Source organism: Pseudophryne corroboree, chromosome 4, assembly GCF_028390025.1.
Source record: "Pseudophryne corroboree isolate aPseCor3 chromosome 4, aPseCor3.hap2, whole genome shotgun sequence".
Lineage (NCBI taxonomy): Eukaryota > Metazoa > Chordata > Amphibia > Anura > Myobatrachidae > Pseudophryne > Pseudophryne corroboree.
In genome coordinates, this window is record NC_086447.1 from 264,743,902 (window position 1) to 265,897,334 (window position 1,153,433).

Genomic DNA, 1,153,433 nt, shown 5'->3' on the forward strand with positions numbered 1-1,153,433 from the left:
CAAAACCCACCAACAAAGAGTGGCGGACAGTGCTGGGGGCATGTTTGCCCTCCAGTGTTGACCCTGCGAAATTTATTGCTGATTGTAAATTAGACACGGAGGTACCTTGTACGGAGGAACACAATCAGGAATGTATTAAGCAGATCAACCGACAGTTAGAAATATATTTCCCAGCCATTGTCGAGTGGAACAAAATCTTCTCCATAAGACAAAACGAAGGGGAAAGTACTTCTAATTATTTCCACCGGGCATTGCAGGACATGACTAGGTATACGGGTATAGAAAACATCGAAACAAGTGCACCGCACAGAGAAGTAGCAGTATCTGTGCTAATGGATGGTTTAAAGGAAGTGTTGAGAGCAAGGATACAAATCACAAATCCATACTGGAGAGATAAATCAATAACTGCATTAAGGGACTCTGCTGTTGGGCATGAGCAAAACAGCATCAAGCACGGGGAAACAAAGAAGCCTCAGATCCCTGTGGGTAAGTTAAAGGTGAAAAGCTGTTACAACTGCTTAAGGGAAGGTCATGTTGCACGAGATTGTAGGTCTAAAAACACACACAAGGTATATACACCCCCTAGACAACAACATGACCATAATAGTCAAAGAACCAGAGAAACACAGAAAGAGCGGTTGATGGCGATGGGCATCCAAGCATTAGAGGAGACATCAAATCAACCAAAACCCCAGGCCATTGGCACATAGAGGAACTCAAGGATTTGTTATCGTTGTAAAAGAGAAGGGCATTATGCCAGCAACTGCAACAGCCCACATAAAGTCAGACCCCCTAGACATGAAAATGAGCAAAAGTTAGGACACACCAAATTGTAACCAGGGATCAGATAGGAAGAATTTTGGCCCACACTCATGATATGTAGTCAGGAAAGGTGATCATTAGGACTGATGGTAAGCCTGAGGTAACGGTTAATAAATTGGGAGGTCATTCCCTGAAGACACAGGAATGACCGGGTGAAACGTTGTAAATGTATCTGTGAAATGTTTCTTTTTCTCTCCCCATCTCTGACGATTATTGGTAGGACTCAAACATTGCATATCTGCTTGGTCTTTGCAGAAGTCTACCAAACCCCAGCATGACCTATCCGCATCAATGTATCCTGCCCAGATACAGAGGGTGGAGTATGGAGGTGCTGGTGGGAGGGACTGCGCAAGGAAACCATGGGACATGTAGATATGACAGCCTGATGATCTGACAATATTTTAAAAATGTTTGAAAAATGTTTTTTTTCCTGTTGTTTATTGTTGATTTATGTGATATATACATATATGAACGGTTCTCTTTCTCTCTTGTTGTTTTTTTCTCCTCTCCCTCTTCTTTCTCATGTTTTCATATTTTAAAGATGGTATGTCACACATCAGTTAGACAAATGGTAATGCAAGATTTTTGCTCCTTACAGAAAGATCGCTGGTTCGGAAGAAATATTGTATCACCGGAGTGTTCGGTTGGAAGACTGAGAGACAGCACCTTTGAGATGACAGCAGAACAAGAAGAACAACAAGACTAGAGAACTAATTATCGTAACAAGTTTCTCTCCCCCTCAAACTGTTTTTCTGTACCCCCATTACAAATTTCTCCTTTTCTCCTCCTGTAAGATGGACTTGCCCCAAGAGACTGTGATACGGATTTTCCTGTTGACCATGATGTTGACCAGAGCAGTCTGTTCCGGCGAGAGTACCAGTGAGGTCGAGAAAGGATCCAGAAAGGTTCTGATGACTGAGACGGAGGTGTAAATTTCCAATAGCAACACAACCACCAAGCAAAGGCGAGTACCGGAAACGATCTAGCAGCCATGTTATTTGTAAACATTGTGAAGGATTGTTAGCTGAAAAGAGAACTGTATCTGTAGACTCGGTGACAATGTAGTTGAGGATGGGTGCATCAAGAAATGTCAGTCCAGTTTTAATAATTGTGAAGGATTGTTTGCTGAAAAGAGAACTGTATCTGTAGACTCGGTGACAATGTAGTTGAGGATGGGTGCATCAAGAAATGTCAGTCCAGTTTTAATATCCACATGGACCGGCATCCATTGAGTGACTATCACTCCTTAGTGGGTAATGTGTTAAATCAGACAGATTGTTGGGTATGCTCTCAAGTACCTCAAGGCCATAGCAAATCAGGATTAGTACCATTCCCTTTAACGGTAGGGGAGGTACTTGAGCTAAAGGGTGGGAGACCGGTGGACAGGAGGTTTAATATCTCCAGTCCTCCTAGTTTGAAGCTCCACCAATATCATGTGGATAGGTCCCTAATATGTTTTAACATTTCCAATCCCCGAAAGCCGGGAAATTGGGAAGTGTCATGGAGTAACCTAACCATGACCTTTTCATATAGAGCAGATAGAATGCCTACAGATACAGAACTTATACGCCACATAGCTGGTAGTGGAAAATATTTCCGATATAGGTATACCCTAGGAAGTAGGACCATGAGAGTTGGAGAGGTATCACCAGGATACTGTGCACATATCATACAAACAGATACGTGTACTAGACAGATGGGAGAATTAGGGTTAGGAAATTTCATATGGAAAATGTGTAATATGGTTATGTCCTACTCCGTCCCATATGTTCTCCCCGATGATGCATATTTCATATGCGGGAGGAAGGCGTATAAGTGGCTTGCCCCAAACTCAGAAGGGTTGTGTTATATTGGAAAAGTACTGCCTGAGGTAATGACTGTATCACATACTAAAATGAAAGATATTCACCGCAGGGCCCAAGCTCCTTATACTCACACTCATTACGAGCACATCGTTAAACGGCACCTGATAGAGAGAACAGAGCATCCGGCCTCTGACCTGATCAGTGAATCCACCGGGATTCAATTCCTAATCGCGTTAGATATCACTCGCACCGCCAGAGGAGTGATAAATTATAAATATATATCAGCGCTTGCAAATCTATTAGACAAATATCACAGAAATGTATGATGACACTTTTAGATATACCGGAAGAGAGCTCCAAGCTTATAAAACTGAACTGGTTCAGCATAGGATGGTTCTTAATTATCTCACGGCAGTGACAGGTGGATATTGTGTCACACTGGCAACGCAGTACGGCGTGAAATGCTGCACTTATATTACGAATAGCACCGAGGACCCGGTCGAGGTCATAGACCAAAAGATGGACGACATTCTCCAATTAAAGTGGGAATTCCGCAGGAGACACAATCTCACCCTTGCTGCTGTGGGTAATGAGCTGACCAGTTGGGTGTCATGGTTGAACCCGCGAAATTGGTTCTCTGGTTTAGGAGAATGGGCTCAAGGAGTCATAATGGATGTAGGGAAGTTTCTTCTATGTATCTTGGGTGTTGTCATATCGATTGGCTTGATATTTAGATGCGGTCAGGCTTTAACGAAGTGCAAACGGAGTACCAGGGTAATGAGTCTAAGGAGTGAGGAAATTGTAATTCCAATGGATTTGATTTATGACCCAACGATAGAGACAATGATGTGATGAAAATGTGATTCTACGGTCCGTTTCTTTCACCTGTTTCTCATTTTTCTCCAAGGTAAAAAGACTCGCATGGAAGAGGAATTTGATGACCCGGTATACAGACAACAGATGGACTAAAGAAGAAGTTTGACGACCTTGTACCCAAACAACAGATGGACTATGCCATAGACCCCCAGTTTCCCTAGAAATTTTAAATTTACGCTAGCCCAACTTTTTTTGTAAGTCTATGGACATTGACAAGGCTTTTTGCATACCGTTAATAGCAAAAGCCCAAAGGAGACTTCAAACAAGACTTCAGACAAGACTTCAGACAAGACTTAAACCAACAAATGCATATTAACCTCACATAGAATATCAATGCATTTACCATAAGTGTTCTTTATCTTCATCTCTACAACCTTCAGGTAATGACACACATAGTCGATAGGGAATACAGACACAGATATCAGCACTCACATATTCCCCTATTCATGTATCATCAACTAAAATGTGCTCCCCCATTTTGTTGCAACCAAAAGCCGAAAAGAGCTCGGTAAAGTTTGACAGCCCATCCACAGACCCTTAATAAGGGATAAGAAGGAATTCAAATGTATACTTCGCAATACCTCGAAGCTTGATTTAAGACACGTACGGCACGATGATACATGACCCCCCAAACATGGATTCATACACACATGCTTCTGCTATCTCACTAGGTCATACCCTTTTCTCACCTTCTCCTCTCCTCCCCTACCCAACCATAGAAATATTTACACATGACATATATTTTTCTCTTTTTGAAATGTTTTAGGAAGTGGCAGTTATTGGTGACTGCCAAAGGGTGGACTGTCAAAGTCAGAAAAATATCATGATGCACACTACCATATTTGCACCTCATGCGTGTCCCCGCTGCGCGTGCCCACGCTCTCCCGTGCGTACGCATACCCGCTGGTGCGTGCACCCGCAGGCGCACGGTATGCGCATTTACGGTAGATTTTGTGTGCGTCTAGCGGGCGACTCGATCGTTACATATTTTAACCATATAATGTATTTTGTAGATTATGGTCCCTTTGATAGAATCTGAAAGTTTAGTTAATGTAGCATGTTCATGAACAAAGAGATCCCTCTTTGTTTGATACGAAGGGTCAGACAAGGGTTATACAGTGGTGTTTAGTATCCATCGGAAGAGTATTTAATTAGCAATATTCCGGTGTTGGTTTGAAGCGGATTAATCGCTCGTGCGAATAGTTATGGACATAAGAAGTTTATGGACTTTTACTATTATTTGCACTTTATTATCCATGCGGCGGGAAACCTAGTTTCCCACCCACCTGAGCAGTTGGAAATAGTCACAGCCCACCTGTATGAATCGACCTATGACCTTTTGTTATAATGCGGAGACGAATTCCTGTGTCCAATGAACAATGAGATTGTAGGGACCATTGAATTGTATTGTGTGTGGTGCATAAATAGACAAGCCGATCTGATCCAGCTCCCATTCTACTCTACTCTCTTCAACGGTTCTCACCACTGATAATCTGGATATCCAGAGGCGCATGCGATTGTTTCCTTTGAGTAGATAAAGACAACCTTTCTGTCAAACTTGACAGGTACCACACCCCCTTGCTCCTAGGCTCCACCCCCTTTTAATATTAAATGATAGTGTTTTATATCGCTTAATATTAAATTTTATATAAATTGATAGTGTTCGATATTAAACCGTATTAAAAATTATCGCGTAACACCAGTCGCAGAGTGTCACGTAACACCAGTCGCAGAATGTCACGCAACGCAGCGCGTCAAATCAGGCGGATGAAAGATGCATATTACACAGTGTTAAAACCAGGTAGTTACAGGCAGTCTTATTTCACTATTTTGATTAGCTGTACACATTCAAACATCACACATTCCAGCAGTTGAAACATCAAGCTTGGTACACGTGGTACAGATTTAAAAAGCATGATGACAGGTCATTTTAAATGTCACAGAAACCCTCAGAAGTACGATGTACAATTTGACCATGTCCATTTCTTAGACGCACGGGATCATCACACATGGCACTAATTTAAAAGGTCATTTTAAAATGTCACAGAAACCCTCAGAAGTACGATATACAATTTGACCATGTCCATTTCTTAGACGCACGGGGTCATCACACATGGCACTAATTTAAAAGGTCATTTTAAAATGTCACAGAAGCTTTCAGAAGTACGATGTGCAATTTGACCATGTCCATTTCTTAGACGCTCGGGTTCATCACAGGTCATTTTAAAATGTCACAGAATCTCTCAGAAGTACGATGTACAATTTGACCATGACCATTTTCGATTGTTATCTCTGTAGAGGAACATTAGCACCACCTACAGGGTTATGTGTTGACTCAAATCGGATTTTTCCATCTTTTGGATTAATTACATACCATAATGAGATATCATGGTGATGGGTCCTAAATCTATGCACAGAATGCATTTATATTGCATGTGCGCCTTATACACACAACCTGAAAGTAATTTTAGACAATATTTTTTATAACTTTGTGCATTAAACAAATTGTGTCTACATTCACACAATTCATTTATGTTACATGTACACACAGCCTGAAAGTAATTTTAGCTACAAATCAGTAAGCCGGTGTATATTTATGGAATCATAAAATAATTTTGTATTCATGTACATTAGTTCATAAGAACTTCTGTATAATGCTTTTTATGAATTAATTTTATTATTAAATAATTTTATGAGCTTTTTATGAACCTCATATTCTACAGTATAAGATATACCCATTTGGAAGGACTTCCGTTCAATCTATACAAGTAGTTTAGACCACTCAGGATTTTTTTTTTTTTTTTTTTCTGTATATATAATATAAATGTATTTGGTATGCGTTTGATGCGCGGTGTATGACATTTAAGAACCAGCTAAAAGATTATATCTTTATTGTAACTGAAAAGTATTATCACAGTTACTAAATTATAGACTAGAATTTATATGTTTAAAAGTCCCGCCCCAGCAGATTGGAAATGTGGGACGGCATAGCACAGAGTGGTGGGGGCCATTTGGCTCACAGCCATGACTATAAGAACAGGACACATCACTGAAGTGCACTGAGAAGAAATTTCAACTGAAGCTGCACCGCTATACACACTTGAAGTCATAATGGTAAATATGATATTCTTTTTTATTATTATTATTATTATCATTATTATTATTATTATTATTATTATTATATTTATACATATTGCATTTTTTTATTTTTTTATTTTTTTATTATTATTTTTTATTTTTTATTTTACAAATATGGCTCTGAAGGCTGTTTAAATATGTGGTCTCTATGCCGCGATATACACACTGTTACACGATTCTGCCCTGCCATTGCATCCTTTGTTTTTAGGCATACATGCATAATATGTTAATATTTCAAACCTATTGGACAGTTGCAAAGCGCAGTATGAACTCATATGTGAAATGCTACGTTTTTACTCCTTCTTTTTGTGGGGGTATACCCACATTGATGTTGCTGTTTAGCGATGCATTGTAACACATAGAACATATAGCTATGAATTAATGTGATTAAAGTGCAAACAAGTTGTATAAAATGTTAGGAAGCACCATTGGGATCCGCTTAGTATTGATTAAATTAATTAATTAAAAGCCAAAAGAAAACCCTGTTGATCATACGAGCACCAGGGTTTTCTTTTGGCTTTTAATTAATGTGACTGTCTGAAGGTTATTTAAATATGTGGTAATAGCGACATCTAGTGGTTCATTTTGGGAATGCGCCGCTGGCTTTTAATTAATGTGACTGTCTGAAGGTTATTTAAATATGTGGTAATAGCGACATCTAGTGGTTCATTTTGGGAATGCGCCGACACATTATTTCATCTAATTCGTTTGATAGATATTTATCGTCTCTCATTTTCATTATTGGTTCAGAGACAGACAATGCAGAACATCAACAGCAAAGACGCTTTCATGGTTAGAACCAGATCTTCTTCTGATGATGATGATGATGATGCTTTGCCAAGTTATCAAACGTCTCATGGTAAGCTATGTCTATAAATGACATTGACACGTTTTTATTTATATTTCAAGTTTAAATAGTATGAAATTATAGTCAAGGTCTACAATTTGTTCATTTTTAAAAGTTTAAATAGTATGAACGTACAACAGTCTGGATACATTGATAAGTAATTATTAAATAGTAATTATTAAATAATTATTATTTTCTCATTTTTATTTCCCCCGATTTGACAGTAATCACAAATACAGAGAATTTCGATTCGGTTGAAGATAGCCCATTTGGTTTAGATTTCAGCATTATACCCGATTTTACTAATATTTTGGAATTGGCGCCAGACTGTGAGTAACATGAAATCTTTATTTATTTTTTATTTATTTATTTTTTATTTATTTATTTATTTTTCCACGGCTAAAGAATTAAAAATAAACCTTGTACAGTTGTGCTGATTTGTTGTCAACTGTACACACTTTATATTCTCAGTAATGAATCGCTTTTTCATGTTATTCTAATTTTATACCGTATGTAATATTTATTTTTTCATTTTTTCACCGGCTAAAGATGCCACAAAAATGGATGATGCGACGGCTGACGGTATTCTACGGGATATATTGAACAAACCTGATTATTGTCACAACGCCTCTATACAGAACAGCAATGTTGTTGATGAGCAACCGTTTTTCCCACAAGCGACAGGGGGTCGGGCTAAAACATTCGAATATAAAGCAGGTGTGTAATCAAGCACTGTTATATGGTATATTGTTATGCGGTGATTTAAATGCTGATTTACAGGCAGCGTCGTTTATATTTATTTTATAATATATGTATTACAGATGACGCTGTAGCAATGCGATATGCTCCTACGATACCAACACCCCGTGATACAGTCGCGCAAATACACAGGCTTAGTACAAGCGGGAAAATATCAAAACGCACAACCGCAGCTGAAACGGAGATCCATCAATTCGCAGCAGCAGGTGTGTAATCAAACACTGTTATAGGGCATATTGTTATGCGGTGTTTTAAATGCTGATTTATAGGGAGCGGCGTTTATATTTATTTTATAATATATGTATTACAGATGACGCTGTAGCAAGGCGATATGATCCTACGATACCAACAGGCAGTGATACAGTCGCGCAAATACACAGGCTTAGTACAAGCGGGAAAATATCAAAACGCACAACAGCCGCTGAAACGGAAAGCCATCAATTCGCAGCAGCAGGTGTGTAATCAAACACTGTTATATGGTATATTGTTATGCGGTGATTTAAATGCTGATTTACAGGCAGAGGCGTTTATATTTATTTTATAATATATGTATTACAGATGGCGCTGTAGCAAGACGATATGCTCCTTTGATACCAACAGGCCGTGATACAGTCGCGCAAATACACAGGCCTAGTACAAGCGGGAAAATATCAAAACGCACAACCGCCGCTGAAGCGGAGAACCATCAATTCGTAACGCCGGCAATTGTACATAAGGACGTTGCTAGGTCATCAGTTATGGTGGTGCATAACGGTTGTATCAACCCGAACAAACGAAAGCCGGCTCGACCAAGAACGAATGAGAGAAGTCATAATTCAGCATTTACAGATCTGAAAAGAAAATTGTCATATTCCGAAAATGATAAGCCGCAACGGAGAAGGATCGCGTTACAAACTGTATCATGCGTAAGTAATGATGTTGCTGTAACATCAAAACACACAGCGTTTAACACTGCAGACCGGGATTTCGCTGGTAATACAAAGACTGTAAAGGTTAAGAGGGCATCGCGTCTCTCAAGAAGTAATGTTAAGCAAATGTCGCAATCCGCTGTAATCACAATTCCAGATACACAGGTTTGTTCTGAAACAGAAACAAGGCACATAGCAGGCATTGGTTTGTTATCAAATATTCACTCAAGAAGTAATGTTAAGCAATTGTCGCAATCCGATGTCATTACTATTACCGATACACAGGATTGCTCTGAAACAGAAACAAGACACATAGCTGGTAATCCTGTGATATCAGATATTGATGACATAAATGGGCAAGAGCTTATTACAAACTGTGTAGAGTCAACGACACAAGATCCGCAGAATAGTTCTGATGAAGTATTATCAGCCGTTGCAGGAATACCTGGTAATACTACAACGGTTGATTGTGTAACATCAATGCCCAATATTTTTACAACGACAGCCCTGGTACACGCATCGGCTGATGCCTGTGTACCGGCGCGAGGGCTAGCGACCGACATAGTTGATGAATGTCAAAATTCAGAACAATTAGGCCAAGACGCTGAAATACAATTTTACGCGTTGTTGGGTAAGATACGGGAAGATGTTGAGAACATGGGCGTAAAAGCCGGATATTTGTTAAAACACATTAAAGGTGTGTGCCACGGTAGTAAATGTAAACAAGACATTGTTAAAGAAGTTGTTGAGACGTATATGAATGTCATGTCAAAATACATAGATCGGTCGGTTAAGACAACTGAATTTATTAAAGCCAACATACATCATTTTGCAGAAATAAATGAAACTGAGCCGTGACTAGGCATGCTAGGCAATGGTTTGAAACGTGTTTTAAATTTAAATGCCTGTAAAAAAAAACCACGAATTAAACCTTGTTTAACATACAAGATCTCACAGTTATTCCGACACGCAAAGGTGAAACAGGCTGTAACAACATTAACCAGATCGAGAAAGCGCAAGCGGCACAGGGAACATGCGGTAGGTGGTCAATTGAGAAAGCGCAAGCGGCACAGGGAACATGTGGTAGGCGGTCAGCACAGTGCGAGGCATGTAGATTTAGATCAGTCCCCACCCCATGCATTACCGAATGACGAATCACAGGCTGACAATATTGAGCGCAATGCAAGCCCCATATATGATGATGCAGGCAGTGTTGAGTCACCCGGTAATGACGAAGGTCGGCAACATGTATACTTAGAAGCAATTAACAGCTATGAACGACAACGACCGAATTTCAGAGCCGTTGAGTACCACAATCACTATCGGTTTGTTAATTTGGACAGGGTTACATCATTTGTAGAGGGGGTGCGAGCCATTCATACTGCGATACAGTCCATGCTCGATGGCGTCCTCGCAGGTGCGGATCCTGCCGACCGTGTTCAGCTTAGATTGGAGGGTGGTGGGTTACACAATGCCATATATTCGCATCGTAAGCCGCAAGAAACATTAGACGCTGCCAGTTTTTTTAATCAGATTACAAACACGCTTCAAAGTAACGCTGAATTCTTATTATCCACTGGCTTAAGATTTGTGATCAGTATTTTTAGGAACAGGCAGGGTCTGGCTTGACTGGGAGGAGTTTACAATGCCTGCCCCAAAGTTTAATAATAAATAAGAGAAAGAGATACCTCTATGACTACAGAAGCATAGGTAATAACCTGTGTTTGGCCGCTAGCGTCTGTAAACTTCTGGATAAAGGTAACAATGCCGATGACCATGTAATACAGGATAGAGCGATCCAACTACATAAAGCTTTGAATCTTCCGCTTGATAAAGCGGTCAGCTTTAGCGCTTTTGCAATTTTTGAAAATTATTTAAAAGCTTCTATCAATATCCTCTATTATAATCAAGGGGCTTGGAAATATTACTGTACGGACAAACGTTACAAAGACACACTGTTTGTGTTATATCACGATTGTCACTTTTATGGGATACTCGATATCAAAGCGTTTCTTGGAGCCCGATATTATTGCGTCCGTTGTCATAGCGCTTACCATCATAGAAATAATCACGATTGTCTTTCTTTTGTAAGGCTTGTCACAGGCCGGCTTGTATTGACGACGGTGTGACGGCATTAAGGTGTTCGGTGTGTAGGGTATTTTGTCGATCAAACGAGTGTTTAGAGCAACACAAAGCTTTAGCTCTTGATCACAAAATATCCTGTCTTGAACATGTATATTGTGACAAGTGTTGTCTCTACAGGCGAACAGATCATAACTGCCGAGGCCTAAAGTGTCCCATTTGTAAGGTATTCGTTGATGGGTTTTCGAACCATTTGTGCTATATACAAACCATCAAGTCGGAAGAGCCCACAAAGAAATACATCTTTTATGATTTTGAGTGTATGCAGGAGACGGGGGTGCACATACCAAACTACTGTTACGCTTTAACATTAACGGGGGAGAAAGACTGGGAGTTTAAGGGTGTTGCGTGTATCGAAGACTTTGTAAAGACGTTCATGAAACCAAAATTTGCGCATTACACATTCATAGCCCATAATGCGGGTCGCTATGATGCGTATTTTGTGCTGCGCCAGCTGATTAAGGAGAAATTAAAGATTGAATTATTATCTAGAGGCGGCAACATAATGTGCATCACGGTAAAAGATTTGAAGATAAGATTTATCGAATCTTTAAATTTTTTACCCATGCGGCTTAGCAAGTTACCAAAGGCGATGGGATTTGACGGTACCAAAGGTTATTTCCCACATTTTTTTAACACAGCTGATAACCAAAATTACATAGGAGCTATGCCGTCAATAGAGTATTTTGGTCCACAATACATGATGCCTGATGAATTATCTGAGTTTACAGCTTGGTATAAACATTGTGTACACAAACCGTTTAACTTTCAAAAAGAGCTCGTACGATATTGTAAAGACGATGTGAAAATATTACAAAAAGCTTGTGATGCTTTCAGATCTGCTGTTATAGCCATGACAGAACAGGAGTTTCTAATAACAAAGAAGAAAAAAAAGGTTGTGGTTAAACGTCACATCGAGGCTTTTCAATTAGTTACGTTGGCGAGCGTATGCATGGCCATGTACCGGTGTAAATTTTTACAGGAAAAGACACTGGCGCTTGTACCGGGTGATAACTATCACAAGACGCAGAAGCGTTACTCAACGCCCGCCATACAGTGGTTAATGTACATAGAACACAAAGAAGGGGTGAGTATAAGACACGCTTTACAAGGGGGTGAGAAGAAAGTTGGTAAATACAGCCTGGATGGTTATGCCGTGATTAACGGAACACCCACTGCATTTGAATTCCAAGGTTGTTTTTATCACGGCTGTGGTGCTTGTTACAACGCCGATGATAAAAACAAACTGACTAAAACGACCTACGGTCAATTACACCACAAGACGCAGGTAAAGTTGCACTACCTTAAACGTTGTGGATTTCAGATACGTGAAATCTGGGGTTGTGAATGGAGGTCTATGCTAGATTCTGATGCGGATCTACAGGCTTTTCTGAAGGGTAAAGAATTACCCGAACCCTTGGAGCCACGTGATGCTCTTTATGGCGGGCGCACAAACGCCATAAAGCTGTATCACAAAACAGGCTGTGATGAAAAAATACACTATTTTGATTTCACCAGCCTCTATCCGTATGTTAATAAAACCAAAACGTATCCTATACAGCACCCACGCATTATTTATAAGGACTTTGGTGATGTCACAAAGTATTTCGGTTTTGCCAGGGTTAAAGTTTACCCACCTCGTGGCCTACGCTTTCCGGTTCTGCCGGTTAAAATGGGCGGCAAGTTAATGTTTCCATTATGTCGCACATGCGCTGAGTCTGGACAGGCTGAGCCGTGCGTTCATGATTCAGAAAAACGTGCGCTCGTCGGTACATGGTGTACCGTGGAACTAAACTTGGCTGTAGAAATGGGGTACAAGGTATGTAAAATCTATGAGGTGTGGCATTTTGATGAGAGATCTGACAAATTGTTTTCAGGCTACATTAAAACGCACCTCAGGGATAAACAAGAGGCCTCTGGTTATCCCGAATGGTGTACAGACGCCGAGAAACGCCAAGAGTATATAGGCGCCTATCAAAAAAATGAAGGCGTGTCTTTACGACCCGAACACATAGAAATCAACCCCGCTAAAAGACAAATTTCAAAATTGTTTTTAAATTCCTTATGGGGTAAATTTGGTCAACGTAGCAACATGCTCAATACGTGTCTAGTGACCGACCCCGACAAACTTTTTGAATACGCGTTCTTACCGTACTATGACGTGTCCGCTTTGGATTTTATTGACGATGATACAGTTATGGTAAATTGGAAGTATGCCAAAGATCATTACACCAGGGGTGCAATTTCAAATGTAACTATAGCCATCTTTACAACGGCTTATGCACGTGTTGAACTGTACAAACTACTGTATAGATTACAAGATAGATGTCTTTATCACGACACCGATTCTGTAATTTTTGTCAGTAGACCCGGTGACTGGAGCCCGCCATTGGGTGATTATTTAGGTGAGTTGACCAGCGAACTGCCCACAGGCACACATATAACAGAATTTGTCTCAGCCGGTCCCAAGTCATACGGCTATCGACTAAACAACGGAAAGACCTGTTTAAAAGTTAAAGGTATAACGCTCAATGTTGATAATGCGCAACACGTTAACTTTGACAGCCTGAAAGAACTGGTCTTAGATTATCCTTTAAACCCCGAAGGCGATGACCAGAAAAAGGTTGTGATCCGTCAACCCGGTATAGTACGTGTGAAAAAGTGCTGGCAGATAGAGACGCGTACTTTGCAGAAGACGCAAAGGTGTGTTTATACTAAACGGTCTCTTACGGACAACTTCACAACACTGCCGTTCGGCTATTAAGATGGACACCAGATTTCAACACCCTTTCTCATGTATTTTAGCGGGGCCGTCCAATTCGGGTAAAAGTTATTTTGTCAAAACGCTGTTGCAACACGCTGCAACACATATGACTCATGTACCTGATAATGTTGTTTGGTTTTACACCTGTTGGCAACCTATATACGACCAACTTCTGCGTGATTACCCCGGTACGCGCTTTATAGAGGGGTTACCAGAGTCTTTTAGCGATGATCAACTTTTTCCCCCTGATAAGGTTAATTTAACAGTGATTGATGATTTGATGGACGCGGCAAGTAATAATTCGGAGGTTGAGAAGGCTTTCACAAAGTATGTACATCATCGTAATCTCAGTATCCTGTACCTTGTCCAAAACATATTTTGTCAAGGTAAAAAGAGCAGAACTATACATTTAAACACAAAATATATGGTCCTGTTCAAAAACCCCAGGGATAAAATGCAGGTGGGCATTCTGGCTAGGCAAATGTACCCATCGAAACATCGTTTTTTTCTCGAATCCTATGAATCCGCGACGGCGGCCCCTTATGGGTATTTGCTGGTTGATTTAAGAAACAACGCTCTTGACGATTATCGTTTACGAAGCGGCTTATTCCCACCAGACACGCCTGTCGCTTTTGTCATTAAGAAGCGCGGTTCTATAAAGCTATAACAGTACAACCTTTAGTCATTTGTTGTCATTCTAACAACTGTGAACATGTCGGGGCGGATAAGACGTAATTGGGTGCTTTTAAAAACGTTAATTAAAGCAACACCAATCCAAAGAAATGCTATTTTATCCAACGCTTCAAACGATTTAGTCACGGCTATTTGTGAGATAGCGCTCAACACGCTTAAAGGCAAAATACCGCTGTCTCAACGGCAGCTGAACTATCTTAAAAAGAAGCGTGCGCTTATAAAATCACTTTGTAATAAGAAATGTGCCATTGGAAAAAAGAAGAGGTTGGTTAAACAGTCGGGTGGTTTTATCGGTTCGCTGCTTGGTTTTGCTATACCGCTAATTACAGGACTATTGTCTAATCGCTGATGGAGTACGCTGAGAAAATGTATCTGGTGCCTCAGAATCAGATAGAACGTTTACATAATAAACCGAACAGCGACGACATACGTAAAACAGCAACGCACGGTCTAGAAGTAGAGATCGTGAAAATACTACAGAATAATGATTTATCAGAATATGAAAAAGCAAAGCGATATACAATGTTGTTGCAGAGATACCTGGTGTTGAGTAAGCAGGCTGATAGTGAAATGTCAACTTTAGCTCTTTTATCACCCGTTGCAAAATCTGTTGATGAATCAAATAATACGACACAGCCTATTGCCCCCGATGCTGTTTATCATGAGCTTTTGAGCGGTGTTAATGACCGGTATAAGAAAAACTGTGAAATACTATTGAGTAAAATGACACGCTCTAAACACATCACAGACTGGAACAGTAAAGGGGAGTTTCTGTACAAAGGCGTCACTGTGCCTGGTTCCAACATGTTAGATTTAATAAGAAGCATCACGCAAAGTAACGGTGTGTCGATCCGTAATATACCGAATGGTTGGCCTGAATTTATGCGGGCAATGTCTGAATTGAATATTCCCTCAACCGTCATAGCCAATGCGGGGAATAGAATGTGTTTAGAACGATTAAAAGCTGAGATGCAGGATGACTCTGATGGCGCTGTGACATCGCCCATGTCGTTACAAACCCTTAACAAAGGTCGAATAAATGTTTTAAGTCCCCCAGGTTTAACAACACCGCACGGTTACTTACTGCCTAGGAAAAGATCCGTAAATCTATTTCAGGATTCACAGTGGTTGAAACTATAACATATAACTAATTTATATTATTTTTATACACTGTATTTTGTGTTGGTATTTTGCGCCACAATGTTTAACTTATGTCAATAATATTTTATGTAATGTTTTAAATGCTTCTTTACCGTGTTATATATATATATATATATATATATATATATACATATATCAATAAAATATGCTTATGCTTTATAAAACAACGTTTTGTTCTTTGTTTCTATTGCTGTAAACGGAAGAAATTTCAAGCACACGATATAAAGTTTAATAAACAACGTTGTTTATTAGAAAAACATCATAGATATGATGCGTTGTACATAAAACGTATCAAACAGAATGTTGATTACAAGTTACACAAACAATACAACGTTGTGCGTAACACGCTTCACACACATCGTTGTGCGTGAAACGTTTTATGTACAACGTGTCATAGTTATGACACGTTGTACATAAAACGCTTCACGCACAGCGTTGGTTACAAGTTACACAATTCTGTATATATCTATATGCATAATGACTCAGACAATGGCTTCTTGGGAGTCGTCTTACAAAATTTAAAACAAAACAATCATTACGTTTTGTGTCATCACTAAAACGGGCCAGTACATCCACATATTTGTATTTTTTACACATGTAAAATATAAAGTATATGCAATATTGACCGCAAACGGTACTGTTAAAATTTTGCAACTGCATATTTTGGTGATAAACACTTTTTGAATTCAAGTTTAAAAAATGTATTATTGCCTTTGGGAATAGGGGGCTGTCAGGGGCTAACCCGTAAGAATCAAAAAAGTAACATTCACGTTGTTCGTTAAAATAAGCGGCCAACCAGTGCTCACCCGGCTGCCCGCTGCTATGCGTATTGATTACAAACGCGCAGGGATATTGCAACAGTTTACTGACTGGTAACATATCGCACGGATACGTTCCTTTAAAAACATGCCTTGTGCTTTGCACGGCGTACAGAATACAGTTTATTTGTAATGTGTTCATTTTTTCAGCAGCGTAGTGTTAGTTTATTTCATTTATAGATAATCGTACAGCACATCGCGCCTTTGATTAATCTCGATGATGTTATCAAATAGAGCGTATATTATCACATTGACTGTCCGGTCCAACGCTTCTGCAAAGCGGAATTCGGCACGTAGATTGCCTGTTCTTATCAGGGAAAGGTGTTCTCCACACTCCTGTTCTGGTGAAAGGTCAAAAGCAAATAGCGTGTAGCCCCTGAGGTACTCTTCGCGGTCAATCAGTATACCATTGTCAGATTTCTGCTTATTTGTGATCTGTATGAGTGACATATACTCTCTTACAGCATTACCGCTTTCAAAGTCGGGTTGAAATGGCTTGGCGGGGTGCGGCGTTCCATCCAGATAAAGGGACGCAAAACTTACATTTTTATGTTCAAAGCACAGGGGGTTCCGGTTATGGATTCCTGAAAATGATTCGTTATCCACGAAACCGGCTATAACTGTTTTCGGCACTTGTCCTAAAAATAAATTTTCTAGATTAAATACTCTACTGCCTGTTGGTACGCTGCAGATTTTCATCCCAACGCGGTCAATCGCGTATTTCGCGTTACCGTTTAACAGAGCCTGCGCGTGCCCAATCCGCACGGCCGGTGAGACCTGAACTCTTTTCACGAACAGGGATGCAGCTGTGATCTGTATTTTAAAGGCATCCGCCTCAGACGACATTAAGCAGAATGCGTCTTTGTTTCTGGTTAGTTTAATCTTCAGATCAACGGCGTTTAAAATTAGTTTATGTTGATGGAAAAGGTCGCAGTGAAGCGGGCCTAGCAGTTCAACAGTGCGACTCTGCGCTGTTGCGCCTGCTCGTTTTTTGAATCCCGTATTCGGGCCGTCCAGCGCCGTTTTGTTAAATTCACCATCCACATCTTTGTAAAATAGTCCTGTTGTGTGTTTTGTTGACAATGCGTCCGAGCTGTAATTTAATATAGTCTCAATGTACGCGCGGTATGCGTAAAGATTGTTGGATTGTGATATGAGCCTGTCGCCCAAAGTTACATCCACTTGGTTGAATAAAGTCGCTATTGGGTAATTAATAAGCGCGACCCGCGCACCTTGCGGTATCGGCGTGTTATCGGTTCGTACGATCTTACATGTCACGTACAACAGCGTATTGTTCAGATCGTAGTAGTGTTCACCGCTGGCTGCTATATAAAATTCAAGCGGAGCTGTGTCGGATAACGCCGCTAAAGGTTGAACTTCGACGTATAGACTTTTCTCTATGCTAGTTTGTGTCGGGGGCACGTCAAAAAGATCCAGCTCTGTTTTTGCACATTCAACGGATTCGTGGTGTATGAAAGACATGTTTAAAAAATATCACCAACGGCACTCTTCGGCTTTCTCTTCTTCTTTGAGTTGCGTCGTCTCTGTTTTTTATTTAAAAAGGGTATGTCCCAAGGCGGAAGCGTTATCATACGCTTCCGTTTTCTTTTAGACACGCCTTTTCTTGTATATATTAGTCCTGAACCGTCTTGCTTTGCTTGGTTCGCCTCGTGTATCTTATTCACAACGGCCGTTGTGGCTTGCCCGATAACATCTTTCGCTATATTACGAACCGCTGTCTTCATATGCGGTTTAGCCAACTCTAAACCTCTCCGGAAAAGAGGAACAGCTTTTCTGAAAAGACTTCGAAAAATACCGCCTAAACCGCAGCCGTACATGTATGCGCTGCCGTGAAAACCTGGTAATCCATTACCGGCTTGAGATTTATAATATTGCGCATAGAGCCCCGGATCGCCATAATTTTTAACAGCGACCATTCTGCTTAGTTAATAAAATTCAGTTTTGCGACGTCTGAAGTGTAGCTTCACGATCGCTTTCCCAAACTTAAATGCCATGTTCTCGTTTTGGTCGTTCTTTATCTCTATGGCTATCGTGTCAAAATGTGTTTTGCACAATGGTACGTAATCGGGTTTCTCGTATCGTATTGTGACAACCTCATTGTTATAACCCTTCATTTCAACAGTGCGAAGTAGCGGTACATAACTATCCCCGACCCGTTGGTGTTCGATAATGTCTGTGTACACGTACATCGTATATTGGCCGCCTTTGATGTCGGCGCATGGTTTAGAAATATTAGTTTTAGGTTGTAAACCCAGTATCCATGTCAGCTTAGAACCGGCGTGGATTTGATACAACAGTTTACTGTCACATGTTACAACGCGTGCAAATGGATCATACGTTAGTCTTAATCCAACGTCCAGTTTCAGTTGTACAATTTCAGCGTTGATTACGTTTAGTAACGCTTCGATTGTTTCATAAAAACCGGGTTTAATGCACAAACTCGCGACTCTCGCCACCGGCTGTTCCGCCGTTCCATCCCATGATAATTGCAGTCTACAATCTTGTAAATCCAATGTATTCCACGTATGCGGGTATTGTATCTCAGTAAGTGCCACTTCCCATTCGCCATTTAAGTCTATCGGTTTAGCCAACTTTGTCGTATAGTTAGAAATCTTATTTTGCGGGAAGGTAACAGCCGATGCGTTGCTGGGTAAGGTTATGTAGAACGACTTGTCATCCATCGCACGTCTTGTTAGATACTGATGATCTTTATATGTCTTTTATCACCGATGCTGCGACCCAACTGTTAAATTTTGCGGGGTACCCGCGCCACTTGACTAACGCGTATTTACGGCCTCTGACCGTCTTATTTTTTAAAATCTTTTCCACTTTGTAAACTCTGCTATAGTTTTTTGGTATGCTTTGAAGCTCTTCGGGGTAAAAACTACCTGTTATAACTTCACCATACAGATCTGCCAACTTATAAAGCGGTTTAATCCCTTTAGTGTTCACACTATGTACAACAAAAATCTCCTCAGAAAAGCTCTGTTCGTAACCTTTCTGAAATATGTCCTTATATTTAGAAATACGGACGTGGTCACCGATTCCTAAACAAACTGGGGCTTTCTTACTTCTAAAGTAATCACCGTAGGTCGTTTTGAAGACACTCAATGCGTTAGAGTCATTCACATCGTTTGGAGCACACTTAATCGTTCTATGGTATGTGTTATTATAGCTGCGTATGAAGTCTTGTAAAACGTCTATATATCTGTAGGTATTCTTTGCCGTGAAATAGCGCCACATGCGTGTTTTTAAAGTCCTATTGAAGCGCTCTATAACAGCCGCTTTCACATCGTTATTGGTCGTGAAATGATTTATACCGTATTTTTCTAACACCTTTTTTAGGTTTCTGTTTAGAAACTCTTTACCATTATCGGTTTGTAGCTTCAACGGCACATCGCCGCGCTGGAATATTTTTTCAAAAGCATTAGCGACCGTTGCTGCATTCTTAGCGGTCAGACTTTCACCCCACACCCTCTTACTGAATATATCGATGATTGTTAATATGTATTTAACGCCATCGTTGTATTTTGACAAATCTATCAGCGAGACCAAATCGCATTGCCACTGTTGGTTTATACCCGATACACAAATCATGTTCCTTTTATAGTTTTTTCTTGCTGGCTTGTGCAGCGTGTATGCGTCTTGTTCTTGTAACCACTTTCTTACGTCGGATCTTTTAAATTTATTTTTAACCGACCCATAATATTTATCAATGCCGCTAAAACTACCTGGTTTTAACACTGTGTAATATGCATCTTTCATCCGCCTGATTTGACGCGCTGCGTTGCGTGACATTCTGCGACTGGTGTTACGTGACACTCTGCGACTGGTGTTACGCGATAATTTTTAATACGGTTTAATATCGAACACTATCAATTTATATAAAATTTAATATTAAGCGATATAAAACACTATCATTTAATATTAAAAGGGGGTGGAGCCTAGGAGCAAGGGGGTGTGGTACCTGTCAAGTTTGACAGAAAGGTTGTCTTTATCTACTCCTTTGTGCGTAAGTTTTCTCCGCAATCATATTGCCTTTATTGTTATTGTGAGCCATATCCCTCTCTCTCTCTCCTCTCCTCTTTCTCTCTCGTTTCTCTTAAGTGTTATTGTACTGTTATTGTATTTTAAGTGTAGTTATCTGGTTAGGTAGTCTATGTTATATTGGTAGTGTATGACTTGTATTGTATTATTCTTTTGCAAATAGAACGTTCACATAAGGTGTTAGAACCTCAGCAGGGTGTCTGTGTCTCTCTAGCTGGTACAAAGGGTTTCTGAATTCTAAATCGCTCTAACAGCATTTACATTAACAAGGTTAAGCAGCGTTATATCGCTGCAGTATTTCAGTAGCAAAGTTTTACAATACAAACTCAATCATAGTGTGTTGCATACAAGGGTTACAGTGTAAGCATAATCTGTGTTTAAAGTTTATAAAGGTTACTGTCTGTGTGTATGCTCACTGTGGGTATTCCGTACACCCAGCACAGCGTGTGTACTTTATTTGCGTACCACGTGCGAGGTCTTCATACGCAAATAGCGTACGGAGTGCGTAGCATGTGCACATGGTTTAGCAGCCATTACGGCTACACGGTATTAATATATAGCTAATGTTAAAAGGTAGATATTTGACTCTATCAGTATACTAACTAACTCAGCAATTTTAACATTCTATGGCAAAAAAAAATAAAAGACAATGGGGCAGATGTATTAAGCCTGGAGAAGTGATAAAGCAGTGATAAGTGCAAGGTGATAACACACCAGCCAGTAGGCTCCTAACTGTCAATTTACATATTGGATCTGATTGGCTGGTGCATTATCACCTTGCATTTATCACTGCTTTATCACTTCTCCAGGGTTAATACATCTGCCCCAATGTGCCTGGTTCTGATTTGGAAGTAAAGCAAAAAAAAGCAAGTAATTTTAGATCTGGAACAAACCATGTTGCAATACAACGGGGAACAAATACAGTACATTTATATTATTTCTGTGCAGGGTAAATGCTATATAGGGTTTGTTGGTGCTGTGCAGGCGGGTATATATAAATATATGTGTAAAAACCCATATATCAGCTGCCACCAGGTGAGGAGGTAGGCAGCCTCCTCTAAATAGCAAAAAACTATAAATTGTAGAATATATACCTGGTAGGCGGTTGACAACAGTAACAATCAATTAAAAAATAAAACATTTTATTCCACATTTACAAAACATTTAAACAACACACAGTTAAAAAGGTGATAATAATGATCAAATTATACTATTGATATATATGATACAATATATCACATCCTTACATAGTATTGAGAGTCCCTGAGGTTGAAAATTTCTATTCAAAGCGTATAAAATAGATACATAGTTACCACCAGTTCTTGTAGCAGGCGGAGACTCTCAGTATTGTTTCAGTCAGTCTCAATGCCAAAAAGATGTATATATAGGTGGTAGGTAGTAGTCCTTCATAGCGGCAGCATCCCCCTCCCAGCTACCCATACCAATACATGGCACGCTGCAACAACACCAGCCCCACAGTCATGGATGGGGGTCGTGCTGGCTCCCTGCGCTGCTGGGGCCGCCAGAGGTGGGGGCTGCTGCCAGGTAATGGTGTGTGGATGCACTGACATCCTTCCCCATCCTCCATGTCCCCGGGGCCCCTTGCCCCATCTGCCATCATCACATGCCATCACCCCCACCTTGGGCAGTGTGTGCCGCCCATCGGGGTGTTAGTAGTTACATGTGCCCGATTTGTGTGTGTGCTACATAAGAAGTACATGTGCAGCCTGGCAATGCTTTATATGACAGTTGGGATGGGAAGTGGGAGGAGTAATGAGTGTAGGGGAGGAGTCAGGAATAACCCCTCCCCCCCCCCTCCCGATTGATACACATATCATGCAGACAGAACAACTCAACTGATAAAATCACACAAAAAATGCACAAAAAAGTGTTACTTCCATCATAATGGTTAATTAAAGGGACAGAATCTTTAATACACAGATAAATGTCATGTTCAATCAGGGAACAAACTCCAAATGGTATGTTTAAATATTTATAGCGATATAGCTCTCAATTTAAGAAATAGAAGAATCACTAAAACTATGACTCCATGATAAATATATTTTTTCATGTTCTTATGTTCTAATAGTATGTATATATTTTTTTATTCTTGTTTATTATTTTTGTTTTTATTTTTATGAAAAAATATATCATCATCGGTCGACATGGTAAGCTGAACAAATGCATCAGATAACTGTATGCTGAGTACTAACATTCACAGATACAATGTTTCATCGCGTGTGATACTGTTTATTTTCCATATCTACACGGTCTCAATCCAACTATACAGTTAATACAACTATAACAAGGCAGGAATAAAGAACGCGGAGTAAGCGTCATATATATCTTCGTCCATACCTCGTAGGGTTTCTACTAGATAAATAGACCAGAGTGTCTAAGGCTCAGGGAGTAATCGGGCATTTAGATGGGCACACCCCTAGCATTATAGGAGCCGTGCCCTGTCCGAATACAACCAGAGCCAAAACACTAGCCCGTTGCAACAACACATAAAGAGCTCTTATACAGCGCAACATGCACATTTTACCTAGCTCATTATGCAAGTCCATACGTTGTATTGACCTCAAGGGCACACATCTCCAGTTTTCAAGAAAGGAAACAGGGGACTTTGGGGGAAAAAAGGAAGGGAATATAGAAAGAAGAGACGGATACTCTAAAAGTACACACGAGTCCATAGCAGCATGGTCCATATACAAGAACACATATTCATATGAATTCTAAATAAATCGTCTCATTGAGGCCTTGTGGTTTCAGAGACTGTAATTTAAGGATCCAAGCCGCTTCTTACCGGTTTAGAACACTGTGCCGGCATGTAGCGCTGTATAAGAGCTCTTTATGTGTTGTTGCAACGGGCTAGTGTTTTGGCTCTGGTTGTATTCGGACAGGGCACGGCTCTTATATTGCTAGGGGTGTGCCCATCTAAATGCCCGATTACTCCCTGAGCCTTAGACACTCTGGTCTATTTATCTAGCAGAAACCCTACGAGGTATGGACAAAGAGATATATGACACTTACTCCTTGTTCTTTATTCCTGCCTTGTTATAGTTGTATTAACTGTATAGTTGGATTGAGACCGTGTAGATACTGTCAAAGTCGAAAAATATTGCAGTACACACATCACGTACAAACTACACACAGATGGCGTCCGCGCGTGTACTGGTTCTGCCGTGTGTGCACATATCCGCAATTTGCGTATGGTCGCTCCCGCGGTCCTGCGCATTAGCGCGTGGTATGGGTATTTACGGTAGAGTTTGTGAATGCATGGAAAGCTATCAAAACACATTACATATTTAATCCAAATAGTGCACAATGTACACATAGTCTCCCTGCACCACATCAGAAAGTAACAGCAGTTTAAATGGTAACAGAACAAAGGGATTCACCTTTACAGGATAGGAGGGGACAGAACAAGGTTATAAGGTGGTGTTTGGTATCCAGCTGTAGGGTATTTTAAGGGTAACATTACGGTGTTGGTTTGAGGAAGATCGCATGTTCCTGCGGATAGTTATGTGCAGGAGCAGAATATAGATATAAACTGTATTTACTGTACATTATGTATGCGGCGGGAATCCAGAGGAGACCACCCACAAGAGCAGTTTGAACAGACATCGCCCACCTATTCAAACCGACCTATGACCTCTCCTGTACTGTAAATGACCATCCCTGTGTCCAATGGACAAAGAGATTACAGTATCCATTGTGTTAAGTTTTGGATGAATTGTATAAAGAGAGCCTGCTGCAGGCCTGGTCAGACACAAGACTCACAACGTTATCTATCAGATGACGGAGGACCAGACTGGGTAGCGCGGCGAATCCACTCACGTATGTACCATTGATTGTAGCCATTATTCTGTTGTATTGTATTGTTTATATTGTAACCCCATTTCAGCAATAATACGCTGTGGTGTCGGAACCCAGTGGTTTAACTACAAACTGGTGTCGTGTCTTCCTTTCCCTGCTAAGGTTTAAAGTGTATTACTATCGCATTGCATTGCTGTAAAAGGTTTAAAATGTATCTCTGGGTGTGTACGCGCTGCGTGTACTTTGTACCGTCAGCGCGGTGTGTGTACGCAAAGTCCGTACACTATACGGGACTCTGTACGCAAACAGTGTACAATGTACGTAGTAGGGTGTGTATTAAGTTTAGCGGCCGCAGCGGCTTCATGGTAAAGTGTATTTGAAGTGTGTATAAGGTATAGCTTTTCATTCCTGCATATAAAACGGCATTATCAATACGGAAAATAAACAGTATCACATGCGATGAAACATTGTATCTGTGAATGTTAGTACTAAGCATATAGTTATCTGATGCATTTGTTCAGCTTACCATGTTGACCGATGATTATATATTTTTTCATAAAAATAAAAACAAAAATAATAAACAAGAATAAAAATAAAAATTATAAATACTATTAGAACATAAGAACATGAAAAAAAATAAGAATTTACTCACCGGTAATTCTATTTCTCGTAGTCCGTAGTGGATGCTGGGTACTCCGTAAGGACCATGGGGAATAGACGGGCTCCGCAGGAGACTGGGCACTCTAAAAGAAAGATTAGGTCCTATCTGGTGTGCACTGGCTCCTCCCTCTATGCCCCTCCTCCAGACCTCAGTTAGGGAAACTGTGCCCGGAAGAGCTGACACTACAAGAAAAGGATTTGGAATCCAGGGTAAGACTCATACCAGCCACACCAATCACACCGTACAACTCGTGATATCTATACCCAGTTAACTGTATGAATAACAACTGAGCCTCACTGAACAGATGGCTCATAACAATAACCCTTTAGTTAAGCAATAACTATATACAAGTATTGCAGACAATCCGCACTTGGGACGGGCTCCCAGCATCCACTACGGACTACGAGAAATAGAATTACCGGTGAGTAAATTCTTATTTTCTCTGACGTCCTAGTGGATGCTGGGTACTTCGTAAGGACCATGGGGATTATACCAAAGCTCCTAAACGGGCGGGAGAGTGCGGATGACTCTGCAGCACCGAATGAGCAAACTCAAGGTCCTCCTCAGCCAGGGTATCAAACTTGTAGAATTTTGCAAACGTGTTTGATCCCGACCAGGTAGCAGCTCGGCAAAGTTGTAAAGCCGAGACCCCTCGGGCAGCCGCCCAAGATGAGCCCACCTTCCTCGTGGAATGGGCTTTGACTGATTTAGGATGCGGCAGTCCAGCCGCAGAATGTGCAAGTTGAATCGTGCAACAGATCCAGCGAGCAATAGTCTGCTTTGAAGCAAGAGCACCCACCTTGTTGGGTGCATGCAGGATAAACAGCGAGTCAGTTTTTCTGACTCTAGCCGTCCTGGAAACATAGATTTTCAGGGCCCGTACTACGTCCAGCAACTTGGAAGCCTCCAAGTCCCGAGTAGCCGCAGGCACCACAATAGGTTGGTTCAAATGAAACGCTGATACCACATTAGGGAGAAATTGGGGACGAGTCCTCAATTCTGCCCTGTCCATATGGAAGATCAGATAGGGGCTTTTACATGACAAAGCCGCCAATTCTGACACACGCCTAGCCGAAGCCAAGGCCAAAAGCATGACCACTTTCCACATGAGATATTTCAACTCCATGGTCTGAAGTGGCTCAAACCAATGTGATTTTAGGAAATCCAACACTACGTTGAGATCCCAAGGTGCCACTGGAGGCACAAAAGGGGGCTGAATATGCAGCACTCCCTTAACAAACGTCTGAACTTCAGGCAGTGAAGCCAGTTCTTTTTGAAAGAAAATAGACAGGGACGAAATCTGGACTTTTATGGATCCCAATTTTAGGCCCATAGTCACTCCTGACTGTAGGAAGTGCAGAAATCGACCCAGCTGAAATTCCTCTGTTGGGGCCTTCATAGCCTCACACCAAGCAACATATTTTCGCCATATGCGGTGATAATGTTTTGCTGTCACATCCTTCCTAGCTTTTATCAGCGTAGGAATGACTTCAACCAGAATGCCCTTTTCCATCAGGATCCGGCGTTCAACCGCCATGCCGTCAAACGCAGCCGCGGTAAGTCTTGGAACAGACAGGGCCCCTGCTGTAGCAGGTCCTGTCTGAGAGGCAGAGGCCAAGGGTCCTCTGATATCATTTCTTGTAGTTCCGGGTACCAAGTCCTTCTTGGCCAATCGAAGGAGTATCATCATTTCGGCCATTACTTTGGTAAATACCCTCGGTGCCGTGGACAGACCAAACGGCAACGTCTGGAATTGGTAATGGCAGTCCTGTACCACAAAACGGAGGTACACCTGGTGAGGTGGGTAAATGGGGACATGTAGGTAAGCATCCTTGATGTCCAGTGACACCATGTAATCCCCCTCTTCCAGGCTTGCAATAACTGCCCTGAGCGATTCCATTTTGAACTTGAACTTCCTTATATAAGTGTTCAAGGATTTCAAATTTAGAATGGGTCTCACCGAACCGTCTGGTTTCGGTACCACAAACATTGTGGAATAGTAACCCAGTCCCTGTTGAAGGAGGGGAACTTTTATTATCACCTGCTGGAGGTACAGCTTGTGAATTCCCGCCAGTACTACCTCCCTGTCCTGGGGAGTAGCTGGCAAGGCTGATTTGAGGTAACGGCGAGGGGGAGACGTCTCGAATTCCAGCTTGTATCCCTGAGATACCACTTGTAGAACCCAGAGATCCACCCGTGAGCGAACCCACTGGTCGCTGAAATTCCGGAGACGGGCCTCCACCGCACCAGCGTCATGCGGTGGACTTAGTGGAAGCAGGGGAGGATATTTGTTCTTGGGAACTGGCTGTATGGTGCAGCTTTTTCCCTCTACCCCTGCCTCTGGGCAGAAAGGACGCGCCTTTAACCCGCTTGCCTTTCTGGGGCCGAAAGGACTGTACCTGATAATACGGTGCTTTCTTAGGTTGTGAGGGAACCTGAGGTAAAAATGTCGACTTCCCAGCTGTTGCTGTGAAAACGAGGTCCGAGAGACCATCCCCAAACAATTCCTCACCCTTGTAAGGCAAAACCTCCATGTGCCTTTTAGAATCCGCATCACCTGTCCACTGCCGAGTCCATAATACTCTCCTGGCAGAAATGGACATTGTATTAATTCTAGATGCCAGCCGGCAAATATCCCTCTGTGCATCTCTCATATCTAAGACGACGTCTTTAATATGCTCTATGGTTAGCAAAATCGTATCCCTGTCGAGGGTATCAATATTTTCCGACAGGGTATCGGACCAAGCTGCTGCAGCACTACACATCCAAGCTGAAGCAATTGCAGGTCTCAGTATAGTACCTTAGTGTGTATATACAGACTTCAGGATAGCCTCCTGCTTTCTATCCGCAGGCTCCTTTAAGGCGGCCGTATCCTGAGACGGCAGTGCCACCTTTTTTGACAAGCGTGTGAGCGCCTTATCCACCCTTGGGGATGTCTCCCAACGTAACCTGTCCTCTGGCGGGAAAGGGTACGCCATCAGTAACTTTTTAGAAATCACTAGTTTCTTATCGGGGGAAGCCCACGCTTCTTCACACACTTCATTCAACTCATCTGATGGGGGAAAAACCACTGGTTGCTTTTTCTCCCCAAACATAATACCCTTTTTAGTGGTACCTGGGTTAATGTCAGAAATGTGCAACACATTTTTCATTGCTGTAATCATGCAACGGATGGCCCTAGTGGAATGTACATTAGTCTCGTCCTCGTCGACACTGGAGTCAGACTCTGTGTCGACATCTGTGTCTGCCATCTGAGGTAGCGGGCGTTTTTGAGCCCCTGATGGCCTTTGAGACGCCTGGGCGGGCACTGGCTGAGAAGCCGGCTGTCCCACAGCTGTTATGTCATCGAACCTTTTATGCAAGGAGTTCACACTGTCGTGTAAAACCTTCCACATATCCATCCACTCTGGTGTCAACCCCGCAGGGGGTGACATCACACTTATCGGCACCTGCTCCGCCTCCACATAAGCCTCCTCATCAAACATGTCGACAAGCCATACCGACACACCGCACACACACAGGGAATGCTCTGACTGAGGACAGGACCCCACAAAGTCCTTTGGGGAGACAGAGAGAGAGTATGCCAGCACACACCACAGCGCTATATAATCAGGGATTTACACTAACACAAAGTGATTTTTCCCTATAGCTGCTTTACATATACAGTTTGCGCCTAAATTTAGTGCCCCCCCTCTCTTTTTTACCCTTTGAGCCTGGAAACTGCAGGGGAGAGCCTGGGGAGCTGTCTTCCAGCGGAGCTGTGAAGAGGAAATGGCGCCAGTGTGCTGAGGGAGATAGCCCCGCCCCCTTCACGGCGGACTTCTCCCGCTCTTATATTAATATTATGGCAGGGGATTTTTGCACATATATAGTTTTTTAGACTATATTATGTGCTGTTCGCCAATGTAAGGTACTCTAATTGCAGCCCAGGGCGCCCCCCCCCCCAGCGCCCTGCACCCATCAGTGACCGGAGTATGTGGTGTGCATAGGGAGCAATGGCGCACAGCTGCAGTGCTGTGCGCTACCTTAATGAAGACCGGAGTCTTCAGCCGCCGATTTCCAGGATGTTCTTCTTGCTTCTGGCTCTGCAAGGGGGACGGCGGTGCGGCTCCGGGACCGGACGACCGAGGCTGGGCCTGTGTTCGATCCCTCTGGAGCTAATGGTGTCCAATAGCCTAGAAGCCCAAGCTAGCTGCAAGCAGGTAGGTTCGCTTCTCTCCCCTAAGTCCCTCGTAGCAGTGAGTCTGTTGCCAGCAGATCTCACTGAAAATAAAAAACCTAACAAATACTTTCTTTACTAGAAGCTCAGGAGAGCCCCTAGTGTGCAACCAGCTCGAGCCGGGCACAGATTCTAACTGAGGTCTGGAGGAGGGGCATAGAGGGAGGAGCCAGTGCACACCAGATAGGACCTAATCTTTCTTTTAGAGTGCCCAGTCTCCTGCGGAGCCCGTCTATTCCCCATGGTCCTTACGGAGTACCCAGCATCCACTAGGACGTCAGAGAAATATATTTATCATGAAGTCATAGTTTTAGCGATTCTTCCATTTCTTAAATTGAGAGCTATATCGCTCTAAATATTTAAACATACCATTTGGAGTTTGTTCCCTGATTGAACATGACATTTACCTGTGTATTAAAGATTCTGTCCCTTTAATTAACAAATAGGATGGTAATAACACTTTGTTGTGCATTTTTGTGTGTGATTGTATCAGTTGAGTTGTTCTGTCCGCATGATATGTGTATCTACATCTATTTATCATTTTATTTATGTTTACTTTTTTATTTTTGCTATATGAATAAGCAATTGCATTTGGATATATGTGAGTAACTGTGAGAGTTACTTTTACACACAGCTGAGCCTTGTCCACATAAAGAACACCTGTTATTAATGCCAATTATGGGAGGATATAAGGACACACTGTGGAAGGCTCATGAATTGAATTCTGCCTCCTGACGAAGCCGCCCCAAGTGCAGAGAAAACACGTTGAGGAAACAGAGGGGAGATCCCATGAGTGACACGGCACAGCCTGTACAACAGCGGCTGTATGTGGCGACTATTTATACCAGCAAGCCTTTTGCTTTATTTATAGCGGCTTTGGAGATCACTGGACCTGTTACACATGTCCATACAGCTGCGTTCAGTGGCTTACTGCATTACAACAGCTGCCTCTTTAACGTTATGAGAGCTTGGAAATACCGTTGGACTTTTCATCAGTTACCAGTTTATGCTTTCAGCGGCTTCCTGCAAAACTGTACCCGCAGTTCCTATACTAACGGATACTCACAGCCAGAGCCGGTGCTAGCCGCTCAGCAAAGGGATGCAGTGCAGGGAGGCGCCAAACTGAAGAGGCGCTCAGCCTCTCCCTGCTCTGCATCCCTTGCTGCTGCCAGCTGCCGCTGCACCTGTCACCCTGGATGACAGGAAGCGGAGCTGGCAGCTTGCAGCGCGGCTCCCCCTCCTCCTCCCCAGAAAGTGTGTACGCAGTGTGTGGCCACCCACAGCCTACACACAGCGCCGCTGCCATCCCGGCCCCAGCTGCCTAGAGGGTTGGGGCGTGGCCTAATCGTGGGAGCCGTGGCCACGCCCCTTTATGAAAACAAAATCGTTTTTTTTAAAAAGTGTTTGCTGTTCAGAGCAGGGTAGGTGTAGTCTCTGCTCCCTGAGACCCCAGCACTCAGCCCCTGAGCCCTTCAGCCAGGGTCAATTCAAGGGGGGACTGTGATCACTGTGATCACAATACACCCATACAGGAACAATAACATTAGCAGCAGCCTCTCAGCCCCACTGCAGCACAGCACACTGCAGCATGTGCTGTGCTGCCAAGATGAGAGCTGCTGCTGCCCAGTAAGGTGGGAGGGGTTGGGAGTGCAGGGGACCAGGGCCCCCCCGGGCCCCTTCATCAGTCCTAGGCCCAGGTACTTAGCACCCGCTCCCGCCCCCTCTCGGGGTCACTGACAACATCCTACAGAGCAAGTGCAGTAACAGAGCCTGCGAGAAACCAGAGAAGAAGGGAGAGGAGGAGCAGCACCCGAGCCGGGACCTCCTGCAGGTACCGGGGCCGCACTGTGGAGGGAATGAAGGCTGTACCTGACATAGGGGGTCATTCAGAGATGAACGCAGATCGCTGCATACGCAGCCGGATCTGCGTTCACCTCAGCACATGCTCAAGACCGCCCAGCCGGACAGTACTGTGCGGTGTAATGTGACTAACGGACACTACTGTGCGGTGTAATGTGACTAACGGACACTACTGTGCGGTGTAATGTGACTAACGGACACTACTGTGCGGTGTAATGTGACTAACGGACACTACTGTGCGGTGTAATGTGACTAACGGACACTACTGTGCAGTGTAATGTGACTAACGGACACTACTGTGCGGTGTAATGTGACTAGCGGATAGTACTGTGCGGTGTAATGTGACTAGCGGACACTACTGTGCGGTGTAGTGTGACTAACGGACACTACTGTGCGGTGTAGTGTGACTAACGGACACTACTGTGCGGTGTAGTGTGACTAACGGACACTACTGTGCGGTGTAGTGTGACTAACGGACACTACTGTGCGGTGTAGTGTGACTAACGGACACTACTGTGCGGTGTAGTGTGACTAACGGACACTACTGTGCGGTGTAGTGTGACTAACGGACACTACTGTGCGGTGTAATGTGACTAACGGACACTACTGTGCGGTGTAATGTGACTAACGGACACTACTGTGCGGTGTAATGTGACTAGCGGACACTACTGTGCGGTGTAATGTGACTAGCGGACACTACTGTGCGGTGTAATGTGACTAGCGGACACTACTGTGCGGTGTAATGTGACTAGCGGACACTACTGTGCGGTGTAATGTGACTAGCGGACACTACTGTGCGGTGTAATGTGACTAGCGGACACTACTGTGCGGTGTAATGTGACTAGCGGACACTACTGTGCGGTGTAATGTGACTAGCGGACACTACTGTGCGGTGTAATGTGACTAGCGGACACTACTGTGCGGTGTAATGTGACTAGCGGACACTACTGTGCGGTGTAATGTGACTAGCGGACACTACTGTGCGGTGTAATGTGACTAGCGGACACTACTGTGCAGTGTAATGTGACTAACGGACACTACTGTGCGGTGTAATGTGACTAACGGACACTACTGTGCGGTGTAATGTGACTAACGGACACTACTGTGCGGTGTAATGTGACTAACGGACACTACTGTGCGGTGTAATGTGACTAACGGACACTACTGTGCGGTGTAATGTGACTAACGGACACTACTGTGCGGTGTAATGTGACTAACGGACACTACTGTGCGGTGTAATGTGACTAGCGGACACTACTGTGCGGTGTAATGTGACTAGCGGACACTACTGTGCGGTGTAATGTGACTAGGGAACTCTACCTGGCTCAGTGTAAAAGGGAACTCTACCTGGAATAATGTGTGACTGGCTCTACCTGGTGCAATATGTACAGTAAAAGGGGGCTGTATCTGGTGTAATGAATATAAAGGGCACTACCTGGTGTAATGTATATAAGTGGTACTATTGTGTGGTGTAATTTTGAATAATGTAGACTACTGTGCATCATAATTATTTTACGCCCTTATGCTTTAGGTAATTTTTTTATGAACGTATATTGATGGATCTTGAGGGGGGGGGGGGGGGGGCACCTAAATGTCTAGTTACAGCTCTGAGGATGAGATCGGTCACATTTGTATTTGTAGAAAGGCGCAAAATTGATAGGTTGCAGGAGGGTGCCGAACACCCTAGCACCGGCCCTGCTCACAGCGGCTGGATCCGCTGCCTGATACCAGCGACTGCCTGTGGCGGCTCTCCACACAAACGTGTCCACTATATGCTCACCAAGCGGCTGGTTCCAGCGGTCGCCTTGCCGCATCAGGACTACTACCTACCACCTATATATACATCTTTTTGGCGTTGAGACTGACTGAAACAATACTGAGAGTCTCTGCCTGCTACAGGAACTGGTGGTAACTATGTATCTATTTTATACGCTTTGAATACAAATTTTTAACTCCAGGGACTCTCAATACTACGTATGGATGTGATATATTGTATCATTATATATATCAAGAGTATCATTTGATCATTATCACCTTTTTAACTGTGTGTTGTTTAAATGTTTTGTAAATGTGGAATAAAATGTTTTATTTTTAATTGATTGTTCCTGTTGTCGAGTGCCTACCAGGTATATATTCTACAGGGTAAATGCTGCTTTTGCATGTCTCTACCCAACCTACAGTGTAACATCTTTTTGCCCAGGTGCACAGTTACTTGCTTTTTTTGCCTTACTCAAATATTGGGCCAGATTGTGTTTTGGAAGTGACTTTATCATGCAAAAGATGAAGCACAGTAATCTGAGATAGTAAACACCTGGCACACTTCTAATAACAAATACTGATATGGTTAGTGTTCGAATGGCACATAGTCCAGCTCTAGAGTAAATACTATCAGGAGAACTGATAAAATGTGATTTGTGAGCTCATTCTTTCAGAACAATTGTGCTTGGTTTTTTTCTAATAAGTGATGGAGATAATCAGCAGAATCTGCACTGCCTCAATTGTAAAGGGGGGTACACACGGAGAGATCCGTGCTTAAAATCTAAGCAATCTTGCTAGATTGCTTAGATTTTAAGCACGGATCTGCCGTGTGTATGCCCTCCAGCGATAGCGATGCGCGGCCCCGCGCATCGCTATCGCCGATGCTAGATTGAGCCTGCATGCAGGCTCAATCTAGCGAGTCGCTCACTTCACCGTTGTGTGAAGTGAGCGGCCCCCCGTCGGCTTTCCCCCTCGCTCAGCACATCGCGCTGTGCTGAGCGGGGTGAGAGATGTGTGCTGAGCGGTCTGTGTTAAGATCGCTCAGCACACATCTCTCCCGTGAGTACCCCCCTTAAGAAGAAAGTATTACAATAACAAGAACTGGTGTTTGTCTTACATCGGGGTGAGACCCAGCACAGTGCCATTTGGGAGGCATTATCATGATCAAAGAGTTATATCATGTTAACAACTGGGTCATGAGTTTGCTTCCCTACCAGGGCCCTATTTGTGTTGGAGTATGTTCTCCTTGTTTGCAGGGTGGTAATTATGATTTGGAATTTAGGGGTCTAATTACTAAGCCTTGGATGGAGATAAAGTCAACGGAGATAAAGTACCAGCCAATCAGCTCCTAACATTTCACAGGCTGGGTTTAAAACATGGCAGATAGGAGCTGGTTAGCTGGTGTAGGGATGTTTTACAGTGTGTATACCGTTAGTTATAAAATATGTGTATATATATATATATAAATATATTTATGCGTATTGGTGTCTATTAATTGATTACTATTCATTGTTAGTTAAATGTATATGCGTTGGAGATTAAATGTGATTTATTTAATTGTACCCAAAATACACTTAATTCCTTGTACACTAATCATAAGCATGTGGTAACTCTGCATTAGTACCAGTAACAGAATGATATTATTCGACTTATGAGGGGCTAAAATGGTGATTGCATTGTTCTGTCAGCAATCAGTGAGGCACGAGGACAAGAGCACTATAGCTCGAGCTAGAGGCGGGAAATTTCTACCCCCTGAGGACTGAGCCTGCTCTCGTGGCCCCTGGGGCTCTAGTATATAAGGGGGAGCTGAAGCGCTGTTGGGGACTCGTGTGTGCACCTCTAAGGGAGATACTCCTATCTCTCCCTGACCGCCACCAAGAGCTGTGCTGTAAGCATTGGCGGCTCAGTGGAGAGGAGGGTGCCCCCTAACGAGCGATAGCCCACTGAAGAGAAGGAAGATACCTGCTGTTACCTTCCAACGCCGGGAAGAGGAGACCGGCTCAAGCTGCTGTTCCTGTCAGGTGTTGTGCGGAATAAAGAGCCGGGTGGACAAACAGAGACCGGTGTGAGCCGCGATCCTCTTACAGAACTCATCCAGAGATCCGGGGGAGCGGTGACCGGCTGGATGCAACGGCGGCCGGCGGGGCCGTGAAGAGGACCAGAGCATCAGCTGAGCGGTAACCAGCCATAACAGCGGCGGCCGGCGGGGCCATGAAGAGAAGCGACAGGCAAGTTTAGCGGCAGAGACCTGCAGGGTCGTGAAGCCCAGAAAGCCGGGGGAGCGGTTACCGGCCAGAGCAGAAGCGGCCGGCGTGGCCACGAAGAGGACCAGAGCATCAGCTGAGAGGTAACCAGCCAGAGCAGCGGCGGCCGGCGGGGCCGTGAAGAGAAACGACCGGCAAGATTAGCGGCAGTGACCTGCAGGGTGGTGGAGCCCAGAGAGCCGGGGGAGCGGTTACCGGCAAGAGCAAAGGCAGACGGAGGGGCCGTGAAGAGAAGTGACAGGACAAGAGTACCAGCGTAACTATGACCAGCCAGAGCAGCGGCGGCATGCCGTTACAGTATTAAGCATCAGAGCTGATCTCCGTCTCATCACTATTCCCTCCTGTATCCAAGGTATGCTTCACTGTCCACCAATGACAGGCAAGGGAGGCGTGGCTACCTTTCCGGAATATAGTAAGTGTCAGGAGGCCCTTACTGAAGACATCTAAGGTCTGTAATGCTATCTCTAAAGCGCACCTATTCACCATAGACACTACTAAAGGAACACATTAAGTGGTGTCAGTTATAGTTAATATTTATTATTATTTATCACTTTCTCACAGACTTGTGAACATTAATTTGAGTTAGTGACTATCACCTGCTGACAGTGTTAACGGATTTCCCTTTGTTAAATAGGGAATTAATCCTATTCAGCTACAATATATAACTGGCTATGTATCATTACATCGGTGGACATAGATTATAGACTAAATTCAATGCTTTTGGAAGTTTGAATTACCAATGCTCATAGGAGTAATAACCCATACAATTAAATCCAGCCAGTCTAGTCATAATGGATACAATTTACTACAATAGAAACACAGTATTCATTCAAGGAATATTTCTTCAGCTCAGAGTTAAATGTATTTAAGACAGATTGATTCTCCACACAGCAGATGAGATACAGTTACACTATTTGTATTACTCTAACTTCAGTACAGCATCGAATGGATACAATTTACTACAATAGAAACACAGTATTCATTCAAGGAATATTTCTTCAGCTCAGAGTTAAATGTATTTAAGACAGATTGATTCTCCACACAGCAGATGAGATACAGTTACACTATTTGTATTACTCTAACTTCAGTACAGCATCGAATGGATACAATTTACTACAATAGAAACACAGTATTCATTCAAGGAATATTTCTTCAGCTCAGAGTTAACTGTAGTTAATACAGATTGATCCTCCACACCGTGGATAGCATTCTTTATTGTCCAGGAGCTTCAGCAGCGGTTATTAAGGATTACAGGAGGATTATTTGTTACAGATGTTCTGCGTAGTTAATTTGGAAGAAATATAGCGCCTGGTATTATCCTCAAATAGATTATATATGCATATATAATTAATCAACTATTTACACAAGAGAGGATCCTAGTCTACTAAACAAACTTATTTGAGAAGAGGAGTCCAGTAACTATTCGGACTATATCTTATTGTGGACATTAAGGGTAGACGTATAGAGAAATATTACTATAAATAATTATATATGTATTGTATATGCTATAATTTATTGGTGTGAATATAAATATATTGATAGAGATAAAAGTTATAGTTATGAAATGTTTTATCTCATTATTATAATACAAAATTTATGAGTGCACCATTGTGGTGCTATGATGCAATGTAGTACAATAAATTTATGTATGACCTCAACCTAACTTACCTGATTCCTTGAAGTGGAGACGAATTGTCTACCAGTCATCAATAGGTAGTAACCTGTTAATAAAGAAAGATTAGGATATGAGTAGGGGATAGTTAAATTAATTTAGGTATTTACATTGAACGGTATTACAGGGTGTTCCCAAATATACCCTTAGCCTTTTTCATGCTTAATGAAGAAGAGAAATATTTGGGTGGAGGCACTACATTAAGGTGTGAAACAACGGATAATTTAATCCAGGAAAGGGGGGTTACATTTGGAGGCACTAAGGCTGAGATCTGAACAAACAGATAGAAATGGAGTTCATAAAGGGAGAAGATATATATAGCTGGTGTAAAAGCAAAGGTGTAGATGCACAGAAAAGTTTAAGCATTTTGGGAAATTTTATGGAAATAATAGATGAAGATATTGTAAGTGAAGTAAAGAAAATGTATGGAATAAAACAACCATATATTGTAGATAAATGGAAAGGTATTAATGATGAAATATGTGCCATTTTAATTAGTAATGACAATCAATTAGATGCATCTGTAATACCAGCTAATATTTTAATTGAAAAGACCCCTGGAAAAAAATGGAAAGTAATGTGGCCAGTGGATAAGTATGTAGATGGGGGACAGAAGACTATACAAGAAGATAGTAAAATTGAGAGTACAAGTGCAGGATATTATCAAAATAAAAGTAATACATCCGAAGAAGAATTATTAGATAAGGATAAAATAGATCCCCAAGTTGAAAATGTAATGGATAAAGTGGTTAGTCATTTTGAACGATGGCATTATGAAGGGGGATATCGGAGACTGAGAATTTTTTCGGGAGTAACGCCAGTTCCTACAGGAGAAGAGAGCTATGATGTATGGCGGGAAGCGGCAGTACAACATTCGGAGGAGTGGAGATGCCCAGAACATATAAAAAAACAGAGGATTGTGGAAAGTTTGAGGGGACCCGCTATGGGGATAATTCATGCTACAAGGAGAAGTAATTCACGAGCTACTTTGAAAAATTATTTTGAGGCATTAGACTACTCTTTTGGAACAATAGAAGATGTCGGGGACATTCTATCTAGGCTAAACCACACTTATCAAGAGCCTAATGAAACTCTCACCACTTATATTTATCGGTTGGACAAAATTCTATACAAGCTGTTAGATAAAGGGGGGATTGATCCACAAGAAATTGATGAAAGACGATTAAAACATATATTAAGGGGGGCATTGACTACTAACCCAGTGGCTCAACGTTTAAGGTGTATATTGCCCAGGGATCCTGCTCCTACTTTAGGTGAATTGATAAAAGAAGTAAAACTAGAAGAGGTGCAGATTGAAAATAGAGAGAAGACTCTAAAGCGAGTTAAAGTAATTGTTCCAACTCCCGAAGTTTCGTCAGTAAATGAGCAGTTACTAAAGTTAATAGAGGACCAAAATAAGAAATTAGATCAGTTGATTTCTTTACAGAATACATCATCTGGTATGCCGAGACTGTCATCATCTGGACGAGGTAGAGGGTTCAGTAGAAGAATTGCAGATAACTCCAACATCACTTGTTACAAATGTGGACAATTGGGACATAGATCGTTTGAATGTAGTCAAGGAAGAAGTTTTCCTTCATTAGTAACTACATTTGATAGACATCAGGGTGAACCGCAGGGAAACGTAGAGGGGATGTCGATGAACCCCGCACCGACTCCCAACCAATAATTGTCTGTAAAATGGGGAATACCCAGTGGCCCTCTGTTATTCCTGAAGGAATGATGGGGCATGCCCCTCTGTTGCCTGTGTTATTAAATGGATGCCTTTGTACCGCCTTACTGGATAGTGGATCTCAGGTATCTATAATTTTTGAAAGTTGGTACCATCAACATCTGTCTGATGTCCCATTAATGCCTTTTGATGGATTAACTATTTGGGGTTTAAGTGAACAGAAGTATCCATACCTGGGATATGTCGTCACTCAGATAGCATTTCCTCAACAATCAGCTGGATATCAAGACCCATTACCATTTCTAGCCTTAGTTTGCCCTGACTCTCCTGGAGATAAGGGGGTAGTGTCTGTAATTGTAGGCACTAATTCAAATTTATTTAAGATGTTATCTGATTGGTGTTTGGAACAACAAAAGATCTCTAACCCTGCCTCTATAGGAATTTCTGAATTAGATCCAGTTAAGGTAACTAGAGTGGGTGTAACTTCCCCAACTACCTCAGTTTCTGTTATTCATAGTGACCCTGAGACTGAATTTATTAACAAAATTTCCGAGTGCTTTCAACATAGTGATATCACTGGGGCTGAGAAGGAACAGCTAATTTCCCAATTAATAAAAAAAAAGCCAGTTTTCTCCTTAAGGGAATGGGATTTGGGAACAGCCCTTGGAATAGAACATCGTATTCATCTGAATAATGAAACTCCTTTTAGAGAAAGATCTAGGCGTTTAGCACCGGCAGATTTTGACGACGTCAGACAGCATTTAAAGGGTTTATTGGAGAATCAAGTTATTGCTGACTCAGATAGTCCTTATGCATCTCCCATTGTAGTAGCCAGAAAAAAGAATGGGGATATCAGATTATGTGTGGATTATCGTACCTTAAACAATAGGACAATTCCTGACCAGTACACTGTCCCCAAAGTGGAGGAAGCATTGGATTGTTTACAGGGCAGCCAGTGGTTCTCTGTACTTGACATGAGGAGTGGCTACTATCAAATACCCATGCATCCTGATGACCGCCCTAAAACGGCTTTTATTTGTCCCATTGGTTTTTTTGAGTTTTTAAAGATGCCCCAAGGGATTAAAGGAGCCCCAGCAACTTTTCAACGAACAATGGAACAAACGGTAGGGGATATGTGCTACCGAGAAGTTTTAGTCTATCTAGATGATCTAATTGTGTTTGGAAGAACCCTGGACGAACATAACCACCGATTGTTAAAAGTGTTAGACCGGCTTCAGAAAAGAGGGTTAAAGTTGTCAATTGACAAGTGTAAGTTTTGTCAAACATCTGTAAAATATCTGGGTCACGTGGTCAGCCGGGAGGGGGTCTCTACCGACCCAGATAAGGTAGCTGCTGTACAAAATTGGCCACGTCCAAATATTTTAAAGGATCTTAGATCGTTCCTGGGATTCTGTGGGTACTATCGGAGGTTTGTTCCTCAGTACTCCAGAATTGCCCGTCCTTTAAATGATTTAACGAAAGGATATCCTTCCTACAAACATGATCGAACAAAGATTAGGGATCAAAATCTGAAAGGATTTCACAAGCCCAATGAAGCATTTGGTGATCGTTGGACTACATCCTGTGAAGAAGCTTTTGAAAAACTAAAATTCCATCTAACTCATTCTCCTGTTCTGTCATATGCGAATCCGGAGCTTCCTTACGAACTGCATATTGATGCTTCATTTGAAGGATTGGGAGGAGTGCTATACCAACTACATAAAACTGATTTAAAGCCCATTGCTTATGTCAGCCGAGGTCTATCGGCCAGTGAAAAGAACTATGCTGTCCATAAATTAGAATTTTTATCTTTAAAATGGGCTGTAGTGGATAAGTTTCACGATTATCTGTATGGAGTTCATTTCATGGTGATCACGGATAATAATCCTTTGACCTATATTAATACCACCGCCAAATTAGACTCCACGGGACATAGGTGGTTAGCAGCCTTGTCAAATTACCACTTTACTTTAAAATATAAGCCAGGAGTGCTGAATGTGGATGCTGATGCTCTATCCCGACTACCCCATCCCCTGGTTGTCAGTTCTAATGATGATTGGGTGGAGATACCTGCTCCTGCGCTCCAAGGATTATGTCATCAAATACGTCTGTTACCTAGTAATTCAGTAGGAGCTGTACACTCGTTGGGAGCTACTGAAGACTCTCTTCCTACTATGTACTGTTGGATTAATCCCGCTACTCTAGGAGAATTACCCATCATTTCCAAAGATCAACTACGAAAGGATCAAGACCAAGATCCAGATATTGCCATTGTCATCAAACATTTGAGAAATTCCAGAAGAGTATTGGAGTGTAATCTCTCTCTCAAAAGCAAAGCTTTGCTACGACAGAGGAAGAGATTAGTGTTCCGACAAGGCCTCCTCTTTAGGAAAACCACTACCAGTGAGGGGCAAGCTAAGCATCAATTAGTTCTTCCTTCAATCCATATTCCTATGGTTCTCAAGTCACTGCATAATAACCATGGACATTTGGGGGTGGATAAAACTCTACATCTAATACAAGAGAGAGTGTACTGGCCTTACATGAGTAAAGAGATTGAATATTATTGTAAAAATTGTAAAAACTGTGTTCTTAGAAAGAAGTTGCCTACTTCTTCCGCAAAGATGGTCAATTTGAGTAGCTCCGGGCCCATGGAACTAGTTTGTATGGATTTTCTGTCTTTAGAAGGGCCCAATGGTAGGGAAAGTAATATTCTTGTCATCACTGATCATTTTACCCGATACGCGCAGGCCTATGTTACCCGGGACCAAAAAGCCTTAACCGTAGCTAAGACCCTCTGGGATCACTTCTTTGTGCATTATGGGCTACCAGCTCGCATCCATACGGATCAGGGAAGAGACTTCGAAAGCAAGTTAATTAAAGAACTGTGTATTTGTTGTGGGATAAGAAAATCTAGAACCTCGCCATATCATCCTCAAGGGGATCCTCAGCCGGAGCGATTCAACAGAACTCTGCTTGATATGTTAGGAACTCTGGATCCCAAACATAAGCTACAATGGAAACGTTTTATTAATAAACTGGTTCATGCTTACAACTGCACCAGAAATGAATCCACCGGGTACAGTCCCTATTCACTTATGTTTGGAAGAAAAGCTCGACTACCTATTGATGTTTCTTTGGGTTTATCTGTTTCCTCTAATCATCCATCCACCTATAATACCTATGTAAATAACCTGAGGAAAGAGCTGAAGATCGCTCATGACATTGCTAAGAGAGTATCTGAACGACAAGGTGAAAAGAATAAGCAGATATATGATGCTAAGGTAAAAGAGCAAGTGTTACTCCCTGGTGATAGAGTTCTTTTAAGACGATTGGGAAATCCAAGAAGACAAAAACTATCAAATCGGTGGAGAGAAATTCCATATCGAATACTTAAACAATTGCCTGACATTCCTGTTTATCAACTAGTGCCTGAAGATAAAGAGGGTCCCATTTTAACATACCATCGTCAACATTTGATGCCAATTAGTCAAGATATTTTATTTGAGAAAGAGAATGCTAATATGGATGATAAAGTGTTAGGACAGGTAAGCCCGTCAGCATCCCTGTCTTCATCTTATTCCCCAACTGAATGTTCAGAGGCTGAAAGAATCAATCAGGGATTCTTTTATAAAGAAATTCCATATGTTCCAGATGAGGAATCAGGGGAACACTTATCCACCTCTTTTCAGACGTATGATTCTTTAATTGACTCTAGGGATAACTACCGACCTCCTTCCATTGAAACCCGGAATATAAATGAACCTAATGATACTCCCTGGGACGAAACCGACCCATACCTCAGTACTGAATATGACTTTATGAATAATCAAAGTGCTATGGAAACCGGATACCACTCAAGACCCCATAGGGAACGTAATCCACCTATGATTCTCACTTATGATCATTTGGGACATTCATGCTATGAGCCCAGAGTGGTGAATCCTAGCCTTACATATACTTGGCCATACTTTGGGTATAAGGAGAGTCAATTACTAACTGAGTAGTAACCCCGTATAGATAACAGGTCTCTTAAATGGTGCCCCGAATAAGAATTTGTTTATTGATTCGGATCACCAGGGGGAGATATGTAGGGATGTTTTACAGTGTGTATACCGTTAGTTATAAAATATGTGTATATATATATATATAAATATATTTATGCGTATTGGTGTCTATTAATTGATTACTATTCATTGTTAGTTAAATGTATATGCGTTGGAGATTAAATGTGATTTATTTAATTGTACCCAAAATACACTTAATTCCTTGTACACTAATCATAAGCATGTGGTAACTCTGCATTAGTACCAGTAACAGAATGATATTATTCGACTTATGAGGGGCTAAAATGGTGATTGCATTGTTCTGTCAGCAATCAGTGAGGCACGAGGACAAGAGCACTATAGCTCGAGCTAGAGGCGGGAAATTTCTACCCCCTGAGGACTGAGCCTGCTCTCGTGGCCCCTGGGGCTCTAGTATATAAGGGGGAGCTGAAGCGCTGTTGGGGACTCGTGTGTGCACCTCTAAGGGAGATACTCCTATCTCTCCCTGACCGCCACCAAGAGCTGTGCTGTAAGCATTGGCGGCTCAGTGGAGAGGAGGGTGCCCCCTAACGAGCGATAGCCCACTGAAGAGAAGGAAGATACCTGCTGTTACCTTCCAACGCCGGGAAGAGGAGACCGGCTCAAGCTGCTGTTCCTGTCAGGTGTTGTGCGGAATAAAGAGCCGGGTGGACAAACAGAGACCGGTGTGAGCCGCGATCCTCTTACAGAACTCATCCAGAGATCCGGGGGAGCGGTGACCGGCTGGATGCAACGGCGGCCGGCGGGGCCGTGAAGAGGACCAGAGCATCAGCTGAGCGGTAACCAGCCATAACAGCGGCGGCCGGCGGGGCCATGAAGAGAAGCGACAGGCAAGTTTAGCGGCAGAGACCTGCAGGGTCGTGAAGCCCAGAAAGCCGGGGGAGCGGTTACCGGCCAGAGCAGAAGCGGCCGGCGTGGCCGCGAAGAGGACCAGAGCATCAGCTGAGAGGTAACCAGCCAGAGCAGCGGCGGCCGGCGGGGCCGTGAAGAGAAACGACCGGCAAGATTAGCTGCAGTGACCTGCAGGGTGGTGGAGCCCAGAGAGCCGGGGGAGCGGTTACCGGCAAGAGCAAAGGCAGACGGAGGGGCCGTGAAGAGAAGTGACAGGACAAGAGTACCAGCGTAACTATGACCAGCCAGAGCAGCGGCGGCATGCCGTTACAGTATTAAGCATCAGAGCTGATCTCCGTCTCATCACTATTCCCTCCTGTATCCAAGGTATGCTTCACTGTCCACCAATGACAGGCAAGGGAGGCGTGGCTACCTTTCCGGAATATAGTAAGTGTCAGGAGGCCCTTACTGAAGACATCTAAGGTCTGTAATGCTATCTCTAAAGCGCACCTATTCACCATAGACACTACTAAAGGAACACATTAAGTGGTGTCAGTTATAGTTAATATTTATTATTATTTATCACTTTCTCACAGACTTGTGAACATTAATTTGAGTTAGTGACTATCACCTGCTGACAGTGTTAACGGATTTCCCTTTGTTAAATAGGGAATTAATCCTATTCAGCTACAATATATAACTGGCTATGTATCATTATGATTCATTACATCGGTGGACATAGACTATAGACTAAATTCAATGCTTTTGGAAGTTTGAATTACCAATGCTCATAGGAGTAATAACCCATACAATTAAATCCAGCCAGTCTAGTCATAATGGATACAATTTACTACAATAGAAACACAGTATTCATTCAAGGAATATTTCTTCAGCTCAGAGTTAAATGTATTTAAGACAGATTGATTCTCCACACAGCAGATGAGATACAGTTACACTATTTGTATTACTCTAACTTCAGTACAGCATCGAATGGATACAATTTACTACAATAGAAACACAGTATTCATTCAAGGAATATTTCTTCAGCTCAGAGTTAACTGTAGTTAATACAGATTGATCCTCCACACCGTGGATAGCATTCTTTATTGTCCAGGAGCTTCAGCAGCGGTTATTAAGGATTACAGGAGGATTATTTGTTACAGATGTTCTGCGTAGTTAATTTGGAAGAAATATAGCGCCTGGTATTATCCTCAAATAGATTATATATGCATATATAATTAATCAACTATTTACACAAGAGAGGATCCTAGTCTACTAAACAAACTTATTTGAGAAGAGGAGTCCAGTAACTATTCGGACTATATCTTATTGTGGACATTAAGGGTAGACGTATAGAGAAATATTACTATAAATAATTATATATGTATTGTATATGCTATAATTTATTGGTGTGAATATAAATATATTGATAGAGATAAAAGTTATAGTTATGAAATGTTTTATCTCATTATTATAATACAAAATTTATGAGTGCACCATTGTGGTGCTATGATGCAATGTAGTACAATAAATTTATGTATGACCTCAACCTAACTTACCTGATTCCTTGAAGTGGAGACGAATTGTCTACCAGTCATCAATAGGTAGTAACCTGTTAATAAAGAAAGATTAGGATATGAGTAGGGGATAGTTAAATTAATTTAGGTATTTACATTGAACGGTATTACAGGGTGTTCCCAAATATACCCTTAGCCTTTTTCATGCTTAATGAAGAAGAGAAATATTTGGGTGGAGGCACTACATTAAGGTGTGAAACAACGGATAATTTAATCCAGGAAAGGGGGGTTACACTGGTACTTTGGGTCTAATTCAGACTGTCTGAATCCCTTTGTGGAGTGTGTTCGCGCCCCTCGGGAGCCCAGTGAGATGCTGAAAGCATCTCTGGGCTGCGATTGCTGTTGGCGGGGCGTGGTCCGGACCGGAGCATGCCGAGGCAACTGCGTGACTTCATATGTGGCAGCTGCGACCCGGGACACAGCGGGTAGCCGCCTGCCAGCGCAGGCAGGGAGCTACTCACATAGCTGCCACTATGCAATGCTTTTGCACACTTGTGGGGGGATGGGGGGGTAGGGCCTGACATGCGGGGTGGACTAGCCCTGTGCTGGGCGTCCCACCACATGTCCGAGAAACTGATCATAGATACGATCAGATCTGAATTACCCCCTTTATCGCCATCAACTTTATCTCCATCCAAGGCTTAGTAAATAGACCTCTATGATTGTAAGCTCCAAACTAGCAGAACAGACATGAATATTCTCTGTATAGTGCTGTGTAGTTGCTGACAGTATACACAGTAAATGAATAATAATAATAATAATTAATAAAAGTACTGCGGGGGTAGTGGTTAGCATTGCTGTCTCGCAGCTGTGAGGTCTTGGGTTTGATTCTCACCAAGGAGTTTGTATGTTTTCTCTGTGTTGTGTGAGTTTTCTTTGGGTACTACAGTTTCCTCCCACAAGGCACAGACATGTTGGTAGATTAATTGGATTCTGACTAAAAAAAAACCTAGTCTGTCTGTCTGTCTGTCTGTTCGTCTGTCTTCAGTGGTGTAACTGCAACCCCCGCAGCTACTGCAGGGACTTGGAGGTGCCAGGCTTGGGAAGGGGGGAGGGGGGCACAGCAGATTCCCGCCGCCTTGGAGGAGACAGATGCTACAGGTCATACTTGACCTCTAGCGTCTGACTCCCCTGTCCCTGCACAGCGCTGCAGAGTTACCCAGAAGTGCCAGGAGTGCTCAGCGCCAGCCACTGCACGGTGCCAACGTGTTACAACCCTGGCAACGGGCATGACACCTAGAGCATATGAAACCCCTTGCAACGAGCATAGAACCCCTGGCAATGAGCATTCACCCATGACAACGAGCATGACACCCAGAGCATATGAAACTCATGGCAACAAGCATTCACCCCTGGCAATGAGCATGACAGCCAGAGCATGAAACCCCTGGCAACGAGAATGGAACCCAGAGCATGAAACCCCTGGAAATGAGCAGGTAATTTAAAAGTAATTAGAAGCCTTACTGTGAAGCATAATGTGTCAGAGGCATTGTGGTGTGTGGCATAATGTGTCAGGGGCATTGTGGTGTGTTGCATAATGTATCACAGGCATTACGGTGTGTGGCATAATGTATCACAGGCATTGCGGTGTGTGGCCAAATGTGTCAGAGGCATTGCAGTGTGTGGCATAATGTGTTTGGACATTGTGGTGTGTGGCATAATGTGTTACAGGCATTGTGGTGTGTGGCATAATGTGTTACAGGCATTGTGGTGTGTGGCATAATGTGTCAAAGGCATTATGGTGTGTGGCATATTATGTAATGCATTATGGTGTGTGGCATAATGTGTACGGGGCATTACGGTCAGTAGTGGCTCTTGCCACGGGCAAGCAGGCTTTTTGCCTGGGGTACCGCTACTAGTGCCGTGTGGTGCACCTGACATCATTGCGTACTGCACGGCATTGTGGGAGCTGTCGTAGACACTAGAGTTCTCTCCCATAGATCCGAGGAGCAGCGCCGGCGGCCGGAGACGGAGGACAGCAGCGTCTGGAAGCAGGAGCAGGGCTGGTGAGTAGTTTTGTTTTGTGTAAGCAGTGCTACTGGGGGCATTAATACTGGGGGCAATAATACTGGGGACACAGTACTGGGGGCACAGTACTGGGGGCAAAACTACAGGGGGCACAGTACTGGGGGGCACAGCTACAGGGTGCATTAATACTGGGTGCAAAGCTACAGGGGGCATTAATACTGGGGGCACAGATACAGGGGCCATTAATACTGGGGGCAAAACTACAGGGGGCACAGCTACAGGGTGCATTAATACTGGGTGCAAAGCTACAGGGGGCACAGCTACAGGGGGCATTAATACTGGGGACACAGTACTGGGGGCAAAACTACAGGGGCACACTACTGGGGGCACAGCTACAGGGGACACAATACTGGGGCAAAACTACTGGGGGCACAGCTACTGGGGCCAAAACTACAGGGGGCACAGCTACAGGGGGCATAACTGTGACCATGCCCCTTCCCTATGAAGCCATGCCCCTATTTTTTACCTACGGCGCGCACTAACCCTGTTTTAGCTGTTGGGGGGATGGGGGTGCCAAAGGAAACTTTTGCCCTGGGCAGCACAAGGTATAGAACCGGCCCTGATTACCGTGTGTGGTATAATATGTAATTGTGGTGTATGACATAATGTATAAGGGACATTATTAAAAGATCAGGATTTTTTATTTTCCTGTGGTGGACAATGTCTGAGTGTGCAGGTTGCAAAACTGGGTTATAAGGTAGTCCTTTCCTGCAATGCCACGTCCTTTCAAATGGTAATTTATTTATTTTTTATGTTTTGGGGGGAGATTGCCAGAAACTAATTTGGCTTGGGGAAGAAAAATCTCTAGTTATGCCTCTGTCTGTCTGTGTGTGCGCGCATGTGGTAGGTAATCTAGATTATAAATTGTGAATGATTGAAATGTTCTCTGTGCAGCGCTGTGGAATTTGTGTGTTCTATTTAAATACCTAGTATTCTCCCAGAGAAGAGGCAATGTTGGCACGTATGAACTAAGGGCCTAAAGGCCTTATTCAGGTTTGTTATCAAACCTAAAAAGTTAGCAATTGCGTAAAACCATGCTGCACTGCAGGTGGGGCAGATGTTACACATGCAGAGAGAGTTAGATTTGGGTGGGGTGTGTTCAAACTGAAATCTAAATTGCAGTGTAGAAATTAAGTAGCCAATATTTACCCTGCACAGAAACAATATAACCTACACAAATCTAACGCTCTCTGCACATGTTACATCTGCCCCACCTGCAGTGCAGCATGGTTTTGCCCAATTGCTAACTTTTTAGGTTTGCTAATAAATCTGAATAACCCCCTAATTCAGTAAGGATTGCAAAGCGGTTGCCAGCAGCTTTACAATGCACTCCTTTGCAATGCAAATGCAGGAAGAGGGGCATACCACCTCCTTCCTGCATTCGCATCTGTGATCAGGGCCGGCGCTACCATTAGGCAGCTTTAGGCAGCTGCCTATGGGCGCTGGCCACTGGAGGGCGGCAGGCTCCAATGAAATATATTTTACCAAAAAAAAAATATATTTTGATAAGTAAGCCCAGACCAGGGGCGGCCGCGGCGAGGGTCTAGCCTGCCACAGCCGTCAGTCACCTCACCAGCCCAGTGTATTGCTTTCCCTGCGGGCCTGCGGCTGCTCCATATCTAAACAGAAATAGACGGAGCCGCGCGTATGAGAGAGCAGGTCAGGAGACGGGCGCCGCCCACACTGACAGCCTAACACGCATCCTGCTAGGCGCCGTCAGCACGAACGTCAGCGCTTGTGTGGCGCCCGTCTCCTGACCTGCTCTCTCATACGCGCGGCTCCGTCTATTTCTGTTAGAGACATGGAGCAGCCGCAGGGAAATCACACTGGCGTAGGTGAGGTGACTGACGGCTGTGGCAGGCTAGACCCTCGCCGCGGCCGCCCCTTGTCTGGGCTTACTTATCAAAATATATTTTTTTTTGTGTAAAATATATTTAATTGGAACATCTGAAAGACAAGAGAAGTCTCTCTATCCCCTCCCTCCCCGCCGCCCCGCGCCTCCCTATCCCCTCCCTGCCGCCCCGCGTCTCCCTATCCTCTCTCTCCCACCCAGCGTCTCACTATCCCCTAACTGCCGCCCCGCGTCTCGCTATCCCCTCCCTCCCTGCCGCCCCGCGCCTCCCTATCTCCTCCCTCCCACCCCGCATCTCCCTATCCCCTCCCTTCCACCCCGCGTCTCCCTATCCCCTCCCTCCCACCCCACGTCTCCCTATCCCCTCCCTCCCTGCCACCCCGCGTCTCCCTATCCTCTCCCTCCCACCCGCGTCTCACTATCCCCTCACTGCCGCCCCGCGTCTCGCTATCCCCTCACTGCCGCCCCGCGTCTCGCTATCCCCTCCCTCCCTGCCGCCCCGCGCCTCCCTATCTCCTCCCTCCCACCCCGCATCTCCCTATCCCCTCCCTTCCACCCCGCGTCTCCCTATCCCCTCCCTCCCTGCCGCCCCGCGTCTCCCTATCCTCTCCCTCCCACCTGCGTCTCACTATCCCCTCACTGCCGCCCCGCGTCTCGCTATCCCCTCCCTCCCACCCCACGTCTCCCTATCCCCTCCCTCCCACCCCACGTCTCCCTATCCCCTCCCTCCCCGCGTCTCACTATCCCCTCACTGCCGCCCCGCGTCTCGCTATCCCCTCCCTCCCTGCCGCCCCGCGCCTCCCTATCTCCTCCCTCCCACCCCGCATCTCCCTATCCCCTCCCTTCCACCCCGCGTCTCCCTATCCCCTCCCTCCCTGCCGCCCCGCGTCTCCCTATCCTCTCCCTCCCACCTGCGTCTCACTATCCCCTCACTGCCGCCCCGCGTCTCGCTATCCCCTCCCTCCCACCCCACGTCTCCCTATCCCCTCCCTCCCACCCCACGTCTCCCTATCCCCTCCCTCCCTGCCGCCCCGCGTCTCCCTATCCTCTCCCTCCCACCCGCGTCTCACTGTCCCCTCACTGCCGCCCCGCGTCTCGCTATCCCCTCCCTCCCCGCGCCTCCCTCCCTGCTGCCCCGCGCCTCCCTTTCCCCTCACTCCCTGCCGCCCCGCGTCTCCCTATCCCCTCCCTCGCACCCCGCGTCTCACTATCCCCTCCCTGCCGCCCCACGTCTCGCTATCCCCTCCCTCCCTGCCGCCCTGCGTCTCCCTATCTCCTCCCTCCCACCCCGCATCTCCCTATCCCCTCCCTTCCACCCCGCGTCTCCCTATCCCCTCCCTCCCACCCCACGTCTCCCTATCCCCTCCCTCCCTGCCGCCCTGCGTCTCCCTATCCCCTCCCTCCCACTCCACGTCTCCCTATCCCCTCCCTCCCTGCCGCCCCGCACCTCCCGATGTTGGAGTTGCCTACAGCAGCGGCAGCTCCGGAGACAACAGGCAGCGCTGTTACCTCTATTTCCGTGCCCTCAGCATCTCCGGCAGCATCTGCTTCCTCCGGGACTGAGGAACCAGGACCACTAAGGCGAGGGGTGGGGGAGTTGTGCTTGGTGGCAAGTGTCTGGGCAGCTCACCCCCAGATCACTTGGACTGCAGCTCCCCGCCTTGTGATCTGGGGGTGAGCTGCAGTCCAAGTGATCTGGGGGTGAGCTGCAGGCCAAGTAATCTGGGCAAGATCACTTGGACTGCAGCACACCCCCAGATCACTTGGACGCAGGGACAGGGAAAAATAAATAAAATAAATGTAAAAAAATTATATATTTATATCACAGCTGCCCGCCTTCCACCGCTGACCAGCGCTCACTTCTGCACGCTGCACCGCCATTGAAAGCTGACCACCGCAGACCACAACTGGCGGTGGTCAGAGGGACATCAACGCCGCAGCGAAGAAGGACAGCTTAGTACCGCCGCATCCCCCGCAGACCATGGGCTCATACGCCACCAGCAACCACAGTCCCTTCCGCACCTCCGCTGCACATATCAGGTAATGTTACCTAATGTCCCTGCTGTCACGCTCTCAGTCCCTGCTGTCACTCTCTCAGTCCTTGCTGTCACTCTCTCTCCCTGTCCCTGAATTGTGGGTCATACCGTTTGCTATAATGTGAATTTCGTCTCATACCATATGGTAAAATCAGAATTTTGGCTCATACAGTATGCTGTAATGTGAATTTCGGGTCATACCGTGTGCTATAATGTGAATTTCGGCTCATACAGTGTGGTAAAATCTGAAATTTTGGGTCATAGCGTGTTCTGTAACGTGAATTTCGGCTCATACCGTGTGCTGTAATGTGAATTTCGGCTCATACTGTGTAGTAAAATATGAATTTTGGCTCATACTGTGTGCTGTAATGTGAATTTCGGCTCATACCGTGTGCTGTAATGTGAATTTCGGCTCATACCGTGTGCTATAATGTGAATTTCTGCTCATACCGTGTGCTGTAATGTGAATTTCGGCTCATACCGTGTGCTGTAATGTGAATTTCGGCTCATACTGTGTGGTAAAATATGAATTTCGGATCATACGGTGTGCTGTAATGTGAATTTCGGCTCATACGGTGTGCTGTAATATGAATTTCGGCTCATACGGTGTGCTGTAATGTGAATTTCGGCTCATACTGTGTGGTAAAATATGAATTTTGGCTCATACCATGTGCTGTAGTGTGAATTTTGGCTCATTCCATGTGCTGTAGTGTGAATTTCGGCTCATTCCGTGTGCTGTAATGTGAATTTCTAGATAGTATAAGAATTTCTAGATAGTATAAGGGGTCCTAATACACTGAAGGACACGCCCCCATTTGAGTGGCCACACCCCCTCTCCCGGAGGCGCGCGCATAATTGCAACCTTCACTTTTCCATACCCCCACTTCAAAATGTCTACTTCGACCACTGTATATGTATGTGTGTGTGTGTATATATATATATATATATATATATATATATATATATATATTATTCATTCTAGCACCCTGCACCTTTCAAAATCCATGCAGTTCCCCTTTCCTGCCTGGGGTGTCACTCTCTGCTCTGGTGTTTCTCAGCACACACAGGTCTGTATCACAGCACTGAGTAACAGATCAGAGTGTGCGGAGTAGCACCACAGCAGAGAGCGACACCCCGGGCAGGAAAGAGGAACTGCACAGTATTTGAAAGGTGCAGGGTGCTAGAATGAACACTATATATATATATATATATATATATATATATATATAGCCAATGACCTCACCGCACGTCACTGCCACAAAGTTCTAGTTACAACCCTAATGCCTATCTATAATACTGTATAAAACTACAGACTGTGGTGTTATACTATATATGGATGTGGGGCTGGATGCTTTTTAACTTGTGTGCATTTAATATAATATTTGTCAGGTTTTCTTTTGCTGTTATTTGGCTGCTTCAGGAGGATCAACATACCGTTAACACAGCCTCTAGATAACGTGATCACTCCACTGTCCAAGCAACAGGGGAAGGGGAGGGTCGGGAGGACGGGGGGCGGGGGGGGGGGGGTGTAGGCAGAAATTTTGCCTAGGGTGCCGAGAAACCTTGCACCGGCCCTGTCTGTGATGAACATCGGGACCAACCATCGCAATGCTAATCTGTGACGGCAAGCTGAATAAGGTTGAGCTTACTTGGCTTTACCACTGAAGGGCGGCTGCAAGGCCAAGGAAACTGCGTACGTGACACAGTCCTTGGCTTTGTCACTCCTCGGAAACTGGGGCGACGTCGACTGCCCCCGCACCTCCCCCTGAACGCCTCTGTCTGTCAATCAGGCAGAGGCGTTCACATCCCTGTGATGCAATCGCAGGACCCATTCTGCACATTCGCAGAACGGGTCCTGCATGTGCGCAGTTCCCAACCATCAGGAAACTGCAGTAAGTATCACATAAGTAATCCTTACTGAATTAGACCCTAAGTTAGAAGGAAAAAGTAAACTTCAGGTCATATCCTTTGTTGCCCAACCAATAGATTTAAACTGCATACTTTTTATCTTTTATAAAATAAGCCCTGTGTGCAGTTTCCAAGCCTACAGTATTAAAAAGTAGTGTTACCACAAGGTGGCAGGAAAGAAACAAGGAAGAATCTGACAAAAAGAAAGAAAAAAAAAAAAACAGATCAGGGCTGTAACATACAGTAGGAAAGGACAAAACAGCAAATTAGGGTTCTCATTTACCAATATATATAGGGCAACCGGAACCTGTGATATAAAGCACAAACAATTAGCAAACAACGTACTTATAATAATTAGATAATTTAATTGTATAATTACCACATATTATACATGAAACAATTAATATATTTGTTTATAAAACTCAATTTGGACATAGGGGGTGATTCACTAAGGATCGCAATTGCAAATCTGTTTGTATTAGCTTTGATTGCATTCCTTAGCAATGCAAATCCAGGAGGGGGAGCAAATTCATCATGGTAGATGCCAAATGCTGAATTCATAGCACTGATCTAAGTCAGTCAATCAGTCTAATAAAAGTAAAGTACGAGACCCGTAACATAGATCTTAGAAGCTAATTCAGATCTGATCGCTGCTGTGCGTTTTCGCAAAGCAGGCCATCAGGTAGTAACTGCGCATGAGTATGCACCGCAATGCGCACGCACGTCGGACAAAAACAACGGGCATCGCCAGTCAGCGATGTGTTGGTGCAAAAAATCTGATCACACGGGTGTTCGCAAGGTGATTGACAGGAAGAGGCCATTTGCGGGTGGCAACTGAGCATTTACAGGGAGTGTGTGGAAAAACGCAGGCGTAAAGAGCGAATGTAGTTCCACTGCACAGAAGTTGAAGCAAGGAAGAAGCAAGTAACTACAGACCAGTAAACCTTACATCAGTAGTAGGGAAAGTAATGGAAAAACTATTAAAAGAAAGAGTTGTGGAATATCTTAAATCAAACAACTGACAGGATCCAAAACAGCATGGATTTACTGGTGGGAGATCATGCCAAACAAATCTTATTGACTTTTTTGACTCTGTGATGAAAATAATTAATCAAGGGGGAGCTGTAGATGTAACATATCTGGACTGTAGTAAGGCATTTGACACTGTCCCACATCACAGACTGCTAAATAAACTTGAAAGCGTGGGGGTGGATTATAAAACAGTTAAATGGATACGAACCTGGTTGTAGGATAGGAAACAGACAGTTGTAGTAAATGGAGTGCAATCTATGGAAGGAAATGTTACCAGTGGAGTACCCCAGGGATCTGTACTTGGACCAGTTCTCTTTAATATCTTTGTTGGTGACATTGCAAATGGTATTAAAGGGAAAGTATGCCTTTTTACAGATGATATAAAGATTTGCAACAGGGTAGACACATCGGAAGGGGTAAAACAAATGATTGATGACCTAGCTAGGCTTGAGAAATGGTCAAGAATGTGGCAACTACAGTTTAATTCTAAAAAATGCAAAATCATGCACTTGGGTCTCAAAACCCCAAAGGCTAAATATAGTATCAAGGGTACTATAATGGAAACTACCGAGGGGGAAAGGAATTTGAGAGTCACTATTTCAAGTGACTTAAAGGCAGGACAGCAATGCAACAAACCAATGAGAAAGGCTAGTACAGCCTCATCTTGAATACTGTGTCCAGTTCTGGAGACCATGGGGTATATGCAATTGCCGGCGAATTGCGGCAATTTTTCACCCGTTTTTTAATTCAACACAATTCGACCGTCGAATTCCGGCTGGTGGGTGCCGGAATTCTACATATTCAATAAAAAACAGATTTGACAGTCCCGCTGTCGAAAAACTGCCGATTTGACGGATTTTGATTAGATTTTTAAAAATGTTAAAAAAACGGGGGGAAACGGTAAAAAACCCGAAAAAAAATTTGTGTGGAGTCCCCCATCCTAAGCATAACCAGCCTTGGGCTCTTTGAGCCGGTCCTGGTTGCCAAAATACAGGCGGGGAAATGACAGGAGATCCCCCGTATTTTAACAATCAGCACCGGGCTCTGCACCTGGTCCTGGTGCCAAAAATACAGGGGACAAAAAGAGTAGGGGTCCCCCATATTTTTTGTACCAGCACCGGGCTCCACTAGCTGGACAGATAATGCCACAGCCGGGGGTCACTTTTATACAGCGCCCTGTGGCCGTGGCATTAAATATCCAACTAGTCGCCCATGGCCGGGGTACCCTGGAGGAGTGGGGACCCCTTCAATCAAGGGGCCCCCCCAGCCACCCAAGGGCCAGGGGTGAAGCCTGAGGCTGTCCCCCCCCCCCATCCAAGGGCTGCGGATGGGGGGCTGATAGCCTTGAGTAAAATGCACAAATATTGTTTTTCCAGAAGAACTACAAGTCCCAGCAAGCCTCCCCCGCAAGCTGGTACTTGGAGAACCACAAGTACCAGCATGCGGGTGGAAAAACGGGCCCGCTGGTACCTGTAGTTCTACTGGGGGAAAAAATACCCAAATAAAAACAGGAGACACACACCGTAAAAGTTTATTTCATACATGCCGACACATACATACTTACCTATGTTGACCCGCCGACTGCCACGTCTCCAATGTCGCAGACGATCTGGGGTACCTGTGAATAAAATTATACTCGCCTGATCCAGTGTCCTGGTCTTTTATTATAATCCACGTACTTGGCAAAAAAACAAACCGCATTAACCCGAACCAGACGGACTGAAAGGGGTCCCATGTTTACACATGGGACCCCTTTCCCCGAATGCAGAGACCCCCCGTGATTCCTGTCACAGAAAGGTCCCTTCAGCCAATCAGGAAGCGCCACTTCGTGGCACTCTCCTGATTGGCTGTATGCGCATCTGAGCTGGTAGACAGCGCATCGCACAGCTCCCTCCATTAGTTTCAATGGTGGGAACTTTGCGGTCAGCGGTGGGGTTACCCGCGGTCAGCCGCTGACCGCGGGTGACCTCACCGCTGACCGCAAAGTTCCCACCATTGAAAGTAATGGAGGGGGCTGTGCAATGCGCGTCTGAGCTCAGATGCGCAGAGCCAATCAGGTGAGTGCCACGAAGTGGCGCTTCCTGATTGGCTGAAGGGACCTTTCTGTGACAGGAGTCACGGGGGGTCTCTGCATTCGGGGAAAGGGGTCCCATGTGTATACTGTTAGGCTTCTTAAAATGTCTGCTGTATCTTTGACAAAAGATCTAGTCGTCATCACCAGTGGCTGCAGATAATAGTCAACCATTGCTGAAAGATTACTAGTTAGACTATTGCAGCCTGATATTATCGGTCTGCCCGGAGGGTGGAGGGGGTCCTTATGGACTTTTGGGAGAACATACATGGTGGGGGTAGATGGATTTTTTATATTTAAAAACTCAAATTCACCTTTTGAGATGATATTATTATCCAATGCTTTAGTGCTTAGATCCAACAGTGCTTTGGCAATCCGCACTGTAGGACTTGGTGATTAAACCAGCCGATAAGGGTGGAGGTGTGGTCCTTATGAGGAGGGAGACATACATGGAGGAAGTATATAAGCAACTAAACGATGGTGTAACCTATCAGAAACTCAGGACGGATCCTACAGTGCGGATTGCCAAAGCACTGTTGGATCTAAGCACTAAAGCATTGGATAATAATATCATCTCAAAAGGTGAATTTGAGTTTTTGAATATAAAAAATCCATCTACCCCACCATGTATGTTCTCCCAAAAGTCCATAAGGACCCCCTCCACCCTCCGGGCAGACCGATAATATCGGGCTGCAATAGTCTAACTAGTAATCTGTCAGCAATGGTTGACTATTATCTGCAGCCACTGGTGATGACGACTAGATCTTTTGTCAAAGATACAGCAGACATTTTAAGAAGCCTAACAGTATACAAATGGGAGGCGGGGGATTTTCTCTGTACCGCTGACGTGTGTACATTATATACAATTATAGATATTGAGAAAGGACTGACAGCAGTCTCTTATTTTTTAAACCTTAGTGGTTACAGTGACCTTACCAAAACCTTTATACTGGACAGTATTAGGTTTATTTTGCTTAATAATTATTTTTTCTTTGACGGTACATTTTATCTACAGCGGGTTTGCACCGCCATGGGCACCAGGTTCGCCCCCAGTTACGCTAATCTGTTTATGGCGTACTGGGAGGACATCCAGATTTGTCCTGGTGGCACTCTGGCGGCGGGCCTGGTGTCCTGGCGGCGCTATATAGATGATGTACTCTTTTTTTGGCGGGGTGACGAGGAGTCATTGTTACTCTTCTGCAACACATTAAATTCCAATAATATGGATATTAAATTTACTTTCACCAAAAGTAACAAGGAAGTATCTTTTCTCGATCTAAGTATTTATATCTCGGATGGTCAGGTCCATTCCAAAACCTACAGGAAAGAAACTGATTCAAACAGCTTCATTGACAGAACCAGCCAACATCATTCAAACTGGCTGGATGGGATACCATTCAGCCAGTTTATAAGAGTCAAAAGAAACTGTTCGGATGTAGATACATGTAACCAACAATTAGATGACCTTTCAGGCAGGCTATTGCAAAAGGGGTATACATCAGGAACTGTAGATATAGCGAGAAAAAAAGTTGATGATGTAGAAAGGATTAAGTTGTTGGAAATTAAAGAAAAATCGAATACTAATGAGGATCGGTTTAAATGGGCTTTTATAAGTCAATTTAGTAAGTCCTTTAAAGGAATAGAAAAAATATTTATCAATAACTGGAATATCCTGAAGCAGGACTCAGTAATAGGTGATGTGCTACCTAATAGACCCACCTTTATCTATAGAAAGGCACCATCTTTAAAAAACCAACTTGTAAAAAGTAGTCTAGATACAGAAATAAGGCAGAGTGTAAGAACGAAGGGTTTTCATCGATGCGGCGAATGCCTAATGTGTAAGACAGTGAAGATCCCAGTGAGGAAATTTACAGAATATACTGTGAATGGTCATACTTATCCCATTCGGAATTTTATCACATGCCACACTAAGAATATTGTATATGTGCTTGAATGCACCTGCGGCCTCTCCTACGTTGGTAGGACAGGAAGGAGTGCAAAGGTGAGGTGGGCCGAGCACATATACAATATTCGTAAGGGCTTAGACACCCATAACGTATCCTCACATTTTAAGAAAGTACATGGGTCTGATACTTGTTTTTTAAAAAAACTTTTGGGGTATACAAGTGGTACAACAAAGGTGGAGAACTAGGGGTTTAGAAAAAAAGATTGGCCCAAGCAGAGATTAAAAGTATACATTGTTTGGGCACACTTATCCCAAAGGGTCTCAATGGAGACTTTGAGCTTAAATGTTTTCTTATTTAATGTAGCTCTCAGTCCCAATACTGCTCTATACTACTTTTTATACATTCTACAATTACTATTGATACATGCTGTTTTTTTTTCTTTTATTCTTATGAAACATGGAATTTATATTGCTTGGGATTTTATAAATTCATGGACATTATGAAGACCCCATTGGTATATGGATACCATACAGATCTCCCTAGAAAGTGACATATTCCGTGCGACTGCAGAGAACAGTTTACAATACTTCCTGATGATGGAACGCAGGAGCAGCTGACCATCGCGGCTATGGAGAGCAGCCGCTATGACTTCCGGACCCGTGGAACGCGGATGAACCGCAAGCGTCACTTCCGGTTCCGGTCGTCGATGATGACGGCGCAGGCGCTTGTCTAACAGCGCGAGATTCAATGGAGATTGGTGACAGCTGGTAATCCTAATGAATGGGGTTTATAAACGGACTATCAGTGCTTGTGAACCACGCTTCTGATGAAGGACTTTGCGTCCGATACGCGTTAAGCGTGGTTCCCGTTTTTATTCTGCATTTGACTCTGATCCACACGGGTTTTGACCATCTGCCTGGGGTTTGATCCTGTATACTGGCTGAGTATCCGGAAAGCTTGCCAGTATTCCACACTATCGATCTATGTGGCTTTGAGGATCCCTTTGGTGATATATCCGTTATGTGATTGGATGACATGCTATGTTTTTATATGTATTCTGTAAGTTTAATCTGTGGCATTAAACTGGTGCGTGTTTTTTAAATACTACTACACTATGGTCTGCAATTTTTAGTACCTCTCATTATTCCCATTCTCATTGGGAAAAGAGGTACTTATTTTCCAGGTGCCTTCAAGGAACAATCAGGCCTGCTGGGTCCTATATGTGAAGGAAAAGATTCCTCAGATAACCAACCCTTCTAACCTGCTCTCTCAAAAACTGAGGACTATCATCCATATTAGGGTGAATGTATTTATTCTTTACCAGTATGTTTTTTGGTCTGCACATGTGGTGTCATGGTGCTTGGTGAGCGCTGCAGTTGTGTGTACATTATCTCTTTTTTCTCCTATTGTCTTTGAGGTGTGGGATACACTTCTATTTGTACACATTGTAGCTGAACATCAAGTTTTGTTGCGCATATTTACCAGGGACTTTTGTTGTTGTATTATGTTTCTATGTTACCAAGCATTTTCAGGGAGGGTGTCTGACATCAGCTCTGGCCCCGATCAGCCTGTTCACATCGCACTGGAGGAGTAAGTCCTGGGTTGCACAGAGACTGCACAAAGTGGATTTTCGCAGCTCGGCATACACACGCGATTGGACACTTGCACAGCGAATTTACACTCCCCCTGGAAGCGGCGACTATCTGATCGCAGGACAGCAAAATTAACAGCCCAGCGATCAGATCTGAGTTACCCCCTGAGTTGATTCCCGGGGCAGAGTGGTACTCCTCCATCCAGGTATTTGCTGACGCTCAGTGCAATGGGAGCTGTTGGAGACCTGCGCCCCGGATCCCACTGTGCATACACGTTGGAGATGGGACAGACATTAAAAATTATTATATAGATAATAAAAATATTTTTTTATAATATTAAATCAAATTATTATTTATCACATGAGACAATTACTTTTTATATACCTTTCACAGCAGGGCATATAGAGTTGAACGTAAGAATATTTTAAATTTAGGTGACTTGTACTGTGTATGTGCAAAAAACTTCTTACACATCCATCCATACGCAGAATTAGATGCATTTTGTGCAGGGGCGTAGACAGAATTTTGTGGGCCCCATAGCAACATTTTGAAGGGGCACTCATCCCAATGCTTCTAGAGAGACACTTCTCTGCAGCAGTTGTTAAGTTTATGCCCTATAATAGTGCCCTAGTTCATTTTCTGAACCATAGTAGAGCCTTATTTAATGTTATGCCCCATAGTAGTACCCTAGTTTCTCTTATAATTCGTAGTAGTGCATAAGTTCACCCTATGTCACATTTCAGAGCTGCCAGTACACATTATGCTGCACAGTACCCCCAATTCACATTATGATATATAGTGCTCTCCGTTCATATTGTGCCTCATTACAGTGCCCCGGTTCATATTATATAACATCATAATGCCCTCCAGTTCATTTTATACCACACTGCAATGAGCAGGTCCAGGGGCATATCTAGATATATTGCAGGCCCCAAGGAAAAAGTTTGAAAGGACCCCTACGTACCACCCAATGGCGAAATTTTTTGTTAACACATGTAACTTTGACAGGGAAGGTGGGCCCCTCTCTGCTCTGGGCCCTATAGCAGCTGCACTGCCTAGACCTATGATATCTACACCCTTGATTTTGCACTTATGCCCCCATATGCACAGATGCGGTACGGAGGATGGATGGCTGGGTAACAGTTGTCTGAGTACATTAAGATCATGTTCATGAAAATTCATATGCGCTATCAGGAAGTGTATAACCTGCAGCTGCTTGACCCCTGGTGCAAAATAAGCACAGATAACGGCTGATAGGATCTAGGACATCTCTATGTATAGGCACACTGGGCAGCTGCCCAGGGCCCCACAATTCTAGAGGCCCTTGGGCAGGTGCGGGTGGTGGTTACACAATCAGAACAGCGCGGTAGCATTCTCTACCTGCCTCCCAGCATGCAGCCAGACCGTGATTGGCAGGCAGCCAGCCTGTCAGACCTATTCACTAATCAAAGTGCTGACAACCATTCATTGTATGGAAGCATGTAGAGAGAAGGTATGGAATCGCAGGAGAGGCAAGTTATCATTTTTTCATTGGTTCCCGTGAATGGGTATGTAGGAGCCCCAGGGCACTGCTTTGCCCGGGGCCTATTATGCTGTTAAAATGGTCATTGGATGGAATCTATTGACATATTTTATTTGATTTTGAACAAAAGCAAAAATACATAACATTTGAACTTGAAGACAACAGATATTTTTATTGAATTTATCTTAATATGTACTTTATTTTGTACTTGTTTCTGTGTTCTATTTAAACATGGTAAATGCAACTTTATTATTTATTAATAATACTGTCCAAAGACAGATTGTCTTATGTAGATGATACTTCACTAACATGCTATAGTATGTATGAACTGGGTACAGCAACCTTAACATGTCGTAAACCTGGCAAATACATACACTGTTTTCTCACTGTATTTAACATCTTGAGATACTAAGAGCTCTGAAATGAACACAAAAGGGAAAACCGCTCAGGAGTAGTATACAGTACAGGGAATGAAGCCACACTGTTCCTGATATTATTTTAATATTATCTGAACAGTTCTAAGAGGCTGATTCAGAGGTGGGCACTGTTCCTGATTGACCGGCGGCAGGTGTTTTCGGACGGGGAGCATAGAATAATAATAATAATAATAATAATTGTATTTATATAGCGCTCTTTCTCCAACAGGACTCAAGGCGCTTAAAAGAAAACAGGGAGTGCGTCTGCCCCGTTTCTGTGCATGCTGAAACCAGTGTCGTCTTCTCCTGACAGCTCAGATACATTGTACATTCTGAGTAACCTTAGGGGGTTACTCAGATGTCTGATACTGTGACCGATGGTCACTGCAGCATGTTGATCCGATGCTGTATCTCTGGACAGTGGGCGTCTTGGTACACAAGATACCTCCTGTGGCATTTGCATAGTTTTGCACATCTGCTGTGTGCAAAGACAAAGCGGTGGTGCCATTTGTGTCCAGGGTCGGACTGTCCCACAGAGGTACAGGGGAAACCCTCGGTGGACCCTACTGCCTGTGGCCCCACCTCCTCCTCTAGGGTAGAGGTTCCAGACTGTGCACTTGAATTATACATTATGCATATGTTCCATTATAATTCACAGGACTATGGTGTATTTTCTATCATGCATTGCTGTTATTAATCTGCTACATTATCATGCATTCACTAGCAATATTGACTGTACAGTATATATATCAAGGGCCCCAGCCCATGCAGTCTCTAATGGTTATGTAAACCAATGTGGTGGCTGGCCACACCCCTATGCATGGGCCCCTATAACTGCATTCCCTCGGTAGGCCCTTCATGCCCCAGTCCGACACTATTTGTGTCCACCTCTAAATCAGGCCCTGTATTTGAATTAATTAGGGAAGTGCTCCAAAGAAAAAGATAGAACTTCAATCTGAAAAGGAAGAGAAGAAAGTAGCCCCATAGCGGGGTACACACGTGTAATAACAGTGGGACATATAGAACATAACTTTTATTGTTAAGGTTAAAGCTACAAATATAAAACCAACGTGACATGGAAAGTGAAAGTTAAAAAAAAAAAAATTTATGGACAAAATGACATAGGGCCTTATCCAGAGATGGACGCAGATTGCTGCACACACAGCAAGATCTGCGTCCATCTCCTCACATGCTGGGGGCCGCCCAGCACAGGACAAAGCCACCCAGCATGTGTGGGCCATCTCATTATGCATCCGTAATTACATTGCGGGCGTATCAAACTAAGGTTGACCCCCGCAAACGCCCGCCGCTGTCAATCACATTGCAGCCGCATCCTTCTGGGGCTGCACAGGTGCAATGCAGCTGATGTGCATGCATAGTTTGCCGATACAGGGAAATTGCGCTGCGGAACACAGAAGTGTTCATCTATGAATAAGGCCCATAGTATTTCTCATCTGTGATTTATCCAATACATTATACCGCCAAGCAGGAGTTCATCCTTACTGGTAAAATACAAAATGATGATGTTTTTATTATGGCCAATGGAACTTACGCAACAAATGTCTGGTATCATATTAGATGGTATTTATTATATTCCCTGTGATAATAACCGGCTAATATCAGTAAAAATAAATTGGCCTAATAATTTGAAATGTCATGTGTAACAAAAGAGAATGGTGATGCTTAGCAGTCTAAATACACCTGCATCTTTGTATTTGTCACACTATATAGTTTAATAGCATAAACTGTAATGAGATTAGCAATATAATTAAACTTACAGAATACATTACAAAAATAGTCAAATTTAATGATAATAGACATTTACTGTGTTAGTAATACACCAGGGTCAACCTGTATGTATTTAGTAGCAAGTAATAACATTTAAGATTTAGGAGGTAATTCAATTAGCCACAGTAATTTACTGTGGTCTAATTGAAGAAGCAGGGCTATTCAATAAGCCCCAAAGGCAGAACGCAGGCTGCAGTTAACAGGAATTTCTTTTTAGAAAAGAAATCCCTGATATACAGACTGTTGATAAACTTCCGCAACTTGTTATTTGGCAGCTTTTGCAGCGGCATTCGCTGGTGCATGCGATAAGGGTTGATAAGCTCCTGCCACCCATTATTTGCTAGCGTACACACCCACAAATATTAGCAGACAAAGGGTGTGTGGTGCGCATTCCCGCGATGTGTAGAAACGCTACGCTGCTCATTTGAGAAAAGATGTGTGAGGAAACATCTGTACCTTACAGATTGCAAATGGGTTTATATGAGTTTTATATTCACAGTTTTAATCTTATTAATAAAAGTTATGTATTATATGTCCTAGTGCAGTGAGTGCCCTGCTGTAAGAATATTTTCTTCCTTTTACATAGAAACATAGAAACATAGAATTTGTCGGCGGATAAGAACCACTTGGCCCATCTAGTCTGCCCCTTTTTTTTTTTTTTTTTATATTATTTTTTATCTCTAACCTTATTTGATCCTTATTTCTTTGTAAGGATATCCTTATGTCTATCCCATGCATGTTTAAATTGCTCTACTGTCTTAGTCTCTACCACCTCTGATGGGAGGCTATTCCACTTGTCCACTACCCTTTCTGTGAAATAATTTTTCCGAAAATTTCCCCTGAACCTCCCCCCCTCCAGTCTCAGTGCATGTCCTCGTGTCCTTTTGCTTCTCTTCATTTGGAGAATGTTTCCCTCCTGGACTTTGTTAAAACCCTTGATATATTTGAAAGTTTCTATCATGTCCCCCCTTTCCCTTCTCTGCTCCAAACTATACATATTGAGATTTCTTAGTCTTTCTGGGTATGTTTTGTGATGTAGGCCATGCACCATTTTAGTTGCCCTCCTTTGTACAGTTTCTAATGTATTAATATCCTTTTGAAGATATGGCCTCCAGAACTGAATACAGTATTCTAGATGAGGCCGTACCAATGACCTATACAGTGGCATTATTACTTCTTTCTTTCTGCTGCTGATTCCTCTCCCAATGCAGCCAAGCATCTGACTAGCCTTCCTCATTGCCTTGTTACATTGCTTACCTGCCTTTAAGTCATCTGAAATAGTAACTCCTAGATCCCTTTCCTCCTCAGTAGTTTCCAGTATAGTGCCATTAATACTGTATTTAATATAACAGTTCATATTACGTACTCTGTAGCTGCGCAAACTACGTCTTCTTTTGGGCGCATTTAACACCTCGGTTTTTTACCCCAAAATGCTTCCATCTCTACATCAGCCACCTTGTGTTTTCCACTAATAAAGCAGGACCTGCAACAGTACCAAAGTTCCCGGAAAACACAAAATAAATCGTTGGCACAGATGCATTGTCCTCCTAACCGGGTGGTCTTCAGTATGCCGAATGTTGGGATCCCACCCTCCTAACTCTGTCATTCAGTGCATGACCTTCCCTAAATCCAATTATGGGCTCATACTGTAATTAAACTTTGTAGCAATAGTAAAAAAAAAAAACTTTGAAAGTGCCAAATGACGATGGTGTCTTGTGAATGCAAAACCAATACATCACACAAATCATATGTATTAATTGCAAACTGTAGCAAATGTGTTTACATCCTGGTTAACTAGTATTAACATGAACTGCTTACACACCAAGTAAACAACCAACACCATATGTGAACATCAAAAAGGGATTCAAAGCTCCACCAATAAAAGGAGGTGTTATTCCTTTTGTCCTTGAATGGAAAAGAAACCAGCTGGTCACCTCTGACAGGGAACCTGGGGTGATGATCAGTGGCTGGTTTGGTTACAGAAGTAAAATGACACCTACCGTACAGTGACATACTTACCACCCGCCTCCGACTTATTTCAATGTGAAACTATTCACACTAAAGAATAAAACCACTTCTGAACTTTAGTGTCATTATAATGGAACACATAGCAATAAAACGATGTTTACTTTGTCTTAATTATCTGTTTCCTTTCATTTACCTGGTGACAGAGTAGCTGTAATGATTCTGTGTGTGCCAGGGCATTTAGTGGCACTGGCAAAGCTGCACAACAAATCGTCATAAAACCTTCAGCGTGCAGTGTCACACATCATTCCAGTTTGTCATCACCCTCCTGCACCAACAGAGTGCAACACTCCAGATACATTCTAATCAGCAATGATCAGTGCAATCCTGAAATTTACAATGATCCCCTGTCTGCCAGCAGCAGCTGGTAGCACTCTTCTAGACATACTATTAGGGATAGGGCATTTTAATAGTATCCTCATTCTTTTGCACTTGATAAATGTGCAAGAAAGAGAGTGCTCATCAGGATTCCTAGTAACTCAGACAATTACTGATTGCCATAGTGCATAACAAAAACATGATGATTATGTTGCAATGTATTTTGCAATAATCTGAGATCATGTCGTAAACAATTGCCAATAAGATGTTTGTTTCCAGAAAAATATTCCATGCATCGTGACCTTATAATAATAAGTCCCAAAGTGGATTGACTACAATTGTGTTTCTCAAACTCTGTCTTCAACGAAGTCACTGCATGCTTTCAAGGCATCCTCAGGAATATTCATTATCACCGGTAGATCTGTTGTGGGAATACATATCTGGCTAGTTGGGAAGAAAATCTGGTAATGTCTGGGAGAAAACATACCTCCCAACATGACCCTCTCCAGGAGGGACAAAATGTTCTTTTCCTGGACTTTTCCGTTTCATTTATGATTGCTCTCACCTGAGCTGAAACACCTTTCTTATCCAGTTACCTGTTCCACACAGGTGATTGCAATCAGACATTAATAGGAAAGTCCAAAAGTAGAGCATTTTGTCCCTCCCTGAGAGGGTCATGTTGGGAGATATGGAGAAAATGATAATCGACCATTTGCTCCCAAAATCCAGAAAATGGACACAAACATCATTCAGGTGAACTGGTAAAAAACAAAGCAACAGTGGATTTAACCAATTTATCTGAACCACCGTTTTTGTCTGTTTTCCAGTGTTTGGGAGCAAATGGTTGATTGTCATTTGCTCTCATACATTACCGGATTTTCGTTCCAACCGGCGAATTGGTTGTTTGGGCAGAAAATCTTAAAGTGTATGGCCAGCTTAAGGGTTCCAAGAGGACTGAAGGGTCTATTTACTAAGCCTTGCATGGAGAAATAGTGGATGGAGATAAAGTACCAACCAATCACCTCCTAACTGTCATTTTTCAAACACAGCCTGTAACATGGCAGTTAGGAGCTGATTGGCTGGTACTTAATCTCCATCCACTTTATCTACATCTAAGGCTTAGTAAATAGACCCCCAAGTTTGGGAAACACTGGACTAGATGATTGGCTATTCCGGATAGCTGTGTTTTGTTTTGTTTTACATTTTGGGAGATCTTGATCATTTTCATTTCAAACCTGATCCTTGGCTCCAGTTTGTAAGGAATATGTCATCAGCTCACAAATTGGCAGTCACCATTGTTTTTCTTTGAAAACAAAATACATCTGTTAACTGTGCTGTGACTTCTACTAAATATTTTAAAGTTAAGCAAACTACTCTATATTTCAGTGTCACACCTCATACAAACCGAATACAAATTTCAGGAGATAGAAATGTTATAGTTAAGATTACAGTGATGGCCGCTGCTCCTTTCATATGTACAACAACATTGACTTTAAGTTTGCAGTATAGAGCTCAGAATCATGATGATAATTGTTTGGGTTATAACAATGACTTTGCGTGCAATCATATTGTCCACCAAGAACCTCTGCAGTGTGACTGGACCAATAGGCAATATGTAGCACTAGCCTTGTGTATCAATGCCTATTTCCCTATAGCAGATATTCTCAACCTCGGTTTTCAAGGCACACTAACGGTGCATACACATGGTCAGATTTTTACAATCTTCGTTTTGATTTTGTCATTTCCCCTGAAGTGCCAGGAGCCCTGAACCACTGATGTTGCCTATCTTTACTTGAGATTTTGACTATGTGAGATTTTGAGTAAGTGCCAATTTTGACTATACTATGTACTAGATTGTACACAATATAGTCAAGATTGACTTGCCTGCACAGTCTATTTTTTTCCTGCGATGCCGACCTCACGGGCACGGGAGCGTGCACCGGTATCGCTAGCTGTATACACACAGTGCGATTTGCACTAACTGTCCTTACGATTTTGACTATATAGTCAAAATCATAAGGTTACATCGCACCGTGTGTATGCGCCTTAACAGTCCAGGTTGTAGTGATATCCATGTTTAAACACAAGTGACTTAATTAGTACCTTAGTTAATTTGTTTTAATCATATGTGCTCAAATCTGGATATCACTAAATCCTGGACTGTCAGTGCGCCTTGAGGACCGAGTTCGGGAATGCCTGCCCTATGGGTTGTAAGCTTGCGAACAGTGCCCACTTCCCTCTATCTATCAGTTAATACCCAGCCTTATAGTATTATTGTTTTGGTCCCACTTATTTTATTATCATTTATTTATTTATTTATTATTATCCTTTATTTATATGGTGCCACAAGGGATCCACAGCGTACATAAACAAATAATACAAACAGGAAAATAGTGACTAAAGGTGTGTACACATGGTGCAATATGCGCTTAATTTTCCTTACGATTTTGACTATACAGCTGCACGGTCCCGCTGGATCGGCATCGCAAGCAAAAATAGACTGTGCAGGCACCCCAACATTGACTATATCAGCGGGGCCGGGCTCCTGCCCCATTGAATAGTCAATGTCGGGCTAAAGCCGCATCGCGCCGTCTGTACACGGCTTTACAGTTGAAGACAATATAGGACACCCACAGGGTAAATAAACTTAGCTACATCAGCAGACGAAACTTATAAGGTGCAACTAAATATTCTGGTACTATATAAGTGACTGATGACGATAATAATAATGATAATAATATGGGACACATTATAAAGTTATCCATCTGTAAGCCGATCTAGTTTATATGCCTTAGTATGGACATACACTGCATTATAATTGTGCAAACCAGTCAATCAAACAACTAATTTGAACAACAACAGTATCTTCAATGTATGGCCTAGATTTTTGCTTTGGTTATAAAGCCTGTCCATGGAGATTATGGGTGTAATTCAGAGTTGATCGCAGCAGCAAATTTGTTAGCAGTTGGGCATAACCATCTGCACTGCAGGGGAGGCAGATGTAACATGTGCAGAGAGAGTTAGATTTGGGTGGGGTGTGTTCAAACTGAAATCTAAATTGCAGTGTAAAAATAAAGCAGCCAGTATTTACCCTGCACAGAAACAATATAACCCACCCAAATCTAACTCTCTCTGCAAATGTTATATCTGCCACACCTGCAGCGCACATGGGGGGTCATTCCGAGTTGTTCGCTCGGTAAATTTCTTCGCATCGCAGCGTTTTTCCGCTTAGTGCGCATGCGCAATGTTCGCACTGCGACTGCGCCAAGTAAATTTGCTATGCAGTTAGGAATTTTACTCACGGCTTTTTCATCGTTCTGGTGATCGTAATGTGATTGACAGGAAGTGGGTGTTTCTGGGCGGAAACTGACCGTTTTATGGGAGTGTGTGAAAAAACGCTACCGTTTCTGGGAAAAACGCGGGAGTGGCCGGAGAAACGGAGGAGTGTCTGGGCGAACGCTGGGTGTGTTTGTGACGTCAAACCAGGAACGACAAGCACTGAACTGATAGCAGATGCCGAGTAAGTCTCGAGTTACTCAGAAACTGCACAGAGATGTCTTATCGCAATATTGCGAATCTTTCGTTCGCAATTTTAAGATGCTAAGATTCACTCCCAGTAGGCGGCGGCTTAGCGTGTGCAAAGCTGCTAAAAGCAGCTTGCGAGCGAACAACTCGGAATGAGGGCCTTGGTTTTGCCCAACTGCTAACAAAAATCCTGCTGCGATCAACTTGGAATTACCCCCATGGTTATGCCAAACTGATAACAAATTTGCTGCTGCGATCAACTCTGAATTACACCCATAATCTCCATTCACAGCATAAATTTGCCTCAACAACAGTTAGGTGAATTGGACAGGCTTTATAACCAAAGCAAAAATCTAGGCCATACATTGAAGATACTGTAGTTGTTCAAATTAGTTGTTTGACTGGTTTGCACAATTATAATGCAGTGTATGTCCATACTAAGGCATATAAACTAGATCGGCTTACACATGGATAACTTTATAATGTGTCCCATATTATTATCATTATTATTATCGTCATCAGTCACTTATATAGTACCAGAATATTTAGTTGCACCTTATAAGTTTTGTCTGCTGATGTAGCTAAGTTTATTTACCATGTGGGTGTCCTATATTGTCTTCAACTGTAAAGCCGTGTACAGACGGCGCGATGCGGCTTTAGCCCGACATTGACCATTCAATGGGGCAGGAGCCCGGCCCCGCCGATATAGTCAATGTTGGGGTGCCTGCACAGTCTATTTTTGCTTGCGATGCCGATCCTGCGGGACCGTGCAGCTGTATAGTCAAAATTGTAAGGAAAGTTAAGTGCATATTGCACCATGTGTACACACCTTTAGTCACTATTTTCCTGTTTGTATTATTTGTTTATGTACGCTGTGGATCCCTTGTGGCACCATATAAATAAAGGATAATAATAAATAAATAATAATAAAATAAGTGGGAACAAAACAGTAATACTATAAGGCTGGGTATCTGCCCCCCTGCAGTGCACATGGTTTTGCCCAACTGCTAACAAATTTGTTGCTGCCATCAACTCTGAATCAGGCCCATTGTGCAGTGTCGCCTTCCCCTTGTCTATCTGATGGGTAGTCTGACCTGATCATGTGGCCAGCTTTAGAAAACCAAGTGACTGGATTTACATATAGTTTTTCCATAAAAATGCATTACGTACAGTACAGTTAGGGCTACTGTTAATGACATGACACTGTCAGAGCATAGTAATGGAAGGTTTACAATACTATCCCTTTAAAACCAGGATACTCATGAATTACGCAGGTTCTGTGGCTGGCTGACTTCAAGGCTGCATTTCACCTAGTTTTTCACAACTAGAGAACCTGTATAATTCAATAGTGTCCCATTTAAAAGGATAGTATGGTAAACCTAAATAATGGACCATTCTGATTTTCAGACACTGTTGATCTGGAATTCACCATTTAAATTACTACATATGTGAGCAGGTTAACTCATGTCAAAGTCGAAAAATATTGCAATGCATATGCCTTGTACTAACCCCATGCACATGCCGCTGCGCGTGCACTCAGTCCGCCGTGCGTGCACATATCCGCAATTTGCGTAGGATCGCTCCGGCGATCATGCGCGTGATATGGGTATTTACGGCGGAGTTTGTGAGCGCGTAGAGGGTTATTAGAACATTACATATTTAACCCAAATAGTGCATTTTGTACCCATAGTTCCCTTGCACCACATCAGCGAGTATTAATAGTTTAAACAGTTCCTGGACTAAGAGATTCGCCTTTGCATGATAGATAAAGGTTGGAAGGTGATGTCTAGTATCCAGCTGTATGGTATTTTGAGGGTAACATTCCGTTGTTGGTTAGAGAAAGATCTGCGAATAGTTATGTGCAAAAGTAGAATATAGATATTCACTGTATTTACTGTATATTATGTATGCGGCGGGAATCCAGAGGATACCACCCACAAGAGCAGTTGGGGAAAGACATCGCCCATCTATTCAAATCAACCTATGACCTCTTCTGTAATGAAAAGACACATCTCTGTGTCCAATGGACAATGAGATTACAGTGACCATTGTATTGTGTATGTATGTTGTGTATAAAAAGCCCATTGTTGCCTGGCCGGTCAGAAGACTCTGAACGCTTTCTATCTGACTAGCGGAGGACCGGCCGGGTTGCGCTTGCGAACATTCTCACTATGTACATTCTCTGTAGCCATTATTCTGTTTAGATTTATCTTGTTAGCCTGTAGTGTATGATTTGTACTGTTTTACCTTTTGGAATAATCCACGGTGGCCTTAGAACCCTGTGGTTTCAACTACAAATCGGTGTTGTGTCTTCACTTTCCTGCAAGGGCTTTAAAGTGTACTTATCTGTATAAGGTGTATAAGTATTGATAAGGTGTATGCACTGCGGGTACTTTGTACCGTCAGCGCTACTTAAGGTTTAGGGTATAACATTGTTGCAGAACTTTGCTGCTAAGGGTTTAAAGTGTAATCATATCATTGCATTGTATCATTAACAAGGTTTAAAGGTTATCAATTGTGTGTGCGCACGCTGTGTGTACTCTGTACACTCAGCGCGGAGTGTGTACGCCAAGTACGTACCACGTGCGGGACTCTGTATGCAAATAGCGTACAAAGTGCGTAGCACGTGTATTCAGTCTAGTGGCCATAGCGGCTCCACGGTAATAGTGTATCTAGAGGTACAGGTTGAGTATCCCTTATCCAAAATGCTTGGGACCAGAGGTATTTTGGATATCGGATTTTTCCGTATTTTGGAATAATTGCATCCCATAATGATATATCATGGCGATGGGACCTAAATCTAAGCACAGAATGCATTTATGTTTTATATACACCTTATACACACAGCCTGAAGGTAATTTTAGCCAGTATTTTTTATAACTTTGTGTATTAAACAAAGTGTGTGTACATTCACACAATTCATTTATGTTTCATATACACCTTATACACACAGCCTGAAGGTCATTTAATACAATATTTTTAATAACTGTGTGTATTAAACAAAGTTTGTGTACATTGGGCCATCAAAAAACAACAGTTTCACTATCTCACTCTCACTCAATAAGTCCGTATTTCGGAATATTCCGTATTTCGGATATTTGGATATGGGATACTCAACCTGTATAGCTTTTCAGTCTAAGGTAATATCGACATTATCAATTGGGCGCTCGTCCGGTTCTTCCTCATACCCGCAGCCTAGCAGGTTTTCGCAGACTTTATCTATCAGCAAAGGGCGGAAAGGTATCCCCCGTAAGCCTTCTCTTGGTCGGTGGATACACTAGTGCTGATTAGATAAGCGTCTGCCCTGCATGGTTTGAAGGGATCCGTAAGGTAAGAACGCAAAAGCTATTTTTTTTAAATCTGTGAAATTTCTGTTTTGGCGCCAAATGCGCACGCAACACACGCATACACCTGTATTTTGTACTTTGCATATCTGCTCGCATTATTGCCGTAAGCATTGATTACTAGATTCATTTTGACCTGTACTGAGAAAATTTGTTGCTATTTAGTTAAAATAGAGTTAATAGTTAAGGAAGTAAGTGTAAGACGCACACGCAGCCTGGCCTAGTTGTAAAGGTTTATACAGTAGTGTGTGTTGTGTTAAGTGAGCGATTATAGTTAAATATCGCTTACATTTATAGAAGTGTGGGATTTGTAGTACTGCGGACGTACGGCCTTTGTACACGTGTCTCAGACAGCATACGGGACTGCGTACGCAATGTAAAGACGCACGCACGTGGCGTGTTCACGCAACGTGCATAAAAGTACGCCCGCTAAATACAAATCACACAATAGCATTGTTTTCGTTTAGGCGTGAGACGGTAGCCACGCGATAATAGCACAAATTGATCAGTTTTCCAATATTTAGTTTAAAAACCTTTTTTACTGTATTACCTCTGGAACTAAGGCTGTTTTATCTGAATGAAAGTTAATTTTCTGTACAGAAAAACCAAAGTGTATATGAGTGAACGAGCGTGAGTGTGCAAACAATAAAGGTTTTGTGGACCCAGGGAATTCGGGATCCCGTAGGAGACCACACCAGGTGAGTGGACACTTGGTGGCGTGAGAGTGGCTTGCTCACGTTAACATTGATTAAGGTACAAAGGAGCAAGTAGTAGATAACAGCAGACCAAGAGGTCAGCGAAGTCAGAAAACCGCTGACAAAGTCAAGCAAAGCTCTGAATACTGCGGCCTAAAAGGTCAGCGAGGTTTTGTGTAGAGAGCGCAGCCCAGGTGGTTGGCGTAGAACCCATATAGGCCCGTTCAGATACGCTCCGCAGCCTGAAAAACGATTCCATTGGTCGCACGGCGGATAAGTAACAGTTACCTATACGCTGTGCGATTGGACCGCGCGTTCGTGGGTGCAATACTTAGCACACCGCGATACCCCTTTATGAGTTTTGCGTAAAATCGCGGGATCATAAGCGCTAGGTGTAGCACACGCAACGTGATTTGTGTAACAATTTTTTTGTTTTAAGAGAGTTTCACTGGTCACTCAGGAAATCTCCAACGACCAATATTTACTGGGAAGGGTAAGTCACTCCCACACATTTCCAGTAAATAGAGGTTACACAGGGGCCCTAGGTTGGGTACGTACCGGTGCTGACGACAGTGTTTAGGTGTATTGGCCAACGTGAGCGTGAGTGGGTGAGAGCACTCGTTGAACTTTCACCGTTGCCTTATAATTGAGTATTTTGGTTTTTTGTAGGAATTAGCTGAGAAGGCAATACCTGCAAAAGATGGGGGCCAGTTGCTCAAGTAAGGGACGATCAACCAGGGTTCAGGTTGATATTCCGCGGCCCAAGGGGTCGGCGAGGTACATAATGTGTGAGAAATATGGATCACACGCAGAGGTTTTATGCAATGAATGGGAACGTATGACTGCAGAAGATAGGGAACCATTCCTAAGGTAGGCAGTTTTAATCCAGAGGTGTTGCAGAATTTAAGGATTAGGATATGTCTGTTAAAATCCCGAAAAGAAGGGATCAGACACTCAAACTGTTTACATTTATGGCAACGAGAGAGTGATATGCAAAGGGGACTAGCTCACGCAGCCGGTTCCAACCCTAGCAGGATACTGATTGCAACTGCACCACCACCACCGTATATTACAGGGGAGAAAGTGGCTACAGAAAATGGCATACTAATATATGATAAGAGTGAACTTGATAAATGTATTAATGCTAACCCGTGCAAGTTGTATCCCATCTTAAACTTCCCTCAGGACTGCGATCAAGAAGATGAGCCCAGCACGATATCGGCACTCTCTCTAGCAGCCACCATACAAGACACACAAGTGGGCACGGCCCAACCAGTAAGAATAGTAGCAAAGGCCCCTAGCGGAGGGACAGGTGAGGTCGTGTCCACAGGTAAGTACGGTACAGTACATTATGCAGAGACAATTGCACCTCACATTGTAGAAGCAACCCAGAATGATGTAATTGAACTAAATCCTGTCAGGGTGATAGCAGTCCCCAATGGGAAGACTGACGCTCAGGGAATCACTCCCGTCAGGAACATTGCTATGCATTGTCCTTGGTCCCGGACAGAATTGAGAACCATTATGTCTGAATTTCCCGATCCCAGAAAGGATCTAGCCGCATGTCAGAGGTTTATTAGAGAACTAGGTAACGCCACCAAACCCACAAACAAAGATTGGCGGACAGTGCTACGGGAATGTTTGCCCTCCAATATTGACCCTGTGAAATTCATTGCTGATTGTAAATTAGACGCAGAAGTACCTCTCACTGATGAATACACTCAGGAGAATGTATGACAGATCAATCTGTAGTTAGGAGTATATTTCCCTACTGTTGTCAAGTGGAATAAAATCTTTTCCATAAGGCAAAAAGAAGGTGAAGCTGCTTCTGAATATTTCCATCGAGCACTGCAGGAAATGGCTAGATACACTGGGGTCGAGGACATTAAGGAAAATGTACATCATAGAGAGGTAGCTGTGTCCGTATTAATGGACGGCTTGAAAGAAACGTTGAGAACAAGGGTACAAACCACTCAACCTAACTGGAGAGGTATTTCGGTGGCTGCATTAAGAGAGTCCGCTATCGAGCATGATCGGAACATCATTAAGCACAGGGAGTCACAGGGGGATAAGCTGATGAACGTAATTATCAAAGCCCTGACAACGAAGCCACATCAGCCTAACCCCAGACCCCTGATGGTAAGTTGTATGTAGTAAAATGTTATAATTGTCAGAGGGAAGGACATTACGCACGGAACTGTAATTATAAAAGCACACATAACGTATATCGACCCCCTAGACCAGAACATGACTCACACCATAACACACATAATTGGGATCAGGGACCGCATAGGAGAAATTATGAGCCGCATGCAGGGGAAATAAGGAGGTACCCACCTAGGAGGGACTGGCAGACCTCTGAAAATTCTCAGCTACCCCCCTCATATTGTAGCTGCCAGCGCGCTGCGGGAGGGTCACAACATACAATAGGGGTTAGGCCACACCTGTTGTTTGCAGCCAGTAAAGTTGATTGCTAGCCTTGGAAATGAACCCGAGGTTACAGTTGATGTAGCTGGTAGATCACTACCTTTCCTTGTAGATACAGGGGCGGCCAGGTCAGTGTTAAATTCAACGGTAGGTATGAAAACCACGGGTAAAACAATTTCAGCAATGGGGTAACAGGAGTAGTGCAACACTACCCTTTAAGTAGACCAGCAGAGATTACGATAGGGCCTTTGCAGACCAAGCACTCCTTTTTGCTAGCTGCATCGGCTCCGACTAATCTACTTGGGAGAGATTTATTGTGTAAGATGAGGTGTGTCATATATTGTACTCCTGAGGGTGTCTTCTTAGATATACCCGAGAATCACGTTCAGGAAGTGCAGGATATGTTAGATACCCCACAAAGGTTAATGTCACACTCTGCTGTTATAGACAGGTGTCCATCCAAGGTAGAGAAAATTATCTCCCAGATACCGGAATCCCTCTGGACCAAAGATGGACAAGACACTGGATTGATGGCAAATGTAGCTCCTGTAGTAGTGCAAGTAAAAGATGGTAGGATAGCTCCAAAAATCCCACAGTATCCTCTGAAGCCAGAGGTGGAATTAGGAGTGTACCCAGTCATAGAGCGCTTGCTACAACAGGGCATCCTAGTTAGGGCGTCCAGCACTGCCAATAGTCCCATCTTCCCTGTGAAAAAGAGTGGGGGGGATGGGTTACAGGCTAGTGCAGGATCTAACGGTGATAAACAAGATAGTTGAGAGCCAATTCCCCGTAGTGCCAAATCCAGCTGTCATCCTCATGCAAATTCCCCCTCCTGCGAAATTTTTCACTGTCATCGACCTCTGTTCTGCTTTCTTTTCGGTCCCTCTGCGCCCTGACAGCCAATATTTGTTTGCATTTACATATAGGGGAGTACAGTACACCTGGACTCGCCTACCCCAAGGTTTCATTGACAGCCCAAGTATTTTCTCCCAGGCTTTGCATGACTGTTTACAATCCTTTCAACCTGAGAGCGGATCAGTATTAATACAGTATGTAGATGACTTACTGCTGTGTTCAGATTCACTCGATTCGTCCTTGAAAGACACAAAACAACTTCTGTTTCACCTTTCTAATACGGGACACAAGGTTTCAAAGGATAAGTTACAGTTGTTCCAGACCAAGGTGAAATATTTGGGACATTGCTTGACACAAGGACTGAGACACCTCACCGCTGATAGAATACAGGCGATTCGCGACATGACTCTGCCACAAACCCAGCAGCAGATCCGTACTATCCTTGGAATGTGTGGGTACTGCCAAAACTGGATCCCAGGGTTCTCCATACTGGCTTTACCTTTGCAGGAAATGGTCTCCTCGAACAAACCAGATCGGATCTCTCACACAGATGAGTCCGAACTGGCATTTGAGAGACTTAAACAATGCCTATCACAGGCACCTGCATTAGGCATGCCAGATTATGGGAAACCTTTTGAGTTGTACGGTACGGAAAGTGCTGGGTGTGCGGCAAGTGTCCTAACCCAGAGACATGGTGATGCCAGCAGGCCAGTAGCTTACTACAGTGCACAGTTGGACACCGAAGCACGGTCTCTCCCCACATGCTTGCGAAGTGTTGCAGCGATAGCCTTGCTAGTGAGTAAAAGTGAAGATGTAGTGTTGGGACACAACCTGACCATCCATACACCTCATGCAGTATCAGCCTTACTGAACTCTGCCCAAACCAGACATGTCTCATCAGCACGGTTTACAAGGTGGGAATTAGCACTAATGGCCCCTGTAAACATCACCATAAAGAGATGCAGCGCACTAAATCCTGCAACTTATCTCCCAGGTGTGCCTGGACAGGCACAAAGGGTGGAGGATGAGAGTGATGGTGAAGGAGGATTTAGTACAGACACTGACACACATGATTGTATGGAATATCTGAACCAAACTTTCACTGCAAGACCCGACATTAGTGACAACCCACTGGAAGGCGTAGATTTTACTTTTTACACTGACGGTAGTTGCCACAGACAGACGGACTCGGGAGACTTGTGTACTGGATACGCAGTCGTAGATGACAAAGGTATCATAGAAGCTGAACCCCTGGGCCCACCGCACAAGTTGCTGAGCTGGTCGCCCTAACCAGAGCGTGTGAATTGGCTAAGGGTAAGTCAGCCAATATATATACAGATTCTAGGTATGCCTTTGGAGTAGTGCATGATTTCGGGGCCCTATGGCGCCTCAGAAATTTCATGACAGCAGCTGGCACACCTGTAGCGCATGCATCCCATATAAAAAGGCTTCTAACAGCGATACAGGAACCTGACTGAGTGGCTGTTATTAAGTGCAAAGCCCACACTTACAGTCAAGACCCAGTGTCACTTGGTAACAGCCGGGCAGACGAAGCTGCTAAATCAGCAGCCAGCACCCCCATACAGACAGATATCACACAACTGATGGTATTCAATACCGTCAACACACAAAAATGAACTGAAATGCAAAATGTGTGTTCTCCACAGGAAAAGGCAGTCTGGAGGTCAAAAGGATATGGCCAGAAGTCCTCTGGACAGATGGAAGGACTCTGGACAGATGGACAAGGTAAGCCAGTAGCCCCCAGAGCATATCTTCCAAGCTAAGCTGAGGCGGCACACGGTCTGACTCATCTAGGCAAAGAGGGTATGTGTAAGCTGGTGAGAGCCTACTGGTGTGCGCCAGGATTCTTTTCTCATGCGGGTAAGAGAGCAATGACATGTCTTATCTGCTTGAGGAAGAATATTGGAAAGTCAATACCAACAGAACCATCCCATATCCCGCCAACAGACTGCCCTTTTCAGGTAATACAAATTGATTTCATACAGTTACCACCCTGCAGAAATTTAAAATATGTGTTAGTTTGTATTGACGTGTTTTCAAATTGGGTAGAAGCGTTCCCCGCTGCCACAAATACTGCTACGTTCACTGCAAAGAAAATTATGCAGGAATTTGTGTGCAGATATGGTATCCCTAGGATAATTGAAAGAGATAGGGGTACCCATTTTACAGGTGAAGTCTTTCAGGTTATGTGCAAACTGATGGGAATTAATAGTAAGCTGCATACTCTGTACCGCCCACAGGCGAGTGCGAAAGTGGAAAGAGTAAACAGCACTATTAAGAACAAGTTGAGCAAAGTGATGGCTGAAACTGGATTGTTATGGCCAGAAGCTGTGCCACTTGTATTGTACAGCATCAGAACCACTCCCAGGTCCCCCCTTAACCTATCACCCTTTGAGATTCTTTTTGGTCGACAACCCCATGTAATGATTGACCCCCAGGATGATTTGAAATGCAATAATGAGGTGACTGTAAAATATTTGGTTAAGATGAGCAAGCAGTTGAGGAATCAAAACAGAAATCTAAAGCTGGTGATTCCTGACCTACCAAACAGTAATTGTCATGACATTGAACCTGGGGATTATGTAATGATTTCGAAATTTTCTACGCTCAGGTTGCCTTATTGACCGGTGGGAAGGTCCGTACCAAGTCTTACTAACCAGCACGACAGCATTAAAGGTTGCTGAGAGAGAGACTTGGGTCCACTCGTCCCACTGTAAGAAGGTCGCTGACCCAGAGAGAGCCCGTGACAAAGAGCAGAGTGTAGAGGAAATCGTATCACTGGAGTGCCTGTTCCGGGAAGGCTGAGAGGCAGGACTGTTGTCACGGCACCTGAGCACAGAGAACCACAAGACCAGAGGCGGTTGTCGCACCAAATTTCTTTTTCCTTTTTATTATTTTCTCCATCTCCCATTACCCTCCTTTCCCCCTTCCTTGCTCCTTTTTCTCTCCCCTTAGCAAGATGGACTTACCCCAAGAGACTGCATTCCGGGTTTTCCTGTTGACCCTGTTGTTGATCAGAGCAGTCTGTTTCGGTGAGAGTACCAGAGAGGTCGAGAAAGGATCTGGAATGGATTCTGATGACAAGAATGGATTTGTAGAATTCTAAGAGCAACACATCCACCGAGCAAAGGCGAGTATCAGAAAACGATCTGGTAGTCAAGAAACTAGGAGGCACTGTGAAGGGTTATTGGCTGAGGAAAATTGTATTTGTAGAAACTGTGAAAACATAGTTGAGGACGGGTGCATCCAGAGATGTCAGTCCAGCCTTAATATCAACATGGACCGTCATCCATTGAGTGATTATCACTCATTAGTGGGTAAGGTTTTAAACCAAACAGAATGCTGGGTGTGCTCACAAGTACCTCAAGGTCAGAGCAAGTCAGGACTAGTACCGTATCCTTTAACAATAGATGAGGTACTTGAATTAAGGAGTGGGAGACCGGTGGACAAGAAATGTAATATTTCTAGGCCCCCTAGTTTGAAGCTCCACCAATATCACGTGGATAGATCCTTAGTATGTTTCAACATTTCCAATTCCCGAAAGCCGGGAAATTGGGAAGTGACATGGAATAACCAAACCATGGCATTTTCACACAGAGCCGACAGAATGCCCGTAGACACTGAACTTATACGCCAAATAGCCGACGGTGGAAGGTATTTTCGGTACAGGTATACTCTAGGAAGTAGGACCATGCGGGTTGGAGAAGTATCACCAGGGAACTGTGCGCATATCATACAGCCTGATACGTGTACTTAACAGATGAGAGAGTTAGGGATAGGATTTTTCACTTGGAAGGTTTGCAATATGGTAATGTCATATTCTGTCCCATATGTTCTCCCCGATGCTGCATATTTCATATGCGGGAGGAAGGCGTATAAGTGGCTTGCCCCAAACTCAGAGGGATTGTGTTACATTGGAAGAGTGTTGCCAGAAGGTATGACCATAACCCATAATAAGATGAAAGATGTTCACCGCAATGCTCAAGCTCCTTACACTCACACTCACTATGAACACATCGTTAAGAGACACCTTATAGATAGGACAGAGCACGCAGCCTCCGATTTAATTCAGGAATCCACCGGGATTCAATTCCTACTCGCGTTAGATATCACCCGTACCGCCAGAGGAATTATAAATTATAGGTATATCCACGCGCTAGCGAACCTGATAGATAATATCACCGAGATGTATGATGACACCTTCAGGTATACAGGGAGGGAGTTGCAAGCTTACAAAACGGAACTGATCCAGCACAGGATGGTTCTAAATTATATCACAGCGGTGACAGGCGGGTACTGTGTCACCTTGGAAACTCAGTATGGTGTGAAGTGTTGCACGTACATTACAAACAGCACTGATGACCCAACCGAGGTCATAGATCAAAAGATGGACGATATCTTGCAGTTGAAGTGGGAGTTCCGGAGGAGACACAACCTTACCCTTACTGCTGTGAGTAATGAACTCACCGGCTGGGTCTCACGGTTGAACCCACGCAATTGGTTCTCAGGTTTAGGAGAGTGGGCTCAAAATGTTATCGTGAATGTAGGAAAGTTTCTCCTTTGTATCCTGGGAGTTGTCATAATGATTGGTTTGATATTTAGATGTGTTCAAATTTTAACGCGGCGCAATCGCGGTACCAAAGTGATGAGTTTAAGAAGCGGGGGTATTGGTACAGCAACTGATTTAATTTATGACCCATCAATAGAGACAATATTGTGATAAGACGTGATTCCACGGTCCGTTTCTTTCACCCGTTTCTCCTTTGTTTTCCCTCAGCAAAAATACACCCATCCGGAGAAGACTTCAATCAACACCCAAGAATGATTACGAAAATGTTATGTGAATGTATTGTACATATGTGTCTTATCCTCATCTCTACAACCTTTAGGTAGTGACACACATAGTCGACAGGTGATATCCACATATTAGCATTCACATGTGTTCCCCCTCCATGTATCATCAACTAAATGTGCACCCCATTTGTTGGAACAAGAAGCTAAAAAGAGCTCGGTAGTGTTTGTTGGCCCACTTACAGACCCTTAATACGGGATGAGAAGGATTTAATGTATACTTCGCAATACCTCGAAGCTTATCTAGAACATATACGGCACGATGATACATGCCCCTCAGACATGGATTTCATACATACATGCTTTTACTATCCCACTAGGTCATACATTTCCCGCCTACACCTCTCCTCCTACCATCCAATCATCTATGGATAATGTATTGTATATTTTTATCCAACCATCTGTAGATATTGTATTGTATATTTTTATGTTTAATGTTTAGATAATGGCAGTTATTGTTGACTGTCAAAGTCAAAAAATATTGCAATGCATATGCCTTGTACTAACCCCATGCACATGCCCGCTGCGCGTGCACTCAGTCCACCGTGCGTGCACATATCCGCAGTTTGCGTAGGATCGCTCTGGCGATCATGCGCGTGATATGGGTATTTACGGCAGAGTTTGTGAGCGCGTAGAGGGTTATTAGAACATTACATATTTAACCCAAATAGTGCATTTTGTACCCATAGTTCCCTTGCACCACATCAGCGAGTATTAATAGTTTAAACAGTTCCTGGACTAAGAGATTCGCCTTTGCATGATAGGAAGGGTCAGATAAAGGTTGGAAGGTGATGTCTAGTATCCAGCTGTAGGGTATTTTGAGGGTAACATTCCGGTGTTGGTTAGAGAAAGATCGCATGTCCCTGCGTATAGTTATGTGTAAAAGTAGAATATAGATATTCACTGTATTTACTGTATATTATGTATGCGGCGGGAATCCAGAGGATACCACCCACAAGAGCAGTTGGGGAAAGACATCGCCCATCTATTCAAATCAACCTATGACCTCTTCTGTAATGAAAAGACACATCTCTGTGTCCAATGAACAATGAGATTACAGTGACCATTGTATTGTGTATGTATGTTGTGTATAAAAAGCCCATTGTTGCCTGGCCGGTCAGAAGACTCTGAACGCTTTCTATCTGACTAGCGGAGGACCGGCCGGGTTGCGCTTGCGAACATTCTCACGTATGTACATTCTCTGTAGCCATTATTCTGTTTAGATTTATCTTGTTAGCCTGTAGTGTATGATTTGTACTGTTTTACCTTTTGGAATAATCCACGGTGGCCTTAGAACCCTGTGGTTTCAACTACAAATCGGTGTTGTGTCTTCACTTTCCTGCAAGGGCTTTAAAGTGTACTTATCTGTATGAGGTGTATAAGTATTGATAAGGTGTACGCACTGCGGGTACTTTGTACCGTCAGCGCTACTTAAGGTTTAAGGTATAACATCGTTGCAGTACTTTGCTGCTAAGGGTTTAAAGTGTAATCATATCATTGCATTGTATCATTAACAAGGTTTAAAGGTTATCAATTGTGTGTGCGCACGCTGTGTGTACTCTGTACACTCAGCGCGGCATGTGTATGCCAAGTACGTACCACGTGCGGGACTCTGTACGCAAATAGCGTACAAAGTGCGTAGCACGTGTATTCAGTCTAGTGGCCATAGCGGCTCCACGGTAATAGTGTATCTAGAGGTATAGCTTTTCGGTCTAAGGTAATATCGACATTATCACTCAAAATACTCTTAAAGTGATCATCCAAATTTGGTAATTTAATCCCTGTCACATGGTAATCAGCTGCCAGGTATGGGGAGTTGTTTCATCTTTTGTAAGACACTCGCACTACCAAACTAGGGATGACAATCGGTGGGATAATCATTGTCGGTCACCATCGATGGTACAATCAAATGTTACCTTTGATGGTATAGAAACATTCACAGGGAAAGCACCGATGGTTTCACCCACCGGTGGTCATCCCTGCTCTATGACTTACTGAACTGCATGCCAATCAGAAACTGGGGGCTGGGCTTGGGGTTTAGCTGTGCTCTGTGTCCTTACACAGACTAGAAGGGAAGTTAGGGGGGGGGGGGACACTGGAAGGGGGTGTCATCATCTCTCTGCACCATCAAGGGTGTAGAACCATTTGTGTCTCTGGCGAATCCATCTAACATCGGCTGCTGTCCATCAATGGCTTGCAACCAATGATGATCGATGGCTATTCCTATACGAAACTGACAGATATAGGTGGGGTGTACAATAAGTTTCCAGATGTGCAGTGTAGGTAGAGTAGACACAATATGACTGTCTGATTGTTGTGAACTGTAATCTCTGACTAAATCTCTTGTGAAATGCCAAGGCATAGAACCGTATATAAGCAGCACGGCACACTGAAAAAGTCAGCATGCTCACTTCCTTCACAAACTTGTTATGTAACTCAGCAGAGGCCACTGGAGAGCCATGATCTTCTACAACCACAATAGTGGCCTGCGACAGCTGAAGAGTTTTGACAGACTGCTAGCTGCTTTTGGGGAGGAAGCACCATTCCGAACCACTGAGTTTGAGTGGTTTGCACAATTTCAGCGAGGGAGATGGTCCCTGGAAAATGAGGAGCACTACGGCCGATCTATTCCATCACCGAGGACAACCGTGCTACCATGCGAGCCATAGCTGAAGTGGACGTCACGGTTACTATTGCCCAGTTAGAGAAAGAGATAGGCATCTCACTGGGATCCATCCGCTTTATACTCCATGAAAAGCTTGGTCTGAGCAAGGTTTCTGCATGCTGGGTGCGCCATCAACTGACTCGAGTGCAGAAGGAGGCTCGGGTGACTTGGTGCCCACAATATACTGGCCAGGTTTGATGGCGGTTGCTCAAACTCTGTCTGGGAGATCATTAGTGGCGAATCCTGGATCTACAGTTTTAACGCTGAGACCAAACAACAGTCAGCCCAGTAGACCCCAGTTGGAGGTGCGCCACCACAGAAGTTCTGATGTGAGCACAGTGTGATCAAATAGATGGAGGCTGTTTTTGTGACCACTGGTGACTTGTTTGCCAACCAATGCCTGCTGGAAGCCATTTCCAGATGCCATCCAAGAACTCGTGCTTCGTATTTTACATTATCTAACAGCAGGGCTGGCCTGTGCTTATTTTTTTAAGTAAGCAGAAATCAGTGGGTGGCTGAGGCAGGGGTGACAGGGAGATAGTGACAAGAGACATTGTACACGGAGCAGGGGCACACTGACACACACACACATTGTACAGGAGCACACTGACACACACACACACACACACACACACACACACATACACATTGTACAGGGAGCAGGGTCACACTAACACACACATTGTGAACTGTTCCCTCTCGATGTTTCTGGGCATCTGGGAGGGCTGGGAGCAGAGAGGTCGCACAGCTGTGTGCTGCTCAGAGAGAACTGTGTCCATAGCCAGCGGCCGCGATGCTGTAGACAGTGAGTTATGGTGACTCACTGTCTGCAGCAGCGCCCTCTACAGTCTGGCTCTCTGCACGGCTGCGTAGCCCTCGTATGCGTTGGGCCGGCCCTGTCTACCAGGCAATAAGCTCCATTACAACAATCACTAAACACTATGGAAAAAGTCTACTTTGCAAACATGGTGCCAGATGAAGTATAAGTAGCCACCATAAAAAAGCATGTATTGTACATTGGTCTCTATTGGTTAAAGTGCTGGTAGTGTATATATTGTGGGCTGGGCACTTTGCTAGTATATTTATGTATGGGTCCATTGTTCTGGTATGGTGTGTGTGGGTCACAGCTTGTTCATGTGCAGGATTTCTGCTGGGGTTACTGTGGGGGGGAATTGTGGGTATAACATGTAACTAGGAACCAATCAGATTCTGGGCAAGACGCATCATCGCTTGGAAAGTGATAAAATGGAGAGTGAAAAAGCACCAGCCAATCACTCCTAACTGCCATTTTTCAAACACAGCCTGTGACATGGCAGTTAGAACCTGATTGGCTGGCACTTTTATTTATCTATTTTATCACTCTCCAAGCGATGATGCATCTAGCCCAAAATTACATACTGTAATAATTAAGCAGAATAAGATGTTTTGATGTAAACTATAAAGCAATTAATGAGCAAAATCTTATAATCCTATTTATCAGACAGGAGTAGAACTACAGCTGCTGATGGATAATCGGTCACTTCTGTAATATCACAGATACCCAGCCTGGCTTATGCCATGATTAGTACACATGCAGTATTCTGTAATAAAGCTGTCCATACACAGTAAGCACAACACTCATCCATATGGAGTTGTGAAAAGGTTTGTTTTGTTTTTCATTAGAGTTCCATGAAAATGTGTAAGTCAGAGTAGTAGCATTATCCTATATACTAATGCAAATGGTATTTACAGGAATCCATGATTTGCCGGGTTCATTTGTTAGAAGGAAGTACAAGTTTGACTATGACAGCTGGTTGTTTTAAAACTGACTGATAAAATATATGTGACGCATGATGTTTATAAAACACTTAGCTAGCTATGGTATGCCTAAAGCAACTGTATATTTAATTATGTTAAAAGGTTATAACTAACTATAAACATTTATTTTTTAAAAGGATGGTTTCCACAGTACACAGGGAGTGTAGTTATACTTATAATACAAACTTTTGATAAGTAACGGTTTGTTTCATTGCCACCTTCCGCTGTGTGCACAGCCATATGTGGTGCCACGTTTAATATGCGGAACATATTTGGTGTAAACAGAGGCGCATTGGCCATAGGGTTCACGGGGAAGATTCCCGGTGGGCCGACGCACCCGTGGGGCCTGTTTTGTTTGAGGACATGTGGTCCCATTTATAGACATAATTAATAAGATGCCAAACAATTTGCATATATGAAAATGACTTTGCCACTTAGCCTGTGATTGCAGATGATCTAGTGTATGCTCTGTCTGCCTGCTTGGCTGACATATAAGATTGAGTGAATAGTGATTGGGATACGCTGTTGGTGTAATAAGCAAGAAAATATATCTTTCTAAAGAATGATATAGTTTCCTAAATTCTAAAGGTGTATCATATAATGTGCTCATAATATTTAATGTTATTTCTTTTTAACTTCCCCCTTGATGCTGGACATGCCCACTATCTGGAAAGTCTTGGGGGGAGGGTGCTGCTGCCATGGCCCATGGCTAGACCTTACACCTCTGGTGCTGCCCAAGTGGGGCCACTAGTACAAATTTTTTTCCAGGGCCGCTTTTTGTTCCCAATCCGCCCCTGGGTGTAAACACTCCCACTGGCATGTATGTACATTTTCTTGCCATGACAGCTCAGTGTTAGAAATGGGCATTTATGGCCAGCGGCCTTAGCATAAGCAAGGGGTCACTACTGGCGATCCCTGTCTGGTGCATTTTGTGAAAAGAAGCCTGTATATTTCAATAGCCAATGCCTTCTATTGATGGCGTTTGCTAATGGGATCAAGCTCCGGAAAGTTACACTTTCCAGAGCTTGAGGCATGCGGCCACATCGCAGTCCCATAGAAACCTGTGGGGCTTGCTGCGCCATTGCACCACACCAGATATCTCTGATATTTGCTGCTCACCTTTTTTGATAAATATGGGGATCACCATACATTGCAGTAAAACCTCAGAAAACGGCAGTTTTTGAAGGATAATATTTTCCTCTTTGATAAATCCTGTCATATATCAAAGGTATTTGTGAGATAATATAAGTGTTTTCCAGGAGTACCCTGCAAATATTAAGCATCCCAGGATGTCCAGTATCTAGGGTGGACCACAGTAGACATCTGCTATGGATCTTCCATTTGACATTGCAAAAGCAGCCCCCATAGCTAATTGATGGCTGCTAAAATTTAAAATGTACAGTTTGCTAATGGCATTTTAGATTGCATTAGCCATTGCAGCTTATGGGGGTCATGCCGAGTTGATCGCACGTAGCAACTTTTTGCTGCTCGTACGATCAACTAGACGCCACCTATGGGGGAGTGTATTTTAGCATAGCAGGGCTGCAATTGCTTGTGCAGCCCTGCTATGCTAAAAAAAAGTTTCAAGCAAAACAAGACAAGCCCTGCAGCTACTTACCCTGTGCGATGGATCCAGCGATGAAGGTCCCGGCTCTGACGTCAGACATCCGCCCTCCAAACGCCTGGACACGCCTGCGTTCGCCTTACCATGCCCGGGAAACGGTGAGTAGACGCCTCGATCCTCCTTCCTGCTGTCAATCTTTCATCGGTCCTGGCGTCGTTGCCCGGCGACGCAGTTCTGACCCATTCGCACTGCATCGAAGAACCGCTGCGTGCAAACGGGTCGGAATGACCCCCTATGTCCTACATTCTGTATAATTTACCAGAAGTGGGATCTCATAGATCCCGCACCAGCAGTGACCGCTAGCACATGTGCAGTTTGATGACTGTGCATGTGCAGTATTGCAACTGGGTTCAGAACTTGAAAATAACGTGTTTCAAGGGCGTAGCTACCAAAGGTGCAGGGAGTGCAGCTGTTATGGGGCCCAGAGCTGAGAGGGGCCCACCTTCCCTGTCAAAGTTACATACTGTATGTATACATTTTCACCATAGAGTGATACATAAAGGCATTTTTCAAACTTTGGCCTTGTAGTCTATGAAATATCTAGTTATGATCCCGGACCTGCTCATTGTTATGCGGTATAACATTAACTGGAGGGTATTTTAAATTAATGTTACATAATATGAACTGGGGTACTGTAATGTGGCATAATATGAACTGGGACACTGTGGGGGGGATTTACAGATGTGGAAGCAAACCACAAAAGCAAACAAATGGGCAAAACCCATGTTGCACTGCAGGTGGGGCAGATGTAACATGTGCAGAAAGATTTAGATTTGCGTGGAGTGTGTCCAAAATTAAATCTAAATTTCTGTGTAAAAATAAAGCTGGCATCTAACATTTGTGGGCAAACAGTAATTACCCAGCACAGAAAAAAAATAAGAATTTACTCACCGGTAATTCTATTTCTCGTAGTCCGTAGTGGATGCTGGGGACTCCGTAAGGACCATGAGGAATAGCGGGCTCCGCAGGAGACTGGGCACTCTAAAGAAAGATTTAGTACTATCTGGTGTGCACTGGCTCCTCCCTCTATGCCCCTCCTCCAGACCTCAGTTAAGGAAACTGTGCCCGGAAGAGCTGACATTACAAGGAAAGTATTTTGGAATCCCGGGTAAGACTCATACCAGCCACACCAATCACACCGTATAACTTCTGATAAACTTACCCAGTTAACAGTATGAATAAGCAACAGAGCATCAACCAATGGATGCCAACATAACATAACCCTTTATTAAGCAATAACTATACACACGTATTGCAGAAACTCCGCACTTGGGACGGGCGCCCAGCATTCACTACGGACTACGAGAAATAGAATTACAGGTAAGTAAATTCTTATTTTCTCTAACGTCCTAGTGGATGCTGGGGACTCCGTAAGGACCATGGGGATTATACCAAAGCTCCCAAACGGGCGGGAGAGTGCGGATGACTCTGCAGCACCGAATGGGCAAACACCAGGTCCTCCTCAGCCAGGGTATCAAACTTGTAGAACTTTGCAAATGTGTTTGAACCCGACCAAGTAGCAGCTCTGCAAAGCTGTAATGCCGAGACCCCTCGGGCAGCCGCCCAAGAAGAGCCCACCTTCCCTGTGGAATGGGCTTTTACTGATTTTGGATGCGGCAATCCAGCCGCAGAATGAGCCTGCTGAATCGTGTTACAGATCCAGCGAGCATTGGTTTGCTTTGAAGCAGGAGCACCCAGCTTGTTGGATGCTTACAGGATAAACAGCGGGTCAGTCTTCCTGACTCCCGCCGTCCTGGCAACATAGATCTTCAAAGCCCTGACTACATCAAGCAACTTGGAATCCTCCAAGTCACGAGTAGCCGCAGGCACCACAATGGGTTGGTTCAGATGAAAAGATGACACCACCTTTGGCAGAAACTGCGGACGAGTTCGCAATTCTGCCCTGTCCATATGGAAAACCAGATAGGGGCTTTTACATGACAAAGCCGCCAATTCTGACACGCCTAGCTGAGGCTAGGGCCAACAGCATGACCACTTTCCACGTGAGATACTTTAGCTCCACCGTCTTAAGTGGCTCAAACCAGTGGGATTTCAGGAAAGCCAAGATCACGTTAAGATCCCAAGGTGCCACTGGTGGCACAAAAGGAGGCTGAATATGCAGCACTCCCTTAACAAACGTCTGAACCTCAGGCAGTGAAGTCAGTTCTTTTTGAAAGAAAATGGATAGGGCCGAAATCTGGACCTTTATGGACCCTAATTTTAGGCCTATAGTCACACCTGACTGTAGGAAGTGCAGGAATCGACCCAGCTGGAATTCCTCTGTAGGGGCCTTCCTGGCCTCACACCAAGCAACATATTTTCGCCATATACGGTGATAATGTTTTGCTGTCACGTCCTTCCTAGCCTTTATCAGCGTAGGAATAACTGCTTCCGGAATGCCCTTTTCTGCTAGGATCCGGCGTTCAACCGCCATCCCGTCAAACGCAGCCGCGGTAAGTCTTGGAACAGACAGGGCCCTTGTTGTAACAGTTCCTGTCTGAGAGGCAGAGGCCATGGGTCCTCTGTGAGCATTTCTTGCAATTCCGGGTACCAAGTCCTTCTTGGCCAATCCGGAACAATGAGGATTGTTCTCACTCCTCTTTTTCTTACAATTCTCAGTACCTTTGGTATGAGAGGAAGAGGAGGAAACACGTAGACCGACTGGAACACCCACGGTGTTACTAGTGCGTCCACAGCTATCGCCTGAGGGTCCCTTGACCTGGAGCAATATCTTTTTAGCTTTTTGTTGAGACGGGACGCCATCATGTCCACCTGTGGCAGTTCCCATCGATTTGCAATCTGCGTGAAGACTTCTTGAAGTCCCCACTCTCCCGGGTGGAGGTCGTGTCTGCTGAGGAAGTCTGCTTCCCAGTTGTCCACTCCCGGAATGAACACTGCTGACAGTGCTAGTACGTGATTCTCCGCCCACCGAAGAATCCTGGTGGCTTCTGCCATTGCCACCCTGCTTCTTGTGCCGCCCTGGCGGTTTACATGGGCCACTGCCGTGATGTTGTCTGACTGAATCAGCACTGGTAGGTTTCGAAGCAGAGGCTCTGCTTGACTCAGGGCGTTGTATATGGCCCTTAGTTCCAGGATATTGATGTGTAGACAAGTCTCCTGACTTGACCACAACCCTTGGAAGTTTCTTCCTTGAGTGACTGCCCCCCACCCTCGGAGGCTTGCATCCGTGGTCACCAGGACCCAGTCCTGTATGCCGAATCTGCGGCCCTCAAGGAGGTGAGCACCTTGTAGCCACCACAGAAGAGACACCCTGGCCCTGGGGGACAGGGTGATCATCCGATGCATCTGAAGATGCGATCCGGACCACTTGTCCAGCAGATCCCACTGAAAGATCCTCGCATGGAACCTGCCGAAGGGAATGGCTTCGTATGACGCCACCATCTTTCCCAGGACTCGCGTACAGCGATGCACCGACACCTGTTTTGGCTTTAGGAGGTCTCTGACCAGAGCCACGAGCTCCTGAGCCTTCTCCTCCGGGAGAAACACCTTCTTCTGGTCTGTGTCCAGAATCATGCCCAGGAAGGGCAGACGCGTCGCAGGAATCAGCTGCGACTTTGGAATGTTCAGAATCCAGCCGTGCTGACGCAACACTTCCTGAGAGTGTGCTACGCTGATCAGCAACTGCTCCCTGAACCTCGCCTTTATGAGGAGATCGTCCAAGTATGGGATAATTGTAACCCCTTGCTTCCGAAGGAGCACCATCATTTCCGCCATCACTTTGGTAAAAACTCTCGGTGCCGTGGACAGGCCAAACGGCAACGTCTGGAATTGGTAATGACAGTCCCGTACCACAAACCTGAGGTACTCCTGATGAGGCGGATAAATGGGGACGTGCAAGTAAGCATCCTTGATGTCCAGAGACACCATAAAATCCCCTTCCTCCAGGCTTGCAATGCCCGCTCTGAGCGATTCCATTTTGAACTTGAATTTCTTCAGATAAATGTTCAGGGATTTTAAATTTAAAATGGGTCTGAACGAACCGTCCGGTTTCGGTACCACAAACATAGTGGAATAGTAGCCCCTTCCCCTTTGAAGGGGGGGGACCTCTACCACCACCTGCTGGAGAAAAAGTTTGTGAATTGCCTCCAACACTATCTCCCTTTCCATGGGGGAAGTTGGTAAGGCTGATTTTAGGTAACGGTGAGGGGGCATCACCTCGAATTCCAGCCTGTATCCCTGAGACACAATTTGTATAGCCCAAGGATCCACCTGTGAGCGAACCCACTGGTGGCTGAAAAGTCGGAGACGCGCCCCCACGGCTCCTGGCTCCGCCTGTGGAGCCCCAGCGTCATGCGGTGGATTTAGTGGAAACCGGGGAAGACTTTTGTTCCTGGGAACTAACTGCATGGTGCAGCTTTTTTCCTCTACCCCTGCCTCTGGCAAGAAAGGACGCACCTCTGACCTTCTTGCTCCTCTGAGAACGAAAGGACTGCATTTGGTAATACGGTGCTTTCTTAGGTTGTGGAGGGACATAAGGCAAGAAATTTGACTTCCCAGCCGTAGCTGTGGAAACTAGGTCCGAGAGACCGTCCCCAAACAATTCCTCACCCTTATAAGGTAAAACCTCCATGTGTTTTTTAGAGTCGGTATCTAACTCTAGAGCCCAGCAGGCAAATGTCCCTCTAGGCATCCCGCATATATAGGACCGCGTCCTTGATATGTGCCAGGGTCAGTAGAACAGTGTCCCTGTCCAGGGTATCTAACTCCTCAGACAGAGAATCCGTCCATGCAGCTACCGCACTACACATCCAGGCCGAAGCAATTGCTGGCCTCAGCAGTGTGCCAGAATGTGTATAAACCGACTTCAGGATAGCTTCATGCTTTCTATCCGCAGGATCCTTTAGGGCGGCCATATCCGGAGACGGCAGGGCCACCTTCTTGGACAAGCGTGTCAACGCCTTGTCTACCCTAGTGGAGGATTCCCAGCGTAACCTGTCCGTTGGCGGGAAAGGATACGCCATAAGTAATCTCTTGGAAACCATCACCTTCCTGTCAGGGGAATCCCACTCTTTTTCACATAATTCATTTAATTCATGTGAAGGGGGAAAGGTCACTTCATGCTTTTTTTTCCCCATACATGTAAATCCTCTTGTCAGGGACAGGATTTTCCTCAGAAATGTGTAATACATCCTGCATTGCTACAATCATGTAGCGGATGGCTTTAGTCATTTTAGGCTGCAACTTTGCCTCATCGTCATCGACACTGGAGTCAGATTCCCCTGACGGCCTCTGCGCTGTAGGATCAGGCATGGGTTGAGACCCTGACTGTCCCCCGGTTACAGTTTTATCCAATCTGTTATGCAAGGAGTTTACATTATCATTTAACACCTTCCACATATCCATCCAATCAGGTGTCGGCACCGTCGGCGGCGACACCTCACTCAGCTGCACTTGTTCTGCCTCCACGTATCCTTCCTCATCAAACATGTCGACACAGGTTTCGTACCGACACACCGCACACACACAGGGAATGCTCTGACTGAGGACAGGACCCCACAAAGGCTTTTGGGGAGACAGAGAGAGAGAGAGAGTATGCCAGCACACACCCCAGCGCTATATAACCCAGGGATTACACTGTACCTTAGTGTTTACCCTGTAGCTGCTGTTAATAATAAGATTTTACTTACCGATAAATCTATTTCTCGTAGTCCGTAGTGGATGCTGGGACTCCGTCAGGACCATGGGGATTAGCGGCTCCGCAGGAGACAGGGCACAAAAATAAAAGCTTTAGGACTAGGTGGTGTGCACTGGCTCCTCCCCCTATGACCCTCCTCCAAGCCTCAGTTAGGATACTGTGCCCGGACGAGCGTACACAATAAGGAAGGATTTTGAATCCCGGGTAAGACTCATACCAGCCACACCAATCACACCGTACAACCTGTGATCTGAACCCAGTTAACAGTATGACAAACGTAGGAGCCTCTGAACAGACGGCTCACAACAATAACAACCCGATTTTTTTGTAACAATAACTATGTACAAGTATTGCAGACAATCCGCACTTGGGATGGGCGCCCAGCATCCACTACGGACTACGAGAAATAGATTTATCGGTAAGTAAAATCTTATTTTCTCTGACTTCCTAGTGGATGCTGGGACTCCGTCAGGACCATGGGGATTATACCAAAGCTCCCAAACGGGCGGGAGAGTGCGGATGACTCTGCAGCACCGAATGAGAGAACTCCAGGTCCTCTTTAGCCAGGGTATCAAATTTGTAGAATTTTACAAACGTATTCTCCCCCGACCACGTAGCTGCTCGGCAGAGTTGTAATGCCGAGACCCCTCGGGCAGCCGCCCAAGATGAGCCCACCTTCCTTGTGGAATGGGCCTTGATAGATTTAGGCTGTGGCAGGCCTGCCACAGAATGTGCAAGTTGAATTGTGCTACAAATCCAACGAGCAATCGTCTGCTTAGAAGCAGGAGCACCCAGCTTGTTGGGTGCATACAGTATAAACAGCGAGTCAGATTTTCTGACTCCAGCCGTCCTTGAAATATATATTTTCAATGCCCTGACAACGTCCAGCAACTTGGAATCCTCCAAATCGCTAGTAGCCGCAGGCACCACAATAGGCTGATTCAGGTGAAACGCTGAAACCACCTTAGGCAGAAACTGAGGACGCGTCCGCAGTTCTGCCCTGTCCGAATGGAAAATCAGATATGGGCTTTTATACGATAAAGCCGCCAATTCTGACACTCTCCTGGCTGAAGCCAGGGCCAGTAGCATGGTTACTTTCCATGTAAGATATTTCAAATCCACCGATTTGAGTGGCTCAAACCAATGGGATTTGAGAAAATCCAAAACTACATTAAGATCCAACGGAGCCACTGGGGGCACAACCGGGGGCTGTATATGTAGTACTCCTTTTACAAAAGTCTGGACTTCAGGAACTGAAGCCAATTCTTTCTGGAAGAAAATCGACAGGGCCGAAATTTGAACCTTAATGGACCCTAATTTGAGGCCCATAGACAATCTTGTTTGCAGGAAATGTAGGAATCGACCCAGTTGAAATTCCTCCGTCGGGGCCTTCCTGGCCTCACACCACGCAACATATTTTCTCCAAATGCGGTGATAATGTTGTGCAGTCACCTCCTTCCTGGCTTTTACCAGGGTAGGGATGACCTCTTCCGGAATGCCTTTTTCCCATAGAATTCGGCGTTCAACCGCCATGCCATCAAACGCAGCCGCGGTAAGTCTTGAAATAGACACGGTCCCTGCTGAAGCAGGTCCCGTCTTAGAGGTAGAGGCCACGGATCTTCCGTGAGCATCTCCTGAAGTTCCGGGTACCAAGTTCTTCTTGGCCAATCCGGAGCCACGAGTATCGTTCTTACTCCCCTTTGCCGTATAATTCTCAGTACTTTTGGTATGAGAGGCAGAGGAGGAAACACATACACTGACTGGAACACCCACGGTGTTACCAGAGCGTCCACAGCTATTGCCTGAGGGTCTCTTGACCTGGCGCAATACCTGTCCAGTTTTTTGTTGAGGCGGGACGCCATCATATCCACCTTTGGTTTTTCCCAACGGTTCACAATCATGTGGAAGACTTCTGGATGAAGTCCCCACTCTCCCGGGTGTAGATCGTGTCTGCTGAGGAAGTCCGCTTCCCAGTTGTCCACTCCCGGAATGAACACTGCTGACAGTGCTATCACATGATCTTCCGCCCAGCGAAGAATCCTTGCAGCTTCTGCCATTGCCCTCCTGCTTCTTGTGCCGCCCTGTCTGTTTACGTGGGCGACTGCCGTGATGTTGTCCGACTGGATCAACACCGGCTGACCCTGAAGCAGGGGTTTTGCCAGGCTTAGAGCATTGTAAATCGCTCTTAGCTCCAGTATATTTATGTGAAGAGACATCTCCAGGCTTGACCACACTCCCTGGAAGTTTCTTCCCTGTGTGACCGCTCCCCAGCCTCTCAGACTGGCATCCGTGGTCACCAGGACCCAGTCCTGTATGCCGAATCTGCGGCCCTCTAACAGATGAGCACTCTGCAACCACCACAGAAGAGACACCCTTGTCCGTGGAGACAAAGTTATCCGCTGATGCATCTGCAGATGCGATCCGGACCATTTGTCCAGCAGATCCCACTGAAAAGTTCGTGCGTGGAATCTGCCGAATGGAATCGCTTCGTAAGAAGCCACCATTTTTCCCAGGACTCTTGTGCATTGATGCACAGACACTTTTCCTGGTTTTAGGAGGTTCCTGACAAGTTCGGATAACTCCCTGGCTTTCTCCTCCGGAAGAAACACCTTTTTCTGAACCGTGTCCAGAATCATTCCCAGGAACAGCAGACGTGTCGTCGGGGTCAATTGAGATTTTGGAAAATTCAGAATCCACCCGTGCTGTTGCAGCACTACTTGGGTTAGTGCTACTACGTCCTCCAGCTGTTCTCTGGACCTTGCCCTTATCAGGAGATCGTCCAAGTAAGGGATAATTAATACGCCTTTTTTTCGCAGAAGAAACATCATTTCGGCCATTACCTTGGTAAAGACCCGAGGTGCCGTGGACAATCCAAACGGCAGCGTCTGAAACTGATAATGACAGTTTTGCACCACGAACCTGAGGTACCCTTGATGTGAAGGGCAAATTGGGACATGCAGGTAAGCATCCTTGATGTCCAGGGACACCATAAAGTCCCCTTCTTCCAGATTCGCTATCACTGCTCTGAGTGACTCCATCTTGAACTTGAATTTTTGTATGTACAGGTTCAAAGATTTCAGATTTAGAATAGGTCTTACCGAGCCGTCCGGCTTCGGTACCACAAATAGTGTGGAATAATACCCCTTTCCCTGTTGTAGGAGGGGTACCTTGACTATCACCTGCTGAGAATACAGCTTGTGAATGGCTTCCAATACCGTCGCCCTGTCTGAGGGAGACGTTGGCAGAGCAGACTTTAGGAACCGGCGAGGGGGAGACTTCTCGAATTCCAACCTGTAACCCTGAGATACTACCTGCAGGATCCAGGGGTCCACCTGTGAGTGAGCCCACTGTGCGCTGAAATTCTTGAGTCGACCCCCCACCGCCCCTGAGTCCGCTTGTAAAGCCCCAACGTCATGCTGAGGGCTTTGCAGAAGCCGGGGAGGGCTTCCGCTCCTGGGAGGGAGCTGCTTGGTGCACTCTCTTACCCTTTCCTTTGCCTCGGGGCAGATATGACTGTCCTTTTGCCCGCTTGTTCTTATAGGAACGAAAGGACTGCGGCTGAAAAGATGGTGTCTTTTTCTGTTGGGAGGGGACCTGAGGTAAAAAGGTGGATTTCCCGGCTGTTGCCGTGGCCACCAAATCCGATAGACCGACCCCAAATAATTCCTCCCCTTTATACGGCAATACTTCCATATGCCGTTTGGAATCCGCATCACCTGACCACTGTCGCGTCCATAAACTTCTTCTGGCAGATATGGACATCGCACTTACTCTCGATGCCAGAGTGCAAATATCCCTCTGAGCATCTCGCATATAAAGAAAAGCATCCTTTAATTGCTCTATAGTCAATAAAATACTGTCCCTATCCAGGGTATCAATATTTTCAGTCAGGGAATCCGACCAAACCACCCCAGCACTGCACATCCATGCTGAGGCGATGGCTGGTCGCAGTATAACACCAGTATGAGTGTATATACTTTTCAGGGTAGTTTCCAGCCTCCTATCAGCTGGATCCTTGAGGGCGGCCGTTTCAGGAGACGGTAACGCCACTTGTTTTGATAAGCGTGTGAGTGCCTTATCCACCCTAGGGGGTGTTTCCCAGCGCGCCCTAACCTCTGGCGGGAAAGGATATAATGCCAATAACTTCTTTGAAATTAGCAGTTTTCTATCGGGGTTAACCCACGCTTCATCACACACTTCATTCAATTCCTCTGATTCAGGAAAAACTACAGGTAGTTTTTTCAGACCCCACATAATACCCCTTTTTGTGGTACTTGCAGTATCAGAGATATGCAAAGCCTCCTTCATTACCGTGATCATATAACGTGTGGCCCTACTGGAAAATACGTTTGTTTCTTCACCGTCGACACTAGATTCGGTGTCCGTGTCTGGGTCTGTGTCGACCGACTGAGGTAAAGGGCGTTTTACAGCCCCTGATGGTGTCTGAGACGCCTGGACAGGTACTAACTGGTTTGCCGGCCGTCTCATGTCGTCAACTGATTTTTGTAACGTGCTGACATTATCACGTAATTCCATAAACAAAGCCATCCATTCCGGTGTCGACTCCCTAGGGGGTGACATCACCATTACCGGCAATTGCTCCGCCTCCACACCAACATCGTCCTCATACATGTCGACACACACGTACCGACACACAGCAGACACACAGGGAATGCTCTTATCGAAGACAGGACCCCACTAGCCCTTTGGGGAGACAGAGGGAGAGTTTGCCAGCACACACCCAAGCGCTATAAATATATAGGAACAACCCTACAGAAGTGTTGTTTCCTTTATAGCAGCTTAATATATCAATATCGCCAAAAAAGTGCCCCCCCTCTCTGTTTTTTTACCCTGTTTCTGTAGTGCAGTGCAGGGGAGAGTCCTGGGAGCCTTCCTCGCAGCGGAGCTGTGCAGGAAAATGGCGCTGTGTGCTGAGGAGATAGGCCCCGCCCCCTATTTCGGCGGGCTCTTCTCCCGGTGTTTGTGAGACCTGGCAGGGGTTAAATACATCCATATAGCCCCAGGGGCTATATGTGATGTATTTTTAGCCAGAACAAGGTATTATCATTGCTGCCCAGGGCGCCCCCCCCCAGCGCCCTGCACCCTCAGTGACCGCTGGTGTGAAGTGTGCTGACAACAATGGCGCACAGCTGCAGTGCTGTGCGCTACCTCATGAAGACTGAAAAGTCTTCTGCCGCCGGTTTCTGGACCTCTTCACTTTTCGGCATCTGCAAGGGGGTCGGCGGCGCGGCTCCGGGACCGGACTCCATGGCTGGGCCTGTGTTCGATCCCTCTGGAGCTAATGGTGTCCAGTAGCCTAAGAAGCCAATCCATCCTGCACGCAGGTGAGTTCACTTCTTTTCCCCTAAGTCCCTCGTTGCAGTGAGCCTGTTGCCAGCAGGACTCACTGAAAATAAAAAACCTAATAACTTTTTCTAAGCAGCTCTTTAGGAGAGCCACCTAGATTGCACCCTGCTCGGACGGGCACAAAAACCTAACTGAGGCTTGGAGGAGGGTCATAGGGGGAGGAGCCAGTGCACACCACCTAGTCCTAAAGCTTTTATTTTTGTGCCCTGTCTCCTGCGGAGCCGCTAATCCCCATGGTCCTGACGGAGTCCAGCATCCACTAGGACGTCAGAGAAATATATATATATATATATATATACTGTGCCTAAATTTATGTGCCCCCCCTCTCTTTTTTACCCTTTAATGCACCTGTATACTGCAGGGGAGAGCCTGGGGAGCGTCCTTCCAGCGGAGCTGTGAAGAGAAAATGGCGCTGGTGTGCTGAGAAGAAGGCCCCGCCCCCTCAGCGGCGGGCTTCTGTCCCGCTTTAATGTGTAAAAAATGGCGGGGGCTCGGGCATATATACAGTCACAGACTGTATATATGCCTCTTTTTGCCAAAAAGGTACTTAATTGCTGCCCAGGGCGCCCCCCCCTGCGCCCTGCACCCTACAGTGACCGGAGTGTGCGGTGTGCTGTGGGAGCAATGGCACACAGCTGCAGTGCTGTGCGCTACCTTAAGTGAAGACAGGAGTCTTCAGCGGCCGATTTCGATGTCTTCTTGCTTCTGCTGCTTCTGTTCTTCTGGCTCTGCGAGGGGGACGGCGGCGCGGCTGCGGGAACGGACGATCAAGGTTAGGTACCTGTGTTCGATCCCTCTGGAGCTAATGGTGTCCAGTAGCCTAAGAAGCGCTACCTAGCTGCCGTGAGTAGGTTTGCTTCTCTCCCCTCAGTCCCTCGTAGCAGAGAGTCTGTTGCCAGCAGAAGCTCTCTGAAAATAAAAAACCTAACAAAATACTTTCTTTTCTAGCAAGCTCAGGAGAGCCCACTAGGAGCACCCAGCTCGGCCGGGCACAGATTCTAACTGAGGTCTGGAGGAAGGGCATAGAGGGAGGAGCCAGTGCACACCAGATAGTACTAAATCTTTCTTTAGAGTGCCCAGTCTCCTGCGGAGCCCGCTATTCCCCATGGTCCTTACGGAGTCCCCAGCATCCACTAGGACGTTAGAGAAATATATATTTCCTCCCCTTGCATTGCAAAATGGTTTGTTCCAGATACAAACTTACATGCTTTTTTTTTGCCTTGCTTCCACTGGCGTATTTATAATGGGTGCAGTATGTGCAGTTCAGGGGGGCCCACAACGCACCCATATTTTTCAATACTTACCCTCTGTAGTCCTTCGTCGCAGCAGCGCTGCAGAAATCAATGGCTTGGCTGTCATTTTCCCAGTGTTTTGTGTATGCGCAGTAGGAAAATCACTGGGAAAATGGTCGCTGTGCCATATTTCCGGAGACCTGCGCATGCGCTCTAGACTATGGGACAGCGCTAGGGTCCCCTAGTGTCAAGTGCGCTAGAGAGGAGGGAGCCCAGAAGGAGACTGCACACGGGCCTCCTTCTCTCTGAAGACAACCCTGCTTGCTTTCAAATCTGAATCAGGCCAAATATGCCATAATATGATTTGGGAGCACTGTGTTGCATAATATGTACTGGCAGCTTTACAATGTGACATAATGTGAACTAGGGCCTTACTATGGGGCCATAGGCAAACACATGTGGGGTTTTCTGGTTACCCGAAAACCCCCCTCCTCTTGGCAAGTGGCTCAAATGATGACAATAGCAATAGTATGTAATATGATTACTAGAGCTGCCGCCACAGCATGCAGTTTCAGGGACAAAGCTGAGCTGCTGCAAATGCCCAGTGGTAGCAACTTCTTCTACCAGGTTTGCTCTGTGTGTGGATCCGAGTCCTCAGTTAGTGCGCTGGACTAGAGAGTAGCAGCCAGGAAGAAGAGACGGGTGCCTTACCATGAGGTGGGAGAATGTGTGCTTAGAAAGTGCACTACTGATTCTATTATGTTTGTGTATTTATTTATTATGGTATGATTAACCTGACCACTTTTTAAAAATGTTAAATATGTTTGATCCAGCCTATACTATAGACCATCTATGGTTCCAGAGTTCAGATAACGTTCGGATGACGTGCGTGATATTGGCCGAACTCTGACTTTTTATAAGGGGCAATCATTTACAAGACATGATTATGCCTTGTAAATGATTGCCCTTTTAAAAAAAACGCCTGAGTTCGGTCAGCATCCCACACGTCGGCCAAACTTGGACTCCATTACATCCAGCCCATAGTGTTAATATTAAAACTACATTCATACAGTATCCAGTGTATAAAAAGACCAGTGTTTGTTTATATTAATCTCCAGGGTTGTTACTAGGTTATGCTACCACTCCCCCACAGGGCCGGTGCAAGGTCTCTCTGCACCCTAGGCAAAGCTTCAGTCTAGCGCCCCCTAGTCTGCAAAGCCACCACCACCTCCTGTGAACTGCATCATTATACATATACAGAGAAAAGGGACAACACTCGGACTTTTAAAGTGATAAAATATAATGTAAACAAGTCACTAAATTTTGTGACTTTATTCACAATATACTTTCACTTTAAAAGTCCTTGAGTGCTGTCAATTCTTTGTATACTGTAAAATACTGTATATGGGGTCTGGTGGGGATATTTAATTGGGGTTGGGTATATACAGAATACTGACAGCGGCATCCTGACCACCATAATACTGATAAAGCTAAATATTTATCGTGTATATAACCCTTTATGAGGTCTAAGAACACTGTACGCTATCTACGTAAGAAGTACCGTAAGGGTACGCAAGTTGCGTATCGATCGCTTAGCCGTGATCGAGACGCTCAGGCGTCACGTTCACTCACGGCCAAGTGATCGCAGGCAGGCAGACTATTGGCTGTTGACTTATCGTAATGATTCGCTATAGCGTAGCAGCGCTCGGGACCACGAGGAGATCACCAGCGATGCTGACGCTCACAACGTTAAACCTTTATATCTATACCTTTAGCAATGAAATACACAGCAAACCTCAATGTAGAGACAAAGTGTAAGTGCAACCTTGTGTAACCTGATTAACTACAAAGCTGCTTGAGTGTCACCGATGCTCAGGGAGTACTTAACACTATAAAGAATACACAGATACCTGGGCTTAGGGTCCGAAACCTATTATGTGTATTATGACTATTATACTTGCAAAAGGAATCACAGTACAAAGCATACACTACAATATAACATAAACCAACTAACCAGATAACTACACAGGAAATACAATACAATACAATTCAAGTCTAAGCAAGGAAAAATACGAGAGAAAGAGAAGAGAGGGAGAGAGAGAAATGGCTCACAGTAAGACAATATGATTACGGAGAGAACTTACGCACAAGGGGAACGATCGCATGCGCCTCGATATCCAGCTCCCGATTATCAGCAATGAGAACCGTTGAAGAGAGAGTGAAGTTGGATATGGTCGGCCCGCTATTTATGCCCCACACACAATACAATTCAATGGTCCCTACAATCTCATTGTTCATTGGACACAGGAATTCGGCTTCGCATTATAACAAAAGGTCATAGGTTGATTCATACAGGTGGGCTGTGACTATTTCCAACTGCTCAGGTGGGAGGGAAACTGGGTTTCCCGCCGCATGGGTAATAAAGTGCAAATAAAGTAAATGTTCATAAACTTCTTATGTCCATAACTATTCGCACGAGCGATTGATCTGCTTCAAACCAACACCGGAATATTTCTAATTAAATATTCTTCCGATGGATACTAAACACCACTGTATTACTCCTATCTGACCCTTCGTATCAAACAAAGAGGGATTCCTCTGTTCATAAACATTCTATATTAACCAAACTTTCAGAATCTATCAAAGGGACCATGATCTATAAAATACATTATTTGTGAAAAATATGTAACGATTGAGTCGCACGCTACGACTACACAAACTTTACCGTAAATACGCATACCGTGCACCAGCGGGTGCACGCAACAGCGGGTATGCGCCTTCACGGGAGAGCGCACGCATGCGCAGCGCGGACCAGTGTGAGGTGCAAATATGGCAGTGTGTATAGAGATATTTTTCTGACTTTGACAGTCCACCCTTTGGCAGTCAATAATAACTGCCACCTTCTAAAACATTTCAAAAAGGAGAAAAATATATGTCAGGGGTTAATTCATTTCCATGGTTGGGTGAGGGAGGAGAGAGGAGTAGGTGTGAAGAAGGTATGACCTAGTGTGATAGCAGAAGCATGTGTGTATGAGTCCATGTTTGGGGGGTCATGTATCATCGTGCCGTACGTGTTGTAAATCAAGCTTCGAGGTATTGCGAAGTATACATTTGAATTCCTTCTTATCCCGTGGTACAGGTCTGTGGATGGGCTGTCAAACTTTACCGAGCTCTTTTCGGATTTTGAACAAAATGGGGAGCACATTTTAGTTGATGATACATGAATGGGGGAATATGTGATTGCTGATATCTGTGCCTGTATTCCCTATACTATGTGTGTCATTACCTGAGGGTTGTAGAAATGAAGAAAAGACATAATTACGGTAAATGCGGTGGTATTCTATGTCAGGTTAATGTACATCTGTCGGTTGAAGTTTTGTTCGGTATCAGTTGAAAGTCGTCTTCTTTGCGCTGTTTTGCTCATTAAGCGTGAGCAATAAGCTTTGTCAATGCCATTAGATTTACAAAAAATGTTGGGCTAGCGTAATTTTAAGAATTCTAGGGAAACTGGGGATCCATGGCAAAGTTCATCAAGTGTCTATATCTCAAGTGGTCAAAACTTCTTCTTTGGTCTATCCGTTGTCTGTATAGCGTCTCATCAACTTCCTCGTCCAAGGGGGTCTTGTTATCTTGGAGAAAAACCAGAAAAACAGGTGAAAGAAACGGACCGTAGCAATCGCATTTTCATCACATCATTGTTTCTATCGTTGGGTCGTAAATCAAATCCAGGTTAATTACAGTTTCCTCACTCCTCAAACTCATCACTCTGGTACTTTGTTTGCACTTCATTAAAGCCTGCCCGCATCTAAATATCAATCCAATCGATATAACGACACCTAAGATACATAGTAGAAACTTCCCAACATCCATTATGACTCCTTGAGCCCAGTCTCCTAAACCAGAGAACCAATTTCGCGGGTTCAACCATGACACCCAACCAGTCAGCTCATTACCTACAGCAGCAAGAGTGAGATTGTGTTTTTGGCGAAATTCCCACTTTAATTGGAGAATATCGTCCATCTTTTGGTCTATGACCTCTACCGGATCCTCGGTGCTATTCGTGATATACGTGCAACACTTCACGCCGTACTGTGTTGCCAATGTAACACAATATCCGCCTGTCACTGCTGTGAGGTAATTAAGAACCATTCTATGCTGTACCAGTTCTGTTTTATAAGCCTGAAGTTCTCTTCCAGTATATCTAAACGTGTCATCATACATTTCAGTGATATTATCTAACAAATTGGCGAGTGCGGAAATGTATCTATAATTCATCACTCCTCGAGCGGTGCGAGTGAAATCTAACGCCACCAGAACCTGAATCCCGGTGGATTCATGGATCAGATCAGAGGCCGGATGCTCTAACCTTTCTGACAGTTGTCTTTTAACGAGGTGCTCGTAATGAGTGTGAGTATAAGGAGCTTGGGCACCACGGTGTATGTCTTTCATTTTATCATGAGTTACAGTCATTACTTCAGGCAATACTCTTCCAATATAACACAATCCTTCAGAGTTTGGGGCAAGCCACTTGTACGCCTTTCTCCCGCATATGAAATATGCATCATCGGGGAGAACATATGGGACGGAGAAAGACATTACCATATTACACACCTTCCAGGTGAAATCTCCTAGCCCTAATTCTTCCATCTGCTTAATGCACGTATCAGGTTGTACGATATGTGCACAGTATCCTGGTGATACTTCTCCAACTCTAGTAATCCTATTTCCTAAGGTGTATCTATACCGGAAAGATTTTCCTCTACTGGCTATGTGGCGTACAAGCTCTGTATCTGTAGGCATTCTATCTGCTCTATGTGAAAAGGTCATGGTGTGGTTACTCCATGATACTTCCCAATTTCCCGGCTTTCTGGGATTGGAGATGTTAAAACATAATAGGGACCTATCCACGTGGTATTGGTGGAGCTTCAAACTAGGAGGGCTGGAGATATTAAACCTCCCGTCCACCGGTCTCCCACCATTTAACTCAAGTACCTCCCCTATCGTTAAAGGAAATGGTACTAGCCCTGATTTGCTATGACCCTGAGGTACTTGAGAGCATACCCAACAATCTGTTTTGTTTAATACATTACCCACTAAGGAGTGATAATCACTCAATGGATGCCGGTCCATATGGATATTAAAACTGGATTGGCATTTCTTAATGCACCCATCCTCAATGACATTGTTACAGAGCCTACAGATACAGTTTTCTTCAGCTAACAATCCGTCACAATTTCTTCTATGATCAATGCTATCGGATCGTTTTCTGATACTCGCCTTTGCTTGTTGGTTAGGTTGATCTTGGAAAACTACGCCTCCATCTTTATCATCAGAACTCATTCCAGAACCTCTATCGACCTCCATGGTACTCTCGCCGGAACAGACTGCTCTGGTCAACATCATGGTCAACACGAAAATCCGGATCACAGTCTCTTGGGGCAAGTCCATCTTTGAGGAGGAGACGAAGAAGAATGAGAAGGAGGAAAAATACATTTGAGGGAGGGGGGATGGGAAGTGGAAAAAAAAACAATAAAAGGGAGTGGGGAGTCGACAACAGCTCTCGGTCTTCAAGGCTCAGGTGCCGCCTCAGTCCTCCTGGAACAGACACTCCAGTGATACAACCTCTACCGTCTGTTCCTTATCACGGGACTTCTCTGGATCAGCAACCTTCTTGCAGTGGGATGAATGGACCCAAGTCTCTCTCTCAGCAACCTTCAATGCTGTAGTGCTAGTCAATAAGACCTGGTATGGTCCTTCCCATCTGTCAATAAGGCAACCTGAGCGTAGAAAATTTCGTATCATTACATAATCCCCAGGTTCAATGTCATGACAATTACTATTAGGTAGATCAGGAATCACCAACTTTAGATTATCATTTTGATTCCTTAACTGTTTACTCATGTTAATCAAGTACTTTACAGTTACTTCATTGTTACATTTCAAATCATCCTGAGGGTTAATCATGACATGCGGTTGTCGACCAAATAAGATTTCAAAGGGGGACAGATTAAGAGGGGACCTGGGAGTGGTTCTGATACTGTACAATACAATGGGTAAAGCTTCTGGCCATGTCAATCCTGTCTCTGCCATCACTTTACTCAATTTATTTTTAATAGTGCTGTTCACTCTTTCGACCTTCGCACTCGCCTGTGGACGGTACGGAGTGTGCAGCTTGCTATCAATTCCCATCAACTTACACATTCCTTGAAAGACATCACCTGTAAAATGGGTACCCCTATCACTTTCGATTATTCTAGGAATACCATATCTACATACAAATTCCTGCACAATTTTCTTAGCTGTAAACATAGCGGTATTTGTAGCTGCAGGAAATGCTTCGACCCAATTCGAGAAAACATCTATACAAACAAGTACATATTTCAAATTCCGACAAGGGGGTAATTGAATGAAGTCAATTTGTATTACCTGGAAAGGGCCGCCGGCAGGTGGGATATGGGATGGTTCTGTAGGTATTGCCTTTCCAATATTCTTTCTCAGACAGGTAAGGCATGACATTGCTCTTTTACTCGCATGAGAGGAGAATCCTGGGGCGCACCAATAGGCTCTTACCAATTTGCACATTCCCTCCTTGCCTAGATGAGTCAGCCCGTGAGCTGCTTCAGCCAGACATGGAAGATATGCTCTGGGGGCCACTGGTTTACCATGTCCATCCGTCCAGAGTCCTGAGGACTCTTGGCCACATCCCTTTGCCTTCCAGACTGCCTTTTCCTGTGTGGAACACAAATTTTGCATTTTACACAACTTCTGTGTGTTGATGGTATTGAATACCATCAGTTGTGTGGTGTCTGTCTGTATGGGGGTAGCAGCTGCTAACTTAGCAGCTTCGTCTGCTCGGCTGTTACCAAGTGATACCGGGTCTTGGCTATATGTGTGTGCTTTACATTTGATAACAGCCACTCTGTCGGGTTCCTGTATCGCTGTTAGAAGCCTTTTTATGTGAGCTGCATGCGCTACCGGTGTACCAGCTGCCGTCATGAAATTTCTGAGGCGCCATAGGGCTCCGAAATCATGGACTACCCCGAATGCGTATCTAGAATCGGTGTAGATATTGGCTGACTTACCCTTAGCCAATTCACATGCTCTGGTTAGGGCGACCAGTTCAGCAACCTGGGCTGAGTGAGGTGGGCCTAGCGGTTCCGCTTCTATGGTGTCTTGGTCATCTACGACTGCGTATCCAGTACACAAGTCTCCCGAGTCTGACTGTCTGTGACAACTACCGTCCGTGTAGAACGTGAGTTCTGCATCTTCCAGTGGGTTGTCACTGATGTCAGGCCTTGCGGTAAAATTTTGGGTCAAATATTCCATACAATCATGTGTATCTTCCTTTGTATTAAATCCTCCTTCCCCAGCACTCTCACCTTCCACCCTTTGTGCCTGACCAGGCACACCTGGGAGATATGTTGCAGGATTTAATGCACTGCATCTCCTTATGGTGATGTTTACGGGGGCCATTAGTGCTAATTCCCATCTTGTAAACCTCGCTGATGAGACGTGTCTGGTTTGGGCAGAATTCAATAAGGCTGATACCGCATGTGGCGTATGGATTGTGAGGTTGTGGCCTAGCACGACATCTTCGCTTTTTGTCACTAGCAATGCTATCGCAGCAACGCTTCGCAAGCATGTGGGGAGGGATCGCGCTACCGTATCTAGCTGAGCGCTGTAGTATGCAACTGGCCTGCTGGCATCACCGTGTTTTTGGGTTAGTACGCCTGCCGCGCAACCAGCACTTTCTGTTCCGTATAGTTCAAAGGGTTTCCCATAGTCTGGCATACCTAGTGCTGGTGCCTGCGTTAGGCACTGTTTGAGTCTCTCAAATGCTGTTTCGGACTCGTCTGTATGCGAAATCCTATCAGGTTTGTTCGAGGAGACCATTTCCTGCAAAGGTAACGCTAAAATGGAAAACCCTGGGATCCAATTACGGCAATACCCACACATTCCTAAAAACGTTCTGATCTGTTGCTGGGTTTGTGGCAGGGTCATGTCTCTAATTGCTTGGATTCTATCAGCGGTCAGGTGTCTCAGTCCTTGTGTTAGACAGTGTCCCAAATATTTTACCTTAGTTTGGCATAATTGCAACTTGTCTTTGGACACCTTGTGTCCGGTGTCTGAAAGATGAAACAGGAGCTGTTTCGTATCCTTCAGAGATGCTTCCAGTGAATCTGAACACAGTAATAAATCGTCCACATACTGTATCAATACTGATCCACTGTCTGGTTGGAAAGACTGTAAACAATCATGCAAAGCCTGAGAAAATATACTTGGACTATCTATGAAACCTTGGGGCAATCGAGTCCACGTGTATTGGACTCCTCTGTATGTGAATGCAAACAAATATTGGCTGTCAAGGTGCAGAGGTACCGAAAAGAAAGCGGAGCAGAGGTCAATAACAGTGAAAAATTTGGCAGTGGGAGGGATTTGCATTAGGATGACAGCTGGATTTGGCACTACGGGGAACTGACTCTCAACTATTTTGTTAATCCCCCTTAGATCCTGCACTAGCCTGTAACCCCTCCCCCCACTCTTCTTAACAGGGAAGATGGGACTATTGGCAGTGCTGGACGTTCTTAGCAGAATGCCCTGTTGTAGCAAGCGCTCTATTACTGGGTAAACTCCTAACTCCACCTCTGGCTTCAGAGGATACTGTGGGATTTTTGGAGCTATCCTACCATCTTTTACTTGTACAACTACTGGAGCTACGTTTGCCATTAATCCAGTGTCCTGTCCGTCTTTTGTCCAAAGTGACTCTGGTATCTGAGATGTCATCTCTTCTACTTGGGATGGATTCCTATTTGTCATAATGGTATGTGACATTAATTTTGATGGGGAGTCTAACGTGTCTCGCACTTCCTGAGCGTGATTCTCAGGTATGTCCAAGAATACACCTTCAGGAGTACAATAAATGACGCACCCCATTTTACACAGTAAGTCTCTTCCCAGGAGATTGGTTGGTGCCGATGCAGCCAGCAAAAAGGAATGCTTGGTATGCAAAGGCCCTATTGTAATCTCGGCTGGTTTGCTAACAGGGTAGTGCTGGACTACTCCTGTTACTCCCATGGCTGGAATTGTCCTACCAGTGGTTCTCATGCCCACTGTCGAATTTATCACTGACTTGGCCGCCCCTGTGTCTACAAGAAAGTTTAAAGTTTTACCAGCTACATTAATTGCGACCTCGGGTTCACTTTCAAGGTTGGCAATCAATTTCACTGGCTGCAGATTACAGGTATGGCCACACCCCTATTGGGTATGGTGACCTCCCTGAATCCCGCTGGCAGCAACTATTTGTGAGGGAGATAGTTGGGAACTACCAGAGGCATGCCAGTCTCTGTTTGGGGGATATCTTTTTGTTTCCCCTGTATGTGGCTCATAACTCCGTTTCTGCGGACCTTGCTCCCAATGTCGTGTGTCGTGTCGTTGTCTAGGGGGTTGGTATGATCTTTGCGAATTTTTCGCTCTACAGTCTCGTGCATAGTGTCCCTGTCTTTGACAAGAATAACATGTTATCATAGTTGACTTACCCACAGGGTTGGATGGTACATACGCAGGCTGCTTTGTGGTCAGAGCCTGTATACTTACTGACATTAGCTTATCACTCTGCGACTCCCTGTGTCTGGTGATGTTTCGGTCGTGATCAATAGCAGCCTCTCTCAAAGTGGACACTGACAGACCTCGCCAACATGGTTGCGTGGTCTGTACCCTTGCCTTTAATGTTTCCTTCAAACCATCCATTAGTACAGATACTGCTACTTCTCGATGGTTTGGATTTGTCCTAATGTCCTCTATACCAGTGTACTTTGCCATTTCTAATAGTGCCCGGTGAAAATATTCTGCAGCTGTTTCTGACTCTTTTTGTTTAATGGAAAATATTTTGTTCCATTTAACAACTGCTGGGAAATGCTCCTTTAACTGTAAGTTTATCCTTCTTACGTTATCTTTGTTGTACACATCTGTAAGAGGTACATCCAGATCTAGTCCACAATCAGCTAAAAATTGAGCTGAGTCGACATTGGAGGGTAAACAAGCTTTTAGCAATATCTGCCAATCTTTATTATTGGGCTCTAAAGTGTTTCCTAAGTCTGTGATGTATTTTTGGCTGGCAACTAAATCTTTTCTAGGGTCAGGGAATTCAGACACTATGGTCCTTAATTCCATTCGGGAAAATGGGCTGTACATGGCAATGTTCCTTATGGGAGTGGCTCCTGATACATCTGTTTTCCCATTGGGAACTGCTATTACCCTAACAGGAGTAATTCTAACAACCTCATTCTGTGTAGATTCTACAGCTTGTGGTGAAATAGTCTCAGCATAATGCATGGTGCCGTACTTACCAGTTGATACGACCTCACCTATCCCTCCGCTAGGGGCCTTTACTAATCTCGTGGGTGTTGCTGTGCCTACTGTGGTCTCTGCTATGGTGGCTGCTAGAGAGAGCGCTGAAATCGTTGTCGCTTCGTCCTCTTGATCACACTCCTGAGGAAAGTTCAAAACAGGGTACAACTTGCACGGGTTAATACTTGCATGGGTTAATGGGTTAACATTATCATTAACATTTACACAGTTACTAAGTGATTTTGTGTTACACGTTAGTGCGTCTTTCTCCGTAATCAACTTCTCTCCTGATATATATGGTGGCGGCGGGGCCGTGGCAATCAGTTTTCTGTTAGAGCCTGAGCCAAACCTCTCTGTATCTCACCTTCCTGTTGCCACAACTGTAAATAATCATAATGCTGAACTCGTCTCTTTGTTGATTTTATGAGACATATCCTCCTCCTTAAATTTTGTAACACCTCTGGGCTGAAGCTACCTATTCTTGGGAATTTCTCCCGGTCTTGTACCGTCATTCTCTCCCATTCATCACATAAAACCTCTGTGTGACTTCCATATTTCTCACACATGATATACCTGGCCGACCCAATTGGTCGGACCACTGAATCAACCCGAACCGAGGTTGATCGCCCCCTACCTGAACAACTGGCCCCCATAACTCTGCAGGCGTTGCTTGCTCTACCTCTGATCTCTATATCAAGGTCTTCAGCGAACCCTTACAGAAAACCAGATTGTTCACAATAGGCTGACGGTGGCGGTTTACCGAGTACCCCACTCACTCGCCCACGCCGACCAATGCGACCTGATCACACCGATATGGTGCTGGCGCACTCGACCCAGGGCACCTATAAAAACCGTTGTTTACTGGAACATGCGAGGGTTATCCGCAGAACACTTACTCTTTCCAGTAAAGGTGAGGTTTGTCAGATAGTTCCTGAGTGACCAGCGAACTTCCCTTCTTGAAAAATAAAAAATTACACAAATCACGTCAGAATGTACAAATAGCGTTTGTGACCCCTTTACTCTAATGGTACTAGGTCAGATTACTAACTACTGTACACAATTACGTGCGGTCCAGTCGTTCAGTACACAAACAACTAAGCTTGTGTACGGAAAGACCAATGGAATCGAAACTTACGACTGCGAATTCCTTCAGCCAGAGCTTGTACGGCCTATATGGGTCTTGCACCAACCCTTCTCTTGGTGTTGTGCCTCTGAACTGTATAGCGGACTTCCCTGTTTACTGTACCTGGACCTGCTGATCTACTATGACCTCCTGGTCTTGTTCTGTACGACCTCCTGGTCTGACCTCCTGGTCTTGTTCTATACTGGTCCGCTATACTCTAATGCTCAAATATTATGTTTAACCAAGGATGCCTCCCTAGCCACCGTGCACGTCACTTACACGCGTGTACCTCACGAGTACTCGACTTTTCTTGTGGTTCAACCTTTAAGTTATATAAACTTATGTAATACAAAAACACTCACTCATCACATGTACACTTTTGCTTCTATTTCTATTTCTGCGCAGAAATTTTTCTTTAGCCCAGCTGTGTTACCAATTAGGAGCAGGATCTGTTAATTTAAATTTTGGATTTCCAAAAATAGACTTGCGTTATTTATCGCCTGTGGCGCTATTTACCGCTTTGCGTTACTTACCGCGTTGCATTAAAAATCAACTTATCGTGACTTGAGCTACGTGGGCGTAACCGGACGCTCCGTTGCGTAATGTACGCTGCGTGCGTCCGCCTTTGGATTGCGTACACAAGTCTTTTGTTAGGGACACGTGTACGCAAAGCAAAGATCCACCGTAACACAATTTATATTTTTATCAATGTAGATGATCCCTGGTCATCTACCACACAACACACTGACTTCGCCTTATCTCCCAGGCAAAACTGTGTGTTTGTCTATCTTTTAACTATATTACCTTTACTCTTAAACTATGAAATAACAGCAAATCTCTTTTGGCACTTTTTTTATCAACTATAAAACTGGCAGACAGGAGAATGATATACGAAAATGAAACGGAAATGCAGATATATATGTGTGCGTGCATGTGTACGCAAGACAGGAAAATAAACAGTTTTAAAAGACACTAGCGTTTTGTTCTTACCTCCGGTTCCCGGATTCCTTCAGCACTCTTTTATCTAAGCGAAGCAGACGCTTATCCCGTCAGCACTACGAGACAACCTCCCGCCCTTTGCTGAGGGATAATGTCTGCTGATCTACCTAGTGCAGATATGTGAAGGACAGGACGAGCCGCCAATTGATAAAGCTAAATATTTATCGTGTATATAACCCTTTATGAGGTCTAAGAACACTGTACGCTATCTACGTAAGAAGTACCGTAAGGGTACGCAAGTTGCGTATCGATCGCTTAGCCGTGATCGAGACGCTCAGGCGTCACGTTCACTCACGGCCAAGTGATCGCAGGCAGGCAGACTATTGGCTGTTGACTTATCGTAATGATTCGCTATAGCGTAGCAGCGCTCGGGACCACGAGGAGATCACCAGCGATGCTGACGCTCACAACGTTAAACCTTTATATCTATACCTTTAGCAATGAAATACACAGCAAACCTCAATGTAGAGACAAAGTGTAAGTGCAACCTTGTGTAACCTGATTAACTACAAAGCTGCTTGAGTGTCACCGATGCTCAGGGAGTACTTAACACTATAAAGAATACACAGATACCTGGGCTTAGGGTCCGAAACCTATTATGTGTATTATGACTATTATACTTGCAAAAGGAATCACAGTACAAAGCATACACTACAATATAACATAAACCAACTAACCAGATAACTACACAGGAAATACAATACAATACAATTCAAGTCTAATCAAGGAAAAATACGAGAGAAAGAGAAGAGAGGGAGAGAGAGAAATGGCTCACAGTAAGACAATATGATTACGGAGAGAACTTACGCACAAGGGGAACGATCGCATGCGCCTCGATATCCAGCTCCCGATTATCAGCAATGAGAACCGTTGAAGAGAGAGTGAAGTTGGATATGGTCGGCCCGCTATTTATGCCCCACACACAATACAATTCAATGGTCCCTACAATCTCATTGTTCATTGGACACAGGAATTCGGCTTCGCATTATAACAAAAGGTCATAGGTTGATTCATACAGGTGGGCTGTGACTATTTCCAACTGCTCAGGTGGGAGGGAAACTGGGTTTCCCGCCGCATGGGTAATAAAGTGCAAATAAAGTAAATGTTCATAAACTTCTTATGTCCATAACTATTCGCACGAGCGATTGATCTGCTTCAAACCAACACCGGAATATTTCTAATTAAATATTCTTCCGATGGATACTAAACACCACTGTATTACTCCTATCTGACCCTTCGTATCAAACAAAGAGGGATTCCTCTGTTCATAAACATTCTATATTAACCAAACTTTCAGAATCTATCAAAGGGACCATGATCTATAAAATACATTATTTGTGAAAAATATGTAACGATTGAGTCGCACGCTACGACTACACAAACTTTACTGTAAATACGCATACCGTGCACCAGCGGGTGCACGCAACAGCGGGTATGCGCCTTCACGGGAGAGCGCACGCATGCGCAGCGCGGACCAGTGTGAGGTGCAAATATGGCAGTGTGTATAGAGATATTTTTCTGACTTTGACAATACCGACATTTTGAATAAAATTCATGACCCTTACCCCTTTCCCTAACCCTCCCTCACCACAGCCCTAACTCTCACCAGCATACTAACATTAAGGATGCCGTCTGTCGAGATTCCAGCGTCGGTATTCTGATAGGTGTCGGAATTTTGGCGTCTGTAAATACGTACACAGACATAGATATATTTGTATGCTCCTTATTTTGTTCCAACCCCTTTTCTGTAAGTTCATTACTAAACTGCATAAAGAGGCATCCTTCAGTTTTTTGCTAGATGAATTCAGTGGTGCCCTCCAGTGGCCGGCGCCCCTAGGCAGCTGCCTAAGGGCTGTAACACACACTCCGGTTTTTCCCGGATGGCAAAAAGCCGGACATACTTTGTCCGGCTTTTTGCCATCCGGGAGAAACCGGCAGTGTCTGTCACACAGGACGGCTTTGAGCCGTGTGTGATGCTGTGCGCATGCGCAGCATCAGACACGGCTTCAGAAAAAACCGTTGTGTGTGAAAGCTCCCCTTCACACACACGGTTCACTGGCTGCAAAGACGGCCCGGCGGCCGCCCGGCAGCCGGACCTTCCAGTGGTGAGACCCGGCTGCAACCCGGCAGCCGGTGCGGGGCCGTGCAGTGTGAAGGGACCCTAACCCTCACACTGTTAACTACAATGCCGGCAAATGCCGGGTAGTGTGTTTTAGCCCTTAAGCTGCCTAATGGTAGAGCCGGCCCTGCTCCCCCATACTTGCTGCGAGAGATGTCTGTGTACAAGCATTGGGACAGGGGGTCCTTCAAAATGTTCAAAATGTGATCCCATTACAATCACGTTACTTCTCACACATTGCTGCGACATGCTCTTATCGGAGCTTTGCCCCTGCATGTATTTGTAATAAATACCGGTGATCCGTGGCCCATTCACTAACAGTAATGGCCTGATACACATGCGGAAACACTAGCTGCTATTTCTAGTTACAGGGCCCGTTAGTTATTACTGGTGGCCCTAGGGGGCCGGGCTGCCTAATATTCAGCAAGCTCTGAAAACTGGATAGCCGCCCCCCGCCCCCCTCCGATAATAATTAAGCTTATTAATATCTTTTATTGCTGTGATAAGTTGCTAAATAAATGATCTAAAACCCCATAATGAATAAATATGCCATTATGTATTTGAATATTTTATTTTTACTTTGTACATTTTTTTTTTTATTTACTTACATATTTGCTGATATTTTTAGTGATCGCTTTCAGTTTAGTACTTTATCTGCGGCTGTGTGTGAGCAGCCAGTGACTGGGACACGGCACCGCTGGCCGGGATCCTGCTGCCGCTTCACCGGCCCATGTCACACGTCGGCCCGTACCGAGTGCAGCCGCTGGGAGGCGCTCACGCCGTGCTAGGGCCGGGGCCGGCAGCGGGTCTCCCTGTATAGTGTGAGGGAGCGGAGAGCTGTTTGGGATGTGACACCTAGGAGGAGAGACTCCGTTCCCTAGTCCCGGTCACCTGCGGCGTCATGTGCGCTGTTCACACAACTTTCTCCCTGTCGTTATCACACAGCAGAGCGGCGGGCGGACTCTGAACCCGGGTGTCCCTCCCAGAGCACACAGGAGCAGACGCAGGTAGGGCTGAGCCTGGCACCGGTGTGAGGGAGCCTTTCCTCTGGGCGGAAGGCGGCAGGGAGCCTGTGCTGACACTGTGCCGGTGCTGGTCACTGCTCTGACCCCTGCAGGACGGGAGACCCCAGGTAAGAGATCGGCAGCCTGTGGCTTCCAGCATTGCAGCCAGGATCCTCTCCGCTGCCGCAGCCTGTCCTGTCACACGGGGTACAGAAGCCGCTGTCATTCCTGTATAGGGTTGTTAGAAGGAAAGTCACTTGCATTTACTGACAGATGAGGTCTTACTGTACTTACGCACATTATGTACATATTACAGAGTTGGGGGGACACAGGTGCAGTGTGTTCAGTATGTTCCATTTAGAAAAAGATCTAATCACAGGTAAGGTACACATCACCAGCAGTGCTACCTCAGTCACTTTAGCTATGCCACCCCCTGGTCACATTAACTGTGCCATCCTCCAGTCACCTTTACTGGGGCCACCCTGGTCACCTTAGCTGTGCCACCCTCCAGTCACCTTAGCTGTGCCACCCCTGGTCACCTTAGCTGTGCCACCCTCCAGTCACCTTAGCTGTGCCACCCCTGGTCACCTTAGCTGGGCCACCCCCCAGTCACCTTAGCTGTGCCAGTCCAGTCACCTTAGCTGTGCCACCCCCTGGATACCTTAGCTGTGCCACCCCACAGTCACTTTAGCTGTGCCACCCCCCAATCACCTTAGCTGTGCCAGGCCACTTTTCTTTTCCTTCGTCTGTCACCTAATATGGTTTACATTTTCTTTCTTTTTGTTATGTTTGGTTCAAACCTAAGAACAATCTTTCCTTTAAAGACAGATCAGTTTTCTCTGCTTCCAGAGTCAGGGGAGGGAATGCATTGTAAAACCTACTGGACTAGAATAATTGTGTTAGGAAATGGGTAAACCTCTGTTTTTAATGAAAAGCATTTCAGCAGGGAACTTCCATTACTGTATATTTATTATCTTGGAGCTCTTAATACTAGTAAAACAGAGGATTTAACTCTTTTATGGAATTACATTGTAGTGTACATCCCTCTGACTGATGAAAGTAGTTTAAAGTTTCACCCCTTTTGTGTATTCTGCGCTAACATAAAAAGTACCTCACACATTTCCTAACCTAAATGATATGGGATTTATTCGTACTTTTCCAAATGTTGAAAAGTGGGCTATAGCGTGGAAAGGATCTCCGTAAAAATAATGTTGCCTCTAGAAACGGTACGTGAAAAGGAATATAGAAAAGTACGGAGTTTGCAAAAACAAGCTCATGTTAGTATACATTAAATAGTAATTGTCATAGTTGTTGCAATAGTCTATTCCCTCTAGTCTTTTGTATGAAGCAAAAAAATTGGGCTAATAGTTAGCAATTTTACCTTTTGAAGAACCGCTTTGAATGTTTGCTACACAAATCTTGGTCATTTATATCTGATCACTGATATGTAACATCATCTCTTTTATAGGAATGCCAGAAAGCTAGTGGAGATTTACTGACCTTCATTCAGATTTTGGTGGCTTTTTGAGAATGAACAGACGTTGCCATGGAGGCAGAAAGTGAGGTGGAGTTCTCCAGTGATGTTAAATTTGTTCCATTGTGGAGGAGAGCGAATCCTCATGCTGCACAGGGAGAGGGATTGTACTGCAGTCGCAACCCCAGACCAAGACCGCAGTCTTATCAGAACCCAAATGGATTGCTGGTCACAGATTTCCCAGTGGAGGACAAGCAGTGCTTTACAGTGACCCAACCTGCTGAAAGGATTAAAACTTCTCCAGAGTGCAAGGTGCTTCACCAAGGAGGAACGTACTTGGATAGTCCTAATGGCAAACTACAGCTATCATCACTGCTATCATCTCTGGAATACAATACGTTGCCCCCGAGCCACAGGCGTTCATCTCAGCCCCTAAAAGTTGCTTCCAATAATTCTATTACTTTTGCTACTAGTGAAACTATTTCTTCCTCAAGCCCAAAATCCATGCTTCCAAGGCGGACACGTAGCAGTGTTACATTATCGCCTGACAGAGAGCAGATTATATTTGGATCTAATGTTTGTTTTCCATCTAATGGGATGGTTACCACTAGTAACTTCAGTCCATTTCACCCCACACAGACCACAGAGCTCTTAGTTTCAGACTCTATGCCAAGTTCTCCAAACTCTCCTTTGGAAGAGAAACGGCCTCTCCAAAGAACCCCATCTAATCCAGAAAAACAGTCCATCGTTCTGAGTACAAATAGCCCAGTGTCTCTCAAAGTAGGAGCACAGCAAATCATTCCCAAGGGCTTAGCCTCAGAAATAAAGGTGACCAATAAAACTAGTGGGCAAAACAATCAACATATGGAGGTTAACAGAAGGCTGTTCAAGTCTCGTAGCATGGTAGAGACAAGTACAGCTCATCTGGTGGCATCTCCAGTTGATGGAGAAGCTGAGACGGACAGCCCCGGAACACTACGCAGGGGGCTTAGGTCCACCTCGTATCGTAGGGCAGTAGTGAGTGGCGTGGAGTTCAACAATCCAGCTGATAGAAAAAAGAATCATAGGATGTCTCAACCAATCCTCAAGGCAGTTGTAGAAGATAAAGAGAGATTTTCCAGTTTGGGGAGGATAAAGGTAAGCGGTTCTGTTGCTGTAGAATTATGTCCTTGAGAATGCTGGGAATAGGAATTGGAGGAAATATATGAAACACTGTATAATGAGTTCTGTTTGACTTCTGTTAATCTATAACTAATAATCTAAGGAGCATGTTACCCAATGTTCTTTCATCCGTATAGTAGTTCCATTACAAACGCTGTTGTTGCTACTATGGTTTTTATAATCCTTATGCAGCAAAGATTCTCTGGTCCAGGTATCAGCAGTGGTCGTGTGTAATGCACAGTATGTGGTACTCAATTTATTTTGTTTTAAACTTTGTTCCCTGTGGCAACCTGAAAATTCATGAGAGCTGTCCAAGGTTTTTATGGCAAGAGTGGATCATGTGGCAAGAGAATGGGTACATTTATTTTTGTAAATGACCAGTCTGAGTGCCAGTTTTATGCCATTCACCACTACTTCAATATGTTTTTCATAAAGTGGGCGTACCCTGGAATCTTTTTCTCCTTATCTCAACCCCGTTTATTATTTATTTATTTATTTATTAACAGTTTCTTATATAGTGCAGCAAATTCCGTTGCTTTTTACAATTGAAAACAACAGCGATAAAACAAAACTGGGTAATAACAAACAGAGGTAGGAAGGCCCTGCTCACAAGCTTACAATCTATAGGGAAATATGCATTAATACACAAGGATAGGTGCTACCTATTGCATAATGGTCCACCAGATTGCAGAGGTTCTTAGTGGGCTGCATGCTAAGGTCACACAGCAATGTTGGCCTGGGGTCAGGAGGATGGGAAAGTGAAGAAAGAGAAAATATGTGAGGCTATGTGTAGATTAGAGAATATCTTGTTTAAATATTGTCACCAGCAATACTTACAGTGCCTTGTAATAACAGTCCACGCAGGACCATCGTAACAGCAGTGTAGGCCCCTGGCAAAGCAATGTACTGGGGCCCCTACCCATCCTCAAGCGGTAGGGGGGTGTAGCTTTGATGTCCCACGGGTGTTAGGGGGTGTTCTATCATCCTTTCAGCATGTAGGACCTGGAGCAGTAATTTCTGCTAATTACTCCTTTACAGCACAGATGGGGCGGGAGGGAGAACACTAAACTGTAAAATGGGGCATTGGGCTGAATGAAGGGGCCCCTGCACATGACTTCCAGGGTGGTAGAGGGTGTTTAATATGCAGGGGAGGGGTGGATAGTGGAGTTGGCTTAATAGTCAGCATTTACCGGTGGGATGGCAGCTTGCTTGACTGCAGATATCTCCGGTACCTGGAAATAGATTTCTTAGTTTTAAATTGGATAAAAAAACTAGATAGTCGTACCTTTCAGGAGGTGCTGGGGACTTTAGGATCAGAGTTCAGGAGCCAGAGCAATCTACTGACAAAAATATAAAACTGCATACCAGGCGTGTGCAGCTGGAACAGAGATCAGCTGCTAGAAGGCTGATATCTCTGGTTCTGGCCATAGCAGGGACAAGCTGGCAGTGTCGACTGAAAGGGGAGAGTCCCTGCTTTTGGAGTGTACCCTCAGAAAAACTATGGGGGATATTCAATTTGGTCCGAAGAGACATCGGGAGTAAAAACCCCCGATGTTTCTTCGGGTGCTGCGGTCGGGCTATTTAATTTGCTCGGCCGGTAACAAGTCCTCATACACCCGAAAACACACAGGTTCAGTGAAACCTGTGTGTTTTCGGGTGAAACAGCCCCGTTTTCGATTGAAAACGGGGCTGTTATCGGGCATTTTGCTTCGCCTGCCGGAGGCAGGCGAAGCAAAACCCCCGATAAGCCGCGGCACGCGCCGGCTTATCGGGGCCAATTAAATAGCCCCCACCGGCCGATACTTATCACCCGGCATCCCGGGCCAAATTGAATATCCCCATATGTCAGACAGAACCCGAGATATCTGGCTGGGAAAAGCAATTTTCTCTAACGTCCTAGTGGATGCTGGGGACTCCGTAAGGACAATGGGGAATAGACGGGCTCCGCAGGAGACAGGGCACTTTAAGAAAGAATTTGGATTCTGGTGTGTTCTGGCTCCTCCCTCTATGTCCCTCCTCCAGACCTCAGTTTGAATCTGTGCCCGGACGAGCTGGGTGCTACTTAGTGAGCTCTCCTGAGCTTGCTATAAGAAAGTATTTTGTTAGTTTTTTTATTTTCAGAGAGATCTGCTGGCAACAGACTCTCTGCTACGTGGGACTGAGGGGAGAGAAGCAGCCCTACTCACTGAAGATAGGTCCTGCTTCTTAGGCTACTGGACACCATTAGCTCCAGAGGGATCGTACACAGGATCGCACCCTTGGTCGTCCGATCCCGGAGCCGCGCCGCCGTCCCCCTCGCAGAGCCGGAAGACAGAAGCCGGTGACAGAAGCAAGAAGACTTTGAAATCGGCGGCAGAAGACTCCAGTCTTCATATGAGGTAGCGCACAGCACTGCAGCTGTGCGCCATTGCTCCCACACTAAACCCACTTACTCCGGTCACTGTAGGGTGCAGGGCGCAGGGGGGGGGGGGGGGGGGGCGCCCTGGGCAGCAATTAGAGACCTCTTTGGCAAAAGTTTGCATAATATACAGTTGGGCACTGTATATATGTATGAGCCCCCGCCAAAATTGTACATGAAAGCGGGACAGAAGCCCGCCGTCGAGGGGGCGGGGCTTCTTCCTCAGCACTCACCAGCGCCATGTTTTTTCTCCACAGCACCGCTGAGAGGAAGCTCCCCAGTCTCTCCCCTGCAGTTACACGGTAGAAGAGGGTAAAAAGAGAGGGGGGGCACATAATTAGGCGCAAAAATCAATATAAACAGCAGCTACTGGGTTAACATTAAGTTACTGTGTTATTCCTGGGTTAATAGCGCTGGGGTGTGTGCTGGCATACTCTCTCTCTCTCTCTCTCCAAAGGGCCTTATGGAGGAATTGTCTTCAGGTGAGCATTCCCTGAGTGTGTGGTGTGTCGGTACGTCTGTGTCGACATGTCTGAGGTAAAAGGCTCCCCTAAGGAGGAGATGGAGCAAATATGTGTGAGAGGGTGTCTCCGTCGACAACGCCGACACCTGTTTGGATATGTGTAATTAAGTGCTAAGGTGAATTTATTGCACAAAAGATTAGAGAACAGACAGGAAATCTACCCATGTCTGTCCCTATGTCGCAGAGACCTTTAGAGTCTCTCAATGCTCACTATCCAAAATAATAGACACTGATATCGGCACGGAGTTGACTCCAGTGTCGACTACGATAATGCAAAGTTACAGCCAAAATGGCAGAAAAGTATTCAATATATGATTATTGTAATAAAAGATGATTTGCATATCACTGACTCATCTGTCCCTGACACAAGGGTACACATGTTTAAGGGGAAGAAAGCTGAGGTAAATTTCCCTCCTCTCATGATGAAAAAGAGCTGGAATCTCCAGACAAGAGACTGCAGTTTCCCACAAAGAATTCTCAGGCAGTATCCTTTCCCCACTAGGGCCAGGATATGATGGGAATCTTCCCCTAGGGTGTCACGTTTGCCCAAAAGGTAGCCCTGACGTAACAGCTATTTTCAGGGATCCTGCAGATAGCATGCACATTTTGGTACACTACTCAGACCGGCGATTGTGTCGGCATGGGTTTATAGCGCTGTAGCAGCGTGGACAGGTACCTTATCAGCAGACCCTAGTATGCATATAGATATATATATGTATATATAGAGATATATATATATATTAAAGATGCTGTCTTAAGAGATATGTATATATAAAACATGCCCAAAGAGACATGAGTATACTGGGTCCTAGAGTCAAAGCTATGTCGATTTCTGCTTGACGTGTCCTGTAGAATATGCAATGGACAGATGATGCCGACTTAAGAGGCATATGGAAGGCTGAGGATTGTGTGGAGAAGGGTTCTCGGACCTGGTCTCCACAGCTATAGCTGGTAATTCTGATATTTTGCCTTATATTCCTGCACAGCCTAGGAAAGCACGACATTATTAAATGCAGCCTTTCGAATAAAGAGACAAGAAAGTCTGAGGTGCGTCCTTTCTTGCCAGAAGCGGGGGTAGAGGAAAGAAGCTGCACAACACAGCTAGTTCCCAGGAACAGAAGTCCTCCCCGACCTCTACAAAAATCCACCGCAGGTCGCTGGGGCTCCACAGGCGGAGCTAGGCCCGGTGGGGGCACGCCTTCGTAAGTTCAGCCACAAGTGGGTTCACTCCCTGTTAGATCCCTGGGCAATAGATATGGTGTCTCAGGGATACAAGCTGGACTTTGAGAAGATACCCCCTCACCGACGGCCCTGCCGGCTTCCCCCCACGAGAGGGAAACAGTGTTAACTGCAATTCACAAATTATATCTTCAACAGGTGGTGGTCAAGGTTCCCCTCCTTCAACAAGGAGGGGGGTTTTATTCGACCATGTTGTAGTCCCGAAACCAGACGGTTCGGTCAGACCCTTATTGAATTTAAAATCCCTGAACATATACCGGAAAAGGTTCAAGTTCAAGATGGAATCGCTAAGAGCGGTCATTGCAAGCCTGAAAGGGGGAGATTTTATGGTGACTCGGGACATAAAGGATGCATACCTTCATGTCCCCATTTATCCACCTCATCAGGCGTACCTCAGAATTGCGGTACGGGATTGTCATTACCAATTTCAGACGTTGCCGTTTGGCCTCTCCACGGCCTTGAGAATATTCACCAAGGTAATGGCGGAAATGATGGTGCTCCTGCGGAAGCAAGGTGTCACTATTATCACGTACTTGGACGATCTCCTCATAAAAGCGAGATCAAGAGAGCAGTTGCTGAACAGCGTATCACTTTCTCTGGAAGTGTAACGGCAACACGGCTGGATTCTATATATTCCAAAGTCGCAGTTGGTTCTTACAGCTCATCTGCCTCTCCTAGGCATGATCCTAGACACAGACCAGAAAAGGGTTTATCTCCTGATAGAGAGAGCTCAGGAGCTCGTGACACTGGTCAGGAATCTATTAAAACCAAAACAGGTGTCAGTGCATCACTGCACTCGAGTCCTGGGAAGGAGGGTGGCATCATACGAGGCCATTCCCTTCTGCAGGTTCCATGCGAGGACCTTCCAATGGGACTTACTGGACAAGTGGTCCGGATCACATCTTCAGATGCATCGGTTAATCACCCTATCCCCTAGGGCCAGGGTGTCTCTCCTGTGGTGGCTGCAGAGTGCTCACCTTCTCGAAGGTCGCAGATTCGGCATTCAGGACTGGGTCCTGGTGACCACGGATGCAAGCCTCCGAGGGTGGGGGGCAGTCACACAGGGAAGAAATTTCCAAGGGCTGTGGTCAAGGCAGGAGACTTGCCTTCACATCAATATCCTGGAACTAAGGGCCATATACAACGCCCTAAGTCAAGCGGAGACCCTGCTTCGCGACCAACCGGTTCTGATTCAGTCAGACAATATCACTGCAGTGGCTCATGTAACCGCCAAGGCGGCACAAGGAGCAGGGTGGCGATGGTAGAAGCCACCAGAATTCTTAGCTGGGCGGAGAATCACGTAAGCGCACTGTCAGCAGTCTTCATTCCGGGAGTGGACAACTGGGAAGCAGACTTCCTCAGCAGGCACGACCTCCACCCGGGAGAGTGGGGACTTCATCAAGAAGTCTTCATGCAGATTGCAAGTCGGTGGGAACTGCCACAGGTGGACATGATGGCATCTCGCCTCAACAAAAAGCTGCAGAGATATTGCGCCAGGTCAAGAGACCCTCAGGCGATAGCTGTGGACGCACTGGTGACACCGTGGGTGTTCCCGTCGGTTTATGTATTTCCTCCTCTTCCTCTCATACCCAAGGTGCTGAGAATCATAAGAAAAGAGGAGTGAGAACAATACTCTTTGTTCCGGATTGGCCAAGAAGGACTTGGTTTCCAGATCTGCAAGAAATGCTCACAGAGGACCCGTGGCCTCTGCCTCTAAGACAGGACTTGTGCAACAGGGGCCCTGTCTGTTCCAAGACTTACCGCGGCTGCGTTTGACGGCATGGCGGTTGAACGCCGGATCCTAGCAGAAAAAGGCATTCCGGATGAGGTCATTCCTACGCTGATAGAGGCTAGGAAGGATGTGACGGATCAACATTATCACCGTATATGGCGAAAATATGTTGCTTGGTGTGAGGCCAGGAATGCCCCTACGGAGGAATTCCAGCTGGGCCGTTTCATTCACTTCCTACAGTCGGGAGTGACTTTGGGCCTGAAATTGGGTTCCATTAAGGTCCAGATTTCGGCTCTATCCATTTTCTTTCAAAAAGAACTGGCTTCTCTTCCTGAAGTCCAGACGTTTGTAAAGGGAGTGCGGCATATTCAGCCCCCTTTTGTGCCTCCAGTGGCACCTTGGGATCTTAACGTGGTGTTGAGTTTCCTGAAGTCACACTGGTTTGAGCCACTCAAAACCGTGGAGTTAAAATTTCTCACGTGGAAGGTGGTCATGCTATTAGCCTTGGCGTCAGCTAGGCGTGTGTCAGAATTAGCGGCTTTGTCACATAAAAGCCCTATCTGGTTTTCCATATGGACAGGGCAGAATTGCGGACTCGTCCACAATTTCTGCCAAAGGTGGTGTCATCCTTTCATATGAACCAACCTATTGTGGTGCCTGTGGCTACTCGTGATTTGGAGGATTCCAAGTTACTAGATGTGGTCAGGGCTTTGAAGGTTTATGTAGCCAGAACGACTAGAGTCAGGAAAACTGAGTCGCTGTTTATCCTGTATGCATCCAACAAGCTGGGTGCTCCTGCTTCAAAGCAAACTATTGCTCGCTGGATCTGTAACACGATTCAGCAGGCTCATTCTGCGGCTGGATTGCCGCTTCCAAAATCAGTAAAAGCCCAGTCCACAAGGAAGGTGGGCTCTTCTTGGGCGGCTGCCCGAGGGGTCTCGGCATTACAGCTTTGCCGAGCAGCTACTTGGTCAGGTTCGAACACTTTTGCAAAGTTTTACAAGTTTGATACCCTGGCTGAGGAGGACCTTGTGTTTGCTCATTCGGTGCTGCAGAGTCATTCGCACTCTCCCGCCCGTTTGGGAGCTTTGGTATAATCCCCATGGTCCTTACGGAGTCCCCAGCATCCACTAGGACGTTAGAGAAAATAAGATTTTACTTACCGGTAAATCTATTTCTCGTAGTCCGTAGTGGATGCTGGGCGCCCGTCCCAAGTGCGGACTTCTTCTGCAATACTTGTATATAGTTATTGCTTAAATAAGGGTTATGTTATGGTTGCATCAGGGTTGATCTGATGCTTCGTTGTTGTTCATACTGTTAACTGGGTATGTTTATCACAAGTTATACGGTGTGACTGGTATGAGTCTTGCCCTGGATTCCAAAATCCTTTCCTTGGACTGTCAGCTCTTCCGGGCACAGTTTCTCTAACTGAGGTCTAGAGGAGGGACATAGAGGGAGGAGCCAGAACACACCAGAATCCAAATTCTTTCTTAAAGTGCCCTGTCTCCTGCGGAGCCCGTCTATTCCCCATGGTCCTTACGGAGTCCCCATCATCCACTACGGACTACGAGAAATAGATTTACCGGTAAGTAAAATCTTATTATTAGGCTCAGATGGGTGCCGCTGCTTTGAAGTCGGAAATCTCCGGTTCCTCAGCGCCGATTTTCTAAATTCTGGTACCCCTGGAAAAAGGGGACTCTCAGCTATCAATCTAGGGCCCTTAGACTCCTGAGGCCCTTAATAAAGTGCCCATTGAGCCCATACAAAAAGACCATGCTGAATCTAGCTTATTATGTAGATTCACAGTATCTGGTGACAACTTTTGGAATGGGAAGCACTGTTTTAATCTGGAGAAATGTTTCCAATATTTATGTAGGAATTCATTTACGTGAACTTACCTGCAATATTCATATTATGTTCCTCAGTGATCCATTTTTGTTCTTGTTTTTTATTTTTTTATTTTTTACTGAATTCTGTAACAAGACAATACTGAAAAAAATATGTGTGCAGCTCCTATTATTCCCAAGAATATACAAAATAAAGAGATCCTTTGCTAATCATCTTTGTACAAGTAGTGGGCAAGCAGTGACTATGCATAGGGATCTACACACTCAGCATTGAAAATATGTATGTTAAGTGTCACTACTCTCAGCACTGATATTTGGCAATGCCCACTTACCTTACAGTTCCTTCTTCACGACGCAAGGTATGTCAGTGTTGTCTGAGAACATGCGCTAATTCAGTTTTCCTTCTCGGGATAGTGTTAACAGGGAAGCTAAAAAATAAAAGTTACAGTAGTGCAAGTTTTTAAAATGAACAGGGCTAGTGCCCAGCCTCTAGAAAATAAAGGTTTCTGTACCTACTACTTACCTGAAATGCCCACAGATATCACAGATGATTTTACTAAAGCCGACCCACCTTCTGTTTAAGAATAATAATCGTATCTGCCATTGGAGGGTATACATGGCAGCCGTCTGCACATGCTCATAGCTCCTCAGTACGGTGGGGATTAAGCAAAGCGTGAAAGGCTTCGCTGGGACCCGATTGCCAGTGATGTGAGCTTTACCAGTAATGCCATATGTAGACGATGTTACTCAGAGGTGAAAAGCTAGGTGTGATAAATACAGTTAAGCCGCTGTTTCCATATGTTCTATTAGGATGGTGAATTAAGTCTTTGCTATATGGCCTAAAGCAGTGACAAGCTATTTGCTGATGGTTTCGACAGAGAATGTAACCCTTAGCCACTCCCTCCACCTCACCACCTTGGCGTATATTCACTAAACAGCAGATTTACAAAGCCGGTGATCATCAGGAGTTTTGCTGGATTTATAATGGCTATAGAGAGAAATGCTGAATCAGGCTTGTTTTGCAGTTAGTGCTGTTCTAAATTCAGTGGAGTTGGTGGCTTTGTTTATTAAGTATACCCCAAGGTTGAGGGGATATGGTTGGCATCCTGACGTACAGGATGCCGGCAGCCTGGAGAGCAGCGCCGGAATTCCGACACCTGTCAGAATACAGACGAAGGGGGGAGGAGTAGGGTTATGGTTAGGTTAGTTTGTAACCCCTGTTTATATTTGGGCAGTCGGGATGCCGGTGTCTGTCGTCGGCATCCTGACTGCTTGTCTTCCATACCTAACCCTGGTAGAGAGGTGGAAGAAGGGACTCATTTGTCTGTGTAGTGAAATTATTGTTTTGCTTCATTTTAAAGGTAGCATTTTATCCCTCATTTAAAGTTAACTTTAAATAGGCAAATATGTGTTTTAAATATTTCTAATTTCTTGCTATGTATACTTGTTATGTAAATGTAGATGTCTCCAGTAACATTTATCAATTCTTTGTCATTTTACAAAGCGGAAAATCCTACGAGGACAAGGGACTTTCGATGGGGAAGGTATGTTGGAGATTTAATTTTAAAGTAACTTTGAATAATGTTGGTCCTCGTTTGGAAGTTGGTAATTAAAAGTCAGACACCCGTGTTATGTTGGATACAATATTATATTTGTTACATATATATAAGTATGTATTACTTAAATTAATGAAAGTGTAGTCTTTGTTGTATGTAAAAGCTACAGGAACTCATTCCCTAACACAGTGGTTCCCATCACGGCACCCTAGAGTATCAGATTTCTTTTCATGGCACCCTTAGGCCAAAAGTTTCTTATACCCCTTTCACACCGCACAAATAACCCGGTATCGTCCCGACACGGGTCGGCGTGCGGTGTGAAAGGGGCATAGCCGAAATCCCAGGTCGCCTGACCCGGCAATTCAACCCGGGAATAAAGCAGTGTTATACCCGAGTTGAATACTCGGGCTTTCCCCCCGCTGCTATGGCAACCCGCCCAGCATATTGCCGGGTCGGGGAAGCCTGCAGCAACTGCCAATGCGGATCCCACCCGGGAAGGACCCGTTTCCAATTCCAGGGTGGAATCCGGCATTGGCAGTGTGAAAGGGGTATAATTGAGATATTTAGAAAGAGATATTAAATTGTGTTCATGTGTCATCCTTAGGGTCAGTTATGTGATGAGGGACAGAATTCACTTCTGTTTGGCCACATATTTTATGATTGTCAGCTACCAGCACTGATTTTGCCTATTACATTGATTACAAATAATTTGAATTGGTCCTGGACCACCAACCCAGGGCACCCCTGCAAGGGTGCCAAGGCACCCCAGGGTGCCACAGCACAAAATTTGAGAACCACTGCCTTAACATTCCTGTAAATATCTGTTATATTTAGGTTCCATAGATTTTATCATGAGTTGGGTGTGTACATTGGGGTATTTTTTTTTTTTTATTATTAGTCATAATTTAGAACCCTTTCATAACACTGCAAGTGAATTAATCTGAAAGATGCTTAAATAACATATATTAACCATGGCCAGCGTTACCATTAGAAGAACCTAGGATAAGCCATGGTTGAGATCAGCACTGCTCCTGGGGCATAATTCAAGGTTGAGTGCAAAACAACATTTTCCTCTAATGGACAAAACCATGTGCACTGCAGGTGTGACAGATATAACATTTGCAGAGAGAGTTAGATTTGGGTGGGTTATTTTGTTTCTGTGCAGGGTAAATACTGTCTGCTTTATTTTTACACTGCAATTTAGATTTCAGTTTGAACACACCACACCCAAATCTATCTCTCTCTGCACGTTACATCTGCCCAACATGGTTTTGCCCATTAGAGGAAAATGTTGTTTTGCAATCAACCTTGAATTAGGCCCCTGGTTCGCTAATTACAGGACCTTTTTGCTGCCGTACATGTATATTTATTTCCTGTGGCCACAATACTGGTATGGCAATGCTGTTACCTTTCTTTCATCAGGAGTCTGACTTATTTGAGATGACAAGCTCAGTCTTAGATTGCCATTGAGAAAAGGCAGCACTCTCCTGGTAAACAGAGATATGTGAACATTACTCAGGACACACATGTGCAGATTTTAGCTGCCAAATTCTTTGGTGAAATTGGCCAGATATTTCAATTTGTGGTTTTCTTATTTACGTTTGCAGATTTGGGATTCAATTCCACTATTGAGAAAACATTTCTAAAAAGTAGATTTCACTTATTTTAAAAATGAAAAAAAAAAAAAGGTTTGCATTTATGAAAATGCCTTATGTTTTAGGAGAAAATAATTTTTTAATTTTGGTCTGTCATTTCCATGTTGAGATGGCTAACAGAACAGGTATTCCCACAATACTTGTTACAAAGTTTTCAAGAGTAAGGGGAAATTTTACAGCTGGCAGGGATAACCTGTAGATGTGCTGGTCACAAACCAAACAAAAAGCCATATCCCTGGTAAAGATTCCCATTTTTGCCAGCAGTCAGCCCCTTTAATCTGCCCCTTAATCTGTCCCCAATGGGCAGAATCTGATCATACGTGAATGTACTGAAGATCAGCATGTGACCTCGGTGTGCATGCGTATTAGTTTGCAGTCTGGTTGTTCTCCCTGATGCCTCAATAACCTAGACCCATGTGGTTTGGCCCACCATGTGTGTGGCCAGGATGTCCATAGATCTCAATGCCCAGATTGCAGTGCATGTGACCACCAGCCGTGCCTAGCAGATGTTTCCCTGTGTATGTGCTGTAAAATGATGAAAGACAATGTACATACTTTCTGTATTGCACTGCCAGAGTAGCAGGGTTCCGTAATAGGAATTGCAGCTACTTCATTTAGATCTAAGTAACTCTAGAATTTGACATTGACGTAACAGAATATAGAGGCATGGTACTGTTCCTGTAGATGCCCAATCAATACAGGTGTATATTATAATCACTTGTACCCTTGGTACATTTTATTTAATGCAGGGTAGAAATGATAGGGGTTTCCAAAGCATTATTTAAATTCTATTGTTAAGATGACCGGCTTAAACCTTTATATAGTGTGTGGTATTTAGATGTAAGTTAGGAGTTCAACATCCACTGGCAGTTGTACATAAAAGCAGCACATGGAAGACATTCCTTCCCTTCTTTAGTTGTGCCTCAGCTCCTGACCACATTCTGCGAGTGCATAGTTTACTATCAGACTGCTAAGCGTCATGCTTAATGTCATAACTGGTACATTCTGAGTCTGTGTGGTTTGCTGTCACCTGGCAGACACGGAGCAGTCTGTTGTAGTCGCAACAACTTTCTCTGATTTGCCTCCATCTACATTTCAGATTTGTCAAGTGACTACATTATTGCACTTTAATATTATTATTATTATTATTATTATTATTTTCAGCATTGAAGTAAACCTGAAACAAATCTTACTGATATGTTGTAAAAGAAAGTAAAATATATTGTTGGGTAGAGAGTCATTGAATGCTGATTTACTTCTTATGCCGTCTATACATTTAAGCTGTGATTTCTTTCTGCCGATGTTGATCCAATTGGCAGACTCCGATGATCGACGATTTGTCGGCTGATAGACAAAATGCTACATGTCAAAAACCTCTGAATCACCAAATTCAGATAATTTTTGAGTTGGATTTGGCGAATCGAGGATTTAAACCATGTTGGATTTTGCAGATCCCCCAAGCCTGTCCTTCGGGAGAATGTTTTGTTAATCCCTGTATGGTGCTGCAAACACTTTGAGGAGCCATTTAACTAAAATACAATAATAATTTTCTTTTCTATCTTGGAATCTCCATACACCTCTAGAAATTATTGGGCATTTGGTCAACAGCTTGTTTCCATATTTCTGTGAGAAAGCAAACCTAATATCCTGGACACAGAAATAGTAAATAGGGGTCTATTTAAAAAACAAAGCGAAAGCTGTCACAAAAACATTGCCACTTTTTACTTTGTCATTTTAGCTTTATTTATAGCCTCTGAAGTACTCTTGCCGTAGTGGCCTGTCCCGGCAAGAATACAAACATTCGCACTTGCAAAAGATGTTTGAATGCTCTTCACATGTGACAGCGCTGATTGCAGAAGCTGGCTGAGGGAAGCGGAGAAGAGGGAGCCAGTGAATGAGTACTAGCCTATTGAGAAAACGGAGCTGGCTGGGGCAAGGGGCACTCACTTACAAGGCAAAACCATGCCATGTAAAAGATTGCCCCTTTAAAAAAAATGTATGAGTTCGGCCGGCATCCCACATGGCCGCCGAACTCGGGAGCCATGGCATCTGGCCCCTGGTGTTTTGCACAGCTCCCATTGAATGTGTAATGAGAAAGGAAAATGCAACTACAGGAAATAGAAGGAAACAAAAGAATGGTTTCTCCAGCTAGAGAAAAATACAACTTATCTTGTTTATTAAATACAGTAGATCCCTATGGATCTGATAAAATTGGGTTACATATGTATCAGGTGGAGATAAAACATTTCCCCCCCAGCATTTTTGCTATAAAAAGTGAATTATAATGTTTCCCAAAATGTAATCAGACATTGGGCCAGATGTAATGGCTAGCGAGACGGCTTGAGCTACGAGACTCCGGCTGAACTTGTACATTTTTTTAAAGCAACAAACGTTTACAAGGAAAAACCAACCAGGTAAATGTTTGCTGCTTTAAAAAAACGTATGAGTTCGTCCAGAATCTCGGAGCTCCAGCCGTCTTGCAAGCCATTAGATTCTGTGGAGAAATAAGAGATTTATTCAACGGTGCCACCCAGGGTGTAATACTTAGCCTTCTATGGCAGCGATCATATTGTGCAACTTACAGAACAAGCAGGGACAGATCTAGACTTTTCTTTTAGGGGGAGCGGTTTATTTATTCCTGACTCCTCCTCTACACTCATTACTCCTCCCACTTCCCATCCCAACTGTCCATTAATGCTCTAAAGAGCATATAAAGCATTGCCAGGCTGCACATGTACTTCTTATGTAGTACACACAAACCGGGCACATGTAACTACTAACACACTGATGGGCGGCACACACTGCCCATGGTGGGGGTGATGGCATGTGATGATGGCAGATAAGGCTAGGGGCCCCCGGGGACATGGAGGATGTGGAGGGATGTCAGTGCAGCCACACACCATCACCTGGCAGCAGCCCCCACCTCTGGCAGCCCCAGCAGCGCAGAGAGCCAGCACGACCCCCGTCCATGCCTGTGGGGCTGGCATTGCTGCAGTGTGCCATGTATCGGTACGGGTAGCCGGATGCTGGGGAGGGGGATGCTGCCGCTATGAAGGATCCAGATGAGAGATGCTGGGCTGTGCTGGTTGCTGCAGGCGCTGACTGCGGTGGAGTCAGGGGAGGAAGATGAGCAATGCTGCACTGGATCGCTGCCACCCAGTGTGGCTTACCCCCATCTCCCGCGGTGACCGGACCCATAATGGAGGAGCCGCCAGCGCACAGCCCCTGTCTGAACAGCACCAGCAGAGGCGGTTACTGCTCATCCACCTTGTTCTCCCCACTGTGCGCCAAAGACAGCTTGCCCCGCTACCTTGGGATCTTCCTCATGCCACTGCAGGACCTGGTGGCTGTGGCTGGCAATGTGGTCAACGTCACCATCATGTAAGTGGGCGTGGCTATGACTGTTAGGGGGGGGGGCGTTCTCCCCCCCCCCTTCCCCTGGATCCGGCCCTGAGAACAAGGAAAACCTTTTCATTGCAGATATGAGGCTAAATGTAATAGCCTGTGAGCTGCTGGAGGTGCAGGTCTTTATTTTAAAGCAGCAATCATTTACAAGGCAAAACCAGGTTGGTTTTGCCTTGTAAATGATTGCCGCTTTATAAATATGTACATTCTCGCACAAAGTCCCGCACCTCCGGCAGTTCGCAGGCTATAACATTTGGCCCCTTTTATCCATGTTGCCATGGGTAGTCGACAGGGAGCCGCAGATCAGCGACAGTGTCAACATTTTTGAGGTCAAATATATACATATATATACACTGCTCAAAAAAATAAAGGGAACACTTAAACAACACAATGTAACTCCAAGTCAATCACACTTCTGTGAAATCAAACTGTCCACTTAGGAAGCAACACTGATTGACAATCAATTTCACATGCTGTTGTGCAAATGGAATAGACAACAGGTAGGAATTATAGGCAATTAGCAAGACACCCCCAATAAAGGAGTTGTTCTGCAGGTGGTGACCACAGACCACTTCTCAGCTCCTATGCTTTCTGGCTGATGTTTTGGTCACTTTTGAAAGCTGGCGGTGCTTTCACTCTAGTGGTAGCATGACACTGAGTCTACAACCCTCACAAGTGGCTCAGGTAGTGCAGCTCATCCAGGATGGCACATCAATGCGAGCTGTGGCAAGAAGGTTTGCTGTGTCTGTCAGCGTAGTGTCCAGAGCATGGAGGCGCTACCAGGAGACAGGCCAGTACATCAGGAGACGTGGAGGAGGCCGTAGGAGGGCAACAACCCAGCAGCAGGACCGCTACCTCCGCTTTGTGCAAGGAGGAACAGGAGGAGCACTGCCAGAGCCCTGCAAAATGACCTCCAGCAAGCCACAAATGTACATTTGTCTACTCAAACAATCAGAAACAGACTCCATGGGGGTGGTATGAGGGCCCAACACCCACAGGTGGGGGTTGTGCTTACAGCCCAACACCGTGCAGGACGTTTGGCATTTACCAGAGAACACCAAGATTGGCAAATTCGCCACTGGTGCCCTGTGCTCTTCACAGATGAAAGCAGGTTCTCACTGAGCACATGTGACAGACGTGACAGAGTCTGGAGACGCCAAGGAGAACGTTCTGCTGCCTTCAATATCCTCCAGCATGACCGGTTTGGCAGTGGGTCAGTAATGGTGTGGGGTGGCATTTCTTTGGGGGGCCGCACAGCCCTCCATGTGCTCGCCAGAGGTAGCCTGACTGCCATTAGGTACCGAGATGAGATCCTCAGACCCCTTGTGAGACCATATGCTGGTGCGGTTGCCCTGGGTTCCTCCTAATGCAAGACAATGCTAGACCTCATGTGGCTGGAGTGTGTCAGCAGTTCCTGCAAGACGAAGGCATTGATGCTATGGACTGGCCTGCCCGTTCCCCAGACCTGAATCCAATTGAGCACATCTGGGACATCATGTCTCGCTCCATCCACCAATGCCACGTTGCACCACAGACTGTCCAGGAGTTGGCGGATGCTTTAGTCCAGGTCTGGGAGGAGATCCCTCAGAAGACCATCCGCCACCTCATCAGGAGCATGCCCAGGCATTGTAGAGAGGTTATACAGGCACGAGGAGGCCACAGACACTACTGAGCCTCATTTTGACTTGGTTTAAGGACATTACATCAAAGTTGGATCAGCCTGTAGTGTGTTTTTCCACTTTAATTTTGAGTGTGACTCCAAATCCAGACCTCCATGGGTTAATAAATTTGATTTCCATTGATAATTTTTGTGTGATTTTGTTGTCAGCACATTCAACTATGTAAAGAACAAAGTATTTAATAAGAATATTTCATTCATTCAGATCTAGGATGTGTTATTTTAGTGTTCCCTTTATTTTTTTGAGCAGTGTATATTGCTGGCTATAGCCCCTACATAGGTGTCTAGTTTTAAACAAAGCCCATGGTTGTCTTATTAAAGAAAAGTTATTAAAAACTGAACCTGTATCACAATGATGGCTTGCACTGTTTCATAAGAGTCCATATAGGTCTCAGGTTACATCTGGATGAAGGCAGCAAGTCTCAGTCGGAAAAATAGGATGTCATCTTTCTTGGTCTTCCCACATTGGTATCCACTAAGCTTTGCCCTCTTGATCTTGTGAGGGAGTGCTTTGTGAAGTGGTTGTGGAATGCACATGTGGGTGACCCAGATAGTCAGGAGATATGGAGCAGAGGCAGAAGCACCCTAGCAGACAGGTACCTGGAGCAGGGCTGGCGAGGCACCCTCAATGGTGGAATCGGGGGGCACAGAGGAACACAGATGGCAAAAGGCTGTTTGTAACTGAAAGGCAGGAGATGGAAACTGTTGGTCTGAGGCAGCAGAAATAGCTCAGGAGTGCAGGAAGAAGGATGGAAGCCTGCAGCAAGATTCACTCTGTTGAATGCCTGGAGCTGGAGCCCATCGGGAGATAATGATCTAATATTATCTAAACACTGAACAAAAAATTAAATAAAAGTTTAAAAATGAGAACATCTTCTACTCCCCAGGATTCCACACCATTCCATTCTGTTTATTGTTCTTCTGCCACCTTTGTCAAGTAATCGACTTTCATCTGGAGCAGCTCAATCTCTCTCTCCATGGCGCACCTCTCCTCTCTCATCCTCAGCATTTCTTTCTGTAGTAGTACCGCCATCCGTCCTTCTGCCCAGACATTATACAGTGCCAAAATGCATACCAGTAGCACACAGAAAATTGCCAAAATAAACAGACGCTGCCTGTTCCTCTTCATATATCCAGTTAATGTAGCCCACCTGGAAGCAGGTCTTTCAGGTATTCCTGGGATCCTGGGATTGCGCCTCAGGTAGAAATGGGAATCTCCAGCTCCAATATTTCGCCCAGTTGTTATTCTTATCATGTTTGATCAGAAATCAAATTCACAACCAACTCGCTCTCTACTCGCAGCAACAATGGTTACTGACCAGAGGCAGGAGCAAATTTGTTGTGTCAGTGATGATGTTACAATGTCAGATGTGACCACTAACCTTAGCTGTGTCAGTGACAGTATGTAAAGTGAATAATGAGCCATTTAACTGGCTAATATTTTTTCCAAAATTGTCCCCAAAATAATTGTTGTTTTTTTAATATTAAATTAATTAAATAAAAGCTATGTAAACCCAATTCAGTATAATATACTGTATATGTAATATGAATATTTGTTAATAGAATCATACATAACACGCTGCACTAATTGGGGTTCCCCGTCACTTTTTTGCTTCACTCGCCATGCTTTGGGCAAGGTGCCTCGCTCTGCTACCGCTGCGCTCGTCACAGGTTACCATTCCCATCTGTAGTCCACGTGGATCGTTAAGTATGAAAAAGGTCAAAAAATGGAGAAAAAAAATAAAATGGTGAAAGTCATGTCGACCTTTTTCCATGTCGACCTAATGACCATGTCGACATAGTGATCAAGTCGACCAAACGTGGTTGACCCAATGTATGTTGACCTAACTCATGTCGACCTAATGACCACCATCCGTTAGTTTGTACTGATAACAGCTTTGTTGGCACTATAAAAAAAAAAAAACACACAAAAAAACGGGCTGATTGCAGCAGTTAGAAGACGAACCAGCAGGAATATTCGCCCGACACAACAAATGTTATAAGAGCACTGTAGAGTTTGGCCATTCAGAAGACTGGTGTCATACCTGCATTTTAGAATACCGCACTTATATATACAGAGAGCATGAAATCTCTCATAGTGACATGCAGCAGGGAAGAGAACATTTCTCGTTTTCCTGTAACAAGAGAAATGCTCCAGGGTGCATGCAGTAATATAACAATACTTTGTGTGTGACAGGGAAGCCATCTTTCCAATTCAAAAGAATGACAATGCTACACTTTTCTTGCTGGAGGAACAGGCATACAATAGTAAACTGCTATCTGCCACCCCTCTATCTCCTCCAAAGGCTGTACTTGGCCTGGTTCTACTCTGGCATACTCCATGTAACAATGTCTGGTACCTGAAGACGTGCACATACTGGGGGTCATTCCGAGTTGTTCGCTCGTTGCCGATTTTCGCAACGGAGTGATTAAGGCAAAAATGCGCATGGTTCGCAGTGCGCATGCGGTTAGTATTTTAACACAAAACTTAGATTTACTCACGCCCGAACGAAGATTTTTCATCGTTGAAGTGATCGTAGTGTGATTGACAGGAAGTGGGTGTTTCTGGGCGGAAGCTGGCCGTTTTCTGGGAGTGTGCGGAAAAACGCAGGCGTGCCAGGGAAAAACGCGGGAGTGTCTGGAGAAACGGGGGAGTGGCTGGCCGAACGCTTGGCGTGTGTGTGACGTCAAACCAGGAACGAAACTGACTGAACTGATCGCTATTTCTATTTCTATTCGCAATTCTGCTAATCTTTCGTTCGCAATTCTGCTAAGTTTTAATACACTCCCAGAGGGCGGCGGCTTAGCGTGTGCAATGCTGCTAAAAGCAGCTAGCGAGCGAACAACTCGGAATCACCCCCACTGTGTGAACAACGCAGGTGCTCCACAGAAGTTGCCTAGATGGTTCAGCAGAATACAAACACTAACTACAGTAGCTATTATATGAAGCAATACAAATGTAAGAAACTAGATAAAGCAGCAAGAAAAAAAGTTAAACAATCAACAGATTTATAGTAATTATGTAGCATGAGAAAGAGAAACTGCAATAAAAGTACAGCGTGTGTTTGTGGCATGGGGCTAAAGCAGGGGTGGGGAACCTTTTTTCTACCGAGGGCCATTTGGATATTTATAAAATCCTTCGGGGGCCCGCGGGCCGGAGGTTCCCCACCGCTGGGCTAAAGTAACAAAGATGTCTCTGTTGAGCCTAATGCATTTAAGTATGCCTCTAAGCATGGCATACCCCCCAACTTCTTGTAGTGCTAAGGAGGGATATCTGTGCGTGCCAGATATTAGGGGGGGTCATCTTGCAGGTAGGGAGTGTGGCCTCACTGGAAGCTTATCACGCCCACGTTTTCGTCCCTATCGGGCATGAACAGCGCATAGTGAGAGTCTCCCAAATGCTCCCCTACTGTGGGACACTGCGAATGGGACAGTCCATGAAAATCAGGACAGTTGGGAGGTGTGCACATGGTACTCTATCTGTTGTATTGCACACTATTGCTAAAGGGCCCACCGGATAGCATATCGGACATCTATCTGAAAATGGAAGGATTACAAGCAGCCTATAAAATAAAATAGTTACCACCCTGAATCTCAGGCGCTTTTGAGAGAACCAAACGACATTTAGTCTCTTGCAATTTAAAGAGCATATAACCTTTTAAAATACAGGATAAAACACAGGCATAGTGTGATACTGTTATAACATTGGATGAACGTGTATTAGGGGGTTTAGACTCGTACCCGAAATGGTGGTCTACTGTGGTAGACAAGTGCTCCTTTTAGGGAGTGGATCACCGACTCGGGATGGTCTCAGGCCTTCTATAGTTCTTAGAGGTACCCTCCTAAAATATTTATATCACTGTCATCATATTGCATCTCACATTACATCACTAGAGAGATACTGAAGCATAGGCCCTCATTCCGAGTTGTTCGCTCGCAAGCTGCTTTTAGCAGCTTTGCACACGCTAAGCTGCCGCCTACTGGGAGTGAATCTTAGCATAGTAAAATTGCGAACGAAAGATTAGCAGATTTGCGAATAGACACTTCTTAGCAGTTTCTGAGTAGCTCCACACTTACTCGGCAACTGCGATCAGTTCAGTCAGTTTCGTTCTTGGTTTGACGTCACAAACACACCCAGCGTTTGCCCAGACACTCCCCCGTTTCTTCAGACACTCCCGCGTTTTTCCCAGAAACGCCAGCGTTTTTTCACACACTCCCATAAAACGGCCAGTTTCCGCCCAGAAACACCCACTTCCTGTCAATCACATTACGATCACCAGAACGAAGAAAAAACCTCGTAATGGCGTGAGTAAAATTCCTAACTGCATAGCAAATTTACTTGGCGCAGTCGCAGTGCGAACAATGCGCATGCGCAATTAGCGGAAAATCGCAACGATGCGAAGAAAATTACCGAGCGAACAACTCGGAATGACCACCAAAGTTCCTAATTAATACGGTATATTTTGCGCCAAGGTTTTAAGTATGTAGCATTTATAGATCATAGGTTTTATGAAAAATGTGCGTTATGCTATGGTGAAGCTGCGTCATGCAACACGAGATTGTTTTTTACATGGTGGGCAAGTTTCCAATATAGAGACATCACAAGCAATAGCAATGTTTATGTGTGAGCCAGTACTGTCCTAGCAACCATTTACAGTAAGTGCACTCTGACATGTAACAGAACAGGTTCTGCATTCTATTATATATTGGTGACTTTTCTCCAAATAGAAAGCACACTTTCTCATGAGGACAAGCTCAAGCAGTAGTAGCTGTAATATATTTATATGGCAGTGTGCAATACCAACAATAGGATACATGATTAGGGGGTACAGAGTGTCATAGACACAGTGGTAGGCGGTTACAGAGTATAATATACGGGGGTAGGGGGTCAAACACCCGGGGGGTACAAGGTGTCACACACACACAGGGCCGGCAACAGAAATCTTGGAGCCCGGGTACAGCAGAATCTTTTGGAGCCCCCGCACCCGCGTTGGCCCACCCTCTTTTAAAGCAGATGGGTTGGGGCTGGGTGACCAGCAGCGGAATCCCGCTGGGGGAGGGGTAGGGGGGTTAAGCGCAACCAAGCCCCTTGCGTTCTCAGTTGCTCGCTGCGCTCACCACAGGTTCTATTCCCACTATATGGGTTTTGTGGACACCCACGAGTGGGAATAGTCCCTGTTAGTTGGCATTTGATAAGGCTTTTGATCGCTTGGAACCCCGGCGTCGGCATGGTGACCGCCGGGATCCTGAACGCCAGTCACATGACCGGAACCCAAGCAGAGGGTGGCTTTTAACAGAAAACTAAAATAGAATTTTAATACCTTCTGTAAATCCTTTTCTCCTAGTCCGTAGAGGATGCTGGGGACTCCAAAAGGACCAAGGGGTATCGACGGGATCCGCAGGAGCTTGGGCACACTACAAAGACTTTGACTGGGTGTGAACTGGCTCCTCCCTCTATGCCCCTCTTCCAGACCTCAGTTATAGGAACTGTGCCCAGGAGAGACGGACATTTTGAGGAAAGGATTTTTGTTTAAACTAAGGGCGAGAAACATACCAGCCCACACCACAAACATACCGTACAACCGGAGTAGCAGCAAACCAGATAACAGTATGACTTAACAACAGCAACAAGCTGAATATAACTAATACACAACCCACGTGTAAACAAATACAACCAGTAATACTACAACTGCAAGTAACAGTCCGCACTGGGATGGGCGCCCAGCATCCTCTACGGACTAGGAGAAAAGGATTTACCGGTAGGTATTAAAATCCTATTTTCTCTTACGTCCTAGAGGATGCTGGGGACTCCAAAAGGACCAAGGGGTCTATACCAAAGCTCCAGAACGGGCGGGAGAGTGCGGACGACTCTGCAGCACCGATTGAGCAAACATGAGGTCCTCCTCAGCCAGGGTATCAAACGTGTAAAACTTAGCAAAGGTGTTTGAACCCGACCACGTAGCTGCTCAGCAAAGCTGAAGTGCCGAGACTCCTCGGGCAGCCGCCCAAGATGACCCCACTTTTCTGGTAGAATGGGCTTTTACAGACTTCGGCAACGGTAGCCCAGCCGAAGAATGAGCTTGCTGAATCGTATTACAAATCCAGCGAGCAATAGTCTGCTTAGAAGCAGGATTTCCAATCTTGTTGGAAGCATACAGGACAAACAAAGCCTCTGTTTTCCTGGTAAGAGCCGTTCTGGCGACATAAATTTTCAAAGCTCTTACAACATCAAGAGACTTTGGAACCGCCACAGCATCCGTAGCCACAGGCACCACAATAGGTTGGTTAATGTGAAATGAAGAAACCACCTTTCGGCAGAAATTGTTGACGAGTCCTCAATTCCGCTCTATCCGAATGGAAGATCAAATAAGGGCTCTTGTGAGACAAAGCCGCCAACTCTGACACTCGCCTGGCAGACGCCAGAGCCAAAAGCATGACCACTTTCCAAGTGAGAAACTTTAACTCAACCTTACGCAAAGGTTCAAACCAGTGAGACATAAGGAACTGCAAGACCACTTCAAGATCCCACGGCGCCACCGGCGGCACAAACGGAGGATGGATATGCAGTACTCCCTTCACAAAAGTCTGAACCTCTGGAAGGACGGACAATTCTTTCTGAAAGAAAATAGATAAAGCCGAAATCTGCACTTTGATGGAACCCAATTTCAGGCCTGCATCGACGCCTGCCTGCAAAAAATGGAGAAACCGACCCAAGTGAAACTCCTCCGCAGGCGCTGCTTTAGTTTCACACCACGAAACATACTTTCTCCAAATACAGTGATAATGTTTCGCCGTAACCTCCTAGCTTTAAGGAGAGTGGGGATGACCTCCCCGGGAATACCTTTCCGAGCTAAGATTTGGCTCTCAACTTCCACGCCGTCAAACGCAGCCGCGGTAAGTCCGGAAACATGCAGGGCCCCTGCAGTAACAGGATCTCTCTTAGAGGAAGCGGCCAGGGATCTTCCACTAGTAATTCTTTAAGATCCGGATACCAGGCCCTCCGTGGCCAATCTGGAACGACGAGTATCGCCTGAACCCTTGTTCGTCGAACGATCCTCAGCACCTTTGGAATGAGAGGAAGCGGAGGGAACACATACACCGACTGAAACACCCACGGAGTCACCAGGGCGTCCACTGCACTGGCTTGGGGGTCCCTTGACCTGGAACAATACCTCGGAAGCTACTTGTTGAAGCGAGACGCCATCATGTCTTCCACTAGTAATTCTTGAAGATCTGGATACCAGGCTCTCCGTGGCCAATCTGGAACGACGAGTATCGCCTGAACCCTTGTTCGTCGAACGATCCTCAGCACCTTTGGAATGAGAGGAAGCGGAGGGAACACATACACCGACTGAAACACCCACGGAGTCACCAGGGCGTCCACTGCACTGGCTTGGGGGTCCCTTGACCTGGAACAATACCTCAGAAGCTTCTTGTTGAGGCGAGACGCCATCATGTCTATCAGAGGAATTCCCCAACGCCTTGTCACTTCTGCAAATACCTCTTGATGAAGAGCCCACTCCCCCGGATGGAGATCGTGTCTGCTGAGGAAGTCTGATTCCCAGTTGTCCACGCCCGGGAGGAAGACTGCCGGCAGAGCGCTCACGTGCTGTTCCGCCCAGCGAAGGATTCTTGTGGCCTCCGCCATTGCCGCCCTGCTTCTTGTTCCGCCTTGGCGGTTTACGTACGCCACCGCTGTTATGTTGTCCGACTGGATCAGGACAGGGAGACCCTGAAGAAGGTTCTTTGCTTGCAGCAGGCCGTTGTAAATGGCTCTCAACTCGAGAACATTTATGTGGAGACAAGATTCCTGGCTTGACCATTTTCCTTGGAAATTTCTTCCTTGCGTGACTGCTCCCCAGCCTCGGAGACTTGCATCTGTTGTCAGCAGGACCCAGTCCTGGATTCCGAATCGGCATCCCTCTAGAAGGTGAGAGCCTTGCAGCCACCACAGGAGAGAAATCCTGGCCCTGGAAGATAAACTTATTTTCCAGTGCATGTGCAGGTGAGACCCGGACCATTTTTTCAGCAGATCCCACTGAAACACCCGGGCATGAAACCTGACAAACGGAATGGCTTTGTAAGCCGCAACCATCTTCCATAGTACCCGAGTGCATTGATGAATCGACACACTTGTCCGTCTCAGAAGCTCCCTGACCATGGTCTGGATTTCCAGAGCTTTGACCTCCGGAAGAAACACTCTCTGCATCTCCGTGTCGAGGACCATGCCCAGGAAGGGCAGCCGAATGGCCGGGATCAACTGAGACTTTGGCAAATTTAGAATCCAACCGTGATGTCGCAGAACCGACATGGAGAGATACACATTTCTTAACAACTGTTCCTTGGACCTCGCCTTTATCAGGAGATCGTCCAAGTACGGGATAATTGTGACCCCCTGCTTGCGAAGGAGGACCATCATCTCCGCCATTACCTTGGTGAAAACCCTCGGGCCGTGGAAAGCCCAAACGGCAACGCCTGAAATTGGTAATGACAATCCTACACCGCGAACCTCAGGAATGCCTGATGAGGAGGGAATATCGGGATGTGTTCGTAAGCATCCTTTATGTCGACTGACGCCAAAAAATCTCCCCCTTCAAGGCTGGAGATCACCGCTCGAAGAGACTCCATCTTGAACTTGAAAGTTTTTAAGTATGGATTGAGGGATTTTAGGTTCAGAATCGGTCTGACCGATCCGTCCGGCTTCGGCACGACAAAGAGGCTCGAATAGAACCCTTACACCCCGTTCTGACAGGGGAACCGGGACCACGACCCTCTGTTGACACAACTTTTGTATCGCATCCCTTACCACCTCTCTTTCGGGAAGAGAAGCTGGCAAGGCCGACACGAAAAACCGGTTGGGGGGCATCTCCTGAAACTCCAGTCTGTACCCTTGGGACACTATGCCTAAGACCCAAGGATCCAAAGCCGAACGAACCCAGACCTGACTGAAGAATTGGAGACGGCCCCTCACCGGTAGGGACTCCCCCAGGGGAGCCCCAGCGTCATGCGGTGGAGTTGGTAGAGGCGGGGGAAGACTTTTGGTCCTGGGTGCCTGACACTGCAGGCGACTTCCTTCCCCTTCCTCTACCCTTTGAAGCGAGGAAGGACGAGCCCTTACCTCTTTTGTATTTATTAGACCGAAAGGACTGCATCTGCTGATGGGGTGCCTTTTTCTGTTGTGTGGGAACATAGGGAAGAAAAGATGACTTACCCGCCGTAGCGGTCGACACCAGGTCAGCCAGGCCGTCACCGAACAAGACACTACCTTTAAAACGGAGAGCTTACATATTCTTCTTGGAGTCAGCATCAGCATTCCATTGATGAACCCACAGCGCCCTCCTGGCCGAGATCGCCATGGCATTGGCTCTTGAGCCCAAGAGGCCAACATCCCTCGCCGCATCCTTTAGGTAATCTGCAGCGTCCTTGATATAACCAAGAGTCAAAAGAATATTATCTTTATCAAGAGCATCCATATCAGAAGCCAAATTTTCAGCCCACTTAGCAATAGCACTACTCACCCATACCGATGCCACAGCAGGTCTGAGCAATGCACCAGTTCTGACGAAAATGGACTTCAATGTCGTCTCCAGCTTGCGATCCGCCGGATCCTTGAGAGCAGCCGTGTCAGGAGACGGAAGCGCCACCTTCTTGGACAATCGCGAGAGAGCCTTGTCCACATTTGGAGACGACTCCCATTTTTCCCTATCGTCAGAGGGGAAAGGATATGCCATCAAAATTCTCTTTGGAATCTGCCACCGTTTTTCAAGCGACTCCCAAGCCTTTTCACACAGAGCATTCATTCCATGAGAGGGGGGAAATTTTACCTCAGGTCTTTTCCCTTTAAATAAACAAACTCTTGTGTCAGGAACGGCAGGTTCCTCAGATATACGTAAAACATCTTTAATGGCTATAATCATGTACTGAATACTCTTGACAACCCGTGGATGCAAAGAAGCCTCATTCAAATCGACATCGGAGTCAGAGTCCGTGTCGGTACCTGTATCTGCCATCTGGTTAAAAGCACGCTTTTGTGACCCTGAGACTGTCTGTACCTGAGACAAAGCGTCCTCCACAGACTGTCGCCATGTTTGTGTCTGAGAATCAGATTTATCCAGTCTCTTAGATAATAAAGCCACATTCGCATTCAGTGTACTCAGCATAGTCATCCAATCAGCAGTCGGCTGTGCCGACAGAGACATACCTAAATCCTTTTCTGCACCCCCATAACTTCCTCCGGGGAGGAACACCCAGGCTCAGACATGTCAACACCTAGTGTCGACACACCCACACTCACACAGGCCACAAGCACAGGGACAGACCCACAGAGAAGCCTGCAGGGAGAACACAGAGGGAGTTGGCCAGCTCACACCCCAGCGCCCATACACTAAAAGAATAGTATATATGATCAGCGCTGTCTAAACTAAATGAAAGCACCAAATTTTATGTGCCCCCCCCCCCGTTTTTCCTCCCTGTTACTTGCGGGAGCTTGGAGGTCCGGGCCAGCGTCTCTGCAGCACTGTAGAGATAGGAGAAAATGGCGCTGGTGAGCAATGTGCGGCTAAGCCCCGCCCCTTCCCGGCGCGCTGTAGCCCGCTAAAATTCAAAATCTGTTCACTGGCGGGGGTAATCTATACGGTGTCCGGACACCGTATACAGGGCCGGTTCCGGGGCTTCTTGCGCCCCGGGCGGCATTAGGGGGCATGGCTTCATACAGGGGGCGTGGTCAGTTACACCCCTGTACTGTAGTAGGATGTGCGGTGCGCGATGACGTCATCGCGCACCGCACAGCAAAGGTCCTCTCCACGAAGGAAAACTAGACGCTAATCGTCTAGTTCCCTTCGTGGAGAGGACCTTTGCTGTGCGGTGCGCGATGACGTCAACGCACACCGGACATCATTACAGTAAAGGTCCTCTCCACGAAAGGGAAACTAGACGCGTGGCAAGATCCGCTACTGACCGTATAATGTGTGTTTTGCCAGCCACCGACCCAAGTAACTGCTGCCCAGGGCACTCCCCCCTAGCGCCCTGCACCCTGAAAATGCCGTGGTGATATGTGTGGGAGCATGGAGCGCAGTGCTACCGCTGCGCTGTACCTCGTTACTGAAGTCTTCTGCCGTCACTGAAGCCTTTGATTCTTCTAATACTCACCCGGCTTCTTTCTTCTGGCTTCTGTGAGGGGGGTGACGGCGCGGCTCCGGGAACAAGCAGCTGGGCGAACCAAGTGATCGAACCCTCTGGAGCTAATGGTGTCCAGTAGCCTAAGAAGCAGAGCCCTTAACTAAGAAGAAGTAGGTCTCCCCTCAGTCCCACGCTGCAGGGAGCCTGTAGCCAGCAGGTCTCCCTGAATATAAAAAACCTAACAAAAGTCTTTCTAGAGAAACTCTGTAGAGCTCTCCTAGTGTGTGTCCAGTCACTCCTGGGCACAAAGTCTAACTGAGGTCTGGAGGAGGGGCATAGAGGGAGGAGCCAGTTCACACCCAGTCAAAGTCTTTTTAGTGTGCCCAAGCTCCTGCGGATCCCGTCTATACCCCTTGGTCCTTTTGGAGTCCCCAGCATCCTCTAGGACGTAAGAGAAATATATATATATATATATATATATATATATATATATATATATACAGGTTGAGTATCCCATATCCAAATATTCCGAAATACGGAATATTCCAAAATACGGACTTTTTTGAGTGAGATAGTGAAATCTTTGTTTTCTGATGGCACAATATAAACAAACTTTGTTTAATACACAAAGTTATTAAAAATATTGTATTAAATGACCTTCAGGCTGTGTGTATAAGGTGTATATGAAACATATATGAATTGTGTGAATGTCCACACACTTTGTTTAATGCACAAAGTTATTAAAAATAATGGCTAAAATTACCTTCAGGCTGTGTGTATAAGGTGTATATGTAACATAAATGCATTCTGTGTTTAAACTTAGGTCCCATCACCATGATATCTCATTATGGTATGCAATTATTCCAAAATACGGAAAAATCCCATATCCAAAATACTTCTGGTCCCAAGCATTTTGGATAAGGGATACTCAACCTGTATACACACACACACACACACACACACACACACACACACACACACACACACACACACACACACAGCTCTTGGGGTGTCGTGTTTTTTCTTGTACCTGCCGTGGCCATGCCTGTCCCCACCCGTACTTTCTCGTATACACATAGAGGGACTCACAGCTAGGTTGTCTCATCTGTAGAGAGCTGTGAGGCTGCGGGCTGCTCCTGTGGTAAGCCTTTGACTAGTAGTGAGCCTGACAAGTGGATTTCCTGCTGGGCTGCCTGACTCTTTGGTGGCAACAGCAGGGACAGGTAGCATCATGTGTAATGACTGCATTTCAGCAGGGACTAGGCACCGCGCTTGAATCTGCATACCAAATGCAGTGTTACTAGAAAAACACTGTAGCATGGCATTTCGTATACAGATACAGCCGTGGTCGCACACAGAATATAGACATGCCATATATTAATTTTAATTAGCAGAATCTGCTTGTGCGTCTTATTCACATAGCAATACGGATAAGACACATTTTATGCTACCAAAAAAAAAAGATGCCAGACAGTAACAGAGTTGCACGGGACCTGTCAGCTCACTCATACCAGGCATCTCCCGCTGCGTGGCGTATTGATGCAAGATGTATGAGGACACATCTGTACCTAAATAGAAAACTTACTGTGGCAATGTTAAATACTTCAGGGACCAGCTCATTTGTAGTACTTGGCATATATGTCTCTAGGAAAGTTTTGTCAAAAGTGGTAATCAGATACATTGTGGAGTAGTGGGAGATAAGGAAAGATACTGTGGGGTATTTATTTGTTTATTAACAGTTTTGTTATATATCACCCAGTGGCAGATCTACCACTAGGCAGGTGAGACATGTGCGCCACTTCTGAGGGTGGCACAGCAGGCATGTGTATGTATGCAGTGTTTGTGTGTGAGCAGTAGGGGGAAGGTGTGCGGGGTGTGTGTGTGTGCGTGTGGGGGGGGGGGGGGTGATGGGGCAGTGAGCGCTGATGGAGCAATGTGAGCAGCAGGGGGCAGTGAGTGGTGTGGGTGCAGTTATGTGGGCACAGGTGATTTTTTTCTTTTTTTGGGGGGGGGGGGGGGGGGGCAATAATGGTGTGTCTAGGGGCGGCCTGATCCCTGAATCTGATTCTGACTTCTATCAATGAAAAAGTATTTCTGTTTATTAAAGCAATTTCTGACCCATTCTGAGAAAATCTGGTGTTACCCTGCACGGCGGAGACCCGGCGGACAGAGGTAAGTACATACGAAAATGTGGTAAAAACCCAGAAAACAGAGTTTTTACCGCATTTTCACTTTAATACAGTCTGCCCTTAAAGAGTGATAAAGTGGAGAGAGATAAATGACCAAACAACCAGCTCCTGTCATTTTCAAACGCAGCCTGTAACATGGCAGTTAGGTGCTGATTGGCTGGTACTTTATCTCTCTCCACTTTATCACTCTCGAAGGCTTAGTACATCTCCACCTTATATTATTGTTCTACAGAAGCATTTCTAAAAACACAGAAATTGCAATTGTTTTTCCTAACTTTCCTTATTGCATTATGAGATTTGAGAATGCCATACATATACTAAATGCATTCCCCTTTGCTTTCAGAAAATGCTGTTCTGTACCAAAATTACAAGGAGAAAGCTCTGGATATTGATTCAGATGAGGATAATGATTCCAAAGAGCCAAAAGAAGAAAGGATCATTATTGAATATAAACCTCTAAGGTCGACGTGGAGTCAACTGTCAGTGGTAAGTAACTTTCAGATATTCCCCTTCAGTGTACTGTACTTGTTCACTTTCTGAATGAGATTTTCTTTGCTGACATAGAAGTGTGTGGTGTGTAGTTGAAACATTATACAAATATGGGCTAAATAATAAGCATTAAGGGGTCGATTCAATGTAATGAGATGCTGTGTGCACATCAGCTGTACACACGGTAGACCCCATGGCACACATTTTAATACGCACCCCTAAGTGGCTACAAACTAAAATACACAATTCAGGGTCGAAGTGAGGAAGATTTAGGGGTGATGAAGGGTGCCTTTGCCATTATTCCCTTACATGAGCACGTAGTAGGCATTACCCCTAATCAAATCGACTACTATGAATCCCACTAATATGCAAGCGTTTAATACTGTAATCACTTCTAATGTTCTATTCTATATACAGGAATTCATCTTCAAGAAGTGCACAAAAAAATATTCCCATTTTGTTGATTTATACCCCTTTCACACAGAAATGAAGAAGTTCTACCCAGTAATTTATCGATAAACGTGGATCCTTTTTCTGTGTGAAAAGGGCAACACGGGTTGAGATTCCCGGGACTTTGATCCTGGAATTTACCAGGGTCAGAGACTTGGGTATTTCGTCCCCGGTTGACCCATTCACACAGATGAAATATCCATGTTGAACCACAAATTACCGGGTAGAAATTCTTGACCCGGAATTTGCTTGTCTGTGTGAAAGGGGGGTAAGGCAAGGACCGGTAAAACGACCCGGCAGTGAAATGCCGGGTAAAAGCCGGGATTTTCAGTCATTTCTGTCTGAAAAGGGTATTAGAGTATTCTATTGAAGATACATCTATGACCACTTCTTGCTATTGTCTGACACTACCCTGACCCCAGCAATATAACTTTTACAGTGTTCCTATTTTGTATTTCTTTTTCTTTGATCTGAGTAGATGGCAGAGTTGGATTAACAGTAAGGCAGTGGGGGAGGTAACCCATGGGCCCCCACACAAAGCAACATCACCATCTTGGGGGCACTGTGGCATATGTGAACTGGGCTTTCTGTAAGGCATAATAGGAACTGGAGTGTGTCCAGTGTGTTTAACACATTTGTGATGTTGGGAGTAATTCCACATTATACATTTTAAAAACCAATGCCAGCATATCTTTTTGTCAATTTTATGGTAGGGCCCCCACTGTTTTTTACATATTTTTAACTGCCTTAATAGCTTGTGTTATGTGCTGTTCTCAGTCATTGTACTACCTATCCCATTATGGCTTGTCCAGTGCCTGGAGTCCTCAGCGAAAGTTCTCATGCAGGCATCTGCTCCTGCTAGTATGAAGCCAGCACAAAATTGCAAATTGTAGGGGTTGAAATATTGGCACCTGTTAGATGTCACATATAGGGCTGTTTCTAGACAATTTGGCTTCCAGTGCGAGCAATAAAAAACTGCACCTCCCCCCATAGACATTCAAAAATGCCCCCTTCCCATAGTCATAAAAAAGTGCACAAGGGGCGTGGCCTTGATAAGATGGGCATTGCGTCACAGAAAAAGGCTACCGTACACCCCAGTTTTTGACCGTGCAACAACAGACCTCTGACACTACAGGGGGGAAAAAAACACTTCACCATATTAAGCCCCACACAGTAATGCCCATTGCAACATATTATGCCCCCTGCACCATATTGTGCCACACACCGCAATGCCCGTGATTCATTATGCCCTGCAGTAAAGCTTCAAATTATTTTTCAATTATCTGCTCGCTGCAAAGGGTTTCATGTGCTGGGTGTCATGCTCGTTGCCAGGGGTTTCATGCACTGGGTGTCATGCTCGTTGCCAGGTGTTTCATGCGCTGGGTGTCATGCTCGTTGCCAGGGGTTTCATGTGCTGGGTGTCATGCTCGTTTCCAGTGGTTTCATGCGCTGGGTGTCATGCTCGTTGCCAGGGGTTTCATGCGCTGGGTGTCATGCTCGTTGCCAGGGGTTTCATGCGCTGGGTGTCAAGCTCGTTGCCAGGTGTTTCATGCGCTGGGTGTCATGCTCGTTGCCAGGGGTTTCATGCGCTGGGTGTCATGATCGTTGCCAGGGGTTTCATGCGCTGGGTGTCATGCTCATTGCCAGGTGTTTCATGCGCTTGGTGTCATGCTCGTTGCGAGGTGTTTCATTCGCTGAGTATAATGCTCATTTCTAGGGGTTTCATGCGCTGGGTTTCATGCGCTTGGTGTCATGCTCTTTGCCAGGGGTATGTAATGCTCATTGCCAGAGGTTCCATGCTATGAGTGCCATGCTTGTTGCCAGGGGTTTCATGCGCTTGGTGTCATGCTCTTTGCCAGGGGTGTGTAATGCTCATTGCCAGAAGTTCCATGCTATGAGTGCCATGCTTGTTGCCAGGGGTTTCATGCACTGGGGGTCATGCTCTTTGCCAGTTGTTTCATGCTATGGGTGTCCTGCTTGGTGAAATGCTCGTTCCCTGGGGTGTGTAATGCTTGTTGCCAGGGGTAATGCTCGTTGGCAGGGGTGTGTATTCGCTGGCGCCAGCACTGCTATCGGGCTCCCCCTCCTCCCGCCCATAATACTCTGCTCAGGGGTGAAATGACGCAGTTGCGTGAAATGACACCCCCAAGCGGAGTGCTATGGGAGGGAGCAGGATAGGAGCCGGCAAGTGCCCGCGGCTAGAAACGGCACTGGTGACATACCTGTAAATATTTGTGTGTGTCTGCAAGATCCGGCACTCAATTAGCAAAATTCCAACTATCCTGATTCCTTCCAAAACAATGTAGTACAAATCCAGGGGATTGTTCATCTAGGTAAATAATCACACAGTAGCCAATGTGTGCAAACTGACATTTCGGTACAGAGTACCTTTATCAAAGATCAACAGAACATCAAAAACATCTGACCTTATAAAAGAGATGATCACCCCAGGTTGTGCGCTGCAGACAAGAATACCTCCGGGTTCAACATGGCGAATAACGTCATCCGGTCGTGGCCGCATCCAGCCACTGCCGTCCCTGTATGAGTCACCATAGAAACGGATGTACACAGATTCAACAATGTAAAAATAATACTTGTTTGATTGTTTTGTTCTCTTCCTAAGTCTGACCCCTAAAAGCATAGTTACTCACTGGAGATATTATATTGCTATATTGCTTATTTCATACTAATTAAATCAAAATCATTGTAAACAGTTGATTGCCATACACTAATGAGCCAGTTTGTTGAGGGTGAGTTTTTCACACTGGGATTTATTTACTAAACATTTGTTTTCAAATAGTAATACACGCAAAATCAGGCTTGTTTTGCATGTACAGTATTACAAATGCCCTTTTAATTGAGCGCTCAGACTGCAGATGTTTAGTAAATACTGTATACCCTTCCTCTAGGTTACCCATTTCTAGTGTTTTGGGCTTCTGGGCTTTCACAGTCAGGTAAAAAATAAAATCTAGAACCCATATTTTGCTTTCCAGCACCATAAAATAAGTGTATCAATAATTTTTGTTTCATTTAAAATATTGATAGAATGACATTTTATACTGTTCTCTTAACAGTTGTTCAGAAATATATGGGGATATTCAGGTTTGTTAGCAAAAAAAGCAGCACACTAATGGGCAAAACCATGTGCATTGCAGGTGGGGCAGATGTAACATGTGCAGAGAGAGTTAGATTTGGGTGGGTTATATTGTGTCTGTACAGGGTAGATACTGGCTGATTTATTTTTACACTGCAATTTATATTTCATTTTGAACACAACCCACCCAAATGTAAATCTTTCTGCACATGTTACATCTGCCCCACCTGCAGTGCACATGGTTTTGCCCATTAGTGTGCTTTTTTTGGTTTGCTAACAAACCTGAATAAGGCCCATAGTTCAAAGGTGCAACTGTACATTTAAACTACATCAGCCATTCTAGTGCAGGTTATATAATACCAATTGTCTGATTACACCTATGAGCAATACTAGTGAATAACCTTCTATCAATAAATACACGGCATATCTGCATGCTCACTGGTCCTGTTTGCTGTGATGCTCTCTGGGAATAATGCAGATGATTAGACATGTCTCTATAACTTTTCTCTTTCATGTGATAATAAATGTACCTAGAGAATAAACCTGTATTATCATTATCATTGGGGGTCATTCTGACCCGTTCGCTTGCTGCGTTTTAACGCAGCAGAGCGAACGGGTCCCTACTGCGCATGCGCTGGTGCCGTAGTGCGCCGGCACATTCCAGACGCCCGAAGGCCATAGCAGGGATGCGATCGCCTCTGCCTGATTGACAGGCAGAGGCGATCGCTGGGCGGGAGGGGGCGGAACCGTGGGTTGGCCGGACCTAACGGGGGCGGGCCACAGCGTCTGCTTAACGTCACACGCAACCGTAGCGGGCCGGGGAGCGATGAGTAGCTCTCGGCCAGCATGCTAAAGCTGCGCTGGCCGAGAGCTACTCTTGAAGTGCAAAGGCATTGCCGCTGTGCGGTGCCTTTGCACTTCTGCAAGGGGGGGCCGGACTGATATGCGGGGCGGGCTGGCCCAGTGCTGGGCGTCCCCCCGCATGTCAGGGAAGAAGATCGTAGCTGTGCTAAATTTAGCACAGCTATGATCAACTCGTAATGACCCCCATTGTCTCTTATCTCTGGTCCCAGTATAGTGCAGCATTACGGCACACTTTCAGATGGAGAGTGACAGTTGACACAAGTCAATACAAGTAATGCTTACAATAAAGATTGCAAGACTGCAGCAAAGCAGTATTTTGCTTTTTACTTTGTGTGTTTATGTTGTTTATAATACCGAGGGGGAGATGTATTAAGCCTTCCTAAGAGTGGAGGAAGTTGTGCAGAGGAAACATGATAATCACAGGCTCTTATGTATTGTGCAGTTATTTTATGTAATGGGTTATTTTTATGTGTTGCGTAAACAGTAGCTGAGCAATTAGTATTTATGGGATGACAGTAAATTTGTCAGAATGGATTCTTTGTGTACAGAACCTTTCACAAGTTACCACAGCTATGTTATGTAGGCATATTGCCTGCACCTTTTTCTGCTGCTTCTTTTCAGTATGTTTCTAATAGTACATTTCAGAATTGTTCAAATAATATTAATGAGCAGCACCATTATAGGTAATAACGTTTGTATTTTATCACTGGTGGGGCAGCAGTTTGGCATGGACCCTGTTTCCCATACTGCAGAAGTGGGGCTAGTTAGTAAGGCATCCATCCTTTGCCCCTTGGTACACTACAAAGCGAGTCTTTGTGGCGTGAGAGGGGAGGGTCCAGCCTCATGCTGGGGAGAGCAATCAGAAACCTTGGGAAGTACCGTAGTAAGAGAGAAGTTTTAGTGGACAATGTTTAATGTGTATAATGGTTTTTGTTAACCTGCAATTGAAATGCTGATAGCATTGGAAGATGTTTGTGTTATAGTTGAGTGGGAGCCAGTTTTCTTTGTACGCTGTGCTTGACACTGCAGGCTGCAGTACAGCAGCTCTTAGCTGAACTCCCTAGCACAGATGTGCTCTGTATATCCACTATGGTTTATCTGCCACTGTCCTCACTGTGAACCTCTCTTATATCACCATACTGCATAGCAATGAATTGGTGATGTTTACATAATGGAAACTTTATTGTTGTTTTATATACATTTATAAGATAAGGCAGACTTTTCCTGAAGAGTGGATATGTGATATGGCACAAACTTTTGCTGTAAATAATGAAGACTTTTAATATGTGCTCACATTTCCCATAAATTGCTGCGCTGCTACAACCAGTTCTGGTTCATTCAAACACCAGTTACAGCAGCTACACTCGCACTTAGGGGGGATTTCAGTTAGTCTCGAAAGAACATTTTTGGGAGAGAAAAATGGGGGTTTACGGCAGTTTTTTCCTGGACAATTCAGTTTTTGTGCAAAAACACACATGATGCAGGATAAGTTCCCAGACCTATGTGTTTTTGCGGCCACAAGTGCGAAAAACGAGGTACAAATGATTAAAGATTGGAGAAACTTTTATCCTATGATTGCCCTTACTAGCAGCAGGGGTGGTCTTCAGTATGCCGGCGGTTGGCCTCCCGGCGACCAGCATACCGGCGCCGGGAGCCCGACCCCCGGCATACCAACACTTATTCTCCCTCGTGGGGGTCCACGACCCCCCTGGAGAGAGAATAAAATAGTGTGGCGCGCGTAGCGCGCCACCGTGCCCGTAGCGTGGCGAGCGCAGCGAGCCCGCAAGGGGGTCATTTGCGCTCACCACACTGTCGGTAAGCCGGCGGACGGCCTCCCGGCGCCGGTATGCTGGTCGACGGGAGGCCGGCCGCCGGCAGATCGTAGTGAACCCAGCAGCAGACAACATCATTGTTCCTAATGAAAATTTGAATAAAAGCAATTAGATTAGATGGATGAACAATTTAAGAAACTAAAAAAAGCAGACATTTACAAATGAAATATAAATATATGATTGGGCATTAAACCCTGTCAATAGCCGAATGTCAGAGGAGGAGGTGCTTTATGGTGTGTTAGCCAGGAAGTCCAGGACTCAGTGAAGGAAGACGCATTGTCATCTACTGTACTAGGCATGAATTCCATATGATAAGTGTCCCAGATAGCCGCTAAGATAGCTGCCATAGATGGGACTGTGTGGGATTTCCAATGGTAAACAGTTTTACATTTCAACGCATTAGTGATATGCCAGATAAGTTTCTGAGAAGGCTTCAGTATGTCAGGGATATTCCGAGGAAGTGGAAAGAAAGATGGACAAAGCGGTATGTCTATCTCAGTGATTCGTGAGTTTAGCCTACGTATAGCCTTCCATAGTGGGGCTATTTGGGGACATTCCCAAAAGATATGGAGCAGGGTGCCTCTCAACCCACAACCCCTCCAGCATAGATCTGATGTATCAGGGAAGGCGCGATTCAGACGTGTTGGAACCAGATACCAGCGAACGTAAATTTTGAACGAGTTTTCTCTATACCTAATTGCGGTAGATGAGGATGCCAAGTTTTGTCGTATCTGTTCCCAGATGTCAGGTCCTAATTGTTCTTGCAAGTCAGTTTCCCAACGCGGCTAAGGAGGGCAAATGATGCTTAAGTAAAAGGCGATAAATCAATGAAATAAGGCCTTTTGACAAAGGGTGAAGGAAACATAACGATTCTAGGGTGGTTCTTACCAGGAACTTTGTGAATAAAGTAGCGCTGAATGGAGACTACAAAGCTGCAGGTATTGGTAAAAACATTGAGGAGGGAGATTATAGCTGTCTTGTAACACAGAGAAGGACGGAAAAGAGTGCAAAGGAGCAATATCAGTAATGAAAATTAAACCTTCACCTCTCCAGTGTTTAAAAGCACGTCTGTCTTTACCATCAGGGAAAGCTGGATTGTCCCAGAGAGGGAAGAGTGCGGGGGGTATGGGGACGAGAGCAGCACGTAAGACTTAGATAATCTGTCCCACCTCCACCTTTTTCACTGCTTGGTACAAGTGGAGAGGTTTCCCACAGCAACCAGTTGCTATGCCATCAGCAATTGGCTTTGAGGTAGCATTTGTTAAGTACATTCTATAAAATTATAGGTACAAGCTGATTGGTTGCAATGGGCAACGTTTCTACTTGTCCATGCTTTTCTCTGCTTGATACATTTGCCCCTTAGCTTCATAAACATGCAGACTATAGGTGCGTACACACTGGGCGTTTTTGCCCAGCGTGTATGTACAGCGATGAGCGCTGACATCACTGGGCTGAAAAGCGCTCAGTGCATACACACTGAGCGCTTTTCCCCGCTGCCCAGCGATGTCAGCGGGGGTGAGCGGCTTTCCATAGCAGGACGCTATGGAAAGTCGCTCACCCCGCCGTTCATCTACTGGTAATATCAGTAGATTAACTGCGGCCGCCAGCGATGAAGCAGGAGCGCGCATCAGAGCTCACCGCTCATCGCTTGTCCATACACACTGGGCGGCTTCGAGGTGAAAACAGCTCAACACACCAAAAGTGATCTGCTTTCAGCTCAAAATCGCCCAGTGTGTATGGGCCTTATGAAATAGCTACTTCCCCCATGTTATATTGACAGATGCGGGTAAAAAAAATGCTCTGGTGTGTACTTGTACACGTAGGAACACAATAAACAAATGTTCATACTGTATGTTTAACTTTTCAGTTAAGGGAAAATAAACTAGATACAATTTTAGAAACTAAATGATATAAAAAACTTGCATCAGTGTATTTAAGATGTGATGTTTTTAACCATCGGTCTCTTATTTGCATGCTTACTGTGGACATTCAAATTTTTCTTATTTTATAGTCATTCACAAAACTTGCTTTGAAATCATAATAATTGTAGAACACACTGAATGAATAGTGATTGTCTGCCCAGCTCTGTGGGGGGCAGTATGGCTGTGAGCCAGAACCTGAATTTCAGTATTCCGTTCACAAATCCAAGTTCTTTTGGCTTACATTGCTATCCCTGGCTGAGGAAGACCCAGGCCTGCACAGAAGAATAGGAAAGCATGGAAAATGATTTATGTGGTTATGGATTATTAGTGCCCATAAACCTTGCGGTTTTAAATAAAGTTAAATGCATAGTGGTCAGTGTGTGAACTCCAGTGCTTTCCACGTTACCTTGTATGGCATCCACTGGGTTAATTGCTAATGGCTTATAGCTTATAGAAGAAATGTGGGTAGTTGACTATTTGTAGTCAGTGCTCTGCTACAGCCAAAATGTAATTTATATGTCTTGTATTTTAATATTGGTACTTAATGTATACTCTAATACGTAACTAACAATACAGAAAGTAGCATATTGCATTGATCAGTTGTCCATTCTTTTCAGCCTTACATGAACATGTAGGGGTTATTTAATCATCTGTGAGGCTCCTTTCAGGCTCTGTTTACGCATTGACGACCCGAGTCAGATCCTGATGCAGCTCCTGTTCATTTTCGCAAAGGACCGATGTTCGTTACTTTGCACATGTGCTGAACAGGTCCTGTGGCGTTGGAAGCAGAATGGCTGCAGACGTCAAGTGATTAACAGTTTCCAGACGTTTTGGGTGGCGAGGGCTTCCGATTTTGGAAACGGAAGTGTATTGCCTCCATTTTGGGGGGATTGCAGATGCCAGGATCTCTGTCTTCCAACTGGCCTCATGGTAGTAGCTGCAGTGGCCTGGCTTGCGTGATCCCATGGGTCACTCATACCCCTTTCAGACTGCCAGCTTTTAACCCAGGTTATTGCACATGAGCGCGCATAACCCGGGTTGCTGTGTGGTCTGAAAGGGCCAAGGGGAAATATCCCAGGTCGAGCGACCCTGTATTTCAACCCTGGTAGCGGCTGGGGTTGAACACGGTTTCAGCCCCGGTCGCTGTGCGGTGTGAACAGGTTGCCGGGTCGATGTGACCCATTTCCCGTTCACACATTATGGATGGGTGGCGCTTGGAGATCACGTCACTGTTGACGTCACCAACCCGGCAATATGCCTTACTGGGGTTGCCGCTGTGAAAGGGGCTGAGGTGGGTCGCACCCAGCAAACACCCATGTACGGTTCCCGGGTGCGACTCGCCAAATGCGGTGTTAAAGGGGTATCAGCCGACCAGTGGTGTTGCAGGTGATCCGATACTGCATCCTCGGAAGCAGCACTAGCTCACACATGCATGCAGGAAGTGTCTACTTATACCTGACATTTCCTGCTGCGTTACCATATCTGTGCATCACTGCTACTTCTAAATAAGCAGCAGCGACGCCCAATCCATCTGAATCAGGCACAATGTTTTGTTCAATGAGGTGAGAACAAATATGAGCCCATTTTTTAATTACTTTAAGTACCATTTTAAGTGCATAAACGTAATATGCCCCCCATATGGTTTACTATTAGGTTGTGGAACAAGGGATGTTGTTGTTATTGGTACTATTAGCAGAGCACACAGAGAACACCCAAAAGTTCTATTGTTTTATTTTTTTTGTATTACTGTGCTGAAACAGTTGGACATTACTTTGATAGTCCAAGATCAAATATGCTAGCAGCTGCAGCTTTCAATACCCGGGACAAGTTGCAAGTCTAAAATTACTATTATTATTATTAGTAGTAGTAGTATTATTATTATTATTATTATTAACCACTTGGATGATAAGAGTCTGGACTTCCAGTGTTGATATTACTGGAGTAAAATATTGCAGTTGTGTACAAGCCCTATGAACACCGATCAGGATTATCTAACAGGCACACACAAGTATTTGCTTCCTTTTATGGATTAGCATACATATTTGACTGTTATTCTTAATAAGTCCATATTTGAGATTTTGTATATCTACTTTACTTTACTGCACGTTAAACAGCCCTTCTAGTCACGAAAACCATGGCATGACTCGGTAGCACCAAGCGTATTTACGTTCGACTTTTTTCATTAAAATGCATTTTATTTGAAAAATGATGCAAATGGGACGCACAAGCAGACTCTGCTGATTAAAATGATACGCAGCATGGCTATATCCCGTGTGCAACTGAGCCTGTATCGCCATATTTTCCTAGAAAACACTGTAACATACCATTTTAGTACACAGATGCAGCTGCAGACGCAAAGAGAATATAGGCACGTAACATATCATTTTAATCAGCAGAGTCTGCTTGTGCGTCCTATTCGCATAGTGATGCAAATAAGATGCATTGTGGGCAAAAAGACGCCCAACGCTAACGGAGTTGCACGGAAACTGTCAGCTTACGCACGCCAGGCATCTCGCGCTATATAGTGTATTGAGGCAAGATGTATGAGGACACATCTGTACTTTAAAACAGGATGGTAGTGAATTAGGTGAGATGCACTCTAATCAACAGGTGTCCAAAATGATGGAGAATGCTTTTACATCTAAGATTATCAACAAATCCCAGGCCATTCTGTTTGTTGCTACTGTAACCTGGAAGTAGAGATGACAGCAAATATAACCATAGCATAACAATCCCTAAGTACCATTGGTTGGGCCTGTTGCTTAGATCTTTCTCCCCAACTAGAAACAAAGTAAAATTCAGAAGCCAATCTGTAAAATCCAGGAATCTGAAAATGTGCATCCACTGATGTCCAGAGAACTACTCCTGACATTTGTCGTCCTCTGTTCTGCCCTAAATAAAAGAGGGTGATATGTCCACGTTTCTGCAATGCAGCCAGTGGCGCACCCAGGGGGGGTTTCCGAGTACCCAGAAACCCCCTCCACTAAAAAAAAAAAAAAAAAATTTTTTTTTTTTTTTAGCTGCATGAGTATTATTAATGACTGTCTAGCGTCCTCTGCAGCCTGCTGTCTTCCTGGTGGCACTTGCAAGTGCAATAAAAGTTTACTTTATTTTAATTATAGTACATATATATCCATGTGCCTACATATATACACATGTATATACATACATACATACATACATATAAACACACACACACACATATGATATATATATATATACAAGTGTATATATATATGTGTACTGTATGTGTGTGTGTGTATATATATATATATATATGCATGTTTAATATGCTATGTATATGTGTATATGGGTTCACTACGATCTCCCGGCGGCCGGCCTCCCGGCGACCAGCATACCAGCGCCGGGAGGCTGGCCGCCGGCTTACCAACAGTGTGGCGAGCGCAAATGAGCCCCTTGCGGGCTCGCTGCGCTCGCCACGCTACGCGCGCCACACTATTCTATTCTCCCTCCAGGGGGGTCGTGGACCCCCACGAGGGAGAATAAGTGTCGGTATGCCGGCGGTCAGGCTCCCGGCGCCGGTATGCTGGTCGCCGGGAGCCCGACCGCCGGCATACTGAAGACCACCCGTGTATATGTATGTGTGTGTGTATGTATATATATATATATATATATATATGTGTGTAGATATATGTATATATATATATATATATGTGTAGATATATATATATATATATATATATATACACACAGACACTAGTTTTACGGACCCAGCATATACTGGGTCACCTCAGTCCCCACCCCCGTGATTGGCTCCGCCCAGTTCTGGAAACCCCCCCATGCAAATCCTGCGTTTGCCACTGGCAGCCAATGCACAGAACCCAAATACTGTACCGTGTTTGGAACTCCAGAGTTTGTGTCCTGTACGTCATCTGAGCAGTGAGCAACATCATCTAGGTCACAGTCAAACCATTACATTTCTCCAAATTCTTTGGACATGTGAAATCTGGTTTGTCAAGAAAATTCTCTGTTTGCAGCCTCTTATTGCTCTGTGAGAAGATAGATTTCCTGTACCACATTACAGACAGTGAGTGCTATAACCAAGATATACAGTATAGAAGGCGGACTGAAACTGAGATTGATAGGTGTATTCACTCAAATTTCTTGTATGAGGATATGTAATGGCTATTAGTTCATAAATCACTTAACGTCTGGTGACTAGTAAGTGACGGTAATGCTATCAAGGAAGACCAAAATATAAGTTCACAAAAGAATGTATTTATAAGTTAATTTTGATACAAAGTCTATGTGGTCACTTTTTGATTACATTATATGTGACTAGTTACTAGCCCTTCAAATTGCAGAACAACATAACAGTAATGTCAGTGCCAGCGGCTGTGCATGCCCGAATGGAGCAACACTTAAATTGCTCCATCGACTGCCATCTAGTGGCTGCCGAAGCAGTAACACTTGAATTCCTGCCATAGAGGTGAGGAGCAGCGATAGCCTTTTATTATATAGGATATTTACGATTCACCAGTCTTTTAATCTGCATAAATTTAATCACTTCCCCTGCAGTGCAGACAGGTTAACTTGAAGACTTAATGCCATTCCATTGTGAGTAGTGGTGTGTATATGAATGGACTTCATAAATTACACATTTTTTTATTCGTTTTGAAAGTAGTGATTTTTTGTATTGCATAGCATGTTACTATCTTCCTTTGGTTTGGCAAAGTATGAACATTTAAACTTATAGGATATTATTGTGTGTACCTGTTTCTATATTGATTCATTTTTCATTAATTCTTTAAAACTACTAGCAACTGAGGAAGTAGCTGATAACCTCAATAAGAATGAAGGATTCTGGGATAGCACATATACGACAGCTGTTTCATTGTAAATTCTCATTCCAAGTGTCTGTCTTTTGTGTGTTGTGAATTTCTCACAGACATTTTGGTCCCTGGTAACTGCTGAAACAGATAAGAGCATGTTGGACTATTTCCAGCAGAACCATAGAGCAATTAAGAGAGTATAAATATGTGTTGTGTTGGACACAGTAGGAGACTGTCACTTACGTTGAAATGAATTGTTATCTTATTTGCACTTCAATTTTGTATGTCATGATGATTAAAGGCACTATTTTTGTATGTCAGTAAGTGTGACATTTTGTTCTTTTTTTTTGTAATTAAAACAAGGAAACCTATTGCAAAATTTTTTAATAGGTGCCAAAAAGAACTTTTTGTTATTCTCATATAATTTTATTCCCTTCTTAAACTACTGTCTGCCGCATATACAGTATCTATCTGTTCTTTGTGTCAGTAATAGGCCCTTCACACTGGCCGACATCACTCAAAGATATGAACGATCTCGTTCATTAATGAACGAGATACCGTTCATATCTTTGAGTGTGGAGGCACCAGCGATGAACGATGCGCAGCCCCGTGCTCGTTCATCGCTGGTCCCCCGTCGGCTGTGCATGCAGGCCAATATGGACGATCTCGTCCATATTTGCCTGCACTGCTACGGAGCCGGGTGACGGGGGGAGTGAAGAAACTTCACTCCCCCCGACACTGCCCCTCTGTCGCTGGGTTGCCCGTCGGCCGTATCCGCCGTCAGGCAGCTCGGCGGCGGATCAGCCAATGTGTAGGGCCCTTAAGACTGTACACAAAGATAAGGTATACTGTACATCCAGAATGGAACATTCACCATGCACATTGCCGACAATGACAGAATGTCGAAATGGCATAATATTGTTTTTGTGAATGTCAACAGCTGATTTTTACTGATTGTAGTTTAGGCTGTGGTTAGGGTTAAGCATGGTTGGTATTGCCAAGGTTTACATTATGTCAATGTCGGCATTTGACATGTCAACCTACTGTCCATGTTGACATTCTGAATGTTGACATTTTGTGGCATACAGTGTCGGACTGGGGCATGAAGGGCCCACCAGGGGAATGCTGTTGTAGGGGCCCATACTTAAGAGTGTGGCCAGGCTCCAGTGGAGCGTGGCCAGCCACCACAGAGGTTTGGCTAACCATTACAGAGTATATGTTCTGTGCCCCTTGGTAAATGTATAATAAACCATATTCTTGTGAAGTATAATGTAACATATGTATAATGCATAATTCAAGTGCACTAGGATAGAGTCTGGAACCTGATCCTTAGAGGAGGAGTAGGACCAGGACCCACAGGCAGTGGGCCCACCGGTAGTTTCCCCTGTTTCCTGTGGGCCAGTCCGACCCTACATACCCCAAAGAAAAAGTTGTTTGGTTTGTTTGCTTTTTTAAGTCATGCCAAGCTTAGAGTTGTTTGTGAAGTGAGATTATTTACCAGTAGGGTTTCTGACAATGGCGCAAAATCCCAGAAAGTGATCCGTGCAAATCAGACGCCAAACTCAGTGTATGTAGCGGTTGTTAAGCTAACATTTTAGTGAAAAGAATTTAGTTAAACAAGCTGAACAGGTATAATGTAATGTACCTTCCTTTCATTTGCAAAATATACCGCAGTGAACTTTGTGACCCATATTATTCAGTATAGTGATACAGTGCTTATGCTTAGTTGAACATGCACCTGTTTGCTGAGCGTATCACGAGTGTTATCATACTCTGCATGCTACGGTATTGTGTGCAGGCAATTATGGGAAATGCAGAGTCACATTTCAACTGCATCTACACTTAGGACTGAAGAGGTGTAACAGGGCATTGTCATGTAGTTAAAGTAGTTTAGTTGGGACGTGGTAAAATACTGCACGTAAGCTCAGGGCCGGTTTTTGGGCGCTGTGCGCCCCGGGCGACAATAGGGGGCGTTGCTTCGTACAGGGGGCGTGGTCATTTACACCCCCTGTACAGACTGAAATGATGTGCGGTGCGCGATGACGTCATCGCGCACCGCACAGCAAAGGTCCTCTCCACGAAGGGAAACTAGACGCGTAGCGTCTAGTTCCCTTCGTGGAGAGGACCTTTGCTGTGCGGTGCGCGATGACGTCATCGCGCACCGCACAGTAAAGGACCTCTCCACGAAGGGAAACTAGACGCGTACGCGTCTAGTTTCCCTTCACAGCGGCAGCGGGAGCACAGCAGCAGTGGATCTTGCCCTGGTGCGGCGCCCTCCGGATGGCGCCCTGCGCCCTCCGGATGGCGCCCTGCGCCCTCCGGATGGCGCCCTGCACCCTCCGGAAGGCGCCGCCCCGGGCAAAAGTCCTGGGTAAGCTATACATAGGTGGATGTAATAGTGTAGGGATATGGCTAGTGCATACTCATGATGTCTGGTAGAAGCCCAAGTGCACAGAAAAGGGCAGGGCACACCAAGATGCGTTCATCTCTGCATATAGGAGAATGGGGCAGATGTATTAAGCCTGGAGAAGGGATAAAGAAGTGATAAAGCAGTGATAAGTGTAAGGTGATAACGCACCAGCCAGTCAGCTCCTAACTGTCATTTTTCAAATCCATAATGATTGTCTGGTGCATTATCACCTTGTACTTATCACTGGTTTTTCACTTCTTTATCCCTTCTCCAGATTAATACATCTGCCCCATTAAATGGTTTTATTCCTGTAAACATACTGTAATGTAGAAGCATTTACAGACAATTTTCATTCAACACAGCATCAGCCTCTTACAGTCCCAGAATAAATGGTTAAAGAATCATTGTCTGTTAAAAAGAGAAGCGTTTCTCTAGTCTGGAATTAGACCTAAATCTAAATGACAAGACACGTTTGTGTTGTGCAGTGGGATAGGAAAATCATGCTATTTAAGCTTTGTTACATGCTCCTGTTCTTGGGGGCAGACAGTCTGAAACTGAAAGAAGGTATAGAGTTTCTATTAGATTGAACGAATGCCATGGCTGCTAATACTCAATGTGATGCTGTGTCCTGTTAAACAATGAGCAGTTTGTAGACTGTTATTCTGATGCTACTGGTGAAATATGCTTTTGATTTATATTTTGTGAAATAAATCATGCTTGGAGGTCCTGGAAACCGAAATCTCCATCCAACTGATAGATCAAACTCTGGAAAGTCAAATGACTTATGTTGCCTCCATTGTATCTGCCTGTGAGAAAGTTGTGAGCTGGCCCAGGAAGACCTTAAGTAAACAGAGCTTTTGGTGTCTTTATACAGGAACTTATTTGCAAACATCATAATGCGGCTGCATCCACTATCCTTATTGTTTCATGTTTATGCGCCATATTTTCTGCAGGCACCGCAGCTAGTTTCTTTGATACAGTTGTGGGGTAGAGCTCTTAATCCCAGCTCCATAATGCAGCAGTCCAGTGAGATTGTTATTTGGGGTTACTGTTGGCCACACGAGTTATTTTTTATTTTTTTTCAAACCACTTGACCTGACCATCAAGTAACCGTATTGTTTCCAGATTTGGTTACTGACAAAGGGGGTCATTCCGAGTTGATCACACGTAGCAACTCTTTGCTGATCGTGCGATCAACCTGACGCCGCCTATGGGGGAGTGTACTTTAGCATAGCAGGGCTGCAAACGTTTGTGCAGCCCTGCTATGCTAAAAAAGTTTCAGGTAAAACAAGACCAGGGCTGCAGTTACTCATCCAGTGCGACGGATCCACCAGCGATGAAGGTCCCGGTCCTGATGTCAGACATCCGCCCTGCAAATGCCTCGACACGCCTGTGTTGGACTCACCACGCCCGGAAAACGGTGAGTATCCACCCTGGAACGCCTCCCGCCTGTCCGTCTTTTTGGGATCGCCGCTACGATCACATTTCTCGCTGGCGGCGTCGTTGCCCGGCAACGACCGTCGCCAGGCAACGACGCATGTGCGCAATGCATGCGCATTTCCGACCTGTTCGCACTGCAGCGAAGAACCGCTGCGTGCGAAGGGACGGAATGACCCCCATAGTTGGCCCAATTAGACAAGCCGCAGACACTCAGCACTTTGGGGAAACCTGTTGTTATTATTATTTATATCTTTTATCATCTTTTATTTGCATGGCGCCACAAGGGATGGCTTCAGAAATATACAAATTGCCCCCCCCCCCCCCCCCACCACAGAAAAAATAAATAAATATACAGGTATCCCTTATCCAAATTTCAAAATCCCACATTTTTGGGTCCCCTACTGAGATAATGACACTTATATATGTATATTATATATCTATATAATATATCTATATATACACATAATATATAATATATATGTCATTATCTCAGTAGGGGACCCAAAAATGTGGGATTTTGGATAAGGGATACTCAACCTGTGTGTGTGTGTGTGTGTGTATGTATGTATGTATGTATGTATGTGTGTATATTAGTGATGTGCACCGGACATTTTTCGGGTTTTGTGTTTTGGTTTTGGATTCGGTTCCGCGGCCGTGTTTTGGATTCAGACGCGTTTTGGCAAAACCTCACCGAAATTTTTTTGTCGGATTCGGGTGTGTTTTGGATTCGGGTGTTTTTTTCATAAAAACCCTAAAAAACAGCTTAAATCATAGAATTTGGGGGTCATTTTGATCCCATAGTATTATTAACCTCAATTACCATAATTTCCACTCATTTCCAGTCTATTCTGAACACCTCACACCTCACAATATTATTTTTAGTCCTACAATTTGCACCGAGGTCGCTGGATGGCTAAGCTAAGCGACACAAGTGGCCGACACAAACACCTGGCCCATCTAGGAGTGGCACTGCAGTGTCAGGCAGGATGGCACTTCAAAAAAATTGTCCCCAAACAGCACATGATGCAAAGAAAAAAAGAGGCGCACCAAGGTCGCTGTGTGACTAAGCTAAGCGACACAAGTGGCCGACACAAACACCTGGCCCATCTAGGAGTGGCACTGCAGTGTCAAGACAGGATGGCACTTCAAAAAAATTGTCCCCAAACAGCACATGATGCAAAGAAAAAAAGAGGCGCACCAAGGTCGCTGTGTGACTAAGCTAAGCAACACAAGTGGCCGACACAAACACCTGGCCCATCTAGGAGTGGCACTGCAGTGTCAAGACAGGATGGCACTTCAAAAAAATTGTCCCCAAACAGCACATGATGCAAAGAAAAAAAGAGGCGCACCAAGGTCGCTGTGTGACTAAGCTAAGCAACACAAGTGGCCGACACAAACACCTGGCCCATCTAGGAGTGGCACTGCAGTGTCAAGACAGGATGGCACTTCAAAAAAATTGTCCCCAAACAGCACATGATGCAAAGTAAAAAAGAGGCGCACCAAGGTCGCTGTGTGACTAAGCTAAGCGACACAAGTGGCCGACACAAACACCTGGCCCATCTAGGAGTGGCACTGCAGTGTCAAGACAGGATGGCACTTCAAAAAAATTGTCCCCAAACAGCACATGATGCAAAGTAAAAAAGAGGCGCACCAAGGTCGCTGTGTGACTAAGCTAAGCGACACAAGTGGCCGACACAAACACCTGGCCCATCTAGGAGTGGCACTGCAGTGTCAAGACAGGATGGCACTTCAAAAAAATTGTCCCCAAACAGCACATGATGCAAAGAAAAAAAGAGGCGCACCACAGGTATAGAATGTAGATGGATAGTATACTTAATGACGACACAGAGGTAGGCACAGCAGTGGCCTTCCGTATCGTACTGCTATATATAGTATACTGGTGGTCACTGTGTCAGCAAACTGCAAAACTAAAATGCACCACAGGTATAGAATGTAGATGGATAGTATACTTAATGACGACACAGAGGTAGGCACAGCAGTGGCCTTCCGTATCGTACTGCTATATATATTATACTGGTGGTCACTGAAAGGAAAATCAGCCTCTTCTTGTACCCCTCGATTTGATGGCCACTGACGTCAGTGAGAGCAATCCTTAAAATTACAGATTATACACGACACCATGTAATTAAGAATCACTCTCCGTTTATTGTTCATAACAATGGTATATAAGGCATCATTGTCTAGGGAGGGATTGGAATGTCCAGGGAGGGGTAGGCAAAAGTAAATACTTTATTGGTTTAACTTTACTGCATAGGAGGGATAAAACAGGCTACATGGGGGGATGTAGGATACAGCCTAGTACTTCATCTAGGGGTGGTGATTTCACACAGTTCCCAACAAACTATGGGTGGAGCTATATTCATTTTATGCAATGCAAGCTAAATCCAAGGCAAAAGAAAAAGAAACAATATTTACACAATGCACAATGACAGAGGAGATTTAACCCTTCAATCCCCTCTTAGAATCATGATTGTTATACGACATGATTCTTCTGTAGAGCCCCCTTTTTGTTTCTCCAATTTTTTAGATATTGAACATAATCATCGGGGCCTTTGCTATCAGAGGAGGTGATGGGGCTAGTGGTAACATCATAATACATCAAGACTGTGTCAATACCTTTAGATGTGAGTTTCTTTCCACAGGGAATCACACAATAAACTATGAGACCTATAAAGATTAAAGTTATTATTATGAATATACTTATTTGCACAAGAGCCTGTTTCCAATTTTCAATCCACCCAAAATATTGGCTCCATGGGTTATCAACACCTGAATTTTTCTTAAGTTCTATGGATAAGGTTTCTAATTTGTTTATGGCTAAAGTAACCTTACCATTGGGACCAGTGTTGTCAGGAATATATGTACAACAGCCTTCCACCTTACTAATGTAAACACATGTACCGCCTTTTTCTGCTAGAATCATGTCAAGGGCCATTCTATTTTGGAAGGTCATTTGGGAAGTGGCTTCTAGCTGTTCAGCTATACCTTTAAGAGCATCTTTGGTATCATTAACAAATCTTTGTTGGTTATAATATATATAATTAATCCAGGCTACGTTTTTATTTACAGTTACTATAGGGAACAATGATTCAAAACCCGCAGCCACCTCATCTCTAGCTTTGAACTCATTTGGAACACCTCTTGGGACCCCTATAGCATCAATGTATACGTGGGGGTCAAAGCTACCTCCTGGGAGTGCTCTTTTCTTTCGATTAGCAGGAGTATTAGAGGGAGGAGTGGGGTCATCGGTGATCATTAGGAGTGGCATTATGACTTTGGCCAGGGCACACTCACCATACCATGGTGTGTCTAATTTAGTTCTAAGCTTCATATCCCCACATATATAATAAATGTCACCTAATGATCTAGTTTGGTTGACTAAAACAGTTGTTCTTTTATTTGCACAATACCCTGGTGGGAAGGTTTTTAAATTTCTACCTGTGGTAGTGTTAGATGTATAACAGGTATAGTTTCCAGGATATATGGTTATGGTGCTTCCTGGGTTGGGATTTTTTGACAATATGGGATATTCCCTTTTCCACATTTCGCACTGACTGTCATTTGTTTTGGTGTCATTAAAAAGGCTGAAAAAACAATTTTCCTGTTCTAGGGGTATATTAAGGGGCACTGTACCTAGGTGGGGCCTAGATTTGCCACAGACATAACAGTTACTTTTATTATGTTTGCTAGCACTATACTTCATCCATTCTAACCAGAAATTGATGTCAGAGAAACCAGTTTCAATAGCTAGGGTGTCTTTAAAGGTGGGATTGTTAACGGCCATCATATCCTTGAAGGTGGTTATATGAGGTTTCAAGAGGTTGGGGCGTGGTTTAGGGGGCTTGAGCTGGGCATACTTTTCATTGTTAAACATATCCTGTAACAAGAATGGTGTAAGGGATGGGTTTAAAAAAAAGGATTCACCTAGGACATAGGTGCCTGCATCAGTAGACTGGGGATGTTTTATGCTTAATATGAATTTACTATCACATCTGTTTTGTCTATGAAGGGTAAGACGGGTAAGCAGGGACTCACCATATTTGTCTTTTCTTGAGAGAGCCTCTTTGGGCTGGTATCCATAACTATGGCCAGAATTCCATCCCACTGATCCCCAATACGCACATTTATTTCCCCAATATTTACTAGTAACACAAATATAGGCTTCAGTGGGGGTATTACGTGTACCATACTGATCACACTGCCAGGCATAATGTTTGTTAAGACAGGGAGCAATGGTACAGAAATCTATTTTATAGGCGGCAACCTCAGTATTGGAGGAGTTATACCAAAATGTGTAGGTGCCGGATTTTTGTGTAATGTCTACTTCAGCTGTAGCTTGGCAAGTGAGGACCATTAGGATTATCAACATAGTCCCCAGGATAGAGGTAGGGGACAGGTTCCTCATCCTCCTCTGTTCTTCTGTCTTCGCTAGGTGGGAGGTCAGGGCTGTCTGCCCCCGTTTGTACCTCGCTGGAATCACTTGCTTCCCTCTCTAGGTCTGGTCTAGGAACCTTTTTCACTCGGGATGCATGGATCCAGGTGGGGCTTTCCTCTGTCAGGACTGCTGTTCTGGTTACTGCTACGACCTCTGTCTCTGGACCGTAGGTAAAGTCTCCTGGGCTCTTGTTCCTGGGGAGCACCTTCACCACGACTCTGTCTCCGACTTTAAAGGGGTGTGTAGGTTCCTGTGGATTCAAAGGGTTTTTACAAACAACCTCATGTTCAATTTCATTCAGTTTTATTATCAGGGACCTGACATACTCTTCTCTGATAAGTTCTAGATCTCCCTCCTGTATTACTAATGGTTTCTTAGCCCAAGGTGTAGGGAAGGGCCTACCCATTAATATTTCAAAGGGGGAGTAACCCAAAGTCTTTTGTGGTGTCATTCTAATTTCTGCCAAGATAATGGGAAGGACTTGCTTCCATTTGTGGAAGGTGCCTCCTGTGGCCTTCCTAAGCTTGTCTTTGAGGGTCCTATTCATGCGTTCTACGACCCCTGAACTCTGCGGGTGATACGGGATGTGGAACTTCCATTCCACCTGCAGGGCCTTTACCAAGGCCTGTGTAATTTTTGCTGTAAAGGCGGAGCCTTTATCACTATTGATTTGCAATGGGCACCCCCATCTGGGGATGATTTCCTGAGTTAGGATCCTAGCAACTGTCTTTGCATCCTCAGATTTAGTGGGGAATACCTCTGGCCATCGAGAGAACATGTCTACAATGACCAGGGCATACTCCTGTTTACCAGTACCTGGGATATGGGTGAAGTCAATTTGCAGGTGTGTAAAGGGTGTGGTGGGATATTCAAGATGCTGATGTTTTGCCTTGTCAGGGTTGTTGGGGTTGTTTCGCAGGCAAGTGATGCATCTACTGACATACTGATCTACTAATGACTTGGCATCCGTGACATAGAAATCATTACGTAAAAGTAAGGTAGTTGTTGCCTTACTGTGGTGTCCTATGCCATGGTAGTGAGCAATAAACAAGGGTGCACTGGACTGGGGTATACAGGGTTTCCCCTCTTTGCAGATTAATCCTGTTTTAGGATTCTTCTGCAAAACTGGGTAAGTCCAGTCAGCTAGGTCGGCATTGGAGGCTGAGGCCTGTAACTGGGTGATCAGGTAATGGTTGTCGAGAGCTGGGGGGGTCATGATGGTCATGTGGGCCTGAGTGATGGGCTGTGAGGCTGCATGTTTGGCAGCAGAGTCAGCAAGGGCATTTCCAAGGGAGACTGCATCCTTCCCCCCGGTGTGTGCCCTGCAATGGAGGATTGCAATGTCAGAGGGTAAGGTTATGGCATGCAGAAGGTCAGAGATGAGTTGGGCATGTGATATGCCTTTTCCATCAGCTCCAAGGAAACCACGGCGTTGCCAAATGACCCCATGGTCATGCACGACGCCGTACCCGTATTTGGAGTCAGTGTAGATGGTGACTGGTTTATTCCGGTAAAGGTGACAAGCCCTTGTGAGAGCAATGAGCTCTGCAGCCTGTGCTGACTGGTAAGGAATGGGCTGTGCTTCCAGAATAATGTCAGGGAGAGTGACAATAGCATAACCCGCTTGGTACGTGGTGTCATTGGGTCTGCTACAGGAACCATCTACAAAAATGACATCCGCGTCGGGGACAGGGACAGGGGACATGTCCAGTCTGGGGGATGTTTCTGACTCAATGGAAGCTGAGCAGTCATGGGGTTCAGGAGGGTGGTCTTCAGGACCTTTGAGCCCCAGGAGAGCGTTGAGAATGGGTGCAGGACCTGAAGAGTTGGTGGCATACTTAATGGTGAGTGAGGGGTTGTTCAAAAGGAGAACCTCATATCCACTGAGGCGCTGAGCTGACATGTGTTGTGTGTGTAACCCTTTTAAAATGGTTAGAACATCATGAGTGGTGTGAAGTATTGTTGTGTGGCCTAGGGTGAGTGTGGTGGCCATTTCAGTTACCATTGCACAGGCTGCAAGTGCCCTGAGGCAAGCAGGCATACCTTGCACAGTGACAGGCATTACTTTGGAAAAAAATGCCACTGGGCGCAACTTTCCTCCATGAAACTGTGTGAGCACCCCCGCCATGGTTTTACAATTGTCCCTTGCAAACAAATGAAAAGGTAGTACATAGTTGGGGAGGCCAAGTGCCGGACTTTTCATTAACATACACTTTAAGCTTTCATATGCAGTTAACATTTCTTGTGACCATTGTACAATATTAGGTTTGTCTTTCAGTGTGGCTTGTCTCAAAATGTTATCATAATAGGAACAATCAGATATCCACTGTCTGCAGTAATTTACCATACCCAGAAAAGACAGTAGTTCCCTCTGGGTAGTTGGGGTGACCAGGCCCAATACAGACTGAATGCGCTGTGGACTGACTTTCCTTTCCCCCTGAGTGAGCACAAAACCTAAGTAATCCACATGCTTCTTACACCATTGCATTTTTGTTTTGGACACCTTGTGTCCACATTCACAGAGCCAGTTTAACAGTGATATACCATCCTCCCGGCAGGCCTCCTCAGTTTGACTACAGAGCAGCAGATCATCTGCATACTGTAGCAGGACTGAACCATGGTGAGGTTGCCAGGGCCCCAATGTGGCCTGGAGTACAATGCTATAGACAACGGGTGCGTCAATATAGCCCTGGGGTAAACGACACCAGGTGAGTTGCTTGCCCTCAAAAGAAAATGCAAAAAGTAACTGTGTCTGTGCATCCACTGGAATGCTAAAAAATGCATTTTTTAAATCAATCACAGAAAAAATTGCAGCATCTGCAGGGATAGCTGAAATGAGTGAGTTAATGTCAGGTACAATGGGTGCTATGGGCACAATGAGTTGGTTAATTGCCCTGAGGTCTTGTACAAACCTTACACTACCATCTGACTTAGCAACAGGGTTGACTGGTGTGCAGTAAGGTGAGATTATGTGTCTGAGAATGCCTTGTTGGAGAAACTGTTGTATCATTGGTCTAAGACCTTCAACCTTCTCTTGTGACAAGGGGTATTGCTTTTGATAGACAGGTTGTGTGTCAGGTTTCAGGGTTGCTCTATATGGTGTGCAAGGAATGAGGCCAGTGTCATAGGGACCCTCCGACCATAGAGCAGGGTTCACTTTGTCAAAATCAGGTGTAATGTCTGTTGCCTCCCACACCGGTAGGTGTGGGGACTCGACCTCCAGGCCACTGCTAGTGGGTGAAGGGAGAATGGAGATTTCGAGTTTGCTAAGAAGATCCCTTCCCAGAAGATTAATTGGACATTCAGGTATTACAGTGAAATTGTGTTTACCCATATACGTGCCTCCCGTGGTTCTGACACTAAGGGCATCTGTCAGGTAAGCATCTGTGGGTATCCCATTGATTCCCATTGAAGGAGCAGTCTTTTCCAAATGACCATCGTACAGGTCGACACACAAAACACTAGTAGTTGCCCCGCTATCTACCAGGAAAGGGATTGCTCTCTTTCCTATAATCAAGGTTAGTAGCGGTGGGTCCTTCCAGTGTCTGGTGAGTTGGGCAAAGGCTGGGATACCCTCCTCCGGGCCCCGTCAGTGGGAGGGATCCTGCCAGTCAACCCGGAATCGGACATGATCCTGAAAGGGGTTGTTGTGTGACTGTCGGGGATGATCCCGGGAGGGAGCCGGAGCTTGGGGCTGTCGGTGGTTTTGTGGGGGACAAGGGCAATCCCTTGCCCAGTGATCGTCCCTTCCACAGTTGAAGCAGGAGGTTTGTTTCCTGCTGGCAGAGTCAGGGGGGTGGGGTGGCCTGGCTTGTGGGTTTTGATATCGGGCTGGATTGCGGGGTGGGCCAGTAAAGTGCTGCTGGCGTCTATCTCCCCGGTTTCTGTGATTTTGGTAATTATGAGTTGGGGCATTCTGCAAGGGTTTTTTAACATCAAAGCATCCTGCAGCTTCCTTTTCATATAAGTGCTTTTCAAATTCCTTAATATTATCAGAGGTCCAGGAAGAAACACCTTGCTTAACAGGGACCATAACAGATGGCAACAAGTTATTTACAAAGGTAGAAATTAGTAAATGGTCTGTATCTACAAGAGTAAGACCTGCATCTTCAGACCAACACTTTTTAAACCTCTTCCAAAACTCAGTGACAGTTTCAGTGGGCTTTTGTTTACATGCTACGGCAATAGGAAGAGAAGCTCGGGTTTTAAAAATCTCTTTCATATGGGTCTCAATTTCCTTCCACATCTCCGTTACACCGTCCCCAGTATTGAGAGGGTAGCGAACGGCATCGTTAAGGGTGGTAGGAGTGTTTATGGTGGGAATCTTTTTCCAATCCCACCCGTTGTAATGGTCTATAACCCCATCTATGATCAGCTTCATATCTTCTTGATTATAGCTGCGTCCTGTGCAAGCCTTTTTCAAGTAAGCTATGCAGCCGTCAGGTGCAACAGTGGGTTTGGGACAGTTCTTAACAATTCTGTCTAAATCCTCTATTTCAATGGGTTTCTTTAACAACTGATCCCCTACTGTCATAAAGGGCAGGTGCTGGGTGGCGACACTGCTGGCATCAGCACTGTTTTCAAGGAAACCAGTGCCGGATCGCGTTATGGAGGGGGTAAGAGGGTGGTGAATGATAACAGTTGAGTCAGCGTTACGGCGGGAGGTGATTTGTTTGTTAGGAGTAGGGGCACTAGGGGCGGGGGTGGTTACGTCTATGTGGAGGGTACTGTCAGGGGGGGCTATTCCTCCTGAGCCTCCTTCTCCTTCCCCTTCCCCTCCTCCCCCTCCCCTTTGCATCGGAATTCGTGACAAAGCAACTGCAGCTAACAGATCTGTGTCTTTTAAGGAGGGGTATAGGGGACTGTAGGGCGGAGGAGAAGAGTTTTTCAGAAACTTGTTGCTTCTAAATTCCTCAGCTTTGTGTAGTCGGGAAGTTACAGATTTTATTCTACGCTGTTTCTGCTTGATATTTTTGTCATACCAATGAGGTGCTATCGTGAGCCATTGCTCTCCTCCAGCGCGCATATATGTCATGTCCCATTGTGGGTCATGATCATACCACGGCCAGGCTTCCTTGTCTCCCAGACAAAGCCCTTTGATCATGTCCATATAAAATGGATAATTAATACCATCACGGGGGAATGGGCTGGGGCTGCCAACTTTCTCTGTCCACCCCGCTAAGTTATCTACCCAAGGGTTAACTAAATAATAATCTGTGGTGGAGTTACGGGCAACATATTCCTTACATGTTTCTCCTGGTAAAGGTGGAGGATAAATGACTGTCTTACTCTGACCCCCTCCCATAGTAAAGAATACAATCTACACCAGCTTTCTACGCAATTTCCACAACAACTCACAACAACTGTCTATGCAATATCACAACAAAAAATGCAGTTTAAAAAAAAAACCTTCTATACAATTTCACAACAAAAAGACTTTCTATACAATGTCACAACAAAAAATGCAATTTACAAAAACTTTCTATGCATGCATTAGCTAACACCAGTTAATTAGTCATTGACAATATCACAATATTATCTGTATAATGAGAACATGAAATCTTTTGACGGGTACGCTTACCTTCGTACAAGATGTCAGAAAAAATACAGCGTTTTAAACAGGAAGCAAGAAAAGTGTTTTGAGTAAAGATATCTGGCAGACGAAAACTTACCAGCCGTCTGAACCAAATATAAGAACTTATCACACTACAAACATACAAGAATATATAGGCGATCAAATCGGGGTATTTTCTACGTTACGTATAGACCCCAGGTCTATTTTTTAAGTATCCCAGATACTAACGTCTTTGGAGAATTGCGCTTTTCTCAGACGTATCTTTAAGTCCCAGACATTAAAGATTATATGGTATCCCTGATACCTGTTTTATGGCTTTACATAAAACTACGTAATATTAAGTCCCGGACTTAAATATTACCTTGTCACGTGTTCCCGGAACACGGAGCGAGTTCAAATTCAGTGTTTGAACGCAATCCCTTACGGAAAAGACAGACAATGAATTCTCTATCTTACCGATTCGGGGGCGATCAACTGAATCCAGGACTGAGCCCCCACTTGAAAGGAAAATCAGCCTCTTCTTGTACCCCTCGATTTGATGGCCACTGACGTCAGTGAGAGCAATCCTTAAAATTACAGATTATACACGACACCATGTAATTAAGAATCACTCTCCGTTTATTGTTCATAACAATGGTATATAAGGCATCATTGTCTAGGGAGGGATTGGAATGTCCAGGGAGGGGTAGGCAAAAGTAAATACTTTATTGGTTTAACTTTACTGCATAGGAGGGATAAAACAGGCTACATGGGGGGATGTAGGATACAGCCTAGTACTTCATCTAGGGGTGGTGATTTCACACAGTTCCCAACAAACTATGGGTGGAGCTATATTCATTTTATGCAATGCAAGCTAAATCCAAGGCAAAAGAAAAAGAAACAATATTTACACAATGCACAATGACAGAGGAGATTTAACCCTTCAGTCACTGTGTCAGCAAAATGCAAAACTAAAATGCACCACAGGTATAGAATGTAGATGGATAGTATACTTAATGACGACACAGAGGTAGGCACAGCAGTGGCCTTCCGTATCGTACTGCTATATATAGTATACTGGTGGTCACTGTGTCATCAAACTGCAAAACTAAAATGCACCACAGGTATAGAATGTAGATGGATAGTATACTTAATGACGACACAGAGGTAGGCACAGCAGTGGCCTTCCGTATCGTACTGCTATATATAGTATACTGGTGGTCACTGTCAGCAAACTGCAAAACTAAAATGCACCACAGGTATAGAATGTAGATGGATAGTATACTTAATGACGACACAGAGATAGGCACAGCAGTGGCCTTCCGTATCGTACTGCTATATATAGTATACTGGTGGTCACTGTGTCAGCAAACTGCAAAACGAAAATGCATCACAGGTATAGAATGTAGATGGATAGTATACTTAATGACGACACAGAGGTAGGCACTGCAGTGGCCTTCCGTATCGTACTGCTATATATAGTATACTGGTGGTCACTGTGTCATCAAACTGCAAAACTAAAATGCACCACAGGTATAGAATGTAGATGGATAGTATACTTAATGACGACACAGAGGTAGGCACAGCAGTGGCCTTCCGTATCGTACTGCTATATATAGTATACTGGTGGTCACTGTGTCAGCAAACTGCAAAACTAAAATGCACCACAGGTATAGAATGTAGATGGATAGTATACTTAATGACGACACAGAGGTAGGCACAGCAGTGGCCTTCCGTATCGTACTGCTATATATAGTATACTGGTGGTCACTGTGTCAGCAAACTGCAAAACTAAAATGCACCACAGGTATAGAATGTAGATGGATAGTATACTTAATGACGACACAGAGGTAGGCACAGCAGTGGACTTCCGTATCGTACTGCTATATATAGTATACTGGTGGTCACTGTGTCAGCAAACTGCAAAACTAAAATGCACCACAGGTATAGAATGTAGATGGATAGTATACTTAATGACGACACAGAGGTAGGCACAGCAGTGGCCTTCCGTATCGTACTGCTATATATAGTATACTGGTTGTCACTGCGTCAGCAAACTGCAAAACTAAAATGCACCACAGGTATAGAATGTAGATGGATAGTATACTTAATGACGACACAGAGGTAGGCACAGCAGTGGCCTTCCGTTTCGTACTGCTATATATAGTATACTGGTGGTCACTGTGTCAGCAAACTGCAAAACTAAAATGCACCACAGGTATAAAATGTAGATGGATAGTATACTTAATGACGACACAGAGGTAGGCACAGCAGTGGCCTTCCGTATCGTACTGCTATATATAGTATACTGGTGGTCACTGTGTCAGCAAACTGCAAAACTAAAATGCACCACAGGTATAGAATGTAGATGGATAGTCTACTTAATGACGACACAGAGGTAGGCACAGCAGTGGCCTTCCGTATCGTACTGCTATATATAGTATACTGGTGGTCACTGTGTCAGCAAACTGCAAAACTAAAATGCACCACAGGTATAGAATGTAGATGGATAGTATACTTAATGACGACACAGAGGTAGGTACAGCAGTGGCCTTCCGTATCGTACTGCTATATATAGTATACTGGTGGTCACTGGTCAGCAAAACTCTGCACTGTACTCCTCCTATATAATATTAATTATACTGGTGGTCCCCAGTCCCCACAATAAAGCAGCACACTGAGCACAGATATGGAGTGTTTTTCAGGCAGACAACGTATACTGGTGGTCACTGTCAGCAAAACTCTGCACTGTACTCCTGCTATATAATACAGCTGCTCCCCAGTCCCCACAATTAAGCAGTGTGAGCACAGATATATTATGCAGCACACTGAGCACAGATATGGAGCGTTTTTTTCAGGCAGAGAACGGATAAAACTGGTGGTCACTTATCAGCAAAACTCTGCACTGTACTCCTCCTAACAGCTGCTCCCCAGTCCTCCCCACAATTAAGCAATAAAGCAATCAAGTTCAACAATAAACGGAGAGGACGCCAGCCACGTCCTCTCCCTATCATCTCCAATGCACGAGTGAAAATGGCGGCGACGCGCGGCTGCTTATATAGAATCCGAATCTCGCGAGAATCCGACAGCGGGATGATGACGTTCGGGCGCGCTCGGGTTAGCCGAGCAAGGCGGGAAGGTTTGAACCTGCCTCGGACCCGTGTAAAATGGGTGAAGTTCGGGGGGGTTCGGTTTCCGAGAAACCGAACCCGCTCATCACTAGTATATATATATATATATATATAGTGTGTGTGTGTGTGTGTATTTTATGTAATATTCCACTTGGAAGATGTAAAGTCATAATGTACAGTAGGTTATTTACTAAAAAGAGAACAAAAACTCTCATTGACATAATGTTCCACACTTATGAAATGAATCTGTAAACAACTAATGTTTGTTTATCTTGTATTTCCTAACTTGATATACCAGCTGGGCCAAAGGGCTTCTCTGTTCAGCAGTAATTAGCATTTGCTGGCTTCCCAGCCGGGCTTAGTTGTGAAACTTGGCATATTGTATTTTTAAAGGTTTCTCTTCATTACATAAGCTGTTGGATTTTTTTTATACTAAAAGTTATAAGTATTTATTCTTCCCACACCCTTGTAGTTTACTATTATGAGCTTTCTACTGATTTTCTACCAAGCTATCCCAACATGGTCATCTCTTACTTTCTTTCAGGTTTTTGGGGCCTCCATCCTGCACTGTGCCCCTAATTCACATTATATGCTATATTTTGCCCTCAAATTCACAGTATATACAGCACTGTGCCCCAAATCACAGTATATACAGTACTGTGCCCCAAATCACAGTATATACAGCACTGTGCCCCAAATCACAGTGTATACAGCACTGTGTCTCTAAATCACAGTTTATGCCACATGGCGTCCCCAAATCTCATTATATGCTGCACTGTGCTCCCAAATCACAATATATGCTACATTGTGGCCCCAAATCACAGTATATGCAGCACTGTTCCCCCAAATCACAGTATATGTAGCACTGTGCCCCCAAATCACATTATATGTAACACTGTGCCCCCAAATCACAGAATATGCAGCACTGTGCCCCCAAATCACAGTATATGTCACATGGCGTCCCCAAATCTCATTATATGCTGCACTGTGCCCCCAAATCTCATTATATGCTGCACTGTGCTCCCAAATCACAATATATGCAGCACTGTGCCCCCAAATCACAGTATATGTAGCACTGTGCCCCCAAATCACAGTATATGTAGCACTGTGCCCCCAAATCACAGAATATGCAGCACTGTGCCCCCAAATCACAGTATATGTCACATGGCGTCCCCAAATCTCATTATATGCTGCACTATGCCCCCAAATCTCATTATATGCTGCACTGTGCTCCCAAATCACAATATATGCTACACTGTGGCCCCAAATCACAGTATATGCAGCACTGTGCCCCCAAATCACAGTATATGTAGCACTGTGCCCCCAAATCACATTATATGTAACACTGTGCTCCCAAATCACAGAATATGCAGCACTGTGCCCCCAAATCACAGTATATGTCACATGGCGTCCCCAAATCTCATTATATGCTGCACTGTGCCCCCAAATCTCATTATATGCTGCACTGTGCTCCCAAATCACAATATATGCTACACTGTGGCCCCAAATCACAGTATATGCAGCACTGTGCCCCCAAATCACAGTATATGTAGCACTGTGCCCCCAAATCACAGTATATGTAGCACTGTGCCCCCAAATCACAGAATATGCAGCACTGTGCCCCCAAATCACAGTATATGTCACATGGCATCCCCAAATCTCATTATATGCTGCACTGTGCCCCCAAATCTCATTATATGCTGCACTGTGCTCCCAAATCACAATATATGCTACACTGTGGCCCCAAATCACAGTATATGCAGCACTGTGCCCCCAAATCACAGTATATGTAGCACTGTGCCCCCAAATCACAGTATATGTAGCACTGTGCCCCCAAATCACATTATATGTAACACTGTGCCCCCAAATCACAGAATATGCAGCACTGTGCCCACAAATCACAGTATATGTCACATGGCGTCCCCAAATCTCATTATATGCTGCACTGTGCTCCCAAATCACAACATATGCTACACTGTGGCCCCAAATCACAGTATATGCAGCACTGTGCCCCAAATCACAGTATATGCAGCACTGTGCCCCCAAATCACAGTATTTCTCTTACGTCCTAGAGGATGCTGGGGTCCACATTAGTACCATGGGGTGTAGATGGGTCCACCAGAAGCCATTGGCACTTTAAGAGTTTGAGAGTGTGGGCTGGCTCCTCCCTCTATGCCCCTCCTACCAGACCCAGTTTAGAAAATGTGCCCGGAGGAGCCGGTCACAGCTAGGGGAGCTCTCCTGAGTTTTCCTGGCAAAAATTTTTTTTTTAGAGTTTATTATTTTACAGTGAGGCTGCTGGCAACAGCCTCCCTGCAGCAAGGGACTGAGGGGGGGAGCAGTGTCCACCCTGCGGGGTCTGACCCACTGTCTCCGCTAACTGGACACTGAGATCCAGAGGGGTATGATCGTTCTCCGCCACAGGGGATTGCTCGCCCCAGCAGCATGCCGCCACCCCCTTGCAGAGCTGAAGAATCGGTTGCGACTGAGTCACTGACCCCCCTAGCAAGCGGGAGGTCGGTGTGAAGATGGCGGCATCAGGGTAAGAGCGCAGTTTTAACTGCGCCCCGGAGATGGTTCAGCGGTACATGGTGCGGCGCTATGAGGGGCATCCTGAGCCAGCCCGACACTCTGCACTGGTCCAGAAGCCTGTCGGGGTCCCCGGATCTTAGCCAGCACTAAATCCTCAGGCCAGTATAATCTGATGAAGAGCAGGAAGACAGCGCCATTTTGGGGCGGAGCTTCTCAGAGCGGACCCAGCAGCGTTCAGCACCATTTTCTTGCCTGCACAGTGCTGACAAGGAGAATCAGGTCCCTCCACAGCAACTCCAGCTATCTGTAAACGGTACAAGGGGGTTGTAGAAGGGGGGATGGGGCTGCAATACGACTGTGTATCCTATTAAGGTACACAGTCAGCGCTGAAAAGGGGTCTTCCTTTGGTTAAAAAGCACTGTGTGTGGGTTGGCTCCAATCTCTGTGTCTCTCTTGCCATTCTAGGGGGGAAACTCTGTTTGCCCTCCCGTGTGTGTGTGTGTGTGTGTGTGTGTGTGTGTGTGTGTGTGTGTGTGTGTGTGTGTGTGTGTGTGTGTGTGGAGTTTCTGGTGGTCTCCTTTAGCTATGTCCAGGGACACTGTGTCATATGCTGCAGAGAATTTGTCCTCACAGGATGATCCCATTCCATGTAATCAGGATAGCACTGGTATAGCACAGATACCAGCAAGGGAGCCTGAGTGGTTTTCCTCTATCAAATCTTGGATTTCTCAGATTTCTGACAGGGTTGCAAGTAATGAATCTGCAACCCAGGTATTACAGAACTCTATGGCAGTATGGCCTGTTTCTGGTACCCCGGGACGCACCGCTATACACCCCCACAAACGTGCGCTTGTGCATGTCACGCAGGATGACACGGATACCGATTCTGACACCACAGACGGTGATGGGGATGTGTTGCGGGGATCTGCATCTCTTGCAAAGGGGGTGCAATTGATAGTAGAGGCTATCAGGGATGTGTTGAACATTAATGATACCACACCTGAACAGGTTGAGGGGGCTTTTTTTCACTGAAAATAAAAAAGCCTCGCTAACCTTCAGTGCGTCAAAGGAATTGAATGCTATATTTGAGAAAGCATTGGAAAACCCTGAGAAAAAATTCCAGATCCCTAAAAGAGTCCAGGTGGCGTTTCCTTTCCCTGAGGAGGATAGGAAAAAATGGGAAAACCCGCCGATTGTTGACGCATCTGTGTCCAGACTGTCAAAGTCAGAAAAATGTCTCAATGCACGTTGCCATATTTGCACCGCACACTGGTCCGCGCTGCGCGTGCGTGCGCTCTCCCGTGGATGCGCATACCCGCAATAACGTGCACTCGCAGGCGCGGTATGCGTATTTACGGTAGAGTTTATGTAGTCGTAGCGTGCGACTCATTCGTTACAAATGTTCACAATTAATGTAGTTTATAGATCATGGTCCCTTTGATAGATTCTGAAAGTTTGGTTAAAATACAATGTCCCAGAGCTGAGGAATCCCTCTTTATATCGTACGAAGGGTCTAACAGGAATCATACAGCAGTGTTTGGTACCCATCGGAAGAGTATTTAATTAGCAATATTCCGGTGTTGGTTTGGAGCGTATTAATCGCTCGTGCGAATAGTTATGGACATAAGAAGTTTATGTCCATTTCTATTATTTACACATACTCAGGTATGCGGCGGGAAACCCAGTTTCCCACCCACCTGAGCTGTTGGAAATCGTCACAGCCCACCTGTATGAATCACCCTATGACCTTTTGTTATGATACAGGGCCGAATTCCTTCGGCCAATGGACAATGGGATTGTAGGACCAGGAGATTGCATTGTGTGTGGAGCATAAATAGGCAGGCCGACCACATCCAGCTCTCACTCTCTCATCAACGGTTATCTGCTGATAGCCGGGAGCTGGATATCGAGGCGCAGGCGATCATACCCTTTGTGCGTAAGTTTCTCTCCGTTATCATTGTCTTTCTGTGAGCCAATTTCTCTCATCTCATCTCTCTCTCTCTCTCTCTCTCTCTCTCTCTCTCTCTCTCTGTTCTGTTCTCTCATATCTCCCCTAGACTAGGCTAGTATTGTATTGTATTAGATAGTATTGTATTGTATTGCATTTAGGTCAGAGTAGTATTGTCTTTTTGTATTTATTGTTTAGTTCTGTGGTTAGGAAGTTTCTGTTATATTGTAGTGTATCATTTGTACTGTTTTCCCCTTTTACAAGTATATTAGATATAATACAGTTAATAGGCCTTGGAACCTAAACCAGTATCTGTGTATTTTCTATAGTGTTAAGTGTTCACTTGAGCGTCGGTGACGCTCAAGCAGCTTTGTAGTTAGTCAGGTTACACAAGGTTGCACTTACACCCTGTACTCACATTAAGGTATTCAGTGTATTTCATTGGTATAAGGTTTTATCATAAAGGTATAGTGTTGTGAGCGTCTGCATCGCTGGTGACCTCCTCGTGGTCTCAAGCGTAAGCTACGCCATAGCGAATCATTACCCTAGACATAACCAATAACGTGTCCTGTGATCACTGGGCCGTGAGCGAACGTGACGCTTGAGCGTCTCGCCTACGGCTGAGCGATCGCTACGCAGATAGCGTACCATTACGGTACTTCTTAAGTAAACAGCGTACAGTGTTCTTAGCTTCATAAAGGGTTGTTTATACGACAAAGGAATTTAGCATTGTCAATTGCGGGCTCGTCCTATACTTCTCACATCTGCACTAGGTAGATCAGCAGACATTATCCCCCAGCAAAGGGTGGGAGATTGTCTCATAGTGCTGGCGGGATAAGCGTCTGCTTCGCTTAGATAAAGAGTGCTGAAGGAACCTGGTAACCGGAAGTAAGAACAAAACGCTTGTGTCCTTTTAAAAACTGTTTATTTTTTTTTCTTTTGTCTTGCGTACGCACGCATATATCTGCATTTCTGTTTCATTTTCGTATATCACTATTCCTGTTTGCCAATTTTATAGTTGATAGAAAGTGCTAAAAGGAGATTTGCTGTTATTTAATAGTAGAGGTAATAGTTAAAGTATAGAACAACACACGGTTTGTCTGAAGATACAAGGCAGTCAGTGTGGATTGCGGTAGATGATCAGGGATCATTTACATTGATAAAAATATATTGTGTTACGGTGGATCCTTTGCATTGCGTACACGTGTCGCTAACAAAGACTAGCGTACGCAATCCAAAAGGCAGACGCACGCAGCGTTCATTACGCAACGTAGCGTCCGGTTACGCCCACGTAGCTCAAGTTGTGATAAAGTGAAGTAACGCAAAGGCGATAAATAACGCACAGCGGTAGATAACGCGACGCGGTAAATAACGCAAATCTATTTTTGGAAAATCTGAAATTTAGTTTAACAGATCCTGCTCCTAATTGGTAACACTTTTGGCCTAAAGACAATTTCTGCGCAGAAATAGATATAGAAACAAAAGTGTACATGTGTTGAGTGAGTGTGTTTTGTATACAAAAGTTTATATAACTTTAAGGTGGAACCAAAAGGAAAGCCGGGTACTCGTCAAGGGACATACGTGTAAGTGACATATACGGTGGCTAGGGAGGCATCCCTGGTTAAATAATATTTGAGCATTAGAGTATAGCGGACCATAAGGTAACAAGACCAGGAGGTCATAAGGTAACAAGACCAGGAGGTCGTAAGGTAAAAGGTCCGCTATAAAAGTCCAGTGGCACAACGCCTGGGGTGTTGGTGCAGAACCCATATAGGCCATACAAGCTCTGGCTGAAGGAATCGCAGCCGGAAACATAGATTCCATTGATCTTTCAGTACATGACAAATAGTGCTCGTATACTGAACGATTGGACCGCACGTTATTGTGTGCAGTAGTTAGTAATCTGACCTAATACCATTAGAGTAAAGTGGTCACAAACGCTATCTGTACATTCTGACGTGATTTGTGTAATTTTTTATTTTTGGAAGGGAAGTTCGCTGGTCACTCAGGAACTATCTAACAACCCCAACTTTACTGGAAAGAGTAAGTGTCCTGCGGGTAACCCTCATATGTTCCAGTAAATAAAGGTTCACAGGGGCCCTAGGTTGGGTACAGCAGCTCTGGCTACAGTGATTGCAGCACAGGCCAACGTGGGCGAGAAGTAAGTGGGGTACTTGATAAACCACCACCGCCGGCCTGCCCAAGGACATCTTGGTTTGTTTGTAAGGGTTCGCTGAAAGCCTTGATATTCAAGGAGGAATAAGCAACGCCTGCAGATTATGGGGGCCATTTGTTCAGGTAGGGGGCGATCAACCCTGGTTCAGGTTGATTCTGCGAACCGACCAGTTGGGTCGGCACGATATGTAATGTGTGAAAAATATGGAATTCACACCGAATCTTTATGTGATGAATGGGAGAGAATGACTGTACAAGACAGGGACAAATTCCCAAGAATAGGTAGCTTTAGTCCAGAAGTGTTACAAAATTTAAGGAGGAGGATATGTCTCGTAAAATCAACAAAGAGACGAATTCAACATCATGATTGTTTACAGTTATGGCACCAGGAAGGTGAGATACAGAGAGGTTTGGCTCTGGCGGCAGGATCTGGGGCAGTCAGGAAGTTGATTGCCACAGCTCCTCCTCCACCATACATTGCAGGAGAGAAGTTGATTGCGGAGAGAAACGCACTGGGTTGTAAAACACAAACTCTTAGTAACACTGTAAATGTTAATGATGTTAACCAAATAACTCATGCAAGTATTAACCCGTGCAAGATGTACCCTGTTTTGAACCTTCCTCAGGAGTGTGATCAAGAAGACGATTCAGCAACAATTTCAGCTCTCTCTCTTGCAGCCACCATAGCAGAGACCACAGTAGGCACAGCGACACCCACGAGATTAGTGAAAGCCCCTAGCGGAGGGATAGGTGAGGTCGTGTCAACGGGTAAGTACGGCACCATGCACTACACTGAAACAATTGTACCACAACAAGCTGTAGAATCTACACAGGAAGAGGCTGTTAGAATTGCTCCTGTAAGGGTAATAGCAGTTCCCAATGGAAAAACAGATGTGTCTGGAGCCACTCCCATAAGGAACATTGCCATGTACACTCCATTTTCCAGAATGGAATTAAGAACAATAGTGTCCGAATTTCCTGACCCCAGGAAGGATTTAGTTGCTAGCCAAAAATACATCAGGGATCTAGGTAACACTGTAGAACCCAACAACAAGGATTGGCAGATACTGCTAAGAGCTTGTTTACCTTCCAATGTTGATGCAACTCAGTTTTTAGCTGATTGTGCATTGGATAAAGATGTACCGCTTACAGACGTGTACAACAAGGATAATGTAAAAAGGATAAATTTACAGCTAAAAGAGTATTTCCCAGCCGTTGTTAAATGGAATAAAATATTTTCCATTAAGCAAAAGGAGTCCGAAACGGCAACAGAATATTTTCACCGGGCACTATTAGAAATGGCAAAGTACACTGGTATAGAAGACATTAAGACCAACCCAAACCATCGGGAAGTAGCAGTATCCGTACTGATGGATGGTTTAAAGGAAACATTAAAGACTAGGGTTCAGACCACGCAACCATGCTGGCGAGGTCTGTCAGTGTCCGGCTTGAGAGAGGCTGCTATTGATCACGACAGAAACATCACTAGGCACAGAGAGTCGCAAAGTGATAAGTTGATGTCCGTAAGTATACAGGCGCTGACCACAAGGCAGCCTGCGTATGTACCACCGAATCCTGTGGGTAAGGCAAGTGTAATAACATGTTTTTCTTGTAACAGACCGGGACACTTTGCACGAGAATGTAGAACAAAGAATGTACAAAGGTCTTTTCAACCCCCTAGACAACAACACAACACACGACATTGGGAGCAGGGTCCACAGAGGCGGAGTTTTGAGCCACATACAGGGGAAACAAAAAGATATCCCCAGAACAGAGATTGGCATGCCTCTGGTAGTTCCCAGCTAACTCCCTCACAAGTAGTTGCTGCCAGCGGGATTCAGGGAGGTCAGCATACCCAATAGGGGTGTGGCCATACCTGTAATCTGCAGCCAGTTAAGTTGATTGCCAGTCTTGGAAGCGAACCAGAGATTGCAATCAATGTGGCTGGTAAAACTTTAAACTTTCTTGTAGACACAGGGGCGGCCAAGTCAGTGATAAATTCGACAGTGGGCATGAGAACCACTGGTAGGACAATTCCAGCCATGGGAGTAACAGGAGTAGTCCAGCACTACCCTGTTAGCAAACCAGCCGAGATTACAATAGGGCCTTTGCATACCAAGCATTCCTTTTTGCTGGCTGCATCGGCACCAACTAATCTCCTGGGGAGAGACTTACTATGTAAAATGGGTTGCGTCATTTATTGTACCCCTGAAGGTGTATTCTTGGACATTCCTGAGAATCACGCTCAGGAAGTACGAGACATGTTAGACTCCCCATCAAAATTAATGTCACATTCCATTATGACAAATAGGAATCCATCCCAAGTAGAAGAGATGATATCTCAGATACCAGAGTCACTTTGGACAAAAGATGGACAGGACACTGGATTAATGGCAAACGTAGCTCCAGTAGTTGTACAAGTAAAAGATGGTAGGATAGCTCCAAAAATCCCACAGTATCCTCTGAAGCCAGAGGTGGAGTTAGGAGTTTTTCCCGTAATAGAGCGCTTGCTACAACAGGGCATTCTAGTAAGAACGTCCAGCACCGCAAATAGTCCCATCTTCCCTGTTAAAAAGAGTGGGGGGAGGGGTTACAGGCTAGTGCAGGATCTAAGGGGGATTAACAAAATAGTTGAGAGTCAGTTCCCCGTAGTGCCTAATCCAGCTGTCATCCTAATGCAAATTCCTCCCACTGCCAAATTTTTCACTGTTATTGACCTCTGCTCCGCTTTCTTTTCGGTACCTCTGCACCCTGACAGCCAATATTTGTTTGCATTTACATACAGAGGAGTCCAATACACGTGGACTCGGTTACCCCAAGGTTTCATAGATAGTCCAAGTATATTTTCTCAGGCTTTGCATGATTGTTTACAGTCTTTCCAACCAGACAGTGGATCAGTATTGATACAGTATGTGGACGATTTATTACTGTGTTCAGATTCACTGGAAGCATCTCTGAAGGATACGAAACAGCTCCTGTTTCATCTTTCAGACACAGGTCACAAGGTTTCCAAAGACAAGTTGCAATTATGCCAAGCTAAGGTAAAATATTTGGGACACTGTCTAACACAAGGACTGAGACACCTGACCGCTGATAGAATCCAAGCCATTAGAGACATGACACTGCCACAAACCCAGCAACAGATCAGGACGTTTTTAGGAATGTGTGGGTATTGCCGTAATTGGATCCCAGGGTTTTCCATATTGGCGCTACCTTTGCAGGAAATGGTCTCTTCAAACAAACCTGATCGGATTTCGCATACAGACGAATCTGAAACAGCATTTGAGAGACTCAAACAGTGCCTAACGCAGGCACCAGCACTAGGTATGCCAGACTATGGGAAACCCTTTGAACTATACGGAACAGAAAGTGCTGGGTGCGCAGCAGGTGTACTAACACAAAAACACGGTGACGCCAGCAGGCCAGTCGCATACTACAGCGCCCAGCTAGACACGGTAGCGCGATCCCTCCCCACATGCTTGCGTAGCGTTGCGGCGATAGCATTGCTAGTGACGAAAAGCGAAGATGTTGTGCTAGGCCACAACCTCACAATCCATACACCGCATGCGGTATCTGCCTTATTGAATTCTGCCCAAACCAGACACGTCTCATCAGCAAGGTTTACAAGATGGGAATTGGCATTAATGGCCCCAGTAAACATCACCATAAGGAGATGCAGCGCATTAAATCCTGCAACATTTCTCCCAGGTGTGCCTGGTCAGACACAAAGGGTGGAAGGTGAGAGTGATGGGGAAGGAGGATCTAATGCAAAGGGAGATACACATGATTGTATGGAATATTTGACCCAAAATTTTACCGCAAGGCCTGACATCAGTGACAATCCACTGGAAGATGCAGAACTCACGTTCTACACGGACGGTAGTTGTCACAGACAGTCAGACTCGGGAGACTTGTGTACTGGATACGCAGTCGTAGATGACCAAGACACCATAGAAGCGGAACCGCTAGGCCCACCTCACTCAGCCCAGGTTGCTGAACTGGTCGCCCTAACCAGAGCATGTGAATTGGCTAAGGGTAAGTCAGCCAATATCTACACCGATTCCAGATACGCGTTCGGGGTAGTCCATGATTTCGGAGCGCTATGGCGGCTCAGAAATTTCATGACGGCGGCTGGTACACCGATAGCGCATGCAGCTCATATAAAAAGGCTTCTAACAGCGATACAGGAACCCGACAGAGTGGCTGTTATCAAATGTAAAGCACATACATATAGCCAAGACCCAGTATCCCTTGGTAACAGCCGAGCAGACGAAGCCGCAAAGCTTGCAGCTGCTACCCCCACACGGACAGACACCACACAGTTGATGGTATTTAATACCATCAACACACAGAAGTTGTGTGAGATGCAGAATCTGTGTTCCACACAGGAAAGAGCAGTCTGGAAGGCAAAGGGATATGGCCAGGAGTCCTCAGGGCTCTGGACGGATGGACATGGTAAACCAGTGGCCCCCAGGGCATACCTTCCATGTCTGGCTGAAGCAGCTCACGGGCTGACTCATCTAGGCAAGGAGGGGATGTGCAAATTGGTAAGAGCATACTGGTGCGCCCCAGGATTCTCCTCTCATGCGAGTAAAAGAGCAATGTCATGCCTTACCTGTCTGAGAAAGAATATTGGAAAAGCAATACCTACAGAACCATCCCATATCCCACCTGCCGGCGGCCCTTTCCAGGTAATACAAATTGACTTCATTCAATTACCCCCATGTCGAAATTTGAAATATGTACTTGTCTGTATAGATGTTTTCTCGAATTGGGTCGAGGCTTTTCCAGCAGCTACAAATACCGCTATGTTTACAGCTAAGAAAATTGTGCAGGAATTTGTATGTAGATATGGTATCCCTAGAATCATTGAAAGTGATAGGGGTACCCATTTTACAGGTGATGTCTTTCAAGGAATGTGTAAATTGATGGGAATTGATAGCAAGCTGCACACTCCGTACCGTCCACAGGCGAGTGCGAAGGTCGAAAGAGTGAACAGCACTATTAAAAATAAATTGAGTAAAGTAATGGCAGAGACAGGATTGACGTGGCCAGAAGCTTTACCCATTGTTTTGTATAGCATCAGAACCACTCCCAGGTCCCCTCTTAATCTGTGTCCTTTTGAAATCTTGTTTGGTCGACAACCGCATGTCATGATTAACCCTCAGGATGATTTGAAATGTAACAATGAAGTAACTGTAAAATACTTAATTAACATGAGTAAACAGTTGAGGAATCAAAATGATAATCTGAAGTTGATGATCCCTGATTTACCAGATAGTAATTGTCATGACATTGAACCTGGGGATTATGTAATGATACGAAATTTTCTACGCTCAGGTTGTCTTATTGATAGATGGGAAGGACCATACCAGGTCTTATTGACTAGCACCACAGCATTGAAGGTTGCTGAGAGAGAGATTTGGGTCCATTCATCCCACTGCAAAAAGGTTGCTGATCCAGAGAAGTCCCGTGATAAGGAACAGACGGTAGAGGTTGTATCACTGGAGTGTCTGTTCCAGGAGGACTGAGGCGGCACCTGAGCCTTGAAGACCGAAAGCAGTTGTCGACTCCCTTCTCCCTTTTATTGTTTTTCTCCACTTCCCAGCCCCTCTCCCTTAAAATTTCTTTTTCCCCCTCCTCATTCTTCCCTATTTCCTCCTCAAAGATGGACTTGCCCCAAGAGACTGTGATCCGGATTTTGATGTTAACCATGATGTTGACCAGAGCAGTCTGTTCCGGCGAGAGTACCATAGAGGTCGAAAGAGGTTCTGGAATGGGTTCCGATTATGATGATGGAGGCGTAGTTTTCCAAGATCAACCAAACCAACAAGCAAAGGCGAGTATCAGAAAACGATCCGATAGAAGAAATTGTGATGGATTGTTAGCTGAAGAAAATTGTATCTGTAGGCTCTGTGATAATCTGGTTGAAGATGGATGCATAAAGAAATGCCAATCTAGTTTTAATATCCATATAGACCGGCATCCATTGAGTGACTATCACTCCTTAGTGGGTAACGTGTTAAACCAAACAGATTGTTGGGTATGCTCTCAAGTACCTCAGGGACACAGCAAATCAGGGCTAGTACCATTTCCTTTAACGTTAGGGGAGGTACTTGAGCTAAGTGGTGGGAGACCGGTGGACCGGAGGTTTAACATCTCCAGCCCTCCTAGTTTGAAGCTCCACCAATACCATGTGGATAGGTCCCTCTTATGTTTTAACATCTCCAATCCCAGAAAACCGGGAAATTGGGAAGTGTCATGGAGCAACCTTACCATGACCTTTTCACACAGAGCAGATAGAATGCCTACAGATACAGAGCTCGTACGCCATATAGCCAGTAGAGGAAAATCTTTCCGGTATCGATATACCTTAGGAAATAGGATTACTAGAGTTGGAGAGGTATCACCAGGATACTGTGCACATATCGTACAAACCGATACGTGCATTAAGCAGTTGGAAGAATTAGGGTCAGGAGATTTCACCTGGAAGGTTTGTAACATGGTCATGTCCTTCTCCGTCCCTTATGTTCTCCCCGATGATGCATATTTCATATGCGGGAGAAAGGCGTACAAGTGGCTTGCCCCAAACTCTGAAGGATTGTGTTATATTGGAAAAGTATTGCCTGAAGTGATGACTGTTACACATGACAAAATGAAGGACATACACCGTGGTGCCCAAGCTCCTTATACTCACACTCATTACGAGCACCGAGTTAAAAGACAACTGTCAGAAAGGTTAGAGCATCCGGCCTCTGATCTTATCCATGAATCCACCGGGATTCAGGTTCTGGTAGCGTTAGATTTCACTCGTACCGCTCGGGGAGTGATGAATTATAAATACATTTCCGCACTCGCCAATTTGTTAGATAATATCACTGAAATGTATGATGACACGTTTAGATACACTGGAAGAGAACTTCAAGCTTACAAAACAGAACTAGTTCAGCATAGGATGGTTCTTAATTACCTTACAGCAGTAACAGGCGGATATTGTGTTACATTGGCAACACAGTACGGCATAAAGTGTTGCACGTATATCACAAATAGCACCGAGGATCCGGTAGAGGTCATAGACCAAAAGATGGACGATATTCTGCAATTAAAGTGGGAATTTCGTCGAAAACACAATCTCACCCTTGCTGCTGTAGGTAATGAGCTGACTAGTTGGGTGTCATGGTTGAACCCGCGAAATTGGTTCTCCGGTTTGGGAGACTGGGCTCAAGGAGTCATAATGGATGTTGGAAAGTTTCTACTATGTATCTTGGGTGTCGTTATATCGATTGGATTGATATTTAGATGCGGGCAGGCTTTAATGAGGTGCAAACAAAGTACAAAAGTGATGAGCTTGAGGAGTGAGGAAACTGTAATTAACCTGGATTTGATTTATGACCCAATGATAGAAACCAGAATGTGATGAAAATGCGATTATACGGTCCGTTTCTTTCACCTGTTTTTCTGCTTTTCTCCCAGATACAAAGACCCCCTTGGACGAGGAAGCTGACGAGACGAGATGTATACAGACAACGGATTGACCAAAGAAGAAGATTTGACAACTTTAAATATGGACACTTGATGAACTTTGCCATGGATCCCCAGTTTCCCTAGTATTTTTAAACTCACGCTAGCCCAACATTTTTTGTAAATCTGATGGCTCAGACAAAGCTATTTGCTCATGCCCAAGGAGCAATACAGCGCAAAGAAGACGACTCTCAACAGATACCGAACACAACTTCAACGACAGATGTACATTTCCCTGACATAGAATATCATTGCATTTTTCGTAAGTGTTCTTTATCTTCATCTCTACAACCCTCAGGTAACGACACACATAGACGATAGGGAATACAGGCACAGATATCAGCAACCACATACCTCCCCCATTCATGTATCATCAACTAAAATGTGCATCCCCATTTTGTTACAACCACAGCCGAAATGAGCTCGGTAAAGTTTGACAGCCCATCCACAGACCTGTACCACAGGATAAGAAGGAATTCAAATGTATACTTCGCAATACCTCGAAGCTTGATTTACAACACGTACGGCACGATGATACATGACCCCCCAAACATGGATTCATACACACATGCTTCTGCTATCTCACTAGGTCATACCCTCTTCACACCTTCTCCTCTCTCCTCCCCTACCCAACCATGGAAATCAATTAACCCCTGACTTACATTTTTCTCCTTAAATGTTTTGTGGCAGTTATTATTGACTGCCAAAGGGTGGACTGTCAAAGTCAGAAAAATGTCTCAATGCACGTTGCCATATTTGCACCGCACACTGGTCCGCGCTGCGCGTGCGTGCGCTCTCCCGTGGATGCGCATACCCGCAATAACGTGCACTCGCAGGCGCGGTATGCGTATTTACGGTAGAGTTTATGTAGTCGTAGCGTGCGACTCATTCGTTACAAATGTTCACAATTAATGTAGTTTATAGATCATGGTCCCTTTGATAGATTCTGAAAGTTTGGTTAAAATACAATGTCCCAGAGCTGAGGAATCCCTCTTTATATCGTACGAAGGGTCTAACAGGAATCATACAGCAGTGTTTGGTACCCATCGGAAGAGTATTTAATTAGCAATATTCCGGTGTTGGTTTGGAGCGTATTAATCGCTCGTGCGAATAGTTATGGACATAAGAAGTTTATGTCCATTTCTCTCATCTCATCTCTCTCTCTCTCTCTCTCTCTCTCTCTCTCTGTTCTGTTCTCTCATATCTCCCCTAGACTAGGCTAGTATTGTATTGTATTAGATAGTATTGTATTGTATTGCATTTAGGTCAGAGTAGTATTGTCTTTTTGTATTTATTGTTTAGTTCTGTGGTTAGGAAGTTTCTGTTATATTGTAGTGTATCATTTGTACTGTTTTCCCCTTTTACAAGTATATTAGATATAATACAGTTAATAGGCCTTGGAACCTAAACCAGTATCTGTGTATTTTCTATAGTGTTAAGTGTTCACTTGAGCGTCGGTGACGCTCAAGCAGCTTTGTAGTTAGTCAGGTTACACAAGGTTGCACTTACACCCTGTACTCACATTAAGGTATTCAGTGTATTTCATTGGTATAAGGTTTTATCATAAAGGTATAGTGTTGTGAGCGTCTGCATCGCTGGTGACCTCCTCGTGGTCTCAAGCGTAAGCTACGCCATAGCGAATCATTACCCTAGACATAACCAATAACGTGTCCTGTGATCACTGGGCCGTGAGCGAACGTGACGCTTGAGCGTCTCGCCTACGGCTGAGCGATCGCTACGCAGATAGCGTACCATTACGGTACTTCTTAAGTAAACAGCGTACAGTGTTCTTAGCTTCATAAAGGGTTGTTTATACGACAAAGGAATTTAGCATTGTCAAGACTCTCAAAGAAGGTGGTTTTACCTGTTCTAGGATCTACCGCCTTAAAGGAGCTGGCTGATCGAAAAATTGATAACACACTTAAATCAATGTACACTGCTTCAGGGGCCATAGTACGTCCCACTATTGCTAGTGCATGGATTGCAAAGGCTATAGTAAAGTGGTCGGCTACCTTGCTAGAGGATTTGGATACGATGAATAAGGGTGATGTTGAATTATTTTTATGCAACATTCAAGATTCAGCTGGTTTTATGGTAGAATCCATGAAAGACCTGGGTTTCATGGCTGCGGGAATCTCTTCCATGTCTGTTTCAGCTCGTCGGGTACTGTGGCTGCGCCAGTGGTCGGCCGACGCGGAATCCAGAAAAAGTGTGAAGTCCCTACCCTACACAGGTCAGGCTCTCTTTGGGGAAGCTTTAGACGCGTGGATATCCACGGCTACAGCGGGTAAGTCTCCGTTTCTTCCCTCAGCTGCACCTGCTCCGGGAGTGGACAACTGGGAAGCAGAATTCCTCAGCAGACACAATCTCCATCCAGGGCAGTGGGGTCTCCATCCGGAGGTGTTCAAGGAAATAACAGACCTTTGGGGGTTACTCCAAATAGACATGATGGCCTTTCGTCTCAACAAGAAGCTCCAACGCTATTGATCGAGGGACCCACAAGCAGTGGCAGTGGACGCCCTGGTGTCTCCGTGGGTGTTCCAGTCAGTGTACGTGTTTCCACCACTCCCACTCATCCCAAGAATCCTAAAGCTCATAAGAAGAACAAGGGTTCAAGCGATCCGTATTGCCCCAGACTGGCCAAGAAGGGCTTGGTACGCGGACCTTCTGAATCTACTACAAGAAGAGTCGGGGCCTCTTCCTCTTCGGGAGGACTTGCGGCAGCAGGGGCCGTTCGCCTATCAAGACTTACCGTGGCTATGTTTGACGGCATGGAAGTTGAGCGCCTGATACTTGCTCGGAAGGGCATTCTGAAGAACTCCATTCCTACCCTCATACAGGCTAAGAAAGGAGTAACGTCTAAACATTACCATCATATTTGGAAGAACTATGGGGGTCATTCCGAGTTGATCACAGCCAGCAACTTTTTGCTGCTGCTGCAATCAACGAATCCTCGCCTATGGGGGAGTGTATTTTAGCATAGCAGTGCTGCGATCGCTTGTGCAGCCCAGCTATGCTTAAAATTTTTCCTGCAAACAAGACAAGCCTTGCAGCTACTTACCCAGTGTGACGGATCCAGCGATGAAGGTCCCGGTCCTGACGTCAGACATCCACCCTCCGTTCGCCTGGACACGCCTGCGTTCTTCTTACCACTCCCCGAAAACGGCCTCCAACGGTGAGTAGCCGCCCCGTACCGCCTCTCTGCTGTCAATCTTCTTTCCGTCCAGTGCTGTGTCTTTTCTTCACGCTAGGCGCTCCGTTGCCTGGCGACATCTGTCGCCGGGCAACGGTGCGCATGCGCAATGCGCAGTTCTGACCAATTCGCACCGCAGCGAACAACCGCTGCGTGCGAACGGGTCAGAATGACCCCCTATGTCTCTTGGTGTGAATCCAAGAAGTTTCCTACGGTGGATTTTCAACTAGGATGTTTTCTCCTCTTCCTGCAAGCAGGTGTGGATATGGGCCTGAGGTTGGGATCTGTGAAAGTCCAGATTTCGGACCTATCCATTTTCTTTCAGAAACAATTGGCTGCCCTCCCTGAGGTTCAGACCTTTTTGAAGGGAGTTCTGCACATCCAACCTCCCTTTGTACAGCCTACAGCACCTTGGGACCTTAACGTGGTGTTGCAGTTCCTCCAGTCGGATTGGTTTGAGCCACTACAGGAGGTTGAGGTCAAATTTCTTACATGGAAGGCGGTTACATTGTTGGCCTTAGCTTCTGCTAGATGGGTGTCCGAGTTGGCGGCTTTATCCTGTAATGCCCTTACTTGATCTTCCACGATGACAGAGCTGAGCTTCCGGACACGTCAGCAGTTTCTTCCGAAGGTTGTGTCAGCATTTCATATCAACCAACCTATTGTGGTGCCAATGGCTACTGACTCCTCAATTACATCAAAGTCCTTGAATGTTGTAAGGGCTCTGAAGATCCATGTGAAGAGGTGTCTCTGCATTGCAACTTTGCCGAGCTGCAACTTGGTCTGGGTCGAACACGTTTGCAAAGTTTTACAAGTTCGATACTTTGACTGAACTTCAGATCATCAGCGGCCAATCAGTTCTGCAGGAAGCCTCCGCGCTCTCCCTCCCATTCTGGGAGCTTTGGTACATCCCCATGGTACTAATGTGGACCCCAGCATCCTCTGGGACGTAAGAGAAAATCGGATTTTGGTTACCTACCGGTAAATCCTTTTCTCGTAGTTCGTAGAGGATGCTGGGCCCCCACCCAGCGCTTCGTTTTCTTGCAAATGTTATTTGGTTCAGTACAATTTCGTTTTAGTTGAGTACTGCATTGTTACTTGGTAAGTAATGTTTCAGCTGATGCTGAGTAGTTCAAGCTAGTTCGCTTGATGTGCCTTGTATGTGTGAGCTGGTATGAATCTCACCACTATTTGTGTATAATCCTTTCGAAGTATGTCGTCTCCTCGCGCACAGTTTCTAAACTGAGTCTGGTAGGAGGGGCATAGAGGGAGGAGCCAGCCCACACTCTCAAACTCTTAAAGTGCCAATGGCTCCTGGTGGACCCGTCTATTCCCCATGGTACTAATGTGGACCCCAGCATCCTCTGCGGACTACGAGAAAATGATTTACCGGTAGGTAACCAAAATCCTATTTTCCTTGTTACTGTAGCAGTTTTTGCTAAATCATCATCTTTATGTCAAAATGGTTTACATTTGGATGTCTAGTGAAAGATATTTTACCTACTGTATGTTCCTGGAGATATTATTACATTAGTACATAAACACTATTAAAAAGTGTTATGCTTTATGGGAAAAGTAATGTTATATACAAATGCAACGTATTGATACATAAATTGATTTATGTTAATGTTTTAAAAATCTACATTCTTGGTTGTTTTTATAGATATGTACTGTACATCAGATCAGCTCTTCTTGTCACTTGCATAAGCATACTAATACACCTGTTCCACTGCCGCTGAAAACCCAGGTTATTGCCGTGATAACTCGGGAGCGGCTCAGTGGAAATGGGTTAACCCAGGTCCAGAGACCCAGGAATCCAAACCGGCTAGCTTACAGGGTTGGTCCCAGGAAGGACCTGGGTCACGGTGCAGTGTAAACGGGTCAGCTGGATCAATGCGACCTGGGACCCGTTTACTGCATAGCGAGAGCCGGTGCTAGGAGATGATCTCATCTCCTTGCGCCGCCTCTGCACACGTGATTGCTGATGTCAGCGACCCGGCAATAAATAAGATTTTACTCACCGGTAAATCTATTTCTCGTAGTCCGTAGTGGATGCTGGGAACTCCGTAAGGACCATGGGGAATAGCGGCTCCGCAGGAGACTGGGCACAACTAAAGAAAGCTTTAGGACTACCTGGTGTGCACTGGCACCTCCCTCTATGACCCTCCTCCAGACCTCAGTTAGGATACTGTGCCCGGAAGAGCTGACACAATAAGGAAGGATTTTGAATCCCGGGTAAGACTCATACCAGCCACACCAATCACACCGTATAACTCGTGATACTATACCCAGTTAACAGTATGAAATATAACTGAGCCTCTCAACGGATGGCTCAACAATAACCCTTTAGTTAACAATAACTATATACAAGTATTGCAGACAATCCGCACTTGGGATGGGCGCCCAGCATCCACTACGGACTACGAGAAATAGATTTACCGGTGAGTAAAATCTTATTTTCTCTGACGTCCTAGTGGATGCTGGGAACTCCGTAAGGACTATGGGGATTATACCAAAGCTCCCAAACGGGCGGGAGAGTGCGGATGACTCTGCAGCACCGAATGAGCAAACTCAAGGTCCTCCTCAGCCAGGGTATCAAACGTGTAGACTTTTGCAAAAATGTTTGAACCCGACCAAGTAACAGCTCGGCAAAGTTGTAAAGCCGAGACCCCTCGGGCAGCCGCCCAAGAAGAGCCCCTTTCCTTGTGGAATGGGCTTTTACAGATTTAGGGTGCGGCAGTCCAGCCGCAGAATGTGCAAGTTGAATCGTGCTACAGATCCAGCGAGCAATAGTCTGCTTAGAAGCAGGAGCACCCAACTTGTTGGGTGCCTACAGGATAAATAGCGAGTCAGTTTTCCTGACTCCAGCCGTCCTGGAAACATATATTTTCAGGGCCCTGACTACGTCCAGTAACTTGGAGTCCTCCAAGTCCCACGTAGCCGCAGGCACCACAATAGGTTGGTTCACATGAAAAACTGATACCACCTTAGGAAGGAATTGGGAACGAGTCCTCAATTCCGCCCTATCCATATGAAAATCAGATAAGGGCATTTGCATGACAAAAACGCCAATTCTGATACACGCCTGGCCGACGCCAAGGCCAACCGCATGACCACTTTCCAAGTGAGGTATTTTAGCTCTACGGATTTAAGTGGCTCAACCCAATGCGACTTCAGGAAATCCAACACCACGTTGAGATCCCACGGTGCCCCTAGAGGCACACACGGGGGCTGAATATGCAGCACTCCCTTAACAAAAGTCTGAACTTCAGGCAGTGAAGCCAGTTCTTTTTGGAAGAAAATGTACAGAGCCGAAATCTGGACCTTAATGTAACCCAATTTTAGGCCCGTAGTCACTCCTGACTGTAGGAAGTGCAGAAATCGACCCAGTTGAAATTCCTCCGTTGGAGCCTTCCTGGCCTCACACCAAGCAACATATTTTTGCCATATGCGGTGATAATATTTGCGATCACATCTTTCCTAGCCTTAATCAGCGTAGGAATGACTTCCTCCGGAATGCCTTTTTCCTTTAGGATCCGGTGTTCAACCGCCATGCCGTCAAACACAGTCATGGTAAGTCTTGGAACAGGCAGGGCCCCTGCTGCCGCAGGTCCTGTCTGAGCGACAGAGGCCATGGGTCCTCTGAGATAATTTCTTGAAGTTCTGGGTACCAAGCTCTTCTTGGCCAATCCGGAACCACGAGTATAGTTCTTACTCCTCTCCTTCTTAGTATTCTCAATACCTTGGGTATAAGAGGCAAAGGAAGGAACCCATACACCGACTGGTACACCCACGGTGTTACCAGAGCGTCCACAGCTATCGCCTGAGGGTCCCTTGACCTGGCGCAATATCTTTTTAGCTTTTTGTTGAGGCGGGACGCCATCATGTCCACCTGTGGCCTTTCCCAATGGTGTACAATCATTTTGAAGACTTCTGGATGAAGTCCCCACTCTCCCGGGTGGAGGTCGTGCCTGCTGAGAAAGTCTGCTTCCCAGTTGTCCACTCCGGGAATGAACACTGCTGACAGTGCTAACACATGATTTTCCGCCCATCGGAAAATCCTTGTGGCTTCTGCCATCACCATCCTGCTTCTTGTGCCGCCCTGCTGGTTTACATGGGCGACCGCCGTGATGTTGTCTGACTGGATCAGCACCGGCTGGTGTTGAAGCAGGGTCTAGCCTGACTTAGGGCATTGTGAATGGCCCTTAGTCCCAGAATATTTATGTGTAGGGAAGTTTCCTGACTTGACCATAATCCTTGGAAGTTTCTTCCCTGTGTGACTGCCCCCCAGCCTCGAAGGCTGGCATCTGTGGTCACCAGGACCCAGTCCTGTATACCGAATCTGCGGCCCTCTAGAAGATGAGCACTCTGCAGCCACCACAACAGCGACATCCTGGCCCTTGGAGACAGGGTTATCAGCCGATGCATCTGAAGATGCGACCCGGACCACTTGTCCAACAGATCCCACTGGAAGATCCTTGCATGGAACCTACCGAATGGAATTTCTTCGTAAGAAGCTACCATAATTCCCAGGACTCGCGTGCATTGATGCACCGACACCTGTATTTGTATTAGGAGGTCTCTGACTAGAGATGACAACTCCTTGACCTTCTCCTCCGGGAGAAACCCTTTTTCCTGTTCTGTGTCCAGAACCATACTTAGGAACAGTAGACGCGTCGTAGGAACCAGCTGCGACTTTGGACTATTCAGAATCCAGCCGTGCTGTTGTAGCACTTCCCGAGATAGGGTTACTCCGACGAACAACTGTTCCCTGGACCTCGCCTTTATAAGGAGATCGTCCAAGTACGGGATAATTATAACTCCCTTTTTTTTTTTTAAGGAGTATCATCATTTCGGCCATTACCTTGGTAAATACCCTCGGTGCCGGGGACAGACCAACGGCAACGTCTGGAATTGGTAATGACAGTCCTGTACCACAATTTTGAGGTACTCCTGGTGAGGAAGGTAAATGGGGACATGCAGGTAAGCATCCTTGATGTCCAGTGATACCATGTAATCCCCTTCATCCAGGCTTGCAATAACCGCCCTGAGAGATTCCATTTTGAACTTGAACCTTCGTCTATAAGTGTTCAAGGATTTCAATTTTAGAATGGGTCTCACCGAACCGTCTGGTTTCGGTACCACAAACATTGTGGAATAGTAACCCCGTCCTTGATGAAGGAGGGGTACCTTGATTATCACCTGCTGGAAGTACAGCTTGTGAATTGCCGCCAGTACTACTTCTCCTCGAGGGCAGCAGGCAAGGCTGATTTGAGGTAACGGCGAGGGGGAGTCGCCTCGAACTCCAGCTTGTATCCCTGTGATACTATTTGCAGAACCCAGGGATCCACCTGTGAGCCAGCCCACTGGTCGCTGAAGTTCCCGAGACGCGCCCCCACCGCACCTGGCTCCACTTGTGGAGCCCCAGCGTCATGCAGCGGACTCAGAGAAAGCGGGGGAAGATTTCTGATCCTGGGAACTGGCTGTCTGGTGCAGCTTTTTCCCTCTTCCCTTGTCTCTGTGCAGAAAGGAAGCGCCTTTGACCCGCTTGCTTTTCTGAAGCCGAAAGGACTGTACCTTATAATACGGTGCTTTCTTAGGCTGTGAGAAAACTTGGGGTAAATATTTTCCTTACCAGCTGTTGCTGTGGATACGAGGTCCCAGAGACCATTCCCAAACAATTCCTCACCCTTATAAGGCAGAATCTTCATGTGCCTTCTAAAGTCAGCATCGCCTGTCCACTGCCGGGTCCCTAATACCCTCCTGGCATAATGGACATTGCATTAATTCTGGATGCCAGCCGGCAAATATCCCTCTGTGCATTACTCATATATAAGACGACGTCTTTAATATGCTCTATGGTTAGCAAATAGTATCCCTGTCCTGACAGGGTAATAGACCACGCTGCAGCAGCACTATCCATGCTGAAGACCATTGCAGGTCTCAGTATAGTACCTGAGTGTGTATATACAGACTTCAGGATAGCCTCCTGCTTTTTATCAGCAGGCTCCTTCAAAGTGGCCGTATCCTAAGACAGCAGTGCCACCTTTTTGACAAACGTGTGAGCGCCTTATCCACCCTAGGGGATATCTCCCAACATGACCTATCCTCTGGCGGGAAAGGGTACGCCATCAGTAACTTTTTAGAAATTACCAGTTTCTTATCGGGGGAACCCACGCTTCTTCACACACTTCATTCACTCATCTGATGGGGGAACAAAACACTGTCTGCTTTTTCTCCCCAAACATAAAACCCCTTTTTTGTGGTACCTGGGTTAATGTCAGAAATGTATAACACATTTTTCATTGCCGAGATCATGTAACGGATGTTCCTAGTGGATTGTGTATATGTCTCAACCTTGTCGACACTGGAGTCAGACTCCGTGTCGACATCTGTGTCTGCCATCTGAGGTAGCGGGCGTTTTTGAGCCCCTGATGGCCTTTGAGACGCCTGGGCAGGCGCGGGCTGAGAAGCCGGCTGTCCCACAGCTGTTACGTCATTCAGCCTTTTATGTAAGGAGTTGACACTGTCGGTTAATACCTTCCACCTATCCATCCACTCTGGTGTCGGCCCCACAGGGGGCGACATCACATTTATCGGCATCTGCTCCGCCTCCACATAAGCCTCCTCATCAACCATGTCGACACAGCCGTACCGACACACCGCACACACACAAGGAATGCTCTGACTGAGGACAGGACCCCACAAAGTCCTTTGGGGAGACAGAGAGAGAGTATGCCAGCACACACCAGAGCGCTATATAATGCAGGGATTCACACTACCCACAGTGATTTTTCCCTTATAGCTGCTATAATACACATATTTGCGCCTAAATTTAGTGCCCCCCCTCTCTTTTTAACCCTTTGAGCCTGAAAACTACAGGGGAGAGCCTGGGGAGCTGTCTTCCAGCTGCACTGTGAAGAGAAAATGGCGCCAGTGTGCTGAGGGAGATGGCCTCGCCCCTTTTTCGGCGGACTTTTCTCCCGCTTTTTTTATGGATTCTGGCAGGGGTATTTATCACATATATAGCCTCTGGGACTATATATTGTGATTTTTTTTGCCAGACAAGGTATTCATATTGCTGCTCAGGGCGCCCCCCCCCTAGCGCCCTGCATCCATCAGTGACCGGAGTGTGAGGTGTGCATGAGGAGCAATGGTGCACAGCTGCAGTGCTGTGCGCTACCTTGTTGAAGACCGAAGTCTTCTGCCGCCGATTTCCAGGACCATCTTCATGCTTCTGGCTCTGTAAGGGGTACGGCGGCGCGGCTCCGGGACCGAACGATCGAGGTCGGGTCCTGTGTTCGATCCCTCTGGAGCTAATGGTGTCCAGTAGCCTAAGAAGCCCAAACTATCTCCAGTCAGGTAGGTTCGCTTCTTCTCCCCTTAGTCCCTCGTAGCAGTGAGTCTGTTGCCAGCAGATCTCACTGAAAATAAAAAACCTAAAATATACTTTCTTTTTCTAGGAGCTCAGGAGAGCCCCTAGTGTGCATCCAGCTCAGCTGGGCACAAGATTCTAACTGAGGTCTGGAGGAGGGTCATAGAGGGAGGAGCCAGTGCACACCAGGTAGTCCTAAAGCTTTCTTTAGTTGTGCCCAGTCTCCTGCGGAGCCGCTATTCCCCATGGTCCTTACGGAGTTCCCAGCATCCACTAGGACGTCAGAGAAAGGTGGGTTCTGACGCCAGTCTGATCAGGGTCTCAGCCAGGTCGCATCCAGGTTGCAGCCGGCTATCAAATCCAGGGTGCGACCCAGCATTTAGATGGAAAAGCGGTATCAGATCGCCTGTTTGTGCTGTCAAATAATGCAACCTGCCATCATCTTCACACAACATTTGCAACATGCATTTATAATAATAATAATAATAATAATAATAAAGGTTTTGAATCAGTTATTATTGGACATACTGTAGTTGTCATCTCTGGGTCACAAACACGTGTGCAGTTTATTTATGTACAAGTAGGACAAATCCGCCTTAATAATAATTTGTCAGTTTTATTACAGATTAGCAACAGAGACATTTTTTATGTATACGGTGTTAATGACTGCAAGCTACTTTAAATGGCAATGAAATTTAATACTGATTTGTTTAATATACAGTGTCACAAACCGGTGTCAAGTTTAAGTACTCTTTAGCTGTTTGTTTGTTCTGTCTTTACAACAGGCAGGTGCTGAACATTTGCTCATTTCGTTGCTCATAATTGGTGACATTACTCAATGCTTAGACAATGGAATGTCACCAGCTGACTGTATATAACTTGTACATCATTATTCTTTTGTTTAATGTGTTATGTACAGTATTTACTAGTTAAAAGCACGACAAAATGACGGACACCAGGGCCGGATTATAGGGGGGGAGGTCGCTACTCACACAGGAGCTGCCGGGTTTCTGAAAGTCCTGCTGCTGGGAGCCGGGGCTCTGTCATGCTGAGGGTGTAGCATTAGCCTTATATATATATATATATATATATATATATACCTGTAATGGGCAGACTATAATGATGTTGCACTATATACACTAGTACTGCCACATGTAAGCTCGTCAGTCCCTGCACAACTCTTGCCCAGTCTGGGGGTAGAGAACACAAGTACCGGCAGCTGACAGGAGGGGTCTGGGCATGGCCTGTGCAGGGTGTGGAAGGGGCAAGCACACGACCTCGCCCCTCCACCAACGCGCACTATATATAAGGCAGTTTAGACGATTATCTGCCTCCTCACCCGCATCATCTGCAGCCCCAGTGCCCTCACCGCACTGTTCACCACACACAAAGTCTCACCCCTTTTTGCCAGACTGATTCACCTTCTTCCCCTGCCGGTGAGTGGCCAAACTTTTCCCCGGTGCCTCCACCCTGAGTGCTGTGGGACTGTGTGGTGGTTCCTGCATCCGTTTTCTGGTTACTGCTGCTACTTGTTGCCGAGTCCTGGGATGGCAAGTAACCTGGGGTTGCAGCATAGTGTATGGAGGAGGGGGTGCAGAGTATGCGGTATATGGAGGAAGCATTATATGGAGGAGGGGTACCCTGTTTATAGGGAGAACTATATGGAGGGGTATGGGGTTGCAGTGTATATATAGGGGCAGTATACGGTGGGGGTGCAGTGTACATAGGGTGTGTGTGTGTCCTTGTCCCTCCATTGGCTGCCGGCGGCACCACAGAGGTGAGGAGCAGCGTTACATTAATGTAACCGTAAGTGGAAATCAAACAAAAGGATAGAAAATCCAATCACTTTTGAATATGAGAGGTTGTTCTAAATGGCAACTGCCACTCCAAAAACCTACCACAACACCCACTCTCTCTCTCTCTCTCTCTCTCTCTCTCCATATTCAGCAAGTGGGAAACAGATCAGTGTTTTTACGTAATTAGCAGTAGGCTGTAACATCTCCCTGCATGATCACTTTCATTTCATTGGGTCTGTGTGGTGGCCTCCAGCGGTCACGATGCACATAACAGAGGTGAGGAGCAGTTAGCCATTTATTTTATAGGATGTTGTATTTAAGACATTTCAATTACCGTTTTATAAAAAGAACTGGAGAAGTCAAAATCTCAAATCTGCTTTACAAGAAAATATAATTTAGTTAAAAAAAATAAAATTTATGTGACAATCAACATTTATGAAACGTAAGAATGCTATTTACAGCATTTCAGGAACATTGAAAATAAAGTATTGCCTTTTATTCTTTTGTGTGTGTGTATGTATGTATATGTGTGTAGATATATATATATATATATATATATATATATATTTTTTATTTTATTTATTTATTTATTTATTTGTTTATGAACAGTTATTTATATAGCACACACACATATTCCGCAGCACTTTACAGAGAATATTTAGCCATTCACATCAGTCCCTGCTCCAGTGGAGCTTACAATCTTTATTTCCTACCACATGCACTCACTTACACACTTGTTGGGACCAAAATAAGCTACTCGTATATTTTTGAAATGTGGGAGGAAACCGGAGTACCCGGAGGAAACCCACGCAAGTACAGGGAGAATATACAAACTGAATCAAACCAATGACTTCAATGCTGTGAGGCAGTAATACTAACCACTACACCATCCGTATTGAGATATATATATACTGTATATAGTGTGTAGAACTTTTCTCATTGTATAAAAGAAAACTGACAAGTCACCAAGTTGATTTTAAATATTGTTTCTCTAACGTCCTAGTGGATGCTGGGGACTCCGTCAGGACCATGGGGAATAGCGGCTCCGCAGGAGACAGGGCACATCTAAAGAAAGCTTTTAGGATCACATGGTGTGTACTGGCTCCTCCCCCCATGACCCTCCTCCAAGCCTCAGTTAGGTTTTTGTGCCCGTCCGAGCAGGGTGCAATCTAGGTGGCTCTCTTAAAGAGCTGCTTAGAAAAAGTTTTTTTAGGTTTTAAATCTCAGTGAGTCCTGCTGGCAACAGGCTCACTGCATCGAGGGACTTAGGGGAGAGATTTTCAACTCACCTGCGTGCAGGATGGATTGGAGTCTTAGGCTACTGGACATAGCTTCAGAGGGAGTCGGAACACAGGTCATCCTGGGGTTCGTCCCGGAGCCGCGCCGCCGACCCCCCTTACAGATGCTGAAGATCGGAGGTCCGGAAACAGGCGGCAGAAGACTCTTCAGTCTTCATGAAGGTAGCGCACAGCACGGCAGCTGTGCGCCATTGTTGCTACACACTTCTCACTGACCAGTCACGGAGGGTGCAGGGCGCTGCTGGGGGCGCCCTGGGCAGCAATATTAAATACCTTTAGTGGCAAAGAATACATCACATATAGCCATTAAGGCTATATGTATGTATTTAACCCAGGCCAGATTTCTCAAAACCCGGGAGAAAAGCCCGCCGAAAAGGGGGCGGAGCTTATTCTCCTCAGCACTCAGCGCCATTTTCCTGCTCAGCTCCGCTGTGAGGAAGGCTCCCAGGACTCTCCCCTGCACTGCACTACAGAAACAGGGTAACAAAGAGAAGGGGGGCATAAATTGGCGATATTTATATATTAAAAGCGCTTATAACAAAAACAACACCTTTTAGGGTTGTTTATATACATTTATAGCGCTTTTGGTGTGTGCTGGCAAACTCTCCCTCTGTCTCCCCAAAGGGCTAAGGGGGTCCTGTCTTCGATTAGAGCATTCCCTGTGTGGCTGCTGTGTGTCGGTACGTGTGTGTCGACATGTATGAGGACGATGTTGGTGTGGAGGCAGAGCAATTGCCGGTAATGGTGATGTCACCCCCTAGGGAGTCGACACCGGAATGGATGGCTTTAGTTATGGAATTACGTGATAATGTTAGTACATTACAAAAGTCAGTAGACGAAATGAGACGGCCGGAAAACCAGTCAGTACCGGCTCAGGCGTCTCAGACACCGTCAGGGGCTGTAAAACGTCCCTTACCTCAGTCAGTCGACACGGGTACCGACACAGATGAATCTAGTGTCGACGGTGAAGAAACAAACGTATTTTCCAACAGGGCCACACGTTATATGATCACGGCAATGAAGGAGGCTTTGCAGATCTCTGATACTGCTGGTACCTCAAAAAGGGGTATTATGTGGGGGGTGAAAAAACTACCTGTAGCTTTTCCAGAATCAGAGGAATTGAATGACGTGTGTGATGAAGCGTGGGTTAACCCAGATAGAAAACTGCTAATTTCTAAGAAGTTATTGGCATTATACCTTTTCCCACCAGAGGTTAGGACGCGCTGGGAAACACCCCCTAGGGTGGATAAGGCGCTCACACGTTTATCAAAGCAAGTGGCGTTGCCGTCTCCTGATACGGCCGCCCTCAAGGATCCAGCGGATAGGAGGCTGGAAACTACCCTGAAAAGTATATACACTCATACTGGTGTTATACTGCGACCGGCAATAGCCTCAGCCTGGATGTGCAGTGCTGGGGTAGTGTGGTTGGATTCCCTGACTGAAAATATTGATACCCTGGATAGGGACAGTATTTTATTGACTCTAGAGCAATTAAAGGATGCGTTTCTTTATATGCGAGATGCTCAGAGGGATATTTGTACTCTAGCATCAAGAGTAAGTGCGATGTCCATATCTGCCAGAAGAAGTTTATGGACGCGACAGTGGTCAGGTGATGCGGATTCCAAAAGGCATATGGAAGTATTGCCATATAAAGGAGAGGAATTATTTGGGGTCGGTCTATCGGATCTGGTGGCCACGGCAACTGCCGGCAAATCCACTTTTTTACCTCAGACCCCCTCCCAACAGAAAAAGACACCGTCTTTTCAGCCGCAGTCCTTTCGCTCCTATAAAAACAAGCGAGCAAAAGGACAGTCTTATCTGCCGCGAGGCAGAGGAAAGGGTAAGAGAGGGCAGCAAGCAGCCCCTGCCCAGGACCAGAAGCCCGCCCCGGGTTCTACAAAGCCATCAGCATGACGCTGGGGCTTTACAAGCGGACTCAGGAGCGGTGGGGGGTCGACTAAAGATTTTCAGCAATCAGTGGGCTCGCTCACAGGTGGACCCGTGGATCCTGCAGATAGTATCTCAGGGTTACATGTTGGAGTTCGAAAGGTCTCCCCCTCGCCGGTTCCTAAAGTCTGCTTTACCAACGTCTCCCTCAGAAAGGACGACGGTATTGGAAGCCATTCACAAGCTGTATTCTCAGCAGGTGATAGTCAAGGTACCCCTCCTACAACAGGGAAAGGGGTATTATTCCACACTATTTGTGGTACCGAAGCCGGACGGTTCGGTAAGACCTATTCTAAATCTGAAATCCTTGAACCTGTACATACAGAAATTCAAGTTCAAGATGGAGTCACTCAGAGCAGTGATAGCGAATCTGGAAGAAGGGGACTTCATGGTGTCCCTGGACATAAAAGATGCTTATCTGCATGTCCCAATTTACCCCTCACACCAAGGGTATCTCAGGTTCGTGATACAAGAATGTCATTATCAGTTTCAAACGCTGCCGTTTGGTTTGTCCACGGCCCCTCGGGTCTTTACCAAGGTAATGACCGAAATGATGGTTCTTCTACGAAGAAAAGGCGTATTAATTATCCCTTACTTGGACGATCTCCTGATAAGGGCAAAGTCCAGAGAACAGCTGGAAGTCGGTGTAGCACTAACCCAAGTAGTGCTTCAGCAACACGGGTGGATTCTGAATCTTCCAAAATCTCAATTGACCCCGACAACACGTCTGCTGTTCCTGGGAATGATTCTGGACACGGTTCAGAGAAAGGTGTTTCTCCCGGAGGAGAAAGCAAGGGAGTTATCCGAACTGGTCAGGAACCTCCTAAAACCAGGAACTGTGTCAGTACATCAATGCACAAGAGTCCTGGGAAAGATGGTGGCTTCTTACGAAGCAATTCCATTCGGCAGATTCCATGCACGAACATTTCAGTGGGATCTGCTGGACAAATGGTCCGGATCGCATCTGCACATGCATCAGCGGATAACACTGTCACCAAGAACAAGGTTGTCTCTCCTGTGGTGGTTGCAGAGTGCCCATCTGTTAGAGGGCCGCAGGTTCGGCATACAGGACTGGGTCCTGGTGACTACGGATGCCAGCCTACGGGGCTGGGGAGCAGTCACACAGGGAAGAAACTTCCAGGGTGTATGGTCAGACCTGGAGACGTCTCTTCACATAAATATACTGGAGCTAAGAGCGATATACAATGCTCTAAGCTTGGCAAAACCGCTGCTTCAGGGTCAGCCGGTGTTGATCCAGTCGGACAACATCACGGCAGTCGCCCACGTAAACAGACAAGGCGGCACGAGAAGCAGAAGAGCAATGACAGAAGCTGCAAGGATTCTTCGCTGGGCGGAAAATCATGTCATAGCACTGTCAGCAGTGTTCATCCCGGGAGTGGACAACTGGGAAGCAGACTTCCTCAGCAGACACGACCTTCACCCGGGAGAGTGGGGACTTCATCCGGAAGTTTTCCACATGATTGTGAACCGTTGGGAAAAACCAAAGGTGGATATGATGGCGTCTCGCCTCAACAAAAAACTGGACAGATATTGCGCCAGGTCAAGAGACCCTCAGGCAATAGCTGTGGACGCTCTGGTAACACCATGGGTGTACCAGTCAGTGTATGTGTTTCCTCCTCTGCCTCTCATACCAAAGGTACTGAGAATTATTCGGAAAAGGGGAGTAAGAACAATACTAGTGGCTCCGGATTGGCCAAGAAGAACTTGGTATCCGGAACTTCAAGAGATGCTCACGGAGGATCCGTGGCCTCTACCTCTAAGAAGGGATCTGCTTCAGCAGGGACCTTGTATGTTCCAAGACTTACCGCGACTGCGTTTGACGGCATGGCGGTTGAACGCCGGATTCTAAAAGAAAAGGGCATTCCAGAGGAAGTTATTCCTACCTTGATTAAGGCTAGGAAGGAAGTGACCGCACAACATTATCACCGCATTTGGAGAAAATATGTTGCGTGGTGTGAAGCCAAGAAGGCCCCAACGGAAGAATTTCAATTGGGTCGATTCTTACATTTCCTGCAGGCAGGATTGTCTATGGGCCTCAAATTGGGGTCTATTAAAGTTCAAATTTCGGCCTTATCAATCTTCTTCCAGAAGGAATTGGCTTCAGTGCCTGAAGTACAAACTTTTGTCAAGGGTGTACTACATATACAGCCCCCGATTGTGCCCCCAGTGGCACCGTGGGATCTAAACGTAGTTTTGGATTTTCTCAAATCTCATTTGTTTGAGCCTCTCAAATCCGTAGATTTGAAGTATCTTACATGGAAAGTAACCATGCTACTGGCCCTGGCTTCAGCCAGGAGAGTTTCAGAGTTGGCGGCTTTATCGTACAAAAGCCCATATCTGATTTTCCATTCGGACAGGGCAGAACTGCGGACACGTCCTCATTTTCTCCCTAAGGTGGTTTCGGCTTTTCACTTGAACCAGCCTATTGTGGTGCCTGCGGCTACTAGCGACTTGGAGGACTCCAAGTTACTGGACGTTGTAAGAGCATTAAAAATATATATTTCAAGGACAGCTGGAGTCAGAAAATCTGACTCGTTGTTTATATTGTATGCACCCAACAAGATGGGTGCTCCTGCGTCTAAGCAGACGATTGCGCGTTGGATCTGTAGCACAATCCAACTTGCACATTCTGTGGCAGGCCTGCCACAGCCTAAATCTGTAAAGGCCCACTCCACAAGGAAGGTGGGCTCATCTTGGGCGGCTGCCCGAGGGGTCTCGGCATTACAACTTTGCCGAGCAGCTACGTGGTCAGGGGAGAACACGTTTGTAAAATTTTACAAATTTGATACTCTGGCTAAGGAGGACCTGGAGTTCTCTCATTCGGTGCTGCAGAGTCATCCGCACTCTCCCGCCCGTTTGGGAGCTTTGGTATAATCCCCATGGTCCTGACGGAGTCCCCAGCATCCACTAGGACGTTAGAGAAAATAAGAATTTACTTACCGATAATTCTATTTCTCATAGTCCGTAGTGGATGCTGGGCGCCCATCCCAAGTGCGGATTGTCTGCAATACTTGTACATAGTTATTGTTACAAAAATCGGGTTATTATTATTGTTGTGAGCCATCTTTTCAGAGGCTACTTCGTTTGTTATCATACTGTTAACTGGGTTCAGATCACAAGTTGTACAGTGTGATTGGTGTGGCTGGTATGAGTCTTACCCGGGATTCAAGATCCTTCCTTATTGTGTACGCTCGTCCGGGCACAGTACCTAACTGAGGCTTGGAGGAGGGTCATGGGGGGAGGAGCCAGTACACACCATGTGATCCTAAAAGCTTTCTTTAGATGTGCCCTGTCTCCTGCGGAGCCGCTATTCCCCATGGTCCTGACGGAGTCCCCAGCATCCACTACGGACTATGAGAAATAGAATTATCGGTAAGTAAATTCTTATTTTTAATTATTTAACTAATGTAGTTTGTTTTTGGTAGAGAACGACCAGAAGGTGTGGCAGGGAGTGGGGGCAAGTTCTATGTATACACACCGTTATGTACATTGTTTATTTACCGTATGTAGGGATATTTTTCTGGTGAAATTCTGAGTAAAAAAAGCAATATAGCTACTGTACAAACGCCAGAATTAAAGTTAAATATTTAATTATATAATATTGATTCAAATCTAATATACAGTACAAATTTTGATAATATTTAGAAATGTCATGTATACACAGTGAATTCTGATGCCCACAGGAAAATTTGTATATCTCTTATACAGTGACATACAAATGTGTCCTGTTACATCCTTGCTGCAGTCACGCTGAACAGTCCTTCAAGTCGCGCCACGACGGGCGGGACTTGGTAGCACCAAGCGTCTTTTTTGCAATTTTTTTCCCCCTGAAAATGCGCATTAGCTCTAATGGGATGCAATAGGACACACAAGCAGCTTCTGCTGATTATAATGATATGCAGCTTTCCTATATTCTGTGTGTGACTGCGGCAGTACAGTATCTGCATCCGAAATGCCACGCTCAGGAAAACACTGAAGCATAGCATTTTGTATGCATATAGAGTCGCAGTCACTCACACAATATAGGCATGCTGCATATCATTTTAATGAGCAGAAGCTGATCATGCGTCCTATTGCATTACATTGCGTCTAAAATGCATTGTCGCTGAAAAAAATGTCAAAAAAGACGCTACCAAGTCACACAGCACTTATGCGTTATGTGTGATGTGACTTATAGCGCACAAAGCAAAGATGTAAGAGGACACATCTGTAGTGCACACATATTACATAGCGCTTACATTAGTCCCTGTCCTAGTGGAACTTAGTCAGTACACCCTATGATCACATAAACATACATACACAGTAGAATGGCAGTTAATTAAGCCAATTAAAATTATATTTACCAGTATGATTTTGGAGTGTCGGAGTGAACCGGAGGAGCCGGAGGTGATCTCCGGCCAGTGAGGGAGTAATGCTAACCATTACAGATTATAAGGAATAATGTACACCACTGTAAAGTCACGTTTGATTTCTCTGACTTGCATAAAAAAAAAAATAACTAAATATATATATATATATATATATATATATATAAATATACATTGTATCTGGTCACAGAGCTCCATGATGCCTTCTGCTATTCATATAAAATGCATGCTGTATATATTTTCACAACAAAGGAGGCAGCAGAAGAGATTGATATGACATGGGTTTAAGTCTAAAAGTATTTCTGTTTACCCTTCAGCTCCGAATGATATGATATTAAGGTTTTGCTTCTATCACTAAGGGGCCTGTTTATCAGTATTGCCATCCGCATCTAAGTATGTGGATGTGAGGTGATAAAATCGCCCATAATCGCACTGCGATAATGTATTACATCACAGGGATGTATCAATTATCGTTTGCAGACCCTGCGATGACACTCCGCAGCATCATCGGGGTATTTTTCGGGAAAAATACCCGATGTCCTGCTGCACATGCGCCACCACTGCCGATATCGCCGCTGCCGGGTCGACCCCACCCCATCGCGTGTACCCCCCTGCTCACCACTGACCCCCCCCCCACTACCCCGCAAGTATACTCAACAGTCCAGGGAGCCGGTCCACGCTGTCCAAGAGCAGGGGCTGCCGGGCGCTGGGTCATGTGCGCTGCTGTGACCCCCGTTGCTGTAAAGTGTACTGCCGCTTTGCAGTGTCACTTTAAAGCATCGGGGTCACAGCGCAGCACATGGGGGACCCGGTGCCCGCACAGGAGCGCCGATCACCGGCTCCTAGACAGGTAGGTATGTTTTTGTTGTTGTTTTAAGCAGTGATCAGCTTAAACAACAAAGCTGATCACTTTGTGACATTTGAATATCGCCCCTTCCCCCCGATCTCCTGTCACTTGATCAGCTAAATAACAAAGCTGATCACCAGAGGCCGGTCCCTGCACAGCTTTCTCTGCCAGGGGGCAGAGAAAGCTGGGCACAGGCTGCAGATCGCAGTGCTGCCGTGATTTCGCCAGCCTGAGCTGGCATTATTATCACGGAAACACTGCAGTGTTTTTTTGCATTATTTATTTTTTAAATCTGGCCACATTGCATTTTCCATTATAAGTATGGGGAAAGCGATGTGGGTTGCTAAAAAAAAATTACAATTAAAGGGTTTGGAGCAGATTTTTATGAAAACTGCTCCAAATGCCCTTTAGTACATTGGAGTGATACGAAAAAAAAATGTGAAAAGGGTGTGAAAACTAGTGATGAGCGGGTTCGGTTCCTCGGAATCCGAACCCGCCCGAACTTCAGCTTTTTTTACACGGATCCGAGCGACTCGGATCTTCCCGCCTTGCTCGGTTAACCCGAGCGCGCCCGAACGTCATCATGACGCTGTCGGATTCTCGCGAGGCTCGGATTCTATCGCGAGACTCGGATTCTATATAAGGAGCCGCGCGTCGCCGCCATTTTACACGTGCATTGAGATTGATAGTGAGAGGACGTGGCTGGCGTCCTCTCCGTTTAGAGAAGAAATAGATAGGAGAGTGAGAGTGAGACAGTGACACTTCATTTACTGGAGCTTAGGAGGAGTACTCAGACAGAGAGTGCAGAATTTTGCTGATAGTATTAGTTAGTTATACTAGTGACAGAGTGAGACAGTGACACTTCATTTACTGGAGCTTAGGAGGAGTACTCAGACAGAGAGTGCAGAATTTTGCTGATAGTATTAGTTAGTTATACTAGTGACTGACCAGTGACCACCAGTGCAGTTTTATATTATTTAATATAATCCGTTCTCTGCCTGAAAAAACGATACACAGTGACTCAGTCACATACCATATCTGTGCTCAGCCCAGTGTGCTGCTGCATCATCTATGTATAATATCTGACTGTGCTCACACAGCTTAATTGTGGGGGAGACTGGGGAGCAGTTAGGTTATAGCAGGAGCCAGGAGTACATATTAAAATTAAACAGTGCACACTTTTTTTCTGCAGGAGTGCCACTGCCAGTGTGACTGACCAGTGAACTGACCACCAGTAAATAGTATACTATATTGTATTGTGAATGTCTGCCTGTAAAAGTTAAACACACGTCGTGTGACTTGTGTGGTGTTTTTTTATTCTATAAAATAAAAAACTCATTCTGCTGACAGACAGTGTCCAGCAGGTCCGTCATTATATAATATATACCTGTCCGGCTGCAGTAGTGATATATATATTTCTCTAACGTCCTAGTGGATGCTGGGGACTCCGTCAGGACCATGGGGAATAGCGGCTCCGCAGGAGACAGGGCACAAAAAGTAAGCTTTTAGGATCACATGGTGTGTACTGGCTCCTCCCCCCATGACCCTCCTCCAAGCCTCAGTTAGGTTTTTGTGCCCGTCCGAGCAGGGTGCAATCTAGGTGGCTCTCTTAAAGAGTTGCTTAGAAAAAGTTTTTAGGTTCTTTATTTTCAGTGAGTCCTGCTGGCAACAGGCTCACTGCATCGAGGGACTTAGGGGAGAGAAGTGAACTCACCTGCGTGCAGGATGGATTGGCTTCTTAGGCTACTGGACACCATTAGCTCCAGAGGGAGTCGGAACACAGGTCTCGCCCTGGGGTTCGTCCCGGAGCCGCGCCGCCGACCCCCCTTGCAGATGCTGAAGATTGAAGAGGTCCGGAACCAGGCGGCAGAAGACTTTCAGTCTTCATCAGGTAGCGCACAGCACTGCAGCTGTGCGCCATTGTTGTCAGCACACTTCACACAGCGGTCACGGAGGGTGCAGGGCGCGGGGGGGGGCGCCCTGGGCAGCAATGTATAATACCTGTATGGCGAAAAATACATCACATATAGCCCTTGAGGCTATATGGATGTATTTAACCCCTGCCAGATATCACAGACTCCGGAGAAGAAGCCCGCCGAAAAGGGGGCGGGGCCTATTCTCCTCAGCACACAGCGCCATTTTCCCTCACAGAAATGCTGGTGGGAAGGCTCCCATGCTCTCCCCTGCACTGCACTACAGAAACAGGGTTAAAACAGAGAGGGGGGGCACTGATTTGGCGATATGAATATATATTAAAATGCTATAAGGGAGGAACACTTATATAAAGGTTGTCCCTGTATAATTATAGCGTTTTGGTGTGTGCTGGCAAACTCTCCCTCTGTCTCCCCAAAGGGCTAGTGGGTCCTGTCCTCTATCAGAGCATTCCCTATGTGTGTGCTGTATGTCGGTACGTGTGTGTCGACATGTATGAGGAAAATGTTGGTGAGGAGGCGGAGCAAATTGCCTGTAATGGTGATGTCACTCTCTAGGGAGTCGACACCGGAATGGATGGCTTATTTATGGAATTACGTGATAATGTCAACACGCTGCAAGCCGGTTGACGACATGAGACGGCCGGCGAACAAATTAGTACCTGTCCAGGCGTCTCAAACACCGTCAGGGGCGTTAAAACGTCCTTTTACCTCAGTCGGTCGACACAGACCCAGACACGGACACTGATTTCAGTGTCGACGGTGAAGAAACAAACGTATTTTCCTTTAGGGCCACACGTTAAGGGCAATGAAGGAGGTGTTACATATTTCTGATACTACAAGTACCACAAAAAAGGGTATTATGTGGGATGTGAAAAAACTACCTGTAGTTTTTCCTGAATCAGATAAATTAAATGAAGTGTGTGATGATGCGTGGGTTTCCCCCGATAGAAAATTATTGGCGGTATACCCTTTCCCGCCAGAAGTTAGGGCGCGTTGGAAAACACCCCTTAAGGTGGATAAGGCGCTCACATGCTTATCAGAACAAGTGGCGGTACCATCTACAGATAGGGCCGTACTTAAGGAGCCAGCTGATAGGAGGCTGGAAAATATCCTAAAAAGTATACACACACATGCTGGTGTTATACTGCGACCAGCGATCGCCTCAGCCTGGATGTGCAGAGCTGAGGTGGCTTGGTCGGATTCCCTGACTAAAAATATTGATACCCTTGACAGGGACAGTATTTTATTGACTATAGAGCATTTAAAGGATGCATTTCTATATATGCGAGATGCGCAGAGGGATATTTGCACTCTGGCATCAAGAGTAAATGCGATGTCCATATCTGCAAGAAGATGTTTATGGACACGACAGTGGTCAGGTGATGCAGATTCCAAACGGCACAAAGATGTATTGCCGTATAAAGGGGAGGAATTATTTGGGGTCGGTCCATGGGACCTGGTGGCCACGGCAACTGCTGGAAAATCCACTGTTTTTTACCCTAAGTCACATCTCTGCAGAAAAAGACACCGTCTTTTCACCCTCAGTCCTTTCGTCCCTATAAGAGTCATATCTGCCCAGGGATAGAGGAAAGGGAAGAAGACTGCAGCAGGCAGCCCATTCCCAGGAACAGAAGCTCTCCACTGCTTCTACCAAGTTCTCAGCATGACGCTGGGACCGTACAGGACCCCTGGATCCTACAAGTAGTATCCAAGGGGTACAGATTGGAATGTCGAGACGTTTCCCCCTCGCAGGTTCCTGTAGTCTGCTGTACCAATGTCTCCCTCCGACAGGGAGGCAGTATTGAAAACAATTCACAAGCTGTATTCCCAGCAGGTGATAATAAAATTACCCCTCCTACAACAAGGAAAGGGGTATTATTCCACACTATATGGTGGTACTGAAGCCAGAAGGCTAGGTGAGACCTATTCTAAATCTGAAATATTTGAACACTTACAAAGGTTCAAATCCAGATGCAGTCACTCAGAGCAGTGATAGCGAACCGGGAAGAAGGGGACTATATGGTGTCCCGGGACATCAGGGATGCTTACCTCCATGTCCCAAAATTTGCCTTTCTCACCAAGGGTACCTCAGGTTCGTGGTACAGAACTGTCACTATCAGTTTCAGACGATGCCGTTGGATTGTCCAAGGCACCCCGGGTCCTTACCAAGGTAATGACCGAAATGAGGATTCGTCTTCAAAGAAAATGGACGACCTCCTGATAAGAACAAGGTCCAGAGAACAGTTGGAGGTCGGAGAAGCACTATCTCAAGTAGTTCTACGACAGCACTGGTGGATTCTAAATATTCCAAAACCGCAGTTGTTCCGACGACACGTCTGCTGGTCCTAGGGATGATTCTGGACACAGTCCAGAAAAAGGTGTTTCTCCCAGAGGAGAAAGCCAGGGAGTTATCCGAGCTAATCGGGATCCTCCTAAAACCAGGAAAAGTGTCAGTGCATCATTGCACAAGAGTCCTGGTAAAAATGGTGGCTTATTACGAAGCGATTCCATTCGGCAGATTTCACGCAAGAACTCTTCAGTGGGATCTGCTGGACAAATGGTCCGGATCGCATCTTCAGATGCATCAGCGGATAACCCTATATCCAAGGACAAGGGTGTCTCTCCTGTGGTGAATACAGAGTGCTCATCTTCTAGAGGGCCGCAGATTCGGCATTCAGGATTGGATGCTGGTGACCACGGAGGCCAGCCTGAGAGGCTGGGGAGCAGTCACACAGGGAAAAAATTTCCAGGGAGTGTGATCAAGTCTGGAGAATTCTCTCCACATAAAAATACTGGAGCTAAGAGCAAATTTATAATGCTCTAAGCTTAGCAAGACCTCTGCTTCAAGGTCAGCCGGTATTGATCCAGTGGGATAACATCACGGCAGTCGCCCACGTAAACAGAAAGGGCGGCACAAGAAGCAGGAGGGCAGTGGCAAAACTGCAAGGATTTTTCGCTAGGCGGAAAATCATGTGATAGCACTGTCAGCAGTGTTCATTCCGGGAGTGGACGACTGGGAAGCAGACTTCCTCAGCAGGCACGACCTCCACCCGGGAGAGTGGGAACTTCATCGGGAAGTTTTCCGCATGATTGTGAACCGTTGGGAAAGACCAAAGGTGGACATGATGGCGTCCCGCCCGAACAAAAAACGGGACAGGTATTGCGCCAGGTCACGAGACCTTCAGGCGATAGCTGTGGACGTCCTGGTAACACCGTGGGTGTAACAGTCGGTGTATGTGTTCCCCCCTCTGCTTCTCATAACCAAGGTATTGAGAATTATAAGACGTAGAGGAGTAAGAACTATACTCGTGGCTCCGGATTGGCCAAGAGGGACTTGGTACCCGGAACTTCAAGAGATGCTCACAGAGGACTAATGGCCTCGGGAGCTAAGAAGGGACTTGCTTCAGCAAGTACCATGTCTGTTCCAAGACTTACCGCGGCTGCGTTTGACGGCATGGCGGTTGAACGCCGGATCCTAAGGGAAAAGGCATTTCGGAAGAGGTCATACCTACCCTGGTCAAAGCCAGGAAGGAGGTGACCGCACAACGTTATCACCACATGTGGTGAAAATATGTTGCGTGGGTGAGGCCAGGAAGGCCCCACGAAGAAATTTCAACTAGGTCGATTTCTGCACTTCCTGCAAACAGGAGTGTCTATGAGCCTCAAATTGGGGTCCATTAAGGTTCAAGTTTCGGCCCTGTAGATTTTCTTCCAGAAAGAATTGGCTTCGGTTCCTGAAGTCCAGACGTTTGTCAAGGGAGTATTGCATATACAGCCCCTTTTGTGCCTCCAGTGGCACCGTGGGATCTCAACGTAGTGTTGGGATTCCTCAAATCATATTGGTTTGAACCGCTCAAATCTGTGGATTTGAAATATCTCACATGGAAAGTGACCATGCTGTTGGCCCTGGCCTCGGCCAGGCGATTGTCAGAATTGGCGGCTTTGTCTTACAAAAGCCCATATTTGATTTTCCATTCGGACAGGGCAGAACTGCGGACTTGTCCCCAGTTTCTTCCTAAGGTGGTGTCAGCGTTTTCACCTGAAACAACCTATTGTGGTGCCTGCGGCTACTAGGGACTTGGAGGACTCCAAGTTGCTAGACGTTGTCAGGGCCCTAAAAAAAAAAATATATATATATATATATATATATATAATTCCAGGACGGCTGGAGTCAGAAAGTCTGACTTGCTGTTTATATTGTATGCACCCAAAAAGCTGGGTGCTCCTGCTTCTAAGCAGACTATTGCTCGTTGGATTTGTAGTACAATTCCGCTTGCACATTCTGTGGCAGGCCTGCCACAGCCAAAATCTGTAAATGCCCATTCCACAAGGAAGGTGGGCTCATCTTGGGCGGCTGCCCGAGGGGTCTCGGCTTTACAACTTTGCCGAGCAGCTAAGTGGTCAGGGGGGAACACGTTTGTAAAATTCTACAAATTTGATATCCTGGCTGAGGAGGACCTGGAGTTTCTCTCATTCGGTGCTGCAGAGTCATCCGCACTCTCCCGCCCGTTTGGGAGCTTTGGTATAATCCCCATGGTCCTGACGGAGTCCCCAGCATCCACTAGGACGTTAGAGAAAATAAGATTTTACTTACCGATAAATCTATTTCTCGTAGTCCGTAGTGGATGCTGGGCGCCCATCCCAAGTGCGGATTGTCTGCATTACTTGTACATAATTATTGTTACAAAAATCGGGTTGTTATTGTTGTGGGCCATCTTTTCAGAGGCTCCTTCGTTGTTATCATACTGTTAACTGGGTTCAAATCACAGGTTGTACGGTGTGATTGGTGTGGCTGGTATGAGTCTTACCCGGGATTCAAGATCCTTCCTTATTGTGTACGCTCGTCCGGGCACAGTACCTAACTGAGGCTTGGAGGAGGGTCATGGGGGGAGGAGCCAGTACACACCATGTGATCCTAAAAGCTTACTTTTTGTGCCCTGTCTCCTGCGGAGCCGCTATTCCCCATGGTCCTGACGGAGTCCCCAGCATCCACTACGGACTACGAGAAATAGATTTATCGGTAAGTAAAATCTTATTATTTTTTATATCATTATTTATCATCCAGTCGCAGCAGACACAGTACGGTAGTTCACGGCTGTAGCTACCTCTGTGTCGGCACTCGGCAGTCCATCCATAATTGTATACCACCTACCCGTGGTTTTTTTTTTCTTTCTTCTTTATACATACTACATCTCATTATCATCCAGTCTATATTAGCAGCAGACACAGTACAGTACGGTAGTCCACGGCTGTAGCTACCTCTGTGTCGGCACTCGGCAGTCCATCCATAATTGTATACCACCTACCCGTGGTTTTTTTTTCTTTCTTCTTTATACATACTACATCTCATTATCATCCAGTCTATATTAGCAGCAGACACAGTACAGTACGGTAGTCCACGGCTGTAGCTACCTCTGTGTCGGCACTCGGCAGTCCATCCATAATTGTATACCACCTACCCGTGTTTTTTTTTTCTTTCTTCTTTATACATACATACTACATCTCTTTATCAACCAGTCTATATTAGCAGCAGACACAGTACGGTAGTCCACGGCTGTAGCTACCTCTGTGTCGGCACTCGGCAGTCCATCCATAATTGTATACCACCTACCCGTGGTTTTTTTTTCTTTCTTCTTTATACATACATACTACATCTCTTTATCAACCAGTCTATATTAGCAGCAGACACAGTACGGTAGTCCACGGCTGTAGCTACCTCTGTGTCGGCACTCGGCAGTCCGTCCATAATTGTATACCACCTACCCGTGGTTTTTTTTTCTTTCTTCTTTATACATACATACTACATCTCTTTATCAACCAGTCTATATTAGCAGCAGACACAGTACGGTAGTCCACGGCTGTAGCTACCTCTGTGTCGGCACTCGGCAGTCCATCCATAATTGTATACCACCTACCCGTGGTTTTTTTTTTCTTTCTTCTTTATACATACTACATCTCATTATCATCCAGTCTATATTAGCAGCAGACACAGTACAGTACGGTAGTCCACGGCTGTAGCTACCTCTGTGTCGGCACTCGGCAGTCCATCCATAATTGTATACTAGTATCCATCCATCTCCATTGTTTACCTGAGGTGCCTTTTAGTTGTGCCTATTAAAATATGGAGAACAAAAATGTTGAGGTTCCAAAATTAGGGAAAGATCAAGATCCACTTCCACCTCGTGCTGAAGCTGCTGCCACTAGTCATGGCCGAGACGATGAAATGCCAGCAACGTCGTCTGCCAAGGCCGATGCCCAATGGCATAGTACAGAGCATGTCAAATCCAAAACACCAAATATCAGTAAAAAAAGGACTCCAAAACCTAAAATAAAATTGTCGGAGGAGAAGCGTAAACTTGCCAATATGCCATTTACCACACGGAGTGGCAAGGAACGGCTGAGGCCCTGGCCTATGTTCATGGCTAGTGGTTCAGCTTCACATGAGGATGGAGGCACTCAGCCTCTCGCTAGAAAAATGAAAAGACTCAAGCTGGCAAAAGCAGTAGCACCGCAAAGAACTGTGCGTTCTTCGAAATCCCAAATCCACAAGGAGAGTCCAATTGTGTCGGTTGCGATGCCTGACCTTCCCAACACTGGACGTGAAGAGCATGCGCCTTCCACCATTTGCACGCCCCCTGCAAGTGCTGGAAGGAGCACCCGCAGTCCAGTTCCTGATAGTCAGATTGAAGATGTCAGTGTTGAAGTACACCAGGATGAGGAGGATATGGGTGTTGCTGGCGCTGGGGAGGAAATTGACCAGGAGGATTCTGATGGTGAGGTGGTTTGTTTAAGTCAGGCACCCGGGGAGACACCTGTTGTCCGTGGGAGGAATATGGCCGTTGACATGCCTGGTGAAAATACCCAAAAAATCAGCTCTTCGGTGTGGAAGTATTTCACCAGAAATGCGGACAACATTTGTCAAGCCGTGTGTTCCCTTTGTCAAGCTGTAATAAGTAGGGGTAAGGACGTTAACCACCTCGGAACATCCTCCCTTATACGTCACCTGCAGCGCATTCATAATAAGTCAGTGACAAGTTCAAAAACTTTGGCCGACAGCGGAAGCAGTCCACTGACCAGTAAATCCCTTCCTCTTGTAACCAAGCTCATGCAAACCACCCCACCAACTCCCTCAGTGTCAATTTCCTCCTTCCCCAGGAATGCCAATAGTCCTGCAGGCCATGTCACTGGCAATTCTGACGAGTCCTCTCCTGCCTGGGATTCCTCCGATGCATCCTTGCGTGTAACGCCTACTGCTGCTGGCGCTGCTGTTGTTGCTGCTGGGAGTCGATGGTCATCCCAGAGGGGAAGTCGTAAGCCCACTTGTACTACTTCCAGTAAGCAATTGACTGTCCAACAGTCCTTTGCGAGGAAGATGAAATATCACAGCAGTCATCCTGCTGCAAAGCGGATAACTGAGGCCTTGACAACTATGTTGGTGTTAGACGTGCGTCCGGTATCCGCCGTTAGGTCACAGGGAACTAGACAATTTATTGAGGCAGTGTGCCCCCGTTACCAAATACCATCTAGGTTCCACTTCTCTAGGCAGGCGATACCGAGAATGTACACGGACGTCAGAAAAAGACTCACCAGTGTCCTAAAAAATGCAGTTGTACCCAATGTCCACTTAACCACGGACATGTGGACAAGTGGAGCAGGGCAGGGTCAGGACTATATGACTGTGACAGCCCACTGGGTAGATGTATGGACTCCCGCCGCAAGAACAGCAGTGGCGGCACCAGTAGCAGCATCTCGCAAACGCCAACTCTTTCCTAGGCAGGCTACGCTTTGTATCACCGCTTTCCAGAATACGCACACAGCTGAAAACCTCTTACGGCAACTGAGGAAGATCATCGCTCTCCTGTGGATTTGTGGCATCGGACAACGCCAGCAATATTGTGTGTGCATTAAATATGGGCAAATTCCAGCACGTCCCATGTTTTGCACATACCTTGAATTTGGTGGTGCAGAATTTTTAAAAAAATGACAGGGGCGTGCAAGAGATGCTGTCGGTGGCCAGAAGAATTGCGGGACACTTTCGGCGTACAGGCACCACGTACAGAAGACTGGAGCACCACCAAAAACTACTGAACCTGCCCTGCCATCATCTGAAGCAAGAAGTGGTAACGAGGTGGAATTCAACCCTCTATATGCTTCAGAGGTTGGAGGAGCAGCAAAAGGCCATTCAAGCCTATACAATTGAGCACGATATAGGAGGTGGAATGCACCTGTCTCAAGTGCAGTGGAGAATGATTTCAACGTTGTGCAAGGTTCTGATGCCCTTTGAACTTGCCACACGTGAAGTCAGTTCAGACACTGCCAGCCTGAGTCAGGTCATTCCCCTCATCAGGCTTTTGCAGAAGAAGCTGGAGACATTGAAGGAGGAGCTAACACGGAGCGATTCCGCTAGGCATGTGGGACTTGTGGATGGAGCCCTTAATTCGCTTAACAAGGATTCACGGGTGGTCAATCTGTTGAAATCAGAGCACTACATTTTGGCCACCGTGCTCGATCCTAGATTTAAAACCTACCTTGGATCTCTCTTTCCGGCAGACACAAGTCTGCTGGGGTTGAAAGACCTGCTGGTGAGAAAATTGTCAAGTCAAGCGGAACGCGACCTGTCAACATCTCCTCCTTCACATTCTCCCGCAACTGGGGGTGCGAGGAAAAGGCTCAGAATTCCGAGCCCACCCGCTGGCGGTGATGCAGGGCAGTCTGGAGCGACTGCTGATGCTGACATCTGGTCCGGACTGAAGGACCTGACAACGATTACGGACATGTCGTCTACTGTCACTGCATATGATTCTCTCAACATTGAAAGAATGGTGGAGGATTATATGAGTGACCGCATCCAAGTAGGCACGTCACACAGTCCGTACTTATACTGGCAGGAAAAAGAGGCAATTTGGAGGCCCTTGCACAAACTGGCTTTATTCTACCTAAGTTGCCCTCCCACAAGTGTGTACTCCGAAAGAGTGTTTAGTGCCGCCGCTCACCTTGTCAGCAATCGGCGTACGAGGTTACATCCAGAAAATGTGGAGAAGATGATGTTCATTAAAATGAATTATAATCAATTCCTCCGCGGAGACATTGACCAGCAGCAATTGCCTCCACAAAGTACACAGGGAGCTGAGATGGTGGATTCCAGTGGGGACGAATTGATAATCTGTGAGGAGGGGGATGTACACGGTGATATATCGGAGGATGATGATGAGGTGGACATCTTGCCTCTGTAGAGCCAGTTTGTGCAAGGAGAGATTAATTGCTTCTTTTTTTGGGGGGGTCCAAACCAACCCGTCATATCAGTCACAGTCGTGTGGCAGACCCTGTCACTGAAATGATGGGTTGGTTAAAGTGTGCATGTCCTGTTTATACAACATAAGGGTGGGTGGGAGGGCCCAAGGACAATTCCATCTTGCACCTCTTTTTTCTTTTATTTTTCTTTGCGTCATGTGCTGTTTGGGGAGGGTTTTTTGGAAGGGCCATCCTGCGTGACACTGCAGTGCCACTCCTAGATGGGCCCGGTGTTTGTGTCGGCCACTAGGGTCGCTTATCTTACTCACACAGTCAGCTACCTCATTGCGCCTCTTTTTTTCTTTGCGTCATGTGCTGTTTGGGGAGGGTTTTTTGGAAGGGACATCCTGCGTGACACTGCAGTGCCACTCCTAGATGGGCCCGGTGTTTGTGTCGGCCACTAGGGTCGCTTATCTTACTCACACAGTCAGCTACCTCATTGCGCCTCTTTTTTTCTTTGCGTCATGTGCTGTTTGGGGAGGGTTTTTTGGAAGGGACATCCTGCGTGACACTGCAGTGCCACTCCTAGATGGGCCCGGTGTTTGTGTCGGCCACTAGGGTCGCTTATCTTACTCACACAGTCAGCTACCTCATTGCGCCTCTTTTTTTCTTTGCGTCATGTGCTGTTTGGGGAGAGTTTTTTGGAAGGGCCATCCTGCGTGACACTGCAGTGCCACTCCTAGATGGGCCCGGTGTTTGTGTCGGCCACTAGGGTCGCTTATCTTACTCACACAGTCAGCTACCTCATTGCGCCTCTTTTTTTCTTTGCTTCATGTGCTGTTTGGGGAGGGTTTTTTGGAAGGGACATCCTGCGTGACACTGCAGTGCCACTCCTAGATGGGCCCGGTGTTTGTGTCGGCCACTAGGGTCGCTTATCTTACTCACACAGCGACCTCGGTGCAAATTTTAGGACTAAAAATAATATTGTGAGGTGTGAGGTATTCAGAATAGACTGAAAATGAGTGTAAATTATGGTTTTTGAGGTTAATAATACTTTGGGATCAAAATGACCCCCAAATTCTATGATTTAAGCTGTTTTTTAGGGTTTTTTGAAAAAAACACCCGAATCCAAAACACACCCGAATCCGACAAAAAAAATTCGGTGAGGTTTTGCCAAAACGCGGTCGAACCCAAAACACGGCCGCGGAACCGAACCCAAAACCAAAACACAAAACCCGAAAAATTTCCGGCGCTCATCTCTAGTGAAAACACCCTTTTTCACATTTTTTTAGTACAAATAATGATAATAAATGTGCCTCTAATTCTGCTAATAAACTTCCACTAGACTTTAATTAAAAATTGCCTTTTACAGTGGACTTTTTCAGATACATGATGCATAAATATAAACATAACTGTTTAGCGCACCCGGTGTCACTAATCCCAGTGACAGCCCTGGCAGTTTCATATGTCCATTTTTGACAATTATGATATTGGGTTGGGGCCGGGTTATAACTACATCCCATGATATTAGCTCTTTTATTGCAGGATTACTGATAAATATAATTTACCTATGTGTTATAAGGTTTGTAGACTCTTGATTTGCTAGTTTAAATTTTGTTTTGATTATGTGGGTTTCCACTTTGGCTATTTAAATTAAAACCATTGTTTTTACACAATTCTGAATTTATGTCTCTGCTCTTTTTAACTCTTGTTCCATCAAAAGGTCTAATTGAATATTCACACCTAGAACTTGGCAAAGTTGGTTTTACACATGGAATATTCAGAGTTGCAGGTTTCAGATAACTAGATTACATTGCTGTCATATTGACTGTGGACACACAGCAACTAAATCAACATACACAAGGGCCTTGCTGTAAATCCTGGTTACACTTTTCATTGCTAGCGATACTGCATTGATGTTTGATCTCTGTCACTATAGTACATATACACAAAATCATACATTTTTGCAACTCTGTGATATATAGCTACCTACCTTTATTCAAGCCTTATGCTGGGTACACACCTATACAATAACCAGGCTGATCGTCCCATAGCGGTTGATCAGACTGATGATTGTATAGGTTTGTGTGCAGGAGCGTTAGCCGATAAACAGCTTAAAACGTTCTGCAAATGTCAGATCGGGAGGTTGGATCTTAATGTGTAGCACAGCCAACCTCCCGATCCCATAAAGTATACACTGAGCTATTTCTTGCGTGTGTACAGGGTTAGAGGCAATCAAGATGAGTACACACTACTTGGCTGATAGGGAGCATTTTACCCGATCAGCCGAGTGATTGCAAAGGTACCCAGTGCCCAGCTTTAATCAATAAATTGGAACAATAAGTAAGGTAATGTCTAACGTGAAAGTGTCTGTAGATGGAACTTAAACATATAAAATCTACTGTCTTTTCCTAGGTGAGGAAAAATGGTCTGTCACTGAATGTTAGCCAAGAAGAAAGGAAAAGGCAAGAGGTATATTTTGTATTTGCTGTATCCTATGAAATTTGTGTCATTTAGAATGTTAATATTTGTGTCATTTAGAATGTTAGAATGTTAGCATTTCTTTACTCCTCCCCCACAGGCGATGTTTGAAGTGATTTCTTCGGAACATTCCTATCTACTCAGTTTAGAAATTTTAATTCGGATGTTCAAAAACTCTAAGCAGCTCTGTTCCACCATGACCAAGACAGAAAACCACCATCTCTTCTCCAATATTACAGATGTGTGCGAGGCCAGCAAAAAGTAAGGCTGCTGCAATTACAGACAATTGTTATATTTTGCTTGTAACTGATTACTATGTCTATTAGCTTTCTGGTCCACCCTAAGGCAGTTTAGGCCCTGGTGTGTATTTGCATCAAAAGCCACAATGCAAACCACATGGAAATGTGCCCAATAAGTGTTTCATATGCGGTTAATACAGTATGCGTTTAACTCCTTCATATGTGTTTGCTACAAGAGCACAATCAGTTCAGAGCTTTTTCCTTTCATTCCAATGGTGTTTCTGATGTGTATTACATGTCGGAATCCTGTGGTATTGAATATGAAATTTAAATTAATTGATTTGCTTCACACTCCTCCCACCTGCACCCCATTCTTCAAACAGTCATAGCTATCGTACTAGTAATAGAAATCATAAGTGTGGGGTCCACCTGCTGCAGTGAAAACTAGTCATACTGTAGGTTTGAGGCAGTGGCAGATTTTACCTATGGGCTGCAGCACTGCAGCTACCCCTGTAAAATCTGCCACTTCAGTGATCACAGCTGAGCCAGTTGCAGTCTGTGACTGCACTGGCTTCACTGTGACCGGCAGTGACTTCCTACTGGAAGTGCTACCTGCCGATCACACGCAGGACAGGCAGTCCCATTGGGAGGTGTTTCCTCCCTCTGGGACTGCCAGTCCAGGCTGCGATTAGCAGAGATCGTGCTTCCAGTAGGAAGCCACTCCCTGCCTGATCATCAGCTCTAGCCGGCTTCTTTGGGCTGCAGCCAATGCAGTCCAAAGAAGCTGGGGCTTTGCGCATGCAACGGCCTGCCAAATCCATCTCCTCGCCTCCTCTCCCAGCATGTGTAGTGGCAGCCCCCCCTACCCAAAACAGGTAGGAGTCGCCACTGGTTAGAAGTCTTAGGTTTTTTCTCAGTAAGAGGAGAAAACGCTCCTGCAAATGTCAGATCGGGAGGTTGCATCTTAATGTGTAGCAGAGCCAACCTCCCGATTCCACAGGAGAAACTACACACTGAGCTATTTCTTGCTCAGTGTGTACAGGGTTAGAGGCAATCAAGCTGAGTACACACTACTTGGCTGATGAGGAGCATTTAATCCGATCAGTAGACTGGATGGGCCAAATGGTTCTTATACGCCAAATTCTATGTTTTTATGTAGTGTGTGTGACTTTGCACATTTTTCTCATTGGGGGTCATTCCGAGTTGATTGCTCGCTAGCTAGTTTTAGCAACCGTGCAAACGCTATGCCGCCGCCCACTGGGAGTGTATTTTAGCTTAGCAGAAGTGCGAACAGTTGTATCGCAGAGCTCCTACAAAAATTTTTTGTGTAGTTTCAGAGTAGCTCAAAACCTACTCGGTGCTTGCGATCACTTCAGACTGTTCAGTTCCGGATTTGACGCCACTAACCCGCCCAGCCACGCCTGCCTTTTTTCCTGGCACGCCTGCGCTTTTCCGCACACTCCCTGAAAACGGTCAGTTGCCTCCCAGAAATGCCCACTTTATGTCAATCACTCTGCGGCAAGCAGTGCTACTGATATGCATCGCTAGACCCTGTGCAAAATGACATCGTTCGTTGTACCCGTACGTCGCGCGTGTGCATTGCGCCGCACTGCCGATTTTTTTAGCATGATCGCTGCGCTGTGAACAAATTTAACTAGCGATCAACTCTGGCTGACCCCCATTGTCCCTAAAGATTATATTAGATCTGTGTTGCTTGTTCCAAGGACCATATTAGAAGAATCGACAACACACAAGCTGTGCGTATATTAATTCCATATATTGTAAGAGTGTTGAGTTTGAGTGAGTATAATTTGAACAATCTTCTGCAAGTTAGGACACAGCCTAATTGCTTTGTGACTGGTATTCTGGAACGGTGCGATCTGCCTGCAGTTTTTCTGTCCTCTCCTACCAGATATCCATTTTCAGAATCTCATAGAACCTTGACCCCTTTAGAATGAGAATTATTTTTCAAGGTTAGGACTGAATACTAGCTAATGCAGGAGGGGATGTTTTGCCTGTAAGGTGACTTGTTAATGATGATTGATATATTAAAAATACTTTGTACTATTAACAAATAGCGTTCTCCTTTCAATTCGTTTCCTTTGAAATGTAATGTTTTCCTACTCGTTAAAGAATTTTATGACTTTTTTGACACATTTTTCTTTACACTTTTTAAACCGCATAAAAACAAGCGGTGTTCGTCGGAGAAGAAAGACCAGTCCAAAGTTATATTCTTCTGATTCGCCCCATTTTTATAAACTTTTTAAATGCTTTCTTTTTGTTTTCAAGAACTCTGGTTTGTGATTGTGTAACACTGTGTGGTGAAAATAGATTTATATTAAGGGATTTTAGTGCCTTGTAAATTTGCAGTGACATTTACTGATTTCTCTTGATTTGTTTGAAATGCTGTCTCTGTTTCCTTTTTCAAGCAGTGGAGCCCTGTGTGAAAATGGTTTCCATTATATGAGTTTACCATTACTATAGTTTCACTGCTGTTCATTCTTTTCCTTTTTCCATTCATATTACCTGCTACGGTAATAAACTGGAATTTGGGAAGATAAAGTATGTTTTCTAATGGCATGAAACAAGCAGAGAAAAACTACTTTTATAAACTCCATTTAAAATGTGTTTATCATTTTCATGCCTTAATGATCACCTACACATAGTAATAGAATGGAGCTGAACTGCTTTCCAATTTTCAGAATTAATTGAACCCATCAAATGTAATGGTATAGCAGTCCTAAAAATATGTGACATTTGCATATGTCCTTGATAGAGGGGCGTAGCCAGAACGTTTTGAAGGTGCTCCGTCCCAATGCTTCCAGAGAGAAACCTCTCCACAGCAATGGTTAATTTTATGCGCTGTAATGGTGCCCTTGTGCATTTTCTGAACCATAGTAGTGCCTAAGTTAATGTTATAAACAATAGTAGTGCCCTAGTTCATATTATGTCTCATTATAGGGCTGCCAGTACACATTATGCAACACAGTACCCCCAATTCACACATACAGTGCCCCAGTTCATTTTCTGTAACCTAATACCTTCCAGTTCATTTTATACCACATTATGTTTAGCAGGTGACATAACTAGATATTTGTTATATCATTTAGTTGCCCTGGAGCCCTAACAAACCTCAATCTAGCCCTCTGAGGGCGGGTTGGTTATTGCTAAAATTGTACTCCTAAGCAGCACAAATATCAGTTTCTCTGTGGAAATCACCTATTAGATAAGGTGGCAATGTTTTTTTCTTCTAAATGGTTAAAGCAGGGATAGATCTTATCCCTATCTACCTGCTGGAATTTAATGAATTGGACCTGCAGTATAAAGTGAAATTAGGTATTTGAATATGAAAAACAGCTGTGCAAGAATCTAAATATTATATCTAATGAAAATATACTCTGATGTACCACACAAGATTGATTGAATCAATGTAATCAATATTTAAGGAAAATACAAAAAATATATGAAATAAGTCATTTTCCATTATGTTAGCTGCTATCCCTTTTTTAGACAATAAAACATCGAAGTCCACCACCATGCACCAAGACCTAGCAGATGAACTGAACCACTTTTATTGCAGGTTCGCAAAAGAAGTCCCCTGCAACCCAAACAATCACCTCTACGATGCCCCGAACACCGATGTCCAACTCCAGGCACTGCAAGTCGGAGGTGGAGGCATTGTTCAAAAGGGCCAAACGTAGGAAAGCTCCGGGTCTTGACGGGTTGTCACCAGCTGCCCTAAGAGCATGTGCGGGTCAGCTCGCCCCCATATTCGCCAAGATCTTCAACAAATCGCTGGAGCTACAGAAAGTCCCTTCCTTCCTCAAAAGGTCTACTATCGTCCCGGTCCCCAAGAAACCCTGTATCACGAACCTGAACAACTACAGGCTGATAGCACTGACGTTGTGGTCATGAAAACGTTCGAGCGTCTGGTTTTGAATCGCCTGAAAACTGTGACTGGCCCCCAACTGGACCCCCTACAGTTCGCCTATCGATCGAATCGGTGTGTCGAGGATACAGTGAACCTGGGCCTGCTCTATATTCTACAGCACCTAGACATTCCCGGTACCTACGCGAAGGTCCTGTTTGTCGATTTCAGCTCGACCTTCAATACAATCGTCCCCAGCATCCTCCACCCCAAATTGCTTTGCCTAGGGGTCCCAGAAGCTACCTGTTCCTGGATATTAGACTTCCTGACTGATAGAACACAGGTGGAGAAAGCGGGGGAATTCACCTCTCAAGCGCGGTCCATTAGTACAGGGGCCCCTCAGGGCTGTGTCCTCTCACCCCTGCTCTTCTCCCTGTACACAAGTGACTGCACCTCAGAGGCGCAATCAGTAAAGATCATCAAATTCACCGATGACACCACCGTCATCGGCTTCATCAAGGACGGGGACGAATCGGCCTATAGACAGGAAGTAGACCGGTTGGCCCAGTGGTGCACCCACAACAACCTTGCGCTCAACCCCCTCAAAACTGTCGAGATGATAGTGGACTTCAGGAAGAAGTCAGCTAGTGCACCTCCGCTAACGATTGCTGACAGTGTGGTATCGCTAGTGGACTCCTTCAAGTTTCTAGGGACCACAATCTCCTGGGACCTTAAATGGGGGTCCAACACTGACGCCACTGTCGGAAAAGCGCAGCAGAGGTTGTTCTTCCTCAGGCAACTAAGGAAGTTCAACATCCCACAGAAGCTACCGCTTCTCTTCTACTCCGCGATTGTGGAGTCAGTACTGTGCTCCTCGATACTGGTATGGTACAGCTCCGCCAGCGCAAGGGACAGATCCAGGCTCCAAAAGGTGGTCAGAACCGCAGAGAAGATCATCGGGGCCGACCTTCCCTCAGTCCAGGACCTGTACCTGTCCAGAGCTAAAAAGCGAGCAATGAAGATACTAAAAGACCAGCTACACCCCGGCCATAGCATGTTTAACTTGCTTCCTTCAGGCAGGCGTTACAGGGCCGTCCCCGCCAGGTCCACCAGAAGCCTCAAAAGTTTCTTTCCCCAAGCGGTCTGCCTGCTGAACTCCTGAACATTGACTTATTAGACGTACATGTAACTAACTTGTGTCCCTACGGTATACCTATCTGTGTGACTTTACTTGCCTCCCACCTGCTTATCTGTTACCTACTTGGCTGTTGTATAGCAAACCGAAGACATTCCTAGTATACGCAAGTATACCTGGCCAATAAAGCTGATTCTAATTCTTATTTCCACACACGGTATTATACCAGACTTACTGTAGGTCTTTTTTTAGATCATTTATATTTTCTGATTATTAGGTGCCTCAATGTTATTGTATGGGGAAGCGGTTAAAATACTGCTAGGCGGGATCCCGGTGGTTACAGTGCTGGGATCTCGCAAGGAGCTTTCTAGCGCTCGGCCCGTTGCCAGCATTATGGCGGACGGGATCCCGCTGTCTGTGCAGAGTTTGTATATTCTCCCCGTACTTGAGTGGGTTTCCTCCGGGTACTCCGGTTTCCTCCCACAATCCCAAAAATATACTGGTAGGTTAATTGGCTTCCAACTAAATTAACCCTGGTAGAAATGTGTCTATGTACATGTGATAGGGAATATAGATTGTAAGCTCCACTGGGGCAGGGATTGACGCGAATGGGCAAAATATTCTCTGTAAAGCGCTACGGAATATGTGTGTGCTATATAAATAACGTGGTAATAATAATAATACTAATAATAATAATAATAATCATGACATATTTTACAAATCTGCAAATTGTGTTAATGAATTGAAAATAAAGAAAAGCAACTACAGATGTGTCCTCATACACTTAGACTCCTTACTCCATGCAGTGCGAGATGCCTGGTGCGAGTGAGCCGCGGTGTAGCATAGCGACTTTTTGCATCTTATTTGCAGATGCAGCAAAAAACCACTTAATCTATACCAGAGACACCGGGCTGTGGCTTTAACTGCACATAACTTAGATTTAAATATGTACAGAGTCGCCTATGAAGCACAACGGAACTTGGCGTGACAAAAGCTGCAGAAGTTACTTGGTAGCATTTTGTATACAAATTCAGGTTCATTCTCACACAGATGTACAAGTGTCGATTATCAGTTTAATCAGTGCAGCATCGTGAAGCGATTTGTTGCATCGTTTTGTGACTAAGATGCATACTCAAGTTAAAATGACACAAAAAAGTTGCTCAGCGCAAACTGTGGCCCCCAGCATGCGATAGAAAGGATTGCAGAGTCTGCTAAAAAGCAGAATCTGCAATCCTTACTAAATAACCCCCCAGTTCACAAATGATTTGGGGTTTAAGCATAACACCACAAATATTTGAAATACTGATCCACTATGGTCTGTGAGAGTGGGAAGGACTTTAAATAGTATGTGACATTATTGGGAGGACAAATAAAACTCTGCAAATTGAATTCTCAGAGGACCAAAATTAAGATTTGGGTTATAGTATTAAGTTAAGACTTACTGTAGACACAGTGCCTTGCTAAAGTATTCACCCCCTATTGCATTTTTCATGTTTTGTTACCTCACAACCTGGAATTAAAATGGATTGTTTGAAGGTTTGCATCATTTCATTCACAGAACATGCCTACAACTTTGAAGATTTTTTTTTTACTGTGAAGCCAAAAACAAATAGGACAAAATAACAGAAAACTTCAGCGTGTATAACTATTCACCCCCCTAAAGTCAGTATTTTGTAGAGCCACCTTTTACGGCAATTACAGCTGCAAGTCGCTTTGGATAAGTCACTATGAGCTTGCCACATCTTGCCACTGGGATTTTGCCCATTCCTCAAGACAAAACTGTTCCAGCTTCTTCATGTTGGATGGTTTCCGCATGTTCAAGTCTGACCACAGATTCTCAATTGGATTGAGATCTGGGCTTTGACTAGGCCATTCCAACACATTTAAATGTTTCCCCTTAAACCACTCGAGTGTTGCTTTAGCTGTATGCTTCGGGTCATTGTCCTGAAGGTGAACCTCCTTCCCAGTCTCAAAGCATAGGCACACTGAAACAGGTTTTGCTCAAGAATATCCCTGTATATATGCTCACAAGCTCAACGCGTTTCACTTGTCCAGTAACTGCCAGCTTCCTCAGGAGCTCCTGAGGAAGCTTGCAGTTACCGGACCAGCGAAACGCGTTGAGCTTTATTCTGCAGGACCACAAGCGTTGAACCCTCCTGTCCACACCACTGGCAATAGTTATGGACTTTTTTGCATCCACTGAATCAATTCCAACACAAGTACATGTGGATCCGGGTCTACCCCCGATTGCAACTTGGATCTCCGCTTCAATTGAGATACCTAGAGGACTATTCCTGAAGGATCTGGTAACACTTACCTTCAGATGAACTTGTGAGCATATGTGGAACTGAGTCCTAGCCAGAGTTTGTAGCATATAATAATCACGGAGGGGAAAACTAGTGGTATATTTATTTATGATACTAAATGTTTTATAGTATTTTCTTATCAATTGAGGAGCAGAAACCCTCATTTTATGAATGCGTAATAAATTGTATTGTGATAATTGTGAAATTGTCCCTTTATTATTTGAATTAACAGCCGCCGCCAGTACCCTATTTCTCTTAGTTTCCCAGTCCCTGCTGCTGAAAAACATCCCCACAGCATGATGCTGCCACCACCATGTTTCACTTGGGGATGGTGTTCTTGAGGTGATGGGATGTGTTGGGTTTGCGCCAGACTTATGCGTTTTCCTTGGTGGCCAAAAAGTACAATTTTAGTCTCATCTGACCAGAGCACCTTCCTCCATATATTTGGAGTGTCATCCACATGCCTTTTGACAAACTCAAAACGTGCCTTCTTATTTTTTAAACTAAGTAATGGCTTTTTTTTGGCCACTCTTCTATAAAGCCCAACTCTATGGAGGTACGGCTTATTGTGGTCACATGCGCAGATACACCAATCTCTGGTGTGGAACTTTGCAGCTCCTTCAGCGTTACCTTTGGTCTCTGTGCTGCCTCTCTGATTAATGCCCTCCTTGCTCGGTCTGTGAGTTTTGGTGGCCGGACCCCTTTTGGCAGGTTTGTTGTGGAAATGTACTTTCCAGTTGAAGATGATGGATTTGCTGGTGCTCCGGGGGATCATCAAAGATTTGGATGTTTTTTTGTAACCCATCCCTGACTTGTACTTCTCAACAACTTTGTCCCTGAGGATGCTGGGGACTCCAAAAAGACCATGGGGTATAGATGGGATCCACAGGAGACATGGGCACTTTAACACTTTAAATGGGTGTGAACTGGCTCCTCCCTCTATGCCCCTCCTCCAGACCTCAGTTAGATTCTGTGCCCAGAGAGACTGGACACACACCATGGGAGCTCTCCTGAGTTTCTCTGAAAAAATACTTTTTTAGGTTTATTGTTTTCAGGGAGCACTGCTGGCAACAGGCTCCCTGCTTCGTGGGACTGAGGGGAGAGAAGCAGACCTACTTCTGTGAGTTAAAGGCTCTGCTTCTTAGGCTACTGGACACCATTAGCGCCAAAGGGTCTGATCACTTGGTATAGCCTTGCTGCTCGTTCCCGGAGCCGCGCTGTCGTCCCCCTCACAGAGCCAGAAGAAAGAAGCCGGGTGAGTAACCGAAGCAAAGAAGACTTCATTACAGACGGCAGAAGACTTCAGTCTCGGAGGTACCGCGCAGCGGTCGCACTGCGCGCCATTGCTCCCACACACTAGTGGCACTACATGGGTGCAGGGTGCAGGGGGGCGCCCTGGGCAGCAATAATACCTCACATTCAGCCTGGCAAAAGTAGTAGACAGTGCTTAGGCACTGTATACAGACCCCAGCCAGTATTTTAAAAAAAGTAGCGGGACATAAGCGCTATGAAGGGGGCGGGGCTTGGTCCTTCCAGCTCTACTCAGCACCATTTTCTCTCCACTGTGAGCTGCAGAGACACTGGTCCTGGCCTCCTACACTTCTGTCACAAGTAACAGGGTGTTAAACGGGGGGGGGGTACTGCAAAATTTGGTGTTGATTATTATTATTTTAAACAGCGCTGACAGGTCTGGGGCATTATTATATACTTTCAGCCCGGGTTGGGCGCTGGGTGTGAGCTGGTAAACTCCCTCTGTGTTTTCTCTGATAGGCCTTATTGTGGGTCTGTCCCCTGTAGCCGGTATGGAAGTGGTGTCGGTACGAGTGTCGAAATGTCTGAGGCGGAAGGCTCTTCCCAGGAGGAGGCTGGTGTGGGGACAGCACAGTGTGGGGGAGTGAATCTGTCTGCACCGCCGACTGCTGATTGGGTAAATATGTTGAGTGCCTTGAATACAAATGTGGCTTTATTAAATAAGAGATTGGATAAATCTGAGGCTCAGAACCAAACATGGAGACAATCCATGGAAGATGCTTTATCCGAAACGCAGTCTTCCTCAGGGTCACAGAAACGGACGTTTACCCAGATAGCAGACACAGATACCGACACGGATTCGGATTCCAGTGTCGACTATGGTGATGCCAGGTTGAATCCTAAACTGGCTAAGAGCATTCAGTACATGATTGTGGCAATAAAAGAAGTGTTACATATCACGGAAGACCCTGCTGTTCCTGAGACAAGGGTCTATGTTTAAAGGAAAGAAACCTCCGGTAACGTTTCCTCCCTCTCATGAACTGAGCACTCTTTTTGAAAGGGCTTGGGAAAATCCTGACAAAAAGTTGCTGATTCCCAAGAGAATTATTATGGCATACCCGTTCCCCTCTGAGGATAGGAATAAGTGGGAATCCACACCCAATGTGGACAAGGCTCTAGCACGGCTGTCTAAGAAGGTGACGCTTCCGTCCCCTCACACAGCGGCCCTAAAGGATCCTGCGGATCGTAAGCAGGAAACTACTTTGAAATCTATTTACGCCACTATGGGTACGCTGCTCAGACCTGCCGTAGCATCGGCATGGGTGAGTAGTGCAATTAATAAGTGGGCAGATAACTTGTCATCTGACTTGGACACCCTGGATAGGGATAGCATTCTTTTGACACTGGGTCATATCAGGGACGCTGCAGTCTATCTAAGGGAGGCTGCGAGAGATATTGGTCTCTTGGGATCAAGGGCCAATGCCATGGCAATCTCGGCTAGGAGAGCGTTATGGACTGATCAATGGAATGGTGATGCAGACTCTAAGAGGGCTATGGAGGCTCTGCTATATAAAGGTGGGGTTTTGTTTGGTGAGAACCTCGTGGACTTGGTATCTACAGCTACCGCGGGTAAGTCATCTTTTCTACCGTATGTCCCTGCGCAACAAAATAAAGCGCCTCTTTATCAGATGCAGTCCTTTCGGTCTCATAAATTCAAAAAAGGACGAGGGTCCTCCTTCCTTGCTGCTAGGGGTAGGGGAAGAGAAAAAAAAAAGTTGCCGGCTGTGGCAAGCTCCCAAGAGCAGAAGTCCTCCTCGGCCGCTGCCAAATCCACCGCATGACGCTGGGGCTCCACTGCTGGAGTCCGCACCGGTGGGGGCACGTCTTCAACACTTCAGTCAGGTTTGGGCTCATTCGGCCCTGGATCCTTGGGTGCTAGAAATAGTGGTCCAGGGATACAAACTGGAGTTTCAAGACGTGCCCCCTTACCGATTTTTCAAATCGGACTTACCAGCTTATCTTCCGGAAAGGGAGGTAGTATGCGCTACGATACAAAAGCTGTGTCTACAGCAAGTTATTGTCACGGTTTCCCCGTCACAACGGGGAGAAGGTTTTCATTCAAGCCTGTTCGTGGTCCCGAAGCCGGATGGCTCGGTCAGACCGATTCTGAACCTAAAATCCCTCAATTTCTTTCTAAAGAAATTCAAATTCAAGATGGAATCTCTCCGTGCAGTAATCTCCAGTCTGGAAGGGGGGGATTTTATGGCGTCAGTCGACATAAAAGATGCCTACTTGCATGTCTCAATATATCCTCCACATCAAGCTTTCCTGAGGTTTGCTGTTCAGGATTGTCATTACCAGTTTCAGACGTTGCCGTTTGGTCTTTCCACGGCTCCGAGGGTTTTCACCAAAGTACTGGCGGAAATGATGGTGATCCTGCGCAAGCAGGGTGTCACAATTATCCCGTACTTGGACGATCTCCTGATAAAGGCGAGATCAAAGGAGCGGTTACTAAGAAACGTTGCGCTCTCCCTGACAGTCCTGCAACAACATGGTTGGCTCCTAAATTTGCCAAAGTCACAGTTGGCTCCGACAACACGGCTGTCATTCTTGGGCATGATCCTAGACACGGAACGGCAGAGAGTGTTTCTCCCAGTAGAAAAAGCTCTGGAAATCCAGAACATGATCAAGGAGATTCTGAAACCAGCAAAAGTGTCGATTCATCAATGCACGCGGGTGCTGGGAAAGATGGTGGCAGCATACGAAGCCATTCCGTTTGGCAGATTCCATGCCAGGGTGTTTCAGTGGGACCTGTTGGGCAAGTGGTCCGGGTCTCACCTGCACATGCACCGGAAAATAAGCCTATCCCCCAGGACCAGAGTATCTCTCCTGTGGTGGCTCCAAAGTTCTCACCTCCTGGAGGGGCGCAGGTTTGGGATCCAGTACTGGGCCCTGGTGACTACGGATGCAAGTCTCCGAGGCTGGGGAGCAGTCACACAGGGGGAAAATTTCCAGGGAAGATGGTCAAGCCAGGAAGCTTGTCTGCACATAAATGTTCTAGAATTAAGAGCCATCTACAACGGCCTTCTACAAGCGGAACATCTTCTTCGCGGTCTGCCTGTCCTGGTTCAGTCGGACAACATTACAGCAGTGGCGTACATAAACCACCAGGGTGGAACAAAGAGCAGAGCAGCAATGGCGGATGCCACAAAAGTTCTCAGCTGGGCGGAAAAACATGCAAGCGCTCTGGCAGCAGTCTTCATTCCGGGCGTGGACAACTGGGAAGCAGACTTCCTCAGCAGACACGATCTTCATCCAGGAGAGTGGGGTCTGCATCAAGAGGTCTTTGCAGAAGTGACAAGTCGTTGGGGAATTCCTCAAATAGACATAATGGCGTCTTGGCTCAACAGGAATCTTCAGAGGTATTCAGAGGTATTGTTCCAGGTCGAGGGACCCTCAAGCCAGTGCAGTGGACGCCCTGGTGTCACCGTGGGTTTTTCAGTCGGTATATGTGTTCCCTCCGCTTCCACTCATTCCAAAGGTGATAAGGATCATAAGAAGAACAAGGGTTCAGGCGACACTCATTGTTCCAGATTGGCCACGGAGGGCCTGGTATCCGGATCTTCAGGAATTACTCATAGGAGATCCCTGGCCTCTTCCTCTGAGAGAGGACCTATTACAGCAAGGGCCGTGCATGTTCCAAGACTTACTGCGGTTGCGTTTGACGGCGTGGCGGTGGAACGCCAAATCCTAGCTCGGAAGGGTATTCCCGGTGAAGTCATCCCCACTCTACTTAAAGCTTGAAAGGAAGTAACGGCGAAGCATTATTACCGTATTTGGAGAAAATATGTGTCTTGGTGTGAATCCAAGAAGGCTCCTACGGAAGAATTTCAGCTGGGTCGTTTCCTCCATTTTTTGCAAGCAGGTGTGGATGCGGGCCTAAAGTTGGGTTCCATTAAAGTGCAGATTTCGGCCTTATCAATTTTCTTTCAAAAAGAGGTTCAGACTTTCGTGAAGGGAGTGCTGCACATCCAACCTCCTTTTGTGCCCCCGGTGGCACCATGGGATCTTAACGTGGTGTTGCAGTTTCTTATGTCACACTGGTTTGAACCTTTACGAAAGGTTGAGTTAAAATTTCTCACTTGGAAAGTCGTCATGCTTTTAGCCTTGGCGTCCGCAAGGCGGGTGTCGGAATTAGCGGCTTTGTCTCACAAGAGCCCCTATTTGATCTTCCATGAGGATAGAGCGGAATTGAGAACTCGTCAACAATTTCTGCCAAAGGTGGTTTCTTCGTTTCACATGAACCAACCTATTGTGGTGCCTGTGACTACTGAAGCCTTGGCTGATTCAAAGTCTCTCGATGTAGTAAGGGCTTTGAAAATGTATGTAGCCAGAACGGCTCGTATTAGGAAAACAGAGGCTCTGTTCATCCTGTATGCTCCCAACAAAATTGGGGCTCCTGCTTCTAAACAGACTATTGCACGCTGGATCTGTGATACGATTCGGCATGCTCATTCTATGGCTGGATTGCCGTTACCACATTCGGTAAAGGCTCATTCTACTAGGAAGGTGGGCTCATCTTGGGCGGCTGCCCGAGGAGTCTCGGCAGTTCAACTTTGCCGAGCAGCTACTTGGTCGGGTTCAAACACTTTTGCTAAGTTCTACAAGTTTGATACCCTGGCTGATGAGGACCTCATGTTTGCTCAATCGGTGCTGCAGAGGCGTCCGCACTCTCCCGCCCGGTCTGGAGCTTTGGTATAAACCCCATGGTCCTTTTGGAGTCCCCAGCATCCTCTAGGACGTTTGAGAAAATAGGATTTTAATACCTACTGGTAAATCCTTTTCTCTTAGTCCGTAGAGGATGCTGGGCGCCCGTCCCAGTGTGGACTCTGGCTGCAGTACTTGTTTGAAGTTGTTGCTTAGGTTACACGACGGTTGTGTTTCGGTTAAGATGAGCCTGTTGCTGATTTTGGTTCATGCCGTTAACTGCTGTTAGTTAATAGCCATGTTGTACGGTGTGTTGTGGTGTGAGCTGATGTGTATCTCACCCTTGGTTTAACAAAAAAATCCTTTTCCTCGAAATGTCCGTCTCCCTGGGCACAGTTCCTATAACTGAGGTCTGGAGGAGGGGCATAGAGGGAGGAGCCAGTTCACACCCATTTAAAGTCTTAAACTGCCCATGTCTCCTGCGGATCCCGTCTATACCTCATGGCCCTTTTGGAGTCCCCAGCATCCTCTACGGACTAGGAGAAAAGGATTTACCGGTAGGTATTAAAATCCTATTTTTTATATAACTTTTTCTCATTTCACTTCACCAATTTAAACTGTTTTGTACAGATCCATCATATAAAATTCAGATAAAAAAGAAATAAAAATTACAGGTTGTAATGTAACAAAATAGGTAAAAAGCCAAAGGGGGTGAATACTTTAGCAAGACACTGTATTAGCTTAATTCTGGACAGTTAGAAGTAACCATGGGTATTAAAGAGCGTGTTAGCATCCCAAATACTGGCAGTGTCAAACAAGTACAACTATAGATGCAAAGACACCCTACAAACAAAGAACATGGGAGGTAATTCCAAGTTGATCGCAGCAGGAAAGTTTTTAGCAGTTGGGCAAAACCATGGCCCTCATTCCGAGTTGTTCGCTCGTTATTTTTCATCGCATCGCAGCGATTTTCCGCAAACTGCGCATGCGCAATGTTCGCACTGCGGCTGCGCCAAGTAAATTTGCTAAGAAGTTTGGTATTTTACTCACGGCATTACGAGGTTTTTTTCTTCGTTCTGGTGATCGTTGTGTGATTGACAGGAAGTGGGTGTTTCTGGGCGGAAACTGGGCATTTTATGGGAGTGTGTGAAAAAACGCTGCCGTTTCTGGGAAAAACGCGGGAGTGGCTGAAGAAATGGGGGAGTGTCTGGGCGAACCAGGAACGAAACTGACTAAACTGATCGCAGTTGCAGAGTACCGTATATACTCGAGTATAAGCCGAGTTTTTCAGCACATTTTTTGTGCTGAAAAAGCTCCCCCTCGGCTTATACTCGAGTGATGCTCCCGGGAGTCATGTGCAGGAGCAGAGCGCAGGGAGAAGCCATTTGAGGAGGAGGAGGAGGAGGGAGGGAGGGGGACTCGGGAGCCGCAGCAGCGCACTGTAATTGGTGCATCCACCAGTGACGCTGCTGCAGCCATCCTTCTCCCTCTCCATGCTCGCTAAAGCACCGCCGCGCTGACCGCCTCCTCAGCCGCCCGCCTCAGCCGCTGCGTTCCGTCCCAAGGCGGGCCACCGCTGCCCGCACCGCCTGCCGCTGCCTGTACTCCCGTGCCCCGTCATCATTGATGGTGAGTAGAGACGGGCTACGGGCTGGAGCGCGGGTGTGTCAGTGGGGGGGGGGGGTTGTCGTGGGGTAGTTGGGGGCTGGGCATATCTGGCACTATGAGGGCATACGGTATCTGGCACTGTGGGGGCATATGTAGCACTGTGGGGGCATATCTGGCAGTATGAGGGCATATGTGGCACTGTGGGGGATTATCTGGCAGTATGAGGGCATATGTGGCACTGTGGGGGATTATCTGGCAGTATGAGGGCATATGTGGCACTGTGGGGGATTATCTGACAGTATGAGGGCATATGCGGCACTGTGGGGGCATATCTGGCACTATGAAGGCATATCTGGCACTGTGGGGGATTATCTGGCAGTATGAGGGCATATCTGGCACTGTGGGGGCATATCTGACACTGTGGGGGATTATCTGGCAGTATGAGGGCATATGTGGCACTGTGGGGGAATATGTGTATCTGGCAATGTGGGGGCATATCTGGCACTATGAGGGCAAATATCTAGCACCATGGGGGCATATTTAGCACTGTGGGGGTATATCTGGCACTGGGGGGCATATCTGGCCGTATGAGGGCTGTGTACGGCTAGAGCTGCATTTCCCACCCTAGGCTTATACTCGAGTCAATAAGTTTTCCCAGTTTTTTTGGGGAAAAGTAGGTGCCTCGGCTTATATTCGGGTCGACTTATACTCGAGTATATACGGTAAGTGTCGAGCTACTCAGAAACTGCTTAGAAATTTCTATTCGCAATTTTGAGAATCTTTCGTTCGCAATTCTGCTAAGCTAAGATCCACTCCCAGTAGGCGGCGGCTTAGTGTGTGCAATGCTGCTAAAAGCAGCTTGCGAGCGAACAACTCGGAATGAGGGCCCATGTGCACTGCGGGGGGGGGGGGGGGGGCAGATATAACATGTGCAGAGAGAGTTAGATTTGGGTGTGGTGAGTTCAATCTGCAATCTAAATTGCAGTGTAAAAATAAAGCAGCCAGTATTTACCCTGCACAGAAACAAAATAACCCACCCACATCTAATTCTCTCTGCACATGTTATATCTGCCTCCCCTGCAGTGCACATGGTTTTGCCCAACTGCTAACAAAGTTCCTGCTGCGATCAACTTGGAATTACCCCCCATGATGTTTTATTAAACTACATTCACTTCTCCGTGAGATTGTGTATTGCCTTTTATAAACCAGAATATTCCAAGAGGCTGCCTGTTATTATTCTCTCCTGTTTGTTGTGACTCGTGCTTGGAATACAGGCAATCTCTTGGAGCCTTTTCGCATAATTTCAGATACAGACGGACGAATAACAAAATTATATCTGGAAATTCGTAATTTCTTGGTTAAAATTAGTAGTTTTTTTTTAAATATATTACTGTGTACCAGAGGAATGCAGATATGTTAGGAAATATGTACTGCACTATAAAAGGGTTTGGTAAAACTTGTCCCTCTTGCATTTGTCGGGGTCTTGAATGGAGTAGTCATCAATATATTTTGGAACAAAGACATCTTTGTATATGTTTAAATGCAGTCAGAATTCCTCATCTCTTCCAGGCTGCTCCTTGGAATCTGTCCCCTCTTTTAAAACAGGGAAAGTGTTTTAAACAGTTGGCGATTCCCAGCCATGTGTGTTTGTAGTGGCCTTCTTGTACAATGTGCCGCTGTCATTATGCATTCTTTAAAGTCCATGAAATTCCCTTGGCTGCTGCTTTTCAGGACTGTTGTGTTTGGTATATTGAGAACAAGTTGCCATCAACTGCTTGTAATTGGGAAAGTTGTACACAGTTTCTTTCTGTAGCTGCTTCCCAAAACCCCTGTGTTTGTTTTCAGATGATGTTCTAGAACATTTTGAACTTCTACATTTTGTAAACTGATCTGTGTATTTCAGATTTTTATTATTATTTTTTTTCCCCCATAAATTATGTAGTACTATTAAAGGTAGAACTTTGATGGATATAAAAATAAGAAAATAAATGAATTATAGACATTTTTCATAAACTCTATGCTGGACAGCATGGTGGCACAGTGTATAGCATTACTGCCTTACCGTGCAGAGTTATAGGTTAATTTCCAACCATGGCACTATCACTGTGGAGTTTGTATGTTCTCCATTTTTCTGCAGATTTCCTCCAGTGTCATCCCACACTTCAAAGACATAATGTCAGGATGATTAGTCTCTGACAAAACTTACCTCTTTGTGTGTATCGATAGGTTAAGACATATAGATTGTAAGCTACAGAGGCAGGAAATGATGGAGATGATAAGGTATTCTCTGTAAACCACTATAGAATATGTCAATGATTTTTTAACAGTTTTCATCCTAAAAAAATGGAAGAAAAGGACAAGAACAGAACAGAATTTATTCAGTTTGTATTGAGATTATCGGCTAGGATAGAGGTTGTTCTCAGGATATATTTTATTGTGTTTTTTTGTCTTTCATTTTTCTTCAGACATTATAGATCATACAGTGGTTCCTTTCCGGGAGGCTCAGGTGGTCAGTAAGGGGGAGGGGCTCGTGGTGCCATGACTCATATCATGCTTCTCATGGTAATTGTAGGATGAAGCATATGCTCATCATGTTTGTGCAATGTACATACTGTATGACAGGATCTATTGCGACTAGAAAGTTAATACAGGCACCTAATTCTGGAAGTGATTTCTAATGCAGTCAGTGGATAAACATCTTCCATGGCTTCTAGATGTGATTACCTGGCTCCTGAATTCTCGGTTATTTTGCCCACTGCTGAAAGGTGCCTCCTTAGCTGTGTTCATTATTGGGCACAGTGGAAATACTCCATTGCTTAGTTTTAAGTTTGACAAGATACTTATTCAGTTCTGTAATGTTTTCTTAGCAGGATATTTTGTAAAGTGCTTGAGGAAAGGGGGCCTCCTCCGAGGTCAGCATTTCTGTGCTATTCTTTGGATGCTGTAGAACAGACTTGTTGCATCGGACTGAAATGCATGTTCCTCTTTCACAGTGTTATAGACAGAGCTTACATGCCAAATTACAAGCTAATGGACCAAATTCCCACCAGTTGTCTTTATAACGCTGACCTTATCCTACAGTTCAGTTGTACTATTAAGTTAGGCATTTGGCATCGGTCCTGACTCGAGGATGAGGCTATAGTGTGTGAACATTAAAGAGATAAAAGCTGGAGCTGGAATTCTGTAAAGAATGACACACAATCCAGTGTTCATAGGGGGTAATTCTGAGGTGATCATAGCAGGAACTTTGTTAGCAGTTGGGCAAAACCATGTGCACTGCAGGGGGGGTGGGGGGGGAGATATAACATGTGCAGAGAGAGTTAGATTCGGGTGGAATGTGTTCAAACTGAAATCTAAATTGCAGTGTAAAATAAAGCAGCCAGTATGTACCCTGCACAGAAACAAAATAACCCACCCAAATCTGACTCTCTTAGCACATGTTATATCTGCCTCCCCTGCAGTGCACATGGGGGGTAATTCTGAGGGTAAATACTGGCTGCTTTATTTTTACACTGCAATTTATATTTCAGTTTAAATACACCCCACCCAAATCTAACTCTCACTGCACATGTTATATCTGCCCCCCCCCCCCCCCCTGCAGTGCACATGGTTTTGCCCAACTGCTAACAAAGTTCCTGCTGCGATCAACTCGGAATTACCCCCATAGAAGGGTGACTGAGACTGGTGGCTGAAATCCTCAGCAATCCTGGTGCTCTCTGTGTGCTCCGTGTGCTTACTTTCTCCCCTAATGTAACTACTGATTTATTATAGTCCCTACATACTAGAACTTTAATATCACAATGAGACAATTTCACAAATAAAGCAGTGAGATCCTCCTGTACAGTACATACTACCAGCTGTGTCTTCAGTTACAAAGGATGGAAGGATCCTGTAAACATGTAAGGAGTGTACCACTATTGAATTTATTCTTAGCCGCTCAGAAAACATTCCAGTCAGTGAACCAGACTTTAGTTTATATCTTGTCTTGTTCACTTCGGGATTATCACCCAACTATTACTTGAGCAAATCTGCTGTGTTGAGCTTTTGTAGAGCAGGAGGAGCACATATATTTCAGTGCTGAGCTCCAGAAATCTACCCTTGACATTCAGTCTACTGCTACTGGGAGGATCTACACTGAGTGTTTGTAGCTATGGATCCTGTCTAATAAGCTGATGCATCTCAACTCCCATCCCAATGGATGTCGATGAGCTGGAAAGTCTAGTCTCTGCTTTCAACTCTATCTCCTACCCACCATGCAAATTTGTATTCTCCCGGAACCAGTCCTTCTATTCAGCAGGTGCCGTCCAATACACATTGCTATCTGGCTTACAGTAACAGGTAATGAGTGCTTGAATTTCAGGGATGGAAACACCCCAGGTTCTTGTTTCATTAAAATGGCACCTGCCATTCTGGTAAATGTACTCCCTATCCAGAGTAAACTCACCCCATCTCTACCTTACAAACTTACCTGGTACTATAATTTACACTCATGTTGACATAGATGACTCCTCTAGTGGGGCTATGGGAACCGAAAAACATATTTGCGACTCTTAGAATATCAACCTCTGATTTGTTTGTGCTAAAATATGCAATCAATTAAAGAGTTAATGTGCAACCCTATAAATTGGTTACATCAGTATATATATATATATATATATATATATACACTGCTCAAAAAATAAAGGGAACACTAAAATAACACATCCTAGATCTGAATGAATGAAATATTCTTATTAAATACTTTGTTCTTTACATAGTTGAATGTGCTGACAACAAAATCACACAAAAATTATCAATGGAAATCAAATTTATTAACCCATGGAGGTCTGGATTTGGAGTCACCCTCAATATTAAAGTGGAAAAACACACTACAGGCTGATCCAATTTTGATGTAATGTCCTTAAAACAAGTCAAAATGAGGCTCAGTAGTGTGTGTGGCTTCCACGTGCCTGTATGACCTCCCTACAACCCACATAAGTGCTCAGGTAGTGCAGCTCATCCAGGATGGCACATCAATGCGAGCTGTGGCTCATTCATTCAGATCTAGGATGTGTTATTTTAGTGTTCCCTTTACTTTTTTGAACAGTGTGTGTATATATATATATATATATATATATATATATATATGTATATATATATAAAATAGCTCCATTCGGTGGCAGTGGCACTCAAGAACAAACAACCAGTTTTATGCCATGTCAGCGTTTCAATGCTTACTGCATTTTCAGCAGGACAAACTGTACATGAAATCAACTCAGCTTAATGTACTCCGATCACCACTGATTCCCGCCACTGCTTCCCGTGGGTCACACTGGTCGGCGCTGGCCGACGACGTCATACCCAGTGCCTGTCACCATAAAAACATAGGCTATCAACAGAGGATCAGGGAACAACTAGTACTTGTTTCCCAAAACAGTAAATAACAGCTTAACTTGATACTTTACATAAAACATCCACATAACTGATTGCAAATATGCCATAATTATCTTTAAATCTTTTTAAGATAATTATGGCATATTTGCAGTCAGTTATGTGGAGAGCAACATACATTCTACCATACCGTACCATCTTAGTGACTGCTATACTGTATACAAAGGAGCCTCATTCAGAAAGTCGTATAATACAGAGTAGTAGTAGAGGAGGTGTGCATGCATGCCTATGGGGTCACTGATCTACTTGAGTTATCCAATTGGCACTTCTGCAGCCATTCTGAATTGGCCACTGTCACACTGAAGGTTTTTTATTTCCTCAAAAGGGATTTACCTATTTTATAGAACCAGTATCTAAGGCCTCTAGTGCAAATTTACCATAATTAGACAACCTGTTGCTCTCTAGCAAAGAGACCCTTACTGGCAGGGCATGTTGGGACTTGTAGTTCTACAACTCTAGTAAAATCACTTCTTAACTGATATAAACACAGCTTGTTTAAAAGGCATCCTAAGAGCAGATGTTTTCAGTACTTATTGCTGACATACTGTACTCCTACTGTATTTTGGCAGAGAACCAGAGCTGCAGATAAATATAACTGAATATATAAGCTGACAGTCTTACTAATGTCAAGTTTGTACCTGTAGCTTAAAACATTTTTATCTTAATTTTGCTTGCCAATATTTCCATGGGGTGTGGTTCGTTTTATCGACAGTATCTAGGTCGACAATGTTTAGGTCGACCACTATAGGTCGACAGTCACTAGGCCGACATGGATGGAAGGTCGACATGGTTTCTAGGTCGACATGTGCTAGGTCGACAGGTCTAAAGGTCGACATGAGGGGGGGGGGGAAATTTTGGTGTCGTTTTCTTCGTAGAGTGACCGGGATCCCAAATTAGTGCACCGTGTCCCCTCGCATGGCTCGCTTCGCTCGCCATGCTTCGGGCATGGTGCCTTCGCTCCGCTACCGCTTCGCTCGGCACACTTTACCGTTCCAATCGTACTCCACGTGGATCGTTAAGTATGAAAAAAAAAAAAAAAAAAAATGTAAAAAACTCATGTCGACCTTTAGACCTGTCGACCTAGCACATGTCGACCTAGAAACCCTGTCGACCTTCCATCCATGTCGACCTAGTGACTGTCGACCTATAGTGGTCGACCTAAACATTGTCGACCTAGACACTGTCGATCTTCAGACCGGATCCCATTTCCATGTTAGTCACACAGATATAATGGGTTCGACTTATAGCCAGTATCTTGACTTTTCTGTAGCTGAAACTTGGTGCTATAAATATATCTTCATTGATTATTGACTTTACTGTACACAGTAAACACTTAAAGATCAAGGTCCTATTTTATGGGCTAGGCTTGTAGGTGTAAGCCAGCATAGGCGTTTCTTGTGTGATAATGCTGTCAAACACCATGTGATTGCTGTGTGTTTTAGTTTACATTTACGTCAGATATCACCGAAATGTTAAAGGGGAAATGTGGGCCAAGAAAATATGTTTGCACCAGTCACAGTTAAAGTTGTTAAGTACTGTAGCTGACTCTTGGCCTGATTCACAGATGGAGGAAAATGCAGTGCTGCTTGCAAGTAGCTTTGCTTTTACGTCCGATCTCCAGGAGGGGGATGCAGGAGACGACGTAGCAGAAGAGACACCTCCGGCATGTAACTGCGATCAACGACACAAACTGGGAACCAACATCACCCAGCAGCCCTTTCTCTGCCTCCTCCCTACCCCCTCAATGCCGCTGCCTATCAATAGGGCAGCGGCAGAGGGGAACTACAGGCAACAAAGCAGTGCCCATTCTGCATGCGGCGCAGGACATGTGCCAACCTCTGAATCAGGCCCTCTATACCTTAATTCTGTTTACAGAAGTAGTAAGCTGTTTCAGGATACCATACTAACCTTTTTTCTGTCCCCTGTTGAAGATTTCCTGAAGAAGGAGTAGCAGGTAACAACCTGGGGGAATTGCATCATCATGGCGCTGCCCTGTGTGATGCCTCTATTTGCGCAAACACGCTGACAGATGGGGCCATGATGACGTGATTGGTTATGAACTGTTTTGTCACATTAATCCTATTGTGTCTAATTCATTAGGAAGTGGATGGGATGCGGGCTGCTCTCCTGGTAGAAGGAGGAACTTTTCTGCAGAGTAGGAGTGGATGGATTACACTTGACACATTCATATATTGTTTGTAAAATAGAAATTTATGGTTTATTACAGCACCATTTTTAGCATACTACCAACTTTTTTGATGTGAAAAGGAACATGGCACCATGGGAAGGGGTGTGGTCTCTTTTCCCCCCCCCCCTTCCCCCCTCCCCCGTTTTTATAACTCTGGTGTTGTGCCCAGCACTTTTGGAGATGCTGTGTGCCCCCATGCTTCCCCTTTTGCTGTGAACAGATGCTGTGTGCATACGTACAGCATCTATTCACCAGCTGCTGCTAAATACAGCACGTAACCACTCCCCCAACATTACTCCACACTGCGATCCACGGATGGGGTGGCAGGACAGGCCACGAAACAAAATGGGACTGTCCCGCCATAAGCAGGACAGTTGGGAAGTACATGTTAGCAAGGTGTAAACGCTTGTTTTCATGTATACATTTACTCTTACGTGGTGATAATAATCACATGGTGTTAACCAGAACCAGTATAGACAGATCTGCACTGACCAATAGATCGGTCTTTCTGCTCTACATTATTACATGGCTGCTTAGCTTCTGTAAATGTTATGCTCCAAAAGTGAAATTCCTCCTGCGCCAGTCTTATTGTGTGGCTAAAATTCTTGCAGTCATGCAAATATATGTATTTGAAATATTTTCGTCTCATTTGTTATAACGCTTGAAACCTTGTATTGCTGGAACCTAAAAACAGGAAGGGAGTTGGAAAGAACAAAAAGAGCATCTAATGTAGGACATGCTTTGCCCTAGTTTCTCATAACTTTTGCCGTCAAGGTTTTGATAAGTGTTTAGAATTGTGTCCATATTGCTGGCATTAGTGACTTGGCTGTAGCGTATGCACAAAGACACCGTCCTCCTGCAACACATTATAGTGTAGTATAGCTTAATAAAAACTGTTATTTGGAACCAGCAGACACTTTGAAACCTTCTACACATTTATTTCTTTCATATGCTGTTCTGTATTGTATAAGGTTAAAAAGTAGTGCTGTCCTGTACACATTTCAGTTTCTGGGTGGCTTGTGCTGAGTATGGAACTGGAGCATGTGTTCCCATCTGGAATGATTTAACAGCAGTTAAGCTGCCTTGTGCTATTTTCCTCCTGTTTTACAGTGGTTCCTTCTTTTCAACTTATGACTTAAACACCTCAGCAATTCTTTCAGCAACTAAAATATGAGTTGGTGTCAAACGTTCATTCCATGCCAACCAGAATTTCTCCTTTATAAAGTCCCACTGCTGAATAAAAAACTATTTTATGTATAACATTTTCTCATCCAAATCTGTAATGAAGATACTGTATGTGCCTAATGAATTGGAGATATTAGAGCATTGGCGGGCTGTTTTCACCTGCGGCCCCTAGCTATGTGTTTCTACCCTGAATTATTCTCTGCTTTATGGCCAATGTCAAGAATAAGACTTTCGCAGTGCATTGAGGTCTGCAGTGTATCAGAGGATGAGGGAGTGGCATGTGTTTCACATCCTTGGCTGCAGATTAGCAAGTGAGTGGGGGCTTGTGGGGAGATCCAAGTGTCATGTGAGGAGCTCCATGGGGTAGATTTTCGAAATCAATCAGATTCTAGCTACCAGTTTGTCACAGCATCCTGCCCCAGCCTGCACTCAGATACACCAACTTGACCTTGATAAAGCTTTCAGATTTGAGAAAGATCTCCAGAGTTGAAGCATACAGATAAATAGGTGTAAATATGCGAAACACAAAATTATGGTATGCACAGTCAACTTCGAGTAAACAAAAAGATGACGTAAAAAAATAAATCTTATGCTGAGGTCAGGTTTGAGTGGAGGGAGACCACGAAAAGCATAAAGATGGAGCACTCCTTGCCTGAGAGCTCTCCCTTAAAGAGACAGCTCTAATGTAGTGAATGATTTGGTCACTGCTAAATCTAAAGCCCATTACTCACTTCTCCTTGATCTATCTGCTGCTTTTGACTGTTGACAACTCTATTATCATACAAACACTACAATCCCCAGGTCTCCAGGGCACGGCCCTTTCTTGGTACTCAACCTACCTATCTAACTGCTCTTTCAGTGTATATTTTCTCTGAATCCACCTCCTCATCGCTACCTCTATCAGTTGGAGTACCACAAGGCTTAGGTCCTCTGCTTTTCTCAATCTATACCACATCTCTTAGCAAACTAATCAGCTCTATTGGCTTTCAGTATCATCTGTATGCGGATGATACTCAATTCTACCTATCCTTCCCAGATTTTTCACTATCTGTATTGGCCCTATCTTCCATTTCATCTTGGATGTCATCTCACCACCTCAAACTTAATATTTCCAAAACGGAATTAATTATATTTCCACTGGACAATAATAGTTACCAACCTGATATCTCCATAACTGTTGATAACTCAACAATCAACCCTACCCCACAAGCTCTCTGCCTTGGTTCACTATGGACTCTGAACTGTCCTTTGTTCCCCACATTCAATCTGTCTCAAAATAATGTTACATACATCTAAGAAACATATCCAAAATACAACCATATCTTACACAAGACACTGCAAAAACTTTAAGCCATACATTCATTAGTTCCCGCATTGATTATTGCAATGGTCTTCACAAAAATAGGCTCTCACCACTACAGTCTATTTTGAATGCAGATGCAAGGCTGATTTTCCGCACTAGATGTTAATCGTCTGTGGATCCACTTTGTCAGTCCCTCTATTGGTTACCAGTATTCCACTGTATTCAATCTAAAATACTTTTACATACATACATACATACATACATACATACAAGGCTAGTCAACTGCACCAACATACATCTATTCACTCATCTCAAAATATCTCCCTAACCAATCTCTCTGCTCTGCCCAAGGGGGCCTATTTATCAAGCCTGGGAGAGTGATAAATAACACTGTGATAAAGTACCAGCCATTCAGCTCCTAACTGCCATATTACAGACTGTTTGAAAAGTTACAGTTAGGAGCTAATTGGTTGGTAGTTTATCACTGTGCTATATTTTACTCTCCAAGGCTTGATAAATCTGGGCAAAGATCTGCTTCTCTCATCCACACGCATTACTTGCCTTCACTCAAAATTAGAGGACTTTCTTCTGGGCTGCACCCACTGTATGGAATTCCCTCCCATGCACAATAAGACTCACCTCTAGTCTCCAAACCTTCAAGCATCCCTGAAAACTCACATCTTCAGACAAACTTATCAAATGCTGGACCCACCCACATAACCTTTAATGCCTCCCTAATTACATCCCCTGTGTACAATCCACACATAACCTCACATATTTTTTCTGTCTTCACTTTCAAACCTTCCTGACTCTTGACCATTATGCAATAGGTAACAGCTATCCTTGTGTATCAATACCCATTTCTCTATAGATTGTAAGCTTGTGAGCAGGGCCTTCCTACTTCTATGACTGTCTGTTATTACCCAGTTTTGTTCTATTACTGTTCCAGTTGTAAAGTGCAACCTGAATATGCTGTGCTATATAAAAACCTGTAAATAAATATAATTTCCCTATAGCATTCTAGGAAATGACAGACAGAATCTGATTGCTTGTTACAGGGAGCACCTCTGCTTGTCTGTTTTAGACACTTTAGTAAATCTAGCGCCTAGTGTTATGTGCGGGGGATGTGATGTACATATGATGTATGTTTAGAGTACATGCATGATTTTGGGTGGAATGTTTTATGCAATCAAGAGGGATGGGGAGTAGGTTTCAAGCACTAGTAGTAAAGAATTGATAAATGGTTAGTCTACCTATTTGAGTATGGGTCTGGTTTGAATGTTAGGCTATTTAGAATTGGTGATGTATATAACCACTTGCAATGGAGATGATCCCGGGTAGACTAAGGGGGATATCCTGCGGCTAATTGTCTCACCGGGGCTATATAATAAGCCATAAACCGTCGCAAGGTGCAGCTTATCTGGGATTTTGTTTCACCTGCCTCAGGTAGACGAAACCAAATCACTTGAAACAGCCCTGTTTTCATGTGAAAACGGGGCTGTTTCTACCGAAAATCCACAGGTTTCACTGAACCTGTGTATTTTCGGGAGATAATGTATTTTTTACAGGCAACCAAATTGGATAACTAAAAGAATCCAGGTAGCGCTTAATATTACAAATAGAATATTCTTTACTAAAAAGATGCAATATTAATAAACATCTCGTGGTATAGCAACAATGTATCACATCAACATAATACACATAAAAAGCACATGTTAGCATGTAAATGCACAGTAAAAACGGGTGATCCAAGACACCTATCAAAATAATTTAAATATTATAATTGCTGCACACTTAATTTGAAACGTCTATAGATTAATTATATTTAGATCTGGCAGGCAGGATTGCATTTAACCAAGTGTGTCATAAGTTAAGATTCTTTGTAAATATCAGAAACAGAGAATTCTGCGGCTTTATAGAATGTCACTCACTTAAAGCGGAGAGCTGATGAGCCCCCAAATACAGTTCTTTGTGTAGCGAGTTCAGCTTTAAGGTGAAGGCAGACCCCGGTGTGGCTACCAACAATTGACCCCGAGTTGGATGGCTCGAGGTCCGTACTGTGAATTTTCATATTTTTAAATAACCATTTAAATACCAGCATTAATATATACTGCAGACGCAAGGCACATCTTATTACCATATGCGTTAATAGTGCGCTGAACGTCGCAGCACTATGTCCCTTAAGAGAAAGCAAGTAGTCGCACACATTGTATTACTGAGGTCCAACGCTCAGAGATATATATATGTATTTGATATTAAAAGTTATGCATACAAAATAACATATACAGTATATCATTCAGTATAACATGTATAAATATAAGATAGGGTTACAGAGTTACAGTTACATAAGAAATAGTTGCAGCCAGTATACATCACCCTATTCCATAGAACCGTCTTCCATTTCTTCCTCTCAGCTACTACCTAACTATGCCTTAGAAAACTGCATATATCAAACAGTGGGAGTTAACAGGTTGTTGGTTTCAGTCTCCTTCCATTGGCCCAGGATAGTGAGGTTTCTCATTTATGGTGTGTTATTGGTCAGTTCATATGTAAGCATTGTCCAGTTTGAAGATGTAGATACAAGGACTAACCACTGGGATTCTGCACACGTTTTCTCAGGAAGTCCTTTGTTCTCATAGAATGTGACTTTATATTTATACATTTGGTCATTACTAATCGTCGCAATGTGCTACAATTTACCCATAGCTATCGAATTAATCCACACATTCTCCTGACCATTTTGACACTAAGCCTGATATAATTAACTTGTTCCGTCCCAATAATACATATATATCTTGTTTTACACTCTATTATATGAATACATTATAATACAAGTCTGGTGCTGGACATTATTTTGTTTGTGTAATTTATGTGTTGTATTTAATGTGTGTCTGTGTGCATCTTTATGGAGTTTCTTAGTGATTGCGCCTTTTACCGTATATACACCCACCACATTGGAACATGCACGCGTGCGACTCTATGCATGATGTACGGTAAAGAAGCATGGTGCATACACATGCCATTTGCGTCCTTACACCACCACCGAGAAGCGCCAATCTGTGTGTAGTTTGTATTGCCTTCTTTTTCCGACTTCAACAGTATGCTCCAAGGCCGGTGGGGAGCCATGACTGACAGCCGCGCTGTTGATGTAGAATACAACGGCAGCCTGCAGGAGTTTCTCTGAACGCTGATCAGATGGATGCAGCCCACAATGATTATTACAAGCGCCGGTCAGAAATATACTGTCACTCCGGCGGGAGACAGGCACTGGTGACCACAACGGTGACTGGGCAGCAGGTGGTAGACGCTCCATGCGGTAAATTTCTCCTCGTTCTCCGTGCCACATAAGCTGTCGGTCCGCCGGGTACTTCTCCCAGTTTTAGAGCCAAACAGGTAGCCAGGCAGCCACACTGTTGTTGTGTGATGGATGGAATCAATCCACCGGGAGTTGGTTCAAACAAGGCCTGTTTCCTTAACGCGTTTCAATGCACAGCAGGGGGTCTTTAGCCAAAGGCAGGTGTATTCTGTGGTTTAGAATTAGCAGTTCTTATACCTGGTGCACAGGTGTATCTCGTTTGCAGTAGTCCAATTATTTCATTACATTGCTCATACTCAGTAGAATTATATTATGCAGTGCATCAGTCTCTTTCATTGATAAATGGTAAATACATCACAGCATATATAACAGATCATATTAACAATACTGGAAGTATGAGACTGGAAATGGTTCATACAATAAAGACCAGTGCTGTAACTAGACAAGTGCTGTAACTAGACATTTTAGCGCTGTGTGCAGAAAACTGCATCGCCCCCCCCCCCCCCCCCCCCCCTATATTTAAAACAGGGTATACAGGGTAACACATCGAAAATATAGGGGCATGGTTTCTTGGTGAAGGGGCTTGGCCACAAAATAATACTAATTCATATTACGCTGCACAGTAGTCTCCATTATTCAAATTACGCTGCACAGTATCGCCACTTACACACATTACACCAGGTAGGGCCCCTTTTACACATTACGCCAGGTAGAGCTCCATTTTACACGTTACTCCAGGTAGAGCCACTATCACACATTATGCCAATTAGAGCCCCCTTTTACAAATTACAGCAGGCAAAGTCCCCTTTTACACATTACGCCAGGTAGAGTTACGAGAGAGGAATGGAGAGAGAGAGAGATAGGGTTGAAAGGGAGAAAGAAAGAAAGGTGGCAGGTTGGGTGGCTCCCTGGGACATCACCAGCTGCCTGGGCTTTATGTGCCATTTACAAATGATCAGCAACCGCAGCACGTCACCAGCCAACAGTGGCGAGTGCTGACGCCCAGAGTTTTCTGTGTGTTGCAGCGCGACATGCAGACACAGCTAGCTGTGTTTGATAAAGGGATTCCCGGGATCTCATATAAGTAATCTCCCAGTCCCCCACAATGCAGGCTGCGTCCTCCAAGCTCCGGCCCACTCTCCAGAGTCTGGGGATGGAGTCTCCACGCTGGCCCTGGTTGCAGTCTTTACAGCGCTTGGAGGAATGCCACGGGCTGCCTGATCACTGTGGCCAGCAGTGATCAGGACATGCTGGGGGAGGAGCTGCAGATGCGGAGAGACCTGGAGGTCTCTCTGACATACTGTACACAGCAAGTGCCGCAGACAAATGATTACATTAAAAAAACTGGCAAGGGGGGCACACATCCTGCAGCGCTACCTGGTTATTCTTCTATGTAGCGCTTTACAAGTAGCAAGGTGCCGGAGCTATGTGGACACACAGGGCACCGTGTTGCCGGCAGTCCTGCACCAACAGTCGACATGTGTTATGTGCGAGGCTGGCACACACCTAGTTACAGCCCTGAATGATAATATAAACACACTGCATTTTTTGGTACTGTGAATGTGTGAATTCTACAAATGCCTAATTGCTTCCTGGACTGGGCTACTGTGGGGTTGGATGCCTGCAGTTTATCTGCAGACCAGTGAAGAATGAGAATACAGGATATGAAGAAAATCTGGGTAAAGCACTTACAACTCAGCTCAGAGCTCCTCTTATCATCTCCAGGCTCCATATGGTGTGTGTGTGTGTGTGTGTGTGGGGGTGGGGGACGGGATGCTGCTTCCTTTCGATCATCAGCGCACATTACTTCCCTCTTCTCCTCTCCACAGCAGTGGCGCGGCTCCAATACTCCCTTCTACACACCACACGGGGGGAGCTGCGCGCACGTGGGATGCCCAGCGCTGCATACTGTAAGATCCGCAGCACAGCGCACTACAAAATGGGTGGACGGAGCGGCTCATGTCATGTCTGCAGCGCTGGTACAACAAGAAGCACTGTAATCACAAATGGAAGACTCACTCACTCTGCCTCCCCAGCGCTGCAGCTCTCCTCACTTGCACCACTTTCAGAGAGAAAAGTCTGAAAGTCCCTGCAATTACCCAGCATTTCAGTGCCAGGTCGTTTTGCCGGGACCTGCCTGACCCCCCCTTTCACACAGACATGCAAATTACCGGGTCGAGAATTTCGACCCAGTGATTTGCAGATCAACACGGGTATTTTGTCTGCGTGAAAGGGTCAACCCATGTCGAAATTCCCGTGTCTCCGACCCTGGTAAATTCCAGAGTCGAAGTCCCGGGAATTACAACACGGGTCAACCCTTTCACACAGAAAAAGGACCCGTGTGTTTCATGAAATTACAGAGTGGAACTGATTCACCCGGTAATTTCATTTTCTGTCTGAAAGGGGTAATAGAGAGCTGGTCAACAGAGGTGGATGCAGATGGTGCGTCCACAGGATAAATGTGCTGTGTGCAAAGCACCGTCTGCCCACACCTAGTTATGGCCCTGATAAAGACATTATTCAAGAAACAGAAGGAGAAAGTATTTATATTGCAGGCTAGTTTAATAACTATAGCCATGTACAGTCAGGCAGAACATGTTTATCAATACGTGTATCTCCTGTCATCATTACTCATGTAAAAAAATCTTGTGAAACATTGGAAAAAGTGTGAAAAATGTTGTTTAACCTCTGATTGGATAGCCTCCTAAGTAGTAATTCAGGTAATGGAAATCCCTTTCTTTATTGGGCATACTATCTCACACATCACAAATGTTATATCCTGCGACTTGTATGCATTGGTGAGTTCCTGGCAAGTCTGCCCGTTGTTTTAAAGGAGAAGTCATATAAAAGGCAAAACCCTGCTATTGGCTTTTAAATGATTGCCCCTTTAAAACATCAAGCAGATCGCCAGTACATGCAAGTTGCAGAATAATACATTTACCACATATATGTTTATTAACTTATTTATATTTTCATCCCACCCTATAGGGTCAGTAACTGAACCAGTTGGGAAGTGGTATAACAATGCCTACACACAGAATTATGTGTATATGTTGTTTTATTACTTTATTTTTACTGTTTTATATCTAGCTGTGTGTGTCACTGAGTACATTTCTGGTGCCTTATAAATAAATGTTAATATTATCAAATGGGTTGTTAATATGCAAGCTATTTAGTTGGCTATTTATGTTTAATTAATTAATATTTAGAAACGGCAATTGCAGGATATGCAGAGAACTACCAGTTAACAATTTATATTTCTTGGCAACTACCACAATCAGTTGCCAGTCTTTAAATTAGTTCTGTCCAAGTTTTGGGGCCAAACTGAGAGCTGTTACAATAGACCTTTGTTACACTGATTCAAAGCAATCCTTATCTGGCAGCAGGGGGCAATGCCAACTGCATACTTCACTTCCAACCATGAGATGGCATTTGTCATTTTTGGTACACAATAATAAAAAAATGCTTCAAGCAAACTGAGGATAAATGTGACTGGGAGCAGTATGCATTGTAAATTGTTTCATACATTGTGCTCCGAAATGAATAAATCAAGTACTTTATAGGAGTCTATGTAGGTATAATTTGCAGTATGTTTTGACAATATATAGCTTTATCCACTACTGATGTTACAATAGAAGTGTATTTAATGTGCATAATGGATAACAAGTACATTAAAGGTTTCACTTCGTTTTAGGTTATAAAATTCAAAACCCACAATTCTATAATGCATGTTTTTCAGCTTTCTATAGTTTTTATACTCTTTAGGAGATATTGGGAGTCATTCCGAGTTGATTGCTCGCTATCAGTTTTTAGCAGCCGTGCAAACGCGTTGTCGTCGCCCACTGGGGAGTGTATTGTCGCTTTGCAGAAGCGCGAACGCTTGTGCAGCAGAGCGCCTGCAAAATCTTTTTGTGCAAAACAAGACCAGCCCTGTAGTTACTCTTCGTGTGCGTTGATTCTAACGACGGAGGGACGGCTTTTGACGTCACACTCCCGCCCAGCGAACGCCCAGCCACGCCTGCGTTTTTTCTGCCACGCCTGCGTTTTTCTAAGCACTCCCTGAAAACTGTCAGTTCACACCCATAAACGCCCACTTCATGTCAATCTTCCTGCGTTCGGCCGTGCGACAGAAATGTTCGCCAGACTCTGTGCAAACCCACGATGCTCATTGTACCTGTACGACGCACCTGCGCATTGCGGTGCATACACATGCGCAGAAATGCTGATTTTTAGCCTGATCGCTGTGCTGCGAACAGCGCCAGCTAGCGATCAACCTCCATTGTCTTATACATACATTCTAAAATCATTTTACTAGTCCTATTATGTGGAAATATTGATGCTAGTCTATCCTCAGAATAAATTAAGTTTAAGAATCTATGCATTGTACATGGGGCTGCGCAGTGTGACCTCTGTGACGTCACGCACAGCTGCACAGCCGCACAACCAATGCCATAGGAGGCCTGGATTGGGACAGGGTCTGAGCGAAAGTGCTAATGCTCAAACAAATTTACACATGCACACCATAATCCTAGATTCAAATCGCAACTATTCTTTGCCAAAAATCCGGTATTCCGCCGATCCCAGGATTGGCCTCCCTAATTAGTATTATATTTCTGCATTTATTTGGTCATTATTGTGCACTATAGTGTTCTCCTGTTTTTTTATGCTTAACTGAAAAATAATTAATACCTGGCACAAAATTCATGATTTCTTTTTTACTTGTCTGCTATTTAAACTATGTAAGGCCGGTCTAGTGTGTAATGTGAAAAGTCAGAGCGTTGTTATGGTTGGGTTGTAATTGAATATTTGTGTGTGTATTAGCAGCTTCCAAGTCATAGAGTTTTATGTAATAAGCAGCCTGCAGCCCGTCACAGTGCTGTACTCATTATTCAGTTGGGGCTTGGATTAGCATGAGTAAATCTTTTGTTTGGCAAACAATGATCTTCTTGCAACATAATTTCTCTTACTTCCTGTTTAATATTCACTTTGGTAACTGTATTATGTTTAAAGTCAACATGCTACCTAAACAATGGTGCTGCATTATGTAAAGCAAGTGAAACCACAATGAAGTTTACCTTTTTTTCAATATCGCATTATAAAGATGTGTCCTCATACACCTCCCATTTTGCGCCTTATGGCATGAGATACTTGTACCAAGACTTAGCTGCTCCTCCACTGACACTGATTCCCACGCTTGTTTTTTTTCTGAATGTTGTGTCTTAGTTGCATAGGAATCTCACTAGATATTTAAGATTCTTATTTTTGTTGCAAAGGAATTGGTATAAAGTCAGCGCACAGCGTGGTGCGAATCACTCATATTGAACATCCTTCTTATGTCTTTTTACAACATCTTGGATACAGATGTGTCCTCATACAACTAGCCTCAATACACCATGAATCGCAAGAGATGCCTGGTGTGATTCAGCTGCCAGGTTCCATGCAACTCTGGTAGCGCCAGGTGTCTTCTTTTTTTTATTTTTTTTTATACCAGAAATGCATCTTAATCGCAACATGACTAGGACACACCAGGAGATTTTGCTGATTAATTTGATATGCGGCACTTAACTGAGTCTGTATAACGGAACTTGGCAAAAGAAAAAGCTGCAGACACTGCATCATAATACTTCATATACAGATTCAGAAACTCGGTCACACACAGATATACAAGTGTTGCATATAAATTATTTAGCATAGTGTCACATCGCAACTAAGACACAATTTTGCCAAAATAGATGCTCAACACTTTCAGAGTCTCACAGGTCCTGGAGGACATATCTGTAATTTTCCCTCAGTTTTGTGTTGTAACTCACTTAAGGGGTGGGATGTAATGAATTCCGAGTTCCACAGCAGTGCGGAATGCTGACCGAACTCAGAAGAGGCAATCATGTACAATGTATAGCTTAGCCTTGTACATGATTGTCCCTTTAAAAAAAAATGTCTGAGTTCGACCTGCAGTATACTAAGTAAATAGAACAAGTCAGTAGCACTCCAAGCAGGGCTATTTGGCACGATTTGAAGATAGGTGTTCAGTATGTGGACATACAGTATCTGGTTTTTCCATTAGAGTCTGGTGCAAAAACGCCAATGATGATGACTACTAGTAAAGATGCATATGCTACAGCTCTGCATATGTGAAAATGTGCTATTTTTATGCACACTTTACTTTTGATTAATGTATGCTCACTTTCCTCCCAAGAGTCCCAAAGAGCTTTAAGCAGATAAGTATTTCCCACGTATCATAAAGTGGCACAGAAACGGCCTAGGTGACCAAAACTTACAAAGTATAGTCTTAGACTATAGCAGAAATGTAATATTGTGAACCAGTAATGTTGCAGCATTTAGATAGTACTTTACGCATTACAGTGCTGAGTGTACAGTCTTTGGTGTGATTTTCTGACAACTATGTTACTATGTAGGTTATATTATAGGTAATACATTCTGTTCATGCTTTCTGCTCTATGAATGATGGGCACAAACATGGATTATTGTTTATTTCTTGTAGATTTTTTAAGGAACTAGAAGGAAGACATCAGAAAAACATTCTCATTGATGACATCAGTGATATTGTCGAGAAACATGCAAAGTCTACATTTGATCCCTATGTGAAATATTGCACTAATGAAGTCTATCAGCAAAGGACACTCCAGAAACTATTGTATGTTTTACTCCTCTACATTATTAATACAGTCTTTTATGTGCCATAAACATTGATGGAACCATTTGTATTGTATATGCGCTGTTACCAGTTGCATCTTGCTGCCCCTGTTACATTTTGTAATTATATATATATATATATATATATATATACACTGTATATGTATATATATATAACTGGATTGCAATCAGGATCACAATAGTCAGAATGCCGCCAGTGGCACCCCCATAGTCAGAATCCCGATGGTAAGTACTGCGGTTAGGTTTAGGGTTAGGGTAAGCACTAGGGGAAGTTTAAGGTTAGAGTACAGGGGGACGCTGACACTTAGGCTGTGAGAGGGTTAGTGATAGTGTAGAAATACTTACCGGGATCCATTGGGATACCGATTGCTGGGATTCTAATACCATCCCTATATAACGATATACAGTAGTAATGTAAGTGGCAGCATCAACAAAATGAAGAGAAAGAACTAAGTTTAAAAATCAGTCTATTATGGGAAACTCCTATTCTGTTTATCTGTTATATGTATAAATGGAATACATATGTAATCCCGGCGGATAGGATGCTGGCTGTCAGTATCCCGACAACGGCATCCCACCAGAATGCTGGAATGCCGGCAGTGGGGCGAGCGCTAAGATCCCCCCTGCGTGCTCGCCACACTGCAGGCTCGCTGCGCTCATCACAGGATCTATTACCACTGTATGGGTGTCGTGGACACCCACGAATGGTAATAGCCCTGGTGCACCCGGATTCTGTCTGGCAGCATTGTTGGATGTCGGGATTTCGGCGTCGGTATCCTGAACACCGGGATCCTCACAGCCGGCATTGTAAGTGCATTCTGTATAAATGTGTGCTCTGTATGTACAGTATATGAGGATGTATGATAAATAGCGTTAAGAGCCTTTCCTGCTTCTCAGTGTAAATAGTTGGAATATTGTTTATTAACTTATGGTAAGTCAGTCTGTGTTTTGTTAAAATTTAGGATGTACCGTAAGAAACAATTACTGTTGGTAACCTACTACAAACTTCATTTTAACATGACTTCATTTTCATATCAAATTCTGATCACTAATGCTTATATTTTCAAATGTGTCTTCCTAGATCTACAAATGCACCATTCAAAGATGCCCTGGCCAAAATTGAGTGTCATGAAGAATGCAGGAACCTCCCCATGATCTCCTTCCTTATACTTCCCATGCAGAGAGTCACTCGGCTCCCGCTTCTTATGGATGTAAGCACTGCCTGTGTATCACTCTGCATGTGGTTTTAGTTTGCAGTTTCATTTGTAGTCTTAGGTTATTTTTGAGATCATGATTAATATATAAAGCTGCGGTTTTGCTGTACTTTTAGAGGTTGCAGATTGCATTATATATATATATATATATATATATATATAGTCCTTTTGTAGACACCCGGCACTCACATGATACAGATAGTACTTGCTCCGGTGCCCTCCTGGGGTGTGTTTGCCCAAAAATAGAAGTACAGATAGGCGGCACTCAGGAGACTTCATTCAGTTTTTTTTATTGGATGATTTACCTTCGATAAAAGAAACTGGATGAAGTCTCCTGAGTGCAGTGCTGCCTATATGTACTTCTATATATATAGTTGAAAAGATATAAGACCTTTATCGCGCTAAAGATGTGAAAGCTTCAACTTAGGGAAGATACCCCCTGTTAGATGGGGTATGAACAACAGATAGTGAAAGAAGAGATTTCCCCAGGGAGCTGATGTCGTACTTTGGTATGTACAAGTTTTGTATAATAAAATAATCTTAAAAAAGAGAGATTGTTTATTTTTTTAAAAAGCAATACATAAAAAAACTGTTTACAATTTGCCCAGAATAACAATAAACAATGTTTGTACAGACGATAGTTGTGTTGGTAATTCAAACAACATCAAAATGATCTTCTTTGTAGAGATGTCAGAGAACAATGTGCTAACCCAACGCGTAGGACGAAACGCGTTGGGTTAGCACATTGTTCTCTGACATCTCTACAAAGAAGATCATTTTGATGTTGTTTGAATTACCAACACAACTATCGTCTGTACAAACATTGTTTATTGTTATTCTGGGCAAATTGTAAACAGTTTTTTATGTATTGCTTTTTAAAAAAATAAACAATCTCTCTTTTTTAAGATTATTTTATTATACAAAACTTTTACATACCAAAGTACGACATCAGCTCCCTGGGGAAATCTCCCCGGGGGAAATCTCTTCTTTCAATATATATATATATATATACATACACATACACACACACATACACACACACACACACACACACACACACACACACACACACACACACACACACATTATAAAGCTGATGCTTTGGTAAACTTGCATGAACTAAGAAATACAGAAGCAGCATTATGTACATCTCCCCCATTGACTATTAGAGTGCCTTCCTCCATTCTGATCCTTAAGATATGTACAGGGGTATTCAATTGTTTGAAAAGTAATTCGGGTGTCTGTTTATTCCTATCTAATAGACAGAAAAAAACAGACACCCAACCGACTATTTAAACAATTGAATATGCCCGTATAATGTTATAGACTTGTATACACTTTCATATATATGCCTTATTTTCTTTATGACCGGTATAGCTGGCATTATATGTTTATTATCATGTTTTTCATAAGATTCCGAATTGAAAATTCATCTGCATATCCATATGCATACAGGATATTGGGGGTCATTCCGAGTTGTTCGCTCGCAAGCTGCTTTTAGCAGCTTTGCACACGCTAAGCCGCCGCCTACTGGGAGTGAATCTTAGCTTATCAAAATTGCGAACGAAAGATTAGCAATATTGCGAAAAGACTTCTCTGTGCAGTTTCTGAGTAGCTCGAGACTTACTCTTCCAGTGCGATCAGCGATCAGTTCAGTGCTTGTCGTTCCTGGTTTGACGTCACAAACACACCCAGCGTTCGCCCAGACACTCCTCCGTTTCTCCAGCCACTCCCGCGTTTTTCCCAGAAACGGTAGCGTTTTTTCACACACTCCCATAAAACGGCCAGTTTCCGCCCAGAAACACCCACTTCCTGTCAATCACATTACGATCACCAGAACGAAGAAAAAACCTCGTAATGCCGTGAGTAAAATACCTAACTGCATAGCAAATTTACTTGGCGCAGTCGCACTGCGGACATTGCGCATGCGCATTAGCGACTAATCGCTCCGTTGCGAGAAAAAAATAACGAGCGAACAACTCGGAATGACCCCCATAGTTGCAGAGGTGAATGTGTGTGTATTGTGTGCATAAACAGATTGAATTGGCTAGTGCTCTGTCTAGTCATCCACTGTATGCAGTACATACCCACAGTGCCAGGAGATTCACACTATAGGTTATATTTACAAAGCGCTTCTCCAGGGGCGCCGAGGTGGAGAGGGGGGAGGGGTGTCACTGATTACCTGGGCCTGGGCTTGTTGTCGGGGCCTGGCAGGCTCCCAGGTCAGCTGCTGAGGAGGCTGCACATATGTTTTTTCTGTTTTTATCTGAGGGTGCGTGGCCACACCTCCCCAGTACCCATGCTCCATACAGCTCTCAGTGGCCCTACACTTTTCTATGGGTGTGACCACAAATTTTAAAGTGACACTAATATTAAGTGCAAAGCCTGGCATGTTTTGTGCAGTACTTATTATTAGTGTCTCTTTTACATTTTTAGGTCACACTTGCCAAGAAGCAGTGGCTTACAAGAATCACTGCTTCCTAAATATATCCCCTTATCTTCTGTTCTGCAAGCTGTTAGAATAACTTGGTTGGGTCACTGCAGCTGTATAAGGTAGGTAACCCACATCAAAAGAGTACTTACTGTTGTAATTTCAATTGGAAATGATCAAAGTGTTTACCAATTTAGAAGATTTATACTTAGAGAAGCCTTCACATTATAACATGGATGATACTACAGCCAGAATAGAGGTTTAAAAAAACAAATGGATTCTATTAAACCTGTTATCATTATTACTTTTAATAGGATTTTTTTTTTTTTTACAAATATAGACTATTTGTCAAAAAACACCAAAAGATTGTGCAAAATATGAGGCATGCAAACGAGCTTTGAAAGAAGTTAGCAAGGTAAGTCTACAATCTCATACCTACCTGGCTGTCTCATACAGTGTGGAATTGTGTGAGCTTCAACTATAATTTAGTTTCCTTCTGTGGAGAATTTACATGTCCAGAATGGGATCGACTGCACTTAGGTCAACATTCATTAGGTCGACCACTATTGATTGACATGCATTAGGTTGACATGATCACTACGTTGACATGGAAAAAGTTTGGCCTTAATTTTTTTAAATTTTTTTAAATTATTTTACTTTTTCATACTTTACGATCCACGTGGACTACGATTGGGAATAGTAACCTGTGCCGAGCGCAGCAGTAGCCGAGTGAGGCACCTTGCCCGAAGCTCGCGAGCCATGCAAGGGGATACGGTGCACTAATTGGGGTTCCCAGTCACTTTACAAAGAAAACGACACAAATTTTTCACCAAAAACTCATGTCGACTTTTTCCACGTCGACCTTGTTCATGTCGACCTAATGACCATGTCGACCTATATGAGGTGTCGACCTAGTTACTGTTGACCAATAGTGGTCGACCTAATGACTGTCGACCTAGTTATCCACACCCGTCCGCAATTATGCTGTCAAGTCAAATCTGGATAAAGGTTACAGTAGTTAATATAAATGGAGCTTATACTGAGTTGGGTGTAATTTGCATCTAAACCATAAAAGCTAAATGCTTCAATTAAAGAAGGTGCCTTTTGCTTAGCATGCACTGTAGTACATGAGTAGCCAGTGTAATAACAGTCACATTGTTTTGTAAAAGGAAAACAAAGAGCAACCATAAAATGAGTGTTCAAATGAATACACACATCTGTTGCCTAACTCTTTGAAACATAAATTGGAAATATCTTTAATTGGTAATAATGGAACAGATTGCAGCATCAACATTACTATCATAATAGAATTAGTGGGAGGGATTCATACACATTCAGCCAATCAAAAGTGGCTGCTGATAATCATCATCATCATTCGTTTGCATTTTGCACTAGAGGTTTGGCTCCCAAAAGTGATCCTCCTCCAAACAGGCACATCTGTGTCTTTGTTGTGTTAGCTAGGGACATGCATTTTGCGTGAACATGCCTGCATCCTTATGCTCCATGGGAGGTTTCTGTTTTCCCTGAGCTTACATTAGTACACCTGCATTATGGTTTGACAGGTGTATCACCCCAGTCAAACTACCCACCTGCCACTATCTCCTACCACCTCCATTCAGTCCACTAAATTCAAGGCGTCATAGGCGAAATATGCATCTCCATCTGCATGAGTAAGGATGTGTAGGTGAAAGAGACTCTGCTAGAGCCTCAGCGTGAGAATACTGAGCACATTTAAGGATTACAGATGTGGTAGAGATTCCTCCAAATTAAGGAAAACAAAGTCACTTTTACCTTGAAATGGAGGTACAGCCTAAATATAGTGGGTCATTTATTTTTTTCAAATCCTGACACTAAATTAGATAACTTATTTTAAAATAGATTGTTTTTAGGAAAGGGGTGGTGACTTGATTCAAAGCTGCTTTGAAGGAAAATTATTATACATCTGGACCTAAGTGAGCCGCAGGAGAGGCGCCGGCAACATTGACCTCTGGCATGCTTCATTTTAGTCCTATGAGACTCTGCACAATTGGTTAGAGGAGCATGAGATGAACTCTGATTGGAGGAGCTCTGCACATGCTCCTCTGATACCTCTGATTAGTCTCTTATAGTGAATAGATAATAAGTCAGGGACATGCGGTGGGGTAAGGCAGGTGCGGCAGAGCCTTCCTTTCTTACTAACGTTGTGCCAGATTTTTGACTGTATAAAGTATATGAAAAATAAAAAGAATATATTAGAAATATCTTCTTTGTATTATTGTAATCATTTTTATAGTCAAAACTCTGAAGTAAAAAGTCTATGGCAGGTGAGGCAGTGCATCTTTTCTGCACATCTCTGATTACAGTCTTGAAAAAGTCCCAGTGTATTGTGGGACAAAACTCGTTGACCAGAGCAGCAATTGCTATCCTCCAGACTTCCTCCTACCACATATTGAGCCCACCACAGCTCTTACACAGATCTTGCTGCTGGACTAAGTTTGTACAGCCGAACCAGTTCTCGCAGCAGCTATCATCACCGGGAAAGCCATAGCAAGCAGGCGCTTGTGAGCGGACAGCAGCATCCGTGGTCAAATCACCTGGCGCTATTGGGTAGCACCATACGGAGGCACCCGTGACCAGACAGAAGTCCCGCCAGCGGTGAGTGCATCACCATCGGGAGAAAGGGCCGTGCAGTGCAGATACATGTGGCTGATTGATTAGAGGCACCAGGAAGGGTAATTATACCAGTGTATAGTGCTTGGATAAACAAACTTTCTCTAACGTCCTAAGTGGATGCTGGGGACTCCGTCAGGACCATGGGGTTTAGCGGCTCCGCAGGAGACAGGGCACAATAATAAAAGCTTTAGGATCAGGTGGTGTGCACTGGCTCCTCCCCCTATGACCCTCCTCCAAGCCTCAGTTAGATTCTTGTGCCCGGCCGAGAAGGGTGCAATCTAGGTGGCTCTCCTGAGCTGCTTAGAATAAAAGTTTAAGTTAGGTTTTTTATTTTCAGTGAGTCCTGCTGGCAACAGGCTCACTGCTACGAGGGACTTAGGGGAGAGAAGTAAACTCACCTGCGTGCAGGATGGATTTGCTTCTTAGGCTACTGGACACCATTAGCTCCAGAGGGAGTCGGAACACAGGTCTCACCCTGGGGTTTGTCCCGGAGCCGTGCCGCCGACCCCCCTTGCAGATGCCGAAGTTGAAGAGGTCCAGAGGTCCAGAAACAGGCGGCAGAAGACTTTCAGTCTTCATAAGGTAGCGCACAGCACTGCAGCTGTGCGCCATTGTTGTCAGCACACTTCATACCAGCGGTCACTGAGGGTGCAGGGCGCTGGGGGGGGCGCCCTGGGCAGCAATGTATTATACCTTTTTTTATGGCTAAAATACATCACATATAGCCCTTGAGGCTATATGGATGTATTTAACCCCTGCCAGATCTCACAAACTCCGGGAGAAGAGCCCGCCGTTTTAGGGGGCGGGGCCTATTCTCCTCAGCACACGGCGCCATTTTCCTGCTCAGCTCTGCTGTGAGGAAGGCTCCCAGGCTCTCCCCTGCACTGCACTACAGAAACAGGGTTAAAACAGAGAGGGGGGCACTTATTTGGCGATATGATTACATATGTGAAAATGCTATAAGGGAAAACACTTGTATAAGGGGTTGTCCCTGTATAATTATAGCGTTTTTGGTGTGTGCTGGCAAACTCTCCCTCTGTCTCCCCAAAGGGCTAGTGGGGTCCTGTCCTCTATCAGAGCATTCCCTGTGTGTGTGCTGTGTGTCGGTACGTGTGTGTCGACATGTAGGAGGACGATGTTGGTGAGGAGGCGGAGCAAATTGCCTGTATTGGTGATGTCACTCTCTAGGGAGTCGACACCGGAATGGATGGCTTATTTAGGAATTACGTGATAATGTCAACACGATGCAAGGTCGGTTGACGACATGAGACGGCCGGCAAACAAATTAGTACCTGTCCAGGCGTCTCAGACACCGTCAGGGGCTTGTAAAAACGCCCATTTACCTCAGTTGGTCGACACAGACACAGACACGGACACTGACTTCAGTGTCGACGGTGAAGAAACAAACGTATTTTCCTTTAGGGCCACACGTTACATGTTAAGGGCAATGAAGGAGGTGTTACATATTTCTGATACTACAAGTACCACAAATAAGGGTATTATGTAGGGTGGGAATAATCTACTTGTAGTTTTTCCTGAATCAGATAAATTAAAGTGTGTGATGTTACGTGGGTTTCCTCCGATAGAAAATTATTGGAGGTATACCCTTTCCCGCCAGAAGTGAGGGCGAGTTGGGAAACACACCTTAGGGTGGATAAGGCGCTCACACGCTTATAAAAACAAGTGGCGTTACCGTCTCCAGATACGGCCGCCCTCAAGGAGCCAGCTGATAGGAAGCTGAAAAATATCCTAAAAAGTATATACACACATACTGGTGTTATACTACGACCAGCAATCGCCTCAGCCTGGATGTGCAGCGCTGGGGGGGCTTGGTCGGATTTCCTGACTGAAAATATTGATACCCTTGACAGGAACAATATTTTATTGACTATAGAGCATTTTAAGGATGCATTTCTATATATGCGAGATGCGCAGAGGGATATTTGCATTCTGGCTTCAAGAGTAGATGTGATGTCCATATCTGCCAGACGATGTTTATAGACACGACAGTGGTCAGGTGATGCAGATTCCAGACGGCACATGGAAGTATTGCCGTATAAAGGGGCGGTCCATCGGACCTGGTGGCCATGGCAACAGCTGGAAAATCCACTTTTGTTACCCCAAGTCACATCTCAGCAGAAAAGGACACAGTCTTTTCAGTCTCAGTCCTTTCGTACCCATAAAGGCAGGCGGGCAAAAGGCCAGTCATATCTGCCCAGGGTTAGAGGAAAGGGAAGAAGACTGCAGCAGGCAGCCCATTCCCAGGAACAGAAGTCCTCCACAGCTTCTGCCAAGTCCGCAGCATGACGCTGGGGCCATACAAGCGGACTCAGGTGCGGTGGGGGGTCATCTCAAGAGTTTCAGCATGCAGTGGGCTCACTCGCAAGTGGACTCCTGGATCCTACACGTAGTATCCCAGGTGTACATTGGAAATTCGAGATGTCTTCCCCTCACAAGTTCCTGAAGTCTGCTTTACCAACGTCTCCCTCCGACAGGGAGGCAGTATTGGGAAAAAATTCACAGGCTGTATTCCCAGCAGGTGATAATCAAAGTACCCCTCCTACAACAAGGGAAGGGGTATTATTCCACACTATATTGTGGTACTGAAGCCAAACGGCTCGGTGAGATCTAAAAGATTTGAACAAGGGTTCAAATCAAGATGGAGTCACTCAGAGCAGTGATAGCGAACCAGGACGATATGGTGTCACTGGATATCAGGGACGCTTACCTACATGTCCAAAATTTGCCCTTCTCACCAAGGGTATCTCAGGTTCGTGGTACAGAACTGTCACTATCAGTTCAGACGCTGCCGTTTGGATTGTCCACGGCACCCCGGGTCTTTACCATGGTAATGGCCGAAATGATGATTCTTCCTAAAAGAAATATGGACGCTTTCCTGATAAGGGCAAGGTCCAGAGAACAGTTGGCGGTCGGAGTAGCACTATCTCAAGTAGTTCTACGACAGCACGAGTGGATTCTAAATATTCCAAAATCGCAGCTTTTTCCGACGACACGTCTAATGTTCCTAGGAATGATTCTGGACACAGTCCAGAAAAGGATGTTTTCTCCCGGAGAAGAAGGCCAGGGAGTTATCCGAGCTAGTCAGGAACCTCCTAAAACCGGGAAAAGTATCAGTGCATCATTGCACAAGGGTCCTGTGAAAAATGGTGGTTTCTTACAAAGCGATCCCATTCGGTAGATTTCACTCAAGAACCTTTCAGTGGAATCTGCTGGGAAAATGGTCCGGATCGCATCTTCAGATGCATCAGCGGATAACCCTGTCTCCAAGGACAAGGGTGTTTTCTTCTGCGGTGGCTGCAGAGTGCTCATCTATGAAAGGGCCGCAGATTCGACATTCAGGACTGGGTCCTGGTGACCACGGATGCCAGCCTGAGTGGCTGGGGAGCAGTCACACAAGGAAAAAATTTCCAGGGAGTGTGATCAAGTCTGGAGACTTCTCTCCACATAAATATACTGGAGCTAAGGGCAATTTACAAGGCTCTAAGCTTAGCAAGACATCTGCTTCAAGGTCAGCCGGTATTGATCCAGTGGGACAACATCACGGCAGTCGCCCACGTAAACAGACAGGGCGGCACATGAAGCAGGAGGGAAATGGCAGAAACTGCAAGGATTCTTCGCTGGGCGAAAAATCATGTGATAACACTCTCAGCAGTGTTAATTCCGGGAGTGGAAAACTGGGAAGCAGACTTCCTCAGCAGGCATAACCTCCACCCGGGAGAGTGGGGACTTCAGCGGGAAGTCTTCCACATGATTGTAAACCGTTGGGAAAAACCAAAGGTGGACATGATGGCGTCCCGCCTGAACAAAAAACTAGACAGATATTGCGCCAGGTCAAGGGACCCTCAGGCAATAGCGGTGGACGCTCTGGTAACACTGTGGGTGTACCAGTCAGGGTATGTGTTCCCTCCTATGCATCTCATACCAAAAGTACTGAGAATCATAAGAAGGAGATGAGCAAGAACGATACTCGTGGTTCCGGATGGGTCAAGAAGGACTTGGTACCCGGAACTTCAAGAGATGCTCACGGAAGAACCGTGGCCTCTACCTTTAAGAGAGGACCTGCTCCAGCAGGGGCCTTGTCTGTTCCAAGACTTACCCCGGCTGCGTTTGACGGCATGGGAATTGAACGCCGGATCCTGATATGGCATTCCAGATGAAGTCATCCCTACCCTGGTCGAAGCCAGGAAGGATGTAACCGCAAAACATTTTCACCGCATTTGGCGAAAATATGTTGCGTGGTGTGAGGCCAAGAAGGTCCCTACAGAGGAATTCCAACTGGGTCGTTTCCTACATTTCCTGAAAACAGGACTGTCTATGGGCCTAAAATTAGGGTCCATTAAGGTTCAAATTTCGACCCGGTCGAATTTCTTCCAGAAAGAACTGGCTTCAGTGCCTGAAGTTCAGACGTTTGTAAAAGGGGTACTGCATATACAGCCTCCTTTTGGGCCCCCAGTGGCACCTTGGGATCTCAATGTTGTTTTGAGTTTCCTAAAGTCACATTGATTTGATCCACTCACCACTGTGGAATTAAAATATTTCACATGGAAGGTGAAGATTCTATTAGCCCTGGCTTCAGCCAGGCGTGTGTCAGAATGGGCGGCTTTATCATATAAAAGCCCTTACTTAATTTTTCATTCTGACAGGGCAGAATTGAGGACTCGTCCTCAATTTCTCCTTAAGGTGTTTTCTGTTTTTCACATGAACCAACCTATTGTGGTACCTGCGGCTACTAGGGACTTGGAGGACTCCAAGTTACTTGACGTTGTCAGGGCCCTGAAAATATATGTTTCCAGGACGACTGGAGTCAGAAAATCTGACTCGCTGTTTAGCCTGTATGCACCCAACAAGATGGGTGTTCCTGCTTCTAAGCAGACGATTGCTCGCTGGATTTATAGTACAGTTCAGCTTGCACATTCTGTGGCAGGCTTGCCACAGCCAAAATCAGTAAAAGCCCATTCCACAAGGAAGTGGGCTCATCTTGGGCGGCTGCCCGAGGGGTCTCGGCTTTACAACTTTGCCGAGCTGCTACTTGGTCAGGGGCACACCCTGACTGAGGAGGACCTGGAGTTCTCTCATTCGGTGCTGCAGAGTCATCCGCACTCTCCCGCCCGTTTGGGAGCTTTGGTATAATCCCCATGGTCCTGACGGAGTCCCCAGCATCCACTTAGGACGTTAGAGAAAATAAGAATTTACTTACCGATAATTCTATTTCTCGTAGTCCGTAGTGGATGCTGGGCGCCCATCCCAAGTGCGGATTGTCTGCAATACTTGTACATAGTTATTGTTACAAAAATCGGGTTATTCTTGTTGTGAGCCATCTTTTCAGAGGCTCCTTCGTTGTTATCATACTGTTAACTGGGTTCAGATCACAGGTTGTACGGTGTGATTGGTGTGGCTGGTATGAGTCTTACCCGGGATTCAATATCCTTCCTTATTATGCACGCTCGTCCGGGCACAGTATCCTAACTGAGGCTTGGAGGAGGGTCATAGGGGGAGGAGCCAGTGCACACCACCTGATCCTAAAGCTTTTATTATTGTGCCCTGTCTCCTGCGGAGCCGCTAAACCCCATGGTCCTGACGGAGTCCCCAGCATCCACTACGGACTACGAGAAATAGAATTATCGGTAAGTAAATTCTTATTTATTAGCCGGGACGCTGGCAATTGCAGTACTACTAATTAAGTCCAGCTCCGAGGTGCGTATCAGCTATTAATGATACTATTTGGACACAAACAGCCGCTGTGAACATCATTGTTACAAATACATTATTTTCATTCTTTGGAGGAGGATAAAGTCTGGGAGTTTGCCAATAGTTACTATTTCCAAAGTATTTTATACTATTCTAGGAATCAAATTACTTGTTTTAATGTATGCATATGAAGGAGAGAACAGATAATTGATCTTATCACTCTCTCCTTGGAATTTTACCATTTTATTGTTGCTTATTGATGTATATTTTTTATGCATATTTCTGATTGTGATTGCACAATAAATGTGATATTATATAAATACAGGCCTTCCTAATATTAATTCTTAATACTTATTCATTTCTGAGGACCAATGGTTATACAAAAAAATCTTATATATATAAGATTTTTGATATTTGATGTGATATAAGTAACAAGCATCCACAAGCGCAGAAATTATCTATTAAACATCTCTGATCAAAACTAACCAAATTTCCAGCATTATATACTGCTGCACCTTTACATAATGCCCACGTGAACCCTTAGGCTCACATATTGTATGTAAATGTGGCTTTGGTACTAGCCAGTGCCTCCTGAGCCAGTTACCTCACTGCACGTCCCTGTAATAAATGTGATACAGCGCTGAGTCACATGGTAATATGGAGATATATCTAAAGAAATCTATAAAAGGAGAGAAGAATTGTTGTTTGTCAGTGGGCCACATGAGGATATTACATGGGGTGGTATTTAGTTTGCCGGCTGTTGGGATCCCGGCGCACAGTATACCGGCGCCGGAATCCCGGCACCCAGCATACCGACACCTTTTCTCCCTCTTGGGGGTCCACGACCCCCCTGGAGGGAGAATAGATAGCGTGGCGAACGCAGCGAGCCCGCAAGGGGCTCATGTGCACTCGCCCAGCTGTCGGTATGCCGGCAGTCGGGATTCCGGCGCCAGGTATGCTGGCCGCCGGGAGCCCAGCCGCCGGCATATCATACTACGCCCATTACAATTGCGAGTCTCCTCAAGTTTTTTAGTGCTTAAACTCGCACATTGCAATGCAATTTTCATTACAAGGTGTGAGCTGTACAGAAGCTTGCACATATCAGTTAGGTCTGTGCAGGTTTCTCTGTGTGAAAGTTAGGGAATAGTTAAAATAAAATAAAAAATTATGAAGGGCCTGATGGTTCCTATAGTCTCCCTGTAAAAAAAAATATTGATTTGTAGTGATTATTGAGGTGCTCATCAAGTACTTCCGTTGTACGTGATTTTATTACATTTTATAAAATTCCTTCATTTACTATGCTATGAGTTTTACTTGTTTGGTGCTGGGCTGTCTTCCAGATCTTGAAACCATCAAAGTGGATGGAAGATATTTTCATAACAGTGGATTTTATTTTGATACCCCTTATTTTATGCTGGGTATACACTTAAAGCTATATCTGCAGATCAATTGATCAGCAGATGTAGCTACCGACGAATCGGGCAGTGCATTTTGCATATACACTGCCCGATCCGTTGTGACTGACGTCACGAACTGGTCGGGTATTTACATGCTCTCGCCCAGTTGCACTGTTGATCGCCTGTACACACAGCACGATGCGCCAATATATCTGTAGATCTGAGGGATTTAGAAAGGAAGCCCACATTTAGATAGCTCACTATAGCTGTACAATTATTTTTTTTTATTTTTAAACACTTTTTATTGGGTGGATCACAAAGTTGTTACAGAAGAAACAAGACATACCAGGCAAAGTAGGTAGGCAAAGTACAGATGTAACTGCAATGAATTGTAACATCAACAGATTGGATCCATTTTTGAAATTTAAGGTAATTTAAAGGGTTACTCTCGGCAACGGAGTGGCAGTCCGTCAAAGAGAGTTGGTAGTAGAGATTAGAAGAAAGTAATAATCGAAGAGAAAATAGAAGGAGTCAGGGAAACAGGGGAGAAAGAGCAAGTCAAGTCAGAATGAAAGAAAAGGAGGAGAGAGAAGTGGAGGGGTGGCCTCCAAAGACAAGAGGTTGGTGGAGCAGCATTGCAGGGTATCAAGTTACAAATGGGGAGGAAGCCTGTTGTGAGGCTAGCCAGGGAGACCATATTTTATCAAATTGTTTAGAGGAGTTACGAGTAACAGCGGTCATGTATTCCATTTTATGTACATACCAAATTCGGGAGATTATCACCGGCATTGGGGAGGGAGTCGGGCTCTTCCAGTCCATGGCTATTTGGCATGTCATAGCCGAAACTACATGTTGAAATAGCTTGTTTTGGTGTCGATTAAGAGTAGGGAGAGTCATAGGGAGCAAAAAGTATTGGGAGTCAGGAGAAATAGAGGTTTCGAATAGGCGCGAGAGAAAGGCAATAAGCTCACCCCAGATTTTTTAAATTTTCGGGCAGGTCCACCAGATGTGTATAAACGAGCCTACGTCTGCACAACCCCTCCAGCATCTATCCGAGGTGTCGGGGAACATAGTATGTAAGCGGGAAGGGACATAATACCAGCGGTAGAGCAATTTGTAGATATTTTCTTTAATTTTAACACATATGGAACTGGAAGTTGCATTATCCCAGATATCTACCCAGTCTTCATTGTCAATAGTAAATCCCAGCTCCTTTTCCCACGCCAATTCGTGAGGAGCCCGTCATTAATATACAATATACCGCTCGAGCGCCAAGTTGCATACGAGGATCTACACGTACCCGGGGGGAAGGCTGGATTATGGAACAATGGAATTAGCGGAGACGGGAGTGGGCCCAAAGTAATCGTCTATTTGTCAAGTCCCATGTCGCTAATGAACGACATACTACGGGATGTGAAAGGACCGTACGGGGGCGCTGGTTCCGGCGAAGCCATAATAGGGAGGATAGTGTGGCCAGACCCATCTCCTCTGCCTTAATCCTTACCCAAACCTTCCCCGTCCCGCCCTCGTTGCACCATTGTGCACACTGAGAGAGCTGCGCAGCATAGAAGTATTTTCTAAAGTCCGGGATACCCAGCCCTCCCTCTCTGGAAGGGCGCTGAAGTAGTTTAAGTCTGATGCGAGGGCGTTTACGGTTCCAGATAAAAAAGGACGTTTGGCGTTGCAAGGTCTTAAAAACATAGGGAGGAACATAAATCGGGAGAGTCTGAAACAAATATAAAAGTCGGGGGAGCACACTCATCTTGACAGAGTTTATTCTGCCTATCCAGGAGATGAAGTAATTGGACCACTCCAACAAATCATCTTTGATTGTTTGCAATAAGCGGGGATAATTTGCCTGGAAAAGTTGGTGGTGATGGTGGGTCAAGTATGTACCGAGGTACTTGATTTTCTTTTCATACCAGTTACAGGGTAGCATAGTTTGTAAATCATGTTTGAGTGCTGCCGGAATATGAAAGTCAAGGACCTCCGTTTTGTCAACGTTAATTTTATAACCGGAAAATTGAGAATACGAACGGATCTCGGATAAAAGAGAGGGAAGGGATTGGGCTGGATCCGTGCGAGAAATCAGGACATCATCAGCATATAACGCAATCTTGTGCTCGGTTAAGCCCGTAGACACCCCGTGGATAGCAGTGTTATTACGAATCTTTGCTGCCAGAGGCTCCATGACTAGTGCAAAAATTAAAGGAGAAAGTGGGCACCCCAGCCTGGTGCCATTGGCAATCCCAAAACTGGCAGATGAAACACCGTTAACCAACCTGGGCCGATGGGGAGCGGTAAAGTGCTTTAATCCCCTCTAAAAATTTACCAGAGAATCCCATTTTGCCAAGGACTGCGAAGGCAAAAGACCACGAAATGCGGTCGAAAGCCTTCTCCGCGTCAAGAGCCAGAATGAGGGAAGGAGACTTTCGCTTTTGGATGGAGTAGATTAGGTCTATGGCCCTTCTAGTGTTGTCTGACACCTGGCGTCCAGGGATGAATCCGACCTGATCCGGGTGGACCAGACCGGGCAGCAGGGGAGCCAGACGGTTGGCTAATATTTTCGCATATATCTTCAGATCAACGTTCAGTAGCGAGATTGATCTATAATTTGAGCAACTAGTCGGGTCTTTATCAGGTTTTGGGATTACCACGATATCGGCCCGGGTCGTCTCCGGCAGAAAGGAGGCTCCCTCAAGAATATCATTGAATAAAGAGGAGAGGTGCGGGGCTAGCTCCTTTACAAACAATTCATAATATTGGGCCATGAAACCATCCGGTCCCGGAGCGGCTGACGAACGCATAGAGCGTATAGCAGCTATTGTCTCCTCATCCGAAATCCGACTATTAAGGGTATCTAACTGGGTGTGACAGGGCTGGAAGGGGGGTATCAGACAAGTATGAGTGCACTCCCCCAACTCCGTCAGGAGACAGAGGGGGCGAATCAGATAGGTTATAGAGGGAACTATAAAACGATCGGAAATCTTCTGTCATCACCTCAGGGTCATATGTATAGGTTCCCCTCTGTGGTGAGTACAACTTATCTATTGCGCCTAGCGCCTGTTTACGGCGTTGTTTATTGGCCAGTAGGGAGTCTATTCTATCCATTTTATCATAAAAACGTTGCCGGAGTTTCCGGAGAATTAGTGCTGCACGGTTAGAAAGAAGGGTATTAAGTTGTCCCCGGAGAGAGTCGATCTGAGAGAGCAGAGAAGCATCGGGAGTTGCTTTATGTCGAGTTAGTAAAGTGGCTATTTCTGATTCGAGTGAGCAGATCACCAGCGCAGCTTTTTTCCTAATTGCCGACAATTTCGCCATCAGAGCGCCACGTATTGTGGCCTTGTGAGCCTCCCAAAGGACACTAAGCGAGATGTCGGGAGACATATTTTCGGAGAAATAGTGTGTAATTGCTAACCGGATTTCCTCCAAAGCAGAAGGATGTTGCAAAAGCGAGTCGTCAAGACGCCATTTATATTTCCTATGAGGTGTGCGGTATATATATATAAGGAGATAGACCCCAGCATGGTCCGTCCATGTCAGTGGCGTGATACCCGCATCAGTAATCAGTGGTACAAGGGTAGAGGAGATATGAATCATATCGATCCTAGAGTAGTGTTGGTGTGGAGCCGAGAAATGGGTAAAGTCTTTAGCGTGGGGGTGTTGGGATCGCCAGGTGTCACAGAGGCCGTGATGTTTCAAGGAAGCAGTGAGAGTACGGGAGGCCCGAGGTAGGGTCGTCATGGAAGCGTGAGGAGGAGGGCCGGATCTATCTAACAGCAGGTCGATGATGGTATTAAAATCACCGCCCATAATAATGCATCCCTGCGCTTCTTTGGGCAGGCGTTTAGACAGAGAGTCAAAAAACAGGGATTGGTCATGGTTGGGAGCATATATGGAGACCAAAGTGAGAGTCACAGAGCGGAGGGTACCCATTACCATAAGAAACCGTCCGTCTGGGTCTATCACAGTCCTAGAGTGGACAAACGGGATATTACGGTGAATTAAAATGGCCACACCACGTTTTTTACAGTCCGCCGAGGCAAAGTAGGACTGGGAAAACCATTTACCCCTAAGCCGGGTATGGGAACCAGTGAGATGTGTTTCTTGGAGAAAGGCTATATCGGCTTTTTCTCGCCTGCAGGCACTCAGAAACACAGTACGCTTCCTAGGAAAGTTCAAGCCATTAACATTGACCGAAAATATTTTAAGGGACATGGCTATTCATATAAGGGAGTACGACATATTGCAAAAAATGACCAAATAAGGCACAATATGAGCCAGGTGGGGGCCACCCCTCGGGAAGGAGAGAGAGAAAGAGCGAAAAGATCAGGAAAAAGCCACAAGAAAGAAGAGGAAGAGAAAAACGTAGAGAAGAAAGAACCCAAACGGGGAAAAATCCCTGAAATTGTGGGTCCCATTCAAGGACCGCAGGAGAAGAGAGCTGGATAAACAACAATGTATACAACAAAAAGGGAGTGTTGGGGGGTAACTGAGGTACCATGCAATATAGGCTAGACTGCCTGGACCATAAAAATTGAATGTGGCCGTGGCCACTTTACAGCTTTAGAGAACAATATATAACGTATAGGACTGTGTCCAAACAAAAGAGGGGGGGGGGGGGAGAAAAAAGGGGAGGGGGGAGAGAAAAAGACCGGGGGGGGGGGGGGGGAAGGTGGGTGGGGGGGAGCGATGGGCAGAGGAGGGAGGAAGACCGACATAGAAATGCATAATCATGTACAAAGCGTATATGGAGGGAAAAAAAACAACCCAAAAACAGCTAGAGTCCAAATTAATATAACATAACAGTAACAACAATAACAAAAACAGTTACGACGAAGGATTTTGGATGGAGGTCAGAGCCTCCGTCAGTCATCGGACATTGCGGGGCATGGAGGCACAGCTCCGATACAGTGAGGGCAAATAGCAGCGGGGGATCCCCACAGTTCAAGGAGGATCACTGTCCACAGTGCGCTGGCGGGTCATCCATGTCCAGTCAGGCAGGGGAGGCTGAGGGTGTAGTGATTTAGAAGATGAGGTCGCTGCATCGACTGCAGATGACGCTGGGAGGAGATCAAGCTTAGCCAGTAGTTCCTGCCCTTGGGTCAAAATTTTAACAGAATGGACGGAGTTGTTGACTGAAACATGAAGTTGAAAGGGGAATCCCCATCTGTATCTTATCTGGTGCTGTCGCAGGACCCGGGTGACCGGTTGGAGATCCCGTCGTTTTTGGATAGTGGAGGGAGCTAAATCCTGGAAGACTTGTAACTGCATACCTTTAAACAGGATCTCTGGGGAGTCTCGTATAGAGGACAGGACTTTCTCTTTTGAATGGAAATAATGAAAACGGACCATAACATCCCTGGGCGGTTGAGTGGGAGAAGGTTTTGCACAAAGTGCTCTATGAGCCCTATCACAGAGACACTCTTCGTCTGTGAGGTCTGGTACTAGGTGTTTGAAGAAGCCTCTCAGGAATGACGGCAGCGATGGGCCGAGGACTGATTCCACAACATTGCGTATTCGTAAATTGTTCCTACGAGAGCGATTTTCTTGGTCCTCTTGACGTTCTTTAAGTGTCTCCATTTCCTCGTGCAATCTAGTGAGCTCTCTGTCAAGGTGATGTTGGGATCGGCAGAGATCATCAGTCTTTGATTCCAATGCATCCGTTCGGTTACCAAGAGCTGTTAGGTCCGATTTGAATTCTGCAATAGCGTTAGAGAGTTCCTGTTTAAACGCAGATTGAACTCGCTCTAGTAGGCTCGTCATTATCGCTTGAATCTGAGGGTCGATACCCGCCTCCGACGAGCATGGAGAAGGAGGGGACGTTTGAGGGCATGTTGGGATTCTGCGGGCCCTTTGACTTTGATCCAAAGAAGTTAGTTTGGGCTTGCGCAACCTTCTTGTTTTTGGACATAATGATAAAAAAAAAAAAAGAAATAAAAGAAAGGACACAGACTGTAAATAGAGTATCAGGTGAGCGGCCCAGGCAGGTCAAATTGCAGATTTACGGCTCCATTCCGGGCTCCTGTGGGAGTGAGAAGGAAAGTATTGCAAGCTCCAAAGAACTCGAAGGGCGGAGGAGGGAGCGGCAGCGGCTTCGACGAGAATAACCGAGGTCCAGATTGTGAAATAAACCAAGCTTCAGTTAGTGCAGATCAAGTAGATAACATCAGCAGCCACCAGAGGGGGGCAAAGTGTCAGCTTCAGGTACACCAACAAAGGAGCCGGGAGAAAGGTGCCAAAGACAATTATATATAATGTCCAGCTACATATATATGGCACGTATGATATTGTATTATATTGTAGTATATTATAATAATAATAATACGGGGGTCCAGGTATCACAATAGTGGAGCCGCAACCCCTCCAGGAGCTATCCTTGCAGCTGGGGCTGAATGCAGCAGGGGGGGGGAGTCTTAGAGGGTGTCAATGATGGCTGAATAATGTAAGACAGGGTAGAAAACAGTGCTCAGGCAGCCATTAGTAGCAAAGGGGGAGAAGCAGAAGGGCTCACCTCTCCTCCAGTTGTTCTGACAGCCATAGTGAGACTTCAGCAGGAGGGGAGCCACACTGTCTGAGTCCCCCAGTTCCCTGCAGACCAGCAAGCTACGTTCCCCGGGACCCACCTCAGCAGGAGCTGTCGCCGACCACACTGGCACTGGAGCGCGCTGTCCGTACAGCTCCGGCAGGCGGGAGGGTGCGGGACCCGCTCACCGAGTCCACGAGCCAGCCGCCGCTGACGGAGGCCAGGAGAACCCGTCCGGCCAGCCGCAGCACGATCCTCAATCACGGGGTAAGGGAGGGATGTGGGGGCACCTCTTCCCGGCCGCTCAGGGCGCACCACCGTGGGGAGGAAGCGGAAGGCGGGGTGTCCAGGCACGCCGGAAGTCCGCCCGGCAGACTCAGGCACACAAGGCCCCAGTTCTATGATCTCGGGGAGGCCGTAACCCGCAAGGGCAGTTTCTGTGCCCTCCGGCTCCGCAGCTCACCCCAGCTCACCCAGGCAGAAGTCAGCAGGGATAGGGCTTGGTTGGCGATGCCAGGTGGGATGCAGCAGGGGATAGGAGGCTCAATAGAGAGGGATAAAGCAGGAGCTGATCCAAGGTACGTCTGCTCTCATAGCTGTACAATTAGTATATTCTTTAATACCACACAATAAAGGAATTAAAGCAGTGGAAAATATATTATTTAGAGATCACGTCATTTCAAATATAAAAAGGGAATTCTTCAATAAAGCTTTACAAATTTTTTTGGAACATACTATAACTAGATTACTTTTGAAGAAAAAATGTTTTGTACAAAAACAAGGTATAGCAATGGGAACAAGGGTAGCCCCTGCCTATGCAAACATCCTTATGGGAAAACTAAAGAAACAATTTATATGTGGGTCAAGTTTTGAAAGGACTATTTAAAATGTTATAGATCATACATAAATTATCTTATTTTTGTCTGGGAGGGTGACGAACAAAGTATCAGTAGTGGTCAGGCAGCCAATACTGTACATTGGGTCTATCATAGCGCCCTTTTAAATACCACTCTCTACCCCAATATATATATTCAAAAATATCCCAAAATGTTTTTTCTTTGGTAATCAAATCATGTAAATAATAGCTATTTAGAGCTGATTCACTACAAATCTCAGATTTGTTTGTAAAATGATACTGATTCAGGTTTAAATAGCTATTAATTGAATACTTTAATACAAAAAAAGTAAAAAACATTTTGGGAACATTTTTGGAAAAATATTAGCAAGTTAAGTGGTTAAAACAACATTATATTATATGCAGAAAAACCTGTATTACTAAACTGTTAGTATATTTTTAATATCAAGCTAACCAACGTAAAAATTTAAGAACAAGACACATAATTGTCAGGTCCTCTGACTGTGAAAAACAATTGAATTGATCTTGAATAAAAGAATAACTTTAGTGCACAAAAATATGTTGTACTATTTTATCCTATCATTGCAAGTGATAAGATTACAAAAAAGTTACATTTAAGCTCACCTTTCTATGTGTTAAAAACTTTGCTATTAAGGATGATAAAACAAAAAAAGTGATAATTAAAACAAAATTTTATGTTAGGCACATACAGAGAACATGACAAGTGTTAATTGTTTAGCAATGAAACTGAAATTAACATTGAAAAAATATCATGTAAGCTGGTAACTTGTGCTTAATAAATTAATATTAATAATGAGCTGTGGTTCAGCACATGTTAGGACTGAGCACCACCCAAGGCACTCCGCATTCCTGTCAGTGTTACCTTATGCAGCTAAAGGAAGGTGACTTGCTATGGAATCTTTTGATTTTAAGAATTAGTGTCATCTAGCCTGCAGGTATATCTGTATGCGCCACAGCTAAAAATGATGCGGTGTCTCATTTATTTAAGAAATAGATCTCCAGTCAGTCTTTAAGAAGACAATGACAAGTCTGTATTATACAACTACATATCACCTCTCCTCAAGGCCTAGATCAGGTTAAATATGGATATCCCTTATTAATCATTGTTGGTGTCATTTCAAATGACCCTGGATATGATCTTTGATCAGGTCTTGATTAATAGTCTAGAAAATCTGTCCAGGCTTGTTATAGTAAAGGTTTTTGGTTTTTTTGCTACTGTAACATCGGGTATAAATGATTAATGTTATAAAGATTCACAGTGAAGAAGAAATGATGACTTTATAGTACTAAATGTAACCAATACCTGTGCTTATTCACAGAAAGGACTACAGGCCTGATTCAGAGATGGATGCTAATGTACAGCCGCTGCAACTTTGCAATATTTGAGACTGAGCAATGATTCTGCAATATAATATTATTGCAGAGACTGTGCAACAATATTATAGTGCCGCAGGAGGCGTCTTGTTTAAATAGACGCTTCCTGCTGACTTCGCTGATCTGATGAGCTATCAGATCATCTGCATGAATGTCGGCCATCTGAGTAACCGTCAGATGCTGTTTAACTGGAAGAAAATATTGATACTTTAGATTAAGCAAATTTGTTGTTATGTGGACACGTAGTTTGTATAGTATTGTGACTGAAAAATGTGGGAACATTGTGTAATACCAGTCTTGGTAATTGAACACTTTACATAAGTGGGTCAAATTGGATGAGATCAGTCTATTCTGCAATGTTGACACTGGAGTCTGATGGTACAGTATGTAAGGGGCCACCTGCTGTCATCTTCCAAAAACACTTACGAAAATAATCTGATCAGGTCATAATTGTTCATGGAACTGCAGACTATGGGCCAATTAACTGAAGTTGCACCTTGTATATGTATATATATATATGTATATATATATATATATATATATATACACACACACACACACACACACACACACACCTGTCTGCAATGGAGTGTCCTGTCTAAAATGCTGTGGACCTTTCAGGGACCTACCACTTGATTGACAAGTCCTGTGAGTGCAACAGCCTCCCTCTACTAATATATATATATGGTGACACAAAAACTATTGGCTGATCATTGTGATTGTCTGAGGTATTGCAAATTTGTTGAGATATTGTTTCTTTTTCAGGTGGAACCATTGGTCGTTCACGTGACATGACTGAGTGGTAAAAGGGAGCCATTGTTTTTGGCCGAGAGGATGGCCATAGCCTGAAGCTGGTGGCAGCGTTTGTTGGTGTGCCCTCGTAGACAGTGAGTAGGATCCATCTACAGTGGAAGAAGCATGGTACCAAGAATCTCAGCGGCGGAACAGTGGCCGAAAGGCTTAGATTGGTTTGCAGAGCACCAGACTGATGTGCCACATCTCACATGGCCCTCCAATTCACCAGATCTGGGACTGTTTGGCTGGGTCCGGCATTGTTCTATTGGTTCCCTGACGTGCTGGGAACCGTTTGGTGGTTGATAGGCTCCCAAAATGTCTGTGTTCTTGATTTGTCATGATCAACTTTCAGCCTCTGTTCTGCCGCTGAGATTCTTGGTGTCCATGCTTCTTCAACTGTAGATGGATAATACTGTTTTTGAGGGCACTCCAACAAATGCTGCCACCTCCTTCAGGCTGTGGCCATGCTTTCGGACAAAAACCATGACTTCCTTTTGCCACTTAGTCACGTCACGTGAACGACCCATGGTTCCACCTGAAAAAGAAACAATATCTCAACAAATTCACATAGTATCAATACCTCAGACATTCACAATAATCATCCAATCGTTTTAGTGTCACCACCTACACGCATGTTCACGTCCAGCATCACTGAACTTATACCATTTGTCTTTCCACATTCCATATTATTTTGTCTGTTGAGTTTATATGGGGTTCCTGTCTATAGACAGACAGTTAAAAGATAGACAGTCATTAGTTAGACACTATATGGTCGACAGTCAAAATTCAGACAGTCAAAAGTCAGACAGGGTCAAAAGTCAGACACAATTTTTATTTTTATTTTTTTTATGTGTTTTTTTTACTGCTTTTGCCTCATTTACTATCCATGTTGCAAACTATTACCTTTTAATAAAGTTGTGGCGAGCGTAGCAAGCTAGCGAGGGGATGAATTTCACCAAATTTGGGTTAAAAATGTTTTATTTATGGTGTTTCTGACTAATGAACTTGTACTTTTGACCCTGTCTGACTTTTGACTGTCTGACTTTTGACCCTGTCTGACTTTTGACTGTCTGACTTTTGACCCTGTCTGACTTTTGACTGTCTGACTTTTGACTGTCGACCATATAGTGTCTAACTAATGACTGTCTATCTTTTAACTTTCTATGAGCTATACCACACCTGTTTATATGTGTGTATGTAATTATATATATGTGTGTGTGTGTGTGTGTGTGTGTGTGTGTGTGTGTGTGTGTGTGTGTGTGTGTATATATATATATATATAGATATTTAATATTTGTCTTTGTTAAAAGCACCGTTCTGGGGAGCTGTCTCACTATAGGATTAGCCACCTTGTCCCATAGCCTCCATGGTGCAGCACTGTGGTGGCTCAGGAAATGTAATTGCTCATGCAGCCAAAAATAAGTCGTTAGGCGCTGTGCAATGCCAGAATATTTGACTGTTTTTTGGAAAGTAATCAGTACAAGTAAACTTGGGACTATTGTATTTTAGCAACGGTTAGTAAAATAAATATCTCCCTAAGCTGGAAAGAAAACTTTGTTGATGAAGACAGTATTGCACTTTCTTTGTATAATGTATGATTTTACACAGGACGATTAGAAGTTTCTTACAAGGAGTGGACCTTTCATTTAATAATTAATATTTATGTATATGTTTGTTATATGTTTTTTGTATAAATCAGTATTTCCAATTTTTATTCATAGTTGGTTCGCCTGTGCAATGAAGGAGCACGGAAAATGGAAAGGATGGAAATGATGGTGACAATTAATTCTCAATTGGAGTTTAAAATAAAGGTATAGTAATTTTCTTTTTAATTTTCAAAGAATTTAAAATAATGCAACGAGGTAACCTGGCTTTTTTGGAAGTTTCTATATGACAGTATTAGTATTATATTTATACTTCCATCACATATAAAACTGCTGTGCCATGAGTACAGGACACACATGCTGTGGTTTTTGTTCCAGATCATCTGATCTGAGATAATAAAATATGAAAGTGTTGCTTCAAGATGCAGTTTGACACTCCCAAATAAAATTACATAAACATACACCATATGGACAAAAGTATTCGGACGTCTGACCATTGCACCAACAGGGACTCTAATGACATTATGTTCAAATACATGTGCGCTATTATGGAGGTGGTGCCCCTTTTGCAGCTATAACAGCTTCCACTCTTCTTGGAAAACTTTCCACAAGACTTTGGAGTGTTTTTGTGGGATTTTGTGCCCATTCATTCTGTAGAGCATTTAAAAGGTCAGGCTCTGATTTTGGACGAGTAGGCCTGGCTCGCAATCTCCATTCCAGTTCATCCCAGAAGTACTTGATGGGGTTGAGGTCAGGGCTCTGTGTGGGCCATTCAAGTCTTCTACAACAAACTCATCAAACCATGTCTTTATAGTCCTTGCTTTGTGCACTGGGGCACAGTCAGGTTGAAGTAGAAAAGGTCCTTCCCCAAACTGTTGCCACAAAGTTGGAAGCATACCATTGTTCAAAATGTCTTGGTATGCTGTAGCATTAAGATTGCCATTCACTGGAGATAAGGAGCCTAGCCCAAGCCCTGAAAAACAGCCCATACCATTATTCCTCCTCAACCAAACTTCACAGTTGGAATAATGCAGTCAGACAGGTAATGATCTCCCGGCATCTGCCAAACCCAGACTCGCCCATCTGACTGCCAAACAGAGAAGCGTGACTCCTCACTTCAAAGAACACGTTTCCACTGATCCACAGTCCAGTGTCTTTTTGCTTTACACCGCTCCATCCAACGCTTGGAATTGGACTTGGTGATGTGAAGCTTGCATGCAGCTGCTCGGCCACGCAAACCCAGTAAGCTCCCGCCGCACAGTTTTTGTGCTTACATTAATGCTAGAGGAAGTGCAGAACTCTTCAGCTATGGAATCAGCAGAATGTTGGCGAATTTTACGCACCATGCGCTTTAACAGTCCTTGACCTCACTCTGTGATTTTACATGGTCTCCCACGTTTCCTGACTGAGTTGCTGTTGTTCCTAAACGCTTCCACTTTCTAATAATATCTCTTGCAGTTGACCGTGGAGTATTCAGCAGGGATGAAATTCCATAAACCATCTTTTTGCAAAGGTGGCATCCTATCACAGTTCCACGCTGAAGTCACTGAGCTCTTCAGAACTACCCACTTCACAAATGTTTGCAAATGGAGACTACATGGTTGGGTGCTTAATTTTGTGCAACTGTTCGACGTGTCTGATTAAAACACCTGAATTCAATAATTAACAGGTGTGGCTAAATACTTTTGTCCATATAGTATATCCTCTAAAGCAGTGGTTCTCCAACTGTCCTCAGGGTAGCCGAACAGTCCTTATATCCATGATTGTGCACAGATTGTATAATCACACTGACTGAGGTACTAATCAAATCATCTGTACTTATGCATGGATATCTTTAAAACCTGGACTGTTAGGGCACCTTGAGTTGAGGACCGAGTTTGAGAACTACTGCACTGACAGGTGCAAAAATAGGGTAGATCTTTCCTGCCTATGTAATGTGAGCTGTGACAGAAGAGTTACTGGGCATTTTCTCTAACGTCCTAGTGGATGCTGGGGACTCCGTCAGGACCATGGGGAATAGCGGCTCCGCAGGAGACAGGGCACATCTAAAGAAAGCTTTTAGGATCACATGGTGTGTACTGGCTCCTCCCCCTATGACCCTCCTCCAAGCCTCAGTTAGGTTTTTGTGCCCGTCCGAGCAGGGTGCAATCTAGGTGGCTCTCCTAAAGAGCTGCTTAGAAAAAGTTTTTTTAGGTTTTAAATCTCAGTGAGTCCTGCTGGCAACAGGCTCACTGCATCGAGGGACTTAGGGGAGAGATTTTCAACTCACCTGCGTGCAGGATGGATTGGAGTCTTAGGCTACTGGACATAGCTTCAGAGGGAGTCGGAACACAGGTCATCCTGGGGTTCGTCCCGGAGCCGCGCCGCCGACCCCCCTTACAGATGCTGAAGATCGGAGGTCCGGAAACAGGCGGCAGAAGACTCTTCAGTCTTCATGAAGGTAGCGCACAGCACGGCAGCTGTGCGCCATTGTTGCTACACACTTCTCACTGACCAGTCACGGAGGGTGCAGGGCGCTGCTGGGGGCGCCCTGGGCAGCAATATTAAATACCTTTAGTGGCAAAGAATACATCACATATAGCCATTAAGGCTATATGTATGTATTTAACCCAGGCCAGATTTCTCAAAACCCGGGAGAAAAGCCCGCCGAAAAGGGGGCGGAGCTTATTCTCCTCAGCACTCAGCGCCATTTTCCTGCTCAGCTCCGCTGTGAGGAAGGCTCCCAGGACTCTCCCCTGCACTGCACTACAGAAACAGGGTAACAAAGAGAAGGGGGGCATAAATTGGCGATATTTATATATTAAAAGCGCTTATAACAAAAACAACACCTTTTAGGGTTGTTTATATACATTTATAGCGCTTTTGGTGTGTGCTGGCAAACTCTCCCTCTGTCTCCCCAAAGGGCTAAGGGGGTCCTGTCTTCGATTAGAGCATTCCCTGTGTGGCTGCTGTGTGTCGGTACGTGTGTGTCGACATGTATGAGGACGATGTTGGTGTGGAGGCAGAGCAATTGCCGGTAATGGTGATGTCACCCCCTAGGGAGTCGACACCGGAATGGATGGCTTTAGTTATGGAATTACGTGATAATGTTAGTACATTACAAAAGTCAGTAGACGAAATGAGACGGCCGGAAAACCAGTCAGTACCGGCTCAGGCGTCTCAGACACCGTCAGGGGCTGTAAAACGTCCCTTACCTCAGTCAGTCGACACGGGTACCGACACAGATGAATCTAGTGTCGACGGTGAAGAAACAAACGTATTTTCCAACAGGGCCACACGTTATATGATCACGGCAATGAAGGAGGCTTTGCAGATCTCTGATACTGCTGGTACCTCAAAAAGGGGTATTATGTGGGGGGTGAAAAAACTACCTGTAGCTTTTCCAGAATCAGAGGAATTGAATGACGTGTGTGATGAAGCGTGGGTTAACCCAGATAGAAAACTGCTAATTTCTAAGAAGTTATTGGCATTATACCCTTTCCCACCAGAGGTTAGGACGCGCTGGGAAACACCCCCTAGGGTGGATAAGGCGCTCACACGTTTATCAAAGCAAGTGGCGTTGCCGTCTCCTGATACGGCCGCCCTCAAGGATCCAGCGGATAGGAGGCTGGAAACTACCCTGAAAAGTATATACACTCATACTGGTGTTATACTGCGACCGGCAATAGCCTCAGCCTGGATGTGCAGTGCTGGGGTAGTGTGGTTGGATTCCCTGACTGAAAATATTGATACCCTGGATAGGGACAGTATTTTATTGACTCTAGAGCAATTAAAGGATGCGTTTCTTTATATGCGAGATGCTCAGAGGGATATTTGTACTCTAGCATCAAGAGTAAGTGCGATGTCCATATCTGCCAGAAGAAGTTTATGGACGCGACAGTGGTCAGGTGATGCGGATTCCAAAAGGCATATGGAAGTATTGCCATATAAAGGAGAGGAATTATTTGGGGTCGGTCTATCGGATCTGGTGGCCACGGCAACTGCCGGCAAATCCACTTTTTTACCTCAGACCCCCTCCCAACAGAAAAAGACACCGTCTTTTCAGCCGCAGTCCTTTCGCTCCTATAAAAACAAGCGAGCAAAAGGACAGTCTTATCTGCCGCGAGGCAGAGGAAAGGGTAAGAGAGGGCAGCAAGCAGCCCCTGCCCAGGACCAGAAGCCCGCCCCGGGTTCTACAAAGCCATCAGCATGACGCTGGGGCTTTACAAGCGGACTCAGGAGCGGTGGGGGGTCGACTAAAGATTTTCAGCAATCAGTGGGCTCGCTCACAGGTGGACCCGTGGATCCTGCAGATAGTATCTCAGGGTTACATGTTGGAGTTCGAAAGGTCTCCCCCTCGCCGGTTCCTAAAGTCTGCTTTACCAACGTCTCCCTCAGAAAGGACGACGGTATTGGAAGCCATTCACAAGCTGTATTCTCAGCAGGTGATAGTCAAGGTACCCCTCCTACAACAGGGAAAGGGGTATTATTCCACACTATTTGTGGTACCGAAGCCGGACGGTTCGGTAAGACCTATTCTAAATCTGAAATCCTTGAACCTGTACATACAGAAATTCAAGTTCAAGATGGAGTCACTCAGAGCAGTGATAGCGAATCTGGAAGAAGGGGACTTCATGGTGTCCCTGGACATAAAAGATGCTTATCTGCATGTCCCAATTTACCCCTCACACCAAGGGTATCTCAGGTTCGTGATACAAGACTGTCATTATCAGTTTCAAACGCTGCCGTTTGGTTTGTCCACGGCCCCACGGGGCTTTACCAAGGTAATGACCGAAATGATGGTTCTTCTACGAAGAAAAGGCGTATTAATTATCCCTTACTTGGACGATCTCCTGATAAGGGCAAAGTCCAGAGAACAGCTGGAAGTCGGTGTAGCACTAACCCAAGTAGTGCTTCAGCAACACGGGTGGATTCTGAATCTTCCAAAATCTCAATTGACCCCGACAACACGTCTGCTGTTCCTGGGAATGATTCTGGACACGGTTCAGAAAAAGGTGTTTCTCCCGGAGGAGAAAGCAAGGGAGTTATCCGAACTGGTCAGGAACCTCCTAAAACCAGGAACTGTGTCAGTACATCAATGCACAAGAGTCCTGGGAAAGATGGTGGCTTCTTACGAAGCAATTCCATTCGGCAGATTCCATGCACGAACATTTCAGTGGGATCTGCTGGACAAATGGTCCGGATCGCATCTGCACATGCATCAGCGGATAACACTGTCACCAAGAACAAGGTTGTCTCTCCTGTGGTGGTTGCAGAGTGCCCATCTGTTAGAGGGCCGCAGGTTCGGCATACAGGACTGGGTCCTGGTGACTACGGATGCCAGCCTACGGGGCTGGGGAGCAGTCACACAGGGAAGAAACTTCCAGGGTGTATGGTCAGACCTGGAGACGTCTCTTCACATAAATATACTGGAGCTAAGAGCGATATACAATGCTCTAAGCTTGGCAAAACCGCTGCTTCAGGGTCAGCCGGTGTTGATCCAGTCGGACAACATCACGGCAGTCGCCCACGTAAACAGACAAGGCGGCACGAGAAGCAGAAGAGCAATGACAGAAGCTGCAAGGATTCTTCGCTGGGCGGAAAATCATGTCATAGCACTGTCAGCAGTGTTCATCCCGGGAGTGGACAACTGGGAAGCAGACTTCCTCAGCAGACACGACCTTCACCCGGGAGAGTGGGGACTTCATCCGGAAGTTTTCCACATGATTGTGAACCGTTGGGAAAAACCAAAGGTGGATATGATGGCGTCTCGCCTCAACAAAAAACTGGACAGATATTGCGCCAGGTCAAGAGACCCTCAGGCAATAGCTGTGGACGCTCTGGTAACACCATGGGTGTACCAGTCAGTGTATGTGTTTCCTCCTCTGCCTCTCATACCAAAGGTACTGAGAATTATTCGGAAAAGGGGAGTAAGAACAATACTAGTGGCTCCGGATTGGCCAAGAAGAACTTGGTATCCGGAACTTCAAGAGATGCTCACGGAGGATCCGTGGCCTCTACCTCTAAGAAGGGATCTGCTTCAGCAGGGACCTTGTATGTTCCAAGACTTACCGCGACTGCGTTTGACGGCATGGCGGTTGAACGCCGGATTCTAAAAGAAAAGGGCATTCCAGAGGAAGTTATTCCTACCTTGATTAAGGCTAGGAAGGAAGTGACCGCACAACATTATCACCGCATTTGGAGAAAATATGTTGCTTGGTGTGAAGCCAAGAAGGCCCCAACGGAAGAATTTCAATTGGGTCGATTCTTACATTTCCTGCAGGCAGGATTGTCTATGGGCCTCAAATTGGGGTCTATTAAAGTTCAAATTTCGGCCTTATCAATCTTCTTCCAGAAGGAATTGGCTTCAGTGCCTGAAGTACAAACTTTTGTCAAGGGTGTACTACATATACAGCCCCCGATTGTGCCCCCAGTGGCACCGTGGGATCTAAACGTAGTTTTGGATTTTCTCAAATCTCATTGGTTTGAGCCTCTCAAATCTGTAGATTTGAAGTATCTTACATGGAAAGTAACCATGCTACTGGCCCTGGCTTCAGCCAGGAGAGTTTCAGAGTTGGCGGCTTTATCGTACAAAAGCCCATATCTGATTTTCCATTCGGACAGGGCAGAACTGCGGACACGTCCTCATTTTCTCCCTAAGGTGGTTTCGGCTTTTCACTTGAACCAGCCTATTGTGGTGCCTGCGGCTACTAGCGACTTGGAGGACTCCAAGTTACTGGACGTTGTCAGAGCATTAAAAATATATATTTCAAGGACAGCTGGAGTCAGAAAATCTGACTCGTTGTTTATATTGTATGCACCCAACAAGATGGGTGCTCCTGCGTCTAAGCAGACGATTGCGCGTTGGATCTGTAGCACAATCCAACTTGCACATTCTGTGGCAGGCCTGCCACAGCCTAAATCTGTAAAGGCCCACTCCACAAGGAAGGTGGGCTCATCTTGGGCGGCTGCCCGAGGGGTCTCGGCATTACAACTTTGCCGAGCAGCTACGTGGTCAGGGGAGAACACGTTTGTAAAATTTTACAAATTTGATACTCTGGCTAAGGAGGACCTGGAGTTCTCTCATTCGGTGCTGCAGAGTCATCCGCACTCTCCCGCCCGTTTGGGAGCTTTGGTATAATCCCCATGGTCCTGACGGAGTCCCCAGCATCCACTAGGACGTTAGAGAAAATAAGAATTTACTTACCGATAATTCTATTTCTCATAGTCCGTAGTGGATGCTGGGCGCCCATCCCAAGTGCGGATTGTCTGCAATACTTGTACATAGTTATTGTTACAAAAATCGGGTTATTATTATTGTTGTGAGCCATCTTTTCAGAGGCTACTTCGTTTGTTATCGTACTGTTAACTGGGTTCAGATCACAAGTTGTACGGTGTGATTAGTGTGGCTGGTATGAGTCTTACCCGGGATTCAAGATCCTTCCTTATTGTGTACGCTCGTCCGGGCACAGTACCTAACTGAGGCTTGGAGGAGGGTCATAGGGGGAGGAGCCAGTACACACCATGTGATCCTAAAAGCTTTCTTTAGATGTGCCCTGTCTCCTGCGGAGCCGCTATTCCCCATGGTCCTGACGGAGTCCCCAGCATCCACTACGGACTATGAGAAATAGAATTATCGGTAAGTAAATTCTTATTATTTACTAGCAAAATGCAAAATACCCATCGCAACCAATCAGAGGTTTGCGTTCATTTTCTTACTTGAACTAGACTGAATTGTTAATTGGTGAATTGTTGGTTTACTGCATATATAAACATTTACTATTTGCTTGTAAGGAAAACCTCCACACGGAGTCTGAGAAAAGGGCAACTGTGGTCAGTAGCTCTTTACATTCCAGATGTTCTTGAGCTCCCTTGACATTACGTAACTTCTATAGCCATTCCTAATAAAATTAAAAGATCCATCTGTTTCTTCAAGGATACACTTTTTTGTTTTTGTCTATTTTTTGTTGTAACATGGACTTGTCTGTACATAGAGAATGAATTGTCTTGTATATTAGTTTGATAAAGGGAACTACTCTAATTTACAGGTAACACCCTGATTTGTATTGTAATGTGTGTTAATCTACCAATGTGCAATCTGTATAGGGTCTTTCTGTTACTTCTATATACAGTAGTTGATAGACAATCTCAGAAACTGTTTTTTCAATACTGCAAGAAAAAAAAAACAACCACCCAAAGTACTCGCTACTTTACAGGGATATGATAGAGTAGACAGCATTATATCATTATCTGATATGTTGAATACGAATACAGATTTATTGTCATCAGCAAAAACAGAAATGCATTTGAGATGAAATTATATTGTACAGAAAATACAAAAGTACAATGAACAGCAAAATGCGTAATAATGAAAAATAAACATCAAAACACACAAGTGAATAAAATTCTCACTATTCAATATGTGAATCGCAGACAGGAAGAAGCATCATGCAAACGCCCCATATGTGCCATTAATATTCTGAAGTTTTGCGGTAAATACTGGTGCTGGGTCTAAATGTGCACTCTGCTCCGACTGCGCTAGCAGCTGTGCAGTATCTGCCAGGCGACTGTGCTGGGTCAGTGCAGCTGCAGCAATGGAAACCAGATAATGATATTCAGTCTTTGCTGAGAGGATTGTCAGTGCAGGTGTGGGGGCATGCTTCTTTTGCGCTCCAGCTGTTACATCAGACCGAGCATATGCTGGCGGTGCAGGAGATTTATGTGGCTGTCCAGCGCATTTCAGCCTTTTCAGGCCTTGAAAACCAAACCAAAGTTCTTGTTCCATTGCATGATCTTTTTGTGTATATGGACTTCATATATTTGGGGAAGAAAGTTGGCCATTAAGATCACAAAGCTTATTGCACCACTAATGTGTAGTTTACTCTTTCTGCCTTCAAGAGCTACAAAATGCCAAGCAGAATTATAGTGATTCATTTTTTATTTTTCTATGTCTTTGCTGCTTAGACTATGCCCTAACCACAGGCCTTTTTAGTAATAGCGGTAGGCTTTTCATTGCGTTTCTGCTTCCAGCCATTAGAGCCTGTGGTTCCCAATGTGTAACGTGCTTACATTCTGTGGGGAAGTCAGGTACCGTCAACAGAGTGATATTGCAGGGAAGTTTAATGTACAGGTGTGAGTGGACTGATGAGCGTGTATTTGTACATGTATGTCAAACACATTAATTAAAACTTGTATACTGCTTCATCCGATTGTTTCCAAAAGCCTGATGGAAATTCCTGAAACAGAATGTTGATGATCAAGCTTTTCTTTCATGTAAAACATACCAGCACAATGTAAATATTATAGGGAAAATTGTTTCATGCAAATCCTTCTGTGCCCTTGAGGATTACAGGAATGTAGAGGTGTCATTGAGCGATTAATCACAGTTTCCACATCAATCACTAAATTTGTTTTTGTTTAAAAAAAAATGTAACCATTGTTTGCATTTCCCACAAATTTCAAATCAAATGCTATTCCCCTCGGCCTAATCAATAGGAGCACGTCTTCACTTTCACATACGTAAATATTACCTTTCACTCCTGTCCAGAAATAAATGTATTACAGTATACATTGTGCTTTGAAGCTGGGGTTTGTCGTCGCAAGTAGATTACTGTGAGTGTAAATGTCATGCGACTTTCTGTGTCTCCATGGTGATTGTGCTATTGTCTGGTGGAATGTTTTTTTCTCACACCTATATATAACATTTATTCTTCTTTTACTTATGTTGTGTTCTCCTTGATTACATATCAGGCAGTGTTTAACCTGGGGGGAAATCTGCCACGTCTTCATTCTGCTTACTTCCTACCTTTCTGAGACAGTGTTGCCAAAATGTAATGTTGTGTACAGTCTGACGTTAATCCTGTTGTTTAAGTCTTTCTCAGGGCGCAAACAATTTTCTTGGCCCTTAAGGGATCTAGTTAATTTCAAAACATTTTCTAAAATAATTAATCATGTTAGGCTTCTTGGAATCTTACACGTTTTGCTGCTGTCTTCATAGCCACAAATAAATATTGATGCCAATTGTGAAGATGATTGCATTTAGAATAATGAAAATCACTTTTCTATCTGCAGGTTACCACAGATTTTTATTATTTGATTTAAATATGGATCAGGAAAGTTTAGCATAGCATAGCAGATGTTGTGCTTTTGTGATATCACGCTACAATGCTGTAGGACCTGGGGGTTAGTAAAAAAAAACAACTTTTTTTTTTGTCTTTTTCCCAGCAGTTTTGCATAAGTTATAATTACTAAAGTCAGTGTCACCAGTTTAGGCTATGCACTAAACACATTGCCACCCCGATTTGCTGTATGTCCTGTGTTTTCTATTGGAAATCAGTTGTGCAGGACTGACTTCCTCTGGCCCATGGCTGTGTTGTAGTTGTCTCTGACTGCTGACATCGTTGTTGATTTTGCGCCCCAGAATGATAAACACTTCTGTGCAGAGAGGGGAGCTAGTAAAAATATCTGCTCAATAAGAAGGTGGGGAATCACAATACACTTAAGCTGGGAACACACTTGCCCAATTCTCATCCAGTTACCTCTTACCTACCATTGTTCCGACATTGGCACAGTGTGTATGCACACATGACTTCTACTTTCATCCAATCCTGGTTGTGTCAAAATAGTTTTAAACCTGTAGGAAACTCATGAGAACCGATCGCCAATCACCTGACCAATATAGAAGTATGTACACACCTGTGACTGGTTTGTCTAATTCTTCTCCCAATTCATCCCTCAAGCAGCGTCGCCTTTATGTATATATGTTTATGAGCATGCATTAATGTAGGAATTATTAAGGTGAATGCAATTGAGCATAGTGGGCTGGATTCTGAGACACAGCTACTTCTGCGGCAAAAGACCCCACCATTCATCATGGTCCATTTGGTTATAATAATGAATGAATAACATGTATCCTCCCCACCCACCAGCCCTCCCAAAGTGATCTAAAGCTTGTTGCCTTCAGCATGTTTAGCGCTGAAGTGTAAAACACCAATATATTAAAAACAAAACATTGCGTGAAGCAGGGAGGTAATACCTTTTAACAGAGCTGCAGTCAATAGCCATCTCAAAATGTGATTATTTCCAGGACCATTTAGAGTTTAACGTCCTGGAAATAATTCCAAGAGATTCATGGATATATAGAAAAAACAAAAGTTATGTTGAAATATGTTTTATAGTTTTCTTTGCTTAGCAAAACAATGGTACCCTCATGTCATAGAGTGGCTTCATTTGGGTACTGTGTGGTAATGTCTAGTAAGCGTGCTTCCATTTTCTTGGTATATTTTTTCTTTTGTGTGGTAACGTTTAATCATTTTGTGTATAGTGTATGGATTATGGGGGTTATTCAGTAAGGATTGCAGATTCTGCTAAAAAGCAGAATTTGTAATCCTTACCATCACATGCTGGGGCCGCCCATCTCAAGGCGAGGTCGCCCAGCATGCTAAATGGCCTGCGCAATGGCTGCGACGGCAGCAACTGTGGACGACCCCCTGCACCTGCAGCTAGGCTGCGTATGCAAGCGGTCCGCCACCATTTTCTTGATCGGAGCGGCTGCGTGTGACACCGTGCCGCCCTTGCAGCAGTCCATTGCTGCCCCCTGCCCGTCCCGCAAATGTATCTGCCTGTCAGACAGAGGCATTTGCAGCCAATGCGATCACATCGCATTAGCTGCTAGCACACGTGCAGGGCGAGACCTGCTCGTGCGCATTGCTGTCTGGAACGGTGTTATTGCGGTGCATAAATTAGTGATGCAACCTGAATAACCCCATATGCCTTTTGCAGCGTAAGTTAAATGCTCTTGCAAGCTGGATAATATATAAGTTTTACCAATGGAATTCAGACTGTAAAAGTTTCAGAAGAACCAAAGATACAGCACTTTTTACTTAACGTTTTCAGCTTTATGGACAGTTTTCATCTTATGGTCAGTAATTCTTATGAAAGGGCCTTCTGCCTTTAATGTGCTACTGCTGATATTTTTGTAGTGAGAGGTCATATCTGTAAGATTTCTTTCCCTGTAGCACTGTTTAGGCCCTTATGTCTGTGGGTGAGTTACGCTGCCTGATATACTTTGTTATTTCCGTCTGGACTGTCCTGTTACAGTGGCTCTTCCCAGGAAACAGCCTACTTTCATTTAGGAAAGGAGTTACCAATGTTGGCACTTTGCCCTTCAGAGTCTTGGCACAGAGTAAAGATATTTGATCATGCATCCACCAGTACCATGTTCTGCTTGAGGATAAAGAGACCCATTTCTTTACTCTCTAGCCCACTTTAGCACACTTTAGCACTTTACACTTTAGCCCACTCGCAATAAACAAATACTAATAACTTAGGTTTGAGATGATATCTGTAACAAATACAATAAATTAGGTTTGAGATGATATCTGTAATATGTATATATGCTTTATACTGACTTTTTCATTCATATTTGATATTGTTTGTTAACTAAATGTTACTATATTTCTGGCAGTGTAAAGAGATAATATTTCTGTGTTTACTGTAACATATTACGCATTACGTTTTGTCATATGAAAAGGTTTCCTACATCTTTGCTGCAGTAACGTTAAAAACAGCCCTTCTAGTCGCGCTTAGTTGTGAGCCAGTTTACTAACTCTGGTCATCTTTTGTGCATTTTTTCCCCAAAAATGCATAATATTTTCCTGGAAAACACTGTAACGTGGCAGTTTGTATGCAGATACAGCCACAGTTGCACCCAGAATGTAAGCATGTCGCAGAGTTGCACAGGAACTGCTGGTGCACTCACTCCAGGCATTTCCCGGTGCATTGCTTACTGAGGCTAGATGTATGAGGAGGACACATCTGTACACCGGTATCTATTTCACACTAGCACTATATTGACTTCACTTAATGTTTCTCTCCTAGCCGTTCCCATTAGTGTCGTCTTCTCGATGGTTGATGAAGAGGGGGGAGCTTACATCCTACGTAGAGGATACTGGAATTTTCTCCAAGAAAACTACAAAGCAACAGGCCTACTTCTTCCTATTCAATGATGTGCTCATTATCACAAAGAAGAAGAGGTAATGTTCATGCCGATTATATTATTGTACTTCTATATGAATACTATTGAAATGTCAGTGCTTGGCTGTCTCCTCTATAGTCTCCAGTGTAAAGCTAACAGTCTGCATTTGTACAGAGTCAACACCCAAACACACAAGGAATTTGCTTAAAAAGTAACGGAAGACATCCTGCTTAAAGTCCCTTGTATTACAGCGGAAATGATATGAGAGAGAATCCATTACTAGGGACATGGAAATATCACACACAACAAGTACTGGGTGTGAGTATTTTTCTGACCAGGTGTATTCTGTCAGTAAGATATGTCTACTAAGACGTGTGCTCGTTACACTGCCATACAGAGAGTTTGGCCATATAATTGTGAATGTCAATATGGTAGTAGAGATTAGTCCTCAGACAGAAACACATTTTATATTTGACTCACCAGCGTATTTATAATGAGTGCAGGGTGGCAGTACACACAGGCCCCAAGGTTCAGCGGTAGCTAGCACTGCACACTCTGCACCCAGATTATACTTACCTTGTGTGGCGTCGTCTTTCTAGTGACATCTTCAGGAAGATGGCACCAGAGCCTCTGCTGTCTTTTGCACGTGCACCATCTTCCCATATATCATTGGGAAGAAGGCATCACTGAGGAGGAGGGTCCCGCTTGACTCGAGAAATACGTACGCTCAGCTGCACACATTGCGGGACGACTAGCTGCGTACAGCTGCAACTACTCGCACCGCGAGTAGCTAATGTATTGCCTATGATCCGCAGGTGTGAATATACGCCCGTGCACATGCAATTTACACCGCGAAAATGCAATCACACGTGCGAATAGCCGCAGCTCAGATGAGCGCATCTTCATCTTTATTAATTAAGATATATCTATATGTTTCTTGTGCATTAAACCAAATCACTAATCGCAGTAATATCTATTCCTTTGTACTAACTAGGACAACGTATACTGCAGGATGATCAGGAGTAATGACTGTATGTTCTCTTTCCTCTTCTTCTTGTGTTTGGCGAGCAACACAAAAGTCTGCAACCCACTGCTGTACCCTATGCACATGCACATGAACTGGTCACATGTCTCTCCAGTGGAAAATGTCAGGAACATTTTAGGATATTTTTGTTATGAAGGGCAACGGTTATAGTGGCTCTAAACTCTTAATCCGAAAATCAAAGTTGACACATTAACGGTTTTGTTTAAAATCCTTGACATGTCATATACAGTATATCCTTCTAGCAATCAATACTCGGTATAGGGGAATTACTTACCAAAAGTCTAAATATAAGATCACTTTTTTTTCTGAAATTACTACTGATGCAGCAGGGACATAGAATGTCTTGTTGATAGTAACACATGTCTCAAGTGAGTGACTTTTAAGGCTGTCATGACAAACCTCAGATGAGGCATGTGGGTGTGAAAGAATTAACTAAATCAAGGTCACCTGATCTATCTTAAAAAATTAATATACGCACACAAATGATATGTCATGGTTAAGCATCCTGTTGTATGCCACTACTACGTTTTTGTTCAAGAGCTGATACGCTTCAGCTTGTCTTCCATTACTTCCTTACGTACACTATACTACAGTATAATCAGTATTCAGATTCTGTAAGCCATACAATTCACTGTATTTAGTTATGTAGAATATTAAAATAAAGCCTAATCAGACAAGAGTTTTTTAAGAACATCAAGGCAGAACATTATGAAATGGGGCTCAATATCATAAAAAGAAAATTACAGTGTTTACAATATACAAATGATAAAATAAACAAGTGTAAATTTAATACAATTGCTTAAAATAAAATAGGAATAAAAACTGAAACAGAAACTCCCCCTCCCTACATTTCAGGTGCTGACTCGGGCAAAACTAGACAATGAAAGGTCATTTTGATACACAGATGTGTCCTCATACATGTAGCCTCAACACACCATACAGTGTGAGATCCCGCAGGTTCCGATGCAACTGTGCTAGCATTGGGCGTTTTTTTTTGTTGCCGGAATTGTGTCTTAATTGCAATGCGACTAGGACACGCCGGGAAACGTGTGTTACAGAGGGGCAGATTTATTAAACTTGGTGAAGTGATAAAGTGGAAGGTGATAAAGGACCAGCCAATCAGCTCCTAACTGCCATGTTACAGGCTGGGTTTGAAAAATGACAGTTAGGAGCTGACTGGCTGGTGCGTTATCACCTTCCACTTTATCACTTCACCAGGCTTAATAAATCTGCCCCTGAGTCTATATACGGAGCACAGTGCAACTTGTATTGAAAAAAGCTGTTGCTGCTACTTTGTAGTGCTTTGCATACAGATTCAGAGACTCATTCGCACACAGATATACAAGTATCACATAACAAATTAATTAGCACAGTCTCCTGATCGCATTTTCGGCAAAAAAGAGGAGCTGCTTGGTGCGACTGCATCAGTTATGTATGAGGAAACACCTGCAGTTAATTCCACCTTTGCTAAAAAAGCTTTCCTGTGGTGCACTTTTCTATAAATCCATTCTGGTTCAATGGTGTGGCATTTATGCCCGGTTACTTTGTGAGTGCCCATTGCACTTGTGTGTGGAAAGACTAAATACATTTTTAGTCACATTAAATGTCTTATTGGTGATAGGGAGAGATGAAAAATAATGTGTACTAACCACCCCTGTTGTTAGTACACATTGTAAAGGCTTATCTGACACTATGAATTATCAGTGGATCTTTAGGATCTAAAGGGGATCTTATAATCCTTTGCTTCTGGAATTTAGTCAGTATTGTGACTCTGGTGGTGTGTAGAGGAAATGGTCAAAAATGTGCTTCTCGGTCTGGCGCGAAGGACAGTTTAATAACATGTACCTATTTCAATGCAGTAAAGGGGGGAATGGCTACCTGTTGCCTTGTTAGTCTCTGTCTGTCTGTCTGTCTGTCTGTCTGTCTGTCCTCAACTGTTTGGTTTCCACTATAGCTTCCTCTCTTTCTATCCCTCCTTGTACTACTCTGAACAAGGAAGTTGTACAATTTGAAAAACCAACACATTATGTTTTTAGTATTTATGATGTGGGAACCTGTATTTGCAGCTTAATTAAGATATTTGTCCTAGTAACTTTCTGCAGGTTTTTTTTTTTTTTTTAATTGGGTCTGGACTGGGGGGAAAACAGACCACTGACAAATGAGACTAGAGCCCACTGAGCCTAGTAACTGAGATCTGCAATCCATGGATATATAACAAATCATGTGACTCTTTTTAAATAGTTTGCTGTATTTTTTTGTCTTATTTTACCAGCTGGTAGCATTTGGACACGCTATTCAACGCCTCAATGAATTTGTTCTTTTCCATAACAAAAATCAAATCAAACTGATTTTGAAATGTAACAAAAAAAAACAAAAAAAATGATAGTTAACATATATAACCTGTTATGATTAGATTTTCTTTTCCTTTTGTCCTTATAACAATTACGTATCCTCCTGCACCTGAAACCCAATCTGCATTTGTTTGTATTGTATTGGTATGCTAATATATTTAAAGTTCTACTGAGTTCTTTTTTTAAATATTCTAAAATAAAGATGCCTTCCAGGGGAAAGTAACATTCCCCTACTATGATCTCGTGCCAAATCAACATGTCCTTTCAAGATACTTCAGGGTCGGTGCAAGATTACTAGGTGCCCTAGGCAAAGCTTCAGTCTGCCGCTTCTGCTCCACCCTAATACCCAGTTTCCAGCCTTCACACACACTTGGCTTTTACAAAACAGATGCATACAAATTCTGCATTTATAATCCAGGGGCAAATACAATTTCTCTAACGTCCTTGAGGATGCTGGGACTCCGTAAAGACCATGGGGAATAGACAGGCTCCGCAGGGGATAGGGCACTTTAAGAAAGCTTTGGATTCTGTGTGTGCACTGGCTCCTCCCTCTATGCCCCTCCTCCAGACCTCAGTTTTACACTGTGCCCAGAGCAAGATGGGTGCACTGCAGAGAGCTCTCCAGAGTTCTCTGCCTGAAAGCATTTTTGTTTGGATTTTTCTTTCTACTTTTTACTACTTTTTCACAGGGAGCACTGCTGGCAACAGGCTCCCTGCATCGAGGGACTGAGGAGAGAGGAGCAGACCTTCTTGTCAAAGATAGGCTCTACTTCCTCGGCTACTGGACACCATTAGCTCCAGAGGGGGTGAACGCAGGTTCTTACTGGGTGTCCACCCCCGGTGCCGCGCCGCCGTTCTCCTCACAGAGCCAGAAGTACAGAAGTCAGAAGACGTCTCAGGCGGCAGAAGCTTTCAGCTTCACTGAGGTAACGCACAGCACTGCAGCTGTGCGTCATTGCTCCCATACACCTCACACACTTCGGTCACTGTAAGGGTGCAGGGCGCAGGGGGGGGGGGGGGGGCGGGCGCCCTGGGCAGCAATATAAACCTCTGCATGGCAAAAAGACTATATACATGTTCAGGTGGGCTCTGTACATGTATATAAAAGAGCCCCCGCCATATTTTGCTAAGTTTGAGCGGGACAGAAGCCCGCCGCCGAGGGGGCGGGGCTTCCCCCTCAGCACTCACCAGCGCCATTTTCTCTCCACAGCACTGCTGAGAGGAAGCTCCCCGGACTCTCCCCTGCTTACACGGTGAAAGGGTGCTTAAAAGAGGGGGGGGGGCATATAATTGGCGGTTTACATATTACACAGCGCTGCTGGGGAAAAACATTTTGTGTTGGTCTCCAGGGTTATTGCGCTGGGGTGTGTGCTGGCATACTCTCTCTCTGTCTCTCCAAAGGGCCTTGACAGGGATACTGTCTTCAGAAAAGGGGTTCCCTGTGTGTGTGAAGTGTGCCGGTACGCGTGTGTCGACATGTTTGACGAGGAAGGCTCGCTTACTGTGGAGGGGGAGTGTTTGAATGTCAGGTCGCCATCGGCAACGCCGACACCGGAATGGGTGGATATGCTGAATGTCTTGAATGCAAATGTCAATCTATTGCATAAAAGGTTAGACAAGGCAGAAGCTAGGGATCAGTCAGGTACCCAGTCCAAGCCTGTCCCTGGGGCGCAAGGCTCGTCGGGGTCTCAGAAGCGCACCATATCCCAGATCGATGACACAGATACCGACACAGATTCTGACTCTAGTGTCGACTATGAAGATGCAAAATTACAGCCGAAGGTGGCAAAAGGTATTCGGTACATGATTATGGCCATTAAAGAGGTTTTACATATTACTTGGGAACCCCCTGTCCCTGACACGAGGGTACACATGTATAAAGAGAAAAAGCCTGAAGTCACTTTTCCATCATCATTTGAATTAAGTGAATTGTGCGAAAAGGCTTGGGACTCTCCAGATAGGAGACCACAAGTTCCCAAAAGGATTCTTATGGCGTATCCTTTTCCACAAACTGATAGGATACGCTGGGAATCTTCACCAAAGGTGGACAAGGCGCTGACACTCTTGTCCAAAAAGGTGGCACTGCCTTCTCAGGATACGGCTTCCCTCAAGTAACCGGCTGATCGCAGGCAGGAAATTACCTTGAAGCACATTTACACTCACTCCGGTACTATTGCTAGACCGGCTATGGCGTCGGCCTGGGTTTATAGTGCGGTTGTGGCATGGGCAGATTCCTTATCTGCGGAGATTGACACCTTAGATAGGGAAGCCATTCAAATGACCATAGAGCATATCAGAGATGCTGCCTTGTATATGAGAGATGCTCAGAGAGACATTTGTTTATTAAGCTCCAGAATAAATGCTATGTCTATTTCTGCTAGGAGACTCCTGTGGACCCGGCAGTGGACGGGAGATGCCGAATCTAATCGGCACATGGAGTCCTTGCTGTACAAGGGGGAGGAGTTGTTTGGAGACAGCCTCTCGGACCTTGTCTCTACGGCTACGGCTGGTAAGTCGAATTTCTCACCTTATGTCCCCCCGCAGCATACTAAGAAGGCACCTCATTATCAAATGCAGTCCTTTCGTTCCAATAAAAACAAGAAGGTGCGGGGATCGTCCTTTGTTACCAGAGGAAAAGGCAGGGGAAAGAAGCTGCACACAGCTAGTTCCCAAGAGCAGAAGTCCTCCCCTGCGTCTGCAAAGTCCACCGCATGACGCTGGGGCTTCCCGGGGGGAGGCAGATCTGGTGGGGGCTCATCTTCGGTTTTTCAGCCACGTCTGGGTTCAATCGCAGTTGGATCCCTGGGCAGTAGAGATTGTTGCTCAGGGATACAGGCTAGAATTCGAAGACTTGCCTCCTCGCCGGTTTTTCAAATCGGCTCTGCCGACTTCCCCGTCAGAGAGGGAGTCAGTGTTGACAGCAATCCAAAAATTGTATGTTCAACAGGTGATTGTCACAGTTCCTCATCTCCAATTTCAGACGTTGCCGTTTGGGCTTTCCACGGCCCGAAGGTTTTCACCAAGGTAATGGCGGAAATGATGGTGCTCCTGCACAGGCAAGGGGTCACAATTATCCCATACTTGGACGATCTCCTAATAAAGGCGAGATCTCGGGAGAAGTTGCTGGACAGCGTGTCTCTGTCCATGAAGACGTTGCAGCTACACGGCTGGATTCTCAATATACCGAAGTCCCAGCTAGTTCCTACAACGCGTCTGACCTTTCTGGGCCTGATCCTAGACACAGACCAGAAAAAGGTCTTTCTTCCGATCAAAAAGGTTCAGGAACTCATGACCATGGTCAGGAACCTATTGAAACCAAAGAAGGTTTCAGTGCATCAGTGCACGCGGGTCCTGGGGAAGATGGTGGCTTCATACGAGGCCATCCCTTTCGGCAGATTCCATGCGAGGACTTTTCAATGGGACCTTTTGGACAAGTGGTCCGGGTCCCATTTACAAATGCATCAAAGGATCACCCTGTCTCCCAGGACCAGAGTATCTCTCCTGTGGTGGCTGAACAGTGCTCACCTTCTAGAGGGTCACAGGTTCGGCATTCAGGACTGGGTCCTGGTGACCATGGACGCAAGCCTCCGAGGCTGGGGAGCAGTGGCACGGGGAAAAATTTTCCAAGGTCTCTGGTCAAGCCTGGAAACTTGTCTCCACATCAACATCCTGGAGTTGAGGGCCATATACAACGCCCTGCGTCAAGCGGAGAACTTACTTCGGAGAAGACCGGTTCTGATTCAGTCAGACAATGTCACGGCAGTGGCTCATATAAACCGCCAAGGCGGAACAAGGAGCAGAGTGGCCATGGCAGAAGCGACCAGGATTCTACGCTGGGCGGAAGGCCATGTAAGCGCGCTGTCAGCGGTGTTCATCCCGGGGGTGGACAACTGGGAGGCGGACTTCATCAGAAGGCACGACCTGCATCCGGGGGAGTGGGGACTTCATCAAGAAGTCTTTGTACAGATCGCGGATCTGTGGGGCCTGCCTCAAATAGACATGATGGCGTCCCGTCTCAACAAAAAGCTAAAGCGGTATTGCGCCAGGTCAAGGGACCCTCAGGCAGTAGCGGTAGACGCTCTGGTGATACCTTGGATGTTCAGATCGGTCTATGTGTTTCCTCCTCTTCCTCTCATACCCAAGGTGTTGAGAATTGTAAGAATAAGCAGGGTCAGAACAATCCTCATTGTTCCAGATTGGCCACAGAGGACTTGGTATCCGGAGCTGCAAGAGTTGCTCACAGAAGATCCGTGGCCTCTTCCTCTAAGGCAGGACCTGCTGCAGCAGGGGCCCTGTCTGTTCCAAGACTTACCGCGGCTGCGTTTGACGGCATGGCGGTTGAACGCCGGATCCTAGCGGAAAAAGGAATTCCGGAGGAAGTCATTCCTACCCTGATCAAGGCTAGGAAAGACGTGACGTTGAAACATTATCACCGTATATGGCGGAAATATGTTTCTTGGTGTGAGGCCAGAGCTTACGGGCAATTCACTGCCTGATAGGTGGTGGTCTCTCCAATATAATGAAAGGACTTTGACAGTCACATGATCTGTGACGAAACGCGTCAGGACCCCGCCTCTTTGCACACCTGGATCATTCTACCTATTAGGTAGCAAGCCGCACACTGAGCCACAGAAATCCTGGTTCTACACCGGCCCTACATCTTGGCTCAAACTGCTCATTGAACCACAGATATCCCGGCTCCACACCGGCTGCACATCCCGGCTCATCATACGGCCGTCAGCTACTCCTTTCATTATATTGGAGAGACCACCACCTATCAGGCAGTGAATTGCCCGTAAGCCATCCGGTTTTTCAGCCCCACGCATCGGCCCCGTGCACGGCTGCTGACATCTTCTCTTAGAACGCGGCTGAAACTATATTCTTTACAGCTGGTTGCCTGGTTACCGCACAGTCATCTTCTCGCCGCGCAGACGGACACTGGGCATTGCAGGACCGCAATACCGAGGACGCTCGGTACGGACCAGCCCTAGGAGAAGGTAATCATAAATTCATTATTCATTTGCCCACCTGCCTGTGAAAATCTCTCAAGACATCTATCATCAGCCACACACTGATCGGCTGTTTATCTGGAACTGTGGACATTCCAATCACATCAATTCTGGACTCTGTGGTTCCCATTCTCAATAAGCAGATTGAGAATTTACAGCTCATACATCTTATGATCTAGGTGTTGACATATTTAATTTTATTTTCATGTGTTTTTTATTGCATTTTATATGTAGACTACGAATGTCTTAATTAATGTTATTAACATAATAAATCTTTTCTTTTCCTACGTCAGCTCTTATTATTAATTATTCCCCATTAGCCATTGGTGGTTGTTCTTCCACTTTTGCGCAGCCATTTCTTCTTATTATTAGCACTTCAGCAGTACCCAGACACACTCTCCCGTCTATATTCACTGCCAGCACTTCAGCAGTACCCAAGCACATACTATTCACCCTGCATTCACTGCCAGCACTCCAGTTGCACCCAGGCACACACTATGCTCCCTTCATTCACGGCCAACACTCCAGCAGCATTCATACACACTCCCTCCCTTATATACACTGCCAGTATTCCAGCAGCACCCAATCACACTCTCCTCCCTACATTCACTGCCAACACCCCAGCAGCACACATACAAACTCTCTCCCTTATATTCACTGTCAGCATTCCAGCAATACCCAAGCACACTCTCCTCCCTGTATTCACTGCCAACACTCCAGCAGCAGCCAAGCACACACTCTACTCCCTGTATTCACTGCCAGCATTCCAGCAGCACCCATACACACTCTCTCCCTTATATTCACTGCCAGTACTCCAGCAGCACCCAATCACACTTTCCTCCCTACATTCACTGCCAACACCCCAGCAGCACACATACACACTCTCTCCCTTATATTCACTGTCAGCATTCCAGCAATACCCAAGCACACTCTCCTCCCTACATTCACTGCCAACGCCCCAGCATCACACAAGCACTCTCCTTTCTGCATTCACTACCAGAACTCCAACAGTACCCAGGCACACACTACCCCCATGCTTTCACTGCTAACACTCCAGCAGCACCCAGTCTAAAGACAAGATGGCCCATACACATCAGTAGAGCTCTCGTTGGCCATCTTGGTAAAGGGCATGAAGCCTCCCTGCAGAACAGAAAGACTGGGGTATGCGCAGTAGCGCAATCTTCTTTCAGCACTAAAAAGTAGTGATGTGCACCGGACATTTTTCGGGTTTTGTGTTTTGGTTTTGGATTCGGTTCTGCGGCCGTGTTTTGGATTCGGACGCGTTTTGGCAAAACCTCCATGACATTTTTTTTGTCAGATTCGGGTGTGTTTTGGATTCGGGTGTTTTTTTTTACAAAAAACCCTCAAAAACAGCTTAAATCATAGAATTTGGGGGTCATTTTGATCCCATAGTATTATTAACCTCAATAACCATAATTTCCACTCATTTTCAGTCTATTCTGAACACCTCACACCTCACAATATTATTTTTAGTCCTAAAATTTGCACAGAGGTCGCTGGATGACTAAGCTAAGCGACCCAAGTGGCCGACACAAACACCTGGCCCATCTAGGAGTGGCACTGCAGTGTCAGACAGGATGGCACTTCAAAAAAATAGTCCCCAAACAGCACATGATGCAAAGAAAAAAAAAGGTGCACCAAGGTCGCTGGATGGCTAAGCTAAGCGACACAAGTGGCCGACACAAACACCTGGTCCATCTAGGAGTGGCACTGCAGTGTCAGGCAGGATGGCACTTCAAAAAAATAGTCCCCAAACAGCACATGATGCAAAGAAAAATGAAAGAAAAAAGAGGTGCAAGATGGAATTGTCCTTGGGCCCTCCCACCCACCCTTATGTTGTATAAACAGGACATGCACACTTTAACAAACCCATCATTTCAGCGACAGGGTCTGCCACACGACTGTGACTGAAATGACTGGTTGGTTTGGGCCCCCACCAAAAAAGAAGCAATCAATCTCTCCTTGCACAAACTGGCTCTACAGAGGCAAGATGTCCACCTCCTCCTCATCGTCCGATTCCTCACCCCTTTCACTGTGTACATCCCCCTCCTCACAGATTATTAATTCGTCCCCACTGGAATCCACCATCTCAGGTCCCTGTGTACTTTCTGGAGGCAATTGCTGGTGAATGTCTCCACGGAGGAATTGGTTATAATTCATTTTGATGAACATCATCTTCTCCACATTTTCTGGAAGTAACCTCGTACGCCGATTGCTGACAAGGTGAGCGGCTGCACTAAACACTCTTTCGGAGTACACACTGGAGGGTGGGCAACTTAGGTAAAATAAAGCCAGTTTCTGCAAGGGCCTCCAAATTGCCTCTTTTTCCTGCCAGTATACGTACGGACTGTCTGACGTGCCTACTTGGATGCGGTCACTCATATAATCCTCCACCATTCTTTCAATGGTGAGAGAATCATATGCAGTGACAGTAGACGACATGTCAGTAATCGTTGGCAGGTCCTTCAGTCCGGACCAGATGTCAGCACTCGCTCCAGACTGCCCTGCATCACCGCCAGCGGGTGGGCTCGGAATTCTTAGCCTTTTCCTCGCTCCCCCAGTTGCGGGAGAATGTGAAGGAGTAGCTGTTGACGGGTCACGTTTTGCTTGACTTGACAATTTTTTCACCAGCAGGTCTTTGAACCTCTGCAGACTTGTGTCTGCCGGAAAGAGAGATCCAACGTAGGTTTTAAATCTAGGATCGAGCACGGTGGCCAAAATGTAGTGCTCTGATTTCAACAGATTGACCACCCGTGAATCCTGGTTAAGCGAATTAAGGGCTCCATCCACAAGTCCCACATGCCTAGCGGAATCGCTCTGTTTAGCTCCTCCTTCAATGTCTCCAGCTTCTTTTGCAAAAGCCTGATGAGGGGAATGACCGGACTCAGGCTGGCAGTGTCTGAACTGACTTCACGTGTGGCAAGTTCAAAGGGTTGCAGAACCTTGCACAACGTTGAAATCATTCTCCACTTAACTTGAGTCAGGTGCATTCCCCCTCCTTTGCCTATATCGTAGGCAGATGTATAGGCTTGAATGGCCTTTTGCTGCTCCTCCATCCTCTGAAGCATATAGAGGGTTGAATTCCACCTCGTTACCACCTCTTGCTTCAGATGATGGCAGGGCAGGTTCAGGACTGTTTGGTGGTGCTCCAGTCTTCGGCACGCGGTGGCTGAATGCCGAAAGTGGCCCGCAATTCTTCGGGCCACCGACAGCATCTTTTGCACGCCCCTGTCATTTTTTAAATAATTCTGCACCACCAAATTCAATGTATGTGCAAAACATGGGACGTGCTGGAATTTGCCCAGATGTAATGCACGCACAATATTGCTGGCGTTGTCCGATGTCACAAATCCCCAGGAGAGTCTATTTGGGGTAAGCCATTCTGCTATGATGTTCCTCAGTTTCTGTAAGAGGTCAGCTGTGTACTTCTTCTGGAAAGCGGTGATACAAAGCGTAGCCTGCCTAGGAACGAGTTTGCATTTGCGAGATGCTGCTACTGGTGCCGCCGCTGCTGTTCTTGCTGCGGGAGGCAATACATCTACCCAGTGGGCTGTCACAGTCATATAGTCCTGAGTCTGCCCTGCTCCACTTGTCCACATGTCCGTGGTTAAGTGGACATTGGGTACAACTGCATTTTTTAGGACACTGGTGACTCTTTTTCTGAGGTCTGTGTACATTTTCGGTAGCGCCTGCCTAGAGAAATGGAACCTAGATGGTATTTGGTACCGGGGACACAGTACCTCAATCAAGTCTGTAGTTGCCTGTGAATTAACGGTGGATAACGGAAACACGTTTCTCACCGCCCAGGCTGCCAAGGCCTGAGTTATCCGCTTTGCAGCAGGATGACTGCTGTGATATTTCATCTTTCTCGCAAAGGACTGTTGGACAGTCAATTGCTTACTGGAAGTAGTACAAGTGGTCTTCCGACTTCCCCTTTGGGATGACGATCGACTCCCAGCAGCAACAACAGCAGCGCCAGCAGCAGGAGGCGTTACTCAAGGATGCATCGGAGGAATCCCAGGCAGGAGAGGACTCGTCAGACTTGACAGTGACATGGCCTGCAGGACTATTGGCTTTCCTGTGTAAGGAGGAAATTGACACTGAGGGAGCTGGTGGTGTGGTTTGCAGGAGCTTGGTTACAAGAGGAAGGGATTTAGTGGTCAGTGGACTGCTTCCGCTGTCATCCAAAGTTTTTGTACTTGTCACTGACTTATGATGAATGCGCTGCAGGTGACGTATAAGGGAGGATGTTCCGAGGTGGTTAACGTCCTTACCCCTACTTATTACAGCTTGACAAAGGCAACGCACGGCTTGACACCTGTTGTCCGCATTTGTGTTAAAATAATTCCACACCGAAGAGGTGATTTTTTTTGTAATTTGACCAGGCATGTCAATGGCCATATTCGTCCCACGGACAACAGGTGTCTCCCCGGGTGCCTGACTTAAACAATCCTCCTTGTCAATTTCCTCCTCAGCGCCAGCAACACCCATATCCTCATCCTGGTGTACTTCAACAGTGACATCTTCAATTTGACTATCAGGAACTGGACTGCGGGTGCTCCTTCCAGCACTTGCAGGGGGCGTGCAAATGGTGGAAGGCGCCACCTCTTCCCGTCCAGTGTTGGGAAGGTCAGGCATCGACCCGACACAATTGGACTCTCCTTGGGGATTTGTGATTTAGAAGAACGCACAGTTCTTTGCTGTGCTTTTGCCAGCTTAAGTCTTTTCATTTTTCTAGCGAGAGGATGAGTGCTTCCATCCTCATGTGAAGCTGAACCACTAGCCATGAACATAGGCCAGGGCCTCAGCCGTTCCTTGCCACTCCGTGTCGTAAATGGCATATTGGCAAGTTTACGCTTCTCCTCAGATGTTTTTAATTTTGATTTTTGGGTCATTTTACTGAACTTTTGTGTTTTGGATTTTACATGCTCTCTACTATGACATTGGGCATCGGCCTTGGTAGACGACGTTGATGGCATTTCATCGTCTCGGCCATGACTAGTGGCAGCAGCTTCAGCATGAGGTGGAAGTGGATCTTGATCTTTCCCTATTTTACCTTCCACATTTTTGTTCTCCATTTTTTAATGTGTGGAATTATATGCCAGTATCAATAGCAATGGCCTACTACTATATATACTGCGCACAACTGAAATGCACCACAGGTATGGATGGATAGTTTACTTGACGACACAGAGGTAGGTAGAGCAGTGGCCTACTGTACCGTACTGCTATATATTATATACTGGTGGTCAGCAAACTGTGCAAAACTGAAATGCACCACAGGTATGGATGGATAGTATACTTGACGACACAGAGGTAGGTAGAGCAGTGGCCTTCTGTACCATACTCCTATATTTATATACTGGTGGTCAGCAAAATTATGCACTGTACTCCTACTATATACTACAATGCAGCACAGATATGGAGCGTTTTTCAGGCAGAGAGCGTATAATACTGGTGGTCACTGGTCAGCAAAACTCTGCACTGTACTCCTCTTATATAATACTGCTGGTCCCCAGTCCCCACAATAAAGCAGTGTGAGCACAGATATATGCAGCACACTGAGCACAGATATGGAGCGTTTTTCAGGCAGACAACGTATACTGGTGGTCACTGGTCAGCAAAACTCTGCACTGTACTCCTCCTATATAATACTGCTGGTTCCCAGTCCCCACAATAAAGCAGTGTGAGCACAGATATATGCAGCACACTGAGCACAGATATGGAGCGTTTTTCAGGCAGACCATGTATACTGGTGGTCACTGGTCAGCAAAACTCTGCACTGTACTCCTCCTATATAATATACTGCTGGTCCCCAGTCCCCACAATAAAGCAGTGTGAGCACAGATATATGCAGCACACTGAGCACAGATATGGAGCGTTTTTCAGGCAGACAACGTATAATACTGGTGGTCACTGGTCAGCAAATCTCTGCACTGTACTCCTCCTATAATACTGCTGGTCCCCAGAATAAAGATATTTGCACTGCAGCCCCCTGAAACAAAGTGAGAGGACGCCAGCCACGTCCTCTCACTATCATTTCCAATGCACGAGTGAAAAATGGCGGCGACGCGCGGCTCCTTATATAGAATCCGAATATCGCGAGAATCCGACAGCAGGATGATGACGTTCGGGCGCGCTCGGGTTAACCGAGCCATACGGGAGAATCCGAGTCTGCCTCGGACCCGTGTAAAATGGTTGAAGTTCGGGGGGGTTCGGATTCCGAGGAACTGAACCCGCTCATCACTACTAAAAAGGACAGGTTAAGTAGTTGTCCTTATAACCAAGCAGCTTCTAGCTATCCATCACAGCTTTCTTGGGCACAGTTTTGCTATTTTAACTTACCCTCGCTGACCAGCAGCCCCTCTCCCTGATTGCTTGGATTGCTCTTCTCTCGTCGTAGCTGCTGGTGTGGTTAGCTCTCCTATCCTAACTGCTGTAGCCGGCTGTACTGTACTGCGCCTCACTGGTTGAAATTTAAAGTGACAGGCACGAATTTGAATCTCCTGCCCATAAAATGGACCCTCAGGGCACTGTTCAAATGCCACAGTATTAGGTTCACTTCCTGTACACCAGCACCTGTTCTGTTTGAGCATCCAGTGTGATTACCTGTATTTTAATCTGGTTCCTCTGATGATTCTCCTTTCCCGCTCCTTTGATACTGCTGCTTGTGACTTTCTGATTCCAACCCGGGCTATACTCCTGACCTGATTCTGCCCTTCCTTTGGTATCGCATAAACCATCTGGTTTTGTCCCGTCACTGTTGACTATGCTCCTGTATGCCTCACGGTGATCAATCTCTCTCTCTCTCTCTCTCTGCCTTCATACCCATCAGCCCATACATTGGTCAGAGTACCCGTGACCTGTGTATAGGGCGCAGCCAGGCTTGAACCCTATTGATATGGTCACCGTGCCTCTGTTCTGTGTCTACATCAATCATAATCCCAGTGACAGTTTTGACATTATCATTTTGTAATATATTTACTAGCTAGAAGCTGCTTATATAATGTTCTGTACACAAATTCATGTTTTATAGAATTGCTTGATTAATGACTACTTTCTATGGCTTACATTTTACACCAGATCTGTGTATTTCCCCTTGCATACTCTGCACACCATCCTAACATAATTTTATAGAACGTTGAGCTCTTTGAATTAGTAATGGCTTATTCCCTTTACCTGAGGCTTTTTATTCTTGTGCTCAGACATGAAATTCATTATATAAATACAGAAAATGGCATCCTGTTGTTTGGGAACAATAAGGTAAAGGCCTCTTTGTTAATTCCATCAATAAGAATGTATACACTGCTATCTGTGATGTACTGATGTGTATGTTTCTGTGTGAAGTGAAAAGCTTTTTACCATAGCTGCTATGTGGCACTCGGTTGAGTGAGACACATTCCATTTGAACGCTACGGGGTAAATTTACTAAGATTCGTATTTTCCCGTTTGAGGTCAAAGTTCAATCACGAATGACATCGAAAGTGTAAATATGCAACTTTTTGAATTGATTACGACTAATTTACTAAGCTGCCGTATTCTGCATTTTCGGGTTTTCCAATGTCGATGTCATTCGTTTTTTTTGGCAGTGTTTTACGTGAGTGACTTGTAAAACACTGCCGACTTTAATACAATGAATCTTGGCCGGATCTGAGAGATCCGTGCTGGGCTTCATTGTGCACTTTGTTTAAAAAATAAATAAAGTTTAAATGTAAAAAAAAATTTGCGTGGGGTCCCCCCTCCTAAGGCAAACCAGCCTCGGGCTCTTTGAGCCGATCCTGGTTGCAAAAATATGGGGAAAAAATGGACAGGGGTTCCCCCATATTTAAGCAACCAGCATCGGGCTCTGCGCCTGGTCCTGGTTCCAAAAATACGGGGGACAAAAAGAGTAGGGGTCCCCCGTATTTTTGAAACCAGCACCGGGCTCCACTAGCTGGACAGATAATGCCACAGCCGGGGGTCACTTTTATACAGTGCCTTGAGGCCGTGGCATCAAATATCCAACTAGTCACCCCTGGCCGGGGTACCCTGGGGGAGTGGGGACCCCTTCAATCAAGGGCCCCCCCCCCCCAGCCACCCAAGGGCCACGGGTGAAGCCCGAGGCTGTCCCCCCCCCATCCAATGGGCTGCGGATGGGGGGCTGATAGCCTTTGAGAAAAGTGATTGATATTGTTGTTAGTAGCAGTACTACAAGGCCCAGCAAGCCTCTCCTGCAAGCTGGTACTTGGAGAACCACAAGTACCAGCATGCGGCGGAAAAATGGGCCCGCTGGTACCTGTAGTAGTACTACTACTAAAAAAATACCCCAATAAAGACATCACACACACACCTTGAAAGTATAACTTTAATACATACATGCACACCAACATACATACATACTTACCTATGTTCCCACGCAGGTCGGTCCTCTTCTCCAGTAGAATCCATGGTGTACCTGTAGAAAAAATTATACTCACATAATCCATGGTTGAAGGCTCCTCGGTAAATCCTTTTGTAATCCACGTACTTGAAAAAATCAAAAAACGGATACCCGACCACGAACTGAAAGGGGACCCATGTTTTCACATGGGCCCCCTTTCCCCGAATGCCAGAAACCCACTCTGACTGATGTCTAAGTGGGTTTCTTCAGCCAATCAGGGAGTGCCACGTTGTGGCACCCTCCTGATCGGCTGTGTGCTCCTGTACTGTATGACAGGCGGCACACGGCAGTGTTACAATGTAGCGCCTATGCGCTCCATTGTAACCAATGGTGGGAATTTTCAGGTCAGCGGTGAGGTCACTTTCGGTCAACCGCTGACCTGAAAGTTCCCACCATTGGTTACAATGGAGCGCATAGGCGCTACATTGTAACACTGCCGTGTGCCGCCTGTCATACAGTACAGGAGCACACAGCCGATCAGGAGGGTGCCACAACGTGGCACTCCCTGATTGGCTGAAGAAACCCACTTAGACATCAGTCAGAGTGGGTTTCTGGCATTCGGGGAAAGGGGGCCCATGTGAAAACATGGGTCCCCTTTCAGTTCGTGGTCGGGTATCCGTTTTTTGATTTTTTCAAGTACGTGGATTACAAAAGGATTTACCGAGGAGCCTTCAACCATGGATTATGTGAGTATAATTTTTTCTACAGGTACACCATGGATTCTACTGGAGAAGAGGACCGACCTGCGTGGGAACATAGGTAAGTATGTATGTATGTTGGTGTGCATGTATGTATTAAAGTTATACTTTCAAGGTGTGTGTGTGATGTCTTTATGGGGGTATTTTTTTAGTAGTAGTACTACAGGTACCAGCGGGCCCATTTTTCCGCCGCATGCTGGTACTTGTGGTTCTCCAAGTACCAGCTTGCGGGGGAGGCTTGCTGGGCCTTGTAGTACTGCTACTAAAAACAATATCAATCACTTTTCTCAAAGGCTATCAGCCCCCCATCCGCAGCCCATTGGATGGGGGGGACAGCCTCGGGCTTCACCCCTGGCCCTTGGGTGGCTGGGGGGGGGACCCCTTGATTGAAGGGGTCCCCACTCCCCCAGGGTACCCCGGCCAGGGGTGACTAGTTGGATATTTGATGCCACGGCCGCAATGCACTGTATAAAAGTGACCCCCGGCTGTGGCATTATCTGTCCAGCTAGTGGAGCCCGGTGCTGGTTTCAAAAATACGGGGGACCCCTACTCTTTTTGTCCCCCGTATTTTTGGAACCAGGACCAGGCGCAGAGCCCGATGCTGGTTGCTTAAATATGGGGGAACCCCTGTCCATTTTTTCCCCATATTTCTGCAACCAGGATCGGCTCAAAGAGCCCGAGGCTGGTTTGCCTTAGGAGGGGGGACCCCACGCAATTTTTTTTCTGGAAATTTAGAACATTTCCCCCCCCCTTCCCACTGAAAAACATGCACGGATCTCATGGATCCGTGCATGCCTATACAAACACGGGATAAAAAAGCAGGTCTGTTTTTTTTTTAGCACTTTTACACGATTTGTATTTTATCACGGCAGTGTTTGGCTATTGTCGGCAGTGTTTGTGTTTTGCACTTTTTAGTAAATTCCCGATTTCTAGCAAATTGCAGGCGTATTTGGCCGATGGTGTATTGATTCGTGATTTTTTCCTAGGACTTCCAAAATATTACGAATGCCCTCATCACTGCCGTGATTTTTGCTTAGTAAATTACCGAGATGACACTTTGATGAAAAAACGGCATCTCGGTCAAAATCGGGACCTTAGTAAATATACCCCTACATATTTATTTATCACTCTTTCACCACTGGGCTGTATGTGGTACTCATATCAAATTGTGCTGTGGGTCCCCAGATGTCTCATTTACACCCCTGTTAACAATACAATATTGGGACAGATTCAGTTGGGAGCAAGGTTTAGCGAGGTAAAAATCCTTGCTTACCTCGCGCCCAATTTTGGATTACCACGGGTGTGCGCACTCCCGATACCCGCAGTATCCAATAAGAAAAAGTGGTTGCAGGGTTTTCAGCGTTGTGAACCCTGCGGCACATAAAAAAAAAGGATACCTGTCGGGAGGTCTCCGGTGGTCTCCCCTCCATCTTCCCACATGTAAACTATGTTGAATATACAATAAGAAAAGAAGAAACACTACGCAGTTATGCCATACCTATCGACATTGTTAATTAGTCCCCTCAGGGATAAAATTGTGAGTGCTTATCAGGGAATGCTGCTTATCAGTGAATGTGGCCATCAAAGAGGGCATATTCATATAAAACAGGGCCTTTGTGTATGTATATACAGGGAATTCAAAACAGTTCCTCCGCAGGGAGTGTTGTGTCTGGCTCCAAAAGCTGGGACTCTCCCCTTTTGGTGGACACTGTTAGATTGTCTCTACTATGCCCAGAACCAGAGATATCAGCCTTCCAGCAGCTGGTCCCTGCTCCAGCTCCACACGCCTGGTATGCAGTTTTATATTTTCTTTGGTGGATTGCTGTGGCTCCTTAACTCTTATCCCCAAGTCCACCTTGGGGAAGGTGGGACGCTCTAGTTTTCTTATCCCATTGAAAGCTAAGAAATCTATTTCCAGAAACTGCATTCAAGCAAGCTGCCCTCTTACCGGAAAATGAAGACTATTAAGCCCACTCCACTATCCATCCATCCCCAAACACCCCCTACCAGGCTGGAAGTCATGTACCGGGACTCCTTCATTCAGCCTAATGCTCCCTTCTACAGTTTAGTGTTCTCCTTCCCGCCCCATCTTCCACCATCAGTGCAGTAAGGGAGTAATTTGCAGAAATTACTGCTCCAGGTCCTACATGCTGGCGGACGATAGAAGACTCCCTACTGCCAACGAGACATCAAAGCTGCTGCTGATAGCACCCCCACCCCTACCACTGGAGGATGGGTAGGGGCCCAGTGTATTGCTTTGCCCAGGGGCCTACACTGCTGTTAAGATGGCTGTAAAGTCCCTCTCGACACTTCAGCTCATGTGAGACTTTACTAGCACCAGTCTCCTGGCACCTCCAAGTTGCATTGTATTGCTACTAAACTGCATTTTCGGGTAAATAGAAATATGTCTGTCATAAGGAGAGTCGCACAGACCTGATGGCATACTACTGTCTATGGTTTATACATTATTTCTGCAGCACGGTTCATTGTTTTCCACAGTTTCAGTTGGTGTCTGCAGCAGCAGGTCACTTAACAGGTGGGCTGCACTGGGCAGCCCTGAAAAAGCTTTTTCTGACATAAAATGTCTTCAAAACTGGGCTGTCAGTGCTGTATGTCATGGTGACACTTCAGCACTGTAGCTCCATCACCTCCCACGCGGCGTCGCATACTCCCGCGGCCTTTTCCCGGGTACTTGCGGCGGAGATGCTCCGGCTTTAGGCACACGGTCGCAGTCGCTCTCCTGGTTCACGTGGCTGCTACGGGGAGGATGTAAGAGGGTCCCCCAGGCGGGATCCGCCATTAAATCAAAGTTCCGTCCGCAACCTAGGGAGACAAATCGCGGTGCTGGCGTGCACACTGTCACCGAGCAGGGACCCGACTAGACCACGAGGTATATTGGGTACAGGTCGGGTGTACTAACACCACATTTAATAAGGCTCACAGTACTCGGGGTGGAAGTCCAGCATAGGGTAGTCAGTACTTGACCTTTTGCCCCTCCAGCGGCCCAGGGCGCCATCTACTGCAGTTTTTCCCGCCCTGGAGCTGCCTCACATTCTCCCTCACTCCCTGACTGAGACGCTGGGCGCTATCTTATAAGCATAGCTGCAGCTGGTCTCCGGGACTGCAGGGTAAGGTCTCCCTTGTAAAGCCGCCTCTATACAGCGCTGTGACTTTACCAACACTTGAGTATTCTACATGTCTTTACACAGACGGTGTTAGTTAAGAAAAAGTGTACCTATTATAGAATATATTAGTCTAGGACCGAGCTGTGTTATATATATATATATATATCTGTACATATACTAGTCCAGTGCAGTTTTTTTTATCATAACTATCTGCATTGCCTGTTACTTTGTGTGCCTGTGTCTGCTGTGTGGTTTCACTTTTCAGTGTTTCCCAGATATACCTATCACTATATTCTGTACCCTAAGGGACTAGGTGCGTCAGGGTCATATATATAGTGTGTCACAGTATTTACCCATTATGTGTATTCTACTGTGTACTCAGTCACATAAGACCGGATTTATTCTCAGGTGTTGTGTACTGTGTCTACAGTCACATACGAATGGATTTATTTGCAAGTATTGTACTCTGTCTGGCTTATCGTACTAAGTCGCTCTGTTGTTGCATTTGTGTACAGTGTCTAACAAGAAGGGCAGTAAGTCTGTGGACGCTCCTGCATTTTGCAGATTTTACCAGAGGTGGAAGCTGTGTATGATGGTCTGTGTACTATGTGTCATACATCTCCCAGTCAGTCCGCAGCTCCTGTAACCAATCAGGAGCCACCCTGGGCTGCGTTCACAAACATACTGGATACTCTGGTGGAACGCCTTACAGCCACAAATTGTCCCTATGGTCAATCAGCCTTGGGCGGAAAATTTGTCTAACCAGTTGCAGCAATTAAATCATTCCTTGGTCAGGCAAAAATCTACTCCAGGTCACTCTCGTGTCTCTGGGTCATCTAAGCGGGTTGCTTCCTCCTCACAATCAACTAATCTCTCAGATGTTTCATCTGAAGAGGAGGGGGAGCATACTTTCCTGTCAGACACTGAATCAGGTATTTCTGACGTGGATTCTCCATTGCAAATTGATGTCCCTGCCCTTGTGGTTGCTATTAAGCAAATCCTACAAATCACTGATGATGAGGATTCCACTACTGTGGCTAAGAAAACTGATAATGTTTAAATGGCAGAATGTGGTTAAAAATCTATTACCCCATTCTGACCATTTGGTGGACATCAGGCAGGAGCCCTGGTCTAATCCAGGGAAGAAATTCCCTCTGTCTAAACGGGCCTTGGCTCGCTATCCTCTCCCTGCAGAGTTATGTAACGAGTGGGAAAATTCACCGCCGGTGGATTCTCATGTCACCCGCCTAGTGGTGTCATCCACTCTGCCTGTCACCACTGTCACTTCACTGAAGGAATTGACAGATAAGCGTGTGGAGGGATTCCTGAAGTCTATTTACTTCCTTACAGGTGCTGTACATAGACCCACTATTGTGGCCTCTTGGGCTGCAAAAGGAATTTAAGCATGGGTTCAGGCATTCGAGGAAGAGCAGTACATGTCTCACATTACCACCGCTGCCACATTACCACCGCTGCCTACATTCAGGAGGGATCCTCTGAGGCGGGAATGTTGGCAGCCAAGGTGTCGACCACATCTGTCCTGGCTCGCCGTATTCTGTGGTTGAGGTCGTGGAAGGTGGACCTAGACTACAAAAAGACCTTGGAGGTACTCCCCTTTAAGGGGGATATTTTGTTTGGGGAAGATCTAAATAAAATTGTGTCTGAATTGGTGGCTGCGAAGACTGCCTTTCTCCCAAATACTAATACTTCTGCACAGAAGGCTAAAGGTACCACTTTTCATTCCTTTCGGCCTCAAGGGAAAGCAAAAGGTCAGGCATACGTGAGACAATCTTGTGCTCCCAAAACCACTAAGCCGAAGGCAAAGCAGTCCTGGACGGCCCGTTAGCCTGCTTCTAAACAACACAAGCCTGCTGTATGATGGGACGGGCCTCCCCCTAGGGGACCCCAGGGTGGGAGGCCGACTTCTGCAGTTCACCCAGGTCTGGTTAAAGAGCACTTCAGATGCATGGGTGCGGAATGTTGTCTCTTACGGGTACGCAGTCTCCTTCAAGAGACGTCTCTCCTCATCAGTTTTGCACCACGGTTATCCCTTCAGATCCGTTAAAGGCGCAAACTCTACAAAAGGTTGTGGTTTTCCTCCTTAATACAGGAGTGGTAGTGCCGGTTCCTCTGGCCCACAGAGGCAGAGGTTACTACTCTACCCTGTTTCTAGTTCTGAAACTCAATGGGTCTTTCCGGCCTATGCTCAACCTCAAATCACTGAACAAGTTTGTGAGAGTGTCCAAGTTCCATATGAAAACACTGCACTCGATTCTATTGGCTATGGAACCCGGAGACTATATGGTATCCCTGGATATACAGGATGCTTACCTGCATATACCTATTGCCATGTTGTATCAGCAGTATCTGCAGTTTGCTATTGGCAACTTTCATTATCAGTTCCAGGCTCTGCCATTTGGACTGGCTATGGCACCTCGGATCTTCACCAAGGTCCTGGCCGTAATGACGGCCCATCTCCGTCACCAGGGAGTCAGGATCCTGTCGTATCTGGATGACTTGCTGATTCTGACAAACTCCCACGATGTCCTACTCAGTCATCTGCAACTGACGGTAAGCTTCCTACAAGCCCACGGGTGGCTCATTAATTGGAAGAAATCCTCGCTGGTCCCAACTCAGAGCATGGTGCACCTGGGGGCACTCTTGGAAACACACATTCAACGACTGTTTCTGTCTCCAGAAAAAGTCCTGAGACTTCAGGACAGGATAAGATGCTTCCTTTGTCGCCACAGAGTGTCTATACACTCGGCAATGCAAGTACTTGGCCTGATAGTGTCGGCATTCGACATGGTAGAGTACGCTCAATTTCATTCTCGCCCTCTGCAGAGGTTAATCCTTTCCAAGTGGGACGGCCTACCTCATCGGATCAGATCTCACATGATCACTTTGACTCCGGAGGTTAGTCTTTCGCTGACCTGGTGGCTACAGGACCATCAATTGAGCAAGAGCCGTCCCTTCTGGATCCCCGACTGGGTCCTGCTAACAACGGACGCCTGTCTGAGGGGATGGTATGCGGTGTTGGAGCAACACTCTTTTCAGGGTTGCTGGACCAAGGAGGAATCACTCCTCCCAATAAACATTCCGGGGTTGCGGGCGGTGTTCAATACATTGACTCTCGTCCTGCCTCTGGTACAGAACAGGCCGGTTCAAGTACGGTCAGACAACCACGGTGGCTTACATAAACCATCAAGGCGGCACTCAAAGCCGCATGGCTATGATGGAAGTGTCAAAAATCCTGTGTTGGGCAATATCGGCAGTGTTCATTCCGGGCATCCTAAACTGGGATGCGGACTTCCTCAGTCACCAGGACGTGCAAGCCGGAGAGTGGAGTCTTCATCCAGAAGTCTTTCAACTCATAGTGGACATGTGGGGCCTACCAGACATAGACCTGATGGCACCTCGACACAATCACAAGGTTCCGGTCTTCAGATCAAGGACCAGGGATCCTCAAGCAGCGTTCATGGATGCACTGGCAATTCCATCTAACTTTCGGCTGACCTACGTGTTCCCTCCAGTATTACTCCTGCCCAGGGTCCTTCGGAAGTTCAAACGAGGATTTCTACTTCTAGTCGCTCCAGTGTTGCCCTGACGGCATTGGTTCTTAGACCTGCAGGGTCTATCGACAGAGCATCCTCTTCTACTTCCTCAGTGCCCAAACCTCCCCGTACAGGGTCCTTGTCTTTATCCGGACCTGGCCAGGCTGGCTTTGACAGCGTGGCTCTTGAAGCATCACTTCTGAGAGCCAAAGGATTCTCTGAGGCGGTCATCCAAACTATGTTAAAAGCCCGTAAACCGGCTTCAGCTCGGATTTATTTCAGGGTCTGGAATTCTTACTTCACCTGGTGTGTTGATAAGAATTATGATCCATACAGATTCAGAACTTCCAGAATTCTGGCTTTTCTGCAAAGAGGCCTGGACTTAGGCCTTTGTCTAGCCTCCCTCAAGGTTCATATACTGTATCTGCCTTGTCAGTATGGTTTCAGAAAAAGATTTAGTCTATACCTGATGTTTATACATTCACTCAGGGTGTCTTTCGGATTCAACCTCCCTATGACCTTCCTGTGGCTCCATGGGATCTGTCTGTTGTACTGAATGCCCTGCAAGAGTCTCCATTTGAACCTCTTGAGACGGTGAACCTTAAATGGCTCACGTCCAAGGTCTTGTTCTTACTTGCTATTGCCTTTGCTAGAAGGGTGTCGGACTTAGGCGCATTGTCCTGTCGCCCACGCTTTCTTATTTTTCATTGTGACTGGGCAGTTCTTAAGACTCGCCCAGGTTATTTACCTAAGGTGGTGTCATCTTTCACCTTAACCAAGAGATTGTGGTTCCGGCCTTTATTTCTTCTGATTTGTCCTCCAAAGAGCGGTCTTTGGATGTGGTACGGGCTCTCCGTATATATGTGGAGAGGACTGCCTCTATCAGAAGGTCAGACTCCCTTTTTGTCTTGTTTGGTTTTTACAAACGTGGCTGTCCTGAGAATAAGCAAATTTTGGCCAGATGGATTAGAATGGTGATTGCACAAGCTTATGCGCAGGCTGGTCTCCCAGCTCCTGCTGCTATTAATGCCCATTCTACTCAGTTTGTTGGACCTTCTTGGGTGGCTCGCCGTGTCGCGTCCGCAAAGCAATTGTGCAAGGCGGCTACGTTGTTCTCTATGAACACGTTTATTAGGTTCTATGACTTTGATACTTCTGCCTCCCAGGATGCTTCTTTTGGACGGCGGTTTCTCATACCCGCTAAGGCACGTCCCCTCTCTTGAGGAACTGCTTTAGGACATCCCCGATGTTTCCCTGTGGAAACCAGTGTAACCTGCTGCAGAAAAGGAGAGTTATGGTAGACTTACCATTGTTAACTCTCTTTCTGCGAGGTACATTGGGTTCCACAGGGCGCCCACCCTGACGCACCTAGCTTCTATGGGCTTGTATGGCATTAGTCGCTGGTCCCTTCTCCTGTCATGAGAATGTGGTTCTATGTGACTAACCTTCTCTCTTACCTGCTCCTGCATTGGACTGGATAACGAAACTGAGCTCCAGTGCCTGGAGGTGGGGTTATAGAGGAGCCTCCAATGCATTCTGGGACAGCCAAAAGCTTTAGCCTGTTGGTACATGATCCACTGTAACCATCCCCACCCCCCTCCACCCCGACCCGATATTTCCCTGTGGAACCCAATGTACCTCGCAAAAAGAGAGTTAACAATGGTATGTCTACCATAACTCTCCATTTGTGTCTCAATGTCACTTTTTGGAATTTAATGGACCATTTAGTCAGCTGCTACTTTAAAGGTACATGTTTTCAAGTGTAAGGGCGAGGTTCTAGTAATGTTTATCAAATTCATCAGTTTGACGCTAAAAGTATATGTTTAAACCGATTAGTCAGTGGCTTGAAATGGTGTATTTGTAGCCAGAATTCCTTGTGATGTTACTTGTAGTTATAAACTAGCTATGAGAAAATGAATGACTTCTGCTACAAAAGGCTCATACCGCATATTTTTCATTACTTAATTGCTTCCTGACTGTGGTGCCATTGTTTCTTTAGCCTCATGCCCTATTTATATATATTTTTATACATGTATTGGTGCCTTTTTTTTTCTTTCCAATTTAAATAGCAAAGGAAAAACAGGTAGGAAAAAAATGATAGCTAAAATACAAAAGGAGTATACCAGTGTTCATTATATCACAGTAATTAACATGTGGTTTGTTCTTCCAAGAAGTACAATAATATGATGCATATGTGTAGCATTGGTCGTTATATCTGCTAAATCTCCATAAACGCCCTTTCTCACTTGCTAAAACATCTAATTTTCTATTGCATATGCCATTTGTAAGCAGGGAAAAACATCCACGTAATCTTGAGCACAGGGGTAGTCAACATGCAGCTTTCCAATAGCTTTGGAACTACACATCCTAGCATGCCCTGCCACCGTTTTGATGTTAGTGAATGCTAAAACTGTGCCAAGGAATGCTGCAATGTGTAGTTCTAGAGCAGCTGAGGTGCCACACTTTAACTACTCCTGGTATACTGTAGCACAGTGGTTCCCAAAGTTTATTGAGTCACGGCGCCCTAGAGCATCAGAATATTTTTCACGGCTTCCCTAGGCCAAAAGTTTATTGAGAAATTTAGAAAGAAATATTAAATTAAGTAAATTGTGTTTCTATGTCATACTAAAGGTGCATATGCACAGTGAGATATTGACTATTTTGCCCGATTTTGACTATGAGATTTCCCTTGAATTCCCCCAGAGCCCAGAAACACCGATTTTGACTATCTGTACTTTCGATTTTGACTAAGTGCCAATTTTGAATATACTTTGTACTAGAAAGTACACTGTATAGTCAAGATTGACTTACCTGCACATTCTATCTAGCCTTGCGATACCGACCCCGCGGGAGTGCGCATCGGGATCGCAAGATGGCTAACACCTTATGATTTGCACTAACTTTGCTTGAAATTTTGATTATATACTCAAAATCGAAAGCAAAGTTCTCACCATGTGTACACACCTGTAGGTCCAATTATGTGGTGAAAGATAAGATTTGTTTCTGCTTATCTGCATATTTTATGATTGGCAGCCACCAGCACTGGTTTTGCCTGTTACATTGACTATTAATAAATTAATTGGACCTAGACCACCAATCCAAGGCACCCCTGAAAGTGTCCCGAGGCAACCCAGGCTCCCACGGCACACAGTTTGTGAACCACTGCTGTAGCACCTGGTGTTGGATTGCTAGTTACTTTCAGAATCTCTGCCACCGATCATCCATAACAATACACTGCCCAAATCTGCAAGTGTGAAGTTCCCACCTTTGTGCAGCCACATTTAGTAATTTCTGCATATTTCTTTTGAAGAAATGTACTAGGAGAGTGAACTGTTCTTATGTAATATCTACAACAGAATATCTCTTAATTTTCTATGAGACTAAATATATTGGAGTGATATCTAAAATATGACATTCCTCAGTAGAGATCATAGAAATGATTTATGAGACTTTCCCATTCTTGGCTGGTAACATTGGATATTACTATTTTCCACTTCCGGGAATGTGTACACAGCCAAAAGTACATTTAGTGCATAAACAAATGGATATTTCCCTGCAATTCTTATTAGAAACCTCAAAAGAAGAGCTACAGTAGATGCCAGACCTTCCTGTTTGTTCTTTATAGGAAGCAGACCTCTCCTTCCTTCTACGCTACAGTATACAGCATGGTTTATTTATGAATAGCTACACTTTCACTAAAACATAATTGATATATATATATTCTGGCTGTCTAGTCCGAATACCACCCCGGGTGTTTGCAGGATAGGGCACAAGAGTTCGGGTGCCCCGGGCTAAAGCGACCTGGGTTTAGGATTGGACCAAGAGGAAGCCCCAGGGAGGTGTTAGGACACAGCAGGTTTACATTTGGCCTTAGCACGGCTGGTTTTGGGTCCCTGGAGTTTGGATGGGAGAGAGAGTGGTTAGGCTCCCATCCATGCAGATCCGGTCCAGGTTTTGGAGCAAGCGCTCCCAACAATCAGTCACACCTGTGCCATACTTTTATAAAGCTCGTTAGGGCAAGAACTCAGGGGTCCTGATGCCAACGAGTGGCAAGGCGATAGAGGGCGGGCCAGTGGGTTAGAGACAGGGGGCCTGAGATTTGTTGTGGAGAGGGGGCCTGGACTGCACACCCTGGCTTCTTATAATGGGATGTGATACCTTGCTGGGACTAAGTACTACAATATAGGAAAAAGGGTGCAGGTGCACCATACACCATTAAAATTGCAACAACCATAATATTTGAGGTTCTTGGCAGATATTGGCCAGTATATGAGCCTGCCCACCTACTTCACAGTAACCTCGTCAGACAGGTCCCTACACTATAGGGGTTTGCCTCCGGGACACATAGCACCCCCAAACTATCCCAGCCATACCACCCCAGGGCATCACACAGAAAAAGGATAAATGTGAGAATCAGTGTTAGGCAAATGAAAGATGCTGCCCAAGTGGTGGAGACTGTAGCCTTAGACCACTGTGTGCGGGTCTTAGACAGAGGTATGTAGAGGTGGGTTCTCCAGGCTGACCCCCAAAATATGACCTAGCTGCCGCAATGGAGAGAGATGCTGCGCTGGGGTAAATGGCTAAGCCCTTAGACTCGACCAGTTTCAAGACCCTGGACCCGTCTATCTCCGAAAACGGGGCCTCAGACTAATCCGGTTGTCTTCTATGAGTGCGGGGAACAGGGCCACATCCAAAAGGACTGTACCAGACAGCATGAGCCTATGGAGTGCGGAGCAGGGAAATCGGGGCAACCAGCCTACAGCTTTGTCGCAAGCAAGGGTTCATTTGTGCCTTCCTAGTTCCAGGTGACCCTCCAGATCACAGCACGGCCAGTCCAGTCGCTTGTCAATACCGGGAGTGAGTTGTCAATTATCTCCGCGGGGTCTGTTCCTGAAGGCGTTGACCAGGTCTTAACTGCGGTTGAGGTGCTCTGCGTCCATAGTGCCACTCGCAAGTACCCCAGAGCGCAGTTTCCAGTGCAACATCGGGGGCGGACAATCCAGCTGGTGGCAGCGTCATAACGCGCTCGCCCTGCCCTTTGGTACAGGGGCGGGATTTCCCTGGTCTTTCAGTACTGCTGGCGTTTCAACTCGAGGAACTGCCTTCCTCTCCCAGCTTTGTGGCTTGAAGGTCGAGTAATTCTTCAAGAGCCGACTGTCTGTGTGGAGTCGGTATGTCCATGCCAGAAGAGCCGACCGACCCAGAGGAGGCAAGTGATGAAAGGACATTAAAAACTGTCATGTCGCTCCAGGATATCGGATGAGACCAGCGGGAAGACCCGAACCTCACGAATGCTGTCCAGAATATTTGTAGTTATAATTGGAAAATGTACTGTATTTGCCATTACCCGGGTGGGGTGGGGGTGGGGGGTCAGTCCTTATTTCATAGTAGGGAAGGATTTACTATATAGGGTTGTCGAGGAACGGGGTAAGAAAGTTGAGCAGCTTATAGTGCCACGGTTCCATCAGCCTCGGTCCTTGAAGCTGCCCATTCACAGTTGTGGGGAGGAGAAAACTCTGCAGAGGGTACAGCAGTGGTTTTTCTGGCCGGGAAACCAGGCATCGGTAGCAAAGTACTGTCGGGAGTGTCCCATCTGCCAGCGTACCGCACCAACGCAGTACAGAGCTCCTCTTATCCCTCTTCCGGTAATCTCCGTTCTCTTTGAAAGGATTGGGATGGATATTGTAGGGCCTGTGGAAAAATCTTCAAGGTGACATCAGTATATCTTAGACCTCCTTGATTATGCCACAAGATACCCTGAAGCCATCCCTCTATGAAATATGAAGACAGAAACCATTGGCAAAAACCTATTGCTGATCTTCTTCCGCCTGGGCATACCCAAGGAGGTCTTCACTGGCTAGGGGACCTCCTTTATGTCCAGGCTGATGATCGGCTTATATCGGGTGCTGGGGGCTAAAAAGATTCGCACCTCAGTGTATCGCCCCCAGACTGGCTTGGTGGAGCGTTTCAACCACACACTCAAGCAGATGCTCAGGAGGGCAGTCGCCCAGGATAAAAGGGATTGGGACCAGCTCCTACCTTTTCTGATGTTTGCCATCCGAGAGGTTCCCCAGTCCTCTACAGGCTTCAGCCCCTTTGAGCTGTTGTATGGCAGACAGCCCCGGGGAATCCTGGCTCTCCTAAAGGGGGTATGGGAACAACAGATGTCCCTGGAGCCAAATGTAGTGCAGTTCGTTCACCAGCTCTACAGGCGGTTCCAGCAGATAGCTCCGTTGGTCAGGGACCATATGACCCAGGCCCAGCCTAGACATAAACGTCATTATGCCGTCCTGGCTGAGAAACTAAGTTTTAACCCTGGGGACAAGGTCTTGGTTCTGGTACCCACAGTGGAGGACAAGCTGTATGCACATTGACAAGGGCCATATACAGTGATCGAGGCTGTGGGGCCAGTGACTTATCCTGTGAGCCAACCGGGAAAGCGGAAGCGTACAAAGATCTATCATATAAATCTGCTGAAGCCTTGGAAGGAAAGCTCAGAGACAGCACTGCAAGAGTGGTTAAGATCTCAGCATTTGCGGTCCCAATTGACAGATTTCTCGATGAGGTCAAGCTCAATCCATGGTCAGGAGAAATTTAGATGTCTTTTTCGTGATTTCTGGGAGGACTAAGATCATCGAGCACGACATCATTACTCCTCCGGGGGCAGTGGTCAGTCTGCGGCCGTCGCGGATACCCGAGGCAAAGAGGAATGCAGTACGCAAGGAAGTGGAGGACATGTTATGCCTGGGGGTTATTGAAGAGTCCACCATCGGGTAGAATAACCCCATCGTGCTGATCCCCAAGCCGTCCAGAGCACTGCAGTTCTGCAATGACTTGCGCAGGTTGAACCAGGTATCTAAATTTGATGCCTATCCCATGCCACGTGTTGATAAGATGATTGAGCAACTGGCCCATAGGCAATACTTGACCACTCTTGAACTTACCAAAGGCTATTGGCAGATCCCCCTCACCGAGGCTGCCAAGGCAAAAACGGCCTTTTCCACCCCAGATGGCCTATTTTCAGTATCGAGTTTTGCCATTTGGTCTTCACAGGCCCGGCCACATTCCAATTGGCTATGAAATAGCTCCTCCAGCCCCACCGAAAGTACGCAGCTGCGTACCTAGATTACATTGTTATCTTCAGCGACGACTGGGAGTCTCATATGGCCAAAGTGGAAGCCGTATTAAAAACTCTGCGCTTCAACGGCTTCACAGCCAATCTAAAGAAGTGTGTGATAGGTATGTTGGAGGCTAAGTACTTGGAGTATGTGATGATGTGGGCCGGGCCAAATCAAACCTCAGGTCAATAAGGTGGATACGGTTGCTGCCTGGCCAAGGCCTGAGAGGAAAACCTAACTCAGAGCCATCTTAGGCCTGGTGGGATATTACCGCAAGTTTGTCCCGAACTTTGCCACCAGAGCAGCTCCGCTCACTGATTGCTTGAAAAAGCAAAGTCCGGACAAGCTTGTGTGAACGTTTCAGGTACACGAGGCCTGGAAGGACTTAAAAAGTGCCCTGTGTAAAGCACCAGTGTTGATAGCCCCGGACTTCGGTAAAAGGTTCATCCTGCAGACGGATGCTGCAGGAACAGGCCTCGGAGGTTGTCTCAGGAGGTAGGTGGGGAGGAGAAACCAGTCCTCTACCTCAGCAAGAAACTACTGCCTAGGGAACAGCGATATGCCACAGTAGAGCAGGAATGTCTTGCTATTAAGGGGACAGTAGAGACTCTGAGGTACTATCTCCTGGGACGGGAGTTCACTTTAATCACCAGTCACGCTCCGCTCCAATGGATGTGCCTAAATAAGGAGCCAACGCCCTGGTAACACGGTGGTTCCTTGCCCTCCAGCCATACCGCTTCAAGGTACAGCACAGAGCAGGAGGATTACAGGGCAAAGCGGATCGCCATCGAGAAAGTTCCTCTCCTCAGAAGGTGCAGAGCCCTGTTGGGTGAAGCTAGAGGGGTACGCCTGCTGAGATTGGCGAGCAGCTATGTGCGCCAAAGAAGGACTCCGCTTCACCCGTAGAATCAAAGCTTAGGGGGAGGATATATGGCAGTCCAGTCCGGATGCCACCCCGGGTTTTTGCAGGACAGTGCACAACAGTTCGGGTGCCCTGGGTTGAATCGACCTGGGTTTAGGTCTGGACCAAGAGGAAGCCCCAGGGAGGTGTTAGGACACAGCAGGTTGTCATTCGGCCTTAGCACAGCCGGTTTTGGGACCCTGGGGTTTGGATGGAAAAGAGAGAGTGGGCGGGATCCCATCCATGCAGATCCGGTCCAGGTTTTGGAGCAAGCGCTCCCAGCAATCAGGCACACCTGTCATACTTTTATAACGCTCATTAAGGCAAGGGCTCAGGGCTCCAACAAGTGGCCAGGCGATAGAGGGCGGGCCAGTGGGTTAGAGACATGGAGCCTGATATTTGTGTATATGCTGTTTATGGACAGGTGCCTGGTTAAGGTACTTGCTGTGATAAAGACCAGTTTACTGTGCTGTGAAAGTAAACGGACTGCTTTTCCCTACAACTGTGTCAGCGTCTTGTCTGGTGGAAGGTTGCTAGTTAGTATATATATAATATATATATATATATATACACTGCTCAAAAAAATAAAGGGAACACTAAAATAACACATCCCAGATCTGAATGACTGAAATATTCTTATTAAATACTTTGTTCTTTACATAGTTGAATGTGCTGACAACAAAATCACACAAAAATTATCAGTGGAAATCAAATTTATTAACCCATGGAGGTCTGGATTTGGAGTCACACTCAAAATTAAAGTGGAAAAACACACTACAGGCTGATCCAACTTTGATGTAATGTCCTTAAAACAAGTAAAAATGAGGCTCAGTAGTATGTATGGTCTCCAAGTGCCTCTATGACCTCCCTACAACGCCTGGGCATGCTCCTGATGAGGTGGCGGATGGTCTCCTGAGGGATCTCCTCCCAGACCTGGACTAAAGCATCCGCCAACTCCTGGACAGTCTGTGGTGCAACGTGGCGTTGGTGGATGGAGCAAGACATGATGTCCCAGATGTGCTCAATTGGATTCAGGTCTGGGGAACGGGCGGGCCAGTCGACAGCATCAATGCCTTCGTCTTGCAGGAACTGCTGACACACTCCAGCCACATGAGGTCTAGCATTGTCTTGCATTAGGAGGAACCCAGGGCCAACCGCACCAGCATATGGTCTCACAAGGGGTCTGAGGATCTCATCTCGGTACCTAATGGCAGTCAGGCTACCTCTGGCGAGCACATGGAGGTCTGTGCGGCCCCCCAAAGAAATGCCACCCCATACCATTACTGACCCACTGCCAAACCGGTCATGCTGGAGGATGTTGCAGGCAGCAGAACATTCTCCTTGGCATCTCCAGACTCTGTCACATGTGCTCAGTGAAAACCTGCTTTCATCTGTGAAGAGCAAAGGGCGCTAGTGGCGAATTTGCCAATCTTGGTGTTCTCTGGCAAATGCCAAACGTCCTGCACGGTGTTTGGCTGTAAGCACAACCCCCACCTGTGGACGTCGGGCCCTCATACCACCCTCATGGAGTCTGTTTCTGATCGTTTGAGTAGACACATGCACATTTGTGGCTTGCTGGAGGTCATTTTGCAGGGCTCTGGCAGTGCTCCTCCTGTTCCTCCTTGAACAAAGGTGGAGGTAGCGGTCCTGCTGCTGGGTTGTTGCCCTCCTACGGCCTCCTCCACGTCTCCTGATGTACTGGCCTGTCTCCTGGTAGCGCCTCCATGCTTTGGACACTACGCTGACAGACACAGCAAACCTTCTTGCCACAGCTTGCATTGATGTGCCATCCTGGATGAGCTGCACTACCTGAGCCACTTGTGTGGGTTGTAGGGAGGTCATACAGGCACGTGGAGGCCACACACACTACTGAGCCTCATTTTGACTTGTTTTAAGGACATTACATCAAAGTTGGATCAGCCTGTAGTGTGTTTTTCCACTTTAATTTTAAGTGTGACTCCAAATCCAGACCTCCATGGGTTAATAAATTTGATTTCCATTGATAATTTTTGTGTGATTTTGTTGTCAGCACATTCAACTATGTAAAGAACAAAGTATTTAATAAGAATATTTCAGTCATTCAGATCTAGGATGTGTTATTTTAGTGTTCCCTTTATTTTTTTGAGCAGTGTATATATACAGTGTGTATATATATATATATATATATATATATATATATATATAAATATATTAAAGGTATACATGCCATCTCCATACGGGTTGGGTATGTGTGACTTGCGGTCAGGAGACCGCCGATCACAATACTGACACTGAGATCTCAGTTGTTAGATAGCCGGCATGGAGCGAGCGCAATGAAGTCGCCATGCAGCTGTCTCGGTGTCTCGCTGCGCTGGCAGTTGGTTCTAGTCCCACTCTATGGGTGATGTGGACACCCACGAGTGAGAATAGTTCCTGTTGGTCAGCATGCCGATCGGCAAGATATTGAGGGGTCGGGAGACTGTTGGTCACATAACCACATCCCCTTCATAGTTACCCGTGTTCTAGATGGCACAGCGGTAGAAAACATGAATAAAAATAGCGCCCCTTGAAAACTTCTTTAAAATTCAGAATTTTTATGTGGCCATTCATATAAATACCCACAGGAAACACAAAATTAGAGAGAAATTAGGGCAATAAAACATGAATATTATAGATCTGTGCATCTGAAGCAAATGGCTGGAAGTTCTACATATGTTTTCTTATACACATGGCCAAATTAAGCCTTGAGTGGGGGCAGGACACTTAAGACAAGGGGACCCCGAGCAAAGGGACAAGGGTTGTATATTAGACTGTGCATACCTCCCAACATGATCCATTCCAGGAGGGACAAAATGCTCTTCTCCTGCACTTCCCTCTTAATATATGATTGGCGTCACCGGTCTTGAACTATTTAATTGATAAGAAAGGTGTTTCATTGCAGAAGAGGAGGAGATGCTGGGATTCATTGGTCACTTACAGCTCTCTCCCTCCTCCTATCTCTCCTCTGGTTGGGATGCTTCATAGGTAGGTCATGAAAACCTAATACTCCTGTGTCTCTGCCTGCATTGCATACTGTCCTTGCATTGTGGCTGCCTGGTTCTGCTGCTACACAAGAGGGAGATCTAGTGATGTCAGTGTGCCCCATCTGGGAGGCACCCTGACAGAGGAAGGGGGAGGGGGGGTACAGTATCCCCTGCAGGAGAAACGTCTTTTTCACAATAGTTTGTCCATGCAATCTTGGCTGCCCCGATGAAGTTCCACAATAAGTAGCGATTATAAAATGTTTACTGTGGCCAATTCGCCTAACATAGACTCTTTAGACTGCATGTCAACTGCTGTTCTCATTGGGGGTCATTCTGACCCGATCGCACGCTGCAGTTGTTCGCAGCATTGCGATCGGGTCAGAACTGCGAATGCGCCGGCGCATGCCAGACAGCCGAGGGCCGTCGTTGCCTAGCGATCGTCTCTGCCTGATTGACAGGCAAAGGCGGACGCTGGACGGGAGGGGGCTGAACGGCGGCGTTAAGCCACCGTTTAGGGGGCGCGGTCCGGCCAACGCAGGCGTGGGCGGACTGTTTGGGGGCAGGCCGCGGTGGCTACGTAACATCACACTCAGCCGCTGCAGCCCGGGCAGCGAAGAGGTTCTTCTGGCCAGCCGTATGAGCTGCGCTGGCCGGGAGGTACTCCTGAAATGCAAAAGCATCGCCGCTGTGCGATGCTTTTGCACTTCTGCGGGAAGAGGCCGGCACTGACATGTGTGGCGGACTAGTCCTGTGCTGGGCGTCCCCCCGCATGTCTGAGTACCTGATCGTAGCTGTGCTAAATTTAGCACAGCTACAATAAACTCGGAATGACCCCCCATTGTGTAGTCTTCCTTCCAGGACTTAACAGGATATTTAAATTGCCCCAAATCACATAGTAAGTTCAATAAAGTTGTCATAATGGGAATTGTAGTGGACACAGGTAACCTAGACAGTCATGCTTAGAGAAATCTAATAGCAGCCTCTGAAGATTATTTGAAAATGCTGAAATCTAAAATCAGAGTTTAGAAATATGAAGCTGACCATTTAGTTCCTTATAAAAAATAAATAAATAAGGAAAAACTTGGTGCTGTCGTATTATCCCTGCATTGTCTCCTTTGTAATATACTTAATATGCAGGATCTTTATGTTTAAAAGGTCATCACCCCTCCATTCAGGTTATGACTTTTGAGAGTACTAAAAGACCACTTATTACATTTAGATAAATAATGTCAAATGACTGGCTGATCTTTTCATCAGAGGAAATATGTCAGCTTTCCTGGAGCCATAACGCTACCCAACACAATAAAACTATTTCCCCATAAACTATTTATGAGCCAGTTCCTACAATGACAATAGAGATGCCTGAGTGATGTTTCCACCCCACAAATGAATTTAGCAGTTTAAAATTGACAAGACTCAAGTAAGACCTAGAATAGATGCCAACATTTAATTGTTTCATTTGAGAAGTGGTGATCCCATATCACATGCAGGCCAGATATTCACTATTACATGCAGTTGGGAGCATTCAGAAGCTGAGAAACGTCTGTTTGGTCAGGTGGCCAGCCATAGTTCTAGGCATACAAATTTGCTTTAGGAAAGGGAGTGGACCAATGACTGATGGAATAATAATGGGAATAATATTGTAGGTGATGACCAGGGTATAGTAAAACCAATAAATACAGTTTAATATTATTCAATACAGTAAATGCTACATAGAATTACCCATTACTCCTGGGAGTGGTAATTAGAAGATAGACAATAAATATATAGGACTTAAATATATATATAAATAAATATATAGGACTTTATGATTATCATCCTTCATAAAAATAAAGACCACTGGTATCACAAATGGAATGCAAGAATTTTACACAGCTCGTCCTTTATAGTAACCGTGACCAGCCTCCTCCATTACAGGGAGGCTAGATGTTGACATCTGGAAGTTGAGTATATTACTCTGTGTTGCTGTCCCACCCCTAGGGGTGATAGGAGTGTTTAACCCCCACAGAGTTTGTTCCAAGATTTTAAGTCAGATGTGTACCAAGTTTGGTGTAAATTGCTCCAGGCCTTCCACAGTTTTTCTGGCTGCTGACATACTCTGTGTTGCTGTCCTACCCCTAGGGGTGCTCGGGTGTGTGACCCCCATAGTGTTTGTTTCCAGAGTGTAAGTCATATGTGTACCAAGTTTGTTGTAAATTGCTGCAGGCATTCCAGAGTTATGCTGTCTGCTGAAATACTCAGTGCTGCTGCCTCACCCCTAAGGGTGCTAGGGGTGTCTTCCTCCCACAGTGTTTGTTGGCAGATTGGAAGGCATATGTGTACCAATTTTGGAATACATGGGTCCAGCAATTCCGGAGTTATGCTGTCTCCTGATATACTCTGTGCTGCTGTCTGCCCCCCTAGGGGTGTTAGGGATTTCAAATTGTTTTAGTTGCGTCCGCCATGTTTTAATACGCTTGTATGTAAAATTTCCCGATCTTCGCTTGTAAACTGTGGATTTGTATAGAAAAACAGACAGAAGGACAGAATGACAGATTTTAATTTTTATATAGTAGACTAAAGAAATCTCTGTATATTTTATAGGTTAATAATAAACACTGAGATACTAATTAACTGAAATCCTAATGACGTGCATACACAGACATGATTTGCTGTTTAACATGCACTTTATTTATACACTGCTCAAAAAAATAAAGGGAACACTAAAATAACATATCCTAGATCTGAATGAATGAAATATTCTTATTAAATACTTTGTTCTTTACATAGTTGAATGTGCTGACAACAAAATCACACAAAAATTATCAATGGAAATCAAATTTATTAACCCATGGAGGTCTGGATTTGGAGTCACCCTCAAAATTAAAGTGGAAAAACACACTACAGGCTGATCCAACTTTGATGTAATGTCCTTAAAACAAGTCAAAATGAGGTTCAGTGGTTTGTGTGGCCTCCACGTGCCTGTATGACCTCCCTACAATGCCTGGGCATTCTCCTGATGAGATGGCGGATGGTCTCCTGAGGGATCTCTTCCCAGACCTGGACTAAAGCATCCGCCAACTCCTGGACAGTCTGTGGTGCAACTGTGGTTGGTGGATGGAGCGAGACATGATGTCCCAGATGTGCTCAATTGGATTCAGGTCTGGGGAACGGGCGGGCCAGTCCATAGCATCAATTCCTTCGTCTTGCAGGAACTGCTGACACACTCCAGCCACATGAGGTCTAGCATTGTCTTGCATTAGGAGGAACCCAGGGCCAACCTCACCAGCATATGGTCTCACAAGGGGTCTGAGGATCTCATCTCGGTACCTAATGGCAGTCAGGCTACCTCTGGCGAGCACATGGAGGGCTGTGCGGCCCCCCAAAGAAATGCCACCCCACACCATTACTGACCCACTGCCAAACCAGTCATGCTGGAGGATGTTGCAGGCAGCAGAACGTTCTCCTTGGCGTCTCCAGACTCTGTCACGTCTGTCACATGTGCTCAGTGAGAACCTGCTTTCATCTGTGAAGAGCACAGGGCGCCAGTGGTGAATTTGCCAATCTTGGTGTTCTCTGGCAAATGCCAAACGTCCTGCACGGTGTTGGGCTGTAACCACAACCCCCACCTGTGGACGTCGGGCCCTCATACCACCATCATGGAGTCTGTTTCTGATCGTTTGAGTAGACACATGCACATTTGTGGCTTGCTGGAGGTCATTTTGCAGGGCTCTGGCAGTGCTCCTCCTGTTCCTCCTTGCACATAGGTGGAGGTAGCGGTCCTGTTGCTGGGTTGTTGCCCTCCGACGGCCTCCTCCACGTCTCCTGATGTACTGGCCTGTCTCCTGGTAGCGCCTCCATGCTCTGGACACTATGCTGACAGACACAGCAAACCTTCTTGCCACAGCTCGCATTGGTGTGCCATCCTGGATGAGCTGCACTACCTGAGCCACTTGTGTGGGTTGTAGGGAGGTCATACAGGCATGTGGAGGCCACCCACACTACTGAGCCTCATTTTGACTTGTTTTAAGGACATTACATCAAAGTTGGATCAGCCTGTAGTGTGTTTTTCCACTTTAATTTTGAGGGTGACTCCAAATCCAGACCTCCATGGGTTAATAAATTTGATTTCCATTGATAATTTTTGTGTGATTTTGTTGTCAGCACATTCAACTATGTAAAGAACAAAGTATTTAATAAGAATATTTCATTCATTCAGATCTAGAATGTGTTATTTTAGTGTTCCCTTTATTTTTTTGAGCAGTGTATTTTTACTCTGTTTACAAACACAGAACGTAACATAATAATCAAAAATGAAAGCCTGTTTAGTACAGTCTCTGCAATTAACTCCAAAAGAAAACTGAACTTTTAACATTTTAGTTTCATCAACATGATGTGCATTTTTAAAGTGTTTAATAATGCAGAAAAAACATGTTCATAACTGGGGCTTTCTCAGCAATGTGTTTCTGTTTAATTACAAGCCCTAAGGCTTTGTCTGTTATTAACAATCTTTTCCCTGTCAATCAGTACATATGCGTTTTGCTACTTTGTGTGTCGTCATATGCTGTTCTTCCTGCTTGGCGGGTAGGTGGTGTGACTCTGCGTCTGTCAGTTACTGAGCAGGTTGTGCATTGACAGTTATTTAGCACCTGGCAGAGTGGTGGGCACCACTTCCATTCTAGTGATGGCAGCTTTTGAGTAGTAATGGATCAGCAGATGCTTAGCACATTTACATTGTAACTATATGAGGCGTTCAAGGCCAACAATATTTTGGCTTGTGGTTTTTTTTTTTCACTGTGCAGATTTCTGTTCCTCTGGGATTCCAGCAAATTGCTGAGACACTTGGCTTCAGGCCCTGTGGAAAACAGATCTATTTGACAAAATGCAGCTGGATTTCATAAATTGGACTCACTCCAACAATTAGACAATGCACTGGAATGCTACCTGTGTGCAGCTGCTCCCTGGAATTCTCTTCACTTATGACAGGTCGGGCACTAGAGATTAGTCACTCAGATATGAATAGTTGAGGTTTTGATTAATTAGACTTTATATAACATACATATTTAAGTGCTGAGTAACATTTTTGCAAACATTACCATTTTTGGGGGATTTTCTTACATGTAACGTTTATGCTGATGTAGCTCTATTAAGATCATTGGTATTACAGTATATACTCCAAGAGTTTATATGATAATGTAAGTTAGACATAGGAACTTCATTTTTAATAGAGGTGTGTTTGACTCCAATCTTTCTGCAAACATTTTACAGGAACCTCACATCCCTGATCTGTGCTGATGTAGTATGCTGCCTCTTCATCTATCCAACTCTCAGTCTGTTGTAACCTACTTACATTACATCGGTTCCCCTCCTCACTGCCTTGTCATATTGCCTCTCTACCCTAATCATAAGAGTTGATCGTGCATAACCCTCCACGAGATCAGAGCACTCATCTGCTTACCAAACATCACTTATGGCTACCTGAAGTGCTTACCTTGTAAATAGTTTGTATGCATTCTTGATGGTCTAGATCAGTACTGTCCAATTATTATGATGACATTGACTCATATTTTTTGCTGTTGCCTTTTCACTGGAGATCTCTACTCATGTCCTAGAATCCAATATAAATTACACACCCTTACAAGCAAAGCCCTGAACAATACCACCAATTTACACACCCCAAACCTCATCTTAAAGTACTTGAAATCCCGATTGCCCACATACAGTAGTTCTGCTTCTGACCTGTGTTTCACCAATAATCACTGCAGCAAGACTTCTCCCATGGCACTACCCACCTATGGCATTCCATAACATGTCTCATCGGAATCTTCCACAACCTTCAAGCATTTAAATGTTCTCTTAAAACACCCACGTCTGCCTCTTACAATGGTACATCATCGCTATTGTCCCCACCTCTGAGCTGCACCCCTCCTGCCCCACCTGTGCTATTTCCTAATACAGTATGAGTAGGGCCATCCCTACCCTTTATGAATCCCTTACAAGAGAAATGTGATGCCTTACATATTAATACAAATAATATCTATTGATGAATGATATAAAAAAAAAATCAGCACCAAATATACTGTACAGTAGTCCGTGGAGCTCTCAAAGTGACATATTGCCTCAATGAAACACTTTGGATAGACCTCATATAGTTGTATCTCTGAATGCTGATGTAACTACCCTGATGTTTTTTTATTAAGCTCCTCCTAATTTCTCATCTCCATTCACTGTCAGACTACTTATAGGCGATTCAGAAAGCTGTTACTTGCCTAGTTTGTGAAAACTGTCATTATATAGCCAGGACAGCCATTAGAAATGTTGGGAAGCAGCTGGACAGGTGGAATATATCTACTTTTCACAGGCAGATCAACATGATTTCAGGAAGCATTTTTGTGTGCTTCACATCTGAACCACTCTTCCTGCAGTCTGTGCTTACAGTATTTTACGTTTACTAATGGCAGATCAGAGACTGAGGCCCCAGTGTAATAGCCTGTCATTTGTGGGTACCCGTGCAATTTAAAGCGGCAATTAGTTTTAAGGTAAAACCAGGTTTTACCTTACATTGCCACAATAAATCTAGTGCCTGTTTTGCAGAAATCTCACAAATTGCAGCATTCTACATTTCGGTCTGGGTGTGATACTCCCAGATATTAAGGGCTTGATGCTGGATTGAAGGTTTAACCATTTGCATAATCTCTTTCAGAATGCAGTGTGAAGTCATGCAACTGTGCCCAGGTCAATGTTATGCAGAGTTGTACTCAATTTCATTCATTGCCCTACTACCACCAAAGAGGCAGGCCTGGGGTGGGAAGAGGTGTTCTCTCTTAAGGTGGGTACACACTATTAGATATATCTGCAGATCAATTGATCTGCAGATATATCTATGTACGGATCGGGCAGTGTGCTGTGCATACACACAGCCCGATCCGTCGGGGGACTGACGTCATGAACTGGGTGGGCGGGCACGAGCGCCCGCCCAGTTCACCTGTCAATCACCGCCGGCCGCCGCAGCATGTGTACGGGCGGTCGGACGACCGCCCCGTACACACACAGCGACGGGCCAATATATCGTTAGATATATTGGCTGTCGGCGACGCGATACGTCTGTGAACGACGGAGTTCACAGACTTATCGCCCGTACACACTGGCCGACGGTCCCGCGATGTATCGGCCATTCAAGAGAACGGCCGATACATCGACCAGTGTGTACGGGCCTTTAGTCACATTTCAGTGAGGACATGTTAATGCAAATATCAACTACTGTATGCCCACCTGCACGTAAGCGAATATACACCTGTTGGGAGGCATATAGTATATATTGCTCCTAGTATAGGGTAGACACAAGCAAATGCTTATGATGCTACTGTCGCATCTCAAGGTGGATACAGATTCCAATATGTGTGGAAATTGCAATTTTTCCGTGTACATTACTTTTGAGTAATGTAAATCCAACTCTAATGGGCCCTACTCATTTCCCGATGCGCCGCCGAGGTGCCCGACGGCCGATACGGCCGACGAGCGACCCGGCGGCGGGGGGGCAGTGACGGGGGGAGTGAAGTTTCTTCACTCCCCCCGTCACGCGGCTGCATTGAAGTGCAGGCAAATATGGACGAGATCGTCCATATTGGCCTGCATGCACAGCCGACGGGAGACCAGCGATGAACGAGCGCGGGGACGCGCATCGTTCATCGCTGGAGTCTCCACACTGAAAGATATGAACGAGTTCTCGTTCATTTATGAACGAGATCGTTCATATCTTTCTGAAAATCGGCCAGTGTGTAGGGCCTATTAGTCGTCCATCTGAGTCTGTAATTAGAGTGAGGCCTTTGTGGTTGGGTATCAGTGTAAGCGCTCACTCATAGTTCAATAAAAACACATGGAAACAAGCTTTCAGCTTAAACATGTTTATTTTATTTTTAATGAGTTATTAATAATTTCTACACATGTTGGATTTTTCCAAATTCATTGTATTTATGGAGAGAATGAACGTTATATTTGATGCAGTTTTAGGTGTTTACGCATGAAAAGTGCTTTTAAGTTGAATATGTATGAATGAACCCTAAGGCTATGCGCCTGTATTCAGTGAAGGTTGTGCGCTGCAAGTAACATTCTTGATGTCAGGGATGACCTTTTAGAATGATGACTAGAATGTTGAGTGAGAGCATACGAGTTTAGAAGGTGTCCCTCCTGCCGACTGACAGTTTGTGCATAAGTTAAAACCAGTAAACAGGTAAAAGCTGATTATGGGCTATTCAACTGATCTAAAATGGTAATCCTCGGTTAGAGCGACGTGATCTCTCCCCAATCATTCATTTGCAGACTTTTTCGCAATCCCGAAAAACAGGCTGTTTGTGTGCAAAATTGCTGCTTCTTAAAAATGATTCATTACACAGCAGGATGCCTGTTCAATTACCTGTATAATTGTAGCTAGGAAATCTTTTTTTTTCCTCCAGGGACTGGTGCCTCCATTAGTGGGGTGGAGATGTTGCAGAAATACTGTCCCGTCCCCCAACAAGACGACTAGTAAAGAGATGGGACTTCCCCGCACCCTTTTTGTCTGTTATAGAAAAATAGTACAAACAAGTGACTGTATAATAAACTTTCATTGTAGAAAACACAGGCCAAACCATCATTTATAAGTTCATTACAAAAATATAAAATCTTCGTTCATAATCGGTTGTAGGAAATAGAGTTGTCTTTCTTGGACTATTATAGTACAGTGAGAAATAAAACTTTTTTTTTTTTCATTCTACATGTGTCTTATGCCAAGCGAGAATAAAAGAAAACTCCAGACACAGAAGCATTAATGCTGCATACTGCTAAATGAGCATAGATTCTTTCTGCCGCCAGGAATTGCAGCTTGACGGCATAGGAAGCTTCCTGTGATTGGCTGGCAGCAAGGACTCCCTGCTTCCATTAGTAACCATGAGTAAAGTAAGATTTTGCACATGAAAGCATGTAGAATGAATATTCTCCTTTCTGTACTGCTGTAAAGGGGGGTACACACGTAGAGATCAGTGCTTAAACTCTAAACAGTCTGACTACATTGATTAGAAATTAAGCACACATCGCTCCGTGTGTATAGCCCGTGGCGACAGCGATGTGCGGCCCCAAGCGTCGCTATCACTGACTCTAGATTGGCCTGATTGGCCATATCTAATCAGATCGCTAGATTGGCCAGATCTAGTCAGATCGCTCACCGCTGGGTGAAGTGAGCATTTTTTGTTTCTTTTTCCCCTCGCTCAGCATGCATCGCGCTGTGTGCTCAGCGTCCTGAGATGTGTGCTGGTTGATCTGTGCTATATCGCTCAGCACACATCTCTGGCACACATCTGTAAGTGTGTACCCCCCTTACACTCACAGTGGCATGGTTGCACTTTACATGAAGTACAGTATAAGATATTCCTTTCCCAGTTAGGAAATCTGCTTATTACACAGAGACTGATTCTAAAGCTGGGTACACATATGTGACCGTAGGATTCAACTTAAGGTGTTTGGCTGACCTAAATATGTTTTAAAACACAGCATTTATTTTTAGAAAAAAACCTAAGAAACCTGGTTTGCAGAACATCCAAATATGCACCTCCTTCAATTCGGAAAGATGCATGTGCTTACCTCTACTAGATAGCCATGTGACCTCCTCGGTTATTGTTTAGCACACGCATCCACAATATATACTGTAGCCTGCTTTCAGACAGCTAGCTCAGTTCACCTTTAGTTGATATGTAAAATTCTAGCGTTGAGCTCCTTACACCTTGTTTATACAGTAGCAGATATAAATACCTGTTTTAATTTGTTTTCATTTAAATGAAAAACCTACATATTTAATGGTGTTGTTTGCAATGTAGACAAGTTCCTCAATGTACATGTGCCTTTATCATGACTAATATAGATATAAATGTCACATGTCGACTGAATAGTAAATACCAGGAAACAGTTTGCTTATTCACTGTCAGTAGTCGGATGGTGAAAGGCTTGCCTGATAATCTTCGTATTCCCAGTTACCCAGAGTAACAGCAGTCACGCAGGAATGCACTGTATACAGTATGACACACAATCAAAGGAAGTATGTATATAACAAGTATCTCGGTGCCAAGAACGTACTTACAGCATGTTCTGCATGTGAGTTTTCCTAATTCTACTAGTGCTTGCATTCCTCTGGAGAGGTTCACTAATTAATATTTCTCATGTCAGGGCTGTAAATGTTTTTCACATTAGCTGTTTCGAAACGCACAATCCATCATACCTTTCCCTGAATGGACATACAAAAATACTCAATACCGACTGATTGTCATCAGTCTGATTGAAGGGTTCAGGTCTGTTTTCCAAATTCTATAGTTTGGACACCTGCTGCTGATCTCAAATGTTACTTGTTAGACCTGGGAAAGAAATATGTGGGTGTTCCCAGGCTCTCCTGTTACCCAGTTTTCTCTGCAATTTGCAGCAGCTGAAAACATTTTTATAAAGTACAGTAACAGTGCAGTTTATCTGGACAACACAGAGGATAGGCTTCTACTTATAGTTCATGCACCTTGTGAGCTAAACTTGCTATAGACAAACAAGGGCCCTCAATCCGAGTTGTTCGCTCGCAAGCTGCTTTTAGCAGCTTTGCACACGCTAAGCCGCCGCCTACTGGGAGTGAATCTTAGCATAGTAAAATTGCGAACGAAAGATTAGCAGAATTGCGAATAGACACTTAGCAGTTTCTGAGTAGCTCCACACTTGGCAACTGCGATCAGTTCAGTCAGTTTCGTTCCTGGTTTGACGTCACAAACACTCCCAGCGTTCGCCCAGACACTCCCCCGTTTCTTCAGACACTCCCGCGTTTTTCCCAGAAACAGCAGCGTTTTTTCACACACACACCCATAAAATGGCCAGTTTCCGCCCAGAAACACCCACTTCCTGTCAATCACATTACGATCACCAGAACGAAGAAAAAACCTCGTAATGCCGTGAGTAAAACTCCTAACTGCATAGCAAATTTACTTGGCGCAGTCGCAGTGCGAACATTGCGCATGCGCAATTAGCGGAAAATCGCTGCGATGCGAAGAAAATTACCGAGCGAACAACTCGGAATGACCACCAAGGTTCAGTACTTCTAAGGACAGCTACCTTCCCCAACCTACTGTAACTTACTGTAACCCACTGCTTAAATAAAATCCCTCCTGTGCCTTGTGATTGAGATTAGTTTAGCAGTACATTTTTATTTCTCTAACGTTATAGTGGATGCTGGGGACTCCGTAAGGACCATGGGGATAGACGGGCTCCGCAGGAGACATGGGCACTTTAAGAAAGAATTTAGGTTCTGGTGTGCTCTGGCTCCTCCCTCTATGTCCCTCCTCCAGACCTCAGTTTGATACTGTGCCCGGACGAACTGGGTGCTTTTCAGTGAGCTCTCCTGAGCTTGCTGTGAGAAAGTATTTTGTTAGGTTTTTTATTTTCAGGGAGCTCTGCTGGCAACAGACTCCCTGCATCGTGGGACAGAGGGGAGAGAAGCAGCCCTACTCTCTGAAGCTAGGTCCTGCTTCTTTGGCTACTGGACACCATTAGCTCCAGAGGGATCGTACACAGGATCTCACCCTCGTCGTCCGATCCCAGAGCCGCGACGCCGTCCCCCTCGCAGAGCCGGAAGACAGAAGCCGGGTGAGTATGAGAAGCAAGAAGACTTCGAAATCGGCAGCAGAAGACTCCGTCCTTCACTGAGGTAACGCACAGCACTGCAGCTGTGCGCCAATGCTTCCACACACCTCACATACTCCGGTCACTGTAAGGGTGCAGGGCGCAGGGGGGGCGCCCTGGGCAGCATATGGACCTCTTTTGGCAAAAGTACACACATATACAGTTGGGCACTGTATATATGTATGAGCCCCCGCCAAGAAAATGTATATTTAAACGGGACAGAAGCCCGCCGTCGAGGGGGCGGGGCTTCTTCCTCAGCATTCACCTGCGCCATTTTTTCTCCACAGCTCCGCTGAGAGGAAGCTCCCCAGGCTCTCCCCTGCAGATACACGGTAGAAGAGGGTAAAAAGAGAGGGGGGGCACATAATTAGGCGCAAAAATCAATATAAACAGCAGCTACTGGGTTAACATTAAGTTACTGTGTTATTCCTGGGTTAATAGCGCTGGGGTGTGTGCTGGCATACTCTCTCTCTGTCTCTCCAAAGGGCCTTGTGGGGGAATTGTCTTCAGATGAGCATTCCCTGAGTGTGTGGTGTGTCGGTACGTGTGTGTCGACATGTCTGAGGTAAAAGGCTCCCCTAAGGAGGAGATGGAGCAAATGTGTGTGTGAGTGGTGTCTCCGTCGACAACGCCGACACCTGTTGGACATGTGAAATTAAGTGCTAAGGTAAATTTATTGCACAAAAGATTAGAGAACAGACAGGGAATCTACCCATGTCTATCCCTATGTCGCAGAGACCTTCAGAGTCTCTCAATGCTCACTATCCAAAATAATAGACACTGATATCGACACGGAGTCTGACTCCAGTGTCGACTACGATAATGCAAAGTTACAGCCAAAATGGCAGGAAAGTATTCAATATATGATTATTGTAATAAAAAATGGTTTGCATATCACTGATGACTCATCTGTCCCTGACACAAGGGTACACATGTTTAAGGGGAAGAAAGCTGAGGTAAATTTCCCTCCTCTCATGAAGAAAAAGAGCGGGAATCTCCAGACAAGAGACTGCAGTTTCCCACAAAGAATTCTCAGGGAGTATCCTTTCCCTACTAGGGCCAGGATACGATGGGAATCTTCCCCTAGGGTGTCACGTTTGCCCAAAAGGTAGCGCTGACTTAACAGCTATCCTCAGGGATCCTGCAGATAGCATGCAGTAAAAGTACTTTGAAGTCCATTTACACACATTCTGGTACACTACTAAGACCGGCGATTGTGTCGGCATGGGTTTATAGCACTGTAGCAGCGTGGACAGATACCTTATCAGCAGAGATTGAGACCCTAGTATGTATATATATATATATATGTATATATATAGATATATATATATAAAAGCTGCTGTCTTAGATATATATATAAAACATGCCCAAAGAGACATTAGTCTACTGGGTTCTAGAGTCAACGCTATGTCGATTTCTACTTGACGTGTCCTGTGGAACATGCAATGGACAGGTGATGCCGACTTAAGAGGCATATGCAAGGTTTACCTTACAAGGCTGAGGATTGTGTGGAGAAGGGATCTCGGACCTGGTCTCCACAGCTATAGCTGGTAATTCTGATCTTTTGCCTTATATTCCCGCACAGCCTAGGAAAGCACGACATTATCAAATGCAGTCCTTTCGATGACAAAGAAACAAGAAAGTCCGAGGTGCGTCCTTTCTTGCCAGAGGCAGGGCCAGAGGAAAGAAGCTGCACAACACAGCTAGTTCCCAGGAACAGAAGTCCTCCCCGGCCTCTACAAAATCCACCGCATGTCGCTGGGGCTCCACCGCATGTCGCTGGGGCTCCACAGGCGGAGCTAGGCCCGGTGGTGGCACGTCTTCGAAATTTCAGCCACAAGTGGGTTCACTCCCTGTTGAATCCCTGGGCAATAGATATTGTGTCTCAGGGATACAAGCTGGACTTCGAGGAGATGCCCCCTCACCGACGGCCCTGCCGGCTTCCCCCCACGAGAGGGAAATAGTGTTAACTGCAATTCACAAATTGTATCTTCAACAGGTGGTGGTCAAGGTTCCCCTCCTTCAACAAGGAGGGGGTTATTATTCGACCATGTTGTAGTCCCGAAACCGGACGGTTCGGTCAGACCCATATTGAATTTAAAATCCCTGAACATATACCTGAAAAGGTTCAAGTTCAAGATGGAATCGCTGAGAGCGGTCGTCGCAAACCTGGAAGGGGGGTATTTTATGGTGTCTCTGGACATAAAGGATGCATACCTTCATGTCCCCATTTATCCACCTCATCAGGCGTACCTCAGATTTGTGGTACAGGATTGTCATTACCAATTTCAGACGTTGCCGTTTGGTCTCTCCACGGCACCGAGAATATTTACCAAGGTAATGGCGGAAATGATGGTACTCCTGCGGAAGCAAGGGGTCGCAATTATCCCATACTTGGACGATCTCCTCATAAAAGCGGGATCAAGAGAGCAGTTGCTGATCAGCGTAGCACTTTCTCTGGAAGTGTAACGGCAACACGGCTGGATTCTAAATATTCCAAAGTCGCAGTTGGTTCCTACGGCTCGTCTGCCTTTCCTAGGCATGATTCTAGACACAGACCAGAAAAGGGTTTATCTCCCGATAGAGAGAGCTCAGGAGCTCATGACACTGGTCAGGAACCTATTAAAACCAAAACAGGTGTCAGTGCATCACTGCACTCGAGTCCTGGGAAGGATGGTGGCATCATACGAGGCCATTCTCTTCGGCAGGTTCCATGCGAGGACCTTTCAATGGGACTTACTGGACAAGTGGTCCGGATCACATCTTCAGATGCATCAGTTAATCACCCTATCCCCCAGGGCCAGGGTGTCTCTCCTGTGGTGGCTGCAGAGTGCTCACCTTCTCGAGGGCCGCAGATTCGGCATCCAGGACTGGGTCTTGGTGACCACGGATGCAAGCCTCCGAGGGTGGGGAGCAGTCACACAGGGAAGAAATTTCCAAGGTCTGTGGTCAAGTCGGGAGACTTGCCTTCACATCAACATCCTGGAACTAAGGGCCGTATACAACGCCCTACGTCAAGCGGAGACCCTGCTTCGCGACCAACCGGTTCTGATTCAGTCAGACACCATCACCGCAGTGGCTCATGTAAACCGACAAGGCGGCACAAGGAGCAGGGTAGCGATGGCGGAAGCCACCAGAATTCTTCGCTGGGCGGAAAATCACGTAAGCGCACTGTCAGCACTGTTCATCCCGGGAGTGGACAACTGGGAAGCAGACTTCCTCAGCAGACACGACCTCCACCCGGGAGAGTGGGGACTTCATCAAGAAGTCTTTGCACAGATTGCGAGTCGGTGGGAACTGCCACAAGGGGACATGATGGCATCCCGCCTCAACAAAAAACTACAGAGGTATTGCGCCAGGTCAAGAGACCCTCAGGCGATAGCTGTAGACGCCCTGGTGACACCGTGGGTGTTCCAGTCGGTCTATGTATTTCCTCCTCTTCCTCTCATACCCAAGGTGCTGAGAATCATAAGGAAAAGAGGAGTGAGAACAATACTCATTGTTCCGGATTGGCCACGAAGGACTTGGTATCCAGATCTGCAAGAAATGCTCACAGAGGACCCGTGGCCTTTTTCCCTAAGACAGGACTTGTTGCAACAGGGGCCCTGTCTGTTCCAAGACTTACCGCGGCTGCGTTTGACGGCATGGCGGTTGAACGCCGGATCCTAGCAGAGAAAGGCATTCCAGATAAGGTCATTCCTACGCTGATAAAGGCTAGGAAGGACGTGACAGCTCAACATTATCACCGTATATGGCGAAAATATGTTGCTTGGTATGAGGCCAGGAATGTCCCTACGGAGGAATTCCAGCTGGGCCGTTTCCTTCACTTCCTACAGTCAGGAGTGAATTTGGGCCTAAAATTGGGTTCCATGAAGGTCCAAATTTCGGCCCTCTCCATTTTCTTTCAAAAAGAGTTGACTTCTCTACCTGAAGTTCAGACGTTTGTAAAGGGATTGCTGCATATTCAGCCCCCTTTTGTGCCTCCAGTGGCACCTTGGGATCTTAACGTGGTGTTGAGTTTCCTGAAATCCCACTGGTTTGAACCACTCACAACGGTGGAGTTGAAATATCTCACGTGGAAGGTGGTCATGCTACTAGCCTTGGCTTCGGCTAGGCGTGTGTCAGAGTTGGCGGCTTTGTCACATAAAAGCCCCTATCTGGTTTTCCATGCGGATAGAGCAGAATTGCGGACCCGTCCACAATTTCTGCCGAAAGTGGTTTCATCCTTTCATATAAACCAACCTATGGTGGTGCCTGTGGCTACTACTGACTTGGAGGATTCCGAGTTGCTTGATGTGGTCAGGGCTTTGAAGGTTATGTAGCCAGAACGGCTAGGGTCAGGAAAACAGAGTCTTTGTTTATCCTGTCTGCTTCCAACAAGCTTGGTGCTCCTGCTTCAAAGCAAACTATTGCTCGCTGGATCAGTAACACGATTCAGCAGGCTCATTCTGCGGCTGGATTGCCGCTGCCAAAATCAGTTAAGGCCCATTCCACTAGGAAGGTGGGCTCTTCTTGGGCGGCTGCCCGAGGGGTCTCGGCATTACAGCTGTGCCGAGCGACTACTTGGTCAGGTTCAAACACTTTTGCACAGTTCTACAAGTTGATACCCTGGCTGAGGAGGACCTTGTGTTTGCTCATTCGGTGCTGCAGAGTCATCCGCACTCTCCCGCCCGTTTGGGAGCTTTGGTATAATCCCCATGGTCCTTACGGAGTCCCCAGCATCCACTAGGAACGTTAGAGAAAATAAGATTTTACTTACCGGTAAATCTATTTCTCGTAGTCCGTAGTGGATGCTGGGCGCCCATCCCAAGTGCGGACTTCTTCTGCAATACTTGTATATAGTTATTGCTGCAATAAGGGTTATGTTATGGTTGCATCAGAGTTGACCTGATGCTCTGTTGTTGTTCATACTGTTAACTGGGTAAGTTTATCACAGGTTATGATTGGTGTGATTGGTGTGGCTGGTGTGAATCTTGCCCTGGATTACCAAAATCCTTTCCTTGTACTGTCAGCTCTTCCGGGCACAGTTCTCTAACTGAGGTCTGGAGGAGGGACATAGAGGGAGGAGCCAGAGCACACCAGAACCTAAATTCTTTCTTAAAGTGCCCATGTCTCCTGTGGAGCCCGTCTATCCCCATGGTCCTTACGGAGTCCCCAGCATCCACTACGGACTACGAGAAATAGATTTACCGGTAAGTAAAATCTTATTTTTCCTATTCACCTCATACATGTTCAAGAACTCCACACAAGAGTTGCTTTTACAAAAACTACTCCCTAATTAATTAGAGTAGCAAAGGGGTGCCCATGTGTTAGACCCCCACAAGTGTGCTTTATGGTATGCAGTCATTTTGTCACCGTTGACAATGTGGACACCAGAATGTCTACAGGTATGATGTCTACGTGGTAAAAATGTTGCCATTGACAGAATGTCGGCATTGGTGTTAAGACAAGGGATAGTGTGGCAGATGTATTAACCTGGAGAAGGCATAAGGAAGTGATAAACCAGTGTTATGTGCAAGGTGATAAAGGCACCAGCCAATCAGATCCTAACTGGTAATTTACATATTGGTGCTGATTGGTTGGTGCGTTTATCACCTTGCACATATCACTGGTTTATCACTTTCTTATGCCTTCTCCAGGTTAATACATCTGGCCCAGTGTTAGAGATAGGCTTGCCATAATATCACTAACCTCAAATAATCTGGAACACTTATGATCTACATAGGTTCTGTGGGTGGCTAAATTCAAGCCTGCATTTCACCTGATTTTAATCAACCACAGAACCTGTGTAAATTACAGGTGTCCTGGATTAAAGGGATATTATGTTAAGTCTAGTTAGACATAGACATGCCTTAAAACAATTTCTGACCTTGTCGATATTTCATCATGAATATCAAACTAATACACAGAACAGTGTTATAGTTACACCTGATTCATTAGCTAAGAAATTCTTGTCCAGGGATTGGCTCCCTTGAAACCTTGGAATAAATACAGCGAGTTGTGCAAATTGCATGCCACTGATTATGGTGACCCCATAATTATGTTAGTTGATGAGGGGGAGGTTATGATTTTTTTTATTTTTTTTAAATCATGGTATTTACTAAAGGTATTTTACCAAACTTATTGCTATGTAGTAATGTAGGATTAAAGTGTGGATAATTGAAATGTGCGGTTTTTTATTACTCCACATCTGGCAATTTAGGCTTTGCCAGAAAGACTGGTATGCCTGAAAGTATTTGTCGGCTGGTATGTTATCCCTGAACTAGTTAATGTGCTAGTATGCCTATTTAGTTTGCCAACAATTGTTTTCAGTTAAATGTTTGAAATCAGCCTAGAATTATTTTCTTGGCAGTGGTAATTTATAACAGAGCTTTTCAATGAACTATTGGGTCTTTCTCTCCTCCCTCTCCCTGCTTGTCCCATTTGTCTGGCTTCCATTCTCTCCACTCAACTAAAACTGCCCTCACAAAGGTCAGCATTATACTCCTTGCTGCCAAATCCAAGGGTGACTACTCTTTGCTCATTCTCCTTGACCTTTCTGCTCATTTGGACACTGTGGACCACCCTCTCATTTTGCAAGTCCTTCACTCAGTTGGTCTATGTGATACCACCGTCTCCTGGCTTTCCTCCTACCTCTTTGACCGTTCCTTCTTTGTATCCTCTCATGGCTCTACTTCCCCCTACTTCCATTCCCCCCAAGTTTCTGTTGTTGGACCTCTCCTATTCTTTCTCTATAAATCCTCTTTAGATGAGCTCCTCAGCTTTTTCTCTACATTCAGGATACTCAGATCTACCTTTCCTCCACCGACCTCTCTTCCTGTCTCCTCACTGTCTGATCATTTTCACACCTTCCCGCAAAACCTAACTACCCACATTTTCATTATCTAATTGACAGCACAATCATCTCCTTTAGGCCCTAAGTGCCCTGTCTTGGAGTTATCCTTAACTCCTCCCTCTCCTTCAAACAACGCATTCAGTACCTTTTGAAGTTCTGCTGTTTACATCTCAAAAATATTTCCAGGATCAAACCCTTTCTCATCCAGGATGCTACTAAGACCCTCATCCACTCACTGGCCATCTCTAGATTGGACTACTGTAATCTCCTCCCATCTGTCCTTTCTGACTCCCACCTCTTTCTACTCCAATCTGTCCTCAGTGCTGCTGCCCAGCTCATTTTCCTCTCCAAATGTACTACGTCCATCTCCCTTCTCCTGTAAACCCTACATTAACTTCCCTTTCCCTGCAAACCCCAATTCAAGCTTCTCATACTCACAAAGTCCTCACCCATTCCTCTTCCATTTACATCTCTGGCCTCCTCTCCCTACACACTCCCGCCCTCTTTGCTCCACAAATGATTGCCTTCTTTCATGCCAACTGATTACTTCCTCCCACACCAGCCTCCAATATTTTGCACATGCTGCTCCCTACCTCTGTAATTCTCTCCCTATCAGACTGTCAACCTCTCTACAAAACTTCAAACGGGCTTTCAAGACCCATTTCTTTGGATCACTGAAGTTGATGCACCTACAAGCCAATAATGTGTATCTGTGGTCATCTTATAACCATAATTGTCAACATGCCTGTTTATAGTCTCATCGATGGTTTCCTATACTCAGTCCTCAAGGCACCCTAACAGTCCAGTTTTTTTTTTTTAAATTCCGTTTTATTTAACATTTTAGCAGTTACACCCAAAACGACCACATATGAGTGAGATGAAAGGACAGCACACAATAATGTAAGAAATATACATAACAAGCCAGTATAACAAAAATAATTCTCATCATAACAATCAGGAAAAGGTGGTGCAATTACCCAAAGGCGCCATTTAGGCCCCCACACCATCAAAATAAAGGCGCAATGGGTAGTATTATGGCAAATTTAAACTCAGAATGTAACCAAGTCCAAGCACCCTCCACTAAGACTAAGCATTTTACTGTCATAGGATCAATTAATATATATATATATATATATATATATATATATATATAGTATACTTAAATAAAGAAAAAAAGATGCGCCGACCCATCACCGCCAGGTTATGGTCAAGACAAATACTCCCCCCCCCCCCCCCCCCCCAAATCACCCCACCCTGTGGAACGATACCCATAACTTACGGCCTACCTGGAGCACCAAGGCAAATACCCCTCCCTTCTTGAACCTCGGACATGGTGAATGGGGTCCAGGATAAAAAGAGACAACTAACAGATGACCAGAGCAGACAATATGTGGATATTATATATGACTAATCAGGCATACAGACAGAAAAGGAATACACAACAGCATTTAAAGAGGAACATTTCATACTCAACTTGGTGGAACTGATATAAATAAATTCAGAAGAATAGGGCTGTGTTAATATATTGGCAAATGAAGAATTTATAGCCGTTTTGGACCCATATTTGGCCCTCTTTTTGGTTGTTCTGAATGAAATCAGTGCAGCCACACAGTCTATATATTATATGGTGGATGGTTATGTGATCTACAGTGGATGGTGATGTGAGAGCACTCCATTCTGATGTTCTGCTGTCCTAATGTTCTCTCATATTTCTCCACAAGGGTAACGTGGCTGCTGTGTAGTTCCAAGGGTCATATCTGAGATCTTTAAAAGAGCGGTATTACTAAGTTGATTGAGCAGCTACCATTTTATATTGCGAACATTAAAAGAGACCATAAATAGTACCAGTGTTTTAAATATGTCACAAACCACTGATTGGGCTCAAATATTGGTTGAAACCCACTGATAGTACTGGTAGTTAACTGACTGATTTCCATCTTTAGTTCTGGGGTGTATGGTCATTGTGTGCTAATGCAAAGTTAATGAATCTTTCAACCTATCTGTGTACATCATACTATAGTATGCAATAATAAATGAGATATTGCACACTATAGTATGAAATATCTCTGTACAACACATGTGTTTGACAGAAGCCTAGGGGATTCGAGGACTATGCGTTCATGTCCTGGTATCCTAGGTTTACATGCTGTCTTCATGGTGAGTTCCTGAGAGAAAAAGCAACTGTAGAGATGATTAGGCTACGCCTCACCAGCCCTGTATGAGCTCCATGTGGTAAGCTGTGAGTCTGGGCTGTGCAGGGTAGCCCAGAGAGAGCTTGGTCAGGACTGTCACCAGGGCCAGTGCTAGGGTGTTCGGCGCCCCTCTCCAAACTATAAATTTGCACCCACCCATACTTTACAAAGGGACAGCGCTTGTCAATAAAAGGATGTGGTCTCACAAAGAAGGGACGTGGCAACACAATAGTACCCCCATTTAAAACACCCCCTGTAATGGCGCTGCTTACACATAACGCCCCAGTTGTATCACAGCTTCCACATAACGACCCCAGTAGTAGTAGCGCCGCTTACATATAATGCCCCCAGTAGTAGCGCAGCTTACATGTAACGCCCCAGTAGTAGCGCAGCTTACACATAACGCCCCCAGTAGTAGCGCAGCTTACACGTAACGCCCCAGTAGTAGCGTAGCTTACACTTAACGCCCCAGTAGTAGCGCCGCTTACACGTAACGCCCCGAGTGGTAGCGCAGCTTACACGTAACACCACAGTAGTAGCGCAGCTTACAAATAACTCCCCGAGTAGTAGCGCAGCTTACACATAACGCCCAAGTAGTAGCGCCGCTTACACGTAACGCCCCGAGTAGTAGTGCAGCTTACACATAACACCACAGTAGTAGCGCAGCTTACAAATAACGCCCCGAGTAGTAGCGCAGCTTACAAATAATGCCCCCAGTAGTAGTAGCGCAGCTTACACATAATGCCCCAGTAGTAGCACAGCTTACAAATATCGCCCACAGAAGTGCAGTTTATTCACATTTTGCACCCCGCACACATACATAAATACACACACACACACACACTCACTCTCCCTTCACTTTCTTATCATTCTGGCTGGCAGGATCTGGAGCAGCATGTCCTCTGTGGTACTGCAGTCTTCTGGTCCAGTGTAGTCCCGCCCCCTTTCTTGCCGTGTAGCTCTACCCCCCTTTGTCCGATCAGTTAGCCACTGTTACAGGAGAGGAGAGGAGGCTTTAAGCTGCCGGCGCCACTGCCTGTCATACAGTGAAAGGCACAGCAGCCGGCAGCAGCAGGGAGGCCAGGCGCAGCAGCAGGGATGCAGTGCAGGGAAAGCGCCTCTCCTCCCTGGCGCCTACCTGCACTGCATCCCTTTGCTGAGCGGGTAGCGCCGGGCCTGTTACCATAAATTTCTTTTTTTTTTTTATGCAAAACTACTGTAGAAGTAAAAGCAGAATTAAAATACATTCAGATGTCAATTATGTACCAGATTACCATGATACTCAAAACAAATTTTAATAAACTCACACTTACTGTAACTTCCAAGCGTTAAATGGCACACCCATGAATTGAGCAGTTTGTCTCTTCTGTGACAAATGCATTTTTTTTTTAATCCGAATATAATATTAATGAGTGACAGTGAGAAGTGTACAGTGAGGGCATTGGCTTTGGGCAAAAACTGATGTTTAAGGCAAATATAGCTGTACAAGTGGTGAGAGGACATTGCAGTCTTAAGGTGGGTACACACTAATAGATATATCTGCAGATCAATTGATCTGCAGATATATCTATGGACGGATCGAGCAGTGTGTTCAGCATACACACTGCTCGATCCGTCGGGGACTGACATCATGAACTGGGCGGCCGTGTACACACGCCTGCCCAGTTCAGCTGTCAATCACCGCCGGCCGCCGCAGCATGTGTACGGGCGGTCGGCCGACCACCCCGTACACACACAGCGACGCGCCAATATATCGGTAGATATATTGGCCGTCGGCTGTGCTGCGTGGCCGACGCGATACGTCTGTGAACTACGGAGTTCACAGACGTATCGGCCGTTCAAGAGAACGGCCAATATATCGACCAGTGTGTACGGGCCTTTACATTGCAGATGTCATAAGTAGGAATGGGCCTATGTTAACTCTGGCGTTTGCAATGTGCTTTTTATTGTATGTTTAAACAGCATTTATGTATGTGTTTAATATGCATTTGGATGTATTTGCCAATGTGTTAAGTCTGCTTCTTATAAACATGCTTCTGTGATGCTGGATTAAAAAAAGGATGGGGTGCTTAACTCCAGGCCTCGCTCTTTGCTGGGGCCCCCCATACTTTCATCATAGGATGCGGCGGATGCGGCGCATCATGATGTCACACGTGCGATGAGAAAGGACGGGGGCGGGATACGGACGCGCTTGAGGGAGGACGGAGTCGGGAGTCTGGCGGCCGCGGACAGTTAGTAGTGAGTGTGTGTAAGTACAGAGGGGTAGATGTATTAACCTGGAGAAGGCATAAGGAAGTGATAAACCAGTGATAAAGCATGGTTAAGTGCAAGGTGATAATGCACCAGCCAATCAGCTCCTAACTGTTAATTTACATATGGGAGCCGATTGGCTGGTGCATGTATCACCTTGCATTTATCACTGGTTTATCACTTCCTTATGCCTTCTTCAAGTTAATATATCTGCCCCAGAGATTGAGCGATTCTGTATGTGCTCTTTAGATCATGTATACCTGAGTGCGGCTGGAAACCGCACCGAATTAGTGCCTTGCCCCGGGTGACAGAAATCCTAGTTTCGGCCCTGCTGTAGGTGTGCGTCTGCATATACTGTATGTATGTGTATATGACAGTATGTATCAATATGTGTTACTTTATGTATTTTTTTTGTTTGTATGTATGTGGGTATTTGTATTGGTTTGTGATAGTACGCATAAATGTGCATGACTGTATGTATGTGTGACTGTTTATATATGTGGGCTGAAGTGTCCCACAGGCAGGAAATGCTTTTTGCTGCTATGCACACGAGACAGGGGGGCAGCCCAGCAGGTGGGGAAGGGACATGAAATGGGGGTGTTATGTGTGAAGGCTTGTGCACAAGAACCTGATTCCTGCATTACAAGTGTTGATCTGCAGGGCCCCCCAGTCTTAAGGGCCCCCAAAGTCATAGTCTAGCTCTGTGCTTCTGTGACAAAATAGGAAGTTGTTATCTTGCTCAAGTCTATTGCATGTAGAAAAGAATATGTAAAGTGTTCTTTAACACATCTCGTTACAATGTGGACACATTGGGTGAGATTCAAATCTATTTCTGGCCGGCAGCCACTAGATGTAGCCCAACGGAGCTATTCAAACGTAGCTTTGTTTAGGCGCGATCGGCTGCCGGCGTCTGTGTTTCAGCTCGAACCTGTCGGGGGCGGCGAGCTGAAATGTATGAAAAGTGATCCATTTGGGCACCCAAATGGCATTTTTCCTAATTGCGCCGGTTTCCGTGGCTAAACCCAACACTAATGGGCGCGATAGGGAACATCAATTGTATATTGTCCCCTGTGATCTCCCTTCACTTTGGATGGGAGAATGGGGGGCGATAACAATTGAATTCTCCCCATTGTGTTGAATATAAAATGTCAACTGTCTCGTGCTAAAAAATGCAGACATTTGTAAATGCCGTGCGCATGGGGATGTATACTATGTACAGTAAACTGAAAAGAATGGCAGTTACTGGTGTGTGGTACAAAATGTTGACATTCAGTATGTAACATGTCAACTTGCACAATGTCTATACGGTCGTCCTGTAGGCATTGCAGTACGGATGGTGTAACTGTTAGCATTACTGCCTCACAACACTGAGGTCGAGGGGTTTGATTGCTACCATGGCCCTAACTGTGTGGAGTTTGTATATTCTCTCCGTACTTGTGTGGGTTTCTTCTGGGTGCTCCGGTTTCCTTCCACAATCCAAAATTATTCTGGTAGGTTAATTGGTTCCCAACACAAAAAATTAACCCGTGTGTAAGCGTGTACATGGGCAGACTAGGTGGAACAAGTGATTCTTATCTGCCGTATTTCTACTGTGCATATCAGTATGGCATTTCTACAGTGTTTACCCTAATCCTATCCGTCAACCAAACATCGACATGCACTGTCAGCATTCACAAAATGTCTATATCGACATTTCACTGTCGACATTCTGATTGTTGACATAATGACTACATACCAATCACAGGCTGGTCCTAAACTGATATTCTTCCTTCACTTGTGCTAATATTTTGCAATGATCTGTAATGTGATCACCCACCCCTTATAGGGTCAGCTGCAGGCAACCTAGATTTGTGTCCTTGCTACTGTACATTCCCTTTACCTACACACATGCACAGCAAACATTCATCACAAATTCATGAAACTTCATTTAAATGTTCCTGAATAATACACAACCATCCTCTATATCTGTGTGTACCATGGCTCTAGTACCACTGTAGATGATGAGTAGGGTAGCTCTGGGTTACTATTTATATTATCTACTATTGCTCCTTGAATATCTATATTTGCTGCGGGAAATAAATGTGTTTCTCTAGTAAATGCAGCATGAGTTACAGACCCATTCTGCGGGACATGAAAACATAGTTTTCTATTTCTTTGAGCTGCCGTTAATTACTTTCCCATCTTGCAGGGAAGGTTGACTGACAAGGGCATGTAAGCAGAAATGTCAGCCTCCTCCAGTATGTACAGTGTTTATATGAAGCAGCACCAAACCTTTAGGAGTTGGCAGACACTCAGGAATAACAGATGTTACAGTGAATTTCACGTTAGTGTTTTGATTTCCTTCCAATGTGTTTCCTATCTATTCTTTAAACAGTAAACAGGTAGTGATCTCATGTAAAAATATTCCCAAAATAGCAAAAATAATCATTACCTCCTCTTTCATCAATGTATTGTGTTCTTGGTGCTACACAGTGTAAGGCTCTGTTTTATAGCTTCTGATTGACTGCAGTCTATAGTCAAGAGTTGCTCTGATATAGATTCATGCAGCTATTTCTCCTCGCACACCATCAGGGCAATAACATTGGGTTCCAGCTTACCCTGCAGGAACCCTATGAAACTGAGTGCTGTAACAAGTCATGGGTGACTGTAAAGATGCATACACACGGTGTGATATTGACTATCTCCGATTTTGACTATCTTTACTTGAGATTTTGACTGTGAGATTTTGACTAAGGGACAATTTTGACTATACTATGGGGTATATTCAATTAAAGTCGGATCCATTCCGACATGCATTTGTCGGAATGGATCCGACAAGGGCTATTCAATGAACGGCCAAATCCGACAGGATTCGGCCGTTCCTGAGCATCTCAATCCGACTTTAAAAAAAGAATTGAGATGAGGGACCTGAGAGGAGGAGACGGGGAGAGCTGCGGGGAGACGGGGGAGAGCAGCGGCTACAGCAGCGTAGCGCCATAGCAGGAGGATGTGGCACTGCTGCCAGACCTCACGGCAGCGTCCACCTGGCTCCAGCAATCGGGACCTCGCTTGCTGGAACCGGGTGGACGCTGCCGTGAGCGGCGGCAGTGCCCCATCCTCCTGCTGCGCTGTGCTGTAGCCGCTGCTCTCCCCCGTCTCCCCGTGGCTCTCCCCAGTCTCCTCCTCTCAGCTCCCTCATCTCAATACGACTTTTTTTAAAGTCGGATTGAGATGGTTGGAAAGGGGGCCAAAACCTGTCGGATTTGGCCCTGTTTCCGAAAGAAGCACACGGATTGGCAGCTATACCACCGATCCACGTGCTTTCTGACTTGTCGGACAATTTTGGGGTGTATTGAATAGGTCGGAACCCCTTCCGACCTAAAAAAAAGTCGAAAATTGCCATCTTTCCGACAGACAGCAGCTTTCAACTGCAATTGAATATACCCCTATGTAGTAGATTGTACACATTATATTCAAAATTGGCTTGCCTGCACAGTCTATCTTTTCTTGCGATACCAACCCCACAGGAGCACGCACTGTTATCGCAAGCTGTGTACACACTGGTGGTCATTCCGAGTTGATCGCAGCCAGCAACTTTTAGCTGCTGCTGCAATCAATAGTCCACGCCTATTGGTGAGTGTATTTTAGCTTAGCAGGGATGCGATCGCTTGTGCAGCCCTGCTAAGCTAAAAAAAATTTCAAGCAGAACAAAACTAGCCCTGGACATACCCTGTGCGATGGATCCAGCGATGATGGGCCCGGCTTTGACGTCACACCTCCGCCCTCCGTTGTCCTGGACACGCCTGCGTTGTACTCACCACTCCCCGAAAACGGTCTCCAACGGTCCGGATCCGCCCTGCCACGCCTCCTTCCTGTCAGTCTTCTTAGCGGTCGCCTCTGGGACCGCTTCCGTCAGTAGCTGTGACGTAACCCGGCGACCTCTGTCACCGGGCAACGTCGCGCACAGAGGCCGCCGCGCATGCGCATTCCGCACCCGTTCGCACCGCAGCGAAAAAACGCTGCGTGTGAACGGGTCGGAATGACCCCCACTGTGCGGTTTGCACTAACTTTCCTTATGATTTTGACTATATAGTCAAAATCGTATGGTTACATTGCACCGTGTTTATGCACCTTATCTCATATCATGTAACCATTTAAATTATACACATTGCAGATTAATCAATAATATGTTTATTATGTCTCTTTGGCCAAATCAATGGCTTTACAACTGTACGTGTACGTCTCATCTGCACATTAATATCATTACCCCATTTTTACTTTTCATACTTGTGTTTCCAAGAATCTGGCTCAGGGTGTGCTGCTGTCCGATGTGATGTGACTAGGATACACCTGGAGACTATGCTGATTAATTTGATGTGCGACACTTGTATATTGTGTGTGACTGAGTCTGTATACGGAGCACAACGGAACTTGGAGAAAAACTGCTACTGTACATTGTAGCACTTTGCATACAGATCCAGAGACTCAGTTGCACACAGATGTACAAGTGTCATATATCAAATGAATGAGCACAGTCTCCTGATACATCCCAGTCACAGCTCATTGCAACTAAGATACATTTTTTTGTCAAAAAAAGACTCCCGACACTAGCAGAGTCCCACCTGGCGCACTGTAAAGGGCTGTTTGGTGTGTCTATAGTAATGATGTATGAGGACACATCTGTATTTCCAAACTGTCCTGTCCTAATTTGGCTTTCTGTGGTAACCTTTTTTTTCACCTCAACCCTTCACAGCTTCTAGCATTTCAATACTTAGTACTGGAGGCAGAAAGAAATAGGGAAGCGGTTAACATATCACCAGTTGGGATCCCGGCGATCACAATACAGGCGCCGGAATCCACAAATGCAGACAACACAGGTTATCCTCTCTCTGTGGGTGTCCACGACCCCCATCGAGGGAGAATATAACCTGTGGTGAGCGCAGTGAGCCACCATGCCAGCAGCATGGCGAGTGCAGCGCGCCCGCAAGGGGCTTTCTAGCGCTCGCCCCGCTGCCGGCATAGTGGTGGCCGGGATGCCACTGTCGGTATACTGACGCCCAACATCCCAGCTGCCGGTATATCATGCTGAACCCAAAGAAATGTTCCTGCAGGTCTGATTGCTATAAATGGAGCTTTCACTACAACAACTTAATGGAATTCTCTACTCATGCAGCCCTGCTCTCTCAGTTTTAAATTATTTCCTGCCAGGCATCCAATACCTTATACCAGTGGTTCCAAAACTCGGTCCTCAATAAGGACTAACAGTTCATGTTTGTGAGGTCATCATGTGACAGTTGGTGATACACAGTGCACCGTCCGGTAACCTGGAAAACGTGAACTGTTAGTGTTTCTTTAGAACCGAGTTTGGGAACCACTGCCTTATACTGTACCTCTTTGTCAGCTTCAGCTTCCTTCTCTGCCACCCATGACCAGCACAGTCATCATATCCTATTAGATACATCCTTCTGACAGCTGATGTTTGCCACAGCCAATTCTTTCACTCCACAGTCCACTGTTAATTGTTTCCTACTGTATAACTAAGGTTGAGGTTTATCCTCTCCTCTCATTATTCAACCTTGCCCCTTCAGCTTCATTCCACCTCAGTTTTTTGTCTTTTTGCTCCACAACTCTTGTCCACTTCTTGCCAATCTCTTTAAATTTACCCATCTTCTTTTAAACAATCTCTCATATCACCAAGGCTCATAAAATATCTATATACCAGGTCTCTCTTTGCATCTATATAGCACCCTATATGTCTGCAAACTGCTGGATGGGCTTTATACATCAACCTTATTCATCTTCCCTTTACCTACTACTTCCTTGACTTTCTGCAGGACTCAAGACTTTCAAAGCTGCTCTCATGAATGTGACCAATGATCATCTTCCAGCTAAATCATAGTGACCCTTATCTATAATGATCCTCCCTATTGTCTCTGCCTCGTTAAACATTGTCGGCCATTGTTCTCTTCTTATTCAACTACTACCTTGTTAACTGCTCATCCACATACTCAAAACCCAAACTGATACTTTAATACTTGCCTTTGATGGTATCTTCCCCTGTTTTCTATTATCACTATTAACAACAACGTACTTTTCATCTTTCATGTCTGGTATATTGGTCAGCTTTGATTCTGATTTCTCCTTCAATTATCATCTTTCATGTCTGGTATATTGGTCAGCATTGATTCTGCTTTCTCCTTCAATTATCATATCTACTCTCTTTCTCAAATTAGTTTCTGTTTTTGCTGATGACAATAAATCCATATTCGAATGGTCCTTTTCACCTAGGCAAACTTGCCACTTTATCACTCTTGATGCAACCAAAACTCTCATCTTCTCCCACTTTACATACTGGAGCAACCTCCTGCCTGGCATTCTGCATCAGTCCATCGTCAATGCTACAGAATGGCTGGTTTTCCTCCCTTGCTGCTACACTTATGACTCCTCACCAACCTCTACTCTGGCTCCCCATTTCCTCCACAATCTAATTCAGACATAGCATTCTTACCTGCAAAACCCGCAACCACATTGTCTTTTACATCTTTACCTTTATCACTTTATTCACTTCTCTCCTGACCTCCTCAACAATAACCACCTCCCTATATGGCCCCTGGTCATCCTCTTTCACCAGTTCTACTGTTAGGGCCAGTAACCTTAACAAAAGAAAGTAATTGTCAAGATAACATCCTCAGTTCCTTATACGCAAGCATGCATTTTATTTTCATGCCAAGTGTGACAACTGCACTATACAGTATTTGTCCTCATGGGAACCCGAAATGCATTGCACGGACTGCTTCCTGCCTACACCTGGGGGGGACTTTTTCATCTACAGCCTATAAGACTCCCACTGTCTGCAGTGGTGCTGAGCTAATTAGCCTGGGATCATTTTGCTCTGCTGGCATTAACCCACCGCAGCACCCATGTATGGTGAGGGGCTGAGGGATCACCCCTTAATTTGTCCATTGTATTTATTTGAAATATGTGACTGTATGTTTTATCTTTGTTATTGAGATGAAATTTAAAAAAATCCATATTTTTAAACACATGTTCCCGGTTATTGAGGTAATTACTGTATTATTGGAATATCCATTATTATTTTTTTATAGCGCCAATCACCTTCGCTTAAACTTTCATTGATTTGGGAAATTGTCCTTATTAGTGATGTGTGGGCTGCTTTAAATCCAGTGTATTGTGCATACAGTCTATATTGTATGTGTTTATTATTGTATATTACCATTGTGCATGCCGCGCAAATGTCTGTGCACTGCCAGATCAAATTTTAAATGTGCGTGAAGGAATAACTCATTTATTTGTAATTTACTGTACACAATTTTCAGTGCAGTCCTTTTTATTACTGGACTGTAACTTATGTGTGCCTCTGTTGTGTATTGATTTGGTTTCACAGAAATGTTTGGAGACAAAGAAGTTGATGTATTTGTCACATGCTTAAGTTATTGCTTGCTAATGACAATATCTTACTCATGCTATTATTTTAAATACCTCCTGACATGCATTTGAATGTGATTTATGATTATTATTATTATTATTATTATTTTTTTTATAAAAAATAGAATCTCTATTTAAAGATCTCTGCTAAACTGCAACCACAGATGTCTCTCTTATATTTAGTGCATTCATATCTGTTTTATACGTGTTCTAGTGTAAAACCCTAACTCATATACTAAACTTTCTGTTCTTGCAGTGACGAGAGCTATAATGTCACAGACTATTCAATGCTGGACCAACTGCATGTTGAGCAGTATGACAGTGAAGAGCCATCTTCTCCATTAAAAAATAACACACCCATCCTCTATTCACGGCAGTGTTCGGCAAGCTACCTGTTCACACTCACCATCCATAGTAATTACGCTGGAGAGGAGGTGGAGATGCTGCTTGGAACTGAGAACCTGTAAGTAGCTATCTATCACAGTGCTCACAAATAGAACATGCTTCAGTGGTGTGCTTATCGAACTTTGGGGGTAATTCAGAGTTAATCGAAGCAGCAAATTTGTTAGCGGTTGGGCAAAACCATGGGGGTCATTCCGAATTGATCGCACGTAGCTGCTTTTTGAGGCCCTTGCGATCAACTATACTCCGCCTATGGGGGTGGGTTTTTTCCCATAGCAAGGCTTTGTTCGCTTGTGCAGCCCTGCTATGGGAAAAAAAATTGTGCAGTTTCTAAGTAGGTCTAGACATACTTACCAGCTGTGACGTTTTCAGCCTGTTCGGTCCTGGCTCCTACGTCAAACACCCGCCCTGGACACGCCTGCGTTTCTTCAAACACGCCTGTGTTTTTCTTACCACTCCCAGAAAACGGGTCCGAACGATGTGTTGCCGCCCAGGAACGCCCACCGCCTGTCTATCTTCAAGCGATCACCGCTGCTATCGCTTTCTTCGTTCCCTTCATTGTTGCTCGCCGGGCAACGACGTGCGTGCGCATTACAGCCCCCGCACATGCGCAGTAGTGACCCGGTCGCAGCTGTGCGAGCAAAAGCACACTGCAATCGGGTCGGAATAACCCCCCATGTGTACTGCAGGGGGGGCAGATATAACATTTGCAGAGAGAGTTAGATTTGGGTGGGGTATTTTATTACTGTGCAGGGTAAATACTGGCTGCTTTATTTTTACACTGCAATTTAGATTTCAGTTTGAACATACCCCACCCAAATCTATCTCTCTCTGCACATGTTATATCTGCCCCCCCCCCTGCAGTGCACATGGTTTTGCCCAACTGCTAACAAATTTGCTGCTTCGATCAACTCTGAATTACCCCCTTTATACTTACTGTGAACCAGGGACACAAATAGAACTTTTTGGGCCCAATAGCAAAATTTTGAAAGGCCCCCCCCTTCTACAAAGAGGGTGCACAGGGTGACGCACACATGGGTAGAGTGAGGGTACAAGTTGTCACAAACACACACAGGGGAAGGGTTTTACACATCACACAGGGGTGGGGGGGTACAGGGTGTCACATTCAGGGGCAGGTGTTACCGGGTATCACACATATCACAGAGGTGTAGGGGGGTACAGGGTGTCTCATAGAGGAGTAGGGGGTGTTCACGGTCATACACGGGGGGTACAGTGTGTCAGACACGGGGTTAGGGGGTATAGGCTGTCATACACACAGGAGTTGGGGGGGTACAGGGTTTCATACACACAGATATAGATGGGTACAGGGTTAGGTGGTGAATACTGTTTCATACACAAGGGGGTAGGAGGGTACACACACACACAAACACAGGGGTAGAGCATGGGTCCGTGCACTTACCGTTCTGTACTCCAATCCACCTCGGGGTGAGCTGCAGTGTGTCGGAGAGGGCGGATGGAGGCTGGTTATAGGGGTGCACGCTACAGGTGGTTACTGGCTACATGGGTGCACACTACGGGGGTGGCTGGAGGTTGGCTACAGAGAACCACATTATGCGGAAGGGGGTTTGAGACTGGGAACCAGTGCCCTATAATGTTCACCCCTTTACCCAATCTGTGTGTGCCGTGAGGCTCTTGCAGGGGTGCCTTTGGCTGGTGGTCCAGGACCAAATCAAATTATTTATGATCAAAGTTGTAGGCACAACCAGTGCTAGTGCCTGCCAGTCATAACACGTGTATACACGAACACATAACTGAACCTAAGTATGACAGGTAGGTACAATTTACTTATTTTCTAAATATAGCATTAAAAAACAATTGGCCTAGGTGTGCAGATACTCTAGTTTGCCATAATTCAAGAAAGTTTGGGAACCGCTGCTCTAGGGGATGACTGGAGACTGGCTACAGCGGGGCACACTACTGGGGGTTGGGGGTTGGCTACAGCAGTGCCTAATGTGGGAGTTGGAGTGCAAACTGCGGGTTGGGGAGCTGGAGACTTGCTACAGTTGCTCTCACATTGGGGAGGATGGAAGGGATGGTTATAGCAGCTCACATCAAGGGGGTGATTCGGGATGGAAGTGAAAAGCAGGAAGTTGAACCGCAATGTCGTGGTGACTGGTCCCTAATTGCCTTAGTCAGCCCCGATTAGTGCAGTGGCTTGGGGACATGGGCCACTGCTTTCGCACCCCGACACCAACTCTGGTATAATCCGCCCATAGTCGTATTCATCCTGGGTTATCCCCTTGCATGTAGAGGGCGGGGTCCTCAGTGATTGAGGCTGCTCACTGGGCCAGTTCTGGACACTGCTGGAAGAATTAAAAAAACATCCCTTTTCCTTGCTGGCCATGGCACACAGGTCACAGATTGGCAGCCCCTGGTCGCGGTAAGTGCTTCCAGGCTGACAAATATTGGGACAGATGTATTAAGCCTGGAGACGGCATAAGGAACTGATAAAGCAGTGATAAGTGCAAGGTGATAAACACACCAGCCAATCAGCTCCTATTAATTTACTTATTGGAGCTGATAAACTGGTGCGTTTATCACCTTCCACTTATCACTGGATTATCACTTCCTTATGCCTTATCCAGGTTAATACATCTGCTCCATTGTCCCAAATGCCTCTAAACCAATGAATATGTCCCCTGAATGACCCTGGGAGACGTATTTTCCCCCTGCTCAGCCTTCTGTGAGCTTGTCAGCCCATCTATTAGGGAGCGTACTGTGTGACTCTGTGCAGTAGGTGCCCCATAGCAATTGCATCCTCTTATATATGCATCCTCCTCCATGATAGTTACGCCACTGCTGTGAACATTTCTATATAAGCTGTGTGCTCTTTGAAAGACAGAGAAATATTAATCATTAGATTTTTTAACAAAGTCTCTCTGCACTGTTCTGCATAATTTCATCCGCACTATATAGATAATATCTAGGGATGAGACTGAATATGTTACGTAAATGCGGTTTTATTTGCTTGCATTTAGGGAGCAAATCCAGCGGTAAATGCCCCTTGGGGTGCATACCTGTGTGTATGACATGATCGATAACCAGCAGCAATTATTTTGTACTGACACCGAAAACCCGACAGCCGACATTATACCGGCGCCCAGAATCTCGACACCCACCTAGATTTCCCACTCTCTTGGTGGGTCCACGCCACCAACCGAGTGGGAATAGAAACTTTGGCGAGCAAAGATCCCACTTGGCCAGAAGCGTGGTTAGCATAGCGAGCCCATGAGGGTTTCGGCAGATGGGATGCCGCTGTCGCTATACTGACAGCCGGCATCCCGTCTGCCGGTATTTCATACCGGATCCATTTTGTAGCCTTCACTACAAATCCAGCTTCTCTTTCTGCATCTTATTTCATGGAGCCTTGTGCTTTTCCATTGGTTGCTAAATGTATCCATTTTCCATCATCTCACTTCCTACACTTAACCCTGATGATCCATAGTCCTGGAGGATTGCAATGACAATGTCAGTAAATGCTAAGTGTTGCAGAGTTACAACCTCATATCATGTCTTGATGGGATTACCAGCTAGAACCCTTGCTACAGTATCTGAGGTCTATATAGTATAACCGTATCCATGTCAGCTCCTATATTTCCCAGGTTTTTGTTTTCATTGTCCTCATATTTCTTCCCACATGATTATAACCTACTGTATATTATACATGTGAAATGTACTTGGGCAGCAGGTTCCTGCTGTGGTTACGTGTCTCAGCTCAGTCTAATACAGTAATGATAGGTATGGATTTGGAGCACTGGATCAGCAGAATTACCTGCAACTCTAGGCCTCTCTTTCATCTGTCAGGTTGTTGAAAAGAAATCAACATAAATTTTCTCTTTTGCCTTGTTTTCTCTTTTGTTATATCTGGATATTATTTTCTACTTTTTTTAGTGTGTAATACAAATAGAATTTGTTTCTGCTAAACAACATGCCAGATGTAAAACCAAATAGAATAAGCTAGATGGTAAATTGTTATTCCATATAAAGGTTGGTGTGCTTTATATATCTTATTACGTTACAGTGGCATAACCCCCCCCCCCATTGCCATTTGAAAAGTAAACATTCTGTGTGCGTGCCTCAAAAAGGGGGCATGGCCTCACGGCAAGGGTCAAGGCATTGCAGGAAAAGACTAACGTATACCCCAGTTTTGTATCCTGCATGCCCAGACTTTGGCCACCACAGGAAAAAAAATCCTGATTCATGTCCCTTACATTATTTGTCATTTTTCCTCCTTATAGTAATGCCCCTTACACATTATGCCACACACTACAATGCCCATTACACATTATACCACACACCATAATGCCCATGACACATTATACCACACATCGTAATGCCCCTTACACATTATACCACACATCATAATGCCCCTTACACATTTTGCCACACACCGTAATACCCATTACACAATATGCCACATACCGTAATGCCCTTGATACATTATGCCAAACCGCAATGCCCGTGATACATTATGCCACACACTGTAATGCCTGGGACACATTATGCAACACACCGTAATGCCCGTTATACATTATGCCACATACCACAATGCTCCTGACACATTATGCCACACACCACAATGTCTCTGACACATTATGCCTCACAGTAAGGCTTCTAATCACATTTAAATTACCTTCTCATTGCCAGGGGTGCCATGCTCTAGGTTCCATTTTCGTTGCCAGTGGTTTCATGCTCTGGGTGTCATTCTTGTTGCTGAATAGAGCCTGATGATGAATAGGCCCCTTAGTGACTAAATACGGATGTAAAGTGTATGCATTTAGTTCCATGCACTCAGCAAGGAGCAGTTATGGCCGTCTTGTGCACCAATGAGGGTTTTTAGAATTAAAATTGAGATTAAATGATAGGATCATACAAGCAATCACAGGAGTTGAGGGTGAAATGATTCGCTTGTGAAGATGGGTTCTTCTTGACCTCTCTGCTGCTTTTGACACTGTGGACCACCCTGTCCTTCTGCAAATTCTTCACTCTCTTGGTCTACGCGATACTGCCCTCTTCTGGCTGTCCTCCTACCTCTCTGATCGTTCCTTCTCTGTCTCCTGTCATGATGCTACCTCGCCCCCACTTCCACTAACTGTTGGTGTCCCCCAATGTTCTGTTCTTGGTCCTCTCCTTTTCTCTCTCTATACGTCCTCTTTAGGTGAACTCATTAGTTCTTTTAACTTCCAGTATCACCTCTATGCTGATGACAGTCAAATCTACCTCTCCTCACTCGTACCTCTAACTGTCTTTCTGCTATCTCTTCTTGGATGTCCCAGCGCTTTCTTAAAATTAACATGTCAAGACTGAGCTGATCATCTTCCCACCCTCCTGCACAACCTCCCCTCCCACAATCTCATTATCCATTGATGGCACGACTATCTCCTCTAGCCCCCAAGTACGCTGTCTTGGTGTAATCCTTGACTCCTCCCTCTCCTTCAAATCACACATTCAGCACCTCTCACAAACCTGTCATTTTCATCTCAAAAACATTTCCAGGATGAGATCTTTTCTCACCCAGGATGCCACTAAGATCATTATTCACTCACTGATTATTTCCAGACTGGACTACTGTAATCTCCTCCTAACTGGCCTCCCGAATAATTTTTTGGCTTGGGGGACAAAAATTTCTAGTTACGCCACTGGTCTGTATTATTCCATTCCAGTTTATCCTTTTAAAGTTCCAGTACATTGTATTTCATTTCATTTTCAGATAAGTATTATGGTCATGCATTTGTTTAACCAGTTTGTGCTATTTTGGAATGCTGCGTGTTCAGTTATTTACTGTAATAGCTGTTCCACTAAGCATTGCTTTAAGGCAGACATGTCAAACTCATGGTCATCCACCTGTTGTGAAACTACAAGTCCCAGCATGCTTTACCAGCTAATCAGTGGAGGGTATGCTGGCAAAGCATGCTGGGACTTGTTGTTTCACAACAGCTGGAGGGCCACGAGTTTGACATGCCCGCTTTAAGGTATTTACTTGCTATACCTGTCTAGCAATGATTATGTGTTAGGATGTGTTATTTATGATCCCATCTTGTTTTTTTTGTTTATTCCTGTTCTGATAAGGTTGTAGTCATGATGTGAATAATTTATTCATCAGAAATGTGTCTTACAGAAGTGACCGAGCACGTTGGATCACTGCACTGGGCCAGAGCACAGAAGAGCCATGCACAGACAGAACAAGTAAGCAGCAACTAACAGGGTCTTTTACTCTCTCATACTACCCCCTGCTGTTCAATTGGGGAACTGTGTTGTATGTTCTAAAAAAAAAAAATGTATATAACATGTTATTTAGTACTCTTTCTCCAATAGGACTCAAGGTGCTATATATGCAATGGTTTATATACTGTAAAGTTGCACCTCTGAGATCTCTGACCAATGTGCAGTAAATCAGCAGAGTTCTAACACAAACAGCTGGGTTCATTAGATATCTTGCACCGTTAGTGACTGAAATTTGGCAAGGAAACTTTTTATCCCCCTGATATACTAGACCATTTGCTTAAAAACTAATAGCATTTAGGCCAAGGATACTTATTTTTATTCTTGTAATGCCCCAAATTGATTATATCTTAGTTGTCATAGATTTTTATATGTAATGTTCTAACCATGTTGATCTGTATCATGGAAACTTGGGTGTGGTAGATTAATTTTTCTTTTATTACTTTTTTATTTAATGTTATTGACTGGGAGAGTTATGTGAAATATGTGTAACTGAAACTGCATGTGTAACTATACAGCTGCTATTTGTTTCATGACTCCCGTTTTATTCATCACAATATTTTGACACGTCTTAAAGGGGTGTGGTATGCGTGACCGGCGGCAGCATACCGATGCCGGGATCCCGGCAGCGGAATCCCGTGGGGGGTGGCGAGTGCAGCAAGCCCCTTGCGGACTCACTGCGCTCGCCACGCTGCAGGCTCGGTGGCGACCTACGGTCGCCATGGGCTCTATTCCTACTTTATGGGTGTCGCGGACACCTACGAGTGGGAAAAGTCCCTGTTGGTCGGCATGCCGACCGTCAGGATTGTGAGGGGTCTGGATGTAGCGGGAGGTTATGTGACCGTCGGTCTCCTGATTGCCGGTCACATAACTACATCCCGTCTTAAAGAAGCCACAATATGAAAAAAGATGGGAGCCACAGTGCTATGTTTTAATACAGATATAATAATGTATACTCGAATAGACCTTTTCTGGTGAGAAGCTCTTACAGCTTTGCCTTGGATTTACGCTTACACTCTATTACTCGTATTGGTGCTACTGGCCCACCAGACCCCTGTAGGTGCCAGTTATAGGGGTTGTATAACAGTGATAAGTAGTAGAGTAAGCTCTATGTATTTTATTGGAAGACTTTATTAAAGTGTTAAAACATAGCACAGTGACTCCCATCCTGTTTCATGTTGTGGCTTTTCCAAGATGTGTTAAAAGGCATATTTGTAGGATACAGTACTTTAGCAGATAATAGGCACCTTCAGGAACAAAGCATGGTATTTAAGCCGTGTTCATTGCTAATTTGTAGCTGTTAAAAGAGATGTTGAACACTACTAAAGGGTATAGACGAAGCACAGATGGACCCATTTTATATGGGACTTTGCTGCCTAGAATATACAGCTTGTATACACAGCTGGACAGTAGGTAATACAGTCCCTGTCCCTCTTTTGAAGTCACGATTGAATCACTAATCTTTCATATGAAACAGCTTGGGTGTGGTTAGTAGGCACAATTCTAATATAGCCTGCCATTGCTATCAATACATCTCTAGTCAGCGGCATGTGTTTCCCCTCCACCATGCATTGCCAAAGTGAGAGAGGCTCAGTATTCCCTCAGCAACCTCCATGCCACTAAGTCTGGACTGTGAGTTTCTTATTTAATGCTCCCACCAAAAGTATCCTCCAGTGACTAGCTGTGCGGAGGTGGTGCATACCCAGAGGAATGGTAGCCAGATCCTTGGACACACTCACTGTGCCTTGCGCCTCCAGGGCGCAGCTCACTGGCAGGCTTAATTATAATTATGCCATCAGGGGTGCCACAACCTTTTTGGTTGAGGGGGGCAAGCTATAATTGCATTTTGGTGCTCCTAAATCCCTGAATGTCACCCCTCAAGAGCAGATGGACTTAACCCGCCACACCACCTAGCTGATGATGGAGATCGGAAACAGGGAAAGTGATATCTGGAATACTTTCAGGGGATACTTACATTTTAAGGGTATCTCGATTTTTTTGGCTGTTTTCTCACAAAATGTGTATAATAAATAGGCCCCAAAAATATAACTGTAACATGTGAGTGACTATATAGAGGATGAAGAGACAGGATCCACTCATAGCTCACACCCTGGCTGAGGCTGTGCATGGAAATTAATGAGACTTTACAGGGTACATTTTCAGCTGGATCCAGTAGAAAATGGGGGGAGGTCAGGGTGTGCTGTGAGGTCAGGGGGTGGGAGGACATTGGGGAGCTGAGGGGGAAGAGGTGAGGAACATGTGACATGGGAGGTGTGAAAGGTGTAGGGCTGGTCTCAGAATGGGGGGGGAGGGGGGGTGCATCACAGTAACTAGCCACACACTGTAGGTATTGTAGCTGGGTGCAGGGAGGAGTAGGGCCCTGGAGGCAGATGGAAAAGGGCTGTGGGGAGGGAGGTGATGGAGCAGGGATTATGTCCATCCTGTATTAACTGTAGATGGTGGCCACACTACGCCCCGCAGCACAGTATTTGACTGGCGCCTCTCAAATATATATCGAAAGAAGAATGGAGGGCGCAGGTGTAAGTAAAAGGTTTACAATTCCATTTATTAAAAACAAATGCTCACATACATCTCAGTTTAAAATGGTGCGTTCCGTCCTCCATATAGCAATCGAGCCCCGGAACCGCTCTCTCCCATAACCGATCCTCCGTCTCTCTGTTAGGAATCACGGGCAATTAATCCTTCTTTCACCGGGACCAAGACCAGGTTATGACAGTCTGTCACCAGCTCCACAGGCCACGCCCAACGCGTTTCGTCAATGGACTTCGTCAGGGGGTGTGGCTATGAACTATCTCGCACTTCATTTATACCACATAAAACACCTGTACTTCATTATCCTATAAACCTGTGCAATCTACAAGGATTGAAAGCATTTGAGCTAACATATTCTATATACATATATAATGTTATGTGGTATAAATTAAGTGCGAGATAGTTCATAGCCATAGTCTTGGTCCCGGTGAAAGAAGGATTAATTGCCCGTGATTCCTAACAGAGAGACGGAGGATTGGTTATGGGAGAGAGCGGTTCCGGGGCTCGATTGCTATATGGAGGACGGAACGCACCATTTTAACCTGAGATGTATGTGAGCATTTGTTTTTAATAAATGGAATTGTAAACCTTTTACTTACACCTGCGCCCTCCATTCTTCTTTCGTTACATGTGCATTGGAATTAGTGGCTCTAATTCCTAAACGGAGGAAGCGGCAGCATACATCATATATAAAAAACGGGACACAGGACTTTCAAAAAATCTACTGGATACGTGAAAAAGGAAAGTGTGTCTAATGCGCAGCTTTTTTATTGACATATATATATATATATATATATTTCTCTGACGTCCTAGTGGATGCTGGGAACTCCGTAAGGACCATGGGGAATAGACGGGCTCCGCAGGAGACTGGGCACTCTAAAAGAAAGATTAGGTACTATCTGGTGTGCACTGGCTCCTCCCTCTATGCCCCTCCTCCAGACCTCAGTTAGATTTCTGTGCCCGGCCGAGCTGGATGCACACTAGGGGCTCTCCTGAGCTCCTAGAAAGAAAGTATATGTTAGGTTTTTTATTTTACAGTGAGACCTGCTGGCAACAGGCTCACTGCAACGAGGGACTAAGGGGAGAAGAAGCGAACCTACCTGCTTGCAGCTAGCTTGGGCTTCTTAGGCTACTGGACACCATTAGCTCCAGAGGGATCGACCGCAGGACCCGTCCTTGGTGTTCGTTCCCGGAGCCGCGCCGCCGTCCCCCTTACAGAGCCAGAAGCATGAAGATGGTCCGGAAAATCGGCGGCAGAAGACTTCAGTCTTCACCAAGGTAGCGCACAGCACTGCAGCTGTGCGCCATTGCTCCTCATACACACTTCACACTCCGGTCACTGAGGGTGCAGGGCGCTGGGGGGGGGGGCGCCCTGAGCAGCAATAAAAACACCTTGGCTGGCAAAATAATCACAATATATAGCCCCAGAGGCTATATATGTGATAATTACCCCTGCCAGAATCCATAAAAAAGCGGGAGAAAAGTCAGCGAAAAAGGGGCGGAGCTATCTCCCTCGGCACACTGGCGCCATTTTCTCTTCACAGTGTAGCTAGAAGACAGCTCCCCAGGCTCTCCCCTGTAGTTTTCAGGCTCAAAGGGTTAAAAAGAGAGGGGGGGCACTAAATTTAGGCGCAATATTGTTTATACAAGCAGCTATTGGGGAAAATTCACTCAGTGATAGTGTTTATCCCTACATTATATAGCGCTCTGGTGTGTGCTGGCATACTCTCTCTCTGTCTCCCCAAAGGGCTGTGTGGGGTCCTGTCCTCAGTCAGAGCATTCCCTGTGTGTGTGCGGTGTGTCGGTACGGCTGTGTCGACATGTTTGATGAGGAGGCTTATGTGGAGGCGGAGCAGATGCCGATAAATGGGATGTCGCCCCCTGTGGGCCGACACCAGAGTGGATGGATAGGTGGAAGGTATTAACCGACAGAGTCAACTCCTTACATAAAAGGCTGGATGACGTAACAGCTATGGGACAGCCGGCTTCTCAGCCCGCGCCTGCCCAGGCGACTCAAAGGCCATCAGGGGCTCAAAAACGCCCGCTCCCTCAGATGGCAGACACAGATGTCGACACGGAGTCTGACTCCAGTGTCGACGAGGTTGAGACATATACACAATCCACTAGGAACATCCGTTACATGATCCCGGCAATAAAAAATGTGTTACACATTTCTGACATTAACCCAAGTACCACTAAAAAAGGGTTTTATGTTTGGGGAGAAAAAGCAGGCAGTGTTTTGTTCCCCCATCAAATGAGTGAATGAAGTGTGAAAAAGCGTGGGTTCCCCCGATAAGAAACTGGTAATTTCTAAAAAGTTACTGATGGCGTACCTTTTCCCGCCAGAGGATAAGTTACGCTGGGAGATATCCCCTAGGGTGGATAAGGCGCTCACACGTTTGTCAAAAAAGGTGGCAATGCCGTCTTAGGATACAGCCACTTTGAAGGTACCTGCTGATAAAAAGCAGGAGGCTATCCTGAAGTCTGTATTTACACACTCAGGTACTAGACTGAGACCTGCAGATAGTGCTGCTGCAGCGTGGTCTGTAACCCTGTCAAACAGGGATACTATTTTGCGAACATAAGTCGTCGTCTTATATATGAGGGATGCACAGAGGGATATTTTGCCAGCTGGCATCCAGAATTAATGCAATGGCCATTCTGTCAGGAGGGTATTAGAGACCCGACACTGGACAGGTGATGCTGACTTTAAAAGGCACATAGAGCCTTATAAGGGTGAGGAATTGTTTGGGGATGGTCTCTGGGACCTCGTATCCACAGCAACAGCTGTGAAGAAAAATTTTTACCTCAGGTTTCCTCACAGCCTAAGAAAGCACTGTATTATCAGGTACAGTCCTTTCGGCTTCAGAAAAGCAAGCGGGTCAAAGGCGCTTCCTTTCGGCACAGAGACGAGGGAAGAGGGAAAAAGCTGCACCAGTCAGCCAGTCTCCAGAATCAAAATTCTTCCCCCGCTTCCTCTGAGTCCACCGCATGACGCGGGGGCTCCACAGGCGTAGCCAGGTACGGTGGGGGGCCGCCTCAAAAATTTCAGCGATCAGTGGGCTCGCTCACAGGTGGATCCCTGGATCCTTCAAGTAGTATCTCAGGGGTACAGGCTGGAATTCGAGGCGTCTCCCCCCCCCCGCCGTTTCCTCAAATCTGCCTTGCCGACAACTCCCTCAGGCAGGGAGGCTGTGCTAGAGGCAATTCACAAGCTGTATTCCCAGCAGGTGATAGTCAAGGTGCCCCTACTTCAACAAGGACGGGGTTACTATTCCACACTGTTTGTGGTACCGAAACCGGACGGTTCGGTGAGACCCATTTTAAATTTGAAGTCATTGAACACATACATAAAAAAATTCAAGTTCAAGATGGAATCGCTCAGGGCAGTTATTGCAAGCCTGGAGGAGGGGGATTACATGGTATCCCTGGACATCAAGGATGCTTACCTACATGTCCCCATTTACCATCCTCACCAGGAGTACCTCAGATTTGTGGTACAGGATTGCCATTACCAATTCCAAACACTGCCGTTTGGACTGTCCATGGCACCGAGGGTCTTTACCAAGGTAATGGCAGAAATGATGATACTCCTTCAAAAAAAGGGAGTTTTTAATTATCCCGTACTTGGACGATCTCCTTATAAAGGCAAGGTCCATGGAGCAGTTGTTGGTCGGAGTAGCACTATCTCGGGAAGTGCTACAACAGCACGGATGGATTCTATACATTCCAAAGTCACAGCTGGTTCCTACCACACGCCTGATGTTCCTGGGGATGGTTCTGGACACAGAACAGAAAAAAAGTGTTTCTCCCGCAGGAGAAAGCCAAGGAGCTGTCATCTCTAGTCAGAGACCTCCTGAAACCAAAACAGGTATCGGTGCATCACTGCACACGAGTCCTGGGAAAAATGGTAGCTTCTTACAAAGCAAAATTCCATTCGGCAGGTTCCATGCAAGAACCTTTCAGTGGGACCTCTTGGACAAGTGGTCGGAATCGCATCTTCAGATGCATCGGCTGATAACCCTGTCTCCAAGGACCAGGGTATCTCTACTGTGGTGGCTGCAGAGTGCTCATCTTCAAGAGGGCCGCAGATTCGGCATACAGGACTGGGTCCTGGTAACCATGGATGCCAGCCTTCGAGGCTGGGGGGCAGTCACACAGGGAAGAAATTTCCAAGGACTTTGGTCAAGTCAGGAGTCGTCCCTACACATAAATATTCTGGAACTGAGGGCCATTTACAATGCCCTAAGTCTGGCAAGGCCTCTGCTTCAAAACCAGCCGGTACTGATCCAATCAGACAACATCACGGCAGTCGCCCATGTAAACCGACAGGGCGGCACAAGAAGCAGGATGGCGATGGCAGAAGCCACAAGGATTCTCCGATGGGCGGAAAATCACGTCTTAGCACTGTCAGCAGTGTTCATTCCGGGAGTGGACAACTGGGAAGTAGACTTCCTCAGCAGACACGACCGACACCCGGGAGAGTGGGGACTTCATCCAGAAGTCTTCCAACTGTTGGTAAACCGTTGGGAAAGGCCACAGGTGGACATGATGGCGTCCCGCCTAAACAAAAAACTAGATATTGCGCCAGGTCAAGGGACCATCAGGCAATAGCTGTGGACGCTCTAGTGACACCGTGGGTGTACCAGTCGGTTTATGTATTCCCTCCTCTGCCTCTCATACCAAGGGTACTGAGAATAATAAGAATACGAGGAGTAAGAACGATACTCGTGGTTCCGGATGGGCCAAGAAGAGCTTGGTACCCAGAACTTCAAGAAATAATATCAGAGGACCCATGGCCTCTACCGCTCAGACAGGATCTGCTACAGCAGGGGCCCTGTCTGTTCCAAGACTTACCGCGGCTGCGTTGGACGGCATGGCGGTTGAATTCCGGATCCTAAAGCAAAAGGGCATTCCGGAGGAAGTCATTCCTACGCTGATAAAAGCCAGGAAAGAAGTAACCGCAAACCATTATCACCATATTTGGCGAAAATATGTTGCGTGGTGTGAGGCCAGGAAGGCCCCAACAGAGGAATTTCAGCTGGGTCGTTTTCTGCACTTCCTACAGTCAGGAGGGACTATGGGCCTAAAATTGGGTTCCATTAAGGTCCAGATTTCGGCTCTGTCGATTTTCTTCCAGAAAGAACTGGATTCACTGCCTGGAGTTCAGACATTTGTAAAGGGAGTGCTACATATTCAGACCCTTTTTTGTGCCTTCTGTGGCACCTTGGGATCTCAACGTGGTGTTGAGTTTCTTAAAATCACATTGGTTTGAGCCACTTAAAACTGTGGATTTGAAATATCTCACGTGGAAAGTGGTCATGTTATTGGCTTCGGCCAGGCGTGTGTCAGAATTGGCGGCTTTGTCATGTAAAAGCCCTTATCTGATTTTCCATATGGATAGGGCAGAATTGAGGACTCGTCCCCAGTTTCTCCCTAAGGTGGTATCAGCTTTTCACTTGAACCAACCTATTGTAGTGTCTGCGGCTACTAGGGACTTGGAAGATTCCAAGTTACTGGACGTAGTTAGGGCCTTAAAAATTTATATTTCCAGGACGGCTGGAGTCAGGAAAACTGACTCGCTTTTTATCCTGTAGGCACCCAACAAAATAGGTGCTCCTGCTTCTAAGCAGACTATTGCTCGCTGAATTTGTAGCACAATTCAGCTGGAGCATTCTGCGGCTGGATTGCCGCATCCTAAATCAGTAACAGCCCATTCCACGAGGAAAGTGGGCTCATCTTGGGCGGCTGCCCGAGGGGTCTCGGCTTTACAACTTTGCCTAGCTGCAACTTGGTCAGGGGCAAACACATTTGCTAAATTCTACAAATTTGATACCCTGGCTGAGGAGGACCTTGAGTTCTCGCATTCGGTGCTGCAGAGTCATCTGCACTCTCCCGCCCGTTTGGGAGCTTTGGTATAATCCCCATGGTCCTTACGGAGTTCCCAGCATCCACTAGGACGTCAGAGAAACTAAGATTTTACTCACCGGTAAATCTATTTCTCGTAGTCCGTAGTGGATGCTGGGCGCCCATCCCAAGTGCGGATTGTCTGCAATACTTGTATATAGTTATTGCCTAACTAAAGGGTTATTGTTGAGCCATCTGTTGAGAGGCTCAGTTATATTCATACTGTTAACTGGGTATAGTATCACGAGTTATACGGTGTGATTGGTGTGGCTGGTATGAGTCTTACCCGGGATTCAAAATCCTTCCTTATTGTGTCAGCTCTTCCGGGCACAGTATCCTAACTGAAGTCTGGAGGAGGGGCATAGAGGGAGGAGCCAGTGCACACCAGATAGTACCTAATCTTTCTTTTAGAGTGCCCAGTCTCCCGCGGAGCCCGTCTATTCCCCATGGTCCTTACGGAGTTCCCAGCATCCACTACGGACTACGAGAAATAGATTTACCGGTGAGTAAAATCTTATTTATTTTTTTTATTATTATTTTTTTGAGGTGGGGGCTTGCCCCCCATGGTCTCACGCCTACAATGCCTGCCAACTGGAAACGGACTTGGCACTTATAGGCCCAAAGTAGAGAATTTGGTTGCAGAAACCCAAATGCTGCCTGTCCCTTTTCATCATGGAGCTACTGTAAGGCCAACAGCACAGCCTTTATTCATATCCAGCAGTTAGGAGAAAAAAGGGGGCTCACATCCAGCCAGGACCTGCTAGATCCATCCTAGACCACCTTAGCTGTCTTTATCACTTAAAGTACACACTAGGCGATTTTAGCTTAAAAAATAAACGATTGCGACATAAAAGTCATAACCGATGAACGATGCGTGCTCCCGCACACCGTTCAGCGATAACCATTATTAAGCTGACATTCAGCTCAACCTATTAATGTCGGGCTGAGCTGCATGTTCGGGAATGCCGGCGGTGACGTTACTGAACGTTATCGTTGATCGATAACGTTCAGTGTGTACGCACTATATCGTTGAACGCTATATCGTTGAATGATATAGTCGTTCACCGCCGGCAGTTCCCCGTTGCGTAGTGTGCACCCGCCTTTACACACATTTCATACATTAAAACAATTGTTAATCTCATTACACATAGGCTTGCTGCACTGTCGCTCTTACATACATTCAGTGTACATACAAACATTCCCCACAGCGTGTGCAGGAGAAAAGGGGGGCTCATCCACACAATAGAATGTTAGGCACTTAAAACACATTTTTAAATGAATATATTAGTACGGGTTGTTCTTTGTATTTTACAGCGCGGCGGTAGAGTGAATGCAGCCCCCAGCACAGGGATTTACATGATTTCCTTGTCATGTTTTAATATTTTTGTACAAATTGACTTGGTGGAGTGATGAGTTTTTGTACTGTGGAATCAAGGATTGTGTCTATTTAAAATCTAAACAAACATTTAAAAAAAATGTTCTCACCTTAAAAAGAAACTGATAAATGTAAGATTCTTGATCAATCATTTGGTCCACTTTTCAAGCAAGTTTTACAAACTCAACAGAGACGTAGTCCATATTGACATTTAACATTTTAAAAACCCTACAGTATTTTTGCAGATTTTTGTTTTTACAATCACAACTTTTATGAATTTAAACCATTAGAGTTACTAAGATATCTCTATCTTTCCTCTGTGGTAAATGTATGAAGCAGTGATAAGAGTGGAGAAGTGAGCCAGTGGAGAAGTTGCCCATGGCAACCAAGCAGCCGCTCTGTATAATTGTATAGTATACAAATTATAAATGTTACTTCACTGCTGATTAGTTGCCAAGGGCAACTTCTCTACTGGTTCACGTCTACCACGCTTATCACTGCTTTATACATTTACCCCATTGCCTGAAAACTGTTACGTAACTCTGGGGCTGATTTATTAAGCCTGGTGAAGTGATAAAGTGGAAGGTGATAACGCACCAGCCAGTCAGCTCCTGTCATTTTTCAAACCCAGCCTGTAACATGGAAGTTAGAAGCTGATTGGTTGGTGTGTTATCACCTTCCACTTTATCACTTCACCAGGCTTAATAAATCTGCCCTTCTGTCTCATGTCTCCTAAGAGGAAACGTTAGAACTTGGCCTCAATGATCGTAAAACTCTGCAGCTAAATTACTTGGATGACAGCTCCACCTCTCCCTCTAACCACATCAATTATAACCACATCACTTAAATCATTTGTTGGTGTTATTAATCCCTTTAATTACGTTAACTTCAAAACAATATTTGGGGGCTGTTTTTACATGTATCATAGTGGAAATGGTATGATCTAAAAAATAAAGACTAGATAATTCCAATGACAATAATGGAGATTGAACATCATTTTATGAAGGATTAACAAATAAATAAACTGAATTGAGATCTCTATTACAGAAGAAACATGATAAATGCTGCGCACACTGCAGCTGTATTCAGCAGAGTACAGATGGTCAGACGTACTATTGTCTTATTAAAGATGTGGATCATTTGTTTTCATAGCTTTGACACAAGTTGAGATTATTCGGACCTACACAGCAAAGCAGCCGGATGAGTTATCCCTTCAAGTCGCAGATGTTGTTCTGGTTTATCAGAAAATAAATGACGGTGGGTGCAGTATCTTAATAATATTGTCGTTTGTTTCACTGCTTTGTATTGACATCATTGAACTTCTAGGCCAGCAGTAACAAGAACACAAAAGAGAGCGTACACTCTAAGGTAGAAGTCTTCATACTGCATCATACTAATTCTGTTGTATGGGCCACAGACCTCTCACTAGGGTGGGAATACATATGTAATCCCGGCCAGGGCCGGCAAGAGAAATCTTGGGGCCCGGTACACCAATTTCTCCGGGGCCCCCCACCCTGCCTTGACTCCCCCCCGCCCCCTTATAAAGCACAAAGTCGCTGTAAAAAAATTATATATATATATACACACACACACACACACACACACACACATATACTGTATATATATATATATATATATATATAAAATATACAGTATATATATTATAATTTATACATATATATATATATATATATATATATAGTAGTAGTTCCAGTTTCCTGGGGGGCACTCTCCTTTTTATATATATGGTCCTTGTATGGGTGGCATACAAGGACCATATACACAGATGCAGATCTGAGGGGAGGGCGCCGGAGCAAGGTGAACGGAAGTCCGGAGTGCCAGGGACATTTTTTGTATATATATATATATACACACACACACACACACACACACACACACACACACACATAGAACTCACCATATACACAATTATATAGCATAATATGGCAGTACCTTGACATAGTATACAGTATGACAGGCTGTGAGGGTGCCATCCAGGCACGTAGGGAGCAGGGTTGGACAGAGGTAGTGCTGCGGGCAGCTGCTATAAGGAGCCCTGACTCACACAGTCAGTGTAGCCTGTGTTTGCTGCTCTGCTGCCCGGCTCTTCAGCGGCAGCGGCAGCAGATCGTCAGACAGGGACGGGGCGGCAGAGAGGCATGCCGCAAGCATAATGAAGGCAACAAAGCGAAGACCAACCAGACCAAGCAAGTGATGGGGCCCCCCTGAAGCTCGGGGCCCGAGAGGGTTGTCCTGATCCCGGCGGGCGGGATGCCGGCTGTACAGGGGCATCCCACCCGCCAGAATGTTGACAGCGGGGTGTGCGCTACGAGTCCCCTTGCAGGTTTGCTGCACTCGCCACGCTGCGTGCTCGCTGGCTCTATTGCCACTCTGGGTGTCGTGGACAACCACGAGTGGGAATAGCCCCTGTGAGCCGGTATCCCAGCATCAGGATCCCTACAGCCGGCAATATGATTGCCTCCCATAGGGTGACCATACCTGGGAGATGGATTTCTCACTCCATAACAATGATGCCAAATCCTCATAATAACTGATGTCACACTTCACAAATTCACATGAAGACATTCTAGTCACAACACATGCAAACAGATAGCTGGCAGTTGTCTTTGCATTGTTGGAACAGTCCCAGGTTTTAAGGATTTGTCCTTATTTTCCTAGTATAATTCCTTTTATTTCATATATTGATTATGAGTTAATATTAAAGTAGTCCAGTAAATATATCATATTCAGCATTGCAATATCCTGATACTGTGCAATATGTGCCTAGATGCAGCTTACACATAATACTTGCAGTAGATAGTAGTAATCCTTGTTCATTGCCTTGGCTCTCCAGGATGGTATGAAGGGGAAAGACTAAGGGACGGAGAAAGAGGCTGGTTTCCCGTTGAATGTGCAAAGGAGATAACATGTCGGGCTACAATAGAGAAGAACATGGAACGAATGGGACGTTTGCTTGCACTGGAAACCAACGTGTAGCCCCCGAGGTCATGTTATTGATCATTTCTTTACTGCACGATTTGCACTATAGTAGCAGCACTGTGTGGATGGAATGAGTTACCATATGCTTCAGTGCTGAACTGGGAAAGCACAAATAGCCGCAGACAAGTGAACTTCGTTCTGTGTTTGGACTGAAGACATCACACTGTTCCCTACTTATCAGATCTCACTGTTTACCCCTTTTGTTTCTGGAATTTACAAGAGAAAGTTTATGCTTTATTCTCTAATGCTGCAAGGCAGGAAATGTCTAAACTGAGCGCTGAGCACAAGAGGATGTCTTACATCGGCCAGCACCTTCTGTGCTCTGAGAGAGGACGGCCACAGACCTCCCCCTTGGTTACATAGGTGCACCGAATGTTCTTGCTTAGAGTTCCAAAGGGTATGACAAATGGGAATGCATATATGGAGAAGGTACATTTTAACAGCATAATAGTAATTAGGATATTAAAATGTCCCATGAATGATTGAGAAGATGTATCAAGGCAATAGTAGGATGACTCTGGCAAGCAAGACATCCATGTTTAAGGTCATTTGCTTTGGTTTAAAGAAATAAGATTGCCCAGTTACACGGTCTCATATGTAATGTTATGTACTTCACAATACAAACAGCATTGAGCATAGTACGACTGAATCAGTCACCATTCCAGTCACACAGCGATGTGAGTGCAAACAGCACATTCCAGAGCTTGCAGAAAAGGGACCTAGGATATTTTATTTTGATATTTACATGGATGGATTAGAAAATAAATACAATTTAAATTTACATTCTTAAAAAGGGAATCAAAGTGGATTCTTTCTTTATCTATCTATCTATCTATCTATATATATATATATATATATATATATATATATATGTGCCAGTAGAGGAATGGGCGCACTTGGGTTGTTTTTCCACCCAATATTCAATGGGGAAAAACAGCAGTCTCCCTAAGATATTTACTCCTAATTCGTGAGCATAAAACCACATTTAACATGTTCCATGTAAAATTTATTACAACATAAAAGCAATGATACAAAACGGTATAGTATCTCTTCTTGCAGATAACACCATATAGTACAGAGGACCAGTTGAAATAACTTTGATAGATTCCTCCTTCTCCTTTGACAATTCGGAGATTTGATGTTTATGAACAAATAACCCGACGCGTTTCGTCTTACTCTAAGACTTCATCAGGGGTATGTCTCTAGTGCTTGATAAATACTGTTAGTGCATCAATGAAATGGCAATTACGTATTCTGGATACTTGAAAAAACCACACACCGGTGGGGTACACAGGTGAAAGTTAGATTAAGCCTTATGGTTAAGTGCTTGAATAACAAGTTCAAACGCATAGGCCTGAACGCAAGTTCAAATAGGTATGTGACCTTATGATTCAGGGATTTGGATAACAAGTTCAAATACACAGGTCTACCACAATTTCATATGCGTGTGTAACCTTACCAGTAGCTACAATAGCTTCAAGTCACAACCAGTGTAATAATAAGTAAGTAAAAAAACAACCCAAGTGCGCCCATTCCTCTACTGGCACATATTTGTATCTTTTTAGTCCCTCCTAACAAGGGACTTAGTGGAATTTGGCAGCCTTAACCCAATCCTTTCTCACTTTCTGTTTAATAGCGCAAAAGGGAGAGTATCTGTTTTGTGTATATATATATATATATACACACAGAGAGAGAGAGTGAGAGAGAGAGGGGGGACAAGGAAGCTCTGAGAGTGTAGTAAACTTGGCACTCTGTTGGAGATGTTGGATTCAATTATACATACTTTTGTATACATTTAGTGACTATTTGTAGAACAATCTGCAGAATGTATTCTAATATGTCCAACATAGTGCCATGTGTTTGTTTATTGTTTTTAGCACTGTTACCTATAAGTTCTTTGCTGGTTGAGAAACAAACATGAATTGCTACTCAGTTTTTTTTGTTAGAGAATTATGAATTTTACTTGTATGCATAGTTTGGCTTGTTTCCTTCATATGTGTGTGTGTCTCACGCACACACATTTTACCGTTCTTCCCCTATGTGGGTCTGGGACATGTAAGCCTGACTTCCAACCAATAGCACACTGCCTGTCTGGAAGAACAGAGGCTGCTGGTGCCAGCATGAGGACAAAGCTTCCATTGCAAGCTGCCCACTCTCTTTGATTAATGTGACTTAGGGTTGTGCTCCCTGATTCCCTCCGTCTTGCCCCTGCAGCTAAGGAGGACGAATCACAGAGATGACAACCTGCTATGAGTTACTGCACATATATCCTAAGAAAGAAGGATGCTGTAAATCAACCTGAACTATGACTAAATGGAACAATCTTAAAACCACTGGATAGGATTATTTATTACTGTTAGAAAATAGGAAGGAGGATTTTCAAAACAACCTCATATTGGAATAAGTAGTCTGCTTATTAAACATAACACTTTAGATAATGGCAATTTTGTTCTATGTCAGTGGGTACAGAATGCCACTGTGATTGTGCATCTGCAATAACATGCATTACAGGTTACAGCAGATACTGACACCGCGTGGCTCACTATAGTTGGTGAGACCCAATGCGCCATCATCTGTGTTATTCTTATAAGGGACATTGTTTACAACATTTTGTATCTATATGATAATTATGACCTTCCCTCACTGTGCAAAATGTTTCGCAGTGACTCATTGTATTTTCAGTGAGGGTCTTAACACTAGCAACTGTTTTGTGGCCAAGCACTACATGCCTTATTTCTATTGTTGAACGTAGGTAGTATCATTGTGAGTTGTAAACTGGAGGCCTGTCACTGTTTAATATCCATGTTAGATTAATGACCTTGTATTCAAGTACTAATACAGAATGTTATGTTTTATCATTTACCACTGTATATAAAAGATTTTAAGTATGTAAATATTTGTGTTGTGCATTTATTATGTCAGCGCCCCCCATTTTCCCCCTCATCACCATGCACTATTCACTATTCATCACTATTCACTTTTTAAACCGTAAATAGATTTTTTGGTGTATATATTATTTAGCTAATCACAGTTTGAGAACAGACTACTTTTTACCCCTCATAAACAGTAATTTAGTGTAAATGTGCAAAATGGCAAATGGATTTCCTTAAAATCGTCTATTCAAGGTGTAAAATTGTTAAACATATACTGTGGTATTGCTATTTTAAAATTAAATTAAATACAATTTTGAATATATTTTTTTTCTTCTCAGAGCAGAAACTCCCATACATTTGTAAAGTAATTTACATGTCTGATGTATCTAATATAAGAGTTATTTAATCAATTTGGAGTGCTGCTGCTTTCTTTGGAGGAATATATATATATATTTGTTTATTGTATGTGGGGTGCAATTAGCGCTACTACCATGTGATAATAATTCAATAAAAAATACAAATCAGTGTACAATAAACAGTAGCCACTTCGTTGTGGCTAACCAAAGAATACGTGAAACACTCCAAATATATACAGTGGCAGCAGCCAGATTTCAGGTTTGTCCAATCCCCAAGACAATAAAAAATGTTCTATAGTAGTAAATCGGCTGCGCCTTCAGTGTTCGACACTGAAGGCGCAGCTGATTTACTACTACAGAACATATATATATATATATATATATATTGTTTTGACCTGATGAAAATGCACCATTAAAATGCATTGAAACGTTGTCTCTAACTTGGAACGTATTGTAACTGTGTCCCCGTCGCTTGGAGTGCCGCACCTTCCGTTGTCTATATATATATATATATATATATATATATAGATATATATATATAGATATATATATATTTATCTATATATATATATATATATATATATATATATATAGTTTAAAATATACAATCATTAGTATTGTTTACAATAAAAAAAATAGGAGTTATGGTAGATTTACCGTTGATAACTCTGTTTCTCCGAACTCCACAGTATCCACATTGGGTTGTAGTTGGCGTCAGAGGTTCGGGCACCAAATGGTTAAAGCTTTTGGACCTCCCAGCATGCATCGGTCCAGCCTCCCTATGACCCTGCCTCCTGGCCCAGGGAAGTCAGTTTGTTACAAAGCCCAGGTAGGAGCAGGATTAGATCGAGAAGGAAGACCTATTCGCTTCCATACTAGAAGGAAGGAAGGGATAATTAAGTGTATAGATTCTCAAATCAAGTGCGTCAGGGTGGGTTCCCTGTGGATACTGTGGACTTCAGAGAAACAGAGTTGTCAACGGTAAGTCTACCATAACTTCTGTTTTCTCCTACAGGGTCCACAGTAGTATCCACAGGATATACATTGGGATGTCTCAAGGCAATAATTAAGGGAGGAGACGCTCCTGATTGGACAGGATAATCCTACGCCCCACGCAGCATCCTGAGGGGCAAAGGTATCAAAGGCATAATGTCTAATGAATGTATTTATTGATGACCATGTGGCTGCCTTTACAGAGTTGCTCAGCTGAGGTACCACGGTGAGCTGCCCATGAAGGACCTACTGAACGGGTAGAATGGGCAGAGACATTGGGAGTAATTCAGACCTGATCGCTAGCAAGCGATTTTTGCACTGCTATGATCAGATAGTCGCCGCCTACAGGGGGAGGGTATTTTAGCTGTGCAAGTGTGAGAACGCATGTGTAGCAGAGCTGTACAAACAGATCTTGTGCAGTCTCTGTGCAGCCTAGGACTTACTCAGCCCTTTCCGATCACTTCAGCCTATCAATCTCCTTGCATTTGCCCGTGCAAATGGATTCTTCGCACAAACCCATCGCTGAGCTGCGATCCGCTTTGTACCTGTGCGCATTGCGTTACATGCGGGTTGGACCTGAACGCCCTCTGTGCGAAAACGCAGCCTAGTGATCAGGTCTGGATTATTCCAATTATCCGGGATAGGGAGATCAGCTTGAGAGTATACCTCTGAGATAGTCATCCAAAGCCATCTAGCCAATTTTTGCTTATTGGCAGTCCATCCTTTCTTGTGAAATCCGTATAGAACAAAGGGTGAGTCTGTTCTCCTGATGGCACTGGTACTATCCATGTAGATCCTTAGTGTACGAACTACGTCCAATGATGCATCTCCCACAGACAGATCCGGTGATTGAAAGGCCAGAACTACTATTCCTTCTTTAAGATGGAACTTTGAGACCACCTTAGGAAGATATCCAGATTTGGTTTAGAGAACCACTCTGTCTGGATGGAATACCAGAAATAGCGGGTGATATAATAGTGCCCCTAAATCTTATAATCTTCTAGCTGAAGCAATTGCCAGTAGAAAGAGAAATTTTGCTGTCAACCATTTGTGGGCCACCTTTTTCAAAGGTTTATATGGAGCACCTTGAAGAGCTTTGAGTACTAATCCAAGGTCCCAAGGAGCAGTTGGAGGTACAAACGGAGGCTGAATGTAAAGCATTCCCTGGAAAAAAATGCGAACATCGTGTAGATTTGCAATTTTCCTTTGGAACCATATAGTTAATGCTAACACTTGTACCTTCATGGTGGTTAGGCGGAGACCTCTGTCCATTCCATCTTGAAGGAATGCTAAGAATCTTGAAGCTCTGAAAGATCTTGGGTCATAGTTTCTGGCAGGGCACCATTGAAAAAAAGCCTGCCATATTCGGTAATAGATGCGAGCTCAGGATGGTTTCCTTGCCTTAAGCATCGTTTAAATTACTGCCTGTGAAAAGCCTTTAGCTTTTAGGATGGATGTTTCAAGTGCCACGCCGTCAAAGACAGACGATCAAGGTGTGCATTGAGACAGGGACCTTGAATCAGTAAATCTGGTCGTTGAGGTAGTAGGAACGGAGTGTCCACAGATCCGTGTACCAATTTCGTCTGGGCCACGCTGGAGCTATTAATAGCATTGTGCCTCCTTCCTGTTTTATTTTCGGATCACCCTGGGCAACAGGGAGCTTAGTGGGAAGACATATGCCAGATGAAATTTCCATCACACTCACAGGGCAGCCACTAGGATTGCTTTGGGATCCCTTGTTCTTAACCCGTATACTGGTACCTTCAGGTCCACTTATGGCAGTTCTCATTTGTTTACCCGAATCTGAAATACTTCTGGGTGCAAGGCCCATTCGCCTGCATGAATATCATGCCGGCTGAGAAAGTCTGCTTCCCAATTTAGGACTCCGGTTATAAATACTGCGGACATGGCTGGATGATGAAGTTCTGACCATTTTAATGTGCAACTTACTTCCCTCGTTGCCATCCAACTGTGAGTGCCTCCTTGGTGATTGAGGTATGCTACTGCAGTGGCATTGTCTGACTGAATCTGAATCGGCTTGCTGTGAAGCATTTCCTTTGCCTGGGTGAGTGCCATGTAGTTGGCCTGAAGTTCCAGGACATTGATTGGCAGACAACTTTCTTCCTTGGTCCAACGGCCCTGGAGAGAGTACTGCCTTGTTACAGCTCCCCAGCCTCAGAGACTGGATCCGTTGTCAGAAGTACCCAGTCTGAGATCCAAAAGGGCTGACCTTTGTCTAAGTGGGACGTCTGTAGAAATCAGGCTAATGACTGACATACTTCTTAAAGAAGAGCTATTTTTTTTTAACTTATCGTTTCATGCTATCCATTCCATTTCGAGAGAATCAGATGTTGAAGGGTTCTTGAAAGGAACTGGACATACTCTACCATGTCGAATGCCGAGACCATTGATCCCACTATCCGCATTGCTGCATGTATGGATACTCTTCGACTGTGTAGCAATCCACAGATTCTCATTTGTATCGTAGATATTTTGTCCAGAGATAATGAGTTTTATGGTAAGAAATTACCTTTGTTAAAACTCTTTCTGCGAGGTACACTGGGCTCCACAAGGAATGGATAATGGGGTGTAGAGTAGGATCTTGATCCGAAGCACCAACAGGCTCAAAAGCTTTGACCTTCTTCCCAAGATTCATAGTGCCGCCTCCTATATCACCCCGCCTCCGTGCACAGGAGCTCAGTTTTGTTAACCAGCCCAATGCAGTAGCAAGTAAAAGAGACGACAACTGCCAGTTGCCACAAACACCACACTCTCCCGACAGGAGAAGTGTCAGCGGCTAATGCCATACCAACCCAAAGAAGCTAAGTGCGTCAGGGTGGGCGCCTTGTGGAGCCCAGTGTACCTCGCAGAAAGAGTTTTAACAAAGGTAAGTTCTTACCATAAAACTCATTTTCTGCTGCGGGGTACACTGAGCGCCACAAGGAATGGACAATGGGGATGTCCTAAAGCAGTTCCTTATGGGAGGGGACACACAAAGGAAGCATCCTGGGAAGCGGCAAGTATCGAAGGCATAGAACCTTATGAACGTGTTCACAGAGGACCACGTAGCCGCCTTTCACATTTGTTCAAGGGTCGCACCATGTTGAGCCGCCCAAGAAGGTCCAACAGACCGAGTAGAATGGATCATAATGTGATCAGGAGCAGAGAGACCAGCCTTCACATAAGCATGTGCAATCACCATTCTAATCCAAAAAAGAAAGAAATAGATACTGGCGCCGTCTGAAATTCAAAATAGGATGAACGACTCAATAAATAAATAATTAAGTAAAAAGGTACATTTAATGAACATTCATAAAGGAGAGGTTATCCTACCCCTCAAAGGTAAAAATAAGAATTTACTTACCGATAATTCTATTTCTCATAGTCCGTAGTGGATGCTGGGGACTCCGTAAGGACCATGGGGAATAGCGGCTCCGCAGGAGACTGGGCACATCTAAAGAAAGCTTTAGGACTAACTGGTGTGCACTGGCTCCTCCCCCTATGACCCTCCTCCAAGCCTCAGTTAGGATACTGCGCCCGGACGAGCGTACACAATAAGGAAGGATTTTGAATCCCGGGTAAGACTCATACCAGCCACACCAATCACACCGTATAACTTGTGATCTGAACCCAGTTAACAGTATGATAACAGAGGAGCCTCTGAAAAGATGGCTCCCAACAATAATAACCCGATTTTTGTAACAATAACTATGTACAAGTATTGCAGACAATCCGCACTTGGGATGGGCGCCCAGCATCCACTACGGACTATGAGAAATAGAATTATCGGTAAGTAAATTCTTATTTTCTCTAACGTCCTAAGTGGATGCTGGGGACTCCGTAAGGACCATGGGGATTATACCAAAGCTCCCAAACGGGCGGGAGAGTGCGGATGACTCTGCAGCACCGAATGAGAGAACTCCAGGTCCTCCTCAGCCAGGGTATCAAATTTGTAGAATTTAGCAAACGTGTTTGCCCCTGACCAAGTAGCTGCTCGGCAAAGTTGTAAAGCCGAGACCCCTCGGGCAGCCGCCCAAGATGAGCCCACTTTCCTTGTGGAACGGGCTTTTACAGATTTTAGCTGTGGCAGGCCTGCCACAGAATGTGCAAGCTGAATTGTACTACAAATCCAACGAGCAATAGTCTGCTTAGAAGCAGGAGCACCCAGCTTGTTGGGTGCATACAGGATAAACAGCGAGTCAGATTTCCTGACTCCAGCCGTCCTGGAAACATATTTTCAGGACCCTGACAACATCCAGCAACTTGGATTCCTCCAAGTCCCTAGTAGCCGCAGGCACCACAATAGGTTGGTTCAGGTGAAAACGCTGGAACCACCTTAGGGAGAAACTGAGGACGAGTCCTCAATTCCGCCCTGTCCGAATGGAAAATCAGATAAGGGCTTTTACAGGATAAAGCCGCCAATTCTGACACGCGCCTGGCCCAGGCCAGGGTCAACAGCATGACCACTTTCCATGTGAGATATTTTAACTCCACAGATTTAAGTGGTTCAAACCAATGTGACTTTTGGAACCCAAACTACATTGAGATCCCAAAATGCCACTGGAGGCACAAAAGGAGGCTGTATATGCAGTACCCCTTTTACAAACGTCTAAACTTCAGGGACTGAAGCTAGTTCTTTTTTGGAAGAAAATTGACAGGGCCGAAATCTGAACCTTAATGGACCCCAATTTCAGGCCCATAGACACTCCTGTTTGCAGGAAATGTAGGAATCGACCCAGTTGAATTTCCTCCGTCGGGCCTTACTGGCCTCGCACTACGCAACATATTTTCGCCAATTGCGGTGATAATGATTTTGCGGTTACATCCTTCCTGGCTTTAGATCAGGATATGGATGACTTCATCCGGAATGCCTTTTTTCCTTCAGGATCCGGTGTTCAACCGGCATGCCGTCAAACGCAGCCGCGGTAAGTCTTGGAACAGACAGGGTCCTTGCTGGAGCAGGTCCCTTCTTAGAGGTAGAGGCCACGGATCCTCCGTGAGCATCTCTTGAAGTTCCGGTTACCAAGTCCTTCTTGGCCAATCCGGAGCCACGAATATAGTGCTTTCTCCTCTCCATCTTATCAATCTCAGTACCTTGGGTATGAGAGGCAGAGGAGGGAACACATACACTGACTGGTACACCCACGGTGTTACCAGAGCGTCTACAACTATTGCCTGAGGGTCTCTTGACCTGGCGCAATACCTGTCGAGTTTTTTAATCATGTGGACGACTTCTGGGTGAAGTCCCCACTCTCCCGGGTGGAGGTCGTGCTGAGGAAGTCTGCTTCCCAGTTGTCCACTCCCGGAATGAATACTGTTGACAGTGCTATCACATGATTTTCCGCCCAGCGAAGAATCCCCGCAGCTTCTGCCATTGCCCTCCTGCTTCTTGTGCCACCCTGTCTGTTTACGTGGGTGACTGCCATGATGTTGTCCGACTGGATCAACACCGGCTGACCTTGAAGCAGAGGTCTTGCTAAGCTTAGAGCATTGTAAATGGCCCTTAGCTTCAGGATATTTATGTGAAGTGATGTATCCAGGCTTGACCCTAAGCCCTGGATATTCCTTCCCTGTGTGACTGCTCCCCAGCCTCGCAGGCAGGCATCCGCGGTCACCAGGACCCAGTCCTGAATGCCGAATCTGCGGCCCTCTAGAAGATGAGCACTCTGCAACCACCACAGGATGGATACCCTTGTCCTTGGTGACAGGGTTATCCACTGATGCATCTGAAAATGCGACCCGGACCATTTGTCCAGTAGGTTCCACTGGAAAGTTCTTGCGTGGAATCTAACGAATGGGATTGCTTCGTAGGAAGCCACCATTTTTACCCAGAACCCTTGTGCATTGATGCACTGAGACTTGGTTCGGTTTTAGGAGGTTCCTGCTAGCTCGGATAACTCCCTGGCTTTCTCTTCCGGGAGAAACACCTTTTTTCTGGACTGTGTCCAGGAACATCCCTAGGAAACAGAAGACAAGTCGTCGGAACCAGCTGCGATTTTGGAATATTGAGAATCCAATCGTGCTGCCGCAACACTACCTGAGATAGTGCTACACCGACTTCCAACTGTTCCCTGGATCTTACCCTTATCAGGGAATCGTCCAAGTAAGGGATAACTAAAATTCCCTTCCTTCGAAGGGATATCATTTCGGCCATTACCTTGGTAAAGACCCGGGGTGCCGTGGACCATCCCTACGGCAGCGTCTGAACTGATAGTGACAGTTCTTGTACCATAACCTGAGGTACCCTTGGTGAGAAGGGTACATTTTGACATGAAGGTAAGCATCCTTGATGTCCCGAGACATCATGTAGTCCCCTTCTTCCAGGTTCGCAATCACTGCTCTGAGTGACTCAATCTTGAATTTGAACCTCTGTATGTAAGTGTTCAAAGATTTTAGAATCGGTCTCACCGAGCCGTCTGGCTTCGGTACCACAATAGTGTGGAATAATACCCCGTTCCCTGTTGCAGGAGGGGTACCTTGATTATCACCTGCTGGGAATACAGCTTGTAAATGGCTTCCAAAACTACCTCCCTGTCAGAGGGAGACGTCGGTAAAGCCGACTTTTGGAAACGGCGAGGGGGAGACGTCTCGAATTTCAATATGTACCCTTGAGATATTACCTGAAGGATCCAGGGGTCTACTTGCGAGTGAGCCCACTGCGCACTGAAATTCATTGAGAACGGGCCCCCACCGTGCCTGAGCTTGTAAGGCCCTAGCGTCATACTGAGGGCTTTGCAGAGGCGGGAAAGGGTTTCTGTTCCTGGGAACTGGGTAATCTCTTCAGCCTTTTTCCTCTCCCTCTGTCACGAGCAGAAAAGAGGAACCTTTTGTCCGCTTGCCAACAAAGGACTGCGCCTGATAATACGGCGTCTTATTTTGAGAGGCGACCTGGGGTACAAACGTGGATTTCCCAGTTGTTGCCGTGGCCACCAGGTCTAAAAGACCGACCCCAAATGTCCCCTTTCAAAGGCAATACTTCCAAATGCCGTTTGGAATCCGCATCACCTGACCATTTTACTGGTAGAATTGGACAACGCACTTATACTTGATGCCAGTCGGCAAATATTCCGCTGTGCATCATGCATATATAGAAATGCATCTTTTAAATGCTCTATAGGCAATAATATACTATCCTTATCTAGGATATCAATATTTCCAGTCAGGGAATCCGACCATGCCAACCCAGCACTGCACCTCCAGGCTGAGGCGATTGCTGGTCGCAGTATAACACCAGTATGTGTGTGAATACATTTTTGGATACCCTCCTGCTTTCTATCAGCAGGATCCTTAAGGGTGGCCATCTCATGAGAGGGTAGAGCCCTTGTTTTTACAAGCGTGTGAGCGCCTTATCCCCCCTAGGGGGTGTTTCCCAACGCACCCTAACCTCTGGCGGGAAAGGGTATACAGCCAATACTTTTTAAGAAATTATCAATTGTTATCGGGGGGAAACCCACGCATCATCACACACCTCATTTTATTTCTCAGATTCAGGAAAACTACAGGTAGTTTTTCCCTCACCGAACATAATACCCCTTTTTGGTGGTACTCGTATTATCAGAAATGTATAAAACATTTTTCATTGTCTCAATCATGTAACGTGTGGCCCTACTGGAAATCACGGTTGTCTCTTCACCGTCGACACAGGAGTCAGTATCCGTGTCGGCGTCTGTATCTGCCATCTGAGGTAACGGGCGCTTTAGAGCCCCTGACGGCCTATGAGACGTCTGGACAGGCACAAGCTGAGTAGCCGGCTGTCTCATGTCAACCACTGTTTTTTTATACAGAGCTGACACTGTCACGTAATTTTCAACAGTACATCCACTCAGGTGTCGACCCCCTAGGTGGTGACATCACTGTTACAGACACTCTGCTCTGTCTCCACATCATTTTTCTCCTCATACATGTCGACACAAACGTACCGACACACAGCACACACACAGGGAATGCTCTGATAGAGGACAGGACCTAGCCCTTTGGGGAGACAGAGGGAGAGTATGCCAGCACACACCAGAGCGCTATATATATATATACAGGGATAACCTTATATAAGTGTTTTTCCCCTTATAGCTGCTGTATGTTTTAATACTGCGCCTAATTAGTGCCCCCCTCTCTTTTTTTAACCCTTTCTGTAGTGTAGTGACTGCAGGGAAGAGACCGGGAGTTTCCCTCCAACTGAGCTGTGAGGGAAAATGGCGCCAGTGTGCTGAGATAGGCTCCGCCCCCTTTTCGGCGGCCTTATCACCCGTTTTTCTGTATATTCTGGCAGGGGTTAAATGCATCCATATAGCCCAGGAGCTATATGTGATGTATTTTTTTTGCCATGTAAGGTATCCTGTTTTATTGCGTCTCAGGGCGCCCCCCCCAGCGCCCTGCACCCTCAGTGACCGGAGTATGAAGTGTGCTGAGAGCAATGGCGCACAGCTGCAGTGCTGTGCGATACCTTATTGAAGACAGGAACGTCTTCTGCCGCCGATTTTTCCGGACCTCTTCGCTCTTCTGGCTCTGTAAGGGGGCCAGCGGCGCGGCTCCGGGACCCATCCAGGCTGGGCCTGTGATCGTCCCTCTGGAGCTAATGTCCAGTAGCCAAGAAGCCCAATCCACTCTGCACTCAGGTGAGTTCGCTTCTTCTCCCCTTAGTCCCTCGATGCAGTGAGCCTGTTGCCAGCAGGTCTCACTGAAAATAACAAACCTAAACTAAAACTTTCACTAAGAAGCTCAGGAGAGCCCCTAGTGTGCACCCTTCTCGTCGGGCACAGAAATCTAACTGAGGCTTGGAGGAGGGTCATAGGGGGAGGAGCCAGTGCACACCAGTTAGTCCTAAAGCTTTCTTTAGATGTGCCCAGTCTCCTGCGGAGCCGCTATTCCCCATGGTCCTTACGGAGTCCCCAGCATCCACTTAGGATGTTAGAGAAACATAAGCAATTGCTTAACGATAAAAAGTACAATTAGTAGGATCCCACAGGGTTAACCCTTTCAAGTATAATGTCCACAATTCCTGGCTAGGACGCTATTCCACATTTGCCCACAAGTTCAATTAGGTGTAAGGTAATTTACCAGACTGGATTCCAGATAAGAATTGACCTTCCCAGTACGGGCTGCCGTTGACAGCGCACTCTATCTGTGTATTTATTCTTGTTTAACCATTCTAATCCAGCTGGCCAGAGTTTGCTTGTGAGCAGGCCAGCCCCGTTTGAGAAACCCAAACACAACAAAAAGAGAATCAGGTTTCCTAATAGGAGCAGTTCTCTTCACATTGATACTTAGAGCCCGTACCACATCCAAAGACCTCTCTTTGGGAGACAGATCAGGAGAAACAAGTGCCGGAACTACAATCTCCTGATTAAGGTGGAACGAAGAAACCACCTTAGGTAGATAGCCGGGACGAGTACTAAGAACCGTCCGGTCACTGTGAAATATCAGATATGGCGAACTACAGGACAAGGCACCCAAATCCGACACTCTTCTGGCTGAAGCAATAGCCAGCAGAAACACCACCATAAGGGAAAGCCACTTAAGGTCAGCTGAACCAAGAGGTTCAAACGGAGAGTCGTGTAATGCCTCCAAAACCACCGACAAGTCCCAAGGAGCCACAGGCGGGACATAGGGAGGTTGGATACGCAACACGCCCTGAGTAAAGGTATGCACATCAGGTAAGGTCGCAATTTTTCTCTGAAACCACACCGACAAGGCAGATATTTGAACCTTGAGGGAGGCCAGACGCAGGCCTAAGTCCAGGCCCTGCTGAAGAAAAACCAACAACTTGGCTCTACTAAACTTGGAAGCGTTATAATTGTTAGATGCGCACCAAACAAAGTAAGAATGCCAGACCCTACAGTAAATCCGAGCCGAAGCCGGTTTCCGAGCCCGCAACATAGTTTGAATGACTGCCTCAGAAAACCTTTAGCTCTTAAGACGGAAGCTTCAAGAGCCACGCCGTCAAAGACAGCCGGGCTAGGTCCTGGTAGATACAGGGGCCCTAAACGAGGAGGTCTTGGCGTTGTGGAAGTAAAATTGGACGCTCTGACGATAGGCCTTGCAGGTCTGAGAACCAGTGCCGTCTGGGCCACGCTGGAGCTATGAGAAGCAGAATTCCCTTTTTCTTGCTTGAACTTCCGAATTACCCTGGGCAGGAGTGACACCGGAGGGAACACGTACGGGATCTGAAACCTCCACGGTACCGCCAGCGCATCCACGAATGCTGCTTGAGGATCCCTTGTCCTTGCTCCGAAGACCGGAACTTTGTGATTGTGTCGAGACGCCATCAGATCTACGTCTGGAAGGCCCCACCTTTCCACTATGAGTTGAAACACTTCTGGATGGAGGCCCCACTCGCCGGCATGCACGTCCTGACGACTGAGAAAGTCCGCTTCCCAATTCAGGACTCCTGGAATGAATATTGCCGATATGGCCGGCAGATGGCGTTCTGCCCACTGTAGAATCCGTGAGACTTCCTTTATTGCCAAACGGCTTCGAGTGATGATTTATGTAAGCCACTGTGGTGGCGTTGTCCGACTGTACTTGAACAGGACGGTTCTGAATTAAATGCTGGGCCAGGTTCAGCGCATTGAAGACCGCCCGCAATTCCAGAATGTTGATCGAGAGGAGAGATTACTCCTTGGTCCACCGACCCTGAAGGGAGTGTTGCTCCAGCACCGCAACCCAACCTCTCAGACTGGCATCTGTCGTCAACAGGACCCAGTTGGATATCCAGAAGGGATGACCCCTGCACAATTGTTGGTCCCGGAGCCACCAGTGTAGCGACAGACGGACCCCCGGAGTCAAGAAGATCATTTGAGATCTGATCCGGTGAGGCAGGCCATCCCACTTGACCAGAATCAGCCTCTGGAGGGGGCGAGAATGTAATTGAGCATACTCCACCATGTCGAATGCTGATACCATTAGGCCCAGCACCTGCATTGCCGAATGTATCAACACTTGCGGACGAGAAAGGAAGCAACGAATCCTGGTGGTCATTCCGAGTTGTTCGCTCGCAAGCGGATTTTAGCAGATTTGCTCATGCTAAGCCGCCGCCTACTGGGAGTGAATCTTAGCATCTTAAAATTGCGAACGATGTATTCGCAATATTGCGATTACACACCTCGTAGCAGTTTCTGAGTAGCTCCAGACTTACTCGGCATCTGCGATCATTTCACTGCTTGTCGTTCCTGGTTTGACGTCACAAACACACCCAGCGTTCGGCCAGACACTCCTCCGTTTCTCCGGCCACTCCTGCGTTTTTTACGGAAACGGTAGCGTTTTTTCCCACACGCCCATAAAACGGCCTGTTTCCGCCCAGTAACACCCATTTCCTGTCAATCACATTACGATCGCCAGAACGATGAAAAAGTCGTGAGTAAAATTCCTAACTGCATAGCAAATTTACTTGGCGCAGTCGCAGTGCGGACATTGCGCATGCGCATTAAGCGGAAAATCGCTGCGATGCGAAGATTTTTACAGAGCGAACAACTCGGAATGACCACCCCTGTCCTGAATCTTCAGGACTTTCACCTGAGACAAGAACAACCTCTGGTTGTGAGTGTCCAACAACGCTCCCAGGTGCACCATGCTCTGAGCAGGGACCAGGGAGGATTTCTTCCAGTTGATGAGCCACCCGTGGGCTTGTAGAAACCGGACCGTCATATCCAGATGACGCAGGAGAAGATCTGGGGAATTTGCCAGGATTAACAAGTCATCCAGATACGGCAGTATCCTGACCCCTTGACGGCGGAGTACCACCGTCATCACCGCCATAATTTTGGCGAAGACTCGCGAAGCCGTTGTTAAACCAAAAGGTAACCCCAAAACTAATAATGGAGGTTGCCAATAGCGAACCTCATGTATTGTTGATGTGACACTGCTATGGGAATATGCAGGTAAGCATCCTGTATATCCAAGGAGATCATGTAGTCCCCAGGTTCCAAGGCCAGAACTATAGAGCGAAGGGTTTCCATACGGAACTTGGAAACCTTCACAAACCTGTTCAATGCCTTGAGGTTGAGAATGGGCCGGGAGAACCCATTCGGTTTCGGGACTAGAAACAGCGGAGAATAGTACCCCCGGCCCCTCTGAGCAAGAGGCACCTGTACTACGACTCATGTATCCAGGAGGGTCTGTACCACTGAGTGTAGAGTTTTTGCCTTTGTCTGCTCCAAAGAGACGTCTGGCAAAATTGATGAGGGGGTCGGTATTTGAAGGCTATGGCGTAACCTCGAGTGACGACTTCCCGTATCCAGGCATCTGAAGTGGTCTTCAACCATTCCTGGGTATACCCTAGAAGCTGGCCCCCCACCCTGGGATCCCCCAGGGGGAGGCCCGCCCCGTCATGCGGCAGGCTTATCGGTCTTGGCAGCTGGCTGACGGGCAGCCCAGGCTCTTTTGGGCTTCGGCTTACCAGGTTTGGAAGTGCGGGCCTGCTGATGGTACGCCTGACCTTTTGTTTTACCTGAAGGACGAAAGGGGCGAAAGGACGTACCTCTAGCCTTCGACACAGAAGGAGCGGTATTAAGCAGACAGGCAGTTTTGGCAGTAGCCAAGTCAGCCACAATCTTATTTAAGTCCTCCACAAACAGAATATCTCCCTTGAAAGGGAGTACCTCCAGGGTTTTTCTAGAGTCCAGATCCACAGACCAGGATCCCAGCCACAATATCCGGCGAGCCAGGACTGACGTAGTAGAGGCCTTGGCTGCTAGGATACCGGCATCAGAAGCCACCTCTTTAATATATCGAGAAGCTGTGACAATATATGACAAGCATTGTCTAGCATGGTCAGAAGAGATTTTAGCTTCTAACTCCAAGGCCCATGCTTCAATAGCCTCGGCAGCCCATGTAGCTGCAATAGTGGGCCTTTGTGCAGCACCCGTGAGGGTGTAAATTGCTTTCAGATAACCCTCCACACGTTTATCCGTAGGCTCTTTTAGAGACGTGACGGTACTGACAGGTAGAGCTGAGGAAACCACCATCCTAGCCACATGTGAGTCTACTGGAGGAGGCGTTTCCCAATTTTTAGACAGCTCTGGCGCGAGGGGATAGCGAGCCAGCATCTTCTTTTGAGGCACAAACTTCGTACCCGGGTTTTCCCAGGGTTCCTGACGTATATCCACTAGTGAGGTAAAACTTTCTTAACCACCTTCTGACGCTTGAACCTATCTGGTTTTTTAGGAGGGACGGATGGCTCGGGATCATCTGTAATCTGCAGAATTAATTTAATAGCCTCCAAAAGATCAGGAACATCCACATGTGAACTACCCTCCCCATCAGCCGTATCTGAGTCAGAACCTGAGGGGTCAGTAAATGTGCCGTCTTCATCAGACGAGGTATCAGTGACAGCAGTGGATTGTGAGGAGATAAACGCTCGCTTAGAGGACCTCTTGGACTTAGGCGAGTGTTGGTCAGACTTTTTAGTAGTCAAGGACTGGTTCAACTTCTTCAACTGAGCAGATAAATCGTCCGCCCATGGCGGGTTAGCTGCAGGGACCACATACAGTTGTACCGGCATTGGGGGTCCCATAGGGGGAGTTAGTTTATGAACTAGCGTATGCAGAAGCGTGGAAAAAGCGGCCCACGGTGGGTCAGTATGTGCCTCCGTTGCCACAGTCCCACTGGGGGGCAAGGAGCCCCCAGAACCAGAGCCCACAGCTGCTATATTCTCCTCATATGGCCCCGTGGGGTCAGCAACACCGGCAGTGTGTTCAGCCCCAGAACCGTTACCCTCAGAAGCAGACATGATATAACTTGCAGTATGAGGTTTACACAGTACAATTATCAGCAGCACTTTACCTATGAACCCAAACCCCTGCGCAGTGTAGTCAGCACTAGCAGAGATAAAGGAGAGATATGGTGACTAAATCACAGAGAAAAATACGTAATACAGTATATCTTTGTGAAAATCCTATATTAGATAACACCTGACGCACCAAGCCCCCTCAGGTTATGGAATATAGGGATAGCAGGTTGAGTGAGAGACACGAAATGGACACCACTCAGCTATCAAATGCACACACAGAAAGTCACAGTTTGTACAATGCAGAGGTTATTACTGACAATAATACTGCACTGGACTAGCTTACACAGCTATATAACAATAGATATAACAGTACACAGTAAGAACTTGATGTATATCACAGGGTAATTGTACTATAAAACCCTGACTAAGTGCACTCTTTCTTAACGATCACTGTCTAAAAAGGCAGGTAGAATACTTAAGTGTCATGTAAAGGCACAGCGCTGACAACCAGGCGGCTTTACATAGGAGGATTTGCCCAAGCAGTCCCAGGAACAGTGAGCTGAGGTATAATGGCGCCGCAGACACTGACAGGGAGTGAGGAAAAGACAGATATGCAGCTCCAGGGCGGTAACACTTGCTAGAAATGGCGCCCTGGGGCTGGGGGGAGGGGCTTCAGGTCTAAGCCTTATCCCCTCTGCTGGCAAAACCACCGGGTACTGTGGGCGATATAAGAATTGGTTTAGAGAGAAAACCTGACCTGCGCCCATGCCCTGGTGATCTAGTGGGATCGCCTGTACTGCCACAGTGTCCACCGCCAGCGCGCGCGGCCCGCCTCCCACTGACCTCGCCGGATCACGATAAAGACCGGGTCTCGCAAGCGGGACCCACTTACCACCTCCCGAAGCGCGGCCACGTGATCCTGGAGAGCCCCAGACGTGTGTGTCGAACGTGAAGAAAACCAGACCCTCCGCTGAAGGTACCCGGCAACCAGGGCTCGGGAGTGTACAGCGCCGCTGGGGAGAGATGGAGCTGCAGCAGGCAATGTCTACTGACATCCAGCACAATCTGTGCCTCTGCTGCAGCCCTTGTAGTCTTCTTTTTTCCTCAGAAAAAGCTTTTTCTAGAGCTGCTGTGAGCAGCTCTTCCTGTCACCTGCTTGCACTGCAAGCACCAACTACAAACTGAGCTCCTGTGCACGGAGGCGGGGTGATATAGAAGGCGGTGCTATGCATCTTGGGAAGAAGGTCAAAGCTTTTAAGCCTGTTGGTGCTTCGGATCAAGATCCTACTCTACACCCCATTGTCCATTCCTTGTGGAGCCCAGTGTACCCCGCAGCAGAAAGATTTTCTGACGACTGGTATCCAATACAGCCCCTAGGTGCACCAGCCGTTGGGATGAAACTAGGGTGGACTTTGCCCAATTTATGAGCCAGCCGTGAGCCTGCAAGCAGGCTATTGTCATTTGTAGATGGCAGTTGAGTGTAACCTTGGATTGTGACAGGATTAGAAGGTCATCCAGGTATAGGAAAATCCTTATTCCCTGACAATGTAGGTGAGCTGTCATCATCACAGTTTTGGTAAACACCCTTGAAGCCGTAGCAAGGCCAAAGGGTAGTGCCTGAAACTGAAAAGGTTGCTGCAGGATTGCAAACCTGAGATAGCACTGATGAGAAGGTGCTATTGGTACATGTAGGTAAACTTCTTGAATGTCCAGGGACACCATGAAATCTCCCAGCTCCATTGCCAGGATAATTGTCCATGATGTTTCCATATGGGATCGAGGCACCCAGATATATTTGTTCAGAGTTTTGAGATTGAGAATGGGTCAGTGAGACCCATTTGGTTTCTGAACCACGAACAGGGTTGAATAGATACCTAGTCCTCGTTGTGCTGAAGGAACTGGTACTATCACTCCTGATTGTAGCAATTTCTGTATTGCATCTTGTAGAGCCCTGGCCTCTGTCGCCCCTGGCGGTAGGCTGGTACAAAATAACTATTGAGGAGGGCGTTTCTTCAAGGAGAAGGCGTACCCGTGGGACACAACTACTTGCACCCAGGTTCTGTGGTGGACTGCTGTCAAACCTGTGCAAATTGAAGAAGTCTGCCTCCCACCTTGGAGTCCCCCAGGTGGAGGCCCGTGCCATCAGGCAGGAGACTTGTCTTCTGGATTAGCAGTAGGGCATCTGGTTGACCAAGCCTATTTGGCCTTAGTCTTAACAGTTTTATTTGATTTAGACTTTAGTATAGGCTCTGCTACTTCATCCACTGATTAACAATTTGGATTTCACTGCATGAATTAACTCAGGTATATCCACTAAGGTGCGGTGTTCCTCTTCTCTCGAAGCAGACTCGGAGAGAAGATTCAGCTTCCTCGGATACTTGGGGCCGAAATACCGAAAGGCAGGGAATCTAGGTTTAGATCAACCCTGTTGATTAAACGTTTGCTTCAGACATTAGAATGTTGTCCAATTCGGTTCCAAACAGAATATTTCCAACAAAGGTTAGGGATACCTTCTTGCATTCCGTATCAGCCTTCCATGAATGTAGCCATAGTGCTCTGCGAGCTGCTACTGAGGAAGCTGAGGCTTGAGAAGCAAATATACCCATATCCAGGGCTGCTTCTTCCATAGAGGCAGCTGCTTGCTTTATATTTGCTACATGGGATAATAGTTCCCTTGTTCCTAGAACTGAGAAATAATTTTCCAAAGCTTGCGCCCAGCCTTTCACGGCTTTAGTCACCCATGTGGTTCAGTTTTACTTCCCTTCTGCACTACTTCCGCTATATGCCAGTCTTTAGCCCCAAAGACTGGCGTATAGCGGAAGTAGTGCCGATATTTAAAAAGGGAAGTAAATCTGAACCAGGTAATTATAGACCAGTAAGTCTTACCTTCCAGTACTTTCCTCACTATGGATGTATTTTAAGAGCTAGAATACAGGAGTTCCTTGATATCAATAAGGTTATTAATAGGAACCAACATGTATTTTTGAAGGATAGATCATGTCAAACTAACTTAATAGGCTTTTATGAAACAGTTAGTGCGAACCTAGATCAGTGCAAAGAGGTGGACGTAATCTTTTTAGACTTTGCTAAAGCTGTTGATACAGTACCTCACATGAGACTTATCTACAAATTAAGAGAACTTGGGCTAGGGAGCATAATATGCACTTGGGTTAGAAACTGGTTGGATAAAAGGGAGCAGCGAGTAGTGGTAAATGGAACTTTTTCAAATTGGACTGAACTACTGAGTGGTGTGCCACAGGGGTATGTACTTGGATCACTATTGTTCAACATTTTCATAAACAATCTGGTAGTAGTTATAGAGAGCACAGTGTCAAATTTTGCAGACGATACAAAACTGTGTAAGGTCATACATTTGGAGGGGGATGCTTAGTCTCTTCAGAACTACTTATTTAAACTGGAAAGACGGGGCGGCAAAATGGAGAATGAGGTTCAATATAGACAAATGTAAAATAATGCACTTTGGTAGCAAGAACTAAAATACTACCTACATACTAAATGGGGAAAAACTAGAGGATTCTGTACTGGAAAAAGATTTAGGTGTTCACATGGATAACAAACTGAACAGTAGAACCCAAAATAGGAATGCAGCAAAAAAGGTAAACAAGGTATTAGCATGCATAAAGCAGGGAATTGATGCAAGGGATGAGAGTATTATACTCCCATTATATACATCACTAGTGAGGCCACATCTCGAAGACTGTGCACAATTATGGGCACCATACTACAAAAAGGATATCCTGGAACTACAAAAGGTTCAGAGACGGGCGACCAAATTGATTAAGGGGATAGAGATGCTAGAATTCAAGGAAAGGCTTGTTAGGCTAGGCATGTTTACACTGGAAAAAGGGAGATTAAGAGGGGACATAATTAACATTTGCAACTATATAAGGGGTCAATACACAGAGCTGGTGGGGGGATTGTTTATGGTAAGATCATCACAAAGGACACGTGGACAACCGCTTAGGTTAGAGGAGAGATTTCGTACACAAAGACCGAAAGGTTTCTTCACAGTAAGGACATGCGTATTTGGAATTCCCTGCCAGAAAGAGTAGTAATGGCGGACTCGATTGTCGCTTTTAAGAATGGGCTAGATAAATTCATAATAGATAAGAATATACAGGGTCAGGGGCAAACGCAGGATTTAGTAAGGGTGGTTTCCGTGGGAGGGTGGGTGCTTGGGTGTGTGTGTGTGTGTGTGTGTGTGTGTATATATATATATATATATATATATATATATATACATACATACACACACACACCCTCCGTGCAGTAGAAACCAGGAGGCACTCAGCATTTTTTGTGAGTAAATTAATGTATAAAAGTACAAAAAGCATATTGTACCGTGTCAACCCCGAGCAGGGCGTTTTTTTCAAGCCTACAGCATAGCAAGAAAGAAAGAAATGCCCTGCGCGTTGAAACATCGGTACACTATGCCTTTTGTACTTTAATACATTAATCTACTCACAAAGACCGCTGCACGCGCACACACACATTCATACATATATACACAAGCAGACACAAACACACACACATACATACATACATAACTACAAATAAGTACATACATAGGGTTCCATCAGGGGCTGGGAGCAGACGGGCAGCAATGTGAGGATGGAGGGAGCTACTGTGGCTGAGTATGCTCAGCCAGCAGCATCCCCCCTCCGGACATTCTACAAGCAGAGAGCTACTGTAGCTCTCTGATGCTGCATCAGTGCAGCAGCTCCACGGTCGCGATCGCGGCTTTTAACTGAAACGGAGACATCTGTGTCTCTGTCTCAAAAATGAAAGATTCAGCTCATCAGGGGGGGTTTCCAGGTACTTGGAAACCCCCCTGAGTGCGCCACTGAGAGTTATGGTGGATAAATCATGCAATATAGTATTAAAATAAAAAAAGGAATTTACATAACAGCTAAACATTTACCACAGTTAAATTAGTCTTGAAAATATTACAGTGTAGGAGATCACTAACAGGTTGAATTTGATGGACAAATTGTCTTTTTTAACCTTAGAAACGATGTAATAGCTGGTCTTGTACATGCCCCCGTTAGGGAAAACACAGTCTTAAGATAGCCATCACTTTTTCTGTCCGTTGCATCATTTAATGATGTTGAAGGCAGAGGTAATGTAGATTTGCATAACAGTCGAGCTACGTGAGCATCTACCTTCGGAGGAACTTCCCTTCTAAAACAAACAGTCCACAGGTGAAAGAGGATAGTAAGAGACCAATTTTTTTGGTACTTAAACTTCTTACTAGGTGTTATCCATGCCTCTTGTATAATTTGCATCAACTGATCTGAGTTTGGAAATTAAGTTTTTACTGTTTTTGGATGTTTAAAGATTGGCGCTTTAGACTTTAGTATAGGGTCTGCTACTTCATCCATTGACAATATGGATTTCACTGCATGAATTAACTCAGGTATATCCACTGAGGTGCGGTGCTCCTCTTCTCCCGAGGCAGACTCGGAGATAGAAGATTCAGCTTCATCTGCAGTATCCTCGGATTCTAAAACATGCGTAGATTGTGAGGGTGGTACCTCATGTCTACCCATTTTCAAATCCCTGGGCCTGTCTGCCAGTAACAATTGCTGAAAGTCAGCCGAGGTCTGGGCCAAATCTTGGACTGAGTGTGACAGCACATTCATTCATGGGGGTTGTTGCATAAATGCAGCAGGATTTTGTGGGTACCCCATAACCAGAGATATAGCCGATACAGCCAAGCGATCTGCTATATTCAACAGAACCTGAGCAAAAAGCAGCCCAAGGGGGTTCTTGTGCTTGCGCAGGTTCTTGGCCTGACGCCGGTTGATCAAGCTGTTTGAGGCTTTGAGTGAACCTAAAACAGTTTGCACACAACCCGTCCAGCACTGAGTCCTGGGGGCTTAACCCTTTACAGGACAACATATTAAAATGGGTGTAGGTGCTGGATCGTTACCATTGCCTCGTGAGGACATGGCAACAGTATTATTCACCCATTAGTGTAATAATACACAGTGAGGCGACAGCCTTCACTTATGTATATTCAACATGAAGTACAATAAGAACCTGCACAGTGAATAATACAGCAATATTTGTACAGTCATTCATTTGTATTAGGCACTTGTTCAACTACACAATACCACAGAGGTAGGTAGGAAATCAGTGCTATATCACCTGCCACGGGATACAGGGAGACTAAAACCCAGCTTCCTCAACTCGACAAAACCCGCTAAAAACGGCTACCAGTAAGAGACGCTCCAGTGAACACAGCCGCATAGCGACTTCTTTCAGTGTACTAAGTCTCATTGCGTCTCAGACGGAAGTGGGTAAATGCAGTTGATGGCGGGAAACTTGGAGAACACTGGCCATGAACTTGGGGGGGGAAGGCCTTTACTCCCCACTGCTGACATCCACCTCCGAGTTCTGCAACCTACAAATGTATCCCGGAGCCTGCATTCCCTGAAGTCTAGCGCTGGTGCACCTGAGGTGGGTGACCACGTCAGCGACTGTCCGGTAGTCTCCAACCCGAGACCGTAAGACTGCATTACATGCGTCTCAAACCGCAAGCTGAAGAGGCGCTTTACCTTCTCCCCGGGCTCCGGTCGCTGCCTGGGATCGTGGACCTGCTAGTACATCCAGCTGGTGACTGCCATAACACTAGTATTTACACTAGGGTAACTGTTGTTGCAACACCAGCAGGAAGTTGTTGGAGCGGCTCGGTCAATGCGTACAAGATGCATATTAAAGTCACTTAAAAAATTAAATAAACCTATATAAAACAATAAAAGTATCAGCCAAAAAGCTTTTTGGCTGAAAAACAGCCACATTGTTTTTACAGTGGTACGGCTCCTGCACACCAAACAAAAAACAGAGGCCCTCATTCCGAGTTGTTCGCTCGGTAAAAATCTTCGCATCGCAGCGATTTTCCGCTTAATGCGCATGCGCAATGTTCGCACTGCGACTGCGCCAAGTAAATTTGCTATGCACTTAGTAATTTTACTCATGGCTTTTTCATCGGTCTGGCGATCGTAATGTGATTGACAGGAAATGGGTGTTACTGGGCGGAAACAGGCCGTTTTATGGGCGTGTGGGAAAAAACGCTACCGTTTCCGGAAAAAACGCAGGAGTGGCCGGAGAAACGGAGGAGTGTCTGGGCGAACGCTGGGTGTGTTTGTGACGTCAAACCAGGGACGACAAGCACTGAACTGATCGCAGATGCCGAGTAAGTCTGAAGCTACCAAGAAACTGCTACGAGGTGTGTAATCGCAATATTGCGATTACTTCGTTCGCAATTTTAAGATGCTAAGATTCACTCCCAGTAGGCGGCGGCTTAGCGTGAGCAACTCTGCTAAAATCGCCTTGCGAGCGAACAACTCGGAATGACCTCCAGAGTTCCGTGGGCCAGGAGGTGGGGTTATAGAGAGGCTGGACCAATGTATGCTGGCAGCCCCAAGAGCTTTCTCCATTAGGTGCCAGATCCTCTGACGCCACCTACAACCCAATGTATATCCTGTGGATACTACTGTGGACCTTGAAGGAGAAATGTCTTTTTCTATCTATAGGGAAGGTAGATGCTAGAATCAAGTGGGCTAAGGGACCTTTTCCGTAAAGGGGAGGAGTTCCGCCGCAAGGGGGAGGAGCTAGGCCAGCGGGATAGTTCCTCTACTATCCACGCCACCAACTATTACCTTTAGTAATTAGGTGGTGAGCGAAGCGGAGCGAGCCACCGTGCCTGAAGCGTGGCGAGCGAAGCGAGCCCGCGAGGGTACTTTTCGTGTACCCTGTTCGCCCGTAGCTCCTCCCCCTGGTGACGTAGCTCCTCCCCTCAATACGTCACAAGGTCCCTTCAGCCCCTCCGATATAGAACCAACCCTATAGGGAATCCTGGTATGGGGTTAAAGTATAAATCATAAAATAAAAAGTTGTGCCTTAGAAATATGATCAGAAGATATAACATAATGGTTCTGCAACAGTCATTTTTTATATTTCAATTAGAGATGAGCGGGTTCGGTTCCTCGGGATCCGAACCCCCCCGAACTTCACCTATTTTACACGGTTCCGAGGCAGCCTCGGATCTTCCCGCCTTGCTCGGTTAACCAGAACTCGCCCGAACGTCATCATCCCGCTGTCGGATTCTCGCGAGATTCGTATTCTATATAAGGAGTCGCGCATTGCCGCCATTTTCACTCGTGCTTTGGAGATTGAACGGAGAGGACGTGGCTGCGTTCTCTCCCTGAAAAGCTCCGTACTCTGTGCTCAGTGTGCTGAAAATATCTGTGCTCAGTGTGCAGCAAAATCTGTGCTCAGTGTGCTGAAAATATCTACGTTCTCTGCCTGAAAACGCTCCATATCTGTGCTCAGTGTGCTGCAAATATCTGATCAGTGTGCTGCATTGTGGGGACTGGGGACCACCAGTATATAATATATACTTTTCTATAGCTTCTATACTGCTTGTCAGGACACATGGGTCACAGTTACACTGCTCTGTACTGATATATACAATAATATATATACTTTTCTATAGCTTCTGTACTGCTTGTCAGGACACATGGTCACAGTTACACCGCTCTGTACTGATATATACAATAATATATATACTTTTCTATAGCTTCTATACTGCTTGTCAGGACACGTGTCACAGTTACACTGCTCTGTACTGATATACAGTAATATATATACTTTTCTATAGCTTCTATACGGCTTGTCAGGACACATGTGTCACAGTTACACTGCTCTGTACTGATATACAGTAATATATATACTTTTCTATAGCTTCTATACTGCTTGTCAGGACACATGGTCACAGTTACACCGCTCTGTACTGATATATACAATAATATATATACTTTTCTATAGCTTCTATACTGCTTGTCAGGACACATGTGTCACAGTTACACTGCTCTGTACTGATATACAGTAATATATATACTTTTCTATAGCTTCTATACGGCTTGTCAGGACACACATGTGTCACAGTTACACCGCTCTGTACTGATATATACAATAATATATATACTTTTCTATAGCTTCTATACTGCTTGTCAGGACACATGGTCACAGTTACACTGCTCTGTACTGATATATACAATAATATATATACTTTTCTCTTACGTCCTAGAGGATGCTGGGGACTCCGTAAGGACCATGGGGTATAGACGGGCTCCGCAGGAGACATGGGCACTACAAAGAACTTTAGAATGGGTGTGCACTGGCTCCTCCCTCTATGCCCCTCCTCCAGACCTCAGTTAGACCCTGTGCCCAGAGGAGACTGGGTGCATTACAGGGAGCTCTCCTGAGTTTCTCTGAAAAAAGAATTTTGTTAGGTTTTTTATTTTCAGGGAGCACTGCTGGCAACAGGCTCCCTGCATCGTGGGACTGAGGAGAGAGAAGCACACCTACTTAAATGATAGGCTCTGCTTCTTAGGCTACTGGACACCATTAGCTCCAGAGGGAGTCGGAAAACGCAGGTCTCCCCTCGCCGTTCGTCCCAGAGCCGCGCCGCCGTCCTCCTCACAGAGCCGGAAGAAAGAAGCCGGGTGAGTATAAGAAGAAAGAAGACTTCAAAGGCGGCAGAAGACTTCAGATCTTCTCTGAGGTAATGCTGCGCGCCATTGCCCCCACACACAACACACACGGCAGGCACTGATGGGTGCAGGGCACAGGGGGGGCGCCCTGGGCAGCAATTTTAAACCTCTAGGACTGGCTAAAATGAATATATAGGCTGCGATGGCTGTATATAGTAAATCCCCCGCCAGTATTGAAAAAATTGAGCGGGACCGAAGCCCGCCGCTGAGGGGGCGGAGCTTGATCCCACAGCACTAACCAGTGCCATTTTCTCCACAGCACTGCAGAGAAGCTGGCTCCCCGGACTCTCCCCTGCTGAACACGGTGACACAGGGCAGAAAAGAGGGGGGGGGGGAGGCACTTGTAAGGCGCAGTGAGTGTATTATATACATATAATTATATAAAAGTGCTATTTATCTGGGAATTGTGTTTCCAGTGTCAGTTGGCGCTGGGTGTGTGCTGGCATACTCTCTCTCTGTCTCTCCAAAGGGCCTTATTGGGGATCTGTCTCCATATAAATATCCCTGTGTGTGTGGGGGTGTCGGTACGAGTGTGTCGGCATGTCTGAAGCGGAAGGCTCTTCTAAGGAGGAGGTCAAGCAGATGATTGTGGTGTCTCCGTCGGCAACGCCGACACCTGATTGCTTGGACATGTGGAATGTTTTAAATGCAAATGTGACCTTATTACATAAAAGGATGGACAAAGCAGAGTCCAGGGAAAAAGCAGGGAGTCAATCCATGGCTTTGACTGTGTCACAGGGCCCTTCAGGGTCTCAAAAACGTCCCCTATCCCAAATAGCAGACACTGATACTGACACGGATTCTGACTCAAGTGTCGACTACGATGATGCAAGGTTACACCCAAGGGTGGCAAAAAGTATTCATTATATGATTATTGCAATAAAAGATGTTTTGCATATCACTGATGACCCCTCTGTCCCTGACACGAAGGTACACATGTTTAAGGAAAAGAAACCTGAGGTAACCTTTCCCCCATCTCATGAGCTGAACGCTTTATTTGAAAAGGCTTGGGAAACTCCAGACAAAAAACTGCAGATTCCCGAGAGGATTCTTGTGGCATATCCTTTCCCTGCACAGGATAGGGTACGGTGGGAATCCTCACCCAAGGTGGACAAGGCTTTAACGCGCTTGTCCAAGAAGGTGGCGCTACCGTCTCCGGACATGGCAGCCCTCAAGGATCCTGCTGATCGCAGACAGGAAACTACCTTAAAATCTATTTATACACATACGGGTGCTTTACTCAGACCGGCAATAGCATCGGCTTGGGTTTGCAGCGCTGTAGCAGCTTGGACAGATACCTTGTCAGCTGACATTGATACCCTAGATAGGGATACCATTGTGTTGACCTTAGGCCACATTAAAGACGCTGTCTTATATATGAGAGACGCTCAGAGAGACGTTGGGCTGCTAGGTTCGAGAGCCAACGCCATGGCGATTGCGGCTAGGTGAGCCCTGTGGACCCGCCAGTGGACGGGTGATGCCGACTCAAAGAGGCATATGGAAGTTTTACTTTACAAGGGTGAGGTTTTATTCTGGGATGGTCTCGCAAACCTGGTTTCCCCAGCTACCGCGGATAAATCTACTTTTTTGCCTTATGTTCCCCCACAGCAAAAGAAAACTCCACAATATCAGATTCAGTCCTATCTGTCGCATACAACCAGAAGAGGTCGGGGCTTTTCCTTCCTCGCCAGAGGTAAGGGTAGAGGGAAAAGAATGCCGGCTACGGCTAGTTCCCAGGAGCAGAAGTCCTCCCCGGCTTCTACTAAATCCACCGCATGACGCTGGGGCTCCACTGAAGGAGTCCGCACCGGTGGGGGCACATCTTCGACTCTGCAGCCAGGTCTGGGTTCTCTTAGACGTGGATCCTTGGGCGATGGAAATTGTATCTCAAGGCTACAAACTGGAATTCGAAGAGGTGCCTCCACGACGATTTTTCAAGTCGGCCTTGCCAGCTTCTCCCCCAGAGAGGGAAATAGTGTTAGCTGCAATTCAAAAGCTGTGTCAACAGCAAGTGATTATCAAGGTTCCCCTAGTCCAACAGGGAAAAGGGTACTTGTGGCCGGAGAGACCCCCAGCCCACGTGGACAATGGCCGCTGCGGCACTGAAGGGGTTAACCCTCGTGCCCGACGCCATATTAAGGGACAATGGGCGCTTGGCGTCACTGTTAAACGTATTTACGGCTCTGGGCGCGGACTGTTTAAAAGTTTGTTTAATGATGTGTTTTAACATGTCATATGTAGTGCTCTGTGTACAATTGTAGGATTGCATGTTTAACTGTATTTATTTTATATTCAAGATATGGTCAGCTGTATTTTAAAGGAGAAAATGCACTTACTCTTATCAATGTCTGAATAATCATCTCCTGTCAGTAGGAAGTGGCATGCTAATGGCCCTGTCCTAGCAGAGAGGTGTGAATGACAAAACCTTTTGATGTGTAAGTTCCTTAGAGAGAGATGCTAATCACGGGGTCTATGCGCTTGGAACCTGTTTCATGTACCTGATTTAATCGATATACGAACCCTGAATGGCAGATGCAGGAAGGAAGACTGTTTGTTTGTATTGTAGCCTTTCCTGTTGTAATCTCAAACATTGGGTTTGCCTGGAGATGTGAATGAGACCGAAACATTTGTATTTTGAAGCTATGTGATAAATTTATCAATAGTGAATGTTAATCTGATACCAAACGTTGTCTGGGTGACAGGAAGGAGGATATTGTTTTTTGCACTTACTGACATCCTTGTAAAATGTAATTTATTTATATTTTGTGCGATAACCTGATTGGTTGGAGAAGACAGGGAGGGCTTACCCCCCTGTGGTACTGTGTGGAAAATTGACATAAAAAGGAGGCCTGCGTGCCTCCAGATTGTATTGTACCATCTTATTCTACTGGAACATCTTGCTGTATGCTGTTGCCCCTAGCAATAGGGACGAGTCTTTTTTAAGGCTATTATTGAGCAAATAAACATCTGCCTCAAGAAGATTGCTTCATCTTGTGACCTACAGGGTTATGCCAAACATAGCCCCGTCCTCCGGCTGTCCAGGGAAGCACCTAACGTCTCCAAGTTCCGCCTTCCGCCAGCTACCGGTAGAGGCCTAGCAAGTGGCTAGTGGGGATTCGTCAACACCACACAGGTGTGGTAAGGCAGTGCGTCGGCACATAAAGAGCAGAACCGTGGTTCCAAATGCCACGGCAGGTTAGGAGTTTGGTGGTGGCAGCATAAACCCGCCCACAGCGCAGTGGGTGGAGTCAGTAACAGGCGGTTACTGATGGTAAGCGGGAATCCCCTATGTGGTCAGGCCTCGTGTGACCTAACCTTCCATTCTGTGCACAGGGGACGGGACGCGAAAGCGGTGAGTGCTTTCGTACGGAACCGTACTGTCACAGAAATTGGTGGCATAGCGGTGGGATAATCCCAGGCGGCTTTTCGGTCACCCGATTGGAGAAGCCGAGTTACTCAGGAGAGGAGTAACTGCAGCGCAGGAGAACGCACAAGATGACGGACTTCAGCGGAACGTCTAAGGGCGATATGGAGATCGTGTGCCAGGATAAGGGTGTGGATATGCCTTTCAACGCGTCCAGAAGCGTCATGAAGGCGGCGCTCATGAGCGTGGAGGAGTCCCATCGGGCGGAGGTGGAAAGCACTGACGGCGTCAGCATCGCAGAGGACGGCCCAACAGTGGACCTTCGTAAGGAACCGGTGAGACCCACAAGCCCCGCCCTCTCTCACAGCAGCAATGTTTCCCAGCAATCCCTAGCAGGGCCAGGATCCCAACGTCCCAGGGGGGGGGCGGCCCGGATACCCTAGCAGATCGGCAAGCGGAATTGGGGGAAAGGGCAACGGAGCAAGAGCGCTTGATCATCATCCAGATGTGGCGTGATGAGCGGGCACCACAGGCCGTGGTACCCCGGGAGCCGTTGTCAGCTGTTGTACACAGATCAGGACGCATTCAGTTTGCCAAGTTTGCAGACAGTGATGGGGACATTGATGGACATTTACAAGTTTTTGAAAGGACTTGTAAACTACACGATTTACCCAAGTCGGAGTGGGTGAGACACCTTGTGCCCACTCTCCATGGAGAGGCCTTGGAGGCCTATCGAGGAGTGGCCACGGAGGACTGTGGGGACTACGACGAAGTCTCACGGGCCCTCCTCCAGCAATTCTTCATCACTCCAGAGTCTTACAGGAAGAAGTTCAGAGACTTGCCCGAGAATCCTAGCAGCACCCATGAGCAGTTCGCCACCCAGCTGCGGCAGTATGTGGTGAAGTGGGTGAAGGATTCTGAAGCCACTACATGGGACGCACTGATTGACCTGATCTGCAGGGAGCAGTCCTACCGCAGGTGCGCCCCAGAAGTGACGGAGTGGGTGCTAGATCGGGATCCACCCAGGTTAAAAATGGCTGCCCAATTAGCCGACAAATATGTGGCAATTCGGCCACGGGGGCAGAAGCGCCCAGCCAGCAGCCAGCTCCAAAAGACTGTACCACCAGGGGGACACCCCTCTTCAGCTCATCACCCCCAAAGACAAGCATCTTCCAACCCGGGTGCTCTTGGCCAGCCACCGCACCGCAGCGTCCCTGCAACTGATCAGAGATCATTGGTGCCACGACTGGAGAAGAAGTGCTATGGCTGTGGGAAAATCGGACATCTGAGGATGAACTGTCCTGCATCCCAAGCACCCCAGACTCGTGCCCCAAATCCGAGTGCTGGAGCCCGGCTCGCTTGTTTGACGAGAAGAGATGAGCCTACAGAGACTGTTCCCCCTCCAGTCAGTCCGATGGAGTGTGGCGAGAGACAGGTGCACTCTGCGGAGAGAGTCACCTGCATGGCCAAACAGCCCCTACACAACATGTGGAGGCACCTGCAGCCGGTCCACGTGGGACCCCTGCAGGGAGAAGGCCTAAGAGACTCTGGGGCCTCAATCACTGTGGTGAGTCCCCTCCTTATAGATCCTGCTGCAGTATTGCAGGGTCGCACTGCCAAGGTCACCCTGGCAGATGGAACAGAGAAAGAGGTTCCCATGGCAAGAGTCTACTTGGACAGGGAAACCGGACCAGAGTTGCGAGAAGTTGCCGTCATGGATGGTCTCCCAACTGATGTGGTCCTAGGAAATGATCTGGGTGGTGGGATCGTCACCACGTTTGCTGGCGCCATTTCCCGGAGTCAAGTTCCACAACCACCGTTCGTTGACATCAGCTACTCCAGCCCAGCCCAGCCCAGAGGAAAAGACTACAGCTGCTAGACAACTGCCAGCACAGCCAACCACAGCATCAACCAGCCCAGAGGAAAAGATTACAGGGGCTAGATCGGCACATCGACCCCGCATGCCTTTTGCCTCTGGTATGCCTACGTCCCCTAGCAACGCAGAGGATGTTGGTTCCAGCTCGTTTGATCCTGTGGGGGTGCCCAATGATGCTCCTGACCCAAGTGGTTTGCCAACTCCGGCGGTGAGTATGAGAAACCACACTGACTTTTCCATGACTGACCCCTACCAGACTGACCCTAGTAGTCCCCACCTAGATCCCCCTGTAGAGTGTCCCAGTTTAGGAGAGATTGAGGGCCACAGGCAGGAGTTTAGGGAGGCTCAACACTCTGACCCATCCCCGAAAGGCATGAGGCGCCACTCTGGCAGCGGCCTTGACAGGGTTGGGGCAGGAAGTTTGACCTGGCGGGAAGGGTTAAGGTACAGGGTAGACAGGAAAGTGGGAGGGGATAGACCAGATAGGGAATGTGTCCAACTGGTCCCCCCAGGGAACTTTCCTGCGCAACCGGTGTCGGTTGCCAGCGAAACCCCTTTGGACAGTAACCCTGAGATAGACCGTACCCTGAAGTGCCAGACACAGTGCTTACCCTGGTCTGGAATGTCGGATGACGCCCAGACCAACTGTAAGGCTGGTGCCATGCGTTGGCATCTGGGGCACTCCAGCGGTTGTGTTGTCTCTGGGCCTCTGCCCATAGGGGAACCCTTGCAGCAAGTTGCTGTGGACATAGCAGTTCCCCTGCCTGTGCGCAGTAGATCGGGGAAAACACGCAGCCTCCCTGTAGTGGATGCCACACAGGATCCAGAGGCTGGTGGTCTGGCTGCCATCACTGTGGCACAGGTAGTGGACGAGGAGGAAGGAGTAGGCCTAGGTGACAGGGTAGGTTTCCCGAGTCATAGGTCGACGGAGGAGGATTGGAGGGCAGGTCTGACAGTTAGGGCAGACAGTTGCCAGATAGGTATGATGGGAGGTGCAGTGCCTGGGGCACCATGTGGGAGGAGACAGGGGTAGGCCCAAACCAGAGTGAGTGGAGGCAACCAGAGGCTGTCCCCGGCCCACATCACCCAGATCGGTACTGACCTTAGAATCTGTAAGGCCCTACGGATACGTTGTCATTGACTTTAGTCCTGTAGTGAACCCCCTTACCGAGATGGCTAGGAAGGGCATTCCCAAGTCAGTGGACTTTGCACCCGCTTGCGACTTGGCATTCCAGTCAATGAAGGAGGCTCTGGTACCCGCTCCAGTGCTGATGGCGCACATTCTTGACTAGGACTGTGTGTTACGAACTACTGCACCACTGCACGGACTGGGAGCAGTACCGAGCCAGAAAGAGCCAGATGGACAGGAGCACCCTGTGGCCTATTTGAGCAGAAAGCTGCTACCGCGGGAGGTGGGGGATGCCACAATTGAAAAGGAGTGTTTAGCTATTGTTTGGGCTGTGAAGAAGCTTCATCCCTATTTGTATGGCCGCCATTTTACGGTGGTAACGGACCACAATCCATTACGGTGGCTCCAGCACACCACGGGGGAAAACGGCAGACTGCTGCGGTGGATCCTTGCTCTTCAGGTTTATGACTTTCATATTATCCACAAGCAAGGCAAGGCTCATAGCAATGCGGATGGACTGTCACGTCAGGAGGAGCCTGAACCCCCAAAGAACTCCCGGTAACCCCATTAAGGACTGCGGGACCAAATCGTTGGGACATGGGTCCCTGGTTGACCCGCTTGAATGGGGGGGGGGGGGGGGGGGGAGTGTGGCCGGAGAGACTCCCAGCCCACGTGGACAATGGCCGCTGCGGCACTGAAGGGGTTAACCCTCGTGCCCGGGACCATATTAAGGGACAATGGGCGCTTGGCGTCACTGTTAAACGTACTTACGGCGCTGGGCGCGGACTGTTTAAAAATTTGTTTAATGATGTGTTTTAACATGTCATATGTAGTGCTCTGTGCACAATTGTAGGATTGCATGTTTAACTGTATTTATTTTATATTCAAGATATGGTCACCTGTATTTTAAAGGGGAAAATGCACTTACTCTTATCAATGTCTGAATAATCATCTCCTGTCAGTAGGAAGTGGCATGCTAATGGCCCTGTCCTAGCAGAGAGGTGTGAATGACAAAACCTTTTGATGTGTAAGTTCCTTAGAGAGAGATGCTAATCACGGGGTCTATGGGCTTGGAACCTGTTTCATGTACCTGATTTAATTGATATACGAACCCTGAATGGCAGATGCAGGAAGGAAGACTGTTTGTTTGTATTGTAGCCTTTCCTGTTGTAATCTCAAACACTGGGTTTGCCTGGAGATGTGAATGAGACCGAAACATTTGTATTTTGAAGCTATGTGATAAATTTATCAATAGTGAATGTTATTCTGATACCAAACTTTGTCTGGGTGACAGGAAGGAGGATATTGTTTTTTTGCACTTACTGACATCCTTGTAAAAAAAATTATTTATATTTTGTGTGATAACCTGATTGGTTGGAGAAGACAGGGAGGGCTTACCCCCCTGTGGTACTGTGTGGAAAATTGACATAAAAAGGAGGCCTGCGTGCCTCCAGATTGTATTGTACCATCTTATTCTGCTGGAACATCTTGCTGTATGCTGTTGCCCCTAGCAATAGGGATGAGTCTTTTTTAAGGCTATTATTGAGCAAATAAACATCTGCCTCAAGAAGATTGCTTCATCTTGTGACCTACAGGGTTATGCCAAACATAGCCCCGTCCTCCGGCTGTCCAGGGAAGCACCTAACGTCTCCAAGTCCCGCCTTTCACCAGCTACCGGTAGAGGCCTAGCAAGTGGCTAGTGGGGATTCGTCAACACCACACAGGTGTGGTAAGGCAGTGCGTCGGCACATAAAGAGCAGAACCGTGGTTCCAAACGCCATGGCAGGTTAGGAGTTTGGTGGTGGCAGCATAAACCCGCCCACAGCGCAGTGGGTGGAGTCAGTAACAGGCGGTTACTGATGGTAAGCGGGAATCCCCTATGTGGTCAGGCCTCGTGTGACCTAACCTTCCATTCTGTGCACAGGGGACGGGACGCGAAAGCGGTGAGTGCTTTCGTACGGAACCGTCCTGTCACAGGTACTATTCAACCCTGTTTGTGGTCCCAAAACCGGATGGCTCGGTCAGACCCATTCTAAATCTAAAATCCCTAAACCTGTACTTGAAAAAGTTCAAATTCAAGATGGAATCACTCCGGGCAGTGATCTCCAGCCTGGAAGGGGGGGATTTTATGGTGTCGCTAGACATAAAGGATGCATACCTTCATGTCCCCATATATCCTCCTCATCAGGAGTACCTGAGATTCGCTGTTCAGGACTGTCATTACCAGTTTCAGACGTTGCCGTTTGGGCTTTCCACGGCCCCGAGGATTTTCACCAAGGTAATGGCGGAAATGATGGTGCTCCTGCGCAGGCAGGGAGTCACAATTATCCCATACTTGGACGATCTCCTGATAAAAGCGAGATCGAGAGATCAATTGCTGAAAAGCGTGTCGCTCTCCCTGAGATTGCTGCAGCAGCACGGTTGGATTCTAAATCTACCAAAGTCACAATTGATTCCAACGACTCGGCTATCATTCCTAGGCATGATTCTGGACACGGAACAGAAGAGGGTTTTTCTCCCAATGGAAAAAGCCCAGGAACTCCAGAACATGGTCAGAGACCTGCTAAAACCAAAAAGAGTGTCAGTTCATCAATGCACTCGAGTTCTGGGGAAAATGGTGGCAGCCTACGAGGCCATCCCCTTCGGCAGGTTCCATGCGAGGACATTTCAGTGGGACCTTCTGGACAAGTGGTCCGGGTCCCATCTACAATTACATCAGAAAATAAGCCTGTCTCCAGGGCCAGGGTGTCTCTCCTGTGGTGGCTGCAGAGTGCTTACCTTCTAGAGGGTCGCAGGTTCGGCATTCAAGACTGGGTTCTGGTGACCACGGACGCGAGCCTCCGAGGATGGGGAGCAGTCACACAAGGAAGACATTTTCAGGGACTATGGTCAAGCCAGGAGGCTTGTCTACACATCAACGGCCTATGACATGCGGAGAATCTTCTTCGCAACCTACTGGTTATGATTCAATCAGACAACGTCACAGCCGTGGCTCATGTAAACCGCCAAGGCGGGACAAGGAGCAGAGTGGCAATGGCGGAAACCACCAGGATTCTTCGCTGGGCGGAAAATCACGAAAGCGCTCTGTCAGCAGTCTTCATTCCGGGAGTGGACAACTGGGAAGCAGACTTCCTCAGCAGACACGATCTCCATCCAGGAGAGTGGGGACTTCATCAAGAAGTTTTTGCAGAGATAACAAGTCTTTGGGGACTTCCTCAAATAGACATGATGGCGTCACGCCTCAACAAGAAGCTTCGGAGGTATTGTGCCAGGTCAAGGGACCCTCAGGCAGTAGCGGTAGACGCCCTGGTGACTCCATAGGTGTTTCAGTCGGTCTATGTGTTCCTCTTCTTCCTCTCATCTCAAAAATATTGAGAATCATAAGACGGAAAAGAGTGCAGACAATGCTCATTGTTCCAGATTGGCCTTGAAGGGCCTGGTATTCAGATCTTCAGGAAATGCTCACAGAAGATTCGTGGCCTCTTCCTCTCAGGGAGGACCTGTTGCAGCAGGGGCCCTGCATGTTCCAAGACTTACCGCAGTTACGTTTGACGGCATGGCGGTTGAACACCGAATCCTAGCTGGGAAAGGTATTCCGGAGGAAGTCATTCCTACTCTGATAAAGGCTAGGAAGGAGGTGACGGCGAAAAATTATCACCGTATCTGGAGGAAGTATGTATCTTGGTGTGAAGCCAAGAATGCTCCTACGGAAGATTTCCATCTGGGCCGTTTTCCCCACTTTCTACAGACAGGAGTGGATATGGGCCTAAAGTTAGGCTCCATTAAGGTACAGATTTCGGCCCTATCTATTTTCTTTCAGAAGGAATTGGCTTCTCTCCCAGAAGTCCAGACGTTTGTAAAGGGAGTGCTGCACATCCAGCCTCCTTTTGTGCCCCCAGTGGCACCGCGGGACCTTAACGTGGTATTACGGTTCCTAAAATCTCTGGTTTGAACCTCTTCAAACGGTTGAATTAAAATTTCTCACTTGGAAGGTGGTCATGTTGTTGGCCTTGGCATCTGCAAGGCGGGTGTCAGAATTGGTGGCCTTGTCTTACAAGAGTCCCTATTTGATTTTCCATGTGGATAGAGCAGAGTTGAGGACTCGTCCTCAATTTTTGCCTAAGGTGGTTTCTTCATTTCATATGAACCAACCTATTGTGGTGCCTGTGGCTACGGGTGACTTGGAGGACTCCAAGTCCCTGGATGTAGTCAGGGCCTTAAAAGTGTATGTAGCCAGGACAGCTCGGTTTAGGAAAACAGAAGCACTGTTTATCCTGTATGCAGCCAACAAAGTTGGCACTCCTGCTTCGAAGCAGACTATTGCTCGCTGGATCTGTAACACGATTCAGCAGGCTCATTCTACGGCTGGCTTGCCGTTACCAAATTCAGTAAAGGCCCATTCCACTAGGAAGGTGGGCTCTTCTTGGGCGGCTGCCCGAGGTGTCTCGGCATTACAGCTTTGCCGAGCGGCGACTTGGTCGGGTTCAAACACTTTTGCAAAGTTCTATAAGTTTGATACCCTGGCTGATGAGGACCTTGCGTTTGCTCAATAGGTGCTGCACTCTCCCGCCCGGTCTGGAGCTTTGGTATAAACCCCATGGTCCTTACGGAGTCCCCAGCATCCTCTAGGACGTAAGAGAAAATAAGATTTTAAACCTACCGGTAAATCTTTTTCTCCTGGTCCGTAGAGGATGCTGGGCGCCCGTCCCAGTGCGGACATATTTCTGCAAGGCTTGTATATAGTTGTTGCTTTCATAAGGGTTATGTTACAGTTAAGATCAGTCTTTGGCTGATACTGTTTTATTCATACTGTTAACTGGTTGCGTATATTCCATGTTATACGGTGTGGATGGTGTGGGCTGGTATGAATCTTGCCCTTAGATTAACAAAAATCCTTTCCTTGTACTATATGTCTCCTCTGGGCACAGTTTCTCTAACTGAGGTCTGGAGGAGGGGCATAGAGGGAGGAGCCAGTGCACACCCATTCTAAAGTTCTTTGTAGTGCCCATGTCTCCTGCGGAGCCCGTCTCTACCCCATGGTCCTTACGGAGTCCCCAGCATCCTCTACAGACTAGGAAAAAAAGATTTACCGGTAGGTTTAAAATCTTATTTTCTATAGCTTCTATACTTCTTGTCAGGACACGTGACACAGTTACACTGCTCTGTACTGATATATACAATAATATATATACTTTTCTATAGCTTCTAGTATTATAGTGCAGCATTTTTGGTGACCAACAGTATACATATATAGTACAGTACAGTAGGCCATTGCTATTGATATATTACTGGCATATAATTCCACACTTTAAAAAATGGAGAACAAAAATGTGGAGGGTAAAATAGGGAAAGATCAAGATCCACTTCCACTTCGTGCTGAAGCTGCTGCCACTAGTCATGGCCGAGACGATGAAATGCCATCAGCGTCGTCTGCCAAGGCCGATGCCCAATGTTATAGTAGAGAGCATGTAAAATCCAAAAAACAAAAGTTCAGTAAAATTACCCAAAAATCAAAATTAAAAGCGTCTGATGAGCAGCGTAAACTTGCCAATATGCCATTTACGACACGGAGTGGCAAGGAACGTCTGAGACCCTGTCCTATGTTCATGGCTAGTGGTTCAGCTTCACATGTGGATGGAAGCACTCATCTTCCCGCTAGAAAAATGAAAAGACTTAAGCTGGCAAAAGCACAGCAAAGAACTGTACGTTCTTCTAAATCACAAATCCCCAAGGAGAGTCCAATTGTGTAGGTTGCAATGCCTGACGTTCCCAACACTGGACGGGAAGAGGTGGCGCCTTCCACCATTTGCACGCCCCCTGCAAGTGCTGGAAGGAGCACCCGCAGTCCAGTTACTGATAGTCAAATTGAAGATGTCACTGTTGAAGTACACCAGGATGAGGATATGGGTGTTGCTGGCGCTGAGGAGGAAATTGACAAGGAGGATTCTGATGGTGAGGTGGTTTGTTTAAGTCAGGCACCCGGGGAGACACCTGTTGTCCGTGGGACGAATATGGCCATTGACATGCCTGGTCAAATTACAAAAAAAATCACCTCTTCGGTGTGGAATTATTTCAACAGAAATGCGGACAACAGGTGTCAAGCCGTGTGTTGCCTTTGTCAAGCTGTAATAAGTAGGGGTAAGGACGTTAACCACCTCGGAACATCCTCCCTTATACGTCACCTGGAGCGCATTCATCAGAAGTCACTGACAAGTTCAAAAACTTTGGGTGACAGCAGAAGCAGTCCACTGACAACTAAATCCCTTCTTCCTCTTGTACCCAAGCTCCTGCAAACCACACCACCAACTCCCTCAGTGTCAATTTCCTCCTTAGACAGGAACGCCAATAGTCCTGCAGGCCATGTCACTGGCAAGTCTGACGAGTCCTCTCCTAACTGGGATTCCTCCGATGGATCCTTGAGTGTAACGCCTACCGCTGCTGGTGCTGCTGTTGTTGCTGCTGGGAGTCGATCGTCATCCCAGAGGGGAAGTCGGAAGACCACTTGTACTACTTCCAGTAAGCAATTGACTGTCCAACAGTCCTTTGCGAGGAAGATGAAATATCACAGCAGTCATCCTGCTGCAAAGCGGATTACTCAGGTCTTGGCAGCTGCGGTGGTATTAAACGTGTGTCCGGTATCCACCGTTAATTCACAGGGAATTAGAGAATTGCTTGAGGTACTGTGTCCCCGGTACCAATACCATCTAGGTTCCATTTCTCTAGGCAGGCGATACCGAGAATATACACAGACGTCAGAAAAGAATCACCATTGTCCTAAAAAATGCAGTTGTACCCAATGTCCACTTAACCACGGACATGTGGACAAGTGGAGCAGGGCAGACTCAGGACTATATGACTGTGACAGCCCACTGGGTAGATGTATTGCCTCCCGCAGCAAGAACAGCAGCGGCGGCACCAGTAGCAGCATCTCGCAAACGCCAACTCGTTCCTAGGCAGGCTATGCTTTGTATCACCGCTTTCCATAAGAAGCACACAGCTGACAACCTCTTACGGAAACTGAGGAACATCATCGCAGAATGGCTTACCCCAATTGGACTCTCCTGGGGATTTGTGACATCGGACAACAAACCAATATTGTGCGTGCATAACATGTGGGCAAATTCCAGCACGTCCCATGTTTTGCACATACATTGAATTTGGTGGTGCAGAATTTTTTAAAAAACGACAGGGGCGTGCAAGAGATGCTGTCGGTGGCCCGAAGAATTGCGGGCCACTTTCGACATTCAGCCACCGCGTGCCGAAGACTGGAGCACCAGCAAACACTCCTGAACCTGCCCCGCCATCATCTGAAGCAAGAGGTGGTAACGAGGTGGAATTCAACCCTCTATATGCTTCAGAGGATGGAGGAGCAGCAAAAGGCCATTCAAGCCTATACATCTGCCTACGATATAGGCAAAGGAGGGGGAATGCACCTGACTCAAGCACAGTGGAGAATGATTTCAACGTTGTGCAAGGTTCTGCAACCCTTTGAACTTGCCACACGTGAAGTCAGTTCAGACACTGCCAGCCTGAGTCAGGTCATTCCCCACATCAAGCTTTTGCAGAAGAAGCTGGAGAGATTGAAGGAGGAGCTAAAACGGAGCGATTCCGCTAGGCATGAGGGACTTGTGGATGGAGCCCTTAATTCGCTTAACCAGGATTCACGGGTGGTCAATCTGTTGAAATCAGAGCACTACATTTTGGCCACCGTGCTCGATCCTAGGTTTAAAGCCTACGTTGTATCTCTCTTTCCGGCAGACACAAGTGTGCAGAGGTGCAAAGACCTGCTGGTGAGACACTTGTCAAGTCAAGCGGAACGTGACCCGTCAACAGCTCCTCCTTCACATTCTCCCGCAACTGGGGCTGCGAGGAAAAGGCTAAGAATTCCGAGCCCACCCGCTGGCGGTGATGCAGGGCAGTCTGGAGCGAGTGCTGACATCTGGTCCGGACTGAAGGACCTGCCAACGATTACTGATATGTCGTCTACTGTCACTGCATATGATTCTGTCACCATTGAAAGAATGGTAGAGGATTATATGAGTGACCGCATCTAAGTAGGCACGTCAGACAGTCCGTGCGTATACTGGCTGGAAAAAGAGGCAATTTGGAGGCCCTTGCACAAACTGGCTTTATTTTACCTAAGTTTTTTTTCTTTTGGGGAACATTTCCATACTTTACGATCCACATGGACTACGATTGGAACGGTAAAGTGTGCCGAGCGAAGCGGTAGCGGAGCGAAGGCACCATGCCCGAAGCATGGCGAGCGAAGCGAGCTATGCGAGGGGACGCGGTGCACTAATTGGGGTTCCCAGTCACTTTACGCAAAAAACGACACCAAAAAAAGTTAAAAATCTCATGTCGACCTTTTCATATGTCGACCTTTCATGTGTCGACCATGTGTCCATGTCGACCATGTCAATGTCGACCAATAGTGGTCGACCTAATGACTGTCGACCATAACATGGTCGACCATTCATACCGGAACCGTGGAATCCAGTGTACCTCGCAGAAAGAGAGTTAACAATGGTAAGTCTACCATAAATCTCCTTTTCTGCAGCGGGGTACACTGGTATTCTACAGGTAATAACTTCGGGGATGTCCTAAAGCAGTTCCTCATGGGAGGGGATGCACTGTAGCGGGCACAAGAACCCGGCGTCCAAAGGAAGCATCCTGGGAGGCGGAAGTATCAAAGGCATAGAACCTGATGAACGTGTTCACAGAGGACGACGTAGCTGCCTTGCACAATTGTTCTGCGGACGCGCACGGCAGGCCGCCCAAGAAGGTCCAACCGACCGAGTAGAATGGGTCTGGATAACAGCAGGAGCTGGGAGCCCAGCCTGCACATAAGCTTGTACAATCACCATTCTAATCCATCTGGCAAAGGTTTGCTTATTCGCAGGCCAGCCACATTTGTGAAAACCAAAAAGTACAAAAAGGGAATCTGACCTCCTGATGGTGGCAGACCTCTCCACATAAACACGGTGAGCCCGTACCACATCCAAAGATTTTTCTTTGGAAGACAGACCTGAAGAGGTGAAGGCCGGAACCACAATCTCCTGGTTACGGTGAAAAGATGATGCCACCTTAGGCAAATAAACATGGCGATCACGGTGAAAAATCAGAAAGGGTGGACAACAGGACAAAGCGCCTAAGTCCGACACCCTCCTAGTAGAGGCAATAGCCAACAGAAATAGGACCTTAAGCGTAAGGCATTTAAGGTCCACAGACTCAAGAGGTTCAAATGGAGACTCTTGCAGGGCATTCAAGGCTACAGACAGATTCCATGGAGCCACAGGAGGAACATAGGGAGGCTGAATCCGTAGAACACCCTGAGTGAAAGTGTGAACGTCAGGAAGAGACGCAATTTTTCTCTGAAACCACACCGACAAGGCAGAAATACACTGCTCAAAAAAATAAAGGGAACACTAAAATAACACATCCTAGATCTGAATGAATGAAATATTCTTTACTTTGTTTTTTACATAGTTGAATGTGCCGACAACAAAATCACATAAAAATTATCAATGGAAATCAAATTTATTAACCCATGGAAGTCTGGATTTGGAGTCACACTCAAAATTAAAGTGGAAAAACACACTACAGGCTGATCCAACTTTGATGTAATGTCCTTAAAACAAGTCAAAATGAGGCTCAGTAGTGTGTGTGGCCTCCACGTGCCTGTATCACCTCCCTACAATGCCTGGGCATGCTCCTGATGAGGTGGCGGATGGTCTCCTGAGGGATCTCCTCCCAGACCTGGACTAAAGTATCCGCCAACTCCTGGACAGTCTGTCGTGCAACGTGGCGTTGGTGGATGGAGCGAGACATTATGTCCCAGATGTGCTCAATTGGATTCAGGTCTGGGGAACGGGCGGGCCAGTCCATAGCATCAATGCCTTCGTCTTGCAGGAACTGCTGACACACTCCAGCCACATGAGGTCTAGCATTGTCCTGCATTAGGAGGAACAAACTGCACCAGCATATGGTCTCACAAGGGGTCTGAGGATCTCATCTCGGTACCTAATGGCAGTCAGTCTACCTCTGGCGAGCACATGGAGGGATGTGCGGCCCCACAAAGAAATGCCACCCCACACCATTACTGACCCACTGCCAAACCGGTCATGCTGGAGGATGTTGCAGGCAGCAGAACGTTCTCCTTGGCGTCTCCAGACTCTGTCACATGTGCTAAGTGAGAACCTGCTTTCATCTGTGAAGAGCACAGGGCGCCAGTGGCGAATTTGCCAATCTTGGTGTTCTCTGGAAAATGCCAAACGTCCTGCACGGTGTTGGGCTGTAAGCACAATCCCCACCTGTGGACTTCGGGCCCTCATACCATTCTCATGGAGTCTGTTTCTGATCGTTTGAGTAGACACATGCACATTTGTGGCTTGCTGGTTGTCATTTTGCAGGGCTCTGGAAGTGCTCCTCCTGCTCCTCCTTGCACAAAGGCAGAGGTAGCGGTCCTGCTGCTGGGTTGTTGCCCTCCTACAGCCTCCTCCACGTCTCATGATGTACTGGCCTGTCTCCTGGTAGCGCCTCCATGCCCTGGACACTACGCTGACAGACACAGCAAACCTTCTTGCCACAGCTCGCTTTGATGTGCCATCCTGGATGAGCTGCACTACCTGAGCCACTTGTGTGGGTTGTAGACTCTGTCTCATGCTACCACTAGAGTGAAAGCACCGCCAGCTATCAAAAGTGACCAAAACATCAACCAGAAAGCATAGGAGCTGAGAAGTGGTCTGTGGTCACCACCTGCAGAACAACTCTTTTATTGGGGGTGTCTTGCTATAATTTCCACCTGTTGTCTATTCCATTTGCACAACAGCATGTGAAATTGATTGTCAATCAGTGTTGCTTCCTAAGTGGACAGTTTGATTTCACAGAAGTGTGATTGACTTGGAGTTACATTGTATTGTTGAAGTGTTCCCTTTATTTTTTTGAGCAGTGTATGAACCTTGAGGGAGGCCAGACAAAGGCCCAAATCTAGGCCTTGCTGCAGAAAAGCCAACAGTCTGGAAGTTTTGAAAGTACATGCATCATAATTCTTAGCAGCACACCAGGTGAAGTAAGAATTCCAGACTCTGTAATACCGATAAATCTGAGCCGAAGCTGGTTTACGGGCTTTCAAGATAGTTTAAAATGACCACCTCTTGATCTCAGGAGTGATGCTTCAAGAGCCACGCCATCAAAGCTAGTCTGGCCAGGTCCGAGTAGACACAAGGGCCCTAAACGAGGTCTAGGCGTTGAGGAATTAGAAGAGGACCCTCTATCAAGAGACCCTGTAGGTCTGAGAACCAATGCCGTCTGGGCTACGCAGGAGCTACTAGAAGTAGTTTTCCTCCTTCTTACTTGAACTTCCGTACTACCCTGGGCAGGAGTGACACTGGAGGCACATGTATGACAGCCGAAGATTCCATGGAACTGCCAGTGCGTCCACGAACACTGCTTGAGGATCCTTTGTCCTTGCTCCGAAGACCGGAACCTTGTGATTGTGTCGTGATACCATCAGGTCTACATCTGGTAGGCCCCACTTGTCCACGAGGAGTTGAAAGACTTTGGGATGAAGACTCCACTCTCCAGCGTGCACGTCCTGACGACTGAGGAAGTCCGCTTCCCGGTTGAGGACTCCCGTAATGAACACTGCCGATATGGCTGGCAGATGGCGTTCCGCCCATTGGAGGATTTTTGACACTTCCATCATTGCCACGCGGCTTCGAGTGTCGCATTGATAATTTCTGTATGCCACCGTGGTGGCGTTGTCTGACTGTACTTGAACAGGCCTGTTCTGTACCAGAGGCAGGGCCAGTGTCAACGCATTGACCACCGCCCGCAATTCTAGAATGTTTATCGGGAGGAGAGATTCCTCCCTGGTCCACCGACCCTGGAGTGTGTTGCTCCAACACCGCGCCCCAACCTCGCAGACTGGCTTCCGTTGTCAGGAGGACCCAGTTGGAGATCCAGAGGGGAGGTCCCTGCTCAACTGTTGGTTCTGTAGCCAGCAGCTCAGCGACAGACGAAACTCCGTAGTCAAGGAGATCATTTGAGACCTGATCTAATAAGGCAGACCGTCCCATTTGGAGAGGATTAAGCTCTGCAGAGGGCGGGAATGAAATTGAGCGTACTCTACCATGTCGAAAGCCGACACCATGAGGCCTAGTACTTCTATCGCCAAGTGTATCGACACTCTCTGGCGAGAGAGGAGGCATATGATCTTTTCCTGAAGTTCCAGGACCTTCTCCGGAGACAGAAACAGTCTTTAGCTGTGTGTGTCCAGCAGCGCCCCCAGGTGCACCATGCTCCTAGCAGGGACCAGCGAGGACTTCTTCCAATTGATGAGCCACACATGGGCTTTTAGGAATTGGACTGACATCTCCAGTTGACTGAGGAGGACATCTTGGGAGTTCGCCAGAATCAGCAAGTCGTCCAGATACGGTAGGATCCTGATTCCCTGACGACGGAGGAGAGCCATCATCACGGCTATGAGCTTGGTGAAAATCTGAGGTGCCGTGGCCAGTCCAAATGGCAGAGCCTGGAACTGAAAATGAAGGTTGCCAATAGCAAACCGCAAATACTGCTGATGCGAAATGGCAATAGGTATGTGCAGGTAAGCATCCTGTATGTCCAGGGATACCATATAGTCCTCGTGTTCCATGGCTAGCACAATAAAGTGCAGAGAGTTTCCATACGGAATTTGGAAATTTTTACAAACTTGCTCAATGATTTGAGGTTGAGGATAAGCCGGAAAGACCCATTCCGTTTCAGCACTAGAAACAGGGTCTAATAGTATCCCCTGCCTCTCTGGGACAGAGGTACCGGCACTACCACTCCTGTTTCCAGGAGGGATTGTACAACCAGGTGTAGAGCTTGCGCTTTCAATGGATCCGAGGGGATAACCGTTGAACAGAGCTGGCGAGGGTGACGTATCTAGAAAGAGATTGCGTACCCGTGAGAGAAAACTTTCAGTACCCAGGCGTCTGAAGTGGTCTTTAAACAGGCTTTGGTGAACTGCAGAAGTCAGCCTCCCACTCTGGGGTCCCCCAGGGGGAGGCCCACCCCATCATGGAGCAGGCTGACGGGTGGCCCAGGATTGTTTAGATTTGGGCTTAGTGGTTTTGGAAGTACGGGCCTGTCTTTGGTATGCCTGACCTTTTGCTTTACTTGGAGGTCGATAGGAACGAAAAGTGGTACTCTTAGCCTTCTGGGTAGAAAGATTAGTACTTGGGAGAAACGCAGTCTTGGGCGTTGCCAAGTGAGTCACAATCTTATTCAGATCCAAACAGGATGTTTCCCTTGAAAGGGAGTACCTCCCAGGTTTTTTTTTAGAGTCCAGGTCCACCTTCCAGGACCTTAACCACAGAATCCGGCGAGCCAGGATAGACGTAGTAGAAGCCTTGGCCGCCATTACCCCTGCATCAGAGGCCACCTCCTGAATATAGTAAGAGGCTCTGGTAATATATACGACAGATATTGTCTGGCAGTGTCAGAAAAATCCTGTGGTAGCTCCTCCTCAATTGCCTGAACCCATGCTTTAATTCCTTTTGCTGCCCAACAGGCAGCCATAGTTGGTCTATGTCCAGCACCGGTAAGAGTGTAAATAGACTTCAGGCATCCCTCCACACGCTTATCTGTTAGTTCCTTCAGTGAGGTGACAGTGGTGACAGGCTGAGTAGATGACACCACAAGACGGGTGACATGAGAGTCCACCGGCGGTGGAGTTTCCCATTTACTGCTCAACTCCGCAGGGATAGGATAACGAGCTAGCATCTTTTTAGACAGGGAAAACTTATTTCCTGGAGATGACCAGGATTCCTGACGTACGTCAATTAAGAGGTCAGAGTGTGGTAAAACTATTTTAGCAACTTTCTGACGTTTAAACTCATCAGGTTTCTTAGATGGAACAGGGGGCTCAATATCATCAATTTGGAGAATCAGCTTGATAACCTTCACAAGGTCAGGAACATCAACCTGGGTTGCAGATTCCTCATCAGAAGCCACTGTATCAGTGTCTGATGGATCAGTATATTCCCCATCTTCATCGGACGAATTATCCGAAATGTTAGTGAATTGTGAAGAAGAAATGGCCCGCTTAGATGACCCCTTCGCCCCAGAGGGACGTGGGGTGGGCTTTTGTCTAACCAAAGTCTGATTTAATTGCTGTAACTGGGTAGACAAAGTATCCACCCATGGCGGATTAACTACAGGGACAATATGTGGCTGTAATGGCACAGGAGGCCCCACAGGGGGCATGAGACGCGTTACAAGCGTAGTCAGCATATTTGAAAAAGCTGCCCAAGGTGGGTCATGAATGACCACAGGTGCCACAGACAGACTGGGAGATGTATGACCCTCAGCGCCTAAACCAGCAGCTAACACTTCCCCCACTGGTGAATCCGTGACGACAGCACTGCATGATGCAGGAGTGTCCGCAGATGTCCCACCCTGTATAGCAGACATCATGTGGGAAGCAGCCTTAGGATGTAATAGTACAACATACCCAAACACAAAAAGACCAGCAAATAAATAGGATTTTAATACCTACCGGTAAATCCTTTTCTCTTAGTCCGTAGAGGATGCTGGGGATGCTTCAAGAACCATGGGGTATAGACGGGATCCGCAGGAGACATGGGCACACTTTAAGACTTTGAATGGGTGTGAACTGGCTCCTCCCTCTATGCCCCTCCTCCAGACTTCAGTTTAAGTAACTGTGCCCAGGGAGACGGACATTTCGAGGAAAGAATTTATTGATAAACCACGGTGAGCATTTTACCAGCTCACACCTCCAGTATGCTGCAGAACGTGGCATTCAATAGAAAACCAGCCGCCGGCATGAAGAATATGCAGCAATACGCTGACATAAAGCGTAACACAACCTGTGTGTGTAAACACAACCAATGACAGCATAACGCATGCCATGGCATGAATATCGTCAGCAACAGGCTAACCATGTGTGTAAACCGACCCAATAACTGCAGATACAGTATGCACTGGGGCGGGCGCCCAGCATCCTCTACGGACTAAGAGAAAAGGATTTACCGGTAGGTATTAAAATCCTATTTTCTCATACGTCCTAGAGGATGCTGGGGATGCTTCAAGAACCATGGGTTTTATACCAAAGCTCTAGAACAGGCGGGAGAGTGCGGATGACTCTGCAGGACCTATTGACCAAACAAGAGGTCCTCATCAGCCAGGACATCAAACTTGTAAAACTTCGCAAAGGTGTTTGATCCCGACCAAGTAGCAACTCGGCAAAGCTGTAATGCCGAGACCCCTCGGGCAGCCGCCCAAGATGAGCCCACCTTTCTGGTAGAATGGGCCTTCACCGATTTCGGTAACGGCAATCCTGCCGTAGAATGAGCCTGCTGAATCGTATTACAGATCCAGCGTGCAATAGTCTCTTGGAAGCAGGAGCCCCAATCTTGTTGGGAGCCCATAGGACAAACAGAGCATCTGTTTTCCTAATTTCAGCCGTTCTGGCGACATAGATTTTCAAAGCTCTGACCACATCGAGAAACTTTGAATCCGCCAAGGCGTCAGTAGCCACTGGCACCACAATAGGCTGGTTTACGTGAAACGATGAAACCACTTTTGGCAGAAATTGCTGACGAGTTCTCAACTCCGCTCTATCAGCATGGAAGATTAAATAGGGGCTTTTGTGAGACAAAGCTGCCAATTCAGATACCCGCCTTGTGGATGCCAAAGCGAACAACATGACTACTTTCCAAGTAAGGAATTTTAACTCAACTTTATGTAAAGGTTCAAACCAATGAGATTGCAGGAACTGCAACACCACATTAAGATCCCTAGGTGCCACTGGGGGCACAAAGGGAGGTTGGATGTGCAGTACGCCTTTCACGAAGGTCTGAACTTCTGGAAGGGAGGCCAATTCTTTCTGAAAGAAAATTGATAAGGCCGAAATTTGTACTTTAATGAAGCCTAACTTTATGCCCGCATCCACACCTGCTTGCAAAAAATGGAGCAAATGCCCCAGCAGAAAGTCCTCCATAGGAGCCTTCAGGGATTCAAACCAAGACACATATTTTCTCTAAATACGGTGGTAATGTTTTGCCATTACTTCTTTTCTAGCCTGAAGAAGTGTGGGAATGACTTCACTGGGAATACCCTTTCGGGCTAGGATTTGGCGTTCATCCGCCATGCCGTCAAACGCAGCCGCGGTAAGTCTTGATACACGCATGGTCCTTGTTGTAACAGGTCCTCTCGTAGAGGAAGAGGCCAGGGATCTTCTATGAGTAATCCTTGAAGATCGGGATACTAAGCCCTCCTTGGCCAGTCCGGAACAATGAGGATTGCCTGAACCTTTGTTCTTCATATGATCTTTATCATCTTCGGAATGAGTGGAAGTGGAGGGAACACATAGACCGACTGAAACACCCACGGTGTCACCAGGGTGTCCACCGCTATTGCTTGAGGGTCCCTCGACCTGGAACAATATCTCTGAAGGTTTTTGTTGAGGCGAGACGCCAGCATGTTTATTTGAGGAATTCCCCAACGACTTGTCACTTCTGCAAAGACCTCTTGATGAAGACCCCACTCTCCTGGATGGAGATCGTGTCTGCTGAGGAAGTCTGCTTCCCAGTTGTCTACACTCGGAATGAAGACCGCTGACAGAGCGCTTACATGTCTTTCCGCCCAGCGGAGAACTCTTGTGGCCTCCGCCATCGCCGCTCTGCTCTTCGTTCCTCCCTGGCGGTTTACGTACGCCACTGCTGTTAAGTTTTCCGACTGAATTAAGACGGGTAGATCGCGAAGAAGATGTTCCGCTTGCAGAAGGCCATTGTAAATAGCCCTTAATTCCAGAATGTTTATTGCAGACAAGCTTCCTGGCTTGACCATTTTCCCTGGAAATTCTTCCCCCTGAAAGACTGCTCCCCAGCCTCGGAGACTTGCATCCATGGACACCAGGGTCCAATCCTGGATCCCGAACCTTCGTCCCTCTAGGAGGTGAGAACTGTGCAGCCACCACAGGAGAGAGATTCTGGTCCTGGAAGATAGGATTATTTTCCGGTGCATGTGCAGGAGAGACCCGGACCACATGTCCAACTGGTCCCGCTAAAACCACTCTGGCATTTACCCTGCTCACTGAATGGCTTTGTAGGCCGCAACCATCTTCTTCATCACCGGAACGTATTGATGGATTGACACTGTTGCAGATCTGATCCGACTCTGGACCTTCAGAGCTCTTTCCACTACAAGAAACAAACTCTCAACAGTTCTGTATCTAACATTATTCCCAACTCCGACCACCGCGTCGTTGGGATCAACAGTGATTCTGGCAAGTTCAGGAGCCAAGCACTTTGTTGAAGAACTGTCAGGGAGAAAACAACGTTTTGCACCACTTGTTTCTTTACCTCGCCGTACTCAGGAGAGCGTCCCAGTACAGAATAATAATGACTCTTACTATTGAAGGAAAACCATCATACCGCCATCACTCTGGTGAATTGGCAATGACAATCCTGAGTAGCAAACCCAGGTAAGCCTAATGTGGAAGAAACCGTACTTAGACCCTCTTTCTCCTTTCACAGATTGGAGATCCCTGCCCTGAGAGATTCCATCTTGTAGTTCAACTTCTTAAGTAGAAATTTTTGGGATTGTTCTGACCGAGCCGTCCGGCCTCAGAAGCACGAAAAAGCTTGAATTACAGCTTTTTGTTGTGTGTGAGACCGGGACAGCAGGACAATGATCTGATCCTGGCCCAACTCCTGTATGGCGTCGCATACTACCTTCCCGTCCAGAGTAGAATCGGTAAGGTCTATTTGAAAAATCAGTGAGGGGAATCGTCTGGAAACTCCAGTATGTCCCCCTTGGGACTCTATTCTTAAACTCACTGGTCCATGTCCATTCTAGGACTGACTGAAGAGTATTAGACGTGGTCCCACCGGTGTGGGCTCCCGCAAGATAGACACAGCGACCTGCGGTGGATGTGGCGAAGCAGAGGATGATTTCTGCTTCTGCGAACTTGAAAAGGCTGCTGACCTCTTACCTTTTCACCTTCCTCTACCTGCAAAGAAAGGGAAAACTGTATCCATTCGGTCGAAATGACTGCATCCTCCAAAAATGCGTCACCAACCTTCGTGAGGGAACATAGGTCAAGAAGGTAGACTTACCAGTGGTATCTGCCGAGATCAACTTAACAAAGCCATCCCCAAACCAAGTTTCACCTTCATAGGGAAGATACTCCAGTACTTCTCGAAGTCAGCCTCAGCATTCCATTAGTGAATCCACAACGTCCTCCTAGTCGAGACCGCCATGGAAGTGGCTCGCGACCCCAAGAGTCCTATATCCCTTGTAGTCGCACAGCATTATGCTGCAATGATATAGACATGACTCAACTTCAGGAGTACCCTGCATACAACTACTCCCCCATGCGCATGTAATGCTAGTATAATCAACGTACATGCGGACACATAATTAGAGTATCACATATCTTCCTGCATACGATCCTTTGTGACAGGGCCCCGTGCAGAATAGGGGTGACTCTCACATTATTCTATCCATGAGAAGGAATAACTTTACCTCAGCATTCATTATAAATATTTATACATATATTTTCAAATGCACCTAAACACACATATATCTATCTATCTATCTATGCAAATGGGAGGCACTCCTGGGGACCTTCTACAATCGAAATAATGACAGAGACTGCGCCCTGAATTGCAGGTAACGTTTCAGCTGTATTACAGCTTTCGTCAGACCTAATGAACAATGTACAAAATACAGACATTTATACCCCATTCCTCACCTCGTGCAGCGTTGGGGTATAAATGTCTGTACTTTGTACATTGTATATTGTAGAAGGTCCCCAGGAGTGCCTCCCATTTGCATACATATTTCGGCACACAGCCAGGGAAGGCACCGGGGCAGTTGAATACTCAAGCTGAGTGCCGGTCGTGTGGAGGATTTTATATATATATATATATATATATATATATATATATATATATATATCTATATCTAATATGTATACATATAACCTTTTGTCAGGAACAGCAGGGTCCCTAGTGACATTAATACGTTCCCATGTGTATGAACAGGTACAAAATGCCGATTTTGTGGATCTGATCAGGAAACATTATGGTCGACATAAGAAATATTATTCGAGTCGATCTCAGGGAGTAGTAAGTGGGCAAAATAACATTTCTGAGTCTGATAGAAATCTATTCTAGGAATATGACTCCCTCCATAAATATTATTGCATCTGTCATCGTGCCACAGACCTATGTAACCTTACTATACATACATATACATATAGGTATAGCTCTTTTTGATATGCATCACATTATCATGTCAATATCCACCCAGTCAGATATTGGTGGTGCCGACAGGGTCACCCCCCACATCTGTCTCTCCCATATAGTTTTCCCTTGGGAAAAATATACCTCTACTGACATGTTGACATTTGTTTACATGTACCAAGTATTATTAGAAGTCGACAGCGCCGACATAGTCATTCCCTTTGTGGCAGAGCACTCAGCCTCAGATATGCCGACACACGTATACCAAACACCCACCGACATTACACTATAAGGGATAGACCCCAGTACATTCTGTCATGGAAACACAGAAGGAGTTTACCAGCTCATTTCCACAGCGCTCATTATATAGTGTGCTTTATTTTTAACTTATATTGCACCCAACAACTGTGCCCCCCCTCTTTTTTCACTCTGATCTGCCTGTGTGTGTGGGAGCATGGTGCACAGCGCGGCCGCTATGCGGTACCTCAAAGCCGTCACTGAAGTCTTCTGATCTTCCTCTACTCACCTGTCTTCTGACTTCTGGCTCTGCAAGGGGAGTGACGGCGCAGCTCCGGGAACGAGCATCTAGGCGTACCTAGCGATCAGACCCTCTGGAGCTAATGGTGTCCAGTAGCCTAAGAAGCAGAGCCTTGAAACTCACAGAAGTAGGTCTGCTTCTCTCCCCTCAGTCCCACGATGCAGGGAGACTGTTGCCAGCAGTGCTCCCTGAAAATAATAAACCTAACAAAGTCTTTTCAGAGAAACTCAGTAGAGCTCCCCTGTGTTTGACCAGTCTCACTGGGCATAGAATCTAAACTGGAGTCTGGAGGAGGGGCATAGAGGGAGGAGCCAGTTCACACCCATTCAAAGTCTTAAAGTGTGCCCATGTCTCCTGCGGATCCCATCTATACCCCATGGTTCTTGAAGCATCCCCAGCATCCTCTAGGACGTATGAGAAATCCCCTGTGTTTTGTGACAGTAAATACAGAGCACAAACAGAGGATATAAGTGGTGTGGGGTGACTGAAAAAAACAGTGAGAAATCCAAACAGTATACCCTGTGTAGCACTATATATTATATGAGACCCTGACGCACCTAGTTCCCTAGGATACAGACTATAGGGGGTCATTTAGAGTTGATCGTTTGCTAGCAGTTTTTAGCAGCCGTGCAAACGCATAGTCGCCGCCCACGGGGGAGTTTATTTTCGCTTTGCAGGAGTGCGAACGCCTGTGCAGCAGAGCGCCTGCAAACACATTTCGTGCAAAACAAGACCAGCCCTGTAGTTACTTATCCTGTGCGATGATTGCTGCGACGAGTGACACGGTAATGACGTCAGTTACCCACCCGGCCACGCCTGCGTTTTCCCAGCCACTCCCAGAAAACGGTCTGTTGACACCCATAAACGCCCTCTATTTGTCAATCTCCTTGCAATCGGCTGTGCGAATGGAATCGTCGCTAGAACCAGTGCAAAACCACAATGGACTTCGTACCCGTACGACGCGCATGCGCATTGCGGTGCATGCGCAGATTAGCCGTTTTTTCACTGATCGCTACGCAGCGAACAACGGCAGCTAGCGATCAACTCGGAATGACCCCCATAGTGATAGCAAACGTGTGATACACAAGAATGGAATCCACACAGCAGCTATAGGCACACTCAGTCACAGGTACAATGCAGGAATTATCACATATAACAACAAAACTGCACTGGACTAGTAATTACATATAGGTATGTACTGTATGTATACAGATATAACAATGCACAGTAAACACTGGATGTATAGCACAGAATACTTGTACTAAATATTCATATAGCAGTACACTTGTTCTTAACTAAAATGACATGTAGAATACTTAAGTGTCTGTAAATACACAGCACTGACAAGACAGGCGATTTTACCGAGGAGACAGTGCCTAGAAGTCCCAGAGATTAGCACAGCTAGTAGAGAAGATGGCGCAAAAATCTCAGCAGGGAGTGAGGGAGAGAGAAATGCAGGTCCAGGGCGGGAACACCAGCAGTAGATGGCACCCGGAGCTTGGGGAGGGGCTACAGGTCAGCGCCTTATCCCCTCTGCTGGACTTCACCACCGGGTACTGTGGAGCCTTTTGCAAATGGATTTTAATAGATACGACATGTGCTACTTGCCCTGGTTGATATAGTGGGGTCCCTGTGCAACACAGTGTCCACGCCAGCGGCGCGGTCCTTCTCCTGGGACTGCGACCAGACGCGATTTACCTTACCTCCTCCCTTTTAGTGCAGCCACGCGATCCTGGTGAATAACAGTGGTGGTGTGCCTGAAGAAAACCGGTGTGTCTCCGCTGGAAGTACCCGGGAACCAGGCCGCGGGAGTATGCAGCGCCGCTGAGGGAGGTGATGGAGCCGCAACACAGCATGTCATAAAGACATAGAAAGTGCTGCGGCCATTGAAGTCTTCTAAAAAAGCTCTTTTCAGGGCTGCCTAGCCCAGCCCCACCTGTTAAGTGACCTGCACTGCAGGCACTAACTTACAAACTGAGCTCCAGTGCCTGGAGGCAGGGCTATAGAGGAGGTGGTGCAGTGCATCCTGGGAACAGTCAAAGCTTTAGCCTGTTGGTGCCTCGGATCAAGATCCAACTCTACACCCCGTTGTTATTACCTGTGGAATACCAGTGTACCCCGCTGCAGAAATACATTTACATATATTCTGGATTGCTAAATGCATTTCCTCTACAAGTGAGATTTAATTATCTCATGATCTCAATAAGAGTTGTGAGTTGTCACTGTTTGCAGACAATTTATTGGCTATCCTGTGCAACCCGGTAGTTTCAATGGGATGTAATTGGGATCCCTGCGCTCGGGATCCCGACAGACAGAATACCGGCACAGGAATCCCAACACCTGTCAGAATACCGACACCGGCATCCAGACAAGCAGGATCACAAATGTAAGTATCACAGGGAAGTTAGGGTTAGGCTTTGAGCATGTGCAGGATGGGTTATGTGCAACCCGTTTGGGTTCATTCAAAGCCTCAAACAGGTTGAGCAATCGACTTCAGGCCAGGAATCAGTGCAAACGGAACCCCTTGGGCTTCATTTGCAAAGGTTCTCTCAAACATAGCGGATCGCTTGTCCGTTCTGCTTATATCGCCTGTTATGGGATATTCACTAAACCCTAATGCATTTATGCAGCATTCACCATGGGTGAATGGGATGCCCCTCTCAGGTCAAGATTTGGCTCAGACCTTGGCTGCCTTTCAAATGTTATCGGCAGACAGGCCCAGGGATATAAATGCAGGTAGACATGAGGTATTTCCCTCACAATCTACACGTTTCAGAATCTGAGGACACTGCGGACGAAGCTGAAACCTCTCCTGTCTATTAGATAGGAAAAAACAGACACCCAACTGACTTTTCAAACAATTGAATACCGCCCTCTGAGTCTGTTTAAAAAGAGGAGCAAAATACCTCAGTAGATATACCAGAGTTAAATGATCATTTAAAAGCAAACACAAAATGTACAAACTGGCTTAAAATGTTAATGATCATATTCATACAAATTTGAAAATGTTTTGTTTATTGGTTACAGAAAGCAAGATATTCACCGTATTAACACATATCATGAAAAAGAGAAAGGGGCTTATGTATTAGCCTGTGAGCTGCAGGATGAGCAAGAATTGGTTTTGTCTTGTAATAACTGGCGCTTTAAAAATATGAGCAGATTGTTGGAATTCCCGCACACAGTCTATTACATACTGTAAGCCCCAGTTTGATATCTGCTATAGATTTTCCTTACAGTAAAATTTCATTGTTCCGTATAACTTTTTCAAAAACACGTAAAAGGATAAATTTTAACTTTGTGGATTTTTTTTTTTAGGGGTTGAACATGCAGATATAGCCTATGTACTATGTGGCGTGAACAGAATAGTTTGAGTGGCATTCTGCACCCACCCTTATTCATGGTGTCCACTGGCTGGCAGTGGTCTGAACTGACTGGTTTGTGTGTGTTGACCTTATGAAACATGGTGGCAATGGAGGTAGGCCGCAAATTACTTCAGTCCACCATTTAGAGAATCGAATGCAAAAGGTTCTTTGTTAGGTGTATTTCACTAGAGAGTATCTAACCAATAGTTAGATATAGGGTAGGGGTTACATTTGTATCTAGTGGTTAGATACATTTACTGGCAACTTTAGTGATCAGGAAGTGCCTTATAGGTAATACATTTCATTTAAACATAAATAATATCCCTTTACACGTATATAGTACCCATCAAACAATCCTTTGGTCAGGCTTACAGCTGCTATCCAAACAAAAACATAAAAAAAAAAAAAAAATCTTTTCTATTTAACATCCGCTTAATGCATTTATACTGGCACTTAGATTACAGTCAGACATACTTTTTCGCAAAGTAATGCCATGTCAGAGTGTAGTACAAAATAATCAAGGAAAGCATCACACAAACCAACAACGGTACAGCCTGGAAATGTGTTACAGTAACTGCCACAATACAACAGATTTGTGGTCTCAGTAGCGGCATACACAGTGCTCCCATTCTGCTAAACAGAGAGCATTTCTCCGGAGATGCTTGTCTAATGGATCATGTGAATGAGAGCTAGGTATGCACGTCAGTCTTTTTATTTTTTGTAGCAATAAACCGGTCAGTGTCACCTATAATATCCACCCTGGAATCGAGGGGCAAAGTTCTTGGCTTCTCCGCTCTCTTGTGTGGTTATCAGATCAATGATAGCAGAGAGAACAGCACAGTCTTGTGATTTGGTTTCATTCCAGTCCACAGGTTGAGGATTTTCAATCTTATGTTGCAAGAGGACATCAAGTTCTGCCTTTAAATCCTACAATATAAAGGACAGAACAAATGCATGAGTTCTCTCACTCAAACTTTAAATTGAGGATTTAAAACCTGGCAGAGGATGGTCTATTTGATACCCCTAATTGCTTCAAGGGATTAGTTTTCACTTGCATATACACCATTACAACTCTGAAATGTATTTGGTCATGAGAAGTAACCACTCCATCCAAGCCTTCTTCTCAGGCTGGTGACCGCTGTAAGAACTTGGTACAGTACAACCACTCTATGGTTATGGCCTTCACCAGTTGCAGACTACATTTCATTTATTTAAAACTTCCCTTTCAATTATTCATTACAAATAACACAAGTCTTTTTCCAAACAATCTAAATTCTATACCTCAATTAGATGCAAAACTTTGCTACCTACCACAGAAGACGTGATATTAATTTACTGTGGGCTCATATTGAAATCGTAAAACATAAAATTGCTAAGGAGATCAGCAAAGCAAACTGCATAATGATCCCAGTCAAAGTTAGATTTTCCAACATTTTTATGAAGCGTTATAAAATCTTTATAACATCTGCCGTGGGATAACACAGCTTTGCTGAATACTCCATACCATCTAGTCTTGTGTAATCCCCATACACTAACTGAGATCGGACATATCACAGAAGATCTTTTTCCCAGTTTGTTGCACTCAACCCCTTACTTAGTGATTCAGGTGCGTCACTAGCAGCAGCAATGCACAGATATGGTAATGCAGCTAGAAATGTCTGGACTACATAGCCGCCTCCTGCATGTATTGTGGAGAGGGGGCCTGGACGGCACACCCTAGCTTCTTATAATGGGATGTGCTACCTTGCTGGGACTTAGTACTACAATATAGGAACAAGGGTGCGGGTGCACCATACTCCATTAAATTATAATAACCATCATATCCAAGGTTCTTGGCATACATTGGCCAATATATGAGCCTGCCCACCGCCTCCTTCATGTATGTGTGATCCAGTACTACATCCAAGGACGCAGCATCAGATTACCCGCGACACCATCAGCCAGCTGACTGAACCCCCCTGAGGTCATGCTGGCCGGCTGCTGCAGCAGCTCCGTCCCTGGGGCCAGAAGCAGACCCTGACCTTGGCACTCCCACAAAATGGAGGCAACACACTTCCGTTTTGTGAAATGTTAGCCCTTATCCGCCCCTTCCCGGTCTCCAAACAGCCGCAGACTGTCAATCACTTGACATCAGCAGCCTTACTACGTCCGACGACACAGGCCCCGTACTGCACATGCGCACACCAGCTAGAATGGGCACGATGACACAGTGTTTCCCGCTGAGGTCTAAGTAGGTCACCATAAAGATATCTCATAATACTTTCACACCAATAACCTAGGTCCAACCTGGGTTTTTGAACACGTCACAGCTGCCTGAAACAGTGTTCACACTGCAGGCTAGACCCAGGTTATTGTTGCGTCATCCCTTTGCCAGTGCTTGGGATGGAATACAAACTCAAGAGATACATACAGTAAGTGCAGAGCAAAAAACAAGAAATTGGGGATAAAAAGCATGGGAGCTAAATTGGGAGACCTCGCCAGTAAGAGGTAATATCTCAGATTTATCAAAGTTCATTTTATAACCGCAAAAGATCCAAATCTGTTAATAAGGGAAATTATTACCAGTGTCGCATTAGTCGGAATAAACAGAAATAAACCAAAAGTAACCAAAGCCAAATTTCACTTCAATATGACCAACTCAAATGCCCTTAAAAAACAAAGATCTGAAACTCCACCGCAGGAAATTTTCTGGACTCACACCAAGATACATACAGTATTTTTTCCAAATTCGATGGTAATGTTTAGACGTTACTCCTTTCCTAGCCTGTATCAGGGTAGGAATAACCTTGTGCGGAATGCCCTTCCGAGGTAGCATCAGGCGTTCAACCTCCATGCTGTCAAACGTAGCCGCGGTAAGTCTTGATAGGCGAACGGCCCCTGCTGCAGCAGGTCCTCCCGAAGAGGAAGAGGCCTTGGCTCTTCTTGCAGTAGATCCAAAAGATCTGCGTACCAAGTCCTTCTTGGCCAGTCTGGAGCAACGAGGATCGCTTGAACCCTTGTTCTCCTTATGAGCTTTAGAACTCTTGGGATGAGTGGAAGTGGAGGAAAGACGTACACCGACTGGAACACTCACAGAGTCACTAGGGTGTCCACCGCCACTGCTTGCGGTTCCCTCGACCTGGAACAGTACCTCCGAAAGCTTCTTGTTGAGACGAGAGGCCATCATGTCGATCTGGAGTACGCCCCAAAGATCTGTTACCTCCTTGAACACCTCCGGATGGTGACCCCACTTCCCTGGATGGAGATCGTGTCTGCTGAGGAAGTCCGCTTCCCAGTTGTCTACTCCCGGAATGAAGATTGCTGACAGCGCCAACGCGTGCTTTTCTGCCCAGAGGTTGATTCTTGTTACCTCTGCCATTGCAGCTCTGCTCTTCGTTCCGCCCTGTCGGTTTATGAAAGTCACCGTGTCACATTGTCCGACTGCATTGAATGGCCCGATTTCTCAGAAGATGGGCCGCTTGGAGAAGACCGTTGTAAACGGCTTAGTTTCAGAATGTTGATCGGCAGGCCGGCTTCCAGACTTGACCACCTTCCTTGGAAGGATTCCTCTTGAGTGACTGCGCCCCAGGCCCGGAGACTTGCATCCGTGGTTAGAAGGATCCAGTCCTGAATCCTGAACCTGCGGCCTTCCAGAAGGTGAGGTAATTGCAGCCACCAGAGGAGTGAAATCCTGGCCTTTGGCGACAGACATATTTTCTGGTGCATGTTTGATGGGATCCCGACCACTTGTCCATGAGATCCAGTAGGAAGGACAGAGCGTGAAACCTCCTGTACTGCAGAGCCTCGTAAGAGGCCACCATCTTCCCCAGAAGGCGAATGCACTGATGAACTGACACCCGGGCTGGCTTCAGGACATCCCGGACCATCGTTTGAATCACCAATGCTTTTTACTTTGGGAGAAACACCCTCTACACCTCCATGTCGAGGATCATTCCCAGAAAGGACAACCTCCTGGTTGGTTCCAATTGTGATTTTGGAAGATTCAGGATCCAACCATGTTCCCCGAGAAGCTGGGTCGTTCTCCTTGGACGATGCCTTCATCAGCAGATCGTCCAGATATGGAATTATGTTCACCCCCTTGGTGAATACCCTCGGTGCTGTGGAGAGCACCAATGGGAGGGCCTGGAACTGAAAGTGACAGTCCACCAATGCGAATCGAAGATAAGCTTGATGCGGCAGCCAAATCGGAATGTGGAGGTACGCATCCTTGATATCCAGGGATACTAGGAATTCCCCCACTTCCAGACCTGATATAACTGCGCTTAGAGACTCCATTTTGAACTTGAACTCCCTCAGAAAGGGGTTTAGTGATTTTAAGTTCAGAATGGGCCTTACCGAACTATCCGGTTTCGGTACCACGAAAAGGTTTGAATAGTAACCTTTGTTTTGCATATGAGGATGTACTGGTACAATAACCTGTGCCTCCACCAACTTCTGTACGGCTTCTTGCAGGACAGTCCTGTCTGCCAGCAGAGCTGGCAAGCCTGATCTGAAAAATTGGTGCGGAGGGAGATTTTGAAATTCCAGCCTGTACACCTGGGACACAATATCTTGCACCCAAGGGTCCAAGCCGGAGGACACCTAGACATGACTGAAATGTCTGAGTCTCGCTCCCACCGGCCCCACCTCCGGGGCGTGCAGTCCACCGTCATGCGGAGGACTTTGGTGTACCTGAAGCAGGTTTCTGTTTCTGGGAACCTGCAGCCGCAGGTTTCTTGAACTTGGGCCGACCTCCCAGAAAGAAGGTGTTGGACGGCTTGGCCTTTCTGGGCTTGTTAAACCAAAAGGGCTGTGATGTAACTGAAGAAAAGGGTTTCTTCAGAGCAGATGTAACTGGAGAAAAGGGTTTCTTTGGAGCAGGTGTAGCTGATGTCAAAGTCGAAAAATATCGTAGTTTACAATGCCTTGTACTAACCCCAATGCACATGCCCGCTGCTCGTGCATTCAGTCTGCCGTGTGTGTACATGTCCGCAAATTGCGTAAACTCGCTCCGGCGATTACGCGCGTGATATGCGTATTTACGGTAGAGTTTGTGAGCTTGTAGCGGGCGACTCGTTTATAGCATAGTTAACTCATATAGTGCGTTTTGTAGATAATATTTCCCTTAGCAATGTCAGCAAGAATGTTTAGTTTAAATGGTTCGTGGACATGGGGATCCCTCTTTGCATGATATGAAGGGTCAGGCAAAGGTTGGAAGGTGGTGTTTAGTATCCAGCTGTAGAGTATTTTAATAGTAACATTTCAGTGTTGGTTAGGAAGAGATTGTTCGCTGCTGCGTATAGTTACGCACAAAAGTATGTTTGGAGCATTAAATGTATTTGCTGATAATCACACATGCAGGGGGGAATCCAGAGGATACCTCCCACCTGGGCAGTTGGAGAAGGACACAGCCCACCTGTTTAACCCCACCTATGACCTTTACTATAATGTGGAGACACATTCCTGTGTCCAATGAACAATGAGATTGTAGGGACCATTGTATTGTGAATGTATGCTGTAAATATAAGGACCACCATTGCTGGGACACTCACTCACTCTCTGCAAGGTTTTCACACTGAAGGCTGGAGGCCTGGTCCAGGAGCGCTTGCGAATCATTCCCATGTGTGTAAGTTCACTGTAGCCATTTCTTCCCTTTGTGTATACCATTCATTCTCATTCTGTGTACTTGTGTTTGCGATCGTTCGCTATTGTTTATATTTGTGTTATGTTATTCTGTTTAGTTGTTAATGTTAGGTTTGTAGTGTATAAGCTGTAACTGTTTTTCCCCTTTTACATACTAAAATCTTCTAAGAAGGTGTTGGAACCTTACCAAGTATTGTGTGTTTCACCATTTATTACTAAGGGTTTCTGAGCATCTCAATCGCTCAAACAGCTTGCTTAATAACAAGGTTAACCAGTGTTACATCATTGCAGTATCTCGGTACTAAGGTTTACAGTATAAGCATATTCTGTGTTTAAGGTTTAAAAGGTTATTGACTGTGTGTGCGCTCGCTGTGTGTATTCCGTACACCCAGCGCAGCGTGTACGTAATTTGCGTACCACGTGCGAAGTCTTTGTACGCAAATAGCGTACAAAGTGCGTAGCACGTGCACGTGGTTTAGCGGCCATAACGGCTTCACGGTATTAGTACATAGCTTATGTTCAAAGGTAATATTTGACTATCACTGAGGGAAGAAAGGGCGACTTACCAGCCGTAGCGATCCACGCATCTAACGCTTCCCCAAAGAGAGCCTGACCTGTGTAGGGTAAGGTCTCCACACTTCTCCTGGATTCCGTGTCGGCAGACCACTGGCGCAACCACAGTCCTCGACGAGCTGATACTGACAGGGTGGAAATCCCCGCAGCCATGGAACCCAGGTCTTTCATGGATTCTACCAGAAAACCTGCCGAATCCTGAATGTTACGTAAAAACAATTCAACATCACATTTCTCCATAGTATCCAAGTCCTCAAGTAACTTGCCTGACCACTTTACTATAGATTTAGCAATCCAAGCACTGGCAATAGTGGGACGTAGTATTGCCCCAGAAGCCGTGTACATGGATTTGAGCATATTATCAATTTTACGATCAGCCGGCTCTTTCAAGGCGGTAGATCCTGGAACAGGTAAAACCACCTTTATTGAGAGTCTGGATACTGACGCGTCAACAATAGGCGGGTTTTCCCATTTTTTCCTATCTTCTACTGGGAAAGGAAACGCTACCAGAACCCTTTTAGGTATCTGAAGTTTTTTACCCGGGTTTTCCCAAGCTTTTTCAAATAATAAGAATTTACTTACCGATAATTCTATTTCTCGGAGTCCGTAGTGGATGCTGGGGTTCCTGAAAGGACCATGGGGGGATAGCGGCTCCGCAGGAGACAGGGCACAAAAAGTAAAGCTTTAGGATCAGGTGGTGTGCACTGGCTCCTCCCCCTATGACCCTCCTCCAAGCCAGTTAGGTACTGTGCCCGGACGAGCGTACACAATAAGGGAGGAATTTTGAATCCCGGGTAAGACTCATACCAGCCACACCAATCACACCGTACAACTTGTGATCTAAACCCAGTTAACAGTATGATAACAGCGGAGCCTCTGAAAAGATGGCTCACAACAATAATAACCAGATTTTTGTAACTATGTACAAGTATTGCAGATAATCCGCACTTGGGATGGGCGCCCAGCATCCACTACGGACTCCGAGAAATAGAATTATCGGTAAGTAAATTCTTATTTTCTCTATCGTCCTAGTGGATGCTGGGGTTCCTGAAAGGACCATGGGGATTATACCAAAGCTCCCAAACGGGCGGGAGAGTGCGGATGACTCTGCAGCACCGAATGAGAGAACTCCAGGTCCTCTTTTGCCAGGATATCAAATTTGTAGAATTTTACAAACGTGTTCTCCCCTGACCACGTAGCTGCTCGGCAGAGTTGTAATGCCGAGACCTCTCGGGCAGCCGCCCAAGATGAGCCCACCTTCCTTGTGGAATGGGCCTTAACCGATTTAGGCTGTGGCAGGCCTGCCTCAGAATGTGCAAGTTGAATTGTGTTACAAATCCAACGAGCAATCGACTGCTTAGAAGCAGGCGCACCCAACTTGTTGGGTGCATACAGTATAAACAGCGAGTCAGATTTTCTGACTCCAGCTGTCCTGGAACATATTTTCAGGGCCCTGACAACTTCTAGCAACTTGGAGTCCTCCAAGTCCCTAGTAGGTGCAAGGCACCACAATAAGCTGGTTCAGGTGAAACACTGACACCACCTTAGGGAGAGAACTGGGGACGAGTCCGCAGCTCTGCCCTGTCCGAATGGACAAACAGATATGGGCTTTTTTGAGAAAAAACCACCAATTTGACACTCGCCTGGTCCAGGCCAGGGCCAAGAGCATGGTCACTTTTTATGTGAGATGCTTCAAATCCACATATTTGACTGGTTTTAAACCAATGTGATTTGAGGAATCCCAGAACTACGTTGAGATCCCACAGTGCCACTGGAGGCACAAAAAAGGGGTTTGTATATGCAATACTCCCTTGACAAACTTCTGGACTTCAGGAACTGAAGCCAATTCTTTCTGGAAGAAAATTTACAGGGCCGAATTTGAACCTTAATGGACCCCAATTTGAGGCCCATAGACACTCCTGTTTGCAGGAAATGCAGGAAACGACCGAGTTGAAATTTCTTTGTGGGGCCTTCCTGGCCTCACACCACGCAACATATTTTCGCCACACGTGGTGATAATGTTGTGCGGTCACCTCCTTTCTGGCTTTGACCAGGGTAGGAATGACCTCTTCCGGAATGCCTTTTTTCCCTTAGGATCCGGCTTTCCATCGCCATGCCGACAAACGCAGCTGCGGTAAGTCTTGGAACAGACATGGTACTTGCTGAAGCAAGTCCCTTCTTAGCGGCAGAGGCCATAAGACCTCTGTAAGCATCTCTTGAAGTTCCGGGTACCAAGTCCTTCTTGGCCAATCCGGAGCCATGAGTATAGTTCTTACTCCTCTACGTCTTATAATTCTCAGCACCTTAGGTATGAGAAGCAGAGGAGGGAACACATACACCGACTGGTACACCCACGGTGTTACCAGAACGTCCACATCTATTGCCTGAGGGTCTCTTGACCTGGCGCAATACCTGTCCCGTTTTTTGTTCAGACGGGACGCCATCATGTCCACCTTTGGTATTTCCCAACGGTTTACAATCATGTGGAAAAAACTTCTCAATGAAGTTTCCACTCTCCCGGGTGGAGGTCGTGCTGAGGAAGTCTGCTTCCCAGTTTCCATTCCCGGGATGAAAAACTGCTGACAGTGTTATCACATGATTTTCCGCCCAGCGAAAAATCCTTGCAGTTTCTGCCATTGCCCTCCTGCTTCTTGTGTCGCCCTGTCTGTTTACGTGGGCGACTGCCGTGATGTTTTTCCCACTGGATCAATACCGGCTGACCTTGAAGCAGAGGTCTTGCTAAGCTTAGAGCATTATAAATTTACCCTTAGCTCCAGTATATTTATGTGGAGAAAAGTCTCCATACTTGATCACACTCCCTGGAAATTTTTCCCTTGTGTGACTGCTCCCCAGCCTCTCAGGCTGGGCTCCGTGGTTACCAGCATCCAATCCTGAATGCCGAATCTGCGGCCCTCTAGAAGATGAGCACTCTATAACCACCACAGGAGAGACACCCTTGTCCTTGGATATTGGGTTATCCGCTGATGCATCTGAAGATGCGATCCGGACCATTTGTCCAGCAGATCCCACTGAAAAGTTCTTACGTGAAATCTGCCGAATGGAATTGCTTCGTAGGAAGCCACCATCTTTACCAGGACCCTTGTGCAATGATGCACTGTTTTTAGGAGGTTCCTGACTTGCTCGGATAACTCCCTGGCTTTCTCTTCCGGGAGAAACACCTTTTTCTGGACTGTGTCCAGAATCATCCCTAGGCACAGCAGACGTGTCGTCGGGATCAGCTGCGATTTTGGAATATTTAGAATCCACCCGTGCTGATTGTAGCAGTATCCGAGATAGTGCTACTCCGACCTCCAACTGTTCCCTGGACTATGCCCCTATCAGGAGATCGTCCAAGTAAGGGATAATTAAGACGCCTTTTCTTCGAAGAAGAATCATCAATTCGGCCATTACCTTGGTAAAGACCCCGGGGTGCCGTGGACAATCCAAACGGCAGCGTCTGAAACTGATAGTGACAGTTCTGCACCACGAACCTGAGGTACCCTTAGTGAGAAGGGCAAATTTGGGACATAGAGGTAAGCATCCCTGATGTCCCGGGACACTATATAGTCCCCTTCTTCCTGGTTCGTTATCACTGCTCTGAGTGACTTCATCTTAATTTGAACCTTTGTAAGTGTTCAAAAAAAAATTTTTTAGAATAAGTCTCACCTAGCCTTCTGGCTTCAGTACCACAATATAGTGTGGAATAATACCCCTTTTCTGTAGTAGGAGGGGTAATTTAATTATCACCTGCTGGGAATACAGCTTGTGAATTTTTTCCCATACTACCTCCTTGTCGGAGGGAGACTTGGTAAAGCAGACTTCAGGAGCCTGCGAAGGGGAAACGTCTCGACATTCCCATCTGTACCCCCGGGATACTACTTGTAGGATCCAGGGGTCCTGTACGGTCTCAGCGCCATGCTGAGAACTTGTCAGACGCGGTGGAACGCTTCTGTTCCTGGGAATGGGCTGCCTGCTGCAGTCTTCTTCCCTTTCCTCTATCCCTGGGCAGATATGATCTTATAGGGACGAGAGGACTGAGGCTGAAAAGACGGTGTCTTTTTCTGCAGAGATGTGACTTAGGGTAAAAAACGGTGGATTTTCCAGCAGTTGCCGTGACCACCAGGTCCGATGGACCGACCCCAAACAAGTCCTCTTCCTTTATACGGCCATACTGTGCCGTTTGGAATCTGCATCACCTGACCACTGTCGTGTCCATAACATCTTCTGGCAGTTATGGACATCACGTTTATTCATGATGCCAGAGTGCAATTATCCCTCTGTGCATCTCGCATATATAGAAATGCTCTATAGTCAATAAAATACTGTCCCTGTCAAGGGTATCAATATTTTTAGTCAGGGAATCCGACCAAGCCACCCTAGCTCTGCACATCCAGGCTGAGGCGATCGCTGGCCGCAGTATAACACCAGTATGTGTGTATATACTTTTTATTATATTTTCCAGCCTTGTCAGCTGGTCCTTGAGGACGGCCCTATCTATAGACGGTACCGCCACTTGTTTTGATAAGCGTGTGAGCGCCTTATCCACCTTAAGGGGTGTTTCCCAACGCGCCCTAACTTCTGGCGGGAAAGGGTATACCGCCCATAATTTTCTATCGGGGGGAACCCACGCATCATCACACACTTTATTTAATTTATCTGATTCAGGAAAAACTATGGTAGTTTTTTCACATCCCACATAATACCCTCTTTTGTGGTACTTGTAGTATCAGAAATACGTAACACCTCCTTCATTGCCTTTAACGTGTGGCCCTAATAAGGAATACGTTTGTTTATTCACCGTCGACACTGGATTCAGTGTCCCTGTCTGTGTCTGTGTCGACCGACTAAAGTAAACGGGCGTTTTAAAACCCTTGACGGTGTTTTTGAGACGTCTGGACCGTACTAATTGTTTGTCGGCCGTCTCATGTCGTCAACCGACTTTGCAGCGTGTTGACATTATCACGTAATTTCCTAAATAAGCCATCCATTCCGGTGTCGACTCCCTAGAGAGTGACATCACCATTACAGGCAATTGCTCCGCCTCCTCACCAACATCGTCCTCCTACCTGTCGACACACACGTACCGACACACAGCACACACACAGGGAATGCTCTGATAGAGGACAGGACCCACTAGCCCTTTGGAGAGACAGAGGGAGAGTTTGCCAGCACACACCAAAAACGCTATAATTATATAGGGACAACCTTATATAAGTGTTTTCCCTTATAGCATCTTAATATATATTCCATAGACAAAAAACCTTACGGTTTCACATGTCCCATTAAGGCTTCTTAGACATGATCGAAATTTCAGAAACCTGTTGTAACTCTTCCACTCAAACTCCAAAAAGCAATGAAATTCCGATCATTAAGGCTGACGCCTTAATGGACGTGTCCCTTGCGCAATACAGATATGGTATGCCATCACAGCCTGTGGGTAAGTGCAGATTCAGCACTCTCACAGAGTGAGATTGCTGTCACTCACACAATGGTGGAGCTGCTAATTCACAGATTTGTGTGCTCATTGGAATACACACATGCAGTCTATGCAACTGAAGGTCTGAGCAGTTTTGTGGTGCTCCCATCCCACACAGTGCCTACAACCATCCCATTCGGTCACCACAACCATCCCACCTTGTTACAACATCCTTCTGACTCCATACATCCATCTCACATAGTATACACATTTAGCTCCCTCAAACATCTTGGTTAATTGCTAAAACTATAATACCCTATCTACGGTCTATGCATCTACACTTACTTCCCCTATACACCCCCATGCTGCCCTGTCTTCCCCAATCCCTACTTCTGTGTTCTCCCATCTGTGCTAGTCTGTACTAACTTATCTGCACCATCTGTCTTTCCCCACCTGTGCCTTGTCTGTACCACCGTTTACTTCTCTCTGTGCTGCTCAGTGTTCAACGTCACTCTGCCTCCTTCAGTACATGGCACACTATCTTCTCTCCCATCTGCACCAGTTTTCTACCCATCCATGCCAGTGTTTTCAACCAATCTGCACCGCTCTGTCTCCCTTCCCATACTTGCTACTTAATCTACCCCCTATCCACACCACTCTTACCCCATTCATGTAGCTGACATCCTGAAGGTAAATTTTGTGGATCATGCACTCTTGGCAGGGGGATAACCGCTACAGCCCACCCCCCAGTGGTCCGGAAACGCCTCCGTTGTGCAGACCATGCCCTGCCAATGGCATGCTAACGCTGTTTGCACGCCCCCCTCCTTCCCCGCAACCACCTCTGCCTATCAATCAGGCAGGGTGATCGCAGCCAGTGAGATGCTGATAGCATCTCTCTGGGCTCCTGGGGTACGCACGCGCAGTGCGGCCATTGCACGTGCGCACCTCACAAACTAATTCAGACTGCGATTGCTGCTGCTGCGGTCTGAATTACCCCCTGTGTTTCTTTGACCCCCCCATCAGTGCTGCTTAGTGTTCAACTCTATCCACACACTTCTGTTCCCCCATCCACACCGCTCTCCTCCCTCCAATCAACAACACTCTTACCTCATCTGAGCAGCTTTGTCTTCCGCTCAGACCTTCAGTTGCATAGACTGCATGTGTGTATTCCAATGAGCACACAAATCTGTGAATTAGCAGCTCCACCATTGTGTGAGTGACAGCAATCTCACTCTGTGAGAGTGCTGAATCTGCACTTACCCACAGGCTGTGATGGCATACCATATCTGTATTGCGCAAGGGACACGTCCATTAAGGCGTCAGCCTTAATGATCGGAATTTCATTGCTTTTGGAGTTTGAGTGGAAGAGTTACAACAGGTTTCTGAAATTTCGATCATGTCTAAGAAGCCTTAATGGGACATGTGAAACCGTAAGGTTTTTTGTCTATGGAATTTCATCGCTTTTTTTTAATTTATTTTTTTTATTCAGAAATTTAAAATTTCACTGTAAGAATAAACATTTGATTTTTTAAATGTTTAATGAAAATGTTCGTATAAAATTACTATTCTGTGCAAAATTATTTTATTAACCAAACCGAATTGTTTAAGGTCCATACACACTTAACGATTTAATGAGCATTTTCCCCCTCCTTGAGTGACGTCGCTCGTTTTATCGTTAAGTGTGTATGCCGCCAGCGACGAACGATGCGCGGCCCCGCGGGTCGGCAACAATCGTCGCTGTCGGTAGGTCATGCATGAAGGATGTGGACTGTCGTCCACGACCTTCATGCAGGGCTGGCGGGGGCGTGACGTCACTGAGCGATATGAGCGGTCATATCGCTCAGTGTGTACAGTCGGCCGCCGGCCGGCCCGGGAGGGGGAAACATTAGACGATGTCGCTCACAGAGCGACATCGTTTAATGTGTATGGGCCTTTAGACTTTGGTCAAAATATTTTGCTGCCTTTGCAGATGATGCAGGGAGGGGGGTAGGTGGCAGCAGCCTGTGACTGAGGCTGGAGGTAGGCGTGAAATGCATTGCTTGTACGTGTGAGTGCGTGGTGTCAGGTGCTGCGTGTGTATGTGTGTGTCAGGTGCTGCCTGTGTATCAGCTCCTGTGTGTGTGTGTGTATGTGTGTGTCAGGTGCTGCGTGTATATATGAGTGTGTCTGATGGTGCGTGTGTATGCGTCAGCTGCCGCACGTATGTGTGTGTCAGGTGTTGCGGGTGTATATGTGTGTGAGTATCAGGTGCTCCGCGTGTGTACAAGTGTAGGTCTGGTGCTGTGCATGAATACGTATGTCTGTGTCAGGTGCTGCGCGTGTACATGTGTGCATCAGGTGCTGCGCGTGTACATGAGTGTGCATTAGGTGCTGCGCGTGTACATGAGTGTGCGTCGGGTGCTGCGTGTGTACATGAGTGTGCATTAGGTGCTGCGCGTGTACATGAGTGTGCGTCAGGTGCTGCGCGTGTACATGAGTGTGCGTCAGGTGCTGCGTGTGTACATGAGTGTGCGTCAGGTGCTGCGCGTGTACATGTGTGTGCGTCAGGTGCTACACGTGTCTATGTGTGTGTGAGTAAGGTGCTGCATGTGTATGTGTGTGTCTGATGGTGTGCGTGTATATGTATGTGTCAGGTGCTGCGTGTATATGCATGTGTCAGGTGCTGCATGTTTATTTTATTGTGTCTGATGCTACGTGTGTGTGTGTCAGGTGCCGCACGTGTATATGTGTGTGTGTCAGGTGCTGCGCGTGTATGTGTGTGTCAGGTGCCGTTCCCCTTCTTCCCATCCCAGCTCTCTCTATAGAATACAGCTCTGCACCCAGAGAGAGGGAAAGACCAGGGGGCTGATCACTGCACTGCTCACTTTTTGGTCATGAGTTCGGCCTCCTGTTTCTTCCAGTGCTGTGTTCCTGCAGCCCAGCCCTCCCTGTTGTGCCAGAGAATCAGCCCTTCCTTCCCCAGCCAGAGAGAGAGAGCCTGAGGCAGAGACACTCTTCCCGTAGCTGGCCTACCCCCAGTACTTCAGCACTGGCCATGCGGCAGTCAACAAAGGAGACCAGCAGGGGGTTCTGGCAGCATCAGCTGTGGCCGCAGCTGGATCGGGGAGGCCTGTAGTGTCTGAGTTGGGCAGCACTTCCTCCGCCGCTGTCACCTTCCCCTGCCGGAGAGAAAGCAAGAGACATACCCTTCCCGCATCTGGGCTACCCCTAGCACCTCAGCGCTGGCCAGGCGGAAGTCTATGGAGGGGACCGGCAGGGGTTTCAGGCCACAGCAGCAGCGGCCGCAGCCAGATCAGGGAGGCCTGCAGGGTCAGAGCTGGGCAGCACTTCTACCAACACTGTCACCTCTGTGCTGGGCAAGTACACCAGTCCGTACGGACGGAGGTGTCCACAACAGGCAGCAGTATAATGAGTCAGACAAACTCATTACACGCTGCCCACTGCTGCGCCGCATGCCCTCGATGGAGGAAGCCTAGATGCGGTCCCCAGCGGCAGCGAGGGAGAAGGGTGATCACATCACCCTTCAACCCGGCACCTCACAATCAGCTGGGGATCTGCAGTAGCTTCATCTCTCTCTTCCTCTCTGACAGCACAGCAGCCCCTCTGGGTCCCATGTAGCTCTGCCCCCCTGCTCACAGTTCACTCTGCCTCTCCTGATTAAAAAGAAAATAAGAGACTGACCTGCTGCTCAGATGCGAGGAGGGGACGGGCGGTAGGTCCTCTGTGAGTGCACTACACAGTCAAAATTAACTCTGACTCCTCACAACAGTGTGGACTGCAGGCAACGTCAGACGCCAATTTGGGTGTGCTTGCCGCACTACCTGCCCATCAAGCCCAACGTGGTGCCATGGTGCCAGCCCCGCCCACTATACGGATTCCATTTTGTATTAGGAACCCTATAACAGCATTCCGACATCCCTCCCTATGACGCTGCCATCCATACACTGCCGCTCTCATACATCCGCACACTGCCGCTCTCATACATCCGCACACTGCCGCTCTCATACATCCGCACACTGCCGCTCTCATACATCCGCACACTGCCGCTCTCACACAACTGTACACTGCTGCTCTCATACATCCATACACTGCCGCTCTCACACAACTGTACACTGCCGCTCTCATACATCCATACACTGCCGCTCTCACACAACTGTACACTGCTGCTCTCATACATCCATACACTGCCGCTCTCATACATCCGTACAACCCCGCTCTCATACAGGCGCACACCATCGCTCTTACAGCCGCACACCATCGCACTCTTACAGCCGCACACCATCGCACTTCCAGCCGCACACCATTGCACTTACAGCCGCACACCATCGCACTCTTACAGCCGCACACCATCGCACTCTTACAGCCGTACATTGCCGCTCTCATACATCCGCACACTGCCGCTCACATCTATACAAACATAGCCTCCATACATCTACGCATCCAATCCCCGCGCAAGGGAACACTGAAATCACTATCACTTTTGCCCGGGGTGTGACCACAGCCAGCCACTACTCCGGCCACCTTCTTTTGACACCAAAAATGCATCTTACCTATCATCAGGGTGGTGCTGCTGCTGGGGGTGGGTTGCTGCCTCAGTCTCCAGGTTGGTGCTGCGATTGGAGGGGGTACTGCTTCCCTGTGCTGCCACTGTCTCCCGGATCATCGTGCCGCTGGCTGAATTGCAGCTTGACGCTACTGCTGCCAGGAGTAACAGCTTCCTGGCTGTTGTTGCTGGTGGCTGCCCACTGCTCATTGCCACCGGAACACTGACCGGCTCGGCAGTGATGCTGACGGAGGAGTAGTGGCGGTGGGGTGGGGGGGGGGGTGCCTGCTCCCTTCCCTCGAGCATGCTGCAGTGTACAAAAATAAATAATAAATAGAGAGCATACCAGGGTGAGAGTCTGTATCGATCACAGTGATTACATGGGGCACAGCATAAGGACACCTTGCTGTGAGGGGCTCTGCCCACATAGATTGCTGCACCCTCTCTGATGTCAGCCGCTGCCCTCTCGTTCTCTGGGCGGCCAGTTCCAGTGTGAGGTAGGAGAGGAAGAGAACACACAGGAGAGCAGCCCTGATATATAACGAGGTGGAAGTTCTATAGGCAGCAGAGACTGAGACCAGCCAGCCAGGAGCAGAGACTGAGACCAGCCAGCCAGTCTCCCAGTGCCCTGATCACTACACGCCGCCAGCACAGCATTACAGGAGGGTCCTATAGTGCTGCCCTGAGCTAACAGGTGTGTGTACCAAGTCTACCCCGTACAGTGTGCTGCGCCCTGGTGTCTCTGAGAGGGGTGAGGTCACCGTGCCGCTTTAGTATATGGCTTTTCCTTAGTACTGTACGTTACAGCCCTGCACTAGTGGTGGCAACTCTGCCCTATGTTAACCTGTGAGGTTATTTTCCTATTTACAGAATAACCGGGGATAAGGGGGCCATATTGCGGCTCTCAAGTGAAGGCACTCTAATACACCCCCTGCTGGCGGCCACTGTGCAGGCGCAACAATTTGAAATGCCCGATCTCTATAATGGGGCATATTTCTCTTTTTTTTTAAAAACCTGTAACTTTCTGGAAAACCACAACCCCAAAAGGCACTTCACTGGGACATGCTCTATCTAATAAAACAAACCCCAAGTCATATACATATATATCTATATATACACACACACACTCATGTATATACATGTATACACAAATACACGAATGTCCATGTTTATGTATGTATAATACATTGATAGAGTACATTATATTTATGAATTAATTGCTTCCCGATTCTGCAGCAGCATCATCAGCACCACCAGTGTTACTCACAGTCACTTCACACTGACTGCTGCACAACACATCACTTAATTTCCGGGCCGCCCGCCATCTGGTGAAGAGACATGGGAGATGAAGGACCAGCAGTGCCAAGTTGAGCGGAAGTATTGAGAATTAGTTACCCACACACTCCTTGTGACACCTGCTCCCCGTCTGCCCTCCCACCCGCCGCCTGCCGTCCGGAACCCGCACTGACAAGTAAGTCTCAGCAGAATGTGTCTGCCGGCGGCTCCCAGTCCCCAGTGGTGTGGCGGCCGCGGCACACTAGGACTGAGAGACCGCAGCGGGAGGAAAGCACAGGTGGGCGGGAGGAGAGCATGGGCGGACATCACCACGTCACATTGCAAGGTGACGCCAGTCCCCCCAGTGAGGCCGCCGACGAATGCACTCAGCATAGTATTAGCAGCAGGCAGAGGGGGGGCGGGTGCATCGGTGGTGGGAGGTACGGAAATGAGCTGCAGGCTAGGCTCCACCGATCACACACTCAGCGATCACTGTGCTACAGCAATCGTGGCGTGCAGCGGTGCTGGACATTAGGGAGTGCCTGTGCGCACCAGGCACCCCCTGTACGCACGCCTATGCGCTACCACCCCCCATATGCCACACTACATCACTATGCTATAGCCCTCCCATATGCTGCACTTCATAATTACACTATACCCCCCATACAACATACTACATCACCACACTACACTACTCACAATAAAATTAAAACATCCCAGTTCCTCATTCTTAATGAGCTCACGTGAGTTCTCTCCCCAACGGAGCTCCAGACCAAGTAACAATGAAGACACCAGCAGCGTGTAGGGGGCAGGCCTGGTCCACTTGTCAGGAGAGAGCAGTCACTGGAGGATAAGAAGGGGGCGGGGCCTAGTCCTACAGACGGGAGAGAGCACAGACAGGAGAGAGCAAGGTACAGGGGTAGAAGGGGGCGGGGCCTATTCTTACAGGCTTTCAAAATTCGATTTTTTTATAAATTCGACATTTGACAAATTCGACTTTTCTGCAATGGTACAAATGCGGCAATTCGACAAAAGTATATTCAATTGAAGTTTGTAAATTCGACATCAGTGCTTTTAAACAGTAAATTCGTCATTTTCAATCCGCCACACTTTGCTGGCGGAATCTAATAAAAAAATTTAAAAACATGTTTTTTTTGCAGTTTTCTTTTTTGGTAATAGCATATCTATTTATATTAGAAGGGATTAGGTACTTGGTTTGTCTTTTTTGAGGCACAAGTATTATTTATATATTTTTTAAAAGATTATTATTATTTTTTAAATGGAATGTGAAAAACCCGGAAAAAAAATTGCGTGGGGTCCCCCCTTAAAGCATAACCAGCCTCGGGCTCTTCGAGCCGGTCCTGGTTCTAAAAATCCGGGGGAAAAACGGACAGGGGATCCCCCGTATTTTTAAAACCAGCACCGGGCTCTGCGCCTGGTGCAAAAAATACGGGGGACAAAAAGAGTAGGGGTCCTCCGTATTTTTTACACCAGCATCGGGCTCCACTAGCTGGACAGATAATGCCACAGCCGGGGGTCACTTTTATACAGTGCCCTGCGGCCGTGGCATTAAATATCCAACTAGTCACACCTGGCCGGGGTACCCTGGGGGAGTGGGGACCCCTTCAATCAAGGGGTCCCCCCCCCAGCCACCCAAGGGCCAGGGGTGAAGCCCGAGGCTGTCCCCCCCATCCAAGGGCTGCGTATGGGAGGCTGATAGCCTTGAGAAAATGGAAAGAATATTGGTTTTTCCAGTAGTACTACAAGTCCCAGCAAGCCTCCCCCGCAAGCTGGTACTTTGAGAACCACAAGTACCAGCATGCTGGAGAAAAACGGGCCCGCTGGTACCTGTAGTTCTACTGGAAAAAAAATACCCAAATAAAAACAGGACACAGACACCGTGAAAGTATAACTTTATTTCACACCTGCCGACACACACATACTTACCTATGTTGACACGAAGCAGTCGGTCCTCTTCTCCAAGTAGAATCCAGATAATTATACTCACCTGATCCAGGTTCCAGATTAAATCCACGTACTTGGCAAAACAACAAACCGAACACCCGGACCAGACGGACTGAAAGGGGTCCCATGTCCACGAATGCAGACATCCGAATCTCGCGAGAATCCGACAGCGGGATGACAATGTTCGGGCGCGCTCGGGTTAGCCGAGCAAGGCGAGAAGGTTCGAACCTGCCTCGGACCCGTGTAAAATGGGTGAAGTTCGAGGGGTTCGGATTCCAACGAACCGAACCCACTCATCACTAGTATGTACGTGTGCGTCAGGTGCCGTGCATGCATGTACGTGTGTGTGTCAGGTGCCGTGCGTGTACGTACGTGTGTCAGGTGTCATGCGTGTGTGTGTCAGGTGGCGCGTACCTACATGTGTGTATGTCAGGTGCTGTGCATGTGTGTACGTACACGCGAGTATGTGTCAGGTGCCGCACGTGTGTGTGTGTGCCAGGAGCCGCGCATGTACATGTGTGTGGGTGTCAGGAGCCGCGCGTGTACGTACATACGTGTAGGTGTCAGGTGCCGCGCGTATACGTACATATATGTGTGTGTGTCAGGAGCCGCGCGTGTACGTACATGTGTGTATGTGTGTCAGGAGCCACGCGTGTGCATACGTGTGTGTGTGTGAGTGTCAGGTGCCGCGCGTGTACGTGTGTGTATCAAGTGCCACGTGTGTACGTACGTACGTACGTGTGTGTGTGCATGGAGCCGCGCGTGTACATACATGTGTGTGTGTGTGTCTCAGGTGCTGCACGTGTATATGTGTGTATCTCAGGTGCTGCATTTGTATGCGTCAGCTGCCACGTGGGTGTCAGGTGTTGAGCGTGTATGTGTTTGTGTCAGGTGTCGCATCTGTATGTGTGCGACTGTCAGGTGCTGCGCGTGTGTGTGTGTGTCAGGTGCTGCATGTATATATGTGTGTGTTAGGTGCTGTTCATGTATGTGGGAGTGGCAGGTGCTGCATGTGTATATATGTGTGAGTAGCAGGTGCTGCGTGTGTATATGATTGTGTGTCAGGTGCTGTGCTTGTGTGCGTTAAATGCCACATGTATATATGTCAGGTGCTGCCTGTGTGTGTGTGTCAGGTGCTGCATGTCTGTATGTGTGTGGGTGTGTCAGGTGCTGCATGTCTGTGTGTGTGGGTGAGTCAGGTGCTGCATGTCTGTGTGGGTGTGTCTGTCAGGTGCTGCATGTGTGTGTCAGGTGCTGCATGTCTGCGTGTGTGTGTCAGGTGCTGTGTGTGTGTGTCAGGTGCTAGGTGTCTGTGTGCGTGTGTCTGTCAGGTGCTGCATGTGTGTGTCAGGCGCTGAATGTCTGCGTGTGTGTGTCAGGCGCTGCATGTCTGTGTGTCAGGTGCTGTGTGTGTGTGTGTGTGCGTGTGTGTCAGGTGCTGCGTGTGTGCGTGTGTGTCAGGTGCTGCGTGTGTGTGTCAGGTGCTGCGTGTGTGCGTGTGTCAGGTGCTGCGTGTCTGCGTGTGTGTCAGGTGCTGCGTGTGTGTCAGGTGCTGCGTGTGTGTCAGGTGCTGCGTGTGTGTCAGGTGCTGCGTGTGTGTGTGTGTGTCAGGTGTTGCGTGTCTGCGTGTGTGTCAGGTGCTGCGTGTCTGTCAGGTGCAGCGTGTGTGTGTGTGTGTGTCAGGTGCTGCGTGTGTGTCAGGTACTGCGTGTGTGTCAGGTGCTGCGTGTGTGTCAGGTGCTGCGTGTGTGTCAGGTGCTGCGTGTGTGTCAGGTGCTGCGTGTCTGCGTGTCATGTGCTGCGTGTGATTATGTCAGGTGCTGCGTGTGTCAGGTACTGCGTGTGAGTGTCAGGTGCATGTGAGTGCATCAGGTGCTGCGTGTGCGTGTGTGTCAGGTCCGTGTGAGTGTCAGGTGCTGTGTCTGTGTGTCAGGTGCTGCGTGTGTGTCAGGCGCTGCATGTCTGGGGGGGTGGCCGGAAACACAGCAGGGAGGGGGGGGGTGGCCGGACACACAGCAGGGAGGGGGGGGGTGGCCGGACACACAGCAGGGAGGGGGGGGGGGTGGCCGGACACACAACAGGGAGGAGGGGGTGGCCGGACACACAACAGGGAGGAGGGGGTGGCCGGACACACAACAGGGAGGAGGGGGTGGCCGGACACACAACAGGGAGGGAAGGGGGGGCGGCTGGACACACAGCAGGGAGGGGAGGGTGACCGGACACACAGCAGGGAGGGGAGGGGGTAGGGAGTGTCCAGACACAGCGGGAAGAGGGGGGGGGTGGCCGAACACACAGCAGGGGAGGGGAGGGTGGCCGGACAAACAGCAGGGGAGGGTGGCCGGACAAACAGCAGGGAGGAGGGAGGGTGGCCTAACACACAGCAGGGGAGGGGAGGGTGGCCGGACACACAGCAGGGGAGGTGGCCGGACACTCAGCAGGGGAGGTGGCCGGACACTCAGCAGGGGAGGTGGCCGGACACTCAGCAGGGGAGGTGGCCGGACACTCAGCAGGGGAGGTGGCCGGACACACAGCAGGGGAGGTGGCCGGACACACAGCAGGGGAGGAGAGGGTGGCCGGACACACAGCAGGGAGGGGAGGGGCGGACATAGCGGGAGGAGTGGGGCTGGGCGAATACACAGCAGGGGAGGGGAGGGTGACCGGACACACAGCAGGGAGGAGGGGGGTAGGCCGGACACACGGCAGGGAGGGGAGGGTGGCCGGACACACGGCAGGGAGGGGAGGGTGGCCGGACACACGGCAGGAAGGGGAGGGTGGCCGGACACACGGCAGGGAGGGGAGGGTGGCCGGACACACGGCAGGGAGGGGAGGGTGGCCGGACACACGGCAGGGAGGGGAGGGTGGCCGGACACACGGCAGGGAGGGGGGTGGCCGGCTGCAGGCTAGGCTCCACCGATCACACACTCAGCGATCACTGTGCTACAGCAAGCGTGGCGTGTAGCGGTGCTGGACATTAGGGAGTGCCTGTGCGCACCAGGCACCCCCTGTACGCATGCCTATGCGCTACCACCCCCCATATGCCACACTACATCACTATGCTATAGCCCTCCCATATGCTGCACTTCATAATTACACTATACCCCCCATACAACATACTACATCACCACACTACACTACTCACAATAAAATTAAAACATCCCAGTTCCTCATTCTTAATGAGCTCACGTGAGTTCTCTCCCCAACGGAGCTCCAGACCAAATAACAATGAAGACACCAGCAGCGTGTAGGGGGCAGGCCTGGTCCACTTGTCAGGAGAGAGCAGTCACTGGAGGGTAAGAAGGGGGCGGGGCCTAGTCCTACAGACGGGAGAGAACACAGACAGGAGAGAGCAAGGTACAGGGGTAGAAGAGGACGGCTGATGTGAAGAAGGGGACGGGGCCTATTCTTACAGGCTTTCAAAATTCGACTTTTTAAAATTCGACATTTGACAAATTCGACTTTTCTGCAATGGTACAAATGCAGCAATTCGACAAAAGTATATTCAATTGAAGTTTGTAAATTCGACAACAGTGCTTTTAAACAGTAAATTCGTCATTTTCAATCCGCCACACTTTGCAGGCGGAATCTAATAAATAAAAGTTGTTGTTTTTTTTGGTAATAGCATATCTATATTAGAAGGGATTAGGTACTTGGTTTGTCTTTTTTGGAGGCACAAGTATTATTTATATATTTTTTAAAAGATTTTTTTTTTTAAATGGAATGTAAAAAACCCGGAAAAAAAAATTGCGTGGGGTCCCCCCTCCAAAGCATAACCAGCCTCGGGCTCTTCGAGCCGGTCCTGGTTCTAAAAATCCGGGGGAAAAACGGACAGGGGATCCCCCGTATTTTTAAAACCAGCACCGGGCTCTGCGCCTGGTGCTGGTGCAAAAAATACGGGGGACAAAAAGAGTAGGGGTCCCCCGTATTTTTTACACCAGCATCGGGCTCCACTAGCTGGACAGATAATGCCACAGCCGGGGGTCACTTTTATACAGTGCCCTGCAGCCGTGGCATTAAATATCCAACTAGTCACCCCTGGCCGGGGTACCCTGGGGGAGTGGGGACCCCTTCAATCAAGGGGTCCCCCCCCCAGCCACCCAAGGGCCAGGGGTGAAGCCCGAGGCTGTCCCCCCCATCCAAGGGCTGCGGATGGGAGGCTGATAGCCTTGAGAAAATTGAAATAATATAGTTTTTTCCAGTAGTACTACAAGTCCCAGCAAGCCTCCCCCGCAAGCTGGTACTTTGAGAACCAGAAGTACCAGCATGCGGGAGAAAAACGGGCCCGCTGGTACCTGTAGTTCTACTGGAAAAAAAATACCCAAATAAAAACAGGACACAGACACCGTGAAAGTATAACTTTATTTCACACCTGCCGACACACACATACTTACCTATGTCGACACGAAGCAGTCGGTCCTCTTCTCCAAGTAGAATCCACGGGTACCTGAAAATAAAAGATAATTATACTCACCTGATCCAGGTTCCAGATTAAATCCACGTACTTGGCAAAACAATAAAACCGAACACCCGGACCAGACGGACTGAAAGGGGTCCCATGTTTACACATGGGACCCCTTTCCACGAATGCAGACATCCGAATCTCGTGAGAATCCGACAGCGGGATGATGACGTTCGGGCGCGCTTGGGTTAGCCGAGCAAGACGGGAAGGTTCGAGCCTGCCTCGTGTAAAATGGGTGAAGTTCGGGGGGTCCGGATTCCGACGAACCGAACCCACTCATCACTAGTATGTGCGTGTGCGTGTCAGGCGCTGCATGTGAGTGTGTGTGCGTGTCAGGCGCTGCGTGTGAGTGTGTGTGCGTGTCAGGCGCTGCCTGTGAGTGCGCGTGTGTGTCAGGCGCTGCCTGTGAGTGCGCGTGTCTGTCAGGCGCTGCGTGTGAGTGCGTGTGCCTGTCAGGTGCTGCGTGTGAGTGCGTGCGCGCGTGTCTGTCAGGCGCTGCGTGTGAGTGCGCGTGTCTGTCAGGTGCTGCGTGTGTCAGGCGCTGCGTGTCTGTGTGTCAGGCGCTGCACGTCTGTGTGTGTGTGTCAGGCGCTGCGCGTCTGTGTGTGTGTGTGTCAGGTGCTGCGCGTCTGTGTGTGTGTGTCAGCTGCTGCGCGTCTGTGTGTGTGTGTCAGGTGCTGCGCGTCTGTGTGTGTGTGTCATGCGCTGCGCGTCTGTGTGTGTCAGGCGCTGTGCGTCTGTGTGTGTGTGTCAGGTGCTGCGTGTGAGTGTGTGCATGTGTCAGGTCCGTGTGAGTGTCATGTGCTGCGTCTGTGTGTGTGTGTTTGTCAGGTGCTGCATGTCTGTATGTGTGTGGGTGTGTCAAGTGCTGCATATTTGTGTGTGTATGTGTGTGTGTGTGTGTGTCAGGTGCTGCATGTCTGTGTGTGTGGGTGTGTGTGTGTCTGTCAGGTGCTGCATGTCAGGCGCTGCATGTCTGCGTGTGTGTGTGTGTCAGGCGCTGCATGTCTGAATGTCAGGTGCTGTGTGTGTGTGTGTGTGTGTGTGTCTGTCAAGTGCTGCGTGTGTGTGTGTGTCAGGTGCTGCATGTCAAGTGCTGCGTGTCTGCGTGTGTCAGGTGCTGCGTGTCTGCGTGTGTCAGGTGCTGCGTGTGTCAGGTGCTGCGTGTGTGTGTCAGGTGCTGCATGTGTGTGTCAGGTGCTGCGTGTCTGCGTCAGGTGCTGCGTGTCTGCGTGTGTGTCAGGTGCTGCGTGTGTGTGTGTCAGGTGCTGCGTGTGTGTGTGTGTGTGTGTCAGGTGCTGCGTGTGTGTCAGGTGCTGCGTGTGTGTCAGGCGCTGCGCGTCTGTGTGTGTCAGGCGCTGCGCGTCTGTGTGTGTCAGGCGCTGCGCGTCTGTGTGTGTCAGGCGCTGCGCGTCTGTGTGTCAGGCGCTGCGCGTCTGTGTGTGTCAGGCGCTGCGCGTCTGTGTGTGTCAGGCGCTGCGCGTCTGTGTGTCAGGCGCTGCGCGTCTGTGTGTGTCAGGCGCTGCGCGTCTGTGTGTGTCAGGCGCTGCGCGACTGTGTGTGTCAGGCGCTGCGTGTGAATGTGTGCGTGTGTGTCAGGTGCTGCATGTGTGTGTCAGGTGCTGCGTGTCTGCGTCAGGTGCTGCGTGTCTGCGTGTGTGTCAGGTGCTGCGTGTGTGTGTGTCAGGTGCTGCGTGTGTGTGTGTGTGTGTCAGGTGCTGCGTGTGTGTCAGGCGCTGCGCGTCTGTGTGTGTCAGGCGCTGCGCGTCTGTGTGTGTCAGGCGCTGCGCGTCTGTGTGTGTCAGGCGCTGCGCGTCTGTGTGTGTCAGGCGCTGCGCGTCTGTGTCAGGCGCTGCGCGTCTGTGTGTGTCAGGCGCTGCGCGTCTGTGTGTGTCAGGCGCTGCGCGTCTGTGTGTGTCAGGCGCTGCGCGTCTGTGTGTCAGGCGCTGCGCGTCTGTGTGTGTCAGGCGCTGCGCGTCTGTGTGTGTCAGGCGCTGCGCGTCTGTGTGTGTCAGGCGCTGCGCGTCTGTGTGTGTCAGGCGCTGCGCGTCTGTGTGTCAGGCGCTGCGCGTCTGTGTGTGTCAGGCGCTGCGCGTCTGTGTGTGTCAGGCGCTGCGCGACTGTGTGTGTCAGGCGCTGCGTGTGAATGTGTGCGTGTGTGTCAGGTCCGTGTGAGTGTCAGGTGCTGCGTCTGGGGACGGCGGGGAGGGATGGACGGACACAGCAGGGAGGGCGGGGGGGATGGACGGACACAGCAGGGAGGGCGGGGGGGATGGACGGACACAGCAGGGAGGGCGGGGGGGGTTGGACGGACACAGCAGGGAGGGCGGGGGGGGGATGGACGGACACAGCAGGGAGGGCGGGGGGGATGGACGGACACAGCAGGGAGGGCGGGGGGGATGGACGGACACAGCAGGGAGGGCGGGGGGGATGGACGGACACAGCAGGGAGGGCGGGGGGGGATGGACGGACACAGCAGGGAGGGTGGGGGGGGATGGACGGACACAGCAGGGAGGGCGGGGGGGGTGGACGGACACAGCAGGGAGGGCGGGGGGGATGGACGTACACAGCAGGGAGGGCGGGGGGGAATGGGCGTACACAGCAGGGAGGGCGGGGGGGGAATGGGCGTACACAGCAGGGAGGGCGGGGGGGATGGGCGGACACAGCAGGGAGGGCGGGGGGGGATGGGCGGACACAGCAGGGAGGGCGGGGGGGGATGGGCGGACACAGCAGGGAGGGCGGGGGGGATGGGCGGACACAGCAGGGAGGGCGGGGGGGGATGGGCGGACACAGCAGGGAGGGCGGGGGGGATGGGCGTACACAGCAGGGAGGGCGGGGGGGATGGGCGTACACAGCAGGGAGGGCGGGGGGGGGGCGTACACAGCAGGGAGGGCGGGGGGGGATGGGCGTACACAGCAGGGAGGGCGGGGGGGGATGGGCGTACACAGCAGGGAGGGCGGGGGGGGTGGGCGTACACAGCAGGGAGGGCGGGGGGGGTGGGCGTACACAGCAGGGAGGGCGGGGGGGTGGGCGTACACAGCAGGGAGGGCGGGGGGGTGGGCGTACACAGCAGGGAGGGCGGGGGGGATGGGCGTACACAGCAGGGAGAGCGGGCGGGATGGGCGTACACAGCAGGGAGGGCGGGGGGGGATGGGCGTACACAGCAGGGAGGGCGGGGGGGTGGGCGTACACAGCAGGGAGGGCGGGGGGGTGGGCGTACACAGCAGGGAGGGCGGGGGGGTGGGCGTACACAGCAGGGAGGGCGGGGGGATGGGCGTGCACAGCAGGGAGAGCAGGGGGGGATGGGCGTACACAGCAGGGAGGGATGGGCGTACACAGCAAGGAGGGTGGGGGGGGTGGGCGTACACAGCAGGGAGGGTGGGGGGGGATGGGCGTACACAGCAGGGAGGGCGGAGGACGGACACAGCAGGACGGGCGGGCGGAGGACGGACACAGCATCGGAGGACGGACACAGCAGGACGGGCGGACACGGCCGGGCGGACACAGCAGGGAGGGTGGGGGGGGGATGGACGGACACAGCAGGGAGGGCGGGGGGGGATGGACGGACACAGCAGGGAGGGCGGGGGGGGATGGACGGACACAGCAGGGAGGGCGGGGGGGGATGGACGGACACAGCAGGGAGGGCGGGTGGGGGGGATGGACGGACACAGCAGGGAGGGTGGGGGGGGATGGACGGACACAGCAGGGAGGGCGGGGGGGATGGACGGACACAGCAGGGAGGTCAGGGGGGGATGGACGTACACAGCAGGGAGGGCGGGGGGGGGAATGGGCGTACACAGCAGGGAGGGCGGGGGGGATGGGCGTACACAGCAGGGTGGGGGGGTGGGCGTACACAGCAGGGTGGGGGGCGTACACAGCAGGGTGGGGGGGGGCGTACACAGCAGGGAGGGCGGGGGGGGATGGGCGTACACAGCAGGGAGGGCGGGGGGGATGGGCGTACACAGCAGGGAGGGCGGGGGGGATGGGCGTACACAGCAGGGAGGGCGGGGGGGATGGGCGTACACAGCAGGGAGGGCGGGGGGGGATGGGCGGACACAGCAGGGAGGGTGGGGGGGGATGGACGGACACAGCAGGGAGGGTGGGGGGGATGGACGGACACAGCAGGGAGGGTGGGGGGGATGGACGGACACAGCAGGGAGGGCGGGGGGGGATGGACGGACACAGCAGGGAGGGCGGGGGGGGATGGACGGACACAGCAGGGAGGGCGGGGGGGGATGGACGGACACAGCAGGGAGGGCGGGGGGGGATGGACGGACACAGCAGGGAGGGCGGGGGGGGATGGACGGACACAGCAGGGAGGGCGGGGGGGGATGGACGGACACAGCAGGGAGGGCGGGGGGGGATGGACGGACACAGCAGGGAGGGCGGGGGGGGATGGACGGACACAGCAGGGAGGGCGGGGGGGGATGGACGGACACAGCAGGGAGGGCGGGGGGGATGGACGTACACAGCAGGGAGGGCAGGGGGGGATGGACGGACACAGCAGGGAGGGCGGGGGGGGGATGGACGTACACAGCAGGGAGGGCGGGGGGGGAATGGGCGTACACAGCAGGGATGGCGGGGGGGGAATGGGCGTACACAGCAGGGAGGGCGAGGGGGATGGGCGTACACAGCAGGGAGGGCGGGGGGGATGGGCGTACACAGCAGGGAGGGCGGGGGGGATGGGCGTACACAGCAGGGTGGGGGGCGTACACAGCAGGGTGGGGGGGGGTGGGCGTACACAGCAGGGTGGGGGGCGTACACAGCAGGGTGGGGGGGGGCGTACACAGCAGGGAGGGCGGGGGGGGATGGGCGTACACAGCAGGGAGGGCGGGGGGGGATGGGCGTACACAGCAGGGTGGGGGGCGTACACAGCAGGGTGGGGGGGGTGGGCGTACACAGCAGGGTGGGGGGCGTACACAGCAGGGTGGGGGGGGGCGTACACAGCAGGGAGGGCGGGGGGGGATGGGCGTACACAGCAGGGAGGGCGGGGGGGGATGGGCGTACACAGCAGGGAGGGCGGGGGGGGATGGGCGTACACAGCAGGGAGGGTGGGGGGGGATGGGCGTACACAGCAGGGAGGGCGGGGGGGGATGGGCGTACACAGCAGGGAGGGCGGGGGGGGGATGGGCGTACACAGCAGGGAGGGTGGGGGGGGGATGGGCGTACACAGCAGGGAGGGTGGGGGGGGATGGGCGTACACAGCAGGGAGGGCGGGGGGGGGATGGGCGTACACAGCAGGGAGGGCGGGGGGGTGGGCGTACACAGCAGGGAGGGCGGGGGGGTGGGCGTACACAGCAGGGAGGGCGGGGGGGTGGGCGTACACAGCAGGGAGGGCGGGGGGATGGGCGTGCACAGCAGGGAGAGCAGGGGGGGATGGGCGTACACAGCAGGGAGGGATGGGCGTACACAGCAAGGAGGGTGGGGGGGGTGGGCGTACACAGCAGGGAGGGTGGGGGGGGATGGGCGTACACAGCAGGGAGGGCGGAGGACGGACACAGCAGGACGGGCGGGCGGAGGACGGACACAGCATCGGAGGACGGACACAGCAGGACGGGCGGACACGGCCGGGCGGACACAGCAGGGAGGGTGGGGGGGGGATGGACGGACACAGCAGGGAGGGCGGGGGGGGATGGACGGACACAGCAGGGAGGGCGGGGGGGGATGGACGGACACAGCAGGGAGGGCGGGGGGGGATGGACGGACACAGCAGGGAGGGCGGGTGGGGGGGATGGACGGACACAGCAGGGAGGGTGGGGGGGGATGGACGGACACAGCAGGGAGGGCGGGGGGGATGGACGGACACAGCAGGGAGGTCAGGGGGGGATGGACGTACACAGCAGGGAGGGCGGGGGGGGGAATGGGCGTACACAGCAGGGAGGGCGGGGGGGATGGGCGTACACAGCAGGGTGGGGGGGTGGGCGTACACAGCAGGGTGGGGGGCGTACACAGCAGGGTGGGGGGGGGCGTACACAGCAGGGAGGGCGGGGGGGGATGGGCGTACACAGCAGGGAGGGCGGGGGGGATGGGCGTACACAGCAGGGAGGGCGGGGGGGATGGGCGTACACAGCAGGGAGGGCGGGGGGGGATGGGCGTACACAGCAGGGAGGGCGGGGGGGGATGGGCGGACACAGCAGGGAGGGTGGGGGGGGATGGACGGACACAGCAGGGAGGGTGGGGGGGATGGACGGACACAGCAGGAGGGTGGGGGGGATGGACGGACACAGCAGGGAGGGCGGGGGGGGATGGACGGACACAGCAGGGAGGGCGGGGGGGGATGGACGGACACAGCAGGGAGGGCGGGGGGGGATGGACGGACACAGCAGGGAGGGCGGGGGGGGATGGACGGACACAGCAGGGAGGGCGGGGGGGGATGGACGGACACAGCAGGGAGGGCGGGGGGGGATGGACGGACACAGCAGGGAGGGCGGGGGGGGATGGACGGACACAGCAGGGAGGGCGGGGCGGGGGGATGGACGGACACAGCAGGGAGGGCGGGGGGGGGATGGACGGACACAGCAGGGAGGGCGGGGGGGGATGGACGTACACAGCAGGGAGGGCAGGGGGGGATGGACGGACACAGCAGGGAGGGCGGGGGGGGGATGGACGTACACAGCAGGGAGGGCGGGGGGGGAATGGGCGTACACAGCAGGGATGGCGGGGGGGGAATGGGCGTACACAGCAGGGAGGGCGAGGGGGATGGGCGTACACAGCAGGGAGGGCGGGGGGGATGGGCGTACACAGCAGGGAGGGCGGGGGGGATGGGCGTACACAGCAGGGTGGGGGGCGTACACAGCAGGGTGGGGGGGGGTGGGCGTACACAGCAGGGTGGGGGGCGTACACAGCAGGGTGGGGGGGGGCGTACACAGCAGGGAGGGCGGGGGGGGGATGGGCGTACACAGCAGGGAGGGCGGGGGGGGATGGGCGTACACAGCAGGGAGGGCGGGGGGGGGATGGGCGTACACAGCAGGGAGGGTGGGGGGGGATGGGCGTACACAGCAGGGAGGGTGGGGGGGATGGGCGTACACAGCAGGGAGGGTGGGGGGGGTGGGCGTACACAGCAGGGAGGGTGGGGGGGGTGGGCGTACACAGCAGGGAGGGTGGGGGGGGTGGCGTACACAGCAGGGAGGGTGGGGGGGGCGTACACAGCAGGGAGGGTGGGGGGGATGGGCATACACAGCAGGGAGGGCGGGGGGGGATGGGCATACACAGCAGGGAGGGCGGGGGGGATGGGCGTGCACAGCAGGGAGAGCAGGGGGGGATGGGCGTACACAGCAGGGAGGGATGGGCGTACACAGCAAGGAGGGTGGGGGGGGTGGGCGTACACAGCAGGGAGGGTGGGGGGGGATGGGCGTACACAGCAGGGAGGGGGGGGGGGATGGACGTACACAGCAGGGAGGGCGGGGGGGGGAATGGGCGTACACAGCAGGGAGGGCGGGGGGGAATGGGCGTACACAGCAGGGAGGGCGGGGGGGATGGGCATACACAGCAGGGAGGGTGGGGGGGGATGGGCATACACAGCAGGGAGGGTGGGGGGGGGATGGGCATACACAGCAGGGAGGGTGGGGGGGGATGGGCATACACAGCAGGGAGGGTGGGGGGGGATGGGCATACACAGCAGGGAGGGTGGGGGGGGATGGGCATACACAGCAGGGAGGGTGGGGGGGGATGGGCATACACAGCAGGGAGGGTGGGGGGGGATGGGCATACACAGCAGGGAGGGTGGGGGGGGATGGGCATACACAGCAGGGAGGGTGGGGGGGGATGGGCATACACAGCAGGGAGGGTGGGGGGGGGGATGGGCATACACAGCAGGGAGGGTGGGGGGGATGGGCATACACAGCAGGGAGGGTGGGGGGGTGGGCATACACAGCAGGGAGGGTGGGGGGGTGGGCATACACAGCAGGGAGGGTGGGGGGGGTGGGCATACACAGCAGGGAGGGTGGGGGGGAGGGCATACACAGCAGGGAGGGTGGGGGGGGGTGGGCATACACAGCAGGGAGGGTGGGGGGGGTGGGCATACACAGCAGGGAGGGTGGGGGGGGGTGGGCATACACAGCAGGGAGGGTGGGGGGGGTGGGCATACACAGCAGGGAGGGTGGGGGGGGTGGGCATACACAGCAGGGAGGGCGGAGGGCGGACACAGCAGGGCGGGCGGGGCACAGCATCGGAGGACGGACACAGCATCGGAGGACGGACACAGCATCGGAGGACGGACACAGCATCGAAGGACGGACACAGCATCGGAGGACGGACACAGCAGGCCGGGCGGACACAGCAGGGCGGGCGGGGGACGGACACAGCAGGCCGGGCGGACACAGCAGGTTGGCTGGGCGGACACAGCAGTGCGGCCGGGCGGACACAGCAGGGCGGCCGGGCGGACACAGCAGGGCGGGCGGGAGAAGTATAAGAAAAATAAGAAAGGATGGCATACATCCTGCCGACGCTGAGTTAAGTGGGCCCGGCTTCCTCCGAGCTGCGGCTATCTCCTCCCGCTGACACTCCTGAAGGGGACCCGGCTTCCTCCGGCTCTCTCCGTGTGACTGCTCCGTCGTTCTCCTCTCCCAGTAAGGCTCCCTCCATCGCTCACGTCCCGCGATCTCCTCCGGGTCTTGTAGAGGCTCCCTCCTTCTCGTCCTCCCGCCGCCTGCAGCTGTCCTCGTCATGCACGAGACACTGCTTCCCGCGTTCTCCTCATGCACAACTTGACAAGCTCATCTATGTTCACCCCCTGCTGGCGGCCACTGCGCAGGCGCAACAAATTGAAAAGCCCTATCTTTAAAATGGGGCATATTTTACTTAATTAAAAAAAAACTATAACTTTTTGAAAAACCACAACCCCAAAAGGCACTACACTGGGACATACTCTATCTAATAAAACAAACCCCAGGTCTTAATTTGTCCTCTATCCTGAGTTATGCCTTCCCAAAAAAATCTTCATTCACTCTATAGGAAAACGGTGTCAAAAAGCCACTGAGGGAGTGGCAGAAAAAAACTGACAGTTGGAACTTTAGCTTACTCTCAATTCCTAATTTTTTATTATTTTGCCCTGAAATTTGGCATGCAGCAGCGGGTGACGATTCTACACGTCCATGCCAAATTTCAGCTCGGTACGTCCAATCAGTTTTGAGGTGTAGCCCCTCAAACACCATGCCCCCATCTCAGAAGTTCCCTATGGGAGAATTCCGTTTGTTCGATTCAGCCTTAATATAAGGGCACGACCGTGCCCTTATAATATAAGCATATCGCCAAATTAGTGCCCCCCCTCTCTGTTTTAACCCTGTTTCTGTAGTGCAGTGCAGGGGAGAGCCTGGGAGCCTTCCCTCCAGCCTTTCTGTGAGGGAAAATGGCGCTGTGTGCTGAGGAGATAGGCCCCGCCCCTTTTTCGGCGGCCTCGTCTCCCGCTCTTAACGGATTCTGGCAGGGGTTAAATATCTCCATATAGCCTCCGGAGGCTATATGTGAGGTATTTTTAGCCAAAATAGGTATTCATTTGCCTCCCAGGGCGCCCCCCCTCCCAGCACCCTGCACCCTCAGTGACTGCCGTGTGAAGTGTGCTGAGAGAGTCTTCTGCCGCCGATTCTGGACCTCTTCTTACTTCAGCATCTGCAAGGGGGCCGGCGGCAAGGCTCCGGTGACCATCCAGGCTGTACCTGTGATCGTCCCTCTGGAGCTGATGTCCAGTAGCCAAGAAGCCAATCCATCCTGCACGCAGGTAAGTTCACTTCTTCTCCCCTCTGTCCCTCGTTGCAGTGATCCTGTTGCCAGCAGGACTCACTGTAAAATAAAAAACCTAAGCTAAACTTTCCTAAGCAGCTCTTTAGGAGAGCCACCTAGATTGCACCCTTCTCGGCCGGGCACAAAAATCTAACTGGCTTGGAGGAGGGTCATAGGGGGAGGAGCCAGTGCACACCACCTGATCCTAAAGCTTTACTTTTTGTGCCCTGTCTCCTGCGGAGCCGCTATCCCCCCATGGTCCTTTCAGGAACCCCAGCATCCACTAGGACGATAGAGAAATAGCATTTAATTCCTTTGACGCAGGGAAGGTTAGCGAGGCTTTCTTATTTTCAGTGACGTAAGCCTCCTCAACCTGCTCGGGTGTTGTATCAGCAATATACAACACATCCCTAATAGAATCTATCATCAACTGCACCCCTTTTACAAGAGATGCAGCCCCCCGCAACACATCCCCATCACCGTCTGCAGTATCAGAATCGGTATCATCCTGCATGATCTGCGCAAGAGCACGTTTATGTGAATATACAGCGGGGAGCCCTGATGTACCAGAACTGGGCCAGACTGTCATAAAGCCTGAGTTGCAGATTCATTTTATGCAACCCTATTTGAAATCTGAGAAATCATAGATTTGATAGAGGATAACCACTCATGCTCCCTTGCAGGAATCTGTGCTAAACCAGTGCAATCCTAATTACATGGAATGGGATCATCCTGAGAGGACATATCCTCACAAGGTACCAAGATGGCTGCCGCACTTGGTACCTTGTGAGGGTGGAATACACAACCCTTGGAAGTTATTACCCAAAATGCCTACACCAATCCTGCATTATGCTTTCTGTGTGCTTAAGGTTTTCTTTTATGTCTGTGTGGCTTATCTATTGTTGTATTACTCAAATCCTCTGTATCATGTGTATTGTTTTTGATGTCTGTAAAGCGCCTTGAGTCCTGTTGGAGAAAGAGCGCTATATAAATAAAATTATTATTATTATTATCCTCTGCAGCATATGACACAGAGTCCCTGGACATTGCTTAATGGAGACCACAGACACTCCACATACACACACAGGGGAGGGCAGACAGAGTTTCACCCCCAAGAATGGCAAGAGAGACACAGAGATTGGAGCCAACCCACACACAGCGCTTTTAATATAAAGGGAGACCCCTATCAGCGCTGACTGTGCACCTTAATAGGTTACACAGGGACTTGCTCTTCACTGACATCGTTGTGCAGGCAGGAAAATAGCGCTGAACGCTGCTGGGTCCGCTCTGAGAAGCTCCGCCCCAAAAATGGCGCTGTCTTCCCGCTTTTCATAGGATTATACTGGCCTGAGGATTTATGCTGGCTGAGATCCGGGGACCCCGACAGGCTGTGTGACCAGTGTAGGGTGTAGGCGCTGGCCCCTCACAGCGACGCACTATGTACCGCTGAGCCTCCGGAGCACAGTTAATACCGCCATCTTCACACCGGCCCCCTGCTTGCTAGGGGGGTCGGTGACTCACTCGTCACTGATCTTCAGCTCTGTAAGGGGGTGGCGGCATGCTGCGGGGTGAGCGATCCCCTGTGGAGGGGAACGATGTATCCCCTCAGGAATTCAGTGTCCTGTCAGTGGAGATAGTGGCTCAGACCCCGCAGGGCGGACACTACTACCCCCTTAATCCCACGAAACAGGGAGGCTGTTGCCAGCAGCCTCCCTGTAAAATAATAAACTCTAAGATAAACTTTATTAGAGAAAGTTTGTAGAGCTCCCCTAGCTGTGACCGGCTCCTCCGGGCACATTTTCTAAACTGAGTCTGGTAGGAGGGGCATAGAGGGAGGAGCCAGCCCACACTCTCGACTCTTAAAGTGCCAATGGCTCCTGGTGGACCCGTCTATACCCCATGGTACTAATGTGGACCCCAGCATCCTCTAGGACGCAAGAGAAAAATTATGAAACCATAATAATGGATTCAAATAGCTTACCACATGATGGAAGAGTTTGAATGCGAAGTAATCACAGTGACAATGCAGGTTTGTATTCTCATGTATAAAGGTGAGACCAAAAACAGGTGGGGCCTCCAGTGTGTGGACAATGGGTACACTTTGATTAGAAAAACTAGACCAGAGTGCCACTGATACATCTGACTGCTCTGGGGACATATTGTATGCAGCACAGTATAGGCCTGGAGAAAGACGTTGGGAACAATTTCTTATGACTTCTTCTGTATAACGTATATTCTCACAGCACCAGTGATATACTTCTATTGTGTTTAGTTTACAATGTTACTATACTGACTCCTGTGGACAAGCGCTAAATTTAGTTTAAGAAGGGTCCCATATGGGCTGTATAAATTGTCATATGTCAAATGCTGAATTTCTACATTGCTTTTGGGAACGCTACAAAATTAAAAAGTTCTGGAATAAAATTATTCTATTCATCAATTCCGTTCTCTCTCTCCAACTGCAACCAGACTGTTTGGCATGTCTTTTCTCGAATTTTCACAACTGGCAATTAGGTCCACATAAAACTGATGTAATACCTTTTTTAACGATCATATCGTCGATCATATTTTTTAACGATTGCAAAATATATTGATTCATTGGACCTCTCCTTCCTCCCCTACTATTCGGGAAATCAATTGTAAACTTTATCAAATTCTATATTTTGAAAGGAAACTGACACACCCCACTTCTACCAACAGTCTCTCCAAATTTTACTATAAATGGGGGCTGTATATAAATTCTGTGCACCCTACCAGTAAAGACAACTTTTTCAAGTCTTTTGGTTCAGCAGAATGGTAGTTTCATAAAGACTTCTGGTCGCAGAGGCAAAATAGTTAGACTAGCTATAATTCTCAATGATCCGTACTGTTTTTTTTTTTTTTTATACATTATTCTTTCCGCTTATGCTCTGATCAATTTTTGGACAGATACTTTAAATTTTAATCACCAATATATGGGTTATGCATTTATTATTATATTCAAATGAGATTTCCAGGAAACACGCTTATCTCCCCTACGCCCTTCTTCATCCGCCTCTCTTCTCCTTCTACCCCCACTCAAAATTCTTTCCTTTCCTTGCTTTTACTTCTTTCTATTCCCTTTACATCTCCTTTATTTCTTCTTACCTCACTTGGGATTTTTAAGCATAATACTGTACGTATCATACATACAGTATAATAGTTTAATGTTAGTTTTTACGACTTCAATCATACTGTACATATATACATTATTTTTGCTTCTGGAATTTGAAGAATGCTTTACTGCCTGAGTCTTGTTATCTGTCGTTTACTCCACTTTTTTTGCTTAAAAATGGACAAGGTTTGTATGTATGTATTACCAAGTATGTTTTTCTTTCAATAAAACAATAAAGAGATTTAAAAAAAAAAAAAAAAAGAAGAAGGTTCCCATATGAAAGAAGGGAAGATGCTTAATGTACTCAGAAGGACTGGTAAGAACAAAGATATGGAACATAACAGAAGAGGATTAGAGATTATATATGTTATGTTGCTGTTCAGTGAAGAATACCACAAGCCATGTGCGCGATACCATGTTGGGAGATATTAATACATATTTATTATACAATTATGTTTGCTGCGGTATTACCTTAACTAAGTGTGCAATCCGCTCAGGCGACTGGAATACAATCCATTCATCCACAGCAATAGTGTCCTGTTCTTTATCTTTCTGGATGGAAATATCTCCCCCAAAGAAAAGGAGCGAGTATGGAGAGACTTCTGTACAGTCGTATAGGTAAATCTGTACAATTATAAGCCACAAAACAGGTTGTCAAAATCCCTCTAGATGAGATCATCATCTTTGCAGGCATCATTCTGTCTAGTGTGAAAAAATAACTGCTAACAAACACATTAATTGAAATTCTAACAGATGTACATCTTCAGAAGTAAATTATTAAAGAAGTAAACCCCATATCTGCGTAAGGTTCTTTAACAAAAATGCCATAATAAACCCTGCTTGAAAGAAGAAGAAGCTCTTACGCTGCTGGTTTTCATCTTCAGGTGGTAGACGAGCCAGGTGTAGTGAAATTCCGACTCTTCCACATTGACTGACTTGGGGTGAATGCTGACCTTGCCATCCGGTTTTGTATAAACCTTTGCTCTAATGAAAACATATCAGGAATTGGCATAAAAGAACTTACGACACATATTTTTCAAGCTGATTGTGTGTATGAAGTGTGTAGGACAGAACGTCACTCCTCAGGCAGAAACAGCATAATGTACGTATATGTAACCAGTAATACACTCAGCATGCGTATATCTTACCTCAGCCAAGTGTCCCGTTTAGTAGAAATGCTAATAAATACACAATGTATGCTTATCCTGTCAAGTATAGGGATCCTGATCATTTGTTTATAAAATTAAACCATATATACCAAAGCATTTTTTAACCCTATCTGTGTAGAGCATGTGTACACTGAGGCATCGACTGTAAATGTTATGCCTTATTTATAATACTAATTTGACATTATGAAGGTCAGTGTGAGGAAGAATCTGTTATGTCACAGGGTGTTGGAGAAACAGTCGGAACCCCGGCATCACGCACCCTATAACCACTAGTTTCATTGCCTCTACTGAATTCATGCCAATACAGACCAAGTGCCAGATGTAATTATGCCCGAGTTCGGCAGCCATGCGGGATGCCGGCTGAACTCGGACGTTTGTTTAAAGGGGAAATAACCTGCAAGGAAAAACCATGCCTTGTTAGTGATTGCCCCTTTAAAAAATAAAATAAAATAATCTGAGTTCGGCTGGCATCCCGCATGGCCGCTGAACTCAGGCGTAATTACATCCAGCCCCAAGGCTATGAATAATACTACACAACGTGAGGGTTTGTTTTAAATCTAGTTTTCAAATCCAGATGTAGCCACACTCATTCATCCTGCGGCTCAGACACACGTGCGGGTGCGATTTAGTACACTGCCCATGTATTCCTATGGGCGCGCGTACAACACTTGCCGCATCTGGACTGCCATAACTACGCCAACCTGCAGGCTGGGCAAACGTGGCTACATCTGTACGAGTTACATGATCTACTGCCAGAATACAGTGACCACAATTATAAGGCATAGTTAGCCCTGGTCACCAAACCAACAGCATACAGTGTATTTAATACTTATGTCACACAGGGGCGTGGCTTGCCAACGAATCCAGGCAGACGTGTGGAACTGGGGCTCCTGCCTTGATTGCCTCAAAGCCCCTCTCCTACTGCCTTTATCTTGACCTGGGGTGCCCTCCTTACCTACTGGGGTCCCCCGCACTGGGTGCTGTTGTCCGCGGAGCCGTCAGACGCCTCCTGCGTCTGTGCGGGTTGCGGCCTGGCAGCCCAGAGGAAGCCGGGACCTTGACTGCCTCCTTCGGTGACCGGGACCCGGGCCGCAGACATCCCTTCCTCCTTCCCCGCACTGACGTCACTGCGGGGATCTCCTGCCCTGCTGCCGCTAGAGAAGGTGAGTGCGGCTGGCAACTCCGTCCCTCCCAGAGACTCCCGCCGCTGCCCGCGAGTGAGGGAAAGACCCGCTGACGGCCTCGGCTCGGCGCTCGGACGGGAGTTCCATCTGCTGCATCCCTCCTGCTGGTCGCCGTGGCTGGCGGGTCTCCGAAGCACAGCGCACCCGCACGGGAGCCGGGGCTCTCTACACCAGCTGCCGGGTTGTGGACAGGAGCGTGGAGCAATCTGAAGGTGCAGGGCTGTGACAGACTATTTCTTCACTGTCCCTGGCTGTATTTTATCATATGTTTCTAGGCTGACTGGGGCTGTATGCCATCAGGGGTATTAGGGGATACACTGGACTGCCTGCAACCCTCTATATTTATCCTGGGGTGCGTACCCCACGCATATGGTTTATTGCACCACCCTCTGTCCTGGCCCGCATTATATCCCTGCCTGAGCCCCTGGGTAGGTTGCTTGTCCCCGGGGGTTGCTGCGGGGTACCCTGGTCTCTGGCTGATCCGTGACCGGGGCCCACTACCTCCTGCCCCCTATTGGGCAATTCCTGGGGATCCCCGATCCACTTTACTACAGGGGTGCGTTGGAAAGTAGACGCGGCAGCTCCAACTCTGTATTAAAGCCGCTACGGCAGCAATATATTCTTCCCGTCTTTGCCACCTCCACGTCCCGGCCCTGGTGCTCCTCGTGGCCACAATGGTATCTGGATGAATAGCACCCCACGGTCGGCCTGACCCCCTCATAGCTCTCCTGTGTCAACTACTACTCTTTACCTCCCTGCTCCTTTCCCCTTTTTTTTACATCTTTACCGGAGAGGATAGACCCCTCCCCCACCCACTTTCATTATGTCACAAAAAAACAAGAAGACTCCCCAAGCACCCACAATTTTTTTTGGCGGCAAGACTAAGGGTCCCCAGAACCTGGCACACTCTCCGGAGTCTCCTTCATCCCCGCGATCTTCGGAGTTGGGTATTGACCCTCAGATACAGGCAGTGATGTCTGGCCTCTTGGAGGGGGTGCAAACAGCCTTCAAACAGGAACTGTCCAAGGCGGTCCTGGACTTCAAATCAGAGATTGCCTCGCTTGGAAATCGTACAGACGCCTTGGAGACTAAAGGTCCATACACACTTAACGATATAATGAGCGACGTCGCTCATTTTCCCCCTCCTTGAGCGACGTCGCTCATTTTATCGTTAAGTGTGTATGCCGCCAGCGACGACCGATGCGCGGCCCCGCGGGTCAGCAATGATCGTCGCTGTCGGTAGGGCATGCATGAAGGATGTGGACTGTCGTCCACGACCTTCATGCAGGGCTGGCGGGGGCGTGACGTCACTGAGCGATATGAGCGGTCATATCGCTCAGTGCGTACAGGCGGCCGCCGATCGGCCGGCCCGGGAGGGGGAAACGTTAGACGATGTCGCTCACAGAGCGACATCGTCTAATGTGCATGGGCCTTAAGACCAACGATTTATGCCGCTCGCAACTGCGTCTGGACCACGAGCTCTCAAGGCTCCACGCTGAAATGGAGACCCTGAAGGAGCACCAGGAAGACCAAGAGAACCGGTCCCGTCTCAATAATTTGTGGATACGTAATGTGGCGGAATCAGTTCAGAGCTCCACGTTGCCCTCCTTCTTGAAAGACCTTTTCCAGCATTTGGTCCCGGATTTGTCTGATGAGGATTGCCTCTTTGAGCACACAGAGCCTTGCGGGCCAAACCTTCAACATCCCAGCCTCCCCGGGACATTATAGCCCGTCTCCATTATTATCGCTCGAAAGAAAAGATAATTGCCTCCGTCCGGGACTCCTCTGACATAGTCTTCCGAGGCATGCAGTTGCAGATTTACCAAGACCTGGCGCCCTCGACCATCCAGAAGCGGCGGGACCTCAAGCCGATCACTAGGCTTCTACGCCAGCACCAGATCCGATATCGCTGGGGATTCCCCTTCCAATTACAGTTCTCTCTTAAAGGCACCAATTATGCAATTAAAACCCTGCCTCAAGGGCAGGAACTGCTTCACAAGCTCGGCCTTCTCCCAGAATCATTGTCCTCTTCTGTCGACCCATCAGCTTCTCCGAAATCACAACGACCACGTCCGCCCCAGCCGGACTGGACGAGAGTGTCTCGTCATGAGGACGAAGATGGTGCTCCCCCCTGATCTCCCACACTTTCCTCTCCCATTGTTTTCATTGTGCCATTACATCTACCTGCTGGAGGCCCCCCCTGGACTAGACTGTTTGTCCTTTATTCTCAGGACTTCCTTGTGGATGTGGTGTTTTTTTTTTTTTCTTTGTTGACTTGGTATAATGCTGTTAATGTTATATATTCACTGATAACAGATTGTTTTGGACGCTGAGGGCCCCCTCGGAGCAGGCTGACTTGGTCTCTGCTCCGTGGACCCCCTTGGTTTATCTCAGGCATTCTATATGATGGTCCTGCGGATGCTTCACCCATTACGTTTCTAACTGTTTACTTTGCCTTTAGGTTCCTGGTCAAAAGTTGGTCGTTTTGTGGTTTGGTCCATGGTTACGTAGCCTATTGTTCTGACCACATTTTGCTGCTTCACTGCCCCCTTCCCCTCCTTCTCAACCTTCCCCCCCCCCTCTCTCTCTCTCTCTCTCTCTCTCCCCTCTCCCTTCCCTTCCTTCATGACACAGGTTGTCTTCATGTCGCATACTTTTTTGGCCTCGGCCATTTTTGTTCTAGGTCAGGCCGCCAACCTGCTGTGTTGGTGCGTGCTACTACCCCCATGCTCCCTTATTTGAATATTTTATTGATTGTATTTTTCCTTTGTTTGGCGGTCCTGTTACGGGCCCCGTTGTTACAGGGTTTCTGCCCGAGTGGGCTTTATCTTCTCTCTTCTTGCTCCTCCTTGCTTTCTTTCTGTGGCCTTCTTTTCCCCCAAATCCTTTTTCTCCCATTGTCCTTGTGGTGGGTTCCGGGTATCCATTTTACTGGCCATCGCTCTTTTATGGGTAGCTTGACCCCAGGAGGCCTTTGTTTTTGTACCCCCTTTTTTATGATTCCAAATGAGATATTGTTCCCCAGGCCACCACGCCCCTAAAGATATTATCTGTTAATGTAAACGGCCTCAATTCCCATAAAAAACGAACGGTGCTCCTGAGTGCCTGTAGACGTGAGAAGGCTGACGTAGTTTTTCTCCAAGAAACTCACCTTACGGGCTCCCATACTCAACTCCGTGGTAAACAATTTACACAAACTTTCTTCGCCTCAGCGGACTGTAAAAATCGTGGGGTTGCAATTTTAATTAATCGTCACATTCCATTTACACATAGCAAAATGGTGGCGGATCCAGACGGTCGATACTTGATGGTTATTGGTACACTCCGTTCTGAAATCCTGACACTTATTACTGTATACGCTCCTAACCAAGATCAACCTCAGTTTTTCCACTCCCTTTTCCGTCACATTGGCAAAGTTGCACAGGGTCACATCGTATTGGGTGAGGATTTTAATACTATTCTTGACCCCATGTTAGATAGGACTGCCCCCCCCCCCTCGCCTCTAGAGCCTCACGCACGCTCACAGCCTCCCTTAAATTTCACGACCTCCGAGACTCGTGGCGTCTATGCCACTCGGTCCCCAGAGACTATACCCACTACTCGGCCCCGCACCAACACTACACCCGGATTGATATGCTACACATCTCTTCCTCCATTGCCTCTAGAATTATTGATGCGGGAATAACCCCTTTCACTTGGACTGACCATTCGGGTGTTTATATTCTCATGGACCTATATCACTCCGCACACACGGTTCGCAAATGGCGATTCGATGAATCTCTGTTGCTTAACCCATCAGTCTCCGCAGAAATACAACTGGTGATAGAACAATACTTCGCTGAAAATATCACACCTGACATCTCTTCTGGTATTATTTGGGAAGTTCATAAGGCCACCTTGAGGGGTCTTCTCATGGCACGGACCTCCTCGCTTCGCAAAAAGGCGACGCAGGAGATACACTTGCTAGAAGCGCAAATCGCTACCCTAACCACCCAACATAAGTCAAATCCCTGCCCCGCTTTACTTGCACAACTGACTAACTTACAAGGCCAATTGAACACGCCTTTGTCCCGTCGTGCAGCTTTTATTCTTCGTAGATTGAATCAGAAGTTCTATGATAAAGCGGACAAATTTGATTCTCTACTGGCGAATAAACTTCGACATAAACACGCGGGTGGCGCAATTGACAAACTGTATTCCCGAACCTTGGGTGGTCTCACCTATGATCCTAAACAAAAGGTCGAAGAGTTTAAGGATTACTACAGCTCTCTCTATAATTTGCCAACCCCAACGCACTTCCCTTCCCTCGACCCAGGGAGACTACACTCCTACCTGTCCTCGACCCCTCTCCCGAGCATCTCCACAGCCCAATTAGATAAACTGAATTAGGATATCTCAGTAGAGGAGACGTTAACAGCCGTGAAGTCTATGCGGCCCTCAGCTGCCCCTGGCCCTGACGGTTTCACTGCGCACTATTACAAACACTTCGCTAAAGTTTTGACCCCTCACCTTACCGCCCTCTTTAACCAGATCTTGGGGGGCGCATCCTTCGCTCCGGCAACCACCCAAGCTGATATTGTTGTGATCCCGAAACCTGACAGAGACCCCACCCAGTGCGGCAATTATAGGCCTATTTCACTGCTTAATGTCGATTTGAAAATTTACGCAAAAATCCTAGCTTTGAGATTGGACCCCCTTCTTTCTATATTATCCACTCTATCCATCGGCATAAGTCCTCTTCCCTGTTATTAGCTTTGGACGCAGAGAAGGCGTTTGATCGCATTTCGTGGCCTTTCGCCTTCCCCGTTCTTCAACGCATGGGCTTTTCCGGTAAGTTTTATGATGGTGTCTCGGCATTGTATCGCAACTCCTCAGAGCGGGTCTCTGTCAATGGGGTCACTTCCCCAAGCTTTGGGATATTTAATGGGACCAGACAAGGATGCACGCTCTCACCCCTGATTTTTGCCCTCGTCATGGAGCCTCTAGCGGCCAGGGTTCGTCTCAACCCGAATATCAAGGGAGTTCAAATCGGCCAGGCGGAATATAAAATTGCACTTTATACTGACGATGTATTGGTTTCTCTTACTAACCCAACATCCTCACTTCCTCCTCTCCTCTCTGAGCTAGACCTATATTCACAATACTCTGGTTATAAGATTAATACTACTAAAACAGAAGTACTTGATTTTTATATTACCCCTGCATCTAGGAAACAACTTGAATCGACATTCCCATTCTCCTGGCATAATCGTAAAATTAAATATCTAGGAATTTACCTTACCCACAGACACCACCAACTTTTTCAGGCAAACTTTCCGCGACTTTTAGACCAAATTCGTTCGGATCTCCAAACCTGGTCCTCCTATTTCATTTCATGGATTGGTTGTGCCAATTCTGTAAAGATGAATATCCATACCTTTTCCAAACGCTCCCGATCTATATTCCCTCCTACGTCTTTAAATTCTTGCAGCACCAAACTTCCCGATTCGTCTGGGCCAATAAACACCCCCGAATTAAACTCTCGTTGTTACAACAGCCTTCTAGGTGCGGAGGCTTAGGCATACCCAATTTTAAATACTATTATTATGCAGCTCAAATAGCCTCCTGTGTTCAGTGGTGTGGTTTTGGGACGGACAAGGTTTGGATAACTATTGAGGCCGGTGAGCTGGGACTCTCCACACTTTCTTCCCTCTTATGGCTTCCGAGAACCGCCCGTCCTCGTGCCACCTCACTCCACCCAGTGGTGGCCCGCTCTCTGTGCATTTGGGATCTCGTGCTAAGGAATTTACAATTGGCCCCTAACCCATCTCCCCTTATACCCCTGTTCCATAACCCTGCCTTCCCGCCGGGTATGGTTAAATCTGCTTTTTCACTCTGAAAACAGGGGAACGTCTACTTCCTCAATGACATCACATCTGGCACACCTTTTCCTTTGTACACCCAGATTCAGACTCAATACTCTTTCCCCCATAGTGATTTTTTTAGATACCTTCAACTTAGACACTTCCACTCTGGGGTTCATACCACTCTCTCTTCTAGGCCTCTCACCACTCTTGAAAATATATGTCTGAGACGCTCTTCCACGAAAGGTCTTATATCTGACCTCTATGCTTTGCTATTGCAGGGCGCCGCAGCTCCAAAGGATAGCAGAGAGCTGGCCTGGGAGAGGGATTTGGGTGTCACTTTGGATGAAGAAGAAAGGGGAGAAATATGGAGTAACGTGTCCTCCAGTTCTATCTGTGTTCGGATAAAGGAAAATGTGTATAAACTGTTATACCATTGGTATTATGTACCCTCTCGTTTAAAGGCGATGTATCCCGATGTTACAGACAGTTGTTGGAGGGGTTGCGCTGCTGAAGGGACATACATGCATATATGGTGGACTTGTCCGAAATTAGTATCTTTATGGAAAGAAGTTATTCGACTTCTCTCGTGCCTATTCGCTGTCCCAATCCCCCTGGACCCTAAATACTTCCTACTGCCTCTAGACTCCCCGACCTTAACTAAACACCAGAAGAAGCTATTGCGCCATGTGGCTACCGCTACGACATGCCAAATAGCAAAAGCCTGGAAATCTCACACTTCACCATCCTTGCAATCCGTCATCTCTTACGTTTGGTACGTGTATAAGATGGAATATATGACCAGTATCATTAGGCAGTCTACCGGGGCATTTGACGAAGTCTGGTTACCTTGGCTAGCTTCTCAAAATGCCCCCTCCCCATTCTGTAGCTAACTAAGTTACCTTCCCTACTTTTTGTGTTGACTGCCCAGACCCCGCCACCTGGACCCCTCTCCTCCTCCTTTCTCTCTTTGCTCTCGATCTCGTTCTCTTTTCTTCCTGTCTCTTTTCTTTTCCACTCTCTCACCCCCCTAGGCTGGTCGGCCACACCATAAGCCTGAGGGACTCTCTCTCTTCATACACTAGTTCTGTCATCTTGCTTACTTAGACAAAAAAAGATTTACTCGCCATCTCGCTAGATAATTCCTTTTCTGGGTTATTGTATGTACCGTAATTTTTACTGTTCTGGTGCAACATTTAAGATCTTGTGTATAACTGTAAATCGACTAATAAAACCTTTTTGAAAAAAAAAAATACTTATGTCACACAGGATTAAAGACCAGAAAATGTAAAACTGAGTTGTGAAATGGACGCATACACAAGAAACTGCAGTAAAGCTACACCACTTACGTCTGTCTTCTTTTACTGAAGCTAGGTCGAATTTTCGCCACTTTTGGATATAATCCAGCACAAATGACAGCCTTAATTAGCTTTTCATTATCTAGAAACAGAACAAATATTTCAACACAATAACAGTAAGAACAATTAAACAAGTTACCATATGGCATTCACATTTACCTGAATTAATATTAGATTTGGGGTCTTTTGGGTTCTTGCTGCTCACAAAGCCTGTTCCTAGCAGATGCTCCGCAAACTGCCCTTTCATGTTACTCAACATCTGAGGAACAAAGGAACTGTTAGAGTAAATGGCAAATATAAGAAAAGGAAAGGTGCCTACAGCTGGAGCTATGTGTAATGAATCATGTGTCTGCCAGAAAGTCTTCGGCATTTATTTGTAAGCACCATAAAACTCAACATCACCATATAGGGGTCTAGTCATGAAGCAGTGAAAATTGTGGAGAAGTGAACCAGTGGAGAAGTTGCCCATGGCAACCAATCAGCACTGAAGTACAATTGTACGGAGCAGCTGATTGGTTGCCATGGGCAACTTGTCCAGTGTCTCACTTCTCTACTCTTTTCACTGCTTCATGAATAGACCCCATAGGTAGTTACAAATCATATAAAACAGTACAGATGACATTGATGAGGAGTAGGCGTGAGAGCTTACAGTTTAGAGTAAGGTTGAGCTATAAGCAATCCTACAGCTGCAATAGAACTACATACCCCAGCAAGCCCTACCTCAGTTTTGCTATCAGGGTATGCTAAAACTGTGGCAGGTCACACTAGTATGTGTAGTACAACAGTTGAGGGGCCGCTTATTGCTCACCCCTAGTGTAGAGGAACAGGGAAATGCTTAGACAATTGGCTTCTGTAGCTAAGGCAGTAGATAAGAGATTGGATAGGGGTTTAGTAACAAGTTGGGTGAGGTGGAGTGAATTAAGACTAGGGACTGGATCTGTGCAGTGAAGCTGCTGACTTGCTATCATTCCTCGACTCTGCCCTCAGACTTGGAGAAAGGGGGAGAGAAATGAACCTTGAACGTAGCCTTGAGTAGATACACTGCCAACCTTAGGGAGGGCAGTTTTAGCAAAATGTAATGTGTGTAAGCACGACTGCAAAGGGTTAAGAGAGAGAGAGAGAGAGAGACATGGGGATGTATACAAGCAGCTCAAATTGTTTGAAAGCAAAGAATAATAAGAATTTACTTACCGATAATTCTATTTCTCATAGTCCGTAGTGGATGCTGGGGACTCTGTCAGGACCATGGGGAATAGCGGGCTCCGCAGGAGACAGGGCACATCTAAAAAAGCTTTTAGGTCACATGGTGCGTACTGGCTCCTCCCCCTATGACCCTCCTCCAAGCCTCAGTTAGGTACTGTGCCCAGACGAGCGTACACAATAAGGAAGGATCTTGAATCCCGGGTAAGACTCATACCAGCCACACCAATCACACCGTACAACTTGTGATCTGAACCCAGTTAACAGTATGATAACAAAACGAAGTAGCCTCTGAAAAGATGGCTCACAACAACAGTAATAACCCGATTTTGTAACAATAACTATGTACAAGCATTGCAGACAATCCGCACTTGGGATGGGCGCCCAGCATCCACTACGGACTATGAGAAATAGAATTATCGGTAAGTAAATTCTTATTTTCTCTAACGTCCTAGTGGATGCTGGGGACTCCGTCAGGACCATGGGGATTATACCAAAGCTCCCAAACGGGCGGGAGAGTGCGGATGACTCTGCAGCACCGAATGAGAAAACTCCAGGTCCTCTTTAGCCAGAGTATCAAATTTGTAAAATTTTACAAACGTGTTCTCCCCTGACCACGTAGCTGCTCGGCAAAGTTGTAATGCCGAGACCCCTCGGGCAGCCGCCCAAGATGAGCCCACCTTCCTTGTGGAGTGGGCCTTTACAGATTTAGGCTGTGGCACGCCTGCCACAGAATGTGCAAGTTGGATTGTGCTACAGATCCAACGTGCAATCGTCTGTTTAGACGCAGGAGCACCCATCTTGTTGGGTGCATACAATGTAAACAACGAGTCAGTTTTTCTGACTCCAGCTGTCCTTGAAATATATATTTTTAATGCTCTGACAACGTCCAGTAACTTGGAGTCCTCCAAGTCGCTAGTAGCCGCAGGCACCACAATAGGCTGGTTCAAGTGAAATGCCGAAACCACCTTAGGGAGAAATTGAGGACGTGTCCTCAATTCTGCCCTGTCCGAATGGAATATCAGATATGGGCTCTTGTATGACAAAGCTGCCAACTCTGAAACTCTCCTGGCTGAAGCCAGGGCCAACAGCATGGTTACCTTCCATGTAAGGTATTTTAATTCTACCGATTTTAACGGCTCAAACCAATGAGATTTGAGAAAATTTAGAACCACGTTCAAATCCCACGGTGCCACTGGAGGCACTATTGGGGGTTGTATATGTAGTACACCTTTGACAAAAGTTTGTACTTCAGGCACTGACGCCAATTCCTTCTGGAAGAAAATTGATAAGGCCGAAATTTGAACTTTAATGGACCCCAATTTTAGGCCCATAGACAATCCTGCTTGCAGGAAATGCAAGAATCGACCCAATTGAAATTCTTCCGTTGGAGCCTTCTTGGCCTCACACCACGCAACATATTTCCGCCAAATGCGGTGATAATGTTGTACAGTCACTTCCTTTCTAGCCTTAATCAAGGTAGGAATAACTTCCTCTGGAATGCCCTTTTCTTTTAGAATCCGGCGTTCAACCGCCCTGCCGTCAAACGCAGACGCGGTAAGTCTTGGAACATACAAGGTCCCTGCTGAAGCAGATCCCTTCTTAGAGGTAGAGGCCACGGATCCTCCGTGAGCATCTCTTGAAGTTCCGGATACCAAGTTCTTCTTGGCCAGTCCGGAGCCACCAGTATTGTTCTCACTCCTCTTTTCCGTATAATTCTCAGTACCTTTGGTATGAGAGGCAGAGGAGGGAACACATACACTGACTGGTACACCCACGGTGTTACCAGAGCGTCCACAGCTATTGCCTGAGGGTCTCTTGACCTGGCGCAATACCTGTCCAATTTTTTGTTGAGGCGAGACGCCATCATGTCCACCTTTGGTTTTTCCCAACGGTTCACAATCATGTGGAAAACTTCTGGATGAAGTCCCCACTCTCCCGGGTGAAGGTCGTGTCTGCTGAGGAAATCTGCTTCCCAGTTGTCCACTCCCGGGATGAACACTGCTGACAGTGCTATGACATGATTCTCCGCCCAGCGCAGAATCCTTGCAGCTTCTGCCATTGCACTCCTGCTTCTCGTGCCGCCTTGTCGGTTTACGTGGGCGACTGCCGTGATGTTGTCGGACTGGATCAACACCGGCTGACCCTGAAGCAGCGGTTTTGCCAGACTTAGAGCATTGTAGATCGCTCTTAGCTCCAGTATATTTATGTGAAGAGACGTCTCCAGGTTTGACCACACGCCCTGGAAGTTTCTTCCCTTTGTGACTGCTCCCCAACCTCGTAGGCTGGCATCCGTAGTCACCAGGACCCAGTCCTGTATGCCGAATCTGCGGCCCACTAACAGATGGGCAGTCTGCAACCACCACAGGAGAGACAACCTTGTTCTCGGTGACAGTGTTATCCGCTGATGCATGTGCAGATGCGATCCGGACCATTTGTCCAGCAGATCCCACTGAAATGTCCGTGCATGGAATCTGCCGAATGGAATCGCTTCGTACGAAGCCACCATCTTTCCCAGGACTCTTGTGCATTGATGTACTGACACAGTTCCTGGTTTTAGGAGGTTCCTGACAAGTTCGGATAACTCCCTTGCTTTCTCTTCCGGGAGAAATACCTTTTTCTGAACCGTGTCCAGAATCATACCCAGGAACAGCAGATGCGTTGTCGGGGTCAATTGAGATTTTGGAAGATTTAGAATCCACCCGTGTTGCTGAAGCACTACTTGTGTTAGCACCACACCGACTTCCAGCTGTTCTCTGGACTTTGCCCTTATCAGGAGATCGTCCAAGTAAGGGATAATTAATACGCCTTTTCTTCGTAGAAGAACCATCATTTCGGTCATTACCTTGGTAAAGACCCGAGGGGCCGTGGACAAACCAAACGGCAGCGTTTGAAACTGATAATGACAGTCTTGTATCACGAACCTGAGATACCCTTGGTGTGAGGGGTAAATCGGGACATGTAGATAAGCATCTTTTATGTCCAAGGACACCATGAAGTCTCCTTCTTCCAGATTCGCTATCACTGCCCTGAGTGACTCCATCTTGAACTTGAATTTCTGTATGTACAGGTTCAAGGATTTCAGATTTAGAATAGGCCTTACCGAACCGTCCGGTTTCGGTACCACAAATAGAGTGGAATAATACCCCTTTCCCTGTTGTAGGAGGGGTACCTTGACTATCACCTGCTGAGAATACAGCTTGTGAATGGCTTCCAAAACCGACGTCCTTTCTGAGGGAGACGTTGGTAAAGCAGACTTTAGGAACCGGCGAGGGGGAAACCTTTCGAACTCCAGCATGTAACCCTGAGATATTATCTGCAGGACCCACGGGTCCACTTGTGAGTGAGCCCATTGATTGCTGAAAATCTTGAGTCGACCCCCCACCGTTCCTGAGTCCGCTTGTAAAGCCCCAGCGTCATGCTGATGGCTTTGTAGAAGCCGGGGCGGGCTTCTGTTCCTGGGCAGGGGCTGCGTGCTGCCCTTTCTTACCCTTTCCTCTGCCTCTCGGCAGATAAGACTGTCCTTTTGGTCGCTTTTTATAGGAGCGAAAGGACTGCGGCTGAAAAGACGGTGTCTTTTTCTGTTGTGAAGGGGTCTGAGGTAAAAAGGTGGATTTGCCGGCAGTTGCCGTGGTCACCAGGTCCGAAAGACCGACCCCAAACAATTCCTCTCCTTTATATGGCAATACTTCCATATGCCTCTTGGAATCCGCATCACCTGACCACTGTCGCGTCCATAAACTTCTTCTGGCAGATATGGACATCGCGCTTACTCTTGATGCTAGAGTACAAACATCCCTCTGAGCATCTCGCATATAAAGAAAAGCATCCTTTAATTGCTCTAGAGTCAATAAAATACTGTCCCTATCCAGGGTCTCAATATTTTCAGTCAGAGAATCCAACCACACTACCCCAGCACTGCACATCCAGGCTGAGGCTATTGCCGGTCGCAGTATAACACCAGTATGTGTGTATATACTCTTCAGTGTAGTTTCCAGCCTCCTATCTGCTGGATCCTTGAGGGCGGCCGTATCAGGGGACGGCAACGCCACTTGCTTTGATAAACGTGTGAGCGCCTTATCCACCCTAGGGGGTGTTTCCCAGCGCGCCCTAACCTCTGGTGGGAAAGGGTATAATGCCAATAACTTCTTTGAAATTAGCAATTTTCTATCGGGGGTAACCCACGCTTCATCACACACATCATTCAATTCCTCTGATTCTGGGAAAAATACAGGTAGTTTTTTCACCCCCCACATAATACCCCTTTTTGAGGTACCAGCAGTATCAGAGATCTGCAACGCCTCCTTCATTGCCGTGATCATATAACGTGTGGCCCTATTGGAAAATACGTTTGTTTCTTCACCGTCGACACTAGATTCATCTGTGTCGGTACCCGTGTCGACTGACTGAGGTAAAGGACGTTTTACAGCCCCTGACGGTGTCTGAGACGCCTGAACCGGTACTAACTGGTTTGCCGGGCGTCTTATTTCGTCAACTGACTTTTGTAGTGTGCTGACATTATCACGTAATTCCATAACTAAAGCCATCCATTCCGGTGTCGACTCCCTAGGGGGTGACATTACCATCATCGGCAATTGCTCTGCCTCCACACCAACATCGTCCTCATACATGTCGACACACACGTACCGACACACAGCAGCCACACAGGGAATGCTCTAATCGAAGACAGGACCCCTTAGCCCTTTGGGGAGACAGAGGGAGAGTTTGCCAGCACACACCAAAAGCGCTATAAATGTATATAAACAACCCTAGAAGGTGTTGTTTACTATATATGCGCTCTTAATATATAAATATCGCCAATTTATGCCCCCCTTCTCTTTGTTACCCTGTTTCTGCAGTGCAGTGCAGGGGAGAGTCCTGGGAGCCTTCCTCACCAGCGGAGCTGAGCAGGAAAATGGCGCTGAGTGCTGAGGAGAATAAGCTCCGCCCCTTTTTCGGCTGGCTTTTTCTCCCGGTTTTTAAGAAACTGGCCTGGGTTAAAATACATACATATAGCCTTAATGGCTATATGTGATGTATTTATTTTGCCACTAAAGGTAATTATATTGCTGCCCAGGGCGCCCCCAGCAGCGCCCTGCACCCTCCGTGACTGAGTCAGTGAGCCGTGTGACAACAATGGCGCACAGCTGCAGTGCTGTGCGCTACCTTCATGAAGACTGTGGAGTCTTCTGCCGCCTGTTTTCCGGACCTCCGTTCTGCCGTCTCTTCAGCGTCTGTAAGGGGGATCGGCGGCGCGGCTCCGGGACGAACCCCAGGCTGACCTGTGTTCCGACTCCCTCTGGAGCTAAGTGTCCAGTAGCCTAAGACTCCAATCCATCCTGCACGCAGGTGAGTTGGAAATCTCTCCCCTAAGTCCCTCGATGCAGTGATCCTGTTGCCAGCAGGAATCACTGAGATTGAAACCTAAAAAAAAACTTTTCTAAACAGCTCTTTAGGAGAGCCACCTAGATTGCACCCTCTCGGACGGGCACAAAAACCTAACTTAGGCTTGGAGGAGGGTCATAGGGGGAGGAGCCAGTACGCACCATGTGACCTTAAAGCTTTTTTAGATGTGCCCTGTCTCCTGCGGAGCCCGCTATTCCCCATGGTCCTGACGGAGTCCCCAGCATCCACTAGGACGTTAGAGAAAAGAGATTAATAGTAGCCCGAGGTAGAGATTGGGTCAAGGGATGGTTTACTAGAGAATAGGATGTGTGAAGATGAAAGAGAAGGTGATAGGGACACAATAAAGAGATGAGATAGATGACAGCAAGTATTGGATGACGTATGTGTAAGAGGTGGGATGAACCTGAATCACAAAGACAGGAGGAATGGGTAGTAGGAGGAGAAGAGTGTGAAAACTCATCTGAGGATGGGTATGACTATGAGTGGAGGAGAAGGTGGTTGTGGGGCAAAGAATGTCAAGAAGAGATTTCTTCATGGATGATGTTTATCTGATCTTTGAAGTTCTGTGGATGACAAGGTATGACCAGAAAGAACACACTTTTACTGGAGACATTACCTTTAGTGTATTAGCAGACAGAAAGTTGTCCCAACAGTAGTCCCTCTCTGCTCTAACTCCGCACCGCTTCGAATCCTCCCAGCCCTATGAAAGCAGCACATTAAAGAAAAGATAAAATGCTCTATAACACATAAAAGAGCAGCAGGTCAGTTAAGTATTATATTAACAAACTGAGTTGGTCACAAAAACGATTAAATGGACAAAAAATAAACTGCCCAGCAACATATCAATAAGAGGTGTGCCATTTCTCACCGAGAGTGCATTGACAACCGTCAGATGGTCACTTTTAGTGTCCCGCGACAATGCCTTTCTTCTTGCATCTGCCAATTTCTCCTTACCCTTGGTAGAGAAAATAAAGTAAAAGTGAGCACAATTGCTATTCATAGAAGGAGTCGACCACTGCACAAGAATTAAACTATTTGAGGAAACAGATTATATAAATTGTGGATGAATAGTTTGTCCCCCTTTTGCTTTAGTACTGTAGTTTCCATGGGTTGATAATAAGACAAATATTGAAGGTAGGTAGTGGATGTCCTCCTGGTATCATGCAGGTAGACAGCTGCAGATCTTGTCCTATTATGCGCAACAGCTTACCTGCCAGACCGCAATTTCCAAGAGCCTCTATATCTTACAGGCTTTGCCCATACATGTTAAATACACATGATTTCAGCTATACAAGACACTGTATGGGCAGGGAAACCAACTTGCCTAAAACAGGATATTTTGTGCCGGCAAAAACTTATGGGAGGTCTCAATTGACACATCTTATTAGTTATTATCACATCACAATACTGTATGTTAAATAAAATACTGGAATGAACCTGAGTGAAAGCCATGAACCAATAGATTTCCACAGAACAGTAGTGTTCACTCTAGGCTGTTTTAGCAGGGCGCCGCGCCCTGCCCGTTTTTTAGCAGGCAAAACCCGCCCTGCCCCTTTTGCGGCGCCCTGCTAGAACAGCCGCCCGCTCCCTGCCCTCCCGGCGTGTATAGATGCCGTGCGCATGCGCGCGGCATCCATTCACGCATTGGGAGAGGGCTGGGGGAAGCCCAGCACCGACTGAGGTGCTGGGCACGCCCCCAACAGTGACGTCGCCGGCCACAGACGCTCTCTATAGTAGCGTCTGTGTGCCGCACCGCCCCCTAAAATGACGGAGGTGTGGCCACGCCCCCTAATTTGCGTGGCCACGCCCCCATTTCGGGCGCGCTCGCGCTAGAGTGCCCCCGGAGTCCGGCGCCCTGCCCCTTTTCACTCCTAGAGTGAACACTAGAATAGTATAGTATTTTGACTTGACATTAACTGAAATTACTCCTTAGTTGTTACGCATTCACACCCAATCACTACCCCCACTCTCTTATGCTGGAAAAACTCACACCTTACTCACAAAAGCATCTGATTTTGGCCCACTTACATCTTTCCTCCAAAACCTTAATTTCCTCCCAGAATTACACATGGCTAGCTTCTCCTTTTGGGCAAGTATCTTTAGGGCAGGCCAGCTGGTGTCTACGTAAGGGATCCGTCACTTCTCAGAGATTCAAGCCACTTGGGATATCTCCAATTCTGAATTTTGGAGATACCTCCAAGTTTGACAGTTTTTAGACATCCTACAGCAGGAAGTTACTGTCCAACAGCAAACTCAATCTTTCTGAGAAGCTATACATGTCACCATATACCCACTCCACATGCTATCTCCACCCTATACAAACTCATAATGGATAACTTACACAGCGATATGTTTCCTTTATTTCATTAGTATCCAATAAGGCTGCTGAAAGAGAGACACCAGAACCTATCAATGTTGCTGCCCACTGCCTTATGTAAGGGTTGTGTAATGGCTGCAATTTGTGTGTTGTGTACATCAGCCTAGGTTTTATCTTCTCGTTATAACCACAAGCAGCAGGCAATGGAAACATCAGGCTCAAATATTTTTAAGTGACAACTTACCAAAGGAATGATAAATGGATCTTTAAAGCTGAGACTTGAAGCAATTGTTAAGACTGGATCTAAACAACAGAAAAGGGCCCCAAACAGAATCATTTTGCCAATGTGTGGCTCAACGGGCAAGCGGGCCAAGTGGAAGCCAAGTGGAGTCAGTTCTTCTTGCCTGTCCAGAGCATTCTGTGAGTGAATGGAAAGGATATCGTTACTTGTGGAATTTTTCTCATTGTTCAACTGCCACCTACTGTAGCGATCATCTTGGAAGTGAAAATGTATCTGCCAAAGAAATTGGGCCGTGCCTTGATTCACCAAAACCACACCTGTCCACATGATTACCTCCACTTTAGGGGGACTGCTCCGTGAAGAACTAAAATGGTGGAACAGGTATGCTTTTGAAAGTACACAAAACTATTAAGTAGATTTATACATAATAACCCCCAAATCTCCTTCATTATCCTCCTGTGAGTTCCAAAAACGAATGATGTAATGTTGTGATGTAGACTTTCCAAAACAAAGCATTTCATGTTTACTCTCAAATAGGCACCAACATTTATAAAATAGCAGTATAATAATGCACTACAGCATTTACATGCAATGTACTGTACTATTGCATGCCAATACAATGTCATAGATATACTACTGTAAAAATATGTTTCGCATGGTGCATGTACATACTGTACATTTAAGGACAGACTGTATAATAATCAGTACATACCAGTTCCATAAGGTGATTTATTGCCAGGATTATTGCTTCCCGTGATGGTGGGTCCATTAGCTTCCTAAGGAAAGTGGCAATACCTCCAAGCTTTAAGATCTGTAGAGAGAATACAGTACTAGCTTATGTAAGCCAACACGTATCACAGTGAAAAAGTTTCTGACGTGAAATTGACTTCAGCATGGGAAGAACAAATGACATTTATAACACTCCGTTAGCTCTCGGTTCCGAGCTATAGCCCATTTATGTTAATGATAGGGTATTTTGTTAATTACAAAGGAATTTTGGCGTCTAGAGAATATATAGAATGGCAAAGCTGAATATACGAATGCTAAGTCATTGTAGGCCATGTTTTGTTTACTGTCTGCTTATAGCTTGCATCAAGTGAAGCTTATAAATGATGTCCCTTTCATTTGTTTGAGTTTTGTGGTTACGATTAACTTCCAAAGCCAGGATGCCCCATGACTGTGTTAACACTGCTGCCCATTTTTGTTAGGTGCGTGGTGATGTGTCATTTTCCACCCAGAAACACAAAATTACTCCAATCATAAGGAATCTTTGCTTGTCCGCAAATTCGTCAACTTCTTAAGTATGAAAACTTTAAGCCTTTAAAGATGTTGTGCCTGGCTTAGTGAGTAACATGAAAGTTGGAAGCTATGTTGAGCTTATGAACAACCTTCTAAAAAGTATAATCAATTAGGCTGCATCATGTCATTCAAAATCTCTTTCAACTTTCATCTGGACTTTATCCCTGATAACTACGGGGCAGTGAGAGAGGAGCACAGTGAGCGATTCCACCAAAACAATTCAGCATGGAACAAAGGTATCCGGGTAGGTGGAACGCTTCTATGCTTGCTGACTTCCGCTGGACAATGGCAAGTGATGTCCCTGAATAGGAGTGCTAGTGACAAGCAAAGGCCACTCTCATGAACAGGACACTTTTTTAGTTAGTTCATTCGGTGCTGCATGTTGTTTCGTTGTGTGCTCTTATTTGCAATTGGATTGAATTGAAACTGTTATGTATATTTTGTCAAGAAAGTATCAGGTTATTTTAAAACGGCTTTTTACTATGATTGTAATACTGAAGTACATATAGCACAAGTGGTGTAGCTCATAAACGAGAGTAAATTACATTCTGAAGTTATAGTAATTTTTTCTTGATCTGAAATGAGTAAAGTGACTATTTTTAGAAGGAAAAAATTAAAAGTTTTTCTTGTTGTACAATGATTTGACAATACATGAGAAGTCCCTTGTATAGAGCCGATACCTTGATATGCAGACACAGCTCTTCCAGTGGTGTCCTGACAATTTCTGGTAGCTGGTAATCATTTAGCAGACTATCCCTCAGGCTGTTGTAGAGGTGGTAGCAGTACCCTGGCTTTACTCTGCAAGGAAATAGTACATTATTTTAGTATAGGTCTAACCATGACTCCCTGTAATCTAAGTCAGTATTGTTGTAAGAAAGTATAATGTCACTTCAGATGGCTTGTGGGATCCGCGAACTTTGACGTATGGCAGAAGCCACCAGATGTGAGCATAGCAGCGTGTAGCCTGCTCTCAAGCCGAGTGACCAACAAGATACTATAGCATGTAAACTGCGTACATCTATGAAACTTAATGCAAAGGAAAAAATCTGGTGTTGTCAACAGCAACTAGATGTTTATTTTCTTTTTTAAACAGACCCACAGAAACACAGGTAACCAAATGAGAAAACTCATAATAAAGGCGGTGCAAAGAAAATGGACCTAAACAAAACACTTTTCATATCTAAGTCATTGGAGAAAACATCTGATTTCCACCCCTCTTTACTGTATATGCTCAAATGGTTGATTCCTGTTTTGTGTCAACTTGCATAAAACTTTGTGTTATGTGGCTTATGTTAGTGCTTTGGTATCAAACGGATTTATCTAGCATCATCTCAGGAGAGGAGCAGGTTTTACTGCATATCTTCCTAGTACCCGTTGTGCTTTATCCCCCAACGGCTCTATCACCCTTCTTCTCAGTTTCTTAATTTCTTCTGCAGAACTTTGTTCTAAGTACATGTAACCACATACCTATGCATCACCTTGGCCTATAGAAGGCCAATACAGAGCAGAATTCTCCACTATTCCTCACCTGCCAGCACGTCCTTTCCTCTGCTTGGCATTAGCATGGCTAACCCATTCTGCAGTCATGGTGCTGATATTATTTTGGGTGTCATAGTGTGTCTCCTTTATTTTGCCGCCATCTATCACATGAACCACGTCATCTATGGTGATACTAAAACACAAAGAAACATCAGAAAACTACAATTATATAAAAGGTGAGCATCCACTTACTTAGGAGTGCAATGTATGTTGTTTTTACATGAATAACTAAACATAGGTTAACCGGTCCACAGTAACAGCCAAACCAAAAATCCCACAGAAACGACTGCACCCATCACCCCACCTACGTCCACAATGTAACGAAAGGTAGGTCTGCAATAATTAGCACATACTCCTCTTGGGTGTGGTATAGAAGATCTACAATGTCTAGACAGACAGTCAATAGGTCGACCCCATATGGTCGACATGCACTAGGTCTACAGGTACAAAAGGTTGACAGTGTCAAAAGGTTCAAAATGATAATGGTCGCCAACATTTTTTTTTTTTTTTTTTAGTGTTTGGGGTTTCACTTTGTCTGTTTTATCATATGTGACTACAATCAGTGGAAAAGAGTACCCTCGCGGGCTCGCTTTGCTTGCCGCCGCACTTCAAGAAGGGTTACTATTCTCAATCTTAGTCCAAGTGGATAGTAAATCAAGCAAAAGTTGGGAAAAGATGTAAAAAAAAAGAAACTTGTGTCGAACATTGTCATATTGACCTTACGTACCTGTCAACCTTTCATCTGTCGTTATTTTGCACCTGTCGACCTAATAAATGTCGACAACATGGTGTGAACCTAGACACTGTCAACCTATCATCCGGCTACCACTGCTTTTAATTTTATATGAAATGCCATATATTAAGAAATGCAGAACAGGTATTTGTCATGAGACAATCAAGGGGAACTATGGGATGGTACATTGGACTTAAAACATTATGGGGTATATGCAATTGCGGTCAAATTCCGGCTTTTTTAATTCTACACAATTCGACAGTCAGACACCCTGCCGCCGGGACCCGAATTCGACAAATTCAATAAAAAACGGATTCGACAGTCCCGCTATCGAAAAAAACGGACCAATTGACGGATAGTGTGCGTCCTGGATTCGACTTTTTGGACGTCACAAAACTGTTTAAAAAAACCCAGAAAAAAAAATGTGTGGGGCCCCCCTTCTAAGCATAACCAACCTCGGGCTCTTTGAGCCGGTCCTGGTTGTAAAAATACGGGGGAAAAATTGACAGGGGATCCCCCGTATTTTTACAACCAGCACCGGGCTCTGCATCCAGTCCTGGTGCAAAAAATATGGGGGACAAAAAGCGTAGGGGTCACCCGTATTTTTAACACCAGCACCGGGCTCCACTAGCTGGAGAAATAATGCCACAGCCGGGGGACACTTTTATACCGGTCCCTGCGGCCATGGCATTAAATCCCCAACTAGTCACCCCTGGCCGGGGTACCCTGGAGGAGTGGGGACCCCTTAAATCAAGGGGTCCCCCCCCTCCAGCCACCCAAGCGCCAGGGGTGAAGCCCGAGGCTGTCCCCCCCCCCCCATCCAAGGGCTGCGGATGGGGGGCTGATAGCCTTGTGTCAAATAAAAGAATATTGGTTTTTTGTAGCAGAACTACAAGTCCCAGCAAGCCTCCCCCGCAAGCTGGTCCTTGGAGAACCACAAGTACCAGCATGCAGGGGGGGAAACGGGCCCGCTGGTACCTGTAGTTCTACTGCAAAAAAAATACCCAAATAAAAACAGTACACGCACACCGTGAAAGTAAAAAAAAAAACAACCTGCAAAAGCCGGACCACGCACTGAAAGGGGTCCCATGTTTACACATGGGACCCCTTTCCCCGAATGCCGGGACCCCGCGTGACTCCTGTCACAGAGGGTCCCGTCGTGGCACTCTCCTGATTGGCTGTGCGCGTCTGAGCTCAGACGGCGCATAGCACTATGCCGCTCCATTATCTTCAATGGTGGGAACTTTGCGGTCAGCGGTGAGAGTAACCTCACCGCTGACCGCAAAGTTCCCACCATTGAAGATAATGGAGCGGCATGTGTCGTCTGACAGATCAGACGCGCACAGCCAATCAGGAGAGTGCCACGACGTGGCGCTCCCTGATTGGCTGAAGGGACCCTCTGTGACAGGAGTCACGTGGGGTCCCGGCATTCGGAGAAAGGGGTCCCATGTGTAAACATGGGACCCCTTTAAGTGCGTGGTCCGGCTTTTGCGGTTTGTTTTTTTGCCAAGTACGTGGATTACAAAAAAGAAGAGGACAGATTTACACTGGATTATGGTGAGTATAATTTTATTTTCAGGAACCCCGTGGATTCTACTTGGAGAAGTGGACAGAGTCGGCGTGTGAACATAGGTAAGTATGTGTGTGTCGGCGTGCATGTATGTAATAAAGTTTTACTTTCACGGTGTGCGTGTACTGTTTTTATTTGGGTATTTTTTTTGCAGTAGAACTACAGGTACCAGCGGGCCCGTTCCCCCCCACCCCCCGCATGCTGGTATTTGTGGTTCTCCAAGTACCAGCTTGCGGGGGAGGCTTGCTGGGACTTGTAGTTCTGCTACAAAAAAACAATATTCTTTTATTTGACACAAGGCTATCAGCCCCCCATCCGCAGCCCTTGGATTGGGGGGACAGCCTCGGGCTTCACCCCACCCCTGGCCCTTGGGTGGAGATTTAAGGGGTCCCCACTCCTCCAGGGTACCCCGGCCAGGGGTGACTAGTTGGGGATTTAATGCCACGGCCGCAGGGACCGGTATAAAAGTGTCCCCCGGCTGTGGCATTATCTCTCCAGCTAGTGGAGCCCGGTGCTGGTGTTAAAAATACGGGGGACCCCTACGCTTTTTGTCCCCCGTATTTTTTGCACCAGGACCGGACGCAGAGCCCGGTGCTGGTTGTAAAAATACGGGGGATCCCCTGTCAATTTTTTCCCCGTATTTTTACAACCAGGACCGGCTCAAAGTACCCCTATGTAATGTCTATCTGTACTCTATACTTACAGAACATGGCACTTTATGTAAGTCAGTTTCAGGAACAGCTCACTAATGTAAGACTATTCATTAACAGTTTCTTATCAGACAGACAGAGGTAAGAAGGCTCTGCTCGCAAGCTTACTCCCTTGGTTCCCAAACTTCGGCCCTCAAGGGACCCTAACAATGAAGGATGAATCCAATGAAGGATATCCATGGATAAGCACAGGTGACTTAATTAGTACCTTAGTCCAGAGGTTCTCAAATGCGGTCTTCAAGGCACCCCAACGGTCCAGGTTTTAGGCATATCCATGGTTCAGCACAGATGGTTAATCAAATTGACTGTGATGCTAATTAAGTCACCTGTGGCCAAGCATGGATATACTCAAAACCTGGACCGTTGGGGTGCCTTGAGGACTGCGTTTGAGAACCTCTGCTTTAGTCTGTTTAATTATATAATCTGTGCACAAGTATGAAAACCCTTGAAACCAGGGCTGGTAGGGTGCCTTGAGGACAGAGTTTGTGAAACCCTGGTCTATTCTCTGTAAAAATCTACATATGGAATCTTGTAGGGATATATATTCTGTGATGTCCCTCTCCTTATATATACACCACTACTTTCCTGCACCATCATGCTTACCTTGTCTCTGCAATGTTGGTGGCAATTATAATTTTCCGTACTCCAGGAGGTGGTGTTTTAAAAACCTGATAATGAAAGTTATTACTATTAGTGTTACTACTTTATAAAAAAAAAAAAGTACTCCACAAATCATTTTCACTAAGGGGTAGATTCAATAACTGTCGGAAGCTGCCGTCTTGTCGGAAAGACAGCAGTTTCCGACAGTTTTAGGTCGGAAGGGGTTCCGACCTATTCATTACGGCCCCATTTATTCCGACAAGTCGGGAAACCCGACTTGTCGGAATGCATTGTCGGAAGCGGGGCCAAACCCGACAGGTTTTAGCCCCGTTTCCGACAATCTCAATCCGACTTTAAAAAAGTCAGATTGAGATGAGTGAGTTGAGAGCAGGAGACGGGGGAGCAGCGGGGAGAGCAGGGACCCAGCGGCAGCGTCCACCCGGCTCCAGCAAGCGAAGTCCCGCTTGCTGGAGCCGGGTGGACGCTAAGTCCCGCTTGCTGGAGCCAGGTGGATGCTGCCGTGAGCCTCCGCTGCTGCAGCCGCTGCTTCCCCGTCTGCTCTCCCGTCCGCTCCGTCTCCTCCGCTGCTCTGCCCCCGGCGCCACTGACGTCACCTGCTCCCGGCGCCGAAGACATCACCTCCTCCAGGCGGCCGGCGCCACTGACAGCTCCCATCCCCCGGCGCCGCTGACAGCTCCCCCCGCTGCTGACAGCAGCAGGAGGACACGGGAGCGGCCAAATCCGACAGTCGGATTTGGCCGCTCTTTTGAATAGGGGTTGTCGGGTCCATTCCGACAACTGCATGTCGGAATGGACCCGACTCTTATTGAATATACCCCTAAATGTACCTTTTTTTGGAAACCATTTTCATGTAATCCATTAAGAAAAACAACAAAACAAAGCAAATATTTGATTTTTCACTCACCATAAAATCTCATCCTTGGAGTCCAACTAGGGGACGCTGCGTCATTACCACTGGGTTAGAGTGTGTGGGCTATGATGGGCTACTTATAAAAACTATAAGTGGGCTACTTAAGAAAACTAACTCCTCTCCCCTCTAACCCTTTCCACCTCCAGCAGCACCTCAGTCTACACCAAAATGCGAAAACAAATGTCAAGAAACCAGACAAGCAGGGAGGGATCGCAGGGTCCACCAGATGGACTCTGAGGAAGAGATTTTACAGGGAGTTAAAAAAATGTTTTCTCTTTCATCCATCTGGGAGACGCTGCATCATTACCACTGGGAATTCCTAAAGCAAGCTAACGGGTAAATTCAGATCCGGCACAGCCACACACAAAATTTGACGGGCAACAGTGGCGTCTGTTTCCCCGAAAGCAGTAACATATTGTGAAAGTGTGCACAAGCGACCAGGTTGCTCCTTGGTACAGCAGTTCCACGGAGGCACCACAGTGAGCCACCCAGGAAGCACCCACAGCACAAGTGGAATAAGCTTGCAGTGGGGGAATAGGAATGAGCTTTGACTTGGGATAGTTTATCAGCTAACCGAAAAAGACCACAAATCCACAGTGAGCTGCAGATGTTGACGAAGGAGGGTGTCGGAAGGAACTTTGAGCAACAAATCGTCCAGATAGGGAATTACATTGATGCAATTGCGCCTGAGCAAGGCTACCATGTGAGCAAATAACTTTCATGAACACAGTGGGAGCTATTGAGAGTCCGAAGGGCAAGGTCTGAAACTGAAAATGCCATGGTCCCACGGCAAAATGTAAAAGATGGTGATGACCTGTCCATATGGGAACATTGAAGTATGCATCTTTTATTCCAATGAAAGACAAAAATTCTCTGGCCTTCATGGCACCTATGACAGAACGGATGGACTCCATTTTGAACTTTTCCAGAAAAAGAAAGGGGTTTAACAGTTTGAGATTTAGGATTGGACAGAATGATTCATCTGCTTTGTCCACCAGAAAAAGACTGGAATAAAAACCCATGCTGATGAGAAGGAAGCGGAATAATGACACCGGAAATGGAAAAAGTCGAAACTTCCTGGAAAAGAGCCTGTTTCCTGAGAGGTTCTTGAGGAAGAGGGGTACCAAAACAAAAAAAAAAGGTCTGGGACATGATGTGCGAGGTCCAGAATGTACCCTTGGGAGATGACACCACTCACCCAACTGTCTGACTATGTTTGGAGCCAAACATTCCGAAATTTGAGCAAGCAGGTCCGCACCACCTGAGGGCTGAGCGCAGAATGCGGAAAGTCATGCAGAAGGTTTGTCAGCTGGTTTGGATCCAGGCCGACTGGTATCTCAGACCCCACAGCCTCAGAAAGCACCTCTGAGGGGCAAACAGGAAAGGCATTAAAATTTCCTCTACCTTGGGGCTGAAAGGACTGTACCCTAGGAGTTTTCGGTTTTGGAGCAGAGACAGGAAGATAAGGACTTTTGTCCCCAGTGGCTTGAAAGAATACTTTAGTAAGCTCAATGTCAAAAAGAAATTCTCCCTCTAAGGGAACTGCCGCCAAAGTGTATTTAGATTCCGAATCAGCCTTTTAAGACCGCAGCCACATGGAACATCTTTCTTCTATTGCCAAAGTGGAAATACGAGACTGGATAGAAACAGCATCCAGTAAGGAATCACTGACAAAAGTAAGAGATTCAGAATTTTTTGCCACTAAAGAGCTTGAAAAGGATCATCCGACTGAACGCCAGAAGCAACCTCCGACATGCGCTAAACAAAATTGGCTAGCAATATTTGAACTTTCTGGGGACCTGGAATTTAGTATCCAGCTTAAGCCAAGTTTCTTTTAATATCTCTTAAAATTGGGAGAAGGGCAGAAAACCAGAAATCTGTTTCTTCTTGGAACTTTATTACGCAATGCCAGAATCCTGTAGTTGTAGGGTCTGACCAATTTAAAGCTTGACACCCGAACCCGATGCGTGGTCCTCTTTCCAACTAGAAATGTCCTCCCAGTCAGGGGGGGGGGGGGGGGGGGGGAACACAAAAGCTGACGTAGCGCTTATCAAATTACATCCTGTTCAGCAAGGAAACTTACTAATTTTGTTGCACTTGTTGCTAGATTGATATTATACTGTATTAAATAGCTTTACATGAATTTTTGCTATGAAACTGAAAACCGGCTGGTGGTTGTGATTCATTGATCTTTTTATATTGTTTTAAATACATTGAATACATTCAAATCCTGTGCACTGTAATACTATTCTTTTTCTTTTTACTTGGTTAGACTAATATGGTTGAGAAACCCCTATTTTCCTTTTAGTGTGCTAATTTGTAACTTGTTTGGATGCATGTAGCAGATATATCTCATTAGTAACTATCAATTTGTTTCACATAAGTTGATCTGAATCACTGCATTGCTCACATATCAGAGCCAGAGCTGTTGAAAATAAGAATTTACTTACCGATAATTCTATTTCTCATAGTCCGTAGTGGATGCTGGGGACTCCGAAAGGACCATGGGGAATAGCGGCTCCGCAGGAGACTGGGCACAAAAGTAAAAGCTTTAAGACTACCTGGTGTGCACTGGCTCCTCCCCCTATGACCCTCCTCCAAGCCTCAGTTAGGATACTGTGCCCGGACGAGCGTACACAATAAGGAAGGATTTTGAATCCCGGGTAAGACTCATACCAGCCACACCAATCACACCGTACAACTTGTGATCTGAACCCAGTTAACAGCATGATAACAGAGGAGCCTCTGAAAAGATGGCTCACAACAATAATAACCCGATTTTTTGTAACAATAACTATGTACAAGTATTGCAGACAATCTGCACTTGGGATGGGCGCCCAGCATCCACTACGGACTATGAGAAATAGAATTATCGGTAAGTAAATTCTTATTTTCTCTGACGTCCTAGTGGATGCTGGGGACTCCGAAAGGACCATGGGGATTATACCAAAGCTCCCAAACGGGCGAGAGAGTGCGGATGACTCTGCAGCACCGAATGAGAGAACTCCAGGTCCTCCTCAGCCAGGGTATCAAATTTGTAGAATTTAGCAAACGTGTTTGCCCCTGACCAAGTAGCTGCTCGGCAAAGTTGTAAAGCCAAGACCCCTCGGGCAGCCGCCCAAGATGAGCCCACTTTCCGTGTGGAATGGGCTTTTACAGATTTTGGCTGTGGCAGGCCTGCCACAGAATGTGCAAGCTGAATTGTACTACAAATCCAACGAGCAATAGTCTGCTTAGAAGCAGGAGCACCCAGCTTGTTGGGTGCATACAGGATAAACAGCGAGTCAGATTTTCTGACTCCAGCCGTCCTGGAAACATATATTTTCAGGGCCCTGACTACGTCCAGCAACTTGGAATCCTCCAAGTCCCTAGTAGCCGCAGGCACCACAATAGGCTGGTTTAAGTGAAATGCTGAAACCACCTTAGGGAGAAATTGAGGACGAGTCCTCAATTCTGCCCTGTCCGTATGAAAAATTAGGTAAGGGCTTTTATAGGATAAAGCCGCCAATTCTGAGACACGCCTAGCTGAGGCCAGGGCTAACAGCATTACCACTTTCCATGTGAGATATTTTAAGTCCACAGTGGTGAGTGGTTCAAACCAATGTGATTTTAGGAACCCCAAAACTACATTGAGATCCCAAGGTGCCACTGGAGGCACAAAAGGAGGCTGTATATGCAGTACCCCCTTGACAAACGTCTGGACTTCAGGAACTGAAGCTAGTTTTTTTTGGAAGAATATTGACAGGGCCGAAATTTGAACCTTAATGGACCCTAATTTTAGGCCCATAGACAGTCCTGTTTGCAGGAAATGCAGGAAACGACCCAGTTGAAATTCCTCTGTAGGGGCCTTCCTGGCCTCACACCACGCAACATATTTACGCCAAATACGGTGATAATGTTGCACAGTTACATCCTTCCTGGCTTTGATCAGGGTAGGGATGACTTCATCCGGAATGCCTTTTTCCTTCAGGATCCGGCGTTCAACCGCCATGCCGTCAAACGCAGCCGCGGTAAGTCTTGGAACAGACATGGTCCCTGCTGGAGCAGGTCCTTTCTTAGAGGTAGAGGCCACGGGTCTTCCGTGAGCATCTCTTGAAGTTCCGGGTTCCAAGTCCTTCTTGGCCAATCCGGAGCCACGAGTATAGTCCTTACTCCTCTCCTTCTTATGATTCTCAGTACCTTGGGTATGAGAGGCAGAGGAGGGAACACATACACTGACTGGTACACCCACGGTGTTACCAGATCGTCCACAGCTATTGCCTGAGGGTCCCTTGACCTGGCGCAATATCTGTCCAGTTTTTTGTTGAGGCGGGACGCCATCATGTCCACCTTTGGTTTTTCCCAACGGTTCACAATCATGTGGAAGACTTCTGGGTGAAGTCCCCACTCCCCCGGGTGGAGATCGTGTCTGCTGAGGAAGTCTGCTTCCCAGTTGTCCACTCCCGGAATGAACACTGCTGACAGTGCTATCACATGATTTTCCGCCCAGCGAAGAATCCTTGCAACTTCCGTCATTGCCCTCCTGCTTCTTGTGCCGCCCTGTCTGTTTACGTGGGCGACTGCCGTGATGTTGTCCGACTGGATCAGCACCGGCTGACCCTGAAGCAGAGGCCTTGCCTGACTTAGGGCATTGTAAATGGCCCTTAGTTCCAGGATATTTATGTGAAGTGACGTTTCCATGCTTGACCACAAGCCCTGGAAATTTCTTCCCTGTGTGACTGCTCCCCAGCCTCTCAGGCTGGCATCCGTGGTCACCAGGACCCAGTCCTGAATGCCGAATCTGCGGCCCTCTAGAAGATGAGCACTCTGCAACCACCACAGGAGAGACACCCTTGTCCTTGGAGACAGGGTTATCCGCTGATGCATTTGAAGATGCGATCCAGACCATTTGTCCAGCAGATCCCACTGAAAAGTTCTTGCGTGGAATCTGCCGAATGGAATCGCTTCGTAAGAAGCCACCATTTTTCCCAGGACCCTTGTGCATTGATGCACTGACACTTGGCCTGGTTTTAGGAGGTTCCTGACTAGGTCGGATAACTCCCTGGCTTTCTCCTCCGGGAGAAACACCTTTTTCTGTACTGTGTCCAGAATCATCCCTAGGAACAGCAGACGTGTCGTCGGAATCAGCTGCGATTTTGGAATATTTAGAATCCATCCGTGCTGTCGTAGTACTACTTGAGATAGTGCTACTCCGACCTCTAACTGTTCTCTGGACCTCGCCCTTATCAGGAGATCGTCCAAGTAAGGGATAATTAAGACGCCTTTTCTTCGAAGAAGAATCATCATTTCGGCCATTACCTTGGTAAAGACCCGGGGTGCCGTGGACAATCCAAACGGCAGCGTCTGAAACTGATAGTGACAGTTCTGTACCACAAACCTGAGGTACCCTTGGTGAGAAGGGCAAATTGGGACATGGAGGTAAGCATCCTTGATGTCCAGAGACACCATATAGTCCCCTTCTTCCAGGTTCGCTATCACTGCTCTGAGTGATTCCATCTTGAATTTGAACCTTTGTATGTAAGTGTTCAAGGATTTCAGATTTAAAATAGGTCTCACCGAGCCGTCCGGCTTCGGTACCACAAACAGCGTGGAATAATACCCCTTTCCCTGTTGTAGGAGGGGTACCTTGATTATCACCTGCTGGGAATACAGCTTGTGAATGGCTTCCAATACCGCCTCCCTGTCGGGGGGAGACGTTGGTAAAGCAGACTTCAGGAACCGGCGAGGGGGAGACGTCTCGAATTCCAATTTGTACCCCTGAGATACTACCTGCAGGATCCAGGGGTCCACTTGCGAGTGAGCCCACTGCGCGCTGAAATTCTTGAGACGGGCCCCCACCGTGCCTGAGTCCGCTTGTAAGGCCCCAGCGTCATGCTGAGGACTTGGCAGAAGCGGGGGAGGGCTTCTGTTCCTGGGAAGAGGCTGTCTGCTGCAGTCTTTTTCCCCTTCCTCTGCCCCGGGGCAGATACGAGTGGCCTTTTGCCCGCTTGCCCTTATGGGGACGAAAGGACTGAGCCTGAAAAGACGGCGTCTTTTTCTGCGGAGAGGTGACCTGGGGTAAAAAGGTGGATTTCCCAGCCGTTGCCGTGGCCACCAGGTCCGATAGACCGACCCCAAATAACTCCTCCCCTTTATACGGCAATACTTCCATATGCCGTTTGGAATCCGCATCACCTGACCACTGTCGCGTCTATAACCCTCTTCTGGCAGAAATGGACAGCGCACTTACTCTTGATGCCAGAGTGCAAATATCCCTCTGTGCATCTCTCATATATAGAAATGCATCCTTTAAATGCTCTATAGTCAATAATATATTGTCCCTGTCCAGGGTATCAATATTTTCAGTCAGGGAATCCGACCAAGCCACCCCAGCACTGCACATCCAGGCTGAGGCGATTGCTGGTCGCAGTATAATACCAGTATGTGTGTATATACTTTTTAGGATATTTTCCAGCTTCCTATCAGCTGGTTCCTTGAGGGCGGCCGTATCGGGAGACGGTAACGCCACCTGTTTTGATAAGCGTGTGAGCGCCTTATCCACCCTAGGGGGTGTTTCCCAACGCGCCCTAACCTCTGGCGGGAAAGGGTATAATGCCAATAATTTTTTAGAAATTAGCAGTTTTTTATCGGGGGAAACCCACGCTTCATCACACACCTCATTTAATTCATCTGATTCAGGAAAAACTACGGGTAGTTTTTTCACACCCCACATAATACCCTTTTTTGTGGTACTTGTAGTATCAGAAATGTTCAAAACCACCTCCATTGCCGTGATCATGTAACGTGTGGTCCTACTGGAAAATACGTTTGTTTCCTCACCGTCGACACTGGAGTCAGTGTCCGTGTCTGGGTCTGTGTCGACCACCTGAGGTAACGGGCGCTTTAGAGCCCCTGACGGTGTTTGAGACGCCTGTACAGGTATTAACTGATTTGCCGGCTGTCTCATGTCGTCAACAGTCTTTTGTAAAGTGCTGACACTATCACGTAATTCCTTCCATAAGACCATCCAGTCAGGTGTCGACTCCCTAGGGGGTGACATCACTAATACAGGCAATTGCTCCGCCTCCATACCATTTTCCTCCTCATACATGTCGACACAACGTACCGACACACAGCACACACACAGGGAATGCTCTGATAGAGGACAGGACCCCACTAGCCCTTTGGGGAGACAGAGGGAGAGTTTGCCAGCACACACCAGAGCGCTATATATATATACAGGGATAACCTTATAAAAGTGTTTTTCCCTTATATAGCTGCTGTATAGATTCATCTGCCAATTTAGTGCCCCCCCCCCCTCTCTTGTTTTACCCTGTTTCTGTAGTGCAGGACTGCAGGGGAGAGTCAGGGAGCTTCCCTCCAACGGAGCTGTGAGGAAAAATGGCGCCAGTGTGCTGAGGAGATAGGCTCCGCCCCCTTCTCGGCGGCCGTTCTCCCGCTTTTTTATGGAAAAACAGGCATGAGTTAAATGCATCCATATAGCCCAGGAGCTATATGTGATGCATTTTTTGCCCCCTAAGGTGTTTATATTGCGTCTCAGGGCGCCCCCACCCAGCGCCCTGCACCCTCAGTGACCGGAGTGTGAAGTGTGCTGAGAGCAATGGCGCACAGCTGCGGTGCTGTGCGCTACCTTATTGAAGACAGGACGTCTTCTGCCGCCGATTTTTCCGGACCTCTTCTGCTCTTCTGGCTCTGTAAGGGGGACGGCGGCGCGGCTCTGGGACCCATCCATGGCTGGGCCTGTGATCGTCCCTCTGGAGCTAATGTCCAGTAGCCTAAGAAGCCCAATCCACTCTGCACGCAGGTGAGTTCGCTTCTTCTCCCCTTAGTCCCTCGATGCAGTGAGCCTGTTGCCAGCAGGTCTCACTGAAAATAAAAAACCTAAAACTAAACTTTTTTCTAAGCAGCTCAGGAGAGCCACCTAGACTGCACCCTTCTCGTTCGGGCACAAAAATCTAACTGAGGCTTGGAGGAGGGTCATAGGGGGAGGAGCCAGTGCACACCAGGTAGTCTTAAAGCTTTTACTTTTGTGCCCAGTCTCCTGCGGAGCCGCTATTCCCCATGGTCCTTTCGGAGTCCCCAGCATCCACTAGGACGTCAGAGAAATAAGTGTTATAGTTCTTTTTATATTCAACAGCCGATAAGAAGTCCAATTAATAAATTTAGTGCATTAGTTGTTAATCTGGCCAGACAGTTTTTAAAATGTATAAGGGTGGTCTCACCACTCTCCACACTTTTCTGCTGCACATGATCCTCCCCGGCTGCTGGTGCTTTTAACATTTTGTTGCAGTCATCTCTGGGGGACCGCTGGTAAGAAGTTCCAATGCCAATATGCTGCAGATTGCTGTGAAAAGTTTTCCGATCATGTGGTGCAGATTCAGTAGAATAAAAGCTTAACCTATTTCCCTGCCTCCTTACGGCATCAGCGGCTTCCCAGTCAGGGTCCACCTCACCTTCCTCTGGCGATGAAGCTGCTGAATCCGGATCATCCCAAGGAAATTCCGGCAAAAGAGGGACAGTTCACTTTTTGGTGGCGGTGGCCACAGTTTATGTAAGTATCTTAAATAAAGAAGAGACGTCATTTCAGATAAACATCTGCCCATATTACTGGCCCATTGTGGTTCATCTGATGGAACAGAAAAAGGTGTAGGTAAAGACCGTGCAGCTGATCACAAATCTGTAGTCCGAGATTGGCGTAGCTCAGCAATAGCCTCAGCCATAAACCTGGCCCACTACGCCATTGCAGACGGTTCTGCGGAACCCTGTGGCTTAGATTAAGCAGGCATCACGGTGCATGCAGTGCAAAGTATGTGGTTCTGTGCATCGCATTTGGTAATTTCCTGCAACCACTAACTCCCCCTCTAGTGATTAAACCAACCCGCCACCCCTGGGCCCTAACCCTAACCGTCGTCCCAATACTTACCTTTGGGATTGGATCGGTCGGTGGATCCAAGCATCGGTCACATGACTTCCAGCATCCCGACCACCGGGATGCTAACCAAATCCCCCTACAGCAACTAAGAATAGTGAAATGTACTAACAAGAAAATTGAGAGTGGGCGATCTACAGAAATCTGTAATAGTCCCACAAATCTTGCTACAGATATGTCAATACGCCATGCAGCAGAAGATGCCTGGCTCAAGACACGTGGAAGTTTCCGGGTACCTCTGCTAACTTTGGGCGCCTTTTTTTGCTGAAAATGTGTCTTATTCGCATCGATATGCAGATAGGACGTGCAATAAGCTTATACAGGTTGAATATCCCTTATCCAAAATTTAAAATCCCACATTTTTGGGTCCCCTACTGAGATAATGACATATATATATTATATTATGTGTGTATATATATATATATATATAAATATATTATATAGATATATAGTATAATATACATATATATGTGTCATTATCTCAGTAGGGGAACCAAAAATGTGTGATTTTGAATTTTGGATAAGGGATACTCAACCTGTACTGATTAAAATGATATGCGGCATGCCTTTATTTTGTGTTTGATTGTCGCTGTATCTGCATACAAAATGGTACATTACAGTGATTTCCAGGAAAACACTAACACATCATTTTGTGTGCAGATGCAGTCTCCTGTAAACAGGGACTAAGCACTGTGAATGTAAAACAGAAAAGAAAAGAAACCTAGATGGTACCTAGGAGACATAAGCCTGCACTCCAAGACACAAAAACTAGACTGGTGTGCTGCTGGAGGTGGAAGGAGTTAGTTTTTATAAGGTTTAGTGCCATCTCCATAGCCCACACACTCTAACCCAGTGGTAAGGACACAGTGTCTTTAGACGGATGAAAGAATAAATAAAGCAAAAAAACAATACATATAAAATCTACACAACCAACCCCACAAGCGTCCGTAACAACCTGTACAGGTTTATCTCTGTAGAGCAGGATGCAGAGCTATAAATCTGCTTATTAACATTTTCTAAGTCTCTGCGCAATAACTGTTAGATGGCCCAACAACAAGGTAAGAGAGCTAAATTACCAGCCAATCAGCTCTTAACTGCTGTATAACAGGCTGTGTTTGAAAAATGACAGCAGCTGATTGGTTATTACTTTCTCTCTTTCCAAGAACATCTGCCCCCATCACTCTCCAAGCTTTCATAAATCTAGCCCTATATAGCCTTCCATTTACCAATATATAAAAATAATCATGGTATTTACATAAATTATATAATAACTCCAAGTTGTCCAAATAGATATTTCTGACAATTACTCAGAGAAAAGATATGAAAATAATGAGTATAAATAGTTTTGCTTTAACAGTGATTGCCGTTACAGGTAACACTATCTAGCATCTAGTATTACACTATCTAGTATAAAAATGTACAAAGCAGAGCAAAGTGTAAATAGGAATATATAACGCAAAGAAAAATCCCTGCAGCAGTGATTATAATCTTGTGTTTTCAGGCAGGCTAACCAAATGTAAAAAAAAGTGTTTCAGGTAAACAGGGTGACATTTAATTATCCTTATGGCTAAAGCTTCTCTAGATGAAAAATAGTTTAGTGACATACCTCCGTCTGATTTACAGTTGGCATCAATGAATGCAAAGGGATAATAATAAACCATTCTAAAGAGAACAATACAGATAATTATACAAGTGTAAAAGGTCTCAACAGACAAACATATATTCCTTTTATAGGGACTGGTTAAAAGTCATTAGGAAACAAAAGTTTATATCTTCTAAGAATACAGGGATATTTATTAACAGTTTCTTATACAGCGCAGCAAATTCCGTTGCGCTTTACAGTTTAAAATAACAATGAAAAAAGAAAACTGGGTAATGACAAACAGTCATAGAGGTAGCTAGGGGATATCTGGCCTCTGCATTCTACTGAAAAAAATACAAACACTAAAATGTACACAACCCACACTAATATACCCCCCAGGCATATCACGGTTAAACATTTCAGGAGTGCTGGCCAACTAGTTGGGAAGAGGAGTTGGAAGGAACAGAATAGGATGGTAAAAAATGTGTGTTATGTATAGAAAAAATAGGGGTGAGAGTAAGGGAAATACAGTAGTTGACCTGGTGATATACATTATTTCTTGGGTGCTAACTAGAGTGCTTTAAAACCACTAATATAGTATTAGGCAATACTTCTTATTCAATAATGAGCTTTCTATAAATAAGAGTATGTCTATTCCCTATGGGTATCCTAAAATACCAAGTGGTTCTACAAATACGGTATTTTTTTTATTTTTTATATCAGTGTCCTAAAGGTATTTTAACTCCTAGGGGTATATTTACTAAAGGGCAAGGTTTCAGAAGTAGAGATGTTGCCCACAGCTACCAAAATCTAGCTATTATCTTATAGAAGGTGATAAATAAGTAGAATCTAATTGGTTGCTATGGGCAACACCTCCACTTCTAAAAACCCACACTTTAGTAAATATACCCCCTATAATGGACACACAATAAATTAAATTTGCTTCCCAATTTTAGAAAATGGTGTATTCAAAATTACATTTTAAAGTGCAAAGTGCATACCAGGTACCAACGTTTCAACGCCGCGCAGAGCATTTTTTCAAGGTACTAAATACGGCAAGTATTTGAAATCCGGAGAGTGCCGCCTGGTTCCTGTGTGTATACACTTAGGGGGTAAGCAGACCTGACCCAGGAAACCCACACTCATCTATTGTACAGCTTCATAATAATGTAGATGTATATATAAAAACATTAGGAACAATAAAACAAATCATAAAATGAAAATGTAAAATGTCTTACTAGTCTGTCCGAGGAAGCAGGCCTGTCTGCGAAACATTGCAACCACTCAACTAGTAAGACTTTTTAGATTTCATTTTATGCGATGAACAAACAATAACGTTATAGCATCCAATAACCAACATTATAGTATTTTCAGATTTATTTATTTTTTTTAAAAGGAAAAAGTGTTGATTTCTGTATGGCTGATCCTTCCTATTTATACAGAACATATTACACACAGTGTGCAGAAGCGCCAAATGATGCTTACCTGATTTAAACATGACCTGTGACATCAGTAAGTCATGTAAGGTGCTAATATTATCCCAGCCTGGAAGGAACACCAAGATCGCACCATCCTTGCACACGAAAACAAAATGACAATGGTTACTGTAAAGCGTTACCAGATGTGAGTAATATCATTTCACAATGTATGATATGCCAACTAGTCTATATTCTAGAACCCTTTAGTGATTTAAATCGAAGAAAAAATATATGAGATCAAACAAAACAGAGTAAGGGCCTGATAGAGAGGTGGACCCAAATGTCGCCACCGCATCTTTATATGCGGCGGCTGTGTGAAAATATACAAAAGTTACAGGGGTCATCAGTTGCAGCAACCCTCAGATTACTCATGTTATCAGGCAAAAGTAAGCTTCTGGTCTGCCCAGAAAACAGGACCTACACTATCCCTCTCCCCGACTGCTGAAGACTCAATCATCCAACGTCTGCAGCTGTACTGCGTTCAGCGACACAGTACCAGATCTGCACATGTGCAGTGAGGCTCCTGCGCATTTCTAAAAACATTGGTCAAATCCCAAGCATTATTCCTATGTTACCTATTCACATAAGAACAAGAACTTGTCACCATGTGGTGTGAATTTGTACTCCAGCAAGAGGCGGATTTCCCACAAGGCAGTACAAGCAGTCACCTAGGGCCCGCCGGCCCCAAGGGGGACCACCGGCTGCTGGATTTTTTTTTTTTACATTTTCTTAGCAAACTGTAGGGAGAACAATGAGTTCACACTAGCCGAGTCCTTGAGGTCATGCGGTTCTCCCGATGTTGGGAGAACCATATTAGGAAAGGCCAGGTGGTGGTGAGCAGCAGCAGAGTATCCTTACTGTTGACAGTGGGGTCAGTGGAACATGTGCCAAGCCCAGATTGGTGAAGCCCAGCACTTGCTCATCTGACCTGAGCAGGGGGTGGGGCTATAGTGTCATGTTCATCTTTCTTCTAGCTGGCAGCGTGAAAAAGGAGACAGCTGCTGCTGAAGGCTACTACATCAAGGTAAGAGATATCTCTGTATAGTTGTGTTTGTGTGAGACCGTGACTGTATGTACAGTATGCATGTGTCTATGTCTGACCCTGACTGTATGTACCGTTTAGTGCGCATGCGACTCCTGTCCCCCTTCCGCCCACCAGCAGTGCATGTGTCTTCATGTCTCACCTTCCCCTGCACCAACAGTGTGTGTCTCCATTTTCCCCCACCAGCAGTGCGTGTCTCCATGTCCCACTCTCCTTCTCATCAGCAGTGCGTATGTCTCCATGCCCCCTCTACCAGCAGTATGTCTCCATGTCTCCCTCCACAAGCAGTATGCATGTCTCCATGTCCCCCACCCGTCACCAGTGTGTACATCTCCATGTCCCCCTTCCCCCACCCCAGTCACCAGTGTGTACATCTCCATGTCCCTCTTCCCCCACCCCAGTGTCACGTGTGTACATCTCCATGTCCACCTCCCCACCACCAGCAGTGTACATGTCTTAATCTCCCCCTTCCCCCACCCTAATGTATATTTCTCCATGTCCTCATCCCTCCCAGTCACTAATGTATGTATCCATGTCCCCTCTCCTCACCCCAGTCACCAGTGTGTACGTCTCCATGTCCCCCTCCTGCCCAGTCACCAGTGAGTACGTCCCCATGTCAACCTTCCCCCAGCCCAGTCACCAGTGTGTTCGTCTCCATGTCCCCCTCCTGCCCAGTCACCAGTGAGTACGTCCATGTGCCCCTCCTGCCCAGTCACCAGTGTGTATGTCTTGCAGAATATTTAAAGTTTATGTATATATTTTTTTTATTATTGCAGGTACTGGTGGGGGGCCACAAGCCAGTAACTTGCCTAGGGCCCCATGAAGTGTAAATGACTGAATAACAGAATGTACTGTGTGAAAATAGGATATTAATTACCTACCGGTAAATCCTTTTCTCGTAGTCCGTAGGGGACTAAATGCTTTTCTCGTAGTCCGTAGGCGACACTGGGAATCCATTTAGTACCATGGGGTATAGACGGGTCCACATGGAGCCATGGGCACTATAGAAGTTTGATAACGTGTGCTGGCTCCTCCCTCTATGCCCCTCCTACCAGACTCAGTCTAGGAAACTCGAGGAGACGGACATACTTTGAGAGAAGGAAATAGATAAGGAAAGTGGTGAGATTTCGAACCAGCACAACCAGAACAAGAGGAAAGCCATGCTAACCAAACTTGAAAACAGGGCCAGCAACAGCTGAACCAAACAATAGTATGTAAACAAGTAACCATGCAGGAAGAACAAAGCACCGGGCGGACTCCCAGCATCCCCTACGGACTACGAGAAAAGGATTTACCGGTAGGTAATTAAAATAATATTTTCTCTTACGTCCGAGGGGATACTGGGAATCCCTTTAGTTCCATGGGGAAGTATCATAGCTCCCAAACCGGGTGGGAAAGTGCTGAGGTTCCTGCTGAACAGATTGACCAAACTGAAGGGCTTCAGAGGCCAAGGTATCGAACTTGTAAAACTTGGCAAACGTATTCGAACCCGACCAAGTAGCTGCTCGGCAGAGTTGTAATGCCGAGACACCCCGGGCAGACGCCCAAGAGGAACCCACCAACCTAGTAGAGTGGGCTTGTACAGATTTCGGAATCGGCAAACCTGACGTGGAATAAGCATGCTGGATAGTGAGTCTGATCCAGCGTGCAATTGACCGCTTTCAAGCAGGAAACCCAATCTTATTGGCATCATAAAGAACGAACAGCGAGTCCGATTTCCTGTGATGAGCAGTTCGCTTTACATATACCTTCAAAGCCCATACAACGTCCAAAGACTTTGAAGTAGCAGAGGTGTCAGTAACAACCGGAACCACAATTGGCTGATTGATGTGAAACGCCGACACCACCTTAGAAAGGAATTGCTGGCGAGTTCTGAGTTCAGCTCTGACCTCATGGAAAATCAAGTAGGGGGCTCTTATGAGACAATGCTCCCAGCTCCGATATGCGCCTTGTCGAAGCCAAGGCAAACAGCGTGACAGTCTTTCATGTAAGATACGTTACGTCTACCTCCTGTACCGATTCAAACCAATCCGGTTGGAGGAACTGCAGAACCAAATTGAGATCCCAAGGTGCCGTGGGAGGCACAAAGGGAAGTTGGATATGAAGAACACCTTTCAAGAACGTCTGGACCTCAGGGAGAGAAGCCAATTGTTTCTGAAAGAAAACAGATAAGGCCGAAATCTGAACTATTATGGAGCCTAGGCTTAGGCCCACATCATCTCCCGACTGCAGAAAAAGTCCCAGATGAAATTCCACCGTAGACTATTGTCTGCTCTCACACCAAGAGACATATTTCTTCCAGATACGATGGTAATGTTTTGATGTTTATTTCGTGGTGGTCAGCGCGCTCTAAAGGGTGTGCGAGGGATTGGATTGATTGGAGAGGTGGATGGTGGTGTGTGAAGTGATGTGTTCTCTGTGTATCTATTTGTAGGGGATGTGGTAATGATCACTCGATGTAAATGAAATATAGGATTTTATTTGGATGTAATAGGATTAATATTCCATAGTCAATAATGAATGTCCCAGGTTGGTTCACCACTTATCAGGTGTGTCTTGCAGACTACCCTTTCTCTGAGTATACCCTCCTATTGGTATACTGATGGAGCTACAGCTCAGGTAAATGTTAGGTATGCCCTAGGGGCCACCTTTACCATAGGTGTGGATGGTCCTATGTATCCTCTGATGCTGTGTCTATTGTTAGGTTTGTGGTTAAGTTTATGGTGTGACTAGTGCGGCGTCCCGCCTGTCAGACCCTTCCGTGTGTGGCAACGAGTGGCGTGGTCATATACTGTGTAATGAAACTTACCGCCGGGGGCAGGTGCTACCTGCCGCCGGTGACCAGTTCTTAGCCGTCCTCAAGCCTGTGTTCCTCGATGTATCCTCTCTGGGTGTCCTCCGTGTCTCAGAAGCCGCGCACCTTGTCTGTAAATGCCGGTCTCCTAAACTCCCGTCCCGTCCTCTGACTTCCTGGTTCGCGCGTCACGTGCCGGGTCACGTGAGCGCGATGTGTGCGGAAGCGTCTCCTTCTCCAGCCGGAGAGAGGAGAATGTATGTGGCAATGTCGGTAGTAAAGTCTGTGGGTCCCAACGCGTTTCAGCACTGATGCCTTTTTCTAGGGTTACCCATATGGTGTTCAGTGGCTTATTTATGCTGTGATCGCTTTCCTGATTGGTCCTTCCTCGGTGTCCCAATCTCTATTCTGTTGTGTCACAAACAACGTCTCAACCTAGATAAGGGAGAAATACAGGCAATGGAAGAACTAAAGGGCTTAAAAACATTAATCATCAAACCAGCAGACAAGGGGGGAGGTATAGTGCTACTTGACAAAAGTGACTACATCCTAGAATCATTACGCTTACTTGGGGATACACATACCTACATCAAACTGAAAGGGGACCCAACACAAGATTATCAACGGCAGCTACAATCACTATTAAACGAAGGTTTATCCACAGGAATCATCAACAGAAAGGAATTTGATTTTCTCACACCAACCAACCCAGTAATACCGGTATTTTATTATCTTCCCAAAATACACAAAGATTTGGAACACCCGCCAGGAAGACCCATCATATCAGGGATCAATTCCCTTACCTCCAACCTATCCAGATATATAGACTCATTCCTCCAACCACATGTAGTTAGACAAAAATCATACCTCAGAGACACCACCCATATACTTCAATTACTTCAAGATATAACCTGGGCAGATGACATGATACTAGTGACCAGTGACGTAACATCCCTCTATACCATCATAAAACATGACCAAGGGACTGACAGTTCCAAACACTTTCTGTCACAAGATGCCACAATACCATTGGCACAGACTGACTTCATAATCAGGGCAATACAATTCATATTGGAGCATAACTATACATGGTTTGAGGACGAATATTACAAACAACAGACAGGGACCGCCATGGGGACCAGGTTCGCACCAAGTTATGCGAATCTTTTCATGAGCAAGTGGGAGGAGGATCACATCTGGAAGGGGCATGACTCTGGGGCGAACCTGGTCCTCTGGCGCAGATACATTGACGATATCATACTTGTATGGAAAGGGACAGAACATGACCTAAATACATTCCTACTATACATCAGCAACAACGATAGAAATTTACAATTCACCACTAAGCACAGCAAGACACAAGCAGTTTTCCTTGACTTAGACATTTACATCAAGGACAATCAGACCCACACCCGCACACATCACAAACAGGTGGACGTCAACAGCTACATTTTATCCACAAGTGGCCACCACCCGAATTGGCTCCAAAGCATCCCGACAGGACAATTTACACGACTAAGAAGAAACTGCACACAAATAGAAGACTACCGTACACAGGGACTAGACCTCAAACAAAAATTTATAGACAAAAATTATGATAAAGAAATTGTACACAAAGCTTACAAAAAATTGGAAAACACAGACAGGAAAGATCTTCTTAAATACAAAGAAAGGGACGAAAAACAAAACAATAAGGACATCTATTTTGTTACACAATACAACACTGGAGCAGGTCAAATAAAACAGAGTATATTAAAACACTGGACGATCCTTATGCAAGATGAAACCCTAGCAAGAATACTACCCTCACAACCCAAAATAGTATACAAGAAAGCCCCAGATCTCAAGGACAAACTTGTACACAACCACATTCCACCAACCAGACCACAACAGACAAAATTACACGGCACAGGGAAGAGGCAGGGATTCCATTATTGTGGATCATGTCTAGGTTGTAGAACATCCAACTCAAGATCAACTAAAGGAACCACTGAGTTCACATCGAACACCACAGGTCAGAAATACACCATTAGGGAAGAAATCTCCTGCCACACAAAAGGGGTTATATATCTGATCACATGCCCGTGCGGACTACAATATGTCGGGCGTACCATTAGAACACTTAAGATCAGGATCTCTGAACACATCCACAACATAAAGAAAGGCTATGAACAACACAGCGTCTCACAACATTTCAAGGAGACACACATGCAGGACCCATCCAAAATACAATTCATAGCAATACAACAGGTTACTAACAACTGGCGAGGGGGGGATTATGTGAAAAAAATCAATAGAGAAGAACTCAGGTGGATCTTCAATCTAAAGACACTCGCACCACGAGGCCTTAATATAGAGTACAACACGACCACTGCCATGTAAATCACAGCTACAGCAAAAATAATGTACCTGCAATCCTATCCCCACCTGCCCTTTCATCCCCCCCCCCACACTCGCTCATCCTCAATGTTCATATTAACAAAATCTAGCTAGGTACTGCTGACACTTTTGGTGCAGCATACAATACACGCACCAGAACAATTTACTAGAATCAGCAACAGCCATTTAGTACAAGCTGATCCCACATCCCCCCATTTGAGACCTTCTGCACCACTTCCCTCCCCAATATGGGCCAGTCATCGACACATACCACCATATCACCCTGGTCCGCAATCATCAGTAAAGGACATATACGGCCACACAATAACAACACACATGCAATATATTAACAAATATCCAACCATGTTCACAGTACCATTAACTGTGACAATTACGACCACACAATAACAACACACATGCATTATATTAACAAATATCCATTCATGTTCACAGTACCATTAACTGTGACAATTCCTTCTATCACAATATAGAAAATATTCACAGTATCACTAACGGTGACCATTTCTTTATATCACAACAAAAAACATTCAGTATCTCCCCTCCAACAGTACATTTTTTGGTACACAACCTTCTTCCACCATGCAGGTTAACACACATCAACATAAATACAAGGTTTCCTATGTAAAGGATATCCGATTAACACCCAATTCATGTACACAATCAAAACAGTCACACATCCAATCACTGACACCTAATCTGGATGATTGACATGTCCGCCTCCCAATCAGAATAGAGATTGGGACACCGAGGAAGGACCAATCAGGAAAGCGATCACAGCATAAATAAGCCACTGAACACCATATGGGTAACCCTAGAAAAAGGCATCAGTGCTGAAACGCGTTGGGACCCACAGACTTTACTACCGACATTGCCACATACATTCTCCTCTCTCCGGCTGGAGAAGGAGACGCTTCCGCACACATCGCGCTCACGTGACCCGGCACGTGACGCGCGAACCAGGAAGTCAGAGGACGGGACGGGAGTTTAGGAGACCGGCATTTACAGACAAGGTGCGCGGCTTCTGAGACACGGAGGACACCCAGAGAGGATACATCGAGGAACACAGGCTTGAGGACGGCTAAGAACTGGTCACCGGCGGCAGGTAGCACCTGCCCCCGGCGGTAAGTTTCATTACACAGTATATGACCACGCCACTCGTTGCCACACACGGAAGGGTCTGACAGGCGGGACGCCGCACTAGTCACACCATAAACTTAACCACAAACCTAACAATAGACACAGCATCAGAGGATACATAGGACCATCCACACCTATGGTAAAGGTGGCCCCTAGGGCATACCTAACATTTACCTGAGCTGTAGCTCCATCAGTATACCAATAGGAGGGTATACTCAGAGAAAGGGTAGTCTGCAAGACACACCTGATAAGTGGTGAACCAACCTGGGACATTCATTATTGACTATGGAATATTAATCCTATTACATCCAAATAAAATCCTATATTTCATTTACATCGAGTGATCATTACCACATCCCCTACAAATAGATACACAGAGAACACATCACTTCACACACCACCATCCACCTCTCCAATCAATCCAATCCCTCGCACACCCTTTAGAGCGCGCTGACCACCACGAAATACGCAATTGTAACAGGAGGTGGGACACCTCCAGGTCAGCTGCACACTCAGCCACCATCCCCCAATGTGAGCGCAGCCTTCAACCATATTTAATCAATGTTTTGATGTTACCCCCTTCCTGGCTTGGATCATAGTCGGGATGACCTTGTCAGGAATCCCTCTCCTGGCTAGAATCATCCGTTCAACTTCCATTTCGTCAAACGTAGCCGTGGTAAGTCTTGATAAACGAATGGGCCCTGTAGCAGTAGATTTTCTCGAAAAGGAAGAGGCCACGGATCTTCGGTTAGCATCTCGAGAAGATCCGCATACCAGGCCCTTCTTGGCCAGTCCGGAGCAATGAGAATTGCTTGAACTCTCTTTCCCTTTTTATTCTTTTGCGAATACTTGGGATCAGAGGGATAGGAGGGAACAAGTACACCAGCCGGTAGACCAAAGGAGTTGTCAGGGCGTCGACCGCTACAGCTTGTGGGTCCCTTGACCTGGAACAATACTGCTTGAGCTTCTTGTTGAGTCGAGAGGCCATCATGTCGATTTGAGGATAACCCCACCGACGTTTCAGCCACTGGAACACCTCCGGCTGGAGGCCCCATTCCCCAGGGTGCAGGTCATGTCCACTGAGGAAATCTGCTTCTCAGCTGTCTACTGCCGGAATGAAGATTGCAGACAATGCCACAGCGTATTTTTCCACCCAGAGGAGAATTCTTGACACCTCTGACATTGCAGCTCTGCTTTTCGTTCCTCCCTGTCGGTTTATGTATGTGACCGCCATCACATTGTCCGACTGAACTTGAATGGCTTGATTCTGAAGAAGAAATGAGGCCCGCAGAAGGGCGTAGTAGATAGCCCTGAGTTCCAGGATGTTTACTGGAAGGACGACTTCCTGACTTGACCATCTTCCTTGAAACTGCAACCCCTGGGTCACTGCCCCCCAACCTCTGGGTCACTGCCCCCCAACCTCTGAGGCTTGCGTCTGTGGTTAGAAGGATCCAATTCTCAATCCCGAACCTTCGACCCATCACTAGGTGAGAAGTTTGTAGCGACCACACGAGGGAGATTCTGGCTGTTGGCGACGACGAATCCTATGATGCATGTGAAGATGCGATCCGGACCATTTGTCCAACAGATCCAGCTGGAAGGTCCTCGCATGAAACCTTCTGCACTGAATTGCTTCGTAAGAAGCCACCATTTTCCCCAGAAGGCGGATGCACAGATGTACTGAGATTCGGGTATGCTTCAAGACGGCCCGAACCATCGACTGGATTAACATTGCCTTTTCCAAGGGAAGGAACACGCTCTGAGACTCTGTGTCCAATATCATTCCCAGGAAATGAAGCTTCTGCGTTGGTTCTAGGTGAGATTTTGATAGGTTCAGAATCCACCCATGATCCAGGAGTAATCTGGTTGTGAGACCAATGTTCTCCAACAACTGCTCCCTGGACACAGCCTTTATCAGAAGATCGTCCAGGTAAGGAATTACGTTCACTCCTTGTTTGCGGAGTAGTAGCATCATCTCTGCCATCACTTTGGTGAACACCCGCTGTGCCATGGAGGAACCAAATGGCAGTGCCTGGAACTGGTAGTGACAGTCGCGCAGTGCAAACCGTAGAAAAGCTTGATGGGGCGGACAGATTGGAATGTGAAGGTACGCATCCTTGATATCCAGAGACACTAGGAATTCCCCCTCTTCCAGACGCTGGTCTGAGTACTGAGTCCTTTTGCATAAACTCAGTCATAGACTGTCTTAAGTATTGCGTCTCCTTCTCATTACGAGATAATTTAGTAGAGATGGTGGAAATCATCCCCCAAATGGAGTCCAGCAATGCTGGCTCCGACCCACTAGCCTGAGAAGGGATACTACACTGCATACACACTAGTGAACCCCATAGAGAAGAGGAACACTGTGCCTTGCATGAAACACACTCTTTGCCTGACATACTACAGTAGTAACAGCACACACACAGGAAAAGGTTAAAAGCACAATTATCCCAAAGAGCCCTTCCTGAGAGATACAGAGAGAGGATAGAACTAGCACACGGTGCCCTTATCGCTAAAGCCTATTTTAACCGGGTTGCAGACTAAGTACCTAGATAGGGACTCGGTACACAAGTATAAAGCTCCCCCCTGCTATGACCCCCTGGTACTGCTGAGGTAATCTGTAGGCTCTCTGGAGGAGCTGCGCGTTCCTGCAATCAGCATCAGTGTTAGCTGCAGTAGGGTAAAATGGCACCTGTGAGCTGCTGGATCCGCTCATAGTGAAGCCCCACCCCTTCAATGGCACGCGGTCTTCCCACTCTTCTTTATACTGGCATTATGTGTCTAAGTGCATAAAATGGAGTAAACCCCCTTTTATGCTGCAATACCTGACTGGGTACTGTGTACTAAGTCTGGAGACTCAGTCCGCCCCGTTAGAAGCCATGCGTCTCCGTACCCTAATGACGCCATAATGGCCAGCGACCCACTCACCTGGACGCCGGCTTAGTACTCACCACTCTTCTGTCTTCTGGTTCTGTTAGAGGTGGTGGCGTGCTGCGGGAATGTACGCTCGTCATGGTGGGGCTTGAGAATAGTTTCCACAAGAGCTAGCGTCCTGTCAGCGGGGAACAGGACCATTAACCCTTAGTGGGATTGGGCCGTACCCCCCCGAAAGTCCCACGAAGCAGGCAGGCTGAGGCCATCCAGTCCTGCCTGAAAATAACAAACTTTTAAAATAAATGAAGAAAACTCTTCAGGAGCTGCCAGAGATGTGACAGACTCTGTCAGGCACATTTTCTAAACTGAGTTTGGTAGGAGGGGCATAGAAGGAGGAGCCAGCACACGTTATCAAACTTCTATAGTATCATGGCTCCAACTGGACCAGTCTATACCCCATGGTACTAAATGGATTCCCAGTATCCCCTAGGACGCAAGAGAAATGTTAATATAAGAATGAAAAGCATTGTGGAAAAAGTAAGGCGCCAGACAAAGGCTAAGATAAATGGCCACAATATCAGTAGCCGCAGCTGATTGTCCCGCCAGGAGCTGTCTAATTAGTCTGATAAGCCAGCATGAGACACGGCAGGCAAAACCAAATCCCCGTAAACAGCCCCATTTGCTGTTTCTAACGAAAACCCACAGGTTTCACTGAACCTGTGTGTTTTCATAAGGAAAGCTTTTTTTTTTTTTTACAGGTGATCCAAATTGGATAGCCTGTAAATAAAAAAAATGAAGAAAAAATAAATAAATAAATAAATTCGGGAATCATTAGAGAAAAGTGTGAAAACTGCTGATTTAGTTTCACCTCTAATTGGATACCCCCCTCCCCAAGTCTGCAGTAAAAGGTATAACTTGTAGACAACTTTATACTGTACATGAAACTTTCTGGCATCACTCACTAAATATAAAAACAATATTTATGGTAAGAACTTACCGTTGTTAAATCTCTTTCTGCGAGGTACACTGGGCTCCACAGGGAATGGCATTGGGGTGTAGAGTAGGATCTTGATCCGAGGCACCAACAGGCTAAAAGCTTTGACCTCCTTCCCAGAATGCATAGCGCCGCCTCCTCTATGACCCCGCCTCCGTACACAGGAGCTCAGTTTTTGTTAACCAGTCCAATGCAGTAGCAGGTACTAGAGATGACAACCATTAGTAGCCCACATACACCACATTCTCACGACAGGAGAAAGTGTCAGCGGCTAATGCCATACCAACCCAAAGAAGCTAAGTGCGTCAGGGTTGGCGCCCTGTGGAGCCCAGTGTACCTCGCAGAAAGAGATTTAACAACGGTAAGTTCTTACCATAAATCTCGTTTCCTGCTGCGGGGTACACTGGGCTCCACAGGGAATTACATTGGGGATGTCCTAAAGCAGTTCATCATGGGAGGGGACTCACTGTAGCAGGCACAAGAACCCGGCGTCCAAAGGTAGCATCCTGGGAGGCGGAAGTATCGAAGGCACAGAACCTTATGTACGTGTTCACTGAGGATCATGTTCAAGGGTCGCACCACGGCGGGCCGCCCAAGGTCCAACAGACTGAGTAGAATGGGCTTTGATGGTAGCAGGAGCTGGAAGGCCAGCCTGTACATAAACATGTGCAATCACCATTCTAATCCATCTGGCCAGGGTCTGCTTGTGAGCAGGCCAGCCACGTTTGTGAAAACCAAACAGTACAAAAAGAGAGAATCAGACTTCCGAAGGGATGCTGTTCTCTTCACATAGAGACGGAGAGCCCGTACCACATCCAAAGACCGCTCCTTGGAAGACAAGTCAGGAGAGGCAAAGGCTGGAACCACAATCTCCTGATTAAGGTGGAAAGAAGACACCCCCTTAGGTAAGTACCCGGGATGTGTTCTAAGAACTGCCCGGTCACGGTGAAAAATCAGATATGGGGACCTACAAGACAAGGCACCCAAATCCGACACCCGTCTAGCAGAGGCAATAGCCAGCAGAAACAATACCTTAAGAGAAAGCCACTTAAGGTCTGCAGATTCAAGAGGCTCAAACGGAGACCCTTGCAATGCCTCCAGAACCACGACAAGGCCCAAGGAGCCACAGGCGGGACATAAGGAGGCTGAATTCGCAAAACACCCTGAGTGACGTATGAACATCAGGTAGTCGCAATTTTTCTCTGGAACCAAAACGACAAGGCAGAAATATAAACCTTGATGGAGGCCAGACGAAGGCCCAAGTCCAGGCCCTGTTGTAGAAAGGCCAAAAGTTTGTCCGTACTAAACTTGCAAGCGTCATGATTGTTAGATGCGCACCAAGCAAAGTAAGAATTCCAGACCCTATGATAAATCCGAGCAGAAGCCGGTTTCCGGGACTTCAACATGGTTTGAATGACCGCCTCAGAAAATCCTTTGGCACTCAGGACGGAAGCTTCAAGAGCCACGCCGTCAAAGCCAACCGGGTTAAATCCTGATATACACAGGGGCCCTGAACGAGGAGATCTGGGCCCTGTGAAAGTAGAAGGGGACGCTCTATCGAGAGACCCTGAAGGTCTGAGAACCAATGCCGCCTGGGCCACGCGGGAGCGATCAGAAGTAGGATTCCTCCTTCTTGCTTGAACTTCCTTATTACATTGGGCAGGAGTGACACCAGAGGGAACACGTACGGCAGCCGAAAGTTCCATGGAACTTCCAGTGCGTCCACGAACGCTGCTTGAGGATCCCTTGTCATTGCTTCGAAGACCGGAACCTTGTGATTGTGTCATGATGCAATCAGGTCCACATCTGGAAGGCCCCACGAGGAGTTGAAACACTTCTGGATGGAGGCTCCACTCTCCGGCGTGTACGTCCTGACGACTGAGGAAGTCCGCTTCCCAGTTTAGGACCCCTGGAATGAACACTGCCGATATGGCTGGCAGATGGCATTCTGCCCACTGAAGAATTCTTGATACTTCCCTCATTGCCATGCGGCTTCAAGTGCCGCCTTGATGATTTATGTATGCCACCGTGGTGACGTTGTCCAATTGTACTTGAACAGGTCTGTTCTGTATTAAATTCTGGGCCAAGTTCAGAGCATTGAACATCGCCTGCAGTTCCAGAATGTTTATCGATAGGAGAGACTCCTCCTTGATCCACCGACCCTGAAGGGAGCGTTGCTCCAACACCGCGCCCCAACCTCTCAGACTGGCATCCGTTGTCAGAAGGACCCAGTTGGAGATCCAGAAGGGACGACCCCTGCACAATCGTTGGTCCTGCAGCCACCAGCTCAGTGACAGACGGACTTCCGGAGACAAGGAGATCATGCGAGACCTGATCCGGTGAGGTAGGCCATCCCACTTGGCAAGAATCAATTTCTGCAGAGGGCGGGAATGGAATTGAGCGTGCGCCACCATGTCGAAAGCCGACACCATGAGACCTAGCACTTGCATCGCCGAATGTATCGACACTTGTGGACGAGACAGGAAGCATCTTATCTTGTCCTGAACTTCTCCTGAGACAAGAACAACCGCTGGCTGTGAGTGTCCAACAACGCCCCCAGGTGCACCATGCTCTGAGCAGAGACCAGGGAAGATTTCTTCCAGTTGGTGAGCCACCCGTGGGCTTGCAGAAAATGGAGCGTCATTTCCAGATGGCATAGGAGAATTTTTGGGGAATTCGCCAGGATCAACAAGTCGTCCAGATACGGTAGGATCCTAACCCCTTGATGGCGGAGTACAGCCATCATTACCGCCATGACCTTGGTGAAGACTCGCGGGGCCATGGTCAAACCAAAAGGTAACGCCCAGAAATTGGTAATGGAGGTTGCCAACAGCAAATCTCTGGTACTGCTGATGCAACATTGCAATAGGAATATGCAGGTAAGCATCCTGTATGTCCAGGGAGACCATATAATCCCCGGGTTCCAATGCCAGAACAATAGAGCGAAGAGTTTCCATACGAAACTTGGAGACTCTCACGCATTTGTTCAAGGACTTGAGGTTGAGAATGGGCCGAGAGGACCCATTCAGTTTCGGGACTAGGAATAGCGATGAATAGTACCCCTTTGCATCTCTGAGCCAGTGGCACCTGTACTATCACTCCTGTGTCCAGGAGGGACTGTACCACCAAATGAAGAGTTTTTGCCTTCACCTGATGCGAAGGGACATCTGTCAGGCAAAATCGATGAGGGGGACGATTTCTGAAGGATACGGCGTAACCTCGAGTGACGACTTCCCGTACCCAGGCATCGGAAGTGGTCTTCAACCATTCCTGGGTAAACCCTAGAAGTCGGCCCCCCACTCTGGATCTCCCAGAGGGAGGCCTGCCCCGTCGTGCAGCAGGCTTGTCAGTTTTGGAAGCAGGCTGACAGGCAGCTCAGGCCTGTTTAGGTTTGGGCTTAGTGGGTTTGGAAGTGCAAGTCTGTTTCTGATACGCCTGACCATTTGCTTTCCTTGAAGGACGAAAGGAGCAAAAGGAAGCACTCTTAGCCTTCGGAATCAAAGGAGCAGTACTAGGTAGACACGCTGTTTTAGCAGAAGCTAAGTCAGCCACTATCTTGTTGAGGTCCTCTCCAAAAAAGGGAGCACCTCCAGGGTTTTCTTAGAATCCAGATCCACAGACCAGGCGAGCCAGCGAGCCAGAATTGATGTAGTAGAAGCCTTGGCAGCCAGAATACCGGCATCAGAAACCGCCTCCTTAATGTAATGAGAAGCTGTGACATTGGGGGTAATTCCAAGTTGATCGCAGCAGGATTTTTGTTAGCAGTTGGGCAGAACTGTGTGCACTGCAGGGGAGGCAGATATAACATGTGCAGAGAGAGTTAGACTTGGGTGTGGTGTGTTCAATCTGCAATCTAATTTGCAGTGTAAAAATAAAGCAGCCAGTATTTACCCTGCACAGAAACAAAATAACCCACCCAAATCTAACTCTTTCTGCACATGTTATATCTGCCCCCCCTGCAGTGCACATGGTTTTGCCCAACTGCTAACAAAAATCCTGCTGCGATCAACTTGGAATTACCCCCAATATACGATAGACATTGTCTAGCATTATCAGAGAAGTTGGAAGGCAGCTCCACTTCCACCTCCTGAGCCTAAGCTTCAATAGCCTCTGCAGCCCATGTCGCTGCAATAGTGGGCCGATGCACAGCACCTGCCAGGGTGTAAATCGCCTTTAAGCAACCCTCCACACGCTTTTCCGTCAGTTCCATCAGAGACGTAATGGTAGTTACAGGCAGAGCTGAAGATACCACCAGCCGCACCACCTGCGAATCCACTGGCGGGGGTGTTTCCCAATTCTTACTTCACGCCGCAGCGAGGGGATAGCGAGCCAGCATCTTCTTGTGAGGTGTGAATTTCTTTCCCAGGATTCCTCACGAATGTCAACTAAATGGTCAGAATGAGGTAAAACTTGTTCAACTACTTTCTGACGTTTAAACCTATCCGATTTCTTAGGAGCAGCGTCAGGCTCTGGGTCATCAGTAATTTGAAGAATACGCCTGATAGCCTCCAATAAGTCAGGAACATCCACCTGTGAGACCGATTCCCCATCAGAAGTATCTGGGTCAGTGTCTGTAAGGTCAGTATATACGCCATCCTCATCAGACGAGGTGTCTGGGACGTTGATGGATAGTGAGGAAGTAATGGTCCGCTTAGAGGACCCCTTAGTTTTAGGCGGGCGAGGGTTAGATTTGTGTTTGGTCAGTGATTGGTTCAATTGCTGTAACTGATTGGACAGGTGATCTGCCCATGGCGGATTAACCGCAGGGACCATAAGCGGTTGTACCGGCACATGAGGTCCCATAGGGGGCGTAATTTTAGTTACTAGCGTACCTGACAACGTGGAGAAAGTAGCCCAAGGTTGGTCATTTTGAACCCCCGTTGCTATGGTCCCGCTGGGGGGTAAGGAACCCCCAGAACCTGAACCCTCTGCTGCTAAGTTTTCCTCCAACGTGTCTGCAGCATCACCACCACCCAATGTGGGATCAGCCTCAGCTCCGTTGCCCCTTGTAGCTGACATATCTGAAAGCTCAATTCAAGGCAACCCAGTACAATATCAGCAGCTAAATACCTGACAAGAACCCCCTGTGTAGTGTATCAGCACAAACAAAGGATTCAAGAGGTATACGGTGACTAAAAATCACAGAGAAAAATACACAATAAGCATATCCTGTGAAACACCTATAGTAACTAATAAACCTGATGCACTTAGCCCCCCTCAGGTTACAGAATATAGGGATAGCACTCTGAGTGAGATACACGAAATGGAAGTCACCCAGCAGCTATATGTGCACACACACAGCCACATTGTACAATGCAGAAATTATGACATGCAATAAAACTGCACTGGACTAGCAATACAAAGCAAGACTAAGTATAGCTATACACTCAATAGATATATCAATGCACAATAAAGACTGGATGTATATCATAGGGTACTTGTACCATATAACCCTGACTAGATGCACTGTTTCTTAACTAACACTGTCAGCAGACATGTAGAATACTTAAGTGTCCTGTAAAATGCACAGCGCTGACATGCAGGTGGCTTTACAGAGGAGGATTTGCCCAAACAGTCCCAGGATCAGCGCAGCTCTGTGTAATGGCGCCCAAACGCTGACAGGGAGTGAGGGAGAGAGAGAGATGCAGCTCCAGGGCGGGAACATTTACTCTAAATGGCACCCTGGGGCTGGAGCAGGGGCTACAGGTCAGAGCCTTATCCCCTTGCTGTACTTCACCTCCAGGTACTGCTGGCCTTAGCAAAAGGATTTTTGAGAGAATCCGACCTGTGCCCTTGCCCTGGTGGTCTCGTGGGGTCCCTGTACTGCCACAGCCAGCGCGCGGCCCGCCTCCCACCGGCCGCGCCGGATCGCGGTTTCCAGCGGGTCCCGCCTGGGGGACCCTCTTACCTCCTCCTTAAGTGCGGCCACCCGATCCTGGAGAACTTCGGTGGTGTGTGTGTCTGATGAAAACCGGAGCCTCCGCTGTAAGTACCCGGCAACCAGGGCACGGGAGTATACAGCGCCGCTGGGGGAGGTGATGGAGCTGCTTTCGTTGAAGTCTTCAATATTCACTTAGAAAAGCTCTTCTGAGGGCTGCTGGAGCAGCCCACCTGTTGTATGCCTGCACTGCATGGCACCAACTACAAAACTGAGCTCCTGTGCACGGAGGCGGGGTTATAGAGGAGGCGGCACTATGCATTCTGGGAAGCAGGTCAAAGCTTTTAGCCTGTTGGTGCCTCGGATCAAGATCCTACTCTACACCCCAATGTCATTCCCTGTGGAGCCCAGTGTACCCCGCAGCAGAAATGTTGTTGAATAGAAATGTGTTTAATTGTCTAATATGTATTCTTAATTAATAATATAGAGTGCAAACGCTGTACTTAACCACAATACTCACCTCCCCCTTCAGAACAATATGTTTTATAAGCTCTAAAATCAGATGGAGGTCAACCTTTTCATCATCTATATATTCCAGGCCATTGATAGTCTCTTCGGAGTACCTGGAGAAAATTAACAGAACATGCTTGACTGTTAAACACATAGCTGTTTCTTTGTTTAAAAAAAAAGTGTAATCAGTTCATTAAAAATAATAGCTATTATTATGGGCATTTAACAGGATATGATAGCACTGATCTCAATATTCTCAAAGTGAAATCAATACAGATATTATTCACACAGTTAATTCACTAAATAGGTGGAATGACGATGGAAAAACAAAATATAATATTGCAAACAAATGTAACCTAATATTACCGCAACAGGAAATTTACAAATGGTCAAACTTAATTGCAAACTTTCATTTTGTTAGATACATACATTTTTCCTTTGTGTATGTGTGTGTCTGAGGCCTTCTGCATGTATAGCAAAGCTTTATTTATTACAATCTGGCTGTAACTAGCTTCAATACATTTTATCAAAATTAAAGTATCTGTCACTCGCCTTCCCTGAAGACTCCGTACAAATTGCGGCCACCGTTCTTTGTACAATTCCTCCTTTTCTGCTTTTTCTGGACGAGTCATGTGTCCTTGCATAAAGCCCTTCTTGAACTTTGGCCTGCTGTCTCTGTCCTTAGGGGTATAACTTAACGGGAAAAAGAAATATACATGAAAACACATCTCATCAAATTAAAATTATACTTTGAATCCATCTAAATGTAACATCCAGCCTAGTAGCAGTATTTCCAATATCCACTTTAGTCTCAGCATAAACAGGTAAAGTTGGTCACTGATTATTCCAAAAAAAGTGAGCATGGAAGAGATGAGCAGAAGCATAAAAGAGACGGGCAACATATAAACATATCACTGCTACAGGTGGCACTCCACGGCAGTTACTCCACAAATCGCTTAAAACTGTATTCCTCTGGGCAAAGACAGTAAGAAGAAAACCTCAGGAGGTATATAGGGCCTGATTCAAGTTTGTAAATAAAGCAAAAAAGCAAGAAACTGAGTCTGGAACAAACCATATAGCCATGCACGGGGAGCACATTCATTTATATTGTTTCTGTGCAATGTAAATACTGGCTGCTTTTGCATGTAGCCCACATGTTAGACAGCTTAACTTCTGCACTGCAATTTAGATTTCAGTTTGAACACACCCCACCCACATCTAACTCTCAGCACGTTACATCTGCCCCACTTGCAGGGCAACATGGTTTTGTCCATTTGCTTGCTTTTTTGCTTTACTTACAAACATGAATCAGACATATAGTGTAGCACCTCCTTCCACTCAGTGACTTTTTCCTGTCCCTCATACTGTATAACAACACAAAATGGTAAATTACATCAAGAATGAAAAATAAACACATTGAGAAAAACACTGCCATTAAAAGCCAGGCAAAAATAGGATTTTGGTTACCTATCGGTAAATCCTTTTCTCGTAGTCCGTACAGGATGCTGGGGTCCACATTAGTACCATGGGGTATAGACGTGTCCACTAGGAGCCATTGGCACTTTAAGAGTTTGAGAGTGTGGGCTGGCTCCTCCCTCTATGCCCCTCTTACCAGACTCATTCTAGAAACTGTGCCCGAGGAGACTGACATCTTCGAGAGAAGGATTATACACAGATAGTGGCGAGATTCATACCAGCTCACACATACAAGGCACATCAAGCTAGCTTAGCTTGAAAACTCAGCAACTGCTGAAACATTACTTACCAAGTTACAATGCAGTACATAACTAAACAAAGTCGTACTGAACCAGATAATGGTTGAAGGAAAACGAAGTGCTGGGCGGGCGTCCAGCCACCTCTACGGACAACGAGAAAAGGATTTACCGGTAGGTAACCAAAATCCTATTTTCTCTTATGTCCTAGAGGATGCTGGGGTCCACATTAGTACCATGGGGATGTACCAAAGCTCCCAGAACGGGAGGGGGAGCGCGGAGGCTCCTGCAGAACTGATTGACTGAACTTCAGATCATCAGAGGCCAAAGTATCGAACTTGTAAAACTTTGCAAACGTATTCGACCCAGACCAAGTTGCAGCTCGGCAAAGTTGCAATGCCGAGACACCTGCCGTAGAATAAGCGTGCTGGATAGTTAACCGAATCCAGCGAGAAATAGTCTGCTTAGAAGCAGGACACCCAATCTTCTTGGGATCATATAGGACAAACAGAGAGTCCGACTTTCTGTGACGAGAACTTCTCTTCATATATATCTTCAGAGCCCTTACAACATACAAGGACTTTGATGTAATTGAGGAGTTAGTAGCTACTTTCACCACAATAGGTTGGTTGATATGAAATGCCGACACAACCTTTGGAAGAAACTGCTGACGTGTCCGGAGTTCAGCTCTATCTTCATAGAAGATCAAGTAAGGACTTTTACAGGACAAAGCCCCTAATTCTGACACACGTCTAGCAGAAGCTAAGGCCAACAACGTGACCGTCTACCAAGTAATAAATATGACCTCAACCTCCTGTAGAGGTTCAAACCAATCCGACTGGAGAAACTGTAACACCATGTTAAGGTCCCAAGGCGCCGTAGGCGGTACAAAGGGAGGTTGGATGTGCAGAACTCCCTTCAAAAAAGTCTGAACCTCAATGAGGGCAGCTAACTGTTTCTGGAAGAAGATGGAGAGGGCCGAAATCTGGACCTTCACAGATCCCAATCTCGGGCCCATATCCACACCTGCTTGCAGGAAGAGGAGAAACCGTCCGAATTGAAACTCCACCGTAGGAAACCTCTTGGATTCACACCAAGAAACATATTTCTTCCAAATACGATGGTAATGTTTAGACGTTACCCCTTTCCTAGCCTGTATCAGGGTAGGAATGACCTTCTTCGGAATGCCCTTCCGAGCTAGTATCAGGCGTTCAACCTCCATGCCGTCAAATGTAGCTGCGGTAAGTCTTCATAGGCGAGCGGTCCCTTCAGCAGCAGATCCTCCCGAAGAGAAAGAGGCCTCGGCTCTTTCTGCAAGAGATTCAGAAGGTCCGCGTACCAAGCCCGCCTTGGTCAGTCCGGAGCAATGAGGATCACCTGAACCCTTGATCTCCTTACGAGCTTTAGAACTCTTGGAATGAGCGGAAGAGGTCAAACACATACACCGACCGGAAAACCCACGGAGACACCAGGGCGTCCACTGCCACTGCTTGTGGGTCCCTCGACCTGGAACAATAGCGTCAAAGCTTCTTGTTGAGACGAGAGGCCATCATGTCTATTTGGGGTAGCCCCCAAAGGTCTGTAATTTCCTTGAACACCTCCAGATGGAGAACCTATTCCCCTGGATGGAGATCGTGTCTGCTGAGGAAGTCTGCTTCCCAGTTGTCTACTCCTGGAATGAAGATGGCTGACAGCGCCAAAGCGTGCTTTTCTGCCCAGAGGATGATCGTCATCTCTGAAATTGCAGCTCTGCTCTTCGTTCTGCCCTGTTGGTTTATGCAGGCCACTGTTGTTACATTGTCCGACTGCACTTGAATGGCCCGATTTCTTAGAAGATGGGCCACTTGAAGAAGACAGTTGTAGACGACTCTTAGTTCCAGGATGTTGATGGGCAGGCCGGCTTCCAGACTTGACCACCTTCCTTGGAATGTTTCCCCCTGAGTGACTGCATTCCAGCCCCGAAGGCTCGCATCCGTGGTTAGAAGGACCCAGTCCTGAATCCCGAACCTGCAGCCCTCTAGAAGGTGAGGCAAATGGAGCCACCAGAGGAGTGAAATCCTGGCCTTTGGCGACAGACGAATCCTCTGGTGCATGTGGAGATGAGATCCTGACCACTTGTCCAGGAGATCCAATTGGAAGGCCCGAGCATGGAACCTCCCGTATTGGAGAGCCTCGTAAGAGGCCACCATCTTTCCCAAAAGGCGAATGCAGTGATGAACTGACACCCAGGCTGGCTTCAGTACATCCCGGACCATTGTTTGTATCGCCAACGCCTTTTCCTGTGGAAGAAACACCCTCTGCACTTTTGTGTCGAAGATCATCCCCAGAAAAGACAACCTCTGGGTCGGTTCCAAATGTGACTTTGGGAGATTCAGAATCCAACCGTGGACTCTGAGTAGGTGCGTTATGAGAACAATGGACTGCAACAGCTTCTCCTTGGACGAAGCCTTTATCAGCAGATCGTCCAGATATGGAATAATGTTCACCCCTTTTTTGCGGAGGAGAACCATCATCTCTGCCATCACCTTGGTGAACACCCTCAGTGCTGTTGAGAGGCAGAATGGCAGGGCCTGGAACTGGAAATGACAGTCCAATAAAGCGAAACGGAGATAAGCCTGATGCGGCAGCAAAATCGTAATGTGGAGGTACGCATCCTTGATATCCAGGAATTCCCCCTCTTCCAGACCAGATATCACCGCCCTGAGAGACTCCATCTTCAACTTGAACTCCTTTAGAAAGGGGTTCATTGATTTTAGGTTCAGAATGGGCCTGACCGAACCATCCGGTTTCGGTACCACGAAAAGGTTTGAATAGTTACCTGAGGTTTGTAAATGAGGAGGAACTGGTACAATGACCTGTGCCTCCACCAACTTCTGGACAGTTTCCTCTAGTACAGTTCTGTCTGCCAGTAGAACTGGCAAGCCTGATTTGAAAAATCGGTGAGAAGGGAGATTTTGAAATTCCAGCCTGTATCCCTGGGACACAATATCTATCACCCAGGGATCCAGGCCAGACGATACCCAGACGTGACTGAACTGTTTGAGTCTCGCCCCCACCGGCTCCACCTCCGGGCCGTGCGGTCCACCATCATGCGGAGGACTTTGGCGTACTCGACCTCCCCTAAAGACGGTATTGGACGGTTTGGCCTTTCTAGGCTTGTTAGGCCGAAAGAACTGAGATGCTGATGAAGAAAAGTATTTCTTCGGAGCAGGAGCAGCTAAGGGAAGAAGCGGAGACTTACCCGCTGTAGCCGTGGATATCCACGCATCCAAAGCTTTCCCAAAGAGAGCCTGACCTGTGTAGGGTAGGGACTCCACACTTTTCCTGGATTCCGCATCGGCAGACCACTGGCGCAGCCACAGTCCCCGACGAGCTGAAACAGACATGGAAGAGATCCCCGCAACCATGGAACCAAGGTCTTTCATGGATTCTACCATAAAACCTGCTGAATCGTGAATGTTACGCAAAAAAAATTCAACATCCCTTTATCCATCGTATTCAAATCCTCTAGTAAGGTAGCCGACCACTTTACTATAGTCCTTGCAATCCATGCACTAGTAATAGTGGGACGTAATATGGCCCCTGAAACCTGAAACAGTGTACATTGATTTAAGTGTATTATCAATTTTTCTATCAGCCGGCTCCTTTAAGGCAGTAGATCCTGGAACAGGTAAAACCACCTTTTTTGAGAGTATGGACACAGATGCGTCAACAGTAGGCGGGTTTTCCCATTTTTTCCTATCCTCCTCAGGTAAAAAACGCCACCTGGACCCTTTTAGGGATATGGAATTTTTTCTCCGGGTTTTCCCATGCTTTCTCAAATAGAGCATTCAATTCCTTTGACGCAGGGAAGGTTAGTGGCGCTTTCTTATTTTCAGTGAAAAAAGCCTCCTCAACCTGCTCAGGTGTGGTATAATTTATATTTAACACATCCCTGATAGCCTCTATCATTAATTGCACCCCCTTTGCAACAGAGGCAGACCCCCGCAACACATCCCCATTATCGTCTGTGGTATCAGAATCGGTATCCGTGTCATCTTGCGTGATGTTAACAAGCGCACGTTTTTGGGGGTATATAGCGGGGCATCCTGAGGTACCAGAATCGGGCCATACTGCCATGGAGTTCTGTAATACTGTCCCTGGGTTGCAGATTCATTACTCGCAACCCTGTCAGAAATCTGAGTAATCCAAGATTTGATAGAGGAAAACCATTCAGGTTCCCTTGCTGGAATCTGTGCTAAACCAGTGCTATCCTGATTACATGGAATGGGATCATCCTATGAGGACATATCCTCCGCAGCATATGACACAGTGTCCCTGGATATAGCTAAAGGAGACCACCAAACACTCCACACACACACAGGTGAGGGCAGACAGTTCCCCCCCCCCCCCCCCCAAGAATAGCAAGAGAGACACAGAGATTAGAGCCAACCCACACACAGCGCTTTCACCAAAGGGAGACCCCTTGTCAGCGCTGACTGTACACCTTAATAGGATACACAGTCGTATTGCAGCCTCCCCCCCTCCCTGCTACAACCCCCTGGTACCGTTTACAGATAGCTGGAGTTGTGTGGAGGGACCTTCTTTCCTGGTCAGCGCTGTGCAGGCAGGAAAATGGCGCTGAAATGCTGCTGGGTCCGCTCTGAGAAGCTCCGCCCCCAAAGTGGCGCGGTCTTCCCGCTCTTCTACTGCTTATACTGGCCTGAGGATTTAGTGCTGGCTGAGATCCTGGGACCCGGACAGGCTTCTGGACCAGTGTAGGGTGTAGCGCTGGCTCAGGGCGCCCCTCACAGCGCCGCACCATGTACCGCTGAGCCATTACCGGAGTGCAGTTAATACTGCGCTCCTACCCTGTTGCTGCCATCTTCACACCGACCCCCGCTCTGCAAGAGGGTGGCGGCATGCTGCTGGGGCGAGCGGTCCCCTGTGGCGGAGAACGATCAGACCCCTCTGGAGCTCAGTGTCCAGTCAGCGGAGACAGTGGCTCAGACCCCGCAGGGCGGACACTGCTCCCCCCCTCAGTCCCTCGCTGCAGGGAGGCTGTTGCCAGCAGCCTCCCTGTAAAACAAAAAACTCTAAAACAACATTTTACTAGGAAAACTCAGGAGAGCTCCCCTAGCTGTGACCGGCTCCTCCGGGAACATTTTCTAAACTGAGTCTGGTAGGAGGGGCATAGAGGCCACACTCTCAAACTCTTAGAATGCCAATGGCTCCTAGTGGACCCGTCTATACCCCATGGTACTAATGTGGACCCCAGCATCCTCTAGGACGTAAGAGAAACAATGGTTTATGGTCAATAAACTAAATATCTGCAAGGGAAAGCATTCGACAAGCAGTATTATAACAGGACTGGGTACAACATAATAATGAAGATAAAAACCTTAACAGTCGTCTATCACGGTGACCTAAAGGTCTTTTTATCAAACATTTTTTTTACATAAAATGATGTACAAACTGATGTTTCTGCATAATTGTATGGTTCGTGACTATGTGCTAATAGTATAATGCAGGAGATTTCACAGAAATCTCCTGCAGAACATTAATTAGCACTACAGATCGCAGTCCCATTATTACCAACAGGGACTACGATCTGACCCCAATGGACTAACCACTAAAAAGTAAAGTTTTTCAGAGTTTTTCCAGGTTAGTTAACACAATCTTCAGATTTTATAAACTCTTTGGAAGCATAGTAGCAGGAGAAAGATCTTTCAATCCGTCCGTCTGGCCCCGATTCTAGAATCTGACTCTCCGTTTAGGAAATAACATGCATAACATATATAACATACATACACAGAGGTGATATTTTAATAAAAAATTTAAATATCTGCAACAAAATGGAGTGATAATAATTTAGACAGTTCTGCGATTATTAATACATATGAACCTCAACTAAATAAATGCAGTATAATGCACACCAGATAAAGAAGGAAATAAAGGAAAGAGGAGATACAGGAACAAATATACCTTCTAGAAAGGAATACCATGAGTAAGGACCTCCCCCAACTGCTATGTTTATGCCACACCTGACTCACCTCCAGGTATACCAGCAGATCATAGGGGTGGTTCCCTGGAAAATTTTCTACTTTTTAATTTAGCAAGTGAGGGCTTCAAAACCAGAAAACCACCTCTTCTAGTTTTGGAAATCACACCAAGAGGTCTCCAGTGCACATATGAGGTAACTTCCAGGTCACACTACTATACTGACCTCTAGAAGACTAAAAAAACACACTGAAGCTAAGAACGTTGGTTGTTAAAAATGAACTCAACTGTGGAACCTTGACCCAGTTATAAAAAGTCAAAAAGCTTGGGTACAAGCATAGTCCCCACTGAGGGAAGACTTATCAGCGTATACCTTTTTTTTTTTTTAAATAGAGTTTGTTTATTCGAAAAAAGATCACCAGTACAGACACAGCGTTAAACATGGGAAATCGGATAATACAGGATAAGCAATGCAACAGTTTTTAGCTTGTGTAAACTCAAAAAGCATAGGGGGTAATTCCAAGTTGATCGCAGCAGGATTTTTGATAGCAACTGGGCAAAACCATGTGCACTGCAGGGGAGGCAGATATAACATGTGCAGAAAGAGTTAGATTTGGGTGTGGTATGTTCAATCTGCAATCTAAATTGCAGTGTAAAAATAAAGCAGCCAGTATTTACCCTGCACAGAAACAATATAACCCACCCAAATCTATCTCTCTCTGGACATGTTATATCTGCCTCCCCTGCAGTGCACATGGTTTTGCCCAGTTGCTATCAAAAATCCTGCTGCGATCAACTTGGAATTACCCCCATAATACATTACATCACATGCACAATTGCTCCCATAGTACTACCAAGCTCACGGTGTAAGGAAAATCTAATGTCCGTAAACAGGTCGTAAATCACATATTAAACATTTTCAAGTTTTTCCCCCAGTTATTTAGCAGTTACAACTCTAACTAGTAGGCCGTAGTATAGCCTACGGATACTTTTACAACATAGAAAAAAATAAAAAATAAAAATAAAAAAACCACAGATAAGGAAGAGAGAGAGAGAAAAAAAAAAAAAAAAAAACAACAAGAAGCAGTATTACAATAAAATAGCTGAGGTAAATGGAATAAAGATTGATATCGCGACCTGTCCTTGCATGAGCCTAGGACGCACATCGCTACCAGGGCGCAGTGCTTCTCATAGCGCAAGGGCGTGAGAGGAGTATACAGAGGTAATCCAAGGGAACCATATTTTCTCATATTTAGAAATGGCATTGTTTTTCATGTATATATAGCGGTCTTTAAGGAGAGTGTCATTAACCAGAGCCTTAAAGGCAGATACAGTAGGGCGACGCGGGGCCATCCATGACCGCGCAATGCACACTTTGGCCAGGGCACAAATACTATGAGCATAGAGGCCCTCCCACTTGGACCCCGAAGCAGGACCCCCCATTCCCAGTACACAGAATCTCGAAGTCAACATACTCCCAGGCATCCCCGTGCGCTCCAGAATCGACCTGACCCCAGACCAAAACTCCTGAATGGACGGACACTCCCACACAAGGTGCCAAAAGGATCCCCCATCGGCCCTACATTTAGGGCAAACAGCTGTATTGCCAGCCCCAAATCTGGCCAACCGAACCGGTGTCATATAGGGTCTGTGCAAAATAAAAAGCTGTATTTGTTGAAATCGGAGTGACTTAGTCGCCATACCCGGGTATTCCAGGGCTAGCTCCCAGTCCTCCTCGCCTATGGGGCCTAGATCACACTCCCAACGCGCACGGAGTCCCGAAAGAGGGTCTGCATGAAGTATTTTTAATAGGTACGAGTAGGTGAAAGAAATCACCTTAACCCGCCCCAACGAGCTTAAAAAGGTCTTTATGGGAAAATGAAGGAGCGCCAGGGGTGAGTCCCGAAATTGTGACTGCAAGGCGTGTCGGAGTTGTAGGAATCTAAAAAAATAAGAATTTACTTACCGATAATTCTATTTCTCGTAGTCCGTAGTGGATGCTGGGTACTCCGTAAGGACCATGGGGATTAGCGGCTCCGCAGGAGACTGGGCACAAAAGAAAAGCTTTAGGACTACCTGGTGTGCACTGGCTCCTCCCCCTATGACCCTCCTCCAAGCCTCAGTTAGGATACTGTGCCCGGACGAGCGTACACAATAAGGAAGGATTTATGAATCCCGGGTAAGACTCATACCAGCCACACCAATCACACCGTACAACTTGTGATCTGAACCCAGTTAACAGCATGATAACAGAGGAGCCTCTGGATAGATGGCTCACAACAACAATAACTATGTACAAGTATTGCAGATAATCCGCACTTGGGATGGGCGCCCAGCATCCACTACGGACTACGAGAAATAGAATTATCGGTAAGTAAATTCTTATTTTCTCTGACGTCCTAGTGGATGCTGGGAATTCCGTAAGGACCATGGGGATTATACCAAAGCTCCCAAACGGGCGGGAGAGTGCGGATGACTCTGCAGCACCGAATGAGAGAACTCCAGGTCCTCCTCAGCCAGGGTATCAAATTTGTAGAATTTAGCAAACGTGTTTGCCCCTGACCAAGTAGCTGCTCGGCAAAGTTGTAAAGCCGAGACCCCTCGGGCAGCCGCCCAAGATGAGCCCACCTTCCTTGTGGAATGGGCTTTTACAGATTTTGGCTGTGGCAGGCCTGCCACAGAATGTGCAAGCTGAATTGTACTACAAATCCAACGAGCAATAGTCTGCTTAGAAGCAGGAGCACCCAGCTTGTTGGGTGCATACAGGATAAACAGCGAGTCAGATTTTCTGACTCCAGCCGTCCTGGAAACATATATTTTCAGGGTCCTGACTACGTCCAGCAACTTGGAGTCCTCCAAGTCCCTAGTAGCCGCAGGTACCACAATAGGCTGGTTCAGGTGAAACGCTGAAACCACCTTAGGGAGAAATTGAGGACGAGTCCTCAATTCTGCCCTGTCCGTATGAAAAATCAGGTAAGGGCTTTTATAGGATAAAGCCGCCAATTCTGACACACGCCTGGCCGAAGCCAGGGCCAACAGCATTACCACTTTCCATGTGAGATATTTTAGGTCCACAGTGGTGAGTGGTTCAAACCAATGTGATTTTAGGAACCCCAAAACTACATTGAGATCCCAAGGTGCCACTGGAGGCACAAAAGGAGGCTGTATATGCAGCACCCCCTTGACAAACGTCTGAACTTCAGGAACTGAAGCCAGTTCTTTCTGGAAGAAAATCGACAGGGCCGAAATTTGAACCTTAATGGACCCCAATTTTAGGCCCATAGACACTCCTGTTTGCAGGAAATGCAGGAATCGACCCAGTTGAAATTCCTCTGTAGGGGCCTTCCTGGCCTCGCACCACGCAACATATTTCCGCCAAATACGGTGATAATGCCTTGCGGTTACATCCTTCCTGGCTTTGATCAGGGTAGGGATGACTTCATCCGGAATGCCTTTTTCCTTCAGGATCCGGCGTTCAACCGCCATGCCGTCAAACGCAGCCGCGGTAAGTCTTGGAACAGACAGGGTCCTTGCTGGAGCAGGTCCCTTCTTAGAGGTAGAGGCCACGGGTCCTCTGTGAGCATCTCTTGAAGTTCCGGGTACCAAGTCCTTCTTGGCCAATCCGGAGCCATGAGTATAGTTCTTACTCCTCTCCGTCTTATAATTCTCAGTACCTTGGGTATGAGAGGCAGAGGAGGGAACACATACACTGACTGGTACACCCACGGTGTTGCCAGAGCGTCCACAGCTATTGCCTGAGGGTCCCTTGACCTGGCGCAATACCTGTCTAGTTTTTTGTTGAGGCGGGACGCCATCATGTCCACCTTTGGTTTTTCCCAACGGTTCACAATCATGTGGAAGACTTCTGGATGAAGTCCCCACTCTCCCGGGTGGAGGTCGTGCTTGCTGAGGAAGTCTGCTTCCCAGTTGTCCACTCCCGGAATGAACACTGCTGACAGTGCTATCACATGATTTTCCGCCCAGCGAAGAATCCTTGCAGCTTCTGCCATTGCCCTCCTGCTTCTTGTGCCGCCCTGTCTGTTTACGTGGGCGACTGCCGTGATGTTGTCTGACTGGATCAGCACCGGCTGACCTTGAAGCAGAGGTCTTGCTAGGCTTAGAGCATTGTAAATGGCCCTTAGCTCCAGGATATTTATGTGAAGTGATGTCTCCAGGCTTGACCACAAGCCCTGGAAATTCCTTCCCTGTGTGACTGCTCCCCAGCCTCGCAGGCTGGCATCCGTGGTCACCAGGACCCAGTCCTGAATGCCGAATCTGCGGCCCTCTAGAAGATGAGCACTCTGTAACCACCACAGGAGAGACACCCTTGTCTTTGGTGACAGGGTTATCCGCTGATGCATCTGAAGATGCGATCCGGACCATTTGTCCAGCAGGTCCCACTGAAAAGTTCTTGCGTGGAATCTGCCGAATGGGATTGCTTCGTAGGAAGCCACCATTTTTCCCAGGACCCTTGTGCATTGATGCACTGAGACTTGGCCTGGTTTTAGGAGGTTTCTGACTAGCTCGGATAACTCCCTGGCTTTCTCCTCCGGGAGAAATACCTTTTTCTGGACTGTGTCCAGGATCATCCCTAGGAATAGAAGACGTGTCGTCGGGATCAGCTGCGATTTTGGAATATTGAGAATCCAACCGTGCTGCCGCAACACTACCTGAGATAGTGCTACCCCGACTTCCAACTGTTCCCTGGATCTTGCCCTTATCAGGAGATCGTCCAAGTAAGGGATAACTAAAACTCCCTTCCTTCGAAGGAGTATCATCATTTCGGCCATTACTTTGGTAAAGACCCGGGGTGCCGTGGACAATCCAAACGGCAGCGTCTGAAACTGATAGTGACAGTTCTGTACCACAAACCTGAGGTACTCTTGGTGAGAAGGGTAAATTGGGACATGGAGGTAAGCATCCTTGATGTCCAGAGACACCATATAATCCCCTTCTTCCAGGTTCGCAATCATCGCTCTGAGTGACTCCATCTTGAACTTGAACCTCTGTATGTAAGTGTTCAAGGATTTTAGATTTAAAATAGGTCTCACCGAGCCGTCCGGCTTCGGTACCACAAACAGCGTGGAATAATACCCCTTTCCCTGTTGCAGGAGAGGTACCTTGATTATCACCTGCTGGGAATACAGCTTGTGAATGGCTTCCAATACCGCCTCCCTGTCGGAGGGAGACGTCGGTAAAGCAGACTTTAGGAAACGGCGAGGGGGAGACGTCTCGAATTCCAATTTGTACCCCTGAGATACCACCTGAAGGATCCAGGGGTCCACTTGTGAGTGAGCCCACTGCGCGCTGAAATTCTTGAGACGGGCCCCCACCGTGCCTGAGTCCGCTTGTAACGCCCCAGCGTCATGCTGAGGACTTGGCAGAGGCGGGAGAGGGCTTCTGTTCCTGGGAACCGACTGTTTGCTGCAGCCTTTTCCCTCTCCCTCTGCCACGGGGCAGAAAAGAGGAGCCCTTTGCCCGCTCGCCCTTATGGGTCCGAAAGGACTGCGCCTGATAATATGGCGTCTTCTTATGTTGAGAGGCTACCTGGGGTAAAAATGTGGATTTCCCAGCAGTTGCCGTGGCTACCAGGTCTGATAGACCTACCCCAAATAACTCCTCCCCTTTATAAGGCAATACTTCCATATGCCTTTTGGAATCCGCATCACCTGACCACTGCCGCGTCCATAAACCTCTTCTGGCAGAAATGGACAGCGCACTTACTCTTGATGCCAGTCGGCAGATATCCCTCTGTGCATCACGCATATATAGAAATGCATCTTTTAAATGCTCTCTAGTCAGTAATATACTGTCCCTGTCTAGGGTATCAATATTGTCTGTCAGGGAATCCGACCAAGCCACCCCAGCACTGCACATCCAGGCGGAGGCGATTGCTGGTCGCAGTATAACTCCCGTATGAGTGTATATACATTTTAGGATATTCTCCTGCTTTCTGTCAGCAGGTTCCTTAAGGGCGGCCGTCTCAGGAGAGGGTAGTGCCACCTGTTTAGACAAGCGTGTGAGCGCTTTATCCACCCTAGGGGGTGTTTCCCAACGTGCCCTATCCTCTGGCGGGAAAGGGTATGATGCCAATAACCTTTTAGGAATTATCAGTTTTTTATCGGGGGAAACCCACGCTTCATCACACACTTCATTTAATTCCTCAGAAGCAGGAAAAACTACAGGCAGTTTTTTCTCACCAAACATAATACCCTTTTTAGTGGTACTTGTATTATCAGAAATATGTAAAACATTTTTCATTGCCTCAATCATGTAACGTGTGGCCCTACTGGAAGTCACATTCGTCTCTTCATCGTCGACACTGGAGTCAGTATCCGTGTTGGCGTCTGTGTCTGCCATCTGAGGTAACGGGCGTTTTAGAGCCCCTGATGGCCTTTGAGACGCCTGGACAGGCACAAGCTGAGTAGCCGGCTGCCTCATGTCATCAACCGTCTTTTGTAAAGAGCTGACACTGTCACGTAATTCCTTCCATAAGCCCATCCACTCAGGTGTCGACTCCCTAGGGGGTGACATCTCTATTACAGGCAATTGCTCCGCCTCCACATCATTTTCCTCCTCAAACATGTCGACACAATCGTACCGACACACAGCACACACAGGGAATGCTCTGATAGAGGACAGGATCCCACTAGCCCTTTGGGGAGACAGAGGGAGAGTATGCCAGCACACACCAGAGCGCTATATATAAACAGGGATTAACCTTATAGAAGTGTTTTTCCCCTTATAGCTGCTGTTATGTTAATACTGCGCCTAATTAGTGCCCCCCTCTCTTTTTTTACACTTTTCTGTAGTGCAGGGGAGAGTCAGGGAGACGTCCTTCCAGCGGAGCTGTGAGGGAAAATGGCGCCAGTGTGCTGAGGAGATAGGCTCCGCCCCCTTCTCGGCGGACTTTTCTCCCGCTTTTTGCTATATTCTGGCAGGGGTTAAAATACATCCATATAGCCCTGGGGGTTATATGTGATGTATTTTCGCCAGCCAAGGTGTTTTTATTGCTGCTCAGGGCGCCCCCCCCCCAGCGCCCTGCACCCTCAGTGACCGGAGTGTGAAGTGTGCCTGAGGAGCAATGGCGCACAGCTGCAGTGTTGTGCGCTACCTTGGTGTAGACTGGATGTCTTCTGCCGCCGATTTTTCCGGACCTCTTCTTGCTTCTGGCTCTGTAAGGGGGCCGGCGGCGCGGCTCTGGGACCGGACTCCGAGGCTGGGCCTGTGTTCGGTCCCTCTGGAGCTAATGGTGTCCAGTAGCCAAGAAGCCCAAGCTGGCTGCAAGCAGGCAGGTTCGCTTCTTCTCCCCTTAGTCCCTCGATGCAGTGAGCCTGTTGCCAGCAGGTCTCACTGAAAATAAAAAACCTAAAACTAAACTTTTTCTAAGAAACTCAGGAGAGCCTCCTAGAATGCACCCTTCTCGGCCGGGCACAAAAATCTAACTGAGGCTTGGAGGAGGGTCATAGGGGGAGGAGCCAGTGCACACCAGGTAGTCCTAAAGCTTTTCTTTTGTGCCCAGTCTCCTGCGGAGCCGCTAATCCCCATGGTCCTTACGGAGTTCCCAGCATCCACTAGGACGTCAGAGAAAATAAGAATTAGGTATACCAAATTCCTCCTTTAATTGCTGAAACGATTTCAGCGTACCATCACTGTACAATTGGGATATGGAGACAATGGAGTACGGAACCCACACCGCCCCGCCCTCGAGAGCCCCCAGCTCGGGTAGTAAAGTAGAGTGCCAGAGGGGAGTATCCGGGTCCAAGCCATCAAACCCAAGCAGTTTTCTCATAGCGAGCCAGATCTTCATGGCCTGGAAGACAATAGGGGGAGAGTACCGAGAGACATTCCCACTCAGCAAAACCTGCACCGGAGAGAGACCCGGATAGTAGCACTGGAGAAACGCCCATTGTAAAGTGCCGGCATCCCCGCCCTGTATCCAGGTGCTAAGATGTGATAACTGAGACGCAAAGTAGTACATTTGAAAGCTGGGTAAGGTTAAACCTCCATCAACCTTCAACCTAGTGTGGGTGTTCAACCCTATCCTAGGCCTTTTGTTGGCCCAAATCAGGGATGATAGTATACCATTCAGTTTCCTAAAGAATGCCGGGAAGATATATACCGGGGATTGCAAAACAATGTATAATAGTTTGGGTAGAATTATCATTTTTATGAGATTAACCCTTCCAGTCACTGTCAGTGGAAGTTTGCACCAAGCTCTCGACTTGCGTATAATCAGTTGCGTCAGTGGGTCCAGATTCAGGGGTATAAAATCAGAAGGGTTATTTGTGACCTGAATTCCTAGATATTTAAACTGATCTGTCCAGCATAGCGGCAGGGAAAGTTTCGGGACCTGGGGAGGAGGACCAATAACAGGCATAATAAATGACTTGGGCCAATTAATACGGAGACCAGAAAAGCCGCCGAATTCCTCAATAACCTGCAGCAAAATAGGCATAGCGACAGCATAATCATGTAGGAATAACAGCAGGTCATCCGCATAAAGGGCGATCTTGTCAACACAAGGGCCCGTAGCAATTCCCCCAATGTCCGGGTGTGTCCTAATCAGGCAGGCCAGAGGCTCTATGGCTATAGCAAATAGGGCAGGGGAGAGGGGGCACCCTTGTCTAGTGCCCCGAGACAGGGTAAAGGAGGGTGAAATGTAACCATTTACCAAGATCCTGGCACACGGATTTTGATATAGCAGTCTGATCCATTGTATAAAGTTACTGCCGAAGCCCATCAGCGTATACCTTTAATATAGTTAGTTTAGTTATACTATTCCTTCTCTCAGTACTCTCACAGAGCCTGATAGAGGGAAGAGATCTTGTAAAACACATCACAATATTTGTGGACTACATGATAAAGTGTTACAAGTCGAGAATGTGGGACCAGAAGGTGCCAATTGGGTTACCAAGCCAAAAGAAACCCAGACTCTTGGACAAATGAAAGAACAATTTTTTCCTGTGTATTGATTTCAATACAACAGAAGTGAATCTCTAAAAGTGCTTTAGTTAATGCACAGTCCCTGATGTGTAAGTGTGGAAATAGAGAATACACAATCTGGTCATTCATGTGCTGGTGTGTCTCTGCAATATGTTGTGGGAATTGACTACTCAACTAGGGGAAGATCACGGATGACTTAGAGCCTTATTCAAAGATGGACGCTGCGGCATCCCACAGCGCAGTTTGCCCATAGGGCTCTAAGCACTTTGGTGCGAGTTCGGGGAGAAACCAGCCTGCCAAGGGTGCAAGTTCGGGTGCCGTTGCTTGTACTTAAACGCCGCGGCAACGGAACATAACACCCTTTGCATGTAATAGGAGTGACCCATCTGTGTGAAACTTCTTCACATGGAATTTCATTCTCATCCAGTACTGTGTCTAGCAGTGGCCAAGGCAGCTGTATAGTAGTGGCCATGGGCAGCAGTTCCACACTCTTCTGTAACTTCTATTTTTTGGAGACTTTCTGTTTAGTGAAAAATGGAACACAATGATACAAAAAGTCGCTGGAAATCAATCATTTACTACAAGATAGGAGAAATTATTTCATTACTATCTCTTTGCTAACTATTGAAGGACATGTTTTATTACACCTAAGCTTAGCTTCAAAGCATCAGTATATAGATCAAAGAAGTGTTGCAACTGACCAGAACTACTTGCTCTCAAATTCAGAGGGGCCCATACAGCATAAAATTTACGTTATTTGTGCGCAAACCAGTCAAGAGACAAAGGCCCTCATTCCGAGTTGATCGCTCGCTAGCTGCTTTTAGCAGCAGTGCACACGCTAGGCCGCCGCCCTCTGGGAGTGTATCTTAACTTAGCAGAAGTGCGAACAAAAGGTTAGCAGAACTGCACGTAAAAATTTTCATGCAGTTTCTGAGCAGCTCAAAACCTACTCCTACCTTGTGATCACTTCAGTCAGTTTAGTTCCTGCTTTGACGTCACAAACACGCCCTGCGTTCGGCCAGGCACTCTCCCGTTTCCCCAGGCACGACTGCGTTTTTACCTGTCACGCCTGCATTTTTTAGCACACTCCCTGAAAACGGCCAGTTACCACCCAGAAACACCCACTTTGTCAATCACTCACCGATCAACAGAGCGACAGAAAAGCGTTGCTCGACCTTGTGTAAAACTGCATAGTTTTGTGTGAAAGTACTTCGCGCGTGTGTACTGCGGCCCGTACGCATGCACAGAAATGCCGCTTCTTCACCTAATCGCCGCGCTGCGACCAAAAGCAGCTAGCGATCAACTCGGAATGAGGGCCAAAGAGCACTTACATCAGACACAGGAAGATCACATATCAAAAAGTAAATACCAACTTCCCACACTGAACCCAGCCACAGTTAGGACAGGACACAAAACTCTTGCATGCCTTTATTATAGCTGGATCCTGAAAGATGTAACACATTCGCTCTCTCCACACCCTATATTAGGACACTAAGAGCATGATTGGAACGCACTGCTGATCTTGGACATAGTCGTGCAATTTTCTTTATTCTGTGCATGCATCTAACTCGCACTGTGCATGCATCCAGAGTCCGTACGCGGTATCAGAAATGTGCTCAGCATTCCTAGGAGGCCGACTGGGATGTGGCTATTCAGACGCATGAAAATGGTTGGCCTCATGGGCGTATTATAGTACAGTGATGGGTTTGTCGCTGAAATGGTCATCTACATAGGTGCTTAATCACTGACATTGGAGGCCATAGTCAGATAGGAAATCTGCACCTACCGTAGTGCCGGTGCAAGCTTTGATCAGTCAGATGGCGGTGTCTAAAGACACACCACAGGGGTATTACAGTGTCTAAAGCCACACCACAGGGGTATTACAGTGCCTAAAGCCAAACCACAGGGGTAATACAGTGCCTAAAGCCACACCATGGGGGCATTACAGTGCCTAAAGCCACACCACGGGGGCATTACAGTGCCCAAAGCCACACCACGGGGGCATTACAGTGCCTAAAGACACACCACGGGGGCATGGCAGTGCCTAAAGACACACCACGGGGGCATTTCAGTGCCTAAAGGCACACCACAAGGGCATTTCAGTGCCTAAAGGCACACCACGGGAGCATTAAAGTGCCTAAAGGCACACCACGGGGGCATTACAGTGCCTAAAGCCACACCACAGGGGCATTACAGTGCCCAAAGCCACACCACTGGGGCATTACAGTGCCTAAAGACACACCACGGGGGCATTGCAGTGCCTAAAGACACACCACGGGGGCATTTCAGTGCCTAAAGGCACACCACAAGGGCATTTCAGTGCCTAAAGGCACACCACGGGGGCATTACAGTGCCTAAAGACACACCACGGGGGCATTACCGTGCCTAAAGACACACCACGGGACATTACCGTGCCTAAAGACACACCACGGGGGCATTACAGTGCCTAAAGACACACCACGGGGGCATTACCGCGCCTAAAGACACACCACGGGGGCATTACCGCGCCTAAAGACACACCACGGGGGCATTACCGCACCTAAAGACACACCACGGGGGCATTACCGCGCCTAAAGACACACCACGGGGGCATTACCGCGCCTAAAGACACACCACGGGGGCATTACCGTGCCTAAAGACACACCACGGGGGCATTACCGTGCCTAAAGACACACCACGGGGGCATTACAGTGCCTAAAGACACACCACGGGGTGTTACAGTGCCTAAAGACACACCACGGGGGCATTACCGTGCCTAAAGACACACCACGGGGGCATTACAGTGCCTAAAGACACACCACGGGGTGTTACAGTGCCTAAAGACACACCACAGGGGCATTACAGTGCCCAAAGACACACCACAGGGGTATTACAGTGCCTAAAGACACATCACAGGGGTATTACAGTGCCTAAAGATGGGTGTACTACGATATACCGGCGCTCAAGATCCCGGCGCCGGGATCCCGACCACCGGAATGCCAACAGCGGGGCAAGCGCAAACTAGCCCCTTGCAAGCTTGCTGCGTTCGCCACGCTGCAGGCACAGTGGTACGCTACGCTATTTATTCTCCCACCTGGGGTGTCGTGGACACTGCAAGAGGGAGAATAGTTGTCGGGATCCCAGCACCGGTATGCAGAGCGGCGAGATCCCGACAGCCGGGATATCGAATGCATTCCCCTAAAGACACACCACGGGGGTATTAAAGGGGTGGTCTTCAGTATGCCGACTGTCGGGATCCCGATGCACAGTATACCGGCGCCGGAATCCCGACAGCCGGCATACCGACACTTTTTCTCCCTCGTGGGGGTCAACGACCCCCCTGGAGGGAGAACAAAATAGTGTGGCGCGCGTGGCGCGCGTGGCGCGCGTGGCGAGCGCAGCGAGCCCGCAAGGGGCTCATTTGCGCTCGCCACGCTGTCGGTATGCCGGCGGTCAGGCATCCCGGCGCCGGTATGCTGGTCGCCGGCATACCATACTACACCCTATTAAAGTGCCCGAAGACACACCACAGGGGTATTACAGTGCCTAAAGACAAACCACAGGGTATTACAGTGCCCAAAGACACACCATGGGGGTATTATAGCAACTACAGACACACCATGAGGGTATTACAGCAACTATAGACACACCACAAAGGTAATACAGTGCCTAAAAAGACACACCATATGGATATTATGGTGAGGATATTACAATGCCTAAAAGACGCTCAAAGTGAGCATCTCTGCACTTGCATAATCAGACATAAACTGTGGAATGGCAGATACTAGCGTTAGGATATAGTCGCAGTCGTGACTACAGCAAAAAGAAGCTACATCAGTTTAGTCAGCAAAAGTAGCAACGTTTCTGATCCGCTTAGGATCCTTTATCAAGTAGTACAAAAAATAGGATTTTGGTACTTACCAGGTAAATCCTTTTCTTTGAATCCATAGGGGGCACTGGAGTACTCTTGGGATATGGACGGGCTTCCGTAGGAACAGCACTGAATATTTAAATTTAGAACACTCCACTCCTCCATATCCCCGAGTACCTCAGTGTTTTTTACTGAGCCGAACAGGAACTATAGAGAGGTTTGGAGTATTACATATAACATAACGGACAATAACGAAGTTGACACATAACGTTACTGACAACTAAACAGTTGACACCCTAACCAGCACTTGTAATTTGAACCAGTCGGTGAAAGTGTGTTACTATAAGATCCTCAGAACTCACCACAACTAGGTAAAACTGCTCTGGGTGGGCGTCCAGTGCCCCTAATGGATTCAAAGAAAAGGATTTACCTGGTAAGTACCAAAATCCTATTTTCTTTATCATCCACTAGGGGTCACTGGAGTACTCTTGGGACGTACCAAAGCTTCCCCCGTGGGCGGGAGTGCTGTTTGGCACTTGTAACACTAGGCGGCCAAAGCTAGATGCTGATGCCGCAAACGTATCAAACTTGTAAAAGCGCACAAACGTGTGCACTGAAGACCATGTAGCCGCACGGCAAAGCTGCGTCGTAGAAGCTCCTCGACCAGCTGCCCATAAAGTTCCCACAGAACGTGTGGAATGAGCGGTTACTGATGTAGGCGGTTGTAACCTAGCATGAAGGTAAGCCTGACGTATGGTCAGTTTTATCCATCTGGATAAGGTTTGTTTAGACGCTGGCCAACCCATCTTGGCAGCATCATAGAGAACAAACAACGTATCCGTCTTACGAACTGAAGATGTTCGGGATACATAAATGCGTAATGCGCGTACCACATCCAGAGTTCCAGAATGTGCCGTCAACACAGGAACTACTATTGGTTGATTGATGTGAAAAGATGACACTACCTTTGGTAAGAAAGAGGGATTCGTCCGAAGTTCCGCTCTGTCATCATGAAACACCAAATACGGTGACTTGCATGACAAGGCACCCAAATCCGAAACGCGCCTTGCCGAAGCTAAGGCTAGAAGAAAAATTGTTTTCCAAGTGAGAAACTTTATATCCACTTGCTGTAAGGGTTCAAAATATGAAGACTGTAAGAACTCTAAAACCAGATTCAAGTCCCATGGCTGTAGGTGGAATGAATGGAGGCTGTACTCTGAGGACACCTTGGAGAAAAGTGCTTATAGACGGCAATAGAGCCAATCGTCTTTGAAAGTAAATTGACAAAGCAGATACCTGCACCTTTAGTGTAAATAAACGCAGTCCTCCATCTAACCCTGTTTGTAGAAACAACAAAAGGCGGGATAACTTGAAAGATGATGTCGGAAACTTCCGAGCTTCACACCAACCTATATAGGCACGCCATATTCTGTAATAATGAGCTGCCGTAACCGGCTTCCTAGCTCGTAACATGGTTGGTATAACCGAATCTGGAATGCCCTCTCTTCTTAAGAGGGCGGTCTCAACAGCCACCCCGTCAAACGCAGCCGCGCTAAATCGGGGTAAAGGAACGGACCCTGTTGTAACAGGTCTGGACGTAGTGGGAGCGGCCAAGGATCGTCTGCGAGTAGTCCTCGGAGATCCGAGAACCAAGCTCTCCGAGGCCAATGAGGCGCCACTAGTATGACTGTGACAGACTCTCTTTTGATCCGTTTTAGCACCAGAGGGAGCAACGGAAACGGTGGAAACAGATACACAAGACTGTACGGCCACGCGACAGTGAGAGCATCCACCGCCACTGCCTTTGGATCTCTTGTTCTGGACACATACTGGAACGTTTGGTGATTGTGTCGAGACGCCATCAGGTCCACCTGAGGATAACCCCATCTCTGAACCAACATGTGAAACACTTCTGGATTTAATGCCCATTCGCCTGGATGAAAATCCCGACGACTGAGATAATCCGCTTCCCAGTTGTCCACTCCCGGAATGAACACGGCCGACAACATCACCTGGTGGCATTCCGCCCAATTGAGGATACGAGCTACTTCCCGCATTGCCATGCGGCTTCTCGTTCCTCCTTGTTTGTTGATGTATGCGACCACCGTCGCATTGTCTGACTGCACTTGGACAGGCTGAGAGCGAAGCATGTGCACTGCTTGTCGTAGCGCATTGTAAATTGCGCTGAGTTCCAGGACATTTATAGACAGCAATTTTTCGTGATCCGCCCAGAGACCCTGGAGCTGACAATTTTGAATTACCACTCCCCAACCTCTGAGACTGGCGTCCGTAGTTAGAATTATCCAATTCCAGCCTCCGAACCGTCTTCCTGCGGTTAAATTGTGTTCCTTGAGCCACCAGAGCAGAGATACTCTTGCCCTTGGCGACAACCTCACCCTGTGGTGAATCTGCAGATGCGAGCCCGACCACTGGGCGAGCACATTCAGTTGAAATGGACGCGAGTGAAATCTTCCGAACTGAAGCGCTTCGAAAGCTGCCACCATTGTGCCTAAGAGGCGAATGCACAAGTGTACCGACACTGTGCGTGGCTTGAGCACTAATTGTACTAGATGGCGTAGAATTTGTACTGTCTGCTGTGGTAGGTAAATTCTTTGATTGACCGTATCGAGAATCATACCTAGGAATTGAAGGCGTTGAGACGGAATTAGATGTGATTTCTTGAAGTTGACAATCCAACCGTGGTGAACCAGTACATCGTATGTTAGCAGCGCATGTTGGAGAAGTATCTGTTGAGACGGAGCTTTGATGAGCAAATCGTCTAAATACGGAACTATTGTCACTCCCAGGGATCTGAGATGAGCTATCATCACAGACATCACTTTGGTGAATACCCGAGGCGCTGATGACAGGCCAAACGGTAGAGCCTGAAACTGGTAATGGTTCTGGCGTATTGCAAACCGTAAGAATCTCTGATGAGGCTGCCACATTGGAATGTGTAAGTACGCATCCTTGAGATCTAGCGCAATCATAAATTCCTTTGGCTCTAAACCCGCAATCACCGAACGCAGAGACTCCATTTTGAATCTGTAGTAAGTTACGTACTGATTGAGACCCTTTAAGTTCAATATTGGTCTGACTGAGCCATCCGGCTTCGGTACTACAAACAGACTTGAATAGTAACCCTGACCCTGTTGGTGTACAGGGACCGGAATCAAAACTGCTGAATCCAGTAGGGACTGAATGGCAATTTGCAGAACCGTCCTCTTGTCGTCCGACAGAGGCAATCCTGTCTTGAAAAACCGCAGAGGCGGAAGACAGTCGAACTCTATTTTGTAACCTTTTAACATCTAAATTGCGGATCCACCCATCCGCGGATGTGTGGAACCACGCCAAATGGAACGTCTGAAGGCGTGCTCCCACAATCGGAGAACCGAGATGGGCTGGTAGCCCGTCATGCCACTGGCTTGTCGGTAACCTTAGCGTCCTGGCGAGTTGTGTTGGTTTGTTGGAAACCACGTCCGCGACCACGTCTAGCAGGCGTGGCTGTTCCTCTGCCACGTCCTCGAAAGTACTGAGGTCTAAAGGATTTGAACGAAGGTCCAGCGTACCTCCTTCTTGATACTGGTGGAGGCAATGGTAAGAAAACAGACTTACCTCCCGTAGCCTCAGCAATCCATGCGTCCAATTCAGGACCAAACAGCTTCTTGCCATCGTAAGGCAACGCCTCTATACCTCGTTTGACCTCTGCCTCCGCATGATAAGCACGCAGCCAGAGTGCTCTTCGTGCCGTAACTAGCGACGATGAAATACGAGAAGTGAGCTGACAGACGTCAGTAGACGCTGTACAGAGATACTCTACAGCTTCACTCATTTGATTTACAAGAAGTATCAGGTTTTCGTCATGTAAAGCAGATTTGAGTTCTGTAAGCCATATTATGAGCGCCTTAGTGACCCAAATGCCAACCAATCCAGGTCTCAGCATCACACCTGCTGCTACATACATGGGCCCTCATTCCGAGTCGTTCGCTCGGTATTTTTCATCGCATCGCAGTGAAATTCCGCATAGTGCGCATGCGCAATATTCGCACTGCGACTGCGCCAAGTATCTTTGCTATGAAGATAGTATTTTTACTCACGGCTTTTTCCTCGCTCCGGCGATCGTAATGTGATTGACAGGAAATGGGTGTTACTGGGCGGAAACACGGCGTTTTATGGGCGTGTGGCTGAAAACGCTACCGTTTCCGGAAAAAACGCAGGAGTGGCCGGAGAAACGGGGGAGTGGTTGGGCGAACGCTGGGTGTGTTTGTGACGTCAAACCAGGAACGACAAGCACTGAACTGATCGCACAGGCAGAGTAAGTCTGGAGCTACTCTAAAACTGCTAAGTAGTTTGTGATCGCAATATTGCGAATACATCGGTCGCAATTTTAAGATGCTAAGATACACTCCCAGTAGGCGGCGGCTTAGCGTGTGTAACTCTGCTAAATTCGCCTTGCGACCGATCAACTCGGAATGAGGGCCATGGATTTTAGCATAGTTTCTATCTTGCGATCTGAAGGATCTTTAAGCGTAGTAGCTGCTGGCACTGGTATGGTTAATTTCTTGGTAAGCTTGGACACTGAAGAATCAACTATTGGTGGATTCTCCCATGTACACGTTACCGAGTCTGGAAACGGGTAACTAGACTTAAATCTGCGAGGTATAGAAAACCGTTTATCTGGATTCTGTCGTGTTTCTACTAACATCTGATTAAGAGATTCCGACACAGGAAAACTTATTGGAGTTTTTTGTCGTTTAGTAAATACGACCTGATCATTTGTGAGAGGCTCCTCAGTTTCAGTAAACTTCAGAGACTGACGTACCGCTCTGATGAGATCATCAATGCCGGAACTGTTAAAATCCTCGCCATCTGACTCCACTTCGCCCTCCTCACCCTCATCTTGTTCCGTGAGGTCTGGCATGGAATCGTCAGAATGCAACATAGCAGAAACTGGAAAATCATAAGACATATGAAATTTATCCCGTTTACCCAAAATGGATTTGGACCTTACGCAAGGCTGAGACGCCTCCGGTAGTTCTGGCGGTCTCACCCTAGACTCAGATCTTGCCGTTTCCCGCTCCTGACGAGCGGCGGTCAATTCTGATTGTAACCTATCCAGTACATTTACTAATATACTCCACGGAGGGTCCGGTGAGGACATTGGTTGTAAAACTGGAGCAGAAATGGTATTCTGAACCGAATCCACAAAACATACTGTACATGTGGTAGATCCATCCGGTAACACACTGCAACAGACTTTGCAATTATGCTTTTTAGTTTTTGCTGGTGCCTTACTCATTATGGCGACAGACAATACAATACACAAAAAACAGACACTTGCACGACTCAGTAAAATAGTAGTAAGGTGTCTCTGTATATATATCTGGCCAAGTGCAGTACACGTGGCCAGTACTATGAAATGTGATCCCAAATTCCCACTAACACCCCTGCGCCTCCGGTGGAGTAGAGATGTAGTACTGGAACGTTCTGGAATCACAGCAGGAAGACACAGGAAGCATGTTAAAATGGCTGCCATGCTTATACATATAATCACAGTGAAGTTTCATACTGATCTTATAAACAGCCTCCCTGCCAGTATAAACATCATTATATATCTATATAAAACGTGTGCCATACTATCAACAGCCTGATGTTGCTGCTGTGCCTTCTCCCCCCCCCCTCGCATCTGCTCCATTGCGTGCAGTGCGGGCCGGGCAGCGGGCACCCCTGCGCCGGGACCTGGAAGACTGGGAGCGCGTGTTAGCGCTATGATTACCGGCAGCAGCGGAGTTTGTACAAGCGGCGGCCGGAGCAGCGGGAGAAGCGGCGGGCGGACCAGCAGCGATCCGAGACGCGGGGCCGGTGTAGTTGGGGCTGTAAGAAGCGGCGGCAGGAGCAGCGCGTTATGAGACCCGGCGGCTGGATCAGCGGGCGGCTATGATACCCGGCGGCCGGAGCAGCTGCGGCGGCATCAGTCAGCCGAAAGAACCCAGCGCTTTCCCCACACCTCGGGCGGCAGCGGAAGCTGACCGCCCCGTTCTCCCCTCACATACCTGCACTTTGCTGTTCTGTGATGAGGCTCCGACGGGGCTTCTCAGTAAGCGCCGGAAAGCCTGCAGGATGTGTGTGTGTGGCTGTGAGGGAGCTCTTTCAGAGAGGCCCGACACGCCCCTGCTGCTATCAGCAGCTGCACTATCCCTGACCCTGCCTTTTGGAAGGGGAAAAGGGATGTATAGAATAGAAAAATATAAAAATAAAAATTAAAAGTAATTGTGACTCAGCCACAGAGCTGTTACTACTTCGAGCACAGAAAAAACACTGAGGTACTCGGGGATATGGAGGGGTGGAGTGTTCTAAATTTAAATATTCAGTGCTGTTCCTACGGAAGCCCGTCCATATCCCAAGAGTACTCCAGTGACCCCTAGTGGATGATAAAGAAACATTGCTTCTTTTGCTGAATGAACTGAGGTAATTTATGCATACTGTCTTTTCTAGAGTACCGTTCGTCCTATTCCTTATATAATATATATATATATTCTTCACTGTCCCTTTCCTCCTGTCTCTCTTTTTTGTTAATAAGACTCTGTGGTCTTATGTGCCGTAATGCACATTAGGCCCAAACTGCACATGTGTGCACCAATGTGTTGACATAATTTATATCAGCACTTGATTTTATTATATAGATCAGTGGTTCACAACTCCAACCCTCAAGTACCATTAACAGGTCATGTTTTGAGGAGTTCTGTTTGGGGAAGCAGATGGAATAATGACTTGACCCAGAAAATAGATTAACTCAATAAAGACAAAACACGATCTGTTAGGAGTACTTGAAAAGTTGAGATTATCCTTAGCTTTATCTTTTCACCTATACCATGGATTTTCAACTTGTGGCCCTCCAGCTGCTGTGAAACTACATATCCCAGCATGCCCTGCCACAGTTTTGCTACTAAAGTATACTAAAACTGAGGCAGGGCATTCTGGGATGTGTAGTTCCACAGCAGCTGGAGTGCCACAGGTCAAAGACCCATGAGCTATACTATTTTGGGCCGTCATCACCGATGCTAGTGGGAGGGGTCAGAGTCCCGACAGTCATTACATGCTAAAGTGATGACATAGGGCATTATTCAGAGTTGGACACATCTGCTGCATTTGCATGCAGCAGCCATGTCCATAAGGTCTGCGCACGCACACTGGCCATAGCGCGCATGCGCAACCCTTCACCATGCGATCGCATCTCAGAAGGATGCGATTGCATGGTGATTGACAGGTGACGGGCATCCAGGGGCGGCAATGCGGGGGAGGAGATTGACAAACAAAGGCATGTCATGGCCGTTTTTGGGTTGATAGGAAACATGGCGGCAGTTCCCCTGCCTAAGCAGCCAGGCTGCGTAGGCAGGGGTCAACCTCTATTCCATGCGAGAACAAAATCTGCAACTAACTCTGAATAGCCCCCATAATGTTTACCTGAAGTTTTATTACAAGTAAATAAATCTCCACTGGAGAAAAAACATATTGAGACGTAAACGAAGACTCCAGCACCAAGGATTGGTGTTCTTATCTACTGTACATACAGAAGTGGTACAAGGTGTGTGAATGCAGAACGACAAGCATCTATATGCAAACATTCTGGAAATGAATGCAGTATGGCAAGCAATTCAATATTTTCAGCCTCTTAAGAAACACAAAAAATGTTCAGTGGAAAAACATGTTAAGAATCTTTCCTAGACATGTGGATAAAGTGGTATGATGATATATTCCTACTATTCAGAAAATTAAATGTAATTCACTGGATCCACAACTGATAAATGATCAAGAAAAACGATTGAATAACCTGGATTTTGTCAGGGCAATCTCAAATATCTTTCCATAACAAATGAAACCAGGAGAGCAGGTCAATATGCTTCCTTGAGGATATCAGGGACAGTCTTCATCAAAACAGACAAGTTAGATCAAAAATGTCTTTCTACAGACCAACAGGGGGAAAATAAGATTTTAAACCTACCGGTAAATCTTTTTCTCCTAGTCCGTAGAGGATGCTGGGGACTCCGTAAGGACCATGGGGAATAGACTGGCTCCGCAGGAGACATGGGCACTATAAAGAAACTTTAGAATGGGTGTGCACTGGCTCCTCCCTCTATGCCCCTCCTCCGGACCTCAGTTAGAGAAACTGTGCCCAGAGGAGACGGACAGTACGAGGAAAGGATTTTGTTAATCCAAGGGCAAGATTCACATCAGCCCACACCATCCACACCGTATAACCTGGAATATACGAACCAGTCAACAGTATGAAACAGAACAGCATCAGTCAAAGACTGAACAAAACTGTAACATAACCCTTATGCAAGCAATAACTATATACAAGTCTTGCAGAATGTTGGGACGGGCACCCAGCATCCTCTACAGACTAGGAGAAAAAGATTTACCGGTAGGTTTAAAATCTTATTTTCTCTTACGTCCTAGAGGATGCTGGGGACTCCGTAAGGACCATGGGGATTATACCAAAGCTCCAGACCGGGCAGGAGAGTGCGGACGACTCTGCAGCACCGACTGAGCAAACGAAAGGTCCTTATCAGCCAAGGTATCAAACTTATAGAACTTTGCAAAAGTGTTTGAACCTGACCAGGTAGCTGCTCAGCAAAGCTGTAAAGCCGAGACGCCTCGGGCAGCCGCCCAAGAAGAGGCCACCTTCCTAGTGGAATGGGCCTTTACCAAATTTGTTAACGGCAATCCTGCCGTAGAATGAGCCTGCTGAATCCTGTTACAGATCCAGCGAGCAATAGTCTGCTTCGAAGCAGGAGCGCCAACTTTGTTGGCTGCATACAGGACAAACAGAGCCTCTGTTTTCCTAACTTGAGCCGTCCTGGCTACATAGATTTTTAAGGCCCTGACTACATCCAGGGACTTGGAATCCTCCAAGTCACTCGTAGCCACAGGCACCACAATAGGTTGGTTCATATGAAATGAAGAAACCACCTTAGGCAAAAATTGAGGACGAGTCCTCAACTCCGCTCTATCCACATGGAAGGTCAAATAGGGGCTCTTGTGAGACAAGGCCGCCAATTCGGACACCCGCCTTGCAGATGTCAAGGCCAACAACATAACCACTTTCCAAGTGAGAGATTTTAATTCCACGGTTTGAAGAGGCTCAAACCAGTGAGACTTAAGGAACTGTAACACCACGTTAAGGTCCCATGGTGCCACTGGGGGCACAAAAGGAGGTTGAATATGCAGCACTCCCTTCACAAAAGTCTGGACTTCTGGTAGAGAAGCCAATTCCTTCTGAAAGAAAATGGACAGGGCCGAAATCTGTACCTTAATGGAACCTAATTTTAGACCCCAAATTCACTCCAGTCTGTAGGAAGTGGAGAAAACGGCCCAGATGGAATTCTTCCGAAGGAGCATTCTTGGTCTCACACCAAGACACATACTTCCTCCAGATACGGTGATAATGTTTCGCTGTCACCTCCTTCCTAGCCCTTATCAGAGTAGGAATGACCTCATCCGGAATGCCCTTTTCAGCTAGGATCCGGCGTTCAACCGCCATGCCGTCAAACGCAGCCGCGGTAAGTCTTGGAACAGACAGAGCCCCTGTTGCAACAGGTCCTCTCTGAGAGGAAGAGGCCACGGATCTTCTGTGAGCATTTCCTGCAGATCCGGACACCAGGCCCTTCGAGGCCAATCTGGAACAATGAGAATTGCCTGTACTCCTTTTCGTCTTATGATTCCCAATATTTTTGAGATGAGAGGAAGAGGAGGGAACACATAGACCGACTGAAACACCCACGGAGTCACCAGGGCATCCACTGCTACCGCCTGAGGGTCCCTTGACCTGGCACAATACCTCAAGAGCTTCTTGTTGAGGCGCGACGCCATCATGCCTATTTGAGGCAGTCCTCACTGACTTGCAATTTCTGCAAAGACTTCTTGATGAAGTCCCCACTCTCCTGGATAGAGATCGTGTCTGCCGAGGAAGTCTGCTGAGGAAGTCTGCTTCCCAGTTGTCCACTCCCGGAATGAAGACTGCTGTCAGAGCGCTTACATGATTTTCCGCCCAGCAAAGAATTCCGGTGGCCTCCGCCATTGCCACTCTGCTCCTTGTTCCGCCTTGGCGGTTTACATGAGCCACCGCCGTGATGTTGTCTGACTGAATCAGAACCGGTAGGTCGCGAAGAAAATTCTCCGCTTGACGTAGGCCGTTGTATATGACCCTCAATTCCAGTACGTTGATGTGTAGACAAGCCTCCTGGCTTGACCACAGACCCAGGAAGTTTCTTCCCTGTGTGACTGCTCCCCATCCTCGGAAGCTTGCGTCCGTGGTCACCAGAACCCAGTCCTGAATGCCAAACCTGCGACCCTCTAGAAGGTGAGCACTCTGCAGCCACCACAAGAGAGATACCCTGGCCCTGGGGGACAGGCTGATCATCTGATGAATATGTAGATGTGACCCGGACCACTTGTCCAGAAGGTCCCACTGAAAAGTCCTCGCATGGAACCTGCCGAATGGAATGGCCTCGTAAGACGCCACCATCTTTCCCAGAACTCGAGTGGAATGGACAGACACCCTTTTCGGCTTTAACAGGTCCCTGACCACGTTCTGGAGTTCCTGGGCCTTTTCCATCGGGAGAAAAAACCTTTTTTGTTCCGTATCCAGAATCATGCCTAAGAAAGGCAAACGGGTCGTTGCAACCAACTGTGACTTTGGTAGATTGAGAATCCAGCCGTGCTGCTGCAACACCCTCAGGGAGAGTGATACGCTGTTCAGCAACTGTTCTCTCGATCTCGCTTTTATTAGGAGATCGTCCGAGTACGGGATAATTGTGACTCCCTGCTTGCGCAGGAGCACCATCATTTCTGCCATTACCTTGGTGAAAATCCTCGGGGCCGTGGAAAGCCCAAACGGCAACGTCTGAAATTGGTAATGACAGTCCTGTACAGCAAATTTCAGGAACGCCTGATGAGGAGGATATATGAGGACATGAAGGTATGCATCCTTTATGTCCAGGGACACCATATAATCCCCCCCCTCCAGGCTGGCGGTGACGCTCTGAGCGATTCCATCTTGAATTTGAACCTTTTCAAGTATAGGTATAAGGATTTTAAATTCAGAATGGGTCTGACCGAACCGTCCGGTTTCGGGACCACAAACAGGGTTGAGTAGTACCCCGTCCCCTGTTGAAGCAGGGGAACTTTGACCACCACTTGTTGAAGACACAGTTTTTGAATTGCATTTAAAACTACTTCCCTCTCCGGGGAAGAAGCTGGTAGGGCCGATTTGAAAAACCGGCGAGGAGGCACGTCTTCGAATTCCAGCTTGTAACCCTGGGAACAATGTCTATTGCCCAGGGATCCACCTGTGATTGAATCCAGACGTGGCTGAAAATTCGAAGACGTGCCCCCACTGGGGCGGACTCCCTCAGCGGAGCCGCAGCGTCATGCGGTGGATTTTGTAGAAGCCGGGGAGGACTTCTGTTCCTGGGAACTAGCTGTAGTTGGCAGCTTTTTCCCTCTGCCCTTACATCTGGCGAGAAACGAAGATCCCCGTACTCTCTTGGATTTATGCGACCGAAAGGACTGCATCTGATAATGTGGCGTTTTCTTTGGCTGTGAGGAAACATAAGGTAAAAAAGTGGATTTACCTGCAGTAGCTGTGGAAACCAAGTCCGTGAGACCTTCCCCAAATAAGTCCTCACCCTTGTAAGGCAAAACCTCCATATGATTCTTTGAGTCGGCATCACCCGTCCATTGTCGGGTCCACAGGGCTCGCCTAGCAGAAATCGCCATGGCATTGGCTCTGGAACCCAGCAGGCCAACGTCTCTCTGAGCATCTCTCATATATAGGACAGCATCCTTAATATGACCCCCAAGGTCAATAAAACGGTATCCTTATCCAGTGTATCAATTTCAGCAGACAAGGTATCTGTCCATGCTGCTACAGCGCTACAAACCCAAGCCGACGCTATAGCCGGTCTGAGTAATGTACCAGTATGTGTGTAAATTGACTTCAAGGTAGTCTCTTGCCTGCGATCTGCAGGATCCTTGAGGGTTGCGGTATCTTGAGACGGCAGCGCCACCTTTTTGGATAAGCGCGTCAACGCCTTGTCCACCCTGGGGGAGGATTCCCACCGTATCCTGTCCTTAGCCGGGAAAGGATATGCCATAAGAATCCTTTTGGAAATCTGCAGTTTCTTGTCTGGAGTTTCCCAAGCCTTTCAAACAACTCATTTAGCTCATGTGAAGGGGGGAAAGTAATCTCAGGTTTCTTTTCCTTAAACATGTGGACCCTCGTGTCAGGTACAGAGGGGTCATCTGTGATATGCAACACATCTTTTATTGCAATAATCATATAATGAATACTTTTTTCCAATCTCGGCTGCAATCTCGCATCATCATAGTCGACACTGGAGTCAGAATCCGTGTCGGTATCAGTGTCTGCTACTTGGGATAGTGGGCGCTTTTGAGACCCAGAAGGGCCCTGCGACATAGTGAAAGGCAGGGATTGACTCCCTGTATTTCCCCTGGACTCCGCTTTGTCCAATCTTTTGTGTAATAAATTCACATTTGCATTTAAAACATTCCACATATCCAACCAATCAGGTGTCGGCGTTGCCGACGGAGACACCACACTCATTTGTTCCACCTCCTCCTTAGAAGAGCCTTCCGCTTCAGACATGCCGACACACACGTACAGACACCCCACACACTCAGGGAAATCTCTAATCTGGAGACAGTTCCCCCAACAAGGCCCTTTGGAGAGACAGACAGAGAGTATGCCAGCACACACCCAGCGCCAATGACCCCGGAAACACAATTCCCAGATAGATAGATAGATAGATAGATATATATATATATATATATATATATATAGCGCTTTTTTTATATATACATATATATTGACTGCGCCCAAATTATGTGCCCCCCCCCCCCCCCCTCCTTCAAAGCCCTTTGTCACCGTGTTCAGCAGGGGAGAGTCCGGGGAGCTAGCTTCTCAGCAGCGTGCTGTGGAGAAAATGGCGCTGGTTAGTGCTGTGGGATCAAGCTCCGCCCCCTCAGCGGCGGGCTTCGGTCCCGCTCAAAATACAAAAAAATCTGGCGGGGGATTGTATATTATAATGCCATAGCTGAATATACCGTTTATGCCAGCCAAGAGGTTTATTGCTGCCCAGGGCGCCCCCCCTGCGCCCTGCACCCATCCGTACCTGTGTGTGTGTGTGGGAGCAATGGCGCGCAGCGTTACCGCTGCGCGTTACCTCGGTGAAGATCCGAAGTCTTCTGCCGCCTGTGAAGTCTTCTTTCTTCGTATACTCACCCGGCTTCTATCTTCCGGCTCTGCAAGGAGGACGGCGGCGCGGCTTTGGGACGAACGGCTAGGGTGAGACCTGCGTTCCGATCCCTCTGGAGCTAATGGTGTCCAGTAGCCTAAGAAGCAGAGCCTATAACTGAAGTAGGTCTGCTTCTCTCTCCTCAGTCCAACGGCGCAGGGAGCCTGTTGCCAGCAGGACTCCCTGAAAATAAAAAACCTAACAAAATTCTTTATTACAGAGAAACTCAGGAGAGCTCCCATGAAAGCACCCAGTCTCCTCTGGGCACAGGATCTAACTGGGATCTGCAGGAGGGGCATAGAGGGAGGAGCCAGTGCACACCCATTCTAAAGTTTCTTTATAGTGCCAATGTCTCCTGCGGAGCCCGTCTATTCCCCATGGTCCTTACGGAGTCCCCAGCATCCTCTAGGACGTAAGAGAAAGGGCTTTAGAAATAAATACAGGTGCATTCGACAAAAGCTTTGGCAACCTCCTTGGCAGGCAGTGCTCAGGTGTCAGCAGACAACTTATACACTGTAGAAGGGTGATCATCTTTTCATACCTTACAAGGCACTGCAGCTCACTTTTCAAGTGAAAATAATTTGCTAGCCACTGTTTCAGCATAATCAAGGCACCATCTTAGTACTGAGCCTATTTACCAGAAGATGAATGCTATAGATACCAGAGATATCTCAATGTTGACCAACTTATTAAGATGATCGCTAGTCTATGTAATTAATCTGATATACACCGAGCGATATGTAGTCCGCTTGGACCGACATGTCGTTCACATTGGTGCATATCATGGGTTCGATTCCCAATATGGCCATAACTGTGCAGAGTTTGTATATTTTCCCCGTGCTTGCGTGGGTTTCCTCCAGGTACTCCGATTTCCTCCCACAATCCAAAAATATACTGGTAGGTTAATTGGCTTCCAACAAAAATGAACCCTAGTGTGAATGTGTGTGCATGTACATGTGATAGGGAATATAGGGGCAGATGTATTAACCTGGAGAAGGCATAAGGAAGTGATAAACCAGTGATATATGCAAGGTGATAAAGGCACCAGCCAATCAGATCCTAACTGTTAATTTACATAATGGAGCCGATTGGCTGGTGCCTTTATCACCTTGCACATATCACTGGTTTATCACTTCCTTATGCCTTCTCCAGGTTAATACATCTGCCCCATAGATTGTAAGCTCCACAGGGGCAGGGACTGATGTGAATGGCCAAATATTCTCTGTAAAGCGCTGCGGAATATGTGTGCACTATATAAATACCAGGTAATAAATAATCTCGGGCAGTGTGTATGCCCGATATGCGGGTTTCTTTGGTCGCTGGCGATGTCGTCAGCTTTGATGTGCTGCACATCAAACCTGACTATATCACTAGTGACAACATGTGTGCTAATCGGTTCCGTCCTTCATTAACAGCACTCAATGCATAACCAGGTTCCGATATGTCAGCCACACATATCGCTGGGTACACATTGCTCCAGTGTGTGCCCAGCTTAAGCCTTGGAGAGAGATAAAGTAGAAGGAGATAAAGTACCAGCTATAAGCAGCCTGTAACATGGCAGCGAAGAGCTAGTACTTTATCTCGGTCCACTTATCTCTCTCCCAGGCTTAGTACATAAACCCCAGTATCACCATAGAGAGATTTTCAAATCCCATCCCGACTGTTAGTACTGGTAACATGTGTACCCAATGGCAGCACTTGTGCAATAATAAAACCAGGTTAGAACCAGAAGCACAACGCTTCGTTGCTGCAAAGTGACAATCAGTGGGCACAGTCATCACTAGGACAGTCTGCTGTCAGACGCGGTGTCTCCCGGCATGACTATAAAGGTAAATTGCGCTGTTAATGTGCATGTTGTCACTGCAAGCAGCAACAATAACAGATGTTAATGAGCAAATAAACAGCCACTGATAAAAAGACCTCATGATCTTCTACAGATGCTCAGTTAGGATAGAATGTACTGTACAAATGTTCTAGGCAGGTGTGGAAAAATGCTGCAAAGTAAGAATGCTTTCATAAAAAGAAGCGTTAACAGTTTATTTTTATCAATTAACAAAATGCAAAGTGAATGTAAAGAAGAGAAATCTAAAATCAAGTCAGTATGACCACCCTTTGCCTTCAAAACGGCATCAATTTCATCTAGCTAAAATAGCATCAATTCTCCTAGCTAAACTTGCACACAGTTTTTGAAGGAACTCGGCAGGGTGGTTGTACCAAACATCTTGAAGAACTAACCACAGATATTCTGTGGATGTAGGCTTGCTCAAATCCTTCTGTCGCTTCATATAATCCCAGAGAGACTCGATGATGTTGACATTGGAGCTCTGTGAGGGACATATCATCACTTCCCGGACTCCTCGTTCTTCTTTACACTAAAGATGGTTCTTAATGACATTAAAAGAAGAACACCTACACTCAAGTAGTCCCCCTGGCGCCAGTATAATTAGTTTTATTCAATTACCAACATGTATATGTCCCAAATCCGCATGCAGCTCACCATACATAGAGGGACTTCCCAACCCCCTTCAAATGAACAAGAAAACTAAAACAAAAGAAATACAGATAGCGCTTGCAGATTTATTATTATAATAAATTTATTAATTAACTATTATCTCAATGATAATTCTCCACTAGTACTATTATAGTACCATGGATATAGATTAGTAAAAAATATTTCCCTTGCCTTGACAACAAATTTTCATATAAAAAAAAAACTAAAACCACATTGACATCAATTAATAATATATAAGAAAATGCTCTGCTCCACAAATTGGTTTAGCTAGCCCTCTTAATACAGAAAGAGATACAATAGTTTCAATGAGTCCAAGTGTTTCACTTAATTGCTACAAAGCTGCAACAGCTGAGTCCATTGTCTGGTTACTTAGTTTCATTTAGTTTACTGCTGTTTCCTTTCTTTGGTGATGGTAATCTTGAGATAGATGTTATAACATTAGATAATGTATGATATATATAATAGGGCTTGCTTTCAATCACACATAATACGTATAGTATTTAGCAGCTTTTTTGTCCACTTTAAATGACGCTGATCAGGTTAACAGCAATTTCATCATGAAGCAGTAGAATTAATGAATATAGTCACAGTTTTTATAAGACATGGCCATGTTAAGTTTTAATTACCACTCCGCCTCAGGTTTCCGTCTTTGTAGTCCTCCCGGCTCTGGTACTAATTTACCGTTCCAAACGAGCCTTATCCGGAGATACGTCCAAAGTCCTCCTGATGCTCGGCGTGAGTGGTAGAGTCAGACTGAGGAAGCTGCCGATGCCAGGAGGTAGTGAAACGCGTCTCTGTATTTGCACCTGCAAGTGACAACTTACTCTACCACTCACGCCGAGCATCAGGAGGACTTTGGACGTATCTCCGGATAAGGCTCGTTTGGAACGGTAAATTAGTACCAGAGCCGGGAGAACTACAAAGACGGAAACCTGAGGCGGAGTGGTAATTAAAACTTAACATGGCCATGTCTTATAAAAACTGTGACTATATTCATTAATTCTACTGCTTCATGATGAAATTGCTGTTAACCTGATCAGCGTCATTTAAAGTGGACAAAAATAAGAATTTACTTACCGATAATTCTATTTCTCGGAGTCCGTAGTGGATGCTGGGGTTCCTGAAAGGACCATGGGGAATAGCGGCTCCGCAGGAGACAGGGCACAAAAGTAAAGCTTTTACAGGTCAGGTGGTGTGTACTGGCTCCTCCCCCTATGACCCTCCTCCAGACTCCAGTTAGGTACTGTGCCCGGACGAGCGTACACAATAAGGGAGGATTTTGAATCCCGGGTAAGACTCATACCAGCCACACCAATCACACCGTACAACTTGTGATCTAAACCCAGTTAACAGTATGATAACAGAGGAGCCTCTGAAAGATGGCTTCCTAAACAATAACCCGAATTAGTTAACAATAACTATGTACAAGTATTGCAGATAATCCGCACTTGGGATGGGCGCCCAGCATCCACTACGGACTCCGAGAAATAGAATTATCGGTAAGTAAATTCTTATTTTCTCTATCGTCCTAAGTGGATGCTGGGGTTCCTGAAAGGACCATGGGGATTATACCAAAGCTCCCAAACGGGCGGGAGAGTGCGGATGACTCTGCAGCACCGAATGAGAGAACTCCAGGTCCTCCTTTGCCAGGGTATCAAATTTGTAAAAATTTACAAACGTGTTCTCCCCTGACCACGTAGCTGCTCGGCAGAGTTGTAATGCCGAGACCCCTCGGGCAGCCGCCCAAGATGAGCCCACCTTCCTTGCGGAATGGGCCTTAACAGAATTAGGCTGTGGCAGGCCTGCCACAGAATGTACAAGTTGAATTTTGTTACAAATCCAACGAGCAATCGACTGCTTAGAAGCAGGTGCACCCAACTTGTTGGGTGCATACAGTATAAACAGCGAGTCAGATTTGCTGACTCCAGCCGTCCTTTAAATGTATATTTTTAAGGCTCTGACAACGTCCAACAACTTGGAGTCCTTCAAGTCGTCTGTAGCCGCAGGCACTACAATAGGCTGGTTCAGGTGAAACGCTGATACCACCTTAGGGAGAAAATGCGGACGCGTCCGCAGCTCTGCCCTATGTCGAATGGAAAATTAAATAAGGGCTTTTATAAAACAAAGCCGCCAGTTCAGATACTCTCCCGGCCGAAGCCAGGGCCAGTAACATAGTCACTTTCCATGTGAGATATTTCAAATCCACATTCTTTAGTGGTTCAAACCAATTGGATTTGAGGAAATCTAAAACTACATTTAGATCCCACGGTGCCACCTTAGGCACCACAGGAGGCTGTATATGCAGTACTCCTTTGATAAAAATCTGGACCTCAGGGACTGAGGCCAATTCTTTTTGGAAGAATATTGATAGGGCCGAAATTTGAACCTTAATAGATCCCAATTTGAGACCCATAGACAATCCTGATTGCAGGAAATGTAGGAAAACGACCCAGTTGAAATTCCTCCATCGGAGCACTCCGCTGCTCGCACCACGCAACATATTTTCGCCAAATACGGCGATAATGCTTCGCGGTGACTTCCTTCCTCGCCTTTATCAAGGTAGGAATGACTTCTTCTGGAATGCCTTTTCCTTTTAGGATCTGGCATTCAAACGCCATGCCGTCAAACGCAGCCGCGGTAAGTCTTGAAAAAGACAAGGACCCTGCTGAAGCAGGTCCCTTCTCAGAAGTAGAGGCCACGGATCGTCCGTGACCATCTCTTGAAGTTCCGGGTACCAAGCCCTTCTTGGCCAATCCGGAGCCACTAGTCTTACTCCTCTTTGCCGTATAATCCTCAATACCTTTGGTATGAGAGGCAGAGGAGGAAACACATATACCGACTGGTACACCCAAGGTGTTACCAGCGCGTCCACAGCTATTGCCTGCGGATCTCTTGACCTGGCGCAATACCTGTCCAGTGTTTTGTTGAGGCGAGACGCCATCATGTCCACCATTGGTTTTACCCAACGGTTTAATAGCATGTGGAAAACTTCTGGATGAAGTCCCCACTCTCCCGGGTGAAGATCGTGTCTGCTGAGGAAGTCTGCTTCCCAGTTGTCCACGCCCGGGATGAATACTGCTGACAGTGCTATCACGTGATTCTCCGCCCAGCGAAGGATCCTGGCAGCTTCTGCCATTGCCCTCCTGCTTCTTGTGCCGCCCTGTCTGTTTACATGGGCGACTGCCGTGATGTTGTCCGACTGGATCAACACCGGTCTTCCTTGAAGCAGAGGTTCCGCCTGGCTTAGAGCATTGTAGATTGCTCTTAGTTCCAGAATGCTTATGTGAAGAGACTTTTTCAGGCTCGACCACACTCCCTGGAAATTTCTTCCCTGTGTGACTGCTCCCCAGCCTCTCAGGCTGGCATCCGTGGTCACCAGGATCCAATCCTGCATGCCGAATCTGCGGCCCTCCAATAGATGAGCCTCCTGCAACCACCACAGAAGGGATACCCTTGTCCTCGGCGACAGGGTTATCCGCAGGTGCATCTGAAGATGCGACCCTGACCATTTGTCCAACAGATCCCTTTGCATGGAATCTGCCGAAAGGGATTGCTTCGTAAGAAGCTACCATTTTTTCCCAGGACTCTTGTGCATTGATGTACAGACACCTTTCCTGGTTTTAGGAGGTTCCTGACCAGGTCAGATAACTCCTTGGCTTTTTCTTCGGGAAGAAAAACCTTTTTCTGAACTGTGTCCAGAATCATCCCCAGGAACAGCAGACGAGTTGTCGGCATTAATTGGGATTTTGGAATATTCAGAATCCATCCGTGCTGCTTTAGCACCTCTTGAGATAGTGCTAAACCCATCTCTAGCTGTTCTCTGGACCTTGCCCTTATTAGGAGATCGTCCAAGTATGGGATAATTAATACGCCTTTTCTTCGAAGAAGAAATATTATCTCGGCCATTACCTTTGTAAAGACCCGAGGTGCCGTGGACAAACCAAACGGCAGCGTCTGAAACTGATAGTGACAGTTTTGTACAACGAACCTGAGGTACCCCTGGTGTGAGGGGTAATTGGAACGTGGAGATACGCATCCTTGATGTCCAAGGATACCATAAAGTCCCCTTTTTCCAGGTTCGCTATCACTGCTCTGAGTGACTCCATCTTGAACTTGAACTTCTTTATGTACAGGTTCAAGGACTTCAGATTTAGAATAGGCCTTACCGAGCCATCCGGCTTCGGTACCACAAAAAGAGTGGAATAATACCCCTTCCCTTGTTGTAGAAGAGGTACCTTGACTATCACCTGCTGAGAATACAGCTTGTGAATGGCTTCCAAAACCGTCTCCCTTTCTGAGGGGGACGTTGGTAAAACAGACTTCAGGAAACGGCGAGGTGGCTCTGTCTCTAATTTCAACCTGTACCCCTGAGATATTATCTGCAGGATCCAGGGATTTACCTGCGAGTGAGCCCACTGCGCGCTGTAATTCTTGAGACGACCGCCTACCGCCCCCGAGTCCGCTTGCGAAGCCCCAGCGTCATGCTGAGGCTTTTGTAGAAGCCGGGGAGGGCTTCTGTTCCTGGGAAGGAGCTGCCTGTTGCTGTCTCTTCCCTCGTCCTCTGCCTCGTGGCAGATATGAATAGCCCTTTGCTCTCTTATTTTTAAAGGAACGAAAGGGCTGCGGTTGAAAAGTCGGTGCCTTTTTCTGTTGGGGAGTGACTTGAGGTAGAAAGGTGGATTTCCCGGCCGTAGCCGTGGCCACCAAATCCGATAGACCGACCCCAAATAACTCCTCTACGCATCGCCTGTCCACTGTCGTGTCCATAAAGCTCTTCTGGCCGAAATGGACATAGCACTTACCCGTGATGCCAGTGTGCAGATATCTCTCTGTGCATCACGCATATAAAGAAATGCATCCTTTATTTGTTCTAACGACAGTAAAATATTGTCCCTGTCCAGGGTATCAATATTTTCGATCAGGGACTCTGACCAAACTACCCCAGCACTGCACATCCAGGCAGTCGCAATAGCTGGTCGTAGTATAACACCTGCATGTGTGTATATACCTTTTTGGATATTTTCCATCCTCCTATCTGATGGATCATTAAGTGCGGCCGTCTCAGGAGAGGGTAACGCCACTTGTTTTGATAAGCGTGTTAGCGCTTTGTCCACCCTAGGAGGTGTTTCCCAGCGCTCCCTAACCTCTGGCGGGAAAGGGTATAAAGCCAATAACTTCTTTGAAATTAGCAGTTTTTTTATCGGGGCACCCCACGCTTCATCACACACGTCATTTAATTCTTCTGATTCGGTAAAAACTACTGGTAGTTTTTTCACACCCCACATAATACCCTGTTTAGTGGTACCTGTAGTATCAGCTAAATGTAACATCTCCTTTATTGCCAAAATCATATAACGTGTGGCCCTACTGGAAAATACGGTTGATTCGTCACCTTCACCACCGGAATCAGTGCCTGTGTCTGGGTCTGTGTCGACCGACTGAGGCAAGGGGCGTTTTACAGCCCCTGACGGTGTTTGAGGCGCCTGGACAGGCACTAATTGAGTGTCCGGCCGCCTCATGTCGGCAAACGACTGCTTAAGCGAGTTGACGCTATCCCGTAATTCCACAAATAAAGGCATCCATTCTGGTGTCGACCCCCTAGGAGGTGACATCCTCATATTTGGCAATTGCTCCGCCTCCACACCAATAACGTCCTCATACATGTCGACACACACGTACCGACACACAGCAGACACACAGGGAATGCTCTATACGAAGACAGGACCCACTAGCCCTTTGGGGAGACAGAGGGAGAGTCTGCCAGCACACACCAAAAAGCGCTATATATGACAGGGATAGCCTTATGATTAAGTGCTCCCTTATAGCTGCTTTTATATTAATATATTGCCATTTATTTTGCCCCCCCTCTCTGTTATACCCTGTTTCTGTAGTGCAGTGCAGGGGAGAGACCTGGGAGCCTTCCTGACCAGCGGAGCTGTGACAGAAAATGGCGCCGTGTGCTGAGGAGATAGGCCCCGCCCCTTTTCCGGCGGGCTCGTCTCCCGCTATTTAGTACATTTAGGCAGGGGTAAATATCTCCATATAGCCTCTGGGGCTATATGTGAGGTATTTTTAGCCTTTTTAAAGGTTTTCATTTGCCTCCCAGGGCGCCCCCCCCCCAGCGCCCTGCACCCTCAGTGACTGCCGTGTGAAGTGTGCTGAGAGGAAAATGGCGCACAGCTGCAGTGCTGTGCGCTACCTTAAGAAGACTGCAGGAGTCTTCAGCCGCCGATTCTGGACCTCTTCTTGCTTCAGCATCTGTGAGGGGGCCGGCGGCGTGGCTCCGGTGACCATCCAGGCTGTACCTGTGATCGTCCCTCTGGAGCTTCATGTCCAGTAGCCAAGAAGCCAATCCATCCTGCACGCAGGTGAGTTCACTTCTTCTCCCCTCTGTCCCTCGTTGCAGTGATCCTGTTGCCAGCAGGAATCACTGTAAAATAAAAAACCTAAGCTAAACTCTCTAAGCAGCTCTTTATGAGAGCCACCTAGAATTGCACCCTTCTCGGCCGGGCACAAAAATCTAACTGGAGTCTGGAGGAGGGTCATAGGGGGAGGAGCCAGTACACACCACCTGACCTGTAAAAGCTTTACTTTTGTGCCCTGTCTCCTGCGGAGCCGCTATTCCCCATGGTCCTTTCAGGAACCCCAGCATCCACTTAGGACGATAGAGAAAAAGCTGCTAAATACTATACGTATTATGTGTGATTGAAAGCAAGCCCTATTATATATATCATACATTATCTAATGTTATAACATCTATCTCAAGATTACCATCACCAAAGAAAGGAAACAGCAGTAAACTAAATGAAACTAAGTAACCAGACAATGGACTCAGCTGTTGCAGCTTTGTAGCAATTAAGTGAAACACTTGGACTCATTGAAACTATTGTATCTCTTTCTGTATTAAGAGGGCTAGCTAAACCAATTTGTGGAGCAGAGCATTTTCTTATATATTATTAATTGATGTCAATGTGGTTTTAGTTTTTTTTTTAATATGAAAATTTGTTGTCAAGGCAAGGGAAATATTTTTTACTAATCTATATCCTTGGTACTATAATAGTACTAGTGGAGAATTATCATTGAGATAATAGTTAATTAATAAATTTATTATAATAATAAATCTGCAAGCGCTATCTGTATTTCTTTTGTTTTAGTTTTCTTAATGACATTGGCTGTATGTTTGGGGTCATTGTCCTACTGCAGAATAAATTTGGAGCCAATCAGACACCTCCCTGATGGTATTGCATGATGGATAAGTACCTGTCTGTATTTCTCAGCATTAAAGCACAAAGAATCGGACCGTAGACGCAATGGTTGGCCAAGGAAATTTAATACATAAGATGAAAGACACATCATGCTTACTTCCCTTGGAAATCGGAAGATGTCCAGCAGTGCCATCAGCTCAGTACTGGCAGAAACCAGTGGGACTCAGGTACACCCATCTGCTGTTCAGAGAAGTCTGACCAGAAGTGGTCTTCATGGAAGAATTTGGGCCCAAAAAACATACATTCAACGTGGAAACAAGGCCAAGCGACTCAATTATGCACGAAAACATAGGAACCGAAAGGCTGGAGAGCAATACAATAATGAGCATCTGCAGGCAACAGTGAAGCACGGTGGGGGTTCCTTGCAAGTTTGGGGCTGCGTTTCAGCAAATGGAGTTGGGATTTGGGGGGTCATTCTGAGTTGTTCGCTCGTTGCCGATTTTCGCAACGGAGCGATTAAGGCAAAAATGCGCATGCACATAGGCCCTCATTCCGAGTTGTTCGCTCGCTAGCTGCTTTTAGCAGCATTGCACACGCTAAGCCGCCGCGCTCTGGGAGTGTATCTTAGCTTAGCAGAATTGCGAACGAAAGATTAGCAGAATTGCGAATAGAAATTTCTTAGCAGTTTCTGAGTAGCTCCAGACTTACTCAGCCATTGCGACCAGCTCAGTCCTTTTCGTTCCTGGTTTGACGTCACAAACACACCCAGCGTTTGCCCAACCACTCCCCCGTTTCTCCAGCCACTACTGATTTTTGCAACTCGAACGCCTGCGTTTTTCCGCACACTCCCATAAAACGGCCAGTTTCCGCCCAGAAACACCCACTTCCTGTCAATCACACTACGATCAGCACAGCGATGAAAAAGCTTTGTAATGCCGTGAGTAAAATACCTAACTTTTGTGTAAAATAACTAAGTGCATGCGCTCTGCGAACCTTGCGCAGTAAGCGACTAATCGCAGTATAGCGAAAATCGGCAACGAGCGAACAACTCGGAATGACCCCCATGGAACGCAGTGCGCTAAGTATTTTAGCACAAAACTTAGTAGATTTACTCACGTCCGAACAAAGAATTTTCATCGTTGAAGTGATCGGAGTGTGATTGACAGGAAGTGGGTGTTTCTGGGCGGAAACTGACCGTTTTATGGGAGTGTGCGAAAAAACGCAGGCGTGCCAGGATAAAACGCGGGAGTGTCTGGAGAAACGGGGGAGTGGCTGGCTGAACGCAGGGCGTGTTTGTGACGTCAAACCAGGAACGAAATGGGCTGAGCTGATCGCAGTGTAGGAGTAAGTCTCGAGCTACTCAGAAACTGCTAAGAATTTTCTATTCGCAATTCTGCTAATCTTTCGTTTGCAATTCTGCTATGCTAAGATACATTCCCAGAGGGCGGTGGCCTAGCGTGTGCAATGCTGCTAAAATCTGCTAGCGAGCGAACAACTCGGAATGAGGGCCTTGGTCAGGATTAATGGTATCCTTGATGCTGATAAATACATATCCATCATGCAATACCATCAGGGAGGCGTCCGATTGGCTCCAAATGTATTATACAGCAGAATAACGACCCCAGACATAGAGCCAATGCTGTTAAGAACTATATTCAGCGTAAAGAAGAACAAGCAGTCCTGGAAGTGAAAATATGGCTCCCACAGAGTCCTGATCTCAACATCACCAAGTCTGTCTGGGATTACATGAAGAAATTTGAGCAAGCCTACATCCACAGAAGATCTGTGTTTAATTATCCAAGATGTTTGGAACAACCTCCCTGCTGAATTCCTTCAAAAACTGTGTGCAAGTGTACCTAAAAGAACTGATGCTGTTTTGAAGGCAAAGAAGAGTGGTCACACCAAATACTGATTTGATTTCATTTATCTTCTGTTTATTCACTTTGCGTTTTGTTAACTGATGAAAATAATAAGAATTTACTCACCGGTAATTCTATTTCTCGTAGTCCGTAGTGGATGCTGGGAACTCCGTAAGGACCATGGGGAATAGCGGGCTCCGAAGGAGACTGGGCACTCTAAGAAAGAATTAGGACTACCTGGTGTGCACTGGCTCCTCCCTCTATGCCCCTCCTCCAGACCTCAGTTAGGGAAACTGTGCCCGGAAGAGCTGACACAATAAGGAAAGGATTTGGAATCCCGGGTAAGAATCATACCAGCCACACCAATCACACCGTACAACTCGTGATACTATATCCAGTTAACAGTATGAACAACAACTGAGCCTCACGAACAGATGGCTCATAACAATAACCCTTTAGTTAGGCAATAACTATATACAAGTATTGCAGACAATCCGCACTTGGGATGGGCGCCCAGCATCCACTACGGACTACGAGAAATAGAATTACCGGTGAGTAAATTCACCGAATGAGCAAACTCAAGGTCCTCCTCAGCCAGGGTATCAAACTTGTAGAATTTTGCAAATGTGTTTGAACCCGACCAAGTAGCAGCTCGGCAAAGTTGTAAAGCCGAGACCCCTCGGGCAGCCGCCCAAGATGAGCCCACTTTCCTCGTGGAATGGGCTTTTACAGATTTAGGATGCGGCAGTCCAGCCGCAGAAGGTGCAAGTTGAATCGTGCTACAGATCCAGCGAGCAATAGTCTACTTAGAAGCAGGAGCACCCAGCTTGTTGGGTGCATATAGGATAAATAGCGAGTCAGTTTTCCTGACTCCAGCCGTCCTGGAAACATATATTTTCAGGGCCCTGACTACGTCCAGTAACTTGGAATCCTCCAAGTCCCGTGTAGCCGCAGGCACCACAATAGGTTGGTTCACATGAAAAGCTGAAACCACCTTAGGAAGGAATTGGGAACGAGTCCTCAATTCCGCCCTATCCATATGAAAAATCAGATAAGGGCTTTTACATGACAAAGCCGCCAATTCTGATACACGCCTGGCCGACGCCAAGGCCAACAGCATGACCACTTTCCACGTGAGGTATTTTAGCTCCACGGTTTTAAGTGGCTCAAACCAATGCGACTTTAGGAAATCCAACACCACGTTGAGATCCCACGGTGCCACTGGAGGCACAAAATGGGGGTGAATATGCAGCACTCCTTTAACAAAAGTATGAACTTCAGACAGTGAAGCCAGTTCTTTTTGGAAGAAAATCGACAGAGCCGAGATCTGGACCTTAATGGAACCCAATTTTAGGCCCATAGTCACTCCTGACTGTAGGAAGTGCAGAAATCGACTGAGCTGAAATTCCTCCATTGGGGCCTTCCTGGCCTCACACCAAGCAACATATTTTCGCCATATGCGGTGATAATGTCTTACGGTCACATCTTTCCTAGCTTTAATCAGCGTAGGAATGACTTCCTCCAGAATGCCCTTTTCTTTTAGGATCCGGTGTTCAACCGCCATGCCATCAAACGCAGCCGCGGTAAGTCTTGGAACAGACAGGGCCCCTGCTGCAGCAGGTCCTGTCTGAGCGGCAGAGGCCATGGGTCCTGTGAGATCATTTCTTGAAGTTCTGGGTACCAAGCTCTTCTTGGCCAATCCGGAACCACAAGTATAGTTCTTACTCCTCTCCTTCTTATTATTCTCAGTACCTTGGGTATGAGAGGCAGAGGAGGGAACACATAAACCGACTGGTACACCCACGGTGTCACTAGAGCGTCCACAGCTATCGCCTGAGGGTCCCTTGACCTGGCGCAATATCTTTTTAGCTTTTTGTTGAGGCGGGACGCCATCATGTCCACCTGTGGCCTTTCCCAACGGTGTACAATCATTTGGAAGACTTCTGGATGAAGTCCCCACTCTCCCGGGTGGAGGTCGTGCCTGCTGAGGAAATCTGCTTCCCAGTTGTCCACTCCCGGAATGAACACTGCTGACAGTGCTAACACATGATTTTCCGCCCATCGGAGAATCCTTGTGATTTCTGCCATCGCCATCCTGCTTCTTGTGCCGCCCTGACGGTTTACATGGGCGACCGCCGTGATCTTGTCTGACTGGATCAGCACCGGCTGGTGTTGAAGCAGGGGTCTTGCCTGACTTAGGGCATTGTAAATGGCCCTTAGTTCCAGAATATTTATGTGTAGGGAAGTCTCCTGACTCGTCCATAGTCCTTGGAAGTTTCTTCCCTGTGTGACTGCCCCCCAACCTCGAAGGCTGGCATCCGTGGTCACCAGGACCCAGTCCTGTATGCCGAATCTGCGGCCCTCTAGAAGATGAGCACTCTGCAGCCACCACAACAGCGACACCCTAGTCCTTGGAGACAGGGTTATCAGCCGCTGCATCTGAAGATGCAATCCGGACCACTTGTCCAACAGATCCCACTGAAAGATCCTTGCATGGAACCTTCCGAATGGAATTGCTTCGTAAGAAGCTACAATCTTTCCCAGGACTCGCGTGCAGTGGTGCACCAACACCTGTTTTGGTTTTAGGAGGTCGATGACTAGAGATGACAACTCCTTGGCCTTCTCCTCCGGGAGAAACACCTTTTTCTGTTCTGTGTCCAGAACCATCCCCAGGAACAGTAGACGCGTTGTAGGAACCAGCTGCGACTTTGGAATATTCAGGATCCAGCCGTGCTGTTGTAGCACTTCCCGAGCTAGTGCTACTCCGATCAACAACTGTTCCCTGGACCTCGCCTTTATAAGGAGATCGTCCAAGTACGGGATAATTATAACTCCCTTTTTTCGAAGGAGTATCGTCATTTCGGCCATTACCTTGGTAAATACCCTCGGTGCCGTGGACAGACCAAACGGCAGCGTCTGGAATTGGTAATGACAGTTCTGTACCACAAATCTGAGGTACTCCTGGTGAGGAGGGTAAATGGGGACATGCAGGTAAGCATCCTTGATGTCCAGTGATACCATGTAATCCCCTTCGTCCAGGCTTGCAATAACCGCCCTGAGCGATTCCATTTTGAACTTGAACCTTCTTATATAAGTGTTCAAGGATTTCAAATTTCAAATGGGTCTCACCGAACCGTCCGGTTTCGGTACCACAAACATTGTGGAATAGTAACCCCGTCCCTGTTGAAGGAGGGGTACTTTGGTTATCACCTGCTGGGAGTACAGCTTGTGAATCGCCTCCAGCACCGCCTCCCTGTCTGGGGGAGTAGTTGGCAAGGCTGATTTGAGGAAACGGCGAGGGGGAGACGTCTCGAATTCCAGCTTGTACCCCTGAGATACCACTTGTAGAATCCAGGGATCCACCCGTGAGCGAACTCACTGGTCGCTGAAGTTCCGGAGACGGGCCCCCACCGCACCTGGCTCCACCTGTGGAGCCCCAGCGTCATGCGGTGGACTTAGAGGAAGCGGGAGAGGACTTTTGTTCCTGGGAACTTGCTGTTTGGTGCAGCTTTTTCCCCCTACCTCTGCCTCTGGGCAGAAAGGACGCGCCTTTGACCCGCTTGCCTTTCTGGGGCCGAAAGGACTGTACCTGATAATACGGTGCTTTCTTTGGCTGTGAGGGAACATGGGGTAAAAATGTCGACTTCCCAGCCGTTGCTGTGGAAACGAGGTCCGAGAGACCATCCCCAAACAATTCCTCACCCTTGTAAGGCAAAACCTCCATGTGCCTTTTAGAATCCGCATCACCTGTCCACTGCCGAGTCCATAATACTCTCCTGGCAGAAATGGACATTGCATTTATTCTAGATGCCAGTTGGCAAATATCCCTCTGTGCATCTCTCATGTATAAGACTACGTCTTTAATATGCTCTACAGTTAGGAATATAGTGTCCCTGTCAAGGGTATCAATGTTATCAGACAGGGAATCTGACCACACAGCTGCAGCACTGCACATCCATGCTGAAGCAATAGCCGGTCTCAGTATAATACCTGAGTGTGTATATACAGACTTCAGGATAGCCTCCTGCTTTCTATCCGCAGGCTCCTTTAGGGCGGCCGTATCCGGAGACAGTAGTGCCACCTTCTTTGACAAGCGTGTGAGCGCTTTATCCACCCTAGGGGATGTCTCCCAACGTATCCTATCCTCTGGCGGGAAAGGGTACGCCTTTAGTAACTTTTTGGAAATTACCAGTTTCTTATCGGGGAAAACCCACGCTTCATCACACACTTCATTTAACTCTTCAGAAGGGGGAAAAACCACAGGTTGCTTTTTCTCCCCAAACATAATACCCTTTTTTGTGGTACCAGGGTTAATGTCAGAAATGTGCAACACATTTTTCATTGCCGTAATCATGTAATGGATGGCCCTATTGGAATGTACACTAGTCTCATCGTCGTCGACACTGGAGTCAGTATCCGTGTCGGCATCTGTGTCTGCCATCTGAGGTAGCGGGCGTTTTTGAGCCCCTGATGGCTTTTGAGACGCCTGGGCTGGCACAGACTGAGAAGCCGGCTGTCCCACATCTGCTATGTCATCAAACCTCTTATGTAAGGAGTTGACACTGTCACGTAATTCCTTCCACATATCCATCCACTCAGGTGTCGACCTCGCAGGGGGTGACATCACATTTATCGGCACCTGCTCCGCCTCCACATAAGCCTCCTCAAACATGTCGACACAGCCGTACCGACACTCCGCACACACACAGGGAATGCTCTGACTGAGGACAGGACCCCACAAAGTCCTTTGGGGAGACAGAGAGAGAGTATGCCAGATGCCAGCACACACCACAGGGATGTACACTATAATGAGTGATTTTACCCTATAGCAGCTATATATATATATATATATATATATATATATATATATATAGTATTTGCGCCTAAATTTAGTGCCCCCCCTCTCTTTTTTACCCTATTGAGCCTGGAAACTGCAGGGGAGAGCCTGGGGAGCGTCCTTCCAGCGGAGCTCTGAGAGGAAATGGCGCCAGTGTGCTGCGGGAGATAGCCCCGCCCCCTTCACGGCGGACTTCTCCCGCTTTTTTTATGGATATATGGCAGGGGATTTTACACATATATAGTCTTAATGACTACATTATGTGTATTTTTTGCCAATGTAAGGTAATCTTATTGCAGCCCAGGGCGCCCCCCCCCCCCAGCTCCCTGCACCCATCAGTGACCGGAGTGTGAGGTGTGCATGGGGAGCAATGGCGCACAGCTGCAGTGCTGTGCGCTACCTTAATGAAGACCGGAGTCTTCAGCCGCCGATTTCCTGGACGTTCTTCTTGCTTCTGGCTCTGCAAGGGGGACGGCGGCGCGGCTCCGGGACCGGACGACCGAGGCTGGGCCTGTGTTCGATCCCTCTGGAGCTAATGGTGTCCAGTAGCCTAGAAGCCCAAGCTAGCTGCAAGCAGGTAGGTTCGCTTCTCTCCCCTAAGTCCCTCGTAGCAGTGAGTCTGTTGCCAGCAGATCTCACTGAAAATAAAAAACCTAAATATACTTTCTTTTCTAGAAGCTCAGGAGAGCCCCTAGTGTGCATCCAGCTCGAGCCGGGCACAGATTCTAACTGAGGTCTGGAGGAGGGGCATAGAGGGAGTGCACACCAGGTAGTCCTAATTATTTCTTAGAGTGCCCAGTCTCCTTCGGAGCCCGCTATTCCCCATGGTCCTTACGGAGTTCCCAGCATCCACTAGGACGTCAGAGAAACACTAGTAACACTTCTATTTTTTTAAAGCATTCCTACTTTGCAGGATTTTGTCCACACCTGCCTAAAACGTTTGCACATTTTGCTCTTATGCAACAACCATTTGTTTTAAAGATTGCATCTTTTAAATTATTCTTGTAACATGATATAGGAAATACAATAGAAAAAACATACATACTTTAACATTTCGATAATATCCTCCAAGAGATATTCTTGAACAGGGAATGTAAATCCTGGAATATGCAGCATTGGACAGTGGTCTGCATGGAGAAGGGTCAGAGTTAATGAAGATTTAACCAGTTAGCAGTTGTATTATGAGCCAGTGTCTAATGATGGAAAAGCATGTAATGGATCAATTAATGCACGGCAAGTATGAGATGTTAGCATGCGTTTAGGATAATCAGTTAAAGTGATAATATTCCAAGTGAACCTTTTTATTAAATCTACCTTCTGTGACACGCGGACATGTGCATTGGGCAGTTCCCGGATATAATGTATGGTATTTAGAAGCAGGTTTGTCAGCCTTCCTTATCAGCACATACTCCGCAATATATAAATCCGATTAAAATAAATTGTGTGTATTACTAAATGAGCTGTTATATTTGTTGCTCAGCAGTTCTAATGATGTATCATCCATAGATGCCAGCTGGGTCAGCCTGTAATGAAGGCATCATGGCAATACACAAAGTCCGCATTGCATTACAAAGCATTACACTTGGATTAAAGCCTTCCCAAAGCGCAGGAACACATGATAAGTAAAATATGGATCATTTAACTAGCTTCCAACCTTATTGTGTAAGTTTTGCAAAGAAAAAGAAAATATTGCACATAAAAATGCATGAGCAGGTACACATTTTTAAAATATTATCACATTACTTTTTTTAAATAATGGTGATAGAATGGCGATTTAATTAACAATGCATGTAAAGTGGGCAAGACCTAAACACTTCAAATTAAAAAGAAGTACTGAATATTTTATTCAGAATGTCCTGACAAACAAGAAATAACTGCGGCTGTCTGGTGATCATATCGCACATACAGCCAAGATCACCAAGTGCCCACTCTTACACACACAGGGCCTGAATCAGAGATGCACAGTAATGCTGCTGCATGCAGACGCTAATGCTGCTGCGTCTTTGTATGCAGACATGTGCGGAAACATGCCCTCAGGCAGCTTTGTGAGTCCCAGTGGCTGCATACCTGCGTTTTTGCCACAACGCCCTCTAACTGCCCAAAACGGTCCCTGACCGTCAATCACCTAGGCCAGGTAGACACTTGCAGTATTGGAACAACAAATTGTGCTAATCGTTTAATGTGTACCCGCGATTGTACGCTCCCGCAGGTTGCATGTAACATCTTCTCGTTGGCTGTGTTGCACGGCCAACCAGAAGATATCGCATACGCAGTGTAACGAACGATGTAAAGAGATGTCGTTCCATCTTGCAATCACCCCGACAATCGGCAAGATTGCTGGTCATAATAGTGTGTACCCGGCCTTCGAGGCATGCGCAGTTGGCCGATAACGGTTAAACTGTGTAAAAATCAAGTTTGCGTCCATCTCTTCATCAGGCCCACTGTGAGGAGCCCTTGCTCAATACGTTAGTGAGGAGGTGAAGAAAGCACTGCGCCATTCTTGGATGTTTTGAAAATATTAAACCTGATGTTCTGCAGTATTGGGAATCCCATTACCTATTAAACCCAATGCACAAAGCATACTGGACAACATTTGCTATATTAATATTACTGTGCCGGAAGAGCTTCACAATGGTACAAAAAAAGGAAATTTACCAAAATACTGAGAAAACTTCTCTGCATTCAGAGTGGCGCTCATCAATATGACTTTCAGATCAGATCGATATCTCATAAGGTCTTTTACAATCGCCATGAGAACATCAGACTGCAGGTTTCGCTCGTGAATTTCATCTATAACAATGTGACTAACATTGGCCAATTGTCTGGAACAAAAAAAACCATTGCTTTGAAATGTGTTTATTGCCTTGAAATCATTGTTAAAAATCCATACACATTGCGGTGTGCACTTACTGGTCTGACTGAAGCCATTGCAGGACTATGCCGGTTGTGCAGTACAAAATAGAGCCTTGTTTCCGTGGCAACTGACTAAAATACAAAATAATTATGAAATGTGTGAGAAAAGGTATCACATTATAAGCAACGCGCCAACTACATGCATTAAGTACAAATGTAAAATATGTAACAGTCAGTAGCGAAACCAGTAAGGCTCAAAACATTTTTCAACTGTATGCGTATATCAAAGATCATGCTTCCCTTAGTAGTATTTTATAGATATTTTCACTTTATCTACTCAGTAAAGCAAACATTGCTTACTTGTGGACTTTCTAGCTACCCTAAATTATACTTAACTAACCAGGTTTTGCCTTTTAAACGTTTGCTACCTTAAAAAAAACATACAAGTTCGGCCAGAGTCTCGGAGCTCCAGCCGTCTCGCAAGCCACTTCATCCGGCCCATAGAGTTGTGAGGGGAATGTGTTCTGGCTCAGTTCTACATCACAGTGCAATAATATAGCTGCTCAGATTTGGACACTCCTCATCTCACATGCCCTGCAGATTACTTTCGTTAGACCGTGTAAAGCGAGGTGCTTCAATTTCCAATTTGAGTACATTTAATTGTGGCCTATATTTTAGTCAGAGTGCGCTAGCGTACTCCTGCAGTCAGGATCAATATGTCACCGAACGTTACAATTGTAAAAAGGTAATGAGACAAGGGTGCCCCTCACCACTGCTTCTAACTGCTCTTGAGTTCCTGGCTGCTCACATTAGAGAAAATAATTTACACTCGGTAACCAGTAATACAATACTACCCTTTGGGGCTAATGCAGACCTGAACGCAAGCGTGGTAGTTACTCCCACATTGCATGCATGGAACTAAATGCTGCTATTCGTCCATACAGTATAAATAGTTATGAGCATCACTGCTGCCAGACCACCCCCATCCATAAACATGGTTGATACCAGTCGTCATTACTAGGGCGCACTGGCACTAGCCCCATTATTGGCACAAAATATACAGCGGAAAACGTGTAATTAAAGAAGTGTAATTATATGTAAGCACTAATCTGCATAGGCTGTTACTCTGCTGCACACCCCTGCTAAATTTAGTCTACGCGTGAATGTTCAATACCAATTACGCAACTCCAGCCACATGTCCAGATGTAATCAAGTGTTTTTCAAGCCAGAGACAAGCCATGATCAATTGGGAGTTAAGAGGACTCTTGCCACTGGGACCTTGGATTACATTTAGTGGCGGTGCCCACTGATGTCATGCCTGTCTATATCTGGCTGCCGCCATATATCTACATAGTAAGGGGTATATTCAATTGAAGTTGAAAGCAGCCATCTGCCGAAAAGACAGCTGTTTTCGACTTTTTTAGGTCGGAAAGGGTTCCGGCCTATTCAATCTAACCCCAAATTATTCGACAAGTTGAGGAATTCGACTTGTCGAAAAGCATGTGGATCGGCGGAATAGCTGCCGATCCACGTGCTTGTGTCGAAAAACGGGGCTGTGACACATCCTCCGGCTACGCTGCCCGCTGCTGTAGCGCGGCTCTCCTCCGTCTGCCCGCGGCTCTCCCCAGTCTCAGCTCCTGCATCTCAATTCAACTTTTTTAAAGTCGAATTGAGATTGCATTGAATAGCCCAGGTCGGATCCATTCCGACAAATGAATGTCGGAATGGATCCGACTTCAATTGAATATACCCCTAAGACTTCCCTCTGAAGGCAACTATACTCATCAAGAGTATAAATTACATTGTGTCTTGGACACATGGAGCTCTAGTTTGGGGGAACAATATTAATTGTTCACCTTTTGCTCCTATACATGTTCAGCTTGTACTATTACTATCATTTCCTTTGCTTCCTCAGCCTCTGCTGGTGAGCCTCCATGGTCCCCAGATGCCCCTGGATGTATCAAAATCTGACCAAAATGTGTTTATTGCAGACTGAAAACATACTGTACACCATGTGGATCGGCGTGCTTGTGTCGAAAACGGGGCTCCTTTGCCTGTTACCTCACCTCTCCTCCACCAGTATCGTACTACACTCCCTCCCTGCCACACTCCTGCAGTCTCCCTTCCTAGCCAAGGCCCCAGCACCATCAATACACCCTCTTTATCCCTTCCTTCCACATCAATCTTACCTCAACGCTACAGCAACCCTGATAATTTCATTCACATCTCTCCCACAAACTCCTACCCACTATCCTGTGCCCTCTGGAATGCCAGATCTGTTTGCAACAAACTGGCCCCCACTCACGACCTTTTCATATCCAACTCCCTGCACCTCCTGGACATTACTGAAACCTGGATTACTCCCTATGACACCACTTCTCCTGCTTCTCTCTCTGCTGGGGGCCTCACATTCTCACCCCCCCCCCCCGACCTGGGGGTCGTCATGGGGGTGGTGTTGGGATCCTTTTACCCTCAAACTACACATACCAACTTATACCTCCAGAACCATCTCTTACATTCTCTACATTTGAGGTCCATGCAATTCGCCTCTACCAACCTACTAATCTTCGAGTTGCTGTCATTTACCGTCCACCTGGCATTTCCTCCAAATTCCTCGACAACTTTGCTTCCTGGCTACCTCACTTCCTCTCTTCTGACATTCCCTCCATTATCCTAGGTGATTTCAACATCCCTATCGATAACCCCACAAAACCACCTGCCTCTAAACTCCTTAACCTCACCTCTTCACTTGGTCTCTCCCAGTGGACCACCTCACCCTCCCATGTGAACGGGAGCTCACTGGATCTGGTTTTCACTCACCGCTGTGATATTTCTGATTTCTCCAATTCCCCTTTTCCCCTCTCTGACCACCACTTGCTCTCATTCAACTTATCTATCTCTGCTCCCCCATCTCTCCCTCCTAAGGCTACCATCACTAAGCGTAACATTGAGGCTATTGACACCTCATCCCTATCCTCCATGTTTGACTCGCTTCTCTCTCCTCTTCTCTCTCTCACATGCCCTGAACAAGCCACATCTCTATACAATGCATCTCTTACTTCAGCCCTTGACTCTGTTGCTCCGCCAACTACTATTCACCCTCGCAGATCAACACCTCAACCCTGGCACACCAAATGCACCAGATATCTACAAAAATGCTCACGTACTGCCGAGCGACAGTGGAGGAAATCACGCTCTCAAGCAGACTTCCTCCACTTCAAATTCATGCTCTCATCCTTCAGTGCTGCCCTTTCCCTCGCTAAACAATCATACTTCAGAATCCTCATCTCCACCCACTCTTCCAACCCCCGGCGCCTCTTTGCCACTGTTAACTCCCTCCTCTGCCCACCACCATCTCCTCTCCCTTCCTCATTGTCTGCTCTTGACTTTGCCACTTATTTCACATCCAAGATTGACTCCATACGTCAGGACATCACATTCCACCAGTCCAGCAACCAGCCACCACCCATCCTTTGCCACCCCTCCCCTACCCTCTTTCCAACTCTGACATCTTTCTCCCATGTATCTGGCGAGGAAGTCATGGCCCTCATACACTCCTCCCCCCCACAACCTCCCCACTCGACCCTATCCCCTCCCACCTCCTCCGCTACCTCTCTCCTTCTGCCTGTTCCCATCTTGCCCACCTTCTCAATCTCTCCCTCTCATCAGGCACTGTCCCCTCTGCCTTCAAGCATGCTCTTGTCTCCCCTATTCTTAAAAAACCTACCCTTGATCCTAACACTCTCTCTAACTATCGACCCATCTCTCTCCTCCCCTTTGCCTCCAAACTTCTTGAGCGTATTGTCTATAATCGCCTCACTGCCTTTCTTTCCTCTCACTCACTGCTTGACCCATTCCAGTCTGGTTTACGCTCTCTCCACTCCACTGAAACTGCCCTCACAAAAGTCTGCAATGACCTCCATGCCGCCAAATCTAAGGGCCACTACTCTCTGCTTATTCTTCTTGACCTCTCTGCTGCTTTTGACACTGTGGACCACCATCTCCTTCTGCAAATCCTTCACTCTCTTGGTCTACGCGATACTGCCCTCTCCTGGCTGTCCTCCTACCTCTCTGATCGTTCCTTCTCTGTCTCCTCTCATGATGCTACCTCGGCCCCACTTCCACTAACTGTTGGTGTCCCCCAAGGTTCTGTTCTTGGTCCTCTCCTTTTCTCTCTCTATACGTCCTCTTTAGGTGAACTCATTAGTTCTTTTAATTTCCAGTATCACATCTATGCTGACGACACTCAAATCTACCTCTCCTCCCCTGATCTCTCCACGGCTCTCCTCACTCGTGCCTCTAACTGTCTTTCTGCTATCTCTTCCTGGATGTCCCAGCGCTTTCTTAAACTCAACATGTCTAAGACCGAGCTGATCATCTTCCCACCCTCCCGCACAACCTCACCTCCCACAATTTCATTATCCATTGATGGCACGACTATCTCCTCTAGCCCCCAAGTACGCTGTCTTGGTGTAATCCTTGACTCCTCCTTCTCCTTCAAACCACACATTCAGCACCTCTCACAAACCTGTCATTTTCATCTCAAAAACATTTCCAGGATCAGACCGTTTCTCACCCAGGATGCCACTAAGATCATTATTCACTCACTGATTATTTCCAGACTGGACTACTGTAATCTCCTCCTAACTGGCCTCCCTGACAATTACCTCTCTCCACTCCAATCTATCCTCAATGCTGCTGCCCGGCTCATCTTCCTCACCAAACGCACTACGTCCACCTCCCCTCTCCTACAAGCCCTTCACTGGCTTCCCTTCCCTTTCAGAATCCAATTCAAACTTCTCACTCTCACTTACAAAGCACTCACCCATTCCTCTCCCATTTACATCTCTGACCTTATCTCCCTTTACTCTCCCACCTGTCCTCTTCGCTCTGCTAATGCACGCCGGCTCTCCTGTCTTCTGATTACTTCCTCCCACTCCTATCTCCAAGATTTTTCACGTGCTGCTCCCTTCCTCTGGAATTCTTTACCTCTCCCCCTCAGACTCTCAACCTCTCTACAAAACTTCAAACGGGCTCTAAAGACCCATTTCTTTACCAAATCCAGCCAAATCTCATCCTAACCCTCTGTTCTACGCTCTCTATGTACCCCATCTGTGTCACCCCTGTCTGTCTACCCCTCCCCTTAGATTGTAAGCTCTCATGAGTAGGGCCCTCTTCCCTCATGTGCTTATACGTTTCTTACTTTAATAATCCTCAACTGCCCAAATCAAGCAGTTTTTCGGCCACCTGGAACTTCTCTGTAATTCACTGGTGTAGTTATGCTTAGTTACCCTGTACTTGTCCTAAATTGTCATCAACTGTAAGTCACTGTTTTCCTGTTTTGATTATGTGCATATGTACTCTGTAATTGGGCGCTGCGGAACCCTTGTGGCGCCATATAAATAAAGGATAATAATAATAATGTACTTGGGTAAATTTTTTCCTATTTCTCTTTCATCCACTAGGGGACACTGGAACAGCTTATACAGCATTTTCCTACATTGCTTGCTTCTACCCTTATTCCTGCTGTGACCTCCTCACTGCTCTCGCATTGTGTATACTGAATTTTTATAGTGGTAAATGTTGAATGTAAGTGTTTGCACATAATATATGTGACTATACGGTTGTTTGTGTATAATCCTTCCTCACTTTTGTAAGACCTTAGAGGTCGAAAGTTATTATTGAGCTTACATAATTGGTGTCTATATGTCAAAAGAGATTTGTAGAATGTATTCATTAAATCTTCACCAGGCAAAGACAATGCTACTCTATCGCTAGTGAAGTACATTGCTTACCTTTCAAGACGGATTTGATAACCAGTGCTGTATCCTTTCCCGCATGGTTCCGCTCGCTCTGCAGCCACACGTTCCGCTACCTACAGGAATACCCTTTTATTATATAGGATATTTTGTAACAATGACAATTAAGGAAAGGTCCCCAGGATTCTAAGATCCTGCGCTAATATTTAATATGATTGCCAGGTTCCCAATCCTAGAGTTGAAGTATTTAATGAGTTGAAAGCGTCATTAGCAGCAAACGGAGGTTACAAAATCTCATAAGGTTTATTGTCTATGTAAAGCAATACATAGGTAACCCTGAACATAAGGATTTAGAGCAATGGATGTTACATAATCAGGCTGTGAGACTCATTACAATATTTAAAGGATTTTCAGCATACAGTCTGTTTCTAAATCTTCAAATGATTAAGTGCAGTTATGAGTAAAGTCTAACGAATGTATGTCAAATGACAGCCTAATAATATATACAGTATAAGCAATAATCTGCTTTCAATGTAACCTTTTGCCCACACCATTCTTTTAACCAAAACAGCTTGTGAAAAACATGATTGTATTTAATATTAATGCTACTGTATATCTTACCGAAATGGCACTAATCCGTCTAGGCTGAGTACACACAACGTGACATGCAGACCCTTTTCCCTTGGCAATATAGTCATCCAGAATAAACTGTGTTACTTGTGTAGTCTTCCCGCATCCAGTCTCACCACTAATGACCAACACTTGGTTGGAATTTATCATGTTAATTATTTCCTGAAAGTGAAACATTAAAAACAACAAATTGTTCATAATGATTAATAAAATCACAATTTATTCCTAATCTATTCAACTCAAACTTTTTTATACTTAAAAACAAATAGGATTATCATCTTTTTGGCTTTGAAATACAAGGCGAGATGTAATAGCGTCAGAGATTGCCAGAGGGGCGGGTTCCCGGCCGATCTCTGACTTTTTTTTTTTTTTTTAAAGCGGCAGTCATTTACAAGGCATGTTTTTGCCTTGTAAATGGCTGACACTTTAAAAAAAATGTCCAAGATTGGCTGGACTTCAACACCTCCAGGAATTACATCTCGCCAACAGTTTACCAAAATATCAGTGTGACTGATTGGTAAGTACAGAAGTCCAGCTGGTGTAGTAAAAGCAATATTCTTAAGAATACTACTTAAGTTATAACATTAAAATCAGCGTCGCTTCCACAAATTTGTTTCCTAACAAGTGGGAGGTCCTTCCAAGTATCCTGAGGTCAGGAGTCATATGCACTGCTACTCATAATGCAGAGACCTGCATCCATTCTGATGGGAGTAACAGTGGCCTATTCTGTTGAATAGGATAGGACAGAAGGAGCCTACTGCACAAAACATGGCTGGATATCTTCTTCTTGAAAAACCCAAAACCAGACACACTCTCTCTATACAAATATGATACTTGGACAGGAGGGGTGTGGATCAACAAATCGACAGTGCCTAGGTCGACAATGTTTAGGTCGACCACTATAGGTCTTCAGTCACTAGGTCGGCAGGGTCTGAAGGTCGACAGGGTTTCTAGGTCGACATGTGCTAGGTCGACAGGTCAAAAGGTCGACATGAGTTTTTTTCTTTTTCTGAACTTTTCAAAGTTTACCGATTACTGTTCCCAATCGTTGTCCACGTGGATCGTAAAGCATGAAAAAGTAAAAAAAATGTAAGAAAAAAAAGGGGGGGAAACTCATGTCGACCTTTTTCCACGTTGACCTTGTTCATGTCGACCTAAGGTGTGTCAACCTTTTTGGTGTCGACCTGGAGTCCGGATACCCTTATGGACATGCTGTGCTGCCCCCAAGCCTACCCTTGACTGTGAATAAATGCTGTGCACATCTATTGAGACGGTGGTGATCCGCAACCACAACTTTTGTCACCGGCAGGTTGGGAAGGTACTGGGCAGGCTGTCAAAGCAAGGCACGGCTAAAAGGGAAGGGTGCATTATGCAGTTTTTAAATCAGGCAGACGTGGCGCCCTGCTAAAACAGTCTAGTGTGAACACTAGTGATGATGAGCAACACATGCATCCAGTGCCTCACAGCACAACGGTGTCAACAAACATGGATTTATGCAGTTGATTCTGTGTTGCAAGTAATACAAACACAAATTACAGATGCTCATTGCTAATGTGACTATATACCCATAGTCATATACCTCTATGTGACTGCACAGTCCCAGTGCTCCATCTGTGAGAGCAGCCATCACCACGAACTGTTACACCTTCCTCGTGCCAGGTGCAGGTGGGTACGGTGCATACGCATAACTCAGAATAGGCTGCAATGCAAGCTACATACCCACAACACAGCCACCCACACAATATTTCTTATACATGGGAATGTCCTCTGCTGTCCAGTTAACACTCACCCAGCTACTGCAGAAAGATAACAGAGTTGCGTACTGGTTCAGACTTGTTTCTAAATACTTAAAGGTGTGGAAGCAGCCAATAACATATGCTAGAAATTACTAGATGTGACTGCCCTGGAACTTGTGACTCAGAATCAGGCTCTAAGGGGTCAATTCAATTAACCACGACGGGCACATTGTGCTGTTGCAGTGGCATTTCAACACCAGCAGCAGCACCAGAGCTCGCACCCTCTGCTGGCTGATTTCTACCGGAAAATTGCTCGGAGCCGTATGGAGCAGTGAGCACTGTTGTGCAAGTGCGGAGCACTGTAAAGTGCAGCCACTGTGGCGATGACTCACAACCGCGAGTTCACTGCGACTAATTGGATTGACCTTTTGTAGGACAGGTCATGATGTAAATCATATTTTGTTGGCGGTGAAAGGGTTCACACTCTGATGTGCAGTAATAAAGAGTACAGAACCACTAAGCAAAGCAATAACAGTACATCATTAAAAATATGTGCTTACCTCTTTCATACTGTAAGAAGGCAGCTTTTTACGAAATCGCTGAAAGTACAAAGAAAAATTAAGTTCACTGAAAAACATTGATATTGTGGCACAAGCTTATAAATGTGATGCATTTCTCCTATATAAGTATAGGAAAACTTTAACAACCCATTACTGGGACTGTATACAATTTGTTTAGTTACTATTTATTTATATAGCACCAGAATAGTCTTCTGCGTTTTACAATTGGGAACAAAACAGTAATACCCCTTTTACACTCGCAGGCTTTGGTCATTCCTGGGAATGTGTCCCGGTATATTTGCCGGGACACATTCCCGGGAATGACCCTTTCACATTAGTGGCCCGAGCCGGCATATTGCCGGGTCGGTGACGTCACCGCTGACTCTACCGGAGGTGGTGCTTGCAGATAATCTTCTCCAAGCACCGCCTCCTCCTATGCAGAGAACTGGTGCCGGGTCACCTTGACCCGGTATACCCGTTCACACTGCACAGCTTCCCGGGACGGTCCCGGATTCAACCCAGGTCGAGACCCGGATTGAAATCCCGGGATGCTCGTCCCGGGAAATTGTCCCTGTACCCTTTTACACTGACAAAAATCCCAGGATGATGCATGTTCACGTGCAAAATCCCGGGATAAAATTGTCAGTGTAAAAGGGGTATAATAAGAGGAGACTGGGCAATAACAGACAGAGAGGTAAGACGGTCTTGCTTGCAAGTTTACAATCTGTTAGGAATAGGGATTTGATGTAGGAGAATAAGTGGTAAATACTGTCATTTGGTCTGGGCAGATTGCAGAGGTTCTTGGTGGTCTGTATGGTCCAGTCACACTCACAGCAATGTGGAATGTAGAAAGAGAACATCTGTAAAGTTACATAGCTACAGTGTGTAAAATAAGTATTGAACACATCAACATTTTTCTCAGTAAATATATTTGTAATGGGGCTATTGTAATGGAATTTTCCCCAAATGTCAGTGATATCCCATGCAATCCACATATGCAAACAAATCAAACCATAGATGTCCATAAATTGTTATGTGTAATAGTGTGAAATGACACAGGGAAAAAGTATTGAACACGCTTACTGACATGTATTTAATACTTCATATAAAAGCCTTTGTTGGTAATGACAGCTTTAAGACGCCTCCTGTATGGAGAAACTAGTCGCATGCATGGCTCAGGTGTGATTTTGGCCCATTCTTCCAGACAAACAAATCTTGAAGGTTCCGTGGGCCTCTTCTATAAACTCTGATCTTTAGTTCTTTCCATAGATTTTTCAATTGGATTCAAGTCAGGTGATTGGCTGGGCCATTCTAGCAGCTTTATTTTTGATCTCTGAAACAAATAAGAGATTGTCCATGGCTGTGTGTTTGGTTTCATTGTCTTGCCAAAATGTAAACCTTCATTTCATCTTCAGCATCCTGGTAGATGGCAGCAGATTTTTATCAAGAGTGTCTCAGTAAAGTTTTCCATTCATCCTTCCTTCAATTACATGTACAAGTATGCCTGTACCGTATGCTGAAAAACAGCCCCACACCATGATGTTCCCACCTCTAAACTTAACTGCTGGTACGGTGTGTTTGGGATGATGTGCAGTGCCATTTCTTCTTCAAACATGGTGTTTATTATGGCATCCAAAGTGTTACATTTTGGTCTCATCTGACCAGACTATATTTCCCAGTATTTCACAGGCTTGTCCAAATGTTGTGCTGAAACTTTAAACGAGCTTCAACATGTTTTTTTCTTCAGCAATGGAGTCTTGCATGGTGAGCGTGCATAGAAGCCACGACGATTGAGTGCATTACTTATTGTTTTCTTTGAAACAATTGTACCTGCTAATTCCAGGTCTTCCTGAAGCTCTCCACAAGTTGTTCTTGGCAGTTGGACAACTCCTCTGATAATTCTTTTCACTCCTCTGTCAGAAATCTTGCGTGATCACCTGGTCATGGGGAGCTTATGGTTAAATGATGTTCTTTACATTTCTGGATTATGGCCCCAACAGTACTCAGTGGAGTATTCAGAAGTTTAGAAATCTTTATGTAACCAATGCCATAAGTATGTTTTGCACCAATAAGGTTGCAAGGTCTTGAGAGAGCTCTTTGCTTTTACCCATCATAAGATTATTTCTTGTGTGACATCTTGAAAATGAGACACCTTTTTATAGGCCTTCAGTTGGGACTGGACCAGCTTATATTCATTTGCACTGACAAGGGGCTGGATTGCTTTCTAATTACTGATTGATTTCAGCTGGAGTCTTGGATTTCCATGTCTTTTTGCTCCTCTTTCTTCATGTGTTCAATACTTTTTCCCTGTGTCATTTCACATTATTACACAAAACTTATTTTATGGACATATATGGTTTGATTTCTTTGCATATGTTGCCTGCATGGGTTGTTACTGACATTTGGTGAAAAACGAGATTTATGGTAAGAATTTACCGTTGTTAAATCTCTTTCTGTGAGGTACACTGGGCTCCACAAGGATAGACATTGGGGTGTAGAGTAGGATCTTGATCCGCGGCACCAACAGGCTCAAAAGCTTTGACTGTTCCCAAGATGCATAGCGCCGCCTCCTCTATAACCCCGCCTCCCTGCACAGGAGCTCAGTTTTTAGTTAACCAGCCCAATGCAGTAGCAGGAAAAGAGACGACAAAAGTTAGTAGCCACATACACCACACTCTCACGACAGGAGAAGTGTCAGCGGCTAATGCCATACCAACCCGAAGAAGCTAAGTGCGTCAGGGTGGGCGCCTTGTGGAGCCCAGTGTACCTTGCAGAAAGAGATTTAACAAAGGTAAGTTCTTACCATAAATCTCGTTTTCTGCTGCGGGGTACACTGGGCTCCACAAGAATAGACATTGGGGATGTCCTAAAGCAGTTCCTTATGGGAGGGGACGCACTGTAGCGGGCACAAGAACCCGGCGTCCAAAGGAAGCATCCTGGGAAGCAGCAGTATCGAAGGCATAGAACCTTATGAACGTGTTCACTGAGGACCACGTAGCTGCCTTGCACAATTGTTTAAGGGTCGCACCACGGCGGGCCGCCCAAGAAGGTCCAACGGACCGAGTACAATGGGCCGTAATGTGAGCAGGAACTGACAGACCAACCCTCACATAAGCATGTGCAATCACCATTCTAATCCATCTGGCCAAAGTCTGCTTGTGAGCAGGCCAGCCACGTTTGAGAAACCCAAACACAACAAAAAGAGAATCAGATTTCCCAATAGAAGCAGTTCTCTTCACATAGATACGGAGAGCCCGTACCACATCCAAAGACCGCTCTTTGGGAGACAAATCAGGAGAGACAAGTGCCGGAACCACAATCTCCTCATTAAGGTGGAACGAAGAAACCACCTTAGGTAAATGTCCCGGACGAGTCCTAAGAACCGCCCGGTCACAGTGAAATATCAGATATGGGGAAATACAAGACAAGGCACCCAAATCAGACACTCTTCTAGCGGAGGCAATAGCCAGCAGAAACGCCACCTTAAGGGAAAGCCACTTAAGATCAGCTGAACCAAGAGGTTCAAACGGAGACTCTTGCAACGCCTCCAGAACCACCGATAGGTCTCAAGGAGCCACAGGCGGGACGTAAGGAGGTTGAATCCGCAAAACACCCTGAGTGAACGTATGCACATCAGGTAAGGTCGCAATTTTTCTCTGATACCACACCGACAAGGCAGAAATATGAACCTTGAGGGAGGCCAGACGCAGACCTAAGTCCAGGCCCTGCTGAAGAAAAGCCAAAAGTTTGGCTGTACTAAACTTGGAAGTGTCATAATTGTTAGATGCGCACCAAACAAAGTAAGAATGCCAGACCCTATGGTAAATCCGAGCAGAAGCCGGTTTCCGGGCCCACAACATAGTTTGAATGACCGCCTCCGAAAACCCTTTAGCCCTCAAGACGGAAGCTTCAAGAGCCACGCCGTCAAAGACAGCCGGGCCAGGTCCTGGTAGACACAGGGGCCTGAACGAGGAGGTCTGGGCGTTGTGGAAGTAGAATTGGACGCTCTGACGAGAGGCCCTGAAGGTCTGAGAACCAGTGCCGTCTGGGCCACGCTGGAGCTATGAGAAGCAGAATTCCTTTTTCTTGCTTGAACTTCCAAATTACCCTGGGCAGGAGTGACACCGGAGGGAACACGTACGGCAGCCGAAACTTCCACGGCACCGCCAGCACATCCACGAATGCTGCTTGAGGATCCTTTGTCCTTAATCACAAGGTTCCGGTCTTCGGAGCGTGCCGAGACGCCATCAGATCCACGTCTGGAAGGCCCCGCCTTTCCACTAGGAGTTGAAACACTTCTGGATGGAGGCCCCACTCTCCGGCGTGTACGTCGTGACGACTGAGAAAGTCCGCTTCCCAATTCAGGACTCCCGGAATGAATATCGCCGATATAGCCGGTGGATGGCGTTCCGCCCATTGAAGAATCCGTGAGACTTCCTTCATTGCCAAGCGGCTTCGAGTGCCGCCTTGATGATTTATGTAAGCCACTGTGGTGGCGTTGTCCGACTGTACTTGAACAGGACGGTTCTGAATTAAATGTTGGGCCAGGTTCAATGAGTTGAAGACCGCCCGCAATTCCAGAATGTTGATCGGGAGGAGAGACTCCTCCTTGATCCACCGACCCTGAAGGGAGTGTTGCTCCAACACCGCGCCCCAACCCCTTATACTGGCATCTGTCGTCAACAGGACCCAGTCGGATATCCAGAAGGGACGGCCCCTGCACAATCGTTGGTCCAGGAGCCACCAGTACAGCGACAGACGGACCTCCGGAGTCAATGAGATCATGTGAGATCTGATCCGGTGAGGCAGGCCGTCCCACTTGGCCAGAATCAGCCTCTGGAGGGGGCGAGAATGGAATTGAGCATACTCCACCATGTCGAATGCTGACACCATGAGGCCCAGCACCTGCATCAACGAATGTATCGACACTTGCGGACGAGAGAGAGAGCAACGAATCCTGTCCTGAAGCTTCAGGACTTTCTCCTGAGACAAGAACAACCGCTGGTTGTGAGTGTCCAGTAGCGCTCCCAGGTGCCACATGCTCTGAGCAGGGACCAGGGAGGATTTCTTCCAGTTGATGAGCCACTCGTGGGCTTGCAGAAACCGGACAGTCAGATCTAGGTGACGTAGGAGAATTTCTGGGGAATTTGCCAGGATCAACAAGTCGTCCAGATACGGTAGGATCCTGACCCCTTGACGGCGGAGTACCACCGTCATCACCGCCATAACTTTGGTGAAGACTCGCTGAGCCGTGGTTAAACCAAAAGGTAACGCCCGAAACTGGTAATGGAGGTTGCCAACCGCAAACCTCAGGTATTGCTGATGCGACACTGCTATAGTAATATGCAGGTAAGCATCCTGTATATCCAGGGAGACCATATAATCCCCAGGTTCCAAGGCCAGAACGATAGAGCGAAGTGTTTCCATACGAAACTTGGAGACTCTCACAAACTTGTTCAATGCCTTGAGGTTGAGAATGGGCCAGGAGGACCCATTCGGTTTCGGGACTAGAAACAGCGGAGAATAGTACCCCTGGCCTCTCTGAGCAAAAGGCACCTGTACTACCACTCCTGTGTCCGGGAGGGTCTGTACCACCGAATGAAGAGTCTTTGCCTTTGTCTGGTCCGAAGGGACGTCTGTCAGGCAAAATCGATGAGGGGGACGGTTTTTGAAGGCTATGGCGTAACCTCGAGTGACGACTTCCCGTACCCAGGCATCTGAAGTGGTCCTCAACCATTCCTGGGTATACTGGGTATACCCTAGAAGCCGGCCCCCACCTGGGGTCCCCCAGGGGAAGGCCCGCCCCGTCATGCGGCAGGCTTATCGGTCTTGGAAGCTGGCTGACGGGCAGTCCAGGCTCTTTTGGGCTTTGGCTTACCAGGTTTGGAAGTGCGGGCCTGTTTGTGGTACGCCTGATGTTTTGCTTTACCTGAAGGACGAAAGGAAGTACTTTTAGCCTTCGGCACAGAAGGAGCAGTACTTGGCAGACAGGCTGTTTTGGCAGTAGCCAAATCAGCCACTATCTTATTTAAGTTCTCCCCGAACAGGATATCTCCCTTGAAAGGGAGTACCTCCAGGGTTTTTCTAGAATCCAGATCCACAGACCAGGATCTCAGCCACAATATCCGGCGAGCCAGGACTGACGTAGTAGAAGCCTTGGCTGCCAGAACACCAGCATCAGAAGCCGCCTATTTAATATAGTGTGAAGCTGTGACAATATATGACAAACATTGCCTAGCATGGTCAGAAGAGATTTCAGCTTCCAACTCTTGAGCCCACGCTTCAATAGCTTCTGCAGCCCATGTCGCTGCAATAGTGGGCCTTTGCGCAGCACCCGTGAGGGTGTAAATCGCTTTCAGACAACCCTCCACACGTTTATCCGTAGGCTCCTTCAGAGACATGACGGTAGTGACAGGTAGAGCTGAGGAAACCACCATCCTTGCCACATGCGAGTCCACTGGAGGAGGTGTCTCCCAATTTTGAGAGAGCTCTGGCGCGAGGGGATAGCGAGCCAGCATCTTCTTGTGAGGCATGAACTTCTTCCCTGGATTTTCCCAGGATTCCTGACGTATATCCACCAGGTGATCAGAATGAAGTAAAACTTGTTTAACCACCTTCCGACGCTTGAATCTATCTGGTTTCTTAGGAGGGACGGATGGCTCGGGATCATCCGTGATCTGTAGGATCAACTTAATAGCTTCCAATAGGTCAGGAACATCCACTTGTGAACCACCATCCCCATCAGTATTATCTGTGTCAGAATCTGTGGGGTCAGTGTAAGCGCCATCTTCATCAGACGAGGTGTCAGTGACAGCAGTAGATTGTGAGGAAGTAATGGCCCACTTAGAGGACCCCTTGGTCGTAGGCGAGCGAGGGTCAGACTTCTGAGTAGTCAGTGACTGGTTCAATTTAATCGCGGGGACCATATACGGTTGAACCGGTATGGGAGGTCCCATAGGGGGCGTTAGTTTAGTAACTAGGGTATTCAGAAGTGTGGAGAAAGTAGCCCACGGTGGGTCATTATGGACCCCCATTGCCACAGTCCCACTGGGGGGCAAAGAGTGTACCTGTAGCGTAGGGAACCCAATCCCGGTATTGGGATTGGCGGGATACCGGTATTTGGGCCCAAAAATGCCGGGATTTGAATCCCGGGATTGGAGCATCCAATCCCGGGATTCACGGGATTACATTGCGCATGTGCGGGAGGGTGGGTGTGTAAGTAATACTACTTACTATTAGGCGGGCGGCAGCTATAAACGCTGAACGCGGCGGCATTTCAAATGAAGCGCCGGCCTTCAGCCAATCAGAGCTGGCGGACCGGCAGCCAATCAGGGAAGCTACCGCAGCAGCGGAAGCCAATCAGGAGCGACTGCTGCGGCTGCTTCCCTGATTGGCTGCCGGTCGCCAGCTCTGGTTGGCTGGCGGCCAGCGCTTCATTTGAAATGCCGCTCTGTAAACAATAGATATAACACTGCATAGTAAAGACTGGATGTATATCACAGGGTACTTGTACCAGATAGCCCTAACCAAATGAACGGTTTCTTAACTATCACTGTCTAAGAGACATGTAGAATACTTAAGTGTCTTGTAAAGGCACAGCGCTGACTATCAGGCGGCTTTACAAAGGAGGATTTGCCCAAGCAGTCCCAGGAACAGTGTAGCTGAGAGAAATGGCGCCCAAACACTGACTGGGAGTGAGGGAGAGATAGATATGCAGCTCCAGGGCGGGAACATTTACTGTAAATGGCGCCCAGGGGCTCGGGGAGGGGCTACAGGTCTAAAGCCTCATCCCCCTACTGGACTTAACCACCGGTACTGCGGGCCAATTTAAAATGGTTTATAAGAGAAACCTGACCTGTACCCTTGCCCTGGTGATCTAGTGCGATCGCCTGTACTGCCACAGTGTCCACTCCAGCGTGCGCGGCCCGCCTCCCACCGACCGCGCTGGATCACGATACAGCGTGGGTCCCGCGAACGGGAACCACTTACCACCTCCCGAAGCGCGGCTACGCGATCCCGGAGAGCCCCAGCCGTGTGTGTCTAACTTGAAGAAAACCGGAGCCTCCTGCTGTAGGTACCCGGTAACCAGGGAACGGGAGTGTACAGCGCCGCTGGGGAAAGCTGGAGCTGCAGCAGGGAATTTCTCCTGACATCCACACTCTGCTGCTGCCCTTGTAGTCTTCACTTTACTTCAAAAAAAAGCTCTTCTTAGGGCTGCCTGGAGCAGCCCCTCTGTTATGTGCCTGCTATTAGCAGCACCAACTACAAAACTGAGTTCCTGTGCAGGGAGGCGGGGTTATAGAGGAGGCAGCGCTATGCATCTTGGGAACAATCAAAGCTTTTGAGCCTGGTGGTGCCTCGGATCAAGATCCTACTCTACACCCCAATGTCTATCCTTGTGGAGCCCAGTGTACCCCGCAGCAGAAATTTAATTATGATAGCCCCATTACAAATATATTTACTAAGAAAAATGTTGATGTGTTCAATACTTCAATACATAGAAAAAATTGTGTGAGGAAAGAGCAATTTGTTTTTCAACTGCTCAAAAGCTTTCAGGCTGCCAGCTGCCATCTGTATCTAACTGGCCTCAACTGCAAATGCTTTTTCCCCAGGCTACAGTGTCCTGCAACAAGCGCAAACAAGGAGTAGATGCAGTGCCGTTTCTTGCGGCGGGCGCTCGCGTGCAACCGCATGGGGCGCCCGCCGCGGTACTTCTTCAGCACTAAACCCCCCCTTCCCTCTCCTCCCGAGTGCCCAGCTCAGGGGGCGGGGTTTCGCGGAATGATGCGTTTGCGTCGTGACGTCACGACGCAATCGCGTCATTCCGCAAAACCCCGCCCCCCGAGCTGGGCGCTCGGGAGGAGGGAGAAGGGGGAGCCAAGCCGGCCGGGGCCGCGCAGACGAGGGAGAGGCGGCTGAAGAGCGGGAAGAACCGCTTCAAATGTAAGTCAGCCCCTCTCCCTCTCTCCCCCCCCACCTGCCGTACTGTGTAAATTGGGGACACCTGTCTTCGGAATGTGTAAAATGGGGACACTTGCCTGCCGTAATATGTAAAATGGGGACGCAGTCTGCCGTGATGTGTAACATGGGGACAAGTGCCTGCCGCAATGTGTAAAATGGGGACACTTTCCTTCCGTACTGTGTAAAATGGGGGCACTTTCCTGCCGCAATGTGTAAAATGGGGACACATGCCTGCCGCAATGTGTAAAATGGGGACACTTGCCTGCCGTACTGTGTAAAATGGGGACACTTGCCTGCTGCAATGTGTAAAATGGGGACACTTGCCTGCCGTACTGTGTAAAATGGGGGCACGTGCCTGCCGCAAAGTGTAAAATGGGGGCACTTTCCTGCTGCAATGTGTAAAATGGGGACACTTACCTGCCGCAATGTGTAAAATGGGGACGCTTTCCTGCCGCAATGTGTAAAATGGGGACGCTTGCCTGCCGCAATGTGTAAAATGGGGTCGCGTGGCTGCTGTAATGTGTAAAATGAGGCCTTTTTTTTTTTTTAATCCTGTGGTGGCCGTGATGATGAGATCAGATGAGGCCACGCCCATCTTAAAGCCATGCCCATTTTAACGAGGCCACGCCCCTTGGCGGGAGCGCGCGCATGGTTTTCCTCTTTATATCTATGGGGAGGGGGAGGGGGGGGGGGGCATTTTTTCTTATGTGAATATGGGGGGGGGGGGGGGGGGGGGCATTTTTAAATCTCGCACTGGGAGCCAAATTGGCTAGAAACGGCCCTGAGTAGATGCAATTTCCCACAACAACATACAGGTTTCCTAATGGTTGTCCGGCAGTCCAGCTGTCAGCCTGATATGCCTGCCTGAGAACTTTGTTACATCCAGGGGTCTGTCCATTAGAGATTATAAATTATTAAAATAGGTCAAATAAATTCCTAGAATAGACAGAAAATAAGATTTTACTCACCGGTAAATCTATTTCTCGTAGTCCGTAGTGGATGCTGGGAACTCCGAAAGGACCATGGGGGGATAGCGGCTCCGCAGGAGACTGGGCACAACTAAAGAAAGCTTTTAGGTCACCTGGTGTGCACTGGCTCCTCCCACTATGACCCTCCTCCAAGCCTCAGTTAGGACACTGTGTCCGGACGAGCTGACATAATAAGGAAGGATTTTGAATCCCGGGTAAGACTCTTACCAGCCACACCAATCACACCGTATAACTCGTGATACCATACCCAGTTTAACAGTATGAAAACAACTGAGCCTCTCAACAGATGGCTCAACAATAACCCTTTAGTTAACAATAACTATGTACAAGTATTGCAGACAATCCGCACTTGGGACGGGCGCCCAGCATCCACTACGGACTACGAGAAATAGATTTACCGGTGAGTAAAATCTTATTTTCTCTGACGTCCTAGTGGATGCTGGGAACTCCGAAAGGACCATGGGGATTACACCAAAGCTCCCAAACGGGCGGGAGAGTGCGGATGACTCTGCAGCACCGAATGAGAGAACTCAAGGTCCTCCTCAGCCAGGGTATCAAATTTGTAGAATTTTGCAAACGTGTTTGCCCCTGACCAAGTAGCAGCTCGGCAAAGTTGTAAAGCCGAGACCCCTCGGGCAGCCGCCCAAGATGAGCCCACCTTCCTTGTGGAATGGGCTTTTACCTTTTTAGGATGCGGCAGTCCAGCCGCAGAATGCGCCAGCTGAATTGTGCTACAAATCCAGCGAGCAATAGTCTGCTTAGAAGCAGGAGCACCCAGCTTGTTGGGTGCATACAGGATAAATAGCGAGTCAGTTTTCCTGACTCTAGCCGTCCTGGAAACATAAATTTTCAAGGCCCTGACTACGTCCAGCAACTTGGAATCCTCCAAGTCCCTAGTAGCCGCAGGCACCACAATAGGTTGGTTCAAGTGAAAAGCTGATACCACCTCAGGGAGAAACTGGGGACGAGTCCTCAATTCCGCCCTATCCATATGGAAAATCAGATAAGGGCTTTTACATGACAAAGCCGCCAATTCTGACACACGCCTGGCTGAAGCCAAGGCCAATAACATGACCACTTTCCACGTGAGATATTTTAGATCCACGGTTTTAAGTGGCTCAAACCAATGTGATTTTAAGAAACTCAACACCACGTTGAGATCCCAAGGTGCCACTGGAGGCACAAACGGGGGCTGAATATGCAGCACTCCTTTCACAAACGTCTGAACTATAGGTAGTGAAGCTAGTTCTTTCTGGAAGAAAATCGACAGAGCCGAGATCTGTACCTTAATGGAGCCTAATTTCAGGCCCATAGTCACTCCTGCTTGTAGGAAATGCAGAAATCGACCCAGTTGAAATTCCTCTGTTGGGGCCTTTTTGGCCTCACACCAAGCAACATATTTCCGCCATATGCGGTGATAATGCTTTACAGTTACATCTTTCCTGGCTTTAATCAGCGTAGGAATGACTTCCTCCGGAATGCCCTTTTCCTTCAGGATCCGGCGTTCAACCGCCATGCCGTCAAACGCAGCCGCGGTAAGTCTTGGAACAGACAGGGCCCCTGCTGCAGCAGGTCCTGTCTGAGCGGCAGAGGCCATGGGTCCTCTGAGATCATCTCTTGAAGTTCCGGGTACCACGCTCGTCTTGGCCAATCCGGAACCACGAGTATTGTTCTTACTCCTCGTTTTCTTATTATTCTCAGTACCCTTGGTATGAGAGGCAGAGGAGGGAACACATAAACTGACTGGTACACCCACGGTGTCACTAGAGCGTCCACAGCTATCGCCTGAGGGTCCCTTGACCTGGCGCAATATCTCTCTAGTTTTTTGTTTAGGCGGGACGCCATCATGTCCACCTGTGGCCTTTCCCAACGGTTTACCAACAGTTGGAAGACTTCTGGATGAAGTCCCCACTCTCCCGGGTGTAGGTCGTGTCCGCTGAGGAAGTCTGCTTCCCAGTTGTCCACTCCCGGAATGAACACTGCTGACAGTGCTAAGACGTGATTTTCCGCCCATCTGAGAATCCTTGTGGCTTCTGCCATCGCCATCCTGCTTCTTGTGCAGCCCTGTCGGTTTACATGGGCGACTGCCGTGATGTTGTCTGATTGGATCAGTACCGGCTGGTTTTGAAGCAGAGGCCTTGCCAGACTTAGGGCATTGTAAATGGCCCTCAGTTCCAGAATATTTATGTGTAGGGACGACTCCTGACTTGACCAAAGTCCTTGGAAATTTCTTCCCTGTGTGACTGCCCCCCAGCCTCGAAGGCTGGCATCCGTGGTTACCAGGACCCAGTCCTGTATGCCGAATCTGCGGCCCTCTTGAAGATGAGCACTCTGCAGCCACCACAGTAGAGATACCCTGGTCCTTGGAGACAGGGTTATCAGCCGATGCATCTGAAGATGCGATCCCGACCACTTGTCCAAGAGGTCCCACTGAAAGGTTCTTGCATGGAACCTGCCGAATGGAATTTAGCTTCGTAAGAAGCTACCATTTTTCCCAGGACTCGTGTGCAGTGATGCACCGATACCTGTTTTGGTTTCAGGAGGTCTCTGACTAGAGATGACAGCTCCTTGGCTTTCTCCTGCGGGAGAAACACTTTTTTCTGTTCTGTGTCCAGAAACATCTCCAGGAACAGTAGGCGTGTGGTAGGAACCAGCTGTGACTTTGGAATGTATAGAATCCATCCGTGCTGTTGTAGCACTTCCCGAGATAGTGCTACTCCGACCAACAACTGCTCCTTGGACCTCGCCTTTATAAGGAGATCGTCCAAGTACGGGATAATTAAAACTTCCTTTCTCGAAGGAGTATAATCATTTCTGCCATTACCTTGGTAAAGACCCTCGGTGCCGTGGACAGTCCCAACGGCAGTGTTTGGAATTGGTAATGGCAATCCTGTACCACAAATCTGAGGTACTCCTGGTGAGGATGGTAAATGGGGACATGTAGGTAAGCCTCCTTGATGTCCAGGGATACCATGTAATCCCCCTCCTCCAGGCTTGCAATAATCGCCCTGAGCGATTCCATCTTGAACTTGAATTTTTTTATGTATGTGTTCAAGGATTTCAAATATAAAATGGGTCTCACCGAACCGTCCGGTTTCGGTACCACAAACAGTGTGGAATAGTAACCCCGTCCTTGTTGAAGTAGGGGCACCTTGACTATCACCTGCTGGGAATACAGCTTGTGAATTGCCTCTAGCACAGTCTCCCTGCCTGAGGGAGTTGTCGGCAAGGCAGATTTGAGGAAACGGCGAGGGGGAGACACCTCGAATTCCAGCTTGTACCCCTGAGATACTACTTGAAGGATCTAGGGATCCACCTGTGAGCGAGCCCACTGATCGCTGAAATTTTTGAGGCGGCCCCCCACCGTACCTGGCTACGCCTGTGGAGCCCCCGCGTCATGCGGTGGACTCAGAGGAAGCGGGGGAAGAATTTTGATACTGGGAACTGGCTGACTGGTGCAGCTTTTTCCCTCTTCCCTCGTCTCTGTGCAGAAAGAAAGCGCCTTTTACCCGCTTGCATTTCTGAAGCCGAAAGGACTGTACCTGATAATACAGTGCTTTCTGGGGCTGTGAGGAAACCTGAGGTAAAATTTTTTCCTTCCCAGCTGTTGCTGTGGATACGAGGTCCCAGAGACCATCCCCAAACAATTCCTCACCCTTATAAGGCTCTATGTGCCTTTTAAAGTCAGCATCACCTGTCCAGTGTCAGGTCTCTAATAACCTCCTGACAGAATGGACATTGCATTAATTCTGGATGCCAGACGGCAAAATATCCCTCTGTGCATCCCTCATATATAAGACGACGTCTTATGTTCACAAAATAGTATCCCTGTTTGACAGGGTTACAGACCACGCTGCAGCAGCACTATCTGCAGGTCTCAGTCTAGTACCTGAGTGTGTAAATACAGACTTCAGGATAGCCTCCTGCTTTTTATCAGCAGGTACCTTCAAGTGGCCGTATCCTAAGACGGCAGTGCCACCTTTTTTGACAAACGTGTGAGCGCCTTATCCACCCTAGGGGATATCTCCCAGCGTAACTTATCCTCTGGCGGGAAAGGGTACGCCATCAGTAACTTTTTAGAAATTACCAGTTTCTTATCGGGGGAACCCACGCTTTTTCACACTTCATTCACTCATTTGATGGGGGAACAAAACACTGCCTGCTTTTTCTCCCCAAACATAAAACCCTTTTTTAGTGGTACTTGGGTTAATGTCAGAAATGTGTAACACATTTTTTATTGCCGGGATCATGTAACGGATGTTCCTAGTGGATTGTGTATATGTCTCAACCTCGTCGACACTGGAGTCAGACTCCGTGTCGACATCTGTGTCTGCCATCTGAGGGAGCGGGCGTTTTTGAGCCCCTGATGGCCTTTGAGACGCCTGGGCAGGCGCGGGCTGAGAAGCCGGCTGTCCCATAGCTGTTACGTCATCCAGCCTTTTATGTAAGGAGTTGACACTGTCGGTTTATACCTTCCACCTATCCATCCACTCTGGTGTCGGCCCCACAGGGGGCGACATCACATTTATCGGCATCTGCTCTGCCATCACATAAGCCTCCTCATCAAACGTGTCGACACAGCCGTACCGACACACCGCACACACACAGGGAATGCTCTGACTGAGGACAGGACCCCACACAGCCCTTTGGGGAGACAGAGAGAGAGTATGCCAGCACACACCAGAGCGCTATATAATTTAGGGATTAACACTATATTGAGTGAATTTTTCCCAATAGCTGTTTGTATATACAATATTGCGCCTAAATTTAGTGCCCCCCCTCTCTTTTTAACCCTTTGAGCCTGAAAACTACAGGGGAGAGCCTGGGGAGCTGTCTTCCAGTTGCACTGTGAAGAGAAAATGGCGCCAGTGTGCTGAAGGAGATAGCTCCGCCCCTTTTTCGCGGACTATTCTCCCGCTTTTTTATGGATTCTGGCAGGGGTAATTACCACATATATAGCCTCTAGGGCTATATATTGTGGTATTTTTGCCAGCCAAGGTGTTTTTATTGCTGCTCAGGGCGCCCCCCCCTAGCGCCCTGCACCCTCAGTGACCGGAGTGTGAAGTGTGTATGAGGAGCAATGGCGCACAGCTGCAGTGCTGTGCGCTACCTTGGTGAAGACTGATGTCTTCTGCCGCCGATTTTCCGGACCTCTTCTTGCTTCTGGCTCTGTAAGGGGGACGGCGGCGCGGCTCCGGGACCGAACACCAAGGCCAGTTCCATGCGATCGATCCCTCTGGAGCTAATGGTGTCCAGTAGCCTAAGAAGCCCAAGCTAGCTGCAAGCAGGTAGGTTCGCTTCTTCTCCCCTTAGTCCCTCGCTGCAGTGAGCCTGTTGCCAGCAGGTCTCACTGTAAAATAAAAAACCTAATTATATACTTTTTTTCTAGAAGCTCAGGAGAGCCCCTAGTGTGCATCCAACCTCGGCCGGGCACAAAATCTAACTGAGGCTTGGAGGAGGGTCATAGTGGGAGGAGCCAGTGCACACCAGGTGACCTAAAAGCTTTCTTTAGTTGTGCCCAGTCTCCTGCGGAGCCGCTATCCCCTCCATGGTCCTTTCGGAGTTCCCAGCATCCACTAGGACGTCAGAGAAAAAATAAGATTTTACTTACCGGTAAATCTATTTCTCGTAGTCCGTAGTGGATGCTGGGGACTCCGTAAGGACCATGGGGAATAGACGGGCTCCGCAGGAGACATGGGCACTTTAAGAAAGAATTTGGATTCTGGTGTGCTCTGGCTCCTCCCTCTATGTCCCTTCTCCAGACCTCAGTTAGGGAAACTGTGCCCGGAAGAGCTGACAGTACAAGGAAAGGATTTTGGGAATCCAGGGTAAGACTCATACCGTCTGCAGTGTCAGAATCGGTATTCGTATCATCCTGCATGATCTGCGCAAGAGCACGTTTATGTGACTATACAGCGGGGAGTCCTGATGTACCAGAACTGGGCCAGACTGCCATAGAGTTCTGTAAAGCCTGAGTTGCAGATTCATTCTGTGCAACCCTATTTGAAATCTGAGAAATCATAGATTTGATAGAGGATAACCACTCAGGCTCCCTTGCTGCAATCTGCGCTAAACCAGTGCCCTCCTGATTACATGGAATGGGATCATCCTGAGAGGACATATCCTCTGCAGCATATGACACAGAGTCCCTGGACATTGCTTAATGGAGACCACAGACACTCCACACACACACACAGGGGAAGACAGAGTTTCACCCCCAAGAATGGCAAGAGAGACACAGAGATTGGAGCCAACCAACACACAGCGCTTTTAATGTAAAGAGAGACCCCTACCAGCGCTGACTGTGCACCTTAATAGGTTACACAGTCTTTATGTAGCCCCCCCCCTTCTACAACCCCTTGGTACCGTGAGAGATAGCTGGAGTTGCTGTGGAGGGACTTGCTCTTCCTGGACAGCGCTGTGCAGGCAGGAAAATGGCGCTGAACGCTGCTGGGTCCGCTCTGAGAAGCTCCGCCCCCAAAATTGAGCTGTCTTTCCACTCTTCATAGGATTATACTGGCCTGAGGATTTATGCTGGCTGAGATCCCGGGCCCCCAGACAGGCTGTGTGACCAGTGTAGGGTGTAGGCGCTGGCTCAGGGCGCCACTCACAGCGCCGCACAATGTACCGCTGAGCCTCCGGAGTGCAGTTAATACTGCGCTTCTACCCTGAAGCCGCAATCTTCACACTGGACCCAGCTTGCTAGGGGGGGTCGGTGACTCACTCGCCACTGATCTTCAGCTCTGTAAGGGGGTGGCGGCATGCTGCTGGGGTGAGCGATCCTCTATGGCGGGGAGCGATCTATCCCCTCTGGAGCTCAGTGTCCAGTCAGCGGAGATAGTGGCTCATACCCCGCAGGGCGGACACTACTCCCCCCTTAGTCCCCCGAAGCAGGGAGGCTGTTGCCAGCAGCCTCCCTGTAAAATAATAAACTCGAAACTAAACTTTACTAGAGAAACTCTGGAGAGCTCCCCTAGCTGTGACCGGCTCCTCCGGGCACATTTGCTAAACTGAGTCTGATAGGAGGGGCATAGAGGGAGGAGCCAGCCAACACTCTCAAACTCTTAAAGTGCCAATGGCTCCTGGTGGAACCGTCTATACCCCATGGTACTAATGTGGACCCCAGCATCCTCTAGGACGCAAGAGAAAAATGGCCGCCGGTGCGCGCTGAGCCGCCGGGGCTGCTGTGAGCTGAAAGCCCAAGTCGGGAGGAAGCTCCGCCCCCCGTTATGGCACACAAGTTACAACTAAGCGGCACCAGCGTTAGCGTAGGGAGCCCTGAATACTCCGCCGGCAATGTAAGCCGTGGCCGGGGGTAATACTTACCGCTGCCGTGCTGCCAATCAGACTGTGCTGATGGAGTGGCCCCGACACGCGCTGCAAGCAGTGGTGTCCGGCCAGTCTCCAGAGAGGATGTCTCTTCAGCCGTGGGACCAGCCCAAGCCGCACGCAGCTGCCTTGGTACCCCGTCAGCAGCTCCTGCAGTGCAGACTGGCAGAGGCAGAGCTGCCAATCTGTGTAAGCAAGTTTAAAATAATAATAAAAAAAAAAAATCTACAAGAGAAGTCCCAAGAGTGACCAGCTCACTTGGGCACAAATTAAAGACTGGCTTGGAGGGGGGACATAGCAGGGGAGGAGCTAGCCACATTGTTGAAATGTAAAGTGCCAGCTCCCAGATACTGCCTACTATATCCTCACTGTAACTGCTCTCCAGTGTCCCCTAGTGGATGAAGGAGAAATTGAGAAAAAGATGCGGGCGCATGTGCAGCGCCCGTCCTGCGCATGCGCCATCATTTTCTTCGGGGGGGCCGCAGAAAATGCAATCGCCTCTGCCTGTCAATCAGGCAGAGGCGGTCGCGGGGGGGGCGGACAATGCTCCGTTTCCAGGGAGGAGACAGAGCGTTGCGGGGGCGGTGCGGTGCGAATGGGGGGCAGAGACGGGCAAATGGGGGCGTGATCGCGGCGGCTGAATGTCACACGCAGCAGTCGCCGCGATCGGGAAGATGGCGGCAGGCCTCCTCCGGGCGCAGTTAAGCTGCACTGGCAGGAGACTTCCTTAGTTTCTGCGGCCCCCAGCATGCGATCCAAAGGATTGCAAGTTCTGCTAATTAGCAGAATTTGCAATCCTTAATGAATTAGGCCCAATGTGCCCATCTCCTTCTTCTGTACATATGAATTGTATTGACTACTACTATTAAAGCAGTAAAATAATTACCTGCATTTCAATGTATCTGTAATCTTTCTTTTCTTCCAGCAGTTCTTCTTTAAGTTTTCGATCCAAGTCTGTGCTTGCTTTATTTTCTCTAAGAACACACACTGGTGCATCGTCATCATCCCAGGCGTCTGGCTCAGCGCCTCCTATCTCTTTCAGTTGAGGAATACAGCTATTTCTGAAAACAGAAATGTTCAAACACAAAGAGGTAAATTTATGAAGGTGGGAGTTTTTTTAGAACTGCTAATGTTGCTCACAACAACCAATCAGATTCTCCTTAACATTTATCTATCTGCTTCTAGAAGATAATAGATCAACATCACCAGTTCTAAAAAAAAAAACTTCCACCTTAGTAAATTTACCCCAAAGTGTCTGCCCACTGCTATATAAAATGCTTGAGCTACAAAAACAGGTTGTGCATAGGCACACATCAGATGTTATTGACCAAAACTAGAAGTAACAAGCTAAAGTTATCCTTGGATATTATTGCATCTTCTGGCTAAACAAAACCATTGCATTTACATTACACTTTTTCTGTGAATTTAATATTTTCTGGGTAGAGACCTTTCTCTAATAAGCAGAGAATGCCACATGTATGTAAGAATTCACTGAAAATAGGTTGCTAAATTGATTATTGATTTATAAGTCACCACAAAGCTCCACAGTGCTGTACAATGGGAAAGACAGAACATACATGTAACAAAAATATGCAAGGTAAACCAAATAAATGCAGATATGAAAACAGAGGGTGCGGAGGAGCCTGCTCATGAGGCAGGTTACATTTTAATTGGAAGAGAACACAGCTGAAACACTCAGAGTGGAGATTACTTTAAGGGTGCATAGTGCATGGAGCATTCAGTTGGTGTGAGTAGAGATGGGTTTAAAGATTTGTAGGCTGTGAGAGAACTAGACCTTTACTGAAATTATCTGGCTATCAGGGACAATGAGAGGGGGCAAAGTGGGTACTAATTACACATGCCAGGGCTTAAGTTGCCCGGGTTAGCTGTGATGGGGGAAGGCAGTCCCCATCCTTTGCATACATAGGGGTATATTCAATTGAGGTCGAAAACTGCCGTCTGTCGAAAAGACGGCAGTTTTCGACTTTTTACGGTCGAATCCTGATTCGACCTATTCAATATTTAGCAAAATTTTTCGACAAGTCGATAAATTCGACTTGTCGAATAGCACTGGATCGGCGGAATAGCTGCCGATCCACGTGTTTTTGTCGAAAACGGGGCCAAATCCGACAGGTTTTGGCCCCCTTTTCGACCATCTCAGTCCGACATCAAAATGATGTCGGACTGAGATGCGAACCCGGAGGAGGCGAGGGGGGGAAGACGGGGGTCAGCCGGCGGACATACAGGCAGATCAGCGCTACAGTAGCGCTGCAGCTGGATGTCACTGAACCGCCCGACCTCACGGCAGCTTCAACCCGGCTGCAGCACGCTGCTGGAGCAGGATGGAAGCTGCCGTGAGGTCGGGCGGCTGAGTGACATCCAGCTGCAGCGCTAATGTAGCGCTGATCTCCCTGTATGCCCACCGGCTGTCCCCCCGCGGCTCGCCCACCTTCTCCTCCTCTGGGTCCCATCATTAATTCGACTTGAAAAAGTTGAATTAAAGATGGGATTGAATAGGGGTTGTCGGATCCATTCCGACAAATATATGTCGGAATGGATCCGACTTTAATTGACTATACCCCATAGTAGTTTACATTCATTTTTCTTTTCAAACGGGCATGGCCATGACCCAAAATTCAGTCACGACTCTCCCATCAGCAAGATCCATTGTTGCTATCTACGGCCCTGTTGGCTATATAATCATATTTGTGGGCTCATCTATGAAGTCTTAATGAAATGACATACAGATGTAGCCACCTTTATCTTGACTGATTCTCCGCCTAGACGGACGTTTAGTCATGCTAAGGCGATAGCTTAGCTTGCTAAGTTTAATCACAGGCAGGCGCGTTGAGGCGATTCTAGATACTCAGCATGCATTACACATCTCCACCACTGGGTGGCTAATGCTCCACTAATCCAGTACTTTCGATCATATAGCGGCGGATTGATCTACAGCTCTGGCAAATGGTCAGTGACGACTGTAATATTTATAGATGGTGACCAATGGTCAGACGGTTAGAGTTCTCAATATAAATAAATAGTTTATACATACACAAACGAACATGTTAAAACACTTGTGTATGCAGATGCAAGATTGTGTATGGAGACGCAAATAATTGTGTAAAAGGAAGTATGTACAATGCATAAACACTGTGCTTTTGAAATACATGTACAGTATGAGCGTCCGAGTTCCTGTGACATTCACTTTATTATTATTTTTTTTCTTTGTTATACATTCAATGGAAGGGTGCACACAGGTTTCACATAAATCTTGTCTTGTAACCTGATCGAAACTCCCTACCTGTCTACTGCATGAACTGTGCAGGCTCCCAGGGGGGAAGGGGAAAGTGGGATGGGGGTAGGGTGAGGAAGTGGAAAATACCGTGTTTAAAGAACGGGCCATTGCTGAAGGAGCGTCAGAATCCCCTAGCTAAAATACACAGGGTCGATAGGGATAAGCGCATGCACATAACGATACACCAGACCCCATCACATCACAAAGTGACAAAATGTCCAAGGCACATGAACCCCCGTTTTGTAGAATTATGTGCATAGACCTCGCTTAACCCTATTGCCCCTGTGTATTTTAGCTAGGGGATTCCGACGCTCCTTCAGCATTGCCCCGTGACCTACAAAATCTGTGCTGTTACTTGCTCCATAGCCGAGGGCCTCCATGGGGCAAGGAGGCACAGGCGGTAGCCATTTCAATTGAGTCTGCCCTGCTACAGAATTGTATGTTTACCGTATGGGGCATAGAACCTTAACAGTACAACGGCATCTGCAGCTCTGCCCTGGTTTATGTGAATAACTCCCTCCCTGTCTACTGCATGACCTGTGCAGGCTCCCAGGGGGGAAGGTCGATGGGCTAGTGGCAGGCGGTGGAAAATACCGTGCTTTTGAAATGCAAGTACTGTATGAGTCCGAGTCCCCAGTATGTTCTGCTAGTGTACTAATTAGCACGAACAGCTTGTAATGTACAGTGGCAAGTTTAATCTTTCTATGTATAATGGAGAGATAAAAGCTCCTCCATAAGTTCCTAGATGCCAAATCACCGTCCTTAGTATCTCTGTACAGTATGTTCTACTAGAGTACTAATTAGCACGAACAGCTTTTAACTGGATGCCAAATCACCGTCCTTAGTATCTCTGTACAGTATGTTCTATTAGGGTACTAATTAGCACGAACAGCTTGTAACATACAGCGGCAAGTTTAATCTTTCTATGTATAATGGAGAGAGATAAAAGCTCCTCAGTAAGTTCCTGGATACCAAATCACCGTCCTTAGTATCTCTGTACAGTATGTTCTATTAGGGTACTAATTAGCTGTTTTTGCTAATTAGTACCCTAATAGAAAATACTATACAGAGATACTAAGGACGGTGATTTGGCAACCAGTCACTTACTAAGGAGCTTTTATCTCTCTATATTATACATAGAAAGATTAAACTTGCCGCTGTACGTTACAAGCTGTTCGTGCTAATTAGTACACTAGTAGAACATAGTGTACAGAGATACTAAAGACGGCAATTTGGCACCCAGAAATTTAGGGAGGAGCTTCTATCTCTCTCCATTAAACATAGAAAGATTACAATGGAGAGAGATTAAAGCTCCTCCCTAAGTTTGTGGATGCCAAATCACTGTACTTAGTATCTCTGTACAGTATGTTCTACTAGTGTACTAATTAGCACGAACAGCTTGTAACATACAGTGGCAGGTTTGATCTTTCTATGTATAATGTAGAGAGATAAAAGCTCCTCCCTAAGCTCCTGGTTGCCAAATCACCATCCTTAGTTTCTCTGTATAGTATTTTCTATAAGGGTACTAAGTAGCACGAACAGCTAATTAGTACCCTAATAGAACATACTCTACAGAGATACTAAGTACGGTGATTTGGCATCCAGGAACTTACTGAGGAGCATTTATATCTCTCCATTATATATAGAAAGATTAAATTTGCCGCTGTATGTTACAAGCTGTCCGTGCTAATTAGTACCCTAATAGAACATACTGTGCAGAGATACTAAGTACGGTGATTTGACATCCAGTTAAAAGCTGTTCGTGCTTATTAGTACACTAGTAGAACATACTGTACAGAGATACTAAGGATGGTGATTTGGCATCTAGGAACTTAGTGAGGAGCTTTTATCTCTCCATTATACATATAAAGATTAATCTTGACACTGTACGTTACAAGCTGTTCGTGCTAATTAGTACACTAGTAGAACATAGAGTACAGCGATACTCTGGACGGCAATTTGGCATCCAGGAATTTAGGGAGGAGCTTTTATCTCTCTCCATTATGCTTAGAAAGATTACAATGGAGAGAGATTAAAGCTCCTCCCTAAATTCATGGATGCCAAATCACTGTACTTAGTGTCTCTGTACAGTATGTTCTACTAGTGTACTAATTAGCACGAACAGCTTGTAACGTACAGTGGCAAGTTTAATCTTTCTTTGTATAATGAAGAGAGATAAAAGCTCCTCAGTAAGTTCCCAGATGTCAAATCACCGTACTTAGTATCTATGTACAGTATGTTCTATTAGGGTACTAAATAGCGGTTCGTGCTAATTAGTACCCTAATGGAAAATACTATACAGAAATACTTGGCAACCAGGAACTTAGGGAGAAGCTTTTATCTCTCTATATTATACATAGAAAGATTAAACTTGCCACTGTACGTTACAAGCTGTTCGTGCTAATTAGTACACTAGTAGAAAATACTGTACAGAGATACTAAGTACAGTGATTTGGCATCCAGGAACCTTAGGGAGGAGCTTTTATCTCTCTCCACTATAATCTTTCTAAGTATATTGGAGAGAGATAAAGCTCTTCCCTAAGTTCCTGGATGCCAAATCACTGTCTGTAGTATCTCTGTACAGTATGTTCTACTAGTGTACTAATTAGCACGAGCAGCTTGTAACGTACAGTGGCAGTTTTGATCTTTCTATGTATAATGTAGAGAGATAAAAGCTCCTCCCTCAGTTCCTGGTTGCCAAATCACCATCCTTAGTTTCTCTGTATAGTATTTTCTATTAGGGTACTAATTAGCACGAACAGCTAATTAGTACCCTAATAGAAAATACTGTACAGAGATACTAAGTACAGTGATGTGGCATCCAGGAACTTACTGAGGAGCTTTTATCTCTCTCCATTATACATAGAAAGATTAAACTTGCCACTGTACGTTACAAGCTGTTCGTGCTAATTAGTACACTAGTAGAACATAGAGTACAGCGATACTCTGGACGGCAATTTGGCATCCAGGAATTTAGGGAGGAGCTTTTATCTCTCTCCATTATGCTTAGAAAGATTACAATGGAGAGAGATTAAAGCTCCTCCCTAAGTTTGTGGATGCCAAATCACTGTACTTAGTATCTCTGTACAATATGTTCTACTAGTGTACTAATTAGCACGAGCAGCTTGTAACATACAGTGGCAGTTTTGATCTTTCTATGTATAATGTAGAGAGATAAAAGCTCCTCAGTAAGTTCCCGGATGCCAAATCACCGTACTTAGTATCTCTGTACAGTATGTTCTATTAGGGTACTAATTAGCTGTTCGTGCTAATTAGTACCCTAATAGAAAATACTATACAGAGATACTAAGGACGGTGATTTGGCAACCAGGAACCTAGGGAGGAGCTTTTATCTCTCTATATTATACATAGAAAGATTAAACTTGCCACTGTACGTTACAAGATGTTCGTGCTAATTAGTACACTAGTAGAACATACTGTACAGAGATACTAAGTACAGTGATTTGGCATCCACGAACTTAGGGAGGAGCTTTATTCTCACTCCATTGTAATCTTTCTAAGCATAATGGAGAGAGATAAAAGCTCCTCCCTAAATTCATGGATGCCAAATTGCCGTCCAGAGTATCGCTGTACTCTATGTTCTACTAGTGTACTAATTAGCACGAACAGCTTGTAACGTACAGTGGCAAGTGTAATTTTTCTAAGTATAATGGAGAGAGATAAACTCCTCCCTATGTTCCTGGATGTCAAATTACCATGCTTAGCATTTCTGTACAGTATTTCCTATCTAGCCAGAAACCCTGCATCCTGTGCAAGCTAGGCGGACAACTGGAGGGGACCCGATACACGGTTGCTTACTGTTTCCCTTTCCAGTGTCACATAAACTAGTCGTTGGTCTGCCCTGAAAGCCAAGAGTCTCCTCTTTTAAATGGTACAAGTCCCGAGTCTCTGGGACACCCAGAACCAGAGATATCAGTACGCAAAGTGGACCCATTTTCCCATAGACTATAATGGGCCCGTTAATTCAGACCCACCATGGGTTCCGACGCTTGCCATGAGCCTTGTGGGGGTCACAGAAACTTGGGGTTGGTACCCTCTGGTAGCTAATTGTCTCCTCTTCCATACCAACCTAGCGAGGAAGGCTCTTACCTCCCACACTGAGAGTCCCAGCTTTGAGTCCCAAAGTGCCAACCTTTTTTTTTTTATAATATGTTCCCGTGACATTCACTTTATTTTTGTTTTTCTTTGTTATACATTCAATGAAAGGGTGCACACAGGTTTCACATAAATCAAAGTAAATCTGCAGCAGCGATTCATTCCGCTATATACAAATACACAGCGGTAATGAGTATAAACCAGTGTATTCCGACGCAACTAACTGAGCAACACAGTACTGTAGATTGTCGGCATTTGTGTATTGTACCTGACCTGAACTCCCTCCCTGTCCACTGCATGACCTGTGCAGGCTCCCAGGGGGGAAGGGCAATGGGGGTAGGGAGAGGCAGTGGAAAATACGTGCTTTTCAAATACAAGTATTTGCGTCCGAGTCCCCTAAGGCATAAACCAACACCAATGGGAAGGAAGTGCCAACCTTTTTTTAATGTGTTCCTGTAACATTCACTTTATTATTATTTTTTTTCTTTGTTATACATTCAATGGAAGGGTGCACACAGGTTTCACATAAATCAGAGTGGGCGGGGGATTTTCCTACATACAGTAGTATACTGTTGCACGTCTTGTAACCTGATCGGAACTCCCTCCCTGTCTACTGCATGTACATTGCAGGCTCCCAGGGGGGAAGGGGAAAGTGGGATGGATGTAGGGCGAGGCAGTCGAAAATACTGTGTTCAAAGAAAAGGCATAATTAAAACCATGGGGAACTTTGCAGTGTATCGTTATGTGCATATACCTCGCTTAGTCCTATCCCCTTTGTGTATTTTAGCTAGGGGATTGTGACGCTCCTTCAGCATTGCCCCATAGCCTGCAAAATCTGGACTGTTACTTGCTCCGTAGCCTAGGGCCTCCGTGGTGCAAGGAGTCATAGGTGGTAACCATTTCAATTGAGTCTGACCTGCTACAGAATTGTATGTGTACTGTACGGTGCATAGAACCTTAACAGAACCGCTCCTGCAGCTTTGCCCTGGTTTATGTGAATAAAAAAATAATAAAGTGTCTGGAAAAAACTAACATGCATTCGTACTTTAGAAATCGAACTCGGGACTCTGAGTATAGGAAGCGGAACACTTCACCACTTCGCCGCAGACAGATGAATAAAGCCATTGGTTTTGATTATGCTGTAATGGCTATGGGATTAGGACGCTAACATACTGTACAAAATTCCTAATCTCAAGAGGCAATAGTGAACTTCTAACACGTCGATTTGCGACAGTGTACACTACTGGTTTTATGTTGTTTTGTCTGCAGGACTTGGACGCTCACATATTCATAAAGTACTGTAGATGGATCATATACTGTATGCTGTACTATTTGCGTCTGTACCGTATATACTGTATTAAATAATGCAGCATAATGAGTATTTACTGTATTAAAAAATGCAGCGTAATGAGTATTTACTGTATGCAGCGTAATGAGACGCTTAGTAAAGTAGTCCTTATTATATATTTCAGTATTGTATTTTACGTGAGACCACACGCATGCGCAGTGGTGATTGTAAAAGGCGACATCTGGTGGATGATCGCAGGTATTACACGTAAAGGTAACGCCAAACGCTCTCTCTGCCTCCGTGCGATTAGGTACGCCTCTCTGTGACTAGGCGCGCCTCCCTACGCCCTGGTACGCTGCGTATGCTCGATCGGGACAAACGCCTCAGCCAGTCAAGATAAAGGTGGCTACATCTGTATGTCAAACCTAAACCTCTTCTATGTGATTTACATAAGCTAAGGTACACACTGTGTAATAATTGGGCAGGACGAGCAGATGTCATGATGCAAATGCAGTGTGTACAGACATGAGAGGAATTCAATTAGCCCCAGAAATTTACCAGGGGAATTTAACACCTGGGGCTATTCAATTATTGCCCCTTTTCCCACCCAGTAAATTACACGGCTAAAGTGCATTAGCCCACAGAGTCTGGAATAATTATCCGGACCTATGCATTAACACGCTCGCCGCACCCGCGATCAGGCTATGTAATACAGATTTCTGTTCATGTCTACTCAGCCTGCGGGCTGCCATGGGTTGGAACTGAATAGCCCTTGCAGCTCACTTAGCCCATGGCAATTTACCACATCTAACTGAATTCTCCCCCATAGTCTAATGAACTGCATGTGTAAGAAAATATCACCTGAATGATCTTTAGGGAAATGTATTGTTCATATAGAAACAATAATTGTGTAATGTGTATACAGGAAATTGGATGTTCTCTGGATCATTTCAGCAGAATAAAGAAAAAATCATGTCAATTGTGTATCTAGCTTTAGAAGGGCAAATGTTTAAAATCTCTCATCACTTAGTTATAAGATATTTTAAATGTATTGGTGAAGAACAAAGATGCAGCTTCACTATAACCATAAAAACAGGAGTATAAACGTACCTTTCATTCTCAGCGTCCCACCAGGACAGTTCATCTGAGAATGTCTGCTTCACATTTTTATTTTGAGTCTGTGCAGACTTCAGGAGTCGTGTGATCTGCTGCTCTCTGGATTCATCCATCCGTACAACAGCTCTCTAGAAATAATGTTCACATTGCTAAATTAAAACATTACAATGTATCATGTTTTGCATAGGAACAATCAATAATACATACACTGTCAGATGTATTGCCTGTCAGTACATTTAATAAATATCTATAACTTTATTAAAAAAGGAGAAAAATTATTTCTAAATAATAGATGTTATACAAGGGGTGTGCAATAAGTTTCTGGGTGTGCAATGCATAGGTATAGTAGACACAATCTGACTGTCTGGATGTGACCAGTAATCGCCAACTGTAATGTCAAGGTACAGAACTGTATATAGGCAGCACTGCACACCAGAGTCAGCAGTTCACTTCCTTCACAAACTCGTTATGGAGATCAGCAGAGACCACTGGAGAACCATGATCTTCTACGACTACAAGAGTGATCTTGGACAACAGGAGAGTATTGACAGACTGTGAGCTGCTTTTGGGGAGGAAGCACTGTCCCAAACCACTGTGTTTGAGTGTTTTGCAGAATTTCAGCGCAGGAGAGGTCCCTGGAAGACGAGGAGCACTGAAGCCAACCTGTGCAGGCTATAGTAGAGGTGGGTGCCAGTATGACCGCGGCCCAGTTAGAGGAGATAGGCATCACATTGGGATCCATCCGTTTGATACTCCACAAAAAGCTTGGCCTGAGCAAGGTTTGTGCATGCTGGGTGCCCCATCAGCTGACTCAAGAGCAGAAGGAGGCTCGGTTGACTTGGTGCCGCAACATGGTGGCCAGGTTTAATGCTGGTTGCTCAAATTGTCTGGGAGATCATCAGTGGCGATGAATCCTGGATCTAAAGTTTCGACCCAGAGACCAAACAACAGGCGACCCAATGGATCCCAGTTGGAGGTACGCTGCCACAGACGTTCCGACGTGAGCGTAGCGTGGCCCAGCGCATGGTGACTGTTTTTGTGACAAGAGAGGTCACGTAGCTACCAAACCACTTGTGTAGCAGCGCCTCATCACTGGGGACTGGTACGCCAACCAATGCATGCTGCAAGTGCTGGAAGCCATTTCCAAGCACTGTCCAAAAAGTGGTGGATTTCTGGCCCATGAACGCACCTAGGAGCTTGGTCATCAGCCATACAATCCATACCTCGCCCCCTGGGACTTCTTCGTGTGCCCACAAACCAAGCTCAAAATGTGTGGGATTAGTTTTGAGTCACCAGAAGCTGCATTGGCGAACTTCAGCCAGCATGTACAAGACGTACCTGCTTCGGACTAGTCCAGCTGCTTCACCAAGTGTTTTCAGCGCATGAATCTTTGCGCAGGCTCCTCTGGCGAATACATTGAAAAAAATAGAATGCTCACTTTGGGCCAGATGTAATGGCTTGCGAGACGTCCCGTGGTCTGAGACTCCAGCCGAACTCGTACGTTTTTTTAAAGCAGCAAACATTTACAAGGCACAACCAGCCACAACGGAATGCAGCATGCCCCCCCCCTCCCCTCCCCCGGACGCTCAGCACTGGCGGCATCAGCAAGTGTGTACGCACTTACTGATTCCTGCCCCCCTCCTGACGACACCGCTGGGTACACACGTTACCTAGTGTGTACCCAGCTTTATACATAGAATCCGGGAAAAGTTCTCAGACCAATGTGCTAACATGGTTCATGCACCTGAAAATATGCTATCTAGCACGGATTTCTTTTCATGTCTGCCCAGGCCCAAACAAATTCCCATTAAGTGCAGCCTGAGGGCTGCCTTTGGGGACTAATTGAATAGCCATGGGAGATCAATTAGCCCACGGTAAATTACCATGACTAATTGAAGTCACCCCAAAACCTGCTAGAAATGTAGCGGTTTCAAATTCATATTTTCTAATAGGCAATCTTCAAGATAGATAGATAGATAGATAGACAGATCGATCTTATGTGTGACGTGCATATATCAGAGCGCGACCGCACAACCAGGATCCTCTTGTGATGAAATAGGGTGAAGCAGATACAGAATAGGTGGAAAAATAATTTAGAAATGGCTGTTTAAGTGACGAGGGGGCGTGGCTTAGCAAGCACACGGGGAGGACACGCTGCATAGGAGCTCCTGCAGTAAGGGGAAAAAAACTACCTTACCTGGGGTGCCCGACGGTCCTGTTCCGCTTCTCCCGGCCAGCCTAAGCCCCGGACATACGGTGTGACAGGTCACGGAGCCGGGGGACTGTTAGATCGGTCCCTGCGGGTTGTGGCCTGTCCACCTTCTCAAGCCGGGACCTCGATTGCCGGATCTCTCCCGCGGCACCGGAAGTGCCGCTACGGCAGCGGGACCTCCTTTGTTCTATCCTCGGCGCCGCTGGCGGGACGGGAGCCGGCCTGACTACCCCTCCCAGGATCTGGGAAGCTGCTCGGCGCTCTGTGGAGCGGGTCACGGCTCCCCTGTGAAGACCTCCGGCTGGTGCCGGCGGCCATCTTCCCTTCCTCCGGGAGGGACCCGAGGTGAGGTGCCCCACTGAGAATTACCCGACGTCTACTAGGGACACACTCCAGACCTCTATTTGCATGACTTGGGCCCCAGATACTCCACACTAACAGCTGAGTGTGACCTGACTGCTGGGGAGAGGTGTCCTGTTTGCCCTGGGCTCTGCTAATTGTTAGGGGCCTCTGGTCTCCCGGAGCTACAGTGCAGTCTCCAGCTTACCAGGCTTCACGCCGTCTGCTGGCCGCCCGGGGAGGGAGAGGCTTTTGGAGAAGCGTCATAAACGCCGGTTTCCGGCGCCGCACACTATCTTCTAGGGGGCCTGACTGGGGACGGGCTTCAGTGGTCCTGGTGCTGCCCCGGTCACTGGCTGGTCCGTGTCCGGGTCTCATCCCTGCAGTTCCTGGACGAAGGTGGACCCCCAGAGTGCCCTGTCCCCTGCAGCCTCTGACTGTCTGGCTCCTCTCCGGGACCACGTGGACCCTCCTCTCTGCCGAAGCTCCCCAACCCTGTCCCACCCGCCTTGCTCGGCTGGCCACGTCATGATCCTCCTCTAGAGCCCCCGCCTTACCCCCCCTGGTCCTGAGCCTTACTGCTGGAGCGCCTTCTCTACCTCCCACCCTGCTGTCCACCCCCTTTCTCATATGTTCACGATGCCCAGGGGCGTCAAAAAGTCACAGGGGTCCGACCTCACAACATTCCTTACTAGAAAGAGAACCCCGGCCAAGAACAGGCCCGATGCTCCTGAACCCCTCCATGGTCCCTCCGACTCTGAGGCCGAAGACGACGATCTCACACCCCTTACCCGCAGGGACTTCCTCTCCCTCCTTAAGGAGATGCGGGATGTTAAAACCTCTGTTCAGGCTCTCCACTCCCTGAAATCCGATATTGCCGACATCGGCTCCAGAACGGATCAACTTGAACGACGGGTGGAAGAGGTGGTGTCGTTCCAACAAGCGGTCGAGACCAACTTCCATCAACTCCGCCAAGATGTAGCCCAATTGCGGGAGGAGCATGAAGACCAGGACAATAGGGCGAGGAGAAATAACCTGAGGATTCGGGGAATCCATGAGGAGGTCGAGGCGGCCCACCTTGACCTTTACCTTAAGCGCCTCTTTGCCCACCTATCACCTGACACCCCTGAACATCATCTTCTCCTGGATCGTGCGCATCGAGCCCTCCGGCCTCGCTCCCAGGACTCCTCCCAGCCCAGGGATGTCATCCTCCGACTGCACTACTTCACTGCGAAAGAATGCCCCCCTGCAGATCTTCCAGGACTTATCCCCGCTCACCCTGGCCAAACGTAGAGACTTTAAACCCGTCACTTCCCTGCTCTCCCGTCACAATGTTAAATACTGCTGGGGCTTCCCTTTCCGTATCCTGGTCTGGCACCAAGGGAAGCTGCTCACGGCCAGGAACCTATCCGAGGCTCAAACGCTGCTCTCCAAGCTGGGTATCCACACCGCTGAGCAGGATATTTCTACTCAACGCCTGCCACCGCGGACACAGCGGACCTCGCCTCAGCCTCCCCGATCTGAGTGGTTTACGGTCCCAGCTTCTGCGGCCTCTCCAGCTCCACCTCCAGTTCCCTGATGGACTTCTAGTTCCCTGATTTAATGCCTCCTCTTTATAATTGCCTCGACTTTTCCTGGTCGTACTCCCCTAGCCGGGGAGCTGTTTCACTTTAGATCTCCCGCATCCTGATTTCCCGACCCCTTAGTTGATCCTCGACTGTTTTGATTGTTACCCCTTGTTAAAGTGTTAAAATGTTAACATGTTAATATGCTAAAAAGTGATCATCTGTTTTTTCTCTGTATCCGGACTCCAGGTCGACAACAAAAAGGTCGACACACCTTAGGTCGACGCCAATTGGGCGACACGCCTTATGTCGACATGAACAAAATGTCAACATGGACAAACGGTCGACAGGAACAAGGTCGACATGAGTTTTTCACAATTTTTTTCTTTTTTGGAACCTTTTCATACTTAACGATCCACGTGGACTACGATTGGAATGGTAATCTGTGCCGAGCGAAGGCACCATGCCCGAAGCATGGCGAGCGAAGCGAGCCATGCGAGGGGACGCGGTGCACTAATTGGGGTTCCCGGTCACACTACGAAGAAAACGACACCAAAAAAACATTAAAAACTCATGTCGACCTTTTTCCATGTCGACCTTGTTCCTGTCGACCTTTTGTCCATGTCGACCTTTTGTCCATGTCGACCTAAGGTGTGTCAACCAACTGGCGTCGACCGAAGCTGTGTCGACCTTTTTGTTGTCGACCTGGAGTCCCAGACCCTTTTTCTCTACCCCCTGCTCCTCCCTTTCTTTCTGGAGCTGGCGCTCCATCTGTTCTTTGTTCCTGCTTCCTTTCCAGCCTTTTCCCTCGGGTCCCCCCAAGGGAGGTTTGCCTCCTACCCATTGCTACGTGGTTTGTGATCCATCATCTGGATCCCATGCCGCGCCCCCTTCGGGCTTTGAGCCCTCTTGCTGACCTAGGTGCCCTCCCAACACCTAGTATCCCTTCCCCCTGTCAGCACTACCGGTCCTGGCCCCTATTGCCGGATGACCAACTACCCTCCCATCCCTCCCGGTTTCCTTTCCTTCCTCCCTCCTCTCTGACCACGTTGTCTCCCACTTTGTATCCTTCTTCTCTATCTCTCTTCTTCCTTCCCCTACTTTCAGTCTTATACACTCCTTCTACTCAGCCTACCTCTTTGTTGCTTGCCCATGGGTCTCCGGGTACTCTCCTTTAATGTGAAGGGCTTGAATAGCCCTCAAAAGAGAGGTAAGCTCTTTGCCTCCCTTAAACTCCATAAGGGCGACCTGGTCTTTCTCCAGGAGACTCACTTCCTACATAACTCCCACCCTACGCTGCAATGTAGACCATACCCTGATTCTTTCCATGCCTGTGATCATTCAGCCAAGAAACGGGGGGTCGCGATTTTATTTGCCCGCCACCTCACCTTTGAGCTTCTAGATTCCCATGCCGACAAGGATGGCCGGTTTCTTGTTTTAGTTGGGAAACTTAATAACAAACTATGCACCCTAGCCAACGTCTATGCCCCTAACCAATGACAGGAACTATTCTTTGCAAAGCTAGATACTCTCCTTACTCGAGTCCGGCAAGGCGACCTCATACTTGCTGGGGACTTTAACTCTGTTTTAGATCCTAAGATAGACCGCTTTCCCTCTCTCCCCACTGCTTCCCCGACGGACTCCCACCGCTCTAGATCCCTCCTCCGTCTCATGCGATCCCAGCTTCTCTATGACTCCTGGAGGATAAAAGACCCCTCTGCTCGTGACTATACCTTTATTCTGCTCCTCATAATTCCTACTCCCGCATTGATATGGTCCTGCTCAGCCATGATCTCGACCTGAATCTCCACGTTGCCCATATACACCCATTGATCTGGTCTGATCATGCCCCTATCTCTTCCGACCTCTCGGGTCTGCTCTCACGCCCCCGCCCCATGACATGGCGTCTTAACGACTCCCTCCTTCACAACCCAGAGAAACGTTCCCATATTCGGGACAAGATTTCTGACTATTTTACTCTGAACGATTCCCCTGACATTTCTAGGTCCACTCTCTGGCTGGCACACAAGGCAGTTCTTCGTGGGCACATTATCAGCCTGGCCTCCAAAACCAAAAGGCAGTCCCTCACCCAGTTTAACAAACTCTCTATTAAACTCCACACACTCGAGACCCAGCATAAAGCATCCTCCGACCAGGCTGTCTTGTCTGAACTCCGTACCGTCAAAGCAGAACTTGATCTCCTTCTCTCCAGACGGGTGGCCAAACGTCTCAAATGGCTTTGCCAGTCTTTTTACGAGAAGGGAGACAAGGCAGACAAGATCCTAGCGGCACGACTCCGTTCCACGAGAGCCAAAACTAATATTATTTCTATCAGAAACTCTCTCAATCAGCTTGTTCATGACCCCACCGCCATTAGGGCTACCTTCCAATCCTACTACGCTGACTTGTACAACCTTCCACTCCCCTCACCTGGTTCTTCCTCTCTGCCCCACTCAGACCTAGTCTCTCACTTTCTTGCAGCTTCTAACTTGCCTAGATTGCCTCAGGACGCCATGGACCATCTTAACAGCGAGATCTCGGTGGAAGAAATTGCCCAGACTATACTCATGCAAAAAATTGGTAAATCCCCGGGCCCGGATGGGTTCACGGCTCTTTACTACAAAAAACATTTACATCTTCTCTCCCCCCACCTTCAGTCCCTGTTTAATAGGATTGTCCATGGCGACTCCTTTCCTCCTGAGATGTTGGAGGCTAGAATTGTGGTGATCCCTAAGGAAGGCAAAGACACCCTTAACTGCGCTAGCTACCGACCTATATCTCTCTTGAACCTGGACTTGAAAATCTTCGCTAAAATCCTAGCCAACCGCCGTAACCCGTATCTCCCTTCCCTTGTCCATTACGACCAGGTGGGGTTTATCCCGGGCCGCCAAGCGAGGGATAACACCAGACGTGCTATTGATCTTATACACATTTCGAACTCCAGGGGATCCCCCGCTATCATGCTCTACTTGGATGCTGAAAAAGCTTTCGACCGGATCTCCTTGAGTTTTCTGAGAGCCGCCCTGGAGGCCTATGGCTTGTCTGGTGACTTTCTCACTGGTGTCCTGGCACTATACTCCGCCCCCTCCGCCACAGTCTTAATCAATGGCGTCCCGTCTGCTCCGGGCCGCATTTCAAATGGTACACGTCAGGGATGCCCTCTCTCACCGCTAATATTTGCCCTCATTATTGAGCCCCTCGCTTCTCAAATTAGAGCCCATCCAAATATACACGGTATACAAGTAGGCCGTATCGATCCTAAAATCTCCCTCTTCGCTGACGACATTCTACTTTCTCTGACCCAGCCCCTTATCTCACTCCCAAATTTATTTTCAGTCCTGCATTCTTACAGCCCTATATCAGGCTACAAGATCAATTATTACAAATCCGAGGCTATGCTGCTTCATGTCCCTCACCGAGAGGCTGAATCCCTTTGCGCCAACTTCAATTTTAAATGGCAGCCCACAAAGATTAAATATTTGGGGATTTATTTGACCTCCCGCTACGACTCTCTCTTCCGGGAAAACTTTCCACCCCTCCTCACCAAAACACTCGCTGACCTGACATCCTGGAACAGTCTCTTCATTTCGTGGCTGGGCAGGATCATAGCGGTTAAAATGACCATAGTCTCCAAATGGCTTTACCTTTTCCAGACCCTCCCTGTGGCAGTCCCGGCCTCCTTTCTTCGCACTATCCAACGAGCCCCCGTGCTTTTTATCTGGAACCACAGACCCCCCACCCCCGCATCGCCGCCAACACCCTGAAACGGCCAACCTACGCTGGCGGTAGAGGTCTTCCTGATATCAAACTCTACTACCTAGCCTCCCACCTATCCCATATTGTCACCTCTTATGCTCCTCCGGGGTCTGTATCCTGGTTGGATATCGAGGCTGCCCTCGTTAACCACTCGGACCTGACCCCCCCTATGGGGTCTGCCCTCTACCTCCCGACCCCCAACCTCCTCCCCACTATTAAATTTAACCTTAAAATTTGGGACTCCCTCTCCGTGAAGATGGGTCTTACCACTACCCCCTCACCCTTGACCCCTATCTGGCAGAACCCTATGTTTCCTCCTGGATTCTCGATTACGAGATTCCGTACATGGATAACGCTAGGCTTCAAATTTACGACTAATTTTGCCGATCGGGGTCAATGGCTGTCCCTACCTGACCTCCAACAGAAGACCCCTTCGTACTCACTTAATCCCTTCCAATTCCTACAAATCCGCCACTTCCTAGGCTCTCTGCCCTCATCCGCTTTGCTTCGAGTCCTCACCCCATTTGAAAGCTTATGCATTAACTCTCACCTCTCCAAAGGCTTAATCTCCCAACTTTACTCCCTTTTACTAGATTCTTCCCTTCCCTCCTCCCGGCCCCACGAACTCGCATGGGAACGTGATCTTGGACCTCCTCCAGAGAGCGAAGATTGGGAGGACGAGACTGGGGATTGCTAAATGTTCTATTGCTACTGCTTTTAAGGAGACGGACTACAAAATTTACTACCGTTGGTACTACACCCCTGACAGACTTAACAAACTCTTTCCGTCTTCCTCCCCTAGTTGCTGGAGGAACTGCGGATCTAGAGGCACTATGCTACACATATGGTGGACCTGCCCGTCCATCGTTTCCTTCTGGAATCTAGTCCACTCCCTCCTTAACTCGCTTCTGGAATCCCCCGTGCTGAAGAATCCCTGGATCTTTTTGCTGTGTTACCCTCCCCCGATGCTTAATAAATTCTCCCAAAAACTGGCTACACATATTCTAACGGCGGCGAAATCGCTGATAGCTCTTAACTGGAAGAACCCCTCCCCGCCCTCTCTCCCGTCTCTTAAAACCAAAATTTGGCATATTGCGTCAATGGAGATTACATATTATCTCCACGACCGGGGTCACATTTTTGAGCAGGTTTGGGCCCCCTGGCTCGCTGCTGAACGTAGATCGCCGTTCCCCCCTCTTGCTCCTAGTTCCTTCCGTAGACCCATGGGCATTTCCTACTGTTTCTCCTCCATCGCCTCCCTCCTCTTCTTCTCTTTTCTCTTCCTTATCCTTATCTTCTCTCGTTTCTCCCTTGACCTCCTTCTCCCTCTTTCTCCTGATCTCACTACTGCCAGGATATGTACTGTGATTGCATTATACTGTGGTCTCCCCCCCCCCCCCCGTCCCTCCCCGAATTTCATACTTGAGTACTATTGTTCATCTTTTGATTATTCTCGCTGTTTATTTTAAAATTGTGGTTTCTGCTGGACGTTGGGTCTTATGACCACCTGTCCCATATGTCCATGTACTGTTTGTCTATCTGGTTTAACCATGTACAAATAAAGAATTAAAAAAAAAAAAGAAATGGCTGTTTAATTTGAATTATTTTCAGTGAATAAACATGTAACAGAATAACAGTATAAGTGAATAAAAAAGATGATTTTTTTCTGTCAGAAATGTATGCCTGTCAGTGAGTCAGGCGTGTGCCGCTGTCAGGGAGGCAGGGGTTTTCCGCTGTCAGGGAGGCAGGGGTTTGCCGCTGTCAGGGAGGCAGGGGTGTGCCGCTGTCAGGGAGGCAGGGGTGTGCCGCTGTCAAGGAGGCAGGGGTGTGCCGCTGTCAGGGAGGCAGGGGTGTGCCGGTGTGAGGAAGGCGGGGATGTTCTGCTGTCAGTGAGGCAGGGGTGTGCCGCTGTCAGGGATGCAGGGTGTGCCGGTGTGAGGAAGGTGGGGATGTTCCGCTGTCAGGGAGGCGGGAATGTGCCACATTTCTGTGAGTAGGGTATCTGCGAGTGTTGCTGTTGGTTACAGTTGTGAGGTTTACAGATGGTAGTGTGACAGCTGGAAGTAGCTCAGGAGTGCGGTGACACTGGGAAATGATGCACGGTCTTGTGATCTAATGTGTCCAATCACGTTAGTAAGATTACTATCATTATATGAAGGAGACAGATAGATAATTTGTGTTGCTGAATTGCTCTTGTCAATACTATGAACATACGAATGATGGTACTCCAGAGCTGGTTGTGACAGCTGTGGATCATGCTGAACCCAGCAGGTAGTAAGGCCTACCTCCATCCTCTCTTTGTCCTTACTCCTCTGGCCGCCTTGCCTCCGTGCATACCACAGGCCTATCTCCCGGCCCCGCAGGTGAGGCGGCGGCCTCTCCCTCCCACCTCCATCACTCTCCCTGGAAGAGCCTCCTTCATGGTGGGATGAAAAGCCCCTGCCCCGGCCTCGGCCCCCGCGGCCCCGGTCCCATCCTCGCCGCTGTTCATAGCTCATTCCCGACAGCGGAGATGATGATAAAGTGTTACCAGTTAACTATAATACCGCACTAGCACCGTTACCGCCGGGTTGAAGCCACAGCATCAACCGACAAATGAGCTGAGCGAGCACATAACGCTACCGCACGCTAATATGACAACAGCTTTTCAAGACGCTCCGTAAGTGTTAAAAGATTTTGAATGGCGTTCATTTTCCCGGAGACTAGATGTCAACTATGATAATACAAATGTCCACAATAAAATGGCTCCCACAGCTGGAGACAGGAAGTAGCTATTGGTGTCAAATACGCGCATAGTAACTCATTTTAATACGCTTCTCCGAACTGTCGCCAGCAAGGGGAAACCAATATAGCGGCCATTTTGTTGGTTAGCAGTTCTGCAGTGCCCGCAATACACATCGCTGTTAGATGGAAGATATTTTTACACAACTTTGCTGATCACCACCTTCTTCACTAAAATAATATTTACTCAATATTTACATTTTGTAAATAATTAGAGTGCAAATAGTTTATGTTATGCCGTAGGTCAGTAGTAATCAATAGGATGTTATATAGTGACAAAAAAATTAAAATATTTGAAATGTACAAGAAAACCATAATACAATTAACCATTGATAAAAACAAATATTTCTTTATAAGGTAAATACAGGACATGGCATATATCCTTATCTTGGTGCAATTCCAAATGTGAACTAGACTATCAGTTAACAGACTAAGCAAAAGAAGATTTATTTTTTACAATTACAGCATTATTTGATGGTCGTCAACCATTACTATAAAACACATGGAAACGTATATTAATAGTATATTAAATGCCCCAGAATTCATAGAAATGTTAATGAAATAATCATATCAATTAAATGTTTACTTAAAAAAGTAATAAAACTATCCACAGTATTATTATTGTTAACATGTATTTAGAATGTGTGAGCAAAATCGATATCCGGACTATACTGTAGATCTACACTAAGCAATGTTTTTCATCTGCACATGCGTCCCAGTTTTGTTCATACAGTGTCTCTCCATACATTTAGATGCACCGTAACAGAAATCTAAGGTGCGTATCTGGATGGTGACTGGAGAGTAACAGTGGGGGACCTTAAAAGACACATTGAGATGTTGCTTCATTTGGGAGTATCGCAGGTGTGTCGATGAAAGAGGTTGCATGCAGAGAGGCAATAGCTGTTAACATACTCTGATGGAGAAACTACACATACCACAGGGCTGGTGCAAGTAGCAATTTATGAAGCAATGGACCAGAGACACAGCAAGTGTACTGTAATGCAGCAGGTGGGCGTCTCAGCACTTGCATGTTTGGACTCACGGTTTTATCCCAAAGGTACTTGATGGGGGTGAGGTCAGGGCTCTGTGTGTACCAGTCAAGTTCTTCCACACCGAACTCATCAAACCATGTCTTTATAGTCATTGCTCTGTGCACTGGGGCACAGTCATGTTGGAATAGAAAAGGGCCTTCCCCAAACTTTTGCCACAAAATTGGAAGCATAGTATTGTCCAAAATGTCTTGGTATACTGAAGAATTAAGACTGCCCTTCAGGTAAGGGGTCTAGCCCAAACCCTGAAAAACAGCCCATACCATTATCCCTCCTCCACCAAACTTCACAGTTGGTATAATGCAATCAGGCTGGCACCAAACCCAGACTCGACCAGCTGACTGCCAAACAGAGAAACCGAATCCCTAGAAACCAAATCCCCAGAAACAGCAACGTTTAGGTTTCACTGAACCTGTGTGTTTTCGGGAGAAAGGGCATTTTTGTTACAGGTGATCAATCTGGATAGCCTGTAAATAAAAAATTGGTGAAACATCGGGAAAAATTACTTTACTGGGGGCTAATGTTTTACAGGGGCTAATAGGATAACCCCCTTTGACAGTAGTAGAAGGAGGTTGTCTTATGAAAAATGTAATGTTTACCATCGTTGTTGAAAATTAGTTGATGGATACTCTACTTTGAGAAGTTTGTTCCATATCATTCTAGAGACGTTTCAATGTATTTAGCTTTGTACTAAAGAGATCACTGCATTATTTTACACTTTTAGTTATTTCCTAGGCTATGTGCAGATAGGTCACTGTCAGACATGGCTACGATATAGTGGGCCATAAATTCATTCTGTGTTGGAGAGCTGTGAGGCTCAGTCCATGGCCGTGAATGTGTGTGTTGTTTTTTTATCTTTTGAGTCGGATCAAGAATTATTATTTTTTTAAGTGAGCAATATAGGGGTAGTACTACACTACAGAAAATGTTGGGGGCAATCGCAGGAAAAAAATATAGGGAGGACAATAATAATATTTTATATTAAAGGGGCACATTATTATGTTAGAGGCACTATTTACTTTATATTTATATCTAGGGAGCAAGAATGAATATAATAAATATCATGCGGGTACTATTTATTATTAATTTTTGGGCAATATGTTAGTTCTCTAAAGGGGGGCATTTTATTATGTAGTTTATTTTTCCTTTCTTTGAATACATTTTAATTGGATTTATTTTAGTATTTTGTGTTTTTGTTATGGAGATTGTGAAGGCAAGTGACATCAAATTGCCAGTAGTCTGAGCTGTCTCGTCTGTCACGTCCTCATTTGATGGCCTTTTTTTATCAAAATATTTACAATAGTTTCCAAAACCACTGCTTGATAAATGTGGCTGCTTATATTCATTAATAATGAAAAATCAGGATGACGATGTGTAGTGTGCATCATCCTAGTCACGCTCCCGGCTGTATGATGTTAATCTCGGCATTATATAGTGGGGCATTACTACAATGACATGTCTCTGCCACCCCTGTGACACGTCACCCCCAGCACAACCATGGCCAGGAGGCGGGCAAAGTCACTGTCTGCAGCTGTAGCGGCGCAACAGCCAGGCTGCCAGAGTGAAGCCGGCCAACTTAATCATCCAGCCGCAGCTGCCTGTACTAGATGCTGTGCCGGACAAGGTAGGTGAACGGAGGTAGAATGCGTTCCGCCTCCAATTGCAAGTGGCAGAATGCAATTCCTACTAGTGATGAGCGGGTTCGGTTCCTCGGAATCCGAACCCCCCCGAACTTCACCCTTTTTACACGGGTCCGAGGCATACTCGGATTCTCCCGTATGGCTCGGTTAACCCGAGCGCGCCCGAACGTCATCATCCCGCTGTCGGATTCTCGCGAGATTCGGATTCTGTATAAGGAACCGCGCGTCGCCGCCATTTTTCACTCGTGCATTGGAAATGATAGTGAGAGGACGTGGCTGGCGTCCTCTCACTTTGTTTCAGGGGGCTGCAGTGCAAATATCTTTATTCTGGGGACCAACAGTATTATAGGAGGAGTACAGTGCAGAGTTTTACTGACCAGTGACCACCAGTATTATACGTTGTCTGCCTGAAAAACGCTCCATATCTGTGCTCAGTGTGCTGCATATATCTGTGCTCACACTGCTTAATTGTGGGGACTGGGGACCAGCAGTATTATATAGGAGGAGTACAGTGCAGAGTTTGGCTGACCAGTGACCACCAGTATACGTTGTCTGCCTGAAAAATTCTCCATATCTGTGCTCAGTGTGCTGCATATATCTGTGCTCACACTGCTTTATTGTGGGGACTGGGGACCAGCAGTATTATATAGGAGGAGTACAGTGCAGAGTTTTGCTGAGCAGTGACCACCAGAGCCGGCCATAGCTATAGGCAAACTAGGCAATTGCCTAGGGCATTTGATATGCCTAGGGGCATCAGCAGCTTCTGCTGATTAAAATGATATGCGGCATGCCTATATTCTGTGTGTAGCATTTCATATGCAGATACAGCCACAGTCTCACACAGTATATAGGCATGCTGTATATCATTTTAATCAGCAGAAGCTGCTTGTGCATACTAGCCACATAACAATGCAAATAAGATGCATTTTCATTCAAAAATTTGCCCGACGTTAGCACTGAGGCAAGATTTATGAGGACACATCTGTATCCAAGCAGAGGCAGAGGTCACAGTGTTAGTGGCAGTGTGAGTGCTGTGTGCATGTGAGTGGGTTGGTTGTGCAGTAGTGTTCGGAATATGTGTAAGGAGCATTATGTGTGTCTTGTAAAAATGCATTAATAATGTGCAACATATGTATAAGGGGCACTATGTGTGTCATTATGTGTATAAGGGCATTAATAATGTGTGGCATACTGTTTGTGTAACAGGGTACTACTGTATGTGTCATTATGTGTATAGGGGCACTAACAATGTGCAGCAAATGTGTAGGGGGCACTATATGTGTCATTATGTGTATTAGGGCATTAATAATGTGCGGCATATGTGTAAGGGACATTATGTGTAAAATGGCATTAATAAAGGTTGTCATAATGTGTAAGCACATTATGTTTAGAAGGACATTAATAATGTGTCTCATATGTGTTAGGGGCATTGCTGTGTGGAATTATGTGTTTAAGGTTCTCTTCTATGTGGTGTTGCGTATAGAAAGGGCACTACTCTGTCGTCTAATGTGAATAAAGAGCAATAGGGTATAGTGTAATGTGAATAAGGAGCAATTCAGTGTGATGTAATGTGAGTAAGGGGCTCTACTGTGAGGAGTAACGTTTATAAGGTAAAGTGATACTACTGTGAGATGTAATATGAATTATGAAAACTATCGCATGATCAAATGTGAATAAAGTGCAGTACTGTGTGGCGTATTTGGAATTGGGGTTACTATTGTGTGGCCATGCCCCTTGCCAGCAAAAATACACCCCTTTTTGTGCTGTGCGCCAAATGTGCAAACTGTTCCTATTTAAAATATAGGGGGTACAAACACCAAAATAAGGACTGCTATGGCTGAGGGGTGATGGTTCTGGGAAAGAAGTGCAAGGTCAGAGGCAGAACCAGCAGTGGTGCTAGGGGGCACCAGCCAAAATCTTGCCTAGGGCATCATATTGGTTAGGGCCGGCTCTGGTGACCACCAGTATACGTTGTCTGCCTGAAAAACGCTCCATATCTGTGCTCAGTGTGCTGCATATATCTGTGCTCACACTGCTTTATTGTGGGGACTGGGGACCAGCAGTATTATATAGGAGGAGTACAGTGCAGAGTTTTGCTGACCAGTGACCACCAGTATTATACGTTGTCTGCCTGAAAAACGCTCCATATCTGTGCTCAGTGTGCTGCATATATCTGTGCTCACACTGCTTTATTGTGGGGACTGGGGACCAGCAGTATTATATAGGAGGAGTACAGTGCAGAGTTTTGCTGACCAGTGACCACCAGTATTATACGTTCTCTGCCTGAAAAACGCTCCATATCTGTGCTTAGTGTGCTGCATATATCTGTGCTCACACTGCTTTATTGTGGGGACTGGGGACCAGCAGTATTATATAGGAGGAGTACAGTGCAGAGTTTTGCTGAGCAGTGACCACCAGAGCCGGCCATAGCTATAGGCAAACTAGGCAATTGCCTAGGGCATTTGATATGCCTAGGGGCATCAGCAGCTTCTGCTGATTAAAATGATATGCGGCATGCCTATATTCTGTGTGTAGCATTTCATATGCAGATACAGCCACAGTCTCACACAGTATATAGGCATGCTGTATATCATTTTAATCAGCAGAAGCTGCTTGTGCATACTAGCCACATAACAATGCAAATAAGATGCATTTTCATTCAAAAATTTGCCCGACGTTAGCACTGAGGCAAGATTTATGAGGACACATCTGTATCCAAGCAGAGGCAGAGGTCACAGTGTTAGTGGCAGTGTGAGTGCTGTGTGCATGTGAGTGGGTTGGTTGTGCAGTAGTGTTCGGAATATGTGTAAGGAGCATTATGTGTGTCTTGTAAAAATGCATTAATAATGTGCAACATATGTATAAGGGGCACTATGTGTGTCATTATGTGTATAAGGGCATTAATAATGTGTGGCATACTGTTTGTGTAACAGGGTACTACTGTATGTGTCATTATGTGTATAGGGGCACTAACAATGTGCAGCAAATGTGTAGGGGGCACTATATGTGTCATTATGTGTATTAGGGCATTAATAATGTGCGGCATATGTGTAAGGGACATTATGTGTAAAATGGCATTAATAAAGGTTGTCATAATGTGTAAGCACATTATGTTTAGAAGGACATTAATAATGTGTCTCATATGTGTTAGGGGCATTGCTGTGTGGAATTATGTGTTTAAGGTTCTCTTCTATGTGGTGTTGCGTATAGAAAGGGCACTACTCTGTCGTCTAATGTGAATAAAGAGCAATAGGGTATAGTGTAATGTGAATAAGGAGCAATTCAGTGTGATGTAATGTGAGTAAGGGGCTCTACTGTGAGGAGTAACGTTTATAAGGTAAAGTGATACTACTGTGAGATGTAATATGAATTATGAAAACTATCGCATGATCAAATGTGAATAAAGTGCAGTACTGTGTGGCGTATTTGGAATTGGGGTTACTATTGTGTGGCCATGCCCCTTGCCAGCAAAAATACACCCCTTTTTGTGCTGTGCGCCAAATGTGCAAACTGTTCCTATTTAAAATATAGGGGGTACAAACACCAAAATAAGGACTGCTATGGCTGAGGGGTGATGGTTCTGGGAAAGAAGTGCAAGGTCAGAGGCAGAACCAGCAGTGGTGCTAGGGGGCACCAGCCAAAATCTTGCCTAGGGCATCATATTGGTTAGGGCCGGCTCTGGTGACCACCAGTATACGTTGTCTGCCTGAAAAACGCTCCATATCTGTGCTCAGTGTGCTGCATATATCTGTGCTCACACTGCTTTATTGTGGGGACTGGGGACCAGCAGTATTATATAGGAGGAGTACAGTGCAGAGTTTTGCTGACCAGTGACCACCAGTATTATACGTTGTCTGCCTGAAAAACGCTCCATATCTGTGCTCAGTGTGCTGCATATATCTGTGCTCACACTGCTTTATTGTGGGGACTGGGGACCAGCAGTATTATATAGGAGGAGTACAGTGCAGAGTTTTGCTGACCAGTGACCACCAGTATTATACGTTCTCTGCCTGAAAAACGCTCCATATCTGTGCTTAGTGTGCTGCATATATCTGTGCTCACACTGCTTTATTGTGGGGACTGGGGACCAGCAGTATTATATAGGAGGAGTACAGTGCAGAGTTTTGCTGACCAGTGACCACCAGTATTATACGTTCTCTGCCTGAAAAACGCTCCATATCTGTGCTGCATTGTAGTATATAGTAGGAGTACAGTGCATAATTTTGCTGACCACCAGTATATAATATATAGGAGTACGGTACAGAAGGCCACTGCTCTACCTACCTCTGTGTCGTCAAGTATACTATCCATCCATACCTGTGGTGCATTTCAGTTTTGCACAGTTTGCTGACCACCAGTATATAATATATAGGAGTACGGTACAGTAGGCCACTGCTCTACCTACCTCTGTGCCGTCAAGTATACTATCCATCCATACCTGTGGTGCATTTCAGTTTTGCACAGTTTGCTGACCACCAGTATATAATATATAGCAGTACGGTACAGTAGGCCACTGCTCTACCTACCTCTGTGTCGTCAAGTATACTATCCATCCATAGCTGTGGTGCATTTCAGTTTTGCACAGTTTGCTGACCACCAGTATATAATATATAGCAGTACGGTACAGTAGGCCACTGCTCTACCTACCTCTGTGTCGTAAAGTATACTATCCATCCATACCTGTGGTGCATTTCAGTTTTGCACAGTTTGCTGACCACCAGTATATAATACATAGCAGTACGGTACAGTAGGCCACTGCTCTACCTACCTCTGTGTCGTCAAGTATACCATCCATCCATACCTGTGGTGCATTTCAGTTTTGCACAGTTTGCTGACCACCAGTATATAATATATAGCAGTACGGTACAGTAGGCCACTGCTCTACCTACCTCTGTGTCGTCAAGTATACTATCCATCCATACCTGTGGTGCATTTCAGTTTTGCACAGTTTGCTGACCACCAGTATATAATATATAGCAGTACGGTACAGTAGGCCACTGCTCTACCTACCTCTGTGTCGTCAAGTATACTATCCATCCATACCTGTGGTGCATTTCAGTTTTGCACACTTTGCTGACCACCAGTATATAATATATAGCCGTACGGTACAGTAGGCCACTGCTCTACCCACCTCTGTGTTGTCAAGTATACTATCCATCCATACCTGTGGTGCATTTCAGTTGTGCGCAGTATATATAGTAGTAGGCCATTGCTATTGATACTGGCATATAATTCCACACATTAAAAAATGGAGAACAAAAATGTGGAGGGTAAAATAGGGAAAGATCAAGATCCACTTCCACCTCATGCTGAAGCTGCTGCCACTAGTCATGGCCGAGACGATGAAATGCCATCAACGTCGTCTGCCAAGGCCGATGCCCAATGTCATAGTAGAGAGCATGTAAAATCCAAAAAACAAAAGTTCAGTAAAATGACCCAAAAATCAAAATTAAAAGCGTCTGAGGAGAAGCGTAAACTTGCCAATATGCCATTTACGACACGGAATGGCAAGGAACGGCTGAGGCCCTGGCCTATGTTCATGGCTAGTGGTTCAGCTTCACATGAGGATGGAAGCACTCATCCTCTCGCTAGAAAAATGAAAAGACTTAAGCTGGCAAAAGCACAGCAAAGAACTGTGCGTTCTTCTAAATCACAAATCCCCAAGGAGAGTCCAATTGTGTCGGCTGCGATGCCTGACCTTCCCAACACTGGACGGGAAGAGGTGGCGCCTTCCACCATTTGCACGCCCCCTGCAAGTGCTGGAAGGAGCACCCCTAGTCCAGTTCCTGATAGTCAAATTGAAGATGTCACTGTTGAAGTACACCAGGATGAGGATATGGGTGTTGCTGGCGCTGAGAAGGAAATTGACAAGGAGGATTCTGATGGTTAGGTGGTTTGTTTAAGTCAGGCACCCGGGGAGACACCTGTTGTCCGTGGGACGAATATGGCCATTGACATGCCTGGTCAAATTACAAAAAAAATCACCTCTTCGGTGTGGAATTATTTTAACACAAATGCGGACAACAGGTGTCAAGCCGTGTGTTGCCTTTGTCAAGCTGTAATAAGTAGGGGTAAGGACGTTAACCACCTCGGAACATCCTCCCTTATACGTCACCTGCAGCGCATTCATCATAAGTCAGTGACAAGTTCAAAAACTTTGGATGACAGCGGAAGCAGTCCACTGACCACTAAATCCCTTCCTCTTGTAACCAAGGTCCTTCAAACCACACCACCAACTCCCTCAGTGTCATCTTCCTCCTTACACAGGAAAGCCAATAGTCCTGTTGGCCATGTCACTGGCAAGTCTGACGAGTCCTCTCCTGCCTGGGATTCCTCCGATGCATCCTTGAGTGTAACGCCTACTGCTGCTGGCGCTGCTGTTGTTGCTGCTGGGAGTCGATCGTCATCCCAGAGGGGAAGTCGGAAGACCACTTGTACTACTTCCAGTAAGCAATTTACTGTCCAACAGTCCTTTGCGAGGAAGATGAAATATCACAGAAGTCATCCTGCTGCAAAGCGGATAACTCAGGCCTTGGCAGCCTGGGCGGTGAGAAACGTGTTTCCGTTATCCACCGTTAATTAACAGGCAACTACAGACTTGATTGAGGTACTGTGTCCCCAGTACCAAATACCATCTAGGTTCCATTTATCTAGGCAGGCGATACCGAAAATGTACACAGACCTCAGAAAAAGAGTCACCAGTGTCCTAAAAAATGCAGTTGTACCCAATGTCCACTTAACCACGGACATGTGGACAAGTGGAGCAGGGCAGACTCAGGACTATATGACTGTGACAGCCCACTGGGTAGATGTATTGCCTCCCGCAGCAAGAACAGCAGCAGCGGCACCAGTAGCAGCATCTCGCAAACGCCAACTCGTTCCTAGGCAGGCTACGCTTTGTATCACCGCTTTCCAGAAGAGGCACACAGCTGACAACCTCTTACGGAAACTGAGGAACATCATCGCAGAATGGCTTACCCCAAATGGATTCTCCTGGGGATTTGTGACATCGGACAACGCCAGCAATATTGTGTGTGCATTACATCTGGGCAAATTCCAGCACATCCCATGTTTTGCACATACATTGAATTTGGTGGTGCAGAATTATTTAAAAAACGACAGGGGCGTGCAAGAGATGCTGTCGGTGGCCCGAAGAATTGCGGGCCACTTTCGGCATTCAGCCACCGCCTGCCAAAGACTGGAGCACCAGCAAACAGTCCTGAACCTGCCCTGTCATCATCTGAAGCAAGAGGTGGTAACGAGGTTCAATTCAACCCTCTATATGCTTCAGAGGATGGAGGAGCAGCAAAAGGCCATTCAAGCCTATACATCTGCCCACGATATAGGCAAAGGAGGGGGAATGCACCTGACTCAAGCGCAGTGGAGAATGATTTCAACGTTGTGCAAGGTTCTGCAACTCTTTGAACTTGCCACACGTGAAGTCAGTTCAGACACTGCCAGACTGAGTCAGGTCATTCTCATCAGGCTTTTGCAGAAGAAGCTGGAGACATTGAAGGAGGAGCTAAAACAGAGCGATTCCGCTAGGCATGTGGGACTTGTGGATGGAGCCCTTAATTCGCTTAACCAGGATTCACGGGTGGTCAATCTGTTGAAATCAGAGCACTACATTTTGGCCACCGTGCTCGATCCTAGATTTAAAACCTACGTTGTATCTCTCTTTCCGGCAGACACAAGTCTGCAGAGGTTCAAAGACCTGCTGGTGAGAAAATTGTCAAGTCAAGCGGAACGTGACCCGTCAACAGCTGCTCCTTCACATTCTCCCGCAACTGGGGGTGCGAGGAAAAGGCTAAGAATTCCGAGCCCACCCGCTGGCGGTGATGCAGGGCAGTCTGGAGCGAGTGCTGACATCTGGTCCGGACTGAAGGACCTGCCAACGATTACTGACATGTCGTCTACTGTCACTGCATATGATTCTCTCACCATTGAAAGAATGGTGGAGGATTATATGAGTGACCGCATCCAAGTAGGCACGTCAGACTGTCCGTACGTATACTGGCAGGAAAAAGAGGCAATTTGGAGGCCCTTGCACAAACTGGCTTTATTTTACCTAAGTTGCCCCCCCTCCAGTGTGTACTCCGAAAGAGTGTTTAGTGCAGCCGCTCACCTTGTCAGCAATTGTCGTACGAGGTTACTTCCAGAAAATGTGGAGAAGATGATGTTCATCAAAATGAATTATAATCAATTCCTCCGTGGAGACATTCACCAGCAATTGCCTCCAGAAAGTACACAGGGACCTGAGATGGTGGATTCCAGTGGGGACGAATTAATAATCTGTGAGGAGGGGGATGTACACAGTGAAAGGGGTGAGGAATCGGACGATGAGGAGGAGGTGGACATCTTGCCTCTGTAGAGCCAGTTTGTGCAAGGAGAGATTGATTGCTTCTTTTTTGGTGGGGGCCCAAACCAACCAGTCATTTCAGTCACAGTTGTGTGGCAGACCCTGTCGCTGAAATGATGGGTTTGTTAAAGTGTGCATGTCCTGTTTATACAACATAAGGGTGGGTGGGAGGGCCCAAGGACAATTCCATCTTGCACCTCTTTTTTCTTTCATTTTTCTTTGCATCATGTGCTGGTTGGGGACTATTTTTTTGAAGTGCCATCCTGCCTGACACTGTAGTGCCACTCCTAGATGGGCCAGGTGTTTGTGTCGGCCACTTGTGTCGCTTAGCTTAGCCATCCAGCGACCACAGTGCACCTCTTTTTTTCTTTGCATCATGTGCTGTTTGGGGACTATTTTTTAAATCGACCATCCTGTCTGACACTGCAGTGCCACTCCTAGATGGGCCAGGTGTTTGTGTCGGCCACTTGGGTCGCTTAGCTTAGTCATCCAACGACCTCGGTGCAAATTTTAGGACTAAAAATAATATTGTGAGGTGTACAGAATAGACTGGAAATGAGTGGAAATTATGGTTATTGAGGTTAATAATACTATGGGATCAAAATGACCCCCAAATTCTATGATTTAAGCTGTTTTTGAGGGTTTTTTGTAAAAAACACCCGAATCCAAAACACACCCGAATCCGACAAAAAATGTTCAGGGAGGTTTTGCCAAAACGCGTCCGAATCCAAAACAAGGCCGCGGAACCTAATCCAAAACCAAAACACAAAACCCGAAAAATGTCCGGTGCACATCACTAGTTCCTACCGGGCCATCACACTTTAACCCCTGATGTGGAGAATGTGTATACTTCTTTACCATCATCCTAGAATTAGGATACTTATATCCCATGTTTAATGGCACCTTCTGCCCCTGAGAAGGCAGCAGAGGTCATCAAAGGAAGAGGAGAGATGGCAATAGCAATGACAACTGAACTGATTGGGTGTAGCACTTAAATTAGATGGTGTCAAGTAGATCTTTTACTCTGTCCCCAATTACACGCTTTGTCACTACTATAACATTGCCCACTGCCTTTACAATTTACAAGAGATAATTAAGTGGGAGTTGATCTATAGCGCAGCCATAACTAATGCTATCTGCATGGCACACCCCTACTTGAAGAGGTGTTTATCTTGGCTTTTTTGTGCATGATAACACATAATTCCCATGCTAATACAGGTTTCATTTCCCTTATCTGATATTCTAAAATCGTAATATTCTGAAAACCGGGGCAATATGGACAGTGTAATGGTTAGCATTACTGCCTCAAAGCACTGAGGTCATGAGTTTGATTCCCATTATGGCAGGTAAATTCTCTCCTTGCTCTCGTGGATTTCCTCCGAGTACTCTGGAATCCTCCCACAGTCCAAAAATATACTGGTAGGTTATTTGGCCCCCAACAAAAATTAACCCTAGCGTGAATGTGTGCTTATACATGTGGTAGGGAATATAGATTGTAAGCTCCACTGGGGAAGGGACTGATGTGAATGGCCAAATATTCTCTGTAAATCGCTGCGGAATATGTGTGCTGGTAATAACTGGTAATAAATAGACGTGACATCATGATGTATTCTAATAGCAATAGCCCATGACTGGGGAGTGACTTGTATTGTAAGTAGTGATGAGCGGGTTCGGTTTTACTCGGTTCTCAAAACGGCATCTTATTGGCTATCCAAAACACGTGACATCCGTGAGCCAATAAGATGCCGTTTTGAGAACCGTGTAGAACCGAGTAAAACCGAACCTGCTCATCACTAATTGTAAGCCATTGTGATTAGCAAATTCAAACTCAGCATCTGAATACTCAGGAGCCAGGTATTCCAAAAATCTGAAAAATTTCTGGTCCCAAGCATTATCGGAGACTCAAACTGAAATACATGTACCTATATGTCTAAAATACTGTATGTTTGATTGGAATAAAACAAGGGGCCCATTTATCACGTGTTAAAACTCATTGTGTATTATAAAATTTGTTGCGTATGATACATGGTGCCCCACACAATCAGCTCCCAACTATATTTCAAACACATGACAGGAGCTGAGTACATGACAGTTAGGTGCTGATTGGCTGGAGCACCATTTATCACATGCAACGAGTTTTATCATTCACAATGAGCACCATATTCTGCAATTCTCAGTGGATACAAACAATCTCCCAGGCAGTTGCTGCAGCTCTAATTTGAGGACTTTGGGAATCATTCAGGTGCAGTATCATGCGCAAAGTACCAATGTTCGGAATGGGTCCTGCGCTTAATATGCAATTATTGACTTTCTGCTGCCATTCTGGGGGTGGGGAGGAGATGGTGACAGCCTCCGTTTATGAAAACGCAGGCGTGTTGCCACTGTTTAAGGGGTGGAAAGAGGTCAGGGATCTTCGCTGTAGAATGGAGATTTTCTGGCCCCTGCAATGGGGGGTTGTACAGCACCATAGGTGCCGAGAGCGGGCCACTGGTGGGATAGAGACCCGATGCTGCGTCTTAGGACGCAGCTCGAATCACTGCTGCAGCAGGAGGTGACTACTTGTAATAGACACCTCCTGCTGCATCACCATACAGTGGTGTCGAAGCAGCAGTGCTAGCACCTCCGAACACACCTGAATGAGCCTAGTTCTCACAGGGGTGTAGTAGGGTATGGCGGCGGCCGTGCTCCTGGCGACCAGCATCCCGGCGCCGGAAGCCCAACCTGCTGGCATACTGATAAAGCCGATTTATTACCTTATAACATTCAATATATATGGGTAAGAGACTCAGTACGCAATTGGCGTATGGGGTACCGTAAGGGTACGCACTTAGCGTAGCAGACACTTAGCCGTGGTCGAGACGCACATGCGGCACGCTCGCTCACAGCTTAACGCTGGGTGTCGAGCACGCTATAGGCGGCCGACTACCGTAATGCTACGCAAACAGCGTAGCGGACGCTCGTGACCACGAGGGGAACACGAGCGGCGCAGACGCTCACGGGATGACACTCAGTAACCCTTGTATGCAACACACTGAAAGATTGAGTTAGTACTGTAAACCTTACTACTGAAATACTGTAGCGATATAACGCTGCTTAACCTTGTTAATATAAAAGCTGCTTGAGCGATTGAGACGCTCCGATTACCCTCAGCAATGTAATAAACACACAATACCTTGCTAAGGTTCCAACACCTTTACTAACAATATTTAGCTAAGTAAAAAAGGGGAAAACAGTTAACAGTTCATACACTACAGGCTAACATAAATATCTAACAGAATAACTACACATAAATATACAATAGCGACACAATCGCAAACAATAGCATACAATGAGAGAGAGAGAGAACGTGGCAAAATACAGTCAGAGATTTAGAATGGTCACAGAGAGAACTTACACACCGGGGAATGATCGCTGCGCAGTCCTGGTACCAGCTCTCTAGTTAGTCAATGATGAAAACCGTTGTGGAGAGAAGACTGAGCTGGCCAGGCTGGCTGTTCTTATATACACTGCGTACAGTACACTACAAAGGGACCTATAATCTCATTGTTCATTGGACACAGGAATGTCTCCCCGCATTATAACAAAAGGTCATAGGTTAGTTTGAACAGGTGGGCTGTGACTATATCGAACTGCTCAGGTGGGAGGGAATCTCAGGATTCCCGCCGCATGGATAATGAACCGCAAATATAGTAAATGTCCAGAAACTACTAATAGACATAACTATACACAGGAGCAATTAATCTTTACCTAACCAGCACCGGATTGTTTCTAATAAAATGTTCTTTAGTTAGGTACCAAACACCACTGCTCAAACCCTGTCTGACCCTTCGTATCATGCAAAGAGGAATTCCTCTGTCCAGCGACCAGTTACAATAAACAAACTTACAGTTATTATTAAGGGGAACATTACCTATAAAACATACTATTTGGATTTACTATGTAACGATTGAGTCGCCCGCTAGACGCACACAAACTCTACCGTAAATGCACATACCACGCGCTCAAGCGCATGGCCGAGGAGGCGCCGTCACGCAACTGCGAATATGCGCACGCACGGGAGAAAATGTGCACGTGCAGCGGGCAAGCGCACGGGGTGAATATATGGCAACGTGTAGCATGATATTTTTCAGACTTTGACAGTCCACCCTTTGGCAGTCACCAATAACTGCCACTTCCTAAAACAGTTCAAAAAAAAGAAAAATATATGTCATCATGTAAATACCTTTTTATGATTGGGTAAAGGGAGGAGAGGGGAAGGTGGGAAAAAGGTATGACCTAGTGAGATAGTAGAAGCATGAGTGTATGAATCCATGTTTGAGGGGTCATGTATCATCGTGCCGTACGTGTTTTAAATCAATCTTCGAGGTATTGCGAAGTATACATTTGAATCCTTCTTATCCCGTATCAAGGGTCTGTGGATGGGCTGTCAAACTCTACCGAGCTCTTTTCGGCTTTTGGTTGCAACAAATGGGGAGCACATTTAGTTGATGATACATGAAGGGGGGAACATGTGAATGCTGATATATGTGTTTATATTCCCTGTCGACTATGTGTGTCATTACCTGGAGGTTGTAGAGATGAAGATAAGAAACAATCATTATAAATGCAGTCATAAACTATGTGAGTTTAATATGCATTCGCCGATTGAGGTCTTGTCTGATGTCTTGTCTTGATGTACATGTTGTCTGATGTCTCTCGGTGCTTTTGCTATAAATAGCGAGCAAAAAGTTGTTCCATTGTCCATAAAATTACAGTCTCTAAAGTATTGGGCTATCGTAAAAGTTAAAGTCACTAGGGATATTGGGGGTCTGTGGTATTAGTCCATCAATGGTCTGTGTAAAAGAGGTTGTCAAATTCTTCTTCCAAGCGGATGTCTTTGTACCTTGGAGGAAAACAAAGGAAAAACGGGTGAAAGAAACGGACCATGGAATCACATTTTCATCACAACATTGTCTCTATCGTTGGGTCATAAATCAAATTAGTTGTTGTTATTACAGTGTCCTCGCTCCTCAGACTCATCACTCTAGTACTACCTTTACACTTCGTTAAAGTCCGAACGCATCTAAATATCAGGCCAACCAATATGACGACTCCCAGAATACACAAGAGAAATTTCCCTACATTCATAATAATACCTTGGGCCCACTCTCCTAAACCAGAGAACCAATTTCGTGGGTTCAACCATGACACCCAACCGGTCAGCTCATTGCCCACAGCGGCGAGAGTGAGATTATGTCTCCTTCGGAACTCCCACTTTAATTGTAAAATGTCATCCATCTTTTGGTCTATGACCTCGGACGGGTCCTCAGTGCTGTTTGTAATGTACGTGCAGCACTTTATTCCATATTGAGTTGCTAGGGTAACACAATACCCGCCTGTCACAGCTGTGAGGTAATTGAGAATCATCCTATGCTGAACCAGTTCTGTTTTGTAGGCTTGTAACTCTCTCCCAGTATACCTGAATGTGTCGTCATACATTTCGGTGATATTGTCTAACAAATTTGCTAGCGCAGATATATATCTATAGTTTAACACTCCTCTGGCGGTACGAGTGATATCTAACGCGAGTAGGAATTGAATCCCGGTGGATTCATGGATCAGATCAGAGGCCGAGTGCTCTGTCCTCTCTATCAGGTGCCGTTTAACGACGTGCTCGTAATGAGTGTGAGTATAAGGAGCTTGGGCACTGCGGTGAATATCTTTCATTTTGTTATGGGTTACAGTCATTACTTCAGGCAGTACTTTTCCAATATAACACAATCCCTCTGAGTTTGGGGCAAGCCACTTATATGCCTTCCTCCCGCATATGAAATATGCATCATCGGGGAGAACATATGGGACGGAGTATGACATTACCATGTTACAAACTTTCCATGTGAAACCTCCTAACCCTAATTCTCCCATCTGTTTAGTACACGTATCTGTTTGTACGATATGTGCACAGTATCCTGGTGATACTTCTCCAACTCGCATGGTCCTACTTCCTAAAGTGTACCTATACCGGAAAAATCTTCCATGGTCGGCTATCTGGCGTATAAGTTCTGTGTCTATGGGCATTCTGTCGGCTCTGTATGAAATGGTCATGGTTTGATTACTCCATGACACTTCCCAATTTCCCGGCTTTCGGGGATTGGAAATGTTAAAGCATACTAAGGACCTATCCACATGATATTGGGGGAGCTTCAAACTAGGAGGACTAGAGATATTAAACCTCTTGTCCACCGGCCTCCCACCACTTAACTCAAGTACCTCTCCTACAGTTAAAGGGAATGGTACTAGTCCTGATTTGCTATGACCTTGAGGTACTTGAGAGCATACCCAACAGTCTGTCTGGTTTAACACTTTACCCACTAAGGAGTGATAGTCACTCAATGGATGCCGGTCCATGTGGACATTAAAACTGGACTGACATTTCTTGATGCACCCATCCTCAACTATATTGTCACAATGCCTACAGATGCAGTTCTCTTCAGCTAACAATCCTTCACAATTCCTTCTATTGTCAATGCTACCAGATCGTTTTCTGATACTCGCCTTTACTCGGAGATTATGTTGCTCTTGGAAATTTACGCCTCCATCTTGGTCATCAGAACCCATTCCCGATCCTTCCTCGACCTCCATGGTACTCTCACCGAAACAGACTGCTCTGGTCAACATCATGGTCAACAGGAAAATCCGGATCACAGTCTCTTGGGGCAAGTCCATCTTATAGGAGGAAAAGGAGAAATTTGTAATGGGGGTACAAAAAAATAATTGAGGGGAAAGAAAATTGTTACGATGTCTTTTGTCCTCTAGTCTTGTTGTTCTTTTTGCTCTGCTGTCATCTCAAAGGTGCTGTCTCTCAGTCTTCCAAACGAACATTCTGGCGAGACAACATTCCTTCCAAATCTGCGATCTTTCTATAAGGAGCAAAAATTTTGCATTACCATTTGTCTAACTGATGTGTGACATACCATCTTTAAAGCATGAGACATGAGAGAGAAGAGGAAGAAAAAAAACAAACGAGAGAGAGAACAATTCATCACATTTTACATTAAACAACAAACAAAAAACCATTGTCAGATCTTCCGTTCACCATCAGGCTGTCACACCAACACATCCATTGGTATCTTTGCGCAGTCCCCTCCCCACCAGTATTTCCACACTTCACCCTTTTGTGCCTGGCCAGGACACACCGATGTCGGTAGGTCACACTGGGGTTAGGTAGACTTCTGCAAAGATCAAGTAGCTATGTGATGTTTGAGTTCTGCCGATGAACGTTAGAGATGGGGGAAAAGAAACATTTATAGATAAATTTACAACGTTTACCCGGCCGTTCCTGTGTCTACAAGGAACTGACCTCCCAATTTCATTAACTATAACCTCAGGCTTACTATCAGTCCTAATGATCACCTTTCCTGACTGCATCTTATGGGTGTAGATCAAAATTTTACATATGTGGTACCTGATTACAATTTTGTGTATCCCGACTCTGCTCATGTTCTTGTCTAGGGGGTCTGACTTTATGTGGGCTGTTACAGTTGCTGGCGTAATGCCCTTCCCTTTTACACAAATAACAAACCTTGGGCTTCCTCCAAGTGCCAGTGACCTGGGGTCTTGGTTGATTTGATGCCTCCTCAAACGCTTGGATGCTCATCACCATCAACCGCTTTCCCTGTATTTCCCTGATTCCTTGGATACTATGGTTATGTTGTTGTCTAGGGGGTTGATATGACTTTTGTCTACTTCTTGATCTACAATCTCTTGCAAAATGTCCCTCTTTGTGACAATGATAACAAACTACCACATTTGAATTTATCACAGGGGTTTGGGTCTTAAGCTGGTGTGGCTTCGTTGTCAGGGCTTGTCTACTGATTGTCGTTTGCTTACTGCCCTGTGACTCCAGATGTCTTTTGATGTTCCACTCGACAACGGCTGGGAAATATATTCCTAACTGTCGGTTGATCTGCTTAATACATTCCTGAATGTGTTCCTCCGTTTGAGGTACTTCTGTGTCTAATTTACAATCAGTAATAAATTTTGCAGGGTCAACACTGGAGGGCAAACATGCCCTCAGCACTGTCCGCCAACCTTTGTTGGTGGGTTCTGTGGAGTTTCCTAGTTCTTTAATGAACCTCTGACATGCAACTAGATCTGTCCTAGGATCAGGGAATTCAGACATAATTGCTCTCAATTCCATCCGGGACCAGGGACGGCGCATTGCACTGTCCCTGACGGGAATGATTCCCTGAGCCTCAGTCTTCCCATTGGGGACTGTGATCACCCTGACAGGATTAAATTCAATTACATCATCTTGTGTTGGTTCTACAATATGAGATACATTTGTTTGTGCGTGATATATAACACCGTACGTACCTGTGGACACGACCTCACCTGACCCTCCGTTAGGGGGTTTGATTACTGCCTTTACCGATTTGGTCGCGTCCACCTGGATGTCTTGTATGATGGCTGCTGGAGAAGGTGCCGACATCGTGCTGGGCTCACTTTCTTGCTTGTAGTCCTGAGGGAAGTTTAACATGGAGTGCAACTTGCACGGGTTAACAGTTGTACATTTAACAGTTTTACTTTTATCTTTGTTACATTTGTTACTTTTATCATTGTTACATTTGTTACTTTTATTCTTATCATCAATAATACAGTTGCTAAGTGCATTTTTATCATACACCAGTGTGCCACTCTCTGTAACCACCTTCTCTCTTGTTGCCATATTTTTCTTACCACAGTGAGAGTCAGCTGTGTAAGCTAATCCTCCTTGTCTCTCACCTTCCCGTTGCCATAACTGTAAACAATCATAATGTCTGATTCGTCTCTTTGCAGATTTAATGAGACCTATCCTTCTTTTTAGATTTTGCAATACCTCAGGGTTCAAACTGCCTACCCGGGGAGACTGTTCCCCATCATCCTCAGTCATTCGTTCCCATTCTTTGACCTGTGTGTGTGATTTTTCACACATTATATACCGTGCTGACCCTTTGGGCCAACAAATACCAACGTGAACCCTTGTTGGACGTCCCTTCTTTGAGCAATTGGCCCCCATCGTTTGCAGATATCGCTGTCTCAGCTAATTCTTACAAAACAAACCAAGGTTGCCCGCGGTAAGGCGACGGTGAAAGTTCAACTAGTGCCTTCACTCACTCTACGCCCCAATTGGCCAATACGAGTTCCAGCAATGTGCCCACCACTGGTCGTACCCAATTCGCGGGATCTTTTTGTAACCTCTATTTACTGGGGCGTGTGGGAGTATGCTACCCTTCCCAGTAAGTATTGGTTGTTGGAGATTTCCTGAGTGAACAGCGAAACTCCCTTAAAATAACAAAAACCTACACAAATCACGTTAGAATGTACAAATAGCGTTTATGATCCCACAGTAAATTTTAATGGGTATCAAGGTAACAAACTAATGCACACAATTACGTGCGGTCCAGTCGCACTGCGCATAAGTAACTTAATATTTATACGCTGTACGACCAACGGAATCAGTTGTTTAGGCTGCGAAACCTTCAGCCGGAGCTCAATCTATATGGGTACTACGCAAAACCCCCCGGGCTGCGCTTAAACCTTCGCAGTCCTTTTGTCTGCGGATACTACTTACTCCTTTTTCTTTGTATAATGTTAACGCGGGCAAGCCAGTCCCACGCCACCAAGTGTCCACTCACCTGATGTGGTCTCCGACGGGATCCCAATACCTTTATTTACACACTCACTCCTGTTCATTCATATACACTCTAATCTTTCTGTACAGAAATTCCTTTCATACAGGCAGTAGTCCAATCCCAGAGGAGTTGCAACTAGAGAAGGATCTATTAGCTTAAAATTTTGGACACTGAGATTGATTTTGCGCTATTATCGCGTTGCCTCCGTATCGCCTACTAGAACAATACTATCGTGTGATTTGTATTATGTGGGCGTACCCAGACGCTCCGTTGCGTAATATACGCTCCGTGCGTCGGCCCTTGTGTCGCGTACGCTAGTCCCGCCCTTTGTTAGAGACACATGTACGCAAGCCAGGTATATCCACAGAAATACAACTAACACGTTTATATCAATGTAAATGATCTTTAACTGTAATCATCTACCGAGCACCACACAGATCTTTCCTTGTATCTTTAGGCAAAGCCGTGTGCGTGTTTACAAATTACCCCTTAACGTATTATTTTTACTTTTAACTACCAATAGCAACAAATCTTTCTCAGCACGTTATCAATTATAAATGGCAAACAGGAAAGTGAGATGTGAAAATACACAAATGAAAAGAAATGCAGGTGTGTGCGTGCATGTGTGCGTACGCAAAACAGAGATAAACAGTTTTAAAAGACAATAGCGTTTTGTTCTTACCTTCCGGTTCCGGATTCCACCAGCACTCCTACAGCGTAGCGATGCAGACGCTTATCTAGTCAGCACTACTGTATCCCTCACCGCCAATACGGATACGAAGGGATACTGCCCCGCCCTTGCTGACAGATAAAGTCTGTGTTCGCTAGTGCGGATATGTGGAGGACGGATGAGCCCCCAATTGATAAAGCCGATTTATTACCTTATAACATTCAATATATATGGGTAAGAGACTCAGTACGCAATTGGCGTATGGGGTACCGTAAGGTTACGCACTTAGCGTAGCAGACGCTTAGCCGTGGTCGAGACGCACAAGCGGCACGCTCGCTCACAGCTTAACGCTTGGTGTCGAGCACGCTATAGGCGGCCGACTACCGTAATGCTATGCAAACAGCGTAGCGGACGCTCGTGACCACGAGGGGAACACGAGCGGCGCAGACGCTCACGGGATGACACTCAGTAACCCTTGTATGCAACACACTGAAAGATTGAGTTAGTACTGTAAACCTGTCTTAACCTTGTTAATATAAAAGCTGCTTGAGCGATTGAGACGCTCCGATTACCCTCAGCAATGTAATAAACACACAATACCTTGCTAAGGTTCCAACACCTTTACTAACAATATTTAGCTAAGTAAAAAGGGGAAAACAGTTAACAGTTCATACACTACAGGCTAACATAAATATCTAACAGAATAACTACACATAAATATACAATAGAGACACAATCGCAAACAATAACATACAATGAGAGAGAGAGAGAGAGAGAACGTGGCAAAATACAGTCAGAGATTTAGAATGGTCACAGAGAGAACTTACACACCGGGGAATGATCGCTGCGCAGTCCTGGTACCAGCTCTCTAGTTAGTCAATGATGAAAACCGTTGTGGAGAGAAGACTGAGCTGGCCAGGCTGGCTGTTCTTATATACACTGCGTACAGTACACTACAAAGGGACCTATAATCTCATTGTTCATTGGATACAGGAATGTCTCCCCGCATTATAACAAAAGGTCATAGGTTAGTTTGAACAGGTGGGCTGTGACTATATCGAACTGCTCAGGTGGGAGGGAATCTCAGGATTACCGCCGCATGGATAATGAACCGCAAATATAGTAAATGTCCAGAAACTACTAATAGACATAACTATACACAGGAGCAATTAATCTTTACCTAACCAGCACCGGATTGTTTCTAATAAAATGTTCTTTAGTTAGGTACCAAACACCACTGCTCAAACCCTGTCTGACCCTTCGTATCATGCAAAGAGGAATTCCTCTGTCCAGCGACCAGTTACAATAAACAAACTTACAGTTATTATTAAGGGGAACATTACCTATAAAACATACTATTTGGATTTACTATGTAACAATTGAGTCGCCCGCTAGACGCACACAAACTCTACCGTAAAAATGCACATACCACGCGCTCGAGCGCATGGCCGAGGAGGCACCGTCACGCAACTGCGAATATGCCAGAAACCCCCTCTGACTTATGTCTAAGAGGGTTTCTTCAGCCAATCAGGGAGCGCCACGTTGTGGCACCCTCCTGATCGGCTGTGTGCTCCTGTACTGTATGACAGGCGGCACACGGCAGTGTTACAATGTAGCGTCTATGCGCTCCATTGTAACCAATGGTGGGAACTTTGTGGTCAGCGGGGGACCGAAAGTAACCTCACCGCTGACCACAAAGTTCCCACCATTGGTTATAATGGAGCGCAAAAGCGCTACATTGTAACACTGCCGTGTGCCGCCTGTCATACAGTACAGGAGCACACAGCCAATCAGGAGGGTGCCACAACGTGGCGCTCCCTGATTGGCTGAAGAAACCCTCTTAGACATAAGTCAGAGGGGGTTTCTGGCATTCGGGGAAAGGGGTCCCATGTGAAAACATGGGGCCCCTTTCAGTGCGAGGTCGGGTGTCCGTTTTTTTATTTTGACAAGTACCTGGATTACAAATGGATTACAAGAAGAAGAGGCTTCTACACTGGAGTATGTGAGTATAATTTTTTCAACAGGTACACCATGGATTCTACATGGAGAAGAGGACCGACCCTCGTGTGAACATAAGGTAAGTATGTGTATATGGAGGTGTGTATGTATGTATTAAAGTTATACTTTCAAGGTGTGTGTCTTCTGTTTTTATTGGGGTATTTTTTTAGTAGTAGTACTACAGGTACCAGCGGGCCCGGTTTTCCTCCGCATGCTGGTACTTGTGGTTCTCCAAGTACCAGCTTGCGGGGGAGGCTTGCTGGGACTTGTAGTACTGCTACTAAAAACAATATTCATTTTTTTACACAATGGCTATCAGCCTCCCATCCGCAGCCCTTGGATGGGGGGGACAGCCTCGGGCTTCACCCCTGGTCCTTGGGTGGCTGGAGGGGGGACCCCTTGATTGAAGGGGTCCCCACTCCTCCAGGGTACCCCGGCCAGGGGTGACTAGTTGGTTATGTAATGCCAGGGCCGCCGGGAGCTATATAAAAGTGTCCCCCGGCTGTGGCATTATGTATCTGGCTAGTGGAGCCCGGTGCTGGTTTCAGAAATACGGGGGACCACTACGCTTTTTGTCCCCCGTATTTTTGGAACCAGGACCAGGCGCAGAGCCCGGTGCTGGTTGTTTAAATATGGGGGAACCCCTATAATTTCCCCCCCCCATATTTTTGCAACCTGGGCCGGCTCAAAGAGCCCGAGGCTGGTTTTGCTTAGGAGGGGGGACCCCACGCAATTTTTTTTCAAAAAATACACACTTTCCCATCCCCTTCCCACTGATAAACATGCACGGATCTCATGGATCCCTGCATGCCTATCCAAACACGGGATAAAAAAGTAGGTCTGTTTTTTTTTAGCACTTTTTCACGAATTGTATTTCTGCACGGCAGTGTTTGGCAATTGTCGGCAGTGTTTGTGATTTGCACTTTTTAGTAAATTACCGATTTCTACCAAATTGCAGGCGTATTTGACCGATGGTGTATTGGTTCGTGATTTTTTCCTAGGACTTCCAAAATATTACGAATGCCCTCATCACTGCCGAGATTTTTGCTTAGTAAATTACCGAAATGACACTTTGAAGAAAAAAACGGCATCTCGGTCAAAATCGGGACCTTAGTAAATATACCCCTCTAAGTGGAGGAATCTCTGCCTGTTTGAACCAGGTAGATTGATGCATTTGGCTTCATGTATCATTGGACTATACACGCATTTAGCATGCTTCATGTTATATGTATGTGTATAATATGTTTATCAATTGTACTACATCTGTGACTCCATTTCAGGGAATCTTCATGGTTTTGAATATCTTGGTCAAGGGGGGTAATTCCAAGTTGATCGCAGCAGGATTTTTGTTAGCAGTTGGGCAAAACCATGGGGGTCATTCCGAGTTGTTCGCTCGTTGCCGATTTTCGCTATATTGCGATTAGTCGCTTACTGCGCATGCGCAAGGTTCGCAGAGCGCATGCGGTTAGTTATTTTACACAAAAGTTAGGTATTTTACTCACGGCATAACGAGGATTTTTCATCGTTCTGGTGATCGTAGTGTGATTGACAGGAAGTGGGTGTTTCTGGGCGGAAACTGGCCGTTTTCTGGGCGTGTGTGAAAAAACGCTGGCATTTCTGGGAAAAACGCGGGAGTGTCTGAAGAAACGGGGGAGTGTCTGGGCGAACGCTGGGTGTGTTTGTGACGTCAAACCAGGAACGAAACTGACTGAACTGATCGCAATGGCTGAGTAAGTCTGGAGCTACTCAGAAACTGCTAAGAAATTTCTATTTGCAATTCTGCGAATCTTTCGTTCGCAATTCTGCTAAGCTAAGATACACTCCCAGAGGGCGGCGGCTTAGCGTGTGCAATGCTGCTAAAAGCAGCTAGCGAGCGAAGAACTCGGAATGAGGGCCCATGTGCACTGCAGGGGAGGCAGATTTAACATGTGCAGAGAGAGTTAGATTTGGGTGTGGTGTGTTCAATCTGCAATCTAATTTGCAGTGTAAAAATAAAGCAGCCAGTATTTACCCTGCACAGAAACAAAATAACCCACCCAAATCTAACTCTTTCTGCACATGTTATATCTGCCTCCCCTGCAGTGCACATGGTTTTGCCCAACTGCTAACAATGGGGGTCATTCCGAGTTGTTCGCTCGGTAAATTTCATCGCATCGCAGCGATTTCCCGCTTAGTGCGCATGCGCAATGTTCGCACTGCGACTGCGCCAAGTAAATTTGCTATGAAGTTAGGAATTTTACTCACGGCTTTTTCTTCGTTCAGGCGATCGTAATGTGATTGACAGGAAGTGGGTGTTTCTGGGCGGAAACAGGCCGTTTTATGGGAGTGTTTGAAAAAACGCTACCGTTTCTGGGAAAAACGCGGGAGAGCCTGGAGAAACGGAAGAGTGGCTGGGCGAACGCTGGGTGTGTTTGTGACGTCAAAGCAGGAACGACAAGCTCTGAACTGCACGCAGATGCCGAGTAAGTCTGGAGCTACTCAGAAACTGCACAGAGATGTCTTTTCGCAATATTGCGAATCTTTCGTTCGCAATTTTACTATGCTAAGATTCACTCCCAGTAGGCGTAGGCTTAGCGTGTGCACAGCTGCTAAAAACGGCTTGCGAGCGAACAACTCGGAATGACCCCCAAAAATCCTGCTGCGATCAACTTGGAATTACCCCCAAGGTGATGAATACTTTACACAATTTTGTGTGTGTTATGTTTGGAGAAATGTACCCATTTGTACATAATTATCTAATGTGAACTTACAGTAATTACAGATCCTGCATGGTCCAAAGTTCGACCTGTAGCAAATGCTATATTAGTACAGTGTAGGTTAGTGAAGTTAAAAGATGTCTAGGAATCAAGAATGTGTCTCTTTTTTTACTAATCTGCACCAATTATATGTTGGATGTTTGCTTATTAACCCTGATTTAATGTGTAAAATAATGTGATATGTAATTGAGAAATAACGGATATACTGTGTTGCCAGCTCAATTTAGAACTAGGCTGACATCCAGGGGTGGATCCAGAATACAATAACCAGGGGCACCATGACAGGTAAAGAGGGGGTAGTTGTCTTTTATGCACACCTTTGGAGCACGCACTTCTGAAAAAGTGAGTGTGGTCTCAAAACAAGGGGGTGATTCAGAGTTGATCGTAGCTGTGCTAAATTTAGCACAGCTATGATCAGGCAAACTGACATGCGGGGTTGGCCCAGCACAGGGCTAGTCCGCCCCGCTTGTCAGGCCCAACCCTGTCGCAGAAAATAGGGTTTTAATTGCCTACCGGTAAATCCTTTTCTTGTAGTCCGTAGAGGATGCTGGGGTCCATTTTAGTACCATGGGGTATAGACGGTTCCGCAGGAGCCTTCTGCACTTTAAGACTTTTCAACAGTGTGAACTGGCTCCTCCCTCTATGCCCCTCCTCCAGACCTCTGTATAGGAACTGTGCCCGAGGAGACGAACAACTTCGAGAGAAGAATTTACATTAAAGTAATGGCGAGATTCACACCAGCTCACACCATACCAAAAACATGTCGCCTAACATGGCCTTTAACATAACTATGGTGGCCAATCCCGGGATTGGGATCGCGGGATCACGGGATTTAGGCCCAAAAATGGCCGGGATTCAATCCCGGGATTGGAAGCTCCAATCCCGGGGATTGAGGGATCAGCGTTGCGCGTCCACAGGACGCTCAAACGCTGCCCGGCTTCCTCCTTCCGGGTCCCCAGCGCAGAGTGAGAGGTCACGCTGTGCTGTCAGCTGCTGGTGGGAGCCGCCAGCAGCGTTTACAGGATGTTCCCCTCCCGCCCGCCCCTTGTATATGGTGAGTTATATGTGCGGGGCGGGGTGGGGCGAGGGGGCGGACACCTAGGTAAAAGCCAATCCCGGGTATCCCGGGAATCCCGGGATTGGCCATTTTTCAATCTCGATACCCGGGATTGAAAAAATGGCCCGGGATTGGCTTCCCTAAACATAACCCATGATACCCTGCATGCATAACATAACAGCAACTGCTGTAAAACATCTTAACACATGAGAACCTGTGTAACAAGACAAAACATAATTTACAGGAAAAATGAGCACTGGGTGGGCGCCCAGCATCCTCTACGGACTACGAGAAAAGGATTTACCGGTAGGTAATTAAAATCCTATTTTCTCTTACATCCTAGAGAATGCTGAGGTCCATTTTAGTACCATGAGGATGTACCAAAGCTCCCAGTACGGCGGGAAAGTGCTAATGTTCCTGCCAACTGACTGACCAAACTGAAGGTTGTCAGCAGCCAAGGTGTCAAACTTGTGAAACTTAGCAAACGTGTTTGCCCCTGACCAAGTAGCTGCTCGGCAAATTTGCAACGCCGAGACACCGCGGGCAGCCGCCCAGGAAGAACCCACTTTCCTTGTCGAGTGGGCCTTTACCGAACTCGGTAACGACAATCCTGCCGTGGAATAAGCGTGCTGAATAGTACCTCTGATCCAGCGCGCAATAGTCTGCTTAGAAGCAGGACCCCCAAACTTGTTGGGGTCATAGAGGACAAACAAAGATTCTACCAATCAATTCAAAGATGGTATGCAGTTCTTATTGCGTGCCAAACCAGGGTAGGATATTTGCCGTGTTGGTAAAAAGCAAATCCTACCAGCACTTGAATGACACCAAATGAGCTGTTGGTTGGTATGTGAACAGTTCTTTTAGGTGCACCATGCAAAGCACCAATTACCTCTCACAGCTGCTCCTCTCACTTGTGGCTCTGCCTGTGTTCTCAGGCTGCAGTGTGGAGTCCGTTGTATTCCCCCTTAGCACTGGGGTGTTATATTGAATATGCGCCGGCCGGCTAGCAGACAATTCTGCAAAAGTGGCAGTGTATCTCTCCCGGATGTCCTGCTCGTGACAAACGCGTTTCTCCGCCTCCTAATTAGCATCGGCGGCTTCCTCAGTGTCAGTAGTGTTAGATGTAGGATTTGATTTTCCAAACAGACAGCCAGTGGTACTCCAGTGTCCTTGCAAGACATCCGGGAGAGATACACTGCAGGACATCCGGGAGAGATACACTGCCACTTTTGCAGAATTGTCTGCTAGCCGGGCCGGCGCATATTCAATATAACACCCCAGTGCTAAGGGGGAATACAACGGACTCCACACTGCAGCCTGAGAACACAGGCAGAGCCACAAGTGAGAGGAGCAGCTGTGAGAGGTAATTGGTGCTTTGCATGGTGCACCTAAAAGACCTGTTCACATACCAACCAACAGCTCATTTGGTGTCATTCAAGTGCTGGTAGGATTTGCTTTTTACCAACACGGCAAATATCCTACCCTGGTTTGGCACGCAATAAGAACTGCATACCATCTTTGAATTGATTGGTAGAGGTGCATGTTGTACCCATAAAGAACTGTGTTGGAATTATCCAAAGTGGGACTTTAATTTGCAAATTTCATCGATCCATTTGCCTCCAGAAAGGATAGAGTGATACCTCTGCAATATAACATTGCAGCATTATTATATTCAGCAGTTCCTTAAAGGGATAAGCTATATTAATTTTCTTAGTAGTCAATTAGATTATATGTATATTTTAAAGAATACTGGCCGGTATTTACATGTGTTATTGTGAAATTGTGTTTTAACTATATAAAAAACGTCAAAGCAATTAGCGCTGTCTCACATTCTCTCTTTTTTCTGTTATCAAATTTGGGGGAATTGGAACTTAATCCCCGAGACTAGCTGCTAATACTTTGTGGGCGGTGGCGCCAGGTGTATACAGTTTTTGTAACGTTTGTAAACAAAGATTCTGTTTTCCTTATCCGAGCTGTTCTTGCAACATAAGTCCTCAACGCTCTGACGACATCCAAGGACTTTGAAACGGCTGAGGTGTCAGAAGACACTGGCACCACCACAGGTTGATTGATATGGAAATAAGACACAACCTTTGGATGAAAATGCTGACGCATCCGCAGTTCAGCTCTATCTTCATGAAAAATCAAATAAGGGGGGTCATTCTGAGTTGTTCGCTCGCAAGCTGCTTTTAGCAGCTTTGCACACGCTAAGCCGCCGCCTACTGGGAGTGAATCTTAGCTTATCAAAATTGCGAACGAAAGATTCGCAATATTGCGAAAATACTTCTCTGTGCAGTTTCTGAGTAGCTCGAGACTTACTCTGCCAGTGCGATCAGTTCAGTGCTTGTCGTTCCTGGTTTGACGTCACAAACACACCCAGCGTTCGCCCAGACACTCCTCCGTTTCTCCAGCCACTCCCGCGTTTTTCCCAGAAACGGTAGCGTTTTTTCACACACTCCCATAAAACGTCCAGTTTCCGCCCAGAAACACCCACTTCCTGTCAATCACATTACGATCACCAGAACGAAGAAAAAACCTCGTAATGCCGTGAGTAAAATTCCTAACTGCATAGCAAATTTACTTGGCGCAGTCGCACTGCGGACATTGCGCATGCGCATTCGCGACTAATCGCTCCGTTGCGGAAAAAAAATACAGAGCGAACAACTCGGAATGACCCCCAAGGACTCTTGTGTGACAGAGCTCATAATTCAGACACTCGTCTGCCTGAGGCCAAGGCCAACAGTATGACCACTTTCCAAGTGAGAAACTTCAACTCTACCTCTTGTAGAGGCTCAAACCAGTCCAATTTAAGGAACTGCAACACCACATTAAGATCCCATGGCGCCGCAGGAGGCACAAAGGGAGGTTGGATGCGCAGAACCCCCTTCACGAATGTCTGGACCTCAAGAAGGAAAGCCAACTGTTTCTGAAAGAAAATAGACAAGGCCGAAATTTGGACCTTGATAGACCCTAATCTCAAGCCAGCATCCACACCCGCCTGTAGAAATAGGAGAAGACGTCCTAACTTAGACTCCACCACAGGAGACTTCTTGGATTCACACCAAGATACATATTTTCTCCAAATACGATGGTAATGTTTGGACGTTACCCCTTTCCTGGCCAGAATAAGTGTGGGAATGACTTAATTGGGAATACCCTTACAGGCTAGGATCTGACGCTCAACAGCCATGCCATCAAACGCAGCCGCGGTAAGTCTTGATAAACAAACGGCCCCTGCTGAAGCAGGTCCTCGCGAAGAGGAAAAGGCTGAGGATCTTCCAGTAACAACGCCTGAAGATCTGGATACCAGGCCCTCCTTGGCCAGTCTGGAGCAATGAAAATTGCTCGAACCTTTGTTCTTCTGATGATCTTGAGAACTTTTGGTATTAGTGGAAGTGGAGGGAACAGATACCCCGACTGAAACACCCATTGGGTCACCAGTGCATTTACTGCTATTGCTTGTGGGTCTCTCGACCTGGAACAATATTTCTGAAGCTTCTTGTTGAGACTTGATGCCATCATATCTACTTGAGGAACACCCCAACGATCTGCTACCTCTGCAAAGACTTCTGTGTGGAGGCCCCATTCTCCTGGATGGAGATCGTGTCTGCTGAGGAAGTCTGCTTCCCAGTGGTCCACTCCCGGAATCAAAATTGCAGACAGAGCTTTTGCATGTCTTTCTGCCCAGAGGAGTATCTTTGTCACCTCTGCCATTGCCGCTCTGCTTTTTGTTACGCCCTGGCGGTTTATGTAAGCTACTGCCGTTACATTGTCTGACTGGATCTGTATGGGACGACCTTGAAGAAGGTGTGCCGCTTGATGAAGGCTGTTGTACACAGCTCTCAATTCCAGAATGTTTATGTGAAGGAGTACTTCTTGACTTGACCATAGTCCTTGGAAGCTTTCCCCTTGCGTGACTGCTCCCCAACCTCGGAGGCTTGCATCTGTGGTCACCAGGATTCAAGTCTGAATCCCGAACCTGCGTCCCTCCAGGAGGTGAGAACTTTGAGGCCACCACAAGAATGAAATACTGGCTTTTGTTGACAGGATTATCCTCCGGTGCATGTGTAGGTGCGATCCGAACCACTTGTCCAGTAGGTCCCATTGGAACACCCTGGCGTGGAATCAGCCAAATCGTAGAGCCTCGTAGGCCGCTACCATCTTCCCCAGCAGGCGGATGCACTGATAAATCGATACGCGTGCTGGTTTTAAAACTTGTTTGACCATCCTCTGGATCTCCAGAGCCTTTTCCACCAGTAGGAATACTTTCTGTGCTTCCGTATCCAATATCATTCCCAGAAATGATAACCTCATTGTGGGTTCCAATTGTGATTTTGGAAGGTTTATGATCCAACCGTGCTGTTGAAGCGCCGTCAGGGAAAGTGCAATGTTCTGCACTAGTTTCTCCCTGGATCTCGCTTTTATGAGGAGATCGTCCAAGTATCCTTGGTAAATATTCTCGGAGCCGTGGAGAGCCCGAAAGGCAATGTTTGGAACTGGTAGTGGCAGTCCTGCACCGCAAACCTCAGGTATGCCTGATGCAGTGGGTAGATGGGAACATGTAAATAAGCATCTTTGATGTCCATCGATACCAGAAATTCCTTTTCCTCCAAGCTGGAGATCACCGCTCTCAGGGATTTCATCTTGAATTTGGACCTTTTCAAATAAAGGTTCAGAGTCTTTAGGTTTAAAATCGGTCTGACCGAGCCATCCGGTTTTGGCACTACAAACAGGCTTGAATAAAACCCTTTTTCCTTTTGTGACAGGAACTACGGAAATTACGTTGTCTTGACATAACTCCTGTATTGCGTTCAGCACTTTTGCTCTGTCCTGAACAGAAGCTAGTAAGGCTGATTTGAAAAATCGGCATGGGGGAAGGTCCTGAAATTCCAATTTGTACCTTTGGGATACTATCTGCAATATCCAAGGATCCAGATCTGAGTGATCGTACTCCCGCAGGGGAGCCCCAGCGTCATGCTGAGGTTTTAGCAGAAGTAGCTGTTGACTTCTGCTCCTGCGAGCCTGATGGTGATGTAGATTTTTTACCTCTTCCTCGCCCTCTTCCTGCGAAGAAGGGGGTACCCTTTGCCTTTTTTGACTTGTTGGGCCGAAAGGATTGCATTGTATGAGAATGAAATCCTTTCCTAGGTGGTGCAGCTGCGGAAGGCAGAAATGCTGACTTGCCTGATGTAGTTGTTGAAATCATGGCATCCAGCTTGTCTCCACAGAGGGCTTCTCCATTGTAAGGAAGCGCCTCAATATTCTTTTTTGATTCCGCATCAGCATTCCATTGGTGGATCCACAGCGCCCTGCGGGCTGAAATCGCCATAGCGGTGGATCTTGAACTCAGCAACCCAATATCCTTCATAGCTTCAACTAAGTAACCTGCAGGATCTTTGATATGGCCGAGAGTTAGGACTATTTTATCCCTGTCAACTGTGTCTATGTTAACAAGCAAGTTGTCAGACCATTTTTCCACATCGTTACCTACCCACGCACAAGCAATGGTGGGCCTGAGCAACGTTCCGTTAGCCGTATATACTGTATTGATTTTAGGGTTGTTTCTAATTTACGGGCAGCTGGATCTTTTAAAGTGGCTGAACCAGGGGCAGGCAAAACTATTTTCTTAGACAGCCGAGAAACTGAGGTGTCTATCATTGGGGGTGTCTCCCATTTGTGCCTGTTTCCTCAGGGAAAGGGTACGCTACACGTATCCTTCTGGGAAGGGTAAATTTCTTCTCAGGGTTAGCCCAGGATTCTTCAAAGAACGCATTCAAATCCTTTGAAGGAGGAAAAGTCACAACCTGCTTTTTATTTCATTTAAAATAATCCTTTTCCTCTGGGACCAGTGTTGTTTCAGGAAACTCCAACACTTCCTTTATAGCAACTATCATACATTGTATGCTTTTGGCTAATTTGGAGTCTACCCCTCTCAAATCGCCAGTGTCGACGTCAGAGTCGGAATCTGTGTCTGTGTCCCCTTGCATTACCTGGGCCAGAGACCTTTTCTGGGAACTGGATGGGACCCGAGTGGATGATATGGAGGAGTCAGTAAACAGTGCATCCTCCACAGACTGCCTCCAATATTTAGTCTGTTGTTCAGACTCAGAGAATTTCTTTGCAAGCATTGACATATTCTTTTGCAACATTCTCATCCACTCTGGCTCCTACTGAGAGGGAAGGGCCACCACATTGCCCTCTTGTTCTTGTGCATCTAAAATGGGTTCTTCCTGGGAAGAACCCTCCACAATGTCTGACATGTTACACATGTGCGTGTACCTGTATGCCGCCAACGATGACCGGAGGATCCCCTCTCTGCAGGACTCTGGTAATATACTCACCAGCCTTCTGGCTCTGTTAGGGGGTGGCGGCAGTGCTGTGTGAGTGAACGCTGGCCAGGCTTGGGCTGTGTTCAGTACCCTTCAGGAGCTAATGGTGTCCTGTCAGCGGAAGCAGAACCATTAACTAATTGAGAAGTTGGTTCCTACTTCCCCCGCTAAGTCCCACGAAGCAGGGAAGCTGTTGCCAGCAGCTTCCCTGTAACATAAAAAACCTAAGAAAGTATTTTTCCAGCAAAGCTCTGTAGAGCTCCACTAGTGTGCATCCAGTCTCCTGGGCACATTTTCTAAACTGAGGTCTGGAGGAGGGGCATGGAGGGAGGAGCCAGTTCACACTGTTGAAAAGTCTTAAAGTGCCGAAGGCTCCTGCGGAACCGTCTATACCCCATGGTACTAAAATGGACCCCAGCATCCTCTAGGACGTAAGAGAAATACAAAAGCATCCCACAGTGGCGATACTTTTGTACTGTAGGAGTAAATCCCAGCCAGTGCAGCTACTGCACGCTGGCAGGAGTTACTCATCGCTGGCTGGGTCGCAGCGGCTGCGTGTGACGTTACGCAGCCGCCGTGGCCCGCCCCCCCCCCAACGGTCCGAGCATGCCTGCGTTGCCCAGACCGCACCCACTAAACGGTGGATAAACAATGCCGGCCCGCCCCCTCCTGCCCAGCGTCCACCTCTGCCTATCAATCAGGCAGAGGCGATCGCTAGCCTAAGACAGCCGTCAATGCCTGCCATGCGCTGGCGCACTGCGGCACCGGCCCATGCACAGTTCAGACCCGATCGCTGATGTGCAAAAACGCACAGCAGCGATTGGGTCTGGATGACCCCCGTAGTCTCAAAGGGAATGCTGTATCCATGAGCCACGCCCTCTTTTTTTGTCACACTTCCTCAATCACTACCATTATGCCAGCCTCCTCACCTACTCCCCAGCTCATGCATACCTTTGCCTCCACAGTCCTCACCCACCCGTGTAGACACGAGTCCACGGCCTCATTCAGCATTTCCAGTATATGTCAGCACGAAAGTTGGGAGGTATGGTGATGTGTCAGTGAGGACAGCGCTGCATTTAACAAAGTTATGACATTATGGGGGTCATTGCGAGTTACTTTTAGTAGCCGTGCAAACACATAGTCGCCGCCCACGGGGGAGTGTGTTTTCACTTTGCAAGTGTGCGAACGTGTGTGCAGCTGAGCGGGATGAAAACGTTTTTTGCAGTTTCTGAGTAGCTCTGGACTTACTCAGCCGCTGCGATCACTTCAGTCTTTTTGGTCCCGGAATTGACTTCAGACACCCGCCCTGCAAACGCCTGGACACGCCTGCGTTTTTCCAAACACTTCCTGAAAACTGTCAGTTGACACCCATAAACGGCCTCTTCCTGTCAATCTCCTTGCTGTGCGAATGGATTCTTCGTTAAATCCATCGCCCAGAAACGATCCGCTTTGTACCCGTACAACGTGCGTGCGCATTGCGGTGCATACACATGCGCAGTAGTAACCTGTTCGCTGCACTACGAAAAACAGCAGCAAGCGATCAACTCGGAATGACCCCCAATGTGAGGAGGAAAAATGAGGCAGCAGGAGACCAAACACTGACAGTTAAATTGTAGAAAGAGCAGTGTATCCCAGCAGCACAGATTATTTCAGGGGATGAAAGTCAGTGAAGACAGGGCTGAATATGACAGGAAATAGTAGTGTCATATTATGAGAAGGGGAATGAAGGCAGCAGGAAGCCATGTGCAGAGAGAGTTAGATTTGGGTGGGTTATATTGTTTCTGTGCAGGGTAAATACTGGCTGCTTTATTTTTACCCTGCAAATTAGATTTCAGTTTGAACACACCCCACCCATATCTAACTCTCTCTGCACATGTTATATCTGCCCCACCTGCAGTGCCATATGGTTTTGCCCAGTTGTGTGCTTTTTTGGTTTACTAACAAACCTGAATAAAGCCCATTGTTCATTACATTTTTGTCTCTTAAGCACATTGAAAATAAAAACCAAAGCATTCTCTTTCCAGAGTAATAGGGGTCATTCTGACCCGATTGCATGCTGCAGTTTTTGCAGCCGTGCGATCGGGTCCGAACTGCGCATGAGCTGCAGCCGCAACGCGCAGACGCGTACCTGCCCGGTGACAGGCAATGCTGGGCAGTGATGAATCTAATGAAGATCGGGATCACAGCGTCAAACGCAAGGTGATTGACAGCCGGAAGGCGTTCCTGGGTGGCAACTGACCGTTTTCTGGGAGTGTCGAGGAAAACGCAGGTGTGTCCAGGCGTTTGCAGGGCAGGTGTCTGACATAATTTCTGGGACCAGACAGGTTGAAGTGATCGCAGCAGCTGAGTAAGTTCAGAGCTACTCAGAAACTGCACAGAACTTTTTGGCACAGCTCCCCTGCACATGAGATCGCACACTTGCTAAGCTAAAATACACTCCCCCATAGGTGGCGACTATCTGATCGCACGGGCTGCAAAAAATTGCAGCGTGCGATCAACACGGAATGACCCCCCATAGTTCTTTCTATTTCCCACCTGCAGCCATCACATATGTTGTAGTTTCAGCTGCTGAACTGGGAGTAGTCCGTCCTGGGCTGTTTCATTTTAGTTAAAAAGGTAAAAGCCTCTGTTTGTTTCCTAATGTGTCTTTTATAAGTCACTAGCTGTTCTACCCGTTCCTCACACGTAAGTTTCTGATTTTCCCGGTTGTAAATATAAATTACTGTAAAAAATTTGGTAAATCTATAGAGATGTAAATTTGAGACATCTTAATGTAGAGTGCCTTGCTAAAGTATTCACCCCCTTTGCACTTTTAATGTTTTGTTGCCTCACAACCTGGAATCACAATGGATTGTTTGAAGGTTTGCATTATTTCATTCACAGAACATGGCTACAACTTTGAAGATTTTTTTATTTTTATTGTGAAGCAAACAGCAAATAGGACAAAATAACAGAAAACTTCAGCATGCATAACTATTCACCCCTCTAAAGTCAGTACTTTGTAGAGCCACCTTTTGCGGCAATTACAGCTGCAAGTCACTTTGGATAAGTCTCTATGAGCTTGCCACATTTTGCCACTGGGATTTTTGCCCATTCCTCAAGGCAAAACTGCTCCAGTTCCTTCATGTTGGATGGTTTCCGCTTGTGAAGAGTAATCTTCAAGTCTGACCACAGAGTCTCAATTGGATTGAGATCTGGGCTTTAACTAGGACATTCCAACACATTTAAATGTTTCCCCTTAAACCACACTAGTGTTGCTAGAGCAGTATGCTTCAGGTCATTGTTCTGATGGAAGGTGAACCTCCGTCCCAGTCTCAAATCACAGGCAGACTGAAACAGGTTTTGCTCAAGAATATCCCTGTATTTAGCACCATCTTTCCCTCGACTCAAAACAGTTTCCCAGTCCCTGCTGCTGAAAAACATCCCCACAGCATGATGCTGCCACCACCAAGTTTCACTGTGGGAATGGTGTTCTTGGGGTGATGGCATGTGTTGGGATTGCGCCAGACATAGCGTTTTCACCTTTGCAAAGTTCTATAAGTTTGATACCCTGGCTGATGAGGACCTCCTGTTTGCTCAATCGGTGCTGCAGAGTCATCCGCACTCTCCCGCCCGTTTGGGAGCTTTGGTATAATCCCCATGGTCCTTACGGAGTCCCCAGCATCCTCTAGGATGTAAGAGAAAATAAGATTTTAAACCTACCGGTAAATCTTTTTCTCGTAGTCCGTAGAGGATGCTGGGCGCCCGTCCCAAGTGCGGACTACTTCTGCAAGGCTTGTATATAGTTTTGCTTACATAAGGGTTCTGTTATTGTTTTCATCGGTCTCCGACTGATGCTATGTTGTATTTTCATACTGTTAACTGGTTAGTTTATCACAAGTTATACAGTGTGAGTGGTGTGGGCTGGTATGAATCTTGCCCTTGGTTTAACAAAAATCCTTTCCTCGTACTGTCCGTCTCCTCTGGGCACAGTTTCTCTAACTGAGGTCTGGAAGAGAGGCATAGAGGGAGGAGCCAGTGCACACCCATACCTAAAGTCTTTCTTAAAGTGTCCATGTCTCCTGCGGAGCCCGTCTATCCCCATGGTCCTTACGGAGTCCCCAGCATCCTCTACGGACTACGAGAAAAAGATTTACCGGTAGGTTTAAAATCTTATTTTTCCTTGGTTGCCGAGAAGTTCAATTTTAGTCTCATCTGACCAGAGCACCTTCCTCCATACATCTGGGGAGTCGTCCACATGCCTTTTGGCAAACTCAAAACATGACTTATTTTTTTTTAACACTAAGTAATGGCTTTTTTCTGTCCACTCTTCTATAAAACCCAGCTCTATGGAGTATATGGCTTATTGTGGTTACATGCGCAGATACACAAGTCTCTGCTGTGGAACTCTGCAGCTCCTTCAGGGTTACCTTTGGTCTCTGTGCTGCCTCTCTGATTAATGCCCTCCTTGCCTGGTTTGTTGGTGGCCGGCCCTCTCTTGGCAGGTTTGTTGTGGTACCATGTTCTTTGCATTTGAAGATGATGGATTTGATGCTGCTTCGGGGGATCATCAAAGATTTGGATAGTTTTTTAATAACCCAAACCTGGCTTGTACTTCTCAACAACTTTGTCCCTGACTTGTTTGGAGAGCTCCTTGGTCTTCATGGTGTGCTGCCTCTTGCTTAGTGGTGTTGCAGCCTCTGGGGCCTTTCAGAAAAGGTGTGTTTATACTAATCAAGTGACACTTCATTTCACTAATTATGTGACTTCTGAAGGTAATTGGTTGCACCAGAAATTTTGAGGGGCTTCATAGCAAAGGGGGTGAATACATATGCACGTGCCAGTTTAAAAAAATTTTTTTATAAAAATTATTTTTTATATACATTTTTCTCATTTCACTTCATCAACTTCAACTATTTTGTGCATATCCATCACATAAAATGTAGTTAAAAAAAAATTAAATTACAGGTTGTAATGTAACAAAATAGGTAAAAAGCCAAGGGGGGTGAATACTTTAGCAAGGCACTATAAGTAAATATTAATCCATGGTTCCTGGCTTTACCCGAGAGCACCCGTAGCAGATACGGTAAAAAGTGACAGGACCATTTTTGTAGTTTATTAAATTCTACACACTGGAGGTGCAATCCACATTTTGATCCGATTGTCCGTTTGGGCTTTACCGTTCACGTAATCCAAGCCGTGCATCGGTAATGACGTCATTATTGAAACCTCATTTTCACATTTTCAGAGCCTCATGGGCTCGTCACTGTGGGGGGGGTGCCCAGTACTCTTCGATATGCTGGGCTGTCCACAGGCTCCCTCCTGCACTGTGAATAGATGCCGTGTGTATGCGCACTGCATCTATTCTCCTCACCTCCTGCTATTCTGCGTGCATGCAAAGCAGCGCTGTGTGTCGTCCACCAACAAACACCCCCCACCGCGGGACACTGACAGTCACAGGCTGGAACAGTCCCAGGAAAACAGGACAGATGAATTCGGAACAATTGTGAGGTATGAAATAGGTGCCGGAACTCCATACCAATAGGAACCATTCGAAAAAAGCACTGCTGTGTTATATATTACATTATTGACGTGACAATAGGGCATCAAAACCTATCTTTGGAAATATATCTAGAATTATCTTATGCAAGCGAACCAGAGAAGGAGTGAACAAGTAACAAGTTTCACGAGGGTGGTGCTCCCTGGGGGTATATCTTTATTATTCCATTTTAAAACAAGGAAATATAAAACATAATCAGCGATGATCTATTAAAAGAAAATTATCCACTAACACTGTTAAACATGTTTTATATTTTATTACGTTGGTTCCAACCTCATAATTGTGTCCAGTATTATACATACTGGATACTGGTTAGTCTCACAGCACTATACAGCAGTACTAATTTATATCAAAAAGTGTGTTTGAAAATAACCCTCAGAGACACGGTTTCACATGTTTGTTTAGTCTGTGGGGAGGTTTTGTTATTACAAAGTCTCCCCTGCAGTGGCGGATTGGGAAGGAAAACCAGCCTGGGAAATTTATGGAAGCAGTCCTAATGAAGGTGCGGTCTGATGAGGCGGTGGGGTCTGTTGGGGGGGCAGGATCCCTCTTCGTTGGGTCTGACTGTACGCAATCGCGTCCTTCCTTGCGTCATTTGCTGCAGTTGTGTCTGAGACCAGGGGCGGATTGGTAACTAAAAGTGGCCCTGTAAAACTTTGTAGAAGTGGCCGACATGGGGGCAGCACAAGATGTATAACATACGGTGTAGCCATGGCAGCATCACTGGATGGCAGAGTTGCTGTACTGCAGAGATGGAGTAACAGAATGAATGGAGACAATGCAGTGTACTGAGTGCGGTGGGCTGCCTGTCATGTTGGGGAGTGGGGCCACGTGACAACACACAACCAGGAATCTTCCAGGAATCTTCCTGGTGAGCCCTATGGCCAATCCACCCCTGGTACCCTGTAACAATATTATACTATAGTTGCTGCAGTTTGATTCACCAGTAGTTGTCTCCCACCAGGGCCATGTGTCTTCCAGTAACACTTAGAAGTAGTTTCCTGTGATCATGTATTTGGTTGCGTGTGCATCTCATATGCTGTTTTCCATTTTTATAAACAGAGCAGAGACATTTATTCTTGTAATACTGTATATATTTCTCCTCAGACGCAGCAACGTATCAGTGAGGCCGGCAATGGGCATCTCTATACATAAGCGCCTCTTGTGGCTTTAGCATACCTTCACACAGACGCAGCATACAACGGCGGCAGCGAAAATAGCGCAGATCTATGAATAAGGCCCACTATCCCTAATTATAAAAATTGTCCACGTAAGCAGACCTAACATGCTCTGAAGAAGCGCTCATATATAAAAACAACACTGTCATTGCTGACTACCTAAATTGAAAACTACCTGAGCCAATGTTATTTCATGGACCAGCTTATTTGTAGTACTACAGGTAGGCAGGCAGGAAGGCCAGCGGCTCTACACCGTCAGGACATGACAGCAAGAGCTGGCATTTAAGGAAAGGTACGAGAGGAAACAAGCAGGGAGAAAGGAGAGAACATGGGGTAAAAGTGACAGAATAGAAAGAATAAGGAGAAACTAGGAGACAGCAGAAGGGAGAAAAACAAGGATGAGAGACACAGTAAGAGAGAACAGACAAGAAAAAGAGTAGAAATAAAATAATGTAGCAGGTACGTATCCTGTGTCAATCAAAAGGAACCAGAGTGTTCTCAGAATGTTCTCGTCAGCCTAAACTAACATAACACGCCCTTAGCTTCACCCACTGCATGATTTTTGTTTTTTTGTGCAGCAGTGCACTCCAGGCAGTGGTAATCACATCAGGATGCCTGCCTGTAGTGTCCATAGGATGCTGACAGCACTGCTAGCCTGAAGCAAGGGCCGCAGAGTGGTGACGGTGCCGCCCACAGAGCCCTGCACTCTCCTTAAAATGGCTCTATAATATCTAATAAGGAATTAATTTTTTAGATATTAAAAATCCAGTTCTACCTATATTTTATTATCTTCCTAAGATTCACAAACGTTTTATAAATCACCAGTAAGAACTATGGGGGTCATTCCGAGTTGTTCGCTCGTTGCTGATTTTCACAGTGCGCATGCGCTAAGTATTTTAGCTCAAAACTTAGTAGATTTACTCACGTCCGAACGAAGAATTTCCATCGTTGAAGTGATCGGAATGTGATTGACAGGAAGTGGGTGTTTCTGGGCGGAAACTGACCGTTTTCTGGGAGTGTGCGGAAAAACGCAGGCGTGCCAGGATAAAACGCGGGAGTGTCTGGAGAAACGGGGGAGTGGCTGGCCGAATGCAGGGCGTGTTTGTGACGTCAAACCAGGAACGAAACGGACTGAGCTGATCGCAGTGTAGGAGTAAGTCTCGAGCTACTCAGAAACTGCAAAGAAATTTCTATTTGCAATTTTGCTAATCTTTCGTTCGCAATTCTGCTAAGCTAAGATACACTCCCAGAGGGCGGCGGCCTTGCCTGTGCAATGCTGCTAAGATATGCTAGCGAGCAAACAACTCGGAATGACCCCCAATAGTGGCAGAAAATGTATCACTCAGTAGCAATGCTATAATTGAGTATATATGATTCTTCAATCCGGGTCTTCCTTCTAAAATCGTATTGGAGATACCTTTCATATTTTACAAATTACCAGAAGAAGAATGTAATAATTCCCATTGTTGGCATTGTTGCTACATAATACTTTTTAAATTGCCACAATTTCATACCCTAAAATCAGAATACATTTTTTCAATAGATTTTAGACTAACAAAAAATTTTTTATATTTAAAGGTGCACTTTACTTAAAAACTAAAGGAATTGCTATGGGTTCTTAATTTCCCCCAAAGTATGTACATTTTTTTATGGAGCTATGGGAAGATACAGTAACTGCTCATAGAGTAATAAACCCCTCATGGATAATGTAATTAAATATAAATGATAAATAGATGACAGTCTTATCATATGGGATGACGATGAGGAGAAATTAAATACATTTGCTACAGTCATAAAGATAACAAGAACAAGTTATAATTTTAAAGCCACAGTAACTGAGTTTGTTTACCATTCCTGTACGCTGAGGAGGAAAGTATCGGGTGTGGTTCATCAAATCGACAGTGTCTAGGTCGACAATGTTTAGGTCGACCACTATAGGTCGACAGTCACTAGGTCGACATGGATGGAAGGTCGACAGGGTTTCTAGGTCGACATGTGCTAGGTCGACAGGTCTAAAGGTCAACATAAGGATTTTTTTTTTGGTGTCGTTTTCTTCGTAGAGTGACCGGGATCCCAAATTAGTGCACCGCGTCCCCTCGCATGGCTCGCTTCGCTCGCCATGCTTCGCTCGGCACACTTTACCGTTCCAATCGTAGTCCACGTGGATCATTAAGTATGAAAAAAAAAATGTGAAAGACTCATGTCGACCTTTAGACCTGTCAACCTGGCACATGTCGACCTTCCATCCATGTCGACCTAGTGACTGTCGACCTATAGTGGTCGACCTAAACATTGTCGACCTAGACACTGTCGATCTTCAGACCGGATCCCGAAAGTATCATACAAGAAATGACCATACAAAGTTGACTGTAATGTTTATCATGATGCTAGCAGAAACTATCATCCTATAAGAATCCCCAACATATCATGTGATCAGTTAGAAACATATAAACAAAGAATTTGATGGCAGATAAGAACTACTTGGCTATCTAGTCTGCTCTAAACACGTGCACACACTTACACACTAGGGTTAATTTTTTATTTATTTTTTGTCAGGAGCCAATTAACCTACCAGTATATTTTTGGATTGTGGGGGGAGTACCAGACGGAAACCCACGCAAGCACAGGAAGAGTATACAAACTCCACTCAGTGTGGGAATTGAGCTTATGACCTCAGTGCTGTGAGGCGGTAATACTAACCACTACACCATCCATACTGCCCAGTTTAAAAACATCATAGAAATTGTAAATAGGAGTATAAACAAGAGGCCTCAATCACAAGAGAATGGTCCTTGAAAGACAATATGATAACTAGTTGGTAACTAGATGAGTGTGTCAAGAAACTCAAATGGGAAGGAATTTTGAGAATATATAATCAAAGAAGCAGTAGGCAAATTGTATCTTTTATCACTTTGATACAATACCTTTCAATTTATATATACTCATGTATGCGCTATTATAATGTTGCATAACAATATGCAATTATATGACCCAGAGTGGGTGCTACCACCATGTAGCGCTAGTGACCACCAGAACGGAAACGCCTTGATGCGGCCTGGCATCTAAATTATATCTCTGCAAATATATGCAAACTGAGATCTCTGTATTTCTATTATCATGTAGTATTCAAATCTTTTTGCTGATCCTATTCAGTGTGCTTGGGGAATATTTTTCCTTTTTTTCTTGTCTGGAATACCCCTCCCTTTCATGCACCTGTGAAGGACCATTAAATTGATTAAGCAGCCACCATTAAATTACTGTTCTAAGGGGGTCATTCCGAGTTGATCGCTCCTTAGCTGTTTTTAGCAGCCGTGCAAACGCTAAGCTGCCGCCCCCTGGGGGTGTATCTTAGCTTAGCAGAAGTGCGAACAAAAGAATCGCAGAGCGGCTACAAAAAAAATTGTGCGGGATCAGAGTAGCTCCAGACCTACTCGGCGCTTGCGATGACTTCAGACTGTTCAGTTCCTGTTTTGACGTCACAAACACGACCTGCGTTCGCCCAGCCACGCCTGCGTTTTTCCTGGCACGCCTGCATTTTTTCGATCACTCCCTGAAAACGGTCAATTGACACCCAGAAACGCCCTCCTCCTGTCAATCACTCGGTGGCTGCCATTGCGACTGAAAAGCTTCGCTAGACCTTCTGTAAAAATACTTTGCCCGTTGTGAAAGTACGTTGCGCGTGTGCACTGCGCCACATACGCATGCGCAGAAGTGCTATTTTTTTGCATCATCGCTGCACAGTGAACATTTTAGCTAGCGATCAACTCGGAATTACCCCCTAAGAGACATGGATGGGACCAGTGTTTGGAGGACATGCTGGTTCTTATAGTGCCATTTGGAGGATCTAGGGGAGCCTTTAGTGGAGCTGACTCTCAATTTATATATATTCATGTATGTGCTATTATCATGTACTGTAGAATAACCATATGCAATTATATGACCCAGTGGGTGCTATTAAAACATAGCATTAGGGACCTCCAGAAACATAGATGCATTAATGCTGCTTGGCAGCATAATCAATATACAGTATGCAAATTAAGATCTCTATTTCTATTATTATGCGCTATTCAAATCTAATTTGTTGATCCTTTTCAGTGTGCTTGGAGAATATTTTTTACTTTTTTAATTACTTGATACAATAGCTGTATGTCAACATAAAGAAAATCTTTAATCGTCATTTGAATTTTTTGAAGGATTATGCAGTTTTAAATAACTTTTGCATGAACATCGAAATGATAGTTTGAGGAAAGATAAAAACAATAATAAAGATCCCATCTTCCCTTATTCTTAGGAAAGTTAATACAGTATAAATGAAACGTAGTTGTTGCCTAAAGCACATTGATGTGTGAACTCTATTGCCTCGCTTAACTAAGATCCAAAACATGTATCTCAAAAGTTAGCAACCAAATCAAATAAATATATAAGAAGCAGTTCTGTGATATATACTGTGAAATGCACTTAAGACATATGCATACAGTAATGGGTGCAAGGTGTGTGGTGCACACGGGCCCCTGGGTGCAGGTGGGTGACAGAGCACACCCTGCAGCCATATAATTACACATACCCCTCTGGAGTCTTGATGATTTGTTCATGCGCAATAAAGATATCCCTGGGAACAAGGCACGGATGCTACGTTTCCGGAGACCTGCAAAAAAACAAAGAAAAACAAAACAATACATGGTTGTTTCCTAGAAACTTGAGAAAGGCTCTAGAAATTCCACTAGGGGTCTCATGTTTAGAGTTGGTGACTATTAACAAAATATGTGGAAACCAAGACACAATCTAGATATACAGAGTTAGCAGCATTTTAGATAAAATCTTTACTCTGAGTCTGGATAGATAGATAGATAGATAGATAGATAGATAGATAGATAGATAGATAGATAGATAGATAGATAGAATCAACTGCTGATAAAGAGAGAGACAGTGTATTCTGAGAGAAAGGAAGGGGGATTTAGAATAAGTAAAAAGGGGAAAAGGGGAAAGGGTGTCAGAGGGAGAAAGAAATAGGCATGAAAGGGGGAAGTTAGAGATCGAATAAGAGATGGAGTGAGAAGAGGTGAAAAATGTGTGGGGGTGGGGGGAGTAGAAAATGGCGAGACAGGAGAAAAAAGGAGAGGAAGTGAGGAAAACCCCAGTCTGGTTTGGAGACAGCAACTAGTATACATAGTATGTGGCCAGGTGGTTAAGATGATAAGTGCAGGGTTCAGCATTTTATCTCACCTGTGGATAGGTGCTGGGTGAAAGAACCACACACACACACACACACACACACACACACACACACACACACACACACACACACACACACACACACACACACACACCAATCATAGTTCACCCACATGCCCCCCAAAAATTATTTTACAGCAAAAGATATTTAAAGGAACCAACAAAAGTTGAGAGTGTGCATATAAGGCGGTATTCCTGGGTCAACCAATGATTACAGATACCTGTGCCAGAGCTGCATTTTTTTTTTATTGACTATTTACTGTACATGTCTTTACTGTTAAATAATGCTATTGATAGTTGTTGTTTTTTTATAGTTTTAGATTGCCATCTGGTGGCTGTTATACACATTGCATCACCACAATAATCAGCACAATTATGTGTCAATGAGCAGCCCTCGATGTTCAGGTCTTTAAATCAAGAGATAATATAAGCCATGAAAGCAGCATGCAGTGACAACCCAGGTATGACTGGAAGGACATAATCTTCATAATTTTTAAAGTCATGACAACAGCCATGGCTTTTGAATAAAGATTCTGGCTTTGAAATCAAATACATACTGTCCCTTCATGTTGTTGTCATGACTTGTAATAACCTGTCCTCTGTTTCTGTTATGCTGGGCATACACGCTAACAGTGGCGGCTCCAGAGGTAGGGCTGCAGTGCAGTCCAAAATTCAAATATGGGAACCAAACCAACTGCCACCAACTGTCCTCCCAACCGCTGCCAAACATCGCTGTCCGGGAATCGCTGACAGTTGATTGGCTCCCTTATTTGAATTTTGGAGAGATCTCTCAGTGTATGTCCCGGATATCTGCAGTGGCAGATAAAATCCCTTATAATGTTGGAGGGATGTACTATATGAAACCAAAGTGGATTATGAATAAAGTGCATTTATTACAATGAAAACATATTGACATGCATGAACAATGTACTGGTTTAAAAACAAATTGAAATTAAAAACATGAAGACAAAACAGGTATATGATGAATGCAGCATGGACTGGGAGGCAGTGACTTGGTTAAAGTGCTTGTGCAATGAGTTGGTAATCAATCTCTCACCATCTGGTGGCCCCGCGGTGGGCTAGCTTAAGGAAAGCAATGCTGGTCCGGCGCTGATATAGCCCGGCACCACCGCATGGGGCAGGAATCAGCTTCTGGATCCTTTCCACGATGTCACCGCTCCTTTGTCCAGTCCTCAATCCAGATACAATGCGTTTCGGTCAATTGCCTTTGACCTTTCTCAAGTTTTCCTTAAGCTAGCCCACCGCGGGGCCACCAGATGGTGAGAGATTGATTACCAACTCATTGCACAAGCACTTTAACAAAGTCACTGCCTCCCAGTCCATGCTGCATTCATCATATACCTTTTTTGTCTTCATGTTTTTAATTTCAATTTGTTTTTAAACCAGTTCATGCATGTCAATAATATGTTTTCATTGTAATAAATGCACTTTATTCATAATCCACTTTGGTTTCATATAGTACATCCCTCCACCATTATAAGGGATACATCTTACGGTCTGAGCGCCATTGTATGCTGCACATTTCTGTCATTTTTAAAATTTTCCAGGGATTTATGTGTTTGTCCCTCCCGGTGCAGTAACAAGGCTGCTCAGTCTGTTTTTATTGCGCAATTCTTGTCAGTGTACACCCTTTTTCTGTGGCAGATAAAATGTCTGTCGGTCTGACAGGGATTTTATGTGCCAGTGTATGCCCAGCATTAGAGTGGATTACAGTGGCAAATTTATAGTATGTAACAGCTTAAATAAACAGTGCATAATCAGTTCTATACTGTCTGTGGGCTGTACACGTGCACAGCAAAATGCTGTGACTGTAAACTACAAGGACGTGCACTTCTGTACTAGGTAGCACACAACCCATGCTGTAATCTTCCAAATTCCGATAACCAATCCAAGGCTCTAAAAGTGGGACGACTCTGAGGGCACCTGCCTCCCTGTACCCCAGTCTCTCTTACACAGACTACTAAAGTGTAAACGAGAAAAAGAGCAACTGTAATCTAGATGAATGATGTTCTGTGAACCACACTTACAGGATTGTTACCGGTATCAGATAAGCTACTAATAAAGTCTTTTATATCAGTGGTAACAAGATATCTAACAGTCCAGGTTTTAAAGATATCCCTGCTAGTGCGCAGATAATTTAATTAGTATCTTAGTCAATGTGATTATACCATCTGTGCACATGGATATCTTTAAAACCTGGACAGTTAGGTTTCCTTGGGGACCAAGTTTGAGAACATTATATTTTATATGTAAGCATGAATTTGTCTATTATAAGATGATGCAGGTCCCTTCTGCTGTCTGCAGATGTAGAGCTGGAGCCAGAGAGAGGAGTTCCAGACGTTGGATGAGGCTAAACAAGCAGTAGCAGGGCTAAACGGCCCAGTCCTGGTGCAGACATCATGGAGACAGGAAGAGTGGATCCTACTGCATCCTCCAGGATTGAAGTGAACAACTGCTGGCCTCAAAAGATATGTGTGTGTGTGTGTGTGTGTGTGTGTGTGTGTGTGTGTGTGTGTGTGTGTGTGTGCGCGCACGATTGAATGTGTTTTAGACACTGTGGGGCAGTGTCCCATTCATGATGAATGTAACGCAATAGATATCACTGATGTCTCCTGTGACACTACATTGCACTTCCGATAGCAGTGTGAAAATGTATGCCATCCAGCATACGCCAGCAATTTATCCCTTTCCTCTGTGTCCCCACTGACTCTAGCCCTTTACCATCACACCTTGGCCAGCTCAGCAGGCTGAACTTGAACCAGTTTGCTCAACTGGGCTGGAATGGATCTGCCTACGTGTTCTGTGTCTGCGCCTGTTGTATGGCGTGCTCCTTCTCAATCAATCCCTGTAACACCCAGGGGTTGGCGGGTGTCTAAGTGGTTGGAAGAGGTATCACAGATGTTTGGTGGCTAGGTGATAGACCTTTACCCTGAGGTGTACCCCCCCCCCCCCCCTCGTACCTTGTTAGTTGTATCAGGTACAGAGAGGTAGGATAGATTGATGTGTAATGGTGACTCAATGACAGGAATCTCCAACAGGATTTTTTTTTATTTGGCCGCAAAGACTTCTGGATTGAAGATGATAATTGATTATATGGCAAGCATTGAATTATCACAATAATGCAAATTACAGAGACTGAAGAGTACAAGATCAAATGTAACTACAGCTCACAATACAATGAGACATTCAATAATTCAATGGTTCAATCAATCTAATCACAGATATATGTATAGTCCGAGAAAAATTACCTGGCAAGAAAAACAGAGAAGAAGGTGATCAAGAATACAATATCAATTGCTACTTTTGTAAATATCCCTGATACTAAAAACTGTCCCAAACTTCAGAGGCAATATACATTGGAGCTCATACATCCTACAGTGCCACAGTGTTGCAATGGGGGCTGTGGTTTAATCTGTACTTGTTGCACAAGGGATGGAGATTCTGGGTTTCAGTTAGTAAATGTCACTGTACTCCAATATGGCATGGGTATGTAGATAATGAAGGTGTCTTGGAATCTCTATCATGCAACTGTCTCTGTAGTATTTATCTCTTGGAAACAAATAACTCAGTCTTTCTCTAATCACTAAATGTCTCTACAAAGTTCTTCCTAGAAGTGGTACTGATTAACACTGTATTTTAAACAGTGGTCACTCTATGTGATTTTTAGTTAAGAGGCTGGTTGCACCCCTTCTCTCCATGTGGTCGTGAGTAGTGTGTGTGACAGTGGGCAATAAGGTTCACTCACCCTCCTGCAGTCCGCAACAACAAACAGTCTCTGTTACTTACTCCGAACCTCACAGGTTAGTTCATTCTCTCCTGGAGTCTGTCTCAACGATTTCAGTTCTTTCCAAAATGGTTGTGGCTTCCACTCCTCTGTACTGGCCTGGCGGCGTTTTGTCCCCAGCTGCAGCATCTCTCTTTATACTGGCATCCTTGTTGTTCAGGTGAAGTCCGTCAAGAGTCAAGCTGAGGAGCGATGCTAACCTCTGAGGGGATGAGCTGAAGCAGAGGGTACTCGCCAAGTTCGGCAGAGTGGGTAAGGTCCCAGTGGGACACCCTGTCTTCATAACTGTCACCCTAGACCACCAGGGTATTGGCATCAGTGATGCTGACGCTAGGATCAGGAGGGCACATGTAATATGGGTGATAGGCCCATGCCCCCCATAAATTGGTCAGGGCCAGCCCTGCTTCACATGGTCACTGATAATGACATCGGTAATTCCTCCCCAGGGCACTGTGACTCTGCTCCATTCACTCTCTGGCCAGACTGCCTTCACAGCTCCTTGCCGCAGCTTTTTTATCACCTATCCTGCATGTCCCTGTGCATTCATATACGGAAATCCCCCACTTGCAAATCCTGTGATTGCCCCTGCAGTATCTAAAGAAGATGAACTGCTATCAGCAAGATCCTTACATGAGGCATTGCACCTACTATGGAAAATCCAGGAACTTGACAACCATAATAAATCTCACCTGACAATGACATTTCAATAACACAACATTTCAAGGCACAAATCACAATAGGAAATTTCAGAGTGATGAAAGATGTGATAATTCTCTGATTTCCCAGAAATGTGGTATATAATAGTGAAGTAAAAATACTAATGCCAATTTAAAGAGTATTGAAAATGAATACCTGGTAATAGTGACAGAAGATGGAGTTTTGGTTTTAAAAGGGTCCACAGGTATGTTCAAGGGTTTTTTTTAACAAAACTACAATTGGTGATATATGGCGGTATAGGGCAGTGGAGTGAGATTTCATCAGTAATTTGGAAGGGAGGATAGTATTGTTACAGTATGTGGGTTTGAGGGTAAGATTTTTGAAGTGATATTATGAGGGTTTGGTAACATTGCGTGGGTTGATTTATATTATTGCACATTTCTAATTGATTTTAGTTAAAAATGACTATGTGATAACATGAGATAGAAGCTAAATATCACCTCTTTTTTATCTATGTTATTGAGACTTATTTTAGCATGTGAAGGTTACAAGATTCATTGCACCTGCACTCCAGGCCAGTAATGGAATCCCCAAGTTGACCCTTGGTGATCCTTCCTTCATTGGAAGTCGGAAGACAGCTTGAGTGGAAGCACCACCAAAATGTGAGTTCTCAAGAAAAGCTTATAGGGCCTGATTCAGATGTGGTAGCTTACATGGAAGCAGCTGTGATAGCACTAGTATGGTAATGTAGCAGGAGACGCCTCCTGCATGCATTACTGATCCCTGCTGCGTTATCATCTCCGTCACAATTGGCTGGCTACGTGACCCATGGGGTCGATCAAGAAGCCAGGAAATCTTCATCCTCAGATGGAGATCCTGACCTCGTCCTTTTCCCCCGCAACAGCAGCAACAGGCCTCCGTTTTGAGAAGCGGAGGCCATCGCTGACAGTCTACAGAGCCATACTGCACATGTGCAGTACTGGTCCGGTGCATGCACAGAGTACTGCTCTCTATATAATGTGGTGGGCAATGCAATGCTTTTGCTATATCCCTTAAATCGTCTGACCACTTTTCTTCAGCTTTGCGCCGCCTTCTTTCAGCGGGCCCCTATCATTGCATTCTCCTTGTGGGCCCTTTATGCCCCAGTCCGACACTGATTCCACCTAATTTAAAGTAAACATTTACCTGATAATTAGTCCACGATGTTTAAACTGTAAATTGGCTTATGATTTGAACTATTATGTGTTAGAAAAGCTGCTCAACCATCTAATAAAAGCTACAAATAACAGATTGGTCCTGTGGCTCACATGCTCCCATCACTGTCATTTAATGATGGTAAGATGAATTCATTTTCAGGTCTAGTAATTAAAGAACTGGCAGATCTCCAGGAAAAAAATGTCCCCATACTGCAGCTCCCATGGCTCTGGCTAGTAGGACAATGGTGAATGTGAACCTCAGCTTTAACACATTTTTCTATGTACAGTAGTAGTGCAGCCTTAGGTCCATGAAAGTAGCACAGCTATGAATGGCTTGATTTTTTTTTTTTACTAATTAAAAGGCTTGTATGTTCCACTTTATGTATTTTAGTTCTTCAGAAAAAAAAATACATCATTTTCACAGAAAACATAAACTTCACCAGCTGGGCTCAGGCGATGGGCATTGCCAATAGCTAATTTTCCCCTAGGCCTAACTCTGCATATTTCTGAAAGAAATATTTAATGCAAATTAGATAACACATGATGACAGCTGATAACTTTAAGATACCCCTACAGGCAAATACATTTAAACATATGGCAAAAAAAGTTCTTATTGCCATATATGAATATTTAATTCTCTTTATTTTTCTCTTAAGTCATCTTAGCGTTTCTTTTAAAACCTATCAAGTACAGGAAAGAAAACACGGTGAGAATACCTGATAACTGCACGTCTGGCTAACATTATTGTATATGCATCGGAAAATAAATAAAAAATTCATTAACCATGGTGACGACCTGTAGGCAGGCCGGATGAAGGGCCACATGTGCCTGGGACTGAAAATGTTTTACGGGCTTATACTGAGAAGGGGCGAAGCTGTGACAAGTGCTGTTCGGGTGTGGTCAGTGCTCTGTGGGTGTGGTCAATGACATGTTGCAGAATTTTGTGACAAAACTAGAAATACAATGTTTATACTTATGATTTATGCCGATCATGTGGCTAGCAAGATGACTTGTTCTCATCATACTGTCATGATGATGGGCCTATTTTTATGTGGAGGCCTGAAGCTGTAGTTCCATCCGTCTCATTGTTAATCTGGCCCTGTCCTGATTTTACTATTTTCTTAACCGATTTATTCCCCTTAATCCTACTATCCATTTTTAATATAAGTCAGCTGAGGATTTTCCACAAGGCAACCTAGGCGCCTGCCTAGGGCCCAGGAGGTCCCAAGGGTCCCCATAAAGATATCCTGGCTGCCCAAAACGTTCCCAGAGGAGCATTGCGTGACTACTGCATGACGTCATGACATCACATGGACCTGCCCACAATCTCAAAGTCCCTTTGATGTTTTTTGATAGGATAAAAAAATGTTTGGACACACAAAATGGTTTTATCCACTGTATGTGGGCAGTCAGTTTACTCTATATGTGACACAGGTATTAAGCCTACTTCCAAAAGATATAGAGCCTGATTCAGATTTGTATGCAATGCTGATGTTCATGCATCTAAGCATTTATCAGTAGACTGTGCACGCGCCAAGATACTTTACCAATGCCACCTGCAATCAGCAGCAAAAATATAGTGCTATGGATTGTTTGAGGGAGGAGGGTCCCAAACCATTATCTGGCCTAGGGCCCCATAAGGTATAAATCCACCTCTGATATAACTCTATGACAATTCCCCCAGAATTCTTATTGAACAGTTATTAGAAAATATTGTTTTGGTCAACAAACAGGCTAAACTCTTGGTGGGACAGGGGTGGTGTGGCTCTTTAATTCTCAGCATTGGTCATCAGTTACCATGCTTGGACACAAGTGTGTGTCAGTTAGTTTGTCTAATATTGGAGGCACATGTACAAGTTGACAGATGCACAGTAATAGCTTTTGAAACTCACCAAACATGCACCAGAAAAAGTTGCCAAGGCAAAAAGATACCTCAGACAGGCGTGATAAATGTCAACATATATATCATGTGTCGCTTAACACACATGAGGGCTAATATGACTACTGAAAAGCCTGTATAAAGCTGCTCACACTCCCTGAAGGTTATGTGTCTAGTGGTCATTTTTTGAGATGTATGTTTTTGAAAATGTATTTGAGCTCTGTTTAGTGGAGGTATTATCCCAATGGGGAGGAGCACAGGAGGCAGGAAGGGCTTCAGTACCTTAATCAGGACCTGCAGAGACACCACACTAAGCATGTTTTCAGTTCTCGATTAGCCCTGTACTCTCTCTCTCAGATCAAGAGGTGGTCAAAATATTTTGTTGACTTGTACAAATCTGAATCTCTATGAGCAGATGAGAGCCGATTTAGAGCTCAACCTATGGCCATAGGCTTCTGTTAGTCTGTGACCTCAAGGGTGTTAGGGATTATGCAGGCAACCTTTTCAAGCCATTTAAGGCAAGCTTTAAATGCCCCCCAAAAAACACAGATCTGATTTCCCAACCAGTAGTCAGAGAGACAGAATGCCCTCACACAGTACTTCTTTGCTGCAGTCACGCCAAATAGCTCGTCTTGGCACGCCAGGTCGGGTGAGAATCTTCTAGCATTGGGTGTCTTTTTTCCTTCTTATTTTGCTGAAAATGCATCTTAGTCACAACACAATGCAATTAGGACACACAAGGAGACGGTGCTGATTAATTTGACACTTGTATGTACAGGGCCGGCTCCAGGCCTACTAGCACCCTGAGTGAGAAAATTTCAAAGTGCCCCCTCCCATCCTCTATGTGCGCACCGAAGGCGCGCACACTCCTGGAAAAGTGGGCGTGGCCTCCTGGAAAAGTGGACGTAGCCTCCTGAAAAAGTGGGTGTGACCCATGGGAAAGGGGGTGTGGCCTCTGGGAAAGTGGGCGTGGTCTCCTGGAAAAGTGTGTGTGGCCTCGCAACTTCATATTATCAAACTATAAATAAATATATTTTCACACCCCCTGTACGCACACAATTAGCAGCCTTACACATAACAGCCACAGTAGTGTTCCTTACACACAATGTCTCCAGTATAGTGCCAGCTACACATAATGTCTACCATAGTACAGTGCCAGATAGACATGATATACCCCCCAGCAGTGCCAGCTACACATGACATGCCCCTCAGCAGTGCCAGCTACACATGACATGACCCCCAGCAGTGCCAGCTACACATGATATGCCCCCCAGCAGTGCCAGCTACACATGATAGTGTTCACTCTAGGATTTTTTTAGGGCAGGGTGCTGATCACGGGGAGGGGGGGAGGGGGGGGACATTTTGCATTCGGGAGGGCACATTTTTAAGTTAGAAGGGAAAAACTATGTACATACCGTAATGCTTGGTGCTCCCCAAGCGAAATCATGGACAGTGCGCGGCGAAGGCGCGCAGCAAAAATTTAGGGGCGTTGCTTTGTGGGGAAGGGGCGTGGCCACATAATAGTGGCAATTCGCATTACACCACACAGTAGTGCAGCTAATACACATTGCACCAGGTAGAACCTCCTATACACACTGCGCCGGGTAGAGCATGTTATACACTTGCGCCAGGCAGAGAACGTTATACACTTTGCGCCAGGTAGAGCACTGCGACACATTGCACCAGGTATTGCACTGAGACACGGGAACACTACATGATATGCACCCCAGCCGTGCCAGCTACACATGATATGCCCCTCAGAAGTGCCAGATAGACATGACATGCCCCCAGCAGTGCCAGCTACACATGACATGCCCCCCCAGCAGTGCCAGATGCACATGACATGCCCCCCTGCAGTGCCAGATGCACATGACATGCCCCCCAGTAGTGCCAGATACATAAATGCACCCACAGTGCCAGATATGCCCCCACAGTGCCAGATACATAAATGCCCCCACAGTTCCAGATACATAAATGCCCCCACAGTGCCAGATACATAAATGCACCCACAGTGCAAGATACATAAATACCACACAGTGCTAGATATGCCCCCACGGTGCCAGATACATTAATGCCCCCCACAGTGCCAGATAGATAAATGCCCCCCACAGTGCCAGATAGATAAATGCCCCCACAGTGCCTTATAGATAAATGCCCCCCACAGTGCCAGATAGATAAATGCCCCCCACAGTCCCAGATATGCCCCCACAGTACCAGATACATTAATGCCACCACAGTGCCAGATACATTAATGCCCCCCACAGTGCCAGATACATTAATGCCCCCCACAGTGCCAGATATGCTCCCACAGTGCCATATAGATAAATGACCCCACAGTGCCAGATACATTAATGCCCTCCACAGTGCCAGATACACGAATGCCCCCACAGTGCCAGATATGCCCCCACAGTGCCAGATACATTAATGCCCCCCCACAGTGCCAGATATACCCCCACAGTGCCAGATACATTAATGCCCCCACAGTGCCAGATACATTAATGCCCCCCACAGTGCCAGATACATTAATGCCCCCCACAGTACCAAATATGCCCCCACAGTGGCAGATAGATAAATGACCCCACCGTGCCAGATATGCCCCCACAGTGCCAGATACATTAATGCTCCCCACAGCGCCAGATACATTAATGCCCCCCACAGTGCCAGATAAATGACCCCACAGTGCCAGATATGCCCCCACAGTGCCAGATACATTAATGCCCCCACAGTGCCAGATATGCCCCCACAGTGCCAGATACATTAATGCCCCCCACAGTGCCAGATACATTAATGCTCCCCACAGTGCCAGATAGAAAAATGCCCCCACAGTACCAGATACATTAATGCCCCCCACAGTGCCAGATATGCCCCCACAGTGCCAGATAAATGACCCCACAGTGCCAGATATGCCCCACAGTGCTAGATACATAAATGCCTCCACAGTGCCAGATATGCCCCCTACAGTAGCAAATACAGAAAAAACAAGGACCTGTGGCGCTACTTGATATCTAGGAATTTAATGATACATAAAGTTTTATAATCTGTTTATTAAGAACATAGTACTAAGACAAAACAAAATCAGTATTTAAATTTGTTTTGTCTTAGCACTATGTTCTTAATAAACAGATTATAACGAGGAATACTTGAAAAGAATTCCTCTTAGGCACCTGGGCTGCACTAAGTAAAAAATAGTTACCACCCTGATTCTCAGGCGCTTTCAAAAAGACCCTTTCGTACTCAATCTCTCTAAATCTTTGGAAATATTTCAACCTTTTAGGATACAAAGAGACACGTCTAACATAGCATAATACTGTTATGACAATAAATTTGTTTGTATAAGGGGGGAGATCCAGACTCGTACCCGAAATGGTGGTCTACCGTGGTAGACAAATGCGCATTGGGTAGAGAGCGGATCACCATCCGTACTTGCTGTAGTTCTTATGGATATCCTCCTTATTTCATCAACCGTGATGACATGTGAATGAAATGGATCTCAAATAGCGTTATACCATTTAAAATTTATTGCCACATAAAAACATGTAAAATATAAAAACCCCTTTGACAGATGGGTTCTCACCAGACAAGATGGTCTACCAGAATAAGTAGACAACAGCGTTTGTTATATGAAAAAACAGCCAGGCGTCCCCAGGAGTTGTCATACACAGCCAAGTGAGAGCTCCACTTGTCCCCTGCTACCTCCACCTGCGGAGGGTTTTTTATATTTTACATGTTTTTATGTGGCAATAAATTTTAAATGGTATAATGCTATTTGAAATCCATTTCATTCACATGTCATCACGGTTGATGAAATAAGGAGGATATCCATAAGAACTACAGCAAGTACGGATGGTGATCCGCTCTTTACCCAATGCGCATTTGTCTACCACGGTAGACCACCATTTCGGGTACGAGTCTGGATCTCCCCCCTTATACAAACAAATTTATTGTCATAACAGTATTATGCTATGTTAGTGTCTCTTTGTATCCTAAAAGGTTGAAATATTTCCAAAGATTTAGAGAGATTGAGTACGAAAGGGTCTTTTTGAAAGCGCCTGAGAATCAGGGTGGTAACTATTTTTTACTTTGTTCATTCTAAAGTGTAGGTGACACTTTTTCTACCACCTATTTTCCTGGGCTGCTTTGTTGTGGCGCACAGTTTGTGATCTACTTCTTCATTTCAGACCTGGGCTGCACTGGTATAACCTATCCCACACAGACAAACTCCAATTGGAGGGAGTGCAGACCACACCCCCATCTGTATATGCTCCCTACAGTGCCAGATACATTAATGCCCCCCACAGTGCCAGATACATTAATGCCCCCACAGTGCCAGATACATTAATGCCCCCCACAGTACCAGATACATTAATGCCCCCACAGTGCCAGATACATTAATGCCCCCCACAGTGCCACATATGCCCCCAGAGTACCTGCTGTGCTGACTATGAGAGAGGGGGAGTGCTGCTGTAGATCTGTGCGCTCTGCGAGCCAGTGCCTGAAAGCGATCTGTGCACGCTGTGCGGCGCCGGTGTCTAACATCAGACGCCGGCGCTGCATAGCGCGCACAGATCACTTTAACATAGACCGCCTACAGCATGCCTCCTAACAGACAGGAGGCGGCGCGGGATGGACAGCTGCTGCAGGCTACAGGACAGGGCCAGCTCCGACTTGGCGGCGCCAGCGTGCGGCGCCTTTTAAGGGTGGCGCCCTGCACGGGCGCTCGAGTCGAATATGCCTGGAGCTGGCCCTGTGTATGTATATCTGTGTGTGACTTAGTCTCTGAATCTGTATACGAAGTGCTACAATGTAGAAGCCGCAGTTTTTGTCCAATACAAGTTCTGATCCGCTCCGTTTACAGACTTAGGGGGACATTTACTAAGCAGTGATAAGAATGGAGAAGTGAGCCAGTGGAGAAGTTACCCCATCAACCAATAAGCAGCTCTGTATAATTTTATAGTATGCAAATTATAGATGTTACTTCAGTGCTGATTAGTTGCCATGGGCAACTTCTCTACTGGCTCACTTCTCCGCTCTTATCACTGCTTAGTAAATGTCCCCCTTAGTCACACACAATATACAAGTGTCATATATCAACATAATCAGCACAGTCCCCTTGTGCATCCCAGCCATGTTGCGTTGCGACTAAGATGCATTTTTGGCAAAAAAAATACATCCGGCATTAGCATTCTGCTAATGCCGGGCGTCTTTTTTTGCCAAAAATGCATGGGACCTGGAGGCTCACTCACGCCGGGCATCTCGCGCTGCAAGGCGCATTGAGGCTAATTGAATGAGAACACATCTGTACCTAAGGTCCTGGGCATTGTAAATTGTACTCACAGAGAAAACTGTGTTGAAGGTTGAGCTGCATGATTGTCAACAGACTCTAAGTGCAGTCTGTAATGCTAACATGAACATAATGAGTGTGGTGAAATGCTTTACTGGGTACTGACATGATGCCTAAATCCTGCGGCAGTCGGACCTATTTCAGTGGAGAAATGCTAAGGACTGACTGCTAGGCATGTGCAAGAGACATTTGGGCTGATTCAGCCCTGGATGCAGTCCTGATTCAGTTGCAGTTGACCAATGTTTTTGAAACTGTGCATGTGCCATAGCCGCAGAGCCGCAGAGTGCTTCAGCTCCAGTCGCAATGCCCTGTTAGACACAGCCTGATTGACAGGCTGCAGGATTATGAGGTGGTATTAGTAAGTGTTCTAGAAAACAAGTGAGCCAGTGTCTGTGTGCTTGGACGCAGTTTTACCGGCCCCGGCGGTAGCGTAGTTTTGCCAGACATCCTGAGTAATCTGAGGAGGATGAAGACATCATCACATGCGCAGTAGTTGGCCCGAAGTAGAAAATACAGTGATTGTGGCTTTACTTCGACTGATTGCTGTGACGGGCTCCCTGTTCCGGCGACTGAGTATACTATTAATACATTCAGGTAAATAAGGATTCCTTTTTGCCACAAATTTAGTGATAAGGAATCCTTATTTTCTGGGTCATGCCACATAGATTTATTACTAAAATTGAAAGGTAGAATAACACATAACTTAGATGGTAAAATATTTCATTTTGAATCACGATGCTCTCTAGTAATGTGGCCCCTGAAAATCCCTCTCCATGATTTAGATTTACATATCCCTAGGGACAAAAGTTCCCTTTAAATTGTACGGTCTGGAAATGAAAATGAAAAGCTCAGGTGCCTCTTTGTGTGCAATCGCACAAACAGACCAACAGGTATCATCACTTCTAGCTACTATTCCCAGAAAAAATATGAGATGATACTTCAGACCAATTTATCAATAAACTGGTGTTATGAGGCAGTCCAGAAGAAGTCTTTAGTAATGTTGTAGCTATCACTAGTACTTCCAGGTTCTATTCACTGCACATGTGCAGTCATTATGCAGATCATGTGCAGAAGATGGTTAATACAAGGAAGATGGAGAGGAACATGCAAAAGAACCCTCTCTGACTGGGCTTTAATTTTCGGCAAGACTGCTAATTCCATTTGAAGAGTTTTGCAGATGATTAAAATTGCCTCATTTCACCATACCCTTAGCCTTTGATAGACACCTTAATCTTATGGGAACTTAGGGGGTCATTCCGAGTTGTTCGCTCGTTATTTTTTTTCCGCAACGGAGCGATTAGTCGCTAATGCGCATGCGCAATGTCCGCAGTGCGACTGCGCCAAGTAAATTTGCTATGCAGTTAGGTTTTTTACTCACGGCATTACGAGGTTTTTTCTTCGTTCTGGTGATCGTAATGTGATTGGCAGGAAGTGGGTGTTTCTGGGCGGAAACTGGCCGTTTTATGGGTGTGTGTGAAAAAACGCTGCTGTTTCTGGGAAAAACGCGGGGAGTGGCTGGAGAAACGGAGGAGTGTCTGGGCGAACGCTGGGTGTGTTTGTGACGTCAAACCAGGAACGAAACTGACTGAACTGATCGCAGTTGCCGAGTAAGTGTGGAGCTACTAAGAAACTGCTAAGAAGTGTCCATTCGCAATTCTGCTAATCTTTCGTTCGCAATTTTGATAAGCTAAGATTCACTCCCAGTAGGCGGCGGCTTAGCGTGTGCAAAGCTGCTAAAAGCAGCTTGCGAGCGAACAACTCGGAATGAGGGCCTTAATCTATTGTAAGGGCTCATTTAGATAAGTACATTCAATTTGCTAATGCCGTATTTCTGACAGGACACAGCATTGGCAATGCTGTAAAAAAAAGAATGTGGAGAATTTGCTTAAGTATAAATGTTTTTTGGTTGCTTTATGTGCAGTTTCTTAACCATACTCCTTCATTTCAAAGTGCTATTGAAGCCACAAAACCATTTTTTACATGGAAAGAATAGAAATTGTGCAATTTATCGAGCAGAACCACAAGCTGAACCGCTGCAGAAAAGACGTCATTCTTATATCAGTGATGTGCGGTGAGGTGAGGCATACTAACATTATGCATCAGAGTTTTGACTACATAAAGTATACGAAAAATACAATGAATATATTAGAAATATCATCTTTGCATTATTCTAATCCTTTTTATAGTCAAAACTCTGGAGTAAAAAGTCTATGGCAGATGAGGCAGTGCCGTCACTGCCTATCTTTTCTGCACATCTCTGATCAATACTCAACAAATTTCCAGTAGTATATTCAGCTGCACCTGTGTACGATGCCCACATGAAACTTTGGGCTCATATATTGCGTGTATATCTGGCTTTGGTACTAGTCAGTGCCTCCTGAGCCATTTTCCTCACTGCATGTCCCTGTCTTATAGGTGCACAAACTGCAGCCCACTAGGGTATGATGCCTATAACAAGGGCTACAAAACCTTTCTGCTACCAAGGGAATTTCAAGATGGTTGTTTCTGTTGGAATGTGGCTGGTGAGGTTAGTAGTGTGCTTGCTGTGCAGATTGTGGAAGACAAAAGAAAAAAGGAATCGGAACAGCAGATGAACCACAGTTGGCTCCTTAGACTGCAGTTGGCATTGGAAATGAATCCTGCTCAGATTTGGTTTTCAAATGTTCTGCCTCAACTGCAGAAATCTCCTGAAGCTTTACGAGCAGGAGACATCTTGACAAATGAGATCTGTCTCCGAGATGCGTTGATGCTGAAGCTGGTTTTATGAAGACGGGGACCAACACACCAGGAAAATGTTATGAACGTCAGTGGCCGCAGATCGAGGATTGCTGTAAATTTTGGGACTGATACAGAGCAATTTTACTGCTACGTTCTCATTTGTATAAGCTGTGTACCTTCTATTTTTATCTATATTATTGACAAGAAAATGGAGATATATTTTGCCGCCATCTTGCGCCTGAAGGTCTTCTCTGCCTAGTGCTTTAAGACTTCTGCTGTGCTGGAACATTTGAGGGCATCTCAGCTTCTGTTCAGATCTACCTACTATGCTCCGTCTCCTGCATTGGCATCTGTATGCCTTCAAGATGGTCAGCTCTTAGCAACACATACTTCAGGCAATTACAGCTTCCACTGAGAGACTTATCACTCAGATTCACAAAATGGTGGCTATATTCCCAAGCTCCATAGTTGCTGTCACTGTGCCCCCTATGACAAAAACACATCCAGTTATATCCTGTTATGCTGGATTCTGATCCAATCTCCGTGGGCCTCAATTCTCTTTCGGACTATCCAAAGACCCATTTCATTCTCTCACCTATTTCTGAGCGTGTTTTGGATTTTTTGTCGTCATTAGGTAGAATGATGTCTTTTGTCATCTCGTTTCTGAATGTTCCCTTCCAAACATTTGTTCTAGTTCTTCTGCCGCTGAGTTGAGTTGGCATTGTGGAACTTGGCATTTACATACTGTGGATGGGCTGGATTTACTGCATCCTTTCCAAAAACCTAGTATATATCTTCTGTATTTGCGCCAGCTTTGTGGGACTAGGCACTTGAATTCTCTGGATATTCTCCTATTGCTCATTATATGTGCTGGACCGGGTTTATTCCTTTAGGCTTATCCTACCAAGGAGTTGAGCTTTTTCCGGACTAACATAACACCACGTCAGCATATATTGCTAAGCTTTAATGGTAGGGATAGTTTCTATCTCCTTATATTTTTCATACAGCTGTGATTTAGTATGGGATGGGTATTATCATGTTTATTTTTTAATCTTTTGTCTTCAGCAAAATATTGCTAATACATTTTTTTTTCTTAATTTGTTTATGATTGATGTTTTGTGTGTAGCAGGAGAGCTGGGACTAGTTTAACATGGTTTTAAGGCCATACGGTTCTTTGCTCTCGCTATCAGTTTTTGATATTCTTTATTTGGGTGAGGAATTGGTTAGTTAGTCAAGTTATGGTTAATTGGTTAGGGGAGAATGGAAATTTGCAAATATGATTAATGGCTAGTGGTCCATTTTTGTGTATAGCGGGAGCACAAGCTAAACCCAGCTTAAGATCATTTGTTTTGATGTACTTGTTAGTCATATGTCCTTACTATCCTTATTTGGTGTGTGTGTGTGGGGTGGGGGATAAGTTAGGTAGTGGTAGGTTGGTTAAAGGGGTACTGGGATCCAAGTATGCCTGGGTTGGTGTTAGGCTATACAGGGTGGGGGGTTCTGGGGTGGTTTGTTTCTGAGTTTTTTTTTTGTTTGTTTTTTGCTTTGATACTTGCCAGATAACTTGAGACTTGTTACATTTATCCTGTACTGCAGTGCGATTATTTTATTTCAGGTTTATTATGTGGGACATATCTGTACCTCTATACGCCACCTGTTTCAGTCACCTTACTTTAATGCAAGCTCATATGGCACCTGTGGGCTCTTATTGCTTACTGTTATTCTGTGGGGTGTGAATGTATATTCTGATACGTTTCTCATTTGTCTCTTATTTGTATACATTCCCTAATTGTACCTTTCTTTTTTGTATATTGCAAGTTTTTTTCTGTCTGCTGTTGTCATTTGTTTATTATTTGTTGTTTTTGGGTCTGTATTTTCAACTTTAAAAATCTCAAAAAGAAATACTTGATTTTAAAAAAACAGACATATTTGAAGATTTATGAGACGAGTAGGCTTCAGAGATCTGTATGAGCTGGTTTACTATGGATTTTAAGACTGCAGGAAAATCATGTTTTGACTATTCTCTGGATCACTGTAAAGGGGGGTACTCACGGAGTGATCGCTGCTTAAAATCTAAACAATCTGACTAGATTGCTTAGATTTTAAGCAATGATCTCTCTGTGTGTACCCCTCACAGCGATAGCGATGCGCAGCCCCGCGCATCGCTATCTCTGGTGCTAGATTGGCCTGCATGCAGGCTCAATATAGCAGGTCGCTCATTTCACCCAGCGGGTGTCTCCCCCCGCACGCTCAGCACACATCGCGCTGTGCTGAGCGTGGGGAGAGATGTTAGCTGAGCGGTTCGCTCAACACACATCTCTCCCCAAATCGGGCCGTGAATACAGCCCTTTAGAGAAGCCTTTATGGACACATTCCCATATAGATGTGAGTGCAATTAGAGGCAACCTAATTACCCCTGATATCCTCAAGTAAATAAGATTACACTATGTATGATTTCTTTGTTTTTTACACATTTCTCTAGAGAGATCTACATCTGTAGCTCTACGTACACATTAAGAGACTTTTTTTATTAATATTTTATTGTAACCAAATATATGTGATCACTTTATGTTTATTAAATTGTCAAGTTACACTGAAAGTGTGGTGAGTGGTGCTTCAGTAGCGCTGTCTGTTTTAATTATTTGGTTTTCTTTCTATAGGGGATTTGCACACCTTTAATCAGTTTAGCTGCTTCTCCTGCACTTAACGCCTCACACTATTTTAAAGGAAACTGAGCGGCAGCGAATAGCCGTGATGGCGGATGAACAGTAAGCATAGGCTCTGGGTTGTGTGACAGAATAAGGGAAGAAGCAGAGGAGAAGGGGAGGGGGGGTGGAACTAGCAGTGGCAGACAAAGGAAGTGTAGACCAAGGGTAAAGGGGAAAACCTAGGGAGGGGCTGCCCCTCCCTGTGCAGAGAGACATACTTAAGGGGGGAGGGAGCAAATAAGGTAGCATTGTGAGCAGAGATTTGCAGCCTGCAGCATCTGACCTAGCTCACAGGTCCTCAGCACATGACTTCATAGGAAACCTACACCTTTTCCATCGTGATGGTCAGGCCAAAGCACACCGGAAAAGCCCCACAGCAGCACCAGAACGCAATCTGCGGAACGCGCCGGAATGGGCATACTAAGGCCTCCAGTCACCATGGCAGCGTGCACAACAGCCAAGAGGAGGCCATCACACCCACGCTGCCGGAGACAGAGCCAACAGAGGACAGGCGTGAGAGGCACTTGAGAACACACGGGGCCACCAGGAAGGAGCAGACACTGGAGATCAGTAGGTAGGAGTGGCGTCCTCAGGCTCTGGGACATCAGTCCCAGAGTGGGTAAATATGCACCCTCTCTTCCCCCAACACACTGCTTAACCAGCCTCACCCCCCCTCAGCCGGCACCTAACAGGTGCCCACAGTAAACCCCAGATACGGCATGCGCCCCCCCACCTTTACCCATGCAGGCCCACTGCAGCCCCCAGTGCCATTCCCGCCGCTCACCATTCCAGGGGGCAGCAATCCACACCGGCGTTGACCCTTCCCCCCATACACAGCCCGCTGGCTTCCGGCACATCAGTCCTGGAGCAGGTAAATACTGACCACCAACCTCTCCTCCACTGCATGGGCCAGCAAGCGCAGCACTTCCCACCACACCCACCTCCTTAAAAATGCAGAGCATGGTTGCCATGGCCGGCTGTGATCTGGACTACATCAGCCCGTACTGCCTGCAGTCAGCCAAAGTGTTGGCGACGACTAAAGTGTCTCCCCTCAGCTAGCAGTTCCCAAGCAGTGGGTACGCCGTGCTCCGGCCCCACCAGCCCCCCATATTGTGTCCCTGTGCTGCAGGAAGGCAGAGAGCTCCTCTCCCCTCTATGCAGCTAGCAGAGCCTGACCAGGTCAGATAGCCCACGCTCCTGAACCCTGGCCTCACGCAGGCCTCAAACGGCACTTTGCAGTTGCCATACCAGTTCCCCACGTGGACCCCAATCCCCTACGCATGCTCACCCTCTATCCCTGCAGACTTTCCCCTCTGCGGCATCACATTCCCTTCCCCCACTAAGCCCCTGCTACTCATCCCCAGCGGGGGGGGGGGGAGTGGGGGGAGGGGAGGCAGACCACCATTATACACTTGTTATCTTACAGTCTCTATTGTTTTGGTCTTTCTGTATCACCCCAGGCACCCAGCACCTACTGATCCAGGGAGTGGCGGTGGCATATAAAGCAGCACCCAGCACTGAATGCACAGCAACACGGAAGGGCTGGTCCAGAGCATCTTTATACACAGCACAGGCAGCATGGCACCAGGTTACAAGGGTGTGAAGAGCCCCAGAGCATGTCAGTATAGCAGGGCATATTTTGCAGATGGAGGGAGCCTCCACCGTACCTATTGGTCTCATCATTTGGTATCACCCCATAGGGTACTTCAACACACACAACAGTAAACAGCATTCACAGGAGCTCCAGCACATAAGCAGGCAGTCCATATCACCCTCATACACAGCACAGGCGCATGCACCGAGCTACAGCTCAGCTGGCAAGAGGAGATCATGGAGAGGCCCCACAATAGGCCGGTATAGCAGGTCGTTATGGCATGAGGAAATGAGCATACAGTACATCGCGCCTACTGGTCTATAGTAGGGATAGCACCCTGCACGAGATATGAGGGGTAGTAGGAGAATCATTATGTGGATTATAGTAGTTATTAAGTTAGCAAGCCAAGAACACCATACATCATTGCTATTCCCAGATGCTGTCTGCAATGCTTGGTACAAGGCAGTATGGAGTGTTGCCTGGCAATGGTAGTCAAGGTATTGCTATTGGCTACTAGAGTAAGTATATGGATATGTTTATGTGTACACATATGCGCATTTGTGAGGGTACATGCATGGTTTAATATTTATAGAGTTAGGAGGCCCTGCCTGCAAGCTGACGATCTGCTACGCAGATACGTACGCAAACAAACGCTCAAAGTCCTCCTGGTATGATGACCCAGGCGTAGGGCAGAATATGCACAGTTACTTGCTTATTTCGCTATTAACTCCACTCCATACAGCAAGTACACAAAAAATAAAAACATTAGGGTTTAGCAATAAGTATAGACATTATCCATAGCTAGATGTCACGTTGCTGCGAGTAGTTATGTCACTACTTTCTGTTCAGCATAGCAATATTACATATCCTAGAGCAGTGCTAACGAAATTCCATTCATGCAAGGGGAAGGGGTGCACTAGTCTGAATCTGGTAGCCAAAGGCGAGGGTCAGGACCTGACATATGCATGCATCATACCTCCTAACATGACCCTCTCCAGGTGGGACAGAATGCTCTGCTCCTGGACTTCCCTCTTAATGTATGATTGCCATCACCTGTGCTGAAACAACTTTCTTATCCACTAACCTGTTCAACACAGGTGCCGGCAATCATAAATTAAGAAAAAAGTTCAGAAGCAGAGAATTCTGTCCCTCCTGGAGAGGGTCAAGTTGGGAGGTATGCATGCATACAGGTTCAAGTCTTGCCAAAAGGAAAGGAAACGTAGCTGTAAGCCCAGCCCAGATGATAAAGGAATATACGGGGCATACAAGCGAAGTGGGGGAGGCTTTATTCTGTGTATCCCCGTTAAACGTATGCCAGTTTGAAACCTTGTTTAAACACTGCACCGCCACGACTGGCTTGCAGGAGAAAGGCTATGGCACGCACTCATTCGAGACTACGGAAGCCAGGGACACAGGAAAAGTGCCCAAGGGCACTGGCGGATGGCAGTCCACGAGTTACAGGTAACATATTTACTCCAACAAAGGGGATGATGCACAAATAACTCCTTATCTTGCGCAGAGGGTCACCTGGGGGTAGCTTCTCGCCAACGTTGATTTTGGGAGACAAAGGGATTTGCCTTTTTCCCTGTTTAAAAAAGGGCCAGGACTAGGGAGGTTTTGGGTTTCACCTTCCACCGGAGCACCCTCTGTGCATACATCTTACCCTGCACGCTAACCTACCTTGAAGCCACTCACCCCACCCACCTACCAATTTTTACCAGGCATCTGTTCATGATATATGTTCATGATATGTCTTCAATATCTTGTTAAGGGTCTACAGGTAACTCTGTAGGGGGCTTAATCTTTCCACGATATTACAAAGGGAGAAGAGAAGCGTCAGGGCGGCGTCCTTCTAGGGTCCTGGTAGGTTGCGTCTCTCACCTCAGATGTGGGGAACCCAAGTTGGCTTACCAAGAGGGGGAGAGGACAGTAACAACTCTGAAACAATGAATGATTGATGGCTCAGGCAGAGGGGTATGAGATGAATAAGGAGAGGGGGTTCGAACCTCTGACCATTACCATTGTTTACTGTGTCGCCAATGGTACCGGGAAAAGGAAAACCCTATACTTCATAGTGGTATGAAACCAAACCTTGTGTGCATGAAGTGCAGGTTCCCGGGGGTCAAAGTTAGGCATAGCCTTGGATGGTTCAGTCAGTACGTCAGTGCTCTATGGTTATGGGGTTACTGTACCAAGACTTGAGCTTCTACCAAGTTGTTCCTATACAGGCTGGGGCCTGTTACTGTTTGGAAGTCTGGGGCAATGCCCACGATGGCAAAGGCCTAACCACCTCTTCGGAAAGATGAAGCCAATAGTAAAATTCATGCAACAGCCGGCAAGTTCATTGTTTCAAAGAAGGGGGCAGTGTAACCATTCAAGAGCAAATTCAGTTTCAGAGTTTCATGGGTTGCAAATAGATAAGCAGACAGAGTTCACTGGCAGAAGCCGGACTAGTGCTGTTTGGGGCACAGCGAGTAAGGGCTGGAGGCTTGCTAGGGTCATAGTGGGGTTGCGGGCTACGGTTCAGGAGGAACCTAGCATTGGTGGAAGCGCTACAGGCCAGCCAATTGTGGCGCTAGCCAGCAAGAGCGGCTGATACACTCGGTACCACCCAGATGTTGGGCCAGGCCAAAGCCCTGAGAAGACGGCGGAGGTGCGTTCTCCCGAGGCTATGCATCGCCAGGAGGGGGTCCCCAGGCGGTTACCGGTTACAGTTGCAGGAGGGGGCCCATGGGTTGGTTAGCAGTCAATTACCGGTTTGAGTTACGATGAGGGCTGGGGACCCGTAGTGCTGTTTAGGCCACCAAAAAATGAATCAGTAAACTTACATTCAATTTAATAAACTGTGACCTTTTAATTCGCAACTTATACAAGTCTCCATCTACTTATTTCAGGTACAAGGAAACCGGCAAAGGGGGTTTGAGGAGGGAGGCAGCGGGAGGGAAGAGATGAAGGTTTTGGTGAAGTGTCAGGAGCATCAGACAATCACTAGTTTAAGGAAACTGAGTGGCGAATAGCCACGATGGCGGACAAACAGTAAGGATGGGCTCCGGTTAGCATAGCAGAATAAGGGAAGAAGCAGAGGAGAAGGGAGGGGGTGGGGGTGGCGAGGAGAAGCTAGCAGTTGCAGACAAAGGAGAAGTGTGGACCAAGGGAAAAGGAGAACCTAGGGAGGGGATGCCCCTCCCCATGCAGAGAGACATACTTAAGGGGGGAGGGAGCAAATAAGGCAGCATTGTGAGCAGAGATTCCCACCCACCCATCCGGGACAAGAGGCCCACATTCGCCGTACTAGCTAGTAGGAGTAAACGGTGTTCATGCCACAAAGGACAGCGAGGAGAGGATTTTGCTAATCATCTTCTCTTTTCACAGAGCAGGTCACATTAGTGGTGTAAGCGCTGCGGGCCAGCCAATTGTGGCACTAGCAAAACCCGAGGAGACACCCCATCCAAGATGGGGGGCCGGGCCAAAGTCCTGAGAAGGCGGTGGAGGTGCGTTCTCCCGGGGCTATGCGTCAGCAAGAGAGGGTCCCCAGGCGGTTATCGGTGCGAGGAATGGACCCTCTGCCCATGGGTTGGTTACAGGTCAGTTACCGGTTTGGGTTGCGATGAGGGCTGGGGACCCGCAGTGCTAATTAGGCCACCAAAAAATTAATCAATAAACTTATGGTCAAATTTAATAAACTGTGACCTTTTAATTAGCAACGTATACATGTCTCCATCTGCTTATTTCAGGTACAAGGAAACCTGGAAAGGGGGGTGGGGGAGGGAGGCAGTGGGAGGGAAGAGATGAAGGTTTTGGTGAAGTGTCAGGAGCATCAGACGATCACTGGTTTATGCAGTCTGGCGCTAGGACCATACATAAAATCTTTCAATGTCTAAAAGAGATGACACAAAATGGGGTGATTGCAGCAACCTAGAACTGAGAGTCCGGTCCCAACATAACCATCAGGTCCATACATTTGTCATCCCATCCATAAGTGTACCAGGTGAGGAAGCCATGTTGGACGCACTATGAAGGTTATACTGTGGGATTTAAGCCATTCAAGGAGCCAAGGCATACCAGAGAATAACTAACATGTGTAGGCAGTAGCAGATCTTGCCATGGGCAAGCAGGATTTTTGTCCGGGGTGCCGCTCTCCCAAGGGTGCCGCCGCCGTGGCATGATCCGCTACTGGTACCTGCCGTGCGGTGCGCGATGACGTCATCGCGCACGGCACGGCATTGTGGTAGCGGCCACAGACACTAGAGATCATGATGTCTCTCCCATATATCCGGGGAGCGGCGCCGGCGGCCGGAGACGGAAGACAGCAGCGGTTGGGAAGCAGGAGCGGGGATGGTAAGTATTTTTTATTTTTTTCAGGTAATCGGTGCTACTAGGGGCACAGCTACTGGGGGCACAACTACTGAGGGCACAGTTACTGGGGGCACAGCACTGGGGGCACAACTACTGAGGGCACAGTACTGGGGGCACAACTACTGAAGGCACAGCTACAGGGGCCATAACTGTGACCATGCCCCTTCCCCATGAAGCCACGCCCCTATTTTTGACCGCTAGCCCGACCGCCATGCTTGCAGCCGCTGCTGTGCTGTGTGTGAGGCCGGGAAGGAGAGTGCACCTGTGTGTCTCTCAAATGAGGCACCAGTTCCTGAGCCAATCAGAGCTCGTGAACCTGGTTGTCTGCTGGTCCACGGGCTCTGATTGGCTCACGAACCGGTGCCTGAGAGACACGCCACTGGAGACACAGGAGAGGCACACACTGCGCTCTCCTTCCCGGCCTCACACACAGCACAGCAGTGGTGAGGTGGAGGGGTGGTGTGTACTTGGCACTGGGGGGGGCATATGTGGCACTGAGGGCATATGTATATCTGGCACTGGGGGGGCATATGTGGCACTGGAGGCATATGTGTATCTGGCACTATGGGGGCATATGTGTTTCTGGCATTTGTGAGCATATTTTTATCTGGCACTGTGGGGGTATATCTGGCATTATCGGGGAATATCTGGCACTGGGGGAATATGCATTTCTGGCACTATGGGGGCATAGTTTTATCTGGCACTGTGGGGGCAAATGTGGCACTGGGAACATATGTGTATCTGGCACTGGGGGCATATCTAGCACTGGGGGCATATGTGTTTCTGGCAGTATGGGGGCATATTTTTGACTGGCAGTATTTGGGCATATGTGTAGCTGGCACTGTTGGGACATATTTATATCTGGCATTGTGGGGGCATATTTTTATCTGGCACCGTGGGGGCATATGTTTATCTGGCAATGGGGGGGGGGGGCATATTTGTATCTGGTACTGAGGGGACATATCTGGCACCGTGGGAGCATATGTGTATGTGGCACTGCATTACTGGGGGTATATGTGTACCTGGCACTGCACTATTGGGGGTATATGTGTATCTGGCACTATTGGTGGCATATGTGTATCTGGCACTGCGCTATTGGGGTCATATGTGTATCTGGACCCCTATATGTGTATAATGGCCCTATTTTTATTGGCCACACCCCATGTGGCCACAGGCATTTTTTTATACCACTATTTTTTTCTGCTTGCACCACTGTCTGTATGTAGAGATCCATGTGAACCTCATCCTGCACCACGTGGAGGTATAGCATGCAGGCATAGAATACGATGGGGCAAAAGTACATGGTACATGATGGGGTCCAGGAGGCACCAGATATAACCCTTTCTGATTTTGTTCATAAGAACTGTGAGGTTTAATGTATCATTTTCTTTACATTTGTCATATTTTAATATGTGTGATTTTTTGTTGTCAAATTGTGATACTGCCGTCTTAAATTGTGTTCCATTTTTTAACATAGCTACAGCATTGTTTATACCATTGCATTGAATGCAGCGCTGTTCTCGTTTTCTTTTCTATTTTTGGTTGGCAGCCAGTGAACAGCTGCTTGGTTCATTCACTTAAATTCACTAATTATATTTATTGTTCCTAGTCCAACACTTTTGGTGTGTTTTTGTTTTTACTTTATCAGTCACACCCAACTCACTCACAAGTAACATACTGTAGACAATGCATAAAATGAAGAACAAAGCAAACAGTAGGGATAACAAATAAGAAGAAAACAAATAAAGCACAAGACAATTTTCAGAAATTGCTATTAATTTACAGTATTACTTACTTACTACCTTTCTCATAATGCAGCTCTCCTCTGGAACCTACTAAAGATAATGAGGAAATAGCATTTTTTTTTTACAGATGTTAGGTCACCACCCCTTATGTTGTATGAGCCAATTCTAAATCACACAGTTAAGAGACATGTTTTAGGCAGTAGCAAGTTATGGGCTGAACACTACATGTGGTTTGAAATTTCAGTTTTCAGGCTCCAAATCACAGGTTTGTAAATCTTTCTATTTGTCTAGATCTGTGGTCTGGGGACATGGCTATGAAGATAAGTTAAGGTGTATACACATGGTGAGATCCTTGCTATGCCCGATTTTGACTATGTGATTTCCCTTGAACTCCCGCAGAGCCCAGATTTTTACTATCTGTACTTTCGATTTTGTCTATGTACGATTTTGACTAAGTGCCAATTTTGACTATACTTTGTACTAGATAGTACACTAGATAGTCAAGATTGACCTGCCTGCACAGTCTATCTAGCCTTGCGATACCGACCCCGCGGGAGTGCGCATCATGATTGAATCGGTATCGCAAGCTGTCGAACACCTTGAGATTTCCACTAACTTTCCTTAAGATTTTGACTATATAGTCAAAATCGAAAGTCGAAATCTCACCGTGTGTACACACCTTCAATGCAAATTCAGGATGAAATACCAATGCAGATAAAACAGTGCATCAGTCGGGGGCATATTAATTGCGGTGGGGGTCTGTACATGGGGCCTAATTCAGTCCTGATTGTAGCAGCAAATTTGTTAGCAGATGGGCAAAACCATATGCACTGCAGGGGGGGAGGCAGATATAACATGTGCAGAGAGAGTTAGATTTGGGTGGGGTGTGTTCAAACTGAAATCTAAATTGCAGTGTAAAAATAAAGCAGCCAGTATTTACCCTGCACAGAAACAATATAACTCACCCAAATCTACCTCTCTCTGCACATGTTATATCTGCCCCCCCTTGCAGTGCACATGGTTTTGCCCACCTGCTAACAAATTTGCTGCTACGATCAGGTCTGAATTAGGCCCATGACCAAGCCCGTCTTCTCTAGCAGCACCAGCAGTATACTCTGGTGCTTTGTCAGACTCTAGTGTGTATGTGCTAGTCTCCAGGTACAACGGACATTTTCTCAGTGATTTTTCTACTGTCTATGCACAGATTTGTGCAGCCCTGCTGATGCGGGACTATGATAAGATAAGTGAAAAAAAAATAGGTGCAGGATGTGCAGTGTGGGCCAGCCTGGACCCAGTGCACCACACACCCTGCACCCATAATAGATGCATTAACCACTTAACTGACGTTTTTTTTCCCCAAAAACCGCTCCGAAATTGTCATGTCTTTTTATGAGTGAATTTGGTGAAGAACATGTATTTAATCCTATCCAAAATGATTTGAGTTAAAAACAAATCCAAAAATTTTACTGTTTTATTCTCCCTCCCCCAACATCAAAACATCGATCGGGAACATCGCAACATTGGAAACATTGCGACCATCTTGGCTTTCATTTTGAAAGCCGGGATAGCCTCCAGGTACACAGGGGGGCTTGGGGTAGGGGGTTCATTTACACTCCCCAGCGGCTGCTATTGTCTGCAGCCACTGGAGGAGGGGGTCCTGCCGTGCTGACCGATCAGCAGTGATCACTGCAATCAGTAGGGGAGAGTGCAGGGAGGCAGAGGGACCTTCCGGTCCCTCTGAGAGCAGCAGCAGCAGAGGGAAGTTTCCCTATTCTGCCGCTGCAAACACTATTTATCTGACTGGTCGCATCCTGTGTGACCAGGTCAGATAAAACACTTGCAGGCATGGTCGCATCTGATGCGACCATGCCAGGCAAGTGGTTAATAGAACTAATGTGCTGATAGAACACTGCTTTTCTGTTCAACCCTGCAATATTGGCTTTTCTCAACAACTTACCTGTAAGCTTTAATATTTTCAGAGCATAGCATTCAGAGAGAACAATGGTCTGATGTTTCACAGACTAAGAACTCCAAATTTGTTGGTGGGTGCATGACATCTAGTTTGCTGACTTCCATTGAAAGGATAGAGTGTGTATATAAAGCCATCAATTCAACCTGGTAAAGTGTTCTGCCTGTATTGCGGAGGAAAACAATGGGAATGCCAGAGGTGGGCGGGAAGGCCGCCATTCTGATTGTCTGTTGAAGGACATCAAATATTTACAAATAAATAGATAAAAAATAGGACAATTCCACTTAGCAATGGTTTGCTCTCTCACTGGCCTCTGTGTAGTTGCCTAGCAATCTTAGAAATTAGAGTGTTTAGAAGCAAATGATATGACTCACATCTCTACTCTCTGAGGAGTATAATGTATAATAGATGCTATTTGTCTTGTTTCTGTTAAATTACTTATGACAGTGCTTAGAGAACTAGGTTGTGGTCCTTGGCAAGTTAAAACAAGCATGCATTTTATTTCTATTTCTTAGCCCCACCATTCTTTTCTCCAGCCATGAATTAAAATAAAATGAAAATTTCTTACATGTCAGGACAAATATATAAATTAAGTAGATCAAGACACTTTTTATGTAACAAAGCACAGATATTCAGGTTACCCAAGCACAAGTGATCTTGGATATTTTTATTATTATTTCCACATCAACAACACAGTATTGGTCATAGTAGAAGCTACAAGCTGCACTGTCTTTGTATCGCTAAGTGCCCAGAACATGGTAGCTACATACATGCCGCAGTGAATGTATTACTGGCTATTGGATGCCTATTCCACATAGCAGTGTACAAAGCAGATGGCTCTACACACATGAGTACTGTGGTGAACACCTAGCGAGAGCACAACATTCTCTTATATACTTTCACTGCTGACATTTAACGCTAATTTGCAATATGGCCTAATCTTTTCCATCTGTACACGCTACACTGCAATTGCTACAGGGAAAAAAGGGTAATTATGGTCATGCTTTATGAAAAAATAATTTCTTGCAGTATGAAAAATGAAACTAGACATCCGCACTAATAATATAATATGTATGTTATGTTCATGAAACCTGAACAAATTGCATCAGTGTTTACTTTCCATTGTATTTTAATGTTTTAATGTGTATATATATATATATATATATATATATGATGAATGCACCTTTTTATTCACTTGGAAAGAATCTTGGGAGTATTTTTGGTAAGGTGTGCAGGGTTGGATCGGCCCACAGCGGTACAGGGAAAACCCCTGATAGCCCCCACTTTTATTTTATTTGCATTTTTTTTGGGGGGGGGGGGGGAGCGGTTGCTGTTATAAATCTGCTACGTTATCTTGCATGCAGTATCAGTATTTGCTATGTATATTTATCAAGAGGTCCGGACCATGCACTTGCTAATGGTTAGCCAAGTTTCTATGGGGTCTATTTACTAAGCCTTGGATGGAGATAAAGTCACTGGAGATAAAGTACCAGCCAATCAGCTCCTAGCTGCCATGTCACAGGCTGTGTTTGAAAAATGACAGTTAGGAGCCGATTGGCTGGTACTTTATCTCCAGCGACTTTATATCCATCCATGGCTTAGTAAATAGACCTCTAAGCATGAGCCCCTACCACTGCATTCCCCCAATGGGCCCTTCATGCCTCAGTCCGACACTGAAGGTGTGCGTTTATAGAAGTGGAGATGTTGTCCATACCAACCTATCAGATTCTAGCTATTATCTTTTAGAAGGTGCTAGATACATTATAAGTAGAATTTGATTGGTTGCTATGGGCAACATCTCCATGTCTATAAACCTACAGTTTTTAGTAAATATACCCCTTAATAATAATGCACAAACAGAAAAAGTCCAATTGGGTTTAAAGCTTCTTCATCAACAGTTACCACAGTATACATTTTGTGTAGTATCAGGCCTCTGAGGCAGCCCAGGCTGGCACTTCCATACAGGATGTCATGATGTCATCACAACCTGGAAGCTTGGCACCGAGTGCATCCAGAGGTTGGGCCCTGTCGTCTCCATGCATTGGGTGCCTCTGGAGGCACCACACATGTTGGGAAAATTTCAGGGCAGTAACTATGCCTTGCATTCTGGCCCTCATTCCGAGTTGTTCGCTCGCTAGCTGCTTTCAGCAACATTGCACACGCTAGGCCACCGCCCTCTGGGAGTGTATCTTAGCTTAGCAGAATAGCGAACGAAAGATTAGCAGAACTGCTACTAAATATTTTCTTGCAGTTTCTGAGTAGCTCCAGACCTACTCCAAGATTGCGATCAGCTCGGTCCGTTTAGTTCCTGGTTTGACGTCACAAACACGCCCTGCGTTTGGCCAGCCACTCCCCCGTTTTCCCAGACACTCCCGCGTTTTTCCCTGACACGCCTGCGTTTTTTAGCACACTCCCGGAAAACGCTCAGTTACCACCCAGAAACGCCCCTTTCCTGTCAATCATTCACCGATCAGCAGTGCGACTGAAAAGCGCCGCACGAACACCAGGAAATCTACGAAGTTTTGTGTAAAATAATTTAGAGCATGCGCTCTGCGTACCATGCGCATTTAGCAACAAATCGCAGCATAGCGAAAATCGGCAACGAGCTAACAACTCAGAATGACCACCTCTGGCCGGTAACATCAGTCACACAACCCTTGTTACAGCCCTGTATGAATTCACTGCATATATTTCTTTTTCCTTTACTTGTGTCATAAATACCTTTCTTTATGTCATGTATTGAAATGGTTATAAGATGTCCTATATGATTCATTATTTTATTTCTATACCTGGATAATGATGTCTTCATTTTCTGACTCATGTAATAACTTTACTGAAACTATAGTTTTTTTTTTTTGTTTTTTTTTCGTGAATGGTGTTTTGCTTGTGTAAATTAAATGTTAAATATGAACATACAGCTGACTGCTGAATTTGGTAGCATCCAAACAACGCTTGTAACAAGCAATATTAATAAGCCACTTTGATTTAAAAAATTATTACTTTGCACCAATGCTCATCAGTTTGATATATATATGACACAATGACAGTTTTGAATCAGGCAGGGAAATTAAGAAAATTATCCATATTAAGAATTGTTCCTGGTTGGATAGATTACTATCATTGCAAAACAGGAAATTGGTGAAAACGATAAATGGCGCTCCTCTAAATGGGTGTTACATATATATCACAAATTCATATGAAAAATAAAAAATATATCTCAACAATATACATTCCTGTAAGCCACTTGTATCCTCAGCATGTAATGAAATCCACCGCACTCTGTTAGGTATTCTTCCTCTTGATTAGTTCCCTCTCAGAATGAACATGGAATAGAGGAAATGCGGACAGAATAGTGCAGCAACGTTTTTTAATATGAGACAAGCACAACGACATAAAACATAAAATCCTCAATAAAATCCAATCCAAATAAAATTGAGACACACAGGTGGCGAAGAGAAGCCCAATGGGCAAAAAAGTGTGCAATTACCGGACACTCTCAGAACCAAAGGCTTTCAGAATAGCTTAGATGTATATAAGTGCCAGGTGACCTCCCGGGTTTTAAGCCTCCTGGATCCGATAAGTGCCTCCACCAAATGCCAATTAGGTGATCTCCCTGCACCTCACCAACGCGTTTCAGGTCCTATCTGGACCCTTTTTCAAGGTAGTGTGTCTCCTCCATCTAAATCCCACTATTTATTACACAGTCCTCCAATAAAAAATATTCTGTCCTTAGTATTTGCACCTGTGTGCAAATGGCCGCCCCCATGTTGTTATCTCCGGTTGCTACAGCAACCGCTCCGGCTTCCGTATCAAAGGACAGGAGCTGGTATATCCAAGAAGTAAAGAAACATCTTAGTGATAGAGACACCTATCAGAAGTTAAGAACTGATCCCACAGTAAGAATTCAGGGGGATCTGGGAGAAGTAATTAAAGTATACGGGGACTTAGAGGTACTTCCAAGTAAAGAACAGGAATTTATCATTAATAAAGATCCTATAGTCCCGGTAATTTATCTCCTCCCAAAGGTCCATAAGGATGTACAACATCCACCTGGGAGACCAATAGTCTCAGGGATCGAATCAGTGACGGCAAATCTATCTGAAATGGTTGACTATCACCTACAACCTTTGGTAATGAAGAACAGATCCCATTTACAGGATACGAAGGATCTTTTGAATTTTCTTTCAACGGTCCCGTGGGAAAATGATATGTACATGGTGACAGCGGACGTCAAGTCCCTATACACCATCATAGATCATCAGATGGGGATAGGGGCTATAACAGATTCATTACGTCAAAGCGAGTTAGAAACTAATATGCAAAACTTTATTATTGACAGTGTACGTTTCATTTTGGAAAATAATTATTTTATGTTCGATGGTGACTACTTCCTGCAGAGGGTTGGTACAGCTATGGGCACCAGGTTCGCCCCAAGTTACGCTAACATCTTCATGGGGAAATGGGAAACCGACTTTGTCTGGGGACCCAACCCATTTGGGGCGAACCTGGTGTCCTGGAAACGGTATATAGATGACATCATTTTTCTGTGGAAGGGTGAAAGGGAAGAATTAGACAATTTTTGCACTTATCTTAACAATAATTCTCGGAATATTGAGCTTACTTTCACTATAAGCAATTTAGAGGTCAATTATTTGGATGTTACTATATATGTCAAGAATGACATTTTATGTACGAAAACATTCACTAAATTAACTGACTCTCAGGCCTATATTGAGAAGAACAGCTGCCACCACAAGAATTGGCTTGATTCAATTCCGAATAGCCAATTTAAGCGGATAAAACGGAACTGTTCAGAAGAAGCCACATGTAGAGAACAATTGAACCAATTAGAGACTAGGTTCTTGAATTGTGGATATGAGGAAGCTTCTTTGGAGGCAGTGAAGAATGAAGTTACACAATTGGATAGGAAAATTCTTCTTAGTAACAACAAAAGTACAGAAACAACCAACAAATTTGAATATGCTTTCATTACAGGATATAGTGAACAGCATAACATTTTGGAAAAATCCTTCAAAAAGCATTGGGGAGTTCTTAAAAAAGACCTCATTTTGAAAGAAGTATTACCTGAACACCCTATCTTTATATATAGGAGGGCGCCTAATCTAAAAAATTCATTGGTACGAAGTGATCTTCCACCTGTGAAAAAAAGTGGAATAAGGAGTACCAAGGGATTTCATAGGTGCGGCTCTTGTATTGGCTGCAGGGAAATTACCACGGATAGTGGGAAAAAAACAGAGAATTTAAATATTAACAGCGGAGTCCATGAAATAAGGGATTTCATTACCTGCAACGTTAGGAACGTGGTATATGCCATTGAATGTTCATGTCATTTATTTTATATCGGACGCACATCAAGGCAATTGAAAATACGGGTAGGAGAGCACCTTAGGAATATCAGAAGGGGGCTGGACACCCATGCTTTGTCCAGCCATTTTAAAAAAGTCCACAACTGTGATCCTAAACAGATCATCAGGTTTGTTGGAATAAAACGAGTGGAATGTGGCCGTAGACAAAAAGATACTTCTAAAAGTTTGGCTAAGGCAGAAATGGAACTCATATATAAATATAATACGTTGATACCCACAGGGTTGAACTCAGATTTTGAGCTAAAGTGGTCCCTTTAATGCCTTATAATGAATCTTGAGTGTGTATGGGGTCAATATGAAAACTCTCTGTCATGCATTGTTTTTAAATTCAATGAAAAAGCATTTTTTAAAGAATTATATTATTGTTATGCGGGGAATAATCAATTGCTTTTGGAGATTTATTGTCAATTGATCAATTGAGTTTTGAGGTATATGTTTTGTACATTCAGTTTTTAAAAAAAGTAAAGAATGATTTATTTTCTTGACCGTGGCACTATTCTTTAAATAAAGCCGTTTCTCACTGTCTATTTGAATGTATCTGGACTGAAAAATGGCTGCTCCAGTTAAAGCATTGGTATCTATGGAGATCACGGGTGCCTAGCAACATAACACGGACTGAGAGGGCGGAAGTGACGCGCCCGGCTGGAACAAGTGGGGGCGGAAGCGGTGACATGAGAGGAGTCCATGCAAGTATCGCGAGAAGACGCACATGTACTCCCGAACTCATGTCACGTGACACGGAAGCCGGAGCGGTTGCTGTAGCAACTGTAGATAACAGCTTAAGAGGAGTCCATATAAACATCGTGATAAGACGCATATGTACTCCCGAACTCATGCCACGTGATACGGAAGCCGGAGCGGTTGCTGTAGCAACCGGAGATAACAACATGGGGGCGGCCATTTGCACACAGGTGCAAATACTAAGGACAGAACATTTTTTATTGGAGGACTCTGTAATAAATAGTGGGATTTAGATGGAGGAGACACACTACCTTGAAAAAGGGTCCAGATAGGACCTGAAACGCGTTGGTGAGGTGCAGGGAGATCGCCTAATTGGCATTTGGTGGAGGCGCTTATCGGATCCAGGAGGCTGAAAACCCGGGAGGTCACCTGGCACTTATATACATCTAAGCTATTCTGAAAGCCTTTGGTTCTCAGAGTGTCCGGTAATTGCACACCTTTTTGCCCATTGGGCTTCTCTTCTGCCACCTGTGTGTCTCAATTTTATTTGGATTGGATTTTATTGAGGATTTTATGTTTTATGTCGTTGTGCTTGTCTCATATTAAAAAACGTTGCTGCACTATTCTGTCCGCATTTCCTCTATTCCATGTTCATTCTGAGAGGGAACTAATCAAGAGGAAGAATACCTAACAGAGTGCGGTGGATTTCATTACATGCTGAGGATACAAGTGGCTTACAGGAATGTATATTGTTGAGATATATTTTTTATTTTTCATATGAATTTGTGATATATATGTAACACCCATTTAGAGGAGCGCCATTTATCGTTTTCACCAATTTCCTGTTTTGCATTGTTTATTCTTTGGAGGTGTGGGAGACGCCTCCATGGTGGGAATTTGATTTAGGCTGCACCTATTCTTTGCGCACCAGACAGAAGCCAGTGCCTTCTTGTATTTTAGATTACTATCATTGTATCAACAGCTGATTTTCCAGAGAAGTGAATCATTTTAAAATTAATTAAACATATAAAACAGGACTGGTGATTCATGGAACTGTGATTTACCGAATATATTGACCTTAAAATGTACTGTAGTCTAATTTATCTCAGGAGGAACAATGGATAACTGAAAACACACTGTTTTTCATATTAGATAAAACAGTATATTTTTTATTGAGAACAAAATGAGGTGTATTACACCTATTAATCTACCTATTAGCACAAATGTCAACACTAATATGACATCAGTGTCCAAGTGTAAATATTTGGCTTGTCTGCTTGACCTGAAACTTGTTTGTTTTGCATACAGGCCCTCCCCGAAATGCAATCTGTATTCTAAATGTAGCTTGCACTGTAGAAGCAGATCCCATCTAACTCCCATGGCCTGAAGGTGCATCATGCAGCATCAATTGACTTTGGGCATGTGGTTTATGTTACAGCCCCCCAAATTCACATAATCAGTTTGGCCCACTAGAGACTGACTATTAGCACCTGCTCACTCCCCCCCTCCCACACACCTCCATTCAATGGGACATTTCAACTAATATACTGTACACTGTACTTATAGAGCCTGGTTAATTTTATAAACTAAATGAGGAACTTGACCACCCTACCTTCCCCCACTGAGTTTCTCAGTGCTGGAGAGAACTAGGTCATTTAAAACCACTGGTGCTGAGAAGGGAGGGTACTAATTACCCAGGCCGATGCTTTATGGAGGGGCCCGGAGGCTCTCCCCCCCCCTCACCCTTATAACTACTGTGCTCCAGGAAGCGCATTCTTCCTCCTTCATGGCGCCATTTTACTGAATATCACTGGCAAGATGGCATCGGCTGAGGAGGGGCCAGCTTCCCAGACCAAGCAAGATAAGATATTTATGCATGCCTGAACCCTCCCACCCACACCCCTCATGGAGGGGGTCCCACAATTACTGATTAACTAATATATATTTGTACAAAGCGCCCCCTGATTAGGCCACAGACCCTCATACCCGGGCCTGCTTACAATTTTCACCATCCTAAGGCCCAGATTTATCAAGCCTTGGAGAATGATAAATTGCACGGTGATAAAGTGCCAACCAATCAGCTCCTAACTGTCATTTTCCAAACACATCCTGTAACATGGCAGTTAGGAGCTGATTGGCTGGTACTTTATCACTGTGCAAGTTATCACTCTCCAAGGCTTGATAAATCTGGGCCTAAGTTCTTTCAAAATGCTTTCACTGGGTTACATGTACACCTGTATAACTGTAATGCTTAATGCCTCGAGTCTGTAACCAGGTCACAATTGGATTATATGTAACCAGTACAAATGTGCAAAGGCTATTTGGCTTCAAATGTATTGTCAATCTGTTGACATTTATAAGTCAATCTGTTGACATAGAGATTAATTTGGTAAAGTGCCTCCATTCTGAATGGAACAATATATATATATATATATATATATATATAAAAGGGCTGATTAAAAAGTAATGGCACTGTCTCTGTTTTTCTGTCCTATAGGTAGACGTTGCAACGCTATGCTGGTTATTGTGAAGCTCATACATCAATATGCCTGAACCTGCAGTTGGACTGCCGGAGTCTTCTTTGTTTGGTCACAATGAGTGGAAGATCTTCATACGTTTCATCATGGCAGGTGAAGAAGATGTGTCTGAGATTACTTCAGAAATGTGTGATTTAATTTTGTGTTAAAGTTGGAAAAAGTCAAATGAAACTCATGAAATGTTACGGTAAGCATAGTGTGGAGAAACTATTAGCCATGCTGCAGTATTTCGGTGGTGGAAGCACTTCCAAGAGGGTAATACACAAATGACTGATGAAGCGCATTTTGCAAGGCCATCCACTACAGTTTACAGATGACAACATTGCCAAGCTGCAGAGATGTAGCAAAATGACTGAAGCGTAACTTTACGCAAACTTTTGGCTTCACTTGGCATCTCATTTCATTTAATTTCCGCTCTTTACATGTTTAACACAAAATTTTGACACATCTCTGACGTAATCTCACAGACTCATCTGCCATGGACGAAGCGTACGAAGATCTTCCACTCGTTGTGACCAAACAAAGAAGACTGCGGTAGTCCAACCGCAGGTTCAGACACATTGATGTATAAGCTTCACAATAACCAGCATAGAGGGAGATGTACTAAGCAATGATACAAGTGGAGAACTGAGCCAGTGGAGAAGTTGCCCATGGCAACCAATCCGCTGCTCTGTATACTTTTATAGCATGCAAATTATAAATGTTACGTCAATGCTGATTGGTTGCATTGGGCAACTTCGTCACATGCTCACTTCACTACTTTTATCACTGCTTAGTACCCATAGTATTGCATCTTCTACCTATGGCACAGAAAGTAGAGGCAGTCTCATTACTTTCCAATCAGTCCTCATATAACAAACCAGTATGAAACTTGAAAGGAAAATGGCAATTATTGTACAATATGGTTCTCTGAGCTGTACTTACTTGAGCCAGTCCCTGTGTTTTAATCCATAGAATATAGGATTATATACATATATGCAAATCTATGTTATCTATTGGATATCTAAAGCTTGTTGTATGCAGTCATTTCTTATTTGTACTTTGAAATTACTAAAGATGATAATGAAGGCACAAACATGACCAGAATCCTTGTGAACTTTTCTTGTCGGTACTAAAAACATCATGTTTACCTGGTACCTGGGTGAAGTGTGTAAGAGCAGTTACTCAGTGCCTATGCCACCACCTGTCAGTCATTACTGTATTTGACTCACAGTGCATAACCTGTGCCTTCAGATGAGAGTGCCAATGGAGTATGTGATTGAATAGCAAAGGCAGTCTTCTCATGAATGAGGATTTTGGAACCAATAGATACTGTACCCATCCTATTTACGTTTACATCCTTTATATGACATGAAAATTCTAGTAAAAGCGTGATTTTTGTAATACCAGTGGTAACTGTTCTAGCTTGAGTACTGTATTTTGCTATATGTCAATGTAGAAATATTAAATTGGAGTGTGCAAGTATAAAAAAGATGCTAAATGGGTTAAAAAATGAATTGTCATATACTAGATCAGATTACATTTTTCCATGGAGTGTATATGTTGTCTAAAAAATGATGGTTAAACAATATGCTTACAGTGCTACAGACAAATATATCATTTGTTGTGTGTTTTTTTCTATTATCACAGTGTTTATCATTTGTGCGCTATTGTTGCACTTTTTTTTTAACTAGATTTACATGCAGCAGAGTGAGTTATGTATGATACTCTATTGCTCCATTCATGGTAAGATATACCATGATGCTACCCTCTAAATAGTTATATATAGCTAGAGATAACCAGAGTTGTAAGATCACGTCAAAACTTTTTTTGTACTGCAGGATAATGAAAAATACAGTAAGTACAAAGCTTACACAAAGCAATCAGCAAGACTTTCAGCTGTTCCTTCACCTGGACAGATTGATGTGGATAAATCATTTGTTTTCAGAACTACAGCAATGTTCACATTCAGAGTAAGTTTTATCATTTTAACTGTCCCCGTCCCCCTCCCTTTTCCTGTACACTTTGTTCAACAACTGTATTTCCTCTTGATAGCTGTCTCTAGCCATATGTTGCCGTTTACTGTTTTGACGGTGAGCCTCCACAGTGTCTGGAATGGAAATATTAATATCACTGTCTGGGTTACTGGTTGGAATGAAGAGTGAGTAGGAAGCAGTTTCTCCCAGGTCACAAGAGACAAATCGGTTCTCCTTGCGTGAGTAGCGCAGTGAAGGAGAACGAGCTTGAGTAGAAGACTGACTTATATTGCTGATGATTGATACAGTGTCCATGGCTTCTTCATTATCACAAATCTCCAGAACTTCTAGGTGAATCCTGACATTGGTGTCTGGAAATTGGGTGGGAGAGTCTTCCTTGCTGGGCTCATGGCCTACACTTTTTGACCGGTACACTTCAATCTTCTTAGATGTAGGTGTAATCTTTTGCCCTTCGCTGCTCACTTCATAAGTAGATAAGGAAAGAGTTTTTCCTGTGGGTGCATGGAGTGACACTGTGCCTTGGAAAGCACACAGCGGTAATGCCAATGCTCCACCAGAGCGCTGAAAAGGGAAAACAATTGTAATCATCAGAATTGTATAGTTTAGATATCCAATAAGAATATTGACATTTATTGAAACTAGCCAATGGTCAATCTATATTGAACAAATTGGACATTATATATCCAGCGCCTTGACTAAGCAATAAACAGAAAGTTGCCAATTTAAACTTCTATTCAAAAGTCACAGCTCTTGGCTGAGTTCCTGTACACTTCAGCAGTCTGTAGGGGGCAATATCTGCATTGCTATTCATAGGAAGGGAAATCTCTTTATTTACAACAATGGTTTTAGCTATAGCATGCCCCGAGAAACTAATGAAATACATATATTTATTTAAAACATAAAACAAAATCAAAATGTCTAAATCGCATAATTGGTAATGATATTGGTAATAATACAGGCAATATCAATGAAAAATATGTCTTCTCCCAGCAATTGAGTACAAGAAAACACATGAAACAGAAAGAAGAAAAAAAAATGCGGATTAAAGAGTTTCAATATCAAGTATATATATATATTTGTTATTTTTTCATTGGCTGCTTTCCTGCAAATGTTAGTAGATATTTAGCATATATTGGCCCTAATTCAGATATGTTTGGATTACGCATCAGTGCTGCTCACTTGGAAGCAGAGTCAGACTGGCCCACAGGGGTACTGGAGAATCCTGCAATAGGCCCCACTGCCTGGGGACCAACCCCCTCATCTAGGGTACAGGTTCCAGACAGTGCACTTGAATTATACTGTACATTATACAAATGTTACATTACTCTGCAAATTACCACGGTATATTTTCTATGGGATCCGGTCAGGATCCTGGAGGTCGGGATCCCAGCAGTCATAATATCGACGCTGGAATGCCAATGCTACTCCGAGTGGTGACACAGGCATCCTGAATAGGATCACCAAGGAAATCCCACCGCCGGGATCCCAAATGAGCATCTGCCGCCCTCCTGAAGAGGTAAGCCGCAGGGGTGTGTGGTGTGGGTGGAGGTAAGCTTTAGGCTGCAGGGGGAGGGTTAGGGATGGGATGCAACCCGGGTGGGTTAGGTTTAGGCTGCATGGAGGGGAGGTTAGGTTTTGGCATCCCATGCAAGGGTTAGGGCTAGGGGGGGTCAGGTTAGGGTTAGGCTTTAGGGTAGGGGAGTTAAGTTTAGCCACTACCAGAAATGATTAGGGTTAGGCTGCGTGGGTTGGGGGGGTTAGGTTTAGGCTGCTAGAAGGGAGGGTTAGGGGGCCAGTGGGGGAAGGTAGGTAAGTATAATTACCTTCCCCTTTCAGGATTTGGATCATCGCGATGCCACGGTCGGTATTCTGACTGCCGACATCCCAAACGCCGGTATTTCAATCCCAAAACTTTTCTACATTGCATTAATCTAGTACATTATCATGCATAGGCTAGCAGTATTTACTATATAGAATTTATCAAGGGGCCCAACCCATGCACTCTCTAATGGTTAGCCAAGCCTCTGTGGTGTCTGACCATACCCCCTCTGGAGAATGGCCACACTCTTAAACATGGGCCCTCCCCTGGTTGGCCCTTCATTCCCCAATCCAACACTGCTTAGAAGCAGCAGTGACGCACTAGTATGGTAATGCAGCAGGAGGCATCTGGTATAAGCAGACGCTTTCAGAAAGCAAGAGTTATCCGTGCTGCGTCCAAGGGTGCAGCTTCAGATCACCAGCGACACCATCAGTCGGCTGCGTGACCCATGGTAAGATCAGAATTTGGTGTAAACAACTTGAATGTGTGGATCCCCCACGCCTTGTGTCAGCAAGCGGTTCATGCTGGTGGGAAAGTAATTATATGGTGAATGATTTTTTTTTTCCACATTAGGCCCTTTGTTACTAATTAAGCATTGTTTAGCTACCACAGTCTAACCAAGTATTGTTGCTGACCAAGTGTATCCCTTTAATGCCATAGTCTACCCATCTTCTAATGACTACATCCACCAGAATAATGCCCCATGTCACAAAGCATGAGTTATTAATATATACGTATGTAATGTAACAAAGAAGGAAATGGGGCAAGATGAGTAAACTTGGTTCTATACGCTAATATATTTATAAATAATATAAATACAGAATAAATAGTAATAAACTTTATGCTAAATATATCTAAGCTTTGTGAGTAAGCTGCAATATTAATTAATAACTATGCTTTACACAAACTCCCATCCTGTAGTTGTCTCTAATTAAGGGATGTATTTAGTAAACATTGCAAAAATAGTTTGAAGTGAAATAGTTGTTTTTGCGGCATATTTTCTAAATATTTTTGTACTATTTAATTAAAAGTTGATGCCGGGACAGACCTTGCGCTAAATAATTAGAAATAATTCACATTGTTTTAAATATATGCTATTAAACGGATATACAATGTTGTAGCAACTGTCCCAAAGCTCATAGGACAACCCTGATATTCACTGAGGAAAACTGCAATGGTCTTTCAGACATTGGGTATGACCACAGTGAGTTGGAGTGTGAAGAATTTTTGCCCAATTTTTTATTAAGAAATGTTGTATAATACTTTCCATGGAATACTCCCCCTTAGGGTGGCCAATCCCAGCCCAAACTTTCAATCTGGGTATTGGGATTGAAAAATGGTAAATCCTGGGATTCCCGGGATACCCGGGATTGGCTTTTTTAATGTGTCTGGCTGTCCGTCCCACCTCTCCCCTCCCAACCTGCCCCGCTAGATTGGTGAGTTACGTGTGCAGAGCGGGTCTGGTGGGTAGAAGTGGGGCGGCTGGTCGGACACATTAAAAAAGCCAATGGTGGGTGAGACTCTTCCTCACACTTGGCGGCGGCAATCTAGAGGGGCCGGTGGATGGGACTGTTCCTCACACTCGTCGGCGGATGACAGCCGGCTTCCCAACAGGCGGCGCGGCGGGTGATTGGCTGATAACTGTGCAGCGTGACTGTAGAGTCACTGGTCACGCTGCGCAGGGGGAGCCGGCAGCGTTGAGCGTCCTGAGGATGCTCAACCCTGCCCGGCATTAAAGGGCTGCCTGATCCCTAAATCCCTGGGATTGGAGCTTCCAATCCCTGGATTGAATCCCAGATGATTTTTGGCCCAAATCCCGGGATCCTGCCGATCCTGGGATTGGCCACCCTACTTCCCCTCATGCTTCCATCCTACTCCTACTGAAATGAGAAGATGGGGCCTTGGTGACATCAGATAAATGTGTAATTTTGGCCACGCCTCATATCCAGGGGCCGCAATTTGTGGATTGATGTCAGGGGCAGGGCCTAATAAAGAGATGCGTAGCAGTCAAGACAACGTAACGTCAATGCATTGCCACTTAACAGAATTATAGTGAAGTTGCAATAATACGCAGCACTTTATTATGCATCAGTTTCAGCTTGAAACATAATTTAATAGAATAACATGCTTAGGGGTTTCCCAAGAAATATGTCGCTTGTCCACATTCTTTCAGCACTCAATCATGGCAGCAGAGCAATGATACAAACAATACTGTACACATATTGCAGAATTGATTTAGAGAAATGAGAGACATTGGGCTCTATTTGCAAGACAAACACGAAGGAAAGAGATAGCACATATCCAACATTTCCTTAATTTGCCTTGAGATGGAGAGTTGTTGTGACTCAGGGGATGATCCTGAGTTGAGAGCAGCGGTAGCTCCTACTTACATTTAGGTAAACCTGCTACTCCGGTGTCTAGAAAGGAGACAGCCTGCCCCAAGTCTCGGCACCTGAGCAATGGATCTTGCATGTGCTGGCATCAGCACATGCATAGACCCCGCGGTGCGAGTGCGCATGCGCAAACCCCTGCCTTCAATGAACTGCATTGTCTGCAGCCCATACAAGCTGTATTGAGCTGCGCTAAAGGCAGAGAGTGGCTTCCTACAGGAGGCCAACTCTCTGCTAATCGCAGCCAGGTCTGACAGTCCCAGAGGGAGGAAACACCTCCCAATGGAACTGCCTTGTGTGTATGTGACTGACAGGTAGGACTTCCAATAGGAGGTCACCACCAGTCACAGTGATGCCAGTGCATTCTTGGACTGCATCTGGCTTCACTGAAACTGATCTGGGTGATGGATTTTACCTGGGGGGGGGGGTAAAAATCCTCCCCTGGTTGGGAGCAAAGCAAAATTTAGCTTTGTGGACTACATGCAAAGCAGCCAGTATTTACCCTGCATGCAAAGTAATAAATGTATTTGATCCCCTTGCATTGCAACATGGCTTGGTTTGCTTTTTTGCTTTAGTCCGATTTCAAAATCAGCCCATCAGGGGTGGGGCTGTGCGGGTGTGCACATTGTAATGCTGATACCATGGTCTATTGTGCCACTCCCTCCACTCCACTTTGTGCCAAAATATTCCAGTAGGTCCCTCCTAATCACAGAAATATTAGTATCCTTCAATCACTAATAGCCTTCCGTGTCACTATAAATAAAATAATATAAGATACATATCAAATCCTTTATGTGATTACTTGTATTCTGCCTGCGCAAGATACTTGTATGTCTTTGTATAAATGGGGTATAAACATGAAAATAAGAAAAAGGTACATACTGTACTGTAAAGTGTAATACAATCAACACTAGTAATACACCCTTAATGAGAATAAATATAGCATGTCAAGAATAGAGGATCCTTATTAATCCCTTGTGCATATAATGAGACAGCACACTGTGTGTAGGAGGGTATAGTAACCCTTTGGTGCTTGAATTTACTAGAAACCAAGCTACAGTGTATATACATATGGCACTGAATAGATGTTTTCTCCTTTTTCTCCCTGATGGCTGAACATCAATCACACGGAATTGAGCTGTCTATATTTTGCACTTTTCCAGCACTGACCATAAGCCACACAATAAAAGGAAGAGAATATAGACTAATAGTTAGTACCATAAGAATCCATAGAAAAATACCTTTACAAATAAATACAAAACAGAGCCCATATAATACATGTGCCCCAAAGAAATGGGGTAAGGCCTGCCACCTACAAGGTTGTTACAAACATGGAGAAAGATGGGTGAAATACCAGCCGCGTGGATTGAATATATAAGTAGAATGTAGACCCCTGGTTATCAGCTCCCTACCTGTGTGTTTAGACTACTGAGTAGCCTATTTCAAGGCATGCGAGGAGCAAGTAAAAGTTATTGATGCAGTCATTCGGGAATGTACATACATCAATGTGGAGGCTAAACACATATAATTCATGACTCCAGTTTAAAATAAACATCAAATACATCAGGATAAAGTCAAGAAATAGAAACCATTATTTTAATACAAATTTCATTAAAATTAGTTCAGTTTTTCAAACAATCTATATAATCTGCAAATTGGAAGTGCCTGATTGGATGAGATCTCTTATAATCTATACATAAATTACAGTAACTGTAGAGTTTAGTCTGTATTTCTAGAACAAGAATTTATAGTCATCTGACAAGTAAAATAGTAGAATTTATATATATAACCATTGGTCTACAGTGACGGTAATGTGACACACTACCAGGAAACACTAATAGGTATTGTCCAACTGTTGGACTAATGTCAATAAACTTTTCTGTAGACATAAAGTTGTGTCATTTTAGTAAAAGGTGTTTATACCAAGATACACAAAAAGCTTGCTAAGATGGAATCAGTGGTGTCACTAGGGTAAGGCATGTTGAGCATCTGCCTTGGGTAGCAAATTTGGGCGTCCTGTTTTTATGGTTAAAAGATGCAAAAATGTATGCACTTTTTACATCTATGTGTAGGTGTGTGTTCCAGAGAAAAGCAACGGCAGCCGTGAGAGTGTTTGGAAGGGAGAGGTTGGAGGAAGCGAGTAGATTCAAATATATAGGGTGGCATGATACATCAGCAAAGTGAGGACTGGAAATGAAAGTGAGAGAGTAAGATTCTAGGGGCATTGGAAGTTGAAAGTCTGGGAATGGAAGCTAGGAAAAGGTTGTACTGTATGTCCTTTGTGATATCCACATTAGGAGGTGTCTGCCATTTGCGCTATTTAGGGGCCCTTAATCCTGTTTCAGATTTTGTCAAAGTTCCTTCTACAACGGTCTGTGTGTGCATATGGTGTTCATCGCTGTTGTATTGACGTTTTGCCTTGCTCTTGCATTTCCATAATTTGTGTTTCAATTGTGTGTTTGTTTTGTTGCTCATTATGAAAATTAAGTCACAATTTATAAACAAAAAATAATATTTTTTTTTCAAGAGTTTCCATTTTTTAAATTTATTTTTTATCATCTCTGGCTGCAATCTGCCGTAGTTACGCCACAGGATAGTTCACAAATAATCACATATAGGACTGAATATGTGTACTGTTTTATTAATGGTTTTCTCTTGTGCATTTGAAAAGGAAGAGCATCTTTTTCTTTTCTTTTTTCACATTATATCTATGTATTGTGTAGCTCCATTGTGTGTTAATAGTAGGCAGCACTTACGGAAGCACTGAAGGGAATACTCTATTGATTCATTTTGCATAGACCTTTCTATCACTTTCCTATCATGCTGTGGCCAAATATCCTGCCATTTTTATTCCTAGATCAGTCTAAAACCAGACAAAGATACTTTCATCTCTATGCAGTTTCTGATGCTCCTCTGCCCTCATCCTGTAAATGAATCATATCATATGCGCTAGCATTCACTCTTAGACTATTACTGCAAACTGGTGTATTATGTCACTACAGTGTTTCTCACTTACTCTCAATCAATATGACAGTCTGGAATATTTTTCAGCTATTATGTCCTTTAGAAAGTAGGACACAATTTTCACTTAGGGTTCACATTTCTTAGTGCATTAACTTTTAACAAGCTGAAATATACCTAATATTAAAAGTGACAAAAGAAGTAAAAAAAATATCCTTTCTGCTCTTTTCATGGTGACAGTGAACACAGGGAGCATTCCTAGTTTTAGTTCTATGACTCCCAAGTAGTAGATTTACTAAGCTGCGGATTGTCAGAGCCAACGATCATCAGTGACTTCGACCGATCGTTATAATATGGCGATAGAAATAAATGCTAAACAAAGCCAGTTTAAAACTATCTGTCAAAACCGCCGATGATTGACAACTTTGCAAATAGTGGCCCCAAATCTGGGCTGGGCATGCTGAGGAAAATCTTCTAGCACTCAAGGGTCTACATCTAAATTAGCACCTTGAAAGCGTTGCTTAGTACAATAATGCACAGAAATACCAAGATGGTATAAATATCTTCACACATTGGGATGAGCAGCAGTGTACACAAAACCAAATAAACAAACCCCCCAAATATTTTAGCATTGTAAAAATGACAATACACCCTTGCACAAGCCACCGAAAGACTCCTAATAAGTCCCTTTTCAAAATCTGTATATTTTTATACATTTATATTGTACACTGTTCCTTAAAACTAGGCACACCTCATACCTATCCTGTACTTAGCAAGGAGAGCCCTCTCCAGTCAATTCCTTCCACTGGCTTGCGCATTCTTCTGGCCACTCCTTTGAAATAACTGCCATATTGCTCAGCAAACTAATGCAATGTGATGGAAATCTAGGCCCAAGTTGAGGAGCAAAAGAACATCTAAAATGGTTTTGTACATTTCCCCGACTCCTGCTTCTCTGACTCCTGCTCTGTCCAGAGATACTTCTCCCCTTCAGCCAGTGTCTGAGGGAGGATGGAGCCTTCGGGAAAGCTGCAAGTAGGGGTAAGTACCTGGGAAAGGCTGTATGAGATAGGGGTATATTCATTTTAGGGGTTGTATACCATGTTTTGTTGGGATATTTTAAAGTTATGTGTGTGTTTGTGGTGGTGGGTATTGTATGATCAAGAAAGCCCCAAGTACTGGGTGTACCTAAACCCATCACTTATCCTTTTTGTTTAATTCGCCTTTTTCACAAAGATACATATTGAGGACAGTTACACTTAGCAGGCACTTTTCCTCTCCCATAATTCTTTTTGGGTTGTCCTTCAGGGTATCAGGTGCAGCAAGTCTTTGCTGTACCTCCCTCAGTCAGGATAGGGGTGCTATCATCTCTATCCCTATCTGACCCCTGCTACTATATCTCTCAGTGGAGGGTCCTATACAGGGCCGGCTCAGGGTCTTTTAGCGCCCCGGGCGGCTATAGGGGGCGTGGCTTCATACAGAGGGCGTGGCCAGTCAGCGCACACAGCACATCATTTCAGCGGCGCTACTACTGTACAGGGGGTACAGTAGTAGCGCCGCTGAAATGATGTGCGGTGCGCGATGACTTCATCGCACACCGCACAGCAAAGGTCCTCTCCACGAAGGAAAACTAGACGCTATGCATTTAGTTCCCTTCGTGGAGAGGACCTTTGCTGTGCGGTGCGCGATAACGTCAACGCGCACCGCACATCATTACAGAAGAGGTCCTCTCCATGAAGGGAATCTAGACGCGTAGCGTCTAGTTTCCCTTCACAGCAGGACAGCGGGCAGCGGCAGCGGGGGGCACAGCAGCAGCGGATCTTGCCGTGGTGCGGCGCCCTCTGGATGGCGCCGGCGCCCCGGGCAAAAGTCCTGCTTGCCCGTGGCAAGATCCGCTACTGGTCCTATATATACCATGACAATATGTGTAAAGCAGAGCATGGGCATATATTTTTTCTGTTTTGTATCAAAATATTTTTGCTAGTGCTATCAATTTTGCTAGTGATATCAATTACAATTAAGGCTATAAAATGTCTAGTTGGATGGTGCTCACAGGTCAACCCTGTATAGATGTCCCGCTATGTAGCTGGAAGGTGAGTACATGTAGCTGCAATATAATGGTGTGCTGTGCATATATGCTGGTGTGTGAACTTGCAGAATATTGGGGTCCCTTGACGTAGGGTTGCAAGCTTAAATGTTTTCATCATAATATCACCAAATTCCCTCTGGTTTATTTGCTACCGAGGTATGCACAGGGTCAAATTAACAATGGGGCGGATGGAGCTGCAGCTCCAGGTTCCCCATGAAAATAGGCCCACAGGATTTGCAGAGCAGCTGCTATACACATGAAAAAGTTTTTTTCTTGAAACAGCAGCGTGGTACAAGCCATCCGAGTCCCCACTCTGCCCCCTCCACCACCACCAGGCCACGACCCCTCCACCACCACCAGGCCACGACCCCTCTTCAACCCCTCCGCAGGACTGGCGGATCAAACGCTGCCACCAGCATGTAAATTTGTGGCTCTGTGGTGGAACAATGAAAGGCTTCACTAGCCTGGCCTCCCTGCAAACGCAGCGACGTCAGGAGTTGTGATGCCACGGGGAAGCTGCCCCACCACCACAGCGCCATGGAGAAAGCAGCAGTTACATCGAGTGTGACAGATTGGAGGCAGCTCACTGAAGGTGGCCTGTGCACGGCTGGGTAACAGATCGTCCACCTAAGGTGAGCTTTCAGTCTTTCTAGCTGCAAGCTTGGCTGCTGCACTGCTAATATTAACAATACATATAAATGGATGTGTGTGTGTGTGTATATATATATATATATATATATATATATACTGTATATATATATATATATATATATATATATAGATATATAGATATATAGATATATAGATATATAGATATATAGTCCATAGCAGCCGGCACTCCAACTCTGAGAAAGCAGCAAGTCTCCGTGCACCAGTGTAAAATCACATGCACTCCTCCCGAAATCACGGCACTGGAGACTGTTTGTATATAAGCATGTAACTTGTATTCAGGTAGATGCACGTTTCGGAGCTACGGCTCCGTTCTCAATACCTTACAAGATCAGATATCTGATCTTGTAAGGTATTGAGGACAGAGCCGTAGCTCCGAAACGTGCGTCTACCTGAATACAAGTTATATGCTTATATACAAACAGTCTCCAGTGCCGTGATTTCGGGAGGAGTATATATATATATATATATATATATATATATATATATAATATGATAATAATTTTTATATATATATATATATAAAAGCTCAAGACTGTGATGCAGACTTGAAGTTGTTTTGTTGAAGTCTATGCGACTGCTGCTTCCCAATGTTCCTATATAAATAAATATATATATATATATATATACAGTGTATATATATATATATATATATATATATATAGAGAGAGAGAGAGAGAGAGAGAGAAATATATGAGATCGAATCAGCATACTGGCATTCAAGATACCATCAATCAAAATACCGGCGCCGGGATACCAACGTCAATCACAATGCCGGCACCGGAATTTGGAGTGTCGGAATCCCGAACGTAAGTATGCTGTGGCTCAATGGCGTAACTACAGAGGATGGAGGGAGTGCACTTGCTATGGGGCCCCGACCTTTTCTGGGGCCGGCAGGCCAAGCAACCCCTCTGCACCATGCTATTATTTTATTTTACTTTTTCATATTGTATACACACCGCTGCAGGTTCCAAGGAGAGGGAGTAGCCGCTGCCCCCCGCCAGCAATGTAAGGCTAGCCAGAATGCTGGTAGCCGTAATGAGGAGCATGGCATTGGCTGCATGAAAGTAAAACAGTCCCCCCCCCCCCCCACTTTTCCCCCCAGCAGCAGCGGCGCCTCCAAACCTCAACTCGGCCAGCGCCCCCCTTGATCAGGGAGACAGCAGCAGCATGGGAGAGTAGTGCCCCCCTCCAACAGCAGCGTCATCTGGGAAATGGAGGCAGCAACCCGCCCCCAGCAGCTGCGCAAAACCTGGCCATCGGTAAGAGGCATTTTGGGTTCACTTGGTGGTACTGGTAGTAGTGCCTGTATGGGGTCACTCCCCAGGGAAAAGTGGTAGTGATTTTAGTGTGCACTGGCGCGGGGATGTACAGTATATATGTATGGAGGCGATGGATGACAGCGACAGTGTATGGATGTATACATGTATGTATGTATGACAGCGGCTATGTATGGATGTGTATGTATGAAAGCGGCAGTGTATGGATGTATCTAAACTATCTATGTATGTATGTATGAGAGCAGCAGTGTATGGATGTATACATGTATGTATGTATTAGAGCAGCAGTGTATGGATGTACAGTATGTATGTATGAGAGTGGCTATGTATGTATGTATGAGAGTAGCTATTTATGGATGTATATATGTATGAGAGTGGCTATGTACAGTATGTACGTATGAAAGCGGCTATGTATGGATGCATGTATGAGAGCGGCTATGGATGTATGTGTATATGTATGAGAGCGGCTATGTATGGATGTATGTATGTATGAGAGTAGCATTGTATGTATGTATGTATGTATGTATGTAGGAGAGCAGCAGTGTATGTATGTATGTATGTATGTATGTATGTTTGAGAGCGGCAGTGTATGGATGTATCCATGTATGTATGTATGTATGTATGTATGAGAGTAGCAGTGTATGTATGTATGAATGTATGTATGTATGTATGAGAGCGGCAGTGGATGGATAGATGTATGAGAGCAACTATGTATGTATGTAAGCAGCTATGTGAGTATGTATGTATGTATGAGAGTAGCAGTGTATGGATGTGTGAGAGCAGTTTATGGATGTATGTATGGATTTATGTATGAGAGCGGCAGTGTATGGATGTATCTATGTATGTATGTATGTATGTATGTATGTATGAGAGTAGCAGTGTATGTACAGTATGTATGTATGTATGTATGTATGTATGAGAGCGGCAGTGTATGGATGTATGTATGTGTGAGAGCAGCAGTGTAGGGATGTATCTATGTATGTATGTATGTATGTATGTATGTATGTGAGTAGCAGTGTGTGTATGTATGTATGAGAGCAGCAGTGTATGGATGTATGTATGTGTGAGTGCAGCAGTGTATGGATGTATCTATGTTGTATGTATGTATGTATGAGAGTAGCAGTGTACAGATATATGTATGTATGTATGTATGTATGAGAGTAGCAGTGTATGTATGTTTATATGAGAGCGGCTATGTATTTATGGATCAAAGCGGCAGTGTATGGATGTATGTATGTATGTATGTATGTATGTATGTGTGAGAGCGGCAGTGTATGGATGTATTTATGTATGAGAGTAGGAGTGTATGTATGTATGTAAGAGAGTGGCTATGTACAGTATGTATGTATAAGAGCGGTAGTATATGTATGTATGTATGTATGTATGTATGAGAGCGGCAGTGTATGTATGAATGTATGTATGTATGAGAGCAGCTATGTGAGTATGTATGTATGTATAAGAGCAGCAGTGTATGGCTGTATCTATGTATGTTTGTATGTATGTATGAGAGTAGCAGTGTATGTATGTATGTATGTATGTATGTATGTATGAGAGCGGCTATGTATGGATGTATGTATGAGAGCGGCTATGTATGGATGTATGTATGTATGAGAGCGGCTATGTATGTATGAGAGTGGCAGTGTATGGATGTATGTATGAGAGTAGCAGTGTATGTATGTATGTATGTATGTATGTATGAGAGCGGCAGTGTATGTATGTATGTATGTATGTATGTATGAGAGTGGGTATGTATGTATGTATGTATGTATGTATGAGAGCTGCTATGTATGGATGTATATATGTATTTATGTATGAGGCAGGGCAGGGTGCGGATGTGTGTATGTATGTATTGTGAGAGCCACAGTGTACGGATGTATGTATGAGAGCAGCTATGTATGTATGTTTGTATGTATGTATGAGAGCGGTAGTGTACAGATGTATCTATGTATGTATGAGAGCGGCAGTATATGGCTGTATATATGTATTTATGTATGAGGGAGGCTATGTATGTATGAGAGCGGCAGCCGCAGAGTGCAGATGTATATATGTATTTATGTATGAGAGTAGCAGGGTATGGAGACATGTATGTATGAAGGAGGCAGTTTATGTATATATGTGAGCAGCAGTGTACGGATGTATTTATGTATGAGGGAGGCAATGTATGTATAGATGTATATATGAGAGAGGCAGTGTACATATGTATGTAAGAGGCAGTGTATGAATGTACAAATGAGAGAGGCAGTGTGTGTGTGTATATATATATATATATATATGTACAGCATGTGAGAGGCAGTGTTTTTATGAATATATATGAGAGAGGCAGCATATGTATGTATGTATGTATGTATGTATGTATGTATGTATGTCACTATCCACACCTCTTGTGCGGCACTAGCCATACCCACTCTGGTGGAGACTGAGTTGGGGGGCCCCTTAAAATTTTTACTATGGACCCCACAAAGTTCTTGTTATGCCCCTGCTGTTGTTGGGTAGGATTAGGCCAGGGGAATAGGCACCGGAAAGGAAGGTTTGGCTTAGGCACTAAGTGGGGAGGGTTAGGGCTAGGTTGTGTAGGGGTGAGGAGGGTTAGTGTAAGGCTGCGGGTAGCAAGGTTAATGGGTAGTGGGTAAGAACACTTACCCAGCACTTGTTGGATATCTGCACGTCATGATGCTGCTGTCTGTATTCTGACCACCAGCATCCCAAACGCCGGGATCCCGATACCATCCCGCATACTGTGTGTGCGTATGTGTGTGTGTGTGTATATATATATATATATATATATATTTATATATATAGTAAACGGTTTACGGCACTCCTGGGTCCTGTGTCACGTATAAGGTTGTTTAATGGCCGGTGCCCTCCGAGGGAAAATGGGAGAAGCCAGTTCCTTAGATAGGATGCATGTGTCGGCGGCACTCTCGGCGCTTAAGCAACTCAAGTAGACACAGCTTAATGTGATCGACGTTTCAATGCAAATCAATCCATTTTCATCCTGATACATGCATCCTATATATATATATATATATATATAGGTGTGTAATATTATGCTAATATTACATTGAGTTTGCTAGCATTGTATGCCCAGGTATGTGCTGCTGTTGGAGCTACGCTGATGTGTGACATATCCTTTAACTCCTTTTTGGGTATTTAGAGCTGAATGATTTATACCTGTAATTTAGCTGGTCCTTCAAAACTTCGGATTAGTGCTGTGACATTGTCCCTACTGGTCCGCGGATGTGCACTAATGCTGCTTGGTAACTGGTAGCTGCATTAGAACTTGTTTGTATTCCACGGGGAGGAGCTAGCCGAAGATATCCGGTCTTGCGTTCCAGCATGAGACACACAGATCGGGTGCACCAGTGCCACATGTTGTTCACGTGGTACCCAGTGGCATGTGGTGAGGTCAGAGGCTGGTGAGGCACTACAGCCATAATGTCCGCCGAATCCTGCCGATGACCCCTACCGCCGCCGAGCCAATGCCCACTACTGCCTCTGAGCCGATGCCTGCTGCCACCGCCAATGGCTTACAAACTCGCCCACCATCAACTGACCCAGCCCTCCGCCACTAATTTGCATCTCAATCCGATGCCGCCAATGCCTGCTGCCTGCCTGCTCATCATACTTGTGATATATTGTACATTTTTATAGAAAAAAAAAAAAAAATTAGTGTTTGGGAAGGGAGTGGGAGGAGGACATGAATGCAATTTTGTTGTCCAGGGCTTCCATTAACTTAATGGAGAAGGGTCTGAATGGGTTAAAAAATGTAAAAAAAAAAGTGTGAGGTCCCCCTTCCTAAGTATAACCAGCCTCAGGCTCTTTGAGCCGGTCCTGGTTGTTTAAATACTGGGAAAAAATTGGACAGGGGTTCCCCGTATTTAGACAACCAGCACCGGGCTCTTAGACCGGTCCTGGCTCCAAAAATACGGGGGACAAAAGATGTAGGGGTCCCCCGTATTTTTAAAACCAGCACCGGGCTCCACTAGCCAGGGACATAATGCCACAGCCGGGGGACACATTTATGTAGGTCCCTGCGGCCGTGGCATTACCCCCCCAACTAGTCATCCCTGGCCGGGGTTCCCTGGAGGAGCGGTGGGTGCCGGGCTGATAGCCATAAGTGTGTATAAAAAAGAATATTGTTTTTTGTTGTGGAACTACAAGGCCCAGCAAGCCTCCCCCGCTTGCTGGTACTTGGAGAACCTCAAGTACCAGCATGCGGGGAATAACGGGCCCGCTGGTACCTGTAGTTCTACAACAACAAAATACCCAAATAAAAACACAACACACACACCGTGAAAGTAAAAATTTATTACACACTCACACATACTTACCTACATCCCACGCCGGTCACGTCCACTTGTCCATGTAGAATCCAATAGGTGGTTCCTGTAAAAATGAGAGAGAGATTACTTACCTACATCCCACGCCGGTCACGTCCACTTGTCCAGTAGAATCCAATAGGGCCGGTACCTGTAAAAATGAAAATTATACTTACAAACAAAGTAATCCACAGGAGGAGAGAGAGAAATGAATGAATATTATACACTCACTGACGCGGGAGGACGTTAGCACAGACAGGGGAGAGTGCTGCTGCTAGCTGGGATGTAGGAGCAGGCTCCCCCAATAGTTGTGAGCCTAGTAGCTGTACCCCTAGTAGCTTTGCCCCCAGTAGCAGTGCCCCGAGTAGTTGTGACCCCTGTAGTTGTGCCCCCAGTCGCTGTGCCCCTTGTAGCTGTGCCCCTTGTGGCTGTGCCCCCAGTAGTTGTGACCCCTGTAGCTGTGACCCCTATAGCTGTGCCCCTTGTAGCAGTGCCCTGAGTAGTTGTGCCCCCAGTCACTGTGGCCCCTGTAGCTTTGCCCCAGTCGCTGTGCCCCCAGTAGTTGTGACCCCAGTCGCTGTGCCCCTTGTAGCTTTTCCCCCAATAGCTGTGCCCCCTAGCTGTGCCCCGAGTAGTTGTGCCCCCTGTCGCTGTGCCCCCTGTAGCTTTGCCCCCAGTAGCTGTGACCCCAGTCGCTGTGCACCCTGTAGCTTTGCCCCCAGTAGCTGTGCCCCCAGTAGCTGTGACCCCTGTAATTGTGCCCCCAGTTGCTGTGCCCCTTGTAGTTGTGCCCCACAGTTGCTGTGCCCCTTGTAGTTGTGCCCCCCAGTTGCTGTGCCCCTTGTAGTTGTGGCCCCCAGTTGCTGTGCCCCTTGTAGTTGTGCCCCTTTTGCTGTGCCCCTTATAGTTGTGCCCCTTGTAGTTGTGCCCCTTGTAGTTGTGCCCCTTTTGCTGTGCCCCTTATAGTTGTGCCCCATTTACTGTGCCCCTTATAGTTGTGCCCCTGTTGTGTGCTGTGCCCCTTATAGTTGTGCCCCTGTTGCTGTGCCCCTTATAGTTGTGCCCCTTTTGCTGTGCTCCTTATAGTTGTGCCCCTGTTGCTGTGCCCCTTATAGTTGTGCCCCTGTTGCTGTGCCCCTTATAGTTGTGCCCCTGTTGCTGTGCCCCTTGTAGTTGTGCCCCTTTTGCTGTGCCCCTTATAGTTGTGCCCCTTGTAGTTGTGCCCCTTTTGCTGTGCCCCTTATAGTTGTGCCCCTTGTAGTTGTGCCCCTTTTGCTGTGCCCCTTATAGTTGTGCCCCTGTTGCTGTGCCCCTTGTAGTTGTGCCTTTTGCTGTGCCCCTTATAGTTGTGCCCCTTGTAGTTGTGCCCCTTTTGCTGTGCCCCTTATAGTTGTGCCCCTTTTGCTGTGCCCCTTATAGTTGTGCCCCTTTTGCTGTGCCCCTTATAGTTGTGCCCCTTTTGCTGTGCCCCTGTTGCTGTGCCCCTTATAGTTGTGCCCCTTTTGCTGTGCCCCTGTTGCTGTGCCCCTGTTGCTGTGCTACCCCAGTTGCTGAACCCCTGTTGCTCTGCCCCCAACACAAACACATAAAAAAAATAAAAAACACACACACATACTTACCTCTCCTGCAGCGCTGTACTCCGTCTCCGTCCGCCGGCTCGTCTCTGCTGTACTATGGGAGAGACGTCATGACTCATGACGTCTCTCCCATAGTAGCGACGCTCAGCCCACGGCGCCTGGGGCTCGCTAGTGATTGGACAGCGGATCCAGCACTGGATCCGCTGGGCCAATCACATCTGGGGCACTGACAGGCTCAAAGCTTTGACTGTTATCAGAATGCACAGCGCCGAATCCTCTATAACCCCGCCTCCCTGCACAGGAGCTCAGTTTTTAGTTAACCAGCCCAATGCAGTAGCAGGAAAAGAGACGACAACGGTTAGTAGCCACATACACCACACTCTCACGACAGGAGAAGTGTCAGCGGCTAATGCCATACCAACCCAAAGAAGCTAAGTGCGTCACGGTGGGCGCCTTGTGGAGCCCAGTGTACCTCGCAGAAAGAGATTTAACAAAGATAAGTTCTTACCATAAATCTCGTTTTCTGCTGCGGGGTACACTGGGCTCCACAAGGATAGACATTGGGGATGTCCTAAAGCAGTTCCTTATGGGAGGGGACGCACTGTAGCGGGCACAAGAACCCAGCGTCCAAAGGAAGCATCCTGGGAAGCGGCAGTATCGAAGGCATAGAACCTTATGAACGTGTTCACTGAGGACCACGTAGCCACCTTGCACAATTGTTCAAGGGTCACACCACGGCGGGCCGCCCAAGAAGGTCCAACAGACAAAGTAGAATCGGCCGTAATGTGAGCAGGAGCCGAAAGACCAGCCCTCACATAAGCATGTGCAATCACCATTCTAATCCATCTGGCCAAAGTCTGCTTATGAGCAGGCCAGCCCCGTTTGAGAAATCCAAACAGTACAAAGAGATAATCAGATTTCCTAATGGAAGCAGTTCTCTTCACATAGATACGGAGAGCCCGTACCACATCCAAAGACTTCTCTTTGGGAGACAGATCAGGAGAAACAAGTGCCGGAACCACAATCTCCTGGTTAAGGTGGAACGAGGAAACCACCTTAGGTAAATATCTGGGACGAGTCCTAAGAACCGCACGGTCATAAGAACTGCCCGGTCAAGGTGAAATATCAGATATGGGGAACTACAGGACAAGGCACCCAAATCCGACACTCTTCTAGCTGAAGCAATAGCCAGCAGAAACACCACCTTAAGGGAAAGCCACTTAAGATCAGCTGAACCAAGAGGTTCAAATGGAGACTCTTGTAATGCCTCCAAAACCACGACAAGTCCCAAGGAGCCACAGGCGGGACATAGGGAGGTTGGATACGCAACACACCCTGAGTAAAGGTATGCACATCAGGTAAGGTCGCAATTTTTCTCTGAAACCACACCGACTAGGCAGAAATTTGAACCTTGAGAGAGGCCAGACGTAGGCCTAAGTCCAGGCCCTGCTGAAGAAAAGCCAACAACTTGGCTATACTAAACTTGGAAGCGTCATAATCGTTAGATGCGCACCAAACAAAGTAAGAATGCCAGACCCTATAGTAAATCCGAGCAGAAGCCGGTTTCCGGGCCCGCAACATAGTTTAAATGACCGCCTCCGAAAACCCTTTAGCCCTTAAGACGGAAGCTTCAAGAGCCACGCCGTCAAAGACAGCCGGGCTAGGTCATGGTAGACACAGGGGCCCTGAACGAGGTGGTCTGGGCGTTGTGGAAGTAGAATTGGACGCTCTGACGATAGGCCTTGCAGGTCTGAGAACCAGTGCCGTCTGGGCCACGCTGGAGCTATGAGAAGCAGAATTCCTTTTTCTTGCTTGAACTTCCGAATTACCCTGGGCAGGAGTGACACCAGAGGGAACACGTATGGCAGCCGAAACCTCCACGGCACTGCCAGCGCATCCACGAATGCTGCTTGAGGATCCCTTGTCCTTGCTCCGAAGACCGGAACCTTGTGATTGTGTCGAGACGCCATCAGATCTACGTCTGGAAGACCCCACTTTTCCACTAGGAGTTAAAACACTTCTGGATGGAGGCCCCACTCGCCGGCATGTACGTCCTGACGACTGAGAAAGTCCGCTTCCCAATTCAGGACTCCCGGAATGAAGATTGCTGATATGGCCGGTAGATGGCGTTCCGCCCAATGTAGAATACGTGAGACTTCCTTCATTGCCAGACAGCTTTGAGTGCCGCCTTGAGGATTTATGTAAGCCACTGTGGTGGCGCTGTCCGACTGAACTTGAACAGGACGGTTCTGAATTAAATGCTGGGCTAGGTTCAATGCATTGAAGACCGCCCGCAATTCCAGAATGTTGATTGAGAGGAGGGACTCCTCCTTGGTCCACCGACCCTGAAGGGAGTGTTGTTCCAGCACCGCGCCCCAACCTCTTAGACTGGCATCTGTCGTCAACAGGACCCAGTTGGATATCCAAAAGGGACGGCCCCTGCACAATTGTTGGTCCTGGAGCCACCAGAGCAGCAACAGACGGACCTCCAGAGTCAATGAGATCATTTGAGACTTGATCCGGTGAGGCAGGCCGTCCCACTTGGCTAGAATCAGCCTCTGGAGGGGGCGAGAATGGAATTGAGCATACTCCACTATGTCGAATGCTGATACCTGCATCGCCGAATGTATCGACACTTGCGGACGAGAAAGGAAGCAACGAATCCTGTCCTTAAGCTTCAGGACTTTCTCCTGACACAAGAACAACCTCTGGTTGTGAGTGTCCAATAGCGCTACCAGATGCACCATGCTCTGAGCAGGGATCAGGGAGGATTTCTTCCAGTTGATGAGCCACCCGTGGGCTTGTAGAAACGGGACCGTCATATCTAGATGACGTAGGAGAAGTTCTGGGGAATTTGCCAGGATTAACAATTCGTCCAGATACGGCAGTATCCTGACCCCTTGACGGCGGAGTACCACCGTCATCACCGCCATAACTTTGGTGAAGACTCGCGGAGCCATTGTTAAACCAAAAGGTAATGCCCGAAACTGGTAATGGAGGTTGCCAATAGCAAACCTCAGGTATTGCTGATGTGACGCTGCTATATGAATCTGCAGGTAAGCATCCTGTATGTGCAAATATATGGGCCCATGTACCGCGGCCAGGTGACTTCATCACATGGGTCTCTAACATTCCTAATACTATCACATTCTATAAATTTATTCAGGACTTACCTCTAAATAGGGCCTTATCAATGTGTGATCTGAAATGCAGGAACCTAGCTAATTAAAACACCTGAGGGTAAATGGGAGGGGTGCCAATACCAGAGGAAGGAAGCCTTGCCTTCCAGTGTACAATATATACACAAATATAGAGGAAAAAAGGGGGCCCTGGACTGCACACTCTAATACTAAAGATTTCAAGAGGTGCTATCATGCTGAGGCTTCTAATACTATGCTGGAGGAAGAGAGATGCAGATGCACACTCCTAGCACTAAGAACACTGATAGTAAAAATAATTTAAATAAACTCTCACAATTAAAATGGAGTATAATTGAAGTTCTTAGCACACATTTGCGCAAATATGCGGGCCCATGTACTGCGGCCAGGTGACTTCATCACATTGGTCCCTAACATTCCTAATACTATCACATTATATACATTTATTCAGGACTTACCTCTAAATAGTGCAATTTCAATGTGTGATCTGAAATGCAGGAACCTAGCTAATGAAAACACCTGAAGGTAAATGGGAGGGGTTCCTTTCTCTGGTATTGGCACCCCTCCCATTTACCCTCAGGTGTTTTAATTAGCTAGGTTACTGCATTTCAGATCACACATTGAAATGACACTATTTAGATAGTATTAGGAATGTTAGGGACCCATGTGATGAAGTCACCTGACCGCAGTACATGGGCCCGCATATCTGCGCAAATGTGTGCTTAGAACTTCAATTATACTCCATTTTAATTGTGAGAGTTTATTTACATTATTTTTACTATCAGTGTCCTTAGTGCTAGGAGTGTGCATCTGCATCTCTCTTCCTCCAGCATAGTATTAGAAGCCTCAGCATGATAGCACCTCTTGAAATCTTTAGTATTAGGGTGTGAAGTCCAGGCCCCCCTTTTTTCCTCTATATTTGTGTATATATTGTACACTGGAAGGCAAGGCTTCCTTCCTCTGGTATTAGCACTCCTCCCATTCACCTTCAGGTGTTTTAATTAGCTAGGTTCCTGCATTTCAGATCACACATTGATAAGGCCCTATTTAGAGGTAAGTCCTGAATAAATTTATATAATGTGATAGTATTAGGAATGTTAGGGACCCATGTGATGAAGTCACCTGGCCGCGGTACATGGGCCCGCATATTTGCGCAAATGTGTGCTAAGAACTTCAATTATACTCCATGTTAATTGTGAGAGTTTATTTAAATTATTTTTACTATCAGTGTTCTTAGTGCTAGGAGTGTGCATCTGCATCTCTCTTCCTCCAGCATAGTATTAGAAGCCTCAGCATGATAGCACCTCTTGAAATCTTTAGTATTAGAGTGTGCAGTCCAGGCCCCCCTTTGTTCCTAAGCATCCTGTATGTCCAGGGAGACCATGTAGTCCCCAGGTTCCAAGGCCAGAACTATAGAGTGAAGGGTTTCCATACGGAACTTGGAAACCTTCACTAACCTGTTCAATGCCTTGAGGTTGAGAATGGGCCGGGAGGACCCATTCGGTTTCGGGACTAGAAACAGCGAAGAATAGTACCCCCGGCCCCTCTGCGCAAGAGGCACCTGTACTACGACTCTTGTATCCAGGAGGGTCTGTACCACCGAATGCAGAGTTTTTGCCTTAGTCTGGTCCAACGGGACGTCTGTCTGGCAAAATCGATGAGGGGGTCGGTTTTTGAAGGCTATGGCGTAACCTCGAGTGACGACTTCCCGTACCCAGGCATCTGAAGTGGCCTTCAACCATTCCCGGGTATACCCTAGAAGCCGGCCCCCCACCCTGGGATCCCCCAGGGGGAGGCCCGCCCCGTCATGCGGCAGGCTTAACGGCCTTGGAAGCTGGCTGACCGGCCGCCCAGGCTCTTTTTGGCTTTGGCTTACCAGGTTTGGAAGTGCGGGCCTGCTTGTTGTACGCCTGACCTTTTGCTTTACCTGAAGGACGAAAGGGGCGAAAGGAAGTACCTTTAGCCTTTGACACAGAAGGAGCGGTACTTGGCAGACAGGCAGTTTTGGCAGTAGCCAAGTCAGTCACTATCTTATTTAAGTCCTCCCCAAACAGAATATCTCCCTTGAAAGGGAGTACCTCCAGGGTTTTTCTAGAGTCCAGATCCACAGACCAGGATCTCAGCCACAATATCCGGCGAGCCAGGACTGACGTAGTAGAGGCCTTGGCTGCTAGGATACCGGCATCAGAAGCCGCCTCTTTAATATAGCGAGAAGCTGTGACAATATATGACAAGCATTGTCTAACATGGTCAGAAGAGATTTCAGCTTCTAACTCCAAGGCCCATGCTTCAATAGCCTCTGCAGCCCATGTTGCTGCAATAGTGAGTTTTTGTGCAGCACCCGTGAGGGTGTAAATCGCTTTCAGACAACCCTCCACACGTTTATTCGTAGGCTCTTTTAGAGACGTGATGGTAGTGACAGGTAGAGCTGAGGAAACCACTATCCTAGCCACATGTGAGTCTACTGGAGGAGGCGTTTCACAATTCTTAGACAGCTCTGGTGCGAGGGGATAGCGAGCCAGCATCTTCTTTTGAGGCACAAACTTCGTACCCGGGTTTTCCCAGGGTTCCTGACGTATATATCCACTAGGTGATCAGAGTGAGGTAAAACTTGTTTAACCACCTTCTGACGCTTGAACTTATCTGGTTTCTTAGGAGGGACGGATGGCTCGGGATCATCCGTAATCTGTAGAATTAATTTAATAGCCTCCAAAAGATCAGGAACATCCACATGTGAACTACCCTCCCCATCAGCAGAGTCAGAACCTGTGGGGTCAGTGTAAGTGCCGTCTTCATCAGACGAGGTGTCAGTGACAGCAGTGGATTGTGAGGAGACAAGCGCTCGCTTAGAGGACCCCTTGGCCTTAGGCGAGCGATGGTCAGACTTTTTAGTAGTCAGGGACTGGCTCAACTTCTTCAATTGAGCAGATAAATTGTCCACCCACGGCGGGTTAGCTGCAGGGACCACATACGGTTGTACCGGCATTGGGGGTCCCATAGGGGGTCTTAGTTTATTAACTAGCATATGTAGAAGCGTGGAAAAAGCGGCCCACGGTGGGTCATTATGTACCTCCGTTGCCACAGTCCCACTGGGGGGCAAGGAGCCCCCAGAACCAGAGCCCACAGCTGCTATATTCACCTCATAGTGATCTGTGGCTTCAGCAACACCGGCAGTGTGTTCAGCCCCAGAACCGTTACCCTCAGAAGCAGACATGATATAACTTGCAGTATCAGGTTACACAGTACAATTGGCAGCAGCACAATACCTCTTACCCAAACCCCTGCGCAGTGTAGTCAGCACTAGCAGAGATAAAAGAGAGATATGGTGACTAAATCATAGGGAAAAATACGTATTAAAGTATATCTTTGTGAAAATCCTATATCAATATAAAACCTGACGCACCAAGCCCCCTCAGGTTATAAAATATAGGGATACAGTAGCAAGTTGAGTGAAAGACACGAAATGGACACCACTCAGCTATCTAATGTACACACAGAAAGTCACAGTTTGTACAATGCAGAGGTTATTACTAACAATAATACTGCACTGGACTAGCTTTTATATATATAGCTATATAGTCAATAGATATAACACTGCACAGTAAGAACTGGATGTATATCACATGGTAATTGTACTAGAAACCCCTGACTGAATACACTCTTTCTTAACTCGCACTGTCTAATTGACATGTAGAATACTTAAGTGTCATGTAAAGTCACAGCACTGACAACCAGGCGGCTTTACACAGGAGGATTTGCCCAAGCAGTCCCAGGAACAGTGAAGCTGAGAGATAATGGCGCCAAGACACTGACAGGGAGTGAGGGAGAGACAGATATGCAGCTCCAGGGCGGGAACATTTGCGGGAAATGGCGCCCTGGGGCTGGGGGAGGGGCTTCAGGTCTAAGCCTTATCCCCCTGCTGGCAAAACCACTGAGTACTGTGGGCTACTGAAAATGGTTTAGAGAGAAAACCTGACCTGCACCCATGCCCTGGTGATCTAGTGGGATCGCCTGTACTGCCACAGTGTCCACCGCCAGCGCGCGCGGCTCACCTCCCACTGGCCGCGCCGGATCGAGATAAAGACCGGGTCCCGCAAGCGGGACACACTCACCACCTCCCGAAGCGCGGCCACGCGATCCCGGAGTGCCCCCGTCGTGTGTGCCTGACGTGAAGAAAACCGGAGCCTCCTGCTGTAGTTACCCGGCAACCAGTGCTCGGGAGTGTACAGCTCCGCTGGGGAGTGATGGAGCTGCAAAGGTGAATGTCTTCTGACATTTACCACCGCTGCTGCCCTTGAAGTCTTCACTTTTTTCTTCAAAAAAATGTGCCTGCTTACTGCAGCACCAACTACAAAACTGAGCTCCTGTGCAGGGAGGCGGGGTTATAGAGGAGGCGGCGCTGTGCATTCTGGGAACAGTCAAAGCTTTGAGCCTGTTGGTGCCTCGGATCAAGATCCTACTCTACACCCCAATGTCTTGTGGAGCCCAGTGTACCCTGCAGCAGAAAGATTAGTAGGCTGCCTTCTTACACTCTTACACACTTTCTCTGTTAGACAGAACTAAGATGAACAAAATGTACGTGAAATTGGCACCCTAGGGAACTAATATTGATTCCATACTTTATTTGTATTAATGTTATCAATTGGCATTATTATACATACTTTATAGAATATACAATAAGTTCCAAAACATATATTTACTTAAAATTCATAAAATGACACCAATGTTCATCTCCTATATAATAGCCCAGATCTGTGACTCTGTGCCTGTGTGTCTAACGCTGGGCGTGGCTAGGAGCTCTCATTGGGTTAGCAGCAGGTCTATCACACCCAGTCCACAGCTGATTGGGCGAGAAACGCTCTCCCACACAGGTTACATGCAATGGGAGGCTCTGCCCTTTGGCTGCAATGTGTTCCCAGAGCAGGATTAACAAAATAGGCCCACTGCATCTGCAGCAACATACCCTCCAACCAGGACTTAAAGTGGTCCTGGAGAGGTGGTGGAACTCATTTACCTCGCCCCCCCTCCCCCCTCTCACATTAAGCGGAGCCAGGGCCAGTGCTAGTGTGTTCGGCACCCCCCTGCAAATTATAAATTAGTGCCCTACTTCCCGTACTTTATAAAGGGATACTGATCTCACAAAGAAGCAGCGTGGTCACAAAATCATACCCCAGTTCAAATCACACCAAACAGTGGCACAATCTTATTCACATTACATCGCATGTCGTGCTCCTGATTCATTTTACACCACATAGTAATGTCCCTTATTCAGGTTACGTCACTCAGTAGTGCTCTTTATTCACATTGCACTACACAATGGTACTACATGTTATGCCACACAGTAATGCCCCTTATATATAATGACCACAGTAGTGCCACTTGCCCAGAGAAGTGCTCTTTATACACAAAATGCCCACAGTAGTAGTGCCGATTATATACAGAATACCCACAGAAGTAGGGCCTCTTACACATAATGCGCACAATAGTAGTGCCCTTTACATATAATGACCACAGTAGTGCCTCTTATATACATAATGCCCACAGTAGTGCCCCTTATACACAACTGTGACTGTCACTTAAGCAGCTCCATGCCCTGTATCCCTCCACCAGCTTCCCCACCTCTCTTGTCCCTCCAACCCCCTCTCATCTTGTCTTCAATATGCACAGAGCCTGCTCCTCTTCATGCATCCTCTTCACTTCAGCAGCGGTGACAGCATGACCTCACATACACTAAGCCAGAAAAGGAAGCCACTGGGACCTGAGGAGGCGATGAATGCTGTCCAACGGACACAGCATGTGTGAGTACCAGGAGAGGTGGGCTGTAAATGGAGGACCATGGAGCCACCAGGACCTGAGGAAGGGGGAGGTGGCTGCAGCTTATCAGTAACACTAGTGTCGCCTGGATCATCTATTGGTGTAGGTGATGGGGCAGGTTTTTCTGTTGGAATTACTGTGCAAGGCAATGGAGGTGGTGGAACTAGTTCCCCCTACTATTACAGGTGGTGGAACTCAGTTCCACCTTGTTCCCCCTCACTTTAACCCCTGCCTCCAACAATTTACACTTAAACATCGGTACAAATTCGGAAAGGGGGCGTGGTCACGGGTAAAGTGCCGTGACCACGCCCCCTTTCCTATACTTTTAATGGGAGTTTGGAGAGCCAAAAATCGGTACAGAACATAAAAAAAGGGACTCTACCAGCGAAAAAGGTACAGCTAGAGGGTATGCCACTGCATCTGCAGCAAGTCTCTGCACTGTAGATAGGAAAAAAAATCCTTTTACTGCAGCGTTCTTTGGGGGTCATTCCGACCCGTTCGCACGCTGCACTTTTTTGCAGCCATGCGAATGCGACAGAACTGCGAATGCGCATGGGCGGCAATGCGCAGATGCATCGCGATGAGATTAACGAAGAAAGCGTTCGCAGCGGCAAACGCTAGAAGATTGACATGAAGAGGCCGGCCGAAGGCGTCAACTGACCCTTTTCACGGAGTGTCCGTCCGAATGCAGGCGTGCCCAGCTGTTTCCAGGGACTCACCATTCCCTAGCCGCAGCGCAGCTGTAACAAAAGCTGCTGCGGCCACCGGCATAGATGTTTATGAAAGTGGCGCAGCGGAAGGCTTTCAGAGCCCTCCCTGTGCCGCATACGCTCTGAGCCCCGGAGCCTCCTCTGCACGTGATGTCACAGAAGTGCCTCCCAGCCACAGCCGTGCCCAGATCCCCAGAGGCCCTGACTCCGCAACACAGTACCTGGGCTGCCAGCCTGGAAGCCCCGAGATGGCTAATGTAACGGACAGAGTGGGTGATATCGCGCAGGGTAATGTCTGGAGGCTGTAAAAGGTGACAGTGCTGTGCAGTGCAGTGGGTGTGCAGTGTCACTGACACTGCACAGCACTCTCACCTTTTACATTGATTCAGCGAGTTAGTCAGTTCTGCCAGCCAGTCACTATTGTTAGCGCCGGTGTACCAAAGAGCCGCATTACAGGGAAGTAGAAGCACTAAATAAACTACAGCTCCCAGCAGCCCTTAGCGCCGAAGCATTCACGGGGCTAAGGGCTGCTGGGAGCTGTAGTTTATTGAGTGCATCTTCTTCCCTGTAATGCGGCGCGTTGGCACATCGGCGCTTACAATAGTGACTGGCTGCTTGGCTGCTGTGTGAGTCTTCAGGAGAGACACTGCTAAAGGCAGGACAGCAGCTTAGCTGCTTCCAGGAGGAGAAGCAGGAGCTTTACCCCCCCCCCACTCGCAGTACCTCCAGGCCCCATCTGCGGCATCCCCACACACACCCCTCCACCACCTGCGGTGTCTCTGGACCCCCTCCCTCACCCGCAGCACACCCGCCCCTTCCCCATCTGTGGCACCACCACACCCACCCCTTCCCCACCCATGCCACCACCGCACCAGCCCCACCCACGGCACCACCGCAACCTCACCCGCGGCATCCCCGGACCCCCTCCCCCATCTGCGCCTTCCCCGCACCCGCCAACCACAGTACCTACTAGGTGATTCATCAGGCCCTGCATGCACTATTCACACCGTTGCAAGGGACTACGACCCCTTAACCATTGCGCGCCCTTTGTCCATGCAATATTTAACCACTCACACAATTATGATTAGAGGTAATACTCCATATATTACAAATATTGCATGCCACAAGGGCATGCAAGGGTTAAGGGGGCGTAACCCCTTACGACGGTGTGAAGAGCACCTGTAGGGTACGATGAATCACCTAGTCTGAGTATAATTGTCTTCAATGTATCAGCCCCCTTCTATACATCATGGGGGTCTGATAATACACAAATGCACAAAAGCTACTTTTCATGATATCCTCCTCTCAATAATGCAAATTGGAGGTTACATCAAAACAAGATAGAGTATCAACACGTTTCGTCCCGTACAGAGACTTCATCAGGGGTGCATCTCAATAAGTGTGTATGTATATGGATTGAATCTATAGGTAGTATTCTTGGACCCTTTTAATTTTTCACGTTGTCAGACAAATGAACACTTGTGCCTGATAATTTCTAAAAAGGGCATATGATACTTAGGGATTCGGCCTCCCTGGCAGGCTTTTGCATGAAATTCGCAGGATAACCAAACCATCCAGTAGAGTGAATGATATGTCCCAGTATACACATATAAATATATATATAAAGCACTGGTCACACCCCCATATCAGTAGCCATACACTTGCAGTGCTGTTCAAACTCCGTGCAGCGGAACACAATAGGCCCATAAGAAATTTCAGCTCCAGGCCCATGAGGACCTTAATCTGGCACTGGATTTGAAGTGTATTATTGTTAGTGCTGATAGCAAATGTCTTTCTGTTTTGTATACATATATGGCATTAATACTGCCATGCAGCCGGTACCATGTACAATACAGTTTTGTTTCAAAATATTTTGCCCAGTGCTATCATGACAACAGATCCGGATTATAGGAGGGGCGACAGGGGCAGTTGTCCCAGAGATCCCACACACTGTCCGGTATTGGGGATAAGTCAACAGGTCCTACCCCCTGTGGTGCAGTCTTTAAGACAGAGCATTGGTGAGGTACTGCATAGATCAGGTAGGACACACTGCACAAATTTAGTAGTACAGGTTGAGTATCCCATATCCAAATATTCCGAAATACGGAATATTTCGAAATACGGACTTTTTTGAGTGAGAGTGAGATAGTGAAACCTTTGTTTTTTGATGGCTCAATGTACATAAACTTTGTTTAATACACAAAGTTATTAAAAATATTGTATTAAATGACCTTCAGGCTGTGTGTATAAGGTGTATATGAAACATAAATGAATTGTGTGAATGTAGACACACTTTGTTTAATGCACAAAGTTATAAAAAATATTGGCTAAAATTACCTTCAGGCTGTGTGTATAAGGTGTATATGAAACATAAATGCATTCTGTGCTTCGATTTAGGTCCCATCACCATGATATCTCATTATGGTATGCAATTATTCCAAAATACGGAAAAATCCCATATCCAAAATACCTCTGGTCCCAAGCATTTTGGATAAGGGAGACTCAACCTGTATTATGTGAGTTTTAGTTCCCCTCTGCCTTTTTAGCCTCTCCTGTTAGAATATAGTAATAATTTTCCAATATATGCAAAAAAAATTATTAATATACATCTTAGTAATTGTTGTTACAGTATATGCTGTAACAACAATTACATGCAGCACTAATTAATCCTAGTTTAAACTGTAAAATTATAATTATTATTGAATCAGTCATTCTTCCTAAGGGGTTATTAGTAATAACCCCTTAGGAAGAATCACTGATTCAATAATAATTATGATTTTACAATTTAGCAAGGATTAAGATTTTACAACTTAAACAAGGATTAATTAGTTCATAACCACAATTACTAAGACGTATGTTTTTTGTTTTGTTTTTGTTTTTTTGCATATACAGGTTGAGTATCCCTTATCCAAAATGCTTGAGACCAGAAGTATTTTTGATATCGGATTTTTCCGTATTTTGGAATAATTGCATACCATAATGAGATATCATGGCGATGGGACCTAAATCTAAGCACAGAATCCATTTATGTTACATATACACCTTATGCACACAGCCTGAAGGTCATTTTAGCCAATATTTTTTATAACTGTGTATTACACAAAGTGTGTCTACATTCACACAATTCATTTATTTTTCATATACACCTTATACACACAGTCTGAAGGTCATTTAGTACAATATTTTTATTAACTTTGTGTATTAAACAAAGTTTGTGTACATTGAGCCATCAGAAAACAAAGGTTTCACTATCTCACTCTCATTCAAAAAAATCTGTATTTCGGAATATTTGGATATGGGATACTCAACCTGTATAGGAAAATGATTGCTATTTTCAATACTTGTTATGTTGTTCTCACTTATGGGCCCATTGATCATTGATTGCATTAGTGATGCGATCTGGGCACGATATTAATGGGGCTGCTGCTGCTGCACATGCATGGTCACACTGACCACACATGTACAACTTACACTTCCATGGAGGGTACCGGGAGAACCCTCTGCCGGCTGCAAATACGGTGAGGTAAGTAGCCAATAGGCAACAATGGGTCACTATAGCTGACCAGGAGCCAAATTCTACATGTCAGTGTTTTTTCACACTGGTAATCTTGATAAAGACGCCGCAGTGAGTCAAAACGCGTTGGTACAGTGTGATATTGTGGCATTCAACCATTACCATCCATACATGAGAATCTGTTTGGCATATTAATATCCGGATATATATGTCAATTTCATAACATCATTTCCATCTATGGTATGGCTGTTTGTCCACCACTTTGATCTTTTATAACTCTTAAATAAATGAGTTTTTTGCTCCTAATATTGGTCCCTTTTTTGGTTTCATAATTACAATATGAGGAAAAGTGGCTCCTATCCATACAGTGACGAATGACCCGGAGCTTTAAAGAAACCTTTACGTGCTTCACATCATTTGTATACAAGTAAGCATACATGTAAGGACCCTTTTCTGACACATCATTCGGGTGACCTTTCTCAGACGGAGGTGGATCTTGGATTTGGGACTATTTTGCCACCATCATCATCTTTTTACACATTTGGAGGAACTTTATTCATATACTTTGTCTTTGCAGCATCACACTATGTTGTGTTTTATCTTTTGTTTCATGTTGGTTTGAAAAAATCTTCATACTCCATTGTGAGGATCATTGGACAGCCCTGTATAGATGTTCCCCTCTGTAGCTGGTAGATTAGTACATTTAGCTGAAATATAATAGGGTGCTGAGCATATATGCTAGTGTAGGACCTGCAGAGAATTAGGGTTCCTTGATGACAAACTACAAGTTTAAATGTTTTCATCAAAATATGACCAAATCCCCTGTTTTATTTGCAACATACAGATAATGCAGATTTGCAGTATATAACTTAGAACCGATAGCAAATGTCTTTCTTCTTAAGTGCCTGAACATTTAAATCTCAGATGGCAGCAGAATGTTAAAAAGCATCTAAACTTATTTCACTTTAAGTTTCCATCCCACAACAAGGGGTATATGCATGTGGTATCATCACTGGTTTGACTTGCTTTTGCATTTCCCTAATTTGTGCATCCTGTGTGTATTTGAGTACTGACATAAGAATTATGCCAAAATTTAAACAACCATTTTCAAAGTGCACCATTTTTTTATTTACCCTGGGCGCAATCTACCTTTGCCCTCGAATGATAACTTTTCCATTCCTGTAGCAGCAGTATATTTTAAATTATCCCTATAACCCGCTGCCCATAAAACAAATATAGAATAAATAATGAAACAATACACACACGCTTTGAAAATAAAATGTGATTAAGCAACAGCCTCCCTGAAAGGTTTATGTTACAAATGTATTAAAAAATGAAATGTTACATAATTCAATGGGAATTGTTCCCTAATAAACCAACGGGATTAAAAACACCTGTGATTCTATGAGAACTACTCAGTGCAGAATGACAGAACTGAATTGGGAGGGAGGACCAATATTCACTCAGCTAGTCATAAGTGCTTTCCCACTCTGGATTCTGGTAACCAGCTGAATGACTCAAACACTTCCAATCTGACAGAAGAGCAGACAACACTGCTTATGCTCCTGCTGCACACAAGGTGAAAACTAGCAATTAGGGGAAGCATTTGAGGGGGTGAATGGTGCCCGAGAAGGTCTGGATCCTTAGAGCACCTCTGTAGGCCCTGTGTACTATTTACCTACTGATAATATAAAAAGTGAACACTCTAGTCCAGCCGTGGCCAACCCGTGGCTCTTGAGCCACATGCGGCTCTTTCTTTATTCAAATGTGGCTCCCGACACTCAGTCACCTTACCACAACAGATCCTGGAAACTGGTGCACTCCAACCAGACACACAGCAGCACTACGGCGACTGAAAACTGAGGGAGACAGATACTGGGCTGTAGTGACATATGAGGGTGGGCTGGAGTGACACAATGGGGAGCTAGCTGGAGTGACACAGAAGGATCCTGGAGACATAATGGGGGAGCTGACTGGAGTGAAACAGGAGAGTGCTGGCTGGAGTGACACATTGACACATGGGGGAGCTGGCTGGAGTGACACATGGAGCTGTCTGGAGTGACACATGGAGGAGCTGAAGTGTATTATGTGAATATTGCTTTTTCAATATATTTTATGTGGATCTGGATTTTTTTATTATTTTATGTGGAAGTGTCTTTTTCAATGTATTTTTGTGGATCTGGCATATTCATTGTCTTTTATACCAGGGGTGTGGCCTAGCAGGCACAAGGTCACACCCCATTTTTGCACACGTGCCTTCGGCTTGATGTCGGCTCTTTGACGTACCTAACAAGATTTTTTGTCTCTTTGTCTCTGACTGGTTGGCCACCCCTGCTTTAGTCCTTTCTGCTCCAACATGCCATCATTGACACCCACATGTAATAAACTAGACCTATCATGAAATTATTAGCCCCTACTATATACCACACATTACATTATTAGCCTTCTTAATAAAGAGACTACTTTTCAAATTTATAGTCACCACTCTGTGGCTACCTTGCATTAACTCCCACATTGACCTAATATTTCTCACTTTTCTCTAACGTCCTAAGTGGATGCTGGGGACTCCGTAAGGACCATGGGGAATAGCGGCTCCGCAGGAGACTGGGCACATCTAAAGAAAGCTTTAGGACTAACTGGTGTGCACTGGCTCCTCCCCCTATGACCCTCCTCCAAGCCTCAGTTAGATTTCTGTGCCCGACGAGAAGGGTGCACACTAGGGGCTCTCCTGAGCTTCTTAGTGAAAGTTTTAGTTTAGGTTTGTTATTTTCAGTGAGACCTGCTGGCAACAGGCTCACTGCATCGAGGGACTAAGGGGAGAAGAAGCGAACTCACCCGCGTGCAGAGTGGATTGGGCTTCTTGGCTACTGGACATTAGCTCCAGAGGGACGATCACAGGTTCAGTCTGGATGGGTCCCGGAGCCGCGCCGCCGGCCCCCTTACAGAGCCAGAAGAGCGAAGAGGTCCGGAAAAGCGGCGGCAGAAGACGTTCCTGTCTTCAAATAAGGTAGCGCACAGCACTGCAGCTGTGCGCCATTGCTCTCAGCACACTTCACACTCCGGTCACTGAGGGTGCAGGGCGCTGGGGGGGGCGCCCTGAGACGCAATGAAACATGACAGAAATACCTTACATGGCAAAAAAAATAAAAAATGCATCACATATAGCTCCTGGGCTATATGGATGCATTTAACCCCTGCCAGAATATACAAAAAACCGGGAGATAAGGCCGCCGAAAAGGGGGCGGAGCCTATCTCCTCAGCACACTGGCGCCATTTTCCCTCACAGCTCAGTTGGAGGGAAGCTCCCTGACTCTTCCCTGCACTACAGAAAGGGTTAAAAAAAAGAGAGGGGGACACTATTTAGGCGCAGTATTAAAACATACAGCAGCTATAAGGGGAAAAACACTTATATAAGGTTATCCCTGTATATATATAGCGCTCTGGTGTGTGCTGGCATACTCTCCCTCTGTCTCCCCAAAGGGCTAGTGGGGTCCTGTCCTCTATCAGAGCATTCCCTGTGTGTGTGCTGTGTGTCGGTACGTTTGTGTCGACATGTATGAGGAGTAAAATGATGTGGAGACGGAGCAGAGTGTCTGTAACAGTGATGTCACCCCCTAGGGGGTCGACACCTGAGTGGATGTACTGTTGAAAATTACGTGACAGTGTCAGCTCTATATAAAAAAACAGTGGTTGACATGAGACAGCCGGCTACTCAGCTTGTGCCTGTCCAGACGTCTCATAGGCCGTCAGGGGCTCTAAAGCGGCCGTTACCTCAGATGGCAGATACAGACGCCGACACGGATACTGACTCCTGTGTCGACGGTGAAGAGACAACCGTGATTTCCAGTAGGGCCACACGTTACATGATTGAGACAATGGCAAATGTTTTTATACATTTCTGATAATACGAGTACCACCAAAAAGGGGTATTATGTTCGGTGAGGGAAAAACTACCTGTAGTTTTCCTGAATCTGAGAAATAAAATGAGGTGTGTGATGATGCGTGGGTTTCCCCCCGATAATAATAAAAGTATTGGCTGCATACCCTTTCCCGCCAGAGGTTAGGGTGCGTTGGGAAACACCCCCTAGGGGGGATAAGGCGCTCACACGCTTGTAAGAACAAGGGCTCTACCCTCTCATGAGATGGCCGCCCTTAAGGATCCTGCTGATAGAAAGCAGGAGGGTATCCAAAAAGGTATTTACACACATACTGGTGTTATACTGCGACCAGCAATCGCCTCAGCCTGGAGGTGCAGTGCTGGGTTGGCATGGTCGGATTCCCTGACTGGAAATATTGATATCCTAGATAAGGATAGTATATTATTGCCTACAGAGCATTTAAAAGATGCATTTCTATATATGCATGATGCACAGCGGAATATTTGCCGACTGGCATCAAGTATAAGTGCGTTGTCCAATTCTACCAGTAAAATGGTCAGGTGATGCGGATTCCAAACAGCATTTGGAAGTATTGCCTTTGAAAAGGGACATTTGGGGTCGGTCTTTTAGACCTGGTGGCCACGGCAACAACTGGGAAATCCACGTTTGTACCCCAGGTCGCCTCTCAAAATAAGACGCCGTATTATCAGGCGCAGTCCTTTGTTGGCAAGCGGACAAAAGGTTCCTCTTTTCTGCTCGTGACAGAGGGAGAGGAAAAAGGCTGAAGAGATTAGCCAGTTCCCAGGAACAGAAACCCTTTCCCGCCTCTGCCAAGCCCTCAGTATGACGCTAGGGCCTTACAAGCTCAGGCACGGTGGGGGCCCGTTCTCAATGAATTTCAGTGCGCAGTGGGCTCACTCGCAAGTAGACCCCTGGATCCTTCAGGTAATATCTCAAGGGTACATATTGGAATTCGAGACGTCTCCCCCTCGCCGTTTCCAAAAGTCGGCTTCACCGACGTCTCCCTCTGACAGGGAGGCAGTTTTGGAAGCCATTCACAAGCTGTATTCCCAGCAGGTGATAATCAAGGTACCCCTCCTGCAACAGGGAACGGGGTATTATTCCACACTATTGTGGTACCGAAGCCAGACAGCTCGGTGAGACCGATTCTAAATCTAAATCTAAAATCTTTGAACACTTACATACAGAGGTTCAAATTCAAGATTGAGTCACTCAGAGCAGTGATTGCGAACCTGGAAGAAGGGGACTACATGATGTCTCGGGACATCAAGGATGCTTACCTTCATGTCAAAATTTACCCTTCTCACCAAGGGTACCTCAGGTTATGGTACAGAACTATCACTATCAGTTCAGACGCTGCCGTAGGGATGGTCCACGGCACCCCGGGTCTTTACCAAGGTAATGGCCGAAATGATATCACTTCGAAGGAAGGAAATTTTAGTTATCCCTTACTTGGACGATTCCCTGATAAGGGTAAGATCCAGGGAACAGTTGGAAGTCGGTGTAGCACTATCTCAGGTAGTGTTGCGGCAGCACGATTGGATCCTCAATATTCCAAAATCGCAGCTGGTTCCGACGACTTGTCTTCTGTTTCCTAGGGATGTTCCTGGACACAGTCCAGAAAAAAGGTGTTTCTCCCGGAAGAGAAAGCCAGGGAGTTATCCGAGCTAGTCAGGAACCTCCTAAAACCGAACCAAGGCTCAGTGCATCAATGCACAAGGGTTCGGGGTAAAAATGGTGGCTTCCTACGAAGCAATCCCATTCGCTAGATTCCACGCAAGAACTTTCCAGTGGAACCTACTGGACAAATGGTCCGGGTCGCATTTTCAGATGCATCAGCGGATAACCCTGTCACCAAGGACAAGGGTATCCATCCTGTGGTGGTTGCAGAGTGCTCATCTTCTAGAGGGCCGCAGATTCGGCATTCAGGACTGGGTCCTGGTGACCACGGATGCCAGCCTGCGAGGCTGGGGAGCAGTCACACAGGGAAGGAATATCCAGGGCTTAGGGTCAAGCCTGGATACATCACTTCACATAAATATCCTGAAGATAAGGGCCATTTACAATGCTCTAAGCTTAGCAAGACCTCAGCTTCAAGGTCAGCCGGTGTTGATCCAGTCGGACAACATCATGGCAGTCACCCACGTAAACAGACAGGGTGGCACAAGAAGCAGGAGGGCAATGGCAGAAGCTGCAGGGATTCTTCGCTGGGCGGAAAATCATGTGATAGCACTGTCAACAGTATTCATTCCGGGAGTGGACAACTGGGAAGCAGACTTCCTCAGCACGACCTCCACCCGGGAGAGTGGGGACTTCACCCAGAAGTCGTCCACATGATTAAAAAACTCGACAGGTATTGCGCCAGGTCAAGAGACCCTCAGGCAATAGTTGTAGACGCTCTGGTAATACCGTGGGTGTACCAGTCAGTGTATGTGTTCCCTCCTCTGCCTCTCATACCCAAGGTACTGAGATTGATAAGATGGAGAGGAGAAAGCACTATATTCGTGGCTCCGGATTGGCCAAGAAGAACTTGGTAACCGGAACTTCAAGAGATGCTCACGGAGGATCCGTGGCCTCTACCTCTAAGAAGGGACCTGCTCCAGCAAGGACCCTGTCTGTTCCAAGACTTACCGCGGCTGCGTTTGACGGCATGCCGGTTGAACACCGGATCCTGAAGGAAAAAAGGCATTCCGGATGAAGTCATCCATATCCTGATCTAAAGCCAGGAAGGATGTAACCGCAAAAACATTATCACCGCAATTGGCGAAAATATGTTGCGTAGTGCGAGGCCAGTAAGGCCCGACGGAGGAAATTCAACTGGGTCGATTCCTACATTTCCTGCAAACAGGAGTGTCTATGGGCCTGAAATTGGGGTCCATTAAGGTTCAGATTTCGGCCCTGTCAATTTTCTTCCAAAAAAGAACTAGCTTCAGTCCCTGAAGTTTAGACGTTTGTAAAAGGGGTACTGCATATACAGCCTCCTTTTGTGCCTTCAGTGGCAATTTGGGATCTCAATGTAGTTTGGGTTCCAAAAGTCACATTGGTTTGAACCACTTAAATCTGTGGAGTTAAAATATCTCACATGGAAAGTGGTCATGCTGTTGGCCCTGGCCTGGGCCAGGCGCGTGTCAGAATTGGCGGCTTTATCCTGTAAAAGCCCTTATCTGATTTTCCATTCGGACAGGGCGGAATTGAGGACTCGTCCTCAGTTTCTCCCTAAGGTGGTTCCAGCGTTTTCACCTGAACCAACCTATTGTGGTGCCTGCGGCTACTAGGGACTTGGAGGAATCCAAGTTGCTGGATGTTGTCAGGGCCCTGAAAATATTCCAGGACGGCTGGAGTCAGGAAATCTGACTCGCTGTTTATCCTGTATGCACCCAACAAGCTGGGTGCTCCTGCTTCTAAGCAGACTATTGCTCGTTGGATTTGTAGTACAATTCAGCTTGCACATTCTGTGGCAGGCCTGCCACAGCTAAAATCTGTAAAAGCCCGTTCCACAAGGAAAGTGGGCTCATCTTGGGCGGCTGCCCGAGGGGTCTCGGCTTTACAACTTTGCCGAGCAGTTACTTGGTCAGGGGCAAACACGTTTGCTAAATTCTACAAATTTGATACCCTGGCTGAGGAGGACCTGGAGTTCTCTCATTCGGTGCTGCAGAGTCATCCGCACTCTCCCGCCCGTTTGGGAGCTTTGGTATAATCCCCATGGTCCTTACGGAGTCCCCAGCATCCACTTAGGACGTTAGAGAAAATGAGAATTTACTTACCGATAATTCTATTTCTCATAGTCCGTAGTGGATGCTGGGCGCCCATCCCAAGTGCGGATTGTCTGCAATACTTGTACATAGTTACAAAAATCGGGTTATTATTGTTGGGAGCCATCTTTTCAGAGGCTCCTCTGTTATCATACTGTTAACTGGGTTCAGATCACAAGTTGTACGGTGTGATTGGTGTGGCTGGTATGAGTCTTACCCGGGATTCAAAATCCTTCCTTATTGTGTACGCTCGTCCGGGCACAGTATCCTAACTGAGGCTTGGAGGAGGGTCATAGGGGGAGGAGCCAGTGCACACCAGTTAGTCCTAAAGCTTTCTTTAGATGTGCCCAGTCTCCTGCGGAGCCGCTATTCCCCATGGTCCTTACGGAGTCCCCAGCATCCACTACGGACTATGAGAAATAGAATTATCGGTAAGTAAATTCTCATTTAAATGAATACCCCACCATTATTACCCTCCCACATTAACGCCCTATTGATAAGTTAAATATATTCTGAAAATATAACCTGTGGGTATATGTTTGTGAGGGTGGGGAATATAATTAAGAAACTAGGTATAGAAAAATGTATATTATTATATTTTCTTATAAAGTGCTGCATAATATGGTGGTGGTATATAAATAAAGGTTACTTTACTACTACTACTACTACTACTACTACTACTACTACTACTACTACTATTATTACTGCCAATAATATTTATAACCCATCAACACAGTTAACGGAACTGCAAAGTTTGTTTGTTGTGTGTGACAGACTCATCTGTCTTAACTCATCTGTCTGAAGGGGAGAAGTAGCAGAGGGAGGGGAGGGCACTAAGACATACTTGTCTACTGTCCCAGAGCAGCTGGGACTCGAAGGTCCGTCTTCACGGGAGTGTAGGCCCCTGGGCACAGCAATACACTGGGGCCCCAACACATCCTCCAGCGGTAGGGGTGGGGGTGCTTTCAGCGGCAGCTTTGATGTCCCGCGGGCAGTAGGGGGTGTTCTATCTTCCACTCAGCATGTAGGACCTGGAGCAGTAATTTCTGCTAATTACTCCTTTACTGCTCAGATGCGGCGGGAGGGAGAACACTAAACTGTAGAAGGGGGCATTGGGCTGAAAGAAGGGGCCCTGGTACATGACTTCCAGGGTGGTAGGGGGTGTTTACTATACAGGGGTAGATTTATTATCCTTCTTTATGGGGTAAAGCGATATCTGCACACTTTATGTGCCCAGATAGTGCTTCCCCTGATGTATGATCCCATCGATGCGCTATTGTAAGCTGGGGCGGTATCCTGCTGCAGCCTTTTCGGCATCTCTATCTGTTAGGGTCATGGCCTATGGAAAAGGGGGCGTGGCTTCGTGGGAGTGCCTGCGATCACGAGCCACGCTCCCGTTTTTGTCACTGAGGGGGCATGCCCAGTGCTCATTGAGCTGCTGGCATGCCCCCTCTCCTCCTGCTCCACTGAATAGATGCTGTGCCTCCCCAGCTGCCCCCCACCACGGGACACTGCGGCCCGCGGGTGGAACAGCCCCAAAAAAACAGGACAGTCCTGCAAAAATCGGGACAATTGGGAGGTATGCTTGATACACTCTCTACAGCTTCTCCTGCCCTCCTCTCTCTCATACTGCTGGCCCTGACTACAGAGTGCCCCTACACTGACAGGAAAAGTGGAGGGGGATTAAAGTGCCTGCCTACTTTTATTTTTAAAGGAAGGAATCAGCTGCAGTAATAAACAGGGCACAGCATTGTTCAGTAAGTGCTGCTGAGCTCAGGACTCTTCCCCAGGCTGCCTCTGCTTCCATTGACATGATGTCACGTCATCAGCAAGGAGAGTGGCCGGCACTCTGGAGGGCAGGACAACGGCCTGTGATCCGATTGGCTGGAGTAATGGTATGAGCCAAAGTGGGGATAGGAGTTAGAGCTACATGTGTTTATGTACAGCCACCTGTAACAGCTATTGGGCGGCTCTGCAGCTATGCTTCACCCACCACTCCCCACCCTTTCATCAGAGCAGTTCCATATATTTTTTATTTCTGCAACAGGGTACACTGGTATTCCATAGGGAATAACATCGGGGTGTAGAGTTGGATCTTGATCCGAGGCACCAACAGGCTAAAGCTTTGACTGTTCCCAGGATGCACTGCACCGCCTCCTCTATAGCCCCGCTTCCAGGCACTGGAGCTCAGTTTGTAAGTTGGTCACTAACAGGGGGGCTGCACTAGGCAGCCCTAATAAGAACTTTTTAAGAAGAAAGAAGACTTCAAGGGCTGCAGCACAGGCACTAGATGATGTGTATGTCATGCTGACATTCTATGCTGCGGCTCCATCACCTCCCCCAGCGGCGCTGCATACTCCCGCGCCCTGGTTGCCGGGTACTTGCAGCGGAGGTGCTCCGGTCATCAGATACACATCACTGCTGCTGCTCTCCTGGATCGCGTGGCCGTACTTCAGGGAGGAGATAAGAAGGTCCCCCAGGTGGGATCCGCCGAAATTGCGATCCGGTCGCAGTCCCAGGAGACGGACTGCGCTGCTAGCGTGGACACCGTGGCCATGCAGGAACCCCACTATATCCACCAGGGCAGGGAGCACAGGTCGGATTTACTAAAATCCGTTTATTATAGGCTCCATAGTACCCAGTGATGAAGCCCAGCAGAGGGGATAAAACACTGACCTGTAGCCCCTCCCCCAGCTCCAGGCGCCATCTACAGCAGGTGTTCCCGCCCTGGAGCTGCAGCTCTCTCTCTCCCTCACTCCCTGTTAGCGTTTGGGCGCCATTTCACAGAGCTGTGCTGATCCTGGGACTGCTGGGCACTGTCTCCTCTGTAAAGCTGCCTGTCTCATCAGCGATGTGCATTTACACTTAAGTATTTTACATGTCGTTTAGACAGCGTAAGTAAAGAACAAGTGCACTTCTATATGAATATTTAGTACAAGTATTCTGTGATATACATCCAGTGGTTACTGTGCATTGTTATATCTGTATACATATATATCTTTATGTAGTATTGCTAGTCCAGTGCAGTTTTATTAATTATATGTAATAATTTCTGCATTGTACCTGTGACTGTGTGTGCCTATAGCTGCTTTGTGGATTCTATTCTGTGTATCACACATATTGCTATCACTATATTCTGTGCCCTGGGGGTCTAAGTGCGTCAGGGTCTCATATACCATATAGTGTTCCACAGGTATTTGTCTCTATGTGTTTCAGTCACCTCATACCACTTAAATCCTCTGTTTGTGCTCTGCAATTGCGTACACATATCTTAGGTTTTTTTTGTCAGGTATTGTGTTTGCCTGGCTATATTGTACTGATACGCCCTAAAGGCCCATACACACTTGACGATAAAATGAGCGACGTCGTTCATTTCAGCCCTCATCAACGACGTCGCTCATTATATCGTCAAGTGTGTATGCATCCGACGACCACCGATGCGCGGCCCCGCGGGATGTTAACGACCCTCGCTTATCTGTGGAGCATGTATGCTCAATTTCCACTATGGTCGTTACCGACTACGTCGTTGAATGTGTATGGTGTGAACGACCAACGACCAAGCTACTGTTCACCAGCCCTGTTCCCAGCTCATTATTTTAATAAACTGTTCAGCTTGGATGCTTCAACGATGAATGGTCTTTGGTCGTTGGTAGTGTGTATGCTCATGTCGTTTGCTCAGCTGTTCAAGGGAAGTTCAAGGGAAGTCGTTAACGACGTGTGCATCATCAAGTGTGTATGGGCCTTAAGGCTACATTCCCAATAATGTCTGCTACACAGGGCGGAAAATCTGCAGACGCTCCTGCATCATGCAGTGCTGGCGCCACGTATTTACCTGAGAAAAAGATTTCTGCTGAGGGTTCAGGTACTGGGTGTTCTGCACCCCCTAGTCAGCCCGCAGCACCTGTGGCAAATCAGGATCCACCTTGGGCTGCATTTTCACATATGCTGACTATGCTTGTAACATGACTTACGCCCCCTGTGGGACCTCCTGTGCCATTACAGCCACATATGGTCCATGTAGTTAATCCACCATGGGCGGATACTCTGTCAACCCAGTTACAGCAATTAAATCAGTCCTTGGTTAAACAAAAACCTAACCCTCGTCCTACTGGGACCAAAGGGTCATCTAAGCGGGCCATTTCTTCCTCACAATCCACTAATATTGCGGATGATTCTTCCGATTCGGATGGGAAATATACTGATCCATGAGATGCTGATACTGCTGCTTCTGATGAAGATTCTATAACGCAGGTTGATGTTCCTGAACTAGTGGAGGCTATCAAGCTGATTCTTCAGATTGATGATGAGATTGTCCCTCCTGATACGTCTATGAAACCTGATAAGTTCAAACGTCAGAAGGTTACTAAATTAGTCTTACCACATTCTGACCATTTAATTGGCATACGTCAGGACTCCTGGTCTTCTCCAGGAAATAAATGTTCCTTGTCTAAAAAGATGCTAGCTCGTTATTCTATCTCTGCGGAGTTGAGTAACAAGTGGGAAACCCCGCCACCAGTGGACTCATATGTAACCCGTCTTGTGGTGTCATCTACTCTGCCTGTCACCACCGTCACCTCTTTGAAGGAACCGACGGATAAGCGTGTGGAGGGTTGCTCGAAGTCTATTTACACTCTTACAGGTGCTGTAGATAGACCCACTATGGCAGCCTCTTGGGCAGCAAAAGGCATGGGTTCAAGCAATTGAGGAAGAGCTACCTCTGAATTTTTCTGACACTGCCAGACAATATCAGTCATATATTACCACAGCCTCCCACTATATTCAGGAGGCGGCCTCTGATGCAGGCGTTATGGTGGCCAAGGCATCTACTACGTCTATCCTGACTTGCCGGATTCTGTGGTTACGGTCCTGGTCGGTGGACCTGGACTCTAAGAAGACCTTGGAGGTGCTTCCTTTTAAGGGAGATACTATTTGGAGATTATCTGAACAAGATTGTGACCGACTTGGCTTCGGCCAAGACTGCGTTTCTCCCAAGTACTAATCCTTCGGCTCCGAAGGCCAAGAGTACTACTTTTCGTTCCTTTCAACCTCCAGGTAAAGCAAAGGGTCAGGCGTACCTGAGACAGGCTCGCACTACAAAATCCTCTAAGCCCAAACCTAAACGTTCTTGGGCCGGCCGTCAGCCTGCTTCCAAACTGGACAAGCCTGCTACATGATGGGGTGGGCCTCCCCCTGGGGGACCCCAGGGTGGGAGGCCGACTTCTGCAGTTCGCCCAGGTATAGTTAAAGACCACTTCAGATGCCTAGGTGCAGGAAGTGGTCTCTCACGGGTACGCAATCTCTTTCAAGAGACGTCCCCCTCGCCAGTTTTGCTCAACGGTTATCCCTTCGGACCTGTTAAAAGCACAAACTCTACATTTGGTTGTCCAATCCCTCCTGGATACAGGTGTGATAGTGCCGGTGCCTCTGTCTCAGAGAGGCAGGGGATACTATTCAACGCTGTTTCTAGTTCCAAAGCCAAATGGATTCTCCCGGCCTATACTCAACCACAAATCTTTGAACAAATTTGTGAGGGTGTCCAAATTCCGTATGGAAACTCTGCGCTCTATTGTACTGTCTTTGGAACGCAAGGGCTATATGGTATCCCTGGACATACAGGATGCTTACCTAAACATACCTAGTGCCATGTCGCATCAGCAATATCTACGGTTTGCTATTGGCAACCTTCATTCTCAGTTTCAAGCCTTGCCTTACAGACTGACCATGGCTCCTCGGATCTTTACCAAGGTCATGGCGGTCATGACAGCCCTTCTCCGCCGTCAGAGTATCAGGATCCTGCCATATCTGGACGACTTGTTGATCCTGGTGAACTCCCCAGAGGTTCTCCTCCATCATCAGGAACTGATGGTCCAATTCCTACAAGCCCACGGGTAGTTCATCAACAGGAAGAAATCCTCACTGGTCCCTGCTCAGAGCATGGTGCACCTGTGGGCAGTACTGGACACATACAACCAACGTTTGTTCTAGTCTCCAGAGAAGGTCCTGAATTTCAGGACAGAATCAGAAGCTTCCTCTCTCGCCAAAGAGTGTCAATACACTAGGCCTCATGGTGTCAGCTTTCGACATGGTAGAGTACGCTCAATTTCATTCCCGCCCTCTGCAGAGGTTAATACTTTCCAAGTGGGATGACCTGCCTCACCGGATCAGGTCTCAAATGATCTCCTTGACTACGGAGGTTCGTCTGTCACTGAGTTGGTGGCTACAGGACTAACAATTGAGCAGGGGTCGTCCCTTCTGGATCTCCAACTGGGTCCTCCTAACGACGTATGCCAGTCTGCGGGGTTGGGGCACGGTGTTGGAGCAACACTCTCTCCAGGGTCAGTGAACCAGGGAGGAATCTCTCCTCCCGATAAACATTCTAGAATTGCGGGCAGTGTTAAATGCGTTGACACTGGCCCTGCCTTTCGTACAGAACAGGCTGTTCAAGTACAATCAGACAACGCCACCACGGTGGCGTACATAAATCATCAAGGCGGCACTCAAAGCCGCATGGCAATGATGGAAGTGTCAAAAATTCTTCGATAGGCGGAACGCCATCTGCCAGCAACATCGGCAGTGTTCATTCCGGGGGTCCTCAACTGGGAAGCGGACTTCCTCAGTCGTCAGGACGTACACGGAGTGTTCATCCAGAGGTCTTCCAACTCCTTGTGGACAAGTGGGGTCTACCAGATGTGGACCTGATGGCGTCTCGACACAATCACAAGGTTCCAGTCTTTGGAGCAAGGTCAAGGGATCCTCAAGTAGCGTTCGTGGACACACTGCCAATTCCATGGAACTTTTGGCTGCCATACGTGTTCCCTCCAGTGTCACTCCTGTCCAGGGTACTACGGAAGTTCAAGCAAGAAGGAGGAATACTGCTTCTAGTCGCTCCAGCGTGGCCGAGACGGCATTGATTCTCAGACCTGCAGGGTCTCTCGGTCGAGCGTCCTCTTCTACTTCCTCAAAGCCCTGGCAAGACTGGCTTTGACGGCGTGGCTCTTGAAGCTTCACTCCTGAGGGCAAAAGGATTTTCTGAGGCGGTTATTCAAACTATGTTGAAGGCCCGCAAACCAGCTTCTGCACGGATTTATTATAGGATCTGGACTTCTTACTTCACCTGGTGTGCTGCTAAGAATTACGATGCATACAAGTTTAGTACATCCAGACTTCTGGCTTTTTTGCAACAAGGCTTGAATTTAGGACTTCACCTGGCCTCCCTCAAAGTTAACATTTCTGCCTTGTCGGTGTGGTTTCAGCGAAAAATTGTATCTATTCCTGACGTTCTGTCTGTTGTTCTTAATGCCCTTCAAGAGTCTCCGTTTGAACCTCTTGAGTCTGTGGACCTTAAGTGCCTTACGTTTAAGGTCATTTTTCTGTTGGCTATTGCCTCTGCTAGGAGGGTGTCAGACTTAGGCGCTTTGTCCTGTCATCCACCCATTCTGGTTTTATCACCGTGACCGAGCAGTTCTTAGAACTCGCCCTGGTTATCTACCTAAGGTGGTGTCATCTTTCCACCTTAACCAAGAGATTGTGGTCCCGGCCTTTATCTCTTCTGGTTTGTCTCCAAAGAGCGATCTTTGGATGCAGTACGGGCTCCCCGTATATATGTAGAAAGGACTGCCTCTATCAGGAGATCAGATTCTCTTTTTGTATTTTTGTACTTTTTGGTTTTCACAAACGTGGCTGGCCTGCGAATAAGCAGACCTTGGCCAGATGGATTAGAATGGTGATTGCACAAGCTTACGCGCAGGCTGGACTCCCAGCTCCTGCTGCTATCAAAGCCCATTCTACTCGTACTGTTGGACCTTCTTGGGCGGCCCGCTGAACAATTGTGCAAGGCGGCTATGTGGTCCTCAGTGAACACGTTCGTCAGGTTCTATGCCTTTGATACTTCCGCCTCCCAGGATGCTTCCTTTGGACGCTGGGTTCTTGTGCCCGCTACAGTGCGTCACCTCCCATGAGGAACTGCTTCAGGACATCCCCGATGTTATTCCCTGTGGAATACCAGTGTACCCCACTGCAGAAAAGGAGGTTTATGGTAAGACATACCATTGTTAAATCTCTTTCTGCGAAGTACACTGTTTTCCACAGGGTGCCCACCCTGACGCACTTAGCTTCTTTGGGTTTGTATGGCATTAGCCGCTAGTCCCTTCTCCTGTCGTGAGAATGTGGATATATGTGACTAACATCTACCGTCTCTCTTACCTGTTACTGCATTGGACTGGTTAACAAAACTGAGCTTCAGTGCCTGGAGGCGGGGCTATAGTGGAAGCAGTGCAGTGCATCCTGGGAATAGTCAAAGCTTTAGCCTGTTGGTGCCTCGGATCAAGATCCACCTCTACACCCCAATGTTATTCCCTGTGGAAACCAGTATACTTCGCAGAAAGTGATTTAACAATGGTAAGTCTCACCATATATCTCCTTATACAGTGGCAATAGCAGCACCAGCAGGGAGATGGGTAGGGGGTGGGGGGTTTAATGTTGTGCCTATGGGTGTTCTGCCCATTAAACTCACCTATAAAAGCACCATCCACCTGATATCACAGAGACAGTATATTAGAAGCTATGCTTTTCACATAAATTTAATGGCGCTTTTACAAAAACAGCATTCACATGATATCATAGATTAGGTATGGCCATCGACCATTGATGATTCAAAATCATTGATGGTCTATGGCCAATGCCGAATACTTTTACTATCGATTGTGTTGTATATAACCAGATGGTTATACACTATCGATGGTGACTGAATGCCCAATGTTTTTTTTTTGTCGTCCCCCCTGTTGTTTTCAGGGCTGTTAGGTGTTACAAGCTACCTCTGGTGGGTCTGTGTAATTGCAGCCTGACTCCTATGTCTTCTGTGTGCAGTCCAGCTGCTACATAATTAGGCCATTAGCACTAGACCTTTTATGTCAGGCTGCTCCCCTGCAGTGACTCTCCTCATTAAGAGGGCTTGTCCTTTTTGGCTGTCTTGATTGGATATTGATGGTCATTCCGAGTTGTTCGCTCGCTAGCTGCTTTTAGCAGCCGTGCAAACGCTAAGCCGCCGCCCGCTGGGAGTGTATTTTAGCTTAGCAGAAGTACGAACGAAAGGATCACAGAGCGGCTACAAAATTATTTTGTGCAGTTTCAGAGTAGCTTCAGACCTACTCAGCGCTTGCGATCACTTGAGACTATTCAGTTCCTGTTTTGACGTCACAAACACGCCCTGCGTTCAGCCAGCCACGCCTACGTTTCCCCAGCCACGCCTGTGTTTTTATCTGACACGCCTGCGTTTTTCCGCTCACTCACTGAAAATGGTCAGTTGACACCCAAAAACGCCCACTTCCTGTCAATCACTCTGCGGCCAGCAGTGCGACTGAAAAGCTTCGCTTGACCTTGTGTGAAACTACATCGTTCGTTGTAATAGTACGACACGCGTGCGCATTGCGCCGCATGCGCAGAAGTGACTTTTTTTGCCTGACCGCTGTGCTGCGACCGAAATCTGCTAGCGAACAACTCGGAATGACTCCCATTGTGTATTTTATTATACAGCCTGCCCTAGGAACTAGGGGCTGGTTATACTCAATTTATCCTGACAAACCCTGCCGAACCCTGAACAGTTCGTGTAATCCTGTCATACTCTGAGCCTGCTGTGTCCCTGCAAGTGCCTGATCCTGGGTGTTCCAGTATATACTGTCTCTGTTAAGAGCTTCTGTTTATGTACCAGATATTGGGGGTCATTCCGAGTTGTTCGCTCGTTGCCGATTTTCGCTATACTGCGATTAGTCGCTTACTGCGCATGCGCAAGGTTCACAGAGCGCATGCGCTTAGTTATTTTACACGAAAGTTAGGTATTTTACTCAAGGCATAACGAAGCTTTTTCATCGCTGTGCTGATCGTAGTGTGATTGACAGGAAGTGGGTGTTTCTGGGCGGAAACTGGCCGTTTTATGGGAGTGTGCGGAAAAATGCAGGCGTTCTAGTTGCAAAACGCAGGAGTGGCTGGAGAAACGGGGGGGTGGCTGGGCGAACGCTGGGTGTGTTTGTGACGTCAAACCAGGAACGAAAAGGACTGAGCTGGTCGCAATGGCTGAGTAAGTCTGGAGCTATTTAGAAACTGCTAAGAAATTTCTATTCGCAATTCTGCTAATCTTTCGTTCGCAATTCTGCTAAGCTAAGATACACTACCAGAGGGCGGCGGCTTAGCGTGTGCAATGCTGCTAAAAGCAGCTAGCGAGCGAACAACTCGGAATCACCCCCATTGTGCACAATCTGGTATACTCCAGCCTGTATTTGCTCAACTAGAGCTTCTGTATATGTACCAGATATTGGCCCTCATTCTGAGTTGATAGCTCGCTAGCTACTTTTTGCAGCCGTGCAAACGTATAGTCGCCGCCCACGGGGGAGTGTATTTCCGCTTTGCAAGTGTGCGATCGCATGTGCAGCCGAGCGGTACGAAAACATTTTTTGCAGTTTCTGAGTAGCTCTGGACTTACTCAGTCGCTGCGATCATTTCAGCCTGTCCGGTCCCGGAATTGATGTCAGACACCCGCTCCGCAAACGCCTGGACATGCCTGCATTTTCCCTACCACTCCCAGAAAACGGACAGTTGACACCCATAAATGCCCTCTTCCTGTCAATCTCCTTACGATCGGTTGTGCAAATGGATTTGTCGCTAGAAGCATTCCACAGCAACGATGCTGTTTGTACCCGTACGATGCGTGTGCGCATTGCGATGCATGCACAGTAGTAACCTGATCGCTGCGCTGCAAAAAACAGCAGCGAGCAATCAACTCGGAATGAGGGCCTTTGTGCACAATCCGGTGTACTCCAGCCTGTATTTGCTCAACTGGAGCTTCTGTTTGTATCCTGTGTTATTACCCCTGTCCTGTCAGTCTGGTCCCACAGTATGTCTGTCTGTGTCACTAGGAGCGTCTATTCCACTGTGTTACATATGTATTGTCTGTGTCACTACTAGCGGCTACTTTGCTACTGGAGCCTGTCTGTCCTCCTGCTTGTTTACCGGTGCTGTGTCGCTATTGGCGATCGCTTCCGTATACCAGCCCTGCCTGACTGTACCTCTGCCCACCAGTGCCGGTTCTGCTCCGCAGTCCGGTCCAATAGTTCGTTCATTGGTATTGGCATTGCTAGCAATCCGGTTCTGTCCCTTGTCTGCCCATATAGTATTGTATTGTATTGTATTTAGACGCTACCAGGGACTGCACCACTGACATCCTGGCCATTGCAGTTCAGTACCCAGTGCTAGGTAACGCCATCTCCGGTGCTGTGGTTCTACTGTGTACCATCTGCCGCAGTAGTTCCGTGCTAGTCGCACACGGTAGTGTGCTTTAGTGTCTTGTTTGTCTGGTTCTTCTGTGTGCCAGTCTGACTTCAGTTCCGTACTTGCCTTGCTCAGCCTCCCACAGTAGCCTTGTCGATCATAAAAACCTGGGGGCATCTGAGTACTGGGTGGACCTAATCCACAAGGGAAAGGTGGCTGCTATAGGCAAAGTCTTTGGCTGCAGGAGGCTAAAGGACTGCTGGGTAAGAGCAACAGCGCCACCTAGTACCACTATGATGGCACCCCTAACACTAGGCAGTCAGCCAGCAACCCTGCACAGCCTCCAGCTCTTACACTGTGTGTGTAAGTGTCGGGAACAGGGTGTCCTGTCTGTTTCCTGCCTCAACTCTTACAAAGAAGCACAGCCTGCAGCCATTGATGGATATGCACAGATTAGTTACCTGTAATCGATGATTTGTGTCACCATCGGCTAATGGCACTCCTTATGATAGATACCGATATCTGGATACTATGCCTTTGTGGATTTGTGAGGAGTTTGCGTGGAAAAGGAGAAAGTTGTAGGAAAGTATAAGGAGAAAGATATAAAGTGATTGCTAATTGTGTTACGTTTCTATTTTTCTGTAAAAGTTGTTTCTTGTTCTGTATTTGTCCAAATAGTCTTTTTTTGTGTGTGAAATTGTTTTGTGTTGTGAATGTACTGTAGTGAAATTGTGAATTTGTGTTTTGTTTAATGTTTTTGTATGTTTGTGTATTTTACCAGTCATGTCTGGTGAGAGACATCATAATCCTCTATAGCCCAATTGGATGATATTCCTGTCAGTCAATTGTTGGCAGCCAAAATAAATTCATTTACCTGTTGTTTCAGCAAACACGCCGTCTGAGGCTAGTAATTTGCGGGCAGATTTACTGTATGGCAGTTTTTACAATCGCTGCTTTATAAATCTGGGATTTCTATGCTATGCTTTCTATGGACTAAAACATCAATGGTGTTTTAATATTCAGTTCTGTTCTATGCCATTGTAAAGTGTGCTTTCTCAGTGGTTTTGGAATTAGTAAATTGGCGGATTGAAAAACTGCCACCAAACCGCCACAGTACCGCTGGAGTTTACAATTTTGGGATTGGTTATCATTTTGGGTCCCGCATGCTTTAATTCGCCGCCTAGTACTGTAGGTCTGAAATTATGTTTATGGCTACTACTGGAAAACAGCATGTACAGTACAAACATTTATTTACAGAAATTAGATAGACTGGACGCTCTCATTTGCTAAATCTTTGATTTGTGAGTCATATCAGTCATGAGTACACAACAGACTTCGATGTATATGATAAATAAGGGATCTAGGGGGTAATACTGAGTTGATCATAGCAGGAACTTTGTTAGCAGTTGGGCAAAACCATGTCCACTGCATGAAGGGGGGGGGGGGGGGCAGATATAACATGTGCAGAGAGAGTTAGATTTGGGTGGGGTGTGTTCAATCTGCAATCTAAATTGCAGTGTAAAAATAAAGCAGCCAGTATTTACCCTGCACAGAAACAAAATAACCCACCCAAATCTAACTCTCTCTGCACATGTTATATCTGACCCCCCTGCAGTGCACATGATTTTGCCCAACTGCTAACAAAGTTCCTGCTGCGATGAACTCAGAATTACCCCCCTAGTGCACACTCCACACTGCTCTATTATTTACATTTTACTTGAAGTCCGACTTCGGTACTGTGCATGTTATTGTACATCTTTTTTCAGATTCAGTGCTTTCAGCAATTCTTAAAACACGTGTAACCACTGATTTTCCTTACTTTGTTTTTTTTTTTTTTTTAATAACCTCTCAGCCGCTTCATTTTGAATAATTTTTAGATTTTACCAGGCTTCGCAGGAAATATATATATTTTTTCTTTCTGGTTTGAAGCTTTTAAACAAGCTTTCACAAAGAACACACTGTTCAGACAACCATGGTTGAATTGAGGTTCTTAATAATACTATAGAAACATACAAAATAAATACAAGAAATTATGACATAGAAACTTATGTTACTGAGCTTTTCAAAACATTCACAACTGGTATAAAAAAAACCTAAAAAAAACTAAAATCAGTGAATATAATAGGGTGAATTCAATTTTGGGTGAAAGGTGCAAATTGCTGTTGACGCGCTGTTTAAACGCTGACAATGGCACCTTTTGTCTGGCCGTTTCGGACCCCAATTTGCTAAAATGTGCTTGATACCCTATGGTACAGCAAACACTTTTGAGCGGGATCCCACTGCCGTGAAGCCTAAAGCAGCCAGGTTGGTTTTGTCTTCTTAATGGTTGTTGTTGTAAAACTATGAACCTATTCATTGATTGTCATGATTATGGTAAATACAAAACCATACCTCCCAACTGTCCGAATTTTGATGGGATAGTCCCACTTTTCAGGCACTCCTCCATCGCCCAACCCTTGGGCCGCAGCGTCCAGTGTTGTGGGCAGTGGCGTAACTACTGCCCCCGCAGCCCTCGCGGTGGCTTGGGGGCGAGGGGCTGCGGGGGGCGCCGCCACTGATTTAGCACAGATTGACATGCGGATGAGCGTCCGCATATCAATCTGCTCTCACTAACCCTCCACTGCTGTAAGGAGGGACACGGAGGGCACAGCGCTTGCCTCTCGTGTGTCCCTCCTGGGTCTCCGGCGGGTCTAATAAATGAAGTGCCGTTCGTGAGCTCTGATTGGCTCACGAACCGGCACTTCCTTTAACAGACCCGCCGGAGACCCAGGAGGGACACAGGAGAGGCGCGCGCTGTGCCCTCCGTGTCCCTCCATCACAAAACAGCAGGGGGGGGGGGGGGTACTGGGGAAGCATATGTGGCACAGGGGTAGGGGGACATATGTGGCACTGAGGGGGCATATGTGGCACTGGGGGGGTATATGTGTACCTGGCACATGGGGGGGGCTATATTTGGCACTGGGGGCATGTGAGTACCTGGCACTGTGGGGGAATATCTGGCACTGGGGGCATATGTGGCACTGAGGGGGTATATGTGTACCTGGCACATGGGGGGGGGGCTATATTTGGCACTGGGGGCATGTGAGTACCTGGCACTGTGGGGGAATATCTGGCACTGGGGGCATATGTGGCACTGGGAGCATAGCCCTAGCAACAAGCACTACCCCCTAGCAACGAGCATGACACCCAGTGCATGAAACCCCTGGCAACGAGCATGACACCTAGTGCATGAAACCCCTGGCAACAAGCATGACACCCTGAGCATGAAAACCCCTTGCACCGTGCATGGAACCAAGAGCATGAAACCCCTGGCAGCGAGCAGGTAATTTAAAAGTAATTAGAAGCCTTACTGTAGGACTTAATGTGTAATGGGCATTACGGTGTGTGGCATAATGTATCACAGACATTGCGGTGTGTGTCATAACGTGTCACAGGCATTACGGTGTGTGGCATACTATATCACGGGCATTGTGGTATGTGGTATAATGTCTCAGGGGCATTGCAGTGTGGCATAATGTATAACGGGCATTGCGGTGTGTGGCATAGGGTATAACGGGCATTGCGCTATATGTCACAGGCATTACGGTGTATGGTATACAATATCACGGGCATTGTGATATGTGGTATAATGTCTCAGGGTCATTGCAGTGTGTGGCATAATGTATCACGGACATTGTGGTGTGTGTCATAATGTGTCAGGCATTACGGTGTGTTGTATACTATATCACGGGCATTGTGGTATGTGGTATAATGTCTCAGGGTCATTGCGGTGTGTGTCATAATGTGTCACAGACATTGTATGTGCTTTAATGTATCAGGGGCATTGTAGTGTGTAGCATAATGTATAACGGGCATTGCGATTCCTGTCATAATGTGTCACAGGCATTAAGGTGTGTGGCATAATGTGTCGGGGGCATTACGGTGTGTGCATATTGTGTCATGTGCATTATTGTGTGTGGCATAATGTCTAAGGGCCATTGCAGTATGTGGCATAATGTATACTGGGCATTACTATAAGGAGGAAAAATGACAAATAATGTAAGGGGCATGAATCAGGATTATTTTTCTTTCCTGTGATGGCTAACATCTGGGCGTGCAGGTTGCAAAACTGAGGTATAAGGTAGTCTTTTCCTGCAATGCCACGCCCCTTGATACGAAGCCACGCCCATTTCAATGACGCCACGCGCCTTTGCGGCGCGCGCATGTTTGTCCCTTTACTAGTGACAATTATGGGGGATGGGGGGTTTGGGGCGCCGAAGAATTTTTTGGCTTGGGGGAGAAAAATTTCTAGTTACGCCACTGGTTGTGGGGGAGGTAGGGAAGCCCCCTCTCACTCGCAGCTCTGCTAAGCATGCCCACGCTGTCTATTCAGTGGAGAGAGGGATTGGCGCTATGTCCAGCAGCTCCAGGAGGTCTGGGCATGCCCCTGACATGAGTGTGATGTTTTACAGAGAGGCCACGCTTCCTTTTCCTTCCAAAAGTGCAGCTTGCCTGTTCAGAAAGGTTGGGATGTATGCAAAACATTGTTGTTGTTTTTTTTTCAATACCCAAAATGTCTACATGCATGTAGACATGTCAATTTCCTTGTGACTAGATAGCTTACATCAATGATTGAACAAAAAGTAGTCCCTAGGACGTATGCAGCCCTCCAAGCCTTCACCTGTGCAGGGCCGAAACTGCACAGCGCTTGGGGCAAGGCAAGGAATATGCCCCCTCCCCCCTAAAAATATACAAAAACAAAAAACAAAATACAAAGATAATAATAAAAATACAATTTAACAAACAAAAGTATATATATAGTACAGTAGTGCAAACTTATTCTAATTACACTGCACAGTAGTACCTCTCATTACACTGCCGCACGAGTGAGAGAGGAGTGAGGGAGAGAGAGTTATCACACACATAAGAACATACATTGGGCGGGATGTATTAACATACATCGCCGCACCTCGCCGGTTACCGCAGCGATGTTGATCGCGTATGTACTAACATATGCGATCAACATCGCGATGCGGTGACGGAGGCCCCCCGCGATACCTGTTAGGTGGTCTGCGGGGGGTCTCCGTCACCTCCATGGGGTCCCCACACAGGCTAGATGCCGGAAGCAGCAGCAGGCTGCCCCCGGCGCCTCCTTCTCCCCCCTGCAGCCGGAAGGACGTCCGGCTGCGTTGCTAGGGGGAGGAGGAGATTACCTTCCGGGTCCGGGGCATCATGGAGGAAGGTAAGCTGGGGGGGAGGGGGGTCGGCGTCTGCGGCGGTGTCGGCGGGTTGCGACGGTCGGCGAAAAGAAGCCCATAGGCTTCTATAGGGTATCGCCATCCAGAGATGGCGATACCCTGGACGCCGAAAACGCGGCGGTAGGGTGTTAGTAAATATGAAAATGCGGTAAAACCCCCGTTTTCGGGGGTTTTACCGCATTTTTGCTTTAGTACATCCCGCCCATTGTCCCTTCCCTGACTCACACTCACCGTTTAGGCAGGCTCAGGCTGGTGCTGGCTAGTGAGACCTCCACTCTCCACCCCTCCTCTCTCCCATGCTGGCTGGGCTGGCCTTGACAGTGCAGTGCCTTGTAGCCCCACCCCCTTTTCGGACTGCACATCCAGCTGCACCATGACTGATTAAAGACTTGGGGGCTGAGGAAACTTGCCCCTGTGATCCATTTTAATCTGGCTCCCCTTGACACCCCCTCTCTCTGCGGCGTACTTACCTACTTTGCTGCCCCCTCCTCCGGGAGGAGGCAGCGTTGTAGGTGCATGGGGGTGTGGCCGGCAGCAGGATGGGTGTTCAGGGGGCATGGCCAACAGGGTAGTGGACAGTCCGGGGGTGTGGCATCAGGAACGCGTCACCGTGGCTCCGCCCCCCACTATTTAGTGCCGAGAAAAGAGGCGCTGTGTAGCGGGAGGCAGAGCTACGATGACGCGATTCAGCACAAATTGCGTTATCGGACCCCCTCGGACCGCCCACTTGTTCTCTGCTGCGGGCGGCCGAGGAGGGTTGAGGAGGGGCAGCACGGAAAGCGGGAGGCTTGCCCACCTTTCCAGGGGGCCGGGAGGGCCACCCGATTTTCGGGAGCCTCCCGGCCATTTCGGGAGGGTAGGCAAGTATGCTCTGCGGCTGCGGTTGAAAGGAGCCGGACGCACTGCAATGGATAAACAAAGTAAACTGCAGCCCTTGCAAGGGCTGCTGGGAACTGTAGTTTATTTTCAGTTTCTTCACTGCAAGGAGCTGGCTGCATTGCTGTGAAGAAATTGAAACTGGCTCCTTGCAACCGCAGCCACAGGGGGAGGTGAGGTGTTATGGGGTTAAAGTGACTGTCCTGGCGCCTCCACAGCGCCCGGGTCACATGTGCTCCTAGCCCCTCCCCCCTAGTTGCGGCCATGCCTTAATACTGACAATTTCTGCGCGTAATAGTAGCCACCTGCTAGTCACTGCCCAGAAACGGCATTGTGTGTGCCACTCTGAATCTGGCCATAATGTAATAGCACTGCAATTTTCCATCATGGGGCTACAAGAGCCTTAGTCAAAATCCGACTCTTGAGAGTTTTCTTAATTTGCCGGCAGCCTAACATAGCAAAAGGATAACATAAAATATACATCTGATGGCATCAGACAGTGGTGAGAAATTATGCTTATCACTGCTTGTTACATTAAGTCAAGCAATCGCCCCCATAGAGGTGTATAGGGACAGGGCCGAAACTAGGATTTTCATCACCGGGGCAAGGCGGTAATTTGCCAACCACCCCCCCCTCCCCCCCCCCCCAAAAAAAAGCCAAACAAACCCTGTCAGACTAAAATAATCAGATTATCCAAAATTTCGAAAATAAAGAGGATACTATTGGACAGAGGCGGATTGGCCATAGGGTCTACAGGGAAGATTCCCGGTGGGCCGACGCACCCGAGGGGCCTGTTTTGTTTGAGAACATGTGGTCCTATTTATAGACATAATGAATAAGATGCAAAATAATTTGCATATATGAAAATGACTTTGCCACTTAGCCTGTGATTGCAATTTGCAGATGATCTAGTGTATGCTCTGTCTGCCTGCTTGGCTGACATATAAGATTGAGTGAATAGTGATTGGGATACGGTTGGTGTAATAAGCAAGAAAATATATCTTTCTAAAGAATGATATAGTTTCCTAAATTCCGATGGTGTATCATATAATGTGCTCATAATATGAAATTTTATTTCTTTTTAACTTCCCCCTTGATGCTGGACATCCCCACTATCTGGAAAGTCTTTGGGGGGAGGGTGCTGCTGCCATGGCCCATGGCTAGACCTTACACCTCTGGTGCTGCCCATGTGGGGCCACTAGTACAAATTTTTCCAGGGCCGCTTTTTGTTCCCAATCCGCCCCTGCTATTGGATAATATTCCCCTATGTGCCTCAAATGCTCTAAGCGTCACATGCCCCCCCCCAGCAGCGTGTTCCACTGCACTATATCACTGCACTACTTTCCCATATCCACTGCACTACATCACTATACCACATCACTACACTACAGCATGTCCTCTCAATGGTGTGTAGGCGGCAGCCTGTTATCGGTTGGTGCTGGGCAGGCAGCCGGGATCATAGCCTGCTTAAAAACACAGCACCAACAGCTCGCTTCTATATTTTGCACAGTGCACCTCACACTATTCGCACACTGCATGGCAAAGAAGAGAGTTTAAGACAGTAGCCGGCATAGTAGAGATCCCAGGTACTGGAGCTCACCCACACAGCGTCAGAGCCAGCTGTGGGCAGACCGTTGGGTCAGAGGAACTGGTCCGAGAGCAGTCTGCTGTCTCACTGGAGCAGCACAGCGCTGCTGGTAAACAAAAAAAAACACACCAAAAAACCCTGTTCCTCTGTAACTCCTCAGCGCCCCCTCAAATCCTGCTCCCTGTGGCATGCCCCCTTAGCACCCCCCCTAGTTACGGCCCTGACCTGTGGACCCAGAACTTTACTGCTTTAGTTTCAGATTTGTTTGGTATACTTTGCTATGCTTGTTTAAAATGTCTGCTGATATGTTATTTATTTGTAGATGCCTACAAGTTGGTAGGTGTATAGTGGATGTGAGCAAGGAGGTTAGTACATACATTGATTACAAACCAGTAGGTTCTATCACGCTCTGAGGTGGACATCATTTCAAATTTATACTCTCATTCCACGACGCTGCCATTTCACTCTCTAAGCAGTTGTAAACCTTTTCTCCACCCAGTCTTCAAACCCCCGCATCTCTTTGCCACTGTCAACTCACTCCTTTGCCCACCCCATCTCAACTACCCTCCTTACTCTCTGCCTTTGAATTTGCCACCCACTTCACATCCAAAATTGGAATCACATCCTACCAAACCCACAACAAACCACCCCCTCCTTTCCCTGACTACCTCCCCCCTCCCCCATGCTACCAACCCTGACTTTCTTTTCCCCTGTAGATGGATAAGAAAATAGGATTTTAATTACCAACCGATAAATCCTTTTCTCGTAGTCCGTAGAGGATACTGGGGTACATATTAGTACCATGGGGTATAGACGGGTCCACTAGGAGCCATGGGCACTTTAATAAATTGATAGTGTGGGCTGGCTCCTCCCTCTATGCCCCTCCTCCCGGACTCAGTTTAGGAAACTGTGCCCGAGGCGACGGACATACTTTGAGAGAAGGATATAAAAGAATAGTGGTGAGATTCCGAACCAGCACACACAAACTAGAGGAAAGCCAAGTTAACCAAACTTTAAACCAGGAACAGCAACCCCTGAACCAACAATACTTAACCAAGTAACAGTGCAGGAAGAAACAAGGCACTGGGCGGGCGCCCAGTATCCTCTACGGACTATGAGAAAAGGATTTACAGGTAGGTAATTAAAATCCTATTTTCTCTTATGTCCTAGAGGTTACTGGGGTCCATATTAGTACCATGGGGATGTACCAAAGCTCCCAAACCGGGTGGGAGAGTGCTGAGGTGGGAGAGTTCCTGCAGATCTGATTGACCAAACGGAAGGTCCTTAGCAAACGTGTTCGAACCTGACCAAGTAGCTGCTTGGCAGAACTGTAAAGCTGAGACACCTCGGGCAGCCACCCAGGAAGAACCCACCGACCTAGTAGAGTGGGCCTGTACAGATTTTGGACACGGCAAACCTGCCGTGGAATAAGCATGCTGGATAATAAGCCTGATCTAGCGTGCAATTGTCTGCTTTGAAGCAGGACACCCAATTTTATTGGAATCATAGAGAACAAACAGCGAGTCAGATTTTCTGTGACGAGCTGTCCGCTTCACATAGACCTTCAAAGCCCTCACAACATCCAAGGACTTTAAAGTAACAGAGGTGTTGGTAACCACCGGAACCACAATAGGTTGGTTGATATGAAATGCAGACACCACCTTTGGAAGAAATTGCTGACGAGTTCTGAGTTCAGCCCTATCTTCATGAAAAATTAAATAGGGGCTCTTGTGAGACCACGCCCCCAGCCCCGACACACGCCTCGCAGAAGCCAATGCCAATAGTGTGACGGCCTTCCACATAACAAACCTGACGTCTATGTCCTGTAATGGCTGTAATGGCTCAAACCATTCCGATTGCAGGAACTGCAACACCACGCTGAAATCCCAAGGTGCCATAGGAGGCACAAAGGGCGGTTGGATGTGCAGAGCCCCCTTCAAAAATGTCTGAACCTCAGGGAGAGAAGCCAATTGTTTCTGGAAGAAAATGAATAAGGCCGAAATCTGGACTTTTATGAAGCCCAAATGTAGGCCCACATCCACACCTGACTGCAGAAAAAGGAGAAAATGTCCCAGTTGAAATTCCACCGCAGGAAATTTCCTGTTCTCACACCAAGAGACTCATTTTTTCCAAATACGGTGGTAATGTTTAGACGTTACCCCCTTTCTGGCTTGGGTCAGGGTTGGAATAACCCTATCCGGAATCCCTTTCCAGGCTAGAATTTGACGCTCAACCTCCATGCCGTCAAATGTAGCCGTGGTAAGTTTTGATAGACGAACGGCCCCTGTTGGAGAAGGTCCTCGCGAAGAGGTAGAGGCCATGGGTCCTCTAGGAACATCTCCAGTTGATCTGCATACCAGGCCCTTCTTGGCCAGTCTGGAGCAATGAGAATTGCTTGAACCTTTTCCCTTTTTAGTCTCTTGAGAATCTTTGAGATCAATAGGAGTGGTGGAAACATGTACACCATCTGGTAGACCAATGGAGTCATCAGAGCGTCCACCGCCACCGCTTGTGGGTCCCTCAACCTGGAACAATACCGCTTGAGCTTCTTGTTGAGACGAGAGGCCATCATGTTGATTTGTGGAATTCCCCTCCGATGTGTCACGCACCCGAACACCTGTTGGTGAAGGCCCCATTCTCCTGGGTGGAGGTCGTGTCTGCTGAGGAAGTCTGCTTCCCAGTTGACTACTCCCGGAATGAAGATCGCGGACAACGCCACAGCGTGTCTTTCTGCCCAGGGGAGAATCCTTGTTACAGTACCTCTGACATTGCTGCTCTGCTCTTCGTTCCGCCTTGTCTGTTTATGTACGATACTGCCGTCACATTGTCTGACTGAACTTGAATGGTTTGACCTTGAAGAAGATGCAATGCCTGTAGAAGGGCGTTGTATATAACCCTTAGTTCCAGAATGTTGATCGGAAGAATGGCTTCCTGACTTGACTATTTTCCTTGTAACTGTTCCCCTTGGGTGACTGCTCCCCAACCTCTGTGGCTTGCGTCTGTGGTTAGCAGAATCCAATTTTGAATCCCGAACCTTCGGCCCTTGGTCAGGTGAGAAGTCTGAAGCCACCACAGAAGAGAAATCCTAGCTTTTGGGGACAGACTGACCCTCTGGTGCATGTGTAGATGTGATCCGGACCACTTGTCCAACAGATCCAGTTAGAAGGGTCTTGCATGGAACATTCCGTACTGTAGCGCCTCGTAGGCGGCTACCATCTTCCCCAGAAGGCGAATGCATAGATGCACCGATATCCGGGTTGGTTTCAGAACATCCCGCACCATCGACAGGATCACCAATGCCTTTTCCAACGGAAAGAATACCTTCTGTGCCTCCGTATCCAGTATCATCCCCAGGAACGGAAGCCTCCGTGTTGGTTCCAGATGAGATTTTGGTAGGTTCAGAATCCACCCGTGATCCTGGAGTAGTCGGGTTGAGAGGGCAATGTTGTCTAACAATCTCTCCCTGGATGGTGCTTTTATCAGCAGATCATCCAGGTATGGAATTATGTTCACTCCCTGTTTGCAGAGGAGAAACATCATCTCTGCCATTACCTTGGTGAACACCCTCGGTGCCGTAGAGAGGCCAAATGGCAGCGCCTGGAACTGGTAGTGACAGTCCTGTAAAGCAAACCTTAGATAAGCCTGATGAGGTGGCCAAATCGGAATATGAAGGTACGCATCCTTGATATCCAGAGACACCAAGAATTCCCCCTCCTCCAGACTTGAGATCACCGCTCACAGGGACTCCATCTTGAACTTGAACATCGGTAAGTACGGGTTCAACGACTTGAGATTTAAAATGGGCCTTACCGAACCGTCTGGTTTCGGAACTACAAACAGGTTGGAATAATAACCCTGGTTTTGCAGCTGAAGCGGAACTGGAACAATGACCTGAGTCTGTACCAGTTCTTAAATTGCTTCCTGTAAAGTTATACTTGCTTCTTGAGAATCTGGTAAGCCTGATCTGAAGAATCTGTGAGGTGGGAGTTCCTGAAACTCCAGTCTGTAGCCCTGGGCTATAAGATCTTTGACCCAGGGATCCTGGCATGATGTTTCCCATATGTGACTGAAGAATCTTAAACAGGCTCCCACCTGCCTGTCTTCCAGGCAGTGTGGTCCACCGTCATGCTGAAGGCTTAGAGGAAGCAGAACCGGTATTCTGTTCCGGTGAACCTGCATTTGCTGGTTTTCTGGGTTTACCTCTATTGCCTTTGAAGGACGTAGAAGAACCTTTTGTTTTGTTTTTAAACTTCGCTGTCTGAAAGGACTGCAGAGTTGGAGCAGTGTAAGATTTTCTAGCCGGGGGAGCTGTGGAAGAAAGGTATGTAGACTTACCCGCCGTAGCCTTGGATATCCACGTATCCAGTTCATCTCCAAAAAGTGCTTCACCTGTGAAAGATAGCCTTTCCACGCCTTTCCTGGAATCCGCATCCACAGTCTACTGGGTTAGCCACAAGCCCCTGCATGCTGACACTGCCATGGCAGTGGTGCGCGCATTGAGTAAACCAATTTCCTTTATGGCCTCCACCATAAAGTTAGCAGACTCCTGTATATGCTGTAGGAGTAAAATTATCTCCCCCCTGGATAAGGAATCTAACCCGTCAATTAGATTATCTGACCATTTTGCAATGGCCCTAGAGATCCATGTACAAGCAATAGTGGGTCTCTGGGCCACCCCCTCAGCTGTGTACAGAGATTTGCAGTCAATCTTGCAGTCTGCAGCATCCTACAAGGAAGCTGCCCCAGGAACAGGTAAAACTATCTTACGTGACAGCCTAGAAACCAATGCATCAACTAACGGTGGGTTTTCTCATTTTTTCCTATCATCCTGAGGAAATGGGAAGGATGTGAGTAACCGTTTTGGGACCTGAAACTCCTTGTCAGGATTTACCCAAGTTGCTTCAAATAGGGAATTTAATTCCTCAGATGCAGGGAAAGTAGCTGAGGATTTCTTTTTCACATTAAAATAAGATTCCTCCTCGTCCTCTGACACCTTACCAGGAATTTGCAAGACATCTCTAATAGCTTCTATCAGGGCCTGTGTACCCTGTGACAAAGCTGCATCCCCCCCTCCCGAGTCCACCTCACCCTCCTCTGGTTCTGATACATCATCATCGGTATCAGCCTGCATGATTTGGGCCAGAGTACGCTTCTGTGGACAAATGGCAGGGGTCTGAGACGCTGAAGTGACCACTTAATCTCTATTCATGAGGTCATCAATGAGGCCTTAAGTATTTCGTCTCCTTTTTATTTTGGGATAATTTATTCAAAATATTTGAAATCATTCCTTTTAATGAATCTAACCATACTGGTTCAGATCCACTAGCCCAGTGGTTCTCAAACTCGGTCCTCAGGACCCCACACAGTGCATGTTTTGCAGGTAACTCAGCAGGTGCACAGGTGTATTAATTACTCACTGACACATTTTAAAAGGTCCACAGGTGGAGCTAATTATTTCACTTGCGATTCTGTGAGGTGATCTGCAAAACATGCACCGTGTGGGGTCCTGAGGACCGAGTTTGAGAACCTGTGCACTAGCCTGAGAATGTGTACTGTCCCAAGTACGCTGCAGTGATCCCTCAGATTGAGAAAAACACTCTGCTGTGCATGATACACACTCCTTTGACATAGTAAATGTGAAACACACACGCACACACACACGAACATAGGTTAAAAGCACAGTTAACCCACACAGAGCCCTTCCAGGGAGACACAGAGTATAATGGAGCCAGCCACACAGCGCCCCTGTAGCTAAAGTTTAGCTGGGTCGCAAACTAAGTATCCTTAATAGGGCTTAGTACACCAAATATTGCTCCCCCCTGCTATGACCCCCTGGTACCCTTGAGGTTTCTGGAGTCCATGTGGAGGAGCTGCGCTTCCCTGACAATCTGCCTGTGCATAGCTGCAGAGGGAAAATGGCGCTGGTGAGCTGCTGGATCCGCTCATAGTGAAGCCCCACCCCCTTAATGGCGTGTGGTCTTCCCAGGTTTTTTTATACTGGCTGAGGTAAATATTCTGTTCTACAGAGGGTTAAAACCCCTGTAGTGTACTGCCAGTGTGGGTATCATTAGTGGCTTCAACTTGTCCCTCACAGCGGTCACAAAGTGTCTCTGAAGCCTGGAGTGCAGCCTGCATGTCAGCGCTGCGCTTCTACCCTTGTGCCACCATTACAGCCGGCGACCCGCTAACCGGGACGCTGACCACCTACTCACCATTCTTCTGACTTCTGGCTCTGTTAGGGGAGGCGGTGTGCTGCGGGTCTGTACACTCGCCGTGGTGGGGTTTGCGAATAGGACCCTCAGGAGCTCAGTGTCCTGTCAGCGGGGAACGGGACCATTAAACCTAGGGAGGCTGGGCCGTTGTCCCCCCTAAGTCCCACGAAGCAGGCAGTCTGGTGCTAACTAGACCTGCCTGAAAAAAAAAAAAAAAATGCAGAAAACTCTTCTGGAGCTTCCCAAGCGTGACCGGCTCCTCCGGCACATTTTCTAAAGTCTGGTAGGAGGGGCATAGAGGGAGTAGCCAGCCCACACTATCAAATTCTTAAAGTGCCCATGGCTCCTAGTGGACCCGTCTATACCCCATGGTACTAATATGGAACCGAGTATCCTCTAGGACGTAAGAGAAATCATAGTCCTCATCTGGACCTCCCCCCAACAACTTCACCACTTCACCCTATCTCCTCCCACCTTGTCTGCTACCTCTCTCCTTCTGCCTGTTCTCATTTTGCCCACCTCCTCAATCTCTTCCTCTCATCAGGCATTGTCCCCTCTGCATTCAAGCATGCCCTTGTCTCCCCTATTCTTTAAAAGCCTACCCTCAGTCCTAACACTCTCTCCAAGTACCGACCCATCTCTATCATCCCTTTTGCCTCCAAACTCCTTGAGTGTATTGTCTACAACAGCCCTACTGCCTTTCTTACCTTCCACTCCCTCCTTCACCCACTTCAGTCTGACTTCCATCCTCTCCACTTCATTGAAACTGTCCTCACGAAAGTCTGAAATAACCTCCTTGCTGCCAAATCCAAGGGCAACTACACTCTACTTATTCTCCTTGACCTCTCTGCTGTTTTTAACACTGTGGCACACCCTCTCCTGCTAAAAATCCTTCACTACCTTGGTCTGTGTGGTACTGCCCTCTCCTGGCTGTCCTCCTACCACTCTGACCATTCCTTTTCTGTTTCCTCCAATGACTCTACCCCCCCATCCACTAACAGTAGGTGTCCCCCGAGGTTCTGTTCTTGGACCACTCCTGTTCTCTCTCATTACATCCTCTTTATGTAAGCTCATTATCTCTTTTAGCTTTGATTATCATCTCTATGCTGATGATACTCAAATCTACATTTCCTCTATAGACCTCTCCCTCTCTCTCCTCACTAATAAATCCAACTGTCTCTCTGCTACTTGTTCTTGGATGTCCCAGCGCTTTCTTAAACTTAATATGTCAAAAACTGAAGTGATCATCTTCCCACCTTCCTGTATAACCTCACTTACCACAATTTCATTATCTATTGATAGCACAACTATCTCCTCTAGCCCCCAAGTATGTTACCTTGGCATTATCCTTGACTTCTCCCTCTCCTTTAAACCACTCATTCAGTTCTCACAGTCCTGCCATTTCCATCTCAGAAATATTTCCAGGGTCAGATGCTTTCTCACCATGGATGCTACTGAGACCCTCATACACTCACTGGTCATCTCCAGATTGGGCTACTGTTGTCTCCTATTATTTGGCTTCCCTGACAATGCCTCTTTCGACTCCAATCTATCCTCAATGCTGCTGCCCAGTACATCTTTCTCTCCAAACATACTATTTCCACCTCCCCATTCTCACAAGCCCTACACTGGCTCCTCTTCACCTTCAGAATCCAATTCAAGCTTCTCACACTCTGTTATAAGGCCCTCATCCATTCCTCTCCCATTTACATCTCTGACCTTATGTCCCTTTACATTCCGTCTGTCCTCTTCTTTTCACAAATGCATGCTGCCTCTCCTCCCAACTGATTACGTCTTACCATTCCTGTCTCCAAGATTTTGCACATGTTGCTAACTATCTCTGGAATTCTTTACCTCTCCCCATCAGATTTTCCACCTCTACAAAACTTCAAATGGGCCCTCAAGACCCACTTTTTCATCAAACCCAGCCATCTCTCATCCTATGCCCCTGTTCTATGCTCACTATCTACCTCATCTGTGTCACCCTTGTCTGTCTGCCGCTCCCCTTTAGAATGTAAGCTCTCACGAGCAGGACCCTCTTCCATCATGTGCTTGCCTTCTCTTACTTAGATTATTTCCTATACCATACAACTTACAATGGCACATTGATACCCTGATGGTTTTTTCAGTGTCATGTCCATTGATGCAGCAATGTTTATAAGCCTTGTACTTGTCCTACATTGTCTTGTACTGTAAGTCACTGTTTTTCTTGTTTTGTTCATTTAAGTACTTTGTTAGGCATTAACCCTGAGGAAGTCTGGAGGTGAGGACACTTGCTACACCTGGACGAAACGCATTGGGTATTTTTTGCTGGATGTTAACTCTCAGATAAGCGAATACTTTTTTTAACTGATGTATTCTGGATCTTCATTAAATATATGAAAAAAGTCCTGTTAATGTCAGCAATTCTGTGAGAAGAGTATGAGATACACGGTTTTTGATTGATCACATGGTACGGGTTCACACATACCCTCATTTTACACTTGTGGTGATTGTACAACGTTATTTGCACTAGGAGGTGCTCTTGTTTTATCTTTTGTTACAGATCTTAAGGAGTGGGTGTGCTTGACAACAAGGAGCTGGCCGTACCAGACCGGTGGATTATTCTAGGCACTTGTAATTTTACTTATATTTAAGAACTGGAAGATTGGTTGTTTTTTGTTTATTTATATATTTTTACATATTTCACTTATTTATGTGAGATTAGGAACATAATAGTTCCGAAAAAGTATAGACAGATTACTAGGACCTAATAGTTTTTTCATGAAGAAAACTTCACTGAGTGGTAATATTGGATCCCAGAAGACATACTGTACTAAGGGGTTGGGGTCGGTAGGACCTCACAGCGGAATGCGCTGGGTAGAACTTTGACCCATGGAGCCTGTTCTGGGCCTTTCACTGTATGAATTTGGAAGAAAACTTCACAGAGTGGTAACACTGGATCCCAGAAGACACACTAGGGGGTTGGTATTCCGGTTGGACCTATTGTTGTTGTAAGCTGGGCAGAACTTTGACACAGGGAGTCTGTTTTGGGCCTTCGAATGAATGAATTTGGATGAAAACTTTAATGAACTGTAATTACTGACAGAAATTACCATAATTCAATGACCTGAAATAACTGACTGAAATAACCATAACTCAATGAACTAAAGGGATCATTCAGATCTGATCGCTGGGCTGCGTTTTTTGCTGTCCTGTGTTCAGATAGTCACCGCCTACAGGGGGAGTGTATATTTGCCATGCAAGTGTGCGATCGTAAAATAAGTTTGTGCAGTCTCTGCGCAGCCCGAGACTTACTCTTACTCTTCCAGTGCGATTCAATCCTGCTTATCGGGGCCGTAGCCAACATCAGACACCCTCCCTGAAAATGCTTGAGCCCGCCTACATTGTTCCGGACACTCCCTGAAAACCGTCAGTTGCCACCCACAATTGGCCTCTTCCTGTCAATTACCTTGCGTACGTCCGTGCCTATGGATGCTTCGCACCATCCCGTCGCTGACCTCCGATGCCCATTGTAGCTGTCCGACGCGCCTGCGCATTGCAGTGCATTCGCATGCACAGTGTTAATCTAATCGCCCGCTGTGCGAAAACGTACAGCAGTGATCAGATCTGAATGACACCCTAAAAGAACTGACAGAAATGGAGGTGGGAAGACAAAAAATATTGTGCACTCAAAAGTCTTTGAAAAGCAACATTGATCACAGAAGGAAAAATGTAAACGCATCTCACAATGGAAAAGTGATTATAAAACTGAACAGAAAGAAAAGCTGGGGATCAGGGATACTGGCGACACCCCAAAAACGACACTGGGCAACCACCTCATGGGTATGCTGGAAGAGCTACCAATTATTTTTAATATGTTGACAGTTACATCCAACTCATTGATAACTTCACAACTGCCAGGTTCCTCAGCTAGTACGTACGTACGTACGTACGTACGTACGTACGTGTATATATATATATATGTATATATATTTATATATATACACTGCTCAAAAAAATAAAGGGAACACTAAAATAACACATCCTAGAAATGAATGAATGAAATATTCTTATTAAATACTTTATTCTTTACATAGTTGAATGTGCTGACAACAAAATCACACAAAAATTATCAATGAAAATCAAATTTATTAACCCATGGAGGTCTGGATTTGGAGTCACACTCAAAATTAAAGTGGAAAAACACACTACAGGCTGATCCAACTTTGATGTAATGTCCTTAAAACAAGTCAAAATGAGGCTCAGTAGTGTGTGTGGCCTCCACGTGCCTGTATGACCTCCCTACAACGCCTGGGCATGCTCCTGATGAGGTGGCGGATGGTCTCCTGAGGGATCTCAAAAAGGTTTGCTGTGTCAGCGTAGTGTCCAGAGCATGGAGGCGCTACCAGGAGATAGGCCAGTACATCAGGAGACGTGGAGGAAGCCATAGGAGGGCAACAACCCAGCAGCAGGACCGCAACCTCCGCCTTTGTGCAAGGAGGAACAGGAGGAGCACTGCCAGAGCCCTGCAAAATGACCTCCAGCAAGCCACAAATGTGCATGTGTCTACTCAAACGATCAGAAACAGACTCCATGAGGGTGGTATGAGGGCCCGACATCCACAGGTGGGGGTTGTGCTTACAGCCCAACACCGTGCAGGACGTTTGGCATTTGCTAGAGAACACCAAGATTGACAAATTCGCCACTGGCGCCCTGTGCTCTTCACAGATGAAAGCAGGTTCTCACTAAGCACATGTGACAGACGTGACAGAGTCTGGAGACGCCAAGGAGAACGTTCTGCTGCTTGCAACATAGAAACATAGAATTTGACGGCAGATAACCACTTGGCCCATCTAGTCTGCCCCTTTTTTTTATCCTTTAGGTAATCTCAACCCTTTTTGAACCTTAATTCTTTGTAAGGATATTCATATGCCTATCCCAAGCATGTTTAAATTGCTCTACAGTCTTAGCCTCTACCACCTCTGATGGGAGGCTATTCCACTTATCCACTACCCTTTCTGTGAAGTAATTTTTCCTTAAATTTCCCCTGAACCTGCCTCCCTCCAGTTTCAGTGTATGTCCTCGAGTTCTAATACTTCTCTTCCTTTGAAGAATGTTTCCCTCCTGAACTTTGTTAAAACCTTTGGTATATTTAAAAATTTCTATCATGTCTCCCCTTTCCCTTCTCTCCTCCATACTATACATGTTAAGATCTTTTAGGCTTTCCAGGTAAGTTTTGTGATGTAGGCCATGAACCATTTTAGTTGCCCTTCTTTGTACACTCTCTAATGTATTTATATCCTTCTGGAGATATGGTCTCCAGAACTGGACACAGTATTCCAGATGAGGCCGCACCAATGACCTATACAGTGGCATTATTACTTCTCTTTTCCTGCTACTGATTCCTCTTCCTATGCAACCAAGCATCTGACTTGCCTTTCTCATTGCTTTGTTGCATTGCTTTCCTGCCTTTAAGTCACTTGAAATAGTGACTCCTAAATCCCTTTCCTCCTCAGTAGTTTCCATTATAGTACCCTTGATACTATATTTAGCCTTTGGGTTTTTGAGACCCAAGTGCATGATTTTGCATTTTTAGCATTAAACTGTAGTTGCCATGTTCTTGACCATTTTTCAAGTCTAGCTAGGTCATCAATCATTTGTTTTACCCCTCCTGGTGTGTCTACCCTGTTGCATGTCTTTGTATCATCTGCAAAAAGGCATACTTTCCCTTCAATACAATTTGCAATGTCACCAACAAAGATATTAAAGAGAACTGGTCTGAGTACAGATCCCTGGGGTACTCCACTGGTAACATTTCCCTCCATAGATTGCACTCCATTTACTACAACTGTCTGTTTCCTATCATGCAACCAGTTTCTTATATACATCCTCCAGCATGACCGGTTTGGCAGTGGGTCAGTAATGGTGTGGGGTGGCATTTCTTTGGGGGGCCGCACAGCCCTCCATGTGCTCGCCAGTGGTAGCCTGACTGCCATTAGGTACTGAGATGAGATCCTGTGAGACCATATGCTGGTGCGGTTGGCCCTGGGTTCCTCCTAATGCAAGACAATGCTAGACCTCATGTGGCTGGAGTGTGTCAGCAGTTCCTGCAAGACGAAGGCATTGATGCTATGGACTGGCCCGCCTGTTCTCCAGACCTGAATCCAATTGAGCACATCTGGGACATCATGTCTTGCTCCATCCACCAACGCCACGTTGCACCACAGACTGTCCAGGAGTTGGCGGATGCTTTAGTCCAGGTCTGGGAGGAGATCCCTCAGGAGACCATCCGCCACCTCATCAGGAGCATGCCCAGGCGTTGTAGGGAGGTCATACAGGCACATGGACGCCACACACACTACTGAGCCTCATTTTGACTTGTTTTAAGGACATTACATCAAAGTTGGATCAGCCTGTAATGTGTTTTTCCACTTTAATTTTGAGTGTGACTCCAAATCCAGACCTTCATGGGTTAATAAATTTGATTTCCATTGATAATTTATGTGTGATTTTGTTGTCAGCACATTCAACTATCTAAAGAACAAAGTATTTAATAAGAATATTTCATTCATTCAGATCTAGGATGTGTTATTTTAGTGTTCCCTTTATTTTTTTTTAGCAATATATACATATATATATATATATATATATATATGTATACAGGTTGAGTATCCCTTATCCAAAATGCTTGGGTCCAGAAGTGTTTTGGATATCGGATTATTCCATATTTTGGATTAATTGCATACCATAATGAGATATTATGGCATTGGGACCTAAGTCTAAGCACAGAATGCATTTATGTTTCATTTACACCTTATAGACACAGCCTGAAGGTAATTTTAGCCAATATTTTTAATAACTTTGTGCATTAAACAAAGTGTGTGTACATTCACACAATTAATTTATGTTTCATATACACCTTATACACACAGCCTGAAGGTCATTCAATACAATATTTTTAATAACTTTGTGTATTAAACAAAGTTTGTGTACATTGAGCCATCAGAAAACAAAGGTTTCAAGGTTTCACTATCTCACTCTCACTCAAAAAATTCAGTATTTCGGAATATTTGGATATGGGATACTCAACCTGTGTGTGTGTGTGTGTGTGTGTGTGTGTATATATATATATATATATATATATATATATGTGTGTATTATATATATGTACAGTAGATGGGGAGAACTAACAGTGCCAAAACAGCAGTAGTGTATTTTATCACAGCGTGTCAGCTAGTTTGTACCCCTGTGGTGCAGACTCTATATGCTACTCCCTGGTATATAAAGGGCGTCTGCTGTATCTTAAGTATATCCCGCACTAGTACGTGTGCCAGGTTAAAGGTAGAAAATGGAAAAGAAGGTTGAGATACTTCTAGGCGACCATTGGTGGCGTAAATATAAAGAGACTGCGTATTTATAAAAAGATATGTACAGGGTTTATTTCAGTAATAACACTTAAAAAAGTAAATATACATAGAAAGTGCAAGACGCAGGATTAATAATCCACAGAATTAATAATACAACAAAGTAAATTAATATATGTATCTGTGTGTTTTTAAAAGACACAATCTAGGAGACATATAAGGAAAGGGGGACTTAAAAAAATGATATTTAAAATAAATATATATATATATATATATATATATATATATATAATAAAAATATCTATTAGCTGTGTACGTATCAAGGATAGGAAGATATATTAAAATAGTTTAGCTGAGGATTTAGCAGTATCAGGTATCAACCAACGCGTTTCGTCTGGTCTGACTTCATCAAGCGGTGCTATTATCCATTGTCATTTCTGTGCTTGTAATTTTTGCGAGCACTGTATAACACTTATTTATATATATATATATATATATATATATATATACAGTATGTATGTATATATATATATATATATATATATATATATATATATATATGTCTAAAATGTAATACATTTGCCTTTGACTTCTCTAAAGGAACCTAGTATCCCTAAAACGATAAATATTGCTAGACCTGTAAACTGTTGCATGCTAGACTGCAATATATTTAATGCTTTCAGTGCTTTTCAGAGAATTGTTAACCTGTTTTTACCAGGAACCATAGAGTGGACTAAGTGGATGAATTTCTGTGTATGCCTATGTCCCCACTGACTTGAATAATAGTGAGTTATTACTGTGGGATTAGTAATAAGTGTATATGAGAATATTGTTTTCGCATATCAGCTAATATGTACCTGAGTGATAGGTGACAAAGGTTGAGCACTGAAATACTAGAGAAACCTTACAGTAACGGTAACATCCATACTGTGGCACTCAGCAAGTGCTTGTGTTTAGGACAATTGCTGTAAACCAGTGTGTGACCCTCACAGTATTTTCTAATAAAAAGATATATCCCTAACACACAATTTTTTTGCCTGTCTCTAACCATGAGTAGTTAAGGTAAGAACTTTTTAAATGGGAAAGATTAAGCCTGTAGCGTTCCTTTAGTAAAAAGCTCCCACACAGATTTTCCAAAGACTATAGAAATACTGAAACCACTTGAATCCAGATGGTTATAATTTACTTAAAAATCACACAATCTTCATTGAAGAGATAGAATATAACCTAATGAAAAATAATTCTAGCAACAGAAGATCACAGGAGTGATGTTTGAGGATAATCTTACAAACCAATAGGAAGCCTCTAATTCTAAAATAGTAAAGAAGTATACATACCTCCCAACATTGCATGCAGGGGAAGAAGGACATCTGCACGGCAAAGCCGCACCCGATTTTTTTACAAGGGGCCGTGGCCAGATGAAAAGGGGCGTGGCTTCATGGGAGTGCCACAATTGCAAGCCACGCCCCCCATTTTCGGCACTGAGGGGGCATGCCCAGCGCTTTCTGAGCTGCTGGCATGCCCCCTCTTCCTCTGCCACCTGTGAATAGACGCTGTGCGCATTCGCAAAGTGTCTATTCACCGCTGCTAAGCAGGGCAGCGAGAGACAGAGCCTCCCAACTGACCCCCCTGCGGGACACTGCGGCCCGCAGGCGGGACAGTGCCCAAAAAGCGGGACTGTCCCACGAAAATCGGGACAGTTGGGAGGTATGAGTATACTATTACAGTGGCCTATCAGATCATTCAGCTTTTCTTACCACTTTGGGACTAATTAAGACCTGATCGCAGATAGTCGCCGCCCGTAGAGAGTGAAAACCTGCCCTGTGCAAGTGTGCGAATGCATACATACGCCATGCGAAAACTTTGCCAGACAGCGGATATCTGCAAATCCATCGCAACTCACTCACCATCGAATGATTTTTCCAGCCTATGCATGGCCCAGAACTTACTCCTACAATGTGACAGAATCAGGGTGTTTGGGGCCTAAGCTGACGTCAACCACCCTCCCAGAAAACGCTTGGGAACGCCTGCGATTTCACTGACACTGACAGAAAACGGCCAGTTACCAACCAATTTTGGATAAAACCAGTTACAATGTGATTTGCATGTGACTGTACATACCTGTTTGTCATTTTGCTCTGCCATGCTCAGTTAACATACAGCGGAACAACACCAGTAAATAGGCACCTGAACTTTTAACTCTAACAAGTGAAACATTACACTCTCAGCCTAGATAATAGAGATGAGCGCCGGAAATTTTTCGGGTTTTGTGTTTTGGTTTTGGGTTCGGTTCCGCGGCCGTGTTTTGGGTTCGACCGCGTTTTGGCAAAACCTAACCGAATTTTTTTTGTCGGATTCGGGTGTGTTTTGGATTCGGGTGTTTTTTTCCAAAAAACCTAAAAAACAGCTTAAATCATAGAATTTGGGGGTCATTTTGATCCCAAAGTATTATTAACCTCAAAAACCATCATTTCCACTCATTTTCAGTCTATTCTGAATACCTCACACCTCACAATATTATTTTTAGTCCTAAAATTTGCACCGAGGTCGCTGGATGACTAAGCTCAGCGACCCTAGTGGCCGACACAAACACCTGGCCCATCTAGGAGTGGCACTGCAGTGTCACGCAGGATGTCCCTTCCAAAAAACCCTCCCCAAACAGCACATGACGCAAAGAAAAAAAGAGGCGCAATGAGGTAGCTGTGTGAGTAAGATAAGCGACCCTAGTGGCCGACACAAACACCGGGCCCATCTAGGAGTGGCACTGCAGTGTCACGCAGGATGTCCCTTCCAAAAAACTCTCCCCAAACAGCACATGACGCAAAGAAAAAAAGAGGCGCAATGAGGTAGCTGTGTGAGTAAGATAAGCGACCCTAGTGGCCGACACAAACACCGGGCCCATCTAGGAGTGGCACTGCAGTGTCACGCAGGATGGCCCTTCCAAAAAACCCTCCCCAAACAGCACATGACGCAAAGAAAAAAAGAGGCGCAATGAGGTAGCTGTGTGAGTAAGATAAGCGACCCTAGTGGCCGACACAAACACCGGGCCCATCTAGGAGTGTCACTGCAGTGTCACGCAGGATGGCCCTTCCAAAAAACCCTCCCCAAACAGCACATGACGCAAAGAAAAAAAGAGGCGCAATGAGGTAGCTGTGTGAGTAAGATAAGCGACCCTAGTGGCCGACACAAACACCGGGCCCATCTAGGAGTGTCACTGCAGTGTCACGCAGGATGTCCCTTCCAAAAAACCCTCCCCAAACAGCACATGACGCAAAGAAAAAAAGAGGCGCAATGAGGTAGCTGTGTGAGTAAGATAAGCGACCCTAGTGGCCGACACAAACACCGGGCCCATCTAGGAGTGTCACTGCAGTGTCACGCAGGATGTCCCTTCCAAAAAACCCTCCCCAAACAGCACATGATGCAAAGAAAAAAAGAGGCGCAATGAGGTAGCTGTGTGAGTAAGATAAGCGACCCTAGTGGCCGACACAAACACCGGGCCCATCTAGGAGTGGCACTGCAGTGTCACGCAGGATGGCCCTTCCAAAAAAACCTCCCCAAACAGCACATGACGCAAAGAAAAATTAAAGAAAAAAGAGGTGCAAGATGGAATTGTCCTTGGGCCCTCCCACCCACCCTTATGTTGTATAAACAGGACATGCACACTTTAACCAACCCATCATTTCAGTGACAGGGTCTGCCACACGACTGTGACTGATATGACGGGTTGGTTTGGACCCCCACCAAAAAAGAAGCAATTAATCTCTCCTTGCACAAACTGGCTCTACAGAGGCAAGATGTCCACCTCATCATCATCTTCCGATATATCACCGTGTACATCCCGTTCCTCACAGATTATCAATTCGTTCCCACTGGAATCCACCATCTCAGCTCCCTGTGTACTTTGTGGAGGCAATTGCTGCTGGTCAATGTCTCCGCGGAGGAATTGATTATAATTCATTTTAATGAACATCATCTTCTCCACATTTTCTGGATGTAACCTCGTACGCCGATTGCTGACAAGGTGAGCGGCGGCACTAAACACTCTTTCGGAGTACACACTTGTGGGAGGGCAACTTAGGTAGAATAAAGCCAGTTTGTGCAAGGGCCTCCAAATTGCCTCTTTTTCCTGCCAGTATAAGTACGGACTGTGTGACGTGCCTACTTGGATGCGGTCACTCATATAATCCTCCACCATTCTTTCAATGTTGAGAGAATCATATGCAGTGACAGTAGACGACATGTCCGTAATCGTTGTCAGGTCCTTCAGTCCGGACCAGATGTCAGCATCAGCAGTCGCTCCAGACTGCCCTGCATCACCGCCAGCGGGTGGGCTCGGAATTCTGAGCCTTTTCCTCGCACCCCCAGTTGCGGGAGAATGTGAAGGAGGAGATGTTGACAGGTCGCGTTCCGCTTGACTTGACAATTTTCTCACCAGCAGGTCTTTCAACCCCAGCAGACTTGTGTCTGCCGGAAAGAGAGATCCAAGGTAGGTTTTAAATCTAGGATCGAGCACGGTGGCCAAAATGTAGTGCTCTGATTTCAACAGATTGACCACCCGTGAATCCTTGTTAAGCGAATTAAGGGCTCCATCCACAAGTCCCACATGCCTAGCGGAATCGCTCCGTGTTAGCTCCTCCTTCAATGTCTCCAGATTCTTCTGCAAAAGCCTGATGAGGGGAATGACCTGACTCAGGCTGGCAGTGTCTGAACTGACTTCACGTGTGGCAAGTTCAAAGGGCATCAGAACCTTGCACAACGTTGAAATCATTCTCCACTGCGCTTGAGACAGGTGCATTCCACCTCCTATATCGTGCTCAATTGTATAGGCTTGAATGGCCTTTTGCTGCTCCTCCAACCTCTGAAGCATATAGAGGGTTGAATTCCACCTCGTTACCACTTCTTGCTTCAGATGATGGCAGGGCAGGTTCAGTAGTTTTTGGTGGTGCTCCAGTCTTCTGTACGTGGTGCCTGTACGCCGAAAGTGTCCCGCAATTCTTCTGGCCACCGACAGCATCTCTTGCACGCCCCTCTCGTTTTTTAAATAATTCTGCACCACCAAATTCAAGGTATGTGCAAAACATGGGACGTGCTGGAATTTGCCCATATTTAATGCACACACAATATTGCTGGCGTTGTCCGATGCCACAAATCCACAGGAGAGTCCAATTGGGGTAAGCCATTCCGCGATGATCTTCCTCAGTTGCCGTAAGAGGTTTTTAGCTGTGTGCGTATTCTGGAAAGCGGTGATACAAAGCGTAGCCTGCCTAGGAAAGAGTTGGCGTTTGCGAGATGCTGCTACTGGTGCCGCCGCTGCTGTTCTTGCGGCGGGAGTCCATACATCTACCCAGTGGGCTGTCACAGTCATATAGTCCTGACCCTGCCCTGCTCCACTTGTCCACATGTCCGTGGTTAAGTGGACATTGGGTACAGCTGCATTTTTTAGGACACTGGTGACTCTTTTTCTGAGGTCTGTGTACATTTTCGGTATCGCCTGCCTAGAGAAATGGAACCTAGATGGTATTTGGTACCGGGGACACAGTACCTCCAACAAGTCTCTAGTTGGCTCTGCAGTAATGATGGATACCGGAACCACGTTTCTCACCACCCAGGATGCCAAGGCCTCAGTTATCCGCTTTGCAGTAGGATGACTGCTGTGATATTTCATCTTCCTCACAAAGGACTGTTGAACAGTCAATTGCTTACTGGAAGTAGTACAAGTGGGCTTACGACTTCCCCTCTGGGATGACCACCGACTCCCAGCAGCAACAACAGCAGCGCCAGCAGCAGTAGGCGTTACACGCAAGGATGCATCGGAGGAATCCCAGGCAGGAGAGGACTCGTCAGAATTGCCAGTGACATGGCCTGCAGGACTATTGGCATTCCTGGGGAAGGAGGAAATTGACACTGAGGGAGTTGGTGGGGTGGTTTGCGTGAGCTTGGTTACAAGAGGAAGGGATTTACTGGTCAGTGGACTGCTTCCGCTGTCGCCCAAAGTTTTTGAACTTGTCACTGACTTATTATGAATGCGCTGCAGGTGACGTATAAGGGAGGATGTTCCGAGGTGGTTAACGTCCTTACCCCTACTTATTATAGCTTGACAAAGGCAACACACGGCTTGACACCTGTTGTCCGCATTTCTGTTGAAATACTTCCACACCGAAGAGCTGATTTTTTTGGTATTTTCACCAGGCATGTCAGTGGCCATATTCCTCCCACGGACAACAGGTGTCTCCCCGGGTGCCTGACTTAAACAAACCACCTCACCATCAGAATCCTCCTGGTCAATTTCCTCCCCAGCGCCAGCAACACCCATATCCTCCTCATCCTGGTGTACTTCAACACTGACATCTTCAATCTGACTATCAGGAACTGGACTGCGGGTGCTCCTTCCAGCACTTGCAGGGGGCGTGCAAATGGTGGAAGGCGCATGCTCTTCACGTCCAGTGTTGGGAAGGTCAGGCATCGCAACCGACACAATTGGACTCTCCTTGTGGATTTGGGATTTCGAAGAACGCACAGTTCTTTGCGGTGCTTTTGCCAGCTTGAGTCTTTTCAGTTTTCTAGCGAGAGGCTGAGTGATTCCATCCTCATGTGAAGCTGAACCACTAGCCATGAACATAGGCCAGGGCCTCAGCCGTTCCTTGCCACTCCGTGTGGTAAATGGCATATTGGCAAGTTTACGCTTCTCCTCCGACAATTTTATTTTAGGTTTTGGAGTCCTTTTTTTACTGATATTTGGTGTTTTGGATTTGACATGCTCTGTACTATGACATTGGGCATCGGCCTTGGCAGACGACGTTGCTGGCATTTCATCGTCTCGGCCATGACTAGTGGCAGCAGCTTCAGCACGAGGTGGAAGTGGATCTTGATCTTTCCCTAATTTTGGAACCTCAACATTTTTGTTCTCCATATTTTAATAGGCACAACTAAAAGGCACCTCAGGTAAACAATGGAGATGGATGGATACTAGTATACAATTATGGATGGACTGCCGAGTGCCGACACAGAGGTAGCTACAGCCGTGAACTACCGTACTGTGTCTGCTGCTAATATAGACTGGTTGATAATGAGATGTAGTATGTATAAAGAAGAAAAAAAAAAAACCACGGGTAGGTGGTATACAATTATGGATGGACTGCCGAGTGCCAACACAGAGGTAGCTACAGCCGTGGACTACCGTACTGTACTGTGTCTGCTGCTAATATAGACTGGATGATAATGAGATGTAGTATGTATAAAGAAGAAAGAAAAAAAAACCCACGGGTAGGTGGTATACAATTATGGATGGACTGCCGAGTGCCGACACAGAGGTAGCTACAGCCGTGGACTACCGTACTGTACTGTGTCTGCTGCTAATATAGACTGGATGATAATGAGATGTAGTATGTATAAAGAAGAAAGAAAAAAAAACCACGGGTAGGTGGTATACAATTATGGATGGACTGCCGAGTGCCGACACAGAGGTAGCTACAGCCGTGAACTACCGTACTGTGTCTGCTGCTAATATAGACTGGTTGATAATGAGATGTAGTATGTATAAAGAAGAAAGAAAAAAAAACCATGGGTAGGTGGTATACAATTATGGATGGACTGCCGAGTGCCGACACAGAGGTAGCTACAGCCGTGAACTACCGTACTGTGTCTGCTGCTAATATAGACTGGTTGATAATGAGATGTAGTATGTATAAAGAAGAAAGAAAAAAAAAATCACGGGTAGGTGGTATACAATTATGGATGGACTGCCGAGTGCCGACACAGAGATAGCTACAGCCGTGGACTACCGTACTGTACTGTGTCTGCTGCTAATATAGACTGGATGATAATGAGATGTAGTATGTATAAAGAAGAAAGAAAAAAAAACCACGGGTAGGTGGTATACAATTATGGATGGACTGCCGAGTGCCGACACAGAGGTAGCTACAGCCGTGGACTACCGTACTGTACTGTGTCTGCTGCTAATATAGACTGGATGATAATGAGATGTAGTATGTATAAAGAAGAAAGAAAAAAAAAACACGGGTAGGTGGTATACAATTATGGATGGACTGCCGAGTGCCGACACAGAGGTAGCTACAGCCGTGGACTACCGTACTGTACTGTGTCTGCTGCTAATATAGACTGGATGATAATGAGATGTAGTATGTATAAAGAAGAAAGAAAAAAAAAAACCACGGGTAGGTGGTATACAATTATGGATGGACTGCCGAGTGCCGACACAGAGGTAGCTACAGCCGTGAACTACCGTACTGTGTCTGCTGCTAGTATTGACTGGATGATAAATAATGATATAAAAAATATATATATATATCACTACTGCAGCCGGACAGGTATATATTATATAATGAGGGACCTGCTGGACACTGTCTGTCAGCAGAATGAGTTTTTTTATTTTTATAGAATAAAAAAACACCACACAAGTCACATGACGAGTGTACTTTTTCAGGCAGACAATCACAATATACTATACTGGTGGTCAGTGTGGTCAGGTCACTGGTCACAGTGGTCAGTGGTCAGTCACACTGGCAGTGGCACTCTGGCAGCAAAAGTGTGCACTGTTTAATATGTACTCCTGGCTCCTGCTATAACCTATAACTGCTCCCCAGTCTCCCCCACAATTAAGCTGTGTGAGCACAGTCAGATATTATACATAGATGATGCAGCACACTGGGCTGAGCACAGATATGGTATGTGAGTGTGACTGAGTCACTGTGTATCGTTTTTTTCAGGCAGAGAACAAGAACAGAACGGATTATTAAATAATAATAAATTATAAAACTGCACTGGTGGGTCAGGTCACTGGTCATCAGTCACTAGTATAACTCCTCCTAAGCTCCAGTAAGTAAATGAAGTGTCTCACTCTCACTCTCCTATCTATTTTAATTTCTAAACGGAGAGGACGCCAGCCACGTCCTCTCCCTATCAATCTCAATGCACGTGTGAAAATGGCCGCGACGTGCGGCTCCTTATATAGAATCCGAGTCTCGCGATAGAATCCGAGCCTCGCGAGAATCCGACAGCGTGATGATGACGTTCGGGCGCGCTCGGGTTAACCGAGCAAGGCGGGAAGATCCGAGTCGCTCGGACCCGTGTAAAAAAACATGAAGTTCGGGCGGGTTCGGATTCAGAGAAACCGAATCCGCTCATCTCTACTAGATAACTCTGGTTTAATCTCAAACGAACTATGTACCACAAGTTTTCTGCATTGCTCTTCATGGAGTATTCATAAAGACCATTACATCATTCAGTCTCCCAGCAACTTGCCTCTCTGTACATGTTGCCCCCTCAATTATACACTCCCCTCTTATTAGCACTCATGAGCTTTTTACTTCCCTATACTCATTAACAATAACATCTGCAACCTCTCACCATAAAAAACTTTCACAAACCTGACACCCACATTTATCTCTCTTCTGCTTCTGATAGCTGGTGACAATTCACCAAATCCAGAACCTCATAAACATCACATGTCTTCCATCACCCTCCAGATCACTAAAATGTGCCTTATGGAATGCACGCTCTGTTTGTAACAAATTAACATCCATCCATGACCTCTTCATATCTAACAACTTCAATCTGCAGGCTATAACAGAAACCTGGCTCACACAATCAGACACAGCCTCCCCTGCAACACTGGCACATGGTGGTCTCCACTTTACACACACCTCCAGGCCTGGTAACTATAAAGGAGGAGGAGTTGGACTTTTACTTTCCCAATCTTTTGCATACACTGTTCTACCACAGCTTCCATCACTCACATTTACATAATTTGAAGTACATTCGATTAGGGATAACTCTCCTATCTCTCTGCGTGTTGTAGCTATCTATCACCCACCTGGGCATCCCAAACAATTTCTGGAAGATTTTTATACCTGGCTCCCTCACTTCCTATCCTCTGACATCTCCACCATTATCATTGGTGATTTCAATATTGCTATCGACGCCTCCAAACTACTCTCTCTAACCTCCTCTCTTGGCCTCTCCCAATGGACTGACTCCTCTACTCATCAGGAGCGCCACTGCCTTGATCTAGTATTCACCAGACTATGCTCCGTCTCTGAACTCACTAACACTCCTTTCCCCCTCTCAGATCACATCCTTATCACCTGCATGCTCTCCTCTGTTAATTCAAACTCTGTATTGCTGAAGTCCTCCAATCCTCCTCAAACCCGCAGAAATATTAACACAATTAATCTTCAAGAACTTTCCACCTCACTCCAACAATTGCTTTCACCTATTTCTGCATTCACCTCTCCTGAGATGGCTGTATCACACCTGAACGAGACTCTAGAACTAGCCCTTGATGAAGTGGCTCCAGCTACCCATCATACTCCACGTAGGCCTAGATGTCAACCATGGCACTCTAAATTAACAAGACAACTACAAACACTCACATGTAAACTTGAACGTCAGTGGCGTAAATCTCGTATTTCAAGTGACTTTCTCACATATAAGACTGTCTACCACTCTTATAGAAATGCCCTGGACACTGCCAAACAAACATATTTCCAAACTCTTATCTCTGCTCAAGCCTCTAACCCCAAACGACTCTTTAATACATTTAAATCACTTCTGAATCCTCCCTCATCTACCCCACCAGCCAGGGGTTAAAGTGAGCCGTAACTTGGAGTTCCACTTGGAGTTCCACCGTAACGCAGTTCCGCCTCCTCCGGCTCACCTAACCCAGCAATGTGTCCCCGTCGCTGCAGGGAGATGACGGGCGCCCACTGAGATTGTGTTACCAGCGGGCGCACGTCTCCCTCGCTACAGCGGCAGCCGGAGGCAGGAGCTCAGTATTGAGCTCCGGCTTCCGGCGCTGTCACTGTGCGCTATGGGAGACGTCATGACATCTCTCCCATAGTGCCGACGAGCTTGCGCCCAGAGGACTGCAGCGGCCGGACAAGGAGCGGGGCTTGGTGAGTATGGTCTGTGTTTTGTCTGTTTTTTTCCTTTGTAGGGGGGGCATTTCTGCTAAGGGGCATCTACTGGGGGGCATTACTACTAAGGAGCATCTACTGGGGGCAAACTACTGGGGGACATTACTACTATGGGGCATCTACTGGGCGCAAACTACTGGGGGGCATTACTACAGGGGGTCATCTACTGGGGGCAAACTCCTGAGAGGCATCTACTGGGGGCAAACTCCTGGGGTGCATATCTACTGGGGGCATTGCTACTGGGGGCAAACTACTGGGGGATATTATTACTGGGAGCCAACTACAAGGGGGCAAGCTACTGGGGGCAAACTACTAGGGCAAGCTACAAGGGAGCAAACTACAAGGGGCAAGCTACTGGGGGCAAGCTAAAAGGGGACAAACTACAAGGGGGCAAGGTACTGGGGGCAAACTACAAGGGGGCAAGCTTCTGTTGCAAACTACAAAGGGGCTAACTACTGGGGCAAACTACAGGAGGGTATTACTACTGGGGGCATAACTACAGGGGCATTACTACTGGGGGCATAACTACAGGAGCATTACTACTGGGGGCGTAACTACAGGGGAATTACTACTGGAGGCATAACTACAGGGGCATTACTACTGGGGACATAACTACAGGGGCATTACTACTTGGGGGCAAACTACAGGGGGGCTAAACTACTGGGGGCATAACTACAGGGGCTAAACTACTGGGGGCTAAACTACACGAGAACTAAACTACATGGGCATTACCACTGGGAAGCTAAACTAAAGGGGGGTAAACTACTGGGGTCATAACTACAGGAGCATTACCACTGGGGGCATAACTACTAGGGCTAAACTAAAGGGGGCTAAACGACTGTGGCATTACTACAGGCAACATTACTACTGGGGGCAATACTACACAGGGGCATTACCATTAAGGGCATTACTACTGGGGGCCCTACTAATGAGGGCATTGTAAAGGGGGCACTTCATAAGGGGCATAAGGGGTACTACATAAGGGGTACTACTATTGCGGGCATTGCATAAAGGGCACCACTACTATGGGGTCTATATAAGGGACACTACCACTGTGGGCACTACCAGTATAGTGGACATTGCCTAAGGAGCACTACTACAGTGGGCATTGTATAAGAAGCGCTACTGCGGTGGGCATTATGTGTATTACAGGGTGCTACTACTGTGGGCATTCTTACTATTGTGTGACCACGCCCCTTTCTTTTTGAGACCATGCCTTTTTTTTGCCCCAAGCGCCGCAATACCTTTATTACATGGGCGCTGTGGGGAGGGGAGGTGAGTTCCACCACCTCTCTATGACCACTTTAAGCACTGCCACCAGCCACTATCAAGGCACAGGATCTTGCTTCCTACTTCAAGGAGAAAATGGATAAGATCCGAGATGAAATGGTATGCTCTTCGGCAGCCAGTGACCTGCTCCATTCTTTACCTGAACCCTCTGGCACTCTCTCTTCCTTTGATCCCACAAATGAAGATGAAGTATCATCACACTTCTCATCCTGCTTCTCTGCTACCTATCCTCTTTATCCTTTACCCTCACAAATAAGTAAAGCTCTGTCTCTGGTGCTCATCCCTACCTTAACTAACATCTGTAATCTCTCTCTCTCTACTGGTATTTTTCCTTCAGTCTTCAAGCATGCAGTGATTGCTCCCATTTTGAAAAAGAAAATTCTGAACCGAACGCTCTCTCAAACTACCACCCTATCTCTCAGCTCCCTTGTCTCTCTAAGCTACTTGAGAGACTTGCCTACACTCGACTCACACACTTTCTTAACTCACACACTTTATTGGACCCACTTCAGTCAGGCTTCCGTTCCCAACACTCCACAGAGACAGCACTGACTAAAGTGGTTAATGATTTGGTAACTACGAAGTCTAAAGGCCATTACTCACTACTTATTCTTCCAGATCTATCTGCTACATTTGACACTGTTGACCACTCTCTTCTCATACAAACACTACAATCCCTAGGTCTTAAAGACACAGCCCTTTATTGGTTCCTATCCTACCTATCTAATCGTTCCTTCAGTGTTCACTTCTCTGAATCTACCTCTTCTTCGCTACCTCTTTCAGTTAGAGTACCGCAAGGCTCAGTCTTGGGTCCTCTGCTTTTCTCAACCTATAGCTCATCTCTTGGTAAACTAATCAGCTCTTTTGGATTTCAGTATCATCTGTACACAGATGATACTCAAATCTACCTATCCTCCCCTGATTTGTACCTATCTGTACTGAGCCGTGTCACTGAATGCCTTTCTGCCATTGCATCTTGGATGACATCTCGCCACCTCAAACTTAATATTTCAAAAACAGAGTTAATTATATTTCCACTGGCCAATAGTAGGTATTAACCTGATATCTCTATCACTGTTGAAAACTTGACAATCTACCCTACCCCACAAGCTCACTGCCTAGGTGTCATCCTTGACTCTGATCTGTCCTTTGTTCCCCACATTCAATCTGTCTCAAGATCATGTTACATGCATCTAAGAAATATATCCAAAATATGACCATATCTTACACAAGACACTGCTAAAACTCTAATCCATGCAGTGGCGGAACTACTGCCAGTGCAGGCAGTGCCTTGCACTGGGGCCCGCCACTGTCCAGGGGCCCAAAGCATGTAATGAGTCAAACTGACTCATTACATGCCGCTGTGTGCTGCGGGCAACCGCCGCCCGCAGCACACAGCCGCCCGCCGAGGAGAGGAGAAGAGCGCAACGGCACGGGGGAGAAGGAGGAGGAGGGAGGTGGGGGAGGGAGCCGCAGCAGTGCTGTGTAATTGGTAGAGGCGCTGCTGCTGCTGCTGTCCCTCTGCTTCACCATAGGCTGCCCTCCGCCGCTGTGAATGCTGGTAAGCGCATCCCAGCATTCACAGCGGCGGAGAACAGCCTATGGTGAAGCAGAGGGACAGCAGCAGCAGCGCCTCCACCAATTACACAGCGCTTCTGCGGCTCCCTCCTCCACCTCCCTCCTCCTCCTTCTCCCCTGCTCCGGATCTCTGCAGAAGCTGCACCGAGGAGCCTGAGCCAGATGAGAGAGTAAGTATAATTCTTTCTTTCTTTTCTGTCTGCCTTAATGTGTAAAAAGGGGGACGCTATCTGCCCTTAATGTGTAAAAAGGGGGGCGCTGTTTGCTGTAATGTGTAAAATGGGGGATGCTGTCTGCCGTAATGTGTAAAAAGGGGGGCGCTGTCTGCCGTAATGTGTAAAAAGGGCACGCTGTCTGCCGTTATGTGTAAAAAGGGGGACGCTGTCTGCCGTAATGTGTAAAAAGGGGACGCTGTCTGCCGTAATGTGTAAAAAGGGGGACGCTGTCTGTCGTAATGTGTAAAAAGGGCACGCTGTCTGCCTTAATGTGTAAAAAAGGGGACGCTGTCTGCCGTATTGTGTAAAAAGGGGGACTGTCTGCCGTAATGTGTAAAAAAGGGCACGCTGTCTGCCGTAATGTGTAAAAAAGGGTATGCTGTCTGCCTTAATGTGTAAAAAGGGCACACTGTCTGCTGTAATGTGTAAAAAGGGGGACGCTGTCTGCCTTAATGTGTAAAAAGGGACGCTGTCTGCCTTAATGTGAAAAAAGGGCACACTGTCTGCCGTAATGTGTAAAAAGGGGACGCTGTCTGCCTTAATGTGTAAAAAGGGGGACGCTGTCTGCCTTAATGTGTAAAAAGGGGACGGTGTCTGCCTTAATGTGTAAAAAGGGGACGCTGTCTGCCGTAATGTGTAAAAAAGGGACGCTGTCTTCCGTAATGTGTAAAAAGGGGAATCTGTCCACCATTAGGTGTATAAGGGGCTCTACCTGGTGTAGTGGTGTTACTGTGCGGCATAATTTAAATAATGGAGACTACTGTGCACCGTTATATGAATTGGTATTATTTTGTGGCCACACCCCTTCCCCACGAAGCCACGTCCCTATATTTTTTGTGCGCGCCTACGCCGCGCACTGCCCCTGTTTTGCAGGTAGGGGTGGGGCTCCGATACCGTTTCTTGCACACAGTGCTAAAATGTCTAGTTACAGCACTGTTGCTAGGTATCCATTTCTCTAGCCCTGAGCAGGTCCCCCTCACCAGATCCTCTCCAGGGGTGAGGGGTGGACTTGGATGGGATGGGGGGGGGGGGAAGGGCCCAAAGCCTTTTGTCGCACCTGGGCCCACCGCTCGCTAGTTCCACCATTGAATTCATGCTCTCATTATCTCCCGCATTGATTATTGCAATAGTCTCCTAACTGGTCTTCCCAAAATGAGACTCTCACCACTACAATCCATTCTGAATGCAGCTGCGAGGCTAATCTTCCTCACTAGACGTTCATCGTCTGCAGATCCACTCTGTCAGTCCCTCCATTGGTTACCTGTATTCTACTGTATTCAATATAAAATACTTTTACTCACACACAAGGCCATTAACCAAACTACACCAACATACATCACTTTGCTTATCTCAAAATATCTCCCAACCCGACCTCTTCGCTCTTGACAAGACCTGTGTCTCTCATCCACACTCATTACTCGCTCCCACTCATGATTGCAGGACTTTCATTGGGCTGCACCCACTCTGTGGAATGCCCTACCACGCACAATAAGACTCTCCTCTAGTCTCCAAACCTTCAAGCGTTCCCTGAAACCTCACCTCTTTAGGCAAGCATATCAAATTCCAGAACCGTCCACATAACTTTCATAAACCTTCCTAACAAATTGCATCTACTCTGCACAGTCCACACATATCCTCACATGTCTTCTCATTCTTCACTTTTCCTTCCTCTCGACCCCGGTTCATCATTGCTGTATGACCATATCATACAGCCCACCAAGAACCTTTGCAATCTAGCGGGCAACTATGCAATAGATAGCCCCTATCCTTGTGTATACATGCCTATTTCCCTATAGATTGTAAGCTTGCGAGCAGGGCCTTCCTACCTCTATGACTGTTTGTTATTACCCAGTTTTGTTATATCATTATTTCCAATTGTAAAGCGCAACGGAATTTGCTGCGCTATATAAGAAACTGTTAATAAATAAATAAAATAAATAACCACAAATATCCGCTTCCTGTCAATCACCTTGCATACGCCTGGCGATCAAAACTTTTACACCATTCTGTTGCTGTTTGGGCTCACGCGTGCGCATTGCGGTGCATACGCATGCGCAGTCATTCGATAATCGGCTGCTGTGCGATTTCACACAACAACGATCAGGTCTCAATTAGGCCCTTTAACACATCACCATATTGCATTTGATGCATTATTAACACATGAACCATATCAAAAATGTTTGTACATTTTAACATACTGTGCATACCTCCCAACTTTAATAAAACGGGATCTGGGACTTTTGCGCAGCGAAGCCATGACTGAACTCGAAAAGGGGGTGTGGTCTATGGGAAAGGGGGCATGGCTTCACGGGTTGTGCATGCGATCACGAGCCACGCGTCCGTTTTCGTCACAGAGGGGGCATGGCCAGCGCTCTGTGTGCTGCTGGCATACCCCCTCTCCCTCTGTTTCCAGTGAACAGACACTGTGAGCATGCGCACAGCATCTATTCACAGCTGCTCTGTGAGTGGCAGGATCCTCCCAACTGCCCCCCACCACGGGACACTGCCACCCATGGGTGGGACAGTCCCGTTTTTTTGGGACTGTCCTGCGAAAATCGGGACAGTTGGGAGGTATGCTGTATGTTATAAATAATGTTGTTTCTTCTCTATATAAACTTATACAACTTGCAGTAGTGAAATTGCTGATTTCAGCGTAAACAATCCTAACTGGATGGATCAAAGTGATTGCAGAGATTTCCATTAACTTCTTCAAATACAAAAAGCATGTATTAGTATTATTTAAAGATTTGCGGCTGGCATTTTTCGTTAGAGATGTGCGGCTGGCACGTTTCGTGTTTTTTGTTTTGATTTTGGTTCTAATTCCACTTTCGTGTTTTGGTTTTGGATCTGGATGATTTTTAAAAAAACATAAAAACGGCTAAAATCACAGACTTTTGATCCTATGGTATTAGTAACCTCAATAACATTCATTTCTACTCATTTCCAGTCTACTCTGAACACCTCATACCTCACAATATTGGTGGTCATTCCGAGTTGTTCGCTCGCAAGCGGCTTTTAGCAGCTTTGCACACGCTAAGCCGCCGCCTACTGGGAGTGAATCTTAGCTTATCAAAATTGCGAACGAAAGATTCGCAATATTGCGAAAAGACTTCTCTGTGCAGTTTCTGAGTAGCTCGAGACTTACTCTTCCAGTGCGATCAGTTCAGTGCTTGTCGTTCCTGGTTTGACGTCACAAACACACCCAGCGTTCACCCAGACACTCCTCCGTTTCTCCAGCCACTCCCGCGTTTTTCCCAGAAACGGCAGCGTTTTTTCAAACACTCCCATAAAATGGCCAGTTTCCGCCCAGAAACACCCACTTCCTGTCAATCACATTACGATCACCAGAACGAAGAAAAAACCTTGTAATGCCGTGAGTAAATTTCCAAACTTCTGTGCAAATTTACTCGGGGCAGTGCGAACATTGCGCATGCGCAATTAGCGGAAAATCGCTGTGATGCGAAGAAAATTACCGAGCGAACTACTCGGAATGACCACCATTGTTTTTAGGCCAAAAAGTTGCACCGAGGTTGCTGGATGACTAAGCTAAGCGACACAAGTGGACACAAACACCTGGCCCATCTAGGAGTGGCACTGCAGTGTCAGACAGGAGGGCAGATATAAAAAAAAGGCCCCAAACAGCACATGATGCAAAGAAGAAAAAGAGGTGCACCGAGGTTGTTATATGACTAAGCCATGCGACACAAGTGTGTGGCACAAACACCTGGCCCATCTAGGAGTGGCACTGCAGTGGCAGACAGGATGGCACTTTTCAAAAACTAGGCCCCAAACAGCACCTCATGCAAAGATGTAGAAGAGGTGCAATGAGTTAGTTGTATGACTAAGCCAAGCGACACAAACAATAGGCCCATCTAGGAGTGGCACTGCAGTGGCAGACAGGAGGGCAGATATAAAAAAAGGCCCCAAACAGCACCTCATGCAAAGATGTAGAAGAGGTGCAATGAGGTAGCTGTATGACAAAGTCAAGCGACACAAACAATTCCCACTGGAATTATACGGCAATATCACTGGAATTATATGGCAGTACCACTGGACATATACGGAAGTGTCAGACAGGATGGCACTTTAAAAAAATAGTCCCCAAAAGCACATGAGGCAAAAAAGAAAAGAGGTGCAAGATGGAATTGTCCTTGGGCCCTCCCACCTACCCTTATGTTGTATAAACAGGACATGCACACTTTAACAAACCCATCATTTCAGCGACAGGGTATGCCACACAACTGTGGCTGAAATGACTGGTTTGTTTGGGCCCCCACCAAAAAAGAAGCAATCAATCTCTCCTTGCCAAACTGGCTCTACAGAGGCAAGATGTCGACCTCCTCCTCATCCTCCAATTCTTCACCCCTTTCACTGTGTGCATCCCCCTCCTCACAGAGTATTAATTCGTCCCCACTGGAATCCACCATCACAGGTCCCTGTATACTTTCCGGAGACAATTGCTGGTCAGGGTCTTCCTGGAGGAAATTAGAATTCATTTTGATGAACATTATCTTCTCCACATTTTGTGGAAGTAACCTCCTACGCCAATCGCTGACAAGGTTACCGGCTGCACTAAACACTCTTTTGGAGTACACACTGGAGGGGGGGGGGGGGGCAACTTAGGTAAAATAAAGCCAGTTTGTGCAAGGGCATCCAAATTGCCTCTTTTTCCTGTCAGCATTCATACAGACTGTCTGACATGCCTACTTGGATGCTGTCACTCATATAATCCTCCACCATTCTTTCAATGGTGACAGAATCATGCAGTGACTGTAGACATGTCAGCAATCGTTGGCAGGTCCTTCAGTCCGGACCAGATGTCAGCTTTCGCTCCTGACTGCCCTGCATCACCGCCAGCGGGTGGGCTAGGAAATCTTATCCTTTTCCTTGCAGCCCCAGTGGTGGGAGAAATTGAAGGAGGAGCTGTTGACAGGTCACGTTTGACAATTTACTCACCAGCAGGTCTTTGCACCTCTGCACACTTGTGTCTGCCGGAAAGAGAGATACAACGTAGGCTTTAAACCTAGGATCGCGTACGGTGGCCAAACTGTAGGGCTCTGATTTCAACAGATTGACCACCGTTGAATCCTGGCAAAGCGAATGAAGGGCTCCATCCACAAACTTAGCGAAATCGCTCCATATTAGCTCCTCCTTTAATTTCTCCAGCTGCTTCGGCAAAAGCCTTATGAGGGGAATGACCTGACTCAAGCTGGCAGTGTCTGAACTGACTTCACTTGTGGTAAGTTTGAAGGGTTGGAGAACCTTGCACAAGACGGAAATCAGTCTCCACTGCACTTGAGTCTGGTGTATTCCCCCTCCTTTGCCTATATCGTAGGTGGATGTATAGGCTTTAATGGCCTTTTCCTGCTCCTCCATCCTCTGAAGCATATAGAGTGTTGAATTCCACCTCGTTACTACCTCTTGCTTCAGTTGATGGCAGGGCAGGTTCAGGAGTGTTTGCTGGTGCACCAGTGTTCGGTACGCAGTGGCAGAATGTCGAAAGTGGCCCGCAATTTTTTAGGCCACCAACAGCATCTCCTGTACACCCCTGTCATTTTTCTAAAAATTCTGCACCACCAAATTAATTGTATGTGCAAAACATGGGACGTCCTGGAATTTGCCCAGTTTTAATGCACGCACAATATTGGTGGCGTTGTCCGATATCACAAATCCCCAGGAGAGTTTAAGTGGGGTAAGCCAATGCGCGATGATGTCCCTCAGTTTCCGTAAGAGGTTGTCAGTGGTGTGCCTCTTACGGAAAGCAGTTATACACAGCGTAGCCTGCCTAGAAACGAGTTTGGTTATGCAAGATGGTGCTATTGGTGCCGCTGCTGCTGTTGTTGCTGCGGGAGGCAATACATCTACCCAGTGGGCTGTCACAGTCATATAGTCCTTAGTCTGCCCTGCTCCACATGTCCACATGTCCGTGGTTAAGTGGACACTGGATACAACCGCATTTTTTAGGACACTGGCAACACTTTTTCTGATGTCTCTGTACATTCTCGGTATCGCCTGCCTAGTGAAGTGGAATCTAGTTGGGATTTGGTACCGGGGACACAATACCTCCATCAATTGTCTAAATCCCACTGCACTAATGACGGATACCGGACGCACGTCGTCTAACACCAACATAAGTGTCAAGGCCTCAGTTATCCGCTTTGCAACAGGATGACTGCTGTCATATTTCATCTTCCTCACAAAAGGACTGTTGGACAGTCAATTGCTTAGTTGAAGTAGTACAAGTGGTCTTCTGACCCCCTCTGGGATGACGATCGACTTCCAGCAGGAACAACAGCAGCGGTGGCAGCAACAGCAGCAGCAGGCGTACCACTCAAGGATACTCCGGAGGAATCCCGGTTAGGAGAGGACTCGTCAGTCTTGCCAGGGACATTGCCTGCAGAACTACTGACGTTCATGGATGAGGAGGAAGTTGACGTTGAGGGAGTTGGTGGTATGGCTTGCAGGAGCTTGGGTACAACAGGAAGAAGGGATTTAGATGTCAGTGGACTGCTTACGCTCTTACCCAAAGTTTCAAAACTTGACACTGACTTCTGATGAATGCGCTGCAGGTGACATATAAGGGAGGATGTTCCAAGGTGGTTAACGTCCTTACCCCTACTTATTACAGATTGACAGAGGCAACACACGGCTTGACAGCTGTTGTCCAGATTTGTTTAGAAATAATTTCACGCCGAAGAGGTGGCTTTTTTGGTATTTTGCCCAGGCATCACAATGGGCTTCTTCATCCCACAGACAACAGGTGTCTCCCCTGGTGCCTCATTTAAACAAACCACATCACCATCAGAATCCTCATCGTCAGCTTCCTCATCAGCGCCATAAACACCCATATCTTCATCCTGGTGTACTTCAACAGTGACATCTTCAATTTGAATATCAGAAACTGGACTGTGGGTGCTCCTTCCAGCACTTGCAGGGGACGTGCAAATGGTGGAAGGAGCCACCTCTTCCCGTCCAGTGTAGGGAAGGTCAGGCATTGCAACCACCGACACACTTGGACTCTCCTTGGGGATTTGTGATACCATCTTAGAACGCACAGTTCTTTTCTTACTTTTTCCAGCTTAACTCTTTTCATTTTTCTAGTGGGAAGATGAGGGCTTCCATCGTCATGTGAAGCTGAATCACTAGTCACGAACATAGGCCAGGGACTTAGCCGTTCCTTGCCACTCCGTGTCGTAAATGGCATATTGGCAAATTTACGTTTCTCCTCAGACGATTTAAATTTCTTTTTTGGGGTCTTTTTACTGAACTTTGGCTTTTTGGATTTTACATGCCTTCTACTATCACATTGGGCATCGGCCTTGGCAGACGACGTTGTTGGCATTTCATCGTCTATGTCATGACTAGTGGCAGCAGCTTCAGCACTAGGAGGAAGTGGCTCTTGATCTTTCCCTATTTTATCCTCCAAATTTTTGTTCTTCATTCTTTTTCTGGAGTTATATAACACAGTATGTGGCACATGACAGCATATCTCTACACCACACAGGTCAAACCCTGTAAAAATTATTTGGATTAAATATTAATAACCCCTTTAAATGGAGTAAGTAATATACAGCACAGGTCAGTACCACTGGACTTATACGGTAGTATCACTGGATTTATATGCCAGTACCACTGGAATTATCGGCAGTATCACTGGAATTATACGGCAGTACCACTGGACTGGATTTATTTGGCAGTATCACTGGATTTATACGCCAGTACCACTGGAATTATACGCCAGTACCATTGGAATTATACGGCATTATCACTGGAATTATACGGCAGTATCACTGGAATTATATGGCAGTTCCACTGGACTGGATTTATACGGCAGTATCACTGGATTTATACGCCAGTACCACTGGATTTATACGGCAGTATCACTGGAATTATACGGCAGTACCACTGGAGTTATACGGCAGTACCACAGGACTGGATTTATACGCCAGTACCACTGGAATTATACGGCAGATCACTGGACTGGATTTATACGGCAGTATCACTGGATTTATATGGCAGTATCACTGGAATTACATGGCAGTACCACTGGACTGGATTTATAAGGCAATATCACTGGATTTATATGCCAGTACCACTGGATTTATACGCCAGTACCACTGGAATTATTCGGCAGTATCACTGGAATTATACGGCAGCACCACTGGTTTTATACGGCAGTATCACTGGACTTATAAGGCACTTGAATTATACAGCAGTATCACTGGAATTATATGGCAGTACCACTGGACTTATAAGGCAGTACCACTGGAATTACACGACAGTATCACTGGAATTATATGGCAGTATCACTGGAATTACATGGCAGTACCACTGGACTGGATTTATAAGGCAATATCACTGGATTTATATGCCAGTACCACTGGATTTATACGCCAGTACCACTGGAATTATTCGGCAGTATCACTGGAATTATACGGCAGCACCACTGGTTTTATACGGCAGTATCACTGGACTTATAAGGCACTTGAATTATACAGCAGTATCACTGGAATGCCAGTACCACTGGAATTATTCGGCAGTATCACTGGAATTATACGGCAGCACCACTGGTTTTATACGGCAGTATCACTGGACTTATAAGGCACTTGAATTATACAGCAGTATCACTGGAATTATATGGCAGTACCACTGGACTTATAAGGCAGTACCACTGGAATTACACGACAGTATCACTGGAATTATATGGCAGTATCACTGGAATTACATGGCAGTACCACTGGACTGGATTTATAAGGCAATATCACTGAATTTATATGCCAGTACCACTGGATTTATACGCCAGTACCACTGGAATTATTCGGCAGTATCACTGGAATTATACGACAGCACCACTGGTTTTATACGGCAGTATCACTGGATTTATAAGGCAGTACCACTTGAATTATACGGCAGTATCACTGGAATTATACGGCAGTACCACTGGATTTATACGGCAGTACCACTGGACTGGATTTATACGGCAGTATCACTGGATTGATACGCCAGTACCACTGGATTTATACGCCAGTACCATTGGAATTATACGGCAGGATCACTGGAATTATACGGCAGTATCACTGGAATTATACGGCAGTACCACTGGACTGGATTTATACGGCAGTATCACTGGACTTATACGCCAGTACCACTGGAATTATACGGCAGTATTACTGGAATTATACTGCAGTATCACTGGATTTATACGGCAGTACCACTGGACATATACGGCAGTATCACTGGACTGGATTTATACGCCAGTAACACTGGATTTTTATGGCATGACCACTGAACATATACGGCAGTATCACTTGAATTATATGGCAGTACCACTGGACATATACGGCAGTATCGCTGGATTTATACGGCAGTACCGCTGGACATAAACGGCAGTCTCACTGGACATATTACGGCAGTATCACTGGACATATACTGCAGTACCACTGGACATATACAGCAGCACAGGGACACCACCACTGGACTGATTGCAGGATAACACAGCACCACTGCAATGGACTGGACTTGTACAGCAGCACTGGACATATGGCAGCAGAGGACACCACCACTGTGACTGGACTGATGCAGCACAATACACCACCGCTGAACTGATACAGCACAACACAACACCACTGGACTAGACTTATACAGCAGCACAGAACATATGGCAGCAGAGGACACCACCACTGTGACTGGACTGATGCAGCACAAGACACTACCACTGTACCGATGCAGGACACTGAGGACGGAGACACACTCTCCAATGCCGGAGTGAAAATGGCAGCGATGCGCAGCTCCTTATAAGGAATCCAAACCCCGCGAGAATCAGACAGCGGGATGATGACGTTTTGCCTCGTTCTGTTTTCTGAGTCAGGTGGGAAAACCTGATCCGGGCTCGGGTGGTGAAGTTTGGGGGGGTTCGGTTCTCAGCTAACCGAACTCGCTCATCTCTAGTATTATTATTATTATTATTACTACAAAATAATCTACCCTGATGTTATTTCATTATATTGCTTTCGCAAGGGTGGGCACTGATTTCAAGTTACAAAGTTAGAAACGGAACAAGCTGTGATATGGCTGGGCAGAGCTGACTGTATCACCACTTATACCTTACAGCAGATTCTCTGTCCCTGTCTCTGGTGACAGTACGGCAGTAAGCAGCCACTCGCGTTGCTGATATAGGCACTTTAAGTGACCGAAGAGGAGGGGGCCTTATTGGATCTTGCACACGGGCCCCCTCTTCTCCGGTGGTGCAGAAGTGCATTGTGTCAGAGTCTACTGCGCATGTCTCTGGGAACATGGCATCTGTGCTGCAAGCCCAGGGACATCTCTATTGCGCATGCGTGAATCACCGGAAAATGCCTTTGGTGGCCATTTTCCCAGTGATTTTAGCATCTCTGCAGCCAGCAGTGGGCCGACGGAGAGGTAACTATAATTAGGGCTGTCAACCGGCGGCAATTTCAAATCAGCTGCCGGTTCGTCAGCCAATCAGAGCTCGCGGACCACCAGTGAAGGCTCCTGGTTGGCTTACAGACCACGGGCTCTGTTTGGCTTTTGAACCGGCACCTGATTTCAAATACAGCCGCCGCTGTAGACTGAAGGGCAGAAGAGAGGCGCGCGCAGCGCTCTCCTCCACTCAGACACACACAGCAGCAGCAGTGGAATCCCGGCAGCAGGAGCACGGAGCAGCAGCAGAGGCTGGTGGCAGTGGAAAGGCTAAGCAGCACTACTGGGGGCATCTATGTATCATGGAACTGTAGGGGCATCTGTGTATCTGGTACTGTGGGAGCACATTATGTGTAACTGGCACTGTGGGGACACATTATGTGTATCTGGCACTGGTGTCATGTGATAGGTCAATCAACCTGCCCAAGCATGAGTGACTTTATCAAGGCTATACCAATTCATAGTAAACACCATGCCCACTAGTGTGAAGTCATACTGTGCGCTCCTTGTTCCCCACTCTCTGGTCCTAAACTGAGGGTGTCCTGTTTCAGAGTAACAGGAGTATTGTTCTCAGGTTAGAGACATCAACAACAGGTGTTGTCACTTTCGAAACAAGTGGTGGTATAAGTAAAAAGTCCCTCACTGACCACTAGAGGCTTTGCAAAATCCTAGGATTTGGGTCTTATTCAGGTTTGTTAGCAAATAAAAAAAAGTTAGCAATTTGGCAAAACCATGTTGCACTGCAGGTGGGGCAGATGTAACGTGCACAGAGAGTTAGATTTGGGTGGGGTGTGTTCAAACTGGAATCTAAATTGCAGTATAGAAATTAAGCAGCCAGTATTTACCCTGCACAGAAACTATATAACCCATCTAAATCTAAATCTCTCTGCATATGTTACATCTGTCCCACCAACATGGTTTTGCCCATTAGTGTGCATTTTTGGTTTGCTAACAAACGTGAATAACCCCTTTTGTATGGATTCTGTTTGGTATCTACCTGAATCCTAAAATATACATTTGGTGCATTTCTAATTTTTATTTTATATTTACTATATTTTTAATAACATTTTAAAATTAAATATCACATATATGGGGAAATGCAGCAAACTTTGGAGAGAGATAATGTACCAACTAATCTGCTCCTATCAAAGGGCCTAATTCAGACCTGATCGCTAGGGTGCGTTTTTTGCATCCCTGCGATCAGGTAGGGTATGGATCATTAAATCGACACTGTCTAGGTCGACAATGTTTAGGTCGAACACAATAGGTCGACAGAGTTGGAAGGTCGACAGGGTTTCTAGGTCGACAGGTCAAAAGGTCGACATGAGGTTTGTTGTTTTTGTGTCGTTTTCTTCGTAGAGTGACCGGGAACCCCAATTAGTGCTCCGCTACCGCTTCGCTCGGCACAGATTACCGTTTCAATCGTAGTCCACGTGGATCGTTAAGTATGAAAAAGTTCAAAAAAAGAGAATTTTTTTTTGAAAAACTCATGTCGACCTTTTGACCTAGCACATGTCGATCTAGAAACCCTGTCCACCTTCTAACCCTGTCGACCTAGTAACTGTCGACCTATAGTGGTCGACCTAAACATTGTCGACCAAGACAGTGTCGATCTTCAGACCTCTTAGTCGCCGCCTACAGGGGGAGGGGGAAATTGCTGTGCAGGGGTGCGATCACATGTGCAGGAGAGCTGCACAAACAGAAGTTTGTGCAGTCTCTGCACAAACCAGGACTTTCTCTTCCAGTGCGATGATCGGGCAGGAGCTGACGTCAGAAACCCTCCCTCCAAACGCCTGGTCCCTCCTGCGTTTCTCCGGACACTCCTTAAAAACGGTCAGTTGCCACCCACAAACGGCCTTTTCCTGTCAGTCACCTTGCGATCGCCCGCACAATCGTTTTTCTTGCACCATCCCGCCGTTGCCCGGTGCGCCCCATCACTGCGGACCGACGCGCCTGCGCATTGCGGTGCATACGCATGCGCAGTTCAGACCTGATTGCAGGCTGTACGAAAACGCAGCCTAGCGATTAGGTCTGAATTAGGCCCAATGTTCAAAGACAGCCTCTAAAATGGAAGTTAAAAGCTGTTGTTTTTTTTTTATCTCTCTTAACTTTATCTGTCTCCAAGGTTTGATACATCTTATCTGTAGTAACATAAGATTTCTTATTATTCAGGTGTTGTCCCAAACCCCTTTACTCAGTTTTTTCCATTGATGTTTGAATCTTCAGGCTAATTATTTCAGAGTAGTTTACAGTAAATTAGTAAATTATTTGTTTTCTGCTATCTCTCCGCACAGAGAAGCCAGTGCACAGATTTCCAAACCACTACAAAAAATATGTTAAGAAGGGATAGTTGTTATATTGTATATTAGCTTGCTGGCACGCAGTGAAGAGATACCCTTGTGGGAAAAGAATTGACTCATTCTGGTCCAAGCTGGCGGCTTGTTATGCCAAATATGAGAGACTATTTTGTAGATCAGAGGGCGCTTAGTATGAATAGAGAATACTACAAATATCTGTCCAACTCATATCATGCTGTGAAATGCAAGTGTTATTGTGGTTTCAGGGCTGTTCAGTACATTTACTTTGCTTTACTTTGTACAATACATTTGAGAATTGGAGATTTTGGATATTATAGGGACTAAAGAGACTAAATAAAGGTCATTGTTAGAAGCAAAGTTTTGGATTTTTTTTTTTTTTTTGCTGTAATTCATTGTGGGTTTTTTGTTTATATGTTTTCCAGATCCATATGATTTGTATACTTCCTGTCAGGCACTGTGGAGTTGTTCTGTCTACTAATAAACAATGTTAATGATGAGGAGTGTGAAAGCATGCAAAGTAGATTCCAATTAAGCTAAAACACACCAAGTACTTATGATGTGGTCCACATTTCTTGTTTGCAAATAAGAACATCATATAAACTGCTTGATTTTATATCTTAAATGATATACACCCAGGGCTTAAAGTGGTACTGGAGAGGTGGGGGAACTCATCTCCCCCACGACCCCTCCCCTTATGCGCGCCGAAGGCGCGCACCGCAAAAGAGGTGTGGCCTCATAAGGAAGGGGCGTGGCCACTCAAAGTACCCCTAATTAAAAATAATGCCTCACAGTAGCACACTCTTATTCACATTGCCCGCCCAACATACTAGTGCCCTTTACACACACAATGCCCACAGCAGTGCCCTCCCCCTCCTAATTTTAGATTCGATTCACAATATAGCAGTATATGTTGAACAACCTTTGCTCACCTCTCTCTTGTTTCCTTTGTCTGTCACTCTCCTCATGTGTCCATATCTTCATCCTAGGTATCCCATACTCCCTATATGCTCTCCTTTGTGTCTAATCATCTGAATCTTTCTCTCCTTTTCTTACCCCCTACACCTCTCACTCCCTGTGCCTCACTCCCAGGGCCGGCGCTTCCATTAGGCAGCTTTAGGCAGCTGCCTATGGGCGCCTGGACCTGAGGGGGCGGTACGCTGAGGCTGCCAGGAACCGCCCACCTCCGCCATATAACCCCCACGCAATAGCAGCAGCAGGGCACCCGGCGTCATAGAAACACATAGCAGCGCTGCGAGTAGTCCTGCAACGCTGCTAAGTGTACTGACAGGCAGCTGATGCACTATACACTACCCTGTGTCCCGGGATCCACCAGTGATTTTCTTTCATTCACCACCGCTCCGCTATGCAGTGTGAGCAGAGAGGTGGTTTTCCCCTCGGCCAGTCCGGTGTTTCCTCTCTACCGGGTAGCTCCATAGCCTGCTGCTTGATGGTTTTTTTTTTAAAGGGGTGTGGCCACACCTCCGTGATTAGGCCACGCCCCCCGAGTATGCTAGGTTCTCCGTAATTTGTCTCTGTGGCTCTGCTGCCTGGCATGCCTACTCTTTCGGAGACTGGCTCCTGTGATCTGAGCTGCCTGAAGGTTACTACTGTGCTACTGTGTGTGTGTGTGTCTCTCGGTATAAGTGTGTGTATGTGTGTCTCAGTATGAGTCTGTGGGTGCCTCTGCCTCAGTATGTGTGTCAGTGCGTGTGTGTCTCTCAATATCAGTGTGTGCCTCAGTATGAGTGTGTGTGCCTCAGTGTGAGTGTGTATTTGTGTGCCTCAATGTGAGTGTACGTGTGCCTCTGCCTCAGTATGAGTGTCAGTGTGTGTGTCTCAGTGTCAGTGTGTGTGCCTCAGTATGAGTGTGTGTGACTCTGCCTCAGTATGTGTGTCAGTGTGAGTATGTCTCAGTCTCAGTTTGAGTGTGTGCCTCTGCCTCAGTATGAGTGTCAGTGTGTCTCAGTATCACTGTGCGTGTCTCAGTATCACTGTGTGTGTGTCTCAGTATGAGTGTGTGTGTGCCTCTGCCTCAGTATGAGTGTCAGTGTGAGTGTGTCTCAGTATGAGTGTATGTGTGCCTCTGCCTCAGTATGAGTATCAGTGTGTGTCTCAGTATCACTGTGGGTGTCTCAGTATGAGTGTGTGTCTCTCTGTCACTGTGGGTGTCTCAGTATGAGTGTGTGTGCCTCAGTATGAGTGTGTGTGTTTCTCAGTGTGAGTGTGTTTGTGTGCCTCAATGTGAGTGTACATGTGCCTCTGACTCAGTATCACTGTGTGTCTCAGTATGAGTGTGTGTCTCTCTCTGTCACTGTGTGTGTCAGTGTGTGTCTCAGTATCACTGTGTGTGTCTCAGTATGAGTGTGTGTGTGTCTCTCTGTCACTGTGTGTGTTTCAGTATGAGTGTGTGTGCCTCTGCCTCAGTATGAGTGTGAGTGTGTCTCAGTATGAGTGTGTGTGCCTCAGTATGAGTGTCAGTGTGTGTCTCAGTATCACTGTGTGTGTCTGCCTCAGTATAAGTCAGTGTGTGTCTACCTCAGCATGAGTGTGTGTGTGTGTGTGTGTGTGTGTGTGCGCGCGCGCGTGCCTCTGCCTCAGTATATGTGTCAGTATGTGTGTGTGTCTCTCAGTATGAGAGTGAGTTTTCCTCAGTATGAGTATATGTGTGCCTCTGCCTCAGTATGAGTGTCAGTGTGTGTGTGTCTCAGTATGAGTGTGTGTGTGTGTGTCTCAATATGAGAGTGAGTTTTCCTCAGTATGAGTATATGTGTGCCTCTGCCTCAGTATGAGTGTCAGTGTGTGTGTGTGTGTGTGTGTGTGTGTGTGTGTCTCAGTATGAGTGTGTGTGTATGTGTGTGCCTCTGCCTCAGTATGAGTGTCAGTGTGAGTGTGTCTCAGTATGAGTGTGTGTGCCTCAGTATGAGTGTCAGTGTGTGTCTCAGTATCACTGTGTGTGTCTGCCTCAGTATAAGTCAGTGTGTGTCTACCTCAGCATGAGTGTGTGTTTGTGTGTGTGAGTGAGTTTGTGTGCGTGCCTCTGCCTCAGTATGTGTCAGTGTGTGTCTCTCAGTATGAGAGTGAGTTTTCCTCAGTATGTGTATATGTGTGCCTCTGCCTCAGTATGAGTGTCAGTGTGTGTGTGTCTCAGTATGAGTGTGTGTGTGTGTGTGTCTCAATATGAGAGTGAGTTTTCCTCAGTATGAGTATTATGTGTGCCTCTGCCTCAGTATGAGTGTCAGTGTGTGTGTGTCTCAGTATCACTGTGTGTGTGTCTCAGTATGAGTGTGTGTGTCTCAATATGAGAGTGAGTTTTCCTCAGTATGAGTATGTGTGTGCCTCTGCCTCAGTGTGTGTGTGTGTGTGTGTGTGTGTGTGTGTGTGTGTCTCAGTATGAGTGTGTGTGCCTCAGTATGAGTATATGTCTGCCTCTGCCTCAATATGAGTGTCAGTGTGTGTGTCTCAGTATGAGTGTGTGTCTCAGTATCACTGTGTGTGTGTGTGTGTGTGTGTCTCAGTATGAGTGTGTGTGTCTCCGTTTCACTGTGTGTCTCAGTATGAATGTATGTGTGCCTCTGCCTCAGTATGAGTGTCAGTGTGTGTGTCTCAGTATCACTGTGTGTGTGTCTCAGTATGAGTGTGTGTGCCTCTGCCTCAGTATGAGTGTGTCTCAGTCTCAGTGTGTGTGTGCCTCTGCCTCAGTATGAGTGTCAGTGTGTGTGTATCAGTATGAGTGTGTGTGTGCCTCTGCCTCAGTGTGAGTGTATCTCAGTCTGAGTATGAGTGTATGTGTGGCTCTGCCTCAGTATGAGTGTCAGTGTGTGTGCGTGTCAGTATCAGTGTGTGCCTCAGCATGAGTATATGTCTGCCTCTGCCTCAATATGAGTGTCAGTGTGTGTGTCTCAGTATGAGTGTGTGTCTCAGTATCACTGTGTGTGTGTCTCAGTATGAGTGTGTGTGTGTCTCCGTTTCACTGTGTGTCTCAGTATGAATGTATGTGTGCCTCTGCCTCAGTATGAGTGTCAGTGTGTGTGTCTCAGTATCACTGTGTGTGTGTCTCAGTATGAGTGTGTGTGCCTCTGCCTCAGTATGAGTGTGTCTCAGTCTCAGTGTGTGTGTGCCTCTGCCTCAGTATGAGTGTCAGTGTGTGTGTATCAGTATGAGTGTGTGTGTGCCTCTGCCTCAGTGTGAGTGTATCTCAGTCTGAGTATGAGTGTATGTGTGGCTCTGCCTCAGTATGAGTGTCAGTGTGTGTGTCTCAGTATCAGTGTGTGTCTCAGTATGAGTGTGTGTGTGTGTGTGTGTGTGCCTCAGTATGAGTGCATGTGTGCCTCTGCCTCAGTATAAGTGTCAGTGTGTGTGCTCCAGTATGAATGTGTGTGCCTCTGCCTCAGTATGAGTGTGAGTGTGTCTCAGTCTCAGTATGAGTGTGTGTGTGTGTGTGTGTGTGTGTGTGTGCCTCAGTATGAGTGTCAGTGTGTGTGTATCTCAGTATGAGTGTGTGTGTGTCTCTCAGTATGTCCTTTGTCGCCTCATCTATAGGAAGTGCCCTAGTGGTCCAGTGGTTTATGCATCTGCAGCCTGCGCCCACTGTCACTGTGGGACCAACACCAGCATGTGATCCTACTACAGACTTTTTTTACTTTGTCCTACAGAGCTACGGAACACCTGTAGGTCCATAGGCTGTGATGGATGCTGACTGATTGCTTCTCCATCTGATGGTTTCTCCTCCTTGCAAGTAGGTAGTGGAGTTTTTTTTCCATGTGTCACCTGTGGCTAATGTGAAACTACATTTCCCAGTATGACCTGCTTCTTTTTAGCAGGATATGCTGGGACTCGTATTTCCACATTGGCTGGGGGGGCACATTTCCCTATATTTGCAAATAAAAACTGTTTGTTAATGAACCAACATAGTATATCACCAGATATATAGTGTATGGCTGAACAAGACATCCGTACCTGTTGCTTAGAAAACGCATTTGTCAGTTTGTCGTGTTCTATTTTTTTGGGGAGGGGGGCGGAGGAAGGGAGGCTGAAGTTTTGCCTAGGGTGACGAGAAACCTTGCACCGGCCCTGCTCACTCCCCCATCTCACCCCCTGCACCTCTCTCTCCCTGCGACCCTTTCAGCCTCTGCTTCTCTCTCACTCCCTGATCCTCTCACTTCCCCAACTCACTCCCTGCTCCTCTCACTCCCCCATCTCACCCCATGCTCCTCTCACCCCCTGCTCCTCTCACTCCCCCATCTCACCCCCTGCTCCTCTCACTCCCCCATCTCACCACCTGCTCCTCTCTCTCCCCCAACTCACCACCTGCTCCTCTCACTCCCCCAACTCACTCCCTGCTCCTCTCACTCCCCCAACTCACCCCCTGCTCCTCACACTCCCCCGTCTCACCCCCTGCTCCTCTCACTCCCCCGTCTCACCCCCTGCTCCTCTCACTCCCCCATCTCACCACCTGCTCCTCTCACTTCCCCAACTCATTACCTGCTCCTCTCACTCCCCCAACTCACCACCTGCTCCTCTCACTCCCCCAACTCACCACCTGCTCCTCTCACTCCCCCATCTCACCACCTGCTCCTCTCACTCCCCCAACTCACTACCTGCTCCTCTCACTTCCCCAACTCACCACCTGCTCCTCTCACTCCCCCAACTCACCACCTGCTCCTCTCACTCCCCCAACTCACTCCCTGCTCCTCTCACTTCCCCAACTCACTCCCTGCTCCTCTCACTCCCCCATCTCACCCCCTGCTCTTCTCACTCCCCTAACTCACCACCTGCTCCTCTCACTCCCCCAACTCACCACCTGGTTCTTTCACCCCCTCCCTGTCTCACCCCCTGCTTCTTTCACGCCCTCCCCCAACTCACCCCCTGCTTCTTTCTCACCCCCTGCATCCTGAAAGCCTGGACTCTGGAGAATTGGGTCTCCTGCATCAGTGGCTGTGGCCTGAATCATCAGGTCCTGGCTGTGGTGTAAAGCTGGCAGCGGCTGCCAGATAGTCCTGGCTCACAGACCGGCTGCTATTCAAAAGAAGCAAGGCTGCACTTTGAATCTGGCGCCAATTGTGCGCCATTCATAGCTCCCGGACCGCCAGCTAATGAGAAGCTGCCAGTCCCCGAGTGATTGGCTCATGCCAGATTTTGAAATAGCCACCCCTTCTTTTGATTGCCACTGGTCCAGAGGCACGGTACACAGTTGAGAACCACTGCCCTAGTCTAAGCTGCCCCCAACACACACTTTATATTAGTTTTGTTTCATTTGTCAGCTAAGCAGATCCATAACCTGACCTAATACACCTCAATCCACCATTCCTTTAAAAACACCCCAAAGCACCCACACCCTCATTCATTAATAAAATCCCCAGAGCACCCACACCCTCATTCATTAATAACACCCCAAAGTACCCACACCCTCATTCATTAATAAAATAGAGCACCCACACCCTCATTCATTAATAACACCCCAAAGCACCCACACCCTCATTCATTAAAAACACCCCAGAGCACCCACACCCTCATTCATTAATAAAATCCCCAGACCACCCAGACCCTCATTCATTAATAACACCCCAAAGCACCCAACACCCTCATTCATTAATAACACCCCAAAGCACCCATACCCTTATTCACTAATAACAACCCCAGAAATCCTCAATGAGTACTAACAACACCCCCCAAACCCCGCCCCCCCAAAAAAAACAACGATTTGAAAAAAAACAAACCCTAAACCTCAGAATACCTCCCTTCAGCATTCACTCACTGTACCCTGTGGGCTGCTGTGTGCACCTCCCACATCCAGACAGAGTAGGTGCAGCTGCGTGGAAGGTAGGAGCTGTCTGGGTGCTCTTATCTCTGTGCCCGCTCCAAATCTGCACTGCGACGGCATTCTTTCCACCTTGCAAGTCCAGCAGCAGCTCCTCTGCTGCTCTCTGTGCGGTGTGTGCAGCGCGCTGATGGGAATGAGGCAGACGTCGCTCCATGACGTCACCGCGTTTCATTCCCAGCTTGTCATAGGAGGAGGGAGGCGGGCCATGTCACTGTAGTGCCGCCCGCCTCCCTCATCTATTTAGACATGCAGCGCGGCTCATCTGCAGAATCTGTTCGGGTATAACCAGGGGAAGGTGGGCTGGCGGAGGCGGAACGGTTCCGCCTCCAGAAGGAGGTGACGGAACGCAGTTCCGCCCCGTTCCGGCCCACTTTAACTCCTGTATACACCCTAATAACCCTGGTGTCATGTAGACACCCAAGCTTGAGCACGTGTAGGACTAAAATCAGTGGCAAATTTTTACCTATGAGCTGCAGGACTGCAGGCCCTCCAAGTAACATCCGCCACCCAGCTCACTGTCAGTGAAGGCAGATGCAGTCCGTGGGACTGCACTGGCATCACTATGACTGGCAGTGACTTCCTATTGGAAGACCTACTGTACCTGTAAGTCACAGACACACAGGGCAGTCCCAATGGCAGGTGTTTCCTCCCTCTGGGACTGTCAGACTGGGCTCTGGGCTGCAATTAGGAGAGAGTTGGCTTCCTGTAGGAAGCCACTCCCTGCATTGTCAACCCTAGCTGGCTTCTATGGACTGCAGCCGATGCAGTCCATAGAACCCAGGGTTTTGGGCATGTGCAGTACCGTCGTCACTACTGCGCATGTGTCGGGTCCCAGCATCTGTGAACTACACAGTACAGGTGCCTGAAACCAGGCAATATATAGCCTTTATATTGGCAGACACTCTTCCACATGACATGTTATATTTCCATAGGCAGAAGGATCAGTTGTGGACCATCATCACATCTGGGCAGATTTTGTGGGGGAATTCAATTAGAGGAGAGTATGGGCACGTAAGGCAAATTCACAGCAAATTCACATTGCGGAATACATTTGCAGTTCAGTTCCAAAATCGCACTTCTTTTTAAAGTGAAGGTAAAAAGGTAGGGAAAATCCTTATTATAAGATAAAAATGACGGGACTTGCTTCAGAACCCCTTGGGCATCTCCCTCCCCCCCCCCCCCCCTCCCCCCAACTGCTAATTAGACATTTCGATTACATTAATTGGCCAATAATTACATGTCACTTTTGGGGTGAAAAAAATAAATTGCCACAAATTACTCCCAAATCAACTTTTTCGGAAGTTTATGCACTTCAAATTATGGGCTGAAAAAAATAAATGGCCTCAAATTACTCCCAATTCAACTTTTTCGGAAGTTTATGCACTCCAAAATGAAAGTATTTATTTCCTTAAAAGATGATTGCTTTTTATAATAATTTTTTTTAGTGGCCTCAAATTACCCCAAGTCATTTTTCATTTAATTCCTTCGTAATTAAATGAAATTCGGAAGCTTTCTATATTTTATTTTTTAACTGCATAAATCGGGTGCATGCCTGAAGGTGAAGTGTACAAGTTTAACTAGCCGAGTTTGCCTTCTGCAAACTCACACCTAACTGAGGGGCAGATGCATTAAGCCTGGAGACAGCACCAGCCAGTCAGCTCCTAACTGTTAATTTACATATTAGAGCTGATTGGCTGGTGCGTGTGTCACCTTGCACTTATCACTGGTTTATCACTTCCTTATGCCATCTCCAGGTTAATACATGTGCCCCAATATTCCCCCATTTACCTCTATAATGCTATGGAGGAGATGTATTAAGCCTTGGATAGAGATAAAGTGGAGCGAGTTGCCCATAGCATTCAATAAGCTTTTAAGGGTGGGTACACACCAGAACGGTATTGGACCGACTTGCCGTATTGGAACGACAAATCCTCTACATCATGTAGTGTGTACACACAATTGTACACTCCCGTATGCGACATCCTCTGGTTGGCCAAGCTGCACGGTCAACCGGAAGATACTGCATGTGACCCGGCTCTTTGTAATGAAGGACAGAACAGTGATCATTCCGTCCTTCATTACATCGGGCTGGTGTGTAAAGCAGTAACGTGCGGTGGGATGAGGCAGGCGAGGCAGAGCCTTTCCTGTCATACTTACATTTGTGCCAGAGTTTTGACTGTGTAAAGTATATAAAAAAATACAAACAATATTTTATAAATATCTTCTTTGCATCATTCTAATCATTTTTATAGCCAAAACTCTGGAGTAAAAGGTCTATGGCAGGTGAGGCAGTGCCTATCTTTTCCGCACATCTCTGATCAAAACTCACCAAATTTCCTGGAATTTATACTGCTGCAACTGTGTATAATGCCCAGATGTACGCTTTGGTTCATATATTGTGACTCCTGAGCCATTTAGCTCACCGCACGTCCCTGGTGTACAGGCAATCAGGCATGGTCTGGGCCAAAGTGAATTTGGTCCAACCATTGGCCTGATTGCCCATCGTTCAGGTGTGTACCCACCCTAACTGTAATTTTTCTAGCATAGTCTATGAAATGACAGTTAAATGCTGATTGGTTGCTTTGGTCAAATGCATTGTCTCTACAAGACTTGATACATCTCCCCTTATGTGTAGTGATGTTTCAACTCAAGTACTCCAAATCCCCCTGAACAAATGCAATGAACAGGAAATATATGTAGACAGAAATACCACTGACACTGAGAACAGCTAGTTGGTACAGGTTGAGTATCCCATATCCAAATATTCCGAAATACGGAATATTCCGAAATACGCAAAGTTATTAAAAATATTGTATTAAATGACCTTCAGGCTGTGTGTATAAGGTGTATATGAAACATAAATGAATTGTGTGAATGTACACACACTTTGTTTAATACACAAAGTTGTAAAAAAATATTGGCTAAAATTACCTTCAGGCTGTGTGTATAAGGTGTATATGAAACATAAATGCATTCTGTGCTTAGATTTAGGTCCCATCACCATGATATCTCATTATGGTATGCAATTATTCCAAAATACGGAAAAATCCCATATCCAAAATACCTCTGGTCCCAAGCATTTTGGATAAGGGATACTCAACCTGTAGTAACTACTGTACAGTATGTATCAATCAAACACAATACTATATAGTAGACAGGTGATGACAGTGTGTTATATTCAATAAGTAGCTGATCTATCATTGCTGATTCTGTCCAACCATCAGAATTGCAGTTTCTTTATGACCACAATGATTCACTGTATATGGATCCAAATAAATAGACTTCGAACCATCCGCTATTATTGTCTGTTGCCTACCACAAATTGATCTCTAATCCCCGCTGACACTTGAGCTGCCAATTATTGGATGTCATATAGTTAACGTAATACCAGCCAACACAGATGAAACATGAGCAGAGTCTATGAAATTACTAACATATGTGAAACATTTATAAATATAAAATATTGGTAAAAAAAATTATATGAAATAATAATTGCATAGAGATTTTGTCAGAGTATACATTTGGAGTATAAATGTCACTGTACAATTTCCGTACATGTTACAAGATACACTGTACACTGTAACCATGAAATTTTCTTGTAACAGCTAAATCACATCTGAATGCCTATTACATAATTTTTCCTCAGCACTGCCTATGTGTAGTATGACATGGATAGGGACCAACATGCAGGTAATCAGAGCATCAGAACATTCAGATTAACTTTTAGCTAACCGGATCAGTCAATGCATTAGTCCGTTCACATGGTCAGAGAAAGTGCTAGACAATCAGGGCATTAGGATATTTACAGCACAAAAAAGTTAATACAGTCATACAAAAATAGAAACAGAAAGCATGTCGCCTGTGTATATATGAATTAATTTGCACATCCAATTTAGTATATTTGGCATTTTTAAATATTCCTGTAATTTTATAAAGTGATTTTATTTGCCAGTGTGTGAGAGGTATGGAGATATTACAAACTGTTGTCATGGTAGTGAGGCACATATCAAGAGCTCACTGATACAGTAACTATCCATATTTAATTTATTTATCAACTATAGCTCTTATATAATTTATAGCTACAGTATGCATTGCTTTATATCGACCCAAAAGGCAGGGGCGTATCTAGAGAGGAGGAGGCCCATGTGCAGGCTCAGTCAGGGACCGTTCCGCTCTAGCCGAGTCTAGGGCGCATGTGCAGATCTCCGGGAAAATGGCACGGTGGCCATTTTCCCACTGATTTTCCTACTGCGCATGCGCAAAACACCGGCAACGCTGCTGCTTCACCGCTGGACTCAGGAGGGTAAGTATTACATATAATGGATGCAGGGTGTGTGGTGTGGGCCTCCCTGCACCCTGGGGGCCCATGTCCACCACACACGCTGCACCCATTATACAGTAAATACGCCAGTGCCAAAAGAGTTTACTGTATATTCTCTGCATGCACAGTTTGGGTGTGGTACCTGTCGAGGTGTCCGTTCAGATTTACTTCTGCACCACTCCCAGTCTGTAAGTTCCGGCTTGCGATTTTCTTCATGAGAGAGTCTTCGTTCCTGGCCTTCATAAAACGCAGAATTATCAAAATTTCTAATATCGTCTCTTTTAAACACTCCGATTTTCTCCGAAAGTAGACGTCCAATTGCCTTATCCTTTCCTGGGTCAGGTTTTATCTCTGTGTTGAGGGTTCTGATCTTGCTGACGTCTTTCAACATGGAACTATCCTGCAGACTTATAGTGCTGAAATCTAGTACAGCTGAATTGAGGATTCTGTCACAGCGAGGGTCATTTGTGCTGTCACATTCATAATTAATCAAATTATGGTAGGAAATAGAGTTTTCTCCCGTGGCATGGTTTTCCTGGGATATCTTATAAATCCCGTAGCCTTTATTGAAAGACAAATTGAAATCAAATCCTCCTTTTTTAACTAGAAAATAAGAGAGAAAACATTACTGAAAGTGTTAATGTAGGATTCGTGTAAATATACAATAATCAGATTAAATATTTTTTATGAAATTTGTTTTCCCTACTCTTTAAATCAAAGGATATTAAATCAGTCATATATTTCTCGCTTTGTCATTTCCACTTGATGTTACTGTCTACAAATACAATAAATGCTTGTAAATGTACTGTACTACTGACTTGTTGCTAGAAATGCTTTTGCATACATATTGCAGTAGGCTTTAATTAAGGCATTACACAGAAAATGGAAATCACCCGGCTAGTGACATTCACGTTACATGGAAATAAAGATAAAGAACGAAAATGTTGAAGTTATAATAAAAATACCCTCATCTAGGGTGATCTGATGAGACACCTACTCAGTTATCTGACCCTGGCCAGGGCCGAAACTAGGATTTTTCGTCACCCGGGGCAATGCAGTAATTTGGCGTCCCCCACAAAAAACAAAAAAAAAACACAACAAAAAACAAACAAACCCTATCAGATTATCAAACATTTTGAAAAAAGGGGACACTACTGGACAATATTCTGCTATGTGCCTCAAATGCCCTATGTGTCACATGCACCTCCAGCGTGTTCAACTACATGCTCCTCTGTGTGTCCCCATACATTGCACTATGGGGGTCATTCAGAGTTGATCACTCGCTAGCTGTTTTTTGCAATCCTGCGATCGCATAGTCGCCGCCCACTGGGGAGTGTATTTTAACTTTGCAAGTGTGCGATCGCATGTGCAGCCGAGCTGTACTAAAAAAATTTGAGCAGTTTCTGAGTAGCACAGAACTTACTCAGCCGCTGCGATCACTTCAGCCTGTGTGGGGCTGGAATTGACGTCAGACACCCTGCAAACACATGGACACGCCTGCATTTCTCCAAACATCCCCAGAAAACGGTCAGTTGCCACCCACAAACGCCTTCTTCCTGTCAATCACCTCGCGATCGGCCGTTCAAATGGATTCTTCACACAAACCCATCGCACAGCAACAAATCGCTTTATACCCCTGTGACGCGCCTGTGCATTGTGGTGCATACGCAAGCGCAGTTCTGACCTGATCGTAGCGCTGCAAAAATATCTGGTGAGTGATCAGTTCTGAAAGACCCCCTATATCATAACACTTTATCACTGCACTACATGCCCCTATCCACTGCACTACATCACTATACTACATCCCCTATGCGCTGAACTACATCACTACTCTACATGCCCCTATGCATGCACTACATACCCTATATACTACACTACATCACTACACTACATCCCCTTATATGTTACACCACATTAATGCACTACATGCCCCTATATACTGCATTACATTACTACACTACTGTACATACCCTATATGGTACACTACATCACTGCTCTACACCCCTTTTTAAGCTACACCAAATCCCCCTATCTGGAAGGCAAAGTGAAGGTTGATACTGCTAATTGGAAGCACAGTGTGCTTCTATAGTTTGCATGGTGCACCGCACGCTAGTTGCAGCACTGCATGGCAAAGAAGACAGTTTAAGACAGTAGCCGACATAGGAGAGATCCCAGGTACTGAAGCTCACTCGCACAGCGTCGGAGCCAGCTGCGGGCAGACAGGTGGGTCAGATACATTGCCCTTGCAGCTGTCTGCTGACTCAAAGGAGCAGCACAGAACTGACGGTAAAAAAAACCCCACAAACAAACCCTGCTCCTCTGTAACTCCTTGGCGCCCCCTCAAATCCTGCACCCGGGGCGCATGCCTCATTACCATATAAGTGCTATTGCTGCAGCTTCTACGTAAGGGCCTCACGGCATTAGCCTACAGTTGCAGCACGATGTTATCTGTTCATGATAAAGACTCCGCAAAAACTAGTGTGCTTTTGTACATTTATTTATATACAGTATAGTTTGAGTTGATTTATTCTACAATGACACATTGAAGTGAATGGGACATACGCCATTCTGAACCACTTGTGTGACAGTGGGCTTTATATATTACCATGATCATAGGCAAACGCAGGGGGTGGGGGGGGGGGGGGGTTCTGGTTGCCCGGAAACCCCCCTTCTCTTGCCAATTGGCTCACATTTTGACAATAGCGACTGTATGTAATACGATTACTAGAGCTGCTGCCACATCATGCAAGTTAAGAGACACTGCAGAGCTGCTACACATGCCCAGTGGTATCAGCTTCTTCTATCAAGTTTGATGTGTGTGGATCTGAGCATCCAATCAGTGCACTGGACCAGAGAGTAGCTACCAGGAAGAAGAGACAGGAGCTTTATCTTTGGGTGGAAGAATGTGTGCTTAGAAAGTGTAGTATTGATTCCTTTGTGTTTGCATATTTATTTATTATAGTATGTTTAACCTTTTTCATGACCACTTATCTTATTTACTGTATATTATTTAAATGTTTGATACAGTCTATACTATAGACTGCCTGTAGTGTTACATATTAATACTGTATTCCATGTTCTGCAAAGTGGTAGACTGTGGATTACATTTGGAAACCCCCGTCTAGAAATCCTGCGTTTGCCACTGATGATAGTACCTGTACATAGCTTTTTCAAACCTGCGCTTTTTTGGCACCACCCTTAGATACGTTATCACAGATACAATTCACAGATTATACAGGCATCAAGGAGATTCTATGTAATCTTTATAGATGGGGACACCACTAAAAACAAAAATGTATATAAAAATGTGTATAAGGGCATTAATAATGTGTGGCATATGTGTAAGGGTCATTATGTGTGTCATTATGTGCATAAGGGCATTAATAATGTGCGGCATATGTGTAAGGCACATGTTTATAATGACATTAATAAAGTGTCACATGTGTGTAAGGGGCATTACTGTGTGGTATTATGTGTATAAATGCATTACTAATGTGTGGCATTATGTGTACTGTGTGGAAAGTGTACTACTGTGGTCTAATGTGATTAAAGAGCAATATGGTGTGGTGTAATGTGAATAAGGAGCAATTCAGTGTGATGTATTGTGAATAAGGGGCACTACTGTGAGTAGTAACATATATATAAGGTAAAGTGGTACTACTGTATGATGTAACATGAATAAGGGAAACTATCACATGAAAAATGTGAATGAAGTTGCACTACTGTGTTGCGTAATTTGAATTGAGGGCACTACTGTGTGACTGTGCCCCTGCCCAGCAAGAACACGCCCCTTTTTGGGCTGTGTGCCGAATGTGTGCACTGTTCCTATTTAAAATATAGGGTGTAGGAGCTCCAAAATGAGGACTGCTATGGGGGTGATGGTGCTGGGAAAGGGGTGCAGGGACGGAGATGGAACTAGCAGAGGTGCTAGGGGGCACCAGACAAATTCTTGCCTAGGGCATCATATTAGTTTGGGCCGGTTCTGTGCAGTGCAACATGGTTTTACCCATTAGTGTGCTTTTTTTGGTTTGCTGACAAACTTGAATAACTCCCATAGTGCATATAAAGTTTTTCACACTACTGCAAGGATTGGACAGATGTTGCTATGGAGGAAGTCAAATGTTGACAAAAGACTATGTTTGACCTATCCTCTGCATTTTTGTAAATCTACAGCTAAGTAAAGGTACATGGTAGAAAGTGTATATAACAGTTGGCTGGATATACATTAATGGTTATGTGGTTGATGCACAGTTGCAATTATGCATTTTTCCACAGTATGCAGAGCTTGAGTGTGTTCAGGATGGCAACAGTACACGCATCACAGTACACACATCAGAGACACTTACTGTATGTACCACTCACAACCATATTTTAAAACTTTCTTTTCAGGTGCAACAAATCCATTCACTACTAGGTATTAAATAGTAATTATCTGCAGAATAAAAACTATCATATGCAGCAAAAACAGACAAAAAGTACTTAAAAAAGCCCACAAAAAAAGAATGTATGTGAGAGCCAATCAGTGTCAGCAGAGTATATGCAAACAGCTAGGGGTGGATTAAGAGAGGAGGGTTCCATGTGCACACTCCACATTCTGCTGCAGCAACAGCGTAGGTAAGTAATATAACATGGGCGCAGGGTGTGTGATGTGGTCCCTCTGTACCCAGGGGCCTGTTTGAACCACACACACTGCATCCCTTATAAATACGCCTATGCAACAGCCAATCATAAGCGGTTTACTTGTGCCAGCAACCATTATTATTATATGCTACTTTTTTTCTGCCCCTGACCACCTACAAATAATACAGCTTTTCCCAATTTGCATGTGTTGTAATTGTATGAACATGCCCTTACGGAAGTTACGGGTGTTGGTCTAAGTTGAAACATCTCCCTCCCACTCATTCAGGTGTAAGTTGCAGAATCCCAGAAACCAGCACGGGTGCGTATGCCACAGCCACAGTTCTGGCCATGCATAGTGACGTCATACAAGATACACCATTCCAACTGGCAGAGCACTCACTCTGAATATTTATTCAATATTTTGCATGTTTAACACAAGACTTTGTCGTTTCCTTTAAGCAATCTGGCAACGGTGTGTTATGATTGCATGTAACAGATGGACCCTTTTTCTCTACTGTGACCTATGTAGAGCTCTAGTTCTATTAATTAAAAGCAGTGATGTTTTCCAGGAGAAGCAAAAGGCATGTCATGACAGCCCTCCCTTCTCCCAACAGCACCTGAATCTGAAATTTGCTTTTAATGTTTGCTCAAAAGCTAAAATAGTATAATTTGTCACAATTCAGTTTAACCTTTTAATGAATTGGCAGATAACTCAGCTATGAAATTGGAAACAAGATGGAAAAACCTAGATGCAAATATGTATATTGTACAAGAAATGCTAAGGTCCAACCACTTGTTAAAAACCAAGTCTACTTCAGATTAAATGTTTTACAATATATTGCATTTAAATAATCAATAATTGTCAGATCTAATCCATTCTGATGTTTCATTAGCTTTAATTAAGAGGGAGAGACATTTGAAGGAAAAAAAATGTGTTTACTGTAAACTGCTGCAATATGTTACACTCTAAACATCTAACCAAAAAGCCAGCAGTTACTGTACAATAATACTCTATGAATTGAGGTGTTAGGTGCATACCAAACTTATAAATGAATACTTTTAATGTATTTATTGAATTAATTAATTAATTAACTTATAGCCACCAACAGTTTCCAACCAGTATTCTTTTTTCACTTTTTAAGTCATTCATACTGGAGGGGATGTCGCATAAACTATAGTGGTTGGAGATTCTTCTTCATCAAAAAAAAGGAGTGTTATGATGAGTAACATTATATACTCATCTCTAAAACCTGAAACCAAAATGTTCACCTATAACAGCTGCCTTTACCTTAAAGCCTGATATGTTTACTGGTACTTTAAAGGTGTTAGATGTGTGATTTAGGGGGACATGTACTAAGCAGTGATAAAAGTGGAGAAGTGAGCCAGTGGAGAAGTTGTCCATGGCAACCAATCAGCATTGACATAACATTTATAATTTGCATTCTATAAACATATACAGAGCTGCTGATTGGTTGCCATGGGCAACTTCTCCACTGGCTCACTTCTCCACTTTTATCACTGCTTAGTACATGTCCCCAATAGTTAGATGTGACACTCAGGGCGGGATGTACTAAAGAAAAAATGCGGTAAAACACCCGTTTTCGGGGGTTTTACCGCATTTTCAAATGTACTATCACACGACCGCCGCGTTTTCGCCATTGAGGGTGTCGCCATCTCTGGATGGCGATACCCTATAGAATCCTATGGGCTTCTTTTCGCCGGCCGTCGCAACCTGCTGCAGACGCCGACCCCCCGCCGCAGACGCCGGCCCCCCTCCGCCTTGGCATACCTTCCACCAGGTAGCCTGGAGCCGGAAGGTAATCTCCTCCTCCCCTTAGCAACACAGCTGGAGGTCCTTCCGGCTGCAGGGGGGAGGAGAAGGCATCGGGGACAGCATGCTGCCTGCTTCCCGGCAGGGGAGCAGGTGAAGATCCCAGGGAGGTGAGTAGTGATGTGCACCGGACATTTTTCGGGTTTTGTGTTTTGGATTCGGTTCCGCGGCCTTGTTTTGGATTCGGACGCGTTTTGGCAAAACCTTCCTGAAAATTTTTTGTCGGATTCGGGTGTTTTTTTTACAAAAAACCCTCAAAAACAGCTTAAACCATAGAATTTGGGGGTCATTTTGATCCCATAGTATTATTAACCTCAATAACCATAATTTCCACTCATTTCTAGTCTATTCTGAACACCTCACACCTCACAATATTATTTTTAGTCCTAAAATTTGCACTGAGGTCGCTGAATGACTAAGCTAAGCGACCCAAGTGGCCGACACAAACACCTGGCCCATCTAGGAGTGGCACTGCAGTGTCAGACAGGATGGCACTTCAAAAAATAGTCCCCAAACAGCACATGATGCAAAGAAAAAAAGAGGTGCACCAAGGTCGCTGTTAGAGATGAGCGGGTTCGGTTCCTCGGAATAAGGAGCCGCGCGTCGCCGCCATTTTCACACGTGCATTGAGATTGATAGGGAGAGGACGCCAGCCACGTGAGACTGAGAGTGAGACTAGAGTAGAGAGAGACACAGTATTTACTTTAGTAATTTTGGGGAGCATTAGGAGGAGTACTACTACTTGCTGAAGTGATAGTGTGACTGTATATCTGACTTGTGGGGGAGACAGTGGGGAGCAGTTAGAGTCTGAGAGCAGGAGTACATATTTTAACGTACAATGCACACTTTTGCTGCCAGAGTGCCACACTGCCATTGTGACCACACTGACCACCAGTATATATATTGTGATTGTCTGCTTAGGAGTACTACTTGCAAGTTGCTGATAGTGTGACCAGTGACCTGACCACCAGTTTAATTAATCACCACCAGTTTAATATATATATATATATAATTGTAAATAATATATATATAATTGTATACCACCTACCCGTGGTTTTTTTTTTTCTTTCTTCTTGATACATACTACTATAGTAGCTTACTGTAGCAGTCTGCGGTGCTGCTGAGCTGACAGTGTCCAGCAGGTCCGTCATCAGTCATTACATAATAAATATATATACCTGTCCGGCTGCAGTACTAGTGATATTATATATATATATATTAATTTCATCTCATTATCATCCAGTCTATATTAGCAGCAGACACAGTACGGTAGTCCATGGCTGTAGCTACCTCTGTGTCGGCAGTCGCTGGTCCATCCATAATTGTATACCACCTACCCGTGTTTTTTTTTTTTTTCTTTCTTCTTGATACATACTACTATAGTAGCTTACTGTAGCAGTCTGCGGTGCTGCTGAGCTGACAGTGTCCAGCAGGTCCGTCATCAGTCATTACATAATAAATATATATACCTGTCCGGCTGCAGTACTAGTGATATTATATATATATATATATATATTAATTTCATCTCATTATCATCCAGTCTATATTAGCAGCAGACACAGTACGGTAGTCCACGGCTGTAGCTACCTCTGTGTCGGCAGTCGCTGGTCCATCCATAAGTATACTAGTATCCATCCATCTCCATTGTTTACCTGAGGTGCCTTTTAGTTGTGCCTATTAAAATATGGAGAACAAAAATGTTGAGGTTCCAAAATTAGGGAAAGATCAAGATCCACTTCCACCTCGTGCTGAAGCTGCTGCCACTAGTCATGGCCGAGACGATGAAATGCCAGCAACGTCGTCTGCCAAGGCCGATGCCCAATGTCATAGTACAGAGCATGTAAAATCCAAAACACCAAATATCAGTAAAAAAAGGACTCCAAAATCTAAAACAAAATTGTCGGAGGAGAAGCGTAAACTTGCCAATATGCCATTTACCACACGGAGTGGCAAGGAACGGCTGAGGCCCTGGCCTATGTTCATGGCTAGTGGTTCAGCTTCACATGAGGATGGAAGCACTCAGCCTCTCGCTAGAAAAATGAAAAGACTCAAGCTGGCAAAAGCACCGCAAAGAACTGTGCGTTCTTCGAAATCCCAAATCCACAAGGAGAGTCCAATTGTGTCGGTTGCGATGCCTGACCTTCCCAACACTGGACGTGAAGAGCATGCGCCTTCCACCATTTGCACGCCCCCTGCAAGTGCTGGAAGGAGCACCCACAGTCCAGTTCCTGATAGTCAGATTGAAGATGTCAGTGTTGAAGTACACCAGGATGAGGAGGATATGGGTGTTGCTGGCGCTGGGGAGGAAATTGACAAGGAGGATTCTGATGGTGAGGTGGTTTGTTTAAGTCAGGCACCCGGGGAGACACCTGTTGTCCGTAGGAGGAATAGGGCCGTTGACATGCCTGGTGAAAATACCAAAAAAATCAGCTCTTCGGTGTGGAAGTATTTCACCAGAAATGCGGACAACATTTGTCAAGCCGTGTGTTGCCTTTGTCAAGCTGTAATAAGTAGGGGTAAGGACGTTAACCACCTCGGAACATCCTCCCTTATACGTCACCTGCAGCGCATTCATAATAAGTCAGTGACAAGTTCAAAAACTTTGGGCGACAGCGGAAGCAGTCCACTGACCAGTAAATCCCTTCCTCTTGTAACCAAGCTCACGCAAACCACCCCACCAACTCCCTCAGTGTCAATTTCCTCCTTCCCCAGGAATGCCAATAGTCCTGCAGGCCATGTCACTGGCAATTCTGACGAGTCCTCTCCTGCCTGGGATTCCTCCGATGCATCCTTGCGTGCAACGCCTACTGCTGCTGGCGCTGCTGTTGTTGCTGCTGGGAGTCGATGGTCATCCCAGAGGGGAAGTCGTAAGCCCACTTTTACTACTTCCACCAAGCAATTGACTGTCCAACAGTCCTTTGCGAGGAAGATGAAATATCACAGCAGTCATCCTGTTGCAAAGCGGATAACTGAGGCCTTGACAACTATGTTGGTGTTAGACGTGCGTCCGGTATCCGCCATTAGTTCACAGGGAACTAGACAATTTCTTGAGGTAGTGTGCCCCCGTTACCAAATACCATCTAGGTTCCACTTCTCTAGGCAGGCGATACCGAGAATGTACACGGACGTCAGAAAAAGACTCACCAGTGTCCTAAAAAATGCAGTTGTACCCAATGTCCACTTAACCACGTACATCTGGACAAGTGGAGCAGGGCAGGGTCAGGACTATATGACTGTGACAGCCCACTGGGTAGATGTATGGACTCCCGCCGCAAGAACAGCAGCGGCGGCACCAGTAGCAGCATCTCGCAAACGCCAACTCTTTCCTAGGCAGGCTACGCTTTGTATCACCGGTTTCCAGAATACGCACACAGCTGAAAACCTCTTACGGCAACTGAGGAAGATCATCGCGGAATGGCTTACCCCAATTGGACTCTCCTGTGGATTTGTGGCATCGGACAACGCCAGCAATATTGTGTGTGCATTAAATATGGGCAAATTCCAGCACGTCCCATGTTTTGCACATACCTTGAATTTGGTGGTGCAGAATTTTTTAAAAAACGACAGGGGCGTGCAAGAGATGCTGTCGGTGGCCAGAAGAATTGCGTGACACTTTCGGCGTACAGGCACCACGTACAGAAGACTGGAGCACCACCAAAAACGCCTGAACCTGCCCTGCCATCATCTGAAGCAAGAAGTGGTAACGAGGTGGAATTCAACCCTATATATGCTTCAGAGGTTGGAGGAGCAGCAAAAGGCCATTCAAGCCTATACAATTGAGCACGATATAGGAGGTGGAATGTACCTGTCTCAAGCGCAGTGGAGAATGATTTCAACGTTGTGCAAGGTTCTGCAACCTTTTGAACTTGCCACACGTGAAGTCAGTTCAGACACTGCCAGCCTGAGTCAGGTCATTCCCCTCATCAGGCTTTTGCAGAAGAAGCTGGAGGCATTGAAGGAGGAGCTAAAAGGGAGCGATTCCGCTAGGCATGTGGGACTTGTGGATGGAGCCCTTAATTCGCTTAACAAGGATTCACGGGTGGTCAATCTGTTGAAATCAGAGCACTACATTTTGGCCACCGTGCTCGATCCTAGATTTAAAACCTACCTTGGATCTCTCTTTCCGGCAGACACAAGTCTGCTGGGGTTGAAAGACCTGCTGGTGACAAAATTGTCAAGTCAAGCGGAACGCGACCTGTCAACATCTCCTCCTTCACATTCTCCCGCAACTGGGGGTGCGAGGAAAAGGCTCAGAATTCCGAGCCCACCCGCTGGCGGTGATGCAGGGCAGTCTGGAGCGACTGCTGATGCTGACATCTGGTCCGGACTGAAGGACCTGACAACGATTACGGACATGTCGTCTACTGTCACTGCATATGATTCTCTCCCCATTGAAAGAATGGTGGAGGATTATATGAGTGACCGCATCCAAGTAGGCACGTCAGACAGTCCGTACTTATACTGGCAGGAAAAAGAGGCAATTTGGAGGCCCTTGCACAAACTGGCTTTATTCTACCTAAGTTGCCCTCCCACAAGTGTGTACTCCGAAAGAGTGTTTAGTGCCGCCGCTCACCTTGTCAGCAATCGGTGTACGAGGTTACTTCCAGAAAATGTGGAGAAGATGATGTTCATTAAAATTAATTATAATCAATTCCTCCGTGGAGACATTGACCAGCAGCAATTGCCTCCACAAAGTACACAGGGAGCTGAGATGGTGGATTCCAGTGGGGACGAATTGATAATCTGTGAGGAGCGGGATGTACACGGTGATATATCGGAGGATGATGATGAGGTGGACATCTTGCCTCTGTAGAGCCAGTTTGTGCAAGGAGAGATTAATTGCTTCTTTTTCGGTGGGGGTCCAAACCAACCCGTCATTTCAGTCACAGTCGTGTGGCAGACCCTGTCACTGAAATGATGGGTTGGTTAAAGTGTGCATGTCCTGTTTATACAACATAAGGGTGGGTGGGAGGGCCCAAGGACAATTCCATCTTGCACCTCTTTTTTCTTTCATTTTTATTTGTGTCATGTGCTGTTTGGGGAGTGTTTTTTGGAAGGGCCATCCTGCGTGACACTGCAGTGCCACTCCTAGATGGGCCAGGTGTTTGTGTCGGCCACTAGGGTCGCTTATCTTACTCACACAGCTACCTCATTGCACCTCTTTTTTTCTTCTTTGCGTCATGTGCTGTTTGGGGAGTGTTTTTTGGAAGGGCCATCCTGCGTGACACTGCAGTGCCACTCCTAGATGGGCCAGGTGTTTGTGTCGGCCACTAGGGTCGCTTAGCTTACTCACACAGCTACCTCATTGCGCCTCTTTTTTTCTTCTTTGCGTCATGTGCTGTTTGGGGAGTGTTTTTTGGAAGGGCCATCCTGCGTGACACTGCAGTGCCACTCCTAGATGGGCCAGGTGTTTGTGTCGGCCACTAGGGTCGCTTATCTTACTCACACAGCTACCTCATTGCGCCTCTTTTTTTCTTTGCGTCATGTGCTGTTTGGGGAGTGTTTTTTGGAAGGGCCATCCTGCGTGACACTGCAGTGCCACTCCTAGATGGGCCAGGTGTTTGTGTCGGCCACTAGGGTCGCTTATCTTACTCACACAGCTACCTCATTGCGCCTCTTTTTTTCTTTGCGTCATGTGCTGTTTGGGGAGTGTTTTTTGGAAGGGCCATCCTGCGTGACACTGCAGTGCCACTCGTAAATGGGCCAGGTGTTTGTGTCGGCCACTAGGGTCGCTTATCTTACTCACACAGCTACCTCATTGCGCCTCTTTTTTTCTTTGCGTCATGTGCTGTTTGGGGAGTGTTTTTTGGAAGGGCCATCCTGCGTGACACTGCAGTGCCACTCCTAGATGGGCCAGGTGTTTGTGTCGGCCACTAGGGTCGCTTATCTTACTCACACAGCTACCTCATTGCGCCTCTTTTTTTCTTTGCGTCATGTGCTGTTTGGGGAGTGTTTTTTGGAAGGGCCATCCTGCGTGACACTGCAGTGCCACTCCTAGATGGGCCAGGTGTTTGTGTCGGCCACTAGGGTCGCTTATCTTACTCACACAGCTACCTCATTGCGCCTCTTTTTTTCTTTGCGTCATGTGCTGTTTGGGGAGTGTTTTTTGGAAGGGCCATCCTGCGTGACACTGCAGTGCCACTCCTAGATGGGCCAGGTGTTTGTGTCGGCCACTAGGGTCGCTTATCTTACTCACACAGCTACCTCATTGCGCCTCTTTTTTTCTTTGCGTCATGTGCTGTTTGGGGAGTGTTTTTTGGAAGGGCCATCCTGCGTGACACTGCAGTGCCACTCCTAGATGGGCCAGGTGTTTGTGTCGGCCACTAGGGTCGCTTAGCTTAGTCATGCAGCGACCTCGGTGCAAATTTTAGGACTAAAAATAATATTGTGAGGTGTGAGGTATTCAGAATAGACTGAAAATGAGTGGAAATTATGGTTTTTGAGGTTAATAATACTTTGGTATCAAAATGACCCCCAAATTCTATGATTTAAGCTGTTTTTTAGTGTTTTTTGAAAAAAACACCCGAATCCAAAACACACCCGAATCCGACAAAAAAAATTTGGTGAGGTTTTGCCAAAACGCGGTCGAACCCAAAACACGGCCGCGGAACCGAACCCAAAACCAAAACACAAAACCCGAAAAATTTCAAGTGCACATCTCTAGTCGCTGTGTGACTAAGCTAAGCGACCCAAGTGGCCGACACAAACACCTGGCCCATCTAGGAGTGGCACTGCAGTGTCAGACAGGATGGCAGATTTAAAAAATAGTCCCCAAACAGCACATGCTGCAAAGAAAAAAAGAGGTGTAATGAGGTAGCTGTGTGGCTAAGCTAAGCGACCCAAGTGGCCGACACAAACACCTGGCCCATCTAGGAGTGGCACTGCAGTGTCAGACAGGATGGCACTTCAAAAAATAGTCCCCAAACAGCACATGATGCAAAGAAAAAAAGAGGTGTACCAAGGTCGCTGTGTGACTAAGCTAAGCGACCCAAGTGGCCGACACAAACACCTGGCCCATCTAGGAGTGGCACTGCAGTGTCAGACAGGATGGTAGATTTAAAAAATAGTCCCCAAACAGCACATGATGCAAAGAAAAAAAGAGGTGCAATGAGGTAGCTGTGTGGTTAAGCTAAGCGACCCAAGTGGCCGACACAAACACCTGGCCCATCTAGGAGTGGCACTGCAGTTTTCTAACGAGAGGATAAGTGCTTCCATCCTCATGTGAATCTGAACCACTAGCCATGAACATAGGCCAGGGCCTCAGCCGTTCCTTGCCACTCCGTGTCGTAAATGGCATATTGGCAAGTTTACGCTTCTCATCAGACGCTTTTAATTTTGATTTTTGGGTCATTTTACTGAACTTTTGTTTTTTCGATTTTACATGCTCTCTACTATGACATTGGGCATCGGCCTTGGCAGACGACGTTGATGGCATTTCAACGTCTCGGCCATGACTAGTGGCAGCAGCTTCAGCACAAGGTGGAAGTGGATCTTGATCTCTCCCTATTTTACCCTCCACATTTTTGTTCTCCATTTTTTAATGTGTGGAATTATATGGTAGTAATGTATCAATAGCAATGGCCTACTGTACCGTACTGCTATATATTATATACTGGTGGTCAGCAAAATTATGCACTGTCCTCCTACTATATATACTGCGCACAACAACTAAAATGCACCACAGGTATGGATGGATAGTATACTTGACGACACAGAGGTAGGTAGAGCAGTGGACTACTGTACCGTACTGCTATATATTATATACTGGTGGTCAGCAAAATTCTGCACTGTCCTTCTACTACTGCGCAAAACTTAAATGCACCACAGGTATGGATGGATAGTATACTTGATGACACAGAGGTAGGTTTAGCAGTGGACTACTGTACCGTACTGCTATATAGTATATACTGGTGGTCAGCAAAATTCTGCACTGTCCTCCTACTACTGCGCAAAACTTAAATACACCACAGGTATGGATGGATAGTATACTTGACGACACAGAGGTAGGTAGAGCAGTGGACTACTGTACCGTACTGCTATATATTATATACTGGTGGTCAGCAAAATTCTGCACTGTCCTCCTACTATATATACTGCGCAAAACTTAAATGCACCACAGGTATGGATGGATAGTATACTTGACGACACAGAGGTAGGTAGAGCAGTGGACTACTGTACCGTACTGCTATATATTATATACTGGTGGTCAGCAAAATTCTGCACTGTCCTCCTACTATATATACTGCGCAAAACTTAAATGCACCACAGGTATGGATGGATAGTATACTTGACGACACAGAGGTAGGTAGAGCAGTGGACTACTGTACCGTACTGCTATATATTATATACTGGTGGTCAGTAAAATTCTGCACTGTCCTCCTACTATATATACTGCGCAAAACTTAAATGCACCACAGGTATGGATGGATAGTATACTTGATGACACAGAGGTAGGTAGAGCAGTGGACTACTGTACCGTACTGCTATATATTATATACTGGTGGTCAGCAAAATTATGCACTGTCCTCCTACTACTGCGCAAAACTTAAATGCACCACAGGTATGGATGGATAGTATACTTGATGACACAGAGGTAGGTAGAGCAGTGGACTACTGTACCATATTGCTATATATTATATACTGGTGGTCAGCAAAATTCTGCACTGTCCTCCTAGTACTGCGCAAAACTTAAATGCACCACAGGTATGGATGGCTAGTATACTTGACGACACAGAGGTAGGTAGAGCAGTGGACTACTGTACCGTACTGCTATATATTATATACTGGTGGTCAGCAAAATTCTGCACTGTCCTCCTACTATATATACTGCGCAAAACTTAAATGCACCACAGGTATGGATGGATAGTATACTTGACGACACAGAGGTAGGTAGAGCAGTGGACGACTGTACCGTACTGCTATATATTATATACTGGTGGTCAGCAAAATTATGCACTGTCCTCCTACTACTGCGCAAAACTTAAATGCACCACAGGTATGGATGGATAGTATACTTGATGACACAGAGGTAGGTAGAGCAGTGGACTACTGTACCGTATTGCTATATATTATATACTGGTGGTCAGCAAAATTCTGCACTGTCCTCCTAGTACTGCGCAAAACTTAAATGCACCACAGGTATGGATGGATAGTATACTTGACGACACAGAGGTAGGTAGAGCAGTGGACTACTGTACCGTACTGCTATATATTATATACTGGTGGTCAGCAAAATTCTGCACTGTCCTCCTACTATATATACTGCGCAAAACTTAAATGCACCACAGGTATGGATGGATAGTATACTTGACGACACAGAGGTAGGTAGAGCAGTGGACTACTGTACCGTACTGCTATATATTATATACTGGTGGTCAGCAAAATTCTGCACTGTCCTCCTACTACTGCGCAAAACTTAAATGCACCACAGGTATGGATGGATAGTGTACTTGACGACACAGAGGTAGGTAGAGCAGTGGACTACTGTACCGTACTGCTATATATTATATACTGGTGGTCAGCAAAATTCTGCACTGTCCTCCTACTATATATACTGTGCACAACAACTAAAATGCACCACAGGTATGGATGGATAGTATACTTGATGACACAGAGGTAGGTAGAGTAGTGGACTACTATACCGTACTGCTATATATTATATACTGGTGGTCAGCAAAATTATGCACTGTCCTCCTACTATATATACTGCGCACAACAACTAAAATGCACCACAGGTATGGATGGATAGTATACTTGACGACACAGAGGTAGGTAGAGCAGTGGACTACTGTACCGAACTGCTATATATTATATACTGGTGGTCAGCAAAATTATGCACTGTCCTCCTACTACTGCGCAAAACTTAAATGCACCAGAGGTATGGATGGATAGTATACTTGACGACACAGAGGTAGGTAGAGCAGTGGACTACTGTACCGTACTGATATAATACTGGTGGTCACTGGTCAGCAAAATTCTGACAGTCCTCCTACTATATACTACAATGCAGCACAGATATGGAGCGTTTTTCAGGCAGAGAACGTAGATATTTTCAGCACACTGAGCACAGATATTTGCAAGCACACTGAGCACAGATATTTGCAGCACACTGAGCACAGATATTTGCAGCACACTGAACACAACTGAGAGAACGCTGCACACGTCCTCTCCTATCATCTCCAATGCACGAGTGAAAATGGCGGCGACGCGCGGCTCCTTATATAGAATACAAATCACGCGAGAATCCGACAGTGGGATGATGACATTCGGGCGCGCTCGGGTTAACCGAGCAAGGCGGGAAGATTTGAGTCCGCCTCGGAACCGTGTAAAATGGGTGAAGTTCGGGGGGGTTCGGATTCGAGGAACCGAACCCGCTCATTGCGAGGGGGGGGAGTACATATGCGCTCAACATCGCCGCGATGCGCGGTGAGGAGCGCCCACAGTGTTGGACTGAGCTATGAAGGGCCCACCGAGTTAATGCAGTGGTAGGGTCCCATGTTTAGGGATGTGGCCAATCTCCAGAGGGGTGTGGCCTGTCATCACATTGGTTTGCCTACCTTTTAGAGAGTGCATGGGCTGGGGCCCATGATAAATCTATAAAGTAAATACAGTGCTACAATGCACTGTATAAAATACACCATAATCCAGTGCAGTATAATGTAACATATATATAATGTAGAATTCACATGCACAGTATGAAACATGGGTGGGCCCCTAGGCAGTAGGGCCCACCAGGGGGGGGGGGGAATTCCTCAGTACCCCTGTGAGGCAGTCCAACCCTGGTGACACATACTATAAAATCATACAGAGCTGCTGATTGGTTGATGGAGCAACTTCACCACTGGCTCTCTTCTCCGCTCTTATCACTGCTTAATAAATGTCCCCTTAAACCTGCTTTCTTAAAGTATACCCCAATGTACTAGGCAACACTAAGACATATACTGTATGTGATATGTGAAATATATGTGTCAAATATCTACCCTGTAATAAATTATAATATATAATCACTTGCAAACTCATATATATATATATATATATATATCTAGCAGACGTGGAGACTGCGGCACTCGTGATGAATTTTGAAAAAAGTGCTGTTTATTAAATCAAGCCCATAATAGTAAAAATGCTACGCAAGGCCAACGTTTTGGTGCTGCGCACCGTTTTCAAGGCAGGCATGAACATAGGACAAACAAACGTTGGCCTTGCGTGGCATTTTTACTATTATGGGCTTGATTTAATAAACAGCACTTTTTTCAAAATTCATCACGAGTGCTGCAGTCTCCACGTCTGCTACAATTACCTTACTGAAGGCACCATGCACTACCTTCTTCAGCGACGAGTGACGGTTCAATTCTGCAACTATATATATATATATATATAAAACCAGGGGCATAACTCACAGAGGCAATGGAGATGCCTGCCTCCAGGCCCCAACTTCTAGAGTGGCTCCTGCATGTACAGCAGCACCTGTATGGTTCACAGGGGGATCCAAGTGTGACCACTGCTCTTCCAATGGAGCTCCGCGTCGCCCCCACTGCTGCTATGTCCCAGGAGCTCTGCTAACACCTGCAATAGGGGATATGATGCTCCCGCCGCTGCTGCTGCCAGACTGTGAGAAAGGACCCGCCAGTGAATGCTGATTTGAAAACCTATTTAACTGTAATAAGTGAACCCAGGTTGATTGTGCACGAGGAATTAATTCATGCACACATCACCAACACCATGAATGTTAGTTCCCAAAAAATCAACGGCTAGTCCGCATGGGAATCTGCATAAACAGCGCCGGAGCCCCCAAGCCACTGCGGTGGCTGTGGGGGGTGCTGTTACGCCCAGGATTTTGTAGAATTATAGTCAGGTGTATGATTAACCAATCATACCAGACAGGTGATAATGATAATAATTATAATTACATATATATGTAATACAGTAAACAAGGTAATACTCATATACAATAAAAACTACTGCCAAAAGGTTTTGCAGCACTGCAAACTTAGATAAAATGCAATACATATAATAAAGTATACAAGGTGATACTCATATATAATAAGAACTGGCAAGAGGTTCTGCAGCAATAAACTATTTAGACAAACCGGGCAGGGGATATATGCGCATGTTACACCACCATACAATGAAACATCAATCCTGAACCTCTGGAGCAGCTCTTTAAATAATAAATGATTCCAAATTAAACTGAAGATACAAACAATGCAATCAATCCAAAGTCCAGGGCTATAGAAAGACAAAGTAATCCAAACTTTCTAAGGGCCAATGCAGGCAGAACAGAAGCATAAGCAAATTGATTGTCTAAGGCAAGCTCTCACAACAAAATAAGCACTATAATGAACTAAAGTCATGGTCGTACTGGCCGACTTCCTGTGGGCCCCAACCCTTCATTTACAGCATCTGGGTGGCCAGACTGTGATGTCATTAGACCCCCCCCCTAAGATGGGAAAATTTCGCGTCTCCGGGTAGTGGCGGTATTAGCCCCTCCACACAGTTGCCGATATTTTAGGGATTTTATAGCCATCCTGCCCGCTTTAGCAGGAGATCAAGGTAGGAGTGCCCTCTCTTGGGGGAGATGGTCACGTCCAAGCACACAGCAGCCAAGAAACACTTTACCATGTAGGGCTTTCGTGCAATCTAGCCGTTGCTAGTTTTATTGTAAAGTATAGAAAATGTAAAGCATTAAAATAAATCCTAGCCTGCCTTGGTTCTAACTAACTGGAGGGGTAGGGTTAGCACTAAGGGGAGGGTTGGAGGTAGGGATTAGGGTTAGGGTTCAAATACTCACCAATACTGCTGCTTCCACAGAGGCCTGCACTGGAAGGGACCATTACATGACCACTAGGACCCAGTAGCCACACTGGAGTCGTTGCAGCTGTTAGGACCAGGTGAATGAACGCTATAATGTCAACATGTCATCCCGTTACATGTCAAACTAACATACCACACCTATACCTCCCAACATCCAGAGATCTGCAGGAGGGACACTTTGTGCGGCGAAGTAGGGGGAGTGGCCTGATGGAAAGGGGCATGGCTTCTTGTGAATGACGGACTTGCGAACCACGCCTCCCATTTTTGTCACAGTGGGGGCACAGTCAGCATTCTATGAGCTGCTGGCCATGCCCCCAGTCCCTCTGGCTCACTGGAATAGATGATGTCCGTCTATTCAACACTGCTCTGCTCTGAACTAAGCAGGGCAGGGAGTGATAGGGAACTTCCCAAGTGCCCCACCACCCTCCACCACGGAACACTGTGGTCCGTGGGAGGAACAGTGGCACAGACCTCAAAAATGGGACTGTCCCACGAAAATCGGGACAGTAGGGAGGTATGCACAACCCTCTGTAATGAAAATCACAGATCTGAACCAGGAGACTGTGTAGTTTTGGCAGTGAAATTTTTCCAGAAGTTCTGTTAAATAACCTCTTGATTACAAGGAGTCACCAACAGCTGGAAGAGTATAATGATGTATTAGCACTTAGCACTGAGTATTCTCATGGTGATTGATTTCTGTCCCTAAGGTTGTTCTGAGCATGCTCAGGGTGTTAATGTGATTTCCAGATCCTGACAGTGGTGGTGCAATTTATATAAAAATCCTTTTTCCACTCAATTTTCAGTCTCAGGCATGACCTGACATCTAAAGGAAATAAAACTCACACAATGTTCTTTCTGTGATGCTAAGTACAGGCAAGATTGTTTTTAAATTAATCTCACAGACAAAGGAGGTAATTCAGACCTGATCGCTCGCTAGCGTTTTCTGCAGTGCTGCGATCAGGTCCAAACTGCGCATGCATATGCACCGCAATGCGCAGGCGTGTCACACAGGTACAAAGCGGATCGCCGCTCAGCGATGGGTTTGTGCGAAGACTCCATTCGCACAGGCGATTGCAAGTAGATTGACTGGAAGAAGCCGTTTGTGGGTGGAAACTGACCGTTTTCTGGGAGTGGTTGGAAAAACGCAGGGGTGTCCAAGCGTTTGCAGGGAGGGTTCCTGACGTCAATTCCGGTCCCGCACAGGCTGAAGTGTTCTCAGTGGCTGAGTAAGTCCTGGACTACTCAGAGACTGCACAAGATCTGTTTGTACAGCTCGGCTGCACATGTATTCACACACTTGCAAAGCGAAAATACACTCCCCTATGGGCGGCGACTATATGTTCGCAATGAACCCCTAGCGAGCGTTCAGGTCTGAATTAGGCCCAAAGTTCTATTTCATGTTTTACATAAAATTTCTTATTTACTGCTCTATACTTCAAAATGTATTACACTATGGGGGTAATTCCAAGTTGATCGCAGCAGGATTTTTGTTAGCAGTTGGGCAAAACCATGTGCACTGCAGGGGAGGCAGATATAACATTTGCAGAGAGAGTTAGATTTGGGTGGGTTATTTTGTTTCTGTGCAGGGTAAATACTGGCTGCTTTATTTATACACTACAAATTAGATTGCAGATTGAACACACCACACCCAAATCTAACTCTCTCTGCACATGTTATATCTGCCTCCTGATAAAGCCTAATATTTATCTTACTTAAAACCCTCTAAAAGGTGAAAGAACACAGTACGCTATTGGCGTATGGTATACCGTAAGGGTACGCACGTTGCGTAACAATCGCTTAGCCGTAGTCGAGACGCTCGAGCGTCACGTTTGCTCACGGCCAAGAGATCACAGGCAGGCACGCTATAGGCTGCCGACTAACGTGCTACTAGCGTAGCGGACGCTTGGGACCACGAGGAGATCACAAGCGGCGCTGATGCTCACAATGTTAAACCTTTATAACTATACCATAAACAATGTATTTATGCAATAAACCTTGGTGCAGTGATAGGGTGTAAATGTAACACAGTGTAACCTTATTAACTTGAAAGCTGTACGAGCGTCTCCGACGCTCTGAGAATACTTAGAAATATAATAAATACACAGATACCGGTATTAGGTTCTAACACCTTATATGAACGTTCTATTTGCAAAAGAATAATACAATACAAGTCATACACTACCAAAATAACATTGACTACCTAACCAGAAAACTACACATGAAATACAATTAGCAGTACAATAACACTTAAGAGAAAGAGAGAGAAAGAGGAGAAGAGAGAGAGAGAGATATGGCTCACAATAACAATGAAGGCAATATGGTTGCGGAGAAACTTACGCACAAGGGAAACAATCGCATGCGCCTCTGGATATCCAGCTCCCGATTATCAGCGATGAGAACCGTTGAAGAGAATAGAGAGCTGGCCCAGATCGGCTTGTCCTTTTATACCCTACACATAATACCGTACAATGGTCCCTATATTCTTATTGTTCATTGGACACAGGAATTCGTCTTCGCATTATAACAAAAGGTCATAGGTTGATTCATACAGGTGGGCTGTGACTATTTCCAACTGCTCAGGTGGGTGGGAAACTAGGTTTCCCGCCGCATGGATAATAAAGTGCAAATAATAGCAAATGTCCATAAACTTCTTATGTCCATAACTATTCGCACGAGCGATTAATCTGCTCCAAACCAACACCGGAATATTGCTAATTAAATACTCTTCCGATGGATACTAAACACCACTGTGTAACCCCTGTCTGACCCTTCGTATCAAACAAAGAGGGATCTCTTTGTCTATGAACATGCTACATTAACTAAACTTTCAGATTCTATCAAAGGGACCATAATCTACAAAATACATTATATAGTTAAAATATGTTACGAACGAGTCGCCCGCTAGACGCACATAAACTTTACCATAAATGCGCACACCGTGCGCCTGCGGGTGCACGCAACAGTGAGTATGCGCACGCACGGGAGAGCCCATGCACTCGCAGCGGGGACACGCATGAGGTGCAAATATGGCAATGTGTAGCGTGATATTTTTCTGACTTTGACAGTCCACCCTTTGGCAGTCACCAATAACTGCCACTTTCTAAAACATTTAAAAAAGAGAAAAATATATGTCATGTGTAAATACATTTCTATGATTGGGTAGGGGAGGAGAGGAGAAGGTAGGAAACGGGTATGACCTAGTGAGATAGCAGAAGCATGTGTGTATGAATCCATGTTTGGGGGGTCATGTATCATCGTGCCGTATGTGTCTTAAATCAAGCTTCGAGGTATTGCGAAGTATACATTTGAATTCCTTCTTATCCCGTGGTACGGGTCTGTGGATGGGCTGTCAAACTTTACCGAGCTCGTTTCGGCTTTTGGTTGCAACAAAATGGGGGAGCACATTTTAGTTGATGATACATGAATGGGGGAGGTATGTGAGTGCTGATATCTGTGCCTGTATTCCCTATCGACTATGTGTGTTGTTACCTGAAGGTTGTAGAGATGAAGATAAGAAACAATTATGGTAAATGCAGTGATATTCTATGTGAGGTTAATAAACATTTGTTGATTGGAGTCTTGTCTGATGTCTTGTCTTGATGTACATGTTGACTGTAGTCTCCTTGGGCTTTTGCAAAGTGCGAGCAAAAGCTTTGTCAATGTCCATAGACTTACAAAAAGTGTTGGGCTAGCGTAAAATTAACGTGACTAGGGATAAGGGGGTCTATGGCATAGTCCATCTGTTGTCTGTGTACAAGGTTGTCAGACTTCTTCTTTAGTCCATCTGTTGTCTGTATACAAGGCTGTCAAATTCTTCTTCCAAGCGGATGTCTTTTCACCTTGGAGAGAAACAAAGGAGAAACAGGTGAAAGAAACGGACCGTGGAATCACATTTTCATCACAACAGTGTCTCTATCGTTGGGTCATAAAGCAAATCCATTGGAATTACAATGTCCTCACTTCTTAGACTCATCACCTTAGTACTTCGTTTACACTTCGTTAAAGCCTGAACGCATCTAAATATCAAGCCAATCGATATGATGACACCCAAGATACACAGAAGAAATTTCCCTACATCCATTATAACTCCTTGAGCCCATTCTCCTAAACCAGAGAACCAATTTCGCGGGTTCAACCATGACACCCAACCGGTCAGCTCATTACCCACAGTAGCAAGGGTGAGATTGTGTCTCCTGCGAAATTCCCACTTTAACTGGAGAATATCGTCCATCTTTTGGTCTATGACCTCGACCGGGTCCTCGGTGCTATTCGTAATATACGTGCAGCATTTTACGCCGTACTGCGTTGCCAGTGTGACACAATATCCACCTGTTACTGCCGTGAGATAATTAAGAACCATCCTATGCTGAACCAGTTCTGTTTTATAAGCTTGGAGCTCCCTTCCGGTATATCTAAAAGTGTCGTCATACATTTCAGTGATGTTGTCTAATAAATTTGCAAGCGCAGATATGTATCTATAATTCAACACTCCTCTGGCGGTGCGAGTGATGTCTAACGCGAGTAGAACCTGAATCCCGGTGGATTCATGGATCAGGTCAGAGGCCGGATGCTCTGCCCTTACTGTCAGTTGCCTTTTAACTACGTGCTCGTAATGAGTGTGAGTATAAGGAGCTTGGGCACCATGGTGAATATCTTTCATTTTGGTATGCGATACAGTCATTACCTCAGGTAGTACTTTTCCAATATAACACAATCCTTCTGAGTTTGGGGCAAGCCGCTCATACGCCTTTCTCCCGCATATGAAATATGCATCATCGGGGAGAACATATGGGACCGAGTAGGACATAACCATATTACACATTTTCCATATGAAATCTCCTAACCCTAATTCTCCCATCTGTCTAGTACACGTATTTGTTTGTATGATATGTGCACAGTATCCTGGTGATACCTCTCCAACTCTCATGATCCTACTTCCTAGGGTATACCTATATCCGAATGATTTTCCACTACCGGCTATGTGGCGTATAAGTTCTGTATCTGTAAGCATTCTATCCGCTCTATATGAAAAGGTCATGGTTTGGTTACTCCATGACACTTCCCAATTTCCCGGCTTTCGGGGATTGGAAATGTTAAAACACACTAAGGACCTATCCACATAGTATTGGTGGAGCTTCAAACTAGGAGGACTAGAGATATTAAACCTCCTGTCCACCGGCCTCCCACCATTTAGCTCAAGTACCTCCCCTATCGTTAAAGGAAATGGTACTAGTCCTGGCTTGCTGTGGCCTTGAGGTACTTGAGAGCATACCCAACAATCTGTCTGATTTAACACTTTACCCACTAAGGAGTGATAGTCACTCAATGGGTGCCGGTCCATGTTAATGTTAAAACTGGACTGACATTTCTTGATGCACCCATCCTCTACTACACTGTCACAGAGTCTACAGATACAGTTCTCTTTTCAGCTAACAATCCTTCACAATGTTTACAAATAACATGGCTGCTAGATCGTTTCCGGTACTCGCCTTTGCTCGGTGATTGTGTTGTTATTGGAAATTTACACCTCCGTCTCAGTCATCAGAAACCCATTCTGGATCCTTTCTCGACCTCACTGGTACTCTCACCGAAACAGACTGCTCTGGTCAACATCATGGTTAACAGGAAAACACGGATCACAGTCTCTTGAGGCGAGTCCATCTTACAGGAGGAGAAAAGGAGAAATTTGTAATGGGGGTACAGGAAAACAGTTTGAGGGGGAGAGAAACTTGTTACGATAATTAGTTCTCTAGTCTTGTTGTTCTTCTTGTTCTGCTGTCATCTCAAAGGTGCTGTCTCTCAGTCTTCCAAACGAACATTCCGGTGATGCAATATTCCTTCCAAACCAGCGATCTCTCTGTACGGAGCAAAAATCTTGCATTACCATTTGTCTAACTGATGGGTGACATACCATCTTTAAAACATGAAAACATGAGTGAGAAGAGAGAAAAAAAAAAAACAAAAGAGAGAGAGAACAATTCATATATATATATATTACCTAAACCATCAATGAACAACAACAGGAAAAAAAACATTTTTCAAACATTTTAAAACATTGTCAGATCATCATCAGGCTGTCTTATCTACATGTCCAAATGGATTCCTTGCGCAGTCCCTCCCACCAGCACCTCCATACTCCACCCTTTGTATCTGGCCAGGATACATTGATGTGGGTAGGTCATGCTGGGGTTTGGTAGACTTCTGCAAAGACCAAGTAGATATGCAATGTTTGAGTCCTACCAATAATCGTCAGAGATGGGGAGAGAGGAAAAAAAAAAAAAAAACATTTCACAGATACATTTACAACGTTTCACCTGGTCATTCCTGTGTCTTCAGGGAATGACCTCCCAATTTATTAACTATAACCTCAGGCTTACCATCAGTCCTAATGATCACCTTTCCTGATTGCAACTTATAGGTGTAACTCAAAATTTTACATATGTGGTATCTGATTACGATTTTGTGTATCATAACTTTGCTCATATCTTTGTCTAGGGGGTCTGACTTTATGTGGGCTGTTACAGTTACTGGCATAATGCCCTTCTCTTTTACAAAGATAACAAACCCTGGGCTTCTTCCAAGTGTCAGTGACCTGAGGTTTTGGTTGATTTGATGCCTCCTCAAACGCTTGGATGCTCATCACCATCAACCGCTTTCCCTGTACCTCCCTGATTCCTTGGATATCATGGTTATGTTGTTGTCTAGGTGGTTGATATGATTTTTGTGTATTTTTCACTCTACAGTCTCGTGCAAAATGTCCCTTTTTATGACAATTGTAACAGACTTCCACATTTGAATTTCTCGCAGTGGTGTGGGGCTTATGCTGGAGTGGTCTTGTGGTTAGGGCCTGTATACTTGCGGCCATTAACTTATCACTTTGTGACTCCCTGTATCTGGTGATATTCTGATCATGATCAATAGCGGCCTCTCTTAATGCGGCCACCGAGATATTTCTCCAGTTTGGGTTGGTGGTCTGTATCCTAGTTCGCAATACCTCCTTTAAACCATTCATTAATACCTTAACCGCTATTTCCCTATGCTATGCATTAGTTTTGATGTCTGTGATCCCAGTGTTTCTAGCCATTACTTGCAGTGCTCGATTGAAATAATTAGAAATACTTTCCCCTTCGTTTTGTCTTATGGAGAAAATTTCATTCCACTTGACAACGGCAGGGAAATATACTTCTAACTGTCGGTTAATCTGCTTAATACATTCCTGATTGTGTTCCTCCGTTTGAGGTACTTCTGTGTCTAATTGACAATCAGTAATAAATTTCGCAAGGTCAACACTGGAGGGCAAACATGCCCTCAGCACTGTCCGCCAATCTTTGTTGGTGGGTTCTGTGGCGTTTCCTAGTTCTTTAATAAACCTTTGACATGCGACTAGATTTTTCCTAGGATCAGGAAATTCAGACATAATTGATCTCAATTCGGTCCGGGACCAGAGACAGCGCATTGCACTGTCCCCGACGGGAATGATTCCCTGATCGTCAGTCTTCCCATTGGGGACTGTGATCACCCTTACAGGATCAAATTCAACTACATCATCTTGTGTTGGTCTTACAATATGGGGTACATTTGTTTGTGCGTGACATAAAACATTGTACGTACCTGTGGACACGACCTCACCTGACCCTCCGTTAGGGGGTTTGATTATTGCCTTTACCGATTTGGTCGCGTCCACCTGGATGTCTTGTGTGATGGCTGCTGGAAAAGGTGCCGACATCGTGCTGGGCTCACGTTCTTGCTTGTAGTCCTGAGGGAAGTTTGACATGGGGTGCGACTTGCACAGGTTAACATTTGTAATTTTTACACTTTCATTTTCATAAACATTATTACATTTGTTACTTTCATCCTTAATACAGTTACTAAGTGCATTTTTATCGTACAACATTGTGCCTTTCTCCACAACCATAATCCTCTCCATTGCCATGTCTCTCCTCCCAAGATGAGAGTCAGATATGTCAGTTAAACTTCTTTGCATTTCACTTTCCTGTTGCCACAATTTTAAATGGTCATAATGTTTGATCCGTCTCTTTGCTGATTTAATGAGACCTATCCTTCTCCTTAGATTTAGTAACACATCTGGGCTAAAGCTGCCTACTCTTGGGAACTTCTCCCCGTCATATACAGTCATTCTTTCCCATTCATCACATAAAACCCCTGTGTGTGAACCGTATTTTTCACACATTACATACCTTGCCGACCCGATTGGTCGGTTTACTAAATCAACCCGAACCAAGGTTGATCGCCCCCTACCTGAACAACTGGCCCCCATAACTTGCAGGTGTTGCTTTTACTACCTCTGACCTTCAAATCAGGGTTTTCAGCGAACCCTTACAAAAACCAAGATGTCCGGGGCAGGCCGGCGGCGAAGTTTACCGAGTACTCCACTCACTCCTCGCCCACGTTGGCCAGTACTGCAATCACTGTATCCAGAGCTGTTGTACCCAACCTAGGGCCCCTATGGACCTTTACTTACTGGGGCGTGTTGGACCTACCAGTCCCCAGCAAGTATCGGTTGTTGGATAGTTCCCGAGTGACCAGCGAACCTCCCTTAAAATAAAAAATTTTTCACAAATCACGTTAAAATGTACAAATAGCGTTTATGACCCCTAGCGTACGCAAATGGTACTGGGTCAAATGACTAACTAATGCACACAATTACGTGCGGTACAATCGTTCGGCACATAAGCAACTAATCTTATGTGCGGAGCGACCAGTGGAATCGAAAATTGCAACTGCGAATTCCTTCAGCCTGAGCTTCAATGGCCTATATGGGTTCTGCACCAACCCCCTGGGTTGTGCTCTTTTCTCTATAGCGGACTTCTTAGTCTGCTGTACCTGGACCTCCTGGTCTGTTCCGGACCTCCTGGTCTGTGTTACAGTAGACCTCCTGGTCTGCTATACTCTAATGCTCAAATTTATGTTTAACAAGGGATGCCTCCCCAGCCACCATGCACGTCACTTACATGTATGTACCTCACAAGAACTCGATTTCTTGTGGTTCAATCCAAAAAAAATTGTAGAAACTTATATATACAAACACTCACTCACCACATGAGCACTTTACTTTTGTTTCTATTTCTGCGCAGAAATTTCTTTCCTTTAGACCAGATGAGTCGTAAATTTAGAGAAGGATCTATTAGTTTAAATTTCGGACACTAAAATTGACTTGCGCTATTTATCGCGTTGCCACCTTTTCGCCTGTTAAAGTAATACTATAGTGTGATTTGAGTTACGTGGGCGTACCCAGACGCTCCGTTGCGTAATATACGCTGCGTGCGTCGGCCTTTACGTTGCGTACACCAGTCTAACCCTTTTGTTAGAAACACGTGTATGCCAGCCAGATATGTCCACAGAAATACAATTAACACGTTTATCAATGTAGATGGTCTTCAATCATCTACCGAGCACCACACAGATCTCTCCTTGTATCTTAGGCAAAGCTGTGTGCGTGCTTTACAAATTACCCCTTAAATGTATTACTTTTACTCTTTAACTACAAATAGCAACAAATCTTTCTTAGCACGTTATCAATTGTGTAATGGCAAACAGGAGAGTGATATGTGAAAATACACGAATGAAAATAAATGCAGATATATGCGTGCGTGCGTACGCAAGACAGAAATAAACAGTTTTTTTGAAAGACACTAGCGTGTTGTTCTTACCTCTGGTTCCGGATTCCTTCAGCACCCTTTACTAAGCGAAGCAGACGCTTATCCGGTCAGCACGACGAGGAATATTACCTCCCGCCCTTTGCTGATGGATAATGTCTGCTGAAATTACCTAGTGCAGATATGTGAAGGACGGACGAGCCGCCAATTGATAACGCCTAATATTTATCTTACTTAAAACCCTCTAAAAGGTGAAAGAACACAGTACGCTATTGGCGTATGGTATACCGTAAGGGTACGCACGTTGCGTAACAATCGCTTAGCCGTAGTCGAGACGCTCGAGCGTCACGTTCGCTCACGGCCAAGAGATCACAGGCAGGCACGCTATAGGCTGCCGACTAACGTAATGATATGCTACTAGCGTAGCGGACGCTTGGGACCACGAGGAGATCACAAGCGGCGCTGATGCTCACAATGTTAAACCTTTATAACTATACCATAAACAATGTATTTATGCAATAAACCTTGGTGCAGTGATAGGGTGTAAATGTAACACAGTGTAACCTTATTAACTTGAAAGCTGTACGAGCGTCTCCGACGCTCTGAGAATACTTAGAAATATAATAAATACACAGATACCGGTATTAGGTTCTAACACCTTATATGAACGTTCTATTTGCAAAAGAATAATACAATACAAGTCATACACTACCAAAATAACATTGACTACCTAACCAGAAAACTACACATGAAATACAATTAGCAGTACAATAACACTTAAGAGAAAGAGAGAGAAAGAGGAGAAGAGAGAGAGAGAGAGAGATATGGCTCACAATAACAATGAAGGCAATATGGTTGCGGAGAAACTTACGCACAAGGGAAACAATCGCATGCGCCTCTGGATATCCAGCTCCCGATTATCAGCGATGAGAACCGTTGAAGAGAATAGAGAGCTGGCCCAGATCGGCTTGTCCTTTTATACCCTACACATAATACCGTACAATGGTCCCTATATTCTTATTGTTCATTGGACACAGGAATTCGTCTTCGCATTATAACAAAAGGTCATAGGTTGATTCATACAGGTGGGCTGTGACTATTTCCAACTGCTCAGGTGGGTGGGAAACTAGGTTTCCCGCCGCATGGATAATAAAGTGCAAATAATAGCAAATGTCCATAAACTTCTTATGTCCATAACTATTCGCACGAGCGATTAATCCGCTCCAAACCAACACCGGAATATTGCTAATTAAATACTCTTCCGATGGATACTAAACACCACTGTGTAACCCCTGTCTGACCCTTCGTATCAAACAAAGAGGGATCTCTTTGTCTATGAACATGCTACATTAACTAAACTTTCAGATTCTATCAAAGGGACCATAATCTACAAAATACATTATATAGTTAAAATATGTTACGAACGAGTCGCCCGCTAGACGCACATAAACTTTACCGTAAATGCGCACACCGTGCACCTGCGGGTGCACGCAACAGCGAGTATGCGCACGCACGGGAGAGCCCATGCACTCGCAGCGGGGACACGCATGAGGTGCAAATATGGCAATGTGTAGCGTGATATTTTTCTGACTTTGACACTCCCCTGCAGTGCACATGGTTTTGCCCAACTGCTAACAAAAATCATGCTGCGATCAACTCAGAATTACCCCCTATATACAGTATATCCTACAAAATGACACGCTACTACTACTACTACTACTAAAATAGTTCTAATATAATATACTACTACTACTACTAATACTACTACTACTACTACTACTAAAATACTCTAAATACAATGAAATAGAACTGCACAGACTCCTGGGGGTATATATACTAAAGTGCGAGTTTACAAAAGTGGAGATGCTGCCCAGAGCTACCAATCAGATTGTGGCTATTATCTTTTGAAGGTGCTAAATAAATAAGTAGAATCTTTTTGGTTGCTATGGGCAACATCTCCACATTTGAAAACCTGCACTTTAGTAAATATTCCCCCTGTTTTTTAATAGATACTCAAAACTTTTCTCTTTACATTTGTAAAATAGAGCCTTATTATTCGGGTTTCATCGTAACTTTCTTGTAAGCCAGTCATACATACTCCATTGCGCCATTGTGTCAGTTAGCCATTTGTTTTCCGTACTAATGAGTGTAAACTTTTGTGGGTAACAACAGTTGTTCCCTTTATGTACAAACATGAAAGTAGGTATTATGGTTATAACTGCTGTTATATTAGTTACATATTTTACCTGAAAAGTTCCTTCCATGATTCTCTCAAAAATATGAGAACTATTAGAGATTTCCTACCATACCAGAATTAAACTGTGGATTCCATTCAATTCAGAGTGGATTGAATAGCGCCAGGAATTAGTTCCCTGTGTTATTAAAATCAGTGCTCTGTTATGTCGGAGAAGGCCTGTTCTCGCGGCCTAAACAGGGTGTTTTGTGAGAGAACCGGTTTTCTCCGACTTAAATGCTCGGTGCGATCTTGTTTCCGCCATGCTAAGGGCAGAAAACAGCAGATTTAGGCCAGAGCCATAACTAAGGGGGGAATAAGGGGGCATGCGCCCCGGGTGCAGGATCTGAGGGGGTGCCAAGGAGTTACAGAAAACTGGTTTTTGTTTTGTTTTTACTGATAGTGCTGTGCTGCTCCAGTGACACAGCAGACAGCTCCCAGGGCAATGTATCTGACCCACCTGTCTGCCCGCAGCTGGCTACGACGCTGTGCGGGTGAGCTCCAGTACCTGGGATCTTTCCTATCCCGGCTTCTGCCTTAAACTCTCTTCTTTGCTATGCACTGCTGCGACTAGCGTGCAGTGCAGTGTACAAGCTATAGAAGCGCACTGTGCTCCCAGTTAGCAATATCAACCTACGCTTTGCCTCCCAGATGGGGGGATTTTGTGTAGCTTATAGGGTGTTGTAGTGCAGTGATGTAGTGTACCATATAGGGTATATAGTGTAGTAATGTATTGCAGTATAAAGGGGCATGTAGTGCACTTATGTGGTGTAGCATATAAGGGGATGTAGCGTAGCGATGTAGTATAGCATATAGGGTATGTAGTGCAGTGCGTAGGGGCATGTAGTGTAGTGATGTATTTCAGCGTGTAGGGGATGTAGTATAGCTTAGAAGAGCGTTCCTTTGGACCAAACAAGTGTACAGTACCTCTATTTTTTTTTTAAAGCAACCAGACTATTTACAGGCAAATAAGTAAGCGCAGAGCATGAGTGTTAGGGCTTGTTACTTGACACAAAAGACAAGGGGGGAAATGTATTATAGTAGCACAAGTTGTGCCGCTACAACACTTCCTGCTTCACCTCATTACCAAGGCAAAGCAGGAAGGGACATCGACAAGAGGTATAAACATCTTATCTACCAAAGCGGGGGAGTGAAAGCTCCCCCCTCCGGCGATGCCCCCCCATAGCACACAGCGCATCAGCTTAGTGCTGATGTGCTGTGTCTCCATACCCGGCTGTCTCCAATGCGCATGCACGGGATCTCGCTACTCACAGGAGAGCAGTCCGAAGCCGGCACCCGACACAGCCAGGGACAACTCTTTCCCTGATGTGGAGATAGGGCATCTGCATCTGCGGGGTCTGCGATGCTGGCCGTTTATACATTGCCCCTCATATCGGCCTGCTATCTTATATGACATGGACATCACTGTGCCTGTACCGCTACAGTAATACATAAGGGAGAAGCAGTATCGGTGCATATAACGTGCGCAGATACTGCTTCTCCCCCATATCAACTGATCATACATTTACCCCAAGATCCACTAATATTATAATAGCCACTTCAGCATACAATCTTGGCCAATAAAATTGTCGATTTCCTATTCAGGGTGTTAGAACTCTCCAAGTGATGATGACCCTCACCGTATAGTGTAGTATGGTATGGTCTGGTATAATATGGTATAGTATAGTATAAGCTAGGGCTGGAGTCAAACTTCCTCTGTTAAGATACTTTTGGCTGGGACTCTAACAAGATTTAGCTTGTAGGGATATTTTGAACATTTCCGCTCATTGGAATATGCATCTTTTATTCCTGAAGCATTTAAACCTTTCTCCCTATTTGTATGCGTTTTCCATCCAGTACAAAATTTAATTTAGAAAAACACTGCAAGGGTACCTGGGCACTTACATATCAGGTAAAGATTTATTATATATCATAACATTCTGAAAAATTATACATAAAGCCGTCTCTTTACCTTGTGCATTCTGAAATCTGTGAGTGGTACAATGGGGAACTTTAAAGCATTGAGGGTAATTCCAAGTTGATCGCAGCAGGATTTTTGATAGCAATTGGGCAAAACCATGTGCACTGCAGGGGAGGTAGATATAACATGTACAGAGAGAGTTAGATTTGGGTGGGTTATATTGTTTCTGTGCAGGATAAATACTGGCTGATTCATTTATACACTGCAAATTAGATTGCAGATTGAACACACCACACCTAAATCTAACTCTCTCTGCACATGTTATATCTGCCTCCCCTGCAGTGCACATGGTTTTGCCCAATTGCTAACAAAAATCCTGCTGCGATCAACTTGGAATTACCCCCATAGTTTATTAATTTCAGACAATTATGCACTCTTCTAAACATGTTGTTTCATACCACCCTCCTCCACGAGTATTTCTTGCAATATAAGGTCCATGTGGATCATTCTCCTCTGTTTCTGAAGGAAATGTCTCGTCAGGAGCCCCAAAGCTATCACATATTTGATTTTTCATCTTTGATTTTCTTGTTAAAGACCAGAAACTTTCAACCAGTCTCTAGCTACGGTATTGACATGGGACATGACACATATGGGCATAAACTTACCTTCAATGTATTGGTATTCCTCTATTTAATGAGGACTAGACATCCCCATGCATGCATTCAATTTGCTTCTAAAAATGTCACTGACCAGGCAAGCTGAACTGTCTAGTATAGGTACTGGCTCTTACAAATGTAGGCTCATGTCTCCAACCAATAGTCCTCTCCTTTTCTCTCTCTCTCTTATTCACCATAGAGCCTTGCCAAAGGGCGATAAAAACTGGCTCTATTTGGATTGGCTGCAAAATAAAATTGCAGTCCCGTTTGTACCGCCCAAAAAATGATAAGGTTTTCATTTACTTCCCTCATATGTCTTTGTTTGTTCAACAGCAGAAACACACAGCTTCTCAGCAACAACAGGTCACAGGGAACAGTAAAATAGCAGTCATGATTTGTAGGCTGATTTAGCAGCACTTAGATAACACAAGCATCACACCTCCATCTCAGCAGCAGACACTACTAATGAGGTAACTGGCTTTATGAAGGGCATTAACCTGCCCAGTGTGAAGAGGAGGCAGAGTTGTCATATCCATCTTTGTGAAATTAACCCCTTCTTCACCTGTGTCACCCTACCGCACTTAGCCAGAGATTACACTATCCACAATACAGCAGCACCACTGCTGCATCTAGCTTCATCCTGGCCTTTCCTCCATGCCCTAATTCCGAGTTGTTCGCTCGCTAGCTGCTTTTAGCAGCACTGCAAACGCTAGGCCGCCGCCCTCTGGGAGTGTATCTTAGCTTAGCAGAAGTGCGAACGAAAGGATCGCAGCATTGCTACAAAAAAAGATTGTGCAGTTTCAGAGTAGCTCGAGACTTACTCCTAGCTAGCGATCACTTCAGACTATTTAGTTCCTGTTTTGACGTCACAAACACGCCTTGCGTTCGGCCAGCCACTCCCCCGTTTCCCCAGGCATGCCTGCGTTTGTATCTGACACTCCTGCGTTTTTCAGCACACTCCCGGAAAATGGTCAGTTACCTCCCAGAAACGCCCCATTCCTGTCAATCACTCACCGATCAGCAGTGCGACTGAAAAGCGTCGCTAGACCTTGTGTGAAACTGCATCGGCTTTTGTGAAAGTACGTCGCCTGTGCGCACTGCGCGTCATACGCATACGCAGAAGTGCCGATTTTTAGCCTGATCGCTGCGCTGCGAACAACGGCAGCTAGCGATCAACTCGGAATGACCCCCATAGATGTGTGGTAGATGCTTGCTCTCCTAAAAATATAATCATATAATTAAATTATAACTGTACGGAAACTCAATAAAAAATGTAATATAAATAATGAAATGTGGGCCTTTTGTAAAAGAGTACTACTGATTTATTCAAAAGAATCAGGGATCCATGCACTGCAGCACTCTGCTTTTATATGCACGCAGCCGCAGGACACTTTGGTGGCATATTCACACTAGAGAGTGCATTAACTTCTGCATTATGTTTGTAAAGTAACTCTATGTTAACACTGAGAAAATATAATATAATACAGGTTGAGTCTCCCTTATCCAAAACGCTTGGGATCGGAAGAATTTTGGATATGGGATTTTTCCGTATTTTGGAATAATTGCATACCATACTGAGAGATCATGGTGATGGGACCTAAATCTAAGCACAGAATGCATTTATGTTACATATACACCTTATACACAAAGCCTGAGGGTAATTCTAGCCAATATTTTTAATAACTTTGTGCATTAAACAAAGTGTGTGTACATTCACACAATTCATTTATGTTTCATATACACCTTGTACACACAGCCTGAAGGTCATTTAATATAATATTTTTAATAACTTTGTGTATTAAACAAAGTTTGTGGACATTGAGCTTCAGAAAACAAAGGTTTCACTATCTCACTCTCACGGAAAAAATTTCCGTAATTCGGAATATTCCGTATTTCGGAATATTTGGATATGGGATACTCAACCTGTACCTCCTTTTTCATCCTTTAGTCAAATATTATACCACCCAACATTTGGATTGGGAGGAGTGAGGATAAAAGGGGGCTGTGGACACACACCCTTTTGCTCATCATACTGGGAAATACCCAGTGCCTGCCAGCTGTTAGTTTGCCCCAAGACTCTCTACAGTGTGTGCTCCATCCATTTACTGTAGATGGAGTGAACTCCCAATATTCTCTCCCCCGTAGGACACTGCGCACTGAAGAAGGTCAGTGGGACAGTGTACAAATATTGGGACAGTAAGAGGTATGAAATAATAAGAATTTACTCACCGGTAATTCTATTTCTCGTAGTCCGTAGTGGATGCTGGGAACTCCGTAAGGACCATGGGGAATAGACGGGATCCGCAGGAGACTGGGCACTCTTAAAAGAAAGATTAGGTACTATATCTGGTGTGCACTGGCTCCTCCCTCTATGCCCCTCCTCCAGACCTCAGTTAAGGAAACTGTGCCCGGAAGAGCTGACATTACCAGGAAAGGATTTGGAATCCAGGGTAAGACTCATACCAGCCACACCAATCACACTGTACAACTCGTGATAACCATACCCAGTTAACAATATGAACAACAACTGAGCCTCAGTAACAGATGGCTCATAACAATAACCCTTTAGTTAAGCAATAACTATATACATGTATTGCAGAGAGTCCGCACTTGGGACGGGCGCCCAGCATCCACTACGGACTACGAGAAATAGAATTACCGGTGAGTAAATTCTTATTTTCTCTGACGTCCTAGTGGATGCTGGGAACTCCGTAAGGACCATGGGGATTATACCAAAGCTCCCAAACGGGCGGGAGAGTGCGGATGACTCTGCAGCACCGAATGAGCAAAGGCAAGGTCCTCCTCAGCCAGGGTATTAAACTTGTAGAACTTAGCAAATGTGTTTGAACCCGACCAAGTAGCAGCTCGGCAAAGCTGTAAAGCCGAGACCCCTCGGGCAGCCGCCCAAGAAGAGCCCACCTTCCTTGTGGAATGGGCTTTTACTGATTTAGGATGCGGCAATCCTGCCGCAGAATGAGCTTGCTGAATCGTGCTACAGATCCAGCGCGCAATAGTTTGCTTTGAAGCAGGAGCACCCAGCTTGTTGGGCGCATACAGGATAAACAGCGAGTCAGTTTTCCTGACTCCAGCCGTCCTGGCTATATATATTTTCAAAGCCCTGACTACATCTAGTAACTTGGAGTCCTCCAAGTCCCTAGTAGCCGCAGGCACCACAATAGGTTGGTTCAAATGAAACACTGATACCACCTTAGGGAGAAATTGGGGACGAGTCCTCAATTCTGCCCTGTCCATATGGAAGATCAAATAAGGGCTTCTACACGACAAAGCCGCCAATTCTGACACACGCCTAGCCGAAGCTAAGGCCAATAGCATGACCACTTTCCACGTGGGATATTTTAGCTCCACGGTCTTAAGTGGCTCAAACCAGTGGGATTTCAGGAAATCCAACACAACGTTAAGATCCCAAGGTGCCACTGGAGGCACAAAAGGGGGCTGAATATGCAGCACTCCCTTAACAAATGTCTGAACTTCAGGCAGTGAAGCCAGTTCTTTTTGAAAGAAAATAGATAGGGCCGAAATCTGGACCTTTATGGATCCTAATTTTAGGCCCATAGTCACTCCTGACTGTAGGAAGTGCAGGAATCGACCCAGCTGGAATTCTTCTGTAGGGGCCTTCCTGGCCTCACACCAAGCAACATATTTTCGCCATATACGGTGATAATGTTGTGCTGTCACGTCTTTCCTAGCCTTTATCAGCGGAGGAATCACTTCATCCGGAATGCCCTTTTCCGTTAGTTCAACCGCCATGCCGTCAAACGCAGCCGCGGTAAGTCTTGGAACAGACAGGGCCCCTGCTGTAACAGGTCCTGTCTGAGAGGCAGAGGCCATGGGTCCTCTGAGATCATTTCTTGTAGTTCTGGGTACCAAGTTCTTCTTGGCCAATCCGGAACGATGAGTATAGTTCTTACTCCTCTCTTTCTTACAATCCTCAGTACCTTGGGTATGAGAGGAAGAGGAGGGAACACATAAACCGACTGGTACACCCATGGTGTCACTAGTGCGTCCACAGCTATCGCCTGAGGGTCCCTTGACCTGGCGCAATATTTTTTTTAGCTTTTTGTTGAGACGGGACGCCATCATGTCTACCTGTGGCCGTTCCCAACGATTTACAATCAGCGTGAGGACTTCTGGATGAAGTCCCCACTCTCCCGTGTGGAGGTCGTGCCTGCTGAGGAAGTCTGCTTCCCAGTTGTCCACTCCCGGAATGAACACTGCTGACAGTGCTAGCACGTGATTCTCCGCCCATCGGAGAATCCTTGTGGCTTCTGCCATCGCCATCCTGCTTCTTGTGCCACCCTGTCGGTTTACATGGGCGACCGCCGTGATGTTGTCTGACTGAATCAGCACCGGTTGGTTTTGAAGCAGGGGTTCTGCTTGAGCCTTCTGCAGCCACCACAGCAGAGACACCCTGGCCCTCGGGGACAGGGTGATCAGCCGATGCATCTGAAGATGCGATTCGGACCACTTGTCTAACAGATCCCACTGAAAGATCCTTGCATGGAACCTGCCGAAGGGAATTGCTTCGTAAGAAGCTACCATCTTTCCCAGGACTCGCGTGCAGTGATGCACCGACACCTGTTTTGGTTTCAGGAGGTCCCTGACCAGAGATGACAATTCCTGGGCCTTCTCCACTGGGAGAAATACCTTCTTCTGTTCTGTGTCCAGAATCATGCCCAGGAAGAGTAGACGCGTCGCAGGAATCAGCTGCGACTTTGGGATATTCAGAATCCAGCCGTGCTGTTGCAGCACTTCCCGAGATAGTGCTACGTTGACTAACAACTGCTCCTTGGACCTCGCCTTTATAAGGAGATCGTCCAAGTACGGGATAATTATAACTCCCTTCTTCCGAAGGAGTATCATCATTTCGGCCATTACCTTGGTAAATACCCTCGGTGCCGTGGACAGACCAAACGGCAACGTCTGGAATTGGTAATGACAGTCCTGTACCACAAAACTGAGGTACTCCTGGTGAGGTGGGTAAATGGGGACATGCAGATAAGCGTCCTTGATGTCCAGCGACACCATAAAATCCCCCTCTTCCAGGCTTGCAATAACCGCCCTGAGCGATTCCATTTTGAACTTGAACTTCCTTACATAAGTGTTCAAGGATTTCAAATTTAGAATGGGTCTCACCGAACCGTCTGGTTTCGGTACCACAGACATTGTGGAATAGTAACCCCGTCCCTGTTGAAGGAGGGGAACCTTGATTATCACCTGCTGAAGGTACAGCTTGTGAATAGCCGCCAGCACTACCTCCCTTTCCCTGGGAGCCGCTGGCAAGGCTGATTTGAGGTAACGGCGAGGGGGAGTCGCCTCGAACTCCAGCATGTATTCCTGAGATACCACTTGTAGAACCCAGAGATCCACCTGTGAGCGAACCCACTGGTCGCTGAAGTTCCGGAGACTCGCGCCACCACCGAACCTGGCTCCACCTGTGGAGCCCCAGCGTCATGCGGTGGACTTAGTGGAAGCAGGGGAGGATTTTTGTTCCTGGGAACTGGCTGTCTGGTGCAGCTTTTTCCCTCTACCCCTGCCTCTGGGCAGAAAGGATGCGCCTCTGACCCTCTTGCCTTTCTGAGGCCGAAAGGACTGTACTTGATAATACGGTGCTTTCTTAGGCTGTGAGGAAACCTGAGGTAAAAAAGTCGACTTCCCAGCTGTTGCTGTGGATACGAGGTCCGAGAGACCGTCCCCAAACAATTCCTCACCCTTATAAGGCAAAACCTCCATGTGCCTTTTAGAATCAGCATCACCTGTCCACTGCCGAGTCCATAATACTCTCCTGGCAGAAATGGACATTGCATTAATTCTAGATGCCAGCCGGCAAATGTCCCTCTGTGCATCCCTCATATACAAGACAACGTCCTTTATATGCTCTATGGTTAGCAAAATAGCATCCCTGTCGAGGGTATCAATGTTGTCTGACAGGTATCAGACCATACTGCTGCAGCACTACACATCCATGCTGAAGCAATAGCAGGTCTCAGTATAGTACCTGAGTGTGTATATACAGACTTCAAGATAGCCTCCTGCTTTCCATCTGCAGGCTCCTTTAGGGCGGCCGTATCCTGAGACGGCAGTGCCACCCTTTTAGATAATCGTGTGAGCGCCTTGTCCACCCTAGGGGATGTCTCCCAGCGTAACCTATCCGTTGGCGGGAAAGGGTACGCCATCAGTAACCTCTTAGAAATCACTAGTTTCTTATCAGGGGAACACGACGCTTCTTCACACAATTCATTTAATTCATCAGATGGGGGAAAAGTCACTGGCTGCTTTTTCTCCCCAAACATAATACCCTTTTTAGTGGTAACCGGGTTAATGTCAGAAATGTGCAACATATTTTTCATTGCCGTAATCATGCATCGGATGGCCCTTGTGGACTGTACATTTGTCTCATCCTCGTCTACACTGGAGTCAGACTCCGTGTCGACATCTGTGTCTGCCATCTGAGCTAGCGGGCGTTTTTGAGCCCCTGATGGCCTCTGAGATGCCAGGGCAGGCGCGGGCTGAGATGCCGGCTGTCCCAAGGCTGTTACGTCATCAAACCTTTTATGTAAAGAGTTGACACTGTCGGTTAATACCTTCCACATATCCATCCACTCCGGTGTCGGCCCCGTAGGGGGCGACATCACACTTATCGGCTCCTGCTCCGCCTCCACGTAGCCCTCCACATCAAACATATCGACACAGCCGTACCGACACACCGCACACACACAGGGAATGCTCTGACTGAGGACAGGACCCCACAAAGTCCTTTGGGGAGACAGAGAGAGAGTATGCCAGCACACACCACAGCGCTATATAACACAGGGATTTTCACTATACTGAGTGATTTTTCCCAATAGCTGCTTATTAAGACCAATTTGCGCCTAAATTTATGTGTCCCCCCTCTCTTTTTTATCCTTGTTGTACTGGATACTGCAGGGGAGAGCCTGGGGAGCGTCCTTCCAGCGGAGCTGTGAAGAGAAAATGGCGCTGGCTGTGCTGAGGAAGATACACTGTATTATATGCTATTTGTGCCAAAAGGTAAACTAATTGCTGCCCAGGGCGCCCCCCCCCCCCCCCAGCGCCCTGCACCCAACAGTGACCGGAGTGTGTGGTGTGCTATGGGAGCAATGGCGCACAGCTGCAGTGCTGTGCGCTACCTTAATGAAGACAGGAGTCTTCAGCCGCCGTTTTTCATCTTTATCTTCCGTCTTCTGGCTCTGCAAGGGGGACGGCGGCGCGGCTCCGGGAACGGACGATCCAGGTCGGGCCCTGTGTTCGATCCCTCTGGAGCTAATGGTGTCCAGTAGCCTTAGAAGCACAAACTAGCTGCAAGCAGGTAGGTTTGCTTCTCTCCCCTCAGTCCCTCGTAGCAGTGAGTCTGTTGCCAGCAGATCTCACTGAAAATAAAAAACCTAACAAATACTTTCTTTTCTAGTGAGCTCAGGAGAGCCCACTAAGTGCATCCAGCTCTGGCCGGGCACAGATTCTAACTGAGGTCTGGAGGAGGGGCATAGAGGGAGGAGCCAGTGCACACCAGATATAGTACCTAATCTTTCTTTTAAGAGTGCCCAGTCTCCTGCGGAGCCTGTCTATTCCCCATGGTCCTTACGGAGTTCCCAGCATCCACTAGGACGTCAGAGAAATTATATAAGTAAGTGTGGCTGGTGTTCAATGACATTACAAGGGTGGGGCAAGTGGGGCATTAGAAGTCATGCAGGAGGTGTCACAAGTCCCAGGACTGGATCGCCGTTAGTCAACTTGGACACCTGCCCGGGTAGAAGATCTGTTAAGCATGCTTTATCCCCCAGAAGTTGAACTGGTGCAGTGCAATCTGGGGATAAGCAGGATTGTCCATGGTCAAAAGGAGGCCACCTCCACTGGTGCATTGATCGGTGGTGGCTTGCTCCTCATTTGGGACATTCCTCCGTTGCCTGTGACTTTGCTGCATTCCTTTTCCCTCTCTTTAGCCGGGCTCTCTCTATTCTTCTACTCCGGGGCACCACAGAGACCAGAGACATTTTAAAGCATTAAAAATGTGAAACAGGACAAGCACAAAGACATATATCCAAAACAGAGTACAAGCAAATGTATACGGAGAACAACAACAGTATATTAAAGTTCATCAGCAGAGGGTCATTCAGATTAAAAGGAGGAGTTTGGCAGCCTGCACTAGGATGTGGTGAAGAAATGGCTCCTCTAACCTCTGTGACACACATGTGCCAAGGATATCACTTTATAATAGGAGAGGAAGGATTGGTGGAAATAGTAATCCCCATGGTTTCCATTTCAAAGTGGTAGTGAGTCTTTGAAAGGACCTTATACGTAAGGGGAGAGGAGGGGGTGGGGATTTCCAATACTGCGCAATATTGGCCCTGGCTGATATCAACATGTGTGCAAGGACATAGAGATCTGATTTTGGGACCACAAGGGATACCACTAGCCTTATAGCACTGGAAAAGGGAAGATAGTGAGATTTAAGACATCAGTGATAAGGGTATACACTTCCGTCCAAAAAGTGGCGCAATACAGGGCAGTCCCAAAAGACATGCACTATGGTACCTTCCATATCACAATGACACCAGCAGAGTGTGTTGGGCGTTAAATAGAGCCTATTCAAAAGTTTGATATGCATTTTGGAGTAATTAGTGCACCTTGACATTGCAACAGAAGTAAAATGTATAGATTCCCATTGTTTTGGTGTAAAGGTCTGGGAGAGATCCTTTTCCCATTGTAATTAAATTGGGGATTTACCTGGAAGATCTGGAGGAGACAGAAGGTAAACCAATATGAACTAGCACGGGAGGAGGAAGTAGTTACCCTGGCTAGGATCTGGGCAGGAGGTGTACGTAAAACATTAGGGGTAGTACTCACAGTCCATACCCAGTGTTGGATCTGGAGGTATCTACAGTAAGCCAGTTGGCACGGATATCAGGAAAGGAGAGGCAGGAAGACGGTGAAAACATGTCAGCTAAAGTTGTACGGCCTCCATTAATCTAATAAGAGGCGTGAAGGTTAGGCAACAGCATGTCAAGAGCCTTACAGATTTCTGGTAGGCAGAGTGAAGTCAAAAGTAGTCAAAATCCTAAGGTCCCACAACTTCAAGCTATCAGAAATGTCCGCTACTAGTAAAAAATGCTGTGGTGTAAGCCATCTAGGGGTTTAAAGTGGGTCTGGTAATGGGAAAACCTGAGATAAGAGCATATTCTAAGTCCACCCAGGTTTTGAAAAATGGGTGGGGGGGGACCAGTCACTCAATGGGTGAAGAGGGCTGTGTCACAGAACCGAACAATGTCAGGGAGGTTCAAATTACCTTGTAGTTTAAAACAAACCACATGTAATAATATGAAACGGTGAAGCTTACGCTCCTAAACATATGAAAGCATAAGTTTTTTCATGGAATCTAAGATTGTGTGGGACATTGAATAAGGGATAGCACAAAATGAATACATTAGCATAGGCAGTAACATAATTTTGTAAGCTGCTAAACGGCCCAACCAGTAGAACTCGTGACTCATCGGGACACCAGCCAAGCTGGTTTGCTGGGTAAGTAGGGGAATGCAATTGACAGCGAAGACATTTAAAAAAGAGTAAGAGATGTCGATACCCAAGTAAGTCCTCGTTCCAAGTAAAAGGAAACTGTCTCTTCAGAGTCAGAAGGGTTAGCAGGGATATATTAATGGGGATGGCCTCTGTCTTAGTGCATTAAGTTTGTACTAAGAGGCCATGCTATATTAGTGCGAGATAGTCTGGAGAGCAGGCAACAAAGTTTTTGGCGTTAGTCACAAATAGGAGGACATCGTCCTCAAAAAGACAAAGTTTATGGGAGGTACCATGAACTAAAAGCACTGAGAAGTCAGGGGAGAGTTGGAGCTTTTGGGCAATTACAAAAATCAATAGAGAAAGTGGGAATTACCATTTGAAATAGAAAAGAATGAGGATAGCTCCCATGCCCTGGACAAAACATTACGACTCACTCCGAATAGCAATTTTCCCACAGCACTCATATACACACACTCCCGCACCCTACTAGATGTGGAATCCAGCTCAACAGGCCTCCTAAAATGGAAACTAGAATTCCCAGATCTCACGATGAAACGGATTCTGGAGGCCAACACCTATCTAGATAAAACACTAGGCTCAGTTTCATACTCAGAAATGCACCAGAAAATCCTACATAGAGCATATGTCACCCCCAAGCTACGTTACCTCATCGGAGCAGCCCCCTCCTCTCACTGTTTCAAATGCACTGCCCCAGAAGCGGACCCTGTACACTGTCTATGGTCGTGCCCCAAGGTACGTACACTCTGGCAGGCGCTCCAATCATATATCACAACCGACTTACAGTTACAATTTACCATCACTAAGACATGGGCATTCTGGGGCATATTCCCGAAACAACCCACACCCGACCTGTCCAAGGGACAACGCATTCTATTAATTAAACTGGCAGCAGCCACCAAAAAGACGATTCTCTCACAATGGATCTCCACTGATCCTACCCCTGTCTCACTATTACACCCTAGGATCTCTCATCTGTTCCATCTAGATTGGACCAATACTGCTTTACAGAAAGACAAACTGACCGAGAAATTTTTCCATATTTGGCTGCCCTATGTCCAGACCCTACCCCAGGTTACAAAGGAGGCCCTGCGGAAATGTTTCAAAGAACTAAATGGTACTTACTTGAGACCCTGGACTCCGCAGCCCCCTTTTGAGCCCAAGACTCTATGTCGCTTAAATATACCAACCAAATCTCTCACAATCTGGATATTGGTACACATCCCCTATTGTTGTTTCAACATTACTATTACCTAGGGCTTCCACGGAGTATAATTATAATTATATTTATATTTATTGTTACTAATATATCTATGCTGTATTGATTATGTAATGCATACTACAAATTTTGTTTCACTGTTACCTCACCGGTCAATAAAAACAAACTTTAAAAAAAAAGAAAAAAAAAGAAAAGGAATGAGGGAAAACCATTGCTAAACATTCTAGCTTCAATGCAGAAATGGAACTCAGAATGTCTCCTCGAAACCAGAAATGGAACTCAGAATGTCTCCTTCGAAACCAGATTTAAAGAGTACCTGATTCATATACCCTTAATGTAGCCTGTCAAATGCCTTTTTGGCATATAAAGAAAGAAACTAGGTACTCTGACTGTGTGGTCAATACCATATACTAATCCAGAACCATATGGGTATTATTAAGGGCTGGCATCCAAGAATGAAATCCAACTGTTCATAGTAGTTCAGCTGGGGGAGTAAGGGATTGAGCTGATTGGCTATCAATTTAGCAGAAATCTCCACATCCATATTAAGGAGTTCTGTTGGCCTATACTTTCTGCGATCAGTGTGATCTCTACCCAGTTGTGGTATTGTTATTATCTGAGCTTCAACCTTTTCCACTGGAAACTTGCCGGTATGTGTAGCTTCATTATAAGTTGTATCAAAATAGGACCCAGAATATCACTGAAAGAATTGAATGTGTTTATGTAGCAATCCAGTCCAGGTGCCTTCCCTTTAGGCAACTGCTTCAGCACCACATGTAGTTCGTCCAAAGATCAGGGGGCAGTCAGGCATTTCTAATTCATTGACTGCAGTGGAATGGTCTTCAGGAAGGAGGATAAAGGGAGGGATAAATTGGTCCTCACATAAATTGTATAACTGTGCATAGTAAGCAGAGAACCAGTTAGTATTATCTAAAGGGTTAAGGCATTTAGTGACAGTGGGGTCAAGAAGACATTTGTTGTGGTCCTGGCATCCCGTAATTTGCTGGACAGAAGTCTGGAGGCCTTGTTTCCTGCATTGTAAAACTTATGGTGGAGGTGGGTAAGCCAGATTGCATATGGAGCATACATAGCTTCTGGGGTTGTTGCCACACCTCATGAAGCTTTATTTCGGAGTGATGTGAATGATTTTGAAATTCCAGCGACCAAAGGGTGAGTTCAGTTTGGCCTGCATGTTAGCAGAGTGAGTTTTCATCTGCACTCTTTTCTGGACAGAAGTTCCTCTAAGCATGTCTTCCAGGGTGCACCACTAGGTGAAGATAGAAGTGTTAGCGGGGAAGTTTGTCTGAGCATACAGGGAAATAGTATTGGTTAATGCTTGTAATGATTCAGGGTCGGTCAGTTGGCACTCACAAAAATGCCAAGGTTCTAGTAGGGAGGCGTGCTTTATTGAAGGTCCTGGAGGACTTACCCTGGAAGAGGGAGTTGGCTGCGCACCCCGGCAACAGAGACCTGCGCACCGGCTGAAGAGACGCGAGCCGCAGGACCAGGAGAGGACCAACGCCAGGGAGGAGCTGCCCACGCCTGCGCCTGTCACCGGTGCGACCAGAGCCGTCCGCGCTGAGTGGAGAAGATGCCGCAGAAAAGGAATCCAGCCAGCCGCAGGATCGAGGAAGGACATCCAACCTTCAGCGGACCAGGACCCTGAAGCAAGGGAGGAGACTGACCAACGACGGGAGCACCAGCATCGCGGAGGACACCCGCTTACCAGAGCAAGGACCCATAGAAGAACCCGGCTGTCTTAAAAAAGATGGCGCGGAACAGCGGGGAGGATGGCACAGATCGGGATCCTGCAGCTGGAGAGAAGATCCCCCTTCGGAGCGCAGCAGATCACACTGAAAAGGGTGCATTCCCGGTGCAGGGTTCTGCATCCCGGGTGGTGCCGAAGACGTGGAGTGTCGGAGGTGGCAGAAGCGCCGCAGCTTGGGGCGAGAAATCGCTGTAACACTTCCGCTGCAAAACTCTGGAATTAGTCAATTGAGGGGGTAGGCTCCCCTCACCACAGGGCCCCGCAGGATTAGTTAATTAAGGGGGTAGACTCCCCTCACCGCAGTGCCCTGCGGGCCTTGTTAATTAAGGGGGTAGGATCCCCTCACTCTATAATGTGTATTTCGGCTCATTCTATGTGCTATAATGTGAATTTTGGCTCATATTGTGTACTAGTATGGGAATTTCGGCTCATACCGTGTGGTATAATGTGAATTTCGGCTCATACCGTGTGGTATAATGTGAATTTCAGCTCATACCCTGTGCTAGTATGTGAATTTCGGCTCATACCGTGTGGCATAATGTGAATTTCGGCTCATACCGTGTGGTATAATGTGAATTTCAGCTCATACCGTGTGCTAGTATGGGAATTTCGGCTCATACCGTGTGATATAATGTGAATTTCGGCTCATACCATGTGCTAGTATGTGAATTTCGGTTCATACCGTGTGCTATAATGTTAAAGGGGCACCAGTACTAGATAGTATAAGGGGTCCTACTACACTGAAGGACACGTCCCCATTAGAGTGGCCACGCCCCCTTTTCCGGAGCGCATCCTTCACCTTTCCATACCCCCACATAAAAATGTACACTTCAACCACTGCACCTCCATATATACATACACATCCTGTCATCTTTATGCACAGTGCCCATTTTTTTCAGTGCATGCCAGTGGTGTGCCAGTAGTTTCCTTTGTAGTTTTATTTTTGTTGAGGGGGGGGCGCCATTATTGATCTTGCCCTGGGCTCCAAAAACCCTAGTTACGCCTCTGGTCTCACCTCTAGTATCTGGCTCTCTCAGTTCTCAGTCCCCGTAGTGCTGCTGCTGACTGTCTTGCTGGAGTGCAGCAGTTTCCGGATCTGTTGTGATCCCGTGACTTCGAGTGTGGGGAGCCACATTTGAATAAAGAAAGAGCCGCATGAGGCTCAAGAGCCACAGGTTGGCCACCACTGCTCTAGAGCTCAGACTCTACAGCGCTACTGCAGAGAGGAGGGGCCCGTATGGAGGAGGCAGCACACGGGCCTCCTCCTCTATGAAAGCGCCTCTGGTGGGGCCCAATATGTGCCATTACTGTGGGGGCCAGTGCATGTTTTATTAATGTGGAGGGACAATGTGTGTCATTACTGTGGGGGACAGTGCATTTATTTTATTAATGTGGGAGCACAATGTGTGTAATTACTGAGGGGACAGTGTGTTTAAATGCTGTGGGGGAAAATGTGGTTTATTACTGTAAGGGGGTCAGTGTATTTGTTTTATTACTGCGGGGGGCCAGTGCATTTAATATATATTGATATTTGTTATGATATAATTCTGATGGTGTGCCTTGGCATTTTGAAATCTTGTATAGTGTGCCGCGAGTTTAAAAAGGTTGAAAATCACTAGTTTAGAGTAAGGCTTTAACCATACGGAGCTACTGTAGGAAAAGAGCAGCAAGGACAAATATAATAGCCTAACTGACTAGTCATTTGAGGTGGGGAGGGGCAAAAAGGAGACAGGAAGAGAAAACAGGGGAGGGAAGCTTAATTATTTTTCTGACAGTTGATACCAGACTATTGTGTATTTTTTAGGCTTCTGTTGCATAGCTATAAACTGAAAAACCCACTCCATTTCAATGTTTTTTCCCCCTCATATTGGAACCGGTCACATAGTGTGATTGTCTCTTTTCTTGTATGTTTGACTCATAAGTCTTTTTGCTGTCTGTTTTTCTCTGTACTGCAGTGCCTCAAAAAGGAAAGATTTTTTATTTAAAATAAATAAATTAGCTGGACCAAGGTCATATAAAGGTTGTGGAACCAGAAAGTGGCTAACTGGAGTAAGAGCAGCACAGGTTATTCTTTGAAGTGGGTGAAATTTTATCATTTTAGGTGGCCTAACATTTGAGCCGCAGCTTGTGGTAGGAATGTTAAAATCATCTAATATTAATTTCACACTATCAAAGTCCTTAAAAGTTGAGTGGAAGTAGGATTCCCCAAGGCCTCTGGCCGTTCACTTCAAATTTCCATATAACGATTTCTAATTTCACAGTTCGATTACTGCTTATGACAATAAAATGTACTTATGTGCAGGTATGTGTAATAATAGGAAAGAGTCAAGTGATAATGTGCTTTTGAGATGAGCTAAAGCACTACATGAGAGTTTGATTACAAGGGAACGGTTGGAGGGAGATGAGTAGTTTCAAGTACATAGGGTTGAATCATGTCTCCACAAAAAGGAGGGATAGAAATACAGGTGAGGAACAGATAAGGATAAAGAATCTGAGACTATTGAAAGGGTTTTTTTGCAATTGCTTCTCTGTGCAAAAGAGAATGATTGCTTCCAGAATGTGTGTATTTTTGTAATGTCAGAATTCAGCGGTGCTCAACAATTGCAATATTAAGTTCTATGGGGGTTACTCAGGTTTGTTAGCAAACAAAAAAGTTAGCAATTGGGTAAAGCCATGTTGCACTGCAGGTAGGGCTAATGTAACATGTGCAGAGAGATTTACATTTGGGTGGGTTATGTTGTTTCTGTGCAGGGGAAATACTGTCTGCTTATTTTTTACACTGCAATTTAGATTTTAGTTTGAATATACCGCACCCAAATCTAACTCTCTCTGCACATGTTATATCTGCCCCCCCTACAGTGCAACATGGTTTTGCCCAATTGCTCAGTTTTTTTGTTTGCTAACAAACCTGAATAAAGCCCTATGTTGGATTCAAACAAAGTTCATCGCACAACAGTGTGTGTGCACATAGGGGGTAATTCCAAGTTGATTGCAGCAGGATTTTTGATAGCAATTGGGAAAAACCATGTGCACTATAGGGGAGGCAGATATAATGTGCAGAAAGAGTTAGATTTGGGTGGGTTATTTTATTTCTGTGCAGGGTAAATACTGGCTGTTTTATTTTTACACTGCAATTTAGATTGCAGATTGAACACACCCCACCCAAATCTAACTCTTTCTGCACATGTTATATCTGCCCCCCCTGCAGTGCACATGGTTTTGCCCAATTGCTATCAAAAATTGTGCTGCAATCAACTTGGAATTACCCCCATAGGGCCTGATTCATGTTTGTAAGTACAGCAAAAAAAGCTAGGAACGGGGCAAAACCATGTTGCACTGCAGGTGGGGTAGATGTGTGGAGTGCGTTCAAACTGAAATGTATATTGCAGTGTAAAAATAAAGCTGTCGATCATTTGTGGGTTACATGCAAAAGTAGCCAGTATTTACCCTGCATGGCAACATGGTTTGTTCCAGATATAGGTTACTTGCTTTTGTTTGCTTTATTTACAAACAAGAATCAGTTCCATAGTATTTATAGCTGTTTTTGATGTTTTACCTTGCTCTCGTGATTCCCTAATTTTCAGTATGTGTTTCTTTCATTACTAGTATTAGAGTTCAGACAGAATTTTAGAGTACCGTTTTCAAGGAGCACCATTTTTATTTATTTGCCCTGGGTGCCACCAACCTTAGTTATACCTCTTCTGAATCAAAAGACTTTCTGACTTTTACTGTAGCTATATCAACAGCACGTAAGTGAGGTGCATTTGGTCTGATTTTGGCATCTTTAAAATAAATATAAACATGGTATGTCGCAATAAAATGCCTTTAATGATACGGAGGGAAGTGTTCATTTTATCTAAGACCAAGTACACTTAATAGTCACAGTTCCTATTTGATGGGGTTCAATTTTACTGTGGTATACAGAGACTATAAAATCCGTCTATATAGTGTGGCTGAGAAACATTCAATGGATCCTTGTTAAAATATGAACAACTTCATGTGCAATATTCGCCTCTTGAAATTCATTATAATATCCTGTCCAACACACTAAATTTTGTTATAGTATTTTTGCACATGATCAAGTGCATTATCAATGATCTTGCATTCAATATAAAAATCTGCAACCTCCCCACATCCTGCCAATTCTATCCATTCTATGTACCAAGCAACGTTTCATCTCAAATTGCCACTATATTACACAGGGGTGCCACAGTGGTGCCTCACCCTGCATTGTGCTGTGCTGCCAGCCTCCCCCTCACTCCCTCTCTCTCCTCCAGTGCGGGTGAGCGCTCGCCTCTGATCCCTGTGGGTGTCTTCACCGCATGGTGCTGTGTCCCATCTGCTGTCCTCCTAGCTGGCTCTGTCTCTCTGAGTCTTCACAGATGCATTACTGGGAGGAGGTGCCTCCCAGTAATGCATCAGTGAATACTCAGAGTTACAGCCTGCTAGGCCAGCGGATGGGACATCACCCTGCGGCAGCAGAGCGCTTGGAATGGTGAAGCCACCTACGGGGATCCAGAGGTAAGCGCTCCCCCGCACTGGGCATTGGCTCCTCTGTCTTGTTTGAGGTGCAAGCTTCCCCCTTGCGCCCCCTGTTCCGACGCCTCTCATCTTACAATAGTAATCCATGTATGACTCTATAAAAACAGGTGTAACTGCCCCCAAGTATTTATGATATAACAAAACACATAACAAACAGCATTGGTGCTGCACCACGTTTTTTTATATCACGGATAAACCTCAATGTGTTAAATTTACTAAGGTGGTAGTTTTTTTTTTAGAAATGGTGATGTTGCCAATAGCATCCATTCAGATTCTATCTCTTATCTTCTAGAACAGGCCGGGCCAACATGTGGCTCTCCAGCTGTTGTGAAACTAAAAACCCCAGTATGCTTTGCCACAGTTTTGCTATTATGGAATGCTTTTACCTGTGGCAGTGCATGCTGAGATGTGTAGTTTTCCAATAGCTGGAAAGTCGCTGGTTGGCCAGACCTGTTCATGAAGCAGCTACGTAAATGTTAAGTAGAATCTGATTGGTTTCTATGAGCAACATCACCAGTTCTAAAAAAAACTCCCACCTTAGTAAATTTATTCCAATGTATCTTTTTTTCTAACATATTTCAGCAGGTATAACTATAGCTCCAGGTAATCAGCAAAATGTGTCTGTGAAAGTATGATTTTGTTTAATGGAAAAAAAAACAATAACAGTAAAACAAATGAAGACATTGCAGATCGATTGTTAAAATGCATGAAAATTATATTAATTACATTAAAAATACATCTAAATTGTATTTTCAACATTACGCAAATCAGTGTGTGGACACACAAAACAATAATAATAATAATAATAATAATTTTATTTATATAGCGCTCTTTCTCCAATAGTACTCAAGGCGCTTAACAGATACATAGCATAATATAGTACAGAAAATAATAAAGTACAGAAAAGCTTTTCATAAAATACAGAAGCATGTAGATACTACGGGGACATTATTGAAATGCTTGAGTAAACAGGAAAGTCTTGAGTCAACTTTTGAAGGATTCTATAGTTGGGGCCTCTTGCATTGTGCGGGGAAGTGAGTTCCATAGATACAGAGCCGCATGACTAAAAGCTCGACCCCCAGATGAATTACGGGAGATTCTAGGTACTGCTAAAAGTCCTTCATCTACAGATCGCAGTAATCGAGTGGTGCAGTATGGGGTCAGAAGCTGCTTCAGGTACCTTTGGCCCTGGTCATGTAGGGCTTTGAAACTCAGTAAGCCAATCTTGAAGATGATTCAAGATACAGGCAGTCAGTGAAGGGAGTAGAGTATGAGTGTTATGTGGCTAGAACGGGGCTGGTTGGTTAACAGCCTGGCAGCTGTGTTTTGCTCCAGCTGTAAGCGGTGCAATTCTTTTGCTGGGAGACCAAGATAGAGGGCATTACAGTAGTCTAATCGAGATGATACAAATGCATGGATGACTTTTGGCAGATCATCTGAGGGAATTAAGTGCTTGAGTCTGGCTATGTTCCTCAGGTGAAAGAATGAGGATTTGATTGTGGCTGATATCTGATGTTTAAGTGTCAAGCCACCATCCAAGACAATGCCAAGATTCTGTACATGATCAGTTGTTTGTAATTCTAAATCCCTGAGTGTAAGTCCAGTTGGTTGGCTATGCTGCAGTCTTGACCTTTGATGTTGCGGTCCTATCATAAGGACCTCTATTTTATCCGGGTTCAGTCGCAGCCAACTGGCACTCATCCACTCCTGGAGTTCAGCTAGACAGCCATTTAGGGTTGCTATTGGGTTATCAGTGCCCGGAGCAAAGGACAAGTACAGTTGTGTATCATCTGCATAGCAGTGGTAGACCAACCCATGGCGCCTGATTATTTCACCCAGCGGGAGCATGTATACTGCAAAAAGAATGGGGGATAGTATAGAACCTTGTGGGACACCACATGGCAATGACACTGATGGTGATGAGTATACTCCAGATGATACTCTCTGTGATCTGCCTGTGAGAAATTATTTGAAACAGCTTAGGACTGTGCCATCTAGTCCACAAAAATGTATCAGTCGCTCAATCAGAAGTCCATGGTCCACGGTATCAAATGCTCCAGAGAGATTCAGAAGGATTAATATTGAACAGTCACCTCTTTCTCTTGCCATCAGAAGATCATTTAACACACACACCAGGGCTGTTTCAGTGCTATGTCTTCTCCTGAATTCTGATTGGAATGGATCATAGATATCATGGGTTGTCAGGCGGGGTTCGAGTTGATTTGCAACCACTTACTCAGTAACCTTTCCTAGAAAAGGAAGGTTTGATACCGGTCTGTAGTTGGTCATGCAGTCGGGATCTAAATTAGTTTTTTTAAGAAGCGGTTTAACAATTGCTTCCTTTAGGGGTCCAGGAAAAATGCCTGTCTGCAAAGAGCATTGAACAAGACAGGACCAATTATATCCATACAACCTATTAGAAACTTGGTTGAGGCAGGGTCCAGATCACAGGTGGTGGGACACAAAATCAGAGCAATTTCAGCAATGTCCTTTACATCTACTGGGTTAAAGCTGGTCCATGAAGGCAGGTGACTTATATTGGCAGGCTTTGTAGTTTGGCACTCCTTTGATGACACTGTGGAGATTCCAGCCCGGATGGTGGATATTTTATCTGCAAAGAAGTTTGCAAACTCGTTGCATCTTGCCTGGGAGAGGGTTTCATCAGTCTGCAGGCATGTTGGCTTGCAAAGCATCTCCACTGTGCGGAAAAGTTGAGCTGGCCTATTATTTGCTGCCGTGATCTCATTTGACAGGAACTGTGATTTCTTCTTGTCGATTGATATTCTTCGTTATGCTTTATTAGTTTTATTTTGTTATCCACTAGGTTAGTCTTCCTCCATCGTATTTCCAGTCTACGCCCCCTTTTCTTGAGCTCACTAATACTGTTGTCGAACCAGGGAGCTCGACATTGTGGTTTACGAGGTCTTATTATACGCACAGGGGCGATAATATCAATTGCAGCCATAACATCCCTATTATAATAACGGGCTAGGGAACAGGGATCTTCACAGGCACCCAGTATAGCAGAGAGATCCAGATTTGCTACTATAACCTGGGGAGTCATACCCCTCCTTGGACGATACCTGGTCAACGCCATGGGCAGAGATCTTATTTGAGGGGATGCAACTGAGAACCAAATGGAGTGGTGGTCTGACCAGATAACTGGGTTTATTTTTAGGTCAGTGACTTCTAATCCAATCTGAAAGACAAGATCAAGAGTTTGAACACTTTTATGTGTGGCAGAAGGAAGGACCTGTGTGAAGCCCAGACCATTCTTTGTGCACAGGAGGTCTGGGCCAAGGCGTGAGAGCTCATCATCCACCCATGCATTGAAATCCCAGAGGATGAGCCATCTTTGATGTTCTAGAACCAGGCAAGTGACAGTGTCTGCAATTTCTTGTAGAAATATCTTTCTATCTCCAGGGGCTTGGTAAATGAGAAGTACTCTGAAACCTAATTCTGACGAACTACAGGCAGCAATGTACTTGAATAAGTGAATAATTTCAATAGGGTGGACCCTAAGTTTAAGGTCTTTTTTGAAGCAGATAGCCACCCCGCCACCCCTGCGGTCCAGTCTTGGGTTGTGGATAACAGAGTAGTTTGTTGGGATTGCAGCCTCCAATATAGGTGCTGCATTTTCATCTAGCCAGGTCTCTGTAATATAGGCTAGATCTGCAGATTCAATAAGGTCAGCAATTGTTGCAGTCTTGTTTCTTATAGATCTGTCATTACAAAGGACTGACCTGATTGGGCATACCAGAGGGCCTTCAGTTTTCTTTATGTTAAGAATTGACAGTTCTGTTCTTTCAAGCACAGGGCCGTCTTTTGGGAATCACTTCTAATTGATTGTTCTTTGAAGCTGGGGGTGAGCAGGTGGGCAAACGACTTAGGTGGTTACCGGGGAAAAGAAGTTTCCAGCCTGCTTGCTTCGCACGAGTGCGCCTGTGTTTTCTTTTTAAAATGCCAAGGGATTGGAGGATAGAAGCCTGTGATGGTGTAATAGGAACTGCGGAATGTGGTGGGCGGAGTGAAAGAATGAAGCTGGAGGAATACGTATACATTGGGTCATCAATGACAGTTACTATAAGTATGAGCTGCATATTATGATGAGAGAGGGAGAGAAAGCTGTGTGTATATATATATATATATATATATATAAAGTAAGACCTGACTGGTTTATTGTTCATTTATCCAGCCGAGTGCCACACCATTGCGGGACTATATTTATACATTCGTATATGTGGAGGCACCGGCGCAGCTATTGGAGTTTTCGTGGAGTGCCGGTCTGAAAGTGCTGTATATATATATATATATATATATATATATATATATATATACATTTCCCAGTTCGGTATGTGATCCAAAAATTATAATGGGTTCATGAACAGAGCTATTGCTATAACCTATTGCTGCTCCAATAACCGAATGTGTATATCTGAAACAAGTGATAAATAAAGTAACTTTCCTTTTCTGTTGCTGATTTAGTCAATTATTCCAGGACCGAGCAGGCTTGTGGAAAGGTGTTAGAATCCAATTCTTATTGTGTAGGTGTGAAAAGTCTCAGTGTGATAGGCCTTTGAAGTAGATTTCTTGTGGGGGTAGTGATATAATTTGCCCTGGGGAATGGCTGGGATCCTGCAATTTTAAGTGAACAGTGACCCTTCAGCCATTCAGAGCCTGGATATACTGATATTAGTTGAAAAATGCTAGAAGTCAGAGTTATTTGTTGCTCGGAGAACAGAGGTGGATGATGTCTAAGTGAGGGGCCGGATGGAGCCAAATATAGGTTGTAGTCCACAGTACCTTGTCTGGGATGTCCAATGCAGAGCACAATGATTGTGTTTGTATAACCTGTTAGATATAGTTTTAAATTTTTTCTTTTTAAAATAAATAACCAAACAATTTGTTGAAAACAATGGTATTGTCTGACTTATTGACTGAAATACAAAGTATTCTATTAATACATACGTACTCCCAGTTTTGTTTGAGAATATTGAGAAATATGCACAATGCCTAATCATTCTGTAATATAATACATGTATTAATCAAAGGATTTATTTGCATGTTTGTTTGAATGTGTTTACAATTTATCTGGCTTCAGTGAATGTTCTGTTCTTTGCTTGGCACTTTACAGTAGATTCTAATGTATGTAGGCGATACTAAAAGTACATTGGTGTTATAACTTTGAGTGTCTAGTATTATAAAACATAATCAGAAATATACACTATAATCTGACTTTGGCATAGTGTTTTTTTTAATGATGTTTATGAGTCACACTATCTAGCATGTACTGGTGAAAATGCTCTTGTACGCTGAGCTTGATCAAGAGCGGGCACAGTTATGTAATCTGCAGGGCAATTCAGAGCAATGTCTCTGTAGAAGAACAGGGGAAAGAAGTGCTAAAATTGAGTCATTTTCTGGAACATTTTTAAAGGTTTTGTTACAATAGCTTATTTTCATATAGATTGTCTTTATACATTTCTCCTTAATTCATTTGTTGCTGGTATCTGTATGTTTACTAGTGTTAGAGCTGCAGTATAAAACCCTCTCTCAAAAACCCTACTCTGTTAATATGTAACAGACTTTCTAGCAACCCCCTCCAGGAGGGGGGTGCAGCGTGTGAGCCGTACGGGCTGGTGTGACATATGGGGCGTAACATGTTATAGGAGGTGGCATAGGGGGAGTGGAGAACACAATCGCATCCACGCTCCACTATACAATGCCAAAATTGCAGGCATTGCACAGCAAGTGGCGTGGCTAAGAGGACGCAATTCAGTGCAAATCGCATCATCGGACGCCCAGACCCCCCACTTAACTCGGTAAGTGGGCAGCTTGGTGGCATGTAGTGGCTGCCCAATCTTTTAGGCGGCTGGAAGCACCACACGATTTTCAAAAGTCTCCCAGCCGTTCAGGGAGAGAAGGCAAGTATGAAATAAGTTCAGCCACAATATAGAAACTGATGGCAGATGCAAACCGCATACAAAAGCCCACATGCATGGCCAACTAATCTGTGTATATATATATATATATATATATATATATATATAAAAAAAAAAATTCAATAAACTACTTCTATTATACAAAACAAACAAAATACAAATCAAGCAAATGGGATTGTCTACAGTATTATATGGCTGATTCAGAGCTGGCCGCATTAGTGGCCTGCAGCGCAGTTTGCCAGCATCAGCAAACTGCACATGCGCAGTCGTCGCAGCGCACCTGTGTGACCTTACATCCTGGAAGGATGCGGCCGCAATGTGATTGACAGCGGCGGGTGTTCGCGGGACGGCGATGCAGCATTTTCTGGAGGGCCGAAAAAGGGCTGAACAAGGGCGGGCTGGGAGCGTTTTGGGGCCGCTCTGATTTAAAAAAATGGTGGTGGACCACCTGACAGGGGTCAACCTTAATTTGAAGCATATTGTAATGGTGGACACATCGGGATGCAACCCACCACACATGCTGGGCGGCCTTGCCCTTTGCTGAGCGGCCCCCAGCATGGGAGGACATGGACGCAGATCTGGCTGCGTATGTAGCGATCTGCGCCCATCTCTGAATAAGGTCCTAAGTTACATCTTTTCTTAACCACTTTGCTGATGAGGGTTTTATCACGCTTGTGCTGAGGTCATTTTTTCACATTTGCTTTCCACATTCACATTCCAACATCAATGATTTTTTTTATGCAGTACCCACACAAATTACACCTTGTGTTTTTTACAAAAGATATTGGGCCTGATTCAGGTGCAGATGTAGTAAGCATAGCTGCTGCCTCCTTGAAAGCAGCAGCAGCAGCAGCAGCAGCAGCAGCGATGCTTTCATATGGTAATGCAGCATGAGGCGTCTGGTATAAGTAGTTGCCTCCTGCATGCATGTGTGATCCACTAATGCATCTGAGGCTGCTGCAGTGAAGCCGCTGCAACTCCGTCACTAAGGCCACGAAATCTCTGCTGGAAGACAGACACAATGGCCTAAGCACTCCCACAAAACAGAGGCAACACGCCTCCGTTTTGTGAAATGGGAGTCCACCCCCTCCCCAAAACAACTGCAGGCTATCAATCACCTTACATCTGCAGCTGCTTTGTGAGCGAGAATGCAGGACCCATACTGCACATGTGCAGTAAGGGGCCTGTGCATGCACAATGTACCGAACATTGGTATATTGCAACAACGTTTCCGGTATAGCGACTGGACCTGTATAGGGCCCATTGTGTTTTCAGAAATACCATTAGTCACTTTACTCATTCTAACATGTAAAACAAAGTTAACCCAAATGGCCAAAAAAGTTTATTTTTTATGGAAATTTCAAGAAATGGAACAAAAAAGCCAATAAGCCCCCTTTCCACAGTAGAAAAGGCAGGATTTATGTGTATGTTTTGAGAAAGAAAACAGCACTTTTTTATTTGACACAAGATGGGGGAAATATGGGCTTTATTTAAATCCCAACCCCCATTTGTGGAAAATAACTTACATAGTTTAAAAGAGGAGACACCTCTCTTTCAAGGAAGGGTGCCCCCATGTGTGTACGCGTGTCTCTTTATGGGGGATATAGGGCACAATGTACCCATCACCCATCTACAGAAAACTATTTTTTTTACCCTAACATTAGGCAATAGTATCTAACTCTTTAGGGGTCGGGGGTCACATAATTTGAAAGAGGGGCCACCCATCTTTCATATGTGAGTGACTCTGTACTCCCAGACATAATTAGGGGCATGATAGGGCTCGTAGTACCCTTCCGCCAGCATACAGAATATGTAATTTATCCGCAGTGCAGGGTAATGTTGTCTGAAGACAACAGATGACAAGACTATAATAAGTGTATCTTCTGAAAAGGAGAACAATTATGGAACAAATTGTTGTCTGATTTCTTTCTTTTTAGTTAAGACAAAGTGTTCTTTTTTTTTTTTTTTTTAGTTATTTGACACACATTATTGTTAAGTATTTTGAGTGGCTCCCAGCTCAGCATTTTCAAATTTATACATTTTAATTTCAATGATGTAAGAAAAGATAATGATTAAAATCAGCATTTATTGTAAGTAGTTAATAAGTGCTCAGCGTACCTAGGGGCAGATTCTGAGTTACACACTTCTGCAGCTGCTTTCCCTACAGCCACAGTACTGCACTCACTTTCGTGGGATAATGCGATAAATGGCTAGACTAAGGGCCTAATTCAGAGATGTATGCAAACCTGATGGATTACATACATCTCCAGTGATGTGAGATTTGCGCACATCTCGCAATGCCCTGGACACTGCAGCCTGATTAACAGGTTGCGGCCGTTTGGGGGTGAAGTGGGAACAGTGACAGGCAGCTTTCAAGAATGGGGGCATTTTGGCCCCGTTTTCTGGCAGTGCTGATGCCAGTGGTTGCGTTCTCCGAAACTGCTTCACTGCAGCGTGCGTTTCCAGGCCATCCTGAGTAACCTGAGGGTTGCTCAGATGGACCATGTTCACGAAGATGACCAGAGAAGAAGGCAGGAGGCGTCAATTTACATAAGACGTCTCCTGCGGCATTAGGATGTGTAGCGGTTCAAGGACATATTTTTTTGCGCAGTAAGCTGCAGGCTAGCATTAGTACTGGCACTTACACCAGCCACATGCTATGTTCAAGAGATTCATATGAAATAATCTTCCCTTCCCCGTACGCACGACTCGTTACCGCCCAGTTGCCACCCAGAAACGCTTACTTCTCCATCTGCACAAGAAGTGGCATGGGCCTACCTAATTATAACTTTGGACAACTTGTGCTTTACAATTCAGACGCATGCTACAAACCCGGAGATGCATCCGTTTTCACAGATGCGCCGGACTCAGAATCATGTCTTTAGTAAGATGTATATTTATACTTATACTATATCTACAGATCTACAGTACAATAAGAAATATATGAATATCGCACCTTGGAAATCTTCTGATGACATCGGGTGTTTATTCCTCTTGCAGTTAATGATGCAGCCGCATGGCAGGTGAATCCAGTGCTCAGACAGAAGGAACAGCGGACTGGTGGTAGCAGCTAGCAAAGTCAGAAGGAAACTTAATGTTTCAAAGGAAAGGTTCTGGAAGCCAACAATGTGTTGGACAACCAGTTGTATCTGTAAGACAGAAAGTCCACTTAGTAAACTGTCCACCCCATAGCTAAGGCTTAGCATCCTACAACAATATTACACGGTAGAGGGTAATTGAATTGACATTAGGGTTGCCTCTTGGACATTATTTTTAAATAATAATTTTTCATAATTATCAAAGGAAAAACAGGCGTATAGAACAAAACATAATGAGATATAAGTGTGACCTCCACACCTGCAGTATTTAATAAGCAAGTTAACCAAAATTACACTTAATGCATACCTCCAAACTTTCAGTTGAGGAAAAGCTTATGTATAGCAGTCATATGTACATATGCCAGATGTATTAACCTGGAGAAGGCATAAGGAAGTGATAAACCAGTGATAAGTGCAAGGTGATAAATGCACCAGCCAATCAGCTCCAATATGTAAATTGACAGAAGCTGACTGTCTGGTGCATTTATCACCTTGCACTTTATATAACTGGTTTATCACTATTGCTAATGATCATAGTAATACTGTAATACGAAATAACAGACTTGCATGACTCTTAAGAGTACATACATACATACATACATACATACGCATTAATAAGCAGCAGTGACGTGCGGTGGGGTGAGGCAGGTAGGCAGAGCCTTTCCTGTTATACTAATGTTTGTGCCAGAGTTTTGACTGTGTGAAGTATATTAAAAATACAAAGAATTTGTATTATTCTAATCATTTTTGTAGCCAAAACTCTGGAGTAAAAAGTCTATGGCAGGTGAGGCAGTGCCTCACCTGCCTATTTTTTCCGCATATCTCTGATCAAAACTCATCAAATTTCCAGGAGTTTATACTGCTGCACCTGTGTATAATGCCCAGATGTACGCTTTGGCTCATATATTGCGTGTAAATCTGGTGCTAGCCAGTGTCTCTTGAGCCATTTAGCTCACCACACGTCCCTGATAAGCAGATACTGTAGACTCAGTTATGTTTTTTGGCGGTATTAAGTTTGCCAAAGGCAGTATTTATTTATATAGTAAACTTTAAAGTATACAGTAATAGTTTAAATAATAGCGCCATAATTGTAAATGCAAAAAGTAAATGTGATATGTACTGTTGTTATATGATATTAATTGTTTATACAACAGGGGTTCAGCAAAGAGTACCCTCATATAGAAATCTGACTACAAAAGAAATATCACAGTACAGACTGGGAAATAGCACATACTGTAGATGCATTATAGATGATTTCTAAATCAGGCTTTTGGGAGGCTTTCAAATAACACTATATAAAAAGTGTCACTTTCTGCACATAGTTAGGTTCACATGATTTATTGATGTCTACCAGACTGTTAAAATACTCTGTGACAGTTTCATCTGGATGCTGTCACCGAACACAAAACTTCAGAATGCAGTAAAAGAAACATTTGACATTATTTATGAACTGTAATAAATGGACCTAAACAGGACATTTCATTTTATCTTTTCACCCATTTGTCCACTTTACACTTGCACAGACATAAGGGCCCTCATCCCAGTTTTTATTATTGGACTGAAATTAGTCAATTGTGGTTGATGCTGAGTTAACTATTAACCACCTACAGTATCATACTAACTTTAACTGAACACCAGGAGGTCTGGGTACAGAGGCTTCTAGGTGAGTGGGCAATTAGCACCTTGAGTAGAATCAGTGCAGCCCCGCCTACTACAACTTTCTGCTGTAATTCTCAGCTCTATGGGGGTAATTCAGAGTTGATCGTAGATGTGCTAAATTTAGCACATCTACGATCAGTTACTCTGACATCCGGGGGACACCCAGGACAGGGCTAGTCCACCCAGCATGTCAGTGCCCCCCCCCCCTCGCACAGGTACAAAAGCATCGCTCGGCGGCGATGCTTTTGAACCTGACAAGTAGCTCCCTGCCAGTGCAGCTCCTGCCGTCATGCAGTCGCCGCGGCCCGCCCACCCAACGGTCCAGACACACCTCCGTTGTCCAGACCGCACCCCGCCAACGGCCATCTGATGCAGTTAGCATGCACCTTCCCGCCCTGTGACCGCCTTTGCCTGTCAATCAGGCAGAGGCAATCGTACCAGTGAGATGCTGATAGCATCTCACTGGCTGCACATGCGCAGTACGCCCACCGCGCGTGCGCACTGCGCATAGTAATTCAGACTGTCTGTATTACCCCCTATGTCGTCTAGAGTGGGTCCAGGATTACGTTATTCATACTAAGTCATGTCATCATGACCATCGCCCATCTCTCTCACCCAAACAGTGGTAGCAGAGGGTTTATCCACTCTCCAAGCATTCTCTCAGAAAATCTCAGAGAATGGGCAAGTATGCTGCTTACGCACTAAAAAATAAGCTCTGAAAAATTCTGTATTTATGGCCATATGTTAAGCAGACATCTCACGATACATTCAGCTCTGCACCCGTAGCACATTCCCCAGTTTACCTCCCCAACTGCCAGGCCAAAGATCTTACATTGGGACTGTGCTGTCAAAATCAGGACGTGTCCTGGACTCTGACAGATAAAGTAGAGTAGTCTGGGGTCTCCATGAAGGAAATCACATATTGCACAGTGAGGAGCAGGGGAGCTGTGAATAAAAGTGCACCCAGCTGTAAGCCTTCTCTCTGCCTGCATGTCCAAAGGTGCTCTGGTAAAGGATCGTTAAACATGGAGTTATGCAATGGCCTAAATGCACCGAAAAATGCTCTCTTTTGTTTAAAGTGGGTTTGGAAGGTGCAAAAAGCAATGCACTAAAAGGTAAGGTCAGAGGAAATCCTTTTATGAGAAGAAAAAGGCTTTGTCTCCATAAATACACCTCTACATTGCTTTAGCCTATTAGAAATATAATTTTCTACAAAATGAAATCAGATTTTTACACATGCGCTTAAAACATAGGTGGTCATTCCGAATTGATCGCTCGTTATTTTTTCCCCGCAATGGAGCGATTAGTCGCTAATGCGCATGCGCAATGTCCGCAGTGCGACTGCGCCAAGTAAATTTGCTATACAGTTAGGTATTTTACTCACGGCATTACGAGGTTTTTTCTTCATTCTGGTGATCGTAATGTGATTGACAGGAAGTGAGTGTTTCTGGGCGGAAACTAGCCGTTTTATGGGAGTGTGTGAAAAAACGCTACCGTTTCTGGGAAAAACGCGGGAGTGGCTGGAGAAACGGAGGAGTGTCTGGGCGAACGCTGGGTGTGTTTGTGACGTCAAACCAGGAACGACAAGTACTGAACTGATCGCACTGGAAGAGTAAGTCTCGAGCTACTCAAAAACTGCACAGAAAAGTCTTTTCGCAATATTGCGAATCTTTCGTTCGCAATTTTGATAAGCTAAGATTCACTCCCAGTAGGCGGCGGCTTAGCGTGTGCAATGCTGCTAAAAGCAGCTTGCGAGCGAACAACTCGGAATGAGGGCCATAGTTGCCTACCCTCCCTCATTCTGCAGGAGACTCTCTGAAATAGCAGCAATCTCCCTGACTTCCTGAATAGTCCATCAAACTCCCTGATTGCACCTTATCCCCATTATGTAGCTTTTATATTCTTGGGGGAAAAGAGAAATCACAGATACATACATTCAAATGGGATCATCAGTGCCATTTCCCTGCATTGGCTATAAGACACAATGGGGGTCATTCTGAGTTGATCGCACGCTAGCAGTTTTTAGCAACCATCCAAACGCTATGGCGCCGCCCACTGGGAGTGTATTTTAGCTTAGCAGAAGTGCGAACGTTTTTAGCGCAGAGCGGCTGCAAAAATTTGTGTGTAGTTTCAGAGTAGTTCAAAACCTACTCAGCGCTTGCGATCACTTCAGAGTATTTAGTTCCAGATTTGACGTCACACACCCGCCTAGCCACGCCTGTGTTTTCCCTGGCACGCCTGCGTTTTTCCGAACACTCCCTGAAAACGGTCAGTTGCCACCCAGAAACACCCACTTTATGTCAATCACTCTGCGGCAACCAGTGCGACTGAAATGTATAGCTAGACCCTGTGCAAAACTGCATCGTTCGTTGTGCCCGTACGTCGCTCGTGCGCATTGCGCTGCATACGCATGTGCAGAACTGCCATTTTTTAGCCTGATCGCTGCGCTGCAAACAAATGCAGCTAGCGATCAACTCGGAATGACCACCAATGATCCCTATGGCTACATGCATTTTAAATAAAGTTTCTCCTGGCCACTTACAGTATATGAAACCTCCTGTAAAACACAATACACAAACAAATCCTGCAAAATATCAGTGTCTTTTCTTTAACAAGTAGATTTTACTAACTTTGGGGCTTATTTACATTTGGATGGAAGTCATTTTTATGACACGCCTCTCAGATGTAGCAGCACATGTCTGCACTGATAGGTATTACTTTCACAATCTCCCTGAAATGCTTTTTCAAAAGTAGGCAAGTATAGCTTAATATCTGGTTCACAAATGCATGTAGCCCATATACAGCAAGGAATACTCAGACTTACAAGCACCACCCATTAAACAATGCTACCCATGCAGATGCAGTCATCTTTCCTGTAAATATGGCTGCAACCACACAAAACAAGTGCATTGCATTCTAAAATATCACTTGCTCTATGACACATTTGATGACTTTTAGGACCCCCTTCCTCACCCAGGAGACCAGAACAATCCCCACTTTCAAGGCACAAGTTCAACTACCTCCGGGGTGTAGTGTTGTGAATCGAGGTATCCTGCCATGGGGGTGAGGCCATGACAACACAATTCAAAGCAAATCACATCATCAAACCCCGCTCACTTCCCTAGGACCTGGGTGGTTCCCTGCTGTCTTGTGAGTCACAGAAAACTTTCCCATTCGGGAGTGAGCGCTACAGGGTTTCTGTTTTGTACTGGAGCAGTCTCTATGGAGATTATATATATGTTTTCTGTATACTTAGGTGATAGAATTTATTATTTTATGTTGACTGAGGATACTGTATGGAATCTCCCACTCAAGTAATCAGGTAATTGTTTATTGGATGTGTACAGGAAAAAAGTGAAAGAAATAATGCTATTTATTAATGACATATATTTCCCAATCAAATGAAAATGTGTACTGTGAAAGCAAATTTAGAAATCACATCACGCCTCCTAATATTGGGGCTAATTCAGACCTGATTGTAGCCGTGACGATCGGCTACCCTGACATGCGGGGGGAGACGCCCAGCACAGGGTTAGTCCGCCCCGCATGTCTGGCCCTCCCCCGCCGCACGGATGAGATAGCATCGCATGGTGGTGATGCTATCTCACCCGGCGAGTAAGTCCCTACCTGCGCAGCAATGTAGGTAGGCGACTTTTTGCCGCGTCCTGGGTCGCAGAGGCTGTGTGTGACGTTACGCAGCCGCTGCGGCCCGCCCCTGCGCGGTCTGGGCACGCCTGCATTTCCCGGACCATGACCCCAAAACAGCGGCCAGATGCCCGCCCCCTCCCGCCAGCGATCGCCTCTGCCTGTCAATCAGGTAGAGGCGATCGCTGGGCTGAGATGCTGATCGCATCTCTAGCATGCATATGCGCACTACGCAGTTCAGACCTGATCGCCCGCTGTGTGAAAACTCACAGCAGCGATCAGGTCTGAATTAGCCCCATTGTCATAGTTTCACTGTCTCAATGATGTCACTAGCTCCTGGTGAATTGATTGGCTGTTTTCTTATGGCTTTTAGTCCAGCCTTCAAAAGGTCTGCCTCCATTACATTAAGGAAACCAGATCTTCAGACTATTCAGACTGCCTCTGGTGCTGTATAATAAACCTATTCTCTCAGAAATGACATCTGCTCACATTAATATGTATCAGTGCAGCCGTCGCTGACAGGCAAGTAGTTAATAATACATATACTGTATTTTTACTCAGCTCCCTGCCATAGCAATGCCTCATTGTGACATGTCAAGGCTATAGACACAAAACGCACTAAATGACTGTTAGTTACAATGAGGGTGATAAGGTGACAAGTCACAAGTGTTTAAAACCTGTCATTCTATTTAGCCACACAAGAAGTGGCTTTGACCCTTCCAAACCTTATGTTCGCTAGCCTATAAATGCACTCACAATTATAAGGCACACAAACGGAATATAGAAACTGCTTCTTAAAGTTACATAACAGTTAGCCTTGAGATTCTTGTTAAACACACTACATATTGCAGTATTAAAGATCATGCCTTTACCATAATTGGAAGCCACAGAATGACTTTAATCAAAGCAAGAATGAGGGAAAATCGCTTCTGTGCATACAGCACTGTCATGCTCCTGCTACCTCCCATGCTGCTAGAGCAGTGCTGATCATCACCCAGGCTCCTCTTGTACACAGCCTCTGAGCTCACACAATTCTCATTGAAATTCTTCAAGGTTTTTCCAGCAGGATTATCAGGAGGCACAGACGAGGCGGTGCTGCCCAGAGGTGTATTGGGGGTTAGAGAACCCTTAGCAATGTCTCTGTAATTCAGATAAAGTACTTGTTCCTGGCTATCCGAGCAAAGCAACTGGTGAGTTAAGGGGACGGAGAAGACAGTCAGAACACAGAAGCTGACAGAATACAGAGCAAATAAAAACAGCACATAAGAGCCGGTGCAGTCTACAAGGCATCCCCAAGTGGTGGCATTGAATGCACCCCAGCCAAAAAAAGGCAGCGCGCTTATAGACAAACTAACAACCCATGTGCTTAAAATGGTCCATGGCATTTTCGGTGCCAGTTTTGTAGTTTGATAGTTTGATAGTTTGGTCGATGTGCAGAAGTTATAAGAAATAATTACAGATGCTTTTAAATTGCTGGATACTCCATGGAACAGGTAGAGGAAAGCTGCAGCAGTGCACAAGGGCTGGGAGAGCGGATCACCAGTCCATTGTTTTAGCATGAAGATAGACACAGGTACTACAGTCAGTAGGTCATCCACAGACAAGGAAGCCACAAGCACAGAGAGCGCAGACCTATTCTTTATCCTTATCAAGGACACCAGAGAATAAACAGTGCTCACTAAGACAATCAGCGTCAGTGTTAGTGTAAGACAAAACAGAAATGCATTTGAAGTAGACGGTGACTTTGGTGTCTCTGTACTGAACCTGGTGCCATTTGTATACAGAGGAGTCGTTGGCACAGACATCTTTGAGGAGTTTGTATTCTCCTAATTATATAGAAGAGGAAACTCTGAGGCAATCATAATTCTCCACTAAATCTTCTTCTCCATGCATTCATCACCCATTCCTTCCAAACATACTTTTCCTTCCAAAAGCATGTAGATGTTCAGTGTAGAAAAGTTCCACGTAAGACATTGAATACGCTGATTAGGAGATTGTAATCAATAGAAGAAAACAGTTTAAACTCTTCGTCATGACACTATTTTATATGTATAAATGACCTGTTATCATCTTTAAAGTTTACAATCCATCCAGTACAGATTTGCTAAGCCGGCAAGATCTCCATCTGTGACTTCAGCATCCTGCAAAACACAGCAGGCAGATTGGCAGATGAGTTGCAGTGAGAGATGCGTGTGGGATAAAAGGAAAGCATGCTAGTCGTGTGAGAACTGTAGTAGAGTGAGATCTTCTTTGACACAGTCTGTGCAGTTCAGAGCTGCAGGAGGGTGGAGCCTGCTTCTAGCTCTCAATAGGAAGGAAAATAAAAGCACGAGTCTGATGTACTGTATGCAATCTTCTCTCAACGAATAATAGGAACAAATATTGATATTGTGTATTGCCAACTCCTTTTACATTCATGCTCACCTTGCCTACATATACTCACATGCAGCTTGTATCCATTAGATTCTTTTTATATCTTGTTTTCAAAGTAAAATTATGCTTCTGTTTTACTGCACATGAAGACATTATAATATCCCGCTTTCACACTAAACTAAACGTAATAAATTCATGTGCACTGTGGAATAATTGCCTTAAAAGCTAATGCTACTGAAATTGAGTGCTGCTAATTTGTAATGATGTAACACCCCCTTCAGCACTGTTTAGTAGATAGGGGGGCCATGTTTACATTAATTAATAGTTCCAATTTGGGCTATGGTGGGTAATTTGTTGTGGGAACAGTTACTTTCTCAACTTTATCTCTCTCCAAGATTTGGTAAATCTCCCCCATGATCTCAGAGCCGGCCTTAGCTATAGGCAGGCTAGGCATTTGCCTAGGGCATCCAAGCATGTCTGGGGGCATCCAAGCATGTCCCTGCAGTATCTCATGCTGGGAAGGACAGTCTGCAAACTAACTGTTACTTTCCAAATGTATTCAATCAGTACTTGTATACACTGCTGTTCACATTTGTCAAAAAAAATGCACACTGTGCCTTAAACTTCCTCTGACATGCTTGAATGCCCCTGACTTGTGAGACCTCAGACAGACAGCAGAAGCCTGGTAACTGCAATTCCTGGACCTGTGACATTTTCACTGACTATATAAGGTTATTACTGGATAGATCCTTATGATACCACATGTGTATTTGGAAGACTGCTTCACATAAATCTGACATCACCTAAACTGCTTGTGCACATGGGGGAGGGGGACCCTGCTATCCTGTGTGTGTCCCTTATCCCTGTGCAAACCCCAGGTGTCTGCAGGGACATACCATGGGCAGTGTTCTCCTCACACTTTATTTCCTAGTCAGTCCATGCCGTAAAATTCCCCTGCCAGGATGGCATACCCTGTGAGGTCACATCAGTATGGGTGCCCCTTTAACGGGTGCGAGTGCAAGCACGCACTCACCCTGCCACCCAATCTCACAAAACGCAGTCGTGGATCCAGGGAGCTGCATGGGCGCACACACTGACTGCAAGCACACCAGCAAGCAAAAGTACTAGCATTACTAATGTGGGGCATATGTGTCAGGTGCATCACTGTGTGGAATTATGTGTATTATGGGCATTACTAATGTGGGGTTATATGTGTCAGGTGCATCACTGTGTGGAATTATGTGTATTATGGGCATTGCTAATGTGGGGCATATGTGTCAGGTGCATCACTGTGTGGAATTATCTGTATTATGGGCATTACTAATGTGGGGTTATATGTGTCAGGTGCATCACTGTGTGGAATTATGTGCATTATGGGCATTACTAATGTGGGGTTATGTGTCAGGTGTATCACTGTGTGGAATTATTGTTATAACGGGCATTACTAATGTGGGGTTATATGTGTCAGGTGCATCACTGTGTGGAATTATGTGTATTATGGGCATCACTGTGTGGAATTATGTGTATTATGGGCATCACTGTGTGGAATTATGTGTATTATGGGCATCACTGTGTGGAATTATGTGTATTATGGGCATCACTGTGTGGAATTATTGTTATTACGGGCATTACTAATGTGGGGTTATATGTGTCAGGTGCATCACTGTGTGGAATTATGTGTATTATGGGCATCACTGTGTGGAATTATGTGTATTATGGGCATCACTGTGTGGAATTATGTGTATTATGGGCATCACTGTGTGCCATTATGCAGGGTTGAACTGGCCAACAGGGTACCCCCCCCCCCACCCTCAGTGGTCCCCACTGCCTAAGTGTTTCTGGGTCAGATGCAGAACTAGCGGCAGTGCTAGGGGGCACCAGACAAAATTTTGCCTAGGGCATCAAATTGGCTAGGCCGGCTCTGCATGATCTTGTAGTTAGTATTGAGAGGGAGGGGCATAGTAAAATATGTGAGGCTTACTCATTTGTATCAGGGTGCTAGTTTAGGGAATGTGTTACACACTGGAGGTTATTTCTGAAGCATACTCAGGGCCTGACTTACAGCTGGACACTTAAGGAGTTAAGAATTGGACTTGCATATGTGGCCCATTATTGCTGGAAGGCAGGTGCAAGTTAAAGGGAATGCACATGGTCGTGTCGCTTGTCCCATGGAGATGTGGTCTAGTTAGAGTTCGCCACGTCTCCAGGAGGTGCACCATTTACACCTAAAAGTTGGTGTAGAAATATGATGATGATGATGATGATGATGATGATGATGATGACAGAATCAGCATGTACAGTATCTTACTTGTGAATAACAAAATAATTTAATAAATGTTAATAAATTATGCCATCACCACCCTTCTAAAGTAAGTAACCAGTACAACTGCTATTGTCAGGCTCTTTATTGCTAAAGCAATTTTATGAGCATGGTGCACCCTGCAAAAGCTACAACTAGAACCAAGCTCTTTCAGGCTGGGCTAGTTACACTATAATAACGAGACCTGCAGCATGGGGTCCTTCCTGCCATCTGTGCAACAAGACCCAGGGTGGTCCATAGAAAACAGGTACTCAAACGGTGGTGGGTTCTTCTGACAAAACACCAATAGGGAACTCAGGTATCACAATGTTAGGGGCACTAAGCAGCACCAGAGCTGGATTAAGGCTTTGGGGTGTCCGGGTCACTTAAGACTGGGGGGCACTAAGGATCAACATTTTGGCTGCACATGAACAGGGGGTGTGGACACATTTTACGCACCCAGTTCACTTCATGCTTGGGGTCTGCACATTGCTGCCCCATCTGCTGGGCTGCCACACTCTCGCGTGTACAGCAGATGAGTGAGTTCCCTGCCTATCTATCTTCCAGCCCACAGGTGGGATAGTTCCCAAAAATCAGGACTGTCCCACCAAAATTGCGATGGTTACGAAATATACATACCCACATAATCACACACACATGTACACATACAGTACATACAGTAACTCACTCACTCACATACAGTACATACAGTCATACACATACATACTGTCACACATATACTGTATACACATGCATACATACACACAGTCACTCACTCACTCACTCACTCACTCACTCACTCACTCACTCACTCACATATACACACATGTACATACAATCACAAATCTATATACACACACACACACACACACACACACACACAAACACACACACACACACACACACCTATATAGTACATAGTGAGGTTGAAATGAGACAAAATGCCCATCGGGTTCAACCTGTATTCCGTGTTACGCTGTTCATCTTATAATGCACCTGCTGAAGTATTGGTTTAGTACCAATTGACAACTATGATTCTTACCACTTCCAGATATTAATGTCACTATGTTAAATGCTATAACTCTGGATACTTTTTCCAGTTAAAAATGTGTCCAATCCATTTTTAAATGCATTATTACCTTCTCCGGCAGGGAGTTCCAAATTTTTATTGCCCTTACAGTCAAGAACCCTATCCTATGTTGTGTACAGAATTTTCTCTCCTCTAGCCTCAGCGAGTGCCCACATGTCCTATACAGGGTTCTTTTAATAAACAAATCCCCTGCTAACTCCTTGTAATGACCCTCTACATATTTGAAGATATTAATAATGTCCCCTTTTAGATGCCTCTTTTCTAGTGTATACATATTTAACCTAGTAAGCCTTTCCTCGTACTCCAGTGTCTCTAACCCTTTAATCAATTTAGTAACTCGCCTTTGAACTCTTTCTAGTTCCCCGATACCTTTTTATAATATGGTGCCCAAAATTTTACACAATATTCAAGGTGTGGACGTACCAATGATTTGTACAGTGGCAGGATTACATCCTCATCCCTTGTTTCAATGCCCCGTTTTATACACGCAAGCACTTTACTTGCCTTTTTTGCTGCATTTTGACATTGTGTACTGTTATTAAGCCTATTATCTATGAGCACCCCCAAATCTTTTTCCACCACAGTTACCCCTATATTTTCCCCATGTAGAGTGTAAGAAGCAAGGGGGTTTTTGTCCCAAAATGCATAACTTTGCATTTTTCTATATTGATCCTCATTCCCCATTTAGACGCCCAGGTTTCAAGTTTAAATAAGTCATTCTGTAGAGACTCCACATCGCTTTTTGAATTAATTACCTTACACAGTTTTGTATCATCTGCAAAGATTGACACTGTGCTTTCCAGGCCTATTCCTAGATCATTGATAAATATATTGAACAGTAGTGTGCCAAGTATGGACCCTTGTGGTATTCTGCTGGCTACTGGTGCCCAGTCAGAAAACATCCCATTGACCACTACTCGATGTACTCTGTTATCCATCCAATTACCTATCCATGTGCAAATAGGCCAAGTTCCCTTAATTTGATAATCAGTCTACTGTGAAGCACTGTATCGAAGGCTTTTGCAAAATCTAAATACACCACATCCACTGCTTTTCCCTGGTCAAGATTCTCGCTCACTTCCTCGTAGAAGCTAATTAAGTTAGTTTGACATGATCTATCCCTTACAAACCCATGCTGACTTTTGCTAATAATCTTATTAACCTGCAGATAATCCTGTATGCTATCCCTCAAAATACCTTCCAATATTTTACCCACTATAGAGGTTAAACTAACTGGTCTATAGTTACCAGGATTATTTTTAGTTCCTTTTATAAATAAAGGCACTACCTCAGCTATGTGCCAATCCTTTGGTACCATACCTGATGTAATTGAACTATGGAAAATCAAGTATAGGGGTTTTGCTAACTGTGACCTAAGCTCCATAATAACCCTTGGATGAAAACCATCTGGGCCTGGTGATTTATTAATCTTTATGTCTGTTTAGTCTCTCCAGGACTACTTCCTCACAATAAACATCAAGCCAAGAGTCATTACCTTCACTATCGTTATGCACTACTCACACCATCTGATCCTCCCTGGTGAATACTGAGGAAAAAATTGTTCAGTATTTCAGCTTTTATTTTATCATTGTTTATCAAAGCTCCTAATTCACCTTTTTTTTTTACTGAAATATTTTTATTAAAGAAGGTTTTCATTACAGATCTTACAGGTCATCAAAGATACATATAAAGACAGTGTCATGTTAACAGTAAGTCCGTAATCGTAAATACAGAGCAATAACACAAGAGAACATATATAAAAATTAAAAGGAAAGGGGAGAAGGAGAGAAAAAAGAAAAGGGGGATGAAGATGCCAAATACTGCCTCAAACAAGATTCAGGAAGCTCATGTACAGTCAAGAACATAAACAAAACAGCGAACAGGTAATTAGGGAGAAGAGAGGACTTGTGTATATAATCCTATCCTGTACCATACCGTATACATAAGGGATGTAGCAGGCGATACCGCATCCGACCCCCGATCATTCTCAAAAGCTGAGAGAGGAGCCACTCATGAACCTTTAAGTCAAAGCCTTCCGTGGAGCAATAAAGGAGGTGTAATAATCATACCAGGATAGCCATTTAATCAAAGGGGATTGTGGTGCTAAACAGTATTTAAAACTCATAGTTTCCATTTCAAAATTTCGATGGATAGAAGCTATAATTTTGGACAAGTGCGGAGAATCTGTTCTTTTCCAGTATTGAGCTATAGCAGCTCTGGTGTCTATAAGGATATGTCCTATAATAGATGTGTGTTCGGATGGTACAGAGGGAGGGAAATAATGTTGAAATACAATCTCAGGGCGGGGAGGAAGGAGCACCATTGCAACCTTTTCAATCAAATCAAAAACTTCTATCCAAAGCGATTTAATAATACGGCACAACCAAAATATATGGATTAGCGTACCTTCTAACCCACATTACCTCCAACAAAATTTAGGGGATTCAGGCCAGATCCTATGGAGTTTATCTGGAGTGTGGTAGAGACCGTGTATAAATTTGAACATAATTTCCGAGTGGTTAATGCATCTGGACATTTTAAAAATATTCAGAAAAATCTTATTCCATTCAACATCCGTCAAAAAAATATTAAGTTCTGATTCCCACCGAACTTGGATATGAAGTTTCAGGTCATCGTGTGGAGAAAGGAGATTAGAATACCATTGGGATATACCACATTTGTGGCCTGGGGTGGAGAATTTAGATAACACATATGGGGGGGGGGGGGGGAGAAGGGGAAGAGTGTAGGTCAGGTATGTTTGTCGTTATCCAATGCCTAATACGCAAATACTTATAAAAGTCCTTTGTCGGTATCGAGTATTGAGATTGTAGCTGTTGGAAAGTTTTAAGTCCCGAGTTATTGTATAGATCCTTGATCAGTCGAATGCCAAGCTATCGCCAGCTCTGTACAGAAAAATCAGGAAGTAGTTTTGAAACTGCCAAAAGGGATAAATGTGAAGAGGGTAGAGGGCATGCACCCAGAGCAGTGACCAGTCTGTCCCAGACTGTTAGGGAATTAGATATACTCTTTAGAAATTTAGCAGAGGGGGGTCTAAGTGTAGGTTTAACCCAATCAAATCTGGTAGGGGGAAATCAGTACACACATGTCTTTCAATATCCACCCAGGGTTTCATAGAATCTGTCTGGAGCCAGTCCTTCAACTGATCAAGAAGACATGCATGCTGATAAAGTTCAAGATTAGGAAAGGTCAGACCACCACTACCTTTGGATCTAAATAAGCGGGCTCTGCCCATCCTCGAGCAAAGAAAAGAAAATATATGAAGCGCCTGTGTCAGTATAGAATAGATTATTAGTCTTTAAATATTAATGGTTGAGCCCACGTTCGCTTGACTCAAGGGGCTGTATACACCCCTAATTTAAACAATAAAGAACAGCAGGGAAAAGGTCCAGCGCTCATGGGTTCATACCATTATTCCTATAAACATATTCAGAGCCGGCAAATATATATATTAAAAAACAATTTGTTTTTATTTATACTTATAATAACATCTGTAGTTGATAATATTAAAATTTTAGATATACTTTATGTAATAGATTAATACAATAAAATAATATTGCTTGCTGGCCAGCGGTTGTATTATTGGCAAGAGAAACTCTGCTTCCCTCTGTGGGGAGTATTGTGTTACAGAGGCTGTGTTGTAACACTATCAGTGTTGGCAACTTTGTATCAGTTCATATAATAACTGTTGCACATGAGTGATGTAGTGGCTGCAGACGGAGTTTAAATGTATCCGATTACCTCCTTTGTAGATTCAGCGGTGTGGTCCTTCCCCGTTATGCCGAGCGTCCTCGGCAATAATAGATATGTCTGCGGGGGTTGCCTTTTGTTATCACCGGCTGTAAATTGTTCCACGGGAGGATGGATGTAAGGCCGTTCTGCTGGTGGAGCCACTTGTTCAGGTCGGAAGCGGCGAAGCTCGTAGCGGGATGGACGGATGGCAAAGTCCTATATTGTTCCCGTTCTGCTGAGCCGTACACAGCACCGCCTCCGTACTTGCCAAAAAACACTGCTGCAGCAACAAACTGGTGGGCGGAGACTGACGCGTTTCGTCACGGAAGCACGTGACTTTTTCAAAGTGATTTCTCCTCACCCTACACGGATTGCTTTTAAGGGACTTCAATTAGTGCTTACAGCTGTACATCGCACATAGAGTTTTCCTTTAAACAAATGTGTATTAATACTGACATTTTTACCGGATCAATGGACTGATTTTTCAAATGTTACATTTATAAAATCCAAAGTGTAAAAGCAATATATAAGATATATATAAAAAAAATTATATACGTATATATAGATACACAAAACACATATACAAATAAAAAATAAAAATAAAGCATATTATACAACGGATCAAGAGGAGCAGCACATTGCAAAAGTAAATTGAGTATGAATTATAGGTGTATCCACACATATATACAAGCCAGTGTGGAGTAACGGGTTCTAATGATGATAAAATTATACCAAAAAAAGTAAAAATCCCAAAAATCAAATATTTACATTCCAAAGGAAGACCTTTCTAAAACACAGACAATAAATGCTATGTAATATTAAATAACTTAGCTGTATTTACACAGCCCTATTAACATATGAATATTACCATGTATTTAGATATTAAAATTAATAATAACAAAAAATAAAATTAATACTAATAATATTAAATTGTTGATTAAAAATAATAATAATGAACTATTACTCTAATCATTTATATAAAGCAGCAAGAGGTTCAACAAGGGAGAGTCTAAAGATCTATTTCTATGGACTCGTTTAATCCATCTGGAACAAGGGTCTTCAATTTGTGTATCCAGTAATTCTCTCTTATACATAATTTTTTGTATCTATCCCCACCCCTCTTTGTGGGATTAATTTGTTCTATACCTATCAATGTTATGTCCTTGGCATTTTTTGCATGATGTTCTAAACAGTGTCTGGACACACTGTGGAACAGGAAACCCTTCTCAATGTTCCGTTTGTGTTCCAGAAATCTGACCCTTAATCTGCGCGTGGTCCTACCAACATAAATAAGGCCACAGGTACAAACAAGAATATAAACAAGATATGTACTGTTACAATTAATAAATGATTTAATAGTAAAATTCTCGTGGGTAGATGATTCAAAAGTATGTATAGGACGCTCACATTTGGGGGCGGAACTTTGGCGCGGACCTCGTCTACTATGGCCGCTATATAGATGATTTATTTTTTATTTTTGATGGAGATTTTTCACTTTTCACGGATTTTGCCTCACAACTTAATCAAAATGCGTTTAATTTACAATTCACGTGCACAATTGATCGGACCTCTGTCTCTTTCCTTGACATTGCCCTGTCTATAATAGATGAAAAAATTGTTACTAAAACCTTTAGAAAAAAGGTAGATAATTACAACTTCTTGCATTATCATAGTATGCATTTCAAACCTTGGTTAAAAAACATTCCATATGGACAATTGCGTCGTTTACGACGCAATTGTAGTAATTACACTGATTATGAACATCAAGCATCTGAACTTACTTCATCACTGATAGAAAGAGGGTATCCAAAACCCCTCATCGACTCAGCAACTGAGAGGGTGAAAAAACTTAACAGGGATGAATTATTGATACATAAAACTAAAAATTCATGTTTTAATGAAGGTAAACCACATTTTATTTGCAAGTATAACAATGCAGCCAAAAAAATAAAGAAAATAATGTCAAACAACTTCCCTATTCTTCTCTCAGATAAAGTTCTTAAAACTGAGATTGGAGATGTACCCTCTGTGATCTTCAAGAAGTCTGAAAGTTTACAACAATATATTTCACCTAGTTTTTTTTATTGATAAAAGAACAGGTGAATCTGTAGATCAACAATTGTCCACACAGTGGCTCCCAATAAAACCAATGGGTTGCTACAGATGTGGACTAGGAAAATGTATCACCTGTTCCTTTATTAAAAATAATATACATACTTTTGAATCATCTACCCACGAGAATTTTACTATTAAATCATTTATTAATTGTAACAGTACATATCTTGTTTATATTCTTGTTTGTACCTGTGGCCTTATTTATGTTGGTAGGACCACGCGCAGATTAAGGGTCAGATTTCTGGAACACAAACGGAACATTGAGAAGGGTTTCCTGTTCCACAGTGTGTCCAGACACTGTTTAGAACATCATGCAAAAAATGCCAAGGACATAACATTGATAGGTATAGAACAAATTAATCCCACAAAGAGGGGTGGGGATAGATACAAAAAATTATGTATAAGAGAGAATTACTGGATACACAAATTGAAGACCCTTGTTCCAGATGGATTAAACGAGTCCATAGAAATAGATCTTTAGACTCTCCCTTGTTGAACCTCTTGCTGCTTTATATAAATGATTAGAGTAATAGTTCATTATTATTATTTTTAATCAACAATTTAATATTATTAGTATTAATTTTATTTTTTGTTATTATTAATTTTAATATCTAAATACATGGTAATATTCATATGTTAATAGGGCTGTGTAAATACAGCTAAGTTATTTAATATTACATAGCATTTATTGTCTGTGTTTTAGAAAGGTCTTCCTTTGGAATGTAAATATTTGATTTTTGGGATTTTTACTTTTTTTGGTATAATTTTATCATCATTAGAACCCGTTACTCCACACTGGCTTGTATATATGTGTGGATATACACCTATAATTCATACTCAATTTACTTTTGCAATGTGCTGCTCCTCTTGATCCGTTGTATAATATGCTTTATTTTTATTTTTTATTTGTATATGTGTTTTATGTATCTATATATACGTATATAATTTTTTTTATATATATCTTATATATTGCTTTTACACTTTGGATTTTATAAATGTAACATTTGAAAAATCAGTCCATTGATCCGGTAAAAATGTCAGTATTAATACACATTTGTTTAAAGGAAAACTCTATGTGCGATGTACAGCTGTAAGCACTAATTGAAGTCCCTTAAAAGCAATCCGTGTAGGGTGAGGAGAAATCACTTTGAAAAAGTTACGTGCTTCCGTGACGAAACGCGTCAGTCTCCGCCCACCAGTTTGTTGCTGCAGCAGTGTTTTTTGGCAAGTACGGAGGCGGTGCTGTGTACGGCTCAGCAGAACGGGAACAATATAGGACTTTGCCATCCGTCCATCCCGCTACGAGCTTCGCCGCTTCCGACCTGAACAAGTGGCTCCACCAGCAGAACGGCCTTACATCCATCCTCCCGTGGAACAATTTACAGCCGGTGATAACAAAAGGCAACCCCCGCAGACATATCTATTATTGCCGAGGACGCTCGGCATAACGGGGAAGGACCACACCGCTGAATCTACAAAGGAGGTAATCGGATACATTTAAACTCCGTCTGCAGCCACTACATCACTCATGTGCAACAGTTATTATATGAACTGATACAAAGTTGCCAACACTGATAGTGTTACAACACAGCCTCTGCCCATCCTCGGTCTTTTACCCTTCCAAATAAAAGTAGACATAACAGAGTAAAATTTGTTAAGTTGTGTAAGTGGGACCAGATAAGGTATGGCCCTAAACTAGTAGAGAATTTTAGGGAGGAGCATCATTTTAATCGAAGAGAGACGCCCCATCCAGGAAATCTCGTAATTCATCCACTGTTTAGTGAGAGCTGTAAACTGAGCTAGGAGAGGGAGGTAGTTATAGTTAACTGCATTATGGCTACTTGAGGGGATCCTAATCCCTAGATATTGAAGGGAAGAGTCTTGCCAAGAGTAGTTATAGCTAGATTGTAGGGACTGAAGGAGAGAATTATCCATGTTGAGGGCGAGTGCCTCCGTCTTGGATGTGTTCAATTTATAATAGGAAACGTTTGAGTAATCTTGGAGAATGTCATGGATAGCTGGGAGAGATCACTCAGGTTTAGTTACAAATAAAAGGATGTCGTCTGCAAACAAGCAAATCTTATGATGTAAAGGGCCTATATGGACTCCATGCACTAGAGGAGATGTCCTAATTTTCTCTGCCAGAGGTTCTATAGCTAACACAAAAAGTAACGGTGACAAAGGACATCCCTGGCGAGTGCCGTTAGTAATGGGAAAAGTTCAGACAAAAACCTATTGCTGAAGACACGCGCTGTGGGCTGTGAATACAAACGGAGAATATTTTGTAGGAATTGACCAGAAAACCCAAACCTACCAAGAACCTCGGACCTATATAGCCAGTGAATCCTGTCGAAACCTTTCTCCGCATCAAGAGATAGCCGTAATAAGGGTTCTCGGAGTACAGAGTGAGCTTCTAGTAGAGAGAAAACTCTCCTAGTATTATCTGGGGCCTGGCGACCCCTAGTGAAACCGACCTGGTCTTGATTTATTAAGGTGGGGAGCAGCGGGTTCAGAGGGTCTTGATTAAGGTTATAAAATTTCCCATAGTAAGAGGCAAAATGATTAGTGATATCTTTAGGGTTCAAAGACAATGATCCGTCTAAATTAGTCAAACTTTTAATCCTGTTAATAATATTTTCCCCCCAATAGTTTACTGGCTCTATTACCCAGTGTGTAAAATTTTCGGTTCAGAGTGGAAATTGCTCTTTGGACATGCGAAAGATACAAACTATTAAGCTTCCTCTTTGCTTCAGTCAAGGCTGCAAGTGTAGTGTCATCTCTAGGAATTTTTTTGTGTTTGGCTTCTAGCGTTGTCACCTCTAATGCATAAGCTAATTGGACTTCTTGATTACGGCGTGCTATCCGTGTCGTAGCTTGGATAGCGGCTCTTCTCATGGCTGCCTTAAGGGCGCATCAATGGTTGGAGACAGAGGTATCGGTGGGATCATTGGATTCTAGATATGACGACAGCGTCTCTCGTAATATAGAGACTCCGTCTTTATCTCTCAGAATATAGTCCTGTAACCTCCAGGGGCGAGGAAGGGGGCTAGTCTCTTTGTATGACCAGGACCAAATTAAAGGGGCATGGTCATACCACGAGATCGGCAATATTTTAACGGTAGGAATTGATTGCAATGACCATTTATCCGTGAGAAGTAAGTCAATCCTAGAGTAAGATTTATGTACCACTGAATAAAACGTGTAGTCCCTGGCACCAACATTCCTGACCCTCCAGGCGTCATATAGATCAAATTCTGTCAGTAAGTGTGAGAACGAGGAGGATAAAGACTTAGCAGCATTGTCAGACTGTTTATCAAGTTTTGAGGATTTGTCCAAATGAGGGTCAGGAGCTAATTTAAAATCGCCCATAAGAAAAACTGCACATTTCTTGACACTACTGTATATAACTTTTCAAAAAAGGTTTTCAGGAAATGAGGCTGATTGGTATTAGGGGCATAAAGTGAAACCAGAGCAACATATCTAGCACGTAACTTCCCCACAAGAATCAAATATCTGCCATTGCAATCCACCCACTTGTTCTCCAATTGAAAAGGACACGACTTATGGAATAGTATAGTGACTCCATTTCTTTTAAACGGTCCACAAGAAGTATAACTAACAGGATAGTTATTATTGGAGAACTGTGGGGGAGAATGCAATGGAAAGTGTGACTCCTGTATAGCCACCACTACCGCTTTTTGGTCAGCAAAGTATTTCAAAGCTAAACGTCTCTTGCGTGGTGAGTTAAGCCCTTTAACATTAAGACTTAGAAATGTAGCCGTGGGGGGAGGAAGGACAGTATACTACAAAGAACAGTAATTGTGGCATGGTACGATGAACAGTTGTTTAGCTCTCCAAGAAAAAGAGGTCAGAGTCGGCATCAGGAAAAAAATAAAATAAAAGAGTAACAAACAAAACAAAAAACAAAACGGGAGAAAAAAACAGAAATAGAATCCATAAAGGAGCTAGAGATACCGCCACAAGGGCACTGTGACGGGCAAATACACCCACCACCGCTTCCAAACCATAACACTAATAGTAACTAACTAAGAATATGGTCATCCTAAGTTTTGGGGAAGGGGTAATCCTCTAACAATACAAAGAGGAATAATAACTGACTAGAGAAACATAACCAAATAGCAATATCCGGAAAAAAAACATTTCCTTCAAGGGCCGCCCCTAAGAGGCGACAACGAAAATCCATTCTGTCATCAAAACATGGACATAAGCAAACTGCCAAAGGTCATAAGTATATAGTAACAATTCTAGCATAACACAAATCTAGCTGAACATTGGATATACAATATAATTAACAAAACCTATAAGACAATAGTTATGGAGATTTAGGCAAGCTAAAGAAAAGGAGATACTAGATAATAATTGGCAGTTGGTCACCATAAAGTAAACTTTAACCCGGAACCAATGTCCACTCTGGGGTAATTCGCTTCGGTGATGCAGCGGAGGTAGAAGGTTGAATATCAAGAGGAATGTCCCACTTTTTTAGGATTGGAGGACCATCCTCAGGAGTGTGAATAGTAGTCAAAGTACCGTTATGCAGCACTATCAGTTTAGTGGGGAATCCTCATTTATATGGAACTGTAGCTTTCCTTAAGGCTGATGTGATAGCATAGAATGAGCGTCTCTTGGCCAGGGTTGCTGGGGACAAATCTGGGAAAAGTTGAAGAGAATCTAGACAGTCCGCCGTAGATGAGGAGGGCATTGCGGCTCGCAAAATCTTCTCTTTAATGTGGAATAAATGCACTCTGAGAAGGGTGTCTCGTGATGCTTGAGCAGGTGCTTGCCTAGATTTCGGAAATTCTATGAATCCTGTCAATTAAAAGGTTCGGTAGGGAAGCATCTGGCAACAGCTTTTGAAAGAGATCAGTAGCGTAGTCATATAGGTCAGCATTAGAGACAGAGCCAGGGATGCCTCTTATTTTGATATTGTTTCTTCTCGAGCGATCCTCTAAATCTGTAGTTTTCTTGCGGATGGAGGAGACTTCTTCCTGGCGAGAGTCACGTGCGGTGATTAGATCATTGGTGGTCTTTCCGAGTTGTTCGCTAGGTGTTTTGGTTGCTGCGCAGCAGTCAGGCAAAAGAAATGGCACTTCTGCGCATGCATATGAGGCGCAATGCGCAAACGCAACGTACTTTCACAACAGCCGAAGTAGTTTCACACAAGGTCTAGCGACGCTTTTCAGTCGCACTGCTGGCCGCAGAGTGATTGACAGGAAGTGGGTGTTTCTGGGAGGTAATAGACCGTTTTCGGGGAGTGTCTGGAAAAATGCAGGCGTGTCAGATACAAACGCAGGCGTGCCTGAGGAAACGCAGGCGTGGCTGGCAGAACGCAGGGAGTGTTCGTGATGTCAAAACAGGAACTAAACAGTCTGAAGTGATCGCAAGCTAGGAGTAGGTCTGGAGCTGCTCAGAATAAGCACAATCTTTTTTTGTAGCCGCTGTGCGAACCTTTCGCTCGCACTTCTGCTAAGCTAAGATACACTCCCAGAGGGCGGCAGCTTAGCGTTTGCACTGCTGCTAAAAGCAGCTTGCGAGCGAACAACTCGGAATGAGGGCCATTGTGCGACGCCACCAGCTATGCCATCTTATGCACAATATGGTCCGTTCTATTGCCAATTTCAGAGATGTCAGAGCGGAGAGCTTGGATATTAGATTTAAGCTCGGCCATAATATCAGTCTTGAATGAAGATAACATAGAATGAATAGAACGGAGCGTAACAGGGCCATCTAATTAATCCATTTCAACTTGCGCAACAGTAGCGGAACTGTGCAAGGGTGGTGAAGTTGTTTGAGACGGTTGAGACGGGCCAGTCGAAGAAAGGGAGGAGCGACATTTATTTCCAGAGGAGGAGGGTCCAAAGAAATTTACTTGTGGAGCAGATTTAGATCCTTTCGTTTTTTTCGGAAGTCGATGTGATCCAATGAGGACTAGTAGATAATATATGAGAATGTAGGATGACCGGATCAAATGGTTGCATAGTCAGGAAGCGACTGTGAGAAAAGCATGATGTTAAGGGGGCATGCCTTCACAGGGGTGCTAAATCTAAAACATTACACGAATTAGCATTGGCCACAAGGTTGTGCTGTAATACCAGGCTCACAAAATTCCCTGAATATATCAAGGAACAGAGAGTATGCGAACACGGTGCTCTTTTCTAGAAGACGAGGCCGAGTGGCAAGGTAATAGAAATAACATGCACTGGAAACGTGCGTGAGGTCCAACGTAGTAGGGAGAAAAGGGGGTGTGAATGAATCTTCTCCGTCAGAGACTCTTCGCCTCCCCTGGGATAGTAGCTGGATGTCTGACATGATTTCTCTCCTCAACACTACGGAGAAACACAGACTGAGGGTCCTGCCAACAACCAGGATGCACAAATCTGTGGCTATGGGAGAAGGGAAGCAGGCACCTGCAGCAGGGGTCCGCAGGAGACGTAGGGCACACAGCAGCACCGGCTATCGCATAGGGGTGCAGCTATAAGGGTCTCCAGCAGCACCTTATTTGGATCTCTATTCCTGCAGCCAGTAGGGCAGAGAGACACTGGAGTAGGGTAGCTCACCTGAGCGGGGAAACGAGCCTCCGGTGCAACGAGGCGGCCGCCCCCAGCAGAGAGCCGGAGTCCCGTGTCTTAGCGGCGCCAGATAGCGGTGGAGCAGGAGGCCTCTCTGTGAAGGTGGTGTCAGCGGGGAACCGCCGTGTGATCCGGCGTGGCTGCAGTGAAGGCTGCGGCTGAGCACCGGGAGTCCCTGCTCGGCGCCCGCGGGGGTCCGTCACCGACTTCTGGTGCAAATTGAGACCGTGGCTCCTAGGGGCGGGTAGGCCGCAATCCGCGGGAGCTCCAGAAGCGCTCCCCGATTCCGCGGACCTATCTTCCCATATGCTATGGACATCATTTTCTATATACCGTATTGTTGAGCCATATGCGTCATTATGTGATAAATTGTAAATATATTTTGGGCAATACCTGTTTCAGTATTTCCGGTGTCAATACCCATGCAAATACCCTTGCCGGGTGATCTTTCGCTCCCCCCTTCTCCACCCCCAAATTGTTCACTGCCCACATCCTTACTGTTCTCACTGTATGACCCATAGCTTCAAGCTAAACCCTCCCCCCAGGCTCCTAGTTTAAAAGCTCCTCCAACCTTCTAACAATCCTAACCCCCAGCACCGCAGCCCCCTCCTCATTTAGGTGCAATCCATCACAACAAAAAAGATGGCGCTTGACTGAGAAGTCCGCCCAGTGTTCCAAGAACACAAACCCCTCCTTCCTACATCAGTCTCTAAGCCACACATTTACCTCCCTAACTCCCTCTGTCTCCCTGGACTAGCACGTGGCACTGGTAATATTTCGGAGAATATTACCCTAGATGTCCTTGCCTTAAGTTTCTTGCCTAATTCCCTATAGTCTTAAGGACATCCCACCTACCACTGACTTTGTCATTGGTGCCAACATGCACCAAGACCGCTGGGTCTTTCCCAAACCTTCCCAACAATCTATCTACCCGGTCCGAAATGTGCCGTACCTGAGCACCCGCAAGACAACAGACTGTACGGCGATCATGGTCCCAGTAGCAGATTGCCCTGTCTGTCCTCCTGATAATAGAATCCCCTACCACAACAATTTGACTAGGTACCTCACTAACTTTTTTCCCATCTGTTCCGGGGACTCTGCTCCTCTGGTTGCTAGAGGGAACAGTCTCATCCGGTTCCATCATTTCCTCACTGCCATCCCCATGAATCTTCGTCCAATCGGGCAAATTTGTTGGGGTTTGGCAGATCGGAGATATCCTGCCTCCCCCTCCCCCTCTTCTACTTCCTTCTAACCGTGACTCAGCTATCTACCTGATCATCCTCGTCTACCAGTGATCCCCCCTGCAACTCCTCCACCGCTCTATCTAAACTCAAGATTGTGAATATCCCTCAGTCGCATAACGGTCTGCTCTAGATCAGTTACAGTACCTCAGCTTCCAGGGCAACCGTTCGCTCACATCTCGCACAGATGTACCGACACTCGGACTGTTGTTCCAGGTGCGCATACATCATGCACGACACGCACTGAGTGAGATTCTCAATCGCGGCTACCCGCATTTTTAATTAATGCTAACTCCCTGCTACCTTCAGAAATAAAAAAGAGGGAGACAACTATATATAAGGACAATATATAAGAGACAATAAGGGACAATAAATAAATAAAGGACAAATAAGGGATAAATTAAGTACAATTTAGGTACAAATAAAATACAGTAAAGGACACAATCTATGCAATACAATACAGTACTATAGCCTAGCTGTGAATAGAAGCAATATTCAACAACAGAACAGTAATTGATAAAACAATACAATCAAGGACAAGGGGAGGTACAGAAGGACAGAACCCCCCCCCCAAAAAAAAACAAAAAAAAAAACTCCAGTCACTTATACAGTAATGTAATTAAGCTTATACTTATCTATCCTTGTGCGCCCCATGATCTTTTTCTTTATCGCAGCAGTAGTCCCTGGCTCTCTGCAGCAAGCTCCTCAAGTAGTAGCAGCAGCAGCGACCGTAGCAGCAGTCTCCGGTCCCCTCCATCATGCTTCTCTGATAGCCGCAGCAGCAATCTCCGGCCCCCTTGTGCAGCTCCTACTGGCAGCAGCAGTAGTAGGTTCTGATCCCTCAGGCAGTTTGTGGGGGCATCAATTTGCGGCTTGGCCGCAGCAGCGTCACCAGGCAGCCCGTAGTACACACTCACACAAAAACGCAGCTCCTAACTCACATACAGAATCGCAGCCACTCACACATAAACCAAAACGCAGCCCATCACACACACACAATATCTCAGCCCCTCACACACTCACCCAAAAGACGCAGCCCCTCACACAATAACTCAGCTCCTCACTCACACACAAAAATGCAGCCTCTCACACTCTCACACAATAACTCAGCCCCTCACAAAATAACTCAGCCCATCACACACACACACACACACACACACACACACACACACACACACACACAACACAGCCCCTCACACTCTCACACAATATCACAGTCTCTCTCTCTCTCACACACACACACACTCACACACACACACACACACACACACACACACAAAAATGCAGCCCCTCACACTCTCACACAATATCACAGCCTTTCACACACACACACACACACAAGAACGCAGCCCCTCACACACTCACGCAATATCTCAGCCCCTCACACACGCACACACACACACACACACACACACAATCGCAGCGCCTCACACACTCGCTCATTATCTCAGCCCCTCACACACTCTCAAGGTCGCAGCGGCAGCTCCTACTCTTGCTGCTCTGCTCAGCTCCTCTCAGCATCGGCTCCACCCTGTCCCCTCTCTGGTACAGGCACACGCTCCCGCTCCCCCCTCACTGGCACCACTCTCCCACACATGCGCACGTGCACCCGTCAACTTCCGGTTCTGGGTCACGGGTCTCAATTCTCTGCGTCACATCTCCTCCTCCTTACTCTGTCACACACATAGTCATACACATACAGTATATACATATATACTGTACATAGAGCTGGATGTACAAAGAAGGTGGAATACATCTGCCAAACATCGCATAGATACTAATCACATATGTACTAAGATAAGCAATTAGTATCGCAAATTATAGCTCCTCTGATAAGAACTGCCCTTTGCGAAGCAGGCACGTCCCTGTTCCGGCCTGCTGTGTATGTGGGGGTACTGGGAGGGATCTATCTAGATAGTTGTGTGGCCAGCAGGAAGGCCTAACCAAAAACATGCTGGTGTTTGAGCTTTAGCCTATCATTGTGTCAATTTCATCTTCTTTTTTGTTGCAACAATGTGGGTGTAGCGCAGATATAAATAGACAGGACTTTCTTCACCAAAATGCAAGGAGAGGAAGAAAATGCTAATTATTGTGGTGAGGTGTGTGACAATGATTTGGGGCAAAGGGGGTCCACCCACCATAGATCGGAGGCAGCCTATAAAAGATGAACCTCATGACAGTGACTTTGCCAGTGTGCAATAGGCAAGGGGAATGAAGATTACTGAGAGTTTCTTTCAAAATGGTCTTTTTGTGGTGCCTTCAGGGTAAGTGAGCTTGTGGCATCATCTCAAACTGACACCAGGTATGCTATTAAGAATGCTGTCATCAACAATGGGGGTCATTCTGAGTTGATCGCAGCAGGAATTTTGTTAGCAGTTGGGCAAAACCATGTGCACTGCAGGGGAGGCAGATATAACATGTGCAGAGAGAGTTAGATTTGGGTGGGTTATTTTGTCTCTGTGCAGGGTAAATACTGGCTGCTTTATTTTTACACTGCAATTTAGATTGCAGATTGAACACACCACACCCAAATCTAACTCTCTCTGCACATGTTATATCTGCCCCGCCTGCAGTGCACATGGTTTTGCCCAACTGCTAACAAAATTCCTGCTGCGATCAACTCAGAATTACCCCCAATATTCCCATCAGCTGCAATATCCATATGTCTAAGATCAATCACAAAGCCGTATTAACTGGGGGACAACACACATACAGTAGCTATATCACCTGCATGGGGAACACTGTGACATATGTAAACTGGGATTTCTATGTGGCATAATGTGAACTTAAGCACTACAGTGTGTTTAACACATTTGTGGTGCTAGGAGTATTTGCCTATTCTCACCAGTATATTGTAATGACAATTTTATTGGTAGTACACCCTCCCCCACAAACCGTAACTTGGCCCTGACTGATGAACAAGGAAAGGGAGCTTGTGTTTTGCTCATCCTCCATGGGCATACTGATGGCAGGCCATGCTCAGTTAGGGGGTTCATTGGTTTGTGACAGGGAAAGGGGGCATATCCTTATATAAAACATATATGCACAATATCCCCTACCCCAATTCAAATATAATGAGGTTCTTAAAAGTTGTGTTTTAAGAATCTCAAAGTTAGCTACAGTACTCATTCCACATGAGGTTGCTACAGTACTGGCAGATGCCTGATGGGTGAAATGGCAGAGTTTTGGCAGATGGTAATCTGATAGTTTCAGTATAGTTTTTAGGCTACATTGCTAGTGTATAACTGATCCTGTATATGGTTTTGATTCAAGAGAGAAATCTGTTGGGGATTTGGAGGCAGGAAAGGATATTGCAATATTTTTGCTAAAACCAATTAAACATTCCTGTTTTGTTTTTATCTTCCTCTAGATCAATCAAACCTATACCCCAGCTGTGGCCAGGTATGACTATTTGGATGGATCATTGGTGTCAAGATGATTTATTTAAAGATGGGTAAGCCAACAACAGTGGGGACTTGTAATAAGGAATATTAGTAGGTCAAACTGTATGGTTCACGGTAGTAGTAGGCAGGCACAGCCTAACTGGTTATGTTGTTTTACAGTATGTTGTTTTTTTTTATCAATAGAGGCAACGTTATAGCGTCATATCTCATTGCTCCTATACTCAAATGTGAGTCCATAGCTGCAGATAATTTTTAAGCTATTCCAATATGTTGGATTGTGGATGGCAGTCCCTGTCCATGACTTTGACACAAGTGGTTGCCCTAGTTTAATGTTGCATCAGAGCAGGACACCCCATGGGAGATAAGGAACAAAAGGGACAGCGTCTTTTGGGAGTTAGGTGACACGGGGCGGGTATAATTGGGCCCTCCCAACTGTGGTTGTGGAATTAGCATCTGCAGTGCTGTTGCCCATCTTTTTCCATTTTTTCTTTCAATGAAGCTGTGGACATTACTGCCATATCAAGTCTATTTATCTGCATGGGAATTTTTCTTTAGGTTAATACACAAACAGAGAGAGCATCATCTGCTGATTAACTAAAGATGATGGTAGGATACTTAGTAATGTACTAAAGTAGAATTAGAGTCTATGCTAGGACATTCAGCACTGAGATGTAGTGTAAAAGAGGCTTTTCAGCCAGGTGATCAGAGCGGTACGACAGGTACCATTGCACAGGAACCGGCAATGCTCACCTGCCACCACAGATATTATTTCCAGGCGCACCGTGTGGGGAGAGACATCATGACATGGAAGGGATATGCAGGAGCCCGGCTGTGCTGACTGTTGTGGTCCCCAGCTCACTGGCCCTGCCAGTCTGGTAGTGTTAAGATGCCCATACATCTAAAGATTTACTGTCCGATCTGGCTGGTTGGAATGAAAATCTGGTAATGGATGGGAGCAAATAACAATTGACCATTTTCTCTGAAATGCCGGGAAACTTACAAAAACGGTCATTCAGACAAAACTGATTAAATCAAATGGATTTAACCAATTTGTCTGATTGACCATTTTTGTCTGTTTTTCCGTGTTTGGGAGCAAATGGTCCATTGTCATTTGCTCCCATCCATTACCAGATTTTCATTCCAACCAGCCAGATTGGACAATAGATCTGTAGGTGTATGGGCAGCTTTAATTTGTGTTTCACATGATTGTGGGGTAACATGGAGGGAGAACATTTCAGACACCATATTCTATATGACAGGGCAGTGACTATCAGTAAGTTTTTACCAGTTATCGAGAATACTGTATTGTCTTGAATTCTGGGTTGGCTACATCAATTTATACCATATACCAGATACTGTATACATTCTGTATATACATTAACTGTATTTGGGCTTGAATAAAATAAGCAGAAGTTGTATTCCACAATCCATTTGAAACTCCGATATAACATTCCTTCAAAGGGGCTCGGTACACCGCCAGAGTAATGAAAATGGGGGTTTGTGCCGCAAGGCCATGCCCCTTCTCATTGAGGCCATGCCCCCCTTTCTTTCTGACACAGAGCACCAAAATGTCTAGATACAGCTCTGCAGGTGATCATCATGTGCCCCCCTTTCCTGTGATGTACAGCATATGATCCAGTTATAGGGAAAGGACTGGGAGTGCAGCTTGACACTTTGGAAGGACTATTCACGCTCACAGGGAACTCAGTCATTCCCCCTTTGTAATGCAACTATGCATCTTTGTACAGTAGCCACACCACCATTGTGCAGATGTGACTTACCTACTTGCAGTCAGTGGCGGCTGCATCCCCTGGGCTATGCTGGTTATCTCGGGGAGCGGCAGCACTGTGTGTATTAAGTCGACGTGCAGCACCTGGGACTCAGCATTAGGCTTCACTTTCCTTCTAAGCCCGCCCGCAGACTCCTGTGAAACTAAACAATGGGGTCTAAATAGTATCGGTCATTGGTGACAAAAGTCATGTGTTATCTAGCTTCTCGTCGGCTAGACAAACTCAGACTCAGCTGATGGTGCCTGCTTCAGGAAAAATGTCAAACCTCAGTTCAAATACTAACTTGGCACAGCATACTTATTTTTATTATTCTGGAAGCATGCCAGCCAATGAAATGACTGCACTACATGTGGTAAGAGGGACTCATAGTTCATTGTGTCACAGTCCAGAAGACTCCTGAACTTAAAGGGCTCTTTCCTACTTGAGAGATAGTGGGCATGAACCGTCTCAGAAGGGGGATGATAAATATCCCCAAAGCCTGTTCCGAAATGGCCGTGAATAAGAAGCTTTAGGGACTGTCAAAGTCGAAAAATATTGTAATACATATCCCTTGTATTAACCCCTCATGCACATGCACGCTGCTCGTGCACCCGGTCCCCCGTGCGTACACATATCCGCAAGTTGCGTAAGGGACGCTCCGGCGACTCGTGCGCATGAGATGTGTATTTACGGCGGAGCTAGTGAGCGTGTAGCGTGCGACTCGAACATAGCATATTTAACCCAAATAGTGCATTTTGTAGATATAGTTCCCTTAAATCATGTCAGCGAGTAATGTTAGTTTAAACAGTTCCTGGACAGAGAGATTCGTCTTTGCATGATAGGAAGGGTCAGATAGAGGTTGGTAGGTGATGTCTAGTATCCAGCTGTAGGGTATTTTAAGAGTAACATTCCGGTGTTAGTTAGGAAAGGATCGCTTGCTCCTGCATATAGTTATGTACAAAAGTAGATTATGAACATTAACTGTATTTGCTGTAAATTACACATGCAGCGGGAATCCAGAGGATACCACCCACAAGAGCAGTTGGGAAAAGACATCGCCTCCCTATTCAAATCCACCTATGACCTTTGCTGTAATGTAGAGACACATCCCTGTGTCCAATGAACAATGAGATTACAGTGACCATTGTATTGTGAATGTATGTTGTGTATAAAAAGACCACTGTTGCCTGGCCGGACACAAGACTCTGAAGGCTTTCTCCCTGATAGCTGAGGACTGGTCCAGGACGCGCTTGCGAACGATTCCCCACGTATGTATATTCTCTGTAGCCATTATTCTCTATTATTCTGTTTAGATTTCCTTGTTAGCCTGTAGTGTATAACTTGTATCTGTTTACCCCTTTTCTCTGAATAATCCACTGCGGTGTTAGAGCCCAGTGGTTTACCACAAACCGGTGTTGTGTTTTCACTTTCCTGCAAAGGGCTTCCATAGCGTATTAATCGGTATAAGGTGTATAAACATTGTTAAGGTTTTAAGGTCTTACATCGTTGCAGTACTAGGCTGCTATGGTTTAAAGTATAAACATATCATTACACTGTTTCATTATTTAAGGTTTACTGTATATCACTCTGTGTGCGTCCGCGCCGCGTGTATGTTGTACCCACGGCACGGCGTCTGATACGCTAAGTGCGTATCAATACGTTACTCAGTACGCCAATAGCGTACTTAGTACGTAGCGTGAATCCCTGTGCGTACGTGCCGCGTGTGCGTCGCGCCCATGGCACAGCGTCTGATACGCTAAGAGCGTATCAATACGGTACTCGGTACACCAATAGCGTACTTAGGGGGTCATTCTGAGTTGTTCGCTCATTATTTTTTTCTCGCAACGGAGCGATTAGTCGCTAATGCGCATGCGCAATGTCCGCAGTGCGACTGCGCCAAGTAAATTTGCTATGCAGTTAGGTTTTTTACTCACGGCATTACAAGGTTTTTTCTTCGTTCTGGTGATCGGAGTGTGATTGACAGGAAGTGGGTGTTTCTGGGTGGAAACAGGCCGTTTTATGGGAGTGTGTGAAAAAACGCTACCGTTTCTGGGAAAAACGCGGGAGTGGCTGGAGAAACGGAGGAGTGTCTGGGCGAACGCTGGGTGTGTTTGTGACGTCAAACCAGGAACGACACTGACTGAACTGATCGCAGTTGCCGAGTAAGTCTGGAGCTACTCAGAAACTGCTAAGAAGTGTCTATTCGCAATTCTGCTAATCTTTCGTTCGCAATTTTGATAAGCTAAGATTCACTCCCAGTAGGCGGCGGCTTAGCGTGTGCAAAGCTGCTAAAAGCAGCTTGCGTGCGAACAACTCGGAATGACCCCCTTAGTACGTAGTGTGTGTAATAAGTCTAGCGGCCATAGCGGCTTCACGGTAATAGCGAGTCTAGCGATATAGCTTTATGTTTTAAGGTAATATTTGACATTATCAATTGGGGGCATCGTCCGGTCCTCCTCATATCCGCAACCTAGCAGGACAAGGCAGACTTTATCTATCAGCAAAGGGCGGGAAGGTATCCCCTGTTAGCCTTCTATTGGTCAGGTGGATACACTGGTGCTGATTAGATAAGCGTCTGCTCCGCATGGTTTGTAGGGATACTGGTGGGATCCGAAAGGTAAGAACGTAAAGCTATTGTTTGTTTAAATCTGTTACATTTCTGTTTGGTGCCAACTGCGCACGCAACACACGTAACACACGCACACACCTGTATTTTATTTGTGTATTTTGCATATCTACTCGCTTGTTGCCATTAGCATTGATTATTAGACCCGTGCTGAGAAAATTTGTTGCTATTTAGTTAAAAATATAGAGTAATATTTAAGGGAGTACGTGTAAAACACACACGCAGCCTGGCCTAGTTATAAAGGTTTATACAGGAGATACTGTGTGGTGTTTGGTAAGCGATTATAGTTAAATATCATTTACATTTATAGAAGTGTGGTATTTGTATTACTGCGGACGTATACGGCCATTGTACACGTAAAACGTTCGAGACTGAGTACGCAACGTAAAGGCCTACACACGTGGCGTATTTTACGCAATGTGCGTACAGGTACGCCCACTTAATACAACTCACAATAGCATTGTTTCAGTTTAGGCGATACGGTAGCCATGCGACAATAGCACAAATTTGTTCAGTTTCCAATATTTAGTTTAAAAGAACCTTCTCTTATTGTGCCACCTCTGGGACTAGGCTGTTTCACCTGAATGAAAGTTAATTTTCTGTACAGAAAAAAAAATCAAAGTGTATATGAGTGAACGAGCGTGAGTGTGCAAATAAAGGTTTTGTGAACCCAGAATTCGGGATCCCGTAGGAGACCACATCAGGTGAGTGGACACTTGGTGGCGTGGGAGTGGCTTTCTCACGTTAACATTGTATAAGGTATAAAGGAGCAATTAGTATAACAGCAGACCAAGAGGTCAGCGAAGTCAGAAATCCGCTGACTAAGTCAAGCGAAGCTCTGAAAACCGTGGCCTGAGAAAGGTCAGCGGTGAGAGCGCAGCCCCGGGGGTTTGCGTAGTACCCATATAGGCCCGTTCAGATACGCTCCGGCTGAGGTTTCGCAGCCTAAACAATCGATTCCGTTGGTCGTCCGGAGGATAAGTAATAGTTACTTATACGCAGTGCGACTGTACCGCGCGTTAGTGTGTGCAATAGTTAGTTCAACTTAATACCCATTACGCCATTTGCGTAAAATCGCGGGATCATAGACGCTAATTGTACATACAGACGTGATTTGTGTAACAGGTTTTTTTATTTTAAGGGAGTTTCGCTGTTCACTCAGGAAATCTCCAACAACTGATATTTACTGGGAGGAGTAAGTCACTCCCACACGCTCTCAGTAAATAGAGGTTACGCAGGGCCCTAGGTTGGGTATGACCAGCATTGGGCACAGTGTGTGGTTCTTCTGGCCAACGTGGGCGTGAGTGGGTGAGAGCGCTCGGAGAACTTTCACCGTCGCCTTAACCTCTGAGTAATTTTTTTTTGTAGGAATTAGCTGAGAAGGCAATACCTGCAAAGAATGGGGGCCAGTTGCTCAAGTAAGGGACGATCAACCAGGGTTCAGGTTGATAATCCGCGGCCCAAAGGGTCGGCGAGGTACATAATGTGTGAGAAATATGGATCACACGCAGAGATCTTATGCAATGAATGGGAATGTATAACTGTGGAAGATAGGGAACCGTTCCCTAAGGTAGGCAGTTTTAGTCCTGAGGTGTTGCAAAATTTAAGGAGAAGGATATGTCTGATAAAATCCAGGAAACAAAGGATTAGACATTATGATTGTTTACAGTTATGGCAACAGGAGGGTGAGATACAACGGGGATTAGCTCAAGCAGCTGGTTCCAACCCTAGCAAGAAACTGATAGCAACTGCACCACCACCACCGTACATTACAGGGGAGAAAATGGCTACAGAGAATGGCATACTGATATATACGATAAGAGTGCACTTAATAAATGTATTAATGATGATAAGAGTAAAGTAGATAAATGTATTAATGCTAATGCTAACCCGTGCAAGTTGTATCCCATCTTAAACTTCCCTCAGGACTGCGACCAAGAAGATGAGCCCAGCACGATATCGGCACTCTCTCTAGCAGCCACCATACAAGATACTCAAGTGGGCACGGCCCAACCAGTAAGAGCAGTAGCAAAGGCCCCTAGTGGAGGGACAGGTGAGGTCATGTCCACAGGTAAGTACGGTACTGTACATTATGCAGAGACAATTGCACCTCACATGGTAGAAGCAACCCAGAATGATGTAATTGAACTGAATCCTGTCAGGGTGATCGCAGTCCCCAATGGGAAAACTGACGCTCTGGGAATCACTCCCGTCAGGAACATTGCTATGCATTGCCCCTGGTCCCGGACAGAATTGAGGACAATTATGTCTGAATTTCCCGATCCCAGGAAAGATCTAGCCGCATGTCAGAGGTTTATTAGAGAACTAGGTAACGCCACCGAACCCAATAACAAAGATTGGCGGACAGTGCTACGGGCATGTTTGCCCTCCAATATTGACCCTGTGAAATTCATTGCTGACTGTAAATTAGATGCAGAAGTACCTCTCACTGATGAATACAACCAGGAGAACGTAAAACAGATCAATCTGCAGTTAGGAGTATATTTCCCAACTGTTGTCCAGTGGAATAAAATCTTCTCCATTAGACAAAAAGAAGGTGAAACTGCTTCTGACTATTTCCATCGAGCACTGCAGGAAATGGCTAGATTTACTGGGATCGAAGACATTAAGGATAATGTGCACCATAGGGAGGTAGCGTATCCGTATTAATGGACGGGTTAAAGGAAGTGTTGAGAACCAGGGTACAAACCACTCAACCAAGTTGGAGAGGTATCTCGGTGGCTGCGTTAAGAGAGTCCGCTATTGAGCATGATCGGAACATCATTAGGCACAGGGAGTCACAGGGGGATAAGCTGATGACAGTAAGTATAAAAGCCTTGACAACGAAGCCACATCAGCCTAAACCCCAGACCCCTGTTGGTAAGTCGTATGTGATAACATGTTATAAATGTCAGAGAGAAGGACATTATGCACGAAACTGTATTTTTAAAGACCCACTTCAGGTATATCGACCCCCTTGACCAGAACATGACACACAGTATGACGCACGTAATTGGAATCAGGGATCACATAGGGAAAATTTTGGCCCGCACCGGTAGTCTACAGCCAGTGAAATTAATTGCGAGCCTTGGAAGTAAACCTGAGGTCCCAAGTTGATGTAATTGGTAGTTCATTCCTTGTAGATACAGGGGCGGCCAGGTAAACTCTGTGATTTATCTTTAAAGTTTCCTTTTTCATCTCTGACGTTCACCGACAGAACTACAGCTCAAACGTCACATGTCTACTCGGTCTTTTCAGAGGTCTGCCCAACCCCAGTATATCTCACCAGCATCATTGTGCCTGGCCATGCACAGAGGGTGGAGAGTGGAAATACTGGTGGGGGAGACTGTGCAGAGATACCGATAGACATGTTGGTGTGACAGCCTGAAGGTGAACGGAAATCTGACAATTTTTTTCTTTATTCTCTCTCTTTTTGTTTTTTCATGTTCTACGGATGGTATTTCACACAACAGTTAAACACATAGTAATGCAAGATTTATGCTCCCTACAGAAAAGTCACTGACTCGGAAAGAATCACTGGAGTGTCCGTTTCGGGAAGACTGAGAGGCAGCACTGTTGAGACGGCATCTGAGCAAGGAGAACAAAAAGACTAGAGGCGGTTATCGTACCAGTTTTCCTTCCCTTCTATTATTTTCTTTACCTCCCATTACCACTCTTTCTTTCTCCTCCTGCAAGATGGACTTACACCAAGAGACTGTGTTCCGGGTTTTCCTGTTGACCCTCTTGTTGACCAGAGCAGTCTATTTCGGTGAGAGTACCAGAGAGGTCGAGAAGGGATCTGGAATGGGTTCTGATGACAAGGACGGATTAGTAGAATTCCAAGAGCAACACATTCACCGAGCAAAGGCGAGTATCAGAAAACGATCTAGTAGTCATGACACTAGGAGACATTGTGAAGGGTTATTAGCTGAAGAAAATTGTATCTGTAGAAATTGTGAAAACATAGTTGAGGACGGGTGCATCCAGAGATGTCAGTCCAGCCTTAATATCAACATGGACCGTCATCCATTGAGTGACTATCACTCATTAGTGGGTAAGGTTTTAAACCAAACGGAATGCTGGGTGTGCTCACAAGTACCTCAAGGTCAGAGCAAGTCAGGATTAGTACCGTACCCTTTAACACTAGATGAGGTACTTGAATTAAGGGGTGGGAGACCGGTGGACAAGAAATTTAATATTTCTAGGCCTACTAGTTTGAAGCTCCACCAATATCATGTGGATAGGTCCTTAATATGTTTCAACATTTCCAATCCCCGAAAGCCGGGAAATTGGGAAGTGACATGGAATAACCAAACCATGGCATTTTCACACAGAGCCGATAGAATGCCCGTAGACCCTGAACTTATACGCCAAATAGCCAACAGTGGAAGGTATTTTCGGTATAGGTATACTCTAGGAAGTAGGACCATGCGGGTTGGAGAAGTATCTCCAGGGTACTGTGCGCATATCATACAGCCTGATACGTGTACTGAACAAATGAGAGAGTTAGGGATAGGATTTTTCACCTGGAAGGTTTGCAATATGGTGATGTCATATTCTGTCCCATATGTTCTCCCCGATGATGCATATTTCATATGCGGGAGGAAGGCGTATAAGTGGCTTGCCCCAAACTCAGAGGGATTGTGTTACATTGGAAGAGTGTTGCCAGAAGTAATGACCATTACCCATAATAAGATGAAAGACGTTCACCGCAATGCTCAAGCTCCTTACATTCACACTCACTATGAACACATCGTTAAGAGACACCTTATAGATAGGACAGAGCACGCAGCCTCTGATTTGATCCACGAATCCACCGGGATTCAATTCCTACTCGCGTTAGATATCACCCATACCGCCAGAGGAATTATAAATTTTAGGTATATTCATGCGCTAGCGAACCTGATAGACAATATCACCGAGATGTATGATGACACCTTCAGGTATACTGGGAGGGAATTGCAAGCTTACAAAACGGAACTGATCCAGCACAGGATGGTTCTCAATTACATCACAGTGGTGACAGGCGGGTATTGTGTCACCCTAGCAACTCAGTATGGTGTGAAGTGCTGCACGTACATTACAAACAGCACTGATGACCCCACCGAGGTCATAGATCAAAAGATGGACGATATCTTGCAGTTGAAGTGGGAGTTCCGAAGGAGACACAACCTTACCCTGACTGCTGTGAGTAATGAACTGACCGGCTGGGTCTCATGGTTGAACCCACGCAATTGGTTCTCAGGTTTAGGAGAATGGGCTCAAAATTTTATTGTGAATGTAGGAAAGTTTCTCCTTTGTATCCTGGGAGTTGTCATAATTATTGGTTTGATATTTAGATGTGTTCGGATTTTAATGCAGTGCAAGCGCAGTACCAAAGTGATGAGTTTGAGGAGCGAGGGCATTGTTACACAAACTGATTTAATTTATGATCCATCAATTGAGACAATGCTGTGATAAGACGTGATTCAACGGTCCGTTTCTTTCACCCATTTCTCCTTTGTTTTTCTCCCAAGCAAAAAGACATCCATTCGGAAGAAGACTACAGACTTTGATGGACATTTCTACAGACTTTGGTGGACATTTCTAAAAGACTTTGATAGACACTTTAAAGACTTGAAAGACTTTGATTACCACCCACAGCAAGGATACAGCCATCCGGACAAGACTTCAACCAACACCTAAAGATGATTGCACACATTATTATGGGAATGTATTTGTGACACATGTCTTATCTTCATCTCTACAACCTTCAGGTAGTGACACACATAGTCGACAGGTGACATAGGTACATATATTAGCATTCACATGTTTTTCCCCCTCCATGTATCATCAACTAATGTGCACCCCATTTGTTGGAACAAGAAGCCGAAAAGAGCTCGGTAGTGTTTGTTGGCCCACTTACAGACCCTTAATACGGGACAAGAAGGATTTAATGTATACTTCGCAATACCTCGAAGCTTATCTAGAACATGTACGGCACGATGATACATGCCCCCCAGACATGAAGTTCATACATACATGCTTTTGCTATCCCACTAGGCCATACATTTCCCGCCGACTACTCTCCTCCTACCTCCCAATCATTTATAGGTATTTCATTGTATTGTATATTTTTCTGCTTAATTGTTTAGATTGTGGCAGTTATTGTTGACTGCCAAAGGGTCGACTGTCAAAGTCGAAAAATATTGTAATACATATCCCTTGTATTAACCCCTCATGCACATGCACGCTGCTCGTGCACCAGGTCCCCCGTGCGTACACATATCCGCAAGTTGCGTAAGAGACGCTCCGGCGACTCGTGCGCATGATATGTGTATTTACGGCGGAGTTTGTGAGCGTGTGGCGTGCGACTCGAACATAGCATATTTAACCCAAATAGTGCATTTTGTAGATATAGTTCCCTTAGATCATGTCAGCGAGTAATGTTAGTTTAAACAGTTCCTGGACAGAGAGATTCGTCTTTGCATGATAGGAAGGGTCAGATAGAGGTTGGTAGGTGATGTCTAGTATCCAGCTGTAGGGTATTTTAAGAGTAACATTCCGGTGTCAGTTAGGAAAGGATCGCTTGCTCCTGCGTATAGTTATGTACAAAAGTAGATTATGAACATTAACTGTATTTGCTGTAAATTACACATGCGGCGGGAATCCAGAGGATACCACCCACAAGAGCAGTTGGGAAAAAACATCGCCTACCTATTCAAATCCACCTACGACCTTTGCTGTAATGTAGGGACACATCCCTGTGTCCAATGAACAATGAGATTACAGTGACCATTGTATTGTGAATGTATGTTGTGTATAAAAAGACCACTGTTGCCTGGCCGGACACAAGACTCTGAAGGCTTTCTCCCTGGTAGCTGAGGACTGGTCCAGGACGCGCTTGCGAACGATTCCCCACGTATGTATATTCTTTGTAGCCATTATTCTCTATTATTCTGTTTAGATTTCCTTGTTAGCCTGTAGTGTATAACTTGTATCTGTTTACCCCTTTTCTCTGAATAATCCACTGCGGTGTTAGAGCCCAGTGGTTTACCACAAACCGGTGTTGTGTTTTCACTTTCCTGCAAAGGGCTTCCATAGCGTATTAATCGGTATAAGGTGTATAAACTAGTGATGTTTTGGTTTTGGGTTCGGTTCCGCGGCCGTGTTTTGGGTTCGAACGCGTTTTGGCAAAACCTCACCGATTTTTTTTTGTCGGATTCGGGTGTGTTTTGGATTCGGGTGTTTTTTTCAAAAAACCCTAAAAAACAGCTTAAATCATAGAATTTGGGGGTCATTTTGATCCCAAAGTATTATTAACCTCAATAACCATAATTTCCACTCATTTTCAGTCTATTCTGAACACCTCACACCTCACAATATTATTTTTAGCCCTAAAATTTGCACCGAGGTCGCTGGATGACTAAGCTCAGCGACCCAAGTGGCCGACACAAACACCTGGCCCATCTAGGAGTGGCACTGCAGTGTCACGCAGGATGGCCCTTCAAAAAACTACTCCCCAAACAGCACATGACGCAAAGAAGAAAAAAAAGAGGCGCAATGAGGTAGCTGTGTGACTAAGATAAGCGACCCTAGTGGCCGACACAAACACCTGGCCCATCTAGGAGTGGCACTGCAGTGTCACGCAGGATGGCTCTTCCAAAAACTACTCCCCAAACAGCACATGACGCAAAGAAAAATGAAAGAAAAAAGAGGTGCAAGATGGAATTGTCCTTGGGCCCTCCCACCCACCCACCCTTATGTTGTATAAACAGGACATGCACACTTTAACCAACCCATCATTTCAGTGACAGGGTCTGCCACACGACTGTGACTGAAATGACGGGTTGGTTTGGACCCCCCCCAAAAAAGAAGCAATTAATCTCTCCTTGCACAAACTGGCTCTACAGAGGCAAGATGTCCACCTCATCATCATCCTCCGATATATCACCGTGTACATCCCCCTCCTCACAGATTATCAATTCGTCCCCACTGGAATCCACCATCTCAGCTCCCTGTGTACTTTGTGGAGGCAATTGCTGCTGGTCAATGTCTCCACGGAGGAATTGATTATAATTCATTTTAATGAACATCATCTTCTCCACATTTTCTGGATGTAACCTCGTACGCCGATTGCTGACAAGGTGAGCGGCGGCACTAAACACTCTTTCGGAGTACACACTTGTGGGAGGGCAACTTAGATAGAATAAAGCCAGTTTGTGCAAGGGCCTCCAAATTGCCTCTTTTTCCTGCCAGTATAAGTACGGACTGTCTGACGTGCCTACTTGGATGCGGTCACTCATATAATCCTCCACCATTCTTTCAATGGGGAGAGAATCATATGCAGTGACAGTAGACGACATGTCCGTAATCGTTGTCAGGTCCTTCAGTCCAGACCAGATGTCAGCATCAGCAGTCGCTCCAGACTGCCCTGCATCACCGCCAGCGGGTGGGCTCGGAATTCTGAGCCTTTTCCTCGCACCCCCAGTTGCCGGAGAATGTGAAGGAGGAGATGTTGACAGGTCGCGTTCCGCTTGACTTGACAATTTTGTCACCAGCAGTTCTTTGAACCCCAGCAGACTTGTGTCTGCCGGAAAGAGAGATCTAAGGTAGGTTTTAAATCTAGGATCGAGCACGGTGGACAAAATGTAGTGCTCTGATTTCAACAGATTGACCACCCGTGAATCCTTGTTAAGCGAATTAAGGGCTCCATCCACAAGTCCCACATGCCTAGCGGAATCGCTCTGTGTTAGCTCCTCCTTCAATGTCTCCAGCTTCTTCTGCAAAAGCCTGATGAGGGGAATGACCTGACTCAGGCTGGCAGTGTCTGAACTGACTTCACGTGTGGCAAGTTCAAAAGGTTGCAGAACCTTGCACAACGTTGAAATCATTCTCCACTGCGCTTGAGACAGGTGCATTCCACCTCCTATATCGTGCTCAGTTGTATAGGCTTGAATGGCCTTTTGCTGCTCCTCCAACCTCTGAAGCATATAGAGGGTTGAATTCCACCTCGTTACCACTTCTTGCTTCAGATGATGGCAGGGCAGGTTCAGGCGTTTTTGGTGGTGCTCCAGTCTTCTGTACGTGGTGCCTGTACGCCGAAAGTGTCCCGCAATTCTTCTGGCCACCGACAGCATCTCTTGCACGCCCCTCTCGTTTTTTAAATAATTCTGCACCACCAAATTCAAGGTATGTGCAAAACATGGGACGTGCTGGAATTTGCCCATATTTAATGCACACACAATATTGCTGGCGTTGTCCGATGCCACAAATCCACAGGAGAGTCCAATTGGGGTAAGCCATTCTGCGATGATCTTCCTCAGTTGCCGTAAGAGGTTTTTAGCTGTGTGCGTATTCTGGAAAGCGGTGATACAAAGCGTAGCCTGCCTAGGAAAGAGTTGGCGTTTGCGAGATGCTGCTACTGGTGCCGCCGCTGCTGTTCTTGCGGCGGGAGTCCATACATCTACCCAGTGGGCTGTCACAGTCATATAGTCCTGAGCCTGCCCTGCTCCACTTGTCCACATGTCCGTGGTTAAGTGGACATTGGGTACAACTGCATTTTTTAGGACACTGGTGAGTCTTTTTCTGAGGTCTGTGTACATTTTCGGTATCGCCTGCCTAGAGAAATGGAACCTAGATGGTATTTGGTACCGGGGACACAGTACCTCCAACAAGTCTCTAGTTGGCTCTGCAGTAATGATGGATACCGGAACCACGTTTCTCACCGCCCAGGATGCCAAGGCCTCAGTTATCCGCTTTGCAGCAGGATGACTGCTGTGATATTTCATCTTCCTCGCAAAGGACTGTTGGACAGTCAATTGCTTGGTGGAAGTAGTAAAAGTGGTCTTACGAGTACGACTTCCCCTCTGGGATGACCATCGACTCCCAGCAGCAACAACAGCAGCGCCAGCAGCAGTAGGCGTTACACGCAAGGATGCATCGGAGGAATCCCAGGCAGGAGAGGACTCGTCAGAATTGCCAGTGACATGGCCTGCAGGACTATTGGCATTCCTGGGGAAGGAGGAAATTGACACTGAGGGAGTTGGTGGGGTGGTTTGCGTGAGCTTGGTTACAAGAGCAAGGGATTTACTGGTCAGTGGACTGCTTCCGCTGTCGCCCAAAGTTTTTGAACTTGTCACTGACTTATGATGAATGCGCTGCAGGTGACGTATAAGGGAGGATGTTCCGAGGTGGTTAACGTCCTTACCCCTACTTATTACAGCTTGACAAAGGCAACACACGGCTTGACAAATGTTGTCCGCATTTCTGTTGAAATACTTCCACACCGAAGAGCTAATTTTTTTGGTATTTTCACCAGGCATGTCAATGGCCCTATTCCTCCCACGGACAACAGGTGTCTCCCCAGGTGCCTGACTTAAACAAACCACCTCACCATCAGAATCCTCCTGGTCAATTTCCTCCCCAGCGCCAGCAACACCCATATCCTCCTCATCCTGGTGTACTTCAACACTGACATCTTCAATCTGACTATCAGGAACTGGACTGCGGGTGCTCCTTCCAGCACTTGCAGGGGGCGTGCAAATGGTGGAAGGCGCATGCTCTTCACGTCCAGTGTTGGGAAGGTCAGGCATCGCAAACGACACAATTGGACTCTCCTTGTGGATTTGTGATTTCGAAAAACGCACAGTTCTTTGCTGTGCTTTTGCCAGCTTAAGTCTTTTCATTTTTCTAGCGAGAGGCTGAGTGCTTCCATCCTCATGTGAAGCTGAACCACTAGCCATGAACATAGGCCAGGGCCTCAGCCGTTCCTTGCCACTCCGTGTGGTAAATGGCATATTGGCAAGTTTACGCTTCTCCGACAATTTTATTTTAGATTTTTGAGTCCTTTTTTTACTGATATTTGGTGTTTTGGATTTTACATGCTCTGTACTATGACATTGGGCATCGGCCTTGGCAGACGACTTTGATGGCATTTCATCGTCTCGGCCATGACTAGTGGCAGCAGCTTCAGCACGAGGTGGAAGTCGATCTTGATCTTTCCCTATTTTTGGAACCTCAACATTTTTGTTCTCCATATTTTAATACGCACAACTAAAAGGCACCTCAGGTAAACAATGGAGATGGATGGATACTAGTATACTTATGGATGGACGAGCGACTGCCGACACAGAGGTAGCTACAGCCGTGGACTACCGTACTGCGTCTGCTGCTAATACAGACTGGATGATAATGATATAAAATATATATATATATCACTACTGCAGCCGGACAGGTATATATTATATAATGACGGACCTGCTGGACACTGTCAGCACTGCAGACTCCTAAAGTAAGCTACTAGTATCAAGAATATAGAAAAAAAAAACACCACAGGTAGGTGGTATACAATTATGGATGGACGAGCGACTGCCGACACAGAGGTAGCTACAGCCGTGGACTACCGTACTGCGTCTGCTGCTAATATAGACTGGATGATAATGATATAAAAAATATATATATATCACTACTGCAGCCGGACAGGTATATATTATATAATGACGGACCTGCTGGACACTGTCAGCACTGCAGACTCCTAAAGTAAGCTACTAGTATCAAGAAGATGGAAAGAAAAAAAACACCACAGGTAGGTGGTATACAATTATGGATGGACGAGCGACTGCCGACACAGAGGTAGCTACAGCCGTGGACTACCGTACTGCGTCTGCTGCTAATATAGACTGGATGATAATGATATAAAAAATATATATATATCACTACTGCAGCCGGACAGGTATATATTATATAATGACGGACCTGCTGGACACTGTCAGCACTGCAGACTCCTAAAGTAAGCTACTAGTATCAAGAAGATAGAAAAAAAACACACCACAGGTAGGTGGTATACAATTATGGATGGACGAGCGACTGCCGACACAGAGGTAGCTACAGCCGTGGACTACCGTACTGCGTCTGAAGCTAATATAGACTGGATGATAATGATATAAAAAATATATATATATCACTACTGCAGCCGGACAGGTATATATTATAAAATGACGGACCTGCTGGACACTGTCAGCACTGCAGACTCCTAAAGTAAGCTACTAGTATCAAGAAGATAGAAAAAAAAAAACACCACAGGTAGGTGGTATACAATTATGGATGGACGAACGACTGCCGACACAGAGGTAGCTACAGCCGTGGACTACCGTACTGTGTCTGCTGCTAATATAGACTGGATGATAATGATATAAAAAATATATATATATCACTACTGCAGCCGGACAGGTATATATTATATAATGACGGACCTGCTGGACACTGTCAGCACTGCAGACTCCTAAAGTAAGCTACTAGTATCAAGAAAATAGAAAAGAAAAAAACACAACAGGTAGGTGGTATACAATTATGGATGGACGAGCGACTGCCGACACAGAGGTAGCTACAGCCGTGGACTACCATACTGCGTCTGCTGCTAATATAGACTGGATGATAATGATATAAAAAATATATATATATCACTACTGCAGCCGGACAGGTATATATTATATAATGACGGACCTGCTGGACACTGTCAGCACTGCAGACTCCTAAAGTAAGCTACTAGTATCAAGAAGATAGAAAGAAAAAAAAACACCACAGGTAGGTGGTATACAATTATGGATGGACGAGCGACTGCCGACACAGAGGTAGCTACAGCCGTGGACTACCGTACTGCGTCTGCTGCTAATATAGACTGGATGATAATGATATAAAAAATATATATATATCACTACTGCAGCCGGACAGGTATATATTATATAATGACGGACCTGCTGGACACTGTCAGCACTGCAGACTCCTAAAGTTAACTACTAGTATGAAGAAGATAGAAAAAAAAAAAACCCACCACAGGTAGGTATACAATTATGGACGAGCGACTGCCGACACAGAGGTAGCTACAGCCATGGACTACCGTACTGCGTCTGCTGCTAGTATAGACTGGATGATAATGACATAAAAAATATATATATATCACTACTGCAGGACAGGTATATATTATATAATGACGGACCTGCTGGACACTGTCAGCAGAATGCGTTTATAGAATAAAAACACCACATGACGAGTGTTTAACTTTTTCAGGCAGACAATCACAATATACTGGTGGTCACTGGTCACTGGTCAGTCACACTGGCAGTGGCACTCTGGCAGCAAAAGTGTGCACTGTTAAATATATGTACTCCTGCTATAACTGCTCCCCAGTCTCCCCCACAATTAAGCTGTGTGAGCAGTGAGCACTCAGCACAGTCAGATATACATAGATGATGCAGCACACTGAGGCTGAGCACAGATATGGTATACTGTGTCACTGTGTATCGTTTTTTTTCAGGCAGAGAACGGATTATATTAAATAATAATAAAACTGCACTGGTGGTCACTGGTCAGTCACTAGTAAACTCTGCACTCTCTGAGTACTCCTAAGCTCCAGTAAATCAAGTGTCTCACTCTCACTATCTATTTCTATTCTAAACGGAGAGGACGCCAGCCACGTCCTCTCCCTATCAATCTCAATGCACGTGTGAAAATGGCGGCGAAGCGCGGCTCCTTATATAGAATCCGAGTCTCGCGATAGAATACGAGCCTCGCGAGAATCCGACAGCGGGATGATGACGTTCGGGCGCGCTCGGGTTAGCCGAGCAAGGCGAGAAGATCCGAGTCTGCCTCGGACCCGTGTAAAAAGCGTGAAGTTCGGGGGGGTTCGGTTTCCGAGAAACCCAACCCGCTCATCACTAGTATAAACATTGTTAAGGTTTCAAGGTCTTACATCGTTGCAGTACTAGGCTGCTAAGGTTTAAAGTATAAGCATATCATTACACTGTTTCATTATTTAAGGTTTACTGTATATCACTCTGTGTGCGTCCGCACCGCGTGTACGTTGTACCCACGGCACGGCGTCTGATACGCTAAGTGCGTATCAATACGTTACTCAGTACGCCAATAGCGTACTAAGTACGTAGCGTGAATCCCTGTGCGTACGTGCCGCGTGTGCGTCGCACTCACGGCACAGCGTCTGATACGCTAAGAGCGTATCAATAGCGTACTCGGTACGCCAATATCATACTTAGTACGTAGTGTGTTTAATAAGTCTAGCGGCCATAGCGGCTTCACGGTAATAGCGAGTCTAGCGGTATAGCTTTATGTTTTAAGGTAATGTTTGACATTATCAGGACAGTTACCACTTTTTTATAATTAGGCACCTACCTGAGATGACAAGATGGATTACAAAAAGTGACAAAAAATTGTGCAATATAAGCACCTACTGTATTGTATGTAGTGACAGGGGTGCTGTGACAAGAGTAACAAGGCATCTAAGATGCACAGCCTCCCTGGTATGAAATCAGACAATGTCACATCCCCTATTATTTGACCAAACTGTGAAATCATTATTTTCATTCAGATGAGGCCACACCCTTTTTAATTCTAAAACTCGTGACACAAATACTGTATTATATAATATAACACTGCAATATTTTTCTGATATATCGAAGAATAGACAAAACACAATTTGTGTGTGGGAACTAAGGGCTGATAAATGGAGGCAATTTACATGTCTGTAAAGCATTTAGCTAATGCAGGAAGTAAGGAGTATGCAAAACTATTTTCCAAAACAAATATCTGCAAACCAAATATTCAAGACTGGCTTGACGTGTTGGAAGACTACTCAAGTAGCACATTGTTTTCTATATTTATTTTTGGTACATTATGTATTCAGGAAATTTCATTAACCTGCTCTTGGCATAGAGAGTAAGGAGCTGGGTAAAATAGATATAGACATGTATGCATTATTAACAGGGAAATCTGAGTTTACAGTACTGGGTTTCTTCAGTACACGACACCTAAGTAACAGCTGGTGAATTTGCAGCATGCTGAGAGATTTGTCAGAGAGATGACGGGCCTCAGATTTGCACGTCAATAAGCATGCAGTCAGCAGAGGTTCTAAGTACTATGAATTTGGAAGCAGGGACTGTGGATTTTAGTGTGCATTCCTAGTAGGTAACAGGGGTTTGGCTAAGCTGAAGGGCGTGTTGCTGATGCTATACGCAGATGGAGAATTGCACCTGCCATATGGCTGGAGCAGGTTTTGATAGTGCGTCGAAAGGAGCTACAAGTTGGCGTCTCAGTTTTAATTAAATTGGCTGCGACATTAGCATAGACGCAGACACGGATGCTGCATAAAATGTTTGGTCACATTTTCAAAATGTCTATCTGTGATGCATGCTACCACTTATTCTATTCTGTATTGTGAATTTAAGTCTCAGGATAGTATTATCTAATCATGTTATGATTTGTTGAAGTATCTTATTTGTTGAGCATTTAATATACAATGTAAGTGCACTGTGATAACTTCCTGTGTCCACCTGTGATTACCAAACAGAGGGCCTGATTCAGAAGTGGATACATGTAATTTATGCAAATTTATGGTACTGTATTAGAAGCGGGAATTTCTACAATGACGCGACCGGTTGCTTCTGTAATCTGTCACTTACATAGAAAGATGCACCATCTGCAATATCGGACACACCTTTGAACTTCTGTCATGGAGCAGCTGTATGGCTGCTCCATGACTGTGGGAAGTAAGGGGGTAATTCAGACCTGATCGCTGCTGTGCGCAGGGCCGTTTCCTGGGGCAGGCGAGCAGTGCAACCGCACTGGGCTCCCGCCGCGGCACTAACTGTGGCTCCCTGCTTCCCCCTCCTATTTCTCCCCGAGTAACATGCTCGGGGGGCGGAGTTTCACGGAATGACGTTGTTACGTCACGACGCAACCCTGTCACTCCGCGAAACTCTCCCCCCCTTCCCCTGAGCAGAGTACAGAGGGGGATCCAAGGTAGGAAGAGGGAAAGGCCGGCGCGAGGAGCGACTGGTGAGGCGGGCCGAAGAGCGGTAATCGCCTCTGTAAGTATCCTCTCTCTCTCTCTCTCTCAATGTGTAAAATGGCGACACCTGCCGTAATGTGTGAAATGGGGACTCTTGCCTACCGTAGTGTGGGGATTTAATGTATCAAGGGCATTGCGGTGTGTGGCATAATATAGTGCAGGGGGCATTACTGTGTGGGGCTTAATATGGTAGAATTTTTTTTCCTGTGGTGGTCGTGATCTGTTGGAGCAGGGTCAAAAACTGGATTGTGAGGTAGTCTTTTCAGACGAGGCCATGCCCATTTAAATGAGGCCACACCCATTTAGATGAGGCTACGCCCCCTTGCCGGGTGCGCGCGCAAGTTTTTTTTTTTATCTAGGTGTGTGTGTGTGTGTGTGTGGGTGGGGGGCACATATTTTATGTCATGGGGGGGCGCATTTTTAAATCTTGCACTGGGAGCCAAATTGGCTAGAAACAGCCCTGGCTGTGCGTTTTCTCACAGCCTGCGATTAGATCTGAACTGCGCATTCGTATGCACCGCAATGCACAGGCGCGATGGACCGCGGCAACGGGGATCGCCGTTTAGCGATGAGACGGTGCGAAAATTCCAAACGCACCGCCGATCGCAAGGAGATTGACAGAAAGAGGACGTTGATGGGTGGTAACTGACAGTTTTCAAGGAGAGTCCGGGAAAACACAGGAGGGACCTGGCGTTTGGAGGGAGGGTTTCTGACGTTGGCTCCAGCCCCGATCATCGCAGCAGCTAAGTCCTGGGCAGTGCAGAGATTGCACAAACTTATGTTCTGCAGCTCTGCAGCAAAAGCAAACGCAAACCTGCACATACACCATACCCTCCCCCTGTAGGCTGCAACTACCTGATCGCAGGGATCCAAAAAACGCACCCTAGCGATCAGGCCTGAATTACCCCCTAAGTTGCCAGGGCCATTGTAACTGCATATGAAGATGCAGATGCTGGTATCGGCATGCCCCCGAACCCCTTTGATTTGACTAGCCACCCCTGTTACCTCTGTAAACACGCCGATTGTCAATCACTCAGCGTTCAAAACCTCACTGCAACCGCCGTCGATAAACAATCGCAAAGCATGTACAGTACAAATACAGTCTCTCAACTGCGCAAACATCAGCATAGCATCCACCTTTGAACCAGAGTTTGTTAGAGGCGTAGCAAGGTTACATGACATCTCATTGCTGTGCAATTGTCATGGACTTGAGGGTCAGATCCGAGTCAGGACCCGTGGTCTGGACTGACAAGTAGTACTGGAATCATGGTGAGGGCACTAGGTGCTTACTCATGGATTAGCCACCAGCATAAGAAGAGACCTAGGGGGTCATTCCGAGTTGATCGCAGGAGCAAATTTGTTAGCAGTTGGGCAAAACCATGTGCACTGCAGGGTGGAAGGGGGCAGATAAAACATGTGCAGAGAGAGTTAGATTTGGGTGGGGTGTGTTCAAACTGAAATCTAAATTGCATTGTAAAATAAAGTAGCCAGTATTTACCCTGCACAGAAACAAAATAACCCACCCAAATCTAACTCTCTCTGCACATGTTATATCTGTCACATCTGCAGTGCACATGGTTTTGCCCAACTGCTAACAAATTTGCTGCTGCAATCAACTCTGAATTACCCCTCTAGTGTCATCAGAGAGATCGGCGACCACTGGAAACCCGCAGCCTGCATTTGGAAACAATTGATGGAAACTCAGCCCCAGATCTGAAACTCAGGACCATGGAGCTAGAACAAGAACTGGGTATCTGGAGCCTAAACCAGTGGTTTCCAAACTTTTTTGAATCACGGCACCATAGAATATCAGAATTTTTTTCACGGCACCCCATGGCCAAAAACTTCTTTTTGAGAAATTTAGAGAGAAATATTACATTAAGTCGATCGCATTTATATGTCATCCTTAGGGTCAGTTGTGTGGTGAGGGACAAGATTTGCTTCTGTTTGGCCACGTATTTTATGACTGGCAGCCACCAGCACTGATTTTGCCTATTATATTGACCATAAATAATTTTAATTGGTCCTGGACCACCAACCGTGTCCCGAGGCACCCCAGGGAGCCACGGCACACAGTTTGGGAACCTCTGGCCTAAACCCTCAGAGAGGGACATAGATCCAGTACCCAGTCTCAAGCACCCCAGAGCAAACCACTCCACTGGAAACTCATGATGAGCAGAGAGTCCCAGAGTTTTGGAGCTGTGGTGCTGTGAAGGGAAGTGAAGCGATGTGGGATTTACTGAGCAGCAATACAGACTGAAGTATCAAGAAATAGTTCACATGAGCCCACAATGAACAGGTGACTTATAAAGCAGAAGACTTGCTTTAAGACACTGAATGGAAGTAGACTGGCGCTAGGCACTAAAGGGCTATAAAAGTCAATATGTTTATCAGGATACCCCAGGATACTGCACCAGTAACTCAGGCTAGATTCAGACTGAAACCGGAGTGTAAAGTTGGCAACAGGTTGAACCGAACTGGATTCAGAATGAAGGACACAGGCTGAAGATATGTAGGCTGAACTGGACTGGAACCAGAATGAAGAACACGACGGGGCACTCCGAGGAGCAGTACAATTGCATTGTTTTTTTAGTTTTGCCAAGATTCAAGGATATGTTTCTCACAGACTGAGTTTAAATACACTTGAAAGCTTGGGACTAGATTCTAAGGGTTGACTGGATGACATCTTGGTTGCAGGATAGAAAACAGGGGATTGCAGTAAATGTGGAGTACCCCATCTGTACGTGTGCCAGTGCTTTTTAATATCTTAATTGGTGACATGGCAAATGATAATGAAGGGAACGAATGCCTATTTGTAGATGACAAAATGGAACAGGGTAGAGGGGTAAAACAAATGATTGATGATCTAGGTAGACTAGAGGGGGTTTGGTCAGGATCCTGCCAGCAAGTACGGGGGGACAGGGATATGCACTAAAGGGAAGGTTAGAGTTAGGCTGCTGAGTGGGTCAGAGTTAGGCTGGGATTTTGACTGTCGGGTTGCTGCTTTTGGCAATTTCGTACCCAACCCAATTAGAGGAATAAGCAAGAACGTGGCACTATAATATTAACGGCACTACAATGGAAAGTACTGCTAAAGAAAGGCATCTAGGAGTCACTATGCCAGTTTGCTTAAAGGCTGGTGAGCAATGTAACAAAGCAATGAGGTAGGCTAGTCAATGACAATGACATACGCGTTTCGTCCGTCAAAGTCTGGACTTCATCAAGGGGATCCCCTTGAGGAAGTCCAGACTTTGACAGACGAAACACGTTGGGACAGTTTGCTGCTGATCTCCTTTGATGGACAGATAAGTTTTTTCTTGGACGTGTTCAGCCGTTGTATGTCATTGTATATTAAACCTATGTATTTTAACCTTTTAATGTTTGGGCCACTAAATATATTTTATTGGGAATAAGCATGTTCCCTAATTATGCCCTCTTTTTCAAATTACATGCTATAAGTCTGTGAACGGTACACACTATGTTCGTTGTGTTTTTCTTTTACATGTGATATTCCAAATGATGGATATTCGCTGGAAGTTCTATTAACCAGATAAGTGCCTTGTGCCAAAGATACACCTACCTAAGTATTCCTTTTTGTTAAAATAAGTAGTCACACTCGTGGACGCTTGTACTCACTATTGCCCATATATATATATATATATATATATATATATTGGACTTACACAGTGGGAGGAGGCAGACATAGGGACACAGTGGGCACTGTGAGAGATCACAGTTTGATCCACTATCACATAATCCCCCCTTGGCAGTATTTATGAAAGCTCCGGATGCACAAGTGCGGATGTGGTAATTAGATCTGCAGATAAGGATGGAGGGGTGGTGGTGCAGGATGTAAAAAAAACTGTGATGAGATTTACACCCAAGTAGCTAAACAGAAAGTATATCGGAAATTGGAATTAGATCCAACTGATATGTATGAGAGGGAGATTGACAAGATTCTTGAGAAAGCAACAACAAAAGGTATAATTATCAGAGATAGCTGTAACTTTTTGAAAATTGATTTTTCTAAGGTCCCCCTAATATAAACATTACCCAAGATACATAAAAACACAATAAATCCATCTGGGTGTCCTATCATTTCTGGGAGAGGCTCACTGTATTATAACATTTCAGAATACCTTGACCACTACCTACAGCCTATCACGGATAGGGAGCAGCGACCACCGCGCTTACCCCTCCGCCACATGTTGGGTCTCCGGGTCAGTCCCCCGGTGGGCACCCGCTCCCGGCCGGCGTCTCTCCGGACCATAGGTGCCGCCGTTGTGCCCGGCGTCCACGTTGGCGGTATGGGCCAATGGCGATCCGGAGCACCCTCCACCAATCAGAGGCAAGGCGGGCAGTTCAAAAGGAGGCGCCGCGCAAAGCTCCAGCGCCTGAGTATCGTCGCTGCACAAGCTTCCCCCAGACTCACGCTGCAGTTCATGGAGGAGTGTTTCCTAGCTCTCTGTGATCCAGTGTTTCCAATATTACAGTGTGTTCTCAGCTCCCTGTGTTCCAGTGCTTCCAGCATTACAGTGTTTACCAGCTCTCTGTGTTCCAGTGCTCCCACCATTACAGTGTGTTCTCAGCTCTCTGTGTTCCAGTGCTTCCAGCATACACTGTGTTACCCAGCTCTCTGAGTTCCAGTGCTTCCAGCATTTCAGTGTGTTTCCCAGCCCTTACAGGACTCATTTCTTCATTCAGTGTTCTTCAGCATCATTCACAAGTCCTCACTCATTTCTTCATTCAGTGTTCTTCAGCATCGTTCACGAGTCATCACTCATTTCTTCACTCAGTGTTCTTCAGCATCATTCACAAGTCATCACTCATTTCTTCCTTCAGTGTTCTTCAGGATCGTTCACAAATCTTCACTCATTTCTTCATTCAGTGTTCTTCAGCATTGTTCACAAATCATCCCTCATTTCTTCATTCAGTGTTCTTCAGCATTGTTCACAAATAATCACTCATTTCTTCATTCAGTGTTCTTCAGCATCGGTCACAAGTCATCACTTATGAGTTCATTCAGTATTCTTCAGCATCGTTCATAACATAAGTCAGCATTAATTTCTTCATTCAGTGTTCTTTGGCATCGTTCTCAAGCATTAGTTACTTATAAAGCTGGATGAGGAAGACCTACATCCGGCCGTCTCTATTTCGACCCAGCTACGGTTTCTCTTCCCGACTATCAGAAGAATCCCAGAGTACCCAACTCTCTTGTCCCAGATCTCTGACACAGCCATGTGTACAGCAAAGATCTACGTATTTGAAAGACACCACGGAACTATTACTACAGTTAGACTCACTGGGTGAGTTATTGCCAGATAATACAGATGGAGCATCTTCATCTTTGCCTTTAATAGGATTAATTGAGCCAGGACAGTCGGACTTAATCCCCTGCTGTAATGACTTAATCCCCTGCTGTATTGTTCTCTCTGTATTGTATTACAGCTGAGAACAATAGATGAAAGGTTTATGCTAATAAACCATGGTGCCCCTAGGCGCAGCAGTGAAGCCAAGATGAGCGTGACGCCATCTGTACATGGCTATGCACTCTTGATATCCCCACAAGGAAAGAGTATTGGAATCTAGGAAGCTACTTACCAGAATTCCTCTTTACAAGGGTCCAGATATAATGTTCTTTCTTCATTTTTTTGAATTAATACTAACACAAAATTATTTCTATTTTAATGGCTAGTACGACCTGTAGAACATCGGTTGTGCCATGAGATCACATATGGCATCCATCTGCATGTTCTACAGAGAGGACCATCTTTTTTTCACTCGGATGTTCATGATAAAGTACTATTTTACAAGAGATGCATAGATGATGTAATATCATTCTGGAGAAGTAGCTATGAGGAATTTCAATGTTTGATGGAGGATATCAATTCACGGGATTGTCCAATTAAATTTACATATACAATGAGCCTGAACTAAATTAAATTGCTGTATGTTCAAATTAATGTGACCAAACCGACGGACCGGAACACGTTATTATGGGCAAAGAGTCATCACCCACTGGCTACAAAGCGGGGCTTGTCCTATTCGTAGTATCTGGGGCTTAAGGCAGGGCTTAACAATTAAAAAAAAAAAATCTAGGAGCCAGGATGAAAGTGTAGGAGCCAGATCACAGATTTCCCCTCCCCCAAAATACCCTAAAACCCCCCTCCCCCACAGTCACAATACTAAGCAGCTTCCCCCCACCCCCCAGGCAAACCAACTTAAAAAGGCTACACAACTGATGGGGTACCCCCAGTTAAGACAACCCTCTGCATCCACACTGCTGAGCAGTTAAACCCCCCCCCCCCCCCCCGGGCAACCAGCCCCCATGGCAATACAACTAAAGGGGTACCCCCAGGCAGACCACCACGACACAGGCAAGCACTCCTTCCCCCCTATGCCCTATGGCCACTACCCCCTCCGAAGCCGCAATCCACGAGCACACATAGACTCTCTTATCTCTTATCGGAGAGCTCTATGCAGCTGGAGTTTGGAGACATCAGTCAGCGCAGGACTTGACGAACAGGCACAGAGGTCAGCGCAGGCCAGGATGGACAGGCAGAGGTCAGTGCAGGCTGGGATGAACAGGCACAGCAGTGCAGGCCAGAACAGACTGCACAGCAGTCAGCGCAGGCCGGAACAGACACTCAGCACATGCACTCCTGTGCATGAAATGGCCACCGCAATACAGGTACGCCCACGGCTGCTGAGACTGAATGGGATATGCTTCCTGCCTCCCTCCGTAATTTGGTAGCCAGGTAGCAAAATCTAGGGGCCATGGCAACCTGGCGCCTGGGATTTGTCAAGCTATGGGTTAAGAGGATCACTAGTGATAAACAGGTACTACAATCAATACATACAAAATGGCAGATGTGCACCCCTTCTGGAACAACTTGTAATTTTTGGACACCCGGGGATCTTCAGCGGTCAGTCAATGTCAGTGTCAAAACCTTCTTTGAATTAGAGTGTCCCTTGTCTGTAATCCTCAAACAAAACAAATGGTTGGAGATAATAGTGAAGTACAGTTTAGATGTCCTGCCCGACAGAGAATACCCAGATGATATCCACCACAGATACAAATCCCAGAGTAGCCTTAATAGAATGTCAGAAAATTAAATCCACCACAAATTCAGAGTAGAGTGTGCGTACCGGATTTAGTGGGGTGTCAACAGATGCCCACCCTGAAGCGTTTGTTGTTGGCCTATTCTTCTTTAGGCTAATATTCTACCTTCATCCATTTTCCTCAAACTAAGCAAAAAAAATGGTGATAATAGTGCAGTACAGTTTATTTAACAGTTGTTCTGTCCGATAGAGAACGCCCAGGTGAAATCAACCACAAATCCAGATTTTGGATAGATGTAGGACAATAAAATCCAACACAGATTCAGAATGAAATATGCGTACCAGATTTAGTGGGGTGTCATCAGATGCCCACCCGTCAGCATTTAGGGATGGCCTACTCTTCTTTAGGCTACTGTTCTCCCCTTATCTATTTTCCTCAAACAGAGCAAAAATTGGAGATAATAGTGCAATACAGTTTATTCAAATGAAAATAACATGTAATAACTTCCATGTAAATCAAAATACAACACGAAAATATAATCCACCACAATTCTCTAGGTAGAGCATGCATACCAAATAAAGTAGGGTGTCAACAGAAGCCCACCCGTCAGCATTATATATGTTGTTACTGAGGTACCTCCCGGGATATCAGCACCCTTTCACCGCTGTTCAGGCATCCCTTTCTCCGTATTTAGTGTGCCGCAGTCTGTCCCAGAGGCAACCTTACAATCAAGTCTAGATGATATGACATGCAAATTTCGGAATCGTGGATATTCCCTAACAGATCTTAAAGCTGCTAGAACAAAAGTGGATCTGGCAACAGGAAAGAAGCTATCTCATAGTCTTAAAAAGAATGAGAATAACAGACATTGGGTACAATCTTTTAATACGGCCCATTAAGAGATTCTACAGATTACAAGATATTTCTGACCCATTGTACAGTGTGATAGAGAACTGAAAACCCTTAGGTCCATGGAGATAATGCCCTGTTTTAGAAGAGGAAAAAATATTCAGATTGTACTGTATGGACGGACATTACAGAACACATGCAGATAGATGAGAGGACCCAAAGGAAGAGCGCTGGATGTTACAAGTACACTGGTTGCACAATGTGCTAGTATATGGTTGCAACTAAATTCTTCTTTCACCCGCATACTGGGAAAAAGTATACTATCCACCACGTACGGTAATGCAATAGTTCTTTTATTGTGTACATGGTCACATGCCCACGTGGGCTTTGCTATATCGGCAAGACCATGCATACCTTCAAGGAAAGCATGGCACTAGACCGTACAGCTATCAGGGCAGCTATTAATGACAAAATGTCTGAACAGCCATTAGCAAGGCACTTTGCAGAACAGAAACACAGTGGGCCGGGTGTAATGTAGTCCGAGTTGGCCGGAGGTGCAGGTTCCCGGACGGACTCTGACTTTTTTTTTTCAAAGCGGCAATTATATACAAGGCAAAACCATGTCCTGTATGCTGCTTGCTTGTAGGAGAGACTCTCCTGTTCTATTTGGATCAAGACTCTAACAAAATAAATATCAGATAAATAGTTTCTGGCATGTGAATCATGAACCAAATTTACTGAATTGTAAATATATCACTCAAAATCTACCTATAGGAGAAAAATCGATTTCTTTATAGCCAGCTCGAATAAGATTTGACATACAAGAAACCAGTGTCGGACTTGGGCATGACGGGCCCACCGGGGGAATGCAGTGGTAGGGGCCCATGTTTAGAGGCTTAGCTAAGTATTGGCGAGTGCATAATATATAGTAAATACTGCTAGTGCATGCATGATAATGTACCAGATTAATAACAGCAATGCACTGTAGGATTTATACTATAGTCCTGTGCAGTATAATGTAACATATGTATAATATATCATTCAAGTGAACAATCTGGAACCTGAGCCCTAAGGAAGGGGTGGGCCCACAGGCAGTGGGGCCCACCGGTGGTTTCCCCTGTGGGCCAGTCCGACCCTGCAGGAAACTGAAAGTGATTTATTTAAGGTCTAAAAGTAGAAATGACATGGAATATTTATCCCTCTAAAGGCATTCCTATTAGATTTAACCTACAAAAAAATAGAAACACCCCTGAGGAAGTCATATAGAACGAAACGCGCTGGGTGCTGAAAACTTTGTTCTAACATGAAACATGGGGGCAGATTTATTAAGCCTGGTGAAGTGATAAAGTGGAAGGTGATAAAGGACCAGACAGTCAGCTCCTAACTGTCATTTTTCAAACCCAACCTGTAACATGGAAGTTAAGAGCTGATTAGCTGGTGCATTATCACCTTCTACTTTATCACTTCACCGGGCTTAATAAATCTGCCCCAGAGTGTATTTAAGTATTTTCTGTCAAAAATGAATATGACACAAAAGGGATTTTTAAATATTTTATATGATTTTTAATAAAACTCTGTATTAAAACTTATAAGATGACTCGGTATATTGAATCATTCTCATCACTGTTTAAGATATACAAATATTCAGGAAATGAATAAGAGGTTTTCTTGGTAGTGTCAAGTGGGCGCGACTCCATTATCTATTTGTATCTATCTTTTTAGCCCTGGCTGGCAAAGGGCACCTTGGAGTAGCTGCCCTAAAAACAAGTTGTAAGCTGATCACGCATAACAGTTAATATACAGGTTTGAGCACGTAACAGGTATAATTATTATATCATTAAGTCATGTGACTATAAATTTGTCATAGATTTATTGACATGTCCGTGTGGGCTTGTGTATGTTGGGAAAACCAATTGTAAGTTCAAAACGAGGATGGCCCAGCATAGATATGCTCTTAGAGAAGCCATCAAGACAGGCAGTAGTGACCAACCAGTGGCTCGCCACTTTCTCATGGCCTAACACAACATGGCCACTCTACGATATAAAATAATTGATCATGTACCGCATTAGCTGATAGGGGGTGATAGGTCTAAAAAATTATTGAGGTTAGAATCTATGTGGATCCACAAATGAAACACTCAATGTTCCAAAGGACTAAATGAGGCACTTAACCTTAGGTGCTTTCTATAAAAAGTATTGGTAATAGCTATTGTAAATTTGAGCTGGTTGTGCAGGTGTAACATTCTTATAAAGGATTTTATTTGAAACAGTCTACTGGTGAATATAAAGAGTGGAATTAGCCAGATGGCAGTAGTCCTGGAGGTTTTGGCATATAGATACAGACTAATACACTTGCAACAAAGTTTCCATGTAATGTGAATAGAATGTTCACTGATGCTTGTATTTTAGCAAATTGACACTTTGTATTTGTTTATGTACAATGTATGGTTTGCTTTTTATAGCTACACTATTTTGTTTGTAGTCACAATGGTTACCCTTGTACAGCTCCAAAACGTTTGTTGGATGGACCGGAGAATTGTTGCTTCCGGGGGATTCGGGTAGTTTGCGACTGGAAGCCAAGCAGCGTGGTTGGATGCGGCGGGGAGGACCTCCTATCAGCAAGGTTTCTAAACATGTTTGTTTTTGTTTGGTATTATCCTGATTACGGGGCTGTGACCGCAAAACGTAGATGTATATGCAATACTGCACTTTACTTGTTTATGAAGACTCCAAGTGTCGCCTATAACAACAAAGTATATATACAGTGTACAGCACCCGCACAGGGGTGTAGTGCTGACATGAGGGGGAGGAACCCTCCTGCATTAAGTGCCCTGGGACCACCGAAGGCTTAATCTGGCCCTGGAAGGAGGTCCCTGGGCAAGTTGGGGCTGCCACTTCCCTATCTTCAAACCACAGAGTGCCTTGGTGGAGGGTGGGCAACAGGGGCCACAGTGTGATGCGTAACTGGGTGCTGGGGTGGCCTATAGCAACCGCACCTGCTGCACCTATGGTAGCTATGCCATAGTTATGTGACCCAACGTACTAATCCACCAAACAAATACTTTTGTGTGCTGTTAGATGCTTACATTAATGCTGTACATCTTGTTTTGAAACACACAGATTTACAGGCCAATATGGCAGTGCCAATGGGTTTTGCAAATGTTTGTGCAATAACCCATCATAGAGAGAGAGCACAAGGAGAGCAGAGATCAGGGGGGCACTAAGACCCTGCAGGCACCAGCCAGCATGGCAGGGCCAATATGAGAGGGTGCCAAAAGCTGAGGGTTCCACAAAGCCGTTTATATCGGGAAGAAGCCAGTGGTAGTTGAGGGTGGAGTCACAATGGAATGTGCGAGTGCAGAGAAGGAATGCTGTGCTGTGCTATAGACGCTGCACTGTAGCTGTAAGACATGCTGGTGTGGCTGTAGAGTAGTACTGTAAGGCTGGAAAGGAGTGCTGCAGTAGGAGCTGAGACACAGAGCAGAGTTAGCGGCTGTACAGGAGAGACTTGCAGCGCCCATCCGGACTTGGGCTGATGGCGTGAGGCAGAGCTGCTTTGTCCATTATGATGTGTGCTGAAGGACCAGACATGAGAATCACTGGGTAATACCTGCAGAAAGGTATAAGACGCGGTGGACCAGGTCTGTTAAAGCAAAGCACCAGTACGCCTATTGCACATCTACTTCACACATATGCCTACCCATGTCTACAGCATAAGTACACATACAAGTTGTACATGTTACTATTAAGCAATGGATTTAACCTATTTAGGTAGACTAAGAGCCCCACTTCAACCTATTTGGCGAATAATGAGTGTGTTATGTGTTATTATTACAAAACTCCTTAGTAAGAAATGGGATTGTTTACGCTTCTGCACGAGTCAGAGGATACAGCAGGAAAAGCGTTAAAGACAGTTAGGTCTATTTACGAAGCCTTGGATGGAGATAAAGTTGACAGAGATCAAGTACTAGTAAATCATCTCCTAACTGCCATGTTACAGGCTGGGTTTAAAAAATAGAAAAATACATGAGTGCGCTGTCAACGGCAGCCTGTATAGGGGTGGTTAGCCCCTAGAGTGATGTGAATCCAAGAATGTAGAGAATATACTGGCACCAGCTGTCTTTCCAACAATAGACAATACAACAGTATCAATAAAATTAATACATGAATTTAATACATATACAATAAAAGAATAAAATATAATGATAAAACGGTATCACAGATCTCTGGCTCTAGGGTCAATGCATGAAAACGCCACTTATGTCGTACTCAGATTAATTTAACTCTTTCTGGTTAGGGCACATTCCTCAGTATAGTCCTTAATTGCTTTAAGTATAGGTATTATCCGTTCTTTCATATGTAGTTCCCAAGGAGTCTCAATTTCAATCGAAGATCCAATAGCATCAGGGTAGGTTTGTCTGGGTTCCAAATGGAAGACACTTGTAAGGATCCAATGATAGCAATGAGTCCAATTGTTGTCAGAAAAGTGCAGGAATGGATATGATGCCAGTGGTCGATAAAAAGCTCAACGCGTTTCGCTGGTCTGGTACATGCCAGCTTCCTCAGGAGCATATGCCACATGCTGCACTGATCTGTTTATAAACCCTCTTAATTAGCGGGATAATGGAGACACCTGATACCTTTACACTTATTTGTCTTAATAAAACAATACAATTATTATCCAGAAGGCTTTCCCATTGGTACACATATATATTGGTCATGAAATAATATAAAAACGAGTTTTGGTTCATTAGAATTATTATGAAATTGTTGAAATATTTTCCAATATTTCCTGGTCATGTGACCGCCTCCGGTCACGTGATCCAGGCTCAGCCTATTAGTGTGTGTGGGGCTGGGTAGTTCCTGAAATATTCCAATCATGTGACCGTGGGGGATCACGTGACCGGAACTGGGCCCATCCTTATTAAAAGTGTATACACGGAATTGTACCAAGCTGTATTGCTTATGATCCGATCACGTGACACCATTGGTCACGTGATTGGAGTCCAGATAATCATCACACCGCACGGAAACCCGGAAGAGGTGCTGTGTTCCACATAATGTGGACGCTGCGTTCCGCCTGTTACCATGGTAATTTGTACACATAGATTTCTTGTTATAAATGGGTAATTTATAAATACATAGCGATGAAGTCTAATTTGGCATGAACTTTCTCTAATCATATACAGTTTAAGTACTCAATGAACGCAATATTGGTCTAAGAGAACTCAGTGTTATATCGTCATGGAAACCAGGTTATGCTTTTATTATCAAGTTGTTATTGAGACCTTAGGTACAGCACATGAGTGTCTAAAGGACCAAACATATTTTTACTTATCTATATTCATACACATATATGGAGGATAATATATTACATCTAAATAATAAAGTTATAGATATTTTTAAAGATATTTTTAAAGGTGGAGGTAGGGATATATTAGAATGGCATATACTTATAATTATTCATTCTCACAGTTGGTGTCTCACACCAGTACCTATCTCATATAACTCTCCAATAAATTTATACTCATTATAGAGCTGAAATGACAGATAAAACTTATTTAACATCTTTTGTTCAATTAATAGAGATTTAATTTGAAATATGTCCTAAGACATCATGTCAGATTAATTTCTCCTACCCTTTTTCTTACTATAGGTCAAGGGCAGTATATTGATAAAACAGAATAACAATAAACAATAACTCAAGAAGCAGATGTTTAGAAAGGAGTGAAGAGGAGAATATATAGTATAACTATACAAAAATGTTTAGAGTAACCCCTATGGGAAGGTGTTAAGTTCAATGCTCTTGTTCATTCCATCAGGACACAGAGAATTGAATTTGAGCATCCAATAAATTTCTCTACAGCACCGTTTGTTAAATCTATCACCGCCCCTTGGTGTAGGTGCGATATGTTCTATACATGTTATTGATAGACTTTTTGGATCTCCATCATGGATCTGACTAAAATGACGAGAAACACTGTGTAAATTATTTTGTTTTAGGATATTCCGGCGGTGTTCCATAAATCGCACATGTATAGGTCTTGTGGTTCTGCCTACGTAATTGAGGCCACAACCACAGGTGAGTAAATAGATGATAAATTTGGAATCACAGTTCATAAATGATCTCAGTTTATATGGTTCCCCACTGCCTGGTAGATTCAGAGTAACCGTCTTTTTTGGCATGTGTGTACATGTTGTGCACCATGATTTCCCACATTTAAAGCATCCTGTGGGTTTTGTAGTCAACCAGTCGCATCCCACGGGAGTTATTTTATTATTTCTATCTCTACCCATGTGACTGGGAGCCAGTATGGATTTCAACGATCTGTTTTTTTCTATATACTATATGTGGTTTAGAGGGCAGGATTTCGCTTAGGACACGGTCCTGTTTTAGGACCCTATAGTTTTTAGTGATTATGGTTTTTATTTCTTTTGCACAGTTATTATATTTACAGACAAAAGCTAATTGTCTATCATTGTCTTTCTTCTCTTTTTGGTTTTCTGAGGTCATGGGTTTAGTTGCCAAGAGGTTGGCCCTATCTATGCCATGTACTTCTGCAAAAGCCTGTTTTAAAAGTTTGTCTGGATATTTGCGTTGCGTTAAAGAGTTCATTAGTTCATTGGCCTGAGTAGCAAATGTTTCTAAACTAGAACAATTGCGTCTCAGGCGCATGAGTTGACCTTTTGGTATATTGTGTTTCCACGGTGCGTAATGTGCACTTTCATAATGCAAATATGAATGTGTATTAACAGGCTTTAGGTAATTTGAGGTAACGATTTGATCATCAATAACCTTGAGGGTCACATCCAGGAAGTCTTTACGCTCCCTGTTTTGAGTGTGTGAAGGATAGATTATGGGTGTTGGAGTTTAGATGTGTGACAAAGGAAGAAATAGATGACAGATCCCCATCCCAAATAATAAACAGATCATCAATATATCGGCCATAGAAGACCAGGTTTGCCTTCCAGCTGCTCCCCCACACTTGTGAATCCTCAAGGTCAACCATGTATAGATTAGCATAACTGGGGGCGAACCTGGTCCCCATGGCCATACCCATCCCCTGTAAATAATAATTGTGAAGAAAAAGAAAATAATTATGTGAGAGGATGAAGGCTATAGAGTCCATAATAAAGGCCTGGTGTTCTGCGCTGAGGTCATTATCCCTAAATAGTTTCTTAGAGATTACATTAATTCCAGCTGCGTGAGGGATATGTATATATAATGCTTGAACATCTAATGTTAAAAAAGAGTATGACTTGCTCCACTGTATTTTTTGGATTTTAGTTAAAAAATCTGTTGCGTCTCATAGGTATGACCTCTGCACAGACAGACGTGGTTGGAGAAAGGAGTCTACATAGAATGAAAGATTAGAAGTGATAGACCCTATACCAGAAATAATGGGTCTCCCTGGGGGTGAAGTGAGGGACTTTTGAATTTTAGGGAGAAAATAAAAAGTGGGTGAAATGGGGAATTTGGGTAACAGGAAGCCATATTCCTCCCTGGATACGACCCCCAAAGCAACCGCCAGATCCAAGAGAGATTTCAACTCCATAAGAAATGTATCTGTTGGATTTCTATCCAATTTCTTGTACAATGTAGTATCACATAGCTGTCTATACGCTTCACCTATATAGTCTGTCCTATTCATCACTACTAGGCCACCCCCCTTGTCAGCCTCCTTTATGACAAGGGAGGTGTCCTGTGTGAGTTCTCTGAGGGCTCTTTTTTCTGTTCGGGTTAAGTTGGATGAGAATTTAGTACTTCCCTGATATCGTCCTGCCAGATGTTTAAAATCTTTTAGTGTTATTTTGTAGAAGGATTCTATGCTACTACTTTTGGCACATATAGGGAAGAACTCAGACTTCTTCTTAAATTTTGTATGTTCTCTGGTACAATCATAGATTTTTATTGTCATCTCCCCTTCAACATTATTCTGTTCCCATAATTCTTCCAGGGCAGCAAGCCCTATGGCCACTACCCCCTCCGAAGCCGCAATCCACGAGCACACATAGACTCTCTTATCTCTTATCGGAGAGCTCTATGCAGCTGGAGTTTGGAGACATCAGTCAGCGCAGGACTTGACGAACAGGCATAGAGGTCAGCGCAGGCCAGGATGGACAGGCAGAGGTCAGTGCAGGCTGGGATGAACAGGCACAGCAGTGCAGGCCAGAACAGACTGCACAGCAGTCAGCGCAGGCCGGAACAGACACTCAGCACATGCACTCCTGTGCATGAAATGGCCACCGCAATACAGGTACGCCCACGGCTGCTGAGACTGGATGGGATATGCTTCCTGCCTCCCTCCGTAATTTGGTAGCCAGGTAGCAAAATCTAGGGGCCATGGCAACCTGGCGCCTGGGATTTGTCAAGCTATGGGTTAAGAGGATCACTAGTGATAAACAGGTATTACAATCAATACATACAAAATGGCAGATGTGCACCCCTTCTGGAACAACTTGTAATTTTTGGACACCCGGGGATCTTCAGCGGTCAGTCAATGTCAGTGTCAAAACCTTCTTTGAATTAGAGTGTCCCTTGTCTGTAATCCTCAAACAAAACAAATGGTTGGAGATAATAGTGAAGTACAGTTTAGATGTCCTGCCCGACAGAGAATACCCAGATGATATCCACCACAGATACAAATCCCAGAGTAGCCTTAATAGAATGTCAGAAAATTAAATCCACCACAAATTCAGAGTAGAGTGTGCGTACCGGATTTAGTGGGGTGTCAACAGATGCCCACCCTTCAGCGTTTGTTGTTGGCCTATTCTTCTTTAGGCTAATATTCTACCTTCATCCATTTTCCTCAAACAAAGCAAAAAAATGGGGATAATAGTGCATTACAGTTTATTCAACAGTTGTTCTGTCCGATAGAGAACGCCCAGGTGAAATCAACCACAAATCCAGATTTTGGATAGATGTAGGACAATAAAATCTAACACAGATTCAGAATGAAATATGCGTACCAGATTTAGTGGGGTGTCATCAGATGCCCACCCGTCAGCATTTAGGGATGGCCTACTCTTCTTTAGGCTACTGTTCTCCCCTTATCTATTTTCCTCAAACAGAGCAAAAATTGGAGATAATAGTGCAATACAGTTTATTCAAATTAAAATAACATGTAATAACTTCCATGTAAATCAAAATACAACACGAAAATATAATCCACCACAATTCTCTAGGTAGAGCATACATACCAAATAAAGTAGGGTGTCAACAGAAGCCCACCCGTCAGCGTTATATATGTTGTTACTGAGGTACCTCCCGGGATATCAGCACCCTTTCACCGCTGTTCAGGCGTCCCTTTCTCCGTATTTAGTGTGCCGCAGTCTGTCCCAGAGGCAACCTTACAATCAAGTCTAGATGATATGACATGCAAATTTCGGAATCGTGGATATTCCCTAACAGATCTTAAAGCTGCTAGAACAAAAGAGGATCTGGCAACAGGAAAGAAGCTCTCTCATAGTCTTAAAAAGAAGGAGAATAACATACATTGGGTACAATCTTTTAATACGGCCCATTAAGAGATTCTACAGATTACAAGATATTTCTGACCCATTGTACAGTGTGATAGAGAACTGAAAACCCTTAGGTCCATGGAGATAATGCCCTGTTTTAGAAGAGGAAAAAATATTTGAGATTGTACTGTATGGACGGACATTACAGAACAAATGCAGATAGATGAGAGGACCCAAAGGAAGAGCGCTGGATGTTACAAGTACACTGGTTGCACAATGTGCTAGTATATGGTTGCAACTAAATTCTTCTTTCACCCGCATACTGGGAAAAAGTATACTATCCACCACGTACGGTAATGCAATAGTTCTTTTATTGTGTACATGGTCACATGCCCACGTGGGCTTTGCTATATCGGCAAGACCATGCATACCTTCAAGGAAAGCATGGCACTAGACCGTACAGCTATCAGGGCAGCTATTAATGACAAAATGTCTGAACAGCCATTAGCAAGGCACTTTGCAGAACAGAAACACAGTGGGCCGGGTGTAATGTAGTCCGAGTTGGCCGGAGGTGCAGGTTCCCGGACGGACTCTGACTTTTTTTTTCAAAGCGGCAATTATATACAAGGCAAAACCATGTCCTGTATGCTGCTTGCTTGTAGGAGAGACTCTCCTGTTCTATTTGGATCAAGACTCTAACAAAATAAATATCAGATAAATAGTTTCTGGCATGTGAATCATGAACCAAATTTACTGAATTGTAAATATATCACTCAAAATCTACCTATAGGAGAAAAATCGATTTCTTTATAGCCAGCTCGAATAAGATTTGACATACAAAAAACCAGTGTCGGACTTGGGCATGAAGGGCCCACCGGGGGAATGCAGTGGTAGGGGCACATGTTTAGAGGCTTAGCTAAGTATTGGAGAGTGCATAATATATAGTAAATACTGCTAGTGCATGCATGATAATGTACCAGATTAATAACAGCAATGCACTGTAGGATTTATACTATAGTCCTGTGCAGTATAATGTAACATATGTATAATATATCATTCAAGTGCACAATCTGGATCCTGAGCCCTAAGGAAGGGGTGGGCCCACAGGCAGTGGGGCCCACCGGTGGTTTCCCCTGTTCCCCTGTGGGCCAGTCCGACCCTGCAAGAAACTGAAAGTGATTTATTTAAGGTCTAAAAGTAGAAATGACATGGAATATTTATCCCTCTAAAGGCATTCCTATTAGATTTAACCTACAAAAAAATAGAAACACCCCTGAGGAAGTCATATAGAACGAAACTCGCTGGGTGCTGAAAACTTTGTTCTAACATGAAACATGGGGGCAGATTTATTAAGCCTGGTGAAGTGATAAAGTGGAAGGTGATAAAGGACCAGACAGTCAGCTCCTAACTGTCATTTTTCAAACCCAGCCTGTAACATGGAAGTTAAGAGCTGATTAGCTGGTGCATTATCACCTTCTACTTTATCACTTCACCGGGCTTAATAAATCTGCCCCAGAGTGTATTTAAGTATTTTCTGTCAAAAATGAATATGACACAAAAGGGATTTTTAAATATTTTATATGATTTTTAATAAAACTCTGTATTAAAACTTATAAGATGACTCGGTATATTGAATCATTCTCATCACTGTTTAAGATATACAAATATTCAGGAAATGAATAAGAGGTTTTCTTGGTAGTGTCAAGTGGGCGCGACTCCATTATCTATTTGTATCTATCTTTTTAGCCCTGGCTGGCAAAGGGCACCTTGGAGTTAGCTGCCCTAAAAACAAGTTGTAAGCTGATCACGCATAACAGTTAATATACAGGTTTGAGCACGTAACAGGTTCCAAAGGACTAAATGAGGCACTTAACCTTAGGTGCTTTCTATAAAAAGTATTGGTAATAGCTATTGTAAATTTGAGCTGGTTGTGCAGGTGTAACATTCTTATAAAGGATTTTATTTGAAACAGTCTACTGGTGAATATAAAGAGTGGAATTAGCCAGATGGCAGTAGTCCTGGAGGTTTTGGCATATAGATACAGACTAATACACTTGCAACAAAGTTTCCATGTAATGTGAATAGAATGTTCACTGATGCTTGTATTTTAGCAAATTGACACTTTGTATTTGTTTATGTACAATGTATGGTTTGCTTTTTATAGCTACACTATTTTGTTTGTAGTCACAATGGTTACCCTTGTACAGCTCCAAAACGTTTGTTGGATGGACCGGAGAATTGTTGCTTCCGGGGGATTCGGGTAGTTTGCGACTGGAAGCCAAGCAGCGTGGTTGGATGCGGCGGGGAGGACCTCCTATCAGCAAGGTTTCTAAACATGTTTGTTTTTGTTTGGTATTATCCTGATTACGGGGCTGTGACCGCAAAACGTAGATGTATATGCAATACTGCACTTTACTTGTTTATGAAGACTCCAAGTGTCGCCTATAACAACAAAGTATATATACAGTGTACAGCACCCGCACAGGGGTGTAGTGCTGACATGAGGGGGAGGAACCCTCCTGCATTAAGTGCCCTGGGACCACCGAAGGCTTAATCTGGCCCTGGAAGGAGGTCCCTGGGCAAGTTGGGGCTGCCACTTCCCTATCTTCAAACCACAGAGTGCCTTGGTGGAGGGTGGGCAACAGGGGCCACAGTGTGATGCGTAACTGGGTGCTGGGGTGGCCTATAGCAACCGCACCTGCTGCACCTATGGTAGCTATGCCATAGTTATGTGACCCAACGTACTAATCCACCAAACAAATACTTTTGTGTGCTGTTAGATGCTTACATTAATGCTGTACATCTTGTTTTGAAACACACAGATTTACAGGCCAATATGGCAGTGCCAATGGGTTTTGCAAATGTTTGTGCAATAACCCATCATAGAGAGAGAGCACAAGGAGAGCAGAGATCAGGGGGGCACTAAGACCCTGCAGGCACCAGCCAGCATGGCAGGGCCAATATGAGAGGGTGCCAAAAGCTGAGGGTTCCACAAAGCCGTTTATATCGGGAAGAAGCCAGTGGTAGTTGAGGGTGGAGTCACAATGGATTGTGCGAGTGCAGAGAAGGAATGCTGTGCTGTGCTATAGACGCTGCACTGTAGCTGTAAGACATGCTGGTGTGGCTGTAGAGTAGTACTGTAAGGCTGGAAAGGAGTGCTGCAGTAGGAGCTGAGACACAGAGCAGAGTTAGCGGCTGTACAGGAGAGACTTGCAGCGCCCATCCGGACTTGGGTTGATGGCGTGAGGCAGAGCTGCTTTGTCCATTATGATGTGTGCTGAAGGACCAGACATGAGAATCACTGCGTAATACCTGCAGAAAGGTATAAGACGCAGTGGACCAGGTCTGTTAAAGCAAAGCACCAGTACGCCTATTGCACATCTACTTCACACTTATGCCTACCCAAGTCTACAGCATAAGTACACATACAAGTTGTACATGTTACTATTAAGCAATGGATTTAACCTATTTAGGTAGACTAAGAGCCCCACTTCAACCTATTTGGCGAATAATGAGTGTGTTATGTGTTGTTATTATTACAAAACTCCTTAGTAAGAAATTGGATTGTTTACGCTTCTGCACGAGTCAGAGGATACAGCAGGAAAAGCGTTAAAGACAGTTAGGTCTATTTACGAAGCCTTGGTTGGAAATAAAGTTGACAGAGATCAAGTACTAGTAAATCATCTCCTAACTGCCATGTTACAGGCTGGGTTTGAAAAATAGAAAAATATATGAGTGCGCTGTCAACGGCAGCCTGTATAGGGGTGGTTAGCCCCTAGAGTGATGTGAATCCAAGAATGTAGAGAATATACTGGCACCAGCTGTCTTTCCAACAATAGACAATACAACAGTATCAATAAAATTAATACATGAATTTAATACATATACAATAAAAGAATAAAATATAATGATAAAACGGTATCACAGATCTCTGGCTCTAGGGTCACTGCATGAAAACGCCACTTATGTCGTACTCAGATTAATTTAACTGTTTCTGGTTAGGGCTCATTCCTCAGTATAGTCCTTAATTGCTTTAAGTATAGGTATTATCCGTTCTTTCATATGTAGTTCCCAAGGAGTCTCAATTTCAATCGAAGATCCAATAGCATCAGGGTAGGTTTGTCTGGGTTCCAAATGGAAGACACTTGTAAGGATCCAATGATAGCAATGAGTCCAATTGTTGTCAGAAAAGTGCAGGAATGGATATGATGCCAGTGGTCGATAAAAATCTCAACGCGTTTCACTGGTCTGGTACATGCCAGCTTCCTCAGGAGCATATGCCACATGCTGCACTGATCTGTTTATAAACCCTCTTAATTAGCGGGATAATGGAGATACCTGATACCTTTACACTTATTTGTCTTAATAAAACAATACAATTATTATCCAGAAGGCTTTCCCATTGGTACACATATATATTGGTCATGAAATAATATAAAAACGAGTTTTGGTTCATTAGAATTATTATGAAATTGTTGAAATATTTTCCAATATTTCCTGGTCATGTGACCGCCTCCGGTCACGTGATCCAGGCTCAGCCTATTAGTGTGTGTGGGGCTGGGTAGTTCCTGAAATATTCCAATCACGTGACCGTGGGGGATCATGTGACCGGAACTGGGCCCATCCTTATTAAAAGTGTATACACGGAATTGTACCAAGCTGTATTGCTTATGATCCGATCACGTGACACCATTGGTCACGTGATTGGAGTCCAGATAATCATCACACCGCACGGAAACCCGGAAGAGGTGCTGTGTTCCACATAATGTGGACGCTGCGTTCCGCCAGTTACCATGGTAATTTGTACACATAGATTTCTTGTTATAAATGGGTAATTTATAAATACATAGCGATGAAGTCTAATTTGGCATGAACTTTCTCTAATCATATACAGTTTAAGTACTCAATGAACGCAATATTGGTCTAAGAGAACTCAGTGTTATATCGTCATGGAAACCAGGTTATGCTTTTATTATCAAGTTGTTATTGAAACCTTAGGTATAGCACATGAGTGTCTAAAGGACCAAACATATTTTTACTTATCTATATTCATACACATATATGGAGGATAATGTATTACATCTAAATAATAAAGTTATAGATATTTTTAAAGATATTTTTAAAGGTGGAGGTAGGGATATTAGAATGGCATATACTTATAATTATTCATTCTCACAGTTGGTGTCTCACACCAGTACCTATCTCATATAACTCTCCAATAAATTTATACTCATTATAGAGCTGAAATGACAGATACAACTTATTTAACATCTTTTGTTCAATTAATATTTAATTTGAATTATGTCCTAAGACATCATGTCAGATTAATTTCTCCTACCCTTTTTCTTACAATAGGTCAAGGGCAGTATATTGATAAAACAGAATAACAATAAACAATAACTCAAGAAGCAGATGTTTAGAAAGGAGTGAAGAGGAGAATATATAGTATAACTATACAAAAATGTTTAGAGTAACCCCTATGGGAAGGTGTTAAGTTCAATGCTCTTGTTCATTCCATCCGGACACAGAGAATTGAATTTGAGCATCCAATAAATTTCTCTACAGCACCGTTTGTTAAATCTATCACCGCCCCTTGGTGTAGGTGCGATATGTTCTATACATGTTATTGATAGACTTTTTGGATCTCCATCATGGATCTGACTAAAATGACGAGAAACACTGTGTAAATTATTTTGTTTTAGGATATTCCTGCGGTGTTCCATAAATCGCACATGTATAGGTCTTGTGGTTCTGCCTACGTAATTGAGGCCACAACCACAGGTGAGTAAATAGATGATAAATTTGGAATCACAGTTCATAAATGATCTCAGTTTATATGGTTCCCCACTGCCTGGTAGATTCAGAGTAACCGTCTTTTTTGGCATGTGTGTACATGTTGTGCACCATGATTTCCCACATTTAAAGCATCCTGTGAGTTTTGTAGTCAACCAGTCGCATCCCACGGGAGTTATTTTATTATTTCTATCTCTACCCATGTGACTGGGAGCCAGTATGGATTTCAACGATCTGTTTTTTTCTATATACTATATGTTGTTTAGAAGGCAGGATTTCGCTTAGGACACGGTCCTGTTTTAGGACCCTATAGTTTTTAGTGATTATGGTTTTTATTTCTTTTGCACAGTTATTATATTTACAGACAAAAGCTAATTGTCTATCATTGTCTTTCTTCTCTTTTTGGTTTTCTGAGGTCATGGGTTTAGTTGCCAAGAGGTTGGCCCTATCTATGCCATGTACTTCTGCAAAAGCCTGTTTTAAAAGTTTGTCTGGATATTTGCGTTGCATTAAAGAGTTCATTAGTTCATTGGCCTGAGTAGCAAATGTTTCTAAACTAGAACAATTGCGTCTCAGGCGCATGAGTTGACCTTTTGGTATATTGTGTTTCCACGGGGCGTAATGTGCACTTTCATAATGCAAATATGAATGTGTATTAACAGGCTTTAGGTAATTTGAGGTAACGATTTGATCATCAATAACCTTGAGGGTCACATCCAGGAAGTCTATACGCTCCCAGTTTTGAGTGTGTGAAGGATAGATTATGGGTGTTGGAGTTTAGATGTGTGACAAAGGAAGAAATAGATGACAGACCCCCATCCCAAATAATAAACAGATCATCAATATATCGGCCATAGAAGACCAGGTTTGCCTTCCAGCTGCTCCCCCACACTTGTGAATCCTCAAGGTCAACCATGTATAGATTAGCATAACTGGGGGCGAACCTGGTCCCCATGGCCGTACCCATCCCCTGTAAATAATAATTGTGAAGAAAAAGAAAATAATTATGTGAGAGGATGAAGGCTATAGAGTCCATAATAAAGGCCTGGTGTTCTGTGCTGAGGTCATTATCCCTAAATAGTTTCTTAGAGATTACATTAATTCCAGCTGCGTGAGGGATATGTATATATAATGCTTGAACATCTAATGTTAAAAAAGAGTATGACTTGCTCCACTGTATTTTTTGGATTTTAGTTAAAAAATCTGTTGCGTCTCATAGGTATGACCTCTGCACAGACAGACGTGGTTGGAGAAAGGAGTCTACATAGAATGAAAGATTAGAAGTGATAGACCCTATACCAGAAATAATGGGTCTCCCTGGGGGTGAAGTGAGGGACTTTTGAATTTTAGGGAGAAAATAAAAAGTGGGTGAAATGGGGAATTTGGGTAACAGGAAGCCATATTCCTCCCTGGATACGACCCCCAAAGCAACCGCCAGATCCAAGAGAGATTTCAACTCCATAAGAAATGTATCTGTTGGATTTCTATCCAATTTCTTGTACAATGTAGTATCACATAGCTGTCTATTCGCTTCACCTATATAGTCTGTCCTATTCATCACTACTAGGCCACCCCCCTTGTCAGCCTCCTTTATGACAAGGGAGGTGTCCTGTGTGAGTTCTCTGAGGGCTCTTTTTTCTGTTCGGGTTAAGTTGGATGAGAATTTAGTACTTCCCTGATATCGTCCTGCCAGATGTTTAAAATCTTTTAGTGTTATTTTTTTAGAAGGATTCTATGCTACTACTTTTGGCACATATAGGGAAGAACTCAGACTTCTTCTTAAATTTTGTATGTTCTCTGGTACAATCATAGATTTTTATTGTCTTCTCCCCTTCAACATTATTCTGTTCCCATAATTCTTCCAGGGCAGCAAGCCTGAGATCATCATTGCTGTCCAGAACTATGGGAACAGAATCAACATTCTTCCTTGAAAGATTTTTCTTTGCAAAGAAGCGTTTTCTACACCAGGGGGGTCATTCCGAGTTGATTGCTAGCTGCCGTTATTCGCAGGCACAGCGATCAGGCTAAAAAACTGCATTTCTGCGCATGCATATGCACCGCAATGCGCCTTCACGTCGTACGGGTACAAAGCCCGTTGTTGTTTTGCACAGGTTCTAGCGAAGTTATCAGTCGCACTGACAGCCACAAGAAGATTGACAGGAAGGGGGCATTTCTGGGTGTCAACTGACCGTTTTCAGGGAGTGTTTGCAAAAACGCAGGCGTGTCTGAAAAAACGCAGGCGTGGCTGGGCGTTCGCTGGGCGGGTGTATAACATCAAATCTGGACGCGAATAGGCTGAAGTGATCGCAAGCGTAGAGTAGGTTCAGAGCTACTCTGAAACAGCACAAACTGTTTTTGCAGAGCTCGGCTGCACATGCGTTTGTACTTCTGCTAAGCTAAAATACACTCCCCAGTGGGCGGCGGCATAGCGTTTGCACGGCTGCTAAAATTAGCTAGCGAGCGATCAACTCGGAATGACCCCCATGGTTCTTACATATCGGTTCAGTTCGACATATGGATCGAACATGTTAGGTTCACTAGTGGGGGAGAATTTGAGGCCCTTTTCTAGAAGGGATGTTTCAGAATCATTTAGGATTTTTGAGGATTGAATACACTTTGTTTTGTTATCTTAGCATCAGATATTCTTGCTAGATTCTTCGTGGATTTTTGTTTCCTATGTCTCCCCCCTCTTCTCCCTCTTGGCTTGGGTCTCCTCTCCTTTTTGATGAACCCCATGGATTTGTCTCTGGTAATTCCCGGGAAGTTTGTTTTTTGGCGTGCCCCTAAAAAATTCTCCTTACTGTCATTTTCCCAGCTATTCTTAGAGATATTACTGGATTCATCTCTATAGGATTGTCTTCTCTCATTACGATAGCTTTCCCTCCTTCCTATCTCATAATGATTACCATATGTGGATTCGTTCCTTCTTTGTCTGAATTGTTTATCAGTGGTATTATATTGCCTCTGTCCCTCCCATCTTCTGGGTTTCTTTCTCTCATCTCTCCCTTCTCTCGGTCTAATTGTATCCACTTGCTTATTTTGAGTTTCAGTGTTTCTATTCCTATCTCTAAAAGACCTGACTCTATTAAGTTCATAATCCTCCAAGTCACGTCTAAACTTTTTTTTTTTGGTTTTCATAATGTTGCGTTCATATTTAATTACTTTTTCATTCACCAATCTATCTTTCTCATACGTCCTAGAGGATGCTGGGGACTCCAAAAGGACCATGGGGTATAGACGGGATCCGCAGGAGACATGGGCACACTATAAGACTTTGAATGGGTGTGAACTGGCTCCTCCCTCTATGCCCCTCCTCCAGACTCCAGTTAGACTCTGTGCCCAGAGAGACTGGTCACACACTGAGGAGCTCTCCTGAGTTTCTCGGAAAAGACTTTATGTTAGGTTTATTATTTTCAGGGAGACCTGTTGGCTACAGGCTCCCTGCATCGTGGGAGTGAGGGGAGAGAAGCAGACCTACTTCTTCTGAGTTCAAGGGCTCTACTTCTTAGGCTACTGGACACCATTAGCTCCAGAGGGTCTGATCACTTGGTTCGCCTAGCTGCTCGATCCCGGGGCCGCGCCGTCACCCCCTCACAGAGCCAGAAGAAAGAAGCCAGGTGAGTAAAGGAAGAACAGAAGACTTCAGTGACGGCAGAAGACTTCAGAGTCTCTGAGGTACCGCGCAGCGGTCGCGCTGCGCGCCTTTGCTCCCACACACAAGCAGCACTACAAGGGTGCAGGGCGTAGGGGGGGCACCCTGGGCAGCAATATACCTCATTTATATAGCCTGGCAAAGAGGTATACAGTGCATAGGCACTGTATACTGACCCCCGCCAGTATAAAAATGTGAAAAACTAGCGGGACTGAAGCCCCTGAGAAGGGGGCATGGCTTAGCCCTCACAACTCTTTACAGCGCCATTTTCTCCTCACAGAGACGCTGGCCCCACCAAAACACTGTTGAACAGCTAACAGTGTAAAACGAGGTGGGGGGGGGGCACAGTTGTTTAGTGCAATATAGGTTCAAAAATGAAGCACTATATATATATATATATATATATATAATACAGTGTTTCTCCACATTAAAGTGGAAAAAGATAGCACTCTCCAGACTTGCGTAATTAGTATAAACACTACAGTCATTTATCCAAGGAATTGGTTCCAAGTGACTTCATATCACAGAAAAAATAAAGGGCTCACCAACGTTTCGGTCCCATGTTAGGACCTTTCTCAAGGTATATGCCAGTCAATATACAGTCAAAAACAGCAATGACATCCTCAGCAGCACATAATGGGAATCAGGTTCCTGGTTCCCATTATGTGCTAAAATGTTATTTTGCCCAGTTACTACTCCCTGTTGTCGACACGAATACTATGTCTTATGTCGACCATAATGTTTCCTGATTAGATCCACAACATTGGCATTCAGTACATGTTCATACACATTCAGAACGCATTAATGTCACTAAGGAACCTGCTGTTCCTGACAAAAAATATATATATATGAGATGTATATTTAGATATATGTGTGTATATGTGTATTTAAATGTGTTTATTCATATTACAATTTATAATGAATGCTGTAGTAAAGTTATTCCTTCTAATGTGCTGGTTGCTCTATTGATAAAGCTCTAGGTCAGCCGTGACAAGATGGTCTCAATTCCTCACGAGGAGTCCGAGTGTTTATTCTTTTCCCGCCGTGGATAGAATAAAGTGAAAGTCAACCCCTGGTCTGCACGGGGCCCTGTCACAAAGGATCATATACAGGAAGCTAAGTGATATTTTAATGATATGCTTTGATGATATTTGCATTACATACGCATGGGGGAGTGCTTGTATTCAGAAATGGTCGGTTACCTTGTCATCCGATATAATTACCCTGGGGAGAGATGGGATACTCCTTAAGTTGGGTCTTATCTAGAACATTGCAGCATGTGGCCGTGCGACTACAAGAGGTATGGGACTCATGGGTTCGCGGGCCAATTCCATTGGATTCACCAAGGGAATGCTGAGGCTGACTCCGAGAAATACTGGAGTATCTTCCCTATGAAGGTGTACCCTGGTTTGGGGATGGCTTTGTTAAGTTGATCTCGGCAGATACCACTAGTAAGTCTACCTTCTTGAGCTATGTTCCCTCACAACGGTTGGTGATGCATTTTTTTTAGGATGCAGTCATTTTGACCGGTTGGATACCGTTTTTTCCCCTTCTTTGCAGGTAGAGGAAGGTGAAAAGGTAGGAGGTCTGCAGCCTTTTCAAGTTTGCAGAAGCAGATATCGTCCTCTGTTTCTACCACATACACCGCATGTCGCTGGGTATATCTTGCTGGAGCCCACACCAGTGGGAACTCGTCTAATACTCTTCAGTCAGTCCTGGAATGGACTTGGACCAGTGTGTTAAGAATAGAGTCCAAAGGGGGACATACTGGAGTTTCCAGATGATTCCCCTCACTGATTTTTCAAATAGATCTTACCGATTCTCCTCTGGACGGGGAAGTAGTATGCGACGCTATACAAGAGTTGGGTCAGGATCATTGTCCTGCTGTCCCTGTCACAAAAACAAAAAGCTGTTATTCAAGCTTTTTCGAGCCCGGACAGCTCGGTCAGAACAATCTCAAAAAGATTTCTACTTAAGAAGTTGAACTACAAGATGGAATCTCTCAGGGCAGGGTTCTCCAACCTGTAAAAGAAGAAAGAGGGTTTAAATGCGGTTTCGTCCACATTAAGCTTACCTGGGTTTGCTATTCAGGATGGTCATTGCCATTTCACCGGAGTGATGGCAGTATGATGGTTTTCCTTCAATAGTAAGAGTCATTATTATTCTGTACTGGGACGCTCTCCTGATTATGGCGAGGTCAAGAAACAAGTGGTACAAATCGTTGTTTCTCTCTGACAGTTCTTCAACACAGAGAATCACTGTTGATCCAAATTACGCAGATGTCAGAGTTGGGAATAAGATTAGATACTGAACTGTTGAGAGTTTGTTTTTTCCTGTGGAAAGAGATCTGAGGATCCAGAGTCGGATCAAATTTGCAACAGTGTAAACCCATCAATACGTTCCGTTGATGAAGAAGATGGTTGCGGGCCGGCCTACGAGGCCATTCGGTGAGCAGGTCAAATTCCAGAATGGTTTTTGCGGGACCAGTTGGACATGTGGTCCGGGTCTCACCTGCACATGCACCGGAAAATAATCCTATTTTCCAGGACCAGAATATCTCTCCTGTGGTTGCTTCACAGTTCTCACCTCCTAGAGGGACGAAGGTTCGGGATCCAGGATTAGATCCTGGTGTCCATGGATACAAGTCTCTGAGGCAGGGGAGAAGTCTTTCCAGGGGAAAAGGTCAAGCCGGAAAGCTTGTCTGCAATAAGCATACTTGAATTAAGAGCTATTTATAACGGAACATCTTCGCGATCTGCCTGCCTTAATTCTGTCGGACGACTTAACAGCAGTGGCGTAAGTAAGCCGCTAGAGCGGAACGAGGAGCAAAGCGGCAAGGGCAGAAGCTGCAAAAGTTTTCCGCTGGGCGGAAAGGCATGTAAACGCTCTATTAGCGGTCTTCGTTCCGGGTGTAGACAACTGAGAAATAGACTTCCTCAGCAGACACAATCTCCATCCAGGAGAGTGGGGTCTTCATCAAGAAGTTTCCACAGAAGTGACAAGTCTTTGGGAAATTCCTCAATTAGACATGATGGCGTCTCGCCTCAACTTCAGGGATATTGTTCCAGGTCAAGGGACACTCAAGCAATAGCAGTGGATGCCCTCGTGACACCATGGGTGTTTCAGTCGGTCTATGTGTTCCCTCCACTTTCACTCTTTCCGAAAGTGATAAACATAAGACGAACAAAGGTTCAGGCGATCCTCATTGTTCCGGTCTAGCCAAGGAGGGCTTGGTATCCAGATCTTCAAGACTTACTCATAGAAGATCCCTGGCCTCTTCCTCTACGAGAGGACCTGTTACAGCAAGGACCGGGCGTGTATCAAGACTTCCCGCGGCTGCGTTTGACGGCATGGCGGTTGAATGCCATATCCTAGCCCGAAAGGGTATTTCCGGTGAAGTCATTCCCACATTGCTTCCGGCTAGGATAGGAGTATCGGCGAAGCATTAACACCGTATTTGGAGGAAGTATGTGTCTTGGTGTGAATCCAAGAAGGCTCCTACGGAAGAATTTCAGCTGGGTCGTTTTCTCCATTTTTTGCAAAGAGGTGTGGATGCGGGCCTAAAGTTAGGCTCCTTTCAAGTGCAGATTTTGGCCTTATAAATTCTCTTTCAAAAATAATTGCCCACCCTTCCAGAAGTTCAGACTTTCGTGAAAGGATTGCTGCATATCCAACCTCCATTTGTGCCCCCAGTGGCACCATAGGACCTTAACGTGGTGTTGCAGTTTCTTATGTCACACTGGTTGGAACCTTTACGAAAGGTTGAGTTAAAATTTCTCACTTGGAAAGTGGTCATGCTATTGGCCTTGGCATCCGCAAGGCGGGTGTCGAAATTAGCGGCTTTGTCTCACAAGAGCCCCTATTTGATCTTCCAAGTGGATAGAGCGGAATTGAGAACCCGGCAACAATTTCTGCCAAAAGTTGTTTCTGCGTTTCACATGAACCAACCTATTGTGGTGCCTGTGGCTACTGAAGCCTTGGCTGATTCGAAGTCTCTCGATGTAGTCAGAGTTTTGAATATTTATGTCGCCAGAACGGCTCAGATTGGAGAAACAGAGGCTGTGTTTATCCTGTCTGCTCCCAACAAAATTGGGGCTCCGGCTTCTCAGCAGACTGTTGCATGCTGAATCTGTGATACGATTCGGCATGCTCATTCTACGGCTGGATTGCCGTTACCGAAGTCGGTGAAGGCCCATTCTACCAGGAAGGTGGGCTCTTCTTGGGCGGATGCGGTTTAACTTTGCCGAGCAGCTACTTGGTTGGGTTCAAACACTTTTGCTAAGTTCTACAGGTTTGATACCCTGGCTGATGGGGACCTCAGGTTTGCTCAATCAGTGCTGCAGAGTCGTCCGCACTCTCCCGCCCGGTCTGGAGCTTTGGTATAAACCCCATGGTCCTTTTGGAGTCCCCAGCATCCTCTAGGACGTATGAGAAAATAGGATTTTAATACCTACCGGTAAATCCTTTTTTCTTAGTCCGTAGAGGATGCTGGGCGCCCATCCCAGTGCGTACTGTATCTGCAGATATTGGTTGTGGTTACACTCATGTGGTGTTTCTTTTCAGTCAAGTCTGTTGCTGACGTTATTCATGCCATGGCATGCGGTATGCTATTATTGGTAGTGTTTACACACAGGTTGTGTTACATTTTCGGTCAGCATATTGCTGTATATTTTTCATGCCGTTGGCTGGTGTTCTATTGAATGCCACGTTCTGCGGCATGTTCGAGGTGTGAGCTGGTATGACACTCACCGTGTTTAAACAATAAATTCTTTCCTCGAAATGTCCGTCTCCCTGGGCACAGTTCTCTAACTGGAGTCTGGAGGAGGAGCATAGAGGGAGGAGCCAGTTCACACCCATTCAAAGTCTTATAGTGTGCCCATGTCTCCTGCGGATCCCGTCTATACCCCATGGTCCTTTTGGAGTCCCCAGCATCCTCTACGGACTAAGAGAAAAGGATTTACCGGTAGGTATTAAAATCCTATTTTTTTCTATCAATCTCTCATCTTTACCAGATCTATTAATTGTTTTCTTAATATCTTCTATTTCTTTTTCTGTAGATTGTACTTTATTTGTTCTGTATCTGATGATTAGTCCTATCAATAAGAAAGAACAATTGTCCAATAATTGATCCCATTCCTTCTGATATTCTTTGTCATCTTGAAAATTTGAAAGTTTAAATATACGTAAGCGCATAGGGATAATTTTTTTGTCAAGATATTGCTGGAGGTTAATACTGTCTAGCCAGTTTCTAGACTCGGCTTTGAGTAAATCCTCCAGCTTATAACATTTTTTATTTATATCCATTTATCATTATATTTTATTTTTATTTTTTTATTGTATATGTATTAAATTCATGTATTTATTTTATTGATGCTGTTGTATTGTCTATTGTTGGAAAGACAGCCGGCGCCAGTATATTCTCTACATTCTTGGGTTTGAATAATGACAGTTAGGAGCTGATTGGCTGGCACTTTATCTCAGTCCACTTTACCTCCATCCAAGGCTTAGTAAATAGATTCCTTAGTCTTGTCAGTCATGTGACATTTATTTATATGTGTCATACACCAGTGAAGTGTTAAAGTTCCTAACGAAGCTGCTATTTTAGGCAGTATTTTTACTGTGAATAATGAATTTAGGGGGTAATTCAGACCTGATCGCTGCTGTGCATTTTCTCACAGCCTGCGATCAGGTCCGAACTGTGCATGCGTATGCACCGCAATGTGCAGGCGCGTCGCACGGGTACAAAGCGGATCGAGTCTCAGTGATGGGTTTGTGCATCCTCTCCTTGTGCTGGGCGGCCCCCAGCATGAGAGTAGATGGACACAGATCAAAGTAATTGTGGACATATCGAATACAGGTTGACACCTGGCAGCGCAGCCTGGCTGCACTGTCAGATGGTGCGCTGCCATTTTTTTTTTATTAGAGTGGCTAAGTGTGATGTCATGCAGCCATCCTGAAAACGCTCCTGACATTCCCGCAAAATGCTGCGTCGCCGCCCTCCCAAAAGGCTGCCGCTTCCTTTCAGAATGCGGCCACAAGGAGAAGGGCTGCGTCCATCTCTGAATCAGTCCAATAATGTATATTTTTAATCTTTTGGTAAATACAGTTAGTGCACTATCCCAGTTTTTTATTTATTATTTATTTATTTTATTAACAGTTTCTTATATAGCCCAGCATATTCTGTTATGCTTTACAATTTCTGAGGTTACCTGCATATGAATGGGAAAACACCAATAAGGAACCTCTATATGGAACATTTGGATTCTGAGGTGAAACTGAGATCATTGATGCTGAGATGCTGTACTGTACAATTCCACGATGGCTAATCTGGAGAAATCATGTATTATATCAGTAGGCAGCAAATTCTTTTCTGACCATTTCTAGTATTCTTTGCTCCAGTAAAAAAAGATCTTGGTAAAAATAATTTGAATGTAGTTTAGGATTTGGTTAGTATTCTCCTCATGTACTGTAGGTTAGTGTTTCTTTTGTTATGAGAGTTTGTGGATCCATTTCCAGTACTGCAAACCGTTGTGGCAGCAGTGAAGTTTGTATTCTGGGTGTACAGTATGCACAGATATCTTAGAGAATTACCTCCAAATCCTATTCATTTTCATTGTTCTTGTCGTTCCCCATTTGTGCTGCTGTTGCTATTACAGTAAGTTATGTCTATGGTAAAATAAGTATATTCATAGATTGGTCAGTCTATCCTTGCAGTATTGCATGCAGAGCTGTGCTAAAACATGTCTTTCTGCCTTCCAAGTGAAGCTATGTGCCTAATAGTCAATTCTGTTAGAAGAATTTAGCTTTGCACCTTTCATATATTGGTCCATCAAACTGGTAGGGAAACTGTGTCCCAGTGTTAAATTGTGCAAGTGTTAATTGTGAGGAAAGCAAAATAGTGTCACCAGTGTCCACATACTCTTACTGTAGACCAGACATGTTCTGAGTTGAAGCCCACAGGGGGAGTCAGAGAGAGTGGACCTTTATTCATCACAGATGTTACAAGCAAAGCAGGCAGAGACTGCATAAGAGAGACCAGTGCCAATAATAGCGCAGTTGAGCAATCTTTTTTGAACTGAGCTGAGCACTTGCGGAGATTGATTAGCAATGAAAGGCAGAAGCAGAACTCTGGGAGGCAACGGAGTCATCTGCCGCCGGGCTCCTGCTCTGAAGGGGGGCTCTTCTCCCCCCCATTCTATGACACCATTGAAGTAAGTTAATTGATGGCTGCCGCTATCTTTTCACTATATGAAGTTACTTCTCTGACAATTACACATAACTTCATATAGTTACATTTCTCATGCTTCCTGTACTGGAGCAAATAGCTCCATCAGTAAAGTGTCTGCTGTCAGTGGGTTCTAATCCTTGGTATGACTGCTAAGAAATGTGTGATTTAAAATAAAAGACAATGAAATGTATATACACAGTATATAAAAAAAAATTCAGTACAACACACACACACACACACACACACACACACACACACACACACACACACACACACACACACACATATATGCACACATATATACATACATACATTTATCTAAATATAAGGGGGGGGGGGGACTGGTGTGAACTTGCCTCCGGGCAACTGTGACGAACTTACGCCACTGATGAAAGGTGCAAAGTGAGTGACAGGTAGTGACCATTTGTGGGATGTTATTGGGGGTGGTGGTATTAAAGATGCAGGCATGTTGTCAGTTGTGTGTCTGAGCCTGCAACTGTGGATTCGCAGTTGTATAGGCTCCAGTAGCTTGCTTACAATGGACAACCTGAGCAACCAAAAGCTTGCTCAGAAGATCAATGGTGCGACCAATGTGCAACTGATGGTGTATCTTTGTACACTGTCAGTGGGAGTCTCTATATAAATACTCACAACAGGGTCATTAGTGTAGCCTAATATTAGGTTTAGTTAATATGTGTAAATATAAATATGGAATTATTTATTAATATAATAAATGTATAAAGATGTATGTATGTATATATATATATATATATATAGCAAACAGTTACAGCCGGCACTCCAAGGAATCAATCCATTACCTGCTCCGGTGCCCTCCCTCAGTCAGCAAGACTGCAAATAATCAGGAATCACGGCGGCACTCAGGAGACTGTTATACTTGCAGTAATATTTATTGCCAAGTGTGCATCCAACACATGTTTCGGGCCTCAGCCCGTCGTCAGGGATGAAAGTGCAATAGTGCAAATGTGATTTAAATACATGCAGAGACATACACCCAATCAACATAATAATGAAGAAACCAAGCTCACCTGTGTGCCCGCCGTTGAAGACAAACTTCCTTGCTCCTTACCGTGCACATGTTCCGGCGGATGACGTCATCAGCCGCCGCCCGTTCGTGACCTATCCTGTCACATCCAAAAGACGCATACAGAGGGTCATAATCATCAGACGGCCGCCGACGCGCTCCCTTGCCACTAACATTAGCCATGTGGACCAGGTGATGTCATCAACAGCGGCCCACATCAGAGCAGCATACCCGTCACCATAGTAACTGTTAACAACAAATGTGACCTGTTAAAAAACCTGTAAATTGTGCTCAATCAAAATATGAAAACATTAAAAAATCGATTAAAAACTGTCTGTTCATTATGACAGAGGATCAGGATACTGGTTTTGCTTTTGCACAGCTTCATACAAGCGAATGTTTCAGCTTTTCGGATGTGGAGGCTGAACACATATTAAAGGCCTGTAAAGTTCAGGATGTATTGGATAGACCAGAAAATGCGGATTTATTTAAAGATTGGTATTATTTAAAAAAACGTGAGTTGGACTATTTCTATCATGCTGCTACTCTTTCTGAGTATTATAAGGACAAGCAATTACCCAGAGGCTTTAGGGTGAGCAATACGCCTACTATTGGTCGGCATAGTGTTCCATTTTGTAAAAAATGGGTGGGCATACTAAACAAATGTTCCATGGACCTCTTACTCTTAGTGATTGAGGAATCATCTAGAGAATTAGTCCAAGTAAGATCTAAATTGGCTGAATTTGAAATGGCTAATAAGCCCACATTAATTCAAGATAGCCAGACCAATTGGAGTGATAAACTCAATAAACAGGTTGAACAGTACAAGAAAGAATTATTGCACTTTAAGAGAGAGAAAAAACGCACTGTTCAGCAAGATTATGAGTTAAATAGAGTGTATCTGTGGTTGAGCGCTCCTGCTCCCCGTTGCCCTAACAGCCAGTTTAATAGAAATCGGAAACCAAGAGCAAGATTTACAGATTATGAAGGTTCTAGTACATCTCACAGTGAAACAGAACCCACTACCTGTGACTCACCCCTAAGTGGACACCCTTTAGGGGTAAAGACCGCCAAAAAGCCACCAGTAGGAGGACGCGGAGAGGGAGGCAACATGAGAGAGAGACCCAGGAGAACAACACGCAAATGAAGGAATTGGTCTTTAATTTATCTTGCAAACCCCTCACAGATATGGAATATTCTATCTTATCAAAGGGACTATCTTTTATTCCGACGGTGAGGCATGATGCATTTCAGTGGAAGGTGGACACCTTTAAATTTAATCGCTCTCTACGATTACAGGAACATTTTGGAGGTGATCATGGCACACCAGTGACTAAACGTGTAAGTGATGTTCCCATACAGCTAAGAAAACTTCAACCTAAATCAGGTTTTGACCCAGTTTCAGTGAGTCCTTCCGTTAAGACATTTTCCAGGTTAATGGAACAAGTGGGTGAGGACTGTGCATCTAAGGGCAGTGTACATCATAATTTATCTGCTGATGAATTACATGCTTTAGATATGTTACAGAAACGTACTGATATTATTATCAGAAAAGCGGATAAGGGTGGGGCGATTGTTGTGCAGGATGTTGTTGACTATGTCCAGGAGTGTAATAATCAGTTAAATGATCTGACTGTTTATGAAAAATTACTGTCTGATCCTACTATAGGATTTAAGGGTGAGTTAGATCGCTTGCTGACTCAGGCTGAGACCAATCTGTGGATTTCCCATGATTTGAGAAAAGCATTAAGCACTGATTATCCTGTTACACCAATTTTTTACACCATTCCTAAATTGCACAAAAATGCGTCACACCCTCCGGGGAGACCAATCATTTCAGCAAGGGGGTCTCTTTATCAACCGGTTTCAACCTATCTAGATGCGCTGTTAAACCCTTGCATACAGGATACCCCCACTTATTTAAAAGACACGACCACATTATTACAACGTTTAAAACAGTTGGGTCCTCTCCCTGATGATGTATCCCTCTGCAGTGCAGACGTAACTAGTCTATATACATGTATTCCCCACCATCTGGGCATTCAGGCTGTAAGAAATTTGTTGAGTGAAAATCCGGTCTATCAGGGTCCACCCATAGAGTTTTTTATTGATTTACTGACGCTGGTTCTCACTAGGAATTACTTTTTCTTTAATGGGAGGTTCTATTTGCAGAAGCAGGGGTGTGCGATGGGGTCCAATGTGGCCCCATCGTACGCCAATGCGTTTATGTGTTGGATTGAGAAACCACTGCTGTTACAACAACCACAGAGTGAATTTATCATCTTGTATCTCAGATACATAGATGATTTACTAATTTTATGGAGGGGCGAACAGACATCTTTGGCTACCCTGTTGGATAACCATAATGCATCTGACAGTGTGGTAAAACTCACATATAAGATCAGCCCCTCCTGTATACAGTTCCTTGATGTGAATATAGAACTGAGGAACAATGAATTGGTTACATCACTCTATTGTAAATCCACGGATAGAAATACGCTTCTTAGAAATGATAGCTTCCATCCGCTCCCATTACGTCATGGTCTACCATATTCACAGATGCTTAGAGCTAAGCGCATTACAAGTGATCCTGTTGTGGTTGATCAAGCTCTTGATAGCATGGTTATGAAATTTGTGGATAGAGGTTATGACAGACGCATGTTGAGTAACATCAAACAAAAGGTGAATGTGATTCCTAGAGAGAACTTGCTTAAGCCTAAAGATCTGACTGCAGTGCGACCTAAGAAAATACCATGGGTTAATAGGTTTACTGATTCCAGTGACACAACTAAGAAAGAGGTCAAGAAATTGTGGCCTATTATTAGTTCTGATAAAGATCTTCCCTCCCTTTACAACACACGGTTGATGCCTGCTTACACTCGGGGCAAGAATTTAAAAGATCGGTTGGTTAAATTGGATGTCACTGAGATGATGAAAACAAAACCAACGCCCCACTTTATGACCAGAAAGGCGGGCTGTTATCGGTGTGTAGGGTGTGTAACATGTAGATCTCTTCTAGTGGGCAACACTATTAGCCACCCTAGATCAGGAAAGAAGTTCACCATTAACTTTCCTCTCACGTGCACATCTAGGTTCGTTATTTACGTTCTGTCTTGCCCATGTGGGTTATACTACGTGGGCAAGACAGAATGTCAGTTTAGGGAGAGAATGGCTAATCATAGATCAGCTATACATGCAGCATTAGAAACTGGTAGAAGTGAACAACCTGTAGCCCGTCATTGCATTCAAGCGTCACATAGTATAGCTAGTATTCGCTGCAAAATAATTGATCAGGTGCCTGCTTCCAACAGGGGGGGGCAATAGGGGTAAAAAACTCCTCCAGCTGGAGAGTAGATGGATCTATAGGTTGGATACCTTGGCACCCAAGGGGTTGAATGAGGTTCTGGGGTTGCATTGCTTTCTGTAATGTTTTTTGAATGCTCTATCATTTGGGTTTACTCAGGTTTTTTAAGCATATTCTGGTTTGTAAATATATCATTACGTTATCATATAACATGCTGTGATTATTTAATGATGTGCAATGTGATAATTAGATGTAAACGTGACTAATGGAATATGTTTAGGGAGATGTTTTTGGTCCAGGTCTTTGTGCTGCTGTTTTTAATCGATTTTTTAATGTTTTCATATTTTGATTGAGCACAATTTACAGGTTTTTTAACAGGTCACATTTGTTGTTAACAGTTACTATGGTGACGGGTATGCTGCTCTGATGTGGGCCGCTGTTGATGACATCACCTGGTCCACATGGCTAATGTTAGTGGCAAGGGAGCGCGTCGGCGGCCGTCTGATGATTATGACCCTCTGTATGCGTCTTTTGGATGTGACAGGATAGGTCACGAACGGGCGGCGGCTGATGACGTCATCCGCCGGAACATGTGCACGGTAAGGAGCAAGGAAGTTTGTCTTCAACGGCGGGCACACAGGTGAGCTTGGTTTATTCATTATTATGTTGATTGGGTGTATGTCTCTGCATGTATTTAAATCACATTTGCACTATTGCACTTTCATCCCTGACGATGGGCTGAGGCCCGAAACATGTGTTGGATGCACACTTGGCAATAAATATTACTGCAAGTATAACAGTCTCCTGAGTGCCGCCGTGATTCCTGATTATATATATATATATATATATATATATATAATTCTACACCTGTCAAAGTATATGAAATAATATATATGAATATATTTATTTATGGATGTATTAAAAAGGGGGGGTTGTGTTGGTTCAGAAGGAGGGGATATGTATTTTTGTGTACATTGAAAAATAGAGAGGGAGGGCACTTAAAGCTAAAACGCTGCTGCAGAGGTCCCCGCGCCGGTAAATAGAGCTGTGTGCAGAAGGAGGGAACCGTGTGCAGAAGGAGGGGGCCGTGTGCAGAGGAAAGGGACCCGCGCGTGCCGGTAGTATAGGAGGGTATAGAATAGAGAGGATCCGCGAGCCGGTAAATGAGTGCCGGGTGCAGAGAGGGAGTCCGCGAGCGGGTAGTTCAAGGGAGATAAAAAGGCGCTCCCGCTAGCGAACGCCAGTCTCCTGTTCTATACATATAGATATACAGAGAGAGAAAGTGATATTAAATATATAATTATTCTAGAGGATATTCCAGACCTGCAATAAGCCACTATTAATTGAGACTGTCGGCTGTTAAACTGAACTAGTTGGAAATAAAAGATCCAGAGTCATTTTATCTAAAGTCAGCACAGTGATTTCCAGGAATACAGAGGAGAAGTATTGTATCTTTATGCTATGCACTGTTAAGTTAGCCACCTGCAGCTTACTGGATACAAAGTAAATTCCAAAGTATAAACTGTAACTCTTTAAAGACACTGAGGCTACCCAGGAAACAGGAGTTCAACATTACAGGGATGAAAGCTGGTTATTAGCTAAATTTAAAGACTGACAGAGTACTAATATTTTCTTGCTTATAACTATAACTTATGGGCCCTAACTTGCGCAATCCATATTTTACAGAGTACCCGGGTCACTCATTGAACAAGGTTAAGTGCAATTATATTTTTTTGTGTATTGCGTGCATATGATATGTATAGGAAAGTGGGGTAGCTAGAAAATTGTATATATTCTATATGCCTAAAAAATATATATTGGCAGTAAAGAAATATATGTGTACTTAAATATTAAAAGTTAATACTTACCGAGTGCTGGTTGACAGAGACTGATTGGAAAAGCTGGAAGAGAAGAGCAGGTATATAAATAATATAGCATTGGTATATAAATTGTTACATAACACAAAACCCACCTCCAGAATACATATAGAGATGCGGGTAACCCAGGCTGCCCGTTATTAGAGTAATAGCTTGGGTGGAGGCACACTACTTAATTGGTAACCTCATCAGAGTTAAGGGAGGGTTACATATTGGAGGCAAGTCTGCTGAGATACGAGTTTAGTAAGAATGGAGAATTTAACAGGAGAGGATATATACACTTGGTGTATGCAAAAAGAGAAAAATCCTAAAAAGTGTATAGCAATAGGAGGAAATTTCTCTGAATTTTCAGATGAAGAAGTCATTAGAACAATTATAGACAAATTATATGGGGTTAAAAGACCTAAGATTGTGGATAAATGGAGAGGGGAAATAGCCATATTAATAGAAGCTGAAAGGGAGTTAGATCCATGTATGATACCAATGATGATAATGGCAAATGAGGACATTGGGAGGCGGTGGTATATTATCTGGCCTAAGGGAAAAGATGAAGAAGCTAGTAATACACACATATCCACTTCTAGGGATACCCCTGAAAGGGAAAATGCACATAGTAATACACAAGGAAATGGTGAAAATGTAGATGGGTCACAGTTTGAGACAATGGTAAATAGAGTGGTTACCCAGTTAGAATGCTGGCACTATGAAGGGAGCTATAGGAGATTACGAATATTTTCGGGGATAGTGCCTGTACCTCTAGGTGAAGAAACGTACGAGTCCTGGAAGGAAGCTGCTGTTCAGCAAGCTGAGGAATGGCAATGCCCTGATCAAATAAAAAGGCAGAGAGTGGTTGAAAGCCTAAGGGGGCCTGCCATGGGAATAATACAGGCAGCTAGACGAAGTAACCCACAAGCTACTCTTGAGACATATTTTGAGGCTCTAGATTATGCCTATGGTACATTAGAAGATGTAGGGGATTTAACATCTAGGTTGCATCACACGTTCCAGGAACCTGTAGAAAGGTTAAGTGCATACTTAATAAGATTGGACAAACTTTTATACAAGATAGTAGAAAAGGGTGGAATTACACGGCATGAAGTAGACAGAAGCAGAATGAAACAGTTACTGAGGGGAGCACTGACAACTGATTCTGTGGCCCAGAAAATTAGATGCTCTTGAACAAGGGAACCTACTCCTACTTTTAATGAATTGTTAAAAGAAATAAAGCAGGAAGAAGTATTAATCGAAATGAGAGAAAAAACAATAAAAAAGGTTAAAGTCGTTCAACCCTCTGTAGAAGTAAATCCTTTTGAAGATAAGGTAGTTAAAATGATAGAGGAGCAAAATAAGAAAATAGAGCAATTTATAGCCTCTCAAAGTAGCAGAAACTCAGGAAACTCTTCTCAGAGGAGTAATAACAATGCATCTGATCGAGGCATGGGAAGAGGAAACTCTTACAATAATAGGGGAAGAGGATGTTTTAGATGTGGTAGAATGGGACACAGAGCTTTTGAATGTAATGCTAATACTGATGGATCATCTTCAAGAACTCCTGTAACAAATTATAACGCACATAGAGGAAATTCTATGGGGCAGGGAAACGAACAAGGGAGGACTGTGAACCCCTCACAGTCCCCCTAGAAGTCAGCTACTGTGCAATGGGGAATTCCTGGTGGAACGGGACAGTGCCAGAGGGTCTATTGGGGCCTACCCCCATAGTTCCTGCATCTATTAATGGAATTAACTGTAAAGTACTTTTAGACAGTGGATCCCAAGTGTCTATAATTTTTGAAACATGGTATGATGATCATATATCGCATGTACCCATACAACCACTTAGTGGGCTAGTCATCTGGGGATTAAGTGTCGAAAAGTATCCCTATTTGGGTTATGTACAAGTAACCCTTAAATTTGAAAGGAAAACACCTGAAGGGCCTTTAGAAGTACCCTTTATTGCTCTCATATGTCCTGAAATTCTGGGAGAAAGAAATGGACCCCCTGTGATTGTGGGGACTAACACTCAGTTATACCATGTACTATCAAATTGGTGCCAGGATGAAGATGGACGAGTTATGGATGTAGGACATACCTTGCTGGTACAACCAGGAACCAATCTCAGTGAAAGGGGGAATGAATTTGATGTTTGTTTTCAGGAAAGTGACATGTTAAAAGAAGACAAGGTTTCTTTAATTAAGGAATTAGAATACAGGAAACAAGCGTTCTCAACAGGAGAATGGGACTTAGGAGAAGCAAAAGGAGTGGAACACGGCATAAAGTTAAATGATACAAGTCCTTTTAGGGAGCGTTCCCGTAGGATAGCACCTGCGGATTTTGAGGACGTTTGGATACATCTGAAGGGATTACTTGAGAACCAAATAATTTTTGAGTCCCGTAGCCCATATGCCTCTCCAATTGTGATAGCAAGAAAAAAAAATGGAAAAATCCGTATGTGTGTAGATTACAGGACACTGAATTCTCGAACAGTACCAGATCAGTATACTGTTCCTAGGGTTGATGAGGCATTGGATTGCTTACAAGGGAGCAGGTGGTTTTCTGTACTCGACCTAAGAAATGGATTTTATCAGATCCCTATGTGCCCAGAAGACAGAGAAAAAACAGCATTTATCTGCCCATTGGGATTCTTTGAATTCTTGAAGATGCCACAAGGTATAAAGGGAGCCCCTGCTACTTTTCAAAGGACTATGGAAAAAGTTATAGGAGACATGAATTACAGAAAAGTTATTGTCTATCTAGATGATATTATTGTTTTTGGAAATTCCCTTGCTGAACATAACTCCCGTCTATTAAAAGTGTTGGATAGATTAATGGAGGGAGGATTGAAGTTATCCATTGATAAGTGCCAATTATGTAGGTCCTCTGTGAAATACTTGGGACACATAGTAGGCAGGGAAGGGGTGTCAACTGACCCTGCCAAAGTTGATGCAGTGAGGAATTGGCCCCGTCCAACTAAATTGAAAGAACTTAGATCTTTTTTAGGGTTCTGTGGTTATTACCGCCGTTTTGTCCCGAACTATTCTAAAATTTCAAAGCCTCTTACTGACTTGACTAAAGGGTATCCCCCAAATAATAAAAAGAAAACCACTAAAACAATATCCAACCATTGGTTCAAGCCAAGTGAACCATTTGGAAACAGATGGGATCATAAATGTGAAATGGCTTTTCAAGCTTTAAAAGAAAAACTGACCGGTGCTCCAGTCTTGGCATATGCTGATCCAACCCTTCCATATGTACTTCACACAGATGCTTCACAAGAAGGAATAGGAGGGGTATTATATCAGAAGTACCAAGGTGAACTGAAACCTGTGTCTTTTACTAGCCGGGGCCTATCTATTAGTGAAATGAACTATCCTACCCATAAGTTGGAATTTTTGGCTTTAAAGTGGTGTGTGGTAGCAAAAATTCCATGACTATTTGTATGGTGTACCCTTTGAGGTGCACACCGACAATAATCCCTTAATTTATATACAAACAACAGCAAAACTCGATGCTACCGGACACAGATGGCTTGCAGCATTGGCCTTGTATAATTTTTCTCTAAAATATAGACCTGGAGTTAATAACATTGATGCTGACTCGCTTTCTAGGATCCCCAACCAAGGCAATAGTGACGCTGAAGAAGAATGGATTGAAGTGCCTATGGGAGATGTGAAAGGGATATGTCATCAAATACAAATTGGAGAAATGATGCCAGGGGAAATGTTGAGTCCTTTAGGAGCCACTTCTAAAGCTCTCCCATTATCATATTGTTGGCTGAGTAATTTAGAGCTAGAAGGGTTGCCAAGACTTCGGAGAGGTCAGATACAGATTGATCAAAATCAAGATCCAGACATAAGAGATGTAATAAAAAAAATGAAACAGAGTTGGAATCCTAAGCCCCCACTAGTTACCAAGGAAGCTAAGTTATTGGAACGACAGAGGAACAAGTTATTCCTAACAAATGGGCTATTATATCGTGTATCTAAAAAACATGAAGGAGGTGAAAGGCAACAGTTAGTACTGCCTAAAAAGCACAGAAATACAGTGATGAAAGCTTTGCACAATGACCACCGCCATTTAGGGTATGATAAAACCCTTAAGTTAATATCTGATAGATTTTATTGGCCAGGAATGAGGGAGGAAGTAGAAAGCTACTGTAGAAACTGTGGGAATTGTATAGTTCGGAAAACTGTAGTTAAGCAAATTGCCCCTTTAGTGAATTTTAAAAGTAGTGGGCCTATGGATTTAGTATGCATGGATTTTTTGACATTAGAAGTAGAACCAGGAAAGAAATGCCACATATTAGTGATAACTGATCATTTTACCAGATATGCCCAGGCATATGTAACACCAAATCAAAAGGCATCGACGGTGGCAAACACATTATGGACCAAATTTTTTGTCCACTATGGGTTTCCAAACAGACTTCACTCTGACCAAGGTAGAGAATTTGAAAGTAAACTGATAAAGGAGCTTTGTGAAATCTGTGGAATAACTAAATCAAGGACAACCCCATATCATCCACAAGGCGACCCCCAACCTGAAAGGTTCAACAGAACCTTGTTGGATATGTTGGGAACGTTAAATCCTTTTGATAAAAGGTTCTGGAAAAGGCATACTGACCGTTTAGTACATGCATATAACTGTACACAAAATGAAGCCACAGGGTATTCCCCCTATTACTTAATGTTTGGTCGTGAAGCCAGGCTTCCTATAGATGTATGTATGGGGATATCCAATAGTGACAAACCATCCATTTCTCACATAAAATACATAAAGAAGTTGCGGGAAGAATTACAGGAGGCTTATGAGATTGCTGAAAGTGCAGCCAGAAAATTGGGATTAAAAAATAAAACTAGATATGACAGGAGAATACGTGAACATGAGTTAGTTCCAGGGGATCGAGTTCTACTGAGACATTTAGGAACACCAAGAAAGTTTAAAATTTCAAATAGGTGGAGAGAAGATCCGTTTGTGGTTGTTGAAAAACTTTCAAATTTACCTGTATATAAGATCAAGCCTGAGGCAGGAGAAGAAAGGATACTGACATATCATAGACAGCATCTATTACCTATAGGGAAAGAAGTTCGGTTAGAAGGGCTTGAATTAAAAAACACTACCAGTACAACTATGGAGAGAAGGAAAGGTAGAAATGTAATACCTAATGAATTGAGTATTGTGGATGAGCTAGATGATGAGCCAGAGATACAAGGGTATTATTATAAAGATGAGTCTTTAGGTTTAGACAAACTTACTGATGAACATGTTACTGAGGGTCCCCTAGAACATGTGGAAGGTAAAATCCAAGAACTTAATGATAATAACCCCTGGGAAGAAAATCTGGAATATTGTAATGTTGAAAATCAGAGAGTATCTGAAAACTCTGATAGGTCTTTGCATCCTTATGATGAGATAGAGGAGGAACAGGTGTGGGGAGGCCAAAAAGGGTGTGTCGCCCCCCTACTATACTAACGTATGATCAATTGGGAATACCGTGTACCATACCTAGGGCAACTCATGTTAGTACAGTATCAATGTGGCCATATTTTTAATGATTATCTCAGAAAATCTGAGAAAAGGCAATTTCAAAGTGTGAGCATATATTAAGATGGTGACCCAGTTAATAACTTATGCTGGATCACCAGGGGGAGAGTATGTAGCCTAATATTAGGTTTAGTTAATATGTGTAAATATAAATATGGAATTATTTATTAATATAATAAATGTATAAAGATGTATATATATATATATATATATATATATAATTCTACACCTGTCAAAGTATATGAAATAATATATATGAATATATTTATTTATGGATGTATTAAAAAGGGGGGGTTGTGTTGGTTCAGAAGGAAGGGATATGTATTTTTGTGTACATTGAAAAATAGAGAGGGAGGGCACTTAAAGCTAAAACGCTGCTGCAGAGGTCCCCGCGCCGGTAAATAGAGCTGTGTGCAGAAGGAGGGAACCGTGTGCAGAAGGAGGAGGCCGTGTGCAGAGGAAAGGGACCCGCGCGTGCCGGTAGTATAGGAGGGTATAGAATAGAGAGGATCCGCGAGCCGGTAAATGAGTGCCGGGTGCAGAGAGGGAGTCCACGAGCGGGTAGTTCAAGGGAGATAAAAAGGCGCTCCCGCTAGCGAACGCCAGTCTCCTGTTCCCCCGGTCTGAGTGAGCACTTGGCTTTTCAGCACGCCGCTTCAAAGAGCTTTACGCTGTAGACATACAGCGGCGCTGCTGAGAGCCGAGTGGCTTTACCCGCACTGGGCATTACCTTGGGTCATAAGGCGGCCAGAGGGGCTCCAGAGTTTAGCGCTAATGTGCGCCTCAGGAGCATATAGCCAGCTATGTTTTGAGGTACAGTGCTGGTATGAGCCAATCGAGTGAGAGCGGCGGTGTAAGGCCAGCAGATAGGTTTCAGTGAGCAGCGCTGTTGTGAGCCGAAGAGCAGAATCAGCGGCCAGAGATAGAGAGGACGGTCCCATAGTATCAGAAGGGAGCCAGTCACAGAAGGAAGCCAGAAGCTGCATCAGAAAGTGAGGCAAGCAGTCTACACTCACACTGAGGCAGGCCGTTGCAATTAGAAGTACCGCTTGCAGCAGGGACAGAGCAGTCAGAGAAGCCTGTCAGAAAGTCAAGGCAAGAGTCGGGGGAGTGCCACATTAACAGCAGCATCGCCGGGAGGAGTAAGTGATGTGCACCATTTATATACTGCACTATACACTATAGGATACAGTTACCTTTTTTTCCTTCCTTCAGATAACTGGGGACAAAGTGAAAATAGATCATACAAAGGGGCAAGAAAGTGACTCTGGTCACCCTGTACTTAATCCTATGTAAAAAAAAAACCCTTTAAAAGCCCCTAATGAGTCAAACAGAACAGTGGGGGTTTAACCAGCAACGGAAGATATTTATATAATAAGTGAATGTGTTCTATTACTCAGCAGCAGCATAAAGATCCCATAAAGCTAATAACTGTCCTTTGTTTAAGCACCAGATAAGAAAGCCAGGGAAGACTTGTATAATATCTGATTAATAGCTATCACAGAGATGGAAATTATAATTGTGTACATATACATACATAAGGGAGATGAACTAGCTTATGCAAAGGAACAAGACTGATAATATTATAAAATAATCCCTAGTCACCAGATACTATAAATATAGATATACAGAGAGAGAAAGTGATATTAAATATATAATTATTCTAGAGGATATTCCAGACCTGCAATAAGCCACTATTAATTGAGACTGTCGGCTGTTAAACTGAACTATTTGGAAATAAAAGATCCAGAGTCATTTTATCTAAAGTCAGCACAGTGATTTCCAGGAATACAGAGGAGAAGTATTGTATCTTTATGCTATGCACTGTTAAGTTAGCCACCTGCAGCTTACTGGATACAAAGTAAATTCCAAAGTATAAACTGTAACTCTTTAAAGACACTGAGGCTACCCAGGAAACAGGAGTTCAACATTACAGGGATGAAAGCTGGTTATTAGCTAAATTTAAAGACTGACAGAGTACTAATATTTTCTTGCTTATAACTATAACTTATGGGCCCTAACTTGCGCAATCCATATTTTACAGAGTACCCGGGTCACTCATTGAACAAGGTTAAGTGCAATTATATATTTTTGTGTATTGCATGCATATGATATGTATAGGAAAGTGGGGTAGCTAGAAAATTGAATGTATTCTATATGCCTAAAAAATATATATTGGAAGTAAAGCAATATATGTGTACTTAAATATTAAAAGTTAATACTTACAGAGTGCTGGTTGACAGAGACTGATTGGAAAAGCTGGAAGAGAAGAGCAGGTATATAAATAATATAGCATTGGTATATAAATTGTTACATAACACAAAACCCACCTCCAGAATACATATAGAGATGCGGGTAACCCAGGCTGCCCGTTATTAGAGTAATAGCTTGGGTGGAGGCACACTACTTAATTGGTAACCTTATTAGAGTTAAGGGAGGGTTACATTAGCATATTTTTGCAGATCTGCTGCATGCAAAAACTCATGTGATTTTCTAGGTACTGTAATACCCCTTTCAGACTGACAGAGCCGGGTCACACCCGAAAATGTGTTCCTGGACGCACCCAGCGCCAGGGCCGTCTTTTCGTATGGGCTCAATGGGCTCTTACCCAAGGCCCCATGAGTATAAGGGCCCTAGGTTGCTAGCTGAGGGTCCCCTCTTTCCAGGGGTACCAGATTTTTGAAAATCGGCCCAGGGGAACCGGAGATATCTGACTTGAAAGCAGTGGTCCCCATCCAAGCCTGTTAATTGCTCTTCCCAGCCAGATATCTCAGGTTCTGTCTGACATAGAGTTTTTCTGCAGGTATAATCCTAAAGCTGGGACACTCCCCTTTCAGTGGACACTGGCAGCTTGTCTCTACTATGCCCAGAACCACAGATACCCAAATCCCCAACACCTCCTGCAAGGTGGGACTCTAGTTTTTTTTATCCCATTCAAAGCTAAGAAATATATTTTCAGGAACTTGAGATATCTGCAGTCAAGCTAACTGCCCTCCCACCGTAAAATGATAAATATTAAGCCCACTCCACTATCCACCCCTCCTTTACGTATTAAACACCCCCTACCACCCTGGACGTCATGTACCAGGACTTCTTCATTCAGCCTAATGCCCCCTCCACAGTTTAGCCCCATCTGTGCAGTAAAGGAGTAATTGTAAGAAATTACTGCTCCAGGTCCTACATGCTGAGCGGAAGATAAAACACCCTCTACCACCCGCAGGACATCAAAGCTGCCACTGAGAGCACCCCCCACCCCTACCGCCGGAGGATGGGTAGGGGGCCCAGTGCATTGCTGTGCCCAGGGGCCTACACTGCTGTTAAGACGGCCCTGCCCAGCGCTGCATAGCACCAGTGAGGCTGTCAGCGTTTTTTGTGTAAACAACAATGAGACTGTAATATGAGAAATCCCTCAGAGGGATGTTACTTGTGCACAGATATAGGGCTGTATTCAATAACTGTCGGAAGCTGCCGTCTTGTTGGAAAGACGGCAGCTTCCGACAGAAATAGGTCCTATTCAATAGGGGCTGAGGTGAGAAGCCAAGTGGGTGCTGCGGGCAGCAGGGAGAGCACAGATCGACAAGTGGGTGCTGTGGGCAGCGGGGAGAGCACAGATCCACAAGTGGGTGCTGCCGGCAGCGGGGAGAGCACAGATCGGCAGCCGGCGGGAGGAGCTGGCTGCGAGGGGACATGTCTGCGGCGGTGGGGGGGGGGGTGGGGGGAGTCGCTGCAAGGAGAGAGGTGCCTGGCCAGGCACCTCTCTCTCTGCAGTGCCTCCCCCCCCTCCGCAGACATGTCCCCCCGCAGCCAGCTCCTCCCACCAGCTGCCGGTCTGTGCTCTCTCCGCCGCCCGCAGGCACCTCTGTCCCTGCTGTCAGCACCTCCTGCCACCACCGATGTCTGCCCCCCTCCGTCACCCAGCTTACCCTCGCCGCCGTCCTGCTCTCGTCCGCCACCATCTGTGCACCTGGCCGCTGCTGTCAGCGCATCTGCAGCCGCTGACAGCAGCGGCAGGACGGGTCCTTGTGTATGGCCAAATCCGACAGTCGGACTTGGCCGTGCATTGAATAGGGGTTGTCAGATCCATTCCGACAACTGCATGTCGGAATGGATCCGACTCTTATTGAATATACCCCATAGGGGCTCTCCCCTTCTACACCCGGTACCAGCGATCCAGGTACTGATATGGAGGAGCTGTGAGGCTGATGCTGCTACAGAGAGGAAGGCGCCAAAATGCCGCTGAGACTGCTCTCGTGTAGCTCCGCCCCCCACCATGGCGCCGGAGCTACCTTTGAATATTTATACCAGCTATGTCTCCTAATGTATGTAGCCGCACATAAATGCTTGGTACAATGTTTATATTAGCCAGTACGCCTCACCTGCGCTTCTGCGCTCAGTGAACCGGGGGACCCTCCTAGTGGGGCCCCCGGTTGGTACTCACCACTGATGATCACCTTCAGGCACTGTTAGGGGTGTGCAGCATGCTGCGGCTGTGACAGCCAAGGCGCCATGCCCCGCTGAACAAACAGCCCCACAGGACGGTCACCTCAAGAGGCCGGTGACCGCTCCCCTAACTCCCACGGTGCAGGTATGCAGTTGCCCATGCAGCATACCGAAAGAAATAAAACTTTAAAAGAAATTGAAGAAAAACTATGAAGCTTGCAGAGTGTGCATCCTCTCCTGAGGGCACTTTTTTCTAAACTGAGCTGTAGGAGGAGGCATAAAGGGGAGGAGCCAGCACACGCAGTGAAGAAATTTAAAGTGCACTGGCTCCTTTGGACCCGTCTATACCCCATCGTACTAATCTGTCCCCAATATCCCTTATGGATGCTAGAGAAAAATAGTTTCTGAAGCAGAGAACAAAGCAGAGCTGTTTTGTATCCAAGGCCAATGAAAATAAATAACTGTTTTATATATTTATGTAAATAGGAGGACACATAAGAAAGTCAGGGAAATTCATTGTAGAAAAGTTGATGTTTCAAGTTAGTACCTATTCAAACTAAGCAGTCTATTTACTAAGCCTTGGACGGAGATAAGGTAGACTGAGATAAAGTACCAGCCAATAAGTTCCTAAAGGGCAGATGTATTATGCCTGGAGAAGTAATAAAGCAGTGATATAGCAGTGATAAGTGCAAGGTGATAACACACCAGCCAATCAGCTCCTGTCAATTTACATAACTGCCATGATACAGGCTGGGTTTTAAAAATGACAGGACCTGGTTGGCTGGTACTTTATCTCTGTCCACTGTACCTCTGTCTAAGGCTTAGTAAATAGACCCCAATGTCTTTTACTAATGCTTACCACCTGTCCTGGTATATCTCCAACTCGGACTCCAGAAAGAGTGATAAGTCCCCTGTATGTTTCCTGATCGAAGTAAGCAGCCCAAGGGTTTGATGATGCCAATCGCATTGAATAACATCATTGTGTTCCTGTCCGCCTCTGTTAAATGCGAGAAATCACAGCTTTGAACATCCGATCTGGCTACCCTTTCCAGGATTATCTAGTAGCCTATTTCAGAGTTGCTTACTCAGAAATTTGGAGAAGAATAACTGAACACCTCAGATAGCGGGAAGAATCTTCTTGAGAGCGATTGTCTGACACAGTCTGACTATAACGTCATCAATCAAGCTCCACCCACTTCTCTAAATGCTTAGTGGCACATAACTGCCCTACATATCAGTGTGGTGGGGCTTAATGATCATTTGCCTTACCCGCATTATTACAAGTATACCGTACAAAATAGGCATGCATGGGTTATTTTTCTGAACAGGGGAGACTTGTTTGAGCCAATTATACCCCTTTCAGACTGACAAATATTTCCCGGGTTATTGCACATGAACGCGCATCAACCCGGGAATTTACTCAGTGTGAAAGGGTACTGAAAGAATATCCCAGGTCCAGCGTCCCGGCATTTAATCCCAGGTCTCGACCTGGGTTAAATCCGGAATCATCCCGGGATGCAGTGCAGTGTGAATGGGCCCTACACGGGACTGTTAAAAGGCCTCTCATTGGAGCTTTCTTGGGCTCAGAAAAGATGATGTCATCATCCAGAGCCCGGGAAGCGGAGGAGAAGCCCTGGAAGCGGAGGAGACAGGCAATATGGCGACCTGTACAGAGCAGGAGATCAGAGAGCTGCTCAGCATAAGGTAGGAGGAGGAAATAAAGAGAGATAACAGGCACAGTGATGGATGCTATTATTTATAAAAACATTGCAAAGCTGATTGAAGCCAGAGGAATTATCCGTACACAGCAGCAAGTTGTTAATAAAATGAACACTCTGAAAAAGCAGTTCTTGACGGTGCATGACAACAACCGTAAAAAGAGTGGGGCTGGCCAGAAAAATGTCCATTTCTAATGACATACATATGTATTTGCAGGGATTTCCCGGGATCAGTGTAAACGGGGCTGTCCCGAGTCGATCCCAGGTCTAAGTGCAGTGTGAAAGGGGTAATTCCCGGATTGTGTCCTGTTGTTTCAATGTGGGGGAGAGTCCAGAGCCCTCCTGGTTGGGGGCTGTCAAAAGTATGATGTCTGATATGTCATCTCAGCTCACTGCAAATGCAAATAAGACTCAGGAACTGCAACAAGCAGTGGCAAGTATAGCTGCTAAACACCCCCCCCCCCCCGTCTACTACAGGTGCACAAAAATGTGCTCTACCTGCACTCCTATCAGATACTGATGATGATATATAGGATGATGGGGGTGATGTGGACCCCAAAAGTGGGGATTCCACCCCTACCCAGGGTATTGATCCCCTCATATTAGCTATTAGGGATGTGTTAAAGCTCCCCCTGGAGGATGCTACTACTCAGCAGTCATTTTTCCTCCCACAAGACAAAGTGACAGTCACATTTCCTGATTCCAGGGAATTGGATGCCTTATTTAAAATAGCCTGGAAGAATCCAGACAAGAAATATCAAGTGTCAAAATGATTTTTGCATACATTCCCCTTTGCCCCTGAAGGCAGGAAATTCTGGGAAGAGTCTCCAGCAGTAGACGTTTCAGTCTCTCGCCTTTCTAAAAAGGCGGTACTCCCTGCTCCAGGCTCCTAGACGGTAAAGGACCCAACAGAAAATTGAGACCACTCTGAAATCTATTTACATTGCTGCAGGTGTTGCTCAAAGTCCGGTCATTGCAGGTTGCTGGATGACACATGCAATTCATTCCTGGGCTAATCAAATAAAGGAAGGTCTCTCGTGTGATATGAGCTTAATTAATATTGTTACTTTCCTGAATCACATTCAGGACACAGCGAGAGTCCTCTGTGACTCCCTTAAAGAGATTGGCAATATTAATTCTAGGACCACGGCTATGAGCTATATGGTTGCGTCAGTGGATTGTTGATGCTGACTCCAAACGTAATGTGGAATCTCTTCCCTTCACAGGTGAATGGCTCTTTGGAAGTGAATTGGACGCATGGATTTCCAAAGCTACTGCTGGAAAATCCACGTTTCTCCCTTCGGAGTTTCCGCCTGCTAGACGTACTTACCCGGGACCGTCTACTCAGTCCTTTCGGTCCTCCAGATTTTGATCTAGGGCCAGAGGAGCCTCCAACACAGCTAGAGGCTCCAGACGTAAACCTAAGAAACCAGCCATTGCCGGATCTCAGTACCTGAACACCAGTTCTGCTTCCGCAAAGACTTCAGCATGACGGTGCCCACCCACCCCGAGGGGATCTTGTGGTGGGAGCTCGGTTACATCACTTCAGCCACATCTGGGATGGTTCCTGCCAAGATGCTTGGGTAAGGGACCTTATCTCTCAGGGTTATAAGCTGGAGTTCGACGGTGCTCCTTCCCAATGATTTTTCAAATCAGGCTTGCCAGCTTTAGAAAATATGTGTGGTTCGCTACTGCTGGCCATAAACAAGTTGGTCCAGTACCAGGTCATTGTTCCAGTACCCCTGCAACAACAAGTACAGGGTTACTACTCCAGTCTGTTCGTAGTACCAAAACCAGACGGTTCTGTGAGACCCATTCTGAATCTGAAGTTCTTGAATGCTTACCTGAAGGTTTTCAAATTCAAGATGGAATCTGTGGGGTATATTTACTAACATTCGTAATTTTCGGAAAAAGGTCAAAGTTCAATCACGAATGACATCGAAAGTGTAAAACTGCAACTTTTTGAATTTATTACGCCTAATTTACTAAGCTGCCGTATTCGGATTTTTCATTTGTTCCGATGTCGATGTCATTCGTGTTTTTTTCCCGTTTTTTACGGCAGTGATTAGCAAAACACTGCCGACTTTATCACAATGAATCTTGGCCGGATCTGTGTGATCCGTGCTGGGGTTCATTTTTTTTTTTTTTTAAATAAACACTGTAAAACGGAGAAAAAAAATGCGTGGGGTTCCCCCTCCTAAGCATAACCAGCCTCGGGCTCTTTGAGCCGACCCTGGTTGCAGAAATATGGGGAAAAAAATGACAGGGGTTCCCCCATATTTAAGCAACCAGCATCGGGCTCTGCGCCTGGTCCTGGTTCCAAAAATACGGGGGACAAAAAGAGTAGGAGTCCCCCGTATTTCTAAAACCAGCACCGGGCTCCACTAGCTGGACAGATAATGCCACAGCCGGGGGTCACTTTTATATAGTGCCCTGCGGCCGTGGCATCAAAAATCCAACTAGTTACCCCTGGCCGGGGTACCCTGGGGGAGTGGGGACCCCTTCAATCAAGGGGTCCCCCCCCCTAGCCACCCAAGGGCCAGGGGTGAAGCCCGAGGCTGCCCCCCCCATCCAATTGGCTGCGGATGGGGGGCTGATAGCCTTTTGTGAAAATGAAAAGATATTGTTTTTAGTAGCAGTACTACAAGGCCCAGCAAGCCTCCCCGGCATGCTGGTACTTGGAGAACCATAAGTACCAGCATGCGACGGAAAAACGGGCCCGCTGGTACCTGTAGTACTACTACTAAAAAAATACCCAAAAAAAGACAAGACACACACACCTTGAAAGTAAAGATTTATTACATACATCCACACAAACATACATACATACTTACCTTATGTTCACACGAGGGTCGGTCCTCTTCTCCAGTAGAATCCATGGGGTACCTGTTGAATAAATTCTACTCACCAGATCCAGGGTCCCAGGCTCCTCGTAGCATCCATTTGTAATCCACATACTTGAATAAAATAAAAAAACGGAAAGCCGAGCCACGCACTGAAAGGGGACCCATGTTTGTACATGGGCCCCCTTTCCCCGAATGCCAGAAACCCACTCTGACTGATGTCTAAGTGGGTTTCTTCAGCCAGTCAGGGAGCGCCACGTTGTAGCACCCTCCTGATCGGCTGTGTGCTCCTGTACTGTCTGACAGGCGGCACACGGAAGTGTTACAATGTAGCGCCTATGCGCTCCATTGTGACCAATGGTGGGAACTTTGTAGTCAGAGGTTGACCGAAAGTGACCTCACCGCTGACCCTCGGTCCTCTACTGGAGAAGAGGACCGACCCTCGTGTGAACATAAGGTAAGTATGTATGTATGTTTGTGTGGATGTATGTAATAAATCTTTACTTTCAAGGTGTGTGTGTCTTGTCTTTTTTTGGGTATTTTTTTAGTAGTAGTACTACAGGTACCAGCGGGCCCGTTTTTCCGTCGCATGCTGGTACTTGTGGTTCTCCAAGTACCAGCATGCGGGGGAGGCTTGCTGGGCCTTGTAGTACTGCTACTAAAAACAATATATTTTCATTTTCACAAAAGGCTATCAGCCCCCCATCCGCAGCCAATTGGATGGGGGGGACAGCCTCGGGCTTCACCCCTGGCCCTTAGGTGGCTGGGGGGGGGACCCCTTGATTGAAGGGGTCCCCACTCCCCAGGGTACCCCGGCCAGGGGTGACTAGTTGGATATTTGATGCCACGGCCGCAGGGCACTATATAAAAGTGACCCCCGGCTGTGGCATTATCTGTCCAGCTAGTGGAGCCCGGTGCTGGTTTTAAAAATACGGGGGACCCCTACTCTTTCTGTCCCCCGTATTTTTGGAACCAGGACCAGGCGCAGAGCCCGATGCTGGTTGCTTAAATATGGGGGAACCCCTGTCAATTTTTTCCCCATATTTCTGCAACCAGGATCGGCTCAAAGAGCCCGAGGCTGGTTATGCTTAGGAGGGGGGACCCCACGCAATTTTTTTTAAGAAAATAACCACTTTCCCACCCCTTCCCACTGACATACATGCACGGATCTCATGGATCCCTGCATGCCTATACAATCACGGATTAAAAAAGCAGGTCTGTTTTTTTTTAGCACTTTTTTACGAGTTGTAATTTTTCACGGCAGTGTTTTTTTTTTTTTTGCTTTGCACTTCTTAGTAAATTACCGAGATTCATACTTAAACAGCCGCGTTTTGACCGATGGTGTATTCATTCGTAATTTTTTTCTTGGACTTCCAAAAAATTACGAATGCCCTCATCACTGCCGTGATTATTGCTTAGTAAATTACCGAGATGACACTTTGATGAAAAAACGGCATCTCGGTCAAAATCGGGACCTTAGTAAATATACCCCTTTGAGAGCGGTAATTGCAGGCATGGAACAACAAGAATTCCTAGTGTCCCTGGATATCAAGGACTCTTACCTACATATCCCAATTTGGCCTCCTCATCATGCCTATCTGAGGTATGCCCTACTGAACGATCACTACCAGTTTCAGGCGTTACCCTTCAGCCTGTCTACAGCTCCGAGGGTGTTCATGAAGCTGATGTCAGAAATTATGTTTCAACTCAGTGTCCAGGGGGTCAATGTGATTCCATACCTGGGCGATCTTCTAATAAAAGCGAGCTCCAGGGAGCTTCTGTTGCTCCATATAGATCGCACTATCCAACTTCTGTCACACCACGGGTGGATCCTCAATCTGCAGAAGTCCCACCTGGAACCATCTCAATGGCTCCTGTTTCTGGGGATGCTACTGGATACTGTAGCACAGAAAGTGTTCCTCCCAGAGAAAAAAGTAAGAACACTTCAAGAAATGGTTCGCATGGTGCTCCGACCTGCTCGAGTCTCCATTCATCTTTGCATAAAATTGTTGGGAAAGATGGTGGCCTCGTACGAGGCAATTCAATTTGGAATGTTTCATGCCTGACCGTTCCAATTGGATATCCTGAACAAGTGGTCTGGTTCCCATCTTCAGATGAATCGGATGAATTGGCTGTCACCTCAGGCCAGTATCTCTCTCCTGTGGTGGCTACAGTCTTCCAACCTGCTGAAAGGTCGATGTTTTGGGATTCAGGATTGGATACTCCTCACGACGGATGCAAGTCTGAGAGGATGGGGAGCTGTCACCCAGGGGGTGCAGTTCCAGGGCAGCTGGTCTGCCCAAGAGGCCCTACTTCCGATCAACATTCTGGAACTTCGAGCTATCTACAATGCTCTGATTCAGGCATCCCCTGTACTCCAGGATCAGGCGATCCAGGTGCAGTCGGACAATGCCACGACGGTGGCATACATCAATCGACAAGGAGGGACAAAAAGCAAGACCTGCATGTGAGAAGTGTCAAGAATACTCCTCTGGGCAGAAATAAATGCAAGAGCACTGTCCGCCGTCTTCATTCCAGGAGTGGACAACTGGGAAGCAGACTTTCTAAGTCTCCACGACCTCCATCCGGGGGAGTGGGGACTACACCCTCAGGTGTCTCAACAGATCATCGACAGGTGGGGATGCCCACAGATCGACTTGATGGCTTCTCGTCTCAACAAGAAACTTTACTGCTATTGCTTACGAACCAGGGACCCTCAGGCGAGCACAGTGTATGCACTGACATCGCCTTGCTCTTACCAGCTGGTCTACCTGTTCCCCCCAATTCCGCTGATCCCAAGGGTGCTCAGGTGGATCAGACATCAAAGACTGGAAGCAATCTTGATTGCCCCGGTTTGGCCCCGAAGAACGTGGTACGCGGCTCTTCTGGACATGTCCGTAGAGGACCCTTGGCCTTTACTGCTAAGAAGGGATCTTCTTCAGCAAGGACCGTTCGTCTACCCGGACTTACAGCAGCTTCGTTTGATGGCATGGAAGTTGAGCGAAACATCCTAGCTCACAAAGGGCTTTCCAAAAAGGTCATTGCCATTATGGTGCAAGCCAGAAAACCTGTGACGTCAAAACACTATCGTCATATCTGGTGGAGATATGTCTCTTGGAACACACTTATCCCTCTGCAGAATTCAACTTGGGAAGGTTCCTACGATTCCTGCAGGCTGGAGTGGGTAAAGGCTTACGTCTGGGATCCATTAAGGTCCAGATTTCAGCTCTTTCCATCTTCTTCCAGAAGAAGTTGGCTCTCTTGCCAGAAGTTCAGACCTTCTTGCAAGGGGTGCTTTACATACAACCTCCATTCGTGCCGCGTACGGCACCTTGAGATCTGGATGTGATTTTATGTTTTCTACAGTCCTCCTGGTTTGAAGCTCTGACGACAGTAGAAGATAAGTACCTCACGAGGAAAACGGTGATGTTACTGGCCCTGGCTTCTGCTAGGCGTGTCTCAGAATTGGGGGCCTTGTCGTGCAAAAGTCTGTACTTGGTCTTTTATGAGAACAGAGCGGAACTCCGGAGTAGACAGCAGTTCCTGCCGAAGGTGGTCTCCGCGTTTCACTTGAATCAACCTATCACGATTCCATCCAGTTCTGACTCTTCTGCTCCTCCGGAGGCTTTGGATGCTGTGCAAGCCTTGAAAATTTATATCAAAAGGACGGCTTGGATCAGAAAGACAAATTCCTTGTTCCTGTTCTATGATGCGCAGAAAAAGGGTTGCCCTGCTTCTAAGCAGTCCATTGCTCATTGGATTAGGCTTACTATCCAACAGGCCTATGTGTCGGCAGCCATACCTGTTCCACAGTCTCTGAAGGCCCACTCTACAAGATCAGTGGGCTCTTCCTGGGCGGCTGCCCGTGGAGTCTCGGCCCTGCCGAGCTGCTACCTGGTCGGGGAAGAACACCTTTGTGAAGTTCTACAGGTTTGATACCCTGACCAAAGAGGATACCCAGTTTGGGCAGCCGGTGCTGCAGATGTCTCCGCATGTTCTAGAGAAAATAGGATTTTAAATAGAGATGAGCGCCTGAAATTTTTCGGGTTTTGTGTTTTGGTTTTGGGTTCGGTTCCGCGGCCGTGTTTTGGGTTCGAACGCGTTTTGGCAAAACCTCACCGAATTTTTTTTGTCGGATTCGGGTGTGTTTTGGATTCGGGTGTTTTTTTCAAAAAACACTAAAAAACAGCTTAAATCATAGAATTTGGGGGTCATTTTGATCCCAAAGTATTATTAACCTCAAAAACCATAATTTACACTCATTTTCAGTCTATTCTGAATACCTCACACCTCACAATATTATTTTTAGTCCTAAAATTTGCACCGAGGTCGCTGTGTGAGTAAGATAAGCGACCCTAGTGGCCGACACAAACACCGGGCCCATCTAGGAGTGGCACTGCAGTGTCACGCAGGATGTCCCTTCCAAAAAACCCTCCCCAAACAGCACATGACGCAAAGAAAAAAAGAGGCGCAATGAGGTAGCTGTGTGAGTAAGATTAGCGACCCTAGTGGCCGACACAAACACCGGGCCCATCTAGGAGTGGCACTGCAGTGTCACGCAGGATGTCCCTTCCAAAAAACCCTCCCCAAACAGCACATGACGCAAAGAAAAAAAGAGGCGCAATGAGGTAGCTGTGTGAGTAAGATTAGCGACCCTAGTGGCCGACACAAACACCGGGCCCATCTAGGAGTGGCACTGCAGTGTCACGCAGGATGGCCCTTCCAAAAAACCCTCCCCAAACAGCACATGACGCAAAGAAAAAAAGAGGCGCAATGAGGTAGCTGTGTGAGTAAGATTAGCGACCCTAGTGGCCGACACAAACACCGGGCCCATCTAGGAGTGGCACTGCAGTGTCACGCAGGATGTCCCTTCCAAAAAACCCTCCCCAAACAGCACATGACGCAAAGAAAAAAAGAGGCGCAATGAGGTAGCTGTGTGAGTAAGATTAGCGACCCTAGTGGCCGACACAAACACCGGGCCCATCTAGGAGTGGCACTGCAGTGTCACGCAGGATGTCCCTTCCAAAAAACCCTCCCCAAACAGCACATGACGCAAAGAAAAAAAGAGGCGCAATGAGGTAGCTGACTGTGTGAGTAAGATTAGCGACCCTAGTGGCCGACACAAACACCGGGCCCATCTAGGAGTGGCACTGCAGTGTCACGCAGGATGTCCCTTCCAAAAAACCCTCCCCAAACAGCACATGACGCAAAGAAAAAAAGAGGCGCAATGAGGTAGCTGACTGTGTGAGTAAGATTAGCGACCCTAGTGGCCGACACAAACACCGGGCCCATCTAGGAGTGGCACTGCAGTGTCACGCAGGATGTCCCTTCCAAAAAAACCCTCCCCAATCAGCACATGATGCAAAGAAAAAGAAAAGAAAAAAGAGGTGCAAGATGGAATTGTCCTTGGGCCCTCCCACCCACCCTTATGTTGTATAAACAAAACAGGACATGCACACTTTAACCAACCCATCATTTCAGTGACAGGGTCTGCCACACGACTGTGACTGATATGACGGGTTGGTTTGGACCCCCCCGAAAAAAGAAGCAATTAATCTCTCCTTGCACAAACTGGCTCTACAGAGGCAAGATGTCCACCTCATCTTCACCCTCCGATATATCACCGTGTACATCCCCCTCCTCACAGATTATCAATTCGTCCCCACTGGAATCCACCATCTCAGCTCCCTGTGTACTTTGTGGAGGCAATTGCTGCTGGTCAATGTCTCCGCGGAGGAATTGATTATAATTCATTTTAATGAACATCATCTTCTCCACATTTTCTGGATGTAACCTCGTACGCCGATTGCTGACAAGGTGAGCGGCGGCACTAAACACTCTTTCGGAGTACACACTTGTGGGAGGGCAACTTAGGTAGAATAAAGCCAGTTTGTGCAAGGGCCTCCAAATTGCCTCTTTTTCCTGCCAGTATAAGTACGGACTGTGTGACGTGCCTACTTGGATGCGGTCACTCATATAATCCTCCACCATTCTATCAATGTTGAGAGAATCATATGCAGTGACAGTAGACGACATGTCCGTAATCGTTGTCAGGTCCTTCAGTCCGGACCAGATGTCAGCATCAGCAGTCGCTCCAGACTGCCCTGCATCACCGCCAGCGGGTGGGCTCGGAATTCTGAGCCTTTTCCTCGCACCCCCAGTTGCGGGAGAATGTGAAGGAGGAGATGTTGACAGGTCGCGTTCCGCTTGACTTGACAATTTTGTCACCAGCAGGTCTTTCAACCCCAGCAGACCTGTGTCTGCCGGAAAGAGAGATCCAAGGTAGGCTTTAAATCTAGGATCGAGCACGGTGGCCAAAATGTAGTGCTCTGATTTCAACAGATTGACCACCCGTGAATCCTTGTTAAGCGAATTAAGGGCTGCATCCACAAGTCCCACATGCCTAGCGGAATCGCTCCCTTTTAGCTCCTTCTTCAATGCCTCCAGCTTCTTCTGCAAAAGCCTGATGAGGGGAATGACCTGACTCAGGCTGGCAGTGTCTGAACTGACTTCACGTGTGGCAAGTTCAAAGGGCATCAGAACCTTGCACAACATTGAAATCATTCTCCACTGCACTTGAGACAGGTGCATTCCATCTCCTATATCGTGCTCAATTGTATAGGCTTGAATGGCCTTTTGCTGCTCCTCCAACCTCTGAAGCATATAGAGGGTTGAATTCCACCTCGTTACCACTTCTTGCTTCAGATGATGGCATGGCAGGTTCAGTAGTTTTTGGTGGTGCTCCAGTCTTCTGTACGTGGTGCCTGTACGCCGAAAGTGTCCCGCAATTTTTCTGGCCACCGACAGCATCTCTTGCACGCCCCTGTCGTTTTTTAAAAAATTCTGCACCACCAAATTCAAGGTATGTGCAAAACATGGGACGTGCTGGAATTTGCCCATATTTAATGCACACACAATATTGCTGGCGTTGTCCGATGCCACAAATCCACAGGAGAGTCCAATTGGGGTAAGCCATTCCGCGATGATCTTCCTCAGTTGCCGTAAGAGGTTTTCAGCTGTGTGCGTATTCTGGAAAGCGGTGATACAAAGCGTAGCCTGCCTAGGAAAGAGTTGGCGTTTGCGAGATGCTGCTACTGGTGCCGCCGCTGCTGTTCTTGCGGCGGGAGTCCATACATCTACCCAGTGGGCTGTCACAGTCATATAGTCCTGACCCTGCCCTGCTCCACTTGTCCACATGTCCGTGGTTAAGTGGACATTGGGTACAACTGCATTTTTTAGGAGACTGGTGAGTCTTTTTCTGACGTCCGTGTACATTCTCGGTATCGCCTGCCTAGAGAAGTGGAACCTAGATGGTATTTGGTAACGGGGGCACACTGCCTCAATAAATTGTCTAGTTCCCTGTGAACTAACGGCGGATACCGGACGCACGTCTAACACCAACATAGTTGTCAAGGACTCAGTTATCCGCTTTGCAGTAGGATGACTGCTGTGATATTTCATCTTCCTCGCAAAGGACTGTTGAACAGTCAATTGCTTACTGGAAGTAGTACAAGTGGGCTTACGACTTCCCCTCTGGGATGACCATCGACTCCCAGCGGCAACAACAGCAGCGCCAGCAGCAGTAGGCGTTACACGCAAGGATGCATCGGAGGAATCCCAGGCAGGAGAGGACTCGTCAGACTTGCCAGTGACATGGCCTGCAAGACTATTGGCATTCCTGGGGAAGGAGGAAATTGACACTGAGGGAGTTGGTGGGGTGGTTTGCGTGAGCTTGGTTACAAGAGGAAGGGATTTACTGGTCAGTGGACTGCTTCCGCTGTCACCCAAAGTTTTTGAACTTGTCACTGACTTATTATGAATGCGCTGCAGGTGACGTATAAGGGAGGATGTTCCGAGGTGGTTAACGTCCTTACCCCTACTTATTACAGCTTGACAAAGGGAACACACGGCTTGACACCTGTTGTCCGCATTTCTGGTGAAATACCTCCACACCGAAGAGCTGATTTTTTTGGTATTTTCACCTGGCATGTCAACAGCCATATTCCTCCCACGGACAACAGGTGTCTCCCCGGGTGCCTGACTTAAACAAACCACCTCACCATCAGAATCCTCCTGGTCAATTTCCTCCCCAGCGCCAGCAACACCCATATCCTCCTCATCCTGGTGTACTTCAACACTGACATCTTCAATCTGACTATCAGGAACTGGACTGCGGGTGCTCCTTCCAGCACTTGCAGGGGGCATGCAAATGGTGGAAGGCGCATGCTCTTCACGTCCAGTGTTGGGAAGGTCAGGCATCGCAACCGACACAATTGGACTCTCCTTGTGGATTTGGGATTTCAAAGAACGCACAGTTCTTTGCGGTGCTTTTGCCAGCTTGAGTCTTTTCAGTTTTCTAGCGAGAGGCTGAGTGCTTCCATCCTCATGTGAAGCTGAACCACTAGCCATGAACATAGGCCAGGGCCTCAGCCGTTCCTTGCCACTCCGTGTGGTAAATGGCATATTGGCAAGTTTACGCTTCTCCTCCGACAATTTTATTTTAGGTTTTGGAGTCCTTTTTTTACTGATATTTGGTGTTTTGGTTTTGACATGCTCTGTACTATGCCATTGGGCATCGGCCTTGGCAGACGACGTTGCTGGCATTTCATCGTCTCGGCCATGACTAGTGGCAGCAGCTTCAGCACGAGGTGGAAGTGGATCTTGATCTTTCCCTAATTTTGGAACCTCAACATTTTTGTTCTCCATATTTTAATAGGCACAACTAAAAGGCACCTCAGGTAAACAATGGAGATGGATGGATTGGATACTAGTATACAATTATGGACGGGCTGCCGAGTGCCGACACAGAGGTAGCCACAGCCGTGAACTACCGCACTGTACTGTGTCTGCTGCTAATATATAGACTGGTTGATAAAGAGATAGTATACTCGTAACTAGTATGTATGTATAAAGAAAGAAAAAAAAACCACGGTTAGGTGGTATATACAATTATGGACGGGCTGCCGAGTGCCGACACAGAGGTAGCCACAGCCGTGAACTACCGCACTGTACTGTGTCTGCTGCTAATATATAGACTGGTTGATAAAGAGATAGTATACTCGTAACTAGTATGTATGTATAAAGAAAGAAAAAAAAACCACGGTTAGGTGGTATATACAATTATGGACGGGCTGCCGAGTGCCGACACAGAGGTAGCCACAGCCGTGAACTACCGCACTGTACTGTGTCTGCTGCTAATATAGACTGGTTGATAAAGAGATAGTATACTACTAATATTATATACTGGTGGTCAGGTCACTGGTCACTAGTCACACTGGCAGTGGCACTCCTGCAGCAAAAGTGTGCACTGTTTAATTTTAATATAATATTATGTACTCCTGGCTCCTGCTATAACCTATAACTGGCACTGCAGTAGTGCTCCCCAGTCTCCCCCACAATTATAAGCTGTGTGAGCTGAGCAGTCAGACAGATATATAATATATATAGATGATGCAGCACACTGGCCTGAGCCTGAGCAGTGCACACAGATATGGTATGTGACTGACTGAGTCACTGTGTGTATCGCTTTTTTCAGGCAGAGAACGGATATATTAAATAAACTGCACTGTGTGTCTGGTGGTCACTCACTATATAATATATTATGTACTCCTGGCTCCTGCTATAACCTATAACTGGCACTGCAGTAGTGCTCCCCAGTCTCCCCCACAATTATAAGCTGTGTGAGCTGAGCAGTCAGACAGATATATAATATTATATATAGATAATAGATGATGCAGCACACTGGCCTGAGCCTGAGCAGTGCACACAGATATGGTATGTGACTGAGTCACTGTGTGCTGTGTATCGCTTTTTTCAGGCAGAGAACGGATTATAAATAAAAGTGGTGGTCACTGGTCACTATCAGCAAAACTCTGCACTGTACACTACTGAGTACTCCTAATGCTCCCCAAAATTAGTAAATCAAGTGTCTAAACGGAGAGGACGCCAGCCACGTCCTCTCCCTATCAATCTCAATGCACGTGTGAAAATGGCGGCGACGCGCGGCTCCTTATATAGAATCCGAGTCTCGCGATAGAATCCGAGCCTCGCGAGAATCCGACAGCGTCATGATGACGTTCGGGCGCGCTCGGGTTAACCGAGCAAGGCGGGAAGATCCGAGTCGCTCGGACCCGTGAAAAAAAACATGAAGTTCTGGCGGGTTCGGATTCAGAGAAACCGAACCCGCTCATCTCTAATTTTAAATACCTATCGGTAAATCCTTTTCTCGTAGTCCATAAGGAATATTGGGCACCCGCCTCTGTGCAGTGACTTTCTGCAGGTTCTCTGTTATGTGTTCCTGTTCAGCTGTTGCTGTTAATGTTGCCAGATGTTGCTGGCTAAGTTATGTTTTGGGGTGTGCTGGTGTGAAAATCTCACCACACTTTTTGTTGTTATGTTCCTTCTCTCAAGTATGTCATTCTCCTTCGGGCACTGTTTACCTATAACTGAGCTGTAGGAGGAGGCATAGAAAGGAGGAGCCAGCACACCCAGTTGAAGAAATTTAAAGTGCACTGGCTCCTTTGGACCCGTCTATACCCATCGTACTAATCTGTTCCCAATATCCCTTATGGACTACGAGAAAAGGATTTACCGGTAGGTATTTAAAATCCTATTTATCCAGAGCTCTGCTGTGTCTCATATCTCAGGGAAACATAAACACTTCTACATAATGATATAAAGATATACAGTACATTTACAAATTGGGAGAAATCTGGAAATAGCAGTGTATTCAGTTTCTGGATAGCATGTGCGAGACAGTAAAGTTATGGGAATGTGGAAAATCCTTTTAAATTTACCAGGAAAATATTACTATTGATCTCTGATATCACAAAATAATAATTAAACATTTATATGAACATTTTTGTGCATTAAAGGTAACATATTATTTTAGTGCTACATACAATACAGTAAAGATGGGTACACATTAGGCAATGTGCTTGGTGAGCGACATCACCTAGTATTTCTGCTCCAGGCCACCCGACGGCGGGCATACACACTAATCATAATTTTGCACAGTGACCTCATTCCGCTTCATACCAGCATTGGACGTTGAGTCCAAATTGAGCTACATGCATGTCCAAGACCAAGGGTCGCTTGTCATCATCGGCATACACACAGGGCGATATAGTAAACTATATCGCTCAGGAGTGGGAAAGTGAGCGATATAGTTCACTATATCGCAAAGTGTCTATCCATCCTTAAGTTATTACCAACTTTATGTTCGGTTTTACTGTTGGGTGCTGTATTTATCATCTTTTCACATCTTTTACGCTAGAATGTGCATCCTAATTGCAATGTGGTGCAACGCAATCGATTCAAGAGACTGCACTAATTAACTTGAAATGCAACACTTGTATATATATGTGCGACAGAGTCATATACGAAGTGCTACAATGCAGAGGACACCACTTTTTTCTCACCAAGTTCTGTTGTGCTTCATATACAGATTCAGTCGCACACAGATATACAGGTGTTGCATATTAAAATAATCAGTTTCGTCCCATCCATTGGCCACTGACACACACTTTTTGGTGAAAAAGACACAATGGAACCTTCGCCATTCGCGGGGAGTCATATGCTAAAGTATTGGCGCACCTTAGGGGTATATTGATGATTAAGCCACGCATACATTATGAGCAGGTTGAGGCAATAACTGCATAATCTATGGCCATGACTGATCAGCAATGATCAGATGGTTGGGCATGAATAATCTTCCAACATGCCTGACCGATAAGATCATTGCTAGGCCATATCTGGCAGTGTATGAGTACCGTGGCAGACAACTTGACATTGTCCTTGGGGAGGTACGCAGATATTCTTGCCATACACTGTGATATATCTCACAGTGTATGACCACGATATCTGATGGATTACAGAACCCCCCCTCTCCCCAATCCACTCCTGCAACATTGTTAAATAAATAAACTGGCAGACCCACATTTCTTAAAGTACCTGTTTCTTTGGGTGCTATGAGACAACCCTCCATCCTCATTTGGGTGCATGATTGCAGAAAATGAAAGAGTTAACCACGTCATAAAAGCACTTATGATAAGGGTTAACTAGGACATGGGATACATAATAGTTTAGCCATAATTGGCAACATTTAAATACATTTTCCAGGGACATTTTGCTGCAGGGCAGGGGCATCTGTTCCTGTTATACTCAGTCAGTGCATCTGTACAGTACAGTGTCATATGGTGGAGCCTCACACAAAACTCCATTCATAATCATGTAGAGTCACATACTCCCATTCCATCAGAGATGCAGGTACAGAGAACAGGAGCAGTGCAATTGCTCTATTTTAAGATTCAGGGATGCGGATACTGATACCTAGGCAGTTATTGTATTTACTGTATGTATGGAGCCCATCGACTGACAATTGCCTCATGCCAAAAGCGAACATATATGAGGCTGACAAAATGTGCAACCCGTTTCATTCCTTTTGTAGCCTTTTTTTTTCATATTAATATCTCTCAAATGTGTAAAACAAGGGAAAATGGTATGTATGTGTATATGTGTATATATATATAGTGCCTAATGTATAGCACTACATGTATGTAAATGTTTATATATGTATATATATATATATATATCTGCTTGTAAGTAGGTATAGTAGTATTCCATATATTAATCTCAATATATGTGCACAGTTATGAGGTAAATAGGATTAAGCATTGAGTTATGGTAGGGGAATTGTGCCTATTAATTGCTGTATGATGGGTATTTCAATATTATGGAATGACCTTTTTCCTCATTTATTATATATATGTGGATATTTGGTAGTACTTTGTTCAGGGCCTGAGTGGACACTTTATAAAATAACTATTACTATGATACTGCCACAGCCCTCAATAGGGCACGAGGAACTAATGATAATAGCTCGTGCTGTAGGCGGGAAAGCCAGTACTCATGAGGACGATAGGGCTCTCGTGGCCCCTGGGGCTCCAATATAAAAGGGGGAGCTGTAGCGCTGAACGGGACTACTGTGTGCGCCTCTGAGGGAGTAACTCATTCCTCTCCCTGCCCACCTCATAGAGCTGTGCTGTAAGCATTGGCGGCGCAGCGGAGATGGTTTGAGGTCTCCAGCGAGCGATAGCACACCGAAGATAAGCGGCTCATCCAGCGGCGACCTGAGGGATCTGATAGCCGCAAAGAGCCAAGAGCCGGGGGAGCTGTTACCGGCGCATCGAGCGGTGAGCGGCCGACGTCCGGAGCCGCAGAGAGCCGGGGGAGCTGTTACCGGCGCATCGAGCAGTGAGCGGCTGACGTCTGGAGCTGCATAAAGCAGAGAGCCGGGGGAGCAGTTACCGGTCAAAGCAGCGGCGGCCAGCGGGGCTGTGAAGAGGACACGAGTACCAGCTGAGCGGTGATCATCCAGAGCAGCGGCGGCCGGTGGAGCCGTGAATGCCAGTGACAGACAATAACAGCGGCTGTGACTGTAGTATTGTGGATCCCAGAGCGCCGGGGGAGCAGTTACCGGTCAGAGCAGCGGCGGCCGGCGGGGGCCGTGAAGGGGACAAGATTCATAGAGCCGGGGGAGCAGTTACCGGTCAAAGCAGCGGCGGCCGGCGGGGCCGTGAAGAGGACAAGAGTCAGAGAGCCGGGGGAGCAGTGACCGGCCAGAGCAGCGGCGGCCGGCGAGGGCCGTGAAGAGAACAAGAGTCCCAGCGGAGCTGTGACTGGCCGGAGCAGCAGCGGCCAGAGTGGCAGTGAAGATAAGTGACTTTTCAAGATTCCCTGCTATATCCAATATTGGATTCACTGTCCACCAATGAAAGGCAAGGTGGGCGGGGCTACTTGTCCTGAATATAGTGAGTGTCAGGAGACATTCACTGAAGACAGCTAAGGTCTGTAAAGCTATCTCTAATGCGCACCTATTCACTATAGACACTACTAACAGAATCCAGTACTTGGTGACAGCTATAGTTAACATTTATTTTTAGTCAACATCTGCTCACATACTTGGGACAATTAACTTTTAGTAGTGAACTATCACCTGCTGACAGTATTCAAAGATATCCTTCGGATAAATAGGGAATAAATCCTATTCATCTCAAATCTATAACTGGCTAGGGATCATTACTTCTGTGGCCATAGACTATAGACTAACTAAAATACTTTTGGAAAATGTAATTGCCACCATTTAACAGGAGAAATAACCCATACAATTAAACCCAGCCAGTCTAGACAGAGTGGATACAGTAACACTACTTGTATCAATATAACTTCAGCGTAGTATTGAAAGGATACAATTTACTACAAAAGAAACACAGTATTCATTAAAGGAATATTTCTTCATCTCAGAGTTAACTGAAGTTAATACAGATTGAGCCTTCACATAGCGGATAGCAGTCTTTATTATACAGCAGCATCAGCTACTTTGAGAAAGGATTAAAGGAGAATTATTTGCTACAGATGTTCTCTTTAATTAATTTGGAATAAATATGGAGCTTGGTATCAACTGAAATAGATTATATATGCATATATAATTAATCATCTACTCACACAAGGGAGGATCCCCTCATATTAAACCAACTTAGTTAAGAAGAGGAGTCCAGTAACTATTCTGACTATTTCTGAGTGTGGACTATAAGGGTAGTTTTATAGGGAACTGTTTATATATATATATATATATATATATTTCTATATGTATGGTATTGGCTATAATTTATTTGGTGTATATATATATATATTTATGTAGATAAATGTTACGGTAATGACATGTTTTATTGCAATAATATAATATAAATTTATGATTGCTCTATTGTTGGAGCTTATATGAAAAGTATGGTAATAAATTTATGAATACTATCTGTTATACCTGTAATTAACATTTAAAAGGAATGGTGTATAGAACCTTATTTACCAGAGTCCTTGAAGGGGAGAGGAATTAACCACCATTCATCCAACAACCGTTACCTATTAATAAAGAAGGAATGGTATGTAAGTAGGGGATAATTAAATTACTTTATGTATTTACATTCTATGGTAATAAAGGGTGTTCCCAAATATACCCTTAGCCTTGTTCATGCTTAGTGAATAAGAGAAATATTTGGGTGGAGGCACTATAGTAAAGTGAGAAATATATTGTTATATAAGTCCCAGAAAGTAGGGTTACATTTGGAGGCACTAAGGCTGAGATCCGAACAAATAGATAGAAATGGAGTTCATAAAGGGAGAAGATATATATATAGTTGGTGTAGAAGCAAAGGTGTAGATGCACAGAAAAGTGTAAGCATTTTGGGAAATTTTATGGAAATAATAGATAAAGATATTGTAAGTGAAGTAAAGAAAATGTATGGAATAAAACAACCATATATTGTAGATAAATGGAAAGGAATTAATGATGAAATATGTGCTATTCTAATTACTAATGACAATCAATTAGATGCATCTGTAATACCAGCTAATATTTTAATTGAAAAGGCCCCTGGTAAAAAATGGAAAATAATGTGGCCAGTGGATAAGTATGTAGATGGGGGGCAGAAGACTATAATACAAGTGGATAGTAAAATAGAGAGTGCTAGTGCAGTATGTTATCCTAACCATAGTAATACTTCTGAAGAAGATTCCTTAGATAATGATAAAGTAGACCCCCAAGTTGAGAATGTGATGGATAAAGTGGTTAGTCATTTCGAACGATGGCATTATGAAGGGGGGTATAGGAGACTGAGAATCTTTTCGGGGGTAACACCAGTTCCCACAGGAGAAGAGAGCTATGAGGTATGGCGAGAGGCGGCGGTACAACATTCGGAGGAGTGGAGATGTCCAGAGCACATAAAAAAACAAAGAATTGTGGAGAGTTTGAGGGGACCCGCCATGGGAATAATTCATGCTACCAGGAGAAGTTACACACAGGCTACTTTGAAAGATTATTTTGAAGCATTGGACTAGTCATTTGGAACTCTGGAGGATGTAGGGGACATTCTATCTAGATTAAATCACACTTACCAAGAGCCTAATGAAACTCTTACCAATTACATTTACCGCTTAGACAAAATTCTTTACAAGCTTCTGGATAAAGGAGGGATTAATCCACAGGAAATTGATGAGAGGCGAATGAAACATATCTTGAGAGGGGCTCTTACTACTAACCCTGTAGCCCAACGTTTAAGGTGTCGTATGCCCAGGGAGCCTGCTCCTACTTTAGGAGAATTAATAAAAGAAGTAAAACTGGAAGAAGTACAGATTGAAAACAGAGAGAAGAATTTAAAACGAGTTAAAATAATTGCTCCTACTGCGGAAGTTCCTTCAGTAAATGAACAATTACTCAAGCTAATAGAGGAACAAAATAAGAAATTAGATCAATTAATTTCTCTGCAGAACACTCCAACTGCAGCTTCAAGAGTATCCCCTTCTGGCAGGGGTAGAGGATTCAACAGGAGAATAGTGGATAATTCTAATATCACCTGTTTTAGATGTGGGCAATTAGGACATAGGTCCTTTGAATGTAGTCAAGGAAGAATGTTCTCTTCACTCGCCGCTACACCGGATAGACGTCAGCAGGAACAGTCGGAAAACGTAGAAGGGATGTCGATGAACCCCGCACCGACTCCCAACCAATAATTGTTTGCACAATGGGGAATACCCAGTGGCCTACTATCATTCCAGAAGGAATGATGGGACAGGCTCCTTTGATGCATGTTTTGATAAATGGACATCTGTGTACAGCTCTACTTGATAGTGGATCTCAAGTGTCCATTATTTTTGAGAGCTGGTATTATCAATATTTATTGGAAGTTCCCTTAATGCCATTCGATGGATTAACTATTTGGGGATTAAGTGAGCAGAAGTATCCCTATTTGGGATATGTTACTACTCAGATAGAGTTTCCCCAACAGCCATCTGGATATCAAGACCCTTTACCTTTTCTGGCATTAGTGTGCCCTGACTCCCCTGGGGATAAAGGAGTAGTGTCGGTAATAGTCGGTACTAATTCAAATCTGTTTAAGATGCTAGCTGACTGGTGTTTGGACCAACAAAATAACTATACCACAGTATTCCCTGGTATCCATAATTTAGATTCTGTTGAAGTAAACAAAGTAGAGTGTGACCCCACTCCCTCATTGCTACCTGTTAATCCTGGTAACATTGACACTGAATTTATTGCTAAAGTATCAGGGTGTTTTCAGAATAGTGATATAGCTGTGGATCAGAAAGACCGATTAATTTCGCAGTTAAAGCTCAGGAAGCCCGTTTTTTCTTTAAGCGAATGGGATTTGGGAACCGCTATTGGAATTGAACATCGCATACATATGACCAATGAGACCCCGTTTAGAGAACGGTCTCGTCGCTTGGCTCCTGCCGATTTTGACGATGTCAGACAACATTTAAAGGGTTTGCTGGAAAACCAAGTTATCGCTGATTCCGATAGTCCTTATGCATCTCCCATAGTAGTAGCCAGAAAGAAGAATGGAGACATCAGATTATGTGTGGACTATCGTACGTTAAACCATCGTACTATTCCTGATCAGTATACTGTACCCAAAGTTGAGGAAGCTTTGGACTGTTTGCAAGGTAGTCAATGGTTTTCTGTTTTGGATATGCGGAGTGGCTACTATCAGATACCGATGCATCCTGATGACCGACCTAAGACAGCCTTCATTTGTCCCATTGGATTCTTTGAGTTCTTAAAGATGCCCCAGGGGATAAAAGGAGCCCCAGCCACATTTCAAAGGACCATGGATCAAACGGTAGGAGACATGTGTTATAGGGAAGTACTAGTGTATCTAGATGATCTTATTGTGTTTGGATGAAATCTGGAAGAACATAACCACAGATTGTTAAAAGTTTTGGACAGATTACAGAAAAGGGGATTAAAGTTGTCTGTCGATAAATGCAAATTATGTCAAACCACCGTGAAATACCTGGGCTATGTTGTTAGTCGAGATGGAATTTCTACTGATCCAGATAAAGTATCGGCTGTACAGAATTGGCCGAAACCAAATACTTTGAAAGACCTTCGATCCTTTCTGGGATTCTGCGGGTATTATCGGAGGTTTGTGCCACAGTATTCCAGAATTGCCCGTCCGTTAAATGACTTAACGAAGGGATACCATCCCACCATCATGGGCGAATGAAGTATCCTGAGAGAAAACTGAAAGACTATCATAAGCCACAAGAGGTTTTTGGTAATCGATGGACGCCGGCCTGTGACGAGGTCTTTGACAAATTGAAGTATCTTCTAACTCATTCTCCTGTTCTAGCGTATGCTAATCCTGAACTTCCCTATGAGCTACATAACGATGCCTCATTTGATGGGATAGGGGGAGTATTATACCAACACCAAGAAGATGTATTAAAACCTATAGCCTACGTTAGCAGGGGCCTGTCCATCAGCGAAAAGAACTATGCTGTCCACAAATTAGAGTATTTAGCACTTAAGTGGGCGGTAGTGGATAAGTTCCACGATTATCTATATGGTGTGCATTTCACTGTGCTCACAGACAATAACCCTTTGACCTACATTAATACTACTGCCAAATTGGATGCTACTGGACATAGGTGGTTAGCCGCTCTGTCCAATTATCAGTTTTCTTTAAAATACAAACCTGGAAAGCAGAATATAGAGGCTGATGCCCTATCCAGATTACCCCATCCTCCTTTTGTAAGTTCAAATGATGAATGGGTGGAAATACCAGCTCCCGCCCTGCAAGGGTTGTGTCATCAAATACAATTGCTACCTAGTAATTCTTCGGGAGCAGTACACTCAGTGGGAGCCACTGATGCCTCCATTCCTTCTATGTACTGTTGGATTAACACTCCTGAGTTGGAAGACCTACCTATCATTTCTAAAGAGCAAATGAGAGAAGATCAATATCAGGACCCTGAGATTTCTATTGTGCTGGAACATTTAAGGGAGTCTGAAAGAACTCTGGGGTGCGATCTTTCTTCCAAGAGCAAAGCTTTGTTACGACAGAAAAGACGATTAGTATTCAAGCAAGGAATCCTTTACAGAAAAACTATTACCAAAGAGGGGCATGAAAAGTATCAGCTGGTTCTTCCAAATATCCATATTCCTATGATCTTATATTCCCTGCATGACAAACATGGACATTTGGGGGTGGATAAAACCTTACATCTAACACAAGAGAGAGTATACTGGCCGTATATGAGTAAAGATATTGACTATTATTGTAAAACCTGTAAAAATTGTATTCTTCGGAAGAAGTTACCAACCCCCACCGCTAACATGGTCAATTTAAGTAGTTCTGGACCCATGGAATTAATCTGCATTGACTTTTTATCGTTAGAAGGGCCCAATGGGAGGGAAAGTAATATTCTTGTGATCACTGATCATTTTACCCGTTACGCCCAAGCATATGTCACTCGAGACCAAAAAGCATTGACAGTAGCCAAGACCCTTTGGGATCATTTCTTTGTACATTATGGGCTTCCAGCCCGCATCCATACGGATCAGGGAAAAGACTTTGAAAGCAAGTTAATTAAAGAGCTGTGTATTTGCTGCGGAATAAAGAAGTCACGAACCTCGCCATATCATCCCCAAGGGGATCCGCAACCGGAGAGGTTCAATAGAACCCTTCTTGATATGTTAGGAACTTTGGATCCCAAGCATAAGCTACAATGGAAACGTTTCATCAATCAACTTGTGCATGCCTACAACTGTACCCGAAATGAATCCACTGGGTACTCTCCTTATTCACTTATGTTTGGACGAGAAGCCCGACTACCTATAGACGTTTCTTTGGGCCTTTCTATTTCATCTACCAAGCAGTCTACTTATAATACTTATGTCAACAATTTGAGGAAAGAATTAAAAGCTGCTCATGAAATTGCTAAAAGAGCATCTGAAAAGCATGGTGAAAAGAATAAACAGCGGCATGATGCTAAAGTTAAGGAACACTTATTACTTCCTGGTGATCGAGTTCTATTAAGGCGATTAGGGACTCCTAGAAGACAAAAATTATCTAACCGATGGAAAGAAATCCCTTATCGAGTGATTAAACAATTACCAGATATTCCGGTTTATCAGCTGGTACCGGAGGATAAAGAGGGGCCTATATTAACGTACCACCGCCAACATTTATTGCCCATAAGTCAAGATATTTCTTTCACGATGGAGGATGATATTTTGCATCATAAAGTAGCTGACAATTCAAGTGCCACCCTCTCTAATTCTCCAGAGTATCCACCGTCTGAATGGTCCGAAGCCGAGAGGAGAGACAGGGGATTCTTCTATAAATTGGGTCAACCTGTTCCCTGTAGGGAGCTATCTGAACCAGTAGCCACTCCTTCTCAACAATCTAATTCTATAATGGAATTGAGCGAGAACTATCGACACTTGTCCACTGAACCATGGAATATAAATGAACCCAATGATCCTTCATGGGAGGATACCTCACCCTATCTTAGCCATGAGGATGAACTACCTATTTCGTCAAGTAATGTAGCAATTGATGAAAACCCCAGACCTCAAAGGGAACGTAAACCCCCTATGATACTCACTTATGATCAGCTTGGGCACTCATGTAGTGAACCTAGAGTAGTTTATCCTAGCTTTGTACATACGTGGCCTTACTTTGGGTATGTAGAAAGTCAACCCCTCCCTATGTTTTAGTTAAATGGTGCTCCGAATTTAGAGTTAATAAATAATTCTGATCACCAGGGGGAGAAATGTAGCCTTTTTTTTTTATATTAATATCTCTCAAATGTGTAAAACAAGGGAAAATGGTATGTATGTGTATATGTGTATATATATATATAGTGCCTAATGTATAGCACTACATGTATGTAAATGTTTATATATGTATATATATATATATCTGCTTGTAAGTAGGTATAGTAGTATTCCATATATTAATCTCAATATATGTGCACAGTTATGAGGTAAATAGGATTAAGCATTGAGTTATGGTAGGGGAATTGTGCCTATTAATTGCTGTATGATGGGTATTTCAATATTATGGAATGACCTTTTTCCTCATTTATTATATATATGTGGATATTTGGTAGTACTTTGTTCAGGGCCTGAGTGGACACTTTATCTCCAGTATAAAAGGGGGAGCTGTAGCGCTGAACGGGACTACTGTGTGCGCCTTTGAGGGAGTAACTCATTCCTCTCCCTGCCCGCCTCAAAGAGCTGTGCTGTAAGCATTGGCGGCGCAGCGGAGATGGTTTGAGGTCTCCAGCGAGCGATAGCACACCGAAGATAAGCGGCTCATCCAGCGGCGACCTGAGGGATCTGATAGCCGCAAAGAGCCAAGAGCCGGGGGAGCTGTTACCGGCGCATCGAGCGGTGAGCGGCCGATGTCCGGAGCCGCATAGAGCAGAGAGCCGGGGGAGCTGTTACTGGCGCATCGAGCAGTGAGCGGCTGACGTCTGGAGCTGCATAAAGCAGAGAGCCGGGGGAGCAGTTACCGGTCAAAGCAGCGGCGGCCAGCGGGGCCGTGAAGAGGACACGAGTACCAGCTGAGCGGTGATCATCCAGAGCAGCGGCGGCCCGGCGGAGCCGTGAATGCCAGTGACAGACAATAACAGCGGCTGTGACTGTAGTATTGTGGATGGACACAAAATTATGTTATGGCTCAGGATCATCTCAAGTCAATTTTGACTGACCTGTTTTGTTTTGTTTGTATATTTATTTGACCCTTTATCTTAAATGATCTCAATAAATGCTAAGTTTTAATTTTATAACAATTTCGATTTATATACAAAAAAAAAAGAGTGCGCCACCAAGTAAGCCTTCTCTGGGTGACGACCTCCTTATGGTCGTTCTCCCTTCTGTGTCCTTTCAATATTGTATTTTGCTTATTGGTGCACCTCCAGCCCTCTCTATTGCATACAGGGTATTGTACCTGTTTAATGATCTTTTGTAAAATAGGTTGGTTCTTATCTAGGTTAATCTATATCCTTTTATCAATATTGTTGAACAGCCTGTGCGTGGCCCTTAGAGACTATATGCCTCTTTCTTTTCTTTGTAGTATTGTGGATCCCAGAGTGCCGGGGGAGCAGTTACCGGTCAGAGCAGCGGCGGCCGGCGGGGGCCGTGAAGGGGACAAGATTCATAGAGCCGGGGTAGCAGTTACCGGTCAAAGCAGCGGCGGCCGGCGGGGCCGTGAAGATGACAAGAGTCAGAGAGCCGGGGGAGCAGTGACCGGACAGAGCAGCGGCGGCCGGCGAGGGCCATGAAGAGAACAAGAGTCCCAGCGGAGCTGTGACTGGCCGGAGCAGCAGCGGCCAGAGTGGCCGTGAAGATAAGTGACTTTTCAAGATTCCCTGCTATATCCAATATTGGATTCACTGTCCACCAATGAAAGGCAAGGTGGGCGGGGCTACTTGTCCTGAATATAGTGAGTGTCAGGAGACATTCACTGAAGACAGCTAAGGTCTGTAAAGCTATCTCTAATGCGCACCTATTCACTATAGACACTACTAACAGAATCCAGTACTTGGTGACAGCTATAGTTAACATTTATTTTTAGTCAACATCTGCTCACATACTTGGGACAATTAACTTTTAGTAGTGAACTATCACCTGCTGACAGTATTCAAAGATATCCTTCGGATAAATAGGGAATAAATCCTATTCATCTCAAATCTATAACTGGCTAGGGACCATTACTTCTGTGGCCATAGACTATAGACTAACTAAAATACTTTTGGAAAATGTAATTGCCACCATTTACCAGGAGAAATAACCCATACAATTAAACCCAGCCAGTCTAGACAGAGTGGATACAGTAACACTACTTGTATCAATATAACTTCAGCGTAGTATTGAAAGGATACAATTTACTACAAAAGAAACACAGTATTCATTAAAGGAATATTTCTTCATCTCAGAGTTAACTGAAGTTAATACAGATTGAGCCTTCACATAGCGGATAGCAGTCTTTATTATACAGCAGCATCAGCTACTTTGAGAAAGGATTAAAGGAGAATTATTTGCTACAGATGTTCTCTTTAATTAATTTGGAATAAATATGGAGCTTGGTATCAACTGAAATAGATTATATATGCATATATAATTAATCATCTACTCACACAAGGGAGGATCCCCTCATATTAAACCAACTTAGTTAAGAAGAGGAGTCCAGTAACTATTCTGACTATTTCTGAGTGTGGACTATAAGGGTAGTTTTATAGGGAACTGTTTATATATATATATATATTTCTATATGTATGGTATTGGCTATAATTTATTTGGTGTATATATATATATAGTTATGTAGATAAATGTTACGGTAATGACATGTTTTATTGCAATAATATAATATAAATTTATGATTGCTCTATTGTTGGAGCTTATATGAAAAGTATGGTAATAAATTTATGAATACTATCTGTTATACCTGTAATTAACATTTAAAAGGAATGGTGTATAGAACCTTACTCACCAGAGTCCTTGAAGGGGAGAGGAATTAACCACCATTCATCCAACAACCGTTACCTGTTAATAAAGAAGGAATGGTATGTAAGTAGGGGATAATTAAATTACTTTATGTATTTACATTCTATGGTAATAAAGGGTGTTCCCAAATATACCCTTAGCCTTGTTCATGCTTAGTGAATAAGAGAAATATTTGGGTGGAGGCACTATAGTAAAGTGAGAAATATATTTTTATATAAATCCCAGAAAGTAGGGTTACACTTTCAATACTCGTTGAGAAATATTCAACTGTTTAGTGAAGAGGACAATTTTAAGTGCATATATTGCCTTTGCCATCCACCTTGCTTGATGCAGAGCCCCTGGGATACTGAATCTGAAGTCGTTTTCAGACCAACCTCCTAGGTACAGGAGTGAGAGTTGTAATAACTCTTTGTAGTCTTCTCTTGGATGACTTCTGTCTTTTAGGACATTTTGAAGGTAGATAACCATTTCCACTTGTTGTTCTTCTAGAAAGCCTTGAACGGGACTTTCTTCATCTAGCATTCTTCATCTGACCGCCGGCATACCATACTACACCCGACCCTACACAGTTCATGTTTTACAGGTCATCTATGGATTTTTTTTAAATGTGACAGCTGGTGATGCACAGTGCACCTGCTGGGTGACCTTAAAAATCCCGACAGCCGGCATACCGACACTTATTCTCCCTCGTGGGAGTCCACGACCCCCCTGGAGGGAGAATAAAATAGCTACGCGCGCCACCGTGCCCGCAGCGTGGCGAGCGCAGCGAGCCCACAAGGGGCTCATTTGCGCTCGCCACACTGTCGGTATGCCGGCGGTCGGGCTCCCTGCGCCGGTATGCTAGTCGCCGGGAGCCCGACCACCGGCATACCATACTACACCCGACCCTACACAGTTCATGTTTTACAGGTCATCTATGGATTTTTTTTAAATGTGACAGCTGGTGATGCACAGTGCACCTGCTGGGTGACCTGGAAAATGTGACCTGTTTGTGGTCCTGAGGACCGAGTTTGAGAACCACTGTGATAGGCAGAACCTGTGCTGGTGGCTGGCAATCATAAACTAGAACGACAAACAGAATGTTTGCTTAATTTCTCAATAAGAAACTTTTGGCCTAGGGGTGCCGTAGTTTAAGAAAATGTGGGAACCACTACACTAAGTGTAATGCCCCCACATATGTAGATGCATTTTTTTTTTTAAATAAACATACAAGGGTTCCCCTGGGTTTAATTGTCCCCTCACATATGGGGAAAAATCATTAGAGCCCATAGAATAACATGGGCTGCACTTTAGGTGACCATGTCAGCTCTGGACAGGGAGATTGGCATCACTAAAGTTAGATCTGTCCCCCCCTGGCCAGCAACAGGCAAGCCCGGGAAACTGGGCCCCCGACTTATTGCCCCCCCCCAGTTTGCAGGGCAGTAGAACCCTGGGGTGGGCTGTTACCAGGGCCCAAGGAGCCAGTCATGACAAGGGACGGGGTGGGCTGCAGAGCACTTAACCTTTAAGAAGAGCATCACAGTGCGGGAAGAGACAGCTTCCCCCCCTGGGAACCGAAGTAGGACCTCTCTTCTGGAAGGATTAGGAGGAGCTGCATTTCGGAGAGATGGAGGTGGTGAGAACACCCGGGACATCGTTACCTGATCCTAGATTGCTGTGTCCGGATTGAGGGTCCACCAAGAGAAGGGGAAGAAGACCAGGGGAGTCACTGCATCAGAGAGTGCTGCCCGTATCGCTGCCCACTTGGTGGAAGACTCAGGAATCGAGAGCCATCGCCCAGAGGAAGACTCAGGACCAGCCTCTGGGTAGAGTCGTCAGACCGAGCCTACACCCTCAGCAAAGCCCCGGTCACCTGAGTCCTGGAAGTAGCGCAGCTCAGACGGGAGCAGAGCACAGGCGGAGCTTCAGACGGCCACAGCCGCGGACCTTTGAAAGGACCCCGGACGGGGGTTGAAGGACGAAGGAGGACCGGAGACGGAAGCCGCAGTGAGGAGCCCGACGAGAGAAGGCGGTTGATTCTATATCGGAGTGGGAGAAGGGACCTTCTGACGTACCTAGGGGAGGAGACACGTCACCAGGGGGAGGAGCTACGGCCGAACAGGGTACCTGAAAAGTACCCTCACAGGCTCGCTTTGCTCGCCACGCTTCGGGCTCGGTGGCTCACTCCGCTCCGCTAGCCACCTGATTACTAAAGGTTGGTGGTGTGGATAGTAGAGGAACTATCCCGCTGGCATAGCTCCTCCCCTTGTGTTGTGGCTCCTCCCCCTGACGGAAAAGGTCCCTTAGCCCACTTGAATCTAGCATCAACCGAGAGAAGACATCACAGCGGAAGGGAGCACCGCCTACCCCAGGATCAAAGGGTGCATCCCCGGTGCTTTGCATCCCGGGTGGCGCCGAAGACGAGGAGCCGGGTCGCAGGTGGCAGAAGCGTTGCAGCGTGTGGGTGAGGAACAGCTACAACCTTTCTGCTGCCACACTCTGCCCCTGTAATTAACCCTTTCACTGCCAAACTCTGCATTGGGGTACATATTGGTAAATAAAAGGGGGTAGGCACCCCTTTCTACCACATTGCCCTGCGTCACTCTTTTGCCCCTTCCGCTGCTGTTACTCTGCAATTTGGCAGCACATTGTTAAATAAAAAAGGGGAGGGTTGTCACCCCTCACCCCTTGGTGCCCCATTGTTAATAAAAGGGGGTAGGCTCCCCTTCGCCAGTGACCCGCAGGAATAAGATATTAAGGGGGTAGCCTTCCCTCATTACAGGGTGCCATATAGTTGTTATAGGGGTATGGGTTCCCCAATTCCAGTGCCTCATCAGCAGTTTATTTTGGGAAAAGCTGCATTGGGTCAGTCCCTTTTTAGGGAGAAAGAAAGAAGAATTGTGGTTATAAATCCCTGTCCCCAGGGATCAATGCATTATGAACTGTATAATGCAAATGTGCTGTGTTCAACGCTTAGTGGGTTACTGGAAATGGAAGCAATGTTGTGTTATTGCTGTTACGTTAGGAATATAGAGCTTACAGTTACTGGTGTGGTAGTGGCTCTAGGGGGTCTATTCATGAAGCAGTGAAAAGTGTGGAGAAGTGAGCCAGTGGAGAAGTTGCCCATGGCAACCAATCAGCATTGAAGTAACATTTATAATTTGCATACTATACATTTGTACGGAGCAGCTGATTGGTTGCCATTGGCAACTTCTCCACAGGCTCACTTCTCCACTCTTATCACTGCTTCATGAATAGACCCCTAAGTGTGAAATGTGTTCAGTACATTGAAGACGTACCTAGTGCTTCTATTGACGCTGATGGTGTGTGGATCTGTTGTGAAAACCGGTTTATTTCATCTGGGTGTGTTACAGTATATTACAAAGGCAGATTTTTTTTTATTTGACTGTTTTATGCAAGCTCCGCCCAGCAGTGCCTGATAAAGTTGATATACATGTGCTTATTACTATTACAAAGGCGGGTTCATTAATGATTGTGTTATGCAAGCTCCGCCCAGCAGTGCCTTTTAAAGCTAATATACCTGTGTGCTTATTACTATTACAAAGGCGGGTTATTGTTTACTGTGTTATGCATGCTCCACCCAGCAGTGCCTGTTAAAGCTAATATACTTGTGTGCTTATTACTATTGCAAAGACAACGCCAGCTTGCTTACCTGTTCCCGCAACTCACCTGCCTATTGCTATTGCTGGTTATACGAGACTGTGCTATTATAAATACATCGCCAGCTTGCCTACCTGTTCCCGCAACCCACCTGCCGATTGTTATTGCTGGTTATACGAGACTGTGCTATTATAAAGACAATGCCAGCTTACACAAGTTTTTTTTGCCTGTTGTATATGTCAACAAAGAGTTCTCAACACAATTTTTACATGTTCTGTCAATGTCACCTTTATTATTGTAAGTGCTTTTAGTGTGTTATAATAAAATTGTGTTGTATCTGCTGCGGGTCATTCTGTGTCTGCTCAAAAAATGGGAGCTCTATGCTTGCCTCTCTCACGGTGTGCTGATTACAAAGAAATTCCTGAAGATCATCAGCTGCGGTTGGAGCACTAACACACCTTCGGACCGGGGTGTTACACTAAGTGATAAAATAGAACAACTAACAGAATCATCTGCTTATGCAGGACTTTGTTACTGTAAGGTTTAAGTTGTTATATTCCGTACAACATGTATTGGTCTTATCTTTCCCATTCTTGGTGCAGAGCTCCATAGGGCTAACATCCATCACTTTCTATCTCTACAAAAATAAAAAAATTGGCTGGTCTGGGAATAGGGGAGACAACAGCATCCTTCCATAGTACTGCTGAAAATACCATTGTTCTCACGTTCTTTTTATGGATGCAATGGCAGAAAACCACTTGATCATCTTATCTGTGTGGCTGTTTTATCAAAATATTTGTGCACATATGATATATAAACAGTGTAACGCTTCCATGCCAGTACCAGATGGCAAGCGGCCTGGGAAGAATTGTGATAATATAACAGCAAAGGCACTTCCTGTGCTCAAGCTGGCAGACACTCACCCACTGAAACCATATGGCCTATCTGCTGGAAAATATGTCATACGCAGTTGTACTGATGTTACTAAAAAAAGAAAAAAGAAAAAAAAGAAAAGATAAATATATAGGAGTTTTGAGAATGATAAAATTGTGGAATTGAACTCTTATGCTGGGATCTTGCACTTAGACATCTGTTTACAGTAATCATAACGAAGCAAGCCCTAAATGTAACATCAGACATTAGTATGGTTCGTTACCAGGGCCGGTTCTGGGTCTTCTTGCGCCACGGGCGGCATTAGGGGGCGTGGCTTCATACAGGGGGCGTGGTCAGTTACGCACCCTGTACTGTAGTAGGATGTGCGGTGCGCGATGACGTCATCGCGCACCGCACAGCAAAGGTCCTCTCCACGAAGGAAAACTAGATGCTAATCGTCTAGTTCCCTTCGTGGAGAGGACCTTTGCTGTGCGGTGCGCGATGACGTCAACGCGCACCGCACATCATTACAGTTAAGGTCCTCTCCAGGAAGGGAAACTAGACGCGTAGCGTCTAGTTTCCCTTCACAGGACAGCGGGACAGCGGGCAGCGGCAGCGGGGGGCACCACAGCAGCAGCGGATCTTGCCATGGTGCGGCGCCCTCCAGATGGCGCTGGCGCCCTCCGGAAGGCAGCGCCCCGGGCAAAAGTCCTTCTTGCCTGTGGCAAGATCCGCTACTGTTCGTTACCTGGGCCCATGGGGACTACTGTACTTCCATTTATGAGTGAGCTGCTTTAATATTTAAATTACAAAAATACCTCTAATTCTTGTGGTTATGTCACTGTTAATTGTTGTTGTTACAAAGTGCACAGTTCCAATTGCATTTTTAGTGTTTATTTAAAGAGAAAAAAATAGAAAAGAACATCCAATTCACATACTGTACTTACATTACAGCAGGAGCATTGTAATGGATGTTACAAATGAAACAAAAAAATATATATATTAATATTTATTTAACTGTCCGTGCAATTAATTGTATGTTTCTCTGCTTTCTCTGCTTTCTCCTACCATAACATAGAAGTGGTGCTAACTTTTGGAAAATAAGTTTTTCTCTTCTCCATAAATAGCATAAGTGATCGTCCCATTAAGACCTATGGGGGCTGTAACTAACACTAAGAAAAGAGATAAGAAATCGGTGAAATTGGTGAATTCACTGCAGTTTTCTCCTCTAAAATGCTGGAGAAAAGATGATTTTATGTTTACTAATTAGAGCTATTTTGCAAGAAATATTTACAGTACAGTATATCTTGATTACTGCTGGCATCCTGCCATCACCCACATTGGAAGGTTCCCCATGATTGGAGCTCCCACTCTCTGACTGATGCTGTGACATCTCTGTCTCTTGGGACTTGTGTTCAACTCGTATGGACGACTTAAAGCACAGATAAGCTGTTTTTAATTTATTATATGGTACGGGCAATGTTTTTACTGTCGGACTAGTTCCAAATAAATGTGTATTGTTTGTGTAAAAGGTATTACACTATTGGTCCTTTTTACTCTTTTTCCTGACCAAATGAGTAACAAGATAAAGGAAGATTAACAGGAGATCACTGAGATCACTGATGACGCCGTTCAAATTGTGACTTCACGCTATTCTGAAGGTGGTTGGAATTCCACCACACACGGTACAGTTCCACTCTACAGGGTGATATCAAGGGTGATGGTCACACTATATATATAATATTACACTAGGAGGCGCCTATTCTCACCTTTTGTTTTCCAGATCTACCACTGGTGGGCTTGAACAGCTAACCACTGGAGAAAAGGGCTGCCACCCCACGAAATATAATAGTGGGGGAGTGTATTTTTAGACATAAGAAATTGACCATAGACAAAAGGATTAGTCATCCTAAGAAGGGTCTAGCGCCATTTACCACCACCAACTTTCCGCAAAAAAATATATATATTAATATTTATTTAACTGTCCGTGCAATTAATTGTATGTTTCTCTGCTTTCTCTGCTTTCTCCTACCATAACATAGAAGTGGTGCTAACTTTTGGAAAATAAGTTTTTCTCTTCTCCATAAATAGCATAAGTGATCGTCCCATTAAGACCTATGGGGGCTGTAACTAACACTAAGAAAAGAGATAAGAAATCGGTGAAATTGGTGAATTCACTGCAGTTTTCTCCTCTAAAATGCTGGAGAAAAGATGATTTTATGTTTACTAATTAGAGCTATTTTGCAAGAAATATTTACAGTATATCTTGATTACTGCTGGCATCCTGCCATCACCCACATTGGAAGGTTCCCCATGATTGGAGCTCCCACTCTCTGACTGATGCTGTGACATCTCTGTCTCTTGGGACTTGGTGAAATATTTGATTCTAAATTGTCATTATTGAAATGTTTTAATCACTTTTTACCATTAAATATATTTGTTGAAAATACTACACTGGGTTATTTTGTGGTGTCGTCGGTGCTGGGATTTATTACAGGCCTGCTGCTACTGTTTATACCATTAAGAGTTAACATATATGCCAGGGCCACCAGGGGGGGAGGGGGGGGGGGGTTACTAATTACCAGGGCTTGTTGGAGGGGCCTGCAGAAGTCTGGGTCTGCCGCCATTCCCCTCCAGACATAATAGCAAATTGTAGAAGTGCCAATAAAGTGCCAATTAAGACAGTGATCCCCGCCAAGTTGTCAACAGAGTGAAGTGTAATCAGATAAAAATAGAAGAGAAAAAAATAAGATTTTACTTACTGGTAAATCTATTTCTCGTAGTCCGTAGAGGATGCTGGGGACTCCGTAAGGACCATGGGGAATAGACGGGCTCCGCAGGAGATAGGGCACTTAAAGAAAGCTTTGGATTCTGGGTGTGCACTGGCTCCTCCCTCTATGTCCCTCCTCCAGACCTCAGTTAGAGAAACTGTGCCCACAGGAGATGAACAGTACGAGGAAAGGATTTTTGTAAATCTAAGGGCAAGATTCATACCAGCCACACCAATCACACCGTATAACTTGTGATAAACTACCCAGTTAACAGTATGAACAATAACATAGCCTCGGTTCAAACCGGATCAACTATAACATAACCCTTATGTAAGCAATAACTATATACAAGTCTTGCAGAAGAAGTCCGCACTTGGGACGGGCGCCCAGCATCCTCTACGGACTACGAGAAATAGATTTACCGGTAAGTAAAATCTTATTTTCTCTTACGTCCTAGAGGATGCTGGGGACTCCGTAAGGACCATGGGGATTATACCAAAGCTCCCAAACGGGCGGGAGAGTGCGGATGACTCTGCAGCACCGATTGAGCAAACAGGAGGTCCTCCTCAGCCAGGGTATCAAACTTATAGAACTTTGCAAAGGTGTTTGACCCCGACCAAGTAGCAGCTCGGCACAGTTGTAGTGTCGAGACCCCTCGGGCAGCCGCCCAAGAAGAGCCCACCTTCCTAGTGGAATGGGCCTTGACCGATTTAGGCAATGGCAATCCTGCCGAAGAATGAGCCTGCTGAATCGTGTTACAGATCCAGCGAGCAATAGTCTGCTTTGAAGCAGGAGCGCCAACCTTGTTGGCCGCATACAGAACAAACAGAGCTTCGGTCTTCCTGATCCTAGCCGTTCTGGTCACATAAATATTCAAAGCCCTGACCACATCCAGAGACTCGGAATCCTCCAAGTCCCTTGTAGCCACAGGCACGACAATAGGTTGGTTCATATGAAAAGATGAGACCACCTTGGGCAGAAATTGAGGACGAGTCCTCAACTCTGCCCTATCCACGTGAAAAATCAGGTATGGGCTTTTATATGATAAAGCCGCCAATTCCGAAACCCGCCTTGCAGAAGCTAAGGTCAACAACATGACCACTTTCCAAGTGAGGTATTTCAACTCTACTGTTTTGAGTGGTTCAAACCAAGGTGACTTGAGGAAACTTAATACCACGTTAAGGTCCCAAGGCGCCACCGGAGGTACAAAGGGAGGCTGAATATGCAGCACGCCCTTCACAAAAGTCTGTACTTCAGGAAGAGAAGCCAATTCTCTTTGAAAGAAAATGGATAAGGCCGAAATTTGAACCTTTATGGACCCTAATTTTAGGCCCAAATTCACTCCCGTTTGAAGGAAGTGAAGCAGATGGCCCAACTGGAACTCCTCCGTAGGAGCAGCTCTGGCCTCACACCAAGAAACATATTTTCGCCATATACGGTGATAATGTTTTGACGTCACGTCCTTCGTAGCCTTGATCAGGGTAGGAATGACCTCCTCCGGAATCCCTGTTTCCGCTAGGATCCGGCATTCAACCGCCATGCCGACAAACGCAGCCGCGGTAAGTCTTGGAACAGACAGGGCCCCTGCTGCAGCAGGTCCTGCCTTAGAGGAAGAGGCCACGGATCCTCTGTGAGCAACTCTTGCAGATCCGGATACCAAGACCTCCTTGGCCAATCTGGAACAATGAGGATTGTTCTGACCCTTCTTATTCTTATTATCCTCAACACCTTGGATATGAGAGGTAGAGGAGGAAACACATAGACCGATCTGAACACCCAAGGTGTCACCAGAGCGTCTACCGCAACCGCCTGAGGGTCTCTTGACCTGGCGCAATACCTCTTTAGCTGTTTGTTGAGGCGGGACGCCATCATGTCTATCTGAGGCAGTCCCCACCGATCCGTGATCTGTGTGAAGACTTCTTGATGAAGTCCCCACTCTCCCGGATGCAGGTCGTGCCTGCTGAGAAAGTCCACCTCCCAGTTGTCCACCCCTGGGATGAACACTGCTGATAGTGCGCTTACATGGCCTTCCGCCCACCGTAGAATCCTGGTCACCTCTGCCATGGCCACTCTGCTCCTTGTGTCGCCTTGGCGGTTTAGGTGAGCCACTGCCGTGACATTGTCTGATTGAATCAGAACCGGTTTGTTCCGAAGCCATTCCTCCGCTTGGCGTAGGGCATTGTATATGGCCCTCAACTCCAGGACATTGATGTGGAGACCAGTCTCTAGGCTTGACCAGAGACCCTGGAAATTTCTTCCTAGTGCGACAGCTCCCCAACCTCGGAGGCTCGCGTCCGTGGTCACCAGGACCCAGTCCTGAATGCCGAACCTTCGACCCTTCAATAGGTGAGCACTGCGCAGCCACCACAGGAGAGACACCCTGGCCCTGGGAGACAGGGTGATCCGTTTTTGCATGTGTAGATGGGACCCGGACCATTTGTCCAATAGGTCCCATTGAAAGGTCCTTGCATGGAACCTGCCGAAGGGGATGGCCTCGTATGAAGCCACCATCTTCCTCAGAACCCTCGTGCAATGATGCACTGAAACCTTTTTTGGCTTCAATAGGTTCCTGACCAGAGCTACTAGCTCCTGAGCCTTCTCCACTGGAAGAAAAACTCTTTTTTGGTCTGTGTCTAGAATCAGGCCCAAAAAGGTTAGACGCGTTGCAGGGACTAGCTGGGATTTCGGTAAATTGAGACTCCAGCCGTGCCTCTGCAACGTCTTCACGGACAGAGACACGCTGTCCAGCAACTTCTCCCGAGATCTCGCCTTTATGAGGAGGTCGTCCAAGTACGGGATAATTGTGACGCCCTGCCTGCGCAGGAGCACCATCATTTCCGCCATTACCTTGTTGAAATTTCTCGGGGCCGTGGAAAGACCAAACGGCAACGTCTGAAATTGGTAGTGACAGTCCTGTACTGCAAATCTCAGGAACGCCTGGTGAGGAGGGAAAATCGTAACATGAAGGTACGCATCCTTTATGTCCAGGGACACCATCCAATCCCCTCCCTCCAGGCTGGCGATGACCGCTCTGAGCGATTCCATTTTGAACTTGAACCTCTTCAAGTACAGGTTCAGGGATTTCTGATTTAAAATGGGTCTGACCGAACCGTCCGGTTTCGGTACCACAAACAGGGATGAATAATAACCCTCTCCTTGCTGGAGATGAGGAACTTCGACTATCACCTGTTGAATGTACAATTTGTGAATTGCAGCTAACACCAGCTCCCTCTCCGACGGGGAAGCCGGCAGAGCCGATTTGAAAAACCGGCGAGGAGGCATGTCTTCGAATTCCAGTCTGTATCCCTGGGAAACAATCTATATTGCCCAGGGATCCACCTGTGAGAGAACCCAGACTGGCTGAAAAGACGAAGACGTGCCCCCACTTGATCAAACCCCCCCCCCCCCCCCGGAAAGCCCCAGCTTCATGCGGTGGACTTTGCGGACGTAGGGGAGGACTTCTGCTCTTGGGAACTAGCCGAGTGCAGCTTTTTTCCCTTGCCTTTACCTCTGGCAACAAAGGACGATCCTCGTACCTTCTTGCTTTTATTGGAACGAAAGGACTGCATTTGATAATGCGGTACCTTCTTAGCATGCTGCGGGGGAACATAAGGTAACAAATTCGATTTACCGGCCGTAGCAGTAGAGACAAGGTCCGAGAGGCCTTCTCCAAACAACTCCTCCCCCTTGTAAGGCAATGACTCCATATGCCGCTTTGAGTCGGCGTCTCCCGTCCACTGTCGGGTCCACAAGAGTCGCCTAGCAGAAATAGACATAGCGTTTAATCTGGAGCTTAGTAAACAAATGTCTCTCTGAGCATCCCTCATATACAAGGCAGCATCTCTGATATGCTCAATGGTCATTAGAATGGTATCCCTATCTAAGGTGTCAAATTCCGTAGATAAGGAGTCTGCCCATGCCACGACAGCACTACAAACCCAGGCCGACGCCATGGCCGGTCTAACGATAGTTCCTGAATGTGTGTAAAGTGCTTCATGGTAATTTCCTGCTTGCAATCAGCAGGATCCTTGAGGGAAGCAGTATCCGGAGAAGGCAGTGCCACCTTCTTGGATAAGCGTGTCAGTGCCTTGTCTACTTTAGGCGAAGATTCCCATCGTATCCTATCCTTCTGTGGAAAAGGATAAGCCATAAGAATCCTTTTGGGAACATGTAGTCTCCTATCCGGAGACTCCCAAGCCTTTTCGCACAATTCGCTTAGCTCAAATGAGGACGGAAACGTGACCTCAGGCTTTTTCCCTTTATACATGTGAACCCTCGTGTCAGGGACAGGGGGTTCCTCAGTGATATGCAAAACCTCTTTTATGGCAATAATCATGTATCGAATACCCTTTGCCACCTTGGGCTGTAATTTTGCATCCTCATAGTCAACACTAGAGTCAGTATCTGTGTCGGTATCTGTGTCAGCGACCTGGGATATGGGGCGCTTTTGAGACCCTGAAGGTCCTGGCGCCACAGGGACAGGCACGGTCTGGCTACCTGACTGATCCCTAGCTTCAGCCTTGTCTAACCTTTTATGCAGGAGATTCACATTTGCATTTAAGACATTCAGCATATCCACCCAGTCCAGTGTCGGCGTTGCCGACGGCGACCTGACATTCAAACACTCCCCCTCCACATTAAGCGAGCCTTCCTCGTCAAACATGTCGACATACACGTACCGACACACTTCACACACAGGGAAACTCTTTCCTGAAGACTGTATCCCAGGGCCGGTGCAAGGTCTCTCGGCACCCTAGGTAAAACTTCTGCCTACTGCCCCTTCCCCCTACCTGCCCTTCAGGAGAAAGGCATACTGTTGCTCTCCCCCACCCCGTCTGTTGTATGGCTGCTCCCTTCTCCCCATCTTCCCAGCCTGTGTGGGCTCCAGCTGCCCCCCCCCCCCACACTTTTTTTAAATGTCTTCTGCTCTATCCCCTCCACCATCTGTGTGCATGCCAGCTACTCTCTCCGCCCCCCCCAGACTGCTGCTCTCCCCCTCATTTCTTATTAAATGCAGAGAGTGCGCTGTGCAGCCACTTTACCTGCAGGCTGCGATGCAGAGTTGGGACTGAGTAGCCTGTGAAAGAGTCTGGAATGAAGAGCAGCATCGCATGTCACCTCCAGCCAGGACTCCAGGAGTTGTCAAAGTTACTGCCTGTGCCAGGTGGAGCTGGATGCTGCAATACAGGAGCTTGGCAGTCGCAGCTACTGTAGATACGAGTGCCAGGGGGAGTGCGGCTGCTATGAGATGTAGGACCACACTACCTTTTTCATGCAGCTGTAACAGGCCGCCCCTTCGGGTTCCGGCGCCCCTAGGCAGCTGCCTAAAGCTGCCTAGTGGAAGCTCCGGCCCTGCAGTATCCCCTTTAAGGCCCTTTGGAGAGACAGAGAGAGAGTATGCCAGCACACACCCCAGCGCAATGACCCTGGAGACCAACACAAAATGTTTTTCCCCCAGCAGCGCTGTATAATATCTTATCCGCCAATTATGTGCCCCCCCCTCTCTTTTAAACACCCCTTCACCGTGTGTAAGCAGGGGAGAGTCCGGGGAGCTTCCTCTCAGCATTCTGTGGAGAGAAAAATGGTGCTGGTAAGTGCTGAGGGAGAAGCCCTGCCCCCTCGGCGGCGGGCTTCTGTCCCGCTCAAAGTTATTGAAAAATGGCGGGGGCTCTTTTATATACATGTACAGTGCCCACCTGTACATGTATATTGTCTTTTGCCATAAGAGAGGTGTTATATTGCTGCCCAGGGCGCCCCCCCTGCGCCCTGCACCCTTACAGTGACCGGAGTATGTGAGGTGTATGGGAGCAATGACGCACAGCTGCAGTGCTGTGCGTTACCTCAGTGAAGCTCTGAAGGCTTCTGCCGCCTGAGACGTCTTCTGACTTCGTTTCTTCTGGCTCTGTGAGGAGAACGGCGGCGCGGCTCTGGGGGTGGACGCCCAGTAAGAACCTGTGTTCACCCCCTCTGGAGCTAATGGTGTCCAGTAGCCGAGGAAGCAGAGCCTATCATTTAAGAAGGTCTGCCCCTCTCTCCTCAGTCCCTCGATGCAGGGAGCCTGTTGCCAGCAGTGCTCCCTGTAAAAATGTAGAAAAAATCCAAACAAAAATGCTTTCTAGGCAGAGAACTCAGGGGAGCTCCCTGCAGTGCACCCATCTCGCTCTGGGCACAGTGTAAAACTGAGGTCTGGAGGAGGGACATAGAGGGAGGAGCCAGTGCACACCCAGAATCCAAAGCTTTCTTAAAGTGCCCTATCTCCTGCAGAGCCCGTCTATTCCCCATGGTCCTTACGGAGTCCCCAGCATCCTCTAGGACGTTAGAGAAATACTGAGTCATGTAATAGAATTATAGAAAAAAGAGTCCAACAGATGAAGTACTATTAAATAATAGGGGTTCCCTGGCCAGGAGGTCCAAAGCCAAATTGAAGTCTCCAATATAATATAATATACAAATATATACACAGGTCTGGCAAATGCCTCATAGATATATCAGCCTCATAGATATATAAATCGTTGGGTGCCTTCACAGGATAACATAATAGATAATACACAGGAAGTGGTACAGCACTCCAAGATGACTCTCACAGCAGCTCAAGAGACTGAATCAATGATTTAATGGTATTTATTAATGTGCTGCAAACCGACAGAGGATGTTGCCAGTTGGCCCGTGGGATCACGCATATCATGTGTACACACTAGAAGATGTTCCCGATACGTTGCTCCGATCCGTTGGATCGGGCGACATATAGTCTAGTGCGTACCCAGCATAACAGTTGGCCAGGCTCTTATGCTGGGTACCTGGTTCTGCCCTGTAAATGATTGCTGCTTTAATAAAACGGGCAGACTCACACAAAAATCCTGTGCCTCTGGAACTTGGAGGCTATTACTTAGCCGCTAGACTTAAATCAGCCTCTACCATTAAGTAATACCTTCTCAAAAATACCTCAAAATTGGTGAAAACTCACTTTTGTCAAATAGAAAGTATAGGAAACCAGTGGCATTTTCAACTTCAGATTTTCAAATTCGTCATTGAAATTTGGCATGTCGCACTGAGCAACGGTTCTACATGGACATGCAAAATTTCAGCTCAGAACGTACATTACCATATGATGTGTAGTCCCAATGCCCTCCCCTCACAAAATTGGTGGAATATTGTCTATTCGATTTCAGCATTAATATAAGGACCAGTATTATGGCCCTCATTCCGAGTTGATCGCTCGCTAGCTACTTTTTCAGCTGTGCAAACGCATAGTCGCCACCCACGGGGGAGTGTATTTTAGCTTTGCAAGTGTGCGATCGCATGTGCAGCCGAGCGGTACAAAAACATTTTGTGCAAAACAATACCAGCTCTGTAGTTACAGTTATATCCTGTGCGATGATTCCAGCGACGGAGGTCCCAGAATTTACATCAGACACCCGCCCTGCAAACGCTTGGACATGCCTGCGTTTTCCCTACCACTCCCAGAAAACGGTCAGTTGACACCCATAAAAGCCCTCTTCCTGTCAATCTCCTTGCGATCGGCTGTGCGAATGTACTCGTCGCTAGAAGCAGTGCACAGCATCGATGCTGTTTGTACCCGTATGACGCGCGTGCGCATTGCGGTGCATACGCATGCGCACTTTTGAAATTTTTTTTCCTGATCGCTGCGCTGCAAAAATCGGAAGCATGCGATCAACTCGGAATGACCCCCAATATACAGATGTAGCCATGCTCATCGTTGCCGTGCAGCGGTGGTGCGGCAAGTGTGCCTGCTGCATACGCACTGGCGTATCTATAATGGGTACAGTGTGTGCGGTGCAAAGCAGATGAATTACAGTTTGTAAGTGTTAATGTTAGGTGAGTGCTGAATTTGTATGATTTTTTTATTCAAATGGTGTGGTCACAAATACCACCGGCACCATAGATGTATAAGTGCTGTGGATTCTAGCCTATTGTTTATTTATATATATATATATATATATATATATATATAGTGATGTGCACCGGACATTTTTAGGGTTTTGTGTTTTGGTTTTGGATTCGGTTCCGCGTCCGTGTTTTGGATTCGGACGCGTTTTGGCAAAACCTCCCTGAAAATTTTTTGTCGGATTCGGGTGTGTTTTGGATTCGGGTGTTTTTTTTTACAAAAAACCCTCAAAAACAGCTTAAATCATAGAATTTGGGGGTCATTTTGATCCCATAGTTTTATTAACCTCAATAACCATAATTTACACTCATTTTCAGTCTATTCTGAACACCTCACACCTCACAATATTATTTTTAGTCCTAAAATTTGCACCGAGGTCGCTGGATGGCTAAGCTAAGCAACCCAAGTGGCCGACACAAACACCTGGCCCATCTAGGAGTGGCACTGCAGTGTCAGGCAGGATGGCACTTCAAAAAAATTGTCCCCAAACAGCACATGATGCAAAGAAAAAAAGAGGCGCACCAAGGTCGCTGTGTGACTAAGCTAAGCGACACAAGTGGCCGACACAAACACCTGGCCCATCTAGGAGTGGCACTGCAGTGTCAGGCAGGATGGCACTTCAAAAAAATAGTCCCCAAACAGCACATGATGCAAAGAAAAAAAGAGGCGCACCAAGGTCGCTGTGTGACTAAGCTAAGCGACACAAGTGGCCGACACAAACACCTGGCCCATCTAGAAATGGCACTGCAGTGTCAGGCAGGATGGCACTTCAAAAAAATAGTCCCCAAACAGCACATTATGCAAAGAAAAAAAGAGGCGCACCAAGGTCGCTGTGTGACTAAGCTAAGCGACACAAGTGGCCGACACAAACACCTGGCCCATCTAGGAGTGGCACTGCAGTGTCAGGCAGGATGGCACTTCAAAAAAATTGTCCCCAAACAGCACATGATGCAAAGAAAAATGAAAGAAAAAAGAGGTGCAAGATGGAATTGTCCTTGGGCCCTCCCACCCACCCTTATGTTGTATAAACAGGACATGCACACTTTAACGAACCCATCATTTCAGCGACAGGGTCTGCCACACGACTGTGACTGAAATGACTGGTTGGTTTGGGCCCCCACCAAAAAAAGAAGCAATCAATCTCTCCTTGCACAAACTGGCTCTACAGAGGCAAAATGTCCACCTCATCATCATCCTCCGATTCCTCACCCCTTTCACTGTGTACATCCCCCTCCTCACAGATTATTAATTCGTCCCCACTGGAATCCACCATCTCAGGTCCCTGTGTTTTCTGGAGGCAATTGCTGCTGGTGAATGTCTCCACGGAGGAATTGATTATAATTCATTTTGATGAACATCATCTTCTCCACATTTTCTGGAAGTAACCTTGTACGCCGATTGCTGACAAGGTGAGCGGCTGCACTAAACACTCTTTCTGGGGGAAACACTGGAGGGAGGGCAACTTAGGTAGAATAAAGCCAGTTTGTGCAAGGGCCTCCAAATTGCCTCTTTTTCCTGCCAGTATACATACGGACTGTCTGACGTGCCTACTTGGATGCGGTCACTCATATAATCCTCCACCATTCAATGGTGAGAGAATCATATGCAGTGACAGTAGATGACATGTCAGTAATCGTTGGCAGGTCCTTTAGTCCGGACCAGATGTCAGCACTCGCTCCAGACTGCCCTGCATCACCGCCAGCAGGTGGGCTCGGAATTCTTAGCCGTTTCCTCGCACCCCCAGTTGCGGGAGAATGTGAAGGAGGAGATGTTGACGGGTCACGTTCCGCTTGACATGACAATTTTCTCACCAGCAGGTCTTTGAACCTCTGCAGACTAAATCTAGGATCGAGCACGGTGGCCAAAATGTAGTGCTCTGATTTCAACAGATTGACCACCCGTGAATCCTGGTTAAGCGAATTAAGGGCTCCATCCACAAGTCCCACATGCCTAGCGGAATCGCTCTGTTTTAGCTCCTCCTTCAATGTCTCCAGCTTCTTCTGCAAAAGCCTGATGAGGGGAATGACCTGACTCAGGCTGGCAGTGTCTGAACTGACTTCACGTGTGGCAAGTTCAAAGGGTTGCAGAACCTTGCACAACGTTGAAATCATTCTCCACTGCGCTTGAGTCAGGTGCATTCCCCCTCCTTTGCCTATATCGTGGGCAGATGTATAGGCTTGAATGGCCTTTTGCTGCTCCTCCATCCTCTGAAGCATATAGAGGGTTGAATTCCACCTCGTTACCACCTCTTGCTTCAGATGATGGCAGGGCAGGTTCAGGAATGTTTGGTGGTGCTCCAGTCTTCGGCACGCGGTGGCTGAATGCCGAAAGTGGCCCGCAATTCTTCGGGCCACCGACAGCATCTCTTGCACGCCCCTGTCGTTTTTTAAATAATTCTGCACCACCAAATTCAATGTATGTGCAAAACATGGGATGTGCTGGAATTTGCCCAGATGTAATGCACGCACAATATTGGTGGCGTTGTCCGATGTCACAAATCCCCAGGAGAGTCCAATTGGGGTATGCCATTCTGCAATGATGTTCCTCAGTTTCCGTAAGAGGTTGTCAGCTGTGTGCCTCTTCTTGAAAGCGGTGATACAAAGCGTAGCCTGCCTAGGAACGAGTTGGCGTTTGCGAGATGCTGCTACTGGTGCCGCCGCTGCTGTTCTTGCTGCGGGAGGCAATACATCTACCCAGTGGGCTGTCACAGTCATATAGTCCTGAGTCTGCCCTGCTCCACTTGTCCACATGTCCGTGGTTAAGTGGATATTGGGTACAACTGCATTTTTTAGGACACTGGTGACTCTTTTTCTGAGGTCTGTGTACATTTTCGGTATTGCCTGCCTAGAGAAATGGAACCTAGATGGTATTTGGTACCGGGGACACAGTACCTCAATCAAGTCTCTAGTTGCCTCTGAATTAACGGTGGATACCGGAACCACATTTCTCACCGCCCAGGCTGCCAAGGCCTGAGTTATCGGCTTTGCAGCAGGATGACTGCTGTGATATTTCATCTTCCTCGCAAAGGACTGTTGGACAGTCAATTGCTTACTGGAAGTAGTACAAGTGGTCTTCCGACTTCCCCTCTGGGATGACGATCGACTCCCAGCAGCAACAACAGCAGCGCCAGCAGCAGTAGGCGTTACACTCACGGATGCATCGGAGGAATCCCAGGCAGGAGAGGACTCATCAGACTTGCCAGTGACATGGCCTGCAGGACTATTCGCTTTCCTGTGTAAGGTGGAAATTGACACTGAGGGAGTTGGTGGTGTGGTTTGCAGGAGCTTGGTTACAACAAGAGGAAGGGATTTAGTGGTCAGTGGACTGCTTCCGCTGTCATCCAAAGTTTTTGAACTTGTCACTGACTTATGATGAATGCGCTGCAGGTGACGTATAAGGGAGGATGTTCCGAGGTGGTTAACGTCCTTACCCCTACTTATTACAGCTTGACAAAGGCAACACACGGCTTGACACCTGTTGTCTGCATTTGTGTTGAAATAATTCCACACCGAAAAGCTGATTTTTTTTGTATTTTGACCAGGCATGTCGATGGCCATATTCGTCCCACGGACAACAGGTGTCTCCCGGGTGCCTGACTTAAACAAACCACCTCACCATCAGAATCCTCCTTGTCAATTTCCTCCCCAGCGCCAGCAACACCCATATCCTCATCCTGGTGTACTTCAACAGTGACATCTTCAATTTGACTATCAGGAACTGGACTGCGGGTGCTCCTTCCAGCACTTGAAGAGGGCGTGCAAATGGTGGAAGGCGCAAGCTCTTCCCGTCCAGTGTTGGGAAGGTCAGGCATCGCAACCGACACAATTGGACTCTCCTTGGGGATTTGTGATTTAGAAGAACGCACAGTTCTTTGCTGTGCTTTTGCCAGCTTAAGTCTTTTCATTTTTCTAGCGAGAGGATGAGTGCTTCCATCCTCATGTGAATCTGAACCACTAGCCATGAACATAGGCCAGGGCCTCAGCCGTTCCTTGCCACTCCGTGCCGTAAATGGCATATTGGCAAGTTTACGCTTCTCATCAGACGCTTTCAATTTTGATTTTTGGGTCATTTTACTGAACTTTTGTTTTTTGGATTTTACATGCTCTCTACTATGACATTGGGCATCGGCCTTGGCAGACGACGTTAATGGCATTTCATCGTCTCGGCCATGACTAGTGGCAGCAGCTTCAGCACGAGGTGGAAGTGGATCTTGATCTTTCCCTATTTTAACCTCCACATTTTTGTTCTCCATTTTTTAATGTGTGGAATTATATGCCAGTATCAATAGCAATGGCCTACTACTATATATACTGCGCACAACTGAAATGCACCACAGGTATGGATGGATAGTATACTTGACGACATAGAGGTAGGTACAGCAGTGGCCTACTGTACCGTAATGCTATATATTATATACTGGTGGTCAGCAAACTGTGCAAAACTGAAATACACCACAGGTATGGATGGATAGTATACTCGACGACACAGAGGTAGGTACAGCAGTGGCCTACAGTACCGTAATGCTATAAATTATATACTGGTGGTCAGCAAACTGTGCAAAACTGAAATGCACCACAGGTATGGATGGATAGTATACTTGACAACACAGAGGTAGGTACAGCAGTGGCCTACTGTACCGTAATGCTATATATTATATACTGGTGGTCAGCAAACTGTGCAAAACTGAAATGCACCACTGGTATGGATGGATAGTATACTTGACGACACAGAGGTAGGTACAGCAGTGGCCTACTGTACCGTAATGCTATATATTATATACTGGTGGTCAGCAAACTGTGCAAAACTGAAATGCACCACAGGTATGGATGGATAGTATACTTTACGACACAGAGGTAGGTACAGCAGTGGCCTACTGTACCGTAATGCTATATTTTATATACTGGTGGTCAGCAAACTGTGCAAAACTGAAATGCACCACAGGTATGGATGGATAGTATACTTGACGACAAAGAGGTAGGTACAGCAGTGGCCTTCTGTACCGTACTCCTATATATTATATACTGGTGGTCAGCAAAATTATGCACTGTACTCCTACTATATACTACAATGCAGCACAGATATGGAGTGTTTTTCAGGCAGACAACGTATACTGGTGGTCACTGGTCAGCAAAACTCTGCACTGTACTCCTCCTATATAATACTGCTGGTCCCCAGTCCCCACAATAAAGCAGTGTGAGCACAGATATATGCAGCACACTGAGCACAGATATGGAGTGTTTTTCAGGCACACAACGTATACTGGTGGTCACTGTCAGCAAAACTCTGCACTGTACTCCTCCTATATAATATACTGGTGGTCCCCAGTCCCCACAATAAAGCAGTGTGAGCACAGATATATGCAGCACACTGAGCACAGATATGGAGTGTTTTTCAGGCAGACAACGTATACTGGTGGTCACTGTCAGCAAAACTCTGCACTGTACTCCTCCTATATAATTCTGCTGCTCCCCAGTCCCCACAATTAAGCAGTGTGAGCACAGATATATGCAGCACACTGAGCACAGATATGGAGTGTTTTTCAGGCAGACAACGTATACTGGTGGTCACTGTCAGCAAAACTCTGCACTGTACTCCTCCTATATAATACTGCTGCTCCCCAGTCCCCACAATTAAGCAGTGTGAGCACAGATATATGCAGCACACTGAGCACAGATAAGTAGCGTTTTTTTCAGGCAGAGAACGGATAAAACTGGTGGTCACTGATCAGCAAAACTCTGTACTGTACTCCTCCTATATAATACTGCTGGTCCCCACAATAAAGCAGTGTGAGTACAGATATATGCAGCACACTGAGCACAGATATGGAGTGTTTTTCAGGCACACAACGTATACTGGTGGTCACTGTCAGCAAAACTCTGCACTGTACTCCTCCTATATAATACAGCTGCTCCCCAGTCCCCACAATTAAGATATAAGCAAGCACAAATATTTGCATCAACAATGAATAAACGGAGAGGACGCCAGCCACGTCCTCTCCCTAACATTTCCAATGCACGAGTGAAAATGGCGGCGACGCGCGGCTGCTTATATAGAATCCGAATCTCGCGAGAATCCGACAGCCGGATGATGACGTTCGGGCGCGCTCGGGTTAACCGAGCCATACGGGAGAATCCGAGTATGCCTCGGACCCGTGTAAAATGGGTGAAGTTCGGGGGGATTCGGTTTCCGAAGAACCGAACCCGCTCATCACTTATATATATATATATATATATATAATATATATATCTATATCTATAGAGAGTATACAGACATAGCCGCGCTCATCTATGCCGCAATGCGTCCGCACGTGCACATGCACTGCAGCATAGCGTGAACATACCACTCTGCATGTGAATGTACACGCGTACGCACAGCAGCGTTTCTAGAGAGGAGGGGACCCATGTGCAGACTCCGTGTGTGGGCCCCCTCCTCTCCCGTAGCCATCACCGCCACTGCTAGTGCACTGAGCGCTAGAGACTCTGGCACAGAGTCTGTATATAAACAATAGGCTAGAATCCACAGCACTTATACATCCGCGGTGCCAGTGGTATTGTGACCACACCATTTGAATAAAAAAAATCATACAAATTCAGCACTCACCCAATATTAACACTTCAAACTGTAATTCATCTGCTTTGTGCGCCTAAACCCAAGTGTAATGGGCGCGATCAGCGTGATAACTGGGGGCATTTGAATATCGCCCATAATCTGTCTCTTTAGACGGGAGATCGGGGGTACGATAACATTTGAATTGCCCCCTACGAGGGGAATTGTTATGAACATGAATCACAATTGCTGGTGATGATAAATAATAGATTGATGATACAATAGACAGTAAACAAAAAGTCCATATTACCATATTAAACTACAATACTGTAACTTGTGTAGGAATGTTTTCTGTTTCTGGTGTTTCTGAACATAATAAAGACAGAAGATATGCTGCTCAGGTAAGTTACCATATTTATTTTTTATAATTGTATACTTTTTTCAAATTTACCATTAAATCTGATTAAATAGCTGTGTTAATATTATCAAAGATTTTAACATTACAAAAATAAAAATGATACCTACAGTATGACCAACAGCTATTTTGTGGGCTAGCCAGCATTTATGGGAATTCTAGCCCTCCAGTCCCTGCAGAATGTGGACATTTCACTTGTTGACATTGTAAACATGTCAACATTCTGCAGATGCTGACATGTTGAATGTTCACATTTCAACAATGTCAACATAACTACTGTTGGCATTGTTATAAATGTCAACATTATAAATGTTGACATTATGACTTTATCCCATTTTATTTGGGTACTAAAGCTTTACCAGAGATGATGTTAAATCATATTTGCCGACTTCCTGGCTGCCCCCTCCAGGAGGGGCGGAATGGTTTGAGGAAGGGGGGCATGTTGCTAGAAAGTGGGTGGAATGGTGGGAACGATGATGTGATTACCGACATTGTGAAGCAGCGGGTGTGGCCACGACAGGGGCAGATTAAGGTCTGTGGGGGCCCCTGGGCAACACACTTGTGGGGTCCCCTAGCAATAAAATTATCAGTGTTAGTATAAAAAAAAATATTTATTTATACATATTATTATTATTATTATTATTATTACATTTTATTTATAAGGCGCCACAAGTGTTTTGCAGCGCCGTACAAAGGACAGTACAGGGAGACAAAACATAGCATTACAGTAAATAAATAACAGAAGTAGAGTACAGGTAACATGGAGCACCACAATTATCATACATAATACAGCTTAGATGTAAGTATTGAGGGAGTGATCATCGTACTACTAGGGGCTGGTGGCCATAGATGGAGATGAGCCTTTACTAGCAGGGTAAAGATGGTTATTGAGTAGGGGAGAGCTGCAAGTGAAATGTGTCGAGACGAGGGCTTAGATAACAAGAGGAAAGAGGGCCCTGCTCTGAAGAGCTAACAATCTAGTGGGGAGGGGCGACAGACAGATGACAAGAAGTGCAGGCAAGCGGGAGGTAGCGTGATGGCAGTATGCAAGCAAAGCTGAGATGTTCACGGCATGCGGCAGGGGGGTGGAGGCGCGGCCTCAGGACTGGGTTATGCATCGGGAGGGTATGCTTTGATGAATAGGTGGGTTTTTAGTGCCCGTTTGTAGCTTTGCAAGGTCGGGGAGAGTCTAATGGAGTGGGGTCAGCGTTCCACTGAAGGGGTGCAGCACAGGCGTAGTCTTGAACACGAGCATGGGAAGCAGTGACCAGGGCGGTGGAGAGGCGACGGTCATTGATCAACCGTAGGGGGTGGGAGGGAGTATGAAGGGAGAAGAGGTTGGAGGTGTAGGGAGTAGTGGAATTAGAGATGACCTTGTATGTGAGGGTGAGAAGTTTGAAGAGGATTCTGTAGGGGAATGGGAGCCAGTGTAGATTTTGTCGAAGGGGAGTGGCAGATGTGGTGTCACGGGAGAAGAAGATACGCCTAGCTGCGGAGTTCAGGACAGATTGGAGAGGAGCAAGATGGGAGCAAGCGAGGCCATTAATTCGAACATTGCAGTAGTCAAGTTGTGAGATGACCAGTGAGTGGATGATGAGTTTAGTTGCACTCTGGGAGAGATATGGCCTGATACGAGCAATGTTGCGTAGCTGGAAACAACAGGATTGTGCCAAAGCTTGGATGTGGGGGTGCATAGGAGAGGGAGGAGTCAAGAGTGATGCCCAAGCAGCGGAGTTGGGAACGGAGGAGATGGTGGTGTTGTCAACAATGATTGAGATATTGGTCAGGGGTGTTGCTCTGGATAGGGGGAAGATGATGAGTTCAGTTTTGTCAATGTTGAGCTTCAGAGAGTGCTCAGACATCCAGGAGGAGATTGCGGAGAGTCAGCTGGAAACCTGAGAGGACAGAGGGGGACAGGTCAGGAGAGGAGAGGTAGAGTTGTGTGTCATCAGCATAGAGGTGGTATTGAAGGCCAAAGGAGTACATATACACACACACACACACACACACACACACACACATACAGAAACAAACAAACACACACATGACGGTGCACGGGAACGGAGTACCTGGCGTGTATAAATGTTTGTTTTACACTGTACACTGATTAACCTGATGTTGGGGTGAAACTCCCTGAAACGCTGTTACACTGCTTAAAGTTTTTCTCCACGTTTTGAACTTGAAAGTGCCGCCTCGTTTGTTCCAGTATATATATATATATATATATATATATACACATACATACTCAGGGTCGACAGTAATTAGGTCAACGGAAATTAGGTCAACGCCCATTTGTCGACAGTGACTAGGTCAACACCTAAAATAGGTCGACACTGACAATAGGTCGACATGAACAAGGTTGACATGGGAAATTAATAAATATAACAAATCATCTAAACGACAAGGGGGACACGTGCATTTGTGCCCTCTCTCCCCCATTGAATCCTGGGATCAGGGCCGGTTCTAGGCCTTTTTGCGCCTAGAACCAGGTAGTATGAGCGTGGCTTCATACAGGGGGCGTGGTCAGCTACGCCCCCTGTACAGTAGTAGCGCAGCTGAAATGCTGTGCGGTGCGCGATGACGTCATCGCGCACTGCACAGCAAAGGTCCTCTCCACGAAGGGAAACTAGACGGTACGCGTCTAGTACCCTGACACCCTTCACAGCGGGACGCAGCAGCAGTGGGAGACAGCGGGGGGCACTGCAGTAGCGGATCTTGCCATGGTGCCCTCCGGAAGGCGGCGCCCTGGGCAAAAGTCCTGCTTGCCCGTGGCAAGATCCGCTACTGCCTGGGATGCTGCAGGCTGCAGTAGAAGGAAAATGTTTTTTCCTACCTACAGCAGCATGGAGTTCTGAGGATGCAGTGAGCCTATTTTGAAGAGTGGGCCTGGAGCTGCAGCTCCATCAGCCCCATTGTTAATCCAACCCTGGATAAGCTAATAGTGGGTCATGCTGGTCATACTGTATATTAGAGATAGTTTTAACACATTTTCAAGATACAACACAAAATATTCATCCAGTGTCAGACTGGGGCATGAAGTGATAGAGGCCCATGCTTATTAGGTGTGCCCAGCATCAATGCTGTGTATCTGTCCCCTATCTGTACGCTTGGTTTGATACTCATTATCACTGCACGTGCAAATCATATGCTTTTAAATAAGCTGATTCAACACTGTATACTGTGCAGGTCGACATGACCAAGGTCAGACTGGCCCACAGGGGTGTAGAGGAAACCCTGGTCGGTCCTGCTCCCTGTGGCCCCACCTCTTCCTCTAGGGATCAGGTTCCGGACTGTGCACTTGAATTATACATTATACATATGTTACATTATACTGCACAGGACTATGTTATATTTTCTACAATGCATTGCTGTTATTAACCTGGTACATTAACATGCATACACTAGCAGTATTTTCTATATCTATCAAAGTGCCCAGACCATGCAATCTCTAATGGTTAGCCAATTCTCTGTGGTCACTGACCACACCCCCTCTGGAGGCTGACCACACCCCTAAGGATGGGCACCTCCCCCAGTGGGCCCTTTATGCCCCAGTCCGACACTGGTTTGACCCTCACACTTCTATGCCAGAACGCACCATTACAGCCCATTTCCACCTGCTCAGCCAAACGTATCAGTTCATGTACAGTAGTTACTACTGTAAAGAGTACTTGCATACTCTTGGTTACGGAGCATGGGGGCCATTCCGAGTTGTTCGCTCGCTAGCTGCTTTTAGCAGCATTGCACACGGTAGGCCGCCGCCCTCTGGGAGTGTATCTTAGCTTAGCAGAATTGCGAACGAAAGAAATTCTTTGCAGTTTCTGAGTAGCTCCAGACCTACTCACAGATTGCGATTAGCGCAGTCCGTTTAGTTCCTGGTTTGACGTCACAACACGCCCTGCGTTCGGCCAGCCACTCCCCCGTTTCTCCAGACACTCCCGCGTTTTCCCCTGACACGCCTGCGTTTTTTAGCACACTCCCGGAAAACGCTCAGTTACCACCCAGAAACGCCCCTTTCCTGTCAATCATTCACCGATCAGCAGTGCGACTGAAAATCGTCGCACGAACACCAGCAAATCTACTAAGTTTTGTGTTAAATAACTTAGCGCATGCGCTCTGCGTACCATGCGCATGCGCAGTTAGCAACAAATCGCAGCATAGCGAAAATCGGCAACGAGCTAACAACTCGGAATGACCCCCCATGTACAGTGTTAAAACACGCAAGATACATTCCACAAACAGATGTACAGTATGTCCAACTCTGCATTGAGTCCAGGAATAACTTTTCATAAATTATTATTGTGTTAAATCAGATGATGTCAAATAACCCCACAATGACAGAAAGAAAAATCACATAAATCTCCTGGATGAATCATCCCTATGATGTGTTATACTAATTATATTCTTATGAGAAAGATAACAAATCTATTTTAAAATTCTGTTAGTGAATCTGACATCCCCACCTCCTGTTGTAAGAAATTCCATATAATAAAGACTTACTGTAAAGAACCACTTCCTAACCGTCTTTCTTCAATTCACAACTGATGACCCCTTGACCTTTGTATGCTACTTGGTAATGAAACATTTTCTAGACAAATCTATGTCATGACATTAAATATATTTAGTAGTGATGAGCGGGTTCGGTTCCTCGGAAATCGAACCACCCCAAACTTCACCCATTTTACACGGGTCCGAGGCATACTTGGATTCTCCCGTATGGCTCGGTTAACCCGAGCGCGCCCGAATGTCATCATCCCGCTGTCGGATTCTCGCGAGATTCGGATTCTATATAAGCCGTTGCGCGTCGCCGCCATTTTCACTCGTGCATTGGAAATGTTAGGGAGAGGACGTGGCTGGAGTCCTCTCCGTTTATTAATCTTGATGCAAATATTTGTGCTTATTGCTTAATTGTGGGGACTGGGGAGCAGCTGTATTATATAGGAGGAGTACAGTGCAGAGTTTTGCTGACAGTGACCACCAGTATACGTTGTCTGCCTGAAAAACACTCCATATCTGTGCTCAGTGTGCTGCATATATCTGTGCTCACACTGCTTTATTGTGGGGACTGGGGACCAGCAGTATTATATAGGAGGAGTACAGTGCAGAGTTTTGCTGACAGTGACCACCAGTATACGTTGTCTGCCTGAAAAACACTCCATATCTGTGCTCAGTGTGCTGCATATATCTGTGCTCACACTGCTTTATTGTGGGGACTGGGGACCACCAGTATATTATATAGGAGGAGTACAGTGCAGAGCTTTGCTGACCAGTGACCACCAGTATACGTTGTCTGCCTGAAAAACACTCCATATCTGTGCTCAGTGTGCTGCATATATCTGTGCTCACACTGCTTTATTGTGGGGACTGGGGACCAGCAGTATTATATAGGAGGAGTACAGTGCAGAGTTTTGCTGACAGTGACCACCAGTATATATAGCAGTACGGTACGGAAGGCCACTGCTCTACCTACCTCTGTATCATCAAGTATACTATCTATCTAGATTCTATACCTGTGGTGCATTTTAGTTTTGCAGTTTGCTGACAGTGAACACCAGTATATATAGCAGTACAGTACGGAAGGCCACTGCTCTATCTACCTCTGTGTCGTCAAGTATACTATTCATCTAGATTCTATACCTGTGGTGCATTTTAGTTTTGCAGTTTGCTGACAGTGACCACCAGTATATATAGCAGTACGGTACGGAAGGCCACTGCTCTACCTACCTCTGTGTCGTCAAGTATACTATCCATCTAGATTCTATACCTGTGGTGCATTTTAGTTTTGCAGTTTGCTGACAGTGACCACCAGTATATATAGCAGTACGGTACGGAAGGCCACTGCTCTACCTACCTCTGTGTCGTCAAGTATACTATCCATCCATACCTGTGGTGCATTTCAGTTGTGCGCAGTATATATAGTAGTAGGCCATTGCTATTGATACTGGCATATAATTCCACACATTAAAAAATGGAGAACAAAAATGTGGAGGTTAAAATAGGGAAAGATCAAGATCCACTTCCACCTCGTGCTGAAGCTGCTACCACTAGTCATGGCCGAGACGATGAAATGCCATCAACGTCGTCTGCCAAGGCCGATGCCCAATGTCATAGTAGAGAGCATGTAAAATCCAAAAAACAAAAGTTCAGTAAAATGACCCAAAAATCAAAATTGAAAGCGTCTGATGAGAAGCGGAAACTTGCCAATATGCCATTTACGGCACGGAGTGGCAAGGAACGGCTGAGGCCCTGGCCTATGTTCATGGCTAGTGGTTCAGATTCACATGAGGATGGAAGCACTCATCCTCTCGCTAGAAAACTGCAGTGCCACTCCTAGATGGGCCAGGTGTTTGTGTCGGCCACTTGTGTCGCTTAGCTGAGTCACACAGCGACCTTGGTGCGCCTCTTTTTTTCTTTGCATCACGTGCGGTTTGGGGACAATTTTTTTGAAGTGCCATCCTGCCTGACACTGCAGTGCCACTCCTAGATGGGCCAGGTGTTTGTGTCGGCCACTTGTGTCGCTTAGCTTAGTCACACAGCGACCTTGGTGCGCCTCTTTTTTTCTTTGCATCATGTGCTGTTTGGGGACAATTTTTTTGAAGTGCCATTCTGCCTGACACTGCAGTGCCACTCCTAGATGGGCCAGGTGTTTGTGTCGGCCATTTGTGTCGCTTAGCTTAGTCACACAGCGACCTTGGTGCGCCTCTTTTTTTCTTTGCATCATGTGCTGTTTGGGGACAATTTTTTTGAAGTGCCATCCTGCCTGACACTGCAGTGCCACTCCTAGATGGGCCAGGTGTTTGTGTCGGCCACTTGTGTCGCTTAGCTTAGTCACACAGCGACCTTGGTGCGCCTCCTTTTTTCTTTGCATCATGTGCTGTTTGGGGACTATTTTTTTGAAGTGCCATCCTGCCTGACACTGCAGTGCCACTCTTAGATGGGCCAGGTGTTTGTGTCGGCCACTTGTGTCGCTTAGCTTAGTCACACAGCGACCTTGGTGCGCCTCTTTTTTTCTTTGCATCATGTGCTGTTTGGGGACAATTTTTTTGAAGTGCCATCCTGCCTGACACTGCAGTGCCACTCCTAGATGGGCCAGGTGTTTGTGTCGGCCACTTGTGTCAGTTAGCTTAGTCACACAGCGACCTTGGTGCGCCTCTTTTTTTCTTTGCATCATGTGTTGTTTTGGGACTATTTTTTTGAAGTGCCATCCTGCCTGACACTGCAGTGCCACTCCTAGATGGGCCAGGTGTTTGTGTCGGCCACTTGTGTCGCTTAGCTTAGCCATCCAGCGACCTCAGTGCAAATTTTAGGACTAAAAATAATATTGTGAGGTGTGAGGTGTTCAGAATAGACTGAAAATGAGTGTAATATATGGTTATTGAGGTTAATAATACTATGGGATCAAAATGACCCCCAAATTCTATGATTTAAGCTGTTTTTGAGGGTTTTTTGTAAAAAAAACACCCGAATCCAAAACACACCCGAATCCGACAAAAAATTTTCAGGGAGGTTTTGCCAAAACGCGTCCGAATCCAAAACCAAAACACAAAACCCCGAAAATTTTCCGGTGCACATCACTAATATTTATACATATTAATTCATCTCCTGGAAAGTTGCAGGAAACTCCTGATATTTTTTTATGTAAACGTGTAATTTTGGCCTCACCCCTATGCAAATATGAACCAATCACGGACTTATTTGCATAAGGGTATGGGGCTTAATAATGCAGCTAGCCCAGCCCCACCCTCTTCACCGCCCTCCTGCATTTCCTCTCTGAGCTTCTCCCGAAGAGGATAATACAAAGTAGGCAAGTATGGACTAAACCAGTATAGGCAAACTGATACTGACTGGGGGTCGTGCTTTGCAGCCATCTAACCTTCAAAGGGGCTGCACATCACTTTTAGGGCCTAAGTCAGACTTGATCGCAGCAGCAAACATTTTCTATAATGGGCAAAACCATGTGCAGTGCAGTTGGGACAGATATAACCCCTCCCCTTCCCTCTCACCAACTCTGACATCTTTCTCCCATGTATCTTGTAAGGAAATCATGGCCCTCATCCATCCCCCCCATCTCTCCCACCTCCTCCGCTGCCTCTCTACTTCTGCCTGTTCCCATGTTCTCACCTTCTCAATCTCTCCCTCTCATCAGGCACTGTCCCATCTGCCTTCCAGCATGCTCTTGTCTCCCCTATTCTTAAAAAACCTACCCTTGATCCAAACACCCTCTCCAACTACCGACCCATCTCTCTTTTCCCTTTTGCCTCCAAACTCTTTGAGCATATTATCTACAACCGCCTCACTGTCTTTCTTTCCTCCCACTCACTGCTTGACCCATTCCAGTCGGGTTTCCGTTCTTTCAACTCCACTGAAACTGCCCTCACAAAAGTCTGCAATGACCTCCATGCAGCCAAATCTAAGGGCCACTACTCTCTGCTTATTCTTCTTGACCTCTCTGCTGCTTTTGACACTGTGGACCACCCTCTCCTTCTGCAAATCCTTCACTCTCTTGGTCTATGCTATACTGCCCTATCCTGGCTGTCCTCCTACCTCTCTGATCGTTCCTTCTCTGTCTCCTCTCATGACGCTACCTCCCCCCACTTCCACTAACTGTTGGTCCTCTCCTTTTCTCTCTCTCTATACGCCTTCTTTAGGTGAACTCATTAGCTCATTTAACTTCCAATATCACCTCTATGCTGATGATACACAAATCTACCTTTCCTACCCTGAGCTCTCCCCAGCTCTCCTCACTCATATCTCAAACTGTCTCTCTGCTATCCCTTCCTGGATGTCCCAGCACTTTCTTAAACTTAACATGTCCAAGACTGAGCTGATCATCTTCCCACCCTACCGCACAATCTCACCTCCCACAATCTCATTATCTAGTACGCTGTCTTGGCATAATCCTTGACTCCTCCCTCTCCTTCAAACCACACATTCAACACCTTTCACAAACCTGCTATTTTCATCTAAAAAATATTTCCAGGATTAAACCCTTTCTCACCCAGGATGTCACAAAAACTATTATCAAATCACTGATCATTTCCAGACTGGACTACTGTAATCTCCTAAATGGCATCCCTGACAATTACCTCTCTCCACTCCAATCTATCCTCAATGCTGCAGCCTGGCTCATATTTCCTCACCAAATGCACTACGTCCACCTCCCATCTCTTACAAGCCCTTCACTGGCTCCCCTTCCCTTTCAGAATCCAATTCAAACTTCTCACACCCACTTACAATGCACTCACCCACTCCTCTCCCATTTACATCTTTGACCTTATCTCCCTTTACACTCCCACCTGTCCTCTTCGCTCTGCTAATGCACGCTGACTCTTCTGCCTTCTGATTACTTCCTCCCATTCCTATCTCCAAGATTTTTCACGTGCTGCTCCCTTCCTCTGGAATTCTCTACCTCTCCCCCTTAGACTCTCCACCTCTCTACAGAACTTCAAACGGGCTCTTAAGATCCACTTCTTTACCAAACCCAGCCAAATCTCACCCTAATCCTCTGTTTCACGCTCAGTCTACTACAGCTGTGTCACTCCTGTCTGTCTGCCCCTCCCCTTTAGAATGTAAGCTTTCACGAGTAGGGCCCTCTTCCCTTACGTGCTTATCCTATTCTTACAGTACTTTATTAATCCTCGACTGCCCCAAGTTCTGCAGTTTTCGGTTACCCTGTACTTGTCCTATATTATCTTCAACTGTAAGTCACTGTTTTCCTGTTTTGATTATTTGTTTATGTACTCTGTAATTGGGCGATGTGGAACCCTTGCAGCGCCATAAAAATAAAGGATAATAATAATAATAATAATAACATGAGAGTTAGATTTGGGTGGGGTGTGTTGTGTTCTAAACTGCAGTGTAAAAATAAAGCAGACAGTATTTACCTTGCACAGAAACAATATTACTCACCCAAATCTAACTCTCTCTGCACACGTTATATGATATATCTACCCCACCTGCAGTGCACATGGGTGGTCATTCCGAGTTGTTAGCTCATTGCCATTTTTCGCAACGCAGCGATTAAGTGGAAAATGCGCATGCGCATTGTACGCAGCGCGCATGCGCTAAGTAATTTAACACAAAACTTTGGAAATTTACACAAGCTCGAGCAATGTTTTTTCATTGCTCGAGTGATCGTAGTGTGATTGACAGGTAGTGGGTGTTTCTGGGCGGAAACTGGCCGTTTTCTGGGAGTGTTCTAAAAAACGCAGGCATGCCAGGTAAAAACGCAGGAGTGGCTGGAGAAACGGGGGAGTGGCTGGCCGAACGCAGGGCGTGTTTGTGACGTCAAACCAGGAACTAAACGGACTGAGGAGTAGGTCTGGAGCTACTCAGAAACTGCAAAGAATTATTTAATAGCAAATCTGCTAATCTTTCGTTCGCTATTCTGCTAAGCTAAGATACACTCCCAGAGGGCGGCGGCCTAGCATTTGCAATGCTGCTAAAAGCAGCTAGCGAGCGAACAACTCGGAATGAGGACCATGGTTTTGCCCATTATAGAAAGATTTTGCTGCTGCGATCAGGTCTGTATTAGGCCCTTAATCTCCACAGAAAGTTACATTTATACATTTTATCAATGAAAGAAATACCTGTCTGTAATAACATATCAATAGGCCATTTAAACAAGCACTACAAATTCTAACAAACAATTAGAAGCTGAGGCTGCTAGTAAATGTATGGAGGGCCGCGTGCAGTCCAAGTGCCCAGTGCCAGATTAATGTCCACATGGGCCTCAAGCTGAAATTTATGAAGGGCCTATTTTTTTTGTAGGGGGTGAGAGTATCGGGAAGCAGTGAAAATGGATAGGGGTGAGGGTATCAGTATATAGGGACAGGGTGTAGGGGTGAGGGTATCAGAATGCAGGGACAGGGTGTAGGGGTGATGATACCTGGATGCAGGGACAGGGCGTAGGGATAGGGGTATCAGAATGCAGGAACAGGGTGTAGTGGTAAAATAAATACACGGACAAAACAAAGCTCCTATAGATCACCCTGATAAGTTCCATAGGTTACCTGTACAATGGCTACGGGGGCTGAAACACCTCTGATGATTGGGCTCTTACCCACTCTGCCAGCAGCAGCTGGTCTTTGCAAGAGCTCAGGAAATCTTTTCCCAGGAAGATGTCTCAATTCTCAGATGGTAGATTGGGTTGCCCAGGGTCATCCACTGAGGTCAGTGTTAAATTGGGGCATCAAGGGCCCACAGGAAAATGTAATTGCAGGGGCCCGCTGAAGGACTGAAACCAACCTTGGGTAGTTGTGGCCATCAATTGGAGGGTAGTGGTCATCCCATACTATAATATCAATAATCTGTATCCCTTTTATTAGATTAGAATTAATCCATGTCCTTTTACTAAAATATCTTTAATTTGTGCCCCCTTAAAAAATATAAATAATTGGTGACCCTTTGATTAGGTGCCCCACTTAATAGATTAGCAATAATACACATCGTTTATACATAAAGTGGGGAATCCAATCGCAAGTGAAGTTCCTGACCCCGCGAGTACTTTATGGCAGATGAGATTTGTACATTTTCATTAGCAGCCTTTTATACACGTTACACTACAGCGGAGTCACTTATACACGTTACACCACAGTAGTACACATGTTACAATACAGTAGTATATACATTACACCACAGTAGAACCACGTATACACGTTACACCACAGTAGAGCCGCTTATGCACGTTACACCACAATAGAGCGCTTCTACACATTACACAACAAGATGCCACGTATACACGTTACACCATAAAGAAGCCGCTTATACACATTACACCACAAAGGAGCCGTTTATACACGTTACACCACCACAAAGAAGCCGCTTATACACATTACATAGATTGTATAGGTGGGCACATGCACACCCTGCGGAACCTAACCTGGCTATGGTAGTAATTCAGACCTGATAGCTAGGGTGCGTTTTATGCATCCATGCGATCAGGTAGTTGCTGTCTACAGGGGGAGGGTATTAGCTGAGTGCAGGTGTGTGATCGCATTTGTAACAGAACTGCACAAACATGGGGCGTGGCTTGGCAGCCATTATAGGAGGACGTGTGGCACCGGAGCTCCTAACCCACAAACTAGTTTTTAACCTTCTCCCCCGCTGCCCACACCTGAAAGTTCCCCTGTCTGCAGCTCTCCACACCGGGACCGCTTTGACTGAGGGAGGTAGCACTTGTGGAGCCAGGGGCAGCTCTAGGCTGCTCTGCAGGATGCTGCCTACCCCCTCTCAACCCCCGGGACCTGGATTCCCAATCACACAGCGCTCTCCAAGTGCGGAAGTGGAGCCACGGGAACTAGCGTTGCTGCACAGCGGCTTCTCCCTGCACCGCTGCCTTGCTTGCTGTCCACCAGGCCTCCCGCAGTGGTCCCATATCCTCCAGCTGTACTTGTTACCTGCTGCCGGGCTCTGCTGCGGGAGCGGCGGGAATCGCCGCAGACACCCCATGCCTGGACTTTATCCTCTGGGTACACTTCTATGGGAAAGCTGCGGATCTCAGCACTGCTGCCATCCAGGATCACAGGTCCTGTAGCTCCTCCCCACCTGCATCAATCCACTTTGCTCGGGGGCACTCTCCTGCAGTTTTCCTGAGGTTGGTGCCTGCTCAGTGCCAGAGGAATCTCCCTAACAGTTGTCTCTGCTGTGGGTTTAAGGTGCTTACAATTAGGGGTCCACACTGGTGTGAATACTGTGCTAATTCCATATGGGTCTTAAGCCCAGGGAGTCCGGTGCTCAGAATTGATACTTGTGATCCCCCAGCAGGTGGCCATCTTGGGACTCCACATCCACATATCTGGCGGCCCCCGATACCTGAGGACTTGGGCCCTGCTGCCCCATCAGGTTTCAAGCTACCTCCTCTGCCCAGCAGCCATCCCTGTCTGATCTCCTTCGGATACCCTGTGTCCCCTGTGCGCTGTGGAGGTTGGTGAAAGCTCAGGGATTTTGGAGAGTTAGATCTGGACCTGCTATGCCACCATGCTTGCCTTCCACTCCCCGCAACTCTCTCAGCCAGCCCCTACTATCGGATAATTGCTTTATCAGATGCCGGGATGTTCAACACCTTGCACCCTAGTCAAAAAGTGAATACCCAGAGTGTTCAATTGGACACTGCTGCACCCCTCTACTATGGCTTACCTCTACCATAGACCTTGGTCTGCCATGCTGCAAGGCATGCCCCTTTGAGCTCTGTGATGCATCACCCATAATTATACCTGTCTCCCCACAGAGCTCCTGTATGCTGTGATTTTATATCTCCTTACTGGAAACCTAGCATAGAGTCTCTCCTAGTAGCCTGTGCCCGACTCCTATTTCTAGGACATCTGACTACAGACCCTATTTGTTGTGGATATGCCTCCCAAGCATCAGAAAGATCTGGTTGCGGTTCCTCCGGTGAATTTCTTTAAACACTCTTTCCTCCCGCAATCTTCGAAGCCCTCTATAATGCCTGATGTGCGGACGGAACAACAGCATGGCCGCGATGCCCATTTGGAGTCAGCATCCGTGATACCATTGTCAAAATCTGATCCTGGGGATGATGCCCCACTAACCTTGGGCACCATGAAACAACTCCTGGCGTCCTTTAAGGCAGATATCTCGGCTGACTTTACAGCAGCACTACATACCTGCCAACAATCAGTAGACGCACTTGGCTAGCACACAGATCACCTTGAAAATAGACTGGAAGAAGTGGTGAAGTCCCATAACGGTCTGATTGCCCATTACGAGGATCTCCAGTTGGAGGTTACGGAATTGAGACGGAAAACATGTAACCTAGAGGACAGGTCAAACGTAACAATATTGAAATCCGAGGCATTCCAGAATCAGTCTCTAACTCTGAGCTCACTGATTTTGTTACAGATCTGTTCATGAAGTTACTGCCCACCACATCTATATCAGATTTTTTCCTAGACCGCATTCATCGTATCTGAAAACTAAGACCGCCCCAACAGATGATCCAAGGGACACCTTAATGCGCTTACATTACTATCACGTGAAGGAACAGATCCTTCGTGCGTCTATGCCCTCATACATTTCTACCCCTATCCTGGGAGATCTACAGGTATTTGGCGACCTTTCTGCAACAACATTGGCATTATGCAGGTCCTTTTATCCAGTCACCAAGGCTCTCCGCAAGGCTGATTTTCCCTACCGCTGGGCTTTCCCAACAAAGATCCTCATATGTAGGAACGGTACTACAACTGTAGTCACTTCTCCGGAGGCGGTAATTAAGCTCTTGGTTTCCTGGAACCTAGAGGACATCTCTGCAAAAGTCCCTCAAAATCTTAAACTAACGCAGGACTGAGCCTCTGCCAGGGGCTCGACCTAAGCTCGATGGTCACCCGCAGGTCGTATATATATGTTTGTTATTGCATAATATTAGTTCAAAATGTCTATCAGATATGTTTTGTTGTTCTGTTATATCTCTCTTCCTTCCCATGTCTCCATTGTTTAATACTTGACGTGGATGTCATAGAGTCTCCCGTTAGTATTTGGTGTGTCTCTAGGTTTCTTTTTCACGCACGTGGGATGTGGTAACCTACACTGTTTTTTCACCATGGGACTTCTTTCTCTCCGGCCACTTACTATTTGGGAGATGAGTTTCAGCGGGGTGTCCTTTATTAGCATTAGAGATGAGCGAGATCGAGATCCGAACTCCCCTGAACTTCACCCATTTTACACGGTTCCGAGGCAGCCTCGGATCTTCCCGCCTTGCTCGGTTAACCCGAACGAGGCCGAATGTCATCATCCCGCTGTCGGATTCTCGCGAGATTCGTATTCTATATAAAGAGCCGCGCGTCGCCGCCATTTTCACTCGTGCATTGGAGATTGAACGGAGAGGGCGTGGCTGCGTTCTCTCCCTGAAAAGCTCCGTAATCTGTGCTCAGTGTACTGCAAACATCTGTGCTCAGTGTGCTGCAAATATCTGTGCTCAGTGTGCTTAAAATATCTACGTTCTCTGCCTGAAAACGCTCCATATCTGTGCTCAGTGTGCTGCAAATATCTGTGCTCAGTGTGCTTTATTGTGGGGACTGGGGACCACCAGTATATAATTAATTATACTTATAGTAGTACAGTACAGTAGACCATTGCTGTATCTTGCAGCTCTGTGTCACTGCAAGTATCCATTCCATATCTGTGCTGCATTGTTGTGAGCAGTATATAGTATAACAGTACAGAATTTTAGTGACCCAACAGTATATAGTTGTGTACAGTAGGCCATTGCTGTATTTTGCAGCTCTGTGTCACTGCAAGTATCCATTTCATATCTGTGCAGCATTTTTGTGAGCAGTATATATAGTATTACAGTGCAGCATTTTGGTGACCCAACAGTATATAGTTGTGTACAGTAGGCCATTGCTGTATCTTGCAGCTCTGTGTTACTGCAAGTATCCATTCCACATCTGTGCAGCATTTTTGTGAGCAGTATATATAGTATTACAGTGCAGCCAGGAGCGTTTTAAGAGAGGAAGAGGCCCATGTGCAGCCTTCTGCTTCAGGGGCCCCTTCCTCTCTGACTGGTACACAGGTGTTTTATTACTTACCTCTCCTGGGTCACCTGGCGGGGCCATCCCTCTCCGCAGCGGTAATAGAGTCTAAGAATAGACTCTATTGCGCATGCGCAAACCTCCGGGAACACGGCGCGGCGGCCATTTTCCTGATGATTTTGCTAATGCGCATGCGCGAAACTCTGGAAAAATGGCCGCCGTGCTATCTTTTCGGAGTTTTCAGCAGGCACAATAGAGTTTGTTCCCCCTAGTGTTCAAACTCTATTAAGCTGCTGAGAAGGGATGGCTCCGGCGGGGGACTCCAGAGAGGTAAGTATTAAACAAATGGGAGCAGTGTGTGCGGGGTGGGCCCCCCTGGACCCTGGGGGCCCGTGTGCCTCGCACACACTGCACCCATTATAGATACGCCAATGAGTGCAGAATTTTGTTGACCCAACAGTATATAATTGTGTACAGTAGACCATTGCTGTATCTTGCAGCTCTGTGTCACTGCAAGTATCCATTCCATATCTGTGCAGCATTTTTGTGAGCAGTACATATAGTATTACAGTGCAGCATTTTGGTGACCCAACAGTATATAGTTGTGTACAGTCGGCCATTGCTGTATCTTGCAGCTCTGTGTCACTGCAAGTATCCATCCATTCCATTTTCTTCCAGTGATTTGGACCAATAATACCATTGATTAGAAAGAATAATTCCAGTGATTTTGTCATTTTCTTCCAGTGATTTGGACCAATAACACCATTGATTAGAACGAATAATTCCAGTGATTTTGCCATTTTCTTCCAGTGATTTGGACCAATAATACCATTGATTAGAACGAATAATTCCTGTGATTTTGTCATTTTCTTCCAGTGATTTGCACCAATAATACCATTGATTAGAACGAATAATTCCAGTGATTTTGTCATTTTCTTCCAGTGATTTGGACCAATAATACCATTGATTAGAACGAATAATTCCAGTGATTTTGTCATTTTCTTCCAGTGATTTGGACCAATAACACCATTGATTAGAACGAATAATTCCAGTGATTTTGTCATTTCCTTCCAGTGATTTGGACCAATAATACCATTGATTAGAACAAATAATTCCAGTGATTTTGTCATTTTCTTCCAGTGATTTGGACCAATAATACCATTGATTAGAACGAATAATTCCAGTGATTTTGTCATTTTCTTCCAGTGATTTGGACCAATAATACCATTGATTAGAACAAATAATTCCTGTGATATTGAGGTGTTTGTGTCGCTTAGCTTAGCCATCCAGCGACCACAGTGCACCTCTTCTTCTCTTGTCTTTGCATCATGTGCTGTTCGGGGCCAATTTTTTTAAGTGCCATCCTGTCTGACACTGCAGTGCCACTCCTAGATGGGACAGGTGTTTGTGCCGCCCTCTTGGGTCGCTTTGCTTAGTCATCCAGCGACCTCGGTGCAAATTTTAGGACTAAAAATAGTATTGTGAGGTGTGAGGTGTTCCGAATAGACTGGAAATGAGTGGAAATTTTGGTTATTGAGGTTAATAATACTATAAGATCAAAATTACCCCCAAATTCTATGATTTAAGCTGTTTTTGAGGGTTTTTTGTAAAAAAACACCCGAATCCAAAACACACCCGAATCCGACAAAAAAATTTCAGGGAGGTTTTGCCAAAACGCGTCCGAATCCAAAACACGGCCGCGGAACCGAATCCAAAACCAAAACACAAAACCTGAAAAATTTCCGGTGCACATCTCTAATTAGCATATGATCCTCGGTCACATGTTGCAATATGCTCACTGTTAGTTTTGGCTGAATGGTTCGCCTTTCTGGGGTTAATTGCAGAATAATTCTTCACTTTATAATGTAGTGATTCTCACACCCATGTCCCTTTCTCACTCTGGGGGTCATTCCGACCCGATCGCGAGCTGCACTTCCTCGCAGCCGTGCGATTGGGTCGGAATTGCGCATGCGTGGCGGCTGCATTGCGCAGGCACTTCGTTGCCCGGCGAAAAAAAACGTATTTTGCATAGCAGGGCTGCACAAGCATTCGCAGCCCTGCTATGCATAAATACACTCCCCCATAGGCGGCGTCTAGTTGATTGCACGGGCAGCAAAATGTTGCTACATGCGATCAACTCGGAATGACCCACTCGGTTACCATAAGCTCAACACAGAAGGGTAGGCATGTCTTCCAGTCGACACCTATACAGTGTATCCCACAATGTACTTATTATTGTGCTTTTATTTTATTCCATGTCCTCTTGGTTCACGGACTTTGTTCTGGAATGTTACCCTCTTTAATTTAGGGAAGGAGATATATAGATATTTAGATATATTGAGAGGTTCTGACTTTAGCAGTATTAGATTATCTAGATTATCTCCATTGGTTTTCATATATTATGTTGTTGTTGTTGTTGTTTTTTTTAGGAGTGTTGGAGTGCGCTATCCTCTGCCACGACCCCCATATGCCACCCATTTCGGTGGCCCAAAGTGGCACCTCTGAGGTGCTCAGTTTGTTTTTCTTCTGTATGTCTCTTCTCTATGATTCTTTTCTTTTTCCCTTTGTTTAATTGTTTAACCGATCTATTCTCTGTTGTCCAGGTACACTTGTTATCCTCCATGTTTGTATTTCCAACCACATGGTCCGCATTTTGTTTTCTTATGTTTTCTGTAACCCTAATGGTTAAGATACTGTCATTAAATGTCAAGGGCTTGAATTTACCCAATAAGAGGAGACTAGCTCTGACCCACTTTGCCAAATGTAAAGTCAATATAGTTGCTCTTCAGGAAACGCACTTTATATCCACCTCGCCGCCTTCATTATCGAATAGCAAGTTTCCACATTGCTACATGGCTAATGGCCCCAGTAAAAAAGCTGGCGTTGCACTGCTCTTCTCTAACTTGTGCCATTTCTCCCAATGGAGATAATCTAGATCATTTTCCCTTAGATAAACAGGTCTCTGATCCAGATGGTAGATACCTTATATTACTTGGTAAATTAGACAATAAACCCATCTCTCTGGCGGTGGTTTATGCACCTAATGTTAAACAAATTCCCTTTCTTAGGAAGTTTTGTAACATATTACATAAGTATAGTACAGGTTCGGTCATGGTTTTAGGAGACTTCAATATGGTCTTAGACCCACGTATTGATATATCCTCGTCCAAACGCACCTGCAGGGCCCTTCCGACTCACGATAACTCTCAGGCCTTTAAGAATATTCTTCATGAATATGACTTGTATGATATTTGGAGGGCCAAAAAGCCATGTACAGTAGTAGGAACTATACTTTTTTCTCCCTTGTCAATGGTTCGTTCTCAAGAACTGACCTCGCGATCTCTGACAAATGGACTCTTCAACAGGTGAGAGGGGCTTCTATCCTGCCAATCTGTTGGTCTAACCATTCTGCTTTATTGCTCCATTGGAACGTTTCGGTCCATCCACATGCCCCCTAGACCTTGGCTCCTTGGCGAACATTTATTCGCTGACCTTGAGGCGAAGCAGACTATATCACAAACACTCTCTATGTATTTGGATATGAATGACCCAACAGACACGTCTCACTTTACTCAGTGGTGTGCCCTTAAAACAGTTGTCCATGGCTCTGCCATACAAGCAGCTTCCTGGATTCGTAGATTGGCTCTCAAACATCGAGCAGATATTGAGAAATGTCTTGCTGACTTAGAGAGTTTGCTCAAAGCCTCCCCATCAAATAAGAAAATCTATCGAGAATTAGTTAAAGTCCGGGATGAATGGAACCTCCTGGCCTTACAAGAGGTTCATAAGAACAGAGATTTTATGTAGAAGGAGACAGAGCTGGGAGAATGTTGGCAAGGAAACTCAGAGGGAAATTAGCTAGAGACCGGGTGAAGGCAATCTTTAATTCAAAAGACGTTATGATTTCCGACCCCTCTGCAATTGCTGATGCTTTTGCGATTATCTACTCTACTCTTTACAACCCGTTCCACAACTTACCCCTGATGCTATAGATGCATTTCTAATGGACATTAATATACCCTCAATAGATCCGGAAACACTTTGGTCTCTCGAAAGTCCCTGGTCTCATGAGGAAATAAAGGGTGTCATAGACCCTTTACCCATGAATAAAGCACCTGGTCCTGATGGGTTTATTAATAAATTCTATAAATGTTACAGGATTCCCTGATCTCAGTTTTGGTTGAGGTTTTCAATTCTGCCTCATATTGCAGATCTTTTCCAACTGAGATGCTAGAGGCTCGAATTGTCACATTTCCGAAACCGGGGAAAAATCCTTCCCTTATGCCCAATTACTGCCCAATAGCACTACTTAATACGGACGTTAAAATTTGTGCGAAACCTATCGCGAATAGGCTCAACCCGCAGGATAGGTGCCTCGAATATCCAGCTGTTCAGTTGACACCAAAAGTAACTGACCTTATAGCATCTAATTATCCTCCCCTACTGCGTAACATATCACAACTAACCTTGGACTGGATGATGCACCATGTGTCAGGGATGGGGCTCATTGCCGCATTTAAAATATCGATTCTCCCCAAATTACTTTATTTGTTTAGAACAGTGATGGCTAACCTTGACACTCCAGCTGTTGTTGAACTACACATCCCAGCATGCCCTGCATCAGTTTTAGCATGGCCAAATAGCAAAATTAGCAGGGCATGCTGGGATATGTAGTTCAACAACAGCTGGAGTGTCAAGGTTAGCCATCACTGGTTTAGAACTATCCCTACGATGCTTCCCAATTATCTTTGACCAAATTTAATTCTGTATTTATTAAATATGTTTGGCGGGGCAAAAAAAACGAGGCTCGTGCGTTAAACTATGTCTATGCCTAATGCGGAGGGAGGCCTTGCCTACCCTGATTTGCACTCCTACCAACTAGCATGTATCCTTGCCCAGGCAGGAGCATGGTTTGCTCAAGATGATCTCAGATCTTCGGTCCGACTGGAACAAAGTTTGATATCACCTCTTCCCCTCACTGATGTATTGTGGCTTCTGCCAAGTGAAGGGAAAGTGGCGGTCAGTAATTCCACTGCAGTTCTGCATACACAGAAAGCATGGCTGGAACTAGTGTCTAGGCGAAGTGATATTTCCCTCCCCTCTGTTAACCTCTCCCTGAAGGGATTGGCTACCCTCAACCCAGACATAAGGTTTGATACCTGGTTGTCCAGAGGGGTTACTTCTCTTAGGGAAGTAATGGTCGCAGGCTCCCTCTTACCATTTCACCTCCTCCAATCTCAATTTTCCCTGTCTCATAAGGAATTTTATAAATTCCTTCAATTAAGGTACTGGCTGCATGGATCCACACAGCCATCCCGTGGTATATCGCCCATTCCTAAACACATATTTGAATTAATTTCTAAAATAGTCAGTAGGGGAGGTATAACAAAATGGTACAACCATGTTATCGAACCCCAATCCCATTCAAAACTCATATCCCAAACCAAATGGGAAGTTGATCTGGATTGCACACTCTGGAAGAGGATTGGAGAGCTATTTTCCAAACCGGATTTCGCCTCTCTAAATGTATATCCCATACTGAACTATTCTACAAACTCCTTCATCGTCTATATTGAACCCCGACTCGTTTGAATGTTATGAAATCCACTACGTCTAATTTATGCTGGCAAAATTGTGGACATGTGGGGACACTGCTTCACATTTTCTTGTCCTGTCCTGCTATTTCTAATATCTGGACTTCGGTATTCACACTTATTACAAGGGTCCTTGGTCTTTCTGTGAATCCTCACCCAAAACTAACCATCCTCCGTGTATATTTTGGCGATCTTTCACCAAGTTAACCATATATACTGGGCCATATTTTTATTTCAACCAAAATTCTAATAGCTCACCAATGGCGCACTCCGGTGGTCCCTACTATTGAAGTCATTGAAAATATGGTCCACTCTCATTATGACTTCGAATCTGCAGGTGCTATTTGTACCTCCTCGGCATCCTGCCCATGGCTACATTGGTTTCCCTGGAGCAACTATAGGTACTTAAAATCCCATGAGACAACTGTTAGATGTCTCCCTGCTGTCGCGCACTCTTAGGGGATTCACTTATTGCTTTTTATCAATGTCGCTAATATTTTGATGTGATCGTTTTGTCTAGTGTCCCTCTACCACAAGCCAGTATCTTGACAATCTCCAGTATTATATGAATATAATGATTTGTATCGGAACCTTATTCTGGTTTTTGTAATCTATTGTATGACAATGTATATTACTGAGTGTGCTTCCCAATTCCCTTCCTTTCCCTCCCATCTTTATCTCTGTACCCCCCCCCCCCTCCACCCCACCCTGTTTGTTAAAAATTCAATAACATTTTATATGGAAAAAAAAAAGAACTGCACAAACATCAGTTTCTGCAGTTTCTGCACAGCCCTAGACTTAGGTACATTTGAGAAGATTTATTTGGTACCACACTGGACTTTAATAATTTGGCAAAAAAAGCGGCTTTACCCAGGACTTATTTAGCCACTGCGACGATAGGGGCCGGAGCTGATGTCAGAAACCCTCCCTCCAAACGCCTGTTCCCTCCTGCGTTTTCCCGGACACTCCTCTTAAACTATCATTTGCCACCTACAAACGGCCTCTTTCAGTCAGTCACCTTGTGATTGCCCATGCGATCGCTTTTTCGCACCATCCCGTCGCTATGCCCCGATGCCCGGTGCAGTCGTTTGATGCACCGGCGCATTGCGGTGCATATGCATGCGCAATACAAACCTGATCGCCCTCTGTGCAAAAACGCACGGCAGAGATCAGGTCTGAATTACCCCCTATGAGTGCTGTACAATACTCCCTACAAGAAATGTTTGCATACCAGTCAGTATTAAATACGAAGACACTGACTGAACAGATCTTACTGATTTCAGATAAAATATGTAAAATGAAGTAGCCCTTTCTTCTTAAAGACCTAGAAAAAATGGACGCATGGAGCAACCTCATGGTCTCCAGCTAAAGGGTTAGGTACCTGACATTTTATTCTGGATCCAACCCCCAAGAATTATGTACCAGCAAGGCAGCGTGGTATGGCCACAGGATAGAGCCCAGAGGCAGTTGGACAGTGGGGGGGGGGGGGGGGGGGGGGAACAGTGCAGTGGCTTCTCCTCACACTGGGCCAGATGTACTAAGCCTGAAAAGTTATAAATATCACAGTGATAACGTACCAGCCAATCGGCTCCTAACTGACATGACACATATCAAACATACACAAAGGGAAGACTCCAGCAGCCCCAAGTTATGCAAATCTTTCTGTTTCCAAATGGGAGGATGACAACATCTGGATGAATAACCCCTACAGAAAGAACATCATTAGCTGGCATCGGTATATTGATGATCTCTTTTTCGTTTGGGAAGGCTCCGAAAGAGAATTAGAAGATTTCATCAGACATATAAACAATAACAAAATAGGTTTAGAATTTACAACTAATACTAGCAGGTCAGAGGTCAACTTCCTTGATTTAAAGATCTATATAAAAGATGGAAAACTTCAAACACAGACCTACAGGAAAGAAGTTGACGGCAACAACATACTACCGTATAGTAGTAACCATCATAGAAATTGGGTAAAAAATATACCGAGTGGCCAATTTAGAAGAATTCGGAGGAATTGTACAGAAGACAACCTTTTCCAAGAACAATGAAAAACACTAGTGAAGAAATATTTAGAAAAAGGCTATAATGAAAAAATCCTGCTACAACAATTTGAGAAAATCGGACAGCTAGACAGAAAAGAAACCATTACATACAACAACAAAGAAGAGAACAAAAGAAAAATGGACACAGCTTTCGTTACACAATATTACTCCAACCATCAAGATTTTGAAAAGATTATATCCAAACACTGGCATATACTCAAATTAGATACTGAACTGAAAACACTTCTCCCAAAAAATCCACAAATTATTTACAGGAGAGCGAAAAATCTCAAACAAGAATTAACAAGAAGCTACCTTCCAGTGGAAAATAATACAATAGAAAAAAATGAAACGAAAGGTTTTTTCAAATGTCTCAACTGTAATTGTTGCAAATTAACAAAGGCTAGATCTACACAAGCTGTTACAGCTTTCCAATCAAATCAAACAAATAAAGAATACTCTATAAAACAAAAATTGACGTGTGACTCAGAAGGAGTCATATATCTCCTAGAGTGCCCGTGTGGCATGCAGTATGTGGGATAGACGAAGAGAAAATTAAGAATCCGTGTTGCAGAACATCTGTACAACATTAGAAATGTTAGGGTCTCCTGCCCTGTGCTGCCACGTCGTCATGGCAACCGGGAGACAAGTGCTAGTGGAGTAACCTGAGCGCAGCTGATACTCCGGTTCGGGTCTTTTGCTGTGCAGTGGTTATAGGCTCTGTGCACGGCAGGGGATCCGGTGCTGGTTTTTGTGCTCACAGTCTGTGAGGTCTGAGTGGGGCGTGGACAGCACCTGCTTTATAAGGCCTCTTTTCAGGGTAAGCAGATGCTGCTGAATCTTTGTTGGTTAGTCAGTTCATGAACGTTAGCCAGTACTGTGTAGCTTTGTATTTGTTTGTTGCTTACTGCAAATAGGCCTGGGAATTTGGTATTACACTCTGCCAATCCAGACCTAGCAGTAAGACTGGAGTCAGTCGTTTAGCTTGCTGGGGTTCTGTTACTACTCTGTGAACTTAGCAAGTTTGCGGCTGTATTCTAAGACTTGCCTGTCTAATCCTGTCTCACTGTGCTAGGTGTCAGGGGTCAGTTTAGTGGCAGTAAGCTAAAACCTGTGCACTGCAAGTGAGAATTAGGATTGTGGAGATTCTCCTTGTGTCTATCATTCCATCTCTGACCAAGGAGTTTACTGCCACACCCGTTGGTAACCCTTTAGGGTTTTGCTGTTGCCCTTAGCAACAGCATTTCGGGTACTCTACGTATTAAAACACAACATCTTGCTTTTTCCATCTTAGCAGTTCTAATACAAGGGAGATACCCAGTTCCTTAGCCTCTGGGCTTCTCTGTTCACTTTGTGTGTATTTTGTTACCCTATCACCTTCTGTGTACGTTATGTCATATCCCCCAGTTTGTCTGTGAGTCCATCTGTTTTGCATAACAGTTCAAACACCAGTACATTCCTGCAGACACTGGAGTGCATAACAGTTCTGACACCAGTACTTTCCTGCTGGCACTGGTGTGCATAACATATTCAGCAGCCTAATACTCCTGTTGAAATTTTGTGGGAATATGGAGCATACCCCTCAAAATATGTTGCAACAGGTGGTCGATCAGGTGCAGGTCCTGACTCGACAATTTAATGATTTGTCCATTAAAATGCACACCTCCCAGGCTGCTGGCGGAGCTCCCGCAGCAGCAGCACCTGCAGGGGTTAAGGAGCCGAAAGTAAATCTCCCGGATCGTTTTTCTGGAGATCGCTCGCAGTTCTTTTGTTTCAAGGAGAGCTGCAAGCTATACTTCCGGCTTAGGCCTCAGTCTTCTGGGTCGGAGATTCAGCGGGTGGGCATAGTGATTTCCTTGCTACAAGGAGACCCACAGGTCTGGGCATATGGGTTGCAGCCTGACTGTCCGTCGCTTAAAAGTGTTGATGCTTTTTTTACGGCACTGGGCATGTTGTATGATGACCCTGACAAGACGGCCTCAGCCGAGGCTCAGATTTCGATCCTTAAGCAAGGGCGAAGGCCAGTTGAGGTGTACTGTACGGAGTTTCGGAGGTTGGCCCATGATACCCAGTGGAATGACCCAGCCCTGAGACACCAGTACCGAAGAGGTCTTTCTAACCAGATAAAGGACCAACTGGTACAATATCCCTTGCCTGATAGCTTGGATCAGCTCATGCAGTTATCCATCCGGGTGGATAGACGGCTGAGAGAGCGTAGGCTTGAAAGGGAGACTGAGATTTCCTTCCTTCCCAAGGGAACCTCAGACTCTGAGGAATTTTCTGAGGAGCCTATGCAGATTGGGGCTACCCGCCTCTCCTCGCGTGAGAAGACGCGGAGGAGACAGCAGGGGTTGTGTTTGTACTGTGGGAATAAAGGTCATGTGGTAGTATCATGCCCAGAAAAGCCGGAAAACTTCAGGGCCTGAGGGTGATGGGAAATATCCTGTCAGGCCAGAAGTCAGAATTTCCCAAGAAGACTTTTATCATTCCGGTGACCTTGAAGATCCTCGGTCAAACTGTCAAGACTGAGGCCTTTGTGGACAGTGGGGCCGACAGGGTTTTTATGGACCGCCAATTCGCCCTGAAACACTCTGTTCCCTTAGTACCCTTGGCATCGGAAATTGAGATTTGTGGGTTAAACGGGGAACCATTATCCCAAGGTAAAATTACCTCTTGCACTAGCCAGATTTCTTTGTTTATTGGAGCCACACACTCTGAAAAATTGTCCTTTTATGTGACTGTCTGTACTTTTGCCCCATTGGTGTTGGGGTTACCCTGGTTAAGGGCCCACAATCCTCAATTTGACTGGGTCTCTGGGGAGATTCTTAGTTGGGGTACTGATTGTTTCAGGAGTTGCTTGAGCCTTCCAGTCAGGCTCTCGCAGCTAAGTTTGCCAGGATTGCCAGGGTGTTATGCAGATTTTGCGGACGTGTTCTCCAAAAAAGTTGCAGAGGTACTACCTCCCCATCGCCCCTATGACTGTGCCATTGATTTGTTGCCAAATGCTAAGCTTCCCAAGAGCAGGTTGTACTCCCTGTCACGTCCTGAGACTCAGGCTATGGCAGAGTACATTCAGGAGAACTTGGCTAAGGGATTTATCAGACCTTCACAGTCTCCAGTTGGGTCGGGGTTCTTCTTCGTGGGTAAAAAGGATGGTTCGTTGCGACCCTGCATCGACTTCAGGGAATTGAACCGTATCACGATTAAAAACTCATACCCACTGCCTCTCATTTCGGTCTTGTTTGACCAGCTTCGTACTGCCACCATTTTTTCTAAGATTGACCTACGCGGTGCGTACAATCTAATCCGAATAAGAGAGGGGGATGAATGGAAGACTGCCTTTAATACCCACTCAGGGCATTATGAATATTTGGTGATGCCTTGTGGGCTCTGTAATGCCCCGGCAGTCTTCCAGGATTTCATGAATGATGTGCTCAGGGAATATTTGGATAGATTCTTAGTTGTATACTTAGATGACATCCTAATCTTCTCCCATTCCCTGGAGGAACATCGGAAGCATGTACGCTTAGTCCTCCAGAAACTCAGAGACCACCGGCTTGGGGCGAAGCTGGAGAAGTGCGAATTTGAAGTTCAGCAAATCGCATTTCTAGGATATATTATCTCCCCAGAAGGTTTCCAAATGGAGGGTTCCAAGGTACAGGCAGTCCTGGATTGGGTGCAGCCCACTAGTTTGAAGGCGCTTCAGCGTTTCCTGGGCTTTGCGAATTTTTATAGACGATTTATCGCTGGATTTTCGTCTATAGTGGCGCCCTTGGTGGCACTCACTAAGAAAGGGGCGGATGTTGCTCACTGGTCTTGTGAGGCTAAAGCGGCTTTTGCCCGTCTAAAAAGGGCATTTGTTTCGGCCAAGGTGCTGCGACACCCAGATCCAGAGCGTCCTTTTGTGGTGGAGGTGGATGCCTCTGAGATGGGTATTGGGGCAGTGCTTTCTCAGATGGGAGTGTCTGATAATCGCCTTCATCCCTGTGCTTACTTTTCCCGTAAATTTTCGCCTGCCGAGATGAATTATGACGTGGGTAACCGGGAATTGTTGGCTATTAAGGATGCACTCGAGGAGTGGAGACACTGGCTTGAGGGGGCTAAGTTTGTGGTCTCAATTCTCACTGACCATAAGAATCTGGCATATTTAGAGTCAGCGAAGCGTCTCAATGCCAGGCAGGCACGATGGGCTTTGTTTTTTGCTCGCTTTAATTTTTTGATAACATATCGCCCTGGGTCAAAAAACATCAAGGCTGATGCGCTCTCGCGGAGTTTTGCTCCAATCCAGGAAACCACCGAGGAGCCGTTGCCCATTGTTTCCCCATCATGTATTAAAGTGGGCATTACCCAGGACCTCTTATCATTAGTCCTTAGAGCACAGGAGCAGGCTCCTCCAGACCTTCCGGTAGGTCTTTTGTTTGTGCCTCCTAGGTTAAGACAGCGAGTGTTCCTGGAATTCCATGCCAAGAAGTCGGCAGGTCACCCGGGTATTGCCAGAACTCGGGAGTTGCTATCTAGGGCGGTGTGGTGGCCCTCGGTGGCTAAGGATGTGGATCAGTGGGTTCGGGCATGTGACATCTGTGCCCGAAATAAGACTCCTAGAGGGGTTCCTGTTGGCCCATTACATCCACTCTCTATCCCATCTAAGCCATGGACCCACATTTCAATGGATTTTGTGGTGGACTTGCCCAAATCCTCGGGGATGACAGCCATCTGGGTTGTCGTTGACAGGTTTTCGAAGATGGCGCATTTCGTTCCACTGGTTGGGCTGCCATCAGCCAGACGCCTGTCTGAATTATTTATGCTGCATGTTGTGCGTCTCCACGGGTTGCCACTTGATGTGGTCTCTGACCGCGGATCCCAGTTTGTGGCCAAATTCTGGAGGGCATTTTGTTCCGATCTCCAGATTTCTGTCAGCTTGTCGTCAGGCTACCATCCGCAGTCTAATGGGCAGACTGAAAGGGTGAACCAGTCCTTGGAGCAGTTCCTCAGGTGTTATGTCTCCAAGTGTCAGACTGACTGGGTTGCTCATCTGTCCATGGCGGAGTTTGCCTATAACAACGCGGCTCACTCTGCTACAGGGATCTCTCCCTTCCTTTGTGTGTATGGGCATCATCCTAAGGCCAATTCTTTTGACCCCCTGGACTCCACGCCTGGTGGTTCCTCTGTGGTTTCGGTCCTTAGAGGTATTTGGCGGAAAGTGAAGAAAGCCCTTGTGTCTGTGTCATTAGTTACCAAAAGGGTTTTTGATAAGCGGAAAAGACCCTGCAGCTTCAAATTAGGAGACTTCGTCTGGTTGTCTACCAAGAATTTGAAGTTGAGACAGCCATCTCATAAGTTAGGGCCCCGGTTCATCGGCCCTTATAAGATCACCAGGGTTATCAATCCGGTGGCATTTCAGTTAGATCTGCCCCGTTCTTTGGGTATCAATAAAACATTTCATTGTTCCCTTTTAAAACGGGCGATTAGTAATCCTTCTACCAGTGGAAGACCTTCCCCTCTTCTGATACGTGGCCAGAGGGAGTTTGTTGTTGAAAGGATTCTTGACTCCAAGGTGGTTCGGGGTCGGCTGTCATTTTTGGTGCACTGGAAGGGGTATGGCCCGGAGGAGCGGTCGTGGGTGCGCAGTTGTGATCTTCATGCCCCCAGACTGATACGCTCTTTCTTCTCGCAGTTCCCCGATAAACCCGGTGGTAGGGGTTCTTTGACCCCTCGTCAGAGGGGGGGTACTGTTAGGGTCTCCTGCCCTGTGCTGCCACGTCGTCATGGCAACCGGGAGACAAGTGCTAGTGGAGTAACCTGAGCGCAGCTGATACTCCGGTTCGGGTCTTTTGCTGTGCAGTGGTTATAGGCTCTGTGCACGGCAGGGGATCCGGTGCTGGCTTTTGTGCTCACAGTCTGTGAGGTCTGAGTGGGGCGTGGACAGCACCTGCTTTATAAGGCCTCTTTTCAGGGTAAGCAGATGCTGCTGAATCTTTGTTGGTTAGTCAGTTCATGAACGTTAGCCAGTACTGTGTAGCTTTGTATTTGTTTGTTGCTTACTGCAAATAGGCCTGGGAATTTGGTATTACACTCTGCCAATCCAGACCTAGCAGTAAGACTGGAGTCAGTCGTTTAGCTTGCTGGGGTTCTGTTACTACTCTGTGAACTTAGCAAGTTTGCGGCTGTATTCTAAGACTTGCCTGTCTAATCCTGTCTCACTGTGCTAGGTGTCAGGGGTCAGTTTAGTGGCAGTAAGCTAAAACCTGTGCACTGCAAGTGAGAATTAGGATTGTGGAGATTCTCCTTGTGTCTATCATTCCATCTCTGACCAAGGAGTTTACTGCCACACCCGTTGGTAACCCTTTAGGGTTTTGCTGTTGCCCTTAGCAACAGCATTTCGGGTACTCTACGTATTAAAACACAACATCTTGCTTTTTCCATCTTAGCAGTTCTAATACAAGGGAGATACCCAGTTCCTTAGCCTCTGGGCTTCTCTGTTCACTTTGTGTGTATTTTGTTACCCTATCACCTTCTGTGTACGTTATGTCATATCCCCCAGTTTGTCTGTGAGTCCATCTGTTTTGCATAACAGTTCAAACACCAGTACATTCCTGCAGACACTGGAGTGCATAACAGTTCTGACACCAGTACTTTCCTGCTGGCACTGGTGTGCATAACAAGAAAAGGGTTACAAACACACAGTGTCCCTGAACATTTCAAAGAAAAACATCAAATGAATCCCACTGATCTGAAATTTACAGCTATACAACAAGTAAAACTTCATTGGAGAGGAGGAGATATAGTCACCGATCTGAAAAAAACAGAGACGAAGTGGATATATGAACTGGCAACAATGACACCACGAGGTTTGAATATAGACGTAGAACTGAAAGTTTTTTTATAAATGAAAGTTTTTATAAATAATTTCTTGAGATAAAAAACCTTCACCTTAAAAAGAATAGGTCAATAATCCACAAGAAAATTACCTTCATATACATTTTTATAATGTTTCACATACACTTCATTTTTTGCCTATTAAATACACTGCAAAGTAATAGAACATGTGCTACCCGCTTTTTTATGACGTCACTTCCGGTAAGGACTTCCGTTTTTGTCAATAAAGTTTTTATGAGGACTACCATTTATAAAGCCTAATCAAACAGGAACAACAATCATCCTTGATGAAGTGCCCAGTCACGAAATGCGTTGGATGCTGGGAAACCGGACGTACGCCAAACCGGAAGTCACGGAGCGATCACTTCCGGTTTTGTGAAACACGCCAGGAACGGAGGACAACTGCCAGGACGAGTAACCAGCGTCGCAGGGAAGGAAGGTAGGATAGGGTTAGATAGATAGGGACTCCACCTCCCCGCCCGCAAAAGACACGGAAACTCTGACACCAGCAACCTCCATACCGGCCGTCCGGTATCCCAACCAAACATTCAAAAAAGAGTGTAAACGTTCTGCAATACAGCAGCAGCATTTTTCAATGCTAAGCAATTGTTTTTAAATAATTTGTTTTTACTTTGCAGGTATATCAGATACATTGTCAGATGTTGTGGAGTGCACCAAACAAACACCCCTGATGGCACTCGCTGCAATTACACTGCTCCTCCTCAGCCTGGTCTGGCTCCCCCTCTCTTTCCCCTGCAAGCTGCAGCAGCTTACTTACAAGTTAGTCACTCACTGACACTGACAGTCGCAGACTAGTACTGCTGCTGCTGGAAAAACGAGTGACGTGTCAATGCTACTGCCGACCACCTGCCAGTATTGAATTTGTCTTTCTAAGAGGAACGCTGGTTGCATGCTGCTCCTCATCAGTGGCTGGCTTTGGCATAACATAGAAGGAGAGAGGTGGGCGTGTGGCGGGTGTGACGGGTGGGCGTGCGAGCAGCATGAAGTAATCACATCACGCTGTTTTTGTACATGGAGGTGGATCCGGGAGTTTGAAAGCCGGTGGCAGTGGCACCCTTGATTAACCCAGGCATCCGGTCAGTAATACAGTCCTGACAGAGTGCAGCGCAGAGGGGACAGTAATCAGCCTGCTCGGCGATCGCTGCATCAGGCATGTGAGATCAGGGTGCCAGACATTAGGGGGTGCCTGTGCGCAACAGGCACCCCCCCTGCGCACACCTATGCTGGTGGTCACTGTCAGCAAAACTCTGCACTGTACTCCTCCTATATAAAACTGCTGGTCCCCAGTCCCCACAATAAAGCAGTGTGAGCACAGATATATGCAGCACACTGAGCACAGATATGGAGTGTTTTTCAGGCAGACAACGTATACTGGTGGTCACTGTCAGCAAAACTCTGCACTGTACTCCTCCTATATAATACAGCTGCTCCCCAGTCCCCACAATTAAGCAATTAGCACAAATATTTTTGCATCAAGAATTCAAGATTAATAAATGGAGAGGACGCCAGCCACGTCCTCTCCCTAACATTTCCAATGCACGAGTGAAAATGGCGGCGACGCGCGGCTGCTTATATAGAATCCGAATCTTGCGAGAATCCGACAGCGGGATGATGACGTTCGGGCGCGCTCGGGTTAACCGAGCCATACGGGAGAATCCGAGTATGCCTCGGACCCGTGTAAAATGGGTGAAGTTGGGGGGGGTTCGGTTTCCGAGGAACCGAACCCGCTCATCACTAGTTAAGACTAGACTTAATACTTTTTGCAATCATTTCCTCAGCTTAAGCACATTGGTTTCCATTTATTCCCATACTGTAAATTATGTTGCCATGCTGTATGTACAACATTTTTATTCAAAGTAATTTAAACATTTTCCAATTTGGTCTTTGAGCTTTTATTTAAGCACACATTGTCCCATTCTACAACTTTCCTGCTTCCCTGAGCTGATCAAACGTCATCAGCTCAGAGAAGTTTATAATGCTCCCTTATTAAAACTTTACTGAAACTCAAGATAAAGGTTACCATTTTTTGATTTATTTTCTACTACTTTATATTAGAGATGAGCGGGTTCGGTTTCTCTGAATCCGAACCCGCACGAACTTCATGTTTTTTTCACGGGTCCGAGCAGACTCGGATCCTCCCGCCTTGCTCGGTTAACCCGAGCGCGCCCGAACGTCATCATGACGCTGTCGGATTCTCGCGAGACTCGGATTCTATATAAGGAGCCGCGCGTCGCCGCCATTTTCACACGTGCATTGAGATTGATAGGGAGAGGACGTGGCTGGCGTCCTCTCCATTTAGATTAGGGTTGAGAGAGAGAGAGATTGACCTGAGGCTGTGATACTGTAGAAGAGAGTGCAGAGTTTAGTGACTGACGACCACAGTGACCACCAGACAGTGCAGTTGTTTGTTTTATTTAATATATCCGTTCTCTGCCTGAAAAAAACGATACACACAGTGACTCAGTCACATACCATATCTGTGTGCACTGCTCAGCCCAGTGTGCTGCATCAATGTATATATATATCTGACTGTGCTCAGCTCACACAGCTTATAATTGTGGGGGAGACTGGGGAGCACTGCAGTGCCAGTTATAGGTTATAGCAGGAGCCAGGAGTACATAATATTATATTAAAATTAAACAGTGCACACTTTTGCTGCAGGAGTGCCACTGCCAGTGTGACTAGTGACCAGTGACCTGACCACCAGTATATATAATATTAGTAGTATACTATCTCTTTATCAACCAGTCTATATTAGCAGCAGACACAGTACAGTGCGGTAGTTCACGGCTGTGGCTACCTCTGTGTCGGCACTCGGCAGCCCGTCCATAATTGTATATACCACCTAACCGTGGTTTTTTTTTCTTTCTTTATAGTCATACTAGTTACGAGTATACTATCTCTTTATCAACCAGTCTATATTAGCAGCAGACACAGTACAGTGCGGTAGTTCACGGCTGTGGCTACCTCTGTGTCGGCACTCGGCAGCCCGTCCATAATTGTATATACCACCTAACCGTGGTTTTTTTTTCTTTCTTTATACATACATACTAGTTACGAGTATACTATCTCTTTATCAACCAGTCTATATTAGCAGCAGACACAGTACAGTGCGGTAGTTCACGGCTGTGGCTACCTCTGTGTCGGCACTCGGCAGCCCGTCCATAATTGTATATACCACCTAACCGTGGTTTTTTTTTCTTTCTTTATACATACATACTAGTTACGAGTATACTATCTCTTTATCAACCAGTCTATATATTAGCTGCAGACACAGTACAGTGCGGTAGTTCACGGCTGTGGCTACCTCTGTGTCGGCACTCGGCAGCCCGTCCATAATTGTATATACCACCTAACCGTGGTTTTTTTTTCTTTCTTTATACATACATACTAGTTACGAGTATACTATCTCTTTATCAACCAGTCTATATATTAGCAGCAGACACAGTACAGTGCGGTAGTTCACGGCTGTGGCTACCTCTGTGTCGGCACTCGGCAGCCCGTCCATAATTGTATATACCACCTAACCGTGGTTTTTTTTTCTTTCTTTATACATACATACTAGTTACGAGTATACTATCTCTTTATCAACCAGTCTATATTAGCAGCAGACACAGTACAGTGCGGTAGTTCACGGCTGTGGCTACCTCTGTGTCGGCACTCGGCAGCCCGTCCATAATTGTATATACCACCTAACCGTGGTTTTTTTTTCTTCTTTATACATACATACTAGTTACGAGTATACTATCTCTTTATCAACCAGTCTATATATTAGCAGCAGACACAGTACAGTGCGGTAGTTCACGGCTGTGGCTACCTCTGTGTCGGCACTCGGCAGCCCGTCCATAATTGTATATACCACCTAACCGTGGTTTTTTTTTCTTTCTTTATACATACATACTAGTTACGAGTATACTATCTCTTTATCAACCAGTCTATATATTAGCAGCAGACACAGTACAGTGCGGTAGTTCACGGCTGTGGCTACCTCTGTGTCGGCACTCGGCAGCCCGTCCATAATTGTATATAACACCTAACCGTGGTTTTTTTTTCTTTCTTTATACATACATACTAGTTACGAGTATACTATCTCTTTATCAACCAGTCTATATATTAGCAGCAGACACAGTACAGTGCGGTAGTTCACGGCTGTGGCTACCTCTGTGTCGGCACTCGGCAGCCCGTCCATAATTGTATATACCACCTAACCGTGGTTTTTTTTTCTTTCTTTATACATACATACTAGTTACGAGTATACTATCTCTTTATCAACCAGTCTATATATTAGCAGCAGACACAGTACAGTGCGGTAGTTCACGGCTGTGGCTACCTCTGTGTCGGCACTCGGCAGCCCGTCCATAATTGTATATACCACCTAACCGTGGTTTTTTTTTCTTTCTTTATAGTCATACTAGTTACGAGTATACTATCTCTTTATCAACCAGTCTATATTAGCAGCAGACACAGTACAGTTCGGTAGTTCACGGCTGTGGCTACCTCTGTGTCGGCACTCGGCAGCCCGTCCATAATTGTATATACCACCTAACCGTGGTTTTTTTTTCTTTCTTTATACATACATACTAGTTACGAGAATACTATCTCTTTATCAACCAGTCTATATTAGCAGCAGACACAGTACAGTGCGGTAGTTCACGGCTGTGGCTACCTCTGTGTCGGCACTCGGCAGCCCGTCCATAATTGTATATACCACCTAACCGTGGTTTTTTTTTCTTTCTGTATACATACATACTAGTTACGAGTATACTATCTCTTTATCAACCAGTCTATATATTAGCAGCAGACACAGTACAGTGCGGTAGTTCACGGCTGTGGCTACCTCTGTGTCGGCACTCGGCAGCCCGTCCATAATTGTATATACCACCTAACCGTGGTTTTTTTTTCTTCTTTATACATACATACTACTACGACATCTCTTTATCAACCAGTCTATATTAGCAGCAGACACAGTACAGTACGGTAGTTCACGGCTGTGGCTACCTCTGTGTCTGCACTCGGCAGGCAGTCCGTCCATAATTGTATACCACCTAACCGTGGTTTTTTTTTCTTTCTTCTTTATACATACATAGTTACATAGACATCTCTTTATCAACCAGTCTATATTAGCAGCAGACACAGTACAGTACGGTAGTTCACGGCTGTGGCTACCTCTGTGTCTGCACTCGGCAGGCAGTCCGTCCATAATTGTATACCACCTAACCGTGGTTTTTTTTTCTTTCTTCTTTATACATACATAGTTACATAGACATCTCTTTATCAACCAGTCTATATTAGCAGCAGACACAGTACAGTACGGTAGTTCACGGCTGTGGCTACCTCTGTGTCTGCACTCGGCAGGCAGTCCGTCCATAATTGTATACCACCTAACCGTGGTTTTTTTTTCTTTCTTCTTTATACATACATAGTTACATAGACATCTCTTTATCAACCAGTCTATATTAGCAGCAGACACAGTACAGTACGGTAGTTCACGGCTGTGGCTACCTCTGTGTCTGCACTCGGCAGGCAGTCCGTCCATAATTGTATACCACCTAACAGTGGTTTTTTTTTCTTTCTTCTTTATACATACATAGTTACATAGACATCTCTTTATCAACCAGTCTATATTAGCAGCAGACACAGTACAGTACGGTAGTTCACGGCTGTGGCTACCTCTGTGTCTGCACTCGGCAGGCAGTCCGTCCATAATTGTATACCACCTAACCGTGGTTTTTTTTTCTTTCTTTATAGTCATACTAGTTACGAGTATACTATCTCTTTATCAACCAGTCTATATTAGCAGCAGACACAGTACAGTGCGGTAGTTCACGGCTGTGGCTACCTCTGTGTCGGCACTCGGCAGCCCGTCCATAATTGTATATACCACCTAACCGTGGTTTTTTTTTCTTTCTTTATACATACATACTAGTTACGAGTATACTATCTCTTTATCAACCAGTCTATATTAGCAGCAGACACAGTACAGTGCGGTAGTTCACGGCTGTGGCTACCTCTGTGTCGGCTCTCGGCAGCCCGTCCATAATTGTATATACCACCTAACCGTGTTTTTTTTTTCTTTCTTTATACATACATACTAGTTACGAGTATACTATCTCTTTATCAACCAGTCTATATATTAGCAGCAGACACAGTACAGTGCGGTAGTTCACGGCTGTGGCTACCTCTGTGTCGGCACTCGGCAGCCCGTCCATAATTGTATATACCACCTAACCGTGGTTTTTTTTTCTTCTTTATACATACATACTACTACGACATCTCTTTATCAACCAGTCTATATTAGCAGCAGACACAGTACAGTACGGTAGTTCACGGCTGTGGCTACCTCTGTGTCTGCACTCGGCAGGCAGTCCGTCCATAATTGTATACCACCTAACCGTGGTTTTTTTTTCTTTCTTCTTTATACATACATAGTTACATAGACATCTCTTTATCAACCAGTCTATATTAGCAGCAGACACAGTACAGTACGGTAGTTCACGGCTGTGGCTACCTCTGTGTCTGCACTCGGCAGGCAGTCCGTCCATAATTGTATACCACCTAACCGTGGTTTTTTTTTCTTTCTTCTTTATACATACATAGTTACATAGACATCTCTTTATCAACCAGTCTATGTTAGCAGCAGACACAGTACAGTACGGTAGTTCACGGCTGTGGCTACCTCTGTGTCTGCACTCGGCAGGCAGTCCGTCCATAATTGTATACCACCTAACCGTGGTTTTTTTTTCTTTCTTCTTTATACATACATAGTTACATAGACATCTCTTTATCAACCAGTCTATATTAGCAGCAGACACAGTACAGTACGGTAGTTCACGGCTGTGGCTACCTCTGTGTCTGCACTCGGCAGGCAGTCCGTCCATAATTGTATACCACCTAACAGTGGTTTTTTTTTCTTTCTTCTTTATACATACATAGTTACATAGACATCTCTTTATCAACCAGTCTATATTAGCAGCAGACACAGTACAGTACGGTAGTTCACGGCTGTGGCTACCTCTGTGTCTGCACTCGGCAGGCAGTCCGTCCATAATTGTATACCACCTAACCGTGGTTTTTTTTTCTTTCTTTATAGTCATACTAGTTACGAGTATACTATCTCTTTATCAACCAGTCTATATTAGCAGCAGACACAGTACAGTGCGGTAGTTCACGGCTGTGGCTACCTCTGTGTCGGCACTCGGCAGCCCGTCCATAATTGTATATACCACCTAACCGTGGTTTTTTTTTCTTTCTTTATACATACATACTAGTTACGAGTATACTATCTCTTTATCAACCAGTCTATATTAGCAGCAGACACAGTACAGTGCGGTAGTTCACGGCTGTGGCTACCTCTGTGTCGGCTCTCGGCAGCCCGTCCATAATTGTATATACCACCTAACCGTGTTTTTTTTTTCTTTCTTTATACATACATACTAGTTACGAGTATACTATCTCTTTATCAACCAGTCTATATATTAGCAGCAGACACAGTACAGTGCGGTAGTTCACGGCTGTGGCTACCTCTGTGTCGGCACTCGGCAGCCCGTCCATAATTGTATATACCACCTAACCGTGGTTTTTTTTTCTTCTTTATACATACATACTACTACGACATCTCTTTATCAACCAGTCTATATTAGCAGCAGACACAGTACAGTACGGTAGTTCACGGCTGTGGCTACCTCTGTGTCTGCACTCGGCAGGCAGTCCGTCCATAATTGTATACCACCTAACCGTGGTTTTTTTTTCTTTCTTCTTTATACATACATAGTTACATAGACATCTCTTTATCAACCAGTCTATATTAGCAGCAGACACAGTACAGTACGGTAGTTCACGGCTGTGGCTACCTCTGTGTCTGCACTCGGCAGGCAGTCCGTCCATAATTGTATACCACCTAACCGTGGTTTTTTTTTCTTTCTTCTTTATACATACATAGTTACATAGACATCTCTTTATCAACCAGTCTATATTAGCAGCAGACACAGTACAGTACGGTAGTTCACGGCTGTGGCTACCTCTGTGTCTGCACTCGGCAGGCAGTCCGTCCATAATTGTATACCACCTAACCGTGGTTTTTTTTTCTTTCTTCTTTATACATACATAGTTACATAGACATCTCTTTATCAACCAGTCTATATTAGCAGCAGACACAGTACAGTACGGTAGTTCACGGCTGTGGCTACCTCTGTGTCTGCACTCGGCAGGCAGTCCGTCCATAATTGTATACCACCTAACCGTGGTTTTTTTTTCTTTCTTCTTTATACATACATAGTTACATAGACATCTCTTTATCAACCAGTCTATATTAGCAGCAGACACAGTACAGTACGGTAGTTCACGGCTGTGGCTACCTCTGTGTCTGCACTCGGCAGGCAGTCCATAATTGTATACTAGTATCCATCTCCATTGTTCACCTGAGGTGCCTTTTAGTTGTGCCTATTAAAATATGGAGAACAAAAATGTTGAGGTTCCAAAATTAGGGAAAGATCAAGATCCACTTCCACCTCGTGCTGAAGCTGCTGCCACTAGTCATGGCCGAGACGATGAAATGCCAGCAACGTCGTCTGCCAAGGCCGATGCCCAATGTCATAGTACAGAGCATGTCAAATCCAAAACACCAAATATCAGAAAAAAAAGGACTCCAAAACCTAAAATAAAATTGTCGGAGGAGAAGCGTAAACTTGCCAATATGCCATTTACGACACGGAGTGGCAAGGAACGGCTGAGGCCCTGGCCTATGTTCATGGCTAGTGGTTCAGCTTCACATGAGGATGGAAGCACTCAGCCTCTCGCTAGAAAAATGAAAAGACTCAAGCTGGCAAAAGCAGCACAGCAAAGAACTGTGCATTCTTCGAAATCCCAAATCCACAAGGAGAGTCCAATTGTGTCGGTTGCGATGCCTGACCTTCCCAACACTGGACGTGAAGAGCATGCGCCTTCCACCATTTGCACGCCCCCTGCAAGTGCTGGAAGGAGCACCCACAGTCCAGTTCCTGATAGTCAGATTGAAGATGTCAGTGTTGAAGTACACCAGGATGAGGAGGATATGGGTGTTGCTGGCGCTGGGGAGGAAATTGACCAGGAGGATTCTGATGGTGAGGTGGTTTGTTTAAGTCAGGCACCCGGGGAGACACCTGTTGTCCGTGGGAGGAATATGGCCGTTGACATGCCAGGTGAAAATACCAAAAAAATCAGCTCTTCGGTGTGGAGGTATTTCACCAGAAATGCGGACAACAGGTGTCAAGCCGTGTGTTCCCTTTGTCAAGCTGTAATAAGTAGGGGTAAGGACGTTAACCACCTCGGAACATCCTCCCTCATACGTCACCTGCAGCGCATTCATAATAAGTCAGTGACAAGTTCAAAAACTTTGGGTGACAGCGGAAGCAGTCCACTGACCAGTAAATCCCTTCCTCTTGTAACCAAGCTCACGCAAACCACCCCACCAACTCCCTCAGTGTCAATTTCCTCCTTCCCCAGGAATGCCAATAGTCCTGCAGGCCATGTCACTGGCAATTCTGACGATTCCTCTCCTGCCTGGGATTCCTCCGATGCATCCTTGCGTGTAACGCCTACTGCTGCTGGCGCTGCTGTTGTTGCTGCTGGGAGTCGATGGTCATCCCAGAGGGGAAGTCGTAAGCCCACTTGTACTACTTCCAGTAAGCAATTGACTGTTCAACAGTCCTTTGCGAGGAAGATGAAATATCACAGCAGTCATCCTGCTGCAAAGCGGATAACTGAGGCCTTGACAACTATGTTGGTGTTAGACGTGCGTCCGGTATCCGCCGTTAGTTCACAGGGAACTAGACAATTTATTGAGGCAGTGTGCCCCCGTTACCAAATACCATCTAGGTTCCACTTCTCTAGGCAGGCGATACCGAGAATGTACACGGACGTCAGAAAAAGACTCACCAGTGTCCTAAAAAATGCAGTTGTACCCAATGTCCACTTAACCACGGACATGTGGACAAGTGGAGCAGGGCAGGGTCAGGACTATATGACTGTGACAGCCCACTGGGTAGATGTATGGACTCCCGCCGCAAGAACAGCAGCGGCGGCACCAGTAGCAGCATCTCGCAAACGCCAACTCTTTCCTAGGCAGGCTACGCTTTGTATCACCGCTTTCCAGAATACGCACACAGCTGAAAACCTCTTACGGCAACTGAGGAAGATCATCGCGGAATGGCTTACCCCAATTGGACTCTCCTGTGGATTTGTGGCATCGGACAACGCCAGCAATATTGTGTGTGCATTAAATATGGGCAAATTCCAGCACGTCCCATGTTTTGCACATACCTTGAATTTGGTGGTGCAGAATTTTTTAAAAAACGACAGGGGCGTGCAAGAGATGCTGTCGGTGGCCAGAAGAATTGCGGGACACTTTCGGCGTACAGGCACCACGTACAGAAGACTGGAGCACCACCAAAAACTACTGAACCTGCCCTGCCATCATCTGAAGCAAGAAGTGGTAACGAGGTGGAATTCAACCCTCTATATGCTTCAGAGGTTGGAGGAGCAGCAAAAGGCCATTCAAGCCTATACAATTGAGCACGATATAGTAGGTGGAATGCACCTGTCTCAGGCGCAGTGGAGAATGATTTCAACGTTGTGCAAGGTTCTGATGCCCTTTGAACTTGCCACACGTGAAGTCAGTTCAGACACTGCCAGCCTGAGTCAGGTCATTCCCCTCATCAGGCTTTTGCAGAAGAAGCTGGAGACATTGAAGGAGGAGCTAACACGGAGCGATTCCGCTAGGCATGTGGGACTTGTGGATGGAGCCCTTAATTCGCTTAACAAGGATTCACGGGTGGTCAATCTGTTGAAATCAGAGCACTACATTTTGGCCACCGTGCTCGATCCTAGATTTAAAGCCGACCTTGGATCTCTCTTTCCGGCAGACACAAGTCTGCTGGGGTTGAAAGACCTGCTGGTGACAAAATTGTCAAGTCAAGCGGAACGCGACCTGTCAACATCTCCTCCTTCACATTCTCCCGCAACTGGGGGTGCGAGGAAAAGGCTCAGAATTCCGAGCCCACCCGCTGGCGGTGATGCAGGGCAGTCTGGAGCGACTGCTGATGCTGACATCTGGTCCGGACTGAAGGACCTGACAACGATTACGGACATGTCGTCTACTGTCACTGCATATGATTCTCTCAACATTGATAGAATGGTGGAGGATTATATGAGTGACCGCATCCAAGTAGGCACGTCACACAGTCCGTACTTATACTGGCAGGAAAAAGAGGCAATTTGGAGGCCCTTGCACAAACTGGCTTTATTCTACCTAAGTTGCCCTCCCACAAGTGTGTACTCCGAAAGAGTGTTTAGTGCCGCCGCTCACCTTGTCAGCAATCGGCGTACGAGGTTACATCCAGAAAATGTGGAGAAGATGATGTTCATTAAAATGAATTATAATCAATTCCTCCGCGGAGACATTGACCAGCAGCAATTGCCTCCACAAAGTACACAGGGAGCTGAGATGGTGGATTCCAGTGGGGACGAATTGATAATCTGTGAGGAGGGGGATGTACACGGTGATATATCGGAGGGTGATGATGAGGTGGACATCTTGCCTCTGTAGAGCCAGTTTGTGCAAGGAGAGATTAATTGCTTCTTTTTTGGGGGGGGTCCAAACCAACCCGTCATATCAGTCACAGTCGTGTGGCAGACCCTGTCACTGAAATGATGGGTTGGTTAAAGTGTGCATGTCCTGTTTTGTTTATACAACATAAGGGTGGGTGGGAGGGCCCAAGGACAATTCCATCTTGCACCTCTTTTTTCTTTTCTTTTTCTTTGCATCATGTGCTGATTGGGGAGGGTTTTTTGGAAGGGACATCCTGCGTGACACTGCAGTGCCACTCCTAAATGGGCCCGGTGTTTGTGTCGGCCACTAGGGTCGCTAATCTTACTCACACAGTCAGCTACCTCATTGCGCCTCTTTTTTTCTTTGCGTCATGTGCTGTTTGGGGAGGGTTTTTTGGAAGGGACATCCTGCGTGACACTGCAGTGCCACTCCAAGATGGGCCCGGTGTTTGTGTCGGCCACTAGGGTCGCTAATCTTACTCACACAGCTACCTCATTGCGCCTCTTTTTTTCTTTGCGTCATGTGCTGTTTGGGGAGGGTTTTTTGGAAGGGACATCCTGCGTGACACTGCAGTGCCACTCCTAGATGGGCCCGGTGTTTGTGTCGGCCACTAGGGTCGCTAATCTTACTCACACAGCTACCTCATTGCGCCTCTTTTTTTCTTTGCGTCATGTGCTGTTTGGGGAGGGTTTTTTGGAAGGGCCATCCTGCGTGACACTGCAGTGCCACTCCTAGATGGGCCCGGTGTTTGTGTCGGCCACTAGGGTCGCTAATCTTACTCACACAGCTACCTCATTGCGCCTCTTTTTTTCTTTGCGTCATGTGCTGTTTGGGGAGGGTTTTTTGGAAGGGACATCCTGCGTGACACTGCAGTGCCACTCCTAGATGGGCCCGGTGTTTGTGTCGGCCACTAGGGTCGCTTATCTTACTCACACAGCGACCTCGGTGCAAATTTTAGGACTAAAAATAATATTGTGAGGTGTGAGGTATTCAGAATAGACTGAAAATGAGTGTAAATTATGGTTTTTGAGGTTAATAATACTTTGGGATCAAAATGACCCCCAAATTCTATGATTTAAGCTGTTTTTTAGTGTTTTTTGAAAAAAACACCCGAATCCAAAACACACCCGAATCCGACAAAAAAAATTCGGTGAGGTTTTGCCAAAACGCGTTCGAACCCAAAACACGGCCGCGGAACCGAACCCAAAACCAAAACACAAAACCCGAAAAATTTCAGGTTCTCATCTCTACTTTATATGCATAGCTCTGTCTCTTGTGGGTTCTTCTACCACTAGAGAAAGGCAGTTGTCATTTTAAATAGCTAAAGATCTACTTCCCCTGCCAGAACAGCTATTTTATTTTTTCAATATAGAGCTGCATAATTAAAATTGCTAAAATTGTTTATGCTAGGTGGATTTTAACCGAAAAAGAGAAAAACTTAAAATACTGTGGCAGCAAGATGATGAAAATCTGGTATTCTTATTGGGGGTGTGGATCATTAGATCGACAGTGTCTAGGTCAACAATGTTTAGGTCGACCACTATAGGTCGACAGTCACTAGGTCAACAGGGCTGGAAGGTCGACAGGGTTTCTAAATCGACATGTGCTAGGTCGACAGGTCAAAAGGTCGACATGAGGTTTGTTTGTTTTTTGTGTCATTTTCTTCGTAGAGTGACCGGGAACCCCAATTAGTGCACTGTGTCCCCTTGCATGGCTCGCTTCACTCGCCATGCTTCAGGCAAGGTGCCTCGCTCCGCTACCGCTTCGTTCGGCACAGTTTTACCATTCCAATCGTAGTCCACGTGGATCGTTAAGTATGAAAAAGTTCAAAAAAGGAAAAAAATGTGAAAAACTCATGTCGACCTTCCAACCCTGTCGATCTAGTGACTGTCAACCTATAGTGGTCGCCCTAAACATTGTCGACCTAGACAGTGTTGATCTTCAGACCGGACCCCTCTTATTGGAAGATATAGTAATAGATTTTTTAAGGTGCATCTGACAATGGTATGATCAGTTTTTGTTATCATTATTCACCACTTGCACTGCCATGTGTGCATAGTTCAAAGTAGGGAGGTGTCCAGTTGCCCAGAACCCCCTTCCACCCTCTCCTTACAGGCCAGTGGCTCAAATCATGACAGCAAAAACCAAAGTATGTGATAAAATTTTACTAGAGCCATAACATGCAGTATAAGGAATGGGACCTCATATCCAATGCCACGAACTTGGGCTTCAGATCTGGTTTGGGACTGGACTGACAAAAACAGGGTGAATGTATAGTATCGGGTGTTTATTCATGAATCAACCAAATACATAGAAAGTAACCTACTTTACTGTCATCAGGGAGGTAAGCGACCACTGAAAACCCTAAAGAGGATAGGCGTACCAACTGGCGCCTCAACAAGGAACACTTCAATCAAGATATAATGAGATGTCAATACGTCCCTTTATGGTGAAGACCCTCCTCGATGACTTCAAATTCTTCTGACCGGAGAACTCTCACCATATGTGGAAAAACCAAAATATCATCATGTGTAGTACAACAAAATTTTAATCAGGTGACATACACATAAAACATACAAAGATTCTATATGATCCCCAAGTGCGATATGAACTGGTCTGATAGAACAATTACCAGAGTTTTCTACAGACTTCAAATACATAGATAATTGTTAGAAAGGGAGAGAGAGAGAAAGCGAGAGAGCGAGCTTTAAACTCCCCCTCGTGTGTCTCAATAAATACCTGGCACATTGTGTATAACGTGCTGCACCTGGCGCATTGTGTATAACGTGCTGCACCTGTGCTGTGAACCCCTCCCTCCTGAGCTGTCTTCCTACGGGGCGTGGGGAGGGCTGCCTGCGGCTTGAGCCAGAGCCTGAGGAAAAGCCTGCCTGCATGCTGACCCTGGGCGCCGCCGCAAGCACCAAGAGACTGACCTGCGCAATGGTGAGTGCATCTGCCCTGTGCCCCCAGCGGCATGTGTGCCCGCACTGCAGCAGGCTGTGTGGGTTGGTGGATGGGCGTGCTGTAGGGGGTTCCAGCGTTGCTGTTTGCGGTGGACGACTGAGGCTACACTGTGTGCATTGTGTATAACGTGCTCTACCTGGTGCAATGTGTATAACGTGCTCTACTTGGCGCAGTGTGTATAACGTGCTTTACCTGGCGCATTGTGTATAACGTGCTCTTCCTGGCGCATTGTGTATAACGTGCTCTGCCTGGCGCATTGTGTATAACGTGCTCTACCTGGTGCAATGTGTATAACGTGCTCTACCTGGTGCAATGTGTATAACGTGCTCTACTTGGCGCAGTGTGTATAACGTGCTCTACCTGGCGCATTGTGTATAACGTGCTCTGCCTGGCGCATTATGTATAACGTGCTCTACCTGGCGCATTGTGTATAACGTGCTCTACCTGGTGCATTGTGTATAACGTGCTCTACCTGGCGCATTGTGTATAACGTGCTCTACCTGGCGCATTGTGTATAACGTGCTCTACCTGGCGCATTGTGTATAACGTGCTCTACCTGGCGCAATGTGTATAACGTGCTCTACCTGGCGCATTGTGTATAACGTGCTCTACCTGGCGCATTGTGTATAACGTGCTCTACCTGGCGCATTGTGTATAACGTGCCATATCTGGCGCAATATGTATAACGTGCTCTATCTGGCGCAGTGTGTATAGGAGGTTCTACTTGGTGCAATGTGTATAAGCGGCACTACTGTGTGGTGTAATGTGAAATTTAGCACATCTACGATCATTTTCCCAGACAAGTGGGGGGACGCCCAGCACAAGGCTAGTCCGCCCCACATATCTGGCTCTGAACCCTGCACTGGTGCAAAAACATTGCACGGCGGTGATGATTTTGCACCCGGTGAGTGGCTCCCTGCATGCGCAGCTCCTGTGCTCTGGCAGGGGGCCACCCGCCCCGGGTCGCAGCGGCTGCGTGTGACGTCACGCAACCGTCTCATCCTGCCCCTAACTGTCCGGACACATCTGCGTTGTCCGGACCACGCCCCACCAACGGCGTTCTAACGCCACTGGCACGCCCCCTCCTGCCCCGCAACCGCCTATGCCTGATGCTTTTAGCATCTCACTGGGCTCCCGGGATGCGCACGCACAGTGTGCCGCTGCACTCCACAAAAAAATTCAGACTGCGATCGCTGCCGGTGCTACGATGCAGTCTGAATTACCCCTGGTGTCCACTCTTGTGATTGTCAAGTGAGGATAGTGCTATATAGGACAGTGTGAATAACATGATGTGAGGTGGTGAATGAAAGCAAGCAGGAAGCCACAGGGATGAATGGAGCAGGGTAGCCAAATAGAATAGATGCAGGAAGATTGTCATGTTAAACGGTCAGGTCAAGTATCCCTTATCCAAAATCCCACATTTTTGGGTCCCCTACTGAGATAATGACATATATATTATATATTATGTATATATATAGATATATTATATAGATATATAATATAATATATATTTTGGATAAGGGATACTCAACCTGTATTTTTATATAAAACTTTTTATCATAACATAACATATAACATACATTAAATTTATATAATATGGTAGAAAACTTGTAGCTGGCGTGCTGTATGTAGAGATTTGCCAGGTTACTCCAAACAATTATTATACAGATCTCTTCATCAAACTGGATCATCCTCAACATGTAGTTCCAGCGGATTTAATTAGTGGGCTATACTACAACGCCCCGCTCAGCATCTAGGTGTAATTACGGGTGGTCTTCTGTATGCCGAATGTCGGGATCCCGGCGCACAGTATACCGGCGCCGGAATCCCGACACCCGGCATACCGACAACTATTCTCCCTCGTGGGGGTCCACGACCCCCCTGGAGGGAGAATAAAATAGTGTGACGAGTGCAGCAAGCCCGCAAGAGGCTCCTTTGCGCTCTCCACGCTGTCGGTATGCCGGCGGTCGGGCTCCCGGCGCCGGTATGCTGGGCGCCGGGAGCACGAGCGCCGGCATACCGTACGACACCCGTAATTACTGTGTGCTCAAAATCTGGAATGCAAAGTCATGTTATGATAAGGAATAATAGGAATAAAATAACAAACATCAGGTGGAGTTTATGGGGGTCATTCCGAGATGATCGTAGCTGTGCTAGTCTGCCCCGCATGTCAGTCAGCCCCCCCCCCCCCCCGCACATGTACAAAAGCATCGCACAGCGGCGATGCTTTTGTACTTGTGGAGTAACTCCCAGCCAGCGCAGCTCCTGCGGCTGTCCGGGAGTTGATCATCGCTGCCCCTGGTCGCAGAAGCTGCCCCCCACACGGTCCAGACACGCCTGCGTTAGCCGGACCGCGCCTCCATAACGGCGGGCAAATGCCGCCGTGCCTCCCCCTCCCACCCAGTGACCGTCTATCAGCGTGAAGAGGACAAGTCAGGCAAAGGCGATCGCTATGGAACGACGGCCCTCGGCCGTCCGTCATGCGCCGGCGCACTGCGGCACCGGCGCATGCGCAGTTATGACCCGAACGCTGCGCTGCGATAAACTGCAGCAAGCGATTGGGTCGGAATGATCCCCTATGTGTATTTGCTTAAATATAAGAGTCCTCACCAATTCATAGTTCATTATTCCAAATACTAATTAACAAACACTTAATTGAAAGAGATGACAACATCTTCATGCACTTATGCCGCACACAGCACTAAAACAAGACACAATAAGCACTTTACAATTCAGGATAAAATGCCATACAACTGGAAGATCATTTTGAGATACTACAAAAAATGTAAAGCTGTGTACGCAGCCGATCCGACAGGTGACGGGATCCTGCATCGGCAAGTGGATACGCACTTTGATTGACATGGGATGCCATGCTGCATCTCCAGCGATGTCTTCTGTCAGCCCTGCAGCAGGGCTGACAGAAGACATCACTAACAATGGCGGGCCTGCGCATATTGGGCATACACAATGCCCAATATGCGCCGATGCAAACGATATGTCGGATTGGATAGCATAATGCCTAATGTGTCCCCAGCTATACTCTTTAACCAATAATGATAGGCAAAGTCAATAAGTTATGGCACAGAGATAAAAGTCAGAGCTAAAATGTTGCGTGAAGATTTGGGATTCGAGAATGGTGTTAATAACATGTACACCGCAGACTCTGTGGTGGCTTGGGGACGCCGGCGCTGACTGATGCTCCTATGGAAATGTGTCCCAGCGCTGGAACAGTGTGTCTGCTCCCAGCACCGGAAGACCAGCAGGCGGTGGGGGGAACTGTGTCCCCAGTGGGACAGCGCTGTGATCAAGTGTCCAATACAAGAACTGGGAGTATAGCTGCAGCGGGTGTCCGGTGATGGGAAGACCTGCTGGCTCTCAGTACCGGACTCAAAATGGGGTGGGGCAGCACACGGAAGCGGCGTTTCAAATTTGGTGCCAGACCGGAGATCAATGGAAAGCACCGGCTACTTCAGGGCTAGCCACATCAGAGCTTGCCCCACTCCCGGCATCTGATGTCATGCGCCACCAGGATGAGAAGAAAGAAGCGTGGCTGCAAGAGCCGGGAGAAGACGCCGGTAAAAAAACTCAGGTGGCCTCAGAAGAGAAGACGCTGGGTTCAAGAGGGAAGACAAAAGGCCCTGGCTGGAAGAAAAGAAGAATGCAGCTGAGGACAGGGAAGGCTCCTTCAATGGTACAGGTAGGCCCTTGGTGCCAGAAAGAGAATTGGTGCCCCCTCCCCCCATATCTAAAATAGGGACAGTGTGCACCGAAGGCGTGCACCAAAAATATAGGTGTGTGGCTTCATGGGGAAGGGGCGTGACCATATCATAGTACCAACTCACATTACATGCTCAGTAGTGACCGTTATTCAAATCACACCACACAATAGTGCCGCATATACACATTACACTAAAGAAGAGTCCCTTACACATATTATGCCATAGTAGAGTCCCTTGTATCCCAAAACTACACCTCAGCATCCTGTGCTGCCAGCTGCATCTGGTACTGTCCTCATCCCTGCGCTGTAAGGGAGACTGGGCACATCAAGGTCCCTTTAGTGTTCCCTCATTTAGTCCCCATTGTCCCTATGAGTGATCCTTCCTTTTAGTCCTCATTGTTCTATTAGGGATCCCTCCTTTTTACTCACCGCTGTCCTATTAGGGATACTTCCTTTTATTTCCCATTGTCCCATTAGTGGTCCCTCTTTTTAGTCTCCATTCCAGGGATCCCTCTGCCTGCAGAGCCCTGGGGAACTCACCCTGCTTCCCCACGATCTCGGTGATATGCTCAGGGCTGGGGACAGGGACCATCTTGTTGGTGTTGATGCTCTTCCTGTGCATGGTGAGTGTGCCTGGGTAAACGAGCAGCAGAATGTCCTCCTCCACGGTCCTCTGGTCGTCCTCGTCAGCCTCCATCTTACCCAGTGTGGCCAGGCTCACAGGGATCTCCTGCAGCTCAGGGGCCCAAGAGGCCGTGGTAACCCCTCGATCCTTCATGACGCTTCCAGCTTGCCTTGGGATCAGGAGCAGTGGGACCCATCTCTCTCCTTACAGGGGGTGGTCAACTTGTCCTCTTCACGCTGAGACATGTGGGCATTCAGTGGCTGTTGAGGTGTGGGAGGCGCAGCGTATGGTGGCGTGGGGTAGTTAGGCACCTCCATCTATCAGGATGCACAGCACTGCCTGTATAGAGTGCTGAGGCTGGAGAAGGTGAGGTGAGAGGGTGTTGCGCACGCCTATGGATGAGAACTCTATGCTCACAGTGCAATTGCACTGTGGGTGAAGCACACTCTGCGCATCGCCAGTTACGGCCCTGCACACAGATACACATATACATACATAGTTTATATACACACATACATACATACATATATACATACACATACACATACACACACTTTCTCTCTCACACACTCTTTTTACATCCACTTACCACAGTCTTGCTGGCTGGATCTTCAACAGCCTGGTCCTGTGTAGTTCCACCCCCTTGGTCTATGTAGACCAGCCCCCTTTTCCGCCGAACGAACACTGACACTCACTGTCTGTTAGGCGCCGGGGTCCGCTCGTCGGTGCGGCCCGGCGCCTAGCAACCAGGGACGCCGTGCGCGTACAGCCGCCGGCTCCCTGGCAACGCTAGACGCCGGGCGCACGGAGCCGCACGGACCCTAGCAACGGGGACGCCACTGGCGGACCGCGTTCCCCCGTTGCTGGGTCCATTTAAATTAATAGGGCACCTGTTTCCTGGCCGTGCAGCAAGGCAGCTGCACGGCATTTAATCCAATCAGCCTCTGAACAGCTGATTGGAGGACTCCCTGTTAAGTACACTTCCAGGGCTTCTCACAGACGCCGGTAATAGCTTCCTGCATGCTGTATCTGTTTGCTGAGTGTTTCCAGTCCTGCTGTACCCGGTCGTTCCTGTCCTCAGTTGTCCTGTACTCGGAAGTCGTCATCTGTTCCTGGAGTCCTGACTGAGCACCTTTAAACATCCAGTGGTGTTCGTGAGTCACGGCGTAGCCGTGTGTTGCGGCTTGGCCGCTTTATTACTTATTATTTATTATTTGTGTTTCGGAGCTTTTGCGGAGGATTCCGCTCCCACAGATCCACTCTGGTATCCAGCGGTGCTGGGTAGGAGTAACGGACTAGTGGATTTTGGTTGTCCTTTTATCTGGCGGTTTTTCCGCGCATACTTCTGGTTTGGTTAGTTAGCTTGTTGCCCCTGGCCTGTTGTCAGTCAGAGGTCCTCTTGTCATCATCCTGCCTCGGATTTCCCTTTGTCTCTCACTAAGACCGGGGGGCACCGGAGTTGGGCAGACATAATCCGCCTTTCAAACGTGGCTGCCAGGGGCTCAAGAAACCATAGTCTCGCAAGGGATTTTCGATAGCACGGGTGAGACAATAGAGTTAGGGCGCCAGGGGCAACTAGTCTTTCTAGCTCCCGTAACCAGCATTCCCCTTCCAGTACTCTGGCCATTGTCATTAGATCTCCTCCGGTCAGGAGTACTGGAATCATAACATTATTACCGGCCTTACCAAAACTTAAAATTAAACAGGGTTTGATTTTTTCCTTATTCAGTTTTGTAAGAGTTATCGGCCTCATGAATCCCACTGGTTTAGGGCCAAATCCTGGCCAGCTCCTAGTCAGCCAGATTCAAGAACTTACTCAGATGGTTCAGGATCTTTCCCTTCGGGTGAAGTCGCAGGAAGATCTTTTACGAACTTCCCCGAGGGTAGTCCCTGAACCAAAAATGCACTTGCCTGACCGTTTTTCTGGTGATAGGAAGGAGTTTTTTAATTTTAAAGAATCCTGTAAACTTTATTTTCGTTTAAGACCGATCTCCTCAGGTACTGAATCTCAGCGGGTCGGAATTATTATTTCTTTGCTCCAGGGGGATCCTCAGACCTGGGCTTTTGGTTTAAAAGCAGAGGATCCGGCATTGTTGTCAGTAGACGCCTTTTTGGGGTCTTTAGGGCTTTTGTATGATGACCCTGATAGAGAGGCATCCGCTGAGAGTCAGTTACGCGCTCTCAGACAGGGTAGAAATCCTGCAGAGGTTTATTGTACAGAATTTCGCCGTTGGTCGAACGACTGTGGCTGGAATGACCCAGCCCTGCGCAGTCAGTTTCGCCTCGGCTTATCTGAGTCTATAAAAGACAGTCTCCTTCAGTATCCCGCTCCTGAGACTCTCGATAAACTCATGGAGCTTTCTATTAAGATTGATCGTCGTCTCAGAGAGCGGAGGGCTGAAAAAGGAGCACCTGTCAGGTCTACTACATGTGTATTTTCCATTCCTGAGGACATAGAGGAGCCCATGCAGATGGGTCTCTCCCGGCTGTCTCCAGAAGAAAGAGCCAGAAGGCAAAACTCTGGTCTTTGTTTGTACTGTGGGGGTAAGGGACATTTTGCCCGTAATTGTCCGAACAAGTCGGGAAACGCCTCGACCAAGTGAATTGTGAGGGGGTTCACTTTGGTCTGCAGCTTATCTCCTCGAATAACTCCCTTTTAGTCCCAGCTAAAGTTTCCTTTGGCAGCCTCAGTTCTTCGGTGTCGGCTTTTGTTGACAGTGGAGCTGCAGGGAACTTTATGGACTTAACGTGGGCCAAAGCCTTAGGTATTCCTCAGTTAGCCTTGGGTAGGTGTATCACCATGCATGGTTTAGATGGGAGTCCCTTGTCCAATGGGGTTATTTCCCTCCGTACACCCCCTATACTACTTACGGTAGGAGCTCTTCATTCCGAAAAGATCGAGTTTTTCCTTACCCATTGCCCAGCAGTTCCAGTGGTTCTGGGTCACCCTTGGCTGGCCTTTCATAATCCCATCATTGATTGGCAGTCGGGGGAGATTTCACAATGGGGTACCATCTGTAATAAGGAATGTATTACGTTTCCCGTCAGAATAGCTGCTGCCATTCCCGAACTCATTCCCGTGGAATACCAGGACTTTGTTGATGTGTTTTCCAAGGGCAATGCGGACATTCTGCCTCCCCATCGGCCTTATGATTGTGCTATTGAGCTAATTCCTGGTGCCACATTGCCCAAGGGAAGGTTATATGCATTATCCGGGCCAGAAACTGCGGCCATGAATGAGTATGTTAAGGAGAGCCTAGGGAAAGGATTTATCAGGCCATCTAAATCCCCTTTAAGTGCAGGCTTCTTCTTTGTGGAGAAAAAAGATGGATCACTCAGACCTTGCATTGACTTTAGAGCCCTGAATAAGATCTCAGTTAAAAATACTTACCCTCTGCCGCTGATTTCTGTCCTCTTTGATCAGCTGCGTTCGGCTGTGATTTTTTCTAAAATTGACCTGAGGGGAGCGTATAACCTCATCCGAATCAAGTCGGGAGATGAGTGGAAGACGGCTTTCAGTACTCAGTCGGGTCACTACGAGTATCTGGTGATGCCGTTTGGCTTGTCTAACGCTCCGGCAGTTTTCCAGGATCTCATTAACGATGTGCTCCGTGATTTTCTAGGAAGATTCGTGGTCGTTTACTTAGACGACATCCTGATCTATTCTGACTCAATTGAACAACATGTTACCCAGGTGCGTCAGGTTCTTCAAAAATTACGTGAAAATCACCTATATGCCAAGCTGGAGAAGTGTGAGTTTCATGTCACGGAGGTATCCTTTTTAGGGTACATTATTTCCCCTCGGGGATTCTGTATGGAACCTAAGAAGCTCCAAGCCATCCTTAGTTGGGCGCAACCCACCAACTTAAAAGCAATTCAGCGCTTTTTAGGGTTTGCGAATTATTATAGAAGATTTATTCATTCTTTTTCCGACCTGGTTGCTCCCATTGTGGCACTGACTAAGAAGGGAGCGGATCCTACCAACTGGTCACGTGAAGCTGAGTTATCCTTTCAGGCCTTGAAACAAGCTTTTGTCTCAGCTCCAGTCCTCAGACATCCCAACCCAGAATTGCCCTTCATTGTTGAGGTTGATGCCTCGGAGGTTGGAGTGGGGGCTATCCTATCTCAGAAGGATCCGGACTCTCTGGAACTACATCCTTGTGCCTTTATGTCCAGGAAATTCTCATCTGCTGAATCCAACTACGATGTTGGTAACCGGGAGTTACTGGCTATTAAATGGGCTTTCGAGGAGTGGAGGCATTGGCTTGAGGGAGCAACACATACCATTTCAGTATTGACTGACCACAAAAATCTTCAGTACATCGAATCAGCTAAGCGGCTGAATGCCCGGCAGGCTCGTTGGGCTTTATTTTTTACTCGTTTCAAGTTTATTATCACTTTTAGGCCAGGTTCCAAGAATACCAAGGCGGATGCCCTGTCACGCAGTTTTCTTCCAGTTCATAATAACAGTCCTGTTACTCCCATACTTCCGTCTTCAGTCATTTGGGCAGGCCTCACACAAGATTTGTTTACCCAGTTAAAGCAGCTTCAACATCAAGCTCCTGGAAATACTCCTGCTGGTCGTCTTTACATCCCTGAGTTTTTGAGAGCTACTGTTTTGACTGAGTTTCATGATAGCAAAGTTGCCGGGCATCCGGGGATCTCTAAGACTTTGGAATTAGTCTCCCGCTCAGTATGGTGGCCTGGTCTTTCTAAAGACATTAAGGAGTTTGTTTTTTCTTGTCAGGTCTGTGCACAGCATAAGGTTCCCCGTTCCTTGCCTATCGGGCAACTTATGCCCTTAAATGTTCCTCTCAGGCCATGGTCTCATATTTCCATGGATTTTGTGGTAGACCTCCCTCTGTCAGCCGGATTCTGAGTCATATGGGTGGTAGTGGACCGTTTTAGCAAGATGGCCCATTTCATTGCTCTTCCCCGACTGCCATCTGCCCAGGGATTGGTTGTTTTGTTTCTCCGCCATGTTTTCAGACTTCATGGGTTGCCCACTGATATTGTTTCTGATCGGGGTCCACAATTCATTGCACAATTCTGGAAGTCTTTTTGTGCCTCATTAAAGATGAAATTGTCTTTAACATCCGGCTATCATCCCCAATCCAACGGGCAGACCGAGCGAGTTAATCAATCATTAAAACAGTATTTGCGTTTGTACTCAGCCAAACTCCAGAATGATTGGTCCGAGTTTCTTCCTTTGGCGGAGTTTGCTTACAACAATTCTTGTCATTCCTCCACTAATGTGTCTCCATTCTTTTCAGTTTTTGGTTTTCACCCCAGAGCTAATTCTTTTTTTCAACATTCCTCTGTTTCCTCGCTAACCTTAACCTCTCATCTCAGAGTCATTTGGAAAAAAGTGCACCTTGCTCTCAGAAAAGCGGCATTTCGAGAGAAAAAGTTTTCTGACAGGCTCTGGCGTCCTTGCACTTTTAAGGTGGGAGACAGGGTATGGTTGTCGACTCGTAACATTAGACTTCGACAAACCTCAGCTAGATTGGGCCCCAAATTTATTGGACCATTTCATATTATTAAAAAAATCAATCCAGTTGCTTTCCGGTTACGTTTACCAAGAACTCTCCGAATCGGAAATACGTTCCATTGCTCCCTGTTGAAACCATACATTTCTTCCAGTAGATTTCCTCGGAAGATCTCTCAGGGGAAATCACCAGTAGATGTACAGGGACATCAGGAGTTCTTGGTGGAGAAGGTTCTCGATTCAAAATTGTCCCGGGGTCGGCTTTATTTTCTGGTGCACTGGAAGGGCTATGGTCCAGAGGAAAGGTCTTGGGTCCTGGATAAGGATCTCCATGCCCCGAGGCTCAAGAGGGCATTTTTTCGGGAATTTCCTCGGAAACCTGGCTTTAGGGGTTCCTTGACCCCTCCTCAAGGGGGGGGTACTGTTAGGCGCCGGGGTCCGCTCGTCGGTGCGGCCCGGCGCCTAGCAACCAGGGACGCCGTGCGCGTACAGCCGCCGGCTCCCTGGCAACGCTAGACGCCGGGCGCACGGAGCCGCACGGACCCTAGCAACGGGGACGCCACTGGCGGACCGCGTTCCCCCGTTGCTGGGTCCATTTAAATTAATAGGGCACCTGTTTCCTGGCCGTGCAGCAAGGCAGCTGCACGGCATTTAATCCAATCAGCCTCTGAACAGCTGATTGGAGGACTCCCTGTTAAGTACACTTCCAGGGCTTCTCACAGACGCCGGTAATAGCTTCCTGCATGCTGTATCTGTTTGCTGAGTGTTTCCAGTCCTGCTGTACCCGGTCGTTCCTGTCCTCAGTTGTCCTGTACTCGGAAGTCGTCATCTGTTCCTGGAGTCCTGACTGAGCACCTTTAAACATCCAGTGGTGTTCGTGAGTCACGGCGTAGCCGTGTGTTGCGGCTTGGCCGCTTTATTACTTATTATTTATTATTTGTGTTTCGGAGCTTTTGCGGAGGATTCCGCTCCCACAGATCCACTCTGGTATCCAGCGGTGCTGGGTAGGAGTAACGGACTAGTGGATTTTGGTTGTCCTTTTATCTGGCGGTTTTTCCGCGCATACTTCTGGTTTGGTTAGTTAGCTTGTTGCCCCTGGCCTGTTGTCAGTCAGAGGTCCTCTTGTCATCATCCTGCCTCGGATTTCCCTTTGTCTCTCACTAAGACCGGGGGGCACCGGAGTTGGGCAGACATAATCCGCCTTTCAAACGTGGCTGCCAGGGGCTCAAGAAACCATAGTCTCGCAAGGGATTTTCGATAGCACGGGTGAGACAATAGAGTTAGGGCGCCAGGGGCAACTAGTCTTTCTAGCTCCCGTAACCAGCATTCCCCTTCCAGTACTCTGGCCATTGTCATTAGATCTCCTCCGGTCAGGAGTACTGGAATCATAACACTGTCACAGGGGAGAAGGATTTAAGCTGCCGACACCGCTGCCTGTCAGTGTGACAGGCGGAGCAGCCTGGAACAGCAGGGGGGACAGGGCGGCACTGCAGCAGGGATACAAAGCTGGGAGAGAGCCTCCTTAACCTGGCGCCTACCCGCTCCGCATCCCTCTGCTGAGTGGGTAGCGCCGGGCCTGGTTGTGCCCCTCAGCTAGGCAGTTCAAAAGGAACCGAGTCTCATTATATAAATTAAGTAGAGATGTGCGACGGACACGTTTTGGGTTTTGTGTTTTGGTTTTGGATCTGGATCTCTGCTCTTGTTTTGGACCTGGATTGTTTTTTTTCCAAAACCACCCTTTCGGGTTTTGGTTTTGTATCTGGATTATTTTGAAAAAACTTAAATACAGCTAAAAATCACAGAATTTGGGGGTATTTTTGATCCTACAGAATTACTAACATCAATAACATTAATTTTCACTCATTTCCATTCTATTCTGAACACCTCACAATATTGTTTTTAGGCCAAAAGGTTGCACCGAGGTAGCTGGGTGACTAAGCTAAGTGACATAAGTGGGCGGCATTAACACCTGGCCCATCTAGGAGTGGCATTGCAGTGGCAGACATGATGGCAGTTTTAAAAACTAGGCCCCAAAGAACATATCATGCAAAGAAAAAAAGAGGTGCAAGATGGAATTGTCCTTGGGCCCTCCCACCCATCCTTATGTTGTTTAAACAGGACATGCTCAGTTTAATAAACCCATCATTTCAGCGACAGGTGGTCCCCCTGGAAAAAGCTTGACAACTTCTCCGAATCATAGCTAGCTACAAACATATCACCTCCTTCTTTGATGACTGTTCACATATGAGAAGAGGCAAGAGGAAGAGGACAGTGTCAAGAGGGTGATTAAAATTAGAGAGGCACACGCAATCAGGAACAACACACAGGCTTTCACCTCCACTCCTATATTGGTGTGGAACAGAAAGATATTTAACCAAGCAAATATATAATTACCATATTACTGGACAAACTGAAAAACTAGAGGCCAAAGGCTCCTAATTTGTACCCCCTTCTCCATTTTCAGGGGGTAAAATAATCTCGGATTTAATGCTGGGAAGCAAATAAACTGGTGCATACCACAGGATCAAGATTGGATATTTTCCCCTCCACGGAGTCTGGAGACTTAATTTGTGAAAATCTTGTGGGTTTCTTTTTTTCCATTTTTTATTGCATTTTTATTTACATATTTTGTGGCAGATGCCTTATTTTCATTTTTCACAGCTCCCAGTTACACACATGTGAGCATACCTGTGTGTCTTGTTTATTTTATTCATATTTTATTTTTTAATAAAGCAGCCCCTTAAAAGTTTTAGCAGCCCCTCCTGAGCTCCCACAGCAGCCCCGTATGGGGCAAATTGAGTTTGTTTGGGTTCGGTACAGTACTAAGCACGACTGTGCAGGGATTTTTTTGTTATTGAGCCCCTGCCCTATAGGAGCTTACCACTCTACAGTTGAAAATCATTTCATACTATGAGTAGGACTGTGAGAGGAAGCAGTGCTAACCTCTGTGCCCACAGCATACCTCAGCCTGGCAAGCCAGACATCTTCTTGGCTGTAAGACACCACGAGACTCCATACTGGATTTATTCAGTAACTGTACCTCACCGGCACTCCTGGCCCCTTTAGTGCTGCAGTGTAATGGAAAGCTGATGCAGTGCAAGATACTGAAACTCTGTTCTTCTAATACCGCGAGGTCTTGTGATAACCCTGCACAGCCCTTAGGAAAAGAACCCTTTACAACAAATGTGCATCTTGTATATAAATAATCCCAAAATGTGGAACATTAATAATAAATCAAAATTAAGGTTGACTAATTGGAGTCGTTCATTTGAGTGAGTCCCTAACATGAAATAATTGAGAAGAACCTCTCTCTAATGCTGCGGCAGAAAATCTCTCTTTTACCTCTCCGATAGTTGCAATGGATTATGATTCTGTCTCTTCTGAGTCTGACTGACTTTGGTCACAAATGTGGTCTCATTGGAAAACTTTTCGTCAAAATTGCAATTTCCATTATTACCTTTGCGGCTATGTTTTCACAAATGTTTGTGATGTTGAAGCTTGTTTCATATTCTGCTCTAGGCTTTAATTTACATCTAGGATCAAGTACAGCAGCACCCCTGGAAGTATACATATTATGTAGTGTTAGGACTGCTGATATCAGAGAAGCCGTGAAGTGGCTTAGCAGCTAAACATGTGTTTGCAAACATGGATGACCAATTCTCTGAATTTCTATTACTAGATAGGTTCAGGTATGGTTGCAGGTAATTTTTTAGTGTGCTGGGGGGATACCAAGGGGAGAAAAAGCACCCCCCTCTTTGTCTGCTGTTTGTCTGTGACCCCTCCCCCTTTCTAGCACTTGATATATAATTTTTTCCAGGAATGACCGAGCAACTGCCACTGTTTGCCTGCTTATGTGAGAAAAGCATTGAATGGGAGCAGTATTTGGAAGGCATGCTGTTCCTTGGAGTGCTAATGGGGGATCCTGGGTGTGGCTCCCAGTTAAGTTAGCTCTCTGTCTGGATGTGTTTTAGTAATAGCCTTTATCATGAGGCCTTACTGTAGACAAATCACATGGCCCTATGTGGGCACTGCTATTATGTAGTGTTAGGACTACTGATATCAGAGAAGCCGCAAAGTGGCTCAACAGCTAAACATGCGTTTGCAAACATTTGTGACCAATTATCTGAATTTCTATTACCAGATAGGTTCAGGTATGGTTACAGGTATTTTTTTAGTGTGCAACCCCCCTCTCTATCTGCTGTTTGTCTGTGACTCCTCCTCCTTTCCAGCACCTGATATATAATTATCTCCAGGAATGACCGAGCCACTGCCACTGTTTGTCTGCTTATGTGAGAAAGGCATTGAATGAGAGCAGTATTTGGAAGGCATGCTGTTCCTTGTAGTGCTAATGGGAGATCCCGGGGGTGACTTCCGGGTAAGTTAGCTCTCTGTCTGGATGTGTTTTAGTAATAGCCTTTATCATGAGGTCTTACTGCAGACAAATCACATGGCCCTATGTGGGCACTGCTATTATGTAGTGTTAGGACTGCTGATATCAGAGAAGCCGTGAAGTGGCTCAGCAGCTAAACATGCATTTGCAAACATGTGTGACCGATTCTCTGAATTTCTATAACCAGATAGGTTCAGGTATGGTTACAGGTAATTTTTTAGTGTGCTGGGGGGATACCAGGGGGGTGGGGGGAAGCACCCCCCTCTCTGTCTTCTGTACATTTATTTTAACAACGGCACCCCTGTATTTTTACAGCATGCAAGACAGGGCCAGTGTACATTTATTTTAACAACAGCCCCCCTGTATTTTTACAGCATACAGGACAGTGCCAGCACCCCTGTATTTTCACAACACCCCTGTAATTTTACAGCATACAAGACAGGGCCAGTGTACATTTATATTCACTGCACCCCTGAATTTTTACAGCATGCAAGACAGGGCCAGTGTACATTTATTTTAACAACAGCACCCCTGTGTTTTTACAGCATACAAGACAGAGCCAGTGTACATTTACTTTCACTGCACCTCTGAATTTTTACAGCATATAAGATGGGGCCAGGACCCCTGTGTTTTCACTGCATACAGGAGGACAGTGCCTCTGCCTCCTGTACAACACAGTGACAGCCAGGACAGCAACACCCATGTACAGCTGCAGCACATGAAACACCAGTGACAGCTAGGACAGCGCCCCTAACATCACAGCACACACTGATCCCACATGACGCCACCACCCTCAGAGAGAGACAGAGGTCTGTCTCCCTCACTCTCCAAGTCCGGAGTGACAAAATGGCGGCAATGCGCAGCTCTTTATATGGAATCCAAAACAGAATCCAACATTGGGATGATGACATTTTGCCTCATTCTGGGATTCGAGTCTGGTGGGAAGTCCCGAAACAGGCTCGGATCCCGACTTGGATTGTGAAGTTCAGGGGGTTTGGCACTCTGAGAACCGAACCCGCTCATTTCTAAAATAAAGTGATCTGGGCATTAGGCATCATTTAAATAGGGATGTCAGGTTTGAACAGCCAGAGTCTAGCAATATTAGTGAGCACCTGATTTCAGGGATACTGCCCTTATGGCAGAGGGTAATTGTATCAGGCCTCAGTGACAGCGTGAAGTGTGCCACAGTTACGGAAAAAGCTGCCCCACACAGAACTGGTAGACACAAATATTGCGCTGAGTACAGCATTTAGTGACAATACCAAAGTCTTAGTTTCATATCATACCTTGATGCACTGGCATGTTCCATTATACTATGCAGAATAAAGTTTTTTTCTTTAACAGTAGTGATGGTGTATTGTAGGACACATTTCTCCACTTTTATAACATTTGATTATAGTAACTTTGTTATCTAGGTTAACCACCTATACTTCTTACAGCCTCCTTTAGTTCTACAGTATTGTCACTTATGTGCTTTTCTTATTTACCTGAACATTATTACTGTACTGTAGCAATATTTGTCATGAAGTACTGCATTATTTAATTCTCTCATAGGTATTGCAAGCAGTAACCGACACTATATTGTGTAAGGTTGTAAACGATATGACTGACAGGGTGTCTAATATGACACATTAGTATACAAAAAAGCAATGAGGTGGTGGATCGAAGGCGATAACAAAATAAATAATTAAATGAAATATAATAATATAAAATATTATACGTCACATATTAAGGTGTCCTTTCCTGATTGATCACTCTTTGAAACGTCTCACAAAATCCAGATGATAAACATGAAAAAAGAAAATAATACACATATATGGGTGGTAATGCTTTGGAATAATTGTTTAGTCCATATGTGTCCAGAAAAAGAAAGCCTAATGTGCCGGGATGTTTTTGATAGAAGATGAGGACAGTGTCTCGCCACCATTCAATTCTACTGGTAAACGTACCGAAACTCACATAAAATAGGGTAAGAACAGGTATATAAAGGTATCTTTTGAAGATCTATCCCACGTGATGTACGGCAATACGTAAAAGACAGATGACGTACCCCACTTACTTTAGAAGGGGGATTAATCCCACGTATCAAGGTTTCTTTTAAGCCAGGACCAGAAAAAACTTCCAAGATACTTCAAAGCGGTTTATTTGAAAGAATGTCCATTAAAACAGCATACGTGGGATTAATCCCCCTTCTAAAGTAAGTGGGGTACGTCATCTGTCTTTTACGTATTGCCTTACATCACGTGGGATAGATCTTCAAAAGATACCTTTATATACCTGTTCTTACCCTATTTTATGTGAGTTTCGGTACGTTTACCAGTAGAATTGAATGGTGGCGAGACACTGTCCTCATCTTCTATCAAAAACATCCCGGCACATTAGGCTTTCTTTTTCTGGACACATATGGACTAAACAATTATTCCAAAGCATTACCACCCATATATGTGTATTATTTTCTTTTTTCATGTTTATCATCTGGATTTTGTGAGACGTTTCAAAGAGTGATCAATCAGGAAAGGACACCAAGTTAATATGTGACGTATAATATTTTATATTATTATATTTCATTTAATTATTTATTTTGTTATCGCCTTCGATCCACCACCTCATTGCTTTTTTGTATAATATTGTTTAATCTGTTATTTGGACGGATTGAGGATTGAGATTGGGCTGATAACCTGTTGCGCAAGGAATTTACACTATCATCTTGTTTCATAATATGACACATTAGTTGGCTCAAAGCAAAGATCACATTTGTGGACATCCTAAGTCCTTTGTAAAATATAAAGACAGCTTTAAAACAAAAGTAGAATTTATCATATTTTCTTCAAGGGGGATATTTATCAAATTGTAAAAGCCCCCAAAATTAGCATTCCTCATTGCTGCATACTGCATACTTGGCAATTTGGATTTTTTTTGGGGGTACAATGTACCAAAAATCAGATTGGTATATGAGCTCCAATAAGACCTTGCGCGGGCGAATACTGAAGCGTAGAGTACATGACTACTTTAGTTCCAGTTATCCCGATACTGAACATCTGTGGCTAGTGGGCCATGCATGAGTGGTAATTACCGCAGAGGATTCCAATGGCATTTTTAAAGACCCAATAAAAACCTATGAGGACTGCATTTGCAATCTTACAGAGGGGGACTGCAGCAGATACCTCTGAAACCTGCTGTAGTACATTGTTAAATAGCTCTGACCCAAAAATGCGTCAATCCTTTAAAAAGAGTAAAGGTGGCTACACACTGGGGGTCATTCCGAGTTGATCGCTAGCTGCATTTGTTCACAGCGCAGCGATCAGGCTAAAAAATGTCAGTTCTGCGCATGTGTATGTGGCGCAATGCGCACGCGCGACGTACGGGCACAACGAATGATGTAGGTTTGCACAGGGTCTAGCTATGCATTTCAGTCGTACTGGTTGCCGCAGAGTGATTGACATGAAGTGGGCATTTCTGGGTGGCAACTGATCGTTTTAAGGGAGTGTTTGGGATAACGCAGGCGTGCCAGAAAAAACGCAGGCGTGGCTGGGCGAACGCTGGGCGGGGGTGTGATGTCAAATCCGGAACTGAATAGGCTGAAGTGATCGCAAGCGCTGAGTAGGTTTTCAGCTACTCTGAAACTACACAAAATTTTTTTGCATGCACTCTGCGATACATTCGTTCGCAGTCCTGCTAAGCTAAAATACACTCCCAGTGGGCGGCGGCATAGCGTTTGCACGGCTGCTAAAAACTGCTAGCGAGCAATCAACTCGAAATGACCCCCACTCAGTGTCGGACTGGGGCATGTAGGTCCACCGGGGGAATGCAGTGGTAGGGGCCCATGTTTAGGGGTGTTGCCAGTCTGCACAGGGGGTGTGGCCTGCCACCTCATTGGTTTGACTAGCAACGTCTGGGCCCCTTCATAAATATATACAGTAAATTCAGCTGCTGCATGCATGATAATGGACCAGATTAATAACAGCAATGCACTGTAGAAAATACACCATAGTCTAGTAAAAGGTAACTTATGTATAATGTATAACTCAAGTGCACCTGATCCTTAGAGCAGTGGGTGTGCCTCCAGGCAGTGAGGCCCACCGGTGGTTTCCCCTGTACCCCTGTGGGCCAGTCCAAGCCTGCCCCCACTAGGCGATGTGCTCTTTTGGAGGACTGAATTAATTTCAAAGGCTTTACAAGTAGGCCCCTTAGTAGAAGCCCTAGGTACACCCCTGGGGGGCTTAGTAATGTGTTCCTTGTTATTGGCCATATCCCCCTTTTCTTATTATCACTATTCTGGAAATTGGAATGTTTAAATTATTACTACACTAGAATTGGAATATATACTCAGGATCAGATGTATATTAATAGAATTAAGCACACTAAAACATAGGTTGCTTCTCCTAACTAGCATAAACTAACATATAACTGTGTATTGACATGTTAGTTTAGTATAATTCCAAGAATTTCCTTCTCATTTATTTTATATTTAGCAATACTTGATAAGCCTGAAATATATAGATAATTGCCATATTTTTTGCATAAAGCAATCATTTTATGATACTGAGCCCGAGTTATGTAGATTTTCTCCGTGCTGAGTGAAATAATAAGTAAAACAATGTCATTAGCATCACCATGGATTAGATGTACAAGTAGAAGCAGATGTCGAGTTAGCTGGAAACAGTGTGGGCTTGTGACGCAAAGAAACGTTAATGGGACAAAAGAGGCATTGTAATTATTGTCTTCATAACCTTCGCTGAAGAGAAATACAAGTATTTCAAAGTGAAGACTATGTTTGGTGAATCAGATGAAAATAATACATAAAAATAATCATTCACACTTATAGAAAATAAAAAGGGAAAGGCAGTTTTTTCCTACAACCATTCTGTATGTGCTGCAAATTGTTATAATCTGTAGTCAATTTTTTCTGCTTGTTTTCTTCCTTGTGGAGAGAAATGTGAGTGGAAGCTTAAATAATACATGTGCGAGAAAAGAGACAAGGAAAAATATTGAACAGGAGATGGCACATCAGTTGTACTGCTGGTGTTTGTTTAAAAGAAGCAGTCATAACCTGTACTTGTTACAAATGCTTTGCACCTCGGCTAGTCAGAAAGAACAGGGATTATTTAGAAGCCACAGAAGCTATCACAAGAAAACGGAGTTATGCAGCCCGGCTGCAGTAATTGTGTACTTGAATAAATGCACATAGCACTGGAAAATACATATGTGGGAATAATATACGGCTTCTGAACAAACATAAGCTTTGTCGTAGACCTGCACACCTCTCAATCGTCCCATTTTTGGAGGGACAGTCCCATTTTTGAAAGACCCTCCTGCCATCTCGTGATCAGGACGTAGGTGATTGTGAGGTGCTGCATACAGTACTTCCAGACATTTGTGAGTCCATAATCAGAATGGCGGCTTGTCTAAACCATAGTGAGTGTAACCACGACCCCTGAGAGTGTGACCACGACCCCGGTGAGTGTGGCTGCTCCTTCAAGAAAATACAGAACAAGTGGGAATACCTTCACCCGCCCTCCAGAAAATTGGGTCAATTTTCCTAACCTTGGGACAGCAAACAATTCATGAGTGCCACAATGACATAAGGACAGATGGGAGGTAAGTACTGTTGCCCTGCCATATGCTGTGGAGGGAGGTGTCTCCATGGCAAACAAATGTAATTTCTCTGAAAGCAAGTCTACAAGGGGCATGGCTACACCGCATCCCCCTTTGGAGACCTCTGATGTTGGGTGGTATAGAACTTTTGGTCCGGATTCCAATATGGACACTATCGTATAGCCATGCAGGAAAGTGGCTGTGCAATACTGTACAATTAATACCCCTTCTAGACTTACAGAGCCGGGTCACACCCGGGAATTTGTACTCAGGTGCTTCCTGGGTGCAAACTGGTTTGCGACCCCTTTCAGCCTAGCGGCCAGACCCAGCATATTGCCGGGTTGGTAACATCACTGCCGACGTTACAGGAGGCGGCTCTTGGAGATGATAATAATAATAATTTTGTTTATATAGCGCTCTTTCTCCAACAGGACTCAAGGCGCTTTGATTATCTCCAAGCACCGCCTCCTCCTATGCAGAGAAAGGGTGTTGGGTCACCTTGACCCGGCTTACCGTTCACACTGCACCGCATCCTGGGTCGAATCCGGCTTCAACCCAGGTCACGACCTGGGATGAAATTGCGGTACGCTTGACCCGGGATATTTCTTTAGGACCCTTTCAGACAAAGCAAAACCCCTGGTTGATGCGCATTCACGTGCAATAACTCTGGAAATTTTTGATAGTCTGAAAGGGGTATAACATGCTTATGCTGCAGGAGGCTTCTGTAGGAAAAAGATGCCTCCTGCCAGCATCTGCACCCAAGTGCTGCGTCCAAAGAGGCAGTATCGTACCACCATCACGACCATCGGAGAGCATACAAACATAACACATTTTTGTTATCATATATTGTAGTTAAAAAAGGTTATTGGTGGCTATCCTTTCACTACAACAGTGTAAGATCTAACCTGAGTGCCCCATACCCTAATACTGTACATACCTGCACAGCGTGGGCCGGCGCTACTGATAAAACTAAATATTTATCTTATAACATTCACTATATGTGGGTAAGAGACTCAGTACGCAATTGGCGTATGGGGTACCGTAAGGGTACGCAATTAGCGTAGCAGATGCTTAGCCATGGTCGAGACGCACATGCGGCACGCTCGCTCACAGCTTAACGCTTGGTGTCGAACACGCTATAGGCGGCCGACTACCGTAATGATACGCTACTAGCGTAGCGGACGCTGTGACCGCGAGGGGAACACGAGCTCACGGGATGACACTCAGTAAACCTTGTATGCAACACATTATGATTGAGTTTGTATTGTAAACCTTACAACTGAAATACTGCAGCGATATAACGCTGCTTAACCTTGTTAATACAAAAACTGTTTGAGCGATTGAGACGCTCCGAATACCCTCAGTAATGTAATAAACACACAATACCTTGCTAAGGTTCCAACACCTTTACTAACAATATCTAGCTATGTAAAAAAAGGGAAAACAGTTAACAGGTCATACACTACAGGCTAACATCAATATCTAAACATAATAACTATACATATACAATATACAACAGTTTAACAATAACAGAGAGAGAGAGAGAGAGAGAGAGTATGGCAAATACAGAGAATAAGTTGGTTACAGAGAGTACTTACACACATGGGAATGAATCGCAGGCGCAATCTGGATATCCAGCTCCCAGTTAATCAGTGATGAAAACCGTTGTGGAGAGAAGAGTCTTGTGTCCCCAAGCCTAGTGCAAACTATATTTATGTACTAGCTCAAGACATACTACAATAGATACTGTTGTGCCCTCTTTCCATTGGTTAGGGGGTGGGACATGTACTGTACCTGGGATCATTGGTTAGTTCAAGAAGTGGGCGATGGCTAGGATTAGTTAGTATTCTAAATTCCTCTTTGTCTTGTTATATTGAGGAAAGCTATTGTTTGGATCTTCCAAACAAACTCTGTCTTTGGGCTTTGTTTACCCCACTTTCAGTTGAGACAATTGACTACTCAGCACTCATTATTCTGGAGAGAAACCTGGTTCTATTCATAAACAAAGGTGTAAGCCCTCTTTATAGAATCTCAATGCTTAGTGTAACTAAGGCTATTGTTTTCAGTCTGTGGGAAAGAAGTGACTGAATTCTATTCACCCACCCTGCATTTATGTGTAATTTATTCGGAATGCAATTAATCTTGTTTTCTATTTCTGTGCATAACCATGAGCAGGAACTATGCGAGTCCCTCCCAATTATCATAGGCACAACATTCCTTCAATACCCCACAGCTGGACACCATACACTACCCTCCAACCTTTGTCTGAGCCCTCCCAGCATGCAAAGAGGAATCTCTCAGGTCCAAGAGCCGTTTTAAACTTACCATACTTGCTGACATTATTAAGGGGAATATTAACTATAAAACGCATTATATTGGTTAAATATGTAGCGATCGAGTCGCTCGCTAGTCGCACACAAACACCGCCGTAAATACCCATCTCCCTGCGCAGGCGACATCAGAGCGTCCCCTACGCGACCTGAGGGGATGCGTACGCACGGGGGGGTCGGTGCGCGAGCAGCGGGCACGTGCATTGGGGTTAGTACAAGGCATCATAGGTCGCTATATTTTTCGACTTTGACAGTCGACCCTTTGGCAGTCATCAATAACTGCCACTTCCTAAACAATTCAAACAGAAAAATATATGTCATCATGGAATACCTTTTTATGATTGGGTAGAGGGAGGAGAGGAGAAGGTGGGAAAAGTATGGCCTAGTGAGATAGTAGAAGCGTGTGTGTATGAATCCATGTCTGAGGGGTCATGTATCATCGTGCCGTACGTGTTTTAAATCAAGCTTCGAGGTATTGCGAAGTATACATTTGAATCCTTCTTATCCCGTATTACGGGTCTGTGGATGGGCTGTCAAACTTTACCGAGCTCTTTTCGGCTTTTGGTTGCAACAAATGGGGAGCACATTTAGTTGATGATACATGCATGTGGGGGATATGTGAGTGCTGATATCTGTGCCTATATTCCCTATTGACTATGTGTGTCATTACCTGAAGGTTGTAGAAATGAAGATAAGAAGCAATTATGGTAAATGCAGTCATAAACTATGTGAGTTTAATATACATTTGCCGATTGAAGTCTTGTCTGAAGTCTTGTCTCGATGTACATGTTGACTGTAGTCTCCTGATGCTTTTGCTATAAATGACGGCAAAAGTTTTTCCATTGTCCAGAAAGTTAGTCACTAAAATATTTGGGCTATCGTAAAATTTAAAGTCACTAGGGAAATTGGGGCTTGTAGCATAGTTCATCAATGGTCTGTATAAAAGAGGTTGTCAAATTCTTCTTCCAAGCGGATGTTTTTGTACCTTGGAGGAAAACAAAGGAGAAACGGGTGAAAGAAACGGACCGTGAAATCACATTTTCATCACAACATTGTCTCTATCGTTGGGTCATAAATCAAATTAGTTGTTGTTATTACAATGTCTTCGCTCCTCAAACTCATCACTCTGGTATTACCTTTACACTTCGTTAAAACCTGAACGCATCTAAATATCAGGCCAACCAATATGACGACTCCTAGAATACACAAAAGAAATTTCCCTACATCCATAATAATACCTTGGGCCCATTCTCCTAAGCCCGAGAACCAATTTCGTGGGTTCAACCATGACACCCAACTGGTCAGCTCATTACCCACAGCAGCGAGTGTGAGATTGTGTTTCCTTCGAAACTCCCACTTTAATTGTAGAATGTCATCCATCTTTTGGTCTATGACCTCGGCTGGGTCCTCCGTACTGTTTGTAATGTACGTGCAGCACTTTATTCCATATTGAGTTGCTAGGGTAACACAATACCCGCCTGTCACTGCTGTGAGATAATTGAGAATCATCCTATGCTGAACCAGTTCTGTTTTGTAGGCTTGTAACTCTCTCCCAGTGTACCTGAATGTGTCGTCATACATTTCGGTGATATTGTCTAATAAATTTGCTAGCGCAGATATATATTTATAATTTATCACTCCTCTGGCGGTACGAGTGATATCTAACGCGAGTAGGAATTGAATCCCGGTGGATTCATGGATCAGATCAGAGGCCGAGTGCTCTGTCCTCTCTATCAGGTGCCTTTTAACGATGTGCTCGTAATGAGTGTGAGTATAAGGAGCTTGGGCACCGCGGTGAATGTCTTTCATTTTGTTATGGGATACAGTCATTACTTCAGGCAGTACTTTTCCAACATAACACAATCCCTCTGAGTTTGGGGCAAGGAACCTATACGCCTTCCTCCCGCATATGAAATATGCATAATCGGGGAGAACATATGGGACTGAGTATGACATAACCATGTTACAAACTTTCCATGTGAACTCTCCTAACCCTAACTCTCCCATCTGTCTAGTACACGTATCAGGTTGTACGATATGTGCACAGTATCCTGGTGATACTTCTCAAACTCGCATGGTCCTACTTCCTAGAGTATACCTATACCGGAAATATTTTCCATGGTCGGCTATCTGGCGTATAAGTTCTGTGTCTATGGGCATTCTATCGGCTCTATATGAAAATGTCATGGTTTGATTACTCCATGACACTTCCCAATTTCCCGGCTTTCGGGGATTGGAAATGTTAAAGCATACTAAGGACCTATCCACATGATATTGGTGGAGCTTCAAACTAGGAGGACTAGAGATATTAAACCTCTTGTCCACTGGCCTCCCACCACTTAGCTCAAGTACCTCTCCTATAGTTAAAGGGAATGGTACTAGTCCTGATTTGCTATGACCTTGAGGTACTTGAGAGCATACCCAACAGTCTGTCTGGTTTAACACTTTACCCACTAAGGAGTGATAGTCACTCAATGGATGCCGGTCCATGTGGATATTAATTGGTGTTCGAGAGAGAGAGCGCTCACTGGGAAAGAATTGGGTCAGTGCCGCTAGACCCGGAGGTGTCCTACCTCCTTGTGATTTGTAGAAAAGAGAATGGTCAGCGCACTTGGGGATGCGGGTACCAAGGGGGGGGGGGAATGACGGGGGTGGGGGTATGAACAATGAGAGGGGGAGGTGATGAGTATTGTGTGTGTATTAATGAGGTGAGACGTAGTGAGATTTTTCTGTTTATTTGTTTATTTATTGTTAAGGTTTGTGTACAAGACTCTTCGGGTTTGCCATATAGGATATCCCTTATGGCTATCCCTTCTGAGTGGTGCACTTATGCCCGGATGTGAGTAGTCAAATGTTCTGGATGCCACTATCAGGTGTGTCTTGACAGACTACCCTTTATTTGTATACCCTCCAAATGGTATACCCTGTATAGAGTAAATCCCGGCTGGATTAAATGTCAGGTGTGCCCTGGTAAGGGTCGCCTTTACCATAGGTGTGGTCTGCCTATGTAGCTCTGATTGTCTGAATGCCACTATCAGGTGTGTCTTTACAGACTACCCTTTATTAGTATACCCTCCCAATGGTATACCCTGTGCAGAGTATATCCCGGCTGGATTCAATGTCAGGTGTACCCTAGTAGGGGTCGCCTTTACCATAGGTGTGGTCTGCCTATGTGACTCTGAATGTTCTCCGTTAAGCTGGTGTGGGATGAGCGCGACAGTTGCGGCGTCCCGCCTGTCAGACTCTCCCTGTGTAGTCAGTTGGAGGTAGCGGGTGTACGGCTGTGTGTAAGTCACTTACCGCCGGGGGCAGGTGGATGTGCCTGCCGTCGGTTTCCACAGTCTCGTCACTCGTCTCGCACTGCCTCCCTGTCTGTCTGTCTGCAGCTCCGGTCCCGGGTCCGATAGCAGGCGCTCCTGTTCGCGGGTCCCGTCTGCTTCCTGGTTGCCCGCGTCACGTGATAGGTCACGTGAGCGGACGAAGTGTCTGTATTCTTGCACTCTCCCTCTCCGGCCTGAGAGGGGGATCTGCAATGCGTTGATATTGAAAAACGGTCTGTGTTGGGGTGTGTGGCGGGTCTCCAACGCGTTTCAGCATACGTGCCTTTTTCTAGGATTGCGACCCTCATGTTCTGGATTGCTTTTAAGTCAGTGTCTATCCCGTGATTGGTTACTTGTAGGTGCCGCCCTCTTTACTAATGGGATGTTCTTTATCTATACTTGTAAATGGAGTTCAAAGTGATTGTGTACAGCCAGTCCCATTTGTCTCAAGATCCAATTGATTAATGAATAATAAATAAATAAATGAATAATGGATACTGTTTGTGTGTATATTTTGGAGCCATACGTGACGGATGTTGTTGAGGGTTGCATCGTGTGTATATAACCCCCTTAAAGGTGTGATTGAATGCAGATCCTTTGTTTTGAATTTTGAGGATTGTGTATGGGCAAAGTAATATTCTCACTTGTCCTGGGTAGATTGATCTGGTATGTCTGAGATCTAGTGATTATTGGATGAAATAATATCCCTCACACAGTTATATTGTGAATGGCTTTCTACATAAGGCCTATTGTTGTCCCTTAAATGACGCCTTGGTATTGCAGTGTACCTTCAGTTAGGATATGGCTGAGGGACCTAATGTCCCCCACTATGCATAAATCAAGGTCCATATTTGTGTGAGTAGGTGGGTGATATTGTGTAATGTGGCAATGATTTGGGAAGATGCGTTTTTTATGTTTTTTATGTAAATCCTTCAGTGAGGTTCTGTCTTATAGCATGACTGAGGTGATGTTATATTCTATATTCAGACCCTTTGGTGTAAGGGTCTTCAAGGTGAAAATCCATTTGAGTTCTTCCTTGTTGATCTTTTTTATGTAGTCTCCTCCTCGCCAGTTCTTGGTTACTTGTTGTATGGCCATGAATTGTAGATGTGTGGGGTCTTGCCCGTGCTTATCTTTGAAGTGTTGTGATACGCTATGTTTCTCGTAGCCCCTTTTTATGTTATGTATGTGTTCTGCTATCCTGATCTTGAGTGACCTGATCGTGCGTCCAATGTATTGCAGTCCGCATGGACATGAAATGAGGTATATGACTCCTTTTGTGTGACATGAGAGCTCTTCCTTAACCATGTATTTTTGTCCTGTGGTGTTTGAGAAAAATTCTATGGTACTCTTGGTGGTTCTTGTGTATGTGGTCCTACAGCCTAGGCATGAACCACAGTAGTGGAACCCCTGTCTTTTGGCCTCACTGTATATCTTCATCTGATGGGTCACTGGTGGGGGAATGTGGTTATGTACTAATTTGGTGCTTATATCAGGGGCCTTTTTGTACACCACTTTTGGCTGCGGGGGTAGGATTCTTGCTAATGTCTCGTCCTGCATTAGGATGGCCCAGTGTTTCTTTATGCTTTGTTTAATTCTTCCGGCTGCGCTGTTGTATTGTGTCACAAAATAGATATCTTCCCCCTTCTTTGGTTGGTTCCTATCCTTGTATGTTAGGAGTGTTCCTCTATCTGTCTCCTCCAGTTTCTGATATGCCTTATCTACAATGTCTTTATCATATCTTTTCTCAAGGAATTTCTGTTTTAGTTCCTGTCCCTGTTCCTTGTAGTCATTGATCTGTGTGCAGTTTCTCCTCAGTCGGGTAAATTGACCTAGCGGAATGCTTTTGAGCCAATTGGGATGGTGGCTGCTGGTCGATAAAATGTAGCTGTTCACGTCTACTGGTTTGTGGTGTGTGCGTGTTTCTATTCTGTTGTTGACAATGTGGATGTCCAGATCCAGAAATATCGCCTTCTCTCTGCTGTATGTGGTGGTGAATTGTAGATTCCGATCGTTGTTGTTGATGTGAGATATGAATGTCTGTAAGTCATTTACGGTCCCTTTCCAGATAAACAGTATGTCGTCAATGAAGCGACGCCAGAGTACCAGGTTTGCCCCAAAGCCGTGCCCCTGCCAGATGTTGTCCTCCTCCCACTTGCTCATGAACAGGTTGGCATAACTTGGGGCAAACCTGGTCCCCATGGCCGTCCCTGTCTGTTGTTTGTAGTAAGTGTTGTCAAACCATGTATAGTTGTGTTCCAAGATGAATGTAATTGCCTTTATAATGAATTCTGTCTGTGTTTGTTGAAGTGTCTCGTCTTTTAGGAGGAAATGTCTCGAGCTGTCTGTGCCTAGTTTGTGTTCTATTACTGTATATAGGGATGTCACGTCGCTTGTGACCAGTAGCATGTCTTCTGTCCATGTTATATCTTGCAGTAGTTGGAGTGTATGTGTGGTGTCTCTGATGTAGGATCTCTGTTTGGTTACATGTTGTTGTAGAAAGAAGTCTATGTACCTAGATAAATTTGAAGTGAGCGAGTTTATCCCTGAAATGATGGGTCGGCCTGGTGGGTGCTTGGTGTCTTTATGAATCTTGGGGAGATAGTAAAAGACTGGTATAACGGGGTTGTTGGGGGTGAGGAAGTCAAATTCTTTCTTGTTGATGATACCTAAGGATAAACCTTCATTAAGAAGGGTCTGTAGTTCCTGTTTGTATTCTTGTGTGGGGTCTCCTTGTAGTTTGGTATAAGTCTGTGTGTCCCCCAGTAATCGTCTGGACTCTTGCATGTAGTCAATTTTGTCAAGCAGTACTATTCCGCCCCCCTTGTCTGCTGGTTTGATGACAAGATTCTTTAAACTCTTGAGTTCCTCTAGTGCCTGTGTCTCTCCCTTGGTTAAGTTGGCCCGCCCCTTGCATGTGTCTCCAATCCTATCCAGGTCATTGGTTACTAGTTGTTCAAACGTGTTTATGATATGTCCCTTTACATGTTGGGGATAGAATGTGGATGGTGGTTTGTAGCTGGTATGTTTGTATTCTGTGAATTTGTCCTCAGGTTTGTGCTGTAGGTTTGTTTGTGCAAAATATTTTCTGAGTGTTATTTTCCTTGTGAATGCCTGTATATCCAAATATGTTTCAAACTTGTTCATCTTTTTGGTGGGTGCGAACTTGAGACCCTTGTTGAGTAATGTTTTATGTTGTTCTCCCAATGGGAAACTGCTTAGGTTGAACACCCCTTCTTGTTTTTCTATTCTATTTGCGGTGGAATGGATTTTGTTTTTTTGGCCTCCCCTGCATCCTCGTCTGGTTCTGTAAGTTTTCTTTTGTTGGTTTTTGTGTGTGTCTTGGGTGAACGGCAGGCCGCAATCCCTGCCTCTAGATCTAAAAAATCGATGTCCCAGTGTGTCCCCTTTTCCCTGTCTGTATCTGGGTTTTGGTTCGGTATGTTTTCTGATCCTGTGTTTGTCTGTTGTGTGGCATCCCTTTGTTCTTCCATTATTTTGTTTGATGTCTCTAGAGTGTGTCCTTCCTCCACACTGTCCCTTATGTTTGTGTCTGGTCTTGAGTCCTCTACCTCGTGGACTGAGAATGAGGAGTCGATATCTGCCATGCATGATATGTCTGTAGTGTCTGATTCCGTTTCTGATTCTAAGTTAGTGGATGTCTGTCTATCGGAGTGTAGCAGGGTCATGTACTCTTGATAGGTCAGGGATCTGCTTGTTGTTGGATGTTTGTATTGTTTGTGAATGATGTATTTGTGTGTTTTGATTGTTGGTCCAATCTTGTTTTTTGGCCTACTCTTTGGTGTGCGTGTTAATCCTTTGTTGTTAACGTGGGCGGTCTTTATCCCCCACCTATCCCTAAGGAATTTTTTCTTTTTCTTTTCGATAATGCTGTCCTCTCCTTTTTTGAGTCTACTCTTAGTGAGTGTTTCTATTTTCTTGTAATCTTGGTCTTGCTGGTATTTGTCCAAGTGTTGGTGTGTTGAAATTATATCTCGGTCTATTATTTCTAAGTCTGTCTCATGTTGTTGTATTATTATACGTACGAGTTGTAATGAGCAGTCTTTAAGGACGGTGTTCCATTTTTTCATAAATTCTACGTTTTCTCTATTGTGTGTCGGCACCTTCTTGATCTTTAGTCCCTTGGGTATTGTGTCCTCATCTACATACCATTGTAATGCAAAGGTGTCCCACCATAACTTGGCTTCTTGTTTCAGTAATCGTTCTAAATGTGTAATGTGTGTACTGAACTCTTTCTCTTTGTTGAGTGACGTGGTGGTCTGTTCAAATAGTGTGAATGTGTGTTTGGCCCTATCTATGCGGTTATTTCGGTAATCTAGTATCCCCATGTGTGTGCTCCCGACTTGTATTTGATTGTGTGTTCAAAGTAGTAAGTGTGTTGAAGGATGTGTTCACACTGTATATGTCTCGGGGAGGAGGGCGGGTGGGGTTGGGAGTGTGCTGCAGTCTCTCAGAGGACGGGAAACTTGTTTGGTGTTCGAGAGAGAGAGCGCTCACTGGGAAAGAATTGGGTCAGTGCCGCTAGACCCGGAGGTGTCCTACCTCCTTGTGATTTGGAGAAAAGAGAATGGTCAGCGCACTTGGGGATGCGGGTACCAAGGGGGGGGGGTAATGACGGGGGTGGGGGTATGAACAATGAGAGGGGGAGGTGATGAGTATTGTGTGTGTATTAATGAGGTGAGACGTAGTGAGATTTTTCTGTTTATTTGTTTATTTATTGTTAAGGTTTGTGTACAAGACTCTTCGGGTTTGCCATATAGGATATCCCTTATGGCTATCCCTTCTGAGTGGTGCACTTATGCCCGGATGTGAGTAGTCAAATGTTCTGGATGCCACTATCAGGTGTGTCTTGACAGACTACCCTTTATTTGTATACCCTCCAAATGGTATACCCTGTATAGAGTAAATCCCGGCTGGATTAAATGTCAGGTGTGCCCTGGTAAGGGTCACCTTTACCATAGGTGTGGTCTGCCTATGTAGCTCTGATTGTCTGAATGCCACTATCAGGTGTGTCTTTACAGACTACCCTTTATTAGTATACCCTCCCAATGGTATACCCTGTGCAGAGTATATCCCGGCTGGATTCAATGTCAGGTGTACCCTAGTAGGGGTCGCCTTTACCATAGGTGTGGTCTGCCTATGTGACTCTGAATGTTCTCCGTTAAGCTGGTGTGGGATGAGCGCGACAGTTGCGGCGTCCCGCCTGTCAGACTCTCCCTGTGTAGTCAGTTGGAGGTAGCGGGTGTACGGCTGTGTGTAAGTCACTTACCGCCGGGGGCAGGTGGATGTGCCTGCCGTCGGTTTCCACAGTCTCGTCACTCGTCTCGCACTGCCTCCCTGTCTGTCTGTCTGCAGCTCCGGTCCCGGGTCCGATAGCAGGCGCTCCTGTTCGCGGGTCCCGTCTGCTTCCTGGTTGCCCGCGTCACGTGATAGGTCACGTGAGCGGACGAAGTGTCTGTATTCTTGCACTCTCCCTCTCCGGCCTGAGAGGGGGATCTGCAATGCGTTGATATTGAAAAACGGTCTGTGTTGGGGTGTGTGGCGGGTCTCCAACGCGTTTCAGCATACGTGCCTTTTTCTAGGATTGCGACCCTCATGTTCTGGATTGCTTTTAAGTCAGTGTCTATCCCGTGATTGGTTACTTGTAGGTGCCGCCCTCTTTACTAATGGGATGTTCTTTATCTATACTTGTAAATGGAGTTCAAAGTGATTGTGTACAGCCAGTCCCATTTGTCTCAAGATCCAATTGATTAATGAATAATAAATAAATAAATGAATAATGGATACTGTTTGTGTGTATATTTTGGAGCCATACGTGACGGATGTTGTTGAGGGTTGCATCGTGTGTATATAACCCCCTTAAAGGTGTGATTGAATGCAGATCCTTTGTTTTGAATTTTGAGGATTGTGTATGGGCAAAGTAATATTCTCACTTGTCCTGGGTAGATTGATCTGGTATGTCTGAGATCTAGTGATTATTGGATGAAATAATATCCCTCACACAGTTATATTGTGAATGGCTTTCTACATAAGGCCTATTGTTGTCCCTTAAATGACGCCTTGGTATTGCAGTGTACCTTCAGTTAGGATATGGCTGAGGGACCTAATGTCCCCCACTATGCATAAATCAAGGTCCATATTTGTGTGAGTAGGTGGGTGATATTGTGTAATGTGGCAATGATTTGGGAAGATGCGTTTTTTATGTTTTTTATGTAAATCCTTCAGTGAGGTTCTGTCTTATAGCATGACTGAGGTGATGTTATATTCTATATTCAGACCCTTTGGTGTAAGGGTCTTCAAGGTGAAAATCCATTTGAGTTCTTCCTTGTTGATCTTTTTTATGTAGTCTCCTCCTCGCCAGTTCTTGGTTACTTGTTGTATGGCCATGAATTGTAGATGTGTGGGGTCTTGCCCGTGCTTATCTTTGAAGTGTTGTGATACGCTATGTTTCTCGTAGCCCCTTTTTATGTTATGTATGTGTTCTGCTATCCTGATCTTGAGTGACCTGATCGTGCGTCCAATGTATTGCAGTCCGCATGGACATGAAATGAGGTATATGACTCCTTTTGTGTGACATGAGAGCTCTTCCTTAACCATGTATTTTTGTCCTGTGGTGTTTGAGAAAAATTCTATGGTACTCTTGGTGGTTCTTGTGTATGTGGTCCTACAGCCTAGGCATGAACCACAGTAGTGGAACCCCTGTCTTTTGGCCTCACTGTATATCTTCATCTGATGGGTCACTGGTGGGGGAATGTGGTTATGTACTAATTTGGTGCTTATATCAGGGGCCTTTTTGTACACCACTTTTGGCTGCGGGGGTAGGATTCTTGCTAATGTCTCGTCCTGCATTAGGATGGCCCAGTGTTTCTTTATGCTTTGTTTAATTCTTCCGGCTGCGCTGTTGTATTGTGTCACAAAATAGATATCTTCCCCCTTCTTTGGTTGGTTCCTATCCTTGTATGTTAGGAGTGTTCCTCTATCTGTCTCCTCCAGTTTCTGATATGCCTTATCTACAATGTCTTTATCATATCTTTTCTCAAGGAATTTCTGTTTTAGTTCCTGTCCCTGTTCCTTGTAGTCATTGATCTGTGTGCAGTTTCTCCTCAGTCGGGTAAATTGACCTAGCGGAATGCTTTTGAGCCAATTGGGATGGTGGCTGCTGGTCGATAAAATGTAGCTGTTCACGTCTACTGGTTTGTGGTGTGTGCGTGTTTCTATTCTGTTGTTGACAATGTGGATGTCCAGATCCAGAAATATCGCCTTCTCTCTGCTGTATGTGGTGGTGAATTGTAGATTCCGATCGTTGTTGTTGATGTGAGATATGAATGTCTGTAAGTCATTTACGGTCCCTTTCCAGATAAACAGTATGTCGTCAATGAAGCGACGCCAGAGTACCAGGTTTGCCCCAAAGCCGTGCCCCTGCCAGATGTTGTCCTCCTCCCACTTGCTCATGAACAGGTTGGCATAACTTGGGGCAAACCTGGTCCCCATGGCCGTCCCTGTCTGTTGTTTGTAGTAAATGTTGTCAAACCATGTATAGTTGTGTTCCAAGATGAATGTAATTGCCTTTATAATGAATTCTGTCTGTGTTTGTTGAAGTGTCTCGTCTTTTAGGAGGAAATGTCTCGAGCTGTCTGTGCCTAGTTTGTGTTCTATTACTGTATATAGGGATGTCACGTCGCTTGTGACCAGTAGCATGTCTTCTGTCCATGTTATATCTTGCAGTAGTTGGAGTGTATGTGTGGTGTCTCTGATGTAGGATCTCTGTTTGGTTACATGTTGTTGTAGAAAGAAGTCTATGTACCTAGATAAATTTGAAGTGAGCGAGTTTATCCCTGAAATGATGGGTCGGCCTGGTGGGTGCTTGGTGTCTTTATGAATCTTGGGGAGATAGTAAAAGACTGGTATAACGGGGTTGTTGGGGGTGAGGAAGTCAAATTCTTTCTTGTTGATGATACCTAAGGATAAACCTTCATTAAGAAGGGTCTGTAGTTCCTGTTTGTATTCTTGTGTGGGGTCTCCTTGTAGTTTGGTATAAGTCTGTGTGTCCCCCAGTAATCGTCTGGACTCTTGCATGTAGTCAATTTTGTCAAGCAGTACTATTCCGCCCCCCTTGTCTGCTGGTTTGATGACAAGATTCTTTAAACTCTTGAGTTCCTCTAGTGCCTGTGTCTCTCCCTTGGTTAAGTTGGCCCGCCCCTTGCATGTGTCTCCAATCCTATCCAGGTCATTGGTTACTAGTTGTTCAAACGTGTTTATGATATGTCCCTTTACATGTTGGGGATAGAATGTGGATGGTGGTTTGTAGCTGGTATGTTTGTATTCTGTGAATTTGTCCTCAGGTTTGTGCTGTAGGTTTGTTTGTGCAAAATATTTTCTGAGTGTTATTTTCCTTGTGAATGCCTGTATATCCAAATATGTTTCAAACTTGTTCATCTTTTTGGTGGGTGCGAACTTGAGACCCTTGTTGAGTAATGTTTTATGTTGTTCTCCCAATGGGAAACTGCTTAGGTTGAACACCCCTTCTTGTTTTTCTATTCTATTTGTGGTGGAATGGATTTTGTTTTTTTGGCCTCCCCTGCATCCTCGTCTGGTTCTGTAAGTTTTCTTTTGTTGGTTTTTGTGTGTGTCTTGGGTGAACGGCAGGCCGCAATCCCTGCCTCTAGGTCTAAAAAATCGATGTCCCAGTGTGTCCCCTTTTCCCTGTCTGTATCTGGGTTTTGGTTCGGTATGTTTTCTGATCCTGTGTTTGTCTGTTGTGTGGCATCCCTTTGTTCTTCCATTATTTTGTTTGATGTCTCTAGAGTGTGTCCTTCCTCCACACTGTCCCTTATGTTTGTGTCTGGTCTTGAGTCCTCTACCTCGTGGACTGAGAATGAGGAGTCGATATCTGCCATGCATGATATGTCTGTAGTGTCTGATTCCGTTTCTGATTCTAAGTTAGTGGATGTCTGTCTATCGGAGTGTAGCAGGGTCATGTACTCTTGATAGGTCAGGGATCTGCTTGTTGTTGGATGTTTGTATTGTTTGTGAATGATGTATTTGTGTGTTTTGATTGTTGGTCCAATCTTGTTTTTTGGCCTACTCTTTGGTGTGCGTGTTAATCCTTTGTTGTTAACGTGGGCGGTCTTTATCCCCTACCTATCTCAGGCCGGAGAGGGAGAGTGCAAGAATACAGACACTTCGTCCGCTCACGTGACCTATCACGTGACGCGGGCAACCAGGAAGCAGACGGGACCCGCGAACAGGAGCGCCTGCTATCGGACCCGGGACCGGAGCTGCAGACAGACAGACAGGGAGGCAGTGCGAGACGAGTGACGAGACTGTGGAAACCGACGGCAGGCACATCCACCTGCCCCCGGCGGTAAGTGACTTACACACAGCCGTACACCCGCTACCTCCAACTGACTACACAGGGAGAGTCTGACAGGCGGGACGCCGCAACTGTCGCGCTCATCCCACACCAGCTTAACGGAGAACATTCAGAGTCACATAGGCAGACCACACCTATGGTAAAGGCGACCCCTACTAGGGTACACCTGACATTGAATCCAGCCGGGATATACTCTGCACAGGGTATACCATTGGGAGGGTATACTAATAAAGGGTAGTCTGTAAAGACACACCTGATAGTGGCATTCAGACAATCAGAGCTACATAGGCAGACCACACCTATGGTAAAGGTGACCCTTACCAGGGCACACCTGACATTTAATCCAGCCGGGATTTACTCTATACAGGGTATACCATTTGGAGGGTATACAAATAAAGGGTAGTCTGTCAAGACACACCTGATAGTGGCATCCAGAACATTTGACTACTCACATCCGGGCATAAGTGCACCACTCAGAAGGGATAGCCATAAGGGATATCCTATATGGCAAACCCGAAGAGTCTTGTACACAAACCTTAACAATAAATAAACAAATAAACAGAAAAATCTCACTACGTCTCACCTCATTAATACACACACAATACTCATCACCTCCCCCTCTCATTGTTCATACCCCCACCCCCGTCATTCCCCCCCCCCCTTGGTACCCGCATCCCCATGTGGATATTAAAACTGGACTGACATTTCTTGATGCACCCATCCTCAACTATATTGTCACAATGCCTACAGATGCAGTTCTCTTTAGCTAACAATCCTTCACAATGTCTACGAATAACATGGCTGCTAGATTGTTTTCTGGTACTCGCCTTTGCTCGGTGATTGTGTTTCTATTGGAAATTTACGCCTCCGTCTCAGTCATCAGAAACCCATTCCGGATCCTTTCTCGACCTCACTGGTACTCTCACCGAAACAAACTGCTCTGGTCAACATCATGGTCAACAGGAAAACACGGACTGCAGTCTCTTGGGGCGAGTCCATCTTACAGGAGGAGAAAGAGAAATTTGTAATGGGGGTACAAAAAATACTTTGAGGGGAAAGAAAAATGTTATGATGTCTTATGTCCTCTAGTCTTGTTGTTCTTCTTGCTCTGCTGTCATCTCAAAGGTGCTGTCTCTCAGTCTTCCAAACGAACATTCCGGTGATACAATATTCCTTCCAAATCTGCGATCTTTCTGTAAGGAGCAAAAATCTTGCATTACCATTTGTCTAACTGATGTGTGACATACCATCTTTAAAACATGAGAACATGAGAGAGAAGAGAGGGAAAAAAAAACAAACGAGAGAGAGAACAATTCATCACATTTTACATTAAACAACAAACAAAAAACCATTGTCAGATCTTCCGTTCACCATCAGGCTGTCACACCAACACATCCACTGGTATCCTTGCGAAGTCCTCTCCCCACCAGTATTCCCACACTGCACCCTTTTGTGCCTGGCCAGGACACACCGATGTCGGTAGGTCACACTGGGGTTAGGTAGACTTCTGCAAAGACCAAGTAGCTATGTGATGTTTGAGTTCTGCCGATGAACGTCAGAGATGGGGAAAAAGAAACATTTACAAATAAATGTTACAACGTTTACCCGGCCGTTCCTGTGTCTACAAGGAACTGACCTCCCAATATCATTAACTGTAACCTCAGGCTTACTATCAGTCCTAATGATCACCTTTCCTGACTGCATCTTACAGGTGTGGCCCAAAATTCTTCTTATGTGATCCCTGATTACAATTTTGTGTGTCATAATTCTGCTCGTGTTTTTGTCTAGGGGGTTGATATACCTTCTGTGGATCTTTAAACCTACAACTACGTGCAAAATGACCTTCCTTCTGGCAATTATAACACCTTATCACCTTTGACTTACCCACAGGGATCTGAGGCTTCTTACCTCCCTGTGCTTCCCTGTTTCTTTGGATATCATGGTCATGTCGTTGTCTAGGGGTTTTATATGACTTTTGTATATTTTTCACTCTACAGTCTCGTGCAAAATGTCCCTCTTTGTGACAATGGTAACAAACTATCACATTTGAATTTCTCACAGGGGTTTGGGGCTTAAGCTGGTGTGGCTTCGTTGTCAGGGCTTGTATACTGATTGTCATTTGCTTACTGCCCTGTGACTCCAGGTGTCTTTTGATGTTCCATTCAGTTATAACATCATCTTGTGTTGGTTCTACAATATTAGATACATTTGTTTGTGCGTGATATATAACACTGTACGTGCCTGTGGACACGACCTCACCTGACCCTCCGTTAGGGGGTTTGATTACTGCCTTTACCGATTTGGTCGCGTCCACCTGGATGTCTTGTATGATGGCTGCTGGAAATGGTGCCGACCTCGTGCTGGGCTCACTTTCTTGCTTGTAATCCTGAGGGAAGTTTAACATGGAGTGCAACTTGCACAGGTTAACAGTTGTACATTTAACAGTTTTACTTTTATCATTGTTACATTTGTTACACTTATCCTTATCATCTATAATACAGTTGCTAAGTGCATTTTTATCATACACCAGTGTGCCACTCTCTGTAACCACCTTCTCTCTCGTTGCCATATTTTTCTTACCACAGTGAGAGTCAGCTGTGTAAGCTAATTCTCCTTGTATTTCACCTTCCTGTTGCCATAACTGTAAATAATCATAATGTTTGATCCGTCTCTTTGCAGATTTAATGAGACATATCCTTCTCCTTAGATTTTGTAACACCTCGGGACCAAAACTGCCTACTTGTGGGAACTTTTCCCCATCATGCACAGTCATTCTTTCCCATTCATTGACCTTTGCGTGTGATCCATTTTGGACTTCCCGGTCTGTATCACACGTTATCCTTGCCGACTCTATTGGCCGGTTTACTAAGTCAACCCGAACCGAGGTTGATCGCCCCCTACCTGAACAACTGGCCCCCATCTTTGCAGGTGTTGCTTTCACTACCTCTGACCTTCAAATCAGGGTCTTCAGCGAACCCTTACAAAAACCAAGATGTCCGGGGTAGGCCGGCAGCGGAAGTTTACCGAGTACCTCCACTCACTCGCCCACGTCGACCAATACGCCCACACACTGCCCTAGCGCTGACGTACTCGACCTAGGGCCCCTGCGACCTGAACCTCTATTTACTGGAACATGTGGGTGTGATCCGAAGAGCACTTAACCCTTCCCAGTAACTATTGGTTGTTAGAGAATTCCCGAGTGACCAGCGAACCTCCCTTAAAATAAAAAAAATTACACAAATCACGTTAGAATGTACAAATAGCGTTTATGACCCCTCTAGCGTACGCAAATGGTACTGGGTCAAGTTACTAACTAATGCACACAATTACGTGTGGTACAATCGTTCTGCACATAAGCAACTAATCTTATGTGCGGAGCGACCAGTGGAATCGAAAATTGTGGCTGCGAATTCCTTCAGCCAGAGCTTAATGGCCTATATGGGTACCGCACCAACCCTTTCTGGTGTTGTGCTCCTTTATTCTTTATCTATAGCGGACTTCTTAGTCTGCTGTACCTAGACCTCCTGGTCTGTCTGGACCTCCTGGTCTGTGCTACAGTAGACCTCCTGGTCTGCTATACTCTAATGCTCTTATTAATATGTTTAACAAGGGATGCCTCCCAAGCCACCGTGCAGTCACTTACACGTATGTACCTCACGAGAACTCGATGATTTCCTGTGGTTCAACCCAAAAAATTAGAAACTTATATATATGTATACACACACTTTCACCTCATATACTCTTTACATGTGTTTCTGCGCAGAAATCCCTTTCATTCAGTATCGCAGGCTAATCCCGAAAGGAGTTACAACTAGAGAAGGATCTATTAGCTTAAAATTTAGGACACTGAGATTGACTTGCGCTATTATCTCGTTTCCTCCTTATTGCCTACTAAAACAATACTATCATGTGATTTGTATTATGTGGGCGTACCCAGACGCTCCGTTGCGTCGGCCCTTGCGTCGCGTACGCTAGTCCCGCCTTTTGTTAGAGACACATGTACGCAAGCCAGGTATATCCACAGAAATACAACTAACACGTTTATATCAATGTAAATGATCTTTAACTGTAATCATCTACCGAGCACCACAAAGAACTTCCTTGTATCTTAGGCAAGCCGTGCGCGTGTTTTACAAATTACTCCTTAACGTATTAATATTACTTTTAACTACCAATAGCAACAAATCTTTCTCAGCACGTTATCAATGATAAATGGTAAGCAGGAAGGTGAGACGTGAAAATACACAAATGAAAATGCAATTCTAAATTAATCTAATAACATACATTGATGTAAGTACGCACATATAGATATTACATATATGTACTAATCACTGTTACATATATGAGACCCTATTCAGTGCTTCTAATTTGCATATGAATGTGCGATTTCTTTCACTGCTGGGAGAGGAAAAAAAAAAAAACCCAGTTATACAGGTTAATTTGCACTTCAATGGCTATCCTACACCAAGCAGAGAATCCTAGTATAGGGAGGTAAAGAAACCAAAAAAAAAACAAAAAACCCAAAACTTTGTTTTATCTGTGTATCGTTCTTAAATCAAATACTCATTCCACTATTAACTTATATCAAACTCTATTTGAACCACTCATGATTGACCATGACATGGACTAAATAAATGCATTAAAAACTCATTAAATGATGATTTCTTTTTGACAATGGATGGCTGATTATTTCCTGAGTCAACTGAAAATTAGCCGCTTAGAAAAAAACCTTTCCAAAATGGCCGCTGCTCCTCCCCCTTCCACATCCATGAGGGTTACACAAAATGGGGGACAGACCATGCGGCTCCTTTTGTCACAAAGAAAATCATCATGCCAGCCCCTTAAGTTATTCTAGGCCTGAGCTAAAAAAAAATAAAACTATCAAGCCATGCAGAGCGACAAAAAAAAATACTTTTAAACCTATTTAAACAGACATGCAATCCAATCTGCATGTGCAGTTGGCACCAAATAGAAATAAAAACCAGATTTACAAAGACAATAGCTTAATGTTCTTACCTTCTTTGGTTCCCGGATTCCACCAGCACTCCTACAACGTAGCGATGCAGACGCTTATCTAGTCAGCACTACTGTATCCCCAACCACCAACACGGATTCCAAGGGATACTACCTTCCCCCTTTGCTGACAGATAAAGTCTGCTTGTGTTCGCTAGTGCGGATATGTGGAGGAAGGACGAGGCCCCAATTGATAAAACTAAATATTTATCTTATAACATTCACTATATGTGGGTAAGAGACTCAGTACGCAATTGGCGTATGGGGTACCGTAAGGGTACGCAATTAGCGTAGCAGATGCTTAGCCGTGGTCGAGACGCACATGCGGCACGCTCGCTCACAGCTTAACGCTTGGTGTCGAACACGCTATAGGCGGCCGACTACCGTAATGATAAGCTACTAGCGTAGCGGACGCTGTGACCGCGAGGGGAACACGAGCGGCGCAGACGCTCACAGGATGACACTCAGTAAACCTTGTATGCAACACACTATGATTGAGTTTGTATTGTAAACCTTACAACTGAAATACTGCAGCGATATAACACTGCTTAACCTTGTTAATACAAAAACTGTTTGAGCGATTGAGACGCTCCGAATACCCTTAGTAATGTAATAAACACACAATACCTTGCTAAGGTTCCAACACCTTTACTAACAATATCTAGCTATGTAAAAAAAGGGAAAACAGTTAACAGGTCATACACTACAGGCTAACATCAATATCTAAACATAATAACTATACATATACAATATACAACAGTTTAACAATAACAGAGAGAGAGAGAGAGAGAGAGAGAGAGTATGGCAAATACAGAGAATAAGTTGGTTACAGAGAGTACTTACACACATGGGAATGAATCGCAGGCGCAATCTGGATATCCAGCTCCCAGTTAATCAGTGATGAAAACCGTTGTGGAGAGAAGAGTCTTGTGTCCCCAAGCCTAGTGCAAACTATATTTATGTACTAGCTCAAGACATACTACAATAGATACTGTTGTGCCCTCTTTCCATTGGTTAGGGGGTGGGACATGTACTGTACCTGGGATCATTGGTTAGTTCAAGAAGTGGGCGATGGCTAGGATTAGTTAGTATTCTAAATTCCTCTTTGTCTTGTTATATTGAGGAAAGCTATTGTTTGGATCTTCAAAACAAACTCTGTCTTTGGGCTTTGTTTACCCCACTTTCAGTTGAGACAATTGACTACTCAGCACTCATTATTCTGGAGAGAGACCTGGTTCTATTCATAAACAAAGGTGTAAGCCCTCTTTATAGAATCTCAAAGCTTAGTGTAACTAAGGCTATTGTTTTCAGTCTGTGGGAAAGAAGTGACTGAATTCTATTCACCCACCCTGCATTTATGTGTAATTTATTCGGAATGCAATTAATCTTGTTTTCTATTTCTGTGCATAACCATGAGCAGGAACTATGCGAGTCCCTCCCAATTATCATAGGCACAACATTCCTTCAATACCCCACAGCTGGACACCATACACTACCCTCCAACCTTTGTCTGAGCCCTCCCAGCATGCAAAGAGGAATCTCTCAGGTCCAAGAGCCGTTTTAAACTTACCATACTTGCTGACATTATTAAGGGGAATATTAACTATAAAACGCATTATATTGGTTAAATATGTAGCGATCGAGTCGCTCGCTAGTCGCACACAAACACCGCCGTAAATACCCATCTCCCTGCGCAGGCGACGTCAGAGCGTCCCCTACGCGACCTGAGGGGATGCGTACGCACGGGGGGTCGGTGCGCGAGCAGCGGGCACGTGCATTGGGGTTAGTACAAGGCATCATAGGTCGCTATATTTTTCGACTTTGACACTACTCTCTCAGCAAAGGGATGCAAATCAGGGAGGTGCAAGGCTGTAGACGTGCTCTCCCTGCACTGCATCCCTGCTGCTGCCAGTTTCTGCTGAGATACAACCCTTTTTTTGGGCCGCGCACTGTCCTTTGTAAAGTATGGGAGGGTGCAAATTTGTAGTTTGCAGGGGGGCACCAAACACCCTAGCACCGGCCCTGTGCACAGCCCAACATACCAAAATCTATAATAAGAGGAATCATTAGAAAAAAAACCAAAAAGAATACTCAGGAGATGTAATTTCTGATCACTTTGTACCAATGGATTGCCCCTGAATGTGGAGGGGCCTACGGTATTGGGGGGAAGGATGGTTAGAAGGTTGGAGGAGCTTTTAAACTAGGAGCCCGGGGGAGGGTTTAGCTAGAATCTATGGGTCATACAGTGAGAATAGTAAGGATGGTGGTAGTGAGTTAAATGGGGGTGGAGAAGGGGGAGGGAAAGAGCAGCCGACAAGGGTATTTACATGGGTTCTAAAAAGGGTATTAACAAAGGTATTGCCAAAACATTAACTAACAACAATTATGTGTCATCATTACAGCATATAGAAATTGATGTACGTAGCATAAGGGAAAATACTTATGTTGGGGTGGAAAGTTTTGAAGGAAACAATGGGTTGATCAAAGAGAAGAGTAAGGTGGGCAGTATTAAGTATGCTGGGGTGGAGAGGGAGCGAGAAGGACAGTCAGTAAGAGTAACTCTAGGGAGGCACTAGCAAACCATGATAGGATACCCTTTAAAAAACAAATGGACAAGGGAAACATTAGACTAAAATGTATGCTTGCAAATGCAAGAAGCCTAGCAGGTAAAATGGGGGAATTGGAATTGTTTACATCAAAGGCCGAGTATGATATTATAGGTATTACGGAAACGTGGTTTGATGACTCTCAAGACTGGGTTGCAAACTTGGAGGGGTATACTCTTTTCAGGAGGGACAGGGCAAGCAAAAGAGAAGGAGGTATATGTCTTTATATTAAACCATCTCTTAAACCATACTTAAAGGAGATTATTTATGAGGGGACTGGTGATAATGTGGAGTCGCTATGGGTAGAAATCCCAAGTGGGGGTATTGATGCAAAAAATCTAGTCATAGGCACGTGCTACAAACAGCCGGATATTAGCATACATGAGGAAGAACAACTCTTGCAGCAAATTGAAAAGGCTGCGGGACTGGGGGACATCCTAGTGATTGGTAATTTTAATTATCTTGATATAAATTGGAGTAACGATTCATGTGTTAAAGCTAGGGGCAACAGGTTCTTAAATATGTTAAAGGATCACTACTTGTCTCATTTAGTCAAGGACCCAACTAGAGGTAAAACTACTCTGGGTCTAGTAATTACTAATTTTGTGGACATTACATCAAACACTAAAGTTGGGGAGACTTTGGGTAACAGTGATCACTATATAATCACATTCAACATCAGTTTCAAGCAACATAGCTATAAGGGTTCAAGCAAAACATTTAACTTTAGGAAGGCTAACTTCGGTATGCTGAGATGTGCACTAAACAACATTGACTGGGAAGTATTATTTCATAGCAAGAACACTTTGGAAATGTGGGATGCTTTAAAAGGGTTGCTTGATAGCAATATTCACAAATTTATTCCCATGGGCAGTAAACGCAAGAGTACCAAACTGAAACCGATGTGGCTTAATAAGAAGGTCAAGGAAGAAATGGATAATAAGAAGCATGCTTCAAAGCATTTAAATCCTATGGAAAGGAGGAGTCATTATAAATAAATAAAAGACGCAAAAAAGCAATAAGAGCAGCTAAAATTTAAAACGAAAAGCAAATCACTATAGAGAGTAAAACCAATCCTAAAAAGTTTTTTTAAATACATAAACAGTAAAAGGTTAAAAAAGGAAAACATAGGCCCAATAAAAGATGAATATGGAGTATTGATAAATGATGACGAAATAAAAGCGGAAATACTGAACAAATTTTTTTCATCAGTGTTCACCAGAGAAGAAGTGCATAACGATAGTGACAGCAATGATTCATGGTTAGATACTTGTTTAAGTAAAGAAGTAGTCCTGGAGAGACTAAGCAAAATTAAGATTAATAAATCACCAGTCCGTGATGGACTTCACCCGAGGGTTCTTATGGAGCTTAGGTCACAACTAGTAAGACACCTATACTTGATTTCAATAGTTCAATTAGATCAGGCATGGTACTGAAGGATTGGCGTATAGCTGAGGTAGTGCCATTATTTAAAAAGGGATCTAAAAATCATCCGGGTGACTACAGGCTGGTTAGTTTGACATCTATAGTGGGAAAAACATTGGAAGGAATTCTAAGGGATAGCATAAAGGAGTATCTGCAAACCACTAAGATTGACCAGGGAAAAGCAGTGGATGTGGTCTACTTAGATTTTGCAAAAGCCTTCGATACATTGCCTCACAGGAGACTGATCATCAAATTAAAGGAGCTTGGACTAAGAAAAACTGTTTGTACATGGATAAGAATCTGATTGGATAACAGGGTACAGCGAGTAGTGGTCAACGGGAAGTCCACCAGGGTCTGTACTCGGGTCACTACTGTTCAACATATTTATTAACAACCTGAAAATAGGCCTGGAAAGCACAGTGTCAATCTTTGCAGATGATACTAAACTGTGTAGGGTAATTAATTCGGAAATAGATGTAGAGTCTCTACAGAAGTACTTATCAAAACTTGAAATCTGGGTGTCTAAGTGAAGAATGAGGTTCAATATAGAAAAATGCTAAGTGTAACACTGTAGGGGTGCAAGGTGCCTTTTCCTGGGGAATATGGCAGCACGCAGCAGCTGAGGAACAACACAAGTCCAGTTTCTGGTACAACTGACCCCGGACAGTTTTATTGAAACAGAAAATAAAACAAACCCCAAAATAAAAATACCTTGCCTGTCCGGCACTAACTAAACATAAGATGTTCCTAACTGTCACTAAACAAAACACAGAGTTCTTCAGTACATACTGTATAGCTTACTTGCATCAGAAAGCGTGTCTCTCACACACAGATCCTGCAGCCTTCCCAGGCAGTCTGCCCATACTAATCAGGTTAGAAGCACTATATCACTCTTACACAGCTGAAACCCTGATTAGCCCTCTGTGAGGCCAAAGACCCGAACTGGGCCCAATGTCTAGAACTCGCCTTATCTCTCTCTCAGAGCCTTTACCCAGCTTTTACAGCAAACTGAAAAGGTTCAGACAAAACAAAAAGCATTTTTCCTAGAAGTTAACATTTTCTAAAACATGTAAGACAAGAACCTGGGACAAATATACCTGCCCTCAAACACTATCCCAGTGTTCTTGTCACATATCCCCCTCCCCTGTTTCGACCTAGGGGCCGGAACACTTGTAGCCCCCAAACAGAAGATGCGAGACAATGCATCTGCGTTGGCCAATTGTGTTCCCGGTCTATGTTCGACAGTAAACTTAAAGTCCTGCAACGCTAGAAACCATCTAGTTACACGAGCATTCTTGCCTCTATTTACATACATCCATTTTAAAGGGGCATGGTCTGTCACTAGTCTGAATTGTCTACCCAAGAGGTAATATCTCAAGGTATCTAGTGCCCACTTAATGGCCAAAGCCTCCTTTTCCACAATGGCATACCTTTTTTCATGCTCATTGAGTTTCCTACTCAAATAAATGATAGGGTGTTGGTCCCCATCTCTGGTTTGGGACAGCACAGCACCTATCCCTACCTCTGAGGCATCTGTCTGTACCACAAATTCTTTTGAAAAATCTGGTGTTATCAACACCGGTTGTGAACACAAAGCCACTTTTAACGCTTGGAACGCCTTTTCTGCATCAGGGTTCCATTTCACCACATTTGACTGCTTCCCTTTGGTAAGGTCTGACAACGGCACCGCTGTGGTCGCAAAATTAGGAATAAACCGTCTATAGTACCCAGTAATTCCCAAAAAAGCCCTTACCTGTTTTTTATTCACTGGACGAGGCCAGTTTTGAATAGCATCAACTTTATTCAATTGGGGCCTAATCAGACCTCTGCCTATGGTGAAGCCCAAGTATTTGACCTCCTCCATTGCGAGGCAGCACTTCTTTGGGTTAGCAGTTAACCCTGCCTCTCTGATTGAGTCCAGTACTGCTTGTACTTTAACCAAATGTGACCCCCAGTCTGTACTGTGAATTACCACATCATCCAAATAGGCAGCTGCATATTTTCTATGGGGCCTCAAAATTTTATCCATCGCCCGTTGAAAGGTTGCTGGAGCCCCATGCAACCCAAAGGGTAACATCTTATACTGGTACAGCCCCTCCGGAACCGAAAAGGCTGTTTTTTCTTTGGCGCTATCAGATAAAGGTATTTGCCAGTAACCTTTGGTCAGGTCCAATGTGGTGAGAAACCTGGCTGTTCCCAGCCTTTCTACAAGCTCATCCACACGGGGCATGGGGTATGCGTCAAACTTGGACACCTCATTTAACTTACGAAAGTCATTACAGAAGCGTATGCTACCGTCGGGCTTCGGGATGAGCACTATGGGACTGGACCACTCACTGTTAGACTCCTCTATGACTCCAAGTTCTAACATGGTTTTAACTTCCTTAGAAATAGCTTCTCGCTGAGCTTCAGGAATCCTATATGGCTTTAAATGAACCCTGACCCCTGGTTCTGTGACAATGTCATGTTTTATTATGGTCGTTCGGCCAGGCAGCTCTGAAAATACCTCCCTATTTTGGATGAGAAATTCTTTAACCTGATTGTTCTGATCAGCTGATAATGTCTCTGACACCTTCACTGCGGGAAGCAACCGGGGTGAAGACACCGAAGGGCAAGGCTCCGCTGACAGAGACAACCTATCTTTCCAGGGTTTGATTAAGTTAACATGGTAGATCTGTTCGGGTTTTCTCTTTCCCGGCTGGTATACTTTGTAATTAACCTCATTCACTTTTTCCCTAATCTCAAATGGACCCTGCCATTTAGCTAGGAATTTGCTTTCCACAGTGGGTACCAAAACAAGAACTCTATCTCCAGGAGCAAATTCCCGTATCTTGGCACTCCGGTTATAGACCCTCTGTTGAGCACTTTGGGCCTGTTCCATGTGCTCTCTGACAACAGGTACCACGGCTGCAATCCTATCCTGCATTTGTGTTACATGCTCAATAACGCTTCTATAAGGAGTGGGCTGTCCTTCCCACGTCTCTTTGGCAACATCCAACAGCCCTCTGGGGTGTCTACCATACAACAAATCAAATGGAGAAAACCCCGTAGAGGACTGAGGAACTTCTCTGATGGCCATTAACAAGTAGGGCAACAAACAATCCCAGTTTTTCCCATCTCTCTCAACAACCTTTTTTAACATACTTTTTAATGTTTTATTAAACCTTTCCACCAACCCGTCAGTTTGGGGATGGTAGATGGACGTCCTGAGGTGAGTGACCTTAAATAACTTGCACAATTCTTTCATGATCCTTGACATAAATGGAGTACCTTGGTCAGTCAAAATTTATTTTGGTATTCCCACTCTACTAAATACCTGCACCAGCTCCCTAGCTATCGCCTTGGTTGTGATAGTGCGTAAAGGGACAGCCTCAGGATATCGAGTGGCATAGTCCATAATTACCAGGATATACTGATGGCCCCGAGCAGACTTTAACAAGGGCCCCACGAGATCCATGGCTATTCTGTCAAACGGGACCTCTATAATAGGCATGGGAACTAGTGGGCTCCTGAAATGGGGTCTAGGGGCATGATACTGGCATTCAGGACAGGAAGAACAATATTCAGACACTTTTTTATAAACCCCTGGCCAAAAGAACCTTTGTAAAACTCTTTCAGTGGTTTTTTTCTGCCCCTAAATGTCCTGCGGTAACGTGACTATGAGCTAAATCTAGTACCGTTCTCCGATAAGGCTGGGGAACTACCAGCTGTTCCACCACATCCTCACCCCTTTTGACAATGTGGTACAAGAGCTCATTACAGATGGCCATGTGGGGATACGTAACCCTGTCACCTGGTACCACAGGTTCCCCATTAACAATCTTAACATTCTCTCTAGCCTTTATTAAGGTAGGATCCTTTAACTGTTCAGACGCAAACAGATCCTTCTTTACCTCCAGGTCAGGCATGCTTTCAGTTCTAACTACTATGTCTCTGTTCCCGGCAAGAGGGTCCTCACTGGACTCCCCATCTGTCACTTCCCCAGCCAAACTAGCAAAAGGCAAAGGGCCAGAAAGTTCCGAAGACCCACGTACATCCAAAAAATCACCGGTATTATCAACTGGCTTTTTACTTCTCACATCTGTTGAAAACCGTGATTCCCACAGTTTCCAAAAATGAGGAGAATCCCTCCCTATTATGGCCTCATGCACCAAGGTAGGGACCAGTCCCACTTTAACCATTGCTGACCCACAACAAGTTTCTATATTCACCTCAGCAGTGGCATAATATTGGGTATCCCCATGTATGCAAGTTACCCCAATAGGTATTTGCTGGACCTTTAAGGGGTTCACTAACCCAGCTTTCACGAGGGTAACTAAACTTCCTGAATCTAGCAAGGCCTCTACCCGGTTACCTTCTAAGAACACATCACACATTTGTTTTTCCAGCTCAGGTGAAGGTACCACAGTACAGGCTAACCTAGCAAAGAAAGACATTCTGCGACATTCAAAGGCAGCATCACATTGCATGGGTTCTTGCGTGACTGGGCAATTGGCAATAACATGACCTGGCATACCACACCTAAAACATTTAACCACACGATTATCAACCCATTTGGGCAGCATAGACCGTTCTAGCCCCATTGGCCTGTTTCCAGGGCCAGTGTTTACAGTCTCTCCAGCCTTGCGTTCTCTTAACCGCCCAGCAACGTTTTCCCACGGAACAGTCTTACCAGTCTTTACTGAAGGGCGCTGTCGAGGATCTATGGGTTGCTGGGTGGTCATCAGTAGTTCCTCTGCTGCCAAATACCTCTCTACCATGTCCACTAATTGGTCAGCAGTACCCGGGTTTCCATGGCTCACCCACTTGCGCAGGACCATGGGCAAAGATCTCAAGTAGCGGTCCATGACGACTCTTTCCACCATCTGGGGACCAGTTAATGTCTCTGGCTGCAGCCATTTTTTTGTTAGCTGAATAAGGTCGTGCATCTGGGAGCGCGGAGGCTTCTCCATGGCGTACAGCCAACGGTGCACCCGTTGCGCTCGTACTGACAGCGTGACTCCCAGGCGGGTCAGGATCTCAGTCTTTAGTTTATCATAGTCCCGAGCCTCAGCAGGGCTTAAATCAAAGTAAGCTTTTTGGGGCTCACCTGACAGGAAAGGTGCCAGCAGACTGGCCCACTGTGCTTTCGGCCAGTTCTCACGCTCGGCAGTCCTTTCAAACGTGGTCAGATAGGCCTCCACATCATCAGCCTCTGTCATTTTCTGCAGGAAGTGACTGGCTCGTATAGAACTAGAGCTGGTTGGAGCACTGACGGCCACATCTCCAACCCGAGCTGCAAGTCTCTGCACCACTTCTGCTAAGGCCTCTCTATCCTGACGCTGTAGTCTCCAATTTTCCTCCATTGCCACCTGCTGCTGTCGGTTGGCCTCCTGCTGAGCCGCTGTAGCTTGCAGCAAGGCTTTAAGCAGATCCTCCATGTCAACAGATTTTTCAGGCGGCTTTGCAGCTGCTTTCACCCAGGACATATATCAAACCCTCAGGGGTGAGTCTCAGTAACTTCACACTGGGCTGTATCTGCATAAACCACCGTTTTCTGCAGGCCTCACAAAGCTGCTGCTTTCACTTATGCGCAGAACGGCCTGCTCGCATTCTCCACCAAGTTGTAACACTGTAGGGGTGCAAGGTGCCTTTTCCTGGGGAATATGGCAGCACGCAGCAGCTGAGGAACAACACAAGTCCAGTTTCTGGTACAACTGACCCCGGCCAGTTTTATTGAAACAGAAAATAAAACAAACCCCAAAATAAAAATACCTTGCCTGTCCGGCACTAACTAAACATAAGATGTTCCTAACTGTCACTAAACAAAACACAGAGTTCTTCAGTACATACTGTATAGCTTACTTGCATCAGAAAGCGTGTCTCTCACACACAGATCCTGCAGCCTTCCCAGGCAGTCTGCCCATACTAATCAGGTTAGAAGCACTATATCACTCTTACACAGCTGAAACCCTGATTAGCCCTCTGTGAGGCCAAAGACTCGAACTGGGCCCAATATCTAGAACTCGCCTTATCTCTCTCTCAGAGCCTTTACCCAGCTTTTACAGCAAACTGAAAAGGTTCAGACAAAACAAAAAGCATTTTTCCTAGAAGTTAACATTTTCTAAAACATGTAAGACAAGAACCTGGGACAAATATACCTGCCCTCAAACACTATCCCAGTGTTCTTGTCACATAAGTTATGCATTTTCGGGATTAAAATCAAACTTGCATCCTACATATTAAATGGGGAAAGTCTAGGGGTAACTGTATTGGAAAAAGATTTTTGGGTACTCATTAATAATAGGCTTAATAACCATATACAATGTCAAAGCGCAGTAAAGAAGGCAAGTATGGTGCTAGCGTGCATAAAACGGGGAATTGAGACAAGGGATGAGAGTGTAATCCTGCCGCTGTACAAATAATTGGTATGTCTGCACCTGAAATATTGTGTTCAGTTTTGGGCACCACTGTATAAAAAAGATATCGGTGAACTTGAAAGGGTTCAAAGGCTAGCTACTAAATTGATTAAAGGGCTAGAGGGACTGGATTACAAGGAAAGGCTAACTAGGTTGAATAAGTACTATACATGTAATATACTGGAAAAGAGGCATTTAAGAGGAAACATTATTAATATCTTCAAATATGTAAAGGGACATTACAAAGAGTTATCAGAGGAATTGTTTAATAAAAGAACTGTGTATAGGACATGAGGGCCCTGTTAGGGCAATAAGCATTTGGCATTCCCTGCCAGAGAAGGTGGTAATGGCGGACTCTGTAAATGCATTTAAAAACGGATTGGATACATTTCTGATTGAAAAAGATATCCAAGGTTATAACATTTAAAATATTGATATTGATAATCCGGGTAGAACATGATTTATAGTTGTTAACTAGACATAAAACAATACTTCAGCAGATAAATTATAATGAACTCAGCTTAATACAGAATACAGGTTGAACACGATGGGCATTTTGCCTCTATTCAACCTCACTTACTATATTACTATATCACTATGTTACTTGCTTTAATACAGTACATAAATATGTATTTTATTTATATTTTTTAGCAAACACTCAACGTCAGGAAATATCCCTGTGTATGATTCAATTATCTGTCATAGACATGGGGGATTCCCATCAAATGATTTTAAGTACTGCTGTACATGAAATTTTTACACAGATGTTCATTTCATTAGAACATTCAGCCTCAACAATCATTGACTTCCACTCCTCTCAGTTTCACAAGGTGCTCAGGTCAGGCGCAGCCACAGTGTTTGTAAGAGAGGGCTGCACACTTGTTTATATCTCTGGGGGTTACAATAACATCCTATTTATGTGCTAATAAGGTATAACAAATGCATGGATGTCAACCATATCGTGAAGCTTGGAAATGCTTTATACTCCTTTTCCACTGACATAAGAATTAACGGTTTTTGCACATGAATTCGCAAAACCCAGGATTGTGGTCAGTGGAAAAGGAGAACTACCCAACCCTGCTCCTGACCAGAGTCACAGAGCTGAGACCCGGGAATTTGTTGCGTTGATAGTAGAGATGAGTGGGTTCGGTTCGTCGAGATCCGAACCCCCACAAACTTTACCTATTTTACATGGGTCCGAGGCAGCCTCGGATCTTCCTGCCTTGCTCAGTTAACCCGAACGAGGACGAACGTCATCATCCCGCTGTCGGATTCTCGCGAGATTCATATTCCATATAAAGAGCCGCACGTCACCGCCGTTTTCACTCATGCGTTGGAGATTGAACGGAGAGGACGTGGCTACATTCTCTGTCTGAAAAGCTCCATATGTGTGCTCAGTGTGCTGCAAATATCTGTGCTCAGTGTGCTGCAAATATCTGTGCTCAGTGTGCTGCAAATATCTACGTTCTCTGCCTGAAAACGCTCCATATCTGTGCTCAGTGTGCTGCAAATATCTACGTTCTCTGCCTGAAAAGCTCCATATCTGTGTTCAGTGTGCAGCAAATATCTGTGCTAAGTGTGCTGCATTGTGGGGACCACCAGTATATAATTATAGTACAGTACAGTAGGCCATTGCTGTATCTTGCAGCTCCGTGTCAGACTCAGTTCTAGACAGTATCCTGATCATCAGTGCTCAATATCTGCTGCATTGTTGTGTGACCAGTATATATAAATATATATTATATAGTAGTACAGTGCAGCATTTTGGTGACCACAAGTACAGTAGTACAGTACAGTAGTCCATTGCTGTATCTTGCAGCTCCGTGTCACTGCAAGTATCCATATCTGTGCTGCATTGTTGTGAGCAGTATATATAGTAGTACAGTGCAGCATTTTGGTGACCAACAGTATATGGTTGTACAATACAGTAGTCTATTGCTGTATCTTGCAGCTCCGTGTCACTGCAAGTATCCATATCTGTGCTGCATTGTTGTGAGCAGTATATATAGTAGTACAGTGCAGCATTTTGGTGACCAACAGTATATAGTTGTACAGTACAGTAGTCCATTGCTGTATCTTACAGCTCCGTGTCACTGCAAGTATCCATATCTGTGCTGCATTGTTGTGAGCAGTATATATAGTAGTACAGTGCAGCATTTTGGTGACCAACAGTATATAGTTGTACAGTCCATTGCTATATCTTGCAGCTCCGTGTCACTGCAAGTATCCATATCTGTGCTGCATTTTTGTGAGCAGTATATATAGTAGTACAGTGCAGCATTTTGGTGACCAACAGTATATAGTTGTACAGTACAGTAGTCCATTGCTGTATCTTGCAACACTGTGTCACTGCAAGTATCCATATTTGTGCTGCATTGTTGTGAGCAGTATATATAGTAGTACAGTGCAGCATTTTGGTGACCAACAGTATATACAGTAGTTGTACAGTACAGTAGTCCATTGCTGTATCTTGCAGCTCTGTGTCACTGCAAGTATCCATATCTGTGCTGCATTGTTGTGAGCAGTATATATAGTAGTACAGTGCAGCATTTTGGTGACCAACAGTATATAGTTGTACAGTACAGTAGGCCATTGCTATTGATATAATAATATTACAGGCATATAATTCCACACATTAAAAAATGGAGAACAAAAATGTGGAGGGTGAAATAGGGAAAGATCAAGATCCACTTCCACCTAGTGCTGAAGTTGCTGCCACTAGTCATGGAAGAGACAATGAAATGCCATCAACGTCGTCTGCCAAGGCCGATGCCCAATGTCATAGTAGAGAGCATGTAAAATCCAAAAAACAAAAGTTCAGTAAAATGACCCAAAAATCTAAATTAAAAGCGTCTGAGGAGAAGCGTAAACTTGCCAATATGCCATTTACGGCACGGAGTGGCAAGGAACGGCTGAGGCCCTGGCCTATGTTCATTGCTAGTGGTTCAGCTTCACATGAGGATGGAAGCACTCATCCTCCTTCTAGAAAAATGAAAAGAGTTAAGCTGGCAAAAGCACAGCAAAGAACTGTGCGTTCTTCTAAATCACAAATCCCCAAGGAGAGTCTAATTGTGTCGGCGGTTGCGATGCCTGACCTTCCCAACACTCGACAGGAAGAGGTGGCTCCTTCCACCATTTGCACGCCCCCTGCAAGTGCTGGAAGGAGCACCCACAGTCCAGTTCCTGATAGTCAAATTGAAAATGTCACTGTTGAAGTACACCAGGATGAGGATATGGGTGTTGCTGGCGCTGAGGAGGAAATTGACAAGGAGGATTCTGATGGTGAGGTGGTTTGTTTAAGTCAGGCACCCGGGGAGACACCTGTTGTCCGTGGGACGAATATGGCCATTGACATGCCTGGTCAAATTACAAAGAAATGCGGACAACAGGTGTCAAACCGTGTGTTGCCTTTGTCAAGCTGTATCAAGTAGGGGTAAGGACGTTAACCACCTAGGAACATCCTCCCTCATACGTCACCTGGAGCGCATTCATCAGAAGTCATTGACAAGTTCAAAAACTTTGGGTGACAGTGGAAGCAGTCCACTGACAACTAAATCCCTTCTTCCTCTTGTACCCAAGCTCCTGCAAACCACACCACCAACTCCCTCAGTGTCAATTTCCTCCTTAGACAGGAACGCCAATAGTCCTGCAGGCCATGTCACTGGCAAGTCTGACGAGTCCTCTCCTAACTGGGATTCCTCCGATGGATCCTTGAGTGTAACGCCTACTGCTGTTGGCGCTGCTGTTGTTGCTGCTGGGAGTCGATCGTCATCCCAGAGGGGAAGTCGGAAGACCACTTGTACTACTTCCAGTAAGCAATTGACTGTACAACAGTCCTTTGCGAGGAAGATGAAATATCACAGCAGTCATCCTGTGGCAAAGCGGATAAGTCAGGCCTTGGCTGCTGTGTTGGTGTTAGACGTGTGTCCGGTATCCACCGTTAGTTCACAGGGACTTAGAGAATTTCTTGAGGTAGTGTGTCCCCGGTACCAAATGCCATCTAGTTTCCACTTCACTAGACAGGTGATAGTGAGATTTTACCAATTAATATCAGTGATTTATAATTAATTATTAATTACAGTGATCTTGCCAAATGATTCCAGTGATTTTGTCATTTTCTTCCAGTGATTTGGACCAATAATACCATTGATTAGAACGAATAATTCCAGTGATTTTGTCATTTTCTTCCAGTGATTTGGACCAATAATACCATTGATTAGAACAAATAATTCTTGTGATTTTGTCATTTTCTTCCAGTGATTTGGACCAATAATACCATTGATTAGAACGAATAATTCCAGTGATTTTATCATTTTCTTCCAGTGATTTGGACCAATAATACCATTGATTAGAACGAATAATTCCTGTGATTTTGTCATTTTCTTCCAGTGATTTGGACCAATAATACCATTGATTAGAACGAATAATTCCAGTGATTTTGTCATTTTCTTCCAGTGATTTGGACCAATAATACCATTGATTAGAACAAATAATTCTTGTGATTTTGTCATTTTCTTCCAGTGATTTGGACCAATAATACCATTGATTAGAACGAATAATTCCAGTGATTTTATCATTTTCTTCCAGTGATTTGGACCAATAATACCATTGATTAGAACGAATAATTCCTGTGATTTTGTCATTTTCTTCCAGTGATTTGGACCAATAATACCATTGATTAGAACGAATAATTCCAGTGATTTTGTCATTTTCTTCCAGTGATTTGGACCAATAATACCATTGATTAGAACAAATAATTCTTGTGATTTTGTCATTTTCTTCCAGTGATTTGGACCAATAATACCATTGATTAGAACGAATAATTCCAGTGATTTTATCATTTTCTTCCAGTGATTTGGACCAATAATACCATTGATTAGAACGAATAATTCCTGTGATTTTGTCATTTTCTTCCAGTGATTTGGACCAATAATACCATTGATGAGAACGAATAATTCCTGTGATTTTGTAATTTTCTTCCAGTGATTTGGACCAATAATACCATTGATTAGAACAAATAATTCCTGTGATTTTGTCATTTTCTTCCAGTGATTTGGAACAATAATACCATTGATTAGAACAAATAATTCCTGTGATATTGAGGTGTTTGTGTCGCTTAGCTTAGCGCCCAGCGACCACAGTGCACCTCTTTTTCTCTTTTCTTTGCATCATGTGCTCTTTGGGGCCAATTTTTTTAAGTGCCATCCTGTCTGACACTGCAGTGCCAATCCTAGATGGGCCAGGTGTTTGTGCAGCCCTCTTGGGTCGCTTAGCTTAGTCATCCAGCGACCTTGGTGCAAATTTTAGGACTAAAAATAGTATTGTGAGGTGTGAGGTGTTCAGAATAGACTGGAAATGAGTGGAAATTATGGTTATTGAGGTTAATAATACTATAGGATCAAAATTACCCCCAAATTCTATGATTTAAGCTATTTTTGAGGTTTTTTTAAAAAAAAACACCCGAATCCAAAACACACCCAAATCTGACAAAAAAATTTCAGGGAGGTTTTGCCAAAATGCGTCCGAATCCAAAACACGGCCGCGGAACCAAATCCAAAACCCGAAAAATTTCCGGTGCACATCTCTAGTTGATAATAGAGATGTGCTGCAGACACTTTTCATGTTTTGGTTTTGGATCTGGATCCCTGCTCATGTTTTGGATCTGGATTGGTTTTGACAAAACCACTCTTTCGGGTTTTGGTTTTGGATCTGGAAGATTTTAAAAAAATATATAAAAACAGCTAAAATCACAGAATTTGGGGGTGATTTTGATCCTACGGTATTATTAACCTCACTAACATTAATTTCCCTTATTTCCAGTCTATTCTGAACACCTCAAACCTCACAATATTGTTTTTAGGCCAAAAGGTTGCACCAAGGTCGCTGGATGACTTTGCTAAGTGACACAAGTGGGCAGCACAAACACCTGGCCCATCTAGGAGTGGCACTGCAGTGGCAGACAGGATGGCAGTTTTAAAACCTATGCCCCAAAGAGCACATAATGCAAAGAAAAAAAAGATGTGTAACGAGGTCGCTGGATGACTAAGCTAAGCGACACAAGTGGGCGGCACAAACACCTGGCCCATCTAGGAGTGGCACTGTAGTGTCAGACAGGATGGCAGTTTTAAAGCATAGGCCCCAAAGAGCACATAATTCAAGGGGGAAAAAAGGTGCACCGAGGTCGCTGGATGACTAAGCTAAGCGACACAAGTGGACGGAACAAACACCTGGCACACTGCAGTGGCAGACAGGATGACAGTTTTAAAAACTAGGCCCCAAAGAGCACATAATGCAAAGAAATTAAGAGGTGCAAGATGGAATTGTCTTGGGCCCTCCCACTCACCCTTATGTTGTTTAAACTGGACATGCACAGTTTAATAAACCCATCATTTCTGCGACAGGTGGTTCCCATGGAAAAAGCTTGTCAAGTTCTCCGAATCATAGCTCGCTACAAACATACCACCTCTATATTTGATGACTTTTCACATTATGAGAAGAGGCAAGAATTTGAGGACAGTGTCAAGAAGGTGATTCAAAATTAGAGAGGCACATGCAATCAGGAACAACACACAGGCTTTTATCTCCACTCCTATATTGGTCTGAAACAGAAAGGACTTCAACCAAGCAAATATATAATTATTAATTACCACATTTCTGGACAAACTGAAAACTTAGGGGCCAAAGCCTCCAAAATTGTACCCCTTTTCCATTTTCTGGGATTAATATAATCTTGGATTTAATGCTGGGATGCAAATAAACTGGTGTATACCACAGGATCAAGATTGGATATTTTCCCCTCCACGGAGTCTGGAGACTTATTTTGTGAAAATCTTGTGGGTTTCTTTTTTCCCATTTTTTTTATTGTATTTTTATTTACATACTGTATTTTGTGGCAGATGCCTTATTTTTGTTTTTCACTGCTCGCAGTTACACGCATATTAGCATACCTGTGTGTCCCAGTTACACACATGTGAGCATACCTGTGTGTCTTGTTTATTTTATACATATTTTATTTTTAACTAAAGCAGCCCCTTAGATGTTTTAGCAGCCCCTCCTGAGCCCCCACAGCAGCCCAGGATGGGGCAAATTGAGTTTGTGTGGGTACGGTAAAGTACTAAGCATGACTGTGCAGTAACTTTTTTTGTTATTGAGCCCCTGCCCTAGTGGAGCTTACCACTCTACAGTCCAAACTCACTTCATACTATGAGTAGGACTGTGGAAGGAAGAAATTCTAACCTCTGTGCCCACAGCATGCCTCAGCCTGACAAGCCAGGCATCTTCCTGGCTGTAAGCCACCATGAGACTCCATACTGGGACTTATTCTGTCAGTAACTGTTTGTGCCTCACCGGAGCTCCTGGCCCATCTAGTGCTGCAGTGTAATGGAAAGCTGATGCAATGCAAGATCATTGAAACTCTGTTCTTCTAACACTGCAAGGTCTTGCAATAACCCTACGCAGCCCTTAGGAAAAGATGATCCCTGTACAACAAATGCGCATCTTCTAAATAAATAGTCCCATCCAAGCAAACTGTTTAACTTCTTTGCTGCCAATGCATACAAAACAGGACCAGTGTACATTTATTTTCACTACACCCCTGAATTTTTACAGCATACAAGACAGGGCCAGTGTACATTGATTTTCACTGCACCCTAGAATTATTGCAACATACAAGACAGGACCAGTGTACATTTATTTGTAGTGCAGCCCTGAATTTTTACAGCATACAAGACAGGGCCAGTGTACATTGATTTTCAATTCACCCTAGAATTTTTACGACATACAGGGCCAGTGTAATGTTTTTTTGAACAGCAGCACCCTGATATTTCATAGCATACAGGAGCAGTGTGCTTTTCATTTTTAACAACTGCACCCCTGAATTTTTACAACATACAGGGCCAGCAGCACCCCTATATTTTACAGCATACAGGAGCAGTGAGCTTTTAACTTTTAACAACTGCACCCCTGAATTTTTACAACATACAAGGCCAGCAGCATCCGTATATTTTACAGCATACAGGAGCAGTGTGCTGTTAATTTTTAACAACTGCACACGTGAATTTTTATAGCATACAGGGCCAGCAGCACCCCTATATTTTTTACAGCATACAGGAGAACAGTGCCCCTGCAACCTGTACAACACAGTGACAGCCAGGACAGCAACGCCCATGTACAACTGCACCACCTGACCGTAACAGCACATGAAACACCAGTGACAGCAAGGACAGCCAGGACAGCACCCCTGACACAGCACAGGTACACCACAGTGACTGCAGCAGCACCCCTACAGAGCACACACTCACCCCACCCGACGCCACCACCCACAGAGAAAGACAGAGGTCTGTCTCCCTCACTCTCCAAGTCCGGAGTAAAAATGGCGGTGACGCAAAGCTTTTTATATGGGATCCAAAACCCGCGAGAATCCGACATTGGCATGATGACGTTTTGCCTCATTCTGGTTTCCGAGTCTGGCGAGAAGTCCCGAGCCGGACTCAGATACGGGCTCAGAACGGGATGTTCGGGTGAGTTCGGTTCTCAGAGAACCAAACCCAGTCATCTCTAGTTGATAGCCCCAGCAAATTTCCCTGGTTGCAGCAGAAAAGGAGTATAACTGAACTGTTTATTGAGTATGGGTAAAGGCAGGGCTTAAAGTGGTCCTGGAGAGGTGGTGGAACTCATTTACCCCGCCACCTACCCCACATCCTCACATTGGGGGTCATTCCGAGTTGATCACATGCTGTCGATTTTTGCAGTGATCAGGTTACTACTGCGCATGCGTATGCACCGCAATGCGCACGCACGTCATACAGGTACAAACAGCATTGTTGCTGTGCAATAGTTCTTGCGACGATTCCATTCGCACAGCCGTTTGCAAGGAGATTGACAGAAAGAGGGCGTTTATGGGTGTCAACTGACCATTTTCTGGGAGTGGTAGGGAAAACGCAGGCGAGTTCAGGCCTTTGCAGGGCGGGTGTCTGACGTCAATTCCGGGACCGAACAGGCTGAAGTGATCGCAAGGGCTGAGCAAGTTCAGATCTACTCAGAAACTGCAAAAAACTTTTTCGGCCTGCTCGGCTGCACATGCGATCGCACACATGCAAAGCGAAAATACACTCCCCCGTGGGCAGCGACTATGCGTTTGAACGGCTGCAAAAAGTAGCTAGCGAGCGATCAAGGCAGAATGAGGGCCATTAAGCGGAGCAGGGCCAGTGCTAGTGTTTTCGGCATCCCCGGCAAACTATAAATTAGTGCCCTACTTCCCATACTTTATAAAGGGACGTTGATCTCACAAAGAAGCAACATGGTCACATAACAGTACCCCCATTTCAAATTACTTGTCTTCAAGATGCACAGAGTTTCCTCCTCTTTGTGCCTTCACTTCAGCAGCGTTGACAGCATGACATCACATATGCCGTAACCAGTGGTGCAAGTAGAAAAAAAGTCTTACGGGTACTGTGTGTGCGCGCGCGCAAAAAAAAATGGGTGTGACCAAATGCCACACGGGGCGTGGCCAATTAAAATGGGGGCGTGATACACATATGGGGGAGGGGCAGATACACGTATGACACCAATAGTGTCAGATACACGTTGCCCCACAGTGCCAGATATACATTGCCCCACAGTGCCAGATACACATAACCCCACAGTGCCAGATACACATTGCCCCACAGTGCCAGATACACAAATGTCCCCAGAGTGCCAGATACACAAATGTCCCCAGAGTGTCAGATACACATTGCCTCACAGTGCCAGATACACATTGCCCCACAGTGCCAGATACACATTGCCCCACAGTGCCAGATACACATTGCCCCACAGTGCCAGATACACAAATGTCCCCAGAGTGCCAGATACACATTGCCCCACCGTGCCAGATACACATTGCCCCACAGTGCCAGATACAGAAATGCCCCCAGAGTGCCATACATTGCCTCACAGTGTCAGATACACATTGCCCCACAGTGCCAGATACACAAATGCCCCCACTGTGTCAGATATACATTGCCCCCCGTGCCAGATACAGAAATGCTCCTACAGTGCCAGATATGCCCCCAGTGCCAGATATCCCCCCGTGCCAGGTATACATGCCCCCCCAGTGCCAGATATCCCCCAGTGCCAGGTATAACATGCCCCCCCAGTGCCAGATATCCCCCAGTGCCAGGTATACATGCCCCCCTGTGCCAGATATCCCCCAGTGCCAGGTATATATGCCCCCCTGTGCCAGACATGCCCCCAGTGCCAGGTATACATGCCCCCCTGTGCCAGATATCCACCAGTGCCAGGTATATATACCCCCCCTGTGCCAGATATGCCCCCAGTGCCAGATATCCCCCAGTGCCAGGTATAACATGCCCCCCCAGTGCCAGATATCCCCCAGTGCCAGGTATAACATGCCCCCCTGTGCCAGATATCCCCCAGTGCCAGGTATATATGCCCCCCTGTGCCAGATATGCCCCCAGTGCCAGGTATACATGCCCCCCCAGTGCCAGGTATAACATGCCCCCCCCAGTGCCAGGTAAACATGCCCCCCTCCCCTACTCACCGCTGCCGTCGCCGTCCTGTCTGTCATGTGAGGGAAGGAGAGCGCAGCCTGCGCCTCTCGTTCCCCTCAGTCTCCGGCGGGTGTCTCAGTTTAATTCAGCGCCGATCCGTGAGCCAATCAGAGCTCACGGGTGCGAGCTCTGATTGGCTCACGGATCGGCGCTGAAGTAAACTGAGACACCCACCGGAGACTATGGGGAAAGAGAGGCGCAGGCTGCGCTCTCCTTCCCTCACATCAGCGGCGGTGCGGCGGGGACGGCGGGTGCGGCGTGTGCGGCGGTGCGGCGGGGACGGCGTGGAGCAGGGGAGGGAAGGAAGAGGAGCGGCGGCCCGTCGGTGTGGGTACGGCGTACCCACGGCTAAATTCTTACGGGTACGCCGTACCCACCCGTACCCGCCCACTTGCACCACTGGCCGTAACGGAAAAGGAAGCCACTAGGACCTGAAGAGGGGATAAATGCTGTCCAACAGACACAGCGTGTGTGAGTACCAGGAGAGGTGGGCTGTAAATGGAGGAGGACCATGGAGCCACCAGGACCTGAGGAAGGGGGAGGTGGTTGCAGCTCATCAGTAACACTAGTGTTGCCTGCATCATCTATTGATATAGGTGATGGGGCAGATTTTTCTGTTGGAATTACTGTGCAGGGCAATAGAGGTGGTGGAACTAGTTCCCCCTGTCATTACAGGGGATACAGTCGTTAGGTCGACCCAACTTAGGTTGACACTCATTAGGTCGACCACTGAAGGTCGACATTGCCGTTAGGTCGACATGGCCGTTAGGTCGACATGTACTAGGTCGACAGGTCAAAAGGTAGACATGAGTTTTTCATTTTTTTTTATTTTTTGGATTATTTCATACTTCATTATCCACGTGGACTACGACTGGAACGGTAACCTGTGCCGAGCGTAGTGGTAGCAGAGCGAGGCACCTTGACCGAAGCATGGCGAGCGAAGTGAGCCATGCGAGGGGACACGGTGCACTAATTGGGGTTCCCTGTCACTTTATGGAGAAAACAACGCCAAAAACAGTAAAAAAAAACTCATGTCAACCTTTTGACCTGTCGACCTAATACATGTCGACCTAAAGCCCATGTCGACATAATACATGTCGACATAATGGCAATGTCGACATTCAGTGGTCGACCTAATGAGTGTCGATCTACGTTGGGTCGGCCCAACGACCCATACCTCATTACAGGTGGTGGAACTCAGTTCCACCTCGTTCCTCCCCACTTTAACCCATGGGTAGAGGAGAGCAGACCTCTAGGTCACCTTTATCACAGTCAGTTCATTTCTTATTGGATAACATCATTTGTAAGACCAGAGAAAACTATAATGAACTATTCCCTGCTCCCAGTTTCTTTATACCATTGATGACAGCAGCTGAGCTGCATTAAGGGGGGGTCCAAGGGAATAAGTTACCCCAGACCCCACTGCTCTCAGGCCCCTTCCCCCGTGCCAGACCATATTTATTTTTCAGAGATGGAGACAGTCTCGTCTCCATTTCTGTACTGGCCGGGGGCCACCTGCAGGGACGATTGGAATGCACGCTTGCTGCTCCTCACAGAGACCCTCACTCCGAGATGATCGTAGCTGTGCTAAATTTAGCACAGCTACGATCATTCACACTGACATTCGGGGTGATGCCCAGCACAGGGCTAGTCCGCCCCGCATGTCAGTGCCGCCCTCCGCCCCGCAGAAGTGCAAAGGCATCGCACAGCGGCGATGCCTTTGCACTTCAATAGTAGCTCCCGACCAAACGCCGCCATTCGCCCCCTCCCGCCCAGCGACCGCCTCTGCCTGTCAATCAGGCAGAGATGATTGCAGCCCTGCTACGGCAAGTGCCGTCTGGCATGCGCCGGCGCACTACGGCGCCGGCGCATACGCAGTAGGTACCCGTTCGCTCGGCTGCGAAAAAAGTAGCGAGCGAACGGGTCAGAATGACCCCCAGAGTTCTTTTCATTGGATATACTGCTCAAAGCTGACATGAGAGAGCTACTGAGCATGTGCAGCAGCAGCAGCTCCGGTCACATTGACTCCAGCAGTGAATCTGCTACTCCTCTTTTCCTCTCTTGGTTAATGACGTATTTTATGTTTGTTTGTTTGTTTGTTTGTATGTATGTGTGTATGTATGTATGTACGTACGTACGTACGTACGTACGTACGTACGTATGTATGTATGTATGTATGTATGTATGTGTGTTGTGTGTATGTATGTACAAACATGTTATGTGTGTGTTTGTAGGTATGCTGTGTGTGACTGTGTATATATGCTGTGTGTGTGCATGCTATGTGTGTGTAGGTATGCTGTTTGTGACTGTGTGTGTGTGTGTGACTGTGTTGTGTTTGTGTGTGTATATCATACTTGCCTACATTGTATTTCTCCTCTCCGGGAGAAGCCCGGAGAGGAGACGCTGCAGGAGTCTTCAGGGGGCGGGGCCGGACTGTGACACCACAAAGCCCCGCCCCATATCAGAAAATGCAGCGATTCGCGGGTCCGTGTGCACTGGGCAGCCCTGAAAAAGCTTTTTCTAACAGAAAATTTCTTCAAAACTGGGCTGTCAGCGCTGTATGGGCCTAATTCAGACCTGATCGCTAGCAAGCGATTTTTGCACTGCTGCGATCAGATAGTCGCCGCATACAGGGCAAGTGTATTTTAGCTGTGCAAGTGAACGAACGCATGTGAGCAGAACTGTACAAACAGATTTTGTGCAGTCTCTGCGCAGCCCAGGACTTATATAGAAACTTTCAAATATATCAAGGGTCTTAACAAAGTTCAGGAGGGAAACATTCTTCAAAGGAAAAGAAGTATTAGAACTCGAGGGCATACATTGAGACTGGAGGGGGGGAGGTTCAGGGGAAATTTAAGGAAACATTACTTCACAGAAAGGGTAGTGGATAAGTGGAATAGCCTCCCATAAGAGGTTGTAGAGGCTAAGACTGTAGGGCAATTTAAACATGCTTGGGACAGGCATATGAATATCCTTACAAAGAATTAAGGTTAAAAAAGGGTTGAGATTGCCTAAAGGATAAAATAAAAAAGGGGCAGACTAGATGGGCCAAGTGGTTCTTATCTGCCGTCAAATTCTATGTTTCTAACTTTCTATGACTTACTCAGCATCTGTGATCACATCAGCCTGTCCAGGACCGGAATTGACATCAGGAGCCCTCCCTGCAAACGCATGGATACGCCTACGTTTTTCCAGACACTCCCTGAAAAATGTCAGTTGACACCCACAAATGCCCTCTTCTTGTCAGTCCCTTTGCGATCGCCCGTGCAAATGGATCCGTCGCACAAACCCATCGATGAGCGGCGATCCGCTTTGTACCCATATGACGCGCCTGCCCATTGTGGTGCATACACATGCGCAGTTTGGACCTGATCGTCCGCTGTGCTAAAACACACAGCAGCGATCAGGTCTGAATTACCCCCTATGTCATGGTGACACTTCAGCACCGCAGCTCCATCACCTCTCAAACGGCGTCTCATACTCCCACGGCCTGTTCCCGGCAGGGACGTGCAGTCTGGGGGGGCAGTGACTCCCCTGTCATAATGTTTAAAATATATATATTTCAAACACATATTCTGTGTCATATAAATCTTCTTTGTATTATTCTTACCATTTTGACTTTCACCTTGCGATCTGCACTAACTTTTCTTTCGATTTTGACTATATAGTCAAAATCGAAAGAAAATATCTCACCGTGGGCGGGATTTACTAAAGGGAAAATGCAGTAAAACCCCTGTTTTACCGCATTTTCATATGTACTAACTCCCGATCACCGCGTTTTCGCACCATAGGGTATCGCCATCTTTTTATGGCCATACCCTATAGAAGTCTATGGGATTCTTACCGCCGCCGCCGGAACCCGCCGCATCCCTCCGCCGCCCCGCACCGCTCACGACGACCCCCCCCTTCCCCCTGGCATACCTGAGCCGCTGCTGGTGTGGCCCCCCTCCTCCTTCTCCCCCGGATCACAGCCTTGTCTCCTTCCGGCTGCAGGGGGGAGGAGGAGTAGCCCGGGGTCTCCCTGCACACGTCACCTCCCGAGTCTGGGAGGTGACGGAGACCCCCGCTGACCCCCGCCGACCCCCACTGACCCTGGCAGACATCATCGCTGGGGGCCTCCTATACCGCATTGCGATACTAATTGCATATGTTTAGTACATATGCGATTAGTATCGCTGCGGTAGGCGGCGAGGGGCGGCGATGTCTTATAGTACATCCCGCCCCGTGTGTACACACCTTAACTCTGCCTCAATGACAGGGCTGTCAGCTCAGCCTATAACAAAGCAAGCCCCTGCGTCTCTCTCTATCCCTCCACTCTGTCTATCATTCTCATTATACACCTCTCCTCCAATCACCTCTCCCCTCCCATACACGGAGAGGAGGTTTCTAAGGATCTGGCATTGAATGTGTGTGACCAGTATGTTCCCCCAGGCAGGTACCCCTCGCTCTGTGCCCAAACATGGTCCTCCTCTGTAACCTTAACACAGCCACCATACAGTTGAACATCAGCCCCAGGCAGAGGCAGCCAACCTGCCAGAGCAGGGGCTGGGGACACCCCCTACCCATCTCATCACAGCTACTTTCCTGGCCGGCACTCAGTCTCTTGGAGGCGGAGCCTGCAGGCTTCCTGGCAAGTGATTGCAGATTGGATGTAATACATGGGATAGCTGACACACTTGTGTCACTAAACTGGTGGGCTAGTGGTTAGGCACATTGTCTACCATCACAAAGGTCAAAGTTTCCCCACTTAGGATTGTTATTATATTAATTTAACAGATGTGTTGATTTTTAAGATTCTGTTTTAACTATAACTATCTGATACAGGCATCAGTTAGATTGAATGCTGAGGACGTGGTTTTGATTCCCAACTAAGGTGACATTTTTCTTTTTGTTTAAGTGTTGTTTTCTATTACTTTTAATATTACTAACCAAATAAACTATTCTCCGAGCTGTTTGGTGGCCTAATGGTTAGGTGCTTTGTTTTATAATGCTGAGGACATGGGTTTGATCACTTACTAGGGAAACTTTTTTTTCCGTTATAAACTGAATATTAAAATATAGTTTGTTATTTCTCTAAGACACTATACATTATATTATTTTCTGCTGTGAAGGATTATACTCCCCCTAAAATAAAAGTCTAGATCCGCCCATGGGTGACGCTGCATTCAATGCTGTTTGTGCTGCATGTCCCTGGAGGCAGAGCATGGTATGCAGGGGAGCCCCATCAGAGCACAGCTTGGGTAGAGAATGACAAGCATGGACGGGTGGTCTTCTGTTTGCTGGCGGCCGGGCTCCTGACGACCAGCATACCGGCGCCGGAGTCCCGACCGACGGCATACCAAATTTTTTCTCCCTCTTGGGGGTCCACGACCCCCTGGAGGGAGAATAGATAGCGTGGCCCCGCAAGGGACTCATTTGCGCTCGCCCAGCTGTCGGTATGCCGGCGGTCGAGATTCCGGTGCCGGTATGCTGGACGCCGGAAGCCCGTCCGCCGGCATACCCTAGTACACCCGCATGGACATGGAGCATAATTTGGCCTCATATCTGTAGGTGCCTTCTGATTATAACCAGGTGTAATGTATACAGGTTGATAGATTATATGCTAAACACAGTATTATAGCATGTATTACGTGTGTGCTTTTTACTCCACCTTTGTATGTGTGGTGATATTGCACAGATGTCAATAGAATGGATACCACAGTGTTCTCCGGTTGTGTTGTGTTGATGATCAGGTTTAGCCAGATACAGAGGTCCTGCTGTACTGTGCTTCCTTTGGGCTTGCTGGAGGGGCATGGTGGGGGTCCACGTCTGCCGCCCCCCTCCTCCTGCTATACTTTGATATGGAAAAGTGTGTCTCTCCTCCTCTGCAGCACCATCTTTCCAGTGACAACATTGGAACAATAGCACAGCACAGTGAAAGTAAAGATTCTGGAGTCTTTGCTATCTATTGCACATGCGCCATATTCCTGAATATCACTGGGAAGGTGTGGTACTGTATATGCAGTAAATCTGGCTGTGATACTAGTCAGTGCCTCCCCAGCCATTGACCTGACCGCACATCACTGGTTCCCGGGTACTTGCAGCGGAGACGCTCCGGCTTTAGGCACGCGGTTGCAGTCACTCTGCTTGTTCGCGTGGCTGCTATGGGGAGGAGGTAAGAAAATCCCCCATTCGGGACCTGCCATTAAATTGCGTTCCGTCCACAACCTAGGGAGATGGGTCAAGTCGCTGGCGTGGACACTGTCACCGAGCAGGGACCCCACTTGACCACCAGGGCAATAGAGCACAGGTCAAGTGTACTAACGCCTCATTTAATAAGACTCGCTAGTAACTGGTGTGGAAGTCCAGCATAGGGGAGCTGGCGCTAGACCTGTAGCCTCTCCCTGGCCCAGGGCGACATCTACTGCAGGTTTTCCCACCCTGGAGCTGCCTGACACTCTCCCTCACTTGCTGACTGAGACGCTGGGTGCCACCTTATAAGCATAGTTGCGGCTTGTCTCTGGGACTGCAGGGCAAGGTCTCCCTTGTAAAGCCGCCTGTATACAGCGCTGTGACTTTACAAACACTTGAGTATTCTACATGTCTTTATACAGACAGCGTTAGTTAAGAAAAAGTGTACCTAGTACAGGACATATTGCACGAATATTCTGATATATACCCCCAGTCTAGGACCGCGCTGTGTTTTATATATATATATATATATATATATATATAAAACACATATATATATACTAGTCCAGTGCAGTTTTATTGTCATATCTGCTGTGTGGTTTCACTTTCAGTGTTTCCCAGATGTATCTATCACTATATTCTGTACCCCTAAGGCAGTGCTTCTCAACCTCGGTCCTCAAGTACCCCCAACAGTTCATATTTTCCAGGTCTCCTCACAGGATTGCAAGTGAAATAATTTGCTCCACCTGTGGGTCTTTTATAATGTGTCAGTGAGTAATGAATACACCTGTTCAACTGCTAGGTGACCTGGAAAACATGAACTGTGGGAGGTACTTGAGGACTGAGGTTGAGAACCACTGCCCTAAGGGACTAGGGGGCTAATTCAGACCTGATTGAAGCTGTGCGTTTTCGCACAGCGGGCGATCAGGTCTGAACTGTGCATGCGCATGTGCTGCATTGCGCATGTGCAGCATGCCAGAGATGCGATCGGCATCTCAGCCCAGAGATTGCCTCTGCCTGATTGACGTGCCTCATGTGCCTGGACCGTGCTGAGGGCGGGCCACGGCAACTGCATGATGTCACACGCATTCGCTGCGACCTGGGACGCAGCAAAAAGTCACCTACCAGTGCAGCAATGCTGCGAAGGTAGGGACTTACTCGCTGGGCGCGCTAGCATCGCTGCCATGTGATGCTATTGCACCCGTGCGGTGGTGGAGTGCCAGACATGCGGGGCGGACTAGCCCTGTGCTGGGCATCCCCCCACATGTCAGGGGGGCTGATCATACCCGTGCAAAATTTTGCACAGCTACGATCAGGTCTGAATCAGGGTCATATCTATCTATCTATCTATCTATCTATCTATCTATCTATCTATCTATCTATCTATCTATCTATCTATCTATATATATACAGTATATATATATATATATATATGTATATATATATATATATAGTGTATCACAGTATTTACCTATTACATAGATTCTACTGTCTACTCAAGTCACATAATACCAGCTTTGTTCGCTGGCGTTGTGTACTGTGGGGCTAATTCAGACCTGAACACTCACAACAGCGATCAGGTCTGAAGTGCGCATGCGCCGCACTGCGCCGGCACATGTCAGACAGCCGACGGTTGTCTTAGCCCTGCGATCGCCTCTGCCTGATTGACAGGCAGAGGCGGTCGCTGGGCGGGGCGGTGGCATCTGGACTCTGTTTAGGGGGTGCAGTCCGGGCAATGCAGGCGTGCCCAGACCAATGGAGGGGTTGGCCGCGACGGCTGCATGACGTCACATGCAGGTCTGCGACCCAGGCAGCGACAAGTAGCTCCCTGCCAGCGTGCTGGAGCTGCGCAGGCTGGGAGCTACTCCTACAGTCAAAAGCACCGCCGCTGTGCGATGCTTTTGTACTTATGTGACGGGGCAGGTCCTGACATGCAGGGCGGACTAGCCCTGTGCTGGGCGTCCCCCCGCACGTCAGCGAAGCTGATCGTAAATGTGCTAAATTTAGCACATCTACGATCAGGTCTGAATCACCCCCTGTGTCTACAGTCACATACTAACGGATTTATTCACAGGTATTGTACTCTGGCTTTATCGTACTAATTCGCTCTGTTGTTGCATTTATGTACAATGTCTAACAAGAAGGGCAGTAAGTCTATGGACTCTCCTGCATCATGCAGAGTGTGTGCCAAAGATTTACCAGAGGGGAAGCTGTGTATGATGGTCTGTGTACTATGTATCATACATCTCCCAGTCAATCCGCAGCTCCTATAACCAATCAGGAGCCACCCTGGGCTGCGTTCACAAACATACTGGGTACTCTGGTGGAACGCCTTACAGCCACAAATTGTCCCTATGGTCAATCCGCCTTGGGCGGAAAATTTGTCTAACCAGTTGCAGCAATTAAATCATTCCTTGGTCAGGCAAAAATCTACTCCAGGTCACTCTCGTGTCTCTGGGTCATCTAATTGAGCTGCTTCCTTCTAGAGGGGGGCTTCCAAATGCAATAAACAATTTCCCCTTCTGCGGAACATTGGAGCATGTGCGGGCAGGGGCGGATTGACCCACCAGGACACCATAACAGATTCCGATGGGCCGGTCCCATATCTCCCTCAGCCAGGCCGATTCACACTCAGGCTGGGCTGGCTTACACTGCTTCCAGCACTTGTGGTTCATTGGAATGCAATCCGAAAGTTAGGCTAGCGGGCACTTCCAGGTGCCGCTAGCCGTGAAAAGTGGTGATGCTGTTCTACCAATGGGGACCGCGAGAAAGTTAACCAGCCCAGCAGCATCCTCTCCCTGGCACCGGCCAAAGGTCTCTCTAACAAGCCCGGCCCAGGAGCAGCAGCAAAGCTATGGTCGGAGCCGGGTTCACTACACCCGCTGCCACCCCAGCTCCCGCACTCTCACTAAACTGGCCTGAGCGGCGACTGAGCACTGAAGGGGACCCGGCAGAGAGGCTATTTTTAATTACATTATTTGCATTATCATTGTAGTATAAGGGTTAGGGCGTCCCTGGTCACAGTGTATGGTTTGGGGACTGGACAGGAGCAGGATGTACCTTGTTCTCAGGATGCCAGCTGACCAGGCAGCACTCACAGCCAGCCCTGGGACAATCTCTAATGCAACGTCCTTCACCCCTATAGCTGCCCAATATCTGTCCATGATGATGGGCCTATTTATGCGGTGTCTACGTATGTAATGCGGTGGCTACGTATGTAATGCGGTGGCTATGTATGTAATATGGTGCTAGTCATATAATGCGGTGCTATACGTGGAGTGCGGTGCTATACCTGTAATGTTGTGCTATTCGTGTTATGAGGTGCTATTTGTGTAATGCAGTGCTATACGTGTAGTGATATACATGTAGGTGGTCATTCCGAGTTGATCGCTAGCTGCATTTGTTCGCAGCGCAGCGATCAGGTTAAAAAAACAGCAGTTCTGTGCATGCGTATGCAGGGCAATGCGCACGGCCGACATACAGGCACAGCGAACGATGCAGATTTGCACAGGGTCTAGCGATGCATTTCAGTCGCACTGCTTGCCGCAGAGTGATTGACATGAAGTGGGCATTTCTGGGTGGCAACTGACCATTTTTAGGGAGTGTTTGGAAAAATGCAGGTGTGCTAGGGAAGACACAGGCGTGGCTGGGCGAACGCTGGGTGGGTGTGTGACGTCAAATCCGGAACTGAATAGTCTGAAGTGATTGCAAGCGCTGAGTAGGTTTTGAGCTACTCTGAAACGGCACAACATTTTTTTGCAGGCGCTCTGCGATAAAAACGTTCGCACTTCTGCTAAGCTAAAATACACTCCCAGTGGCCGGTGGCATAGAGTTTGCATGGCTGCTAAAAACTGCTAGCGAGCGATCACTCAGAATGACCCCTGTAATGCGGTGCTATACGTGTAATGCGGTGCTATTTGTATAATATGGTGCTATTCATGTAATAATGTGGTGGCTATGTATGTAATAAGGTGGCTATGTATGTAATCAGGGGCGGATTGGCCACTGGGACAGATTCTGCTGCGTTGGTCCCCTGTGTCTGTGTTTCACTACTTGTGTGTGCTCCCTCCCTGTACTGTACTGTGCTGCTTGTAGTGTGTGGTCCTCCTCCCTGTACTTTGAAACATATAAAGTAAAAAAAAAAAAGGGTTTGTAGAATGAAAAATCAATAAAATCAGAAGTAGATTAATGGCATGACTGCAGTGTCAGTAGACACTGAAAGTTGGCATATCAGTCCTTGTATATTCTGACGTACAGATGTGCATCAGGGAAGGGTATTGTAGCAGCATATGCATAAAGGAGGTTGTTCCGAGTTGAACGCTCGCTGCCGATTTTCACAGCGTTGCGATCAGGTACAAAAACGACACAAAACTGCACATGCGTATGCGCTGCAATGCGCACGCGCGTCGTACGGGTATAAAGAGCATCGTTGTTATGCAATGCTTTTAGCGACAAATCCCGGAATCTCCACTTCCTTTGACAAGATCCTCCTGCAGTGACTGCCTTCCAGTGTAATGTCCCACCTACTGGTGTGATCTCCACCTCCTTTGACACAATCCTCCTGCTGGTGCTGTGACTGCCTGCCAGTGCAATGCCTCACCTATGTCCAGTGTAATGTCCCACCTACTGGTGTGATCTCCACCTCCTTTGACACGATCCTCCTGTTGGTGCTGTGACTGCCTACCAGTGTAATGCCTCACCTACTGGTGTGATCTCCACCTCCTGTGACATGATTCTCCTGCAGGTGATGTGTCTGCCTACCAGTACCATGCCTCACCTACTGGTGTGATCTCCACTTCCTTTGACAAGATCCTCCTGCAGGTGATGTGACTGCCTACCAGTGCAATGCCTCACCCACCGGTGTGATCTCCACCTCCTCCTGTGACACGATCCTACTGCTGGTGCTGTGACTGCCTACCATGCTGCATTAGCCTTGCTTACTACCATTGTGGGTAATGCTAACAATTTGCTTAAGCCCAATTTGTGTTGGGCCTCGCTTATAGCTTTGTACTCCAACCTACATGAGGCCACTTCTCATATATTTCCAGGGACACTTTACGTTCCCAATCTGCCCCTGTCTGGCATGGAATAAATGTGAATGATAAATCAATGTAAATGTACCAGGAGGTATTGACAAGCCTTTATAACATTATCTTATACTGTGAATTTCTTACCCTGTTTCCAAGACAATTAATTAATTTAACTTGTTAATTAAGTGAAAGGAAGACATGATATTTTCTGGGAGATGTATCAAGCCATGGAGAGAGATAAATTTGAGTATTTGCCCAAATCAAATGAAGCTTCTAAGTACAGGTATCATTTCATGTACTGTGCTAGATAAGTGACAGAAGATGATTCGGTGGTTTGGACATCTGCACTTTATCTCTCTCCAAGGCTTGATACATCTCCCCAAGAGTGCTGTATATAAAATATATATCAGGTTGCTATACAGCAGGCCAGGAGCACCAGCAGGATAGTAGAGTAACAGTCATTTCAGTAATAATTTGCGGACCCTGTGAAATTAGCATTCAGTAAAGACGGGAGACTCAGTCAATGAATACATAAAACATTTTTTAGTTTATTTTAAAATATAAAAAGTTTATTAAGTGGAATATTTAATAAATAATATTTGCGAGACATCTCCAAAAACAGTCGGTTTTGGGTGCTGCCCACAAATATTAACCAGCCCTTGATGCATGTATTGGGGACTGCAATGGATATTTGAGATATCTATTGCGTTCCTCCTATTTTGAACACGAAAGCAGCCACCAAAAGTTTCTATGGCAGATAGTAAACTGTGAAACTCACCAAGCTCCAGAATGCAAAGCATTTCTGAGCTTGGCCCGGCAGCTAATGCCATTTCTAAATGGCTTTTGTAGCCTGTGGGCTACATTATGCAATAATTCCCAGGAGAAGGATCCTTGGGATCCCTCTGCATTACTGTCTGCTCTCGCATACGCAGTCTGACGAATGCACATAAGAACTAGCGCAGCCAGGGTCTAAACCCAGAAGTAAAGTGATCGCATTAGCAATTATTTTACTTCTTATACATTGCAGGGACGGGCATGAGATTGGTACTCATTATGGCATAAAAGCTACACCTCTGGACTCATGAAGAGTCATCCTTCAGCACTCAGGAGAGGTAAAACCCCCTTGGGGGGAAACCTCCGGGGAACCATGGCCTCAGGATCGCCCTTCCCTCTGGGCATTAAGAGGTGTACTAATAGAGGGGTTAGTATGCTATCCCAGCGCATGGGATCCCGGTGGTTGTCATACCGATGCCGGGATCCCAGTACAGAAAAGACCGACAGGGTTGAGTAAGGGGTGTTCTCTCCTCTCCCCACCCACCTAACCTTGCCTGTCCGCAATCTAACCCTAACCTCCCCCCTTTGTGCCTAACCCTCCCACGGAGGTGCCTAATCCTAACTCCGTCCCTGCTGCCTAAACCGAACCCTCCCTTCCTCGCAGCCTAACCACTCCCAGGGGTGCCTAACCCACCCTACCCACAGCCTAACCCTAACTTCCCCCACCCACAGCCTAATCCTAACCTCCACCTGATGCCTAAACCTAACCCTCCCTCCCCCGCAGCCTAACCACCCCCGGGGGTCCCTAACCCACCCTACCCGCAGCCTAACCCTATCCTCCCCCCACCCGCAGCCTAACCCTAACCCCTCCACCTGATGCCTAACCCTCTCCACATCCCCCTAACCCTGCCTGTCTTCAGTCTAACTCTAACCTCACCCCTTTGTACCTAACCCTTTCACGGAGGTGCCTAATCCTAACCTCCATCCCTGCTGCCTAAACCTAACTCTCCCTTTCCCGCAGCCTAACCAACCGCCCTCCGTCTCTGCTGCCTAAACCTAACCCTACCTCCCTCGCAGCCTAACCACTCCCGGGGGTGCCTAACCCTAACCCACCCTACCCACAGCCTAACTCTAACCTCCCCCCACACGCAGCCTAAACCTAACCCAGCACCTGACGCCTAAACCTAACCCCCCCCACCAAATGCTTAAACCTAACCCTCCCTCCCCACAGCCTAACCACCCCCAAGGGTGCCTAACCCTAACCTCCCCCCACCCACAGCCTAAATTTAACCCCTGCCTGATGCCTAAACCTAATCCCCCCGCCTAAACCTAAATCTCCCTCCCCACAGCCTAATCACGCCCGGGGGTGAATAGCCCTAAGCTCCCCCCACCCGCAGCCTAACCCTAACCCCCCGCCTGACGCCTAAACCTAACCCCCCCGCCTGACGCCTAAACCTAACTCTCCCCTGCAGCCTAACCCCCCCCCCCTCCCCCGTGCCTGATGCCTAAACCTAACCCCCCTTGCCCAGCCCTAAACCTATGATCGTGGGGATAAGGGCATCAGTATCCTTGCCCATTCGGAGTTCCAACGTCGGGATTCTGAAGTGTTGGGATCCCAGTGTCAGTATTCTGACTGCCGTAAACCCGACAGCCGGCATCTTTACCACATCTCCTAAGAGGTAATGCATGTGTCCCAACATTGGGAGCATGTGTCCGCAGCTTTCCTCCCAGGGCAGCTATTCAGGGATCACATACTGCGTGTAGACGAAGAGGAAGAGATGAAAAATCATTGTTAGTGGATGAACAAGCAGAAAGACAAACTGCAAACAGTGGTGTGGTTGTGTAGAGATAAAGATCTCTCTA

The 1,153,433-nt window shown here is 45.8% G+C and overlaps 4 protein-coding genes across 7 annotated transcripts; 2 read left to right on the forward strand and 2 right to left on the reverse strand.

Annotated features, from left to right (window-relative positions):
- Window positions 1-115,332: 115,332 nt before the first annotated feature.
- ARHGEF26 (Rho guanine nucleotide exchange factor 26) lies at window positions 115,333-385,324 on the forward strand. 2 transcript variants are annotated; one of them, XM_063916107.1, is made up of 15 exons: window positions 115,333-115,389; window positions 116,855-117,997; window positions 127,265-127,304; window positions 147,705-147,847; window positions 226,397-226,453; window positions 226,563-226,723; window positions 261,501-261,653; window positions 262,755-262,884; window positions 265,659-265,733; window positions 286,370-286,459; window positions 299,111-299,265; window positions 365,067-365,273; window positions 371,352-371,419; window positions 382,443-382,547; window positions 384,145-385,324. In XM_063916107.1, the coding sequence occupies exons 2-15, from the start codon at window positions 116,933-116,935 to the stop codon at window positions 384,285-384,287; spliced, it is 2,592 nt and encodes an 863-aa protein (XP_063772177.1). In that variant the 5' UTR covers window positions 115,333-115,389; window positions 116,855-116,932; the 3' UTR covers window positions 384,288-385,324. The 2 variants fall into 2 exon arrangements, with proteins under 2 accessions (XP_063772177.1, XP_063772176.1); XM_063916106.1 differs by lacking the exon at window positions 115,333-115,389 and adding an exon at window positions 115,429-115,514.
- On the reverse strand, window positions 342,786-633,173 carry DHX36 (DEAH-box helicase 36). Of its 3 annotated transcripts, none has more exons than XM_063916103.1 (25): window positions 632,768-633,173; window positions 622,605-622,738; window positions 613,682-613,856; window positions 595,517-595,555; window positions 593,212-593,382; window positions 592,627-592,706; window positions 586,889-586,963; window positions 586,634-586,800; window positions 585,024-585,105; window positions 534,312-534,452; window positions 533,770-533,872; window positions 516,138-516,225; window positions 514,677-514,732; window positions 503,214-503,278; window positions 499,587-499,730; window positions 498,739-498,856; window positions 497,472-497,570; window positions 496,763-496,936; window positions 495,070-495,156; window positions 494,818-494,901; window positions 487,755-487,854; window positions 487,587-487,677; window positions 478,905-479,025; window positions 478,513-478,665; window positions 342,786-342,986 (listed from the first exon to the last, which is right to left on the reverse strand). In XM_063916103.1, the coding sequence occupies exons 1-25, from the start codon at window positions 632,978-632,980 to the stop codon at window positions 342,801-342,803; spliced, it is 2,946 nt and encodes a 981-aa protein (XP_063772173.1). In that variant the 5' UTR covers window positions 632,981-633,173; the 3' UTR covers window positions 342,786-342,800. The 3 variants fall into 3 exon arrangements, with proteins under 3 accessions (XP_063772173.1, XP_063772172.1, XP_063772175.1); XM_063916102.1 differs by lacking the exon at window positions 342,786-342,986 and adding an exon at window positions 440,974-442,268 and having other exon boundaries at window positions 632,768-633,170; XM_063916105.1 differs by lacking the exons at window positions 342,786-342,986; window positions 478,513-478,665; window positions 478,905-479,025 and adding an exon at window positions 486,371-486,631 and having other exon boundaries at window positions 632,768-633,172.
- Window positions 633,174-715,374: 82,201 nt separating this feature from the next.
- On the reverse strand, window positions 715,375-893,008 carry GPR149 (G protein-coupled receptor 149). The gene is made up of 4 exons (XM_063916108.1): window positions 891,655-893,008; window positions 885,337-885,529; window positions 825,797-826,257; window positions 715,375-717,833 (listed from the first exon to the last, which is right to left on the reverse strand). Exons 1-4 carry the CDS (start codon window positions 892,585-892,587, stop codon window positions 717,264-717,266), a joined length of 2,157 nt encoding a protein of 718 aa, XP_063772178.1. The 5' UTR covers window positions 892,588-893,008; the 3' UTR covers window positions 715,375-717,263.
- An 81,388-nt stretch (window positions 893,009-974,396) lies between these two features.
- On the forward strand, window positions 974,397-975,326 carry LOC134910887 (paraneoplastic antigen Ma1 homolog). The gene has a single exon (XM_063919274.1). The coding sequence runs from the start codon at window positions 974,397-974,399 to the stop codon at window positions 975,324-975,326; it is 930 nt and encodes a 309-aa protein (XP_063775344.1).
- Window positions 975,327-1,153,433: the final 178,107 nt, after the last annotated feature.

What these genes read in the sequence shown, in the direction of transcription:
- DHX36 (XM_063916103.1), bottom strand. Translation starts at nt 632,980, where the DNA reads ATGAGCTATGAACAGCGGCGAGGATGGGACCGGGGCCGCGGGGGCCGA. An exon ending in TAAATCACCTTATGGAACTG is followed by an intron (nt 496,937 to 497,471) that starts GTATGTACTGAT and finishes ATTCACTCACAG; the next exon opens with AATGCTCTGGACAGGCAAGA. An exon ending in ATCCATTTATCATTCCTTTG is followed by an intron (nt 495,157 to 496,762) that starts GTAAGTTGTCAC and finishes TTCTCTACCAAG; the next exon opens with GGTAAGGAGAAATTGGCAGA.
- GPR149 (XM_063916108.1), bottom strand. Translation starts at nt 892,587, where the DNA reads ATGTCTGTGCCAACGACTCCTCTGTATACAAATGGCACCAGGTTCAGT. An exon ending in TTCTGTGGCTTCCAATTATG is followed by an intron (nt 885,530 to 891,654) that starts GTAAAGGCATGA and finishes TCTGTCTTACAG; the next exon opens with ATACAACTGGTTGTCCAACA. An exon ending in CTGAACGGACACCTCGACAG is followed by an intron (nt 717,834 to 825,796) that starts GTACCACACCCA and finishes TTCCCTTTTCAG; the next exon opens with CGCTCTGGTGGAGCATTGGC.
- LOC134910887 (XM_063919274.1), top strand. Translation starts at nt 974,397, where the DNA reads ATGGAGAATTTAACAGGAGAGGATATATACACTTGGTGTATGCAAAAA.
- ARHGEF26 (XM_063916107.1), top strand. Translation starts at nt 116,933, where the DNA reads ATGGAGGCAGAAAGTGAGGTGGAGTTCTCCAGTGATGTTAAATTTGTT. An exon ending in CCAGTTTGGGGAGGATAAAG is followed by an intron (nt 117,998 to 127,264) that starts GTAAGCGGTTCT and finishes CATTTTACAAAG; the next exon opens with CGGAAAATCCTACGAGGACA. An exon ending in AGGACACTCCAGAAACTATT is followed by an intron (nt 261,654 to 262,754) that starts GTATGTTTTACT and finishes GTGTCTTCCTAG; the next exon opens with ATCTACAAATGCACCATTCA.